The sequence below is a fragment of the Phocoena phocoena genome, chromosome 12 (assembly GCF_963924675.1).
Source record: "Phocoena phocoena chromosome 12, mPhoPho1.1, whole genome shotgun sequence".
Taxonomy (NCBI): domain Eukaryota; kingdom Metazoa; phylum Chordata; class Mammalia; order Artiodactyla; family Phocoenidae; genus Phocoena; species Phocoena phocoena.
The window spans coordinates 84,317,009-85,470,441 of record NC_089230.1 but is presented as its reverse complement, the minus strand read 5'-3'; the positions used below and the strand labels follow the sequence as shown (position 1 = coordinate 85,470,441).

The 1,153,433-nt window shown below is 37.8% G+C and overlaps 1 protein-coding gene and 1 non-coding gene across 2 annotated transcripts; one reads left to right on the top strand and one right to left on the bottom strand.

Moving 5' to 3' along the window:
- Positions 1–188,703: 188,703 nt before the first annotated feature.
- ADGRB3 (adhesion G protein-coupled receptor B3) lies at positions 188,704–991,021 on the top strand. The gene is made up of 30 exons (XM_065889244.1): positions 188,704–189,460; positions 492,047–492,157; positions 498,087–498,248; positions 504,379–504,543; positions 526,181–526,345; positions 526,812–526,976; positions 543,535–543,636; positions 543,992–544,098; positions 570,850–571,044; positions 588,062–588,130; positions 592,494–592,602; positions 619,607–619,756; positions 620,593–620,668; positions 640,166–640,268; positions 656,488–656,531; positions 839,354–839,480; positions 841,084–841,187; positions 845,659–845,761; positions 934,306–934,456; positions 937,109–937,178; positions 939,491–939,557; positions 942,438–942,523; positions 946,794–946,892; positions 947,219–947,390; positions 958,250–958,345; positions 960,012–960,051; positions 964,034–964,677; positions 974,704–974,739; positions 984,402–984,506; positions 990,833–991,021. The coding sequence occupies exons 1-30, from the start codon at positions 188,704–188,706 to the stop codon at positions 991,019–991,021; spliced, it is 4,569 nt and encodes a 1,522-aa protein (XP_065745316.1).
- Positions 732,082–732,188, bottom strand: LOC136132381 (U6 spliceosomal RNA). Its single transcript, XR_010656460.1, has one exon. It is a non-coding gene; the product is annotated as a U6 spliceosomal RNA (small nuclear RNA).
- Positions 991,022–1,153,433: the final 162,412 nt, after the last annotated feature.

Here is a 1,153,433-nt window from a genome sequence, read left to right as displayed (position 1 = left end):
CGAATAGCTAAAGCAATCTTGAGAAAGAAAAATGGAGCTGGACGAATCAGGCTCCTTGAATTCAGACTATACTATAAAGCTACAGTAATCAAGACAGTACAGTACTGACACAAAACCAGAAATACAGATCAATGGAACAGAATAGAAAGCCAAAAGATAAACCCATGCACATATGGTCACCTTATCTTTGATAAAGGAGGCAAGAATATACAATGGAGAAAAGACAGCCTCTTCAATAAGTGGTGCTGGAAAAACTGGACAGCTACATGTAAAAAAATGAAATTAGAACACTTCCTAACACCATACACAAAAATAAACTAAAAATGGATAAAAGACCTAAATGTAAGGCCAGACACTATCAAACTCTTAGAGGAAGACATAGGCAGAGCACTCTATGACAAAAATCACAGCAAGATCCTTTTTGACCCATTTCCTAGAGAAATGGAAATGAAAACAAAATAAATAAATGGGATCTAATGAAACTTTAAAGCTTTTGCACAGCAAAGGAAACCATAAACAATACGAAAAGACAGCCCTCAGAAGGGGAGAAGATATTTGCAGACGAAGCAACAGACAGCGGATTAATCTCCAAAATATACAATCAGCTCATGCAGCTCAATATCAAAAAAACAAACAACCTAATCCAAAAATGGGCAGAAGACCTAAACACACATTTCTCCAAAGAAGATATACAGATTGCCAACAAACACATGAAAGGATGCTCAACATCACTAATCATTAGAGAATTGCAAATCAAAACTAAAACGTAGTATCACCCCACACTGGTCAGAATGGCCATCATCAAAAATTCTAAAAACAATAAATGCTGGAGAGGGTGTGCAGAAAAGGGAACCCTCTTGCACTGTTGGTGGGAATGTAAATTGATACAGACACTATGGAGAACAGTATGGACATTCCTTAAAAAATTATAAATAAAACTACCATATAACCCAGCAATCTCACTACTGGGCATATACCCTAAGAAAACCATAATTCAAAAAGAGTCATGTACCACAAGGTTACTTACAGCTCTATTTACAATAGCCAGGACATGGAAACAACCTAAGTGTCCATAATATGAATGGATAAAGAAGATGTGGCACATATATACAATGGAATATTATTCAGCCATAAAAAGAAAGGAAAATGAGTTATTTGTAGTGAGGTGAATTCACCTATAGTGTGTTATACAGAGTGAAGTCAGAAAGAGAAAAACAAATACCGTATGCTAACACATATATATGGAATCTAAAATTTTAAAAAAATTCTTCTTAAGAACCTAGGGACAGGACAGGAATAAAGATGTAGAAAATGGACTTGAGGACACGGAGAATGGTAAGGGGAAGCTGGTATGAAGTGAGAGAGTGGCATGGACGTATATACACTACCAAATGTAAAACACATAGCTAGTGGGAAGTAGCCGCATAGCACAGGGAGATCAGCTTGGTGCTATGTGACCATCTAAAGAAGTGGAATACGGAGGGTGGGATGGAGGTGCAAGAGGGAGGGGATATATGTATATGTATAGCTGATTCACTTTGTTATAAAGCAGAAACTAACACACCATTATAAAGCAATTATATTCCAATAAAGATGTTAAAAACAAAAAAAGAATTAGTTCTACCTTCTGAAACACTGATTTGGTGATAGATCATCTGAATTATTATTTAAAATCAAGAATTTTAAACAGAAATAATAGCATTAACCCTGGTATTCTAATTCTATATGATCTCAAAATTATATATTTATTTAAATAATATTAAACTTTATTAATGACGTTAATAGTACTTGATAATCTTCCTCTCCTGAGCAGGAACACGAATTTTGTTAAAGAATAGTAATGCTGTGTGTGCACTCTTTAGTTTGATAATCTTAGTCAATAGGTTAGTGGAGTTAGTATTCGTTATGCTCTTTAATCAATGGTTATTTTTGTAAGAGGTAGTATTTTGTTAGAGAAATTACTGAAGATTTTTAAAGTTAAAGAAATAAACAGCCATGAAATAAAGGGCGAAATTATGACTGGGTAGGACATTTGAAATGAGAATTGAAATAAATCAGATTGGACCTATAAGTGGTTTGTTATCGATACTAGTCAATGGAAAGATTTCTGAACTAGAAAGGTAGGAGGAATAACACTGAATTGAAGGACAAAATCCTATGCCCTTCCGACTGAAAAAAAAAAAAATCTGACTCAATTGCTTGTAGTATCTAATCAAAGAAGGATGGAGTAAGTGCAAATACAAACAGACATTGCACCATATCTTTTCAATGACGAGTTCTGTAAAAAGTAAAAGAGTAAAAAGCCATTGTACTATGTGGCTTAAATAAACAAAAAGAACTTTAAGACCATCATTCTAAGAGAAAATCAATGAACGAAATCATGGTGGTTTAGAGTGGTAAATAAGATGTTAGTGCATATAAGTGCGGTCACAAAATTAGAGTGCTTTTTAAGAACAGTACACGGTAAAAATGATGGCAAGTGTCTATATGTTATCCTTACAGTTAAGGTCATCTAGAGTATTTTGGCTAATACTTTTCCTTGATTGGAGCATTGGGAAGAAGAAAGTGTACTTTTTCAGTTAAAATTTTCATCAAGAAACATGTTTTCTGGGCCAAGCCTCAATGCTGCATATATAGCATAAGAAGAATATCATTTGCTATGACTTTTCTAAAGCTCCACATTTAGATTATTATGATGGATTTGATATATGTTTTGTCTTCTAGGATTATTTTAATCTAATGTCTTCAGTAAAAGAATTTAACAATTCTAATACATAATGAAATTAAATGTCAGAAATGTGTATTTCTCATAACTTTTCTCAAAACATAGTACTTTTAAGTGAACACAAGTATTCATATGATTACCCACTTCCATCATATTATTAGTTAAATACTGAGTCTTTCATTTGAAAAGCATATGCATATGAATAAGAGAGTAAATATACAGGCATGTGCATGTGTTAACTCAAAGCAGAAGATTTCTTTTAGCATAAGAAGAGCTATATATATAACTTACAGGTCTCAAGGCAAATCTATCACAAAATTATATTTTGCATAAACTTCATATTTATTGTTTAAATTTTGTTAACATTTTGGAATGGCTCAGGAACATGACTCACAAGGGAACTTCATTAAGAATTAAAAACCTATTTTTGTGCATAAAATACCATATACATGTGAATAACACTGTGCAGTCTGCATGCCTCTAAGGAAAAGTATCGCTGAAACATCCTGTGCCACCTGCAAGATTTAGCAGTTACTCTTTTTCTAATTTGAAGGTCCAAAAATATAAAAATGGGCAGTCACTGCACAGATTCTACATATGGAACTGTAGCCATAGCAATCATATATGACTTATAAATAATTGATCATTAAAACTTGGATAACAGAGTCTATCTAGAGGGGACAAGTTGAGATAATTATGTGGCTGATATTTAGGCACTTCTGTCCCCACCATAATGGTTTCCCCACTGCATGCTTCTCTCCACATTCTCTTCAGTCTCCTGAGGAAGATGGAAAAGTAGTAGCTAGAGAGGGACAGTGACTCTTTAGGAGAATTTGGAAATTGACTCAGAGTTTGAAATTTAGCAGCCTGCAAATTCCAAGAGAGTCAGGTTGTTCATTACATAGTTTGTATAGTATATTGGTTTTACATAACGACTTTAGTAAATTCATTCATTTAACAAGACACTGTTGACTGTTTACTTGCTTTAGGCTTTCTTGTCGATGCTTAGGCACCATGGGGACAAAGACAAGATACCTATTGTTACAGAACCTAATCGTCTAGCAGGAACCGGTATATTTTTAAGAAACGATTCACCATGTAAGTTCAGACAGTGATGAGTAAAGAAGAAAATTAAACAAGATAGGTTAAATGGAGAGAAGGATATTAGAAGCTAATTTCAACTGGTTGGTGGGTAGTCCTTTTTGAAGAGGTGACCTCTAAGATGAGACCTGGAGAAATGAGCCATATGAGGGAGAGTCAAGGGCAAGGCCCAAAGGCATGAACAAAGTCAGTGTGCTCTTGTGACAGAAAGGTCATTGTCCTTGCAGTGTGGTGAGATCATGGCACAGTGCTACAAAACAGAGAAGAGCCAACACTGAAACATATTTTTTTCTGCCTCAAAATCACCTTCAAATGCTTCATTGGTGCACTTGTGGGTCCTGTGTAAGCACTGTTTCATCAGCATATGCTTTATAACCCATATCCCTGTGACTGTCAGAGCAGCTTAAATCTTGGGGCCACTAACTCATTTTCTTTTAATTTTTATTGGAGTAGAGTTGCTTTACAATGTTGTGTTAGTTTCTGCTGTACAGTAAAGAGAATCAGTCATACATATACATATATCTACTCTTTTTTAGATTTCCTTCCCATTTAGGTCACCACAGAGCACTGAGTAGAGTTCCTGTGCTACACCGTAGGTTCTCATTAGTTATTTTATACATAGTAGTGTATATATGTCAGTCCCAGTCTCCCCATTCACCCCACTCCCCTTCCTCCCTCCCGCCACCGTAATCATCAGTTTGTTCTCTACATTTGTGACTCTATTTCTGCTTTGCAAATAAGTTCAACTCTACCATATTTTTAAATTCCAAATATAAGCATATACAATATTTGTTTTTCCCTTTCTGACTCACTTCACTCTGTATGACAATCTCTAGGTCCATCCACATCTCTGGAAATGGCACTATTTCATGTGGCTGAGCAATATTCCATTGTATATATATTTATATATACTGTATCTTCTTTATCCACTCCTCTGTTGATGGACATTTAGGTTGCTGCTGTGTCCTGGCTATTGTAAATAGTGCTGCAATGAACATCGGGGTGCATGCATCCTTTCGAATTATATTTTTTACGGATATACACCTAGGAGTGGGATTCCTAGGTCATATGATAGATCTATTTTTAGTTTTTTGAAGGCACCTCCATACTGTTCTCCATAGTGGTTGCACCAATTTACATTCCCACAACAGTGTAGGAGGGTTCCCTTTTCTCCACACCCTCTCCAGCATTTATTGTTTGTAGAATTTTTTGATGATTTGGGGTCACTCTAACTCATTTTTAAAGAGTCTTTCCTTCCATTCTCCTTTCCAAAAAACAAGAATGTCGTGTTCAGTTTAAGGGACTTTCAACAATCTGGAAGTTGCATGTGGGCTAAAGACCTGATAGCACAATGATAAGGCAGGATGAAGAGGAAGCAGCACTGCTGAAAGAACACAGCACATGGATGTAGAAATTAATAAGGTAAATAATATTTACAATCTCTATCATTTTTTAAAGTCCCCTACATACGAAAGAGTTCCATTCAGAGTGCATTTGTTAAGTCCAATTTGTTCTTAAGTCCAACAAAGTTATCCTAGGTACCCAACTAACACAGGTACCCAACTAACACAGTCAGCTATATAGTACTGCACTGTAATAGGTTCATAATACTTTTCACACAAATAATACATAAAAAACAAACAAAAAACATTTTTAATCTTACAGTCAGTACCTTGAAAGGTACAGTTGTGCAGTACACAGCTGGCACACAAGGGCTGGCGTCGAGTGAACAGGCAAGAAGAGTTACTGACTGGAGGAGGGACAGGAGGTGGGAGATGGTAGAGCTGAAGGACCGTCAGCAACAGGAGACAGAGGGCAAGCTGCAATTTCACTCACGCCTGACATTGATGGCACAGGTTCTGGTTCCTCGCTGGATTCAATCCTACCTACCCTCTCAAAACAATGATCCAGTGATATCTGGGTAGCAGCTCTTTTTTCTCATCATAGACGACACGGTAGCACTGGATTGCATTCCGAACGGCTGCTGCAACCTTCATGTACCATTCTACGTTCGGGTCCTGTGCCTCAAAAACTAACAGTGCCTCCTCAAATAAAGAAAATATCCTGCCATTTCCTGCGTTGTGAATCTCTTCAATTTTTCAGTTACTTATTCTTCCTCTTGTCTCTTCATCCTTTCTCTGGGCCTCCAATTCCTGGTGCTTCTTAGCAGTACCAGCTACATCACCACTGCTTTTATACTTGCTTCCAGACATCCTGGGCTTTAAATAAAGATACTGTACTACAGTACTCTATACAGTACAGTAAAGTACACAAAAGCACAACCACTTGTAGAGGATGCAGGCACGTGAAAATGTACACCAGACACATGAACTAACTTACATGATTGGACATGGGAATGCACATTCGCATCTTTGAAAGTTTGCAACTTGAAAATTCATATGTAGGGGACTTACTGTATAGTGAATATGCACATATATTTTCCACTTGTGTCATAACATGGGTAACATAATCTATCCACTGAAGAGATATATTTATGGATCAGTCTATAAATTATGTATGTTTATATGTGCCTTTAATTTTTAAAAATATTTTAAGGTAGTTTAAATTATTGTAAATCCCATGTTTAATGTTTTTAATTTAATATTTGTTAACGCAAATAAAATACTTTAACAAATAACATAAAGAGTGAATCAATGTACACTAAGTGCTATGTTTTTAAACATATGTGCAGTCCTTGATATTATGGAATTGCTAATAGATTCTTATTAAACCGTTCAGCTGAGAAAAAAAAATTTAAGAAAAAGAGCAAGTGAAACTGCCACGTCCGTATGATAGGGAAATCTCTGGTGGCTCGTAGGGGAAATCTTAGTGTTTTATAATCTTCTAAGAGAGAAGAAGGAGAAGTAGCTTAAAATCATTGGAAATCCTGCAAAGGGGATTCACTGGAATATATTATTGAGGTAGATAAACCCTAAAAAGGAATTCAAAATGGCAGATCCATGTCCAAGAGTTCACCACAAAGCAACAAAATATGTCCTATTCGAACACAGCCTGTAGAACCAAATGTGCTTAGAAAGGCTACCGTCACAAGAGAGCATTTGTAGAGATATGGACATCTTTCATTTTGAGATGACGTTTTTTTTTTACTTTTTAAATGGATAATTGATATAATTTACAAACTTATATATTTAATATGAATAGGCCTATCAATCAGGAACAGGAAGAATCATTAGGAAACAGCAGTATATAAACATATTAGAGTAGATACTGGTCATTATTTCCAGTTTGTAATACACAGACTTCTTTGTTCTATTTCAGAGGGACCATTAAAATGCCAATTGGGGAGCATTAGTGTGAGGTGCAAAGATGGAGCTGGAAAACAAAATATTCCAGAAATATATTTTAGAAAATACATTAATGTTGTGCCTATTTAATTTAGAACCAAATCTAGTGGGAACTTGTGCATGTAGGAAAGTCAGTGATTTGTTGCACAAAAATGTTAGGGCAAAGGCTATGTATGTGAGTATAGATGAGGATTCTTCTATGAGGTGCCATATTTCCATAGAATGTCTACATTTTCATTAATAACTTCCACAGCAATTGTGTCTTGTTTACATTAAGAAATTTTTAAAAATACTACATACTACCATCCTTTCAAAATGAACAGAAAAGCAAATACTATTTTCTTTTACTATATGTAAGTGGATTGATATTGAGCTCAACTTTAGAAAAATTTGCTTGCTTGCATTTTTCTTTATAGATATATATTTTCATAAAGTCATTCCACCTTTGACTCTAAGTTATAAGCTGACCTAGCATGCATATCAAATTGCCAAGGCTATTTTGATCCCAGGATCTTTAATCTATGAAAAATGGATGTTATAATAGAAAAACCAATCTAATTTTTTATTATAGTTCTGGTGGTATAATACTATTATGTTAAGATGAAAATTCTGTGGATCTTAAGCCTTTACGCATAAGGTCCGAGAAGAAGGTAATATAATAAAACATAGTCTTTCAGCAATCTTTTTGCCATTAAGTTCAAAGTCCCAGGTGCTAAAGGCTTCAAAGTTATGTTAAAGTTATTATAATAGAAGTCCTCCCATAGGTAGCATTCTCACACACCTTAGCTAAGAATTAGGAAAACGGGAAGCTCTATTCAGACTTGAAAATAATTTTTTAACTTAATTAATTAATTTCTTTATTTATGGCTGTGCTGGGTCTTCTCTCTCTTTTTTTTTTTTAACATCTTTATTGGAGTATAATTGCTTTACAATGGTGTGTTAGTTTCTGCTTTGTAACAAAGTGAATCCGATATGGGGATATATGTGCTGGGTCTTCATTGCTGTGCACAGGCTTTCTGTAGTTGCAGCAAGCAGAGGATACTCTTTGGTGAGGTGTGCGGGCTTCTCCTTGTGGTGGCTTCTTTTGTTGAGGAGCACAGGCTCTAGAGCGCAGGCTCTATAGTTGTGGCTCATGGGCTCTAGAGCACAGGCTCAGTAGTTGTGGCTCACGGGCTCTAGAGTGCAGGCTCAATAGTTGTGGCACGCGGGCTTTGTTGCTCCATGGCATGTGAGATCTTCCTGCACCAGAGCTCAAACCCGTGTCCCCTGCATTGGCAGATGGATTCTTAATTACTGGACCACCAGGGAAGTCCAAATAATTCTTTTTGAATAAAAATAAATAGTAATTAGTGCTTAACATCTGCACATATAATTTATTTCCCAGCAAACATTGTTTTGTGGGTAACCAGTATAAAAAAAGCAAGTTCTTTTACCTTTAAAAAAAATCAAGAGAATGGCAGGGCATGGCTTTATGTGACATTTTTTATTTCTGGAAGCCCCAGTGGAATATTTTTCCTTCCCATTTATTACTATAATTAATAATACTTGAAGTATTTCTTCAGGGGAATTCAAAACATGTTACTATTTTTCATATCTACTCCTTGAAGCAAGAATATTTTCTTAATAACTTAAAAAATTAATCTTATACAACTCCTCCTTTATTCAAGGTCACTAGGATGAATCAGGGTTAAAAACCAGGAATATAGCTAAGATTTACCATGAAGTGTCTATTCATAGAGCATACAACTGCACCCCATTTTCCTCTCATTGATCACTGTAAAGGCATGTAGAGAATCCCTGGAGTGGAAGAACTGGCATTTTAATTTTGTGACCATGAAATTATTATTTTTATCCTATTGGAAAAGGAAAGTAAAATTGAACTCTTGTTACATATAATAGGGTCATTATGAAATACACAATGTATAATGAATTGAAAGCCCTAAATATATTTATTGAAAGCATTTTAACCCAGTTCATCTATATCTATTCCCATTGACCAGTCAGGCTTTGAATTGGAATCAGAGTCCAGCAGGGGTACTGGAAGCCACACACAGCATCACTTCGCCTCCATGTGCTGTAGTTCCAGTTAAATCTGGCAGTTCTGTAATACCAAAGGGACAAATACAGCCCACTCAGGGACTGTTCTCTGTCACCCTCTTACCTTTATTATTGGAATGAGTGCTGCAACTGAATTCGTGGGAAGGCAAAGGAAATGTTGGTTCTCAAGCTTAATCACCCCCCAGACAGAAACCAGCTAGAGGCCAGATCCCAGGCTGAGAAGCACAAACAATTGTTCATGGATTACCAGTCATGATCATCAACATAATTCACAAATGATACGTTCAAATAATTTTATGTCTGTTTTTGCCTTTAAAAATATGTTAATGGCACCGTGTAAATTTTTTTACTGAAATTTATCAAGTTACTGGATTATACAACCTGTAATGTAAAAGAAAAAAAAAGCTTCCTTCAGACAAGTATGGCTAATTTATTAGAGTGGTAACAGCATTAAAGAATTTAAAGTACTAAAGCAAGAAAGTTGAAGTGGTTTCATTAGGATGACTTTATATCAACTTACATAGAAACAATATATAAGTAATATAATTAAATAAGTTAAAAATACAGAGTTCTATTGAATCAAAGGAGCTGTTCCTATCACAAGTGCTGGTGAAGGTATAGTTCTCAGAAGTAACTTTACAATTAAAATTCAAGGGGATAATTATATTTTTATATTCACCCTAATCTGCAGGAGTTTAGACAAATAATTGTGTTAAGAATATGGCTTGTGAAAAATTAAGCACAGTGGAACAGTGAAATACATCACCCAAAACAATTTAGATAATAAGGAAAACAAAAAAGACATTTGAGAACTCCTCTGTTGATCACAAAGTTTTCATAGCACCATATTTTTACAGTGCTCTTGTCAGCTGAATAATGTGCTTGCTTTTTCATTGTAGATTGAAAACTCCATGCTTCTCCTTTCTCTCCAATTCCGTCGTTATATTTTCAGAGATCAGATTCACGTGGATTTCAGACTGTAACATCAGAACGGAATAGGCTTTGCATTTCTAAACTTGTATTCCCAGAATTCAAGCAGCTGTTCACCATTTAATAAAGCATTCAGCATTTCTAATTATTTTACCATACATTTAATGCCAGACAAACAGATACATAGGCTGCCTTATCACCTAACCAAACATCCTTTTTTAATGACAAAGGTGTGAATACATTACTACAGCAAATGTTCCGAGTACACAATTTAGCTTCTATAGAGGACTTGCCCCTAACAGTGGCATTTACAATTTTTTCAATGTACTTAAATCAACAAAAGAGGTAATATTTTAAAAAGCAAGTCCTACTCATGGCATAGAGCTAGGGAAAGAAGAATTGACTTTACAAAATTGAGGTTTCAAGACAATGTCATTATATTTTTGAGACTAAATTATGAATCTTACCTAATATTTAAAGAGTACTACCTAATAGTATATTTTGAAACAAAAAGCAAAAATATGCTGTATGTGAACTTTTCTTCTTATAGACTGCAAAATAATTAATTGCTGACACAATAATAAATAGAATAAATATATACATAGAAAACAACAGCATTACTGAAATTCTTATGATACTTCAAAGCTCTTTTCAAATTAAATCACCTGTAAATAACACTTTCAGTGCAGTTTTAAAGGGAAGGCACAGGGGCTTCCCTGGTGGCACAGTGGTCAAGAATCTGCCTGCCAATGCAGGAGACAGGGGTTCGAGCCCCGGTCCGGAAAGATCCCACATGCCGTGGAGCAACTAAGCCCTTGTGCCACAACTACTGAGCCCGTGTGTCACAACTACTGAAGCCCGTGCACATAGAGCTCATGCTCTGCAACAAGAGAAGCCACTGCAGTGAGAAGCCCATGCAACGCAACAAAGAGTAGCCCCTGCTCACCGCAGCTAGAGAAAGCCCGCACAGAGCAAAAAGACCTAAAGCAGCCCAAAATAAATAAATAAGTAAAATTTTTAAAATAAATAAATAAGAAGCCCTTATTAGTTATAAATGCATGTAAGTGCAATGATTGATGTCTGGGGTGTGCTTTAAAACACTCTGGGAAAAAGCTGGGGGTATGTGATAGAAGAAATATATATTTAAAAAAATAAAAAGGGAAGGTACATATGCTACCTTCAGTATATACATATCAAAAAGTGACAAAATTATACTTATTTCTATCTTTTTTGTGTTTTAGTATCTGTTTTCAACCTCCATCTCTATTTTCTGGTACAACTCCTCAAGTTGATCATTTACTTACTTCTATTTAATGTAGGTAGCTAACATTTATAAATTAAAACATATTCATATACTCATGGTTATAAAAAAGATGATTAAAGTACAAGGTTAAAAGAAAGAAGCAAATATATATATATGGAAAAAATTACCAACTTATTTTCTAATATTAATAATAATTTACATACTGAAATATTAAATAATACTAAATCTCTATATCTCAGAAGATTAAAGGAAATTAGATTGCATTATGGCACATGATATTATAGGAAAATTAGGCAGCCTTGTCACTGTAATGAGGTTAGACACAAATATCACTTAGCTTTTGTGAATCCCTAATGAAATTTAGAATGACATTTTTTCCAAAATGTTAATCCCACTGTTTTATTATAATGCTATAAAAACTAAGTATAATACATAGTTTAAGTTTAATAATAAAAATTGCAATAAACCAAAGATTAACAGGCTTGTAGAAGTACAGTTGGCACATAAAATAAATAACTCCATGTTAAACCCTTCTCATCATTTTATGATGCTGTGAGAAAGATTGGTTGATACAAAAATCATTTGTATGTCCATTGCAAATTAAATTTTATATATATATATGTGGATTATTGAATATACCTCATAATTCCAACAAAGCAGGATAATTGCATATTATTTGCTCATGACTTATTAGTTTCTGTACTTTTTACTTTGTTCATTTATGGCTGAAAAACTTGGGTGACTGACTTTCAAGCATCTTGTATAACAAGCCAAATTGAGGAGTCATAATAGCTTTCAGCAAATGGTTCTGTATAACACACTTATGAAGTTTCACAGTTTCACAGCTTCACAGTTGCACATCAGGAAAAATTCTGTAGTCTATGTCCTCTAAGAAATCCAACATTAATTAGTTAGGATTTTCCATTGTACAGGATGATTATTTACATCTCTCAAATTTTTAATACTTTAATTTAGAGGTTCAGCCTTTTGTAAAGTCTTTATTCTTGTATAGAGAATATACATATATATATATATATATATATATATATATATATATATATATTCTGCTTCTTTATTTCATTTTTATTTTACCTGATTTCTTTTTTATTTGTCTTTGCTTCACTTAGTTTATTTTTAATAATTTCAGACAAGAATGGAGGAAGAACACAGTATACTAATACTCTGATTGTACATGTGGGGCAATTTTCCTCATGACCTCTCCAAACAGGGCTGAAAGCCCTGTACCTAAATGCTTTCTCAGCTTTCTGTGTAATTTCAACTAAAAATATGTTCTATAAATACAATACCCCTACCTCTAAAGATAACTCAGAAGTGCTAAGGGAAAATAACTATTTTCTCATATTCAGAACTACCATTTTAATATTGAAAAATAAGGAGTTATAGTTTCAATGTACACAATTATTTTATTCCACTTAATCTAACCATCCTGTCACTTACAGTTCTAGGACTTGAGTGGACAATCATATCTAAAGAAATGGAGGTAAAGGTACACATTCCCTATAACTTAAAAGTGTTCTTAAATATGCTTTCTTTTGACTAAACAACTTAATGGGAATGTGGGAGGATGCAAAAGCAAATTCAAACCTATAAATCTTATAAACTCTTTACATGGACTATTTACTATACAAAAGATAAATTGCTGTCTTCATTCTTGTGAAACTATAAGTTTTCAATCGTTTAAGTAGGAAATTTTCTATAAAGTGAAATTTTCTCTTATCTATTGAGAATCTTAATGCATGTGACAAATTGCAAAATAAAAGGAGGAGATGATGAAATGCTCTGCGTACTTTAATGTGGGAAACATTTTATTTTTAGGAGAGAAGAGTAGGGTGTATTTTATTGTTCACTTTGTTTTGTTTGTGGAGGGTCAAGTCATGGATCTCTGCAACACGTTTTAATTTCCACATGATGAATTCTCTATGTCATCTAAAAAATCCAACTTTTCTTTTTTTTTTTTTTTGCGGTATGCGGACCTCTCACTGCTGTGGCCTCTCCCATTGCGGAGCACAGGCTCCGGACGCGCAGGCTCAGCTGCCATGGCTCACGGGCCCAGCCTCTCCGCAGCATGTGGGATCTTCCCGGACCGGGGCACGAACCCATGTCCCCTGCATCGGCAGGCGGACTCTCAACCACTGCGCCACCAGGGAAGCCCTAAGCTCTTTTTAATAGTAAATTAATAGTAAATATTTTCATAGCTCCTCACAAAGTGCATCTTTGCTGAGGAAAAGAAGGGTTCATATATTATTCTTTCAGTCAATATTTGTTGATTGCCAACTCTTAAGACAATGAACAAAACAGACCCCAATATCTACCTCATGGAGTTTATATTCTAATAGGAATATAGAAAATAAATAAGTTATACAATAATGTATGCTAAGAAGAAAAAAGGATAGAAAGACTATAAGAAGTGTTAGAATTGAGAATAATTGCAATTATAAACAGCCATGTTGATGAAGCAATGTCCAATTACTAGTGATTTTATGTCATTTGCCATTCATCCTAAATTGTTATACACGATTCATAAAGTAAGTCATTTTGAGGGTAATAGCACAATCCTTAAATCAAATCTGGGTGGTAATAGTTGCCAGGTCTGCAAATTATTAAGCATATGATTTGTATCATTACTTAATTTCTCTAGGTTCAGTTTCTCCATCTTCCAAAGTAGGAAAAGACTACCATATACAGTTTTTGTTACAGTCAAATCAAATAGAAATGGAAAAATTGTTTGTAGACTTCTAAGGGCACATATAACACTCCTTTTTTTTTTTTTTTTTTTTTTTTTTTTTTTTTTTGCAGTACGCGGGCCTCTCACTGCTGTGGCCTCTCCCGCTGCAGAGCACAGGCTCCGGACGCGCAGGCTCAGCGGCCGTGACTCACGGGCCCAGCCGCTCCACGGCATGCGGGATTCTCCCGGACCGGGGCACGAACCCATGGCCCCTGCATCGGCAGGTGGACTCTCAACCACTGCGCCACCAGGGAAGCCCAACACTCCCTTTTGAAGGACTCCAACAGTATCCTCTTGAGAAAGCCCACTTGTACGTTGTATTTCATTCACTATATTTAAATAAATTGTTTCCAGCTGCTGTCTGCAGAAACCTCAAAAGTAGAGGTCTACAAAGTGTGTTTTAATTATTCAAATAACAATGGGAAAATTACTATTTTGGTATTCATAAACCAGGTGTTAGCCTAAGGATTGCTCTAATTCACAGAGGCCTTGAGAAATTTTCTTAGCATTTGTAGACCTCATATTTTCTCATTTATAAAAAGCACAAGTTGAAAATTTCCACCTTCAAGCTAGCTTAAAAATGTTCACTAAAATTATATGTATTTTCATAAAATTTTTTTCATTTAACAAGCCCTTATATTTTAATAACTGTTCTATGGGGACTATTCTAAGCACTTTAAAAATAATGACTCATTCAATCCTCATAACCATCCAATTAGTATTTATTATTCTTCCCATTTTAGAGATGAGAAACTGAGACAGAAAGGTTAACTATTTTGTCCAAGGTGACAAGTAAGTGGTAGGGAAACTATTCCATAGTAAGTTTTCTTAAACTTTACGTTATTCTGCATAGTTAGGAAAGAGAGACACCTCCCTCTGGTTATGGCAGACCAATTAGGAAAGGCACCATATCTTTCCTGCTGATGTAGTCCTGCACCAGCACAGGATCTGCTGAATGGAGCTTGAGTGGGATTTCACTGCCCTGTCAAATTACTCCTGCTTTATGTATTCTTTTGATTCTTAGTAAGAGTTTACACAGTTCTAAGCCACCCTCCCTCATCAACTGCCATGTAATTTTTTCTTCTTGTGAGGGACATGAAGAGTATTACATTTGATCCTAAACAAAATATGCGAAATGTTAGTGCATCCTATAATTTTTGTCATTCCTTATTTGGATCAAGAACTGCATATATACTTGAGGGAGAATGAATAACAGATGCAAATTCTATGCTTAAAATTCCTAATGTTTAAGCATTTTGCTGGTTTATCCTTTTGAATCTGTGTCCCCTAATTAGGAAGAGGCTTGCTCTTGCATTGAAGGTTAATTATCATCAACAGGATGAGAAATAATATGGCTTTGATTAAACAATATCTACTAGAAATAAGCCCTGGGGAGCCTGAGGTGAGAGTTGAACACCAGCTACTATCTCTGCCTTTTCTGCTGAAGAGAAAGTTATAAAAAAAGAAAGTAAAAAAGAGAAGAGGTCACATTGCCCTTCCTTCTAAGCCAGTAGCTCTGAACTCTGCCTGCACATTATAGTAGTATGGGATACTTCTTTGCCATGGCAAACACCAGACTAATTAAATAGAAATTCCAGAAATAGGGCCTGAGCATAAGTGTCTTTAAAAAGTTATCCAGGGCTTCCCTGGTGGCGCAGTGGTTGAGAGTCTGCCTGCAGGGGACTCGGGGGACACGGGTTCGTGCCTCAGTCTGGGAAGATCCCACATGCTGCGGAGCGGCTGGGCCCATGAGCCATGGCCGCTGAGCCTGCGTGTCCGGAGCCTGTGCTCTGCAACGGGAGAGGCCACAACAGTGAGAGGCCGGCATACCGCAAAAGCAAAACAAAACAAAACAAAAAGTTATCCAGGTGATTCTATAGTTCACTCAGAGCTCAGAACCACAGATAATCCAGAATGTAAGGGCTGGAAACTTTGTCAGCAGTCCTGAACTGGGACCTCTTAAATTGAAGCCTGTCACCTTCAACCACAGGACCATAATAAGTCCAGAGAAGGACTTCCCTGGTGGTCCAGTAGCTAAGACTCCACACTCCCCATGCAGGGGGCCCGGGTTCGATCCCTGATCAAGGAACTAGATCCCACATGCTGAAACTAAGTGTTCGCAGGCCACAACTAAAAGATTCCGCAAGCCACAACTAAAAGATCCCGCATGCTGCAATTAAAAAAAGATCCTGCACGCTGCAGCTAAAAAGATTCTGCATGCCGCAACTAAGACCTGGCACAGCCAAATAAATAAATAAATAAATAAATAAAGTCCAGGGAACATCACCATATTACTTAAGAATTGATTATTAGGATTTAAAATATTTGCTGAAACCCTTTGAGCAGTCTCTCCCCTGGTGTCCTAAAATTCCTTTTAATAGTCATTAAAAGGATCAATGTGCCATTAAGCCCAGGTAGGGGTGTCAGCTGTAATTTCTTATAACAAAGTTCTTCGTGAAATGCTTGGCACATAATATACCTATAATTGACAGTAGTAGTTATGGGCAATTCTACAGAAAATCTCTCTCAAATGTGTATACTTTCTATTATTAAATAATAATGTCTATGTAAAGCATTTACAATTCCTTTATGTTTAATGTGCCAACTAAGTCAAAGGGAAATTTCAGGGAGCCAGTTACATTTATGCTCTTTGTTCACTGTAGGATGTTCTGGTTTTGTATATGTACATATGCATGTTTGTTTGCTTATTTATAACATGGTTGATTTTGAGATCAGATTATATAGCCTGAAATATAGATACATAAATAATACATTAAGGTCACGCTATCAGATATTTATTGAAGTTAAAAATCATGTAAGGCCAATGGTTAGATAAGGATGAAATTTACAAAGTAGCTTCCTATTGGTATATTTTTTTGGATGGGGGGGTTCATTGCTATAGGAAGAGTTTTGGTATTTTCTACTTTTTATAAACAAAGCATTTTTTTTTTTTTTTTTTTTTTTTTTTTTTTTCGGTACGCGGGCCTCTCACTGTTGTGGCCTCTCCCGTTGAGGAGCACAGGCTCCAGATGCACAGGCCCAGCGGCCATGGCTCACGAGCCCAGCCGCTCCACGGCATGTGGGATCTTCCTGGACCGGGGCACGAACCCGTGTCCCCTGCATCGGCAGGCGGACTCTCAACCACTGCGCCACCAGGGAAGCCCTAAGCAAAGCATTTATTAATGGTTTATTAAGAGGGCTAATTTATAAAGTCATAATAGTTAATGATCATACTTGGTAGCTTGGAAGATAGCATTAATATAGTTTACAAAAGCCAAAAAAAATCAAAGCATATCACCCTTGACTTCACATTTCATAATATAGCCTAACATAGAAAAATATAAGTTTTATGAATGTTGCCCTTATCATAACATTTTCTTACTGGAATTAAATTTTAAAATATAGAATATTCTCCCAAATCAGAGTGATAACAAAAATAAAACTCTGCATACTAAAAATAGGAAAAAGTAAACAATCATATGTGTATGAGGGTTCTCCAGAGAAACAGAACCAAGAGGTTCTGTGTACACACACACACACACACACACACACACACACACACACATACACTCACACACACATGTCCCAAGACCTACAGGGTGAGGTATCAAACTGGAAACCCAGGAGAACCAATGGTACAATTCTGGTCTGAGTCTGAAGGCCTGGGAACCAGAAGAGCCAGTGGTGTAGTTCTAGTCCAAAAGCTTTCAGGCTGGAGACCCTGGAGGAGCCAATGCTCTAGTTCAAAGGCAGGAAAAAACAGTTTCAGATCAAAGGCAGTCAAGTAGAAGGAATCTCCTGTCACTCAGGAGGTGATCAGCCTTTTTTTTCCATTTAATCTTTTAGCTGATTGATTGGGGCCTGCACACATTAGTCAGAGCAAATTCAGTCTACCAGTTTAAATGTTCATTTCATCCAGAAACATCCAGAGTAAGATATGACCAAATATCTGGATACCTCATGGCCCAGTCAAGTTCATACATAAAATTAACCATAACAAATATGCTTATATAATAGGCAACTGATGAGAACCTACTGTATAGCACAAGGAACTCTACTCAGTGCTCTGTGGTGATCTAAATGGGAAGGAAATCCAAAAAAGAGGGGATATATGTATACATATAGCTAACTCATTTTCCTGTACATTAGAAACTAACACAACATTGCAAAACAACTATACTCCAATAAAAATTAATCTAAAAAATAAGCTTATATAATATGTTATAAAATATTGAAAATATGAGACTGTGGTTTATATTTGTAGAGAAGAGCATATGGCAGACTGTGGATGTCATTGCTGAACCAGACTGACTTTCTAACCCTGGGCCTCCTCCTGTCCCATTGGTGTCTTCTCTGTATTGACGACACCACTACCTCCAATTTTCCAGGGCTTTTGTTTGGTCAGTATCCAAACCATACACTAATCCTTTAGTCAACTGTTTGTATATGGACATGCTGCCCATAAGTTCTGGCCTGAATAGCTTCATTTGTAGGGAAATAACTGAATTCCACGAACTCCGACATCCTTTGCTCCATAATCTCTAAAAGAAGATGCAGATCTCACCTTTTATTACTATAAGAGATACTATGATATAGAAAACTCACACCAAAATGATAATGAATTTCTACACTACCCTTATTAACAATTGTTCATGAGAATGTTGTTTGGCCAGTTCCTTAATATCTATAATCTTCAACTTTCCCCTGTGTAAAATGTGGAATAAAATAACCTACTTTACAAAGTTAGTGTATAGATTAATTAATGTATATAATTTTCCTAGCACAGTGTCTAGTACATAGTAAAGATATTAATTGTGTAAATATATTTTGAATAGGAAACTCTAGGAGGGCTGTCTCTTTAACTCTGGGTTCCTATCTACATAATTTTCCCATTTTAATACAGATCTGAAAATATTAATAGTGACCTCACAGTAACATTTATAATTTCTGCAACTCCTCTCCTTGGGGTTAAGGACTTTTGTTTTAATGAACCAAATAAGGAAAAAAGAATCTTTTTTGTTTTCCCTCTTTTTTAGGTGCAATGGGAACTCTCACATAATCTTCTCATTCACTACCACCAATTATTGTCAAACTCAGAAGATAATGGGTGAAATTTCAAGTTATAATAATATCTCAGATCTTAGGGAATAAGGACAGGCTTTGGACATGTTTCAAATCTCTTGGCTTCTTGAGAAGACAGATACTAAATCTGTCACTAGACTAAAAATCAAGTAGTCATACTTTGGCCCCATTCCAGTATATAATGGAACAAATTCCAGACCTCTCCCTGAGTAACTCTTATTTGCAGTCCAGAGACATAAGGCTGCTGTAGTTAGATGTTAATAAAAGATCTCGGTGCAACGGAGTAAAGGACAGGAGCAAGTCTTGGGGTGGAAGCCAAATGAGCCAGCTATCTGTCGTCTGGCAGCTGTCAGGAAGAAACAGCAGAGGATAGAAGTATAAAGCATGGCTACTTTTACAGATTAAAAAAATTTTTCATATTTTCAGATAATTTTAAGAAAACCATAGAGTTAGATGCAGTTATAAAGTATAAATTACATAGAAATTAAAAGAAAAAATAGAATTCAAGAATTTGGTGAAAACTCTGTTATCTCAATCCAAAAATGTTCTTCTGTAATGAAATTATAACACCCATCATTTATTATTTCCATTAAAAGGGGAGTCTGGTCTGATTAGCTCAACATATAATTTAGAATCTAAGTCTCTAAATTGAATCCTTATATTATATGGTTACTTGGGCCAGGTGTATGTTAAAGTGAACAATAACATGTAGATGATAATAAGCATCATTGCTTGAACTAATTCCTCCAGGGTAATTTTATTGATGACCACATGGTTGAGGTAATGGTTGGTTGTAGTCAATTAAATTAACTAAACGCATTTCTTTTCTAATTTGAACAGTTTCATTCAGAATTAAAGTTAAAAAACCTTTTTCTATATTAAGCTACTGTATCAGGAAATTATGGAAAAATATCAACTTTCATTAAGGTAAAAAATAAATGTTCATGAGAAATCTCCAATTCTATGCACAGTAATTTAGGGGATGTTTATCCATCCTATTCTCATAATCAGTTATATAGAAAGGCATAGTCCAATTTTTATATCTACCAAAGAAGATTGTGTTAAGATTGTAAAAGTAAATGTTATATGAGGATCTTCTTGGAGTTGTGTTAATGTTCACAAGATTGTATCAATGCCACTTCCACAATGCTTGAATCTTTGTAAGTAATTTAAATTGGTGCTTACCGATTCCAACACTGTAGATCATTGTGGAAGCGACTCATACCTTGGACTCTACACTAAGATATTAAACCTAAATATCAATGAAGAGGAATAAAACAAGCAATCAAGTATGCAAAACATGAAGAGTATGAAGAGATTTAATGTCAAAAAGGCAAATGATACTTCATAAATGAAAATATAAAAATGTGTGTAAAAAAGAAATGGAATCATAATTGAATTTCTATTAAAGTCGAGTTTCATGTATGTTGAGAAACATTAAACATAACATATAAAGAATAAAAACATGTATAGACAAGAATATTTTCTATAGGAGTGACGTCATGGAAAATAAAAGAATAGGGCATTCAAAGGACCAGCCCTTCCACTAAAACATTTATAAACTCACAAAGACTGAAAGAATCATTTTTTTTTTTAATCTGGAAACAAATCCAAAACTTTCATCAACCAGAGGTCTGCTTACTGAAGAAAAGGGCAGCTGACTTTTAGTAAGAGATTGCTGTGGTATTTTCACTCACCTCCCATCTTCCATTCCCCATCATGCTCATGGTAAACATGGGATACTAGCCAGCTTTCCTGGGGCAGGTTGCTGGTTCCAGAGGGCTAACCTTGACCGTGTGCATTTTTATATGTTTGTAATTCCCTCAGGAATCAGCACAGAGGCTAGCCTTTGGGTTTTTTGGCTTGTTTGTTTTAATTTTTATTGGAGTATAGTTGATTTACGATGTTGTCTTAGTTTCTGCTGTACAGCAAGGTGAATCAGTTAAAAATATACATATAAACACTCTTTTTTAGATTATTTGCCCATATAGGTCATTACAGAGTATTGAGTAGAGTTCCATGTGCTATACAGTAGGTTCTTATTAGTTATCTATTTTATATATAGTAGTGTGAATATGTCAATCCCAATCTCCCAATTTATCCCTCTGTCCCTTTCCCCCCGGTAACCATGATTGTTTTCTGTCTGTGACTCTATTCCTGTTTTGTAAATAAGTTCATTTGTTCCAATTTTTTAGATTCCACATACGAAGTGATATCATATGATATTTGTCTTTCTCTGTCTGACTTGCCTCATTCAGTATGACAATCTCTAGGTCCATCCATGTTGCTGCAAATGGCATTATTTCATTCTTTTTAAGGCCAAGTAAAATTCCATTGAGGCTGGCCTTTTTTTTGTCCCTTCCTCTCCAGACTTCTCAGGCAGGCTTTCCAGGCAGCCACAGCTGATGAAATATTTAAGTATATATACTGTCTGTGTCCACCTAATTAGTGAGAGCAAGCAGGGAAAGTGGCACAGTGAATTAAAAGTCCAAGAAGGACAAGGTAGATTGGGAAGTCCCTTGAGGGAATAAGAGCTCACAGGGCCTCCACATACACTGGGGTAAGAGGAAACACAATGCACATGCCCAGGTCCAGATATGCTCAGAAAAGACCTGAGAGGACCCACAGCTTTTGCCTTTGGTGGGTCTGTAGTCTCCATGCAAGGGAGAGGTAAAGACAAAACTGAAAAGTCTCACAAAGAGGAAAAGAGTGTAGGTGGACTGGCTTAGCATTGAATGAATGCCCAGCTCATGGCCAAACAGCCGAGGCCAGGTAAAGTAGCACTTTTCCCTCTCTCTCTCTTTTAGCTCAAGACATTTAAGTGAATCCCTGTCAGGTCACTGGCTGATCCCCGAGATAACTGAGAATTTAGTGACCACACATAACAGGGAATGCAGGCTTTGCAAAAAGCTTAAGAAAACCATGGACAAAGAACTAAAGGAAATTAGGAAAAGAATATATGAAGAAAATGAATGTCAATAAAAATATCAATAAAATGAGAGCAATTATAAAAAGGAAGAACATAGAAATCCTGGGGCTGAGAAGTACAATAACTGAAATAAAAATTCACCAGAAAACTTCAACCGCAGATGTAAGGAGGCAGAAAAGATAAATCAGTGAACTTGAAGTTCAGACCATTGAGCAGAAAGAAGAAAAAAACACAGGACCAGTGGCCTGTGGGAAACCATTAAATGCACCAACATATGTATTATGGGACTCTGAGAAGGAACAAGTGGCAGACAGACATTGCTCCCTTTAAAATGTATAATTTTATGCTATAAATTTATGAATTCACCTATTTTTTTAAAAAGAATATTTTCCACAGCTGCTATTTTTCAGGATACCTGGCCAATGGAATCTAATTCTGAGAGAAATACATACAAACCTAAATAATTGAGGACATCTCTACAAAATAATTGGCATGTATTTCTTTTAAAGTTTTCTTACAGAGACATTTCCAAACTAAAGTGGTAAGAACCCTGAAGGGCAACCTGCAGCTCAGATAGCCCCACCAAACACCCTATTTCTCCTGGAAATATTTTAGGTTGTTTCTCTAAAACAACATTTTTTTAGGTGGGAAGGAAATCTTGTTTATTAACAATTAATTGGTCTACTTGTTAGATTGCATGATTTTTAATAAACATTTTATTTTAGAATTAAAAAACACCAAGATCATGCAAGTCAAGGGAAAATGGAGGAATTCTTCCAAATTGAAGGACACTAAAGAGACATGACAAATAAGCATATTGTATCATCCTGGACTGGAATCTTTCTTATAAAAGACATTATTGGGGTCTTCCCTGGTGGCACAGTGGTTGAGAGTCCGCCTGCCGATGCAGGGGACACGGGTTCGTACCCCAGTCCGGGAAGATCCCACATGCCACGGAGCGGCTGGGCCCGTGAGCCATGGCTGCTGAGCCTGCGTGCCCGGAGCCTGTGCTCTGCAACGGGAGAGGCCACAACAGTGAGAGGCCTGCGTACCGCAAAAAAAAAAATAAAATAAAATAAAAGGAAAAGACATTATTGGAACAATTGGTTATTTCTAAATGGAATCTGCGGACTAGATGATTTTAGTGTATTGATATTAATATCTTGACTTTGATTGTGGTTATGTGTCTGTGTTCTTTTAAACGCATGCCAGTTTCCAAGGATGATGGGACGTAATGTCAGCAGTTGAGTGAATGAGAGAGAAAGGGGTGGAAGGTGTCACAAACTGCTAACAACAGTGAAGTCTAAACTAAGGGAATGAAGGGTATTATATGTGCTATTCTTTCTCCACCCTGTTAGTGCATGTATTCCTGTGTTTCTCCTGTGTTCCATCAGTCTGAATCTGCTGATCTCTGTAAACACATTTGCCTTTGCGATTCTGTTCACTTTCTTGGCTTTCACTACCACTCTGAGTTTACCACTGCCACTTCCAAATCGATACATTCACTCCAGGACTCATCCCTAGCACCCAACTTATCTAATTCCTTGGAGTCACAATTACTTTAAATTTAACACAATATATTCATTCAATGATTGAAAAAATATTAACTGAATTCCTATATGGCAGGTGTAATGCCAGGCACTAGGGAATATATTACAGAACCAGATACTAAACAGCTGGTGAGCTGAACTTTCATGAAGCTAACAGTTTTGTTATATTACTTTCAAGGCTTCCTTTGCTAAAATCTGTACCCTATAATGTCACCCAGGAATCTGTGAGTTATCCTAGCTTTCATGCTTTATCAACCATCTACATGCATTTTATTACAAAGTTGTGCCAATTTTATTTTTTAAAGATTTCTTTATCTGATTTGCCTGCCTTGCCACTGCTCTTTTCCCTATGACTTCTGCTGTAACTTACCACTAACTCTCCATGTGAACTTATTTATTACTTAGCAACCTATGAATGAATTTTGTTACTTAGAATCTTGCCTAACTTAAATCTGTTTTACATGCTTCAGCCAGGCTGATCCATTTTAGCTAAAAGTTTATTCATATTCATCTGCTAAAATGCTCAGGTTATATAAAATAAGGTTTATAATATTAGTTCAAAGAATTCTTTATGCTAACCTCTTTCATAGCCTTCCTTAAATATCACTTTTTCACTTTTTAAAACTAAGCCTTTCCTGGTAACCCTTTCTAAATTTCCAAAACACACACACATTCACTCTCTCCTCTCCATTTTTTAAAATTTATTATTATTATTACTATTATTTGCAGTATGCAGGCCTCTCACTGCTGTGGCCTCTCCCTTTGCAGAGCACAGGCTACGGACACGCAGGCTCAGCAGCCATGGCTCACGGGCCTAGCTGCTCTGCAGCATGTGGGATCTTCCCGTACCAGGGCACAAACCCGTGTCCCTTGCATCGGCAGGCAGACTCTCCACCACTGCGCCACCAGGGAAGCCCTCTCCTCTCCATTTTATTGCCCATCTTAGTTCCAATTATCTTATTAAATATTTTCTATGTTACTTATTTATCTTGATTAGTGATAGTCTTCCTCTCCCTAAAGTATAAGCTCCATGAAGACAGATATTTTTGTCTGTTTTGGTCATTGTTTAATCCCCCGTGCTTAGAACAGTACCAGTTATATGACAGCTACTTAATAAATATTTGTTAATTAAATGAATGAATGCATTTCAAGAAAACTTTGAAGTGTAAAGAGGATTGTTTTGAACAAAGAGTCGGGGAGAAACAAGGCTGTGACTATTCTCTCCCCAACCACTAAATCCTTAATGACTCTGTTTCTGCTAAGGAACTTTAAAGCCATTGTCAGAGCTTGTTAGTATAAGACCCAAATCCCTAGTCTGCATCCCCAAAGTCCTCTTTTTAACTCATAGCTCATACTTCAATGTCTAGGAATATAGGGCTTCTTATAGTTCCCTGAACTTGCCAGGATGCTTCCCGTCCCATGCGTTAGCCCATTCTCAGCCTGTACCCCCTTTCCAAATACAGAATTCTTATTCTTTCATATTTCTGAGTTTCAACCCCGGCATCGTCCCAAACTTCTCTGTGCTCCATACTATACTATACTATACAATCTGCTGCTGCTATGATAATGCCATTCATATCTCTATCTTGATATCATAGCACTTAAAATATAATATTGAAATATTGTTTTTGTTTTAATTACATATATAATATTATATTCAAAATGAAGGTCTAATTCTTTACTTGACATCTGATAAGTGTTAAACATTTTTTTAAACAGATCTGTCTGAAACAATTGGTTTTTACAATACACAAAGTACTACATTGATTAGAAGTGAAGTATCATATTAGGTTGTAGTTTCTCAAAAGCTCAAACGTTTGGACTAGAAAAATTATTATTATTTTCAATAATTTTATTTTATTTATTATTTTTGTCTGCATTGGGTCTTTGTTGCTGTGCGCAGGCTTTCTCTAGTTGCAGTGAGTGGGGGCTGCTCTTCATTGAGGTGTGTGGGCTTCTCATTGAGGTGGCTTGTCTTGGTGTGGAGCATGGGCTCTAGGTGCAGGGGCTTCAGTAGTTGTGGCTCGCGGGCTCTAGAGTGCAGACTCAATAGTTGTGGCACACAGGCTTAGTTTGTCCGTGGCATGTGGGATCTTCCTGGACCAGGGCTTGAACCTGTGTTCCTTGCATTGGCAGGTGGATTCTTAACCACTGCACCACCAGGGAAGACCCAAGGACTAGAATAATTATTAACCATATTTTGATAGAAGGATATATAGTTTTATTTGTTTTTCCTTTGAAATCACAGATATTCACTCTGAACCTCAGAAAGATTAACTTAAATTATTGAGAGTGTACTACATGGCAAGCACCGCTAGGCATTTTACATATGTTATTTTAGTCAGTACTTTTAAAAAGCCAATACTTTTACATATTTCTTAAATACAGATAAAGAAAGTGAAATTCTAAGAGATTAAATATTTTGCCCAAGGTCATGCAACTAGGAAAGATAAGAGCAAGATTCTGATTCCAGATTTATCACAATTCAAAGAAAAATAATGAGTGATAGCTTAAGATAACTAAATATCCACTTAATATGCACTGTTTCTTTTGCTCCTCATAAAATCTATGATGTGGTGACTAGTCTTGTAACAACGTCATCTCCATTTTAAGGGTGAGAAAATTGAAGTAAAGATATTAAATAATTTGCCCTAGAGAACTGGAATTTGACCTGATTTGCTTTGATCCCCATCATGTATTTTTATAAATATAAACATAAACAATGAACTTCAGTCTTTTTGAGAAAGCAATTTGTAGGCCCAGAAATAAATGTCAAAAATTTGTTTCAGATAATGACTAAAACCAAATTTCAATAAAGGGGAGATCAAGGCATTTTAATATTATCAATAAAAAATGCTCACAAAAGAAGTAAGTTTGCAGCATTAGAATAAGAAATTAAAAGGAAATATATTATAATTATTATTTTCTAACATAATTTATAGTTATATAATTTATAAATGTACTATTTTTATTGAAGAGAGACACCAGGAGGGCAGGGGCTGCTATCTGTTTTATTCACTGATATTTCTAATTGTAGAGAGTGCTAATGCCTGGCACATAGTAGACACTCAATACATATTTCCTGATTGTATAATAGTGGGAGTAGTTATTACAGTGTAGCTGGGATTGAGTTAAGATGCTACCTGCAAAAGAGCTAGCCTGGAAGGTAAAATTATAACCAGGGAAGGAGTGTTTCATTGAACAAAAGTTAGCACAAGTAAGGAATTTCAAGAAAGGTAAGAAGTGATCTAATAATCAGAAAAGCAAGGGCACTCTTAGTTTTTACCTGATACTCTAAGCTTGAGAACTTGTGAAAATTATTTTGAGTAAAATAAAAAGTTTAAAGACTGCGCTTGCCCTGGAATATTATGTATTTTATATGCATTTGAACATCGAGTATTATACACATATGCATATAAAACTCATATCAAATATTATTTACCAGATAATACTCTGTTTATTAATATTAATAAAAATAAAGTTATATCAACCTAGAAAAATTCATGAAATAAATGTTTAGTGAATTTCTTTTTTTTTTTTAATTTATTTATTTTTGGCTGTGTTGGGTCTTTGTTGTGGTGCGGGGGCTTCTCATTGCAGTGGCTTCTCTTGTTGTGGAGCACGGGCTCTAGGCGCACAGGCTTCAGTAGTTGTGGCTTGCGGGCCATAGAGCACAGGCTCAGTAGGTGTGGCACACGGGTTTAGTTGATCCACAGCATGTGGAATCTTCCTGGAACAGGGCTCAAACCCATGTCCCCTGCATTGGCAGGCAGATTCTTAACCATTGCGCCACCAGGGGAGCCCTCACTGAATTTCTTAATAAACATCTACAAATATATTTGGTAAAAGAGTAACTATTATAAACAATTATGGGCCAATGAATAGACAAACTTAGAAGAAATGGTAAATTTCTAGAAACATACAAGCCACAAAGTATGAATCACGAAGAAATAGAACATCTGAACAGACTGATTAGTAGAAAAGAGATTGAATCATTAAGCAAAAACCTCCCAACAAACAAAAGTCCAGGACCACGGACATACACCCAGAGAAAAACCATAATTCAAAAAGACAGATGCGCCCCAATGTTAATTGCAGCACTATTTACAATAGCCAGGTCATGGAAGCAACCTAAATGTCCATCGACAGATGAATGGATGAGAAGATGTGTTACATATATACAATGGAATATTACTCAGCCATAAAAAGGAATGAAATTGGGTCATTTGTAGAAACATGGATGGATCTAGAGACTGTCATACAGAGTGAAGTAAGTCAGAAAGAGAAAAACAAATATCGTGTATTAACACATATATGTGGAATCTAGAAAAATGGTACAGATTAACCAGTTTGCAAGGCAGAAATGGAGACACAGATGTAGACAACAAACGTATGGACACACAGGGGGAAAAGCGGGAGGTTGGGCGTGGTGGTATGAATTGGGAGATTGGGATTGACATATATACACTAATATGTAGAAAATAGATAACTAATAAGAACCTGCTGTATTAAAAATAAAAATTAAAAAAAAAAAGTCCAAGACCAGATGGCTGCAATGGTGAATTCTATGAAATGTTCACAGAATACCAATCCTTCTCAAATGCTTCCAAAAGTAAGAAATAGAAGAAAAGGAAACACTTCCAAACTAATTTTTGGAAGCCAGTATTACCCTGATACCAAAATAAGGCAAGGACACTACTAGAAAAGAAAATTACAGGCCAGCATCCCTGAAGAACATAGGTGCAAAAATCCTCAACAAGATATTAGCAAATTGAGTTCAGCAATACATTAAAAGGGTCACACACCATGGTCATGTGGTATTTATTTCAGAGTTTCAAGGATGTAAAAGTATCTGCAAATCAATCAGTGTGATACACCACATTAACAAAATGAAAGATAAAAATCATATTGTCTCAATAGATGCAGAAAAAGCATTTGACAAAATTCAACATCCATTTGTAATAAAATCTCTCAACAAAGTGGGTATAGAGTGAACATATCTTAACATATAAATGCCATATATAATAAGCCCACAGCTAACATCATACTCAGTAGTGAAAAGCTAGACGCTTTTCCTCTAAGAACAGAAAGAAGACAAGGGTGCCCACTCTGGCCACTTTATTCAACATAGTGTTGGAAGTTCTAGCCAGAGCAACTAGGCAAGAAAAAGAAAGAAGGCATCCGAATTTGAAAGGAAGAAGTAAAACTGTCGCTGTTTGAGGATGATATAATATTATATATTTAAAATATCCTAAAATCTGTTAGGACTAAATTCAGTAAAGCTGCAGGATACAAAATCAACAGGCAAAAATTTGTTGCATTTCTATACTCTACAACAAAGTATTAGAAAGAGAAATTAATATAAAACTCCCATTTACAATTGCAGTATAAAGAATAAAATATCTTGAAATAATTTAACCACGGAGGTTAAAGACCTACATACTAAAAATTATAATGATGAAATAAATTAAAGAAGACTCAAACAGATGGAAAGATAATCCACACTCATGAATTAGAAGAATTAATATTGTTGAACTGTCCATACTATGCAATTTAGAGATTTAATGAAATCCCCATCAAAATTCCAATGTCATATTCACAGAAATAGAAAAGACAATTCTAAAGTTTGTATGGAACTCCAAAACATCCAAATAGTCAAAGCAATCTTTAGAAAGAACAAAACTGGAAGCATCACACACCCTAAGTTTAAACTATAGTACAAAACTATAGTTATCAAAACAGTATGGTATTAAAAGAAAACATAGATTGGTGAAACAGAATAGAGAGCCCAAAAGAAACTCATGCATATATGGTCAATTAACAACAAAGGAGCCAAGAATATGTAATGGGGAAAAGACAATAAATGGCATTCAAAAACTGGACAGCCACATGTAAAAGAATAAAACTGGACTCTTACACAATATATAAGAATTAACTTAAAATGGATTAAAGATTTGAACACAAGACCTGAAACCATAAAATTCCTAGAAGAAAACATAGGCAGTAACCCCGACGTTGGTCTTAGTGATGAATTTTTGGATTTGACACCAAAAACAAGGATAAAAGTGGCAAAAATAAACAAGGGGGATTATATCAAACTAAAAAGCTTCTGCACATCAAAGGAAACCATCAACAAAATGAAAAGGCAACTTACTAAATGGGAGATAATATTTGCAAATCATACATCTAATAAGGGGTTAATATCCAAAATAAACAGAGAGCTCATAGAAGCCAACATAAAAAAAAAACCCAATAACCTTATTTTAAAATGAGCAGTTGACTGGAGTAAAAGTTTTTCCAAAGAAGACATACAGATGGCTAACAGCTATATGAAAAGATATTCAACTTCACTAGCCATCAGGGACATACAAATCAAAGCCCAATGAAATATCACCTCACACCTTTCAGGTGCCTATCACTAAAAAGACAACAAATAACAAGTGATGACAAGGATGTGGAATAAACCTCAAAGGACTGAAAATAGAGCTACCATATAATCCAGCAATTCCACTTCTGTGTGTTTATCCAAAGAAAATGAAAACACTGACTCGAAAAGATATATGCACTCCATGTTCATTGTGCCATTGTTTACAGTAACCAAGATATGGAAACAGTCTTAGTGTCTATTGATGGTTGAATGGTTAAAGAATGAATACTGTTCAGCCATGAAAAAATGTAATCCTGCCATTTGTGACAACATAGACAGAACTTGAAGGCATTATGCTAAATGAAGTATCAGAGAAATACAAATAACATAGATTCTCACTTTTATATGGAAGAGTAAAAAAAAAGAAATACTAAGCTCATAGATACTGAGAACAGATCAGTGGTTTCCAAAGCTGTGGGGACGGGGACAAAATATATGAAGGATGTTAAAAGGTACACACTTTTAGTTATAAAATAAGTCATGGGGATGTAATATACAGCATAGTGACTATTATTAATAACACTATATTACATATTTGAAAGTTGTAAAAGTTTCTAGGAGAATAAATCCTAAAATTCTCATCACAAGATAAAACAAATTTGGTATCTATGTATGGCATTGAATGTTAACTAGACTTACTGAGGTGATCATTTCACAATGTATACAAATATTGAATCACTACATTGTGTACCTGAAAAAATATTTTATATATGAATTATACATCAATTTTTACAAAGCCCCATAACCCAAGGCCAGTTATTTAAAAACTGTAAGTATTTGTTTCTGGGTAAATTATTAGGAAAGATGTCTAATGCATTGTCAATAAAGAGTTAAAATTTGAAAAAAGTAATTTAGTAAGGGCAGATAAGAAGAATTATTGGGAAGTCTACTAAGGGATGTAAATTTTTCTTTCTTCAAGCAGAGAGAACAGTGGAATTGTTGCCAACCAAATGTGACAATGCATAGTAAATTCAAGGAAGAAAAAACCCCTCAAAAGATCAACTAGGAAGCAATTCATGAACAAAAACAGCTCTAGGAGACATCAGGAGTCTACTCAAGAAACTTTAGCAATGCAGTGGAACAAAAATCCTGGGAGGAACTGCACGAAAAAGGAAGAAAGAACAGCTTAATTTTGCCTGCATCGTCCCACCCCCAGGCCAGCACAGCTTAATGCCAAGAGGAAATTCTCCAGATAGAAAGGGTTCCTCTTGCAAAGAAAGGGAAAGTGGGGTGAGCGGCCAGCCTCCCTAGCCTTTTGAGGCAATACCAAAGAAGCCACTTTTGTTTGACCCCACCCAGAGACCAGCAAAGCTAAGATGTAGAGAAACACTAAGGAAAAAAGAAGAACAGAGGCTACCAGTACCAGACACATGGGGGGAGCCACTCTAATTCCAATGACCTGTTGTGCAGAGAACCCCAACTGCTTTCACGATGAGGCAGCCAGTGGGCAGCATAGTTGCTGTGCATCCCACACAAGTTTCACTCCCTCACCCTCAGATATCCACGTTCCAGACATCAGCCACCTGAGTCCCTCCCCACTCTCTCCCCTACCTGGGATCCACACAGGTAGCTAGCCCGAGTCTGTGTACTGTGCGAGTGCAAGATACCAGCCTATGCCTCCACAGGTAGCACCCAGCACTGGGAGTGTGCACTTGGGACCAGCCTCCCCCACTCCAGCTGGTCACTTGAATGCCACCAGCTTGATTTTCATCACCAGCCTCTACTGCTATGCATGCCTATGATGAGATCTCAAGCCATGGATGTGTACACTGACAGCCAAGGCCACCACAGCTGCATGTGGGTCTGGATTCAGCCCTGTCTCCAGCCACTGGCCTGCACCACTGGGCTCATCTACAACTAGCCCCTTCCCCTATGCACCTGCCCAACTGATGCACAAACCCCAGCACATGACCTCCATTTCTCTGTGCCCAAGCCAAGACATGCGGCCACAGTAGTAGATGCCCACAGCCAGAGCCCCCAGAGCTACTTGTGGACCAGGACCCACTCCTGTCTCCTGTCACTGGCCTGACTTACCTGCAGCCAGCTCCTCCAGCCGTGCAGTTGAACATTCCTGGCCTGACTCCCTTTTCTCCTCCACTGTTGTTCATGCACTCATGTGGAGAAATTACAACCACAGGAGAACATGACAACAGCCAGGACCTCTGCAGCTGCTTATGGGTCTGGCTCTGACCCTGTCACCTGTCATTGTGAATGTAATGGCAAAGTAAATGGTAAATTTACATTTAAAAAGTAAATTTTTAGCAATGAAGTAATTTTTAATTAAGGTGTGTGCATTGTCTTTTTTAGACATAATGCTATTGCACACTTAATAGACTATACTGTAGAGTAAACATAAATTTTATATGTGCTGGGAAATGAAAAAAATTGTGTGACTCACTCTGCAATATTCATTTTGTTGCAATGATCTGGAACCAAACCCACAGTATCTCCAAGGTGTGCCTGTATTAAAAGTGCTGAAAGAAAAATACTACCAACAAAAAAATACTTTACCAGCAAAGTTTTCCTTCAGATGAAGCCAAGATAAAGACTTTTGAAAGAAACAAAAGTTGAGGGAGTTAAGTGCCACTAGATCGGCCTTACAAGAAATGCTGAGAGGAGTTCTTTAAGCTGAAAAAATATGCTAATTAGTAACATGAAAACACATGAAAATATATAACAAACTGGTAAATCTCAGTATGTAGGCAGATTTAGAATACTCTAATACTGTAATATGGTGTTATGTTAACCACAGGAATCTAGTATAAAGCTTAAAGGACAAAAATATTAAAAATAGTTCTAGCTATAATAATTAGTTAATGAATACACAATATAAAAATGTAATTTGTGGTACCAAAACTTAATTTGGGTGCATAGTAAAAGGGTAGAGTTTTTGTATGCAACCAAAGACATGAGCTTAATACAGACTTATATCACAAAGATGTTTCAAGGAAGCTTCAGGTTAACCACAAATCAAAAACCTATAGTAGATACAAACATGATAAAAAGATGGAAATACAAACACAGAAAATCATCAATTCACAAAGGAAAACAGCAAGTGAGGAAGAAAGGAACAAAGGAACTACAAAATATCCAGAAAATAATTAATAAGATGATATTAGTAAGTCTTACTATCAATAATTACTTTAATGTAAATGAATTAAATTCTCCAATTAAAAGACATAAAGTGACAAATAAAAAAACAAGAACCACTATATACTGCCTAAGTGAGATGCACTTCACCTTTAAGAACACATAGGCTGAAAATGAGGAGATGGAAAAAGTCTATGCAAATTGTTAACAAAAAAGAGAAGGGATAACTATACTTATATCAGAAAAAAAAAAAGACTTGAAGCTAAAATTGGTAAAAAGAGACAAACAAAGTCATTATATAATGTTAAGGGGTCAATTTACCAAAAGGATATAACAATTGTAAATATATATGCACCCAACATCAAAGCACCTAAATATATCATGCAAATACTAACAGATCTGAAGGGAATAGTAGACAACAAAATGTAATAGTAGGGGACTTCAATATGCCGCTTTCAAGAATGGATTGATTGTCCAGAGAGAAAATCAATAAGGAAATATTGCACTTGAACTACATTTTAGACCATATGGACCTAACAGACATATACAGCACATACCATCCAATAGCAGTAGAAAACACATTCTTCTCATGTGCACAAAGAACATTCTTCAGGATAGATCATATGTTAAGTCACAAAACAAGTTTTAGAAAATTTAAAAAGGTTGAAATCTTATCAGTTATCTTTTCTGACCACAATGATATAAAAGTAATTATCAGTACCAGGGGAAAGCTGGAAAATTTACAAATATGTGCAAATTAAACACTCCTGAACAACCAATGGTTCAAAGATGATATCCAAAAAGAAATCAAAAATTATCTTGAAAGAAACAAAAATAGAAAGACAACATACCAAAAGACATGGAATTCAGCAAAAGCAGTGCTAATAGGGAAATTTACAGAGATAAATGCCTCTATTAAGAAAAAAGAAAATAACTAACATGTACACATTAAGGAAATAGGAAGATAAAGCCCAAAGTTAGCAGAAGGAAGGAAATAATAAAGATCAGAGCAGAAATATATGAAGGAGAGAATAGAAAAACATTATACAAGATCAACAAAACTAAGAGCTGGGTTTTTTTAAAAGATAAACAAAAGTGACAATTTTTAACTAGACCCACCAAGGAAAAGAGAGGACTTGGATAAATAAAATTGTAAATGAAAGAGAACACATTATATATGATTCCACATGAACGCATGGTAAGAGATTACTATGTAAAATTATACTACCTAGAAACATTATATACTTTTAGATTATTGGATAACCTAGAAGAAATGGATAAATTCCTAGAAATATACAACCTACCAAGACTAAATCATGAAGAAATAGGAAACCTGAGTAGGCCAATAACAAGGGTATTGAATCAGTAATCAGAAACTTCCCACAATGAAAATCCCAGGACCAGATGGCTTCTCTGGTGAATTCTACCAAACATTTAAAGAATAATTAACACAAATCCCTCTAATATTCTTCGCAAAAGTTGAAGAGGAGGGAACATTCCCAAACACATTTTACAAGACTATCATTACCCTGTTACCAAAGCTAAATAAGGATACTACAATAAAAGGAAATACAGGTCAATATCCCTGTTGAATGTAAATGCAAAAGTTCTCAACAAAACATTAGTAAAACAAATTAAACAGCATATTAAAAGGATCATACACCATGATCAACTGGAGTTTATCCCTGGAATGAAAAGTTGGTTCGACATAAAGAAATCAATAAATGTAATACACTATTTTAATAGATTGAAAGTTTAAAATCATGTGATCATCTCAACAGATGCAGGAAAGCATTTTACAAACTTTACCATCCTGTCATAATAAAAACTCTCACAAATTGGATATAGAAGGAACATATCTCAACCTAATACAGTCACATGTTACAAACCTAGAGGTAACATCATACTCATCAGTGAAAGGCTGAAAGCTTTCTTTTTAAGATCAGGATGAACACAATGATGCCAATTCTCACCACTTGTATTAAAACATAGTACTGGCAGACCTAGCCAGAGGAAGTAGGCAAGAAAAACATATAAAATGCATCAAATCAGAAAGGAAGAAGTAAAATTGTCTGTTTGCTAATGATATGATCTTGTATGTAGACCATCATAAAGACAACAAGAAAAAACTGCTAGAATAAATAAACAAATTCAGTAAAGATTCAGAATACAAAATCAATATACAAAAATCAGTTGTATTTCTATACATCAACAGTGAACTATCTGAAAAAAATTAAAACAATCTCATTTACAATAACATCAATACCAATAAAATATTTAGGAATAAATTTAACCAAGGAAGTGAAACATCCATACACTGAGAAGGACAAGACATTGATGAGGGAAATTGAAGACATGAGTAAATGAAAAGATATCCCATATTCATGAACTGGAAATGTTAATATTGTTAAAATGTCTATATTGCAATGCCATTTATAGAACTAATGCAATCCCTATCAAAATTTTGGTGGCATTTTTCACTGAAAAATAATCCTAAATTACATATAGAACCATAAGGATCCTGAGTAGCCAAAGCAATCTTGAGAAACAACAAAGCACATCACAAAGATATCACAGTTTCTTATTTCCAACTATATTACAAAGCTATCTTAATCATGTTACTGGCATAAATACAGACAAATAGATGAAAGGAACATTACTGAGAGCCCAGAAATAAACCCACATACACATGGTCAACTAATATTTGACAAGGAGCCAAGAATACTCAGTGGAAAAGTATAGGCTCTTCCATAAATGGTGTTGGTAAAAAATTCATATGCAAAAAAGAGAAAATAAAAGAAACTGGACCCCATCTTTTATCACTCACAAAAATTAACTCAAAATGAATTAAGGACATAAATTGAAGACCTGAAACTGTAAACCTCCCAGATGAAAACAGACATTGGGAAAAAGATCTTTGACATCAGTCTTGACAAGGAATTTTGGATATTACACCAAAAGCACAAGCAACAAAAGCAAAAATCAACAGTTGGGACTACATCAAACTAAATTACTCTGCACAGCAAAAAATACAACAATCAGCAACATAAAGAGGAAACCAATGGAATACAAGAAAATATTTGTGAATCTATATCTGGATAAGGGATTGATATCCAAAATACGTTAGGAACACAAGCAAAAAATATATATATCTTATTAAAAAGATGGGCAGAGGACCTGAATTTCTCTAGAGAAGACATACAAATGGCAAACAAGTACACAACAAAATGTTCATCACCACTAATTTCCAGGAAAATGCAAATCAAAACTGCAATGAGCTATCACCTCACACTTGTTAGAGTGGCCATTATCAAAATGACAAAAACTAAAAAATTCTAGTGAGAAATATTCATCAATGGATGAATGGATAAAGAATAAGATATATGTAGATGTATATACACACACACATACAATGGGATATTTTTCAGTGATACAAAAGAAGGAAATACTGCAATTTATGACAATGTAAATGGACCTTGAGGGCAACATTATGCTAAGTGGAATAAGTCAGATGGAGAAAGACAAATACAGGCATATTTGGGAGATACTGTGGGTTTGGTTCCAAACCACCACAACAAAGCAAATATCACAATAAAATGGGTCACATGAATTTTTTGGTTTCCAGTGCATACAAAAGTTATGTTTACACTATACTATAGTCTATTAAGTGTACAATAGCATTATGCCTAAAAAGACAATGTGAATACCTTCATTTCAAGTATTTTATTAGTAAAAAATGATTACCATCATCTAGGCCTTCAGCAAGTCATATTGTTTTTGCAATAGTAACATCACAGATCATCATAACAAATATAATAAGAAAAATGTTTTAAATATTGTGAGAATTACCAAAATGTGACACATAGACACAAAGTGTGCAAATACTGTTGGAAAAAGACTGCCAATAAACTTGTTTGACGTAGGGTTGCCACCAGCCTTCAACTTTTAAAAAATGCAATAAAGCAAAGCACAGTAAAATGAGGTATGTCTGTATTGCATGATCTCATTTATATGTGGAATCTAAATCACTGAACTCATAGAAACAGAGAATAGAATGGTGGTTGCCAGGGATTAGCAGTGGGGAAGATATGGAATGTTGGTCAAAGGGTAGAAACTTTCAGTTATAAAATTCTGGGGATCTAAGGTACAGCATAATGACTATAGTTAACAAGACTGTATTGTATACTTCAAAGTTGCTACAAGAGCAGAACTTTAATGTTCTCACCATAACAAACAACTAAATGGCAATTACGTGAGGTAAAGGATATTTTAACTAACCTTATTTTGGTAAACATTTCACAATATGTATGTGTAGTAAATCATCACATTGTACATGTTAAGCTTATACAATGTTGTATGTCAATTATATATCAATTTAAAAATTAATTTAGTTAAGATAACTGGATATTTGTATTATTTTGTGTTTCTTTTTCTTCAGAAATCTGTTAATCCAACAATCTTATATTGTTTATTTAATCTGTTTGCTTACTTTTTTCTTCTGAAAAAAAGTGTTTTAGGCTAAATGTGGGAGTGTCATCATTCTCTTCATGCATACTCTTCAACAATTCAAGTTTAGAAGGTAGGATCACATGCCCCATGAATAGTTGGAAAAATGTAACTTCCAATAATTCACATATGGCTTAGTCAGTGAAAGATGAAAATGCATGAGCAGTAAAATGGAAATTTTTACTTTTTCTTCTTTAAAAATATGGCAACAATGCTGTTTACTTGCACATTTATGCCCTGTAATCTTATGGGTGTTACATGATGTAATGTTAATGCAGAATGCCTCTAATATGTTAACAAGGGCAGAGTGATCAAATGAACTTGGAGAGCTTTTTTAATAAAGGATGGAAACTTTACAGTCCACTGTTGACATGAATCATCCTTTATTTCCAACAGAAAATATCACTCATAAGAGAGAGGAGCAATAACTCCTTATTTGAAAAATTCTGAATTTTGAATTACACATGGCAAGAATAAATTAAAGTATTTAATTTTTATAATTCCTAATCACTCAGAAATACATTATGATTTCAGTAGGTGTCATATACTTATAAATTGCTTTTCATTCAGTCATCCTATACAAATATCTCTAATTTGAGTTTAAATAATTCTACAAGATAGTTTCTGATGAAAATTAAAATAAACAGCCACACTAAAAGTAAAAATCGAGAACAATCAGCTTAGTTGACCCAGTTCAAAACAACTTTAAAGATTTTTTTAATAATTTAAGCTTGATTCCCCCACCAAAACATATCATGTAATTTTAGAATAAGATATGCAAGATCTGTCAGCACTATTATTTAAAATGTCACTTATAAATCTCATAATATTCTTTCTCTAATATTATGCATGCCTTTATTTTAGGAGATATACTGAAATCTACATTGATGGTGCTCATATACTCCAAACTATTCCTTTTATAATCCCTGCAATGGAGGGTACAAAATCAATGTGACATGAAAACCTAAGCAGTTGTCTCCTTTTGGGAAGTGGAAGAAAAACCCTTGCCATCTATTTGTATTTATTTTCCTCTCATCCTTTTTTAAGTTCTGTTTTTGTTTTATATAATGAAACTTTTCGTAATATAGTACATTGAAATAATGCATAAATATGCATATTCTTAGAGAGTGTACACTGAAAAAAGTTAACTGATAGGAATGCATGACATAAAAATGTAGGAGACCCCCAGACTAGATAGTTATACACTCATTTCTAGAAGTTTCATTTCATGAAAAGGTGGGAGGTTATGTTTTGTTCCCTCTTCATCTCAGTTGTATTGCCACTCTTCTCTAGCTCCCAGCTAATGTTAATACTCAAAACCACAGAGGGCTGAGCAGTCTTTTTAGTAGAGAAACAGAGCATTACTTTACTGAGCTGTGATCTACACTCCAAACTGACTCATCAAACTTTCAACATCCCAACCTATATTTTTAGTGCATTTTTTGTTTAGAGACTTTGTCCATCCTAGGTTAGTAACTCACCTGCAGAGCTGTGCTTTGGCTCAATGACTTACTCTTTACAGGAGGCAAAGATATCAATATTTTGAGCAAGAGGAAATTCTGGAGAATACATGCCTTTATCTTACTTTCTCCAAATTTATGAGGAGACATTCAGCAGGTATGGTTGGAGGATGGGAAGGGCATGGCAAGGAAACACCCCTGCTTCCTACTAACATCTTCAACCAAAGCTGATCCATTTTTATCGGTTTCATTTTGGGAACTTCAAGTAAGATTTTGCTTTGAGTAATGATTCCATAGTTACAAGATTTTTATAAAACAGAACTTTACCCAAGTAAGCAGCTCTAATTTGGCTCTATATTAATTTTTTCTTTCTTTCTATTTCATCTAAGTAAAATATTTTCTAAATTTATATCAAATACCATTTTTTCACTTTAACATTAAAAGTATTATCTTTATTATATATTCTAAAACATATATTTCCTGACTTCAAAAAATGTTACCAATATGTGCAAATCTAGCCCACATTTAGTATGGTTTCTATGGATTAAATATAGGCAAACATTTAATTTGTCTCCATTAAACCTAAACTACTTTCTCATATCTCTGGCTGATAAACTTGTAAATAGAATAATGTATATGATCCATTTCTTCATGCCAAAAGGATTTTAGTATATAATGCTAAATGTTTTTTGAGTGGCATAAATTAGCTACTATTTTCAAAGTTCTCTAGAAAATGTTAGTTCTCCTTTTTTTCTTGTAAGCATGATGTACTTTAAGATTCAAGGCCAAAAATATATAGTGTAAATTCTCAAAACAAAAACGTCTTTTTCAGTTTTTTATTTTATCATGAGAATATTACAATAGAGCTAACTATTCTAATTATCTCAGAAGTTACCCATCCTCAGAACCCATATTTTCAATATTTACATGTATTTTCTCTGCCCCTTCTTGATGATGCTGAACCGTGACCATCCCTTCCAAAAGGGAAAACTACACAGCCCTATGGGATTGGTCTTGTTATCCCCATTTTATAGATTAGCAAAATGAGAAAACAAGAAAGAGGAGTTTGCTAAGAATATAACTACCAGAAACTGTAAAAACTTATATTCAAACCTAGATTGTCCAGTTCAATATTAAATATCATTTTCTATTATAACAAGTGCCTCATAAACATATTACTAGTTTCAATAAAATTTTTGTACTCCTAAATATCTTGTGGGTAGTTTCCTACATAATACCTACAACTAAATGGTGTTTTCAGACAAGAAAAAAATTATTCAATAGAAATATCATCTTTGTATTTCAAAATATTAGTGACAGATATACACAGCTCTGAAGTCTGAGTCACTAGAAAAGGTAACAGTATTTTACACAGTGAAGGTGTCAGCTTTCTGAAAAACTGCATTGGCTATTATGGAGGCTTATAGGTATATTCTTCATTGCTCTATTCATTGTCCTTTAAAAATTAATTCTATGAAGTATATCATAACTGCAAAGAGTATATACAAAATAAATGTATAATTAAAAGAATATATAAAAAAAAATAATATCAAGTAAGGAACACCCCAGTGTCCTCCGTGGAGATTAAGAAATAGAACACTGTCAATACCTTTGAGAATCTTATGCTTCTTCCTATGAATCACCATTTCTATCTGCACAGAGTTGACAGTTATTCTAAAGTTTATTGCTCCCTTGCATTTCTTTGTATATTTACCAACTTATATGTATCCCTAAATAATATTTTGTTTATTTATATATAATTTGGCACTCACAGAAATGGAATAATTCTGTATACTTTCTTTTTGTATTTGTTTTGTTCATTCAACATTACTAAGATTAAGACCTATTACTGTGTATTGTTTTACTTCATATCATATTCTGTTATAACCAATTTATTTAATAATTCTCCTCCTAATAGATACTCACATTTTTTCATTATTTTTGTAATTCAAAAAATACATTACGAATGCTTTTTAATATCTCCTGAGTACATTTGGAAAGGGTTCCCAATTATATACCTTGTAACCTAGGCTGTAGGTATGCACATCTCCAACTTTGTTAGGTGATGTCAAATTGTTTCCAAAGTACTTGTGGCAATTTATCCTCCCATTAGTAGTAAATAAGCATTTCTATTGCTCTAATATTCAATTAAAATTGGTGTTATCAGACTTTAAAATTTTTGCTATCTTGTGGTTTTACATTTTATCTTATTGTAAATTTAATTTGCATTTTCCTGACTATTAAAGATGCTTAACGGATTGTCATGTATTCACTGACCATTACTATTTCATCTATTGTGAAATGTCTACTTACGTCTCAGCATTTTCTGCTAGTTTCCTTATCTAATTCCTAATAACTTTTAGGAAATCTTTTAATTTTTTGGATAATAAACTCATCATATATGTGATTTGAGAATATCTTTTCACAATTTTCATATGGTATCCTTTGATGACAGAAATTCTTATTTTTTATGATCATTTTGTTTTTCTATATTTTTCCTGAACTGAAGACTGTCCAGCTTACATATTGGGCATAGTTGGGGTGATATAGAACCTTATATTCCTCTCAGTGCTCCAGCTTGCTCTAAAGTTCATTTCATTTCCTTCTGAAGTTAGGAGTCAATAAATATATAGAGAAGATACTATAGTAATATATTCCTCATGAGCCATTCCTAATAAATATATTCCCTATCTTTTCTCCACTAACCCCTTTCTCCTAAACTACTGTAACCTTTACTCTTTTCCTTCCTTACTAAGTATCTTTAAAGAATAATTTAGGGCTTCCCTGGTGGCGCAGTGGTTGAGAGTCCGCCTGCCGATGCAGGGGACACGGGTTCGTGCCCCAGTCCTGGAAGATCCCACATGCCGTGGAGCGGCTGGGCCCGTGAGCCATGGCCGCTGAGCCTGCGCATCCGGAGCCTGTGCTCCGCAACGGGAGAGGCCACAACAGTGAGAGGCCTGCGTATCGCAAAAAAAAAAAAAAAAAAAAAAAAAAAAGGCTAATTTATTCTCGGTTCTCTAGCCATCATCTTGCTTTTCTTCCTTAAGTCTCTGAAACTTGCTTCAGCTCCCAGACTCTACGAGGCTTGTAAGTCACTAATTTACTACTGTTTGGTAAATGTAGTAGCTTTTTCTTAGAACCCCAGCTTTTCAGACACTCTTACAACTCTGTATAGCTCCTGATGCTGTGGACAAATCACAGCTTATGGTCTCTGTGGTAGGGAGTCTTTCTTCTTTGTTCCTTCCTGACCTCCCTCTATTTCTCTGGAAATGCCCTTGTACCCTTCTATGTCCCTGCTTCCTCTATTCAAATCTGAGATGTAGATATTTTGCAGAGATTAGTTTTTGATCCTTCTTTTTTCTAATTCAAAATTGCAATCTGGGGGGAAATTTTTCTATACTTATTTGGCTTCATGTGTCAAACTTTATAATTAGAGCATGTAGGGAATTTCTTGGCACATACTAAGTAATGATATTAGTTTAATAAATCAGTGAATAGATGGATGTTGGATGTCTCTACCTCCAGTCCTGAACACCCTCTTTCATTGAAAAAAACACTTCTATCTTCCTATTTGAAATTCCAGAGATATACTACACAGAAATAGTAAACTAATTGATCAGCACAACTCAATATCATCCCCATCTTCCTCTTTCTCATATCTTAGCTGTTAAACTGATAAACTGACACTCAGGAGAGCTGTATAATACCTTTCTAATTTGAACTAAAATCAACTCATTTAATTCCCCAAAAGCCTACCTCTTAATTTCCTTAACTTCAAGAAAGAAAAAAGAAAAACAATGGTAGACAGCTTAAACAGTCCTTATCATTCTTTATCAAGAAATAAATAAAACTGGCTTATATAAATCTGGCATATAAATCATTCCCACAAAATATTTACATGAATTTACGATTTAACCATTACAATATGTTAAAGTTATACACTGTTTTGAACAACTTTTCTAGTAAAAGATCAAAGCAAGATATAATTGTTTTCAAACTAGAGAGGTTATAATTCTTAATTTACTATATGTTTTAATAAAATAACAGAGATAAAACATCTTCAAGATAACTATCTTAAAGGTTTTTTTATGAATTCTCAATTATTGTAGATGTAGTTTTTAATAGTTCAGAATTTAGAAGAGTCTACTACAAAATAAGCACAAAAAGAGCACTTAATAAATATGAAGAATTAGTAAATATAAATGAATATTTGTTGAATTAATTGTTTCCCACAAGAAAACATTCACATTTCCTTTTTACTCAATCATTTACCTACTATCTAAGAGAAAATATATACAAACTATTTTCTTTAAAATATAAAATAACCCTACACATTCAATTAAGGTATCATTTCTCAGGAAAAATATATTCACAGAAATGAATTTTCCAATAAGAGTGTTTTTTGCAGAAGCTGTTATTCATTGGCAACCTCAACAATTTATTTTAGAAGCACACTAATGATAATTTTTTTTTATTTGGCCTTGAAACCTTCTCAAACATTTTCCTTGTGATTAATTCTTATGTATCGATTCAACAGATTATTTACATATCTCTCACACCAAACATGATTCTAAATAGAAAGGAAATGATTATAGGTACTTCATACACCATTTCCACATCATATGATAACATACTAAATTTGTACCTATCTCTAGTCTTATCCTTCTTTGATTTCCCAACTTTGAGCATACTGCATAGCACATAGTATATACTCAATAAAATTGCAATAACCTGAATTGAATTCACTAAAGCTGGCTTCATTTTTTCCTATGTGTCTATTAAAGAAATCTTCTGCTTTAAATTTTATAGGCCACCTCTCTCCTGCAATGTCAGCTGTGCTTGGTAAATTCAAAGCATGTACTGCTTTTTTTTTTTTTTTACTTCTTAAACATGTTTGTATATTGGCTTAATTTCAGACGTAGACTACAACCAAAATTAGTATAAGAAATTGTACACTCAGAATCCCCCACTGTTAACACTTTATCACATATACTTTATTATTCTCTCTCTCACTCTGTTTTATTTTCTGAATCATTGGAGATTAAGCTATAAATATGAAGTCCCACTACCCCTAAATATATCATGTTTTTCCTAAAAAATAAATATTCATCCATGACACCAGAGTACAGTGATCAATATCAGAAAATTTAACTTGACACAATAATAGTATCTAAACTATAAACATCATTCATTTTCTGCAAGTGTGCAAACAACGTACTTTACAGTAAAATGAAATCCTGAATTATGTTTTGCACTCAAATTTCATGTTGCTTTATTTTATTTTGTCTTTCATAACTTTTCTATTTTTGAATGGTATAGCTAAGTTATTTTTACTATGTCCTTTAATTTGCATTTGTCCAATGTTCCTCATGAATAGGTATAGATAATCTCTGGCAGGATATCACAGAAGTTATGTTTTTTTCTTTGCATTCTATCAGGGAACACATGATTACAATTTCTCCCACTGCTGGTGAGGTTAATTTTGATAATTTGATTAATGATCAATTAAATATGTGGCTATGTTTGGTTTTTTAAGGAACCTCCATACTGTTCTCCATAGTGGCTGTATGAATTTACATTCACACCGACAGTGTAGGAGGGTTCCCTTTTCTCCACACCCTGTCCAGTATTTATTGTTTGTGGGTTTTTTGATGATGGCCATTGTGAGTGCTGTGAGGTGATACCTCACTGTAGTTATGATTCACATTTCTCTAATAATTAGTGATGTTGAGCATTTTTCATGTGTCTCTAGGCCATCTGTTTGTCTTCTTTGGAGAATGTCTATTTAGAACTTCCACGCATTTTTTGATAAGGTTATTTGGGGTTTTTTTTGTTTTTGTTTTATTTTATTTTATTTTTTGATGTTGAGCTGCATGAGCTGTTTGTATAGTTTGGAGATGAATCCCTTGTTTGTTGTTTAATTGGCAATTATTTTCTCCCAATCTGTGGGTTGTATTTTCATTTTGGTTATGATTTCCTTTGCTGTGCAAAAACTTTTAATTAGGTTCCATTTTTTATTTTTGTTTTTTATTTTCATTACTCTAAGAGGTAGATCCAAAAAGATCTTGCTGCAATTTATGTCAAAGAGTATTCTGCCTATGTTTTCCTCTAAGAGTTTTACAGTATCTGGTCTTACATTTAGGACTTTAGTCCATTTTGAGTTTAGTTTTGTGTATGGTGTTAGGGAGTGTTCTAATTTCATTCTTTTACATGTAGCCCTCCAGCTTTCCCAGCACCACTTACTGAAGAGACTGTCTTTTCTCCACTGTATATTCTTACCTCCTTTGTCATAGATTAGGTGACCATAGGTACATGGGTTTATCTCAGGATGCTCTATCCTGTTCCATTGATTTATATTTCTGTTTTTGTGCCAGTACCATATTGTCTTGATTACTGTAGCTTTGTAGAATAGTCTGAAATCAGGGAGCCTGATTCTTCCAGCTCCATTTTTCTTTCTCAAGATTGCTTTGGCTATTTGGGGTCTTTCATGTTTCCATAAAAACATTAATTTTTTTTGTTCTAATTCTGTGAAAAGTGCTATTGGTAATTTGATAGGGATTTCCTTGAATCTGTAGATTACTTTGGGTAATATAGTCATTCTGACAATATTGATTCTTATAATCCGAGAACATGGTATATCTCTCCATCTCTTTATGTCACCTTTGATTTCTTTCATCAGTATCTTATAGTTTTCTGAGTACAGGTCTTTTGCCCCCTTAGGTAGGTTTATTCCTAGGTACTTTATTCTTTTTGCTGTAATGGTAAATGGGAGTGTTTCCTTAACTTCGCTTTCTGATCTTTTGTTGTTAGTGTATAGAAATGCAAGAGATTTCTGTGTATTATTTTTGTATACTGCAACTTTACCAAATTCATTGGAGAGTTCTAGTAGTTTCCTGGTGGCACCTTCAGGATTTTCTATGTATAGTATCATGTCATCTGCAAACAGTGACAGTTCTACTTCTGCTTTTCCAATTTGGATTCCTTTTATTACTTTTTGTTCTCTGATTGCCATGGCTAGGACTTCCAAAACTATGTTGAATAAAAGTGGTGAGAGTGGACATCCTTGTCTTTTTCCTGACCTTAGAGGAAATGCTTTCAGTTTTTTAACATTAAGAATGATGTTTGCCATGGGTTTGTCATATATGGCCTTTATTACATTGAGGTATGTTTCCCCTATACCAACTTCTGTAGAGTTTTTATCATAAATGTGTGAATTTTGTTGAAAGCTTTTTCTGCATCTACTGAGATGATCATATAGATTTTATTCTTCAGTTTGTTAATGTGGTGTGTCATATTGATCAATTTATATATGATGAAGAATCCTTACATCTCACTTGATCATGGTGTATGATCTTTTTAATGTGTTGTTGGATTCAGTTTGCTAGTATTTTGTTGAGGATTTTTGTGTCAATATTCATCAGTGATATTGGCTTATAATTTACTTCTTTTGTGATATCTTTGCCTGGTTTTGGTATCAGGGTGTTGGTGACCTTGTAGAATGAGCTTGGGAGTGTTCCTTCCTCTGCAAGTTTTTGGAACAGTTTGAGAAGTATAAGTGTTAACTCTTCTCTAAAAATAGAGCTACCTTATGATCCAGCAATACCACTCCAGGGCATATATCTGGATAAAACCATAATTCAAAAAGATACATGCATCCCAATGTTCACATATGAAGAGGTAATAAGGCTTCAAACTAAACCTACGAGGCCAGCATCACTCTAACACAAAATTCAGAAAAAACACACTGAAAAAAAAAAATGACAGGGCTTCCCTGGTGGCACAGTGGTTGAGAGTCTGCCTGCCGATGCAGGTTCCTGCCCCAGTCCAGGAGGATCCCATGTGCCGCAGAGTGGCTGGGCCCATGCACCATGGCCACTGAGCCTGCGCATCTGGAGCCTGTGCTCCGCAACAGGAGAGGCCACAACAGTGAGAGGCCCACATACCGCAAAAAAAAAAAAAAAAAAAAAAAAAAAAAAAAAAAAAAGTGACAGGCCAATGTCCTTGATGAACATGGATGCAAAAATCCTCAACAGAATGTAGGGAATCAAATTTAACAATGCATTAAAAGGATCGTACATGTGATCAAGTGGGATTTTTCCCAAGGATGCAAGGATTGTTCAATATCCACAAATAATTTAATGTGATACACCACATTAACAAATTGAAGAATAAAAACCATACGATCATCTCAATAGATGCAGAAAAAGCTTTTGATAAAGTCAACATCTATTTATGACTAAAAACTCTTCACAAAGTGGGTATAGAGGGAACAAATCTCAAAATAATAAAGGTCATATATTGCAAACCACAGCCAACATTATACTAAATGGTGAAAGGCTGAAAGCATTTCCTCTAAGATTAGGAAAAAGATGTTTATTCCCATTCCCATCACTTTTATTCAACAGAGTACTGAAAGTCTTAGCAACAGTAGTCAGACAAGAAAAAGCTATTTTAAAACATTCAAATTGGAAAGGAAAAGCTAACATCGTCACTGTTTGTAGATGATACAATAATATATATTGAAAATTCTACAGATACCACCAAAATCTATTAGAACTAATAGATGAAATCAGTAAATTTGCAGAATACAAAACTAATATACAGAAATCTCTTGTGTTTCTATACACTAACAACAAACTATCTTAAGAAAACCATCTTATTTACAGTTGCACCAGAAAGAATAAAATACCTAGGAATAGGGCTTCCCTGGTGGCACAGTGGTTGAGAGTCCGCCTGCCGATACAGGGGACACGGGTTTGTGCCCCAGTCTGGGAAGATCCCACATGCTGCGGAGCGGCTGGGCCCGTGAGCCATGGCCGCTAAGCCTGTGCATCCGGAGCCTGTGCTCCGCAACGGGAGGGGCCACAGCAGTGAGGCCCACGTACCTCAAAAAAAACAACCTAGGAATAAATATAAGCAAAAAGGCTAAACATATATGCCCTGAAAACTGTAGGACATTGATGGAAGAAACTGAAGACAACACAAAAAACTGTAAAGATATAGCATGTTCATGTAATGGAAGAATTAACATTGTTAAAGTGACCATACTAACGAAGGCAATCTACAGATTCAGTGCAATCCCTGTCAAAATACCAAAGGCATTTTTCACATAATAAAACAAATATTTCTAAAATTTGTGTGGAAACACAAAAGGCAGCCAGATAGCCACAGTAAGTTTTAGAAATAATAACAAAGCTGGAGGTATCACACTCCCTGATTTCAAACTATAGTACAAAGCTACAGTAATCAAATGGTAAGATACTGGCAAAAAACAGACACATACATCATTGGAACAAAGCAGAGAGGCTAGAAGTAAGCCCATTCTTATATGGTCAACTATATTATGACAAAGAAGACAAAAGTATACAATGAAAAAACCACCTTTTCACTAAATGGTGTTGGGAAAACTGGACAGCTCTATGCAAAATAATCAAACTGAACTACTTTTTCACACCATATATAAAAATAAACTCAGAAAGGACTAAAGAGTTGAATTCAAGACCTGAAACCACAAAAATTTTAGGAGTAGACATAGGCAATGCACTTTTTTACTTTAGTCTTAGCAATAATTTTTTTGATGTATGTCCTGAGACAAGGGAACCAAAAGCAAATTTAAGAAATGGGAGGTGTCCATCAAACCAAAAAGCTTTTTTACAATGAAGGAAACTATCAACAAAATGAAAAGCCAACCTAATAAATGGGAGAAGACATTTGCAAACATTATATCCAATAAGGAGTTAATATCCAAAATATACAAAGAACTAATACAACTCAACATCAAACAAACAACACAATTTAAAAAATGAGCAGAGGACCTGTGACATACAGATAGCCAAGAGGCACATGAAAAGAGGGTCAACTTCACTAATCATCAGGGAAATGCAAATCAAAACCCAGTGAGATACCACCTCACACCTGTCAGAATGGCTACCATCAAAAAGACAATAAATAACAAGCGATGGCAAGGATGTGGAGAAAACGGGACTCATGTACTGTTGGTGGGATTGAAAACTGGTGCAGCCATTATGAAAAACTGTATGAAGTTTCCTCCAAGAATTAAAAATAAAGCTGCCATATGATCCAGCAATTTCACTTCTGGGTATTTACCCAAAAAAACAAAAGCACCAATTCAAAAAGATATATGCACCCAAATATTTATTGCAGTGTTATTTACAATAGCCAATGTATGGCAGCAATCTGAGTGTCCATTGTTGGATAAATGGACAATGAAGATGTGGTATATATATATATATATATATATATATATATATATATACACATACATATATAGACAATGGGATTATTGGCTGTAGAAAATGAAACCTTGTCATTTTGCATCAGCATGGATGTACTTAAATTGCATTATGCTAAGAGAAATAAGTCAAACAGAGAAGACAAATACCTCATGATCTCACAAATAAGTAAATACAAACAAAGAAAAGAACAACATAAAACAGAGTCATAGATTCAGAACAAAAATGAATGGTTGCCAAAAAGGATGGGGTATAGGGGTGGATGGTTGGGAGAAATAGGTCTAAGGGATTAAGAGCTACAAACCTCCAGTTATATAATAAATCATAGGGATGTAATATACACCATAGGAAATATGGTCAATAATATTGTAATAACTTTATATGGAGATAGGTGGTTACTCAACTTATTGTGGTGATCAGTTCATAATGTATGCACATGTCAAATCACTATGTAGTAAATCTTTAACATAATATTGTACATCAACTGTATTCCAATTTAAATAAAAGTAAAGGGTGTCAATCAAGAGGGTATAAAATTCTAAATGGGATACAGCTAATAAATAGCTTCAAAATATATGAAACAAAAGATGGTAAAAGCACAGAGAGAAATAGAAAAATCTACAATTGTAGTTGGAAATTTCAAGATCCCTTTCTTAATAAATAATAGAAAAAGCGGACAGTAAATAAATAAATATGTAGAAGACATGAAAAACTATGAAACAACTTAACCTAATTGACATTTATGGGACACTTCACCACCAACAACAAATTACTTATTATTGTAAAGTACATACAGAACACTTTACTAAGATAGTCCATATTTTGAACCAGAAAACAACTCTTCATATGGTCAAGAGAATTCAAGTAATAATAAATGGAGTTGAATTAGAACTCAATAACACACATATATCTGTAAAACCCACAAATATTTTTAATTAAATGATATTTTTATATAATCATGGGTCAAAAAACACCAAAAGAGATTTATAGTTAACTTTAAACTTATGTAGAAACACAACACATCGGATTTTGTAGGATGCTGAAAAACAGTTATTAGAGTGATATTTATCATTCTTTACAGGAAACATCAAATATTTTGTCAAAGATCTCAGTTTCTATGTTAAGATGCTAGAAAAAGAGATAATTAAACTAAAATTAAGCAAAAGAAAGGAAATAATAGCAATCAAAGAGGAAAATAACTATAAAAATAATAGAAAAAATTTATTGAATCCAAAATCTGGTTCTTTGCTAAGGACAATAAAATTGATAAATCTCTGTCCATGTCAGAACAACAAAAAAAGGATAAAATACAAATTATCATTTCAGGAATAGGAGAAGTGACATTATTCTACATCTGGTAAATGGATGGTAAGTGAAACTATGCCTATAAATTAAATCACTTAGATGGAATGAATAAATTTCTAACAACACAAATGTTCAAAGCACATCTAGAAAGCCTATACAATGGAACTACAAAATATTGCTGGAAAAAAATTAAAGATGATCTAAATCAATAGATTTGGACTATGGATTAGAAGACTCAATATTGCAAAACTATCAGTTCCCCCCTTACTGATCTGTTGATTCAATACATTCTCAGCCAAAATACTGGTCCACTTACTGGTAGAATGTAACAAGCTCATTCCAATGTCTCTATGAAAAATTGAAAGGACCTACAGAGCTAAAACAACCTTGATAAAGAACAACAAAGAGTGCTGAGTGTTATCAAGACAATGTTGTATTTTCATGAAGGCTGACAAATAAAGCAATAGAATATAAAAGAGAGTTCAGAAAAAGACCCACATATTTATAGACAACTTATGTTTGGCAAAGGTGCAAAGGCAATTCAGCAAAGGATTGTCTTTTCAACAAGTTTTGCTGAACCATTCAGATATTCAAATCCAAAAATGAATAAATAAATCACCATATACCAAAATTAACTAAAATGGTTTATAGACCTAACAGTAAAATCTATAAAACTATAAAACTTTTAGAGGAAAACATAGAAGAAAATCTTTGTGAAGCTGAGTTAGCAAAAAATTTCTTAAATATTACATCAAAAACACATCCCACAAAGGAACAAATTGATAAATTTGACTTGCTCAAAATTAAAACCTTCCATTCTTCAAAATGTACTATTAGGAGAATGAAATGACAAATCACAGACTGGGAAAAATATTTTTAAATTATATATCTAATAAAGGACTTGTGTCTAGAATATAAAAGAACTTTCAAAGTTAATAATAAGAAATGACCCAAATTTTTAAACGGACAAAATATCTGAACAGACATTTCACCAAAGAAGATGTATAAATGACAAATAACCAAACGAAATGAGGCCCAACATCATTAGTAACTGGAGAAATTAAACTTAAAACAACCATGAGATACCACTACACACTAACTAGAATGGCTACAATTTAAAAGACAGGCCATACCAGGTTTTGGCAAGATGGTGGAAGACTGGAACTCTCATACACTGTTGTGGGAATGTAAAATATGACAACCAGTTTGGAAACCAGTTTTTTAAAATGTTAAACATATACCTGTTACATAATCCAACCAGTCTACTCCTAGGTACTTACCTAAGAGAAATAAAAGTATAAGTCCATAGAAAGAACCAAGGACAAATGTTCATAACAGCCTTATGTAATAGCCAAAGCCAAAATATATCTACAAAATAGGCAGATTCTTCTGCTACTCCTTGTCTTCCATGCACAATTACTTTCTACTCTTGAAAGTAACTCTATATTCTAGAGAATTAAGGGTATGTCATTTTATCCTTTTCAATCAATGCTTTCAAATGTTCCCTATGCTACATTAATACAGGTTGAATTTTATGTTCTTTCTTTTAATTTTTATGGCTGGGAGAATTACACTATGTTAGTAAATTGCCTTTGTCTTTTCAAAATACAGTACAAATATACTTTTACATAACTCGTTTTCCATTTTGTCATTCTATTTATTGTCCTTTTCCCTCCTTCTTCCAGTTTTTTCCCATATCCCCCCCAAAATATTCATTTTTGAAAAGTGAGTGGAGGAATTATGTGGTGCTTTTAGGTATTTTTAACAAAAATCTCTTTTAAACTTTTTTTTATAGTTCTTACAAGTTGTTGAGTTTTCCCATTATTTTTAGTGTAGTATAATCACACATCATAATGTTAAAGGGCATCACTTATTTTAAGGGTAAATGGTAAAAGGTAATATGCCTGTGGCTGATAATGTAACTTTGAAATAACAGCATGACCGTTACCAAACATGCAAAGCCTGCACTCAACTTTCAAGTGAATTGAAAGAAAAGAGAAAGGGTAAAGATCTATTCTGAAAGCTGTGGCTTCTCGCAACAATTTTGCATTTTGTTTTACACAATATCCTATTTAGGAAATAAGATGTTCACATTCATAGGTCCAGAGAATAATTTTAAGATTCCTAGGAGAGGAGGAGTCAAGATGGTGGAATAAGAGGATGCAGAATTCACCTCTCCTTACAGTACATCAAGAAGACATCTACAGATGGAACGATTCTCACAGAGCAGCTGCTGAACACTAGCAGAAGACCTTGGACACCTAAGAGCACAAGCAAAATCCCCATGCAACCAATAGAATGAAAGAAAAATAAAAGAGGAAATGTGAAGGGACCAACACCCTTGGTGGGGAGCTGAAGGTGAGGAGAGATTCCTGCACCCAGGGAAGCTCCCTCACAGTGGGGAAATCATCTGGGGCAGAGAGGGAGCTTCAGGGGATCAGAGGGGAATGCAGCATCCAGTCTGGGAAAGGCAGAACAGAGTAAGATGTGTGTGCATGTTCTGTGCACAGCCCTGTGCACCCCAGCCTGAGTCATGTGTCTCCTACTGCGGAAGGAGTCTAGGTGCTGGGAAGTGGGGTTCAGAGCACAGACCCAGGGAGGGGACAGCTGTTGGTTGTGAAGAGACAACCTGAAAGGATGGGAGCAATGAGCTCCACAACTGGAAAAGTTTGTGGAAGAAGCCTGGGTCACCATAGAAGCAAGATGCCATTGTTGAGTGGGGTGCAAGGGGTGGAACCACCATTGTAATCCACTTTACCCACCCACCGGCTCCTACCATTGTGGGCACTGGGATGGGCACACATCTGAGCAGGTTCACTTGCCTCTCAAGCCAAGGTATCCTCCACCTGCACAGGCTGCAGAGTCCCGAGTGCTGCTCCCACCAAAGCCTCCTCAGGAATCAGCCCTGGGCCCGCCAGCCTGAGACGAGAATCCACCAGCGCTGGCGGGGACTGAGTGCTAAAGCCAGGGGTTAGGAGAGCAAACCCAGGGAGAGAGCCACTGTTGGCAGTGCCGACACGACCTGAAGGGACAGGGAGCTGAGCAACATGGAGACAACCATAGGGGACGAGAGTGATGGGTTCCACTGCTGGGAATGCTCCTGGAGGGGGCATGGTCTGCCTTGGAAATGAGGCACTACTGTTGAGTGACACATAAGTGGTAGCAGGGCTGACATCACAGGTTCTCCACCCACAGGCCAGCCCCTGCCTCCAAGGACACTGGGAGGGACTCCCACCAGAGCAAGCATGCCCCAGTCTGTTCCTACTTCTCACTGGTCTCTGCTACCGCAGGCACTACAGGGGGATCCCATCAGAGTAAGTGCACGCACACCAGTTGTGGCCACCTTATTCCTCACCAGCCTGAGCAAGCAAGTGTGCCCCAGTAAACTGCTGTTTCTTCCCCCTTTTGCCTGGGTGGGGAACAGACACCTGAGGGTGGCCCACATGCAGAAGCAGGGCCAAAACCAAAGCTGAGCCCCAGGGGTGGTGCAATTAAGGAAGAGGGGCACAAATCTCTCGGTGCAGCTACACAAACCATGGATTAAATCCCACAGTCAACCTGGTATATCCAACGCCTGCAGAACATCTGAACTGACAATGAGGGTTCCACAACTGAGACCAGTCTAGCTTTAGCAGCTGTGGACTTTGGAGGCAAGTACATGAGGGAGTTGGGTCTGAGACTGAGCTGCCCCCACAATGCCCACAGTGGGTCCAGAGACCTACTTAGAGGTACTGGAGGGCTTCCTGGGGAGGTGGAGGTTGGTTGTGGCTCATTGTGGGAGGACACTGACAAAGCAGAAACCAGGAAAATATTTTTGTTTGTTTGCTTTTTGTTTCATTTTGTACTGTTGTTGTTGTTTATTATTTTATCACTTTTTATTTTTTGTTTATTTTTTTAATTTTTAATATATCTTTTATTTTTCTATTTTTAATTTCTTGTTCTGTTTTTTTGTCTTTGTTTTATGTTTTGTATTGTTTGTTTTTATCTTTTTTGTGTGTTTGTTTTATGTTTTCTTTGCTTTCTGTTTTTGTTAGCTTTGTTTTTATTGTTTGTTTTGGGGTTCTGTTTGTTTGGCTGTTTCCTTTTTATTTGTTTTCCTTGTTTTTTTTTTGTCTGTTTTCTTTGTTGTTGTTTGGTTGGTTTTGTTTTTATCATTTATCTTGGGTTTTGTCTGTTTGTTTTCTTTTTTTGGTGTTGTTTCTTTTTCCTATTTTTTTTTGGCCATGCACCTTGGCTCGCAGAGTCTCGGTTCCCAGCCAGGGGTCAGGCCTAAGCCACCCGGGGTGGGAGTGCTGAATCCAGGATGCTGGACTTCCAGAGAATTCCTGGCCCAGAGAATATTAATCTGTATGAGCTCTCACGGAGGTCTCCATCTCAACTCCAAGACATAGCTCCACCTAATAAACAGACAAACTAACAAAAATAAAATACAAAACAAAAATATTAAATGCAGCAAGGAAAAAGCAACAAATAGTATACAAAGGAATCCCCATAAGGTTATCAGCTGATTTTTCAGCAGAAACTCTGCAGGCCAGAAGTGAATGGAAGGATATATTTAAAGTGATGAAGGGAAAAAACATACAACCAAGATTACTCTAGATAGCAAGTCTCTCATTCAGAGTCGACCAGGAAATCAAAAGCTTTACAGGCAAGCAAAATTCAAGAGAATTCAGCACCAACAAACCAGCTTTACAACAAATGCTAAAGGAACTTCTCTAGGCAGAAAACACAAGAGAAGAAAATGACCTACACAAACAAACCCAAAACAATTAAGAAAATGGCAATAGGAACATACATATCAATAATTACCTTAAATGTAAATGGATTACATGCTCCAATTAAAAAACACAGACTGGCTGAATGGATACAAAAACAAGACCCATATATATGCTATCTATAAGAGACCCACTTCAGACCTAGGGACACATACAGACTGAAAGTGAGGGATGGAAAATGATATTCCATGCAAATGGAAGTCAAAAGAAAGCTGGAGTAGCAATACTCATCAGACAAAATGGACTTTAAAATAAAGACTATTGCAAGAGACAAGATATGACACAACATAATGATCAAGGGATCGATCCAAGAAGAAGATATAACAATTTTAAGTATTTATGCACCCAAATTAGGTGCATCTCAATACATAAGGCAAATGCTAGCAGCCATAGAAGGAAAATCAACAGTAACACCATAATAGTGGGGGACTTAAACACCTCACTTACACCAATGCACAGATAATCCAGACAGAAAATAAATAAGGAAACACAGCCTTAAATGACACATTAGACCAGATAGACTTAATTGATATTTATAGGATATTCCATCTGAAAGCAGCAGAATACACTTTCTTCTCAAGTGCACATGGAACATTCTCCAGGATAGATCACATCTTGAGTCACAAATCAAGCCTCAGTAAATTTAAGAAAATGGAAATCATATCAAACATCTTTTCTGACCACATGCTATGAGATTAGAAATCAATTACAGGAAAAAAATATGTAAAGAACACAAAAACATGGAGGGTAAAGAGTATCCTACTAAATAACCAATGGATCACTGAAGAAATCAAAGAGGAAATACAAGAATACCTAGAAACAAATGACAAAAACACTATGCCCCAAAACCTGTGGGATGAATCAAAAGCAGTTCTAAGAGAGAAGTTTATAGCAATACAATCCTACCTCAAGAAAGAAGAAAAGTCTCAAATAAACAACCTAACCTTACACCTAAAGAAACTAGAGAAAGAGGAACAAACAACCCAAAGTTAGTAAAAGGAAAGAAATCATAAATATCAGAACAGAAATAAATGAAATAGAAATTAAGAGCACAATAGCAAAGATCAATGAAACTAAAAGCTGTTTTTTTGAGAAGATAAACAAAATTGATAAATCTTTAGCCAGATTCAACAAGAAAAGGAGGGAGAGGACTCATATCAATGACATTAGAAATGAAAAAGGAGAGATTATAACTGACACCACAGAAATACAAAGGATCATGAGAGATTACTACAAGCAACTATATGCCAGTAAAATGGACAACCTGGAAGAAATGGACAAATTCTTAGAAAGGTATAACATTCCAAGACTCAACGAGGAAGAAATAGAAAATATGGACAGACCAATCACAAGTAATGAAATTGAAACTGTGATTAAAACTTCCAACAGACAAAAATCCAGAACCAGATGACTTCACAGGCGAATTCTATCAAACATTTAGAGTTAACATCCATCCTTCTCAAATTCTTCCAAAAAAAAATTGCAGAGGGAGGAACACTCCCAGGCTCATTCTACAAGTCCAACATCACCCTGATACCAAAACCAGACAAAGATATCACAAAAAAAGTAAATCACTGGCCAATATCACTGATGACCATAGATGCAAAAATCCTCAACAAAATACTAGCAAACAGAATCCAACAACACTTTAAAGGTTCATACACCATGATCAAGTGGGGTTTATCCTTGGGATGCAAGGATTCTTCAATATACACAAATCAATCAATGCAATACACAATATTAACAAATTGAAGACTAAAAACAATATGATCATCTCAATAGATGTGGAAAAAGCTTTTGACAAAATTCTACACCCATTTATGATAAAAAACTCTTCAGAAAGTGGGAATAGAGGGAACTACCATATGACCCAGCAATCCCACTACTGGGCATATACCCAGAGAAAACCATAATTAAAAAAGATACATGCACTCCAATGTTCATTGCCACACTATTTACAATAGAAAGGACATGGAAGCAACCTAAATGTCCCTCAGCAGAGGAATGGATAAAGAAGATGTGGTACATATATACAATGGAATATTACCCAGCCATAAAAAGGAATGAAATTGTGTCATTTGCAGAGATATGGTTGGGATTAGAGATTGTGATACAGAGTGAAATAAGTTAGAAAGAGAAAAACAAATATTGTATAACATTGCTTACATGTGGAATCTGGAAAAATGGTACAAATGAACTTATTTGCAAAGTAGAGATAGAGACACAGATATAGAGAACAAACGTATGGATGGATACCAAAGGAGGAAAGGAGGAGTGGGATTGACATATACACACTATTACGTATAAAATAGATAACTAATGAGAACCTACTGTATGGCACAGGGAACTCTACTCAGTGCTCTGTGGTGACCTAAATGGGAAGGAAATCCATAAAAGAGGGGATATATGTATATAGCGAGAGCTGATTCACTTTGCTATACAGCAGAAACTAACACAACATTGTAAAGCAATTAAGTTCCAATAAAAATTAAGTTTCAAAAATGCAATTGGAAAACTACAGAAAACATGAAATATATAATGACCAAAATTATATTTCTACAATAAACATTTTTCTTCTTGAAAAAAAAAGATTTCTAGCAAGCCTTATTCTGATTTCTGCTGACCATGGGCCTCTGAAGTGTTATTATGAAAAAGGTAAAGGAAGCTGAGAAATAAGGATTGGGTAAAGAACTAGGTGTAATATTGTATACCTCTATACTGACGTGTGTGTGTGTGTGTGTGTGTGTGTGTATTTTTAAATTATATGCATGTATGCATTTTAAGTCAAAAATAAAACACAAATTAAAGCTAGTATAAAATTATTTAAATGAATTTACAGTTCTTAGACACTGTTGATAAATTCAGAAAAATAATTTTCTAATTTTCCCTTTCTCTTTATTCTCTTTATTTCTGTCACATACAAGAAAAATAAAATTTCTAAACATATGCATTAGACTTGTCTCATAACAAACTGATTACAAGACTAAAAATCTATATCTATTTTCTCCCTGAATTAAAATTAAAACTAAATTTTGGGGCTTCCCTGGTGGCGCAGTGGTTGAGAGTCCGCCTGCCGATTCAGGGGACACGGGTTTGTGCTCCAGTCTGGGAAGATCCCACATGCTGCAGAGCGGCTGGGCCCATGAGCCATGGCCACTGAGCCTGCGCGTCCGGAGCCTGTGCTCCACAGCGGGAGAGACCACAACAGTGAGAGGCCCGCCTACCGCAAAAGAAAAAAAAAAAGCAACTAAATTTTGATTGATCCAAACCAGCTGACTAGGTTCATTAGAGTTTCAGATAAAGGAGTTTAAATGCCACCAAAGTATTCTTTGTTATTCTGAATAATACCATTGAATGTTGCAAAATCACAACTCAGGTATAATCCCAGAGTAATGGAACTGTTATAGAGTGCTTATATAATGTGAATTTCAAACCAAAATGTCAAAGGCTCTTCCCATTCCCAAGTTTAATATATTTAGAGATTCTATCAAACAGAAAACGTAAATTGTTAGTCACCATATTTATATAGCGTTTTTTTGTGTTCTATACACCATATGGAATGAGGTCCATTATCATAAAAATGCACTGATTTAACTTACATATTTTCTTCCAAAATTGTATTGCGTGAAGTAGCCACATGTTTTCATTTTGACATTTCTCTCAGGACATGGAAAAGACAAAACAAATATAGAGAATTTTAAATTTCTCCTTAATTCATTGATAATGCAATATTGTCAGTGCAATATTGTAGATTGTCACTTATTAGTTTTTGGCTACAGCAAGCGTGCACTGAAAATCATTTTTCAGCTAAGTTAAACAAAAATAAAAATTTAAAGATAAAGCAACTTATTTCATACATGTCATATTATTTTAAGTGATTTGAAAAATGTTAGCTAAAGTAATCTAATCTGTTTCTCTCCAGTATGGAATATATATATATATTTTCCCAAATGTCTTCCTCTGGTGTTTAACAGACATATCCTGACCTCTTACTATTTGCAAAATGCCATACTACATATCTGGGAAAACTTCAATATGTATTTCCCAAACTTCTTCTTTCAGTCATACCTTCACTTCAGGAAGCTTCACTTTGCACATGAGTCAAAATTGGTGCAGGTAAATCATCACAGACAGATTGCTAAAGATTTTGATATTGCCTAAAGTTTGCTGGTATATTAGTTAGGAGTCTGGTGGCTAGTATCAGAAATAAAAGAAGAATAATGTAAACACTAAAGGGGAGGAGTTGTGTAACTCATTCAATTTAAAAAAATGGTCAGGTAGTCACAACTGAGGCCAAAGAAAGCTCAGACACAATATATAAATGCTCCTAAGACTATCGTTTTTCTTCTCTGTATTAATCATTTCCCAAGCTTTATACTCTCTAAAAGCAGAGAAGCTTTATTCTTCTAACAGGCAACAGACCTGCCAATAATTGCTTTCTAACATTAGACCTTCATCTATCATAAAAAGATTGAAATAATTTTACTCAAGATGATTCCTACAGAATAATACATCTCCCCAATCCTTCACTTTGGAAGTTGTTTTTGTAGGTAAGCATTTCCAGAATTAGCTAATACGATGCCTGAATCAAAGTGATAGATTTTTTTCCTGTCTTTCTCTTTTCCACATTTACCCTGCTGGCTTGTCTACAGTTTCACATGGGCTCTTTTCAGAAGATGTCTCATACAGCCCTGGGCATCCTTTCTCAGTCAGCACGATCTAAGGGAAAGGTCATTTCTCCCCATGCATCTCCTTCAGTTAGGGAGACAATCATTTCCAGAAATCCCCAGGGTCTAATTGGACAGAATTGTGTTGCATCCCCATATCCCACCTACAAAAGTGAGAAACTGAGGAGTTGTACTAAGATCCTGAGCTCACCTCCTCCTATGGACACACCAAAACTACAAATACAAATAAAACAACTACTCTGATAAGAACCTGAAGATGAAGAGAACGGATTTTTCCACAACTAAGAATATAAAGGAAAGGCCACATCAAGATGGGTAGGAGGGGCAGAGAGGTGGTCTAGTCAGAGCCCACACTCCCCAGTGTGGCAACCTACAAGCAGGAGGGATATCACAACCATAGGGGTCCCCCATGAGGAGTGAGGGGTCCAAGCCCCACATTGAGCTCCCCAGGCAGGGCCTGCTTTGGGAAGACAGTCCGCGTAGTATCTGAAATATTTGAAAACCAGCAGAGATTATGTCTGGAAGAGCCCGAGGGCTGTGGGAAACTGAGACTCTGCTCTGGAAGGGCTCATGCACAAACTCACTCACTCTGAGTCCCAGCACAGAGGCAGCAGCTTGAAAAGAACCTGGGTCACATGAAGAGATGCACTGACCAATTTTAGAGCAAGTGCTGGAAGGGCAGGGATCTGGTGAAAGTTTCTTTATGGATGGAAGCACTTGCAGGTGCCTTTTTTTCATTCTCCTTTCACCCAGTTGGCCCAGTGCTGGTGGGCATTAGTCTATTATTCTCCATCAACCTAACTAACACTGTGTACTCTGCCTTGGCATTCCCCTAAGGACCTGCCCTGCCCAACCCGCCTGCCAGGCTAGATCCTCCAAAGTGGTTCCCACACTGCCACACCTAGCAATAACCCTGATTGGCACTATACCCCTCCAAAACAGCTCCCACTCCTCCCTACGTGGTAGGTGACCTGGAGTGGCACTGACACTCCTCCAAAATTAATTCTGCTCCTGGAGCCCAGGCCCACACACCAGCATGCCTGCAATAGTCTTATCTGGACCTCACAGCCATCTGAGCCAGGGACCAGCCCTTCTCATCACTGTGCCCACAAGAGTCATGGCTGGACCTCTCTGCCAGTCAGACTGGGGGCCAACCACCAACATACCCACAGCAGTCACAGCCAAGACTTATAGACAACCAGGCTATGGGTCAGTCTCTCACACCAATGTCCCCCCAGGAATCACAGCCCAACCACAACAGGAGGTTGCACACAGCCTATACAGGGGTTGCACACAGAACACCTAGCTCCAATGACCAGAGGGATTGTGTCCCTGGGCCCCACAGAACACTTTCTACATAAGACCACTCTTTCAAGACCAGGACATATAGATCATATATTCAATACAAGGAAGCAAACACAGAGAGTGAGGCCAAAGGAGGACACAAAGGGATACCTTCCAAACAAACAAACTAAAAAAGAAGATAAAACCACAGAGAAAAACTAAGTGAAATGGAGATAAGCAATTCAGATAAAGGGTTTAAACATGGTAATCATAAACACGGTTACCAAACTTAGAAGAATACTTGAAGTCAGTGAGAACATCAACAGATAGAAAATTTAAAATGAATCAGAACTGAAGAATACAAAAGTTGAAATAAAAAAGTACACTAGAGGGAATAAACAGTAGAATACAGGATGCAGAAGAACAGATCAGCAATCTGGAAGACCAGGTAGTGAAAATCACCCAGTTGGAACAGGAAAAAAAAAAAAAAAGAATAGTTTAAGGACCTCTAGGACAAAAGCAAGCATACTAATATTTGCATTATAAGGGTCCCAGAAGAAGACACAGAGAGAGAAAAGGATATAAAATCTATTTGAAGATATAATGGCTGGAACTTTCTTAACCTGGCAAAGGAAATAGATACCCAAGTCTGGGAAGAACAGACAGTCCCAAATAAGATGAACCCAAAGAGATCCACACCAAGATAATTTACAATTAAAATGTCAAAACTAAAGATAGAGATTCTTAAAAGCAGCAAGAGAAAAACAACTAGTTTTGTACAAGGAAACTCTCATAAGACTATAAGCTGATTTTTCAAGAACTTTATAGGCAAGAAAGGAATGAAATGATATAGTCAAAGTGCTGACAGGAAAAACTTCTAACCAAAAATACTTTACCTGGCAAGATATTCATTGGTATGGAAGGGGAGTTGAAGAATTTCCCACCACTAAATCAACCCTGTTTAAATGGAAAAGAAATGGACAAAACTAGGAAAAAGAATACTATGAAAGAAAAAATCTCACTGATAAAGGCAAACATATAGTAAAAATTGTGGGTCAATCATCTATAAAGGTAGGAGGAAGTTTAAAGACAAAGGTAGTAAAATCATCTCTACCTAAAATAATAACTTAAGACAAATACACAATTGTAATTGTTGTTGGAATATTTAACACTCTCCTCAGCAATTTGTAGAATAAGTAGAAAATCAGTAAGAATGTAGAATATTTGAGCAGCACTATCAACCAACTTGACCCAACAAACAGTAGAATGTACATGTTTTTCAAGGGCACATGGTACATTTATCAAGAAAAATAATAGGCTGGGCCATAAAAGAAGTCTCCATGAATTTAAAATGAATGAAATCAGCGTTAAATAAAAATCTTTAAGTATTTAGAAACTAATACACATGGATTAAAGAATAAATCACAAGAGAAATTATAAAATATTTTATATGAAGGGTAAGAAACATAAACCAAATCAAATTCTGTGTAGTAAATCCTAAGCAAGTTTTCAAAGCAAATGGAAGCTTCAAATATTTATATTTGAAAATCATAAAGGTCTAAAATCAACTATCTAAGATACCATTTTATAATTCTAGATGAAGAATAGTAAAATGAATCCAAAATAAGTAGAAGGTGGGAAATAATAAAAATAAAGAGCAGAAATCAATGGAGTAGAAAACATAAACAATTCAAAAAGTCAATGAAACCAAAACGTTTTTTCTAAAAAGATGGATAAAACTGATAAATCTCTAGCTAGACTAACCCAGACAAAAAGAGAGAAGAAACAAATTGGCAACATCAGAAGTAAAAAATGATATATCCACAGATAATACAGACAATAAAAACATAATAAATAAATATATTTTAAAACCATTTAAGCCAACATATTTAATTACTAGGATGAAATGGACAATATTTTGAATCTCAAACATTACCAAAGCCAAATGAAGGAAGAATATCAATAGGAATCGCCCTATATCTAAAAGTAATTAAATTCTTTGTTAGGAACCTTCCCATGAAGAAAACTACAGACCAAGAAGTCTTCACTGGTGAATTCTATCACACAATTAAGAAAGCAATCAATCTAAATTAGCAAAAACCCTCTCAGAATAAAAGAGGATCAAATTCCAACTAATTTTGAAAGCCCCCTTCTCAGCAAGACCCTAATAAGCAAAACCTTACAAAAACATTACAAAAATAAAATGAAATTCCAGAATCCCAACAAAGATTCTGATCACAAAAAGACAAAAATGCAGGGCTTCCCTGGTGGTGCAGTGGTTGAGAGTCCGCCTGCCAATGCAGGGGACGCGGGTTCGTGCCCTGGTCCGGGAGGATCCCACGTGCCGCGGAGCGGCTGGGCGCGTGAGCCATGGCCGCTGAGCCTGCACGTCTGGAGCCTGTGCTCTGCAGCGGGAGAGGCCACAGCAGTGAGAGGCCCACGTACCACACACACACAAAAAAGACAAAACTGCAGAGTAATATGCCTTATGAATGTAGATACAAAAATCCCTAATGGAATACTGACAAAGCAAACCCTGCAATTTATAAAAAGAATAATCCAGCATGACCAGGTATGTTATATCCTGGCAATTCAAGTTGGGTTAATATTTGACAATCAATATAATCCAAAATATTCACAGAATAAAAGATAAAAGCCATTTTCAATTTGTGTAAAAAAAAAAAGACAAGATGTACTATTCAATATGGATTAAAAAAAATAAACTCTCAACAAACTAGTAACAGAAGAAAACTTTCCCAATGTGATAAAGGGAATCTATGGAAAATGTATAACTAATATTATCCTTGAGTAAAATATTGAATTCTTTTCTACTAAGGCAAAAATCAAGGCTAGGACAACCACTACCATTACTTGTAATTAATTTAGTACTGAGGGTTCTAGCCAGTGCAATAATGTAGGTAAATGAATGTAAATTATAGAGGGCTAAAAGGAAGAAAACACATGTGACATGTATAAGACAGGCACACAGAAAACTACAACACGATGAAAAAGTCTAAAGAAGATCTCAGTAAATGGAGAGGTGTATCATGTTTGTATATTGACAGGTTCAATATTCTTAAAATATTAATTTTTCTAAATAGTTCTATCCAAAACAATGAGAATTTAAATCTCTGAGGGCTTTTTATTAGAAATGGACAAAAGTGATATGGAAATTCAAAGAGCCCAGAAGAGTTAACCCAAATTTGTAAAAGAAGAGCAAGAATTACTGTAAAGATAGAGTCATCAAGACAGCATGATACTTGCATTAGTATAGTGTACCTATATGTTCAAATAAACTGCAACAAAAGTAACCAAGAAATTCCATGGAAAAAGATAGTCTTATCAACAAATGATTGAACATACTTGTCTATCCATGGGGGGGGGGGGGAAGGAACACAGCCCTTATCTCATAATATGCACAAATATTAATTTCAAATATATCACAAGCCTAAAAAAGAAAAATAAGACAGTAAACATTTTGAAGAAAATATCTTTGTGACCTTCAGTGAAGCAAAATTTCTTGGACATGAAACTAAAATCATAACCCATAAAAGAACACATTGATAAACTTGACTGTACCAGCATAAAGAACTTTGCTTCTTGAATAACACACTGTTGAGAGAATGAAAAAATAAGTCATACACGGAGAGAATTTATTTGCAAACTCATAATTTATTAAAGGATTATATCCAGAATACACAAAGAATTCCCAGAACTCAACAACAAGGAAAACATTCAATAAGAATGATTAATTATGTGAACAATCTGAAAATAAAACTTTCAAACTACATTTTCAATAGTCATCATAAAGAGTAATATAATTACACAAAATTTTATCAAAAAAAGTACAATATTAGCACACTGAAAGCCTCAAATTATTGATGAGAGACTATAAGAAGACCTAATTGAGAGATATACTATGCTTATGAATTGGAAGACAATAATTTGAGGAATTCAATTCTTCCCAAATTAAGCTGTAGGTTCAAAGCAATCTCAGCTATAATTCCAGGATGAATCTCAAACACATTAGTCTGTGCAAAGGAAGCTGGACTCAAAAGGTACCGCATGATTCTATTTAGGGAAAATTCTAGGACAGGCAAAAACTAATTAATAGTGACAAAACAGGTCAGTTTTTCCCTGGGGCTAGGGCTAGTGGAATTTAACTACAAAGGACTGCAGGAAACTTTGGGGAATAATGGAAATATTCTGTTATCTTGATTGTTGTAGTGATATATATATATATATCTGTCAAAATTCATTGAACTATACACTTAACTGGGCAAATTTGTAATATGTAAGTTATACCTCATAAAGCTGATATGAGAGAACTCTAGATATTTGTGCTGATATTCTACATAACTTTTCAGATGGTATTGTAATTGGTTTCGATCTTTTAAGCCTTTATTGAAGGCTACAACAACTCCCCATTTGTTGGTATTTTCTCAGGTCTCCTGAAGCCAACAACTATTTCTTGAAGTTCAAGCCACATGCTCAGTACCTGATTTAACCAAGTACTTTGCTCCTTTATAACAAGGACTGCTGACTTTCCAGTCTAGCTCATGGGGTATTCACTGCCCCTCCCAAACCCTGCCTCACTCAGATACTTCTTCTCAGATGCAAGTGGCGTAGACTTAAACAAAAGAGGAAATGTTTTGACTTATGAGACTAAGAAGTTTAAATAATGAAGCACTGTGAAGGACAGGGATGCACCCTGCACTCAGGAAGGCATAGAACTAAGTTATATTTCTAGAACACTTTTCCCATCTCCTTTTCTTTTTGGCAGCGGGTGATTGATCTGTTGGTTAATTTTTTTCTTTCTGAATTTGGAGTACATCCTCACACTTCAGACTGACTATTTCACTTTTTAAGACACATGGCTACTAAGTTTACCAAATTCTAAATCCCATGACTTCTCTAACTGGTGAGAGTTAGTATTGATGCTCTCTTTAGTCCTAATTGCAAAAGCCCTAGGGACCTCTTCAACCTAGCTTAGTTCACATAACCACCCATTGACCAAGGCCAGGGAACCAGTGGATATGGGGTCATGACATATATGGCATCTCCAGTGACAGCTTTGAGGATGTCAATGTTGAAAAATTAAGAAAGACGTGTTACAAAAGAAGTGTAAAATACTGGGAAAATAATTTCATATAGACTCATGGTAATAGGCACATTACCATGTATTAAACATTACTCCATTTATTTGTCCAAGACACAAAGATGGGCCCTTTATTCTTTTTTTTTGGCCAAAATAATATGTAAAATATTTCTAAATCAATTCTGAGAAACTGATAGGCCTAATAATGAAATAATATTTAAATATATTTTACATGTTTTATAAAAAAATATTTCTAAATAAAATTGTAAAATAAAAATGCATATTTTAGTCATATTAGCAATGAATGAATGAACACTTTACAATAATATAAAACTATCAATCTGGGGAAGGAAAAATTTTATATAGGTAGAAGTAATTAAAGGAAATGTTCCAGTATGAACATTGGGCTGTGAATAATTAAGAGAATCAGGATCTCGTTTTAGTTCAACAATTGATTACTGGTTCTTCCACGCTATTAACCTCTGGCAATCAGCTTCATATCCCACAAAATAAAGAATTTGGAATGGATGCCTTCCAGCATCTGTATCATTGAGATGCTATGGGTTGTCCACCTGCCCCATCTTCCTTTCCTCACATAATTAATGTTAGAAGGTAGAATGCACTCAGGGTCATTTCTAATGGCTCCTTCTAATGTGCTAAAAAAGGATGAAAACTTAGAATATAAAAGGATTAGATATTCTCTGATAAACAGAAAGATGCTGGAGATCACATTTCCATTCTAAAATACTGCTATTATTTTAAACATTGTCCCTATCTTCAAAAAAGGGGAATATTAACAAAAGGGATTAGAAAGATATATTCTTGTCAGTTTTGATTTTTATTTAACTCCTTGAGGCATCTCTATAAAAACGTAAATAATCCAAAGAAATTTAAAATGAGTGTATTTTTTAGCAGCTACATGCTTTTTTGAGGTATATTACATATTCATATTATTTTTGGAATGTAAGATGATATAGTAAATATATGTTAACTATATAAAAATCATATATTTTGGCATTTATGGAGAAGTTACTTCTTTTCTAAATATATAATATACAAAATATTTTCTGATTCTAATGTAAAGAATAGAATTCCCATAGTTTTAAATAACTGCAGTGGGCTTCCCTGGTGGCACAGTGGTTAAGGATCTGCCTGCCAACACAGGGGAGAGGGGTTCGAGCCCTGGTCCGGGAAGATCCCACGTGCCACAGAGCAACTAAGCCCGTGTGCCACAACTACTGAGCCTGCACTCTAGAGCCCACAAGGCACACTCCTGAAGCCCGGCAGCCTAGAGCCCATGCTCTGCAACAAGAGAAGACACCGCAATGAGAAACCCACGCACTGCAATGAAGAGTAGCCCCCGCCCACCACAACTAGAGAAAGCTCGCACGCAGCAATGAAGGAACCAACGCAGCCAAAAATAAATTAATTAAATAAATATATTTTTAAATACCTTTAAATAACTGTTGTGTGACTCATTATTTCCATCATTCTTTCCAGTCTTGACCTTAAACCCACTAAAATAAAGTTTCAATTGTACTTTTAAAACATATTAAAGTATCATATTCTAGGATTTTAAAATCTTGCATCAACTGCATGAATGAAAGTCCAATTTTATATATCTAATTCTACATTAAATTCAGGTCAAGCAGAGAGCAAATTATTAACTTTAATATTCATTAATTTATTCTCCTTCACCCCGAATTGGTTTTTATCCTTCATATATCTTTACCCAATCATTTCAAACAGAATTCTCCCAAGTTAAGCATTTTTACAAAGAAGTAATAAAAATTTTTTAGATAATCAATGTTGAAAATACTAGTAGTTCACACTTAACAGATCACTGTAGTAGATATCAATTTTTCAATATGCTTTCCCCAAATTTCCCCAGCATGACACAGAATTTTGAAAAATATTTCAGTGAAAAATGAATAGGTCAGCAACTTCTGTCCATGAACAACTTCCCAGTAAGAAATTCATAAACAGGAAAACACAATACCCTTTAAATGAATGACTGAAGGCAGTGTTTCTAACCTGTTTCAGTGCTACTTTGGGGCCAGACTCTTCCTAGCGCTCTAAGTCAGCTAACATGAATCATTCCCTCACAGTTGGAAGGAAAACCCTTGAATTGCACAGCAAGTTTCCTTGGCAACATTTTACAGTGTTTATGGATGGTACTTTTAACATTTAATTTTAAATGTTCTGATTACCCAGAAATTACTACGACCTAGAAAAGACAAAGTACATAAAAATTCATGTAAAGAGTTAGACGCTTGGATTAGTGTTCTACAAGGCAGGGGTTTAGTGCACAGCTCCCTAGTGACAAGCGTTAGTGTTGCAATCAGTGAAAATCCAGGACGCTTTGATCTTCCAACAAGCAATAATTTGCATAGAAATTTACATAGCTACATTGTGAAAATCTTCTTTAAGGTTGGTAACTATATACCTGGGCAAAATTGTGTTTCCTTATTTATTATACCCAATTTTACCAGTTAGAAATGACTGCATATAGTTAAAAAAAAAAGTACAGTAGTGAATTAAAGATAGTTTACCTCTCTCTTTTATATAAAGGAAACCTAGAAGGAGGAAGTCCAAGGAAGGTTCTATGGGGCTATCAGTGACTAAGGTAATTATCTTTCTACTCCATTGCCAAGAGCATGCTTCATTCTAAAAATCACCACATAATCCAAGATGGATACTGAGGCTCCAGCCATCACATGAAAAGTCTGCAGGCCAGAAAAAAAGAGCGAAGATTCAAATGGCAATTTTCTCAGTTGAGTTGGCTCCCTTAAGCAACTTTCCTGGAAATTTCTCATAACACTCCTTTAATCTCTGCTTTAAAATTGGCTGCTCTAGACTAAATTCTTCTCTTGTAGAACTTGTTGAAGCCAGCAAAACATTGCCCATATGTGATTAAATGATGACCTACAATATCCCCTAGTACCACAGAATTGATTCTCATATGTCTGGGGATTGTTTTCTTTGCAGTGATATAAAAAGACAACTTTTTAAGGTATCAAACACAACTTGACTCATTATCTTCTTATGTTTATATTACAGACTAAAATCTAAAGTCATTCCTTCCTTCATTGGTAAACTGTATTACTTTTCTGCCTGGTGATTTACCATTATAAAACAAATGTCCACAATATGACTAATTCTTAGCTGGTGTGTCATGAGTCATTTTGAGCTATAATTTCAAGACTTCTTACAGTTCTCATATTTTGTCGTCTTTTGTAAATTATAATATGTAGCTTATGTTGTGTTTGTGTGTCTTACTTGGTCTTGATAAACAAAGATCGTTGATTTTGAACTTTCTTGAATCAGTGAAATTCAGTTCAATTTCTGTAGCACTGAATTCAGCTCAAGTGCAGAGCTTTCCATCTGTTTACCATCATCATTTCTGTCATCTATAATTTCCATCTATTTCTGTCATCTACAGTACATTTATTGCTCCTCATAAGATCCATGATGCAATTCAGACAGAATTGTTTCTATTTACCTAACATGACACCATACTTCTCTTGTAAGAAAGAGAATTTCTAAAATTTCCCTCTTTACTGTGCTTAAATTTTGTTCTATGTACCTCAATTTGTCAGAAATCTGGAAAATTGGGCATTAGATTGGGTTATTTCTTTGTTTATAAGGATATTACAGGGATTCTTTTTTTATGTTTTAAAAATCTTTTCAGATAAGATATCAAAGGGAGAAATGTAAACACTTGTGCTTAAGTTTTTATCATGTTGGAAAGGGTAAACCTGCATTTAGTACACATTTCATATAAAACAAGAGTGGATTTTCCTTAAGATTTTTTGTTTTGTTTTGTTTTTTTGCAGTATGCGGGCCTCTCACTGTTGTGGCCTCTCCCGTTGTGGAGCACAGGCTCCGGACGCGCAGGCTCAGTGGCCATGGCTCACGGGCCCAGCCGCTCCGTGACATGTGGGGTCTTCCCAGACTGTGGCACAAACACATGTCCCCTGCATCGGCAAGTGGACTCTCAACCACTGCGCCACCAGGTAAGCCCCTCAAGTTTTATTACACTGATATGTTTACTAACATAACCTCAAAATATGCAAAAACCTACACTACCTTGTTTTTAATTATTTTATTATGATATATGTGGGTCTATTTCTGGACTCTAACTACTGTTCAATTGATCTATTTTTCTATCCTTGTACAAAAAACCATACTTAAATTGACTATAATAGCTTTTAGTAAATCTTGACAAGTAATATAAATAATTCAAATTTATTTTTATGTTTTTAAAAGTGTTTTTGTTATTCTAGATATTTTGCATTCTTATATAAATTTTAAAATTCTCTTGTCAATTTCTATCAAAAAATCTTGCTAGGATTTTGATTATGATTATTTTATTAAATCTATAGATCCTTTTAGAGATAATTAACAATGCAAAATATTAAACATCCCAATCTATGAACATGGTGTTTCTCTCCACTTAAGTGAGTTTTAAATTTTCTTTGTGATATTTTGTATATTTCAACATAGCCTCTTGCCTATATTGATTAAATTTTTCCTTATGTATTATAGTTTGTATGCTTTTGTAAAGGTATTATAATTTTATTTTTCCATTTGTTAAATTGCTAACATAAGAATAAAAAGTTGACATTTATATTAAATATGTATTTTTCAAAGGTGTTAAATCATTTATTAATCATATTATTTAAAAATTCTTTATATACATATACTATGTTTTGTGTGAATAAAAAACAGTTTTAAGGTTTTCTTTTCAAATGTTATTCATTCTATTTGATTGTATTTCTTTCTCTTGCCTTATTGCACTGGCTAGGATCTGTAGTACAATGTTGAATAGAAAACATGAAAGCAGGCATTTTTGCCTTAGTCATGATCTTGTGGGAAAGCAATCAATATATCAGCTTTAAGTACATGGTTAGAGGTGGGATTTTAGTACCCTTTATCAGATTGCAAAAATTCTCTTTTATATATATTTTTGAGAATATATTTTTTCAATAATGGGTGTTAAGTTTTGTAAAATGTTTACTTCTATGTCTATTAAGATGGCTATGTGGTTTTCCTCTTCATTATTTTAATGTGGTGAATTATGTTGTTTGAGCAGCCTTTCATACATAGGATAAACCACACTTGGTTATGGTGCTTTATTTTTTATGTATATTTCTGGAATCAATTTATTAATTTATTAAGATGTTTATGCATATGCTCATGAGAAATATTTGTCACTTCATTCTTTTGTAATCTCCTTGTTAGTTCTGAGGAGCAAAATTATACAGGCATCATAAAATACTCAAAAAGTGTTCTCTCTTCCTCAATTTTTCAAAGTAAGATTGTTATTATATTGTTATTTTTCTTCTTTAAATGTAAGGCAGAATTTACCAATGAAACAATCTGGTGCTGGAGTTTTCTCTGTGGAAGGAGATATGGTATTAAAATTTTGAAATAATTATAAATTCACAAAAAGTAACAAAAATAATAGAGAGGTCCTATGTACCCTTTACCCAATTTCCCCAATAAATAAATAACTTACAAAGCTATAGTACAATATAAAAACCAGGAAAATGACACTGGCACAATGTGGGTGTTAAGTTCCGTGCCATTTTATCACATCTGTATATTTATATAACGCCCACCACAATCCAGATACAAACCTATTTCATTACCACAAAAATCTTCCTCATGCTAGTCCTTTGTTATTACACCCATTCAATTGCCCCTATAGTATTCCTAACCCGAGAAGCCACTGATCTTTCTTCCATCTCTACAATTTTGTTATTTCAAGAGAGTTATATAAAGAGAATCATATAGCATGTGACCTTTTGAGATTGACTTTCTTTTTGATTCAGCATCATGCCCTTGAGATTCATCCAAATTATTGCATGTATCAATAGTTTGTTCTGTATGTTTTTGAGCAGTATTCCATTGAAGAGAATAAAACAAGGTGAGCCTTTGATTTCCCCAGATACTTCCCAGAGTCAAATTTCAAGCTGCAATGTAGAGAGTAGAAACCCAAACAGAGCCTGGAGTCTAAGTAGAGAATACATATATTGGATTTCAGAGAGTCTGAGGTGGCTAGAATTTTCAGAGAGTGCAAAATCAGCAGAGTCATGTCTACTCTTTGGATGAATGATGTCTACTCTAAATCTGCATGCCTAGCTTAACACTCCCTGTGTTTGATGAAGTAAACAGGCTTAAAAGTTCCAAGTGCTCACATATCTTTAAGAGTACTTTGTCCCTTTAGATGGAATGGAGAGATCTCATGATAGAGGATATTACATTAAGTTCTAAAGGGCCACACCTTAGTAATGAGGCTAAATTAGAGCCTGACCAATAGTTAATCTGGACTCAGAATAACAAGCAAACAAAGCTTAAAATCAAGCTTTAAAAAGAAAAAAAAAATGATTCCCAAATAACTTAAGTGCCTACCAGAATAAAATCCAAACATCTTTAAGGGATACCAAAAAAAAAAAAAAAAATCCAGTTTTAAGCCATAAAAAGTTAACGAAGTTAGAGGACTCAAATAAATAAAGTTAGAAATGAAAGAGGAGACATTACAACTGATACCAGAGAAATATAAAGAATCATGAGACTACTATGAACAAATATATGCCAATAAATTTGAAAACCTAAAAGAAATAGATAAAGTTTTAGAAACATAGAATCTACCAACACTGTATCATGAGAAAATAAAAAAAAAATCTGAAAAGACTGAATTCTAGTAAGGATATTGAATCAGTAATCAAACACTTCCCAACAATCAAAACACCAGGGCCAAAGAGCTTCACTGGTGAAGTCTACCAAACATTCAAAGAAGAATTAGTACCAATCCTTCTCAAACTCTTCCAAAATATAGAAAAGGAGGGAACACTTCTAAACTCATTTTTTAATTTTAACATTATTCTGACCAAAACCTGACCAGAACACCACAAGTAAAGAAAAGCACAAACCAATATCCCTGATGAGCATAGATACAAAATTCCTCAACAAAATATAAGCAATACATTTAAAGTGTCAGTCACCATGATCAAGTGGGATTTAATTTATTCCAGGGGTGGGAAGATTGTTCAATATCAGCAAACTAATCAATGTGATACACCATATTAACACAATGAAGAAAACAAATGATATGGTCATCTCAATAGATACAGAAAAAGATTTTGACATAATTCAACATTCATTTATTATTAAAAAAAAAAAACTCTCAACAAAGTGGGTATAGAGGGTACTTACCTCAACTTAAAAAAGGATATATATGACAAACCCATAACCAACATCATACTCACTGGTGAAAAGCTGAAAACATTCCTGAAAGCAGGAACAAGACAAAGATAACTACTCTTGCTACTTTTATTTGACATAGTACTGAAAGTCTTAGCCATGGCAATCTAACCAGAAAAGGAAATATAAGGAATCCAAATTGGAAAGGAAGGAGTAAAATTGTCATTGTTTGCAGATGACATGATATTATATATAGAGAGAGATAGAAAACCTTAAAGACACTACCAAAAACTACTACCAATAATAAATAAATTCAGTGAAGTTGCAGGATGTAAAATTAACATACAGAAATCTGTTGCATTTCTACACACTAATAATGAACTATCAGAAAGAGACATTAAGAAAACAATCCCACTTACAATTGTAACAAAAGAATAAAATACTTATGAATAAATCTAACCAAAGAGGCAAAATACTTGTACTCTAAGACATTGATGAAAGAAATTGAAGATGACAAAAATAAATATGAAGACATACCATGTTTATGGATTGGGGGAATTAATTTTGTTAAAGTGACCATAGTCCTCAAGGCAATCTACAGAAATCCCTATCAAAATAACAAAGGCATTTTTCACAGAACTGGAAAAATTACTAAAATTTGTATGGAAACACAAAAGACCCCAAATAGCTCAAGCAATATTGAGATAGAACAAAGCTGGAGGTATCATGCTTCCAGATTTCAAACTACACTACAAAACACTATGGGGGACTTCCCTGATGGTCCAGTGGTTAAGATTCTGAGCTTCCACTGCAGGGGGCATGGGTTTGATCCCCGGTCAGGGAACTAAGATCCTGTCTGCTGTGCAGCATGACCAAAAATTGTTTAAATAACAAACAAATAAAAGAAAACAAAACAGAACAACAAACACTATGGTACTGGCACAAAAACAGGTACATATATCAATGATAATGCATAGATATAAGCCCACACTTATATGGTCAGGTAATCTTTGACAAAGGAGGCTAAAATATACAATAGAGAAAAAGACAGCCTCCTTAATAAATGATGTTGGGAAAACTAGACAGCTACATACAAAAGAATCAAACTGGATGATTGTCTTGCACCATATTAAAAAATAAACACAAAATGGATTCAATACTTGAATGTAAGACCTGAAACCATAAAACTCCTAGAAGAAAACAGACAGTATGCAATTTGACATTGGTCTTAGCAATACTTTTTTGGATCTGTCTCAGGTGAGAGGAACGAAAGCAAAAAACAACAAGTGGGACTATATCAAGCTAAAATGTTTTTGCATGGTAAAGGTAACAAAATGAAAAATCAGCCTACCAAATGGGATAAGATGTTTACAAATGAGATACAAGGGTTCATATCCAAAATATACAAAAACGTATACGACTCAACATCAAAAAATACAACCTAATCAGAAAATAGGCAGAGGACCTGAATAGACATTTTTCCAAAGAAGACATACAAATGGCCAACAGACACATAAAAAGATGCTCAACATCACTAATGAGGAGGGAAGTGCAAATCAAAATCCAATGAGATACCACCTCAGAATGGCTATTATCAAACAAACAAACAAACAAACAAAAAACAGTGTTGGTGAAGACGTAGAGAAAGGGAAACACTCGTACACTGTTGGTGGGAATATAAATTGATATAACAACTATGGAAAACAGTATGGAGATTCCTCAAACAATTAAAAATAGAGCTACCATATGACCCAGCATATCCACTTCTGGATATTTACCCAAAGAAAACAAAACAGTAGCTCCAGTGACAGATGAATGGATAAAAAATTGTGGTATATACATACAATGGAATATTACTCATCCATAAAAAATGACATTTGCAACAATGGTTGGATCTAGAGGGTATTATGATAAGTGAAACAAGTCAGACATCAAAAGACAAATGCTGTATGATCTCACTTGTGTATGGAATCTAAAAAATACAAAACCAAATGAAAACAGACTAATAGGTAATGAGAACAAATGGAAGGATGCCTGAAGGTGGGGTGGGGAGGGGGAAAAATAGGTGAAGTGGATTAAGAACTACAAACCTCCAGTTTTAAAATAAATAAGCCAAGTGTATGTCACATACAGTATAAAGAATATGGTCAATAATATTGTAATAATTTTGTATGTGGACAGACTGATCATGGTCACCATTTCATAATATATGCAAATGTCAAACTATGTAGTACACCTGAAACTAACATAATATTGTAAGCCAACTGTATTTCAATTAAAAAAAGATTTTTTGCAAAAAAAGGAAAGTAGACATTTTAATTTTGTGGCTCTAGCAGCCACATGTGTCATCAAGAAATCCATGTTCCCTGTATGTGAACTGATTCAAGTAAGCATATGCTTCCCTGAATAGTCCTGCCAGGGAAATCTGGGTCTGCTACTAAAATAGGATTGCCATTTAGAGCAGGTGGATTCTGCTATTGTTTTAGCCTCCTTCTTTCCTTCCCCAACACCTTTCAGGAATAAAAATTTAGGTGAGACCAATATACTTTCCTTATTCAGATGTCTCAATTCTTCCTTGATGACCTTTGACCATGTAAGACAAAGCATCTTGATATGTGGTCATTTCCTCAACATAAGTTTCCTTAATCTGTGCATTCTTAAGGAACTGAAAACATCTGTTAAAATAACTAGCCACAGCTGAGCTAGAAACTGAAATAGAACCTTCACAGACAGAACACATCTTTAAACTCTATTTTTACTTTTAGAACAAACTTCCTCATTCTTTCTCAAGAAGATGTAGTAATGTAGATAACTAAGTAGAAAAGATTTGGCTTTTTGTATAGTATTTGTCAGTGGCCCCTTTGTTGATCACTGTGGATTCATTCAGCCACATGGCTCCAGACAAACCCATTGATTTCAGGTGTTTTTGTTATATTGAGGAACAACTTCAGACAAAATTGTAAAGTGGGCCATTTATTTTTAGCCCACATGCACATCAGGGCTTCCCTCTTCACTTCAGTCATTCCTGAAGATTTCTATATTCCTTTACTAGATAAGGCTTATGTTCTTATCCCTTTCAGAGTGCATTTGTTACTTTGTAACATGTAAGTAAAATAATTTTTAAGACTAAAGCATATTTCTTTCAAATGTCTAAAAGCAACATTTTCCATATAAAATTCTGAGGTTTGAGGAAACAATTTTGGCACAAGAACATTCTCAGTGTGCAGAAAACCAAGCGCCATATTTCATCTATTCAGAAGTCAAGTCCTAAATATAGACTTCTCTCTAGATCTCCAAACAGGATTTATACAGCTAAAGAACAAAAAACCCCAAATTCAGAGGATATGATATCTCCTAAATGATAAGCGTCTTAGGAAATAGATATCTTTGTGGACAAATTATTTCCGTGGCAAGGACCAGGGATTTATATTCAGGAAGATAGATCTCACATAACTTGGGCTAGAGGAGGAGATTAGGGAAACTCAGAGACTGAGATAAGTAGGTTCATGAGTTAATGCAAGAAGAATTGTTACCAGGAAGATGGCATACGTCAGGAACGTTTAAGAAGGCATATTGTTTTCAGAGCGTTCCAGAAGGGATTAGCAAGACTTACTGAGAGAAATGAAAAAAAACATAGTCTAGCATCATGAGTAAGATCAAAAGCAGTACTCTTAACTCTGAAATATCTGGAATACCAATTAGGAACTCTGGCTTGAGGGAATATAAGTAAAAACTAGTTGAAGGACGAGGCAGGGGCTTGATCAAAGGAAATAAACAAAAAGCCAAATAGTAAGAACTTTGGTCAGAATCAATATGTTCTGAATTTCCACTCCTAGTCATGATACAGTAAGCAATCAGATTTACATTTCAGGCTTAAGCAATAATAAACTGGCCAAAATATATGAAGCAAGAGCTTTCAGATGTTGGACAAGTAGCACAGGAAAATGATCCTTGAGAGAAGGAAAACAAACAAGATGAGACTTATGGTTGCCCTAGCCTACCACTACCTGGAAAGAGTATGTCTTGCTATCTCAGGATTCACTCATCTCTCTTCCTTTCTGTCTGTCTTTTTTATATTTGTGCTTTATTTTTAATAGTTTCTTGGTATGTTTCCAAACATAATTCTATTTATTTAAAATTCTAGAAAATTCAAAGTAATATATAATGACATAACGCAAATCATTGTTTAGTTTGAGCATTGTTTAGATGAGAGACAGATTACACAGGGGTACAACAAACTTTACTAGGTGGTGCAAATATTTATTACCTTGATGGTGGTAATGTTTTCATTAATGTCAAAACTCATCAAACAGTACACAATATATAAACCATTTGTTATCTATCAGTTATACCTCCATAAAGATACAAACAATAAAAGAGGCTATGAATGCTCATTATTTTGCTCATGTCTATCTACATTCCTTCCCTTGGTGATTGTAGTAAACTGAATAACACCCACAAGATACCAGGTCCTGACCCTGGGAACCTGAGAACATTACCTTATTTGGAAAAAAAAGGTCTCTGCAGATATGATTAAGTACCTTGATATGGGAAGTTTAGCCTGAATTACCTTTGTGGGTCCTAAATGCAATCAGGTACATGCATAAATGAGGGAGACAAAGGGAGATTTGATAGAGAGAGAAGTGGATGAGGCAGTGTGGCTGTGGAGGTAGAGATTAGAGAGACGGAGCTCAAGTCAAGAAATGAGAAGCTGAAGGAAGCAAGGAGTAACACACTACTATATCTAAGATAGATAACCAACAAGGACCTGCTGTAGAGCACAGGGAACTCTACTCAATACTCTGTGATGGCCTCAATTGATGACCTCAATACTCTGTGATGGGAAAAAATCTAAAAAAGAATGAATATACATATATGTATAACTGAATCACTGTGCTATACACCTGAAACTAACACCACGTTGTAAATCAACTCTACTCCAATAAAGTTAAAATATTAAAAAAAAAAAAAAAAAGAAACAAGGAGCAGAACATCCAGTAGCCTCCAAAGGGAGAGCAGCCTGACAATACCCTGGCTTCGTCTCAGAGAAACTGATTTTGGACTTCTGCTCTACAGAACAGTGAGAATGGTTTTCTGTAATTTTAAGCCATCAAGGCTGTGACCATTTGTTACAGCAGCCACAGGAAATGCATACAATTATCTTGTCCGTTCCCATATACTTTATATTCAGAAATGATTTATCTGTTTCTGGTACTGTTAGGTCAGTGCTGTTTTTTAATCTCCTTTCTAGTCCCCTCTTCTGAATTTAAATCATGAAATTCAGTTTTCAACTTGATATCGTCCCTTGGAAAATTTCAATATTTCCAAAGTTGAACATCTTTTCCCCAAAACCTGCTCTCTGTCCAGCTTTTCCATCTCAGTTGATACCAAATCTGTTCCTTCCAATTGCCAAGTCTTATCAGCATCATAAACTCTTCTCTTCTCACCGCAACGCTCACTGTGTAGGAGAATCACATGAGCTCTACCTTCAGAATATCCAGAATCTGACCACTTATCGCATCTAACATGACTATTAATTTGGTTCAAGTCACCACTATCTCTCACTAGGATTACAGAACTATCCCGCAGCTTTCCCCTTCTACCCTTGCTCTTCCCTAGTCACCGGTTAACACATGAATAAGATCAAGTCACTCATCTGCTTAGAATCACTCTCCATTGAACTCAGGGTAAATGTAATGTCTCTCAATGGCTTACCTAGCAGGCCCTACTCCATCTGGCTCTCCCATCATTTTTTTTTTTTTTTTTTTTTTTGCGGTACGCGGGCCTCTCACTGTTGTGGCCTCTCCCGTTGTGGAGCACAGGCTCCGGAAGCGCAGGCTCAGCGGCCATGGCTCATGGGCCCAGCCACTCCATGGCATGTGGGATCTTCCCAGACCGGGACACGAACCCGTGTCCCCTGCATCGGCAGGCGGACTCCCAACCACTGTGCCACCATGGAAGCACTCCCATCACTTTTCTAATATCCTCTCCAGCCTTCTATCCCTCACCCACTACATCCCAGTCACACTGGGATGACCTCAGATACCCTGCCTTGGAGTCTTCGCTCTAACTCTTCCTTTCACCTGGATGTTTTTCTCCTAGATGGAGTTCCAAGTCTGTGCTCGGATTTCAAGGTCAATGCAGTCCATCCACGTGATTCTATTTAATAAAATAAAGCAAACACCTCCACAGCTGTCATGCTCAGTTCCTTTTACCCTACTCTATATTTTTCTCTTTTCAAAACACTTAAAACCTTTTAAAAAACTATATAATTTTACTTATTTATTATATTTATTTGTTATTGTCTCACTGATACCGGAAGATAAGCTCCTTGAATATAAAAATGTTTTTCTCTTTTTCCACTGATGTGTCCCAAGTGTACAGAACAATGCCTGCCCTTAACAAACACTTACTGAATGACTAACAATAAATAAATGAATTAACATTAAAGTTAATTCCTGTTCTCTCTAATTTATTCTCACTTGAATTAAGCAATATGACAAATGTAGCATCTGGCAATGTTTTCTTGACTATGAACTTGTAATAAATTTATTTTGCTATTGTTCCGGTTAGTTTACATACAAAATACACTGCTCAACACAATGTCATTCATAAGGATGCCACCTCACATTGTGTAGGTTGAGGAAAATAAATTCACCTCTATGTTGTCCAATCATTTGGAGCCCAATTCTCTTTAAACTTTTCTAAAAAATTGCCACATTTTCAAAACGGTTAATTCTTTCAAGTTAAAGGAAGTAAGAACTTGCTAAACAGCAGTCTGAACACCTGGAAAACCAATAAACTTCCAAAATAGTTTTCATTAAGTGGAAGAAGTAGCCTAAAATATAAGAAAATTTGCTGACATCTTAAACAATTGTATGAGCACTTAGTCCATACAAATACTCTGCTGAAGTCTATATTCCCTTAGCAAGAACTATTGGAATATAAGTGTGTTTTCATGACAGTGAGAAATTGTTCTGTGTTCTGACAAGTGCATTAAGAACCAAGAAAGACAGCAGAACACAGTACAATTCACTTTAAAATTCTCTACTAGTTCAATATGAAATTATTAGACATCTATAAATATTGTTCTGCTTTTGAACACCAGACATAATTAAAAGTTGTAAGATTGAATGACATTGTTTTCCACTGCCTTTTCTTAATTTAGTTTTTTACATGCAACTATTAAAGTTGTTTTGTAAGTCAAAGGACTATGAAGGTATTATCATTCCTTCATAATTTAGGTTGGTATCACTGCAGATCTAGGATACAAAAGTTTCCTCAAGGTTTTGGACTAGAAATAAAAACCACATTTGTACTTCTCTCTGTACTGCATGGTACCTACATGGAGCTATATACATAGCTGATATTTAATAAATATTTATTAAACAGTGATAGTATAATGATAGTTACCTTGAGGTACACCTGAATTTCTTAATAATACCTCACATAAATACTTGAAAAATGAGATTTTTTTCCAAATATCTGCTTGTAAGTACCTATTGCTTCAGATTCTATTCCCATCAGTGTACTGATTAATCCCATCAACACTTCCATTTTTCTGCCCAAATTTTATTTCTGTTTTATCAGATATATAAAGGAAGTTTCAGTAAATGGCTCCATTCATTTATATCAGTAATTTTATATGCTGTTCAGCCCATATTGAATAAGGTACCACCTTAATATTATTTCAATAAATTTTAGGACACATAGACTTACTGTAACTTAAAACTTGAAGTGAAATTTCTTGACATTTAATCACATGGTCTTCAAGTCAAAGTCTTTTTTCCAGTGATGAAAGTTACAAAAAGATGATAAACATTCTTAGTGTACTGGGTTGAATAGTATCCACAAAAAATATTTCATGTCTTTCCTAGAACCTCAGGATTAGACTTTATTTGAAAATAAAGTCATGGCAGCTGTAATTAATTCAGTTAATACAAGTTTATACTGGAGTAGGGTAGTTACCTAATATGTTCTATAAGAAGAGAAGAAGAGAGAGACAGAGAGATACACAGGGAAGATGGGCCCGTGAAATTGGAGACAAGAGTTTGGAGTGATGCAGCTACAAGCCAAGAAAAGAGCAAGAATTGTCTGCAACCACCAGAAGCTAGGACAAGGCAAAGCTCTGCCCCTTAAAGCCTCAGTGCAAGCATGGCCCTGTCAACACCGTCATTTCAGGCTTCCAGCCTTCAGTACCAAGAGAGAATAAACGTCTATAGTTTTAAGCTACCCAATTTGTGGTACTTTGTTATGGCAGCCACAGGGAACTAATACACTTAGTTTTTGCTTAATCAATGCATGTGCAACATGAAAATCTGTAATTTACACTGTCACCTCACCACCTTTCCCAACTCCCCTGAGTGAAAAACTGGGTGTTTTAATAGCCTTCTGTTACGAGAAATATAACAAAAATTTTGGATATGACTATGGCTACATTTCAGTGATTGTGTCTAGTCACATCAAATCTGAGACATCGAGGGCATTTATTTTATTTAAAAAACATGCTTACATATAAATGATTGCATATATACATATTCATATGAAAATAGTTCTAATTCAAATTGAAAAACAGAAATACTTGAAAATTAAACCCTTCCTTTTGAGGATTTGTTACTCACAGAGATTGAGATTCTCTGAAGGTGATCCATTAAAATAAAACAGCTTGAAAATGGGAAACTCCAATTTTGGATATAAGGTTTTAATGCAGTGTTTTTCACAACAAATTGGTTTTCACGTTAAGAAATTAACTTATTGTACACTATTTTCATATTTTTCAATGGTAATTTATTTCACCTTCCCAAACAATGCAGTCTCCCCACATCTGAGTCTCCACCCCCCAACACACACCCAAAGCTCTATTTTCAGCCTAGAAAACTCACTTTAAAAAGATGAGCAAAATATGTTGTAGACATATCTTGGCCATGCAAATGTCTTCTCTATACAATCACTCCACGAGAAATAATACAAGGGAAAGGAATTCTACTCTAATAAGATAAATGGGATATATGTTTTGTTGTTTTTAAGAAACATTGAACAAAAACATTTGTTCTCTGCTCTAAGAAGACCATAAACATTGATTTTTCCATCACTCCATCCACAAAAGCACCCTGCTGGAGAATTTACAGGCCATAGAGAAGTTGGATGATTACATCTATGGTTACTATTTGCATCATTTTATTAGCTAGTAATTACTAATTTCTTTCAAAGTTACCTCTAGTTATGCAGAGTATAGTGTTTGGCTGTCTTTCCTTGTCCAATAACTAGATATTTTGAATTGCTCTGTGATTTATACACTAAACAGCATTTGTGTGTGTGTGTGTGTGTGTCTGTGTGTATTTTCACCTTAGCAGATTGCACATCTCTACGGCTTCTCTGAAGTCTGGAAAAAAAGTGTTGGGATGGGATGTCCTAAAAAGTGTGATGAGAGAATGAATTGGCTGGGACCTACTGGACTAAAGCACCTGGTAGGCTTAAAGAGGAAAGATATTAAGACTGTAATTCTATATCAGGATCATTTTTCTTTGTTATTTTCACCCATGGAGAGCATTCATTGAATATTCCAAAATGATTTTTTAACCTGTCAAAACTATGATCCATTGATTATATGAGCATTTTTTGTCCTTACCCTCATCATTTCTTAAGTGATTTTAAGACAAGTCGAATATCAAGGTGTATTTGGCCATGTCTTTTGTTGCCCATATTTGACAGAATGACATGTAATGACATGTAATGAAGAACTCACAGTCACATAATTCATGCTTTTCTGGTTTCTCTCTGATTATTTATAACTTTCTCTTTTCTTATATTTCTTTAAAAATAATCCCCAAATGAAACTAACACTGTGTACGATTCCTTCCCTTAGGATGTCTTCTAATGCCAGAACAAAAAAAGATCACACTGAATTAAGCTTTTATTTAAGTTACAAGTTTGAATATAGATATAAGTTAAATGAAGGAATATATGTGAAAGTGCATTGTGTACTCTAAGGTACTATTGAAAAAAAGCTGGTTGTAATCACTACAAATAGTTATAAAGCATATTAAAACTGGGCTTTAAGAAAAATAGTCTTTGTGGCATTACTTTATTATCAGTAATTTTCAGTATTTTGATGTTCATAACCATTAATTAATGAGTGAATTGACATACATTATGATTGTCAAATTAATTTTAAAAACTGGTCTATTAAAATATGTGTGGGCTTTATTTTAGTTGATGCAAAGCATTTGATACTACTTGTAAAGCCTGTTAAAGGTCTGAAGCAATTCTTTCTATGGAAATGTTTTTGGTTTAAGTCTTGAACCACTTTCTCTCTTATGCAATAGAATTTTAAGTCTTTAGGTAGTAGACAGGAAATTTGGGAAATTTTGGATATAGCATTCTATATTTTCAAACTCTTTTGCTGTACGTAACTTACATTTGCCTTAAGTATGCTTTTCTTTTGTGCTGGAAGTATAGAATAAGTATCATAGGCTAAAGTTTTTATCTAGAGAAAATTACGTTTATCACAATACAATTGTCTCGCTATATATGTATATTGTGTATGTGTTCGTCAGTCTAGGAGTTTTAAAAATCTGTGACTTAGTGGAAATAAATATATGTATGGCAAATATTTATGTAACTATTTCCAGCTGTCCATAACTTTAAAACACAAAAGGATGTTTTTGAAGAAGCATTCAACTATGTTGTATTTGGAGGCCCTAACCACATTATTTACTTACCCATGTGATGCTATTTTAAATGTAGTAAATATGCTTCAACCTGCTGTGTTCAGCACTTGAGTATCCTTGAGAGGTTTCAATATACCATTGTAAGTAAGGAGATAAGTCTCTGTGTTTAAGGAGATAAAGTCTCTGTGTTTAGCCACTGAAGGAGATTTGACCCCTGTTGGAAAGGAAATCACATATAGTGCTTTGTAAGATGTGCAATAAAAGTTCTCTCAATTAAATAACTCCCTTTTTGCCCCAAGCAGTCCCTGGGTTAACTCTTCTAGAATATTCACCATGTTTATTTATGTACGATCACAATTGATAGTTTATTCTTTGGCAATGATAAACATATAGCAAGGAATTATTATAAAGGGTAAAATTCCAGGACATAGTTTTAGAATTTTGAAAGAAATATACTCATATAAATTTGACTTCTAAAGAACATGCTTTAAATACATATAAATGTTTACATCGGTACCATAGTGTTTAGGACTTCATTAGTACATGATTGGATTTACCTTGAATTGCAGGCTTACTTGATGGAAACCATAGTGTTTTAAACTTTTTATATTTCACAAACTAGGAGAGATTTGGCTATTTTTTAAGAAGTTGGGATTCCTCCAAGGGAAAAGTAGTGTCTAGAGCAAGCCCATTTTTATACATTACGCTCTAGCCATTAATCTCCTACAAAGCTGACTTTAGCAGTTCTTGTTAGATTTCTTCCCTATTCAATGGATATGATGATTTGCAAAGGTTAAGTTAAATCAAAGGCCCTAGCTGACAGAGTCTCATCAGATTCTGCTCCTTTACTGTCATAACAGTGCCTTCACCAACTAATTAGGTCTCTACTGTGCTTCTTATTTTTAAAGTGTGGATAACATCCAGCCTTGCCTTGGTGAGTTATACCTCTTTCCCTTGATCCATGTCTTCCCTCCTCCTTCTAGCTAAAGTTATATTACCTCCATTGGCTGACCCAGATTTGTCACTGCTTCTCTGACCTCCTGGTGTCAACCCTGTTTAGACATGGAGATACTATACACTATAGTATACATGCTCTTACTCTATATTTTAAATGGTAGTACTTACACATCAATCTGAACTTGCATACCATTGAGCTAATGACATCCCCACCTAATGACTACTTACCAGGGTATGTCCAATATAGTTCCGTCATATGACATGCAAAATCCTAAGTCAGAGGCTATACCTAGGACTGACTATACGTTGCTATAACTTTAAATGTAACTGCCATTGGGCTTCCCTGGTGGTGCCGTGGTTGAGAGTCCACCTGCCGATCAGGGGACACGGGTTTGTGCCCCAGTCCGGGAAGATCCCATATGCCACGGAGCAGCTGGCCCCGTGAACCATGGCTGCTGAGCCTGTGTGTCTGGAGCCTGTGCTCCACAACAGGAGAGGCCACAACAGTGAGAGGCCCGTGTACCGCAAAAAAAAAAAACAAAAAAAAACTGCCATTAAAATGTGGGCCATACACCAACTCTACCTACTATATCAGAAACTTTGACTGGGAAACAACAGCTTTTTAATAATATTGTGTTCCCAGAAATGCCTACTACATGGATTATAAACACCCACAGCAACAAAATATACAAAGTGACTACTGTGTATTAGGTGTCTGGAGAATTGTTCTATGGAGTGAGACTACTGGGTAAACAAGTGACTATTAAATTGTGAAGCTTCTTAATCACATATTGACAAGAAGCTATAGGGAATTATATAAGGTTTTTAAACAGATGAATAATGTGGCAGAATTTAGGATTTAGAAAGTTTCCATAGAGAATGGAATGAGAACAGAAGAATGGAGTGGGAGAAGCTCTTGGAAAAGAGCCTGGAAAAATCTAGGAAGATGGACAAAAATAGATACCCACTTCTATGGGTGAGATAACACAGAGGGTTTAGTAAAAAATCTTAGGTAAAGGGATGATATGCCACCAGATCCCAGATTTGAGAGAGTAACTTACTTTGAACTTCCCAAATAGGTTTCTGAGGCAATTGACAGTTTCCTTGCCTTAATCAGAACTAGTTTACAAAGAGGCATGTGGCAAAATCCACATCTGGAAGAAGCAGACAATAGACCCAGGTCTAACAAGAGAGAGAGGCCTGGTTAGGGCAAAGGAATCAGGCAGAGGCTGCCAAATTTCATCATTAAATGCAGGAGGAATTAACGGAGGAGCAGGTGTAAAGTGAGGAGTAAGGATGGGAGCAGGTCATCACACAGTCATTTGAGGATTACGTTGAGTTTTAAGTATTGTGTGACTTTCAGGTAAAGACCTGGTGGAAAATTGATAACTAATATGCAAACCTGGAAAAAAGTGTGGATTAGAAGCAATGTGTCACTAAATGTAAGAGAGTAGAATATCAAGAAGTGAGAGGCAGCATTATCTCATGACTTGGAAAGGTTAAATAAGATGAATGCTGAAAATACACCACTGATTTAGCAATAAATGTTTTGATAATGTGATGGGGTAGTAGATTGAATTGAGTGTTGAGAAGTGAATGTAGTTGACTCATTCAAGTATTCTGGCAATGAATACAAAGAGAATAGTTTTCTAACTGGTTGCCCAAGAAGGAGAATTTACATATTTTTCTAAAACTTTCTTTTAGACTTGGGAAACTCAAGAAAGACGTCAATTAAAAAAATAAGTGGGACTTCCCTGGTGGCACAGTGTTTGAGAGTCAGCCTGCCGATGCAGGGCACATGGGTTCGTGCCCTGGTCCGGGAAGATCCCACATGCCATGGAGCAGCTGGGCCCATGAGCCATGGTTGCTGAGCCTGCGCATCCAGAGCCTGTGCTCCACAACGGGAGAGGCCACAACAGTGAGAGGTCCGCATACCAAAAAAAAAAAAAAGTGAAAAGGCTGTCTGGTTTCGCATGAAAAGAGCTCAAAAGTTGCCACTTCACCCTAACAACAAGTCAAAAGCCAAACAGACTGAAAAACCAACAGCTCCTCGTGCATCCATGAGACAGGGCTGGGGGTAAAGACACCAGGCAAACCATCACCCCCAAGATTAGAGAGACAGACAGACAAATACAGAAAGTCATAGTGTACCAAGGCAGAGACTCATGAGCAGAAACCGCTGTGGAAACCAGTGCTGGGACAGGAAAATCAGAACTGTAATGGATAAATCCCAGTCATGGTGCGGGAGTGGGGCGGTTTGGCCACAAACTCATGAGATTTACCTCCAGGAGCTCGGCCAGGTTTCCACAGTAAATATCAGAGAAATATCCCCCTCCTACTTCCAGCAGGAGGAAGGAAAAAGAAACCATCTTGAAATACCCAGAGCACTGTATTCTTCTTAACAAGGCCACTATCAGGGGAAACTAACCAGAGACTAGCCTGCTGGGGTACTATTGGAGCTTAAAGGGATAGGAAATACAAAACTTTAGCTAGCTCTAGCCTTCTTGTCCCACCTAAGAGGGGAGAAAAAAAAACTGAGAAACAGTTGTGAAGTGTACAGACTATTGATAAAAGGCTGATGCTGTAACACAGGACTAAAGAACACTTTACCTCCCCTCATATCTCACCATCACCTCACTAAAGGCCTATTTACAGCAGATCCTTTCACTTAGCATATCATGTCTGGCCATCAAGGAAAAAAACCACAAGGCAAAACAAAAAAATTAAAAAGACAGTGCAAGCATTAGAACCAGACATGGCAGGAATTTTGGAATTATCAGCCCAGGAATGTAAAACAGCTATGACTTACGGATAAGGTAGACAGTATGTGAGAACAGATGGTCAATGTAAGCAGAGAGATGAGAATCCTAGGAAAGAACCAAAAAAAAAGAAATGCTAGAGATAAAAAAAACACTGTAACAGAAATAAAAATGCCTTTGATGGACTCATTAGACTGGACACAAATGAGAAAAGCACCTCTGAGCTAGAGCATATATCAATAGAATCCTTGAAAACCATAAAGCAAAGAGAACAAAGATTAAGAAAAAAAAATAATACTAGAACAGAATATCCATGGGCTGTGGGATAAAAAAAACTTGTAAAATGCATGTAATGGAAATACCAGAGGAAAAGATAGAGAGAAAGGAACAGAAGAAATATTTGAAGCAATGATAACTGAGAATATCCCTCAAATTAATGTCAGACAGCAAGCCCCAGACTCAGGAAGAAAACCCTGGAACACCAAGCAGGATAAATACAAAAACACTACACTTAGGCACCTCATTTTCAAGCTACAGAAACTCAAAAATAAAGAAAAAAATCCTGAAAGAAGCCAGAGGTTGGGGAAATACATTAACTATAAAGAAACAAAGATAAGAATTACAGCTAACAGATCATTTTTTCAAAATGATAAGAATAAAATAAAAATGAAAAAAATTAAATCCTTCAAAATAATAACAACTTTTTAATTATGTATGCTTATGTGTGTATATTACATATAATTGAAATGAATGACAATGACCCAAGAGATAAAAGGAAGAAATTAGGATAATTTTGTAACTATAAGGTATTCACACTGCCATGAAGTTATTTTAAAAATAGACTTAGATCAGTTGTAAATGAATATTGCAAATTTTAGGGCAAACACTTTAAAAAGTTTAAAAAAAAAAGTAAAATGGATATGCTAATAATGCTAAGAAAGGAGAGAAGATGGAATTATAAAAAATTCTCAATTAAAACCACAAAAGGCAGAAAAATAGTGAAAGGTAAAAATAGCAACAAAAAACAAAGGCAACAAATAGAAAACAGTAACAAATATGGTTTATATTAACCCAACTATATCAATAATCATTTTGAATGTCAATGGTCTGAATGCACGAATTAAAAGAGATTATAAGAATGGATCAAAAATACCAAACCATATGTTGCTTACAAGAAACTCACTTTAAATATAAAACCACATATAAATTAAAAGTAAATGGGTGGGGACTTCCCTGGTGATGCAGTGGTTAAGAATCTGCCTGCCAATGCAGGGGACATGGGTTCGAGCCCTGGTCCAGGAAGATCCCACATGCCACAGAGCAACTAAACCCACGTGCCACAACTACTGAGCCTGTGTTCTAGAGCCTGTGAGCCACAACTACTAAAGCCCACCTGCCACAACTACTGAAGCTCACGTGCCTAGAGACCATGCTCTGCAAAAAGAGAAGCCACAGCAATGAGAAGCTCACACACTGCAATGAAGAGTAGCCCCTGCTCACCACAGCTAGAGAAAGCCTGCACCCAGCAACAAAGACCCAATGCAGCCAATTAATTAATTAATTATTTTTTTAAAAAGTACACGGATGGAGAAAAATATATTATGCTACCACTAATCAAAGGGAAACAGGGAGTAGCTCTATGAATTCCAGCTAAAACAGGGAGTAGCTATATTAATTCCAGCTAAAAAGTAAGAAAAGATGTCAGGGATAAAGCAGGGCATTACAAAATGATAAAGGAGTTAATTCTCCAAGAAGATATAACAATTCTTAACATGTATATGCCTAACATCAGAGTGTCAAATTATGTGAAGCAAAAACTGATATAACTACAAAGAAAAATAGATGAATCCACTATCATAGTTTGAGACTTCAACACACCTCTATCAGAACTGGACAGACTCAGCAGGCAAAATTCAGCAAGGACATAACGGAACTCAACATCATCATCAATTAAATCAATATAATTGACATTTTTATAGACTACTTTATCAAACAACAGCAGAATACACATTCTTCTCAAGTTTACATGAAATATTAATCAAAATAGCCCAAACTCTTGGTTATAAAACACTCCTTACCAAATTTAAAATAATAGAAATTATACAATGTCTGACCTCAGACCACAGTAGAATTAAACTAGGAATTGCTAACAGAAAGATAAATGAAAAATCCCTAATGATTTAAAGTGAACATTAAACAACATACTTCTAAATAACACATGGGTCAAAGAAGAAAACTCAAGAGAAATAGAATATTTCAAAAAAATGAAATCAAAATATACTAAAATGTGTGGGATGTACTAAATACAGTGATTAGAGGTATAGTTATACCATTGAATGCATATATTAGAAAAGAAGATCTAAAATCAATCATGTGGATTGGTTCAAGATGGTAGAATAGAAGGACATGCACTCACTCCTTCTTGTGAGAACACCGGAATCACAACTAACTGCTGAACAATCATCAATAGGAAGACATTGAAACTCACTAAAAAAGATTCATCCAAAGACAAAGGAGAAGCTGCAATTAGATGGTAAGAGGGGCACAATCACAATAAAATCAAATCCCACAACCACGGATGGGCAACTCACAAACTGGAGAACAATTATACCACAGAAGTTTACCCACTGGGGTGAAGGTTCTGAGCCCCATGTCATGCTTCCCAACCTGGGGGTCTGGCAACAGGAGGAGGAATCCCCAGAGAATCAGGCTTTGAAGATCAGTGGGATTTGATTGCAGGACTTTGGCAGGACTGGGGGAAACAGAGACTCCACTCTTGGAGGGCACAGTCTTTGTGCACACCAGGCTGCATGGGGAAGGAGAAGTGACCACATAGGAGACTGACCAGACATACCTACTAGTGTTGGAGGGTGTCCTGCAGAGGTGGGGGGCAGCTATGGCTCACCACAGTGACAAGGACACTGGCAGCAGAAGTTCTGGGAAGTACTCATTGGTGTGAGCCCTCCTGGAGTCCACCATTATTAGCCCCACCAAAGAGACTGTAGGCTCCAATGCTGGGTCATCTCAAGCCAAACAACCAACAGGGAAGGAACACAGCCCCACCCATCAGCAGACAAGTGGATTAAAGTTTTACTGAGCTCTGCCCACCAGAGCAACAGCCAGCTCTACCCACCACCAGTCCCTCCCATCAGGAAGCTTGCAAAAGGCTCTTAGGTAGCCTCATCCACCAGAGGACAGAGAGCAGAGCAAGAAGACCTACAGTCCTGCAGCCTGCAGAATGAAAATGACAATCACAGAAAGATAGACAAAATGAAAAGGCAAAGGATTATGTCTTAGATGAAGGAACCAGATAAAACCCCAGGAAAACAACTAAATGAAGTGGAAATAGGAAACCTTCCACAAAAAGAATTCAGAATAATGATAGTGAAGATGATCCAGGACCTCAGAAAAAGAATGGAGGTGAGGATCGAGAGATACAAGAAATGTTTAACAAAGACCTAGAAGAAGTAAAGAACAAACAGAGATGAACAATACAGTAACTGAAATGAAAAATACACTAGAAGGAATCAATAGAATAAATGAGGCAGAAGGACAAAGAAGGGACCTGGAAGCCAGAATGGTGGAAATCACTGCCATGGAACAGAATAAAGAAAAAAGAATGAAAAGAAATGAAGACAAAAAAAAAAATGAAGACAGCCTAAGAGACCTCTGGGACAACATAAAATGCATGAACATTTGCATTATAGAGGTCCCAGAAGGAGAAGAGAGAGAGAAAGACCCGAGAAAATATTTGAAGAGATTATAGTCGAAAACTTCCCTAACATGGGAAAGGAAATAGCCACCCAAGTCCAGGAAGTGCAGAGAGTCCCAGGCAGGATAAATCCAAGGAGAATCACACCAGGACACATAGTAATCAAATTGACATAAATTAAAGGCAAAGAAAAATTATTAAAAGCAACAAGGGAAAAATGACAAATAACATACAATGGAACTCCCATAAAGTCAAAAGCTGATTTCTCAGCGGAAACTTTGCAAGCCAGAAGGGAGTGTCATGATATATTTAAAGTGATGAAAGGGAAGAACCTACAACCAAGAATACTCTACCCGGAAAGGCTCTCATTCAGATCTGATGGAAAACTCAAAAGCTTTACAGACAAGCGAAAGCTAAGTGAATTCAGCACCACTAGACCAGCTTTGCAACAAACGCTGAAGGGACTCCTCTAGGTGGGAAAGAGACTAGCAACTTAAAACAACCTGTACATATATAGACTGCTATATTGAAACCTCATGGGAACAGCAAACCAAAAAACTACAATAGATACACACAAAAAAAAGAAAAACCAACCCAAACACAACACTAAAGATGGTCATCAAACCACAAGAGAAGAGATGAAAAGAGGAAAGAAAGAAAAAAGATCTACAAAAACAAACCCAAAACAATTAAGAAAATGGCAACAAGAACACACATATCAATAATTACCTTAAATGTAAATGGATTAAATGCTCCAACCAAAAGACATAGACTGGCTGAATGGATATGAAAACAAGACCCATATATATGCTGTCTACAAGAGACCCCCCTCAGACCTAAGGACACATACAAACTGAAAGTGATGGGATGGAAGAAGGTATTCCATGCAAATGAAAATCAAAAGAAAGCTCAAGTAACAATACTCTTATCAGACAAAATAGACTTAAAAATACTGTTATAAGAGACAGAGAAGGACACTACATAACAATCAAGGGAGCAATCCAAGAAGAAGATATAACAATTGCAAACATATATGCACTCATCATAGGAGCGCCTCACTATATAAGGCAAATACTAACAGTCATAAAGGGAGAAATTGACAGCAAAACAATAATAGTGTGGGACTTTAACACCCCACTTTCATAAATGGAAAGATCATCCAGAAAGAAAATCAATAAGGAAACACAGGCCTTAAATGACACATTAGACTAGATGGACTTAATTGATATTTATACAGCACTCCATCTAAAAGCAGAAGAATACAGATTCTTCTCAAGTGCACACAGAATATTCTCCAAGATTGACTACATCTTGGGCCAAAAAGCAAGCCTCGGTAAATTTAAGGAAATGGAAATCATACAAACCATCTTTTCCAACCACAACGCTATGAGATTAGAAATAAACTACAAGAAAAAAAACTACAAAAACACAAACATGAGGAGGCTAAACAATATGCTACTAAACCAATGGATCACTGAAGAAATCAAAGAGGAAATCAAAAAATACCTAGAGACAAATAAAAATGAAAGCACAATGATCCAAAGCCTATGGGATGCAGCAAAAGCAATTCTAACAGGAAAGTTTATAGCAATACAATCTTACCTCACGAAACATGAAAAATCTCAAATAAGCTATGTAAAGCCACACCTAAAGCCACTAGAGAAAGAAGAACAAACAAAACTGAAAGTGTGTAGAAGGAAAGAAATCATAAACATCAGAGCAGAAATAAATGAAACAGAGACAAATAAGACAATAGCAAAGATCAACAAAGCTAAAAGCTTGTTCTTTGAAAAGATAAACAAAATTGATAAACATTTAGCCAGACTCATTAAAAAAAAGGAAGAGGACTCAAATCAATAAAATTAGAAATGAAACAGGAGAAGTTACAAATGACACCACAGAAATACAAAGGATCATAAGAGACTACTATATGCAACTGTAGGCCAATAAAATGGACAACCTGGAAGAAATGGACAAATTCATAGAAAGTCCTAAGACTAAACCAGGGAGAATTAGAAAATATGAACAGACCAATCACAGGCACTGAAATTGAAACTGTAATTTAAAAACTCCCAACAAACAAAAGTCCAGGACCTGATGGCTTCATAGGCGAATTCTATCAAACATTTAGAGAAGAGCTAACACCTACCTTTCTGAAACTGTTCCAAAAAATTGCAGAGGAAGGAAAGCTTCCAAACTCATTCTAAGAAGTCAATATAACCCTGATACAAAACCAGACACAGATACCACTAAAAAAGAAAATTACAGGCCAATATCACTGATTATCATAGATGCAAAAATCCTCAACAAAATATTAGCAATTCGAATCCAGCAATACATTAAAAAGATCATACACCATGATCAAGTGGGATTTATCCCAGGGATGCAAGGATTTTTCAATATCCACAAATTAATCAGTGTGATATACCACATTGACAAATTGAAGAATAAAAACCATGTGATCATCTGAATAGATGCAGAAAAAGCTTTTGACAAAATTCAGCAAATATTTATGATAAAAACTCTCCAGAAAGTAGGCATAGAGGGAACCTACCTCAACATAACAAAGGCCATATACGACAAACCTAGAGCTAGCATCATACTCAATGGTGAAAAGCTGAAAGCATTTCCTCTAAGATCAGGAACCAGACAAGGATGCCTACTCTCACCACTTTTATTCAACATAGTTTTGGAAGTCCTAACCACGGCCATCAGGGAAGAAAAAGAAATAAAAGGAATCCAAACTGGAAAAGAAGAAGTTAAACTGTCACTGTTTGCAGATGACATGATACTATACATAGAAAATCCTAAAGACACTACCAGAAAATTACTATAGCTCATCAGTGAAGTTGCAGGTGACAAAACTAATACACAGAAATCTGTGGCATTTTACACTAAAAATGTAAGATCAGAAAAAGAAACTTAAGAAACAATCCATTTACCATTGCATTAAAAAGAATAACACAACTAGAAATACACCTACCTAAGGAGACAAAAGACCTATACTCCAGAAACTATAAGATGCTGATGAAAGAAATCAGACACAAACAGGAAAGGTATACCATGTTCTTGGATTGGAAGAATAAATATTGTCAAAATGACTATACTACCCAAGGCAATCTACAGATTCAGTGCAAGTCCTATCCAATAACCAATGACATTTTTCACAGAACTAGAGAAAAATATCTTAAAATTTGTATGGAGACACAAAAGACACTGAATAGCCAAAGCAGTCTTGAGAAAGAAAAATTGAGCTTGAGGAATCAGGTTCCCTGACATCAGACTACACTACAAAGCTATATTCATCAAAGATTATACTACTGACATAAAAATAGAACTATAGATCAATGGAACAGAATAGAAAGCCTAGAAATAAACCCAAACACCTATGGTCAATTAATCTATGACAGAGGAGGCAAGACTATACAATGGTGGAAAGACAGTCTCTTCAACAAATGGTGCTGGGAAAACTGGACAGCTACATGTAAAAAAATGATATTAGATCATTCTTTAACACCATACACAAAAATAAACTCAAAATGGATTAAAGACCTAAATGTGAGACCGGACACTGTAAAAACTCTTAGAGGAAAGCATAGGCAGAACACTCTCTGACATAAATTACAACAATATCTTGTCTGATCTGTCTCCCAGAGTAATGGAAATAAAAACAAAAATAAACAAATGAGGCCTAATTAAACTCAAAAGCTTTTGCACGGCAAAGGAAACCATAAACAAAACAAAAAGACAACCCACAGATAGGGAGAAAATATTTGAAAATTATGCGACTGACAACGGATGAGTCTCCAAAATTTACACAAAGCTTAATATCATCAAAACAAACAACCTGATCATAAAATGGGCATAAGACCGAAATAATTTTTCCAAGGAAGACATATGAATGGCCAAGAAGCACATGAAAATATGTTCAACATCGCTAATGATTACAGAAATGCAAATCAAAACTACAACGAGATATCACCTCACACCAGTCAAAATGGCTATCATCAAAATATCCACAAACAATAAATACTGGAGAGGCTGTGGAGAGAAGGAAACCCTCCTACACTGTTGGTGGGAATGTAAATTGGTACAGCCACCATGGAGAACAGCATGGAGATTCCTTCAAAAACTAAAAATAGAACTACCATATGACTCTACAATCCCACTCCTGGGCATATATCTGGAGAAAAACATGGTCAGAAAGGATACATGCACTCCAATGTTCATTGCAGCACTGTTTACAGTAGCCAAGACATGGAATGTCCATCGACAGAGGAATGGATTAAGAAGATATGGTACATATATACAGTGCACTATACTCAGCTGTAAAAAAGAATGAGATTATGCCACTTACAGCAACATGGATGGATCTAGATATTGTCATACTGAGTGAAGTAAGTCAGACAGAGAGAGAAATATTGTATGATATCACTTATATGCTGAATCTAAAAATAAATGATACAAATTAATGTATTTACAAAACAGAAACAGACTCACAGACTTAGAGAATGAGTTTATGGTTACCGGGAGGGAAGGGTGGAGAGAAGGAATAGTTATGGATTTGGGGATTGACATGTACACGCTGTTATGTTTAAAAAGGATAACCAACAAGGACCTACTGTATAGCACAAGGAACTCTGCTCAATGTTATATGGCAGCCTGGATGGGAGATGAGTCTGGGGGAGAATGGATACATGTATATGTACGACTGAGTCACTTTGCTGTGCACCTGAAACTATCACAACATTGTTAATCAGCTATACTCCAATATAAAATTTAAAAGTTAAAAGAAAAATAAAATCAATCATGTAAGTTACCACATTAGGAAACTAGAAAAAAGGGCAAATTAGATCCAAAATGAGGTGAAAAAAATCATAAGAAATAGGACAGAAATCAATGAAAACTGAAAATAGGAAATCAATTGAGAAAAATCAACAGAACCAAAAGCTGGTTCTTTGAAAAAAGTCAATAAAATCAGTAAGACTTTAGCCAGGCTAAATAAAAGGAGAGAGAGAGAAAGCAATGGCATAAATTAGTAGTATCAGAAATGAAAGAGAAGACAACTACAGATTCCATGGAAAATAGGAGAATAATAAAGTAATACTATAAACAACTTTATGCCCACAAATTTGATAACCTAGATTAAATGGACCAATTTCTTGAAAGACAACCCTGCCATTTCACAGAAGAAGAAATAGGTGATCTGAATAGGCCTATATCTACTAAACAAATTGAATCACTAGTTAAGGACCTTCCAAAACAGAAAGTACCATGCCCAGATGGATTCACTGGAGAACTCTACCAAATATTAAAGGAAAAAATTATACCAATTCTTTGTCATCTCTATTGGAGGGTAGAAGCTAAGGGGATGCTTCTTAACTCATTCTATGAGGCCAGCATTACCCTACTATCAAAACCAGAAAAAGACATTACAAGATTAAAAAAAGAAAAGTATCTCTCAGGATCATAGGTGCAAAAATTTCAACAAAACATTAGCATATCAAAACCAAAAATGTATAAAAACAATTATATACCACAACTAGGTGAGATTTACTGCAAGTATGTAAGACTAGTTTAATACTAAAAATAAATTAATGTAACTCATCAACAGACTATAAAAGATAAATCACATGATCATATCAATAAATGCAGAAAAGGAATTGACAAAATCCAGTTCCCATTCATGATATAAAAAGAAAACCTCTCAGGAAACAGGAATTGAAAGGAACTCTTCTCAATTTGGAAAGAATAGCTACAGAAGGTAAAAAAAAATCTACACCTAACATCACACTTAATGGTGAGAAACTTGAAGCTTTTGCAGTAAGATCAGGAAGAATGTCCGCTCTCACCATTCCTTTCCAACATCATACTGGAAGTCCTTGATCATGCAAGGAAGCAAGAAACATAAAGTATAAAATTGGGAAGAATGACATAAAACTGATTTGTTCACAGATAACATGATTATCTATATAGAAATCTGAAAGAATAAAAAAAACCCTCCTGGAACTAATAAGCAATTATAGCAAGATTTTAGGAAACAATGTTAATATACAAAAGTCAGTTGCAAAGGGAGGTTGTTCAAGATGACAGTGTAGGAAGAACCTAAGCTTACCTCTTTCCATGGACACAACAAGTATGCAGCTGTGTATGGACTAATTCCCTCTGAAAAGAACCTGAGAACTAGCTGAACATCTATTTCACAACAAAGAATAAAAAGGACCACACTGAGATGTGTAAGAGATGCAGTGAGACAGTCTGGCCAGAAATCTCAGCCCTGGTGAGGTAAAACACAATAGGGAGGGATCTCACGTCCTAGGTGCTTCTCCAGGAGAGCACCCACATCAGGCACTGTGTCCCTGGAACCTACACCAGAGAGGTGAGGTCCTAAAATGTCTGGCTTAGAAAACCAATGAGGCTGATATTCAAGGGTCCCAAAGTGCTATAGGAAACAGAGACTGTCCTCTTAAAAGGTCCATGTGGGGTTTCCCTCACCACAAGACCTAGCAAAGTAACAGCAGTTTGAAAAGTGCCAAGACTATATGTGAAAGAGAGTCATTTACAAATCTAAAATCATAGCTGGAGGAACAGGGGAGGGTTCAAATGTTCCCTGGAGATGAAGGCACTGGTGGATGCCATTGTTCTAATCCCCACCTAACCTACTAGCATAAGTGGGCAAGCTTAGATGAGGGAGCAAGCAATCATGACACTATCCAACTACATGCTGAAGCTGGAGAAGTCCAGTGACTGCAGTGCTCCCCTGCTCCTTGGTTGTGGCAGGTGAGCATGAAACTCTGCAGCATTCTGCACTCTAGCTAAAGCCTGCAAGTGCAGGTAGCTGTGACACTCCCCTGACCCCTGGCTGGGGCTGGTGGGTGACAGTCACAGTATCTGCCCACTCTTGGCCTATAGTTGATGCATGCACACAGAAAAGGCACTCCATGTTGCACTGCTGAAACCCACAGGTGCATGTGTCATGTCATTTTGCCTTTTTCCAGTTGTTTTTCTATTGTTGTTGTTGTTGCGGTATATGGGCCTCTCACTGCTGTGGCCTCTCCCGTTGCAGAGCACAGGCTTCAGACGTGCAGGCCCAGCAGCCATGGCTCACAGGCCCAGCTGCTCTGAGGCATGTGGGATCCTCCCGGACCAGGGCACGAACCTGTGTGCCCTGCATCGGCAGGTGGACTCTCAACCACTGCACCACCAGGGAAGCCCCATTTTGCCTTTTTGAAGCAAGAGAGCAAGCCCTCTCCAGTTGCCTATCTAAAGCCAGTAGGTATGCACAATCCACACTGGAGATACCCCTTCATCACCAAGAGAGCTAGAGTTTCTGAACTTCATAGGACTCTAACAATCAGAAAAAACATTCTTATCACTGCACAGATGCCAACTGAACCACAGCCTTAGTCTTCCTGTGAAAGAAGCCTCTTTACTTAACTTGGAGCTTTACCCTGAGGGACAGGCTTCAGGCATAACACATCTCTAGAGGCTTAGGAGGAGCTCCCAGGGAACATAAGCAGGGAGATACCATTCCTGCACACCTCTTTGGCTCATTACAGCTTGATGAGGCCTCTAAGAAAGGAGACTTTACACTCATCTGAAGGTGTGAACTCTACAGTTGTGCTCTCCAGATCTTCTAGACTGACAGTAGCTAGGTATTATAATTGTTGCCCTATGAGACTGTATATATTTGCATACTTTAGCTGCAGCCTGAGAGTCTGGCTTCAATCAGGCTGAAACTAGGTGCTAAATGGGATTCCTCCACTTGGAACACTAACAGATCTTGACACACTTGCAACAGCAGGAGCATATTAAGAATAAACCAGAGGTATAGACAACCACAAAAATTCGAGACAACAAAGAGATAGGGCAGGGTTAAATGGGGAGTATCATCACAAGGCTACTCCTTCAAGATTGAGAGAGGCACTAGTTTTGCCTAATACATAGAAGCAAAAAAATAAATAAATAAAATAAAAAACAACAACAACAGAGAGCCAAGAAAATGAGTAAACAGAGAAATATGTTCCAAACAAAAGAACAAGGGAAAACCTCAGAAAGAGACCCTACTGACATGGAGATAAGTAATCACCTGGTAAAAAATTCAAAGGAATAGTAATAAAGTTGATCAAGTAACATGAGAGAAGAAAGAATGAACACAGTGAGAACTTCCACAATGAGTTACAAAATGTAATAAAGAACACAATCAGGGCTGACAAACACAATATCAAAGAAAAATACACTAGAGGGAACCAACACCAGATTGGATGATATAGGAGAATGGACTGGTGATCTGGAAGACAGAGTACTGGAAATCATCCTATCAGAACAGCAAAAAGAAAAATGAATCTTTAAAAATGAGACTAGTTTGGGCTTCCCTGGTGGTGCAGTGGTTGAGAGTCCACCTGCCGATGCAGGGGACACGGGTTCATGCCCCTGTCCAGGAAGATCCCACATGCTGTGGAGTGGCTGGGCCCGTGAACCATGGCTGCTGAGCCTGTGCATCCAGAGCCTGTGCTCCGCAATGGGAGAGGCCACAACAGTGAGAGGCCTGCATACCACAAAAAAAAAAAAAAAATGAGACTAGTTTAAGGAACCTCTGAGACAACATCAAGCATACTAACATTTGCATTCTTAGGGCCCCATAAGGAGAAGAAAGAGAGAAAGAGGCAGAAAATCTATTTGAAGAAATAATAGGTGAAAACTTCCCTAACCTAGGGAAGGAAACAGATTTCCACATGGAGGAAACACAGAGAATCCTAAACAAGATGAACCCAAAGAGATCCACACCAAGACACATTATAATTGAAAAGTCAAAGATAAAGAGATAATTTTTAAGGCAGAAAGAGGAAAAAAATAGTTATATATAAAGAAACCTCCTTAAGACTATAAATGGATTTTTTGGGCAGAAAATTAACAGGCCAGAAGGAAGTGTCATGATATATTCAAAGTTCTGAAAAGAAAAATGTACAACCAAGAATATTCTACCCAGCAAGGTTATCATTCAGATATGAAGGAGAGATAAAGAATTTCCCAGACAAGAAAAAACTAAAGGAGTTCATAACCACTAAACTGGCCTTACAGGAAACGTTTACATGGAAAAGAAAAAGGTTTTACTAGAAATAAGAAATAATATGAAAGAAAAGACTCATTGGTAAGAGCAAATATATAGGAAAGGTAGTGGATCAACCACTTATAAAGCAACATGAAGATTAAAAGACAAAAGTACAAACAGCTAGCACTACAATAAGTAGTTAAGGGATTCACAAAATAAAAAGATGTAAAATATGATGTAAAAATAAAATGTGGGGGAAGTAGTAAAAATGTAGTGTTTTTACAGTGTGTTCACACTTATGTCACTATCAACTTAAAATAGGCTGCTTTATATATCGATTGTTATATATAAACCTCATGGTAACCACAAACCGAAAACCTATTATAGATACACAAAAAATTAAAGAGAAACATATCCAAATATAACACTAAAGAAAATCATCAGACCAGAAGAAAAAAGAACAAGAGAAGAAGGGAACAGAGAAGAATTACAAAAGTAACCAGAAAATAATGAACAAAATGAAATAAGTTTGAACCTATCAATAATTGCTTTAAATGTAAATGGACTAATTGTCCCAATCAAAAGGCATAGGGTATTCTGAATGAATTAAAATACCAAGGGAAATATATATGCTGCTTACAAGAATTTGCTTCAGATTGAAGACACACTTAGACTGAAAAGGAAGAGATGGAAAAAGATATTCCATAAAAATGGAAATGACAAGAAAACTGAGGTGGTAATACTTATATCAGGTAAAATATAGTTTAAAACAAATATTTTAATAAAAGATAAAGAAGAATATTACTTAATATTAAAGGGGACAGACCAATAATAGGATATAACAGTTGTAAATATTTATGTACCCAATATAGGAGCATAAATATTTGAAGTAAATATTAACATACATAAAAGGAGAAATTGACAGTAATACAATAAGAGTCTAAGGTCTCACTTTACATCAATGGACACATCATCCAGAGAAAATCAATAAGGAAACACTGGCCTTACACAACACATTAGACCAGATAGACTTAAGAGACATATATATAGAACATTCCTTCCAAAAGCAGCAGAACACACATTATTTTCCAGTGCACATGGAATGTTCTCCAGGAAATCACATATGAAGCAAAAATACAAGTATCAAATGTAAGAAGACTGAAATCATACCAAGCATCTTTTCCTCAAAAAACTAAAAATAGAGTTGCCATATGATCCAGCAATCCCACTCCTGGGCATATATCTGGAGAAAACTACAATTGGAACATATACGTGTACCCCAATGTTAATAGCAGCACTATTTACAATACCCAAGACATGGAAACAACCTAAATGTCCATGGATGGAAGGACATTTCATGTGAGATATATATATATATATATATATATATATATATATATATATATATACACACATATACACACAATGGAATATTACTCAGCCATAAAAAATAAATAATGAAGTTTGCAGCAACATGGATGGATGTAGAGATTATCATACTAAGTGAAGTAAGTCAGGAATAGAAAGCCAAATACCATATGATATTGCTGACATGTGGAATATAAAATATGACACAAAAAGAACTTATTTAAGAAACAGGAACAGATTCACAGACATAGAAAACGAACTCATGGTTACCAAAAAGGAAAGAGGGTGAGGGAGGGATAATTTAGGAGTTTGGGATTAGCAGATACACACTACTACGTATAAAATAGATAAAAAAGGTTCTGCTGTATAGCACAGGGAACTATATTTAATATCCTATAATAAGCCATAAAGGAAAAGCATATAATATATATATATAGTTATATATATATATTATAATGTATACAATATATATATCACATAATATATACAATATAATATATAATTATAATATATATTAAATATATTAAAATATATGTTATAAGATACAAGAATATATATTATAACAATAATATTATATATTATAACATATGACTATAATAATATATACTAACATGTAATAATATATAATAATATATATCCTATAGCAAATTATTATATAATAATTATTATATTATTATATTATATAACTATTATTATATAATAATATGTTGTAAAAATAATATAATATATTATAATAAAAAATATAAAATATATTATACATAATATATTATATAATATATAAATATATGGTATAATATATAATCTACAATAATATATAATTATATGTAATATATAATAATATATAATATATACTATAATATAATAAAACAAAACATAAAAATATAATACAATATGAAATATATATAATTATATAATATATATTATTATATAATGTATAACATGTATGTTACATGAATATATCATATATAAAACATAAAATATATAATTATATTTTATATTTATATATGATATATAATATATAATGCATATTAAATACGTAGTATATGAATATATACATATATTATATAATAATAAAATAAAATTAAATAATATATAAATATATTGTACATTATATATATGATATATACATATATTAGTATGTTTATCCCATACATAATATATATAATACATAATTCAAAATATTTATATTTTAATATAATATACTTATATTTATACTATTTATATTTATATATTTATATACTTATTTATATTCATATTTATATATTTTATATATTTACATATTTTATATAGTTATAATATATAATAATATATGATTTTCTTATATTATATATAATATATATAACATTGCATATAATATATATAATAAAATTTATTCATATATGTATATATTTCAACATATGATATATCATATAGTAATATATAATACATATATTATAATAATATATAATATATTATCATACATAATATATGTATTATGTATATTATTATAATATATGTATTATATTTTATCTATATTATATTATATATAATATATGTATTATATATTCATAAAATAATATATATTACATATAATATATATAATATATATGTAATATATAATATATATAATAATACATATATATCTATATATATTATATATTATCATAATATATAATATATATTATTTATATATGATATGAATATAATATATATATATCACTTTGCCTTACACCAGAAACTAACACAACATTGTAAATCAACTATACATCAATTTAAAAAATTAAAATAATTCTGTTACATTAGAAAAATATAATACTTAGGACTAAATTTCACTATGTAGGTGAAAGACCTACACTGTGAAAGGTATAAGACACTGATGAAAAAAACTGAAGAATTCACAAATAAATGGAAAGATAAACCATGCTCATGGATTAGAAGCATTAATATTGTTAAAATGTCTATACAACCAAAAGCAACCTACAGATTCAATGCAATCCCTATCAAAATATCAACGGAAGTTTTCACAGAAGTAGAACAAAAATCCTAAAATGTGTTGGGCTTCCCTGGTGGCGCAGTGGTTGAGAGTCTGCCTGCCGATGCAGGGGACACAGGTTCATGCCCCGGTCCACGAGGATCCCACATGCCATGGAGCGGCTGGGCCCATGAGCCATGGCCGCTGAGCCTGCGCGTCCAGAGCCTGTGCTCTGCAATGGGAGAGGCCACAGCAGTGAGAGGTCCACGTACCACAAAAAAAAAAAAAAAAAAAAATCCTAAATTGTGTATAGGACCATAAAAAACCCCAAATAGCCAAAACAATCTTCAGAAAGAAGAAAAAATATGGACATTTATGACTCCTGATTTTACTATATTAATCAAAACAGTGTGATACTGGCATGAAAAGAGATGCATACATTAATGGATCATAGTAGAGGGTCCAGAAATAAACCCACACACTTAAAGTCAATTAATATATGACAAAGGAGGCAAGAATATACAATGGAGAAAAGACTTTCTTCAATAAATGGTATTGGGCGACCTGGAGAAATACTTGCAAATGAATGAAACTGAATCACTATTTTACACCATTTACAAAGATAAATTCAAAAGGGATTAAAGACTTGAATATAAGACCTGAAACCATAAAATTCATAGAAAAAAACAAATGCCATATCCTCTTTGACATTTATTTTTGGCCTTGCCTTCTCAGGAAAGGGCAATAAAAGCACATGGTCAATAAATGGTACTACATCAAAATAAAAAGTTTTTGCACAGCAAAGGAAACCACTAACAAAACAAGAAGGCAACCTACTTAATGTGAGAAGGTGTTTGCAAATCATATTTTCAATAAGAGGTTAATATCCAAAATATACAAAGAACACCTACAACTTAATATCAAGAAATGAATAAACAACCTGATTTTAAAAAATAGGCAGAGAACATGAATAGATATTTTTCCAAAAACGGAGACAGCTGGCCAACAGGCACATGAAAACGTGCTCAACATCACTAATCATCAGGGAAATGCAAATCAAAACCACAATGAGATATCACCTGTCAGAATTGCTGTTATCAAAAAGACAGGAAATATCAAGTGTTGGCAAGAATGTGGAGATAAGGGAAGAGTTGTGTACTATTGGTGGGATCATTAATTTCATAAATTGGTGCAGGCACTAGGGAAAACTTTATGAAGTTTCCTCAAAAAGTAAAAGTAGAAGTACCATATGACTCAGCATTTCCAGATATGGGTATTTATCTGAAGAAAATAGAAACACTAAGGTAAAAAAAATATATGCACTCCAATGTCCATTGTAGCTTTATTCACAATAGCTAAGGTACAGAAGCAACCTACAAGGAAGGATATTAATAGATGAATGGATAAAGAACATATGGGGTGTGTGTGTGTGTGTGTGTGTGTGTGTATGTATATATGTATTTATACATATATACATATATATATATGAAATGGAATATTATTCAGCCATAAAAAAGAATGAAATCCTGCCATTTGCAACAACATGGATGGACCTAGATTATATTATGATAAGTGAAATAAGTCAGAGAGAGAAAGACAATTACAGTAGAATTTCACTTATATGTGGAATCTATAAAACAAAACAAAAGAAAAACAGACTCATAGATATAGAAAACAAACTGGTGGTTGCCAGAGAAAATGGGTATTGGGGAGGCAGGTGAAATATGTGAAGGGGTTAAAGAGGTACAGATTTCCAGTTATAAAAATAAATGTCATGGGGAGGTAATATACAGTCCACAGGGAAAATAGTCAATAATATTGTACTAACTTTGTATGGTAACTGATAGTAACTAGACTTATTATGAGGATCATTTTAATTTTATATAAATATTGAATCACTGTGATGTACACCTGAAACAAATATGATATTGTATGTCAATTACATGTGAATAGAAAGAAAGAAGGAAGGAAGGAAAGAAGGAAAGGTAAGAATAGGAAAGAAAAGAAACATTTATTCAGAGAAAAGAAAATCTGTGGTCCTTTTAGACTATAATTTCTGAAGAACTGTCTGTACTTTCACTCTGAGAGGGTTATGCTATAGAAGTGCTTTCTGTTTAAATCAGGAAAAGGGACTATGAGAGAGAATTTTTGCCTATCCTTAGATATTTGACAGCTTTATGGATACCCTCTTAAACTTGTGTGTTTTCTCCTCTTTTTGCCTCTTGTAATATTTCCCCACACTTGACAGGTTATGAGAGGTGACTCTTTTAAGTCAGGTGAAAGGAGATTCAAAGTTTTATCAATACAGATTTAGCTGGCTTTAGGGGAAACTATGAATAACAACATTTCTTACCACCAAATCACTATGATGACTTCTCTGGGCAGAATTGTAAACATCACCATCTTTCATAAATTATTAAAACATAATCTTAGAAATATTCCCTTTTCTATAATCTCTTTTACAGACTTTGAGTATATATCAGGCAAAATATTTAAAAAACATGTGTGAGTGACATTTGAAATAGTGGCAAATAAACAAATGTACAATTATTTTTTATTACTATGTCAAAAGAAACACGTAACATTTAGAACTATTTTACCTGAATGCTTTTCCATTCTCTCTAAACAGAATTTGATGTTTTCAACTTACTGTACCTGAATTCTGTCTAAAGAAAAATAATTCATTTTGCATCCAAGGAAATAAATATTTTCAAATACCACATAATGAACCTCTATAAAGGAAGTAGATATGAGATTATATTTATTTTATTCTTTGTCTTTTCCCACATTTTCCAAATTTTTTACAATAAATATGTGCAGCTTTTATATGAGAAAAATAATTTAATAGGATAACAGATAAAATTATACTAAGGCCAGGTCTCCTCCAGGACAAGATGAGGGTTGATGCACACCAAGGGAGTTTGGTGTGTATAGAAGTAGGGGTGGGAGGAGCTACAGAATTTTTCCCCATTCTCTTGCAACCCCTTAACCTGAATTAAATTGCTAGTTGCATTTGTGTAAATCTCACTTAAGTATTAAAACATGTAATAAGACCTGAATAATCACTCTTTCTGTGCTCTGACACCACTACAGTAAGCTAAAAAGAAAAGTAACTCAGCATCCAGAAAATAATTTAAGGAACTGATGTTGCTATCATCTTCTTAGGTGGGCAAGAAGTGACAGGAACCTGTGGAGAAAGACTCTGACCGAATTACCCAGAAGTACAAAATCTACTTTTGCCCCAAGTGTAACAGACAGAGTGAGCCAAAATACACAAGAGGAGAAGACCTTTGAGACAGCAGAGGAGTAAGACGTGGAGATCACCTTCCTCCCCACAAATACATCAGAAATACATCTACACGTGGAACAGCTCCCACAGAACACCTACTGAATGCTGGCAGAAGACCTCAGACCTTCCAAAAGGCAAGAAACTCCCCATGCACCTGGGTAGGGCAAAAGAAAAAAGAATAAACAGAGACAAAAGAATAGGGATGGGACCTGCACCAGTGGGAGGGAGCCGTGAAGGAGGAAAGGTTTCCACACACTAGGAAGCCTCTTCGTGGACGGAGATTACGGGTGGCGGAGGGGAGAAGCTTCGGAGCCGCAGAGGAGAGCACAGTAACAGGGCTGCTGAGGGCAAAGTGGGGAGATTCCCTCACAGAGGATCTGAGCCAACCGGCACTCACCAGCATGAGAGGCTTGTCTGCTCACCTGCCGGGGCGGGCAGGACTGGGGTCTGGGAGCTGAGGCTCGGGCGTTAGTCGGACTAGGGTTGGCAGTGTGAACACAGCCTGCAGGGGGTTGGTGCACCACGGCTAGCTGGGAGGGAGCCCGGGGAAAAGTCTGGACCTGCCGAAGAGGCAAGAGACTTTTTCTTACCTCTTTGTTTCCTGGTGCACGAGGAGAGGGGATTCAGAGTGTCGCTTAAAGGAGCTCCAGAGACAGGGGTGAGCCGCGGCCATAAGCGCAGGCCCCAGAGATGGGCATGAGACACTAAAGCTAAGGCTGTTGCTGCTGCCACCAAGAAGCCTGTGTGCGAGCAGAGGTCACTATCCACACTCCACTTCCGGGGAGCCTGTGCAGCCCGCCACTACCAGGGTCCCGGGATCCAGGGACAACTTCCCCAGGAGAACACAAGGCGTGCCTCAGGCTGGTGCAACGTCACAAAGGCCTCTGCCGCTGCAGACTCGCCCCGCCTCCATGCCCCTCCCTCCCCCCCGCCCCACCCCTGGCCTCAGTGAGCCAGAGTCCCTGCAGCAGCTCCTTTAACCCCGTCCTGTCTGAGCGAAGAACAGATGCCCTCCAGCGACCTACATGCAGAGGCGGGGTCAAATCCAAAGCTGAGCCCGCTGTGCGAACAAAGAAGAGAAAGGGAAATCTCTCCCAGCAGTCTCAGGAGCAGCAGATTAAATCTACACAATCAACATGATGTACCTGCATCTGTGGAATACCTCAATAGACAACGAGTCATCCCAAATGGAGGAGGTGCACTTTGGGAGCAGCTATATATATATATATATATTTTTTTTTTTCCCCTTTTTCTCCTTTTGTGAGTGTGTATGTGTATGCTTCTGTGTGTCATTTTGTCTGTATAGCTTTGCTTTCACCATTTGTCCTAGGGTTCTGTCTGTCCTTTTTTTTTTTTATTTTATTACTTAAAAAAATTTTTTTTCAAAATGATTATGTTTTAATAACTTTATTTTATTTTATCTTCTTCTTTTTTTCTTTCTTCTTTTTCTTCCTTTTATTCTGAGCTGTGTGGAGGACAGGCTCTTGGTGCTCCAGCCAGGAGTCAGTGCTGTGTCACTGAAGTGGGAGAACAAAGTTCAGGACACTGGTCCACCAGAGGCCTTTCAGCTCCATGTAATATCAAACGGTGAAAATTTCCCAGAGTTCTCCATCTCAATGCCAATACCCAGCTCCACTCAATGACTAGCAAGGTACAGTGCTGGACACCCTAAGCCAAACAACTAGAAAGACAGGAACACAAGCCCATCCATTAGCACAAAGGCTGCTAAAAATCATAATAAGGTCACAGACACCTCAAAACACACCACCAGATGTGGACCTGCCCATCAGAAAGACAAAACCCAGCCTCATCCACCAGAACACAGGCACTAGTCCCCTCCACCAGGAAGCCTACACAACCCACTGAACCAACCTTAGACACTGGGGACAGACACCAAAAACAATGGGAACTACGAACCTGCAGCCTGTGAAAAGGAGACCCAAAACACAGTAAGATAAGCAAAATGAGAAGACAGAGAAATACACAGCAGATGAAGGAGCAAGGTAAAAACCCACCAGACCTAACAAATGAAGAGGAAATAGGCAGTCTACCTGAAAAACAATTCAGAATAATGATAGTAAAGATGATCAAAATCATGGAAATAAAATGGAGAAAATACAAGAAACGTTTAACAAGGACTTAGAAGAACTAAAGAGCAAACAAACAGTGATGAACAACAAAATAAATGAAATTAAAAATTATCTAGAAAGGATCAATAACAGAATAACTGAGGCAGAAGAACGGATAAGTGACCGGAAAGATAAAATTGTGGAAATAACTACTGCAGAGCAGAATAAACAAAAAAGAATGAAAAGAACTGAGGACAGTCTCAGAGACTTCTGGCACAATATTAAACGCATCAACTTTCAAATAATAGGTGTCCCAGAAGAAGTAGAGAAAGGGACTGAGAAAATATTTGAAGAGGTTATAGTTGAAAAATTCCCTAATATGGGAAAGGAAATAGTTAATCAAGTCCCTGAAGCACAGATGGTCCCATACAGGATAAATCCGAGGAGAAACACACCAATACACATATTAATCAAAGTATCAAAAATTAAATACAAAGAAAAATATTAAAAGCAGCGAGGGAAAAACAACAAATAACACTTAACCCCATAAGGTTAACAGCTGATCTTTCAGCAGAAACTCTGTAAGCCAGAAGGGAGTGGCAGGACATATTTAAAGTGATGAAGGAGAAAAACCTACAACCAAGATTACTCTACCCAGCAATAATCTCATTCAGCTTTGATGGAGAAATTAAAACCTTTACAGACAAGCAAAAGCTAAGAGAATTCAGCACCACAAAACCAGCTTTACAACAAATGGTACAGGGATTTCTCTAGGCAAGAAACACAAGAGAACAAAAAGACCTACAATAATAAACCCAAAACAATTTAGAAAATGGTAATAGAACATACATATCGATAATTACCTTAAATGTAAATGGATTACATGCTCCAACCAAAAGGCATAGATTGGATGAATGGATACAAAAACAAGACCTATATATATGCTGTCTACAAGAGACCCACTTCAGACCTAGGGACACATATAGACTGAAACTGAGGGGATGGAAAAAGATATTCCATGCAAATGGAAATCAAAAGAAGATGGAGTAGCAATTCTCATATCAGACAAAATAGACTTTAAAACAAAGACTATTACAAGAGACAAAGAAGGACACTACATAATAATCAAGGGATCAATCCAAGAAGAAGATATAACAATTGTAAATATTTATGCACCCAACATAAGAGCACCTCAATACATAAGGCAAATACTAAGAGCCATAAAAGGTGAAATCGACAGTAACACAATCATAGTAGGGGACTTTAACACCCCACTTTCTCCAATGGACAGATCATCCAAATGAAACTAAGTAAGGAAACACTAGCTTTAATGATACATTAAACAATAAGGACTTAATTGATATTCATAGGACAGTCCATCCCAAAACAACAGAATACACATTCTTCTCAAGTGCTCATGGAACATTCTCCAGGATAGATCATATCCTCGGTCACAAATCAACCCTCAGTAAATTTAAGAAAATTGAAATCGTATCATGTATCTTTTCTGACCACAGTGCTATGAGACTAGATATCAATTAGAGGAAAAAGTCTGTAAGAAATACAAACACATGGAGGCTAAACCACACACTACTTAATAACCAAGCGATCACGGAAGAAATCAAAGAGGAAATCAAAAAATACCTAGAAACAAATGACAATGAAAACACGACGACCAAAAACCTATCAGATGCAGAAAAAGCAGTTCTAAGAGGGAAGTTTTTAGCAATACATTCCTACCTTAAGAAACAAGAAACATCTCAAATAAAAAACCTAACCTTACACCTAAAGAAATTTGAGACAGAAGAACAAAATAAACCCAAAGTTAGCAGAAAGAAAGAAGATCAGATCAGAAATAAATGAAAAAGAAAGGAAGGAAACTATAGCAAAGATCAATAAAACTGACAGCTGGTTCTTTGAGAATATAAATAAGATTGATAAACCATTAGCCAGACTTATCAAGAAAATAAGGGAGAAGACAAATCAATAGAATTAGAAATGAAAAAGGAGAAGTAACAACTGACACTGTAGAAACACAAAGAATCATGAGAGATTATTACAAGCACCTCTATGCTAATAAAATGGACAACCTGGAAGAAATGGACAAATTCTTAGTAATGCACAACCTTCCGAGACTGAACCAGGAAGAAATAGAAAATATAAACAGACAAATCACAAGCGCTGAAATTGAAACTGTGATTAAAAATCTTCCAACAAACAAAAGCCCAGGACCAGATGGCTTCACAGACGAATTCTATAAAACATGTAGAGAAGAGCTAACACCTACCCTTCTCAAACTCTTCCAAAATATAGGAGAGGGAGGAACACACCCAAACTCATTCTACAAGGCCATCATCACTCTGATACCAAAACCAGACAAAGGTGTCACAAAGAAAGAAATCTACAGGCCAATATCACTGATGAACATAGATGCAAAAATCCTCAACAAAATACTAGCAAAGAGAATCCAACAGCACATTAAAAGGATCATACACTATGATCAAGTGGGGTTTATCCCAGGAATGCAAGAATTCTTCAATATATGGAAATCAATCAACGTGATACATCATATTAACAAATTGAAGGAGAAAAACCATATGATCATCTCAATAGATGCAGAGAAAGCTTTTGACAATATTCAACACCCATTTATGATAAAAACCCTCCAGAAAGTAGGCATAGAGGGAACTTTCTTCAACAAAATAAAGACCATATATGACAAACCCACAGCCAACATCATCCTCACTGGTGAAAAACTGAACCCATTTTCATTAAGATCAGGAAGACGACAAAGTTGCCCACCCTCACCACTATTATTCAACATATTTTGGAAATTTTAGCCATAGGAGTCAGAGAAGAAAAAGAAATAAAGGGAATCCAAACTGGAAAAGAAGAAGTAAAGCTGTCACTGTTTGCAGATGACATGATACTATACGTAGAGAATCCTAAAGAAGCTACCAGAAAACTACTAGAGCTAATCAATGAATTTGGTAGAGTAGCAGGATACAAAATTAATGCACAGAAATCTCTGGCATTCCTATATACTAATGATGAAAAATCTTAAAGTGAAATTAAGAAAACACTCCCATTTTCCATTGCAACGAAAAGAATAAAATATCTAGGAATAAACCTACCTACAGAGACAAACGACCTGTATGCAGAAAATTATAAGACACTGGTGAAAGAAATTAAATATGATATAAATAAATGGAGAGATATACCATGTTCTTGGATTGGAAGAATCAACATTGTGAAAATGACTCTACTACCCAAAGCAATCTACAGATTCAGTGCAATCCCAATCAAACTACCACTGGCATTTTTCACAGAACTAGGACAAAAAATTTCACAATTTTATGGAAACACAAAAGACCTCGAATACCCAAAGCAATATTGAGAAAGAAAAATGGAGCTGGAGGAATCAGGCTCCCTGACTTCAGACTATACTACAAAGCTACAGTAATCAAGACAGTATGGTACTGGCACAGAAACAGAAATATAGATCAATGGAACAGGATAGAAAGCCCAGAGATAAACCCACGCACATAAGGTCAATTAATATGACAAAGGAGGCAAGGATATACAATGGACAAAAGACAGCCTCTTCAATAAGTGGTGCTGGGAAAACTGGAGACCTACATGTAAAGAGTGAAATTAGAACACTCCCTAACACCATACACAAAAATAAACTCAAAATGGATTAAAGACCTAAATGTAAGGCCAGACACCTTCAAACTCTTAGAGGAAAACATAGGCAGAACACTCTATGACATAAATCACAGCAAGATCCTTTTTGACCGACCTCCAAGAGAAATGGAAATAGAAACAAAAATAAACAAGTTGGACCTAATGAAACTTAAAAGCTTTTGCACAGCAAAGGAAACCATAAACAAGATGAAAAGACAACTCTCAGAATGGGAGAAAATATTTGCAAATGAAGCAACTGACAATGATTAATCTCCAAAATTTACATGCAGGTCAATATAAAAAAAACAAACAACCCAGTCCAAAAATGGGCAGAAGAGCTAAATAGACATTTCTCCAAAGAAGATATACAGATTGCCATCAAACACATGAAAGAATGCTCAACATCATTAATCATTAGAGAAATGCAAATCAAAACCACAATGAGGTATCATCTCACACTGATCAGAATGGCCATCATCAAAAAATCTACAAACAATAAATGCTGGATAGAGTGTGGAGAAAAGGGAACCCTCTTGCACTGTTGGTGGGAATGTAAATCGATACAGCCACTATGGAAAACAGTATGGGGGTTCCCTAAAAAACTAAAAATAGAACTACCATACAACCCAGCACTCCAACTACTGGGCATATACCCTGAGAAAACCATAATTCAAAAAGAGTCATGTACCAAAATGTTAATTGCAGCTCTCTTTATAATAGCCAGGACATGGAAGCAACCTAAGTGTCCATCAACAGATGAATGGATAAAGATGATATGGCACATATATACTATGGAATATTACTCAACCATAAAAAGGAATGAAACTGAGTTATTTGTAGTGAGGTGGATGGACCTAGAGACTGTCATTCAGAGTGAAGTTAAGTCAGAAAGAGAAAAACAAATACCGTATGCTAACACATATATATGGAATACAACAAAAAAAGAATAAAGAAAATGGTCAGAGGAAACTAGGGGCAAGGCTTGAATAAAGAAGCAGACCTACTAGAGAATGGACTTGAGGATATTGGGTGGGGGAAGGGTAAGCTGGGACAAAGTGAGAGAGTGGCATGGACATATATACACTACCAAACGTAAAATAGATAGCTAGTTGGAAGCAGCTGCATAGCACAGGGAGGTGAGCTCAGTGCTTTGTCACCACCTAGAGGGGTGAGATAGGGAGGGTGGGAGGGAGGGAGATGCAAGAGGGAAGAGATATGGGGACATATGTATATGTATAACTGATTCACTTTGTTATAAAGCAGAAACTGGCACACAATTGTAAAGCAATTATACTCTAATGAAGAAGTTTCAAAAAAATTAAAAAAGAAAAGAAAATACTTATTCCTGTGCCCCATCAAAATAAATAAAGAAAGAAAGAATTAAACTAAAAGACAATGTGGCCTTAATTATACATCTTGAAAATGGGAAATGTATAATTTGGGAGAAACTGCCAAAAGATTAGAATTTAATAATTAGAGAATACTACTTTCAATTTCTGACATTTGACACCTATTTTGATAATATTAGTGATTTGGGGTTCATTAAAACTATGGAGAAAATCTGAAGTCTCTAAAATAGCATAAATAATTCAATACTTCATCACATACCAGTACCCCTGTTTAATCTAATTTTATAGACAAAGTTAATTTTAAAAACAAAAGAACAACAAAAAACAAAATGCATAAAAAGGTGTAGCAACTGAATAAAAAATTAAAATGTCCTATCATTAATGTATAAGTTTTATAAAAATAAATAATATTGCTTGAGTGGAGATGATGTCCAGAAAAAAAATTCACTGATTAAAAAAATAATAATATATCCCCTCCAATGCTAAAAAAAATATATCCTCCAATGCTAAAAAAAATTGCTTTCCTATATACCAATAATTAAGAAGTGGAATTTGAAATTAAAAACACAATACGACATACATTATCACCCAAAAAACTGAAGTACTTCGGCATGAATTTACCAAAATATGTAAAAGATTTATATGAAGAAAACTACAAAACTTTGATGAATGAAATTAGAGAAGAACTGAATAAATGAAGAGAGATTCCACATTCAAGGATAAGAACATGTCCTTAGGCTTCCCTGGTGGTGCAGTGGTTGAGAATCTGTTTGCCAATGCGGGGGACGCTGGTTCGAGCCCTGGTCTGTGAAGATCCCACATGCCACGGAGCAACTGGGCTCGTGAGCCACAACTACTGAGCCTGTGCGTCTGCAGCCTGTGGTCCGCAACAAGAGAGGCCGCGATAGTGAGAGGCCCATGCACCGCGATGAAGAGTGGCTGCCGCTTGCCACAACTAGAGAAAGCCCTCGCACAGAAACGAAGACCCAACACAGCCAAAAATAAACAATAAATTAATTAATTATTTTTTTAAGAAAAGGATAAGAACATGTCTTTCAACATTGTTTAGATGTCAGTTCTTCTCAACTTATTCTATAGATTCAATGCAATCCCAATCAAAATCCCAGAAAATTATCTTATGGATACAGACAAGCATATCCCTAAAGTTTATATGGAATAGCAAAAGATCCAGAATAGCCAACATAATACTGAAGAAGTACAAAGTTGGGGAACTGAAACTACCTGACCTCAAGGCTTACTATAAGGCTATAATAATCAAGATAGTGTGGCACTGTTGGAAAAAACAGACAAATAGATCAATGGAACAGAAGTGAGAGCCCAGAAATAGACTCCCTATAAGTAGAGTCAACTGATCTTTGACAAGGAGCAAAGGCAATAAAATGAAGCATCTTCAACAAATCGCACTTGAACAACAAAACACCCACATGCAAAGAAATGAATCTAGACACGCACATTACACACTTCACAAAAGTTAGCACAAAATGGAACATAGACCTATACATAAGAGGCAAAACTATCAAACTCCTAGAAGATAGCAGAGGAGAAATTCTAGCTTACCCTGAACATGGTGTTTCTTTTTAGATACAACACCAAAGACACTATCCATGAAAGAAAAATTAAGCCAGACTTCATTAAAATTAAAATATTCTTCTCTGTGAAATACAGTACCAAGAGAATTAAGAAGACAAACCCCATGCTCCAAGAAAATATTTACAAAAAACATATCTAATAAAGGACTATTATTCAAAATATTAAAAGAACACTTAAAACTCAACAATGAGAAGACAAATGACCCAATTAAAAAATGACCCCCAAACCTTAACAGACACTTTACCAAAGACGACAAATATATGGCAAATAAGTACATGAAAGATGTTCTGCAACATTTGCATTGAGGAAAACACAAATTTAAACAACGCAATACCACTACATACTTAGTGGAATGGGCAAAATCCAGAATGGTGCCAACATCAAATACTGGTGAGGATGTGCAGCAACAGGAACTCTCCTACATTGCTGGTGGAGATGCAAAATGGTGCACCCACTTTGGAAGGCATTTTGGCTGTTTCTTACAAAATTAAACATACTCTTACCATATAATCCAGGTCATGTTCCTTGGTATTTACCCAAAGGAGCTGAAAAATTATGTCCACACAGAAACCTGCATGAGGATGTTTATAGCAGCTCTGTTCATAATTGCTAAAACTTGAAAGTAAACAAAATGTCCTTCAGTAGCTGAATGGATAAGTAGAACATCCAGACAATGGAATATTATTCAGAGCTAAAGAGAAATGAGCTATCAAGCCATAAAAATACAGGTGGAAGCTTCAATTCATATTCTCAAGTGAAAGAAGCCAATCTGACAAGGTTACATACTGTATGATTCCAACTATATGACATTCTGGAAAAGGTAAACCATAGAGACAGTAAGAAAATCAGTGGTTGCCCCATTTTTAGGGCAGAGAAAATATTCTTTATGATAATATAACTATGGCTATATATCATTATACATTTGTACAAACCCATAGAATATGCAATACTAAGAGTGAACCCTAAGGAAAACTATGAACTTTGGGTGATTATGATGTGCAAAGGTAGGTTCATGTTTAAAAAAATGTACCATTGTGGTGAGTGATGCTGATAAAGCAGGGAGACTGCATGTGTGGTTGTAGACGGTATAGGGGAAATCCTTGGACTTCCCTTAGAATTTTCCTGGAAGCCTAAAATCACCCTTAAAAATAAAGTCTTAAAATTAAAAAAAAAAAAAAGTGAAAAAGTAAGCCTAAAGAAAAGAGAACTATGATGGGCAAGGTTTTAAAATGTACACAGAGAGAAAATCAATAGTTCAGAGGTACCTACACACCATTGGTGGGAGTATAAATATGTGTAATTTTTCAAGGAAGAACTTGTCAATATTTTTAAGAAATAGAAATATGTTCTTATCCTATGTAGAAACAATTTAATTGATATGGTTCTATACTAAATAATCTTCACATTATATAACTTCTGTGTTTCTCTCAATATATAATCAAATATGGTAAAAGAAATATATACAAGCATGTATCTATAATTAATTTGTAAAGTTTAATAGATTAGGAACAACTTAAGGGTGTTGTAGTGTAATAACTATATAAGTATATATGGAGATTCTGCAATGTTATGGGACCTCTGCTTTGGGAAAATATGTACTAACATGGAAAAAATTATCAGTACATAGTGGTATGTTTAAAAGTAGGATATGAATTTCTTTAGAGGGTTAGTTCTACAATTTTTTAAAATTGAAATACTTAGAATAATCATAATCATGCACATAACTTACAAATACAAAAATGAATGAAAAGCAGCATATCAGAATTATTACACTGGATCAGTCTGGGTGTGGTGAGTAAATAAAATGTGCTTTTTGATTTGAAAGGATTATTTTGGGTGCAGCCTGGACAGAGCTTAAGGAGTATAAAATTGCACACATAGAGAACAGTGAAGAGGCTATTACACAAATATTGGAGGCTGCTGGGACTAGCATGCTGGTCATGACAATGGGGAAGAGTGGAAAGATCTTCAAAATATTTGGAAGTCAAATCAGCAGGATTTGATGAAGTGGGGGTTGAGTGAGACAGGGCTGTCAATTATGACTCATAAGTTTCTTTCTCCCTTGAATAAAAAGAAAGACATTGGAGCCAGTAGTGGTTGCTTATTTCTATACCCAACAATTTTTTTTCATGCTTCTTATACCTGAATTGTGTGCAATGCTGTCTACTATTCTGTATCCTGTGCTACTTTATTTCATTTCATTTTTTAAAAATGAAGTTTTGGTCCTTCTAAATTTATTCATGACCCACAAAGAGATCTTTGCCCATAATTTGAAATCACCGTTTGAGTTGTTCTTATCTACTACAATGACTTCAGTATTATCTCTAAGGTAATAAAACACAAATTTTAAATCTTTGTAAAAATACATTTTCAAAATTCAAAACCATAAATTCTTCTATTTTAAACTTCCTTAGAACAAATTACAGACATTTCAAATTCAAAGTGACTGAACTTGGGCCTATGGTATTTCCCTTCAAAACTGCTTCCATTTCCAGAAATCCACATCTCTGCAAACACAGTGGCATCTACACATTTCACAGGCCAGGAATTGATGTTCATTTTTGAAGCATCCTTCTCATTCTTCTCTAGCTCCAACCAATATCCAGGTCCTGTCTCTTCTATTTAATTTTTTGGTTTTTTTTTTTTGCAGTACGCAGGCCTCTCACTATTGTGGCCTGTCCCGTTGCAGAGCACAGGCTCCGGACGCGCAGGCTCAGCAGCCATGGCTCACGGGCCCAGCCACTCCACTGCATGTGGGATCTTCCCGGACCGGGGCACGAACCCGTGTCCCCTGCATCGGCATGTGGACTCTCAACCACTGCACCACCAGGGAAGTCCTATTTAATATTTCTTGATGGTATGCTCTTCTCTTGATCCCATTAATAACATACTTGAGCCCTGTAAATTTTCTCTGGGTTACTGCTAAAAATGGTATGTCGGCTTCTGCATAAGATCAGAGCAATTTTTTTACCATACTGCATCCAGATGGATTTTTAGAAAAACAAAATATTTATAGCATTTTCCATCTTTAAAAGTCTTGAATAGTTCCATGTTGCTAGTAGTAGAAGTTCATTAATAGGATAATACTCTTCATGATCATATGTAGATTTGTTTCTCTTTCCAAAAATATTGGCACCTAAGTTTTTTGCCCTTAGATTCTTCCTCCATCCATACAGAATTTTACAGATTTCAGTAACTCTCACTTGAGATGCTATTCCTTTCCAATCCTCAAATACTGATTCTTCAGGTTTAGGGTAAAGGCATCTCCTACAAGAATACTTTCCCATTTCCTGTAGACAGGGTGAAATATCATTCCATAAGACCCCATTTTGGGGGTTTCCCTGGTGGCACAGTGATTAAAAATCCACCTGCCAATGCAGGGGACACGGGTTTGAGCCCTGGTCCAGGAAGATCCCACATGCCACGGAGCAACTAAGCCCGTGCACCACAACTACTGAGCCTGCGCTCTAGAGTCTGTGAGCCACAACTACTGAGCCCTCATGCCACAACTACTGAAGCCCACCCGTCTAGAGCTCATGCCTGCAACGAGAAGCCACCACAACTAGAGAAAGCCCACGTGCAGCAACAAAGACCCAATGCAACCAAAAATAATAAATAAAAATAAATTTATTTTTAAAAAGGCCCCATTTTGCATTAATTTCTAACATAAAACTACACTGAGTTTTAATTGCCTGTTTACTTAACCATCTCCCCTTCAGTACATATGCTCCTTGAGGGAAGGGATATTTTCTTGTTTATCACTGAAACTTCAGTATGTGACAATGAATTACTGGCACACAGAGAGGGAAACAATCTTTAAGAGTTAGATGATAGGATGAGTTATCAAAAAGTATCTCAAGTGATGTCACTCAAATTTAAGATGTAGATTCAATCAGTGCCCACTTTTCCTTCAAATTTTTCATTAAAATACTCATGAAGGATCTATTCATTATAAGGCCTAGCTGAAATCTTATTTACATGCCCACTGACACAATTCAAAGATGAGAGAAACAGGGATATAGCTACACATTAGGTATGGGATGGATAGATAGGTAGATAGAAACATAGATATAGACACATACATAATAAAGTTGATCAATTAATGTAAAATATAATGTGATGGTCTCAATTGAAATGTATTTTTAAAAATAATAATAAACCACCTGGGGTCAACTCACAAAACACTGTGTGTACGAGAATAAACCAGACTTTACCATAACCCCAGAACATTTACCAAACTGAAAGGGCACGTGTTGGAGAAAAGATAAAGGGTCCACATTAAAGACACCATGTTCTCTCTTTTCTTAAGTTTGGTTATTGTAGTTCTTGGTTATAGAATTTCTATTTGGTTTTTATTATATTTTCCAAGCATCTGCTGAAAATCCCGATGCTGCTTCTATTTTATTGTGCCTATTAAGCATGATTATTTTAATGTCATTTTCTGGCAACTCCATTATCTGAATCCGCTGTGATTTGTTTCAGCTATCTATTGTTTGTCATGGTTTAGAATCACACTGTTTTATCTCCTGATGTGTCTGGTTAGTTTTGATTGAGTGGTGGATATTGTATATAAAAATCATAGAAATAATTTCAGGCCCAGGATAATGTTATTTTCCTCCACAGAGAATTTGTTTTGCAGTTGCCAGGTGCCTGGGGAGAATCATTCTGAGAGAACTACAATCCGATTCAGGCATTGAGATCATCTGAAGCTAGCTACAGTCTCTGTTAGTTTATTTGTATCAATACTTCTGGCTCATTTGTATCCTAGGGTGCAGCCCCTCCATCTCAATTCATGCTCAGAAAGCATGGTCATTAGCATATACCACTTGGCAAGTCCTTGATGTCACACGTCCTTGATGATCTTTAGCCCCATGGGATTGTCAAAACTGCTTCCCAGCTTCTCAGATCAATCCCCTTCAAGATAGACCAGTGTCTCCAGAGTAAAAAGAGACCCAAAGGCTGACCTCTTGTCTCTGGAGCTCTAGCCTCTCCTAGATCTCGCTCCACCTTTCTTCACAATATTGGTAACTTCCCACACCTTGGTGCAGATTTATCTACAGCATTATCCACCTAGGGCTAGGTCTAGATCTATATTTATCCCACTTTCCCATTTGTTCTGGGCCAGAGGATTAATCTGGTTAACACAATTCACCAACACTGGAGGAAGAAATCCCTGAGCTAATCTTAAACAAAAATTCCTCTGTGGAAATCCTCCAAGAATTGAGTAGACTCTGCTTTCCTTTAGAGCATCTTCACATTTGCCTTTATCAGGTGCTTCTCAGATTGGGGTGTAGTCTCACCTTAACTTCTCAACTTGTTGCTTTCTGGTCCACACGGAGAGCACACATTTGAAATCCAAACATATTGGGGGTTTAGGCTCTTGGTTACAAATTCACAGTTAAGATATTTTTTCTGACCTAGAGTCTAAATAGAAATATAGAAAAGTCTTGCTCTGTTGGCAGTAGTGGATTGAATCCTAGTGTTTCAGGGGTTTGGTTCCCTCCCATTACCTTTTGTAAATACATCCAAGCAAGGTATTGTCTTGTCTTATCTCCCTAGGAAGTTGTTAATAACCAAGTCCCTAAGCTATCAACTGGAAACCCTCCAGGATGGCCTTAGAGTCAGTGCAGGCAGTTAGATTTTGGTTTCATCTTTTATTTTAGATTCTTAGCTTTTTCCTTAGTTTCTTGAAGGCTCAAGTGGTCATTTAAAAATATATTTGATAAAACTTTATCCAGAATTTATCCATATTTTATAATAGCAGCTTTTTCAGATGAACTTGTCTGATACATTGCTAAAACTAGAAGTCTATTAAAAATGTTTATGTATACTATTACTTTCAGAATAAAATAGCAGTTAATAGGAATAGCCATGAAAACTCACAAAAAGTCACAAAATTATAACAGCAGTGAAATACAACAGTATGAATTAAAGTTTCAAAGAGAAATCCTATTGAGAAATTATCAGTGATCAATGAATGCTTTGATTGATATACTCAATTAACAGGTTCAAACATGAAGCCTGTTAGATTTAGACTGAACCCAGCTCTCTAAAGATTTGGTACTACAGAATCTCAGAGTTTATCAATTCAGAAACTTAATATTCATGACTTACTCTGTGGGAATCTATCTCTGAGAGCAGTCTACTCTGCAACCCCTTCATCACACACTGATTCCACCACTTCTCACAACCATCCGATCATCATAGATACCTTTCTCCCTCCATCCATTTAGAGGCCAATGTTGTACTAAATCATCAGCTAAGCCCAGGAGACCAGGGAGGTGTTCTTCTTCTTTCTCAGAATCAAAATCGGGTATTAGAAGTGAAATCTGAGAGGGTCCTGGGTACAGTTTACTTTAATTGTGTTTTTACATATTCCTTGCTGTCAAAAAAGTACAAATTGCCTTTTATTATACAGGAATACATTCTTCTCCACAGAGATAACTAGTCAATAGGATCAAGAAACATTCCTTATTTACACATTAAAGCCATTTTAGGCAAATGCTACAAGGTCATGGGAATTTGCTGAGGGTGTGTGTAGCTCTAGACTATATACTTTGAAACCGAGAAGGACTCTGTCCATGCCCAGTGAACACTAATGTGTATGAAAAAGAATTCACGTCTTCTCTGTTGGCAAATTTCAGCCCAAACACAGGACTATCCTACTTTCACATGAGTAAATCATTAGCAACAACAGAGAAAAAGAGAGAAAATTCTGCAATTAAGACAAAGGGAGAGTTTCCCTAAAGCTTGACAAATAGTACATTTTTAATTATTTTTTCTAGCAGACAAAATAAATATTTGGAAAGCATCTACTTTGCACAGCTGTAGAACCAATACAAGATGTGGCTACTGTGAAAGATGAGATTAAATATTAGATTAAAAGACAATGGACTGAGTGGCTCAAGGTATCGAAATAAAAAGGGATTCAAAAAAGGATAGAACAAGAATGAAAAGTACCTAAAATGAAATATCGGAATTAAGCTCCCCAGGAAGAGTCCATTAAAAGGAAAATCAACACTGCAGACCGAGTGACAAAATGAAAAAGCTTCCTATGAATTCAGGGAAAATGAAATACAGATGAAAGTAAAATAGATGATAAGTAAGGAGGGCAGAAAATGGGGACCCATGAATTATAGGTGCTGCTGAAGAAGAAATGAGAACAAATGAAGTAGAAGGAATGATAAAATTATAATCATTGTAATAAAAACTGTCCATGTGGAAGAAAATCTGTCTGTAGATCTTTCTGCTCATAATGCTATGTGAGAAGAAACAAAATTAACCCATGCCTACGTTTATATAGAAGTAGATATGCTTTATTTTTAACTTAACATAAACCACTAGTACATTTTTAATACATAGATGGATAGATAGATAGATAGATAGGTAGATAGATAGATAGATAGAAGAATTCTCCCTCACAGAAAATATAAAGAAATCCTAGTTCATTAAAAAGGAAAATTAAAAGAAAACAAAAACATTGGTTAAGGTGTATATTCACTGAGGTGGCTCACCATTTTCTAAGTACTTAACATATCCTCTCAATCCTTATTAAAATTACATATAATCTGAATTCTCACAGGAACCCTAGGGTGTAGGTAGCACCATTCCCCTTACTGTGCAGAAGTGGATTAGCTGATTGTCCATCTTCACACTGCCAGGAAGTGGCAAAGACAGAATTTGACACTGGTCAAGATGTTTGCAGAAACTGTGCACTTAAACCACTGTGGCATGTCATCTAAAATCATTGTAAATACACTGAGAGATAGTTAACTAAACTATGATAAGATATCAAAATATATTTGATTAAAAAGTAAATATAAAATGATTTTAATTTCCCAATAATAAACAGACACTCAGATTGAGATAAAAAGTATACAATTGTGTATTTCCATTGTAGTCAGGACTCTTGGCTTACAGTCACAGAAACCTAACTCGACGTATGCAATTTCTTGGCATATGTAATTGCAAAGCACAAGCAGCATGACTGGTTTCAGATGTGAGAGGATACAGTGGTTCAAAAGCAGCTGCGACTCCATGGCTTTCCATCTTTCACCTTCATTTCCTTCATGGGAAAGCTCTCTCCATCTGGTGACCACGATGTAAACAAACCAAATCTATGTATTTAAACATTCCAAATCATGAGTGATTCACAGAGTAAGAAAAGCCTCTGATCAGCTCAACCAGGGCTGCAAATCCTTTTCTGAACCGACCACCATGGCCAGGTGTATGGGACTCACAGAGCAAAGGTGGAGTACGTCATACCCCACAAGCAGAGGAGGAAGAAGGGTTAACAGAAGGGAGAGATGAAGAGCAAACAGTGACAGATGGTCACTACCACCGCTCACAAGAGGACCAACATGATACAAAAATGTTTAAACAAAAATGATGCACAGGGGGACTTCCCTGGTAGCGCAGTGGTTAAGAACCCACCTGCCAATGCAGGGGACACGGGTTCGAGCCCTGGTCTGGGAAGATCCCACATGCAGTGGAGCAACTAAGCCCATGAGCCACAACTACTGAGCTCACACACCACAACTACTGAAACCCGAGTGCCTAGAGCCCGTGCTCCACAACAAGAGAAGCCACCACAATGAGAAGCCCACGCACCACAATGAAGAGTATCCCCTGCTCACCGCAACTAGAGAAAGCCCGCGTGCAGCAATGAAGACCCAATACAGCCCAAAATAAATAATAAATAAATAAATTTAGTAAAGAAAACATGATGCACAAAGTTTACAAAGAATAAAAAGTAAAATTGGATTATTCCATCAAGAAAAGAATTCAAATAAAAAGCAGGTATGTAACAAATATTTATACTGATGAGAGCTCAATGAATAATGAACACATAACATGGACTGACCTCTATTAATTGAATAACATAGCAGGAAAACATATTAGGAAACAGAAAAAATAATAAATTAAAACTTAGAAAAAATAATATAATTAGTGTATGGAAACTAAAAGCACAGTAATCATTCCATGATAGATCTAGTAGAAATATGAAGACAAGGAGGACTGTACAACATAACAAAAAAAGGAAAAATGTTGATATGTATATTTTGAACCTTTCAAATAGAAAATGTCTTTAATTTTCCCACAAAACTTTTTCAGAAATTGGTTATAAACTGGAACACAAATAAAAAGTCTCAAATTTCCAAAACTTAAATTATACTTTTTAGAATTAGACACTAAAACAAATCTTTACAGTTTAAAAATTCAAACACTTGAAATTTTTAAAATCTCCTGAATTATAGGACTAAATAAGAAGATTCTTTCTAATTCCAAGTTTCTAGGGTTTGATGAGTTGAAAAATACTCACATGAGTATATTAAATTAATGAGCCCCATTTTTAAAATAAATTTATTTATTTTTTATCTTATTTATTTTTGGCTATGTTGGGTCTTCATTGCTGTGTACAGGCTTTCTCTAGTTGCGGCAAGCGGGGCTTCTCTTCGTTGCAGTGCACGGGCTTCTCATTGCGGTGGCTTCTCCTGTTGCGGAGCATGGGCTCTAAGTGTGCAGGCTTCAGTAGTTGTGGCGCACGGGCTTAGCTGTTCCGCAGCATGTGGGGTGTTTCCAGACCAGGGCTCTAACTCATGTCCCCTGCATTGGCAGGTGGATTCTTAACCACTGCACCACCAGGGAAGCCTGTCATTATTTTTAAATTAAATGAAAGCATTGTTTATTCATGTTTAAAATTAATGACCAATTCAATAAAGATGTTAAACACATATTCTGAACTTAATAAAATCTATTTTAATCAGCTTAACTGTGTATTTTTAAAGCTCCAACTCGTTTTATTCTATACCATATTTTCCAATACATGAAATAACCTATTTCTTCATATTTAACTCTTTTCAAAAAAGTGATATTGATTAGAGGGTATCACACGTGGTGAAAAGGTGAATAAATCTTGATGAAAAGGATGAAGCCAATACGACTATATTCTAATTGAATTTTATATTAATGCTTGCCTGACTTGAAGACAGTAGAAAAAAATTATCTAGAGTTATCTCCAACTCTAACACATTTAATCTTTACTTAGGTACCGATGCTATTTTTCTCTCAGATAGTTCTAAATTCCTAAATACAATCAATTTCTTAAATGAACTTGGCAAACCCTCTAACTACTAGAGGGCAGTAAAGTCTTGTTATGTGCCCAGGAGTATCGCCAGTACAATCAGTCCCTTGCAAAACCCACATGGGGTGACTGTATGATGCAACTTTCAGCTTTATTTCCTGCCAAGTAGTAAAGTGTGAGAGATCGGTGTGGTTCTAATATTAGCACCTTAAACAAACCCAATCAGGTGATCCATCTCAATCAATAAACCCTAGTTAGCAAGCCAACCTTTGTAATTAGGTTAGAAATCGGTTAAAGTGGTCTGTTCCTTTTAAGCATCAAATATTAACACTCTTCCTATAAGACTCTCTACTCAAATTGTTGTAGGACTTTTTTTTAAAATGATCATTCTAAACTTAAACAATTGCCTCTTTTAAGATATCATGACAAATATTTACTATAAAATCATGGTTCGAGCCAACTTTTCAACATTTAATTATTCATTGGAAAGAAATAGCCAAAATAGAATTTTGGTGCTCTAAGGAATGTATGTAAAAATGATACAGTTGCCTAGCAACACCCCCCAAAAAAGATGAGAAGCATTGTATACTGTTTAGCCATTTTTTAAAAATGCTATTCTTGTCGTGCTGCGTATTAGATCAGGCTGCCTTGTGAACAGGATTTTAACAGTCTAGAGATGTGACTGTATTTAAGATTCCTTTCTCCAGTCACTAGTTCATTGTCAGCGGCAGCTACAGAGCAGCTTTATGTGCATTCAGAGACCGCCAGGAAATTAGTTCTGCATGACTGAGTCAGCACTGTAGCTCAGAAAATCAGGAGCACCCATTTCCTTACGCAATTGTTTATTCCTTGTTGTGATAACAATATGAAATATTTTCATTCTGGTGTACAAAATAGTCATGCCATTCTATTTCATGTAAAAATGTAGCCACCACTAAAAGGGTGAGCCACACTCTAGACTTCACTCAAGTTTAAATGTAACGTGCTGAGCTTTTCTTTGCTTTCTGTTGCATTCCAAAGTACTGGATGGCTGTTGATAGCTGATTTAGTGTCTTCAAACCTTCTTCTAAACTCTATGAGGCCGTGAAGTAAAATCTCAGTGAAATGAATTCAGGGAAAATGAACATGTAAAACTAGCGACGGCTAAAATTAAACTGATCTTTATAATTAAGGCAAATGTTTTTGTTTCTATGGTTTTCAAGGAAAAAAAATATCATGGCATTAAGATTTTCCTATCTGGACTAATTAGTCAGTAGGCTGCATCCCAAAGTAAATGTACACTGTTCCAATGTGCTACACTGCTGCCCATTCCTGTCTATGTGATCCCTCGCAAGCCCATCATACAAATTACTCTTCATCTCTGTTCTTTCTGTAACAAAGCAATATAAAATATTCCTAGACCCAGTCCTATAGATTTGACACTATTTCCTAATTAAGTTCTAAGCTGTTTCTCTAAATAAGGCTTTTGCATATTCTTTAAGATTCAGAAGGATTTTTTTCACGATTGCTATACACTATACATGCATATGCCGGCCTGCAAGTAATCTCTATTTCTTTGGTACATTTCCTAATCATATATCAAAATATGGTATATAGTCTCAAAATATTATACACACCGACAGGCACACACACATTCACACAAAACTTTGAGTTTGGGCAAATTATCCTTGCCTGAAGGCACAGTATAACCCATTCAGAATTTTCTAGGCATGTTAAGGAAGGATTCTTATTTTATGCTCCTCAGTGTTCACTATATATATACCTCTTTTTAGGATTTCAACAAAATTACTAGCAGTCACTTTTTAGACCTGGGAAACTGATATGAAACTATTATCTAGAACATGGAAAAGAAATTCAATTCAACAGAAACTTACTAGGCACTACTCTATAGCTTGAACTTTGCAATGGTGAATACAGAAGTACACAACACAGTTCTTACCCTGATCTTCGTTCCTTTAACAACATGAAAGATACCAATTTACCCATCTGTCATAATTTTTTGGTTGAAAATATAAGAACATGTCAAGTAAATTCAGTTTGTAGAATTTTGTAATAGTAAGAATAGAAGAGAAATTTTGCATAATATTTATGCAAAATATGATATTTATTTACCAGTCTTTCAAATTGATCAAATTCCATTTTATGGTGAAATGACATGCTTCCTAACTCAGGAGAATCAAGAGATGTCATATGTTGATTCTACCTGGTCACAAACACTAGCAAAATATGGGGAATCTGGTTTACTTGAAAATGTTTTCTCTGCTGTTAGAAATGGGGTAGTCTCAGGAATAAATGTTAATACATTATCCCAAGGAGGACAGAAAAGTATTTCATTAAAATCAGTTGTTTAATCTGAGCTTGATAAATTGCAAAGTAGCATGGAGCTATTCTGTAGCAATCATGAGACAAGTTGCATCAAATACCAAACTAAGAACCTGAGAGAGATTAGTATGCAACAATCAAAATCAGACAAGGAGACCAGGGTGCAAGAAAAGAGTAAAATCAAAGCCAATAGGTTTTCACAATTTGTGCTACTCTCTAAAGAGCTGATTCCTAATTTTTGGTTCTTGTTCTGAGAGTATCTTAAAGCCTCTCCCCCAAACCTCCAAGTGAAGTTAAATTTTGAAGAACTAAATGGCATCACAATTCATTTAGGAAAAATATGAAATTTGTTCAAAAATATTAGGGCTATCAGTCTACAAAAGAAAACAATTTAGAAAAATACCTGACAGGTTGAATTACTCAAGCTTGTAAGGATAGCGTTAGGCTGTGTAAAAAAGAAATGATTACCATCGATATCATTCCACATGTTACGTAGAATATCTGCATGTGAATATAAAGCTGGAAAATGCAGGTAGAAGGGGACTAATTCTGATGTTCTTTAACTCCTAAGACATTCATAGGTGATAGACAAATATCATCAGGGAGGTCTTCGACTGGTAAACACTAGCGTCCTGCTACAAGGACTAGTCTGAGAAAACGACTGTGGACTGAAGTCCACCCTCATTCTGCTCTTGAAGGCGTGGGTCCTGGCCTGGGGCTGCGTTTGCCTGGAAGGAAAGGGCACCATTTTATACATATTTTGTTCAACTCTCTGATGAGTCACTGGAGGCACAAAGCTTTGTTCACACATGGAAAACATTCTCTGTTCGTTTGTGTTTTCTTGACCCTTCTTGTCATTATGTAATAAAAAGATATCAGGGCTTTGTCTTAAGAAATATTTTACATGTGTTGCTGGCATTTATTGTAAGAGGAGGAGGCATTGATAGTTCATGGCAATCGTAAGTTTTTGCCTTTTTATAATTTGTTCAGTTATTGTATTCTTTCACACTGAAATTATTTTTAAAATTGTAAAGCAAAATCTTTAGTTATCTCAGCTCTAACACAAATTAAAAAAAAGAATTGTAGCTTTCTAACAATAAAGAGTTGGTTCTATTTCATATCCTTTAATAGATATGAAAATATTTTACTTTGATCTTTGCCTCTTTTAAGATAATATTTTTACTTTGTAAAAAAAAAAGCTGGTCAAGTTGTATAAATGAAGATATCCATATTAGCTAAAAGGTTTTATTTTCTGGGTGAGAGTTACATAATTCTTGGAAAAAGGAAAGAAAAATATCAATTAATGCACGCAGTTAACATATCACCAGCCAGCTGATATACTGAAAACAAGGCATTATGCTAAGAACTGTTCAAATTTTAAACCTTAAAGTAGCTCTAAGCCCATTAGACGCTGACAATCTGTCATCACAAGTAATCTCTATGAGGCAAATGTGTGACAAGACTTGCAAACATATATTGACTTTCTAAAAACATAATCCCAATTATAAGATTTTAGAGCTCTGCAGAGGATGTAAAGTTTCTAGGGGTAAGAAGATGGGTATTTTATTGAGAGAAAGGAAAAATAAATGGTACAGATAGTCTGCACAGCTGGGGGTAAATGATTAAGCATTGGGATTCTTAAAGAGAGAAGAGAAAATAAAAGATGAAAAAATAAAGAAGAGAAAAATAATCTTCACCTACACAAGTAAACCAAAAAGAATAAAAGAACTGTCCTCTTTCTCCCTTGATTGTCATTCTAACTTAATTGTGTGTCATCTCTCATCATTCCTCTCCACCAACATCTGTTACAGGAAGGATCTGCAGGTAGGGCTGATCGCCAGTTTGCCCTGATCCTTTACTCTGCTTTGATTGAGGCTTGCGCACAAACAGGACCAGTGCTCAGGGATTCATTCCTGTAACTCTTGTTTCTCTAGGAGCGAGAACAATCTCTTGCTCGGTGTTATTTCCTGATTCCTACCACAGTCATTCCAGCCTTCAGATGACTTTCTTCAGAGGGTAGGATCAGGAGTCCACAAAAAGTTGTTCATGAAAACTCACAGTGACCAAACTCACATGGGCTGAGATCTCTAGGAAATGTACTCTTTGTCAGAGCCTTGCCTCTTGGCTCAGAACCATTCCTCTGGACATTTGAGCCTGTTACAATATCGCACAATGCAGGATCTGCTATCTAGTAACATGATGTATATTTTACAGCTTCCTTTACAACAAGGAAAACATACACAAAACACAAGTAGAAAATGAACACGATATTGAAGCGCTATGAAAAGAGATGCCTCGATCACTGCTAACTCAAAAAGAAAAAATGTAGAGAGTATATCAATGTCACATGCTTATTTATAAAAGGAGTAATTAACTAAATGGACAACAGTCATTTGAGGTATGTTGAAAGTGTATGCAAGTGTCATTTGAATTTGGTCAAACAGTAATTAGTGGATTCAATTATAGAATTTACACGTCTATAAATTATGCTTTTGATAGATGAATTATATATCTGTGCTTCATGGACAGATATTTACTTTCTTGATATAAATTTGTAAACATCTACTATGACTACAAATTGGAATTTTGGTTTTATAGATCTATAACAACAGTAGAGGACAATAAAATAATATTACAGTATAAAGTGAGACTTGTAACAGATCTTCAAGTGTATAAGATTCTTAAATGTTTTAGTAACATCTCCATCTTGACAGATCATAAATCATATAGTTTATTCATATTTTCTAGAACTAGAGACCCTAACAGTATCATAAGTTACCCAGTTATTTTTTTTCCCTCCTTTAGGTTTTCTAAATACCAAAAACTAAAACTTTTTTCTTTCCCCAGAAGAGTCTTGATATTCCATCTGGAAATTCCTGTGAGTTTTCATCCATTGTCTGAATGAACTGTGGAAATAATTCCTTGTTTTGTCTTTGGTAAGTGCACTAATGGCCATGTGGTAGGCTCACAACCCTTCAAGGTAATGGTGTGAAACTGCTCCAAACGGGCTAGAGAAATAGAGATCCCATTTCAGCCCTAATCTCTTGATGGTGGCAAATGATATACTTTTTCTATTAGAGAGTAAAACAGTCCCTCAAAGAATATTCCTTAGTTTTCACACAAAAGAAACTAAGAATTTAGAAATTTTATATTAAAAAAACTTTTCAACCAAATAAATAAATACTTTATATGCAGAACTATTCAAATCTAAATGTCAGGTGATCATAAATAAATCAGTGTTTACTCCAGTCATAAAACTTTCAGATAATGATTATAATAGCACTAGTTTATCTAATACATAAAAAAGTCTTGCTAGCACTATGCAATATGTTTTATGTCTATATTTCAGTGCCCCCCAAACAAGCCAGCAAGGTTGGAGTCTCTATTGCATCTCTATTTTAGATACTGTATAAAATTAGGATGCTTAAGCATCTTGCTCCAGACTGAGTCAGAGTATGTGCCTCATCTTGATGAAATCTTATTTTGAATTGCATAATGACTTTATTTTTTGCCTTCATTGTGATTTTATTCTACTTGAAGCAAGTCTGATCATTAGAATGGACTGATTCCTTATAGAACAATAAATTGCCACTTTTTAAGATTACAAAATTCTTTGACTTATGAGTGTTGAGTCATTTCTCCTGTATGAGAGGTTAGCTGAAGAGAACTTATATGACAAACTCCACAGTGGATGTTTTCCACGTATCCAGGGAATATATGATTTCTTTCTCACCTTAGCAATTATAATTTAATTCTTTATTCTCAAATTACTGTATCCAATAACTGCTATATTTCTGCTTGTTTTCAAACAGCCACATTTTGTTTTGAATCATTTGTTATCTAAGGGCTATGCAGGGAGTTATAATATCTGTGATCAAACTACTCTTTCACTCTCCCATGAGGTGGATTGAGGGAACATGTTGCATCTATCAAAAAACTGCAGACTGGTAGAAGAACACAACAGATAGCATTTCTTTATGAGCCAGAACGATTCCAAGTGAGTGGGGACATTATAGTACAACTCTGTTTTCATAGAGCCCCTATCACTTAACCTCATAACACTAACTTTTTCAGAGATAAAAGAATAGAAAGGTATTGAAAAGGCTTGGAATAAATGATAAATTACCGGATGAAAAATTAAAGCCCTTGGATGAAACAAAACCTTGTACTGTGACTTAGAAGAAAAAGAAAGAAAAAAGAATGAATTAAAAATGGGAGGAGAGGGAGTGAATAGGTCTACAGAAGAATAGGTGAAAGAAAAAAGATAAAGACTTTGGAAAATGGATAAATTATTAGCAGGAGCATTCATACTCTATTCCCAACCCTACATCAAGATCCCCCCCAACAAAAGAAGTGTAGAAAAAAAGAAAAATGTCATGAGAGGTTGTTGGAGTGTCTACGGAGTCTTTGTATGAAGCCTGTATTTTTCAGCTATTAATTCTTGCTATGTCAAGAGAATAAGCAACTCAAATATTTGGATCAGAAATATTTGGAAAGTCAATTATATAATAATGATAATCATGTTTTTGAGTGGGACAAATCTGGGTTTGAAATGTTGACTACACTATCTCTTAAATGACTGAAGCTTTCTGAACCCAGTTTTCTTATCTTAAAATGGAGATGATAATATTTACCTCCAGAATGATGTTGTGGATTGAATAATTATGTAGAAAATGACAAGAAAAGTATAGAACAAGGGAATAATGAAGCCAACCTAGGCTCCCTCACCATCTTGCTCACTGTGACACAGCCAATCCATCCTCTGTTGAAGATTTTTCACTCTTGCTTATATCTCCTATAATAAGACATCAACTTTGATTCACTCTGCCCTCTCATGGGACTTTAGCCACTATCCACTCACCTGCACGAAATAAATAAGAGGAAGGAGTGGAGAGGTGTCAAGAGTAAGTCTACCTGATACACTTGAGTCATTGGTAGCTATTAGGGAGCCAGGGAGACCTCCGAACGTGACTAAGTAATACATGAGGATTATGCCACAGGTGACCATGTGCAGTGCAGATGGTGATGCCAAGCAGGAGGTTTGAGATGCTGCTCAGTGGACGACTTGGAGAAAAGTTGAAGATTAGGAGTAAAGGCAGAACAAGAAGGTTGGCCACAGGTAACCTGGGGTCTTGGAAACAAAGTCAGGAATGAGAGTTTTATTGTTATTCTTAAATATGTAGCAACACTACAATTATAAAATCAAATGTAACACTACTCCGTCCAAAAATGCATATTGTTTCCTGTGGTGGACTTGCTCCCAGGCCAAAAGCCGAAACGTGTGCAGGAATGAACTATTTCTACACCGAACACAAGGTCATCCATATCTATAGTTACCAGACACTAGAGCACAAAAAAGAAAAAGACAAGAAAAGGCAGAAATGAAAAATGGATACAGGAGAATGCATTTTAAATGATCACTTTAAAGGGGAAAGCGAAAGTCAAAACGTAGAAATTCTGCTTTAAAACTAAAATGATTATTTGCGAGGCTGAGTGACCCATTGTTTCTATAATATTTGAATAAAGATTAAGTTTTATCTCAGCAACACAGCCTAGGAATTCTTTATCCTGCTTTAGCCTATGCAGAATTGTGAAGTAGCCAAAGAGACTTTCCTCTCAAATTTTTACTCTTAACCTTCATCTGAGCAATCAGTTCTCCTTTTTACTTCCTACCAAAGTTAGGTTTTATGACCAATAATAATAAGTTACTGAAAAACAACAAAAATGTCACTCCTTAAGTAGCTTTGAGTTAAATAACAGGGCTCAGGGTCTGTCTTAGGTCGAGTCCCTAGAAGGAGAGCCTCAGATTGAGATTCTTATGCCTACAATGGATGTATCAAGGGCGTCACCTCAGGAGAAGCCTATGAGAGCTAGAATGAGGCTGCATCAGGAAAGAGGAGAAGAGAAGTGAGGGTGTGGTTTCAGGTACCCTGCTCAGCCCGATCCCCCCGTCGAGCTCTGGAGTATGCATTTCACTACAGAGTCCATCTTCCTGAAGGAAGCGCCTTTGCAACACAGCACAGTCAGATATTGTCTGGCCTCCTAGTGAGTGAGGCAGCTCCAAAAGCCAAAGGGAGAAGTCCAGGGAAGTTTTCAGAAAGTTGAGCCCTTAGCAGCCCCTGAAGCTGCAGTTAAAGGGGATCCTCGAGAATCTGGGTGAGGCACCAACCGTGTCAGCGAGACCCATTATCAAAATCATCTAAAAATTACCAAAAGAGATTCTTATATAAATCTCTAAAAAATTAAAGTGAAATAACTTTTGAGTGACTTGGAAAGTGGGGGAGGGCATGGGAGAGGGAGAAGAAGCATTTTTCCTGTATCCCTGTAGGTATTTTTTCCAGGTTTTAAACCTGATTCCTCAGTAATATGACTTAACAGTGTTTGCTGAACACTTAGTGATCCACACAAAAGGTGAGTCAACAGATGCATCTGTGTGGAGTACTTTTCAGTACATATCTGCGTGCAGGCACAGATAGTATATCTTATAAAAATGCGGGTATTATCCTTGAATCTTCTAATGACCCTGCGAAGTAAGTGGAGCAAGTATTTATTATTGCTTCATAAACAGGCAAACCAAGATCTAGAAAAGACACAGACTAATGCTGCTCACTCAACTCTTAAGTGTTGTTTTCAAACCTGACCCCAAAATGCTGCAACTTCCATTTCAAAGCATGTTTCAACTTCCCAACTCATTTTTTTAAAAAACGTCCTGTTCTCTAAACATGTCAAAGTTCATCCTTCCAGATAACACTTTGCAATAACTCTAGTGAAATAAAGAGGCAAAGCACTTAGAATCAAAGGAACAACATTCAAGATCTATATCTGACATTTATTATCTATATGACCATAGACAATTCATGCTGAACTTTAGTTTTTTCCACTGAGAAATTACAGGTAGAAATAGTACCTTTTCCCCAAGTTTGGTTGGGTTATAGCTCCAAGAGATACAATGTTTGAATATTGTAAAATACTGTAAGGTGTTATTATTATCATCAACATCATATGGAAAAGACCAGATAATCTCTTGTCAAGGACAGTTATTTGCAGGTGACCATTACACCAAGCCTTTACAGCTTCTATCATTCAGAAGGTTTTAAGATTCAAAAATAATAGGACTCCATACCTAGGTTTATATCAGACAATATCTTGCCCAACCTAATGACAGCAAAACTCTATTCTTTTTTATCTGCTGGGGCTTAATTTCACTTTAATGTCAGATACCCACTGAGGCCCAAAGCTTGTGCTGAACTTTCTTGATGATTTTTCCTCCCTCTTTTTGAGGTAAGTACATCATTTCCTGCCTAAGTAGCGTCATTTGGTGGTGCCATTTAACTCTATTTTTCTGAAGAAAATCTTCACATTCTACTTTTCAATTTCCTGTGACCTCAATTAAAATTGCAAGTGGAATTCATAGTCACAGTTTTTGTTCATAAAATATGGATACAGATAAGAGTTTTTCTTCAAAGGTAAAAGAATACAGTCTGAGGTTTTAGAATGAATAAAACTAGCATCTTTACATTGCATGCCTAGTATAAATTCCCTCATGACAATGAATTACAGATTTCAAAAACCAGATTAGATAGTGCAACAGTGCCCTGATTAATCTCTCCATCAGAAGATTAAATTCTAGCTATCTTGTAACTGAAAGTTTGTATCTTTTGACTATCTACATCCAATTCCCCATCCTCCCTACCCCGACCTCTGGTAACCACAGATCTGATCTCTTTTTCTAGGAGTTTGTTTCTTGAAGTATAATTGACCTATAACATTGTGTTCGTTTCTGGTGCACGACATAGTGATTCTATATTTCTATACATTACAAAATGGTCACCACAATAAGTCTAGTTACTGTCCATCACAACAGAAAGATATTACATTATTATTGACTATATTCCCCATGATGTTGAAAGTGTCACATTCATAAGATATTTGAATTCAAACACAGGGTTCTATTAAGAAGCAATCTAAAGCAATGTATCTCAAATATTTTGTCAAAGTAAAATGTATGTTTTGACTTAAAGAAGTAACAAAAGTAGTCAAATATCTGAATATAATACAGCTGGTAGTAGAAGAAAATATTTTTCCCACACACACATAGCACCTGACACTTGAAGAACATGTAATTTCCCTATTGTTTCCCTGTTTGTCTGAATTGGACCCAGCAGTGGGTGGCTGTGTGATAATGCAAATGAGGAAATATATCCTAAGTGCCTGACATCTTAAATTTTATGGTTATGAGTCAAATTGCAGTACAACACGTAACTCAGCTTTAATGAGAGAAAGAAAGAAAGAAAGAAAGAAAGAAAGAAAGAAAGAAAGAAAGAAAGAAAGAAAGAAAGAAAGAAGGAAGGAAAGAAGGAAAGAAAGAAAGAAGGAAAGAAAGAAAGAAAGAAAGAAAAAGAAAGAAAGAAAGAAAGTAAAAGAAAGGAAGGAAGGAAGGAAAGAAAATCGATCGAGAGACAGAGAAAGAAAGAAAGATGGAGGGAAGGAGAGAGGGAGGGAGGGGGGAAGGAAAAGAGAGAGAGAGAGAAAGGGAGGAAGGGTGGGAGATTTTCAATAAGATCAAATAATCGTTTTGTCACAACATTTTAATTGGTTGATTTCCCACTGGAGAAATGCCAAATATTGCAACAAAGGGACTAATTCTGTGGAAAATAATAATTCTACAAAGACTTTAAAATATTTAAAGGCTGTTACTACATTTTCAAAGAAAAGACTCTTCTAAATCAAGCATTTCTTAAAAATAAACAAACGTATCTCTCATGGGAAGCACTTGTTTTACTAACTCTCAGAATTTAGCCTTTTCCTGCTCTCCTCATCCATACTTGAAAGGGAAGATTTAAGAGTGCAGTTACATTCGTTTATTAAATCCTAAGGACAGCACAAAGATACTCTGGTGATCTTAAAATCTCTTTTTCTGCTACTAGCTTTCCAGACCTCCATGTTCATCCTAGCTTGAGGGGAGAATAGCACTGCCCATCGGCCTAAACTCAGCCCTTTGGTTTAGTTTGAAATCAGCAAGCACAAAACAACAGGAATTCTATATGCAATTGGGCTTATACTGGTGTAGTAGTATTTTTTAAAGTATCATGTCCAAATATGAGATAGAAAAATAGTACATTAGGTCAAACAGAGAATATTCATCTCTGTCCAATTAGTTTCAGCACAGGTTTTTATCTACCTATGGACACAGACTTGGGTAATTACTCTTTTTGTTTTTCTAACATGTTATGGTCACATTATTGAGTGTATTTTGGCCTTGCTAAATTCCAAACTGACTCTTAATAAGGACAGTGTACTGGAACAACTGTTTAATGATGTAGTTTTTTGCATCACCAGGAGACGTTTTAAACCTACAAAATGTCTAATGGATGTTGCTGATTGGTTGGCAGTCTTGAAATAAATATCATTATATATCTGGATTATTTCCATAAATCAGTAGGAAAAAAGTTTCAAATGAGGTAAAAACTATTAACTCCTTCAGTTGCCTGGATAAAAGGACAAAAGTATCGATTGTCCTAAACTGAGTAAAACAGCGTCTATGGTGGAGTACCTAGACAAGAAGACACAAGCTGCTTGGTACTCTGTGGTGGAAGTTCGATGATTTTTTCTGTATCCAAGAAATTATTAATGACATCCGCCCATGACGTTCTCTTTTAAGCAGTATTCATTGCCGAAGAAAGGCAAATTCGCATATCTATTAGTGGATATTGCCTACCCGTGGAGGTCGTCCCCCCTTTATTTAAGTAATAATACTGTCATTCATTCAAGTGGCACATGAAAATTTTTAAAGTATTTTACCTACAGAATGCTCAACATAGAGGTACCAGTCCACTTTGGTCAGACTTCTTTTGGGGGAAATATAATTTAAAACTAATCACAAATGTGTGCTCTAACTTTCTATTAGAGACCAATTTAAAACCTACACTCAGTAACTATCTCTCAGTTGGCTTCTGTGTAGTACATTCTCCAGCATATAAAGTTCAGAAATGTGTGTTCCATGTATGGGATTTTTTAGTGATTTTAGAGCACAAAAACAGATTACATGTAAATGTTTTCGACAGATTCTGTCTTGTTTAACAATTCTACCAAGCAGAATAATTCTTAATTCCCCATATTTTTAAAAGTCCTCATATTTAAAGACCCATTCTATTTTATAAAAGCTATCACATAGTCACCTATTCACAGACATTTAATTTAGGGATTGTATTCATGCTACATTTTGTTACTGTACAACAAAGGAGCTATTTCTTATTTGGTGGTTGTGGATAAATCATTAAGGTTCAGTGTAGAGTACACAGTTTGTATGCAGGGAGGGGGTGTGATTTTACCATCTTTCTTATTTGATTTGTTGATTCCCTTCTATCCCTTCTTCTCCCTCAACCTCTCTGCCTGGGAAACCATTTAATCTTATGTCTGCCTGTGATTTTTCAAAATGTATATTATCGTTCTGTATGCCAGTATTTTTAACTTTCATAAAGGCTTGTATTATATAGCTAAATCACTCTCTCAGCTTTTTCACTAAGCATTGTCACTTAAGATCTGCCCTTATTGTCCTGTGGACTTCAAATCAGTTGCATCTAATGGGAGTACAACATGGCATTCATCAAGCACATTTTACTTATTTACTCCCTTGAAATGGAGATGCAAAACACTTCCAACTACTCAGTTCCACAACCAACACCCTGCAAGGGATGTAGACAAACACAATCCCCTAAGGACTGTATAAAAATTATACACTCTGGGGTGGGGTTGAGAAAGATGGTGGAAGAGGAAGACGCGGAGATCACCTTCCTCCCCACAAATACATCAGAAATACATCTACACGTGGAACAACTCCTACAGAACATCTACTGAATGCTGGCAGAAGACCTCAGACCTCCCAAAAGGCAAGAAACTCCCCACATACCTGGGTAGGGCAAAAGAAGAAAGAAAAAACAGAGGCCAAAGAATGGGGACGGGACCCGCACCAGTGGGAGGGAGTTGTGAAGGAGGAAAAGTTTCCAGACACTAGAAGCCCCTTCGTGGGCAGAGACTACGGGGGGCAGAGGGGGAAATCTTCAGAGCCGCGAAGGAGAGCACAGCAACAGGGGGGCGGAGGGCAAAGCGGAGAGATTCCCGCCCAGAGGATCGGTGCCGACCGGCACTCACCAGCCCGAGAGGCTTGTCTGCTCACCTGCCGGGGCGGGCGGGGGCTGGGAGCTGAGGTTCTGGCTTCGGTAGGAGGGCACGGAGAGGACTGCGGTTGGCGGCGTGAACACAGCCTGCAGGGGGCTAGTGCACCACAGCTAGCCGGGAGGGAGTCCGGGGAAAAGTCTGGACCTGCTGAAGAGGCAAGAGACTTTCTCTTACCTCTTTGTTTCCTGGTACGCGAGGAGAGGGGATTCATGGCACTGCTTAAAGGAGCTCCAGAGACAGGCGTGAGCTGCGGCCATCAGCGCAGATCCCAGAGGTGGGCATGAGGCGCTAAGGCTGCTGCTGCTGCCGCCAAGAAGCCTGTGTGTGAGCACAGGTCACTATCAACACCTCCTCTCCCGGGAGCCTGTGGAGCCCACCACCGCCAGGGTCCCGGGATCCAGGGACAACTTACCCGGGAGAACACACGGGGCGCCTCAGGCTGGTGCAACTTCCCGCCGGGCTCTGCCACTGCAGGCCCACCCCACATCCACACCACACCCTCCCCCCGGCCTGAGTGAGCCAGAGTCCCCGAGTCAACTGCTACTTTAACACTAACCTGTCTGAGTGAAGAACAGACACCTCGGGCGACCTACATGAAGAGGTGGGGACAAATCCAAAGCTGAGCCCCGGGAGCTGTGCGAACAAAAAAGAGAAAGGGAAATCTCTCCCAGCAGCCTCAGAAGCAGCGGATTAAAGCTCTACAATCAGAGATTTTGTCTTTATAACTTTGCTTTCACCATTTGTCCTATGGTTCTGTCCATCCGTTTTTTTTTTGGTTATTTTTGTTTGTTTGTTTTTTTTTAACTTTTTCATAATGATTATTTTTCATTTTAATAACTTTATTTTATATTATCTTACTTTTTTTTTTTTTGGCAGTACGTGGGCCTCTCACTGCTGTGGCCTCTCCCATTGCACAGCAGAGGCTCCGGATATCTTACTTAATGTTATTTTATCTTCTTTCTTTCTTTCTTTCTTTCTTTCTTTCTTTCTTTCTTTCTTTCTACTTTTTCTCCCTTTTATTCTGAGCTGGGTGGATGAAAGGCTCTTGATGCTGCAGCCAGGAGTCAGTGCTGTGCCTCTGAGGTGGGAGAGCCAACTTCAGGACACTGGTCCACAAGAGACCTCCAAGCTCCATGTACTATCAAATGGTGAAAATCTCCCAGAGATCTCCATCTCAACACTAACACCCAGCTTCACTCAACGACCAGCAAGCTACAGTGCAGGACATCCTATGCCAAACAACTAGCAAGACAGGAACACAACCCCACCCATTAGCAAAGAGGCTGCCTAAAATCATAATAAGTCCACAGACACCCCAAAACACACCACCAGATGTGGACCTGCCCACCAGAAAAACAAGATACAGCCTCATCCACCAGAACACAGGCACTAGTCCCCTCCACCAGGAAGCCTACACAATCCACTGACCCAAGCTTAGCCACTGGGGACAGACACTGAAAACAACGAGAACTACGAACCTGCAGCCTGCGAAAAGAAGACCCCAAACACAGTAAGATAAGCAAAATGAGAATACAGAATAAAACACAGCAGATGAAGGAGCAAGGTAAAAACCCACCAGACCTAACAAATGAGGAGGAAATAGGCAGTCTACCTGAAAAAGAATTCAGAATAATAATAGTAAAGATGATCCAAAATCTTGGAAATAGAATAGAGAAAATGCAAGAAACATTTAACAGGGACCTAGAAAAACTAAAGAGGAAACAAGCAATGATGAACAACACAAAAAATGAAATTAAAAATTTTCTAGAAGGGATCAATAGTGGATAACTGAGGCAGAAGAATGGATAGGTGATCTGGAAGACAAAATAGTGGAAATAACTACTGCAGAGCAGAATAAATAAAAAAGAATTAAAAGAACTGAGGACAGTCTCAGAGACCTCTAGGACAACATTAAATGCACCAGCATTCGAACTATAGGGGTCCCAGAAGAAGAAGAGAAAAAGAAAGGGACTGAGAAAATATTTGAAGAGATTATAGTTGAAAACTTCCGTAATATGGGAAAGGAAACAGTTAATCAATTCCAGGAAGCACAGAGAGTCCCATACAGGATAAATCCAAGGAGAAACATGCCAAGACATATATTAATAAAACTATCAAGAATTATATTCAAAGAAAACATATTAACAGCAGCAAGGGAAAAACAACAAATAACACACAAAGGAATCCCCATAAGGTTAACAGCTGATCTTTCAGCAGAAACTCTGCAAGCCAGAAGGGATTGGCAGGACATATTTAAAGTGATGAAGGAGAAAAACCTACAACCAAGAGTACTCTACCCAGCAAGGATCTCATTCAGATTTGATGGAGAAATTAAAATCTTTACAGACAAGCAAAGGTTGAGAGAGTTCAGCACCACCAAACCAGCTTTACAACAAATACTAAAGGACCTTCTCTAGGCAAGAAACACAAGAGAAGGAAAAGACTTACAATAACAAACCGAAAACAATTAAGAAAATAGGAATAGGAATATACATATCGATAATTACCTTAAATATAAATGGATTAAATGCTCCCACCAAAAGACACAGACTGGCTGAATAGATAGAAAAACAAGACCCATATATATGCTGTCTACAACAGACCCACTTCAGACCTAGGGACACAAAAAGAATGATAGTGACGGGATGAAAAAAGATAACATGCAAATGGAAATCAAAACAAATCTGGAGTAGCAATTCTCATATGAGACAAAATAGACTCTAAAATAAAGACTATTAGAAGAGACAAAGAAGGACACTACATAATGATCAAGGGATCGATCCAAGAAGAAGATATTACAATTGTAAATATTTATATGCACCCAACATAGGAGCACTTCAATACATAAGGCAAATACTAACAGCCATAAAAGGGGAAATCGACAGTAACACATTCATAGTACGAGACTTTAACACCCCACTTTCACCCATGGACAGATCATCCAAAATGAAAATAAATAAGGAAACACAAGCTTTAAATGATACATTAAACAAGATGGACTTAATTGATATTTATAGGACACTCCATCCAAAAACAACAGAATACACATTTTTCTCTAGTGCTCATGGAACATTCTCCAGGATAGATCATATCTTGGGTCACAAATCAAGCCTTCATAAATTTAAGAAAATTGAAATTGTATCAAGTATTTTTTTCTGACCACAATGCCATGGGACTAGATATCAATTACAGGAAAAGATCTGTAAAAAATATAAACACATGGAGGCTAAACAATACACTACTTAAAGATGAAGTGATCACTGAAGAAACCAAAGAGGAAATTAAAAAAATACCTAGAAACAAATGACAATGGAGACACAACGACCCAAAACTTATGGGATGCAGCAAAAGCAGTTCTAAGGGGGAAGTTTATAGCAATACAAGCCCACCTTAAGAAGCAGGAAACATCTCGAATAAACAACCTACCCTTGTACCTCAAGCAATTAGAGAAGGAAGAACAAAAAAACCCCAAAGCTAGCAGAAGGAAAGAAATCATAAAAATCAGATCAGAAATAAGTGAAAAAGAAATGAAGGAAACAATAGCAAAGATCAATAAAACTAAAAGCTGGTTCTTTGAGAAGATAAACAAAATAGATAAACCACTAACCAGTCTCATCAAGAAAAAAAGGGAGAAGACTCAAATCAATAGAATTAGAAATGAAAAAGGAGAAGTAACAACTGACACTTCAGAAGTACAAAGGATGATGAGAGATTACTACAAGCAACTCTATGACAATAAAATGGACAACCTGGAAGAAATGGACAAATTCTTAGTAATGCACAACCTGCCAAGACTGAAACAGGAAAAAATAGAAAATATGAACAGACCAATCACAAGTAATGAAATTGAAACTGTGATTAAAATCTTCCAACAAACAAAAGCCAAGGACCAGATGGCTTCACAGGCGAATTCTATCAAACATTTAGAGAAGAGCTAACACCTATCCTTCTCAAACTCTTCCAAAATATAGCAGAGGGAGGAACACTCCCAAACTCATTCTCCAAGGCCAACATCACCCTGGTGACAAAACCAGACAAAGATGTCACAAAGAAAGAAAACTACAGACTAATATCACTGATGAACATAGATGCAAAAATCCTCAACAAAATACTAGCAAACAGAATCCAACAGCACATTAAGAAGGATCATACACCATGATCAAGTGAGGTTTATTCCAGGAATGCAAGCATTCTTCAATATACAGAAATTAGTCAATGTGATACACCATATTAACAAATTGAATTAGAAAAACCATATGATCATCTCAATAGATGCAGAGAAAGCTTTTGACAAAATTCAGCACGCATTTATGATAAAGACCCTCCAGAAAGTAGGCATAGAGAGAACTTTCCTCAACATAATAAAGGCCAAATATGACAAACCCACAGCCAACATCTTCCTCAATGGTGAAAAATTGAAACCATTTCCGCTAAGATCAGGAACAAGACAAGGTTGCCCACACTCACCACTATTATTCAACATTGTTTTGGAAGTTTTAGCCACAGCAATCAGAGAAGAAAAGGAAATAAAAGGAATCCAAATCGGAAAAGAAGAAGTAAAGCTGTCACTGTTTGCAGATGACATGATACTCTACACAGAGAATCCTAAAGATGCCACCAGAAAACTAGTAGAGCTAATCAATGAATTTGGTAAAATAGCAGGATACAAAATTAATGCACAGAAATGTCTGGCATTCCTATACATTAATGATGAAAAATCTGAAAGTGAAATTAAGAAAACACTCCCATTTACCATTGCAACAAAAAGAATATAATATCTAGGAATAAACCTACCTAAGGAGACAAAAGACCTGTATGCAGAAAATTATAAGACACTGAGGAAAGAAATTAAATATGATACAAATAGATGGAGAGATATACCATGTTCTTGGATTGGAAGAATCAACATTGTGAAAATGACTATACTACCCAAAGCAATCTACAGATTCAATGCAATCCCTATCAAACTACCACTGGCATTTTTCACAGACCTAGAACAAAAAATTTCACAATTTATATGGAATCACAAAAGACCCCGAATAGCCAAAGCAATCTTGAGAACGAAAAACGGAGCTGGAGAAATCAGGTTCCCTGACTTCAGACTATACTACAAGGGTACAGTAATCAAGACAGTATGGTACTGGCACAAAAAGAGATATATAGATCAATGGAACAGGATAGAAAGCCCAGAGATAAACCCACTTCTCTATGGTCACCTTATATTTGATAAAGGAGGCAAGAATATATAGTGGAGAAAAGACAGCCTCTTCAATAAGTGGTGCTGGGAAAACCTGACAGCTACATGTAAAAGAATGAAATTAGAACAATCCCTAACACCACACACAAAAATAAACTCAAAATGGATTAAAGACCTAAATGTAAGGCCAGAAACTATCAAACTCTTAGAGGAAAACATAGGCAGAACACTCTATGACAAAAATCACAGCAAGATCCTTTTTGACTAACCTCCAAGAGAAATGGAAATAAAAACAAAAATAAACAAATGAGACCTAACGAAACTTAACAGCTTTTGCACAGTAAAGGAAACCGTAAGCAAGACCAAAAGACAACCCTCAGAATGGGAGAAAATATTTCCAAATGCAGCAACTGACAAAGGATTAATCTCCAAAATTTACAAGCAGCTCATGCAGCTCAATAACAGAAAAAGAATCAACACCATCCAAAAATGGGCAGAAGGCCTAAATAGAGATTTCTCCAAAGAAGATATACAGATTGTCAACAGACACATGAAAGAATGTTAAACATCATTAATCATTAGAGAAATGCAAATCAAAACTACAATGTGATATCATCTCACACCCGTCAGGATGGCCATCATCAAAACATCTAGAAACAATAAATGCTGGAGAGGGTGTGGAGAAAAGGGAACACTCTTGCATTGTTGGTGGGAATGTAAATTGTTACAGCCACTATGGAGAACAGTATGGAGGTTCGTTAAAAAAACTAAAAATAGGACTACCATATAACCCAGCAATCCCATTACTGAACATATACCCTGAGAAAACCATAATTCAGAAAGAGTCATGTACCACAATGTTCATTGCAGCCTTATTTACAATAGCCAGGACATGGAAGCAACCTAAGGGTGCATCAACAGATGAATGGATAAAGAAGATGTGGCACATATATACAGTTAAATATTACTCAGCTATAAAAAGAAACAAAATTGAGATATTTGTAGTGAGGTGGTTGGAATTACAGTCTGTCATACAGAGTGAAACAAGTCAGAAAGAGAAAAACAAATACCGTACACTAACACATATATATGAATTCTAAGAAAAATAAAAGGTCATGAAGAACGTAGGGGTAAGACGGGAATAAAGACACAGGTCTACTAGAGAATGGACTTGAGGATATGGAGAGGGGGAAGGGTAAGTTGGGACAAAGCGAGAGAGAGGCATGGACATATATACACAATCAAACGTAAGGTAGATAGCTAGTGGGAAGCAGCCGCATAGCACAGGGAGATCAGCTCAGTGCTTGTGACCAGCTGGAGTGGTGGGATAGGGAGGGTGGGAGGGAGGGAGATGAAGAGGGAAGAGATATGGGAACATATGTATATGTATAACTGATTCACTTTGTTATAAAGCAGAAACTAACACACCATTGTAAAGCAATTATACTCCAATAAAGATGTAAAAAAAAAAATCTTCCAACAAACAGAAGTCCAGGACGAGGTGGCTTCAGAGGTGAATCCTATAAAACATTTAGAGAAGAGCTAACACCCATCCTTCTCAAACCCTTCCAAAATATTGCAGAAGAAGGAGCATTCCCAAACTCATTCTATGAGGCCACCATCACTGTGATACCAAAACCAGACAAAGATACTACAAAAAAAGAAAAATTACAGGCCAATATCACTCATGAATATAGATGCAAAAATCCTCAACAAAATACTAGTAAACAGAATTCAACAACACATTAAAAGGATCATACACCATGATCAAGGGGGATTTATCTCTGGGATGCAAGGATTCTCCAATAATGCAAATCAATCAATGTGATATACCATATTAACAAATTGAAGAATAAAAACCATATGATGATCTCAGTAGATGCAGGAAAAGCTTTTGACAAAATTCAACACCATATTATGATGAAAAACTCTCCAGAATGTGGGCATAGAGGGAACCTACCTCAACATAATAAAGGCCATATACAAGAAACCCACAGCAAACATCATTCTCAATGGTGAAAAATTGAAACAATTTCCTCTAACATCAGGAATAAAACAAGGAGGTCCACTCTCACCACTATTATTCAACAAAGTTTTAGAAGTCCTAGCCACTGCAATCAGAGAAGAAAAAGAAATAAAAGGAACACAAATTGGAAAAGAAGAAGTAATAATATGTCTGTTTGCAGATGACATGATACTATACATAGAGTATCCTAAAGATGCCACCAGAAAACTACTAAAGCTATTCAATGAATTTGGTAAAGTTGCAGGATCCAAAATTAATGCACAGAAATCTCTTACATTCCTATACACTAATGATGAAAAATCTGCAAGTTAAATTAAGGAAACACTCCCATTTAGCACTGCAACAAAAAGAATAAAATACCTAGGAATAAGCCTACCTAGGGAGACAAAAGACCTGTATGCAGAAAACTATAAGACACTGATGAAAGAAATTAAAGATGATACCAACAGATGGAGAGATATACCATGTTCTTGGATTGGAAGAATCAACATTGTGAAAATGACTCTACTACCCAAAGCAATCTACAGATTCAATGCAATCCCTATCAAATTACCAATGGCATTTTTCACAGAACTAGAGCAATAAATCTTAAAATTTGTATGGAAACACAAAAGACCCCGAGTATCCAAAGGAGTCTTGAGGGAAAAAAACGGAGCTGGAGGAATCAGACTCCCTGACTTCAGACTATACTACAAAGCTACAGTAATCAAGACAATATTGTAGTGGCACAAAAAGAAAAATATAAATCAATGGAACAGGATAGAAAGTCCAGAGATAAACCCACACACCTATGGTCAACTAATCTATGACAAAGCAGGCAAGGATATACAATGGAGAAAAGACAGTATCTTCAATAAGTGGTGCTGGGAAAACTGGACAGCTACATGTAAAAGTATGATATTAGAATACTGCCCAACACCATACACAAAAATAAACTCAAAATGGATTAGAGACCTAAATGTAAAACCGGACACTATAAAACTCTTAGAGGAAAACATAGGAAGAAAACTGTTTGACATAAATCACAGCAAGATCTTTTTTGATCCACCTCCTAGAATAATGGAAATAAAACCAAAAATAAACAAATGGGACCTAATGAAACTTAAAAGCTTTTGAACAGCAAAGGAAACCATAAACAAGACAAAAAGACAACCCTCAGAAAGTGAGAAAATATTTGCAAACAAATCAACGGACAAAGGACTAATCTCCAAAATATATAAACAGCTCATGCAGCTCAATATTAAAAAAAAAAAATCCAAAATTGGCAGAAGACCTAAATAGACGTTTCTCCAAAGAAGACATACAGATGGGCAAGAAGCACATGAAAAGCTGCTCAACATCATAAATTATTAGAGAAATGCAAATCAAAACTACAATGAGGTGTCACATCACACCAGTTAGAATGGGCATCATCAGAAAATCTACAAACTACAAATACTGGAGAGGGTGTGGAGAAAAGGGACCCCTCTTGCACTGTTGGTGGGAATGTAAATTGATACAGCCACTATGGAGAACGGTATGGAAGTTCCTTTAAAAATTAAAAATAGAACTACCATATGATCCAGCAATCTCACTACTGGGCATATACCCAGAGAAAACCCAATTCAAAAAGACACATGCACCCCAATGTTCATTGCAGCACTATTTGCAATAGCCAGCTCATGGAAGCAACTTAACTGCCCATCAACAGACAAATGGATAAAGAAGATGTGGTACATATATACAATGGAATTTTACTCAGCCATGAAAAGAAATGAAATTGGGTCATTTGTTGAGATGTGGATGGACCTAGAGGCTGTCATACAGAGCGAAGTAAGTCAGAAAGAGAAAAACAAATATCGTATATTAATGCATATATGTGGAACCTAGAAAAATGGTACAGGTGCACCTGTTTGCATGGCAGAAATTGAGACACATATGTAGAGAACAAACGTATGGACACCAAGGGGGGAAAGAAGCGGAGTGGTGGTTGTGGTGGTGTGATGAATTGGGCGGTTGGGATTGACATGTATACACTGATGTGTATAAAATGGATGACTAATAAGAACCTGCTGTATAAAAAAAATAAAATTAAATTTAAAAATTAAAAAAATGATATACAACACAATGTTATGTTGTTTATAACAATAACGTTATGTTTTGTTATGACAATGTCTTCTCCCCATTCTGCGATCTGTGGTCTCTTTCATGTCACAGAAATCCTCAATTTGTACGTAATTCCAATGGTCTAAAATTTTCCCTTATAATGTGTGCTTCTGAAGATTGTTTAATATTTCCCCATATATTGGTCACAAAGATATTTCAAATATAGATCTTTAAACTATCTAGTCTCCCTTTCTTTGAATAGTTTTGACTATAACGTACAGTGCATACAATTGTCTCAAAAGAATGGACAGGTATAAAAGTGGGAATGCAACATTAAGAAAGTGACTGACAAGAAAATATATTCATGATGGGAAAAACAAGTTGGTGAGAGAACTATTTTTAATAAATTCACCTTCTAAAGTAAGTTCATTTTCAGATTTTTGCAGATGTATTCTAAAGCAAACACAAAGATAAAGACACTTTGCAAAGAACTATATATGAATTCAAACAGATTTCAACCAGTATCATGGTTACAATACTCCATAGAAAGCTGACTCTTCATTAAAGTGACATATATATTTCTTGATATGAATAAGGTACTCAAACTCTATGCTTTCCCCCTCCAGTAGGCTTTCCTACCTCACTGACATGCACACTTAGTATGAATGAGAAATTAATAGTACTATATATAATTCTCCTATGGCAATTTGCTTTTTAAGCATTCCTCCTAATAGTGAAATAAAATAAATTTTAAAGAAATGTTAAGTATATTGACCTGAAACAAAGAGACTGCCAGATATTTCTCTAGCAGAGATGGGTTTATTCAGGATCCACAGAGAATTACAATTCGGGGCCTGTAACGATGGTGAGCCACATGCGAGCCCCAGCAAGAATAGAGAAGAGAAGGCTTTTATAGAGGGGAAAGGAAGGGGGGAGGGCTGGAGTAAACAAAGAGTCTGTGGCTTTTCATTGGCTGAGTTCTTGCCAGGAAAGAAGAGGAGTCTTTTTCCTTCCTGCTGGGCTCTGATATCATCACAGGGTGTGAGAGAGCCCCCTGCTGGTCTCCCCACTCTAATTTAGGTTTCTGTTTATTACTTTTTATAAGTACCATACCTAAGTCATTATTTAAAGCTTGAAATAATAGGTGAATATCAGTTTATCTTGAAAGGTAATAGATTACGTATTTCATGATATCAAGCTTTCAACACTGATACCTATAAACAAGTTAAATTGCTTCAAAATAAAAGGATAGGGACTTCCCTGGTGGTGCAGTGGTTAAGAATCCGCCTGCCAATGCAAGGGACATGGGTTCAATCCCTGGTCCAGGAAGATCCCACATTCCGCGGAGTAACTGAGCCTGTGCACCACAACGACTGAGCCGGCACTGTAGAGCCCGTGAGCCACAGCTGCTGAGCCTGTGTGCCACAACTACTGAAGCCCGTGTGCCTGGAGCCTGTGCTCTGCAACAAGAGAAACCACAGCAATGAGAAGCCCCTGCACCACAACGAAGAGTAGACCCCTCTCGCTGCATAGAGAAAGCCCGCATGAAGCAACGAAGACACAACACTGCAGAAAATAAATAAATAAATAAATAAATTAATTAATTAATTAAAATAAAAGGATATATTATCAGGGAGTATTGTTACGTACACAAACACAAAATCTTGATGGCATATGAAAGCAGGCATTTATTTCTCATACACTTGAGGATTTATTTTAAGCTGTGATTCCAAACAGGTTGGTTCCTCACGGCTTATTGATGTCTCTTCCACTTAATTTGTTTTCATTCAGAGGCCTGGGATGAAGGGGGAGCAACTAACCAGGGGTGCTCTTCTCATAGCAGTGGTGGAAAAACAAGATGAAGCCCCACTGTGAAACCACATTCCAAATTTTGCTTGCATCATGACTGTTATTATCCATTGGTCATAGCAAGTCACAGGCCATACCCAGAGTCAAGGGATACATTCAGCCCACCATGAGGCCAAAAAAGCTCATGGCCAAATCCAATACATACTGAGACAGGAAGTACATTCCACCCAAAGGAAGAGCAGAAGAGAGTCAAGTATCTTCTGAACAATAATCCAAACCATTACAGATATCTTTAAATTAAAGTATAGTTGATGTACTTTATGAGTAAACTTCATGAGTTTCACGTGTACAGCATAGTGACTCACGATTTTTAAAGGTTATATTCCATTTATAGTTACAACAAAATACTGACTATATTCCCTGTGTTGTACAGTACACACCTGTAGCTTATTTATTTTATAACTATTACAGATATTTTTGAAACAAGTACTCATAGACATGATTCTTATGTACATTATTAGGGACAGGAAAAAGGAAGCACATATTTATTACTGGGAATATATAACATGCAACATGATTCTTTAACATAAGATAAGGAGCCTGGTAATTATGCAGAAGGTCCTTGTTTTAATTTGTTCAGGCTGCCATGGAAAAATATCATAAACTGGGTGGCTTAAACAACAGAAATTCATTTTCTTGAAGTTCTCAAGGATGGAAGTCTGAGATTATAACCCAGCAGAGTCGGGTTCTGGTGAGAGCCCTCACCGTGGCTTGGGGATGGCTGCTTTCTCACTCTGTCCTCACATGAATGGGAGGAAGCAAGCTCTGGTCTCTTTCTTTTGTTGTAAGGACACTAATCCCATCATGACTTCGAGATCCCCAAGATCATGATCCCCAAGATCATGAGTTCATCTAAACCTAATTACTTCCTAAAGGCCCCATCTCCAAATGCCATCACTTTGGTTTTGGACTCGAAAATATCAACATGAACACATGACTTTCCCAGCTCTGATCCCTGAAAGGGCCTCAAAGCAGTGATATCTCCATAGCAATGCACATATCCAGTGCTCATATTTGCTTACTAAATGCCTTTCAGCAGAAAAGGGGTTGGGGAAGGATTACAGGAGAAATGGCAGATTCCAGGACTGAAGTGTAAACAGTGCAAGGTAAAATAATCCCAGAATATCTTGTTGCTATGCTGAGAGTAAGAGAATATATCATAAGACAAAAGCCAGCTTGAAAGAGTTTCTATCGGGAATACTCTGAGAATCACAAATTATAATGATGGTAGTGAAGTATCACACATTGAATGTGTGTGTATGTCAACTGAGTCATTAGTGGTACTCAAAAATACAATGGAGAGAGCAAGGGAAGCAGTTTTTTGTTTTGTTTTGGTTTGGTTTTTTAACAGAAGAATGAAAAATCATAATTGTAGAATGGAAGACAGATTGAAAATTACCTTTAGAAACCACTAAAATAATAAATGATATAGAAACGAATCATCAGTTGATACTAAAATCATTAGGTGAATGACTGGGAATAGGATATTCACATACTCTCAAAGATTTCATATTAATACATTACTTATTAATTAGAAAGAGAAAAAGGTCACCTTAGTAATGGAAAAACCTGTCAGACACATAAATCGAGACTTCAAAATTAAAGACTTCCAATATGAAACACCCAGATCTTGTGTTCCTCTTGCTGTGATACACTGAGAAGGATACATTACCAGTTTAATGTTATTTCCAAAACAATATTTAATTCAAATGTCATCATAAGGTACTAATCAGACAAATTCAAGTCAAGGGACATTCTATAAAACCACAAGCCTGAAAAGTTTTTTTATTTTTTTAAATGACAACATCATGAAAGACACAAAAAGAAGGGAATAGCTCTTCTAGATAAAAGGAGATTTTACAACTAAAGGAAATGCTTTCAATTTCATTGGATTCTGGGTATTTTTGAGGGGAGAGGGGGTTATATTTGTTTACTATGTAGTGTTAGTTTCTCCTGTACCACGAAGTGGAGTTCCCTGTGCTATACCACAGGTTCTAATTAGTTATCTATTTTATACACATTAGTGTATGTATTTCACTCTAAATATCCCAATTCATCTCACACACCCCTTTCCCACTTTGGTGTCCATGCATTTGTTCTCTACATCTGTATCTCTATTTCTGCCTTGCAAACTGGTGCATCTGTACCATTTTTTTAGATTCCACATATATGCGTTAATATACAATATTTGTTTTGCTCTTTCTGACTTACTCCACTCTGTATGACAGTCTCTACATCCATCCATGTCTCTACGAATGACCCAATTTCATTCCATTTTATGGCTAAGTAATACTCCATTGTATATACGTACCACATCTTCTTTATCCATTCATCTGTTGATGTGCATTTAGGTTGTTCCCATGACCTGGCTATTGTAAATAGTGCTGCAATGAATACTGGGGTGCATGTGTCTTTTTAAATTATGGTATCCTCTCGATATATGCCCAAGAGTGGGATTGCTGGGTCATATGTTAATTCTATTTTTAGATTTTTGAAGACCCTCCATACAGTTCTCCATAGTGGCTGTATCAATTTACATCCCTACCAACAGTGCAAGAGGGTTCCCTTTTCTCCACACCCTCTGCAGCATTTATTTTTTGTAGATTTTCTGATGATACCCACTCTAATGGGTGTGAAGTGATACCTAATTGTAGTTTTGATTTGCATTTCCCTAGTAATTAGTGACGTTGAGCAGATTATCATGGGCCTCTTGGCCAACTGTATGTCTTCTTTGGAGAAATGTCTATTTAGGTCTTCCACCCATTTTTTGATTGGGTTGTTTATTTTTTTGCTATTGAGCTGCAGGAGCTGTTTGAATATTTTGGAGATTAATCCTTTGTCCATCAATTCCTTTGCAAATATTTTCTCTCATTCTGAGGGTTACCTTTTCGTATTGTTTATGGTTTCCTTTGCTGTGCTAAAGCTTTTAAGTTTCATTAGGTCCCATTTGTTTATTGTTGTTTTTATTTCCATTACTCTAGGGGGTGGGTCAGTAAAGATCTTGCTGTGATTTATATCAAACAGTGTTCTTCCTATGCTTTCCTCTAAGAATTTTATAGTGTTGGGCCTTACATTTAGGTCTTTAATCCATTTTGAGTTTATTTTTTTATATGGTGTTAGGGAGTGTTCTAATTTCATTCTTTTACCTGTAGCTGTCCAGTTTTCCCAGTGCCACTTGTTGAAGAGACTGCCTTTTCTCCATTGTATATACTTGCAACCTTGTCACAGATTAGTTGACCATAGGTGCATGGGTTTGCCTCTGGGCTTTCTATCCTGTTCCTTTGATCTATATTTCTGTTTTTGTGCCATTACCATATTGTCTTGATTACTGTAGCTTAGTAGTATAGTCTGAAGTCAGGGAGTCTGATTCCTCCAGCTCTCTTTTTTGTTTGATTGTCTTTTTCTCAAGATTGCTTTGGCTATTCGGGGTAATTTGTATGTCTGGCTATTCGGGGTCATTTGTATGTCTCCATACAAATTTAAAGGTTTTTTGTTCTAGTTCTGTGAAAAATGCCATTGGTTATTTGATAGGGATTGCACTGTATCTGTACACTGCTTTGGGTAGGATAGGCATTTCCACAATATTGATTCTTCCAATCCAAGAACATTGTATATCTCTCCATCTGTTTGTGTCACCCTTGATTTCTTGCATCAATGTCTTATTTTCTGAGTACAGTTCTTTAACCTCCTTAGGTAGGTTTATTCCTAGGTACTTTATTATTTTTGTTGCAATGGTAAATGGGATACTTTCCTTAATTTCTCTATCTGATCTTTCATTGTTAGTGTATAGGAATGCAGGAGATTTCTGTGCATTAATTTTGTATCCTGCAACATTACCAAATTCATTGAATAGCTCTGGTAGGTTTCTGGTGGCATCCTTAGGATTTCCTATGTATAGTATCATGTCATCTGCAAACAGTGACAGTTTTACTTCTTCTTTTCCAATTTGTATTCCTCTTATTTGTTTTTCTTCTCTGATTGCCATGGTACGGACTTCCAAAACTATGTTGAATACTAGTGGCAGCAGTCGACATCCTTGTCTTGTTCCTGATCTTAGAGGAAATGCTTTCAGGTTTTCCACATCTGACATTGATATTTGCTGTGTGTTTGTCATATATAGCTGAAATTTGGTTGATGTAGGTCCCCACTATGCACACATTCTAGAGAGCTTTTATAATAAATGTGTGTTGAATTTTGTCAAAAGCTTTTTCTGCATCCATTGAGATGACCATATGGTTTTTATTCTTCAGTTTGTTAATATGGTGTATCACATTGATTGATTTGCATATACTGAAGAATCCTTGCAATCCTGGGATAAATCCCACTTGATCATGGTGTATGATGACTTTTAACGTGTTGTTGGATTCTGTTTGCTAGTATCTTGTTGAGGATTTTTGCATCTCTATTCATCAGTGATATTGGTCTGTAATTTTCTTTTTTTTTTGTAATATCTTTGTCTGGTCTTGGTATCAGGGTAAAGGTGGCCTCTTAGAATGAGTTTGGAGTGTTCCTTCCTCTGCAATTTTTTGGAAGAATTTGAGAATGAGGGGTGTTAGCTCTTCTCTAAATGTTTGGTAGAATTCACCTGTGAAGCCCTCCGGTCCTGGACTTCTGTTTGTTGGAATTATTTTTTTTTAACATCTTTATTGGAGTATAATTGCTTTACAGTGGTGTGTTATTTCTGCTGTATAACAAAGTGAATCAGCTATACATATACATATATCCCCATATCTCCTCCCTCTTGCTTCTCCCTCCCACCCTCCTTATCTCAACCTTCTAGGTGGACACAAAGCACTGAGCTGATCTCCCTGTGCTAGGTGACTGCTTCCCACGAGCTATCTATTTTACATTTGGTAGTGTATATGTGTCCATGCCACTCTCTCACTTCGTACCAGCTTACCCTTCCCCCTCCCCATGTCCTCAAGTCCATTCTCTACGCCTGCATCTTTATGCCTATCCTGCCCCTAGGTTCTTCAGAACCATTTTTTTTCTTTTGAGATTCCATATATATGTGTTAGCATATGGTATTTGCTTTTCTCTTTCTGACTTACTTCACTCTGTATGACAGTCTCTAGGTCCATCCACCTCACTACAAATAACTCACTTTTGTTTCTTTTTATGGCTGAGTAATATTCCATTGTATATATGTGCCACATCTTCTTTATAGTTTCAATTTCAGTACTTTTGATTGGTCTGTTCATATTTTCTATTTCTTCATGGTTCAGTCTTGGAAGGTTATACCTTTCTAAGAATTTATCCATTTCTTCCAGGTTGTCCATTTTATTGGCGTGGAGTTGCTTGTAGTTGTCTCCTAGGATGCTTTGTATTTTTATGGTGTCTGTTGTAATTTCTCCTTTTTCATTTCTAATTTTATTGATTTGAGTCCTCTCCCTCTTTTTCTTGATGAGTCTGGCCAATGGTTTATCAATTTTATCTTCTTAAAGAACCATCCTTTAGTTTTATTTATCTTTGCTGTTGTATTCTTTGTTTCCGTTTCATTTATTTCTTCTATGTTCTTTATGATTTCTTTCCTTCTACTAACTTTGGGGTCTTTTTTCCTCTTCTTTCTCTAGTTCCTTTAAGTGTAAAGTTAGATTGTATTTCATATTTTTCTTGTCTCTTGAGGTACAATTTTATTGCTATAAACTTCTTTCTTAGAATTGCTTTTGCTGCATCCAATAGGTTTTGGGTGATTGTGTTTGCATTGTCATTTGTCTCTAGTTATTTTTTTAAAATAACTTTATTTATTTTTGGCTACATTGGGTCTTCGTTGCTGTGCACAGGCTTTCTCTAGTTGTGTTGATTGGGGGTTACTCTTCGTTGTGGTGTGCAGCCTTCTTATTGCAATGGCTTCTCTTGTTGTGGAGCACGAGCCTTAGGTATGTGGGCTTCAGTAGTAGTGGCACCTGGGCTCAGTAGTTGTGGCTCTAGAGTGCAGACTCAACAGTTGTGGCACATGGGCTTAGTTGCTCTGTGGCATGTGAGATCTTCCTGGGCCAGGGCTCGAACCTGTGCCCCCTACATTGACGGGCAGATTCTTAACCACTGTGCCACCAGGGCAGTCCCATGTCTCTAGGTATTTTTTTTTATTTTCTCTTTGACTTATTCAGTGATCTCTTGGTTATTTAGTAGCATATTGTTTAGCCTCCATGTGTTTGTGTTTTTTACAGTTTATTTCCCTGTAATTGATTTCTAATCTCATAGCATTGGGGTTGGAAATGATGCTTGATATGAGTTCAGTTTTCTTAAATTTACTGAGGCTTGATTTGGACCTAAGACGTGATCTATCCTGGAGAATGTTCCATGTGCATTTGCGAAGAAAGTGTAATCTGCTGTTTTTGGATGGAATGTCCTATAAATATTAATTACATCTATCTGGTCTATTGTTTTAATTAAAACTTGTGTTTCCTTATTAATTTTCTGTCTGGATGATCTGGTGTAAGTGAGGTTTTAAATTCCCCTACTATTATTGTGTTACTGTTGACTTCCCCTTTTATAGCTGTAGCATTTGCCTTATGTATTGAGGTGCTCCTATGTTGGGTGCATATATATTTATAATTGTTACATCTTCTCTTGGATTCATCCCTTGATCATTATGTACTGTCTTTCTTTGTCTTTTATAACATTCTTTATTTTAAAATCTATTTTATCTGATATGAGTATTGTTATTGCAGCTTTCTTTTGATTTCCATTTGCATGGAATATCTTTTTCCATCCCCTCACTTTCAGTCTGTATGTGTCCCTAGGTCTGAAGTGGGTCTCTTGTAGACAGCATATATACGGGTCTTGTTTTTGTATCCATTCAGCCAGTCTGTGTCTTTTGGTTGGAGGATTTAGTCCATTCACATTTAAGGTAGTTATCAATATGTATGTTCTTATTACCATTTTCTTAATTGTTTTGGGCTTGTTTTTGTAGGTCCTTTTCTTCTCTTTTGTTTCCCACTTAGAGAAGTTCCTTTAGCATTTGTAGAACTGGTTTGGTGGTGCTGAATCTCTTCACTTTTGCTTGTCTGTAAACCTTTTGATTTCTCCATCAAATCTGGATGAGTTCCTTGCTGGGTAGAGTAATCTTGGGTAGAGGTTTTTTCCTTTCATCATTGTAAATATATCCTGCCACTTCCTTCTGGCCTGCAGAGTTTCTGCTGAAAAATCAGCTGGTAACCTTATGGGGATTCCCTTATATGTTATTTGTTGCTTTTCCCATGCTGCTTTTAATATTTTTTCTTTGTATTTAAGTTTTGATAGTTTGAATAACATGTGTCTTGGCTTGCTTCTCCTTGGGTTTACCCTGTATGGGACTCTCTGCACTTCTGGCACTTGATTGAGAATTTCCTTTCCCATGTTAGGGAAATTTTCTACTATAATCTCTTCAAATATTTTCTCAGACCCTTTCTTTTTCTCTTCTTCTTCTGGGACCTCTATAATTTGAATGTTGGTACATTTAATGTTGTCCAGAGGTCTCTGAGACTGTCCTTAATTGTTTTCATTCTTTTCTCTTTATTCTGCTCTGTGGCCGTTATTTCCACCATTCTATTTTCCTGCTCACTTATCCGTCTTCTGCCTCATTTATTCTGCTATTGATTCCTTCTAAAGTATTTTTAATTTCAGTAGTTGTGTTGTTCATCACTGTTTGTTTGCTCTTTAGTTCTTCGAAGTCCTTTTTAAATGTTTCTTGTATTTTCTCCATTCTATTTCTGAGATTTTGGGTTATCTTTAGTATCATTACTCTGAATACTTTTTCAGGTAGACTGCCTATTTCCTCTTCATTTGTTTGGTCTTTTGGGTTTTTACCTTGCTCCTTTATCTGCTGCATATTTCTTTGTCTTCTCATTTTGTTTAACTCACTGTGTTTAGAGTCTCCTATTTGTATGCTGCACGGTCATAGTTCCTCTTACTTCTGGTGTCTTCCCCCACTGGGTGAGGTTGGCCCACTGACTTGTGTAGGATTCCTGGTGGGGGACACTGTTGCCTGTGTTCTGGTGGGTAGAGCTGGATCTTGTCCCTCTGTTGGGCAAGGCCGTTTCCAGTGCTGTGTTTTGGGTTATCTGTGAGCTTAGTATGACTTTAGGCAGCCTGTTTGCTAATGGGTGGGGTGTTGTTCCTGTCTTGCTATTTGTTTGGCATGAGGCGTCCAGCAGTGGAGTTTGCTGGCGGTTGGGTGGAGTTAGGTGTAGTGTTGAGATGGAGATCTCTGGGAGAGCTCTCACTCATTAATATCCTATGGTGCTAGGAATTCTCTGGTGTTCCAACCTCCTGGACTCAGCTCTCCCACCTCAGAGGCTTAGGCCTGAGCCCTGGCCAAAGCAACAGGACCCCAGTTATGTGGAGCTTTTCTTGCATTTTTGGAAGCTTGAGGTCTTCTGCCAGCTTTCAGTAGGTGTTCTGTAGGAGTTGTTCCACATGTAGATGTATTTTTGATGTATTTGTGGGGAGCAAGGTGAGCTCCACCTCTTACTCCTCCGCCATCTTGTTCACTTGGTAATTATTATTAATAATTAATACATTTTGTTTATCAAATGATAGCATTAAGAAAATGAAAATGCAAGCCATGGACAGGGAAAAATTATTCACAATATACATGTGAATAGTATTTACCAACAGAAGTAAGTGTAAAATAAAGAGGTTTTTAAATATTTGCACTAACAAGCTAACACCAGTAATTGCCTAGCTAATTGAACTTTATCAATGATTCAAGAAAGAACCTGATTAAAATGATTAGCATGGTGTGTTATCTTTGATATCAAGTTCCTTTAAAAGCAACTTTAAAAACTTTTGGAAAAAGTTAAGAAAAAAATCAGTTGTGAATATAAGAACTTTGAAATGGGTAAAGGAAAAGCTGACCAGGGTTTCACCTTTACCAGCGACCTAGTGTCCTGGAATTCGAATAACTCAGTCACTCAGTCACCCAACCTCTGATACAGAGAAAAGAGAAAATGGCAAAGGAAATGCTTGATGCCAGGAGAAGATTGATAAATTAGGAGAGATGGCTTTCTGGATTATGCAATAGCTTCCAACTGACCTCCATTTATCCCCCTCCAATCAAGATCATTGCTTGACAAACTGTTCTCAAGCATTATTTTTAGAATGTTATTTCCCAATTTTAAAAAGTTTAACTCTATCAAATGTACACTTCTCTGCTACCCCTTTAAATTGTTCATAATCCTTCTTCATCCTATCCTCACAGGCACAATTATATTTCTCTTGAGTCAGACTATTTATTTTACCAGCCCATAATGACATTATGATAATTTCTCTCTCCAATTCTTTTTTCTGGTTATTTCCTAGCCATAAATTAAATTGAGTTTAATAAATATATTCACTGAGCTCCTCCTCTATATAAGACACTGTGAATGAATTCAAACACTGCCTTCACTGCTGCACACAGAGTCTTTTGCATGCTGGAAATTGAGAAGATGTACAAGATGAGGAATGAATAAATGAATAGAGCTATTATAAACACCTTTCTACCTTTCCCTTTGTCCCTTCATTTTAGAAATAGGGTTAAGGTTTCAAGATTCAATTTTTCCCCAAAGCCTTCTTTACTTACCCTAATTCTTAATAATTTCTTCCTCCTATAGCTCTTACAGTCTATACCCACTATTTAAATCGTGATCCAAGGGCCAGAGTTTACTAGAAATGCAGAATCTCAGGCCCTACAACAGATTTACGAAATCAAAGCCTGCCTAATAGAAAATCCTTGGTAATTCATAGGTACATAAAAAATTTAAGAAGCACTGGATTATATCATGGAATTTGATATTTGGGGGGTATATCATCTATATTATTGTTTATTGTCCCTTAACTAGTTAATCTCTTAACTGTTAAGCACAGAGATTGTCACATGTATTTGAATCCCCTTGTGGCAATTGTTGACTTCATATATAATAGGCTATAATAAATTCTTCTTACTGATGACATTCAGAAATTGTAAAGATGTTTATAATTCATAAACATTTTATTATATTTAATATGCAATACTTGGTAAAGATGGGAATTGTAGTCATATAACCACCACAATAACCAAAAGAAATATTTAATATTGACACAGTAATCTAACATACAATTAATTTTGAAAATCTTTTATTTTTCTAACAGTATTCTTTTAGCTTCAAAAAATATCCAGAAAACAATAGCAGAGATAAATAAAACTAAAAGCTGGTTCTTTGAGAAGATAAACAAAATTGATAAACCATTAGCCAGACTCATCAAGAAAAAGAGGGAGAGGACTCAAATCAATAAAATTAGAAATGAAAAAGAAGAAATTACAACAGACACCATAAAAATACAAAGCATCCTAGGAGACAACTACAAGCAACTCCACGCCAATAAAATGGACAACCTGGAAGAAATGGATAAATTCTTAGAAAGGTATAACCTTCCAAGACTGAACCATGAAGAAATAGAAAATATGAACAGACCAATCAAAAGTACTGAAATTGAAACTATAAAGAAGATGTGGCACATATATACAATGGAATATTACTCAGCCATAAAAAGAAACAAAAGTGAGTTATTTGTAGTGAGGTGGATGGACCTAGAGACTGTCATACAGAGTGAAGTAAGTCAGAAAGAGAAAAGCAAATACCATATGCTAACACATATATATGGAATCTCAAAAGAAAAAAAATGGTTCTGAAGAACCTAGGGGCAGGATAGGCATAAAGATGCAGGCGTAGAGAATGGACTTGAGGACATGGGGAGGGGGAAGGGTAAGCTGGTACGAAGTGAGAGAGTGGCATGGACACATATACACTACCAAATGTAAAATAGATAGCTCGTGGGAAGCAGTCACCTAGCACAGGGAGATCAGCTCAGTGCTTTGTGTCCACCTAGAAGGTTGAGATAAGGAGGGTGGGAGGGAGAAGCAAGAGGGAGGAGATATGGGGATATATGTATATGTATAGCTGATTCACTTTGTTATACAGCAGAAATAACACACCACTGTAAAGCAATTATACTCCAATAAAGATGTTAAAAAAAAATAATTCCAACAAACAGAAGTCCAGGACCGGAGGGCTTCACAGGTGAATTCTACCAAACATTTAGAGAAGAGCTAACACCCCTCATTCTCAAATTCTTCCAAAAAATTGCAGAGGAAGGAACACTCCAAACTCATTCTAAGAGGCCACCTTTACCCTGATACCAAGACCAGACAAAGATATTACAAAAAAAAAAGAAAATTACAGACCAATATCACTGATGAATAGAGATGCAAAAATCCTCAACAAGATACTAGCAAACAGAATCCAACAACACGTTAAAAGTCATCATACACCATGATCAAGTGGGATTTATCCCAGGATTGCAAGGATTCTTCAGTATATGCAAATCAATCAATGTGATACACCATATTAACAAACTGAAGAATAAAAACCATATGGTCATCTCAATGGATGCAGAAAAAGCTTTTGACAAAATTCAACACACATTTATTATAAAAGCTCTCTAGAATGTGTGCATAGTGGGGACCTACATCAACCAAATTTCAGCTATATATGACAAACACACAGCAAATATCAATGTCAGATGTGGAAAACCTGAAAGCATTTCCTCTAAGATCAGGAACAAGACAAGGATGTCGACTGCTGCCACTAGTATTCAACATAGTTTTGGAAGTCCGTACCATGGCAATCAGAGAAGAAAAACAAATAAGAGGAATACAAATTGGAAAAGAAGAAGTAAAACTGTCACTGTTTGCAGATGACATGATACTATACATAGGAAATCCTAAGGATGCCACCAGAAACCTACCAGAGCTATTCAATGAATTTGGTAATGTTGCAGGATACAAAATTAATGCACAGAAATCTCCTGCATTCCTATACACTAACAATGAAAGATCAGATAGAGAAATTAAGGAAAGTATCCCATTTACCATTGCAACAAAAATAATAAAGTACCTAGGAATAAACCTACCTAAGGAGGTTAAAGAACTGTACTCAGAAAATAAGACATTGATGCAAGAAATCAAGGGTGACACAAACAGATGGAGAGATATACAATGTTCTTGGATTGGAAGAATCAATATTGTGGAAATGCCTATCCTACCCAAAGCAATCTACAGATACAGTGCAATCCCTATCAAATAACCAATGGCATTTTTCACAGAACTAGAACAAAAAATCTTAAAATTTGTATGGAGACACAAATAACCCCGAATAGCCAAAGCAATCTTGAGAAAAAGACAAACAATCAAACAAAAAAGAGAGCTGGAGGAATCAAACTCCCTGACATCAGACTATACTACTAAGCTACAGTAATCAAGACAATATGGTAATGGCACAAAAACAGAAATATAGATCAAAGGAACAGGATAGAAAGCCCAGAGGCAAACCCATGCACCTATGGTCAACTAATCTGTGACAGGGTTGCAAGGATATACAATGGAGAAAAGGCAGTCTCTTCAACAAGTGCCACTGGGAAAACTGGACAGCTACAGGTAAAAGAATGAAATTAGAACACTCCTTAACACCATACACAAACATAAACTCAAAATGGATTAAAGACCTAAATATAAGGCCCAATACTATAAAACTCTTAGAGGAACACATAGGAAGAACACTGTTTGACATAAATCACAACAAGATCTTTACTGACCCACCCCCTAGAGTAATGGAAATAAAAACAACAATAAACAAATGGGACCTAATGAAACTTAAAAGCTTTAGCACAGCAAAGGAAACCATAAACAATACGAAAAGGCAACCCTCAGAATGAGAGAAAATATTTGCAAAGGAATCAATGGACAAAGGATTAATCTCCAAAATATTCACACAGCTCCTGCAGCTCAATAGCAAAAAAATAAACAACCCAATCAAAAAATGGGTGGAAGATCTAAATAGATATTTCTACAAAGAAGATGTACAGATGGCCAAGAGGCATGTGAAAAGCTGTTCAACATCACTAATTACTAGAGAAATGCAAATCAAACTATAATGAAGTATCACCTCACACCCGTTAGAGTGGGTATCATCAGAAAATCTACACACAATTAATGCTGCAGAGGGTGTGGAGAAAAGGGAACCCTCTTGCACTGTTGGTAGGGATGTAAATTGATATAGCCACTATGAAGAACAGTATGGAGGGTCCTCAAAAAACTAAAAATATTGTTACCATATGACCCAGCAGTCCCACTACTGGGCATATACACAGAGAAAACCATATGGAATTTATAGAGACCCTAAATACCCAAAACAATCTTGAGAAAAAAGGACAAAGCTGGAGGCATCACATGTACTGATTTCAAACTCTCCTGCAAAGCTATAGTAATCAAAACAGTAAGGTATTAGGATTAAAAACAGAATGATATACAGTTGACCCTTGAACAACGTGGACATCAAATATTATGGCCCTCTGTGCAGTTAAGAATCCAAGTATAATTTTTTGTCAGCACTCCAAATACATAGTTTCTTCATATCCACAGATTCAACCAACTGTGGATCGTGTAGTATAGTATTTACTATTGAAAAATATCCCTGTATAAGTAAACTTACACAGTTCAAATCCTTGTTCAAGGGCCAACTATAGTCAGATTTAACAAATGTTAAATCTTTGCAATATTTCCCACTGATTATTTTATAAAGAAATAAAACTTTAATACAGTTTTAAAATCCTCTTATCACTATCCTATTATTTCCCTCTTATCCAGAGTCAACCCTTACCTGGAAACTGTTATGTTTGTTTCCTGACTGTGTTGTTACCCTTATTATTCTGTGTGCCATATAATAGATGATTTTGAAATTTTACACAAATTGCTTTATATTGTAGTACTAGTTTTTCCACTTTACTTCTTTGAAATTTGAAAAGTATAATATATGTCTTTACATCATTCACTTTATTAAGGTATTTCAAAATTATTGTTAATTAAAAATATGTTACAAAATATTATACACAGGATGACACAATTGTGCATATGTACTTAAATGTACTTATGCATAGGCAACAATGTGGATGATTATAAATAGAAATCTTCCCATGTTTAGTTCTGAGTATTTTCTTCCTCCAACTGGTCACATTCTTAATGACCATATGTTCCTTCTTAAATTATATATATTATTTGTGCATGCAACTTTTAAGAATCACTTCCATAACTCAGTTAACATATGCAGATTGAGGGCTTCCCTGGTGGCGCAGTGGTTGAGAGTCCGCCTGCCGATGCAGGGGACACGGGTTCTTGCCCCAGTCCAGGAAGATCCCACATGCCACGGAGCAGCTGGGCCCATGAGCCATGGCCGCTGAGTCTGCACGTCTGGAGCCTGTGCTCTGCAACGGGAGAGGCCATAGCAGTGAGAGGCCCGCATATCGCAAAAAAAAAAATAAAAATAAAAAAAATTTTTAAATGCAAATTGAGGGACTTATTCATCTGTTAGTATTATGTGGGTGGGAGTGGGACCCAAAACTTGTAGTTTTTGCAAAGGGTTTAATTTACAAGCCAAAATGATTTAAATGAAATCTGTATTGACATATATTAAATCCTAATTCACTTGGAGCAAAAAATTAAAAATACAGCATATTATTCCACTAGAGAAATAGAGTTATAAAGAGAAAGAAAATATTTGAATAAATATAAGAAAGCAATGGGCTAACATAAAATGTAACCTATATTCAAAAAAAATGACTTAAGAAAAACCTAAGCTTTATTAATGTTACTAAAATTGTTTGAAATTGTCAAGCCATGCACAGCGATTGGAATAAGAAAGTAAATGTGTTTAATCATCATGGTATTTGTTGAGATGAGAGTGAGTTCTATAATAAAAACCCAGATAGCTATTATTAGTACAGTAAAATCTATCACAATAACCAGAAGAGAGCCTCCAGGAGCTCAAGGAGTCTAAAAAGCCGCTGTTAGAGCAGATAGCACAGCAGTGCTCTGGAATCCAGGATATTTTTGTTTGTTTGTTTGGAACTTCAGCGTTGGTCCTCAGAATTCCCTCTGACTTCATCTTCCATCAATAACCCCTCTCACTCAAGCTTCCTTCCGGTTGGGTACCACGTTCCTGAGTTTGGGCTTCTGCAAAGTTGCATCCCTCTATGGCAAAGATTGCATAGCCTTGTACTTGCCGGCTCCTATGCACTGGTACACCAGCTATGGAATGTGATTTCTGGTGCCTCAGATTTCCCCCTCTCATCATTTTTATATCTTGTAGAGTCCAGAAAATTAAGTAGTTATACACTGAAATGACACCTATGCAATCATATCATATAAAAATGGATTGTTAGGCTTTTCATTGTTGAGACAGGAGTTTTTGGCTAATATTCATACTATGTTAAGGAGAAAATAAACCTGGACTTGGATTCAGAAGAGTTGGATTTGCATTTGAGTGATGGCACATGTGCATTAGATTAGATATATAAATATGTAACATTAATCAAACTTTGAATTTCATTTTAGTCATTTATAACAAAGTTGGACAAACTTTTTCTGTGATGGATCAGATAGTAAATATTTTAGGTTTTGTGGGTTATACTTCTCTGTCATGACTATTTAACTCTGCCTTTGTAGTTCCAAAGCAGCCATAAAAAATATGTAAATGATTGAACATGGCCGTGATCGGATAAAACTTTTTTACACAAACAAGTGGCTGGCCAGATTTAGTCCACAGACCACAGTATGCCAACTCCTGATGTACGAAATGGGAATAATAATGCCAGTCCCAGCTCTTTGACAGGGTTGACGTAAATGATGAAATACATAGGAATGGACTCCCACATAAAATGTAAGTTTCTATACCCTTGCATGATGTTATCGTTAATGATTTCATAAGCTTAGAATTCATTCTATGAGACACTTTTATGTTGAAACACCATAATATGATTCTTCAGTCTATAGCAATTAACTTTAGTCACTTCCACAAAAAACTTGATTCTAAAATCTGCACTACAATTTTGAGACAAAAAAAAAAACCTAGAATTTTAAATATATCCTTAAGTGTAAAATTTTGATGTTTCACCTATGAAGAGTATATGGCATAAACACATGACTGTATATTATTTGGTTGATGAACATCGACACAAATGGAGGATTAAGTTATAAAGGGGAATCAAATTGATGGCATAAAATTAAGGATCTATAATATAACCCACACTTTTACTGAGCTACCTTAAAGAGAATGTTCTGAAGTGGATCTTGATCAGAGTAGTAAGAGGTAATGCTATCCATTTAAATGGATTTTAATTCATTCTAAATTATAATTGAAATACAAAGCACATGAGGTGACCACATTAAAGAGTCATTGTTGAGCAAGACGGAACTTGATGGTAGTTTTGCTGTCTGCTTGAGAATGAATGCTGAACAGAGACAATGGCACTTCTGCTAGGAAATCTGGGAGAGCACATTTTATGGACATTTCTGGGGAGCAATTAAACTAACCGAATTCAATTAAAAATTGGCTGGAAACCAGAAGGATATGAACTTAGCCAGGAGAATAGAGCTATGTGATAAAAATTTTTTTTTTAAACCCTGGACTTGGAGGAAAGAGGTGGAGCATTGTACTGATTCTTTCGGATGTTATCTAGAATGAGATTGTGTTATTGCTATAATAGCAAATCATTTTAATAAGCAAGGACCTTTATGAATTATTTCTAGGTCACTACTTCAAAAGCTAAACTAAGCAACTGAGTATGAACCTAGCCAAAAGATTTAGTTAGAAATCTCTTTTATATCACTTGAGTTATTCTCCTTTCTGATGACAATTTGTTTAACAGATGTTAGATGTGCCTGAATCTTCCTACGTGCTACATTTAAAACCGCCTATACTTTCCTAAATTAATCATTTTGATCTAGTTTATTATCATGATTTATGTATTTTTCTATTTTACTTCTCCCCTTATTACCCTCAACACATACATATACGTACACACATAAGAAATAGTAACCTATGAAGACTATACCCAGAATATTGTCATTCTATTATAAATATTTAAATGAGTAGCTAATGAGGATCACAGATTATCTTTTATCTTAATGCGAAATCTACTACTAAATAATGGCTAGGACATTAAGGACTGTAAAATGGAGAGTCTGTATTTCTTCCTAGGTATTTTACATTGTCTATTAAATACATGCTAATGTTTGAGTTTGAATTTGTGGATCCAGTAGAATGACTTGCTTATACGGTGGACAGTAATAAACTATCTAATTTAATATTATGTATAAAAGTATTACTAAAATAAGATAAATAGTGAAGAGTTATTGTTATTAATTTCTGGGTATATGAAATTTATAGTGTGAATAGAAAAGTGACATTGAGTTATCACTAATAGCAATAGCAGTAAAGTATACTGCTCACTACTGTGCCCTGTGCTACATAATGTGCTCAGTGTTTTAGTTGAAATTTTTTCATTCATACCTCACAACAACTTTATGAAGCAGGTACTATTATTATCTCCATTTTAGATTTGAGGAAACTGAGTACCGTTGATACACTGAGAATAGCAGTCAGGGTTCATACTCCTTACCATTAAGCCTACAACAACTCTGTAAGATGAGCAATTAGTCTCCCCATTTTACTGATGAAGCAATTGGGATCCAGGAGATGTTAAGAAACTCAAATAAGTGATAGAACTACAAATTAAACCCAGTGTTCTCTTTTTCAGAATTCACCCTCTTAGCCAGTACAATATGCAAAATATAATTAGCAATATCAATACCAATGTTCATATTGACTTAACTATATAGTATAAGATTGAAACTATCTTTATAGCTGGTACCAGAACTTTACTCAGGGAGGAAATATAACTTTATTTGGAAAATTACATTGGTGAGCTGCTTGGAGGTAAGACTTGAATACAGGGGTACAGAGACATGATTGAAAATAGGAATTTTTCTGGTCATTGTTTCTGAAGGGGAAGAAAAGAAAGCTGGAAGAGGAGAGAAAAATGGCTATATAATTAAAGAGAATTTTAGGAGTATGGATGTATAATGTGTAATGTCACATTGTGTGTTGGGTGGTTTGTGATATAATCACTCCACAGATGTGAATTGGGATTGGGTTTTTGAAGCATTCTTTTAAGATCTCAGGAGACATAGAAGACTCCTAATGACATCTGATTGATCTATCTAGCATCTGTCTATTTATCCATCCATCTGTCTATCATCTATCCATGTATCTATGTATAATCTATCTATCACCTATCTCTCATCTATCTATCAGTTTATGTATCCATCTATCTGGTAGAGGCTATGGTAACAAAACTCCAGCTAACTTACTTACCAGATTACCTAAGCCGACTTGCCCATTCTCATTACTAGAGGATTTATTCAAATATTTCCTTCTCATACATAGGTTTCAAATGCTCTTTTAACCTTATCTGGTAACTATATCTCTTATATAAATTTATAACTAAAACAAGTTGAGAAAAGGTGGAAATGAAATACCTGTGTTAAAAAGAAAGAATAAATTAGGGGCTTCCCTGGTGGCACAGTGGTTAAGAATCTGCCTGCCAATGCAGGGGACATGGGTTTGAGCCCTAGTCCAGGGAGATACCACATGCCGCAGAGCAACTAAGCCCATGCACCACTACTACTGAGCCGGCGCTCTAGAACCCATGAGCCACAGCTGCTGAGCCTGTGTGCCACAACTACTGAAGCCCGTGTGCGTAGAGCCCGTGCTCCGCAACAAGAGAAGCCACTGCAATGAGAAGCTCTCACACTGCAAGGAAGAGTAGCCTCCACCCACAAAGATCCAACACAGTAAACAAACAAAACAAAAAAAAAAAAACCAAATCTTTAAAGAAAATAAAAGAAAGAATAAATTAAAATATTGAAAGTATCAGACAGACGCTACAGGAATTTGATCAAAATTGAGGTTTGTTCATCCTAAAATCTGGGTCCATTCCACGTTCCTACCAGACATGAGGAGACTATACAAAGAGGAATGAAATGTCTTCTTGTATAGTATACTAGATCCGAAATGCTGTTCAGATCTCAACATTCATTTTCTTTATGTAACAAGGGAGATAATTTGATTCTAAAATTCCTATTGAATTTCAATGGAATTCTGAAGTTTTATGAACTCCATGGGCAATGATGTACAAATCTGGTGTCTTGGCTACTTAGTGATTATTTACGGAGATTTTAAAGAGAGTAAGAAGAATTTGTCTGACAATTGGTAAAAATTCTTTTCAAAAGTTTCCATGAGTCCTTTTCTCTTTTTGTATTAAAATAATTGATACATTTAGCAATTTTTATAAAATGAAAATATTGGTGGTTGTATCAAATTGACTCTTATACCTAGCAATTGCTTGAAAAGAGTGTCACTATTTAGTAACACATAAAATGATCCCAGAACATTTAACACCATTTAACATCTTCTAAAAGTCATACCTAAAAACAGCTAGAGTTTAATCTGAAATTCTAATTCATATGAACTAAATTTTCAACAATTATTAGAACCTACTTTTTATTGTAAGCACACTACAGAAAATTAATTTTCCAATTACATGGGTTTTATTATGGAAGCACTCAATTATACTTCCAAAGTCATATTCTCTGAGTGTTTTTCAGGAGGTTATGAATAGTTTGACATTAGGTGCCAATGTGCATCTCAGAATAAAATTTTACATTCAAAGCCTCTTTTGGCAAACTTTTTAATATCATGGATTGAAAAAAACACATGAAAATTGTTAGTTAGCATATGTCTTGAATTTATTCTTATACAATCCTTGAAAATTAAGATTATTATTATTAAATAATCAGAAATGAAAAGTAGGTTTAAAGATCCCAGTATCACTTTCTTACATGTAGAAGAATTTTAATAGATATTTTGATATTTTATTTCTTTTATTTTCACAGAAATAAAACTAAATTTAAGTTTAAAACACTAATATTGTTTCTGAATCATAGACTCATTATTCATTACCCAAGTCTGATTATATAAAATTATTCAATATAATTAGGAATGTATCTGAATGCTGGTTTTATATACCACTAATAACAAATGCTGGGACTTCCCTGGTGGTGCAGTGGTTAAGAATCCACCTGCTAATGCAGGGGCAAAGGTTCAAGCCCTAGTCAGGGAAGATTCCACATGCCGTGAAGCAACTAAACCCGTGCGTCACAACTACTGAGCCTGCGCTCTAGAGCCCATGAGCCACAACTACTGAAGCCCACATGCCACAACTATTGAAGCCCGTGGGCCTAGAGCCTGTGCTCCGCAACAAGAGAAGCCACCGCAAGGAGAAGCCCATGCACTGCAACGAAGAGTAGCTCCCACCCGCCGCAACTAGAGAAAGCCCGAGCACAACAATGAAGACCCAATGCAGCCAAAATAAATAAATAAATTTATAAAAATAAATAAATAAAATAACAAATGCTATATCCACATATGAAGACAGATTTATATTTTAGTATGTAAAACTATGAATACATAATTCATATCCTATCATACAAGTAACAGTTTTTTGAAAAGAAATTAAACATGTTTAGGATTTACTGATAATCATTCAGACGCCAAAGTTTATGACCTGAATGTTACCATCTCTAGAAAACTAATTCAAATATTTTTTCTATATCTGGATTTTATTTTGCTTTCCAAGGAAAAAAATATATATAGCCAAATAAGCTTAAACAATTATATTTTAACAGTTAAAACATAACACAAAATGTGTATTATGTTAGCTCATTTTAACCTTTCTCTGTCAAGTGCTTGGAATGTTTGATACAACAAGCAGTCTCTAGTCTAAACTATATATGTAAAATAAGTGGGCAATGTTCCAGGTCTAACCTCTCCTTGACCTTGAGAACAGGAAACTCTTGTTCTCATCCTCATATCACCACTGTTTGACTCAGCATATGTGAGTCAGTATACATGACTCAGAGTCAAACAATATGTTTGTAAATAGTGCTAACAGTTACCATTTATTATAATGGTAATTTATTATAATTATATGTTATAATTATAACAGTTATATATTTTTATAAATGAGGTCCTTCTCATTTCTTCCACCATATTTAGCACTTCCCATGTCGTCCCTAATCCTCATGACAATGATGTGAAATAAGTTGTATTGCCTTAATAACTGATTTTTTAAAATACTGAGGCTCAGATGTAAAGTGACTTGCCTGTGTCTACACAGTCACTAGGAAGCCAAGTCAGAATTCAAGCTGTAGTCTGTCTCAAAACCTATACTACATCACTAACGCATTTTGGTTATCTTTGCACTGTAGGCCATGATGATCTTTTTGAATTTTTTCAAATATAGTATGTGTATTGCAGAAACAAAGGCACAACAAACATTCTTCTTAAATGGATACATTAATAAAAGTTTATTAGTTTTAAGAATAGCCCTCTTTTACTTCCATGAATTTCATCCACAATTTTAATTAATTAATTTCAAAGTACACCCATCAAAGCTCTCAGTGGTTACAAGATATTTAAGCAGCTCTCTCTCCAGGCCTGGTTAAGAGGGGTCACCAGATGGCTTCCCATCATGTGAAGGTTGAGCAGCTATAATGCAGGTATAATGCAGGTATATTGCAGGTCCCAGTGCAGAAAGATAAGCAATGCCTATGTCTTACCATCGAGTAAGAGAAAATAGTTTAGTATATTTTTTGTTCAAATAAGCTCATATAATGATAAAAACATCTACTCAGGAGAACTGGATGAATAATCGTCTTTCAGGAATCAAGATAAAAACATCAAAATAGAAATGATTTTGGAAATGGGAAAGAGCAACAGGCCATGAAAACCTAGCTTCCCATCTCAGCTCTGTCATCACCCAGCTAGGCAATATTGGATACTTCACTGTTGAAGCCTACGTCTCCTTTTCCTTATCTGTAGATGAGGACCTTGAGCTACACCGTTATTTCCCAAACTCATCTGATCATAAGAATCATTTAGGGTCAAGGTTAAAAATATAACTATAGAAAGCCTAGAGAATCAGAATCCTTGAAGAAGGGTCTTGGGCATGCGTATTTTAATAAAGATCCTTGTTGACACTGATGATGGGGCAAGTTTCAGAAACACAGGAGTAAACTGCCTCTAGTATTGCTTATGGTTATGAAAATCCATAATCTATCTTACAACACTTTTCTGTAGAAAAATGGAGAGTGGATAAACCGAATGATTTATCATTGCCAATACTTGCGCTTAATCTAGGTTTTTCTTTCCAGTTTGTAAGTTACTTTCTTGAAGAAAATAAAATTTAACCTCAGTATATATTCTGCTGTTACTGGTGGTCCTGACACGAGGACAGCATGAAGAATGAAATTTTGAGTAAAACGAAATAGAGTTGCATGTGTGAAGCATGAAATTCTTTCTGTGTTTAACGTGTTCAGTAATTCAGAAGGTAACATTTATTCAATGAGGAGACTTCCTTTTTAGCCTACGGGGAAACTGAATACGTTGATATGAATCTGCATTTTTATATGGCAGATTAATTTGAAGTTTTTACTAGTTCTAATCCTGTGTGATTCAAGAGAGGCACAGAGGGAAAAGATTAATAAAATCCATATTGAATCCCCTCATCTTTCCTGAAAAGAAAATATGAGGATGCATCTTGATGAGTGGCATCACATCAGCAGTTTGCCCTTCTTTTTTAAGCCACTGAATAATTCCTTTATGGCTAGTGATCTATGGATTAGCATGTCTCCCAGGTGTTCTGCCTGCAATCTGGGCAGCAAACTACGCAGCAGCCCTGAGCAGGCTCTGGGAGATACAGACATTCTTCCAGATGTTGACACTGAAAGCATCAGTTAGGGAGGTCAGGTGCCCTTTAAAAAGGGAACTTTGTAAGGAGTTGTTTACCAATGTTTCCCTTAGCAGAGCAGCTAAGACCATAGAGAGATGGTGTTGACACAGAAATGGCAGGTTTGCCTGAGATTTCATCTCCAAAAGCAAAATCAAAACTAACCTATTTATAGGTTATGCAACTTAGAGAGAAATGCCTTCTCTACAAGTTGGAACTGTCAAATTCTCCATAGTATTAAAATTCAGGATATTTACAAGAGGTTTCAGTAAACAAATTTCCCTCCAAAAGACTCTGAAATTTTTGAGAGATCACTTTAGCTTCAAGGAAAAATATTTTAAAAGTATTAAGAAAGTTCCAACAAGGACTTACCGTGTAGCACAGGGAACTCTGCTCAATATTTTATAGTAACCTATAAGGGAAAAAAATCTGAAAAGGACTCTATGTATAACTGAACCACTGTGCTGTACACCTGAAACTAACATGATATTGTAAATCAACTATACTTCAATATAAAAAAGTATTAAGAAAATAAATCTCCTCAAATGGATAATCTACATAATGCCTGTTCAGTAAGGCCAAAATTACATGAGTGAGTCAGTTGCATCACTAGGATAAAATAACTTAGAAAAAATTTTGTAAGAATATTAAAAAGAAAGATGAACACATAAAGAGATAAGAAACAGAAACGTTCGAATGTGTAATAATAACAGAAAGTCTGAAGAAGATCCTGCCTTCACGGCCCAGAATGTTTAATTACAATAGAAGACAGGAAAAGCAGCATTATTCAACTCCTACTTTGATTTTATCTTCCACTAAAAAGAGAATGACCTTTCACCTTGAAAGTATGGTCCAGCAATGTCTGAGTGAAATGATACTCAAGAAGTCAAGAAAATATTAAATGAACCCTTGAATCCTTTATATTGATTCAAATGCCCTAGTCTAGAAAAACTGCATCACAGTATAAAGAAAGTATAAATGTTCTTAGGAAGGCGTTTTCAACGATGTTTGAAAAATCCTGGAATGTAAGTAGGCATAGGAAAAACATATCATTAAATGGTAGATATTGACTCTGTTTCAAAAGGGAGAGAGAACTAATTTCTAGAAATCACAGTTTAACAAATTCAATATTGATCCCTGGAAAAAAATTACAGAATAAATTATTGAATAGGTAGTTTGTGAATATATAGAAAGCAAAATGGTGACAAAGAGGAACCACCCTGGACATACTAAGAAACAATATTGTTGATCTAATGGTTATTTCTAGGGATGTTACAAGAGAGGAATGTTATAAGGATAATGCCTGTGCTTCTGATGACAAGGTATTTAACATAATCTGGCATATTCCTGGAGAAAGGAAAGACAAGCGTGTGCTGTTTGATTAAAATGCATTCTCTAACAACTAAAAGAATGTCAGTTAGTGGGCTAGCCAACAAATATTCATCTGGTGAGTGCCATGGCATAAGACAATATCCCTGCTTTCCAGAAGTTTATATTCTAATGGAGAGAAGGTCCTAGTGGCATCTTATTGGACACTCTATTTGAACCTGATTTATTTAACATGGTCCATTGACTTGGATAAGCACATCAGATGTACAGATGCCATTGACTAAGGAATGTTTTGAATAATATTATCCACCAATAAGATGTCAATAAACAGAGTGGGCACCATGTATCACACTTTCATTAACACTCCTTCCATGGAGAGGTGATTACATCAAGATGTCCCCCCCCCCCCACTTCCACAGGTACCTTGAGTCTGGGCAGGCTTAGCGACTGCTCTGACTGGTAGAATAATGCTGGATGTGATGCTGTACCGACTTCCAGACATAGGCCTTCAGATACTGGCAGCCTTCTTTTCCTGACCCATGGGAGACAGCTTCAGTGCTGCATGGAAAGCAGAACAGCCCTGGGGAGGCCAATGGGAAGGGGCACCGACAAATTCTGCCAACAGCCAACACCAAATGCCAGTCATTGAGTGTGCCATCTTGGAAGCCGACTCTTGGATGCAGTCAAACAATCTATCCCAGCTGACATTGCAGGGCACAGAGGCAAACCTTTCTGCCAGCAGAGCATTCCTCAGACTGCATATTTATGAGAAAAATAGATGATTGTTATTAAGCTACCATGTTCTTGGGATGCGGTTTCCCTCTCTCTCCCTCTCTCTCTCTCTCTCTCTCTCATACACACACACACAGGATAAAATACTCAATTGTATAAATAAATAAGTACATAACTACGTTGATCAAAGTATTAAAACTGACTGTTACTTCAATCTGAACCAGCAGAATGCAAATTCACTAACAGATGCCCTTATCTAAATCCAGTCATTCTTGCTATATGTAAACATTGACAAATTCTATTGATTTTACCTCCAAATGTCTCTTGAATACTCCTTCTTCTCTCCATCTCCACTGACACCAGTGTGGTCACTTACACAGTAGCCTCCTAAGTTGTTTCTTCACGTCCATTCTTACCTCCCTCAAATCACTCCTCACACTGAAGTGAGAATGGACTGTTAAAAACATAAATCTCAATGAGTTATTTTTCTGTTTACAATCCTTCAATCAATATTGCTATTAGGATAAAGACCTACTGAGTTTTATCCTAATCTTTATCAACAACGTCAATTGCCATGACCCCTTTGTTGAGTTTTTTTTTTTTTTATTCCCCTCACCTTTATTTTCTTTTTCTAGAATGTGTTCTGCTCCCAGCTGCCTCAATATCCTTGTGCTCTCTGTTCCCCTTGCCTGGGATGATTAGGAATCTCTCACTGTCCTTCAGATCTCTGATCAAGTACCACTGCTTCAGGAAAATGTTCCTTGTCCTCCCATACCTGGTCATACACACTCCTTCCCCCACCACATACACTCCTCACCTTTCAGAATGCCATAGCTTTGTCCTCTGAGACATTTGACACATTTGTGATTTATAACTAAGAAGTGGCTAGTTGTTCATTAGTTACCTCTGCCAACAGAGACAGTCTTCACGATGGCAGGGACTATTCGTAACACCTCCGTTTCCCAAACTTCGTACAACATGCCTTCTATGGAGTATGTGCTTAGTAATTATGTGTTAAATACATCAATGACTGGTTTATTTCAGGGGGTTTAAAGCCTTCTTCTCTGCAAATAGAAGACCATGAGATTTTTGTCCTTGTTAACTACAGAGTTTGGCTAAGTAGATGCTCAGTAAATCTTTATTTATTTAAACTGAATACACTAAATAGGATTATTTTACATACATGGGAAAGTTAAAAGAAGGAGTCATTTTAAAAATTAGGGCATCCAGGGCTTCCCTGGTGGTGCAGTGGTTGAGAGTCTGCCTGCTGATGCAGGGGACACGGGTTCGTGCCCCGGTCCGGGAGGGTCCCACATGCCGCGGAGCAGCTGCGCCCGTGAGCCATGGCCGCTGAGCCTGCGCGTCCGGAGCCTGTGCTCTGCAACGGGAGAGGCCACAACAGTGAGAGGCCTGCATACCAACAACAACAACAACAACAAAAAAAAATTAGGGCATTCAAGAACTGTGACAAACTGAAATAAATTCAATTGAAAGCAGCCATAAGGGTGAAAAGTTTGGAGACAAGGCACATGAGAAATGACTGAAGGAAATAAAGTCCAGGGAAGAGAGAACTCCAGCTGAGCTGTGATACACGTATATGTTATACCGCTATTAAAACAGAAAATACCCCAGTGGGCCCAACTAATGCCAATGTATGGAATTTATCATGTTGCAAATTCCAACCAACTCATTCACTGAATACCTAATAATCCCTTACTGTGTGCCTTGCACAGTGTTAGGGAAGAGGATATAATCATGGAGCTTGTAGGCTAAGGAGGAAAAGAAATAAAGAACAATTAAATAATTAAAAATTAGCAAATACTAAAAAACAGACACATAAGTATCTTGAAAAGAATATAAGGAAAGAGACCATAGATTGGGTGGTTTCAAAAAGCCTCTCTGAAGAGAGGATTTTCAAGATGAAACCTGAGGAATGAGAAAAAGACAGGCCAATGAAATTTATCCCAACAGCAAGAGAAGGGAAGTCCATTCCTTCTACAGGAAGGCTGTAAGGAAAGGAAACATTTTGGTGTCTTTGAGACACAGAAAGTTTAAGTAGTGTGGGCATCGTAAGTAAGCAGAAAAGCGGTGCAGGATGAAAGGGAAACAGGAGTCACATGATGTGAGGCCCTGTTGTCCGCAATTAAGGGTTTGGATTTATTATATGTGCCATGAGAAGTAAGTTGGGTTAAAAAAAGCAAAAGGATTCTCAATCCTTTTTAAAAGAGCACATTTTTGCCTTGAGCATAATTGATTAAAGGTAGATTAATGAAGAATATTGGACACCAGGTAGAAGTTTACTACAGTCAACTCGGCACAAACTACATGCTTTGGAAAATAAAGATGTAAGTGAAAAGGGAAAGAATTAGTTAGATTTGAGATATATGTGTTTGAGATGTGTTATGGGTTGACTAGTGTCCCCTCAAAATTCATATGTTGAATTTCTAACCCTCGGTACCCCAGAACGTGACTGTATTTGGGGACAGGGTCTTTAAATAGGTGATTAATTTAAGATGAGGTCACTAAGGTGGGCCCTCATCTAATCTACCTGATGGCCTTATAAAAAAAGGATATTAGGACTTACAGACACCAGAGGAACCAGGCATAGAGGGACCATCCCGTGAAGAAGCAACAAGAGGGTGTCCATCTGCAAGCCGAGGAGAGAGACCTCAGAGGAAATCAACCCTGTCAGCACCTTGATCTTGGACTCATAGCCTCCAGAGCCATGAGAAAATATATTTCTATTGTTCAAGCCACCCAGTCTGTGATATTTTGTTTTGTAGCCCTAGCAAATGGATACAAAGTGGAACAGACAGCACTTATCAAGAGATTGGATTTGAGAGTGATAGACAGTGAGGCCACAAGCATAATTCTGTTGTTTGCAGGTTGAATCACTGGGCGCATAATGGTGCCATTTCCTGAGATGGAAAGACTGAAGGAGAATATATTTCTTTGGGGAAACCAGGAGTTTTGTTGGGTTACTTAAGTCTGAGATGACAGTGAGGCGTCTTTAGTAGAGGTATCAATTAGACAATTGACTATATAAAAATCTAGGGCTCAGAAGAGAGTTCCTGGCTAAAGAAATATATATGTGTGTGCCTGTGCATTTGTATGTAAGTATGTGTGTATATATGTTTGTATGTACGTGTGCATACATTCTTACAGTGATATTTGATATCAGGGAATGTATTAGATCACCAAGGAAGACAAGGTAGAGAAATGGAGGGAAGTAGACCCAAGATTTACCTCTAAGGAAGTGGCATTTCAAGGTCATGGAGAAGAAGAACCAGCAAAAGAGACACAATGCATTAACTATCTATTGTTACATAGCAAGTTATCCCCAAACTTAGCAATCGGAAACAGCAAACACTTGGTATCTTGTAGTTTCTGCAGGTCAGGAAACTGGGAGCAACTTAGCTGAGTAGTTCTGATTCAAGGTCTCTCACAAGGCTCCTACTGAGATGTTGGTATGGCTAGACTTGACTGGGGAAACTTCCCCTTCTGACTCACTCACATGGCTGAGGACAGGCCTCAGAAGATCTGCTCCTAGGTCAAACTCACACGAGCCTCCCGACAGGGCTGTCTCTCACCTTGGCGACTGTCTGACCTCAGAGCCAGTAAAAAGAGAAAGAGCTCCTAAGAAGAAAGACACAGCCATTCTATACCCCAACACAGGAAGTGACATCCTATTACTACTGCCATATTCCATTCATCAGAAGCAAATTTCTAAATCTAGCCCACAGTCCAGGGGGGATGATTACACAAGAGCATGAATGAGAGGAAGTAGAGATGATTGGGGGCCAGGTTAGGGGCTGCCTACAACAGGGTATAAAGAGGGAGAAGAAATTGGCAGGGTCAATGGATTAAAGATCTAAATTTTATAGAAGACTTGGTTCTATGTGGTTATTGAGCAGGTGAGTATACAAGTGTAGAAGGTTGTACTTAGAGACTGAAACATTAAATTTGAAATACTGAAGATGGTGTGGTCATTGGTTTATGACCCCTTTAGCCGAAGACCAGAGAAACATGTTGTTGAGTGGGTAGGAAAGAAAATACAGAAATGGAACCGAGAAGTTTTTGTGCCATACAAGCCATCGACACGGATGTTGGAAGCATGAGAAAGAAGACTGGAACTTGGATGGAGAAGCTGTGAGCCAGCAGCTAAAGGATTGCACGAACAAAAAGCAAAACATTGCAAGTCAGGAAATGCTATAGCAAGGAGGAAGAGGCGAAGCTGTTGAAGGGGAAAGAGGTGTAAAAGGCAGATGAGGAGTGAAGATCTGAAACCAGCAATGGACAGCAAGGAAAATGACCCTGTCTCCCCACAGACCCTAGTTAATCAGGGTGTAGAAGAGGCACACAAATCGGAGATGTCATTTTGTCATGAAAGAGCAGTTTTCAGTCAACAGAGGGTACAGAGGTTACTGTCTTGCAAAAGATGTGTTGGCATCAAACAGCAAGGAGTTCTTAGAAGGCAATGTGGGAGAATTTGGCAGAAGCAGGAATAGGTGGTTCAGGATTGGTAAGGAACTGGGCTGGAAAGGTACAAGAGCTCAGAAATAATGGGTGATTAATAGACCTCAATCTCTGGTGCTGATGAAGGTCAACAGACATGCTGGTCCTCACAGCTTTGGTTCTTGTCGTCATTACTGGTAGTGTGGGAACTCAATCTTAGGAAAGAAATTATCACAGTGAGGGAAGAATAAGAAGGTAAAGGGCTGTCTTTACATTAGCAGGTGACTAATTAGCAAGGAAGAAAGGCCAAAGCTGGTAAAACTATGGAGGTTTTAAAAATTATGATAGAGGAGTTTCCAGTGCTTGAATGGAACAACTGTGATTCTTCCTAGTCTATAACTTTGTTGCATTTTTCTCTCATTGCTGCCACTTCTTGTGAGATACCTTCTTTTAGTTAGAAGATATCAGGAAAAACCTTAGAAATTATTTCCTCAAATTCTTTCCTGGGAAGAAGCTGAAGCCCAGAGAGTCCACAGCATCTCATCCATGACCAGGTATAAAAACAGTGTCAGGTTCAGGGATAAAAATGAAGAATCTTGATTTTTAGTTCATTTGAAATTCTGGGGATAAAATATAGTGGCATAATAACTTTATACAAAAAAAAAGTAGACAAACAAAATAGCTGACAAGGGAAGGATTTGGGGGTGAATTCATATTTAACTGAAAACATATATTTTGAGCTTTTAAAGTCATTTCCCAAGATGCTTTGACAACACACAAATGTGACATTATGTGTTACCTACCCATGGCATTTCCTGAGATTCAGATGAATTCTTGGGAATTGATGGCTAAAACTTTTTACCAGTTTAAATTCCATACATGTGTCACTGTAGAGGGACACAAAGACAAAAATAGAAACATGATGTAGTTGGGCTCTTCCAACTAGAAGTAACACTGGCTGTGTCTGGCATGGGGCAAGTTGGACTAACCAACCAGGATAATGACCATGTCACATAGTCCTTTACTCTATCCTTCTACTTTTTAGTACTTTTGTCATGTACTTTCTATTCTGGGATGTCTAAGTGAAAACAGCCAACTTGTTTTTAGAGACAGAAGGGGAGAAGAAGAAAGAGGAGGAAAAAGAGAAGTTGTTTAGGTTCATAGTAAATATGCTTAAGTATAAGGGAAGTACTCATAACAATTTAATCATGTAATATTTTGATCATCCTATGAACAGAACATATATAAGCATTAGTTGATTATAGTAAATAATAAGATAGTTAAGGTTCATATCTCTGAAGTTATTACATTAATTCTTTTTTCAATTTATTTTTTATTGGAGTAGAGTTGTTTTACAATGTGTTAGTTTCCGCTGTACAGCAAAGTTCAGTTACACATATACATATATCCCCTTTTTTTTTTTTGCAGTACGTGGGCCTCTCAGTGCCGTGGCCTCTCCCGTTGTGGAGCACAGGCTCCGGACGCGCAGGCTCAGCGGCCATGGCTCACGCGCCCAGCCGCTCCGCGGCACTTGGGATCTTCCCGGACTGGGGCACGAACCCGTGTCCCCTGCATCGGCAGGCGGACTCCAACCACTGCGCCACCAGGGAAGCCCTATCCCCCTTTTTTTTAAATATTTCCTTCCCATTTAGGTCACCACAGAGCACTGAGTAGAGTTCCCTGTGCCATAAAGTAGGTTCTCGTTAGTTATCTACTTTATACCAAAAAAGGTTTTTGGAAACTACTATAACTTCATTACATTAATTGTTTAAAAGGAGTTAGTAGTTTCCAAAAGTCCTTTTTGGTGTATATGGGAGACATTAAGTATTGAAAAATTAGAGCATATTGAACAAGGAATACTCTACAAACTTATTTGTCCCTCTTAAAGCCTTACTGAAGAAAAGTTATAAAATTTAGAACGTGGTAATATAGTAATACCAGAAAGACTAGGAGAGAAAGGGGTGAGGAGAGAGAAAAAACTTTCTAAAATTGAGTAAACATATTCAAAACACATTTTTTGAGCCTGAAAATTGTGCAGGTTATACTGAATTTTAAGCAATGATTATAGAAGACGGGGTGATTTTCAAATGCAGAAGGATCAGCCTTAGCAAGAAAAAAAAAGGCAATAGAAGAAAAGGCAAGCGATAAATTACACAGAAATCTCATTTTTTTCTGTAGTAATCTTAGTAAAACCATCAATAATAGGAGAAAGAAATTTGAAAGATTTTAACTTTACAAACCTGGGCCAATTTAAAATACAATACTATATTTTGCTGTGAACACTGGTTTCCCAGTAGTCCTTTTGAAAGTTGGGAAAGGACACTTAAATGAAAATTAGTTTATACAATTAATCTGGCAGTGTAGGGGTTAGAGTAAATTACCAAAGAGAAATATACAGCAATGCAGGGAAACCATCCTCCCAAACAAATACATGTGTAACAACTGAAACACATATGTGCGTATTATATATTTATGTGTGTATGTACACTTACGTATGTGTGCATATGTGCACACGTGTATGTATCACGTGTATATGTAAAACGTGTGTGCACATGTTTATGTACAGACACATACATGGACTTGTGAAAGAGGCCAAGGAAAGCTGATGATAATAATTTGAAATGGTGAATTTAAAACGCATAAAAGCATGAAATAGACCAATCTCAAAAGGGAGGAAAGGACACGGAGAGCCTACAGCATGTCAACTGTTGTGTTCCTTTAGGGGGGGAGGGTAAATGTGCCAGCAGTGCTTTCACGTGGAACACTGTGCAGACACGGAGCAGGGTGGTTCTCCGTCGTTGTGCCTCAGGAACATGCTGTCGCCAGGGGCCCGAGACCGGATTCTCCATGTAAGGGTCTTTTTGTGATTCTCGATTCTGACTCCCTGAGCAAGACGGACCAGCCTGGGGGTACTGGAGCCCGCGTCTTGCCCTGCATATTTATCACCCACAAATCATCTGCTATAAATATACCTCAGCCGGATCATCATCAGGCCGGCTCCGTAGCCCACAATTTATGAAGGTTATAGGAAACAGTGTGAAGGGTGAAGTGCTTTATTAAGGGTGGCTTTCTCCCTAACCCAATCCTGCATTCCTCTTGAATATAAATGACCCTGAGAGTGTGTGCTCCTTTCCCTGCAGGATTAAGGCTTTTAAAATTGTCCCTTTTGGCTGTTATTATGTCACTGTCATGAGACACACAAGATTTTTAAAGAAACATCTAAATCAGTGTTCAAAGATAATGTGAGAAACCCCTAGATGCAAAGTAGAAGTATTTCTAAACCTCACACTGGTTCTTTTTTATGTACAAAGCATGCAAACCATTCTCCTTTTCTCCATTTTTTTTTGCATGTCATTAGTCTCTTTATTTTTGCTTCTGGCAAAAATAACAGAATTGACCAAAATGTCTTGCAAATATCATAATCACAATCTCTGGAAGTTGAAATAAATGAAATGTGTTTCTTCTTTCTGTCGCTGAATGTTGTTTGTCTTTTTTTTTTTTTTTTTTTTAAGTGTTTGCTGAAGACACAATGTTTTGGATTATGCCCTGGACATAAAGCTTATTTTCCTTTCACATTCTCTTAAATGAATAAAAAATACTGTAATGAACCAAAAACGACACAAAACCAAAACGCCACCCAAGGCGGCTCTCTCAGCAGTGAATTCTCCTGGAACATGGTTAAAGCCTGCTGGATGGGGAATGCTTAACTGTTTCCCTTACAGAGTGTTATTCTGAACACCTGTCCCAGAAGAAAAAGACTTAAAGAGGGTCACCCTATTAATATGTATTGAGCAGTAAAGGACCAATTTTAATATTTCAAACAACTCCTGCGAATAGAAGATCCCTGTAGTGCATCTCCCTGTTTGCACTACAATCCTCTTTTAAAATGATGTTCTTGGCTATCCAATCGCCCCAGGCGTGAGGAACAACAAGAGGAAGAAAAAATGCAGAAAAAGTACGGAGAGAAAATGGTGGGAATTTGTTTTATTCAACTTCACCTGTCGCTCAAGCAACTCGCCCATAGGAAGACTCCACACTTTACATGAATTACCTAGTGTGGTCTCTTCCCACCACTTCGACGCACTATTTTAGCACCTGTTTTGCAAACCACCAACTGCGTTTACAAGTAGAGGCATAATCGGTAGGAGAATGACCTTTTGCAGCACATACTGTAATCTAGTTCATCAAATACCTGTCAGCCAACTGTCCAATAAGCAAGAAAATCGAGGTGGGGAGTGGTGGAAATTTATCCCTCTTTCCCTGCTAAATTGAGAATCTGGTCATTTCTCCTCTTCCTTTCCCTCCTTCCTTCCCATCCGCGTCCCCAAACTGTTACTAGGGAAACTCGAAAAAGGAATCGGAAACACTAGGAAAACAAAAGTTTAGACCCCCATAACCATGATCCCATTGCCATGCAGAAAGCAACGCACACGCCCAACCTCGGTCGCCGCTATCAGCCAGAGCAAGTAAGATGTTAATTGCAGCCTCGCTGAGAAAAACTAGGATTGTTCCACCCGGGAACGCGAGCAGTTCGGAGGCCGAGACCTTCCCCCTCCGCGGCGGGCAATCCATCCCTCCGAATCCCGGTGCGGAAATGAGAGCTGCGACAGGTCGGCGCTGAAAGAGAAAGACGATCAAGTGCGGCATTTACTCCCCAGCCCCGGGAGTCGCCTTCCCGTCCTCCGCAACCCCCCTGGCCTCGCCTCCCCGGGAGTTTCTCTGACGGCCGGTCGCCGCCGGCCGCGGCGCTGGGAACCGGAGACACAGACCTCCCAGGCGCAGAAAGCACCGCTCCCGGGACGTGCTGGGCTCAGAGCAGCCTTGACGTGCAGGCGCACCGCGGCCCGGACTGGAGCCCCTCCCCCCGCCCTCCCGCGCCGCTCCCTCCGCGCCCCGCCAGGGCCCAGGCGGAGCTCAGCGAGGCGCCGCAGCCGCGCTGCGCTCGCGGGCCCCAGGCGGCTGCCGGGCGCACCGCGCTGCATGCGCGCGCCACAAGCACGCGGGGCCCGGCGCGCGCCTCGGGACCGCGCGCCCCCTCCCTCGCGCGCCCGGGTAGAGCGAGCGCCGCGCGCCGCGCACACACCCGAGACAGAGCTTTACTATCTCACTCCCTCCCGCGCCTCCTCCTCGCCCGGCGTTCAAACAGCTTTCCGACATCACCAGTCGCGGATTTTTTTCCCCTCTCCTTAGTCGCCGTCAGTCCATCAGTACCTGCGGTGGGGGGGAGGGGGGAGGAGGAGGCGGGAGGAGAGCGGAAAGAGGAGAAATCATGAGCTCCAGCCTTCCGAGGCGACCACGAACACTCCCGTAATAAACCCACCGCCCCCAACAAATCTGCCTTAGCAGCCGCCGCCGCTTCTCGTCTCAGCGCTTTCTCGGCTTCTTGGCTGACCGGTTTACTGGGGGGTAGATTTGGAAAAGCAAATCCTAGCTCTTAAGCCACTTGCATTTTTTTTTTTTTTTTGTGATTCCTTAGTGTCTGTCTTCGGGGGGCTCACCCCGCCCCCGCCTGGGTTGGAGGTTGGATTCACTTAGCTACGGCTTAGGCTCCGGGGTCCTGGGGGCTTTTTTCTCCCACCCCTCCACTCTTTGATTCTTACCCCCCGCCCCACATCTTTTGCTTCTCTTATGAGTGCGTTAGAAAAAAATCAATCCTGATTTTTGAAGCTCAGCCGGGGAAAATGGGCAACGGTGCTTGGGACCGAAGGGGAGTCTCTCCGTCACTGTTGCTGGGACGCGTGCCTGTGCTGGTGTCTTAGAGCAAGAGCCTCCCTGAGCTTTCGGAGTGGAAGGTAAGGACGGGGGTCCGGGGGTCACCTTCCCTCTGCCGGGGGCGCCACCGAGGAGCTTTCCGCCGGGTGTTTGCGGCGGGAAGACCTGCAAAGGCCAGGCTGTTGCTGGCAGATGGAGAGGCTGCGAGCAAACCCGACTGCCTGCATTTACTTAAACGCCGCAGTTGAAAAGTTGGGGAAGTCTGGTTTTCCAGAGATGTGCTGGGTCGGAAGGAATCGGCAGGGAGACCTACAAAACCTGACAGTTGTGTGTGATTGGGGTAATTTGATGGGGGGAAATTTCAGGTTAAAAGGAAGTTAAGATAAGGGGAGGCCGTGGGTCTTTCATTGGGGAAAAAAAATTCAGTGGAGTGATGGCGCCGTCTATGTTCGACTGAAAAGTGTCATCCAGAGAATCAGTTTTGAGGAGAGCTAAACTAAACGCCGCTTTGCCTCTCAGCAGGAAACAAGCAAATAAATAAATAAATGCCACATCCTTGAAACCTCGGGGGACGGGCCCTTCGACACCCGCACCCTCGTCTTTCTTTCTTAAAGGGAGAAATAGTTGTTTGAAGTGGCCCTGCAGGCGGGGGCTGGCGAGGGCTGGGGGTGGTGGCAGCGACAGTTCAGTGATTCATTTGTGATTAGTTAGAATTAAAGGAGACTCCGTACACCAAGGCTGAATGATTAAAATAAAGAGCATTACGTTGAGGGAGCTTTCTTGAGCCGGCTTGAAAGCGAAATCAGAGCCATTTCCTCACTCTAATCCTTGATGAGCACAGCAATGCAGACTTGCACCGTCAAATAGATGGAAGCAAAAGTACCGGATTTCATTAGGAAAAGAAATAGACCCCTTTTTGAGTTGGCGATTATAAAATGAAGCCCCCTTTCATGGATGGAATTCCTAATTTAGACACTTATTGTCACATTGGCTCTCAACGCCTACACTCTATCCTGAAGAACACTGCGCAGACCTGCATTGCCTGCAAAGTGCTACAGCAAAAAAAAAAAAAAAAAAAAAAAGAGAGAGAGAAAAAAAGAAAAAAAAAAGGAAAATTCCTTCCAGAATTTCCTGTAACTTTCCCTATTTTTTAACCTTTACATGTTCATTGGCTTCATTTTCTCAAGAAGAAAATACATTATTCATTGAACTGTATGTTTGAATTAGGAAAACACTGTTTTGATAGTCCCCGCAATTCTGATGTTATTTTAAACTGCTGCTATATGGAGATTTTAGAGTTGGGATTGTTTTTGCTTATATCAAAACTTAGAATTTGTATTATGAACTGGGGAATGCAGATCTGTCTTCAGGGACTTAAGTCACTGGATTTTGTGTGCATGCGTTGGTGTGTGTTATGCAACGGGAAGGAAGAGGGTTTCTATCCTTTGGTTCAGAGAGGACCCAGGCAAAGACATGAAAACTCTTAATTATCTATATGTCTGTGTGTCTGTCTCTGTTTACAGAACAGTGGAAGAGACTGCAGCCTAAAGACTTTTAAAATTAACTTGGCATCACTTAGCCCAAAGGCTAAGCAAAAAAAAAAAAAAAAAAGCAGTGCCATTTATTCTAAGAAATAACTTCTTAAAGGTTACAGCTGAAAAATATTCAAGTTACTTTTGGATGACAACTTACAGAGGTAAATATAACCAAGGATTACTGTATTATGCAAGGCCAGGTTAAAAAAATAGAGGAAAAAAGGAGCTTTGAAGCTGTTGTCGGAGAGGGAACAATTCAATAATTGAAATTGGCTAGGAAAGACAAAGCTAATATCTTTTATGTACCATGTGTAAATCTTAAATACCAGTAGATAACTCTAGATAAAATAGCCCTATTAAAAAAAAATAAAGCTGAAACCAACTCAGTTACTGTGGTCCTGGGATTTTTCACGGACATCGCCTTTGGATACAGATATAGTGGTCTACTTTATATATCCCAAAAGGGCATGTCACATTGAAATGACTGCCTTCTCAATGATAATGTCCAAAAGCAGGTCTTCCCTATGTATCTGCCCTTTCTTGGATGATGGTTTACAAATTCTGTTAATCCACAAGAATACCTGTATTTTTGCACAGGAATTTCCCATCAGTTCACCCAGTGGCCCCTGCGAAGATGATTTGGGTGATGATGTTTCAGCTGCAACAAATTATCATTTGTGCTTTTAAAATTGAGGCTATCATGGATCATAATTGCTTTTCACATTTAAAAGAAAAAAAAATAATATGCCGATAGCTGTTCTCCGATTATCAGATTAGATTTTGTGTGGTGTTGTTTACTGCAGGCAGAGGGCTGAGGGGGGAGAAAAGGTTTGTATAGGTTGCTTAAAAATATCTCAAAAATTAACATTTAGGCTGTTACATTAAAAAAACAAAAATTTCCTCTTCTTTCAATAGAATCACCACGCACTTGAAGGAAATCTTGGTAGATAAATTAAGAGCATTCCTATTAATAATCTATTGAATATTATTCTTAAATTGAATGTAGGGAATTTGGCCACTGTGAATGACCACGTGAGGGCGCTGTTCACACAGCAACATAATTTTCGTGCGTTATAAAATAAAAATTACCTGCCCTTCTTTTAAAAAGGGTTTTTTACTGAAATCTTGAAAACAGCTGGCTGTGATATTGAAAGGAGTTTCTTTTTTTCGATGCGCGTAGACTCCTACTTGCATTTTTCTTTCATTGCCATCTTTACAGGCCAAATGACATAGGATGAAGGCTGTTCGTAACCTGCTGATTTATATATTTTCCACCTATCTCCTGGTTATGTTTGGATTTAATGCTGCCCAAGACTTCTGGTGTTCAACTTTGGTGAAAGGAGTCATTTATGGATCGTATTCTGTAAGTGAAATGTTTCCCAAAAACTTTACAAACTGCACTTGGACGCTGGAAAATCCAGATCCAACCAAATATAGCATTTACCTGAAATTTTCCAAAAAGGACCTTAGCTGCTCTAACTTTTCCCTCTTGGCTTATCAGTTTGATCATTTTTCCCATGAAAAAATCAAGGATCTTTTAAGAAAGAATCATTCTATAATGCAACTCTGCGAATCCAAGAATGCTTTCGTTTTTCTACAGTATGATAAAAATTTTATTCAAATACGTCGGGTCTTTCCAACCGATTTCCCAGGATTACAGAAAAAAGGGGAAGAAGATCAGAAATCTTTTTTTGAGTTTTTGGTATTGAACAAGGTGAGCCCAAGCCAGTTTGGTTGCCACGTATTATGCACTTGGTTGGAGAGCTGCTTGAAATCAGAAAATGGGAGAACAGAGACCTGCGGGATCATGTATACAAAATGCACCTGCCCTCAGCACTTGGGAGAGTGGGGAATCGACGACCAGTCGCTGGTTTTGTTAAATAACGTGGTGTTACCCCTAAATGAGCAGACCGAGGGCTGCCTGACCCAAGAGCTGCAGACCACCCAGGTCTGCAATCTTACCAGGGAGGCCAAGCGACCGCCCAAAGAAGGTAAGCGCCTGCCGAGAGGGGGAGCTGGGCGGGGAGTGGTGCTGGGGGATGGAGTTAAAACGTGCTGTGTCGCACACTGGCCCAACCCTTGCCCCTTTCCTCTGTCACCTTTGGATTGATTTGACTTGTGATCTTCCTAAAGCTAGTTTTACGTTTCAAGATTTGAGAGATGGGGCGGGGAGGATGGGATAGCGCTCAGCAACCTGACGCCCGGTGTGAGTGGCATGTTCAGGGGAAATGAGATGCTAAAGCGTGGAGCCAGTTTGTGCTGGAGGTCGGTGAGGAGGGATGTGTGGGGGGCGCTTTATTAGGCTGCAGCCCCTCTGGGAGACGGACACACACACACACACACACACACACACACACCTGTGAATGGATCTGTAGACTTCTCCCTTCGCCTCCGGCCCACCCTCCCATCCGTGACCCCTTTCCAGGTTGGAACTTGGGGCTTCCTGACGGAAAGGTGACACAAACTCAGTGGCAAGTCTGTGTGGACCAAATGACTTGGCGACACAGGAGGGCGAGGGTGCCCCTCCTCCCCAGGCCTGGGAAGGAGCCCACGTGCTGGGTCTTTCGTCCAGGGAAGCCCACTGGGGGTGCAGACTCGGGTCTCCGGGCAGTGAAGTCACGTGGCAGGGGGAGGGGGCGGAATTAACACAGGCGGGTCCTGCAAGACCTGGTATCCCATTCGCGGGTACCCACGAGGAACGGGAGCTCCTCAGAGCCAAGCTAGATGCAAAAACAGTGCAACAGGAAGGAGAGACGCAGAGGAAGTAGAGAAAGTACAGGAGTGATTTACAGCTTTCACCCAGACGCTGGAGGAGGGGGAGCTGCCCCGGGATCTGAGACAGTAGATTATGTTTAATAAGGCAAAAAAGCTGACACGTTTTGAGAGAAAATGACTTTCCGGTTTGGAGGGTTAGGGCATGCGTTTCCATTCGTTTGAGGGCACTGCTGGTACATAGTCGCTTCTGCTCCCCAGCCCTGCACCCAGAGAGTGTGTTGAATTTTTATGCAGGAAGTGTTTTCCGATCGCCACAAAGATCCCTGTCTGTGGAAAGGCACAGCCAAGCTCCAGTCCCTCTTTCCTCCCCTCTCCCAACAGAAGTTGTCTTTGTGGCCAATATAAAATTGACACGTTGTTGGAGAATTTTCTTTAAGGGTAGCCAAGGTTTTGTAAGGGGCGGGGGGTGGGGAAAGAGAGAGAAAAGGGCTTAACCAGCGAAAAGCGGTGATTTTTCTTCTGAAAGCATTTTGGGGGATGGGAGTTACGGAAGAGCCATGGCACAAGGGGCAAAGAAGCCTTAGAAAATAAATGCAGACTAATGGCACTGGGAAAGGGGTGAAAAACCTTTAAGATTTCTACAGGTCAGTGTCTCCCTAACAGCTGTGACTGAAGAAAGCAAAGTGGTTTTAAATTACAGGAGTTCCTTTCTCCAGTATAAATCCCAGAGAAGCCCTTGCAACTGCAGGGATGGTATTTAACACCATTTAAAACCAATTAATGTCCCCTAGAATGAGAAGCTACAGTACGCCAGGAAAGCGTGATGTTACAAGCTGGCTAATAAGACAATTAACACCAGAAACTAGTTTTTGCTCGTTTGTTTTATTGCTGTTCAAGTAAACTTGAGAAAATCTGTATCTTCAGTAGTTAACATTTTATCATCAAATTGACTGCAGTTGACAGTGGAAAGAGAATCCAGGTGTACAACCCTTTTTTGTGAATGGTGACAAGTGACAAAAAACAAAGTCGTGTGCACGCTAAGCATGATTTTCAGAGATTTTTCTGGTCGTGATCATGAGATGTGGGTTAGGACAATGCTGGAATTTGTAGAATTTGGACTAGATGGCCATTCGTTTTAGTATACGACGAAGAATAAGAGTGATTTTAGACATTAGATGTTTAAATCATGGGGGAGAACGTACATTTCTTTTGGCTAATTAGCTGGCGAAATGAGAACGAAATACCTCCACAGACCATTCAAAGATTGTATTAAAATTGTTAGCAGGTTAACAGAACTGACAAGGAAAATTTATGTAATGGGGAAGAATATATGCTGTATCAGTAAAATTGCACAGCCTATAGTCTCTGTATTCTAAATTTGTGCTCTTGAATTGTTTAGGTGTTCTGAGTCAGAAAGGTAACGATAAGTAATTCCTGATGACATAATTGTAGCTGATGCATTTATAAGTAAGACTTATAAAATATGTGTATAGCACTCTTTACCTCATTCAAAGAAGACCTTTTAGGCTAAGCTGCATTGTAGGAAAGGACTGTGAAAATCTGCAGATGCATAACTTAGTCAAATTTATGCAAAGTACATTAAATCTTAAATAGTTGATATAAATGATATGTACAATCTTATGAAAGAATTATTTAATACTATTTCAAGTACACTACCACGTAATGATATTCACAGGGCTTGAGGGCTATATGTAATAATTACACATAGTTGTGCTACTCATATCTAATTTTATTCCAAAATGTCTTCACTTTATTTGGTTAACATATAATCCCAACTTCTAAAATGGGGTTTTAAAAATTCCACTTATATTTTATAGTACTTTATGATTTCTGTCTTCTATGAAAAATAAACCATCCTGTAAATCATCAGGGGAATATATACAAAATTATTCTCCATGGTTTTTGACTCCCATTTTATTCACTGTAATAAGTACTGACTCAGAAGCCTAGAGTAGAAATATTTTGATGCTTATTATATCATAGAGGTGGCACAAATTTGACAGATTGGTCTTTACACTCAGTAAATGCAGCTTCAGAATTTTTTTATGTGATGCTGTTAGTGATGGCAAAGGTATACTAAATACTGAATATTTTGGAATATGTGTCCACTGGAATTATCATATTTAGTTAGTATTTGAGGAAACTATGGGCTCCCAGCAATGGGATATTGATAGGATTTCTACTAAGATATTTGTTAATAATACATTCATGTACTTAAGAATTTCATAGCCAGAAAATAATAAGACTGTCACTGTTTGAAGTGACAACACCAACAATGACAAATTTTACCTTGAATACATTATAAAAGTAAATTACTGAATGATGCTTCATTAAAGTGTGAGATTTTAGTGTATTTCAGTATCTTCCTATTTAAGATTGTATTTGACATATTTGAGGGTGCCATGTGATTATAGAAACTTTGTTGTCATTTCCCAATTTTTACGTGAAGTTTTGAAAACCAAGTAAATCAACAAAGTGAAGCCTTTTAAAAATAATGTCTTATTTCAGGCAGTTGTTTTAAAAAAAGCTGTCTACGTACAGTGTATATAACCATTTTTAAAAGAAAACTCCAATAACGTTGCTATTTACCTGGTTTTCAGATATGAGTATGGGGCAAGACTGACATTGATTCATGAGGTCTTTAATATGTTTTATAGGACTCTTACCAAAGATGATTCTGGACTATATAGCTAAAATATAAACGGTGATGTATGATCTTATTTCTTAGTACTTCACTTGAAATAAGTAATTTAAACAGTTTGGAGAGAAAAATTCCACACCAGCATATCTAAATCACATAATAAGCCTTAATGGAACCCTTGTTTCCTGCTTACATCAATGGAGCTACTTATGTGAAGGGAGATTGGGATCCCTGTATAGATTCCAGGAAATCTGAACACACACACTTATTTGTCTTTTCATTCTGCCTCTGCTAATCCTTGATAATCAACCGTCCAAGGGAAGTCTCATCATGTGCCTGTGTAAAATCTAGCCTGTGTTTGCGTGTGCATTTGCATGTCTAGAGCAATTTGTGTGTTTCATTTTAAGTGTTTTCATTTATTTCTGCCTTTGCTGTTTTTGTCCTCAGTACTGCTTCAGCCACCTTTCCCCTTCCTCTTTACCCTCCTTTGATCTTACTTCCTTTGTCAATGCGGTGATCCCACACTCTTTATCAGAATGTAGAAAGATCCACTGAGTATGTTGTATGTGACAGTTTGCCCTGCCCCTTGCCTGGACCCACAGCCCTTTGAACATACTGTACTTCTGTTCTAGCACATATTTCCATTTCTTTTTCCATCTTCCCCTACTAGTCTTACGAGTTCTTCAAGTGTACAGACTCGGTCTTCCAGTGGTCTAGCACAGTCTAAACAGACCTTCAATAAATATTGGTTGAAACGAATGTTAAATGAACAAAACAAAACAAAACAACTCAATAGGAAAGATAGCAATAAATTGAGATGGCTACCATTTATAGCATTTCCAGTTCCATTAATGTATTATTTATATAATACCTTATCTCAAGGTATTGTCTAATAACATTTTTAAAAGAACAAGAAGAATGGAGTCATTGAGAAATAGTCTTAATTACCTATGTGTTTATTTTAATAGATTAGATTAATGATAAATAAAACTTTCTATACACAGCTGTCTGCAAAAACAGGGGTAAGAAAATTTGCCAAATTTCTATCTGTTTAATTGCCTTCATTTCCATCGACATTTCTTTCTTCTGGCTCTAGCATTACTTCTCCAGAAATGACATTTCCCAAATCTTTTCTTCCACAGTTTAAAGAGAAACGTGTGCAAACTCTTTCCGAGAAAGAGGAAGAATACTTGCAGGTCAAGTTCAGTGCTTCTGTTACCTACTCCTTTTACTTATGTTGTAATCTATACATATAGTAATAGTATAATATTACTAAAATTGTAGGCCTGGCCAAGTAAGATGCCCTAATTTTTACTTTTGCCATTGTAGAATTTTGTCAAACAGTTTAGGAAGTGACTCAGATATATAGTATTAATGAAAACTCCATCATATGGCAACATTCTTTTCCTAGACAGTAAATTAAAATGGTAACAAGAAAATGTTTGTGTATGCATGTGTGTCAGGCAGGTTTTGTTACTGAGTCCAGGCTCGCTCTGCTGGCCGCATGACAGGGCAATAAATCGGAGACGAGGTGTTGAGACAAGGAATATGACTTTATTCGGAAAGTCGACAGACCAAGAAGATGGCAGACTAAAGTCTCAAAATAACCACCTTATTGGGGTTTGGATGCCAGTTTCTTTTATAGCACAGAGAGGGGGAGGAGATGAGGAAGTAAAGTAAAAAGGCCATAAGTCTTGCAAATATCCCCTGGAACAGCCAGCCTCCAGGAGGGGAGGTGTTAATTTCTTCTTTCTTGCAGCCATCCACAGGTGGACAGGGTCAGGACGCTTCCCTGAACAAAGGCACTTTGGTTTAACATTCAGGCAGAGGGGCAGGGTTCCCCGAGGCAGGCCATTATGTATAGATGGTGTCCTTTTAGAGAACAAAAGCAGCAAAGGAAAGCAAAAGTTAAAGTAAAAGAAACAGATCCAACATGGAGTCAGATTTGGTTCTTCCCTGTTACAGTTTTAGTGGTGGCTGTAGATAAATGTGCCGTAGATTGGTTTTCTTCAAAATTGAGATGGGAATTTTACTTTAGTTAGAATCTAGCTTCATGCGTTCCTATACTTCATTTCCTAATAGAAGTGATTTTATTGTTAAACGGAATACTTTTATAGAATATAGGTTTCTTTAGAGTCACTTTGATAACATTTCCTGTAAAAGTCATCTGGCCCTTGGATCGAAAATCAATGTTTGTTCAAAAATCAGCCTTTCTTACTTTTTCAAAATACCGTGAGCTGGGTTTAAAGATTCTGAACAGAGAGAGCCATTTTTAAACCTGTATGTCCACCTCAGAACTGTGTTCTGCTGTGTCAACTACTTCCCTTCTTGGGTTGCTAGTAATGCTTATTCCTCAGGGTACAGAAGAACAGGATATGACATTATGTAGTAATAAAAACAAAAAAACGAATAAAATTAATGGCTTGGATTATTTCAGTTCCTGTCAGCCCTGTGGAAATGTCTTACTAATTCAATTAACTAATACAAATCAGAGAGGTGTGTTCAGTTTTTCTAACTGTGATCATCACTTCATTGAAATGAAAGGTGTATTTTGGTGTAAGATGCACTTGGGCCCTGAGAGTGACTCAGCCACCTCGTAGCATCTTTGACAAGGGACTGTGCTTACTGAGCTTGACTCAGCAATCTATACTGTAGTGGCGTGTTGTATTAAATGAGATTGCCCATGAAAGACACTTAGTCAAATGCTCAAGTTATATTAGGCCCTCGATTCAGTTTTTGAAACCTCTTTTTTATTATCTATTAGCTACAAATGATGGAGGATTGATAATATAATGAAGTAGGTTGCCATTTAATTTTTTGAACTCTTTTAGGAATTTAGGGCATTTAACAAAGGGTCATTAAACATCTTGAAGTTATGTCTGTTTTGTATTATATAAAGAAAAGGTCCCGGGCTTCCCTGGTGGCGCAGTGGTTGAGAGTCCGCCTGCCGACGCGGGGGACACGGGTTTGTGCCCCGGTCCGGGAAGATACCACATGCCGTGGAGCGGCTGGGCCCGTGAGCCATGGCTGCTGAGCCTGCGCGTCCGGAGCCTGTGCTCCGCAATGGGAGAGGCCACAACAGTGAGAGGCCCATGTACCGCAAAAAAAAAAAAGAAAAGAAAAGGTACCATTTCAATACCTTTGTGCTGATGGTGGCATGACTAATACATCAAATAGACCAAGCTAGTGCTGCGAGACATCCCAGGGCTAGGAAGCTGTCCTTTGGATATCATTGCTGATCCTTTGTAAAGTCTGTAAAATTTAAATGTAAATTAAACAGTTTCCAAGTATTTTACTCTGCTGCATTATGCAAAGTTAAGTTCATGTTTTGAGATCTGTTTTATAAAGGAATTATCTTGAAACATTAAGTCTATATTAAATCATTTGGAAAAAAGTAGAACTTTTTTTGGCTTTTTTTTTTCACTGAATTATGATCAGTTGTTATAGGCCAATGAGCCCTAAGAGTCCCCCAAAGGCTTGCATATTCAGGTATTGAAAAGAAGATTCAAAAATTTTGTTACTACTCATTTGCAGCTTCTGATATTTTCTTAAAGCAGAATTACAGAATGCCATCTATAAGACTCCATAAAATGCTAACTGTTCTATGTTCAATTAAATGCTAAATGCTCTATGTTCAATTATCTTTCAACTGTCATTCAGGAATTTTGCTCACATGCAGAGAATGACCAGCTACATATCTGATAAAGGTTAATAATTGTTAACCTTTATAACAATAAAGTAATATATTATATTATTATTTATTATATTATTTATCATTATAAATATATTTATAATATATTATAAATAGAAAAGTAATATATTTATTATATTATTATTTTTATTATAGATATAATATATTTAATAAATAATAAGTAATATATTTCTAATTTGCAAAGAAAGTGCAATTAAGTAACAAATGCATAGTAAATACATTAGTATTTACTAATGTATTTGAGAGCTATTTCTCTCAAAACTAATTCCCAGAATAGGTGTCTTTTCTGAAATCCGACATGTTTGTTGATGTGCATTTTCGCATTTTCCTCACAACCAACCCCTTACGACAGCGGTCCCCAACCTTGTTGGCACCAAGGACAGGTTTCGTGGCAGGCAGTCTTTCCACGGTCGGGGCTGGGGAAGGTATGGTTCAGGCAGTAATGCAAGCGATGGGGTTTGCTCGCTGGCCTGCCACTCACCTCCTGCTGTGCGGCCCAGTAACTAATAGGCCTCTGACCGGCACCGGTCCTCGGCCCGGGCGTTGGGGACCCCTGCCTTATGACACATTCCTTGTGATTGGAACATGTTGTAAAATACGAAGGCCAAATGGTTACTCTTTGGTTTTTGCCATGTTAAGTGAACTAATTTAGCTGCTAACCTAATCTTGGCTATTATAGTCTCAAATTATTTATTCTAGATAACAAGTTTCTTTGGAGACAGGGTTGTTTGGGAAAACTGAGCAAATGGGTGCATGGATAAGACATTGGAACACTGATGGAACCAGATTACAATGTTGAGAATGCAATTTACACGCACTTAGACATAATCCAAAGCATTAAAACAGTTGTGGAATCAACCAGAGAAAGTTACCTTGGTGAATTACTTTTTAGCAATAAATATGTTAAGGTGATCAAAATGTCACAGAAGTATTTGCTCGGGTAGTTCATCTTGGGTGAATGGTTTAGAGTACTTATTTCATGACATTTCTACTGGTGTTCCTCCATTTTAAAATAATGTTTAAACATTTGATAAAATTTAAAAATTTATTTAAAAATTAAGTTCTATGCTTGCATATATAAATAAGGATAATTTGTTCTCTAATAAACTATTTTTAAAGAGAAGCTTCATCTACATATCGCTCTTAAGAAAATAAAGACGTAAAGTGGTTTAGTAAACGTTTTATAAATTAAAAGAATATAATGAAACCTGCCGTTGAGAAAGTGCTTTCCAGTTTACAAAGGTCTGTGGCACAAATTGTTTTACTTAGGCAGTAACTGTGTGAGACACCTGTTATCAACATGGGCTGCTTACACCCTGAAGACCGACCATGGCTTTCCTTTCTTTAAAAATTTTAATACAAATTGGTTCAAATGAAAAACTACAGAATTTCAAAGCTGTGAGTTTTCTCACTGTTTCTGGAACACTTGACTCTGAATCACAAATTCTCAGATTCATAAGGGGCTTTAGGCATTAGCTTAGTCCAAATCTTACCTAATTAAAGGAATCCCAATCTACAGATGTATCATGGGAACATTATTTCAGCTGAACATAAGTGTTCTTGGAGTTTATATTTAATGCCATATCTATAATGTAAAAGAGACACAGTCATTTAGGATGGTGAGATAGTTCTAATTATTTTTTAAAAATTACCTGGTATCCAGCCAAGACAATAATCAGAGTATACTTTGCTAGACTACTGAATACAGACTAGTCTGTACAAATCAGAGCTTTCATTCATTAGATTTTTTTTTTGTCCTATATTATTTAAACGAATGTGATGCAGGTCTCAAAAAACGATTGATTTTCAGTCTAAGCTCATTAAATTTAAAGAGAAATGTGTTTCAAGTGCAGAGTCTGTCCAGATTTAGGAAAATGATTTATCAAGGTCTGTCTTGGATTTTCATTTCATTATTTCTCTAGGGCAGTCTGTGTTTTAAAGAAATAACAGGTCACATTTTTAGTTATCCCATGGTGCACTGAGAAATACTGCTGTAGTTTGGGGCAGTGAGGTCAGGGTCCCCTCCCTGTACTGAAGGTCACGGCTCCTGTGGGGTGGCCTTCCCCTGGGCTCTCTGGAGACCCCTCTCTCCTCTCACTCCTGAGGCCTGCCTGCCCCCTGATTCTCACCCCAGGACTGTACTCTTGTCTCCTTGGTTTCTCCAGCCTCTATCCATGCCTTGTGCTCTTTTCAAATTACTGAACTTGAGGACATTGTCTGTTTCTTACTAGGATCCTGACTGGTACAGGGGTGTACGATTTTGGTGGTGAGGTGATTTCTAATTACTTTGGGATTGGTCTGAAGTCAGCATTTTAAGTTTTGATCTTTTGATCCTTCCTTTTATGTACTAAAGGTCTTATGTAATGATTAGCCCTTTTGGAGATTGGCATATGGGCCAGCCCTATTAAATAAATAAATACATAATAATTTAAAGAATTGAGTTAATGAAAGTGAAAACCAGTCAGTCATTTTTTAAAGCTCAGTTGATGTGGTATTTTTTATACTTGGTCCTAACTCAGGATCGATATGTGTTCATCTTCGTAACTCCATTGAGTTTAGGCCCTCCTCCAAGAGTTCTTCTATATTTACCTGTTGGTTCGTTGATTACTTAGCTTGTTTTAAAATCACATAACATGTATAAATTCATATACATCTTCCATACAATTTTTCAGTGTTGATGTAACTGCAGAACATTTAAACTGGCCTGGGTATTCAAAGAAAGTTTTGTAAGTTGGTAATTTCAAGGCTCGCATATAAAACGTAAAAAAATCCTGACAGATTACTATTTAGTTCTAATTTTATATGATTATAATAATGGAAATATAAAATGAAAACAGAATTTCAGTTGCTAATATAAGTATCATTTTGCCTGTTGATTTCACTATACCCCTGAAAGCAAAGACAAAAACAAAAACAGTGAAAAACCCAACAAGACTCACACAAGGCATTTTTTCTTTCGTTTCATTGCAAAAAAAGAAACCAAGGCAGTTAAGTTTGCCCTTATAATTTCATTAAGAAAATTGCAATTTTTAACTCTTAACTGTGTTGGTCTTGAGGTGGCCCTTCACATCAAGGAGGTGTCCTGAGAGGCAAAAAGAAAAGTAACTTCAAAAAAACAAAGGGGCTAACCCTTTTTTTTTTTTTTTCTGACCTTCTGTTTTTTGAATAGGTGGTACATAACAAATATTTATTATACAGTGGATGCTTTTGGAAATATTTCTTCTAATGTTGGCTCATAATAATTGTAATGTGGAAAAGAGGGCACCTTGGGAAGACAGAAATCTGTTTATATAATCTTTCCACATAAATCTGGAAAATTTTCAAAGATCTGTTTCTGTACTGTAGGCTGAGAAATTCCAGTTTATTTTGGATTCCCAGAGAGGTCAGCTTCCTTTACAGAAATGTCAGCCTGTGGTCAGCTCTCTGGCTGGCCTTGGTTTTTGTAACTTAAGAGGGCAAACACTGTATATTTTTTAAGTGGTGCCTGAGAAATTAACCAAGTGCAGCTCTTCCATCTGAAGTAAATGCCAGGAAGAACTATTGTTCCATTTGTACAGCATAGAACTTTAATGCCTTCCTTAGCTTGTAATATATTAACAATCCATTTTCTTAAAAATGTATGGCTTCTTTCTGTTTAGTGGTTTTCCTGGAGTTTTCTGATGACTATATTTTGGTGTTCGGTTGGTGATGAAGGGCATAAATGAGTTCTAGGCAATAATGAATATTACATGTCCTTGCCACTGGTCTCTGCATCCTTAGGCCAGAGAAACCACAGAGGTGGAGCTGACTAGAAGTTAATCCACTAAGTAGCAAGAACTGATTAATGCAAAAGAAATAAGTATGTATAGGATGTGAATTAATACAGCTTTTTTTTTTTTTCCCTTAGCAGTGGAAACTCTTTTTCTAAATAAACGACAGTATATAAAAAAAAAAAGATTTTTAAAAATAGAGCTGCGGGCTTCCCTGGTGGCGCAGTGGTTGGGAGTCTGCCTGCTGATGCAGGAGCCGCAGGTTTGTGTCCCGGTCTGGGAAGATCCCACATGCCGCGGAGCGGCTGGGCCCATGAGCCATGGCTGCTGAGCCTGCCTGTCCAGAGCCTGTGCTCCGCAACGGGAGAGGCCACAACAGTGAGAGGCCTGCGTACCGCAAAAACAAAAAACAAAACAAAAAAATAGAGCTGCTTTCGTTGAGGTGGACAGGAGGCTCAGAGCCTAGCCTAAAGGGTCTCCAGAGGTGAGACTGCCCCCCTTCTCCTTTCTGTCAAACTTGTGGAATGAGAGACCTGTTCATGACCCATCCCTAGTGCCAGTCCTGTGAACACTTCCCTCATGGTCTCTCTGGAGTCAGTTCGTCCTGGGGCTGCATGTAGGATTTCAGGATGAACACCCCAATTCTCCATCGTTCTGTCTCGTCATCTGTATTCCAAACTTCTTCCCCCCGGAGTTCCCAAACCTGCAAATACGCTTATTCCGATCATACCTCTTGCTCACAGACTAGAGTTTACCCAGATAAAAATGAATATTGATTTAGAATCCCTTTGGATCTTTAACTTTAATTGATAAACAGTTAGAAGCCCTAACGTTAAATCTTTATAAATGTACTATATTTTGGTGGTGTTCATTCTCTCTTCCTCAATGTTTTGTTAATCCCCAAACAGTTCAGTTGCAAAAGATCAAACTTCTTGGAATAAGCTAAAGTTATTAGGGCATGAGATTTATTTTGAGTTCCTTTGATTGTTCACACGTAATGGATATGCACAACTGAAGCAGGTTATTAAAACAACAACCGAAAGCATGTTAGCTTTGCCATTCCATAGACATGAGTGGATAGTTGAGGTGTTATTAATGCTCTTCCAATAGTTCCAGCCTTCCACCATTCTGGGCACAGGTAGGGATTGTTTTCTGGACCAGTTGTGGTTGGATGGGGTCATGTGACCAGCTCTGGCCAATGAGTTGTGAACAGCAGTGGCACTCCTTACCTCTGAGCTGGGTCATTTCATTGCTGGAGTCAGACCACCAAGGTCTCTTGACCTCTGGCAGGGAGACCTGTGCCAGAGAGAAGGGCCTCCTCCTGTGTCAGCCTGCATCCTTGAATGTGTGAAAGGAGAGGAACCCCCTCCCCATGCCCTTGCTGATCTGTGATGGTCCTGAAGACTGAGCCAGGAAGGACCTTTTCTGTTTTGAGACACTGGGGATTTGGAGTTTGTCTTTGTTCCTGCAGCCTGACCTAGCATATTCTAGCTGATACAGTGTCCATTTAGGGAGGATTGGGGCACAGTGCTGCTAATGAGGGCGCTAAAAGGTGAAGAGTTACATTGGCGGTGTGTTCTGTAATTGAGCTGTGATGATGTGGTGGCCAGACAGGTCTGTGATGTTTTGCGGAGAGGAACTCACCTACCTGCATTTTCTACAACGTACTCTGGGGTAGCTGAATTTGTACTTATTGTAGCCTAATTAAAATTAATACTAAATTAACTACAGTGTATGTTTAGATTACAAGAGACCGTTCCTCTGACATATTTTTAAAGTTATTGGGTTTTTCTATATTTTCAACTCACCCAGATTAGAGAGGGTATCATGGTCTCTTGCCGAGTCATGACTGTCAAAGAACTAAGTAGGAAGGATTCATTTTGGCATGGCAGTTCTTGCTGAAAGGTAGAAACTTGTTCTGATCCCTGTCCTTTATCTTTCCTTCTTTGCTTTATCTTAATTCTTCCTTCCCTCCGTCCCCCTCCTTCCCCTCTTCCTCCTTCTCCTTTCTTACTTGTTTTTTTTTCAGATACATAGGCTATGATTTATATGTGTTTACCTAGATCTCATACTGCAATAATTTGCAGAGAATCTGCTATCAATACACATGTAGGTGTTTGTGGTAAACAAATATTTCTAGGGTAGTTCAAGGGGAGCTTATAATCACTGCTTCATTAATCTTAACAGTTTTCTATAGCGAGGTTAATTATGTAGTAATAATTAACCTCCCGTTTGAGTAGGTGGGCTTTTGCCACATTGAGAAGCCTTGTTCCTTTCCAGGAGAGGTGGGAGGGAACAGTGAGCTGATGTGAACTTTGAACACACCTCTGAGCGTTCCTTAGCAGGAGTGAATGTTGGTGGTACATGGGCAAGTTTTGTTACACTGGTATGAGCCTTGCATCATTTCCCTGCCTCTCGTGTTCTCAAGTTTGGATTATAATATGCTCATTAATTATAAGAGACACACTTCAGGATTCCAACAGGGCTATACAGAACATTGAGCAACTGAGAAATTAAAACAAAAATGAACACAAACACTTTCTCTTTTTATTTTTCATTTTATATCATGTTCTGAAGAAAATCCAGGTATGCAATGAATTGTCAGTTTCCTTCCCACGTGTTTTAAATCTGATCTGTGGGACACACACATACCCAGTCACTTATGCATGAATCTGTGACATTAAATGCTCACAGGTATTACATGCAATATGATTTGAAAAGATGAACGTTTTTCAATAGTTTGAGAATATATTCGCTGCTAAACTGCATTAATTAACTAAATATTTAATAAATATAAATCTACCTAGAGTGACTTATGAGAAGATCACAGGAATGATGAAGAATAAAGATACCGTTTGCAAGGGAAGCTTTAACATTTATATTGATATGTTTGAAAATGCTCTTGGAGTCCTTGTAACAGATACATTCAGAACAGTATTCTTTGGATCTTCTTGGATATCAGAAATTAAAGTTTTACTTAGGATATAAGAGTAAATCATTTGCCAAGCAAGTTTCTAAAAGTTGAAATAAATGTCAATTCAAAAAAGTGAATAATTTAACTTTTCCATTTCTGAAAAATTCATATATATTATGTCATAACAAATTAACACTCTTTAAAATTTTTTTTTTTTTTTTTTTTTTTTTTTTTTTTGCGGTATGTGGGCCTCTCACCATTGTGGCCTCTCCCGCTGCGGAGCACAGGCTCCGGACGCGCAGGCTCAGCGGCCATGGCTCACGGGCCCAACTGCTACGCGGCACGTGGGATCTTCCCGGACCGGGGCATGAACCCGTGTCCCCTGAATTGGCAGGCGGACTCTCAACCACTGCGCCACCGGGGAAACCGTCACTTTCTCCATTTCTAGCAGAGAACATTATGCATCTCTCTAAACCTCGGTTTCTTGTCAGTGAAGAGGTGATTATTGTAGTGAGGTAATTGAGAGATTGAATGAGGTCATTAGTGTAAAAAGTTAACATGATTCTTGGACTGTGTAGTACAGGCTCAATAAATGTCACCTTTCAGTAATTGGATGATTCAGGAACCTTTTACTGCATGAGATTTCTTTAGGCAACAAATAAAATTTTGATTTGTAATAAAAAAGTAATCAATTTATTTAAATGACCTCAAAGAAAGTAAACTGACTCCTGGGTCATGTAGTCTGGAGAAATGCACTGTATCTTTCATCCTTTCTTCCCTCTGAAGCCTCACATTCCTGAGAAAAACAGTCTGAGTTAAGGTGCCATATCTGTTCTCCTTTCCTCCTCATTTCAGAAGTGAATCATTCTGTTCCCAACATCATCTTTTTTTCTTAAAACAGACTAGCCAGTGATATTCACAGATTGTTTGACAAAGGGTGATTGCCCCAAATGATGTTCTCCGGAAGACCTGGGGCCACTCTAATCAGAAAGCTGTGCTGATTGTATTTTGTCCACCTAAGCAACTTCATCTTCTGTGTATTTTCCTGAAAATATTTATGTCCCTTGGGGCTAGTCGTTTCTCCATAATATTATGTTTTAAATGGAGTCACATTTTATTGGTTAAGACAGGTTAAAATCTATATCCTGATTTCTTAGGGTTGGTATGCATGTTAAAATGAAGCAAACTGTTAACCTACATCTTGGCCTGCAACGAATCCCTTTTTCCTTCTGAGCAGAGTCAGATCTCCTGGAAAAATATCTTGCTTGCTGCTTGCTTGGTAACATTTATTCTAAGGCTTACTGTAAGAAAATATCAATCAAATATAAATCCATATAATATTTTTCAAAAGATCAAACTTTTTTACTTTGGCTTTTCTGAAACTTTTACTTTTGCCATTATAAACAAGAGAATTGGCAACATGGCTTTAGATTTTCTTTAACTCTCTAGAGTCCTTTGTATTTGGAAGAGCACTGAGAAGACTGAATAGCTGCCTTCTGGATGAGATGTGCCATGACTTCAGGCAGGTCACATTATCCCTCAGAAAGAGTTTCAGTTAGCTCAGTTACAAAAATAAAATTGGGCATCTGAAGCTCATAGGATTGTATGGCAAGTAAAGCTGTACTATATATGAGAGCCATTAAGAAAATGAAGAGGGGCATCCAGAAATGTTATTATTGTCATTGACAATATTAACTTGTAAATTCGATTAAGTCTTTTAGTTTAGTTCATTGACAAGTGTGCATGTGAAATAATGGTCCTGTCCTGTGTTAATAAATATCACAGATTGTTGGATGGATTGTTGGACTTGGCGTTTTTAGGTAAGACTGATCTGTCCCTAGGAAAACACTGTTCCTTTGTTGTTTTCTTTTTTCTTTTTCCTATGTCAGCAGAAGCTGTGACAGTTTGAGCTGTACATTCAAACCTTTTAGTCTGATTCCCAGCCCTGCCTTCTGCCAACTTTGTGACCTTAGGCAATTTGCTTCGTATCTGTGAATCACATTTTCTTTGTCTGTAAAAGAGAGATCACCTCTATGCCATTGCTTTTTTTTTTTAATGTAGTCTGTACAAAAACAATATTAAGATTAATGCATGAGAAATGCAGAAGTGGTCGGTTCTCTTAATGCAGTTTTTAAGTAATGGAACACTGTTTTTGGCTGCCCATAGTGAATTAAAGTATGACTTCAATTGTGTTCAGCTCTAGCTTTCCTCATCTGTAGATGAAGACCAGAAGTACAATGAATCACTGAATAACAAGCTTCCACTCCATGTCGGTCAGAGAAGCAGTTTGAAAATAAACACATCCTTTCTTCCCTTTTGTGTCTTGGGAAAGTCAAGACTTGGCATTGGAGGAGAATGAGTAGATGAACTCTTGCCCGAAACCTTATCCCAAGTGCCAAAAAACTGTGTGGGAGAAATTGTAATTTTACAGAACTACTTGTTTTCTCTAGGGGACAAAAGCTACATGTAAATAAGCAAGGGTTTCTCTACCCCGTATCAAGTAATTAAAAATTAAACATATTAATGTTTAAGGAATAAAAATTAGGTAAATTTTGCATCAGGGTAAATTTTGAAACAGACTAAAATATGGATACATGTGGATAGAGCTTCATAATTTCATGGAGTGTTGTTGTATCAGTCCTGAAAAGACTACAGTTTGGAATCTGTTCTTCTCTATAGGTCATAGGTGGGAATACTTCCGAGGTCAAATGTGATGTAGTAGCCAGACATGTAGTCGTTCTGATGGGATTATCCATCAAATTTAGTAGATAAAATGCATACCCGTTACTTTTTACTTAAAATAATTAAAGAGTTTTGGCAAACCTAATACTTGGTAAACAGTTTTTAAAAACACTCAGTTTTGGGCTTCCCTGGTGGCGCAGTGGTTGAGGGTCCACCTGCCGATGCAGGGGACACAGGTTTGTGCCCCGGTCCAGGAAGGTCCCACATGCCGCAGAGCGGCTGTGCCCGTGGGCCATGGCCGCTGAGCCTGCGCTTCCGGAGCCTGTTGCTCCACAGCGGGAGAGGCCACAACGGTGAGAGGCCCGTGTACCGCAAAAAATAAATAAATAAAACATTTAGTTTTGTGCTTTTGAACAAGTGTAGCAAACTTAATCGGTGAAACTATATTCAGATTTTTTAAAACAAACCTTCCATAATTCAGGTTTAAGCCTAAGTATTTTGACTTCCAGCTTCCTACACCTTGGCATTGTACAACTTAACCGCCTAATGTCATAAACTTTTCTGTTAACCTGACATCAGTGGGGACCGGATACTTTAGAGATCCATTTAATAGCAATTTACCATGCATAATGGATATTTTGAAGAGAATCCAAATGGAACAAAACAGACTACCCAGCTTATACTTTTTAAATGTATTTTTTGTAAATGTGTTTATTTGTGTTTATTTTCTAATCACAGTACTAATGAATACCTATCTGTGTGTCAGGTACAATTTTAGATATCAACTCTTTTAATGTTGTAAGACTCCTCTGAGATGTTATTGTTATTATTTCCAGATGAGGTGTCTCAGACAGCAGGGCTGAGTGACCTGCCAGAATGACACTGAGAAGGGACAGAACTGAAATTGAATTCTTCTCTTAATCTGTACAGTATACCTCTACTCTGTACACGTGAATCTAGTCTAATATTTTGAATAATTGCAAAAGTGCTTAATTCTTGCTATCCTGTGGAACTATAAGATGTATTAAAAGAGTATCGCGTTTTATTTTAATCCCTCCAAAGTCCATTTCTTCCTGTGTTTGTTGTAGCCTCTGATCTGTTAATGCTCCTTCAGCCTTAAGACTTCCCCAAGCTGTAGCCTGTGTTACAGCCTCACTAATAAAGGAGCTTTCTTCTTTAACCAAGTCCATTATTCACAGAACTCTTCAATCTCATTTCTCCCAGGAAACCTCAACTGATGAAAATAAGAGTATTGATTTTGACCTGCTCTGAGACATGCAATGCTTATGAAGTCCTTTCTACTCTTACACATACATTTTTGAGTTTTTATATTTGCAATTAATGTAAATGTTCATTGAGATATAAGTACAGTCTGTTTTAATAGTTTTCTATAAAATATGAATTTCTTAGGTTTCAAGAGTATGGTTGGTAAAGGCTATGGTTTAATTGCTTGAACTTTACTTAGTACCGTATTAACACAATGAGGTGCTTAATCTTTTCTGTGATTGTGATGGTAGAAGATCAAAATAAAATTAGAATGACAATTATCTTTTCTTGTATAAGTTAATGATTTTAAGTTGGGAAGATGCCATTTATATTAGACAAAAATAGGTTACAGTTAGATTAAGCGTCTTGAATACTAGAAAATACAGGATACTTATAAAAAGAAACAAAGTTGAAAAGTTCATTCCCTAGCTCAGAGAATATTTTATTTAATCTTTGTCTTTAAATTAATTTTGATATGTTCTTTTTAAATTCTCAACTTTTATATGCTTGGGCATTGAAAATGAATACTGTCTTACTGGGAAAAAGAATAAATCATGATCCATTCCAACTAAAATCATTCTTTGTGGAATTTTCTTAACTGTGATAACATTCAAATACTGAAAATCAAGCTGATGCCAACTTTTACTTCCGAATAATAGTGATTAAGTGTTTTGGGGTTGTAGGAGTTTCTTGAGAGGGAGTAATCAAAATAAAATTATTTTTCTTCATAAAAAGAACAGCTATTCCATTTATTCTAAGAAGGGGAATTCAGAGACTTTATGTAGGTAAATGTCATAAAGCAAAAAGAGGAAAAGAAAACTGAAAAATAATTTTCTGAAAAGTTCAGGTACCACAGAAGATTTAAGGTTTATTTCCATTTTCTCTTCATTTATTTTATGTTTTCTTGAGTTTCTTTCACATTTATATGAGCTAGGAAGACATATTCCCCAATAACTTTTTATTCTGTGTTTCTTATTGAATTTTATAGATCTTACATTTTAATCAACATAAATATATCTTATATCCTGTCAGACCCAATACTAATTACTTTTATACTTCATTATTTCAAAAGGTATTGTATTTGAATTACTCCCAAATTTTTATATCATGCTAATTTTGTAGCAGGACTTTAGGTACATGATTAAAAATATTCTAGCATTTGCATAATTTAGCAGGTTAAGAAAAATAATTTAGAAAAACATTTCGGTAATTTACTTGTTTTGAACATCTGGTTAACAGCTGGAGTAATGAGAGTTAAGGCAGCAGTAACCATCTTTTACACTGATCCCTGATGCACTCCCAAACACTAGGAAGGATTAACTACTATTAGTTCTTGCTTTCTTTTGCTATAGGGATTTACTTAAAAAGGGAAAAGAAGATTTGAGAATTCCAAACTGTAGAATGTCAGCTGAAATTTATATGAAAAATGGGAATAACACTGATTAAAATCAGATTCCAAATTCATTATCATAAACTGTAAAAAGAAAGCTAACTCTTGATAGTCGATACAGATAGTTAAGATAGTTAGAATTTCCTTGCAATGCAAATCAGCATACTTTAGGCAATAAACCACATTGCAGTAACAGCCCTGTCATATTCAGCAGAACATTAATATTGAATTGGTTCGTAGATAAGGATTGAGCACACACCTTTGAAGATGTTTAATATATTTGTTAGGTTATAAATGTTGTATGTACAATATGTGTAATGTATAATAAGTACAGTATGTTTTAATACTGTAAGTTTTTACCTTTTCAAATAAATCTACTTTTGTATTAATCTATTTTCATTTAGTATGTTGATAACTTTGGGGTGCTTTCAGTTAGAAATGTTAAATGATCTTGATCGCATGCTCAGATCCCAGTGAAAAATGGTTAATTTTCTGATTCAATTTAAAAAAAATGATCATTATACTCTTAGTTATTAGAAAACACCAGAAGTTGATAGAATAAATTGTCCTTTCAATTTACTCAAAATCCCACAAACTGATACCCCTCCCTTTAAAAATTTTAATCCTGTATATCTAAATTTCTAGGCATAGTTAATAGAGTGAAAACAATTAGAGATAAAGTTGAAATTCTTATAAAGTAAACCATAATGGATTTCTTTTAAAATGTCTCATCTCTAGCTAAATGCTTCAGTAGCACAGCAATAATTCCAGTTTTTAAGCTCTTGTCAAGGAATAGGATTTAGTTTTGCCAAGTGCTTCCTCTCTTTAGCAAAAGGTTTATTTAGTTCATGCCATGTTACAATGGTTGTAAATGGCATATATATATATATATATATATATATATATTTCATATGCGGTAAGCTGAATAGTTGAAAGAAAATCATGATTCTTGGTGTTTTCCTTCCCTGAGACCATTTTTGAAAAATAAAATTATATGAAGTTTATATATATCATAGTTCAAAATATGTAATTACTGGCATATACATAGTATCTCAGGGTGATGTAGTCAGCTGAATTGAATTATATACAAAATATTTGTTTTGGAACTTTGCTTTCTAAGAAGTGTCTCTAGGTATGGTATCACCAGTGATGAGCCAGTAATGGCAAACAGGTATTAATTGCATATATTATGTTCTTGGCCTTGAAATCAGAGCCATGTAATAGAAATAGGGAATGCATTTAATACATACCCCAAATGAGAAGAGTATTTGAGATTTTTGCCATTATTGAAAAGAAGCAAACACTATAGAAGGTCAAAAAGAAAAGATCAATATGGCTCATGGCCATTGAGAATTAGATTGGATGTTCAAAGATTGGCAATAATGTAATTGAGATGAAGGAAACAGCTTTAACAGAGATCGATACCAGGAGATGCTTATGCACAACTCTTCAGTGGTGTGGTTATTGGATTAAAAGAGGCATGGGCGGGCTTCCCTGGTGGTGCAGTGGTTGAGAGTCCGCCTGCCGATGCAGTGGACATGGGTTCGTGTCCCGGTCCGGGAAGATCCCACATGCCGCAGAGCAGCTGGGCCCGTGAGCCATGGCCGCTGAGCCTGCGCGTCCGGAGCCTGTGCTCCACAACGGGAGAGGCCACAGCAGTGAGAAACCCGCGTACCGCAAAAAAAAAAAAAAAAAAAAAAAAAAAAAAAAAAAGAGGTATGGGCACAGATAGCCTTAGATGGGGCAGGTCAGAGGGTTCTTTATTTAGGCTAAGTACCTAATCTGAAGGGATTTCATGATGAGTGTGTGGGAGGCTGACAAGAAGGTAGAGATTGAATGCAGTCTAAACTAGCAGAATTAGACTATCTGGGAAGGGATGTAGGGCATCAGACGCCTTGCGGAGACTAGTGATGGGACTTCCGCAATAATCCAGACAAAGCGTGACTGAACAGTAATAATTGAAAAGCTATGGTGAAGAGCTGTGTGATCCATTTGAGATGTTTAAAATGGCATGAGGTGATACATTTTTCAAATGAAGTACCAGAGGGAAAGAAAAGGTCTGAGTTTTGATGAGTGTGGCATTGGGACCGGTTAGCAACTTGCAAAGGGGAGCTTGTTCAAGTTCAGTCAAGTATGGTTCATAAATGATGAGTCTGAGGTTTTGGCAGATAATTAAATTGGCCGTGTCCTGTGAAAAAGCAAACGGTCTTTCATATTATAGCTCTGTCACTTAATAGCTATGGGACTCACCACAGAAATCAATTATCTAAGGAGCTTAGAGTAGTTATTTGCATGTAATTGGTGCTTAATAATTTTGGTGAAAATAGTAAATAATTGGAGAAAGTACTCTAAGTTAATTTTCAGAGGAATAATTTATTTCAATGATCAAAATTGACAATAACGTAAGGTAGAGAATTGGGGTCAAGTCTGGAGTCTAGGCCGAGATCATTGGGAGTCCTCAAGAGTAGCCAAGTGGTGAGAGGTAAAAACAGGATCTGAAGGCTTAAGTAAAGAATTTTTGGTGAGGATTTTAAAGCTCTTGTCATAGGACATGTATTTCAGGAGTTGTATTTTTTCCCAAAGCATTGTAAAGTCTAATGTTTAAAATCAAAATGGTGCTAGGCAAGGCAAAAAGAGAGCCGAGATTAGTCAAAATATAAAACTATTTCTTCTTTCAGTATTTCTTAAACATTGTCTTTTAGGGGTCATTGAGTTAAGTTAAAGGTTTTTTTCTTGCGACTCTGTAGATAGAAATGGCAAAAGTACTTTTAAAATAATGTTAGAATATAAAATCCACTCATTATAGAAAGTTTATACCACAATGTGTCATATATAAAAATATCATTTTTAGTCTTGTTAAAAATCTCTTATGAATATACATTAATTTTATTACAAGGGAATCATGAAAATAGTGCTTGTTGCCTTTCTTCATCGGCACTATTTCACAAAATATAAAAATCACTAATCTAGAATTACTAGTCCCTTAAAGGGGAAAAATGAAAAGAGAAAATAACACCTGAGATTTTAAGAATTGATGTTATTTATCTCATGAAAAAAATGTTGCTATAAGTTTCTTCCCAGATATTATATAATCTTGCTTGTCAAATAAACAATAAATGTTTATTATATTCATTTTATCAGCTTTCAACAAGTTATTCAAAATAATAAGAACTAAAATAGATAAGAAAAAAATTTTAATAACATATTTTCTCTGTTATTCAAATTCAGTTTTCTGAAGGTTCATAAATAAATATGAAGTAGACTATCTAGATTCTAAGAAAGAATTTTAATGGTATTTTGTATATAATAAATTATAGTTTGTGTTCATTATATAATTTCTACATAGAACTGTACCATTTCCCCATCAGTTCTATTTTGAAAGCTGTTGAAAGGAGTTCTTGATTTTGGAATAACATTTTTTTTTCTTCTTAGAATTTAAAAAAATGTATGATTACCAAAAATTTGCACAATAAATTATGCATAAACATATCACATTTTAGTATTTGAAAAAATCTTTATATAATAATTTAGGGATTTTCAATTTGAGATTAATAGGATTAAATTATTCATCCAAACCCATGCAGCCAATTTTATGCTTATTAAATTGCCTGTATTTGCTGAAATCTGCCATTAATATCTGTATGTGTTCTGCCTACAGTGCACTGTAGGAATTCAGAGTTACTTTGAAAGACACATTTTGCCTTTAAAGAAGATGGGATTCAGAGTTGCCCGCTTGAAATATTTCTTGTCTTTCTTTGGAAGTTGTTAATAGCTTTGAATAAAAATAATTTTAAAATAGAAATTCCCAGCTATCAATGAGCACATTGCCTTGATTTCAACAGGAATTAAATACAAAGAGTTTAGCAGAGTACTTGGCCTTCCACTGTCTTCTTCATCTAGAAGCTTCAGTATTAAAGAAGGGAAAGCCAAATGATTCAAGTATTTTCGTATACCACAGATTGCGATCTTTAGAGTTACATTATCTATAAATTACAAGTAGCCCAACTGAAACATCTGCAGTGTGGCACTTTCTGTGCAATTTAATTTTCACTAAAAGCATGAGAGTCAATAGGAAAATCACCCTGTCAGCAAAATTTGAATATAGAAGTTCCATTCATGGGATAAAAGGATTACTTGTAAATGGAGCAAAATATGCTGAGTGATATTTGTCATTTTGTTAATGGTCAATGTTCTCATTCGCCCTAATTTATTTTATCTCCCCTAGTGTGTTCTACATTTATAAAATAGAATACATAATCTTAATCACATTTTCTTCTATTTTACAATACTATCACTCCATAAACCTGCTGGGCCATCATCCTCAAAACCGTATTTTTTTTTTTTTTGAGCAGTGTGAAAATGTTCGAGACGTGTTTGATGTTTAGCATAAAATATCTTGTCATCCTAGTGTGTTCATGTGCTCTGGCCCAAATGAGGAAGTTGCGGACCGGCGGTTACGTGTAATTATTGCTGGAGGACTCACAGGGCAGGACGCTGGTCTGCACCGAGGCAGTCAGTCCTTAGAGCCCATGCCCTTCACCACCGCTCCGCGCTTCACTGCGCCCACATATTTGCTGAAAAATTACGTAGCAGTGGGGCAAGTGAGCGAGTTTGGGGGAGCGGAGAGAGTATGGTTGCAAGTGAGTATGTTGGAGCGACTTCCGTTAAGAGTTTATAGTCTTAAACATTCTTAGTACATCTTTTTTTTTTTTTTTTTTTAATTCCTTTTTGGTGGTTGGTTGAGGGCCTGTCTCTCAGTTTTCTGTGTTCAGACGCCCAGTGTGTGGATCAGATTAGGTCATTTAAGTCACAGGATCTCACCCCCTCCACTTTCACCAGGCATCAGCTTCAGCCCCCTGTACCCAGCCGGATGCTCTAGGGAACTCGGTATCGTGCTGGAGGGGTGAGGAGGGAGGTACCACTCTTCATCAACACTCCCCACTTGCTGATATTTGTAGGTTCTCTGTGACTGGTGTTTGAGAGGTTAGGGTGGTTTCATTTCTTTGATGAAAATGAAGTCAGTCTTGCCCTCTATATATGTTTCATTGGGCCCATTGGGTTGGAGAGTTCGTCTTTCTCTTTATGTTTGTTTTATTGTGCCTGTTGGGTTTCAGGGATTGAGAAAAGGTTTAGCAAGATACAGATCCTTTGCAGGCTTTAACTGTAGACCAAAATATTTTTCTCAGAAGAATTTTATCCAAATTAAAATTATAATAGTACAACATGTATGCCTCTGGACGAAAAAAAACTACAATGGTAGCTCTTGCCCAGAAGTCTGATGAGGTTTAATGAAGCTGACAAACGTGCAAAGTGTTTAGCCAAGTACCATATACTGTAATAATTACACAGTAATGTTTAGCTGTCATCGACATCATCATCATCATTATCATCATGGTTGGGGCTTTTGGGGGCTAATATTATATGTCTGTTTTGTTTGGATTTCACTTTAAATTCTGAATTAATTCAAATCAGTGACTCTATAAATACTTTATTTTGAATGTAATAATTGATGAAATAAAATAATTTTGATAATTCTTTTTTGAAGTGGAATTTAATGTCAGTAGATACATGAAATGAGCTTTGACATTATTATAAGCTGCAGCCATACTGTTGTAAATCTATATCACATAAGCATGAATGTATTAGTGTCTAATTTCTGTATTCCCAAGTTTAGTGATTCAGTATGATCTCTTCAAATTTGTTTATCTAACATCAACTGATACATAGATGTATTCTGAGGTTTAATATAGTATCTTTTAATTATTTATATATGTGTCCCAGCTAGAATATATTCATAGGCTTTATTTACCCTGACCTTAGATGAGACACTTCTGTGAGTCTCATGGTCTTCATTATTGAAATATCTCATACATGAGTTCTAGAATCATAGACTAGCAGACCTAAATCTGCCTGGAGAAATATTTTGATGTATCAACACAGAGTTCAAAGCATTCTTTAATTAAAATGCCTCAGTCAGGGTCACCAGTTCTTTTCAGACTCTACAGCTTATGTACCACTGCTCTATACACTCAGGTTAGGTGTGTGATCACGGACGGAATTGAGGTTTTGACTCCTGGACCTGTATCTAGGAGGTTGCTTCCCACTTTAAAGGCTTTGCATATCCATATGACTGTTCCTCTCTGCTAGAGAGGTGAACAAATTGGCCTTTATTTGCACCCACCTGCCCCATCCATTATGCTCTTTGGTGAATACGTGTAACTGTCATATTCCACTTGGGAAGAATGGCTGTTTCTGTTTTAGTCGTGGGTCCCAGAAAATAATATATTACTATTTTTGTAAGTGCTCATTATTTTGCAGTCTATAAAGGTATTTCAAGGAAAAAATATATTATTAATTCACTATAAAAATAGCAAATTTAGATTCTGTCTTAACATTAATCAGTTTTGTCATTGGCTATTTTCATTTTTCTCTTAAAATAATGTTTGAAGGCTTGTGAATGTCAAAACTGTAACTTATTTTGAATTCCATAAGTATAATTAGATGACTACCCCAAAAAAAGTAATGGCAAATGACCTTGATATAATAGTCATGGGATTTCAGTAGGCTAAAGGTCAAGATAATGAGGTAATTTAAAGGGAAGTGGTTTGTACCCTTTGAAAAAAAAGCTATCATATCCAAATTAATGATTATTTCTAGTATTTTATAAATATGAAGTTGACCCACTGCTGTCAGGAGTACATTATTTCCTGACTGCTGGAAAATTAAGAGTTTTCGTTCAGTGGTTCTAGCAGATTATTTTTATAGGCAAACTGCTTTATAACCAATGATGGTCTCCCATATAGAACTGATGTATTTTGTGTGCTTTTTTTTTTTTTTTTTTTTACTTTGGGGGAAATATAACTAAAATATGAATATCAAACTTGGTTTCGTTAGCTGAGATCAAGTTATAATTTGAGTTATAATTCTAAAGTGACTAAGAAGACATTACTTAAACGGGGGCTTTGATAAGGTTTTAAAATGATTATTTGCTCATAGTATGATGAAAGTAAACATTTAATATTACAAATTTAAGCAGAACACATCAAATTGCTTGGTGGTTTCACACTTCTACTGAAACGATTTGAATGTAAAAATGCTAATTCATAGGTCTTTCTCCGCTCAAAGTCAGCAGTGGTACTCCTCTGTTTAACTTAAGGCAATAGACACATAAAATAAACTTTAGGAACTCTGACAGTATGAATTTTGTATCTACAGAACCTTAGAGAGCCAAACAATTCTTAGAATTAATATGTATTCCAAATAAATGTTTAAAAGAAATCAATATGATAAAGAGTCCATTCACAAGAGCAGCATAGCAAAATTTCATAATTGTAACTACAGACAACCTTAATAAAAGTTTATGGGAATATTTGAAGAAAACGTACAATGCTTTGGTAAAGAACATAATTTTAAAATGGAGAAATAGGGTATTTTCTTAGATGATAGATCTAAGAATTATGAAAATGTTAATTTTTCCAAAGTCAGATTATCACTCGAGTGGATTTTTCAAATGGAAAGTTGTGCAAACGTTATTCTAATAACATGTTTTTTTAATTGAAAGAAATGTGAGGGGAACTCAATTATCAAGTAATTATAAAGTTGTAAGTAAAGAGTGTCAGTATTTAGCCAACATTAACATGTATCAGTGAGGTTATATAAAGCCCTAACAACCCTACTATAAATGGGAGCTTAATATTCAGTAAGAGAAGCATCAGTAACAAATACAAGTGGAATCAAGGATTCAACCCATAGCATTGGAGGGCTACTTGGAAAACTACAATTCAAGTTTAAAATCTCCCCTCAAATCTTATGCTGAAAGGTTAAAAATCTGTGTGGGTTAAAAATCTTCACATCTGTGTTAAATGTAAGAATGTAGTTTCAAAATTCGAAAGAAAATATTGATACTTAACTAATCTCAGGGTATTTAACAGAAAAAAATACAAAAGAAAATTTTTATTAAATTGACCATCAAAAAGTAAAAAAGGGCTTCTCTGGTGGTGCAGTGGTTGAGAGTCCGCCGGCTGACGCAGGTGACACGGGTTCGTGCCCCGGTCCGGGAGGATCCCACGTGCCGCGGAGTGGCTGGGCCCATGAGCCATGGCTGCTGAGCCTGCGTGTCCGGAGCCTGTGCTCCACAACGGGAGAGGCCACAACAGTGAGAGGCCCGCGTACCACAAAAAAAATAAAAAGTAAAAAATAAGATAAAGAAAGGAAAACTAATACATAGCAGAAAATGTTATATAATCAAACTTAAAAGCCAAATTTCCAAATAGGCAAGATATTTAAAAAAATATTTCATTTAATAGGTTGATGTCCTTACTGCATAAATAGCTGTTATAAATCCAATTTCTGCTTTCCACTGGGCTTGGAAAGCATTATTATTTTAAATTAACAAAGAAGCAGAAAATACTGTAATGAAAGAATAGAGGATTGAATAGAATAGACAAAAAAGTAAATCCGAATGTACAGTAAATATATTAGGATACCAAACATCACTAGTAATGAAATATGACTGAAACAGCAATTAGGATGCCATTTAGGATATCAATTTTTTAATCTATCAAATCAGAAAATGTTAAAGAAGATAATAGTGATAATAAGAGTGAAATCATAGGTGCCTTTTCTTAGACTACTATTGATAAATACTATATAAAAAGAAATTGGCAATATATACTAAGAGCTTTAAACCAGTAATTCTTCATTCTAAGACTATAACTGAATTTTCAGAGAAATCTTTATGTAATGTTCTTGTGTAATTTTTATATTTGTCAGTAACTGGAAAACTTCTTGTGCCCAATAATAAGTAAGTGATTAATTCAGTTATGATATATTTTTATGATGAAATAATATGAGTATTCAAATTTATGGTTTTGAAAATTTAATGACATAGAAAAATGACCATGATATAATGTTAAGTGAAAAAACATAGAAAAATTGTGATTATGAAGCCAAAGTTTGGTTTTAGATTACATCTATATGTATAGACTATATAGAAACACACCTAAATGTTAGTTGTCTTACTTCTAGTAGGATTATGGGTTGGTTTCATTTGCTTCTTCATGTTTCTAATTTCTTTTTGTCCAGTGAGTACAAAGAGCATAGAAGGAAGTACTGTATAGTAAGGTTAAAACTTGCCAATCCCAGAAGATATACTTTATTGCTTCAATACATATATATTATGATAAAAATGGCAGTAAGTTCAGTTAAATAACTAGCTATTTAAGCACAAAGGGCTTGAGAAGGTTAGATGTTTACACAGATAAAGGGCACAACAGCTCTTCTCTGATGTCCTGATGGGGCCCGGAGTAGGTAAGGTGGCTTTATGCGCATCAGCTGTTATCTTGGCTCTCCCCCATGTCTTCAGTCTCTAGTAGATTAGATTGCATTTCTTCACAGCATGCTTCTCAGAGTCCCAAACTAGCAACAGCAGAAACTGAAGCCAAGTCCAGCCTCTACCTGGACACCAAATTAAATCTCAGAGACAGAGTTTTGGGTGAAGGATTAGAAAAAAATAGTTTCATTGCTTTGCCAGCCAAGGGGAGCCACAGCGGGCTAATGTCCTCAAAACTGTCCCAACCTGGAGGGGGTAGTGAGGAGTGTTATAGTAAAGGTCCAAAGAGGGCGTGGTCAGCTCGTGGATGTTCTTCTGATTGGTTGGCAAGGAGGTAAGTGGGAGTCAACACTGTCAACCTGATTCCAACCCGTGTGGTCTACCCGTGCTTGTGGGCAGCATACAATTAACTTCTCCCACCTGATGGGGGTTTCGGAATAGCAGAAGAGCTCAAAGTCATTGTTATGTGTATCCCTTAAGGGGGGACAAGGACCCTGCCCCAAGGCTGCACTGTTTCCTGACTGCTCCTCCCTTGTCTCTGCATCCCCTCCCTTCCCTGATTAGCATCTGTTTGAACCTGATTGTTGGAACTCAGGGAACCTCCAGGAGGGCAAATGAAGCCTATTTCCTGTAATCGAGAAATGGGGGACACAGAAAGGCTTGTGTGCCCAGGGCATCTTTGTGCCTAGGATTCCAAGCAGCACATTGTTATTTCTACCATATTTTATTTCTCAAAGTAAGTATCAGGGGCAGCCCAGATTCATGTGGTGAGGAAATAGATGCTGGATGGGAGAAGCTGCAAAATATGGTTGCCATTTTCAATCACCTGTACTGTGTGATTTGCTTTGGCCAATGGGACACTGAAAAATGCTTGCAATGAGAGCTAGCCTTCTGGAAAGTGATAGACCACAGGAGAGAGGATCCAGCCATGCTAGGGATCCCAGGTGTACCCAGCCATCCCCGCCATCCCCACCATGGGCACAGGTGTGTGACCGTCCAGCTGGAGCTGGGACTGCCTGAAGCTCAGAAGAACCACACATATGATCCGAATAATCTTGAGAAATTATAGTTTGTGGTTTTAAGCTGCTAAATACTGTGCAGCATGGGCTAACTCATGATAATCCCCTTTGGTACAAGTCAGAGAACAGGAAGTTACCAGGTCAGATATTGGCTCAAAACTGTGCAGCCATTGCCAGAGCCATAGACTAAAGCCCAGGGCTGTCTTTCAGCAGCCGTCACTAAGGGACCACTGCCCTGAAGACAGAGGCTTTCATGGGCAACCTTACAGCAGAGAGCACCTCTCTTTCAAATATTGTACGGTGCTGTCTAATAAGCTGTAGCTAAATTAGATCAAAAACCCTGCATACAGGAAAGTCTGAGAAATGTAGATTCTAGTACTCCAAAATCAATAGTGCAGGAAGTCATATCAGGAAGGTGTGATATTGTGATTTATAATAAGAAATATTTATTTGTTCTTAGACTCAGTTTCTGGCACAGAGCTCCTAAAACCCTTAGAATTTCCTGTGATTAGAGCAATAAAGGTGTTTTTTGTTATGTTAATGAGGCGACTCTGAAGTAACCTAAGGCCCGGGAAGCTGGTTGGCAGGAGAAGGTGTGACCACAGGATTGGAGGTTTCAGTAGCCAGCCTCCCCCAACTCCCAGCCTCCTCCAGCAGGGGAGATGAATCTATCGCCAAAGGCAAGTGATTAATTAATCATGACTCTGAAGCCTCCATAAAAACCGAACAGGATCAGGGGTTTGGAGAAAATCTGGTTTGGTGAACATGTGGAAGTGCTGGGAGAGTGGGGCTCCTAGAGAGCCTGGAAGCCTGGAGCCCTTCCCCATACCTTGCCCTACACATCTCTTCATCTGACTGTTCCCGAGTTACTTTTTTTTTTTTTAATTAATTTTTTAAAAATTTATTTTGGTGCATAGTTGATTAACAATGTTGTGTTAGTTTCAGGTGTACAGCAAAGTGATTCAGTTATACATGTAGCTATTCTTTTTCAAATTCTTTTCCCATTTAGGTTGTTACATTTTTTTGAGCAGAGTTCCCTGTGCTATACAGTAGGTTCTTATTATATCTTTTTTTTTTTTTGCGGTACGCAGGCCTCTCACTGCCGTGGCCTCTCCCGCCACAGAGCACAGGCTCTGGACGTGCAGGCCTAGCAGCCACGGCTCACAGTCCCAGCCGCTCCGCGGCACGTGGGATCCTCCCAGACTGGGTCACGAACCCGTGCCCCCTACATCGGCAGGTGGACTCCCAACCACTGCACCACCAGGGAAGCCCAGTCTTTTTTATACTAAATCGATAACCCAGTTAGTAAAATGTTTCTCTGAGTTCTGTGAGCCACTCTAGCAAATCAATGGGATGCATGAAGGGGGCTGTTAGGAACCCTGATGTGTACCCTGTGCAAGGGGACAGAGATCAAATAACAGGAGGGGGAAGGGAACTGCTTTCACTGGAGTCCAAGTGGAAGGAGTGGCTCAGGTGAGTCATTTCCCAGAGCGCCGGACCAGTTGAGAAAAGAAGCAACATTAAAAGTCAAGTGTTTCTAGGTCCAAATCTCCTATTTATCTAAAACTGTCCTGGGAGAGCCGAGGAGCATTCTCGGGGTTCATAGATTAGTTAGGTTTTGCCTGGACAGAGGTTGTGGACTAAAGTAAGAGAGATGATAGGAAAGTTAGTTTTAAGTTAAGATTTTGGACTCTGTTTCAGAAAATGCCCTCATTCTGGCTAATTTTGCAAATATTGGAATTTATTATATACCAGTCCTAACTTTAATGCAGTTTAGTTGTGTCGACTGGAAAAAAAAAAAATGCACGTGAGAGTTGTGAGTTAAGTTTTATTGGGGTCAAGATGAGGTCTATAGCCTGGGAGACAGCCTCTCAGGTAGCTCTGAGGAACTGCTCCAGAGAGGTAGGGAAGGTCGGTGTATATGTGATTTGAGTGCAGTCAAGCACACATTTTGGTAGAAGTTGGCTTCTAGTCACGAGGAGCAGATGCCACTGTTAATGGTTTTAGCGATATTCTTGATGTGAGAAGATGCAAGAAGTTGGGCTCATAATATCTTCTCCGGAAGAAGATTCCTAACTATCTGAAGGCCTGTTCTGCCAGTTTTTCCCAGAGCACAGAGGGCCTCACTCCCGATCTCCACCCTGAACTCCTTTCAGGGCGTGTTGAAGGTCAGTGGTTGCAGTGGCCCGTGACTTTATTCCTCTAGAACCAGATGGGAAGCAACAATTTTTAGTTGGCAGTCGTAAACAGTTGGTATTGTCAGGGAAAATTTAACACTTTCTTCTGAACCCATGGTTAAAAGTGCAGGGTAGTTGGGAGTTAGATAACCTCCATTCTCCTTAGTCTGATGTGTTGACATTCTTCTAAGCTTGGCATCTTGCTGGTCGTCAGTTCAAAGAAGAGAAAACGAAGGAGGTAAATAATAAGTTATTGCTGTGACATTTAAATTCAGGCTGAAAACTAGTAACCAGAATAAAATGTAGTGAAAGAAACAGGTACACAGAAGATTTACGATAGGAGATATAAAGGATCAAAAGCAAGGAGAAAAAGAAAAATGATTTACAACTGGGCTTAAAATCTAAAAATAGTATTTAGACTGAGAAATAGAGTTGAGTGAAAAAAATGTTAGAATAGAAAGAAAAATTGAAACCAAAGTGAAGTAAGAGGCTAAAACCTGCATATAAGGTGGAGAGAGTAACAGCCCTGGGTGAGGGAGCCCCTCATCACCCAGGTGGGTTTCCCCATGTCTCCCTCGAAGGGGAGCTTTAGGTAAGGTCCTCAATCACTTTTTTATTTGGGATCTTCTCTAATCACCCAAACCCCACATAAGTAGTAATTGACAAACCCGTTGTTTATAAATGTCAATTCTGCTCTTTGATGATTTTCTTTATTTTTATTTTTCTCTGATTAGATTTATCACAATTAAAATTTTTTATACAATTATAGAAAGGTCTGTTCTCTTTGCCAGCTCACCATTTTGTTTTCCACTCACCCCAAAAATGCTTTATTTTCTTTGTCCCGTTTTATCATTCATATAAAAAAAATAGCTTGTACATATTTATTCAAAATGTTTTGACCTACATAGTATTCTCCTTTAAAATTGTCTGCCAACATTTTGTTGTTTGTTTCCTAAATGAAATTGTGCCATTTTTATGGATGGTGTTTTCTTTCTAGAATGCTAATGTAATAATGAAACTGTAATAAAGCTAACTCACAGCCAAAGAACGACTGTTTAAGCACCTACCTATGATGTGAATCTTTTTCAAGCTGCATTATTAGGCACTTGCTTTTGTTTTCTAATATTTCTGTGGTCTTCTGTTTCCAGCCAGACTGTAAAATCCCCCAGGACAAGGACAGCATCTTATTGCTTTTATGTTCTCCTTAGCTCTTGGTATCGTGCTGAGTACCATGTGCTTTTTAATGCATGTTAGTTGAATTAATGATACATTTCTTCTGTGCATATAAGGAGTCAGGTAACATATCTATGTAACCAAGGATTTCCAGTCTAATAAACCTACATTTAAATGGAAATAGCTTCCTTAAAAGGACATGCTTTAAAAAATTCTGAGACTCCCTAATTCAATTTGCAAAAAATTATGATGCAGTTACTCAGGACCCAGCCATTGCAGAATATTGTTTGTTCTAATTACATTTTGCTGTTTGATTCTAGAATTCTTAAATCCTATTTAGTGCTCATCTTGTCTTTTTGGCAAAGAGTATACATAAAGAGTAAGTACTCCATATGTTAATTTTTGGCAAGAATATTTGCTTTATATGGCAAGTTTCTGTCCTTTCTTTTATTCAGACATTTGTATTTTTTAAAAGGCTCACAACGGAGCAAAACAATATGTACATTGTGTAAAACTGAAAGTCTGTTTCTTTGTGCTGCATATAGATTTCTTATATAGTAAAAGATTTGCTGTCCTCAGTGCATTTCTACTGGCTTTGGTTCAATACAAATATTTGATAACTCTCAGTTTTCTGAAGAATTATTTTCTTAAGTTATTTTCTTCTTGTCACTACAAATGCTATCTCAGAATTTTTTATAGGATGTCACTACTTTTCCCTTTTGTGTTTTTTTTTTCCCCACCTGAATGTTTCAAGGGAACACTCAGAATTTATTGATATAAATGGAATCGTAGGAATTTAAAATGTAATTTCAAGTAAAAATAGAGGGGGCTACGCAAAAAGAAGCATCCAAATTTATTTTTCTTTATTCACTTAGATGAAAAAAAATGTGATAGCATCAGGTATAATCCTGAAAAAAATAACAGTATTGATAATCTATCATTAATAAAAGCGTCATAGAAAATGCCATCTTGTCTCTTTAGGTCACGCTAAATCAAAAGAGAGGCCAAAGTATCATTGCTCCTGAATGCGTGTTGCTTTTCATTTTCTTCATCAATTTAAAATACACCCTCAGTTGTTCACAGACAGGTAGAATCTTTAGAATACAGGTCAGGGCTGTGTCCACCATGTATTTTGGTTGCTTCCTAGTGTCTCAGAAGTTAAGTTAATTTCACATGCAGTTCTGGATTGTTAATTTTTCTGAAAAAAATCAGAGGATTCAGAATCACTAGACTGACATGTCCACAAGGCATTGTTTGGAGCCTGGCATCTGCTCCCTGTAGAGGGGGCATTGCCTCCCCCATTTCCTCACAAGCTCACCACTGCTGAGGAAGTATAACCTGCAGGCCTAGGCCACGGCCCCATCCCCTTTAAGCTTTTGGATTTGTGATCTCTACTGTAGAACAGATAATAAGTGACAGGTATATGGAATGAAAAACAGTGGTTTAAAAAAAAAAAAAAGGTTGAATTCTTTTAGAGTTGGAATGCTGGTGAGATCAGAGGAAAATTAAGTGGACTGAAAGATAAAATTGGAGAGTACACCCCGGTTCGGACCTTTATTTTCAGGATTCCTCCCCGTTGGGTCTAATAGCCAGTTTTGCATCTGTCACTTTTAGAATTTCTCATACTCATTAACTTTATTATAATTTTTAATATTCAAGGTTGTCAGTAGTATAAAAATCTTAATACTCCATTAATTCCAGGATTCATAAAGTCTAGGATATGTAAATTAAAATCTAATAAAATCAAAGGAACATTATAATAATAATTTAAAAAATTCAAAAGGATATTATTTCAAGCTCTCCAGTGACTTACCTGACAGATGTTTTGGTGTTATGCACACAAATACAAGTGAATGGCTTTTCTTAACTCCTTTTCTTTTAAATTTTATCCCAGTTTATTCATTGTTTAGGTTTTTACATTTTTTACATTTTTTCTATGGATCTTCTTTTGAATATTTATGATGGGACTTCAACATTCAAACTGTATAGGAGGCACTTGCATAAAATTAAATAGTTGTTGATTACTATGAAAATATTCAAGACCAGACCAAAAAAAAAATCACTCTAATTTATAGTGTGATAGTGTGTTAATTTGTAACAAACTCCAAAGTTTTAGTGGCTGAGTACAGTAGAATTTTATTTCTTGCTCATGTAACAGTTCAATGAAGGTGTTCCTGGTTTGTGGGCGGATTTCCTTTATGGGGTGATAATAGGACTCAGATTCATTTTTTTTTTATATTATTTGGTTGCATTGGGTCTTAGTTGTAGCAGGTTGGCTCCTTAGTTGTAGCTCTCAGGCCCCTTAGTTGCAGCTTGCTGGCTCCTTAGTTGTAGCATGCTAAATCTTAGTTGCAGCATGCATGTGGGATCTAGTTCCTGGACCAGGGATCAAACCGGGGTCTTCTGGATTGGGAGTGCGGTGTCTTAACCACTGCACCACCAGGAAAGTCCCAGGATTCAGATTCTTTGCTTGTGGCTCTTCACTCCTTAGGGACATGGAGATTCTTGTACCCAAGTAGAGAAAAAGGAAAGCTTGTAAAGAAGACACACCTGCTTCTTATGGACTAGAAGAGCCATTTCTGCTCACATCTTTATTAGCAAAAATTAGCCAATCCTACGTTCTACCATTAATGAATCCTTCCATTTGAAACCTCATTCTATACTGATCACAGTGGCTTTGATGAGTAAAGAGGTCAACATCATTTTCCAAGGAGAAACGAGTAAACAAAAAACAACTTGAGGACACATTCAAAAGAAAGATATCATCGAGAGAAAAAAAAGCTGAGTTCAGTTATTTTTTCCTATAGAGAAAAAATTGAGAACAGTAAATGTAAATTTTTATTTTTCATAGTATACTGCTGTCAGATGAGTATAGGAGGAGGAAAAAAGGATGCAACAAAAGGAAAAATCTAAAAAAAAATAGGAAAAATCTTTTCATATACCGATAGGCATTTGTCTGTTTTCTTTTTAGAAAAGTCTATTCTGGTCCTAAGCCCATCTTTTAATCAGGTTATTATTATTTTCTTTTTTTCTATTGAGTTATTTGAGTTATGTATTTTGCTTATTGACTCCTTATCAGGTGTATAGTTTGCAACTATTTTCTCCCATTCTGTAGGTTGCTTTCTCATTCTGTTGGTTGTTTCCTTTGCTGTGCAGAAGATTTTTAGTCTGATGCAATCCCACTTGTCTATTTTTGCTTTTGCTGCCTGTCATAAATTAAAATATCATTGCCCGCTCCAATGTCAAGGAGCTTTTTCCCTATATTTTTTCTATTCGTTTTACAGTTACAGGTCTTATATATGTCTTATTCCATTATGAGTCGATTTTTGTATTTTGTATATGGTGTGAGATAAGGGTACAGTTTCACTCTTTTGCAGGTGGCTATGTAGTTTTCCCAACACTAGTTATTGAAGAGACTGTTCTTTCCCCATTGTTTATTCTTGGCACCTAAGAACAGTTGACTGTAGATGTGTGTTATTATTTCTGGGCTCTGTGTTCTGTTCCCTTTGTCTCTGGGTCTGTCTTTATGCCAGTACCATGTTGGTTTGATTACTGTAGCTTTGTAATATATTTTGTATCATGCCTCCAGCTCTGTTGTTCCTCAAGGTTGCTTTGGCTTTCCTGGGTTTTTTGTGGTTCCATATGAATTTGAAGACCGTTTTTTCTGTTTCTGTAAAGATTGTCATTGGGATTTTGATAAGGGTTGTACTGAATCTTTAGACCACTATATGTAGTATGGACATTTTAACAGTATTAATTTTTCAATCCATGAACATGGAATGTCTTTACATTTATCTGTGTCTCCTTTAATTCTTTCATCCATGTTTTATAATTTTCAGTGTACTAGTCTTTCAACTCTTTGGCTAAATTTATTCCTAAGTACTTTATATATTTTGTTTGCTACTATCGGGGCTGTTTTTTAATCTCCTTTTTAGATAGTTTGTTGGCAAGGGTGCAGAGGAAAGGGAACCCTTTTACACTGTTGGTGGGAGTGTACATTGGTATAACCATTATGGAAAACAGTATGGAGGTTCCTCAAAAAATTAAAAATGGAACTACCATATAATCCATCAATCCCAATTCTGGGTATCTATCCAAAAGAAATGAAATTAGTATCTTGAAGAGATATCTGCAACGTCATGTTAATTGCAGCAATATTCACAATATCCAAGATATGGAAACCACCTAAATGTTTGTTGACAGATGAATAGATAAGAAAATGTGAGAGATATATATGTATATATTTAGCCTTAAAAAAGAAGGAAATCTGTAACAACATGGATGAACCTGGAGGACATTATGCTAAATGAAATAAGCTAGATAGAGAGAAGCAGATATTATACTTCATGATCTCATGTGTGAAATCCAAAAACATGGAACTTCTAAAAGCAGAGAGTAGAATGATGGTTGCCAGGTTCTGACAGGTGGGGGAGATGGGGAGATGTTGGGCAGGGGGTACAATGTTTTAGTTACATAGTATGAATAAGTTCTGAAGCTCTAGTGTACAGCATTGTAACTGCAGTTAATAATACTGTGTTATATACTTGAAATTTTCTAAGAGACTTAATCTTATGTGTTCTCACCACACACAAAGAAACTGTAACTACTAGAGGCGAAGCATATGTTAGTTATTGTGACTGTGGCAATCATTTTGCAACTTATACATATATGAAACATGATGTTTCCCTTAAATATATACAATATTTATCAATTGTACCACAATAAAGCTGGAAAAAAAGCAAGAAACAATAAGCTAGGAAAAAGAAAAAAGAAAAGAACAAAAGGGGAAAGGTAGAGGCAGTAAAAATCGACATATACAAACCAAGCAGAGAGGGGGACTGGCAGTGGACAGGGACTAAGAAGGGAAGTTTTGAAGTGTGTGCCTGAGGACAGGCTCAGCTGTGCACTTTCGTAACAGGCTGTGGGGCATTCTGGACTCTTAGTGTGTCGGAAATGTGGCAGAGCGCTTCATCTTCTTTAATCCTGAAGTCTTTAGGCTACTCTGAATGGAATAACTGGAGCAACCCAACAGCATAGAAATTAATTTCTAAGCCTAGGGATCAGGAACCAAAAGAACTAAATGGAATCAGTTGAAAGTGGTCTCATAGTTAGTTTACCCTTCTTTTGAGGTGTACATTCAGATACCTATTAACATGTTACTAACAACAATAAAATACGAGTATTTTTATATACATATAAATTATATATATTTTGTGTGAATTTATAAAATTCATATTTATAAAAATACAAATACATATAAATAAATAAAACTTGGAGGGACTTTCCTGGTGTTCCAGTGGTAAAGAATCCGCCTTCCTGGGCTTCCCTGGTGGCGCAGTGGTTGGGAGTCCACCTGCCGATGCAGGGGACACGGGTTCGTGCCGCGGTCCGGGAAGATCCCACATGCCGCGGAGCAGCTGGGACCGTGAGCCATGGCTGCTGAGCCTGCGCGTCCGGAGCCTGTGCTCCACAACGGGAGAGGCTACAACAGTCAGAGGCCCGCGTACCGCAAAAAAAAAAAAAAAAAAAATCCGCCTTCCAACGCAGGAGATGCAGGTTCCATCCCTGGTCAGTGAACTAATTAATATCCCACATGCCGCGGGGCAACTAAGCCCGCATGCCATAACTGGAGAGAAGCCCGCACGCCACAAAGAAGAGCCGGCACGCCTCAAGGAAGACCCTGCATGCTGCAACTAAGACCCGATGCAGCCAAAAAAAAATAACTTGGAAATTAAACTATGTATTGCCAAATTTATTTTCTATTTCAGAATTGTGGGACTGTAGGGTTACTATCAGAAGACTCAGAGCTCTTATCCCATAAATTACCTAGTATGTTGGAGATCAGTTTGTCAGTAATATGGGGACATAGCATAGAGGGTAAGGATGATTTCAACAGGATGCTTTAAAATCATCCAAAAAGGAAAGAGATTCTAGTTATAATGGGATAAATGCACCTATCTTCTTATTCATTACCTTTGCATCTTGCTTACTTGTAATAGTTAAAATGAGTTACATAGCCTTTGAAATCTCTAAACTATCCCATGGAATAATGCTATTTCAATCTCTACTACTTTCTTACTCTATTATCTAATTAAAGTTAACTTCTGCTCAAATTATGTGACATTATTATTTTATCAGAAATTAAATATACGTTACCAGGGTCATGAAGTTGGAAACATATTAGGACGTTTTTAAAGCTACACTTTTTTGTTTTGTTTTTTTCCTCTAAAACGAAATCTCTTTAGTGAATTGTGTCATTATTCTGAAACATCAAACTTTTCCAAAATCTGTTGAGATACAATAGAGTTAATATCTTTAATTAATTAGTTAAAATGAAATTAGTTAATAAAGTTAATATTTTTAATGAGGTTGAATTTATAGCCATTCAGCCCTTTTAATACCTGGATATTTAGGTGAAGGGAACAAAGTTTCTGATCAGGCTGATATGACAGTCATATGGTTGCTACTAAAGATGCCTCAGTTTATCAGAGGATATTTTCAAGCTGTTTTGAAGATTGATTAACTTAATTTATAAAAATTCTAGTAATATTGGTGATCTGATTTTTCAGATTAGAGATAATAAAAAACCGTGAGGATAATAATGCCATGTAATGTGGCAGACATTGTCTATATAGTATCTAAAATGTTCGAGTCACCCTACAGTTAAGGGCTAATTCTATTTTCATAATTCTGAAGGGAAAGTGAGTCATTCCTGAAGTGAGTGACTTCCTAAATCCCACAGGTGGATCTGGACTTAGAACCAAGAATTGTCTATACCCAGAACCTAAACTCTTCTGATGACACCTTTCTATTCCCTAGTCTGAGAACAATGCTCACATTACAATTCAGTTCTTTACTAGGTGGGCAAAATGCTGACATGAAGTAAGTTAGAGATATCTATAATATACTTGGTATGCACAGTTTTAAAAATGAAGAAATGTATCTCCAAAGGACTTTTTGGAGAAGATATTTCAAGTTAAATGCAATCTGTTGGCACTTAAATGAGAAAATTCCAATTTATTGGGACATTTATATCAATGAAAAAGCACATTTCATGACTGCTACATTTACATCAGCACAATCAAGGACTCTTTCAGAAAAACAATTACACATTTTCTTTCAGTATTTTTTTTTTTAATTTTCATGTTGAGTTATTTTTTACTCTGTATCAATGTGGGTTCTCCAGAGAAACAGAACCATTAATGTTTGCTTGCTCCTTCATTCTATTATATCAGTGTATATTCATATATTCATTCATTCTAGTATATATATTAATTCATATATATATGGAATTGGCTCATGTGGTTTAGGAGGTTATGTCCCAGGATGAGTGGTCCACCAGCAGGATCAGCTGATGGTCTAAATTCTGGTACCAGTCTGAGTCCTAGGGCAGGAGAAGACTGTTCCAGTTTGGAGACAGGCAGAGAGAGAAAATTTTCTCTTATTCTGCCTTTTTTTTCTATTCAGGCTTTCAATGGATTGGGTGCAGGCCACCAACACTGGGCAGGGCCTTGGCTTTACTGGGTCTGTCCATTCAGATGTTACTGTCATCCAGCAACACCCTCACAGACACACCCAGAACGATGTTTAGCCAAATATCTGGGCACCCTGTGGCCTAGTCAAGGTGACACATAAAATTAACCATCCGAAACTTCTAGGTAAATTTCCATCAATTTTTGAGTCCTTATTAATCTAACTATAGGACATTATGAAGCACTCAATGTATAAATATACTTTACCTAGTTTTCAAAGAAAAGATGGATTAATGTATATCTGTCATGGCTTTTAATTAAAAATGACTTTCTTTCTCAAGATGCATTGTTTCTCTTTCTTTTTTACTTTTTAAATCTGAGGTCAGAGTATTCACTATAGAACTATGCTAGGTACAGACTAGCCTCTAGGCAAGTAAATAATAATCATTATAACAAGGGCAATCAGGCTGGTCCTCGAACTAGGCACTAGGTTAGAGTGCTCAGAACTTATTTCCATTTAATCCAGGAGAGATTCTATGGCTATCTAGGTCAAATTTCGATATTGGCAGGGACCATATTCTTGAACTTGTCCTAGGAACCTCTGCATTTACTCTAGTGTGATGTTGGATTGAAGTGCTGGCTCAAGGTGAGGAGTAGACAAGGTCCAATAGTGTGAAGAAGAGGTGTTGGAGACAAGCAGGTCACGTGCAAGCAGGCACCTGGGAGATTCTGACAGTCCAGCAAGGGCAGTTCCCTGGTCAAGGCTGACCATGAAACCAAGGGTCCAAGGAAGGAACCACTGGGCACTGTGCTTGGGGAACCAGTGCAGATGGGTGTCCTTCTACTCAGCCCTTAGCAGCTGAAGCTCTCCTTCCTGAACCCAATTGTGGTTCAAATATACCCTATTGGCTTTTGACCATCTTTTACAAGAATCTCTTAAGAGTGGTATTTCAGGGGCTTCCCTGGTGGCTCAGTGGTTAAGAATCCACCTGCCAGTGCAGGGGACACGGGTTCGAGCTCTGGTCCGGGAAGATCCCACATGCCACGAAGCAGCTAAGCTCATGTGCCACAACTGCTGAGCCTGTGCTCGAGAACCCGTGAGCCACAACTGTTTTGCCCGCACGCCACAACTACTGAAGACCACGTGCGTAGAGCCTGTGCTCCGCAACAAGAGAAGCCACCACGAGGAGAAGCCCGCACACCGCAACGAAGAGTATCCCCCGCTCACCGCAACTAGAGAAAGCCCACATGCAGCAATGAAGACCCAACGCAGCCAAAAAAAAAATTAATGCTGTTTCACTCAAAGTCATCTTATTTTGTTTTACCCCAAAATCGGGAATACCCTTGAAGACAAAACCTATTACGTAAGTGAAGATAACAATCAGGGTAGCCTGAAGCTGGAAATTAAACCTAAGAAAATAAATTCAGAACAATAAATTACTTTAATATTTTTATTTACATTGATAACTTTCAATTGTGCCATGCACTCTAAATTTAATTGGCAGAAAAAAATGTTAGTTTAGAAACTCCCCATCATATGGCCAACAGGCACATGAAAAGCTGCTCAACATCACTAATTATTAGAGAAATGCAAATCAAATCTGCAAATAACAAATGCTGGAGAGGGTGTGGAGAAAAGGGAACCCTCTTGCACTGTTGCTGGGAATGTAAATTGATACAGCCACTATGGAGAACAGTGTGGAGGGTCCTCAAAAAACGAAAAATAGAACTACCATATGACCCAGCAATCCTACTACTGGGCATATACCCAGAAAAAAAACATGATTCAAAAAGACACATGCACCCCAATGTTCACTGCAGCACTATTTACAATACCCAGGTCATGGAAGCAACCTAAATACCCATCAACAGACGAATGGATAAAGAAGATGTGGTACATATATACAATGGAGTATTACTCAGCCATAAAAAGGAATGAAATTGGGTCATTTGTCAAGACGTGGATGGATCTAGAGACTGTCATACAGAGTGAAGTAAGTCAGAAAGAGAAAAACAAATATCCTTTATTAATGCATACATGTGGAATCTAGATAAGTGGTACAGATGAACTGGTTTGCAAGGCAGAAACAGAAAAACAGATGTAAAGAACAAATGTATGGACACCAAAGGGGGAAAGCGGGGGGCAGGTGGTGGGGGTGTGATGAATTTGACGACTGGGATTGACATGTATACACTAATATATATAGAATAGATAACTAATAAGAACCTGCTGTATAAAAAAATAAATAAAACTTTAAAAAAATTAAAAAGAAACTTCCCATAATACACCAAATAAAGTTTCAGAAGTATTAATAAATTTTTTCAAAAAGACCAAATAAACAGTTGTAATTCTTAAAGAAATTTATTGACTATCTGGTCTTTGCGGCAGTGGGACATTTTACCATAAGAAGGAAAGGAAGAAACCATTAACAAAACAGTTAAGTATATTTGACTCCTCAAGATAAAAAAATTTTGGCATATACCAAGCACCATAAACAAAGTAAATGACAAATGACACATGAGTAGTTTATTCAATGATTTCTAAAAACCAAATAACTAAATATTTTAAAATAAAAATAACCAACACTGGTTAGATTAAGGCTTAAGATATACACTTCTAGAATCATGTAAGTTGGTTTACCTGTATAGTTTTAAATAAATTGGTTCATAAGTCTTCTTCCCATTATATATCTGCAAAAATGATCTGAGGTGTTAATAAATATTTTTATGATGGTAGTATTTATAATACACTGTATTAGAAACAAGGTACCCAAACATAACATGAGGTAATATGACACAGTCATAAAACAAAGATTATTTCAAAAATTTTTATTGACATGGTAAATTTGTTTGCACAATTACTATTATTAAATTTTAACAAGCAAGTTAACAAAAAGATATGTGTATTAAAAACAAACATTGAAGCGACCTAAAAGTCCATCGACAGAGGAATGCATAAGAAGATGTGGTACATATATGCAAAAGAATATTACTCAGCCATAAAAAGGAACAAAATAGTGCCATTTGCAGAGATGTGGGTGAACCTAGAGATTGTGATACAGAGTGAAGTAAGTCAGAAAGAGAAAGACAAATATTGGATAATATCCCTTATATGTGGAATCTAGAAAAACGGTACAGATGAACTTACTTGCAAAGCAGAAATAGAGTCACACATGTAGAGAACAAACTTATGGTTACCAAGGGGGGATGTTGTGGGGGGGGGTGGGATGAATTGGGAGATTGGGACTGACAGATACACACTATTGTTCATAAAATAGATAACTAATGAGAACCTGCTGTGTAGCACAGGGAACTCTACTCAGTGCTCTGTCGTGACCTAAATGGAAAGGAAATCTAAAAAAGAGTGAATAAATGTGTACGTATAACTGATCCACTTTGCTGTACAGCAGAAACTAACACAACATTGTAAAGCAACTACACTCCAATAAAAATTAAAATAAAACCCAGTAACATGATTTGTATATAGCAGCTGGAAAAACACCCCAAACAAACAGCATAGTGATTATTTTAGACTATGGAATTATGAGTATTTTTTTCTTTACATATTTCATCTTTTTTAAGTTTTCTATAGTGAGTATGCATTTCTTTATATTAGGTAAATATTCACATTAAAAATAATGAGTTGGTCACTGGAATCATGATTAATTTTGTGGCCTGGCAGTTGGGGGTTGTGTTGATATTATAGGGCCTTTGGCTTCCATTTGGAGTGAGACATGGGACCCGTGGAGGGTTGTGAGCAGAGGAGTGATGTTAGCTGACTTAGGTTTATAAATACCTGCTAACACTTTCCTGCACTTAACCTTTAAGGTGATGTTCTTCTGTCTGTACTAGTGCCTCATACAAGGCACAGCAAATGCAAGGGCATTTTTGTGCCAGGCAGGTACAGAACTGGTTGAAGCATGTCAGGGGTAAGTACATGGGCATGCCTGAACTGTGTGAGTGGTGAGGACACCAGTAAACAGTCTGGAGGGGAACCTGCTTTGTAGCACCAAGTGACGGCTCTCACTGGAAATGGGGGCAAGTGTAACTTGATCTAACATTATCAAGAAGAATTGAAACTGTAGATTTTCATATGAATTTAAACTTTTACAATGTGAGGCAACACAGATGTGGGATAAATCTAGCTCTGGAATGTTTGCTCACAGGCTTTGTCTTGTTCTCATTCCTAGCGTCTTAGGATAATTTGTACTGTTCCAGTAGTTTCTTGAGAGCTCTCATGACTGCCCTCCAGTTTTCTCGGTCACTCTGGATTTAATGTAGTTGGTTTATCTACCCATCTGTCTTATTGACCTGGTTTGTTCTTGAGCCTATGCAATGCCTTTCCTGGCCATTTTATTCTTCGTATTAATTCCACTGCATTGTACAGTTCATACTAAGTCAGTTAGGAAAAAAAAAAAAGCTCAGTTTGCTCTTTTTATAACAATCTTTTTAGCTCAGGGACAAAAAAGGTACAAAAGATGTATTTTTTAAACCCTCAACACTTAAGAAATGCAGAATATGGCCATTTCTTAAGATTTAATTCTACATTTTATAATGGGGTCATTGAAATCTGAATTGAGATGTCTGACCTACTTTTAATGAGGCCTCGCTCTTTTAATATAGCCTTTATTAAGAGGGATTTCCATTGGGAGGAGGAAAATGAGAGCAATATGATATAAATTGCAATTATGAAAGATTCTAATATGAATATAGGGACAATTTTCCAGAAAAAAATTGAGGATGTGTTTATAAGAGACAGTAGACTAGCTACACATAAATAGATTATCTTTTGGAGTGGAACTAATGCCATATACCATAGCCACATATGGCTATAATTTAATTTTACATTAATTCTTGTCATTAAAATCATCATAAAATGCTCTTTTTGAAAATAATCCCTCTTAAAATAGGAGCCTATACTTTTGTGTATGTTAAAAATACACAAATATGGAACCAGAGAGTGTTTGGACTTGGTTCTCACAGTCATAGGGGGTTGGGGTGATGTGCTGGACAAAACGGGGGTAAAAATATGTCAAGGAAGAGACCGTGCTTTACTCCTGTACTCCATGAGAGCCCAGATACTCAAACCCTTACACCCTCCAGAGAAAGAGTCAACAGAAACTGAACCAACTCAGACAAAAGACCTTCACACACTTGAACATTGACCCTCATCTCTGGTGGAAAAGCTCTATTTGCATCTGTGAACCCCATTAATTGGACACAAGCTGCAGTGACAGGCCACTTATTCAGTGCTTTACTCTTAAGTAAATTAAAGAAAACCTCTAATACTACGAATCCAAATAAAAAGGGTGAACAAGGAACACAGGAAATGAAGACTTCCAGAGAGCAAAATAAAGCTTCAAAAAAGCTATAAATTATTATCTTGAGAGAAATAGAATACATTGTATCTCTAAAACAAAATAAAAAAAATCAACAAACAAAAAATCTCAGAAATTAAAAATATGAGAAGCAAAGTAAAAGTTCAATATATGAGGTTGAAATATAAAATTAAAGATAATAGAAAATAAAAGTACAAAGATGGATAGTGAGAACTGAAAGAATTAAAAAGATATAGAATCAGTCTATAAGACACAATGGCTGATAGGAATTCCAAAAATAGAAAAATATCATGGGCAGAAATTAAATAAGAATTTGTAATTGATTATTAAGTTTTTCAGAAATAAAGAATAAAGGACATGGTATCCAGATTTGGGCCCAATTTCCCAGGACAGTGATTTGGAGGGTATAGGTGCAGGCATAGCTTTCGTTATTAATTTCTCAACATTGGGAATAAAGGCAAGATCTTTAAAGTTTCCAGAAAAGCAAAACAACAAAAACAAAACAGAGAAACAGGTGGCACATAAACAGTAGAGATAATAGGGAGTTAAAATGTCATTTCATTTTTAGTTTTTTAAGATATGATCCAGCAATCCCACTCCTGAGCATATATCCAGAGAAAACCATAATTTGAAAAGATACATGCACCCCAGCGTACATAGTAGCACTATTTACAGTAGCCAAGACATGGGAGCAACCTAAATGTCCATCAACAGATGAATGGGTAAAGAAGATGTGGTATTTATATACAATGGGATATTGCTTAGCCATAAAAAAAAGAATGAAATAATGCCATTTACAGCAACGTGGATGGACCTAGAGATTATCATACTAAGTGAAGGAAGTCAGAGAAAGACAAATATCATATGAGATCACTTTATATGTGGAATCTAAAAAAAAAAAAAAATGATACAAATGAACTTAACAGAAACAGATCCACAGACATAGAAAACAAACTTATGGTTACCAAAGGGGATGGGGCAGGGAGAGATAAATCAAAAGTTTGGGATTAATGTATACACACTACTATATATAAAGCAGAAAACCAACAAGGACTTACTAAATAACACAGGGAACTATACTCAATATTTTGTAATAACCTGTAAGGCAAAAGAATCTGAAAAAAATAGATATATATGTATGTATAACCAAATCACTTTGCTGTACATCTGAAATTAACAAAACATTGTAAATCAACTATTCTTCAATAAAAAATAAGTAAATTTTGGGCTTCCCTGGTGGCACAGCGGTTGAGAGTCCACCTACGGATTTAGGGTACGCAGGTTCGTGCCCCGGTCCAGGAGGATCCCACATGCCGCGGAGCGCCTGGGCCCGTGAGCCATGGCCATTGAGCCTGCGCGTCCGGAGCCTGTGCTCCGCAATGGGAGAGGCCACAGCAGTGAGAGGCCCGCGTACCGCAAAAAAAAAAAAAAAAAAGTAAATTTTTAAAAAGATTTAAAGAAAAAATAAATTCAAACAAACAAAAGGTCTGTGTTAACCAGTGAATAAAAAAAGAATGTCATTTCATTGAGACATTCTAAACTAGATAATAAGATAAATTCCTTAAAATTTTTCAAGTAAAATGATTTTCCACCAAGAATTCTATACCTAACTAAATAATCAATCCAGCATAAAGGTTGACTATAGACACTCTAAGACCAAAAATTTGCTTCCCAGTATTCTTTCTCAGGAAGCTTCTACGTGGTATACAGCAAAATGATATGTAAACCAAGAAAGAGGAAGATATGGGATCCGTAAAACAGGAAATTCAGGGAGGGGTGAAGGGATTTTGCAGAGTAATGACAAAGGGTAATCTGTACACAAGCCCAGCAAGCAGCCCGTACAGAAGGTGGCTCACAGAGAAGAGGATATCCTCAGATATGTGGACATACCTAAAACTGTGCAGAATTCCAACTTAAAATTTTAAGATGCAGCTCTGATTTCTCAGAAATCGGAGAGAAATCTGTGACGGAAGTCATCATGTAGGGCTGTGCCTACAGCACTGTTGGGCCACACCCAGCACAAACGCCCTGCTCCAGCCCCAGGGGCGCATGCTGGTAAACGGATGCCCTAAACTGGAGACAACTATCAGACCCAACTGGTCCCTGTCCAGGAAGCCTTGGACCTGCCGTTTCCTTCTCACTACCAGCGCTTCAGCATTTCCACCTGCAGTCTCGTGGACTCAGTGGCAAAGCAGGCACTCAAGGGACCGGTGTATCTGCACTGCAGTGCATCTGTCTGCCTGCTGGGGCACCATCCTGTATGACAGCCTGTCCTTCCAGACGAGAAGTTCTGACATCCATTTTCAGAACAGCACTGCTAGATTTTCTAGACAGTGTCACATGATTCTACTCCAAACCACTCAGGACTCTTCAGAAAAGCTCCGTTAAGTGCTCAGGGTCTCCTGTAGACTCCCAAGCTCTGTGGAACCTTAATTAAGGCCTTTCTGGAACCTTAATCATCGGAGCCTTGTTAGTGCCCTACCTGTCCATCAGGAAACGGAGATGAGTTCCTCAGACCAAATGTGTTAATAAAACCAGATTGCACTCCAAAAAAAAAAAAAAAAAATTATTTTTCTCTCTGATTTTCTCCAATCCAGAAACAGATTAATGATCCCTCATGGTTTCCAAGTATTTACCAATTCATTCTGGTTGCCCTTAGGACACTCAGTGGCTTTAAGGTGCTTCTTGGCAGTGTATATCTACCCTACTAGCTTGCGAGTCCCTAGAGGCTTTATCTTATGACGCATACACCTACAGTGCCTCTTGGAGAGATCATGGCATGGTAGGGCTTTAAAATATGGCTACATGTGTTTGGAAAGTCTTTGGCTGTTACTTCAACTTCAGAAAATATTTTGCTCTGGAACATTATTTTATGTTCATGAAACGAATTAGAATAGCAAACTCTATGTAATTATGGTATTGACTCAAAATTGAGAATGTTAATAGTTTTCATGTACCAATATAATATGTTCATTATATAGGGGTGTATAAAAGTTTCAAAAGAAAAATCATATCTAATGTGAAATCTAAATGTCTTTCTCCATATAACACTAATAAAGGGATCTTGTTTTTCCCTGACTCAAAGCTGTTATTTAGGAATTTTTTCCCATATATTCAGACCATTAGAAATTTCACCACACACAAAATGGATATTTTCCTGATAGAATGCAACTGTTACCATGTATAAATATATAAAACCCCAAACTACTAAAAATCACTAAATGCATCTAATGTTTCAGAAAACATGTTTTTAAAAAATCACTTATTAATTTATAGAGATCACTTTTTAGATGATCAAGTTATATCTTCCTGAGAATTAGACTTTTTTTAATGAGAGGATATAGTACCTGTAGTTCTTCTGCAAGCTACAACGAATTCATGAAAATTGAGACAGAATAAAGAAACTTAGAGTGTGCTAAGTGCAAGTTTATGGGCCACTTAGAGAGTAGAAGAATCCAGATGTAATTAAAGATAACAGTAGGGATAGAGGAGGATAAGAGTAAAGCAGTTATTTGGATAGGTGAGAATCCTTGTGTACAAGGTGGAAATCTAACATTTCTGTGCCCAAAATCACAAAGATAAAGAATTTTTAAAAAATATTTTTGATGGAAAGGATTACTGTGGAAGATTGCACAATTGCTGTTTTTGCAGGTCTTTGAATATAACATACATTTTCAACCATGTATGTCTGTAAAAACACATATTGTATATTTCTTATATACCACTGACCATGAATCTTACCTTTCAGAGATGTTGAATATGTAACTTACATGAACTTACATGAATAGTATACAACTAACTAGGTTCTGTGAGAGAGTGCTATGAGAATGCAAATGTTCTTTAATATGCTTAGTTTTCATATGTAAAATACCTGAAAGTCTCCATGCATATTTTCCCCTAAAAACTAGCATTTATAAAGTGAACTTTCTGAGGTGCATTATTCACTAAGGCACACTAAGTTTTAGTGTAAGAACAATGTACTTTTTCACCATTCCTGTCAAACACATTTAGAAAGAGAGAATGATACTGTTATCTATATTTGGCCCTTGGGGAAGTTGATTCACAGGGAGATTGAGTAACTTGTCAAAGAAATTTAAGTCAGGAAAGCTGGGGCTCTTTAGATCCAGGCACCAGTCATAGGACCGAGTTGTCAGGCTTGGTTTGTCGACACAGAAAGGACCTAAGAAATTCAACTCCAGCCCCATCATTTTACACATGATAAAATTTAGGTCAAGGAACTTTCCCAGTGTCAGAAAAGTGTGGGAGCTGAATAGGTATGCAGGTGACTTGATCGTAAGGCTTCTGTTCTCTTTCCTCCCTGACCTTATGCCATGATCAATGAGGTTAATTTTAGATTCCATTTAACTTTTAAAGATTCTAATTTCTCTTTAAATATTCCATTCTGTAAGAGATTATAATTTTCCCTTCACCTACTTATACTTAATTGGGTATGATACTTGGTATTCACCCGAGCCTGAAAGATTCAGTAAAGGTGCAATCCCTGAGATACCTAGTCTGAGTCATGATTTTATCTTTTTCCTCCTGCTGGAATTTCTGTTAGAAGGAGGGCACCAACCTCACCTATTCCGGTTTGTTCTTTCCCAAATCCCAGGCTATTTCATACTAACTTAGGTTCACAGCTTATATTGTCCTTTCCACTGATTTTTGTGCAATCACAGGCTTCACTGTAAGATTATAGAAATACGTCTTCTGCTTCTGTTTTGGTTTTCTTTGAAAGGCCGGTCCTAAATTTATGTCCCTAATAACTCCTAACAAACATAAACTATATGGTGAGTGTTAAATAGAAGGGGTACACCGAATATAAGCAATCCATGTTTAATTCTGTAGACTTTTTTAACTTCATTTTTCGCTCCTGGGTATTATATATTCATTCTTAAATTTTTTTAAATGTAAACATTACTACTGATCTGAATTCTGCATTCCTTTATTAACAGACACTAGTGCAAGGAAATATGTACTTCCCCTTAATAAAAGTACATATAGTTTTTAATATTAGGGGTAATGTTTATCTAGTTGGTGATCTTTGCTTGACCATGTCAAGGAAAAACAAGAAACAAAGCAAAAGAGGTTTTGTGGTCTCTGCATCCTTAATCAATTTTGAAGTCTCTTTAAAGAAAGAATACAAAACCATAAGACAAGGAAATATATTCATAAGAAAATGCAAATTTAAAAAACTGATAAATGCCACAAATGTCATGAAATTCAGAACAATACCTTAAGAATTTCAGTAGTTAAGTGACTGAGATACCTTTTTAAAACATTTTTCCTAAATTTTTGACTGCCTTTTTTTAATCTCCTCTTCATAAGACATTGATTTTACATTTTTTCCCCCTGAGAAAAATAGGAAGCTAATTCAGTCTTCCCCTAGCATGTATTTTATTATTGATAGCTGAAATGAATAACACATGCAACTTTGCACAACGGCCGACGTGCTATTTGTAGTACTGCTCCAGGTTTGTGTTCTGAAAACCCAAGGGTCATGATAAATTCTATTTCATACGATTCCCATCCATAGGAGAGAAAGTATGGTTGTTTATCAAGTGTGTTGCTGATAGCAGAGAACTTCTGTTTTGACTAGGCATTGATGAGAACCAAATTCTCCACTTAGAGTTTTATAGGCCTGATGATTGGAATAATTTTCTACAGAACTCACATCATGTTCTGTATATTTGCAAATCTTTTTTTCTCCTCCGCCACCCACATACTTCCACTACTGGGCACAGTAGGAGATGCTTTTATTGTGATAAAACCTTCATGTCACAATGCCTGGAAAGTAACCAGCCAGGAGGATTCCAGGAATCCATTCCTCCCTTGGGAAGGACAGCAATGATACATTGATTACTCTGACTACATACCTAGATCTCACAAGACCCAAACTAAATGGATCCTTTAGTTACCTTTACCCGTAGCTGGGTCTCAGATTGCCCGTGGCCATTGTGTTGTCACCCCGTCTGATAGAGCCAAAACTGTCTTAGAAAGAGACAATGGACTTCACTGATTGCAACTGAAATATCTTATTTATGCAAATTTGACAAAATAAATTACCATACAAGCATATTGCTAGGTTCCCTCCCGGGATCTTAAGAAGATCCCTGCAGGTCCCCATTGTTTACCCATTCTATATATAGTAGTGTGTATATGTTAATCCTGAACTCCTAATTTACAATGGGGACCTGCTGTATATCACAGGGAACTATACTCAATATCTTGTAATAACCTATAATGGAAAAGAATTTGAAAAATAATAGATGTATCTCCTGTGTGTGTGTGTATATATATATATATATATGTAACTGAACCACTTCGCTGTACACTTGAAGCTAACACAGCATTGTAGATTAACTAGACTTCAATTGAAAAATAATGAAAAAAAAAAAAGGATCCCTGCAAGCAAGGGGCCCTGAAGCTGAAGCTTCATTGAGTTCACAGGACATGAGCCTCTGGTCTCTGAAAGCTTGGAATCAGATTTGCAACCTACCTTGATCAATGGACTGTAGAACCTGATTGGAATACATTTCTGAAGTCTAGGCTTTTCTCTGGGATTGTTTAATCCTTCCATGGACGATTTCCCATTGTTTTAATTGTTGCTATGTCTTTGTCATATTGTGCGCAGACACAAAACACACCCTCAGAGATTTTCCCTGATGCAGTTTAAGGAAGGCCTGTTTACAGAGGTGTGGCTAGGGTTCCAGTGAAGTGCCCAGAGACTGGCTCAGTGGAAAGTTGTCAGCAGCTACCCTAGGCCTGGCAGGGCCAATGGCGGAAGCGCTAGCACTGGAGCCTGGGAGGCCTGAGGCCCCTAGGGGGAGGGATGGAGGACTCAGCTGGAATTAGAACTGGGGTTTTAGACAAAGCACTCAGCAGCGGCCCCAGCCCGACCTCCTCAGGTCTTCTGTTGGTGCCTCCCAACTGGCTGCTGCTAGGGGTCCGCCAGAGGCTCAGGGACCCTGGTTGCTGCATTTCATAGGGTACAAAGCAGAGCCGAGAAAGGCAGACAATGAATATGGTGGGGGGACACACCAGAATTAACCAGCACAGCTCCCAAGTACCCTTGAAATAAAGTCTTGAATAATGCAGATTACTATTTGATTACCTGGGTACATGTCTATACGAATTTCTAACATTACCACTAATTAAACTTTTACCACTAATTGAAACTCCATGAACAAGAAAGCAACACTGCTGTAGTTTTTATTTGTTTTTTTTTTTTTTGTTGCCTGTTCTGCTTTTTTGATGATAGAGGCTAAAAGAAACATAACAATTCAAAAAAGTCCATAAAGCGTTGTTGTTACCCAACCAAAACTGGGTCCACTTGCCCACGTGCTCAGTAAAGCTAATCTACTGACACCGGGTTGTGGTGAAGAGAAGTGCAGCATTTATTGTATTTCTGGTACCAGACAAGGAGAGTGGGGCAGCTAATGCTCAAAAGACTCCAAACTCTTGGATGGATTTCAGGGAAGCATTTTTAAAGCCCAGGTGAGGGAGGGTGGTTGCAGGTTATATGATCAGCTCATGTACAGTTCTCTGATTGGTTGATGGTGAGGTAACAGGGTGGTGTCACAGGGGTTAACGTTATCAATCCTTAAGCTCCAGTAGGTCTGGGGGCTACATGCTCAAGGTCATCAAGTAGTTAACTTCTTCCATTGGGTGGGGGTCTTAGCATCTGTAAAACAACCCAGGAAATGTGCATCACATACTGTTATCTAGGTACTTCAAGGAGGAACTAAAGATTCTGTGACTGCCATGTGGCTGATTTCCTGTTTAAGTTGTTACCGGTTCTCCTGGTCCAGCTGCTACTTTTGTCACTACGTGTTCACACCCTTTCAATCATTAATTCTTGAGTCAGGCCTTTGTGACTCAGGGAAGGCGTGGGAGACTTCAGTTTTTCCACAAACAAGAGGCAGGCAGAGGACATGGGGGGAGGGTTCTGTCCCGGGAAAGCCCCATAGCATCCTTCTTGGTTACAGGGTGAAATAATAAAATCATGTAATACTGAGGGATTTATTGCTAAATATGTTTGTGAAGAGTACATACTATCAAAGGAGGGTGAATTGTAGTTTAAGCACACAATAAATTCCCCTGTGAACACAGAACAGCTTCCTGGCCCGGGGCATCCGCCAGCCTGCCGACAGCATTTTGACTGTCTCATCTCCTGTCTTTTGCCCTTCCTGATGCTTATACTTACAGCTCCTGCACCAGCAACTTCCTAGAAAGCACTCTGTCCTGAGCCTTCTGGGCACAGTCTTTGTCCAGTGTGTTGGTGGTGACAGGCTTACGTGGGTGTGACAGTAAAGCCCTTCTCAGCCAGGGATAGGCGGCCTTGCCTTTCCTCCCTGCCTGAGTTCCTGGATCCTGCAATCGGAGAAGTGAATAATTGATGTGGGTGCAAATCTTAGCCTTTATGTGCTACTGAGGTGCCAGGAAAAACGTGTGGGGTTAACTGCAACTCTGGTGTGTGTGGGAGGTTTGTCCCCAAAAGATTTGGAAATATTATAATGCCCCTTTGTTTCTTTGTGTGTTCTGAGGCATGGAAACACAGCTTAACATATATTTAGGGGCTACAAGTTTCCTCCTTTCAGAATTTAGGAATAACTCCTTTCTGGGTGATATAATAATAGGTTTGCTGCCATCAGAATGAATGTTTCTGCCCACTGGTATGTTCTCCATAAACAGGATCAAATTCCTTTATATTTTAAATATATAGAAAAACTAAGAAGAAAAGTTTGCATTTCTAACCCCTGAATAATGTTAAATCATCACTTCTCTTGGGGTAATGGATGAATGTAGATTTTTGATTTAGAAAAGCTTCAGTTTGATTCACTTTACTTGTTTTCTGAGATTGAGCTTGACTTCCAAGCCTAACTTTCATAATATGAGCTTGAATAACAGCTACCTTGTGTAAGGACTAAATATATTTAAACAGGTAAAACTAATTCTATTTGGTATCTAGCATATGGTCGGCACCCCGAATATAACAGTTCCCTTTTTTTCATCTTTTCTCCATGCTTTGTTATTTTATGTCTGTTTTCCTATTCATTTCATAGAGAAGCCACTCTGGGTTATCCTTCCCTTCCCTCTCCTCCCCTCCCCTCCCCTCCCCTCCCCTCCCCTCCCCTCCCCTTCCCTCTCCTCTCCTCTCCTCTCCTCTCCTCTCCTCTCCTCTCCTCTCCTTTCTTCCTTCCTCCCCCTCCCCTCCCCCTCCCTCCCTTCCCCCTCCCCTCCCCTCCCTCCCCTCCCCCTCCCCACCCCTCCCCCTTCCCTCTCCTCCCCTCCTCGGTTTATGTGGTGATCTTTCTTGCAGCTTTGGTTATATGAGATCCCCTGCCAGCATTCAGTGGGTATTCTGTGAGAATTTTCCACGTGTATGGGTATTTCTGATGTATTTGTGGGAGGAGGTGAGCTGCATGTCCTTCTGTTCCGCCATCTTGCTCTCTGCCTCTGGGTTATACTTTTCTCAAGGAAAGGAATAAATTATTCAAAGAATTAAAAAAGAATACCAGTAATCATTTCATAAAATGACTATAATATTTTTCTCTAGACAACTGGGTGCTTTATCCAACAATGCCACCTTATTCTACATATTTTAAGGACCTGATAAATATTTGTCCAAAATTCTTTTCACTGATTTTAATTCACTTGTTATTGCTGTAGACTTTAGGATGAAGTAGATTAAAATACCCATAGGTTTAGATGTAATCATGTGCCCATTTTAGTTGTAGGGGCACCAGTTGAGTTTTTGAATGGATCTTAAACAAAATGGAATGTGTTGTATAGAGGACATGACATTTTTCTTAATTAAATGCCAGAATTGTAGTAGGCATTGGGATGGGTTTCTCATCATGTTTGTTCTCTTCTCTCTGTAAGTAGCTGCAAGAACCTTCCAGAGCCTTGGAACAGGGAACTTGCATTTGGTCAATCGATAGATGAATGTGCAGTGTCTGAGTTTTATCCCTCTTGGGGAAATTTTAAAATTTATGTGTCTGTGACTTGCAGCAGCTTATATACACTGGTGGAAATTTCTTTATTACCCAGTATCTCAGTTAGTGAACTCCCCAGACTGAAGACCATGTATTTAAGTTTAATATATTTTATATATACACCCACCCAAGTGTAATGGATTTTAAATGCATTGGTTCTTTAATCGCCACTTTTTTTTTTTTTTGGCTGTATCACAGGGCGTTTGGGACCTTAGTTCCCTGACCAGGGATCAAACCCACGCCCCCTGCATTGCAAGCACAGGGTCTTAACCACTGGACTGCCAGGGAATTTCCCAATTGCCACTTTCTTATCCAACAATCTTAGGTATGATGGCAGTCATTAGAAAGACATTAATATAGTCGTCTTAAATTCATATTTCATGTCATTAAAATAAATTCATAACTATCAATTTCAGATCACAGATTATTTCAGTACATAGATAGCCACAATAGGGGCTAATGTTGACCATGAAATAATAATAGTAAGCACTTGTTAAAGTGCCAATTTCTATTTCTACTCTGCCTGAGACTGAGTACTATTCTGAGCCTTAATTCAAAGGACCACAATTTATAAATATCTAAGTAAATTTAGCCCCCATTTAAATATGTATATATCTGGATTGCTTATAAATTTCAAATGCATTATATTTTCCTAACAGATACTAATAAATTCAACAGAAGAAGCTAGATCTTAATTCACAAATAAATGCTGCATATAGAGGACTGACAAAAGAATTGCCATATGTACACAATTACACAGCTGTGTACATACACATTCATATATACAAAATCTATGATGGATTAATTCCAATATTTAGACTACTGTATAATTATAAAAGGAGGATTTTAATATTTATTCCTAAAATAATTTTAAATATATTCCCTAGGAAACTTAAAATAGGGTCAACATTTTCTAATGTTTGAAGTAACTATACAAAATCTCTTGAAATCAGTTTTTAGAGTCCATTAACTTTGATGTCATTTAAAATGCTGTTTACATATGGAATAACTACTTTGATTATTCCCTAGGAAGTTAATTTGGTGTTTAAAGTAATGAAATCTGCTTTCTTCCACATTTAAAATTACAGAGAAAAAAAAAAAAACGTAAAGAATAGCAGGACTGTAAGCTAGGATACTGAAAAAAATGTAATTCGCGATGCTCAAATTTTGTTTATGCTTCTAAGCTCCAAGGATTTTTTTTCTTTCTAATTTTAAGAAGTGAGGCATTACATTGAAATATTCCATATGTTACACCATTTCTGCACCTTGGTTAGAAAAAACCTGAAGTATACTAGAGGTTACTTAAACCTATACTGTAGCTACCCAAAAGCCCATGAAATACACATTCACCATCAATGGTCCTTAACTAATGCTGAAATCAAACCAGCAAGGGAAGCCTTAGGGATATTCTGAAGTGGTTGTTTGAGACCAGTATTGTCTGTTGGAGGTTATCATACATTTCGTGGCTGTGTGTGTTACTAGAAGTTTGAAGCAGATAGAATTTCGAAACTCAATATTGTTTTAAAGAGTTTGCCTTTTGACTCTCACTTCTATTTTGAGATGTTGGAAAATGATTTTTCCTACTGCAAAGGGGGCTGTAAAGAGAAATGAGAGTGGTAGCTACTCGTGCAGACAGAGTTGCCTCCTTAAAAATGTCAACAATGAAATAATGTTTTCAAAAGGGCTCTTAAGATCACACACTTAAAACCACATACTGAAAAAAAAAAAAGAAACAAGTTGTTGCTTGGTGCTTATATGACTACTCAGCTCCATGTAATCAATTTAAGGAAATTTAGAAGCTTCAAACAGGCAGCATGTTCAATTTTAAAGGTAACTGTATTTGAGGAAGGAAATAATAGTGGGAAATTGCTTGAGGTCAGATTTTTCTTGATAAAAATCTCCACTCTTCTGTGAGTTCAATGGGTGATATAGTTCATTGACCACATTTTTCCTCATATGTCCCTATAATTCCAACTCTGGGATTTAGGCTTATGAAAATGAATTGTACAACAAAGAGAGCAAATGAAATGAATTGCTAGTCTTGGGGTTTGGCCATCTATTGAAACATACCCAGGGTGAGAAGAACATTGCAGTATTTTAAAGATGGTCTTCAACATTTAAGAAATTTAAAATTATTAAAAAGATATTGCTAGAACATTCCATATTTTATAATATAAATCAGTTAACTAGAATATGGCATATCATTTTCCCCTGATTCCTTAGGAACGGTTTTGGATTTGCTTAAAATTAAGTACTGCATGATACCGTATACTCTTGTGGTTTTTTTCCTATGATGTATATTGGTCTTTGATTTTCATGTATGTTTATGCCTATGAGTTAGCAAAATAATTTTTTTCAGCCTGAACTTAGGACATCAGCAGGATGTCGTATACTAATCGACAAATTAGGTGCACATTAATCACCAGGAACACATAGCATCTACCTTCAAATTTGGAAAGCACTCAAAAGTATTGTTTGTGAATTTGGCACTGTTGACAAAATGGGCATTGTTTTTTTTTTTTTTGCACAAGGCATGATGCCAGGGGCCTGGTGAATTGACATATTGAACCCTATTTGTAAGAAAGCATGAAGAATATGAATATCATTTCTCAACTTGGGTGGTAAGGCATATAGACCCATTTGGAATCACCATCCATTAAGATGGCAGAAAGTCAATTTCAGTGAGTTTCTGAGCCGACCCTTCCCCCACAGTTCCCTGAGATTTATCCAAGTTTGGGGTAACTGGTATCAAGATATTGTCATGGAAGTGGGGTGGAGGGAAGACGTGGCGGTGGCTAATCCATCTGGTTTCCAGGTCCTCTGCCTACACACGCAGAGGTCTGCTGAAATGGCTGTCATCCCATATGGCCCTCGATTATTGTTCCCATAGGTTACCTCAGAGACATGCTGTGTTCCTGTCAGATCAACCTCTTAAGGTCTGGTGCCCTCTTACTTTCCAAAGTTGGCAACATTTGATTGTTTCCAGGCTACATTAGGGAAAGGAAGTAAGTACTCTGTGCTTTTCAAAATCCCAGCAACTGCCTACTTCGGCTGCATCTCTGGATTCTATCCTATAATCACCAATTCCTTGCTCCCCAGACCAGGGTTCTCATCTTCAGAGAAAGCTTCAGTCTCCTTAAACCCCTTTCTCCTAAACATTGTGGGTACACCTTGGACTTCTCTGTGTGTCCCTATGGGTTTAGGCTTTCAGAAACTAAAGTCAGGAGTACTCCTTTCTACTCTGTGTTGGACTATTTTATATTTCCTGTTAGAAGGCAGCAGGCACAGTAAAGTCTGCTGTCAGTGCTGTCCATAAAACTTGTGGTGATGATGGAAATATTCTTTATCAGAGCCGTCCAGTGTGGTAGCCAGTAGCTACATGTGGCTCTGAAACACTTGCAATGCGGCCAGTGTGACTGAGAAACTGAAGTTTTAATTTAATTCAGTTTTATTTGATTTACATCTTAATTGCCACATGTGGCTAGTGGCTGCTATGTTGGCTGGCACAGGTAACTGCTTGAATGTGGGGAAAGGACAAAGGGGAGACTTATGAGGCTTTTAAAGAAATGGCTATAATGACTAAATATCTGGCAGTCCTAAAATCACATCTGGGAAGTGCTATATAGCATGTTAAATATGAATTTTACTCATTGCAACTCAGATTGCCTGCAAGAAAAACTTGTCCCTCTTTCTGAATAGATTCTACTTGTGCTTCTCTGTCACCAGTGGGTGCAGGTGAGTAGCAGGGAGAGCAGATGGGAAATCTAAACTTTCAGTGAAAGATCTTTTCTGACTACATCCTCCATCTTTCATGAGAATTCTTTCCTTCACTTTCCAAGATGGCATCAGGATGTGAAAGAAAGCCTACGGCTACGTCTTCTGGGGATGGGAAGGGGCCCCCTGGATTGCATGCCATTATCTAGGTCTCTTTCGGTCTCCTAAAGACTGGGGCTGGAGAGGTCTGGTGTATGGGCATGGCTTGGGCAGAACTTGTCTTACATCCAGTTATCAATGGTTAATAGTAAATTTTCACAATCTGAATTAGCCAAGCTTGAGTCTTAATATTTAAAGGGAACTTTGAGAATTTCTCATTGTCTCTTTAGGCGAAGCCTGGCTTTTTCATAATTATTGTGTCACTGTAGAATCAATTGCCTATTTTTGAAATTAAAAGTAAATATTGTTTTTTTTTCCTGCATTAAAAATACAAAGGACCTATACAATGATATTAATAATGCAGTCTATGAATTGGGGGTTTTTAATGTTTTATACTTTGCAGTGTTTTTGAAAATTGACATTTGTTACTTTTGTATCCTAAAAAATAAAGAGAAAATTTAAAAGGGAAAATTATGAAATTTTGCACAGCCTCATTTAAAAGTAAAATACAAACCACAACTGAATTAATGAGACTGTTTCGATAAAGAAAGCCCCGGAATTTCATATCTTATTGTTTGGACGAAAAGCAAATCTCCTCCTGAGCTTCATTTTAAAATGTTTAACGAGAATCAGATGTTTCACATTGTATGAAAAATTCTGAATCCTAAACACTTATGTAATTTTTGTCCTAATGATTATAAGTAATTAAGGGGCAGTTTCCAATCTGGCTCCAAAGAGTTGAACATTAAACGGTTTTAGAGATCATAAAGTATATACGTCCCTTAGTCAAGAAAATTAGCCATTTTTTTGTATATTATAGAAGATCAATGTGAAGCAGATTTAGCAAAGTTGTAGTTAACTTTGCTCGAGCATTTGCTTTAAAGAACGTCCAGAAAGCCCCAGACTGTTTTGATTAATTAAAGGACGGTTCATTCTCCTGTAAATTGATGCCATCATAGTGTGGTGCTTCTTATTCTCGGAGAATTATCACCTGTCAGCTCAGTCAGTGGGAAAATAATAAAAAGACCTCAGGTGATGTAAAGGATCCTGTGAAGGTATTCTCTGAGGGACGGATTGTGGGATGGATCAACCCTGAGATCAAAATGTTCAGCTGTGATTTTATGTTAAATACAGCTTTTAATACTTCTGCCTAAAAATTAACACCATCCTTTTTGGTGGAACATCATTTTTACATTTATATTGACACAGGTAAATTTCATAAAATTGCTGTTTCATTTTAATTAACCAGTTGTTTCATGGTTCATTTCAGAATGAACCTCTGAAAATAAGGATTCTGTTATATTTAAAGTTAGAAAATTTTTTATACAGTCTGCTTTTGGTCATCTTTATTGATATCCTTGCTATATTAGTCCAAGTGGCAAATGACTGACTTTTCCTCTCTGAGCTTGTAAACTAGTGTTTATTTACATTATTTGCTCTTATAAAAACAAATGAAATACTTTTCTGTGCATGTATTCTTTTTTCACTCATTTATCTTTATTTTAGGAGGCTAAGTCCCTCATAATAACCTTCTTTGTTACTGACCCATCTGCTGTTTTTTTTTTTTTTTTTTAAGACTTTTATTTTTAGAGCAGTTTTATGTTTACAACAAAATAGAGAGAGATGTATGGAAATTTCCTATATCCCCACTGCCCTAATATACACATAACCCCTTATCAGCGTCCCACACCAGAGGGGCCTATTGGTTACAATTGATGAGCCCTACTTTGACGCATCACGTTCGCCTGAAGTCCATAGTTCACATTACAGTTCACTCATGGTGGTGTGCATTTTTTGGGTTTAAACAAATGTGTAATGACATGTATCTATCATTACGGTATCATAGAGATTATTTTTACTGCCCTAAAAATCCTCTGTGCTCTGCCTATTCAAGCCTGCCCTGGCCAACCCTGGAAATTGCTTTTTTTTTTTTGCGATTTTTTTTTTTTTTACCGTCTCTGTAGATTTTCCTTTTCCAGAGTGTCATATAGTTGGAATTATATAGTCTGTTGCCTTTTCTGATTGGCTTCCTTCACTTAGTGTGCATTTACATTTCCTCCATGTCTTTTTCGTGACTTGGTAGCTCATTTCTTTTTAGCACTGAATAATATTCCAGTGTCTGATGCACCACACTTTATCTGTTCATCTGCTGGAGGACATCTTGGGTGCTTCCAGGTTTTGGCAATTAAGAATAAAGCTCGGGCTTCCCTGGTGGCGCAGTGGTTGAGAGTCCCCCTGCCGATGCAGGGGACACGGGTTCGTGCCCTGGTCTGGGAAGATCCCACATGCCATAGAGCGACTGGGCCCTGTGAGCCGTGGCCGCTGAGCCTGCGCGTCCGGAGCCTGTGCTCTGCCACGGGAGTGGCCACAGCAGTGAGAGGCCCGTGCACCGCAAAAAAAAAAAAAAAAAAAAAAAGAATAAAGCTGCCATAAACATCTGCTTGCAAGTCTTTGCATGGGCATATGTTTTTAGCTCCTTTGGGTAGATACCAAGAAGCATGCTTGTTGGATAGCATGGTAAGAGTATATTTAGTTTTGTAGGAACTGCACCCTTCTGCATCACCACCAGCAGTGAATAAGCGTTCCTGTTGCTCCACATCCTTGTCAGCATTTGGTGGTGTCAGTGCTCTGGATTTTGGCCATTCTAATAGGTGATGCTGATTATTTTATTAATAATTTCAATCACCCTAGTGGAATGACATAGCTGTTTCGGAATAATGGTGATCACTGTTTAGAAAGCAAGGATTCAGCCATCCTCTGCCTTCCTTGTCTTCTGTTCAGTGCAAAATACTGGACAAGCACTGATACAGCTGAATTCTGGCTCCACCAATTAATATTCAAATAATGTTGTGCGTGTTATTTGTAAGGTAAACTAGAGTTTCTTCATCTGTAAAATTGGAATAATACCTACTGTTTAGGGTTACTGTAAGCATCAAATGGATGTATAGATTTACAGATGCATATAGAAATTGATGTAGATTACTAAGCATAAAATATTATAACTATTACAGTTAAATTATAGTATAATATAATGATTACATGATTATCATTTGTGTTGGATTTGTAACTAACCAATGGAATACTAATTATATTTTAATTTTCCTGAATTGCCTTCCGATTTAGAACAGTTTTGAATTGAACGCTCTTTATCTGGTTGGTGGTGAGCAAACCTAGGAAAGGTCATCAAAACAGAAAAAAGCAAGTCTTATACAAAGTATAAATGAGACAGTAATCATTTAAGAATGCGGATGAGTATAACATAAAGGATAGGTATTAATGAGGAAAGACTAAATTGTAAAGAACTTAAATTATACCATGGTGAATTGAAATGAATTTTCCACGATAAATAGAAAACTTTGATTCATAGATAATATTACCTACTAATTGCTCTATTTTGTTGGTTTATCTAATCATCTTAGATCATTTGTTTTGTTTATTTTATTTATTCTTGTCAGTCTTTGTTTATTTTAACTGATATCATTCAATATCTTACCATGTGATAGACAAAAAGCATCATTGTACCTTTCTGAGTGTTAGTGATGGGCATAGGGGCACTAAAACTGGTAATATAGAGATAATATGGTTATTAATGATGGCATAAAATATGCTGGAGAGAGAGGGTGGTAGGAAAGCTAATAGCAGTGGTATTTATTCCAATCTGTGGGTTCGGGGAAGGTTCATGGAGGAGATGGTTATGTGATCAGCCTTGTGACTTACAGGTAAAACAAAGCAAGAAGGACACAGATAACTGGCACAGGACAATAGCAGGACCTATTGAGTCAGAATCTAGCATAGGTATATCTGGGCACATGTATTATTAGTGCAAAGCTTCCCAGGTGATTCCCAGGTGATTCTGGTGCCTATCCACTGCTCTTTTTATTTCAACATAGAATTCTCTAACTTTTCTGTAGTTTTTTCTCCAGAAAAACGAATTAACAAAATGCATATTAAAAATACCAGTTTAAAAGGAAGGATTTATTTATGATGAAATCATTTCCTTGCACACTACATATTTTGGACCACAAATCCTGAAAAGTCGAGTTCCGTAATATGAATGGACATAAATTCTTCCCCATTTAACAGCAGCTGAGGAAACTTGTTCTTTGAATAAACACTGTACAATTTGCAGATACTTCAGGCTAATCTTAGATTGGTGTATCTATTTGTGTAAATTACTGCTATTGAGAAAAAAACAGCCACATAAATGAGGTAATTCTAAAGAGCAAATCCAACTAACATCCCTAGAAATGTTCAGAGTTCAATATTTCAAAAACTTTTTTAAAACCAAAGAGATATTCTTGGGATGTAGTGATTCATTTTGAATACTGGTAAAAGGGGATGAATCTTCATAGTTTGATGGATAAACATTTTAATATTTTAAGATAAATTTGGGTGAAATTGAAAATGTAGCATGTGTAGCAGCTGGTGGCATTAGATCGATCACATTTTCTTCTGTTCATACAGGCTCTTCCTTTAACGTTCCATAGTTTCCTTTGATTTAAGTGAGCATCTCTCATTTGGAGAACCAAATCAGACCTGCTGTCCTGGGCACACAGTCACACAAAATACAGACCCCCAGAACTGTGTATTAGCTTGAAAAACAAGAGGCAGAAGGTGACTGTGTATCACCACCCAGAGCAGGTGAGCATATGCGAGATGTGCTCCTGGGACCCCCTGCCCTGTGCCCAGCTCTAAGTTGTCATCCCAGGGCTGGCAGACAAACGAGACACCTGAGTCCCAGGCGCAGTTAGTGATTCCAGCAGAGGACAGTCTTCAACACTTAACACTTGCCTAGGTGTGGTCCCTCCTGTTCTCAAAGGCATCTCCACCCTTACCCCTGTGACTCAGATCCTTCTTTCACCACTTAATGGTGAAGATGTCCACTAGCCATCATTAGGAAGTCTGTACAACACACAAAGGCACACATACACTAAGAAACCAGATACTAGAGGAGACAAAGGCATCAAAGAAGAAGTAAATGGGCGAGGTTTGATCTTTAATGCACAGTCAGATATTTATATAAATAATGCAGAAGCACGTACAGGTGTGTGGGTCAGGGAGCAGGGAGAAAGCCTGGTCCTGGGACTGTAATGTGGAGACAGGGCAAAAGGTCCAAATTCAGAAAGGTTGTACCCACAGCAGATTTTCGAGTAGGCATCTCATAAATACACCACCAAATATTTACACTCTTTAAAGTCATATAAAACACATTTTTGTTCAAAATAGATCTATTTTATTTTCAAAACATTTTTTTTCACTTACTGCATTCAATACAAGAAGAGATTAAAAAGAAAATCTATGCTGAGTGAGTTGGATTCAATTTAGTATTTCCCAGTCATAGGAGAGTATAAAAGGTATCTGGTGTTATTTTTCTCCTCTAACTCCTGCTATTAAAACAAATACAAACTATATGCAATGTTACTTTATTTTTTTTAATGTGTGTGTTGTTTTGTTTTTACCCATCCACCAACATCTAAACAGTTTTGAGTGTGAGAAAACAAATAGAAAACCCTTTGATATATCAGTTGTTCGTTATCATGGGATTAAGGAACATTTGGGCCTTTTCCTTATTTGTAACTAAGATGAATAATTTATAACTTTTTTAGATTTAATCCAGGAATTCTATAGAATACATGAAAGCCTTAAGATATCCTAACTGATATCTTTGAAACTATACTGAAGCACCATGAAAAGCATTCTGAAATGATCTGAATAATCAATGAAACTTGACATTATGAAACTGTCATTTATTTTTGTCAGCAAGCAAATGGCCTCTGAAAAAAAATCATATAGTGTTGAAAAGGGTACAGTATTAAAACCAAGAAATCAATTATATTACCTGGATATTTCATAGCCAACGACTATACAGTAATTTCAAATTAATGCTTGGGCCAAGGTTGACAAATAAACGTGAATCTCCGCTAGCTCCCTTTGTCCTTTCCAGCAGTAGCCATCAACAACCACTCAGGCATCCTTCCCACCTGGCGCAAATGAGAACGCACAGTCACACTGGAGAGAGGGGAGAGGGCCCCAGGCTGTCACTACCGGTTGATCAGAATTGGCACAAAAGATAAACCCTATTCACCCTCCCCCATTAGTGTGAATGTTTATTATATATGTGTATATATATATATATTTATATTTTTAGACTGGGATAATGTTTTCATTAATGATAACATTCATACTGCGTTTCTAAGATTTACATCCAAAAGAGCATATTGTATGTACATGCAATGGCCAGTCCAGGATAACAAATTCAGAACACAGCTCCATTAAGACAATGGCTTGTCCCAATTAAATACATAATACTCATACCTCCTCCTTTCAACATGTACAATAAAAATCCACTCTTCTTCCTTTTAAGGGATATAAAATTGCATTGGTAACTGCACAGATTAGAGGGGGAATAATTCCCTCCTGGTGGTCCAGTGGTTAGGACTCCGCACGGGGACACAGGTTTGATCCCTGCTCAGAGAACTAAGATCCTGCCAAAAAAAAAAAAAAAACAACAACAACATTCAAAGCTTGTTTTGCAAGGTGTTTGTGGCTATGATTATAGCTCTGCCTCATCTCAAATTAACAGAACGTCTTCTTGAAAACTTGCTTCTTTTATTTAATGATCTCTCTTTCTCTCTTTTTTTTAACCACCTCTTGGTTCAGGGTTCTTGATTGGCAGCTTGCAAAACAAAAAAGTCATTCTTCTCCTGTGCTTTGAAAGCCATTTAAATTGGCTGTTCATTATTTTTCTGCCTCACAAAAGGAAATCAGAAGTTTCCCAGATCAAACGCCACAAACACATGAGGCCAGGAAAATCCTCCTTTTCCACATTCACCCGTTGTCCTAATCACTTTTTAAAGATGGAAATGGTGTTCATAAACACCTGAGGTTTTCAGTTTGTGTTAGTTTTTTCCCCAGACTGGGGGAAGCAAAAGAGACTGGGGATGGTTGATTCTGGTTTCGAAGGACTGATAAATTGTCTTAGAATCTGCAAAATTTACTTTATATATAAATCTTTGAGCGCATTTATGCAATTCATCAAATTACTTTTTAACTCCTTAATGACTTGAGTGTCAGTGTACAGAGGCAGCCTGTTGGTAGGAGGGTCAATCCTTCCTGCCCCCCAGAGTAGAGCAGGAGTGGGCTAGGGAAGAATCTGAGGCCAAAAGGGCACAACAGTCAACTCCTTTAGGGTTCAATATTAGAGCCTCTTAATATTTCAGGCCCATTAATAAGAATGTGTATGAAGCTGAGAGATTCTATAATCAGCCAAGATAAAAGTATTGTAAATTTCTCATGGTAATATTTTGGTCTTTTGGAACTACTCAGAGTGGTTTCTGTTTTCCTAATTGGAAACTGGCTGATGCACTTGGATGAAATATAAAATATGTAGGATTTACTCTTATTTTCTGGATACATTTATGCGTGGTTAGAAGTGGCATACCTTTTGTGTCCTTTTTGACGATTATTTCACAGAGTATTTAAGATAGATCTATGATTTTTAAAAATATTTATTTTAAAGTACATCAAAATGATATGGTTTGATGGTTGCCAGGAAAGGTTTAATAGTGGCTTGACATTAATAAAATAAGTATACTAATAGTGAAGTCAAGGTAGTGGGTCCACAGCTGTTTATTGTAAAAATCTTTCAAATTTGCTGTATGTTTGAGAATGTTCATAATAAAATTTTGGAAAAAAATCAAATTTTGTAGATTCCAAAATGATTTCTTCTTTTTGACACACAGAATCAATGATTTACAGGAAATCCAAAAAAGAGGGGATATATGTACACTTACAGCTGATTCACTTTGCTGTACAGCAGAAACTAATACAACATTGTAAAACGACAATACTCCAATAAAAATTTATTTAAAAATTAAAAAAAGAATCAGTGATTTACTTCATAATCAATATTTTTTGTTCTCCTAATTAGCTAAAAATTAATAAGAAAAGCATGCTTAAATACAATTTAAACAGTCTTTTTTTATTATATACTACCACTATTTTGTAGATCACCAAAGGACTTTGAAATTTTGGGAGCATTTTCATATACTCATAAAGGCCAGGCCATAATTGAAATGTAAGAAATTAACATTGTTATTCATTTCACACAATTTCTAAGAGAAATTATGGCTAAAACTGAGGACCTTTCCTGTTTCAAGGATTTACTTGACACTTTTGCATAATGCCTAAAATATTAAATACAAGAAGCCTCAGTGAAATTAGTATGTCACCCTATTGCATTTAAAGGAGGCCTTTGCATGAAGCTTATAAGAACAGTGTTGTTGATATGTAAATCCCAAATACATGTTGATAACCTATTTGGTTATCTATATTTTACCATGAAGCACTGTCTGCATTTAATTTTTTAACTGAGATAATTCACATATAATATTGTATAAATCTAAGGTGTACAACATATTGATTTGATACATTGTAGCATTAGCTAACACCTCTATTGGGTCACATAATTATCATTTTTTCTAGTGATGGGAAAGGTCTAGTCACTTAGCAAGTGTAATGTTTAAAATACAGTTTTGTTGTCTATAATCACTGTATTGTGTATTAGATCTCCAGGACTTATTTATCTACTGCTTGCACGTTTTGTACCCTTAAACCACATCTCTACCATTCCCCTACCCCTGAGACAGTGGTGCCCACTACTCCATTTTCTATTTTTTTGAGTTCTTTTTTTTTTCATTCACATATAAGGGATATCCTACAGAATTTCTCTCTCTCTGTCTGACTTATTTCACTTAGCATAATGTCCTCAAGGCCCATCATAAATGACAGGATTTCCCTTTCTCTCATGGCTGAATAGTATTCTATCATATATATATATGTATATATATACTATTAATCATATATAATATATATGATGTATAATCATATATAATATATAATCATATGTAATATATATGATATATATATCATATAGAATATATATATATATATATATATATATATATATATACACACACACACCTTATGTTTTTATCCATTCATCTGTTGGTGGACACTTGGGTTGTTTCCATATCTTGGCTATTGTGAATGATGCTGTAATTAACATGGGGGGTGCAGATATCTCTTCAATACCCTGTTTCCATTTCCTTTGAATATACCCAGAAGTGGGATTGCTGGATGATATGGTAGTTCTATTTTTTGTGTGTGTGGATTTTAAAGTTATTAAAAAAAAATAAATCTTCATTTTTCTACATGAAATGTTTTAAAATTGCTTGAGTTCCTGAAATATTTTACAATATGCATGTGATACATTTTACAATATATTAGTTTTGTAATCAGAAAACATTAAGATAGTAAAAGTAAAAGTGATAAGCACATACTAGAGACAATTTAAAAATTAGAGAGGAAAAGTGGTAGTTCTATTTTTAATATTGTGAGGAATCACCATACTGTTTTCCACATGTCTGCATTTAATTTACAGGTAGTAAGTTAAAGTTTTTTTTTTTTTTTTAATAAAGTATAAGAAAGAGAGCCTCTGGAATATTGAGGTAAGCGTGGTATTATTGAAGCATCAAGGCTTATTAACCTCATGTACTATACATCTTTGTTGTTGTAAAAGTTTTGCTCTGTTTTTAGATTTGGGGCATTTAGGGAATAATGCCAACCTGATTATCATTCTCAAGTGAGCTTTCAAGAGTTCATTAAAAGTTAAGGAGAGAACAGCATGCTCTAGGAAGCAGCTATTTTTAACAGAACCAAATTTGAATTCACCTACTTTAAAGCTTTTCACTCTTTTTAGAAAATATTTCCGTCAATAAATTTTAGATTATAAGTCTATTGAGGTTGCAGTTTATGGACCCATCTTGCAATGATCTGACATTTTTGCATCTGAGAATGAAATTCTTTCACTTCAAGAGCAGTCCAAATAAAGAAGCAGAGTATACAGGTTTGCTTTAAAAAACAAAGAAGCAAACAGCCAAAGTCTCAAAATGTTCAGTTTAGTTGGGAGTCCTCAAATATATATACTTGTGCTTTGATTTGATAAATGGCTGCAAAATATTTTGCCATATGGAAACCTCACTTTATGGCAAAGGGCTCCTTTTAAAAGTGAAAATTTTAAATTCCATTAAAAATAAAATCCTATAATGTGAGGTATACTTTTGTCTTGGATTTGAATGAAAAAATAAAAACCAGTCCTTGAAAGCTGTAACATCTTCTTAGTAATTTAGCTACATCATAAACAATATATTTCAAATGTACTTACAAGTATGTTAGTATAGATTTATTTGAAGAAATACTAGAAAAATAGTTTTAAGATTACAAGTGCATTTAAGAATAGTTACTGGACAAAGAATGCTATATTTTTGAAATATCATGCCTGGAACAGGTCACAGATCTCTAGGCTATGGTTCCCTTTATCTGGAATGTGCGCGCTTCTCTTTCACTTGTTCAGCTACCCTTTGCTCTTTGGTACAAGCTTAGAGTTACTTTCTCTTGGTCTGTTTCCCTGTACCTGAAAATGGGCTCATCTATGTTATTCTCTTCTCCCAAATATAGCACTCTGTAGTGCTTACTACTGTGTTGACTTGTATATTTCCTCCCTTAGGCTCTAAGCCCAAATTGGGCAGGGATTGTTTTCTCCAGTGCCCATTCATTGATGCTTGTAGCCCCTCTGGAACAAAGTAAGTGCTCAGTGAATTGGAACAGTTGACTTATCCTCTGAAGCCTGCCTTCTCTCAGGGCCATTCTAATGCCAATCAGCATTTCAGCGGTCTTGAAAGAGAGCAAAGTAATTTCAGGGTCCTCCCTTTTCTTTTCCATAGTATGTGTGTTCCTTTGAAGAGTCCTGGTAGAGTCAGTCTAGGTTGACGATTCTAGGTCTCTCTGGATCAGTCAGTGGCCTCTAGGAAGCAGATGCATGGTTTCATTGAAGAAAGTTTAATGAAAGGCCATTTAGAGGTGTGGGCAGGCTTAAGTTGACCAACCCGAGATAGGAAGTGCTCAAGGACTTGTGTTAAAGAAAAAAATTGGACAGGGCTTAAAGCAGCAAAACCAGATTTTATTCAGGAACTGCTGAAATAGAGGAAGAGAGTCCTCGGTACAAAACTGGACTTGATTCTGAATATAGCATGGACAGTGGGGATTTATAGCCCAGGAGCAGGGTTGGGTCAGTGGATGGAACAGTACTAAGTGGCGGAAGGGGGGTGTTTGGCTAAACCAATGCAACAAGATTCTTAAGAAGGTAGGCTAGTGTGATCAGGTGTCACCTGGGGGATCCAAAGTATCATCACCTTGGTCATATATCAACGTGATCAGATATTGAGGGTGCGGGATTCTCTGTAAACTGACTTAGCAGAATTTTTGCTAAAATTGGGCAATGCCAAGATGGACACAGAAGTTCAAAAGTCGAAGCATGGTTGACAAGAGGGTTCAAAGGAGCCTGGCTAGAGGGAAGCTGTTACCCCCTCCAGCCCTGAGGGGCAGAGGGAAGGACACTGCAGGAGCTGGGGCTTGCAGGAGGCCGCTGCTAAAATTCTGACCCCGTAAAAAACGGAGCTGGACGTGGGGAGGATTGGGGAGTGAAGAATAAGTACCCCAGTTGGCCAACCCAACAGGAGGCCAGGCAGCAAGGGAGCTCACGTATAGAGGTCGTTCTCCTGAGCAAAGAGCCAGGCAGAAGAGAGCACAAGAGACAGGAGGGGTCACTGGAGACTAATCACGCATATGCTCACTGGCGGGTGCCTTTAGACAAATTGTTCATTCCCTTGAAAGCTATTTTCTCATCTATAAAATGTGATTAGTAAGACCTAATTTAGAGTCACAAGATTGAAAGAAAGAAAAAATATGTAAGTCACTTAGCATATATCAGTCCCTATAATTTCCTTGTTCTTGGTGTTCTGAGCATAGACACAATTTAAATCTCTCAGGTTCCTAACCTTTGAACTTTCTTCTGATTTGAGAGTTACCTTCTAAGTCAAATATATCAAGAATGGGCTGAAGAAATTAAAGATACGGCAACGTAATTAGAGCAGAAAAACAATTTCATTGGGTGAACGTAAACTTTTGCTTTACCTAGCCTGTGAGAAAGTGAAGCCGGTTGTGAATAAGGAGGGAACTGTGTGTGTACAGCACGGATGTACATCTGTGTGTTTGTGTGGCCACGGTGTTTGAGCACACGCTCTGAGCCAAGATGGCGGTGTTTATATCCTGTCTCTGCCACTTACTACCTCTGTGACCGTCAGCAAGTTACTGAATATCTCTGTGTGTTCATTTCCACATCTGTGTAAATGGGGATAACAGTATTTTTTGCTGTGGAATAAGATGAGATATACAAGTTGTGAGAACAAGTCCTGGGATGTAATGAAGATTTATTCGATATTAGTATTACTCCTTGGATATGTAATAATTTTTAATGCATACATATCATTATATATCCACCCATAAGTAATTCAGTTATAATTAAGTTTGTTTTGACTAAAGGATTTTGTTGACAATGACTCTACCAGTGACAAAAAGGTCTTTTTGTTTTTGTATAGCCTATTTGAACTGATCATCTGATGGATTATATTGACATTGGCCTTGAAACAAAGCTGAAATAGAGTTTAAATCACATCTTCCTGGATTAATTGTGCTCTGTAGATATTTTCCTTCCTAACACCACATCTGCATTGTGTATCCAAATACCTTAAGAAACTCGTTTGGTTAAATATTTTCTGTTAAAAGTGAGGTAAGATCATTTGTGTATTTATGCATGTGTATGTGTGTGTGTGTGTGTGTGTGTGTGTGTGTGTGTATGTGTGTGTGAAGAGACAGTTTTCAAGTATAAACAATTTATTATTATAAACAATCATACTCTGAAAAAAGATAAAATGGGTTTATTTTTACCCGTGTCAGTTGTTCCTAGTTTACATGTTTACATGTTCAGTTGCTATAATCCAATCAGATGGGCTAAAGATTAAAATATAATTTCATGTAAGTATGAGATGAAGTAATTACACTTATAAATTATTGAGAAATAATCTTTGTTCTTATTCAAAATAAATTCATCAAATCATTATAATCGCATTAACTGGTAAATGGAAGAATGAAGTTGGGCGAGTTATTTTTAGGAGGAAGTCTAGCAGTGTAGGGGCAGTGAGAGATTAATTATTCTGACCTGAACCCCTCCCCCGCCATCAGAGTGATACCAATGAGGATTCTCAACCTTCCCCAATCAAGAGAAATTGATCAGAGGCCAGACAAGAAATTCAGGCAAGGTTTTACTGGGACCCCTGCTGCAGCAGGGAGGAGCGAAAACAAGTAACAGGTTCCCCTGCTGGCTCGCCAAGGTGGGGCGAGCTGGTTCCATTATATGGCGTGAGGGTAGGGGTGTGTCCAGGGGTCAGGTCAAGGCGTGGCTTAGGTGGTGTGCCCACCCCTTTGGTGGTGATGAGTGCAGGGGGCATGCGCACGTCCCTGCTTTTGCTCCCGACACTCTGTTTTTGTCCCTGCTCTTCGTAAGTGATGATTGGTTTTTTTTTGTACTTTCTGTATCTTCTTGGCCATAATTTGCTCCAACTGCGCATGCACACAGTTATTTTTAGTCCCTTGTGGTTTCTTTGTATCTGTGCCTTGAGGACAGGTTTGTCCAGGTACAGCAAAGGGTCCCAGATCCCAGCCTGTCTCAAGAGCACTGGCCTGTTGCCCTTCCTAAGAAAAGGGTATTTCTCCACCAAGATTTCTGGAGGGCTCAGTTCACAGACACATACGTTCCATAAAAATAGCAGAAGTTTGGATCATCACACATTGTTAGATTTTTAAGACACAAAAACTAAAGATACTTCTAATGAAAGAGGTCTACCTTTAAAAAGATCTTAACCACTGACATCTATCCTGAATATTTAAACAAATATTTTGAATTATTTCAGGAATACCTAATTAAGAACAAGATAATGGCTGACTCTTGATACATATCAGGTTTGAAGCTTCACTTGATTTCATTTTTAAAATAGTTTTATCTGACCAAAAAATTAAGCAAATGTTTCATACTTGCAAATGGTGTCTTATGAACTTCTGAAAGTGAGCTTCTTTTTAAAGAGCTTGATTCACATCAATGCCTATTATCAACCTGTACCTAATATGATTTTCTTATTTAACAGCATTGAAATCAGAAAAAAAACTTTCTGCCTCACTCAGGGCCACAGACACTGGGGCTAGGATGGGAGGAAATGCGTTTCCCAGGCACTCCTTCAGTGAGGATTCTTTTAAAATGTAGGTGGTTCTTCTTTAAAACTCAATGCTCTGGACATTTTGAACCTTTGCTTCATTGACCACATTCTTTCTAAAATACCTTTCAATTTAAAACAGGAGATAATTGTAATACCTTAAAGCAAATGAGATGTTATTGCAATAATTAAATCCAAAATGAGAGGCAGATACATTAGCCTCACTGCTGTGTCCGCCTGTTAATAGTGACTCACGTTCCCATTGGTCACATTGATTTCTTTCTTTTCCAGTTGAGGTGAAGTACTGCATAGTAATTGTATTCTAATGCCTTTTACAAGAGGTAAAATGTGCATTAAGCTCTATCACACTCTTTTAAATTAATCTAACTTTGCAAAAATTATAATAATTATATGACGTTGCTTTCCTCCCATGCAAATCTGTATCAGATTTAAGAAAATAATTTTACATAAGAATAACATTACTTGAATACTAAGTGCATGCTTTTCCACTAATGAATCTGTTAGTAGAATCAGGGGGCTTTTTCTTAGCTCTCTCAAGCTTCAGAAACTTTTCAGTGTTTAAAATGTGCCTCAGCGTTATAGCTGGGGGAGCAGAGCCTGTGGAATGGGAGGCTATGCCAAGAGGAGAAAGCATCTATTTTCTCCAAATAGTGTGATTTTTTTAGAGGGTGGGGAATATCATTTTCATCAAGGACACAGCTCCTATATTAAAATGTTAAACTGGGATACGTTATTTGTGTCACAGTACATAGGCAAAAGGAAGTTTCTGTTTATAGACTTGACCTAAATGTACGAATTCTCTTGAAGGACTACTTCAGGTCGGTGGGTTTTTCTTTTGGTGTAGATTATTATGCTCTCTGGTTCCTAAGAAGCTGAAACACACTATGTTTTTCCTACTCCTCATTTTAATCCTTGCTTATGTCTTCCTTTTATCTTAAGTCTTATTGCTGTTTTCTTCCTTTTATCTTAATCTTACATTAATAAAAATACAAATAATAATAAAAAAGAATAACTGACACATTAACACTTATTGTACACTTACTGGGTGATGGACTGTGGTTACTGCTTTGAAAGATTATCACCCTTAATCCTCACAATAAACATATAAAATGGAGGTTCTTATTATCTATATTTTATAAGCAAAAACTCCACTGGTGGTGGAGTCATTTACCTGATGTCCTACAGAAGATGTCCCCGTAGGTGGTCTGGCTCCAGGTTTCATCCTGTCAACTTCTCCATCATCCTGAGGTTACAGGGGCTGGTGGGTGGATGCCGGGAGGAGAGTAAAATCAAAGATGTGGGCTGTGTTTTTTTTCAAAAGTGTTTCAGATACAACCTTGAACCTGTGCTCGTCTCAGCAGAATCAGTGAAACCTCATTCCCTGAAATCCCCTTTCGTCCCCTGATTCTTTTTGTATGTTATTAAATCACTTCAGAGCTGGTGCTATGAGTTTCTGTTTCCTTGCCCCCTGGCTCACCGTGTCCAGCCTGTTCTGCAGCAACTTTTACTCTGGGTGGTTCTCAGTCTTCTGCTCCTGTTTTTGTTTTGTATTGAGTGTGGCATTTCTAGTGATTAGTGCCATCTGTTATTTGGGTTTATCTGACTTCCGGTGACAGAGGCACTTTTGCTTTTGTTTAAAGAAGAACCAGCTTCCACTTCCTACATGTACACCATTGTTAGGATGTTTCTAGTTTAAGGCAGAACCTTCTCTCCTGCTGCTGCAAGGAAGTTGAGGGGATGGTCCGGGAACAGTGCTGGTGTACCACCCCAGCCCCTGAGGGTGCATCTCTACTGAGCTTGCTGCGGGCCATTTTTTTTGCAGAAGCCACTAATGATCAGAGGGCAGCCGCGACTTCTACCCTAGTTTCAGAGCCTTAAACTAGGGGATGGCTTTGCCCAGGGTTCCCATCATTCCCTTACTGTAGGTTCAGCTGGTTGGTCTTCATGGAAATTGGACTCCCAGATGTGTGCATTGATAGTTTTAAATCTCCCTGAGGGCTTCCCCCTACCCCCAACCCCCACCCCCACCCCCGCACAGTAGTTTTCTTTCTGGGACCCCTTGTCTTTTCTCCTTCTCTTACATTTCTTGAAATAAATGAAAGACTTTGGTGGGAAAGTTAACTACCCTAATTACCAATCTCCCTTCTCACCCCTCAGACTGCTGTGAATTTAACCCCAGTGAGTCTCCATCTGTGTCTATACATCCTTTGTTTTCCACCCAGGCCAGGTCTCTTCATCCTTATGGAATGAGGACAACTGATGCTATCTTTATCTTTCTAGATCCCAGAGCCATAACTTAAGACCTTATTTCTTTCCTCCTGCCAAGGCTGTGAACTGCTTGCATTTCTCTCTCTCTCTCTCACTTTTACACCTCTTCTAACATTTTCTTTGTCTTGGACTCCTTTCCCCTCCAGAAGACTGGTGAACTGTTTATAATTTCGAATCCCTCTTTCACCATACAGTTTTTATAAACAGCACATAAAATGATTTCTATTTTGTATGAGTTCTTATAGTTAGTTCATAGGAAAGCAAACGGAATTTACAAAATAAGCAAATAATGAGAATCATGGAAATGCAAACCCTCTGAAGGCTTAATTCAAATTGAAATAGGAACTAAGTGTGCTTTCTAATATTCCCCACAGCTGCCCCTTGACTTTCTGCAGCCTCTGGTTTTTATTTGGGGCTCAGCCTGCTCAGCAAAGCCAATGAGATTTTAGCTCCAGGAGAATGAGGCTGACCTGGCTGCTGGGTCAGCTGTTAGCCTGTCCTGTCCAGACTGCTTGCTGGCCCACTGCTGCTTTCATTCTCTGCAGCCACTCTGATTAATTCACACCCATGACCACTGATCAACTTATGTCTGCACAGGGACTCATCACATCACCCAGAGAAACATGGTTCTTGCCCCTTAGTACATTAAACCTAATTAGCATGAAAATTTTTTGTAAACTAAACACTGTGGAAATATCTTACTTAATGAGATAGGGTTGGAAGGAGTAGCTTTTAGGGGAGCATGATTTGTTGGGAAGGCATGTTTTGTTTGTTTTGGTTTTATTTTATTTTTTTAAGGAAGTAGAGTTGACTTACAATGTTATATTAATTTGGAAAGGCATAGTTTTTTATTTATTGGAGTATAGTTGATTTACAATGTGGTATTAGTTTCTGCTGTACAGCAAAGTGAATCAGTCATACATATACATATATCCACTCCTTTTAAAATTCTTTTCCCATATAGTCCATTAGAGTATTGAGTAGAGATCCCTGTGCTATACAGTAGGTTCTTATTAGTTATCTGTTTTATATATGGCAGTGTATGTATGTCAATCCTAATCTTCCAATTTATCCATACTTTTAGTGTGACTATATCTTAAAGATTCTGTCTGTTGTCTTGAAATATTATGCTATGGAAACAAAAGATAACTCTGGGTTGAATGTCTTTGAAAAGTATGAATTAAAGTTCCAAAAATAATGACTGAGGCCAAAATATTATTAATACATTTATTGACTTCCAAAGTGCACTAAAATTTTTTATGGAATGGAAGTCGAGCAGAGGTTTAATTTATGTGTGTAACATCATTATTTTGCAACTTGTCTGAGTTCAGCAGAAATAAAAGACCTTTTATAAAGAGGCAGGGCTTCCCTGGTGGCACAGTGGTTGGGAATCCACCTGCCAATGCAGGGGACACGGGTACGAGCCCTGGTCCGGGAAGACCCCACATGCCATGGAGCAACTAAGCCCATGCGCCACAACTACTGAGCCTGTGCTCTAGAGCCTGTGAGCCACAACTACTGAGCCCACATGCCACAACTACTGAAGCGTGCATGCCTGGAGCCTGTGCTCAGCAAAAAGAGAAGCCACTGCAATGAGAAGCCTGTGTACTGCAATGAAGAGCAGCCCCCGCTAGCCTCAACTAGAGAAAGCCCGCACGCAGCAACAAAAATCTAATGCAGCCAAAAATGAATAAATAAAATAAATAAAGAGGCAGCAATTTCTGGTGACTATAACCGAGAGGGCAAAGAGTGTTACTGAACTGGACTTGGGTATGCTCGCCCGCAGTGCAGTAAATAAAGCCCATCTACTGGCACTGCATTGTGGTGAAGGTAAGTCCAGCATTTATTGCAGGTGCCAAGCAAGGAGAAGGGGCAGCCAGTGCTCAAAAGACCTGAACTCTCCAATGGCTTTCAGGGAAGGGTTTTTAAAGGCAAGATTTGGGATGAGAGTTGCAGCTCATGGACTTTATTTAAAAAAAATTTTTTTAACTAAATTATACTTAACTTACAATGTGTTAGATTTAAGTGTACAAGTGATTCAGTTATGTATACATATATATATAATATATATTCTTTTCTAGATTCTTTTTCATTATAGGTTATTACAAGATATTGAGTATAGTTCCCTGTGCTATACAGTAGGTCCTTGTTGTTTACCTATTTTATATATAGTAGTGTGTATCTGTTAATTTATCCCAGACTCTTAATTTATCCCCCTCACCCCTGGCCACTATCCCTATCCCCTTTGGTAACAATAAGTTGGTTGGTTGGTGGTGAGGTAACAGGGTGATGTTGTTTCTGGAATCTTAGTCATCAACCTTCTGGTTACAGTCAGTCTGGGGTCTATGTGCCTGTGGTCAGCATGTAATCACCATCCTCAACCTGGGTGAGGGTCTTGGTTTCTGCATAGCGGTGACTCAAAGATTTGTCACTGTCAAGGCCTCCCAGGGTCCTGCTGGGTTTCAAGGGCACAGCTACGTTAATGATTTTGGTCTTGACCTTCACTACAGGTATTTCAATAGCTACTATTTAAAATTCATTTTAAACTCCTATTTTTTGCATTTTAATAGTTTTGCTTCTAACACTAGAATGCCAAATGTGAATTTTTGCCTCTAGCATATTTTATTCTTTACCTGGTCAAAATCACTAGGTATCTATATTCTTATACTAGTACCCTGCGTGTCTCAGAAATCAGGAGGATAAAGAATGTAGGGGTAAAAATGAGAGGGTATGGAAAGGAATGTTGCGAAAAGGAGGATGGAAGGAGACAAAGAGGTAGAAATATAGGAGGAAGTATTAGGGGAAAAGGACACCCTGGACAGACAAGGAAAAACAGAGAAAAACATGAAAGAGAAGTTCAGTAAATTATGACTTTGGATGTTTAGACCAGTTGAATGGATTTTTCTCTTTCCTATCTACTTGGATAATAGCCATTCTCAACTTTTATCACTGTTATTTTGAATCCCTCTATTAACAGTTAAGAGCACCCCTTTCTTCCTTGGAAGCAGCTTGCCAGCTTTAATTTTCAGGGTTCAAAGTTTTGATGTTTTTAAAATAAATCTTATTGAATACTGATGGTTTTGCTGAAGGATGAAAGAATTCTTTTATAAATTTGTTTTGGGACTTACAGATTTTGGTTAGTTTATTATATGGGCATAAACACCTCAAACACTGGCAGAAAATCTTTTTTGTTTGTTTGTTTTTGTTTTTGGATTATTAAGGCTACCTTGTACCCCAAATAGCTGAAGGTTATATTTTGACTCAGCAGATATTTTGTACTTCTCAGCCCTTTCTTTCAAATCAAATTCAGCTTTATGGTCTAATTAGGGAAAACATATGGTGTGAACAACAATAACAAAATGACACCTTGATGGAAACGAAAAGGCTCAGAGGTAAATGGATTAGGCACTTTAACACAATTTTCAATTTTTGTGAGCACTCATTCAGAGAATGTTGTTCTGAGTCATAAAACCAGAGCCCCCGCCATTTGACTACCTGCTCCCACTGCAAACACTCCGTGCACTCATACCTGGAAGATTCCAGTTCCCTTTCCACTGTACCCTGGAGTTATGTTTTAACTCTGAGGCGTAATTTATATGATAACAAAATCATTCCCAGATTGACTACTGGAGGCATTTCACCCAGTGTCACTGCTCTGTCTCTGCATCTCTGAGTGTGCTGGGTCTCTGTCTCTGACCATCCATTGTTTTCTGAATTGAATGGAAATTTCTTAATTCTACCCTAACATCTGCTTTGCCAACTTAACTTCTACTTTTTTTAAAAATAAATAAATAAATTTATTTTTGGCTGGTTTGGGTATTCATTGCTGCACACGGGCTTTCTCTAGTTGCGGCGAGCGGGGGCTACTCTTCGTTGCGGTGCGCGGGCTTCTCATTGTTGTGGAGCACGGGCCCTAGAGCACGTGGGCTTCAGTAGTTGTGGTTCGTGGGCTCTAGAGCTCAGGCTCAGTAGTTGTGGTGCATGGACTTAGTGACTCCACAGCATGTGGGATCTTCCCAGACCAGGGCTTGAACCTGTGTCCCCTGCATTGGCAGGCAGATTCTTAACCACTGCGCCACCAGGGAAGTCCCCTAACTTCTACTTTTGTGACCCGTTGTGGGTCTTCCATTGCCCCCCTTCTTGTTAACAGATTGTCTTCTTTTGACCCCTGTGCTATAACCTCCCATCAGGTATCGTCTCTTTAGTTGGAACACTCCAAGGCTAACAAAGGGCAACTGCTTTCCTTTCAGGTATTCACATGTGTATCTTAAATCCAAGTGAAAATTTTACTTTTACACCTAGAAAGTTGAATTTAATATCTCTTATCCCAAGATAATTCATCTATATCTATTTAATAAGTTAAAACACATGTTATTTTTTATATATGCATTTAAAATATAAATAACATTTTACATGGAAGGAGCATTATGGAGTAATTTCTGTTCATTAGAAGGGCAGTAAATACTTGCTAACAGATGTTTTAAAAAAGTATTCTTTGGTTACATACAGTCTAAACACTTTGTATCTATGTTCTTACCTATATACTGTAGACGATTGTTTAGCAACTTCTTTAAAATATTTGGTGCCTTGGTGGTTTTAATCTGGACTTAAGGCTCTGATTTCTGAAATAGTCTTTTGAATTTGAAAAAGTATCGTTAATCGTACATTATTTTCAAAACATTTTGAGCATTCATCAGTGTAGTCTAGGCAACTCTTTTTTTAATTTCCAAAGATAAGAAGATGTGAGAGGACATATCCAAAACAATAAGTCGATTTTCAGTTATGGAAAGAGCTTTTCGTCTAAAGGTTATTGCACACGTGGTATTTTTCATTCTGTTCAAGTCATGTGACACTATTGTCAGCGTTTACACAAGTTTTATCACCATATGGTGGTAGTGGGATGGTGATACACAGGTGTGCACAAACCACGCTTAGTTTCATGGATTTATTTTACCTGGTAGGCAGTCTGGAAAATAATGATGAAAAACGCTGATCAGGTAGCAAAACACAGCAGGATGGAATGTTCTGTGTACCATAAGATAATTGGCATGTTGAAAAATTGTTTTGAGGGTGTTTCAATTTAAAATGTACATGCAGTCAGGGTAAAGGTGAAAATACTGTGTTTTTTCCAGGGACTGCACCACCATTCTTCCATAAAAATGTCTTGGGAGCACCTGGAGTTGATGTATTCATCTGCCTCCATTTAACTGCAGGGTAAATTTTCATTGCTCATTTTGTATGAATATATTTATGTATACTCATGTACATAAATATATTCATATGGACTATATGTGTAAGTACAATGTAGTTTAGCTGATTTGAAATATTATTATCCTACTTGATTAACTGCTTGAGCAACTTAGATGTCCATACTCATGAAAGAACCCTGGAGATACTAAACACCTCCTAAAGTTGTGGACCCACGTTTTACTGGTCTTGTAATATAGACTCTGTTTTCTATATTTATTTGGACAGGCTAAAATTTGTATCACGGCTTCATTTTGGTTTCTTTTCTAGAGGTGTCGTAGAGACAACTCAGACAGGCTCACAGAGCTGGCATTCCTTCCTCACTCCACATTCAGTGACCTCACATTGGCGGCTTGAAATTGCCCACTAGGAGTACTTCTACCACAGAAATTGGCAGACGCTGCAACTCAGAGCTTCCTCCTTCCTCACATCCCAGGAGAACCAGTTGTTAAACGTTTTCAAGCTCATTACTGCTTTTAACTCTTCTGCTGGGAAGTCTGCTGAAGTATTTGGGAGGTTTGTGAAGAGTCTGCATCTAAGCAAAATAATTTACCCTCCTGTTTCCTAGAGATAAGCTCTGACTTTTGGAAGTGATTTACTTTCTCTGAGCCTTTAAACTTAAGATTCAAAGATTTTTCTTTATTGTAGGATTAATTTTCTCATGTTCTTTATTTCCATGAACAGACCTGGTGACAGGTTTTCTTCACTTCTCACTTAGGTGCTTATCTCTCTACGTGGGATATTCAGCAGTTTTCAAGTTCTACTCAAGAATGTTTTGTTTGAAAAAGGACCTTCTTTTTCAAAAAGTGCCACTATATTTTATAACATATTTGTCAGTAAATTGCTTCAATTTGCCTGAACCACCTTTCAATAAAGGACCATCATTAAGGGAAATTTTTATTTCTGCTATATCAACAGTTTTAAATGTTACGTATGCATAGCTCTTAAGAAGGTCCATATAACAATAGATCTAAACATAATTCTCTGTATTTTATAATAATTCCAAATTTAGAGCTCCAGTTACAGATGTTAATTTCTCCAATTCAAATGAAAGCCTGGGCATTAAAAATGATAGATTTTAGAATGTCCAATCATAACAAATTCTGGTCTACAAATGTCTTAGGTGTTCAAAATGATGAAAATAAAAAGTGTTCTATAGAAAGTCTTCCTGAATGGGTAAGATAAAAATGAGTTTTAGTGTAGACGAGTTCAAGGTAATGCTTCTAGGGAAACGTGATTCTGCTTGGAAGTCACTCGGGTCCAAGACAGCTCTTGCACCAAGAAAGGGCTGGAAGAAGCCTTTCTTTTTATAAGAATTTGATGGATTTTTATTGATTAGAGAGGTCTTCACATCACTAGCCATATTTAATGAGGATATAAAATTTACTTATATTTTTCTTATGATTTTGTGAATTAATAAAACATAGTGTGTTTCTGCCATGTTACATAAACTTCATTAGTACGTCTCAAGAACGTGTTATGGGGCTTCCCTGGTGGCGCAGTGGTTGGGAGTCCGCCTGCCGATTCAGGGGACACGGGTTCGTGCCCTGGTCCGGGAAGATCCCACATGCCGCGGAGCGGCTGGGCCCTTGAGCCATGGCCGCTGAGCCAGCACGTCCAGAGCCTGTGCTCCACAACGGGAGAGGCCACAGCAGTGAGAGGCCCGCGTACTGCAAAAAAGAAAAAAAAAGAATGTGTTATGGAGAAATTCCATTGGACAAATGATTTGATCAGGAAAATGTGAGGCAAGGGGTGTGAGTGAGAATCATTTTAAGGAGTCATATACTTCAGTCCAGAAAACAGGCCTGGAAGAGGGAATAACTAGAGTATAAAAATTCATCACTGGAATGATATGGTGAACACAGGCTCGTGCAGTGAATTGAAATGAGTTAGAATGAGGAGGAACTTCTTGAAACCACTTAAACAGTGAGGAGTAAATTAACTTTTACTTAGAGGGAGGATGAAGGATGGAAACGGGCTCAATAATAATTCTAAGACTGTTCAAACTTTAGTCAATGTTTAGCTCGTTTTACATGTTCAAACTATTCCGTCTGTGTTAAATGATTAAGGAATTGTATTTAGAGGTGTTTTAACTAACCATGTATGTCAGTGGTTCTCACATGTTAAAAATGTGCCTCAGAATCACAGCAGTGTTTGCTCAGAATGGGCGTTTCTAAGCAGTACCACAAATCCACTGAATTGGAATTTCTGGGGGCTGGGGCCCATGACTCTAAACTTTAACAAACACCAGAGATGCTGCAGCTGAGCCATGGACCACTTAGAGCTCCTGCTTCCTGTTGATGTTAGGAAAGAACATCCTGGCGTATTCTTAGAAAGCATGGTGGCCTCCTGCTAATATATGTCCAGGTGCCTCTGTCAGCTCCAGTTACAGGGATCTGCCCCCAACTCACTGAGCAGGTCCTACGCTGTTAAGCCTTTTGTCTTTCTTCAGGTTGTTTCCTGTCACTGAAATTCCCTTCTTTTCATATTTACTCACTGAGGTCACGTTTATCTTTCAAGACCCATTTCGTATCTCCCCTCCCCTGGGAAATCACCAGTTCACTCAGTCAAAACCTATCTCTCAACTCTGTGTTTCCCTAAGACATTGAACATGCGATAGCATTTATCACAGTGTATCTTGCATATATATACAATTCTTTACCTATTAATTAAGTGCTTACCCATCAACTAGAGAAGGGGTTGGCAAATTGTGGTCTGTGGGCAATCTAGCCCATGCCTGTTTCATAAATAATGTCTTACGGCAACACAGCCATGCCCATTTGACGGAACATCATTTAAGACAGCAGAGTTGGATAGTGTCAACAGGGACCAATGGTCCTCAAAGTCAGATACTTACCACCTGGGTCCTTAGAGTTTGCCAACCCAGAACTAGAATATGTGCTGTATTATATACTAATTATGTATTAGTGTTTAATAGAATGTGTTGTAGAGTTTTGGTACCCTGTAAGTTATATAAAATAATTGGTGAAAAAATGAAGAAATAGTTGGGAAATATGTTTATTATGTCAAAAAGGGAAATATAAACTTAAACTCTTTTCCCATTCCTGCCTCAGTTTTGTTTTTTGCGGTACGCGGGCCTCTCACTGTTGTGGCCTCTCCCGTTGCGGAGCACAGGCTCCGGACTCGCAGGCTCAGCAGCCATGGCTCACGGTCCCAGCCGCTCTGCGGCATGTGGGATCCTCCCGGACAGGGGCACGAACCCATGTCCCCTGCATCGGCAGGCGGACTCTCAACCACTGCGCCACCGGGGAAGCCTCTCAGTTTGTTTTTGAGCCCTTGTCCTTGGTGTCATTCAGTGCTGCCATAGAACTTTCTGTGATGATGGATAGTGTTCTGTATCTGTGCTTCAAATTCACAGGCTCATGTGGTTATTGAGTACTTGTTATGTGATTAGTATAACCTAATAACTGAATGTTAACTTAATTTAAATTAATATAAAATTAATATATGGTAACTAGTCGAACCATATTGGACCATGCAGATAGAAGAAAAAACAGACAGGTTTATAAATAGTTCTACCTAAAGATGAACTGCATGCAATGAGAGAGAGAGAGAGAGAAGAATTAAGTCTACAAGATAGCTCTGATCCCTCTGTTGTGATCCCTAGTTGTATTTTGGCTAATACTCTAAGGTTTGGATGTAAAACAAGAAACGGATTTCAAAAGTTAGGCCAAAACTCTTAGAGATATAAAGTCTTATTCCTAAATTTCCATTTTTTTCTGGGGTCCTTCAGCATTTGCACTTCTCAAAGATAAAATATGCCAAGGTAAACATGAAAGAAGGAAATTAGAAACACCTGAAGATTCACACACAGATTCTATGTGTGAGTGTGTGTGCTTGTGCTGAGGTTGGATGCCAAGCAACCATAGGGAAAGAGAAAAGCAGGGAGGGTGAGGCTGGCACAGGGCTTGGATGCATTGTCATTGGTGGTAGAGAAAGGGGGCTCTTACGTTTCCCCAGCTTACTTGTGTACTTATCATCTCTGCACTTGTGTTTACTGAAAGTGAGTTAAACTTCCTTGTGCATGAACATAGTTGATGAGAATCCTATGGGTGTGGAAAAGTGCAAATTCAAGGAGTTGATTTTTTTATGCACATACAACTCTTTAGGGACAGAGGCTAGAGCCCTATCTAGCACGTGATGAAAAGGAGCAGGGTGGAAGGGAGGCCATTTCTGATGTCACCTTGCAGAGTAAGGAGAGCAGTCAAACATCCTTTGGATATTTTGTTTCACAGAATATTTTGTTTCTTAGAATTGTCCTGTCAATCAGTGTAGACAGAGCTCGGATTAGCAAGATAATAATGCTGTTTTCCTTTGTAGCAGTCATTTTCATGTCTTTAAATAGTCATTATATTGATGCTACGGTGTTCAAGCTTTCTGAGAATTTTCCATTCTTCAGAAAAGTGAGGCATCCACCTAAATTATCACCTCAGTCTCAGTAGGTATCTATAGATGTAGATACATCCATATATAGATATTTTATTTATGTATATATATTTATCTGTAGGTATCTATCACGATCAGTTGATATGTATATTTAAATATATTTATGTATATATGTAAAATAAATTGCTCTGGTCTCCTCTAAATCATCCAAGCAAAGCAGAAGAAGAGAAGGCCATAGTTTAAATTGATCTATGAGCCCAAAGAGGTGGCAACCCGTAATATTAGGTAAATTCTCCTTTTCCATTGTGAGGATCTTTCAGAGAGGAGGACAAACTTAAATGAACTTTTACATGTAGATTAAGCATCTCTTTAGCTGATCATATTTAATTTATTAATGTAACTATGCAATAAGATTTTATTAAACATTTTTCACTCACATTTTATGAGATAATTTTCTTCCTTCTTTTCATATGCATTTTGTACAGAGCTGTGTCTACATCATCACCAGGATTATTTTTTGAGTTATGTAGTACAGATTGACAATATCATTGCTTCCTACCAAATTATTTGAAATGCAGCACTTTTTAAATCTGTGTATAATTTTATTGCAAGCCATACATAGTTATTTGCGTAATGTGAGGATTTAAAAAATTGATCCTGAGGTGTATGTTCATAGGTGCCACAGAATGTTTTTGCTATTAAAAGATGACGTTATACTGCCTTGAATAATGACTTGCGTTAAATTTTTTCCCCTCTTGTTTTAGTTGCTGTTATCAGGTTCCTTCGGTATCTCAAACCATCATTGCTTGAGGTCATTTCAGGCTGATGTGCATTCCCACCAATAGCACTTTATTTTGAAAAACAAAGTGATTAGAAATTGTTCCATAATATGAGACATGGTGTGAAGTGTCAAATATAAATCAACCCTTTCTTTCCTAAAAGATAACTTTAGGGAGTGACCCCATGTTATCTCCATTTAATTACTGCATTTGGTGATGTTCATTTAGAAATGAGACCAAGAAAACAAGCAAACAAATGAAAAAGGCAAGGAAAAAATATCTTAGAAGTTCCGAGGAGGAAATTACAGGCCGCAAAAGGCCTCCGAGGGCACAGTGCTCTCGGAGGGCAACCCTGGGGTGTCCTGAGGGCTTTGTATGGTGACGTTCATTTGGTGAATTTTTGCTATGCAAATAACAGTGTTTGCAGATATTAAATGTTCTGTTATATAACCAACTTCTTTTGTTCTGATTTTATGCCCAACTAGCAAACTTCTGATGATTTGGCTTCCCGTGTAGTTCGCTTGTAAAAAGATGTGATTTGCAAAAGATAACACGCTACATGGCGTCAGTCCCTGGATTGCCCAGACACCATGTTTGCCTTCATGACTTTTTTCCCAGCTTGAGCAGCTCTCTCTTAACTGACATCTTCCATCTTCAGACGTTAATACATTCAGTGAAGTTACAGCCAAGGTCTGCCAATCTTGGAGACATTTGACCCCTTTAAGATGACTTTTTATGACTTCTGTCTTATCTGCTAAGTGATGGCTTGACAGTTTAACTCTCAGAAGGCAGTGTTATTTCCCACTTGCACTATGAGTCTGTAATCTCTGAAGAGGAGTGATGGTCAATTGTGTTCACCCTCACATAGAATATTGTGCAACTTACTTACACATAAGGAAGTCACATGCTGTTGGTTTTGTACGTTTTCCCAGGAGTGGTGGGAGTTGCTGATCTTTCATCAGTACTTATGGACTGGATATACCTTGGGGCTAATACATATTGTAATTGTAGGATTGCTGAGTTAGAGTATGGCATACAGTCTTAAATATAATTAGCACTTACTAATTTATTCTGGGAAATATTTATCGAATACCTATTATGTGCTGGATGAGGTGCTATGTGGTGACTATATAAAAAAGTATTAGCCGTTTTGCTCGCCATCTAAAGCAATGATTCTCAACTGGAGAGTATTTTGCTGCCTAGGGGACATTTGGCAACATTTGGAGACATGTTTGGGCGTCACACCTGGGGGGCCGTACTGACATCTAGTGTCATCTAGTGCCACTGAGGGATGTGCTAACTACTGTACAATGCACAGGACAGTCCTCCAAAGCAAAGACATATCAAGCCCAGCAGTGCCAGGTTTGAGAAACTTTGACCTGATGTTAAAACAAATGGAGGTAAATTTCTCCATGACCTGGTAGTATATGTAAAGTATTAAGGAAATAGCCTCCGTGGAAATGTTGTTTTTATCTGGCCGTTTATTTTATAATTTGCTTATTATGTACTGGTCCAGGAAATGTTGAAGTCTTGACAGATAGTTTCAAGAATCATATAGATGTCATGGTATCACATTCAGAAGTTCAGATTTCAGACATTGATTCTCTTTAGCTTGTATTGCACAGATTCCAAATTCCTGACTAGAAACAGATTTTAACTGCAAAATGGGGAATATGATATTAAATTAGAGATTCAATGGACTTTTATTGACTTCTGGGCATGGCCAAAATATCGGTCAACTGTAGGTCAGGTCTCTAAATCTCAATGGTTTATTGTCCTGGGAAGAAGTATTTAATTTAATAATTCTGGCTCGTGGTGAAAACAAGCTTTTCTACTTCCTGGATACCAACATCTTTAAACACACACACACACACACACACACACACAAACTCTCACAAAATTTTGTATTAGAGGTAAGCAAACTAAATACATAAATAACCATAAAATTTTAATTTGAACTCTTAGATGCCAAAAGAAGAGAACTGATTACTCACTTTGTGTGTCCCTTTGTTTTCTAGATTTATGATCCTGGCAGATCCAAGCTAGAGCATACAACAAACAAGCACAGATTTTAAAAAAATGAATTGTCTGTAAAAACTCGCATTTCTTTACGAGTTCTTACAAAGAGTCTTTCCCATTCATCTCTTTTATTTTTTGAATAAATTTATTTATTTATTTATTTTTGGCTGCCTTGGGTCTTCGTTGCTGAGCACGGGCTTTCATTTTTTTGTTGTTGTTGCACCGAGCGGGGGCTACTCTTCGTTGTGGTGCGCCAGCCTCTCATTGTGGTGGCTTCTCTTGTTGCGGAGCAGGGCTCTAGGTGCACGGGCTTCAGCAGTTTTGGCACGCGGGCTCAGTAGTTGTGGAGCATGGGCTCTAGAGCGCAGGCTCAGTAGTTGTGGCGCACGGGCTTAGTTGCTCTGCGGCATGTGGGATCTTCCCGTACCAGGGCTCGAACCTGTGACCCCTGCATTGGCAGGTGGATTCTTAACCACTGCGTCACAAAGGAAGCCCATCATCTCTACTTTTTAACTTTTGTCATTGGGAAAAACTATCCAAGAACCATTTACTTTAATTCATGGAGGAGATGCATAAGCAGTTTGTTAGTCACTAGGAATATAAACCAGAGCAAGACATGGTCTGTGCTCTTGATAGAAATATAGTCACAACTGCTGTAACAAAGGCATGCATACGGCCACCATACATCCCAGTATTTCTAATCCTGTCTTAATGTTTAGTAATCTAACCTATAGTTTCCATGAATATATTTGTATTTGTCAGATCTCCTGGCTCTGCTACTGGTAGTCAGAGAATTGTGCTGTCAGTTGCCTTGAGGAGCTTAAGAAAGCTTCATAGATTAGGAAGGGGTTGGGATTTCTGGGCAGAAGGGATGTGACGTTCAAGGGCACTGTAATAGAAGCATGCATCACAAATTTCAAAAAGAGGAAACCGATGCCCCTCCACCCATTGGGGTAGGAGGAGTAGGCAAAGCAGTGGCTCAGTCTAGAATTTGAAGGATAATACAGGATGCACTGAGAATTTTAGGATTTATTTCATGGAATTTAGATTCCTAAATTTTTAAGGCAGTGGGAATGGCATGATTAGATTTTTGTTTTAGAAAGATAATTCAGGAGTTCCGCTGATAGATTAGACAGAAGGAAAACTAGAATGACAGAAGTTATTGAGGAGGTTGTGGTAGCCGTCCACATGCCAAAGATAGGAACAAAGCCAGAAGACAGTGCCCAGAATGGGGTGTTTTTCAACAACATTTTCATCACAAATTGAAAGGAACTGATGATCAATTAGATTCCAGAAGTAATAAAAAACAACTTAAGAATGATGAACTTAAGAATGATGCCATAGTTTTAGCTTGGGTGACATGGAGGCTGCGGACCAAAGACCTGTTTAGAGATGAAAGGTTTTTAGTTGTCTGTGCAACATTTAGGGAGCAGTTGGGAAGATCCCTTGGGAGAGAGGATGGAGTCAGAGATTTGGATTTGAGAATCATTAGTAACTACAGTTGGTAGTTCTGATGCCAAGGGGGGGATGCGTCTGTAACCAGCACAGAGTGAGAATGGGCATAGTTGACAGAAGTTTGAGGAAAGGGTTGACAAAAAGAAGCCAAGACGATGAAAGTAAATTAAATTAAGGAAATACAGGTTCAAGGAGTGTTGTCACAGTAATCAAGATGGAAATAGAGGAAGGCTGGAGGATGAACAACAGTGTCAAATTTTGCAGAAAGTCTAAGAAAGGTAAAGGCTATGACACAGGCCTATGGATTTGGCAGCTAGGAAGCTATTACTATTATTGACTATAAACTTTTCCATCATGTTTGTGGGTAAAAGCAAGAACTGTTCGAGGGGTGCTATCTAGATTAGATTAGATTAGTTCTGGTGAGGATTATTTGTCAAACATTATTAGCTGGAAATTTTTCTTCCATGAGTTTTTTTGTTATCATCTGAGTGAATGTTTTTCACCCAAAAGTATGTACACCCATGCAAAAATAACAGAGGGATGCAGAAAAGGGCTTTATAGATTACCTTTTCCACCTACTCAATTTAGAGAAAAGTAAATTAGAATCAAAAAGGTTAAGTGTTTTGCCCAGTATGTGCACACAGTCAGTTGTAAAACCAAATCTGGGATTGGCCTCTTGATTCGTGGTCTGGTATATTATCCATTACTCCGTGAACAGAAAGATAGAGGTCATTTCTATGCAGAGAAAAACAAATGAGCTGTGTCATTGCAGAGATGTTCTGCATGGTTTGCTACCATCTGTCTTGAAGCTCAGTCTGGACTCCTAGGAATTGAGACTGCTGAGCTGCATTTAGATGGACCATGTGGGCAGGGCATGGAAAATCTTTTACTTGGGGGGGTTTGGTTATTTCCATATTTGGAATATGGAAGATGCAAAATATTTATGAGAAAATTCCTAGAGCTGTGGGGTTTTTCAGTACTGACTTTGATTTCCTGTTTTGTATGATTCCAGACCTCTGTGTCTTCTCATTAGACCTGCTGTATTTTGTACATGTTAAAATGTTAAAATGGAGCAGAATACATTGCTTTTAGAGAGAGAAAAGGATGAAGTAGACAGAGCATTGGGGTGGAAATCAGGGAAATTAGATTCTGACCCCAAGTGTGCTACTTTGTGCTTTGGACACTTCGCACTCTATGGCCCTCAGTTTCCTTATTGGACTAGGTCAGGGTTCGAAACTGGAGGTCTTTTGAAGTCCATTGAAGGCTTGTTTGGTCGAGCTCACACAACTGTTGGAATTTTAATGTCTTCAACCAGAAATGCTTTCCCTAGGATACCTTAGGTCTTCTTGCCAGGTATTCAGGTCATGGCCTCTGAAGGCATTCGGCTTGTGAATCCTGATGTCCAGTTCCCTTTCAGCTTGGGTATTCCATGATTCTACAATAGAAGGATTCAGAGTCAGTAGCTCCGTGTAGACAAGTCTTCTAAGTATTAATTTACTATGTTGAAACTGTCAAAGCAAATGCACTTAAACTATACCTATACAACAGAAAAACAAATATAAACCCAGAACTATAAATAATAAGTCCAGGCTTATTATTTGTTGCCCATAATGACATAGTTGCAAACTCCTGGAAAACTTATTTAAAACTAGAAATTAAAAATCCTGAAAAAGGATAGATACATGTATACATGTATAATTGAATCAATTTGCTGTACACCTGAAAGTAACACATTATAAATCAACTATACTCCAATATAAAATAAAAATTTTTAAAAATCCTTTAGGTTAAAAACTATATATATCATTTAATATAATCATTACATATTATCAGAACATTAAAGGTTATCAGAAAAATTACACCAAGACATAATTAGTAGGATGCTCTTTCTTGGTTGATTGTTTTCAAACAGGCTTTCCAAATTGCTTTCAGTACTATTCCATAAAATTTGAGAAAAACCAAAAGAGGTATACACAGAAATCTGTGGTGGTACATTGTAATTTAACCCCCTTTTTTCCAGAAGTCACTTTTTAGACTAAGGCATGGTTGTCATTGTAAGGAGTCAGTACAATTCTATATTTTCTTTCATTGGGACTTTTTCACTTTACTTTTAAAGGTTCATGAGATTTGTCTTACATTGGGACTTTACGTTCTACAGCCATTGCGTGGAAATCCAAATGTCACGTGAAAAACTAGAAAATTGGTGCTAGGAATTGTTTGTGTGAATTCCCTTAAGCGTACTGCATCCAACTTGTTGACAGCACGTCCTTCTCGGTGATAAAATGGTTGTCATTTCAATCAGATGACAGAAAACAATTCTCAGAGGCCAGCTGAAGTCCTTCACCAAGAGGACTGTTGAACTTTGAATAGTTTCTGAGAATGAAATAATCAGGCATTTATTTGTCAGAAGCTTAATATAAATTTCTTTTGTTTGATTTGATCTGGGCATTTTTATTGAATTTTACTTGATTTGATTTTTCCGACCCTTCTGTGAGAATGGCCTTTTGCTTGTAAGTTTCACTCAAATTGACATTTTGATGGTTTAACACATTAATGAAATTTCTAGGAGATAGGCTGTGTTCTTTGAAAAATAAAATATTGACAGAGCACACCCAAGGGACATTTTAAGGTACATTTTGATTTCCTTTGCAGCTTGATGACATATTTGCTGCTGCTGTTTGGTAGCTCCCCAAGCCATACTTTCCCCTCCAAATCCAGATGATATTTGACAATGTTGCAGTACAGCTTTCTGTATCTAGATTTATGTAAGCAAATTGAGTGCTTGGCAGTCTATGAATACCACAAAACCCTTATCTCCCAGTCTAGGGATATGGAACCAGAAAACAAACAAACAAAACAAAAAAACTTGCTGAAACCATGAAGAAATCTTTTTTTCCACAGTCACTGAATTTCCAGACCAGATAAAGAGTCTAATTTTCTTTACAAAATATTTTATTTTGCAAAAACACACAAAGGTATACATGTAAATGCTTTCATAGCAATGAGTACCAGGCATTCTTCTAAATTATATATGTAATTCATGTCATTTGTTCTTGAAAGCATCCCTATGATAGAAGAACTGTTGTTAGCCTGTTTCACAGGTGAGGTAACTGAGGCACAAGGTGAGCCAACCAGCAAGAGGCAGCAGAGCTGTGTTCACCAAGACAGCTTGATCCCTGGATCCCTGAACCTACCCAATAAACAGTGCTATGCAGCTCTGGCTGAAAATGCGACATGGAGTGCAGCTCCCAGTGAGACGAAAGAACTATCAAAAGTTCTTCTTATGGCTGAGTAATATTCCACTGTATATACATGCCACATCTTCTTTATCCACTCCTCTGTCGATGGACATTTAGGTTGCTTTCATGTCTTGGCTATTGTGAATAGTGCCACTGTGAACATTGGGGTGCATGTATCTTTTCAAATTATGGTTTTCTCCGGATATATGCCCAGGAGTGGGATTGCAAGATCATATGGTAGCTCTATTTTTTTTTTTTTTTTTTCGGTACGCGGGCCTCTCACTGTTGTGGCCTCTCCCGTTGCGGAGCACAGGCTCCGGACGCGCAGGCTCAGCGGCCATGGCTCACAGGCCCAGCCGCTCCGCAGCATGTGGGATCTTCCTGGACTGGGGCAAGAAACTGTGTCCCCTGCATCGGCAGGCGGACTCTCAACCACTGCGCCACCAGGGAAGCCCCTATTTTTAATTTTTTAACATGGATGGACCTAGAAATTATGATACTAAGTGAAAGACAAAGAAAGACAGAGAAAGACAAATATCATATGATCCCTCTTTTATGTGGAATCTAAGAAAATGATGCAAATGAACTTATTTACGAAACAGAAACAGACACAGACTCACAGAGGTAGAAAACAAACTTACTGTTACCGAAGGGGAAAGGGGGGGTAGGGGAGAGAGGGGGTGGGAGAGTGATAGAGGAGGAGTATAGGATTAACATGTACGTACTACTATATATAAAATAGATAACCAACAAGGACTTACTGTAGAGCACAGGGAGCTCTACTCAATATTCTGTAATAGCCTACAAGGAAAAAGTATATGAAAAGGTATATATCTATATATTCATCTATCTATCTATCTATATATATCTGAATTACTGTGCTGTATACCTGAAACTATACTACAGGACATTGTAAATCAACTATACTTCAAATAAAAGATTTAAAAAAAAAGAAGTTCTTACTCAAGCCAGAATTCTACACTGTACTATTTTTTTTTTTTTTCCATTAAGAGACATACACGAACCTTTTCGCTTTCCTCTAGTGAGTAACAAACTCAGCTAAGCCACTCTGGCGTAGGCAAGAAGTTTTGAGGATGTAGGGGTAGAATAATCCAAACACTCAAAGAGTAAGTAAATTTAGAAGAGTTTTGTTTTGTAATCAAGTTTTTCCAAACAGCATTAACAGGCGGTATTGGTCCACCCACAAGAATCTTGTTCCTCTGCCCGGTTGCCCTGCTCTGGTCGCACCCTTGGATGGCAGAGCTGTCCTGAAAGCTCCCCTTGTTAGCTTTGTGGGTGTTGTTGCTGCTTCATCTAGAGGTCAGTACCTGGGGCTTTCTCGGATAAGTCATCAGGAAAATATGAAGTCCCTTTGGAAGGTGTAATCCTGGGATTAAAATCCTTTCTAAATGCTCAGTTCGCCATAAAAATCAGTATCGAGGTATCAACAAGCTTCTCGTGTATTTTGTTAAGTCTCTGTTTATCTTAGTAAGCTTGATTATTTTAAGGAAATGCATGCCATCTGATTACTCAACCAAGTAACCCCAAATTCAGAGCGCCTCATCTAGTGCTAGAGAGTGTGATGGACACTGCAGATCAAAGGCCGAAGCAGGAGAATCTGAATGACCGTCAGGGAGCAGAGCCCGGAGGGATGTCTCTGGTTCCTGGAGATCCAGAGCCTGAAGTTTTGTGGGGCTCTTGTGCTCCAGGGCAGGCAGTGAAGGGTCCTGGGCCAGGATGGATCATAGAAGAATACCTGAGAATCTCTTTCCCACACTAACGGCTATATTTACAGAATCAGGGCCAAAGTTTCAATTATTGCTCAATTGTAGTTCTTGCCACTAATGTTGCTATTACAGTAGCACTTTTCAGAGCAGTTAATATCAGTGCTGTGCTGAGGGGAACATAGTCAGATAATGGCTTTGCTCCTTGCTTTATTGATTCTCCATTTATAAATACACACTTTTTCCTCTATATTCTTATAGTATGGCTCCCACTTCTAGAAGCCAAAAATCTACTGTGCCAAGCTATAAACTAGTAAAAGCAGTCTCCTCAGTCTTCCTCAGCTCTGGGAATACAAAGATGAATAAGAAACCGACTTTATCTTAGAGAAGTTTACTATCTAGTAGCAAAAGGATGCTTGAAAAATAAGGCAGCTGGTGTTTGGAAATAAGACTATATCCTATTCCATTTGTTTACTTGTCTGCTTCTATGAGTAAATAGTGAAATTTTGGGAAAGAGGGTCAGTTTCTTATTTATCTTTATAAATGTCTGGCATTTAGAAATATTTTCAAAGCTGAATCAGGTAAATATCTAAATTCTTATATTCAATTAAATGTAAAGTTATACTTAAGCTTTTAGTAGCTTTTAGCCATAGAAAATGAATCATGTGATCTTGTACAAGTCATTCCTACTCTAAACTTCTAGAACGATCCATCATAAGAGTTTTTTTTTTTTTTTTTTGCGGTACGCGGGCCTCTCACTGTTGTGGCCTCCCCCGTTGCGGAGCACAGGCTTCGGATGTGCAGGCTCAGCGGCCATGGCTCACGGGCCCAGCCGCTCCGCAGCATGTGGGATCTTCCCGGACCGGGGCACGAACCTGTGTCCGCTGCATCGGCAGGCAGACTCTCAACCACTGCGCCACCAGGGAAGCCCATCATCATAAGAGTTTTGATGAAGCTTCGCAAGAGAAAATGAAATTAATCCCATAAGAGGAGTAATGTTTCATTTCTGTGTATACGTCTGCACTGCTGTGTAGAATGTAAACGCCATGACATCTCTTTCCTTTAGCAGTTTGCATTTTAAGGTGGAATTATGACACACATCTAGCAAACGTCCAACACAGATGATGACTCAGACGCTGTGGAGACAGAGGATGAATTAGAAACGTGGGCACGTCCGTGTTAAACTGGTCCCCGTGGAGGAAAGCCGCACGCTGTTACCTCTTGGCTATTGAAGGGGTGTGGCTGTAGAGTCCTCCCTCGTTCTCCCCAGTTTGCTCCCTGCTTTTGGTCATTATTGGGCTCTCACCCTTCTAGCAGGTGAGCTGGAAAGAAGGAGGTAACGCTCAAAGGTAGATTCCATCATTTTCAACAACTCGGTTACAAAGGGAAGTAGTAGTGGAAGATGTGAAAACTAATGGTTTAAATGGGGCTTTTTATTTTATATATTTTTTTAAGTTTATTTATTTAGTTTTGGCTGCAGTGGGTCTTTGTTGCTGCACGCAGGCTTTCTCTAGTTGCGGCGAGCGGGGGCTACTCTTCATTGCGGTGCACGGACTTCTCATTGCGGTGGCTTCTCTTGTTGCGGAGCATGGGCTCTAGGTGCACGGTCTTCAGTAGTTGTGGCACGCAGGCTCAGTAGTTGTGGCTCGCGGGCTAAGTTGCTCCACGGCATGTGGGATCTTCCTAGACCAGGGATCTAACCTGTGTCCCCTGCATTGGCAGGAGGATTCTTAACCACTGTGCCACCAGGGAAGTCCCGGGCTTTTTAATTATATGTAGCTTTCCTTGATGCATGAGTGGCCTTGTTTTCATTAGTCATGAGGCCGAGTTAGCTTTTGTTCCAGGTGTTCATCTGCAGATTGAGACAGTGAACTGCTTTGATGTGAATCACAGACCTGCAGAGTAATGTTCAGAAAGGAAGAAGAAAAATCTTAATTATTCACAGAGGCAGGGAAAAAAACAAAACAAAACAAAACAACTGCTTTAGGGAGAAAACAAGAAGGAATTAATGAGATGTCTGGATTACAGCCAAGCAACAAGGAAATCAAATGTGTAGTTTGAGCGAGTTGAAGAAAGTATTATAAGAAAGAGTCACAAAAGATGTATAAGCCCTTCCTTCCAAGTCTGCTGAAGATGAAAGAGACTTGAAAATAAAAGTGACAATGAGACAGATACGTAAATGAATATTTGATCAATAATCTCATGGATAATCTTTTTCTCTCAGAAGAGTGTTTGCCCATAGATATCTTAATCCTCATGATACTGATTTACTATAGGTCAATTATATATTTTTTTTCCTAAAAGAAACATAACTCCACTAGGGTTTGACTTAAGTTATTTCTATTTGAGTCTTTTACAAGGAATATGCATATCTTTGATGCAATAACATAAACTATATTATACTTATACTTTAATGCATAGCTTAAGCTGCATTTCAAGATGTCAAGATGAGTACAAACCAGTCACACAAAAAGAGCTACTGAAAGAAACAAAAGCCTAAAATTTCAACTATGACATGAAAATATGATCTACAATGCTGATTCTTTTATTAAAAAGCTTCAAGTTTAGAACATAAATGTTTTAAAAAATATTCTGAGGGCTTCCCTGGTGGCGCAGTGATTGAGAGTATGCCTGCCGATGCAGGGGACACGGGTTCGTGCCCTGGTCCGGGAAGATCCCACATGTTGCGGAGCGGCTGAGCCCGTGAGCCATGGCCGCTGAGCCTGCACGTCCGGAGCCTGTGCTCCGCAACGGGGGAGGCCACAACAGTGAGAGGCCCGCGTACTGCAAAAAAAAAATGATATTCTTCAAAACTTTTGCACTTTCTAATAATAATGATGTGTCACTGGTGATCAGACTCATAATTTTTATACACTTTTTTGGATTACTCACGCTTTAGTCACAGGCATAGTTTATAGCATACACTGACATATGCCTAAAGCAAATTGTTTTCATTTATAGTAAAACAATTAATAATATAAGTTTAGTCACTTTTACAATGTAAAATTATATTTAATTTCAAGGATGAAAAAGAAATGAGATATTTTTTAGATATTACTAATATATAGACTTGTGGATCACATTATCACTATATACAAAAATTGATCACAGTTTATAAAAGTAATAGACTTGAATAAATTATAGTTATTAACAAGTTAAATATATATATCTTCATTTATGGGCATATATACAGATGTATCTGTTCAGTGCTTTTGGGTTGTTTTCTAAGATTTTATTGTTCTTTAATAGAGTGAAAAAGCATGCAGTAATACCTTTGTGGGTATATTTAGCTTATCTACTCATAAATGTATTTTTATAAATCAATTAACTTTAGTATTACTCCTTATAATAGTGAAATAATTCTTTATTATGTAATTAGTGATTTAAAAATGTAATTTACTAGTTTTAAAATTTCATTCAATTTAATTGTTTTAAACTATTTAAATATTGAACTATTTTTAAAGGAGAGTTATTTCTAGTTATAAAAACTATAACAATTTGAAATTCAGACCTGAATGAAGAAGATATGAGCCCATGCTGTCCTACCACAGGACCATTGCTCAGACTGTGCTGTGGAGCTGGAGAGATGGTGGGTGACAGGGAGACTGGGAAGAGGTCTGAGGAACTGGGGGACAGCAAGTTCAGGATGATTTGCAGAGTGTTCCTCTGAGGGTGGACAGGAGTCGGATTGAAGTGCAGAATATCTGTGCAGGGGGTGAAGGAAATGTAGACTCCACCCTCACTGTGTATCAGAGTCTTGGTAAAACCTGGGGCTGCTGCCATATTGGAATTCGCATGGTCTGTGGTGAGTCCTAGGCAAGGGTGTTATTTAAAAGATCCCACGTAGTTTTAAGGTGCTGTCATGGTTAAGGAAAATTATTCATGGTTTTCAAACTTTGGAGAGCATCAAAATCACCTGGAGGATTGTTAAAGCACAAGTTACTGGACCCCACTCCAGTGTTTCTGATTCAGGTAGGCTGGGTCAGGACAGAATTTATATTTCTGATACCATCTCAGAAATACATGAATTGCTGTCGGCCTGGGAACATACTCTGAGAACCACCGCTTACCATCCTTATGAGAATTTTAGTTTGAAGATGCAAGAGTGCTAATCAATAATTAGAGAGGGGACTTTCTCAAATTCTTCATGGAAGAAGTGATATCACAGATACATAAACAGAAACTTGAAAATAAAGCGAGGTTCATAGAAATATTTGGTACTAGAAAATAGTTAAGTAAAATTATAGGGTGTGTGGAAGTTTCTCATATGACTTGAGAAGGAAAGAACTATTTTATTTATTTATTTATTTATTTTTTGCGGTACGCAGGCCTCCCACTGTTGTGTCCTCTCCCGTTGCGGAGCACAGGCTCCGGACGCGCAGGCTCAGCGGCCATGGCTCACGGGCCCAGCCGCTCCGCAGCACGTGGGATCTTCCCGGACCGGGGCACGAACCCGTGTCCCCTGCATCGGCAAGCTGACTCTCAACCACTGCGCCATCAGGGAAGCCCGGAAAGAACTATTAATGATGACATATATCAGAGGAATATAGAATATATAGAATATAGAATACTCCCTCAGAGTGGCTTTAAATGTTTGATTTTTGAACATTTCTTTTCCATTTTTCCTTTCTGAGCTCTGTGAACCTACAGATTATCTTCTGTCAGGCTCTTACTACCTATTCATAGGTAGGCATTCTCATTGAAAAATTAGCATCTTTCCCCTTTATCTTGCCTGGAGATTATCCATGCTGGGGATACCTTTGGCAAAAGTAATACTTAGTGGTACTTTTATCAAGAAGTTTAAAGAAGCTAGTGATATGGAGTTCTGAGGTTTTTGAAAATTCAGAGAGTGAAAGATCAAAATGTTCTGGTGAGTGACATGAAGTTCTGCCTGTTATCCCGAGGATGTGGTTTAAGTCTTGGGCATGTGCAGAAGGAATAAATACAAGAAGACACTGAAGTTGACATCATGAAACTTTGAAAGAGCCATTCCATATGATTATTTAAAGGTATATCCAGGGTGATGGTAATGTAGAAGAAAAACATGGATTCTGTAAGAACATTCTGTAAGAAAGTTGAGAAGTATCCCAGATGCTGGAGGATGGTAATAAAAATGGGAACAGGTGGATATGAACAGGATATGGAGGACATTCAAGGGCAAGGAGGCTACCTGGCAGTCTAGCCAGGGAGCGTATTTGTCACCGACAAAAAACAAGGAGGAATGAGGAGGATGTTGGATTGGCTTTTAATGAAACATTTGGAAGAATAGTCAACTATTTTATAGGAACATGGTATGGGAGGAGGGAGAGTCCAGGTTTTGGTTCAGATTAGGTCTGTTGGTCAGGCCACCTGAAAGGCCTCCTACTTCTTACCCTTTTGATAGAGTCTAACCTGGGCTTCTGAAATCCAGTACTTGAATGAGTAAAATGAAGTAGAAAATAGAGATCACACAAGGTCAGCAGTACCATGAAAATGACTAATACTGATGCAAAGGTTCAAGAAAAACTTCAAATATTGTGATCATTTTATCACTGCCCATGTCACTCCTAATTTACTATTCTTAGTTTCCCATTGCAAGTAAAAAATAAAAATAAAAAAAAGAATACTAAATCTGTACATCTCCACCCTCATCTTGTTCAGCTCTCTCCCCCGTTCAGTGTAATGTCCTCAAGTCATCTGGGACTCAATTCAGGTACTAAAAATTCACCTTGATCTTTTCTGCCTCATGGTCTTTGCTGTTCTCTCTGCTTTGAATACTGTTGACTTCACCTCCTCCTGAACTTGGTGTATCTACTAGGGTCTCTGGTTATGAGCTGCATAACCATCTTTATAACGCTCACCATACCTGGGAATATTTCCTCCATTTTTTTCCCTTCTAGCCTGCCATCTCCTGGAAACAATCTATTCTATCTGATTCACTGCTATTACGTGCCATGTTTAGTACATATATAGCATGTGATAAAAAATATTATTTGAAAGAATGAATAATCAAGTTCTAGAATGAAATTCTAGAATTAAGGTTATTAATTAAACTATAAAATATAGATAGCTGAATCTAAGACATGTCTGACATGAAAAAAAAAAAAATAGGCTTACCCCAGTTTCTAAAAGCCTGTTTAGTGCTCAGAATATTTAACACATTTTTACTTTTCTATGATAGAGGACACAATGGTGACTTGTTAGCATCTAAGAATAATTAGACTGCATTACAATTGTAGGCTGTGTAAATGTATATGATAGAGAAGAAAACAGGTGAACATAGTGTTACAAACTAAAGATAGAAATACGTCTATTAATTTACTGGGCAGTTATTTGGAAAGTACTAAGGAGGTTATGATGATTGAACAATATGATTGGATTAAAATACATTGGAAACTAAAGTTTTGCCTAATTAAATTGATTACACATTTTGGAGCTTTTTAACATGCTTAGCTTTGGAATTATAACAAAATTAGGGGGGAAAAATTCCATCTTCAAACTTATTCTCTGGAAAGGCTTCTAACCTGGATACTGTGGGTTATCCTATCACCATGCCTTGCTTGAAACAGTTATTCAGTGGAGGCTTAAGGTATTAGACTGGATTTAATTTACAGAGGAAAAAACCTAGATATTGCATAACCCCATATTAGGGGCAAACTCTGGAAACCTATTTTTTCCCATCTGTCTTAAAACAGATGAATACTTCAGTTTTGGTGAAAGGTTTTGAGTCAAAAGATTTTACAATTTTTATAACACAACAGCCACTGAATTCTCCTTTTCTCCTAAAAATATTTTATTATAATTATTGGCTTTGAATTTTACATTATGGGTGGAGAACAGTATGGCTTTATCAATGTTTTATGACAAAATGGAACTAATTAAATTTGAAATAATAATAATGATTACAAGAGTGATTATTGTCTTTATCAGAGTAACAGGAAGTTGAAAATAATTCTTTAAAAAATTTACAATATAAATAATAATAATATTCATGGAATATCTCCATGAAAATAAAAAATATATTAAACTGTATTCATTTGAACTCCACTTATCTGCAAACAAACAAGTTTTGTTTTCCCACAGTTTGAGTGTCTCTACCAATTGGTCTTAAATGAAGGTATGCTGTTGTTCTGTGTAAATGCTGATAGGGTTTAATTGAAGGCTCTAAGATAAAGACCTCTGGATGGATAAGTAACAGAGAGGGGTGGAGGAGAAGACTTTACAAGTTCCCAAAACAGGACTGGGGACTTAGAGTCCTTTAGAGGACTCGTGAACTTTTGACTGAAGGAGAATGAAGATTTAGTTGTATGAAAATAAAAGGCTGGATATCAAATAATTTCTGTTGTTAAATTAATTCAACATCTTTGAATTTATTCTTCATTGTCCTACAGTCCTAAAGGAAGTAGGCAAACTTTTAAAAAAATATATTTACTTTTTTTTTGAATTAAGAAAAGTAGTCCCAACACCCAGAGTCACTCACTGCTAATAGTTGCTATACTTTCTGTCATTCCATCTTTTTTTAACATACTTGATTGAGTCATGTTTAGCATTTTAATGTCCCATACCTTTCAATAAGAATATTTCCCTTAATAAGACATAATGAGCATTCTCCTGTGTAGCAGGAAATACTGTATATGGTTTTGATATACTCTAGTCTGTGAACACATCATAATTTTTTTAACTTATAAAAATTTGGTGATTTTTTCCAACATTTCTTTATAATGTGACAATGAGTATTTTTATGCTTAAATCTTTATGTGAGCCTCAGGTTATTAATGTTCATAACTGGAATTACTGTATTAGGAGTTATGAATGAAGTAGAAGGGTTGTATCAAATAATCTTCCTTCAGCCAGGAGCCAGCTTCCCACATGTTTCATAGCACTGAGTATTTTGTAACTTGTTATTTACTAGGAAAAATGATATCAATACTATTTTCATCTATTTCATTACTAGTGATGTTGCACATTTTCCCCATGTTTAAAAGTCACTTGTATATTTTTTCATCAGAAAGAGAAAGTAAAAAAAAAAAAAAAAATCCTATTTAAAATAGCATTAAAAAAATGCCTAGGAATAAACTTAACCAAGGAGGTGAAAGACATATACACTGAAAACTATAAAATATTTATGAAGGAAATTGAAGATGATTCAAAGAAATGGAAAGATAACCCATACTCTTGTATTGGAAGAATTAATATTGTTAAAATGGCCATACTACCCAAAGCAATTTACAAATTTAATGTGATCTCTATCAAAATACCTATGACATTTTTCACAGATCTAGAACAAATAATACTAAAATTTGTAACCACAAAAGACCCAGAATTGCCAAAGCAATCCTGAAAAAACAACAAAGCTGGAGGCATAACCCTCCCAGACTTCAGACAATACTACAAAGCTACAGGAATCAAAACAGTGTGGCACAAAAACAGACATATGGAGCAATGGAACAGAATAGAGAGCCCAGAAATAAACCCACACACCTATGGTCAATTAATCTTCGACAAAGGAGGCAAGAATATACAACGGAGAAAAGACAGTCTCTTCATCAAGTGGTGCTGGGAAAGCTGGTCAGCTACTTGTAAATAAATGAAGTTAGAACACTCCCTCACACCATACACAGAAGCAAACTCGAAATGGCCTAGAGACCTAAATAGAAGACATGATACCATGAAACGTTTAGCAGAGAACATAGGCAAAACATTTTAAGACATACATTGTAGCAGTACTTTCTTAGCCCAGTCTCCCAAGGCAATAGAAATAAAACAAAAATAAACAAATGGGACCTAATCAAACTTAAAAGCTTTTGCACAGTAAACGAAATCATAAACAAAATGAAAAGACAACCTGTGGACTGGGAGAAAATATTTTGCAAGTAATGGGATTCACAAGGGGTTCATATCCAAAATATGCAAACAGTTCATGCAACTCAATATCAAAAAACAAACAACCCATGGCTTCCCTGGTGGCGCAGTGGTTGAGAGTCCTCCTGCCGATGCAGGGGACATGTGTCCATGCCCCAGTCCGGGAAGATCAAACATGCCGTGGAGTGGCTGGGCCCGTGAGCCATGGCCGCTGAGCCTGCGTGTCTGGAGCCTGTGCTCTGCAACGGGAGAGGCCACAACAGTGAGAGGCCCATGTACCGCAAAAAAAAAAAAAAAAAAAAGGCATACAGATGGCCAACAGGCAAGTGAAAAGATGCTCAACATCACTATTTGTTAGAGAAAAATCAAAACTATGAGATATTACCTCATACTTGTCAGAATGGCCATCATCAAAAAGTCTACAAATAATAAATGCTGGAGAGGGTGCAGAGAAAAGGGAACCCTTCTACACTTTCGGTGGGAATGTAAATTGGTGCAGCCACTATGGAAAGCAGTATGAAGGTTCCTTAGAAAAGTAAAAACAGAGCTACCATATGATCCAGCAATTCCACTCCTGGGTATATATCTGGAAAAAATGAAAACACTAATTCAAAGAGATACATGTACCCCAATGTTCATAGCAGCACTATTTTATTTACAATAGCCAAAACATGGAAACAACCTAGATGCCCATCAACAGATGATTGGTTCAAGAAGATGTGATATATATATATATATATATATATATATATATATATATATATATATATATATATAGAGAGAGAGAGAGAGAGAGAGAGAGAGAGAGATAAATATTATATGACATCACTTATATGTGGAATCTAAAAAATAATACAAATGAATCTATATACAAAACAGAAACAGACTCACAGACATAGTAAACAAACTTACAGTTTCCAAAGGGGAAAGAAGAGAGGGAGGGTTAAATTAGGAGTATGGGATTAACAGATACACACCACTATATATAAAAAAGATAAGTAACAGGGATTTACTGTATAGTACAAGGGATTATATTTAATATCTTGTAATAACCTATAATTGAAAATAGTCTGAAAAAAATTTGTGTATAACTGAATCACTTTGCTGTTCAGCTGAAAATAGCACAGTATTGTAAATCAACTATACCCCAATTATAAAAAAAAGTTTAAAGGAAAGGCACTTGTATATTTTTCAATTTTTTGTTATTATATGTTATTACTTTACTACCCTATAAATCTCTATTTAAAATATAAGGACATTGTTTTTAATAATAAGTCTTTTATCTCCTTAAGGCTGGCATCAGGATTTGAATTAGGGCATTCAGGCTCCAAAAATGCCAGTTTTGGCCACTTGCTCCATCTGGAATCAGGATGTTATTATCAGGCACTGAATGGAAGGCAGGAGGTGGCAGGACTGTATAGATATAAGCTAGGAAACTGAGGCCAGGGAACCTGAGGGCCCTGAAATAAAAGGGGGTTTTCCTGGGGGTTTCCTGGGGGTTCCCTGGGGGTTCTAGCAATCACCTCATTCTCAGTGGCCAGAAATCAGCTCAGCTTCCTATACAAGACTGTTTCAAAGTAAAGCCAAAAAACGTGAAACTGCAAGTCGCCAACAATAAATATTTATTGAAAGCTACCTATGAGCTAGGGGAGACTTTAGGGGCCAAGGATAGAGTAGTACAAATGTAGACAAGGAATATCTGCCTATGGGAGTTCATATTTTAGTGGGGAGGGCTTACAGTACATACATTCAATTATAAATATATAATCTGCCAGGTGGTGATAGTGCTATGGAGAAAAATAAAAGAGAAAAGGAACAGCTTTGCTGGGGAGAGTGGAATACAAGTTTTAATAAGAAAATGATCTGTGAGCAAAGATCTGAAAGGAGGAAGGGGGTGAGCCATGCTGATATTTTGAGGTAAACAGTTATGAAATGGCAAATGCAGAGACATAAAACAAGAACATTGCTAGCGATTTGGAGGATAGTCTGGATGTCCTGTGTGGCTTGTATGACCAGAGTAGGGGAGGGAGTGGTCGCAGATGGAGTCTGAGTGATGGGGAGAGGCCCGGACTTGTATCATCTTGCAGGTCCTCACAACGGGCCGGTGGGATGGGGAATCCTCAGAGGATTTTGTGTAGAGGAGTGACGTGATCTGAGAAAAGTTTTAAATGCATCATGTTGGCCTCTGAGCTGAGAACAGTTGGAGGACCACAGTGGAAGCAGGGAGACCCATTAGAAGGCTATTCCCATGAGCCAGGACAGAACATGACAATGGACTGAATGAGGGCAATAACTGTGGTGGTAGGGAGAAGGTGGTGGAGATGGTGGGAAATTATTCAAGTCTGACTATACTTAGAGGGAAGAGCCACCAGGGTTTCCTGGATGATGAGTATAGAACATGAAGAGAAGAGGGTCATCAGCTCAGCGAGGATGGCCCTGAGGATTTTGGTCTGAGCAGCTGTAAGAATGGAGCTGCTGTTTACTGAGATAAGGAAGCCCATGGAAGAAGCAAGTTTTGCAGGAAGATAACCAGTTTGGTTTAGGTCATGATAAATCTGAGAAACATTTCACATTCAGTAGAGACCATTATATATACTAACCTGGAGTTTCACAGAGGTCCAAGTAGAGATAAAAATATGGAAGTCGTCAGTGGATGTTAAAAAAATAAAATTTAAAATGAATTTTTTTAATCTTAGCAAGAAAGTGACTCTAAATAGAGAAGAGGTGTGAGAATTATGACCTGGCTCAATCCAACATTAATATTTGGAGACATGAAGAGGGTACAGCCAAGGAGACTGAGAGGTACCTGTCCTAAGATAGAAAACTAAGAGTGTAGTGTCCTGTACTCAAGTTGAGAAGGGGGAAGGGGTGTAATGTACATTGTAATTAATATCATTAACGCTGTTGTATGTTGTGTATGAACATTTTTAAGAGAAATCCTAAGAGATGTAATCACAAGGAGAAATATTATTTTTCTTTTTCTTTAGTTTTGTATCCTTATGAGATGGTGGGTGTTCACTAAACTTATTGGGATAATCATTTCATGATATATTTAAGTCAAATCATTATGCACTATACCTTAAATTTATAGTGTTGCATTTCAATTATATCTCAATAAAACTAGAAGAAAAAAATACTAAAAAAATTACTTGAGCAGCATTAAACCCTCCATGGGTGCTATAGGTTCTGAGGAAATGGTGATGGACAAGACAGATAAATTATTGACAATAAACACACTGTGTGCCTCTGCGTGGGCGGGGGGAAGAGAAGAAAGAAAGGGGAATGGGCGTGAGGTAACATTGCACCTTCTGCTGTTGGGCAGTAAACTGAGGACAGATCTCTAACTACTGACTTAGGAATATGGTGGTCAGTGATGACCACGCTAAGAATTCTTCACTTTGGTGCAGTTTTACCAGACAGAAATCTGCATAACCAAAGTGGATTAGGTTCAAGTGTGAATAGGAAGAGAGCGGTCGGAAGCAACAAATAAAGCAACTCCTTCTGGGAACTTTGGTGGGAAGGGCACAGAGCTGGATATTGGCAAGTTATGTGTAGTCAAGCAGGAGTTTTGTTGTGATTTGTTTTTTAAGGTGGGAAAATGTTCAGGATGCTTTAATATGCTGAGGAGAATTATTCTGAGGAGAACAATTTGATGACATAAGGAACTAAGAGGATGAAAACTTGCCCTTAAATAGGTGAGAGGGGAATGGATCCTGGTGCACGATTCGGGGGCCGTTCTTCAGATGGGAGCCTGGAGGAGATGAAAGAACCAGAGTCTGTAGGTACAGATGCAGGTGGATGGTAGATACGCAGGTGAGAGTCCTTGGAAACTCTTTTCTGCTTGTTTATAATTTGTGATTATAAGCTCAGCGGCAAGTGAGGATGGGAGGTGGTGAAGGTCTAGAAAGAAAAAAATATGTGGAATAGTTGGCTGGGAAAGTGAATTGTCCTTTCTTAACTCCAACTTATTTTTCAAAAATCATAGTACTAAATACATTCCACGTGTTCACATATTCAAATTATAGGTTAATTATTAATAGATCTCATGCCATCTCTTGTCATTTGTGGAGAGTTTAAACTATCAGTGGTCATTTTGTTTCATTATCTCATCTGCTTGGTTTTAAGTACAGTAAGTCCCCTACCTACGAACCTTCAAGTTGCGAACTTTCAAAGATGTGAATGTGCATTCTCATGTTCAGTCACATAAGTTAGTTCACGTGTCTGGCGTACATTGTCTCGTGTGTGCATCCTCTACAAGTGGTTGTGCGTTTGTGTACTTAACTGTACAGTACTGTATAGAGTACAGTAGTACAGTATTTTTATTTCAAGCCCAGGATGTCTGGAAGGAAGCATAAAAGCACCAGTGATGGAGCTGGTACTGCTAAGAACTGCCAAGTGATAACGATGGAAGCAAAAGTGAAAACAATTAAGAGAGTGGAGCGAGGCAGAAACATGGTTGACGTCTCTCATTCTTATAACGTGAATCATTCAACCATTGGCATGATTCTAAAGAACAAGGACAAAATTATGGAACATGTGAAGTCTCCTGTGCCAACGATGTTGACAGAATATCGAAGAAGCATGGAAAAGTGATGGAGGAGATGGAGAAACTTCTCAGCGTGCGGATGCAGGATCAACATCAGCGCTGAGTCCTGCTCAGCTTAATGCTGATTCAAGAGAAAGCTAAGAGCCTTTATGAAGACTTGAAGAAGAAACATGGCGAAGAATCAGAGGGCACATCTTTTAATGCCAGCCATGGCTAGTTTCATCCGTTGAAGGCTAGAGCCAAACTTCACAACGTAAAAGTACGTGGTGAGGCAGCAACTGCAGATATGGTAGCTGCCTGGGAATTTCCTGAAACGCTTCGAGAAATTATTGATAAAGGCGTGTATTTACCTGAGCAGGTTTTTTTTTTTTTTTTTTTCTGAGCAGTTTTTTAATGTGGATGAGACAGGACTGTACTGGAAGAGGATGCCAGACCAAAGTTACATCAGCAAGGAGGAAAATTTGATGCCAGGCTATAAAGCAGCAAAGAATAGGATAACTCTGTTTGCTGGCAATGCTTTTGGAGAAATGAAGCTGAAGCCTCTCTTAGTTTATTATTCAGAGAAGCCAAGAACCCTTAAAAACATAGCCAAAGGCTCTCTTCCTGTTGTGTGGAAGAGTAACCCCAAAGCCTGGGTTACACAGGCCATTTTCCAGGACTGGCTTTTCCACCACTTCATCCTGGAGGTACAATGTCAAAGTAGTGCATCTGCCACCGAATACTACATCACACATCCAACCTATGGACCAGGGAATTATAGCGACTTCTAAGAACTGTTATTTATGTCACACTTTTCATCAGACAGTAGAGGCGAGTGAGGAATCAGAAACAACCTTGTGACAATTTTGGAAGGACTGTAACATCTACAATGCTGTAGAAAACATTGGCTTTGCTTGGCATGAGGTTACAGCCATAACCATGAATGGGGGTTGGAAGAACCTTTGCCTACAGTTTGTTCATGATTTTCATGGATTTGAGAAGTCCAAAGAGGTCTTCAGCAACGTAGTGACCCTCAGCAAGAAGCTGGAGCTAGATCTGCAAGAGGACAACTTCATGGAACTCCTTGCTGTGCAACACAAGTAGCTGACTAATGAAGACCTGATGGAATTGGAGGCCCAGAGAAAGGACAAAGAAAGAAAAGAGGAAGAAGAAGTAACTGAAGAACCGAAGAGATTCACACTGCAGGAAATGGCAAAGGGGTTTTCTTTATTTGAGGAGGCACTGTTAGTGTTTGAAGCAGAGAACCTGAATGTAGAATGGTACATGAAGGTTGCAGCAGCCGTTCAGAATGCAATCCAGTGCTACCATGTCATCTATGATGAGAAAAAAAGAGCTACTACCCAGACATCACTGGATCATATTTCAAGAGGGTAGATAGAATTGAATCCAGCATGGAACCAGAACCTGTGCCACCAACGTCAGGCATGAGTGAAATTGCAGCTTGCCCTCCATCTCCTGTTGCTGACAATCCTTCAGCTCTACCATCTCCCACCTCCTCTCCATCCTCCAGTCAGTAACTCTTCTTGCCTGTTCACTCGATGCCAGCCCCTGGATGCCAGCTGGTGTACTGGACTACTGTACTTTTCAAGGGACTGTACTGTAAGATTAAAAATGTTTATTTTTTGTTTGTTTTTTATGTATTATTTGTGTGAAAAGTATTATGAACCTATTACAGTACAGTACTGTGTAGCCGATTGTGTTAGTTGGGTACCTAGGCTAACTTTGTTGGACTTACGAACAAACGGGACTTAGGAACACGCTCTCGAAATGGAGCTCGTTTGTACATAGGGGACTTACCGTAATTTTCTTTGCTTTTGTTCAACTTCCTGGACTACTGGTAGCAAAATTTTGTAACTTGTTAAGGGAGAAGCTGATTTAGCGTTTTCGAATGAACAACATTCTTCATCAACACAGGTACAACCACGGGAGACTAATTCCAATTATTCAGAAGTAGGAGATCCTCACAAAGCTTGCTGGCATCTCCATTTTATCAGAAATTGTACACTTGATTGGGCACCTATAATGGTTTCTGCTTCTACTGCTTTCTGCTGATCAATAAAAATTCCTTTCAAAACAAATCTCAGCGTATATTTTAGTGAGTGGGAGTCTGTACTACTTATAATCATTACAGTGTTGTATATTTGGCAAGCTTTTCAAAGAGTTCTTGTTACAAAAATCCATAAAGTGATAAGGTCAACAACAAACAAGAAAACATTCTTATGATAGTTAGATAATTAAAACACCTTAAAAAATCAACTTGTATATGTTAATCCCAAACTCCTAATATATACACACTACTATATATATAAACTAGGTAACCATGGAGGACCTACTGTAGAGCATGGGGAACTCTACTCAATGTTTTGTACAATAATAACCTATAAGGGAAATGAATCTGAAAAAAATTGATATATATGTATGTATAACAGAATCACTTTGCTGTACACCTGAAACTAATACATTATAAATCAAGTATACTTCAATAAAAAAAAATGAACAAAGACAAAAAAAGAAAATATCTTTTGAAGAAAGAAGATCCAAGATAAACTAAAGGTGACCTAAAATATAATAATAAAATCTATAAAAAAATCAACTTGTATCATTAACCTCAGGTGGGAATATGGCAGAAGTGTATGTTTAGAATTCGCTACACTGTTTCAGAAACATTCAAGTTGGCTAGTGAGAATGAACCATGGACTTTGTAGGAACCTTGGCCTTGTATGGACCACAATGTCAGTGTTCATTTTTACATGAGCTTTTGTTTTAAAAACATGTATGCAGTAGTTGCAGCATTATCTGTTCTTCCTGTGTCAGTAAGACATAATATTTACTTGTATCCATACATTTGGAAAACTAGCTTCAGTGTATTTGTAGAAGGACAGAAGTAATATTTTTTTAATAAAATTTAAATTGGGACACACCTTGTGTTCCATTTGTCTTACACTCTTAACAAAGATTGAGTTTGTAGAAACTGAAGCATAGTTAGGGGGATGTTGGTAGGCGTCCTTCGTATGACCCAGCCCTGCCCCTATACTCTGTCATACTTACAGTGATCTGAAGGTAAGCTGAGGGAATTGGGGAGCTGAACTGAATTATCACCAAAAATGAACTATTTTGGCTATTTTTATCTATGTGATGCAGATTATGAAGCCGAGGTAGAGGAGATAATGACCTTCCCAAGGTCACACAGCTAGCACGGGGTGGTGCTGGCGTTTGACCACAAGCAGTCTGGCCTTCTTACCCACCAGGTCATATCACCTTTTCCATCCTACACAGAGAAGCGTGATCACAGCAAGCTGGCTTCTTGAGGGAGCATGGTGGATTCATGTTGTTAATTCCTTAGAGACTGAATATATTTGCTTCTGATGAAATTTTCTTTAAAATATCTTTCCCGTCTTTCTTACATTCTTTTTCTTACAGTATTTTAGCTAAGTGTGTAAATTCTCTCATTACCATTCACGAGTGACTATATTGCTTTGGAAAGAAGGGCAACCTGAAAAAGCTCATAAAGATTTTGAACAAATTCCTTTGTTGAAAGTTCAGTGAAAGGGCTGAATATGCATGTATCTTGTATGAAGAATTTCACCTATAAATGAAGAAAATAACACAGGAACACTTTCTCTGAAATAAGAGCTACGAGTCAGTGACGTCTTTCACTACTATTGCCTTGCAACTGACTTTTGGAGAAATCTTAGAAAATAAGTTGCTTGTTTTTTTTTTTTTTTCCCCCCAGTCTTATCACAAATCATTGCTAATGAGTAGCTTCTTCATGATGTAGAACAGTTCAAATTCAGTGTACATTGTGGATTCTCCAGTGCTAATTAAGCACACTGTTTATATAGTATATGTCAACATAAATGTCTGAATGAAGGTTCAAGCCTTTCCAGTGACAGGTAATGTACATTTAACAACAAACCTGACAGATTTCCTACTTCCTCTGGGACTTGACTCTGAGAGAGGGAGAAGAGAAAATAAAAACACTGTCTATAACCTTCATTCTCAGAAATAAGGTTCATTGTTTGAAAATTGAGTTGGTATAATTGAAAGAGGATGGGAAAAGGGGAGCTGTTGTTTAATGGGTATAGAATTTCAGGTCTGCAAGATGAAAAAGTTCTAGAGATATTTCACAACAATGTGAATAACTTAACACTACTGAACTGTACACTTAAAAACAGTTAAGATGGTAAATTTTATGTTACGTGTTTCTTAACTACAGTAAAGAAACTCTGCTCAATACTCTGTAATAACCTAAATGGGAAAAGAATTTGAGAAAGAATAGTTACATGTATATGGATAACTGAATCACTTTGCTGTACACCTGAAACTAACACAATATTGTTAACCAACTCTACTCCAATATAAAATAAAATTTTTAAAAAAGACATCTTGGTTGCTTCCAACTTTTGGTGATTATGAATAAAGCTGTTATAAATATCAAAACATAAATAAATAAACTATTTTTATAAACTTGAAAAAAAAAGAAAATTTAAAAATCAGTATGTATCCTTCCATCCTTCCACAGGATTTTTGTGAATCACATATATATATGTCATTTATGTGTACGTGTATAAATGTATGTATACATTTATATATACACATACACACATATATATCTATATATACACCTATATATTATGTCTTATACCTATATCTATATATATATTTAGAAATTAGTTTAGAACATACCTAGAAATATAAATGTATATACATATATAAATATATATATACACACACATACATATAACTAGTTACGTTTTCTCCCAAGCGAGTGCTTATTATTTCTTTTGTGCTGCAGCTGGCCTTTGGCACCTGTCAATATAACACAGCTCTCCTTCTGTGTCTGTTCAGTACAGTTTGTAAGGAAGATGATGTTGATTGTAATGAGGTCACAGTTTTTGACAGCATAACACTTGTCAGTCATTCTTCTATTGATGGGCATATTTGTTGTAGAAAGTGCTGCAGTCAACAACTCTGTACAAATTTTGTTACAGATGCATTCCTATAAGGGGAATTCTCAATCACAGATATTTATATTTACGCTTTTGTTCTTTTTTAAATTGGTACTGCAAATTATAACCTCCACAAACGTGAGAATGTCTGATATAACCTTGCCAATATTGGGTAATATCAATTTAAATAGTTTATCTAGAGACATAACAGTGTTTGCTAGTGGAATTTTTAATGTACCATATGATTTGTATGTTTTCCGGATACCTCTTGTTCATATCCTTAGCCAGCTTCTGCCTTTTTATTATGATTGTTGCTGTCTCCTTATTAATTTACAGGAACCCATTCTGCAACTTTGTTTAGAAAGAATCTCACTATAGAAATGCTTATAGTCTTTATATAATCAACTAAATTGGAGTTTATTTAATGGGGCGTGATACTAAACTGTGCTTAGAATCCTACTTCTTGTGTCTAAATAAAGCTCATCCCACAGGGCCTTGTGACATGGATGTTGTCTCAGTGGCCTTTTAGCCCTCTCTTTCTTTGGTTGTGAAAATGTTCTCCTTCTTCACTCTTTCTAGTAGAGCATTTTATTATTTATCCTTGGGCTTTCTTCTATTTTTTTCTTCTGTAGGTTTTTCCAGACTCTCCAAAAACATTCATTTGATTTCTTAAGTAATTTTTTGACTCTCTCTAATTCTTTTAAACTAACATTTTAATTTTATTTAATACTCTTTGAAGATAATTTGGTTTTCACATCCTCTAATATTTCACTCTATGCTGTTAGCCCCATAGTCCATTTGTTTTCCCCTGTGGATTGCTGAACTTGCTCTGTCATTGGGCTCTTGTGTCTTTTGGACAGAATCTATTGGTCATAAAAGCAGCACGGGGGACTTGCCTGGTGGCGCAGTGGTTAAGAGTCCACCTGCCAATGCAGGGGAAACGGGTATGATCCCTGGTCTGGGAAGATCCCACATGGTGCAGAGCAAGTAAGCCTGTGCTCCACAACTACTGAGCCTGCGTGCCACAACTACTGAGCCTGCGTGCCACAACTACTGAAGCCTGCGTGCCTAGAGCCCGTGCTCCACAGCAAGAGGATCCACCACATGAGAAGCCCTTGCACTGCAACAAAGAGTAGCCCCTGCTCGCTGCAACTAGAGGAAGCCTGCGTGCAGCAACGAAGACCCAGCGCAACCCAAAATAAATAAATTTAAAAAACAAAACAAAACAAAACAGAAAAACGGGCTCAGAGTCAACTCATAGTTCCCATAAGTCACTACCTTGTTATGGCAGCGTGTACTAGGGTGGCTTACACAGGGCTCGAGTGGGCAGGCCAAGAGACAGGGAGGCCCTCAGAAATAAGAACTTAAGTTATCCAATCACACATAATGCATGAATTTATTTATGTATTAATATATATTTATATATCTGAAAAAATGCTTTTGGTGTAACATAGCCTATCTGAATGAAGAGTCTGGATATGTGGCCAGAAAAATAGGCTCCTGTGAACGTGAGCCTGTGTGTCGCTTCTTCAGGGCAATGAATCATCCACACGTGTGGTGAGCAGCGAAAGTAGTGAAGTCACTCAAAGACAAGCATTTCTGTAACATTCGTATTCAGAGCAGAGTTTGCGGTAATGGAGCAATTGATTAAGAACACTTTTTTACAGTCTGATGACATGCTTTTTAATTAATTATACTTTTTATCCATTTGAACCTAAGCATTTTCAAGCAACAGAACGAATCTCCTAGAATCGACTCAGAAACGGATACACCATTTCCATACACTTTAGCATAATTCATCTAAGTACCGTACATGGAACTATTTCAGCCAACTGCATTTGTACATTTGGCACTAGTCATAGAGTAGGGAAGAAGGTTGATGAGAAAGTGCGAAATGGAAGAATCTTTGAATAGTTCATGGGAGATTGTGAAACCTAGAAATCATCAGAATTATCTAGTTGAGAGTTTTTCTGGCAACAAAATGCCCACAGTATTCATACTGTCACTTGGTAAAAATTGTCACTAGCAGTATTAGCATTTCACTGGCAATATTGCATGTAAATTAGTCTAGTCTTGTAATGTTGAATGAAAGTGGTTTCAGATTAACTACATCATGATTAAGTTTCACGTCCCTGTGAATCTGTCCAGTAACACTGTCTGTCAGGAAAAAAAAGTGTCACTAAATTTCATAAGTCACCATGGCTTAATCACAGAAATTACCTAGTCTAACATTTTGCAGCAGTAATTGCTGCATAGTTGCAGGATATGTAAAAAAGAATTCTGGCATTCTAAGTCAAGGATTGTGCCTAAGGAAAAATGTCACAATAGTCAAACTTAGGGTAAAGCCTTCGGTACCTGGTGTGTAGCAGCATTTCTAAATATCTGTAAGGATATTGATAGACATATATGACTCCACAGTAATACAAGCTCCTGAAGCACAGTCATTCTTTATAAAAAATTAAACTTTATAAAAATTGAGGAATTGACTCTTTTAGTGTGCTGTAATTCTTGGACAATTGGTAACCCACGTAAAGCATCTCTATGGTAACCAGAATATTTAACTGAGTTTCCATTTTATGCCATAGTGGATAATTGAAAAAAATTTACATTAAAATTTCAGCATCTGAATTATGAAACTGGGTTTATTGAAATTCACCTGTTAACATTGCTGGCATAAACATCAGTATCCACATACTTTGTGATAAGAATAAAAAGTATTGCTCTAAAAGGAAGTAGGGAGTTTTAGAATACTTTATACTTAAGCTAATATTAAATCAAGGGTCTTTCATTAAGCACTGAGTCTTGTGATCACTGAATTACTATAAAAGCTTTTATATGTTTCTGAACTATACAGTATTGAGTACACAGTTTCTGCCTATGCGACTGAGGGTAGGAGGAATGTGTGGAAGGGGGTCATTCAAAATAGGGCATATGTGTTATCTACTGCCACAAGAAGAGTGTTTTTGTATTTCCATTGTTTAGAGCCTATAAATAAATGAATGCATAGAGTATGTTAGCCTTTATTTTTCCATGTTATCAAATGTAGCTCCTCTGTGTATTTGCACTGAAGCAAATATGTATGAACAAATAACTTTTCAATTTTTTTTTTTTTTTTTTTGATGTGGACCAGTTTTTAAAGTCTTCATTGAATTTGTTACAACATTACTTCTGTTTTATGTTTTGGTTTTTTGGCTGCAAGGCATGTGGGATCTTAGCTCCCTGACCAGGGATTGAACCCACAGTTCCTGCATTGGAAGGTGAAGTCTTAACTACTGGACTGCCAGGGAAGTCCTGTCAATTAATTAATCTTTAATTTTATCTTTGCTTAAACTTTGTCCGTGACATTTTTTTTCTTTCTGGCATTTAACAAGTTTCTTTATTCTGCGACCCTTCCATTCACCTCTGCCTTACCTTTTAACAACCTGCTTTGCTGTTTTGTTTGGACCCATATTTAGAGAACTCTTGGAGTGTACTTGCCTTGAAATATTTATAATGGATAATATGCAGATCTTGCAATCAGAGCGCTGTATGATATCTGTAACTAAATGAAGATAATGGTTCATTCAATGTTTCTTTCAACATATTTTCTTACCTATCATTGACCAGGGGAGAGACTGGGGGTGTAGGAGCCGTCTGAGGGGAGGTACGGGTTGGTGGAAGATGTTTGTAATATAAGCCAGAAAAGTACAGTTTTAAAGCAATTAATAGCACGTTGCAGCCTTTAGCCTTTAATGCCCAAACTGCCATTGTCTAAACTGCAGCAGGCCTGGCTGCAGGAAGCCTGTCCTTTACCAGGCTCCTGTTCTCTTGTGTTTCTGAGAGTCAGAACTCTTCTTTTTCTCACCCGTCTGCCCTGGGTTGACTGAGATCTTACCCACTCTTGCTGTCTTCTGCACCTCATGTGCAGCATCCCTCTCCCGGGATGGCTGTTCCTCTCCTGGACAGCTGTTCCACCAAGCCTGTCACTCAGAGCATAGCTGGGTCCAAGCTCTGCTCACAATATTTACAGAAAATTCCAGATGGGCAAGAATGACTCTGACTCCGTGCTAGATATAACTGCTCTCAGCCTGCACAGGACAAGACTTGGTCTCTTGCTGGGCACTCACTGCTTTGTCTTCTTCTGTGTTTCGGAGGCCAGTTCACCCCCCATCCTTTACCAGCTCACCCCCAAACAGTTTGTGCCCACCTACTCCCCTCCCCGTCGCGCTGCCCTTCATCTGCTAAGGCTCAGCAGAGTTTCGAAAACAAGTCTCCACCCCCCTCCCTTTGCCCAGTCACAGCTCAGCCTTCAAGTTAAATAAAATAAAATGATAAAACGGCAGACACGTAAATTCACGGAGAAAGGAAGAGCCTGTTTAAAATATATTATTATGCAAAATGCTTGTCTCCTAGGTATTATAACACATTTACATAACCAAAAGGCTTATTAAAATTTCCCCCGTATCAAGGAAGCATTTTGCACTCAAATAATTTAAAATGCAACTTGCAGAGAACTAAGAAAAGCTGATGGTTTAAAAAGAAAAATACAGATATATCCTGTCCTCACTCCTCCATCTGTCTGTAGCCATTGTCAAAACTGGAGTCCATTCACTGCTAGAAAATTCTGTTTCATATGCAGAGAGAAGATAAATGGAAGAAAACATATTTCAATTATTTTACTATTAAGTATATATTTTATTATTAAGTATTATTATTAAGTATATACTAAGTATATTAAGTATATATTATTAAGTATATATATAAATATATATTTATTGAGTACAAACTTTGTGTGTGACACCACTGTAAATCCTCTGTCTATATAACATACAGGCCCTTAAGGATGTGATGCAGTGATACGAATAATTGGGTACTAATTATGTATTTCCTGTAATTCTGTGTTAATTCAATTACCATTAGCTGACTATTCATCTCACATCAACCCCTGCCAAATACTGTAGAAAATACAAGGACATTTACAACAGGGGTTCTAGCTTTTAGGAACCTATGATGTAATTGGGTAAAAATGTGCGCGTGAAAAGTTGACGTGATTTGTAAGTAATATATAAGCAAATTGCAACATAACACACTATAAATATTAAAAGAAATTAAAGTTGGGATAGGGAATTAGTTAGCTTACTAAAGAAGAATAAGAATTGGCTTAGCTCAAAAAAGGTAATGGCTTTTCAGTTATAGTAGAATATTCCTGAAATATGAAGGTACCTTTGAACAAGTCTCAGAATATAGAGATTAAATAAAGAGAAGTGGGCTTCCCTAGTGGCACAGTGGTTGAGAGTCAGCCTGCCGTTGCAGGGGACATGCGTTCGTGTCCTGCCGCGGAGTGGCTAGGCCCGTGAGCCATGGCCGCTGAGCCTGTGCGTCCAGAGCCTGTGTTCCGCAACGGGAGAGGCCATAACAGTGAGAGGCACACGTACCGCAAAATATAAAAAATAAAGAGAAATATGTGAAACGAAAAGATGGGTCCAGTTGATGGGTGCTCATGGGAATCACACTGAGCTTCTGGGGTAACATTCAAGAGGCAACATTGATGTTCTTGCCCCAGAGAATCAGGCACATACAGTACGTGTGTGATTAATTGGTTTCGATTGATAAAGTCATATTTTAATGAGTAAATCTGATACAGGCCTGCAAAATATTTTAGTGATGGGAGAAACAGGAAGTAAGTTAACATCAAAGATTCAGGCAGGCCTTGGGCCATAAGAAAATGCAGTTAACTTTGAAAATCATCGAGAAGCTGCTGATGAGAAGTGAAGGACTGTGTTGTTTTCACAGAGATGGTGTTGGAACAGGTACATGTGGAAGGTGTTAACGGCCTGAGGCTGAAGAGATGACAACACATCGTCAGCATTTTCATCAAGAATAAGGAGAGGGCTTCCCTGTTGGCGCAGTGGTTGAGAGTCCGCCTGCCGATGCAGGGGACACGGGTTCACGCCCCGGTCTGGAAAGATCCCACATGCCGCGGAGCGGCTGTGCCCGTGAGCCATGGCCGCTGAGCCTGCGCGTCCGGAGCCTGTGCTCTGCAGCAGGAGAGGCCATAGCAGTGACAGGCCCGCGTACCGCAAAAAAAAAAAAAAAAAAAAAAAAAAAAAAGAATAAAGAGAGTTACTATGGAAAAGGCACCACCCTAGGAGATAAGGATAGAGTGTGGTATTAATACTCCATCCATGATTTACGAGAAGAACAGAATTCATACAAATAAAATATCAGTGACAACGTCACCTGCCAGGAAAATGTGAAAATTGGGCATGTGTTCAACAAAAGAGATTGGTTAGAAAGTTCGTTGGACAGAATGGGACTCCAGCTGAGCCTTTCAGGAAGAGTAGGAGAGAAAATGGACAAAAGGCATGAGAGGAAATCAGCTGAGTCTTCCCAGTGTCTGCAGGTTCAGTGATGGGCATCAGATTGGCAAGGTAGGCAAAGAATAATTTGGAACTCTTCTTTCCTTTCTGGCAAAGGATGCCCATGGAAGATTTTTAAATATAAGGCTGCTGCGAAAACATTTGTTAAGTGGAGTTATGAATAAGGATGCATTATTTGATCTGAGGGTAAATTATAATAGTCCAGGTAAAGTCCTCCACAGTGAGGGGAGAATACAGTAGGGCCCTCTGTATGCCTGGGTTGTACATCCACAGATATGGAGGGCTCATTGTACTACTTCCTTTTGTATAAGGAACTTGGACATCCACGGATTTTGATATCCGTGACACGCCTTGGAACCAATTCTTCAGAGATACTGAGGGCCAACTGTAATGGAAAAACAAAGAACAGGACCGATTAAGAAACATTGTAAAAAATAGTCTCAGTAACTGACTGAGAGTAGGAAAGTGAATGTAAAGAAAAGTCATTTTTCCTAACTTGGTGTGTTTTTAAGATGATATGTCATTTACGAAAGTAAAGCAGCCTGGCGCTGATTAGAGGGGCTGGTGTATCCCTAAGACAACGTGAAAATTTTGGTTTGAGATTTGAAAGAGTACCAAGTTGGAAATTTTGGCTAGACTGTCAGAGATGTAATTTTTAAAAGCACAAGGTCATTTTAAAATGAGATTTAGAAATTAAATCACTTTAAATAGAAGGACTTTGGTATCCAGAGAAGGTATAGTATTTGAGGTAACAGCTGAAAATATAAAATGAATATAAATCCAGAGGAGGTGTGAGTTCTGTAAAAGAGCAAGTCCCTGGGGGGAAAGCTTAGTGTCACACTGTGGTTTGGGTGACTTAGGAAGCAAGCTTTACTTTTCTCTGGAAGTCAGAGATTAAAACTAAGGATAAAACATTTACAAACTGCTTTCAAGTGCACTGCATATTTGATCTTCATGTCAATCATGAGTGAGGCAGAACAGACAGTGTTATCCCCGTGTTGGATTAGGAAAGGCAGGCGTTTGTTCATCTTTCCTACCAGCCCTCTGGTTAGAGGAAGAGAGTCTTAAAGACCAAGAAGTCGGGGTGGGGGCAGGGAGTCTGGATAGGAGTGATGATGGAGGGCAGCTCAGAACTGAGAAGGTAGGAGTGAGGGCTTCCCCTCTATGCACAGGTCTGCTCTACCATCCTCGGTGCTGCCTCCGTCCTGGGAGACTCACCAAGCATGCACTGTGTTTCATTTGTCTTCTCTTCTTGGCACTTAACATAGTACCAGATAGGTGGCCCCCAAACTTTTATTGAATGCACTCTATTGTTACTGAGTCCAAGCCTGTACTGCTCGCTGTACGACAGGCCAATAAATCGAGAGACAAGTTGTTGGGGCAAAGAATAGTGACTTTATTTGGAAACCAGCAGACGGAGAAGACGGTGGACTAGTGTCCCAAAGAACCATCTTGGGGTTTGGATGCTAGTTTCTTTTATAGAACAAAGAGGGGGGAAGTGAAGAGGCAAAGTAAAATAAGGCAATAAGTTGTTGCAAATATCTCCTGGTTTCCACCAGACTGGGGAGGGGATGTGTTAATTTCTTCTTTCCTGTAGCCATTCACAGGTGGGCCTGGTCAGGATGTTTCCTGTGAGCTAAACAAAGGTATTTTAGCTTAATACTCATTGCATGGGAGTCAGGGTTCCTAGAGATGGGCAATTATGTATACTTTACACTATAGGCAGCCCCCCTCTAGTGATTAACTTGTAACAAAAGCAATAGAACACAAATGTTAAAATAAAAGGAACAGACCCAATATGGAGTCAGATTTGTTCTTCCCTATTACAATTTCTGCAAAGGGAATCGAGGAATAAGAAGTGTATAGAATAGAAAATATGGGTCCTGAGCTCCAGTAACTCATAAAGAAATCTAGGTGAGACTCTCGTTTAAGAGAGAGCTTACCTGTGCAATGTTACGTGTTGTGTGTGCAGCATGAGGGGGGCAGTTTGACAAACCACCACTTGGGAAGTTGCAGATGTGATCACGGACACACTCACTGTGGGCGCAGAGGGCTGAGGGGCTGAGTAATGTCCCTGAGAGAAGGGCTGGGGGCAGGGGAGAGGGACGTGTGCTGACATCACAAACAAGGACCGCCAGTCAAACAGATGAGGCACTGAAGGTGCCGGAGGACACAGGACAAGTTGATGTGACAGCATCAAAGGGAGAGTCCCCAGAACAAGGGCTGTGCATGTCAGCAGGATTCTGTGTGCGGTGTGACTGCACGTGCCTGTGGTGGAACCAGCCCTGTGAGCTCCTTTGCATCTGGCACAAAGGAGTGGGTGCAGAGCCAGTTCGCATGCACTAATGAGAGTGGAACTGAGTGTCCTGAAGTGGAAGTGGGGGTCCTGAGTGGAACTGAGGGCCATGTGAGTGAACAGCAGGGTCAAGCACATTGTGAGGGTGGAGGGTGAGCTTTCCTCAGGTTATTTGTTAATACAGTTATGTTTAAAGATGTACAAACATGCTTACCAAAGGGAAATAAGGGGGCCAGAAGGGATGAATTAGGAGTTTGGCATTAACATATACACAGTGTTATATATAAAATAGATAACCAACAAGGACCAAATGTATAGCAGAGGTATAACTATATAACTATACTCAATGTTTTGTAATAACCCATAAGGGAAAAAGAATATATCTATGTATATATATGTATATACATATACACACACACACTTGTGTATATATATATATATATATATATATATATAACTGACTCACTTTGCTGTACACCTGAAACTAACACCAATTGTAAATCAACTATACTTCAATAAAATAAAATAAATTAAAAAGTAAATAGCTGCATATTATGAAAAAAAGACATAAAGGAAAGATAGCAAGACAATTAAGACAGCAAATATGCTGTCTTTGATGAGGTTGCCTGAAAAACCACCTGGGGAGGGAGAGGTGGGCAGCTTGGGCCCCACTAGGCAGGATGGGGTATCTTTAATTTTTGACCTTGGAGAGAAGGATGAGAGACATTAGTGTCACTGATTGAAGTGGCAGGAACTCTAGGCACGAGCTCGTGATAGATGCAATGGTCTGTCTGGTCTTTTTTGGAGAATTAGATGGTAAGGTCACCTACCCACGATGGGGCTGACTTAGACCTGAAAGAGGAAAGAAAGGTCAGTAGGGACCCCTGTGGGAGGGGATCAGTGGAAGATGAATAAAGATGGCGGGAGTTTGAAGGGAACAGAGATCAGCCCAGGGAAAACTGAGCACTCAGGATTTGAAGGAAGGAGGAAAGAAACCACAAGGGGGGAGAAAGATTCAAAATATTAATGACAGAAGAGAGAACAGCAGGAGCTGAGTTCTTTGGTTCCGGAAGAAGGAAGGTCTCAAACACAGAGGAAATAGTTTTCTGAAATGTTAACTGAGGACATTTCCTTTGGAACATTGCACCTAAGACATCCTATTTTCTGTTAAAGGGTGTTTTGTAGCTTTGTGTCAACCTTCTGCTGTAGACATGGTCCCTTTGTTTAAATTTCCACTAAAATAAAACTCTTGTCAAACAGGAGCACATTAAAGGAGGGTAATTCTCAGGTACAGTAAAAACCCCTCTGCCTGTTTCCAGGCCCTGTTAGAAAGAGCCTTTAGAAAACATTGATATATGTGTCCTCTGAGTCTAGAATTCTGGTTGATGGGCATGCTGGCTAACTTAGCTATGGAAAATCTCTGCAGGTCAAATTAAGGGTAGAGGACAGAGTACTCCCGCCCCAGGAGATGGCTGTATATAACTTCCATTTAAATGCCACCAATAAAAAAATTGCCCTGGTATAATTTAAAGCATTTGGTTAAGGAGAAAGTTACTTTATAATTAGATAATACTGCTTCCTTCCTATCTACCCCATGGCTTTGAGAATTAAGAACTAAAACAATTTAATAAGATCATATTTCAAGAGCGTACAGAGCACCTTCAATCCAAGGGGAATAGTGGGCACAAAGACAGCAGAGAAAGCTGCGGAAGCAGGCAATTGCTCAGATACAAAGAGGTGAATCAAAGCACAGGCTCCTTGTTTAGGAAATCCGTTTGCTAGGGTGGCGGTGGGTCACATATTTACAAAACAGAAATAGACTCACAGACATAGAAAACAAACTTAGGGTTGCCAAAGGGGGAAGGGGGAGGGATAAATCAGGAGTTTGGGATTAACATATACACACTAGTATATATAAAATAGATAAACAACAAGGACCTACCGTAGAGCACAGGGAACTCTACTCAATATCTTGTAATATCAATCATGGAAAAGAATCTAAAAAAGAATATTATATATATTCATATATATATATATATAAAAAACTGAAGCACTTTGCTGTACACCTGAAACTAACACAACATTGTAAATCAACTATATTTCAATAAAATTTTTTAAAAACACCTTAAAAAAATGGAAACCTGTTTGCTAGGATGGCGGTGGGCTGTTGTCCTGTCGTGCGGGTGTTTGCTTTCCTGCAGGCCATATTCAATACCAAAAAAATCTCTCCAGGTCCATGCAGGGGACCAGATGGGAGCTGAGGGCTGGTTTGTTTCTCACATGTTTGTTTTTAATGTTGGAAGAAGGTGCCTCAAGGATCAGAGACTGAAAATAAAATGCCTGTAGGCTCTAAATCCTTGGCTTTGGCCAACTTATCTACCAGTCCTTTTAATCACATGCAGTTTCATTTCTCCAGTGCTGTGCCCCTCCATTTCCCCATATGCTCCTGAAATTTCCTCCTTGCCTTTTACAGCTCTTTTTCTGCAAGCCCTAAAGACGCTTGAGAACTTCCTATTGCCATAAGCCAAACAACAACAACAAAATAAATAACCTTTTAGTCTTGCTTTCCTCCCTCAAAATAACCTATATCCTTATCTCCCTGAAAAACTACTGGAAACTTACCACCATTTTAGTCACTTACAGTCGGTTTCCATGGTTACTACTTATGGAAATGTTCTCTAGCCATACCATGGACCTCTAAAATGACTGATTTGGGTATTTGTTTGCAATATTTATGCTACTTGTTGCTTGATTCCACTTGCAGCTTTGATTAGAAACTCCCCATTCCATCTTCTTGGTTTTTAGAATGTGTGTCCTTTTCCTTTCACTGATGGGAAGCATCCTGGTGAAAGTCTACATATGTGGGCTGTGTAGCCTTACAGACCCATCTTTTGGTTCTGGTCTCTGATAATACATGTGTGACCCTAGGAGAGCTGTTTACTTCTTCTTAGGCTCATGTATTCATCTTTGGGAGATAAATTGACCTTGCAGAATTTCTATTAAGTTTAGAGGTAATAGATATTAACTTTTAGCAAGTTCTTGATACATATGAAGACCTCAGTAAATGGTCCCTGTTATGTGGATTCCTAACATCACTAATTACAACCATCACCATCACCAGCATCATCCCAGCATCCCTGCTATCACCATCACCATCACCATCATTATCCCAGTATCCCAGCATCACCATCACCACTATCATCACCATCAGCATTGTCATCACCTTAGTTATTGGAGCACCAGGTTTCTATCTCGTGATATTTTCACCCATTATCCCTTACTTGCTGATTTGCTTCCACTCACAGTAACACAACTGTAACACAGTATTGAAAAAAAGAGTTTCATTGTGTCACTTTTGTTGTAAAAAACTTCCAGTTGTAACCCATTTCCTCATAATATCATTTATGTCATCTATGACTTTGTCTTAGAACGTGTTCTTCCATACATCTCGAGTTTGAACAACAGGGTTTCAAACACTTTCCCTTTCCTGTACCTTAGTGTTTGTTGTCTTATCAGCCCAAAATGTTATTTACTTGTGCCTTTTTACATATACAGTCCAGCTGAATTAGCATCTCTTTCTTAAAGCAAATTTTACAGCCCCTAGTTGGAAATGAATGATTAAATATTCCTCCCATTATGTGTATTCAGATCTTTTTAGAGCTTTGTGCCATATATGTTATTTTGCTTGTAGTATAATAAGTTAGTTATTTGTCTGTTTGACCACCCCTCTCCTAATCCTAAAAGCGGCCTAGGGTAACTACATGGATTCATCCCTTTTTGAATTACAACAGCTTTGTACCTCAACTGGGTGATTTCTGAGACTGACAGTTTTACATATATAGGCCTGCAAACACACATAATTTCAAAGGTATTTAAATAGAGTAGGTACCCAGAATATGAAATTCTAGGCCATGAACTCTTGCGGCTTGAAAACCCAGGAAGATCATTCCATTGGAAGAGGCTACTCATGATAAAGTATAAAACAAGCAAACTACCTTGTTTGCTTGCTTACCTGCTGAGAAAAGAATAGATACCGAGTTACAGAAGATCTGGGTAATTAAATGTGTGTTTTTTTGATGGCTTGTGGCCTATTTATTATTATTTATTATTATATAAAGTACATAGCTATTCAATAAAAAGCATTTATTTTTCCTTATATTGAGGCAAAATGAAAAGAAAATATAAATATATTCCAAAATATTTAAATGAATTTAGTATTCATTTATGAGTAAAAAATATTTATATAGTACTCTGAACTGCTTATAGTTTTTTTTTTTTGCGGTACGCGGACCTCTCACTGTTGTGGCCTCCCCCGTTGCGGAGCACAGGCTCCGGACGCACAGGCTCAACGGCCATGGCTCACAGGCCCAGGCGCTCTGCGGCATGTGGGATCTTCCCTGACCGGGGCACGAACTCGCATCCCCTGCGTCGGCAGGTGGACTCTCAACCACTGCACCACCAGGGAAGCCCCACTTACAGTTCTTTTATTCAGTTCTTAAAAGATAATTCACCTATTCTCGCCTAACAAAATGTGTGCTCCTCATTAACTAACATTCTTGACAAGTCCTTTTTTTCCATTGTCTGTATTAATTCCAATCCCAGCTTCTTTTTATTTTTAATATAGTTACTGTGTGTGTAATATTTGGCCACTGCTTTCCTTATTCCAGAACTACTTTTACATTTACATTCTGACATGGCCTAATTTTATATAAAATGGTGCTCATGAAGTCTTTAGATCAAATTGATTCTTTTGTATATGAGATATTCCCCAAATGTATATCCAATATTTCTTAAACTCAAATACAATTTAAATGTAGATTAGTTCTTGTGTTAATGAAAATTTTCTCAATATGTGAAAAGTAACTTTTCTTTCCAGAAAAGCCAAAGAAACTAGGTCAATTGAATGGTAAAAATTAAGGGCTATAGTTGAAGAAAATGGATGTTAATAGCACAAATCATTTCATTACATTATCATATATTACAAAATTTAACCTAAGAAAATCCCATGAATTTTTGCTTATTAACTAAAGTAATATCTTAGTTGTTTGAAATTATTCCTTTTGCTGTATTATATATGCCATTGGTTTCCTTTTAGTCAGTGTGTTCTTAACTTGGAAAATTCTATTTAATTATGTAATAATTAGCTAGTTAGGTCCATTATTTTCTATTAAATCTCGATTAAAAGCATAAGATATAAACAGAAGCAAGCTATTCAGCTTATCTGAGCATCATGTAATTTATGTTATACTCAGTATTTCATAATAAAAGTCATTCATTAGTTGCAAATGATGCTGGCTCCATATGCCATCAAAGTTGAAGGGAAAAATTAGGTATTTTAGTTGTTTCTGAGAATGACTGTCTCTCTGTCTCTCTCACTCTGTCTCTCTCTCACACAACACTTTCTCTCTCTCTCTCTCTCTCTCTCACACACACAAACACACACACACACACACACACACACACACACACACACACCCTCAAGGCTATTTCTCCCCTAGGGATGGTTGTCATATGCTTCAGTAATGGAGATTAAATTCCTAGTAGTTAGTTGGATAGATCTTTTCCTAACAGAGAAGCTAAAATTCATTAAAAACTAATTAGGAATGTATAGGAGGTTAATTTTCCATGTTAAGCCTTATTAAAATGAGATAAGTAATTAATAAAATATCAAAGGATTGCTTTGGAGAGAACTAAATAAAATGACATTACCAAGTATTGTTTCCTAAAAAATAATAGAAACTATGAAAGCAAGTCAAGGCAAAAGTTCCAGTCCAACTCATCTTGCTTTGTGTCAGAAGGAAAACCACAAACATAATATGACCACAACTCTATTAAATAGTGGCTGCTGGTGAAGAATCTGTGAAGTAGCAGCTGCCATGCAGGTGGGCAGTGACCCTTTTAGTGTTCCAGCTAGAGAAAACCCTGTAATTTGCCAGGATAGATTTCCCCTCAGCAAAACATAACTGGGGATGAAATCTAGCTGGATTCGGTGTCCAATTGCTGAGCCTACCCTCAGACGCTATAAGTGCAGCACGTTCAGTTCTCTGAATAAATTTGCCAGCTGCAGTTTAGATATATGACATAGAGCGGAAGCAAGGGAAAATATTCAAATCCTATCATTTTTCTTTTTGCCAAACTTATAATTTTTAAAATATATTAGCATCCTTTTTGCACCTTGTCTTCTAGCTAAATAGCTTGGGTTGTTTCCATGTTGGGGAAAAGAAAAAAGTCGATTCCCTGGGTCTCCGTTCCAGCAACCTCCTCCAGTGGGTGTTCTGACTCTTCCTCAGTGGTCCTAAGGGACAGGCTGCTCAGAGCAGCAAATACTGGTTTGATTCCTGCAGCCCAGCTCAGCCCCATGCCCTGTCAGGGCAAGGAGTTCCCCACTTCCCAGTCCCCAGAGGCAGCAGGGAGACAAGCAGAAGGTAGGGAGTGCCCTAAATAGCCTCACACTAGAATGCTTGGATTTATGGCTTTATACGGACACCCTAAACCTCCTTATTTGGTTCGCTGTTTTGAATCAACCAGGTTTTAGTTGGTACCGGATGTGGTCAGGTTTGGTCTTGCCCTGTTAGTCTCTGGGGTGGGCTCCCTTGGTCCTGAATCAGGCTCTACCTCTACTGGTGTATCTTACTATACACCCAGGGCAGCCTGGGCCGTCCTTCAGTATCCTTGGCAGCCTCTTGGAGTACCTGTGTGGGCCTTGCTTGGTTATCTTTTTTTGTTTCTTTTTCTAAATTTTTATTGGGGTATAGTTGATTTGCAATGTTGTGTTAGTTTCTGCTGTACAGCAAAGTGATTCAGTTATCCATATACATATATGCATTCTTTTTCGGATTCTTTTCCCGTATAGGTTATTACTGAATGTTGGGTAGGTTTTCTTCAAGGAGTCCACAATGTTACTCTGCTCCTATGATCCACATTGTGTACGATCCAACCATGTATTTTCTATTTCCCGTTTTATCATATAGACTGTACTTGATGTTAAGTGGCCTGTTTATTTTTTTTCCTTATCTTTGTTTAGGTTCTGCTTTCTGGGGGGTGGTCCAACTTGTTTTTCCTCAGATTAAGTCTAAGTTTTTTAAACATGAAACTGCTAATCCATTTTACTGTCAGATTTCCTCATCATTATACTTGCGTGTCTTCCGAAATAGTAATTGAAAGATGGAAAATGTTCTTATGAGGTCAATTATATTATACGTAGGTCAAGTTTGGGGTTACCTGAGAGGTATTGTATATGAACGTTTTATTGCCTAACATTTTTGTATAAGAATGACAGATTTTATTTTTTTTAATTTATTTTATTGAAACATAGTTGATTTGCAATATTGCATAATTTCTACTGTACAGCAAAGTGAGTCTTATGCACATATATACATTCCTTTTCATATTCTTTTCCATTACGGTTTATCACAGGATACTGAATATAGTTCCCTGTGCTAATCTGTAGGACCTTGTTGTTTATCCATCCTACATATAACAGCTTGCATCTGCTAATCCCAAACTCCCAATCCATCCCTCCCCCTCCTCATTTTGGCAACCACAAGTCTGTTCTCTATGTCTCTCAGTCTGTTTCTTGTTTTTTTTTTTTGGCCACGCCATGCTGTTTGTGGGATCTTAGTTCCCTGACCAGGGGTTGAACCTGGGCTCCCAGCAGTGAAAGCCTGGAATCCTAACCACTGGACTGCCAGGGAATTCCCTGTGAGTCTGTTTCTGTTTCATAGATAAGTTCATTTGTGTCATATTTTAGATTCCACATATAAGTGATATCGTATGGTATTTGAAGAATGACAGATTTTCATTTTCATCATTCACATAATGATTTAAACTGTGATACCACATTTAAAGTCTACTTTGATCTAAAATGTCCACCTAGTAAGTATATAAATATATTTAAATATTGTAGAGAGATTTACCATGCCCCTTGCTGGTCAAACTGAGTAATGTGCAAATATCACTGTTTTCCAAACTAGGCTACGTATTAACTGCAGCTTTTTTAGCCTTGCCTTCTTCCCCATTCTCCCCCTTCTTTTTCTGCTCGACCTTCTCTTTTCTTTTTCCTCCTTCTACTTTTCCTCTTTTTTTCTGATCCATTTTTTTAAGGGCTTGTGAAAGTAATCCTGGAGTTTATATGGGAGAGAAAATAGGTGAGAAATATGTATATTTTTTGTTAAAAAAAAATGAGTAATAAACAGCAGCTTGATTTCCATGCTAAACCTTACTGTAAACTCACAATAATTAAATTACTATTGTATAGATAAAGATTCAGCCAAAATAAATCCACCCCCTCGTAAGCCCAAATATGGATAAATATACAATGAGTAATAGATGTGACCCCCAAATTAATGAATCAAAGAATTGTTCAATAAGTAGGACTGGTAAATTAATTACCTGAAAAGTAAAAGAAAGTAAAAAAGGAAAGGTTGCATTCTAACCTTTCACCTAAACAAGAAAGCAGTGAAATAAATCATAAACATATTTGCATAAATTTTAAATGCTATATTGTAATTAAAGTTAAATAATATTATCATATGATCACTGATAATTGGAACCCAAATACAATTATCAAAGAATATGACTTACAGATATAAATAATAAAATAAGAATTATACTAATAATAGTAATACCACCTATCCTTCTTTGAAACCTTACATAATGTCAGAAACTCTGATAAGTGGTTTATTTACAATACCATGTTTAATCCTCTGTGAATCTCACATTATAATCTCTGTGATCTTCTGGAGAGGAACACAGGTCTTAGATTTCAAGTAACCCAATAAACTCTGTCATAACTTCAACTTCAGTCTGACTTTTTATAATCACTTAAAACACTCCTGTGTGTAGTTATTTAGGTTGCTTTACTTTATTAATATTATAACACTCAGATGAACTTTTTGATATACACACACATGTTTAAGAGAGAACTCTGCTTTTAAGTGTTAGGTTTTAATGATTCGAAAGAATGGACTACTCATTTTATTCTTTTATGTCATATTGGTGGACATTTATATTGCTTGTTGATGCTCCCTATTACAAATGAACATTTTCATGTACCCACATTTTTGTACCTGTTGAAAGATTTCTTCCTTCTACTAAAATGACTGGATGATGGGGCTGCACAGTTTAAATGTTAGGGAGAATTTGTTAGAAGTGTCAGCAGAGATTCATGTCTTGTTTCTGATTTTAATGGAAATGCATCTGAGGATTGATCATTAAGGATGATTTCATGTTATTTGCTTGTTTTTGAAAAAAAGTTATTTTTCCTTAATTGTTTCTATTCCTTTTTCTAAAAATTTTGCGGTATGCAGGCCTCTCACTGTTGTGGCCTCTCCCGTCGCGGAGCACAGGCTCCGGACACGCAGGCTCAGTAGTTGTGGCTCACGGGCCCAGCCGCTCCACGGCATGTGGGATCCTCCCGGACCGGGGCACAAACCCGTGTCCCCTGCATCGGCAGGCAGAGTCCCAACCACTGCACCACCAGGGAAGCCCCTATTCCTTTTTTTAAAACAATATTTTTAGACACAAACAGGCATTGGGCTTTATAAAATTTTTGTGCACAGTTGTTCTTTCAATAAGTAGTAATGTTCTTGCAAAAGTAGTTACAATCAGTAGTTAAAGTTCTTGCAAAAGTTTACTTGCAAAAAACCTTCTAGTTTTATTGAATAAAGTTCTAGAGCAAGTAAAATTTAGAACATGTCAGAGTTTTACAGAAAATCACGATGCGGTTAGAAAAAAGAGGTAAAGAATATGGTGACTGAGCTGTAACATCATAGGATACCAAACAGATTATGACCATGATTCAAAAGGAGAATGAAAAGAATAAAGAAGTATATATGACTCCTGTCAGAACCAGAATCAGAAATGAAGGTGCAGTTACCAAACCAAGGGGAGCCAGAAGAGCAGCATTGGATAAGGTGAACATAATCTTGCACACTTCCTCAAGGAAGATTTAAAAGGAAAGATGCTGGAGACGGAGTCCCTTTAAAAACGTCCTTTGAAATTATTATATTCTTTGCTTTAATAACATTATCCTTGTATCAGAAAAAAATGTTCTCCAAATAATTCCTGGTGGGATTTTGATTAGAATTGAGTTCACTGATTAATTCATCTTTAAATATTTCAACATGTTACATTTATTTGTGTCTTCTTTTATGTTCTTTAATAATAATATATAATTTCATTTGCAAAATGTTTCACATTTGGGTAAACTTTATCCCATTGTATTTTAGAAAATTTTACTCCTCAACATTTTTCTACTAAAATTTCTGTTTGGTGACTGCTGGTTTAATGGAATGTTACTAAACTTAGCATGTTGACCTGATATCCAGCAATTTTTTGACCTTTTTTATAATTCTAAGAGTTTGTAGATTCTCTGGGCTCATATGAAGATCATAAATGTCCATTATCTGCAGAATGTGTCAGTTTTGACTCTTGCTTTATGATTCTCATACCTTTTCTTTACTTTCACTATCATTTTGTCCTGGGGGGGCCTCTAGAACAATGTTGAACAGCAGAAGTAATACCAGATACTCATGCATTGATTTTTATGGACTGCTTGTAAAGTTACACCAATCAGACATGATATTTAGTTTACATTTGTCTGAGGAAGAGGGATAACTATTTTTAATAGACTAAGGAAGTAACTTTCCCTGAGTTTTTCATGATGCTTTTAGTCATGAATAGACATTAAGGTTTATCAAATACATTTTCTTCATCTATTAAATTTGGTCATATCCTTTATGTGATGAAATAACATTGGTAGATTTTCTAAATGTGGAGCATCATTGAAAAAAACCTTTCTTGTCTATGATATATGAATATTTTAAATAGCCAACCTTCTGCAGCAGAAGGTTGGGTTAATTATACTGCATAGTTCACAGTGTGTTATTATCGATTCCTGCAAGGTTCTCGTCATTTTAAATTCATCTTTATTTATAAGTTCAACAAGTTTATAACTTTCTTTACATATGATGCCTTAAGATCAAGGTTATACTAGTTTCATAAAATTGGATGATTGTGGATTTTTTTCTGTACTGTGGAACAATGTGTATAAGGATTATCTATTAGTTGAAATTTTCAAAAACAATCTCTGCAAATACTCCTGGATGAGACACCTATCTTTACTCTTTGATCAATTTTGGTAACTTGTATATTTCTAAATATTAACAAATTTCTAGGGACATATTGTTTCACTTATGTTTTCAAATTTAGTGACATACTTTAATGATAAATTATGTATTTTAAAGTCACAAATTTATGTGAAGATATATCTATTTTACATTTTTATATTATGTGAGCTATTATTTTATTTTTGTTTAATCTTGTCAGATATTTTTTGGGTTCTGTTTCAAAACACAGGAAATTATTTTTACTGACCATATCAATTGTGTTTTTTTGTTCTTAGTTTCTATTTTATTTAATTACTTTTTCCCTCAATTGTTTCTTTTCCTTACATTTCTTGTATTAATTCTGTCTTCCTTTTTAAACTTATTCCACTGAATGCTCAGAATATTTATTTTCAGTTTTTCATGTTTTCTATTAAATGAGTTTTTGGCTAAACATTTTCCTGGAGGTACTGTACTAGCTGCTTCCTATGTAGTAGGAACTTTTTAAAGGATTATACAGGTATTGACTGTTGTTTTACAGAGTCTGTGCCAATTTATACACACAATAGCTCTATGTGTGAAAGTGCATTGTTTTTCAGGACCACATTATTCCTAGATATAGAATTATAGATCTTAAAGGCAATTTGCAATTTAATGAACAAAAATAACATATAATTTTTGCTTTAATGCAATTGCTGATGCTTCTTAGAAAAGGCTGTTTTGAACATAATTTTATATTTACTTGATTTATGTTTTCTTGATTGTTTTAATAAACCATTTACCTTACAGATTATTGTTAACAAGTCCATGAAAGGATCCCAGGCAGTAGTCATTTTAAAAATGTTTTTATTATTTCTTGTCCAACTCCTCTTTAGACACTTCACAACCACTACTCCCACTGGAACAATCTCCAAAAGAGATATATCCATAGAAGATTCTCTATAGAAAAAAGTTATAGTTTATCCATGATGCAAATATACAGTCTCTGTTAATGATAAATACATAAATCAACTCCTGATGCAGAGATCAACTTGGTGAAATCTGATTAAGGAACAATAGTTCATTTGTGACACACTGGTTTGTAATCCATGGTTCCCAAGATAAATTGTATCAGCACACCCATCTTAGGGTTTCTCATATACATTCCGACCCTACATGGTCATATTTGCTAATGCCAGGTGAACTACATTCTCTCTATATTGTCTGTATTCTCTGTAACTCTAGACTTTCTTTAAAATAAAAGTGCTTTTTTAGCTCCTTAATTGTATGTTTCTAGAGGCATAAGTTGTTTGTCTTAGCATCTCCACATCACTGATGTAGAAATGATCAGAGTATATTGGCCCATCTCTTAAGTTTTATGAATTAGAATAAATAACATTACAATACTGATTTAAGTACAATTTGTGAAGTTGTAGTTTAAAAGATTCCAGGGGCAAAGTTGTACATAATCTCTCCCTTTAAAATCATAGTGTAATATAACTCTTGGCTGAAAAAATCTGCGGTTCTTTAAACTTAAAAAATTTAAAGTTAAAAATTGGTAGTAGCTGCATATATGATAAAAATCATGGCTGTTATATTTTATATGTCAAAATATTCTAGGTGTTGACAATAAAGAAAAGAAAATTGTAAAAGATTAGTAGATACAGCAGTTCCACCATGAAACTTGTGTGTGTGTGTGTGTGTGTGTGTGTGTGTGTGTGTGTGTGTGTGTAGCAGATTTCCTCTACACTTCTGAGGTCCTTTTGCTGGTATAATAATCAGATTGACATAAGATGGATTAACAGGAGAAAAACAAATTTAATTTTGTTAAGTATGGAAGCCCTATAGGTAAGGGAACTAAGAAGTGACTGAAGCGGGTTGTTGATATACCTTTATAGACAAAGAATCAAATATGTGTGAAGATTTGATGAAACAAAGGGGTTTTGCTTGGGGTAGCAGATTAATGAAGAAGTAACACGGTTTGTTTAGACAGCTTTCTTGGCCTCGAATTCCCTGTCTCTGGCAATAGGATGCCCTCCATCCCCCTGCCATAGGAAGGATACCTCCCCATTGGAGCTTTGTTTCCTGCTTTCACAGGGACAGAGGAGGGCCAGAGTTTTCTTTTTGTTCCAGCTGTCTCTCCATTAACTTTATTTTTAAATTTTTCTTTTTTTTTTTTTTTTTTGCGGTACTCGGGCCTCTCACTGTTGTGGCCTCTCCCGTTGCGGAGCACAGGCTCCGGATGTGCAGGCTCAGCCGCCATGGCTCACGGGCCCAGCCGCTCCGCGGCGTGTGGGATCTTCCCGGACCGGGGCACAAACCCATGTGTCCTGAATCGGCAGGCAGACTCTCAACCACTGTGCCACCAGGGAAGCCCCTCCATTAGCTTTAATTTTAAATTATCAATATGCCACCTTGACACATTTGGGGGCAGCCTGCCCTGAGCCACAGGACATGTAACATTGGACAGGAGAATTTGTATTAAAATATCATGCTTGTTATATTTTAGAATCTCTGCCTCACAGTAAAATTCCTTTTTCTAGAGATAAGACAATTTTCTTCTACAAGACAGGCAAACCCTGTTTTATTGCACTTTTCAGAGAATACGTTTTTTACAAATTGAAGGTTTGTGGCAACCCCACTTGAAGCAAGTCTGTGGGTGCCATTTTTCCAATAGCATTAGCTCATTTTGCATCTTGGTTACATACTGGTAATTCTCATAGTATTTCGAATGTTTTCATTATTGTGTTTGTTACAGTGATCTGTGATCAGTGATCTTTGATGTTACTATGGTAATTGTTTGGGGGCACCACGAACCATGCCCATTTAAGATGGCAAACTTAATTGATAAATGTGTGTGTTCTGACTGATCCACTGACTGGCTGTTCCCCGTCTCTCTCCCTCTGCTTGGGACATAGCAATATTTTATTAGGACAATTAATCACCCTACAAGTGTTCAATTGAAAGTAAGAGTCACATGTCTCTCATTTTAAATCAAAAGCTAGAAATGATTAAGCTTAATGAGGAAAGCCTGTTGAAAGCCAAGACTGGGCGAAAAACTAGGCCTCTGTGCCAAACAGGTAGACAAGTTGTGAATCTTGAAGGAAATTAATAAAAGTGCTACCCTAGTGAACACATGAATGATAAGAAAGCAGAACAACCTTATTGCTGATATGGAGAAAGTCTTAGTGGTCTGAGTAGAATATCAAACCAACATACACTTAAGCCAAAGCCTAATCCAGAGGAAGGCCTCCACTCTCTTCAATTTTTTGAAGGCTGAGAGATGTGAAGAATCTGCAGAAGGAAAAGTTTGAAGTAGCAGAGGTTGGTTCATGAGGTTTAAGGAAAGAAGCCATCCACATAACATAAAAGTGCAAGGGGAAGCAGCATGTGCTGATGTAGAAGCTGCAGCAAGTTACCCAGAAGATCTGGCTAAGATAATGAAGGCAGCTATACTAAACAATCGACTTTCAGTGTAGTTGAAACAGCCTCAAATGGAAGGAGATGCCATCTAGGACTTTCATAGCTAAAGAGAAGTCAATGCCTGGCTTCAAAGCTTCAAAGCTTCAAAGGACAGGCTGATTCTCTTGTTAGGAGCTAATGCAGCTGGTGACTTCAAGTTGAAGCCAATGCTCGTTTACCATCTGAAAATCCTAGGGCCTTTAAGAATTATGCTAAATCTACTCTGTCTGTGCTCTATTAATGTAACAACAGAGCCTGCATGACAGCATGTCTGTTTACAACACTGTTTACTGAATATTTTAAGCTCATTGCTGAGACCAACTGCTCAGAAGAAAAGATTCCTTTCAAAATGTGACTGTTCGTTGACAACTCACCTGGTCACCCAAGAGCTCTGATGGAGATGGACAGTGGGATTCATGTCGTTTTCATGCCTGGTAACACAACATCCATTCTGCTGCTCATGGATCAAGGAGTCATTTTGACTTTCAAATTTTATTAAATAAGAAATACATTTTGTAAGGCTATAGCTGCCTCAGTTAGTGATTCCTCTGATGGATCTGGGCAAAGTCAACTGAAAACCTTCTGGAAAGGATTCATCAGTCTAGATGCCATTAAGAACATTTGTGATTCATGGGAAGAGGTCCAAACATCAACATTAACAGGGAATTTAGATGGATTCTCCTGGATGACTTGGAGAGACTCACTCGTCAGTGGAGGAAGTCACTGCAGATGTGGTGGAAACAGCAGGAGGGCTAGAACTAGAAGTGGAGCCTGAGGTGTGACTGGATTTCTGTAATCTCATGGTAAAACTTGAATGGATGAGGAGGTGCTTCTTATGGACGAGCAGAGAATGTGGTCTCTTGACATGGAATCTACTGTTGGTGAAGATGCTGTGAAGACCGTTGAAATGGCAACAAAGGATTTAGAATATTGACATCATTTTAGTTGACAAAGCAGGGACAGGGTTTGAGAGGATTGACTTCGATGTCGAAAAGAAGTTCTACTGTGGGTAAAATGCTGTCGAACAGCATTGCAGGCTACAGAGAAATCGCTCGTGACAGGAAGAGATGCAGCAAACGTCACTGCTGTTTCATTTCAAGAAACTGCCGCAGTCACCCCAGCCTCAGCAGCCAGCACCCTGATCAGTCAGCAGCCACCAGCATCAGGGCAGGACCCTCCACCAGTAAAACTATTGCAACTTGCTCAAGGCTCAGATAATGGTTAGCAGTTATTAGCAATAAAATATTTTAAAATTAAGGTATTGATACATTGTTTCTTAGGCGTAATGCTATTGCACACTTAATAGACTACACAGTATAGTGTAAGCATAACGTTTATATGTCCCGGGAAACCAAAAATTGCCTGTGACTTGCATTATTGCAAGAGTCACTTTACTGCAGTGGTCTGGAACTAAACTCACAATATCTCTGAGGTGTGCCTGTACAGAAGAATGAGTGAAACTTTACCAGGTAGACGAGAAAAGACAGACATTCCAAAAGAACTTGCTTTATTTTGATATTCACTTCATTGTTGTCAGGAACTGAACCTGCAATATCTCTGAGGTGTGCCTGTATTTCAGTTTCTTTCTTAGTGACAGTATGCAATCTCCTTTAGGTTAAAGAAGATGAAAAACAAAGATGTGTATTCATTGTCAAAACTTAAAAAATATTTATCTAATTCAACTAAAAAAATACACAAAACACAAATGCCAATTTTTTTCCCATTCTTATTGCAAGTCTTTCTTTGTGAAACAAGTCCATTTGATATATGGCATAGTTAAACTTATAGAAGACATTTCAATCTATATTAAGTACTCTAGCATAGCGGTTCATAATGCATTTGTAATATATTGATATGAATTTTGGATCTAGCATAATCTCAGGATTATTGTTCTTGAAAATATTCAATATTCAAAATTAAGTTCTAAATTGTATGAAAACAAATGGGACATGTAGCAGTATTTTCCCTTGTGTTTAGGAAATAAAGTTCTGATAAAAATGTTTGAAATAATTTTTATTAAAGAAGTTTAAAAGTATAGCTATCAATCAGGTAAGAACTAATTTCTAAACACTTTGTCCTCTTAGTCTAGACGGGGGAAACTGAGAATTGACCCCTGAGAGAATGCCTTAATTTTTTAATGACTTCCTATTGAAATTAACTGAAGCTCAATCATTAAAAACATGGCATGGCATATCTTTATTCATTCAGTATTTCAACTTACTCTGGCTGTCTTCATTTTGAACTGACAAACACTGTCTTTATCATCCTAATAGAATGAGAAAAAGAGATCTGCATACTTTGTTTTCTGCTGTTTTATACACAAACCTCAGTAAATGGATTCTGAGACTTCATTCTCATTTTTATGCCAGGGCTCTTATTGATTCTTTAGCCGGTAAGACAGGAACTCTGGAAGGAATACATGAGGAGAACAGCAACACTGTCTGATAAGTGGTTGCCAGAATCACTAATGTTGTAATTTTGGTAACGCAGGTCTCTGTCTCAAGTTATAAGGTTGGAGATACGTAGACCCTCTTTTCATCACTTTATGCGTTATCTGTGGCCTTTTTTGCCTCTCATTAGCATCTGCTTGGTTCATGAATGCTGAGTGAAAGTTCTGTTACACTGATCAAGTGAAGAGTGCGGCCATGAGTGGATCATAGTGAATTATCTTAATATTTAATTTCTAGTTTTACTATGTAAACTTTTATTATAATTATGGAAATGTTTCGATTTCCACATGTTAGTTTTTGGTGACTTCAAAAACAGAATAATTGGAACGTGTAAAATGTCTTTTCCTTAAGAGGTTGAAAAGTGAGCAGTAATAAAAATCAAATACCCAAAGTATGCATATGATACGATTTGATTCACCACTTACTGAACACCTATAATGTGTCAAGACCATGCTGGGTGCTGAAAGGGATATAAACAAGAGCTGTGCCCATGTTCATATGTAGATTACATTCTAATAGAAGAGGTTTTAATGTAGGCAGCTATTGTATTTTAACGCCTAATGTGATAACAGCCATGTTCATCCATTCATCCAATAAGGGTTTTTTTGTTTTTGTTTTTGTTTTTATGTGGTACGCGGGCCTCTCACTGCTGTGGCCTCTCCCGTTGCGGAGCGCAGGCTCCGGACGCGCAGGCTCAGCAGGCACTGCTCACGGGCCCAGCCGCTCCGCGGCATGTGGGATCCTCCCAGACCGGGGCACGAGCCCACGTCCCCCTGCATCGGCAGGTGGACTCTCAACCACTGCGCCACCAGGGAAGCCCAATAAGTATTGTTTGAGTGCTCACTCTTGAGTCCAGGTTCTGAGGATACAACAGTGAATGAAACAAAGTCCCTGTGCTCAGGGAACTTACATTCTCACAAGGAGAGACAGATAACGTACAAGCAAACAAGCAAGTTATTAATATCATATGGTTTCAGGTACCATGAAGAAAAATACAGCAGCGTAAGGAGATGGACAGTGGTGTGCTCTTGATGTGCTTAGCTGGATAAGATGTAAGATAAGAACTCAGAAGAGTTCTCTGATCCCCTTGGCACCTGACTGGCAGGGGAGGGAGAGGTTGCAGCACAGAAAAGATAAGTTGAACTTGAGGGAGAAGAGGTTGTTTTCCAGGCACTGTGGATCAGACTGCATCGGGTCCTGCGTGAGTGCTTGGGGATGGAGTGTGGCCTCCTGAGGGCGTGGGAAACCTTTAACAGCTCTGCTTATGCTCGCTTCTATTTATAAGCAGAGGACGCCTGTGAGGAGAGCTGTACTTAGAAGTGGAAAAGCATTCCACTTCGCTTTGTGGGAGGAATTAGAGCAGGAAGATCCCACTGAGGTAGATCAGTTAGGAAGGCGTAGCAACTCCCCAGGCAAGCGAGTAGTGGATGGTCACAGAGCGGACTGGCCTGTAGTATTGCAGATGCAGAGCTGAAAAGGCTTGCAGCTGGGTGTGTGCACGGGGGAGGGAGGAAGGATCAGGGTATTGGAGGGGCTTCTGAAGGTTTCCTGAGCCTGAGTCCAGGAAGGGATGGTGACACCATGAAGGGAGTTATGGAAAATGGATATGGGAGCAGGTTTCTGGAGCTGTGACAGGTAATTTCCGATGGGGACTTTTGAGGTAATGATAGGGCCCTTAATCTGAGGTATCCAGGAATCTCATGCAGCTATGGGCCAGATTTCGGAAGAAAGTGTGAAATTCAAGATGCATATTTGGAAGTAAAGATGTTCAGCATAAAAATGGAATAGCTGGGACATGTGAGTTAAGAAAAAGAACAAAAGTGTCAGTAATGAATGACCATACCGGTAACCAGTTCTGAGAGATGTTACTCTATCAGTCACTCTAATGTGAAAAGTCAAGACATTTGAAATGGAATAAAACTAAGGCAGCTCGGGCTAGTGTAGGCAAAGATAGCCCAATATTATTTAGGAATAGTAATTACAGACATGACACAAGTAGCTATTTATAGCTTGTTAAAAAATTTGCATACATTGTCTCATTCTTTCCATGACAACAACTTGTGGGTTCACTATGACATTCTCATTTAACAGAGAAGGAAGTTAAGGTTTAAAGAAACTGACCAGTTTCCCAAAGTTGCCCAAGTCATATGTAGCAGAGTTAGGACTCAAGGCCAGCTCCTTATGCTACTGTTTAATGGAAAGAATACAGATTCCTTCTTCTGTCTTGTGCTGTACTCACAGCACTGATGTCATCCTAAACACTGCCAACTCCTTAAATTAGGACACATCAGTGAAACCAATACCAACCTGTTGTTCAGTTCACAAACCTTGATAGAACCCAATTAGGTTAGTTCATATTAGTGCACAGTGAGGTCGTTTGTGTTCATTAATGTGTTCATTCATTCAACACACATCTATTGATTTCTGTGCGTTGAGAGGATCAAAAATGCATGAGGTAGAAATTAATCCAAAGGCACAGAGGAACAAACAGGCAGTTATAAGGACCATGTGGTTAGCTCTGTCCCGGGAAGTGTGTGATGCCGTGACAACCCAGGAGTAACGTGGAGCCCAGATTCAGAGGGTCAGGGAAGACTTCGCATGGGAGGTGACACTGTTACAGAACCAAACTTGGGTCCTCTCGCCCGAGTGCTCAGTAAAGTCCATCTGCTGACACCCGGTCGTGGTGAAGGAAAGTACAGCAGTTACTGCAGGTGCCAAGCAAGGAGAACGGGCAGCTAGTGCTCAAAACACCCAAACTCCCCGATGGGTTTCGGGGAAGCATTTTGACAGGCCAGGTGAAGGAGGAGCGTCCCAGGGTTGTGTGATCAGCTCAGTCACAGTTCTCTGGTTGGTTGATGGTGAGGTAGCCAGGCGGTGTCACAGGGCTTAATGTCATCAGTCCTCAGGCTCCAGTAGGTCTGGGGGCTACATGCTCATGGTCAACAGGTAGTTAACTTCTTCCATTGGTAGGGGTTGAGCGTGTGTAATGCAGCTCAGGAATGTGTACCAGACACCATCATCTGGGTACTACAGGGAGGGGCTAAAGCCAAGGATATGAGAGAGGGGTCCATCCCAGGAAGGCCCCATAGGGTCCTGCTGGTTATGGTATCTAAGCTGAAATCAGAAGTGTGATGTGATGAGTTGGGTTTATTAAAGAGGCAGCAAGATCTGAAGATGGGAAGGCCTAAGAGGGAACAGTGTTGTTGGAGCATAAAGGGTCAGGTGGTGGGGTGTCCACATGCGAACTTGAAGAGGTAAGAGGCAGAAGGCAAAGTGGGGCCTTGACACCTAAATTACAAGTAAATTTGTAAAACTATATGTGATGGATTCTCTCTATAAAGAGGACAGAGTAATGTCTAATACATTTCAGGTTTCTATCAAGATTTTATTTTAAGTTTGTAATGCCTACTGTTAAATTTTAATTTTTCTGGAAAATGGTTTTGTGTGAACTAAGGTATTCCTGAATAAGTGAAGTATCCTTGTGATTCTTTATATTATTGTCTGTTAAGTCATTGGTCCTAAGAAAGCAGAGGACGTGTAGGGAGCAGGACGGACTGGATTCAGAATTCTAATAATCTATTTTGTGCATTTTTTTTTCGGTACGCGGGCCTCTCACTGTTGTGGCCTCTCCCGTGGCGGAGCACAGGCTACAGACGTGCAGGCTCAGCGACCATGGCTCACGGGCCCAGCCACTCCAGGGCATGTGGGATCTTCCCGGACCGGGGCACAAACCCGTGTCCCCTGCATCGGCAGGCGGACTCTCAACCACTATGCCACCAGGAAAGCCCCTATTTTGTGCATTTTAATGCCATTTTTAGACAGAATAATGCTGAATTTTCCACTTTGCCTCCTTTCCTTTTTTGGGGGGTATGGAATCACTGAAGTTTTGATTGAACTTTCTTAGTATTGGTATACTCAAGATCGCTTTCAGAAATATGTGAATTTAGTTCTAACAGCCTCAGAATGAAACTAGATTAATTTCCCCCAATTTTGCTTTTGTTGTTACACAGGCTTTTAAATACTTTTAATTACAGGAAAAGGATTATGGACACTGGGCATGCAGTGGCATGTGGCCTTCTTATGTTTATTGCTATTTTCTTTTCCAGTGATACTTCTGTTCAGGAAAAGATCATGCTTCACAGACACATTTGTTTCTCAGAAACATTTCTGAAGATGCGAAATACAATAGGAGGCCTGGGACTCTATCCCAGTTGGCTCCCCAAATAGGTTATTTTGAAACATTTTTCACCCACATGAAAATTACAACAGTAACATTTTATCAACAAGTGTATTTATCATAGCAGTAAACACATTTCCAGCAAAAAACCTGTTCAGGGTTGAACAAATATATTCCAGCCCCTAAGCAAAATCCTGCTCTATAAATATGCCCTTATCTTGTAAGGTTTTGGGAAGAGGAGTTCTGGAAGAGAGCTTTTTTTTTTTTGCATAGGCAAGAGACATATCAGTTTGTTAAGAGAGTAATTGGGCAGGAGACAGGGAGGTCTGGGGAATGGGGAGAGAAAGGCTCATGACTAATACAGCCTCACCTGTAAAGCAGGGATAAGAACCTTTCTCGTGAGGATTAAATGAGATAAGTTCCACAAACTCTTACTTCTGTGCCTCTCACAAGCTAATTGCTCAGGAAAAAAAAAAAAAAGTGTTCATTTTCCTTCTTTCATCCATTTGAACTCCAGTCTGCATTTCACTGTGGCTCCTGACATGGAGCAAGGGTGGGAATGGGGAGTTAGTGCCTTTTTGCCTTTCTTTGACCTGAGGGGACACTACCACTGCTCCAGGGGCACAGAACGTGGCTGCCTCTGTACATCATGTAACGTTTATGGGCCCTTGGCTGCTGCAGTTCCCTGGAGATGGCCATGGGGAGTGCAGGCCAGACAGTGCCTTCTTTAGGGAGAAGACAGTAGGATTAAGTCAGGAACTTCAATCCTCCGTGCAGACAGCAGCTGGAGGCCCCCAAGCCTCATTCTTAGCCTCGATGCCCAAGATTAAAATGAGTTAATGTTTCTAAAGCACTCAGAGCAGTGGCAGCCAAAGCATGTAACTCTTCCAGATAAAATAAAAGTCAGAAACCAAGACTTCTCTCAGATTTCACCCATGACAGATAAAGATAGCAAGATTGCTTTTGGGGCCTCTCATCTCCTTTTATCCGCTCTGGTCCCAGATTTCTCTATTTTAGCCACCGCTAATTATGACCTAACCTTGGGAAGCATCCTCTTCTAGAGTTCCTCGGTTCATTTTGAATCCAGCCAGCCTGGCTGCCCAAAGAATTTCTTTTTCTCTTTTTCTTTTCTTTCTTTCCCTTAAAATAAACACCTAGCTGATTTATTATAAAAACATTTTATTCGTATAGCATTTATTCAGTATTAGACTTTACTTCTGTTGTTTTCAGCGGTGTGATAGATAAGGATTTGGAGGTCAAGGTTCCCACCTTGTGCTGTGTCCCTCCAGCATAGGTTAACGTGGCTGAGTATTTTCCTTACACGCTGTAGTGCATAGAGAATGCGTGTTCAGTTATGATCCAGAGGTTGGGACAAACACAGACTCCGTTACCTCGATAGCTTCTGCTTATCACACTGCCCCCCACTTAATGGCCATTTCACTGCTAATAGTACCTCAATTTTAATTGGATACAAAAAGTAAGGAGGTAAGGGACTAGGAATTGACACTTTATTCCTGGTCAGAACATCTAATAAAAGCCTTAGTGCAAAGAGTTATGATATTAAAAAAAAATTGCTTTGGAAAATTAAGTCAGCACTGCTCTTCTTAACCCTCTACCATAGATAACTGAAAAGGGGTTACATATAATGATCTTTAAAAGTAAGCTATAGTTTCACCTGCCTGGAGTGGCTGACAAATAGATGAAGGACTGGAAAGCGGGCAACGGATGGAGTGGTCGACCTCTCTGGCATCCTTCAAGTCCCCTGATTCCATGATTTGAATGCATAATTTCACATGCATTTATTCAGAGTTATGTGCGCCCAGACTACTTTCTGCTAAATGCAGACTCCCACTCTTAAACATTGGAGACAGAAAGAAGCCTGTTAACTGACATTTGCAATTTCAGGATGGCACCGTGTAGGAGAGGGAACTGCCAATCATTTCTGCCAACGTCACTCTCCAGGGGAGTCTGAAGGAAGCTGGCTTGGTCCAATTAAAAGAAGCAATTATGAGTAATGGAAAGTAAGCAAACCTAGGAAAAATGATACTGCCGGTTATAGTGCGTGCTCACAGTGAAAGGCTGGAGTCTGATGAGTACTACCTTTGTTTCTAAAGCTATTAATCTACTTTGATTCTATTGAAGATTTTCATAGGAAGTAATCAAAAAGAAATCATTAACCTTCATTTCATAAGTAAATAAAATTCACAGTAGTGGAAAAATTAAAATCTCTCTTTTTTTTAACATCTTTATTGTAGTATAATCGCCCTACGATGGTGTGTTAGTTTCTGCTGTATCACAAAGTGAATCAACTATATGTATATACATATATCCCCATACCTCCTCCCTCTTGCGTCTCCCTCCCACTCTCCCTTTCCCACCCCTCTAGGTGGTCACAAAGCACCAAGCTGATCTCCCTGGGCTGTGTGGCTGCTTCCCACTAGCCATCTATTTTACATTTGGTAGAGATTCACACAATTATTTTTCTAGACTTTTTATTAATAGTCTCCTGAATACCTTGAGAATCACCATTGATGAGATATTTTTTTTGTCTCATAATAGGTTTTAAAATGTTTAAAGCCATTTTTACAGCCATTCTAATGTGTGTGATATAATTTATATTTAAAGACTTACAGTTCATTCCTTTCTTTCATTGGCAAATATGATACTGGTGTTTCTTGTAATAATTATAAGAGCTATAATATAAAACATTTAAAAACAATGGTGAAACTCTAACTTTTTCTTTTAACGTCTTTATTGGAGTATAATTGCTTTACAATGGTGTGTTAGTTTCTGCTGTATAACAGAATGAATCAGCTATACATATATCCCCATATCTCCTCCCTCTTGCATCTCCCTCCCATCTTCCCTATCCCACCCCCTAGGTGGTCACAAAGCACCGAGCTGATCTCCCTGTGCTATGCAGCTGCTTCCCACTAGCTATCTATTTTACATTTGGTAGTGTATATAAGTCCATGCCAATCTCTCACTTCGTCCCAGCGTCCCCTTCCCCCTCCCCGTGTCCTCAAGTCCATTCTCTACTTCTGCATGTTTATTCCTGTCCTGTGCCTAGGTTCTTCAGAACCTTTTTTTTTTTTTTTTTAGATTCCATATATATGTGTTAGCATATGGTATATGTTTTTCTCTTTCTGACTTACTTCACTCTGTATGACAGCCTCTAGGTCCATCCACCTCACTAAAAATAACTCAATTTCATTTCTTTTTATGACTGAGTAATATTCCATTGTATATATGTGCCACATCTTCTTTATCCATTCATCTGTCGATGGACACTTAGGTTGCTTCCATGTCCTGGCTATTGTACATAGAGCTGCAATGAACGTTGTGGTACGTGACTCTTTTTGAATTATGGTTTTCTCAGGGTATAGAAAAAACTACCTAGCAAGCACATTACTACTGGACACTCTTCTAGCCATGTAATTTTTCTTTGCAGGAAAATACCATTTGAACAGTGATGTCAGCTGAGAAGTACTTGAATTAGGTCGATTTTCTACAGGGCCTTTGGGTTAGGAAAAATATATAAAGTATTACATTGTGACCCATTTAGCTACTTGATTATAGAAAATATTACAAAACAGCCTAGCAGACCTACATTTTTTTTCCTGTTGAATCTATAATATGTGATAATTACTTTTGTGATGTAATGCAATTCAACGGTCGTAAAATGTAGACTTTGCCAAGCTCCATTTTTATGCCTTCCCTTATGTGCAGGGGAAATTGAACCATGCACTGTAATGGTGCATAGGTGTATGTTATCTCCAAAAGCGTAGTGGTGTTTTTACCACTGCTGACAAACTTCGTGGTAAATTAATTTGTTTTAGTTCACTTGCACAATGATGCAATTAGCACATATCTGTAGACATCAACATTTTGGTTGTAATACCTGAACAAAAAAATATGCCTGACCCAAAATTCTGGAAGAAATGTAGACATTTTTTTTCCAAATAATTTTCCTTCTCTAAATCTCTCTATACTTGGATCATACAAGATAAATATATATTAGGGAAGCAAAGTACAAACTCATATTACCTACCAGTGATAATCAGGATAAGTAAATAATCTGTGATAAAAGGCACAGTATCAAGGGGGAAAATGTCTTTGGACACATGAAAAAAGTGGCGGCAAATGGCTAAAAAAAGAAACACAAGCTTCTTTAATACTGGAAAACTGCTAATGGGACCAAAGGGCATAGGGAACAATTAATTGATCTCTCCAGGAAGTAAGAAAACTACTAAAGATAAGCATGATATGCTAACATCTACCTACAGAAAAGATTTTGAACCATCCGTCAAAGGGGTTTACAGATGACTTCCAACTAAGAGGAGTTGAAGGTCCAGAAGACTCATGCACAGAAATGTACAACAGTTTGTTTCAAAAATTCAAAATTGAAAGCTGAAGCTAAAGGTTGATTTAGGTGATATCCAGAGCATGCTGAAAAATGCTACCTTGACAAGCAAGGTAAAGCCAGATCATCCTGATCTAGTTAGTTTAGCACATCCTAAAAGCAACGCACCCACAAAGCGATAGAAGCCAACGCCCCATTCGATTTCTGTAGGTGAAAGGCTACAAGCATGAGTCTGCCCATTCTTATCTATGGAGCTTGCCCTTTAGCCCTTCACGGACATCACATCAGGCATCCTGAAGTAGATGCTATTTCATTAGCATCACTTACTGCCAGAGAATGACAAGGTCTTGAAGTAGGGCCAAGCCACTGGCATGAGAGATGTGTTAGGTTCCGGACTGGATTTCCCAGGAATGGACGAGAGCTATCTAGCCTGGTCCTTGCTAAAGGCTGCTATGAGAGAGAGACAGATGGAAAGGTTCCATACACCCCATGTTGCTGGGCAAAACTAGATTTTAAAAGAGCCCTTTATCACCCACCGAAAGACAATTCCTTGAAGCTTGCTCACTACACGTGCCTGTGTTCTAACTTAGTTCTACCGCAGTACGTCGTCAGGACATATTAACTTTCCAAATGAAAAATTTGAGGCAATTTTTAGCTATGAAGCAGAGGTATATTTAGAATACTAACCAAATCCAGATAGTGACTGTAACCACATACTTGAACACATTCTATGTTTTGTAAGTTTGTTTTCAACTCTCAGTGTCAGGTAGCAGAAGCTTAGGTCAGTATTCAAAATATTTTTAATTTGTGCAGTTCCAATTGTTTGCTTTTGTATTTTTGCAGAACACTTGTGATGAGTTTGTACAAAACACCTACACTTCGTTTCTTATGGAATCAGCCTGTATATTTGTCAGTATTCCCCATCACAGAAAATACCAGAACTACATACTTCTATATCCAAAATATTACCACCAACTCCCTCCCACGCCCCTTTATTTTTCTGGTCCTGATGCGGGACTGCCATCTGGTGGAACAGGGAAGGCACTTCTGGTTTGGACCTCATCAAAACCTGATCATGGTTTCTCAGGTTTCTGAAGGGTGAGTATAACAAATAGAGATGAATCTACAGTGAAGAAACAAGACAATGATAAGGATCACCGCAGCTAAGACCATCACTGAGGGCTGAGGGCTGCACTGGTTATGATGGGGGTGAACTGGTGAGAAGAGATCGCTCTCCCAGCTTTATTGTCAAGATATTTTTTTAAATTATATATATTTATTCACAAACAGCACATGCACACACGTTATACGTACGTGTGTGTGTGTGTGTGTGTGTGTGTGTTAGACAAGGTAAAGAACATCTCAGTGGAAACGAAGTGCATTTAAAGCTAGAGCAGACACAGCAAAGTTACCTCCCCACAAACATACACCCCCCTGCAAGGCCCCCTCCCTAGAGTCCTTAATAGGGCCCCACAGTGGCCGTACGATGCTGCCGGGGCAACATGGGGTCTGTGAAGCCCTGGAGGGTTCAGTTCTTGCTGTGCATCCTTGTGACCCTCAGGGATAACCTGGACATTGCAGAAGAATTGCACATCGTGGAGGACTGGGGAGGGAATCTTTGTCAAGACTTGGCGCACCTGATCTTGAACTAAAATCAGTATCAGTCATCCATGGGAAGAGAGCAGAGTCAGTGCCCAGGTATTTCAGAATAATAGGTCTACCTCTGACTTCCTAGCTTTCAGGAAGCAAAGGGCTTCTTGTGAGGCAAGCACTGTGCCAATTCATCCAAGCTAATCACAGACGTCAAACATGTGGTGGTACTTTATATGAGGCACAGAAAGGCTAAGAACGTTCCCAGCCAGACAGCAGCATTGATGCTGTATGTGGTGCACCCCCAGCAGCTCTTTACATCTGAGGGAGGGGATGAGAGGGAGCCTGCTGACTTCTTACTTTCCCTGCTTCTCGCCCAAGCTATGCCTGTGTGTCGCAGTAACATTTTGGAAGGAGGTAAAGCCCCAGGACAGATACTTTCATATCCTATAGAGCAGTTTCCCTAAGAGTATGTTTGTTTCTTTGAAAGTAATGTCTTTGAGCTTGAAGAATTCCGTTGAGTCCAAGAAAAGGATGCCTGTATGTTTTTTCATCTGGAGGAAAGTCAGGATGGCTGTCAGAACTTACATAATCATGTTCCCTGTCAGGGCCGGGCTCGAGGCATCCTTCTGAGTAACTGCGGGCATCACCAGACTCTGGGAGGAACCCATCCCTAAGGGTCCATCCCCAAACATCTACATGGTTAAGAATGGAACTGTGCTATTTGTCCAGATGTTTTCCCAGTCCTCAAACAAGCTTTACATATCAACCAAGAGGTAAATATCAATGGGAAGTGGTCAGAGCCTCACGTTTGATAGGAATGTGGTCTGTTTGAAATTTTGAAAAGCGAGTTGTGGGTATTTGGTGACCAGTTGTCCTTGAATGTTCCTGAGGAGTGAGTAAACTTCAATCAGAGGAGTTTAAATTGCTTGAAACCCATGGCCAAGTGAAGGATGGTTCAGAAAAGACTGTAGAACATCTTCCAAATGTTAAAAGGCCTGAGGAGGAAAATGTGGTAATATATGAGTGCATAATGTCTTGATGGTGAATGTTTGTGGAGTGATACGAAAATGCATAAGTAACTTGGTCACGTAGCAGAGCAAGAATTGTGTTTCTAATTTCATCGAGACCTTTTTTTAAAAAAAAAAAATTTATTTTTGGCTGCGTTGGGTCTTCATTGCTGCATGCAGACTTTCTCTAGTTGGCAGCGAGTGGGGGCTACTCTTCATTGCGGTGCGAGGACTTCTCGTCGCGGTCGCTTCTCTTGTTGCGGAGCACGGGTTCTAAGTGCATGGGCTTCAGTAGTGGTGGCACACGGGTTCAATAGTTGTGGCGCACGGGCTTAGTTGTCCCACAGCATGTGGGATCTTCCCAGACCAGGGATCAAACCCGTGTCCCCTGCATTGGTAGGCAGATTCTTAACCACTGTGCCACCAGGGAAGTCCCAGACAGTCCTTTTAAGAGTACAAAGTCTGCACTTCAAATTTTAATGGATTTTTTCCTGTATACATCCCCTTGGCATATGAAATACTGTCTTTTTTTCTTTAGCTTTTTATTTTGAATTAAATAGTTTTGGTTTTATAAGAAGATGCAAAATTAGTACAGAGTTCCTAGCTTCTCCAGTGATGACATCTTAAATAACCAGAATATATTATCAAAACAAGGACATTGACATTGGTACACTACCATTAACTATAGACTTGATTTGAATTTCACAATTATGCAGTTTAAAAAAAAATTATTTATCATGTCTTAATGATTGTTTTTTAAATTATTGTGTTTCAGATAGCTGCTTTGTAATATGTCTTAATTCAGAACTCAAAAATTTACTTGAAAATTGGATTTCCTAAACAAAGCTTTCCTATCTGCATTTATGTTTTGCTTTTGCTTTTGTGTTGTTCTCAAATAGGCAGATACTATAACCTGCCATTGCCTGAATTCTTGTGGAGTTTGATGTGATTGCTCTTCTTCAAAATTAAGACTTGGAGAACGTCTAAGGTGGCTGTCTTCCAAGTGGTTCCTCGTCTTCCGTAAAATCATAATTTTCACTGTTTCTATCTGTGTCTTCTGACTTACGAGCTCATAGGAGCTCTGCAATGCCAAGCTCAGTTATCTCTTGGACTTTGTCCTCCCCTTTATTCAACTGTGCAAATTACAGGCATGATGTCATTGGAAGACATCGGTATCGTTTGGAACATTGCTGCTATAGATAAGTGAAACTAAGCTGTACCTTTGCAACTGAAAATGCTAAGAGAAAAATGTTACATTTGTGCAACCATTTATAGTTTCAGAATACTTTCATGAGCAGAATTTTCCTGGATCCCACACAACTACCCTGTGAAGTAGGCAGAGCAAATGTTTTATTATCTCCACTTAAGCTTTGTGGGCCCCTGCGACTATAATCAGACCCATTCAGAAAAAAACTGGGTGCAGCCGGGAAGGCATATTTGTACCAGATAAATCAATAGAGGATATTTATTTATTTATAACATCTTTATTGGAGTGTATTTGCTTTAAAATGGTGTGTTAGTGCTTTATAACAAAGTGAATCAGTTATACATATACATATATCCCCATATCTCCTCCCTCTTGCATCTCCCTGCCACCCTCCCTATCTCACCCCTCTAGGTAGTCACAAAGCACTGAGCTGATCTCCCTGTGCTATGCGGCTGCTTCCCACTAGCTATCTATTTTACATTTGGTAGTGTATATATGTCCATGCCACTCTCTCACTTTAATATGGAGCATTTAAAATAGGTTGGTTAGAATTAGATGGAAGAGCTACAAGAATAACCATGGGAAAATGAAGCAAGCAGGTTGACAAGCACCAGAAGCTGTCTGCCTTCTCTGGAGAAGCAAAAAGCAGAGATGGGGTGACTGGGTCCCAGGAAGCAGAGGTACCATGTTAAACCAGTGCCACCCACCAGCCAAACTTAGCCAAAGCCTACTGTCTGGGCAGGGGGAGAAACATAGTTTCACACCCACATGTATTCCAAGCAGAAGAAAGGAAGAGTGGGGAGCGAATCTGAGAGCAAAAGTGCCAAATAATGTTGGACCAGGTGTACTTCTCATTTTTAACAGAGGTACCACCTGATGGCTTGTTGCTGAGCACAAAGGTCAGGGATGAAGTGCACATTATCTCTGCTGGGAAGAAATGATCAGTTTTGTAGGAAGCGGCCATCATATAAACAACAACGACTATCCTTATTGCTGCTGCCAACTCGTATTTACTACCCAATTACATTCATTGAGTACTACGTAGGTGCCAGGAATGATAATAAATTATTTAAGTGTAGTTCCTCATTTAACCCTTTGAGTTGTGTTTATTATTCCCATTTTACAGATGATGAAATTGAGGCTTTCAGGGGTTAGGTGTATTGCCAAGGGTCACAAGGCTGCATAGCAAAGATTCTGACCTAGACCATCTGAATCTAAAATACTATATGGCCTCCCTACGTATGATAAAGTGTTCAAAGTTTTAGGATTTTTTCTGTGTCCAGGGTATAGGGTAGGTACAAAAGAATAAGTGACCAGTTTGTCCCGGGGGCAGGGGAGACTTCAGAGGAGACAGTTACAGTCAAGTTGCACTTGGAATAGGAGTGAGGGTTTCTCCAGGGGAACCAAAAGGCAGGGGCGGTCAGAGCAGAGAACAGCGGTGACAGCCCTGAATAACATTTCTGAGAGCCTGGAAAACTTGGCTACTAGCAGGTAACACGGGGCTGTTGGAGCCCAGCGTGGGAAGAGGACTGTGGTAAGAGAAAAGGTGATGAAGCCAGAAGCCACATGAGAACCGTGTCATATTCAAGAGACACTTCATCCAGGAGAAAGTGGGAAACTGTTGATGATTGTATGCTGTGGAGAGTCCTGGACAGTTTTGCTTTAGAAGATCTCCCCTGCTTGCAGTTAGGCAGCTATTGTGACATGTTCATATCATACTTAATCATTGTTCTGGGACTGGGTAGATGTCAGAACATGTCCTGAAAAAACAGACTGGAACTTAAGTGTTATGCTAGTCAAGTAGAAATGCCACTGACCGTTCTTTGTTAACTTCATCATTGTAAATCGATTTTACTGAAAAGAGGTTGGTGATATTTGAGTAGGCTTCTGCTATAAGTGCTTGATTGAGCTCTTTATTAACTTGGTTCAAAATTATCTCTCATTATTCTGTTATGATTATGTCATGTATTTATTTAAAGAAATTAAATTTCCATATAATTCCCCCAATTTTTCTGTGAATTGTGTTTTCCTTTTGTATCTGCATGCACATTTATAACTTCTCAGTAATGGACTTTGTGATGGATTTAATTTTTTTTTTCCTTTGGCAATCGTGTACATCTCAGAAATGTCACTTGTCAAGGATATCAATTTCTTCAGTAAATAGAAAGCTATTGAATGCTTTTATATGAGCTTTAAACTTAGCTTTACCTCGTTTCCATTATGTTGCAAGATGCTTTAGAGGTAGAAATGCATTTTTGGTCTTCTCGCTAGCAGGTGAGAAATGATTTTCCTGCCTTTGATTTATTTACTTTCTTTTAGGAACTCATTTGAGTTATACATCATCTGTGTTAAAATGGAGGTAGCTTCGCATCAGCAAAGCAGATTCAATCAGCAAAGAATTCTTAATATTGAAAGAGTCCATGTTCTTTTCTTATTTTCTTTTTCATCACAGAGTTTAATAGTGTTCATTTTATTTATTTGAATGTCAGAATTCTCTAGGGAGCTGCCACATGTTGTGTTTAAAGCAATTTAAGTGAGTGGAGAAGAGAAGTGGCTGGATTTACTTATGGCCAATAACCAGAATAAGAAGGGATGCAAGACATTCTGATTCTCACAGACCTTCATCACCGCTACTTATTTAGCAAAATAATTCAGTGTTAATGAGCCTATATTGGAATTGATTTATCTATACCTGATAAAAGAAAAAAATCTTAGATTTTTAAATGACAGCTTATACCTCTACTTTCTGAGTTTCCTTGGTAATATCTTCTTCTGACTTGTCAACAGGCATTACTCAGAGGAAAGATTTAAAGTTGTCAGTGTCATGATTCTAAAATGAACATTCATTTATGTTTTTTCCACACTGTGCTCATGTGTACATTTATTCGCAGAGTGATTCATGACTGTGCAGGTGACAATTAGAAAGCATTGCTTTTAAAAACAAATTTGTGTGTATAAAAATTATAAATATATGCAGTATAATGAATATATACAATATAAAATACGGAGAAAATTAGACTATGATTTTTATTCCTTTTTTTACTCCTTTGTTTGGTGTTGTTTCTATGGAAGTTGACTATCTAGGGGAATTCAGCTTCCTACTGGGAAAAACCGAATGCTGTGTAGCGTGTAGACACTGCAGATTCTCTGAGTTAGAGAACGAGCTGGCTGACTCTGAATGAGGAAACTCGTTTTCCACATAAGCAACCTGAAATGGTTTTTTTGAAAGTAAATATAATTTTTTTTTATATTTAAAAAATATGAGACTTTGATGAACAAAGTATTCAAATTACATTTTGGAAATGATTTTTAATGTTTCCGTCAGGTCAATTAGAAGTCAGTTAAATGTGACAATACAAGCCAAGGGTATTATCATAATGTTTGTGGGTAAATCCGAGTTATGGTTTAGAAGGCCCAGAAAGACAAGTTCTAGGAATGAAATCAGAGTCCAAAGTCTCTGGTCAATGCAGTTGGACAGGTGTTGCACTAGAGCAGGGATCGCATAACCTGTAGCTCGGCCAGAGAAAGAATCTTTGTTAAGAAAGAAGTTGGTAGAAAGATGAGCATTGTTTTCCTCCTTTACCTCTTCTAGGCCCTAGAATCTTGATTAGAAGTGTTAAAGGGGGTGTTCCGGAGTCAGGTATCCCTAAAGATTATTTTACTCAAAACTTTTTTTTTTGTGGTAAGCGTGTTTGTGAGAATGACGGACACCTGAGTGCAGGTGATTGGTTGTGAATCTGCCTTTCCTCCTCTCCTCCTTATGGGGGTGCCAGCATAGACGCTACCTGACAGCAGGGAGTGGAATTTGGCTTCCTTCATGGTCCTTACAGTGGCCGGTGCGGCTCCTGTGCTGGGAGCTACGCTGCCCAGTCTTGTTTCAGGGCCCTTGTTGCTTAGTTACGGTAGGTGCTTAGTCTCTTGTCTGGTGGTCTTTGAATTCTGAGTAACACCTTGCTTTTCCTCCTGTGTAAACGACCAAGTGACGCTGTCCGTGGTGCTGAAGCCCTCCATCTCTCCAACCTGAATTCTTCCGTGTCTGTAACTGTGATGTCCTGGCAGCTTCATGTGTTCTGCACAATCAACCTTTGCACTCACTGTCAAGAGCCCTGGCATTTTAGCCCTCTTGGCAGAAACAGTTTGCTGTAGGTATGCCTCATGTTGAGCAGAAACAATGCTAATCTGATGACACTTAGGCTATATTCTGTCAACAATAAAGTACCCCTCCCCCAAGCTCCCGCCCTTCACCCTGGCATAGCTGAGCTGCATTACAGGTGAAGCGTCTTTGCTCCCTGCTCTGCTATATGCCTCTTGTCATTTGGGACGACAGGTCGGATGGCCAAATGGGCTACACAAAGCTACAAGACCGCTAGTGCCAGGAGGAGGGAAGCTGAGGGAAGAAATCTCACCATATAGTCCATTACGGCCCCCCACCCCCACGCCGTATGCTTGGGCGACGCCTACCATCATGCTTCTGGTACAGTTTTCATTCATCGACCTTAAAAGATAGAGTACTTAGCACCCCAACCGATGTGTCTGGATGAGTTCATTACCCACAAGCCAAGGAGACCCAGGAAAGGAGCCCTTGGCCAATGCAGCTGTTTATCTCCAGGGAACGCATTTCTGGTCATTTTAGGTAGTGGCTGCTTTTCTTTTCTTTTTACTTTAACATCTTTATTGGGGTATAATTGCTTTACAATGGTGTGTTAGTTTCTGCTGTATAACAAAGTGAATCAGCTATGCATATACATATATCCCCATATCTCCTCCCTCTTGTGTCTCCCTCCCACCCTCCCTATCCCACCCCTCTAGGTGGTCACAAAGCACAGAGCTGATCTCCCTGTGCTATGCAGCTGCTTCCCACTAGCTATCTGTTTTACGTTTGGTAGTGTATATATGTCCATTGCAGCCCTCTCACTTTGTCACAGTTTACCCTTCCCCCTCCCCATATCCTCAAGTCCATTCTCTAGTAGGTCTGTGTCTTTATTCCTGTCTTACCCCAGGTTCTTCATGACATTTTTTGTCTTAAATTCCATATATATGTGTTAGCATACAGTATTTGGTTTTCTCTTTCTGACTTACTTCACTCTGTATGACAGTTTTTCCCCTCATTTCTCTTATCAAGCATTTGGAATTATTTGGAATTATTTCTGGTAACTTTTTCCATGAAAAGCATTTGGATTTATGATTCAATTCAATTTAGAATCCTGGATAAGCCTAAAAGAAGACTTCATGGGCACACAGTTCTGACAGAGCAGAGGAAGGTGTCTGGGAAGGCTCCCAGATCTTCCAGGATCTTAACCCCCTGCTGGCCTCCTACCCCTGTGGGAAGATAGCTGGGTTTTGATCTTTAAAATTTGCTGCTTGTTATTATAATTCCAACAGCCCACAGTGTCTTACCAAGTGAAACTAGTCTTTTTGTATTCTTTGTGTGTGTGTATGGGTATTTATATACACTACGGGTGACCCCTGAACAGTGTGGGTTTGGACTACTTGGGTCCACTTATAAGTGGATTTGTTCAATAACAGATACTGCAGTGCTACATGGGACTGGTTGAGAGTGGGGGTGTGTAGCTGGGGCTATGAAGGAGCCGTGTATATGGCGGGCTGACTATATTTATACTCAGATTCTCCACATAATAGAGGATGGGCATCACTAACCCCTGTGTTGCTCAAGGGTCAACAGTATTTACATCCAGAGGTTGTCCCTTTGTCTACATAGTCCAGTGTGAATTGCTTTCCTAGCTCTATGCATGAATTTGTTCTTAGGGCAGTTGTAATTTTCTTCAAATTTATACTCTGTCCTTTAAAATTTTAACTGGCTACAATTATCACCCTTTTTACCGACTAGTTTATATTAGTTACAGACTCACTCATCATTGAAAACAATCCTTCATATCTAAATCTGGAAACTATATGCAGTTAGTGTGTTATTTACTACCCTTGCATTCAGGGCAGAGTGAATTCTTCCGCTGCCGCTCTCTCAAGATGCATGTAAACCTGTCTCATTAGAACTCTAAGTGTTAAAAATCGCCTGCGCAGTTTGGAAATTGTATGTGAGAAGCAGTATTTCAGCTCAAATATCCTGTTTCTTACTTTCTACAATGTAACCAAACCGAGGCTGGAGCTCCCAGATGGTAAAATTGTTTATGTATATTAGCAAATTTTATGTATCATTTAAATATGGAAATGATTCAAAGCTCTAGCCAGAGCAAATAGGTGAATCAAAATATAATCCCTTAAGGGAGAGCCATGTGATATTAACCCATCTTATGTTTCGATACTGTATGTGTGTATTTATACTAATATATAAACATAGATCAATGAAACATAAGAACTATTAAAGCTGTGCAATCAGTTTGAAATGCAAGTATTTATGTTCTACTCTTCTGCAAAATGAGATACTACCTGGGGAAGAAATTGATGCTATGGTAATAGCTCCAGCGTATTGAGCACAGACCATGCACCACTTTATATGCTTATCTATTTAATATTCACGACAACCCTATAAAACAAGTACCATGATTATTCCCACTTTACATATAAGGTGAGCCCTAAAGAAATTAAGTAGTTTACCCAGGATGTGCCAATTAGCATATCTACAATCCGGTGGTCTATTTTAGTGGCTTTATTTACTTTGTAGTTTTGAAGGAAATGAGAGCTACAGTGATGAACCATATGCCTGTTAGGAATACAAGTCAGTAAGAGGATGAGTCAGGGATTGTAAGTCCTTCCCTGATAGATAATCCTTCCTGAGAGGTCTGTGTGTAGAAAGGATCACAGGGGTGTTGGAGTCTCATCACTTAAATCCAGCTTGATCTTGTCCTGTACTTGACTGTTAACTGTGCTCAGATAATTTGAAAGTTTAATACCAGGTACTGTTGGAGTCCTAAGATGGCAGAATGTTATATATCTTCCTTCAGTTCACATAGATCAACCAGAACGTTCTCAGTTGATTTCCTGGGGAAGGTCTATGAAAAATGTCATAAACTTTATTATTCTTAACCATCATTATTTTTTGCCAATTTTGAGATTATGTAAAATATTGACTAAAGCCAGAAGTACCCAGGTGGAACCAAGTGATGGGGCTTTTTAGTAACATTTCCGTGAAGGTGAAAGTGAACACGTGTGTAGCATTTAGATCTTCAGCCCCTGGACCATCAGATGAGTTCAGGGATGTTAGCTGTTACCTGGGCTTTCATGCATATGCCATTGGAAACTCATAATTTCAACAATCTTACATCTTAAGACTTGCAATCAGCCCGTGGAATTTTTGAAAGAAGGGAGATAAAAACAGGAAGTTATTAAAGTGATCTTTGATAAACTACAGGTAAATGAAATAATCCTGAAGGAAAAACATATATCTTGAAATAAAACAAAGTATATAGTATAGAAAGGCACAGAACTCTAAGACAAATGGGATATATTCTTTAAAAATAAAGATTCAAGAAGCTGGAGGCTGCTCTGATAATACAGGAGCAGTTTTATATTTCTTCTTAAAATAATCAGATGCAAGTATACAGTGATAGAAATGCAAATCTTAAGGTGTTCTTAGCTAGCTAGAGGTTAAATCAATGTTTTATTCTCAAATCAAAACGTCAGAATTTTTCCTCAGTCAAGTTTTAATTTTTAAAGGTTGAATATTTATGAGGAATCTAAAAGCTGAAATTGTTGGAAGTCCTTGGAAAAAGGTTAAGCTGAGTAATAAGTAAACATCAAATGTCATGAGTGAGCTTGAAGGTCTCCAAGAACACCTTGAATTAAAATGCAAAGCATCCGAGGAGAAAGTCTGTATCTTTCATCAGATTTCCAAGAGTCCCAAAACTCTTAATATTTATTTCCTTATTATTTTATTATTATTTCCTTAGAACAATATTTTTTTTCTTTTTCTTTTTAACCTGTCCGTGAACTGGACTGGCTTGGAGACTTCATACCTAATGTGTGTTAATGGCTTTGTATAATGTTGTAGAATCATAGGCTCCTAGAATTCCAGGTTCCACCTTTGTGAATCTCTTCTGTTTTTGCTGCCAAGTGAAGATAAGCCTGTGCTAAAGAATCACTCCTGTGAAAGGAGAAAAAAGAACCTTTTGAGGCAGGTAGAGTTTGTGTTCAGAGCTTTTCCTGATACTTGGTCACATTTCATAAGTTTTAGAATCTCATCGTTCCTTACTTGTAATAATGGTAATCATGTAGCATAAGGTTGTGATGGATTAAATGAAAAAAAAATATATATATATATGCATACCAGATAGAACTCCATTTTAGTCCAAGATTCTCCATTCTGTGATTCACCATCTTATTAGAATATTCTTTTATATACTCTACTGACTGTAATCTGCCAAGATGTAATTCTCCTCTAATCTTTTTTTTTTTTGAAGCATTACAAGTCTAAACCCTCTTCTGCCTGACGACTCCTCCAGTCTTTCCTACTACTCTGGGGTTACAAGTGTTCCCATTATCTCTACCCTTCTTTTTAAGTGTCATATGTTTATGTCAGAGTATCTGTAGTCATTCTGCCACCAGTCTTTCCAAGTGATTTCTTAGAATTTCCTGTTTTCTCCAAAAGCCTCAGTTGAGCACTTTCTGACTGCAGATCTTCTGGGAATGTGCTTGGCCCATCTTGGGGGTTCACTGCATCAGTCTCTGCTGTCTTGGTGACAGTCCTACTATTATTGACCCAAATTCAGAGAACTGTGAAATGAAATGTTTGCTTCTATAACTTCTGACACAATCAGTCCAGGGAAGACCTTTGTCCACTTATAACAGCTTAGGCACAATTCTTTCTGGAAGTGAAATAAAATAGAACGGTTTTGCCAGACCACTGGGTGCAGTTTCTTAGGTGCTTATGTATAGGTAGCCTCTGTGGGGAAAAATCATGTAGGAGAACAAAACATATACGTTTTATGTATACTTGTATCTGTGCTTTGCATCCTCCTTTGTAAAATAAGAGAAAAGACTCTCACGGGTGAGGATAAAAGATATTTGAAAATATTTTCAGAGACATGAGGAGAATTTGTTTTCCTAATTTCTGAGGGATTTTAGGGAAAATATGTCCACTTGTCCTCATCTGAAGGCCTGTCTGGAAGCTGAAGGGAGCCACTCCCAGAAACGAATGAGCCATGATGATGGTCCCTTGTACCTGTCATTCCCAAATCCATTCATTCCACACATGTGGGTTGAGTGTCTAGCATCTTCGAACGCTGAGATAGAAGCTTCTGGTTACAGGGAAGAGGAGGACAGTAAGAGGAGACAGACATGTAAACAAGCACATGGTGGAAAACAACGTAGGGAAACGTTCCATCCTTCCCGAAGATGTAAGGGGAAGCTTTCTGAAGATATTTTCCATTTGAGTCTCAGCAGGTGGAGAGTGGGACCATTTTCAGCAGAAGGATGGAAGGGATACCTGCACCCCTTGAAACATGGAAGCCATCCACCCACTGGAGGGAGGGCTCTGGGTCCCCGTGCAACACTCCTAGGAGTCAGTTTCCTATTTAACAGAAGTTCGGGTAGAGGTTCCGAGTGGTTAAGGGCTTGGCCTGGAGGCTTCTGTTTACTGAGTTAAGTTATTGACCTTGAGGTGAAGGCTTCCAGCTCCTGCCCTAGTGACATGGTCATCTCGCGGAGTGCTCCATGGCTGTGGCTTCTAGAGACAAGGAGCCTTCCTCTGGTCAAGGATGCTCCTCCCATTTGTATCTGGATTTCTCTTCAGTCATGTTATTTTCACCTCTGTTGGACTGTAGACCTCAAACAGAAAGCTGAAACCATGTAATAACATTTGCTTTATTAGTAAACCACTGAAAAGCATCTTGGTTGGATGGGTTGTAACCTGTCACCGATGGATGTACCTCTGTGCCTTTCTGCCCTCATCAGGCTTCCTTCCACCCCCTTGTCCTTTCTCGGTGTGACATTTCCTTTATTCCCTTTCTAGTTGGAAGCAATTCTCTCTAAGATACACTTTTAAAATTAAAGAACTTCTTCCTGCTACCCCTCCCTCAGCAACAGACTTATTTTGCAAGTCAAGGGCTGAAAGTTTTAAATGACATTGAAAATACACTCATTAACATGGATGGTTTATTGAAAAACAATGAACCTACACATGACGTCAATTTATGGAAGCATATTTTAATTGAGTTTGGCAAATATGCATGCGTTCACAAGGCTTCTATTCTGGATTCCGTTCTCCATCTTCACGTGGAAGATTAGAAGATGAATAAAGCACTGGCCCCAGCCTCGAAGGGTTCTAAGACTGGTAGGGAAGCCAAATATTTAAGCTAATGAATTGGAACACTGAATTCAGAGTGCAGCAGTGGGAGCACTTTTAAAATACAGAGAGGATGCTGATGAGAGGGTGACTCAGCCTGGAGAGGAAGGAGAAGCTTCCTGGAGAAAGGAACCTCAAGTTGTGCTTTCCAAACAGCAAAGGAGTTTTCTAGGAGGAGCAAGTTATTGGCAGCAGAATCTTCCCAGTAGGAAGAATGTTCTGTGTAAAGATGTTGATGGGTGATGACAGAAGAATGGATAAAGAAGGTGTGGTACATATATACAATGGAATACTACTCAGCCATAAAAAGAATGAAATTTTGCTGTTTGCAGCAACATGGATGGGCCTACAGAATATCATACTAAGTGAAGTAAGTCAGAAAGAGAAAGACAGATATCATGTGATATCACTTATATGTAGAATCTTATATGTGGACAGATCAAAAATTAAAGAAATATATATTGGATATTTAAATTTTATAGACCATATTATTATGTATTGATCTGATACATAATGTAAGTTTTTTTAAAGGAGATAAATACAATAGGACTAATTAAACAGGTATCACCATGGATGGATCTAGAAAATGTCATACTGTGTCAGACAGAGAAAGACAAGTATTATAGGATCTCGCTTATAATATGTGGAATCTAAAAAATAATACAAATGAATCTAGATACAAAACAGAAACAGACTCACAGACACAGAAACCAAACTTATAGTTACGAAAGGGGAAAGGGAGGGGGAAGGGATAAATTAGGATATCTAAGGGGGATATGGGATTAACAGATACAAATTACTATACATAAAATAGATAAACAACAAGAATTCCCTGTGTACAACACAGGGAATAATATTTAGTATCTTGTAATAACCTATATTGGGAAATAATCTGAAATATATATATATATATATATATATATATATATATATATATATATATATATATATATAAACTGAATCACTTTGCCGTACACCTGAAACTAACAAAACATCGGCCTTAAACTTCAAGTGTGGAAGGACAGCAGGAAGAGGTAGGGTCCCGGCAGGGCTGGGTGAAAGGTCTTATATACCCACCTGACTGATTTGACTTTACCCTCTGGGCTGTGGGAAGACAAGAGGGTTTAAGGCAAGAAGGATAATTGAACAGTCTTACATAATAGAAAAAATAAATACTTTTTCAGCTTAAAGAATATGTTGGTGGGTAAAAGAAGGTAAAAAGAGTGCAAGTTTAGATAAGGGAGACTAGTTAGAAAAGGGTTACAAAATCCCAAAACAGATAATAAAATATTGAAACCCAAATACACATAAAGTCACAGCATAGCCACCATTCCACTAAGGCAGTGCCCTGGAGAAGGGAAGAGAGAGGTATTTAGGAGGGAGAATCCCCAGAAACTAGTGGCTCATTGGATTTAAATAGTGAGGAAGACAGAGCCCAAGATTACTTCCAGGTTTCAGGCCTTGGAGGAAGAACAGGAAGTGGTACCACCTACCTAGACAGGGGATGGGAATGAAGATGTTTTGGAGGGAGCAGTCATCTATTAATTTAACAAATATCATCAAGTGTTTGCTAGATGCCAGCATTGCTCTAAGTGTTGTACATATAAAAAACAAACCAGACAAAGCTCCTGTTCTTAGTTCACAGTCTGTAGAGAGAACGGATAATGTGCAAAAAAGAGTATATAATAGAATTCCACGTGGTGGTTAGGGCTCTAGCGAAAACTAAAGCAGATAAGCCAGTAGGGGCTGTAGGCTGGGGAGCCTGCTGGAGGCAAGACTGTTAGAAATATCTAAATATCTTCTCTCTGAGAAGGTGACATTTAACTGGAGACATGAATGAGGCAGACAACCACGTGAAGATCTGGAAGAGAGAATAGGAAACAGGAGTAATTTTGGCATCGAGTGGGAGTGGAGACAGCCAAGGTGGGAAATGGGGTAGGAAGTGAGTTTCAGAGAAAGAGGAAGTGGCCTTGCCATAGAGGAGAGTTGGGATTTTATGGCAGAAGAGTTTGGCCATCAGAGTGGCAATATCCGATTTCTGTCTTTAGAAGATTGTGATGGCTGTGGAGCATAGAAAATTGATTGTCGGAAGGTAGCATAGATGCAGAGCGACAAGTTAGAAAGCGGTTTCAGCAGTTCAGGAGGATATCACAGTGTCTTGGACTAGGGAGATGTTGAGCATTTGAGCAGTGTTTAGGATCAATATGTATTGCGATATATGGCTGTATGGATGGATGAGTCCCAAGGTGAGGAAAAGGAACAGTCAAGGAGGAATGCCAGGTGCTTGGCCTGAGCCATTACGGTGTAGGAAGAGCACAGTTTGGAGGGAATATGGAAGATGGGGAGATAAAGAGTGCAGTTTTGGACATATTAAGCTTCGGATGCCTTTGGACATTCACGAAGAGATGTCGGGTCCATGGTTGGACCGTGTTGTCAGGAGTTATGAGAGAGTTCCAGCTGGAGTGCTAAACTTGGGAGTCATCAGTGTGGATGTGAATGGGATCTGGACTGGAGGACAGTGGATGAAAGAGGGCAGAGGGGCAGTGAGCCTGGAGGCATGCAGAAATCAGGCTGAGAAGGGCGCTGGCAAATAGGGTGAGAAGAAACACTGAGAGATTTGGGACATCTTATCTATGAATTTTACTGATAAAAATATCACTAGAAGGAGGGTATGGATCATTTATGTCAATTGCTATTGACAGGTCAGATAATTAAACCTTGAGTTACTGCAGAGTTTTAAAAATTAACAGGATTCTGCCTTTGAATGATCTAGCTGAAAAATTAGGAATTAAGATAACATATACACATTACTATATATAAAATAGGTAAACAACAAGGACCTTCTATATAACACAGGGAACCATACCCAATGTCTTGTAATAGCCTATAATGAAAAAGAATCTAAAACAGAATATATATATATATATATATATATATATATATATATAATATATTCTGACTGCTGTACACTGGAAACTAACACAACATTGTAAATTAATTATACTTGATAAGTTAATTAAAAAAAGAAGGAATTTGGCTCTTACCCAAGAGTATTTGGGAGAGAAGTTCCCTTGCTTCCTGTGTGCTTACTATAGCCATTTTGGTTTTTGTTTTCCTTTTTCAGTTTAGAAGTTCCCTTATAAAAAATTATTACAGAAAATGTTAAAAATGAAAAAAAATTGTAATTAAGACCAGTACATATAAAACTATTGTACAAAAAGGAGAGTATCATTGCTTAAGACAGGTACAAACCACTGTGGTGGGAGCAGGAAACAGGGAATAGTGTCTAAAAGGCAGACGGCGGATGAGACAGAGCAAGCAGCCGACTGCAGAGCCCAGAGCACCTGAGACCAAGGAGGCCTGCTTCCTCCTGACAAACTGTTTCGTGCAGAAACTTGATTCTGAGACAGAAGGGAAAGGGACTCTGCTGCTGCTGAGATAATAACGAAATTTCCTTTCAATTTTCTCCAGCTCCATTGGCCTGTGTGTTTAGGCTTAATTAATACGTATTCAATTAATTATTTTACTTGCTTGTTGCCCATGTGCATGGTGGGAAATATCAGTCTCCTTTGCCCTGTGTTATTTCTAGGAGTTTGCAGAACGTGGGTACATCAGATGCTCTCTTCTTAACAGAAAAGTTTCTCTCCCCTGCACAGCGTCATGATTTATTCCTCGAGGCTGTTAGCATCACTCTCCTCCAGTTTGGGGCTTCAGACAGGCTTCAAACTCAACAGAAAGAGTGTCTCTATCCTGTCCTTATCGTGTTTGATCTCCCCAATACCTCTCAACCAAGAGCACAAGGATTGCCCCTTCCTTCTTAAGCCAAAGAAAGATATTCACGTGGAGTGGATAAATGCACTCTTCTCCAGTCTGTCCCACTAGCCTGAGAAACATGCCCAGACGTGTCTGAACTACAGCAGAGGACATAGCCTAAGATTAAGCTGAACTCGGCTACGTAGATTCTAGGATTTATAAGAGATTGAAAGCACACAATAATGAAGCAGACATAAAAAATGAATCTTAGATCCTTAGGCAAGAAAAGGAAATAATCCAACTTTATTTTTCACTTGAAGAAACTGAAATCCAATAAATTTAACGGATGCATCTAAAGACACAAAACTGAATTTTGTAGAACTCAGACATGTACCCGAGTTTCCAAACCTTAGACTATTTCTTTTTCCAATAAAGTAAAAACGCACACATACACACAGAAATGCCACGGTAACTGAATTTTCAATACAGTCTAATTCTTTCCATTGAGTAGGTGGATTAATTTTACTGTACTCCCGGAAACAAGAGCACTGTTTGGGAAACAAACGTGGTAATATGTGGATGCATCATACTACAGATGCAGGAGAAGTACAGTCATGCTTGGCTAATTTCTCTTTGTGTTTCAAGCTTCAAATTGTATTCACTTGTAATGGAGAAGCAATAGTTTTGACTAGATCTGCTTAGAGGATGGGTAACTTAATAAATATTGACAAAGAGTATAAAATCTTAATACTTAATTTCTGAAGTTCATGAATCTTGTGTAAAATAGCAGACTATAACAAAATAATCGTAGTGATGTGTGTTTCCAGAAACCACTGGTCAGTTGAAATACAAGTCTAACTGAACTAATGCTTGATTAATGAATCAACGTAAGCAGTTAAACCAATGGCCTTGTGTAGATAATGTTAGAGTTTTAAAAATTTATTTGTGTAAATAGCTGGGGATTAGATTTCCCGGGTAGGTGGTTAGATAAATACAATCTCCAGCAATCCAATCCTGGTTCCACATTCCTACCAGTGTTACCTTTTTAAAACCCTCCATTTAATTCAATCCCCTTATTTAAAATCTTTTCCCCTGTTTCCAACAGAATGAATGTCAAACTCCTTTATATGGCAGTCAGGGTCCTCTCCATCTACCTTGACTTACCTTTCCAATGGTGTCACTGGTCCCTCTTCCTCAATCACTTTTCTAGCCAAACTCTTTTTTTTTTTTTTTTTTGCGGTACGCGGGCCTCTCACCGTTGTGGTCTCTCCCGTTGCGTAGCACAGGCTCCGGACACGCAGGCTCAGCGGCCATGGCTCATGGGCCCAGCCGCTCCGCGGCATGTGGGATCTTCCCGGACTGGGGCACGAACCCGTGTCCCCTGCATGGGCAGGCGGACTCTCAACCACTGCGCCACCAGGGAAGCCCTGATCCTTCTTTACTGGTTGAAAGCCTATGACTTCTTCAAAGACCTCCATCAAATATCAACTTATTTGAGACTCCAATAACTGCTTCTGGACTCTGTTATAATTCAGAATCTCATATTCACAGGACCCTCCAGGCTACTCAGCTGTCCCTTTCCCTACCGAGAGTTGCATTCTTTTTCCATTCTCCAGAGTGGCCAGTTCAAATCTACCACTCTTTTCAACTCTCCACTATTTTCAAGCTGCCCTTACTGCTCATTCAGCTGACTCACTGAGAAACCAGCTGGTCGGTGTGAACTCGACCAAACTGTACCCTCAGCTTCCAGTAGACCCATCCATGCCTTCACTCTGGCTTCCCTGCCCCACGTTGCAGCGTGTCCCCTTCCAGATCGCCCACCTGTGCTCTCCATGGCATCCCTTCCCTTGTCTCGGATGATGACCTATTTCTCGTACCTTTGATATCTTCTTTTCCACTACCTCCTTTCTGTCAGCCTACACTCTACTTGTTTTTAATTTTGTTCATTTTGGTTCATTTTAAACAACAGTGTTTTCCAGTATCTCTGCTGCTTTCTCCAGCATCTGCCACGTTGCTCATTGCTTGCTTTTTATTTGGTGAAAACTATGTGGAAATGCTAGTGGATACCTATGACTCCACTTCAATTCTATTTATTCCTCAATTCCGTGCTCCCAGGTGTTAAGTCTCCCTGCACCGCTGACGTGGTTCTGAAGTCCAAATCCATGCTCTTTCCATCTTTGATCTCATTCTCTTCACTTTTCTCCAACATTCTTTCATGAAATACTGCCCACTTCTGGTTTGAAGAATATGGATTTTCCAGTATTTGCTCCTGCTTTTCTGACTCTTTTCATGTTTGTCAGGAGCTGAAAGCCTAGTTGGACATGCCTTTCCTCAACTATCATCAGTGGCTCCCCATTACCTACATAATAAACGTACTGGCCTGTCACATTTTAATACAATCTAACTTTTGCACAACCTTTTAGAGCCACACCAGAAGGCCTCCAAAATATCATGCACACTCATACCTCCAGGCCTTGGGTAACACTTGCTGTCTGTCTAGAACGCTGGTTCACACTTTCCAACTTGAGAAAGTCATGATAATCTTGCAAATTATCTCCCAAATGTCACTCCCACTGGACCACCTGCTTTCTCTAATTATTACGTGGAGAATTAGCAACTGCCTCTGTTGCTTTCCCATGTTTTATGTGTATTACAAACTTTCAGTAATAGTTCATGTCATATATTGAAAGTATTTTTAAAACTTTCTCTTTCCCATTAGACTATTTCCTCAGTTAGGTTAGGGTCTGTATTCATCTTTACATTCACAGTGCTTATCACAGTGTAAGTGGTCACTACATATTGATTTATTTGATAATAGTTTGTCCGCAATCAGAGCTCTTTGGTGAGGGCAATTCTATAATATTCCTCCATATCACATATCTCTATAAAATCAGTTGATGAAAGAGATTGAACAAAAAATAGCTTTTCTACTATTTAAATGGTGAATTTGCAGTCAGGGATAAAGTGTTTGCTGTAATGACTACAACAGATTTCAATATTTTATTTTTTTATAAATTTATTTATTTATTTTTGTCTATGTTGGGTCTCCGTTGCTGCGCATGGGATTTCTCTAGTTGCAGCGAGCGGGGACTACAGTGCGCGGGCTTCTCATTGCGGTGGCTTCTCTTGTTGCTGAGCACGCGCTCTAGGCACATGGACTTCAGTAGTTGTGGCACGCAGGCTCAGTAGTTGTGGCTCACGGGCTTAGTTGCTCCACGGCATGTGGGATCTTCCCGGACCAGGGCTTGAACCCATGTCCCTTGCATTGGCAGGCGGATTCTTAACCACTGCACCACCAGGGAAGTCCCCAGAGTTCAATATTTTAAATTAATATTTTAAAATATAATTTCTCAATTTTTTGTTTACATATCTGATCATTCAAATTCAATTAATACTAACTGTAGCTCTTATTTTTCATCTTTCATGATTTATTATCTCTGACTTTTGTCTGATTTCTCATGTTCTATTAAAATGTGTAGACCACGGTTCTGAAAAAATGCCTGCTTAAAATGAGTTTATACTCTGTGTACACTCTACAGAACAGAATGTGAACATTTTACAAACTCTTAATCTCCCCCCAATATTGATCACTCACTTGATAGCTGTTTCTTTTCTCAGTCTAATTTTATTGGATTTACTTAATTGAACTCCGTCTTGCTAATGAGTATAATTGACTGGTTAAGAAAGCCTAATACGGGGCAAGTTCTGTCTTATTAAACACATGAAAGAAAGAAACTCCCATCCCGCAGGGGACATTCTGGAATTGTTTTCATTCTCTGAAGGCCTTGAGACCAGAAATAAAAGTTCAGAATATCTATAGCTCTTGAACTGTGGGAGGAGGCGTTTGGTGCCTGCCTTCACCAACTGGTTCACATCTCAATTGCAGGAGCCAAGTCTTAGGTGACTGCATAAGGCACTTATGTGCCAGAGCTCAGCGAGGGGCTGTGATTATAGATGTGCATGAATGAATGACCATGGTAATTATTTTACACACTTAAATTCATTACGTTATCTTTCCTGTGTAGTTTTACGATTATAAGTGTTTGCAAAATCGATGTTCATGATTTGACGAAATGAAAGTACTAAAGTTAAGATGGATTATTTTTTAACTCCTGAGGATTGGCTTTTGTCCTTTAAAAAAAAATATACAGACATCATGACATTGCCTGTAAGCATAATATAAATAAACTGTCCTTATGATTACACTTGTCAACTTTTAATATGAACACTTTGGTTTATATAATCACAGCCCACATTCTTCTTTTGTAGTCAGTAAGGACCTTACCCAGTTACCAGAGGTTCAGAAATAAATAGGTACTCAGAGTCTGAACTTCAGGATGAGTGCTTCATATTTGTAGATTACAACTTTGGATCTAAGCACCTGAGTTCAGATTTTTAAAAAAACTATAACACTATTAACATTTAAAATGTTAAAAAAAAGAAAAAGCCCTCATAATTTTAGAACCTAGCAAGTCATTGGCATTACCTTTCTGTGTTCCATTCCAGATAAATTTTCTGACACTAAGTTGGAATCTTAGCATATATACAGTTTTGTGTTCTGTGTATTCACATATTGCCAAACAGAATTGTCTGTGTTGTTAAAATCTTTTATATTATTATTCTAATGGTTGCATAGTAGTCTAGAGATCTGATATTCTAAAATTTACATAACACTCTCATTACTATTTACTTACAAAATATTCAAGTTTATTGTATAGACTTATAAGCCAGCAAGCAGCCTGAATTAAAAAGAAAAAGTACTTATAATTTCACTTCCCAGAAACAATGGCAATTAATATATTAGAATATATCTTGAATCTTATAAATATCTAGCTATCTTCTTAAGTTTTTATACAAGCAGGCATATAAATATATATATGTATATTTTAAAATGTGACCATATAATATATAATAAAAATATACAAATTATAATCAGAAATCTTATTAATATATATTATGACCAATATTTACATTTATAAATCAGAGTTATCTGCATAGTATTTCCTTTCTGAAATATAGCATAATTCTAAAGTGGTCCGTATTACTGCACATTTAGAATATACTTAATTTGTTGCAATGCTATAGAAAACATCCATATCATTATGCAGTTGTCTTATTAGTTACTTAAAATAAATTCCTAATGTAGTGTTAAAGGTATGCACATTTTTAAGGCTTTGATACCTGTGCACTAGACAGCATCAAGAAAAGGTTATGTGAAGTTACATTCCTAACAGCAACGATGTAACACAACTTAGCCTTTTTGAACATTTAAAAATAACTCTTTTAACATGAATTGCTGAATTTGCATGTTACAAAATATCTCAAATAAAACCCAATTTTATTATAGATAAGGTGAGATAATGGTGACATTGGACTTGTTCTTTTCTTATCCCATTGAAATAGCTATGAATTTCTTTTAACATGACAGTGATTAGTGATGTGTTCTCTGCTTGCCATTTGACCATAAATTCCAAAATAAAAATAGAGACAGTATGGTAATGATGCACAGGCAGTAGCATTTCAATTATCAGTAGACTGTAGACAGAGTTCTTTCAAATTAATTTTAAAAACGTTTATGTGTATTTCACTTAAGTGAGGGCTCAGAAATCTGTGAAACCTTAAAAAAGAAAAAAAAACTAGAGTTTTTTGTCTAGGATACTGTGTGGAACCACTTACAACAGCTCAGTTAGTTAAATGTGTCATTAGTTAATAGTTGAAAGAATTTCAGGGACTGAGAGTGAGGAAAACATTTAAGTATGCAAATTTTTATTTGCATTTCCTTTAATACCTAGTCACGATAACTTTGTTGTTCCTTAAGAAAGCTCTAAAATATTTCTAAAGTTAGTTCAATAAGCATATTTCAAGGTCAGATTGATCTTATTTCTTTTTTATCTCTGAAAAAATAAAGCCAAAATAAAATTAAATCAGACTTCCAGGGATTCCAGTGTGGTAGTTTCTGACCTGGCATTTAGGGGTGTCAAAAGTCCAGTCAAAGGGAGGGGTGCTTGTTTTGATGACATCATCTGTCACCTTGTCAGCTGGACACCAAGTCCAGATTTGGCTTCTGTTTCAGATAATGTCTCTGGAACTGTTCTCAGTCCCACAGGCTTGTTATCTATATAAGTCTGGCAAAAATACCTTACTTCTCAAAACCTTTCTTTTGCTATCTCTAAGTATGCATTTGCTACACTTAAGATTTTTTTTTCAAACCTAATCCCTTGTCAATACTATGTATATAGTATCTTTTTTTTTTTTTTTCCCTCCTGAACAGTTCTTTTTGTCCCCAAGGTACTATATGCTAGGAATGGGTAAAGTGAATGTATAAAGTTAGACTCCAGATATAATACTTGTATATTTCATAATACCCCTCAGAATGTACTAACATCCATGAGAGACTATACAAGATAACTCACAAAAAGTACATTTTGTATCCATTCGAGGGTGCATATCCTCAGGAAGAAAGAGACAGGAAAGGTTGAAAAGGGTCAGAGGGAGAGGAGAGAAGGGGGAGAAAGGAATAAAATGAATGCCGAATGAATAAAAGAAGGTCCTTGCATAGGCAGCTGTCATCAGAGAATCAGCTACAACAGTATTTTTCCAAGTGTGGTCAGAGGACCACCTGTAAAAGCATTAACACTGGGCTTGTTAGAAGCAGAGCTTCCTGCATGCAGCTCCGTATCTGCTAAGTCAGTTTCTCTTGGGACAGGACTCAGGGATCTGTACTTTTCAGGAGCCCCGAAGATGATCTTGTGCCCACTGAAGTCTGAAATCTACTGATTTCTAAGTGTAAAGTTAACTGAAAATTCTGACCGGTAGCCTGATTTAAAAAGATTGTGTTGGCTTAGAAACTCATACGTTTTGACTTGTTCTGAAGCATTAAGAACAGTATAAATGCACAGAACCCTCTAAGAAAATAGACTTTCCATGGAGAACGCATTGGAAAGCAGAAACTGTTGAGGACTTACTCACTTACTGTTCACTCCTGTTGGAAGGCTCATCCTTGAAATGCAAGCAGGGACATATTAGGATAGAATGACTATTTACCTACAGGGTGTTTTTCTTTCATGAGAACTTAAATGATGAGTGTAATTAATGTTTAAGTAACACAATAATTAAGCTGTGCAAGTATAGCCTCTCTCTGAATTGCTGAAGCATACAAATTATTTTAAGAATTTGAATACCAAATGCTGTTTGTATGCCAACATATTTACTCTAAATCTATTGATGTTGGAACATATTTTGCCCAGGCAAATAATATAAATACCACCTAAATAGCAGATAATGGTAGTTGATCCTTGCTAATAAAAGGGGTTCATTTTAACCAAAACAATACATTTGGGAGCATATTTATTATGACTTCTGAGAGTATAAGACTATTTCTCTATTTATATAATTTAAATAAATTTTCTCATCTGAGAAAAAAAATAGCATAGAAAACCAAGAAGTGAATTCACAGCCCCAAAGGTCAAATGCTAATTTTGGATTTCCTTCATTTAAAAAAAATATTACCAATATCAGTGTCAAAACTATTGATTATTAATGAAAAATACATTTCCTGTGGCGCTCTTTTTGACTTGTACATTTTAATCTCTGTTAAAAACATATTAATCTCTGTGTCTTTTCCCTCCAATGTTTGAAGTTGAATCACAACACAAGGATATGCAAATCAAGACAATTCTTTCCACAGCTCTGAAAATTTAATGTCAAAAAATACATATTTTAGCATACATTATTTAGTGAAAAGTTCATTTTTATTTTTCATGCAAAAATGCTCTGAGCTTTGTAGTAAGAGAATTTTGTGAGTTCCTGGTTTTACCAAATGATTTAGGAGTTTTAACTTCCTTGTGGGTGTCCAAAGATGTTAATATTTGACTTTTTTCTGGCATTGGACTAATTTCCTTTTCATTCTGTTGTTGTTGTTATTGTTATTATTACCTTATGTAGGAGCATAAATGGAAAATCACTCAAAGGATCAGTGACCGATGACAAGCACAAAACTCCTGGCCAATAACGTAGGCTGTGTTGGGCAGCTGTGATTCCGGGGAGGATTGAGGCATGTCAGGTCCTTAGGATAGAATGGAGTAATGTTGTCTGTAACTCAAAATGTCCCATAAATGCTTCTGAAAACAGTCACACCATCAAAAACACCAGCCCATTGAGAATCACTGCCCTGGACAGGACCTGCCATGACAACAACTTTAGTTGTTTATTTATATAATAATAATTAAGGATAAGAACATTTTGATTCCTAGGCACCTGCATTTTCTGTGTATTGGAAACTTGCTGAGTTTTCTACATCTATATATAAACAAACCAGTGTACCGAAGTTTATATATGGCATAAACCATATGGATCTGACTAGGATTTGTATTTCATGAGTTTTCTCTTTTTTCTTTTTTTTTTGATGACTCAGTGTTAGATCTCACCATCATGCCAAATCAATTAATTTTTTTTACCAGTTACTCATAGAACATCAGAATGGACCAGGCACTTTTCAAAATGCCATGGGAAAAATGTGATATGCTAGAGCTATACAGAGAGACAGATGATGATGGCAGATAGATATAAGCATACACAAAACTGATCTGCTATTAAACATATGAATAGTTTTGAGTGATTGAGTCAGTGAATACTCTAAGAATTGAGTGAGGAAGAATTCATTTTCAGTTGTAATAAAGAAACGATTGTAACGATTGTAGAATTATTTGGCCACTGTCAAACCTGGGGTTTGAACAGGTGTCAAGAGGTGCAGAGGCAACGGCATAAATAAAAATATGAGTCTGCAACCGTAAAGTGGTTTTGGGAGACACAAATAGGTTAGTAGACGGACCCCTACTATTGCAGGGACCTCATGTGAGAACTGGTATATGTGTTTGGGACCCACTTGTAAAGAGTCTTAAATGCCAGGCTAGTAGACTTTGAAATTTATCCTGTGGGCAGCAGAAAGCCTAGGGATAATAGAAATCTTTACATGATTAAATATGCTGAGGGTAGATTAATCTACCTTAATTCTTATTTCTGAATGACTGTACCCGTTAGTGGCCTGTGTAGCACATTAAGGTTTATTCTCCTTACAAAGTGTCATTTATCAGATGATTAACTGTGAATGTTGCTCCCACCGGGCCATGTACAAAGATCGCTACTTAGAGGTTCTTCAAGAATTGAGTCCAGGGAACCTAAATGCTCTTAGCATCCTCAATACAGCACACTACTTTTGTACCCACTGGGCTAAATTGTGCTTGGTAGTGTCAGCTAAATATGTTAAATAGTGACCCTTACATAAGCTGGCTTCCAAAAATACCAGATAGTGGTACCTACATAGCAGGTATGTAGGCCCACCTTAACTTAGCACATGCAGTAACCAGATGGTGAAAAGAATTTGACTTTGCATGAATAATGTAATGCTTTGTTTCACACCCATTAGCCAATCCTTCAGAGAGCCCTTGCTCAGACGCTTTAAGTGTTCAATAGGGAGTTTAAGTTAGAACTTACATTTCAGTTCTTACTCTCTTCCTTTACAGTCTTCACACACTGAATACTGAATCTCAAAAGATGGGCCTTATGTAGTTTCAATCTTTGTATAAGTTAATTATAGCCTTGGCATTATTAGCCAACTGGCTAAATTTATCAGTCAACTGAAGTAGTCTAATTTTTATGAAAAAGTAAAGCAACAGCATTCTGTCTAATGTTATTGAGTTAGGAGACCCTTCTTATTAACTTCCCAGAGGAAATATTTATTTTCTTAGTGTACTTTTTCTTGTTCCACAAATACTTTCAGTACTGAATATTCAACTTTCATGATACCCACATGACTGATTTGATTATCATGAACACTTATCTCTGTGTGAGATTATGTGTATGTGTCGTCCATGCCTGAGATAATAGTTCCCTGAAAACTCTGGCTGAATTATGAAACTCAGCCAAAGAAAAAAAATCACTGGCCTTAAGCATATTTTGCATATATAATTGCAAAAAATAGACATATGTTAAAGATACACAGCCAAACATCCTTCTTCCACAGAACTTTAATATTTGCATTGCTTTACATATTTCCAAAAAGAATGTAATAATTTGGTTGGTGTATGTTAAGCTATATTTGATACTTTTTTAAAAAGTCATAATATTACACATATTTTTCATACTCACATTGATAGATTTATTTACCAGACTCAATCATTTTATTTAGTCTCTTCTCATGCAATATTAAGCTTTCAGCTGCAAATGATTATCCTCCTCAGACTAAAGAACTTCTAAAATCTTTTGCAGTTTCTCTGAAATTTTAATGGCACAGTATGTTGTAATTTTAGACTATAAAAATACTTTGGAACAAAAATATGTCAAAAAAAGAATATGGTAACAGGAGGCAATTGCCTTTGGACATTACAATTTATCTAAAAACGTTAGAAAGCCTTTAAAATAGTATCTATTCATGGCGTTTCATCTTTCTTTCCTATTTGTTGGAGCGTATATGCTTTTGGTTTAAAACTGGTTGTGATAACGTAAAATAGATAGCTAGTGGGAAGCAGCCGCATAGCACAGGGAGATCAGCTCGGTGCTTTGTGACCGCCTGGAGGGGTGGGATAGGGAGGGTGGGAGGGAGGGAGACGCAAGAGGGAAGAGATATGGGAACATATGTATATGTATAACTGATTCACTTTGTTATAAAAACAGAAACTAACACACCATTGTAAAGCAATTATACTCCAATAAAGATGTTAAAAAACAACAAAAACAACAACAAAAAAACCTGTATATCTTGAAAGAAAACCGTCAATCGTATAGGCAGACAGGGGGAAGGTGTCTTCCAACATCCTTTCTTCTATTTTTAGCTTTGAAAGTTCCTGAAGGACAAGGATCCATCCCTGGAGGAAGAACAGAATAAATTCAAAGATTGAATAAAATTAAATGCAGTGGGCAAAAGCTTCTATATGAAAGTATAAAAATTAGTTGATATAGGAAAACAAATGCTATTTAATTGATTTTAAATTAGCAAACTAAGTTAAATTGACTTTGAATAAGTAATTTAGGCACTCTTGAATATACCGAGATGTATTTAAATCTGAAATAAACCTAGAAGTATTTAGTTTGGAACAAGCAGCCAATGCTTATTGGAATAAAAGTTATGATTATTTATTACTGTGAAAATGATTAAGAATCTGTACTGAGTTATGAGACTGTTAAATGGAGAGTTATTAGAAAACATAACAGAGTATTAATATCTAATTATATAAAATTGATTTGTAATTAGCTCTACAGGAGTGCAAAAATAATTCCTGCAGTATTAATGACAACCAGATTAAAGAGGAAAGCTTTCTTCCCTCTTGCTGGTTTGCAAATTCTTATTGATGAAACAAATATATTATTTATTTTTCTCTAAATGCTTATGGATCCCAACCTCCCTTTCCTACTGCATGAAAGTTTCAGTTGTTTCTCCCTACTTGGCCTTAAAGTTATTCATGGAATCACACAAAGGCTACAACAAATGAGAAAAAGGAAAGAAAAAAAAAAAAAGACCCAACCCTAAACAAATTAATATTTGTAAATTATTTGTAGATGGTGTTGGCGTGCCCTTTATTCCCTTCAACTATGTGTTTCAATCCCCTTCCATGTAAGCAGCCTTCAGGGGCTACATCAACACCAGGTCCCCACACACGCAGCCAGCCCTCCTCAGCCCAGGCCTGGGCTTTGTTTTGTTTTTTTGAATGAATAAACAAATTATAGTTTATTTATACAATATAATACACCACACAACAAAGATAAATAATGAACTATTGCTACATACATGATGGATTCATATCAAAAACACAAGATTGATCAAAGAAACCACCTACACAGGAAACATATACTGTGTGATTTCATTTAAATAGCATTTGAAAATAAGCAAAACTAATCTATGGTGACAGAAGTAAGGATAGAAGTTACATTTGGGGAGAAGGGAGGGATACAGATTGTCAGGTGACATGACGGGGCTTTTAGGTTAGGGTAATATTCTATGTCTGGACCTGTGTAGTGATTAACCGAGTGTGTACTTTGTGATATGATCTATTGAACTATACCCTGGAATCTGTGTGTTTTTTTGCATGTAAATTGGACTTTGATAAAAGGTGTCTATTAAAACAAAAAGATGATTAGGCCCAGGAGAGGGAATCCTGATAAAAGAAAAAGTCATTTTAAGTGTAGTGTAATTATGGATGAAGTGGTTTTTTTTAAAATTTTGATTGGAGTAGAGTTGCTTTACAATTTGTGTTAGTTTCTGCTGTACAGCAAAGTGAATCAGCTATATCTATAAATATATCTCCTCTTTTTTGGATTTCCTTCCTGTTTAGGTCACCACAGAGCACTGAGTTCCCTGTGCTATACAGTAAGTTCTCATTAGTTATCTAGTTTATACATAGTAGTGTATATATGTTAATCCCAATCTCCCAATTCATCCCACTGCCCCTTTTGCCCCACCCCCACAGTATCCATACAACCATTCTCTATGTCTGTGGCACTATTTCATTCCTTTTTATAGCTGAGTAATATTCCACTGTATATATGTACCACATCTTCTTTATCCATTCCTCTGTTTAGGGATATTTAGGTTGGCTTCTCATGACTCCCATTGCCCCATCAAAACTCAAAACTCTCTTGAATACCATCCCATAGTGGCCTTCTAAATTTCTTGTTGGCGGTTCACTAGTCCAGTATGAATCCACCAATTGTTATTCTCTCAAATATTATTTGGGAAACACGTGGAGACTATCTCCTAACCCAAAGAGACTGGCTGACATCTTCACAATGTATTTTTTATGATATCTTTTATAAAATATACTTGTCTTCCACACATTGCTCCCCTGCTAGACTAAAATTTCTGAACAGTAAACACCTGTTTTACTCACCTCTCTGTTTCTCAAAGGCTAACACCACAGCAGCACCAGGCACTTGGCCACTATGGATATTTTGTAAATATTTGTTGAACAAATGAGTAGAAGAAAGACTCAGTACCAAGCTTGATATAAATGCCAAAGATCGAGGGTTTATTTAATCAGTTATGAGGTAATAAATGGTGAAAGTTTATTTATTCTTTCTACTTGTCCTTATATGTATAAAATCTGTGACTCTGTATTTCACATTTGTTCCCTTTAAGGCATTAGCTTTGTTCTTCTAGCTAGGTTTTTCTCCCTATGTCTGAATACTCTTTTCCAGCTGGTATCACTGTATAGTATAAAAAGGCTGTTGAATGTGGTCTGCTGCTAGAATGCTAAGAGGATTGTTAAGTTAAAGCACACAAGTCCTGTGTATAGAAAATAGTTAGCAAAACATTCAGCAACACACAAATGCCTCTGTAAAATGGATCTTCTGGGGCTTCCCTGGTGGCGCAGTGGTTGAGAGTCCGCCTGCCAATGCAGAGGACACGGGTTCGTGCCCCGGTCCGGGAAGATCCCACATGCCACGGAGTGGCTGGGCCCATGAGCCATGGCCTTTGAGCCTGCGCGTCCGGAGCCTGTGCTCCGCAACGGGAGAGGCCACAACAGTGAGAGGCCCGTGTACCGCAAAAAACAGAAAAAACAAAGGGTCTTCTAATAATCCTTAAGACGGTTGCAAGTTTTAGTAAAGATGTTTTTAAAAAGTATCTAGGATAGTGCCTGACATCTGTGGTAAGCCTTCAATAAATTGTCACTATGGTCGTATTTCATGCTGATTTTCAAGCCAAATGCACTTGTGAGTAGCAGAGAGTCAATTAAAAAGAGCGGTTATGCTACTACACCCGGGAAAGTTGTATGGTAGAACTTTGAGAACAAAAGAACTAATGATCTAGTTTCACTATTTGCGTTGCCATCTACCTGCTCATTACTGTAAAATGACTGTTGTGCTTCAAGTGTTTAGTGTCATGTTTTGTATCTTTGGCTGGAGGTGAAAGGAGGAAAGTAGGAAAGAAAGTAACTGAGTTACTCTCTCTCTCTCTCTCTCTCTCTTTTTTTAAAGGAGCCAAAGCTCAGGGAAGAGAGTAGCTTTTTGTTCTAGGAACTGGGACCCATTCCTTCTGCTTTGCTAAGTTAGGTGAGAAGCTCACAGACCAAAGGCTTCAGAGGAGGAAGAATGCACATCACAGGCATGGTTCTCTGGGCCCTCAGCCTCTCCATCTGCACTGCCCCTGCAGTGTGAATGGAAATCAGCACACACAGTTCACTGGCTTCACGCCATTTATTTATTTATTTATTTATTTATTTATTTATTTATTTATTTATTTTGCGGTATGCGGGCCTCTCACTGCTGTGGCCTCTCCCGTTGCGGAGTACAGGCTCCGGACGCACAGTCTCAGAGACCATGGCTAACGGGCCCAGCTGCTCCGCGGCATGTGGGATCTTCCCAGACAGGGGCATGGACCCGCATTCCCTGCATTGGCAGGCGGACTCCCAACCACTGCGCCACTAGGGAAGCCCAGCTTCACGCCTTTTATGTCACCACTCTGTCACGTATAATCGAAAGCCGGGTGCCCACCTCCACTGGTGAGGAGTGAAGGAGCATCCAGCACGGCACAGGGCAGGTCCTCAAGTTTTTCTCCCTCCTCTTTCCTCTTCTTGACCCTCCGCCCAAACAGTTGTGATGTGTAAAAACACTATTGGAGAAATGAAACAGCTTTGTTTGGTGGGGAAAACTAAGAGAAGGAAATTTTGATTTAGAGTCAGTTGTGTAACTAGCGTGAAACCTTTCTTGGAAAGGAGAAAAGGCTTTCTCCCACTAGCCATATAATCTTGGTCCCTGGGAACTTTTTGGACCTCATTTTTCTCCCATACAATGTAGGGTTAGTTATCTATTACTTGCAGCACAAATTATATACGGTTCCATAAAGAACTAGCAAGTCTTCTTATCCACAGACAGATGGACCTGAAGAAATGGTATGATATTTTGCCAATACAAAAATTTGAAAGACGGAAAATTCAAGGATGAGAAAGCCTCTCCATTCTTTATTTAATCTTCCAGACTTTCTCTCTTTCAAATTCTTAAAGAAAACCAACTCTCTGAGGAAGATAAATTTCCAAGAAATCAACAGTGCTTCTATAAAAGATTGATAAGTACACGTTTCAGTGTATAAAACATTTGACTTAAAAGGAACAAAGCACATGGCAGATGCTTCTTTATCCTGAACTTTCACAGCTGTCATCTGTTATAGCAGTGATGGTTGAATGAGTGGAGTATTGTTTATTCCACTAAAGAAATTATCCAGCTTTCAGTACATCCAGCCTTCTTTCATTTTTCTCACCTTTCTATCTGAAAGCAATGGCATACACCTATCTTCATCTGTAACTAGCTGCTTATTGCCAAGTACATGTGCATGTCCGTGACACTCACCCCACCCCTTTAAAATCTGGCTTTCACAAGCTTCACTCCATTAAAACTTCTCATTCCCATTTCAACAGCCCTCTAGCGGCCTGGAGGCTTTTACTCTCTCTCCTCCGCAGTGTCTCTGCACTGTGTGGCTCCTTCTACCATACACGCTTTCTCCTCTGCCCCACTGTGCATTTCCCCTCCATTCCTTGTCTCCTTTGTTAGCCTGCCTTTCTCCTGTCTGCAACCAGATTGCATCCTCAGGTGACTGCTCTCTGTATGACTCTCCTTCTTGGTGTATTCGTTCATGACCACAAGTTGAGTTTAGTTAGTACCTCTAGCGCTGTGACTCCCAAATCTCTATATGTGGTCCTGACATATCGCGTATATATCCAGCTGGTCCTGGGTATCTCTGCCAAAACGAGGCACCACTGGGCACCTCAACGTCCAAAGTCCCAAGATAAACTCGCTGCATCCCTCATGGGGATTTATTTCTCCTTCCTTTCTTACCCTGGTAGTACATATCAGCTTTGAAATTACAAAGAAAACTTCACTTTCTCATTCCTTTTAGCTTCTTGTTTGCTTTGTGCTATGGAATTTTCCTCCATAGTGGAAAGTGAGTAGCGACTTGGATTCAAAGTCACTACTTCTTTTTCCCCCCACTATCACCGTACATCTTTTGTTACCTTCAGCCTGAGCTACTCTAATAAATACCCTTATCATTGGTTCTGCATCATCTCTTTTCCTTTCCTGATCCATCCTACATCTCTGCTAGGCTAGACTTATTGATTGTACAAGTTTCCTTCAAAGTAGCTTCCATGACCTTCTGCTTTGACTGGCATTCAAGGCCCTACACAGAAAGCTGATCGGCCTTGTACCTGGTACTTGCCTTCATGTTAATTTAATTTAACCCAATTAGTTTTACTGTAGCTATACATATCTCTCTACTTCGCTCATGGTTTCTCTTTTTAAAATGCTCTCTCCAAGCACCTTAAAAAGAGGTTATAGTGAATGCTCTATAAATACTAATTGAACACATAAGTAATTGAAGCTCCTAATTATTTTTTACCTTGTCTTATAGCATTTGTATTACAGTGCTTTATGCTATGCTGATTTGTATATTTATTTTATCCTCCCTTCAGTCTGTAAGCACCAAAAATGCAGGAGTTTCATTTTACTTATATTTCTAACCCTGCCATGGTTAGCCCAGTGTACCATACAGGTGTACTCTCAAATATTTATTAAATTGAATAAATTATATTCATTCAAATCTATGTTAACTACTTAGATACTTAGATACAAATATTATTACTCATTACTTAGATACAAATATTAGTCAATACTGTGGTATTGGTCTCATTTTCCTTCTTGATAATATATTTTCAATGGCATGACTTAATGACCTCATCTGTTTATTTGTTTCTATAAAAATTTTAAGTGTTGATTGAAATGGACCATATATATAATCTGCCTCTTGTTTTTAAAATCTTGACAAAATCTAGTATAGTGTTGTATAAACTGAGAAAGCTTAGGAAAAGATTGATAATTTTAGTAAACTCAATTGATAGCAAAGCTGCCTTGTTTCATTTAAACTTTTTTGCATTAGAGACATTATTTATAACTTTCCAACATGTATCTTATTAAGAAACAAAGTAATTTAGTTCCATGGTTCAATTGGAGAATGGGAAAACTATCGATAATACTAGTTAAAATGAGGCTTGTACTTAGTGTGTCTCACACTCTTCCTAAGACAGACATTAACCCATTTAATATTTTACAACCACCACGGAAGTCCAGCACTGTTATTATTCAGGTTTACAGATGGAGAACATGAAGCACCCAGAGTTCATGTAAACTGTCCAACAGTAGAAGGCTCGGGGATCCACAAAGCTTGACTTCAGATTCTGTGCCCTGAGGAATGTTGCTTTCCTGGCTCTCCCTAGGGATGTATGTGCCTGTGAGATGAGAAAAAGGAACACTGATGCCATAAAGGAAATAAAGAGCTGAGAGGCTGATCTCAAGTGTGTTCCTAATATATCAGGCACAATTTAACAGACAGCTTTTTATGTAACCAATTCCATCATCTCCAAATTCATGAATAATAAATTTAAGGAGAAGGCACAAAAAAGAGAAGTTAGGGGGAAAAGAAATAATTATTTGTAATTTGAGGCATACAATTCCAAAATTTATCAGAACACAGGGATCAGAAGCAGCCAGGTGAGATCTTTTTGATATTAGAGAATCTGGCTCCTTTTTGACTACTTCCTTTTTTCTCACATTTTGGTCCATTTGAAATACCTATTATTTGATATATTTGAGATGCATTGTCAAATAAGAATACTTTAAAAGCTTTCTTCAGATAGACTTATTGTGTCCTCTGAAAGCTAATGTTCCTATTGTTTAGCAGTTTTTCTTATTAAAATTCAAAAGCTGCTATTCAAGGTCCATCTGATCTTGATTTGAACTACCAGATCTCCAAAGGATGAACCAAAGGAATAGCTCATCATGAAGATTAAAAAAAAAAAGTTTCTGTGTAAAGCTTCAGTTTTAGAGCCTTGGACTATGCCTTAAGAAATTCTATAAAAGATCTTGAGAAATAGAAATTGTCATCCAAGCATTTTACGAGGCATTTCATTTTAGACTCTGAATTAAATGACTTTCTGGTCATTAGAGATAGTGACAATTTCTTAAAGAGGTTGTGTTTCCACTAAGTTAAGAATCTTTGGAAGCATCATTTCCTTTTACAACCGACAAGAAAGCTGTATTGGTTCCCGAGCTAAAGAATAAGTCATTCCACTTCTAGGAATCTAACTGGAAGAAAAATACATAAAGCACAAAATGTTTTAGGCACCAAGATGATTGCTACTCTCAGATAATTCACAGCAGCTGAAGAAGCTCTCACAGGGCAGAGGCAGGCAGGTTTCAAACCTTCGTCTGTTTGGTGGAATAGTATGGAGCCACTAAAAGGCGCTATTAATGTTCATTGAAATGTTTAGAGCACAAAATTCAATATGATAATGATTCTAAAAAATGGGGCATAGAGAAAAATGGAGGAAGTCAAGTATAGGTACTTTTCGTACTTCAGGCGTTTTTACACTTTGAATGAGAAATTATTACTTTTATGATGGAAAAAAATGAGTTTACCTCAAAAATGTTATAGCAAGTTCTCTTTATTCTTTATTCTATGATTTATTTAAACAGTGGGGATGCTCACTAAGGTAATGAAGAAGAAAATATGATTACCTTTCTATGTTCTTGGTTTTTTAAGATCTTCTTGATAAATAATGAGGAACACTTTTTTTTTCCAGTCATGGATATTATTTCCAATTGTTTATGGTATGATTTTTATAAGAACTACTCATATTTTGGTTAATAATCATGTCAGTGATGAGCAGTCTTCATGAGAAGCCATTCATGCTTGATGTGCCCTGTTAGATGATGTGAGAAGTTTGAAAAGATGTTTTGACTCTGAGGTCATGTCATAAAACAGGAAATGAAATTCAGTTGCTTTCCTGCACTAAGTAATCATTGCTTTTTTCTATCATGTTAGAAGTTCCAAGTGAGTTTCTGCTACTAGTAAACTTTCTTGGGTTTTATATTTAAAAAGTCATAATAATTCCTGCATTCTTGTATAATAATTTAGTTGGCTATTTAATTTTGTTATTTTCTCTGAAAAATGAAGATTTTACTATACTATCCTCTGATTTCTGTTGTTTCTTTCTTGTCTAATAGTTATTCCTTCATAGAAGTTTTTCTTTGACAGCTTGTAGTATTTTTCTCATTGTCCTACAGTGCTGAAGTTTTAGAGCTGTGTGCCTAGCTGTGGAATTCTTTATAATTGACTTGCTGTGGACTCTTCTCCCTACATTTGAGGTTTCATGTCTTTCATCATTTATGAGACTATTTTATCCATTTTCACTTTGAATATGTCCCATCTTTCACTGTACCAATTTTCTCATTGTGAAAGTCATATTAGAGCCAGGAGAGACTTACCCTGTGCTCCATGTCTCCTAACCTCTCTTTATAGTTCCATTTCTTTAGATTTCTATGAAGAATTCTGAGTCACATCTTTACCTTCATCTTCTAAGTCACTACTTTTCATACCATGAGTAACCTACTGCTTACACCATTCTCTGCATCTTTATTTCAATGACTATTTTCTCTTTCTGTAACTTTCTTCAAAATTACCTTTACTGAGGTATAATTTACATAAAATAAACTTTACTGATTTCAAGTATATAATTGTATATTTATATGTGTGTGTATATAAATAGAATGATAGTGGAAAACATTTTTTTTACATCTTTATTAGAGTATAATTGCATTACAATGGTGTGTTAGTTTCTGCTTTATAACAAAGTGAATCAGCTATACATATATATATATCCCCATATGTCCTCCCTCTTGCATCTCCCTCCCACCCTCCCTATCCCACCCCTCTAGGTGGTCACAAAGCACTGAACTGATCTCCCTGTGCTATGCGACTGCTTCCCACTAGCTATCTATTTTACATTTGGTAGTATATATGTCTATACCACTCTCTCACGTCGTGCCAGCTTACCCTTCCCCCTCCCCATGTCCTCAAGTCCATTCTCTATGTCTGCATCTTTATTCCTGTCCTCCCCCTAGGTTCTTCATAACCATTTTTTTTTTAAGATTCCATATGTATGTGTTAGCATACAGTATTTATTTTTCTCTTTCTAACTTACTTCACTCTGTATGACAGACTCTAGGACCATCCACCTCACTAAAAATAACTCAATTTTGTTTCTTTTTATGGCTGAGTAATATTCCCTTGTATATATGTGCCACATCTTCTTTATCCATTCATCTGTTGATGGACACTTACATTGTTTCCATGTCCTAGCTATTGTAAATAGAGCTGCAATGAACATTGTGCTACATGACTCTTTTTGAATTATGGTTTTCTCAGGGTATATGCCCAGCAGTGGGATTGCTGTGTCATATGGTAGTTCTGTTTTTAGTTTTTTAATGAACCTCCATACTGTTCTCCATAGTGGCTGTATAAATTTACATTCCCACAAACAGTGCAAGAGGGTTCCCTTTTCGCCACACCCTCTCCAGCATTTATTGTTTGTAGATTTTTTGATGATGACCATTCTGACAATTGTGAGGTGATACCTCACTGTAGTTATTTTTTTTATTTTAATTTTTTTTTTACTTATTTATTTTTGGCTGTGTTTGGTCTTCGTGTCTGTGCGAGGGCTTTCTCTAGTTGCGACAAGTAGGGGCAACTCTTCATCACGGTGCACGGGCCTCTCACTATCGTGGCCTCTCTTGTTGTGGAGCACAGGCTCCAGACATGCAGGATCAGTAGTTGTGGATCACGGGCCTAGTTGCTCCGTGGCATGTGGGATCTTCCCAGACCAGGGCTCGAACCCATGTCTCCTGCTTTGGCAGGCAGATTCTCAACCACTGCGCCACCAGGGAAGCTCCTCACTGTAGTTTTGATTTGCATTTCTCTAATGATCAGTGATGTTGAGCATTCTTTCATGTGTTTGTTGCCAATCTGTTTATCTTCTTTGGAGAAATGTCTATTTAGGTCTTCTGCCCATTTTTGGATTGGGTTTTTTGCTTTTTTGATATTAAGCTGCATGAGCTGCTTGTAAATTTTGGAGATTAATCCTTTGTCAGTTGCTTCATTTGCAAATATTTTCTCCTATTCTGAGGGTTGTCTTTTGGTCTTGTTTATGGCTTCCTTTAGTTGCAAAAGCTTTTAAGTTTCATTAGGTCCCATTTGTTTATTTTTGCTTTTATTTCCATTTCTCTAGGAGGTGGGTCAAAAAGGATCTTGTTGTGATGTATGTCATAGAGTGTTCTGCCAGTGTTTTCCTCTAAGAGTTTTATAGTGTCTGGCCTTACATTTAGGCCTTTAATTCATTTTGAGTTTATTTTTGTGTATGGTGTTAAGGAATGTTATAATTTCATTCTGTTACATGTAGCTGTCCAGTTTTCCCAGCACCACTTATTGAAGAGGCTGTCTTTTGTCCATTGTATATCCTTGCCTCCTTTATCAAAGATAAGGTGACCATATGTGTGTGGGTTTATCTCTGGGCTTTCTATACTGTTCCATTGATCTATATTTTTGTTTTTGTGCCAGTACCATACTGTCTTGATTACTGTAGCTTTGTAGTATAGTCTGAAGTCAGGGAGCCTGATTCCTCCAGCTCCATTTTTCTTTCTCACGATTGCTTTGGCTATTCGGGGTCTTTTGTGTTACCATACAAATTGTGAATTTTTTGTTCTAGTTCTGTAAAAACTGTCATTGGTAGTGTGATAGGGATTGCATTGAATCTGTAGATTGATTTTTGGTAGTAGAGTCATTTTCACAGTGTTGATTTTTCCAGTCCAAGAACATGGTATACCTCTCCATCTGTTTGTATCATCTTTAATTTCTTTCATCAGTGTCTTATAGTTTTCCACATACAGAAAACCTTTTGTTTTGTCTTTTGTCTCCTTAGGTAGGTTTATTCCTAGGTATTTTACTCTTTTTGTTACAATGGTAAATGGCAGTGTTTCCTTAATTTCTCTTTCAGTTTTTTCATCAGTAGTATATAGGAAGGCAAGAGATTTCTGTGCATTAATTTTGTATTCTGCTACTTCACCAAATTCATTGATTAGCTCTAGTACTTTTCTGGTAGCATCTTTAGGATTCTCTATGTATAGTACCATGTCATCTGCAATCAGTGATAGCTTTACTTCTATTCTGATTTGGATTACTTTTATTTGTCTTCTTCTCTGATTGCTGTGGCTAAAACTTCCAAAACTAAGTTGAATAATAGTGGTGAGAGGGGGCAACCTTGTCTTGTTCCTGATCTTAGTAGAAATGGTTTCATTTTTTCACCATTGAGAATGAAGTTGGCTGTGGGTTTTTCATATATGACCTTTATGATGTTGAGTAAAATTCCCTCTTATGCCTACTTTCTGGAGGGTTTTTATCATAAATGGGTGTTGAATTTTGTCTAAAGCTTCTTCTGCATCTATTGAGATGATCATATGGTTTTTAACCTTCAATTTGTTAATATGGTGTATCAAATTGATTTGTGTATATTGAACAATCCTTGCATTCCAGGGATAAACCCCACTTGACTGGGGTTGAGAATGAGTTTGGGAGTGTTCCTCCCTCTGCTATATTTGGAAGAGTTTGAGAAGGTTAGGTGTTAGCTCTTCTCTAAATGTTTGATAGAATTCGCCTGTGAAGCCATCTGGTCCTGGGCTTTTGTTTGTTGAAGAATTTTAATCACAGTTTCAATTTCAGTGCTTGTGATTGGTCTGTTTATATTTTCTATTTCTTCCTGGTTCAGGCCTGGAAGGTTGTGCTTTCCTAAGAATTTGTCCATTTCTTCCACGTTGTCCATTTTATTGGCATATAGTTCCTGGTAGTAATCTCTCATGATCCTTTGTATTTCTGCAGCGTCAGCTGTTACTTCTCCTTTTTCATTTCTATTTGTGTTGATTTGAGTCCTCTCCCTTTTTTCTTGATGAGTCTGGCTAATGGTTTATCAATTTTGTTTATCTTCTCAAAGAACCAGCTTTTAGTTTTATTGATCTTTGCTATCGTTTCCTTCATTTCTTAATCATTTATTTCTGATCTAATCTTTATGATTTCTTTCCTTCTGCTAACTTTGGGTTTTGTTTTTTTTTTTGTTCTTCTTTCTCTAATTGCTTGAGGTGCAAGGTTAGGTTGTTTATTGGAGATGTTTCCTGTTTCTTAAGGTAGGATTGTATTGCTATAAACTTCCCTCTTATAACTGCTTTTGCTGCATCTCATAGGTTTTGGGTTAGCGTGTTTTCATTGTCATTTGTTTCTAGGTATTTTTTGATTTCCTCTTTGATTTCTCCAGTGATCTCTTGCTTATTAAGTAGTGTATTGCTTAGCCTCTAACTGTATTTTTTCAGATATTTTCCTTAATTGACATCTAGTCTCATAGCGTTGTGGTCGGAAAAGATACTTGATACAATTTCAATTTTCTTAAGTTTACCAAGGCTTGATTTGTGACCCAAGATATGATCTATCCTTGAGAATGTTCCATGAGCACTGGAGAAGAAAGTGTATTCTGTTGTTTTTGGATGGAATGTCCTATAAATATCAATTAAGTCCATCATGTTTAATGTATCATTTAAAGCTTGTGTTTCCTTATTTATTTTCATTTTGGATGATCTGTCCATGGGTGAAAGTGGGGTGTTAAAATCCCCTACTATGAATGTGTTACTGTGAATTTCCCCTTGTATGGCTGTTAGCATTTGCCTTATGTATTGAGGTGCTCCTATGTTGGGTGCATAGATATTTACAATTGTTATATCTTCTTCTTTGATTGATCCCTTGATCATTATGTAGTGTCTTTCTTTGTCTCTTGTAATAGTCTTTATCTTAAAGTCCATTTTGTCTGATATGAGAATTGCTACTCCAGCTTTCTTTTGATTTCCATTTGCATGGAATATCTTTTTCCATCCCCTCACTTTCAGTTTGTATGTGTTCCTAGGTCTCAAGTGGGTCTCTTGTAGACAGCATATATACAGGTATTGTGTTTGTATCCATTCAGCCAATCTGTGTCTTTCAGTTGGAACATTTAATCCATTTACATTTAAGGTAATTCTTAATATGTATGTTCCTATTAACATTTTCTTGTTTTGGGTTTGTTATTGCAGGTTTTTTGCTTCACGTGTGTTTCCTGCCTAGAGAAGTTCTTTTAGCATTTGTTGTAAAGCTGGTTTGGTGGTGCTGAATTCTCTTAGCTTTTGCTTGTCTGTAAAGGTTTGAATTTCTCGCCTGAGTCTGAATGAGATCCTTGCTGGGTAGAGTAATCTTGGTTGTAGGTTTTTCTCTTTCATCACTTTAAATATGCCCTGCCACTCCCTTCTGGTGTGCAGAGTTTCTGCTGAAAGGTTAGCTGTTAAACTTATGGGGATTCCCTTGTGTGTTATTTGTTGTTTTCCCTTGCTGCTTTTAATATGTTTTCTTTGTATTTAATTTTTGATAGTTTGATTAATATGTGTCTGTGTGTTTCTCCTTGAATTATTCTGTATGGGACTCTCTGTGCTTCCTGGACTTGATTAACCATTTCCTTTCCCATATTAGGGAAGTTTTCAACTATAATCTCTTCAAATATTTTCTCAGTCCCTTTCTTTTCCTTTTCTTCTTCTGGGACTCATATAATTCAAATGTTGGTGCATTTAATGTTGTCCCAGAAGTCTCTGAGACTGTCCTCAACTCTTTTCATTCTTTTTTCTTTATTCTGCTCTGCAGTAGTTATTTCCACTATTTTATCTTCCAGGTCACTTTTCTGTTCTTCTGCCTCAGTTATTCTGCTATTGATTCCTTCTAGAGAATTTTTTATTTCATTCCTTTTGTTGTTCATCATTGTTTGTTTGCTCTTTAGGTCTTCTAGATCTTTGTTAAACATTTCTTTTCTTTTCTCCATTCTATTTCCAAGATTTTGGATCATCTTTACTATCATTACTCTGAATTCTTTTTCAGATAGGCTGCCTATTTCCTCTTCATTTATTAGGTCTGGTGGGTTTTTACCTTGCTCCTTCATCTGCTGTGTGTTTCTCTGTCTTCTCATTTTGCTTCACTTACTGTGTTTGGAGTCTCCTTTTCACAGGCTGCAAGTTTGTAGTTCCTGTTGTGCTTGGTGTCTGTCCCCAGTGGCTAAGGTTGGTTCAGTGGGTTGTGTAGGCTTCCTGGTGGTGGGGACTGGTGCCTCTGTTCTGGTGGATGAGGATGGATCTTGTCTTTCTGATGGGCAGGACCATGTCTGGTGGTGTGTTTTGGGGTGTCTGTGAACTTTGTATGATTTTAGGCGGCCTCTCTGCTAATGGGTTGGGTTGTGTTCATGTCTTGCTAGATTTTTGGCATTGGGTCTCCAACACTGTAGCTTGCTGTTCGTTGAGTGAAGCTTGGTCTTAGCATTGAGATGGAGATCTCTGGGAGAGCTCTCGCCCATTCATATTACATGGGGCCGGGAGGTCTCTAGTGGTCCTATGTCCTGAACTCAGCTCTCCCACCTCCGAGGCTCAGGCCTGACACCCGGCTGTAGCACCACGACCCTGTCAGCCACATGGCTCAGAAGAGAAAGGGAGAAAGAAAGAATCAGAGAAGGAAAGAAATAAAGAAAGAGAGAGGGGAGGGAGGGAGGAAGGAAGAAAGAAAGAAGGAAAGAAAGAGAAAATAAAATAGTTATTAAAATAGAAAATAATTATTTAAAAAAATTAAAAAGTAATAAAAAAAGAAAGAAAGAAGACAACAACGAAATCAAAAAACAAATCCACCAATAACAAGTGCTAAAAACTATACTAAAAAAAAAAAAAATGGATAGACAGAACCCTAGGACATATGCAAAAGCAAAGCTATACAGACAAAATCACACAATGAAGCGTACACATACACACTCACAAAAAGAGAAAAAGGAAAAATATGTGTATATCTTTTCTCCCAAAGTCCACTGCCTGAGTTTTGGGCTGATTCTTTGTCTATTTTGGTATTCCACAAATGCAGCGTACATTAAGTTGACTGTGGAGATTTAATCCACTGCTCCTGAGGCTGCTGGGAGGGACTTTCCTTTCTCTTCTTTGTTCGCACAACTCCCGGGGTTCAGCTTTGCATCTGGCCCTGCCTCTGCGTGTAGGTCACCTGAGGGTGTCTGTTCTTCGCTCAGAAAGGACGTGGTTAAAGGAGCAGCTGATTTGGGGGCTCTGGCTCACTCAGACCAGGGGAGGGAGGGGCACAGAGAGTGGGGCGGGCCTGCGGCGGCAGAGACCTGCATGATGTTGTACCAGCCTGAGGCCCGCCATGCGTTCTCCCGTGGAAGCTGTCCCTGGATCCCGGGTCCCTGGCAGTGGCGGGCTACACAGGCTCCCTGGAAGGGGGGTGTGGGTAGTGACCTGTGCTCGCACACAGGCTTCTTGGTGGCAGCAGCAGCAGCCTTAGCATCTCATGCTCGTCTCTGGGGTCCGCGCTGTTAGCCACGGCTTGCTCCCGTCTCTGGAGGTCGTTTAGGTGGCGCTCTGAATCCCCTTTCCTCGCGCACCCGAAACAATGGTCTCTTGCCTCTTTGGCAGCTCCAGACTTTTCCTCGGACTCCCTCCCGGGTAGCCGTGGTGCACTAACCCCCTGCAGGCTGTGTTCACGCCGCCAACCCCAGTCCTCTCCCTGCGCTCTGACCGAAGCCTGAGCCTCAGCTCCCAGCCCCGCCTGGCCCGGCAGGTGAGCAGACAAGCCTCTCGGGCTGGTGAGTGCCGGTCGGCACAGATCCTCTGTGTGGGAATCTCTCCACTTTGCCCCTCACACCCCTGTTGCTGCGCTCTCCTCCGTGGCTCTGAATCTCCCCCGCTCCACCACCTGCAGTCTCCGCCCGCGAAGGGGCTTCTAGTGTGTGGAAACGTTTCCTCCTTCACGGCTCCCTCCCACTGGTGCAGGTCCCATCCCTATTCTTTTGTCTCTGTTTATTCTTTTTTCTCTTGCCCTACCCAGGTACGTGGGGGGTTTCTTGCCTTTGGGGAGGTCTGAGGTCTTCTGCAAGCGTTCAGTAGGTATTCTGTAGTTGTTCCATGTGTAGGTGTATTTCTGATGTATCTGTGGGGAGGAAGGTGATCTCCACGTCTTACTCTCCTAACGTCTTGAAGATCTCCCCAGAAAGCATTTATATTAGTTATTTTTTCCTAACATTTCTCATCTTTTTTGACAGTATCTTATTGCCTTCACATATTTTCACTCATTATTTGTGTCTTTAGCTTTTAAATGTGTTTGTTTTGTGGTGGGCATCCAGTTAGTTCTATAATTTGAACGTCTTATGGTCTAATTATGGTTGGATTTCTGTTTCAGTTTGTTTTTGATGCATTATGCTCATGGTTGCTTTGCTCTTTGTGTGTTTTGTAAATGTGCACTGTGAGCATATATTTTTGCACATTTTCATCTGGAAGTTCTGCCTGACCTTTAATTTAGTGTGGAAATGCTCTTCAGGGGAGAATTTGCATTTGTTTCTTTCTAGGTGCTCCACAGGTATCCAAGATCACTTTATAGTTTTCATTGTGTAATATGTCACATATAAATAGGCTTTTCATATATATAAGGGAATACATACATAAGTAATATATATATATCATATGTAAATAAAACAGAATAATGAAATTAATACATTTTTCACTCCCCCTGGACTAAGAAACTGCACTCTAAATGACCACCATTTACAGTGACTTTTCAGGACTAACCATCCACACTGGTGTTCAGCTTCCTCCCTATGTTTGTGCCAGTTTTTCTCTTATATGGAATTCATTCACCTATTTATGTATTCAGCAGATAGTTACTGAATGCCCACTGTGTTTCAGATACGATTCTACTTGCTGCAGACACAGAAACATGAGCAAAACAGACAAAATCCTCTCTTTAGAGAGTTTACATTGTAGTAGGGATGAGGCAATACTTCGAATGAGTAAGTAACATATGGAGTATGTCCAATGGGATAAATGCTATGGAGGAGAGTCCAGGAGAATAGTACAGAGAGAGTGTTCATGGGGGCAGAAATTAGACTTTGAAAGTTATACTCAGGGAGGGAGAGCCTCGCTGAGAAGAGAGGTTTGAAGAGAGTGAGGGAGTGATTAAGGAAGTTATGTGGGAGGGTAGTTGAGGCAAAGGGAACAGTAAAATAGCACAACAGTCCAAAGGTGGTTTAGGAAAAGGGAGCTTGGCTGGAGCAGAGCGATTACAGAGAGGTCAGTAGCTGATGAAGTTGGAGCCAGAACAGGGCCAGACTGTGCAGACATTGGAAAAAGTTTGGCTTCAACTCCAGGTGGAGCTGGGAGCTTTTGGAGGGTTTTGAGGACAGAAATGGTGTCATCTGATTTGTTTAAAGGGATCCACCTGGTTGCTGTGTTGAGATACACTGGGATTGGTCAAAGATAAAGCAGGAAGATCTGCCAGGGGGCCATCTTAGGGGCCCAGATGGCAGGTAGTGGTGGTTTTACCGGAGTGACAGCAGTGGAGGTGGTGAGAAGGGGTCAGATTCTGGAGGTATTTATAAGGCACAGACCTACAGGATTTGTCCATGGATTGGTTGTAGTGTGTGAAAGAGTAGAGTCCAGAGTGACCACATTGTTTTTGGTCTGAACAGCTATAAGGATGGATTCCCCACCAGCAGAGATGGGAAAGGGAATAGGATACCTACCATCTGGAGGGGAAGGTCAGCTTGGGAGACGTTAGGTTGGCGATGCCAACTAAGCATTCCAGTGGAGACTTCAAAGAGAACAGGAGTTCAGGGGACAGGGCAGGAGTGGAGACATAAATTTGGAGGGCATCAATATAGAGATTTGAAGCCCTGACACTGGATGAGCTCCCCAAAGTAGTAAGGATGGAAAAGAGGTGAACTCTAGGGCCTTAGTCTTGGGAGCTCTACGTTGTGAGGTCTGGAGATGAAGAGAAACCAGAAAAGTGGATTGAAATTGAGCAGGCCCCATATTAGAAGGGAGACCAGGAGTGTGGCATCCTGGAAGTGAGGTCAGCACTACAGTGACAAGTGGGCGAGCAACGCTGACAGTGTGGAGAGGAGGGCTGTGATTGGACCTTAGCTTTGTAGTCTGGAGGGGTGGTTTCAGGCTGATTGCAGTGAGTTCAAGAGAGCATGAGAAGAAAGGAAATGATTCTTTCTTTTAACAAAGCAAGAAAATGGGGCCATAGCAGGAGAGGGAAGTGGGGCTGAAAGATGGTATTATGCGGGTGGTGAAAAGAGCATGTTTGTAGAGGGAAAAAATTGAAGAGAGAGAAAAATTGATGATTCAGGAGAGAGAAGGGAGACTCCTGGAACTTTGCTCTGGAATAGATGGGAAGGCATTGATGCAACACAGCATGAGTGGAGGCAAGGCCTGGGGTTTAAAAGGATGTTTGCTCTAAAGTGTTTCATGGATGGGTTTTTTGCTCATATAACCTACAGGATTGTCAGAAATGGCCAGATAGTTTGACAACCGTAAGGCAGCCTCTTCGGTAGTGCAGCATGAAACACCCTGCGTACTCCAGTCTCTCTCTGTGGTCCAGCCACAATGACCTTCGGTCCCCAGAAGCTCCCTGCTCACCACAGAACCTTTGCATAGCAGTTACATCTGCCTCCATGGGTACCTACCCATGGCTTCATTCAGACCTTTGTAACGCTTTCCAAGGATGTAACTCCATTCAATCATGGGATCATCTGCTGAAAGCCAGTCTTTACCACTAGGTTTTAATCACATGAGGCTGGATCACATCTCTTAAAATGTATAAAAAGCACAGAGTATACAGAGTAAGCAAACAGTGACATTCACTATTGACTGATTGGCAAGCATAGTATGAATGAGATACATTTTTGTTTTAAAAAATATACTTAATTTATAGTTTATATTTTTAATTTATAGCATACAAAGTACATAAGGCAGGTGCTTCCTGCTATTCAGTTTGGCTGCCTAGGTGGTATATGGATTAAGTAGATTACATTCATAATTGCACTTAGTTCTCTGCTGCCTGGATAACATATTTTAACAAGTAAAATGTAATCTCAATAAGCCAGCAAGTTACTTTACATCAGAAGAAGGTGTTTTTCCACTTTGTTCAAAAGAAGAAAATGCATGTACACAGCAAATGTTACTTAGACATCCAAATTAAGCTTCAATTTAAGAACTTTTAATTTTGCTTCTATAATTTAGAGATAGCACTGCCTCAAATATGTATAATATTTTCCTACTGAAATAAAGCATGCAGTGGTCTGGGAAAAGCATGTCTTTAGTGGAGCATGTTGAGGCTGAAGTGTGAGCAGGCCTATGGAAGCGGGGGTTGGAAATCAAAATTTAAACAAAATAAAATTAAATCAGTGGCTCCACATTGATTCAACTGATATATAAACAACAAAATGAGGAATAAAACAGTGTGTCTAACCTATCTTGCTGATATCCAAAAATCAGGAGAATTTCAACAATAGCTAAAACCTAGCAGGAGTCAAATACAAGTAAGTCCTGTAAATTTGAACAAGGTCCATTGTGAGAGTGCGTTCGTAAGTCCAACGAAGTTAGCCTAGGTACCCAAATAATACAGTCGGCTATGGAGTACTGTACTGTAATAGGTTTATAATACTTTTCACATAAATAATGCGTAAAAAAACAAACACAAAAAATAAACATGTTTAATCTTACAGTACAGTCCCTTGAAAAGTACAGTGGTACAGTACAGCAGCTGGCGTCCAGGGGCTGGCATCAAGTGAGCAGGAAAGAAAAGTTACTGACTGGAGGAGGGAGAGGAGGTAGGAGATTGTAGAGCTGAAGGATCGCCAGCCATAGGAGATGGAGGGCAAGCTGCACTTTCACTCACGCCTGACATGGGTGGAAGGCACGTGTGCATCTTTGAAAGTTTGCAGCGTGAAGGTTCGTAGGTAGGGGACTTATTGTAAAAAAGTGCTTGGTCCTGATGCTTGCTGCTTGTGTGGTTATCAGGAGAGTGCTAGAGTGTACAGACCTAATTCCACACCTGAGGGGCGGGGGCCGCGCTGTCCCTCTGCATGTGCCTGCTGTGTGAACGGAGTCTACAAGGTAGAAATGGCAATTAACAGTATGCGTGACACAGAAAGCGACTGCTGCATAATTAAAAGAAAAATAAAGGAAACCGTGGACAAAATGAAAAGACAACCTACTGAATGGGGGAAGATATTTGCAAATGATATGACTGGTAAGGGATTAATATCCAACACATATAAACAGCTCAGACAACTCAATATCAAAAAAACCTCCATAAACCATCCAATTAAAAAATGGGCAGAAGAACTGAATAGATACTTTTCCAAAGAGGAAATGCAGATGGCCAGCGGGCACATGAAAAGATGCTCAACGTGGCTAATCATCTGGGAAATGGAAATCTAAACCACAATGAGACATTTCCTCACACCTTTCAAAATGACTATTATCAAAAAGAACACAAATAAAATGTTGGCTTTTGGATGTGGAGAAAAAGGGCCCCTATACACTGTTGGTGGGCATGTAAATTGGTGCAGGCACTGTGGAAGACAGTACATAGGTTTCTCAAAAAACTAAAACTAAAAACATAGAACTACCATATGACCTAGCAATCCCACTCCTGGGCATATATCTGAATAAAAGAAATACACTAAGTTGAAAGATACATGCACCTCAACGTTCATAGTAACACTATTTACAATTGTCAAGGTATGGAAACAGTCTACGTTTCCATCAGCAGATGAATGCATAAAGAAGATGTGGTATATATAGAATGGTATGCTACTCAGCCATAAAAATGAATGGAACAACAACATTGATGGACTTGGAGGGCATTATGCTTAGTGAAATAAGTCAGACAGTGAAAGACAAATACTGTATGATATCATTTATATGTAGAATCTAAAAAATACAACAAACTAGGGAATAAAACAAAAAAAGAAGCAGACACAGATATAGAGAACAAACTAGTGGTTACCAGTGGGGAGAGGGAAGAGAAGAGGGGGAATAGAGAGGTAAGGAATACAAAAAACGAAAATGGTTATTATGGAATTATATGAAATAATGTGTGTGAAACTTCTGAAAATTGTAAAGCACTGCAGAATTTAAAGAATCTTTCATTCACTTTAAAAGAAGTTCCATCCCTAAAAGTGCAGCCTCAAAGTCCGTATTATCCCTTTAATTGATGTCTCATGGAGTCCATATCTCAGGTAGAACAGACAAGGTTTAATCCATGTACCTTTCAAATAACTGCTATAATATCATTGCTGCAGTGCCAAAGCAAAAGTCAGTCCTAACAGTTCATGGCATAAAAATGAGTAGAGAAATTTATGACACAAAGCCAAGGGAATGAAGGAATTATGGTGGGGTGAGATGTTATATAAAATTACTTGGATCTTTAGTGCAATACTCTGTATTATTTTAGCATCAGTAGAGGCAGGGGATGAAAAATTCATATTCTCCTTAATATAGAATTAATTTAGTCTTTTAGAAAGAATTCATCTTTTTTCAGAGATGTATTAACTTCGGTAACTTGAGTGCTGTGGTGCGCATGTGCCGGTTTGATTCTTTGACTTGTGTTGATTCAAAGTGAAATCACCATGCTCAGCAGTGCCTTCTTGTTAGAAGGAGTTAATAAGCTGTGATAAAGAGAAAATATTAATTATTCAGCGTGCTTTTAATAGAACTGTTTTAATACCTAATATCCTGTTTTTGATGAATATAAAACAGGAAACATTTTTATTGACAAATACATTAGGTACCTTCAGGTACTTCTTTCTTGGGATCTGCTTTTGAATTGAAGTATAATCAAAAGAGCTCACTTAGAAGTCATACTATTCAGGTTAATTGTTATTAATTTTCCCACATTCATATTTAAATGACTATCACAAAACAAGAGTATTGTTTTGCACATTGATTAAAATAGAATATGTTCTGAATGGAATTTACTATTATTAGAAGACAAAGTAAAATAATCTCGTATGAGATAGAACATAATGAAAAGAATTAGTATTCGAAATAGATAGCTACATCTGCTCTTCAGACATACTGAATTTACAAAATGATCATCAGTGAGTAGAATTGTACCTTGTTTAAGAAGAGCAGTAAGCAACTAAGATCTTACTGTTACAGCAGATATAGTCCGAGCGGTCTAAACTTTCACCTTAGAGCAGAATAGTGATAGATGAGGCTGGCTTTAAGAAATGTTTGGATTTCTCGTGAATCATAATCAGAGCCAGTTAACAGTCTCCATTAGCAAGTGTTATTTTTGACATTTTAAGATCTATAATGGTATCAGAACTGGAAATACCTTTCCCTTTACTGTCATATGGACAATAAAATGCTAGATAAAGGAGGGAAGAGGAGAGAATTCAAAGGAAGCAAAGGTTCATATTCAGATTTAGAATTTATAATGTCAAGCAACTTTTTCTGTCACCTACATCTCTCAATTCCAACCACAGATGCAGTGTTTAAAAGCAATATATAGAACTTGGAATTTCTGTCCTAGTTCTCACGTCTACATGTTATTTGCTTTAAGAGACAATAATAATGTCTTTCAGTTTAAATTAAACCAACTGGTATATAAAAATTTAGAAAAGCAAAGTGAATTCCTTTCCTGAACTTAATTCACTGACATATTTTGTGCCTAGGTGGCCAGAAATTATATGCTTAAAAATACCATAGACCTGAAAATGTCAGTAATTGACTGCCAAACAGAAAAGGAGTATAGAGAAGGGACACACTTGGAAAAGTTGTAGAGTCACAATAGGAACCATGGTGATGAACCAGCTGTGAGTGTAAAAGAACAAAGATGGCACAGTGTCCCCAAGGCTTCTTTCTCATTGAGGCAAATGATGAACGATAAAGTGGAGAAGACAGAAGGAAAGCCTCATTTTAACGATTTTGGACATGTTGATTTTTGTGGACTATTTAGGAGGAAGGTCATTCAGCAGTTGAGAAAATGAGGATAGAACCCAAGAAAGAAGACTGAGTTGTATTTATCAGATTACTCAAAACTGATTTTCTGTCTATGAGACACACTGGTCTACCTTGTTAAGGTTTCAGAGTCATTGAATGGGGTAATGAATGAGACCTCCTGGAGAAAGCCTGTGGGCTGTGGGGAGAAGATGGTCAAGTGTGGATCTCTGGGAAAGCCATTAGCTGAGGAGGTCAACGGGAGGTGGGAACGGGACCAGGAGAGAAAAAGGGCTGGGAAGTCAAGAGGAGATAGTGTTAAGAAGAGGGAGATGGTCAAAAGGATCAGATTCTGGAGAAAGTCAAATGAAATGACAAAATAAATAGTGCTTCAAAGATTGGGGAAAACAGTTATCCTAATTATATCGTAAATTATGTCCCCTGCCCCAAAGGGTATTTCCATCCATCCATCATTAGAATGGCAAACCCTCTTGCAGATCACTTTTGACTGTTCTTACCATGATCTGAGCCCAGATGGACTTACAGAGTCAATGATGACATTGCTACCAGGATCATGGTCAGTGATTGAATTATGAACCTCGTGGCTACCTTTTCTTGTTGGTGTCCCAATATTAAGGAGTTTAAATCACAGCCTTTCATTTTAATTACCTATGTGTATTTTAAAGCATATGTTCTAAATTGGACTTTATATCCAAAGTATCCAGAACCTAGTAGGATTGAATAGAATTAACATTAATATCCTTAAGGTTATATGACATAACCATATTTGTAAAAACAGACTGAAGACATTCAGAAAGTATTTAACTCAACCATTAAAATAACTATTTATGCTTCTATGAATAAAGTATAAATAAAGTATAATGCTGATTAAGTTACCATTTATTAAAACATCTATATCATTATAGTCTTAAAGTTACATCATTTTTTAAACTTTGTTTTGTAATTATTTAGGTATTTCACGTCTTCAACTAAACTTTTAATTTCCCTGGTGAGAGGACTCTTCTGACTCATCTCTGAGTTTCCCACATTGCTTTGCCTCCAGACCCAAAGTCCAAAATTAGAGATAAAGTAAAATGTTTCTCAATATATCATGTCAACAAAATATCAACAAAAATCACTTATCCGGTTTGATGAGATTAAATTTTGCTCCTGCCTCAATGAAAACAAATCACATTGTGTGTTTCACAGTTTTTCAAATTAGCTTCTTTAATTTTCTTCTTACAGCTTTGACTAGTGATCAGATTGGTTACAGTGTGGTACTAATATGATCAACCTAGGATTTGAGTTCTGTGTGTGGCTTTTAGCTCTTTTTCTCAGAGTCACAGATTCAGTCTTAACTTTGGCCACATTTGCAGCTGTGGAATATTGGTTAAAAATAAAGGGGCAGTGGGTAGACAGAAGTGGAAAAACTATTTACGAATCCATTTACATACCTGGAAAATGAGTTCAAAGAACATATCTATTCAGTCTGGATCAGTAGCATGTTTGCTCTTAAGGAACAGCACATTTTTTTTGTGCTACCTGAGACCTGAATTCCCTGTATTCATGATCCTCCAATATTGACCTGTTAGCATCTGCTCGCTGTGTACCTTCCTGCGTGCTGTCACCAGCAGTGTGCTCAGAAATACAGTCAGCCCACACTTAAGGAATATAAGGCTGTCTCATGTTTTAAAACATTACTTTTAAAAAGACACGTTTATTTCAAAGGCCTATGATTTTAAACCAAAATAGCCATCTCTATTCTGTATGGGAAAGAGCATATATAGGCAATCTAAAAATCCAAGATACTGTAATATTTCTTGATTCGATTACAAATAACTTTTCATGCTCAATTATTTTAAGAAAATTATTTTATAAATGAAACAAATAGGTAGAATGCAAAATTTTTTCGTTAAAAAGAATGTTAAGGGCTTCCCTGGTGGCGCAGTGGTTGAGAGTCCACCTGCCGATGCAGGGGACACGAGTTCGTGACCCAGTCCGGGAAGATCCCACATGCTGCGGAGTGGCTGGGCCCGTGAGCCATGGCCACTGAGCCTGTGCGTCCGGAGCCTGTGCTCTGCAACGGGAGAGGCCACAACAGTGAGAGGCCTGCGTACCGAAAAAAAAAAAAAAATGTTAAGGTAGTGTATAAAAACTAAACTAACTAAAAAATTGAAAAAGTATGGGAATACAAAGATTGAAAATATTATAGTTACTCATTTTATTATATTATTGGTACTATGAAGGCCTTTTACTGTCAAAGGAACACAATATATCAAGTCATTCAGGTTGTGGCTTTAGTCAAATCTAAAAGTTGAAATCTAATCATTGAACTAAAGTATTATTGTATTTATATTTGCAAGTAGTTAAAAGAAAAAAAATCATTATTATTTTAACTAGTTAAGCATTCTTACTTTAAAGGATGAAAAATTATTTGAAGTCAGAATCTTTATCTTCCTATTTTCCTGAAATCAGTATATCAACTTGCTAAATATTATTAAACTTACTAAAACAATAGAAGTTCATTAATATTACTGCAAATTTATTTAAAATGGAAAAAATAACTATTTTCTTGACAATTACTCTGCTAAAAATGTTCATAACTTACACATGATTTACTCCTAGTATTGCTGGAAAAAAAATTGGTAGTTATTACCTCAAAAAAATTAAAGCAAACATATTTTCTGGAATTAGAAAAGATAAAAAAAAAAGGGAAAAGAAAATGTTAATTTGTTTGATATTATAACCAGTCAAGAGGAAATCGTTTTCCTTTGCACTAGAGTATAAGCTTCATGTCTGCTTTGATCTCTGCAGTACCGTCTGCACCAAGAACAGTGCTTATGTATAAGTAATTAATAAGGATTGATAAATGAATGAAAATGAATCTGATAATCTGGGAACCATATCGTATTTATAAATCAACATAATTGTGCCACACAAAGAAAAGGAACATGTAAACCGAGACCAATAAACTCTTTGACATCGTTCTGATCAGCTCTGGTCCCTTTTCCAGTCTGTACAATACCCAAAGCCACGTGCCCTCACAGCAGGGTCTTGAGGTCCCCATGCTCTCCTCCCTTTCATTGTTAATGTACAGGGGTCTAATTTCAACCAAGGGAAGGTGTGTGTAGATCAACACAAAGATAATAACCAACTGTGTATGAATAATTACTTGTAAGAATAATTACTTGAACTTCAAGTTCTCCTGAGTGTGGGCCAGTATTATTTTAATTTAGGAAAAATAAGATATTGTTAAAATAATAATGGGACTGTGCCTAAGATTTTGTGTATATCTACGTATAAAGTTTACTTTTAAAAATCAAAAATATAAAAGGTTTAAGGTAGCCTGATGGTTCCATTCTGTAACTAGTTGATCTGAATTCAAAAGTTATAAAACGAAGCAACTTAAAAAATAGCCACCTTGTGTGGAGGACCAGAAATCAAGAAGACTGCAGCCAAGATGAACTTCTTCAGGAGAATACTTCAGCTGATGTTTCTGCAGTTTTTTTTTTTATATTCTGAGTTAGATTTGCTGTATTTATTCATGGATACTCCATCTGTTCAGTGTGGAGGGAGCCTGGAAGAATATATTTATGGGTGGCCTTTTGCTCTGATTCAATGAGTCACTGAAGCAGGAAAATACTAAGATCCTGCCCAAATTCAGAAGGGCTTGTGAAATACTGTTTACAAAATCAAGTTCAAGATTCTGTTTTCAAGAATCTGGGTCAAGCCTTTAAGTTTTGGACAAATCAGGCATAAATATTTTTTTTTCTCAAACTAAACATTATGACTTTGTTAGATAGAAAATATTTCAGTTGAGAAAACCAATATCTAGGCCATTTTAAAACTTTTAAAATGTATTTATTTATGTCATGTCAACCCTTAAAATATTTGGCACACTGTATTAGGGGAAAATTTTAAAAGAAAGTTCAGGAGTTTTTGTCAACACTAGTTACAGAATGGAATCATCAGACCACCTTAATAAGTAGATATACATAAAATACTGTGAGCTTATACAGCGGGACTTCAAGATAAGACGCTTAGTGTTAGGTCTGCTAAAGTAAGGATACATATTCGATGCTTTCCATGTACTCACCTGCTGCTTTCTGGGTGCTGGAGGGGTCTTGACAGGCGGCACAGAGGAGTTAGGCGGTCTGACTTGCCATCATTGCCGACACTAATTTTCTGATTCAGCTTGAATTGATATCACTGCAATCAATTTAAGTAGTTGTTCAGTGATTTGAAGTGATTGATTTTCCCGTGGAGTTTATATTTAGACAAAATGTTTGCAAATGATATGTGGTGCTTCCTTGTTCTCTTATTTTCATAAGAAAGAAGTGTGTGTTATGTTTCTTTTTCAATTATCTTAGGAAAAAATAACTATCCTAAATGTAAATGAAAATCGTCTAGATGAGTCATTAAAGAAACAAATTACATCCCACATAAACATGAGGCATAATCCTATTACCGTTGTTTTTCTTTTTCATTTTTATTCTGGCTCTTCCAGCTCAAATTTCATCTCCTGTTTTTGTTTTGTTTTTTACTTTTTGAGTCCTTACATTCATTTAGAGAGTTCATGTATTAGAGAGGTCATAACTTCTGCAATTTCTTGGGTTTCAGGGAGTCTTTTATAGTTTTTTTGTCTATTTTACAGCATAATTTTTCTGCTATAGATTCTTGATCTGCCTCTAGCTTTTCATGTCATTTTCTTTTCCTTGTGGCACTTTTTCGACTTGAGTTTGCTTAAAATTGGTTTTCTTCCGGAATCGTACTCACTGTTTAGTGGAGGTGATCTCTTTTCCCTGGACCAGCAGTTTTGTAATTTTGGCGTGGGGAGGTGAGCTAGTGGGGTATTAGCTGGTTTATGCTGGGGCTGCGCGCCTCCAGCACCCCCCACTCCACATTGCAGGGAGATCGCTTCTGCTCTTGGCTAGCGGGGCTGCGGGTAGGCTCCCAGCGATTCATTACATGTCACCAGTCCTGGGCATCGCACCTTGCTTTACTCTAATACACCAAAGCACAGGCACAGAGGTGATTTTTCTCCTCCATGGGACAAATCAAAAGCCTGCCTTGTGTTGGATATGCCACAGATGTGTGTTTTCCCATCTGCTGCCCTGGAATGAGGAGCTCAGGGATTTCCTGCGTATCTGCCCTCACAGGTCCATCTCGCCTTTCTAGATGAGAGACACTGGCCTGGCACTGTGGGCCGTGTGCTGCCTGAGAGCTGCAGAGCAGGGAGGCTCTCTATACTTCTTCCCTGCACGAGGACCAGTTTTTACTGCTCTTCGCTGCCCATCTTCCTAGATCCTTCGTCAGGATTGTGGCCATTTTCTAGTTTCGCCAAGACAAGTTCTTCTTTCCCATATTTGTATTCTTGTTGGTTAGTTTCAGAAAGAAGAACCAGGAAAGGCAACCTTATTTCCGGATCTTTAACTGTTATTTTAAAGAATAGCAATGCATAATTTCTTCTCTCATCTCCATGCACCTTATTTTAAGAGTAAACTCTGAAAGAGGATGTGTGGATGGAGGGTGAAAACAACATGAAGGTACGGTGCTTATGACTTCAACATTCATTTTCATTTGATTGGGAACTCAGGGTGTTAAAAGTCCATGTGCCTCAAAAAAAGGAATCTCCCTTGTGAGGATCCTAATTTCGAGAAATTGAGGGCTTCCCTGGTGGCACAGTGGTTAAGAATCCTCCTGCCAATACAGGGGACGTGGGTTTGATCCCTGGTCCGGGAAGATCCCACATGCTGCGGAGTAACTAGCCCGTGTTCCACAACTACTGAGCCTGCGCTGTAGAGCCCACAAGCGACAGCTACTGAGCCCACAGGCCTACAGCCTGTGCTCCACAACAAGAGAAGCCACCGCAATGAGAAGCCCGCTCACCGCAACGAAGAGTAACCCCCGCTCGCTGCAACTAGAGAAAGCCCACATGCAGCAACGAAGACCCAATGCAGCCAAAAAAAATTTAGAGAAATTGAAAAACTGTTTGGCTTTCCCCCCTGCAGCCCCACACTCACCAATCCAACCACTGACCCTGCTGCTCCACCATCTCTTTCCTAGTCAAACCCTTGGACAGGAAGAAATGCATTACTTCCTAGAATGATACACACCAGAAACCAGGAACTGGATGAAAACACAGCACAACTAATAAGCTTTGTTCTATAACTAACTTGCTGGTTATGAAGCTTTCCTGGGGTACAGGAATTAATTAACAATCTTGATTCGTAAGGCCAGTCCTTTTGTTACTTGCTACACCATAAGATGCGTGAGAATATAAGAATGAATACAGATGCTAATAATTCAAACTAGAAAAATAAACACAAAACGTGTGAAAGTCTTATAGTTGACATATTTTTGCCTTAAATTAATTCTTATATAATATATTCACTTTATATAGAACATAACTGTGTTATTTGTGTAACTATTCAAATATTTTTATAAATAATGTGGTAAAATTAATCTGTAATTTGTATAGTGTAAGGTAGATAAATGCAAGAATTTCTATTAAGTGCATGTTCTTTACAGAAAAAGGGGTATCAATAAAAAGTTTCATTTGCTCTTTCTGAAGACTTGAAATAGGCTAAAAACTGAGTTGTGTCATTCAGGGATAATTTATGGTCCTAGCCCAAGAAATAGATATGGGCTTAAAGATAACCTTCCAAGATGGGAGTATAGTCTTTCTCATTTGAAAAATTGGTTTGTTGACCTGGGGTCTCTTGCATGGCTTCTGAAGGCCAAGCTTCATCTGAGTGAATTTATCATTTAGAGCCACCCTTGTACTTGGACTCACACTCACACTCTTTAAGGAGGATGCTGCTGTCTAAGGGTTTAATCAGGTTCAAAATCTATTTGTAGTAGCAATCACCAAACAGTATCTCAAGCTGAGCTGTAGTATCTCCCATCAAGGTTAACTTCCAAGCCTATTCTGATGGCCATTGCCTTCATTCCAGATCTTGAATTTTCAACTCCTACATTTTCACTTTCATGTGAAAAAAATAATCAGAGGGAAAAATCAGAATTCAGAAAAAGAAAAAAAAAAACTATATAGGGAAATACCAACCTGGAATATGATAGGTAAAAGGATGCTAGGAACTCTGCAGACTGTTACCAGGATGCTGGCTTCAGAAACCAGTCAGTAGATGTTGCGGTAAATATGGCTTTCCAGAAGCTTTATGTGTTACTAGGCCCATTTCCCAAAGTCTCTTCAAAACTAAGGAATTAACATTAGCTCTGTCATGATAATGTCTTGTCGGAACAATCAGCCTGCTCTAACACTGGTCCCCTTGCCCCCTGCAGCTCAGCTGTTTACTACAACACATGCAGAAATGTAGCTCCTGGAGCATAGGCAGCAATTTGCCTCACTTTGTTTTTTTGCTCTTATCAAAGTATCAACAGAAACAAATGATAACAACAACACACTTTTATTCCTGAACAGAACTGGGTTTACTTCTTTGTCCCCTTTTCTTATTCCACAGTTACCTTATTTGCAAATACTACCAATCCAGATTGGATATAACAGCAAGCAACTGTATATTCCTTTTATTTGGTAAACTCTTCTGTTAGTAAAATTAAAATTTGTAGCATAGCCAAATGAGATATTGAAAAGAACATTGGTTTAAGTAGGACTCAGATCCTAAGTTTAGAGTTCTAGATCTGTTACTTATATACTGACTTGGTTTATATAAATGGCTTCACCTCTCCATGCCTTATATGCTGATAAGCAAAGTGGACGAGATGCTTCAACTAATTTAAAGGGTTGTTTGGTGACTATTTCATGTGTCTGTGTGTGTTTGATTTTTTAACTCTTTATTCCAAAATCTGTTTGAAGTGGCTTAGAGAGACATGTAGAATATGAGCAGATAATTGGAACAAAATTAAGTCAAGGCAAAGACTAGACCAGAAGTGAGACTAAATCAGCTCTCAGTTCCTGGAAGTCAACACAAAAGGGAAGGTTAATGGGCACATGATCTCAGAGTCGCTCTCTCTCACTTCCTTGCTATGTCTAGTTGTGAACACAGTGGTCCAAATTAAAAATATGATCTTCATTTACGTCCTGTGATAGAAATACAAGAACCTCTTCTGTCATTTTCTCATAGGAGTTTGTCACCATCTAGCTTCTCAGGAAGGTCAGGTGAAGTTGTATATATTATTCTGCCATCATTCTACTCCAATGTTGTAGCACATTTAGTCAAAGTTTATCTGAAACCATGAACTTCAGAATGTAGAACTTCCTTTTTTAAAAAATTGGTTAAGTTATTTTTGGCCCTGGTGAGTGGGAGCTACTCTTTGTTGCAGTGCTCAGTCTTCTCATTGCAGTGGCTTCACTTGTTGCAGAGCACAGACTGTAGGTGAATGGGCTTAAGTAGTTGTGGTACGTGAGCTCAGTAGTTGCAGCTTGCAGGCTGTAGGGTGCAGGCTCTGTAGTTGTGGCTCATGGGCTTAGTTTCTCCGTGGCATGTGGGGTCTTCCCAGACTAGGGCTTAAACCCATGTCCCCTGCAATGGCAGGTGGATTCTTAACCACTGCACCACCAGGAAAGTCCATGTACAGCTTCTTATATGATGACTTGATTATGTAGAACGTCAAAGAGAGCATCATTCTAAAAGGTCAAGTTTACCATTTCTATGTGAACAGTACTTACTGTCCTGGGGATGTTTACTCTTCCATTCTTCCAAGTACCTAGGGATATGACTTTTTGATGAGCTAATTTTACACAGATGCTAACTGCTAGGAAGAAGTTCAAATCTCCTGTTGGTGGTGTAGACTTTGTCTAGTCGTAGCCTTCCAATCCTGTTCCCCTTTGGCCACTGTTAAGCATATGAAATCAGAAGGCATAACTAAAGTATAAAAGCCATATTCAAAAGGAACCAGGAGAGGATGACATTTGCAAAAGAAAAGAATAATGAAAAAAAAAAAAGGAAAGAGGTATTAACAAAGTAAAAATTTAAGAACTTCTATCATACAACTGAGAAATTTAGTCCAAAAAAGATATCAATGTAAAATACTTTTTAAAAACCTCAGAGACTTAAATATGAGGAAGCACTAAAATTTATTAAGCACACTGTAAAATTAAATAACAAGTTATTAAATAAAAATGAAAAAACTTTATGAATTAAAAAGGACTAGAACATTTAAAACAGAAAACAACACAGTGGTAAGTAATTAAAAAAAAAAACATTTAAAAAACGCAATTAAGAGCTCTACAACAAATGCTAAAGTAACTTCTCTTCTCAGGAGGAGAAAAGGACCTACAAAAACAAACCCAAACAATTAAGAAAATGGTAATAGGAACATACATATTGATAATTACCTTAAACGGGAAAGGATTAAATGCTCCAACCTAAAGACACAGGCTCGCTGAATGGATACAAAAACAAGACCCATATATATGCTGTCTACAAGAGACCCACTTCAGACCTAGGGACACATACAGACTGAAAGTGAAGGGAAGGAAAAAGATATTCCGTGCAAAATGAAATCAAAAGAAAGCTGGAGTAGCAATACTCATATCAGATAAAACAGACTTTAAAATAAAGAATGTTATAAGAGACAAGGAAGGACACTACATAATGATCAAATGATCAATCCAAGAAGAAGATATAACAATTATAAATATATCACCCAACATAGGAGCACCTCAACACATAAGGCAACTGCTAACAGCTATAAAAGAGGAAATCGACAGTAACACAATAATAGTGGGGTACTTTAGCACGTCAGTTACACCAATGGACAGATCATCAAAACAGAAAATTACTAAGGAAACACAAGCTTTAAATGACACAATAGACCAGATAGATTTAATTGATATTTATACGACATTCCATCCAAAAACAGCAGATTACACTTTCTTCTCAAGTGCGCATAGAACATTCTCCAGGATAGATCATATCTTCGGTCACAAATCAAGCCTCAGTGAATTTAAGAAAATTGAAATCATATCAAGCATCTTTTCTGACCACAACGCTATGAGATTAGAAATCAATTACAGGGAACAAACGTAAAAAACACAAACACATGGAGGCTACACAATACGTTACTAAATAACCAAGAGATCACTGAAGAATCAAAGAAGAAATCAAAAAATACCTAGAGACAAATGACAATGAAAACATGGCGGTACAAAACCTATGGGTTGCAGCAAAAGCAGTTCTAAGAGGGAAGTTTATAGCAATACATTTCTACCTCAAGAAACAACAAACATCTCAAATAAACAACCTAACCTTACACCTAAAGGAACTAGAGAAAGAAGAACAAAACAAACCCAAAGTTAGTAGAAGGAAAGAAATCATAAAGATGAGAGCAGAAATAAATGAAATAGAAACAAAGAAGACAATAGCAAAGATCAATAAAACTAAAAGCTGGTTCTTTGAGACGCTAACCAAGATTGAGAAACCATTAGCCAGACTCATCAAGAAAAAGAGGGAGAGGACTCAAATCAATAAAATTAGAAATGAAAAAGGAGAAGTTGCAACAGACACCGCAGAAATACAAAGCATCCTAAGAGACTACTACAAGCAACTCTGTGGCAATAAAATGGACAACCTGGAAGAAATGGACAAATTCTTAGAAAGGTATAACCTTCCAAGACTGAACCAGGAAGAAGTAGAAAATATGAACAGAACAATCAAGTAATGAAATTGAAACTGTAATTAAAAATCTTCCAACAAACAAAAGTCCAGGACCAGATGGCTTTACAGGTGAATTCTATCAAACATTTACAGAAGAGCTAACACCCATCCTTTTCAAACTTCCAAAAAATTGCAGAGGAAGGAACACTCCCAAACTCATTCTATGAGACCACCATCACCCTGATACCAAAACCAGACAAAGATACTACAAGAAAAGAAAATTACAGACCAATATCTCTGATGAATATAGATGCAAATATCCTCAAAAAAGTACTAGCAAACTGAATCCAACAAAATATTAAAAGGATCATACACCATGATCAAGTGGGATTTATCCCAGGGATGCAAGGATTCTTCAATATATGCAAATCAATCAATGTGATACACCATATTAACAAATTGAAGAAGAAAAACCGTATGATCATCTCAATAGATGCAGAAAAATGCTTGGACAAAATTCAACACCCATTTATGATAAAAACTCTCCAAAAAGGGGGCACAGAGGGAACCTACCTCAATATAAAAAAGGCCATATATGACAAACCCACAGCAAACATCATTCTCAATGGTGAAAACTTGAAACCATTTCCTCTAAGATCAGGAACAAGACAAGGGTGTGCACTCTCACCACTATTATTGAACATAGTTTTGGAATACCTAGCCATGGCAGTCAGAGAAGAAAAAGAAATAAAATGAATCCAAATCGGAAAAGAAAAAGTAAAACTGTCACTGTTTGCAGATGACATGATACTATACACTGAGAATCCTAAAGATGCCACCAGAAAACTACTAGAGCCAATCAATGAATTTGGTGAAGTTGTAGGATACAAAATTAATGCACAGAAATCTCTTGCATTCCTATGCACTATTGATGAAAATTCTGAAAGAGAAATTAAGGAAACAGTCCCATTTACCATTGCAATGAAAAGAATAAAGTACCTAGGGATAAACCTACCTAGGGAGATAAAAGACCTGTATGCCAAAAACTATAAGACACTGATGAAAGAAATTAAATATGATAGAAATAGATGGAGAGCTATACCATGTTCTTGGATTGGAAGAATCAATATTGTGAAAATGACTATACTGCCCAAAGGAATCTACAGATTGAATGCAATCCCTATCAAATTACCAATGGCATTTTTTACAGAACTAGAACAAAAAAAATCTTAAAATTTGTATGGAGACACAAAAGACCCTGAATAGTCAAAGTGATCTTGAGGGAAAAAAAACAGAGCTGGAGGAATCAGACTCTCTGACTCCAGACTATACTACAAAGCTACAGTAATCAAGACAATATGGTACTGGCACAAAAACAGAAATATGGAACAGGATAGAAAGCCCAGAGGTAAACAAACGCACCTATGGTCAACTAATGTATGACAAAGGAGGCAAGGATATATGATGGAGAAAAGACAGTCTCTTCACTAAGTGGTGCTGGGAAAACTGGACAGCTTCATGTAAAAGAATGAAATTAGAACACTCCCTAACATCATACAGAAAAATAAACTCAAAATGGATTAGAGGGCTTCCCTGGTGGTGCAGTGGTTGAGAGTCCTCCTGCCGATGCATGGGACACGGGTTCGTGCCCCGGTCTGGGAAGTTCCCACATGCCATGGAGTGGCTAGGCCCGTGAGCCATGGCCACTGAGCCTGCACATCCAGAGCCTGTGCTCCGCAACAGGAGAGGCCACAACAGTGAGAGGCCCGTGTACCACACACACAAAAAAAATGGATTAGAGACCTAAATGTAAGACCAGACACTATAAAATTCTAAGAGGAAAACATAGGAAGAACACTCTTTGACTTAAATCACAGCAACATCTTTTTTGATCCACCTCCTAACGTAATGGAAATGAAAACAAAAATAAACAAACGGGACCTAATGAAACTTAAAAGCTTTTGTACAGCAAAGGAAACTGCAAAAAAGATGTAAAGACAACCCTCAGAATGGGAGAAAATATTTGCAAATGAATCAACGGACAAAGGATTAATCTGCAAAATATATAAACAGATCATGCAGCTCAATATTAAAAACACAAACGACCCAATCCAAAAACGGGCAGAAGACCTAAATAGAGATTTCTTGAAAGAAGAGATACAGATGGCCAAGAGGCACATGAAAATCTGCTCAAGATCACTAATTATTAGAGAAATGCAAATCTAAACTACAATGAAGTATCACCTCACACTAGTTAGAATGGGCATCATCAGAAAATCTACAAACAACAAATGCTGGAAAGGGTGTGGAGAAAACGAAACCCTCTTGCACTCTTGGTGGGAATGTAAGTTGATACAGCCCCTATGGAGAACAGTATGGAGGTTCCTTAAAAAACTAAAAGTAGAATTACCATATGACCCAGCAATGCCACTACTGGTCATATACCCAGAGAAAACCATAATTCAAAAATACACATGCACCCATGTTCATTGCTGCACTATTTACCATAGCCAGGACGTGGAAGCAACCTAAATGCCATCAGTAGACGAATGGATAAAGATGATGTGGTACATATATACAAAGGAATATTTCTCAGCCATAAAAAGGAATGAAATTGAGTTATTTGTAGAGACGTGGCTGGATCTAGAGACTGTCATACAGAGTGAAGTAAGTCAGAAAGAGAAAAACCAATATCGTATATTAACGCATATATGTGGAACCCAGAAAAATGGTACAGATGAACCTGTTTGCAGGGCAGAAATTGAGGCACAGTTGTAGAGAACAAACATATGGACACCAAGGGGGGAAGGTGGCGGGGGTGGTGGTGTGATGAATTGGGAGATTGGGATTAACATGTATACAGTAATATGTAAAAAATAGATAACTAATAAGAACCTGCTGTATAAAAAAATAAAATTAAAAAAAAAACGCAATTGGGGCTTCCCTGGTGGCGCAGTGGTTGAGAGTCCGCCTGCCAATGCAGGGGACACGGGTTCGTGCCCGGGTCCAGGAAGGTCCCACGTGCCGTGGAGCGGCTGGGCCCGTGAGCCATGGCCGCTGAGCCTGCGCGTCCGGAGCCTGTGCTCTGCAATGGGAGAGGCCACGACAGTGAGAGGCCCGCGTACAGCAAAGAAAAAAAAAAAAAAAAGCAATTAAGAGAGGTGAAAGAAAAAGCATAAATCTTCCACATTGGATATTAAGCCCCAGGGTCTCTTTACTTCATCTTGCACTTTGGTAAATATTGTATAAATAAATGACACTTTATTATTCCCATTGACAACAACAATAAAAACTTTCATCTAAAGAGCTGAAGGAAAAATGCTAATCTTCACTGTTAACAAATACTAACTAGGAAGACAGGTTGAAATTCAAGTTTTCAGTGTTTTCATTTAAAATTAGCTTTTCTGGGCTTCCCTGGTGGCACAGTGGTTGAGAATCTGCCTGCCAATGCAGGGGACACAGGTTCAAGCCCTGGTCTGGGAAGATCCCACATGCCGCAGAGCAACTAGGCCCATGAGCCACAAGTACTGAGCCTGCGCGTCTGGAGCCTGAGCTCCGCTACAAGAGAGGCTGCAATAGTGAGAGGCCCACGCACCGTGATGAAGAGTGGCCCCCGCTTGCCACAACTGGAGAAAGCCCTCGCACAGAAACGAAGACCCAACACAGCCATAAATAAATAAATAAATAAATAATTTAAAAAATAAAAATAAAATCAGCTTTTCCTATAAATATATTGACTCTTAAGAGCATAGAAACAACATAATAGCTATTGTTTTGCATTGATCTAAGGAACTAGCTGCCAAATATCCCATATATATATATATATATATATATATATATATATATATATATATATATATTTTTTTTTTTTTTTTAAATTGGGGTATAGTTGTTTTACAATGTTATGTTAGTTCCTACTGTACAGTAAAATGGAGTTCCCTGTGCTATACAGCGGGTTCTCATTAGTTATCTATTTTATACATATTAGTGTGTATATTTGTCAATCCCAATCACCCAGTTCATCCTACTCCCCTTTTCCCCCGCTTGTTGTCCATGTGTTTGTTCTCTACATCTGTGTGTCTATTTCTGCCTTGCTAACCAGGTCATCTGTACCATTTTTCTAGATTCCATTTATATTTCTAAAGGGTCTTCTCTTTCTTAGACTCATAACATTTATTTCTACCATGTTTTACATAATTCTACTAAAATATGCTTATTGTATTTTTCTGTATGGTTTACAGACTCAGTTTCAAGATCAACAGAGAAAAGGAAAATGCTAACTGAGGAACAAAATAATGTAAAAGTGCTTTTGTTTATTTGTTTTGCTGAAATTTATTTCACCCTAGAAGTTATTATTCTTTCCTTGATCAGTGCTACCAAAATTTAATAAAACTTAATAATTATTATATGTCTACTAATATTAAAAATCTTTTTCTGAGGTGACATTAGCATTATATGCATTGTCTGTTGAATTTTGAACGTTGACAGTTCAAAGACTAATGCAAGTTTTGATGTTTCTTCCCAGTAAATAAGAAGGCCATAACCTCACTTAAATTTTTTAGAGGAAAGACAGAAGATTGCTCTCTAAGGCTGATTTATTTTTTTTAAAGTGTTAACGCTCCCTCAGACTTGTGGTGAATTAAATGTTTGAGTTGTTTATCAGGAAGGCTTTGAAAAGGAATGATATTTGCTTTGATGTTTTTTTAGGTGAAAAATGGTTCTTGAATCATGAAAAATGGCTTTTGGAAAACGTGAATGTTCTTAAATTGAATCTTTCCCAGTGGAGGTACTTTATGACATATTTTTACTAATATCATTTTAGAATCTGTGTCTGGAGATTTTGCAGGAAAGTCTAAGGAAAGACCAGAATGCAGGCACCCTCATCTAAACTGTACAGTTAAGATAAATTCAGATTTACAATCTTTAAAATGGTTTGATAAAATTTAAAAGGATATCTTAAGAGAGGAAATATCAAGGGATGAGTAGCTAAATTGTATACACATTGTTAAATACCTAGAGTATCCACATCAAACCTGTCATCGATCTTCCATTAGGAGTCAGCTACTGAAAATTTGCATAGTACGCCATTTTTACACATTTGCTTCCAGTTTTTAAAGAAAAATATATTTCATTTTGGGAGGTATAATTATACATGCTTAAAGAATACAAGTAATACTGAAAATTAAAGATGAAAGTTTAAATTCTACCACTCTAAGATCATAACTTTGAACGTTAGCTGGACACCAGCCCATCTTTCAATGCACCGGTTTCCTTCTCTCTTTGCAGAAATACAGCTAAATATCTGGGTGCATGGGTTGCTGGATGGATGAAAACACAGAAATAATTTATAATATGGGAACTGTAGTATAGATGTGTTTTTAAGTAAAAACCTTAACTTTAGTTTCATCTGAATTTCATAGAAGAAAAATAAACTGATATGAAAATGAAAAATTTTAGTGTCAAACAAATGATTCTTCACTACAACTTAGTACTTCTTAAAATATGCCTCTAAGGTTAAAGAGACTGGAATAGAGAGTGAAGAGGTCAGGAAAGGAGGGAAAAGGCAAAGGAAGACAGAAGAGAATGGAGAAGGAAGTATACATTTTTTAAAAGTAGAGTCATTTTCCCCAAACTATCTACTTCAATTTTAACTCTATCAACTCTCTGTTTAAAACATGAATATATTACAACTCATTTTAACAAGGCATATTATTGTTTTTACATTTCCCATGTCCAATATGGCATTCATATTTTGTTCCATAACCTGAGATCCTGTGGGGTGTTATTAATATTTCTGTGTGTAAATGGATTCATGTGCCTCACCAGTACTTTTACCATAGCTTGTTAATTCCTCAGTGTTTATTTTCATTTATCTCTTAATTGGACATATTAATGCTCTACCTGTATTTGTTTGTTTCATTTCTGTTTTCTCAACAAGGGCTTCTGGGCATTGCCTTATCTCAGGTTTTTCCTGTTTAAGAATAGTATCTGCCTATTGCCTTTTCACATAAATAACATCTTGACTGGTTATAGAATTCTTGGGTTACACTTTTGTTACCCTAGAACGTTGTAGACATTGCTTTATTACCTCTTTCATTGAAAGTTGGAAATATCTGCTGCTAGCCTGATGTTTATTAAGGAATTTTTTAAGGGAGACTAGGGGACTCTGTAGAGTCAGTAGGTTGACCAGGCCATGCCTTGGCATTGACTATTCTGTATTAAATTTGTTTGAAACACAGTGTATTCTTTTTTTTTGAATTTTTATTATTTATTTATTGGTTGAGTTGGGCCTCTGTTGCTGCGTGCGGGCTTTCTCTAGTTGTGGCAAGCGGAGGCTACTCTTCATTGTGGTGCACAGGCTTCTCATTGCAGTGGCTTCTCTTGCCATGGAGCACGGGCTCTAGGTGCACAGGCTTCAGTAGTTGTGGCATATGGGCTTCAGTAGTTGTGGCACATGGGCTTAGTTGCTCCGCGGCATGTGGGATCTTCCTGGAAAAGGGCTTGAACCCATGTTCTCTGCATTGGCAGGCGGATTCTTAACCACTGCGCCACCAGGGAAGCCCAACACAGTGTATTCTTTAATGTGTAGATTCAGTTCTTCATTGAGGGAGTTATATTAGAGATTTAATATGCATCTTCTTTTGCATTTGTGGGCATCTCTACTTCATGAACATAAATGATTTTTATGCTGGATTCCCTTTGTCTTGCTTCTATATTTGTTTTACTTTAATCATTTTAATCCCTTACATTAAAAAAATTAGCATTCACTATATAAACCTCAGTTGTTTCCTCAAATCACTTATTTGATCTTTTTTTAAATTTTTTAAATTAGTTTTTATTGAAGTATGGTTGCTTTACACTCTTGTGTTAGCCTCCACTGCACAAAAAAAATGAATCAGACATACACATACAGATATCCCCTCCTTTTTGGACTTCCCTCCCATTTAGGTTACCAAAGTGCATTAGGTAGAGTTCCATGTGCTATACAGTATGTTCCCATTAGTTGTCTATTTTATACATATTATCAATAATGTATGTGTGTCAATCCCAGTCTCCCAATTCCTCCCACCTGACCCCTTTCCCCCTTGGTAACTATACATTTGTTCTCTATGTCTGTCTCTATTTCTGCTATGCAAATAAGATAACCTATACCATTTTTATAGATTCCACGTATATGCATTATTATATGATATTTGCTTTTCTTTTTCTGACTTACTTCTTTCTGTATGACACTGTCTAAGTCTATCCATGTCTCTACAAATGACCCAATTTCATTCCTTTTTATGGCTGAGTAATATTCCATTGTATATATGTGCCACATCTTCTTTATCCATTTATCTGTTGATGGACACTTAGGTTGATTCCACGTCCTGGCTATTGTAAATAGTGCTGCAATGAATATTGGGGTGCATGTGTCTTTCTGAATTAGGTTTTCTCTGGGTATATGCCCAGTAGTGGGATTGTTGGGTCATATGATAGTTGTTTTTTAGCTTTTTAAGGAACCTCCATACTATTTTCCATAGTGGCTGTATCAATCTACATTCCCACCACAGTGTATGAGGGTTCCCTTCTTTCTACACCCTCTTCAGCATTTATTGTTTGTAGATCTTTTGATGAAGGCCATTCTGACTCATGTGAGGTGATACCTCATTATAGTTTTGATTTACATTTCTCTAATAATTAGTGATGTTGAGCATCTTTTCATGAGTTTGTTGGCCATCTGTATGTCTGCTTTGGAGAAATGTACATTTAGGTCTTCCTCCCATTTTTTGTTTGGATTGTTTGTTTTTTGTGATACTGAGCAGTATGAGTTGCTTATATATATTTGAGATTAATCCTTTGTCAGTTGCTTCGTTTGCAAATATTTTGTCCCATTCTGAGGGTTGTCTTTTTGTCTTCTTTATGGTTTCCTTTGCTGTGCAAAAGGTTTTAAGTTTCATTAAGTCCCATTTGTTTATTTTTGTTTTAATTTTTCTTACTCCAGTAGGTGGGTCAAAAAAGATGTTGCTGTGATTTATGTCAAAGTGTGTCTGCCTGTTTTCCTCTAAGAGTTATAGTGTCTGGCCTTACATTTAGGTCTTTAATCCATTTTGAGTTTATTTTTGTGTATGATGTTAGAGAGTGTTCTAGTTTCATTCTTTTACATGTAACTGTCCAATTTTCCCAGCACCACTTATTGAAGAGGCTGTCTTTTCTCCATTGTATATTTTTTCCTCCTTTGTCATAGACTAGGTGTGTGGGTTAATCTCTGGGCATTCTATCCTGTTCCATTGATCTATATTTCTGTTTTTGTGCCAGTACCATACTGTCTTGATTACTGTAGCTTTGTAGTATAATCTGAAGTCAGGGAACCTGATTCCTCCAGCTCCGTTTTTCTTTCTCAAGATTGCTTTGGCTATTGGGGGTCTTTTGTGTTTCCATACAAGTTGTAAAATTTTTATTCTAGTTCTGTGAAGAATGCCATTGGTAATTTGATAGGGATTGCATTGAATCTGTAGATTGTTTTAGGTGGCATAGTCATTTTCACAACATTGATTCTTCCAATCCAAGAACATGGTATACCTCTCCATCTGTTTGTGTCATCTTTGATTTCTTTCAAGAGCGTCTTATAGTTTTCTGCATACAGATCTTTTGCCTCCTTAGGTAGGTTTATTCCTAGGTATTTTATTCTTTCTTTTGCAGTGGTGTATGGGATTGTTTCCTTAATTTCTCTTTCTTCCCTTTCATTGTTAGTGTATAGGAATACAAGAGATTTCTGTGTATTAATTTTGTATCCTGTGACTTTACCAAATTCATTGATTAGCTCTAAGACTTTTCTGGTGGCATCTTTAGGATTTTCTATGTATAGTATCATGTCATCTGCAAACAGTGACAGCTTTACTTCTTCTTTTCCAATTTGTATTCCTTTTATTTCTTTTTCTTCTCTGATTCCCATGGCTAGGACTTCCAAAACTATGTTGAATGATAGTGGCGAGAGTGAACACCCTTGTCTTGTTCCTGATCTTAGAGGAAATGCTTTCAGTTTTTCACCACTGAGAATGATGTTTGCTGTGTGGTTGTCGTATGTGGCCTTTGTTATGTTGAGGTAGGTTCCCTTTATGCTCACTTTCTGGAAAGTTTTTATCATAAATGTGTGTTGAACTTTGTCTAAAGCTTCTTCTTCATCTATTGAGATGATCATATTGATTTTATTCTTTAATTTATTAATATTGTGTACATTGATTGATTTGCATATATTGAAGAATCCTTAAATCCCTGAAATAAATCCCATTTGATCACAGTGTATCATCCTTTTAATGTGCTGTTGGATTCTGTTTGCTAGTATTTTGTCAAGGATTTTTGCGTCTATGTTTATCAGTGATATTGACCTGTAATTTTCTTTTTTTGTGATATCTTTGCCTGGGTTTGGTGTCAGGGTGATGGTAGCCTTGTAGAATGAGTTTAGGAGTGTTCTACCCTGTGCAGTTTTTTGGAAGAGTTTGAGAAGTATGGGTGTTAGTTCTTCTCTAAACGTTTGATAGGATTAACCTGTGAAGTGATCTGGTCCTGGACTTTTGTTTGTTTGGAAGATTTTTAATCACAGTTTCAATTTCATTACTTTATTATCATTTATTTGATCTTTAATCAAATTTGTTTCTACTGTTTCTATATTATGTATTGTTATGTAATGTTGGAATTGTGATCCTTGATTTGTGTTCTCAATTTTCTGATAAGCATTTTAATCTCATGTAGTCATTTCATCTCATCTTTGACCTCATTTTTGCAGAATTCACATTCTCAGTGTTATTTTATATCATGAAATAATTGTGAGGAATTCCATTTTGTTCCATGAGTTATTTTTCTTCGATGTTAGAAACTTGGTCTTTCTGCCTTTAGTTGCTCATATTGGGAATTCTACAAGGGCCTTATCTGCTCTAATAAAATATGGTTGACATGTTTGCTCTCTTCCCACTATATCTGACACCAGTTAAGTATTCTTTTGGAGCTGCAGATTGAGGGCCATACATTTGGTTTTCTTATCCTGTTGTTGTTTTGTTGTTTTTTTTTTTTTTTGGTTGCATGTATCTAAATTTATTTTTAAAATTTTATATACTTTTAAAGGTTACTTTCCATGTACAGTTATTAAAAAATATTAGCTATATTCCCTGCGTTGTACAGTTCATCCTTGAGCTCACCTTACACACAATAGCTTGTGCTTCCCACTCCCCCACTACTATACTGTGGTAACCACTGGTAATCCATTGGTAACCACTACTAGTTTATTCTCTATATCTGTTAGTCTGCTTTTTTTTGTGTTATTTATTAGCTTGTTATATTTTTTAGATTCCACATGTAAGTGATATCATACAGTGTTTGTCTTTCTCTGTCTGACTTATTTCTATTAGCAAAATATCCTCCAAGTCCATCTATTTTGCTGCAAACGGCAATATTTCATTCTTTCTTATGGCTGAGTATTCCCTTGTATATATATATATCACTTCTTCATTATCCATTCATCTTTTGATGGACACTTAGATTGTTTCCATACCTTCACAATTTTAAGTAATATTGCTATGAACATTGGGGTGCATGTATTTTTTCAAATTAATTTTTTTGGGTTTTTTTTTGAGGGGGTGTATATATACCCAGGAATGGAACTGCTGGGTCATATTTTTATTTCCATTTTTAGCTTTTTGAGAAAACTCCATACTGTTTTCCACAGTGGCTGCACCAATTTACATTCCCACCAATAATGTAGGAAAGTTCCCTCTTCTCCACATCCTTGCCAACATTTGTTATTTTTTTTATGATAGCCATTCCAACAGGTGTGAGGTGATATTTCATTTTGGTTTTGATTTGTATTTCCCTGATGATTATCAATGTTGAGTGTCTTTTCATGTGCCTGTTGTTCATCTTCACTTCCTCTTTGGAAAAATGTCTATTCACTTCTTCTGCCCATTTTCTATTGGATTGTTTGTTTTTTTTGATGTTGAGTTGTGTGATCTGTTTACAAATTTTGGATATCAACCCCTTATCAACCATATCATTTGCAAATATTTTCTCCCATCCACTAGGTTGTCTTTTTGTTTCGTTGATGGTTTCCTTTGCTGTGCAAAAGCTTTTAAGTTTAATTAGGTTTCGTTTTTTTTACTTTTGCTTTTATTTCCTTTACTGTAGGAGACAGATCCAAAAAATTTTTGCTGGATTTATATCAAAGTGTGTTCTGCCTATGTTTTCCTTTAGGAGTTTTATAGTGTCTGGTCTTACATTTAGGCCTTTAATTCATTTTGAGTTTATTGTTGTATACGGTGTTAGAGAATGTTCTCATTTCACTTTTACATGTAGCTGTCCAGTTTTTCCAGCATCACTTATTGAATCGACTGTATTTTCTTCATTGTATATTTTTGCCTCCTTTGTCATACGTTAATTTTTTTAATTAAAAAAAATTTAATTGCAATATTCTTGCTTTACAATGTTGTGTTAGTTTCTACTGTACAGTGAAGTGAATCAGCTATATGTATACCTATATCCCCTCCCTCTTGGGCCTCGCTCCCACCCCACCATCCCACCCACCTAGGTTGTCACAGAGCACCGAGCTGAGCTTGCTGTGCTTTATAGCATGACAGAGTGAGTGCAAGTAGGAGGTTGAGCTGAGGTGGTACACAGTGTTTGTTAGAGTTTTCTCTCCATCTGAAATTTTGTCAAATATTCAATTCTGGATTAACTTCATCTGACTTTAGGGGTGAAGGTATATATGATTTTCAAAGGGTTAACCCTTGGACTTTGGATCAGCCCTCCAATTCATTTCATATCTTCCAGACTCTTCACTTCTACTGCACATTACTAATAAGGATGCCCATTCAGATTTACTTCCCTACAGGTTAAGCACCCTTACTGAGGGTTATCAAGTGTGTGACTCAGTAGTATAGAGGCAGAGAAAGGTGCCAGCAAGGGCTGACCTCAGCAACCCCACCCCAGAGAGCATGTCCCTGGCTTGTCTTACCCCTCTCTCTCTCTCTTCTCTTTTTTTCTCTCTTTCTTCCTCTTTTTCTTCATCTAAGTCTTCTCTCTCTCCCTGTCTTGCTTGCTAGTTTTTTTTTGTTTGTTTGTTTGTTTTTTTTTTTTTTTTGTGGTACATGGGCTTCTCACTGTGTGGTCTCTCCCGCTGTGGAGCACAGACTCCGGATGCGCAGGCTCAGCAGCCATGGATCACGGGCCCAGCCACTCCGTGGCATGTGGGATCTTCCCAGACCGGGGCACGAACCCGTGTCCCCTTCATCAGCAGGTGGACTCTCAACCACTGTGCCACCAGGGAAGCCCGCTTGCTAGTTTTTGAAGATCATTGAATTATGTTAGCCTAGTTACTTGTCTGGATACTATTGGTTATTTTGTGTGTGTGTGTGTGACACTTTTTTGTTCATGGTTAGGTATCGGTGGAGAAAATGCTAATACTCTGAAGATATTTTAGTTATCTTAACCCATAAGTCCCTTTTTAATCTTAAAATTCTGCATATACATTGTCAAATTATTTTCCCAACACCACATATAATTTTTATGATCATTATATTTCTGAGACAATTATGCTACATGAACTGTGGCATTTAAAAATATCTTGCATTTGTAAAATAGCCCTTAGTTAGCAACAGAACGTTTATCATAATGTATGTGGATGGTCCTTAAATGTATCTCTGAATTTTTTTCCTCTGATTGGTAGGTAAAATGACTTTGAAGAGCTTCAGCCTAGTAAATAGAAGTTGCATTAAACATATGATTTTCACAGAGCCAGTTTATCCTCTGATATTGTTGACTGATTTGTAAAAATGTAAGGTATTTATTTACATTATACAATGAGCACGTTTTCTTTTCTTACATGCGCAAGGCACAAGCACATATTTAAAATCTCTATTGACTATTCATTTCAACATTGATTATTATAATCTATCATAGTAGATATTTAAGTCCTTATGCTTTAATCCAGTTGTTACTATTCTATTTTTTTAAATAAACTGGTAATTTATATTTCTTCCTTTTTTTAAAACATGATATTAAAAATCATATATCAAAGACCAGGTACTTACAAATATGTTCTAATCATGAGTGTCTAGATTTATCAGCTATTTTGTAACAGCCTTGAATTTGAATTCAATTTGAATTACAGCCTCTGTATTTAAAAAATCATATTTGTACTTAATGTCTTTTGTATTTAATTAGTAAGGTCTCCACAGATAAAAGCATTTTTGTAAAGGGTTAAGGAGTCTTTAAAGCTAAGTATATTTTGGGTACACTAAGTTAGCCTAATATAGCAAAATAAAAGAATTATGGTAATGGATCTCTGATTAAAATGCTCAAATTATTTTATACAGTTAGTAGAAAACTGTGTCAGTATATACCCAATAACGTGTATCTTTAAATACTGTGGGTAAACCCTGGAGTTATTGATAAAAAACTCATAACGGCCATATGAAATTGTTTTGTTTCAGAGGTAAATAAATGTATTTTGGCATCATTAAACATTTTCACTTAAAACAAACAAACAAAACATATACCTTTTAGGATTTATGTCAGCATAATTAGTGACATCTTTTTAATGGTGTCCCTCTGCAAAAAATGCTACGTGGGCATAATCTGTGTCTTTTAAGTTCTAAACCTATTTTTTTCTTTAAATAAAACCCTATGGCTTTCAATCCTGCACACGGGGGCAACGCAGGCTGTCAAAGACGGGAGAACTAATTTAACTGGAAATGAATTAATACTATCCTCCTCTCACATTAATTTTGTTAGAATTGTGTCTCAAGTAGAAAATGTTGGCTCTGAGTATGGAATAATGAGTTACTTCTTTAGGCTCAATTGAGCAAAATGCCACAAATGGAAACCGTGTCACCTTTGTGACTGGAATATTAAATGATGAGCTGTGTGTATCGCTCAGCAACAGAAATGTCCTCAGTGCAGATGGGATCAATTTGACCAGGATCAGTGTTTAAATTCATCCCTGAAATTATGTATCATTTGCTTTGTGTACATTCTAGAGACCAGACTTTTTTTTTCTCCTGCAATTCTTATTCATTAGTGTATATAATTTATTTTTACCCATGGGTAAACTTTTAATCTTTTCTGCAATCATGACAAGCCAGAGCAGAACAGCATATGATATATCTTTGTACAATAATATCTGACAGAAATCACCCAGAGTAAATAAAAAGGAAAATGCATTTGGGAAAAAAGCAATTAACTTACGTTATAATTGAGTGGAGATTTCATAACCTGTATTGTTTTCAAAAGATTTTGAAGCCCCATATTTAATAACCATAAGTTTGAAAAAAATGAGTGGTTTCATTCAACTGCTGGCAAAATATTTAATAATGTTTTTCATTCTATAGTGATTCTTATCTTTCTAAGTAAAAATACAACCCAGATTTTGTTATTGGAAGAAATATGAAATCAAAAATGTTATTACACAGAGAAACAACAACATGTGGGCAGTGGGGAAAACAACTAAAATCTGAAATGTTTCTGTTAATATTTTGAGTAAAATACGTAATTAAACATAGCTCTGTGAGGGGTGTAGCACTGCTATCTGCTGCGTCTGGGAATATTCTCAGTATCTGTGAACTGGGATCTGTTTTATGTCTTCATTTAACACTAACTGAAGAGGTTGTTCGTACTTGGACTTGCAAAATACAAGGTAAATGATGTGAGAATGACTGAGATCACACATGGAACATAATGTATACAGTTTATTAGAAAGTTCACTGAAACATGAATAAGAATAGCATAGATTACAAATACTGGAGCTGTGATGTTTACTTTAAGTCTTGCAGAACAGGGAAGTGCTGGAATCTTTAACCACGTGTGTGCAAAGGGAATTTCCTTCAACCCTGTCCTCTACAGACCTTTTATTATTCATCCTGGTTCTTAATTCTGCACCATCTGCTTGTTTCTTGCTGTGTTTGTTTTGTAGTGATCTGTACAAGGACTGCTGCTTCTTCCTATCAAGACTCATTCTAAAGGTTTTCTGTCTTGGCTTGATCAAAGATTCTGTGGGCCCAGACTCTATCAACTGTCCCTCTATAGCACTTATTGTTTCCTTCTCTTGGGCAGTCTCTGCAGATCTCTGCCCATGGCTGCTAGTTTTCTGGAAATAGTTTTTCTCTATTTAGTATGCATCTTTGCAAGTTCAAGAGCTCAGCTTTTAGAGCTGGGCTGGGTGGTGCAGAGAGGTGACCAGCCCATCAGGAATTTTCTGATCCTGGCAAAGGGTTTGGCTACAAATAAAAGTAATGTCCTGTCTGTGCCAAGGTTTTGCAGGTTTAGAGTCTCAACTGCCAGATGTTATCCACTGCGTATTCAACTTCATTCTCTCCAACTCTGAAGCTAGGGCACATTCCTTTCTGATCTGAACTTGACCCAGTTTCTGCCCTCCACACTGTGTCCCCACGTCTGCAGACCCCAGGCTCTCCCCCATCTGTCTTCATTTCTCCTTCAGGGCAGGGTATCCATGGAGGGCATCCTGGCTCTTGCTGGACCTGCTCCGAGAACCCTTCCCTGTACCCTCCTCCTGCGTGTAGCTTTTCACCTCTTCTGTCTGCCTAAGGAGCTAGACCCAAGCAGGACAGCTTTGGTCAGGAAGGAACCTGCCTCCAAACTTATTTTGACATAAAAGAGCTCCCCTTGAGCCCCATGTCTTTTGTTGTGTGCTGCATTACTATTTCCTTTATGAAAGTTCAATTTTCTGTTTAACTCTTTGATGCCTGCCTCTTAGTAGATATAAACTCTAAACATCTTCAAATATCTACAACCAAGGTGCTTGTGGGCTAGGCTCTTTAAAGACAACAAGAACTCTAATTTTAAATGTTTGTAAATAACAGATATAGCTTTACTTTATAGTGTCTTCAAATAGTTTCATGTCTACTGTCTGAATGAGAGTGTACTGGAACATAAGCTTTGTGATTCATAAAATTAAAATTTCAATACTTAAGTAAAACAAAACAACAAAAACCCCTCAAAGCTAAAAGCAACTGTAGTTTCTAGTTCAAAACCTTTATGTTATTAGTGATTTCTTAAAATAGATATATTGTGCTAAAAGTGTATCCTTTTCCCCTCAGGTATTATAGATTGCTTTTCTATTTGAGATGATCAGTCATTTGTGTTCTCCAATATACACCATTATTAAACAAAATCATTTTGAAACAGGGCGTTGGATGACGATAAACTTTACTCTGCAAAGAGCAATGGAAAAATGATAACATTATAGGCTTCATTGTTTTGCTAAATATTAAGAATGTACTGGATTAGTAACAATTCCACAATGCTTATGCAACTGAATAACATAGGCATTCAGAACTAGTACATTATTACATAGTAGAATGACTTTTTTTTAAGTTGCAATGAGAAATAAAAATTTAAAAGATTTTTTAAAAAACTATACCTATTACTGACCAAACTAAGGGAGAAGGTATTGGTATTTATTGGGCCAATTTTTCTCAAGCATTTTACACTCAGAACTACTTTATATGCTTAAAAATTATTGAGGAGCTCCCCAAATTTTTGTTTATATGGGTTATGTCTATTAATTGAAATTAAACTGGGAAAAGTTTAAAGTATGTGTTAGTTCATTTAAAATAAAATAATAAATCTATGGCATATTAGTAGCAATATAATCTTTTATGAAAAATAACTGTATTTTTCAAAATAAAACAAAAAATAATGGGAAGAGTGGCATCGTTTTATGTTTCTGCAAATATCTTTAACATCTGGGTATATGGAAGATAGTTGGATTTCAGTATCTGCTTCTGCATTGAGTGTGTATCTTAGTGCTCTTAGACTATGTATATGCTGATATGCTATTTTGACTCTGTGTAAGAAGAAAATCAAGCCTCACACAGATAGGTGGTTCAAAAAGGGAGGATTCTTTAATATCCTTTTCAAATAACTATGGGTATTATTTGGCACTACCCTAAAACTCAATAAGTGGTATTTTCTTTAAAGTTAGTTAAACGTAAACTTGGAAGCTATATCAATACACATTGCACACCCATTACATCAAAGTCTGTTGGTTTGTTTTGAACTTCAAGTGGATCTTTTACCTGTGCATGATTTTGACCTTGTGGACCCCAAAAGTGTCTTGGGTGCCCCAAGCGGTTCCTGGACCACACTTTGAGAACCACTGTGCTAGTCATTGCTTTTGAAAAACAAAAGACCATATGAAATAAATCCTATTGCCCTCTGTTTGCAGGTTATGAATCTGACTCTATTTGAGTGGACGATGCCTGGACTTTATATTCCAGCTCGACTGGTTTGCATTCCAGCTCTACCACTCACCAGCTGTCTAACTGGAACATTTTATGCACTCTTCAGTATACCACAGTTGCACAAATGTGCAAATGTGGCATATTTCATTGTCGAAGAGACCATGTCAAAATTAAGTCCCCTCAGTTTCTTTTTGGCAAGGTACTCAATTGTAGTTGAATCTCATCTTAAGTGATAATTAGCCTAGCATAATTTTTAGACACAAGGATTCTAGGAGCCAGATTTTCTCCGTTCAAACCCAGATTCCACCATTTTCTATCTATGGCACCTCATGCCCTTTAGGAAGCTGTGAGAATAAAATAAGGTGAAACTGTTCCTGTTAAGTGCTTAGTGTCTGGCATATTGTAAGGGCTAGATGAATACATGCTGTTATTTACTGCTACTACTGTTGTTATCTTATGCTGCTGCCCTTGGCCACTCTTGCTTTCCCAGAAGTGAGTCAGGCACTGTCCTGCCCTGGCTCCCAACCACAGGGAAGTTATTTCCTGCTCTCCAACTTACCTTACGGAAATGCCCTCACTCTAGGATTAAGAAGAAGAGCAGACCTTGACTCCAGCAACAATTTCTTATGGGGGGAGGGGATCTACTATGACTCTTTCCAAATAAATGTCTTCACAAACCCCTCGTCTTCACGTTCTGACCACCTTCGATATTCTTGATCCACATGGGAAAAAATAAACAACCCAATTGAAAAATGGGCAGAAGATCTAAATGGACATTTCTCTAAAGAAGACCTACAGATGGCCACCAGGCACATGAAAAGGTGCTCCACATCACTAATTATTAGAGAAATGCAAATCAAACCTACCGTGAGGTATCACTTCACACCAGTCAGAATGGCCATCATCAAAAAATCTATAAATAATAAAGGCTGGAGAGGGTGTGGAGAAAAATAGAGTTACCGTATGATCCAGCAATCCCAGGCCTGGGTGTATATCCAGAGAAAACTAATTTGAAAAGACACATGCACCCCAATGTTCATTGCAGCACTCTTTACGATAGCCAAGACATGGAAGCAACCTAAATGTCCATCAAGAGATGAGTGGATAAAGAAGATGTGGTATATATACACAATGGAATGTTACTCAACTATAAAAAAGAAGGAAATAATGCCATTTTCAGGAACATGGATGGACCTAGAGATTATCATACTAAGTGAAGTAAGTCAGACAAATATCATATGATATCACTTATATGTGGAATCTAAAAAAGGATGATACAAATGAACTTATTTACAAAACAGAAATAGACTCACAGACATAGAAAACAAACTTATGGTTACCAAAAGGGAAAAGTGGTAGGGGGAGATAAATTAGGGGTTTGGGATTAACCTATATACACTACTATATATAAAATAGATAACAAACAGTGAGCTACTGTATAGTACAGGGAACTAATACTCATTATTATTAATGTCTTGTAGTAACCAATAATGGAAAAGAATGCCCACTACTGGGCATATACCCTGAGAAAAATCATAATTCAAAAAGACACATGCACCCCAATGTTCATTGCAGCACTATTTACAGTAGCCAGGACATGGAAGCAACCTAAATGTCCATCAACAGAGGAATGGATAAAAAAGATGTGGTACATATATACAATGGAATATTACTCAGCCATTTAAAGGAATGAAATGGGGTCATTTGTAGAGATGTGGATGGACCTAGAGACTGTCATACAGAGCAGTTAAGTCAGAAAGAGAAAAACAAATATCGTATATTAACGCATATATATGGAATCTAGGAAAACGGTACAGATGAACCTATCTGCAAAGCAGAAATAGAGACACAGATGTAGAGAACAAATGTATGGACACCAAGTGGGGACATGGGATGAATTGGGAGATTGGGATTGACATGTATATATGGCTATGTATGGAATAGATAACTAGTGAGAACCTGTTGTATAGTACAGGGAAGTCTACTCAGTACTCTGTGGTGACCTAAATGGGAAGGCAATCCAAAAAAGAGGGGATATATGTATACATATAGCTGTTTCACTTTGCTGTACAGCAGAAAGTTAGCACAACTTTGTGAAGCAACTATACCCCAATAAAAAAGAAAATAATATATAGGAATCACTTTGCCATACACCTGAAATCAACTATATTTCAATAAAAATTAAATTGTAAATCAACTATATTTCAATAAAAATTTTAAAAACTACAAAAGTTATGACATTGGTTTTCAACTATTCCTTCATTTAATTCTGTCTATGGGGTATGTCTCTCTCATTTTTGTGTCTGCTATTTAGCCTATAGACACCATGGATGAAATGGGAACATTCAGTGTTCCATCCTAGTGTTTTATTACACAATAATAACAACTCAGGAGAGAGCAGAAGGGGACTAAGCAGGACCCTGTGTACTTAACCATATGCGGTGTTAACTCTTTACCAACATAATCTTTCATCTTTACGGGGATTCCGTGAAGAAGGTATTATCCTATTTTACAGCAATGGGGTTAGGAGCACCGATGCTTAGAGAGATCGAGTAACTTGCTGCAAATCACAGAAAGCATCAGTATGTGAGAGTGCCTGAGCTGCCTTAGCCAAGCTTGCCTGGCTTCTATGTGTTAAATTTCCCTCCCCCCACTTTGTCTACTTTTATTACTTTTAAAGATCAAAAATATAAATAAAAGATTGTTCATAAAATAAGAATCCTGTACTCTTCTTCTTACTGTTAAAGCCACCACTTCTTGGATGAAGAATTCAGCGTTCACCTTCAAGTCTCAGCAGGATATGTTTGTACTGCTTCCTCTCGATTTGCAGTTTTAGAAATGATTTCGTAACTTTTCACTACAGAAGACCAGAATTGGTGCCTCTCTTTCTTTCCCTGCTCTGTCACACATGTGCACCCTTGAAAGATCCTTCATAGGATTGGGTCATAATTTTGGTGTAGATTCGTGTCAAATATTTACATTATTATGATTATATAGATGCTATTCACAGCTATGATTACTTTTCCTTTTATTCACTACTTTTAGTCTTCCCCGAAGTTAATAATTATGTTTTATTTTCATTTTATTACAGTTTTCATATTGTAAGTTTTGTGCATACTTACCACCATTTTAATCCCCAAATGTTTGCCAGTTATCTGCATTTTCCCACAAGACATTCTATAAGGGACGTGCAACTAAAAGAGTCATTTTCTTTTCATTAATTGACATGTTCTATTTGCCACCTATTTGGATTTTCAGAGATATTTTAAATACTCATAAATCCAATTTTATCAGTACAGATGAGAAGAAATAGTCAGATGTATTCATCTAAGAGAAGTATATTAATAGAAATTCTCATTTAATTTAATATTAAAAATTAGTTATTAAAATTACCTTATATTTATAAAACAAGACAGTCTATAGTGTTTCTCATTGTACATTGACTGGGGCAAGTTTAAGGTAATTTGGAATACTTTAACAATTAGGACAAGTTATAATGTCGTTTCAGGGTAAAATGAATATATCTATTAGAATGATTATGAACCCTAGTTATTGATATTCAATAAAATTTATAATCCTCCTTATGTGTAATGCAATCAATTTATAATCTCACACATTTTAAAAATCTGTATGTCCAAAAACATAAAAGCTGTTTATTGATGAACACACTTAAGAATGCACACAGGGACACATTAAAGTGAAACTCTCAGATATCTGGCTTATATGGAGAATGGATTTTTCTGAATAACTGAGTCTTTGAAATGCCTGGTGATTATTGTCTGTCAGCACGGAAAGCAGCTTAACTGAGCCACTCCAAAACTGCATTACATTCAACCCTGCCTTCCTTAAAAGAGCCCAGCCTTTTTTGAAAGCTCATAATGAGCCTCGGTCATTATTCCAGGGATACTTGTAGGGTAAAATAATGAGTGAATGGTATATGCTTTATACTAAATGTTCTAGATCCCTGTGCTGTTTGAGTTGTGTCTTTTTCTTAGTTACATTTGCTTTTGGGCTACCAGAGCTCACTATAATCTGGTATGTCTTCCTTTTTCATCTCCTCTCCTTTCTCATAACTGGTTGCTTCTCTTGAACTGTGGGCTTTGTACCATATAATCAAAATTATTTGATCAGGGTAAAAACTAATAGTGTGGATATAAGGGCTCTTGTGTGAATAAAGCTTAGTGCATGGGTTTGTAATACTTATTTGGACTGTCCAGAATATACGATTAGTTAATTCCTAGATATGTCTTTATCTATGTCTAGTTAAGCTTGTCGTAAAAGTGATGTATGTGTTAGTAACTGCTGGTTGCTAGTTGGCCCCTATACAATCCTTCTACTGTAGTAGAACTTTCACCTTCACTTGGGCCCCAGCAGCCAGGAAGGAGCAGCCTTGTGATTTAGTTCTGGACAAAGAGATGGGGGTAAAGTGTACCATTTTCAGGACACAGCCTTAAAGGAAGCGGTGTGCTTGTCTGCCTCTCTCTATCCAACTGCTTAGAACGCACAGCCCTCCCTTGGTGAGGAGAGGATGAGAGTCACACCCTAACGATGAGGAAGTGGAAAGCTGACAAAGAGACCCCCGAATTAAGGGCAAAGTAAATGACTTCTCTTTTGTTTGAGTCACCATTATTTGGAGTCTTTTTATGCTTCTGCTCATTAATCCTAATTAGTATAAGTGAAGAGTTAAGTGTGTGAAGACAGCATCTTCTCTGCTCAAGGTACTGGCTGGTTCATTTGCTCTTGGCTTCAGTTAAAACCTCAGTAGATTTTATTTCAGTCTTGTCTACTCAGGCCCTGAGGTTTGAAACACTAGATTTCTGAAGATAGTTGGCTGTTGTTAGGTTATTAGTTCGCTAGATGATAAATAGCGCCAGTGCTGTATGAATGAGGTGTTGATTAGAGTGGGACTGTGTTTCTTAGTCTTCTTAGTCTCTGACTCCAATTGAAAAACTAAACAATATACCCTAAGTTTTTATTATCTTTGGCCTCTTGAAGGATTTGAAGGAATGATGAACTTGCCTGCCATCTATAAATCTTGGTCTGCAGAGTTATTTGCACCTCTCGTTTCAGCTACCTCTTCTCCAAATGTAGATTCAAAGGATAGAATAGAATAAAGACCAAAAGTAACGTGAGTCTTGCTGAAACCCAAGTTTATTGAGGTGTTTAACTCAGGGGGAAGTTTAATCTAAAATAGGTGTTTGTGTTTTTTTTTCCTTTAATCTTACAATTGTTCTCAGACCCTTTCCTATCCCTTAACAACGTTTTGGATATTTTGCTAATTTTTCTTGGGAATGAATTTGGTTATTAAAAGCCCAATTCAGTTCTCAAACTTGCTTAATATTTCATTTTCTCTTCTTTTCCAAGCACAAACTTGGCCCTGGCTGAGGTGCCTGGAGTGGTAAGGGAAGAGAAATGTCTGCCTTTTCTCACCCCATCTCACTCTTAGGGTTCACCTTCTCTGTGATGATAGGACAAAATGCTGGTGTCTCGTGGGGGGGGGTCCTGCAGGGCCCTTCCTGCGGCTCAGTTGTGGGAGTGGGAGATCCTTCTGGAACTGACCCTGAAGCCCTCTTATCCCTCAACCCTCGTGGAGTATGGACACCCTCCAGCCGCAGGGGTCCCTTCATCGAGGGGATGAAGGCTCATCCTGCGTGGGCTGCCAGCGGAAGGATTCAAGGCCTTGTCTGCCTTCCATGTCCCTGTGGTCCATGGACACCTTCCTCTCCCAAATGTGTATATGTGGCATGTAGGGGCCACTCCTACCCCCTCCATCCACCCTCCCTGCTGTCTCTCTCCAGTTCTCTTTTGACCAAAGGGCCTGAGTCACAGGAGTAAATCTATTACCCCAGCAGATGTCCGGCCACGCAACAGCATGGGAGTCCCCCTCCTTTTCACCATAGCCTCCAAGTGGTAGCATCAAATTTTCACAAGATGTAGCCACTTTCACTCCACCTGTGCTCTTCCCCCATCCATTTACTAGATAGAGATAAGGAGGGGTTCTGTAATTTCTTGATTCTTAGCAACCCACGGGGAAGAGATCTGGCTCCAATTTCCAGGCACCTCTCTTCAGAAAGAAGAGTTGCTTAAAAATTCTTTGTGTCCAGTTTTGGCACTAGTCCCACTTTACATGCTGTTATGTCTAGGATGGTGTTCCTAGTGGGGATCACGTATCATTTTATACAGAATGATCTAATTTGTAAATGAAAGCCACAAAATTTGGCTTAAGCAATTATACAGTAGTTTCACAATGCACATTTAAAATAAACATTTATTTTCCCTTGCTCTCCAAATGCCTGTTTTTAAGTGAATATAAAATGCTGCTATTTTTAGCTTTATTTTGGAAAATCTAGTTAAGGAATTGTCATAACCTTGATAACTATTATTATCATTCTCTGAGATGTTTTGAGTAAATATTATAATACACATTTGTGCAATATTTCTGTGTAGGCATATGCCAAATGTGTGATGACATGCAGCTTTGCAATCCAATAATACAAACTCCTGGAAGGCTAGTAACGAGAAGTATTTTATACACTGAATATAACTCTGGAGACAAGACTGGCAGATAGTGGTGTGTGTGTGTGCGTGTGTGTGTGTGTGTGTGTGTGTGTGTGTGTGTGAACTTCATCTCAGCATCCCATCCAGCTCTAAAACTTTATGCTTTTGTTTTGCTGATGCCTCTCAAAGCAAAATGAATCCTTTGCAGAAGATACCAATGAAACTAATGTGTTTAACCTCAAAGATTTTATCCTTCTCAGCAGTCAACTGGAAGCTAAAGTTCATCAGAGAGAAACTAATTACAAGATGCTTGCATTTCAATTATTATGCATTTATCATTGCAATTACTAATTCCATCTATCGTTCACTTGCTAAATATAGGAATAGGAAAAACAACCCCAAATTCATAGTCCTTTCAGAAATGTGAATAGCTTATAGTTGACATACATAGTTCTTTATATATTTATAATTTTAACTATGACTAAAAGCACAGAGAGATTTCAGAGAGATTTTTCTGCAATAGAAAATTTAAGGAATATCTTTAGTTTTTTGAGTATGCCATATGCATGCTTCAAATTTAGGTTGATAATTATATCTATAGAAGCTTAAATTTTCTAGACTGGAAACAAGGAGAGAAATCACGCAGGAAAATCAAAGATCAAATTGAGCGTTTATGATGCAAAGAATAATAGCTGACAGTAAAACTTAGTAAACAATATTTGTATAGTCAAGTCAGCTAGATCATTCCATTTATGAATACAATGTAAAAGTAATATTCCCAATATAAAGAAAATAAGAAAAAGTATCTAAGTTTTCAATTGATTTAGAGTTCTGAAATCACTCTTACATAAGGAAAATCATGAAGAGCTATTTTAAAATCCAACTTTATGTAAGGGACACACACACACACAGACACACACACACACACAGAGCTTTAAAAAGCAACAATATTCTTGTGCAGTGTAAGACAAACTCGTCTTTCTTGACGTAGTAGCCACAGGATTTTCACAGCGTGTCCAAAACCAGTGACATCATTGCCTTGAGTTTCCCATGAGAAATGACTACTAAACACACTGCCATATGGGTATTGTAGGGGAGTTTTAGGGCACTGGCTCTGGAAAAAAACAACTGGTGACTCATAGGCAGCTTTCAACCACAGTTGTGCTTGGCCTCCTTAATATTTTAAATATTTGGAAATTTCACATAGACATCTTGATTCTCAGCTTATTTTGAAAAATCAAAATCAGCTTGAAAATACACTGGGCTTGTCTGGCCATCAGGTGAAGCTGAGTCTACAACTGAGCCCTATAGAGGGGTGTGTCTCCTCCAGGTTTCCACAGACCCTCTCATCCCCGTGACCTTGCAAATAATAAATTTCACAACTTAGTACCTGCATAACCTCCAAAGATACTTGAGGTTTTGACCCCTGATCTGGCCCATCTTTCACAGGTGAAAATATTGAGGTGTCATCCATGAAGGAAAAATTTTGTCTTCAACAGATATCTATTAGACATATGTCATACTCATCAAAATGTGAGACCCCCATTACGCTCTTGTCAAATTAAATTTGTTTTTATCACCCTAAAATCTACCTAAAAAGCAAGAGAGAACATTTTTATGGAGTAAATAGTATTTCACTAGAGTTAATCTATTTCTTCTTTAGACAGGATCTGTGTCTTTCTAAGATCATCTCTGATGCTTAAACTTGCACCAAGATTTTATATAACAAATTTAATTATTTTCAATGATTATAACTAATTTTATGATTTTAATTACATTTTATAAATTAACTTTATCTTGCTGTACTTTTCATATAAATAAAAGGTATATAAATAAAGGGAGATAAATTAGGAATTGGATATTAACATATACACACTACTATGTGTAAAATAGATTAACAATAAGGACCTACAGTATAGCACAGGAAACTATATTCAATGTCTGGTAATAACCTATAATGGAAAAGAATCTGAAAAAGAATATATATATATATATATATATATATATATATATGTATATACATGTATATACATATACATATATAACTGAATCACTGTGCTGTACACCTGAAACTAACACAACGTTGTAAATTAACTAGACTTCAATAAAACAGTGATTTAAAAAAAGGTATAAATATCCATATATGTGAGGCTCTGACACTTGGATAACAGTTAGAAAGCTTACTATAATTCAGTTAAGGCAATATTTACAGAATTTGTAGCAGCCAATGACTCCTGTCAGGTTGCAGGAAATGAGAGGCTTTTTGAAGATAAGTGTATACCAGCCTTAAATAGCATTTGTTTGCCTGTAGAGCTACTGTGTACTGACTATTTATTTTAAATAATGCAATAGCTAAGTTGTTACCGATAGGAAAAAAGAAAGAAAATATGGAGAAGGTGAAAACAGTTGTCGGGAAGGTATGATTTGAACAGAAGAAACAACTAGGAAAGGGATTTTTAAAAAAGAAATATATGAGAAGAGAAAGCAAGAAATAGAAGAACAATCAACTTGTTGGACTGAAAGTCTGTCATATTTTTTAAGCTTCATTTTTCTTTAATTCTCCTATATAGAAATTTAAAAGTCTCTAGATTAGGCTTTGTCAGTGTTTACTGTTTGGTATGTAATATACATCAAAAATATTGGTCAAATGCTTTTGAGAATGAGTTCTTTATTAATCCTGGGATTTATTTTACCTTATCATTGAATTAAGGATCTACTTCTTGCAATAACGAACCCATAAAAACTGTAATCAAGTTACGGTTTATGTGGCTATATTTGCCCTTAAGTGTAACCTGGAATATAAGTTCAAAAGGGCTTCCTCATGCTTAGCTGCTCTGAACAGAAAAGACACAGTGGTTCTGTATTGGTGACCCATTTAGAGGTACTTTGACAAGTTCTAGGACCATAATTAGAATTTTAATGTATTTTATTCTTGGTTGAGGAAGTTCAAACATTCTAGGATCATTTCACACACACAAACACAAAATATATGTAAATATAAATAAATACTTATAAATAAATATTAAATATATATATATATATATATATATATATAGAGAGAGAGAGAGAGAGAGAGAGAGAGAGAGAGAACAGGAGTTAGGAGAGAAATGTATTGAATATTTGGTTGTTTGGACTCATAAACGCACTTACCTAATGGCTACAGACTGATCCTTCTCCAGTTTCCACAAACCCACAACTACATGTGTTTCTCTATGTCCTTAGCTCCTGGAAGACATGCTGATTTTTGGAAAACGGCATTGCTAGAAATCAAAAGAAATGAGCTAGCCACTTATAAATGAAGAGTTTGCAATGACTAAAATTGTGACAAATCCTTCAAGATGTGTTAAAATATGTAGCATAAATATATAGTATGATTGGGACCTCCCTGGCTGTCCAGTGGTTAAGACTTCACCTTCCAATGCACGGGGTGTGGGTTCGATCCCTGGTCGGGGAGCTAAGATCCCACATGCCTCGTGGCCAAAATACCAAAAACACATAAAACAGAAACAGTATTGTAACAAATTCAATAAAGGCTTTAAAAATGGTCTACATCATAAAGTCTTTAAAAGAAAATGTAGTATGGTAAATGCATTAGCTTTGTGTAATTCTGAATCAGTCTCAGCAAAGAAAATGGATGAAAATCATTTCTAAACAGCAGGTGAATCATTTCTAATCATTTCTGGTTTTAGGTTTGGCTACTCTTTGTAAGATTGTAGTTTGGATTACAGCTATATTTCATGTATTTTTCTCTCTGAAGGCTAATGAAAATCCTCTGGATGTAATGCCATCAATCCCTGGAGAAGAAATAACTGGGGCAACATTTAGGATAACAGATGTGGGTGCTGTAAGTGCCAGTGGTAAAACAGGAGTCATTGCATCAGCAGTAAGGATTAAATTAGGAAAGTTGAGAAAGGGGGGCAGGGGGACAAGGTTCTGTGTGCCCTGAGGGAAGTGTTGTGATATACCAATAACTTCAGTTGCTGTTTTCAATAACATTGAATTAATAATGTGTAAGATTCCACCTTAGATTATTGACTGAATTCCAACAGTGAAAAATGCAAGATCTTACAAGATCCAAGTTTCTTCACCAAAGAAGCAACATTAATAAAGTACTCATTCTTAGTGAGAGGAGTATGAAGGAATGATAACTTCATTATACTCGGGAAGTGTATTAAATATTCAAAACGCTTACATTTCTCTAAAGGTAATTCGGTATGTTTTGAAGGACCTTTTTTATTTTATAAAAATTTAGCATATATTCTCTCTTCATTCCAAATTAGTTAACATAACTCAGAAAATCCTAAATATTAAATGAAAGCTCTAGAGTTATATTGGTTGTTAAACAGTATAGATCCAATGATTCCAGACTGAAGATCTCTAGATGCTAATATTCCACACATCACAGTAGGTACCGGCTCTGAGATCTGACTTTCGGAAGTGCTGCCTGTGCATATTTTTTATGCCATGTGATATTGTTTATAATGTTGGGGTTTTCTGATAGATGGGTTAATATTCCCGATAATAAATGCTTCTGTTCTTAAAGGTGCTTCCGGCAAATATAAAAATGTATGAATTCACATAAATATTGTTACTGTAACTGTTTTCTTAAAACATGACCTTCCGGGAAATGACATGTTGTACCTTCATAATTTATTATTACACTTTCAGGTAACACTCAAGTTTCCAAGCTTGACTCTTATGACTATAAATTTTTCAAAACTATGAATTATGAATTATGGATTATGAATTATTAACTGTAAACTCTTAAATATACATTTTAAAATTCCTACCTCAAGGAGCATTTGGTCTGGATTACACCCCGGCCTCTTAGAAAGTTAATAATAAATAAAAATATCCCTATGCCCTGAATTAGCTTTCTATGCATCAGTATGTTAAGCTTCATATTTAGGCAAACTTGAAAATGCTCATGTACCTTAAACAAAAACCATATGATTTTAGGAAAATTGAGGAGGCCAGTATTAATATTTTAGTAACTCATACGTATAGAGCCAGATCCTAGTGGAATTCCATACTTAAAATTCAAATAAAGCCACTGTCCATTAATTATTAACATTGATGACCATGTATTAAATAACTATTAGTGACTTTCATGGAATTTGCAATTAAATTGTTCAGTTAATCTGTCCATCCATGAATGTGTCTCATGACTTTGTGATCATGATTCACATAGTACATTTGCTGTTCATAAATCTGAATTAAGGAGTCACGAGTAAAGTAGGTTGATGACTGAATATTATATTAAGTGGAGCAAAGGTATATGCTGGGAGCAAGCTTGGTCCCACGATGCCTCATGTTGTGAGTGAAAGCTTGGGTGTTAACGATAACTGGTCCTGATGCAGACAGCAGTGCCCTGATGACAACCCACTGCAAGCATCAGTGTGGGTACAAATGTTTTCTTTCCTTCTTTTTTTTTCTCCAAAGCAAAACTGTAAAACAAAACAAAACAAAACAAAAAAATCATTGGGTCTTAGATCTTTTTCTTATCAATACTTGCCTAAATCAGCTGACACTTTTGTTAGGGTTAAATGGGAAGCTTGAAAGCAAGCCATTGCACATAAAACAAATGGTTTCCCCCAGCTGATGACATGGTCCTAGGACCACATCTAGCAACAAGGGCACATGTCCACTTAGAACTATGAGAAAGAGCTCAAGTCAATTACCAGATGTTCTTCCTCTTCCTGATGCATGCCTATCATTTATTCAGATTTTATTTTGTTTCATTATGCTGACACAACATTCCTATGTGTTTACAAGTATTATTATTGCCATTTTAAGGATTAAGGAAATTGAGTATTTTGTTGAAGTAGCAGAAAGGTGGTGGGATTTGAGTCTCTGCCTTCTGAGTTCCAAAGTGTTAACATATTTTAAGTATAACTCTGTTGATACTATTTTAATCACATTAAAAAATACAACCAAATTACCTTATTTCAAGTAAATGATTTTGGTGTTAATAAGTGAAAATTTTTCTGAGAATATTTTATTAGGCAAGCAGTTTTAATTTTTTTTTTAATTTCAAATGGGAAGTTTACTAATGTGTACCATGTTTGCCCAAGAAAATTACAAGCACTGTTATTGTCCATACACTGTGTGTTGAAATTAATTTATCAATGTTTTCTATTCAGTGCTAAAGCATAAGCTAGAATGAAGCTTCATGGAAGTTATTTTGGATATGAATTTGTAAAATTTTATATTTGAAACTTATTTACATTCACATCTGATTTAATAAACAACTGTATACAATTTAATTTTAAATATAAACAATGCATTTATTCATTCAATCAGTAAATATGTATTGACTATACCAGAGCTTAGATGTCGAATGAACCAAATGGAGAGTCTCTGCCTTCAAGGACCTTCCTGTCTTGAGATGATTATACACAGACACAAAGATGAATCACAGCTAAAAAGACATCTGACAGAAAGGTGACCTGCTGTTTGTGTAGGACTCCCTCCATGAACTGTGTCTTTCTTGGTGGAGCCTGCAGAGTCTTCTTTGTGGCTTCTGAAGCCAAACTGTATATCATTCTACCAGGAGATGATCAATCCTTGATAAACAGACCCGTCTTAACTAAATTCATAAGAGAGAGGTATAAAAGCCAAAGCAATATTTTATTGATTTCTAAAGGTGACACTATGTAATGCCTTCATAGCAAGTACCTGGGACCTGGAAGTATTGAAGAAGATTTTGATAAATATATAATCATACCAAAGGGTTTTTGATGGTGTCAACAGGTGGTTGATTTATTTTTCTTCCAGGGAATTATCTCCCATCTATTCCTAGAATAACTTTTTGCTGGCCAGAATTTTCCAGATAATGTTAATCTTTATGGGAAGTAATGAATAAACACTGCAACATGTTTATTTTGCTTTGTTCTTTATTTTCTTTTGTGTTTAATATAATTTAATTGTAAGTTTGCATAATTTAATTTTTTCCAGCTTTTATCTAGATGTAATCGACATATAATATTGCATAAGTTTAAGAATACTGTGTATTGTGTATTCTTCTTGTGGGTTACTAAAAGCACCATTATAAAATCATTCGGTAGGTTAGCAGTTACATTGAAGTATTGTCTTTCCTGGATATACGGTAGTCATCTGGATTTGACCTGGACATTTGCCTTCTGCAAAATATTTTCAGACCAAGCGTGTTCAGTATTTTAACATATGGCCAAGGTTGCTTTTTATTGGTGGTTTTAACTAGTTTGCATGATGGATTTTACTGACCTTTTCTCAAAATTAGAAATATCAATTTATAACCAGCCAATAATGCATTGACAAAAATGGGTCTCATTTAGCTATATCGTAATCTTAAATGTTTAATCAGAAAAAATACTTCAAACATGTTAATTTGTAAAATGACCCATAAAACATCTTTTTAATTTTCAGTAGTGGTAATAGTAGTAGTAGTAGTGTTTTGGTACATATTTAAGTTATTCTTGATTATTTTACCTTTTTTATTTGGTAAGGTCATTGATAAAATATTCATGGAATATTTAATAGTTTACTTCTATATTTCTCTTCAAAACATTCAGGTAGATAAGTGTATATGTAAATGAACACGTGGATATAATGAGATGATTGGATTTCTGTGAATCTTCAGGTTCTGTACTTTTTTGGTTTCTAGACATTATTAGTCTGTGCCCAACTTTAACCTTTAGGTGGCAGCGTTTGAGAACAGTTATACACACACGTAGAAAGTTGCCACCATTTAGAAAAATATGGTGAAGAATAACACATAAGTTTAAAAGAAAGGATTAGGGATTTATTATACTTTGTATTTAGATTCAAGACAATCCCTAAGCAAACCATAGAACATTCTGATAACTTGGAATGATAAAAAATATTTCCTGCCCACATAAGACTACTTTATCCCCATAAAAAGCCCATCATCTTTTTTTACTGATATTTCTTCACTTATCATGCTTTCATTGAAGTGGGGGGGGGTAGTCTTCCGAATGGATATTCCTAAGGGGGCTTTGTTCCCAGCACATCCCCAATTTTAATGAGTCTTAGCTAATTAGACATATCCGAATATTCTTTCTGAAGTATTGAAGATAAGAAGATATTTCCTTCCTTGCAATTCATTTGTGAAAAAGTACTTTACATTGATGTATAGTAAGAGATGAAACAGGAAAATACAGTTTAAAAATAATGTATAGCAACACTTCTGGTTAGTAGACCATCTTAGTTGCTAACTAGAATAAACATCATAAAAGGTCAATTTTGTTGCAAAGTTGACAGCTCAATCTTGTTCCCTTTTTTAAAACTTGGGGTCAAGTAATTTTATTTCACTATTCAAGAACCTAATCAAGATCAGGCCATATATGACCAACTTCATTAGGAAATACAGAAATGACTAGAATCTGTGATATTTAGTGGAATTTGAGTGTTTAATTTTCACATAGGATCATGTCAGCTTTTCCACAATGACTATAATTCTTGTTGCTATAACTTTTCATTATGTTAAAGCTCAAAACTTCTTTTTATTTTACTCCATTTAGATTTTAATATATTCAAGAAAATCTTTTAGAGTAACTTTTAAAATAGTGGTTTATATTCTTTGATCCTTGTACTTATTGGAAAACATTTCATTATTTTTATCCTGATTTAAGTTCACAGGGTTTTAAGTGCTTATTCTGTTATTATTAGAGAGAGATAAAATTTCGAGGAACTTAATTAAAGTCATGTTTATATATAGCTACCTGGTCCAGAAGATTGGTTTATTTTGCCTGTTTAAAAAATTTAATCACTTTGCTGAGGGTGAAGCGTTTGCAATAACTTCGATGGATTGTTGGCAAAACTGTAAAAAATAATTCTCATTACCCAGTAATCATCTAAAAATTACAGACATAATCCAAACCATAGAAAACCCTTCACGATTTAGATGTTCATTGCTATGCTGTTTATGTTAATGAAAGTTTGGAAAGTATCTAAAGATCCAAATATGGGATAATGGGTAATCCTTTAATTTCTCCAGGATACAAAAGTATGTGTGACCACTTCAGTTTTTGTCAGGATTCTTTCATTTGCATGAGTTACTTAAAATAGCTTAAGGAAGAGAAAGGATTTGTTTATTTATTGACTGGACCCAGGTGCTCAGAAATCTGACTCTCCATCTTTCTTCTCTGCTTTCCTTTTGGTTGGCATCATTCTCAGTGACTCTCTTCCAGTTGGTGGCAAAACAGGTTTCCACCACTCCTGGCTGGCACCCCTGGCAGAAAAAGCCTAAGGGTGCATCTTTCCAGTGACGTCAGTGGACGTTCCAGGGGGGCTTTCATTGTCTCAGCCTGAGTTCCATCCCCACCCCTGAGCTTGTCATCACTAGGAAGTAGGCTCTGATGGATGGGCCCGGGTCCCAGGCCTCCATCCTCCTCACTCCAGCACCTTCCGGGAGGGCAGAGCTAGGATCAGCCTTGTCCAAACCACATGACGAAAGCAGAAGTAAATGTGGTTCCCCAGAGCAAATAGAATTTTCACTTGGAGAATAAGTATATAGGAGTAAATATATGCCAGAGAACCAAAATTATAGATGTGTACCATCGTACCTGTAAAGTGAAATCATAGACTGTTTTATACTGAGAGAGAGAGAGAGAAAGATATGGGGAGAAAGAGAACACCAGAGAGAGAATGACAGAAATAAAAATGAATGGATTAACTGTTCTAAAACTCATTATGATCACATAGCCATTACATAAATCAAATATTGCTGACTAAAGCCAGTTGCAAAAGCAAGCCAATTAACTTAAATCAAGCATAATTAGACTACAATGCATATTTTTTGTATAGAATGCTATATTACTAAAAATTCTAAAGTTCTCCTATCCTTGTAGTAGTGTTATGATGAGAACTATGTAACAATTTTTAACTCTATATATTGGCGTAATAAAAGTTCATATTATTATTTTAAAAGCTGTATCATCTAAGAATTCTACGCAAGTATGATCGTTGTAAAAGGGACATGATTGCAGAGGCAAATATCCTCTAAATTGGGGCGATTTAAGGTACAGTATTCAAATTTGCTCTCATCTACTTTAACTGTAATAGCTATAGAGCTACAACGTTTGGATTAAAACTCAGTTTCCTATTCAGCAAGATGGGATGCAATAATACAATAATGCATTAATAAGGACTAAATGAGATATGAGTTCACAAAAACTTACACACTGAGCATTGTCCTTAATGGAAGTGACAGAGTTAACAGTTTTGTGATAAAGATTTTTAAAAATTATTATTAAAGATTATTAAAATTATTAGCTTCACCTTCTAATAGCTTAAATCACTTAAAAAACTAGATTATATATATGTATACACATATACTTAAGGAAAGTAAAATTAAGATCCAGTATATTCTTTAAAAGTAAACATATCAGGACTTTTTTGGACTCATCTAAATTAAACCACTTAGTTTCCTTCTTGTAATTGACTTGCTTAAAGTCAAGATTAAAGGGCAGCAGGCAAGGTGGAGAAGAGAGGGGAGGGAGAGAACCCACAAGGGAACACCACTGGTGGGTGTTCCTCTTACTCAATGACCTCAGAATTCAGTTATTTGCTTCCCTGTGATCATAATATTTCTATCTCTCTGAATCTGCTATTTTCAAATTTTAAGAGTCTTGTGTCAAAGGCCTTTGGTTTTCTGAGGTACTTTATGTATTTAGGTACTGAGAAATATTAGCAGACTAAATCAGAGAATCAATCTTTCAATGTGCATCTTTTCTGAGTTCAAACTGTGATCAGGCCTTGACAAATTTTAGCTCATGCAACATCCAAGTCATTTTGGGGTATTAGTTAATTCCTATATTCAATAAAAATTAGGCTAAATGAGCCAAAGCAGATATTGAGGCTTTTCACTCTTTCCACTGGCACATTGACCCAGGTCAATTGCATTCAAAGCTTGTCTACATGACCGCATAACAAATTGTGAGATGCAAACCAATTTCTATAAAGTGGCAATGTGCAAGTTGTAGCCCCTTTATAATAATAGTTAGGTATGATCAGACTGCTTGAAACTACATAAAGGTGAGAGATTTCTAAATCAGGGGACACTGTTATATTATCAGAAGGTTTGGTATGTCAGACATCCTGACTTTTGACCTCCAGATTTGCACAGCCATTGCCTGGGGTTAAGGGGAGGATATTATTGGGTTCTGGCTGTGACATTGACTCAGAAGGACAGGCTGCCCCCTCTGATCACAACTCCTGCAGCTAAAACGAGTCATGGCCATAAGTTGCAGGGTTAAAGATGGCCTGCGTCATCCCTTCCTGTTTCCTGTGCAATTACATAATATTATTATCACTTTAAAAAAGGACATTTAAGTCAATTTTTTCTTTAAGTGTAAAAATGTTTATACAGTCAAAGCTTCTGTTACATTGAATTATCTTTTTTACTACCCCACCCTCCAAAGCATCTCTTCCCACTGCATCTAACAACACTCTCATTTCAAGCTGGCTAGATATCCTGTGTATCATAAGGGAACCACAAAACTCTTCTAATTCATACCACAGTGTAAATAACTACCAAACCAATGGTTTTTGAAGAGTTTGTACTATATAAAGAAGACAGTTAAAGAAGGCACCAGAGAAGGCTTTACAATTCAAATCGAAGGTGGGGCATTTTTCACAGCACACAGGAAAAAGAAAATCAAAAGAGCCATCATCCCCAGAACAAATTAATATAGTGTATTCATATATTTATTCAACAGATATTGGCTGCCTATAATATTCTAGGCACTGTTGTCAAAGGTCTATTTTTTTTTTTTTTTTTTTTTTTTTTTTTTTTTTTGAGGTATGCGGCCTCTCACTGTTGTGGTCTCTCCCATTGCGGAGCACAGGCTCCGGAAGCGCAGGCTCAGCGGCCATGGCTCACGGGCCCAGCCGCTCCGTGGCATGTGGAATCTTCCCAGGCCGGGGCACGAACCCGTGTCCCCTGCATCGGCAGGCGGACTCTCAACCACTGCGCCACCAGGGAAGCCCAATCAAAGGTCTATTTTTAATCATAAAAGTATAGATCTTACCTTAAAAAAAATAAAATGCCAGGGAATATAAAGCTAATCAAAACTTTAACACTATCTGTATCAAGTTTGTGAGACATTAAAAAGGAAATGCATCAAAATACTAGTGGTGGTTATCTCTGGGAGGGGAGCATGGGGAGATGAGTCGTCGGGACAAGGAACAGCGACGTTATTTGGAAAGCCAGGAGACTAAGATGGCAGACTAATGTCCCAAAGAACCATCTTACCACAATCAGAATTCAGGCTTCTTTTATACTAAAAGGGGCAGGGGTGGTGGTGGTGTGGTGGCTGGTAATTGCAAACTTCTTGGTGCTGGAATCCTTTGTTCTTGCAGCTGTCCACAGAGGTCAGGTCACGATGTTCCTGTAAACCACCACCAACACAAATGTTATTCTCTGTTCTGCAACTTTTTATCTCTATATGAATTGAAATGTATTATACCTTTAAAGGTCAGAGCCTTGAGAATGGGCTGTCATGTATATTTCAGGCTATAGGCAACATTCTTTTACAAAAGGTGCAGAGCTAGCATGACTAAGCATAGGTAACAGAACACAAAGGTTAAAGTAAAAGAAACAGATCTAATATGGAGCCCTCCTTGAGGGCAAGGACGATGTTTGCTTTGTTCTTGTGCTTAGCACAATTTTGGCACAGAGTAGGTGTGTGGCTAGTATATGTTGAATGGGTGAACTACCTTCTCTTCAGGAAATATTTCCTAAGTGATCTTGAGTGCACAGGGCTCTATTCTCTGCAATCTAAAGTTGACTAAGACACATTTCTTCTCTTCATGTAGTTTTCCACTTAGTGTGCATAGGTGTTTGGGGATAAGTCATGACACAAATCCTATTATAAGGCAACATTACAGTCTGAACAAAGGGTTATGGGGTTTTAGTCTCAGAGATCAGAGATCATGTAATCTCTTGGAGATTAGAGTTCATTGTGGAACATTCTGATTCATGTTTTGGAAGGTAGCTCTCTCTTTTAATAGATAGTTTTTAATTAACTTATTTGATAAATGAATAAAACAAGGATTTTCTTCCTTTATGCTTGTGTTTCAGTTTAAAATAGTAAAAATGATTATCATATTCATCTTTTCCATACTGGAGTAAACAAAATATTTGATGTATATTTAAGTATTACTATAATTATGTTTTTTATTTTGCTAGGCAAGTTGCATCCAGATTTTGTGTACGCAGGTCTGTGATTATGATAATACATTCATAATTGCTTATGTGAAATCTATGAATCCTTTTTCGTATACTATTGTATCCTCCTAAGTGTTGATAAACTAGATCTATTAACAGTCTTTAATGTTCTCTTAAAGGTTATTTGACTTTGACTTAGAAATGTTGCATTCTCATTAATTTCATAAATATTCCTCTAATGCTGTTTCTAAACCTGAGACATAATATGGATCTTATTCTGCAGAAAATTATGGATACTATCAGTAATTGCTCTATTACCACAAGGAAAAAAATATATTTAGATTGTAGAGTCCTGAGGTATTTCAAAAGAATCTTTTGAAGTAGTGATTCAATATTGCTAATGTGTATAGTTTGCATGCAAATAATAGTTATTATTCTCTCACGTGTAACATTTAAGCCACAGGATATGAAGTTCTCATTTCCTGTTGGGAATTTTCCATGTAAATGTAGTACTGGTCTTCCATTTGAAGAGCTATAGATTTCCATTTTATTGTATTAAACGTACAATAAAATGATGATGCTTTGTTGTGATTTTTTTAAAAATAGATTATAGTCTTAAAGAATGCTATGCTTCCTTCACGTTGTATCACCTTATTCTATTTTATGATAATATCTTTTATATTCTCTCTCTGAATTGAATTTACTCTGTGGATGGGATCACCCCCTTTCTTTTTAATGGTCTGTAAGTGCTTCCCTTATCCTGTGACATAAGAAACCTCAACTATGCTAGTTTACACAAATTATGTGAGGTGTTTTCTGTGGCAATACAGATTTCCTCCTCTTCCCTGCTTTTACTATAGGCACTTTTATACACCATCTAAAAAGACTTTTTGAGATAATGTAATATGAAAGAGGCCCCTAATGTTTATTGCCCTGGAAGATCCGTTCGGTAAGAATACAGTTCCATTGGCTGCCGCTTCCATTACTGGTTTTGTAAGTCAGGTGTGAGGAACCAGCCTTCAGAGCAAGAAAATGTTCAGGATGGCAAAATTGTCTTTCTGAGATGCACTGTGGAACTCTTCCTATAGAAAGACATTTGAGAGTAATTAATTTTCTTAAGTATTCCATTACCCTTAATTCTTAACTGACCATGTTATAATGTTTATGTTTCTTTTAGGTAAATGATTAAAAGAAAGATCAAAGCTCTTCTTCTCCAAGTACCAAAGTGATAAAGAAATTAGATTTTTATAGGCTGTTCTTCTGATAGGCTCCCCAAGCTGCTTTTGTGAAGAATCACCATACTATACAGATGGGAGTACTGAAGCGAGATACCTTTAAAACTGTAGACATTTCATGTATTTGATTACAGTTAGAATTAATGAGGCTTGAAGTCAAACAAGAAGTTAAGCATACTGCTTAGATTGGTGTTCTGTCAATGGATATTTGTTCAGTGATATATTATGAATAAGAATGGCAGAATTCAAAGAGAATTTGACTAGAAATCCATGTGCTGGGTTTGAGTTCCTGCCTTGTCCCTCACTAAATGTGGTTTTCAAGATCTCCAAAGTTCATCTAAGTCTAAAATAGATTTAATTTTGAGAATCAAAATCGTCTTTGCTATACTCTGAGTACTTCCCTCATGTTGGGCACCTTGCTGGGCAGAGCATGAAGCAGTGACAGGCACAGTTTCTGTGCTGTGGGACCTGGGTCCAGGAGGAGACACACAGCACATCATCACAGAAATCAGTAGCCACATAGAAATTGTGACCAGTGCAGCAAGTATGTCATGGAGACAATAGCGGGATGATCCTGACCTAGAGTGAGACTTGGGACTTCCGCTGACACAGTGAGAGTGTTGAGCTGAAATCTGAGAAGTGAGACATAGCAGCAGGTGGAGTGAGCAGAACTGGGCTCTGGGCAGAGGGATGAAATCACCCAGAGGACCAGGACAGGGTCTGCGTCTGAGATGAGGCTGCAGAGACAGGACAGAAAGTACATCATGGGATGCCTGAGGCCATCTTAGGGCTTTCATTAAATATGGGAACAATCTGAAAGAGACAGAGATGGAGAGAGAGGGGGTCCACGTTATGAAGATGTGCCTTTTTTATTTTTTACATCTTTATTGGAGTATAATTGCTTTACAATGGTGTGTTAGTTTCTGCTTTATAACAAAGTGAATCAGCTACACATATACATATGTCCCCATATCTCTTCCCTCTTGTGTCTCCCTCCCACCCTCCCTATCCCACCCCTCTAGGTGGTCACAAAGCACAGAGCTGATCTCCCTGTGCTATGCGGCTGCTTCCCACTAGCTATCTATTTTACGTTTGGTAGTGAATATATGTCCATGCCACTCTCACGCTTTGTCACAGCTTACCCTTCCACCTCCCCAAATTCTCAAGTCCATTCTCTAGTAGGTCTGTGTCTTTATTCCTGTCTTACCCTTAGGTTCTTCATGACATTTTTTTTCTTAGATTCCATATATATATGTGTTAGCATACAGTATTTGTCTTTTCCTTTCTGACTTACTTCACTCTGTATGACAGACTCTAGATCCATCCACCTCACTACAGATAATTCAGTTTCGTTTCCTTTTATGGCTAATATTCCATTGTATATATGTGCCACATCTTCTTTATCCATTCATCCGATGATGGACTCTTAGGTTGTTTCCATCTTTTGCCTATTGTAAATAGAGCTGCAATGAACATTTTGGTACATGACACTTTTTGAATTATGGTTTTATCAGGGTATATGCCCAGTAGTGGGATTGCTGGGTCATATGGTAGTTCTATTTGTAGTTTTTTAAGGAACCTCCATACTGTTCTCCATAGTGGCTGTACCAATTCACACTCCCACCAGCAGTGCAAGAGTGTTCCCTTTTCTCCACATGCTCTCCAGCATTTATTGTTTCTAGATATTTTGATGATGGCCATTCTGACCAGTGTGAGGTGATACCTCATTGTACTTTTGATTTGCATTTCTCTAATGATTAGTGATGTTGAGCATTCTTTCATGTGTTTGTTGGCATTCTGTATATCTTCTTTGGAGAAATGTCTATTTAGGTCTTCTGCCCATTTTTGGATTGGGTTGTTTGTTTTTTTGTTATTGAGCTGCATGAGTTGCTTGTAAATTTTGGAGATTAATCCTTTGTCAGTTGCTTCATTTGCAAATATTTTCTCCCATTCTGAGGTAGTCTTTTGGTCTTGTTTATGGTTTCCTTTGCTGTGCAAAAGCTTTGAAGTTTCATTAGGTCCCATTTGTTTATTTTTGTTTGTATTTCCATTTCTCTAGGAGGTGAGTCAAAAAGGATCTCGCTGTGATTTATGTCATAGAGTGTTCTGCCTATGTTTTCCTCTAAGAGTTTTATAGTTTCTGGCCTTACATTTAGATCTTTAATCCATTTTGAGCTTATTTTTGTGTATCGTGTTAGGGAGTGTTCTAATCTCAAACTTTTACATGTTCCTGTCCAGTTTTCCCAGCACCACTTATTGAAGAGGCTGTCCTTTCTCCACTGTACATCCCTGCCTCCTTTATGAATGATAAGGTGACCATATGTGCGTGGGTTTATCTCTGAGCTTTCTATCCTGTTCCATTGATCTATCTTTCTGTTTCTGTGCCAGTACCATACTGTCTTAATTACTGTTGCTTTGTAGTATAGTATGAAGTCAGGGAGCCTGATTCCTCCAGCTCCGTTTTTCGTTCTCAGGATTGCTTGGGCTATTCGCGGTCTTTTGGGTCTCCATACAAATTGTGATATTTTTTGTTCTAGCTCTGTGAAAAATGCCAGTGGTAGTTTCATAGGGATTGCATTGAATCTGTAGATTGATTTTTGGTAGTATTGTCATTTTCACAGTGTTGATTCTTCCAATCCAAGAGCATGGTATATCTCTCCATCTATTTGTATCATCTTTAATTTCTTTCATCAGTGTCTTATAATTTTCTGCATACAGGTCTTTTGTCTCCTTAGGTAGGTTTATTCCTAGATATTTTATTCTTTTTGTTGCAGTGGTAAATGGGAGTGTTTTCTTGATTTCACTTTCAGATATTTCATCATTAGTGTATAGGAATGCACGAGATTTCTGTGCATTAATTTTGTATCCTGCTACTTTACCAAATTCATTGATTAGCTCTAGTAGTTTTCTGGTAGCATCTTTAGGATTCTCTATGTACAGTATCATGTCATCTGCAAACAGTGATAGCTTTACTTCTTTTCTAATTTTGATTACTTTTATTTTTTTTCTTCTCTGATTGCTGTGGCTAAAACTTCCAAAACTGTGGTGAATAATAGTGGTGAGGGGGGCAACCTTGTCTTGTTCCTGATCTTAGTGGAAATGGTTTCATTTTTTCACCATTGAGAATTACGTTAGCTGTGGGTTTTTCATATATATGACCTATCTGATGTTGAGGAACGTTCCCTCTATGCCTACTTTCTGCAGGGTTTTTATCATAAATGGGTGTTGAATTTTGTCTAAAGCTTTCTCTGCATCTATTGAGATGACCATATGGTTTTTCTCCTCAGTTTGTTAATATGGTGTATCACATTGATTGATTTGCGTATATTGAAGAATTCTTGCATTCCTGGAATAAACCTTGCTTGATCATGGTGTATGATCTTTTTAATGTGCGTTGGATTCTGTTTGCTAGTATTTTGTTGAGGATTTTTGCATCTATGCTCATCAGTGAGATTGGCCTGTAGTTTTCTTTCTTTGTAACATCTTTGCCTGGTTTTGGTATCAGGGTGATGGTGGCCTGTGTGGAATGTGTTTGGGAGTGTTCCTCCCTTTGCTATATTTTGGAAGAATTTGAGAAGGATAGGTGTTTGCTCTTCTCTAAATGTTTGATAGAATTCGCCTGTGAAGCCGTCTGGCTTTTGTTTGTTGGAAGATTTTTTTTTTTTTTTTTTTTTTTTTTGCGTTACGTGGGCCTCTCACCGCTGCGGACTCTCCCGCTGTGGAACACAGGCTCTGGATGCGCAAGCCCAGCGATGATTGACCACAGGCCCAGCCACTCCGTGGCACGTGGGATCCTCCTGGACCGGGGCATGAAAACCCGTCCCCTGCACTGGCAGGCAGACTCCCGACCACTGCGCCACCAGGGAAGCCCTGTTGGAAGATTTTTAATCACAGTTTCAGTTTCAGTGCTTGTGATTGGTCTGTTCATATTTCCTATTTCTTCCTGATTCAGTCTTGGCAGGTTGTGCATTTCTAAGAATTTGTCCATATCTTCCAGGTTGTCCATTTTATTGGCATAGAGTTGCTTGTAGTAATCTCTCATGATCTTTTGGATTTCTGCAGTGTCAGTTGTTACTTCTCCTTTTTTCATTTCTAATTCTATTGAGTCTTCTCCCTTTTTTCTTGATGAGTCTGGCTAATGGTTTATCAGTTTTGTTTATCTTCTCAAAGAACCAGCTTTTAGTTTTGATCTTTGCTATCGTTTCCTTCATTTCTTTTTCATTTATTTCTGATCTGATCTTTATGATATCTTTCCTTCTGCTAACTTTGAGGGGTTTTTTGTTCTTCTTTCTCTAATTGCTTTAGGTACAAGGTTAGGTTGTTTATTCAAGGTGTTTACTGTTTCTTAAGGTAGGATTGTATTGCCATAAACTTCCCTCTTATAACTGCTTTTGCTGCATCCCATAGGTTTTGGGTCATCGTGTCTCCATTGTCATTTGTTTCTAGGTATTTTTTGATTTCCTCTTTGATTTCTTCAGTGATCACTTCGTTATTAAGTAGTGTATTGTTTAGCCTCCATGTGTTTGTATTTTTTACAGATCTTTTCCTGTAACTGATATCTAGTTTCATAGCATTGTGGTCGGAAAAGATACTTGATGCGATTTCAATTTTCTTAAATTTACCAAGGCTTGATTTGTGACCCAAGATATGATCTATCCTGGAGAATGTTCTATGAGCACTTGAGAAAAATGTGTATTCTGCTCTTTTTGGATGGAATGTCCTATAAATATCAATTAAGTCCATCTTGTTTAATGTATCATTTAAAGCTTGTGTTTCCTTATTTATTTTCATTTTGGTTGATCTGTCCATTGGTGAAAGTGTGGTGTTAAAATCCTCTACTATGAATGTGTTACTGTCGATTTCCCCTTTTATGGCTGTTAGTATTTGCCTTATGTATTGAGGTGCTCCTATGTTGGGTGCATAAATATTTACAATTGTTATATCTTCTTCTTGGATCGATCCCTTGATCATTAGGTAGTGTCCTTCTTTGTCTCTTCTAATAGTCTTTATTTTAAAGTCTATTTTGTCTGATATGAGAATTGCTACTCCAGCTTTCCTTTGGTTTCCATTTGCATGGAATATCTTTTTCCATCCCCTTACTTTCAGTCTGTATGTGTCTCTAGGTCTGAAGTGGGTCTCTTGTAGACAGCAAATATATGGGTCTTGTTTTTGTATCCATTCAGCCAATCTGTGTCTTTTGGTGGGAGCATTTAATCCATTTACATTTAAGGTAATTTTCAATATGTATGTTCCTATTCCCATTTTCTTAATTGTTTTGGGTTTGTTATTGTAGGTCTTTTCCTTTTCTTGTGTTTCTTGCCAAGAGAAGGTCCTTTAGCATTTGTTGTAAAGCTGGTTTGGTGGTGCTGAACTCTCTCAGCCTTTGCTTGTCTGTAAACGTTTTAATTTCTCCATCAAATCTGAATGATATGCTTGCTGGGTAGAGTACTCTTGGTTGTAGGTTTTTCTCCTTCATCACTTTAAATATGTCCAGCCAGTCTCTTCTGGCTTGCAGAGTTTCTCCTGAAAGATCAGGTGTTAACCTTATGGGGATTCCCTTGTGTGTTATTTGTTGTTTTTCCCTTACTGCTTTTAATATATTTTCTTTGTATTTAATTTCTGACAATTTGATTAACATGTGTCTTGACACGTTTCTCCTTGGATTTACCCTGTATGGGACTCTCTGTGCTTCCTGGACTTGATTAACTATTTCCTTTCCCATATTAGGGAAGTTTTCAACTATAATCTCTTCAAATATTTTCTCAGTCCCTTTCTTTTTCTCTTCTTCTTCTGGAACCCCTATGATTCGAATGTTGGTGTGTTTAATGCTGTCCCAGAGGTCTCTGAGACTGTCCTCAGTTCTTTTCATTATTTTTTCTTTATTCTGCTCTGCAGTAGTTATTTCCACTATTTTATCTTCCAGGTCACTTATCCATTCTTCTGCCTCAGTTATTCTGCTATTGATCCCATCCGGACTATTCTTAATTTCATTTATTGTGTTGTTCATCGTTGCTTGTTTCATCTTTAGTTCTGTTGGTCCTTGTTAAATGTTTCTTGCATTTTCTCTATTCTATTTCCAAGATTTTGGATCACCTTTACTACCATTATTATGAATTCCTTTTCAGGTAGACTGCCTATTTCCTCTTCATTTGTTAGGTCTGGTGGGTTTTTATCTTGCTCCTTCATCTGCTGTGTGTTTTTCTGTCTTCTCATTTTACTTATCTTACTGTGTTTGGGGTCTCCGTTTTGCAGGCTGCAGGTTTGTAGTTCCCGTTGTTTTTGGTGTCTGTCCCCAGTGGCTAAGGTTGGTTCAGTGGGTTGTGTAGGCTTCCTGGTGGAGGGGACTAGTGCCTGTGTTCTGGTGGATGAGGCTGTATCTTGTCTTTCTGGTGGGTAGGTCCACAACTGGTGGTGCGTTTTGGGGTGTCTGTGGCCTTATTATGATTTTAGGCAGCCTCTCTGCTAATGGGTGGGGTTGTGTTCCTGTTTTGCTAGTTGTTTGGCATAGCGTGTCCAGCAGTGTAGCTAGCTGGTCGTTGAGTGAAGCTGGGTGTTGGTGTTGAGATGGAGATCCCTGGGAGATTTTTGCTGTTTGATATTATGTGGAGCTGGGAGGTCTCTTGTGGACCAGTGTCCTGAAGTTGGCTCTCCCACCTCAGAGGCACAGCACTGGCTCCTGGCTACAGCACCAAGAGCCTTTCATCCACACGGCTGGCACAAGGTGGCCATCCCTGGTTTCACATCAACATGATCTCAGGCAAAAACCTCCTTGTTTTTCCATTTTGTCTTTAAGTTACTTGTTGAAACAACCGGCCTGCCGTCCCCACGACTGTCGCAGCTTCAGCCACTGGGGCTCCTCCAGAGCCAGCTTTAGGTACAAGGTTAGGTTGTTTATTCAAGGTGTTTACTGTTTCTTAAGGTAGGATTGTATTGCCATAAACTTCCCTCTTATAACTGCTTTTGCTGCATCCCATAGGTTTTGGGTCATCGTGTCTCCATTGTCCCTCGGGCTCCAGGGCAGTTCTGTGATGGTGGAGGGAAGAGACCCCGAGCCGGGAGTTCCAGCTCTGTGGAAGTGCGGGCTCCGTTCAGATATGCCTTTTTTGAAAAGTTTGGGTTCTCAAGGAAATCATTTCACGTCAGAGTCCTTGTGGAATTTAAGCATCTGCAGATGTTCCTTCAAAGGCTTCATTTCCCACGTGGGAGTACTATTACCCAACTTGAGTACCTCTGTTCCTCATCTCAGAGAGTTTGTAATCTCGTTGGATAGAAAAGTCGTGAACTTAGGAAGTGATAAATAATCATAACAAATTTATAGTTCAGGATGAAATCAAAAAACTATAATAAGCAAGCCATGTATAATAGCTTAATCAGTTGAGCAGACAATGACATCTCAGAAGTCCACAGGGACTTCGTTTGGGATATTGAAAAACTGAGAGTATTTGAATGACCTGAGAGGAGGGTTTATGACATCTCAGGACCAATAGTAGTGGAGATTATAGAAGGGGAAATCGGAAGATGTTTTGGGGTCACTATAATTTGGTGACATAATCAGAATTCAGGCAGTTTGATTGCAAATCATACTGAACGCCAGCCTTCAGAATGTGTATTTCATGATATGGGTCACAGGGACCCCCTGTAGGCTTTGGAGCAGGGAAATGCTGGAATTAAATAGGTCAAAAGTATCCAGTGAAAGCCTTAACAAAGGGATTGGAAGGAAGAAATGGTCGTCACATTTAGAAGTCTGGAGTCAGAATCCTGGCCTGAGTCAGTAAAGACTGGAGTGATGGATATGCAAATGGAAAGTAAGGAGTATTTTTGAGACATCAAACAAAAGTAAGGAAACAAGATGAGACAGGACTGGGTAATTGTTTGGATATGGAACTCAAGGAAAAGTGAGGAGTCCTAGAAAGCAGAAATTTGTACCTCATACATTTGGGGAATAGTTTTTGTCACTATTTAATCAATTGGAATGTTGGATGCATTCTAATTCAGTAAATTAGTAACAGCAATATTTTCCAGTAAGATATACAGCTTACACATCAACTAGAAATGTGGTCTAGTCTCAGTCTACACTGTCACCTGCTTGTTAGGATAGTAGGTGAAAGCACTTGTATTACTACTGCTGTCAAATCCTGGTGTTTATACTTGCTAGTATTAGTGTGCTGGTGTTTACTTATTTGACATTATTTACTTACCTCTCTTTAACTAATATTTTTCATAAACCAAAAGGACAATACTCATTACTTAGTGGCTGTACTTTGTTTATATAACCCTCCATGTGGCTTTCTTCTACCAGGTGTGGCTTGGGCAATGATGACCCTTAAGTGCTATAACTTGTCTCTTCCTGGAGAGTAAAAGTGGACCACTAGTCAGAAATATGGACTGTTTCACGTATACTCCCTTTTTCTCCTTCTTCAAGAATAGCTTTCCAAAATCATTCTTGGACCTATCCACAGTTCCTTTCCAGACAATGAGTCATAACTCATTGTTTAATAAACTTTCTCCAACCAAAATATCTTGTATATTTTTTAGGCAATTTTTCAAAATACTTTCAAAGTTATATTTTAAAATTCATCCAAATTAAGAAAACTGAACTAGAAAAAAGAAACAGAATTGAAATCAGCCATCATCATACCACCCAGAGATAACCACTGATTTATGTCAGCTTATTTCCTCTACATATACATAAAATATCTTTTATTACAGAAATGTGATCATATTTTATGTACTGAAAATGTGAACATTCTGTACCTACTGTTATGTGACCTACTTTTCTCAAACCATAATTAGTTGTGAATGTCTTTTCAGTGAATAATTTTAAACAGCATCATCCCTATAACCTTTATTAAATTTTATTTCAGTAACTTTCTAGTATGTTTAGATGGTTCCTAATATATTCTACTATAAATACTGTTTTCATAAAATATTTGCCTACTCACACATATAGAGATATACACATATATACATGCATGTATATGCATGTGTATGTGTATTCATACATTTGTCTCATTATTCTTTGGAGTAAATTTCTAAACACGATGTTAGTTCAAAGTTGTACAATTTTATGTCTTATCGTACATATTTTCAAATTGTCATATAGAAGTGGCTAACCCCTTAGGTAGAATATGTAAATAGTCATTTCCTCACTCTTTCAACAATAAAACAATGAGCAGTCTACTACCTAGAAAATATATCTCAGGGTTTTAATTTGCATTTGTGAGTTACTTGTAGGTGAACATTATATTGTTCCGTTTATAGGTCATTTGTATTTTTCTTTTCTGAACTGTTCTTATTCTTTGCCCATTTCCCACAAGTGTTCAAACCAATTTCTTAAATATTTTTATGACCATCAACCAACACAACTAGCTTTTTTTTTTTTTTTTTTTTTTTTGTCGTATGTGGGCCTCTCACTGTTGTAGCCTCTCCCATTGTGGAGCACAGGCTCCGGACGCGGAGGCTCAGCGGCCATGGCTCACAGGCCCAGCTGCTCTGCGGCATGTGGGACCTTCCTGGACCGGGGCATGAACGCTTGTCCCCTGCATCGGCAGGCGGACTCTGAACCATTGCACCACCAGGGAAGCCCCACAACTAGCTTTAAAAGATTATTGAAAGAATTAGATTTGTTATGTCTATTCTTTTATTGCAAAACAATTTTTTGTGCTGTGGCAAAAAATCCACATACTAAACACCTGGTATTCTTTAACATCAGCAGTGTTCATTTTACTAAACTCTTTATTCAATGTTTGTTTTAATGAAAATGAATAAAAGTGGTGACATTTACCAAATTATGTTATGTAATTTATTTGACCATTCTCTTATGGGGATTATCTTCATAAAAATACCTAAAATATGTCAAAAGAGATATTTCTTGTAAAAGTCAAAATTTAAGTGGTAGCCCTGTACTGCCACTGAAGGCAAAATTTATATTCACCAGTATCTGAGCAGGCAGTGTAACATGGAAGACTTCAAACTTAGTTAGCATGAATTATCATAAAAATTGAAATCTCTGCTCGTATACCTGGCGGGTGACAGGAGCTGTTTTCACTCTTCTCACTGGCAGCCCTTTCCAAATGCTGTGCTTACTGCATGCCAAAACAATGCCTTTCAGTTTCTTACACAAAATCGTAGTTACTTAAAGAAAATATGTCCTTATAAAAACTAGAAAAGTAGGTGGAAATTTGGGGGTAGAGTAACAATTTGAGATTGACAGTGGGAAATCAGAGTTTGATGGGGTTCAGGGACCAATCCGGTGAGAACAGAGGAGACAAGAGAGGGTAAGAAGAAAATGCTTCTGCAGAGTATGTGTAACCACGCTTCTCAGGTATTTACAGGAGATCAATAGTGGGCTTATTAATGCAGTTTAATAATTGTTTCCATGTATTGATGAGAGATACGGTAATAGTACAAAATGATTTACTCCCTGAGTAAATCAAGCCTGAGGGAACAGCACATGAGGAGGCCCCGAAACAGGAGTGTGCTTGATTCTTAGCACGTTCAGCGATTATTTTGGAAACTTTATACTACTTCCTCAATTTCTTATTGAATTACTGTTTCACATTTAACTTCAAATCTATTAATTGCCCCAAATGAATAGAAAGTAGGGCATATAAAATTTATGTTCAGGGACTTCCCTGGTGGCACAGTGGTTGAGAGTCCGCCTGCCGATGCAGGAGACACAGGTTCGTGCCCCAGTCCGGGAAGATCCCACATGCCACGGAGCAGCTGGGACCGTGAGCCATGGCCGCTGAGCCTGTGCATCCGGAGCCTGTGCTCCGCAACGGGAGAGGCCACAACAGTGAGAGGCCCGCGTACCGCAAAATAAATAAATTAAAGTTTATGTTCATTAATGTATTTTCTTTTAGGCACACTTTTTTTTAGCGTTAGAAAAGTCTAAAGACAGAGGCTGATAGAGGTAGATGTCAGGGGAAAGATAAGCTGAATTAGGGTAGGTAGCATAGTGGGGAAAAAAGTAGAATTTGTTAGTGTATAAATTTTAAACAAAAATGTTTTAATGGGGCTTCCCTGGTGGGGCAGTGGTTGAGAATCCACCTACCAATGCAGGGGACACGGGTTCAAGCCCTGGTCCAGGAAGATCCCACATACTGTGGAACAGCTAAGCCCGTACACCGCAACTACTGAGCCTGCGCTCTAGAGCCCGTGAGCCACAACTACTGAAGCCGGCGTGCCTAGAGCCCATGCTCTGCAACAAGAGAAGCCATTGCAATGAGAAGCCCGTGCACCACAGCAAAGAGTAGACCCCACTCGCCGCAACTAGAGAAAAGCCTGTGCACAGCAACGAAAACCCACTGGCAGGTGGAGTCTTAACCACTGCACCACTAGGGAAGCCCCATTAGTACCATTTAGAAATGCAGCCAAAAATACATAAATAAATTTATTAAAAAAAATGTTTTAGTGGTGTGACTAATGACCTCTAATGACTAAAGAATTCAACATTGTTCTTATCCAAATATTGAATTTGAGACTTCCTTTTAGCTCAGCATCTTGATTTCCATACATGATTTAAGTTATGATAACAACAACAACAAAAAGTAGCATCTTAGGACAATGAGTCTTACAAAAGTTACATCAACATTTGGGTCCTGGATTTTGATTGATGGCTAATTGACCTGAGACAATGAGTTTATCCAGCTGCACTAATGGAACCAGGTATATGATATCTATCTTTTAGGCTATCCTGTTTGGTGCTCCAGCTGACATCAAGTAAATATCCCTGACATCTAAATGAGCAGCAGTTATGGCAGTAATAGAGTTTGCAAGATTAATCCAACCTTATGGAGTAAAATTTCCATATTCTTTTGTATCTATCGATCTATCTATCTATACCATTATATATAGGGCTATATGTAGGTATAAATAATAAGTACTGTTGTAAAACTCTATACATGATCATCAAATAATTATGAATTTCAAAAAATTCCAAGTGATTTCTCCAAAAGAATATGCAAATAATAAAAATTCAATGATATTTTCTGTACATATTATGATTTTTTAAATGATAAAGGTATTTTTTCTTGAAATCTTTCTTTCAATAACGTCCTAAGGGAACACTAAAGGACTTAGTTCATCAAGATGTCAGCATATCTGTCCTTCACAGTATGTGCCACCCATCAAGAAAACTGTACTCAGTATCCAAGAGCAGATCATGACTTTTACATTCTCAGGAATTCAACTTAGTCTAAAGAATCTGAGAATTGAAATCTTTGCAGAGGTTGACTTACAGGTAAGTACTATCACTTAAGAATTTCACATAGGATGTTCTATTTATCCTTAGCAAATACATTTGCCCTAACAAAACAGAATATTTTATGCTTCTTTTCACAGGTAAGAGCAGTCCACATAAAGTGATTCCAAAGTGATGGAAGACTTCAGTTCTCACTCCCAAACTTTTTAAAGGACCTCTGTTACACTATACTTGAGCAATCTTTACAAGGACATTAGACTTTTTTGATACCTAGATAAATCTAGGCAGGGTATTCCTTGAGAGCTACAATGAAATCTGTAATGAATGTGGAGATGTTTGTGTATTCTACTTAATTCAATTAAATAAATGTGTTAGATGCTGCCTTAGATATAAGTACGTGCACACTATTTTTGATCTTAGCTTATTAGGTATAAGAAATTAATAAACTCTGTAATGCAGGGTGAAAAATTTTAAACTCAAGAAAAAAAAAGACATAAAAAACTTAAAAGTGGTCATGAAGAACCTAGGGGCAAGATGGGAATAAAGACACAGACCTACTAGAGAATGGACTTGAGGATACGGGGAGGGGAAAGGGTAAGCTGGGACAAAGTGAAAGAGTGGCATAGACACATATACACTACCAAATGTAAAATAGATAGCTAGTGGGAAGCAACCGCATAGCCCAGGGAGATCAGTGTGGTGCTTTGTGACCACCTAGAGGGGTGCAATAGGGAAGGTGGGAGGGAGGGAGATGCAAGAGGGAAGAGATATGGGGACATATGTATATGTATAACTGATTCACTTTGTCATAAAGCAGAAAATAATACACCATTGTAAAGCCATTATACTCCAATAAAGATGTTTAAAAAAAATAAACAACTTTTACTAGGAATTAACCAGAGAAAATAGCAAGTTTTGAATCTAAAGAACAGATTCAGAGAGCAAGTAGTATTTATGACTGATCGTAAAGGAGAGTTTGGATAGTCATAAGTGGACACGAGATGTTTTGTGGATGGAAAGGGAATTGCATAAACAAAGTTTTAAGGTGAAATGCACAGGATAGGTTCCTGCAACAGCAAACAAGCTATGTAAAATCGGAAATCTAACATTATTTTCACAGTAGTACTGTACCGGGAAAAGAATATGTATCTTTGAGCAGCAGTATCTTTGGAGACATGGGTTTAAAGTTTAATTCAAGAAGATGTATCTACCAATGCTGATTTGGAATGAATTTTATTGGGGAACTTATAAAATTAGCCCAGGCAAGAATTAATTGGTAACATTGGAAATAAGAAGTATGTAATACATTAAGAAAGTAAGACATTAAGTATGTAAGACATTAAGAAAGTAGATTATGTATGATTGAATGGCTGCCTGAGAAAGGAGTGCAGGGCGCTTCCATCTGGTGACTAAGACATTGGTAGTGCCATTAATAAAAAATAGAGGGGTCAGCAGGAGTTCATGGTCACAGGGAAAAATAATACAGTTATGGACATCTTGAATTTACCCTGCCATCGTAGTTTTTCTAGGAAGATGTGCAACAGGCTGCTGGGAGGCTGTGTCTGGAACAGAGAAAGAGGAAAGAAAAGTTTTGATGGAGTAGGAGGCATAGAAATGGGCATAAAAGTGGAAGAGTCAGGAAAAATGAGGAGTGAGGGTGAGGAAGCCGAGAGGGATCTTATAAGCTGGCAGGTTCCGTGGAAATGTGAGGAGGTAAGGATGGAGCCCAAGAAGATATGGATGGTGTCCCAGAGCATCACTGCCTGGAGAAGGTCCTGCACTGATGGGAATGTTCTCCATCTTTGCGGTCCAGCTTGGTGGCCAGCAGCCGCATGGGAATAGTGAGGACCTGAGTTGTAAATATTGTTTAATTTTAACTAGTTTCAACTTTAAATAGCCACATAGCTACTTCATTGATAAGTGCGTTACAGAGAGGACTAACACACTCTGTCTCACCGCGATCGCGTTTCCACTCAGCCACCAAGTGACACCCCTACAATAGCAACTGGAACATGTCCTTTCCCTGCTTAAAATGCCCCAGTGGCTCTTCAGTGTCTGCAGTAAGGTCCAAGCTACTGCATCACAGCTCTGAGGAGGCATCTCCAATCTCACCCTCCCAGCCGAAGCCCCGGCCACATCGGCCTTCCCGAGCAGGCCGATCCTTTCCAGGCCAGGCCTTCATCCTCCTTTCTCTAATGCCCCTCCCTCATTTCCCCCTGCTCTTTCTAGTGTCCCTTCTTCTCAGTCTTTCAGGTGTCCATATAAGTGTCCTTCCTCAGAGGGGTCTCCCTTGAGACCTTTATCTAAAATAGCCAGATGGCCCCCATATTCTCCAACTCAACAATTTATTTCTTTTATGCCATGGATCATAATTTGCACTCAATCATCTATATATTACCCTCAGCCTCCGTTACTGGACTATAAACTCCCTGAGGGCAGGAATCATGTGTGTCTTCTATTTCTCAAACCTCTCAGAGTGCCTGGTATATGGTGTGTTCACAATAACTATTGGTTGAGTGTTGATCAAGTACCAACAAAGACTGCCTGACAAAGACTATGTAACTACAAACAAGTTTCCATAAATAATCTCTTGTTGCTGTGAAATGAGTCTGTTTTCAGCAAATAAATGCTCAGAGGAACTTATACAAACAGATTGGTAAAATATATACCTGGAAAAGTCTTTTAAAACAGAAGAAACTAAAATAATATGTGTTGAAAGACACACTTTGGGTAGTACTTCATGTAGAATAAAGTTGTATAACTTTTGTACTTTGTAGAGCCTCAAGCCTGGAATTCCCAGCCTCTCTAGCTCCACTCAGCTTCTTCCTGCACAAGAAGATTTTATTTCTTAGCTACCCCTCCAGTGCCTACCTCTGATATATTCTTTAGGTTTCTACAACACTTGAAAGCACTGCAAAAATTTTGCTCAGGGTATTTTCTGGAATTGTCAATAATAATGGAAGGTAGACACTACTATTATTACCATTCATTTTAATTTGTAAAAATTTATTTATTTATGTATGTATTTATTTATTTTTCACTGTGTTGGTCTTTGTTGCTGTGCAAGGGCTTTTTCTGGTTGCGTCGAGTGGGAGCTACTCTTTGTTGCGGTGCGCAGGCTTCTCGTTGGGATGGCCTCTCTTTGTTGTGGAGCATGGACTCTAGGCATGTGGGCTTCAGTAGTTGTGGCATGCGGGCTCAGTAGTTGTGGCTTGCAGGCTCTAGAGCACAGGCTCAGTAGTTGTGGTTCACGGGCTTAGTTGCTTCGCGGTATGTGGGATCTTCTCGGATCAGGGCTCCAATCCGTGTCCCCTGCACTGGCAGGTGGAGTCTTAACCACTGCACCACTAGGGAAGCCCCATTAGTACCATTTAGAAAACAAAATAAAATAAAACATTTGGTTCTCATATTGACAGCGTTTTAGAGAAAGTGAAAGGATCTGTTTTCGCTTGGAAATGCATGAGAAATTAGGACCAATTTATCACTCAGAAAAATAGTTGTTTACTTTCATTATATGAGTGAAATAAAGCAGCTGGCCTGTTGAACTGCTTCCATTACTTAAGTAACCAGAGAATGTTACTTTTAATAAAATTTTATTTCACTAGGAATGAAATTGCATCCTTTTTAAGTTTTTAAAAGACCTTTGTCTTTTAAAAGTTTTGTATAAAGAAATTACATATATGAAAGCCAGTATTTTTCCTTAGTATTTAAAATGAGGGTTCATATCTACTGCTTAAAAAGGTATCTCCCGGACAAGCAGCTCTTCTCCCCTGCCCCCAGTGTTATGTTTCCTGTTCCACTACTATGAATGTTCTAAAAATACAAAAGGAAAAGGACAGTGATGGAAGAAGGAAATAAAGGGACAAAAATAAATAAAGTATAACTGAATATGCTAGTATGAAGCAGGCACATTTTACCTCAAAAATATGAGTTTACTAAATTCTAATTTTATTTCCATATCTAAATTAAAAATAAATTCCATGTATTTAATTTTTTATGCTGATGTATAGTTTTTGTAAATACCAAGGGTCTGGGAAATAAAGTTGGATTTACAAAACAGCTTCAAATTCTAACTTTAACTCTATTCAAATACTTACATATCTTCCTTCATCTGAAATTTAGACCCATATCCAAATGGGTGACTCCAAAGAGCTGTTTGAAAAGCATAAACTTTCTTAGATGGGTATAGATTATATAAGTATAGGTAACATATGTGGGTTTTTTTTTGGGGGGGGGGCAATGAACATATGTGATTTTTTAGAATTATTTTATTTTAAATAAGGGGTTACTGAGACAATAGATTTCACTACTTTTTTTTTTCCCTGCATCTGACATTAATTAATTTGTATATTTTTGCTGTGTTGGGTCTCGTTTCTGTGTGAGGGCTTTCTCTAGTTGTGGCAAGTGGGGGCCACTCTTCATCGTGGTGCACGGGCCCCTCACTATCGTGGCCTCTCTTGTTGCAGAGCACAGGCTCCAGACGCACAGGCTCAGTAGTTGTGGCTCATGGGCCTAGTTGCTCCGCGGCATGTGGGATCCTCCCAGACCATGGCTCGAACCCGAGTCCCCTGCATTAGCAGGCAGATTCTCAACCACTGTGCCACCAGGGAAGCCCGACATATGTGATTTTTAATTATATATTTTAGTAATATAAAATTAAACCTTAAGTATAAAAAATAGTCCAATAAAGTTGTCCCCAAATTGAAGATAATCTTATGAATAATACTGTAAAATAACCTCTCTTTTGAAACCTTTATCTAATTCCTTCATTTTCCTGTTGAATTTAACGTAGTTACTCCATGACCCATTACTTAGCACGTGGTGCCTGTTAATTAAATAATCATGAAAATTCCCTACATGGGAATACAGTACAGTCGGCTAATGTCCTACATTAAAGAATGAAAGCAAAATGGGTCTCTGTTTTAGTATTCTGAATGATAACTTGGGACGTAAAAATGGGACATATTTTATGAGCTCTGTAAGGTTCTTCTGATATAACTGTTGAACTTCTAGAATGTCTCTTCTGGAGAAGGAGTCTCTGTACTATGTGAATTACAAATTTTGTATCATTAATTTGTTGCTGGACTATGCCTCCTTAGGTAGAGAATTTGAGAAAATAAAAGGCAGATGAGTCTCAAGTGGTGAAAATTACAACATGAGTCCTTGAAAGACTATGTCTTTCCTTTATCTTACTCCCTTGCCCAAAGGGGCATGTTAGAAAATAGATAATTACCTTGTAAGCTCATGTTGTATACACAGATGGATTGGTTAGTATGAAAAGAAAATTGCAGATGAGGTAATTACTTAGATAGCTCTGTCAAAACACTAACTCATTCTGATCTTAAAAATTTAAATGAGTCTGAGGAACATGTGGTGTGCCCCAGTCATTTTGGCATAAACATTTCACTTCAAATCATAAGAGTTAAGATACAAGCTTAATTTGTTACTTTAAATAACTATTAATCCAATTGCTATGTGAATTAACATATTTTTGTTGTTGTTTTTGTGGTACGCGGGCCTCTCACTGTTGTGGCCTCTCCCATTGCGGAGCACAGGCTCCGGACGCGCAGGCTCAGCGGCCATGGCTCACGGGCCCAGCCGCTCCACGGCATGTGGGGTCTTCCCAGACTGGGGAATGAACCCGTGTCCCCTGCATCGGCAGGCAGACTCACAACCACTGTGCCACCAGGGAAGCCCTAACATATTTTTTTAAATTTCAGTGTTCTAGTGTGTATATAATTAGGTGGGATTCCATTATCATCTGGTGATTCCTAGTGGATTGCATTTTTATGTTATCAAAAAGCATATTTTGAAAAAAAAGAAAACACTGTTGTCAAAATCTAGATTTCATAGGTAAAGGGAGTGAGTGGGAAAAATAATTGAAGTGGTATTAAGTGCATTTTTTAAACACAAGAAACAAAAAGTCTAGAAGGCATTCCCAGATGTAACTCTACTTTGGCATACTCTTTTTCCTTAATTCAGAAATATTCCATTGACTTCACAAGCTGATGATTCTGCTGAGACTGATTTTTTTCCCCCTAAGTTCAATGTGTGCAGACTATACTTCCTGACTAAATGTTTGAAATGAGTCACACTGACTTGAAATATAATGTCTTTTGCACTCTCATTTTTCTTTGTTTTATTTTTGCAAGTTTTGTGGAATGTGTATTTAGGGTCCAGGATTTGCAAATTTTTGTGATGCTTAAGAGGGCATCTTTCTGGGTCTGGGGTTCTAGAATGTACCAAGAGGGTGGAATTGAACAAATCTCTCTGTATTCTACGCCATAGATCTGCCATGTGTTCTATAGGAGGGAAGGAGTATTTGTTGTATGCAAGCATTTAAGAGAATTAAACTAAATTTCTCACACATGAAAATATTCCATGTCTCAAAACATTAGTGTATAAATGTTATGTCTTGCTGTCTCAAAATTTGACTTTGGTAGAGGATGAATGTATTACACAGTATGTCAATTATTCATATCAGTGTTTCCTGATGAGTAAAGTCACCAAGAAACTTGTTACAAACACAGAATATCCAAGGCCCACAGCAGGTAAATGAAATGTGAACATGTAGGGGGTGGGGAGGTGGCCAGGAATGTTAAGAGATGTCACTTCTTTGATGAATGGTCATCAGTGTATATATTCTTGAAGAAACAGTTTATAACAAAACTGACAAAAAAAAAGTTATAAAGAATCAAAGTAATAGTTTTTAAAAACAAAATATTTCATTTGTTATTAAAGGAAGTTATGGAATTGAGGGCAAAAGTGAATTGAAAACAGTGGTAAATCTTTGTGTGGGCAACAATTTCGTGTGGGGAACTTAAAGTTCTGGAAAAGGACAAGAGTCAGAAACAAGGTTAGCACAGTCTTTCTTTGAATTGAAAAGATTAATGGAACTGGAAGCTTCTTTTAAGGGGAACATAAACACTTAATGATGGATAAGGGAAGGAGAAGGATAGGGATTCAGGTACAAGTAATCCCTGAAAACTATAATTCCCTTGGAACTGATTGACCTGGCAGATAATAATCACATAGGGTTTTGAAAAATATATAAAAGAACTGGAGAATTTATAATAGTTTCTTAAAGTACTTTATGTCCTGATACACACTTACATAGAGAGGAGACCAGATGAAAAATCCACATTACATTGGAACCATGGTCAGAGATTGCCATGATATGATGCAGAAGATTCTCTATTCAAAAGATAGTCCTGGGCACTGTGCCAGGTGATACATCTGAAGGGTCAGGTGAATGTGTTGTAAAGAATCTTGGAGGAGAGATTGGCTCAAGATGGCAGAGTAGGAGGATGTGCTCTCACTCCCTCTTGCAAGAGCACTGGAAGCACAACTAACTGCTGAACAATCATCAACAAGAAGACACTGGAACTCACCAAAAAATATACCCCACATCCAAAGACAAAGGAGAAGCCACAATGAGGCAGTAGGAGGGGCGCAATCACAATAAAATCAAATCCCATAACTGCTGGGGTGGTGACTCACAAACTGGAGAACACTTATACCACAGAAGTCCATCCACTGGAGTGAAGGTTCTGAGCCCCATGTCAGGCTTCCCAACCTGGGGGTCTGGCAATGGAAGGAGGAATTCCTAGAGAATCAGACTTTGAAGCCTAGCAGGATTTGATTGCAGGACTTTCACAGGAATGGGGGAAACAGAGACTCCATTCCTGGAGGGCACACACAAAGTAGTGTGCACATCAGAACCCAGGGGAAGTAGCAGTGATCCCATAGAAGACTGAACCAGAACCAGAGGATCTCCTGCAGAGGCAGGGGGTGGCTGTGTCTCACCATGAGGACAAGGACACTGGCAGCAGAAATTCTGGGAAGTATTCCTTGGCGTGAGCCCTCCCAGAGTCTGCCATTAGCCCCACCAAAGAGCCCAGGGAGTTTCCAGTGTTGGGTCTCCTCAGTCCAAACACCAACAGGGAGGGAACCCAGCCCCACCCATCAGCAGACAAGCAAATTAAAGTTTTACTGAGTTCTGCCCACCAGAGCAACACCCAGCTCTGCCCACCACCAGTCTCTCCCATCAGGAAATCTGCTTAAGCCTCTTAGATAGCCTCATCCACCGGAGGGCAGGCAACAGAAGGAAGAAGAACTAAAATCCTGCAGCCTGTGGAACAACAACCACATTCACGGAAAGAGAGACAAGATGAAAAGACAGAGGGCTATGTACCAAATGAAAGAACAAGATAAACCCCCAGAAAAACAAGTAAACGAAGTGGAGCTAGGCAACCTTCCAGAAAAAGGATTCAGAATAATGATAGTGAAGATGATCCAGGACCTTGGAAAATAAAAGGAGGCAAAAACTGAGAAGATGCAATAAATGTTTAACGAAGACCTAGAAGAATTAATGAACAAACAAACAGAGATGAACAATCCAATAACTGAAATGAAAACTACACTAGAAGGAATCAATAGCAGAATAACTTAGGCAGAGGAATGGATAAGTGACCTGGAAGACAGAATGGTGGAATTCACTACTACAGAACAGAATAAAGAATAAAGAATAAAAAGAAATGAAGACAGCCTAAGAGACCTCTGGGAAAACATTAAACATAACAACATTCGCATTATAGGGCTCCCAGAAGAAGAGAGACAGAAAGGACTTGAGTAAATATTTGAAGAGATTGTAGTTGAAAACCTTCCTAACATGGGAAAGGAAATAGCCACCCAAGTCCAGGAAGCACAGAGAGTCCCACACAGATAAACCCAAGGAGAAACATGCCAAGACACAGGGTAATCAAACTGGCAAAAATTAAAGACAAAGAAAAATTATTGAAAACAGCAAGAGAAAAATGACAAATAATATACAAGGGAACTCCCATAAGGGTAACAGCTGATTTCTCAGCAGAAACTCTACAAGCCAGAAGGGAGTGGCATGATATACTTAAAGTGATGAAAGAGAAGAACCTACAACCAAGATTACTCTACCTGGCAAGGATCTCATTCATATTCAATGGAGAAATCAAAAGCTTTACAGACAAGCAAATGCTAACAGAATTCAGCACCAAAAAACCAGCTCTACAACAAATGCTAAAGGAATTTCTCTAAGTGGGAAACACAAGAGAAGAAAAGGACTGACAAAAACAAACCCAAAACAATTAAGAAAATGGTAATAGGAACATACATATCAATAATTACCTTAAACGTGAATGGATTAAATGCTCCAACCAAAAGACACAGGCTCACTGAATGGATACAGAAACAAGACCCATATATATATATGCTGTCTACAAGAGACCCACTTCAGACCTAGGGACACATACAGACTGAAAGTAAGAGGATGGAAAAAGATATTCCATGCAAATGGAAATCAAAAGAAAGCTGGAGTAGCAATACTCATATCAGCAAAAATAGACTTTAAAATAAAGAATGTTACAAGAGACAAAGAAGGACACTACATAATGATTAAGGGATCAATCCAAGAAGAAGATATAACAATTATAAATATATATGCTCCCAACATAGGAGAACCTCAATACATAAGGCAACTGCTAACAGCTATAAAAGAGGAAATTGACAGTAACACAATAATATTGGGGACTTTAACACCTCACATACACCATGGACAGATCATCCAAAATGAAAATTAATAAGGAAACACAAGCTTTAATTGATACATTAAACATGATGGACTTAATTGATATTTATAGGACATTCCATCCAAAAACAGCAGATTACACTTTCTTCTCAAGTGCACACAGAACATTCTCCAGGATAGATCACATCTTGGGTCACAAATCAAGCCTCAGTAAATTTAAGAAAATTGAAATCATATCAAGCATCTTTTCTGACCACAACGTTATGAGATTAGAAATCAGTTACAGGGAAAAAAAAACGTACACAACATAAACACATGGAGGCTACACAATACATTACTAAATAACCAAGAGATCACTGAAGAAATCAAAGAGGAAATCAAAAAATACCTAGAGACAAATAACAATGAAAACAGGACAATCCAAAACCTATAGGATGCAACAAAAGCAGTTTGAAGAGGGAAGTTTATAGCAATACAAGCCTACCTCAAGAAACAAGAAAAATCTCAAAAAACAATCTAACCTTACACCTAAAGGAACTAGAGAAAGAAGAAAAAACAAAACCGTAAGTTAGTAGAAGGAAAGAAATCATAAAGATCAGAGCAGAAATCAATGAAATAGAAACGAAGAAAACAATAGTAAAGATCAATAAAATTAAAAGCTGGTTCTTTGAGAAGATAAACAACATTGATAAACCATTAACCAGACTCATGAAGAAAAGAGGGAGAGGACTCAAATCGATAAAATTAGAAATGAAAAAGGAGAAGTTACAACAGACACTGCAGAAATACAGAGCATCCTAATAGACTACTACAAGCAAATCTATGCCAATAAAATGGACAACCTGGAAGAAATGGACAAATTCTTAGAAAGGTATAACCCTCCAAGACTGAACCAGGAAGAAGTAGAAAATATGAACAGACCAATCACAAGTAATGAAATTAAAAGTGTGATTAAAAATTTTCCAACTAACAAAAGTCCAGGACCAGATGGCTTCAGAGGTGAATTCTATCAAACATTTAGAGAAAAGCTAACACCCATCCTTCTCAAACTCTTCCAAAAAATTGCAGAAGACGGAACACTCCCAAACTCATTCTACAAGGCCACCATCACCCTGATACCAAAACCAGACAAAGATACTACAAAAAAAGAAAATTACAGACCAATATCACTGACAAATAGATGCAAAAGTCCTCAACAAAATACTAGGAAACAGAATCCAATAACACATTAAAAGGGTAATACACCATGATCAAGTGGGATTTATCCCAGGGATGCAAGGATTCTTCAGTATATGAAAATCAATCAATGTGATATACCATATTAAGAAATTGAAGAATAAAAACAATATGATCATCGCAATAGATGCAGAAAAATCTTTTGAAAAAATTCAACACCCATTTATGATAAAAACTCTCTAGAAAGTGGGCATGGAGGGAACCTACCTCAACATAATAAAGGCCATATATGACAAGCCCACTGCAAACATCATTCTCAATGGTGTAAAAATGAAACCATTTCCTCTAAGATCAGGAAAAAGACAAGGATGTCCACTCTCACCACTATTATTCAACATAGTTTTGGAAGTCCTAGCCATGGGAATCAGAGAAGAAAAAGAAATAAAAGAATACAAATTGGAAAAGAAGAAGTAAAACTGTCACTGTTTGCAGATGACATGCTACTATACACAGAGAATCCTAAAGTTGCCAGCAGAAAACTCTTAGAGCTAATCAATGAATTTGGTAAAGTAGCAGGATAAAAAATTAATGCACAGAAATCTCTTGCATTCCTATACATTAATAATGAAAAATCTGAAAGAGAAATTAAGGAAACACTCCCATTTACCATTGCAACAAAAAGAATAAAATACCTAGGAATAAACCTACCTAGGGAGACAAAATACCTGTATGCAGAAAACTATAAGACACTGCTGAAAGAAATTAAAGATGACACAAATAGATGGAGAGATATACCATGTTCTTGGATTGGAAGAATCAACATTGTGAAAATGACTGTACTACCCAAAGGAATCTACAGATTCAATTCAATCCATGTCAAATTATCAGTGGCATGTTTTACAGAACTAGAACAAAAAATCTTAAAATTTGTATGGAGACACAAAAGGCCCCGAATAGCCAAAGCAGTCTTGCGGGAAAAAAATGGAGCTGGAGGAATCAGACTCCCTGACTTCAGACTATACTACAAAGCTACAGTAATCAAGACAATATGGTACAGGCATAAAAACAGAGATATAGATCAATGGATCAGGATAGAAAGCCCAGAGCTAAACCCACACACCTATGGGCAACTAATCTATGACAAAGGAAGCAAGGATATACAATGGAGATAAAACAGTCTCTTCAATAACTGGTGCTGGGAAAACTGGACAGCTTCATGTAAAAGAATGCATTTAGAACACTCCCTAACACCATACACAAAAATAAACTCAAAGTGGATTAAAGACCTAAATGTAAGACTGGACACTATAAAACTCTTAGAGGAAACATAAGAAGAACCCTCTCTGACATAAATCACAGCAAGATCTTTTTTGATCTACCTCCTAGAGTAATGGAAATAAAAACAAAAAGTAATGAATGGGACATAATGAAACTTAAAACCTTCTGCAAGGCAAAGGAAACTACAAACAAGATGAAAAGACAACCCTCAGAATGGGAGAAAATATTTGCAAACAAATCAATGGACAAAGGATTAATCTCCAAAATATATAAACAGCTCATCCAGCTCAATATTCAAAAAAACAAACAACCCAATCCAATAATGGGCGGAAGACCTAAATAGAGATTTCTCGAAAGAAGACATACAGGTGGCCAAGAAGCACATGAAAAGCTGCTCAACATTACTAATTATTAGAGAAATGCAAATGAAAACTACAATGAGTTATCACCTCACACCAGTTAGAATGGGCATCATCAGAAAATCTACAAACAACAAATGCTGGAGAGGGTGTGTAGAAAAGTGAACCCTCTTGCAGTGTTGGTGGGAATGTAAATTGATACAGCCACTATGGAGAACAATATGGAGGTTCCTTAAAAAATAAAATTACTGTTTGACCCAGCAATACCACTACTGGTCATATACCCGGAGAAAACCATAATTCAAAAAGACACATGCACCCCAATGTTCATTGCAGAACTATTTACAATAGACACATCAGGGAAGCAACCTAAATGTCCATTGACAGACAAATGGATAAAGAAGATTTGGTACATATATACAATGGAATATTACTCAGCCATAAAAAGGAACAAAATTAGGTCATTTGTAGAGACGTGGATGAATCTAGGGACTCATACAGAGTGAAGTAAGTCAGAAAGAGAAAAACAAATATCGTATATTAAAGCATATATGTGGAACCTAGAAAAATGGTACAGATGAACCGGTTTGCAGGGCAGAAATTGAGACACAGATGTAGAGAACAAATGTATGGACACCAAAGGGGGAAAGAGGGGGGAGTGTTGGTGGTGGGATGAATTGGGAGATTGGGATTGACATATATACACTAATATTTATAAAATGGATAACTAATAAGAACCTGCTGTATAAAACAATAAAATAAAATTCAAAAAAAATTGATAGTCCTTAGCTGTTAGAGAGAAAGAGAGAGAAAGAGAGAGAGAGAGTGAAATTAATTTATTTTTTTAAAGTTACACGTCTAAAGTTATGGAGCAAGCAGAAAATTATGAGAAGAATTTTGCTTTAGTCAAGAACCAGTTTTTCTCTTTTTAATTGACTGTGACCTCTCCCAACTGTCACCTTCCTGCCTTAATTAATCCTACTAGAAAAAGGCCGTCTCGTAGGTGTGTACGTTTCACAGAACACAAAACTATTTCTTGCTTGGGAAGTACAAGTTATGTGGGGAAAGGAGAGAAACAGTAAAGGGAATGAGAATGGAGATGGAGATTGAACATCAGATGTTTCATTAAGAATTTTAAAGAAAACTAATATTCTAAATTGTCACCTGATCCCACCTGATCATCAGAGATAAAAATGCCTGTCTGCTGGGCTAGGCAACTTGATTCTCTTGCTTCCCCCAATAGTAAGAAAGATGGTTTCTAACACAATTCGTAGAATCAGAGCCTATAGTTTTAAATAAACAAACAAAGCAAAAAACTAATTCTCTTATCTGTAAGTCAATAAATCTCTTGGTCCCCTGCCACATCCAGCTGCCAGTCTAGGTACCTCACCTGGGTTACAAGATCAACCATAGACTTAATTTTTTCTCCCGGCTTCACTGAGGTATTAGAGTTTAATCTCAGCTGTGTTTTTTCCAGGCTAGAACACAGTTAGCAATAAACCCACCAACTGATCTAAACTGGTGTATGTGTAGCTGATGGGAGGGTGGTTAGATACTGAAGAAATAAATGGATTGCAGAAGGAAGAGGAAATGAAGATAATTTTATTGTAAAACATCAACACTTCAGATTTAATATATCTACTACAAGAAATGCAGAGAAACACATTATATATAGCAAAGCTCCAGAGTATTTGTTTTGAGAGAAAATTTACTTTTGGCACTTATTTTTAAAAGAGTGGAGATAGAGCATGACTCCCCAGCCCTTAGATTTGGACAGCACACATGATTTTCTTCCAAAGAGTACAGTATGGCAAGAGGGGGGTGAATAACTTCACAGTGGAGATGAGAAACCAGTCAACACTACCCCATTATATCCAGGTGACCAAGGTCAGTATCAGTAGTGATCAGTCATCTTCATGGCATGTACCCTGGATATAATGTGATGAGAATGGTACCTTACCTCTGCGACCTTCCTCCCCAAGCCCCATAACTTCAGTCTAATCATAAGAAAAATATCAGGCAAATGCCAGTTGAGAAACGTTCTATAAAATACCTGACCAGAACTCTTCAGAACTGTTAATGTTGTCAAAAACCAGGAAAGTCTGGGAAGCTGTCATAACCCAGAGGACCCTTAGGAGACTTGACAACTAACTCTAATGTGGTGTCCTGGCTGGGATCTTGGAACAGAAAAAAAGACTTTAAAATCTAAGGAGATCTGAAAAATATGGACTTTAGTTACTAAAAATGTAACATGAGTAGTATTGGTTCATGAGTAGTGACAAATGTACCATAGTAATGGGAGATTTTAACAATAGAGCAAACTGGGTGTATGGTGGCAGGAACTCTGCGTACTATCTTCCAAATTTTCTGTACATCTAAGACTAATCTAAAAGAGTTAATTAAAAAAATTAGTTTACAGCTACCTACAACTTAATATTAAAAGGCTTTTGGAAAAAAATTGTGTGCGATAGAACTATTCCTTAGATAAATGCTTTTGCCATTCTTACATCATTATGATAATATCTATGTAACAAACTGTAAGCCAAATGGACTAAAATGTTAAATATAAAAAACTAAATATAGCAATAATAGGACCACATATGTCTCAGAAAAGTATTTTTCTAAGATTTGATGTGTTAGAAAGAAAAAGTTAGAAAAGATTAGTATATACATATTTTTAAACCTCTGCCTAAACAATGTGAAGCATATATAACACTATTAAAAGTTTAAAATATACTATTTAAAGACTCCAGTAAACCAATATTTTTAAATTAAGTGTTCAACAGATGACTAAGAACAAAACATGAACACTATGGTGAGGGTAAATGCAAAATATGGAACTTGACATTTTTCCTTGTAGGTGATAAAATCAGACATTAAACACAGTGCCTGGCACACAGTAGTTAAATCACCAATTTAAAAATATATATATAATAATTAACAATAAGGTAGCAGTCAAATGAACATACTCTCATATTGTTTGATGGCAGTGAAAAAATTTAATGGTAGTGGGAAAATAATAACTCAAAATCATTAAAATTACTATTACCTTTGATCCTGTAATTCCCTTTCTAAGAATGTTCTTAAGTGTATTTGTTACCTACTGCTGCATAACCAGAAGTACAGGTCTACGGAGATTCACAGATCATGGCTAAATGCTTGGATAGATTGTCAGGGACTCAGGAGGAGCGTGCTTGGAAAATTGGTCACAAAGAAGTCTGGGGAGGAGGTACATGGATAGACCTCTCCAAGTAGCCAAACTAATTTGAAGATATGTATATCTGATTCAACCAGTGGAACCACTTCCATCATGCAAAGGGCAACATCTACTAAAACAGACACTCTTCTTTCCCCACAGCGCTTCTGCCAACACTGTCATCTGTGGGTTTATAGAAGATCTTATCCACTGTTGTGACATTCCAAAGAGCCGCTCTTCTAACATAGGAATTCATTTCCCAGTAAATGAAACATGATGGTTTTCCCATGCTTGTGGCATTATTGTTCTTACAATGTCCCCTACATCTGTTCCCCAAGTCTGTATTAGTAATATATTTCTGGATAACGTACTGTCATAAAGTGGACATGACTAAGAGTAGGGATGACTCCTTGCAAACCTTCTATTACTCATGGCATCAGGTTTTTAGTAACATCATCCTGGTGTATACAGAATCCACAATTTTGTACCACGTAGTTTCTTATCTGTATTCTGAAACCAGGCTACAAGTAATTAGGATACTGTTAGTTGAGATTTCAACACCAAATTGTGATTAATATACTTGGTTGTATGTTATGTTATATATATCATATATATATATATATATATATATATATGGTTTACATATATATGATAACCTTGAAAAAAAGCCGTGAAAGAGTCTACAATCTTGTTTAGATAAGGTGTTGGAGGGACTAACTATATTCTTTGCTATAAATGTGAAAAAAAATTCATTTTCCAAATATAATCATATGCTCCTTTTCCCATTTGGCTGATAAACTGAAAAAAAGTCCTACCTAATGAACTTGGCACTAGAACTCTCAACTTAACCTCCGTGTGTTGGAGTAGAATGAAGGGCTTAGACAATGTGATTTCAAAGTCTCTCTGACCTCATGTAATAATATGCTTTCGATGCATTTTTAAATTGTTTTATGCCAGGGAGTACCCCTTTGCAAGGTCTCTGCTGCCTGTGAAGTCTCTCTGAGTATGAAATATAGAAACAAATATCAATCCACATGTTCTGATATGTAAGAATGTATTTATGGGTATAGAATTGTTTAATTGGACTCCTCTAGAAATCTAGGACATATAATTTAATCTGGGATAAAGATTAAAAAACTAATTGGCCCATAATTTCCATTTCTGAATTGAGCTCACTATCAATAGGCCCAGTGATCTAACCATGAAAGAAGTCTTTTGTGAAAAGGAGATAAACAGTCTGGGGAGACAAGAGCAACTTTCTAAGTAACAGTCAGTGATAAATGATGACAGTATATAATGGATATGACAGTCTGCAGTTAAACAGCTTCAGGATAATGTTGATGATGATGTTAAGCAATATTGTGTCTCTAGATCTCTTACTACTTAAAATCGAGAAGTACCCAAAATGATCTATCTTGTAATGAAAAGCCACCATGAAAGTACGGAGTCCCTATTTCTTAATGAATGGAACGAGATTACAAATTTGATGATGATATTGCAAAAACATTATAAGCTATCCAACACATATTTATTTGCTTCAGTATGTATTTATTATTCTAGGGATCAGACTTTTAATCATGAAAGAGCTAACCAGCCAATATCCTATTAGTATTCTTTAATAGAAAGTCCTACCTAATTAGGATGCCTACAATTGAATTACTGCTATTTGAAACTTGATAAAATGACAATACTGCCTGTAACACTGATAACACTTGTAATACCTATAACACCCTAAGAGCAATAACTGAATCTCACTCACTTACTCAATCTGAAGAAATTCTAGTCATCTCTCAAGGCCCTTTTGAGGAATCAAACTAAATAATTTAGTTAGACCTTTCAGCACACAGTGGCATATATAAGGGGTCCTCTACCAAGTTCAGTCTGAAAGTCAGACATTATGTTTGAGCTATGAGATGGAATAGCCAGATTCTATGTAGGTGTGAGAAATTCCGAAGTCTAGAGCTGCTAACAGGTAGAATTTTTAAAATTTATTTTATTGAAGTATAGTTATTTTTCAATGTTGTGTTAATTTCTGCTTACAACAAAGTGAGATATATATATATATATATATATATATATATATATATATATATATGTTCTTTTTTATATTCTTTTCCATTATGGTTTATCACAGGCTATTGAATATAGTTTCCTGTGCTAAACAGTAGGGCTTCATTTTTTATCCATCTTATATATAATAGTTTGCATCTGCTAATCCCCAATTCCCAATCCATCCCTCCCCCACTCCCTCCCCCTTGGCAACCACAAGTCCTAACAGGTAAAATCAATTACTGAAACTGGTAAGAAAGGTATTTAGGAACTCGTGGAGCTACTAAGGACTGGAGAGGGCCTATCTAGTCCAAAGAATTTTTTTCCATAGAAGAAGACTGACCTTAATTGCTAGATCTTCAGACATTTAAATAGAAGTCAGAAATATAGATCTCCTGTGAAATTCTTAAGGCATGTTTTAGGCACTGATATGTATTTAAAAAGCTATAACAGGTATTTCCTAGGCAATCTAAACTTTTTTAAACATGGTCTAAGTTTATTTCTTCTAAAAGTTTGAAAATGAAAGGAGATAGAGCAAAATTTAAGTGGCAGGACATTGTAGGCAGGCTTGATGGGAGTATAACATTCTTCTGGGTGACCTCAGGTTTCTAGTTTAGTAATTTCAGCATCACATGATTTCTGAGAAAGCACGCCTCGGCCTCGTCTAATGATTAACATTAGGAAAAGTGCCAACAGGGAACTCTACTCAATACTCTGTAATGGCCTATATGGGAAAGAATCTAAAAAAGAGTGGCTATATGTATATGTATAACTGATTCACTTTGCTGTACACCTGAAACTAACACAATATTGCAAATCAACTATACTTCAATACATTTTTTTTAAAAAGAGAAAAGTGCCTAAATAGGCATGAAAGTATTCATTTTGAGAATCGTATTTCGAAAAGACTTGTGTGAGAATGTCCCTGCAAGTACAACTATATTAGAAACAAAATAATGCAAACAACCATGCCTGTGGAAGTAACCCAGGGCTCAGTGGGATCAGTATTTCATTGCATTTTGACTGCAGAACTGAGTTAGCTGTGACTTGGAAGAGATACCCACATCATTGCCCAAACCAGGGGAGTGCCATAGTGATAAAGAGTGAATTTGCACTGTGGTCTCCTACTGTGTGAACCTCTCTCTTCAGTTACATTCCCTAAAGCTCAGCTTTTAGATAATGTTTCCTGTATGTGCCTGAAGTCCAGAGCCACCTCCAGCTTACAATTGCCTGTGAGGTATACAATCTCCTATTCATTTATGTAGATTTACAAGGATTAGGACCTTTCTGAGTTTTCATGTATTTTACTTACTCGACTTTTTTTTGTAATCTGTAGGCTTTTAAAAAAACTGTTCAGTGCCAATTTTAAAATTATTATCCTAGTTAACATGAATGTTAATATTTATTATAAAATTTGTATTGTAATATTTATTGTAAAAACCCCAAACAGTACAAGAGTATACGGATCACATACTTTCATACTTCCCCATCTGACCTTGATACAAAGAGGTCACCAATGTTGGCGTGATTCTTCGGAGACATTTGTACATGCATGCAAGCACACACAGGAGCACACTCGTGTTTTAGTGAAGGTCTGAATAAATGGAATCAGGTGCAAGTTATGTGACACTTTATTCACTTCACAACATGCCTTTGGAGGTTCTTCCAAGTCTATACACACGCATCTGCTTCATCTTTCATTGCTTGCAAAATAGTCTGTATTTTTGGCTGTATCCTAATTCCATTCTTGCTTATTGATAGATATTTAGGTTGTTTCCATGGACATACTTCCAACCATGGGCATCAAAGAACCCTCTGTTGTGACTTTCTGTTTTGCATGTTTCTGTCATGATCCTGTTTCAAATACTGAAACTAATCCCCAGAGCCATTTCTTCCCCAAACACCCAATCTAATGAAGCTCTATTGTGATTTCAGTGATGTTAGGACCATTAAGAATGTAAGTCTTCCTTTTCTTGTAATTTAAAGGAAGGCATGTTCATACAATTGATGGTGTTACCTGAGAATTGAATTTTACTCTGCTTATAAAGATGGACATGACCGCTGTGTGTAGCTGCCAACTTTGGCTCATACTGGATGACATCATAATGAAGAAAATGTATGTTTAGGTTGATGGAGCTGTCTCCTTTGTATTACATTATCTGACTAGTGTATAGCATCATTATACTTTATAATCATATCTTTAGTAATAGTCCCAAATAATAGGTCCAAAACCATGTCGAGCTTTTAGAGCTCTATTCCTAAAGATGAACAACATATGATTTAGTATACATATATAAGAGCCCTCTAATTCATCCTCAGGTTTATGCTGTCAGTGCTACTTTTATCCTTTCTGCAGCCAACATAAACTCCACAAAGCCTCTTCCCGAGCCTCTGACATTAAGAATAATGAATAATAAGTTCATCCTGTTTCGTACTCTGTGAGATCTCATAATTTATTGTCCATAAGGATTGAGGAAAAACACTTCCTTTATTATGGACTAAAGCTGTAGGGCTACTTGTGAATAGATATATTTTGTAGCAAAATATGTGGTGATCTCTTTTAATCACTAAGCAATGAGGCCTCTAACAGGCTTCCCTTTCTGCTTGGTGGGCCAAGCAGATAATTACAGGTGTCCCACTTCAGAGATACCTGCTGCAGGCTGGTCCATGACCTCCATCCTCCACTTCATCTCTGCCCAGCACGGAGCACGGCGCCTTGCTTCACAGCAGTTTTGTTTTGTTTTGTTTTTTTGCAGCGCGCAGGACTCTCACTGCTGTGGCCTCTCCCGTTGCGGAGCACAGGCTCCGGACACGCAGGCTCAGCGGCCATGTCTCATGGGCCCAGCCGCTCTGCGGCATGTGGGATCTTCCCGGACCAGGGCACGAACCTGTGTCCTCTGCATCGGCAGGTGGACTCTCAACCACTGCGCCAACAGGGAAGCCCTCACAGCAGTTCTTTGATTGTCTCCAAACTGTAAATGAGTTTTACAAATTAGATTAAAAAGTTTCCCAAGTTTTCAAACTCTATTCTTCCCTCTAGCTATTGTCCCAGTTTCCTCCTCTCTCTTCACAGTTACAGAACGGACGAACTTGATCACGGTCTCCATTTTCTCACCACCTACTCTCCTTAAATACATGAATTTAGTTTCCCTCCCTATATTCTAGAGGAATTATGCTGAAAAAAATTTTTTTCAAATGCTCCCTTCCTGACTTTTAGAAATAACGTATAATCATTGTGGATAACTTGGAAAAGACAACGAATTATAAAGACACACAAAAATTGTTTATTTCACAGAGGTAAATACTGTGGGCCTATTTTTGTCTTTTGGGTTTCTTTTTGAGTTGTTTGGTTGGTTGTTTTTTTTTACTGTGCTTATAAATATAGCAAGAACATTTTCCTTTGCCATTAAAATTTCTTGGGAATGGTTTTTAACTGCTGCATTCATTTCATTAATTCCTAGTTGCTTAGTTTCTGATTGTTTGCTATTAGAAACTAACAAACATTTGATCATACATGTTTGACCACATCTCCAGTATTTTTAATCAGATATTAGAATATTCAGGAAAGTAGAGTTGCCCAGTCAATACACAATATTGACAGTTTTAAAGTTCCTGGTAAAAATCGCCTTGTTGCTAAAGACAAAGGTTGAGATAGTTCGGATTCCAGGAGCATTCTCTGAGCGTTCACTTCGTGAAATGAGCTCTTCAAAGGATTGTCTCACTTTGAACTTTTGCTAATCTAATATATTAAAATAATTTTTTGTTCTTGCAATTTATCTTATCTGCTTTGCTAGTGGAGTCAGTGTGTGTATTAGTTATTATCATTTTTGTCTATTTTTTTTTTTTTTTTTTTTTTTGCGGTACGCGGGCCTCTCACTGTTGTGGCCTCTCCCGTTGCGGAGCACGGGCTCCGGATGTGCGGGCTCAGCGGCCGTGGCTCACGGGCCCAGCCGCTCAGTGGCATGTGGGATCTTCCCGGACCGGGGCACAAACCCGCGTCCCCTGCATCAGCAGGCGGACTCTCAACCACTGCACCACCAGGGAAACCCTGTCTGTTAATTGTGTATTCATGTAACAGTACCACAGATATCTTTGCCGGTTTGCTGTTAAACCTTAACTTATATTTATGATGTTTCTGATAAAACAAATCTTTACGGTGTACAGAAAGCCTTCGACAGTAAAATCTCTTATGTCTGTGACTATTAGCCTGTGTAACCACTACTTTCTCTTTTTCCTCCCTTTTTCTTGCCCTCCTGTTCTCTTCCTCCTGCCACTTATCTGTGAGACCATTAGGCAAGGCTATTCATCTTCATAAACCTCAAAACAACGTTATACATATATGAAGGGTAATTGTACGTCCTACTGTGAAGCACAGTGTCTGGCACACTCTGTAATTCTGACTGAGGTTTGTAGTTTTGCTTCAGAAAGCTTTTGCGTATTTATTGCTAAATTAATTGCTTGTGTTATAATTTTAGTATACTTTAAGAAAATATTCATACTTTATTATTTTTGATTGTAGTCAGGCTATTAATTTGGGTATTTTATCACATATGCAGACATAATGACATCTTATTAATTCTACCAGTTTTTCAGTTGGTCTGTCTAGGTAAATAATTTTGTCTGCAAATAAAGACAATTGGTTTCTTTTCCCACTATGTGTGTTGTATAAATGCTTTGAGTCTAATTGTGTTGGTTCCACTTCCAAACCAATGCGAAGCAATCATTGTTATTATGAGCATCCTTTTTTGTGCTTTTTACTTATGAGCATGTCTCTAGAGTTTTGTTTCTAAGTATGATAAGGCTGTTGATTTGATACTTCTGTGGTTGTTTTCCCTAATCAGATTGAGGATTCTGAGTGTTGGCTGAAATAGCAAAACAAAACAAAACCGCACAGTGGGAGAGCTGTGAGTTTTCATTCTATTCAGGGACCTTACTGAGGACTCTAGCCCAGGAGACAGCCTGTCAGTAATTCTGAGGAACTGCTCCTCTGAAGAGGTAAAGGGAGAGGCCGGTGTGTGTATGATTTTGGCGAAGAGGGTGCATGCAGCCAAGCATACTTCTGGGTGAAAGAATACTGCTAGTCCTGAGGAGTGGGCAACTCAGTTAATGGTTTCAGTGCTTTTCTGTGTATGGGAAGATGCAAGAATCTGGGCTCACTAACATTTTTTCCTGAGACATGCATCCTAACTATCTAAGGGGCCTGTTTTTCCAAAGCACAGAGCCCTTTATCCTGTTTTTCATCCTGAACTCCTTTTAGATGCACTGTGTCAGTGACTGCAGTGGCTAATGACTTGCCCCTTGTAGAACTGGAGGGTGGGCAACAGTCTTTGTTTTACACTAACTTTAAAAGAATTTTAATTAAGAAAAGTTGATGAATTTCAGGCTTTTCCAGATCTTTCTAAAGGTATACATTTTATCAAAGATGTTCTAATATTGATACATAATTTCGTGAACAGACCTTACCCAGTTGTGAGAGACATTTTCCTCTCATGCACTATTAATTTCATCCTAGCATTTTATTTAGGATTTTCACATAAATTATTTTGCTTTATGCTTTTTATTTTTAACCATTTTGTTTATTATATTTTGCTATCTTTGATATCCTAATTTTATAAAACAAATTAGGTAGTTTTTCATCTTTTGCAAGTTCTATAACATTTTGTATATATCAGGAAATAACTTTGTTATAAAAGTTTAAAAGTCAGCCTCTCCCAAGGTATATGAAACTGGTCCTTATTTGCATATAGTTCTTTAACAACATTTTCTGTCCTCTTTGTTTATTGGGCAATTAAGTATTTTTCCTTCTTCTTGAATTACTATTGCTAATTTTTTTCTGAAAATTATTAATTTCAATAAAATCTTAATATTTACGAATATAATCTCCTTAATATTAAAATCAATAAGTTATATGGTTATCCCTTCCCCTTTTAATTTTATGCATATTTTATTTCTTCATTGCATTTGTTAGAATCTCAAAAAGGCACATCTGTTGGCTTTATCAATGTTCAATTCTAATTTTTCTGTTTCTAATCAAGTTATTTCTCTTTCATCTTTTTGAAAATTATTTGATTCTTGAGGGTCACCATTTATTACCTAATCTCCAAATCCAGTAACCTTCTAAACTCCCTTTTATTCATTGAATGCTGGGCTTCCCTGGTGAAATACTCTCCTAGGTTTTCTGTCTGCTTTCACTATTTCTCTCAATCTTACTTCAAAGTTCCATTTTCCTCTTCCAATCCCAAATGTGGGCCTTCTCCCAAAGCAGTTTCTGATCCTTCTTTGTTTTGTAGACCTCACCCAACCTTTATCACAGGAAAAAGTCAATAAGCTTTAAAATGAGGAAGCTTTAGAAACCAAGATGACTATTTTATTTTCTGTTTTTAAAGAATGAAATTAATAATAGTTTGCTCTTGGAGAGAGATCTTTTGGAAATTTTCAAATGCACTTTCTCGCCTGGGCAAGCTATTAACCAGAGAGGAAAGTCCTTTTTCACGCACATTCACCAATCTCTAATTTCTTTCCTCCTATTTCACCCTGTACTTTCCACGCCTCAGGCAAGTCTGGGTTATCTTCAACCAACTGATCAAGCCATAAGTATTTGTTAAATACTTAGTCTGTACCTAGCACTGTAAATAGAAAAAGAGTAACATTTCTATGTGAAAATATGTAGGGGTGAAAATTACTTCCTGGAAATATATTGATCTGACTTTTTACAAAAACAAAACCCTTTTCCTTGGCCAGTTAAAAGTGCTTCTTGCAAAAAAAAAAAATATATATATATATATATATGTGTGTGTGTGTGTGTGTGTGTGTGTGTGTGTGTGTGTATCCGCATATTGACTTTCTTAGTTCATCTGCCTACATTTTCACAAAGAAGTTTCATTCTCATCTTAAACTGAAAGTGAAGTCATAAAATTCTCAAAAGTGATTCCATGTTGTGACTTTCTGATTGCCCATAGAAGGTATCACTTCCATTCCTTCTAAATCTTGTTATCTTTAAACCCTGAAGATATCCATATCCTCATCCCCCTCCCTCAGCTGCAAAAACTAACCCACTCTTGTATTTTTAGTTGACGTGGTCTCATTGAATCATCTCCCACTGGTGCTTTCTCCTCTTTATGTGACAACACATGGCTGACAAGCAAGTCTGATGATTTCAGTGAATGTCCAACCAGAAAATGTTTTAGTCTTCCCTAAATATATCAGTGATTCTCCAGAGACCTTTTTTTCTTCTTTTGGGAAAAACACCATCAATACCCTTACCTTGGGATGACTTTCAATGGTAAAAGCTGTTCTTGTGTCCATGGCAGATGCTGGAGATTTAATTCAGTAAATTTGTTCTCAACAGTGAAATCTTTGCACTATAACGTCACCCCTATACAAGTTCTAAAGGAAACCTCATAACATCTTATGACATATGCCTCCCCCCAAAAGAAAGTTTAAAACTTGGAAGATAATGGTAGTAAGAAATTTTTGGCAGTACTAAGAAATTTTTGGAATAGGGATAAACATAATTTTTTTTTCTGGCGTCTTTTTTTCCATAATGAACTTGAATTACTTTTACTCAGGGGATAGATGCTGTCCCTTTGTGTATCTACTTTAATATTGTAGAGCAATGAACATAGGCCTTGAAAACAGACATACCTAATTTTGAATGTCTGCACTTTAATGTATAGTATAAGTGACACTATTATTAGTAGGTTCTCATTAGTTATCTATTTTATACATAGTAGCGTATATATGTCAATCCCAATCTCCCAGTTCATCCCACCACCCTTACCCCCTTGGTATCCATAAGTTTGTTCTCTACATCTGTGTCTTTATTTCTCTTTGCAAATAAGTTCATCTGTACCATTTTTCTAGAGTCCAAATATAAGCAATATTATACAATATTTGTTTTTCTCTTTCCGACTTACTTCACTCTGTATGATAATCTCTAGGTCCATCCACGGATCTGCAAATGGCACTATTTCATTCCCTTTTATGGCTGAGTAATATCCCATTGTATATATGTACCACATTTTCTTTATCCATTCCTCTGTTGATGGACATTTATGTTGCTTCCATGTCTTGGCTATTGTAAATAGTGCTGCAGTGAACACTGGGGTGCATGTAATTTTTGAATTATTGTTTTCTCTAGGTATATGCATATAAGAATTTTATGGTAACTTTGTTAATGTATTTGCTGATATCACTTACTGGCTGGTCTCAGGGTAGAACCAAAATGCTTCTAACCACTATTTTCCAGACAACCTGCTCCAGGAATCCTGGAGATTGCTTTTTATAGAATCAGTGTGAGATTTCAAGGGCAAAACCTGAGGTCAAGACAGCAAACCATGAACCTCCTTTAAATCTGTAAGTCACTAAATTCAGTGAGACTGTCTGGATACTGGCATAAGATGCTCTCCATCTTTAGAGGAGGCTGCAAGAGAAGGCAGTTTAGCAAAAAGAAAATGTTCATTCAGTAAAGTTAGCAAAACCGATTCAGCAGTGCTACAAAAGTGACATGAGAATCGAAGGAGCATTTCTTCTTAATCTGGGCATTTAACTTCACTAATTTTAGTGGTGTTTGCAAAAAAAAAAAAAAAGAAAAAAAAAGGTTTATGGCTAGCAATTACTGTTTTAGCTGGTGATGTCTTTTCATTTGCAAGTGTGTTTCTGGGAAAGTTTGAATGTTGGCTTTTTGGAAAATGACTTTATTTGCTGCACAAAGGTCATTCTTAAATGTCAAACATCATTTGGTATTCGTTCATGTCGCATTTTTTTAATGTCTGGAAGAATATTTTTTCCAGACTTGTTTTTGAGGTCAAGCTAGTGTTTTGAGGTAGTGGGAAATTCTGATCCTCTAAAACCATAGGGTATGAGAAAAACAGAGCACTGTCACGCAGAAAAATTAAGTTCTTGTGTGGCTCAGTCGTGACCTTTATGAATGATTAACGGATTGCTTGTCTGGTAAAGGAGTTCAGTTCTTTTTCGGCCATTTACTAAGAAGAATTGAGTACTGTTGTAAAGTTTTATTCTTTTATTAAAATTGGAGTCAGAAAACCTTTAAGTCTCAGTAACTGAAAGATTGAATATATAAATTTATCTGATTTTTTATATGCCTCTTCCCGAATGAATGTAACGTGGCCTAGTACTCACACTTTTAAATTCTTTATTGAAAATATAAATGCATCTTCTTATTTATGCTCAGTAAAGGAAATTTTGGTAAAGGCAAGTTAAAAAGGCATCTACTGCCAATGGTGAAAACATTAGGGAAGGAGCAGTATGATACATTACTCACCATTAAAATATTTCCATTATATTCAACCTCATGTTAATGACACTATAAGATTATACTTTTTTAGGGCATCTTAATATTAATTCACTTTGTGAAACTCTTAATTTAGCATATTTTACTTCCCATGGAGTATCATGGAAAACCTACAAAGCAATTGGAAGTGAACTGCAGCTGAGATTATTAAAATCTCTGAGCAAACACTAGCCTGATTATATATTCCATCATTATTAACACCATGAAACCACATATTCCAATGTAGGGAAATAAACCATGCAAAGTGCAAGGATATAAAATTAATTTTAAAGTTGAAAGGGATTCTATTAATTATATAGCCTTATACTTGAAAGCCTGGCTTGGGCATCAATTATATGTGACCTTTTTGAATCCCAAGCCCAAAACATCCTCACTGTACAGTGATGGACAAGTAATGTAACCTCTTGAAACGTCATCATCTCCATGTCTAAAATGGGAATAATAATAGGACCTAACTCGTGATGAAGATAGCACTTAAACACAATACCTAACTTTTGGAAAGGATTCGAACAATATGGCAGAATGAGTGATGTGGGTGGACCCCAGCCCTGATAAAAACTCATAGAAATGCTGGATAAAATGTTAGGACAACAAAAGTGAGGCATACTGAAAATAAAAGGAGATTTATAGGTGTCCATAAAATACAACAACAATAAAAAGACAAAAGACAAAGTATTAGGGGTAAGCTGGGGGCTTTTAAATGTTTTGGATAGTTATAAGCTCTAAATGGTTAAGAATTAGGATTTCATTGTTGCTATGTGGAGAGAAGAATGTCCTCAACCTGTGTAGGTTTGGAGAACTAAAATCAATTCAACTACATAAAGCCTGGGGCCTCACAGAATTACCCTTTCTGTCAAAGGAGGTTTAGAGAAATTTTATTTGATGGCCCCAGGAAACAGTGAGAAAGAAGCTCACCTTCTTTCAAGAGCCTTGGTGGGGAGAAAAAAGGCACACCCTCCAACAAAAGAAACAAATAGTAGCACATGCCATGCAGGTATATGATAGAAATTGATGCTTTTGTGATATAGCAACCTAGAACCAAGAAATTTACTGCTGTGAAAGGATGTTTTTACAGTGAGGATTATAGGAGTTTCATAGGGGAGAAAATGCTGTGCAAGATGAACACTCAATAAAATAATACAAAATGAAATAAAATATAGGAGAAAACAAAAGTCATGCCGGGGAATCAGCAGATGTAATGCAAGGAGCACGCTCTGAAATAGAAAACAAACAAGCAAAATCCTTAAATAAACCATAAAAGAGATATGTTTAAAGTGTTTTTTTTTTTAAAGTATAGAAATAATAAAGAAATAATAAATACAGAACAACATAACAGAAAATAGATTTGGAAAAAATAGAACTACCAAAAATAAAACATATAGTCAATGAAGTTAAAAATTCAGTAGATGGGTTAAACACTAATTTGACACTGTCAAGGGGAATGTTTGTGAATTGGAAGGTAGATCTGAGGAAGTCACCCAGAGTACAGTGAGTAAGATTAAGATCATGATATTATTCAATAATAATAAAGTTCTTCCCCTTTTTCCTCTGTTTTTCCTCTCTCTCTCCATTCCAAAGTACTTTTTAGTCACTTACAAGGCACAAGATATGGTGATGGACAAGACAGACAAGACTCCTAGTCTTATGAAGCTCATTTTAGTGTGTTGATGGATACAGTTATTAAACAAATACATAAAAACAAAAACAACACAGATATTGATAAGTTCTGTAGAGAATTAAATTCAGGTCTTAGAGAATGACTGTATTTGTATTTGGTGGTCAGGGACCACCTCTGGAAGGAGGTGAGATTTTAGCTTTGATAAAAGTGACAAGAATGAATCAACCATGCAAAGATCAGAAGAGCTTTCCAGTGAAAGAAATCATGTATGTTTAAGGAGCTAAAAGAAGGCCAGTGTGGCTGGAACACGGTTAGTCATGGGGAGAAGGATGTGAGATGGTTTTTGAAATGTAGGCTGGGCAGATTACACAGGGCTCTTAATAAGACACAGAGTAAGGAGTTTAGATTTTATTCTAAGAGTTGGGAAGACATGAAAGGAATTTAAGAAGAGGATTTACAGTATCTGTTTTATCTTTTAAAAGGTCTGTCTTTCTGCTCTGTGGAGACTGGATTGTAAGCAGAAGTGGTGACAGGGGTGGGGGGCAGTTAGGAGGTCATTGCAATGATCCCAGTGCTGGAGGCTAGTGGGGTGTGGACCTGAGTGGTGGTGGTGGAGCTGAAGAGACCTTGACAGATTTGGGACATGCTTTGGATGGAGACATGACAGTGGAAAATTGATAGACTATGGGGTTGGGGGAACAGGAAGAATCACAGATTCTAGGAATCCGAGATACATCCATGTAGGAATTATTGCTACAATACTCATTAGTCGCACAGCCGCTGCTTAAGTACTTCCCTTCCACTGATTAACAGCTTCGTATTTCATATGGCCACCCACTCTGTTTTATGGACCCCAATTTGTTAGAAATTTCTTCCTATGGATTTGACCCTTCCCCTTAATTCTTTCTTAATAAACAACATAGTTAATTTATTTGTAATCCTTCTGCTACTTAAGGTTTCCAGATATCCAAAGAAAATTATCATTTCTTCCTGAGTTTTTTTTCCAAGCTAAACATACCCAATGTTTGATTCTAATAAGAATCTATTTTTGTGGTACTTATAGAGATTATAATTCTAAAATGAGGTTTGATTCTTTAAGTTTTCCCTAGTTTTTCTACTAGATTCTTTTCCCTGAAGCGCTTATCCATTGGGCACTCAAAATTTACTTCCAAAATAAGCCTGACACTAAACTATAATTTTTGAGACAGTCTTCACTCCATTTCTCACTCTTTTACCATTCTGAGCACTATTCTTTCTACATATTTATCAATATTCCTCTGTAAAACACTAATGACCACAACTAAATGCTAAGTAGACCAAAAGTCCTGAATTCCACACTTTAGAAAATGCAACCAAAGTTTTTCTTAATGATCTTTTTTTTAAAAAAAAATTATTTTATATTGGAGTAGAGTTGATTAACAATGTTGTGTTATTTTCAGCAAAGTGATTCAGTTCTACATATACATGTACCTATTCTTTTTCAAATTATTTTCCCATTTAAGTTGTTACATAATATTAAGCAGAGTTCCCTGTGCTATACAGTAGGTCCTTGTTGGTTATCTGTTTTAAATATAGCAGTGAGTACATGTCAATCCCAAACTCAAAAGTTTCTATTGAGTTTTGGTACAGCTATTTTACAGTGTTGACTCATCAAACTTTAGTCATCAAAAATCCAATATATTCACTTTAAAATAACTTGTTATGCCAGGTATATCCCAGCCTAGAAGACATACCCTGACATATACTTCTGGCAAAGGGATAATAATATACAGAATACATTGATTTGAAGAGATATTATAATTAAGGAAAACATTAAAAAATTAAAACTACAACACAAAGAAGACATTGTTTTTCCTTCAGAAAAGCAAAACTTTAATTATGTCTCCCACTTAAGTCTTGGTGAAACAGTTCACAATAGTCAAAGCTAGTGTCTCCTGTGAAGGTTGGGGTGAGGGAAGAAGAAAAAGCCCTAAACCGAAATAGGGAAGGATTTAGCATATAAGAGATGCCGTCTTTAACCCTCTCTGCCAATCCTTGGCCACTTGGCCACCAGTCCTGTAGAACCCAGTTAGGTGATGACTAGTAAACAACTTAGGACTCCTTGCTAGATTAGGTTAGAGTGTGCATATGGTTCAGAAAGTACAAAATCAGCTGAGGGACCATGTTTAATATATATTACAGTATGAGCCACCCAGAGCCCAGTATAAGAATGTCAAGTTGTAACCCTACAGTTATCATTGATGTACTCCCAAATTCTCCAGCCTTTGGAAGACTATCTTTACCTTAGTATAAATTTTAAACAAACACTTGGCTTGATCTGACACATAATTTAGAACTATAAATTCAATATACTCCCAATATCTCTAAGGATTTTTTGAGGGAGGAATTATGTGTTCCTGCCCATCCACTCTTACATGTATTTTAGCTATATCATCAATCGTTGCTTTGTATTTTGTGTCTGGGCTATTCTCTTTATTCTGTCCCTTGCCAACCTCAATGTGAAATCAATCTTTCTTTTCTTTAATCACCTCTTTGTAAATATTTCTAATACAGGGTATAGGCTTTTAATAAAAGTTGGTTGTAGTGTAGAGGGATTTTATTTCACCCCAGCACAGTATTTATACTTAAGTATCAGTGTTCTTAAAATTGATCCTGATGTTCCTTCCACATGGAATCTCACAGTTTTCTCCTCTGGTCTCAACTTTCCACCATTTTTCTGGACGGTTCTCTCCTTACTCCTTAAGCCTCTCCTTTTAACCTCACCTCCTTCCTCTATTTTCCCCAGGAAGCCTCACCTTGTCTCCCTGGCAGCCTCAGTAAATTTCAAATTATTCGTCTGTTATTATCCAAAATAATATCTCTCTATCACCTTCAGTTTTCCAGATTTAGTGCCAAGGCCCATCTTTACATAACCAAACTGGTCCATCAGGATATTTTTGATAAATCTAAGAAAAATTTCTGCATTATTTCTGGTCAACTTTTATTTTGCTCTTTATTCACAAATGATTTATCTTGAGCACTGTATGTTTATTAAAACTAAATTTGAAATGCACATCTAGGACCGGCTCTCGTAAAGGCAGGGATTAGCTTGTTTTCATAGATACTAAGTTTGTGTCACAGTATCTAGGGGGCACTGTAGTGTAGGTGGTCTGGAGATAGTTCAGCCTAGAGGAGTGGAAGACTGATGGTTGCTTGCTTAAGAGCGGTACCTGAGTCTGTAGGAATGGGTGGAATTTCTCAGGGAGAGAGTATTGAGATAAATCCTGAGGGGAAAACTTAGCTTTTAGAGGATGAAGAGCCACTAAAGCAATGGAAGAGATGGAAGGTAGTAGGGAAGAGGAAGAAAATCAAATCGTCAGCTTTGAAAACCAAGGGAGGTGAACGTTTTAGGAAAAGTTGTGGGATGGGGGAGCGTGGGAGGGTGTCAAATGCTGAAGGAATCAGGATGAATGTGACAGTTTCTAAGAGGCAACTGACTTCCCAGAGAGCAGTTTCATTCCGGGAAGGAGGCTTGAAGTCAGATAGCCTGACATTATTGGGCGAGGGGAAAGTGAGCAATTAGAGGATATGCTTTTGAAAGACTTATATAAGTAGGAAAGAGAACTGTTCAGAGAACGACATGGAAAGTAATATGGTTTGCACTTATCCTTTAATAGTCAGAAATCTGGGGTTGACTTTTCTCAGAGGAAGTTCTTAGTGGAAACAGAGGGGCTGGGATGGAAGCAGAGGACAGCTTGCAGTAACTCCGAACCTCCACACCCCGATATGGAAGGAAACCAAGAAAAGAGGAAGTTGGAGAAAAGCCCTCAGTGTGCTCAGCTAAAGGGTTGGTCCTTGTATGGAAAGGGAACAGAGTACCAAGTAAGCTGAGTGAGAAAGACTGATATCTAGACATACATTGGTAAAATTTCCAAGGATAAAAGGAAAAATCCCAAAAAAGCCTTCCAGAAAGAAAAGCAGATTCTCTTACCAGAAGACATCTCACAGGCAACACTGGATACCAGTATTCAGGGTCCAAGTTATCATCAAAGTTCAGTATGAAAAACAAACTTCTCGACCTTGGGAGTTCCCTGGTGGTCCAGCGGTTAGGACTCAGTGCTTTAACTGCTGGGGGTCCAGGTTCAATCCCTGGTCCAAGAACTGAGATAAAACTTCTTGACCTTAAATTTCTAGGTCTAGCCAAACTAGCATTCAAGTGTGAAGGCAAGATGAGTCAATTTTAGACTCTTCTCTGTTAAACGATGTACTTGAGCAAAATTAAACAAATCTAAGAAAGATCAACAAAGAAATTAATACTGATAGTTAGACTAATAGTTAAATCTAATTATTGCAGCACAATATACAATCATTTGGAAATGAATGATATGTGAGTATCAAGACAGTGAGACATGGGTAGCACACTCAAATTCTTGTCTTGGTTTGGGAAAGAGTACAGATTGATTCACTATAGATAGTGATAGATTTAAAAGTTTACTTAAGTATATGTGATAAAATTAGTGTACAGCACTTGGAATAATTGAAGAAGGATAACTAGAGGAAAAAATGTGACTGAAAATTCCTACTGATCCAAAAAAAATTTAAATAGGGGAAAAATGAAGAAACAGCAAGAAAATATGCTAAAGAGAAATCCTAATATAAGATGAAAGAAATAAGTCCAACCTTATAATAAATATAATGGATGTCAGTGGATTTAATTTCCTACTAAAAGGAAGAGGATCAGATGGGATTTTTAAAATACAACTCTACATGTTTTATATAAGATATATGCTTAAAGCAAAATGACACTGAAGAGTAGAAGGCATATGGAAAAAAATGTAGCAAAGACATTAACAAAGCAGCAATAATAGTATTAATATCAAGCAAAATTGGACAAGAAAAAGCACTAATTAGGATGAAGAGGGGTGTTGTATTTTGATAGAAAATAGACCAAAAATATCTAACATTTTTCCTCCCTTCACTATTTGTTGTGAAGTATATTTGGGATGGGAGATGACATCACACTGCAAAACAACTTCTAAGAGTCTTTCCTCTGGAGGCAAACCTCTGAAGGCAACATAGATGTAAATATCTGGCCACAGGAAAATAGAGAGGCATGGTATAATGAAAGCATATTTATGTCTTCTTGGGTAGTTTACAAAAATAAAAAGATATAAAGGATATAATATGACAACAGTGAATGGAATGAGAAATAACAAACATTTTCTTAAGGGGTATAAAGAGACTAGATCAGTGTATAGCAAAATCAATTAAAATTGAAAGGAAAGAAAACTCTGAAGATAATAGAATAGAAACCAATGAGACCACAGCATTGTTTTGGATATGGTGACCTGGCTTTTGAGTCAACCATTTTCATCTAAGTGGTCCTCTTAACTGATTTCTGTTGAATGATATGGATGAGACATGCAGTTAAATCAGTTTTATCTGAAGCAGTTTGTGAATGAAAGAGTGAAATTAAAAGTTATTAGTCTGACACATATGTATTTGACTGCTTATAATGAAACTTTCCAAAGGCTGGCTAGTAAATTTAATATTTGTGAAAGATTTTATAAGCCTTGCCTATCAGACTAGGAATAACGATAAAATTTTCTCTCACAAAAACAAATTTTTGTCTACTGTGTTCATGGCTATATCACCAGTGCCTAGAATCCTGTCTGGAATATAGTAATTGCTCATTTAATGTTTGTTGAACGAATGGACCCTATTCATGCTCAATGCCTTTGAAAGCATATTGTCTTCTAAAAAATTCCCTCTCCAGCGTGGATGCTGGCTAAGGTGTTTAAATAAGTACTGTGCAATCTTGAGACCTCCCATGCAAAGTAAACCTTGCTTTGGTGCTTAGACATGCATCCAGGGAACTGTTCCACACTGAGTGACTTAAGAAAAGCTTTAGAAGCAACTACAACTCTGTGTTTTACTTAGACTCGGGTGCCTGTGTGTCTCTGCACACCCCAGTCAACCTTGGTCAGAGCCTCTAGGCCTCCAGGTCTGCTGAGAGACAGCCTGTATGTTATGTTCACGTGTCAACTTCTGACCTGAGAAAATAATGCAATTTTAGAGCTTCAGAAGACCTCAGAGACCCTGTTCCCAGAATCCCCTTTTGCAACAGGAGGAAAAATGTTCAGAGAACTTCAGGTGTGATGCTCAAAACAGGAGCTGCATCTGCTGGTCTTCACTTTATTTGTCCACCCTGACAATCCAGCTGCACCTCACATCTTAGTTTAATGGTCTTCCTTGTCTCTAGGTATTTGAAACACTGCTTTGAAATGGCTAATCATTTTTAGTTCTCTCTATAGAATGCCCCTTGGGCTTCAATATAGATAATGATAAATGATGGAAACAAGTTTGAATATATGTTAATTGATTATAAGGATAATTTATAGACTTGAAAAGTACTGAAACTATTATCCACATGTATTCATGTGTCCCTGAAAAATAAGCTAGAGTATTGAGAGGATAGTTAAGATGGCATTATAGTTATTTTTAGAAATTGCTGTAAGCACTATATGTATGTCTTAGTGGAATCATTTTCATTAAAAGCTCAGTTTTGATATTTCTTTCAGTAAACATGTATACAATGATACTGCTGTAAACTAAAACATTATGTGATAAGACACAAAAACATACCAGTAAATGGTTACACATGAGTAGAACTATTTATTTTGATATTTATAGATTCTCTAAAAAAGAAATTCTGTGGGAACAAAATGGATGAGTTAAAAAGCATAAATGACAAAGGAACTTCTTTCTTACCTCCAGGTACAAGCTTGAGATCATGTGAGTCACACGAAGGTGGTTTAAGTGCAGTAAATATGTTTCAGAACTATCCAGATACCAGTGCCTTATGAAAAAGCATGAAAAATCCATTTCATGGCTTACCCACTGTGTATTTATGTTGAGATGTTTGGGTCAAGCAACAATTTACCTAATCTTTTAACTTTCAGTTGGAGTGTAGAATGTACTAATTATTCTCACGGGGTATCTTGTTAAATTATTCCTTTCAGTAAATATGCGTTCAGTGATATTGCTTTAAGTTAAATTATTCTGTGCTGTACTGTTATAGGAAATGAGATTGAACTTCAGCAAGTGGAAAAGTCCCATATGGATATAAGCCTTAATTAAAAAATCATAGAGGAATCATTTTTCTTAAACATTCTAAATGAATGCATAATATAATACATATAATACAATATGCATAATGTAATATATATACAAAGGTAACATCTCTCAAAAATACCATACTAAAAGTGTCCCATTTTTCAAGTGTAAACTTTCTTATAAAACACTTCCCTGTAAACTTTTGGGGCACTGACAATTGCTCTAGTTGCCAACAATTTGGACCCAGTCGTCCAAAGATGTACTCAACCTGCAGTAAGCTGGGACTTCTGATTCTTATCTAATGGGGGTACCCCATCCATTTGCTCCCCGAGGCTTAGGAGCTGCTGGTGACCCATCGATCAAACCCGACCCCCTACCCAATCACAAATAGTTGTATATGGACAATTGCAGTAGCTCTTCATAGTTTATGTTGCCTCTAATTTTGTTCCCCTAGACTCTGCTCTCTATTCTTCAATTACAGTAATCTATCTAAAATTCAAATCAAACCATGATTTCTCACTCATTGCCTCTTAAACCCCTACAAAAGTTTCACATTTAATCGGGTAGAGATACTTTCCAGGGTTCTTAATAAGGCCTCAAAGAAGCTTTCTGTGGGCCTGATTCCCTCTGCATGTCAAAGAGCTTGGCAGGAAAGCAAGCCAGCCCTGTTCTTGTTAGGAAAATGTAGAAATGCTTCATCCAGGGACAACCCAGTTTACTTTCTTGTAATTCACATTCTCTAAGATCTTATTGGGCCACTTTAGCAATAAGATTATTCACGTCTTATAGTGTGAGGGTTTTAGTCCCCTACAAAAGGTGCTGGAACTCACAACATAGCATCTTATTTTGCTGCTGATGTACTAAAATGCTAAATTAAATTCTGATACAGGTCAACAAGAAAAGATGAATCCTACTAGTTTACTATTGGAAGTAGAATTGCTTTATTATTTATATGCTTCTACATTTATTTTACTCATAACCAACAAATAAAGTATCTTTCAAGCAAACCATTACTGATAGTTTATAAAAATCCAAAAGTTGTCTCAAAAAGAGATGAGATCATAAAATGCAATTGGATAACATATAAGAAATATTAACAAATAATTCCTACATGATTTCACACATTGAATGTTTCTTACATGGAACGGTGCATCCAGTTCACTAACACTTCCCAGAAGTAAGACTAAGTGTAAAAATGATGATTTAAGGGTTTATACCCCAAATGTCCTGGAATCATTCTAGATAAGATGTTTTATAATATAATTTTTGAATACATGTTTGAAAAGTTCTAAAGGGAATCTATCATTATATGTAATTATTTCAAAGCTTCTATTTGGAAATAAAATGAATTAGAATATATCATCATTGACTAAGAGTATATACACTAAATATATTTGACAATCTCTTCTATAAAATAGTTTGGGTTTCATAATTTAACAACTTAATTGAAAACATCTGATCATTTAAACTTTTTCTATAAACATACTATCAGTATATCATTTCATTATACTATGTTTTGTCCATTTTAGAAGTGCCATTAAATCACCCATTTACTTAACAGAGTCATAGCCAACTACCTAATAAAATCATTTCTGTGGGAGTCTTTTGAAAAGCAAGATTCTGTTTTATTATTGTAATAAATAGCATCTTCATGCCTATAACCATGTATCTAATTATGGCAATAGAACCAAGAAATAATTTGAAGGAAAGAATATCAATTAACCTTTCAAATTTTAATGATGGATTTCTCAGATTTCTAATATTTCTTAACATGCATTAATTTATTTTAAATATTTCTTAATATTAATTTTTGATTTTCTCAAAATTTATTTAAATATTTCCTGATATTTATTGTATAATTTTCATTAATTTGAATTAATTCTTTGGAAATTGTCTTTCATCCACTTATTCTATTCCTGTTTGGTTCTTTGGGAAAATGAAATTAATGTATAATTAACAGTAAAATGTATTTCTTAAACAGCGTTCTTCAGAATTCCAGTTAATGTTGTCTAATTTTAAAATTCCTTGTTTCCAATAGTTCATGCCAGTTCTAGAAATATCTTTGATGATGTAGATAATAGTCTTTTTCCCAGTCAGCTCTATGTTTTCATAAAGTACCTGACTATATAGGCACTCAACAAAGAGTTGTTGAGGGAGAGAAAACAATTTTTACGTCTAATCATATTGCAAAAAAATTGTTTAAAATAATCTCAGAAAACAGGAGAATATCATAATGACTGATGATCTGGTCTCTTCTTCACTACCTAAATATCTCCAGGCCATCTTATGCACACAAAAAATCTGCATGCAACATAATTGTGCCAACTCTGTTTCCAATAAGTGTAAAAATAAATGAACGAATTTAATAACATACAAGTGCAGCCTAATGTTTTGATTAAGGTAAATAATTTTATGTATTTGAAAGGATCAGGCCATGTTTAGTGGGTTTTCTTGGGTGTGAGAATATCAGAGACCATTTTTTTACTTATGTTTGTAATTTTAATACCTAAAACAGTAAGTAATTGATAAATGTTTATTGACAAAAATTAAGCATTGTTTTAGGGCATTAAGCTTTGTTTTGGGACAGTGAGATTTAAGTTCTAAATAAAGTAATATTTCAATTATTTAAATAATAATCTGAATATATTTATCGACAATAGCAACAATAGTTAACTCTGTTGACAAAAGAAATGTTTACCATCATAGTCATACATAATTAACTTTTAAGTACTTCTCTAAGAATTTTATCTTTTCCCCATTGAACTGTTCACCAAACAAGTTAAAGAAATGGTTCTAGGTATCTAGAAATTTGCCTTTTGGAGAAGCAATTCTTAACATGAAAGTTATTTATAGAATAAATATTGAGCCCCAGTTATATGCAAAGAGGAGGTGCTTTTAAAACTTGTAAGACATACTTCCTTTCCATATAAGTTCATAATCCAGTTCGGGGAATAAGACACAGTCTAATAAGTAAAAGTCCATTATTGATACAAAGCAGAACAGAAGTTAGGGCAGACAGAGGCTGATTCTGATTGGTTGGTTAGTTCATGGAGGTGGTGCCATTTGAGGAGGATTTGGAGAGGACTTTATTGCAGGCATGGCTGGAGGAGCAGATGTTTCAGGTGGAGGAAAATAAGAGAAAGGCTGCGTTGGCTTGACCATTTCCATGACAAAAAGTAGTGCAATTTGGCTGTAGATTAAACGTAGGGTATATCTCTGGGAGTTTCTTGAGAAGCAACGGTGGGCTAGAATAGTTTCTGTAGAAATGCGAAGGAAAGCTAGCTAACAATGTGAAGTTAATATTTATATTGCAAGATAGTTTGCAGTAATAACTGTTATCGACTAATTTGCTGCTCTACTTGTCCATACATTGAAGAATAAACATGGTAAAATAACAAGTGGATATGTGTGTGTTTTAACTTTTTGATGACTTCACATTATTATAACCCTTGATTTCCAGACAAAAACTTCATGACTGACAATTGACTACCAAGAGTCAGTTTTCAAGTGTATTTGTTTCTTAACGATCTACTTATAATATTCCTGGATGGGAGAAGAAAAGACATAAAACTATACCTAAAGCAACAGATTTTCAAAACCTTTTTTTCATGTGACTTTGATTGTATCGTACTTCCAGAGACTACTGCTTTTTATCAAGAAGCACAGTGAAAAAGTGTATATGAGAAAATGTGCCTAAACATGGAAAGCCATATGAGTTTTATATATGAACGCAGTTATTTATCTACCACTTCATCGATACCATCAACATAAAGATATAGGAAATAACCCTGTATTTTCATAAGCCATGTACCATATGTACATATACAATATTATGCTGTACATGACTTCATTTGATTTCATAACTTGCTTTTCATTGCTTTTACCAAAGCAAATCATCTTTTTATTTGGCTATGCTGTTTTTCTCGTGTAACTAATGTAGTATATGATCTTTGCCACCTCAGAATCATTTGAATATAAATCAACAACCATGAAGAACTGATATTATTCAGAAAGCATAACACACTAAAGGTTTACCTCAACCCATATTCACTAAATAAGAGAATAATAGCAAAAATGATAGCTTTTTCTCCCTAAGTTTAGATGATCCAATTGGCCTTTATATTCATGAGAAATGAAGAAAATTGAATATGATATCATCTTGAAAGAGAGCACGAATATTTTGAAAGTATTCCATTGTAAGAAATGGATGGAGCCATAGCATTTGTTGTTAAATTTTACCATTGATAACAACCCTTAAACAAAGAAGTTTTTTTTCAAACACTTGGCACATAAACATTAGCAGAAGAAACTCACTTAATTAGATAAGAGCTTATGTGTTTCACTTACAAATTAGGATTGTTTAAGTTCTGAAACAATCCGTCTAGCACATTAAAAAAATACCACCGTAGTGAGGCTTTTCCATCTGAGAAAAAGAAGTAAATTGTTAGCATGTCTTCTATCTTATAGGGAATTTAGTTATATCAAGACCTCATATTATTGAATAGTTTTAATTTTTTAAGTAATTTTTAATATAAATTATATTGGTAACAATAATCAGAAAATTTATTTTAAACTTTCGATTATGTAAAACTTATGTAATCAAGTCCACATATGATTGAAGAATTTCTTAAATGCTGGGACCCATGATAAGGCATTAGCACTAATGCTCATATAACATTGATTATTAATAAGTAGAAGTGACTAGAGTGAAGAATATAGAAATTTAATTTGTAATATAAAATTTGAAATTTGTGTTTGAGAAGCTTCAATTACATTCCAGCTAATAATGTGAAATAGTTCACTGAAATACTGCCTATTTTAAAAAAGAATAGTACTTTACTTGTGTTTAAATTTCAGAAATCATTAAAAATTGAATATGACACTTTTAAAATGATCTCAGAGCCAACCTATATCCTCAGACCCCTAAATTTCAGGATCATAATCCCTGTAAACTATTTTTCCTTAGAAAACAAATTGCAGGCTATTATCATGCTGCCACCAAGTTGAAGAATTGCCTTCTACTAGAACAGGTAATAAAGTTACCTTGTAGTTAGGAAGTTGTAGGCATGGGATACTTTCTTTGGTGTCCTTTGCCCTCCGGGTGCCCAAACTACCTTAGTGTAAGCATCAGAGCCCCCAGATTACTTATGTGAACATGTGCTCTGACTCAGATGCCCTAAATGATAGACACACACGTACACAATTTAAATGATAAATTCAAGAGGACAGAAGGTAAAGCATACTGTTAATAAAAATTACTATTGGGCTTCCCTGGTGGCGCAGTGGTTGGGAGTCCGCCTGCCGATGCAGGGGACACGGGTTCGTGCCCCGGTCCGGGAGGATCCCACGTGCCGCGGAGCGGCTGGGCCCGTGAGCCATGGCCGCTGAGCCTGCGCGTCCGGAGCCTGTGCTCCGCAACGGGAGAGGCCACGGCGGTGAGAGGCCCGCGTACCAAAAAAAAAAAAAAAAAAAAAATTACTATTAAATTTCTTTTGCTATTTTCAGATCCAGAGAAATTTCAATTATATATAATATTTCAAAATATTGGATAGTGCAGGAGTCTAGATATAAATTTTCTACGTGGTCACTCTCCAAAATCATTAGATGATAGGTGATTAGATACTTCTCATTAGCAGAATGAAGCATGGTTTAGGCAGCACATAACGTACACATAAATGAATGGAAAGAAAGGATGTTGGCAGTAATGGAAAACAGTGATGGATTTTATGAGATTAAAGCAACTGACATTTTATGAAAATTTCCATTTCCTGCCTTGGATTTTATCTAAACTGATAAAAACAAACACACATTTAGATTTCTCAGATTTCTCATGAGATGTTCTCTTGGGTAGAATATCTTGAAAGAATTTCTGACAAATCAATCTGTCAGGAGCCATACTTTAATATTTATGAGGAAATCTGCCAGGCTGGACAAAAACATGCGCTAGTCTTTTCTCCTTGCATAAAAGATCAGAGTTGTGTATAAAAAATACACTGCTTAATCATACAAGGTACATTGTAATATTTTAGCAGAAGATGATTTAAAGATGGATGGGAAAAGCCAAAACAATAAGCTGGTGAAATTATCCATTCCCAAATGTTGACATTATTAGTTCTAGCAATCTATTTGCACTATCATTAGAACATATTTTACCCAGTCATGTGTGTCATGTATGAAAGACCTGGTGTTAAAGACCCAAAACTTTTCTTGGAACAGTGAGCACCACTGACCCCTGCCCCTCAGCAATGCTCTTCCCCCACCTACAGTCCTGTGAGCCAGAACTAACCACTCCATTCATCAGGCTTTGGTTTTATTCAAATTATTTTACAGTAACAGTGAAATAAGCATGGAATGCTTACAGAGTTCTAAGCATATAGATTAAATAAATGTACACTATGTGGAATCTATTCTTTTGTTCAGCTTATTTTTTCTCTCCCCCATCTGTCTCTGAGTTAGGCCCAGATTATTTTCCTTTCCTAGGAGGTATATGTTGAAAGGATTAAATAACAGAAACCTGGAGTCATTCTCTCTCTTAAACATAACTTTTAAAGGAGAAAACACTCTCTTCCAAGTGGTTAGAAAAGGGATGAAGAATTATGTGGGCACGAGGCAGGAGAGAATGAGAGTTATCTAAGCCACCATTTTCTATAAGCTTTGGAGGACACTAAGGGAAACCTCGTCTTTGGGAAAACAGTCCATCAAGTGAATGTTTGCCTTAGGTAAGCTAGGTTACAGGGTCACTCACTCCTCAAGGATGTGCTGAAAAAACTTGTCGGGGGTGATGATTCTTCAGCAAAGCAACTGGTTTGCATCAGGATTCTATCTCTGAAAAACAAAAGATAGCCCTGTGGTTGTATTTTTTCTCACGTATTGCTGCAAAACACGATCAGAAAAGAGTACACTATGTCTGTTACTTCAGCTGACTTAAAACCTGATGTGTCATTTCACTGACTGTTAGCATTGTTTCTTGAACCCTTGTTCTTGTTTATAGATTTTTTTGATTTGAGTTTAGAAATGTTCCAAGCCGATCAGCCTAAAAAATTTAGAATCGTGGATTTAATCAGTAACTTCTAGGTCTGTGTAGGAACATATTGCATGAGACAGTGATGTAATTTGTGAGAAATGTCGGCACACAAGCTTTCATATACCTTTATTCTGTCTTTAGAATTTGGAATGATGGGAGATCATACAATTAAAAGTCAGCGACCTCGATCTGTTCATGAAAAAAGGGTCCCTCAGGAACAAGCTGATGCTGCTAAATTTATGGCACAAACTGGTAATACGTTAGTTACATTTTTCTATTTATTGCTGTTAATTTAATGAAACCACTGCATGTTTTCATAATCGTTTGCTGCACATTTGTCAGTTTTTGGAGCTGATATTTTTTGAGCCATTTTTTTTGTCACCAGTTAAAGTCCATAAATGAAGTAGCTGTGAACTGAAAAGTGCACAAAAAATGTGTAAGATTTATTTTGATTTCATTGTGGGACATTTAGGATTTACATATTATTATTTACTTATGTTAATTAACTACTTCAAATGTATCGTTAAACTTTTAAAGAAACTCAGCAAAGTTATTTCATCAATAATTGATTATTTTAGGACTTTTTTAGAATTAATATATTAAGCAGGACTTTAGATGATGAAATTTAATATTTAATATGTTGAATAGTTTTTCAGTTGTCATGTATCATATAAATATTAATTGATTGTTAAAGTGTATAGCAATTAGTCAGAAACTTTTTTTAGAATTTAATATCTTTAATTTGAAAAGAGTTTTGTTATATAAGCTAAATAATAAACAGTTGACAGTCTTTATTAGTAAGTTATAATACACTCCAAATAATTAGCTATCAACAAAAATGATTTTTTGGTTTATAATATTTTTAATCCTAAATAAATTAGATTACTTTAAAATACATCCCTCCAAATATATATATATATATAAACAAATAAATGCATTGCTCTTTTGGCTCATCATAATATATGGGCTATAATTCCCCCTCTTTGAATGTAGAACATTCTTAGATGAAAACATGATTAATCTGTGTTATAAACATTTTCATCTGTCAGTTTTATTGCAGGAAATTGCAAACTAACAGTTTCATCTATGTCTTCATAAAGCCTTATACATTTCAATCTAGATGATGTGTTTTACTATTAATACAGAAGTTTCAAGTACATGACCAGCTTTTTGACATGACATTCAGACTGATTTTGATGAAATTCCCTTGAAGAATGAATATTTCCTTTAGTTCATGTGATCTTAGGATAATACTTATTCAGAACACTAGATTTGAATCTATAACTCAAAAATGCAAATATTCTTAATGAATTGTGCTCTTGGTAATGGGTGAATAGTAGACTTGAATACATTAGTGGCAAGTAGGTCAAAGAACTCTCAGAAAAGGAAGAACATTTAGAATAAATTCTACATTAAGGACACTTTTTTATCTTTTTAAAAATATATGTTGCAGCCAAATCCAGAAATGGAGAAAACTTGCTTATCTGGATTGCTTTTCATGCACCTTCTTATTTAAGAAAAGGTGATTTATATTTTTACTATTTGATTGAACAAGTCCAAAAGTGCATGACCAGGTTCAGGCAAATTTTCAAATTTCTAAATGTATTTTTCTCCCTTACAAGGATCAAAAAGTCTCAACTACTGACCAGAGGTTAGGAGATGACTGACTCTAAGTAAAGGCACAGGGCATGGGCTGACTACTCAGCCTCCTTCTTGTGCTGTTTCATGGGGCATTTCTGTACAATTAGAGGTGTCCTGACATTTTGCAAAAGAAGTGGCAGACATTGGTTTACTGAAATTCCTTAAAATTGGGGTCACTTAATAATGAAATGGTGAACCATAGTTTAAATTTCCAATAATGTAGCAAAATTAGTTTATGCATAAATATTATGCAATTTGGCCAGGAGTTTTTATATAAATTTTGTTTTTGGATTTGCCTGTGACACATACCAAGAAAATTCAGAGTTTTCAGCCAGAAACCTTTTTGCAAATTCAAATCACAAGGAACATTATATTTTCTTAGTGAGGAATTACTAGTTTCCATTTTAATTTACTCACTATTTTCCAGGCATTGCTTTGTATCTAATATATAGGGACACATGATTTGGTAAAATAAATGAAATGCTTATTAAACAGATCCATGAGGAGCTTTAAAACTATTTCCCCATGTTGTTAACAATAAGTCAGAAAAGTCAATGAACTTCAGAATTAAAGTTCTGAAAATATTGATTGGATGCTTTAGCTAATGAATAACATATAGTTATTATTTCATTTTAAACCAAATATAGTATAGGTAAATATAAATACAGGTATAAGACATTTTAAATTTACATTTCTATGATACTGATTAAAGACTGGAAAACTGCATTATTTAACATAGTTTTTAAAATACATAATTTGACACGAGGCAATTATAAAGCTAAAAAGAGCAGGGTTTTAATTTTTTGCCCTTAAATATTTTCTGAGATTATATTTTCTCCAAATGTTAAGGTAGTCTGAATAAATACAGCTCAGTATAGCACACTAAAATTCTACAAAAGTTGTTTTATTTAGACTTTTCTATTTGTCTTTCAAACCAAGAAATTGGTGTTGCATGTAAATAATGATGAGTAATTGCTAGCATTAATTTGAGAACAAAGAATAATTCAATAGGGGTAAAACTGAATAATAAAACACAATATATTTTTATGTTAGTCATGAGGAAAAACAAAGCAAAAGCTATCAAACCATATAACTTAAGAATTACTTCTCAAAATGAGTAAACTGGCCTCTTCAATCATTATGATCAGTCAACCCAGTATTTAAAAACAAACTTTCTATAAAGTAATAATGTGACTGGCAATGTTTTTAGAAGAGTAATATTTAATAAAGTCACATTACTTTATCAAAATAACTTGACCATTTTGGTCAGTTTAGTAACTGAGATAGGCTAGTTTGGACATAATTGTACAAAGCTCAAATAGCCTAGGACACAGCTGTATTTATAGTCGATGGAAGTGAAATGCCATGATAGGACATAGATATTTAATATAGACATCTAAATTAAATACCAACGAGATGGCTTAAGACATCTTAATTATACATACTGATGCTTTTTAACACCATAGTTATCAAATGATCTTATAAACATGTTTAGGAAAGTAGTCTTTTATTCCATTGGGGAAAATAGTATGTCACATGTTATCAAAAACAGAAAAATAAAATTGTGTGTTTCTAATTTCATGATTTTAACATACTAGCAACATTTTTTATTAGTATTTTGTTTATAGTTTAAAATGCACTCCCATACCTTACCTCATTTAATCCTCACAAATAGGTTTTGAGGTAGATGTATAACTCATTTTATTGAGAGGTTCAGAGAAATAAAGTGACTTTCTCAAGGTCACAGAGCTAATATGCAGTAGCTTTCCATCAACGACAGATCTTTCTGACTTTAATAGCAGTGCCTTTTCAGTTACCTTTCATGTTTCGCGTCAGAATAAAGAGCCTTAATAGTACCTTAGATACTGAATCCTTCTACATAATGTAGAATACATAATGTGTAATATGCCTTAAGTTACAAGTTAAGGAACCAAATTAGTTTGTGCTATCTCCAAAGACATATATATTAAAAATAGTATACTTTACTGTCTTAATGTCAGTGAATTTTTTACAGAATATCTTTGCTATAAAGTATTTCTCACAAAGCCCCAATGTGCTTGACTAGAACAGCCTTCATGCCTTTTGGGATGACGCTGTGGCAGCATGGAAATCATAACCATTTCATGGAAATGTCACTTGAAATTATAGATTGAGATATAACGGGGTCATTTTGGTAGGTGGGCCAGTATTTCAATGGCAAGATTTGATTCAGAATTTGAAAGCCCATATATATCTTATTCATTTATTTGTTTTAGTTTTGATCAACAGAATGAACCACCAGTTTGAAGGGGAGTGAATAATGCCAATTCTGAGCACTAATTATCAATCCCTCATGACCCAGGCATCGTTATCTAGCTTGTTCAACATCATTGTAGCTTCATACATTCAGAAGCAAACCAAAATTTTAAAAATTTTACAGAAATACACATAAAAATAGTTCTTGATCCTGATTCATTGCTCAGTTTAGTTAAACCTTTTCCTGCCATCATAACAATGCAATGCTCTTGTGGAAAAATAGAACTAATTGTATTCATAGCCTTTATCATTTTACTTATTATAGAATTCACAATGTTCAAGGTTTTCTGGCTTTTAATTAATCACATTCAACCAAAATATTTCTACTTCACTTAATCTCATCACAAAGACAGGTTGAAATATTACAAGAAAAAAATTTGCATTAGATTTTCCCCAACTTTAAGATTTTTTCACTGCTAAATATATATGTGCACGTATACATGTATGGGTAGATATTTTTTAACCATTGTCATATTATAGGGTTTCTAAAATAATTATTTTTAACCTTGATAGAGTATTCTTTCATGTAAAAGAACAAACTATGAGGCATAGCTTTAAATATTATTCAAATGGTCATTGAATAACATTTTTATAGAGTAGTTATATATAAATTGGTAAAGGCAAAAAATACTGAAATAATCAAGGGTGACGTATAGAGCATGACCAGGACAAACACTGATCACAACACTGAAAAGATGTCCTATTTAATATAATATGTCATCCCAGTTACCACTGTGCCCTTATGATATATACCCAGTTATAAATGCATTATATTATTTACACCTCTGGGTGCATACTGTAGACAAGTATAATAAGAGCAAATGCTTCCAAACAGTGCTACTCAAAGTGTGCTTGTCTGTGACCTAGTTGTCATGGGTCCTCGAGGAGATAAGAAGCTTACACCAGAATGTAACTTGAACTACTTTATCAAACGCATGTTTTATTTCATCTGACTCTGTTTTTTGGAAAAAGAACTTCTCAGTGATCAGCAAGTTGAGTTACACTCTGGTCCAAACTTCATCTGTCCTAGAGTCCCAGCCCGTGGACCAGATGCCTTGAGTTGCACTGCTAGTCATTTCTAAGTCATGTATTAACCTTTCCAAAAAAGGTGGAAAATGGATCATCATACTCTATCAGTTGAATTCTCTGCAGAATCTGTAAAATATAAATTGCTCCTTGATTTATATAATCAGTGATGCAGAATTTTCAGAAACACTTCACCAAGTGAAGAAAAAGTGGTCTTTTTCAACAAAGTCTAAATTTAATTTAACTAGTTCCTGCCAGCAGGTAAATGGCCCAATTTTGTATTTGTAGGAAAGCAACTGCAAGTTTTCAAATTAGAGTTAAAAATCTATCCTGAACACCATTCCATAATAGAATTAGAAGCCTGTTGAGATGGTCTTAGAAATTCTTGACTTTAAGTCTCCTTGGGACATGACTTTGGATCATAATAGAACTTAGACATAGTCTCAGGGTGATGCCTACTCCAAGAAAGTTAATGAATTCAGACATTTAGTGACTTTTAAAGCCCTTTTTTTTTTTTTTAGTAAATTTTAGTTCCAGATTAAATTAAGAGAAATCATAGAGGAATTTTCCTTCATTTCAAGTAAAACTTACTTCTCTACTCTAGATCATCATGGGGAAAATTGTGAGTAGAATGTTTTTGAACAAATTATCACAAAATAAATAGCTGTCATAGGATGAAAAAGTAGGAATTGCACAAGGAATAAATTATAAACAAGTGTGAGTATTCAACACAATAAAAATTAGATATGCCCAAACTCCCAGAGCCCTACCTCATCTAGCATTAGAAAGGAGATTATGGAACAAACGACTGGGGAAGGATACATCAATATATTCCTACTCACCAAATCCAGAGTAAGTTTAGCAATACATTTTGTTTCCTCTTCCATCGAAGGACAAAGCTTTAGATTGGCTTGAAGAGAATCGCTCCAACAATCATTCTTGAAAAATGCTGACTTGTCCCTTCATAGCATCCATGGCCCAGTGGATTTGTGAAGTGGAGTCTTGCTAACAAGGTTATAGCTAACTTGGATCTTGCATCAGCGTAATAGTATCTCTCTTTAAGTTTCTTTTTCTCTGAAATGCTTTTGTGTATCTTTGATGTACTGTCATGTTTTTACATTGAAATTATTCTTGTATGTCATGATGTCAGTTTGGTATAATGCTTACTAGATGAATATTCAATACAGTATTTCATGTTTATTTGTTGTCTTGCACACAGGTGAATCTGGCGTGGAAGAGTGGTCCCAGTGGAGCACATGCTCAGTTACTTGTGGTCAGGGGTCGCAGGTGCGAACCAGAACTTGTGTATCACCTTACGGGACACACTGCAGCGGCCCATTAAGAGAATCAAGGGTTTGCAATAACACTGCCCTCTGTCCAGGTAGTGTTAGCAGCAACTACAACTGTGGATGTTATTGAATTGTGTCATGCTACGCATTTGGAACAATGTGTTATTTTCATATGAACCTGGTATAGGCATTTTAATTAGAGTGGATAAGTGTAATTTGTATTCAACTGTGAAATTTTATCATGTATATGATTCTTTCCGCTTTCAGAGCAGCCAAGAAATTACAAAAGTGTCTCCCTACTGACTGCAGCTATAAGCTTGAAATTATGTACCTGTTTCTAATGGTATTTAAGGTTCCAAGTCTTTCCTTATTTTAGATGGTGAAAATGTCCAGGTAAATGTTGTAGGAATAGTGAAATTTGCCAGCATCCTGGAAATGTGATCAGTACCCAGTGTTTAATACAGTGGTTGATACAGCCTTTAAGGCAGTCAGCTATTTTCCTACCACTTATTTGACCCCATCGGGGAAAATAGTGCCCCGGGCCAAAGGACTTTCTGTTAGTTTATTTCATTCAAGTGCCTACCCTCATCCGAGTCATCCTCTGCTCTGTAAACTTAAAGTCACTAATGGAAAAAAAAAAAAAAAAAGATCTTTCATGTTAAATGGAGCATAACGTAATAGCTTACCAATTTAGGATCAGATTTTCCATGTTACATCAACATTTTTTTTGTCCGTCGGTGCATACATGCATATTATAAGCATTTCTTCTCAGACCACTGACTTTCATGTAAAAATAAGTACTAAAAGGATTCTGGGCTTTCTTTCAAGAAGTCCGAAGCACGTAATCCTGTGAATCTCCAGGTCTGTGTTTCTGCTCAGCCATTTGGTGGATGGGTGATGCCGACTCAGACCACGGCAGTTGACAATGGACTTGCATTCACAGCCCTTCCAGAGGCTTCGGGAGTGAGGTGGGCACAGGGAAAGGGCCTGGCACTACAGCCGCCTTTCATCTGGTGAAATGTGCCTAAGTCTTCTGGCAATTTCCATTTCCAGTGAAGCCTAATTCCGCAGTTGCTAAAAGCAAGAGTACAGAGTGGGTGGCATGGGGGAGGGGCAGGGACCATCCCAATTCCCCAGAAGAAGGAGCGAGGGCAACCCATTCCAAAACAATTTGGAGGAGGAGCTGTTTAATAGGTACAGAGTTTGGATTTGCAGAATGAAAAATTTCTGGAGACCTGTTTCCCAACACTATGAATATACTTAACACTGCTGAGTTGTACACTTAAAAAGGATTAGATGATAAATTTTCCAATAAAAGAAAAGGCAAGCTGGAAAAAATAAAAGGGAAAGGAAATGGTGGGCAGTTGTGGAGGAAGCATGCTGCAGTGAGGTGGGAGATCCCTTTGCTACGGGCTTGGGAGGCACAAAGGTAGACAAAGGTAGAATTAAAAGATAAAATGGGCAGAATAAAAAAAAAAAAATATATATATATATATATATATATATATACATAACTGAATCACTTTGACGTATACCTGAAACATTGTAAATCAACTATTCTTCAATTAAAAAAAAAGATAAACAGGGCAGAAAGATATGAGGGAGGGAAGGCAGAATCAGTAGGAAAAGAGCAATGGTTCCACTGAAAATAAGAAAAGTCAGTGAGAATCAGAGGGAATCAGTCTAGATGAGAAAGAACATCAAATGAAACATAAAAAGATAACAGAGGGGAGAAGATGCTTGAGGAGATCATGGGTGGGGAAGACAACAAAAAAAGATGACAATAACAGGGGTCACAGAGCAAACATACGTACATTAGGCAAGAGAAGGGAAACAAGAGCAGTAAGGAGACGGGCATTTTAGAAATTGTAATGTGTCTAAATTTTATAGATAAAAGGACCTCATGAGGAAATGCTAGTGGATTTTCAGGTGGGTGTGGGTTAAGTGCATTGCCTGGACTAGAACTTAAAGCTGGGCCCTATTTTCAGTATTTATGTTAAGGGTTCCACGATCAAGTGCCCTGTACTTGGCAACAAGAAAAGTGTCAACAGAGAGTTAAGCTGTACTTGACATATATGTTTATGTTATCAGCATCCTTTTGAAGAGTCAAGATCCTTTCAACATACAGGGATAGACTCTAATGGCAAACAGATCCCCAAATGGAAGTCTGAGTGGGTGCTAAAGTGTTCTCCACAGTTCTCTATTCAGAGCTTACTTTCCAAACCTAGTTATGAACATTCACCTGGCTGACATATGGAAATCTCCATCCTTCTGCCCGAGGCTGCTGATTCATCCCCTCCCTGGGCGTGGAGACCATGTATAGTGGGACCAGTGTGTACTCCCTTTCACTCTGCATCTCATGTCCAGAAAACTGAATAATATTCTATGATTATAAAGCTTTTCCTCAGTTTCTTAAACCTTCTACTATCATGCCTACTGAAGAAGTACATTCTAATTATTGGTTTCTCTTCACCTTCGTATACGTGTAGGTTTATCTTTTAAATTTGCTTAAATAGTACTGGTGATAAGAAATACGTATCTTTTAATCATTGTTATAGTTCAGATGTTGAATTAAAGACAATAAAAAGCATTTTGTTGATTTCTTTTTAATTTTCCAAACATGAAGAATAATTTAGCAACTTTATTATTTGAAAAATGTAGAATAAGTATCCCACTACAGGATATTGTGATATCTTTCAGATGGTGATTGTTATGAAATATTTTGTGTTCGATATTTTGTTCAATTATTTGTCATGCTGGTAAATATGTATGTTTTTACACAATATATAATGAAAACAGTGACAAAAAGTGAATTTAAAACCTAACATAGCATGCTGAACAGTGTAAATATCTTTCTGAAATACTTTATTCCCAAGAAGAAAATTATCTCAGAAATAACCTACTTGTCACACTGTGAATAAGCAAGGGTATTTGCTATTTAATTAATGAAAATGACACAAGGACAAACTGAATATTAATGTCACTTTTCACAGAATATGTGGGATGATAGAACTAGAGCTTATATTTATTTGTACTCTTAAAGGCTAATCAATAGTGTTATAAATTAGTAAACTTTCACCCACATTATTCACATTTAAAGAGTTTTTAAATTGCATAATAATGTGTTATTTCTAATACGAATCCTAAGATATCCAGCCTTTTACAAAAGTGTTGCTCTGACATCATAGTGTCTTCAGAAACTCTTATTGCTTAGGGCAGAAAATGATCCGGATAAACAGAAAGTAAATTGAGAAAAATAGAGAGGTACATGAAATTATGTATTTACTGCCCTGGTTTCTGACTTACAGTTTTATGACCTCTTCCAGGATTTCTCAACCTTGGTACCACTGACATTTCGATATGGATAAATCTTTGTTGTGGGGCTGGCCTGAGGATTTGGGGATGTCTGGCAGCATCCCTGGCCTCTTCTCATTAGATACCAGTAGCCCCCTTTCTTCCCCTGAGCTATGACAACCAAAAATGTCTCCAATGTTGCCAAATGTCTCCTGGGAGGGGGAGGTCATTATTGCCCCTCATTGAGAACCACTAGTCTACTCTATATTCCAGTCTTTTAGAAAAAAGCTGATTTAGGCTAAGGAATGGTTTTGATTTTTTTAATGTCACCGTTTTCACATCCATTTATTTCCCTAAGGAAAAAAGCTTTCACTTAAAGGAGTTATTTTATACATCCCAATCTGAATCACAAGATACTTTGTATACTTATTTCAGAAACCTGGTAGTAATATAATTTGGGTATTGTGTATTCCTCATTTCGTCTCTAGATAAGTCAGAGACATGATATTATAGCTAGGGTCTAAAGAAGAAAACTATAAAAATGGATCAATTTGATTTTAGTTTCTAGGTACATTTTTCAAATGGACTAGATCATTTACAGATTTTCATACTTTACTGAAAATAAAGTAGTTCATCCAACGCATTTCCATTAAGATAAAAATATTTAATATTTATCATAAATCTCTATGAAAAGGATTCATAAAATTACAAGATTTGTGCTACAATTTCCTACTAATTCAATAGTATCAAGTATCAAAAATAAATTATTAATAATTGTATTCTTTTTCAAATGAAAAAACATATTTTTGCTTTTTAAAATTGATGTGGAGAAGCCATGAAATTTCACCATGGAGCAATAAATGGTAGTGAGTAAGAACCTGCTGTATAAAAAAAAAGTAAATAAAATTCAAAAAAAATTCAAAAAACAAGATTAGTTTTCAGAGGATTCCAGCTCCATAATTTAACTAAATAATCAAGATTAATGAACATTTCTTTGAGATTTTAGAGAAAAATCTGCCAATTTAGCAGTTTTTTCTTCTGAGATTATTCACTGCATGTGCAATAATGTGATTTGATAGAAGACAACAGAACCAGAACAGAACAGAACCAGAAATAAAAATTCTATATAGTCTATTAACATCTTATATAGAAAATCGGGGAGAAAAGGTGGTTTTTAAGTGGAGAACATTTGGTAACTAGAAATAAATGCGAAAATTGCTTACAGGTGTACAGTTTACATAACAAAGTATATTCATATATGTTACTTTTAAATGATTTTGCTGTAATTGATCATATATACCTATATGTAAATATAGTTATATGTGTATTTTTTTCCTTAGACTTAAAAACAGACTTACTATTTATTCTTATACCAATGGATACAAATTGTCTTTGGTGTTCCCAGACGTAAATGGGAAAAATGCAAACATCTTAATTTCTCTCACTTTTTCTGTACAGTATTTTTGAAATATACTTTCCAGCAAGTTTCACAGAATCTTAAAGAATTTTTCATTGGATATTACCTAAATTTGTCTAATTTTTCCAATATTTGAACATATTTTCACAAGTTGGGCAACTAAATAGTATAAATAGAAGAGAACGGGCTGCCTCATAATTAAGGATGTCATATCTGTGTTTTTAAAGTAACAACTTGGTCAGCAGATAACGTGCAAAATATTCTAGATGTACTATATTTACTGGCATGTGTCCTCTGACACTTCTGCTTACCCCAACCAATGTTGAGGAGAAAATGAACATCTTTGTCATGTTTTGTGATAAATTTCTACTCCCCCTACTCATGTCAGTGGGTGTTATATCAAACATCTGCTGAGGAACTTTTAAGAGTAAGGCAGAGGTTCAGCATCAAGACAGGAATTTTGAATTGAAAAGGACATTTCGCCTGGCTTCTTTTGATTTGTACTATCCATGGAGTGCTACTGCTTACCGTCCCAAATGTTACGAATTGAGATGGGATTGGTGATTGGGCAGTGCAAGAAAGTGACCTAAACTTTGAACCCTAATGGACTTTCTGCAAAAGATGTCAACATTTATTTGCAGCGGTTGTTATGGAGGAACACAAATTATGTTAGTATTTCCGATCAAGGGTGACTTCATCGTAATGGCGTATTTGAAGTACTGGTGTACTGATAGTTATATGAGACATAACTTAATTAGATCATATGTTTTTTTCTAGAATTTTTATTAATTAGGAGGATTTCCAGTGTTATCCAGTTACTGGAAGAGGAGAGATATCTTCTGTTTTACTGGCTATTAGAAAGAGGTCTTCATATTTGCCCCTCGTTTTAAGACTGGGGAGAGAGGAGGCTCTTATGCAAGTAGATAGAGTTCTTGAAATTTCCCTCTTATTCAAAAGACAGTGACTTTAAACACCCACATTTTTTAAATGGCAAAAATATGTTTTCTAAAATGTGAGGTCAAAAACCTGTTTAAAATATGTACCATCAATTTTCAGATTATTTTCATTCTCTGACACCATAAAATTTATTAATCCTGAAACTTTGTAAATGTTGGAAGAATTAAATTGACACTTATCTATTTAAATGTAATTTTAACTTCAGAAGATCACTCTAAGAAATTTAGTTGATGTTACTTTTACATAGAAGTAACTCATGACTATTTTACTATGAGGGAGAGAGGTGCATTTCCATTAAAAAAAATAATAAAAACATTTAAAGTTTATAGCATAAATAATTGTTCAAATACAAAAAGAGGTACATGCAATTTTCCATTAGTTAAATGATTGGTGACTTAACTTACATTTTGTGACAAATAAGAGTAATTCAATTGAATTTTTAAAATATCTTCATACTTGTCTATTTGATGAGTTTTTTTCTTAATTATAAAGAAAAATAATCTTTGACTTCGCCTCTCTGCTTCTGTTGTTGAAGCTTCTTTGCTTTATTACAGTCCATGGAGTCTGGGAGGAGTGGTCTCCGTGGAGTTTGTGTTCATTCACATGTGGTCGAGGCCAAAGAACAAGAACACGGGCATGCACTCCGCCCCAGTATGGGGGAAGGCCGTGTGAAGGACCCGAGACTCATCATAAGCCTTGTAATATCGCTCTCTGCCCAGGTGAGCCTGTTCTGGATTTGGGGAACTTGGCATTTATGTCCCAGTGTATGGTCCCTAGGATACCTAGGAGATATTAAGAGTACAACCTTCATTCAGTCACACTGGAAAATGTGTCCTTTGCTTATTGATTCTTGCTTAAATAAAATTGGATACCTTCCTTGATTCTATCATATGTAATTGTGTATAATATTTCCTTGACTAAGTACCAATGAATGCTCACCTTTATTGGATTTCTATAAATAGGTATATTAATGATTCCCACTAAGATTTTATCTCTACTTGGATTTCCCTCCTGGAAAAATTATAAGCCATCCCAAAGACCTGAATTGACTGTTGCATCCACATTGTAACTAGAGAGACCAGTGTGGAGGCAATCCTTCTGATGTTATTCTCTCACACTCACTCAGCTAAGGAGTGGGATGCACCCTTGACCACGTGCGAGCATGATAGACATTTGCTAGGAAATCAGACTTTCTAGATTCACTGCTAGATGCATAAAATGGTTAGATCCTAAATGACATACAGTCTTTATGTGATTATGAAGACTGTATAGTCTGTTCTTAGAGTGTATTTATGTTATTTAATTTTTTTTTCCTTCAAAGTATTTCAATTCTGTTTTACCTGACTTTGCTAATTCCACCCATTACTCCAGAGAGAAGTCTTTGTAATGCTATTATTTAGGTTGCTGAAACATTCACACATAAAACAGATACCTACAAAATGAAAAAGACTGATCTCCACCTTGAAGGGGCTTGCAATTTATGAGAGAAAATAAAAACAAACAAATGATAGAATCTCCCCAGGAAAAGCAAAGGCACTTCTAGAGGAAGACACAGACAGGAGTGGCAAATGGCAGAGGCTAACAAAAATGACAATGGGACCATTATAAATAAGCATCATCTTCTCTTTGGGAGAGTTTCTCACCTGTCCATGCAGTCACATGTTCTACATGCAAGCAACAGAGCTGGGATGCCAGTAGTGAGCTCCAGGCACATTATTCAACTCACACTGAGTCCCATTTGCCCTCTAAATTCCCCAAGTTAATATCCTATATTATAAGGCAGTAATTCAAAGTTCTTCTGGAAATTTTAAGAATCTAAAATATCTGAAGACTGAAAAACATCCAAAAATGTAGAGAAGCAACAGTCATCTAACAAGCTTAATTGTTCTCTTTTACTGGTTTGCTACACTTAGGAATATACATGTAGATATGTAGTAGTTGTATTGAGTAATATCATCACTTTTAGAATGTTATGAATTCTACAAATAGTGAATAAACTCATATGATTCAGTATTCAGGTATTATGAATATTGGGGAGTCAATAATCATGATTCCTTATTTGCAAATCACTCCCAGCAAATCTATTTATGATCTGTCTTATTTCTATCTCTCTGTAAACATACAAATAGGCACACAGACACACACATATATATTTATGTTCTGCCTTTTTTCCAAAGATTTGAGTAAATTTATACAAATTTTAGAATTTTTTTTAACTGCTGAGCTGTGATATTTATGGGGAGTCAGAGCTCACTCTTATTTTTCTGTGGAGTGTGAAAAAATAGATAACACTGGGAAATAAAAAATTATAGCTAACTATAGACTCTCTTTTAATATATTAGTTTCTAATTAATTCTTTTACCTCAGTTGATCTCCATAAGTACAAAGATAAAATGGCACTGATCAGTAAAATGTTATCAACCAGGTTTTTCATAGTCCACTTTCCATGAATTTTCTCTAGCAGGAAAAATCTTGGATGAGTACATAGAGATGCTGAGTTGTTACAATTTAGATAAGAAAACTCATTTTTCTAAGTTGATGTAGTTTTTGCTTTATCACTCAAGTAGTAACCATGTGTGTTTTACCTGTATTATACCATCACTGGAGTCACTCTAAGACCCTTAAATTTGGTTGGCTTTCTTTTGTTAGGTCTTTAATTTTGGGGAGTTATGATTATACTAATTGTAAATCTGGCCTAGCTCATATTTTCTCATAAAGTGAGCATTATGGATCTATCTTGAATACTTAAAAATGTGTTGTTTCTGACTTCTGTTATTTCCATTCTTGGATTTAGTTACATCATAAAGGATAAAATTCTTACCATATTTTATCCCAATTTCCTTACTACCTGAAAGGGAATTATTATAGCTATGATTCAAAAGATATATATTTTTATACTCTGCTCAACATTTTGGCATTATGTTTTTAAATTATATAAGATATGTTTGGTACAAATATTTCAAATTCTTCCTAGATATTAGAAGAATTAGAACTAATTTCTTATAGCTAATCTCAGGCACCTTCACTGAATATAAAACATTATTAAGTATCAACTAGATGTAAGACACTACTGAGAAGAATATATAGTCCTTGATCTCAAGAAATTTGTAATATCTTCTGAGGATTTAGAAATAAGCATGTGAAAAATTGAATGCAATTCTGAAAAACATATACAAACACTCTAGTCTCAATGAGAGATGGTAATTTGAATATTAAGTGGTTTCAACCTCCTTTTCTTGTAGCCATCCTACCTGAGATCCCTAAGGCAACCTCTTAAGGGAAAACCTTTAATGGGAAAAGTGTCAGTGATGAAGAAGTGGGCCAAGACCCACACTTGGTTTTCTTTGGTTAGGCTGATTGAGAAGTGAAGAACAGAAGAGAGCAGAGGAAACATTCAAAACAACAAACTGGGTCTCTGCTCACCACCTTTGCAAGATTTGACCATGGAGGTTGTGGTCATGGGCACTGACGTTTTAGTGTGGAATCATGTTAGAGCAGCGTCCCAGCTTCCTGCTTTTAGGAAGCACATATCACCCCCATAATGAAGTGGATACTGTGTAGGGATGATGAATATTGCTCACATCAAATAATGAAATGGTTCTATTTATGCAAATTCTGATGTCTACTGCTAAGTAGATGGCATCCAATTATTTTTTCTTACATCTTTATTGGAGTATAATTGCTTTACAATGGTGTGTTAGTTTCTGCTTTATAACAAAGTGAATCAGTTATACATATACATATGGTCCCATATCTCTTCCCTCTTGTGTCTCCCTCCCTCCCACCCTCCCTATCCCACCCCTCCAGGCGGTCACAAAGCACTGAGCTGATCTCCCTGGGCTATGCGGCTGCTTCCCCCTAGCTATCTACCTTACATTTGGTAGTGTATATATGTCCATGCCTCTCTCTCGCTTTGTCACAGCTTACCCTTCCCCCTCCCCATATCCTCAAGTCCATTCTCTAGTAGGTCTGTGTCTTTATTCCTGTCTTACCCCCAGGTTGTTCATGCCATTTTAGTTTTCTTAAATTCCATATATATGTGTTAGCATATGGTATTTGTCTTTCTCCTTCTGACTTACTTCACTCTGTATGACAGACTCTAGGTCTATCCACCTCATTACAAATAGCTCAATTTCATTTCTTTTTATGGCTGAGTAATATTCCATTGTATATATGTGCCATATCTTCTTTATCCATTCATCTGATGATGGAGACTTAGGTTGTTTGCATCTCCGGGCTATTGTAAATAGAGCTGCAATGAACATTTTGGTACATGACTCTTTTTGAGTTATGGTTTTCTCAGGATATATGCTCAGTAGTGGGATTGCTGGGTCATATGGTAGTTCTATTTGTAGTTTTTTAAGGAGCCTCCATACTGTTCTCCACAGTGGCTGTATCAATTTACATTCCCACCAGCAGTGCAAGAGGTTCCTTTTTCTCCGCACCCGCTCCAGCATTTATTGTTTCTAGATTTTTTGATGATGGCCATTCTGACTGGTGTGAGATGATATCTCATTGTAGTTTTGATTTGCATTTCTCTAATGATTAATGATGTTGAGCATCCTTTCACACGTTTGTTGGCAATCTGTATATCTTCTTTGGAGAAATGTCTATTTAGGTCTTCTGCCCATTTTTGGATTGGGTTGTTTGTTTTTTGGTTATTGAGCTGCATATAAATTTTGGAGATTAATCCTTTGTCAGTTGCTTCATTTGCAAATATTTTTTTTCTATTCTGAGGGTTGTCTTTTGGTCTTGTTTATGGTTTCCTTTGCTGTGCAAAAGCTTTGAAGTTTCACTAGATCCCATTTGTGTATTTTTGTTTTTATTTCCATTTCTCCAGGAGGTGGGTCAAAAAGGATCTTGCTGTGATTTATTTCATAGAGTGTTCTGCCTATGTTTTCCTCTAAGAGTTTTATAGTTTCTGGCCTTACATTTAGGTCTTTAATCCATTTTGAGCTTATTTTTGTGTATGGTGTTAGGGAGTGTTCTAATCTCATACTTTTACATGTACCTGTCCAGTTTTCCCAGCACCACTTATTGAAGAGGCTGTCCTTTCTCCACTGTACATCCCGGCCTCCTTTATCAAAGATAAGGTGACCATATGTGCGTGGGTTTATCTCTGAGCTTTCTATCCTGTTCCATTGATCTATCTTGCTGTTTTTGTGCCAGTACCATAATGTCTTGATTACTGTAGCTTTGTAGTATAGTCTGAAGTCAGGGAGCCTGATTCCTCCAGGTCCGTTTTTCGGTCTCAAGATTGCTTTGCCTATTAGGGTTCTTTTGTGTTTCCATACAAATTCTGAAATTTTTTTGTTCTAGTTCTGTGAAAAATGCCAGTGGTAGTTTGATAGGGATTGCATTGAATCTGTAGATTGCTTTGGGTAGTAGACTCATTTTCACAATGCTGATTCTTCCAATCCAAGAACATGGTATATCTCTCCATCTATTTGTATCATCTTTAATTTCTTTCATCAGTGTCTTATAATTTTCTGCATACAGGTCTTTTGTCTCCTTAGGTAGGTTTATTTCTAGATATTTTATTCTTTTTGTTGCAGTGGTAAATGGGAGTGTTTTCTTGATTTCACTTTCAGGTTTTTCATCATTAGTGTACAGGAGTGCAAGAGATTTCTGTGTGTTAATTTTGTGTCCTGATACTTTACAAAATTCATTGATTATCTATAGTAGTTTTCTGGTAGCATCTTTAGGATTCTCTATGTAGAGTATCATGTCATCTGCAAACAGTGACAGATTTACTTCTTCTTTTCTGATTTGGCTTCCTGTGATTGCTTTTTCTTCTCTGATTGCTGTGGATAAAACTTCCAAAACTATGTTGAATAAGAGTGGTGAGAGTGGGCAACCTTGTCTTGTTCCTGATCTTAGTGGAAATGCTTTCAGTTTTTCACCATTGAGGACGATGTTGGCTGTGGGTTTGTCATATACGGCCTTTATAATGTTGAGGAAAGTTCCCTCTATGCCTACTTTCTGCAGGGTTTATATCCTAAATGGGTGTTGAATTTTGTCGAAAGCTTTCTCTGCATCTATTGAGATGATCATATGGTTTTTCTCCTTCAATTTTTTAATATGGTGTATCATGTTGATTGATTTGCATATATTGAAGAATCCTTGCATTCCTGGAGTAAACCCCACTTGGTCATGGTGTATGATCCGTTTAATTTGCTGTTGGATTCTGTTTGCTAATATTTTGTTGAGGATTTTTGCATCTATGTTCATCAGTGATATTGGCCTGTAGTTTTCTTTCTTTGTGACATCCTTGTCTGGTTTTGGTATTAAGGTGATGGTGGCCTCGTAGAATGTGTTTGGGAGTGTTCCTCCTTCTGCTATATTTTGGAAGAGTTTGAGAAGGGTAGGTGTTAGCTCTTCTCTAAATGTTTGATAGAATTCGCCTGTGAAGCGGTCTGGTCCTGGGCTTTTGTTTGTTGGAAGATTTTTAATCACAGTTTCAATTTCACTGCTTGTGATTGGTCTGCTCATATTTTCTATTTCTTCCTGATTCAGTCTTGGCAGGTTCTGCATTTCTAAGAATTTGTCCATTTCTTCCAGGTTGTCCATTTCATTGGCATAGAGTTGCTTGTAGTAATCTCTCATGATCTTTTGTATTTCTGCAGTGTCGGTTGTTACTTCTTTTTCAATTCTAATTCTATTGACTTGAGCCTTCTTCCTTTTTTTCTTGATGAGTCAGGCTAATGGTTTATCAATTTTGTATATCTTCTCAAAGAACCATCCTTTAGTTTTATTGATCTTTGCTATTGTTTCCTTCATTTCTTTTTCATTTATTTCTGATCTGATTTTTATGATTTCTTTACTTCTGCTATCTTTGGTTTTTTTTGGTTCTTCTTTCTCTAATTGCTTGAGGTGCAAGGTTAGGTTGTTTATTCGAGATGTTTCCTGTTTCTTAAAGTAGGATTGTATTGCTATAAACTTCCCCCTTAGAACTTCTTTTGCTGCATCCCATAGATTTTGGGTCGTCGTGTCTCCATTGTCATTTGTTTCTAGATATTTTTTGTTTTCCTCTTTGATTTCTTCAGTGATCACTTCGTTATTACATAGTGTATTGTTTAGCCTCCATGTGTTTGTATTTTTTACAGATCTTTTCCTGTAATTGATATCTAGTCTCATAGCATTGTGGTCGGAAAAGATACTTGATACAATTTCAGTTTTCTTAAATTTACCAAGGCTTGATTTGTGACCTAAGATATGATCTATCCTGGAGAATGTTCCATGAGCACTTGAGAAAAATGTGTATTCTGTTGTTTTTGGATGGAGTGTCCTATAAATATCAATTAAGTCCATCTTGTTTAATGTATCATTTAAAGCTTGTGTTTCCTTATTTATTTTCATTTTGGATGGTCTGTCCATTGGTGAAAGTGGGGTGTTAAAATCCCCTACTATGAATGTGTTACTGTCGATTTCCCCTTTTATGGCTGTTAATATTTGCCTTATGTATTGAAGTGCTCCTATGTTGGGTGCATAAATATTTACAATTGTTATATCTTCTTCTTGGATCGATCCCTTGATCATTATGTAGTGTCCTTCTTTGTCTCTTCTAATAGTCTTTATTTTAAAGTCTATTTTGTCTGATATGAGAATTGCTACTCCAGCTTTCTTTTAGTTTCCATTTGCATGAAATATCTTTTTCCATCCCCTTACTTTCAGTCTGTATGTGTCTCTAGGTCTGAAATGGGTCCCTTGTAGACAGCAAATATATGGGTCTTGTTTTTGTATCCATTCAGCCAATCCGTGTTTTTTGGTGGGAGCATTTAGTCCATTTATATTTAAGGTAATTATCGATATGTATGTTCCTATTCCCATTTTCTTAATTTTTTGGGTTCGTTATTGTAGGTCTTTTCCTTTTCTTGTGTTTCTTGCCTAGAGACGTTCCTTTAGCAGTTGTTGTAAAGCTGGTTTGGTGGTGCTGAACTCTCTCAGCTTTTGTTTGTCTGTAAAGATTTTAATTTCTCCATCAAATCTGAATGAGATCCTTGCTGGGTAGAGTAATCTTGGTTACAGGTTTTTCTCCCTCATCACATTAAATATGTTCTGCCAGTCCCCTCTGGGTTGCAGAGATTCTGCTGAAAGATCAGCTGTTAACCTTATGGTGACTCCCTTGTGTGTTATTTGTTGTTTTTCCCTTGCTGCTTTTAATATGTTTTCTTTGTATTTAATTTTTGACAGTTTGATTAATATGTGTCTTGGTGTATTTTTCCTTGGATTTATCCTGTATAGAACTCTCTGTGCTTCCTGGACTTGATTAAGTATTTCCTTTCCCATATTAGGGAAGTTTTCAACTATAATCTCTTCAAATATTTTCTCAATCCCTTTCTTTTTCTCTTCTTCTTCTGGAACCCCTATAATTCGAATGTTGGTGTGTTTAATGCTGTCCCAGAGGTCTCTGAGACTGTCCTCACTTCTTTTCATTTTTTTTCATTATACTGCTCTGCAGTTGTTATTTCCACTATTTTATCTTCCAGGTCACTTATCCATTCTTCTGCCTCAGTTATTCTTCTACTGATCCCATCTAGAGTATTTTAAATTTTATTTATTGTGTTGTTCATCGTTGTTTGTTTCCTCTTTATTTCTTCTAGGTCCTTGTTAAATGTTTCTTGCATTTTGTCTATTCTAATTCCAAGATTTTGGATCATCTTTACTATCATTATTCTGAATTCTTTTTCAGGCAGACTGCCTATTTCCTCTTCATTTGTTAAGTCTGGTGGGTTTTTAATCTTGCTTCTTCATCTGCTGTGTGTTTTTCTGTCTTCTCATTTTGCTTATCTTACTGTGTTTGGGGTCCCGTTTTTGCAGGCTGCAGGTTCGTAGTTCCCATTGTTTTTGGTGTCTGTCCCCAGTGACTAAGGTTGGTTCAGTGGGTTTTGTAGGGTTCCTGGTGCAGGGGACTAGTGCCTATGTTTTGGTGGATGAGGCTGGATCTTGTCTTTCTGGTGGGCAGGTCAATGTCTGGTGTTGTGCTTTGGGTGTCTGTGGACTTATTATGATTTTAGGCAGCGTCTCTGCTAATGGGTGGGGTTGTGTTCCTGTCTTGCCATTTGTTTGGCATAGGATGTTCAGCACTGTAGCTTGCTGGTCTTTGAGTGAAGCTGGGTGCTGGTGTTGAGATGGAGATCTCTGGGAGATTTTCGCCATTTGGTATTATGTGGAGCTGGAAGGTCTCTTGTGGACCAGTGTCCTGAAGTTGGCTCTCCCATCTCAAAGGCACAGCACTGACTCCTGGCTGCAGCACCAATAGCCTTTCATCCACAGGGCTCAGAATAAAAGGGAGAAAAAGTAGAAAGAAATAATTAGTAGAAGTAGAAAGAAAGAAAGAAAGGAAGAAGGAAAGAAAGAAAGGAGAGAGGGAGGGAGGGAGGAAGGAAGGGAGGAGGGAAGAAAAGAAAAAAGAAAGAAAGAAGATAAAGTAAAATAAAGATAAAATATAATAAAGTTATTAAAATAAAAAATAATTATTAAGAAAAAAAATTAAAAACAAACAAAAAAAATAATGGACAGATAGAACCCTGGGAAAAATGGTGGAAACAAAGCTATACAGACAAAATCTCACACGGAAGCATACACATACACACTCACAAAAAGAGGAAAAGGGGGAAAAAATCATAAATCTTGCTCTCAAAGTCCCCCTCCTTAATTTGGGATGATTTCTTGTCTATTCATGTATTCCACAGATGCAGGGTACATCAAATTGATTGTGGAGCTTTAATCCGCTGCTTCTGAGGCTGCTGGGAGAGATTTCCCTTTCTCTTCTTTGTTCGCACAGCTCCTGGGGTTCAGCTTTGGATTTGGCCCCACCTCTGTGTGTAGGTCGCCGGAGCGCATCTGTTCTTTTCTCAGACAGGACGGGGTTAAAGGAGCCACTGATATCGGGGCTCCGGCTCACTCAGGCCGGGGGGAAGGGAGGGGCACAGAGTTCGGGGCGGGCCTGAGGCAGCAGAGGGAAGCGTAACGTTGCACCAGCCTGAGGAGCCCAGTGCGTTCTCCCGGGGAAGTTGTCCCTGGATCCCAGGAACCTGGCAGTGGCGGGCTGCACAGGCTCCCGGGAGGGAAGGTGTGGATAGTGACTTGTGCTCGCACACAGGCTTCTTGGTGGCGGCAGCAGCAGCCTTAACATCTCATGCACGTCTCTGGGGTCCGCGCTTTTAGCCGCGGCTCGTGCCCATCTCTGGAGCTCCTTTAAGCAGTGCTCTTAATCCCTTCTCCTCGCGCACCAGGAAACAAAGAGGGAAGAAAAAGTCACTTGCCTCTTCGGCAGGTCCAGACTTTTTCCCGGACTCCCTCCCGGCCAGCCATGGTGCACTAACCCCCTGCAGGCTGTGTTCATGCTGCCAACCCCAGTCGTCTGCCTGTGCTCCAACTGAAGCCCGAGCCTCAGCTCCCAGCCCCACTTGCCCCAGCGGGTGAGCAGACAAACCTCTCGGGTTGGTGAGTGCTGGTAGGCACCGATCCTCTGTGCGGGAATCTCCCCGCTTTGCCCTCTGCACCCCTGTGGCTCCGCTCTCCTCCGTAGCTCTGAAGCTCCCCCACCTCCGCCACCCACCGTCTCCTCCTGCGAAGGAGTTTCCTAGTGTGTGGAAACCTTTCCTCCTTCATGGCTCCCTCTCACTGGTGCAGGTCCCGTCCCTATTCTTTTGTCTCTGTTCTTTCTTTTTTCTTTTCACTACCCAGGTACGTGGGGAGTTTCTTGCCTTTGGGGAGGTCTGAGGTCTTCTGCCAGCGTTCAGTAAGTGTTCTGCAGGAGTTGTTCCACGTGTAGATGTATTTCTGGTGTATCTGTGGGGAGGAAGGTGATCTGCGCATCTTACTCTTCCACCATCTTCCCGGAAGCCTGCGATGGCATCCTATTTTTATCTGATACTTTCCTTAGTCAATGTCCAACTTCTTTAGCGATGAAAGTAAACCACTTACCTGAGATCCATATAAGGAGAGATGAAAGGAAGGAAAGGGTAGATCTGATCTGATATTTCCTAGTTTGGGTTACTAGTTACCAACTTGTATACTGTGTCTGAGAACAGTGATTGGTGTTGGTTGGGGGGAGGTGGGCCAGAGGTATACAGAGCAAGGAAAGGATTTCACTGCGATTCATTCACTCACTCATAAACGTGATGTGACTTCGTTTTTCTCGTCTTCTCATCTGTAGTAATAATTACGTGTGGTACTATGGAAGGATGTGTGTATGTATGTGTGTATTCAGGGGTCTTTGGGGTATGTTTCTCTTATCACCAAACTCAGAACTTCTGGCAGTCCAACCTATGTTTTCTGTTTTCTCTGAATTTTCATGGCAGTCAGTAATTGAGCATCAAGTTGAGGACAAGGAAATGCTCTTTTATTTCCTGTTTATCTCTCCATGCATCTTTGTACCTGGTGGTATGCAATAGATGACTATTGATTGGATTTTCTTGACATGTACGAATTTTTAATACTCATCCAAATTTTTCTAGGACATTTTCTGTGCCTACTTAATAATATATTAATGTGTTATAGGGGAAAGATCTTGGACTTTTGCAAGAGAACACATATTTAAATTTAGATATCATCTTTTCATATCTATGTTGACCCTCTGATCCTTAGTTTCTTCAGCTGTACAATGAGGACAATATAGTAATAACCTCTTCATGAGAAGACCATGGTAGGTAGCAAACTAGGAAACACTCTCTAATACTAGTATTATTATCATGTCAGTGTCTCCAGTGAGAGTCCATCAGGATGACACTTGTAGTTGAACAAGTTGGGTTTGTTACTCTTGGCAGTGAGGGGAAATCAACATAGGGAATTGCAGGGCATCTTAGTAAGGGGGTGTTAGGAAAGACTTATCAAGGGTTTGGGCTTGTGTTGGGTGATTTCACAGAAGGTTTAAAAAAGTGGGGCTTTGCTCCATATTTGATGGTGTCAGGGAAGGGGGACAATGCTATGATTGGGTATCTTAGTAAATTATCTAGAACGAGGGAAGACCAGATGCAGTTGGTGAAGAAGTGAGTCCCTCATCTTAGCTGAGAGAGGAGAATGTTTGGAATATTGTGGGTTCCACGGGGACCTTGTCTTTGTCTATGAAGTGACCTTGTTTTACCTCATTTTTATCACAGTCTCAGAGTGACCTTGTCTGGTTATTAATGTGTTTTCTGATGATTTTAGGTCCAACAGGGGATAACACAGCCTCGCTGTGACACCAAGGAAGCAGCCAACAGTACTGAGGTCTGGCTAAGTGTCAGACCTGAACCTGGGTGTCACCTTGGTGGTGATTCCTCCTCTAGGGTGATTTGATCACTTTAGATGCTTCTGTTTTAAATGATTTTGATTAATATTCAGCTGGAGAAAACTGACAGACATATGGAATGTTTGCATTTTCTAGGTAGGCCCTCCATTAAAATTATATAATGTATATCTGCAAAATAAAATTGATATTGTCTTTTCCAAAATTAAATTATTTTGGGAAAATGAAAGCTTAAGTTCTTAGTTCAAAGCCTCAAGCTCTATGGTAATTTTCTTCGTAGTATTTTACTTCATAGTAATAATTATTTTTCCCTCTGTCAGTAGCTGAAGACTGGAAGAACCAATGAATTAAGTTTGGCCCTCTTTGTTTCAGTTTTGACAATTCTCTTTCTGATATATATTTATGAAGTAGAGTACAAGTAATATAGAGGATAGGTAGGGATAAATAAGTGAGTAACAGATTGAAGACTGAAATAAAGAACTATTGACAAGTTTTCATTTATATATGGGGCTATGTATAAATGAATATAATTATATGATTCAGTGGTCTGGAGTTCACAAGACATGGATTAAGGTTTAGTCCCAATCCTTAATTTTATTTATTTATTTATTTACTTAGTATTTACTTTCCAATCCTTAATTTTAAATATTTACTTGGGCAACTTCTTCCTCTTTTCTATTCCTCACTTCTTTCATTTTTAAAATAGAGCTGGTATTCATTACCTTTCTATATCATAGGAATGTTATGTGATTAAAATTAGGTGGAAGAATCTTGAAAACTACAAAACAATATAAAGTCAAGGATCATGATTTATATGGGAATATTACTTTAAAAGCAAGGGATTTGGTGAAGTAAACTCAGGATATTATGATAGTTTTTGAGCTTTATTTCTTATGGATAGCCTTTATCAGACACTCAAAGGGATTCTTTGGCTAGGATTGTTCTAGGGAGAAGTAGCTGCATAAGGGCCCATTTCAGTCTGTGGGGCCGAGCAGTCCTGCATTTGAGAAATTCATTCCTGAGAATCCAGAACCGTTCCAGACAGATCCCATTAGGTTGTAATTTCCAGATATATTTTCAGACTCATAAACTCTAAGGAGAAGGAAAGAACCACCCAACAATAGGTCCTGAGGAACACAGCTGGAACCTAACATCTGTTACCTAGAGCAAGAGGCTTTGGTCTCCTGTGGTTCTAGTATTTTGGTCCTTCAGCATTTGTGAGAGGGTGACCTCCCCACAGTCCCTCTTCAGGGAGCGTTCCTGTGAGGACAGAGAGGAAACATCCTGAGCCTTTGCCCTACCCTGGTTCAGAGGTCCCTGATTGTCTCAACATGAGGAGGTTATAATTTAAAACACAAATGCTGGCTCGTTAACCTGGTCTTTAATTAAAATTTGCATTTCATCATCTTAACCTTCTAGTCTATTATGTGGCAATTGTATTCATTTTGTGTCATTTCAGATTTTCAGCATTATTCTGGTGATCTTTCAGTACTTAGCTTATGAGAGTTTTAAAAAATTGTCTCTTTCTTAATCCTGGCTTTCTCTCTTTTACTATGTGATATTTTTCTCATTTAAACTTTGTCTTAATTTATTTACCAACCTTTTTTTTTAATCCTTCTTAGCCCTTATCACGATAAATTGCCTCTATTCTTAATTCTAATTTTTAAACATGATATTTCATTTTGATTTTCCTCTTTTGTCATTTATTTTAAAATGGCAAATAGGAAACATAGGTTTTTGCTCTTCAGCATATGGCTCTTCTGCATTTCAGTCTTGTATTCCAAAGGAGTCTTTCCCTTTCCCTGGGTAACTCCCAATTCAGTAAAAACCAGAGCCAAATCAGATAGCCTAAATCAGATAGCCTCAAAGGGGCTAGAACTCTTCTCCCCCGATTCCTCCCTACAGGTAACTTCATCAGTCATCAGCAATCAACCCAGAACAGTTGTTGAAATGATGGTTTTAGTGTTCAAAGTATTCATGACTTTACCTTGTGGTTATTGTTATCCAACCTATACTATAGTGTCGCCAGTTATTGGTCAAGATGAGAAAATAGACTGAAACATAGTATTTTCATTAAAATGTATGAAAGTCACAGGGAACTATATTCAATATCCTTGGATAAAGAAGAATGGAAAAGAATGTAGAAACAAATATATATATATATATATATATATATATATATGTGTGTGTGTGTGTGTGTGTGTGTGTGTGTGTGTATAACTGAATCACTTTGTTATACAGCAGAAATTAACACAACATTGTAAATCAACTATAAATTTTTTAAAAAAATAATAAAATATGATAAAATGTATCATAGGATTTGTTCCCTGCACATCGGAGACAGGATTTTCTTCCTGGTGAACACAATTGCAGAAGGAAGTTTCTTTAACACAGAAAACCCCAGGAATCTAATGTTTTACCCATTGCAATTTTAATTCTTCTGGGTCCAGAAAGTCTGGTCATGTACCACATTGCTGTAAAAAAAAATTGTGTCCCCAGAGTGACACTGTTGTATAAGGAAGCACATTACGTGAAGGTAGGACTGGCTGATCTCAGCATCCTCCCAGCTTCAAAATACAGCCTCGCATTCTCTATTCTTAGTCACCCTTTGTGGGATGGTTCGTTAAGAAATAGGCATTTGGAGTTTTTAAATTGAAAAATAGCACTGGAAAAATCCAAATGCAAATGCTTATGATGGAAATGAAAAGAAAGTAAAAAGCCTAGGACAGGTCTGATTCTTAACCTGTCTGCCTATCATGGAAGAAATTATGTCCTCTAATGCAATGTTTACCGAATGGTGTCCCATGAAAAGGAAAAAAAAAGGGAAAGAGGGGAGGGAGGATTTATTTTTAAATACATTTGGGAGATACAGCTTTAAACAAAGTCTATTCAGAGTAAGACTCCCTGCATTAGGTCTATAACAGCATCACAAATTCAACACGTTCCAAATAGACATTCTTATTTCAGGACTATGTACCCGCGGACCTGTTTGAAAACTACTCTAACCCAGTTCAGTAAAAGGTGCTACCGTTTACCCATGTCTGGCCTACACTCTAGTCCCCAACGTCTCTCATACCCATTCTTGTCTCTGTGCAATCCAATCTACACACAACCGCAAAATGAAGGGTTAAAATGTCACATCTCTTCCCTACTTTAAAGTCCTCTTGTGGTGCCTCACCTTGTTGGCCCCATGCCTGCCAGGCCCTCCAGGATCGGACTTCTGCTCACCCTCCAAACCCACCTCCTGCCGCGTCCCCCTCTTCATGAGCCCCACGAGCCCCAGGCTTGTCTCTGTCCCTGAATACACAAAGCTTTCTAGACCTCAAGACCTCATTTGGGTAGAGCCTTCCACAGAGCCTTATGTTTCTGGCTTCTTTCAGTGTTGGGGACTAAGCTCTCCTGTGGTCACACTGCTTTCAGGACACTTCCAGCTGTGACTCTCTTGTTCACTCATTTGTTTACTTGTTTATCATCATCTATCTCCACCAAAGCCCCTCAGACTACACGTTCCCAGAGAGCAGAGCTTGGTGGGTCCTTACCAGCACAGTTTCCCCTGAGTCTAACAGAACAAGACCGGTCACAGTGCGGATGCTCTGTGCATCTTTACAGAGATGTAAGGAGTACAGAGGAGCCAGTTTGGGAATGTTTACATTTCCCCAAATCATCGGGAACACTTTTCTGACAAGATGACAAGGTGCTAATTAGCCTTCAGTAGGAACACAGTTCTAGAAAGAAAGCTTTGAGGTGTTTTCAAGCTTGTGGTTTTACAGTGAGTCTGGGGGTTCTCCCTGTAAGTGTGGAAGGCAGACGTATCTGGGTGGGTGGTAGGGTGGGGAGGGCCTTGGTGGTCTCTTGCCTCCATACTCACCCAGGTGGAGAGCAAACCTGAACGCAGCTGAAGGAGAAGCATCTTTGGCACCACTCTGGATCCCAGTTAAGCATCAGAGATAAAGAAAAAAGTCTCTTCATGTCTTGTGTGGTACCTAGACAAGAGGTTATGAAATAGAAATCTTAGGTGTATCATATGATAATTGGTTTTTATTTTAAAATATCTCAACATTTAATCCCTGAAGTATAATGCATACATCAGACTAGAAAATGCTTAAATGCCCATAACAGAACTCTTAATTTCCACCTCTCAAACACCTCTACTTTTTCCCATTCAGTAAAATGACACTACCATTTCCTGAAAGATCTTTTTTTATTTTTTTTGGTTTAGGTGATTTCAGCGATATTGTTTTTTATTTTAATTTTTTTATTGACATATAGTTGGTTTACAGTGTTGTGTTAGTTTCAGGTGTACAGCAAAGTGATTCAATTATATATGCATATATATCTTTTTTTTTCAGATTATTTTCCCTTGTAGGTTATTACAAGATATTGAGTATAGTTCCCGGTGCTATACAGTAGGTCCTTGTTGTTTACCTGTTATATATATATATTAGTGTATATATATTAATCTCAAACTCCTAATTTATCCCTCTCTGCCAGAACATAATTAATGATTTTATTTTTAAATTCTAGGATGAGAAACAAACAAAAAACCTAAAATAAAGCAACGTTCCACATTTGGCACTAAAAAATCTCTTTCATGTACATATAAGTCAGTTGTCTAATCTTTTAAATTAAATTCACATACCCCTCTCTTTCTAACCTCTCAATTTTCCATTTTCACAGTGGAAATGCAACTTTGCCTTACCACACTCTATAACACACTAAAGGAATATTGGGTTTTTGCTCTTTTTTAAAAGTATCCAATCAGTTACTTTGTCAAGTCCATTCTTTCATACTGGTGCAGTGAATGTTCAGGAAAAGAAACTTCTAGTTCTCAGTGTAAAATAAAACGTCAAACACATCCACTTGATACATCTTCAATTTCATTGTTATTTATTTCTGTAACTGATTTATAAACAAAACTGTTCATATCTAAAATATATATTTTGTTGATGTTTATGGTGGTGTTGAACCTCAAAAGTTCCCTCAAATGTCTAATTTAACTCATTCTTGCACTTTAGCCAAAACAGAAAATATGTACTTTGGCAGAAAGGACTGAACTAATATTACAAATGTATGGATTTAAAATGTTAGAAAAATTTTAACAATGGTGATGCAAAGTCTTCTTTCAAAAAAGCCTTCTGAGCAAAACACTTCACAAATATTTTTCCTAATCTCTCTTAGGCAAGGTCTTTCCTCATTCCTCGTCCATAATACAGCCCCCTGACCAATTATCTTCTCTGATTCCACCTCTGACTCAGTCATTACCACATGCACATCTTCCTAGCCAGAGACACTAATCCTCTGTTCTTTGCAGTGAGTTTGTAGCTATTACATTCATTAAAAAAAAAAAAAAAAAAAAGCTAAAAATTTACCTCAAACCAGAATTCTTAAGGAAAAGAGATATTCTTTTATTCTACTCACTGAGCACTAAACAGATTGGCATCCCTTAATTCATTTTTGTTTATGTGTTGCTTTCTGAATGTTCTCAAAAATTTGAATACCTGTATATTCTTTTGCCAAATAGATGGTACATATGCTGCAGGCATGAATGTTTATTTTTTTACCATTCTTCTTGAAAGCAAACTTAATAAGTATTAACTTTGAAAAGCAAAATTCTGAAATGAAAAACACATTCATCTTCAAGGCCAACATAGAGAGGAAATGGATAGTTTATATCACCCTCTTGATTCACTAGACTTTTTAGTCTGGCAAATGGATTACATAGCCAATAAGATTGTGTCAGATATTTTTAATAAAGTGAGATGCTAAAATTACATGAATGGGATGATTAAATTGGCATTTTGTGATTTTTCATCTCACAAAATGTTTATTAAGTATCGCTAGACACATATTAAGCAGACTTCTTTTTAACAGCTACCAGCAAGACCTGAAATTAGGTTGAAAGTACTCACTCCTATTCTGCCAGGCTTTCTTGTTTAGGTGGGTTTTCACAGCAGCATTAGTTTATGTTGGAACTTTGGATTTATGGTGAACTCTCCTTCACTGTAATGAAATCGACCAAGAGCCATGGAATGATATTGGAAAAAGTAGAGAGTTATATCCTAGTGCATTTATAACACTTATATGCTAGTTTATGCCTTCTAAATTAGGTAAATATTTTTGCCTGATTCCTTTGCTCCCTTGTAGTTTGTGGCCTGTGGGATTATACCTTCATGAATGCTGTCTCCTTTGTCTAAATTATCCAAATCATAACTACCCCCCAAGTAGGTGTGATCTGTTCTCTGAAAGTCTTCAGTGCTCTCTTAAGATGTATTGCTCTTAATTTTTCATTTACTTATTTGTATGTGTAGAGTACTTCTTTTACTGTTATCCTATTTTTAAGGTTTGAATTCAAATTCTTGTATTTCTTGTTAACACCTACCACAGAGTCTGATGACTAAGAGGTTCTTAACAGTCATTCGAATGAGTGAATAAATAAATGCATCTCAATTTGAACTTCCAAAGACAAATTCAACCATCTATATTCCATTCTGGTCACCAGACACCTGGATGTCGTTTTGGTCCTCTCTCCATTCATGGTCCTTCCCGTGTGGCCCTGATCTCCCCAGGATGCACCATTGGTCCATTGGTACCTTCTTCTCATCCCAGCTCAATCCCTTCTCACAGTCTCCTGGGATTCCTTCTCTACCCTGCACTAGATATGATCAGAGGATCCTACTGAAATTCTTCAAAGGCTTCGTTTTTCTTTTCTTCTTTTTCTTGGTTTTCTTCTTTTTTCCAACGGCTTCTTAATGATCTGTGAAAACTAGGCAAAATCCATAACACAGTTGACCAAAAGTTTGCAAAATCTGACCTCTATCTTCTTCCCAAACTCCTCTGTGTAGTTATTCACCTGACTCTCTGGATGCTGTTCACAATGCCCTCCATTCAGTCCTGCCCAGGATCTTTGTGTATCTTCAGGGAACATGTCCTTTCCCTAGGGATTTCCTATTATCGTTCAAGCATACTTGAAACCTCACTTTGTCCAGGAAGACTCCCCAGGCTCTGTAAACTCTTATCTCACAGTGTCTTGAAATCATCCTTTGCAGCAACGCTATAGAATTAATTTATTTAGCATGGAATTAATTAGTTAACTCATTCTAGGGGTTCCTTTTCTAAAATGTGAGCTCTGTGAGTTACTGGTCCTTATTTATTGTATTAATTGCTCGCTGTACCCATCTCCAAGATCAAGGTCTTGGCTTGTTGAGTGGTCAATAAAAAGAGATACCAGACACATAAAGTAAATAGAAGTGCAGAATCAGGTAATAGTTGTTTGGGGGTTAATCAAATCTAACTGCATTCATTTAGAGTCTCTTGGTCGGGACTCATCTTCAAGGTTAGTTTTACCTTGTACAGGCACCTCAGAGATATCACAGGTTCAGTTCCAGATCACCTCAATAAAGTGAATATCACAGTAAAGTGAGTCACACCAATTTTCGGTTCCTCAGTACATAGAAAAATTCTGTTTGCATTAGACTGTAGTCTCTTAAGAGTGCAATAGCTTTGTGTCTTTCATACAACGTACAAACCTTAACTTTAAAATATGTTATTGCTAAAGCATGCTAACCATCATCTGAGTCTTCAGCAAGTTGTAATCTTTTTGCTGGTGGAGCGTTTTCTTCCATGCTGGTGGCTGCTTGCTGATCAGAGTGATGGCTGCTGAAGGTTGGGGCAGCTGGGGCAGTTTCTAAAATAAGACCACAGTGACGTTTCCCACACGGACTGACTCTTTCTTTCATGAACGATTTCTCTGTAGCATGCAGTGCTGTTTGATAGCATTTTACCCATAGCAGAACTACTTTCAAAATTGGAGTCAGTCCTCTCAAATGTGTGTGCTGCTTTATCAACTAAGTTTTTGTCATATTCTAAATCCTTTGCTGTCATTTCAACAGTCTTCACAGCATCTTCCCCAACAGTAGATTCCATCTCAAGAATCCACTTTCTCTGCTCGTCCATAAGAAGCAACTCCTCATCCATTCAAGTTTTGTCATGAGATTGCAGCAATCCAGTCACATTTTCAGGCTCCACTTGTTTTTTTTTTTTTTTTCATGTTCCTTTATTTTTTCTTTTATGCTATTTTTTTTAATTATTTATTTATTTAGGCTGTAACGGGTCTTAGTTTTGGCATGCGGGATCTTTAGTTGTGGCATGTGAACTCTTAGTTGTGGCATGCATGCAGGATCTAGTTCCCCAATCAGGGATTGAACCCCAGCCTCCTGCACTGGGAGCACGGAGTCTTACCCACTGGATCGCCAGGGAAGTCCCGATGTTCCCTTACTTTTATTTTTACTTATTTTTTAACTTTGTATTTTGTATTGGAGTATAGTTGATTAACAATGTTGTGTTAGTTTCAGGTGTACAACAAAGTGATTCAGTTATGCATATATGTGTATCTATTCTTTTTCAAATTCTCTTCCCATGTAGATTGTTACATGATATTAAAAAGGGTTCCCCAAGCTTCACTTCTAATTCTAGTTTTCTTGCTATATCCACCACATCTGCAGTCACTTCCTTCACTGAAGTATTAATCCCATCAAAGTCATCCATGAGGGCTGGAATCAGTTTCTTCTAAATTTCTGTTAATGTTGCTATTTGGACCTCTTCCCACGAATCATGAATGTTCTTAATGACACCTAGAATGCTGAATCCTTTCCAGAAGGTTTACTATTGACTTTTTCCAGGTCCATCAGAGGAATCACTATCTATGGTGGCTATAGTCTTACAAAATGTATTCGGTACGCGGGCCTCTCATTGTTGTGGCCTCTCCCGCTGCGGAGCACAGGCTCCGGACGCGCAGGCTCAGCGGCCATGGCTCACGGGCACAGCCGCTCCGCGGCATGTGGGATCTTCCCAGACCAGGGCACGAACCCTCGTCCCCTGCATCGGCAGGCGGACTCTCAACCACTGCGCCACCAGGGAAGCCCCAAAATGTATTTCTTAATAAGACTTGAAAGTCAAAATGACTAGCAGGCATGAAAAACAACATTAATCTCATTGCCCATCTCCATCAGCGCTCTTGGGGGACCAGGTACATTGTTGATGAACAGTTGTATTTTGAAAGGCATCTTTTTTTTCTGAGCAGTAGGTCTCAGCAGAGAGATTAAAATATTGAGTAAACCATGTTGTACACAGATGTGCGTCATGCCTGCTTCTTTGTTGTTCCATTTATAAAGCAGAGGCAAAGGAGATTCAGCATAATTTTAAAGGCCCTTGGATTTTCAGATGATAAATGAACATTGGCTTCAACTTAAAGTCACCAGTTGCATTAACCCCTAAAAGGAGAGTCAGCCTGTCCTTTGAAGCCAGGCATTGACTTCTCTCTAGCTATGAAAGTCCTATAGGTGGTGTCTTTTTCCAATAGAAGGCTGTTTTGTCTGCACTGAAAATCTGTTGTTTAGAGTAGTCACCTTCATGAATTATCTTATCACTACATTTTCTTCATATTAGCAATAACGCTGTTTCACTTTCTTCATTCGTGTGTTCACTGGAGCAGCGCTTTTAATTTCCTTCAGGAACTTGTCCTTTGCTTTCACAACTTGGCTACCTGTTTGGCACAGAAACCCAGCTTTTGGGCTATCTCAGCTTTCAACATGCCTTCCTCACTAAAGCTTAACCATTTCTGGCTTTTGATTTAAAGTGAGAGACGCGTGACTCTTCATTTCCCATGAACGCTTAGAAGCCATTGTACGGTTATTAATTGGCCTCATTTCATTATTGTTGTGTCAGGGAGGCCTGAGGAGAGGGAAAGAGATGGGAGAACAGCCAATGGGTGGGGCAGTCAGAACACACACAGCATTTCTCTCTTAAGTTCCCTGTCTGGTTCCCCAAGGCAATGACAATATTAACATCAAAGGTCACTGATCACAGATCACCGTAACAAATATAATAAGCAAGAAAAAGTTCGAGTTGTTGCCAGAATTACCAAAATGTGATGCAAAAACTCAAAGTGAACAAATGCTGTTGGAAAATGACACCTGGAGGCTTGCTCCAGGCCGGCCACCACAGAACTTCAATTTGTAAAAAATGCATTATCTGTACAGTGCAGTAAAGGCATGAGTGTACTCCGTGTACAGCCTCCTCTCCTAGAAGACCTCCTCACACTGTCTCTGCTTCTGCTTTGGCAGTTGATGGACAGTGGCAGGAGTGGAGCTTCTGGAGCCGATGCTCCGTGACCTGCTCGAATGGGACCCAGCAGAGGAGCCGGCAGTGTACTGCAGCCGCCCACGGGGGCTCTGAATGCAGAGGGCCCTGGGCAGAAAGCAGAGAGTGCTACAACCCCGAGTGCACAGGTGAGGCCTGATGACTGCTTTCGAAGGATGACTGCCCTTTAGATAATGTGACAGAATCGTGCCAGACGGTCGTGGCATCGTCAGGTAATTAAACATTTCTAGTCAATGAAGCCAGTTGTACCAGAGCTCATCCTACTGTATACTGCATGAATAAAGCAACAAAATTCAACAGATTCTTAAATTAGATGAAATTAATGAGATGAGATGAAATTTTGATTAAATTGATGGAGTCCAGCACGGAGCTCGTGTTCTTTACAAGTAAAGGTCAATGTCCATTTGCAGCTTCTGACAAACTTACAGACATCACAATGCTCTAAATTTGACCAGCAAGTTAAATATGTGTGTCCATTTTATTCATGGTGGTAGATTAATAAAAATTGAACAGACAGCCTTGGGCCTCAGATTTTCGAACCCCAAAGCAGTGTGCACTGGATGACCGCCACTGACCTTGACGTATTTCTTTCAGCCAATGGTCAGTGGAATCAGTGGGGCCATTGGAGCGGATGCTCCAAGTCCTGTGACGGCGGCTGGGAGAGGCGAATGAGGACCTGCCAGGGGGTGGCGGTGACCGGGCAGCCGTGTGAAGGGACAGGCGAGGAAGTGAGAAGGTGCAGCGAGCAGCGATGTCCTGGTGAGTGAGCTCAGGTCGTCCCCAGGGAAACACTTTGGTACCTGGGGAAAAAAAAGGATTGAAAACATTGTCATTGGTTAAAGCCCGTATTTCCTCAATGGAAGTATTGCTAATAATAAGTGGCAATTTACTCCCTTCCATAATGTATGACGTTTTGTCTGTTTATGGGTCATAGACTGTGTCTTCTATACATTTTTAAATCACTTGCTGAAAAATGACATTGAAAAGTGTAATAACACCAAAGTAGGCATACTGAACAATAACAAGGCTAGACATTTTTGAAATTAGGTTGGGGTACTGTTTTTTTTTCACTCTCTTTGTGAAATGTTTGTTTACTGAGAACACAAAACAAGTTGCCTTAGATTATTATTTTATTTATTTATTTATTTTGCGGTACGCGGGCCTCTCACTGTTGTGACCTCTCCCGTTGTGGGTCACAGGCTCCGGACGCGCAGGCTCAGCGGCCATGGCTCACGGGCCCAGCCGCTCCGCGGCATGTGGGATCTTCCCAGACCGGGGCACGAACCCATGTCCCCTGCATCGGCAGGCGGACTCTCAACCACTGCGCGACCAGGGAAGCCCCTGCCTTAGATTATTTTACTAGAAATATAGAGACATCAGTGTGAGGTAGATTGGTAAGGAAGTAAAGAGACGACGTTGAAACTCAGAAACTTGTAAATTCTGCTGTTAATCCATCCTGATGTGTGGCCTTGGACACCCCAGTTACTAGCCCTTGCCCCATTCCCACTGTTAAAGGAAATTCCTGTGAGGAACTCACTTTAAAATAACAGCATCACGCCTTAATTCATAGTGAAAAAATGCAAGTATTGCAACATTGGAGGATTTTACATATGAGCATAGAAGAAAGAGAAGGTCAGAAATTGCCCAGAGTATAAATCATATTATATTATAGGTCATATATTTTAAAAGCTCATTTAGAGCAAAGACTCCTTCCTAAGTGTGTGTACATTTCATAAAATACTATTGACACACTCAAGACTCAATAAATAAGTGAAAATTCAGATTTTAGAATGACACCATAGGCAAAATTTTATAAACATGCTGGAAAAGCTAATAGCATGGAATTTAAAAACTTCATAGCTGGGTATAAAGTTCTGAACTTAGAGAATTTGAAGACCCAGTTAGAGCCCTTGTTGCCACTAGTAACTCTTGTGGGCAAGCTCACAGATCCTTGGGCTATCTGGTCCTAGTGGGTGTGGTGACTTCAGCTGTTTGAGATTCCTTTTCAGTTCAGGAAACTATGGATTTCTGTTTCTATGTAACATGACCGCTGGGATTTAGAAAAACCAAGGAATTCTAAGAGCTATCCAGGGATCAAAACTTTTTATTTCTCCATATTTAGAATTCTAAAGACTTTTCATGGTTCAACACTAATAGCAACAGAAACTGGACTCTAAGGGTAACAGTATATCAGTAGTATTTTCTTAGTTCTTAAAAAAGATCTAAAATTAGTTTTGTTAATTCTTAAGGCCATATGAATCCAGAATGATAAGAAGTAACCAGCATGCAGGACTCTGTTTAGAAGGATACCTATACAGATTAGCATCATGAAATTTCTGCTGTGCTGCATTAGAATTAAGAAGCATTAAAAAAAAACCATTTCTTTTGCCCAGGGAGAAATTTCACTGGAACAGTCGGCATGACTAAATAAGACCCTTTTAATATCTGAAGTTATCTGAACTAGTCTGAGCGTGCCAAGGTTCTTAACTGGCCCTTTAAAACTGACCTCTATCTGCATATATAGAGGTAAGATGGTGGTGCTTGCAATCAGCTTTATAAAGATTGCCACCTGCTGTTTGGAAAACATTTTACATATCTATTTACAAAAAAGATATTATACCTTATTTGCTAGGTTTATTCGCTGGCTTTTGTGCTTTCAGGGAGATTGAAAAATTATCATATAAAGCTGTAAACACTTTTTAGACTATATAATATATATATAATTTTGTTATTAACTGTAACATTTTCATTTTTCTCTTTTCAAAAATATGATTTGAAATCCCCTCAAGTATGTAAATAACATTTTTGAATTAAAATGAATTATTGAATCAGCTAAACAACTCACAAATTAGTGCTTATACAGGGGTAAAAAAATAAATATATGTACCAAGCTTTTGAAAATATATCCTAATCTTGCACCTTCATACAAATCACATTATCCATTAAAAATTATATGTGACTATTAATTTCAACAATGCTTTCTGCCTCTGTAGAGTATAGAAATTTTATCAAAATAAAGGAGGTTTTTTACTTTTAATATTTATTCTTTAACTTTTCAATTCACAGCCATGTCATCCCCAGAATATTTTATCAAGAAAGCGGGATTTATAAATAACTCGGTTTTCCACAGTGGACTTGATTTATATATTGGCTTTTCAACTCCGCACAACTGTTTCTCTGTAGTTAATATATATTAACTATAATATATATTAATATAGGAATAATATATATTATATATATATATATTATATATATATATATTATATAAATATAAATATATATAATATATATATTTATATATATATATTATATATATATTATATATATATATAAATATATATAATATATATATATATTAATATATAATATATATTAATAAAGGAATAATATATATTCCTTTATGATTAGAGCATAGGTTTCCTGTCATTCTGTCATTAGATTGCTCCAAACTTACACATTGACAATATAAATTGAGAAAACTTTCAAATTATCTTAACAGTTGCTAAGGCATTTTTTCTCGTTTTGTCAGTGATAAAGCCAGAACAAATGTCTCTTTGGAAACAATGTTTTTTTCTAGTATTGTTTTTAGTACAGTTCTCTCTTAATTTTTCTTCCTCTTGCTGGAAGCAAACAAACTAGTATTTATTTGTATGCTTCACTTAATTTGAATACAAAACAAATTAATCAAGTTTTCCAAAAGACCCTCAGTTGTCAGGAAGGAGAAATGTAATATATGCACATCTTTGTCTGGATAATTAATAAAAATAATGATTAGTCATCTGGGTTTAATCAAAAGCTGTTATGGCATCTACTAAAAATGGAAAATAAAAAATGTTTTCCCATCAAGATTAGGATATTTCATTCCTGGTAAATAGATAAAATGAAAGTATTAACAAGGGCATCAATGATGCCCTTGCCTTCATCAGAAAAGATAATTAGAGGGGTTAAAAAATTATATTATTACTTTTTAAAAATACTGCTAGTTAAAGAATAAAATAGCTACAAGGGAGATAATTAAGTTGCCCAATTTTTAAATTGGTCAACCTCACCAAATAATGATTTCATTGATCTCAATCTTATTGTACACCAAGGCTTTGAGGGTTAAAATAGTAGAAAATTAATAGCTTCCCTAATTATGTTATGTTGCTACAATGTGAAAAAATACTATTTTTAATCTTTCGTTTGGTTGGTTTTTTCCCCCAATATTCCCCTGGTTAATATCATTCAGAAAGCAGAGTTACTGGTGATTGGCCTACATTAGCCCAGGGTTCCCAGGGCCTCCCTGCTCTGCTCCCAGGGAAGGGCTTGCTCTTTCCAGAGCCCAATTATAGGATGTATGACTCTTTAGTCATTAGTTGCTAAATTGGAACCTGCCATTCACAGGGAGACATTACACTTAATTTATACATAAAATGTCCTTTTTGGAATCACCATTGCTTTGTCTGCAAGTGGTAAGTGAAGCCTGCAGGTTAAATTTTCTGAGAAAAACTTTGAAGTAAGGGTTCCATACCATAAATGTGCATGGTAACAGCAACTTAGACCGGAGATGGAGCAATTATTGGGATACTGAACTGTAGCTATTCATCCCAAGGGAAGTCAGCAGTGATGCTGTGAGCTCAGACTTGTCTTGCACATTGCGATGCATTTGTGTTGGAATTTGGCCCCCTGTAATGTGCCGACTATAAGCTCTCAACAGCCCCCCACCCCTCTGGAGTGACTGTCTCTGCAAGATTGCTCCCCAACAGAAGTATGTCTTCTTTGAAGACCAAGAGAGCCGTTCATTTCGTTTCTGAGTAATTTTCCTTCAGTAGGAAGAAAACATCACCATGCTTGCTTCCTTTGGGCTCCTGCCTTCTCTGAGTGCCTCTTGACATTGCCCAAGCTGTGCTTCTCAGACTTTAGTGGACGAATCCCTTTTAAAATCGCATCAAAAAAAAAAAATACTTAGGAATAAAACTGACCAAGGAGGTGACTTATATGCTGAAAACCATAAAACATTAATAAAGGAAATTGAAGATGATTCAAAGAAATGGAAAGATATCCAATGCTCCTGGATTGGAAGAATTAATATTGGTAAAATGGCCATACTACCCAAAGCAATCTACAGATTTAATGCAATCCCTGTCAAATTACCCATGACATTTTTCACAGAACTAGAACAAATAATCCTAAAATTCATATGGGACCGTAAAAGACCCACACTTGCCAAAGAAATCCTGAGGAAAAAGAACAAAGCAGGAGGCATAACCCGTCCAGGTGTCAGACAATACTACAAAGCTACTATAATCAAAATAGTATGGTATTGGCACAAAAACAGACATATGGATCAATGGAACAGAATAGAGAGTCCAGAAATAAACCTGCACACATACAGTCAATTAATCTACAACGAAGGAGGCAAGAATACACAATGGAGAAAAGACAATCTCTTCAGCAAGTGGTCTTAGGAAAGCTGGACAGCTGAATGTAAATCAGTGAAGTTAGAACACACCCTCACACCATACACAAAAATAAACGCAAAATGGCTTAAAGACTTAAATTTAAGACGTAACACCATAAAACTCCTAGAAGACAGCATAGGCAAAACATTCTCTGATATAAGTCATACCAGTGTATTCTTAGGTCTGTCTCCCAATGCAATAGAAATAAAAGCAAAAATAAACAAATGGGACCTAATCAAACTTACAAGCTTTTTCACAGCAAACCATAAACAAAACAAAAAGACACCCTGCAGACTGGGAGAAAATATTTGTAAATGATGAGACCAACAAGGGCTTAATTTCCAAAATATTCAAACAGCTCATACAACTCAATAACAACAACAAAAAAATACAACCCAATTGAAAAATGGGCAGAAGACCTAAATAAACATTTCTCCAAAGAAGACATACAGATGGCCAATAGGCACATGAAAATATGCTCAACATCGCTAATTATTAGAGAAATGCAAACCCAAACTACCATGAGGTATCACCTCACACTGGTCAGAATGGCCATCATTAAAAAGTCTACAAACAACAAATGCTGGAGAGGGTGTAGAGAAAAGGGAACCCTCTTACACTGTTGGTGGGAATGTAAGTTGATGCAGCCACTATGGAGAACACTATGGAGGTTCCTCAAAAAACTAAAAATAGAACTACCATATGATTCAGCAACCGCACTCCTGGGCATATTTCCAGACAAATCTATAATTAAAAAAGATACATGCACCTCAAACTTTAGAGTATAAAAGAATTACCCAGAGTGCTGTTTCATTTTTTATTATTTTTTAATATTTATTTTATTTATTTATTTGGCTGCACTGGCTCTTAGTTGCAGCATGCGGGATCTAGTTCCCCGACTAGGGATCAAACCCAGGACCCCTGCATTGGGAGCATGGAGCCTTAACCACTGAACCACCAGGGATGCCCCCAAAGGGCTTGTTAAGACAGAGATTCAGGATCCAATGTCCTCTGCCACAAGGTTCTGATTCAGTAGGTCTGGTCCAGGCCTGGGAATCTGCATTCCTAACAAGCACCCAGATGATGGTGATGATGCTGCAGATTACCTCCTGGGTTGCACCAGCCTCGAGTATAAGTAAGTAAGTAAGTAACTAAATAAATAAATATTAGTGATAAAACTCACAAAGAGTGGAAAACAGTTCTCCACCTCAGCTCCACTGTTGAAAGTTGAGGTATCATCTGAATAAGCCTGCAGAATTTTGTCTTATTCACACTTCTTCCCACATAAATAAGGAGGGATTGTTTCTGGAATCAGTTCGTAATGAAAATACAGACAATGCATTTCAAGTCTCCCTACCCAACTCTTGTTTCAACCAAAATAAAACAGAAAAATAGGGCAATTAACTAGCCACTGTAGACAAAGTAGGATGGTTTAGGCAGAGCTGCTCAGTTGTACAGCACTAATATTCCTGTTTTGTGGGGAGCTGGAGGGGTGTCACTGGGACCTGTCTGATGTGAGGCTCTGCCCCACCAGGACACAGATCTTCTGTAGATCTGTGTGCTTTCACTGCTCCGTCCCCCAAGGCTCTGAGTTACTATACACACACACACAGGTGGATAATATCCGGGCTGGGTGTCAGGGCGGAGGATGGGGTCTGAGCTCACATCGACTTAAAGTTCTCAGGTCCCAGTTGGAGGAGTGGGGAATTAATTAATCAATATCAATATAAATATTTTGTCTCTGTTAGAGACAAGTTAAAAAGTTAGACTTCTGGCTTCCCTGGTGGCGCAGTGGTTGAGAGTCCGCCTGCCGATGCAGGGGACACGGGTTCGTGCCCCAGTCCGGGAGGATCCCACATGCCGCGGAGCAGCTGGGCCCGTGAGCCATGGCCGCTGAGCCTGCGCGTCCGGAGCCTGTGCTCCGCAACGGGAGAGGCCACAACAGTGAGAGGCCCGCATACCGCAAAAAAAAAAAAAAAAAAAAAAGTTAGACTTCTAAATTGTGTGGACCACCGTATTTTAGGGTTAAATGTAATCATTCTTGGAAACCCAAAGGTGTAAGTGTAAAATTTACATATTTTAAAGAGAAAAAAAAGCATACTGGGCATCCCTGGTGGCGCAGTGGTTAAGAATCCGCCTGCCATGCAGGGGACATGGGTTCGAGCCCTGGTCTGGGAAGATCCCACATGCTGTGGAGCAACTAAGCCCGTGAGCCATGGCTGCTGAGCCTGCGCTCTAGAGTCCGTGAGCCACAACTGCTGAGCCTGCGTGCCACAACTACTGAAGCCTGAGCTCCTAGAGCCCGTGGTCTGCAACAAAGAGAAGCCACTGCAATGAGATGCCCGTGTACCACCACAAAGAGTAGCCCCCGCTCAACACAACTAGAGAAAGCCCGCATGCAGCAACAAAGACGCAGCGCAGCCATAAATAAATAAATAAATTTATTTTTCAAAAAACCCAGCATACTAGTCTCTATTGAAATAGTCACATACAAGTTGGCACCTGCTTTACCTCTTTGATTCCAGACCACAAGACTAATCACTACTATTACTTTAAAGAAGATCCTATTTCATTAGAATTGCTATTATTTTTGCTCTCGGATGTTATGTGTATAGCCCGTAAGGAGCTATATCATTACCTGTTCAGTTTCAAAAGGTTAAGTTTCACTGCACATTTTTGGACATGGCAAGTAATGTCACACACACACAGTTCATACCAGCCGTTCACCTGAAACCAGCCACTGAGTCCAGTGGTGGCAGTACTGGACTGGCACTAGGGACTGACTTTTCTCCTCTGCAATGCCCTATTTTTTTCTTGCTAAGTCACCTCAGCTACATTCTAAAAAGTAGGGAAATAAAGTAGAACTTGAAGGTACCCCATAGGGAGAGAGGCCACCTGGTGTTTAACCAATCTCCAGGGAAGCTTCCCATCCTCCCGAAAAGTTGGGGTTTCCTGACCTGTGCCTGTCCGAGATTCTACAGCAAATCAATTCAGCGTTAGAGGCAGAATTAAGGGAGAACCGCTGGGCTCTGACATAATCAGTATATATGCCAGAGAGTACTCTAGGCCTGCTATTCAAACCTGTTGCTATGGAAATAATTATTATCATAATTTGCCTTAGCAGATTGCTCATCAGATGAAGCTGGGAGAAAACTGTCACAGCTCCTGCACAGCAAAAACTTAGCAAGCGGTTTGTTGTAATCCTCTATTACTCTACCTTGACCCGTTTAGAAATATTTGGCAATATGCTGATCATTCGCAAATGGAAACAAAATTTAATCAGCACGTTTTACCTTTTTTATTTCTTCCTTTCAGTCCACATTGTTTTGACAGTAAAAACGAGCATATTTTAAGAACCACTTAATGATTTTTAATGAATAAAATGAACATTAATGCAGTTAGTAAACTCCTTTTTGGGTTGAAGGTCTCCCAAGACACTAAACCTGAACGTTAGCCCTTGACACTTCTCATCCCCACTTATTTTCCTCCCCTCACACATCCTGACACGTGAATGGCCCTGAGATCCTGCCCCTGGCGCTTTGGTTGCTTTCTCTCTCTCTCCAGCTGTCACCTGTGTGAGAACTGTCACCTAACAGACCTTTCCAACTGGGGTATCAAATGAGACCCTTATGCCCCCAGGGGAGCTCTTCTGTCTGAAGTTCTCCCTCCTTCTTTCCAACCTCTTTCCTAGTGGGGGAGTTCACCTGGGTCAAGTCTTTCCTCCTGGGGCCCTGCTTTCTCCTCCCCTGGACACTGCCTTCCAGCGGAAAGAATCTGGGGAGTGTGGTCAAACCGAGGTTGCCTTGGGCCTCTGTCCTCATACGTTAAATGGGATAATGATACATGCCCAGGGGATTGTTTCAAGGATGCAGTCATAGAATACTTTAGAGTGAGTAAAGTGCAGTGCAGGTCTCCTATGTCCATTACCCATATTATGACATCAACCCCATTACCTAACCTCTTCCACATAGGTTCTTATCTGATGATTCTCCCCTATCCATGGCCTTAGTCATGTGACTCGCTCATGAAAAAACTTGCGTGGCTTCTGGTTCCCTGCCCGATTCCGTGCATACTGAGATCCTGGGTACAGGAGTGTCCTCATCAGTGGCTCATTTGTACATACGGCAAATCTTTGTATGTAAAGCAACCAAGCAGACGCAGTCTCTGGTTCCTGGATCGAGAGGCACGTAGTCTGTCCTTTCTCTGTTGCTTGCCCTCCTGTTCACCTGGACTCCCCTAGTGTCCTAGGCCCTCGTCTTCACCTCCTGAAATAGGGGCATCTTGCTCCAGTGTAAAACTTTGTCTCATGCAAGGATAGTTACTTAAGAGTTATCCCCCACAGTTAAAGTTAGCTCTCTTTTAAATTATTATTTAACTTTGCTAACAAGTTGGAAGTAGGGTGACCTTGTCTAAGTTGAAATATAGAATTTAAAAAATACTAATTCAGAATTTTGGGGGTGTGTTATGTATAACACATTGTCAGACCAGGTGCTCAAACAGGCAACCTGAAATGCACACTGTTCGCTGGGGAATTCAAAGTTCATGGTTTGCTGACTTCCAGACTTAGAAACACATTTTTGCAAAATACTTATGTACTTATTTTAGTGCAACAGATGCTTAGAGATGGTGTAACATTCTCTGAAAATGGGCTGAGAGAACTCTTTGATGGACTGAGGTCCACCACGTCCTCACTGAGGGATCTCTCTCTGCTTTGTTTTGCCCATGTTTACAGGGATGACAATAACTGCATCCACTTTAAAGGTTATGACAATTATTTGAATGAAAATATTTAATGCGCTTAGGAGATTGCCTAATTCATAATATGTGTAAATATTGCTGTTGTAACGGTGTAGCAGCTTGATACTGATAACGATCCTTCTCTATAGAAGGAAGGCTATTATGAAACACATCTGATGAACACCCCTCTTTTTCCCTTCAGCCTTATTAGTAGCTGTATGAAGTCTTCACATGTGTAAGCTCCACTGCTGAATTAGAGCTGTACACTGTGTGAGCACAGAGGCTGAATCTGTCTTATTTACCTCTGTACCCCCCAGCACAGGGGGTTCCTAAAACATAAGAATTAATGAATTGGCAGCAAGTGAAATTTGAAATACGGGGTCAGGCATCGTGCATATTTTTTTTCTTTTCTTTTTCTGCCTGCACCTCTACAGTTTGGAATCAATTTCTCTTTAATGCTGAAATTCTAGCATAAGTGGTGAAAACTAATTTTCCACATCAAATTAATTTAAGCCCTGTATAATTTTTGCTATTTTTAAGAGACAGAAAATCAGTTTGAATAGACAGATTAACAGCTAATCACTAGGTAATTGCCACCTTGTTTTAAGGGTGCACGCTAACTGCATACTTGTGCCTTCAACTACAGTTGTATCTTACAGACGGGTTTTTATATCTTTGCACTAGTGAGAGCAAACAGTGGGATCTTTCAGCTGATGAACAGAGTCGTGGTTCCATTTTGCTGAGGCATAAAAAAACAAGTGCTTCATATTGCTACACAATAATACGTTTTTATTTTGAGCACAGCAGCATGGCCTGAGCTAACTATACATTTTCTAATTTACAAAGTGCACGCAGGTAGCATTAAACAGAAAAAAAACCAAAAACAACATTAACACAAATCTCTGTCTCTAGCTTTTGCTTCTCTCCTGCACTTTCGTGCCATACACCAGCCAGCGTTTTGATACCAGGATGCGCTCAGATAGCTCACGCTCAGAACTGTTTTCAGCATCTTCTCTCCCAAGCCATATCCTCCCCGTGTGCTGTCACTCAGGGTAGAGCACACCAGACTCTCTCCCTGGATACCTGAGTTTCATCTTTACTCCCTCTCTCTCGTCCTCACCTCCTACACCTGCCCTGGAGCTGAGCCCATCCCTCCTCCTAAACACATTTGGAATCCACCCACTTCCTGCAGCAACTTCCTGTGACTCCACAGCCCTTCTTCCCCAGTTACACCCTTTTGATCGTCACAGACCTCCTTGACGTCCATCTCACTCGCCTGCAACCCACTCTCCAAACTGCCGGGACAGCATTCAAAACATGGCATCTATTTCCCTCGCCCTTAAGTTCACACCCCTAGTTTACATCGTCACCCTCACCCCCTCCTCCTCCTGCAGTGACCCACCTCTGTCCAGCCTCAGCTCTCCCAGGGGAGATGTTCCCAATGCCTTGGATGAACCAGGCTCTCCTTGCCCCGGGTCTTGCCACGTGTGGCACAGTTGCCCATCCTTGTTGGTTGACTCCCCCCTTGTCCTTCATATCTCAACTTGGACATCCTTCTGGAAATCCTCTGCTGGCCTGCTTGCCCCTAAAGTACCCCTAGAGCAACTGGGACTCGTCTGATCATAGTGGAAGGCTGACGGCACTGTAATGTCTCTACTTCTGTGGCCCTCGACATCTTGGAGTTGAGAGGCTCTGTCTAGTCCTTTTTTGTGCACTACTTCCCAAGGAGACTGGCACATGACAGGAGCCCAAGTATTTGTAGAATGAATGAGTTCCATTCCTGCCACTGAGAAGACCCCAGGAAGTTTCTCACCCCTGGGTACTTCATAAACCTGAGATGGAAGAAAATAAATTGTCATTTTAATATCTAGGCTCTTTTGCTTTGGATATGAGCAGAAATAGACCTATTTTCTGAACTAATTTTTTTTTTAAGATTTAATCTTCCAAGATGCCAAATCACCTTTGATGAAATATTTAAAGCAGCTGCAGGATTTGACATTCCTTCTAAAAAGCTGAAAATCCTGAACCGATTTGCAACTTTGAACCTCTGATTCCTCTGTCATCTTCCCTTCCTATCATTTGTGTACTGAGTTTCTATCTACAAGAAGCATGACGAATCCAAAGTTTCGTGCATTTAGAGGAGAACACAAAGTTTGCTGACTTCTCTAGGTTTCAAACAATTACTGTGATTTTTTTTTTTTTTTTTTTTTTTGGTCTGGTTAAAGTACCTCACATTGATTGTCACCAGGTAAATGGGAACTAATACTTACTTGAGTGGTGTGGTTAGAAAAGTAACTGTTGAATCAGCTTCTTCCTTGACCAGTTAGGGTGTACACAGTTCATATCAGGGGCTTCTGAACAGGGTCTCCTGGACCCTTACCAAGTCAGGCACAGCCCTACAAGGTCAACTTTTGTAAATATCCAGTACCATGGAAACCCATTTTGGCTAATTTTTAGGAAACCTATTGTAGCTAACTTCTCTGTCTTACTGCTCTTAAATGAAAATGACTACCTACTGCTGGCCTATTTCACACACACACACACACACACACACACACACACACACACACGAGTCCTCAGTACTTTGCAAACTCATCCTCATTCTCTGTCATCTTAAGCACTGGCATACTGGAAAAACAGATCTTCTGAACGTATGTGGTAGTTTTTGGTTAAAAGTACATGTGTGTCGATAGTTCCCACTATCATTTACCAGGACCTATAAGTGCTATGTGCCGTTAAGAACGAAACAAAACAGAAAAAGCCCCGTCTTCATGGCGCTCACATTCTAGCAGGAGGCTAATAATACTACTAATAATAAATAAGGGAGGACACCGTGTAGCAGTGGACGGTGAGGGGTGTCTTGGAGAACAGCCTGGCAGAGGAAGGGATGGGGTGAGAAGGCGGAATTCCAGAAGAGCTTGAGGGCAGCAGACAGGAGGCACGAGGAGGTTTAGGGAGGGAAGGGGGAGGCGTGTCCTGGGCAGAAAGAACAGGTGCACAGGCTGTGGGGTGAGGGTCCTCCTGGAGTTGGAGAAGCCCCCGGGAGGCAGTGAGAGTGGACGGGGGGAGCTGAGGAAGGGGCCAGACTGAGGCGCCTTGTAGCTGACGTTCCTTTCATGGCTCAGCGTTGTACTTACATGGAAAGAAGAACCCTCCCCCACGTGGTATACCTTTAAATAACAGTGGAGCGGTCACCCATATCCTGCCGTGATTTTGAAGCTCATCAGTTCCAGGTGTGGGCCCGGTAAACAGCTCACCCTGTTGGCTCACCCGTGCCATCTAGTGGTGAATGCTTGCAATTACCAGGTTTTCTGGCCCTAAGGTCGGCGGGGGCAGGGTGCTCTTGTGGGAATAATAATACGTGTCCAAGGTGCGGGGCGGGGGGGATGAATTTGGAGACTGGGATCGCCATGTATACACTAATATGTATAAAATGGATAACTAATAAGAACCTGCTGTATAAAAAAATAAATAAAATAAAATTCAAAACAAAAGAATTCCATAACCCCCCACAAAAACAGATGAATGGATAACGAAAAAACCCCAAAACAATACGTGTGGAAAGCTTTCTGAAAACATACATGAAAATGAAGACCTCCGGGTGCAAATTGCTCCTTCATTGGCTTATGTCAAGCCTGAATCAGAAAAAAAAAAAAAAAAAACCCTGATAGCTATAGCAACAAGTTTTACAAAATGTACTTCAACATCAATGGAACTGAAGAAATTGTTTAAAAACAGAAAAAAAGTACAAGTGAAGTGAAAGATTACAAAGGAAGAGTTAATGAGGGAAACCATGAGCAGAAGTTGGATATAGATAAACAAAAAGAATACTCAAGTGTCATAGTAACATCAGGTTAATTAATTAATTAATTCTATAGAATTATATCGGATTAATTAATTTTATAGAATTCAACTATGGAATAAACTATGCATGATGCATTTTGTGAGTTTTAACACGTATTATAAGTTTCCTTTTCATATTCTGTGATAGTTTTGGTTGACATTTACAGAAACACAATTATCATCTGTTCTATTGTTGTCCAGTGGGGTAGCTTTTAAAATTTCAACTTACATTAATTCAAACAGATATCTTTAAAACTCAGTTCTCAGTCTTGCTTGCCACATTTCAAGTGCTCGATTGCCACATTGACTAGACGCCACCATATTGGACAGTGAAATTCCCACTTCCGTCACGGCAGAAAGTTCTACTGGATGGGCTAGTCTATTATATTGTTTCCTCAGTAGAACTGATGTACTCGACAAACATGTTCTGAACACCTACTATGTGCTAGACAGCTTAGCAGTTCCTTACAGCAGATTAAAGAGAAATAAAGTAAAACATAATTAGTCTCCTAAAGGGCAAAATTTAGGAATTGAGGAGGTTCACACTGTAACCAGATGTTTTCCATCCATTGTGAGAAGAGATATAATACTTGTATATTCAATAACTGAGGTACTGAGGGAGGCCCCCCAGAGAATATACCATTTAAGATGTGTTTTAATGATATACAGGAATATTACTAACAACAAGCAAACAAACAGAAAAACAAGGAGGGGAGAGAGTATTTTAAGTAGAGGATATAGCTTTTGCAAAGTTAGGGAAGTGTAAATTGGTATGGGGTATCTGGAGGATGACAGTTCTGTGTGGCTGGTCCATGGGACAATAAATGTGAATCATAATTGGAGAGTGAGGTTAGCGCTTGCTGGAAGGACCCTTTCATCACAGCGAGCACAGTCCTCTTTATCCTGTCAGATAACTGGAGAACCATGGAAAATTTTATGCAGCAAGTTATGGGATTACTCTTCATTTTGGAGATTACTTTTTTGATGTGGCATAAAAGAAGGAAGTTGCTGGAGAATTGTAGCACTTTACACCCTGCCTTTTAATATAAATTAAAAATATATATATTTGGAATCCGAAAAAATATATCAATTCACCTCTCTGTGCCTGCCTGTTTTCCCTTTTGATAAATGGGGCTAATAGTGTCTGACTTATAAAGTTGTTGGGGAAAATTAAATGAGCCCATTCATGTAAGACTGTTAATAAGGGCTCAATGCTATTACTGTTATTAAAGGTTTGAAATTATCTAAGGAAAGCATTTAACATAAGGAAAATGTAAGGGGTGGATGATTCTGCAAAGGATGCAGGGAATGAGATAGGGAGAAAGAATGGTCCAAGTGCTTGGTGGAGGCCTGAGAGAGAAGAGCTTTCTAAGACCCTAAAGAAAGGATTTCCAAGGAGGAGGGGGAAGTCAATATAAAAAGTACTGCAGGGGGCTTCCCTGGTGGCGCAGTGGTTGGGAGTCCGCCTGCCGATGCAGGGGACGCGGGTTCGTGCCCCGGTCCGGGAGGATCCCACATGCCGCGGAGCGGCTGGGCCCGTGAGCCATGGTCACTGAGCCTGCGCGTCCGGAGCCTGTGCTCTGCAACGGGAGAGGCCACAACAAGTGAGAGGCCCGTGTACCGCAAAAAAAAAAAAAAAAGTACTGCAGGGAAGGTTTAGTGAGTGATGACCGAGGTGAGCGTGTTGGGTTTGGCCAGTAGGAGATCACTGGTGGGTAAGGAGGGGATATTTATGAAGACGGGCCTGGTGAACGTAGCGAAGAGGGTGTGCAGGAGTCAGGGTTCTAGAATCCAGTTCTGCTGATACCTCCACCAGCTCCATTGCCTTAGACAAGCCTCTTCTTTGGGGGCCCTGGTGCCCCCATCGATAAAGAAGAAGGAAGTGGATTAGGTGATCTTCAGTGCCACTCTCAGTTCTGAATGCCCATGAGTTTCAACCACTCATCTTATTTTAGGTAATCATAACGTGAATATTATTTCAAGATGGCAATGTCTCAAGCTGCATTCTTCACCTACTAACAACTGTAATGGGTCCTAATGAGGTCATACATTCTGAAGTAGAATTAGTTTCAGTAGAATTAGACTAGCATGGGTTAAATAGTATGTTGTCCTCAAAGGAAGAAATTGCTCCCTGGACATCACACTCCTGTGTATATTAGATACTTGTTATTTTGTAGGTCCTTGTTTACTTACTAAAGGTATTTCTATAGCCATATAGTCATTCATGTATTCACTCAACTTTGAACAACTTCTGTGTGCCAGACACACCTTTAAGTGCAAGATACAGAGATGAGAGGACCCAACTTATGCTGGGCAAGTTGTGAGGACAAATATCAGAACATATAAATGACAGTTCTGTGTGAAAGCACAACAGGAGTTCTGTCTGGAGAAAGGACTAATGTGTTCCTTCAGGTTTGATGCAACATAGACAGACCTTTTCTTTCTTTTTTTTTTTTTTTTTTTTTGCGGTACGCGGGCCTCTCACTGCTGTGGCCTCTCCCGTTGCGGAGCACAGGCTCCGGACACGCAGGCTCAGCGGCCATGGCTCACGGGCCCAGCCGCTCCGTAGCATGTGGGATCTTCCCGGATCGGGGCATGAACCCGTGTCCCCTGCATCATCAGGTGGACTCTCCACCACTGCGCCACCAGGGAAGCCCAGACAGACCTTCTTCTTTCATGAATTCTTTGGCTTTTCATGAACATATTTCTGGCGTGCATCTGTCATTCTTGCAATTCCCTTTAACTTTCTCACCTCAGTAATCAAATGGAGCTTTTGAAAAGCATAAGGCTAAAAGGTAAAATCTGTTAATTTTTATATAATGTAGTATGATTGGCATCATACTTATATGAAGAAATGAAAAGTTAACGTATTTTTGCCCTTTATTGACTCGTATCACCTACAGTTAATAATTCTGATATGGCTTTCAGTTTATTAGAAATCACTTTATTATATGACATCCCCAAACTTTATGAATATAGGTGAATACTGGAAAGATTTGTATGTATATGCTTGAATATAATGTTCAGTTTCTAGGCAAATCCAAATGACCTTTTTAAAAAGCCTGCACGGTAAGCACTTTCCAAAGAAAGTACATTTCTGTGAGGATTTTGTAGATAATGAAATGAACGCTAGTGGTGTTTTGTTTCTGAAGACATCTCTGACATTTCAGTAAACAGTATACTTTTATGAAATGAAAACTCTCTGCAGCCACAGAGGTGCGTTTCAGGATTGCTTATTGCCAACATTTAAAAAATAAACACCACCGGCATTCAAGTCTCTCTGTTCTGAATTGCAGCACCTTATGAAATATGCCCAGAGGATTACCTGATGTCGACAGTGTGGAAAAGGACTCCAGCAGGAGACTTGGCCTTCAATCAGTGCCCACTGAATGCCACAGGTAATGTAGGATGACCCTCCAAAGTTGACCACCCACCAAGAGCAGCATGCTGTGTTCCTCACCATGCTTTGTGCTATATCCAAAAATCAATCTGTCCAATAAGCAGTTAATAAAACAATTTTAGTAAAGGGCTTCCTAAGTGGAGACAATGAAGAGACCTGGAAAATCTTGATGTTGCAGTGGTTCCTCAGTGTGACTAATATGCATTGTAAAAAATGATCAAAGTAACAATTGCACACATGTATGTGTGTTAAAAGGGAGAAAATGTACAAACCCAGGTTTTCAGCCCGCCCCCCAGTTCTGTGTCTCCTCCCAGCCTCCCTGTCGTAAAGCTCTCTGTTTTTGTGACTTGCAGGCACCGCTAGCAGACGCTGCTCGCTCAGTCTTCACGGAGTGGCCTTCTGGGAACAGCCGAGCTTTGCAAGATGCATATCAAATGAGTACAGACACTTGCAGCATTCAGTAGGTGCAAAAGCCAGCTTTAGTACTTGCTCTGTTTATTTTTTGCTAATGATCGCTGTGTGAGAATTTAATCTTCTGCTATACAGTCAAATCAGTAAAATCTCTGAAAAAAAAAATGCCTGGAGGAAAACAGGCTGTGCTAGAAAGCTAATTTTTATAAGTCGGTGCTAAAGAGTTTTGTTCCTAGGGTTTGGGGTTTATGGATCCTGCTTGGATCCTGCTATTTAAATGAATGGATTCCTTGTCCAATGAGGGAAAGGCGTGAATAAAATCTGCTACTCAGGCTTATCTATAAGAGTTAAACTATGTATTATGATTGGCACAAATCTGTGTTACATAGTACATAAGACAATTCAAAATACCGTACATTTTAAAATTAAATTCTTTAGAACTTTGGTAGGTGGGAAATGATAAAGCTGTGTCATGTAGGTATCAAATTTCTCACTGCATTTTGACATTAAGACACCAAAAAAAAAAAAAAAAAAGACAGGGGTTATTGTATCAGAGAAAATTAGCTGCTTGCAAAACATTATATGGGACAAATTTCCCAAAATTGTCCCTCTTCTCCCACATATCATTGAATTATTCACAGAGTATGCTGTATAAATATTTCGAGCACAGTTAAGTGTCACTTGGTGTTTTACGAGTGCAAGTCATTGTCATTTTCGGAGACTGTTGTCATTCATGCTGGCAGTCGAGAGAGCTTCCTGCGTGAACAAACATCGCGGGGCTCAGAACAAAATACAAGCCGGAGCCGCTGGAGAGCCCGACGTTGGCAGGGATGCTGCTCAGTTAAGAGCCTTGAAGTTTTGTTGTGCTTATGTTTTCTTTCCATCTTCTTACAGTTGCTCACAAATAAGCCTGATTCTTAAAAAAAATCCTAAAGAACATCTTTGCTTGTGGATGGAGAAGTAGCTTGTACAATAAGAACGCTTTAGTGAAGTAAACGTATTTGATTATCAGAAAAACAAAACACGTTTTAAAAACATCTGAAAACCAAATGCTGTCTAATATGCTTACTTACCAAATCAGTAATTAAACTGATGATTATTTGGCTACACAGACCCTTATTTCTATTATTGTGTGTATGTACATTCATATATATACATACATGTTATTCTATATATATACATAAATACTGATTACACACAAATACATATGTTTCATAATATATATTTATGTGCATATCAGTATTTGGTGATATTTGGCTTCACTGAGCCTTATTTCTTTCAAAACTGAAATATTTCAGAATTAAGTAAAAAAAAAAAAAATATATATATATATATATATAAAACCAAGACTTTCTTATGAGTTTAATTTTTAATGAATTTTATTTTCCTCTAATTTTAGACATTCGACTCTGTTTACTTAATCTTAATAATATCCATATTTAGTTCTTGTTTATTCATGGTAATTTATATGAGAATAATTGCATGGATTAAGTAAACCATAGGTCAATTCTTACAAATTTGTTAAGAATGAATAATATCAGCTGTTGGCAGAAAATTTTTCCTTCTTAAATTCAGTGTTTTGCACAGTAGTATTTAAACGAGTCTGCATTCTGTGAGTGCAGGTCATCTGATAATGGAGAGAAACAGAAACACTCAGTGAAACAGGAGAGATGGTCTTGGACTGTGAGTCGCATAGAAATCACGCAGTCAGTGATTGGACAGCCGATGTGTCCGTGCCCGTGCTGACTTGCAGACAGAAATCAAGTGCGTGATTTTGTAGAATAAGGAGCAGCCTCAGGGCATTCAGCTTCCACAGAGGACCAAGCACTCAGCTGGGCACTTTCACAAATTAACTTCAGTCCCCACCACAACCTGCAAGTGGGCATCCCTGCCCCAGGTTGAAGCTCTGCTGGGGAGCAGTCCAGTTACCTGAGGCGAGGGTGAAATTTGCATCCCAGGTACAACTGTTCAAAAACTTAACCTCCTTTCTGGAGGCCTTACTCCCTCCTGAGCCTTTGATTTGAAATCCTCTGCCCTAGATTCTGGTGCTGGGGGCACCTTCTTCTGGTTGTGTGTCCTTCGGAAAAGTCATGTGATCTCACTCAAGTCTTGGCTTGCTATTTGCAACTGAAATCGGTAGCCTCACCTTAACACCTCTGGAGGTTTTGAGAAAAAGTAGATGAGATACTGTATGTGGGATGTTTGCAAAGCGAAGTGCTTTGTAACTCTGAGGTATTAATATCTACAGGTAAAGAAAATGGGTTGTATTAAAAATTATCTCCATAAGAGTAAAATTTTAGAACTCAACAATTTATTAACTTGAACGCTTCATGTGGAAAAATACAGATAGATATAGATGAATGGATAGATAGGCAGGTAGGCAGGTGGATAATTGAGTGGATGGATGGACGGATGGATGGATGGATAGGATTGATGTCACATGTATTTTTTTTTTAATCACGTGAGGTTTTTAAAAATAAATTTATTTAGTTATTTATTTTGGCTGTGTTGGATCTTCGTTGTTGAGTCTTCATTGCTGCCTGCGAGCTTTTCTCTAGTGGCGGTGAGTGGGGGCTACTCTTCATTGAGGTGTGTGGGCTTCTTGCGGTGGCTTCTCTTGTTGTGGAGCACAGGCTTTAGGGCCTGCGGGCTTCATTAGTTGTGACACGTGGGCTCAGCAGTTGTGGCTCATGGGCTTTAGAGCACAGGCACAGTAGTTGTGGAGCACGGGCTTAGTTGCTCTGTGGCATGTGGGATCTTCCCGACCAGGGCTCGAACCCATGTCCCCTGCATTGGCAGGAGATTCTTAACCACTGCGCCACCAGGGAAGTCCCAGATGTCACATGTATTTTTGCTGATGAATTCTGTTTATATACACATATAGAAATATATACATACTTATACATCCATACATACATGCCTCTAATACTTGCCTAGGGACCATGGTCTTCTCTTTTACAAGTTCAGGGAAGTATAGGACCAATGTATGCCTTAAAGAATGGTCACCTAGTATATCGAGCTCATCATGTGTACTCTGAAAAGTCACTTGGAGGTGGAAATAAAATCCCCTTCCTTGCATGCTTGTAGTCTTGTGGCTTCACATACTTTGTCTGAGTAGCAAAACTAGGTAGTGCTTACGATGTAGAATAGTTCTGTCTCCCACAAATTCTTAAATTACCTTGGAGACTCTGCGTCTTCTCTAGTAGAGTTTGTCATTTCACAATTTAATATTCTATTTTCCTTGGGGGATTCCATTTCTTGCCACTCTATATTCATAAAACTCATTAAATGTTAATTGTCACCTACTGCAGATAATTATTTAAAATAAGTAGATCTGTGTTTTCCACATAGATTACAATATATGTACATACCCACATAGATTACAATATTTTATATGCCCATTTTATAAAATATATGAAGACTAAGTTTGAAATGACATTTTATCATCAACACACATTAGTTGAGTGTGTCCTATGCACTCATACTTATAAACAAATTGAGATAGAAAGGTGTCATTAATGAGTTTAATATATAAAATCACTAATCTGTCATATTGAGCACTTATTGAATTCCTCGAGGACAGAAACCATTTCTTTTAATCTTCATTTCTCTAGTGCCCAACACAATGCTAAGCATATTCTAGATATTCCATAGATGCTTGTGTAAAGAATGACTCTGCCACTTTTCTTATCAGGAGAGGGATGCTGGCAGCTGGAGAGTTCTAAGAAGGTGATGTACCAGATTTAATGTTCGTGAATTTTAACCACATGAAATTAATAAGTATTATCCCTCATGTGCAATTTTCCTAACCCAAAAATATCTAGAAATGTGGAGTGATTTATGACATTACTTCATGAACTTACTTGGTTACTGCAGAAGAATTTCAGTAAGCTGAAATTCATGAAGTCTCTCAGAAACTTTATAAGATACAAAATTAAACACTATGATCCAACTGCTGTTTATTAAAAAAAAAGTCACAAACAAATGCACACAGTTTAAAAAAAGTGAGGCTAGAGGAATAAAGTGCTTAAGTCCTCTGGGATTCTTGGAGATTTCATGTGTTTTTTCCATATGTTAATATTTCATTTCATATTCTGGGATATTTTTTGAATTTTGTACCAAGCAAGGTAGAAATAATTTCTGAACCTATTGAGAAATAGGCACAGAGTTCAGGCACATTAAGAATAGTGTCTCTTTTACTTATAAAAATATTTGGAGAAAATGGGTGTATATTGTGGACCAAGGGGGCCAGTCCCACCCCTCCCCAAATTAAACAAACAGACCGCCTTGTCTCTGGTACACCTGGAAAATCAGGGTACCTCTCTCTCTCTCTTTTCCCCCCGCACCCTGTCCTCTCTCTCAATCATTCTCTCCCTCTCTCTCTCCCTCTCTTTTATTCACATACAAATACATGCCTACACACACACACCCGAAGTGACAGATGACATAGAACTAGAAGAATGGTTGCCCTCTGCAGGTAGACAGTTCTAGAACAAGGTCACAGATATTCCCCTAGCAGAAGTCCCTCCACATGGAAATGTGAAGAATTGATATAAATGTGTCCTTTGAGGTCACTGTCCTTTATAACCTCTGTTTCTATTTTTCAAGATGTCATTTAACAGATGAATAGATACAGAAGTTGGAGCAATGATCTGTCTAGTCATGGAAGGGTTGATTTTGTGGGATGGGATGTCAAGGAGCTTGAACTGTGGTTTAAGAACTTGTTTCTCCAGTTTTCCTCTACTTTTATGAGTGTTAGTTAGAGAGAGAGAGAGAGAGAGAGAGAGAATGATAGAGAGAGTTAAGGTGGAAGGTTAGGGTGAATGAGACAGAGACAGAGACAGAGACAGAGAGAGGCTGGGGTGGAGAATGTACTTGCTGCTTCTTGCAGGGCCCAGCAGGAGGGCAGGTGACACAGGATTGGAGGTACACCAAAGAGTGAGTGAATCACTCAGTTTATTACACACAATAAGCACTCAACACAGAGCTGTGAAAATAGAAGAGGGAGTAACAAACCCCTCCTGGAAAAGTCCAGGAAGGAGGCAGTGATCTCTGGTCAGGCAACAGGTCTTTGGACAAGCGTGAGTGGGGAGTTTCCATCCCCCGCAATGGGAAAGGCTCTCAGCTGCGTGGTGTCGGGTCCTCCAGGGAAGAGTCTTCACGTCACTCAGCTTAGTGGTCTCTTTTTAAGGAGTAAGAGTTACCCCAGGAAAAGGGGTCTTGACTTTATTCATTCTCCCTCTGTTCCAGTGAAGTACATCGCCCGTCAACGTTCTTGTCTAAAGTAACACTCTTAGTTTATAACTCCAAAACACTCATAGTCCTACAGGGGATGTTTCAAAACAACTAGCATGGAAGTTCATACTGGCCACTGTGACTCATTTTGAGCTATTCATCATGTCTTACGGTAGCTTGAATCCTGTAAGTTTCACACCAGTTGAGTAGGAATCATAATACCAAAGAAATCACATCATAGCACATGCTTTATATTAACCCATATTCCCTACCTTCCAGGTGAATTTTGCTTCATTGCAACAAAACTTCTCACACATCACACTTTGTTGGCCACCACCTAGTTGCACAAATGCCAAACACATTGCCTAAAAGAGGCTAATACATTTGATGACTGCAGCTTATTTAGAGGAAAGGAAGAAAGCAATGGCCACCATAGTTTTGTTTACACCAAATATATTTTGAGCCAGAAAAGTGGACAAGTCTTACTGTGTTTTTAATGAGCAATTGAAACACAAAGAACCGAGTGCTATGGTCCAGCCAACCAGTGGAACTAGCAGATGATTTTAATTTTTGAATATTCATCACTTAAGTAAAGGTAAGTGAGCCTGAGAGAACAAGAGTTTTTTTGTTCTGCCAGTTTTTTGCAGTATGATGTCAGTGTTTATTAGGAGAGAGAGAGAACAGTAGAACATTAGAACACAGCAAGTGATAGGGAAATCAGGAAGAAGAAGCTAGATCAGTAGATTTTTAATCCTGGCTGAACATAATAACCATGTGGGAGTTCTTTAAAAAATACCAATTTGGGAAGTTCACCCAAGGCCAGTTAAGTGGAGTTGTTACTAGCCTACAGTGCACATTCAATAAATGTGAACTATTACTCTTATTAATTACAACATTAATTTGGCATTCATATACATGTATTTCTACTTACTTGGCCCTCTCATGAAAGAATGTGGGCATCCTCCTTTTAAGTACTCAAGGCACAGCGCGTGGCTGCCTTCTTATTTCTGTTGCCAAGTTTCAGGTTTGTCAGAGTCCTCACTCCCAGAGCTCAAATAATTATTGCAGAATCCAACAATGCCAAGGAAACGTTGAAAAACATTATTTCCTTTAAAATGGACAGAAGGCTCTTAATTTATTCAAGGCCACATGTTAAGGTTTTGGCGTCTGAGTTCAACTTCACAATCCCAACGTTTTCAACGTGAGGTCCTAAATAAAATGATGAGCTTACTGAGTGTTCATATAACTCACATTTATTGAATGCTATCTACCCTGAAGGAGCTGACTGAAAAAAAAAATTTGGAAGGAAGATGTTAATTAAATCTTGATATTTTAAGCAATTCATATGTCAAAGTTTACAATGTATTTCAAGGACAAGATAGAGAATATTTTAGACTTTATATTCCATATGGTGTCTGTTCTAAATACTCAACTCTGGTGTTGTAACACAAGAGGAACTATAGACAATTAGTGAACATGGCTGGGTTCCCATAAAACTTTTACAAAAACAGGCAATGGGCTGAATTTGGCCCACGGGCTATAGTTCACTAACTCCTGGTCTATAATATACATTTTATTTTAAGTTGGTTTCTTTTTTTTAACATTTCAACTCTATTAGAATTCTCCATCAGAGAATGGACAAATTTTATTTTGTTCTTCTCTTCTCTGTTTTCTTTCATATTTTAACCAGTCATTTAAAATTTCTTTTCAGCAAAATCTAAGATGGATAATCTGTGAAGGGCTTGTTTTGTTTTCTTTCATCAGTCACATCATCTGACATATGTAGTAAATTTTTAAAAATAAATGTATTTATTTATTTTTGGCTGCATTGGGTCTTCGTTGCTGCATGCGGGCTTTCTCTAGTTGTGGTGAGCGGGGGCTACTCTTCGCTGAGGTGCGCAGGCTTCTCATTGAAATGACTTCTCTTGTGCAGCACAGGCTCTAGGCGTGTGGGCTCAGTAGTTGTGGTTCACAGGCTCAGTAGTTGTGACTCACAGGCTCAGTAGTTGTGGCTCGCGGGCTCAGTAGTTGTGACTCACAGGCTCAGTAGTTGTGGCTCGCGGGCTCTAGAGCACAGGCTCATTAGCTGTGGTGCATGGGCTTAGCTGCTCCGCGGCATGTGGGATTTTCCCGGACCAGGGCTCAAACCCATGACTGCTGCATTGGCAGGCGGATTCTTAACCACTGTGCCACCAGGGAAGCCCTAGTAATTTTTTAATTAAATCTCAGTCATTGTGTAAAACAAATGTAGGATTTGGGGACAGTGTTGATGCCACCAAAAAGCATTCCCACTTTTTCAGACATAATGAGGAGCAGGAACTTTAAAGCAGCCAAGGATTCATCTGGGTCAAGATGTTTTGCAGTTTTCATCAGACTACCACATCCCCTTAGTCTCCCTTTTTCCACTGTGTCTTATACGCTTTGGATAGAGAGCTCATGTGTGCCCATCCTATCAGCCCTGAGAAACTGTAGAAAATTCAGCTCTGTCCTTCAGAGTGTCCAGGATTTCTGCCCAGGCAACTTCAAATACATCAAATGTCTTGAGTGGGAGGCATCTGGTTACTTAAAGCTGGACTCCTCCCTCACTAGGCATTTGTTTCCAAATGCCTACTTACAAGGCTGGAGAAAACTGCACTCTGCTTTTTACAAGTGTTTATCCTAACTCTTCAGCTTCCTACACATTCCAAAAATCCAGCCAATGTCTCATGGCGAAAAATCCCAGTAAGATATTTAGGGACCCTACAATTTCCATTATAGTTCTTCAGCCCTGAGCAACCAAAGAACATTAGTTTCTATTTCTACCCTAGAAGTCCTCTGCCTTGGCCACACCTTCCCCTCACTTTTTGCCAAAATTTAGCAAACATTCCTAAGGGGAAAAATAACAGCTGGCTGAAATTGTTTGCCTACCTCAGAAAGGATCTCTTCTTTCTGGAAACTTAGTTCCTCTCATCCATAGCTCGCTGAAGCTCTGCGAGCTTGAAGAATATGATTTTCGTAATTTACATGTTTTTTTCTAGTTGTAGTGGCAAACACATTGGCCTTAGAGGAATTACTACACTTTACTAAACTGATAAATTTTCACTGTATTATAAAATATAAAAAAAAATCTTTAGGCACATATGATAGTGTTTCCCAGGGAATTTTAAGGGAGTCTATTACAAAGCTGTATAATGAAATACTTCTAAAATTATACTTTATTTCCTCTTTTTTAAAAATGCACAACATATTACTGATTATATCTATAAATCCCAGAAGATTTGTAAGCTTCTCCCTTATTATGGATTATTGTGACTTGGTGAGGAAATGTTAGAATTAGTTTTAGGCATTGAAATCCACTGACTTGAAACTTATTCATGGGATGATTTAATGGAATATACTTGTACAGATAATTATGTTTAGGCTAATGCCGAAGGAAAATATTATAAGGCAAAGTGTACTCTATTATTTAATCATTCATCCATCCATTCAGCTACTCATTAGTTATTCTACAAATATCTGCTGGGCTTTAACTAGGTGCAACACAGTGTAAGGACCCAAGGATGCAACTTGAATATGACACACACAACAAATACAAAATAAAGTAGACAGGAAAAGAGACAAAATAATTCTAAACTGTGATATGTTGGAGGAGCTTAACAAAGTGCCAACATAGGGAATAAAATTTGGGGACTATTTTACATAAGAAAGTCAGTGAGATATCGAAGAGGAAATGACATTATAAGAGTCACCTGAAAGATGAGATAGATGTAGACATGCAAAGAGTGGAGAGAATGAGTTTTTCAGGGCATGAGTGTACATTCTACTGGGGAGAATAGCGTGTGGGAAAACCATGAGGTGTTTAAGGAAGTGAAACTCGATCCAGTGGTCAGAGGTATTGAGCAAGAAGAGAGTGTCATGAGATGAAGTTGGAGAACTAGGTAGGGAAAAAATTCTGTGCCTTAAAGACCTTTGCTAAGAGTTTGGATTTTATTCTAAGGGGAATGGGAAGCCATTGAAAGTAAGGAGTGATATGATTCAATATAATGAAAGAGGGTCAGAGGGCCGTTCTATAGGGAATAGACTGTAGAGGGCAGGATGGGAAGCTGTGGAGCTCACTGCAGAATCCAGAGGAGAGATGATGGAACCCTTTATTAAGGTTGAGCGAGAACATGCATCTGATATGATATCATTTTCTGAAATGAGAAGGCAAGGCGATGAAGATTAACTTGAGGCAGGTGGCTTAGGGGTTGCCAAAGGTTGCACGGTATAAAAGTGTGACATAAAGAACTTAGAGTAGAACTAGCCAGTGTAGATGTGACTTGTCTCCAGGAAAGTTGAGCTACTTGGATGCAGGTGCAGAGAATACATTTGGTAGATCCAAGATATTTTCTGAAGACCAAAAGTAGAAGCAACACCTGGAAGCTTGTTAGAAATATAGAACCTATCCCAGACCTGCACTTTGAAAAGTTACATTTGTGATTCATATACACATTACAATTTAAGAAGTACTGTGGTAGAGTTTATCTAGGGTTGAAGTTTTGCTGAATGGATGGATGCAAAGAATTTAAATGAGTGCTGGCCAGCTCCGTACCATTGAAAGGCATAGTATGTTAAATGATACCTAGTTTCTCTCTCCTCGCAAATGGGAGGATCGTGCTTCTTCACCCCTTGAAGTTCCAGCCAATTGGTATGTATGGAAGTGACCTTTCTTATTTCAGGCTTGGGAATGTCCTTGCCAGTGCAAAATCCTTCATCCTTTGTCATCCCAAGCCCCTGAGTGACTAGCATGAACAGAGCTTCCCTGATGACCTGGGTTGCATATGTAAAGTGAGTGGGAAATACATCTTTTGTTTTTAGGTACTGAGACTTGGGAGTTGTTTGTTATCACAGCATAATCTATCCCATTCTGACTGATGCAGTATCTCTAGAACTAGGAAACCAAGTAACAGAAACAGAATTGAAAAAGCCTCAGAGAAGGAGGGTTACCTACTGCTCTGCCTCCCATTGGGCAGGTGCCTGAAAGTTTGGGTTCCGATCTGGAACCACCATACTACTTTGAGCTCATGCATATGCTCTAGTGCTGTCCCCTGGGCCAGAATATTAATAATCATTCTAGATTTGTTTGGTGTTAAGAAAAGAAATTCCACCTACCTATGGCCTATGCTCGGGAATTGTACTTTTAAATTTTGACTAGAAATTAAAGCTATTCCTAGGTTTTTTGTGGGGAGGTACGTTTACTGTGCTCTCATTCTTACTTTGGAACTTTCCAGGTTTTACAAGGAAATATGCACAGTGTATACCTGGCTCAGTTTTCTTCATGACTCAGTTTATTCTCATAACAATACCTTGCAATCCTCAAATTCATGGCATCCTCTCTCTCACTTCAGGAATTCCTGGGGCAAGAAATTATGATACTCAATGCACCTATGGCCAAATGCTTTTCATCCTTGGTTCTGGGCAATAATATATAATTTATGCAGGGGAATATTTAACTAAATCTCCCTATCACATTGTCTCTAGAGAAGAATTGTCTTTTCATATTTGAAGTCCTAGCCCTAAGATGAATGTATGTTTTTTTAAATATCAAATATAGGGAAAATTGAGAAGTATTCATGTACTAGAACAAAAGATATACTTTCTTTTTCATACAGAATGATCTCTGTCTTTCCTGGAGACACCAGATAAACCTGTAAATAATTTAAAACCATCATTTAGTGAGCGACTTTTGCCTGAGAAAATGATAGTTATTAACTGAAGCAAAAGATGTATATTTAGATCATTGCTTTATGAAAAGAAGTTTCTTGTATAATTATCTTTTAATTGAAGCCACTTAGAGCTGTGAGAGCCTTTAATATACCTTACAGATGGATTGTAGGAGTTGAAGCTGAAAATAATATATGAATATATGATGTTTAAAGTGTGTCATTTGCAGAGTGACTACGATGAACCATTTTTTAGGATTCACAATAGAGACAACTGTGGCTGGCAGTGGGAGGCATAAAGTGAAAAAAATAAGGTTATTTCAGAAACACACCTACTCTTTAAACCATGACCCTAACCACATCTCTCTATATAAAGAGCAAGGAGGCTTAATCCAGAAGTATAAAAAGCAACTATTTTTAGACTTTTTTTTTTTTTTTTGCCTTTCACTGTTGATCTTGTCAACAGTATTAAATGTGAATGACACAGAAACTTTTAAAGCTTGTCCTTTGGAGAAAAAATGCTCACAGAGTACAGCAATGTGAGCAGATATAATCACTGACAATTATAATTTTACAGGAAATATTAAAATTATAAATCTTTCTGAACTACTTCAGTAACTAAAATAAGAGAATTAAAAAAATAAAGCCCAAGGGAAACAGAAACCTTCATGTATCCCTGGAGACTTTTCTCTCCACTTGAGTAAAACTACCTACACAATCTTTTATAGATATTGGTAAATGGCTTTAGGAACATTTCTGCATTGCATTCAAAAATACTGACCACTACTCAAATAATTGACAGCACCTCAACAGCCTGGAAAGTTGCTCTTCAAGTCTCTTGATTTTTATATTTTTTCTACATATGAAAAAGATTTAGTGTCTCTTTAAAACAAACATGGTTGAGGATGACTTCTAAATATTTAAACATTTTGATAGTTTCTAACAACAGTGCTGTATAAAACCTAGTTAAGTGTGTGGTGTTAAGAGCATGGACCCTGGAATCCAACTGCCTGAGCTCAAATCTTGGTACAATTTAGGAGCTAGGCAATCCTGGGGAACTCATGTCACCACACTGTGTCTCTACATCTTCATCTGTTAAATGTGGATAATTATGGCACCTCCAAGGGTCATTTTAAAATCAGATGAGATAATTCATGTAAAACATAGTCCCATGCTTGCCATAAAATAGGCATTTAATAAATGCTATATTTTGTTGTAATTGTCATTACTTTTTAAAAGGTAGAAATTCTGTAACTATAACTGTAGAAGTTTAAAATTTCTGAAATAATTTACCGATGTATATTAATTGGATATCATTTAAAAGGCAATTCTGTCAGAAAATGTAAATGTTCTCTAATTATTACATACTTCTTTGTTTTGCATAATTGTGGACAGCTATGTTTTTACCTTGTTGACTTTCGAGGATTATAGTTACAGAAGGAAAAAGAAAATTCTTCTGTGGTTTCAGTTTAATTTAACAAGCACTTTGAGAAGATACCTCTGTGTGTCAGACAATGTGCTGGAAATTACAGGGTAAACAAATTGAAAAAAGAAACTACAGGCCCTTTAGGAGTTTATGGTCTAATAGAATGGATAAGATAAGCACACAAACACTATAATAACATAAGATAGAGCAAGATTTCTTATATGAGGTTTGAAAGTAGAGATCGTATAATGATTGCAGTTATCTGAAAAGAATTCAGGAAGGAGAAAAGAAAACAATTTAACAAAAGGTTCTGGAGCAAGCATTTAAAGCTATAGAAGTGCATAAGTCAGGGAGTAAGAGCAGGATCCATGGGCTTTCTTTGGGAAATGGTGAGTAGTTCATTCTGGTTGGTATTAGGGAACTACAGCAGGAGAGGAACAGTGGGATGGACCAAGCTAGTACTTCACAGATCATACTGAGGTTCTGCATAAACTGCAGCAAGAATATATTTTCAATTAGTATGTTATAGCTGAGCTCAAAAGAAAGACAGAGAAATACTTACATATCAGAAATGAGGGGGGAAAAGTGAAAGCCTGAGTGATAGGGGAAAGCTGATGCTTCAGCAGCCTGGGAGAGTTTCAGATTATATGTGAGTCCTAGGTACTGGAGGCTGAGATTCTAAATCTGTCTTGGGTTTGCTGACAAGCGCCCTTTCCACACAAGTCATGATACTATACCTAGCTCGCTGCAACAAGCTGGCACTATCTTGATTGCTCTGGCTTCATGGGCAAGTAAAACTCTGTAGGTCTAGGATATGTTTAAGAAATTTAAATTCATACAAGGTTTTGGGAGGAAGAGGAAAGAAATGACCTTTCAGAAACCGAAACTCTTAGCTGAACCATAAACAGAAGGAATTAACATGGAAATTAATGTAAAATTATCCAGTATTATTGAACTGCCTGAGGCCCTCACCCTCAGAGAAACACACTCAAAGCTAGTCTTTAAGAACTCTTTCACAAAACAACAACATGCGGGTCCCAAAGAATAAAAACACGTTAATGAATATGAGTTGGCAATAATAACAAATATCATGAGGGAGAATTATCAAATGCAAGAATCAAGAAATTAGCAATGCAAGAATTAGAAATATTAGAACATATGAAAGAAATTATAACATATTTGTTTAAAATAATTTGAGCAATAAAAGAAAGAACAGAAAGCACAGTTCAGAAATGAAAGACTGTGAAAAAGATGAACTAGAACGTCTATAAGTGGAAAATATTGTCATTGAAATTAATGAACAGAATAAAGAAACAATTAGGCACAATTGAAGAAAGAATTAGTGATCAGAAGTTAGGTTTGGAAAAAGATCACTCAGAAACCAGAATAGGTAAAGAAGTGAAAATCATAAAGGAGAACTTAGAAAATGAAGAATAAAAAGAGAAAATTTAGTATACAGTTAATAAAAATGTATATAATATAATGGAAATGTATTCCAGAAAGAGACTACATAGAGATTGCAGGAGAAGCAACATTCTATGAGTTAGTACTTAAGAATTTTCCACAGTGAAGACAGATAATATATTCAGATTGAAAAGAATCATGAATAAATACATGAAAATCCACATAAACATAATCCTCATTGTACTAAAAACACAAAGAAAAACACTAAAGCTACCACAAAGAAAAGACTGGTAATTTACAGAATATCAGCTGTCTACTTTGCAACAATAGAGGCACTAAGTCATATTATGAAAATGCAAAGGGAAAAATAAACAGTCCCATGAAAAAGATCAACTGAAAGTGAGCATAACTTTAGAAAAAGTAAGTCAAAGATTGAAGGAGTTACCACTCACAGAACCTTTCTAAAACAACTCCTAAAAGGTTAGAAGAAAGGAAATTATGCTTAGAAAGAAGAAGAGAATGTAAGAAGCAATGGTTGAAAAGCAATAGTGAATAAATATATTGGATTAAAATTATTACCACTGGCTGAGCTGAGGTGTTGGCACAGCCATTTCTCACTAGGCACTCTGATCTGAAGTGCAGGGTCCGAGGCCTCTGCATGAAGCACCCTGTGAACAAGTGAAACTAAATGAAGCACAAAGGAAAAGAAAAGAAAAAAAAAAAAAACAAACTGAAAACCCTCTGAAAAAAATGCCTCTGCACCTCTAGCTCTTGCAGAGGTTGGCATCATCAGTGGCGTCTACTATTGCAGGGGGACCTTCAAGATGGCAGAGGAGTAAGATGTGGAGATCACCTTCTTCCCCATAAATACATCAAAAATACATCTACATGTGGAACAACTCCTACAGAACACCTACTGAAGGCTGGCAGAAGACCTCAGACTTCTCAAAAGGTGAGAAAATCCCCACGTACCTGGCCATGTCACTGACAGGGTCTTGTTGCTCTGGACTGGTGTCAGGCCTGAGCTTCTGAGGTGGAAGAGCTGAGTTCAGGACATTGGACCATGAGAGACCTCCCGCCCTCACATAATATCAATCGGTGAAAGCTCTCCCAGAGATCTCCGTCTCAACGCTAAGATCCAGCTCCACCCTATGGCTAGCAAGCTCCAGTGTTGGACGCCCTATGCCAAACAACTAGAAAGACAGGAACACAAACCCACCCATTAGCAGAGAGGCTGCCTAAAATCATATTAAGCTCACAGACACCACAAAACACACCACCAGACACGACACGGCCCACAATAAAGACAAGATCCAGCCTCATCCACCAAAACACAGGCACGAGTCCCCTCCACCAGGAAGCCTACACAAGCCACTGAACCAACTTTACCCACTGGGGGCAGACAACAAAAACAATGGAAACTATGAACCAGCAGCCTGCAAAAAGGAGACCCCAATCACAGTAAGTTAAACAAAATGAGAAGACAGAAAAATATACAGCAGATGAAGGAGCAAGGTAAAAACCCACTAGACCAAACAAATGAAGAGGAAATAGGCACTCTACCTGAAAAACAATTCACAGTAATGATAGTAAACATGATCCAAAATCTTGGAAATAGAATGGAGAAAATACAAGGAACATTTAACAAGGACCTAGAAGAACTAAAGGGCAATAACACAATAATAGTAGGGGACTTTAACAGCCCAATTACACCAATGGACAGATCATCAAAACAGAAAATAAATAAGGAAACACAAGCTTTAAATGACACAATAGACCAGATACATTAATTGATATTTATAGAACATTCGACCCGAAAGTGGGAGAATACACTTTCTTCTCAAGTGCTCATGGAACATTCTCCAGTAGAGATCATATCTTGGGTCACAAATCAAGCCTTGGTAAGTTTAAAAAAATTGAAATTCTATCAAGTAGCTTTTCCAACCACAACATTATGAGACTAGATATCAATTACAGGAAAAATACTGTAAAAAGTACAAACACATGGAGGCTAAACAATACACTACTAAATAACCAAGAGTTCACTGAATAAATCAAAGAGGAAATTAAAAAAATACCTAGAAATAAATGAAAATGAAAACACGATGACCCAAAACCTATGAGATGCAGCAAAAACAGTTTTAAGAGGGAAGTTTATAGCCATACAATCCAATCTCAAGAAACAAGAAAAATCTCAAATGAACAACCTAACCTTACACCTAAAGCAATTAGAGAAAGAAGAACAAAAAAACGCCACATTAGCAGCAGGAAACAAATCATAAAGATCAGATCAGAAATAAATGAAAAGGAAATGAAGGAAATGATTGCAAAGATCAATGCAACTAAAAGCTGGTTCTTTGAGAAGATAAACAAAATTGATAAGCCATTAGCCAGACTCATCAAGAAAAAAAGGGAAAAACTCAAATCAATAGAATTAGAAATGAAAAAGGTAACAACTGACACTGCAGATATACAAAGGATCATGAGAGATTACTATAAGCAACTATATACCAATAAAATGGACACCTGGGAAGAAATGGACAAATTCTTAGAAAAGTACAACGATCCAAGACTGAACCAGGAAGAAATAGAAAATATAAACAGACAAATCACAAGCACTGAAATTGAAACTGTGATTAAAAATCTTCCAACAAACAGAAGCCCAGGACCAGATGGCTTCACAGGTGAATTCTATCAAACATTTAGAGAAGAGCTAACACCTATCCTTCTCAAACTCTTCCAAAATATAGCAGAAGGAGGAACACTCCCAAACTCATTCTACGAGGCCACCATCACCCTGATACCAAAACCTGACAAAAATGTCACAAAAAAAGAAAACTACAGGCCAATATCCCTGATGAACACAGATGCAAAAATCCTCAACAAAATACTGCCAAACAGAATCCAACAGCACATGAAAAGGATCATACAACATGATCAAGTGGGGTTTATCCCAGGAATGCAAGGATTCTTCAATTTACCCAAATCAATCAATGTGATAAACCATATTAACATATTGAAGGATAAAAACCATATGATCGGCTTCCCTAGTGGCGCAGTGGTTGAGAGTCTGCCTGCCGATACAGAGGACATGGGTTCATGCCCTGGTCTGGGAAGATCCCACATGCCATGGAGTGGCTGGGTCCATGAGCCATGGCCACTGAGCCTGCATAGCCGGAGCCTGTGCTCCACAATAGGAGAGGCCACAACAGTGAGAGGCCTGTGTACCACAAACAAAACAAAACAAAACAAAAAAACCATATGATCATCTCAATAGATGCAGATAAAGCTTTTGACAGAATTCAGCACTCAATTATGATAAAAACTCTCCAGAAAGTGAACGCAGAGAGAACATACCTCAACATAATAAAGGCCATATCTAACAACCCCGCAGCCAACGTCATTCTCAATGGTGAAAAACTGAAACAATTTCCTCTAACATCAGGAACAAGAAAAGGTTGCCCACTCTCTTCACTATTATTCAACATAGTTTTGGAAGTTTTAGCCAAAGCAATCAGAGAAGGAAAAGAAATAACAGGAAGCCAAATCAGAAAAGAAGAAGTAAAGCTGTCACTGTTTGCAGATGACACGATACTATACATACAGAATCCTAAAGATGCTACCAGAAAACTACTATAGATAATCAATGAATTTTGTAAAGTAGCAGGATACAGAATTAACACACTGAAGTCTCTTGCATTCCTGTACACTAAAGATGAAAAATCTGAACGAGAAATTAAGGAAACACTCCCATTTACCACTGCACAAAAAATGTAAAATACCTAGGAATAAACCTATATAAGGAGACAAAAGACCTGTATGCAGAAAACTATCAGACACTGATGAAAGAAATTAAAAATGGTACAAACAGATGGAGAGATATACCATGTTCTTTGATTGGAAGAATCGACATTGTGAAAATGACTAAACTACCCAAAGCAATCTACAGATTCAATGCAATCCCTTTCAAATACCAATAGCATTTTTCATGGAAGCAGAACAAAAAATTTCACAATTTGTATGGAAACACAAAAGATCCCGAATACCCAAAGCAATCTTGAGAAAGAAAAGTGGAGCTGGAGGAATCAGGCTCCCTGAATTCAGACTATACTAAAATGCTACAGTAACCAAGACAGTATGGTACTGGCACAAAAACAGAAATATAGATAAATGGAACAGGTTAGAAAGCCCAGAGATAAACCCACATATATATGGTCACCTTATCTTTGATAAAGGAGGCAAGAATATACATTAGAGAAAAGACAGCCTCTTCAATAAATGGTGCTGGGAAAACTGGACAGGTACATGTAAAAGAATGAAATTAGAACACTTCCTAACACCATACACAAAAATAAGCTCAAAATGGATTGAAGACCTAAATGTAAGCCTAGACACTATAAAACTCTTAGAGGAAAACATAGGCAGAACACTCTATGACATAAATCACAAGGTCCATTTTGACCCATCTCCTAGAGAAATGGAAATAAAAACAAACAAATGAGACCTAATGAAACTTAAAAGCTTTTGCACAGCAGAGGAAACCATAAACAGAACAAAAAGACAACCCTCAGAATGGGAGAAAATATTTGCAAGAGAAGCAACTGACAAAGGCTTAATCTCCCAAATACACAAGCAGCTCATGCAGCTCAATATCAACAAAAAAGCAATAACCCAATCTAAAAATGGGCAGAAGACCTAAACAGACATTTTGCCAAAGAAGATATGCAGATTTCCAACAGACACATGAAAGGATGCTCAGCATCAATAATCATTAGCGAAATACAAATTAAAACTACAATGAGGTATCACCTCACACCTGTCAGAATGGCCATCATCAAAAAATCTACAAACAATAAATGCTGGAGAGGGAGTGGCGAAAAGGGAACCCTCTTGCACTGTTGGTGCGAATGTAAATTGATACAGCCACTGTGGAGAACAGTATGGAGGTTTCTTAAAAAACTAAAAGTAGATCTACCATATGACCCAGCAATCCCACTACTGGGCATAGACCCTGAGAAAACCATAATTCAAATAGAGACATATACTACAATATTCATTACAGCAATATTTACAATAGCCAGGACAAGACATGGAAGCAACCTAAGTGTCCATTGACAGATGAATGGATAAAGAAGATGTGGCACATATATACAATGGAATATTACTCAGCCATGAAAAGAAATGAAATTGAACTATTTGTAGTGAGGTGGATGGACGTAGAATCTGTCATATAGAGTGAAGTAAGTCAGAAAGAGAAAAACAAATACCATATGCTAACACATATATATGGAATTAAAAAAAAAGTTCTGATGAACCTTGGGGCAGGAGAGGAATAAAGATACAGACATAGAGAATGGACTTGAGGACAATGGTAGGGGGAAGGGTAAGCTGGGATAAAGAGGGAAAGTAGCTTTGCCATATATACACTACCACATATAAAATAGAAAGCTAGTGGGAAGTAGTTGCATAGCACAGGGAGATCAGCTTGGTGCTTTATGACCACATAGAGGGGCTGGATAAGGAGGGTGGGAGGGAGCCACAAGAGGGAGGAGATATGGAGATATATGTATACGTATAGCTGATTCACTTTGTTATACAGCAGAAACTAACACAATTGTAAAGCAATTATACTCCAAAAAAAGATGTTAAAAAATTATTACCATTTATTGTAGTTTATTTCTAATCTCATAGTGCTGTGGTCAGAAAAGATGGTTGATATGATTTCAATTTTCTTAAATTTATCAAGGCTAGCTTTGTGGCGCAGGATGTGGTCAATCCTGGAGAATGTTCCATGTGCACTTGAGAAGAATATGTATTCTTCTGCTTTTGGATTGAGTGCTCTATAAATTTCAGTTAAGTCCATCTGGTCTAATGTGTCATTTGAAGCTTGCATTTCCTTACTGATTTTCTGTCTGGATGGTCTGTCCACTCGTGAAAGTGGGGTGTTAAAGTTCCCCACTCCTATTGTTTTACTTTCAATTTCTCCCCTTATGGCTTTTAGTATTTGCCTTATATATTGTGGTCCTCCTATGTTGGGTGCATATATGTTTACAATTGTTATATCTTCTTTTTGGTTTGATCCCTTGGTTGTTATGTATTGTCCTTCTTTGACTCTTATAGCAGTCTTTATTTTTAAGTCCATTTTGCCTGATATGAGTATTGCTACTCCAGCTTTCTTTTGATTTCCATTTGCAAGGAATACCTTCTTCCATCCAATCACTTTCAGTCTGTATGTATTCCTAGGTCTGAGGTGAGTCTCTTGTAGACAGCATATATACAGGTCTTGTTTTCATATCCATCCAGCCAGTCTTTGTCTTTTGGTTGGCACATTTAATCCATTTACATTTAAGGTAATTATTGATATGTGTGTTCCTATTGCTATTTTCTTAATTGTTTTGGGTTTGTTTTTGTAGGTCTTTTTTCTTTCCTTCTTCTCTTTTGTTCTCTCCTCTTGTGGTTTGATGACCATCTTTAGTGTTGTCTTTGGGTTGCTTTTTCTTTTTTTGTGTGTGTATCTACTGTAGTTTTGGTGTTTGCTGTTACCTTGAGGTTTTGATATAGCAGTCTATATATGTACAGGGTTGTTTTAGGTTGCTAGTCTCTTTCCCACCTAGAGGAGTTCCTTTAGCATTTGTTGCAAAGCTGTTCTAGTGGTGCTGAATTCTCTTAGCTTTTGCTTGTCCGTAATGCTTTTGATTTCTCTGTCAAAACTGATTTCTCTGTCAAAAAGCCTTGCTGGGTAGAGTGTTCTTGGTTGTAGGTTATTCCCTTTCATCACTTTAAATATATCATGTCACTCCCTTCTGGGTTGCAGAGTTTCTGCTGAGAAATCAGCTGTTAACCTTTTGGGATTTCTGTTGTATGTTATTTGTCGTTTTTCCCTTGTTGATTTTAATAATTTTTTTCTTTGTCTTTAATTTTTGTCAGTTTGATTACAATGTGTCTCAGCATGTTTCTCCTTGGGTTTATCCTAACTGGGACTCTCTGTGCTTCCTGGACTTGGGTGGCTATTTCCTTTCCCATGTTAGGGAAGTTTTGGACTATAATCTCTTGAAATATTTTCTTGGGTCCTTTCTCTCTCTCTTCTCCTTCTGGGACACCTATAATGTGATTGTTGGTGCATTTAATGTTGTCCCAAAGGTCTCTTAGGCTGTCTTCATTTCTTTTCATTCTTTTTTCATTATTCTGTTTTGTGGCAGTGTTTTCCACCATTCTGTCTTCCAGGCACTTATCCATTCTTTTGCCTCAGTTATCCTGCTATTGACTCCTTCTAGTGTATTTTTCATTTCAGTTATTGTATTTTTCATCTCTGTTTGTTTTTTAATTCTTCTAGGTCTTTGTTAAACATTTCTTGCATCTTCTCGATCTTTGCCTCCATTCTTTTTCCAAAATCCTTGATAATCTTCACTATCATTATTCTGAATTCTTTTTCTGGAAGATTGCCTATCTCCACTTCATTTAGTTGTTTTTCTGTGGTTTTACCTGATTCCTTCATCTGGGACATAATCTTCTGCCTTTTCATTTTTTCTCTGACTGTGGTTTTCATTCCACAGGCTGCAGGATTGTAGTTCTTCTTGCTTCTGTTCTCTTCCCTCTGGTGGATGAGGCTATCTAAGAGGCTTGTGCAAGCTTCCTGGTGGAAGGGACTGCTGGTGGGTAGAGCTGGGTATTGCTGTGGTGGGCAGAGCTCAGTAAAACTTTAATCCACTTGTCTGTTGATGGGTGGGGCTGTGTTCCCTCCCTGTTTGTTGTTTGGCCTGAGGTGACCAAGCACTGGAACCTACAGGCTCTTTGGTGGGGCTCAGGTCTCACGTCATTGAGTCCTTCCCAGAACTGTTGCTGCCAGTGTCCTTATCCCCACAGTGAGCCACAGCCACACCCTGCCTCTGCAAGAGACCCCCCAACAGTAGCAGGTAGGTCTGGTTCAGTCTCCTGTGGGTTCCCTACTCCCTCCCCCGGGTCCTGGTGCACACAAGACTTTGTGTGTGCTCTCCAAAATGGAGTCTGTTTCCCCAGTCCTATCGAAGTCCTGCAATCAAATCCTACTGGCCTTCAAAGTCCAGTTCTCTGGGGATTCCTCCTCCCATTGCTAGACCCACAGGTTAGGAAGCCTGATGTGGGGCTCAGAACCTTCACTCCATTGGGTGGACTTCTGTAGTATAATTGTTCTCCAGTTTGTGAGTTGCCCAACCAATGGTTATAGGGTTTGATTTTATTGTGATTGTGCCCCTGCTACTGTCTTATTGCAGCTTCTCCTTTGTCTTTGGATGTGGGGTATCTTTATTTTTAGATTTCCAGTGTCTTCCTGTCGATGATGGTTCAGCAGTTAGTTGTGATTCTGGTGCTCTTGTAAGAAGGAGTGAGCGCACATCCTTCTACTCTGCCATCTTGAACCAATCTCCTATTACCAGTTTGAAAAATCAAAAATAATAATAGTAAAGACTACCGTGAGGAATTCAGAAGCAAAGTGATTGAATTATTAAGTAGCCATAAAGATGGAAATGTAGGACTGAAATAATCACTAACGGAATAGAAATAATGGGAGAGTAGGGTTGGGAGGATAAAATGAAATAGAGAAAAGATTGGAATTGTTGGTTAAGATTATATTTGTTTGGCCTCATAAGTCAAACAATGGAGGGTATATTTGATTTAATATGAAAATGGATGGATTTTATGATGGACTTTTTTTTTTTTTTTTTTTAGCAGAGAAGTGATATGTCCAGACATGTGAAAGGTAGGATAGTTTGGCTTGGGGAAAGACTCAGTAAAACCAGTTAGGAGACTATGTAAAAGAGTGTAATGATAGGTATTGAAGACCTGTTCCAGGCTCCATCTTGCCCAGAGGTAAAATGGATAGATATGAGAAACATTACATAGCTAGTATTTAGAAGAACTAGAAATTGAAGATGAAAAATAAGGAGGGGAAACAGTCACTGTGTCTACTTTTAATCTTTATCTTTGCAGTAACCCATCATAGCAACATTCTAATGATATTTGCTGTTTTTTACAGACAAATCAAATGATTCTAGGAAAGATCTATCCAGTGTTCCTAAGTAGTAAATATTAGAACTACATTTAAATCCAGGTTTTATGGCTCCAACAGTTCTTTAAACATAATATACTAGTAAGATTTCCAGAGAGAATGCTTAGTAGGTAATTATTGAGTTTAATTTGCAACATAAAGAGTTGTGGGTTTCAAATCAGATTTCATACCTTTGATTTTGATTTTGAAGAGAAACAATGAAGACTAGTTGAAAGGAAATAGCAACATGAGGTGTTGGTATTTAAATAGGATACCCAACTTCAGGCCATATTTTTGAGAGAGGGAAAGATTGAAGAAGAATGAAGATTGAAGAACAGGTGGGATTCAAAATCATAGAGGTTAATCATAGGGTTAAATCATGGAGATGAAAATTAAGGATGCAAATAAAGGAACAATGTGAAAATAGAGAAAGGTGAGGTGAGCAAACCCAATCTGAACTCTATTTCTTCATGATCCAGAACAGTCCAGCAGATAAACATTGATTTGTTATTCTAGAAAAAGGTAGTGAAAGGGTAGGCGCAAGGTAAGGACTCTACTGATATGGAAGGAAGACCAAGAGACTGGAATTGTTTTCCACCTAAATATGTTCTGGATCTGTCTTTTCTGAACACCCTTTATATCCTTCATAAATGCTACCAGTAGCCTATGCTAGTGTGTACAAACATTACAAGGTATTGTTATGCTTTGGCTGGGTGCCTTCCACTGACAATGCCAGGAAGGATGCTAATTAGTGCCAATTGTGAGAGCTGGTGTTGTGGTCTGGGCACATCTGTCTCCAAAGATCAGGACTGAGAACAGTTCATTCCAGCTGTCAGATGGCAGTGATGTTGTTAATTTACCACTAACTGGGCCACATTTGGTGCTGACCCAGACGTGAAAGACTGCCTTTCCTAGCTCTGATTAGCTGAGCCATCCAAAGCCTTCTGTGTTATTTTTACTGCAAACAGAAAACATGTCTGACTGTTGTATTCCTCAAGGTTCAAGTCAATGCTGTGATGCTTTTGTTTGTGGGGAAGGATGAATTTTGTTTACCTGAGTTAGACCCTCACAGACATAGGTAGGTGTTGCCAAAATAACAGATAGGGAGCTGAGTTGAGTAGTCAGATGAGGTTTACCTTGGTGACCGTTGCTGCACCACATCCCTAGTGGAGAACCGTCTAAGTGCTCCTTGGTTTTGAGCATCTCAGCTGTGGTTTGCATTGCCAGCACCAAACTGAACACTGAATTCTATGACATTTTTTAATGTAGACCTTATTAATTTCATTTCTCTTCAACATTTCAAACTCCACCTGCTGAAGCAGACACTTTTGAGCCCAGGAGCTGCACTGTCTCTGTAGGTCAGGTAGTTGATTTATCTCATGCTGTTTGATACCAGTGTTTTCTGTGGACTATGTTGATGAACAGTTTAGGACGACTTCCAAATGTGCCTAACTTGATCCCATGACCTCACATGAGCTTAGAAGGACTCATTCAGTCATTTGTTCATTAATTCTTTTGTCCAAAATATTGAGTAAGTCTTCTAGGTACTGGAATGTGACAGGAAATAAAATACACAAAATCTCTTCTTTCACAAGTTCTAATGGGGGAAGCAGAAAAACAAATAAGCCAAAAGATAGATGCACAGTGGTAGGTAAGGTTGAGCACTAAGAAGAAAGGTGAGATATTTTTTTAAAAAGGTGAGATACATAAATTAATACCTAAATAAATAGAAGGGTAAGATCATTGAGAATGACAAAAATACCATTTTAGATAGGAAGTAAGATAAGACCTCTCTGAGGAAATAACAAAAAGCATGTGGATCTCTGTGGGAAGACTGTTCCAGGCAAAAGGAAAAGCACATGCAAAGGCCGTGAGGCAGGCCTGTACGAAATGTTGTTGAGGAAGATCAAAGAGACCAGAGTGACCAGAGCACAGTGAATTGAGGGAAAGTGTTAGCAGTCTCCAGGGACCAGATCATGTAGGACACACAGACCATGATGAAGCAGGGAGCTTTCCCATGCACAGCAGCTGTGCTGACTATGGTAGGCTTGTGTGAGTTCATTTGAATTTTTTTCAATGATTTTTAAAACTTTTAACCATATAGGCATATTTTTCAAGGCTGAGAAGATACATGAAAAACTGAGTCTCTGATGGCTTCAATTACACAAATAATAAGTTGGATAGTTTAAATAAATACCTAGGCAGCTCTGGCTTCAAAGCCCATTCCATCGTATTTTGTCATAAAGCTCTAGTTAGAATATCGTAACTGAATTCACTCTAGCAAACTTTTACAGTGCTGTGTTCTAAGGCTGTGAAGAAGGCAGGGAACCTACCCTCAAGGTTCAGAAAGCCCACCCACAAAAGACATATAAGCAAATGATTATATTTAATTCAGTGTGATAGAGTGGTTGATGTATACAAGAATTAAGAGACAGCACAGACAAGGAGTTGATTGACTCTGTTTAGATATTTAGAAAAAGCGGAACTCTTTGAGTGGTGTATAAACATGAGACAATATAAGGGAGGAGGTTAGCATATCCAGTGCAAAAATAGGATGTTATGGCACACATGACCTGAACAGAAAATTGCAAAGAGTTATCACTAATTTAAAGCAGGACTGAAGGTCAACCTGGTAGCACACATCATCGTGGTGCACTAGCTGGCTTCTACTGGAGGTCAGCATCCTTTCTGATTGGCCAACACAGTGTCTGCATCTTGATTAAGATGGGCATTGAGACCACAGAGATAAGCAAGGACTAGATCACTGATGTCTCACTCATCCTCTGGCTTTGGTCAGGGGGTGATGGCTGCCACTGAGGGGAGACAGGAGAGAAATGAAATAAGAAAATGGCAAGAAACAAACTCCCTACATATGTTATGTTCTTTTAACATAACATGATGGGAACAGAGAATGTCTCTGAAGATTTTTATTTTCCCAAAATATTTTTAGACAGAGCTTTAGAGACCAGAGAAAAGTTAAATATCTGAAGTGTCAAGATAGCACTTTTTAAAATCCATTTTAAAGAAAATTCCTAACTTTAGGATTCGCTCAGATTGATTGCTATACTTCAGAGGATTAGTTGGCACTTTCCTTAATGGGAAATTGATGATTATAGTTATTACACTTGAACCTTTCTAGTCCAGTCTTTCTCTGGTGTTAGTTCTTAGTTATTTCATGATCCTTTGATAAGTCATCGTTATCATCAATTTAACAATGCGATGACAAAGACTAACCTTCTAGTAAACAAGTAAACGTATAACAGATCTGTGCTGTCACTTTACCATCTCTTTCCTTAACATTCTTCCACATGATAAGTTGCTTTTCTTCCCTTGGGCTGGAGGATAAGCAAATATGAAACAAGACAGCATGTTTCCCTGACCATCAAAGTAATTTAAGCTTGCATCTCAATAGTTCATTCTGCTGCTGAAGACCTAGCTGAGAGGTTTTTGTTGTTGTTTATTTTGTTTTAAATAAAGCCAAAATAATCTAGCTTTCAGTCATTTCTGTCATAGTAGTCCTTTAAAGTTTAACTAAATGTCTTTCTTAAGCTAAATGTCCTCGTGAAAACTCTTTTTTATTTTTGCTGCTGTATAAAGATGTCTTTATTTTAAGAGGTAAGGCAAAAATTATTAACCTCAGCTTGTTAATATAAAAGGATATTTTGAAGTGTTTATAATCTCCCATCTCTGCTCACACCTCACTGAACAATCTCCCCTGTTTACCACGTGCAAAATTATTTTTTAATTCAATTAAAAACGTAAATTAACACATGCTTTCTGCGAAGTATTAAATTATGTTTTCTGAAAACTAGAAAAGGCAAGTCCATCAAGTCAGCCAAAGTGCGGACAGTGATGCGGAGGTCTATCCATGTGAGTTTGGGGTACACACAGCTTAGTTTTGAAATCCTCCCAGGTCTTTCAGTGCTATTGGAACATTGTCCCTGCAGTTTTAAATACATTCGTTTGATGAAGATATGTGAAGAAACAGTAATGAAGATTCTGATGTTTTTTCCACTCTTTTGACCATCACAGATCAAAGAACACCTTGCGAAAGGGCAGAGAATGCTGGCAGGTGATGGGATGTCCGAGGTCACCAAGACACTGCTGGATTTAACTCAGAGGAAAAACTTCTATGCTGGTGATCTTCTGATGTCCGTGGAAATCCTCAGGAATGTGACAGACACGTTTAAAAGGGCAAGTTACATCCCTGCATCTGATGGCGTCCAGGTAAGGGAGGTGATTCCATGTAGGAAAAGCAAGTGAGCTTGGGATCAGTTGTGGTCCTGGGAAGCCAGTGCAGCCACCATGGGGGCTTCCTGGCCTGGAGGGGAGGGTGCTCACTCCTGCTGGGGAAAGCATCCAGGCCGTGCTCAGCTGAGCTCTGGAAATGACCTCAGATCCTTAGTCATTCTATATACCTCGGTGTCCTCAACCGTAAAACACACATAATGTACCTCCAGGAGATAGTGAGTGAGAATGTGTGTGAAGTGACTCGAGTCCTCAGCATAAAGGCACTATAGCAAGTTCCAGGTTGTAGCGTGAGTATTTTATTCCCACATTTAATATCACCATCTTGCCACAGGAAACTATTAAAAGTACATTAAGCATAATGAAGGCACATTAACTCTAGCATGCAGAGAAGACACAGTTAAAGTTTTGTTTGGGGTTTTGCTATTAGAAGGGGGAAGGCCATGTTTAATTCTGTGGAACCATTGTCTGAAAATATCAGGCGAGTAGAGAATTGTTCTGGGTAGGAAAATAAGGAATTCAGGAACTCCTCACAGCATATTTTTCTTGTCATGGAAGACTTCTAGAACAGCATCATTTATTTCCATAGTAAAGTTTAAGTACTCAGCCAGTTTTAGAATTGCCTTTGCCATTAAGACAAAGCTTGTTGAATGGCAAAAAAAAAGCATATTTAATGCAACTCTAGTTTGCATTTCAGATTAACTCTTCTTGTGCCGAGGCTAAAATGTACGCCTGCCAAGAACGTTGAGTTGGTTTCTGCGTTTCCAACATAATGTTCTTCCTGTATCTTGGCATGAAGTTCATTAAATAAAGGTTTGGCAAAATTCCCACATCAGGTAGTTTTCTTTCAGCCCACTCTTCCTTTGGGAGTTTTATTTGCATTTCACTTGGAGAATTCAGAGGGTGGGTTTTTGTTTTGTTTTGCTTTATTTTGATCAGCTATTGAGGGAAAGAGGAATAGAGGCTTTTTGGAATCATGGAATTATTCATAAATAATATTAAATGCCCTAATTTGTATAGAAGTACATATAGTATTTAAATTATATGCATATACTGCTGAAAGTAGCTGCAATGAGAGTTAGTGGGACTGCATTCTATATTATATCACTAATGTCCAGGAATACTTTTTTTTTTTTTTGCGGTATGCGGGCCTCTCACTGCTGTGGCCCCTCCCACCGCGGAGCACAGGCTCCGGACGCGCAGGCCCAGTGGCCATGGCTCACGGGCCCAGCCGCTCCGCGGCATGTGGGATCCTCCCGGACCGGGGCACGAACCCGCGTCCCCTGCATCGTCAGGCGGACTCCCAACCACCGCGCCACCAGGGAAGCCCCAGGAATACATTTTTAATTGTAAAAATACATAGTAGGGAGGTGGAAGCTTACTGTCATTTGAGCATTTCAGAGATGCATTTGTGAGGTTTTTTTGTTTTTAGTTTTTTATTTTTTGGCCATACTGCATGGCTTGCCGGATCTTAGTTCCCCGACCAGGGATGGAACCGGGCCCCTGACAGTGAAAGTGCCAAGTTTTAACCACTGGACCACCAGGGACTCCCCAAGATGCTTTTGTTTCTTTACAAAGAATGAGAGAGTTTTCCAGTTTTAAAAATGTACTAAGTAAGCCAAGTATAACCTTTCTCTGTAGTTCTGAGATACTTCTATCCATTGGCATTTACATTGAAAAATAACATCTGAAGCCCTTGACATAAAATACAAACTGTAATTTTGAAAAACCTCAGATCCTTGTGTTCACGTTGAAACATCAGGCAGAAGGCTGCACACAGTGAGCTCTCGGGCCTCTTTGAACCCTCGTGAGTGTAGGGCTTTAAGATTTTTAGGTGCTGAAATTCAGGAAACTAAGATTCCCAGGTTGTATTGGGGACATATTATGATTGAGCTTCTCATTGGAGTGTGCGGACTCCACAAACAATTAGTGTAACCACAGGCTTCGGCATGGACATCAGCTGGCTTGACTTAAATAGAGCAATGTGGCTGATGGTGGTGGTGTCCTTGTGGCATGGTCAGAAATACCTTCCTCCGTTTCTGTCCTACTCTCTCCTTAGTCCTCCACATGCGCACAGAATTCTCAGCAGGCTGGTGTCCTAGTCATTCACAAATGGGAGCTGTGTTTTTCTCTTTCACTGTCTTTATTAGTGTCTTTTCGGGCACCTGGAAACCTTCATCTTCTGGAAGTCCTTCTTCCATCTCTGCCCGTCAAACTCCTGGCATAGCTCCAGCAAGTCTTTCTGACTGCCAGACCTGCAAGCCCCAAACTCCATCTGAAAATGACCTTTCTTGTCTCTGAAATTCTAGAGAACTTTGTACCACTTTTATTCTACTTTCCACAAGCAATTTTATACAAATCTTTTGGACGTATTTGTCGTCTTTGCTTGATTACAGTCTTACTGCGACTTCAGTCCTCCACTTTCAAGGGCTCTAGGCCCTTGTGATCGGCTAGCACCTCAGGCTTCATATGGAGTAAGCTAAACTCGTCTTGAGTGCCACGTTTTCTTGTATTTTCTACTTTGCCTTGTAGGATTAGTGGTCCGTAGGCTGGAACTGTAATGTCATCTTGACTTTTCCCTTCTCTTCCTTTCCTGTTGGGTCAGCCTACATGGCACCTCTTCCATCCGTCTTTCCTCTCCCCACTGCTGTTTCCCTGTCTTGGCCTCCAGTTACCCCAGCCTCCATTATTTCCATGGCCTCTTTCCTTTCATCCTCCCTCAGACCCTTACCAACATCCCTCCTCATCTTGTGCACCATGGTCCCATTGGCTGTCCTAGGACAGCCCTGATTCTGTCACTCCTCAGTCAGAAATCTCCAGCGGGGCGCCAAGGCCTCCTCAAAGACAACCCAAAGCCTGTGTCTTGGCTTCTAGTATGCCCGCCATACGTAGGTCACCTGCCTTTCCAGCCGTGCACATGGACACCTCTTTCCCTTCACAGACTTGGAGCCAAGTGAACTACTTCCTGCTTCCTGGATGCACTGTGCATTCTTGGCTCTGGGCCTTCGCTTCCTCTATGCCTTCAGACTGGCTTGTCTGTCTCCGTCTCCTAAATCAGTCTCTTGGTATAGACTCTGGGACTCTGAGTTCCAGCAGCACTTCTCCTGCATCTCTTTATGTCTTGAGTTATTAGTACTCATCTGCAAATCTTTGAAAAAGAAGAAATATCCCTGATCCATCTTTGGATACTAGCCAAGCTCCAAGTCATCCTCTCCCCAAAGAGGAGTCTTGACTATAGAATCTGCTCAACAAATGTTTGTTGAGTTAATTAACAACAAAATTAATAACTACATAGATACCACTGACCTTTTTTTTATCCCCTTTTTTTTTTAAACTGGGAAAAGAGCAAAGAGAGATTAAGGAAAACTATTTAAAGAGAATACATTCTTTTAAATGTAGTTATGTGCAAGACATTTTATGTAAAATGCCTGGTGATGCTGGATTCAGTAAACAATTGACTTGATACATTGATGAAAGTGAGATAGTATAGCTACAACCTGTTAAAATTTGGGGAAAAAATAAAGTGTACTTTTATGTCTTAGAAGGATAAAACATAGTAATAGTTTTATTTTGGGAAACTGGTAGAAAATTACTCCAAAAGTCCCTTCCCTTCAGGCATATTCTTTCCAAACCTTGGGGCTTGGTCATATGTCCAAACCTCTGCCCATATTTGTCCTCTATGTAATTTATTCTTCCCATTTCCAATCTGATGCCAAAGTCCTTCAGGATCCAGCTCAAAAATCATTCCTACTCAAAAGTCTTCTCTTCATATATCTCAGGCAGAATTCAGTGTTTTCCTAATTGTCTAGTCTTTTTGAAACCTTGTAAATATCCCTACTAGAGCAGGTCTCTCACATGACATTGTAGTTATTTGTTTTCAGGCCTCCCTTCAGCAGCAAATGTTAAGCTTGTGGAGAGACAATTAGGTCCCTGGGGCTTAGCTTGACACTTGGAGCATAGTAGACATGCAAATATTTGTTCAAGTAATTAGTGACTATGAGCAATGTAGTAATATTTGAGGAACTTACTTCACAAAAAAACTAAGAAAAGTACTCTGAACATCCAATTAAGAAAAAGGAAGAAAAGGAGAGGAAAGCTTGTCTTTTTTTCCACCCCTGGGAAAATTCATACTGAGTCTCATTCTATCAGCGGAGGATGAACTCACAACACCCACACCAGGAATTTGACGAAGTTGAATCAGACATACAAATTGAAATTCCGGTTTGTCCAATAAATATCTTGATGTCTTCAGACACATTACTTAATCTTTCTCTACCTTATTTCTTCATATCTAAAGAAGAAATAGTAGTACAGTCTATTCTCTTTAGTCATGGTAGTTATATTTTATAAAATGAAAGAATACTGAATCATTTACTAATAGGGAAACTACAAGATGTGTTCCTTCAAGAATCTGTCATATAATTTTCATCGACCAATTAATACATGACCTGTTTTATGTGTGTTTCTGTTATTGTTATACATATAACAATATATATGTTATTATTATATATACATTGTGTATATATATATAACTCATGCCTGAACAAACCTTATCTAACACACATATTTTCTCTATAAGTCATAACACAGCCTTCTTGGGTTTAGGAATACTAGATGGACCTCCACACTATGCTGATGGCCATTCTCAACAGTGAAATTACCAATAAAAAATATGGAAAGAAACCTGGGCATTAAATAGGCCACGAAAAGGACATGTTTACAGGATATGAGCTGAAACCAAAACTCAGAGCATGGCCATGTGACCTGAGCTGGGCGCTTGTGCATGGGTGACTCAAATTCACCACCGTGCGTGCCCTTGAAGTTATGAGCTTTGATTTGGGGGTTACAAATAAATTTTAGTGAAGAGCTGAATTTGCAGATACAGAATTCATCAGAAATGAAGTTCGATGGTAACTATTTTCCAGTCTTGTTGCGAGGCTTAGAAGTAATTCAGGTTAAATACGTAACAACCCGTACATGATGGTATTTGTGAGTCGTCCAGCAGAGAGTAGGTGCTCTGTAATGCCCTTAGTTCTGGCGTTGTAACTCTTAACATAAAAGGAAAAGATGGGCCTTGCTCTCAAGCTGCTTACAATGTCATTGAAGGAAAAGCTAACTCATGAATGAGGCTAGACCGGTAATGAGGAAGAGAGATATGAGTATAGTGTCTCACTTCCAGGAGCTCTCAGAACATAGAATCTGAACTGCAGCAACAAGAAAAGAATTCATGGGAGCCTTAGGCCTTGAGATAGAATTTGGAGAAACAAGCTGGGTGCGGAAACAATAATCAAACTCCAGTCAAAGCCACAGAAATGGTATGAGTGTGGCACATTCAAAAGACCATGGTTGGTAAAAAAAATGGGATTCACATTGGAAAATGTCGATCGTGAAGGCACGCGAATCAAGGCTAGAGGAGAGTTTGAATGTTATTCTCTATGAGCAAATTTATTAAATGTGAGTGCTGTTTTTGGAAAGATGGTCTGGCCAAGGTGGATAAGGGCGATTAGTGAGTAAAGGAAGACTGGGGGAAAGAAACCCGTGAAAAGGCTACAGCAATGACCTAGAGGTTGGCAGAAAGAAAGCACGTTTCAGTGACAGTGGATCAGAAAAGCAGGCATGATCCACTTAATGGAATGAAAGGCAGGCCCCTGAGACAGCTTATATTTGAGGGTAAAGAAAGAAAAGTTGGAAAGAATACATACATGGAGTATCCACAGAGACTCCTTGTTTAAAGTTGCCCTCAAACTTCCTGGAAGCAAGGATTTGTCTCTTTTCAGGCATGCTTTTGTTCCCTGACAAAACTTCTGTTGGTCTAACTCAGTATTTTCCTAAAGTTTTTGACTATGACCCACAGTAAGGCACACAGTTTACATCAATATATAATTGAAAACTAGACTTTTACAAAATAATATTTCCCTTTTCTGTAGGTAATGCACTCTTGTATTTTCTATGCATTCCTATTTGGTTATGAAAAGTCGATCATGACCCTCAAACAGGTCGCCACTCAATGTTTGAAAATCACTTGTTTGTCTAACACGTTCTCTAGGCTTGAAAATTCATTTCCCAATGATTAGGATTAAATAGGAAGCTCAAAACTCAGCTTCCAATTTCTTTCTTAAAGGCAAACTACATTCTAAATAAAATTCTCAGAGTTAGCTGATCAAGAAATTAAACTGAAAGCAGAGTTAGTGATTTCGGATAAGCCAAGCATCTTCTTTCCTAAAACACTTGACGGGCAAGCATATATGTTGGATCTTTCTCGTGCTACCCATCCAGCACTAGGTGAGGATTCTTGAGTATTATTTCTCTGATGCTTTCAGTGAGAGATGCTTTTACTTTTTGTGTACAAAAGAGTGGTCTGATAAATGGGGAAGCAATTATGGCTATGACAATCCAAAGCCATGATGTAATGTTGAAACTAATTCTCTTGACTAAGTAAGATCTAGTACGGGCCCCTTAGGTTTGGAATTGTAGTATAACTCTAGCCTACAAGACAGTACCTTATGACTTGAGATCCTCTGCTTAAAGAACATTGTGTAGCAGAAGATTAATAATTTCCTGGAACGTAAGTCGGAGACGTAAGGGAGGCAATAGAGCGTGATGACTCAGAGCGCCTGTTTGCGGTCAGAATCCCGAGCTTCTGGTCAGGGCTCTGCTACTTGTTAACTATCTGATGCTGGGCAGGTGACTGGACCTCCCTGAGCTGCCATTTCTCTTCCACTGTATTGGATGCTGGTACCCATGCACAGTGCTGATGTGAGGGTTGAGTTACTGTGTAAAACTTACACAGCACGTGGCACACAGTAAAAGCTCAAGGAACATGGCGACGACCCTTATGATCCGGGAAGGTGAGATTCTGATGGAGCAAACACCTGAAGCATCTCTGGACCACAGGTGTCTGCTGCCAGTGCAGACGTGTATTTTGCTATCGCTCCTGGGAACAAAGGAAGGTCAAATATTCTCCATGGCACTACCTATGCAAGAATGGGCCACTGCTTTTTTCCCACTCTTTTTTTTCCCCCCACTCTTAGTAGAGGAGAAGGGCAGGGAATGTATCAAGGAGAATGGAAGTCAGAAAAGAAGTGTTAGTCCTTAAGGCCTTTACCACAAAGCCATTTCAAAGTTAGCCGGCAAGTGGATGAGAGGATGGCTTGAATCAATAGCCAGGATGCCTGGATCTGTGGGAACCAAGAGGAGCCCAGGATGGCAACTCCCAGCTGACAATCACTCCAAGTCACAAACGCAGCCATTTCAATGCTTCCAGCCTGAGATGGTTCCCTATTCTTTCTCTGTGGTAGAGAGAATGTGTACAGCTAAAAGCTCTTTCTAGATAGTGTGGAGAATGTGCCCTTATTGTAAGATGGAAAGAAGAAATTCAATGCCAAATACCTGCCTTAAATGGGTGAGATACTAATAAACACATCTCGCTTCACCCACCAACGTGAATAAATCCTACCATGAACAAAATTTGGAAGATGGCTGCAGGCTGAGAGGAACTGAGGACCTCCATAGGTGAATAGAGTATTCACAAAGATGGGGGAAAAAAGAAGGGCGACTAAGAAGGTTAGGTATTTGTGGAATGGAGCCTATCAACTGGTACATGCCATGTGATGTACATGAATGACTTTGGTGGAGCTTAAGAAAAATATGATAAAGCATCTGATAGGTAGTTTTGTCGTTTCAGAATCCCTCATTATTTCCATCAGAGTCAAGAAAATGCTGAGATTTGCATGTGCATGGTGTATAGGTAGTCTTCTCTTGTGATTCCATTTATTATTAAAATTTTCTTTTAAAAAGTTATGGGGGAATGTATCAGTTTGCAGGGCTGCCATAATAAATACCACAGACTGGGTGGTTTAAACAACAGAAGTGTATTGTCTCCCAGTTCTGGAGGCTGGAGGTCCAAGATCAAGGCGTGGGCAGGTTTGCAGGCAGTCGCCTTCTCCCTGTGGCCTCACATGGCCCTTTTCTCTGTGTGTGTCACCCCTGATGATTTTGTGTGTCCTAAATGCCTCTTCTTACGGGAACACCTGTCAAATTGGATTAGGACCCAGCCTCATTTTAACTTAATTACCTCTTCAAAGGCCCTGTCTTCAAATACAATCACATTCTGAGGTACTGAGGGCTAAGGGCTTCAGCATATGGATCAGGGCCAGACACAATTCAGTGCACAACAGGGGATCTTGAAGGAACTGTGAGAATTTCCCTTTAGCCAAGAAAGGTATGTGCCAGGCATCTTCCCAGGGACAGGACCTCTATGGCTCTGCTTGCAGCATCCCAGGGGTGAACTTGTGATGTGTGTGTGTTTCCTGCCCAGGTGGCCCTTTGGTATATCCTCCAGGCCTGCCCAAATGCAGTGATCACTTCTCACCTTGTGCCTTGTCTGGATTTGAGGAAGATTTTGCCCCACTTGTTATGATGTTTTTTATGACTGACTGCTCGGCAGGGCTCCCTCTTGGGAATAATTGATGAACATACCTAATCATATTAGCATCACTAATGTTTTTACCCTTCATTTGTAAAGCAGCACCACGCTTGGCCCCCCTAAGCGCTGATAATAGACGCTGCTTCTCTCCACTCCCCCATTCTGGTTGTCACTGTCACCTCAAAGCAGACCCACTCTCTGCTCTTTCTCTGGAGCCCTCCATCCTACACTTGCCCTGGAAAGACTCGTAGCATCGTGTAGGAAGTTGCCCATCCAAGCACCTCCAAAACTCCACAGGTGGTACCGTCTTCCATCTCGGCAGAGCAGTGAGATTAGTGGGAAAGGCAGCCCGAGATTCCTGGACCCCTGTTCCATGTTGTTTCCAAAATGAGTCAGAGCTTCGGTGATACCTGTGACTAAAACGAGAAGAAAAAACAAAGGTGTCCTTAAGGGCTCTGGATTTTTTTCTCCTAAACTAGTGCACATTAGGGAATATTTGCTTCAATAATCTGCTCTCACACCCTCTGGATCTGGCATATGACACTGGGCTGTCTGGGACAGCCCGGCCCTGTTGGCAGGAGTCCTCTGACCACAGCCTTCCAGGCTGGTGACCCCACGGCTGACCTTCTGACCTTGATACCCCAATCCCTTTGTTCCCCCCATTGATCCTCTGGTTTTCCAGTGCTTCAGTCTCTTGTCTCTGAATCATATTCTCCGTATATCTTGGTCCCTGATGCCTTCCAGGGGGCATCCTTAATTATCATCTGCTGCTGCCTGAATCCTTGAGGGTTTCTCATTGCCAACAGCCAGTTGATGTGCTTCTAGGATAGGTATTCTAGATAAAAAATTAAACCAGAGTGATGTGACTTTTTGTCCTGATCCGTTGAGAGACCACCTATTAAAAAAAAATAGGCAAAGCACTCTTTAGGGATTAGTTAGCTTTAAAAAATACAGTAGAACAAGCCTAAGATTATTTGTGTAATAATATTCCTCTTACTCAATTTTATTTCTCTACACTTTCTTGACTGGGAGGCTAAGAAGTAGTCATAGCCCAGTCACAGGGATTGGACATCAGTTATCCAGGCCCTAATCTGTAACCTGGGTGTGTTCCTGGTTTTGCACATCTCACATGCAAGTGTCATCATCCAAGTGCATGGAGGCTAAAAAAATACAGGCGACCAAGGCATTGTATCTTGAACTCTTTGGGTTTTTACCTTGCTGCAGACTTGGTCCATCTCATCTGACTTAACCTCCCCACTGCAGAGTCCTTCTGCCCCACTTCCTGCTTCCTTATCCCTAAGCCCTCATCTAACCTCACGTGGTTTTCTTCCTGTCTATTTTATCACCAGTGTTTTAACTTCGAGTTCATCCCATTCAGCTCTATTTCTGGTCATTTTAGTTTTCCTCCCAAAGGCTCCAGGTTTCAACTAGGATTAAGGATTCACAAGTTTTGACCTTTTGAGTTTCAGGCTTGTAGGGACAGTGGCAGCTGGGCGTCTGCTCTTAGCTCTATCCCAGGCTCCTCACGCTTGGCCAGGACAGAGCTGAGCCCACCGTCCCCGGGCACACGCAGCTCTGCTGTGTCTTCTGCGTGTTCAGTGGAGCTGTGTGTCCTCTAGGAACCAGGGCCTGGTCCCGGTTCTGCCCTCTCCCTCCGTCACCACGACACTTTGTTCCCTAATCAAGCCAGCAGACAACACGGCCTCCTTTCTGACCTCCCCATTTCCACTCTCACTCTCCTGTACTCTGTTTTCCACTCAGCAGCCAACGTTAGATTTTTATTTTTCCTGAAACTCATGTCACATAACTATGGTGGGATCCAGGCCCCTCTCTGTCTGAGCCCCTGCCTCTCTTTTTCATCCTGTATTAATATTCTCCCCCTCCCCTCCTCTAGCTCCCTGCTCAAGGCCATGCCAGCTACGTTGCTTCCTCTCTGTTTGTGTTCCTTCGTCCCACTGTTGTTCTGGGGCTCTCTTCCTCGGGCCTGCCCATGACTGCCACCTTCATCACTCTGTCCTCAGCTTAGATGTCACCTCCTCAGAAAAGTCTTTCCTGCGGACTCTTCCACCTGAAGCAGGCTTGTGCGTGCACACACACACACACACACACACACGTGTGCACACATACAAACTACATACACATATATACACATAAACTCATACACACAAACACATCCACACGTCCACACAGATACCCAGATATACACACACCCACACCCACATGCACACATCCACACAGTCACACACACACATACACACACACATACACACATACATATACACACGTGCACAATTACACGTACAAACGCACGTATATACACATAAGCACATAGACACACAAAGACACAGATACACACCCACATACACATGTCCACACAGGCACACACGCACACACAGCCCTCCCCTGCCCAGTCCCTCCTGGCCCCGTACACTATTTTATTTTTGGTTCATCACCTTAAGCCCTGTTTTAAATGATTACTTTTTACTAAATGTCCTTTCTTTACACAGCACAGTGCAAGCCCCGCGAGGGCAGGAACCCTCGTGTGTCTCGCTCACTGTTGCGTTCACTGAACTCAGAAAAGGGCCAAGTACACAGCAGGTGTTCAGGCAATGTTCCTGAAGGAGTGAGTGCCTTTCTGCCTCTCAAGCATCCCCTGGGTCTTTCCTCACCTCCACCCTCACGCCCACTTCTGTCCTCGCTGTGTCTCACTCGGGCTCTTGGTGAAGTCTCCCCAGGATGTTCCCTTCCCCAGGCTTCTTCCTCCCCAAGCCCCCAGCTTTGCTGCCTGGAGTGTAATTTTCTCTCTCTCCCGATGCCCTCTACTGCTGAACAGGGTAGCCCTCGCTCCATCAGGGATGGGGCAGCAGTGGTGGTGCGTAGGGGGCTCCACTGTGTTTGGCAAAGAACCAGCTGTGTGTGGAAGAGGAGACCCCTTCCTTGGGAGGGGACCAGGGCCGAACATCCTCCACTGTGTCCTCTACTTGTGAGGCCCTGCAGTTTCTCAAGAGTGGGTGTCTGTGACCAGGACGGCCTTGAGACTTCAAAATGCCACTCAGATAGGAAGAGTTCGATCCCGTATTTAATCAGGAGAACCAGCTTTCTGATCTGTACAAATAAGCACCCTATCTCCTGCCCTGGACCTACAAGAACCCTGGGTATAGAGCAGAGGAGGGTGTTGAAAAGAGGCCACACGTTAGGTGGGGACCGTGTATTTGTGATTTTTAATTCCCCCAGTGTTTATCCCATGGTCTTCCACACAGTAGGCATGCAGTCAGCCAACGTGCAATATTTGAGTATTTACATTTTCCTATGCCTCGTGCTGTACCCTGGGGGCATGGGAGTGAACAAAATGGGAACAGTCCCAACTAAATTATAAGCTGGTAGAGAAGAAGCCCTAAACTGATCATCATACAAATACATTGTAATTACGAAGTGTGATATACTTTAAAAGAAATCTACACAGTGTAACTGCAACTCGGCATGTTTGCTGCCCTGTGAGTGGCTCCCTTACAGCTGGCTGCTGCCTGCATTACATTAGGGTGAAGGTGCACTTATTCATCCTTTTGGGTGAGTGCACAGTGGTTTTGCTGGGTTGCTCATGCATGGATGTAGAGGCCGGGAGAGTCAGAGACCATCGTACTAGTAATTCCCCAGGTACTGGGGAAAGCTGACTCTCAGAACAGAGAACAAGGGTCTCTTCTGGTCAATAGAACCTCTTCCGTCACGTCTTATTCTTTTAGGTGATTACTTCCAGGAATGGGCTGTTTCTTTTTTCCATGGATTTTTGGCAAAGCATGAATGATGACAGTATTGGTAAATGAAAAATAAAAATTTTCACTACTCAAAATCAGAAACATAAAGAGACTGTGCAAACTTTGTATACTTACAGGGTGGTGATGGGAGAAAGCCTTTTTGGGGAAATGGCATGTAAATCTAGACGTGGAGGACAAAGAAAAGGGTTATTCAAGTAAAGAACAGGAAGTAAAGTGGTTGAAGAAAGGGAGCAGCATTATATAGTTCTGGAGACTGGGCAGAAACAGGTTTGGGATGCGTGGAGAAGTCTGCTGAGCCTGGAGTAAAGAGAGTGGGGGACAGGATTGCTCAAGACAGAGTGGAGAGACAGGAAGGGGCCGGATCACGCTTGACCTGCAGCCGTCAACTGCTCTCTGGATTGGGGATGCATGACTGTCCTGGGCTGTGCCATTTTAATCCTAATGGTGTGTCCCTGCTTCCTTGCTTAGCCTTTAAGCCTCTCTTATGATCCCTCTATATTTCATGTCGGGACCACCACCATTCCTGAAAGCTTTCAGTTCTCCTTCTTAACTCTGTTCCTTGGGGCCTGTCTCTGCCTCTCGGTGCGCAGGCATTTGCTGCTGGGTTAGGAGGAGGAGAACACGTTTCTTGTGGCTTAGATATCTCTGATAGTGAGCCTAATCTATAACTCTCTTTCAATAAGGAATTCAGCAAAAGTGCATGCTAAGATGTGATTCAATATACTTATAGAAAATTGTATATAGTCCTTGAGAAATTTGTCAAGTGGAAGCCAACCAGATATAGAACAAAGAATTACGTACTTACTGCTTTGCATAAAATTGAGTGTCCTGACCGGTGTGAGGTGATACCTCATTGTAGTTTTGATTTGCATTTCTCTAATAATTAGTGATGTTGAGCATTTTTTCATGTGCCTCTTGGCAATCTATATGTCTTCTTTGGAGAAATGTCTATTTCAATATTCCGCCCATTTTTTGGTTGGGTTGTTTGTTTGTCTGTTTTGATATTGAGCTCCATGAGCTGTTTGTATATTTTGGAGATTAATCCTTTGTCCATTGCTTCATTTGCAAATATTTTCTCCCATTCTGAGGGTTGTCTTTTGTCTTGTTTATGTTTCCTTTGCTGTGCAAAAACTTTTAAGTTTAATTAGATCCCATTTGTTTATTTTTGTTTTTATTTTCATTACTCTAGAAGATCTGTCATACAGAGTGAAGTAAGTCAGAAAGAGAAAAACAAATATCATATATTAACACACGTATGTGGAATCTAGAAAAATGATACAGATGAACCTATTTCCAGGGCAGGAATAGAGACACAGACATAGAGAACGGACTTGTATAGACATATATACACTACCAGGTGTAAAATAGCTAGCTAGTGGGAACCTGCTGTATAGCACAGGGAGCTCAGCTCAGTGCTCTGTGATGACCTAGAGGGGTGGGAGGGTGGGAGGGGGGTCCAAGAGGGAGAGGATATATGTATACATATAGCTGATTCACTTCGTTGTACAGCAGAAACTAACACGACATCGTAAAGCGATTATAATCCAATAAGAAAGAAAATCAAGTGTCCTTTTAGTCTCACATGGCCAAATCTAGGACTTGCACTTTGAATGGGGCAGAGACATCGATGCTTCTCTTTACGACATGCATTCGCTCTGCTGATTTTTATAATACTTCCTGCCGAGGAAAACCAGAGTCCTGCTTCCTGCCCATGGTGTCCCACAGCCGTTTGCTCAGGGTCTCCCACGTGCTGAGTGTCTCATCATCACAACTCTGAAACCCCTCCCAGCAGAGGACATTCTTAGGAAGCAGAGCTTTCTGCTGAACAAATCATGGGCCATAATGTGGCTATAAATACAAATCATGCAGCCAGTCGTAAAAAGATAACACAAAGGGAATAAAATCATAAAGCTGCCATATATTGAGCACTTAGCATGTGTCGGATACTGTGCTGAGAATTAGCTCTGAGCTTCACAGCTGCTCTGCCCCGCAGGTGTTAGCATCTCTGCCTTACAGGCTAGAGAACGTAGGCGGAGGTGGGCAACGTTAGCCCCAGTACCCCACAGGTAATAAATGTTGGGAGAATTTTTAAAGCAGGTCTGCCTAGTTCAAGCTCCAAACTCAGACTCTGCCAAGGACGCTGAATTTTTCAAATCAGTCTAGGCCGTAGAGATCGGGATGTGATCAAAACAAAACAGAAACCTGTCAGTTGCAATTCAGGGGCTAAGGGACTTGATCCACATATCATCAAAGGAGAGGTCTGACCATAGGTAGCAGAGCTCTTGAAAAACTCTAGAAGTTGTGCCAGTGCTGCCATGGAAGTTGCTTTAGACTTTTCTCAAAACTTCAGTCAAGTGGCCTGAAATGTTATGAGTCCCCTTTTCAAAATGCTGTTCTGCTTAGTTCTGCTTTGTTCCATCTGTCAGTATGATATTTGAGCAAATGTATAAGTGAATTGATATATCGAAGTACATTTTTTTCAACGTGTGTGAGACATATTAGAGCAGGGTCAACTCAGAGGAATGATACTTGAGTCTTGTTGGAGAAACCGAGGTGTAATGACTTTGTGATTTCATTGTTTCCTTTAAGTTAGGACTTTATTAACCACCTGCTGTGGGCAAGGCATTGCATGCGACGAGGATACACTGAGGAACAAGCAAAGCTCAGTATCCCCGGAAATGCCCCTCCCCCTCCCCCATCTGGGATATTGAGGCTTAGCCCCTGTCCCCCTACACGAACCCACAACTGACCATTTTCAGATTCAATCCACTGGGAGATAGAAGGAGAGCTTTACTCTGTGCGGCATTCCCATGTTCATTTAGTCAAGTATGATTTATTGGCCTTGGAAGGTAGTACAACCGCCTTTCTTAGACTCTCTGCTTACTAGAATGTATATTTTAATAACCTGTGGTTTTTTATGTATGCCCTCTGGTGATTTTGAAACACCGAACTCTGAATTTATCGTTTTGATCAAGGAATCGCGTGTGCTCACTGGCCTTGACGTACAGCGCAGAGCTGCTGACTCCGTGTCACTAAAACACGCTTTGTGCAATGTTTTCCCAGAAACGGAGATGCGTTGGCACAAATTGCCTCCCATTCTTGCAGTACCCTTGTTAGGAGCAGCATGCATTTTGTATGAGAGCAGGCAGGGGCTAAGGACGTAGGCGCGGTCATGGACCTCAGCCAGGCTGACGGCGTGAAAGGGGATGAAACCTGCAACTTTTGTCTCACTAGCACCACGTCCCATATTGAGTTCACTAGCCACAGGCGATCGGAGAACTCTGAAGGTTAATTCTTTCTGCCCATACGTAGAATTACAGCTCAGTGGACAAAGCCCTTGAAATGTTATCACCCCAGCCAGGACATTTTCAGTGGAAGAAACGGCTGGTAGTACAAAAAGGTTAAACGAATTAGAAAACGGGTCTCAAACAGACTTGCCGGTTTTCTTTTCCAAGAGCTGCCTAAAATATTCTGTAAGTTTTATAGAGGTTGTGACTGGAAACATGTTTCAGCCATATGATTGCCGGGAACTATTAAAATGAGTAGCACAAATAGGGCAATTAAATATAGATGCTAGTAGATTCAAACCCCAAGTGGAAATGAAGCTGCTTGGTTTTTCTTCTAAAAACACGCAAGTGAATTTCTTTGGAATTAGAGTAAAGGCCTATCTTGAAAAGCTGGCTGGATAGGGAAGAAGGCTGAAGAGGCTAAAAAATTGTGACTACCTGGTCCCCAACCCCTGAAGGGAGACCTGTCCTAAGTGAAGGTATCAACGTAAGGCCGTGCTCCTGTTCATAACATACGGAGCAGCCAGAAGAGATGAGCTCTGAGGATAAAAGAAGGGACCACCGTCCGTGTAGCTTCAGACAGATGCCAAAGCTTCACTTTACACTTCTTAGGTCTACTGTGACCCCATGTCCCTGGCACCCTGGTTTTCCTCTCCTGGCTCACAGCGAGTGTGAGAGGATAGGAAGGTCTCTCTTTAGTACAGATCCCTCGTGTGTGAAGTGAGTACTAACACAGACGATGCGATGTGTGGGAAACAAAAAACGAACACTGAGAGGTGCCTGTCTGCCTGGAAAGGGAAAACCGAAACTCATCGCAGGCACTGCTGGAACACGTTAAAGCCAATGTGTTTCCAACAGTTAGTTAGGGACCAGGGGGATGACAAGGATTTGGACATCCCTCCATTTTGGCTTGCTGCAAAAGGCAGGGGAATTTGAAAATAGCCAAGACTTCTTGAGCACTTACCATGCAGGGACTTGAAAAATTTCATGTCATCGTTACAATAAGTAGTTGTAAACGTTAAAGTAAAATAGCCAGGAAGGGCAGAGCCAGGATCCAACAGAGGAAGGCTTCACTGGCCTCAGCTTTGCCCATGGCCTGTGACTTCACTGTGATGCCCTTCGACCCAGCAGTGTGAGTAACAATCATTCCTCACAGGGAACTGGACGACTTTAATAAGACAAACACAGGGGACTTTCTTACAGGAGCTTACAAAGAGAGCTTCTTTGTAAGGAATAATTATACGGTGGCCTGACAGAGTAGAATGCAGAGCATATAACTGTGATAGAAAGTAAGTGTTGTGCCTATTGTGATGTCTTCTGAATATGTGACGTTCTCTAGAAATCCCAGAATCATGTTGCTGAGAGAGGGTCCTCAGAGAGCTTCTAGAATAGCATGTTAGGGTCATCAAGCAGTATTGCAAAATGTTTATACCTTCAGCGTTCAAACAGATGTTGTTGGAAAGGATATTCCCTCGTGTAACATTAAACCTTTTATCTAATTTAATTTACAGAACTTCTTTCAAATAGTTAGCAACCTTCTAGATGAAGACAACAAGGAAAAATGGGAAGATGCACAACAGGTAAAGCTGAAGTTATTTCAGAACTTAAAATGAAGTTGGTTAAATAAGGCTTCGTAATATGTGAAAAAAGTAATGGCTCGCTATTCCAAGAACATAATAGGAAACATTTTAAAGTCATTCTAGATTATCTCGTTCTAATTTTATAGAAAACAAGTGACCTCCTTTATCATAACAATCTATGGAATCAATGATATTTAAAATGTGAAAAAACAGAGCAGGTTTAAGTAATGTTTAACTTTAAGGTATTAATACATAATGACTCTATGCCTTACCCATCATTTTCTTTCCTGTCTACAGACTATAGGAAAAATAGGTAATCTAAAAGGACACATTGCCATATCAATATTGATATGGTAAGATGCTTATAATGGAATGTTAAATGGAAAAGAATTACCAAGCAGCATGTAAACCTGATTGCATATTTGTGAAAACAGAAATGTAAAAATGTTCAGTTATAATACAAATATAACTTATGGATGGGATAAACAACAAAATAATAAACTAGCACTTTAATATTGCTTAAAAAAATAGAAAAGAATAAAAGGACACATTGCAAACTAAACTGTGGGAGTACTAACTAGTAAAATCATTTGTATTTACTCTGTTATGTGTTATCTGAATTATGTATACAGATGTGCGTTTTGACTCAAAGCCAAGAATTGTAAAAATGAGTTCTCATTACAAGAAATGTATTCTGCTTTTTTTCTCTTTCTGCTAAGTATGGTAACTGTAGCAAGGAGCCTTATTGGTTTAGTTATTGTTTTAAAAATGGCTGGCCCTGCCATTTGTGCTATACTCACTGACACATGGTTAATACTACTTTTTCTAAATCACAGAAAAAGTGAGTTAGAAGTTAAGAAAGGGAGAATAAGCATGTTTTTAAAAATCCTGTAGAAATTTAATGTAAACATTTTCTACTTGACCCTTGTTAAAAATTCCGCGAGAACAATGCAATATTGAAAATGAATATTTCCTGAGTTTCAAGTGGACCCTCTCTCTCCCTTTCCCTTTATAATCATATTCTGGGCCTTCAGGAGTAAAGCATGCCCTTTATCTCTATTATCATAGGAACTCTATGGATAGACTCTAAAAATAGTCCGGTGTGGGTCCACCTCATTATCAGGTACAAGTGCTGTGCTTCTGGCCATAGGAAGAAAAAAAAAAATCACTCCTTAGTTTAAGACCCGGAATCTATCTTTTCCTACTAGTTTGAGTTATGTATTTGTCCTTGGCTTCATTCTAGAGGAGAACCTCCTTCACTCACTGTGAGAAAATGGTGTCTTTCCTTAGAATACACTGCAGTGGCTAAGCACATCTTTGTAGAGTGCTGGAGACTATTAATTATGGATATATTTAGGACAAATGTATAATACCCTATTTAAAACAAGACTGCAATCCATCAGATGGTGTTATTTACTGCAAGGTCCCAACTTGAGCAAATAATGAACAGTGGCAGAACTTTTTGTCAATGGAAAATCCTGAATCCATAATCCACCTATTTACTTGTGATTTTGAGTTAAGTATATTCTTATCTTTTAAATATTTTTTTCAGTAGTGATGATCCTTAATGCTTCTCTGAAGTAACTATTTGAAATAAAAGCAACTATTCTGTAGCGGTGTTTACATAAATGCAGCCAAGTGGTAAATGAGTCTCCAAGTTTTTGGCACAAAGGGTGAACTCTTCAGAAATAAGAGCTGCTTAAAATCTACCAAAGATAATCCTTTGTCTATTTTAGAGGAATAGTCTCAACAAAATATAACATAAAGCATAGCTCTGTGTGCATTTGGAAGACTAGCTGAGTAAAATGGTGACTATTTAAGTCAGAAGCGTTTTGCCATTAGAACTCACACTTTTAGACAATAAACAGCGTCATTTCATAGTTTGTTCACTACACATAAACCCCAGTTATGAAGGATGAAACTATGTTTAGCTAAAGCATCCTACTAAAAACACAGTATACTAAAGTGAGAAAAAAAAAGGCTGCATTCTATATAGCACTGTTTTATACACCATCATTGTAGTTGGAATGGACCGTCCATTTCATTCATGATAATTGTGATGATCAGTATTTCCTTTTTATACTGAACGCTCCTGTGTCTCTCCAGGAGTACGTAAATTGTGGCCGCTGAGCCAGATCCAGGCTGGCACCTGTTTTGTAAATAAAGTTTGGCATCATAGTCATAGTACCTATGGCTGCTATGGTACAGCAAGGACAGAGCTGAGTTGTTCCAACAGAGACTCCGTGATCCACAAAGCCACTCTCTGACCCTTTACAGAAAAAAAAAAAAAAATCAGCCCCGGCTCTACGACATTTGAAAATTGTTGGGAACATATAACTACAAACAAAATCTGCTGCCACCCTAGAAAACCTCTCCCCAAAGTAGGCAGGAAAGAAAACAGTTTTATTATTGAAGAGGCATTAAGCCAGAATGTGATGTGCATCACAGGCAGTTCACTAAGAGTTGCAAAGACAGAGAAACCTCATCCTTTAATACAGACGAGCGGATGTTCAACTCATTACACACGTGTTCTTGAGGTAAACAGTAGCTAGTTCTCAAGTAAGAGGACTTTAGGTAGTTCATCCTAAATGCACTGGGTAATTGGGATGACCATCTTGTTAGTTAATTGGCTTTATCCAAAGGAAAAATGAGCTCTGATATCTTCATGACTGCGGGCAGTTTTGCAACTCAGAGTGAGGCACCTGCTTAAGTCAGGGTCTAACCCTCCCACCGCCCCTCCCACCGCACAGCAATCTAGATGATGACTTTCCACTGAGAGACATCCCTGGGTCTTTAAGCTGGGAATATTTAACTTTCAAAAATGTTTACACGCATTTCAAAGAGACAGAGAAAGAATTTAACCATTACAAGTTTTCTAAAGTAAATGCTCTTAAGGGAGGGGGGCAAGGGGTTAGGGAGGGAGTCTCTTCTCTATTTTCATCTGGGAGGATTAAGCCTCTTCTTTTTAATTTGTATTTACCCACACACTACACATACTCATAGACACACACACCTACGCAAAAATAGAAGAAAAAATACAGTAGCAGCAGGAAGTTTGGAGCTGATGGAAATTTCACACACATTTTAGGAATGGGGAGGAAATTTTGCACACATTTCGGGAATGGAATAGGTAAGCAATAGCATTTGTCCCCAAATCTTCCTGAAACTAAAAAAAAAGTACAGCTATCTATGCCATACGTTTCTAACTGTAATAACCATTGTTCATGTCTTCAACCATATGTGAGTAAGTATACGATGCATTCGAGGTGTCTGATTTTTGGATGGGTGTGGCCACAAGCTCCTGTAAAATATACACACTGTGCCTGCTGGCCACCCTGCCCGACATGTCTTTCTGCTAATCAGAGTGTCTCTCCCCCTTCTGCACAAGCCTTTGCAAATACAAAGCCATTTAAAATTCTCTAATCCACTTAAATTTTTCATGGCTTGAAGCTGCAGTGGTGCTGAATGGCAAAAAGCAATGAATGTAACTTCAAAAGACTTTCTGCTTTAATCTGGTTATATAATGCAGGCTGACTTTGTCAGCATGATGGGTTACACATGCTAAAATTCATTTGTCTTTTCAAATGGACCTCACATTCCATTCACTGTGAGCTATTGCCAGAATCAGGTCATCTTTAAGCAAACACTCATCTGTTTGCAGTGTATAAGGCGGATGGTGTTGGGCGTGTCTTACATATGTACATGTGAAACACCTATACTAGAGCTGTTTTATGGTCCTGCAAGTATTGCTAACACTATTATTCATACAGCAGCTATTACAATGATTAGAAATAAATGTCTCTCCCAAGGTAGTTATTTTACAGTGAACTTAATAGTCTGTAAATATTCATGATGGCAATAATAATGATTTTTCCCCAGTGTTCATTGTACAGATGCTAAGTAAAACAAAATGTAAAAAGCCCCCAAATTTCAGTGTTTGTTCTATGTTATATTTAAGTGAGGAAAGGAACCCATCAAAAGTAAAGACATGCTGCTTCTAAGTGTACAATCTGTTAGATATTTTGAGTTTTCTTGGATTTATGAAGGATTAATCACGGCATCATATCACCTCCAGAGTTCTTGCTGGCTGACATTTGATGTCATTCTCAACTGTTAGTTCAAAAAATATACAACTGTTAGATGGGTTAAAAAATAAATTAATAAATAAAAATTTAAAAATAAAATAAAATGATTAAAAATAATTTTAAAAAGTAAAATAAAATATAGCTGCTGCTAGTTGGAGAAATGACTTCAAATAAATCAGAGCTCATTTATGATCTCATTGTGTCTTTTTAAAATTCCAGTTATATATTCTATTATATAGATTTTTAAAATTCCATCTAACCTTTGCTTATTTTTGTAGATTTATCCGGGCTCAATAGAGTTAATGCAGGTGATTGAAGATTTTATACACATTGTTGGAATGGGGATGATGGACTTTCAGAATTCATACTTAATGACTGGAAATGTAGGTAAGAAATAGGATGTTTTCCCAAAATCTGACTGAATTTTTAAAAAAATTTGCAAGTATCTGAGTCATACATTCCTAGGTGTGATACCCATTGTTCATATCTTTGAGTCTACATGAGTAATGTATTGTGGGTATTTGGTGTCTGAGTTTTCAATGGGCCAACCACATATGCACTATAGACACATACCTACACACACACATTCGCATGCATCTGAGTGTATTTGTATACATTTATTTAAGCCTACTTGTATTTATCTGTACACGTATATAGCAAATGTTTATTGCTCATATTGAAAATATATAGTATATACTATGTGATTATATAAAAAATAAGTCTTTGTGGTCTCACAAACACTGTTCATGAAGATGCCGAGTCACTTTCTTGCTAGGGGTCCCAAAGAAGTACTGAATCTCCATAAGGGTGGGACGCTTCAGAGACCTTTAGGGGTCATTGTCACAATGCTACTGCTGCTGAAGTTTTCTTGGTAACTTCGAGGACATGGTGCGTCTCTCGGGTCTCTGTAGTGGATTCTGTAATGTTAGCACACGTAAAGTGAAAACATCTTTCTTCCTTTAGCTGTCTATAACATTGTCTCTTATAGGGAGGAATCACACAGAGAAGCAACATCCACATGGCCTCTTACGGTGTTACAATTATTGTACATTCAGCCAACAGCAATTATGTTAACTAAATGGCACATTTCTTTTTGTAGTTAAAAAAACTGCAAGAACAAAGAAATATTCTTCCTAAATAGTATATGCATTGAGTTGATACAGGTTTACAGTTTTATTTCTTTACAGCTTCCTCTTGTGATGTTACTGTGGCTCAGATTTTCTTTCATTGTCATGTTTTAGCAATCTTCACATAAAGACTACTCACTGGAGATAAAGATGTGTTTAAATCAATATCTTACCTCACATTCTTATTCAAAGGATGTTTAAGTTTTAGTTTCTAGATCAAGAAGAGACCTAACTTCGGGAAGGGATTAACTAGGGGAGTTCACACGGTATACAACGTAACGTTTTTATGATTACAGCTTTGGTGGTTCGTTTTATACTTGATTTCTTCGGAAGGTCCTTTAGTCCTATAGTGACTCATTTGACTCTGAGATATAGTCTGCCAGGGTGACCTCAACTTGTAACTGGTAATAGCTAACTACTGGTAATATTCTTCAGTTGAAGAGAACCTGTGTAAAGGAGACCTCAAAGGTCTGCAGACAGTTCCATGCCCACATGCCATCTTCATGCAGCTTGAGGCCTTACAAGTTAGAGTTATGCCTTAATCCACTTTCCAGAGATGGTGGAGGGCCCAGACTTTTGCCGAGAGTAGATGTCCAGCAGCTTGTGCTGGTTCACGAATGAAGGGAGCTGTCCTTGCTATGGGCAAGGAGAAGAAAAAGTGACCGAAAATAGTATTTTTATTGAAGGATGAATTCAAAAATCAGAGAAAATTCAAATTAAATGTCCATTCCAAAAGTGGCTGGGCAAAGAGAGGAAGGGTAAAATCCGTGGAAAAAGGGGTAGCATGTTGGGCTATGAGTTTAGGGAACATGGAAGGAAAACCCTAGAGAGATTCTGGGGACGCTGGTCATTCAAGATGGAACCACTCTTCTAAGGGCCTATGATTTTTTGGGGGAGGAAAGAACCAGGAAGGCTGCTATGCCAGTTTGGACAATAGTAATTTACAAGAAAAACAGAGGGGGGAAAAAGCAAAGAGCTATTGTTTTCTTGATTTTTGTTAATCTTAGCACCTAATTCTAAAATGCATGGCTAATTAAAAGTTTTATCAGATCAAAACATGGCACTTCTTCAGAATATGTTTGGAAAAAACTTTAAAAACCAAAACCAATCTTAGAGTCTAGTAACTTAAATTTGAACTTAAAGTAGGCTGTTTGAATAACAGCATACCAAATGCCCTATAGTACTAGTATTACTTATGACAAAAATTCCATAAATATCAATAAATTGCAAATCTTTATTCCTCTTTACCTTTCTTTTGACTTACCAAAATTGTATTTTTGAAAAATTTGTGTTAAAATCATGCTTTGCCTAGGTTTGCCTACTTCCTTTATCATCACTAATCTTTAAGAAGTATATTAAGCATAGTGACAAAGCAATTTAATGCTGCAAATAGAACCAATATTGTCCTATATTGTGTTCAGTCTTGTGCAAGGACAGCGTGATTGTTTGGCCTGCTGATCACTTCACTGATTAACCATATAAGAAAAGGTTATATTCTGTGAATAAGTATCCCAAACATTATTACACCACCCAAAAGAGATTTTATTTATTTTGGTTTCTCCAAATACTAGTCGAGGGACTGACTTACTGTTGTTTGATGACCAGAAGAAGGTTATTCTCAATAATATTTAAGAATTTTCCAAAGTATATCCATATATTAGAGTTCTCCAGAGAAGCGGAACCAATAGGATATCTGTAGGTACATAGAAATAGGTTTATTTGGGGAGTTTGGTTCATGCAATTTCAGCAGCTGAGAAGTTCCAAGATCCGTTCTGTACAAGCTGGAGGCCCAGAAAGCTGATGGTGTCATTCTAGTCCAAACCCGAAGGCTTGAGAGCCAGGAAAGCCAATGGTGTTAAGCCCCACTTTGAATTCAAAGACCTAAGAATCAGGAGCGCTGATGTCCAAGGGCAGGAGAAGATGGATGTCCAGGATAAGCGGAGGGCATATTCACCCTTCCTCTGACATCTTGTTCTATTCAGGCCCTCAATGGATGGGACAGTGCCCATCTGCATTGGTGAGGGAGAGCTTTACTCAGTCTACTGATTCAAATGCTTGTCTCTTCCAGAAATACCCCCACAGACACACCCAGAAATGTGGTTTAACCAGCCATCTGGGCATCCCCCCCCAGTCAAGTTGACACATAAAATTAACCATCACAATCCACTCATATCAAATTAGGTAATATAAATAATACTCACTTACTATTCACATTCTTCATGGTATCCAATTTGATACTAGTATATGTAAAGCATGACTATAGTGTTGTGTCAGATATGTCCAATGTTTTTGGACAAGGACACACAGACAGAATAATTTGCGGTGACAACTTGTAAACTGTGTGAGTTGGCATTTGTTTTATGTCCTAAGTCCAAATATTAATTATCCAACATCAAGCTTACACACACACACACACACACACATGCTTGCAGGCTCACAGACACACATACACACAGCATGTTAGTGATAAATAGAGACTAGGTAACTAAGAAAGTTTGTTTATTGCTTATGTCCATTTTTTTTTCAGTGGGTTGGAATAAGACTCCTTAACGAAGGGGGTGGGTGGTGATGTGATGAATTGGGAGATTGGGATTGACATGTATACACTAATATGTATAAAATAGGTAACTAATAAGAACCTGCTGTATAAAAAAATAAATAAAATTAAATTTAAAAAGACTCCTTAAAGAACTTCAAAAGATTATCATGTCTTATAGAGACTACAAATTTTTTTTTATAAAGCCTGTATGCACAGCACCTCACTTTTCTGGAATAGAGATAAGCTCTTGAAGAAAGAGACAGAGTTGAATAACCACAAATAAAAGAAAGACCATACAATTTAATAAGAGAGTCTCAGAACCTTGCAGATAGCTTATTTTATTTCAACTTTAAATAGTTTTGGGCTTTCTGTTTTCTGGTTCCTGGTTTTGACAGAAAGGGTTGGGAGCAGAGATGGTGCTGTTAGAATCACATACATAGCAGATAGAATACCTGAAACAATAAAGAAAAAGAAGTTCTGAAAGAATCTGGCAGAGTGGAGCCCATATGGTGGGAACAGCACTCTTCATCAAGATAAAAGTTTCTATAATCTGATTAAGATAGAAAATGAGTGACATGTCTTGGAAAGATTTTCTTCCAAAATAATTCAAATGAAAAGTTTTGAAGTTTCTTTTATCTGAAAAGTGTCCGTATCTGTATCAGCTTTTGATAACTGAAATGCTCTTATATGCTAACTATGAGTATGTTGGTATAAAGGTGAGCATGTTCATTGTGGGAGGGAACAGGTCCATAGCTTTGTTCAATTTCTCAAACGACTTATGACCTCAAAAATTTATTAACACAAGCCTTGGAAAAAAGTATTCTATGAACAAAGATGTTAAACAAGCCAATGCATTTATAAAGTAATTGAATATTTTTCATATCACATATGAATATGACATTCAAAATAGACACATGATAAATTATAATGAATAAAATTTAGTGAGCACTTAGGAAACAGTACTAAATAGCTTATATAATTACTCAGTAAATGAATGAATATGAAAAATTGATGTGCTACAGAGAGATTTAAATTTTCAATATGCCTCAGTTTATCCTAGAGTTGTATTCTACATGTTCTAAATATGCTGTACAGGCAAGTGATCTTCTTCAGTGAAAAATGTGAATTTTTCAATATATTTTAAAAATATTTATTATTGATTAGGTCGGGGGACTATATCTTAATATTATTTAACGTGCATTCAAGTTATTTTTCTTCAACAAGAATATTTCTTGAAGAGTGTTTAAACTGACTTTCTACGCTTTCTCTCCAAACATTTCCTCTTCAGTTCTTTTCAGCCCCATTCTTCTCTCATCACTTTCCTGAAATTCCCCTCAGAAAAGCCTCTGGAAACTCCCAATTGCCAAATTAAACCCCCACTGTCTCTTGAAACTGTCCATTCTCTCTATTATAAAATAGAATTAAGGGATAAACATTACTCATGATTCAGAGATATTTAGAATTTTTGGAGGCAGTAAAGTAAAACAAAGCAGAGTATGCACTGAAGTGGAGACAAGCACATTGTTTGAGGCCCAGCTGTTTGCAGTTCCCAAGACAGAACAGGATGTATGCGACCTTACCTGATCAGAGTTACAGGACAAGTGCATGGATGACAGCTGCTCTAGAGCATTTGTCTAAAGTTGTGGCAGCGTGTTTTATAGTTTTTTATTATGATTTTAGTCATCTATTTTCCATAATCACTTCAAGTAGCATATTGTGTTTTCCTTGTTGGTAAGAATAGCCTATTCTTTAGAAATTAAATGTTTTAGTTTTGGACTTAAAACCTGAATTGTGTTCACCAAACTGAATTCAAGGAGGATCTGTCATGTGATGTATGTTGCAGCCCACTGACTGTGTTCAATTAAAAACAAAAAGAATTTGTCTCTTACTATAAGCAAAGCCTTTCCTTAGTGATTCAGGTCATTAAATGAATAAGCTGCTCGTCTACAAAGAGCTTGCAGTCCAGTTGTGGGCATAAAAGAATTACATAGATGAATAACATACCAAGTGCACTCTGGTGTGTGTCATGGAAACCAAATGTTACAGAGATTCATTCCGAGAGATGTTGTTCCATGTAAGGAACTAGAAAATATTCTTCAAGAAGGAATCATTTAGTGTAGATGTTGAAGGATGGCTGGATTTTTGACAGTCCAACCTGAGACACAGTGAGTGACAAGGAGATGGTGACATCCCAGAACATTCTTTTAGCAAAAACAGTATAGAGTTGTCCAAGCTGAGATAGTGCTTAGGGGATACGTGGTCTATTTTGATAAAGACACCTATGTATGGAGATAAAGGAAATGAAATAAACTTGGAGAGGCATGCTGAGACATGGTGTCACATGCTTCCCGATTCCGAAGACAGTAGGGAACTCCTGAGGCTTCATCGATGGGTGAGAGCTGTGCCTTGGAAAGACACAGGTCACAGCAGAAATAAAATTTGTTGAGATTGAAACATGTTTTAAACACAGAGACCAGAAGGCTTTTTATAATAATCCTTGCAGGAGATAATGAAGACTTGAGTTAGCAGTAGTAAGAATAGAAACCAAAATGTAGTTATATCAGTTTGAGACTCTGAGGGTCGAAATGATGGCATTCCGTAACTGAATGTGGTGTCAGAGAGAAGGGAGGAATTGGGATTATATTGATTCAATGAACATTTGAGAGTGTCTTTCACATATTAATGTTTAAATGCAAATGTACCCCTCAAGTGGAAAAATAAAATGTGGTCTTGGGTTTTGGTAGAGAAGTCAAATTTATGATATACCCTTGGTAGTCAACTGCATAAAAGTGATGGTTGAAGCCAGAAAAGCATTTTCGATGATCAGGACAGTAATAAGAGGGGTAAGATGGAAGATGATGCCTATATTTAAAAAGAAACAACTCCTGACTATGTGTGGTGATGGATGTTAACTAGACTTCTTGTAGTCATCGTTACACTATATATCAAAATATTGAATCATTATGTTGTGCATCTGAAACTAATGTTATATGTCAATTATATCTCAATAAAAATATCTCTGTATATGACTATGGAGAGATCTCTAGGATATATTATTACCTGAAAAAGTACATATAGTCATAGACCAAGTTAAGAAATATATTTTGTTTGCAAATAAAATTTACACATGATACTAGGAAGAGGTCATGTAAGTTATAGAATAGAAATCAATGTTGAGGCGAAAAACAAGAACAACAACAAAGAATCATTACAGATATCAGAATAAGAATAGTCAGAGGAAGTAGGTATAAGGGGTTCCGGAACAGGGCAGTAGGAAATCAGTGGCATGTAATTAATAGGAGAGAGAGAACATATCAGAACAATACTGTAGTTAATATCAATTGCTAATAAAGTTCAGAGTAGTGGAGTTAAGAAAAATCTTATGTGATTGCTGGTGGTAAAACGTAAGAGTTCTCCAGGAAAAGTGCAGACACAATGAACAAGATCTAAATTTCCAAGCTCTTTAGGTGGTTTCAATGGATTTACCCATAACATTTTAACACAATTATCTCTAAGGATTTAGTTTGCACAGATCAATGTTGCTACATCCACTTAACACTATCTCACAACAGTTCCTTAGGAACTCTTCAAAGTTGACAGTATCAGATAAAAAAGGAATATTGTTAGGCTAAGAAAGTCTCAAGATACAGAATATTAAAGTTACTGGCTGTAAGGAATTTCAGAAGTCACCCCTATGTACACCCTTAGAGATAGAATATTCTGGAAAGTATAGTTCCAGTTTTTCTCTAGTAATCTAATAAGGCCAGTGCCTTGAAAACATTAATGTTAAGACATTTTTCTCTTCCAAGCTAAATATCACTGTCTCTTCTTTGTTTAGAAATATGAAATGCTGGGCTTTTCAGAATGAACATTCATACTTGGTGTTTTCTGAAATCGAGTCCAAATTCAACCTTAAGAATGACATGATGCAATTTTGACATCTTTCTCTCCACAATGCTGGCTCATCAACATCAAACCTGTGTTATTTCTTACACTCAGTGGTAAATTTAATCATTCCTTTAGAGAATATCTTGTTCTTCAATTGAGAAACCCTTCTTCAATCTGATGATGTAATTACAAAAGTAAAGTGGCTCCTCTTTCTAGGCCTATTTTCCTTTCTGTCACTGCTTCATTTTGTGGATCATACACCTCCATCACTTGTTTAACTTCCTTTCTTTGGAAGAAAGATGCCTGTAGTGAGTTGGCACCGAGCCTGAAAAATGCACAATTTAACATCTTTTTGCTGTTGTTGTTTATCTGTAGCACCTGACGTTGGTTCAGTCAGCTAGACTTGAGTCTGGAAGTGTCAGATTCTACCTCCTCTGCCTGGCTCACTACACTTTTTCTTGCTAGACTTGTGAAGCAAATGGTGTGTATTTCTGTAGGTCAGGAAGAACAAACTAAAAATACCTGTTTTTTTCTTTAAATGATACTAACATACTGGTTCCATTGAGAAAATAAATAGTTCAAGCAGCATTTTAAAACTATGGCTTGGAATAATATGCAGCATTGAGTTCTTTGATGATTTCTCATTTACTAGGAATTATCTCATTGCATTTTCTGTGATACAGTTATTCCAAATGGTTGAGGTGAAGTGCTCTGAGGAGGCTGCTGAGAAAGGGCCATACCAGACTCTTTTAGTGGTAGGAAAGACATACTCCTTACGGGGATATGATGGGCTCCCTTCTACTCAACTGAGAACCCCATTTAGATGCTCCCTAATGTCGGTGTAACAGTTTGGGAATAACACATGGATCTAACTGGCTTTAAGAGGGTGCCAGGTTCTGTTTTAGGTTCTGGGCATTTCTCAGTGAACAAATCGAATGAAGCTCTTGCTCTCATGGAACTTGTGTTTTGCGGCAGGGACAGAGGTCAGTCAAGCACCCTCTGACATGCCCAATGGTTCTAAGTGATGTGAAGACAAGTCATCAAGAAGGGGGACAGAGAGGGGAGAGAGGAAGGGGGGGGTGGTCGGGAATAAGTGCTAGTTGAGTATATACCTGGGTGCCTTGAGAGCATGGGGTATGGTGACATGTGGGGACAGACCATCTCCATCAGAAGGAACCAGCACAAAGGCCAGGATGTGTCCACATGCTTGGCATCGTAGAGGCCTGGAGGAGGCTACTGATGGTGGAGTGGCTGACAGAGGGGCTGAGAGAGGTGGAAAGGGAGTGAGGAACAGACTTTGGAGGGCGTTTGACTGTAGGTCTCTAAACGAGATGCAAAACCACTCAAGGATTTGAGCAGAAAAGCAACCAGATCTGTTATATGTCCTGAAAGGACCATTCTGACTATGGACTGTCAGGGGTATGAGTGCATACAGGGCGATGGGAGGGAAATTATGGCAATAGGCCAGGCGAGAGATGTCTGTGGTTTGGACCAGATGCCAGGGGAAATAGTGGGAAGAGGCCAGATGCTGGAGGTATTTTAATGGTACGTCTGACCGAGTTTACTGATGGCTAGAAATAGGGTGTGCAAGAAAGAGATTGTCAAGGAAATGTTTCCACTACCTCTCCACGAACCCAACTACAAAAACAAGACAGGTTAATTTCCAAATCTCTATACTATAAGCAAATGTCATAAACCTCCTTTGGTGGCCATTTAAATGTCTCTAAAATTTAGGATCCAAAGCAATCTCTTTGGTTTATTTTTTCCTTAAAGTATTTTCATCGAGATATAATTGACATATAACATTGTATCCGTTTTAGGTATACAACATAATGATTCAATATATGTATATATTGTGAAATGACTAACATAATCACTTTCGTTAACGTTCATCACCACACATGGGTACAATTTTTTTTCTTGGGTGAGAATTTTTAAGATCTGCTCTCTTAGCAACTTTCAAATATATAATAGACGATTGTTGATTATAGTCACCATGCTGTTTCTTTTTTATGTAATCTTGTTCCTGAGTCCAACACAAATACTTGCTCTTGCAGTTTAAGCAACTCTATCCTCTGAAGCCATGAGCATTCTGTCATCATTACACCCTCTGAATCCTTGGTCAAAAGCTAGAATGAAATTGTTCATTAAAATGACTTTTTTAGGGCTTCCTTGGTGGCGCACTGGTTGAGAATCTGCCTGCTAATGCAGGGGACATGGGTTCGAGCCCTGGTCTGGGAGGATCCCACATGCCATGGAGCAACTAGGCCCGTGAGCCACAACTACTGAGCCTGCGCGTCTGGAGCCTGTGCTCCGCAACAAGAGAGGCCGTGATAGTGAGAGGCCCGCACACCACAATGAAGAGTGGCCCCCGCTTGTCACACCTAGAGAAAGCCCTTGCACAGAAATGCAAAAAAACCCAACACAGCAAAAATAAATAAATTAATTAATAAACTCCTACCCCCAACATCTTCTTTAAAAAAACAAAAACAGAAACACACAAAAAAACCAAAAAAACAAATGACTTTTTTAAAGCTGACAGATTGAGCTGCCAGTTAACACATGAAATAAATTCTACCTTTCCTACCATTTTTGTATTTTTTCTTCTATTTATAAAGTCCTGGGACCTCAAGAATGGAAGAACACTTATGGATCAACTAAGTCCAGCCATAAACTTGTCAACTTCATCTTACTTAATCTATATTGTATTTTTTTAAGTTTTTTTGGAAAATAAATAACAAATAAAGGTTTATTATCCGAGTTGCAAAGATCTTTGCAAAGGTCTTTGCAAACATTTATCTCTTCAATTTAAAAAATGTTATTTCTACTAGTAATACTTACATAATTACAACCCTGGACCTCAACATAGAAAACTCTCATCATGGGATAGCGCTTCAAATTAACAGTAAGTCTGTGTTCTTTTAGAAGGTAACTGGGGTGAAAATAGTTATGTAATATTTACATAGTTACATATAATAATGGTTACATAGTTACATAATTGTTACATGGTTACATAGTTCCAGGTTTATCTATCTAATCTGCTTTATACAGCCATGCTCAAGGACACAATTATTCATGGAGTCATTATTAAATAGTACTTCTTGTCCCTGAAAAAAAATTGAACTAGAAAACATTGTTAATAGGTGTTCTTTCTCATTTTGAGTAACCTAGATGCCCTAAACTTTCCCTCTAGTGTCCCTGTACTCTGCCAATGGCTAGCTCTAATCCTAACTACTGCTCTGCTGTGAATCTCTCACATGGTATCTGGATCTTGAATAGTTTTTACTTCTTTACCCTGGTTTAATTTACTGTTAAGAAAGAATAGAGTCTTTTCCATTATGGTTTATTACAGGATGTTGAATATAGTTCCCTGTGCTCTACAGTAGGACCTTGTTGTTTATCCATTCTCTATACACTAGTTTACATCTGCTAATCCCAAACTCCCAATCCATCCCTCCCCTCTCCAAAAAGAATATGAAAAAGAATATATATTAGAAAAGAAAGAATAGAGAGTCTACATGTTGCTACTTTGGCATGCCTCCTTTCTTATAGTACCTTATGTGTGCATCATCTGAGTATCCATTTAATGAAAATTCCTTAGTATCAGACAGTGACTGTTATTCTAAGAAACGCTTTTCAGAAGTGCCATTTGAGTACAATGCATAGGAAAATGTTTTTATTTGTTTGTTTCTACTTTTATTCCTCAGGCTTTCCAAGAAAAGCTTTAGTAAAGCATCTCTTGTATTATACAGTGTTTCCCAAATTAACGCTTTCACAAATACGCATGATACAACCTTGCTGCCAGAGTGTTAAGGGCACCCATGCGATGTGTTCTCATCAGTGCTTTCCATTCAGAGTGGATGCATTTTTTTTTTTTTTTCAGTATGCGGGCCTCTCACTGTTGTGGCCTCTCCTGTTGCGGAGCACAGGCTCTGGATGCGCTGGCTCAGTAGCCATGGCTCACGGGCCCAGCCACTCTGCGGCATGTGGGATCTTCCCGGACCGGGGCACGAACCCATATCCCCTGCATTCGCAGGCGGACTCTCAACCACTGCGCCACCAGGGAAGCCCCAGAGTGGATGCATTTTTATCCCTTTGCATCTTAGTAATTGAAAGTTAAAGATTTGTTTCATTATCTTGCTCAGCCAACCACACGCTAACCTACTTCTGTCACATAAAGAACTTCACTGTAGCTTTTGATATGACTCTAGGGAAATCTTACTCATGTATTCTGTATTTCTACATCAAAGTAAAATGAGGCTTAACCTTTCGATACCTGAATGATGCTTTTTTCTGAATCTTTTATAACATATCTTGGCCAGTGAAAATTTTGTGAACACATTTGTCATTCATTCATTCTCCATCCCTTCAGTAACTGTCTGGGGGAGAATGCCTAGGTAAAGACCAAATCTTTGGCCTAGGCCCATCATTTCTGTTGGATTTTATATTTACAGGGAAAATGCTCATGGTCTGAAGAATCCTAATGAGGTCACACCAACCTCAGTAGGAAACGTACAACATACAGTGTCACAGTGGTGCTCAGCAGTGTAGAAGCAGGAACAGGAAAAGCAGAGGACAAGCTGGCTTCTAGCATAGCTGTGCGTATCTAAGGAAGAAGAGTTTAAAGCCTAAAGGATGAAATGTGTGTTACAGAGACGGTGAAGAGGTATGTCTTAGGGCTACATCTTGGTGTATGGGACAAGAATTGTGGAAGCTGTCCTGAGATAGAAAACCACGATTTCAAAAATTAAGATTTCTGGTGAGAATGCAGACAGAATTCTTGGGTTTCACATGTGTTGACACCTAGACCTAACCACAAAGGTTTTGGATTTGAGTTTTAACTATTCTCTGTAGAGAACATGAGCTTCTGCAGAGAAGTTACTGTGACTTGTGCCCTCAGGAAGCTGTGAAGAGCTTTGCCTAAAGGAATCCATGCTTTGCCTCCATCCATCAGCTGGGTATCAGGAGGAGGGTTCCAATCAGGGAAAGGCTTTCAGGGGTGGGATTAGCACAGGGCCATGGTGGAAAGTGGATGGCTTCCTAGTTCGCTGCAGATGCTGCCTCTGAAACATGCTGGAAGGATAGGTCTTCCCAGTCTGGCTTCATTCTTCCCTTTGAATCAGTTCCTTCGGGATCTAATAGACTCACACTTATAGGCTAGAATAGAAACATAAAACCTAAAGCCAACTAAACACAACATTTGAATGTTACAATTGTCACACAGGAGGCCATCTTTCTGATTTTGCTGTTCGACTGTATTAGAAGGATGTTGCCATAAGTTTGTGTGAATGTGAAATACGGTCCCATTTTAACTGTCTCTATGGCAATAATTGCTTATCTCTATGGCAATAGCAGTTTGCCTCTACAACAATAACCAGCGAAGAGAAAAGAAGTACTAATTCCCTTTTAACATTTTTTTTTCATTTTTTTCTTTTTATGGTTTCACCTTTTCAAATGTCTTATTTTATTTGGTTAGATCAAGAATTCTGTGCTAAATTGTTCTTCTTCTTCATTGTTTCCTTCACTGAATTCCAAAAAAAAAAAAGAGGTTCTCATCTGAATTTGACAGAAAACTCTGACTCCCAGATTAAAGTTAAAGACTGATGCTCTTTAACACAGTGGAAGCAGGGATGCTGTTCTGTATCCAAGAAAACACACTGGCTTTTGAGCCCGACTGGCTGCAAACCTTGGCTATATCACAACTAACTGGCCTTCTGCAGGTTATTTCGTCTCTAAATCCCTCAGTGTGCTCCTTTCTAAAGTAGAGGTAGTGATATCTTTCCTGAAGAGTTATTATAAAGATTAAAGATATACACATCATCTGGCATGTAATAGGCCCTCAGTAATTGATAGTGGACAAATGTAGGGCCAGATATGGACTCTGCTACTGATAGGGTATGTGACTTTGGTCAGGTCACTCCATCCCCATATGTACAGTCTGCTCCTCCAGAGAGCTTGCAAAGTTGCTACCTAAACTTAAGACCCTAAGCGTTTGGTGGTTGTTATTTTTAATCTCAATTGTACACTTATTGTTTATTTAACAAAGCAGCCAGGATCCCAGACTTCTAGGTAGTTACTGTAACTAAATGGGAAACCACTGGTGCCATGCCTGTTTGTTTGGAAATAGTTTGTTATGCAGTTGTCTTCTGTAGTGTAGTGACACAAATGGCCCAAAAACATTTCATTGGTACTTGCACTTTGCTATCTTAAGAAGCTCCTCTCTTCCATGTATTTATTTGTCATTAGTCAAATCCTAGCTCTCCTGAATGATTTATACAGAAGAATTTTTTCGGCTTTAATTTTATAATTTCTGCCCCTTAACACGTAATCCATCACCTGCAAAATTGTATCAACTGTCTCTATAGGTGCATTAAATAATTCTCTAGTGCTAAATCTTCCTGAATTCATAAATGAATTAGTTCTCTTTTGTCCTTAAATAATGTCTTTTGCATAGTCCAGAATATTTTTCTATTGCTCATGGTCTGAAGAAACCTAATGAGGTCTGTTTGTTGCCCACATAAATTTTTCATGTGAAGAACTTTAAATTTAGATATGTAACTAATGACTTATGTGGTTAGTTTAATGTGTTTTCTTTAATTTTATCTTCTGTTTTGGTTGGTGGCATATGAATACGAGAGAGCAGGTGTGAATGAGTGTGCCCTTGTGTATATGTCCTAAAATATTTAGCAACCGAAATGCAGTTCTTTTAGATACCATTAAAATTCATACTATGGGCTTAGGAGACAAGTCGTGTTTTTTCCTTTAAAGTTACATCAAAGAATGAAGATACTTTTTAATAAAAGTTAAACTGAATTGAAAACCCAATAATAACAGGCTGTAAAGGTCACATAACCTTATATACTGGACAGTAATTTTATTCAAGTTGCAGCTGATAACTACAAAATAGGATGTTATAGTCGTAGGGAATGAACAATTCATACAGGACTGATTTACATTGGATAAAAGTTCATATATCCAAATATATATTCTGATATCAAATAAAGCTTGATATGCTGAAATTATTAAAAGGGCTCTAAAGTGCAGCAGGAATACAGGGGGATATAGTTGGGACGAAGATACTGAAACATTTCCTTTGCCACTACAGAACGTTTTAATGGTCAACTTCAATATCCATTTGGGCTACTTTATTACTTTTGAAGTATGAACCTTCCTCCTTTGAAAGAATCTTGTCTTCATTATTTGAGAGCCTTAATTGCCCTCTCCTTTTTTCTAGGCAGTCTCCTTTTGCTTTCCCCAAACTCATTGCCTGATTAATTCTCTTTTAACTTTCCCTAACTCTTTCAATTTTTTCTTTGCCTTCCCTAAAACATAATAATATTTTTACTAAAGAGGATAACCTCTATCATCTTTAAAATGTATATCCATAATATTTCAAAAAGTATCTTAGTAGATTAGAAATATATAATGTTTACTTCTAAAATATCAATTTCTTAACAGCAAAGTAAGTATATTATTGAGCAGTACAATTTAGACTACATAGGCAAAGCAAAATTGTAATTGGTTTATGTGCCCTTTTTAATGACATATAACTTATTGTAGTGAAATAAAGCACTCAGTCTTAGAGTGTGTGCTTTTACGTGTTTGTGCATGCATGTGTGTAGTGAGGAAGAGTAATTGTTATTTGGGGATTATTTTGGGTTGCTTGGTTTTATGATCCAAAAACCAAAACTGTTTTCTGAGCTTGAGGGGAAAGAAACAATGTTCACAAATATAGAGCTCCTGTATTCATTTTCCTCCCAACAGTCATTCTTTTTGTTGTTGTTGGTTAGCTATCTTATATAGAGTAGTGTGTGTGTGTTCATCCCAAGCTCATGATTTATCCCTCCCCCCCACCCCATGTTTCCCCTTTGGTAACCATAAGTTTGTTTTCAATATCTGCAAGTCTGTTTCTGTTTTGTTTATAAGTTTGTTTGTATCATTGTTTAGATTCCATATATGAGTGACATCCTACAATATTTGTCTGTCCAACTTACTTCACCTAGTATGATCATCTCTAGGTCCATCCATGTTGCTGCAAATGGCATTGTTTCATTCTTTTTTATGGCTGAGTAGTATTCCATTGTATATGTGTACCACATCTTCTTTATCCATTCCTCTGTCGATGGATATTTAGATTGCTTCCACGTCTTGGTGGACTCTTGGGGGACCATCAAGGAGGGGACAAGGAGCCAAGTTTGAGTTACGTTTTGGAAGAGAAACAGTGACCACAGTGATAAATGAGCTTCTGGCAGGTGAATGTGGAGGATAACTTACTGTTTAGTGTCCTAAGAAAAGGGTAGGTGGAGGTACCCTGTTAGAGATGGAAAAGGCTGCTAAGGGAAAGAATATTTTGATGAAGAGTGGGTGGAAATCAAGAGTTAAGCTCCAGAGATGCTACACTGGAGATGCCTGGAGACATACCATTGAAGAGTTGAAGTAGGCAGGTTTGGAGTTCAGAAGAAGAGTTCTTATACCCATTTGGCCCATACTGAAGATATTTGTGTGAAACAGGTGTCTCACCAGGTTGTAGTTTCTTTCTATGTAAGGATTGTTTTCTTTTTAAATTTTGGATCTTCCACGGTGTTTTATACAAGGTGGAGAATGATTGAGGGGAAGGATAAAAGGAAATTGGCATATATCATGTCCTATTGTGTATAAGAAATGAGCTGTCTTTGGCTTAATCCTCATGAAAGGCTATTGACTTTTTACAGATGGTCAAAGTAAAACGCAAATAAATGACTTGCCAAAGATCACAAAGTAATTGGAAAACCAAGTGTCTTTGTCTTCAGGGACCAAAGATATCACCTTAAACCCCAGTGCTTGCTAGTGAGCCTTTGGAAAACCTCATTCATTACAAAAAGTTACAAGGAGCTGTGTCAAACCTACTAGATGTTAGGACCCTAGTACATATCAGTAAATAGGTAAAATTCCTTTCCTTTTGGAGCTTATAGTCCAGTGTGTGAGGCTGATAATAAATCAACATAAAGCTGGATAATATTTACTTATGATAGAGCCATAAAGAAAACAAACAGGCGATATAATAGGGAGGAATGAGGGAGCTAAACTTCTTTAGGTTGTGTGGTTCAGACAGACCAAGTTAAGGAAAACACAGTTTAGCAGACACTCGAGGATACGAGTAGAAAAGAATATTCTAGTTGGAGAGGAAGAGCCCTGTGGTGGAGAGGAAAGAGCAGGGGCAGCGAGCAGGACAGCGGTTTGGCTGTGATCCACAGACAGGCAGGTGCCAGCCATGCGGAGCCTGGGAGGCCCTCATGTGGATCTGGATTTTACTCTAAAAGCACTGATGGGCCACTGAATTCTTTCAAGTGAGAGAACAACATGGTGTGATTTACATTTTTAAAAGTTAACTCTGGTTTCTGAGAGGAGGACGTGAAGGAACAAGGGTGGACTCAAGGAAGCCAGTCAGGCAGCCCTCGAATTAGCTCAGGTGAGAGATACTGGAGGCTTCCAGAGGAATCTGGAAAGGAGACAGAGGGAAAAAGCATGGTGTTGATGGGTGGTTGTAGGAGATGCAGGAAAACCAGGACAACCCTTGCGTTTTTGGTTCAAACATCTTGAGTAACTGGTGGCACCTTCTAGGAATATGGAGGAGAAGTGCTTTGGTGGTGGGAAATCAAGAGTTTTGCCCCCCAAAACGTTTGTTGAACTAGAGAACCACAATACTGGTCACATCAGATAATTGTTCTTCTATGATTAAATACACGTGTTCTTGCATGACCATTCAGTTATGAATTGTCTGGGGCGGCTTCCAGGTCCTCCTAGCAGACTCGGTGGCCCTTGAAGCTGAAAATATTTATTTTTTGGCACTTTATAGGAAGTTTACCAACTTTGCAGTAGAGCATGGCCAGAACCTAAGTTTAGAGTATGGTTTTCCTTTTTCTAAACCAGTGACCCTTTTCCATAATCTTTATAAAGCCTTTGACTTCTTGTAAAGCCACGTTGGCATTATTAAGATACATCTTTCTGTTTCACAGTTAGTTTACTATTGTTTATCTTTTTCTCTCTCCATTTATTTTTGGTGTCTTTCCCTGATTATTTCTCTTTACCCTCTAAAAGTGAATCTCTCCTAAACTACACTTCTCAGCCTCTTTTCTTTCATCTTCTTGATGTCGGCACAGCTCACCATGTCTCTTTTGCAGGTGTCTGCACGGAGGCCAGCCGACCAAAGAAGCTTCCACTATTTAATAAAGGTCCCAGACCCAACTCATCATTCTCTAGCAGATCATTTACTGTTACTGACATTAGATCTAGTTCTGTTTGTTCGTTCCCTGTCTCTCCCCAGGTACCATGCTGGTCCCACGAGGACAGGGACTTTAACTGTTTTGTTCACTGGTGTATTTCCAGTGCCCAGAGCTGTGCTTGGCATGTGATAGGTACTCAGTTGATATTTGTTGAATGAATGAATCTGTCCATTGTATTCTCTCTTTGGGGGGGAACTTATCATGTCCACATTATCAACTATTACTTCTTTATTTAAAAAATTATTTTATTCACATATAATTGATTTACAATGTTGTGTTAATTTCTGCTGTACCAACACATGACTCAGTATATGTATACAACTTTTTCCATATTCTTTTCCATTGTGGTTTATCCCAGGATACCGAATATAGTTCTCTGTGCTCTACAGTAGGACCTCGTTGTTTACATTACTTCTAATTAGAAGACAACCAGTTTACATCTCTAAGTTCTAAATTTGATCATGCTCCAGATCTCAGATCACTTAGCCTAAAGAGTCATTTCCAGCCCTTTGTTTGACTGCTTCTCTACCTAAACCTTCATGCTCTATTAAAAACATTACTCTTTATCTAGGGCACAGTAAGTTCCCTCACCTCATACCCCAGACACTGCTATTCTGATACTTCTGGAACATCACAGCCCTTTTGCAGGCTCTGGGTCTGCACAGGCTCTTTCTTCTTCCCCTAACTTTTACTCAGCTGTCAAACCACAGCCCACATTCTCCCTCTTCAGAGAGGCCTTTCTTGGCCGACTGACCACGTGCCATCTCATCAGTTATTTCTTTCATGCCACCTGTCACAACCTTGAATCATCTGAATTGTTTCTTCACTAACGTACTGTGTGCATTCCCCCACTAGACTGTGAGCTCGTTAAGGGCAAAGACTTTGTGTCTCTTGCTCAGTGGTAAGACCCTGCTTGCAACACTCTCAGGCCTCGCTCAGTAGAAGTTTGCTGGATGAATGAATTTCCAGACAGAACTCTTGAGTCTACGATGATCGTTCTTTTGTCAAGTCGTAGCACTTGGCATTGCTAGCACTCTTCTGGGGATGGATGATTACTGTCTCGGGAAGCCCTGGGATTGTTGACCTTGGTTGTTGTTTCCTGACTGTATGGGTGCTTGTCTTCTCACAGGTTCCTGCCTCACTCCCCTGGTAAGGTTTGAATACCCATAGATATCAAAACAATACACCACACACACACACAATGCTGCATACACAAACTCTCTCATTTGTTTATACTTGGTTTATTATCATCTAAAGGTCCTTCCTCTAGGAAGGAAGGACAGGAATACTGTTCTTCATTTCACTGGTTGGGAGAAGAGGGAGAATTTACTTCCTAAAGCATTTTCTTTATTGATTTGGTTTTACCATTCAGGTATACATGCAAAATTTATTTGCATATCACATTTTGTTTTGTATTTATGTGAGGAATGAAATCATGAACTACTTGTGTAGAGAAGATGAAAATTTATAAGTGACATACCCTTTTTAAAACCTGAAAGAAGGGGCTCCCCTGGTGGCGCAGTGGTTGAGAGCCCACCTGCCGAGGCAGGGGACACGGGTTCGTGTCCCGGTCCGGGAGGATCCCACGTGCCGTGGAGCGGCTGGGCCAGTGAGCCATGGCCGCTGAGCCTGCGCGTCCGGAGCCTGTGCTCCGCAACGGGAGAGGCCACAGCAGTGAGAGGCCCACGTACCGCAAAAAAAAAAAAAAAAAAAAAAAAAACCTGAAAGAAAATTGGTATAATCAGGTTAAATTTCCCTCATTAAATTTTACATAGCACAGAAAGAAAAAGGCCTTCAGAAAGAACATGCAATAGTTAACAGAAAAAGTGCAGAAAATAAGATATTTTAGAAAATATTTCTCTTCAAAGAAAGATTGTAATATTTAAAAATAGCTTCTCCAATATATGTCTGCAACAGGGGTAGGCAAACCTTTTCTGTAAAGGTCCAGATAGTAAACATTTCAGGCTTTGTGGACCGTACAGTCTCTGCTGTAACTGTTAAACTCTGCTCTTGTTGCCTAAAAGCAGCCCTAGGCTTCATGTGAATGAATGGTGTGTCTGTGTTCCAATAAAGCTTTATTTGTAGACACTGAGATTTGAATTTTATTTAATTTTCACATGCCAAGAAATACAATTCTTCTTTTGATGTTTTTCAACCACTTAAAAATGTGAAAACCACTTTTAGCTTGCAGACCATCCACAAACAGCTGGTAGGGCAGATCTGGACCGTAGGTTGTAGCTTGCCAGTCCCTGGTTGAGAGAGTTCAGCTTGAACAAGCATGGTGTGTCTGCCTGGGGATGTACCATGTAATCATGTAAACATGTGTGTCAGCAGGATTACATGTTGGAGAATAGGAGTGACCTGAGAAGAAGTTGAGGAAATCCTCCATAGAGAGCACTGAAGTCTGGCCAAAAGGCCAGGAGCAGAAATAAGAAACAGGCCTTGTGCTGCAGAGGCTCCCAGGCTTTGAAACCAGCTAATGGATAATAAACAGAATCTGAAACTGATAATTCCCAAATAATTCACAGGTTTTTCGATTTTGATGCCAGAAAGGAATACACAAAATGATTAATTAAAGTTTCACTATGTATAATATGTCATTGGAAACTAGCAAGTTGAAAAAAGTCTTTGACTTGCCACATGGTTACTTTCTTGACTGTCCATCAAGTTTGTCTACTTTTATATATCAGGGGAGCCTGCTTTTTCTCTTAAAGCAAATCTGTGAACTCCTAATGGGAAGAACGTTTCTCAACTAAATCTCTGTGTGCTGCTCTGGGATGTGGGGATGCTACACCCTGTAGGTGGGATGGTGGCGGCTGAACTGATGGATGCTCTCAGCTCTCAGCACCCTGGTCCTTGCAGACGCACTTCCCACCTCCTCTGTTTCCTAGGAAATGGTGGCTACAGGCTGCTCTCAGGGAGCCTATTCTTTCCCCACAACCCTCAACACTCCAATCCCAGCCTTTGGGAAGGAGACAGAGTAAATGGGGGAAATGGAGTGGGGAGGAGAGAAACTAAAAATCTCTCTGTTTGAATGTCTGAGTGTTTCCTGGAAACGATGTTGGAGATCATGATGGACCAATTAACGTGTGTGTATATATAATATCTTCATTCCCTTTTGATAACCATTGTCCTTCAGTGGTGCCTAGTTTTGATTCTCTGTTGGGCAAGTAAGATAGTTTTATTTCCTCTAACTGAGTCACTATGTCGGTCTTTTATATTTAGTGCAAAAATATTACAGTAAGGCAAAGTAAATTTGCTGTTTATGTGTTAGGTATAATCAAACTGCATCACACAGTACAAAATCCTATACTTCTGAGTAGGCAACTGAGATTTGAATCACAATGCCACCACTTAAGTGTCCTCTTCCTCATTTAAGAAAGGAAGGATACTGACAACACCAATACCTCCTGGGCTTGTTTTAAATATTAAATAAGGTACCATGTTTAAGGCATCTGGCCAAGTGCTGTGCTAGAAACAGGGCCTAGCGCAGAGGAACCACATGGTAAATATGTGCTGAATCAGTTAAGGAATCAGGTAATGACAGTGCCAAGGCCATGGCAAGCATGCAATAAAATCAGCTGTGCTTCCCTTCCCTCCCAAACGCCCTCAGTAGTTTACAAGCCACTCAGCATTGCCATCGGAAAATAATGGCTTCTTAAGCTGCTAAGTGCCAGGGGGGTCACACTACATAGCAGCTCTGCTCAGCCCCCATGTGCTTGATATGGGTTCAAGAGCAGGACTGAGTTCCTTATTTTTTTTTTCTTAATTATTTTATTGAGGTAGAGTTGATTTACAATGTTGTGTTAATTTCTGCTGTACAGCAAGGTGATTCCGTTATACATAGACATACATTCTTTTTCATATTCTTTTCTATTATGGTTGAGTGGCTTTCTAACACACGGATGCAATGCATCATTTCCTCCCTCCCGAGTTTTACTTACAGGATTTTGAAACTGTGCAGGTGACCACCTAGAAATATCGAGTGATGTTTTCCACAAGCAATTCCATTTTGATAACTGGCCGATTTTCTAATATTGATGAGTCAGGACCCCGTTTGTAAGTTGTGCCCTCTGAATCGACATGAAAAATGACGTGCACCTTAAATATATGGGAGACATCAATGGAAGGGAGCAATGAGAAGGACTGCTTTTAGGCGTAAAGAGCTTCTTCTTTATCCGCCCCCGACAATGAAGGGTCTATGATTATTAGGTGTCCTCCCTTGGGAGTTCCCTCCACTCATTATAGAATGTGAGTCACTGCATTAAGCACTTAGGTCAGTGCTTAAAAGTAGTGCTTTTGAAGTTCTCTGTGCGGTCTGTGGCCATGGCTGCAACGGAAGTATTGAATGTGTCATTGACAATGCAGCCAATAGATTTTTAACCTGACTGACCTTGTGTAGCCAAATAACCAGAGAAGGCCCCCCTTGCCTCTGGCAGAAGCTATCAGAAAGCAAGGAAGGAAGGGAAGGAGGGGGGAGAGAGGGAGGGAAGGGATAAGTAAAAAGGAAGGCTTATTCACTCCCTAGTGGTGCATTAAAGTACTAAAGGATGATCTCTATTTATTTTAAATGCAATTCCTGCCTTTGATCATCTGAATATAGTCAAAATTAAGTTTTGACTATGTAATCCCATGCCTAAGGTCACTGAAGGACAAACAAAACAGAATGTTTGTTGTAAAATTCAAATACTTTATCATACTATGGACATACAATGAGGTAGTTCCCAAGTTCCCTTGGAAGTGATTATGAGAAAACCTAATGGAATAACCAACATTTCCATAGGACCACCCATGCTCCAGGTCCTAGTTGGGCACCCATCTCCCACATCTTGGCATATAGTTACTTATTTCATCCTCCAGCATCCTAGTGAGGTAGATAATATTATTATTCCCATGGTACAGAAGAGGAAATTGAGGCACAGAGAGGTTAGGCAATTTGCCCAGTGTCACACAACGTATAAAATGAACTTGGAATTTATCTTCTAAAATGAGACTTTTGAGAGTGATAGGGGATGTTAATCATAATTGTACAAAATATCAGAGGTGAACTGGCACCGGACCTAAAAAACTAGGATATCATAGTTAGCCTAAACTACCAAGGATTTGAATCCAGGGCCCAGATCCAGAGTCCACACTTACCCCACTCTGGTAAACTGCCACCTACCTCTGCTGGCACTCATTTGCCCATTCTGCTGTTTCCTACACCATTTACCATACACTTTCACTCTCTAGCATTTTCCTTCCAGATGCCTTATTTTTTCTCATTATGTCTTTTTTTTTTTTTTTTTTTTCGGTATGCGGGCCTCTCACTGCTGTGGCCTCTCCCGCTGCGGAGCACAGTCTCCGGACGCACAGGCTCAGCGGCCATGGCCCACGGGCCCAGCCACTCCGCGGCATGTGGGATCTTCCCGTACCGGGACACGAACCCGTGTCCCCTGCATCGGCAGGCAGACTCCCAACCACTGCACCACCAGAAAAGCCCATCATTATGTCCTTTTTTAATTGAAGTATAGTTCATTTCAATGTTGTGTTAGTTTCAGGTGTACAGCAAAGTGATTCGGTGATATTTATACTTATATATTCTTTTTCAGATTCTTTTCCCTTATAGGTTATTACAAAATATTGAGTAGAGTTCCCTGTGGTCCTTGTTGATTATCTATTTTTTTATATATATAGCAGTGTGTATATGTTAATCCCAAAGTCTTAATTTATTTCTTATTTTCTTGTTCATGATGCAACTGATCAACTGTAGTGGGCCATTCATATTACAAGGATGAAAAGGACAAGAGTCCCCATCGTTCAGGACCTCAATTAATAGGGACAAAGGGCTAAAACCTCATGATTTTCCTCAGGAACAGGTTAGAAGCACCATCTGCTTTGATGAACCAAAGGAGAGTTCAGTGGTTACAAAAAACAAAAACAGAAGAACAGCTCATGTGCTTTTAGACCCATTTGCAAAAATTTGCTTATGCTTTCTGATGAGCAAAAATCTATACCGAACCTCAATCCTTTGAAAGCTTGGCCAATAACAAATATGACGCTGTCAGAGGATTTTATGCTGCATATCCAAATGCAAAATGACAGCATTAAAAATGCAAACTGAAAGTCAGCTGGGTTTGTTCCAAGGTTTATCCATGATGAGTCACCTATTTTATTGCATAAGAAATCAAATCTAGAGTTGTAATTAAAACACGATGCAGTGAATTTCGGGTAGTTCTTGAAGCATTCAAGATGTGCCTATTTGTTCAGGGACATTGTGTCCTTTGAGATTTTTTTTTTTAACTACTTTAATCTTCTGTAAGAAAGACATTTTCTCAATTTTTGAGGAAAGATGCTCTATCATCTAAATACCCACGATTGGTTTAATGCAGCAATTGTTACAGAAGCAAAGTACGTAGATTGTACCCTCATGCTTTGCATTGATGTCCTTTTGCAGCACTAGACACATATGTACTCTATACATACTTTAAGGCATTCTTTTATTTTTTTATTGAAGTATAGTTGATTTATAATGTTGTATCTTTTTCAGATTCTTTTCCTTATAGGTTATTACAATATATTGAGTTTAGTTCCCTGTGTTATATAGTAGGTCCTTGTTAGTTACTATTTTATAGGTAGTATTGTGTATATGTTAATCCCAACTTCCTAGTTTATCCCTCCCCCACCCCTTCCTCTATGGTAACCATCAGTTTGTTTTCTATGTCTGTGAATCTATGTGAATCTATTTCTGTCTTGTAAATAAGTTCATTTGTATCACTTTTTAGATTCTGCATATAAAATGATATCATAAACTATTTTTCTTTCTCTGTCTGACTTACTTCACTTAGTATGATAACCTCTAGGTCCATCCATGTTGCTGCAAATGACATTATTTCATTCCTTTTTATGGCTGAGTAATATTCCATTGTATATATGTACCACATCTTCTTTATCCATTCATATGTTGATGGACATTTAGGTTGCTTCCATGTCTTGGCTATTGTGAATAGTGCTGCTATGAGCATTGGGGTGCAGGTATATCTTTTTGAATTATGGTTTTCTCTGGATATATGTAAGGTATTCATTTTTAATCTTACCTCTTTTGAGCTCCCTAGTTCCCTAAAGACTAACTACATCTAAATTTTTACCTGAGGGTTTTGGAGAACTTCAGTGAAGAAGGGAAGGAATTGAGGATTGGATTGGTCTAAGTGTCTGGTACAGGGACTGAAAGAAGGAGAAAATAAAAGTCATCTTTAAATCATTTTTGCTGTGTGGAAATAGTTTTTCATGTTAATTAATCACTGCAGGGTCATGAAGAACCACAGTGTCACCTTAGGCATCTTCCTAAGTAGGTTTAAGGTAAAGATGTACAATTTTAAATACTAAATATTTTAAAGAGCGTGTATACTGATAATTTGAAGGCTAGATTTGAAGCTTATCAGTCTGTGAAGTCATATCCCTTTTCATAATGTATTTATTGAAAATACCATCTTACTTTATGGGCTACATATCTACTAAAATTAATGAATACATGTTTGTTTTTATATCCTTCTGATGCTCAATACTATGCAACTTAAAGGACTTCTTGCAGAAGTTAGTGATCCTAATTGATTTTTATATTCTTTTAGTCTAGACTCAAAAGTCGATCTAATCTCTATAGTCATCACTTAATACCCAATGTACCTCCAACTGAAGAATGAATGCATTTCATAATGTGAGATACATGCATGTATAATTATCTCATTTTTATATTTTTAAGAATAAGGTATTAGACCAGCATTTATTTGGGATAAAGTGATATATAATTGGTATAGAATAAGCTTCCTCCATATGTTATTTATTTCTTTTGTTTGTTTATTTATTTTTGTTTTCTATCCAATGTATATGGAAACAGCAGAATTATTAGACCTCAGGATCCAACAGTTTATCTCTTGTTTGTTTTCCTTTATAGTAGAAACCAGAAATCAGAAAAACTTTCATTTCTTTTTATCAGTTTTTAGAGCAGAGAGGTGAAATAAATTTCCTCTAAACACCAAGACAACCAAAGTTAGAGTCAAGGAATTTGGAAGTAGATGAACTTAGTTTTGCATATTGGATAAAGCTTGTAGGGCCCTTAAGGAAAAGCATGCTACTCATGTGCTGATCTGTCCATCTGTACACACTGGAGGCTTTGGACCCTTTAGGACACATGAACTGGGTTATTTCTGGACAACCAAGACTACATTGTTTGAATTATTAAAGAAACTAAAATAATTAGAGATGTCGTCCAAAAACAGCCTTTCACATCCATAATAATTTATGAGTTACCCAGCACCCTCTTTCCTTCAACATTTAATTACAAAATCCTTTTTTAATTTATTATGTCAAATTACAGGCCAAATGAAATTCTATCCTATGCTGAAAATGGATGTGTATAATTGCCTGAAAGAGCTTTAATAAAATATAGTAATACATAACCAGTTTAATTTGCAACTAAGCCAGTGGTACAGTAATAGATTTATACAACTAATATTGTTAGATTCTTAATTTTCATTCTCTCTTGTTTTAATTACAAGTTTCTTTTGAATGAAATCCACTTATGAGGAGTCTAATGGTTTCTTACTTCACCTTTCTTATTGGGATAGCTTTTAGTTTCCTCATCATATTTCCATTTAAATCTTCCAGGGAACACCTGAAACTTTAATGTGGAACAAGTATGGACCTATGTAAAAGCTCTACAGATTACATTCCTTAATTGAAACTGTGTGCACTCAATAAGTGCTTGAGTGTTTACTATCATAGTTTTGTTATATGTAGTTATATATAGATGTATATGTGTGTATATATATAATATATATAAAATAAAAATATATTCAGGCATTACCAAACATATTATTCATTAATTTTCTCAATATATGTTAAAAGACTTACTGTGAGGAAAGACAGAATTCTCCATTCACATATATACATTTATTATTTTCAATTGTGGATGTGCATTTTAAGACTCGTTTGTCACTACTGTCCTATTCGTTAAACGCTTCTGCATATTATATTGGCTCTGTGGTTTTGGTGTTTTTAGTGCTTCATTATTTGAATCCTGACAGTTCTGTCTCCCAGAGCAATGTGTTTGTTTTTCATGTCTTCACGGTACCCCATCTCATCCAGGAAATATTTGTTCCAAAGACAGTGTTCAGAGGTAGGTGCAGAAAACTTGCTCTGAGGACAAAGTTCAGATTTAAATGAAAATGTCAGTCTGTGATTCAGGTGTGTTAATCAAAATATTTAACAAAAATACCATAGGGGATTCTAACAATGGGAATGGAGGCCAACCATGAACAACCAGGATGGCCGCAGCTGTCAGTGCTCATGAGATTGTCCACCCAGCCGCTGACCGTCACTGTATGATCCCTGCTGAAAGCGACAGAAACCAAATTAATAAGGAAAAGTCAGCAGCCCTAATGAATATCCTCTAATTTTAAGGAACCAGCATGTTTTATAGCTCTGATAAATATAATTAGGACTAGAAATGTTATTTTTAATATACTGCAAGGTTTAATTTGATCAACTTTGATAACACTGAAAGATTTTAGTTGACATCATTGCTTCTTTTTTCACAGTGGCTAGCATTCAGAAGCTTCCTGCGGCCTCTGTTCTAACAGACATCAACTTCCCAATGAAAGGACGGAAGGGCATGGTTGACTGGGCAAGAAACTCAGAAGACAGGGTGGTCATTCCAAAGAGCATCTTTACCCCCGTATCATCAAAAGGTAAATATGTGAAATAATTTAAGCCTCGAACAAAAAATTTATAAGTTCAATTTAATAATACACTTGGCATAAATTCCCATGTTTTAAGCAATTTAGGAAACAGTCTGCAATCACGACTCTAAACTCATTTTGTAACTATAGAAAACCTAATTTGGGCCTTAAATCTGAATTTACTTGAGGAAAGGCTCTATTAAAATGAAAAAAAAAAAAATACAAGTGCAAATTATAGACCTGAGCTTGTCAGGGTCAAATTTCAGTGTTGACAGTCTCATCCCAGGGTAAAGCACTTGGCCTAAGATTTTAAGTTTAGGTATGGAAATGTGTTGCATTTTCCATTCCATGCAAAATAATTGTTTCTGCCTCACTTTAAAAAAAAAAGAGTTGTTATCTAAAAACAAATCTAACAAAAAATTAAGTTTTAAGAACATCTTCAGTAGCCTCTAAAATTTAATGGCCCTTTTCAAGAGTGACATTGTGATCTTAATTCTTACGCTGGAAATTTTGACATTTTAACTGAGCGCTCCAAAAGAGAATTGGCTCTTCCCCATATCATTGGGAATTTTAACTCCTTAGCTGTAACTACAGCCGCTTCTTGTCTCAGCCTGCAGGAAAGTTACTTCATGACACAAAACCACTGAAAATACATCTTCTGGAGCTACAATTAATGCATGCAGTGTGTGGGCTCACTTGCCCGGCACAGTTAAGAAGGCATTTCTTATACCTGGCTTTGCATTGACAGATACTGGAATCCCCTTGTAATTAGGAGATTAAAGTTTTATAAGACACAATATTTTTCTTGCTGTTTTGCTAATATTTTAAAATTTTATTCTTTCTAGAATTAGATGAATCATCGGTCTTTGTTCTTGGAGCAGTCCTGTACAAAAACTTAGATCTAATTTTGCCCACTCTGAGGTAAGCTACAAAATAATAAGCTGTTGTAATCTCTGTAAATTATTCCAAATATGTGATTATAGCTCATTCTATGAAAATAGTCAAACAAAGTTTGGTAATACAAAGGGCTTTTTTCTTAAATGAAATAGAAAATACCAATTTAATGAACAGCTTATTAGCATATTGTGCATTGAAAAACAACTAGGAAAGACAATTTTGGTTCCTGATTATAGCCATGTAATTCTTTTGTAACTAATCATGACTTGCTTTAAGACCAAGGGAAAAAAAAGTAAGAAAAAGAAAACCGCAAGGCTCTATAATAGAATGGATCATTTTAAAATGAATCTGTCTTCTCCCTTTATTTGTACTTACTTGTACTATTCATCAGCATTACATGAAATTAAAGGAGTGTCATGATGGCTGGGAATACTTGGTTTTGTTCATCTGCACAAGATCTCATCTTGCCTCTAGATAAATATTCAATTACAGTTACATTAAGAAAAATGTTCAATTAGAGGACTAATTTTGGAAGAAATCCATTGATTTCTTTCCTCCCAGACATTAAAAAGAAACAATTACAGATAGTAATTCTACCAACATTAATTTATTTCCTCTGCCGTCTTAACTATTTTACCAGATTGTACAGAAAACATGATATGCATCTCTCTGGATGGTGCTGTTCTCACTCTTGGTGACCTGTTTCCTCCACCCCACCTCACTGTGGAGGACTGAGGCAAAGTTGTATTTTAGTTAAATACAGCCACACGGCCGTGAGCACGTACCCACAGCCTCGTGAATAAAGCTTTAAGTTTTTCAAGAGGAGAGACTGAGAATGATGTATACAGTTATACCAGGGGCCTAACAAATGGTCTAATAAATAAAAACAATAAGAGTTCAGTCCAGCAGGAAAAGGTCTCCCAAGGAAGCAATAACAGCTGCAGTTAGTCACGATTATTTGGAGAAAATCTATGTGCAGCTAATTATTATTATAGTCTGTGGATCATCCAGTGAGATGTTTTGACCACAGAGACAACTCTGGGAAATCTAGCTTTCTTTAACGCCCTTCCTCTCTGGATGGAATTTGGGTTTCCTGAATTTGAATAGGTTTGTGTTTGGTTTTGTTCTACTAACAGATTTTCAAAGCTAATATATTTACTCTCAACTTTGCCATGGGTTTTACTAAAACACATTGGTCTGTACGATTACTCACAGCTAAAATTGATTTATAGTTACACCACCTCTATTGCTGTGTATGATGTTTATTTGAGGAGAAATGTGCTAAAGTTAAAAGTACCCAGATAGGGACTTCCCTGGTGGCACAGTGGTTAAGAATCCGCCTACCAATGCAGGGGACACGGGTTCTTCCATCCCTGGTCCGGGAAGATCCCACATGCCACAGGGCAACTAAGCCTGTGTGCCACAACTACTGAGCCTGCGCTCTACAGCCTGTGGACCACAACTACTGAGCCCGTGAGCCACAGCTACTGAAGTCGGCGTGCCTAGAGCCCATGCTCCGCAACAAGAGAAGCCACCGCGATGAGAAGCCCCCCGCACCGCAATGAAGAGTAGTCCTCTCTCGCCACAACTAGAGAAAGCCTGCACGCAGCAACAAAGGCCCAACACAGCTGACAATAAATAAATAAATAAATAAAGTATTAAAAAAAAAAAAAAGTACCCAGATACTCAAAGTCAGGCCCTTATTTCCACTGGGAGTTCGTTTGCATAAAGCTAATCTTGCAGGATTTCTAGACTAGGCACTAACTCACAATCAGATGACTTGGGTTTTAATTTCAATTTTACCATAACAAGAAATTTATAAACTTGTTCAGTCACTCAGTCACCATCTGCCTTCAGTTCAACTTCAAAATAGAAGCACCTTTATATGCAGCATTCATTCTGTTCGCTACAGAGGGACATAGTGAATACAAATAAAATATTCAACATGAAATATTGTAGAGTGTGAATTAGTTTCCCTGCTACCTGTTTAACAGAGTTTCATTATGACTAATCTTATTTTGAATAACACCGTAGAACTCGCTCACCTACACAAAGTCAGATTATTCCAAGTTTCATAAAGCTATACAGTCAAGGGAATTGGAAGTGTATCTAGGGATATCAGCCTTTTTGTAAAAAAAGTGTTTCAACATTTTTGAAATTATTGCAGAGGTAGTGGTCACTTGTGGGTGGACTAATGACAACATTGTGGGCGGTTGAATGGGTAAAACTGGGAAAAGTCCAGAACTGCATGCCCTGGTACTACCTGGGACACAAACAGATGCAGATTAGCCTTTGGACAAGTCACTTACTTTATAAATCATGGGGTTGGACTCAAAGGTTCTTTTTAACTTCAAAAATTCCCTGTCTTTATTTCAGTAAAATTGTAGGGTTGTGGCGTTCTGACATTTTTTAGCTTGAAGTTCTTAATAACCTATTATAAGAATTATGAATATGTATACCCACTCACACTTTCTAATTATAATTAGGTAAATGAATATAGAAAAACAATATTCACCTTTGGATTCATTAAAAATAATGACAATAGAATGCTCAGGATGAAAAGTTTGTTTAAGCACTATTTGAAAAGTGAAATATTAGCATTTACTTATTTTCTTTTACTTCATACTGTAAAATAAGGTAACCACTAAGCAATCTCGGCTTTTTTTTTTTTTTTCCTTTTCAAAACGCTGTTCCAGAAGGTTTAGTGAGTAGAATAAGCCTTTCAAAGGACAAGGGTCCTTAGTAACAAACATTTACTAAGCAACAACCCTCTTCACCGAACTGTCTTAATGATTTTAAATCTCCTCTACTGTCAAAACTCCCAGAACAGTGCTTAATAAATAATACAGGTGCAAGAAATGTTTACTGGAATAACTGTCTTATCTGATAAAATATCCTATATAAGCCATTTTTAAAAAATGAGGTACATAGAAGTTTAGTGTTTACACTATTCAAATATTTTAGGAACAAAGGAATAAAATACATATATTCTGTTGTTTTACTGTAAAATTCGACTGAATTGAACCCAACAGAAAAGGAAATATCTTCTTATTCAACATGAAAAAATACACAAATGTGCTCTATATGTTTACTTATTATTTACTAAATTTTCGTGACACATTTTCTTCTGTGATCATTTTACTAATAATTATCTGTTGAATATTTTGGAGCCAAGTTTCCCAGACACAGAATAATGTTAGGCTTGCTGTTAAGTCTCCAGAAATTTTATATTTTGGTACAATATTTTAAAACAATACTTTGCATAATTCCCCTCGTGGGGACCCAGAAGGAGAACTTGACATAATGTTTTGAACAGATATAATTTAGAAATGTTCCTTCCTACAAAGACAGAAGTAACTTTTCATGTTGACTCTTTCATTTCGATATTTCTTTTTCTTCTCTTGCCCTCATATGCATTCAACTATTCTTCAAGCTGCAATTTCTATTTTACTACTGGATTGTCTTTCCTTTTACAATTAAGTAGATTCAATTTATGCCTTCGTCTGAAGGAAATGTGCTCTACTCAAGTCCAAACTAAATAAGGGCTATTCTCAGCCTCCCAACTGTATTCTTTGGAATAATATCTTACAGTAAGAAGCATAGAGCCAGTGGACATTAGTGCTGCAAGCCTTTTAAAGGTTATTCCATCCAGAACTCTCATTCTATAGACTAGAGAACCTTATTGCCTCACTGGCCAAAGCTGATATGTCCAGTAGGTGGGTGGGTTCTAGTCCATCTCAAGCCTTTGGTCCTCCGAAAACAGGACACTTCCACTGTCCTGCTTCCTCTGTGATACTCATATCTACTCCTTTAAGCAGTACAAATTTCTACATTCCTTTGAATACACATATATCTTCCACAGAAAATCTTGAAAGGCCCAGGAGGGGGTAGCTGTGCATGGGCAGCTCAAGGTGCTTGGCGTCAACTTGGTGGCCCCAACACAGGCTATGGGCAACAAGGCCTGGACTCTTCCCATCCTTCATGATCACTTTTGGGGCTGATAGCTGAAAGCTGGCCAGCCAAGGGCAAAGGGTCATTTGCGGGGAGCTGAGACCACAGGCCCCATTCACATGAGGGAACTAATGGCTACCCACAGCATGGTGAGTTTTCACACTGCTGGTGTAGTACCTTTTAGTAGGACAATTTGGTAACTCCAGAAGGCTTTAAAAATACATTTTCATTGATCCAGCAATGCCACTTGTAAGAATGTATCTGACAGAAATTATCTCTAAGGAAAAAAGCAGTATATCCAACCATACATTCAAGTCAATGACTTCAAGTAACAGTTGTAATCAACCCACTTTCTGATTCATTTAATAAAGCCAAGTTCCAGTTCTATAGGAAGATCACAATACTTTTGAGTATGGGATCGATGTGTACTTTTCCTGGTAGGACATATGGAAAATATAGTCCTGTTTAAAAAAAAAAAGAAAAGAAATAAAGAAAAAGAAACGTAAAAAAGGCACATTAATGTAGCTATTAACACTCAAGATATTGTAAAGGATCTAATTAAAATTATATGCAAATGACAGTATAGTATTATAGTGCCAGGAAAAATACAGATGAACCCCCCAAAAAAGAAACCAAAAGATAAACAACAAAAAAAACCCCAATGTTCTCATAAGCCACTAACATGAAAACTATCTTTTTAAAAGGAAAAATCAAAATGCAAAATCACATAAATTTGCTGTCAAGTGCAACAACCTAATAAAAGATAAATGATGCTAATTTTTTTCACATTTAGGAAATGGAACCCATTTGAGTTCCTAATATTATAGGAATTAAAGGCAAACAGGAAAAACAGTTGAACTAGAAAATATTGGAAATAATACAAAAACAAAAACATAATCACTTTTTAAAGAAATTTTTACTGGAGTATAGTCGCTGTACAATTTTGTGTTAAGTTTCTGCTGTACAGCAAAGTGAATCAGCTATATGTATACACATATCCCCTCTTTTTTGGATTTCCTTCCTGTTTAGTTTACCACAGAGCACTGAGTAGAGTTCCCTGTGCTGTACAGTAGGTTCTCAGTAGTTATCTATTTTATACACAGTAGTGTATATATGTCAATCCCAATCTCCCAATTGATCCCATGCCACCCTTTCCCCGCTTGGTGTCCATACGTTTGTTCTCTAAATCTATGTTTCTAGTTCTGCTTTGTAAATAGGTTAATCTGTATCATTTTTCTAGATTCTACATATATGTGATGTTATTAATATAAGATTAATTAACTAATATGATTGATTAATGTGATTAAGTAATAAAACTATTAATTATGATATTTGTTTTTCTCTTTCTGACTTACTTCCCTCTGTATGACAGTCTCTAGTTCAATCACTTTTATACCAATACATCCTGAAGGCACTGGACCTGAAGTACTGATTTCCCTCAAGAGCACCTTTTCTTCAGTTTGAGGACCAGACGCTAAACCTTCCCACTTCATTCTGAATTTACAATGAAATACTGTAGTTTTGTGATACTCTGTATCTTTTTATAATGCCCTACATTGAGAACATTAGAAATTAAAATTATCCATCGGGATGACAAATTGGCATGACTAATACTATAAAATATTGTGATATTGCCTAGTCAGTACATTCTTTACAAAAATCTGAGTTTAATTGGGCCATACTGTTTGAAAGTGAATTTAAATCCCTGATCACTTGGCTTCATTGTGGGTCTTGATGTTGCCTCCCTCAGCAAACTTAACTTGAAATTCTCATTAGTTTTTTTTTTATCTTTTTTTTAAACACCTTTATTGGAGTATAATTGTTTTACAATGGTGTGTTAGTTTCTGATGTATAACAAAGTGAATCAGCTATACATATGCATATATCCCCATATCCCTTCCCTCTTGCATCTCCCTCTCACCCTCCCATCCCACCCCTCTAGGTAGACAGAAAGCACTGAGATGATCTCCCTGTGCTATGAGGCTGCATCCCACTAGGTATCTATTTTACATTTAGTAGTGTATATATGTCCATGCCACTCTCTCACTTTGTCACAGCTTACCCATCCCCCTCCCCATGTCTTCAAGTGCATTCTCTACGTCTGTATCTTTATTCCTGTCCTGCCCCTAGGTTCTTCAGAAACTTTTTTTTTTTTTTAGATTCCATATATATGTGTCAGCATACTGTATTTTGTTTTCTCTTTCTGACTTATTTCACTCTGTATAACAGATTCTAGGTCCATCCACCTCACTACAAATAACTCAATTTTGTTTCTTTTTTATGGCCGAGTAATATTCCATTGTATACATGTGCCACATCTTCTTTATCCATTCTTCTGTTGATGGACACTTAGGTTGCTTCCATGTCCTGGCTACTGTAAATAGTGCTGCAATGAACATTGTGGTACATGACTCTTTTTTTGAATTATGGTTTTCTCTGGGTATACGCTCAGTAGTGGGATTGCTGGGTCATATGATAGTTCTATCTTTAGTTTTTTAAGGAACCTCCATACTGTTATCCATAGTGGCTCTATCAACTTACATTCCCACCAACAGTGCAAGAGGATTCCCTCTTCTTCCCACCCTCTCCGGCATTTCTTGTTTGTAGATTTTTTTATGATGGCCATTCTGCCCTGTGTGAGGTGATACCTCATTGTAGTTTTGATTTGTATTTCTCTAATGATTAGTGATGTTGAGCATCCTTTCATGTGTATATCTTCTTTGGGGAAATGTCTGTTTAGGTCTTTTGCGCATTTTGGGGTTCGGTTGTTTGTTTTTTTGATATTGAGCTGCATGAGCTGCTTGTATATTTTGGAGATTAATCCTTCATCAGTTGCTGCATTTGAAAATGTTTTCTCCCATTCTGAGGGTTGTCTTTTCATCTTGTTAATGGTTTCCTTTACTCTGCAAAAGCTTTTAAGTTTCATTAGGTCCCATTTGTTTATTTTTGCTCCTTTTTCCATTATTCTAGGAGGTGGGTCAAAAAGGATCTTGTGGTGATTTATGTTTTCCTCTAAGAGTTTTATAGTGTCTGGCCTTATATTTAAGTCTTCAATCCATTTAGAGTTTATTTTTATGTATGGCATTAGGAAGTTTTCTAATTTCATTCTTTTACACACAGCTGTCCAGTTTTCCCAGCACAAATAATTGAAGAGGCTTTCTTTTCTCCATTGTATATTCTTGCCTCCTTTGTCAAAGATGAGGTGACAATATATGCATGGGTTTATCTGTGGGCTTTTTATTCTGTTCCATTGATCTATATTTCTGTTTTTATGCCAGTGACATACTGTCTTGATTACTGTAGCTTTGTAATACAGTCTGCAGTCTGGGAGCCTGATTCCTCCAGCTCAGTCTTTCTTTCTCAAGATTGCTTTGGCTATTCAAGATCTTTTCTTTTTCCATACAAATTGTGAAATATTTTGTTCTAGTTCTGTGAAAAATGCCAGTTGTAGTTTGATAGGGATTGCATTGAATATGTAGATTGCTTTGGGTAGTATAGTCATTTTCACAATGTTGATTTTTCCAATCCAAGAACATGGTATATCTCTCCATGTTTTTGTATCATTTTTAATTTCTTTCATCAGTGTCTTATAGTTTTCTGCATACAGGTCTTTTGTCTCCTTAGGTAGGTTTATTCCTAGGTATTGTATTCTTTTTGTTGCAATGGTAAATGGGAGTGTTTCCTTAATTTCTTTTACAGATTTTCCATCATTAGTGTATAGGGGTGCAAGAGATTTCTGTGCATTAATTTTGTATCCTGCTACTTTACCAAATTCATTGATTAGCTCTAGCAGTTTTCTGGCAGCATCTTTAGGATTCTCTATGTATAGTATCATGTCATCTGCAAACAGTGACAGTTTTACTTCTTCTTTTCCAATTTGGATTCCTTTTATTTCTTTTTTCTTCTCTAATTGCTGTGGCTAAAACTTTCAAAACTATGTTGAATACTAGTGGTGAGAGTGGGCAGCCTTGTCTTCTTCCTGATCTCAGTGGAAATGGTTTCAGTTTTTCACCACTGAGAATGATGTGGCTGTGGATTTGTCATGTATGACCTTTGTTATGTTGAGGTAAGTTCCCTCTATGCCTACTTTCTGGTGGGTTTTTTTTTTTTTTAAATCAAAAATGGGTGTTGAAATTTGTTGAAAGCTTTTCCTGCATCTGTTGAGATTATCATATGGTTTTTCTCCTTCAGTTTGTTATTATGGGGTATCACATTGATTGATTTGAGTATATTGAAGAATCCTTTCATTCCTGGGATAAACCTCACTTGATCACGGTGTATGATCCTTTTCATGTGCTGTTGAATTCTCTTTGCTAGTGTTTTGTTGAGGATTTTTGCATCTATGTTTATCAGTGATATTGGCCCATAGTTTTCTTTTTTTGTGACATCTTTGTCTGATTTTGGTATCACGGTGATGGGGGCCTCGTAGAATGAGTTTGGGAATGTTACTCCCTCTGCTATATTTTGGAAGTGTTTGAGAAGGATATGTGTTAGCTCTTCTCTAAGTGTCTGATAGAATTCATGTGTGAAACCATCTGGTCTTGGGCTTTTGTTTGTTGGAAGATTTTTAATCACAGTTTCAATTTCAGTGTTTGTGATTGATCTGTTTATATTTCTATTTCTTCCTGGTGCGGTCTCGAAAGGTTGTGCTTTTCTAACAATTTGTCCATTTCTTCCAGGTTGTCCAGTTTATTGGTATATAGTTACCTATAGTAATCTCTCATGATCCTTTGTATATTGGTATGTGTCTGTTGTTACTTCTCCTTTTTCATTTCTAATTCTGTTGATTTAAGTTTTTCCCTTTTTTTCTTGATGAGTCTGGCTAATGGTTTAAATTTTGTGTATCTTCTCAAAGAACCAGCTTTAGTTTTACTGACCTTTACTATTGTTTCCTTCATTTCTTTTTCATTTATTTCTGACCTGATCTTTATGCTTTCTTTCCTTCTGCTAACTTTGGGGTTTTTTGGTTCTTCTTTCTCTAATTGCTTTAGGTGTAAGGTTAGGTTGTTTATTTGAGATGTTTCTTGTTTCTTGAGGTAGGATTGTTTTGCTATAAACTTTCCTCTTAGAACTGCTTTTGGTGCATCCCATAGGTTTTGGGTTGTTATGTTTTCATTGTCATTTGTTTGTAGGTATTTTTTTATTTCCTCTTTGATTTTCTTCAGTGATCTCTTGGTTATTTAGTAGTGTATTGTTTAGCCTTCATGTGTTTGTATTTTTTACAGATTTTTTTCTGTAATCAATATCTAGTCTCTTAGCATTGTGGTCGGAAAAGATACTTGATATGATTTCAATTTTCTTAAATTTACCAAGGCTTGATTTGTGACCCAAGATATGATCTGTCCTGGAGAATATTTCATAAGCACTTGCAAAGAAAGTGTATTCTGTTGTTTTTGGATGGAATGTCCTATAAATATCAATTAAGTCCATCTTGTTTAATTTAAAGCTTGTGTTTCCTTCTTTATTTTCATTTTGGATGTTCTGTCCATTGATGAAAGTGGGGTGTTAAAGTCCCCTACTATGATTGTGTTCCTGTCAATTTCCCATTTTATGGCTATTAGCATTTGCCTTATGTATTGAAGTGCTCCTATGTTTTGTGCATAAATATTTACAATTGTTATATTTTCTTCTTGGATTGATCCCTTCATCCTTATGTAGTGTCCTTCTTTGTCTCTTTAGTAGTCTTTATTTTAAAGCCTATTTTGTCTGATATGAGAATTGCTACAACAGCTTTCTTTTGATTTCCATTTGCATGGAATATTTTTTTCCATCCCCTTTCTTTCAGTCTGTATGTGGCCCTAGGTCTGAAGTGGGTCTCTTGTAGACAGCGTATATATGGGTCTTATTTTTGTATCCATTTAACCAGTCTATGTCTTTTGGTTGGAGCATTTAATCCATTTGCATTTAAGGTAATTATCAATATGTATGTTCCTATTACCATTTTCTTAATTGTTGGGTTTTTTTTATTGTAGGTCTTTTCCTTCTCTTGTCTTTCCTGCCTAGAGAAGTTCCTTGAGCATTTGTTGTAAAACTTGTTTGGTGGTGCTGAATTCCAAAGAAGTTTAAACTTCTCCACTGAATCTGATTGTGATCTTTGCTGGGTAGAGTATTCTTGGTTGTAGGTTTTTCCCTTTCATCACTTTAAATATGTCCTGCCACTCCCTTTTGGTTTTCAGAGTTTCTGCTGAAAGTTCAGCTGTTAACCTTATGGGGCTTCCTTTGTATGTTATTTGTTGCTTTCCCTTGCTTCTTTTAATATATTTTCCTTTTATTTAACTTTTGATAGTTTTATTAGTATGTGTCTTGGCGTGTTTCTCCTTGGATTTATCCTGTATGGGACTCTCTGCACTTCCTGGAGGTGTTTGACTATTTTCTTCCCCATGTTAGGGAAGTTTTCAACTATACTCTCTTCAAATATTTTCTCAGATCCTTTCTCTTTCTTTTCTTCTTCTGGGACCCCAATAATTTGAATGTTGGTGCATTTAATGTTGTCCCAAGGGTCTCTGAGACTGTCCTGAATTCTTTTCATTCTTTTTTCTTTATTCTGCTCTGCAGTAGTTAGTTCCACTATTTTATCTTCCAGGTCACTTATCCGGTCTTCTGCCTCAGCTATTTTGCTATTGATTCCTTCTAGAGAATTTTTTATTTCATTTATTGTGTTGTTCATCATTGTTTGCTTTTTATTTCTTCTAGGTCCTTGTTACACATTTCTTGTCTTTTCTCCATTCTATTTCCAAAATTTTAGATCATCTTTACTGTCGTTACTCTGAAGTCTTTTTCAGGTAGACTGCCTATTTCCTCTTCATTTTTTAGGTCTGGTGGGTTTTTGCCTTGCTCCTTCATCTGCTGTGTGTTTCTCTGTCTTCTCATTTTGCCTAACTTACTGTGTTTGGGATCTCCTTTTCACAGGCTGCAGGTTCATAGTTCCCGTGGATTTTGGTGTCCACCCCCAGTGGGTAACGTTGGTTCAGTGGGTTGTGTAGGCTTCCTGTTGCAGGAGACTGGTGCCTCTGTTCTGGTGGATCAGGCTGGATCTTGTCTTTCTGGTGGGCAGGACCATGTCTGGTTGTTTTTTTGGGGGTGTCTGTGAACTTAGTATGATTTTAAGCAGCCTCTCTGCTAATGGGTGGGGTTGTGTTCCTGTCCTGCTTGTTGTTTGGCATGGGGTGTCCAGCACTGTTGCTTACTGGTCGTTGAATGGAGCTAGGTCTTAGGATTGAGACAGAGATCTCTGGGAGAGCTCTCTCTGCATGATATTATGTGGGGTCAGGAGGTCTGGTTGTTCAGTGTCCTGAACTCAGCTCTCCCACCTCAGAGACTCAGACCTGACACCCAGCCAGAGCACCAAGTCCCTGTCAGCCACAAGGCTGTATTAGCCCAGGCATAAGCTTTCTTATAGGTAATTCCATTTTGCTGGCCATTGGAAAAAAGAGGGCAAGGACTTTGATGATTTTGGGCCATGTCTGGGGAGCACCTCTGCTCCGTGTCTTTGTCACTGAAGGTCCATAGTTTCGGCTGTGCTGTTGTCACTGAGTTGTTCTGCAGTCAAATCTTCCTTGCCATCTGCTGCTGGGCCACTGTCACGCAGGCGTTCAAGACCCCCTCCTCCAAGCTCTCTGCACTTGTCCTGGTCACGCAGGGGGGGGGCTACAGAACTCTGGGCTGCAGTAGTTGAAATTCTTGTTAGTTTTCAAAGTTCTAAGTTAGCCCAACCTTAGTTGTAGCAGCCATAGGGTAATTTCAGTTTTAAAAGTAAATGTATTTAGCTCAGTGACATTGATGAAGTCCTCAGTTCAGTTTTTTTAAATAAATAAATAAGTTTATTTATTGGATGCATTGGGTCTTCATTGTTGTGTGTGGGCTTTCTCTAGTTGTAGTGAGCAGGGGCTGCTCTTAGTTGCAGTGTGCAGGCTTCTCATTTCAGTGGCTTCTCTTTGTTGTGAAGCATGGATTCTAGGCACGTGGGCTTCAATAGTTTGGGCACATGGGCTCAGTAGTTGTGGCACATGGGCTCTAGAGTGCAGACTCAGTAGTTGTGGAGCTCGGGTTTAGCTGTTCTGAGGCATGTGGCATCTTCCTGGACCAGGGCCGAACCTGGGTGCCCTGCATTAGGCAGGCAGATTCTTAACCACTGTGCCACCAGGAAAGTCCCCTGAGTTCAATTTTTTAGCATATATACCTAGGAGTGGGATTTCTAGATCATATGGTAACTATATTTTTGATTTTTTGAAGACTCTGCCTACTGTTTTCCATAGCAGCTTCATCATTTTATATTCCCACCACAGTGCAGAAGCCTTCTGGTTTCTCCACAACCTTGTCAACATGTTATTTTTTAGTTTTCTTGATCCTGGCCATCCTAAGGGATGTGAAGGAATATTTCCTTGTGATGTTGACCTGCATTTCCATGATGATTAGTGATGTCGGGTATTTTCTCATGTATTATTGGCCTTTTGTATATAATCTTCAGAGAGATATCTAAATCTGTCTCTTTTTTAATCTTTTAAAAATTTATCTTTAATCTTTTTAATTTGTTTGGTTTTATTGTGGAATTTTAGTATTTCTTTATATATTCCCAGTATTAACCCTTTATTCTATATATGGCTTATAAATATTCTGTCTTATTACATAGATTGCCTTTTCACTCTGTCATTTGTTTACTGTTTTTAAATTTGATGTTGTACCATATGTCTATTTTACCTTTTGTTGCCTGTACTTTTGGTGTCATATCAAAGAAATCATTGCTAAATTCAATGTCATGAAGATCTTCCCTTATGTTTGATTCTAAGAGTTTTATTGTTTCAAATCTTATGTTTAGATCTTTAACCCACATTAAGTTAATTTTGGTATATGGTGCAATGTAAGTGTCCAACTTCATTCTTTTGCATGTGGATACTGAAAACATGGGATGTTTTCCCAGCAGCATTTTTTCAAAAGATTATCCTTTCCTCACTGAGTAGCCTTGGCAACCTTGTGAAAGATAATTTGACCCTATATCTGAGGGTTTATTTCTGGGCTCTCTATTTTATTCCATCAGTCTCTGTCTTTATGCCAGTACCATATGGTTTTGACCTACTGTAGTTTTGTAACATGTTTTGAAATCAGGAAGTATGAGACCTCCAGCTTTCGTATTCTTTTTAAAGATCATTTTGGCTCTTCAGGGTCCTTTCAGATTCCATATGAATTTTAGGATTTTTTTTGTCTATTCCTGCAAAAAAGTCATTAGTATTTTGATATGGATTGCATTGTTCTGAGATTGCTTTGGGTATTATGGAAATTTGAACAATATTAAGTCTTCCAGCTTGTGAAGATATGATGTCTTTCCATTTGTTTGTGTCTTCTTTGATTTCTTTCAACAATATTTTCAGGTTTTCAGTGTGAAGTTCTTCACTTCCTTAGTTAAGTTTATTCCTACGTATTTTATTCTCTTTAATGTTGTTGTAAATAGGATTGTTTCCTTAATTTCCTTTTTGGATTATTCATTGTTAGTATATAGAAATGCAACTGATTTTTGTGTGTCAATGTTGTATCTTGTAACTTTTCCACATTGTTTATTAGTTCTAAAAGAGTTTTTGTGGAATATTTAGGGTTTTCTACATGTAAGATCATTCCATCTACTAAAAGAGCTGATTTTGGTTTTTGCTTTCCAATTTGGTTGCCTTTTATTTCTCTTTCTTGCCTGATTGTTAGGCTACTAGGCATCCCCTAATTGTTAAGAATTCCAGGTCTATGTTGAATAGAAGTGGAAATAGATGACATCCTTGCTTTGTTCCTCATCTTACAGTAAACATTTTCAGTTTTTCACCATTGAGAATGATGTTAGCTGTGGGTTTTTCATAGATAACCTTTATTACATTGAGGTACATTCCTTCTATACCTAACTGGTTGAAAATTTTTATCATGAGAGAATGTTGACAATTTTCAGTTGCTTTTTCTGCATCAGTTGAGATGATCATGTGGTTTTTGTTCTTCATTCTGTTAATAATGGTGTTTTACACTGACTGATTTTCTTATGTTGCACCAACCATGCATCCCAGAGATAAATTCTTCTTGATCATGTATTTGATCTTTTTAATGTGTTGTTGAATTTGGTTTTGTATTTTGTTTAGAATTTTTGCATCAATATTCAATATCAATACTACCCTGTGTTTTCATTTCTTGAAGCATCTTTGTCTGATTTTGGTATCAGGGTAATGCTGGACTTATAAAATACGTTTGAAAATATACTCTCCTCTTTAATGTTTTGGAAGAGTTTGAGAAGAATTGGTGTTAATTCTTCTTTAAATATTCAGTGGAATTATTCAGTGAAGCCATCTGGTCCTGGGCTTTTTTTTTTTTTTTTTTTTGTCAAGAGGCTTTTGATTACTGATTTAATATCCTTCCTAGTTATAGGTCTGCTTAGATTGTTAAACTTCTTCATGAATCAATCTTGATAGGTTGTATGTTTATAGGAATTTATCTGCTTCTTCTAAGTTATTCAGTTTGTTGTCATATAATTGTTCATAGTAGTCTCTAATGATCCTTTTATTTCTGTGGCATCAGTTGCAATGTCCCATCTTGAATTCTGATTTTTGTTGAGTTTTCCTGCTTATTTTAGTAGTTACTCTAGCTAAGAGTTTGTCATCTTCTTTTTTTTTCTCAAACAACTCTTAGTTGGGTGATGTTTTCTATGTTTTCCTGTTCTCTATTTCATTTATCTCTGCTCTAACCTTTATTATTTTCTTCCTTCAGCTAACTTTGGGTTCAGTTTGTTTTTATTCTAGTTCTGTGAGGTGTAGTTCTGTGAGGTGTAAAGTTAAGTCATTGATTTAAGACCTTTCTTCTCTTTAAAAAGAGGCATTTACCCCTATATATTTTTGTTTCAGTACTGCTTTTGCTGCATCCCATAAGTTTTGGTATGTTGTGTTTTCATTTGTCTCAAGATATTTTCTAATTTCCCTTGTGATCTATTTTTTAACCCACTAATTGTTCAAGAGTGTGTTGTTTAATTTTCACATATTTGTGAGTTTTCCAATTTTCCTTTTGCCTTTGATTTCTAGTTTTATTCCACTGTGTTCAGAAAAGTTACTTGGTACGATTCCAGTTGTCTTAAATTTGTTAGGACTTTTTTTTGTGCCTCACCTGTGATCTATTCTGGAAAATTCTCTGTATCCACTTGAGAAGAATGTATATTCAGCTACTGTTGAATGGAGTGTTCTGTATATATCTGTTAGGTACAATTGATCTATAGTGTTGTTCAAGTCCTCTGTTTCCTTATGGATCTACTATCTGATTGATCTATCCATTATTAAAGCAGGGTATTGTATTGAAATAGTTTACTATTATTGTGTTACTATCTATTTCTCCCTTCAGTTCTGCCAATGTTGGCTTCATATTTTTGCGTGCTCTGCTGTTAGCTACATATATTTATAATTGTTATATCTTCCTGGTGAATTGACCCTTTTATCATTATATAATGTTCTTCTTTGTCTTTTATTACAGTTTTTGCTTAAAGTCTATTCTGTCTGATACAAATATGTCTATCCCTGCTCTCGTTTGGTTACCATTTGTATGGAGTATCATTTTAGATCTTTCACTTTCAGCCTATGTATGGCCCTATACCTAAAGTGAGTCTCTTTCAAACAGTTGCATTGCATTTTATAGTCACTTTTTTACTCTAAGATATGATTCATGTACCTTAAGCACCTTAAGCCTTTGTAAAAATTGTGAAGAATAACTTGAGCCTTCTTTGAATAAAGAACTCCACACATTTTAAAATGTTTTAGATACTGACTACTGCTAATCTCAAGGACAAGAAAGATCTTTATTACTTTAGTCATGAAATCCATTTGGCTGTAAGGTCTGCTTTTCTAGCAGTGAATACAAATGTGAGCCCAGCCAGGAAGCATTAATAGATCACAAAGCCTGACATGGCACACGAGGAGCCAGGTATTCACTTATACAAATTAGAATAAATTGATGGAATAAATTAAGGAAATTTTGTACACTGTACACTTTTTTAAAAGGGAGCCACTGCATAATGTAAATTTGCTTATTTTTCCTTCATTAAATATTTGGATACTGTGATATTGATATATTTTAAATCACATTGGCCAAAAGTTTAATATTTTTGTTTATTATGTGGTATTTAATAAGTCATTCAAATATGTGTTAGCCCTAAAATATGCCATGCATAATGTAAATGAGGATACATAAATGCTAGATACAAATCTTGCCCTCCTTGAACTATAATCTTGTGGAAGGAGACATATATAGCATTAATGGGTGTGGGGTAGATCTAGTACATGGTAGTAACTCAAGGTGGGAAGGGACTCACATAATGTTATAAGCACATCCATATGCATAAATATATTGACACACATCCCTTCTCAGATGTAGTCTAAATGAGTTAACATATGTATACACACATGCCCTCTCTCCCCACTCCCCACACACATATTTAGCAAAAGCCATAAGGCAGATTTCATCTTCTAGGGACCTTCTCCACCAGACTGATTAGGTAGCTGGTGAACCTGCCACAGAGTAAATACTCTACAGAAGTCTGCTTATCTAAGCTGCTTGGATCTCCACCATCCAGTTTCCTAGGGCTAAAATACCCACAAGCCCAAACACACAAGAAGAACTTCATAAATATCTTGACATGTTATAAATTCCTGTTTGGAATACCCACATCTGTATTTTCCAGTAAATCAGTACACAACTTCTAAAATAATATAAAATATCTGGATACTATCAAATTTAACTAAACTTTGTTAAAATTAGCAGTTTATAAATTAGCATTTGGTTTTATTTATTGAAGGGAAATGGGATTATAAACAGGACGAGAATAAGGGGGCAGATTGGGTTTGTGTGACGTGTAAATATTTTTGTTTCAGATAACCAAACCTAAACTCAAATGTATTCATTCCTGAAAAAGGAACTTGCATCTGTGTCCCAGGACTCTTCTTTGGGAGAAATAGCCATAAATTTTTTTGGTGGTGACAGAATAATTTTGTCCCCAACTCCAAGTTATATATATATATATATATATATATATATATATATATATATATATATATATATATATATGGCAAGATATATATATATATATCTTGTCATTTTCTGGGAATCCTGTCAGATCTGTTAACATAATTAATCAACTGTTATCACCTCACAGTTAATCCCATCTATTCTTACATGATCCCGAATTACTTTTGCTCACAGAGAAACAGGAAAGAGTGAGTTTGCAGAGGAAGCTTGACATTTAGAGCTTACTTCCATATCCTTCTCAATGCCCCTTACCTTTAGTTGACTCATTTAGTATTTTTCTTTAATAAATTTATTTATTTTATTTATTTATTTTGGCTGCATTGGGTCTTCATTGCTGGGCACGGGCTTTCTCTAGTTGCAGCGAGCAGGGGCTACTCTTTGTTATGGTGCACACGCTTCTCACTGTGGTGTCTTCTCTTGTTGTGGAGCATGGGCTCTAGGCGCACGCAATCTTGTAGTTGTGGCTTGTGGGATCTAGAGAGCAGGCTCAGTAGTTGTGGCACACGGGTTTGTTGCTCTGCAGCAATGTGGGATATTCCCTGACCAGGGCTCAAACCTGTGTCTCCTGCACTGGCAGGCAGATTCTTAACCACTGTGCCACCAGGGAAGCCCAACTCATTTAGTATTAAATGAAATAAATAACAGTCAACCAACTTTCTCTGTTTACAACCACCTTCCTCCTAAGGAATACTGAAAACAAATTTATACTTTGTTGTTTTTTACTATTTTTCTGTTAGGTTGGGTACCATGAAACTTCCTGAGTGTTCTAGAATTTGTTATTTGACATTACTAAATATATGGGTTAAAAAATGTTATCTCACTCAGAATATGTTTATAGTTCCTCTGTTACTAAATATTCCTCCAAGTGTGGCATAGTTGGCATTTTTTTCTGGTGAAATTTTGTGGCAAAGATCGGCCCATTAGAGAAAACATTTTCACAAAGAATGTGAGGTTCTATGATATTAGAATTATATGACTTTGATAGTACAGCCATTTTAGAAAACTGTATGGCAGTAACTTATAAAATTAAACATGGTTTTACCACATGAGCAAGCAATTCCACTCATAGTTATTCACTCAAGACATGAAAATATATGTCCATCCAGAATGTATGTATACCAATTATTCATGATAGGCAAATATGAATAGCTGCTAAAAATCATAGAAGCTAAAAATCAGAAGCAACCTAAAGGTTGCTTCCTTAACTGATGAATAGATCACAAATTCAATGTCATGAAATACTACTCAGCTATAAAGAGAAACAGGACTGATAAATCTCAAAAACATTATGCTGAGTGAATTAAGTCAAACACAAAAGTCTATGTAGTATATGATTCTATATAATGAAATTCTACAGAGACATAATTATAGTGACAACATGACCATGGTTTCCTGGAACCATGGGGAGGGATGTGGGGATCAAGTGCAAAGGGGCTCAAGGAAACTGTGGAGTGTTGTCTGTCTGGATTTGGTGGTGCTTGCATTGTAGCATACAGTTACCAAAAGCTTTAAACTGTCCACTTAAAGTTGATGAATTTTATTACCTATAAATAACACCTTAAACAACAAAAAAGAGGAAAAAAATTAAGTTACTTTGTCTTGTTACCTGTTATAAATTCCCCAGAATAGTAAAAAGGAAGAATGAATATATATATATACATATATATACATATATATATGTATATATATATATTTCTTCAAATAACTAAAATACAATAAAATCTTTAAATCTCTATATTACAGGAGGCATATAGCATTTTATATATGTTGGATGTAAACCTGTATATGCAAGAAAGAGCTGGTTCCATTTTACATGTTTATATTTAGGGATAATTTTTTTGTAGCTTGTAAATATGATTATATTTAAAACTTCTTTGTGAATGAACTGTACTGGTGAGATATTTCCAAATGCAAATGTGTTCTTTACATCTAGCATGTTGAGATAAAGAAGTGGCCTGTATATCTCTATTGTTGAAATGAATGATGGTCAGTAATTAACAACAAAGTTTATTGATATTTAAATTCTACTTGTTTTCATTCTACACCACTTTCTAATCATTCATCTTAATGAATTTTGAGATAGTCTAAAAACAAACACAAAGACAGCACTTTGCAAGAAGAATATTTGGTCTCTTGGAAAACCAAACTGTTAGGTCCACCTTGAGATGAATGGATTATATTCATTTAAAGATTGCCTGAAGGTTTGAATTCATGATCCACCTGTCCCACAGGAGAATCAGATTAAGTAATTGTTAGCGCTATTGCTTTTCCATCTTTCCTGCCTTTAAAATGGTAACAGTCAGCAATAGCTTTCTCCCCCTAAAGTTTTCTAGTTCCAGATTGGGTATATTTATAACAAAAAATCAACTGTATCTTTCCATGAATAGTAGTTCAGTATCATGTTTTAAATCTATTTGAGCGAGGTTTCTATGTCTTTGCTTAGGATACATTTATTAAAAATGTCATCACAGCATGTATTGAACAGTGGGAATTAATATTCATCATCAATCCTGTCTCATTTTAATCATAATTATTCTGTTTCAGAAATTATACTGTCGTTAATTCCAAAATCATCGTGGTCACCATAAGGCCTGAACCCAAGACAACTGATTCATTCCTGGAGATAGAACTAGCTCACTTGGCTAATGTAAGTATCATCCACTTGGCATTGAGTTGCTTGTAGAATTTACCTTTTAAAGAAGGTTAACAGTCCTTCTTTTGACTTATAAGACCAAAACACATTTTCTAAACTCTTTAGAGTTGCAAACAAATTAATTTGTTATGAAGATATGTATTATATAAAAGCAAAATGACACATTATCCTATGCTTTGGTTCATGATAAAACTCTTCAATTTCTCCAGGATAATAGTTAATAGTTTGTCAGTGCCCACATCTTTATTGGGCTCTAAGCTAAGAAGTGGGGGAGATCAAGATGAAAGAAGCAGTCTTGCCACATGGTGAGGAAGACTGCCATGTAAACACACAGATTTAAGATGCATGCAGCAACAGAAGATACAGACATAAAGCAAAGGACAGTGATGTCCTTCAGGGTACCCCAGGGTAGGAGAGTCAGTGAAGCAGCTTTTTAAAGTGCTACACCCTGGTGCTACACCCAGGATCAGAAACTGTTTGGGTGCTCCAGTGATTCAAATCCAGCTCTTCCATCCAGAATGACAAGAACCCTCTGTTAAATCCATCCACCTGCAACTGAAATTCTTTAGACCTTGTTCAGGCCTTATGTAGAAATTTAAAATATCTACTTATTCTTTATACATCCACCTTAAATACCTAAATCATTGATTTAAGGGGCAAGGAAAGTGATTCCTATTAAGACTTTCTTAATTATGCTTTTACAATTACTGTGTTAAACTGTCTCATATGTTGCATATACATAGCTTTTTTTTAATCCCTTGCAAAGTTTCTATGAACTTGACTTTTGCATACAATTATGGAAAGCACAAAATGATTGTGATTTTCCCAAGTTCATATAGTTAGTGAATGACATGATGAAATTGATTCTCACATCCTTTAGTTTACAAAACCTGTACATCTCCAGTATTTTATAATTGCTGATTTTAAAAAAACTCCATTTCATTTTATTAAAAAATGACAATTATCTTCCATATAAACCACTTTTTACAAAGGTGTTCCAGCTTCCTAGATTGTTTAATGAAAATCTCAAATCTCTCAGCAGTAACTTTTAAACATCATGATTGATACTTAAACTATTTGGCCTTTTCCCAGTTTTGCCAAAATGTGACCATACAGGTTCTATCTAACTTTGACAATGTATTTTATTTCTGTTATATCTACCTCTTCATACCTTTAATGACCCTAATCTCATCACTGCACTGAAAGCTAGGAGATACTTTTAACGTAATTTTTGAATAGGGAACTGTGTACCTTCAACATGTATTATAAAATATTTATTTACATATTTGTTTGTATATATTGTTTATCATGGTAATGTCTATCCAGTTATAAGCATTGGTGAAACACAGTAAGAGATAATGATTCCCTGAATTGCTTACTGGAAAAACAATGCAATGTCACAATGTCACAATACTGTAAATGAACATTCACAAAACTTTCCTAAATAAAGATAAAATCACTATTGAGAATTTAAAGAACATGTTAACTAAATGGCATGTTTTTCATAAGCTGAAGAAAGAATAACCTTAAAAATAGTGTTGATAAAACAATCTCATTATTTCAATTCAAGAGAACTATTTGAAATGAACAGATTTAAGCTTTGAGTCAAACTTTTCTGGGGGCATATGTTGTCAGCCCAATTTCAAAAGAGGTAAATAATGTACAAAAAATTTATTTTCTACATACGGAAACCAGAGTGTATGGTCAATAAATTTTATGAAGCACCAGCTACACTCTGGAGTGGCAATGAAATTCAGAATATAAGAATGGTGAGATGATTACCGCAAGTCACTTAGAATTAATTCTTTCAGTACTTTGAGTGAGTGAGTTGACCAGATTCCTAAAACAATACTCTACTCTGGAAGGCCTAGATTTAAGAGAATATAGACAAATCCGTTACACAAAGGGTCTGAGGGAGAAGAAGAAAAGTTTAGTCTGGAGAAGAAAATGCCTCGAGGTGTTCCCACCCATTTCCATCCTGTGTCAGGAACAGCGCCCACCTGTGCCTGTCCTCAGAGGCCGCCCTGATTCCCAGGCACATGGTGGAGATTCTCTGGGCTCCTCCATCCCTCATTTCTTTCCTCCACTTTGCTTTTTAAGTTTTTATTGGATTTGTTACAATATTGCTTCTGTTTTATGCTTTGGTGTTTTGGCTGCAAGCCATGTGGGATCTTAGCTCCCCGACCAGGGATAGAACCCTCAGCCCCTGCATTGGAAGGTGGAGTCTTAACCACTGGACAACAGGGAAGTCCCCTACACTTTATAGATACCTCCCACACCATTGTCTTACCACACCTACAGTCCTTCACGTTCTACTGTTTAAACTTTCCAGTGCTTGTTGTATTGATATTTATACTTACCATGCAGATTAGATTTTGTTAAGGACTTTCATATACACTGAGGGAAGGAATATATGACTGGTTTATTGAGTGTCTTGTAAAGTATGCTCTGAGTTTAGTTTATTTTCATTGAAGAGATAGTCGAGCTTATGCTGACATATAATAGTCTTCACTAAAATGTGAAGAAAAGATGTATCTTAAACATGAAAATTAAAATTGATTAGAACAAGCTGAAATGTCATTATAACTATGTAGATACAGATGTATTATCATTGGTATTGCCTTCAAAGTTGAGCTATTTTAGATGACATCTTGCTTATATCAAGACTGTCTACTTTCACCTATTTTCTTATAGCAAATGTATCTGCTGCACTTTTCTAAGCTCAGAAGAGAATAATGACTTGCAAATTATATCTGTTGTATACACCATGTGCAAAAAACATGAAGAAAGGAAATTAATAGTTATAATGAGTCTAGGGAAAAGCCTGTTAACATTATTTAAACAAAACATGTTCTTTTTAAAAAAGCTTTTAAATAAATAACATTTAAAGTATGTTAAGTGTAATAAAGCCCTTGGGAACTGGTAAGAATAGGTAATGGAACATGAAAACTTGAAATTTCAAATTGTATTCAGCAAAGCCATTTGCAGTTTTAACCAGCTCATAAGTCATTAAAGAGTCAGATAGTATTCTTAGTTCAGTTTTCTAGGCTCATGGCTTTATTGTTATAATCTGTAGAGTCTGAGTTTGTGGTCCTTAGTGCTTGGGCATAGCAATTGCTTGATTATAGGAAACGCCAAATTTGCTTTTCTGAGAAAAAGAATTTTGTTTTTCATATTACTTAAGGTTTCTTCAGTGTGACATTTATACTTATCAATATTGTTAGGTTCCATAATGTGCAAGGAAATTTAATACATTTATTGAAAGTCGTTATTGGGACCTAAATAAGTGCAGTAGAATGGATCTATATGTGCACACATAAGCAAACACGCATGTACACATGCTCACACCCACCACTAGGATGCCTTGGTCCTGACAGATCTGAGCCTGCTGTGAATTTCCAAGATATATAACATCCTTATCATTAAAAGATGTTAGAAGAATAAGAAAATAAATGCATTTTAGTTATCTCATGCTCTATCAACTTTGCAAGCCTGAAAGTTCACTTTTTTCAAATAAAAAGTCTTAAATGTAGTTCCATTTCTGGTGGAAGGACACCTTGGACTACCCTGGCCTGCAGCCTCTGCAGTCTATTTTCGCCTTTCTTTTTATTTCTTCCTCTAAGCAACAACTCTCATGGTCTAGGTAGGGCCAACCTGCTATCTTTCAGGATTGAGGAAAATACACTGGGTTTTTTTGTAGTTCTCAAATTGGTCATAGTCACAAACGATCTCACGGGAATTGGGGCTTGCGGTTTTATTTTCTTTGCTGCATTTGTTGGCATACTAACAGGATCTAGCTAACAAATTCAGGAGTTTGTTTTATGTGTATAAACTAAAATTAATCATGAGCCATGGCCTTTGTAAATCATAGTGGAAAACACAATGGAAAACTGTGATGAATATTCTTTTTACCATTAACATGAAAAACAATGAAAAGAAATTCCAACATTTATCAGTGGGTATTTTCATGAATAGCAAAGGCTGATAACAACCCAGCGAATTAAAACTCACTTGGCAAAGCTTAAAGAGGTTCATTCTATACATCTATAATTTCTACAAAGGGGCGTTTTTATCCCTTTACTTTTTTTTTTTTTTTTTTTTGCGGTACACGGGCTTCTCACTATTGTGGCCTCTCCTGTTGCGGAGCACAGGCTCCGGGCGCGCAGGCTCTGCGGCCATGGCTCACGGGCCCAGCCGCTCCGCAGCATGTGGGATCCTCCCAGACCAGGGCACGAACCCGTGTCCCCTGCATCGGCAGGCAGACTCTCACCCACTGCGCCACCAGGGAAGCCCATATCCCTTTACTTTTAAAATTACTTTTCTACCCTAGCTTGCGTCCATTTGGAAAAGATTTCTGATGTTTTGCCTGCTTAAAAACCCCTCGGTAGTTTTTATGGGAGAGTCTTGAAATGCTAACTAGACAAGTAGATTGATGGTACTGCCAACGGCTGAAATTGAGATAGAAATGATTCTCTAGCTACAGTTTTTTTTTTTTTTTTTTTGGTTTTATCCTAAATTCCTAAACTTGAGTAAGCATTCTTCCCACTTACATTTCACATTCAGTTTATTCTTATTCATAATACAGCATTGATATTCTTCAAAAAAATTTTAGACTAATTATGCTATTGTTGGAGCAGGGGTCAGCAAACATTTTCAGTTGAGTCAGGTTAGACATATGAGCTCTAATGGTCTTTGTCTCATCTACTCTGCTATGCTTTTGTAGTGTGACAGCAACCAGAGACAATATATGAAAATGGATGTGGCTCTGTTACAACAAACTATCATTTACAAAGTAGGTAGCAAGCCAGATTTGGCCCCTGGACTGCATAAGTTGTCACCCCCTGTATGGTGAAGAGAACGTGGCCCCCCAAAGATGCCCATATCCTAACCCCCATAACTTGTGAGTATATTATATTACATGTCAGAAAAGACTTTGCAGATGGGATTAAGGGTAAGAACCTTGAGATGGGGCATTTATCCTGGATTATGTGAGTAGATCCAGTTTAATCACATGATCCATTAAAATTGGAAAGCCTTTCCCAGCTATGGTCAGAGAGATGCAAGGTAAGAAGGACTCCCCCTGCCATTGCTGACTTTGAGGAGGAAGGATGAAGGCCACAAGCCAAGGAATATGGGCAGCCTCTAAAAGCTGAAAATAACCCCTGGTTATCAACCAGGAAGGAAATGTGGACCTCAGTCCTACAACTACAAGGAACTGAATCCTCCTGAGACCCGAACGAGCCTAGATGTGGACTCATCCCCATATCCAGAAAGGACTGCATTCCTGCTAACATTCTGATACCAGCCTTGTGAATTTCTTGAGCAGAAACCCAGATAAGCTCACCAGACTCATGACACACAGAAAACGTGATATAATAAATCTGTGCTGTTCTATGCTGCTAAGTATGTGGTAATTTGTTACAGCAGCAATAGAAAACTAATAACCCTGCATTGGAGCATTGCAAAATTATTTTTTTGATTATGAAAATAATATATATGCATACAGTAACAGTGACATTTTGAATCAGATAAACTACAATAATGATAATATATTACTCAATGAAAGTCAGTTAGCAACTAGAGATTACATTTTTCCATGCTGATTATCATGCTAACACTTAAGGAATTTGATTAAAGGAATCACCAGACAATGAGAATGGCCATTGTAAAGTGGTGGTGGGATATTAGGGAAAACTGGAGGGTGCCAGGAGCAACTCTGGCATTTGTAGATGTGTTGTGCTCTTGAAGCAATTTAGCAAAACTTCTCTGCCGGCAGCTGATAGATTGGAACTGTGCAAAACAGCCTGGCCAGCCCTTGTCTCTGCTACAACCCCATAAAAGCACTACTAGGACACATTGTTACAACCTCTTGGATATAAAAGGAAAAGACAAGCTGTATGCTATATCTATATGGAATCTAGTTATTTGAGTGTTTACTTATTAAAGTTATTTGCCACTTCAACCTTGGAGAGTTTTACCCACAGATAAACCATTTGTTTTTTGAGAGGTGCACCCAGACCTGTATAGCCATTGTTGGAAATGATGCAGTCACATATGGGGAAGACGCTGTAAGACATATATGTGGAGGCAATGATTTTCTTTGAAGGATGCACATATAAATAATTTCTGATAGTTGTTCTACTTTTACTACTTTCCACATGTCAAATAGAAAGTATTTGTCAGGAAATAATGTACATTCAGTGGCTAGTGATATATCTAAGAAATTAGAGACACAAAAATAGTGTCATCTGGTTAAGTTGCGGTCCTGAGTAACCAGATAGCAGAAGCTGGATTACACACGTGCCCTTCCCTTGTGTTCTAACTGAATGGCTGCCAAGTCCTGGAAGACGTGACTTGTCTTGATAGAACCATACTCTGCCTTCCTCACTTCAGTGGCCTCTATGCTCTTCTGCTTTAGCTAAAGACAACTATTCCTTTTCCATCTTCTTGATTTAACTGGTTCTCAATGAGGTGCTTTCTGTAGAACTCATGTAAATAAATTGAAAAATTCCATATCTCCATTTCCTTTTAAGTAAGAAAAGTATTGCATTCTCAATGAGGCTCTTTGGACTTCAGGTATATGTCAGCTACCCCATCAAAAAATGAGAGTTAGACCCAGATTTAACTCTTTTTAAGTATCACGTAGAAATGCTAAAATACTCTCAAAACCTTGAGAAGAGGTATGGAGAACATTCAACAGACTGTCTTCCTGTTGTAGAGTTGAATGTGATATGATACCTTTTCAACTGCATCATCCCCTTGGATGGTGTATTACGTTTTCAGGGATTATGAAGATGTTTATATGTTAGAAGACATAATCCAGAAAGGGCTCCCTTTCACACTGATCAGCTTTCATGACCTGTCAGAGATTTGACTGTGGAAAAATTTACATCTACAAGAATCTTACTTCCTTTAGAATGCATTCCTGAGCATTTTAAAACGTGACTTTTCTCAAGTAGTAGAATTATAGGCAAGATATAAATTAGTCTTTTGTGGGTCAGGTCAGGTATTTTGGAAATGTTCTTAGGAATTCCCAAAATCTGTTTGTGCAGTTATATAAGAAATACAATTAACAGTGGGGATAGAAAAAGGACAAGCTTAGCAAAATCCAGATATTATTAATGTAATGCCTTTATATCTAAAGTTTTGGAAATGAAGAGAGGCTTTGGAGTCTCAGTTGAACAGTCTTTCTCCTGTCCACGTACAAGAACTCAATGTGTAATTCACTGGAAGATGTGACACAAGGACTCGCCCTGGAACATCTTGCTCAGAGCACTGGAAATGTTGAAAGAGTGACAAGGAGGTCACTGGCCTTCTCCAAGTCCTTAGAAGCTTTGCCTATGAGCTTGCTTTACCTCTACAGACAAGAGGATATTTTTTGTTTCAAGAGGACTATGAAAGGTACAAGAAAGTTAAGAGGTTTCCAGATTAGGAATTTACTGTGGCACGTGAGGACTAAGCATTCGAAAATGTAAAGAAAAGCAGAGTGAAGTAACCATGTTATTTCTGTTGTGTGTCCATGCTTCTACAAATGTGATATAGATTAAAAATTATAAGGAGTGGAGGGAGTCGTTAGAATGTATGTTCCTAAGTTAAGCCCCAATCTCAAAATTCCCGGAGCCAAGGAACCTACATTTTTCACCAGCATCCCAGGTGATTCAAGAGTAGGTCCAGAGAAAACGCCTTGAAAACATGAAGATAGCAAGAGTGTAATTAAGATAGCATGTGAATTGAATTTATTCAGAACTTAAAAGCACCAAGGAAAAGTTAAAGTAACTTGGTTCAGCATTCATGTTTATTGTGACTTTTATCTTTTCTGTAAATGACTTCCTTCAGGCATTTGTTCAGGTATCATCTTATTGGTGAAGCCTTTTCAATATACAAAATTGCAATCCATTCAACTTCCCAGTCTTTCCTACTCATGTATTTTACTTTTCATCATAACACATATTACCACCTAGCATATTATATATTTACTTCTTTATGTTTTTTGTCTCTCTCCCTGCCCCCTTCACTATAGCTAAGTGTATGAGGCAAGGATTTTGTTTTGTTCAATGCTGTAGCCTCAGTGCCTCCAAGGTGTCTGGAATGTTACAGGTGTTGGCTAAGTGACTTTTGCATGAATGGATGAGCTTGTTTTGATCATCTTCCTGGCTCACTCTTCTGACTTCTTCTCTTTATACCATAGTGAGATGTTTTGAAAATATTCCATAGGGGAAAAAACAGACCTGGAAGAGAGTTTTGTAAAAGAAAAGGAGTTCATTTATAAATGTCATTCTAGAATCATTAAGGGCTAGGGCTAGAAAAGATGTCTAAATTCCCTATTCTGCAAACAAGAAAATAGAAAAGTTATGAAGATCAGAGGAAAAGAGAGAACCACCTATAAAAATACATGGACAAAGCCAGTGATGTATTGTATTGTTAAATAGATACACAGACAGTCACCAATTTACGATTTTTTGACTTTATGATGGTGGGAATGTGATATGCATTCAGTGGAAACCATACTTAGAATTTTGAATTTTGATCTTTTTCTGGGCTAGAGATATGCAGTAGGGTACTCTCATATGATGCTGGGCAGTGGCCCACAGCTCCAAGTCAGCCACACAACCACAAGGGTGCACAATTGATATACTTATGACCATTCTGTAACCATACAACCATTCTGCTTTTCACTTCCAGTACAGTATTCAATAAATTACATGATATATTCAATGCTTTTTATTAAAAAAGGCCTTGTGTTAGATGACTTTGCCCAGATGTAAGCTGATGTAAGTGTTCTGAGCACACTTAAGGTAGGCTAGGCTAAGCGATTATGTTCTGTAGGTTAGGTGTATGAAGTGCATCGTCAATGTATGATATTTTCAACTTGCAATGGGTTTATCAGAATGTAACCCCATCACCAGTCAAGGGTGATCACTAATGGTTTGCTTGATGTTGAGACAGAGAAGAGAAGTAAAGGAAAATATCAAAGACTGTTAAAGCACTAAAAGTGCTGTGTAGAACATCTATGGTAATTAGAAAACTTGGGTCACAGTACATTTTTAAACGCTTAAAAATGGGTGAGTACAAATGTTTAACTCAAGTTCAACTATACTCTTTTCAGTGGAGTCAAGAGACAGTTTTTTGGCCAAAAATATGTTTTTCAAGAACAGCGTATTCTTTCCAAAAGTTTTCAAATACATTCAGTTTTAATATTTTAAGTGTCAATTATATTGACAGCTCTATAAATTAATCTTCTCTAGCCGGTTTGGCTCATTTACCTGACAGCTTCTGGTTTCTTAGTTTCATGCTTTTCTTAAATCCACTTTTGTGAGTTGGTTCACAGCCTACCTATTTGCCTCTTGCTTCTGTCATTACGCTTTGTTCCTGCTCTCTGTCGGGCTTGCCATTGCCTGCTATTGATTTTCTGTAAATTCTTCATAACAGATCTTGCAGCAGAGTACCTTTGAGAAAAGTATCTGAAAATTATAACAAATATTTTACAAGTGGTTTCTTTTAGCCAGGTTTTCTGGGGTTTTTTTCATGTATAGAATTCATTCGTCATTGGGTTTTGCTTTCTTTACCATCTCTCATTCTTATTCTCTAAGTGACTGGTCTATCCAGGTACTAAGATTCCACTAGTTTGTTTGTTCTGCTTATTTTTGTAAGCTTCAGATGTTTCCATAACTGACCTCACCTCATAGGCCCACGTATGGGTGACTCTTCTGGAATGAATGTTCACAGAGGGGTGTCTGTCTTTTGTGTAGGTCCGGAATGTACAGTGAAATGCAAGATTGCGTGGTGTGTTTTGGAACCTATAATTCTCATGTGGATTGTTTCTAAATTTTCACAAGGACAGAAAGAGAGAGAATCATGGGATCTAAGGGGTGAGGGGTGAGGAAGGTAGTGGGTGAAACTGAGGGTTGACAGAGGCATGGATAAGAGTAGAATAGGCATTTCTCACCTTTATACTTTCGTTTTAAGGTGGAAATTAGTGTCTTTCGAGGGGTAAAATGGAAGGTGATATCTAAACCATTAAGTTCATATTCTATTTCTTTTCTAATATTATTATCTTTTGTCATAACCTGTTATGAGCTCTAATTATGAAACAGTAATCCTATAATCAGTATCCTGCTTTGATTTATATAGAGATTGAACTTAATCTCACTCGTACATTACTGAAGAAGTGAACTCGATGTAGAGGACCTGTAATCTCAAGGTCCTCACCTACGTATACAGTCTATATCCATGACATGTATACTTCCATGACCTTCACTGTCATACTCCAGGGCTAATTTGTTTTCTAGAAAGTGCTCTGAGCTCTTTTGAACAGAACCCTAAATATAGCATAACTTTATTATACAACATTGTAGCTCTGCTGAGGATTTCTTAGAAAGTCACATGCTGTATGAGGATTTCAGGTAAAACCAGACCAGGTCTCATAGGACAGAGAAAGAAACCAAGTTGAAACACTATTGCCCTCCCCATGTCTTGAACATCCATATCTATGCCTCCTGTGAGAACTAGAAAAGGGCCCATTTATTCCATGGAACTCTCTTTGACACAGGCCATGATGCTCTGTCCATAATTTGTCCTTTAAAAAGTAAATTATCAACTAGTGACATTTATATGAGCATGTCTCTTTTTGTGTTATTCCATGAACATTCCATGCGTGTTCCTCTTCAATCTCTGTAAGGCTATAACCCATTTCAGGGAAGGGAATATTTTTTATGTTCTAAGAGCATAGTTTATAAGTATGAGCATCTGATAAGAAGGATGCATTAGAGATGTGGTCTTTGAGGGATTTTGGAGAATGGTAATGGTGCTAAAATATGGGAGTTAGTCAATGTCTCAATTAAAATGAATAATGAAAGTTGGGGTAAATTTCACCAGTTTTAGAATAATGAGCTAAGTTTCTTTTTCTTAGTGGAATTCTAGAATGGACTCGGTGACCAGCACTTAGAAAGTCAGTGTTTCACAAAGAACTTGCCTAGAATTTTAAAGATGTTGCTTTGCCAGATACATGCCAGTGATTATCTACTTGGAAACAAGACCGAGGGCAGGTTCTCTGAGGGAGCATGACCCCCTGCGGGAAGGAGCCAGTAGGCTGTTTCAGGACTATAAATTTTACCTGCCTTGGCCTATTCATCACTTTTATCACTGACTTGTTGGATGAGCCCATAGATACCATGTTTGTTTCTTAATCATGCAGTGACACAAAGTTAAAGAGTGAATATATGTGATGTCAAAATCAGAATTCAAAAAGCTCCTGAGAGACTTCAGTGGGTAATAATACCTGTCAAGCTCAGGGGAAGATTACCAAAATATCCCATACACCGTTGGAATGCATTATTAGGCATATGGCACCTACATTGCAGAAGCAACAGTACCGCTTTATCCTGTGCAGGTAGGACACAGGTGGATGAGTTCCCTAAACACACTTTAAAGTGTGTGCTCCAACCTCAATACGTAAGGCAAATACTAACAGCCATAAAAGGGGAAATAGACAGTAACACATTCATAGTAGGGGACTTTAACACCCCACTTTCACCCATGGACAGATCATCCAAAATGAAAATAAATAAGGAAACACAAGCTTTAAATGATACATTAAACAAGATGGACTTAATTGATATTTATAGGACACTCCATCCAAAAACAACAGATTACACATTTTTCTCAAGTGCTCATGGAACATTCTCCAGGATAGATCATATCTTGGGTCACAAATCAAGCCTTGGTAAATTTAAGAAAATTGAAATTGTATCAAGTATCTTTTCTGACCACAACGCCATGAGACTAGATATCAATTACAGGAAAAGATCTGTAAAATATACAAGCACATGGAGGCTAAACAATACACTACTTAATAATGAAGTGATCACTGAAGAAATTAAAGAGGAAATAAAAAAATACCTAGAAACAAATGACAATGGAGACACAACGACCCAAAACCTATGGGATGCAGCAAAAGCAGTTCTAAGGGGGAAGTTTATAGCAATACAAGCCCACCTTAAGAAGCAGGAAACATCTCGAATAAACAACCTAACCTTGCACCTCAAGCAATTAGAGAAAGAAGAACAAAAAAGTCCCAAAGCTAGCAGAAGGAAAGAAATCATAAAAATCAGATCAGAAATAAATGAAAAAGAAATGAAGGAAACGATAGCAAAGATCAATAAAACTAAAAGCTGGTTCTTTGAGAAGATAAACAAAATAGATAAACCACTAGCTAGACTCATCAAGAAAAAAAGGGAGAAGACTCAAATCAATAGAATTAGAAATGAGAAAGGAGAAATAACAACTGACACTGCAGAAATAAAAAAAATCATGAGAGATTACTACAAGCAACTCTATGCCAATAAAATGGAGAATCTGGAAGAAATGGACAAATTCTTAGAAATGCACAACCTGCCAAGACTGAATCAGGAAGAAATAGAAAATATGAACAGACCAATCACAAGCACTGAAATTGAAAGTGTGATTAAAAATCTTCCAACAAACAAAAGCCCAGGACCAGATGGCTTCACAGGTGAATTCTATCAAACGTTTAGAGAAGAGCTAACACCTATCCTTCTCGAACTCTTCCAAAATATAGCAGAGGGAGGAACACTCCCAAATTCCTTCTACGAGGCCACCATCACCTTGATACCAAAACCAGACAAGGATGTCACAAAGAAAGAAAACTACAGGCCAATATCACTGATGAACATAGATGCAAAAATCCTCAACAAAATACTAGCAAACAGAATCCAACAGCACATTAAAAGGATCATACACCATGATCAAGTGGGGTTTATTCCAGGAATGCAAGGATTCTTCAATATACGCAAATCTATCAATGTGATAAACCATATTAACAAATTGAAGGAGAAAAACCATATGATCATCTCAATAGATGCAGAGAAAGCTTTCGACAAAATTCAACACCCATTTATGATAAAAACCCTCCAGAAAGTGGGCATAGAGGGAACTTTCCTCAACATAATAAAGGCCATATATGACAAGCCCACAGCAAACATCATCCTCAATGGTGAAAAACTGAAAGCATTTCCACTAAGATCAGGAACAAGACAAGGTTGCCCACTCTCACCACTCTTATTCAACATAGTTTTGGAAGTTTTAGCCACAGCAATCAGAGAAGAAAAGGAAATAAAAGGAATCCACATCAGAAAAGAAGAAGTAAAGCTGTCACTGTTTGCAGATGACATGATACTATACATAGAGAATCCTAAAGATGCTACCAGAAAACTACTAGAGCTAATCAATGAATTTGGTAAAGTAGCAGGATACAAAATTAATGCACAGAAATCTCTGGCATTCCTATATACTAATGATGAAAAATCTGAAAGTGAAATCAAGAAAACACTCCCATTTACCATTGCAACAAAAAGAATAAAATATCTAGGAATAAACCTACCTAAGGATACGAAAGACCTGTATGCAGAAAATTATAAGACACTGATGAAAGAAATTAAAGATGATACAAATAGATGGAGAGATATACCATGTTCTTGGATGGGAAGAATCAACATTGTGAAAATGACTCTACTACCCAAAGCAATCTACAGATTCAATGCAATCCCTATTAAACTACCACTGGCATTTTTCACAGAACTAGAACAAAAAATTTCGCAATTTGTATGGAAACACAAAAGACCCCGAATAGCCAAAGCAATTTTGAGAACGAAAAAAGGAGCTGGAGGAATCAGGCTCCCTGACTTCAGACTATACTACAAAGCAACAGTAATCAAGACAGTATGGTACTGGCACAAAAACAGAAAGATAGATCAGTGGAACAGGATAGAAAGCCCAGAGATAAACCCATGCACATATGGACACCTTATCTTTGATAAAGGAGGCAGGAATGTACAGTGGAGAAAGGACAGCCTCTTCAATAAATGGTGCTGGGAAAACTGGACAGGTACATGTAAAAGTATGAGATTAGATCACTCCCTAACACCTTACACAAAAATAAGCTCAAAATGGATTAAAGACCTAAATGTAAGGCCAGAAACTATCAAACTCTTAGAGGAAAACATAGGAAGAACACTCTATGACATAAATCACAGCAAGATCCTTTCTGACCCACCTCCTAGAGTAATGGAAATAAAAACAAAAATAAACAAATGGGACCTAATAAAACTTCAAAGCTTTTGCACAGCAAAGGAAACCATAATCAAGACCAAAAGACAACCCTCAGAATGGGAGAAAACATTTGCAAATGAAGCAACTGACAAAGGATTAATCTCCAAAATTTACAAGCAGCTCATGCAGCTCAATAACAAAAAAACAAACAACCCCATCCAAAAATGGGCAGAAGACCTAAACAGACATTTCTCCAAAGAAGATATACAGAATGCCAACAAACACATGAAAGAATGCTCAACCTCATTAATCATTAGAGAAATGCAAATCAAAACTACAATGAGATATCATCTCACACCAGTCAGAATGGCCATCATCAAAAAATCTAGAAACAATAAATGCTGGAGAGGGTGTGGAGAAAAGGGGACACTCTTGCACTGCTGGTGGGAATGTGAATTGGTTCAGCCACTATGGAGAACAGTATGGAGGTTCCTTAAAAAACTACAAATAGAATTACCATATGACCCAGCAATCCCACTACTGGGCATATACCCTGAGAAAACCAAAATTCAAAAGGAGTCATGTACCAAAATGTTCATTGCAGCTCTATTTACAATAGCCCGGAGATGGAAAGAACCTAAGCGCCCATCATCGGACGAATGGATAAAGAAGATGTGGCACATATACACAATGGAATATTACTCAGCCTTAAAAAGAAATGAAATTGAGATATTTGTAATGAGATGGATAGACCTAGAGTCTGTCATACAGAGTGAAGTAAGTCAGAAAGACAAAGACAGATACCGTATGCTAACACATATATATGGAATTTGAGGGGAAAAAATGTCATGAAGAACCTAGGGATAAGACAGGAATGGAGGCGCAGACCTACTGGAGAGCGGACTTGGGGATATGGGGAGGGGGAAGGGTGAGTTTTGACAGGGCGAGAGAGAGTCATGGACATATACACACTAACAAACGTGGTGGGGTGGATAGCTGGGGGGAAGCAGCCGCAAGGCACAGGGATATTAGCTCGGGGCTTTGGGACAGCCTGGAGGGGTGGGAGGGGGAGAGTGGGAGGGAGGGAGATGCAGGAGGGAAGACACATGGGAGCACATGTATATGTATAGCTGATTCACTTTGTTATAAATCAGAAACTAACACACCATTGTAAAGCAATTATACCCCAATAAAGATGTTAAAAAAAAAAAAAAAAAAAAAAAAAAAAAAAAAAAAAAAAAAAATAAAGTGTGTGCTCCAGGAGATGAATGTGGAGGATGAGAGAACTTGAAAGCTACAGAGTGTGTTTAGTAGAAAAGAGAAGAGGATCTGTGGATAGCTCACAACATCAGAGAAGAAGAATTACTAGGTTAGTTTCAACGGGAAAAATAGGGCCCAATGAATGTGACAGAAAGACAGAAAGAAAAACATTCCAACAATTAGTCTCTTCAAAACAGAAGGTTTTCCAATGTGGAAAACTCATTGTGTCATGCTGAAGGTCATTGTGGCTACTCATTACATAATGATTAAACTGAATAAACATTTAGCATGTTTTCCCATAGTTTTATTAGATGTGATTTTATAGGAATATGATCTGTTGATTAAGAAAATATTGCAAGTCTACAGACTCTCTGGAAATGGACAATTAATGCAGCCATGTCTTGCCTTTTGGAAGCTGCACCACTGGAGGCTGAAGAGGAAGTGGCAGGTGTGCCTAATGCAGAAAGTTTCACTGTGATTGAATTATTATAAATATTGTAAATATTAGATATTGAAAATACTTTGGCTTCTAAAAAGAAATAATCCAGCTATTACTGTTTTAGGGGAAAAAAATGAAATAGAAATCATCAAAGTATGTACCTTGTCATTTATGAGGCCTTCACTTATAATTAAATAAAAAAAACAACTATGGGTTATGATATTTGGAATAAACGTAAAGTTTTCATGAATAAAATTTCATAAAATGGGCCATTAAACCTATGAGAAAGGACATGCAAATTTTTAATGCAAAAAAAATAGAGGTGGAATCCTTAAAGAATCTTACTGCAGGATAAGAAATGTGCCATTCTTTTTGCATTTCACATAATCCTTCAGTTTTTTATGTATGTACTCAAGATACATTTATTCTTTCTCTGCTTATTTTTAGGGTACTTTGAATCCTTATTGTGTGTTATGGGATGACTCAAAAACGTAAGTGACAGATGTTTTCTTACATGACTTTGGACTAAACATTCAAAGCACATTAAGTTATTTCAGCTGCTTTCTAGTCAACAGGAATATGATAAGTTAGTGGGATGTGAGTTACACTAGGAGAGAAAGCAGTCTTCTTTTTGAATCTGTAGGACAGCATGATGAATGTGTTTGTGTGTGATGATGCCATCAGGTTACATCCCAAGGTAGGATTGCATTACCTGATGTGTAAGGCATATTGCGATGTGAATTCCATGAGGATTTTTAAAAGCTCTAATATTTTAAAATTATAGGAGCTCAGATGCTATTTCAACATTTTGCCCTAGTAATTCAGCTTAGAATCGCAGAATAAAATAGCAATCTATATGGTCATTTAGCCAATACATTACCTTGAATCTATTCAAGGTATGACCTTGAATCTATTATCAGAGTAATGCGATATTTATATGGTCCTTCCAAATTGTTTTGTTATAAAAACATTGAGTGACATTTAATTTTCTTATTCATATAGTAAGAATGAATAATTCTTCCATGTATTACTTTGTTTGTAACAAGTAATTGCAATATATCTGGTCAAAATCATCTTAATCTCATTGGTAATGCTATGAGATTCTAAGGTCTCAAAGAGCAGAAAAATCCATGATTAAGGATTAATTAGACTCCCATACTTAAGTACTTCTGTGGGTTTATTTCAGTGTAGTAGCCAGGTTATACAATCTTGGTTTGTTTTGTTTTGCATGGAGGGGGGATAAATGTCAATCAATCTCAAAAGCTAATACCACCACGTATATGCTGTCAGTTAACACACCACATTGTTGGGTTCTATGTATTCTATGATTTCCCCCCATGTTCTTCACCCTAAATCGGATCTACATCTAATTTTATGATGTTACTTGTCTCTCATCAGTAGTTATGGAGAGTCTAGAAGAGGGCCATTCTTAGACTTTCTAGGTAAAGAGCAAACCTACTGGAAATGTGCTAATTCTTAGGATACTGATGTAATTTAAACTAGTATTTATGTGGGTGAAAAATCAATGATATTAGCATGATTTTTTGCTATAGATTCTGATATTCTAGGGATCCTCTTCTCCTAGGAACCGTAGTGCAACCCAACTTGTCCTGGTGATAACATGAGCTGGATGTTTCTCACTGATGTCATTTTTTTTTCTTTTTAAAACCACATAGAGAAATCCGTGGTCATAGAATTTTTGCAAGATTTCCTCTTTACCAATAGCCAGAGAAGATGCTGGTAGTATATTCTAAGGCACTGTTTAGTATGTTGTACAGACAAGGGAAAAATAAAAGGCTACAAAAATCTAATTGAACGTTTTCTACTCAAGAAAAGCATGCCATCTTAAGCACCTGGTTACAGATACTTGCATATCTCCATGAATAATAATCAACTTTTATTTAGTTTTATTACCTTTTTAGTGGGTAGAATGTATTTCTATGTTGATCCAAAAAGGGGAACGTGCTGGTTATTCCAAAAGACCTTTGGGACTTACAGGGATATTACAGAAGAAACAATATTCCCTTATTCTGTGCCTCTCTGGGTTTGCTTTCACAGTTTTTCTAAGGTTTTAAGTTTAATTTATAAAACTGTTGGGTCTTGAGGTCAGTATTAAGTTTAGGAATCAATCATGCTCTGTTTTCTCTAACATCTGCTGACTCTTATCCATCACAAAGAACATGTCTTAGCTTTACAAACTTCAGCTTTTTAGTTGTCCTTGAAGAAAACAATTCAGCGATAGGAGGTGTGCTTAGCTGCCTTTCAGATCAGATTATCTCCAGAGATCAGTGCAGTTCATGTTTCCTTGATGTATCTGAAAAGTGATCAAAAAGCTTTCCACTATGAAAGAACTTCCATCCCATCACACGTTTTACCAGACTCTTTCATCATTAAATTATTTTTCTGGGTGAGGTTTAAACAATGAAGTTTAAGACAACTTTATTTTCTTTCTTCACATCTGTTCTTCTGTTGTTGTTTTTTTAACATCTTTATTGGAGTATAATTACATTACAATGGTGTGTTAGTTTCTGCTTTATAACAAAGTGATTCAGTTATACATATACATATGTTCCCATATCTTTTTTCTCTTGCGTCTCCCTCCCTCCCACCCTCCCTATCCCACGCCTCTAGATGGTCACAAAGCACCGAGCTGATCTCCTTGTGCTATGCGGCTGCTTCCCAGTAGCTATCTATTTTACGTTTGGTAGTGTATATATGTCCATGCCACTCTCTCATGTTCACATACACAATAGTTTTATCGATGCAATGATGTTAACTTTGAGTATAAGACCTCTAAAAATAGTTAATGAAGAGATATGGCTATTCCTTTTTACACAGAAAAGCGTTGATCTAAATGGTGTTTTCAAGATTGCAGTAACAAAATTGAAATTAGAAGTTGTCTTTTAATTTTGGTTTACATAATCAAATTACCTTAGTTTTTTATTGAGGTATATTTGACATATAATATTCTATTAGTTTCAGGTGTGAAATATGATTCACTATTTGTATACACTGCTAAATGATCACCACAGTAAGTCTAGTTACCATCTGTCACCATACATAATTACAAATTCTTTTTCTTTAAGAACTTTTAAGATTTACTCGCAGCAATTTTCAACTTTGCAATCTGATATTATTAACTATAGTCATCCCTGTGTACTGTACATTACATTACCAGGTTCGATTCATTTTATAACTGGAGGGTTTGACCCTCCCCCTTTACCCATTTCACCCACACCCATCTCCCCTCCCCTCTGGCAATATCAAGTTGCCTTACTTTTAAATATTTAAAGTTAAATTTTAATTATAAAAATAATGCATGAGTATCTTTTACTTGTAAAACTATAAAACATAACAGCTAAGGCACAAGACCCCATTAATCATTAATAACTTGGGTCTCCACATCCACCACCTCTCCAAGGTCACTCCTACTTATATTTTTTTATGTATAATTTCAGGCATCTACTTATGCATTGACACACATGTATAGCCATAGAAATTAACACTATTTTAACATAAATATTGTCATACTGTATATAACACTTGTCATCTTAAAATTTTTAATGTTTTATCCCTTGTACCTGCTGCATTGTATAGATATATCATAATTTATCTAGTATTCCCAATATTGGTGGCATTGAAGTGGTTTTCAATTTATTTTATTCTACAAACTGTTCTGCGTACCTCCTTGTACATCCCTCTTTGAGGTGGTCTTTCACAGTCCAACTTGTTACCCTGTTGTTCTCTTTATATAACATTATTTTACATTCTTCACAGCATACATTGTTACTTTTTATTTATTTTTCTTGCTTACTCTCTGTCATCCCCACTAGAGAGTAAATACCACAAGATTTAAATACCAATAAATTACCTTTCTTATTCACTAACTGCACTAATGCCTGATACACCTGCACATAGTATGAATTCAACAAATACTTATTGGTTAGTTTTGTATAAGAATAAATGTTTGAATATTTCTCAGGTATCTTTTTTACTTAAGAATTATTTTCATTTATGTTTCATTTTATTAGTGACATATACTTCTAGCAATCATTAGATTGGAAGACTGAAGGGAGAATGCTTTGGCATGTTACAGTACTAAGGTCCGTCATGAACAATTAACTTTAACTCTAGTGATAATCTACAACGTTGATAATCTCAAACAAAGCCTTTTAATTTTACTCTGCTTAGGCTCAACAGTTTTAGACAATTATAAAATATATTTTTATTCTGCTTTGAGTAACTGATTAACAGGATGTAGAAAATGCTTCATCATGGGTGACCCATGAAGTAAACTGAAAGTACTTTCCTCACTTCAGAAAAAGGCTTATTTTAGTTACAAAAAGTGGGTTTTTTCGTTGTTTTTTTATTACACTTGTGTGATTGATAATTTGCACATTCTTTGGGCTACTCCAAATTTGGATTTTGGTTATTGGATCATGTGTGTTGACTACACACATGGGTTTTCACTGGAAAACCCATAATCCTTCCTTTATGTGAACCTGTGGTGTTTCTCCATGGGTTTCAGTAGCACCATCTGATTCTAACAGGTCTGTGAAATATCATGTTTATTCTCAGAAAATGTTTCGGAGGTTTTTTTATTCCTTTTTTTAATGCAGTATAGTTGATTATAATATTATATTAGTTTCTGGAGTACAACATAGTGATTCAACATTTTAAATGATTGTACTCCATTAAAAGTTATTACAAAATAATGGCTATATTCCCGTGTGCTGTACAATATATCCTTGTTGCTTATTCATTTTATACACAATAGTTTGTATCTCTTAATCCCATACCCCAAACTTGTGATCCATCCCCGTCCCTCTCCTCACTGGTAACCACTAGTTTGTTCTCTATATCCGTGAATCTGTTTCTGTTTTGTTATATGCATTCATTTTATTTATTTTTTATATTCCACATATAAAAGAAAACACAGAGATTTTGTCTTTCTCTAATTTCACTAAGCATAATATCTTCTGGGTCCGTCCACATTTTTGCAAATGGCAGAATTTCATGCTTTTTTATGGCTGAGTAGTATATATATTATATATATATCACTGAGTAGTGTGTGTATATATATATATATATATATATATATATATATATATATATATAATCACTTCTTCTTTATCCATTCATCTGTTAATGGACACTTAGGTTGCTTTCATATCTTGGCTATTATAAATAGGGCTGCTATGAACATTGGAGTGCATGTATCTTTTTAAATTAGTGTTTTTGGTTTTCTTCAGATATATACCCAGGAGTGGAATTGTTGGATCATGTGGTAGTTCTATTTTTAGATTTTGGAGGAACTTCCATATTATTTTTCATAGTGTCTGCACCAACTTACATTCTGATCAACAGTGTACTAGGGTTCCATTTTCTCTTTGTCCTCACCAATATTTGATATTTGTAGACTTTTTGATGATAGCCATTTTGAGAGGTGTGAGGTGTTATCTTATTGTGGTTTTGATTTTCATTTCTCTGATGATTACTGATGCTGAGCATTTTTTCATATGCTGGTTGGCCATCTGTATGTCTTCTTTGGAAAACTGTCTATTCAGGTCTTCTGCCCATTTTTTAATTGGGTTGTTTGGATTTTTAATATAGAGTTGTATGAGCTATTTATATATTTTAGAAAGTAACACCTTCTCAGTCATATTATTAGCAAATATTTTCTCTCATTCCATAGGTTATCTTTTTGTTTTGTTAGTGGTTTCCATTGATGTGCAAAAACGTTTACATTTAATTAGATCACATTTGTTTATATTTTATTTTGTTTCTTTTGCCTTAAAAGACAGATCCAAAAACATATTGCTACAATTTATCTCAGAGTGTTATGCCTGTGTTCTTTTCTAGGAGTTCTATTGCTTCAGGCCTTACATTTAGATCCTTAACCCATTTTGAGTTTATTTTTGTACGTGGTGTGATAAAGTGTTCTGGTTTCATATTTTTACACTTAGCTGTCCAAATTTTCAAAGAAGCACTTATTAAAGAGACTGTCTTTTCTCCCAGAGGTTCATGGGTTTATTTCTGGGCTCTCTATTCTGTTCCATTGATCTATGTGTCTGTTTTTGTGTCAGTATCATGCTGTTTTGAATACTGTAGCTTTGTAGTATAGTCTGAAGTCAGGAACCAAGATATCTCCAGCTTGGTTCTTTTTTCTCCAGATTGCTTTGTCAATTCAGGGCCTTTTGTGGTTCAATATGACTTTTAGGATTACTTGTTCTAGTTCCGTGAAAAATGTCATTTTCATAGGGATTGCATTAGATCTGTAGATTTCTTTGGGTAGTATGGCCATTTTAACAATATTAATACTTCCAATCCAAGAGCATGAGGTATATTTCCATTTCTTTGTATCATCTTCAGTTTCCTTTTTCAATGTATTATAGTTTTCAGAGTATAGGTGTTTCACCTCCTTGGTTAAGTTATTTCTAGGTATTTTATTCTTTTTGATGCAAATTGAAGTGGGATTGTTTTATTGCTTTCTCTTTTTAATAGTTCACTATTAGTGTATAGAAAAGCAACAGATTTCTGTATATTAATCTTGTATCCTGCAACTTTACTGAATTCATTTATTAGTTCTAATTGATTTTTGGTGGAGACTTTAGGGTTTTCTATGTATATTACCATATCTTCAGCAAACAGTGACAGTTTTACTTCTCTTCCAATTTAGATGTCTTTATTTCTTTTTCTTGTCTCATACTGTGATCAGGACTTCCAGTACTATGTTAAATAGAAGTGGTGAAAGTAGACATCCTTGTCTTTTGCCTAATTTTAGGGGAAAGGCTTTCAGTTTTTCACCAATGAGCATGATGTTAGCTGTGGGATTGCCATAAATTGCCTTTATTATGTTGAGATATGTTCCCTCTATATCCCCTTTGGTGAGTTTTTATCATGAATGGATGTTGAATTTTGTCAAATGCTTTTTCTGCATCTATTGAGATGGTCATGTGATTTTTATCCTTCCTTTTGTTGTTGTGGTGAATCACACTGATTGATTTGTGAATGCTGAAGCAGTCTTGTATCCCTGGAATAAATCCAACTTGATCATGGTGTATGATCCTTTTTATATATTGTTGAATTTGGTTTGCTAATATTTTGTTGAGAATTTTTGCATCTATATTCATCAAATATATTGGCCCGTAAATGTCTGTTTTTGTAGTATCTTAGTCTGGTTTTGGTATCAGGGTAATCGTGGCCTCATAGAAAGAATTTGGGAGTGTTGTGTTCTCTAATTTTTGGAATAGTTTGAGAAGGATAGTTATTAGTTCTTCTTTATATGTTTAGTAGAATTCACCTATGAAGCTGTCCAGTTCTGGACTTGTGTTTGCTTGAAGTTTTTAATTGCAAATTCAATTTCACTACTGGTAATTGTTCTGTTCAAATTGTCTGTTTATCCTTGTTTCATTCTTGGCAGGTGTTGGTCACGAGAAATTTGCCCATTTTTTCTATGTTGTCCAATTTGTTGGCATATAACTGTTCATACTGTTCTCATGATTTTTTGAATCTCTCTGGTGTTAGTTGTCATTTCTCCTCTTTCACGTCATATTTTGTCTATTTGAGTCCTCATTATTTCTTACTGAGACAGCTAAAGGTTTATCATTTTTTTTTTTGTCCTTTCAAAAAACCAGCTGTTTGTTTCATTGAGTTTATATTTTTCTTTTTGTGGTCTGTGTTTTATTTATTTCTTCTGTGATCTTTATTATTTTCTTCCTTCTGCTGACTTTGGGCTTTGTTTATTCTTCTTTCTCTAATTCATTTAGGTAGCAGGTTAGGTTGTTTATTTGAGGTTTTTTTTTTAATATCTTTAGGAAGACCTGTATCACTGTAAACCTCCCTCTTAGTACTGCTTTTGATACATGCCATAAATTTTGAAAAGTTGTGTTTCCATTTTCATTTGTCTTGGCATATTTTCTGATTGTTTTTTTTAGTACCATGTTGTTTGGTCTCCATGTGTTATTTTCTGATTCTTCTTTCTGTAGTTGATTTCTAGTTTCATACCATTTTGTTTGGGAAAAAAAAAACACTTTATATATCATAATTTTTATCCACCCAAGTTTGTTGAGACTTGTTTTGTGGCCTAGCATGTGATCTATCTTGGAGAATGTTCCATATGCACTTGAGAAGAATGTGTATTCTGCTGGTTTGGATGTAAAGTCTTGTACATATGTATTAAGTCTGACTGGTCTATTGTGTCATTTAAGACCACTGTTGCCTTCTTGATTTTCTGTTTGGATGACAATCCAGTGATGTCAGTGAGGTGTTAAAGTCCTCAACTGTAATTGTACTATTATAAATTTCTCCCTGTATGTCTGTTAACATTTGCTTTTTATATTTAGGTGTTCCTATATTGCATACATATATGTTAATGAATGTAATATCCTCTTCTTTTGTTGATCCCTTTATCCTCATATAATGTCCTTCTTTGTCTGTTGTGAAAGTTTCTTATAAAGTCTATTTTGTCTGATATGAGTACTGCTACCCTTCTTTCGACATTTCTGTTTGCATCCTCTCACTTTCATTGTGTATATTTCTTTACCTCTGATGTGAGTCTCTTGTAAGCAGCATATAGATGGTCTTTTTTTTTCTCAAATCAGCCACCCAATGCCTTTTGATTAGAACAATTAGTCTGTTGAAATTTAAATAATTATTGATAAATATGTACTTATTACAATTTTACAACTTGTTTTCTGGTTGTTTTTGTAGGTCTTCTCTTCTTTTTAGATTCCTCCTTTGTGGGTTAATGATTTTCTTTAATGGTTTGCCTGTGTTCTTTCTTCTATGGTTTTTGTGTATCTATTGTCATTTTTTGATTTGTGGTTACCATGAGGTTCATATATAATGTCTTATGACTATATTTACTTGTTTCAAACAGGAAGTCTTTTTTTCTAGAATTTTTTAACCTCTTCATTGCAGTATAATTGCTTTACAATGTTGTGATAGTTTCTGCTTTATAACAAAGTGAATCAGCTATATGTATACATATATCCCCACATCTCCTCCCTCTTGTGTCTCCCTCCTAATCTCCCTATCCCACCCCTCTAGGTGGTCACAAAGCACTGAACTGATCTCCCTGTGCTATGAAGCTGCTTCCCACTAGCTATCTATTTTACATTTGGTAGTGTATATATGTCAATGCTACTCTCTCACTTCTTCCCAGCTTGTGCTTCCTGCTCCCCATGTATCAAGCCCATTCTCTACATATGTGTCTTTTTTCCTGTCCTGGCCCTAAGTTCTACAGAACCTTTTTTTTTTTTCTTTTAGATTCCATATATATGTGTGAGCGTATGGTATTTGTTTTTCTCTTTCTGACTTACTTCACTCTGTATAACAGACTCTAGGGCCATCCACCTCCCTACAACTAGTTCAATTTCATTTCTTTTTGGAAATGGCTGAGTAATAGTCCATTGTATATATGTGCCACATCTTCTTTATCCATTCATCTGTTGATGGACACTTAGGCTGCTTCCATGCCATGTCCTGGCTATTGAAAATACTGCTGCAATGAGCATTGTGGTACATGTCTCTTTTTGAATTATGGTTTTCTCATGGTATATACCCCGTAGTGGGATTGCTGGGTCATATGGTAGTTCTATTTTTAGTTTTTTAAGGAACCTCCATACTGTTCTCCATAGTGGCTGTATCAATATGCATTCCCACCAACAGTGCAAGAAGGTTCCGTTTTCTCCACACCCTCTCTAGCATTTATGGTTTGTAAATGTTTTTATGATGGCCATTCTGACTGGTGTGAAGTGATACCTCATTGTAGTTTTGTTTTGCATTTCTCTAATGATTAGTGATGTTGAGCATCCTTTCACGTGTTTGTTGGCAATCTGTACATCTTCTTTACAGAAATGTCTGTTTAGGTCTTCTGCCCATTTTTGGATTGGGTTGTTTGGGGTTTTTTTGATATTGAGCTGCATGAGTTACTTGTATATTTGGGAGATTAATCCTTTGTCAGTTGCTTAATTTACAAATATCTTCTCCCATTTTGAGGGTTGTCTTTTCTTCTTGTTTATGGTTTCCTGTGTGGTGCAAAAGCTTTTAAGTTTCATTAGGTCCCATTTGTTTATTTTTCTTTTTATTTCCAGTTCTCTAGGAGATGGGTAAAAAAGGATCTTGCTGTGATTTATGTCATAGTGTGTTCTGCCTATGTTTTGCTCTGAGAGTTTTACAGTGTCTGGCCTTACATTTAGGTCTTTAATCCATTTTGAGTATATTTTTGTGTATCGTGGTAGAAAGTGTTCTAATTTCATTCTTTTACATGTAGCTGTCCAGTTTGCCCAGCACCACTTATTAAAGAGTCTGTCTTTTCTCCATTGTATGTTCTTGCCTGATTTGTTGTAAATTAGGTGCCCATATGTGCGTGGGTATATCTCTGGGCATTCTATCCTGTACTATTGATCTATATTTCTGTTTTTGTGCCAGTACCATACTGTCTTGATTACTGTAGTTTTGTAGTATAGTCTGAAATCAAGGAGCCTGATTCCTCCAGCTCAGTTTTTCTTTCTCAAGATTGCATTGGCTATTCAGAGTCCTTTGTGTTTCCATACAAATTGTGAAATATTTTGTTCTAATTCTGTGAAAAAAGCCATTGGTAGCTTGATAGGGATTGCATTGAATATGTGTATTGCTTTGGGTAGTGTAGTCATTTTCACAATGTTGATTTTTCCAATCCAAGGACATGGTATATCTCTCCATCTGTTTGTATCACCTTTAATTTCTTTCATCAGTGTCTTTTAGTTTTCTGCATACATGTCTTTTGTCTCCTTAGGTAGGTTTATTCCTAGGTATTTTATTCTTTTTGTTGCAATGGTCAATGGGAGTGTTTCCTTAATTTCTTTTACAGATTTTTCATCATTAGTGTATAGGTGTGCAAGAGATTTCTGTGCATTAATTTTGTATCCTGCTACTTTACCAAATTCATTGATTAGCTCTAGTTTTTTTCTGGTAGTGTCTTTAGGATTCTCTATGTATAGTATCATGTCATCTGCAAACAGTGACAGTTTTACTTCTTTTCTGGTTTGAATTCCTTTTGTTTCTTTTTCTTCTTTGATTGTTGTGGCTAAAACTTTGAAAACTATTTTGAGTACTAGTGGTTAGAGTGGGCAACCTTATCTTGTTCGTGATCTTAGTGGAAATGGTTTCAGTTTTTCACCATTGAGAGTGATGTTTTCTGTGGGTTTGTCATACATGGCCTTTATTATGTTGAGGTAGCTTCCTTCTATGCCTACATTCTGGGCAGTTTTTAACATAAATGGGTGTTGAATTTTGTTGAAAGCTCTTTCTGCATCTATTGAGATTATCATATGGTTTTTATCCTTCAGTTTGTTAATATGGTGTATCACATTGATTGAATTGTGTATATTGAAGAATCCTTATATTCCTGGGATAAACCCCACTTGATCACGGTGTATGATCCTTTTAATGTGCTGTTGGATTCTGTTTGCTAGTGTTTTGTTGAGGATTTTTGCATCTATGTTTATCAGTGATAATGGCCTGTAGTTTTCTTTTTCTGTGACATCTTTGTCTGGTTTTGGTATCAGGGTGATGGTAGCCTCATTCAATGAATTTGGGAGTGTTCCTCCCTCTTCTATATTTTGGAAGAGTTTGAGAAGGATATGTGTTAGCTCTTCTCTAAATTTTTGATAGAATTCACCTGTGAAGCCTTCTGGTCCTGGGCTTTTGTTTGTTGGAAGATTTTTAATCATAGTTTCAATTTCAGTGCTTGTGCTTGGTCACTTTATATTTTCCATTTCTTCCTGGTTTAGTCTTGGAAGGTTGGGCTTTTCATAGAATTTGTCCATTTCTTTGTGGTTGTCCATTTTATTGGCATAGAGTTGCTTGTAGTAATCTCTCATGATTCTTTGTATTTCAGCAGTGTCAGTTCTTACTTCTCTTTTCTCATTTCTAATTCTGTTGATTTGAGTCTTTTCCCATTTTTTCTTGATGAGTCTGGCTAATGACTTATGAATTTTGTTTATCTTCTCAAGGAACCAGCTTTTAGTTTTATTGATCTTTGCTATTATTTCCTTCATTTCTTTTTCATTCATTTCTGATCTTATCTTTATGATTTCTTTCCTTCTGCTAACTTTGGGATTTTTTGTTCTTCTTTCTCTGATTGCTTTAGGTGTAAGTTTAGGTTGTTTATTTCAGATTTTTCTTCTTTCTTGAGGGAGGGTTGTACTGCTATATACTTCCCTCTAAGAACTGAGTTTGCTGCATCTGATAGCTTTTGGATCATCATGTTTTCATTGTCATTTGCCTCTAGGTATTTTTTGATTTCTTTTTTTATTTCAGCAGTGATCTCTTTGTTATTTAGTAACATAATATTTAGCCTCCATGTGTTTGTATTTTTTACAGTGTTTTTTTTTCCCTGTAATTGATATATAGTCCCATAGCATTGTGGTTTGAAAAGATACTTGATACAATTTCAATGTTCTTAAATTTACCAAGTCTTGATTTGTGACCCAAAATATGATCTATCCTGGAGACTGTTCCATGGGCACTGGAGAAGAAAGTGTGTTCTGTTGTTTTTGGATAGAATGTCCTATAAATATCAATTAAGTCCATCTTGTCTAATGTGTCATTTAAAGCTTGTGTTTTCTTTATTTTTATTTTGGATGATCTGTCCACTGGTGAAAATGGGGTGTTAAAGTCCCCTACTATTATTGTGTTACTGTCAATTTCCCATTTTATGGCTGTTAGAATTTGCCTTATCTATTGAGGTGCTCCTACGTTGGGTCCATAAGTATTTATAATTATTGTATCTTCTTCTTGGTTTGATCCCTTGATCATTATGTAGTGCCTTTCTTTGTCTCTTATAACAGTCTTTATTTTAAAGTCTATTTTGTCTCATATGAGAATTGCTACTCCAGCTTTCTTTTGATTTCTATTTGCATGGAATATCTTTTTTCATCCCCTCACTTTCAGTCTGTATGTGTCCCCAGGTTTGAAGTGGGTCTCTTGTAGACAGCGTATATATGGGTCTTGTTTTTGTATCTATTCAGCCAGTCTGTGTCTTTTAGTTGGAGCATTTAATTCATTTACATTTAAGGTAATTATTGATATGTATGTTTCTTTTACCATTTTCTTAATTGTTTTGTGTTTGTTTTTGTAGGTCTTCTCCTTCTCTTGTATTCCCTGCCTAGAGAAGTTCCTGGAGCATTTGTTGTAAAGCTGGTTTGGTGGTGCTGAATTTCTTAATTTTTGCTTTTCTGTAAAGTTTTAAATTTCTCCATCAAATCTGAATGAGATCCTTGCTGGGTAGAGTAATCCTGGTTGTAGTTTTCTCCCTTTCATCAGTTTAAATGTGTCCTGACACTCCCTTTTGGCCTGCAGAGTTTCTGCTGAAAGTTCAGTTCTTAACCTTATGGGGCTTCCCTTGTATCTTTCTTTTTTCTTTTTTTTTTTTTTTTTTTTGCGGTATGCAGACCTCTCACTGCTGTGGTCTCTCCCGTTGTGGAGCACAGGCTCTGGACGCGCAGGCTCTGGATGCACAGGCTCAGCGGCCATGGCTCATGGGCCTGGCTCACGGGCCCAGCCACTCTGCGGCGTGTGGGATCTTCCCAGACCAGGGCACGAACCCGTGTCCCCTGCATCAACAGGAAGACTCTCAACCACTGCGCCACCAGGGAATCCCCATTGTATCTTATTTGTTGCTTTTTCCCTTGTTGCTTTTAATATTTTTTCTTTGTATTTAATTTTGATAGTTTGATTAATATGTGTCTTGACGTGTTTCTCCTTGGATTTCTCCTATATGGGACTCTCTGAACTTGATTGACTATTTCTTTTCCCATGTTAGGGAAGTTTTCAACTATAATCTCTTCAAATATTTTCTCAGACCCTTTCTTTTTCTCTTCTTCTTCTGGCACCCCTATAATTTGAATGTTGGTGTGTTTAATGTTGTCCCAAAGGTCTCTAAGACTGTCCTCAATTTTCATTCTTTTTTCTTTATTCTGCTCTGCAGTTGTTATTTCCAGTATTTTATCTTCCAGGTCACTTATCTGTTCTTCTGCCCCAATTATTCTGCTATTGATTCCTTCTAGAGAATTTTTAATTTCATTTGTTTTGTTTCTCATCATTGTTTGTTTGCTCTTTATTTCTTGTAGCTCCTTGTAAAACATTTCTTATATTTTCTCCATTCTATTTCCAAGATTTTGGATCATTGTTACTCTCATTTCTCTGAATTCTTTTTCAGGTAGACTGCCTATTTCCTCTTCATTTCTTTGGTCTGGTGAGTTTTTACTTTGCTCCTTCATCTCCTGCATATTTCTCTGTCTTCTCATTTTGTTTAACTTACTGTATTTTGGGTCTTCTTTGCACAGGCTGCAGGTTCATAGTTCCCGTTGTTTTTGGTGTCTGTCCCCAGTGGGTGACATTGGTTCAGTGGCTTGTGTAGGCTTCCCAGTGGAGGGGACTGGTGCCTGTGTTCTTGTCAGTGGGACTGAATCTTGTCTTTCTGGTTGGCAGGACTGTGTCTTGTGGTGTGTTTTGGGGTGTCTGTGAACTTATCATTTTAGGCAGGCTCTCTGTTAATGGGTGGGGTTATGTCTTGCTAGCTGTTCGGCATGGGGCATCCAGCATTGTAGCTTGCTGGCCATTAGGTGGGGCTGGGCCTTAGCATTGAGATGGAGGTCTCTGGGAGAGCTCTTGATTATTGATATTACATGGGACCAGTAGATCTCTGATGGTCCAATATCCTGAACTTAGCTCTCGCACCTCAGAGGCTCAGACCTGACACCAGGCTGGAGCACCAAGACCCTGTCAGCCACATGTCTCAGAAGAAAAGGGAGGGGAAATAAAGGAAGAAAAAACAATAAATAATAAAATATTAAAAGTTATTAAAATAAAATTTTAATTATTAAAATTAAATAAATAATAATTTAAAGAGAAGAGAGCAAGCATACCAATAAACACATCCACCAATGATAACAAGTGGTAAAAACTATACTAATATAAACAGAAAAATCAGAAACAATTCAGTCGCACACAGCTAACCCCACATCTACAGTTGCTCCCAAAGTCCACTGCCCCAAAACAAATTTGGGGATGATTTGTTTTCTATTCAGGTATTCCACAGATGCAGGGTACATCAAGTTGATTGTGAGGATTTAATCTGTTGCTCCTGAGTCTGTACAGAGAAATTTCCCTTTCTCTTCTTTGTCTGCACAGCTCCTGGGGTTCAGCTTTGATTTTGGCCCAGCCTCTGCATGTAGGTCACCCTCTGGCATCTGTTCTTTGCCCCAACAGGAGGGGGTTAAGGGAGCAGCTGATTAGTAGGCTCTGGCTCACTCTGGCTGGCGAGAGGAAGGAGTATGGTAATCAAACTGGAATGGGGGGCGAGCCTGAGGCAGCAGAGGCTGGTGTGACATTGCAACAACCTGAGGTGTGCTGTGTGTTCTCCCGGGAAATTGTCCCTGGATCACGGGACCCTGACAGTGGTGGGCTGCACAGGCTCCCGGGAGGGGAGGTGTGGATAGTGACCTGTGCTTGCTTCTTGGTGGCTGTAGCATTAGCATTTCATGCCTGTCTCTGGGGTCCGTGCTGATAGCTGTGGCTCGCGCCCATCTGTGAAGCTTATTTAGGCAGTGTTCTGAATCTCCTATCCTCGCGCACCCCAGAACAATGGTCTCTTGCCTCTTAGGCATGTCCAGACATTTTCCTGGACTCCCTCCCAGCTGGCTGTGTTGCACTAGCTCCCTTCAGGCTCTGTTCACGCCGCCAACCCCAGTCCTCTCCCTGGGATCTGACCTCCAAAGCCCAAGCCTCAGCTTCCAGCCCCGCCCACCCCAGCGGGTGAGCAGACAAGCCTCTCAGGCTGGTAAGTGCTGGTCAGCACCGATCCTCTGTGTGGAAACCTCTCTACTTTGCCCTCTCACCCCTGTTGCTGTGCTTCCCTCTGTGGCTCCAAAGTTTTTCCCCCATCCCCCTCCAGCCCCATCTCTGCCAGTGAAGGGACTTTCTAGTGTGTGGAAACTTTTCCTCCTTCATAGCTCCCTCCCAGATGTGCAAGTCCCATCCCTATTCTTTTGTCTCTGTTTTTATTTTCTTTTTTCTTTTGCTCTACCGAGGTACGTGGGGAGTTTCTTGCCTTTTGGGAAGTCTGAGGTCTTCTGCCAGCGTCCAGTAGGTGTTCTGTAGGAGTTTTTCCACATGTGGTTGTATTTTGGATGTATTTGTGGTGAGGAAGGTGATTTTCACTTCTTACTCCTTGCCATCTTGAAGGTCCCCCTGATCCCCTTCTCTTTCTTCTCCTTCTGGGACCCCTGTAATGCAAATGTTGGTATGCTTAACGTTGTCTCAGAGGTCCCTTAAACTGTTCTCATTTAAAAAAAATTTTCTTTTTGCTGTTCTGATTAGGTGATTTCCATTATTCTATCTTCCAGTTCACTGAAGTGTGCTTCTATATAACTTAGTTTGGTAAGTCCTTCTAGTGTGTTTTTAATTTTAGTTATTGTATTCTTCAATTCTGATAAGTTATTTTTCATATTTTCTAGTTCCTTGTTAAAATTCTCACTGTGTTTATCTATTCTTTTCCCTAATTCAGTTAGCATTCCTAATGATTTATACTCTTTATCTGGTCAATTTTAAATTTCTGTTTTAGTATTTTTTCACAGGTTTTCTCCTTATCTTCCAGTTGAAAGTAGTTCCTCTGCCTTTTCATTTTGCTTAACTTTCTCTGTCCCTATGAATTTAGGTGAAAGTGTTACCTAATGCAGTGGTAAATGGGTGTTCTTATATAGGAGCTTTCCTATATAGTCTGCACATGCCCAGTGGTTTTGGTGGGAGAGTTGAATTTGATGTGAACAAAAGTCACATTTTTCCTTGGTGTGTGCTGGCAGCTATTACCTTGGTAGGAGATGGGCCTGGATATGGAGGGAAGAGAGCCAGAGCAAAGTGTGAAGCAGGGCTTCTCCTGTGCTCAGTGCCAATCACCAACCTATCAGGGGCAGGGTTGAGTCCCAAGTTACTGGAGCAAAGGCCTGGAGGGTCAGGTCTGAGCTGGCTTTGTTCCCTCTAGATGTATCCTCTCCCCTCTCCCAGCACTGGAACTCTCACCCCAGAGGTCCAGCAGCAAGAGGGGCTGGTATGGTTGCTTGGTGTGGATCTGGACATAGGCTGTGGTGGCCCTGGCCATAGTCAGTGCCCCAGACTGCTTCTGATATGTGGCCTGTGTGAGCGCCGGTAATGGCTACCCCGACCCTGCTCAGATGCTTCTTCAGGTCTCAGTCAACTCTGTGACTTATGCCGAGTTCTTTCCTTAGCCAGAGCAGTCCTTCCCCACTGTGGAGCTACATCAGGAAGCAAGGGGGTCCAGGGTGGTTGCTCAGCTCCGTCTGGGTCACATGTCAGGGTGGTCATGGGAAACCGGCCAGATATCCACACCATTTCAATCCACCCTCTCTTCCTTGTTTTGGGAGTAAGCAAACATTTCCACATCCCTCACGAGCAGAGTCCAGGCTCCCCACAGCTCTCCTGTTAGTCCCAACAGCCCTCCAACCAGTCTACGGCACTCATCTTCTCAGAGTTGGACCCCATGCCTGGGGCACTCAATATGTGGCTCAAATTGCTCACTCCCAAGGGAGGATCTCCATCTGTGTAACCTCCATTTTCTTCCGAGTTCCCTCCCAGGAGCACAGGTCCCCAACTATCTATTGATCTATTTGCTTCCCATCCTACCTGATTACATGGGAATATTTCTTGCAGCCTTGGTTATGCAGGAGTCTTTCTGCTAGATTCAGTGAGAATTGTTCCAGATGTAGATGTATTTTTGGTGTGTTTGTGGGGGGAGGTGGGTTCCATGTTTTCCTACTCTGCCATCTCATTCACTCTGTTGAGAGATTTTTCTTTTTAATAGATCTTTATTGGAGTATAATTGCTTCACAGTACCGTGTTAATTTCTCTTGCACAACAAAGTGAATCAGCCATATGCATACACATGTCCCCATATCCCCTCCCTCTTGAGCCTCCCTCCCATCCTCCCTATCCCACCCCTCTTGGTCATTGCAAGGCACGAGCCAATCTCCCGGTGCTATGCTGCTGCTTCCTGCCAGCCAACTATTTTACATTCAGTAGTGTATGTATGTTGATGCTACTCTCACTTCTCCCCAGCTTTGCCCTCCCACCCCATGTCATCAAGTCCATTCTCTATGTCTACCTCTTTTTTTTTTTTTTAACATCTTTATTGGAGTATAATTGCTTTACAATGGTGTGTTAGTTTCTGCTTTATAACAAAGTGAATCAGCTATACATATACATATACATATGTTCCCATATGTCTTCCCTCTTGCGTCTCCCTCCCTCTCACTCTCCCTATCCCACCCCTCCAGGCTATCACAAAGCACCGAGCTAATATCCCTGTGCCATGTGGCTGCTTCCCACTAGCTATCTACCTTACTACGTTTGTTAGTGTGTATATGTCCATGACTCTCTCTCGCCCTGTCAAAGCTCACCCTTCCCCCTCCCCATATCCTCAAGTCCGTTCTCCAGTAGGTCTGCGTCTTTATTCCTGTCTTACCCCTAGGTTCTTCATGACATTTTTTTTTTCTTAAATTCCATATATATGTGTTAGCATACGGTATTTGTCTTTTTCTTTCTGACTTACTTCACTCTGTATGACAGACTCTAGGTCTATCCATCTCATTACAAATAGCTCAATTTCGTTTCTTTTTTTTTTTTTTTTTTTTTTTGCGTTACGCGGGCCTCTCACTGTTGTGGCCTCTCCCATTGCGGAGCACAGGCTCCAGACACGCAGGCTCAGCGGCCATGGCTCACGGGCCCAGCCGCTCCACGGCATGTGGGATCTTCCTGGACCGGGGCATGAACCCGTGTCCCCTGCATCAGCAGGCGGACTCTCAACCACTGCGCCACCAGGGAAGCCCCTCAATTTCGTTTCTTTTGAAGGCTGAGTAATATTCCATTGTATATATGTGCCACATCTTCTTTATCCATTCATCCGATGATGGGCACTTAGGTTGTTTCCATCTCCGGGCTATTGCAAATAGAGCTGCAATGAACATTTTGGTACATGACTCTTTTTGAACTTTGGTTTTCTCAGGGTATATGCCCAGTAGTGGGATTGCTGGGTCATATGGTAGTTCTATTTGTAGTTTTTTAAGGAACCTCCATACTGTTCTCCATAGTGGCTGAACCAATTCACATTCCCACCAGCAGTGCAGGAGTGTTCCCTTTTCTCCACACCCACTCCAGCATTTATTGTTTCTAGATTTTTTGATGATGGCCATTCTGACTGGTGTGAGATGATATCTCATTCTAGTTTTGATTTGCATTTCTCTAATGATGTTGAGCATTCTTTCATGTGTTTGTTGGCATTCTGTATATCTTCTTTGGAGAAATGTCTATTTAGGTCTTCTGCCCATTTTTGGATTGGGTTGTTTGTTTTTTTGTTATTGAGATGCATGAGCTGCTTGTAAATTTTGGAGATTAATCCTTTGTCAGTTGCTTCATTTGCAACTATTGTCTCCCATTCTGAGGGTTGTCTTTTGGTCTTGTTTATGGTTTCCTTTGCTGTGCAAAAGCTTTGAAGTTTCATTAGGTCCCATTTGTTTATTTTTGTTTTTATTTCCATTACTCTAAGAGGTGGGTCAGAAAGGATCTTGCTGTGATTTATGTCATAGAGTGTTCTGCCTATGTTTTCCTCTAAGAGTTTGATAGTTTCTGGCCTTACATTTAGGTCTTTAATCCATTTTGAGCTTATTTATGTGTATGGTGTTAGGGAGGGATCTAATCTCATACTTTTACATGTACCTGTCCAGTTTTCCCAGCACCATTTATTGAAGAGGCTGTCCTTTCTCCACTGTACTTTCCTGCCACCTTTATCAAAGATAAGGTGTCCATATGTGCGTGGGTTTATCTCCGGGCTTTCTATCCTGTTCCATTGATCTATCTTTCTGTTTTTGTGCCAGTACCATACTGTCTTGATTACTGTACCTTTGTAGTATAGTCTGAAGTCAGGGAGCCTGATTACTCCAGCTCCTTTTTTCGCTCTCAAGATTGCTTTGGCTATTCGGGGTCTTTTGTGTTTCCATACAAATTGCGAAATTTTTTGTTCTAGTTCTGTGAAAAATGTCAGTGGTAGTTTGATAGGGATTGTACTGAATCTGTAGATTGCTTTGGGTAGTAGAGTCATTTTCACAATGTTGATTCTTCCCATCCAAGAACATGGAATATCTCTCCATCTATTTGTATCATCTTTAATTTCTTTCATCAGTGTCTTATAATTTTCTGCATACAGGTCTTTTGTCTCCTTAGGTAGGTTTATTCCTAGATATTTTATTCTTTTTGTTGCAATGGTAAATGGGAGTTTTCTTGATTTCACTTTCAGATTTTTCATCATTAGTATATAGGAATGCCAGAGATTTCTGTGCATTAATTTTGTATCCTGCTACTTTACCAAATTCATTGATTAGCTCTAGTAGTTTTCTGGTAGCATCTTTAGGATTCTCTATGTATAGTATCATGTCATCTGCAAACAGTGACAGCTTTACTTCTTCTTTTCCAATTTGGATTCCTTTTATTTCCTTTTCTTCTCTGATGGCTGTGGCTAAAACTTCCAAAACTATGTTGAATAAGAGTGGTGAGAGTGGGCAGCCTTGTCTTGTTCCTGATCTTAGTGGAAATGCTTTCAGTTTTTCACCATTGAGGATGATGTTTGCTGTGGGCTTGTCATATATGGCCTTTATTATGTTGAGGAAAGTTCCCTCTATGCCTACTTTCTGGAGGGTTTTTATCATAAATGGGTGTTGAATTTTGTCGAAAGCTTTCTCTGCATCTATTGAGATGATCATATGGTTTTTCTCCTTCAATTTGTTAATATGGTTTATCACATTGATAGATTTGCGTATATTGAAAAATCCTTGCGTTCCTGGAATAAACCCCACTTGATCATGGTGTATGATCCTTCTAATGTGCTGTTGCATTCTGTTTGCTAGTATTTTGTTGAGGATTTTTGCATCTATGTTCATCAGTGATATTGGCCTGTAGTTTTCTTTCTTTGTGACATCCTTGTCTGGTTTTGGTATCAAGGGGATGGTGGCCTCGTAGAAGGAATTTGGGAGTGTTCCTCCCTCTGCTATATTTTGGAGGAGTTGGAGAAGGATAGGTGTTAGCTCTTCTCTAAACGTTTGAAAGAATTCACCTGTGAAGCCATCTTGTCCTGGGCTTTTGTTTGTTGGAAGATTTTTAATCACAGTTTCAATTTCAGTGTTTGTGATTGGTCTGTTCATATTTTCTATTTCTTCCTGATTCAGTCTTGGCAGGTTATGCATTTCTAAGAATTTGTCCATTTCTTCCAGATTGTCCATTTTATTGGCATAGAGTTGCTTGTAGTAATCTCTCATGATTTTTTTTATTTCTGCAGTGTCAGTTGTTACTTCTCCTTTTTCATTTCTAATTCTATTGATTTGAGTCTTCTGCCTTTTTTTCTTGATGAGTCTGGCTAGTGGTTTATCTATTTTATTTATCTTCTCAAAGAACCAGCTTTTAGTTTTATTGATCTTTGCTATCGTTTCCTTCATTTCTTTTTCATTTATTTCTGACCTGATTTTTATGATTTCTTTCCTTCTGCTAACTTTGGGGTTTTTTTGTTCTTCTTTCTCTAATTGCTTGAGGTGCAAGGTTAGGTTGTTTATTCGAGATGTTTCCTGCTTCTTAAGGTGGGCTTGTATTGCTATAAACTTCCCCTTAGAACTGCTTTTGCTGCATCCCATAGGTTTTGGGTCGTTGTGTCTCCATTGTCATTTGTTTCTAGGTATTTTTTTTATTTCCTCTTTGATTACTGCAGTGATGACTTCATTATTAAGTAGTGTATCGTTTAGCCTCCATGTGTTTGTATTTTTTACAGATCTTTTCCTGTAATTGATATCTAGTCTCCTGGCGTTGTGGTCAGAAAAGATACTTGATACAATTTCAATTTTCTTAAATTTACCAAGGCTTGATTTGTGACCCAAGATATGATCTATCCTGGAGAATGTTCCATGAGCACTTGAGAAAAATGTATATTCTGTTGTTTTTGGATGGAGTGTCCTATAAATATCAATGAAGTCCATCTTGTTTAATGTATCATTTAAAGCTTGTGTTTCCTTATTTATTTTCATTTTGGATGATCTGTCCATGGGTGAAAGTGGGGTGTTAAAGTCCCCTACTATGAATGTGTTACTGTCGATCTCCCCTTTTATGGCTGTTAGTATTTGCCTTATGTATTGAGGTGCTCCTATGTTGGGTGCATAAATATTTACAATTGTTATATCTTCTTCTTGGATCAATCGCTTGATCATTATGTAGTGTCCTTCTTTGTCTCTTTTAATAGTCCTTATTTTAAAGTCTATTTTGTCTGATATGAGAATTGCTACTCCAGCTTTCTTTTGGTTTCCATTTGAATGGAATATCTTTTTCCATCCCCTTACTTTCAGTCTGTATGTGTCTCTAGGTCTGAAGTGGACAGCATATATAAGGGTCTTGTTTTTGTATCCATTCAGCCAATCTGGGTCTTTTGGTGGGAGCATTTAGTCCATTTACATTTAAGGAAATTATCGATATGTATGTTCCTATTCCCATTTTCTAAATTGTTTTGGGTTCGTTATTATAGGTCTTTTCCTTCTCTTGTGTTTCTTGTCTAGAGAAGTTCCTTTAGCATTTGTTGTAAAGCTGGTTTGGTGGTGCTGAACTCTCTCAGCTTTTGCTTGTCTGTAAAGGTTTTAATTTCTCCATCAAATCTGAATGAGATCCTTGCTGGGTAGAGTAGTCTTGGTTGCAGGTTTTTCTCCTTCATCACTTTCAGTATGTCCTGCCACTCCCTTCTGTCTTGTAGGGTTTCTGCTGAGAGATCAGCTGTTAACCTTATGGGGATTCCCTTGTGTGTTATTTGTTGTTTTTCCCTTGCTGCTTTTAATATGCTTTCTTTGTATTTAATTTTTGACAGTTTGATTAATATGTGTCTTGGCGTATTTCTCCTTGTATTTATGCTGTATGGGACTCTCTGTGCTTCCTGGACTTGATTAACTATTTCCTTTCCCATATTAGGGAAGTTTTCAACTATAATCTCTTCAAATATTTTCTCAGTCCCTTTCTTTTTCTCTTCCTCTTCTGGAACCCCTATAATTCGAATGTTGGTGCGTTTAATGTTGTCCCAGAGGTCTCTGAGACTGTCCTCAGTTCTTTTCATTCGTTTTTCTTTATTCTGCTCTGCAATAGTTATTTCCACTATTTTATCTTCCAGGTCACTTATCTGTTCTTCTGCCTCAGTTATTCTGCTATTAATCCCATCTAGAGTACTTTTAGTTTCATTTATTGCATTGTTCATTGTTGCTTGTTTCATCTTTATTTCTTCTAAGTCCTTGTTAACTGATTTTTGCATTTTGTCCATTCTATTTCCAAGATTTCGGATCATCCTTACTATCATTATTCTGAATTCTTTTTCAGGTAGACTGCCTATTTCCTCTTCATTTGTTAGGTCTGGTGCATTTTTATCTTGCTCCTTCATCTGCTATGTGTTTTTCTGTCTTCTCATTTTGTTTATCTTACTGTGTTTGGGGTCTCCTTTTTGCAGGCTGCAGGTTCGTAGTTCCCTCCTTTTTTTATGTCTGTCTCCAGTGGCTAAGGTTGTTTCAATGGGTTGTGTAGGCTTCCTGGTGGAGGGGACTAGTGCCTGTGTTGTGGTGGATGAGGCTGGATCTTGTCTCTCTAGTGGGCAGGTTCACGTCTGGTGGTGTGTTTTGGGGTGTCTGTGGCCTTAGTATGATTTTAGGCAGCCTCTCTGCTAATGGGTGGGGTTGTGTTGCTGTTTTGCTAGTAGTTTGGCATAGGTTGTCCAGCACTGTGGCTTGCTGGTCGTTGAGTGAAGCTGGGTGCTGGTGTTAAGATGGAGGTCTCTGGGAGATTTCCGCCGTTTAATATTATGTGAAGCTGGGAGGTCTCTTGTTGAGCAGTGTCCTGAAGTTGGGTCTCCTACCTCGGAGGCAGAGCCCTGACTCCTAGCTGGAGCACCAAGAGCCTTTCATCCACACGGCTCAGAATAAAAGGGAGAAAATGTAGAGAGAATTAGTAGAAGTATGAGGAAAGAAAGAAGGAAAGGAGGAAAGGAAGGAAGGAAGGAAGAAGCAAAGAAGGAAAGAAAGGAGGGAGGGAGGGAGGGAGGAAGGAAGGAAGGAAGGAAGGAGGGAGGGAAAGAAGGAAAAAAGACAGAAAGAAAGAAGATATAGTAAAAATAAAATATAATATAGTTATTGAATTAAAAAATATTTAGAAAAAAAAAAGTGACGGAGAGAACCTTAGGACAAATGTTGGAAGCAAAGCTATACAGAGAAAATCTTACACAGAAGCATACACATACACCCTCACAAAAAGAGGTAAAGGGGGAAAAATCATAAATCTTGCTCTCAGAGACCACCTCCTCAATTTGGGGTGATTCGTTGTCTAAAGGAGGGAAGGAAGGAAGGAAAGAAAGAAAGAAAGAAAAAACAAAGAAAAGTATAATAAAGTTATTACAATTAAAATTAATTATTAAGAAAAAAAATTTTTTTTTAAAAACCATGGACGGATAGAGCCCTAGGACAAATGTTGGAAGCAAGACTATACAGACAAGATCTCACACAGAAGCATACACGTACACATTCACAAAAAGAGGAAAAGGGAAAAAAATCATAGATCTCGCTCCTAAAGTCCACCTCTTCAATTTGGGATCATTCCTTGTCTATTCAGGTATTCCACAGATGCAGGGTATATCAAGTTGATTGTGGAGCTTTAATCCGCTGCTTCTGAGGCTGCTGGGAGAGATTTCCCTTTCTCTTTGTTCTCACAGCTCACAGGAGCTCAGCTTTGGATTTGGCCCTGCCTCTGCGTGTAGGTCGCTGGAGGGCGTCTGTTTTTTGCTCAGACAGGACGGGGTTAAAGGAGCTGCTGATTCGGGGGCTCCGGCTCACTCAGGCCGGGGGTGGAGGGAGGGGCACTGCGTGCGGGGCGGGCCTGCGGCGGCAGAGGCCAGTGTGACGTTGCACCAGCCTGAGGCCCGCCGTGCGTTCTCCCGGGGAAGTTGTCCCTGGATCCCGGGAACCTGGCAGTGGCGGGCTGCACAGGCTCCGTGGAAGAAGGGTGTGGAGAGTGACCTGTGCTCGCACACAGGCCCCTTGGTGGCGGCAGCAGCAGCCTTAGCGTCTCCCGCCCGTCTCTGGGGTCCGCGCTTTTAGCCGCGGCTCGCGCCCGTCTCTGGGGTTTGCGCTTTTAGCCTCGGCTCGCGCCCATCTCTGGGGTTTGCGCTTTTAGCCACGGCTCGCGCCCGTCTCTGGAGTTCCTTTAAGCAGCGCTCTTAAACCCCTCTCCTCGCGCACCAGGAAACAAAGGGAAGAAAAAGTCTCTTGCCTCTTCGGCAGGTGCAGACTTTTCCTGGACTCCTTCCCGGCCCGTGGTGCACTAACCCCTTCAGGCTATGTTCAAGCCGCCAACCCCAGTCCTCTCCCTGAGCTTGGTCCGAAACCGAAACCCGAGCCTCAGCTCGCAGCCCCGCCCGCCCCGGCGGGTGAGCAGAGAAGCCTCTCAGGCTGGTGAGTGCCGGTCGGCACTGATCCTCTGTGCGGGAATCTCCCCGCTTTGCCCTCCGCACCAGTCGCTGTGCACTCCTCCGCGGTCCCGAAGCTCCCCCCTCCGCCTCCCGCAGTCTCCGCCCACGGAGGGGCTTCCTAGTGTGTGGAAACTTTTCCTCCTTCACAGCTCCCTCCCACTGGTGCAGGTGCCATCCTTATTCTTTTGTTTCTGCTTTTTCTTTTTTTTCTTTTGCCCTACCCAGGTATGTGGGGGGTTTCTTGCCTTTTGGGAGGTCTGAGGTCTTCTGCCAGCCTTCAGTAGGTGTTCTGTAGGAGTTGTTCCACGTGTAGATATATTGCTGGTGTATCCGTGGGGAGGAAGGCGATCTCCGCGTCTTACTCTTCCGCCATCTTCAAGGTGTATGTCTACCTCTTTATTCCTGCCCTGCAACTAGGTCCATCAGTACCCTTTTTTTCTTTTTTAGATTCCATATATATGCATTAGCATACGGTATTTGTTTTTCTCTTTCTGACTTACTTCACTCTGTATGACAGACTCTAAATCCATCCACCTCACTACAAATAACTCAATTTCGTTTCTTTTTATGGCTGAATAATATTCCATTGTATATATGTGCCACATCTTCTTTATCCATTCATCTGTCGATGGACATTTAGATTGGTTCCACGTCCTGGCTATTGTAAATAGTGTTGCAATGAACATTGTGGTGCATGTCTCTCTCTTTTTTTTTTTTCTTTTTTTTGTGATATGCAGGCCTCTCACTGCTGTGGCCTCTCCTGTTGCGGAGCACAGGCTGCCGAACGTGCAGTCTCAGTGGCCATGGCTCACAGGCGAGACGCTCTGTGGCATATGGGATCTTCCCGGACCGGGGCACGAACCTGTGTCCCCTGCAACGGCAGGCGGACTCTCAACCACTGTGCCACCAGGGAAGCCCTGCATGTCTCTTTTTAAATTATGGTTTTCTCAGGGTATAGGCCCAGTAGTGAGATTTCTGGGTCATATGGTAGTTCTATTTTTAGTTTTTTAAGGAACCTCCATGCTGTTTTCCATAGTGGTTGTATCAGTTTACACTCCCACCAAGAGTGTAGGAGGGTTTCCTTTTCACCACACCCTTTCCAGCATTGATTGTTTCTAGCTTTTTTGATAATGGCAATTCTGACCAGCGTGAGGTGATAACTCATTGTAGTTTTGATTTGCATTTCTCTAATAATTAGTGATGTTGAACATCTTTTCATGTAACTCTTGGCCATCTGTATGTCTTCATTGGTGAAATGTTTATTTAGGTCTTCTGCCCATTTTTTAACTGGATTGTTTTGATTTTGAGCTCCATGAGCTGTTTGTATATTTTGGAGATTAATCCTTTGTCTGCTGTTTCTTTTGCAAATATTTTCTCCCATTCTGAGGGTTGTCTTTTTGTCTTGTTTTTGGTTTCCTTTGCTGTGCAAAAGCTTTTAAGTTTAATTAAGTCCCATTTGTTTATTTTCATTTTCATTTCTGTTACTCTAGGAGGTGGGTCAAAAAAGATCTTGCTGTGGTTATGTCAAAGAGTGTTTCTCCTGTTTTCCTCTAAAAGTTTTATAATGTCTGGTCTTATATTTAAGTCTCCAATCCATTTGGAGTTTATTTTTGTGTTTTGTGTTAGGTAGTGTTCTAATTTCATTCTTTTACATGTAGCTGTCCAGTTTTCCCAGCACCACTGATTGAAGAGGCTGGCTTTTCTCCATTGTATGTTCTTGACTCCTTTGTTGTAAATTAGGTGCCCATATGTGCATGGGTTTATCTCTGGGCATTCTATCCTGTACTATTGATGTGTATTTCGGTTTTTGTGCCAGTACCATACTGTCTTGATTACTGTAGCTTTGTGGCATAGTTTGAAATCAGGGAGCCTTATTTCTCCAACTCTTTTTTTCTTTTTGAAGATTGCTTTGCCTATTCAGGGTCTTTTGTATTTCCATACGAATTGTAAGATTTTTTTTCTTCTAATTCTGTGAAGAATGCCATTGGTAGTTTGATAGGGATTGCATTGAATCTGTAGATTGCTTTGGGTAGTATAGGCATTTCCACAACATTGATTCTTCCAATCCAAGAATGTGGTATATTTCTCCACCTGCTTATGTGTTCTTTGATGTCTTTCATCAGTGTTTTATAGTTTGCTGAGTACAAATCTTTTGCCTCCTTAGACAGGTTTAGTCCTACATATTTTATTCTTTTTGTTGCAATGGTAAATGGGAGGGTTGCCTTAATTTCTCTTTCTGATTTTTCATTGATGTATAGGAATGCCACACATTTCTGTCCATTAATTTTGTATCCTGCAACATTACCAAATTCATTGATTAGTTCTAGTAGTTATCTGGTGGCATCTTTAGGATTTTCTATGTATAATATCATGTCATTGGCAAACAGTGACAGTTTTAATTCTTCTTTTCCAATTTGTATTCCTTTTATTCTTTTTCTTCTCTGATTGCCATGGCTAGGGCTTCCAAAACTATGTTGAATAAGAGTGGTGAGAGTGGACATCCTTGTCTTGTTCCTGATTGTAGTGAATGCTTTCAGTTTTTCACCATTGAGTATGATGCTTGCTGTGGGTTTGTCATATATGGCCTTTATTATGTTGAGGTAAGTTCCCTCTATGCCCATTTTCTGGAGAGTTTTTATCATAAATCGATGTGGAATTTTGTCAAAAGCTTTTTCTGCATCTATTGAGATTATCATCTGGTTTTTATTCTTTAATTTCTTAATGTGGTGTATCACATTGATTGATTTGTGTATATTGAAGAATCCTTGCATCCCTGGGATAAATTCCACTTGATCATGATGTATGATCCTTTTACTGTGCTGTTGGATTCTGTCTGCTAGTATTTTGTTCAGGATTTTTGCATCCATGTTCACCAGTGATTATGATCTAAAATTTTCTTTTTTGTGTGATATCTTTTTCTAGTTTGAGTATCAGGGTGAGTGTGGCTTCATAGAAAGAATTTCAGAGTGTTTCTACCTCTGCAATTTTTTGGAAGAGTTTGATATGGATTAGTTAGCTCTTCTCTAAATGTTTGATAGAATTCACCTGTGAAGTCATCTGGTCCTCTATTTTGTTTGTTGGAAGATTTTTAATTATGGTTTCAATTTCATTACTTGTGATAGGTCTGTTTATATTTCCTAATTCTTCCTGGTTCAGTCTTGGAAAATTGTACTTTTCTAAGAATTTGTCCATTTCTTTGTGGTTGTCCATTTTATTGGCATATAGTTGTTTGTAGTAGTCTCATATAATCCTTTGTATTTCTGCAGTGTCAGTTGTGATTTCTCCTTTTTCATTTCTAATTTTATTGATTTGCGTCCTTTCCCTTTTTTTTCTTGTTGAGTCTGGCTAAGGGTTTATCAAATTTTTTTTATCTTCTCAAAGAATCAGTTTTAATTTTATTGAACTTTTTTCCTGTTTTCTTCATTTCTATTTCACTTATTTCTGCTCTGATCTTTATGATTTCTTTCATTCTACTGACTTTGGGTTTTCTTTGTTCTTCTTTCTCTAGCTGTTTTAAGTGTAAGGTTAGATTGTTTGTTTGAGATCTTTCTTGTTTCCTGAGGTGAGATTTAATTGCTATAAACTTCCCTCTTAGAACTGTTTTGGCTATGTCCCATAGGTTTTGGGTCATCGTGTTTTTCTTGTCATTTGTTTCTACATATTTTTAAATTTCTTCTTTGATTTCTTCAGTGATCTCTTGGTTATTTAGTAGCACACTGTTTAACCTCCATATATTTGTGTTTTTTACAGTTTCTTTCCTGTAATTGATATACAATCTCATAGCATTGTGGTCAGAAAAGAGGCTTGATACAATTTCAATTTTCTTAAATTTTCCGTGGCTTGATTTGTGACCCAAGAGAATGTTCCATGTACACTTGAGAAGAAAGTGTGTTCTGCCACTTTTGGGTAGAATGTTCTGTAAATATCAATTAGACCTGTCTGGTCTATTGTGTCATTTAAAGCTTGTGTTTCCTTATTTATTTTCTGTTTAGATGAACTGTCCATTGCTGTAGGTGGGGTGTTAAAGTCCCCTACTATTATTGTGTTACTGTCAATTTCTCCTTTCACAGTTGTTAGCATTTGCCTTATGTATTGAGGTGTTCCTATGTTGGGTGCATAAACATTTATAATTTTTATATCTTCTTGGATTGATCCTTTGATCATTATGTAGTGTTCCTCCTTATCTCTTGTAACAGTTTATTTAAAGTCTATTTTATCTGATACTCCAGATTTCTTTTGATTTCCATTTCCATGGAATATCCTTTTACATCCCTTCACTTTCAGTCTGTATGTGTCCCTAGGTCTGAAATGCATCTCTCTAAGACAGCATATATATGGGCCTTGTTTTTGTATCCATTCAGCCAGTCTGTGTCTTTTGGTTGGGGCAAATCCATTTACATTCAAGGTTATTCTCAATATGTATGTTTGTATTACCATTTTCTTAATTGTTTGGGGTTTGTTTTTGTGGGTCTTTTTCTTTTCTTGTGTTTCCCACTTAGAGAAATTTCTTTAGTATTTATTGTAAAGCTGGTTGGGTGGTGCTGAATTCTCTTAGCTTTTGTTTGTCCAAAAAGCTTTTGACTTCTCCATCGAATCTGAATGAGATCCTTGCTAGATAGAGTAATCTTGGTTGTAGGTTTTTCTCTTTCATCACTTTAAGTATATCCTGCCACTTCCTTCTGGCCTGCAGAGTTTCCACTGAAAAATCAGCCGATAACCTTATCGGGATTCCTTTGTATGTTATTTTTTGTTTTTCCCTTGCTACTTTTAATATTTTTTCTTTGATTTTAATTTTTATTAGTTTGATTAATATGTGTCTTTGTGTGTTTTTCCTAGGGTTTATCCTGTGTGGGACTCTCTGTGCGTCCTGGACTTGGGTGACTATTTCTTTTCCCATGTTAGGGAAGTTTTCCATTATAATCTTTTCAAATATTATCTCAGACCCTTTCTTTTTCTCTTCTTCTTCTGGGACCCCTATCATTCGAATGTTGTTGCATTTAGTGTTGTCCCAGATATCTCTGAGTTTGTCTTCAATTCTTTTTATTGTTTATCCTTTATTCTGCTCCCCGGCAGTTATTTCCACCATTTTGTCTTCCACCTCACTTATTCGTTCTTCTGCCTCTGTTATTCTGTTATTGATTCCTTCTAGTGTATTTTTGCATTTCAATTATTATGTTGTTCATCTCTGTTTGTTTGTTCTTTAGTTCTTCTAGATCTCTGTTAAACAATTCTTGTATTTTCTCAATCTGTGCTTCCATTCTATTTCTGAGATTCTGGATCATCTTTACTATCATTACTCTGAATTCTTTTTCAGATAGCTTGCCTATTTCCTCTTAATTTATTTGGTCTTATAGGTGTTACCTTGCTCCTTCATCTGTGACATATTTTTTGCTGTCTATTTTTTTTCCTTATGCATGGAATTGTGTTCCTGTTTTACTGGTTGTTTGGCCTGAGGCTTCCAATACTGGAGTTTGTAAGCTATTGGGTAGAGCTGGGTCTTGGTTCTGGGATGCGGACCTCTGTGAGATCTCACTCAATGAATATTTCCTGGGGTCTGAGGTTCTCTGTTAGTCCAGTGGCTTGGATTTGGAGCTCCCACTGCAGGAGCTTTTGTCCGATCCTGTGCTTGCAATTTGAGATCCCACAAGCTACGTGGGGTGGCAAAAAAAAGAGAACAATAACAAAGTAAAAAATAAAATTAAACTAACAGTTTTGTTAGAAAGAATGTAAAAGTAAAAATATAGATGAATCAACAGCCATAAGGTACGTCAGTACAACAGCAGTAAAAAAGTGGAAGAAGACAAAAAAAAAAAAAAGGAGGTGGGGAAAAGCCTTGGCTGTGAGAGCGGGGCCTAAGCAAGGGCAAGGTTTGGGTGGTGGGCAGGGCCAATGCTCAGGACCCACAGGGCTGGAAAAGGCCCTGGGGACTGTGGGGGCTGGGGCTTAGGCTCAAGGAGCAGAAGAGACCCAGGCGTGACCCCCACCCCTGGTCTCAGAGGGCAGGGACCTCACCTGGGAGCCCAGCAGGCTTCCTGGGCTCGAGTGGGTGGGGAAAACGCCCTCCTCTCCTCTCCTGCTCCTCCAGTCTGGAGTCTGGGAGGGCCCCTCCCACCTGCCTTGAGAGTTTTAATTGAAAGAATTTTCATTGTAACTTCTTAACTATTGATAAACAGTTTTATCAATCCATTTATAACTTATTTGCCTACCTTATAGTTGAAACCAAAAACTTTTACAGACTAGACTTTCCATTTCTCTACATTTCAGATTGATTTATTGGAGTTGGAAATAGGAATAATTACATCTTGACTGAGACTGACACTGGCTTGTTTTATCTCAAAGTTATGTAATTGAATTTAAGTGATTCCTCTTCTTTGCTTTTGCTATCTTTATTCCTTCATACCCAGAACATCATCTTCTTTTTATTACTCATATTGGAAGTCATCATTTCATTGACCTCATGGTATGATTCCTAGAAAATATAAAACGAACTCTCTAGCCTCATCCCGTCACTCCAGAGAGCTTGTTATCACCGTCCTTGCTCTTTAGATGACCAACATACCTGTGTCATTAGGGAAACATATGTTATACTGTTAGGAACATACACTTTAAGAAAGACCTGTTAGCTCTTAGAAGTTCAGAGCAATTAAACAAAACATTGCTACTATTAGATAACCAACCTTTACCCTCCAAATAATAACCAAATAATAAAGCTCCTTTATAGACTCTATTCAAACTGCTCTCCTTAAACTGCTAGACTTGAGGCAAACTGATAAGGACAGAAGTTAATAGTCTCAATAACTTACAGCTATTATAAGAGAACAAAAACAACAAGGAAGAGCTCTTGTTGGAGACAATTTATAAAATAGTTAAGAAAGAAAAGAGACCAATTATGCTTCAAAAACCAACCAATAGACAAACAAATTATAGAAAAAAGCATAAGATTTGTGGTTACCAGAGGTAGAAGTGAGGAGAAGGTGAATTGGATGAAGGTGGTCAAAAGGTACACACTTCCAGTTTATAAGATAAATGAGTTCTAGGGATGTAAAGTACAATGGGACAAATATAATTAACACAGTTGGATGTTATATGTGAAAGTTGTTAAGAGTGCAAATCTCATCACAAGGGAAAACTCTTTTCTATTTATTTAATTTTGTGTCTATATGAGATGGTGGATGTTCACTAAACTTATTGTGGTAATCATTTCATGGTATAGGAAAGCAGCATCATTATGCTGTACACCTTAAGCTTATACAGTGCCATATGTCAATTATATCTCAAGAAAACTGGAAGAAAAAGAAAAGAAAATAGGCTAAGAACAGCTATGTAAAACAGTAACAGTTGGTCATATTGTTATGGAGGGAAAATGCAAACATCCTTTACAGACCTGAAGTTACCTGACTGAAAACTTTTCTTGAGAAGCAATGAAAAAAGAAAGTCTATATTCAAAATATTCAGCATACTTACAGTCATGATTCCAGTAGATCCCTGGGATTTTTGTTGGTACAATTAATCAGAGACAGGATTTTTAAACTATTTAGCTTCAAGAATCGTTATTATTCTTATTGCATAGATTGGTCTTTTAAAATATTAAAATTTAACTGAGTGTCTCATAGAAGTCAATACTTTGGAAAGAAATTACACAACTATATGACAATCTTACGTCATTCAAGCTTCCAAATTGACACTGTTATGTGCATTTTCTAGTATGTTCAATATATGTCCTAGGGGTCAGTATGTTAAATTTTACTGGATAGTCTCTGAGGTCATGCCTGCTTTTCTGTAGTTAGAGTGGTAAGAAATAACTAGTTCTGAATGGCACTTGATGTAATTCTGCCTCAGTGGGTATATTCAGAGCCCATATGGATCAAACTGCAGAATCAGTTAAGTTAAATTTATGGTGTTTTTGTCTAAGGTGTCAGGATTCCATGGAATTTGCCATTATCCATTCAGGCTCAATGATCAGTTCTCTAATAATATAAAAGTGTTGTACTTTTTGTCCCTTTGATTATACACATGTTAACAGAAATAAGAATATTAGATGCTTGCATTATCAAAACATGAGTCCTTGTAAATTAAAATTTACCCAGTTTCCAACAAATTAATTTTTTTTTTTTTCTGTATGTGGGTCTCTCACTGTTGCAGCCTCTCCAGTTGAGGAGCACAGGCTCCGGACACGTAGGCTCAGTGGCCATGGCTCACTGGCCCAGCCGCTCCGCGGCATGTGGGATCCTCCCAGACTGGGGCACGAACCCGTGTCCCCTGCATCGGCAGGCAGACTCTCAACCACTGTGCCACCAGGGAAGCCCAAATTAAATATTTTATCATGGTCAAAATTAATCATGCCCAAATTCGTAATAGTTACTGGTGTTCAGATTTGTAATTGATAAAATTTTTGCTTCTGTTCATAAAACAACTGTAGTCTTCTAAAAGTACTGCAAAAAGCATTAGAAAAACCTTAATTTTCTGAGAAACTACCAATATAATTAAAGATTCATTGGTAAGAAACTAAATGAAGCTTTCTTTACTTTTGCTTTTCTGTTTTAGACTGTACATTACTTTTTAAAGTTTTCATATATCCACAATTGTGTGTTTTCTCATAAATCCATTATAATTTAAAATGACCTTGTTTCAGCTTTCTTCAGGAGTTCTTTTTATCATCCTTTAAAATGTTTGAAAAATTTTTTAGAATGTTTTAAATTACATCATAGATTCTATGCAATTTAATCTAGTTTCTAAAGGATAGTTTTGGATTTGTTAATGTATAAAGTATCTCTTTTAACTGATAAAGTTTATACAAGTGCCTCTAATATTATTAACAACCCATTATGTCCATTATTGTGAGCTATAAAGTTCAAGAAATATTGCATTATGCCTTTAACGTGCATTCTGAGGACTAATATTTGGAGTAAAATGGCACCACATGTTTTTTATTGTAACCCTTCATACTCTAAAATGGGAGTTGGCAAAGTATAGCCTAGAGCCTGTAGGACAAATCCAGACTGATACCTGTTTCAGTAAATAAAGTTTTATTGGAACACAGCCATGCCTATTTGTTTACATATTGTTTATGGCTGCTTTTGTCCTGCAACTGTTGCATTGAGTCATTTTAACGGAAACCATATGGCCCACAAGTCTTAAAATATTTACTATCTGGTCCTTTACAGAAAAGAATTGGCAACTCCTGCCCCAAAAAAATGTTTTCCAGCATTTTTCATGTCTTGGCACACATCACATAGAAAATAATTATACAGCACATTGGGATAAATGAACAAAATGTTTTCAAGCTGAGTCAGGTTAGGGTGCCCAAGGGTGGAGAGAACCATTAACCTATTAGTTACGGAGAATTTGCAATCATTATTTTTTCAAATACATATTCACCTATAGTGTTTCATCATTCTCTAGAACTCTAAAGAATATTGTTTTCCTATTTTCCTTGTATCATAACCTCTCTTCCTGATTTTCTGCTCTGTTTTTCTTTTTTTTATCTTAGTAATATATTTTGGAAAAAATTTAACCTAACAATTCAGTTCACTATTTTTCTCTTCACTTCTGTCTAATCTGTTGTTTAATTATCCATAGAGTTTTGATTTTAAGTTATTATCATTTTTTCACTCCTACAGTTTCCATTTGGTAATTTTTTAATCCATTAGATTACTTTTTAGACTTTCCTAGTTTATGCAGGTATTTTTTTTTTTTTTTGCGGTACACGGGCCTCTCACTGCCGTGGCCTCTCCTGTTGCGGAGCACAGCCTCCGGACGTGCAGGCTCAGCAGCCATGGCTCACGGGCCTAGCTGCTCCATGGCATGTGGGATCTTCCCGGACCGGGGCATGAACCCGTGTCCCCTGCATCGGCAGACGGACTCTCAACCACTGTGCCACCAGGGAAGCCCTATGCAGGTATTTTTAAACTTATGTTTTATTTATTTTACCTTAGTAAGTGAAGTTTTATAATCAATGGTTAATAATTTCTGTATTTGAATTTTTGTGGGTCTGTTCTGCTGTCTTTTGTTTCTCTTAATTCTCACTCATAGGACCTTATTTCCAAGTGTGCCAGATTACGTCATCCTAACTGTCCTTAAAATATTATTTGTGAGGATTCTTTGAGACCTATTCTTAAGGTATAATCTTCCAAAGATGATTTCTTTTGTCTCTTCTGAGCACTTGGTGATACTACTACCCATGGTTCCAATTCAGTCTTGAGGTTACCTGGGCCATCCAGGTGATGTCAACCCAAGCTGCAAATCTACAGGAGGACTGCATCATTGTCCCAATTTTTCCTCATGTATTCCAGCATTTCTATCAGTATTCACATAGGAGGACTGATCTGAAAAATAAGTCATTGCTGGAAATCGGAAATCTAAATCAATATCTTATCACACCTCTAATTCTTGAACTGCTCACCTTATTTGTTGGAAGCACTGCCCTAAAATACATTCACCTTTGTAAATTCTATGCTTAGCAAAGAGATTTGCAAATAGTTAACGTGCTGAGTAAATTCATTAATTCATATGACAAATATCTCTTGAGAACCTATTATTTGTTCTGATATTCAAGGTGCCTGACACATATATTAGTGGACAGACAAAAATACCTGACTTATAGAGCTTATATGGGAGGATGGGGGAAGTAAGAGTGATAAGAACATAAATATAATAGATAAATAAATTATATAGTGTGTTAAAAGGTAAAAAATGTCATGGTGGGTTTGATCAAGATAGGAGAGAGTGCTATTTAAGTCAGTTGATTTATTTTTATTCATTTGATTGACTTATTCTGAGATTTTTTTATACAATATTTATTTAACAATAAATATTCCCAATGGGCAAGGTATCACTTCAGGATCCATCTCTGGTTCCTCAGGTTTGGGCAGGAGCTTTCCTAGGCTACCTAACTAGCTGTTACATTTGGTGGTGAAGTTTCTGATCCTTTCCAGTTACCTTTCATTAAATGTCTGGCTTTCCATCTTTATGTATACTCTAAAGTCTAAGTGTCTGTCCCTCTGGTCCCACAGTTATCCCAACTATGAAACTAAATTGTGTAATGCCTGAGAAGTGCTAGACATAAACTATGAAAGTTAAATATTTTCTGAAATTGAAACAGCTGAAAATTAATAAAAAGAAAACACTATTCATTTTCTACTTGCCATTAAAATTCAGAAAGGAAAACTCTCTGACCTTATCCATAGGCATTTCTAAAACCAAAATATTACAAATGATATCTAGATGTATAGTTTTCTACAGTCAATTATTTACTATATGAAGAATGATCTGGAAAGGGCAGTTTTTGAAGGCATAATATTGCACAGTATTCCTCTTCAAAGTTCAGTGAAAATACTATAGGAAGTAGGGGCTCTCAATCTGTCAGTAAGACTGCCTACGTGTTTGAGGATATGAAACTGAAAATTAGCTTCAACTTTTAAATCAGTAATATAGAAAAAATATGATAATAAAAATAACTCTAACATAGCTAAATACTTTAAAATTCAGATTCCTAAAAAGTAAAAATGGGAATAGTATTGCATATTGCATAGGGAGGTCTTGAAGATCAGCAGAGAATCTGCTCTGACATCCTTGGTCCAGTGACTTTAACATGGCAGAAGTTCAATAAAGTCTGGGCTGTTGGTTACTTGCTGGGATATTCTAACAGGGAAGGATAGATACCCATATTCCCTTGTCTGAACAATGAGCCTAATATATCTGGAAAAGTAATTTTTCTAAGATGTCAGATACCTTGAGTAGTATTATAGCATGCAAAGGGAAAAAATAAGCTGGACAAAGTAAAGCCAAGCAATGCTGCCGAAGAGATGCGTCCATGCCGTGGAAACTCTCATCAGTGTTTGCACCTGCTCTGCCCATCACCCACGGGCCTTCCTTCTCCCAGTCATCTTCACAGTGACTGAAGTAAAAGTATTTACTTAAACTGAATGTTTTTTAAAAATTGGGAATTCATCCAACATTTCTCTCCAGTTTATACTGTTCTCAGGAGCCCTGGGCTGATTCCAGAAAACACTTTTGACAGGATTTTTAAAATTAGGTTGTTAAAATATTACTGGATATGGTATTAATGGGAAGAAACAGGAACTGGCTGGTAAGGAAAGGTCCCTGGTGAACCTCTCTAAATTTGCCAGTGTCTGTTGTTCTGTTTCTGAAAAGATCCAGGTTTAAATTGCAGAGAATTTATATTAGATAATTTTAGAGCTCCATTTTTTCAGCTGTTTGAATGACTTAGGCTAAAAATTTCCCCTACTTATATAGCCTATAAACAACAGACTGGATATTTTTCTTAATATTTAATTTGCTATTGACTTTTTTAAATTTTAACCCTCAGAACTGTTCACTTGTACCATGGTTAATAATCATTTGACAGCTTCTGTGTTAAATACATTCAATAATTAAAGATAGGTAATGTCATCTCTCCTTAGACCCCATTAACCAAGAAATTCACTATATATTCGTAAATATCTCTTAAAATTTTAATAATGTTCTCTTCCAAATTATCTAAAATGTGAGTGAACATTAGGAAATGTGAAACCAATGTTTTTTAAAGTTTGGTAATAAATCCACAGGTTATAGATTTAACTTTGGGGACCATTGAGGAAAAGCAATAGGATAAGAATGTATGTAGTAGTCATGATTTTCATTAAAAAAGTTAAACTTACTATTTAATCATTTTCATTTGTACTTGAGAGCTATGAATCAAGTAACAACTATAATCACAATATCTTAAAAATGTTATTTGGAGTCAAATTGAGTTCCTATTGCAGATGCAATATTTTGAAAAGATTGAAAACAAAAGAAGTCATTTAGGGCTTCTTGGTGATGCCGTGGTTGAGAGTCTGCCTGCTGATGCAGGGGACACGGGTTCGTGCCCGGGTCCGGGAGGATCCCACATGCCGCAGAGCACCTGGGCCCATGAGCCATGGCCGCTGAGCCTGCGCGTCTGGAGCCTGTGCTCCGCAATGGGAGAGGCCACTACAGTGAGAGGCCCATGTACCACCAAAAAAAAAAAAAAAAAAAAAAAAAAGTGTGGTTCAGTTTACTAGGTTTTATGAAGCTGTATTTGAAAATATGGTTAAATACCTGAAACCTGGTGCCAGGTTTTTGTTTGTTTTTTTATGGAGAAGGGGAAGAGGGGAAATAGGAGTAGCATTGAAAGAAGTCTTCCAATAGAGTATTTTAAACCATTTCCAGCCTCACAGTGGCAGCCACCTGGGAATTGCTATGTGTGGATGCCTGTGTGTTTGAAATACACATTTAACTAAGCAGATTCTGAAGTTATTAACTCAGCAAGGAATGCCCCCTCCCCTCTCCACACACCTAAAAGTGTTCTAGTAACAAGAAAAACTTTGCACACTGCCTAAACTCTTTTATTAGAAACATAATTGTAATAATGTACCATGAAGTCTCAATAAAGTACTACTTACCAAAGTCCACAACCAGTCAGCTCCTTTTTTGGGAATCATACACATATATGGATGCTTTAAAGTTTGAAACTTGAGCCTACACTGAAACTGAAGTCAGAAAAGAGGCCTAGTTTGCCTCTATATCTGCTGCCTACAGAGGGAATCTCGTTTATTTTCTTTAATCTTTGTCAACTTCAAGTCTCAGGACAAGAGAGCTGAGACTTAGAAGGTAGCATTTAACATCACTGTCCTAACTAAATCCATTACCATCCACCTTCTTAAGTTAGAAATGTGGAAAGTAGAATATCTGGTTTCCATACAGCTGTTACATACTGAACTGAGGCTGGGAACATAAAAGAAACTATGTAAAAGGTATAGGTAGGGAGAATTGGAAAACAGCTTATAGACAACTAGCTTGTGTTTCAGCTAAAAGAAATATAACACCTTTGGAATGACCTCAGACCGTCCATGAGTCTAGGTCACAAGTGAGCAGCTGTCCTTTGAATAATCACTGTGATTAAAAGGCATTTATGCCTCAGCTCAACGTGGGTCCTATGCTGACAGATCTTTTCGGCTGGCTCTGTGTACAGATCACACGTTGCTGAAGTGTAAGATACCTTTCAAAACTAACGACACGAAAGTACATTTTCTACAGTTTCAGGCACCCAAAACTTATTAGATGGTGTTGCATGCAAATGGCTTTCTTAAGAGGCCTCCCCTCATCCCCAGGTTTCTGTGAATCCCCTCGCTGTATCACTCCATTTCTGCATTTTCAGCACCTAGAACAGTTCCTAGGCAGAGTAGGCATTGAATATTTACCAAGTTGAACCTGAAGTGTTCAATTTTATAGTAAATTTGTGTAGGTTATTGCCTTGTCCATATAGATACGTTACACAAAAATGGTAAGTTTTATGACATATATAAAGAATAAAATACTTTTTCAGAGTTGATAGATCATCTAGCTCAATATAGCAATCTATGTGTTTCGGAAAGTTAAAATTTTCTTGTTCTTCTTTTCCCTTCAAGAGAAAAATAAGTTTTTTGCCACAGAAAACACAAAGTGATTCAGTGTTCATGGGAGGAATTCATAATTCAGCCTCTTATTTTCACACTGCCTTTCAACAACACCTACGCCACCCAGAATAATAATGTGCTAAGCTGCCGTGGATGCAAAGTATTTCAATGAAAGAAGGAAATTATTTTCATAATTACTGATAAGTTCTTAATTTGTTCTGCTAAATAGTAAATCAACCACAGCTGGTGAAAGTAACGATTCTTATGTTTTGATATTACAGGTTTAGAAAAGGAGGCTTACAGTTGTCTTGAAATGCCCGGGAGTGATAATTTCATTTTAAGGAGATAAAGGGTTAATTAGTGGAAATTCTTTGAAGCCCTAAAGGTCAAGCATTGTATTGCTCTCTGATATTTAGAATGCTCAGTAAAGTCATTTTCAGATTTCTACTATTATTGAAAGTACAAAATAGTATTTTTTTCATGAATAGTATTATGTCAGCAGGGTAGAAATCAGTTCAAACTGTAATTAAATGTGTCAAAAAATATTAGCACAGAATATTTATTGAGACGTACCTTGAACGTAGGCATAATCATTAACTTTATAAAGAAAGTAGACTATTTCAGTTCTGTCAGATATATGTCAATTAGGTACTCAATAATTGTACATCAAAAGGAATTTTTGTTGAATGAATCAATGAATGAACAGTTACATCATTTTTTTTTCTGAACTAGTATCTCCCTTGCAGTATACCTAGGAATATCAGGAACTTTTCCAAGCCTCTATTGTGCGTGTTACGTAAATTAGTGATTTACTGACACCCTCCGTCTCCACCAACCAGCAGCTTCTCTCCACCTTGGACTATGGGATGTTTAGCAGCGTCCCGGCCTCTACCCACTAGAGACAGGTAGCACTCCACTCCCCCTTACTTGTGACAAACAGAAATATCTCCAGATGTTGCCAAGTGTCTCCGACAACGATGGGGAGGGGCAGAATCATTTCCGGTTGAGAACCACTGATATCGGAGAACTTTGTTAGAAACACAGATTTTGCCCCAGCTCAGAACTACTGAATCATGAAGGCTTCCCTCAAGAAGCTACAATTAGTGTAGTGGTAAAAACAGAAAAGTGAACATATGGAGATGGTTGACAAAAAAAAAAGTGCATATAGAACCGGTCAGATTAGGAGACCCAGGGGCAGTCTCTCAGCGGGAGTGATGCCTGAATTATTAAATAGTCAGGGGAGTGCTGGATGGGTGGGTTGGGAGCAGAGGAAGGAAGTTTTCTAAACAGAGTCAGCAGCATGTGTAAGGGTGTGGAGGGTAGTGTTGGAGCACCTAGCTTGCTGGCGATGCTTGGAGCCTAAGTACAGGGGGTGGGCAGCCCCAAGAACTACGGGTAGTCAGAGCCAGAGGGGCGAGAGCTGTTTTTGCCTTGCTAGAGAGTTCGGACCTTTTCTTCAAAGTTACAGAGAGCCACAAAAATTATTGAAACCAGAGAAATTTACAAGGAAACATATATTTATTTAAATTTAGATAGTGATGGAGAAAGAAACTGAACCAGAGGGATCAAGGCAACAGGCAGGAAACTTCTTCAGAGGCCCCATAGGAATCCAGGCCAGACAGAAAGGAGTTTGGCCCCATAGGAATCCAGGCCAGACAGAAAGGAGTTTGGACAGTGGAAGGGGATGAAGAGGTGTGGATAGGTCAGAGGAGTGTCTGTGACTGAAAACCAACAGAACTTGGTGACCAGCTGGACACAGGGCAGAGGGAGGGAGAGCAGTGGAGGACGACTCTAAGGGCAGAAGCAGAGGGTCTATGCCTCACCTTCTCTCTGTGGACCCTTATTCTATCGCGGAGGGAAACGTAATTGATATATTTCCCTAGACATCAAAATCGATGATTCCCTCATGCTCTGACCTAATAATTATTGAAATGATTAAAGATGAAAATTCTTCTTTTTAAAACGATTCCCTTATTAGTTGCCACTGTGTTTACTAACAGACATGCTGGTACTGATGTTTATTAGTTCAGACTACTTTCTGATAGAGCACAAACGATAGACTAACCCACAAACGCTAATTAATGTTGGCCGTTTGAATGCATACATCCAAGTTCAATTGGCACCCAGAACAAGAGAGATTGAATTATTCAGCAGATGTTGAAAGCCATGTGGCATTCTGTGTTTATAATGTGGTCACCAGATGTTGGCTTTCATTATTCCATCAAATATACTTTTTTTCTGATATATCATTCAGATATTCATGGTTGACTATCTGTATAGAACATAATATTAAAGTTTCTTTTTAATTGAATAGCTTATGTACATTGAAAAAAATCTAAATTTCTAGTCAGATAATGTGGTTTGGATACCTGCCCACTTGCAGAGAGACCACCAATGCCTAGATCACTCCTATGTGAGGCAGAAAACTTATTTACAGAACTTCAAGATATACACGTCAGCACACTTTTAGGAGCGCTTACAATAATGCAGATCACAAGCTACCTCTGACTTGAGCTACACGAAGCTAACCAAAGCTGCAGTTCTCTTAGAAGGCATCATCGCAGCCTTTATGCTTCAGGCCTTTGTTAAGCATGAGGATGTTTCATAACTCCCTCCCTCTTGACTGTGTATGCCTTTGTTCTAATTAGCCCAAGTCAGAATAAATAAACCCCGTGTTTTTGAATGGCCTGTGATTTTCTGCAGGATACTTTTCACATATGGCACTCACCGTGTTCTAGCAGTCAAGAAAATCTGGATTAAATGCCAAGAAGAGGCAGAAGAACAGTAGATTTACTGAATTGGTTTTGCAATTTCTAATTTGAAAAAATAGCCATAAGAATGGGAAATTTTGATCATAGAAGGCTTTCAGCAAAGAGTTCTGAAGTGGATTTTGTGAAGGTTGAGTGCAGCCTTGCAGAAGCACAGGGGACAGGTCCTTGGGAGGCATGGTTGACAGCAGCTTAGACATAGAGGGGGTGGTTAGTAAATTTGTTCAAAGGCACAACCAACATATTTAGTTAGTGAAAATAATGGTAATTAGGATGATAAGGTAGGGGAGACTGGTGAGTAAATTTAAAGTCCAGGCTAAGAAAATTGAGTTTAGCAGTAAGATTTTTATTTTACCTAAATGTTTTAATAGATTTGACTGGCAGAAAGTGCCATGCTTTAGTATTGTTTTTACTTTTTAGTTCATGTATTCTGGCCATAGGAAAGACATTTATTTACCTTGCAAAGTAATCACAAAGTGATTCCTAGAACCTGGCAAACAGAGATGCCTACTGCAATTTATTACTTCAGTATTTCAATAACGTGGGGTGGTACACACACACACACACACACACACAACTTGTTTGTACTGTTACATTGCATATTGTTTTTTTTTCTTTTCTATATGTCCCATATGACCCTAGTTCAGAAGATTTCTTTTTTAATATTGAGTAGACATAGAGCAGATATAAATAATGAACAATAATCCAAAATAAAGATCGGGGCACCTAGAACACCTCTAATGACAATTAAAAATCAACACTTGTATTCATTGTTTTGTCTCAGATTTTTCTGTGATTGACTTTGCACTTTTTAGTGGAGTTTTCCATTTCTTTCTGGAACTTTCTAAAGACTCCATTTGAAATGTTTCTAATATGACAAAGTCTGGAAAGTCCCATTAGGTCATAAATGAATATTTTAGCCTTCCTAATATTTCACTGCAAACTGCTATCATCAGAAGTTTAAAATTTAAGTAATCATTTTTATGTGCTGATGCCTTGCATCAGGATGTAAAACCAAGTCAAGTTCCAAAGCTCAGTGAGCTTGCTTTGATTGACGATGATTGTCTCCTGCTCAAGAAAGAGGAGGATTTCTTCTTTTCCTTGGTCATCACCCATTATATCATCATCTATTCTGTGCATCTATACGCACATGCGGATTTCCCCCGAGCGTAAGAGGAGCATTCACAATTATGTCAACTATTTGATGCTGCTAAAATATTTATGTTTTTATTTAAAAAACTCTGAATGTTAGCTCTCCCACTGCCTTAAGTACTTAAACTCTCAGCTTTTTAACTTAAAATCTGATATTTTCCTAAGCCCAAGCCATATAATTTTGCTTATTGTTTGTGCTTTTTTCTTTGTAAAAACCTTGCTCTGGTCATTTCTACGCATATGACTGTGCTCTGATAGCTGCTACCCAGTTTTAAAAGTCACTGATACACTCTGTTCAAACACGTTAAGTCTCATCTTTGCCACAGAAAAGAACAATACCTTTCTGATCTCCGTAAGAGCCTCATTTCATCTTAGGGAGCTGGTCAGGGACCCAGAGGTTCTGTTCTGTGTTTTAACCACACTATACACTGCATTTCAAGTGACATGTTTAGTGAAATGCAAGGTCTCTCAGGAGTCCAAATGGAATTTGTGTTGCGTCTGAAAGAAAGAGAAATCTCATTCTCTCTGTGAGTTAGCCGTTTGAATTTTTGCCGTATATAAATACTAGAAGGGGACCCTGATGTCCTCTTATATTAGACTAAAAGAGGACACTAAGAAAGCAATTTCACTTTAAAAGCTATAGCTAGTAAAGAGAGGTAAATATTACATTCTGTTTCCTTTTATCTTTGAGAATGTTCAATAATTTTTAAAGGTAGGTCATGTGTATGCCACTTACCACATCATGAGATTAGAATATCTATGATTCAGATTAAGTTCTACAGGGTGGCCAGATTAATAAGAATAATACAGATGATTCTATGGATTTAAACATTTCAAATGAATGACAATATTACTCAATGAACAGCTTTAGATTAAATGATTTTACTTAAAGAATGTATTATTTTAAATAACTGCTAGATCATGGATGAAATAACTAATCTTTTGCTGAAAACACATTGCCTTTTTTGTAATCCCTGGAATTGTTCAATGAGAAGCATTTCTTGCAGAGCCCAATGTAATATTCCTAACTGGTCATGTCTATGTGCTTGAAACAATTTGTCTCTGAGGTATAAGTATATATCTTATGGGCTGCTGCAGATACTGGAAAAATCTAGATATACCAAGCACTTTGGAAGTGTTTCCCAGAATAATACACAAATATATTCACCATAGCTAAAAATTATAGTCTTCCCTCCAAAGATCCTAGGAAACAGATAAAAACCTTTAAACATTAATGAGTTATTTCATTCAATAAATGAAATAGTTGTAGTAATCAATATGAAAAGAAAAAGTAAAAGTATAATTATGTTAGCATTAAAACCAGATATTCTGTGGCCTCATTTACACAGTTGGATTTAGATCATTTAGGTAAAATAGGTTATTTTCTTGAATTATCCATTGAATGATTTCTGACTTGAATAAACTGCCTCCACTTTATCAGTTCTTTTTCCCCACTCCTTCATTGTATTCTCTGTTCTTCACAGACATGCACACACAAGTATAACTTTAATTGAAGAAGGAGGGCATCTTATCTGAGTTTTACTACTTTGAGTACTGGAATCATGACTAAAATGAACTACCAAGTTCAAGTGTTACTAACTTGGGACTCTAGGAAAACAACACAAGAATTTTTTGAGAATGAGGGAAGCACACCATGAGATACATACTCATACTTACTAGGTATTAACTTGAGATGTTATTGGTTCCCAAGAAATGACTGTAAACTTATTTTACTAGAATAATCCAAATAAAACTGTACGTTATTATGATAAGAACATTAAGAAAGGACATTTTTTCACATAAAACGATAACTTTAAAATGTTAATGGAAAAAAAGAAGTACATTTACTTAGGACAAAAAGTCACTATGTTGTCCTATATGTTTCTCATTTTATCTCATTTCAATGAAAACTTTATTAGTACCAGTGCACTCTCCGAGTACCAGTTTGGGGGGAATCTTTAATTAACTTAATTTTAAATTCCTACATCTATAAAAATATGGTGTGCAGTGTTGATATCAGCATCATATTCCTTCTGGGGGTTCACAGCTCAGGGTGACCATCCCCAGCAGACGTCCAGTGATGTCACACAGGGATGGGGGCTCCACTGGCAACTAGTGGGTAGAGGACAGGAATGCTGTTAAATACCCTGCAATTCACAGGACAGTCCCCTGCAACGAAGAATTATCTAGTCCAAAATGCAATAATGATGGGGCTCTGAACCCTTGTTACAGTTTAACCCAAGGTACTGATGATACGATATAGTCGAATTGCCTAAGAGAGTGACAGCTTCTGTTCTGGCTGAGCCTAAATTTCTTTGCTTTCAGATTCTACTAAAACCTACATCTTGTACTGTTTTCCTTACATATGGCAACTCTGTGTTTCAGGAACGCCTGCCATATTACTGTTAGCAGAAAGTCTCTCTTTTTTGTTTATGCATTAGTGCAAAGTTTGTAAGTAAATCTTTCATCCTTAGTATCCAAGAGAAGGCCCTGCTTCCAATCTGTTTCCCAAAAGGGTGGCCTTCCTCACTTTTCACTTTGCTATACTTTCTACCACCTAGGTGCCCATTCATTAATTCTCCCCCAGATATATACACTCTGAACATGTTTGTGTTTACCAGATGGGGATCTGAGATGAAAATAGATTTATTTCCTTCATTCCCACAAGGCAGAAATGTGGTCTTCGGCACCATTCAATGCAAGGCCGTACATTAGGTGAGACCATCCAAGGACCAATTCTGCTTAAGCATTCCTCGCCCAGTATCATGCAAGCTGAACTAAGTAAATCATTACCCACAGAGATCTATCTACACATGGAATATGGAATAGTTTTCAGTCCTTTGTTTCTTTGTGTGAATATTTGTGGCTCTTGCATTAATATACATAAAGAACAAGATAGGAAAATGTGGAGTCATTCCAAATGTAGAAAATACTTTTAAAGTCAATTTTATAAACCTTATTATTAGATTTAGACACATAAGTCATGTATACATGAGCAAATTAAGAAAGAGTATTTCCTATAAAAAAATAAACAACTACTGGCCTCCCTCTAGATATTATTTTAACTTTTATTAGAAATACTCATTTGCAGAGGAATATGTGTGAAAAAATTTCCCTCCACTGAGATGCAGAATTCTCTGTAAATCATTCTGTTTACATCTATAATTCTTAAATGTATCTCATATGTTAACTTTTTCCTTCAATCTTCCTTACTGTTTGGTTTTTATTGCTCTTGTCCTTTGTATTCTGTGAAAAACACATACTATTCATTATTCACCTGGAGGGCTGTAACTAGATGTAGAGTAACTGAAATATAAAAACCAAAAAAAAATTCGTTCCAATCCATAAAATGTTCACCGGGAAAATAGTGTCTTCAGAATCAATCCTAAAAAGTTATTTTTATACTGAGGCACGGATAACCTCCAACAAATACCGTGTATTTTATGCTTCTGCTTATTCTGTTGTACAATTGAGAGGTATATCCAATTCACTGCAGTGTATATCATGTTCTTTATCCTCAGTGATAACCAGAGAAACAATGTTATTCACAGCTACGAATTTCAGCATCTAGCATAACAGATGAAAAATGCCTGCTTCTCTAAACTAATACTTTTTGTGTGTGACTTAGATCCCTAAGAAAAGTTGCTTTTGTTTTAAGAAAGAGAAAGGAAAGCAAAAACTAAATTCTCCCGTTTTTTAATAACTGGGGAGCTTTTACTTAAGTAAAACAGTTGCCTTTCCCCTTTATTAAATGCGTTGGGACGTATGGGCCAGTGGGAACATAAACAGACCTCTCCTTGATCACACACTGGCTTCTAGTTTCAAATAAGATAAGACCCTGATACTATTCCAGCTGCTAGAACTTTTTCAAAAGATAACTTAAAAAATGGGTATCATAATTTCAGAAAGACAATCACTGTTAAATTTTGGCCTTTTAAAACAAGACTTTAAGGTCAATTTCCTTATCAGAAAAAGTGTAGATTTAATGAAAGAAAGGAAAAAAAAGAAGGGAGGGAGAGAGGAAAGGAGAAGGAGGCTGGTGAAGTCCCAGCTGCAGATCTGGACAAGCATCCCCAGACACATGGCAAGATCAGGACAGGAGATAGAGCATTTTCTAACTTTAAAAATGAGATTTCATGTTCTACGTTGTGCCCCAGATTAAGGGCAACTTGGATCTGATCACTATTAACAACTCCCCTCAAGGGATCTAAAATGCTTACACGGTAAAGAATAGTTTAAATGAATAGTTTGGTTCCCTGTGGGTTAATACCAGGAGTATAGATTGTTGTCCTTTAAAGCTCTACAATACAGCAAAATTAAATTTTGTGTAGAATATTTCTTAAAACGATTTTATTTCCTTGTTTTGACTTAGAAGTTTTGAGAGAGCTGAAGATCATTAGGGCTATAAGTGCAAATATCAGATAGTATCATGTATGTGTGCTACAGAGCAAAGGGCTGAAGAGTAAACTACAGGAATCAGGTGAATTGGCACTGAACTGTTGGGGTTTGCACACTGGTTATATCTTTCTTACACAAGTAGACTATGAAAGAATAGACTCGAACCTCCATTTACCATTCTTATGAGAAACATTTATATAGTACTTCCTAGGTGCAGGGTACTGTTCCAAATTTTTTTAAGACACAAATATGTTTAATCTCATGAAGCCATATAAGATCGTATCATCCCCATTTTATACAAGAGAAAATGAAGCACAGAGAATTTAAAAATGTGTCCAATATCACTAAGCTAGTGAGGGTAGAATTGGATTCGAACCTAGACAGTCTACTCCAGTGTGAATACTATATTTTCTCCTGATATAATATGTTAAGACTCTCCATCTTAAAAACACTTAAGTACAAAATTTGCATAGTCAGTCAGCTTGAAGCCTTCACATTAGAATCATTTAATATGCTGTAGTGAACTATATAAAGTGATCCCAACAGCAGAGATGCATCTGTCCTGAAATTCTTATAAATAGGGTTAAGTCAGTATGGTGAGTAACTTAGAATAAGCCTGCAAAGATATTTCAAATATGTGTGTTTTTGTACATGTAATGTTTTTCACGTACATCTGAAATTCCTTGCAAGAAACACAAACTTGTGTCTATAATGTGTTTTAGCCTTTATTTTTCTTAAATTAATTAATTAATTAATTTTTGGCTGCATTGGGTCTTTGTTACTGCGTGCAGACTTTCTCTGGTTGCGGCAAGCGTTGTGGTGCGTAGGCCTCTCACTGCAGTGGCTTCTCTTGTTGTGGAGCATGGGCGCTAGGCACGTGGGCTCAGTAGTTGTGGCACACGGGCTTAGTTGTTCCGCGGCATGCGGGATCTTCCCAGACCAGGGATCTAACCTATGTCCCCTGCATTGGCAGGCGGATTCTTAACCACTACGCCACCTGGGAAGTCCCTGTTTTAGACTTTAAGAAGCAGCTGTCTAAATACATGGCATTAGGGATCAGAGGTCTCTGCCTCTGTGACTGAGGCCGCGTTTCCTGGGCTAACAGGAGCAGAGGTGCACATGTCACCATGAGTATAAGGTGGTGTTAAGGTACGGATCAGTGAACAGTGGGGCAACAATGGTCTCCTGGTGGAGCCCAAATGGAAAAGAGAGCTTCAGTAATTTTGCACTGATTATTTGGTAGAAAAGAGGCTACCTGGTGCCACATCTGATTTATGGAATAGATTGGACTTGTAATGAGAGTCCAGATACAGCTGACCTCTTTCAAAGAAACTTGTAACCTTTTTTTGATATACTTCATGTGAGGGCTCTTGAATAAATTATCGCTCTGCAGTTTTTCATTTTATGCTGTAGCTCACTCTTATGTTTAGATTTATTCAGATTTCTCCATAAGAATAGACAACCATAGAATCCAAAGTGTATTCATTTCATTCTTTTATTGTTCTTTACCTCTGGTATTTTTTTGTTTTTTAAAAGAAAGACATTGTGTTATATTGTGTATTCGTTCCCATGACAACAATTCCAACAAGAAAAATATGCTTGGAATGAATTCATTTCCATGGTATTCTCAAAATGAGTATTATAAAGTGCTCAGATGTTGTCCTCAAAACAACTAACAAATAAGAAAAGCTGCTGACCTCTGTAAGGAAGGTGGCATAATCCATATTTGGGCACGTACAGATGAAATTCAGCTATATTGATCTTTAGAAGAGTCCAAATGTTTCTGGTATACTGAAATTATGTTTCATTCAGTTGAAAGAAATAAGTCATAACTATGAAATTGTTACATTATTTACTGGAATGAAATTTACACCATGCCGATGTTTCAAGAGAAGCTAATTTTCGTTAAGCAAAGTAGGCATCAAAAAAACTATTTTCTATAGCTCTGCTTAGATGGCTACATTAAGCAGATTATGTTTATAGATTTAATTATACATGTCATAACTAGAGTGTGCCAGTTGTCAATCAAGTAAAATGTCCTTACCTTCTGTCTCCATAATCATTTTTTCTTAATACATTGGTTAAGGAAAAAAAGGTCTCATTTAGCAATGAACCTTTAGATATTTATTAATTATGAGAGATCTATGACATTTATCCAACTTTTAAAAATCTTTTATGAGCTCCTAAACTTGATTAAAGATGTTTAATTCTTTCCTATAGCTGCTATCCATAGTTCCGTCCTGTAATGAATTGTGAAAATAATGAAGGGTAATTGCATGGATTCTCTTACACTTGCACTCAGAAAAGTTCTCTTTGTCATCTATATATCCAAGTGAACTTCTGCAAAATACATTTATAATTATAAAGCCGTATCTATTAAGGCAGAAGCATTTGTGTTTAACAGTTACCAGGTGGTAACAGTGGGAGAACTTGTATGCAAACTAAATAACAATTGGAACCTATCTCAAGGCTTTCCTGGGTCCTGTCATTAATATTTAAATTACACGGGAATATGCCAGGCTCTGGACAATAATATGTTATGAGGTTGAAATTTTTGTTTGTATTCTAGATTCCCTGAAATTTTATATTTTAATTTGTTAAAGGTCTAGGACAGAACACAAATTTCTCTTGTTGTTAATCTTTAGTTTGTGATTTTTTGTTTTTATAAGATTTCTTGCAGTCTTTGATATAATTATCTATAAACATAATAAAATTATTGTGCAAAGAATATTCTGCCCTTTTCTATAATATCATAAAGAAAACATGTGGAAACTCCTGACCAACTACATTTGTGGTAAGGAACCAAGGGATAATATTGAAAACATATTTGTTCCAATAAAAATTTCCCCAGTAGCTCAATATATTGGTTTTTTTAATCCACACGTTTTCTGGTAATTTACTTTTCTGGAAATTTCTAGGAAAAATTCATAATTAAACAAGTTATTTGTTGCCTGCCTCAAAGAAGTTTAAGCAAATATGTATATTGTTTCATTATTCTTCCATTTTTATCTAAAAGATATCTTTCTTTTAAAATACCTTCTTATTGGGAGAAGCCAAATATCACAACATATGAATTTGCTATGGTTCTGATAACATTTGGAAAATGAACTTGCTTTAGTGCTGTGGTTTATATCAAATGACTTAAGAATTGATCCTTAAGTAAGTGAAGTAGGAAGCTAGTCAATACTAATAGTAGTGGTAAATGGAATGGATGTATAGTGGGTATAACTTGTGCACCACCAACTCTAGACTGCAAGAAATGTCTCATCTAAAGCTCGGATCTATGTGTATGTTCCACACCACAGCTGCTAAAATAATCTGAGGTTGACTTCGCCAGCCTCTTGCCATGAACTAGTTCTCCTTGCCACATGGCAGATTGGTTTGCAGAAAACCATGTACTTTATATACATTTCTCCTTGACTAAAAGTTGATTTTTTTTCCTAGTTGCTAAAAATACTATGAAATCAATTAATAAATACAGAATGAAGTAAACTTCAGCTAGAGAACCTGGAAATAGTCATATTTAAAAAAAAAAAGATCACTGTGATCCCATTAAGAAATAGACTTCCAAGAAGGCTTCTTATTAACCAGGCTATCTGAACCAAACACAGCTGTAAAAGTTAAATTTTGTGTCAAAAATAGTAATAACCTAAGGACATTATTTTATAACAATGATCAATCCTTATAATAATTTTGTTACTTTTTTTATGTTCACTAACATCGTTTATGTTTTACGTTTTGACATTATTTTGCCAATGTCACCACCATCACCTAGCTGAGGTGCGCCTGCCTCTCCACGCACTTACAGGCATATGGTAGTAAAGAGGTTTAAATTGCATTTAACTGGATGGTGGTGTGCAGAGCCCCACAGGCCAAGGTTGAAGCCGTACTTCTGCCACCTATTACTTTTATCAGGCCTTATTTTTCCTGTCCCAACAGCACTAAAAATGTGAGAAAATGCATTTGTGTTCCTCCGTCCCTCCCAAGAGAAAGTAAATCACCTTTTGAAGAGTATCTAAGTCAGTAAAAGCTTTTGTTCTTCAGTTAACTTATTTCAGTTATATCATCACGGTCAGATCCCCTTGTTCACCTGGAGAATTCAATGGATTCAGCAGTTTTCCAGAGGCTTTAATAGTCTTCTATATTGTAAAGCCAGAAAAGGCACAATGCTCAAGGGACTTCTGTTGTAAAGGGCAGTGTTTCTGGGAAAGCACTCATTGTAAATTATCCATTCATACCTGCAGTACGTGGGAGTGTAAACATGACTGGTGTGCTGGTGGCTGTGGAAGAGAGGAACAGAGTATCTACACAGCTGAAGGAAGTCATGTCAGGATTTAAATGTGCTTAGAGTCCCCCACTAGGGGAGCCGTACGGTGTAGCTGTGGACCCTGCACATGGCCGGGATAAAAACCTTCCTATCAGAAAAAAACAAAATGGAAGCAGTTTTGATCCAAGCACACTAACTCATGCAAACATACATCTGGCCCAACTCTCCAGTCTCTCAAAACTCGTATTACTTCATCCAGGATCTTCGTGCTACTATTATACTTAAATCTGTTCAATAACTATCTTCATCAGAGGATGTCTAAATAAATCCTTGATGTTCTTCGTAAATAGCAAAGCAATAGACTGTGACCAATCTTTGTTAACCTTCTACAAGAAAATTACACAGTGTGTTTGTGTGCTCTTTTAAGTAGCAAGAACCTTAGATACATTTCTGCTTAGGTCGATGAGCAAAAGAGTTTTAAAAATCCAGCTTTCCTAAAACTGATGTTTCTTCTTTTAAGTACACTGAATGTATATAAAAAGATCACTTTCAAACCTGTATTATTTTAATCTACGGCATTAAATGTGCATTAGAACTCTTGAAAATTATTCATTTAACAAATATGTATTGTGTCTAATAAGTGTCAAGCATTTTTCAGGGTTCTAGGAATAAAAGAGTTTTGCTTCTTATTTAAAACCCTTCTTTCACTGTAGCTTTCTCATTGTGAGAAGTGACTAAGAGTGTGTGGGTTACCAGCAGTCACAAAATACACTATTTTAAAAAATATATGTATATATCACAGAGCAAAAAAGCGGGAGCCAAAGAAGAAGGCACCGTCTTGATTGTGTAGACCAAGAAGTAAGTCAGTGGAAAGGACTAAGAATCTTAGCTCCAGGTCACAGAGGCTGTTGTGGGCCTCCTCCTTTGAGGAGGGCCTGTCACTGCCAAACTTGGCCAAGAGATTCCCTGCATTGCCATTCCGATGCCCTGGAGATTGAGTACAGCGAGTGTTGGAAAACTGAGTGTGTACCTAGGCTGTGAGACCAGCCTGGTAATGTATGTGTGGGAAATGAAGTCAAATGGACTGGAGTTCTAAGGTCAGCTCCATCTGTAACTGGCGAGAGAGATGTGAGATTGGGATAAGGGCAGGGATAGCAAAGACAAGATCCTAGGAAAGAGGAGAATGGAGTGGAGATCAGAATTCAGTTTAGGCAAAGCCAAGGCCTTTTTGAGGACAGAAAATCAAACTGAGGTCTGATGACAGATAAGAGTCAACTAGGGGAGATATCTGGAGGAGTGCTGAGAGGACTTCAGGCGGGGAAAGGGTTTGGTGCCCTTGGGGATCTGAAATGCTAGTGATCTTGTGGGGCAGGTGGGCGGGGAAGAAACTGGGCCTCATTTGGAGGTAATCACGTAACTTACATATTCTGAGCTGGGAAGCTCAGTAAAGGGCAAATGTGATGGGAGCGGGCAGTGTTGGTCATTACGAAGCAACAGAGAGTGTCTCAGGCGCCTCCTGTTTGGCCATGTTCAAGGGCAATAGAAAGCCACTGGAGGGCATTCAATTAGAGGGTGACCTTATCCCATCTATGCTTTTGTAAAAACTACCCACCACAGTGGCCTGTAAGATTCTGGGATTCCGTTTCTCTTAGCATACACAAAGTGAGAGCCAGTTTGATGACATGTTTTAGCCAAGGTTGGATTTCTTCTGAAACTGTATCTCATTAGTGAAATAAATGGGGAAGAAGTGTCATTTTGTACTTTAAAGAGGGATGTAGAAGTTCTTTTACTGCTGCCTACTGTTTGGATATGCTTCCAAGATCAGTGACCAAGGGCCAGTGAGAGGTTCAGAATCGATATGGTCTCCCAGCCCCACCCACCCCAGACCCTCGCATTCCTTTGTGCTTCATTATCTGGTTCTGCTAGACATCATGTAACTCAATAAAAGTGATGAATAAAAATAGTAATAATAGGGCTTCCCTGGTGGTGCAGTGGTGGAGAGTCCGCCTGCTGATGCAGGGGACACGGGTTCATGCCCGGGTCCGGGAGGATCCCACATGCCGTGGAGCAGCTGGGCCCGTGAGCCTGCACGTCCGGAGCCTGTGCTCTGCAACGGGAGAGGTCGCAACAGTGACAGGCCCGCATACCGCAAAAAAAAAAAAAAAAAAAAAAGAATAATAATAATAGTAATAGGTAATGTTGATTACCAGAAAGCATGTTACGGGGCTTCACATTCATTATCTAACTCAAATTGTGAGGTAGGTGTTATTAGCCTTAACAGAAGAGAAAATGGAGCTTTCCAGGGGTTCAGTGACTTGTCCAACTAGCAAGGGAAGAGTTGGGCTCCATTGCAGATTGTCTGACAGCAGGGCCCCTGCCCCAACTCCCTGTATTGGAGGTGGTGGTCAGTAGCTTGTCAGAGCTCTGTTTTGGTGACTCAGTGGGGTGAGAAGGTGATAAGATTAACTACTGTTTGCTGGCTTTACTGTAGCAAGTCTAGTTTCTAAGGCCAATTCCCTGCCTGTGAAAATGGTGTTGAGTGATTTCTGCTGTTTTAAGGTGTCATTGTCACTGTTGTTTATAACTAATAGCCATGATGCTTTCAAAATAGAAATGGCACAGTGATACTATGATTGCCTTCTTTTTTTTTTAAATTATATGAACTGTTGCTCCTGTTTTTAGGCTGTGGTATTAACTCTGGAATAACTCCCATGTTTAACAATGAGATTAAAACATTCCATGTATTGAGTTAAAAATGGAATAAGACCATATTTTGGACATGATATCCCTAACAGTAGTGAACGATTTATGATTGCCAAGTCACTCTGTGTTGAAAATGGGAAAAAAATGTCATCATAATTTTCTTTAAATTTATTGACATACAGCTGATTTACAATGTTGTGTTAACTTCTGCTGTACAGCAAAGTGACTCAGTTTTATATATATATATATATATATATATATATATATATATATATGTATGTATACACACACACACACACACACACACACACACACACACTTTCCTCTTCTATATTCTTTTCTATTATGGTTTGTTACAGAATATTGAATATAGTTCCCTGTGCTAAGTAGGACCTTGTTGTTAAGTCATCATACTTTAGAGAGGAAATTGCTATAGAAAGACAGAACTTACTATAAAGAAGTTTAAAAGCATCTTGTATTGATGAAATCTCATTGATTGTTGTAGAATTTATTTTAATAATGCATATGTAATCAAGTCCCAAACTTTTCTCTTGGAACCAGTTTCATCCTTATCTTTTTTTCCTTTTTCTTATTAAAGTGGTAGAAGATAAGTTGCTTTAAAATTAACAATAATTTTTAAATCCCATTTATTTTGTAGAATAATACAAACCTTATCTAAAGTGGTAACTGATAAACATTTAGTACCTAACTTTCAGGCTGTTGATAGTACCAGGGGTGTAGAGAGAAAGCAGGAAAATTAACAACCTTCCTAATGTGGATATTTGTTATCATCAGTTTACATACAGTGAACATTTTGAAATCTTGCTCTTCAGCTTCTCAGTGGAATATGCATGATTAAACTTTGCATTTGTGGGAACATTCAACCTCACAAAAGTAGAATACATCTAGGAAATTTTTCTTGAAAATGTGTTACGTTTTTTATCATTATTCAAAATATCAAATGGATTTGGTTTCTTCTTGATGCTTTAGTTTTTCATGAAATAGTATTATAGTATAAAGAGAATTTTATCGACAAATACAATGCTCCCCACACAAACATTATTAGAATCGTATCTCACTTAAGCACATTACAGTCACTTAGGGACCTGCCAGATACACTGGGGTTGAAATATATTAAGTGCTGTTTTGCTGCCCAGCATGTAATCCCATTCCTTCTGGGAAGAATATCACAGTTGTCCTTAAGGAGGACCACTCATTCCTCCATATAAAACCATAGGTTTTTGTGTAAGTTTGACCTTATTCCTATCCAAAGCAATGGCATCTAACCTAAATCAAGGCCACCTGATGGATGTGGGGTGGGCACCTGACCTAGGGCCGTCCATAAAAACCACAGCTCATGGCTTCTTCTGCAACAACTGTCTCCCTTTTCTGTGGCCTGAATGAGACAGTATGAAGCCCTGGTTGCTGCCTACCACCATCTTGTGACCTTGGAGAATCAGCATTAGAATAAAACTATGGGGGAACAGCATGGAAAAAAGGAAGGAATATGAGTATATCCTTGGTGACATCGTGGGACTTCTGACTCAAGCCATACCTGAACTTCACACTAACATTGGATTCTTCAGCTAAACAACTCAACATGTTTGTCTAATTGTTTACTCAGTTTGGGTTGGGTTTTCTATGACATGAACCAAGATAATTGTGACTGCCCCAATGAAATATTTTTAATGAAAATGTCATTTCACTTCAGACTTGTGAAAAGCAGAAGAAACAGAACCATTGAGCACATATAAGCCATCAGCTTCAAAAACCTGTCTGTGATACCATTGATAGAAAGAATGAAAGAGTTCTTTTCCAGCGGGGTAGCCTATTGGGTATGTGTTGGCGTCTGGGTCACTTTCAGTGGCCATGAAGTAATCCGTTATAGAGACCAGTGGTTTGAGATCCTCTCACAGGCAGAAGTGATCTCATCATTTGGGCACTGGCATCACCTGATTACAAATGGGCCCTGTGATATTTAAGACATAGAGTAACTTACTATAACAAACAGACCTAAAAATGCAGGGGTTCAAACAAGGAAGAAGTTACCCTGTCTGTTCATAAGAGTCCATAGGTGGGCAGGCAGGCCAGCCAGAGAAGGGAAGTGCCTCAGTCCACAAGTTCACCTGAGGACCACCCCCTTCCCAGGTGGTACTACTTTGTCGTCTTCTGCTTGGCTTCTATCTCTGGATCAAAGGCAGAGGCTCCATTGAACCCAGCAGAATAGCAGAAAGGGAAAAGAAAAGGGGTAAAGGGTGATCACTTTCCTTTATAGAATGTGATGTGGTAGCTTATCGCATTGCTTCCACTCACGTCCCATTGACCAACACTTACTCAAAACCATGTGTCCCACCAGGTAGCAATAAAGGCTGAGAAGTGTAGTCTCTGGCTAAAACTTTCTAGGACTCTAATACTATAGAGATGAGAGTACTAGAAACAATTTAAGTATGCACTTCATGCACAATTTTCCATATATCTAAAACATTAATACCATAAAATATTCATCTTATACATATACACATCTATGTGTGTTTTATGTGTATTATGCACATAAATTTCACACACACACACACACACACACACCCCTCCAGTTACTCCCCAGAGAAATACTTTTTCTAATTCTTACGTGATTTTACAAATTAACAGAAATTTAAGTTCTAAAAAAACTAAAGTAAAAGAAAGTTATAATTAGTAACCACAATAGAATGCATAATTCCAGCTTCTTTTAAATTCTTGGTAAATTAAATGAGAAAGCAAATTTTTACTTCAATAGATTGTAAATATTTATACAAAATGACTAAATATGTTTACATATTACCTGTTCTGAAGTTTATATTATTTGTTGGAACGTTTCCTGGCATGAAAATGAGAGGATAAACTTACATGATTGAGGCCATCAGTCAATTATTTTGCTTCAGCTAAGTGATTTATTCAAAGACTTCTTGTGAGGTGCAGTGGGTATAATTTTTATCTTTATGACTTTTCCTAATAATGCTTTGCAGTACCAAATAATTGAATGACTATTACTTTAGGTCTGATTTAGACAGACATTAATCATGTCCCCTGAGTCAGCCTGGGTATTAGAATTTACAGAGCAAGGAAGCTATCTTTCAAGTGCATCTTAAAACAGAGATTCGCATTACTTGCTCTCTTCTGCCCCCAGTGTAATACTAGCATTTCTGCAGAATTTCTGGTGCCTAGGACAATGAAGGACCCAAACAATGACATTTTGGGAGAAAAAAAATGGAGCATACCCATAGCATCTCAACATGGCTTTCATCTTTTTTTTTTTTCTTTAAGCCACTACCCCTGAGTACTCACCCTGTCCCAGGCACTGTCCTAAGTGCTTCACTTTTCATCCTTACAAGAACCCTTAGGTGAGTACTATTATCATCATTTTACTGATAAAGAATCTGAGGCCTGGAAAAGTGATGGACTCGTGCAAGACAAGACCAAGCTTTCCCCCTCCTTTCTCTTGCTCCAAAATCCTTGAATATTACCCAACTCTTATTACATCAAAGTCAAAGTGGGTGTGGGCATGTCAGTCAGGATTTTCCAGAAAAACAGAATATATATATATATATATATATATATATATATATATATATATATATATATATATAATCCTACTGAGAGAGAGAGAGAGAGAGAGACTTCAGGTGTTGGGGAGAATAAGGGCAGGCCCTGATGGAGGGGCAGGCAGAGGACTGACTGGCCAGGGCTAAGTGTTTTCTTTGATGAGACCCATGTAAGCTGTAGGAGGGAACAGGAAAAATCGGGGATTGTGGATGCTTATTTTCACTGATTACAATGAAAACTGAAGGCAATTTTTTGTCCCAGGTGGTATGAAGAAGGTGGAGGTCCTAAAAGCTATAGTATCCAACAACAGCTGTGTCTTCTTTAAGGGTAACACAGCTAGAGTGAGATAAGTGTATAATGCCATTTGCAGCGACATGGGTGGACCTAGAGATTGTCACACTGAGTGAAGTAAGTCAGACAGGGACAGACAAATACCATATGATATCACTTACATGTGGAATCTAAAAAAATGATAGAAATGAATTATTTACAAAACAGAAATAGAGTCACAGATGTAGAAAAGAAACTTCTGGTTACCAGGGGTTAACAGGGTGGGGAGGGATAAATTGGGAGATTGGGAATGACGTATACACACTACTATATATAAAATAGATAACTAATAAGGACCTACTGTATAGCCCAGGGAATCCCACTCAGTACTCTGTAATGACCTATATGGGAAAAAAATCTAAAAAAACGGGATATATGTATATGCATAACTGATTCACTTTGCTAAACAGCAGAAACTAACAAAACATTGTAAATCAACTATAGTCCAGTAAAATAAACAAACAAACTTCATTGCCAGAACAAAAAATATACATATATATGGTTTTCAGAAGACAACTTTCAATAACAAATGGACCATCCTCAGGCAGGTGGCTCAGGGCCTGGGACCGAGCTCTGAGAGCACATTACGACAGCAGGCATGCCAGGCGTGCTAATGTGCCTGGCTGGTGCGCAGGCTTCATTAGTGCTGCAAGGGGCACAGAACTGCAGTCTTGGACCTTGGCCGGTGGTCTGCTTGCTGGATGCCCCTTCCCTCCAGTTGGGCTGTGCTGACTTCATAAGTCAAAGCCTTCGGGATACTTCCTCTACCATTATTTTATTACAAAAGCCAAAATATAGTGTCTGAAAGAAACTGGAAAAAAGTATAGACAAAAAAAGTACCTGTAATCCCATCATCTCTGTTGGTAAACATTCTTAAACCTTTTTAAATTTAGCCAGGATGTTAATATAGATCTGGCTCTGGATATAACGAGAATATAGTTGCAAAAATGGGTTTATGCTTTATATACAGTTTTATGCCCTGCTTCTTCATTTATTGTATCATTAATATAGTTCCATGTCAATAAATATATTTCTACAGCTGTTGGTAGGGCTGCATAGAGCTCCATTATATTTATATTCTCTACTACTCTTGAAATGTATAATCCCCGGATAAAGTACAAAGTATATTATTCCAACAGAATACACATTCCTGAGGTTTTGGTGATTCTCAAGCCACCAGGCATAAATTCATTTTTTTTCTGTCTTTAAAAGGCAGGAAGAGAAAACGATATGCTTGTGTCATCTAAATCATCACCCCTTTATAAGTAATATCACAGCCATATTACAGTAAGCCAAACTCTCACAGGCAATAGGTAATATTTCAGGAGTAAACATTAAAATGTAATTATCTCAAGTTCAGAAATAAGGGTGATGAATCAAGGACAGTTTGTTTTTAAATTTTATATTATCTTGAGCCTTAAGGCAGAAGGTTTCAAACCCAAGACAAATTTTCAATGCCCTGTAACTATCATCTTGTCTTCTTGTGTCTGAGTATGATGTGTTTTATTGAATTAGGTTTAAATTAAGTTCGGGAGCTTATTATGCAATGGCCTCCAAAGAGCATCCTTTCCCTTCACTGCTGTCTGTTTTAGGAATTGCTGATGTCCTCAGTTCAAAGCTGTATCATCCATTTCTAGAATGACTTTCTTGAAACGTGAAGATAACAGCATTGTCTGATTGCAGCATCCAGATTTCCCTTTCCTATTTTCTGACTCTTTTACCAATACATGCGTTTTACAAAGTCACAGAAGTAACAGTGTAATGAACACTTAGGCACAAGTCTACGTGATTATAGCAAGAATTACTTTGAACAGGTAGTCAGGGGCACCTGACGTCTAGCTGTGGCTCTATCATCAATCAAATTGAGAAAGCAGTTGGCTCCCAGTTTCATTACCTGTAAAATGAAATGGCTAAACTACATGAGCATTGAGATCCCTCCAGATACGGTGTAATTCTGGTATCATTCACCCTTTTGGAGACCAGAAGCTTGTTTGAACTCATGCATTGATGACTAGGTACCAGACCTGGGATTCTGTTCTGGTCAAACTACCAGGAAACAATTCACTTTTCCAAGGTTAGCATGTGGTATTAAATGGCTTACTGAATCCCCTGGGCTCAGTTTCTAGAAGAGACCCTGAAAGCCTCAACACAGAACTTAGCCAGCCACCTGGATAAGTGACACTCCTACTATCATCAAGAAGCTGCCTACAGGAAAGAAAGTCAGACACCAATCTGCACCGCGGGATGCATGCCTGGCACCCGCTGCTCTTCTTGTTCAGCTCAGTTCTAACTTCAGCCCTCATGTGAGTGCATGTGGTTGATGAAAACTAAGTGACATTCAGCCCTGGCTGCAGGGCCTCTAGGACATGTTCCATTTCAGAATCCCAGCCTCTGCAGCAGAAGTTGTCACACCACACTAGAGGTTGGAAGTTTTTTCAGGAGTCAAACCACAGTCCCAGATGTTCTCAATATCTGATTGGTACCAGAAACCCATAAATAGGCCACTGTTTTATCAAAAAAAAATATGCCTTAGTATGTACATATACTTATTTTAAATGGGAATATATTACCATATAAAGTTTTGAAAGTGATTAATTAGTAATTAATAACCAAATTTATATTTGGTCTATCTATAAGAAAACTGTATTTTTGGTGACAATATTCTAAATATTGTTTTTCCCTTGACATGAAGAGTATATGTTAAATATGCGCTAAAAGAATATAATATGAATTAAGCTCTAATTTGTCCATATTTTATTCTACTCAAAAAGAATTAGAGCTGCCGTTGTAATGGACATATCCTGATACTCTAGATTACAGATTTCTCAAAGCTGACGTTTGTTATTAACAGTATTTTGAGTTCACATGCCACCATATAAACGGCTTTTTGCCAGTTAATCACTGTCATAGAAAACTACTGACTTACACAGAAGTCAGAAATTATTGATAATTTTAATTTCTTTGTCTTGCTGAGCTAAAAAGTTATTTCAGAGAGAATTATTGATGAGTGGCTGATTCTAGAGCAGATTGTTAGCATGGAATTTATCAGTCTGATGAAATGTTAAGTGAATAGGAATAATTATTCACTCATTCATTCAACAGTATTTATTTGTTCCTGCTGTGTGTGAGACCATAGTAGGGATTTGGAACACAGAAGTGAGCAAAACACAAGAAGATTTCTGTCCTCTTGGAGCAACTATTCTAACATGGGTAGACAGGCTATAAACAAGAAACATAATACATAAGCAAATCATGTTATAGAAGGTAATACGTGCTATGGGAAAAATAAAATGTAGAGCAAAAGGATGTGGGTGGGGATTGGGGGAAGGGTGTGGCCAGCATATCCCTCATTGGAGATGGGAGATTGGAGCAAAGGCAAAGAAAGTGCGAAAATGTATTCCAGTGACCCTCTGGAGACAGAGCATGCCAGCCAGAGGGGTCAGCTGGGGTAGGTAAAAGGCATAAAATAGAAGAGTGCCAGGCTTGCCGAAGGAACAGCAAGGAGTCTGGAGCGGTTGGAGTGCTGTGAGGGGGGAGACTGACAAGAGGTTACTTTGGAGAGCTCTGAAGGCCACATAGTGCAGGGCCTTCCGGGCCATTACAAGGACTTGGGATTTGGCTCTGAGGACACGAGTCATGTCAGGGTTTGAGCAGAAGAATGACATAAAGTTACATTTTAAATGTACCTTTCTGTAGCTACTGTGTTTACCACAAGCTGTAGGTGAGGGAGCGTATTAGCAGGAAGGTCAAATGTGAGTCTGTTTCAGTGATCTGGGTGAGAGATGCTGGTGTCTCTATCAGGATGGCTGCAGTAGAGGCCGTAAGATGTTTGCAAGATTGGATTCACAGTATGAAAGCTGTAGGGGATTCAAGAAAGACTTCAGAGACATTGGTCTGAGCTGTGGAGGAATGGAGTTGCCATTAAGTGAGATGGAGGAAACGACTCATGGACGAGGTTTGTGGGAAGGGAACAGGAGTTCTGAACCCAAAAGGTTGGAGGGTATGTATTTGTTTACTGCAGTGCTTCTCAAAGTGTGGTCCCTGGACCAGCAGGATCACCACCACCTGGGAACATGTTAGAGATGTATACCCTTGGGCCCCATGCTAGACCTTCTCCATAAGAAACTCTAGCCATGGGGCCCAGCAGTCTGTGCTTTAGCCAGACCTCCAGGTGGTTCTAATGCTCACTCAAGTTTGAGAAACGTTGTGTGTCATCGACAGGGACCATGGGAACACTATGGGTTCTGAGGTTAGAAGACCTGGATTCAAATCCTGCCTGACTGGGGCAAGATGATCCCTCTACCTGAGCCTTAATTTCTATACCTTTAAACGGTGGACAGTAATACCTGTGCCGCCAGATTGATGTGAGGAACCAGATAAAACAGATAAAACCTGTGCACTTTGTAAGAATTAGGAAGAGGGGACAGGAGGCTGGGAGTGGGGAGGTATAACACTTTTTTCTAATATCCTTTTGCTTTCAAGAAGAAGTAATAAACATTACATGGAAGATCAGAGTTTTTCTTGAAGTTTGGCTAGACCTTCAACATGCAGGTAAAGATGACTGATGAACAAATGTGAGATTGATGATGCTACTTTTGTGACTTGGTAGAAGGAATAATTGTTTGAATTAAATAATTTCTTTACCTCCCTTAGATATAGAAAGAAAAGAGATGTCTGTATTTTTACTACAAAATAGAAAAACCTGTTTCAATATGAATTTGCTTCTCTACGTGTATGCGGTTATCTGTTAGCATCTGTTTAAATTTGGTTTGCAATCTTTAGGTTCATTTTTCCACTTTTCTAGAAAATGTAGAGTATGATGTCTCTGGGTTTACAGAATTCTGCAAGTAAGCTAAAAATAAGGGGAGATGTAGTCTTGGAACCATGTTTCCAGGAAAACTCAATTATTCTTTCATTTTTTTATAAGAAAAAAACTCAAGCTATTCGTTAAAACCAAGTCTATGTGGTGGCAAAGAATGTTTTAAGGTTTAAAGAACTTGTTACACAGCATGAGTTTTTATATTCGAAGTCACTAACATATCTTTGCCATGGCAGTGGTTTAGCAAAACTATATACATATGTTTGAAACCAGCTTGGTTCTGCCATTTTGATTTCCAAGTGTCACCTAATAGTTAGTCATGGTAGTCTTCCTTATTCTAGGTTTCTGATTGAGGAGCTATTATGGTCTACATAGAAATGAATACATTTTCAGAGCATAGACGAACATCACTAGGCTGGGAAATTAAAAATTAACTACCATTTTTTATTTTTTTTACATTCAGTAGAGAGTGAAGGTAATATAGCAGGATTAAATAATAAGGTAGATTTTAAAAGTCTTGTCTCATATAAGTACAATTTCAATCAATACTCATCTGTCTGTTTTGGAAACTTTTATTTCCTACCTCTGAAATTCTCTAATCATATTCTTGCAGAGTGTTCAACATTCATTCACCAAAAGTATGTTGAAGATCTTCTGTGTGTCTGTTACTGTTCTGGATGCCTGCCTGAGATACAACGGTGCACTAAATAGACACACATCTGGAAGTTATATTCCAGTGGAAGGAGGCAAACAATAAATACGATCAGCAAATTACAGAATATGCTACACAGGCTATGTCATAAACACTATGAAGAAAGATAAAACAGGGAGAAGGCTATAGATAATGGGGAGGTGAGAGGAAGGGAATTCTACATAGAGTTCCTAAGGAAGGAGTCCCTCAGGTGACAGCTGAGTCTAAACCTCATGGGTGTGAAGGAGTGAGCTGGGTGGATATTTGAGGAAGAGATTCGTCAGAAGAGGGGCTGCAAAGGCCTGGAGTTGGAGCCATCTAGGATCAGCAAGATGGCCAGTATGACCAGAGAGGAGTGACAGCAATTTCAGAGATGGAGACAACAAGATGCAAAATATAGAAAGCCTTGTGGGCCTTTGTCAGGACTGAATTACTTGGCGTGAAATAGAAACTGGAGAGTTGGGGCAGAGGACTTACGTGATCTGGCTTCCATCCAAAGATCTCTTCCTTTTGCATTTTCATTTGATTGAGAGCTTGCCTAGAAATAAGCTTCTGGGATTAAGTCATCCTCCCTACAAACTTTGGAGTCACCACTGACCCCCACCACGTAGCATTGCATGGGACTCTGGTTTGTGTTTTTTCATAGATGATAGTTTAAACTCTCCATAATGTTTAGTATTTCTAATCATCTTTGTATTTTACATAGAGTTTGTGTCCAAGTGGGGTTTTTTTCTTTTTTTCCAAAAGTTGTTTTCATGTAGCTCTAGATTCTAATCTTTCTTCAACACCATGAAAATTTCTTCTATTATTTCTTAGATTATTTCCTCATCCTTTCTAACATTCCTATAAGAAGGATGATGGATTTTCTAGATCTTCCCACATCTCTTAATTTTTCTCCCTTTAATTTTCATATATTTATCTTTTTCTACACTACAGACTGCCACAGTTAGAATTTTGTCCTTGCCACTTACTTGCTGTATGACCTTTGGCTAATTACTTAATCTCTGTGTTGTCTGTGAGTCTCCATCCATAAAATGAGGGTAATAACAATGGTACCTACCTTGTAGGAATGTTACGTGGGGTAAATGAGTTCATAGCAAATGAAAAACTAATGTTAGCTCTTTATCTTCCAGGTCACTAATTCAGCATTCAGTATCTTCACTCTATCATTGAGTAGTTCTTTTGATATATTTTTTTTAATTTAAGGCAATTATAATTTCAATTTCCAAGGATGTTTTCTCACTTTTTGACTCATTCTTTCGACAGAACAGCCTATTCTTTGTCCATGTATGCAATATGCTATCAAATCTCCCTGAGGATAACAATTAGAAAAGTGTGAAACTATTTTCTTCTCCTAATTGTTTCTATTTCCTCTAGAGTCTGCCATTCTCTATCTACTTCCTGGTATTTTTCTTTTTGCCATTGGTTTTCTTCAGAAGCCTTGAGATGCTCAGTTGTCAGTCCATATTAGTGGACGAAATACATGGTTTGTTTGTGTTTTGTTTGTATCTATACATCTGACATGGAAGAATCCCATGGGTAGTCTCCCCTTGGCTGCAAGGGATCCTTGCAGGGTCTGCATTACCAGGCAGAGGTTTGTAGGAGGCAGGCTTCCTCTGAGGGCACATGGGCAGGGAACAAGCAGGTAGACCAAGCAATTCCCAGCTTAACTTCCCTCTTGGACAGCGCTGCCTTCCCTTGTGTGAGCCCTTCTTCTGTATCATTTGTGGGAGTCTAGATTCCCCCTATCCTCCACTCTGATTCTTTCTTCAGCTCCCAAATCGATATTTGGAGCCCTCCCCAGACAGATCAGGCACTTTCTTTGAAGACTTCTCAAGCTTTAACTCAATTAGTCTATGTACATCTAAACAGGAGGAGGGCACCTGACTAACTCCTCTTCATTTAATTCCTTTAGTGACTCTGAAAGTTCTCCAGCGCTTCTTTGAAAACAACAATGCTCACCTCTCACCTTGAAGAAAGTTGGCTCTACTCTGGTTTCTCTTCCAGTCTCGTTTCATCTGCATCTAGGGTCTCAAAATTTCTACTTGGACCTTGGGACTTATCTTAAAAATATATTTGATGTCATTTCAGTGAATTGGGGAAGCAGCAAAGCGATGAAAAGCTTGTGCTCTGTCCCACATCTGGGAACACAAGTCAAGTCCACATCTTTTACTTTGCACTCCCCAGCTCATATTTCTGACTATGGATTTTGAGTGGCTTAGGTCTAAGGGCTAACATAGTAGTTTTTAACACAGGGAGGCCATATCATCAAGAACTTCCCTTCCTTCTCTTCCTTTAGAGATTGACCCTTTCAACCCTAAGATGAGTTTGCCAGATTACGTAGTGGGATCTCCAAGCTGACAACCATAGTGGTTAACTCTTCAGCTCCTAAATTAAAGAACCTTAATGCCCTCGGACCAGACTCTCTTCTTCCCCAGGTGAACATGAGGCCAAGTGGATTCACTAGAGTTTGCCTTCAGGAAGATACTAAGGATGAGTGTAGCGAGGTGAGATTGGGTCAGAGGCTGGAGGGAGGAGAGGAACTTTTGAGGACAGTGTGTGGGGAGAAGAATCGAGGTCATTAGTCTTCCCTGTTCCCACCTGTGGATGTGTCTCCCTCCCACATTTCAGGATTTCAACTCACAAGGGGGATTAGCACCGAGTTCCCTGGCTAGGATGTACCTCATCTCTTATTACTCCACTCTCCAACACTATCAAAGGGCTGTAGAGAGATTAGAGAGTTGTAAAATAAATTAGGTGATACAACCACTATGGAGAAAAGTATGGAGATTCCTTAAAACACTAAAAATAGAATTACCATATGACCCAGCAATCTCACTACTGGACATATACCCTGAGAAAACCATAATTCAAAAAGAAACATGCACCCCAATGTTCATTGCAGCACTATTTAGAATAGCCAGGACATGGCAGCAACCTAAATGTCCATCGATAGATGAATGGATAAAGAAGATGTGGCACATATATACAATGGAATATTACTCAGCCATAAAAAGAAACGAAATTGATTTTTTTGTAATGAGGTGGATGGACCTAGAGTCTGTCATACAGAGTAAAGTAAGTCAGAAAGAGAAAACAAATACCATATGCTAACGCATATATATGGTATCTAAAAAAAAAATGGGACTGATAAACCTAGTTGCAGGGCAGGAATAAAGAGGTAGACATAGAGAATGGACTTGAGGACATAGGCTTGGAGGGTGAAGCTGGGGTGAAGTGAGAGTAGCATCGACATACATACACTACCAAATGTAAAATAGTTGGCTGGTGGGAAGCAGCAGCATAGCACAGGGAGATCTGCTCCGTGTTTTGCGATGACCTAGAGGGGTGGGATAGGGAGGATGGGAGGGAGACACAAGAGGGAGGGGATACGGGGACATGTGTGTTCATATGGCTGATTGGCTTTGTTGTGCAGCAGAAACTAACATGGCCCTGTGAAGCAATTATCCTCCAACAAATATCTATTAAACAATAATTAATTAAAGGAAAGGTGAAAAATCACTCTTCCCTCAGGTTCCTGCAAAGTCAAAATGGACAGGATGGGAATTCTGTAATTTTTAATGGGCTTGAAGATGACCAAGGAAGGGACTCCCACATCCCACCCAGTGAGGCAGAGGACCCTGTGAAGGCAGGGGGATAGACTGTGCATTAGTGGTGGCCATTTTTCAGGGAGATGCATGAGGTCAGGAGACCGTAGATGGTCACTTAGCTGGATGCCCCCAAACCATCAAACAGGCCACCCATGGAGTCCGAAGCTGTATGTGTTCATTGGACAGACAAGGTGAGGACTGACCAACAGAGAAGTGACCCAAACCGGACTCACAGCCTGTCACCAATTTGTTCACAGGCTCCTTTTGTGCAAATATTCTTTGGTCTTTTCTGACACAGATTTAAGTCAGGTTTGAGAGTAGGTGGAAAGGGAGTTTGGGAAGAGTGTTGAAATGGAAAAGAGGTCATGGAAATGTTTGAATATGACTGTATTCACCCAAAGGACACTAAGTTTTAATCTGGAAGTTACTGAGAAAACTGTAGGGCTGGAGAACATTTATCAAATCACTACTGACTGAGACTGGGACCATGTTGAAGAAAACCAAGAACAATTCTGAAATAAATACAGAAAGGAGTTTCATGTCCACCCATAGCTGAATGTTGACTGTATCATTTTGAGCTCTTCATACCCAGTAATGTACATTATAGTAAGGTGCTTTACAAACATTGTCTAATAAAAATACCTAATTTATCACTAATTAGATAGTAATTGTGTTTCCATGCTAAGAGATAAAATATTCAAATGTGTCTCCCTCTGAAATTGGGTTTAGACACCATAATGGCCGTTCATTAATGTTCCAGCAATCTCTGAGGTCCAAATGTAGTTATCACACGGAATCATCTCAAGTCACTCATGGTATGCCCCAAACCATCTGCCTCATACCTTTACAAACTGAAAAGGAGGTTAGAAACTGAGATGCCTCTTCCCAATCTCAATCCTGAAGACTGAAGCTTAGAAATGGCATTAAAACATTTACTACAAGCCCACTAAGACACATTTTGTTTATTATTATTTCTACTTAGACTTTGCACCAGGTTCTGCCTTAACATATTTTACACAGTCAGTAAATATGACTTGATTCAGCACTGAAGGGAAAAGGGTAACACAATGTTTCTGGGATCATTTCCTTCTTGACATCCTCATATTAATGACTGTTTGCTTATGTCTTGGCTGACATGAATTTGAAACAAACCAAACTTTATAATTCTTGCCTTCAAATTTGAGTTGTCAGTGAAGATGGTATTCCTAAATTGCAATTTTCAAACTGGATTTTTCGCCATGTTTTATGAAAAGTGCATAGCAGTCTGTAAATCTCTGGTTCAAAATTACGTGTTTCTCTCTATCATGACAGTGCCTAAGCTATGTTCTGTCCCTTTATAAGTCTATTTCCGATTTCTGACTCCTGTCAAAATTGATCCTGTACAGGTCAGTCTGACCCATAAACTACACGAAATTGTTTTTGAGGTTTGAGGCCTTAATATCAGTTAACGTCTAAATCTGCCATTAAATTTTGCTATGTGCTTTTTGTTCCATGGTAATTACCACCTTCGTCATCATATTCAAGTCTTGATAGGCAATGTTGCTTTGAAAATACTAAGAGAAAACATATTTTTTAAACACATAGTGTATTTCTTTTGGAAATTAAGTACTGATACTTACACCTAACTGGAGACTTGCATAATTTTTGTTTTCTTCTTTATCCTAAAAGAAATGACTGCTGTTGCAATTCATGCTGCTTACGTGTGGTTTCCTGGCTTCTCATTCTTGAACATGAGTAGACTCTGCCATGTTAGAAAATTTCCCTGATATCTTCAGACACAGGAAGTCAGTCATTGCGATTCTTTCTGTAACCATCAAGTGAGTGTGCGATGGTCTGGTTCTTTCTAGGTTTGAAACTACAAATGTAGCTTCTAATCCAGTTTCTACTTAATCACGGGGTGACTTGACCCATATCACTTAGCCCTTTCCATCTTACTTTCCCTCTGTTATAAAAATGAGGATGTAATAAAAACTACTCAAAGAGTATTAAATTAAATGTGTAAAAAACAGCTGAATCATGGTTATTATTCAAAAAACTTAACCTTTCTTCCTTTCTTTGCTCGCACTACAGAACATATTTTATTCCAGAATATATCAACCTCATATATTAGGTGTGATTTCTTTTTCCAAAAATTCTTGATACTGTGAACACCTTGGTATCAGCTTCTACCAACTTCCAAATGTTAAAATTTTGCTCCAGGAGTGCTCCAGTGCCCAGGAATTTGTGTGAGGCAAGGGCCCACACAGCAAGATTACAACTAAGGTAACAGTGTTTCTTCTGGCATGGCATTTGGACACAAGTGCCTTTGAAAGTCTCCTTCATACCCGCCCCCTAAAGAGATACTAGAGCTGTCTCCCTACAGAGAAAGGAAATCAAATGTTAGGAGTCAGCACAATGCGTTCATATATGGACACATTCTCCATTAAAAAAAATCCAGTTACTCTATTTCCAGTGAGACATTGTAGCAGGGCTGCCCCCAATCTATGAAAAGTGTAAGCCCCTGTGAACACTCTGTGTGCCTATCATCAGTATTTAAGACACGTCTGCTTATCCTCACTGTCACCTGTCTGTTCACAAGAAAAAGTATCTAAGAGCTTTCCCTTTATTTGAAAGTCAAACGTATTTCGGTATCTTTGCCACATCACAGTTTTACTTAAAGACTTCATTCCCCAAAGCCAAAATGACAAACTCCACAGCTTAGAGTAATTTATTAAAATGTAAAGCCTCCGTTTAAATGAAGAAAGCTGTTAGGGGATCCTGTAGTCCATGAGTTGAAGACAATGATTTATTCTACAGGGATAATACTGATCATTTAAAATGTTCCTTCTTTGCCTTTAATGGATAGTAACTGAAATTACTATTTGGAATTTCTTCCAAAGTCTATTTCTGCTCTTTGGTGAATCACATAGCAGATATAAACCCCTCTTCCCCAAAGGAAAAAAGAAAAAAAAAAGCTCCAAGAATCATTGATCCAGGCTTGAAGCCAAGCAATCTATATTTAGTGCTTTCTCAACAAGCCACACAATAAAAATGTAAATGGAATGGTGCTACTTTCTCCTCTCACCTTTTTTCAGTGTGTAACTTTGATGCTGTTTAAATTATTTATTTTCAGACTATCTTCAAAGAACTTAGTTCATCCCGTGTAGGGGCCTTACTATCCCAATTTCACATTAATCATAATTCCATGATTCTTATTGCTTTACAATACTTGACTTTCATAAAAATGTAAGGATAAACCTGAGGTACCCTCCTACTCTGGGTTGCTGAATTTGCACAGAGTCAATGGGTCTCATCTAAGTCCTTTCTACCCCAATTTATTGGGATATACCTGATATATAAGGTCATGTAAGTTGAAGGTGTACAGTGTGTTGATTTGATACACATACATTGCAATATGATTACCACTGTAGTGTTAGCTAACAACTCCATCACATCATATAATTACCTTTTTGTTGTTGTAAGAACATTTCAGATCTAACCTCTCAGAGACTTTCAAGTATGTAGTACAGTATTGTTATCTTTAATCATAATGCTATCCATAGATCCCCGGAAGGAATTCATCTTCTAGTTGGAAGTTTGTACCCTTTGACCAGCATCTCTTCATTTCTCCTGCCTCCCACCCTTAGTAACCACCACTGTACTCTCTGTTTCCATGAGCTCGGCTTTTCTAGATTCCGTATGTAAGTCATATCATATAGTATTTGTCTTTCTCTGCCTGACTTATTTCACTTAGTATTGTTCACTCAAGAGCCATTCACGTTGTCACAAATGACAGGATTTTGTTATTTCTTGTGATTGAGTAATACTCGATATCTTCTTTTTTAAATTTACTTTTTATTTTAACATCTTTATTGGAGTATAATTGCTTTACAATGCTGTGTTAGTTTCTGCTTTATAACAAAGTGAATCAGTTATACATGTACATATATCCCCATATGTCCCCCCTCTTGCGTCTCCCTCCCACCCTCCCTATCCCACCCCTCTAGGTGGTCACAAAGCACTGAGCTGATTGCCCTGTGCTATGTGGCTGCTTCCCACTAGCTATCTATTCTACATTTGGTAGTGTATATATGTCCATGCCACTCTCTCACTTTGTCCAAGCTTCCCCTTCCCCCTCCCTGTGTCCTCAAGTCTATTCTCTGCATCTGCATCTTTATTCCTGCCCTGCCCCTAGGTTCTTCAGAACCCTTTTTTTTAGATTCCATATATATGTGTTAGCATACGGTATTTGTTTTTCTCTTTCTGACTTAATTCACTCTGTATGACAGTCTCTAGGTCCATCCACCTCACTACAAATAACTCAGCTTTGTTTCTTTCTATGACTAAGTAATGTTCCATTGTATGTATGTGCCACATCTTCTTTGTCCATTCATCTGTCGATGGACACTTACTTAGGTTGCTTCCATTAACTGGCTATTGTAAATAGTGCTGCAGTGAAAATTGTGGTATATGTCTCTTTTTGAATTATGGTTTTTTCAGGGTATCTGCCCAGTAGTGGGATTTCTGGGTCATATGGTAGTTCTATTTTTAGTTTTTTAAGAAACCTCCATACTGTTCTCCATAGTGGCTGTATCAATTTACATTCCCACTAACAGTGCAAGAGGCTTCCCTTTTCTCCACACCTATTCCAGGATTTACTGTTTGTAGATTTTTTGATGATGCCCATTCTGACTAGTGGTACCTCACTGTAGTTTTGATTTGCATTTCTCTAATGATTAGTGATATTGAGCATCCTTGCATGTGTTTGTTGGCAATCTGTATATCTTCTTTGGAGAAAGTCGATTTAGGTCTTCTGCCCATTTTTGGATTGGATTGTTTGTTTTTTTCATATTGAACTGCATGAGCTTCTTGTAAATTTTGGAGATTAATCCTCTGTCAGTTGCTTCATTTGCAAATACTTTCTCCCATTTTTTTTTTTTTTTTTTTTTTTTTTGGCGGTACGTGGGCCTCTCACTGCCGTGGCCTCTCTCGCTGCGGAGCACAGGCTCCGGACGCGCAGGCCCAGCGGCCATGGCTCACGGGCCCAGCCGCTCCGCGGCACGTGGGATCCTCCCGGACCAGGGCACGAACCCGTGTCCCCCGCATCGGCAGGCGGACCCCCAACCACTGCGCCACCAGGGAAGCCCCATACTTTCTCCCATTTTGAGTGTTGTCTTTTCATCTTGTTTATATTTTCCTTTGCTGTGCAAAAGCTTTGAAGTTTCATTAGATCCCATTTGTTTGTTTTTGTTTGTATTTCCATTTCTCTAGGAGGTGGGTCAAAAAGGATCTTGCTGTGATTTATGTCAAAGAGTGTTCTTCCTATGTTTTCCTCTAAAAGTTTCATAGTGTCCAGTCTTACCTTTAGGTCTTTAATCCATCTTGAGTTTATTTTTGTGTATGATGTTAGAGAATGTTCTAGTTTCATTCTTTTACATGTAGCTGTCCAGTTTTCCCAGCACCACTTATTGAAGAGGCTGTCTTTTCTCCATTGTATATTCTTGCCTCCTTTATCAAAAATAAGGTGACCACGTGTGTGTGGGTTTATCTCTGGGCTTTCTATCCTGTTCCATTGATCTACATTACTGTTTTTGTGCCAGTACCGTACTGTCTTGATTACTGTAGCTTTGTAGTATAGTGTGAAGTCAGGGAGCCTGATTCCTCCAGTTCCGTTTTCTTTCTCAAGATTGCTTTGGCTATTGGGGGTCTTTTGTGTTTCCATACAAGTTGTGAGATTTTTTGTTCTAGTTCTGTGAAAAATGTCATTGACAGTTAGGTAGGGATTACATTGAATCTGTAGATTGCTTTGGGTAGTATAGTCATTTTCACAATGTTGATTCTTGCAACCCAAGAACATGGTATCTCCATCTGTTTGTATCGTCTTTAATTTCTTTCATCAGTGTCTTATAGTTTTCTGCATACAGGTCTTTTGTCTTCTTAGGTAGGTTTATTCCTAGGTATTTTATTCTTTTTGTTGCAACAGTAAATGGGAGTGTTTCCTTAATTTCTCTTTCAGATTTTGCATCATTAGTGTATAGGAATGCAAGAGATTTCTGTGTATTAATTTTGTATCCTGCTACTTTATCAAATTCATTGATTAGCTCTAATAGTTTTCTGCTAGCATCTTTAGATTCTCTATGTATAATATCATGTCACCTGCAAACAGTGACAGTTTTACTTCTTTTCTGATTTGGATTCCTTTTATTTATTTTTCTTCCCTGTTTGCTGTGACTAAAATTTCCAAAACTGTGTTAAATAAAAGTGGTGAGAGTGAGCATCCTATTTTGTTCCTGATTTTAGAGGAAATGGTTTTAGTTTTTCACCATTGAGAACGATGTTGGCTGTGGGTTTGTCATATATGGCCTTTAATATATTTGGGTAAGCTCCCTCTGTGCCTACTTTCTGGAGGGTTTTTATCATAAATGGGTGTTGAATTTTGTCAAAAACTTTTCCTGCATGTATTGAGATTACCATATGATTTTTATCCTTCATTTTGTTAATATGGTGTATCACATTGATTGATTTGCATATATTGAAGAATCCTTGCATTCCTGCGATAAACCTCACTTGATCATGTGGTATGATCCTTTTAATGTACTGTTGGATTCTGTTTGCTTGTATTTTATTAAGGATTTTTGCAGCTATGTTCATCAGTGAAAATGGCCTGTATTTTTCTTTTTTTGTGACATCTTTGTCTGGTTTTGGTATCAGGGTGATGGTGGCCTCATAGAATGAGTTTGGGAGTGTTCCTCCCTCTGCTATATTTTGGAAGAGTTTGAGAAGGATAGGTGTTAGCTCTTCTCTAAATCTTTGATAGAATTCACCTGTGAAGCCATCTGGTCTTGGGCTTTTGTTTGTTGGAAGATTTTTAATCACAGTTTCAATTTTAGTGCTTGTCATCGGTCTCTTTATATTTTCTATTTCTTCCTGGTTCAGTCTGGGAAGGTTGTGCTTTTCTAAGAATTCTCAATTTCTTTCATTTTGTCCATTTTATTGGCATAGAGTTGCTTGTAGTAATCTCTCATGATTCTTTGTATTTCTGCAGTGTCGGTTGTTACTTCTTTTTTCATTTCTAATTCTGTTGATTTGAGTCTTCTCCCTTTTCTTCTTGATGAGTCTGACTTGTGGTTTATCAATTTTTTTTATCTTCTCAAAGAACCAGTCTTTAGTTTTATTGATCTTTGCTATCATTCCCTTCATTTCTTTTTCATTTATTTCTGATCTGATCTTTATGATTTCTTTCCTTCTGCTAACTTTGGGGGATTTTTGTTCTTCTTTCTCTGATTGCTTTAGGTGTAAGGTTAGGTTGTTTATTTGAGATGTTTCTTGTTTCTTGAGGTAGGATTGTATTGCTGTAAACTTCCCTCTTAGAACTGCTTTTGCTGCTCCCATAGGTTTTGGGTCGACGTGTTTTCATTGTCATTTGTTTCTAGGTTTGTTTTGATTTCCTCTTTGAATTCTTCAGTGATCTCTTGGTTATTTAGTAGTGTATTGTTTAGCCTCCATGTGTTTGTATTTTACAGATTTTTTCCTGTAATTGATATCTAGTCTTATAGCGTTGTGTTTGGAAAAGATACTTGATATGATTTCAATTTTCTTAAATTTACCAAGGGTTGATTTGTGACCCAAGATATGATCTATTCTTGAGAATGTTCCAAGAGCACTTGAGAAGAAAGTGTATTCTGTTGTTTTTGGATGGAATATCCTATAAGTATCAATTAAGTCCATTTTGTTTAATGTGTTATAAAAGTATGGAACGCTTCACAAGTTTGTGTGTCATCCTCACATAGGGGCCATGCTAATCTCTTCTGTATTGGTCCAGTTTTAGTACATGTGCTGCCGAAGCAAGCACTCCATATCTTCTTTATCCATTCTTCCACTGGTGGACATTTAGGCTGCTTCCCTATGTTGGCTGTTGTGAATAATGATGCAGTGAACATGCAAGACCAGTTCTTTATAGTTTATGAATTCTTTTTCCATGTCGAGCTTGTTTCCACCAGCCTCCTCCTAGGGTAGATAATTTAACTTGCTGGAACACCACTAGATCATAAATTCCTTATGAACACGGATCTATGAACCGTCCATCTGCCTAGAGACTAACACAGTGCATAAACCATAATGATAGATAGCATTTATAAAATGCTGACTGTATGTCAGGCACTCATTTACACTCTTTACATGCATTAATTTATTTAATCTTCAGAATTTAATGAAATAAGTATTACTATTATCTTTACTTTACAGTTGAGTTAACCTGAAGTTAATCTGAAATACAAATATGATTTGGCCAAACCCATACAACAAGTATATAAGGTAACAAAAATCTGAACCTAGGCAGCTCTTGAGTTCTACCTTATAGTATCAACTAGTGGAGTTAAGAATTCAGTGCATGTGTGTAGAATTAAATAAACTCCTCTGGAACCTAATAGAATTTCTTTTAAAAATGTAGATAATGCAGATGGGATGAAAACAAAAGTGAAAGAGAAAAGTGTAGAATAAGGAAGTTGGAGAGTAACATCAAAGAAAGAATAGGGGATAAAAAAACAGTGAAGAAGGAAATTAGCCCAAGTGCAGGATTTCATGGTGCAAATAGGAGAAAATAATTAAAAGAGCCTGCTTGAGGTGAGGGGGGAAGGAATATTGGAAGAAGAGAATATTGAACAGAAAAAGCCTGTGAAAACATTATTGGTGGGCTGGGAAAAGTATCACACATTGAAAATTTTAAATAAAAAAGCTTTACTTTTAAATAGATACGCACTTGTGGTTAGATTATTTCTTCCTGTGTTACATTTGCCCTAATCTCTCAGCCTCCCAATCATGGTCCCATGTGAATCAAACAAGACATGTGTTCAGGTGAGATGCTAGGAGAATTATTTCACTGGACTATAGCTGTTGATGCTTTTTACTATCCACTGAGTCTTTATATTGTACAAAATCAGAAAAGGAAATGTCCGCTAAGGATCCTTTTTGGTGCAGAAATACACTGTCAATCCTCTCCTTGAATACCTTTCCCAGACTCTGTCTCATTACCAGTTTTCCCTTCCCAGTAAATAATCTACCCTAATTATTTCTAACCAGTTTTTGTAGAGATTAGTTGGCCTGACAGATGGTGGGAAAGCCCTGGTTATCCTTATTGTTGTGTGTTGTCTTAGCTTCCTGAACATACCCAGTTCACAACTCATATTCATTCAACACATTTTTGCCCTCTTACATGCTTGTATCACCCACTGACACTAACACCCTTCCAAGGGAGGGGAGAGTGCTATTCTAAATTGACTAAAGTAGATTTGGAAGTGTCCCACCCCACCCCCAACTTCTTTTTCTCCTCTGTTTCTTTCTTTTAGATAATTTGAGACTTTGTGACGCCTTTTTCCCCTTCTCTGGTTTTAGAAGTTATATATTCTGTTTCATTTCACCTAATGGTTGTCCATTATTTTTAACTTATAAACTTGATTTAACAGAGTTCAGTGTGGATCAGTATCTCAGCCCTTTTCCAGAACAGTACAAAGATTTGGAACTTTTTAACTCCTATCGTGCCCTCCTGACATTCATTATTTTTTTCCAGGCTTTGATATCCACCTTATGTTTATACTTTCCAAATTTATGCATTGTTATTTTTGTTTTAAAAGTCATACCTGTTAAGTTTTACCTGCATATGATTAGCAAATGCTTTTCCCATTATTTCCTTCTAAATTCAGTCCTTCCTATTGTATCAATTTTCATCTGCTTGAGATACATCCTTTAGTAGTTCTTCCACCAAGCAAATCCCATTAGAGACCTCTCTCAGTCTGTTTCTGAACATGTTTTTAATCTTTGTTTAATACCAAATGATATAAGACATAGTTATTTGCTAGTTTTCCCCCAATTTATAATTATATTTTTTGTGAAAATCTCCAGATGAGAATTAAGAACCATTAAAACAGAGTGATATTCTGAAAAGAAGCCCTGAATTTCAAATGTTGGAAGAAAGCCATTATTTCAAGTTTAAAACCTAATATAAATGATCTTAAAATTAGAAAAAAGAATAGTGTTTAACTCAATAGCCTTTCAGAATAAGGCATTTAATTAGAAATCATGGCATTATCATGGAGGTCAAACAGTAGAGTACTGAAAGTTAATATTGAAAATTATATTTAAAGCAGGGTAGAGAGATGACACTGAATATTCTCATTATGACTAGTACCAAATGGTGTTGAAAAAAGTAGATTGAAGTTTGAATACAAGTCCATAGTTTGTAATAGCAACAAGTACAGTGTCCATATGGTGGTTTGCAGCTGAAGCACACAAATTTAAATGGGACTATTTGAAAAATCATTCACACATATGCTTTACTTTTTAAATTTTTATTTTATGTTGGGATAGAGTTGATTTGCAATGTTGTGGTAATTTCAGGTGTACAGCAAAATGATTCAGTTTTACATATACATATATGTGTTCTTACATATAGATACATTTATCTATTCTTTTTCATATTCTTTTCCCAGCTAGCTTATTACAGAATATTGAGTAGAATTCCCTGCACTATACAGTCGGTCCTTGTTGTTTACCTATTTTATTTTGAGTGGCATGTGGATGTTAATCCCAAACTCCTAATTTAGCCCTCTCCCCACACCTTTCCCCTTTGGTAACCATAAGTTTGTTTTCTGTATCTGTGAGTCTGTTTCTGTTTTGTAAATATGTTCATTTGTATCTTTTTAAGATTTCACATATAAGTGATATCATATAATATTTGTCTTTCTCTGTTTGACTTCACTTAGTATGATAATCTCTAGGTCCATCCATGTTGCTGCAAATAGCATTATTTCATTATTTTTTATGGTTGAGTAATATTCCATTGCATATAAACACCACATCTTTTCTATGCATTCATCTCTCAATGGACATTGAGGTTGTTTCAATGTCTTCACTATTGTAATTAGTGCTGCAATGAACATTGGGGTACATGTATCTTTTTGAATTATGGTTTTCTCTGGATATGTGCCTAGGAGTGGGATTGCTGTGTCATATGGTAGTTCTATTATTAGTTTTTTAAGCAACTTCCATACTGTTCTCCATAGTGGTTGCACCAATTTACATTCCCACCAACAGTGCAGGAGGGTTCCCTTTTCTCCACACTCTCTCCAGCATTTACTGTTTGTAGACATTTTGATGATGGCCGTTCTGACCAGTGTGAGGTGATACTTCATTGTAATTTTGATTTGCATTTTTCTAGTAATTAGTGATGTTGAGCATATTTTTATGTGCCTTTTGGTCATCTGTATATCTTCTTTGGAAAAGTGTCTACTTATATCTTCTGCCCATTTTTGATTGGGTTGTTTGTTTTTGTGATATTGAGTTGCATGACTTGCTTGTGTATTTTGGAGATTAATCCCTTGTCAATCACATCATTTGCAAATACTTTCTCCCATCCTGTAGGTTGTCTTTTTGTTTTGTTTATGGTTTCCTTTGCTGTGCAAAAGCTTTTAAGTTTAATTAGGTCCCATTTGTTTATTTTTGTTTTTATTTTCATTACTCCAGGAGGTGGATCCAAAAAGATGTTGCTATGATTTATGTCAAACAGTGTTCTCCCTATGTTTTCCTCTAAGAGTTTTATAGTATCTGGTCTTAACATTTAGGCCTTTAATCCATTTTGAGTTTATTTCTGAGTATGGTGTTAGAGAATGTTCTATGCCATTCTTTTACATGTAGCTGTCCAGTTTTCCCAGCACCATTATTGAAGTGACTGTCTTTTCTCCATTGTATATTCTTGCCCCCTTTGTCATAGATGAATTGACCATAGGTGCATGTGTTTATTTCTGGACTTTCCTGTTCCATTGGTCTATAAGTCTGTCTTTGTGCCAGTACCATACTCTTGTGATTACTGTAGCTTTATAGTGTAGTCTGAAGTCAGGGAGCCTGATTCCTCCAGCTCCGTTTTGCTTTCTCCAGATTGCTTTGCTATTTGGGGTCTTTTGTGTTTCCATACAAATTCTGATTTTTGTTCTAGATCTGGAAAAAGTACCATTGGTAATTTGATAGGATTTGCATTGAATCTGTAGATTGCTTCGCGTAGTATAGCAATCTACAGATTGCTTCATGTAGTATAGTCATATTGACAATATTGATTCTTCCAATCCAAGAACATAGTATATTTTTCCACCTCTTTGTGTCATCTTTGATTTTTTTCATCAGCGTCTTACAGTTTTTGGACTACAGGTCTTTTGCTTCCTTAGGTATGTTTATTCCTAGGTATTTAATGCTTTTTGATATGATGGTAAATGGGATTGTTTCCTTAATTTCTCCTTATGATCTTTTGTTGATAGTGTATAGAAATGCAACAGATTACTGTGTATAAATTTTGTATCCTGCAACTTTACAAATTCATTGATGTTCCAACATCAATTCATTCATAGTAGTTTTCTGGTAGCATCTTTAGAATTTTATGTATAGTATCATGTCATCTGCAAACAGTGAAATTTTACTTGTACTTTTCCAATTGGATTTCTTTTACTTCTCTGATTGCCATCTTTAGAACTTTCAAAACTATGTTGAATAAAAGTGGTGAGAGTGGACATCCTTGACTTTTTCCTGATCTTAGAGGAAATGCTTTCAGCTTTTCACTGTACAGTATGATGTTGGCTGTGGGTTTGTCATATATGGCCTTTATTATGTTGAGGTAGGTTCCCTCTATGCCCACTTTCTGAAGATTTTTTATCATAAATTGGTGTTGACTTTTGTCAAAAGTTTTTCTGCATCTACTGAGATGATCATATAGTTTATATTCTTCAATTTGTTAATGTGTTGTATCACACTGATTGATTTGCAGATATTGAAAAGTCCTTGCATCCATGGGATAAATCCCTCTTGATCATGGTGTATGATCCTTTTAATGTATTGTTAGATTTGGTTTGCTAGTATTTTGTTGAGAATTTTTGTGTCTATGTTCATCAGTGATGCTGACCTGTAATTTTCTTTTTTTGTGGTATCTTTGTGTGGTTTTGGTATCAGGGTGATGGTGGCCTCATCAAATGAGTATGAGAGTGTTCCTTCCTCTGCAGTTTTCTGGAATAGCTTCAGAAGGATATATGTTAACTCTTCTCTAAATCTTTGAATGAATTCACCTGTGAAGCCAACTGCTCCTGGCCTTTTGTTTCTTGGAAGTTTTAAATCACAGTTTCAATTTAACTATTTGTCATTGGTCTGTTTATATTTTCTATTTCTTTCTGGTTCAGTCTTGGGACATTGTACTTTTCTAAGAATTTGTCCACTTCTTCCAGGTTGTCCATTTTATTGGCATATGGTTCCTTGTAGTAGTCTCTTATGATCCTTTGTATTTCTGTGGTGTCAATTGTAACTTCTTTTTCATTTCCTATTTTATTGATTTGAGCCCACTCCCTTTCTTTCTTGATGAGTCTGGCTAAAGTTTTATCAATTTTGTTTCTTCTCAAAGAACCAGCTTTTAGTTTCATTGATCTTTTCTATTGTTTTCTTTGTTTGTTTCTGTTTCATTTATTTCTGCTCTGATCTTTATGATTTCTTTCCTTCTACTAACTTTGTGTTTTGTTAGTTCTTCTTTCTCTAATTGCTTTAGGTGTAAGTTTAAGTTGTTTATTTGAGATTTTTCTTGTTTCCTGAGGTAAGATAGTATTGCTATAAACTTCCCTCTTAGAACTGCTTTTGCTGCATCCCATAGGTTTTGGATTGTCATGCTTTTGTTTTCATTTGTCTCTAGGTATTTTTTAATTTCACCTTTGATTTCTTCAGTGATCCATTGGTTGTTTAGTAGCATATTGTTTAGCCTCCACGTGTTTGTGTGTTTTACAGTTTTTTTCTTGTAGTTGACTTCTAATATCATAGTATTGTGGTCGGAAAAGATGGTTGATATGATTTCAATTTTCTTAATTTTCTGAGGCTTGCTTTGTGTCTCAGCATGTGATCCCACCTGGAGAATTTTCCATGTGCACTTGAAAAGTATGTGTATTCTGCTGCTTTTGGATGGAATGCTCTATAAATATCAGTTAAGTCTATTTGGTCTCATATGTCATTTAAGGCCTGTGTTTCCTTATTAATTTTCTGTCTCAATGACCTGTCCATGGATTACAGGGGTATTACAGGGACATTACCGTCCCCCACTATAATGTGTTACTGTTGATTTTTCCTTTTATGGCTGTTAGCATTTTTCTTACATATTGAGGTGCTCCTATATTGGGTAATATATATTTATAATTTTGTATCTTCTTTTTTGGAATGATCATTATGTCATGTCCTTCTTTGTCTCTTGTAACAGTCTTTATTTTAGAGTCTCTTTTTTCTGATATGAGTACTGCTACTTGAGCTTTCCTTTTATTTCCATTTGCATGGAATACCTTTTTCCATCCCCTCACTTTCAGTCTGTATTTGTCTCTAAATATGGAGTGGATCTCTTGTAGGCAATATATATATGGGTCTTGTTTTTGTATCCATTCAGCCAGTCTGTGTCTTTTGGATGGAGCATTTAATCCATTTACATTTAAGGTAATTATCAGTATGTATGTTCTTATTGCCATTTTGTTAATTGTTTTGAATTTGTGTTTATAGGTATTTTTTCTCCCCTTCCTTTGTTGTTCTTTTGTATTGCAATTTGATGAATATCTTTAGTGTTGTGTTTGGATTCCTTTTGTGTGTGTGTGTGTGTGTGTGTGTGTGTGTGTGTGTGTGTGTATCAATTGTAGATTTTTGGTTTGCTGTTACTATGAGGTTTTGATATAGCAGTCTCTCTCTCTCTCTCTCTCTCTCTCTCTATATATATATATATATATATATATATATATATATGATTGTTTTAAGTTGCTGGTCTCTTAATTTCAAGTGCCTTTCCAATATCCTGCATTTGTACACTCCTCTTCTCACAATTTCTGGTTTTGATATCATATTTGTGTGTGGATGATTTGCTACCTTTACTGTATGTTTGCCTTTACTGGTGAGCTTTCCCATTTGTAACTTTCTTGTTTCTATCCATGGGCTTTTCTTTTCCACCTAGAGACATTCCTTTAGCATTTGTTGTAAAGCTAGTTTGGTGGTGCTGAATTCTCTTGGCATATTCTCCATCGAATCTGAATGAGAGCCTTTCTGGGTAGAGTATTCTTGGTTGTAGGTATTTCCCTTTCATCACATTAAAAATACTGTGCCACTCCCTTCTGGCCTACAGAGTTTCTGCTGAAAATTCAGCTGATAACCTTATGGGGATTCCCTTGTATGTTATTTGTTGCTTTTCCTTTGTTGTCTTTAATAATTTTTCTCTGTCCTTAATTTTTCTCAATTTGATTACTATGTGTCTCCATGTGTTCCTCTTTGTGTTTATCCTGCCTGGGACTCTCTACACTTTCTGGACTTGGGTGACTGTTTCCTTTCCCATGTTAGGGAAGTTTTCAACTATTATCTCTTCAAATATTTTCTCAGAAGCTTTCTCTCTCTCTTCTCCTTCTGGGACTCCTATAATGTGACTGTGGGTGCATTTAATGTTGTTTCAGAGGTCTTTTAAAATGTCTTCATTTCTTTTCATTCTTTTTTTCTATTCTTTTCTGCAGCAGTGATTTCCACCCTTCTTTCTTCTGCCTCATTTGTTCTGTTATTCCTTCTAGTGTATTTTTCATTTCACTTACGGTATTGTTCAATTCTGTTTGTTCTTTACAGCTTCTGTTTGTTAAACATTTCTTGTATCTTCTCAGTCTGTGCCTCCATTCTTTTTCTGAGATCTTGGATCATCTTTACTATCATTACTCTGAACTATTTTTCAAGTAGATTTCCTCTCTCCACTTCACTTTGTTGTTCTTCTGGGATTTTATCTTGTTCCTTTGTTGGGAACATATTCCTCTGTCATCTCATTTTGTCTAACTTTCTTTTTGTGGTCTGTGTTCTGCAGGCTGCAAGATTGTAGTTTCTCTTGCTTCTGGTGTCTGACGCCCCCCCCTCCGGTGGGTGAGGCTCATCTAGAGGCTTGTGCAGGCTTCCTGGTGGGAGAGACTGGTGCCTGCCCTCTTGTGGGTGGAGCTGGGTCTTGTTCCTCTGCTGGGCATGGCCATGTTAAGGAGTATGTTTAGAGGCAGCTGTGGACTCAGGAAGACTTTAGGCAGCCTGTCTACTGATAGGAGGGGATGTTCCCATTCTGTTGGTTATTTGGCCTGAGGCATCCCAGCACTGGAGCTTATAAGCTGTTGGGTGGGGCCAGGTCTTGGGGTCAAAATGGCAGCCTCCAGGAGGGCTCATACCAACAAGTGCTCCCCAGTACCTCCACCACCAGTGTCCTTGTCCCCACAGTGAGCCACAGCCCCCCCACTGCACCTCCCCAGGAGACCCTCCAAGACCAGCAGGTAGGTCTGGCCCAGGTTCCTATGAAGTCACTGCTTTTTCCCTGGGTCTTGATGCACAAGACTTTTTGTCCTCCCTCCAAGAGTGGAGTTTCTGTTTCCTCCAGTCCTGTGGAATTCCTACAATCAAGTCCTGCTGGCCTTCTAAGCCAAATGCTCTGGGGCTCCTTCTGATGCCAGCCCCCAAGGCTGGGATGCCTGATGTGGGACTTAGAACTCTCACTCCTGTTGGAGATCCTCATAATCATTTTCCAGTTTGTGGGTCGCCCAACTAGTGGGTATGGGATTTGATTATATCACATATGCACTCCTCCTACCATCTTGTATGGCTTCTTCTTTGTCTTTGGCTGTAGGGTATCTTTTTATGGTAGGTTCCAGTCTTTTTTGTCAATAGTTCTTTGGCAGTTAGTTATGATTTTTGTGTTTTCATAAGAGGAGGTGAGCTCAAGTCCTTCTACTCTGTAATCTTGTCTTCAACCCACACATCTGCTTTAAATAAACATTCAAACTACAGAACATTCACTCCCTTCTCCCTTTGTTGTCACCATTTATGTTCTCTACTCTTTTCTACATATTCAACTCCTACTTTCCATTGAGGGTTCAAGTCCCACTTTCTCTTGAAAGCTTTTCCTCATCAACATAAAGTTCTGTATCTTTTAGAGCACTGATTATTTATTCTGGTCACCAAACACTACATTGTGGACAGATAGCTTTCTGAGTCTTACTTTGCCAATTGAATTTTGAGAACACACTTGAGATTAGAGGCCATTCCCTTTGCTTCTCTGTAATTATCATGGGTCTTCCTGTGTCACGTCACAAGTGTGATTCTTATTGCATTTTTTAAAGTACAGTAGTAAACACTGGCCACTTTGGAAAAAGGAGGACAGAAGGATACAAGTTGATCAGAAGGACATTTTCTGCCCTCATGAACCTAGCAAAGTGGGTCCTCCACTTGAGGGGCCATATATACATACATACCTAATATAAGTGGAGAATAATTAATTTTAAGACCATACATGAGCAATTGGACAGTAAGGAAATACAAGCTACTTATAAAAAGAATTTGAAGAGTAACATTCCCATAGAATGCATTCAGTCAGAGGTTGATCACATAGGTTGTTTTTTTTTTAAAGATTTTTTAAAATTAATTTATTTTATTTATTTATTTTTGGCTGTGTTGGGTCTTCATTGCTGCATGTGGGCCTTTCTCTAGTTGTGGCGAGCAGGGGCTACTCTTTGTTGAGATGCACAAGCTTCTTACTGTGGTGGCTTCTCTCATTGCAGAACATGGGCTCTAAGCGTGCGGGTTTCAGTAGTTGCAGCATGCAGACTCAGTAGTTGGGGCACACAGGCTTAGTTGCTCCGTGGTATGTGGAACCTTCCAGGACCAGGTCTCAAACCCATGACCCCTGCATTGGCAGGCAGATTCTTAGCCACTGCACCACCAGGGAAACTCGATTACATAGGTTTTAGCATGTATGTTTTCTAAAGGTAAACTGGACCTTTCGCATACAAGCAATCCCTGTTGATAGTGTTATTTTTGGTTTTCTGGAAAGATCATCTATTTCCACAGTGTATTCTGAGGGGTATAAATTTAAATACATTGAGAATTGTATTTAAGATGAGCCTCAAAGTACTCCCTTGAGAAAGGAAGGACCATCAAACAGATGTTAAAATAGGAAGGAGCTTTGTAAATTCCAAATAAGTAGCAGAACTGTTTATGCTAAGTAAGTGACCTTTTTTGTCCATTATAGACTTATCTTCTGGTTTCTTCCAGAAATAGCCTAACAGATATAAGTACTATTCAGCAAAAATAACAACTACATTTTATGTGGAAAGGATTTGATGCATTACATCAGGCCTCTTTAAGTAAAGTATTTTCAGATTTTTACCTGGTGCCACTGATTTCAATAAGGTCCATAAAAAAGTCCTCTATAGGCTAGTTTAATGCCAACAAAAGTGTATTTATCTGTTTAAAAAAATGTTCTCTTCACTCAACAGAATAAGTGTTCTGTCATAGCAAGGAGAAAGGCTATACATGAGTTAATTTCTATATATAAATTTTGTAAGTACAGATAACATAGCATTTATACTTTCTATGTCATTATTTTAAAAAATTCTTGTCCTGGCCCAAAAAATTCCAGGAAATTAAAGCATGTTTATTACTAGGAATTTGCAGTGTCCTGTGTCTAAACAATACCAAAGGACCCATTTCAAATCTGACTTGGAAAATTCAGCAACTCCTGATTTTTGACTTAAGATTTTCAAAAATCTGCCTGGGGATAAAAAAGGTCCATAATAACCAGGAAAAGAGACTACAGGGACAATTAAGAGAAGAAAAAGTGCCAAGTGTTGAATTTGGTAAAGTCATAACAGGTTAGTCTGTGGCAATAAACAATGTAAAACAGAAATTGTTCCCTCTCCAAGAGATTCCCTGTGTAATTGAAATGAAATACAAGGAAATGTAACAAGGCATAACTTTGATTTAGTCTTCACTGAAGAAGGAAGAAAATTGCAGGGACCAAAATTAAATAACTGTGATATCTCTTTCCTAGCATATTCTCTAATGAAAAGAAATAATTTCAGAAATATGCCCTTAGTTAGCATGGCTATACATATGTGTGTATATATACAGATTTAAATGTTTATGTATGTATCCGTGTGTGTGCGTGTGTGTCTGTGTACAAGTGTGTATGTGTGCATATACAAATATATGAATATAGTTGTAAATGAGATGCAAACTACTGTGGCTATAAAAAATTAAACATAAGAAATGTCATCATGAGTAAAAAATTGTATTTTTCCCCTTCCCATATTCTATAAGTACCACTAGTATCATAAAATAATTTCTGGGGAAAAACAATTATAATTCATGATTAGGTTTATATACCTAAAATCCCGCCCCCCAATTAGGAATATATATCTGACATCTATTTTTCTCTATGAATGTATCAATTACAAATGTGAATATGTAGTGGCCTGCCCACACAAAATACTACCAATGCTTTTTGCTACAGAATATACATCCTACTATATTGAAAAGTAATTGCCTATTTTATTTAATATTAAATTTTCTGTCTACTTCTCTAGGTCAATAAATTTAGAATTCCACAAACAAATCTATTTTCTTTTAAAAATTCCCTTCATGATTGTATTACTTTTGGTTATTCTCTACCTACTACCCTTTTCCATATTCAAAATGAAGAATTCTTCAGTCTTTGATTATTTTTGATTATTTGGTTCCTCTTTGAAGTGTCTTTACTTCCTTTAATAGCCAGACTATATTTAGAACACAGAACTTCGGGTAACAGCCTATTTTATTTATATGTACACCTAAAGGAGAATATTTATCTTTCTACTTTGAATAATGTCCAGCTCTTCGTGGCATTTTATGGTTGTATATTAAACATATTACCTACTATGAATAGATAATATCTTCTTTAGGGCCAGTGATTTTATTGAGTAAAGAACAGATTTCAATTCGTCACTGTTAATTTCCTTCTTTAAAAAAAATATTTTTTCTAGTAAAAACTATTTTTTTTCTCTTTACCCCACAAATGCAGTAGTGTTTCTTTTTTGTAAGGTCTTTTTGGGGCCTGAAATGTGAAATTAAAATAGATGACCAATGTTGTCCCTCATAACTCCTGCATTCTGTGTGTGTCATGTGTGGACTCATGTAAAAGTTCATAAACGTCTAAAGTCCTTTCCCCTTGTCTCTATACAGACTTGTTTTTCGGTCAACTATGTTACTCTTTGCCCAATAGGTTATATTCAGTAGTTTTATCCTTTACTACAGACCTTGCCAATTCGTAAAATGATAAAGTGAACCTATATTTCCTGTGCTTACTTGGCTAGTTTAGATGAAATAGTTTATACTATGGTAAATTAAAACAAACAAGCAAATAAATAAATATCAGTGGCTTGAAACATCAGCTTCTCAAATTGTAATATTCTCCATATTAAGTACAGTATGCTAGCTGCTGTAGGAAAGGGCTCCTTAATTTACTGTGGCTCAAACACAATAGATACCTTCCTCTTCCTGTAGAGAGGTCATGAGGTGAAGGAGATAAAGAGGTTGGCAGGGTGACCTTCTTCCAACCTGTCATGCAGGAACCCAGTGGGAGGATAGGTTTCCATTGGCAACATATCTGCAGAAGCCGCTTTGGGATCAGGTCCACTCCATACAAGAGAAAGTAGAAAATAACAGGGAAGAACAAGGATGGGAGGTTTTAATGATCCAGTCCTAGAAATGGTGCCTACCACTTCTAGGTACATTTTATTGGTGAAAACTGTATCATACCTCAATAAAAACAAACACACAGATACAATCATAAATATAACAACATAACATAAAATATAATGTAATATAATACAATACAGTACAATATAATACAATGTAATATATAATAACAACATAGTGACCATACCTAATGACAGGGGAGAAGCCAGGAATGTATGGTGTAATGTGTTTCTGTTACTGAACCAAACTCGGGTCCACTTGTCCGAGTGCATTAAAGCCAATCTGCTGACACTGGGTCGTGGTGAAGGAACGTGCAGTGTTTATTACAGGTGCCAAGCAAGGAGTCTAGGCATCTAGTGCTCAAAAAGGCCTGAACTCCCTGATGGCTTTCAGGAAGGGGTTTGAAAGCCCCCAGTGGCTTTCAGGAAGTGGAGTTGTGGGATGTGTGATCAGATCGTGGACATTCTTCTGATTGGCTGATGGGGAGGTAATTGGGAGTCAACATCATCAACCTTCTGGTTCCAACCTGTCTGGAGTCTACGTGTTTGTGGGCAGCATTGCAGTTAACTTCTCCCATCTGGTGGGGTTTCAGCATCCACAAAACAGCTCAAGGACATGGCTCAGAATATTATCTATAGCCCTTGAGTAGAAACTAAAGGTCCTTGACATTGTTTAATGGCTAAACAATTATTATTTTGTCTTGCTTGACTGTTTTCCTTTCTTAATCTTCTCACTTCTCTGGTTAAACTTATTCTTTGACTAAAGTTTTTCTATACACTGAAGGCTGGCAGAGGACATGGTGGGGGGGGGGCAGGTCTGTCCTGGGGTGGCCCCATAGGGTCCTGCTCAGTTACATTCCCAGGAAGGTGGAAAAAAAAAAGCTTTTTGTAGAATAGCTGGCAGTCTCTGTACCATCTATTTTACTCAGCAACATTGTCCCAGCATCAGGAAAGGTGTAGTTGGAAGACACTAGCTACAGGCAGTTTATGGGTAACTATTTCAGGGTCCTCCATGTGCCTGAATATATGCAGCTGCTAACTTCCAGAGCTGTTTGGGGCTCAGGCATAGCTGTGAAATGGTCCTGACCTGGTGCCATCATGGTGTCATCACAGTTTACTGATAAAACTTATTCGATGGTAGTCAAGTGTTCACAGCATAAATGTGCCAAAGTGAGAGTGAGAGTTAAAACTATCCTTAATGACCCCCTACCTCTACATTCCCATCAACAATTTACTTGATTTTTCCATAAGTTCTTTTCTTGGAGAAAGAAGGCTGGCCCAGTGTCAGGCTCTTTGGTGGTTAAAGTGAATTATCAGATATGATGAATTCTTTATTTACTGGGAGTTGCTATTTTTTTTCTTCCTTGAACTCCAAATTAATGAGATTTATAACATTAAGTTTATAAAATGCTAAGTTAATGAATTATAATGAGGAATAAGAATATTCCATTGTAAAGCTGCCATTAAGACTGAAAGGGAGAACCCTATGATGAAATTCATGTCATAATTCAAGTGACTAAGGAAAGCAGAGGTTATAAGAGGAAAAATGTTCATGGGAGAAAACTTGCTTTATGCCCATCAGAAGACTCTAGAGGAAAATATTATTTTACTTTGAAATTAGCTCATGGCTCTATTCATAACAAGCAGATCTTGATTTGTGAGTTTACTCTAAGCCCAAGAATTTCTATTTGAAAACTGATCAGTACTGAAAAATTGTCTCGACATGAGATAACTGTCACTCGTGTCTATGTGTGGTTATGAAAGCAGGTGCCTTACCAAGTTCTGCCTCTCAGAACATGGTGACCCTCCTATTTTTGGAGCTTTTCAACCCTATTTTCATGTTTCTTCACCTCAGCCTGTCCCAACACCAGATACCTGGTTTCACGGGGCAGCCGGGCTTCCTCAAGGGAGTGTTTTACCAGCCCCCTCTACTCACCCACGCACCTCCTGCTGTCACTACTTCTCTGCCTGGTAGCAGTGCGCCCCCTGCTGTCACCACCTCTCTGCCTGGTAGCAGTGCCCCAATGACTTGTTGCTGCAGGCAGTCAAATGCCAAAAATGGCAGAGTGATCTACTGATATTAGGACTGCTTCTTCTGTGCCCTGTTAGTGTGAAAAGTAACTTCTGACACAGGAATTTCCGGCATTCTGCTTTCAGTGTGAGATTTTATTGTGGGTGTATCTTCCCTGTCCCTTGATTATGACATATATCTATTGGATAAGGTTGCCTTTATGTGAAGAATTGTGTTGATTTGTACATTACTAATATAATGAAATTACTTATATCCGTGAACTGTATGTAGAAATGTGTGGGAATAAGAGTTAATAGCTACCATTGTTTACTTTTACGTGCCATTCAATTATTGAAGTATGTTACCTAAGTTAATCCTCCCAAAAATGGTTTCTGGATTTTTATACTTGTTTTACAAATGAGAAGATAATTTTTCAAATTTGTGCAAGTTGCACAAGCTCACCCGGTAACTCCTAAGTAGGAGACAAGCTTAGATCACAGGTCTGTCCAGGGCCAATGCCCATTATGTTAACAACAACTAGTCTATCTTTTTTATTTTATTGAAGTACAGTTGATTTATAATGTTTTAATTTCTGCTGTACAGCAAAGTGATTCAGATATATATGTGTATATATGTATTTTATATATATATATATATATATATTTCCCTTTTCATATTCTCTTCCATTATGGTTTATCACAGGGTATGGAAAATAGTTCCCTGTGCTATACAATAGGACCTTGTTGTTTATCCATTCTATATACACTAGTCTGCATCTACGAATCCCAAACTCTCAACCCTTCCCTCCCCTTCCACCTCCCCCTTGGCAACCACAGTCTGTTCTCTAGTCTGTGAGTCTGTTTTTGTTTTGTAGATATGTTCATTTATGTAGTATTTTAGATTCCACATATAAGCGATGTCATTTGATACTTGTCTTTCTCTGTCTGACTTACTTAGTTTGATAATCTCTAGGTCCATCCACATTGCTGCAAATGACATTATTTCATTCTTTTTATGGCTGAGTAATATTCCATTGTATATATGTACCACATCTTCTTTATCCATTCATCTGTTGATGGACATTTAGGTTGCTTCCATGTCTTGGCTATTGTAAATAGTGTCACAATGAACACTGGAGTACATGTATCTTTTTGAATTAGAGTTTTCTCCAGATACATGCCCAGGAGTGAGATTGCTGGGTCATATGGTAGTTCTATTTTTAGTTTTCTAAGGATCCTCTGTACTGTTCTCCATAGTGGCTGCACCAATTTACAGTCCTACCAGCAGTGCAAGAGGGTTCCCTTTTCTCCACACCCTCTCCAGCGTTTATTGTTTGTAGACGTTTTACTGTTGGCTATTCTGACTTGTGTGAGGTGGTACCTCCTTGTAGTTTTGATTTGCATTTCTCTAATAATTAGTGAAGTTGAGCATATTTTCATGTGCCTCTCGACCACCTGTATGCCTTCTTTGGAGAAATGTTTCTTTAGGCCTTTGCCCATATTTTGATTGGGTTGTTTGTTTGTTATTGAGTTGTATGAGCTGTTTCTATATTTTGGAAAGTAAGCCCTTGTTGGTCTCATAATTTGCAAATATTTTCTCTCAGTCAGTAGGTTGTCTTTTTGTGTCATTTTCAACTAGTCTATCTTGACTTCAGATACATATTTTCACATTGACTCTCCATATGAAGTGAGCAAACTAGAAACATTTTATATTTTGAAGGAAATTTAGAGATCCCTTTATCTAAAGCAGTTATTTTATGGAGACCCAGAGAAATGAAATGTCCCTATTTCAGAGTACATTAACTGGTCAGCAGCACAGCACAGGCAAGAACTGGAGTGAATATTCTTGCCACTATGACATGTAGCCTCGATGACTCACTGAACTCTTTCAAACCTGGTCCTTTCAGCATCTTAGTGGAAAGACTCCAAGCTTAATAACAACATACTAATTGGTAATATTATATCATTAAGTTTACGCTCTGAATGCAAGAGCCTCATAAATAAGGTTAAATAAGACAATTCATGAAAATAGTAACCAGACTCAGACTTTCAAGAACAGCATAGAGGAAAAACAAACAAATATGCACTCTTCCTTGATCACATCCCAGATTAGAGCATGTTCGTACCCCCACACAGGGAGACCCACTGAGAAAGACACTCTCAACAGAGGCCCCTGCACTCGAGAAGAGACATCCACACTGAGAAACAGCATTGCTGCTCATCTAGTCTTTGTTGTCATGAGCTGGGGAACTAACCACCTTATTCCAACTGAAGAGTGATCACCGTGGACTTTAAGAGGATGATGCATGCCACTATTAGCATGGCACATGCTCTGAGCATTATTTTTTTCCATCCACAGTGATTGACTTGTGTGGTTCTGTCCTTCTGACCAAGGGCATGCATTTTCAAGACAGCTGGCCAGGGTTTGGGATGCATTCTGCAGCTGTGACAGGGCCAAGGTACATGCCCACATGGGGGAGACCTCATGCTCTCAACTTAATTAGCTTCAAGCCTCACACACTAAGCCAAATGGACATAGAGCACTCCCAGGAAGCCCTGCGCATCTATGCACGTCACTCATACTCAACTATAGACAAGACAGATGCCCTTTGCATAAGCAAACCACTGTTATATGTCCTATAAAGAGTTTTTGAGACCACTCCGGGTTAACGCCTGAAGAGAAAATGTAGGGACAGATCAATCCAACCAAATCTTCTTCATGGAAAATGATCGGATTAAAAACTTTCAATAAATGAAATATTTGCCAAAAGAAAGATCAAAGCGCAATGTTAGAGAATTCCTTTTCCCACCAATATTTTGTTAAAGTGATTGTTCAGCTGAGGGTCACTGATTCTAAACTCGTCAATACTAATCTCCGAGTCTCCAGCCTCCTTGAAGCTAAGACACATTCCTTCCTGAACCTGTCTGTGAGACTTTGAGACAGCATATGTGATTGAGTTAGAATTCAGCCTTTGACTAGCTACATGTAGGCAAATCCCAACTGCTCTGTGCTTTGATTTCATCAGCTTAAAATGGAAGACTCAGGCTTGCTCATAACTCAGATACCCCAATTTCTCAATGTCCCAAACTTTACAACCTACGTTTTCCTTTACTGTGCTATCAGTAGACAAAGCTCCTCCCAGACTATTCACCCAAAGAATAAACCTGTGTCTGTACTTCGACCTTCAAGGCTCTACATGAACTACCCGCTCCCTGATTACCTCTCTGTCTTGGTTTCCTACTTCTCTCCTCCTTGTTCTCTGCATCTCTATGGCCTCCTTGCTTTCCCTCCTGCACACCAGGCACCCTCCAGAACCGCCTTCGCACTGATTGGAACACTCTCCCTCTAGATGCCCGTGAGACTTGCCCTCTCGTTTCTGCTAGAAGTTTCTCCTTCATCACCTTCTCGGGGGGCATTCTCTGCCACCCTTTGGAGGAAATATTAATCCTTTCCCCCACACTGACTCCCCATCTCCCTTCTCCCACTTTCTTTATTCTCCTTAACATTTATTGCCCAAACACTGTATTCTTTTTCCTAACTATCATGATTATTACATGTTCCTGCCCCCCATGCAAGCTCTGTTGGGGAGGGATTTGTATCTGTTTCATTTACTGCTACATCTAATTCAATGCCTGGCATAGAGCAAGTAGTCATTAAATGTTTGTTGAATGAATGAATGAAGCTAATGTCTTGTTAACAGTCCTGTCTAGGGGCACTTGTCCATATATTTCTGTTACCTTAAGTGGTTTGGCTAGCTGGTTATATTTCATATTTGAAAGGGCCCAACCCAACCAAAGCAAACGCATTTTATTTTTGTTTATTAAAGTTGGTCTTTGGGAGTAAGGAAAGAGTAATTGTATTTCTTTTCAAGCTCATCTTATTCTTATTTGTCAAAAAGACATGCATTATTCCACACTTGATACTCCAAAATGGATTTATCTGGTGGAGGTATTGCTTCTTGTAGCTTCCACAGCTACCACCAGAGAGAAACCTTGGAAAGATAGTGTTTAAATTCAGGTCCCAATTGTGACTCTCCTGAATGCAAATTGAGTGTGAATTTATTATAAACCATCAGTGGGATAAATGTTCTCCTATTATGTAAATCTGTATCTTTAATCTGAAGTGTGGAAAGTGAATCGCTTTCCAGAATACCTAGTCTGTGATTCTGTAATTAGGTGAGCAGGTGATTAATTACAGGTGCAGTTAGTGACTTACCCCTCATCACAAACAGCTAATTCTGTGTATCCCAAGTCACTCAGAGGGGCAGTTGTGTTGGCTACACAGTTTTTAAACCTACAAGTGTGTTAAGTGCCTGAATTCATAAGCAGAACTGGGTATGTGTTTTTGTCTTACAAATATCGAAGTTGACCCTTCACAACTGAGACACATTTAAGGTATTTTCAGTGACACATTTATATTGATTTTATATAGTATTCTCTACAATAGTATCTGCTTGAATATCTAGACAGCTGGTGGAGCAGGTAGATAAATTGGTTTTATGTCTATATTTTAATACTATACTGTGATACTATATGAAAAGTCTAAGTAGATTATAAAGGGGGTCATTTATATCTCTCTGGCTAAACTGAGGGTCCTGGAGCTGCACTGAGGCACTTAATTTATGATCTCACTTATTTTCTAATATATATTTAAGCCATAATTTTAAGGAAAAGATGATAAAACAAATTCAGGTGCTGAGCTTGGCATCATAACCAACAATATATAGCCCTAGAAGTGAATTCTGGGTGAAGTATACTCCCAGATACTGAAAAAAACCATTGCTGAAATGTAGGAAAAACCCAAGAAAACAGCACAAAGTTGGATTTTCAATTATAAACTCTGTGAAAAAGTAGAAGATGTTTACAGAAGCCAGAAAGTGTAGCATGGAGACAGAGAGAAGAACATTATAAAGTTGTCCTTCAAGACTCACCCTTCTCCCTGCTTCTAAACATATAGCCTTGTGGTCCAGGGAACTGTACGGGGTATTTTGTCAAGGTTGATAACCCTAAAGACTTAAAGACACACAAACAGATGGAGTAATATGGGGAAAGGGAGGTTGGGAGAATTTTTTTTTAAAGGCCAAGAAGGATTATAGAAAAATAGGATGAAAAGTAAATGGAGGGAACAATGAAAGAGAGAGAAGTTTGAGCTTTGCATCCAAATGTGACTGTGTTTCACAGAAAGGGAAAGTTCTTTTCAGTGATGTAAAACACCATAGCCTTATCCTAAAGAAGAATTAGTAAAGTTTAAGAAAATAGGGACATTTCAAGTGGAATCCATCAGACAAAGATCATTTGAATTATCTCGGACTGCCACCCCCAGAAAAGTGCAACCTTAGAATTCAGTAGGAATAACTTAAACCACCTTAGAGACGTCGTGAAAGCCAACCTATTTGTGTATTCATTGCCTCCCTAAGAGGTCAATGCTGGGGTTTAACAGCAGCTCCTACTTTTCATGTGATGGTGAGAGACCTGCACTTATAATCAACAGTTGCAGTAGGAGATGTGATTCGACCCCTGGTCTTTGGTTTTTGAATACATCTTCCATTTTTCTACCAGAATATTTTCTCTTTCTTTTGGTTCCCCACTTGCTCCTTAGATAAAGTGCACGTTCCTCAACATGGTTTAGGAGGCTCCAGGGTCCAGCCTGTCTCCATCACGCTCTGTCCTCATCCTGCACCTGCCCTATTGTCCCAGCAGTCAGCTGGCTATTGTTTCCCAACACACCACACTGACACACCTTGTTTCCTGCTGCTCTGTTTGCCGAGTCTCTCCATGCGTTTCGTCTGGGCTTGGCAAATTCAGGTCACAACTTCAGCCCCTCCCTCTGTTTGCTCAGAGCACCTTGTAGCAACCACTGATTTAGCACACAGCGTGTGATAACGAGCTTCTGTGTTATGGGCAGTCTCCACCCTAGAGGGCAAGGCTAAAGGTCAAAGACCTGAGCTTTAAGTCGATTTCCCCAGTGGCCAGCACAGCGCCTGGCTCACATTAGATGACCACTGTCTGTTGAGCTGGGCTGAACAGTGTATGTGAGTCGGCCACAGTCTTCATCCGTCCATCCATCCACTCCTTGAGACAACAGGTATTGGATTTCATTGCACTTATAAGGCCCTTGCTCCTTGCTGAGATAGCGTATTCTCATAAGTAAAGAATGACCAGCTTAAAGGTTTGAAAATTGTAGTAGCTTTGACAGTTGCAAAGTGATCAACTGAACAGAGAACACTGAAAATGCATTTTGCCTGCATCTGGTTGTTTAAGTAGCACTGAAACTCTTGATAGTCTTTACAAGTGTTCTGAAATCTAAGAGCTGATTTTTTTAGTTGCACTTGAGAGCTAATTCTCATGTAACTAATAACTTAATGTGACAAATTGCCCTCCTGTGGAAGGATGTGTCCAGTATATATAAGAAGGGAGAAAGGAATCAACTGAATATTTCACACCTTGGCAATGTTGCCCTTCTAGACACATCTCCCAAAATCCTGCCTCTGTTAACTTTCGGACAAGATAAACATCTGCATTTCGGTGTCGGCCACCAAGCAGGTGGTGTGGGCTCCTTCCATCTGCCAAAATAGAAATAACAGTTCACTATGTTTTGTTTGACTTAAAGAAATCAAGTTTTCAACTTCCAAGAAAATATGAAATTTGACATTAGGCCATCATGGAGCTCAATGTATAATACCTTTTGCCCTTTGTCAAGGTACATTATAAATTCTCTATTATTACAAAATTTAAGCTGATAGTATTTTTAAAGGATTATTAGATGTGGGAATAAATTGAATCATCACAACATAGGGAGTTAAGAGCAGCCAGCTCCCACCATCCATCCCGATCAGTCTACTGCTGTCACCTCACATGGGAGCTGTTTCTAAAGCAGAGGCTAAGTACGAATAATCTCTATCAGTTAAAAAATTTTTCATAGGACCATCTGTTTCTAAAAACTGCAACAATTTCAACTGCTTCTGAGAGGAGGAAGCCATAGTTAAGTAAAATGGAGAAAGCTTTGTTTCTGCATTTGGAAGCTGCAAATGAGAGAAATCACATGACAGTAATTATTTGAATGCTGATATTTGGCCAAAACCTGAAAGAAAATAAGTCCTTTTCACTGATTTGGCAATATGATACTGTCTATATAGGTCCTCATGTTTCTTATATATATATTTAATGAAAGTCAAAACATATAACTGTAATTGGGAGACATTAGTATTGTTTTATACATGCTGATTGATTTAATTTTAAAATATTTAATTGAGACTTACTGTCAATTAAACCCCAAAATATTGTACTTGTCTTTCACAGAAATGGTAAGCTCCTTTTCAACAAGTTATTATTATTCGAGGTGTTGGTTAAAAAAATGGGTATTGTCTGTACCCTCAAATTAATGAACAAGACGATTTCAGAAAATGGAAAGCTTCTGTGAAGGAAAGAAAGCAGGATAGTGTGATAAAGAACAGTTGGGTTAGCAGAGAGGCTGGGGGAAGGGGGCGGGGTGTGAGACAGCAGCTCAGGACAAGCCACTGTGGGGAGGGATGTATTAGGTGAGAAAACAGAGTTTTCTCTGGCATCAGATCATACAGAGTCTTTAGGACATTGTAAGGAGTTTGGTTATTTTCTAAAAGCAATGAGGAGCCTCCCTCGTGGCGCAGTGGTTAAGAATCCTCCTGCCAATGCAAGGGACACGGGTTCGAGCCCTGGTCCCGGAAGATCCCACATGCAGCAGAGCAACTAAGCCCATGCGCCACAACTACGGAGCCTGCGTTCTAGAGCCTGCGAGCCACAACTGCTGAGGCCCTCGTGCCTGGACCCCGTGCTCTGCAATGAGAGAAGCCACCAGAATGAGAAGCCCATGCACTGCAACAAAGAGTGGCCCCCGCTCTCCACAACTAGAGAAAGCCTGTGCACAGCAACGAAGACCCAACGCAGCCAAAAATAAATATATAAAATAAATAAATAAATTTATATTAAAAAATAAAAGCAATGAGAAGTCATATGGGGCCTTTTAGCTAAAGGTACAACATAATTGGTTTAAATTTTTTTCTGTTAAGGATCTTCTGTGTGTGTATGTGTGTGCATTCTTTTTATTATTATTGAGGTATAGTTGATTTACAAGTTTCAGATGTACAACATAGTGATTCACAATTTTAAAGGTTATACTCCATTTATAGTTATTATAAAATATTGGCTATATATCCCCGTGCTGTACAATATATCCTTGTAGCTTATTTACATTAGACATAATAATTTGTATCTCTTAATCCCATGCCCCTATCTTGCCCCTCTTCCTTTCCCTCTCCCCACTGGTAACCACTAGTTTTTTCTCCATATCTATGAATCTATTATTTTTTGTTATATTCATTAGTTTGTTTTATTTTTTAGTTTCTCTATATAAGTGATATACAGTATTTGTCTTTCTCTGGCTGACTTATTTCACTTAGCATAACACCTTCCAAGTGCATCCATGTTGTTGCAAATAGCAACATTTCATTCTTTTTTATGGCTGAGTAATATTCCATTATATATATATATATATATATATATATATATATATATATATCTCACATCTTCTTTGCCCATTCGTCTGTTGATAGACACTTAGGTTGCTTCCATATCTTGACTATTACAAATAGTGCTGCTATGAATACTGGGGTGCATGTATTTTTTCAAATTAATGTTTTCATTTTCTTCAGATACATACCCAGGGGTGGGATTGCTTAGTTTTCTGAGCAACCTCCATACTGTTCTCCATAGTGGCTGCACCAATTTACATTCCCACCAAGAGTGCAAGAGGGTTCCCTTTTCTCCACATCCTAGCCAACAGGGGTTCTTTAGCTAAAGAAACAACATGATTGGTTTAATTTTTGAAAGATCCCTCAGGTTGCTGTGTGGACAATGGACTGTAAACGGACAAAAGTGGAAATAGGAAGACCAGTGTTGCTAAGAAAATATGAGGCTAATTTTCAACTTTTGTCAAAGCTACTCCAGAGAGAAATCCTCCCGAGAAGTTCCCCTTTTCCCATCCATGATTTTGGATATTTCTATGTGAGGAATTGATGGTTGGAGTGGTGACAGCCACCCTGTGACCGTGAGGAAACCCCAACTGTATCACAGAATAACTGGATTCTGGCAATCATCGAGATGTTGAATTCTCCAATCAGAGAACTCCCTATATCTGGAGTTCTTTTTAAATACTTTATTAACAAATTTCTCTTGTCTGGGCCTCTTTGTCCTGGTGCTTTGTTACTTGGAGTAGAATCATCCTGTCTGAAATACTCTCCCAGATCATTCAATTTTTTCAACAAATAGTAATTGGATCTCTTTAATGCCATCTTCTGCTTAATCTTATCATACAAGTAAAATAAGTATGAACCCTAATAGCATTTATGATGCTTTTCTTATTCACTGTTTATTTCTATGATTCCTCCTTACTATTGGGTTGACAAAAAAAGTTTGTCCAGGTTTTTCCACAAGATAACAGAAAAAACCTGAACAAACTTTTTGGCCAACCCAATATATTGTAAATAATTTGAAGACACGGATTGTTTTTTATTTCTTTCTCCCTTACCCCTCCATAAAACCTAATAAAGTTCCTTGGGTACCAAATGAAATTGATGAATGTTTATTGAATTGTTAAAATAGCTTTGGATAATTGAATCTTCCTTCTCCCATCTCTCATATCTCTAATTCCATGTAACCTAAGATAAGTAAACATAGACTGAAAAACACACATTACATTAAGTATTAATTTTCTCAACCTCAGCTAAAGTTCAGTCAAAGAAAGCAATGCAAACAAGGCTTGAGCAGTTGCAGGGTAAATGTAATAGATGGGTGTTGCTCTAATTCAAAGACATTCCAGCTAAGAATTATACTTCACTTGAATTAAATAGAGCTTCATAAAAATAGGAAAAGAAAAAGAAAATTTATTTTGAATTTACATTGCTAATAAACTTTTCTTATTGATACGACTCATTGGAGGATCTTATGGGGGAAGAAGTATCCCTGTCTATAAGTCTTCCAGCATTGCTAAAGTATTGTGACAGCTTTCTCTGAAAACTGCTTGAAGACATCATTTTTTTTTTTTTCATTTGCTTCCACTCAGCTTTTTCTCATCTGCTTCAAAGTGAACATAAGAGCACTTTCCAGAGTGAGCTGCTTTTCTCCCAACTCCAAAGTAAAGAATACCATAATGCAGACTATAATATCATTTGATTATCACAATTTTTCAATCTTTTTGAAGATTCAAATAAGGCAGAACTGAACTCCTAACTCCAGTTTTCTTGCAGCATTTTTCATCTTCTCTCATTTCTCTCAGGTTCCAAGCCCCTTCCTCTCTGCTCTGTCTTGTGAAATTATTCTCTGGTTTCAAGTGAGGGAAACTGAGAAAGTATGGCTTTAGTCTAATGTCTGAAGTTGCAAAATGTCCTTTGGATTTCTATAGCACATCTGAAAGTAGACACTCATAAGTGACTAGACCTCAGCTCCCTCTAATGCATCTCCTTTCACTGTTTCTGAATTTTTTCCCATAAGTTTCTAACCCACTTTTAAGTTCCATGTCCTAATAAAAGTCTCTCATCATTTAGTAGAATGTAGAGGTTCTAAAGTAAAATGAACAGCCTTCCCTTACATGCCACCAGCATTTTAACCACGGTCATAATTATTATGGACAGACTATAATTGTTTTTTAAAAATTTTTTTGTGTTTTATTTTCTTACCTCAAGTCCTAGTAGAGTTGATTATAGTTAACAACTTGTTCAAAAAACATGGATTAAAAACTTGTTATATGCCAGGTACCTGGAATGGAAAGGTAAGTATAAATGAGTCCTGGCTCGATGGGTTCTTGCTCTAGTTGGGGAGAGAAATAAACAAGCAGACCAACCAGGTCCAGCTGGTTGCCAAGCAGATAGTAGATATTTATTATGTAAATATTTAGGAAGGCCAGGAAGGAGTGAGAAAGGGCTATGTTTGAGTAGACAGATTTGTTCAGAGAGTCCCAGGGATTCTATCTCTGTTCATTCTCTTTATAATTCAGCCAGTCTTGTGGTTTTAAATATTGTGTATTAACTGTTGACTTCCAGATTTGTACCTCCAGCATCAAGTCTCCTCTGAATGTCTCTGTATACCTGATTTCCACTTGGACATCTCCACTTTGATAGCTTTTCTGCTTTACAGACTTAACAATACAAACCCACAATTTTGAACTTTTCCCTCAAACCTACAATTTACACATTCTCCTCATCTCAGTAAAAGACAACTCTATCGTTCAAGATGCTCAGACCAGAAAAGCTGACTCCTTTTCTTTCCCACTCTATATCAAATCCTTTAGAAATACTGTCAGCCCTGTCTTTAAACAGAGACTTATGAATCCCACTGCTGTCATCATGGCCCAAGCTTCCATGATCAGTGGTCTAGACCCCAGATTATTGAGATGGGTTTCTAACTACTCCGAATGGGCTTCTTGCTTCCAACCTGGCCTGTGTCGTCTATTCTCAGCACATCAGCCTAAGTGATCTACTGAAATGTAAGTTAAACCATGCCGTTCCCTCTGCTCAACCCCCTTCCACTGCCCCCCATCCCAAGCAGAGAAAACCCCAAATTCCTTGCAATATGTTATGTGGCCCTTCTTGATATTTGCCCTCCTCTCCTGCTACCTGTTCCTTAAGTCAGCCTACTCTAGCTGTTCAGGTCTCCTTAACATTGCACCAACATGGCAGACATCTCCTACCTCAGGACCTTTGCACTTGACTTGCTTATTTCCAATCATGGCATTCTCCTACCCAAACCAGAAACCACCTCCCTTTCCTGCATCAGGAATCTGCTCCAATGTCATCTTTCAGTTCCAGCCTCCCTAATTATTGTATTTAATATCATAACACCTCCCTCTACCACCACCAGGTTCTTTATACACTTCCTGATTTATTACATGCTATTTTGAATAATCATCTAGAATAACTCTTTGTTTTCAAGTATTTCCTTTTAGGCTGTCTCCTCCAATCCCCAGCTAGAATGTAAGCTCCAAAGCAGTACTTTTTGTCTGTTGGTTTGTTTGCTTTTTCTTCCACTGCTATATTTATAATGCCTGGAATATTTCCAGGCATATAATAAGCTTTCAGTAAACATGAATGAGTGAGCAAGTATCTATGCCAGAGAGAGGGAAGAGGCCTCGGGACTTGAGAGAACATAGGAACTGCCCAAGGAACCGTAAATGCATGTTCTGGCTGTGTGACCGCTGGCTCCATGTGCAAAGGCTATAGTCAGACTCATGCCAAATCATGACTCTAAAAGGTATCCATGTGATTTTAGGCAACTTACTTTACCTCTATGAAACTTATTTTCCTCAGTTTTAAAATAGGGATCATAACACTATAGATTTCACAGGGTTGGGTTAGGAGATTCTCATGTGATATGACCTAGAGAGTGACCAGATATGTAGTCTGCATTCAAGTGGTATCTATCATGACTCTAATAATTATTAATTAATGAAATAATGTATACAATTTACTTAGCATAGTTTGCGTCTGCTAAGAAGACAGTCAGTGGCTTGTAAAACTTCTTCGGCTACAGGTGCTACTGCCGAAATTCAATGGGGGGGAGAATTCTTAGGGATGAATGACATAGGATGAGAGCACAAAGGTTAAAAAAAAAAAAAGCCATAGAAAGGGTTTTGTGGGCTTAGCTAAGGATTTTAGACTTTCTCCTATAAAGCAGTGATTCTAAATTTGAAAGTGCATCGGGGGGGACTTCCCTGGCGGTCCAGTGGTTAAGACTTCGCCTTCCAATGCAGGGGTTGAGGGTTCAATTCCTGGTCGGGGAGCTAAGATCCCACATGCCTCTGGGCCAAAAAAACAAAACATAAAACAGAAACAATATGGTAACAAATTCAATAAAGACTTTTCAAATGGTTCACATCAAAAAAAAAAATCTTAAAAAAAAAAAAAAGAAAGTGCATCAGGATCACTTGGAGGACTTGCTATAAACACTGATTGCTGGCCTCCACCCCCAAAGTTTCTGCTTCAATAGGTCTGGAATAGATCCTCGAATCTGCTAAGCAACAAACATTTATTCCATTTTTGTAGGTCAAGAATCTAGGTGAGGATTGCACTCAAGTGTCAGCTAGGGCTGTGGTCTTATTGGAAAGCTTGACTGAAGGAGAAACTGCTTTTTATCCAAGGCTTCCTTCCCATTTTTCTCAGGTGAAGTATAGTTGATTTACAGTGTTATATTAGCTTCAGGTGTACAATGTAGTGGTGCAGTATTTTTGCAGATTATATTCCATTATAGGTTATTACAAGATAATGGGTATAATTCCCTGTGTTATACAATATATCCTTGTTGCTTGTATCTGTTAATCCCATACCCCTAATTTGCCCCTCCTTCTCTCACTCTTGCCTTTGGTAACCACAAGTTTGTTTTCTCTATCTATGAATCTCTTTCTGTTTTGCGTATATATACATTCATTTATATTATTTTTATGTTCTACATATAAGTGATATCATACAGTATTTGTCTTTCTCTGACTTATTTCACTAAGCATAAGACACTGTAGGTCTATCCCCATTGTTGCAGATGGAAGAATTCCATTCTTTTTATGGCTGAGTAATATTCCATTGTTCATTTCTTAATCCATTCGGGTTTCCCTGGTGGCGCTGTGGTTGAGAATCTGCCTGCTAATGCAGGGGACACAGGTTCAAGCCCTGGTCTGGGAGGATCTCACGTGCCGCGGAGCAACTAGGCCCATGAGCCACAACTACTGAGCCTGTGCATCTGGAGCCTGTGTTCTGCAACAAGAGAGACCACAATAGTGAGAGGGCCATGCACCGCAATGAAGAGTGGCCCCCGTTTGCCACAACTAGAGAAAGCCCTTGCACAGAAACGAAGACCCAACACAGCAAAAATAAATTAATTAATTAATTAACTCCTACCCCAACATCTTAAAAAAAAAATCCATTCATCTGTTGATGGGCAATTAGGTAGTTTCCATGTCTTGACTGTTGTAAATAATGCTGCTATGAACATTGGGGTGCATGTATCTTTTCAAATTAGTGTTGTCATTTTGGGGAGGATATATATACCCAGGAGTGGGATTGCTTGATCATATGGTAGATCTGTTTTTTTGTTTTTGTTTTTTTTTGTGTGGTACGTGGGCCTCTCACTGTTGTGGCCTCCCCCGTTGCAGAGTACAGGCTCCGGACACGCAGGCTCAGCGGCCATGGCTCATGGGCCCAGCCGCTCCGCGTCATGTGGGATCTTCCCGGACCGGGGCACGAACCTGTGTCCCCTGCATCGGCAGACGGACTCTCAACCACTGCTCCACCAAGGAAACCCTGTTTTTTGTTTTTTTGAGGAACTTTAATAATGTTTTCCACAGTGGCTGCACCAATTTACATTCTCACCAAGAGTATACAAGTGTTCCCTTTTCTCCACATCTTCTCCAACATTTGTTATTTGTAGACCCTTTGATGATGGTCATTTCAACATGTGTGAGGTGATATCTTATTGTTCTGATTTGCATTTCTTTAATAATTAGCAATGCTGAGCGTCTTTTAATGTGCCTGTTAGCCATCTGTATATTTTCTTTGGAAAAATATCTGTTAAGGTCTTTAGCCCATTGTTTGACTGGGTTATTTTTTAGCTGATGACCTTCCTCCATTCTTTGCCATGTAGACTCTTCACAGGGCAACTCACAACATGGCAACTGGCTTTCCTCAGAGACAGCAAGCAGGAGAGCAAGAGAGAAGCCCCAAGATAAAAGCCACAATCTTTCTGTAACCTAATCTTGGAGGTGGCATCCCATCATATCTGCCATATTCTGTTTGGTAGAAATAAGTCACTAAATCCAGCCATACTCAATGGACTGTGAATACCAGGAGGTGGGAGACTTTGGTGGCCAAGGTGATTATGATGGTGATGGTCTGGAGACCATAGTCTGAGAACCATTGCTGTAGATAATTTTAAGCAAGTGAGTGACAGGGAGGGATACAGCATGGAGAGGAGGTGAAGATGGAGGTGAGACTTTTGAAAGCTATTGCAGTAATCTACATGATAAGTTTTATGTTTATATAATTAATATTCTTCTATGTTTTGAAAATTAACTCTTTTTTAATCAACATATTTAACAATTATGCCTCCAATTTTTGGTCTAAACTTCCTCTATAAATCAGATATTTGAAAATAACTTTCAAGGTTATATAAAAAGATCTCTGTGGAGTTAAATTTCATTAAGGGTTTCAGTACAATTTTGTCCCCTTATTTATACCACTAAACGTGTGTTTAAATCGAGAGAGGGTTCAGGCTGGACTATTGGAAAAGGTACTTTAGGCTTGGCCACTAAGAACATTCTAAAATAAAGGCAATTGACAGTTCTAATTACATAAGTACAGACATTCAACATACCTTTCTCTCTCTGAAAACTTAGACTAGGCTGCAAATTAATCATATATTCAAGGACACAATAGCTGTTAAAGTTGCTAAGAAAATGAACATGAAAAATAGAGCAACATTTCATAAAATGAAAGGAAAATGATTTTAATTTGAAGGTAGAAACAAATGGCTTTAAAAGTGTGGGAGATTCATAAGTAGACAGCCTGCCTCACCCCATCAGCTGTTCCCATCCCATCTCCCGGAGTCATGGACATCCAGTCTCAACAGCAGTTTCCATATTCTTTTGCTGTGGCAGCAGGGGGCAGCTTAGCCCCTCTGGCTGAGAGTTCTGTTTCCTTGGCTTGCTTATTGTAAGTCAATTCACTTGCCTCAGTCTGCTTTCACTTCCTGGTCACTGATTTTGGCTGCCATTTAGTTCAACATATTATCCATTTTCTTAATCATCTCCAAAAGAGAGAAGGGGACAGAGATGCTCTAACCATTACCCATCACGTCAGCCCACGACAGCTTAAAGTCACAGGTTCCACGGACAGCGGCCCAAGTGTAGGTGTTTTCCTTAGCACTACTTCAGCCATAGTGACAATAATGGAAAAGTTAGCGCGTGCATCGAGAAGTATATCAAAGCCCTGATTCTTTATCTTAATCAAGCAATGGCTTTCTGCCTGCACTGCAACCAGCTGCCCCCCATATTGCCACAAGATAAATAAATAATGCTCAACAAAGTACAAATGTACACAATTTTGAAAAGGTTCCCTATGACCCAGAATATCAGCAAGTGAAACCAAGCAAATCATTTGAAAAAAAAATTAAAAGAGGCAGAGACAAGATGCATTTTTAGTATGGCCTTACAAATGCTGAACAATTCACTTCAGGAATGGTAGGTGGAACCAATGCTTTGAAGCGACCCAGAGCCCAGGTGAAATAGATGTCCATCACCTAGATTGCCTGAGGGGCCGGTTGAATGGGTAAATATTGCATAACACTTTCAGTAAGAGTGAGAAAGTATGGCATTATTTGAGTGAGTAAGTAAGTTTAAGAGCAAATATTGCATTATGTGAACTGTTTCTAGTTTCAACCCTGACTTCTTCTAATTCCTCCTAAATTCTAGGGCAGTCTTCCTAATTGCCTAAGGAGACAACTTACAGGTATGACTCGGTTCCTTCTTCAGTATTACCTGCCTCTCTTAAAGGCAGAATCATCCATGCGGTTGTGAGAACTTTGAAGGTGCAAGTTATGTCTGATTTAGCTCTGTATCTCTAGTATTTTCTCCCAGAGTAGAAAGAAGGCAATCAGATGTAATCACATATCCAGACATTGAAATGAGTCCATGAACTACCTGAAGAAATGAATTCATTATTTTGTAACTTGCAAACTTTAGGTTAGGGTAAGATTTGTCTCTCAAAGCAAAACCTTGTCATTAAAGGATGAGAAAGCACCAGCTCGGAAGCCTGTATAGATGTGTTTATTGTCAGGTCAGGTAACCACCCAGAACAGGTCACCACATGACAGGTCACCACTCAAGGGATAAATCAAGATAGTTATTCCATGAAATAGGCATTAATCAAGAACTTCTTGTGGGCAAGTCACTGTTAGAAGATAGACGAATAAGGCACAGTCCCTGAACTCTGGAAATATCTATTTAACAGGGAGGCATAGCACCTATCACAATTATAATTAGATAATTTTCCATTTTCTGTTTCTTCTTTTAGTTTCAAAGCTCTGTGAGCACTAGGACTTTCTATCGGTATTATCTAGCAGTTAGCACAGTACCTGGAATATATAAGGCATTCACAGATCCTTATAGAATGAATGAGTGCTTCTAATACCAAGTGGAGAGTGGCCATCCTCTCCAGTCCATGTCCATCGTCCTCCTTCCTCGGGCCCTTATCTCTGCCTGGACCCTTGAGAGTCTCCTCACTCATCATTCAAATCTCCTGCAAGCCTTCTTTCTCACTGCCACTAGAGGGACCTTTCTAACACCGCACCTGATCCTGCTTAAAATCCTGAATGTCACCTCCAGCAGATAACAGTGGTCCTTCATTTTGGTCCTGGAGATCCTTTTGAGACTCTGATGAAAACCATGGGTCATTTTCCCACTTAAAATGCACCTACAGCACAAGATTCTGTACCCAGTTTCTAGGTGTCTGTGATCTTCCTGAAGCCCATTTCTTAAGCCTGATAGAGGTCTAGGAACTCTACCTTAAGAATCCCAAGATAAAATGCAAACAGCTTAGTAGGACACAAGCTATCTGTCACTTCTGTGTCATCTTCTGGCACAACCCTCTCCCCCAGCAGTCATACCCCTAACCTCACTTTGCACACCAACCATACCATGCTCTCCTGGGTTCCATGTATCTTCCTGGAGTTGGTGCTGTCATCTCATAACCCTGTCCCTTGTCTGCTTGGTAAACTTTAATCACCCTTCAAAAACAAGCTTACCTTTCACCTGTTCTGGGGAGTCTCCTTCAATAGGCCCTAATAAAAATCATCCCTTATTTCCTTTGGTTACCTGTGGTTCTTTCACATACCTCTGAGGTTGTTTGTCCTACTATATTATAATCATCATTACTTACATGTCACTCCTCTAAACTCTAGAAGTATTACTAATACTACTAATAATAATGGCTAGTATTTAATCCAAGCTTATAATTGCATAAGACCCTGTTCTAACCATTTTATATATATAATTTTTTAAATTTATTAAAAAAATTTTTTAACACCTTGATGCTTTATTTTAAACAGAGTTGAAATGAAATATATATTACATACCATACTTCCCTAAGGAGCAGCCATTAGGTATTTTATTTTAATTAGTTTTTTTATTGGCGTAAAATTGATTTACAATGTTGTGTTAGTTTCTGCTCTATGGCAAAGTGAATCAGCCATACATATACATATATCCACTCTCTTCTAAACTCCATTTCCATATAGGTCATTATAGAACTCTGAATAGAGTTCCCTGTGCTATACAGCAGGTTCTTATTAGTTATCTTTTATATATATAGTACATTATATAACATAATTTAAATCTTACAAAAGTCTATGAAGTAGGTATTACTTTTATCTATATTTTATAGTTGAAAAAGCCAAGTCATAGAGAAGTTAAATTTTAATTCTTTGAGTCAAGAAGTTCATCTGAAAACATGCTTATTAAAATGAACTGATTCAAAACACAGTATTAGAAACATCAGCAAATTGCTGAAACGATACTTATAAAAGCTGCCATTTGCTGAGCACTGACTACTCTCACTGCACTTGGAAATTTACGTTATCAGTAATAGTAATCATCCTTCAGCAAGGCACATTTTCGTTTCCCCCTTTAAAAGTGGGGGGAGAGTTAACCCCTTGATAGAGTGTTTCCTATGAAATTTGAATACAGAATACAGAAGAGGTGAGCCTTGGGAAGACTTCTAGGAGGGCTGGTCTGTGGGTGAAGGTGATGAAAACAGAAGTTTTGGCAGGTTCTGGAGCTTGGAGAAAGGACGTTAAACAGAGACGTTCTCTTGGCCTCTCAGATGCTCACAGTGAGGAGGACCCTGGTGCGGCCACATAGTCTCACCCTCTAAGATCACATAGTCTCACTCTGAGCTTTGTAGATTCACAACCTTGAGTATTAGTGCTTCTAAGGATCATCAGTTTTTAGATTTATTTGACTTAAAATCGTCAGAAACCAATATATAAAAATTAGAGGGATACTTTATTAATTCAGCATCCATTCTCTGATAAGTACGTTCATGCCTTTTTGTCATATCTGCATGAGAAGTTACATCATAACTAAAAGATTGCCAGAAGCACAGAGATCAGAGCTCCGGCAGCTGGTGAGACAATTTTCCAACAAATATTTAGTACTTCTATATGTCACTCACTGCACTGAGGAATACAACAGTGATCAGAAAGGGACAAAGATACTATGCTCACAGATATTAAATACCAGGTTTGCATCATTAGGTCCTATATGCCTGTTGTTCCATCTGTGTTATAGAGACAACTGAATCATGTGCTGATAGTGATGGCAAGGAACCCTCTTGTGAGCAGTACAGTCAGCTCTCAGTCAGTGTTTGCTCCCTGACTCCCTTCTCTACCAAGGCTCTATCACTGACAACAAGTTCACTTTATATTTAAGAAATTCTTTCCTGTCAGTTAACCTATGACAAAGGAGGCAAGAATACACAATGGAGAAAAAGACAGTCTCTTCAATAAGTGGTGCTGGGAAAAGTGGACAGCTACATGTAAAAGAATGGAATTTAACACTCCCTAACACCATACACAAAAATAAACTCAAAATAGATTAAAGCCCTAAATGTAAGACTGGATATCATAAAACTCCTAGAAGAAAACCTAGGCAGAACACTCTTTGACATAAATTGCAGCAATAATTTTTTTTGGATCTTTCTCCTAAAGCAAAGGAAATAAAAGGAAGAATAAAGAAATGGGACCTAATTAAACTTAAAACCTTTTGCACAGCAAAGGAAACCATCTGTAAAACGAAAAGATAATCTACTGAATGGGAGAAAATATTTGCAAATGATATGACCGATAAGGGATTAATATGCAAAATATATGAACAGCTCATACAACTCAAAATCAAAAAAACAACCTGATGAGAAAATGGGCAGAAGACCTGAATAGACATTTTTCCAAAGAGGACATGCAGATGGCCAATAGGCACATGAAAAGATGATCAACATCACTAATCATCAGGGAAATTCAAATCAAAATCACAGTGAGATATCACCTCACACCTGTCAGAATAGCTGTCATCAAAAAGAAGAAAAATAACAAATGCTGGAGAGGATGTGGAGAAAAGGGAACCTCGTGCACTGTTGGTGGGAATGTAAATTGATGCAGCCACAGTAGAAAACAGTATGGAGGTTCCTCAAAAAACAAAAAAATTGGACTACGATAGGATCCAGCAGTCCTACTCCAGGGTGTGTATCCGAAAAAACCCCAAAACACTAATTTGAAAAGATACATGCACCCCAATGTTCATAGCAGTATTATTTACAATAGACAAGATATGGAAGCAACCTACATGTCCATCAACAGATGAATGGATAAAGAGGATGTTGTTTATATAAGCAATGGAAAACTACTCAGCTGTACAAAGAATGAAAATTTTGCCATTTACAACAACATGGATGGACTTGGAGGGTGTTATGCTAAGTGAAGTAAGTCAGACAGAGAAAGACAAATACTGCATGACATCACTTATATGTGGAATCTAAAAAATACAACAAACTAGTGAATAAAACAAAAAAGAAGCAGGCTCACATATTTAGAGAACAAACTAGTGGTTACCCATGGAGAGAGGGAAGGAGGGAGGGGCAACATAGGAGCAGGGGATTAAGAGTTACAAACAATTATGTATAAAATAAGCTACAGGGCTTCCCTGGTGGCGCAGTGGTTGAGGGTCCGCCTGCCGATGCAGGGGACACGAATTCATGCCCCGGTCTGGGAAGATCCCGCATGCTGCGGAGCGGCTGGGCCCGTGAGCCGTGGCCGCTGGGCCTGCACGTCCCGAGCCTGTGCTCCGCAATGGGAGAGGCCACAGCAGTGAGAGGCCCACGTACCAAAAAAGGGAAAAAAAAAAACAAAACTACAAGGATATATTGTACAACATGGGGAATATAGCTAATATTTTTAATAACTATAAAAGGAGTATAACCTTGAAAAATTGTACATCACTATATTGTATACCTGTAAGTTACATAATATTGTATATCAGCTATACTTCAATAAAAATATATATGTTAAAAAAAGAAATTCTTGAGTGTTGTTTAGTCCAACAATTAGAGTATACTGAAGTCTTAGTCCGTTGACATTCTGCTTTTTTTTTGGCATATCTTCTCTGTTCTGTTGCAGGTTTATTTAGAGTTTCACTCTCAGAGAGGAGGTTTATGGACCTGTGCATCACTTACAGAGAGCAGCTTGAGCAAAACTATGCTTCTGTTCATGTCTGCACGTTGGCAAATAGATAATTGTGTCTATATCTTATAATACAAAGAGGAAGGGTTGAAAATGTAGCTTGGGGCCAAATCAGGAGGATTTGGAAGGCCAGCGTGTGGAGTAGGAACTTTATTCTGTATTTGGTAGAAAGTCATTGCAGGTTTTAGAACAAGAAGTGACATACTCAGATATGAATTTTTAGAAGGCACAATTTTTTTAACATCTTTATTGGGGTATAATTACTTTACAATGGTGTCTTAGTTTCTGCTTTATAACAAAGTGAATCAGTTATACATATACATATGTTCCCTTTTCTCTTCCGTCTTGCGTCTCCCTCCCTCGCACCCTCCCTATCCCACCCCTCCAGGCGGTCACAAAGCACAGAGCTGATCTCCCTGTGTTATGCAACTGCTTCCCACTAGCTATCTACCTTACATTTGGTAGTGTATATATGTCCATGCCTCTCTCTCATTTTGCAACAGCTCACCCTTCCCCCTCCCCATATCCTCAAGTCCATTCTTTAGCAGGTCTGTGTCTTTATTCCTGTCTTACCCCTAGGTTCTTCATGACATTTTTTTTTCTTAGATTCCATATATATGTGTCAGCGTATGGTATTTGTCTTTCTCTTTCTGACTTACTTCACTCTGTATGACAGACTCTAGGTCTACCACCTCTTTATAAATAGCTCAATTTTGTTTCTTTTTATGGCTGAGTAATATTCCATTGTTTATATGTGCCACATCTTCTTTATCCATTCATCTGATGATGGGCACTTAGGTTGTTTCCATCTCTGGGTTATTGTAAATAGAGCTGCAATGAACATTTTGGTACATGACTCTTTTTGAATTATGGTTTTCTCAGGGTATATGCCCAGTAGTGGGATTGCTGGGTCATATGGTAGTTCTATTTGTAGTCTTTTAAGGAACCTCCATACTGTTCTCCATAGTGGCTGTACCAATTCACATTCCCACAAACAGTGCAAGAGTGTTCCCTTTTCTCCACACCCTCTCCAGCATTTATTGTTTCTAGATTTTTTGATGATGACTATTCTGACTGGTGTGAGGTGATACCTCACTGTAGTTTTGATTTGCATTTCTCTAATGATTAATGACGTTGAGCATTCTTTCATGTGTTTGTTGGCAGTCTGTATATCTTCTTTGGAGAAATGTCTATTTAGGTCTTCTGCCCATTTTTGGATTGGGTTGTTTGTTTTTTGTTATTGAGCTGCATGAGCTGCTTGTAAATTTTGGAGATTAATCCTTTGTCAGTTGCTTCATTTGCAAATATTTTCTCCCATTCTGAGGGTTGTCTTTTGGTCTTGTTTATGGTTTCCTTTGCTGTGCAAAAGCTTTGAAGTTTCATTAGGTCCCATTTGTCTGTTTTTGTTTTTATTTCCATTTCTCTAGGAGGTGGGTCAAAAAGGATCTTGCTGTGCTTTATGTCATAGAGTGTTCTGCCTATGTTTTCCTCCAAGAGTTCGATAGTTTATGGCCTTACGTTTAGGTCTTTAATCCATTTTGAGCTTATATTTGTGTATGGTGTTAGGGAGGGATCTAATCTCATACTTTTACATGTACCTGCCCAGTTTTCCCAGCACCACTTATTGAAGAGGCTGTCTTTTCTCCACTGTACATTCCTGCCTCCTTTATCAAAGATAAGGTGACCATACATACATGGGTTTATCTCTGGGCCTTCTATCCTGTTCCATTGATCTATCTTTCTGTTTTTGTGCCAGTACCATACTTTCTTGATTACTGTAGCTTTGTAGTATAGTCTGAAGTCAGGGAGCCTGATTCCTCCAGCTCCGTTTTCCTTTCTCAAGATTGCTTTGGCTATTCGGGGTCTTTTGTGTTTCCATACAAATTGTGAAATTTTTTGTTCTAGTTCTGTGAAAAATGCCAGTGGTAGTTTGATAGGGCTTGCACTGAACCTATAGATTGCTTTGGGTAGTACAGTCATTTTCACAATGTTGATTCTTCCAATCCAAGAACATGGTATATCTCTCCATCTATTTGTATCATCTTTAATTTCTTTCATCAGTGTCTTATAATTTTCTGCATACAAGCCTTTTTTCTCCTTACATAGGTTTATTCATAGATATTTTATTCTTTTTGTTTCAATGGTTAATGGGAGTGTGTTCTTGATTTCACTTTCAGATTTTTCATCATTAGTGTATAGGAATGCCAGATTTCTGTGTATTAATTTTTTATCCTGCAACTTTACCAAATTCATTGATTAGCTCTAGTAGTTTTCTGGTAGCATTTTTAGGATTCTCTGTGTATAGTATCATGTCATCTACAAACAGTGACAGCTTTGCTTCTTCTTTTCCAATTTGGATTCCTTTTATTTCCTTTTCTTCTCTGATGGCTGTGGCTAAAACTTCCAAAACTATGTTGAATAAGAGTGGTGAGAGTGGGCAGCCTTGTCTTGTTTCTGATCTTGGTGGAAATGCTTTCAGTTTTTCACCATTGAGGATGATGTTGGCTGTGGGTTTCTCATATATGGCCTTTATTATGTTGAGGAAGGTTCCCTCTATGCCTACTTTCTGCAGGGTTTTTATCATAAATGGGTGTTGAATTTTGTCAAAAACTTTCTCTGCATCTATTGAGATGATCAAATGTTTTTTCTCCTTCAATTCGTTAATATGGTTTTTCTCCTTCAATTTGTTAATATGGTTTTTCACATTGATTGATTTGCGTATATTGAAGAATCCTTGCATTCCTGGAATAAAGCCCACTTGATCATGTTGTATGACCCTTTTAATGTGCTGTTGGATTCTGTTTGCTAGTATTTTGTTGAGGATTTTTGCATCTATGTTCCTCAGTGATATTGGCCTGTAGTTTTCTTTCTTTGTGATATCCTTGTCTGGTTTTGGTATCAAGGTGATGGTGGCCTCGTAGAATGAATTTGGGAGCGTTCCTCCCTGTGTTATATTTTGGAAGAGTTTGAGAAGCATAAGTATTAGCTCTTCTCAAAATGTTTGATAGAATTCGCCTATGAAGCCATCTGGTCCTGAGCTTTTGTTTGTTGGAAGATTTTTAATTACCGTTTCAATTTCAGTGCTTGTGATTGGTCTGTTCATATTTTCTATTTCTTCCTGATTCAGTCTTGGCAGGTTGTGCATTTCTAAGAGTTTGTCCATTTCTTCCAGGTTGTCCATTTTATTGGCATAGAGTTGCTTGTAGTAATCTCTCATGATCTTTTGTATTTCTGCAGTGTCAGTTGTTACTTCTCCTTTTTCATTTCTAATTCTATTGATTTGAGGCTTCTCCCTTTTTTTCTTGATGAGTCTGGCTAATGGTTTATCAATTTTGTTTATCTTCTCAAAGAACCAGCTTTTAGTTTTATTGATCTTTGCTATCATTTCCTTTCTTTCTTTTTCATTTATTTCTGATCTGATTTTTATGTTTTCTTTCCTTCTGCTAACTTTGGGGTTTTTTTGTTCTTCTTTCTCTAATTGCTTTAGGTGCAAGGTTAGGCTGTTTATTCGAGATGTTTCCTGTTTCTTAAGGTGGGCTTGTATTGCTATAAACTTCCTTCTTAGAACTGCTTTTGCTGCATTCCATAGGTTTTGAGTCATCATGTCTCCATTGTCATTTGCTTCTAGGTATTTTTTTATTTCCTCTTTGATTTCTGCAGTGATCACTTCGTTATTAAGTAGTGTATTGTTTAGCCTCCACGTGTTTGTATTTTTTACGGATCTTTTCCTGTAATTGATATCTAGTCTCATAGCATTGTGGTCGGAAAAGATACTTGATAGAATTTCAATTTTCTTAAATTTACCAAGGCTTGATTTGTGACCCAAGATGTGATCTATCCTGGAGAATGTTCCATGAGAACTCCAGAAAAATGTGTATTCTCTTGTTTTTCAATGGAGTGTCCTATAAATATCAATGAAGTCCATCTTGTTTAATGTATCATTTAAAGCTTGTGTTTCCGTATTTATTTTCATTTTTGATGATCTGTCCATTGGTGAAAGTGGGGTGTTAAAGTCCCCTACTATGAATGTGTTACTGTCAATTTCCCCTTTTATGGCTGTTAGTATTTGCCTTATGTATTGAGGTGCTCCTATGTTGGGTGCATAAATATTTACAATTGTTATATCTTCTTCTTGGATCGATCCCTTGATCATTATGTAGTGTCCTTTGTCTCTTCTAATAGTCTTTATTTTAAAGTCTATTTTGTCTGATATGAGAATTGTTACTCCAGCTTTCTTTTGGTTTCCATTTGCATGGAATATCTTTTTCCATCCTCTTTCTTTCAGTCTGTATGTGTCTCTAGGTCTGAAGTGGGTCTCTTGTAGACAGCATATATATGTGTCTTATTTTTGTATCCATTCAGCCAACCTCTGTCTTTTGGTGGGAGCAGTTAGTCCATTTACATTTAAGGTAATTATCAATATATATGTTCCTATTCCCATTTTCTAGAAGGTACAAATTTTAAGGGCAAAAATTCAGAAAAAGTAATAAACTTTGCTTTTCTAAAGCTGATCCTCATTTTCATTCCATGCCTCTATCCTTCCAGTGCATACAAGTTAATCCCAATTGGTTTAGGTTCGTCCACTGTTTCTTCCTGGATTTCCTTGCCAAACAGCTAAATTTAGTAATTTTGGTTTTTCTGGTTGTTTTCTCCAATTTTAAGTAATGTCTTCCCTGGATAGGAGGATAATACATTTCCCAGATATGTTTGTGAGTATTAGAACAGAAGGGACATGTGCGTATTCCTGAAGAGAGCCCAATACAATAACCAGATCCCAGAGTTTGTTTGGTCTCCAGCAAGTACAGAAGCTGCACCATGGAAACGGCTGGGCAGCCTGTACTGGAACTGGGCAGAGGGTCTAAGTCAATCTCCAGAGTTCTTAGTTGCCAGTGCAAGGGGCAGGGGAGCCTAGCTCTGAGATGGTTAAAGTTCTTAGGCAACCTCAATGAGGTTCCCACAGTAATGGAACTTTTTCTTTGTGTTCAAGAAGGGTCTGATAAATAACTGGGTGGGAGTTGGATTTAGAGTGACATTGCAGTCCAGAGTGAGAGACGATGCACAATTTGCTCATATTAAAGATTATTTACATCCCTGGGGCATGGATGCAGAATCAAGGCTCATATTACAAATTAATTTTTAGAAAATTAAAGAAATTTGACACCCTCTATACCTATGTGGCCTGAAATTCTGCCTTGCTACATAGTTTAGAATCGAATAAACTACAACCCAGTGACTATGAAGGAAAATTGTTTAATCAATGGAAATTTAAGAGTATGCCACCAAGTAGATGAGAACAGGGCAATGGCCAAGTTCGTTTTCACCAGTTAAAAAGCAATTTCAGGAAATATGGCTGTAGTTTTCTGAATTATTAAATGTGGAACTAAAAGCAGAATTCTAGCACGGGTGAACAAAATCTATGGAGAAGCAACAAAGAAACTTAAATGACTAGTTAATGTTGGAGTATACAAATCACCCAAATATTCACTGAGTATCCAAGTTTTGATGATGATGATGGAGAACCAAAGGTCACTCAAAGGAAAACACTCTCCAATGAAGTAATATTCTATAAAACTAGTCCCCATTAAAACAACCTACCCAATTCTCAGTAACATTTATGCATGCCAGTTCAATCAAAGTCTTTTATTAGTCAGTCTCTCACTGACTATGACTCACATTAAATGTCCAACTTAAAATTTCATTTTGATGCAAATCAATTGCAGACTGAAATTCCAAATTTTGCAAGATCTGATTTCATAAAGTTTCTGTAAGTAAATTTGTAGAATTACTCATATCATAGCAGAATTATTGGCAGAATGCCACTTTGCTCTATCTTAGTTTTCTGTTGGAAAAATTCAGCATTTGATTCAGTCTACAGTGGTTATAAGAACTGATGTCTAGTTGAATTATAAACTAAATTTATTAAAATAAGCATATCATAAATTAACTTTTTACTCTAAGATAAGATCTCAATTTAACTTGTTGCTATTGTTTCTATTTTGTAATATTTACCATAAAAATTTGATATGTTTTAAAGGGATTCACTTTCAGTGGCTTTTTCTAATAATGTAATTTGTACCTACTATACTAAATAAAGCAGATGGAACTTTATTTATGCAGTCAAAAAGACAGTTCCTCTGTAGCCATTCTGTCTATGGGACAAATATACATTAAAAGGAAGCAAATGGTGTTGGGGCGAAATGAGATCAGATGGGTAGATTGGGAAAAAAGTACCCACTTACCATAAATCCTCATTATACAATTTTACAATTGACTACTAGAAATGCAGCTTCCTTTCAGATACATCGACCACATTTAGCAAGTATCTAGGTTTTCTTAACATGTACAATGTGCTCAATATAACGTCTACTAGAGTTTACTAAGCCTTATTTTCTTTGCCTATTTCTCTTATTTTAAATTTATGTTGTACAATGCTGTAACCTATTGTAAAACACAAGTGTGCTATAAATAAAATAAATCAAATACAATAGGTATTAAGGACCTTGCAAGTTGAATCTGCTGCCGATGATTGTTTTGACCTTAAATATAAAGATTCAGGGGAATATATAAAGAAGGATAATATTCTATAACTACTGGTTTCCAGTTTAAAACTCTGGAAGATTTTACCTTGTCTAATGCAGTGGCTCATGAACTTTTTCCTGGCAGCTATGGCCTGGTTAGATAATAGTTTACAGGCTGACCTTGGGCTAGATTATCCTGCACAGCCTCTGTTCTGTCTTAGCAGCCCTGGGGTCCTCAGCTGGCTAAGTGCAGAAAAACTTAGAACTGACTAGAAGGCTCTCTGGTGCACTCCTGACACCTAATAATTCCACCAAGACGTCAGCTCAGGGAGACCATACAGGCTTCAGGGAGTGCAGCAATTTCTAAGTGCCAATGATGAGGGGAAGTTGACCCAAAGGAGAAGCTTTGGATGGATTTTCCTTACGCTGCTCTTAAGGGACCCCAGAACATTTTACTAGGATTTTAGACTGAATTGCTTTGAGACACTCAAAAGTCATTTTCCAAATTTTTATAATAAGGCCAAGTCTATAATTTTTTTCCTTTGAACCATTTTCAGTTCAAGTGTATGTAGAAAATGCAGCATTTTGCTGAAGAGCCCCTAGATCTAAATTCTTTGAATGATGTGGTTTCTTAACTGCATACTTTTAGCTTTCATAGGAAGTGTTTTTTTCTTTATGACCCCTAACTGGTATTTCATCACTTTCAAAGTCCCTTGGTGCCCTTGCTTCTCCTTTAGCACTCACTCTTGAACTTCTCAGCCTTTCTTCAAGAGTAGGCCTATCAGTCCCCCCCCCCCTTTTTCCCCCCTACAGCAGCACTTATTTATTCTCTCATCCTCAGATATTTTGTTAAAGTCCTACAGCAGCCAAGGAATTAAGGGGAGATAGAAAGATTTAGAAGCAAAACTTCTGCCCAGAAAAGAAAGCATGAAGTCTGTAAAGGGGCTAAACCGTGTAAACAATCCATTGTAATACATAGCAAATGGTGTTTCCTGCCATAAACCTGCACAGGTAAAGTCGTATTCAGAGAAGGGGGAAGAAAGTTGGAAAGGTATCATGGTACCGCTTTACGGAAGACATGGCCTTTTGGCACAAGAGCTTGAAAAGTGAGTAGGGAGTGGGATTTGGGTATGGACTTAGAGCATGTCAGCTGCAAGTCGTTCAGGTTTGCTTGAAGGTAGAGGAAGTCCAGGTGGAGAGCTTGAGTAAGGCGGTGTCTTAGAAGACAATCTAAAACCTTTTTGATGAGTGTCGTCTAACTGAAATATAATATAAGCCTCCTATGTAATTTGTAATTTTCTAGTAGCCACATTCAAAAGTAAAAAAAAAAAAAAAAGTAAAATTAATTTTAATCATATCTTTCATTTAACGCAGTAGATCTAAAATATTAACATTTAATATGCAATCAATATAAAATTTATTGAGGAGATATTTACATTCTCTTTTACATACTAAGTCTTTGAAATCCAGTGTGTGTTTTATACTCACAGCCCATCTCAATCCCTACGAGCTAACTCTCAAAAGCTGCATAATCCCATGTAGTTTGTGGCTCTCTTATTGGACAGTGCAGTTCTTAACTTGAGCTGATTTTAATTAATGAGGACAAGAACTAAAGAAAAAAGAAACTGAAGAAAATGAGGAGATACCATACATTTTGCTCAACATATATTTGCATGATTTGGGCTGAGAAACACATGCAGCCCCCAAAATGAGCTGCCCACCTTCTCCTTCTCCTGTTCTGGGTAGCTATTCTCCTTGTTCATCCGGGATCCATAGCTCCTAGCCACAGTCCCTTTGCTTAGGGCCACAGCAGCTCAACTTCTGGTCTAGAAAGGTGCATATGACTTAGCCCCAGGCTAACACATTCAATTCCTTCCCCTGGATGTAGTTGTTGGTTGTGACCAATGAAGTTGGAGGAGACACTTTCTGGGCTGTATAGGAAAGGTGCTTCCTCTATTGAGAAAGCAGCCTGAGGTGCATCTCCCTCTCTCTCTGTCTCTCTCTCTGGATGTGAACAAAAGAATGCTAAGCAGTATCTTGTAACTACTCGGGAGCAACGCTGAAGAAAAAGTAGAGAGAACCCTACGTTACATCAAGAAGCCTGTTGTAACCCTGTATCCCATGGGAGAGATTGCTACCCTGTATCCATTTTCTTCTTTTACCTCTGTAATGGACCTCGGGTTTTGATTCTGGCACATTGCCATGCAGAATTAACACTCCATTTCCTGGCCCTTTTTAAAGAGAGGTGTGGCCATGTGACCCAATCTGGCCAGTGAGATGCAAGCAGAGGTGTTCTATATGACTTGCTGGAGGTCTTATACTTCATGGCTTGAGTTATTAGCTGCATTCTCGACCATGCTGTGACCTTGAGGTTAGAGATTGTGTGCTGAGGATTAGCAGGGGACAGATTGGAGCTTGAGTTCCTAGTAAGATCGTGGGGCCTCCGTATCATTTTTGACCACATTCCTTTTACATGAGAGAGGCGTAAATGTCTCTTTTCCTTCAACCACTGGTATTTTGAGTCATTTATATTATAGAACAGCTACATCTCAATTTAATCATGCTCTTCCCCTGGTGAGCAGCAGTGACCTACACAGACAAGATCCACTAAAGGGGGAAGGAAAGGTAATAAACAAGTAAACAAGCAGAAGAGAGACTTTCCATGAGAGAAGGGCTGCTCTGTGCAGTCAGGGAGGTCTCCTTGGGGAGCTGTGGCCTGCAGGACAGCACAAGAGGCCCGAGATGGAAACAAGAAGAATGGCAGTGCACCTGGAGTGCACAGAGGACATACAGAAACAGGAGTTCACAGGCAGGGCCAGACCAGATCGGGCCCCCTAAGCCAGGAGAGCAATTCACATTCTTTCTTAAGGGAACTGGGAAGCCCCTGAGTAAGTTTTTAAACAGGAGACTAAATGGCCTAGTTTGGTAATTAGCTGTTTGTTTATTTATAATTTACATTTTGATGGATCACTCAGTGTATAAGACAAAAGTAAGAAAACTATTTGCAGTTGAAAGTGAAGACTGGTGATGGCTTAGACTAAGATGGAGATGAAGATGGACACGTGTATTTTCTTTTTTTAGGGAGGCATATTTATTTATATATATATATAGTTGTATTTTTTATTGAAGTATAGTTGATTTACAATGTTGTGTTAGTTTCAGATGTACAGCAAAATGATTCAGTTATACATATATATGTATATATATATTCTTTCTCAGATTATTTTCTTTATTACAAAATATTGAGTAGAGTTCTCTGTGCTATACTGTAAGTAGGACCTTGTTGTTTATCTATTTTATACATAGTAGTGTGTATATGTTAATCCCAAACTCCTAATTTATCCCTCCCCTGCCTACCTTTCCCCTTTGGTAACCGTAAATTTGTGGACACGTGTATTTTCATACAATGAAAGCATTAGGTAAACAGAAGAGATATTCCAATAGTTCATTAATCTTGTAGCATTGATTTTTTTTTTCTATGTGATTTAAGTCATTACTACACTTTGTTGTTACCCAGCAGAGAGTAGGACCTGGAAGGAGTGGGAGAAATACTGAATAGATAATGGCCAGTGGATAAAGAAGGTCAGGGAATGGATCAGTGTGTGAATCCACACTGCTAGGAGAAAGCCTGAGAATACAGGGAAAATGAAACCATGCTGGGAGTACCCAAAGTGTTTTGTGACCAGGAGGGAAAAAGAGGATAATGCAGAAGGTAAGGGTGGACATGGGAAAATGGGAATCTGTTCACTTCCAAGTTTTATCTAAGCCCTTCTTGCAGAAAATACTTTAGCTGATAGGCTGAAGATTCCAGAGAACTGGAGAAAGGGATTTTCTGTCACTTATGGATAAATATTAAAACTCTCATTATTTTAAATGAAATGATGTTTTATTTATGATATATGTCCTTCATGTTTACTCTTCCTTTATAATATACCTCTTTTTAAAAGATAAGACTACATTTTGACAGTCACATAGGTTGAATTCATAAACCCAACTTTTAGTTTAAATAAATTTTATTTTTTAAAACATAAAGGTACTAGGTATGCATTATAAAACTATCTAAGAGGTAAAGATGTGTAGAGTTGAAAATACTCATAATTTCATTACCTAGTGGCTAAATTCCTTTTGAATTTTTTTGAAGAGTTTTATACGATTGAGATCATACCATGTTTTCTTTAATTTCATATATATTGTCAAATAAATATAGCCCTGTGTTTTAAAAATATTTCCTTAAGGTATTTTTAAGGAAATCTATTTTACTAAATACTTTTAGTTTGAATATTTAATAAATATTTTAGTTGTATGGCTATGGCATAGTTTTCTTATCACTTCCTAAAACTTGAATATTTAAATTATTTTCAATCTTTCACTATAATAAATGATATTGAGATACTATCTTTCTGCATAAACCTCTATCTTAAAGCTTATTTCCTTAGGTTTGATTCCCAAGAGAATTACTGAGTCAAACATGGCGGCTCTGTTAAGCTTCTTTTGGGATTATCCGTCACTCTGTGTTCTTCCTCCCTTTTGATGTTTGGCTAATAGTGGATTCTTGTTAATTCTCTTTCTGTCCTGGGCCTCAAGTCAAGCCCACCTCTTTATTGATTGGCACTACCACTAGTCCAGTCCAGACCTGAATGACAAGTGTGTCTTCACTCCTCAGCAGTTTCCTCTCTGGCCTTTTCCTCTTCTCACTCAAATCAGAACTATATATACACTGCTGTCAGACTAACCTTTCTCAGATATGTCTCTGAAACCATTTATCTGCTTGAAAACCTCTCAGTGGCTCAGCACCAACTACTTGACTGAATACAAACACCTCATCCTGACAGTCAAAGACAGAGGGGCTCCTGGTGGACATTCCAGTATTTCTTTCCAGTCTCCTATAAACATATGCAGGTTCCAGCCTGTATGTGGAATGTGGCCTGTTCATCGTGCTTCTGTCAAGAACTCTGATGAATCCAAGATGTCCTCCTACTTGCAGTCAATTAAGTTGGCTGGCTGCATCTTCATAGATGCTGGTAGACTCCATGAGACTCTGGAACAGAGACAAAGGAAAGCTGATTGTTCAATGCAAAACTATGAGCAGAGTATCGTCATTTTGGGGTCCAGCTCCTCAGGCCCCACTTCACGTAGGTTGACATAGAGAGCGAGACAATACTAGTGCTAACGATGGGTTGTGTTATAAGAGAGGCACCAACCCCGAGCTTAGGAAGCTTCAATATTTTGTGATGAAGAGGGAGAACTCCCATCCCTTGCTCCAAAGAGAGATACTATCTCTATCTTGGAACAGATTCCAGGAAAAATGATCATCAGTGATTTGCTCTCAAGGTGTGCAGAAATGTGACCAACCTGTAGAGAATCACATGGCCCCAAATTTCCAGATTCTTTCTTCTGCCTAGAATGGCATCTTCTAAAGCTTTGTTTTACTAATAATTATTCATCTACAAAGGCCCTTTAAATGATTTCCCTTAAAAATGCCCTCATGTAGCCAGAAGTATATTCTCTTTTTTTTTTTGAATGTCCATAGCACTATCTTTGTACTTCTTCTATTTTATTACATTTTACTATAGTCCTTTAGACAACTAGATTTTTTATAGTCAAAAAGATTGATAATTTCTTGTATTTAGGTGTAATCTTACTTAGCATTGTGTTTCCATTAATACCTAGAGAAGACATACAATACACAATTCAATTCTATAAAATTCCATGATTCCAATAAGAGGATTTCCATGGCAGAAATTGGCTCACCAGATTTCCCAACCTCAGTAATTTTGACATGGAAATATAGAAATAATCAGTGTTTAGCAGGAAGCAAGGACTTACAATTAAAACATGCACACACACAGATGCACACATAAGGCAGGAGGGATCTTAAAGAGACGTGCAAAACAGAGATGTGAGTGATTCAAAATCATGAGTAAGCATAAACTATGACGTAGAGAGAAGTTGCAAAGTAGCGTATGAAGAAACCAGCTAGTAGAGGGGAAATGAGTGTGGAGTTGCACACTGAAGCAGAAATCTAGCCGAGGAATCCTAAGCTAAGATCCTACTGCTGAGGAACCTAGGCTGCCTTGGATTCTTTTTTAAAAATTTTTATTGGCACATCGTTGTTTTGCAATGTTGTGTTAGCTTCTCTTTTTTTTTTTATTATTTTTTAAATCTGTATTTATTTTTGGCTGTGTTGGGTCTTCATTGCTACGTGCGGGCTTTCTCTAGTTGTGGCTAGCGGGGGCTACTCTTGGTTGCAGTGTTCAGGTTTCTCATTGCAGTGGCTTTTCTTGTTGCAGAGCACAGGCCCTAGGCACACGGGCTTCAGTGGTTGCAGCACACAGGCTCAGTAGTTGTGGCTCGCGGGCTCTAGAGTGCAGGCTCAGTAGTTGTGGCGCACAGGCTTAGTTGCTCCGCAGCATGTGGGATCTTCCCAGACCAGGCTCAAACCTGTGTCCCCTGCATTGGCAGGCAGGTTCTTAACCACTGCACCACCAGGGAAGCCCCTACAATGTTGTGTTAGTTTCTGCTCTGCAGCAAAGTGAATCAGTTATACGTATACAAATATCCACTCTTTTTTAGATTTCCTTCCCATTTAGGTCACCATAGAGCCCTGAGTAGAGTTCCCTGTGCTATACAGTAGGTTCTCATTAGCTATCTATTTTATACATAGTAGTGTATATATGTTAATCCCTATCTCCCAGTTCATCCCACCCCTCCTTTCCCCCTTGGTAACCATAAGTTTGTTCTCTACATCTGTGACCCTATTTGTGCTTTGCAAACAAGTTCATCTTTACCATTTTTCTAGATTCTGCACATAAGCAATATTATATGGTATTTGTTTTTCTCTTTATGACATACTTCACTCTGTATGCCAATCTCTAGGTCCATCCATGTTGCTGCAAATGGTATTATTCATTTCTTTATGGCTGAGTAATATTCCATTGCATATATGTACCACATCTTCTTTATCCATTCCTTTGTCGATGGACATTTAGGTTGCTTCCATGTCCTGGCTATTGGAAACAGTGCTACAATGAACATCAGGGTGCATGCATACTTTCGAATTCTGGTTTTCTCCGGATATATGCCTAAGAGTGGGATTGCTGACTCATATGGTAGCTCTATTTTTAGTGTTTTAAGGAACCTCCATACTGTTCTCCATAGTGGCTGTACCAATTTACATTCCCACCAGCAGTGTAGGAGGGTTCCCTTTTCCCCCCACCCTCTCCAGCATTTATAGTTTGTAGATTTTCTGATGATGTCCATTCTAACTAGTGTGAGGTGATACCTCATTGTAGTTTTGATTTGCATTCCTCTAATAATTAGTGATGTTAAGTACCTTTTCATGTGCCTCTTGGCCAACTGTATGTCTTCTTTGGAGAAATGTCTATTTAGGTCTTCCACCCATTTTTGATTGGGTTGTTTGTTTTTTTGATATTGAGCTGAATGAGCTGCCTTGGAGTCTGAACCACAGACCTTTGAGTTATTTCCACGATGCTCTTGATTCTTCACTATTTGGTTCTGTTTGTGCCAGTTGGCCTGGGACTCTTCTCTTGGGTAAGATTCATTTTCCCCTTATTCTTCCCATAACCACCATTATCCTTTCCATTATTTGAGGCAATCTGAGTGATCACTGCCACTTTCAATTGAAAGAGCCTAGCATAGAAATGAATTAGATGTAATGCACCAATGGTGTGTTGGTAAATGTCTAACAACTAACTCTCCAGAGGAAAAAAGAACTAATTTTTAGCCTTTGTCAGTTTCCATGATGTAAATACTGCTACCATGACTTATTTCAAGCTACCAACATAATGTTACATAACAGCAGAGAATGAGGACGAGGTGTGCGCTCAACTCTCGTGAGCCTGATGGAACTGACCCCAGCATAGCACTGGATCAAACATTCAACAATATAGATCTAGTTCTTTTTCGAATCCTTCCTTATAAAATTCAGTAACTACTTTCTCTGTTATCCCTTAAAGATCTGATATTACTGTTATATGGATGTTACCCCCCCCATTCCCACTATTTTATGCCAATTAATTTATAGGGCAATTTAACTTCCTTTTGTATTTCAGAGGATATACTTTATGTTTATATTTTTCTATAACCATGTGCACTCTACTTTTGTCATAGTTTTGGTTCCGTTTGAAACCACTTAGTGCATTTTGAATTGTTCCATTGTAAAAGCTGCTTGACTTACTTTCAAATTGAAAGTCTTCAAATGAAATGGGAAAGCCTACAAGTACTTCAGTCTTAAAATTGTCCTACACTATACATCATGATTTGAAATGATTGTGGTACTTTGTTTTAAGTGTCTCTTTATAAGCAGTAGGGACTCTGAACTTACGAAGAGGAAAATAATTTAAAATTATTGGAATGCTGTGGGTCTTTAGGGGACCTTCATTCTTTCAAATTGGAATTGTAATTTGTGAAGTGCTCCAGCAAGTTTAAATTGCTGAATGTGCTAGACTCAAGATCCTTGTACAGAGCTCCTTACCAAAGTATGTATTATACATTAAAAATCCTTGAGCTACTTCTAAGATGACATGGCCAGATTATTAGGTTCTTTTTTTTCCTCAACCTGCAATTAAGAACTTACATGATATGTGTGAAGAATGAAAGCAGTTCCATATTTCAATCTCAAATGTTAACTCACACCCTTAAATTCTGATCCTCTGAGATATAGAGGTTTATATTAGACAATCTGAAATACTATAGATTGAAGAGATATGAATGAAAATAAAAATTTCATAGGTCTGAAAAAACTCATTTTTATGAAAAAAAAACACCCTAATATTATTTCTTGTGACCTATGAATATGGACAATGTAAAAAACAAATTATATGTCCTTAATCTTCCATGTCATTATGGTAAGAGTTATTATTAAGAAAAATTAATTAATGCAGTCATTTGGTTCCAATTGGAATAAAAATAAATTCACAAAAGCTAGTGTAGTAACTCTAGAAAATGTAGGGGTGTGTAGGCAAAAGAAAGTAATGCTTTTTTAATCTTCATAAATCAAATAACAGCTGAGGCTGGTGGCCATGACAGTTTATGTTTGTCCATAAAGAAATGGATTCAACAGTTTCAAAGCACTTCTGTGTCCTAATAAACTAAACAAATCATATTTGAAACCAGTGACTCTGTGTGGGTTCATCCATTATAAAGAAATGGGTTCCCATCCACCGACTTCCAGTGCTATGTCCATCGCTTGGTACATATATGTCCTAAGTGCTATCAGAAAGAGGAAAATGAATGTGACAGTTTGACTTTTCTCATGTGACTTGGGGAAAAATGCAAATGTAATCTTTCTTTCCTTCAACCCAAATAAAAGTGACTGTTGCCATCATAGCTTCTACCACCATCAACAAAAATAGTAACAAATTAAAAATGATGTAAAAGAAAAAAAACCTATACAGAATACATCATTAATCTGTGGGTGTACGTTAGTTGTCTGTGGAGTTTTGTAATGTTCTGTCACATATAGAATTTGCCATCCTAAAACATCTGTAAAGTCTAAAATCAGCATTATTTTTATTTTAAAATTAAAAACTGGCCTGACATTATTGCCTTACTGGAAGAATTTGACCTTTCAAAATATATTTCTATCTTATTGGTTTCTTTTTTAAAAAAGCGCACATGGATCTGTGGAAAGGACCAAAGATACTTTCATATGAACCCAGAAGAACAACTGCTAAGGGAAGAGAAAACAATGTAAATGAAAATGTTTTGAAAAATATCCTTGTTATTCTAAATTTATAATTTGCATGGGACATACTTGCTGGGGCAGAAGATAATGTGCCCTAAACCTTACTTGAAGATTACTTGCTTTAAATTATTTTCTTCATATGCAGTGGAGAGAGAAGGTTGTTCTCTGAATGACAGTGATTCTTTTAAATTAAGCACAGAGAGCCATCCATGCATTACACACACGTAGATTTGTCAAACATCCTCAATTCATTTTTTTTATTTTTTAATATAAATTATTTTATTATTTTCTAAACTGGGATTAGCCTTCCAATGCTACTTTGAGGAAAATAACATATATGGAAAAACAGGGCAGTAAATATACCTTCTTTTGTATAGCCATTTTGGATATTGGGTTTAATGAAAATTCAAGAACCTATCATTGTACTGTACACATAACCTGCTTCATCCAACTCTAATATTGACAAAATGCAGAACAGAGAATAATATAGCATGAAACCTCTTCTTATAGTTTTACAGACTTTTATTCACTGATGTATTCTCTAAAAGTTTTAACTGTAACTCTTCTTGGCCATAGGAATGGTAAGAGAGTGTATAAACCCTCACACATCATTCATGAAAGAAAAACTACCATGTAACTGAGGCACCAGATTAGACCAGATCCAGGAACATTTTCAGCACAGCACAGAACAGAACACGGCCTAATGGTACAAGGACCAGAGTCGTCTTTCTTGGAATTTCTCCTTTCGTTTTCTCTCTCACTATTCACACTGTATTCCCTCTGAATAGTGAAGTGCTTTCTAAACTCTTAAAGGACCTCACTCATTCTTATCACTCCTTTTACAAGAAGCATATGTTGATCTTATTTCATGAGGTTCTATTTAGGTCTCTATTCATGTAACTGAAAGAAATAAATTATGTGTACGTGCCTTATCTTTCGAAGGCAGAATCTACTTAGCATTGACTTTTAGGATGCAAAGAATACAGATGACTTCTGTATGCTCTGAGAAGCAATTAGCATACTGTGAACTCCCAAATGATAAATGACAGCCTTATACAAGAATCTGGCACCTGATACATTTATATTTCCAATAAAATAACTTTGTGTAAGAAGTCTCTTTTTTAGTAGCAAACACATCAAGACAGAATTGGCCAAAAGGACCAAAGTGATCAAGCAGAGTAAAAGAAGGGAAATCAGAATTCTAGATTTGTTGGAGATTTCTTCTACAGAGGGAGTTGGGTAAAGCCTTCTCAGAGGGGTAAAAGAGGCAGGGTACGATGCTCCATTGGGCATTCAAGTCATTCTTCAAATGAGCCACCGAATAAAACAGCAACAAAACAATTGTCGACCGGCCCTCAACCCTTTACTGAGCAAATGAAACTCTGTAGGTTATCTTTGTCCTTGGCTACAGCTAGACAACTAGGCCCCATGCTTCCTATGTTAAGAGTAATAGATCTAAACACATTTTATTCATCTTTTTCATAGAAGCAAATGGCAGCATTGATTTACTTGCACTTAGAAATTTAGAATCAGTGGTGAAGTTGGACAAAAACTTAGCTGAATAGAATCTCTGTTGCTCCCATCATCACCAATTCCATTTATTTTATACCCAGTGTAGAATGAGAATACAAGAAAAAGTAGCTTGGCATGTAGTAAAAGCTCAGTCACTATTTTTAATACAGATTTTAATAAGTAAATAGTTAAGCAGAATAAACTAAAATCTCCAACTTATTGTATTAATCTTGAACTAAAACTCTTATTTCCTCAAATCTGCCGTTTGGGCCAATACCAGAACCAAACTGAATTTCAGTCTGTAAGAGTAGTAAAAGCCAGAGCCGGTGCTCATATATGTCTGAGTTTGTGTGTGTGTACACACATTTCTTTAAAAACAAACTTGTGCTATTACCAGTTGCTTGGGTCTCTAATCCCATGTACACTCACAGCAAGGTTATTTTTAACTAGGTAGACAGCTGAATTGAGTTTTCAATGTGCAGATTCAACTATGAGAGAACAATAATTAGAATGGTAATTAGGATGGTAAAGGTAACATTTGAAATGTGATTTTTTTTTTTCTGATTTTCCCTCATTCCTTCCTGAAATTATAAAGGTGGAATCAAAAGCAATGTGTACTTCTTCGCGGTTTTTATATTGCTTTGTGTTTGTATATATGAGGGCTGCAGTAGGGGTTAGGGAGTAAGACTGAGAGAGAACGATATCATTTTTGCTTTAAAATTTTTTCTAGGTAATTCATTTAAGTAACAACTTTAAAACTAAAAAAAAATTAGGATATTTACCTATAATGTTAAATCTGAAGCCTTAAGGGCCAGAGATAAGAGTTTTACCTGATATAAGGCTTAGAGCAATGACAGCTGCTAGCACTTACTATGAGGCTACCTGGTGATGTAGTAAAATTACAGGGGAGCATCTGTATAATGATGTTTTCTGACAGGACTAGTAGACAATAGCCTGTATGAGATCAGGTCTTTACTGAATGATATTTTTATCTTGAAAGTGAAATTATATGACTCGTGTAATATTGAAATTTAGGCAGTAATGTACCAGCAGTATTAGTTTCACGTTGGATTATTCATACTGTGGCTTCACATGCCCTTTGAAGTTGTTACCTGGTGAGTTTTGTTTCCTGGAGCTTAGCCAATTTAAAAGCAGAATGCAAATCAGTTTTAACACAAATCAAAGAAGGACGTTGTCTAGGTAGATGTTCTACGTATAGGAACTTTCAAAAGCCCACTTTTCTATGAAGCTTCCACAGTTTTGACAGAGCAGGCTCTTGAGAGGAGAGCACAGAGGATGTGAAAGGGAAAAGCTGCTCGAGATACAGAATGAGCCAGCACTGGCTGGCCACCAAGCTCTGCATGCCCAGAGAGTCCTGACATCAGCAAAAAGCAAGGAGGACCTGAAGGTTGTCAAGTCCCTTTAATTTGGGGTCATTCAGAAAATGAATTATTCTAGAGCTTGTCCAAGTGATAACTAAAGTGCTGGTGAACCAAAAGAACTCAAACTGGTTCCTTTCAGCAATCACACTGAGGTGTGATTTCTTTTGTAAGAGTCCTCTTTCTCAAGCTTCTGTTCTCAGGAAGGTATTATGTGATCAGTATTCCCTTGTTCTGGATGTGGTCGGAGAAGGGAGTGAGGTCCAGAGTCAGCGAACTAACATTTTAATAAAACTGTAAGGTTGTTTTCTTGTTTTTTGCTTCTTACCCTGATAGAAAACAGAATATTCTCCATGAAATGCCTTCTGCTCTGTGAATTACTACCCAAGAAATATTTTAAGGTCATTTTCACTTATGTCTCCCTCCTGGAGTCTCTTTTTACTAGGTTTATGATTCATGACTTTTCACAACAGACACAATTTTGGGGTGCCATTGTGTGTTCAAGTCATAATATTGAAAACAAAAAAAATAAAGCTCATTTAAAAATACCTGTGTGTCTGGGATTAAACTTTTTTAAATTTTTAAAAATTATAACAGGGCTTCCCTGGCGACGCAGTGGTTGAGAGTCCGCCTGCCAGTGCAGGGGACGCAGGTTCGTGCCCCAGGCCGGGAAGATCCCATATGCCGCGGAGCGGCTGGGCCCGTGAGCCATGGCCGCTGAGCCTGCGCGTCCGGAGCCTGTGCTCCGCAACGGGAGAGGCCACAACAGTGAGAGGCCCGCGTACCGCAAAAAAAATTAAATAAATAAATAAATAAATAAAAATTATAACAGACAAATTTGCTTGGATGTGCATATCTGGATAAACCATTTGCCTCCATTTAGTGTTATATGACTGCACAAATAACTGAAATTTAATTATAAATGCTCTTTATATGTAATAAAATTAAGTATATACAGTAAGACAAAATAAGTATAATATCACAAATGCTCTCTGGCATTTTATGGTAAAAGGTAAAATTTTGAACTTAATGGAACAGGAAGTAGTTCTCTGTTCCTCTTCCACAGTCACTCGTGAAATGAAGCCCATTGACATTAACGTCATTTCTTCTGGAGCACTGTGGGTACTTTAGGAACACTTAGAAATGGAAGAAAAACTACAGTCCCACAACTGGAGATAATGCATGGATGTCAGAATTTATTATAACATCTTTTCTCTCATGGAGTCAGAAATAAGACTTGAATGGTTCATTATTGACCCCCAAAGAGTCAGTTTCTTTGGGAAATAGTCACCTAAAAATTATTATTGGTTAAACTATGTTTTGATATTTGCATTTACACCAGCACTTTTCATGCTTAGAATTCTTTCTACTATTTGTCCACAGTGGTGCTCTTTCATATTAAAGATTTTACATCAGCAATGAAAGATTTCAGGATTCACTATTGACTCAGCACAAAAAAAGGCATAAACATCTTTTATTATTGCTTTGTTAGGAATGTTATGAAGTTATTAATGTGACTGTAACCAGAGTAGCACATATTAATATTCACATTCATTTCTGTGGAAAAGAAGTCTGTCTGGTAAAAATACCATTTAGCTCAATATGATTCCCCTTAGGGAATCTCTCAGAATTATAAATAGGCACATCTATTATAACTTAAGCCAATTTCTGCTAAAATGAGTCAGCAGTTGACCTTAGACTGCTCATCAATAAAATTCTATTCTCTTTACTTTGTAAGATACATACAGCATATTGAATCTTATTTACTAATGGCATCTAATCTTATTTTAAGATAGAGAGGTGCTTTTCAGAATATAACCATAATAATGTTTTATATTTGTATGTGGTTTTTGAGTTTACAGAATGCTTTCATATACTTGATTGCATGTGATTCTCTCGGCAAGTGTTGCTACCCCCTTGAAGTGAAATATCATTAGCCTCCAAATATTAAGAATCTTACTTGAGATTACACAGTCAGTAGTGGTGAAAGTAAGACTGGAACCCATGTCTTCCTACTCCTAGCTAAATGTTTTCTCCACTGCAGCTTGCTGCCTGGAAAGTAAGCTACATGCGCCTCTGGGACCACTGTGAGTGAATGTTTCCTGATCTAAGTCTAGAGCAGGGAATTTAAAACTAGGTTACAGGGAGCAAGGGAAGGGCAACTTGGCAAACAAGGTTCTAGTGATCTAATAACACTTAGCTTTAATCTTAGCCTCAGGAATTCCAGCCCATAAGTTCTCTCTCGTCGAGAGTACAAAATGGTAAAATGGTTCTAAAACTTGGAGTCTTTCAATGATTTGTTTTTCTTATTTCAAAGAAGACCAAGCTGTGTTATCCATTTCTTCGTGTGTAGACAATGCTGATCCCTTCTTATGAGATCTTGCTTATATTTTGAAAAATGTATCTGTTGGCTTCCCTGGCGGCGCAGTGGTTGAGAGTCCGCCTGCCGGTGCAGGGGACGCGGGTTCGTGCCCCAGGCTGGGAAGATCCCACATGCCGTGGAGTGGCTGGGCCCGTGAGCCATGGCTGCTGAGCCTGTGCATCCGGAGCCTGTGCTCCACAACGAGAGAGGCCACAGCAGTGAGAGGCCTGTGTACCACAAAAAAAAAAAAAAAAAAAAATGTATCTGCTTCATTCATGGGTGTTTATTCATTTTTATTCATGAAAGAGACATTTTCCAGGACCCGTTATATTCTACGGTAAAGTCGCTGGGAGTGAAACAACGATGAACAAGGCAGACACATCCCCAACTTAGAGCTTTTACCTACAGATATTTATCATAGTTTTTCACTGCTGACTGCAACATTTTGCTGCAAATTCAGTTAGTTTGGGGAGGAAACATATACTTGGCTAAGCACTTATTTCCTGAGAACTTATATGGGGGAATTGATGTTCTTTTTGTTATGTTTCAATATCATGAGTCCAAACAAACCATCAAGTTAAGTTACCTTAAACTAGATTTCTTTTTGCTCTTAAATGAAGACTTGAATGGACTCTTCAAGATTCTTTTTCTTTCAATTAATTTTTATTGGAGTATAGTCACTTTACAACGTTGTGTTAGTTTCTACTGTACAGCAAAATGAATCAGCTATACGTACACATATATCCCCTTTTTTTTTTTTTTATTTCCTTCCCATTTAGGTCACCACAGAGCATTGAGTGGAATTCCCTATGCTAGACACCAGGTTCTCCTTTGTTATCTATTTTATGCATAGTATCAGCTGTGTGTATATATGTCAATCCCAATCTCCCTATTCTTGTGTGAATTACTCTCTGCTAGTTTTTCCGGACTGCCTGCCCCTACCAGCCATGTTCATCCCACCTTCCATTTCACTCTCCACACCTGTCCCATCTCCCCCTGACTCAGCAGCCCCACTTCTGCGGCTCCCTCTTCTCCCAGAGGAGGCCGGAGCAGTGTGAGGTGGCCTGATGGTGAGATGGTAGGTACTTGCCAGCAAGAAAGCATACCTAAAACACAGTGTTCTCTGACTTTATGAGCCTTTGCATTCATTGTCTTGATGAGGAGAATTGTATGAAGGAAATAGCCTCTATTGGTGGACGCAGGTGTGCTTCAGTGTCTGTACTTTTTCTCAGTCTTCTCTTCTTAGCTGAATCTCATACAAAATCAGGAGAGGGAGGGAGACAAAGAGAGACAGAGGCAGTTGGAGACACCGAGATGCTAGTTCCCCTTTCCTGACACTGTGACAGCACATTGAAGAGCACCCTGCAGAGGGAGCATCCTGCAGGAGAAAAAACACTGAGCTTGTAGGTGGGATACCTGGGCTCTGCCACAGACCAGCTGTGTGACCTTTGCAGAACTACTTAACCCTTCAGATCTTAGTCTTCTCACCTAGAAAGTAAGATAATAACCTGCTTTGAGTATGTCATTGGATTGTTCTGTGAATTAAGGGACAAGAAGGGCTATGTGAACTATCAAATAGAGCATAAATTAAGATGACATTATTTTAGAACTTGACCCATGGGAAACTTGTGTCAGGTCTGGTAGAGCCAGGAAAAGAGAGAAGGCTTTGTCTGTTCTGTTCCTTGACCTGTGGTGCTCATTTTCCTTCCTCCAGCTAATGGTCTATCCCTTACCTGTCTTCTCCATCCACTGTGTTCATTTCATTTTCATGATGGTTTCTTTCTCCCATCCTTCTCATCCCTCTCACTTCTCTCTATAAATCTCCAAATCAATGAGTTCCATTTTGGAATTTCTCTCCTTCTTATTTCTCCATTTACCTCTGGAGCTGCTATAAAGGTCTACAACAAAAGAAATGTGTATTCATTTTTAATTCTTTGAAATGTAAGTCATGTGACAGATGGTGGAGGAAATAGTAAGGAAGCTTCCTCAAAATCAAAGAGCAGTGGGAAAGAGTATCACCACACAGACCTGCACTGAGAGAGTGTGGGGTTGCACGCAACTGGACTTACACGGCACTTGGTGCCATGTTCTGTCCCCCAGAGGGAGGCATACACAGTGGGTGATGGTGATGCTGCCTGGGCTGTACCATTACTGGGGAGGCCTTTATCTTTGGGCCTGGATGCTATAACTACATCCTCTCCAGGTGTTCCAGAAAGAAGATGGGGAGAATTTCTTAATACCTCTCTGGTTCCATCTTGATAAGGGCATGGTTAGGCAGCTTAAGACAAAGAGGTGGATTAGCATTGAGTTCCATTCTCTGCTGCCCAAAACAGCTTTTGATTGTATGAGAAGGAGCCTGGATGTGAGATGGATTGGCTTCCAGATCTGGTTCCACTATTGATAAGTCACATGATGGTGATCAACTCTCTTAACCCCTAGTTAGGGGAACCTCTTAACCATACTAGAGGGACCTTGGTGCCCAAGATCCCATAGGATCTTGTTAGTCTTTGAGCCCACAGGGCTCGATATTTAAGAGTGGAGCCTCTGGGGCTACACTACCTGAGTTTGAGACCAATTCTGTGCTGATTGGCTGTATGGCCTTGGGCACTTAATTTCTCTCACCTCAGTACAGTGAATTGTAATAATTATACAAAATCATAATGTAATAATGATGTCCTAAAGGATTATGAAACTTCAGTATGCTGCTACATGTAAAGTGCTGAGAGCACTGCCTGGCACATAGCTGTTAATGTCAAATGTTAGCTGTTAGTGTTTTTCACAAGTGGACAAATGCCTGGATTCCATTGCCAGAGGTGGGTGTTTGCTTATAGAGGAGAAGTCCGAGCTGGCAGGCACATTGGCCCCACTATGCTTGAGCAGTAGTGGAACTGGAGAGAGACACCCAGATGCCCTAGGAATTGAGGGGCAAGCCTCCCCACTTATACCTACTTTTCACTGGCTCCTTGGAAACATCGGACTTGAACTTTTTCAGTTTTCAGAGTTTCGTTCAAAGCTATACAAATGGCAGACACCAGTTTCCAAAGTTTAAAAGACTGGATGATCTTTGTAGAGCAAGAAGCAGTTCAAAAGCCCAGATTTCATCCATTATTCTCCCATTCTTCTTCCCACACCTTCTCCTTGCTTCCTGTCAGAGAGGTCATGTTCTCATCGATTGGTTCTACATTTGGAGAAACCAATATACGAAGAGGTTTTCTATATACAAGGCTAGACAAGGCCACACTGTACCAGTTTTCTATATACAAGGCCAGACAAGCCCACACCATACCAGGATTGTGTAATCACAATCCCTGTCTCTCTCCCTGGCCTCTACTGTCTTTCTAAACACAATTTTAAGCAAACTCCCTTTTCTATGCTTCACCAAAGTATAAATATGTCACAAAGCCTTAGTTATCTTTAGAAATTTGGAGTTTAAGAAACAACTTTTGATTTCAAAGGAGAAATGAATATTCTTCTGATAAAAGTTGTATACCACTCAGAGAAACTTAAATCACTTCTAAACAGAAGTTTCCCTTCCTCTTATGATGTGTATAATGTAATGCACCAGTGCATAAACTCATAAACTTCTGCATAGCAAAGATCTTCTCCCTAGCTAATGTCATGGGAATTAAAGCCCTAACTCAAGTACCAGGTAATAATAGATCTGTCATGTCAACCTTCATAAAATGTCAAACAGGTCAACTTTATTGCATGTGTTTGTTAGGGCTGCCGTAACGAAATACCACAGGGTGGGTGGCTCAAGCAGCAGACACTTGTTTTCTCAAACTTCTGAAGGCTAGAAACCCAAGATCAAAGTGTAAGCAGATCTGGTTTCTCCTGAGGCCTCTCTCCTTGGCTAGTAAACATCCCGCTCTCACTGTGTCTTCACGTGGCCTTTTCTTTTTGCATGTCCCACCACCCCTGCCCTGTGTCCCTTTCTCCTCCTATAAGGGCGCCAGTCCTATTGGCCTCATTTTAACTTAGCCACCTCTTTAAAGGCTTTGTCTCCAAATAGGGTTACACTCTGAGGTACTGGGCTTTGGGACTTCAACATATGAATTTGGGGAGGGCAATCCTCAGTCCATAACATTTACATAATGAAAGAGCAGAGCAAATAGGTTCCCTGTGGTATACTTGTTTTTGTTTAAAAAGAGACTTCGGATTTATTGTGGTGACCATTTTGCAATATATACAAATATCGAGTCATTATGTTGTATCTCTGAAACCAGTATAAATGTCATACATCAATAATACATCAATAAAACAAATTAATACATAGTTAAATTAATTAGTTAAAATGAGAGTGTTTACAGAAGGTAGGCATACTATTTTATGTTTAGATGGATAGATTCCCTAGAGGGAAAAAAAGTAGCATGCATAAGAGAAAGAGAGTTCTTCTAGTGAATAGTTAAAATACAATATGAAAGATTTGTTTATTTATTTGTTTAATTCTTACACAGCTTTATGTGCTGAGTTCTGTTCTAAGTACCTCACAAACACTAACTCCTGCAATCCTTCCCTGGTACAGATGTATGAGGTGATGCTACTGATCAATAACAACTCTCTAGATACGATAAAATCCAAACTTTTTATTTTGGCATGTAAGAAAGATTCTTCACTGTCTGCACACCAGTCATGGCAAATTCTTAGCCACAAGCGAAATTCTTCATATATATTTGCCTTTACGCAAGCTATCCCTTCTGCCCTTTACTCTTAAAAAAAAAAAGAGAGAGAAATCCTTGGTTTTTCATGAAGGGTTACTTTTCATCTAATGAAAGGCAATGAGGCAGAGTGGAAGAGGCACAGACTCTAGGTTCCCATAGACCTGAATTTGAATGCATTACTTCAGGCAAGTAATTTACCTTTCAGAACTTCAATATTACAGCTGCAACAAAGATACTACTACTACTGCCCTGCCAGGTTGTTGTGAGAATTAGAAATAATAGCACTGGGAAATACCTGGCAGTCCAGTGGTTAGGACTCCGAGCTTTCACTGCCAAAGGCATGGGTTCCATCCCTGGTTGGGAAACTAAGATCCCGCAAGCTGCTCAGTGTGGCCAAAAATAAGTAAATAAATAAACAGATTGTAAAGAAATAATAGCACTTTGCACTCTGCCAACCATACCTGTACATGTTTATGTGTGTGTCTAATAGCTCTTATTGTTATATTGTTCATATTAATACTGTGTACACTGGGATCCCTTGAATGCAAGACAGAAGGTGAGATAAAAATTCTGCTAGTAGCTTTTGGTCTAAATTGAACGTTTACTGGTCAACTTAATATTCTTTGTTTTCATATTCAGTAGTGCTAATATTCAACCAGTATATTTGCCATTTTCTCAAATCAAAAATATTTTAGCATTTTTATTTTTTAAATATATGTATGTAATTACATATGGTAATTGTTTTTAATGTTGCATATATATTATATTGAGTAACTAGATTTAGCTTCTGCCTAAATTTTGAAAACAATGTGCTTTATTTTTTAAAACCACTTTATTGAGGTACGATTGACATACAAAAAGACTGCACATATTTAATGTAGACAACTTGGTGATTTTGGAGATATGTATAAACCTATAAAACCATCACCATAATTTATGCCATAAAAATATCCATCACCTCCAAAAGTTCCTACCAACATCTTATTTTTGTGTGTATGCTAAGAGCATTTAACAGAAGATCTTCCTTCTTATCATTATTCTAAGGATTTTTTTTTACACTCGTGGATTTTTCAGTTACACACAAATGAAAACCTCGAATTCGGGACTTCAAAATAAGATGTGCAGAAACACATGTATCCTTGAACATGCTATTTCATGGAAAAGGAATAACTATGGTATATCAGATGTTCAGCTTAAGTCTCCACTGATTTTTACAAATTTACTTTTCCACTCACCTGTTCTAAATGTAGGATTCCTGATCCCCTTCTCTCATCTAATTCAGGCAGGTGAGGCACGGAAAAAGTTTGGAGTCGGGTGTAAATTAAACCTTCATATTACAATGATATCAAGTGTAGGTGTTCTATCGATGTGGGTATAATGTCAACCAAAGGTGAGAGGCTAGACAATTGAAAGGCTGGGAGGAAATAGGAGAACCTGAAATAAAGAAGGATTCAGAAAGCACTTTGGAAAAAATTAATCTCATGTGCACGGAGCCTTTCCTCCCTTTGTTCACATCTACCCACCCCATCTTCTGTTACCTAATTCAAAACTTACCTCCTCTGATTTCCTAACATCTTTACTCTTCCCTAATCATTGATTTGTCTTTTCATTCTCTTTTATTCTTTTATATTTATATGAATAATTGTAAATTTGTCAGATAGGATGATGTTTTCTAGTTCTGTGTTTCTGAACCTCTTAACAACGGTATGTACTGTAGGTATACAAGTTATTAATTCATTACCATCTGACATGATATATCATTATTTTTAAGTCAGTCTTCCCCATCAGAGTATAAGCTCTGTGAGAACAGGACTTTGTCAGTCGTGTTCATTGCTGTATCCAGAATCTAGAAGTGCCTGGAAAAAAACTAGGCACTCAAGCACCTTCAGGGAACCAAGTACTGTTCAGGGTGCTGGTAACATAGATGGATGACAAAGCCCTTTCTCCCCTGAGTTTATATTCTAGTGTAGAAAAATGGGAATGAACACATACACACACACACACACACACACATGCTGTCATTGCTTAGGATAAGTGGTAGAAAGGAAAGGCACTGTGAAGGGATAGGACTGGGAGGGTGGGTGGTGTTTAGATAAGGTGATTGAGGGAGAACTCTGGACTCTGGGAAAAAGTGACTTTTGGGCAGATTCCCGAATCAAGTGAGAATCTGAGGATCGGGGGGAGCAAGTCATTCTGACAAAGGCAGCAGCAGCTACAAAGGCTCTGGAACAGGAATAAGTTTGGCTTATTTAAGAGAAAAAAAATGCAAATAAGGGAGCACCGGGGAAAGTTGTAAGAGACAAGTCTGGCGTGATTAACAGGGTCAGATCACATAGTGCCGCAGAGTCAACCAGGAGTTTAGATTTTATTTCGCAAGTACTGTGAATCCACTGAATGAATGAATAAATGAAAAAGTGGGTCAGTGGTGCCTAAATACAGTGTGGTCCAGGTACATTTGCTTCGGAGCAATTCATGGATTAATTGCCAAAATATCATTTTATGCCTGCTAATCACACCCTCCATCAAAACACAAAAGAAGTCCGACCATTTTATGTGAATCTAGCTCAAGGGCTGGGCTCATTGGAGCAAATAATGAGAACCCTAGAGCAACTGGGTATGTAACTAAAGGCAGATCCATTATTGGTGCTGCCAGAGCTGCAAGGGTACCCATGGAGATGAAGCAGAAATGCTCCAACAGCGAAGGTGTGCCAGTAAATATCTGCAGTGGAGAGACTTACACCAAAAACTTTATTCCTCTCACTTCTCTTCCATTGCTGAGCACATCTCTGCCAACGCTTCCTTGGGTGTTACATTACTATTCTGGAGAACTAGCTTTCTTGGTAAACCAACTGCATTCGAAGTATTTTAGCTGAAAGGGACTATAGACAGACATTAACCACACAGGTTCGGGAATCAGTGTATTTATTAAGCCAGCTGGGTGCTCCTGGGCAAGTTAAATTGTCAGTGCCACAGTTTCTGCCTCAGTAGATGGGGATAACCGTAATCCCCATCTTGGTGTGTGATCATTTAGTGTATTGTTGAATTCAGTTTGCTAATATATTGTCGAGGATTTTTGCATCCATGTTCATCAGTGATATTGGCCTGTAATTTTCCTTTTTTGTAGTGTCTTTGTCTGGTTTTGGTATCAGGGTGACACTGGTCTCGTATAATGTGTTTGGAAGCATTCCTTCCTCTGTAAGGTTTTGGAATATTTTGAGAAGGATAGGTGTTCACTCTTCTATAAATGTTTGGTAGAATTCACATGTCAGGCTGTCTGGTCCTGGGCTTTTGTTTGTTGAGAGTTTTTAAATTACTGATTCAATTTTATTACTGGTCATTGGTTTGCTCATGTTTCTTAATTTTTCCTGATTCAGTCTTGGGAGATTGTAAATTTCTAGGATTTATTTATTTGTTCTGGGCTGTTCATTTTATTGGTATATAATTGTTCATAGTAATCTCTTAAGATCCTTTGTATTTCTGTGATGTCAGTTGTAACTTCTCTTTCATTTCTGATTTTGTTTATTTGGGTTCTCTTTTTTTCTTGATGAATCTGGCTAAAGGCTTATCAATTTTGTTTATTTTTTCAAAGAATCAGCTCTTGGTTTTATTGATATTTTTTCTATTGTTATTTTATCTCTATTTCATTTATTTCCACTCTGATCTTTATTATTTCTTTCCTTCTGCTAACATTGGGTTTTGTTTGTTCTTCTTTCTCTGGTTCCATTAGGTGTAAGGTTAGATGATTTTTTTCAGAGGTTTTTCTTGTTTCCTGAGGTAAACTTGTATCACTATAACCTTCCCTCTTAACAACTGCTTTGGCTGTGTCCTATAGTTTTTTGATCATTGTGTTTTCATTTTCATTTGTCTCCAGTTATTTTTTGATTTCCACTTTGATTTCTTCAGTGACCCCTTAGTTGTTCAGCAGCATATGTTTTTAGATGATTTCTAGTCTCATGACATTGTGGTTGGAAAAGATACTTGATATGATTTCAATCTTCTTAAATGTATTGAGCCTTGTTCTGTGGTCTAGGATGTGATCTGTTCTGGAGAATGTTCTGTGTGCACTTAAAAAGAATATGTGTTCTGCTGCTTTTAGATTAAGTGTTCTGTATATATAACCACTAAATTCATCTAGTCTAATGTATCCTTTAAGACCAGGGTTTTCTTATTGATATTCTGTCTGGATTATCTGTTTATGAATATCAGTAGTGTGTTAAAATCCCCTGCTATTATTGTGTTACTATACATTTCTCCCTTTATGTCTGTTAATATTTGCTTTATGCATTTAGGTGTTCCTATGTTGGGTGCATATATACTTATAATTGTTATATCTTCTTGTTTGATTGAACCCTTTATCATTATGCAATGTCCTTCTTTGTTTTTGTTACAGTCTCTGTTTTAAAGTCTATTTTGTCTGATATAAATATTGCTACCCCACCTTTCTTTTTGTTTCCACTTGCATGGAATAAATGTTTTCATCCCCTCATGTTCAAGTCTGTGTGAGTCTTTAGATCTAAAGTGAGTGACTTGTAAGCAGCATATAGACGAGTCTTGTTTCTTTATTCATTCATCCACTCTATGTCTTTTGACTGAAGCATTTAGTCCAGTTACATTTAAAGTAATTATTGGTAGGTATGTATTTATTGCCCTTTTGTCCATTTTTTCTGGTTGTTATTATAATTTTCTTTATTGTTGTTGTTCCTTTCTTCTTCTTTTGCTCTTCTTGTGATTTGATGACTTTCTTTAGTGTTTTATATCTTTTTGGTTTGTGAATCCCTTTACTACCTATTGTAGGTACAGATGATTTTACTAGTTTTGTCTTTTTACCTTCCTACTAGCTTTATAATTGATCTATTACCTTTACTGTACGTTTGCCTTTAGCAATGAGAGTTTTCTATTTATAATTTTTATATTTCTAGTTGTTATTTTTTTTTTTTTTCTGCTTAGAGAAATCCCTTTAACATTTTTGGTAATGATGGTTTAGTGATGTTGAATTCTTTTAGCTTCCACTTGTCTGTACAACTCTTTATGTCTCCTTCAAATCTGACTGATAGCCTCACCAAGTAGAGTATTCTTGATTGTAGGTTTTTCCCTTTCATCACTTTAAATATATCCTGTCACTCCCTTCTGTCCTGCAAAGTTTCTGCTGAAAAGTCAGCTGATAGCATTATGGGAGTCCCCTTGTATGTAACTAGTCCCTTTTCTCCTGTTACTCTTAAGATTCTCCTTTTATCTTTAATATTTTTCATTTGTAATTGACTATAATTTTAAATTCATAATTAATTATAATGTTTCTTGATGTGGACCTGTTTGGATTTATCTTGTTTGGAACTTTCTGTACTTCATGTACCTGGTGTGTTTCTTTTCCAGGTTAGGAAATTTTTCAGTGATTATTTTATTAAATAAATTACCTGCCCCTTTCTCTCTCTCATCTCCTTCTGGGACCCCTATAATGCAAATGTTAGTGTGCTTGATATTGTCCCAGTGGTCTCTTAAACTGTCTTCAAGTTTTCATTCTTTTTTCTTTTCTCAATTTGTCTTGGGTGATTTCCATTACTCTGTCTTCCAGTTAACTCATCCATTCCTCTGTAACATCTAATTTACTGTTGATTCCTTCTAGTGTATTTTTTTATTTCAGTTATTGTATTCTTCAGTCTCTGTTTGGTTCTTCTTTATATTTTCTAACTCTTTGTTAAAAATTCTTGCTGTAGTTTTCATTTGCATTTCTCTAGTGATTAGTGATGTTGAACATCCTTTCACATGTTTGTTGGCAATCTGTATATCTTCTTTGGAGAAATGTCTATTTAGGTCTTTTGCCCATTTTTGGATTGGGTTGAATGAGGTATCACCTCACACACCGGTCAGAATGGCCATCATCAAAAAATCTACAAGCAATAAATGCTGGAGAGGGTGTGGAGAAAAGGGAACCCTCTTGCGCTGTTGGTGGGAATGTGAATTGAGGCAGCCACCATGGAGAACAGTAGGGAAGTTTGTTAAAAAACTAAAACTAGAACTACCATATGAACCAGCAATCCTACTACTGGGCATACACCCTGAGAAAACCATAATTCTAAAACAGTCATGTACCACAATGTTCATTGCAGCACTATTTACAATAGCCAGGACATGGAAGCAACCTAAGTGTCCATCGACAGATGAATGGATAAAGAAGATGTGGCGCATGTTTACAACGCAGTATTACTCAGCCATAAAAAGAAAGGAAATTGAGTTATTTGTAGTGAGGTGGATGGACCTAGAGTCTGTCATACAGAGTGAAGTAAGTCAGAAAGAGAATAACAAATACCGTATGTTTACACATATATATGGAATTGAAAAAAAAAAAGGTTCTGAAGAACCTAGGGGCAGGACAGGAATAAAGACACAGATGTAGAGAATGGACTTGAGGACACGGGGAGGGAGAAGGGTAAGCTGGGAAGAAGTGAGAGAGTGGCATTGACATATATACACTACCAAATGTAAAAGATAGCTAGTGGGAAGCAGCCGCATAGCACAGGGAGATCAGCTCAGTGCTTTGTGACCACCTAGAGGGGTGGGATACGAGGGTGGGAGGGAGACGCAAGAGGGAGGAGATATGGGGATATATGTTTATGTATAGCTGATTCACTTTGTTATACAGCAGCAACTAACACAACAATGTAAAGCAATTATACTTCAATAAAGATGTTAAAAAGGAAAATTCTCACTCCATTCATTCTTCTCCTGAATTTGTTGAGCATCTTTATGATCATTACCTGAATCTTTATCATGTAGATTGCTTATCTCCACTTCACTTAGGTCTTCTTCTGGAGTTTTGTCTTGTTCTTTCCTTCAGAACATATTCCCCTTTCTCCTCATTTTGCCTAATTTTCTGTGCTTATTTCTATGTATTAGGTAGATCAGGTATATTTCTCAATCTAAGAGAAGTGGCTTTATGTAGGAGACATCTTATGGGGCCTGGTAACACCCTTCCCTCTGCTTACCAGATCTACATGCTCTAAGGATGTCCCTTATGTGGGCTGCAGGGACCCTTCTGTTGTTGTGCTGACTACTGTGGGTATGCTGGTTGCCTGGATTGACCCCTGGCCCAGTTGGTGGCCCGGCCATCTTGTGCAGTAGCTGCCAGCCCACTGGTAGATGGGGTTGGTTCCCAGGGAAGTGGACTACAGAGCCGGGGATCCTGGAGCTGGAGCTGGCCTGCTGGTGGGACATCTAATAGGTTAGCGGGAGGACTGCAAAATGGCACTTTCCAGCATCGGTGTCTTCATAGTGAATGAGCTCCCAGAAATGACTACCACCAGCATCTTTGTTCTGAAGAGGAGTTCCAGTTGCCTCCTGCCCCTCCAGAAGGCTCTCCAGGATCAGCAAATGGGTCTGACCCAGGTGGCTTTCAAATTACTGCCTCTGCACTGGGACTTGGAGTGTGTGAGATTTTGCATGTGCCCTTCAAGCGTAGCGTCTTTGTTTCCTACAACTCTCTGGCTCTCTCATACACAAACCCCACTGGCCTTCAAAGCCTGCCTGACATTCTGGGGGCTTATCTTCCTGGTGTAAGACCTCTGGGCTGGAGAGCCCAGTGTAAGCCTTGGGTCCCCTCACTCCTTGGGGTTCTGCATTGTGATTATCTTCCCATTTGTGGGTTACCAACCAGAGGCATGAGTCTTGCCAACACCGTGTCTCTGCCCCTTATACCAGTCTTGTGTTGTTTGTGCTTATATCTTTAGTTATGAAGAATCTTTTCTCCTAGTCTTCAGGTCCTTCTCATAGGTAGTTGCCCTTTCAATAGTTGGGTATTTTGGTGTGCCCATGGGAGGAGGTGAGCTCAGGGTTTTTCTACTCTACCATCTTGGCTTCACCCCCTGGCATTTGTTTTCTGAAGTAGAAGTAAAGTGTTGTTTTTAATACTTAAATTGCTAGAAGTTTATGTTAAAAGTTTTCTGCTCTATGTATACCTTTTTTTCTTTTTTAAACCAGAAATAAAATTTTAATCAGAAAAATTAAAAACGAGTACTCTATTGGGTCTGATATTCTCATATTCAAGGTGTTGATTTCCAATATGAAGTTTAAAGAAACTGGGAAGGAGAAACCAAGGAGTAAGAGTGTGCCTGCATTTCATGAAAACAACTATTTTGGTAGTGATAAGTTGAAGGCAATTTCTAGATACCCTATCCTTGACATTAGTTTGGCAAGCATATAGCACAGATGTGGCAGAGAGAACATTATGGCTAATTTTATAGCATCAATCTGTTGTCATCAGTAAACAAATGAAATTAAACCCATGTTGACTGATCAAATTACTAAAGAGAGACGTGTGGATTAGAAAGGAGCAGAGGCCTGAGAACAGAAACCCTGATGACACCTGAAAAAAAATGCTGAGTGTCAGAGTCCAAGCCCCCAACAAGGTGTTATCTACATGCAATTTTTATTCAACTGAGGACTCTAACCAAAGATAGAATGTTTCTGTTCAAAACGGAAATCTAAGCAGCTGTAGAAAAGCTAGTGGCCACTATGATCTGAGAAAAGCAGCTGGGAGATCAGTGGTTGCCTCTGCAAGGCTCCTTTGCTACATCTCCTTGGAGACCCACAGGCTTTGCTACAGACTAAAACAGAAACCTGCAAGCAGGTGGCTTTGGAGAAACTAGAGGAAGCCAATTCCTAGATCCCCAAGGTGGAATTTTAAAAGCAGTTGGAAATAGAAGTGGAAAAGAAGTTTTTCTAAGCTGAAGCTAGAACCCATTCCCTATGTGGTTCCCAAAGGACTGAGAGCATGCTTTCCTATGGCTATTGATTTGTTAAAGAAATGTAAAAAATACACTCGTTTAAGTAACATAAGATGAAAAAATGCTTCACAGAGCATATGACTTCGTAGTTTTAACACAGAAATCACTGCTGTTGTTCCATTGTCACAAGACCTTGCCCCATAAATCATTCTATTTCTTCACACAGTTCCATCCACATTCTTTCCCAATGAAGAAATAAACTAACAACAACAAATAACACGCTTATTATTTCTCCCTTATCTTAAAATATTTCCCTGGTTCCTCTTGAACTAACACCCATTTCTTAAAGTGCTTTACTGAACAGTCTTCATGGGAGGGTCTACACCTGCTACCTCTGCACTCTCCCCACATTGGCTGGATCTCACGTCCTCTGACTCCTTAGTATTTCCAGCTCCCAGGGCCTTGCCTCAGCTGTTTCTTTCTGAACCTGTCTCTGGGACACTTAGCGCTATTGACTACCTACTTGATTTTGAAATTCTCTGCTGTTTTTTCCCAACCTCTTTTGTGTCTGTATCTGTGTGTGTGTATCTTGCCTTATTCGTAGTATTTTCTCTCTGACCCCCTCCATCCTTCTCATTTTCTCTGATTCCTCCAACTTTTTGTTTCCTAACTCCTAAAAGAGACCATTTCCTAGAGTTCTGATTTTGGCTCCATTCTCTTCTATACATCTATACTTTATTGAGTTAAAATAGCATAAGTAGACCATTTTGCCTTCTTTATATGCCTGTGTTCTTAACTTCATCATTATCGGCATTACCACTCTCTTGTCCATTCTAGAATTATAACTACACAGATTTTATCATCAGGTCCATCCTACACTGTATCTCTCTTTCCATGAGACTTCTTGTTTACAGAGTTCTCACTTGGACCCTACTCTTTCTTTGAACAGACTGCTTCAACCACCTTCAGAATATTCCCACCACTCTCCAATTCAGCCTGTCATTTCACCAAATACCAATATATCTTCTGTTGTCTCCTTGTGATTTAAAATTACACAAATAAAGTGTCCAAAAATATGGCATCACCATCATGATTAAAATATCTTAGCCAGGTAAAAAGCCAGGTTCTACTATATGGCTCTCAGTATTTTGAACTCTGTTTAAAGTGTGCCAGCAGGACATGGTGACATTCCTACATGTCAGCTTGGTCCACCAGGGAGATTTGCAATCCTTCATGTGGGTTCTACATTCAGAAGTTGAACTTGGGCTTGTCTTGAGGATATATTGCTTCTGTTAACTCACAGATGTTAATCTACTGAGGTCATGTTTTAGTTATAAATATTCTAATGTTGATAGGCGAGTTGTCTCAAGAAATTGATGTTTTAAGTTCCCCTTCTGTTTTTCAATATTAAGAATTCTGAGATTGAACTAATGTCTAATTGCAAAGTTTTCTATGGTATCTATGACAGATCCCAAGAACCTCTATACTTTTTCTATATCATGAAGTGGATTCTGACTCTATTTTTCTTTGCACCTAGGACATGGACACTTAACCAGTTGCATTATTCCACTTATACTAAATCCTAAAACATTCCAATCCATACTTTCCATTCCATTTATTTACATAGATAGATAGATAGATAAATTCTTTCTCTGCTTGTCTCAAAATCCTATAAGCCAAAACTTACACTTGCAATATCAATAGACCTTTTATTACCTAGAGTGGAAAGTATTCTTCTACATACTGAAATAATACAGTGAAGATTATTCCTAGTTGAGATTTCAAATAACATTTAGAACCAAGCTAGTCTCCAACCGATAGTTACAGGTTGAGGACACAGATAGCTGAATTTTTATAAACACCATTTCTTACAACTAACTGAATCAAGAAAAAGCTGCATTATGAGAACAGAGGCATTTGAGAAATCAAATACTTTATTGGCAGCCACCAGAAATAAGTACCTACTTGCTGCAATTTTCCTGGTTGAAGAAATGATAAATTCCACAGAAACCTGAGGAGTTCCAGAAGAAAACCTTTCTCTGGCAGAGGCTGCAGAATGTGGTAAAATGCTTTAACGGAACATTGGAGTTACATGACCTTCAATGATAATAGCCAAGTAATAAATTAGTCTTCCCAGCTGCTAGTGTCTAATCATAACAGCAAACAGTACGTGAAAACTAACACCATGACAGATAGTAATCATGTAACGTAACATGTTTATCCCAAGCACTGAAGGATAAGAGTGCAGAGGCCCGAGAGGAGCTCAGTTAAGAATACATGTATTTCATCAAAAACTCCATGGGAAATTAACACTGCATTATGCAAAGACATTGTGAAAACAGTTTTAAATCACACTCTAATCTGGGAAAGTACAAGGGCATTGTCTTATATGCAGATCATCATTGCCATAGTTTTACTGTTATTATCACTGAGTAGGTTTTGAACAACTATACTTTGTGAAACATCATTCATCAGCAAAAAGAGGCATTGTCAGGATTGAGTGGAGACCTTGGATTTAGGGTCAAAAACTTGCAGAGCCCTTTCTCTTGTGCTTACTTCTTTTACTTCTTCTAATTTTCTTTTTTCATCCTTCCCTTTATTTCACCCATGATTAACTATACTAGGATTGCACACACGCTGGGAATTATAGGAGAAATTAGAGCTGGTGGAAAATGTGTCCTTCTCATTTGAAATCTCAGTGTTGACCTATCATCTACAAGGTGAAGGCCAGTCTTGGAAATGTGGCCCTTAAGTTCCTTCAGTCACTAGCCCCTGGTCACTCCTCCAGCCACAGTGCTTTCTACTTCCTGCTCTTGCATTGTTCTCTGCAACCCCTACCTACCCTTATCTCTCATACATCTTTCTTCTAACCTAGCAATCATATCGGTATTGTCACACATAACTCCACACAACTGAACATCATACGTCATTCCAAAGAACTGGAAATCTCTTTTGATGGGATGCGTCATTTGCAATCTCATGGTTTAATTTTCTTCAGTTCACTACCAAAATTTGTGTATGAGTAATTCCAGTGATCCCTCTGGTCTTATGTACAGAGGCCAAGAGGGTTGCCACTAGCTTTGTATATATGTCACCGCCAGTTTTTCATCTGAGAAGTTTCTCAGTTATCTTTATGGTAATTAACTGTTTTGGTATGAGAAACAGAACTACCACATATATTTTAATGTTCCCAAAGCTTGTGCCCTGAACACATTCAGTTTTTAGTAAATGGTGTTGGCTGACTGGCTGGCTGACCAGTGGTACACTAAGAATAAGCTTAACCTTTTTCCTGGGCACATTAACTTGAACTTTCAGAGCCTCTCTGCAAATTAGCTTGGCTCTCAAGCTGTTATTTCACACATATTCTGTGTGAAATATACAAGCTCAGAGTCCTCAAAATAATTTTCCCTTTTCCATGAGGTAAAAGTGTTTTCATTGAACATTATATTTTTTAGTTGACACAAATCATATTTCTTTTTTCTGTAATACTAATGAAAATGGTTAACTTTTTACTTATGAAAAGTCCAAAGTATTTAAAGATCTGGACAAACTATTCATACAAAATTGATATATATATATATATATATATATATATATATATATATATATGATAACTGGATGTCTTGTGTGCGCTCTGCTCTTGAATTAAGTTGTCTAAAGATGGTAATAAGACCTGGGTGCATAAAATTCATCTGCTTGGCTGCTTTTATTCTCTAGTTTATATTTTTTTTACAAAACAACTCATCTAATAATTAGAAGACTCACCTTCCATTTGCCATCATTAGTTGTTCTTCCTTGAGCAAGTCCTTTAACCTCCCTGACCTAGTTTCCAAGACTGTAAAATTATGGAATTGTTGTAAATTATCACCAATTTCTTTTATAGCTCCAGTACTAATGGAGAAAGTTAAGGACACCTAAAAGTAGAAAGTAGGTTTTGTATACTTTATAGAATTTTCAATTTCTAGAAATTACGGTGTGCTTGTTAACATGTTCCTAATGTAATATTCAGCAAAATCTAGTATAATAAAGCTGGATTTATTTTATATTATGTTAGAAATATCATTTTATATTTATGCTCATATATTTCCTTCATTTAAAACATCACCCAAGTTAACACTAAATAATTTGTATAATTTTTAACAAAAAGCAAACCCAGCTAGAAATAAGCCTTATTAAAACAGTATTGTGTAATGGATTATTGCCTAGTGCTCTTATTATCAAAATATTGACTTAAATAGTTAGCTAAAGTCCACTCCATACAAGAAAGCTTTCTTTAACCCACACCATCTGTGGTCCTCATTATTACAGCATTTCTCTACCCTCGAAGATGTTAGGTTTTCAAAGCTGGCCCAGAGGAAGAGGTTCTTCATGCCTGGGTTCTTAGTAAAGAAATATTTTCAATAATACTGTCCCCATGTGTCTGAGATTGTGACTGTCACCATTGTTCTCCCCTTTTTCTACAATAAAAACTCCTTTCCTTTTGAGCTGGAACATAGGGGCTTCCCTGGTGGCGCAGTGGTTAAGAATCCACCTGCCAATGCAGGGGACATGGGTTTGAGCCCTGGTCCCGGAAGATCCCACATGCCACAGAGCAACTAAGCCTGTGTGCCACAGCTACTGAGCCCACGAGCCACAACCACTGAAGCCCGTGTGCCACAACTACTGAACCCCAAACGCCTAGAGCCCGTGCTCCACAAACAAAGAGAAGCCACAGCAATGAGAAGCCTGTGCACCGCAGCAAAGAGTAGCCCCCGCTCACTGCAACTAGAGAAAGCCCACATGCAGCAATGAAGACCCAATGCAGAAAAATAAATTTAAAAAACAAAACAAACAACAATTCCACATGTTCCAGCCTCCCTTTCACATAAATCTGGCCAAGTTCTGGTCAATGAGACACAAGCAGAAGTGGTATATGTGACTCTAAGGAAGTATCCTTAGGGAAAGGGAGAAAGTTCTCTTTCCATTTATTTTTTCATGCTGGCTGCAATGGAGATGGTCCTCCTGGAGCGGGATCAGTCATCTTTGTGCTTGAACTGGAGGTCACGCATAATGAAGTAATAAAAGAGATGGAATCGGGGTCCCTGACACAGCCCGGGGCGAACTTCCTTCAGTTTTTATGTGTAAGAGAATATCATCTGAGGTTTTCTGGCAAACCTAATCCTGTGAGTCTACAATATACGTATATATTTTTAGTGCATCTAAGTGCCAGGTACTGCCGAAGCATTTTCCCTGCATTATATTATTTAAGGTGTTACAACAACTCTGTGAGGTAAGCATTATCATAAAAGATGTAAAAACTGAGCTTAAAGAGGGCAACTCGCCCACGTAGAAGCCCTGGACTCTCTCTGTCATTGACTATGCCCCTACCGTGCTCTGGTTTACATTCTATTAAATATTTATTGGTTTATATTATCATCTTCTTCCCACTCAAATGTATGGGCAGGAATGTTGCTTTGCTTGTTGCCATATCCCCAGAAGCTACAGCTGAGCCTGGAACAAGATTAGTTGAATATATATGAGTAGATGACTCAAAATCCCATTCACTTAGCCACCAAATTATATTGTTCTCCCTCGTGTAATCTTGTAAGGCCAATTCTGTGTGAGTTACAACTAGGCTACATCTGTTTTACATACCTCAGCATTTTTTGAATTTGGGATACATATTCAGAAATTACATAATCTGGAGAAATGTATCAAGAGGAGAAGAGAGAAACCCAAGACTACACTTTTTAATTCTATTTAGTGGAATTATTTTTATTCTTAAATATAAAAGAAGTTTAATATGTTCTGGCCTCTATAAATTCTGATGTAGCAGTACAATTAAGTTCCAATATTGACATAGTAAATTTGCAGAAAATCAAATAAGGTTGCAGTAACACATATTGCAACAACCTATTGCAACAAATAAGGTTGCAATAAAACATCAGAAAAAAAAAATCAAAACTCATTCTACTTGTCGCTTATTTGCTGTGATATGTGTTTGATGGTGGCCTTTTCCAATATTGCCCTCCAATTATTTTGCTGAATTGCTGAAAACGTAAATCATATGCAGCTACATTTAAAAAATTAAAGTGGGTGCATGAGTTCCTTCAGCCTGAAATGGAAGAAATGCAAGACTTTGTATGTAAGAGTAATTCAGACCACACTATTTTGAGTTCCCACTTTATGTGGGGCATTGAATTTTTCAAAAGATGACCTAACAAGAGACAGCTAATATACAACTCTTTCCAAATGAATTTAAAGTTAAAGGTGATTAGCTGTTTTACTTTTTCCATAAAAATTTTATTTGAAAAGGGGGGAATAAAGAAGACTCCCCAGTAGATACTGAAATAAGCCCTTTTCTTTTATTCCTCCAGATTAATGAACATTCGTAAAATTGCACTCCTTGACTGCACTTCTCTTTTCTTGATTTGGTAGGCGGAATATTTGAAATATTTAATTGGCTGGTTATCCATATTTCAAATCCCATTACAGACCATGAAAGCACTGGTTTGATAAGAAAACTTAATGTATTAGAAAAGCAGAATGGGTAGTGTTTGATTGAGGGTCTTTGCAAGTAACCTTTATTAGCAAGTCTGAACCAGTTTTTCAACTTGCTGATTTTAGAAATTTCTCATTGATCTGTGGGCCTGAGATGCCTCTTTGCAGCTGTAGATAGCTAATGGGAGGTAGCAGACATTATTTTAGCTTTAAATTTATAAAGGAGAGGAAAAAATGATATTATCTTGTGTAACAAAGTTGATGCGTAGCTTGACCAAAGTGTTCCAGTAGTGTGATCAAATAATGTCCCACTTTAACCCACTGATCTAATGAGATACCTGAGTAAGTACAAGTTATAGATAAAGCATTCATTTCACAGAGAAGTCGCTTTATGTTGTGATGAATGTGAACTGTTAGCACAAGATTAAAGTGAACACACATAAACAAATTCAGCTATTTGTTCGTATCTCACTCCCCCATTTCCCCTTTAGAAAGCTTTCAAATGCATACAGTTTTCTTCCCTATATACTAATTCTAGGAATGAGATAAGTCCAACAAACAGGAGAGTCACTTTGCCCTTAACCCTCATATTGAATTTACTTATGGGTAGCATAGCTATGCCTGGTTTTCAAGGAGGCTTTGTTCAAATTCATCAACGTGAATGGGAAGCAGGTGTGTGGATTGTTTCAACAACCCTTGACTGGCAATCACTAAAGACTTTTGCATGAATTAAGGATTATTTTTGTGTTTTGCTTTTAGAAGTTAATACTTACTGTATATTGGCTTTAGGATAAAGAAATTGTTTACCTAAAATAAATAGACTGCCAGATACTTCTCCAGAAAAGATGAGTTTATTTGGAATCAGCAGAGAATTGCATTTCAGGGTCTTCAACCATGGTGAGCCACTTGCAAGTTCTCTCATGGCAAAAGAAGGAGAATCTTTTTACAGAGGGGAAAAGAAGGTGGGAGGGCTGCAAACAAAGAGTCCATGGCTTTTCATTGACTCAGTCCTTCCAGGAAAGTAGAGGAGTCTTTATTCTTCCTGCTGGGCTCTGCCATCATCACAGGAAGTGAGAGGTCCCCTTCTGTTTCCCCCCGCCCCCCATTTAAGTGAGGTTTCAGTTTATTAATTTTTTATAGAATCATCAAACACAACATTCTGTGGATACACAGCATGGTTCCTTAGGCTTCATGACATTTTTGGAACTATTTTTTTCATGTTTTTCATAAGACTTAGTTTTAAACAGACCCCATTCCTAGCAACAGTATAGGATATTATAAAATATATTTCACTGGATACACTCCTGGCCCCTTCTTCTCACACCTACTTTTTCATATCTATTTTTTTTTAGTATTATTATATTTATCTTTCATTGTATATATTTACATGTCACCTTAAATCTTTCTGTAACCAGAAGGGTAAAGCTAGAGGAGATAGATAGATGGGTCGATAAGTAGATACTTAGAAAGACAATGATATTACTGTTTCAATGTTTCTGAAGTTTGTAGTTAATTTCTCAGTATTTACCACCTGATATATTCAAAGCTATATATTGTGGTTCCAAGTAGACTGACGTAGTCTCTGATACTGAGGACCTGAAAACTGAGTATGGGTGAATGAGACCAAGGTAAACAACCAGTGTACAATATTGGATTTGCTACAAATGCTATCTGGACATGGAGAATCCTGGCAGCCCTGAGGTGGAGGCCAAGGATGCTTTCATAGAAGATATGGCATTTGACCTGGACGAAGGAAGGAAGGGCGTTGATACAAACGGGAGAAGAGGGAAGAACAGTCTTAGCAAAGGCACAGAGACGTGGATGTGCACGATGGATTTGCAAATCTTTCATTCCCTTTTTGTTCCAGTTGTCAGTTGGGGCTAGTATCGCATTGGAGTGTCAGCTTGATAATAAATGACCACGTCCGGTACCTGATCTGGGTTCTCAGCAGCCCCTGAATACCGCTGTCAGTCTGCTTGAGTAGGTACTGAGTTAAAGCATCCTCCATTCCTGCTGATTCAGATCCATTTTATTTTTCTGCTAGGCCAGAGAGACGGCCTTTATATTGTTGGGCCATGCATTCTATTCAGAAACTACACTGTATTTGTGGAAGGAAATTCTGGCAAAGATCAACCGAAAAAGTGACTAACACCACCGCCAAGCTGGTGACATTAGCTGTACAGACTTGCCTCCCCAGTTCTGCTGAGGTTTAAAATTAAGAGGAGCACTGCCCAGTGAGCCATGGGGATGACTGTAGAGCATGTTAGGTGTTAAGAAGGAAGTAAGCTTCCTGTCCCTATAAAAGGTGCCCCAGAATCACCCCTGTGATAATTTCAAAAAGAGGGCATAGATAGGGCTTCCCTGGTGGTGCAGTAGTTGAGAGTCTGCCTGCCGATGCAGGGGACACGGGTTCGTGCCCTGGTCCAGGAAGATCCCACATGCCGCAGAGCGGCTGGGCCCGTGAGCCGTGGCCGCTGAGCCTGCACGTCCGGAGCCTGTGCTCCGCAACAGGAAAGGCCACAACAGTGAGAGGCCCAGTACTGCAAAAAAAAAAAAAGAGGGCATAGATATTTCTTAATTACAAATGGAAAAAGTGGGGAAATCTGGTAGATACAGCCAAAATCAAGTGATTGGAGTTAACTTCACCAGGAATAAGACCTATGTGTGTCATGTGCTTTCTGATATGATGTACGAAGTAAGACAAAAACATCACTTCTGTGATATTCCTGCCAAAAATTCACAACCTCAATCTACTTTTAAGAAAGGGCACACACATCTAAATTGAGGGAGGTTCTACAAAATAAGTGGTCAATAGCCTTCACAGTGGTCAAGATCATGAAACACAAAGAATGAGAACTACCCCAGATTAGAGATTAGGGAGGCAGGATAACTAAATGCAGTGCAGGATCCTGGATGGGATGGTCCATCACAGAAGGGACAGTAGAGGTACAAGGGCTGAATTTTGAATAAGGTTTGCAGACCAGTTAAGAGCGTGTTCTTTTTTTTTTTTTTTTTTTTTTTTTTTTTACTTTTTGGCCGCCGCACTGTGCGGCATGCGGGATCTTAGTTCCCTGACCAGGAATTGAACCCAAGCCCCCAGCTGTGGAAACTCGGAGTCTTAAACACTGGACTGCCAGGGAAGTCCTAATAGTATGTTCTAAGGTTAATATCGTGACTTAGATTAATTGCACTGCTGTTGTATCAGATTAATATATTAGGGAAAGCTGGGTGAAGGATATACAGGAATTCTATGTACTATTTTGCAACATTTTTATGTCTAAAACTATTTCAAAATAAAATGTTAAAAAAGAGAGAACCTATAAATTATGATTCTTCCCATTTCCTTTTGTTCTTACTCCTACCTCAAAAAAAGGGTGACAGAATAAACATAAACATAATTATATATGTGTGTGTGCACATGTGTGTATATATATGTGTATATGTATAAATGCTGGAGAGGGTGTGGAGAAAAGGGAACCCTCTTGCACTGTTGGTGGCAATGTAAATGGATACAGCCACTATGGAGAACAGTATAGAGGTTCCTTAAAAAACTAAAAATAGAACTACCATATGACCCAGCAATCCCACTCTTAGGCATATATCCGGAGAAAACCATAATTCAAAAAGAGTCATGTACCACAATGTTCACTGCAGCACTATTTACAATAGCCAGGACATGGAAGCAACCTAAGTGTCCATCGACAGATGAATGGATAAAGAAGATGTGGCGCATGTTTACAATGCAGTATTACTCAGCCATAAAAAGAAAGGAAACTGAGTTATTTGTAGTGAGGTGGATGGACCTAGAGTCCGTCATACAGAGTGAAGTAAGTCAGAAAGAGAAAAACAAATACTGTATTCAAACACATATATATGGAATCTAAAAAAAAATGTGGTTCTGAAGCACCTAGGGCAACACAGGAATAAAGATGCAGACGTAGAGAACAGACTTGAGGACACAGAGAGGGGGAAGGGTAAGCTGTGACAAAGTGAGAGAGGCATGGACATATATACACTACCAAATGTAAAAGATAGCTAGTGGGAAGCAGCCGCATAGCACGGGGAGATCAGCTCGGTGCTTTGTGACCGCCTAGAGAGGTGGGATAGGGAGGGTGGGAGGGAGGCGCAAGAGGGAGGGGATATGGGGCTATATGTATAGCTGATTTACTTTGTTATACAGCAGAAACTAACACAGCATTGTAAAGCAATTATACTCCAATAAAGATGTTAAAAAAAATCTTTGAACAAAATTCACCAATTACAATAACAACAAAAAAATGTCTATTGCTTTCAAAAGTTAGGGCATTTTCTTTTCAGGAAAATATTGACTAAACTCAAGCTTTTTTGCTGTAACAAAGAATTATAAGACCTACAGGAGACCTAATGTAATCTCTCCCCACAATTCTCATTAGAGACATTTTAAAGACTTAGGGAGAAAAACAAAAAACAAACAAACTAATAATCGTAACGAGTTTATTAGTGGTAGTCTTGTCCATTCTCTCATAATAATATTCTTGATGATTTAAAGACCTCCTCCCACAGTTCGAACAAAATTCCTGTCATTTCTTGTTAGAGGGGGAGAAGTGTGGGTGGCTGTCTTTTACACAATGAAATACATTTCTTAGGTCCTGATAAACCTCAAGCCGAATGTCGCTAACCCATTCATTCTTCTTCACAGTTGACCTAGATTGTTAAAATAAGTTTAAATCTCCTGAACCGATTTATCTATCTTGACTTTCTAGAATGCAAGATCATTTTCAAAATATTCTACAGGCAAAGGAGATTACAAAAGAAATAAATGTGTATTCTGCCCATCATGTTTTTAAGTTGCTACTAAATATTGACCTTATTTTAAGGATGATAATGGTTTTGGTGACAGAGTATCTTTTTAATCTTCCCCAAAGTCTAGTAAATGCCTGACAATAGTAGACACTTTGTTTAAGTGGATGGATGAATGGGAGGCCTTGGGCCAAAGAATTTGCTTGATTGAGAGGTGTTAATGGGTCTAAACAGAACTGTTTTACATCCCCACAGACTACTGCCTGGGAGCATTTGCATTTGAATAACCAGAATTAGTGAGAAAATTTGCTTAAGTCTATTTCAAGATCAAGGTTCCTATCAAAAAGCTTAGTGATTTGAAGGGCTTTTAACACTTTGTGAGGAGAAGAGTCACTGCAGGGCTTTGTTGGGGTCATGGTGGGCACTGACGCCCCCGCCCAGACAAAGGAGAGCTCAGAGGTAAGTGAGACTGTGTCAACCGTCTGTGCAATGCCTGTGGGTAAGACCAGGGCTGCGTAAATGTCCTCAACCACAGGTCCCACTGTGAGAGACCAGAGGAGAGAGAAAACCCTGGGATATAGAGTCCTCTGAGCAGAGCAATTCCAAGAACATATAAAAGGAAGCCCCATGTGTGTCCGTTCTGCAGAAACAGAAAAACAGCCTAGAAAACCCTAAAAGGGTCCATGGAGTCCCAAAGTATACAAAATCTATCTGGCCCAAATAACTGGAAAGAGACCGCCCACTGGTCCTGAAAGCGACTGTGTTTAGATTTCAGGGGCAGGGGATCCCAGTGGCTTTGAATTTAATGGTCTTCAGGGAGATGATGAAATCAGCCGTCAATCAACAGAGGGACTGCAGGCCTTCAGGTTTAGCGTTGGGACAGCACAGTACGACCAGCCTCACGTGCACCTGTGGCCTACCTTGTCCTGAAGCCAGGAAGGGGCTTATTGAGGAAAAGGAAAAAGACACTCACAGGCATGATCCTTCTTCCTGGAACAAAAGGGGTGCATAAATCATCACACCTCCTTTCAGCCACTCTGGATCCAGTCCAACCAATGACTGACACGAGGGAACCCTCAGCTTCTCTGAGTCCTGAGTGGGTGGTGCAGCTGCCTGGTCCAGAAGGAGTCCCACCAGAGACGTAGTCCTCATAAGCACCCTCTGAGGCTCTGCCTGAGTCCTGGCAGCAGCCACTGAGAAGGGAGGGGATTTATCAATACCGCACTGGAGGCGTGTCTGAGGCAATGGCTGGCCTCCTTACCTCAAGCCTCTAAGAGCCATCTGCACAGTGATTGCAATTAAAACTTATGGGGAAAAAGTTTTTACGAAGCAATAGGAAGCACACAGAATAAAATTGGTAAAACCCAGCCTTGAGCATCTGTTTTTCCTGTCCCTTATTCCTGAGTGTAGCAGTCCTAAATTATCTACAGTTGGTAACTTGGCTGGTAAGGAGGGCTGTGTGACACAGCAGGAATGCAGCGGTTTGTTCAAGGTGGCTTAGCTGCAAGGCAAAGGAAGCAGTGTGTCAGCCAACATTCCATCTGGGCTGCAGCAGATCTCAACGCTGGTCCCGCATGGCCTTCGATTTGGCTGAAAGAGACCGCGGGAGATGGATAATTTGGTGTTAGCGTGTTTTCTCCTTTGTACTGCTAGGATGATTCAAAACCCTGATTCGCTTCTCTTTGCGGACCCCTTCGCTGTCAGGTGGGAGAGTTCTCTGTCCTTGAGTCCTTCCTGAGGTATATCTGAAAGTAAGATTTAAACCTAGCTGAATTAAGAGTAATGTAACTATATCCCTTTCCCCTGCCACCCCACCCTTTTGGGGCTAGATAGCTATTTAGTTTTAAAAATTCAAAGGTATGAAAGAGGTGATGGAGAATATTGGGCTCAGAGTATCTAACTCTTGCATAGGGATTCAAGGCCTCTGATATCTAGGAGATTGTCTTGAGATACTTCTTTTCGCACTTAACGTTAATACCTTTGGGTGTGCCCGTAAAAACCTTATTTCCGTCTGAAAAAAAGATCAAGGTCTTTCAAGCATTATAGTGCAAATGAAGCAGCCATTGTTATATCAGTATAAACACTTTTGTCCAGAGTGGTCCGTAAGTCCTTGTTGTTGAATATTTGAACCCATTAATGTCAAGACTGAGTCTTGTACAAATGGGATCTACTCGTATTTTAAATAGCAGTCCAATCTTAGAATCCATTAGTAATATTCTTCCACCTATAAAGCTCTATTTGTGTCAGTTTTCTGTATAAACTGCAGCCCTGGGTCGTTGGTGTCCTGGTGTAGATATACAAACCAAGAATCTCTTTGGTTCTGGGAAGAGAAGCTGCGTAACAGTGAACAGTTCACGTAAGATATAAAAGACAGCAAACTCACAAGGATATGAATAAATGTTACCATAAGGACGTCTGTACTCAGAACCTAAAAGAAATCCTACTGAACTCCAGGGCTAGAGACAGGGGACTCCAGAAGCAAGTTCTCCCCCTTCTTCCTCTTCTTTTGTGCTTGACTTTCCGTAGAGAATCTGTCGCCTTTAGAAGGTGGAGCCAGTGGAAATTTACGGTGCCGCCCACAGCAGATTTTCTGTACATCTACAGGGTTCTTAAATATCTTCCCAAACCAGTTCATGAAATACCATCACTCTTACTTGGAGGTGAAGTGGATTTCTATCCACATTTGTCTCATGTGTTAAAAGTCCAGAAGCCACCTCAATAATATAAAACCACTGCTGCAGAACTCATTATTACACTTCCTAGGGCTATGTTTGATTCTGTGTCTGTCGCTCCAAATGGCTACAGTTAAACTCTAGGACATTGAAGATACATCTAATGGCCTGAGTTAGAGAAGTTTTAACATAGGTAATTTGTTTCTTTGCCTTAAAATTGCAATGTTGGAAATTGTGCAAAGTGAATTCTCTGTGCCATTCTGAAGATAAACAGTCTTCATACCAGCCTTCCCAAATGCATCCTCAATAGGAATCTTTCTGATTTCCTGGGATCTTCTATGTATCCTAGATGGTTGGCTACAAAGATAGGTGGTTTATATTGTGGGGCATTATGTTGATGTCTGATTCTCTTTGGAGAACTTGGAGTCTTCTTCTCCAGATGACATTCACTTCAGTGGCAGACACCATGTGACAACTGTTCTTCATAAAATCAATCAACTAAATATGGCAGACATTTCTATACTTTAAGTTTTTAAAAAAATATCCTTGATTATGGTTAAGAGGAAAACAGGAATGCTGAAGGACACAACGAACACCACTGGAGTCTTCAACTTTGCTAAAAGATTACATAACTCATAGGTAAATGTGCATGCTGTCCTTGACTGAATCAGTAAGCAAAATTTAAAGTAGTGGTTGAACTACTTCAATATCTATGTGTATTATGAATGTTCACTTCTTTAGAGATAACTAGAGCTATGCTTTCTTGTCACTAAGAAATAAAAGTCAAAATTCCCTGAGATTCTGCAGTCTTTACCTTATAAGAATAATAATATAACAAATATTGTGCTATATGTGTAACATACATTAGAGTAATGGGTCTGCAGTAGTCAGAAATGAGATATGAAGAAGGGAGAAGCAACTCGAATTTTATATTAGTGATGTTATATTAAGACGGAGAAGGCTTTCCTATTATAAGCCTCGTTTTTAAGATGCTTGAAACTTTCCCATAGGAATTTTTCTCATGACAGTTTTTTTATTTTGCCTCGTAATGAAAATAGGATATTGGTTTTTAGTGTTTGTTTGTATTTTTTTTTGCGGTACGCGGCCCTCTGACTGCTGTGGCCTCTCGCGTTGCAGAGCACAGGCTCCGGACGCACAGGCTCAGCAGCCATGACTCACGGGCCCAGCCGCTCCGCGGCATGTGGGATCTTCCCGGACCGGGGCACGAACCCGTGTGCCCTGCATCGGCAGGCGGACTCTCAACCACTGCGCCACCAGGGAAGCCCGGTTTTTAGTGTTTTTTGAAAGATGTTGTCTAGGAGTAAAAGTGTTTTTCTAAACATTAGAACATTTTTAAGGTAGTTTTTGTTTTGAAACCTCAAAACAAATAGCTTTTTAATGACCATCAAACTTGTCTCCAATGAAGAAGTTTAGTGCCTCTGGTGTATGAGGCAAAGTTTGATTTGTAAATAATTAAATAACAAGCATTACCCAATGCTTTCCTTTCAAGTTATCGTGTCCCCAAATAGCAGTTAGCCCGCTGCACATTGCAAATGAGGGGGACCTGCAATTAACCACTCCCGGAATGTGAGTGTTGTGGGTACAATTTTTGTACCTGTTAAAAAAGAAGCCAGAGCTGGAAACTAGTTGTTGGACTCTGACATGGCACCTTCGAATATAAGGGAGCTCTGCTAATGAAGGAGAGAGCAGTATCAAGCGGAAACAGTGGCCTGTGTGATCTACTTTTGTTTAAAATCTCACTAAGACAGAATCATCCCATTCTCTGAGTTCAACAGATTGAGGTCCACTCAGACGACAAACAGTTGAGATCCAAAACATGAAAGGTCCTGACTTTTTATTAAAATGTTAATTGTGCCATGGAGGGTTCAGGGCTCTCCTTCAACCATGAATTTTCACAGCTCACCTTTTTAATGTACAGAGAAGCCATAGTACCAGTGGAACCACAGCATTGTAAGAAGGTAGAACACATAGGAAGATAGAACACAACACATCATAATTATAATCTCGAATGGAATAGGGGAAAAAAAGGTTCTATAATACAAATAGCTGCCTTAGATGCTTACTCAGTGATTCTGTGTTGAAATTTTTTGTGCCAGGATTTCTGCCTATAGAAGATAGAACACTTTTATTTAAGTACATGCAACACATATTTCTTTAAATGCCAAACTTTTGAGAAATGGATTCACACACTTCTTTCCCCTTGTCACCAGATCACTAGCCACACTCTTACAGTCTCTAATTGGGTTATAGGGTTTGAAATTTTCTTAATTGGGAGTGGAGATGGACAAGCTGCGTATGTCTTCACGTTATACTGTGTATCTTTCAGTCTTTGAAACCTCTATAACCTATACTGTGCAGAGAATAAAAAAGTCATTAAAACATTTTATATAAATTTACAAATAAATGAGGTTAAAGCAAAATTTCATGTTCTCTAAATGATGAAAGTCAGTATTTTATGGTGTCTAAATCAGTACCTAAAAAGCCTTAATTTCACCTACCCAAGAATACAGAGAATACCATTCTTTCAACTTTTATGTCAGAATTTAAAAATCAACTTAAACATTAAGCACTGTTAAGCACTGAACTTAATAAAAACACATTACATAATTCACATAAAGTCACTCCCGCTTCTTTATCATCCTTTCTGCTTCTGCTGTCATTGAGGAATTAAGCACAGGCTTCCATTGCTTCTCTCTTGTCAAGTTGACATGTAGTCAAGAGTGGTTAGCTTAGCAAATGCCTGGCCAGGTGGGTGATCCAGGATGTTCTAGAGTCTGGGAACAATGCTTTCTCTGTGAACTCTCATCAGCAGTAGAGGTCCTCTATCCTCACTTACCTAACATCTTTTTGATCTATCTTCAAGTTTCCTCAAAGCCAGAATTTTGTAGAAATTACTACATTTTTGTAATTTCACACATTGTTCTTCTTGACCATACTTCTAAGGGCATTTGTTTTAAATATTCATAATTTCCAGAGAGAGTACTTTGAATGGGAGGTTTCCACTGATAATTTCTTGGCAGTGTTTAGGAGATAGAAAGATCACATCCTTTGTATTTCATTTCAGGATATGACATGGATCCCTCCTCTGGTAGTGTATACATTTTCTCCTGATAGTTTGCTAGCCACCCATGACTTAAAAACAATATGTGATGTAGCTGTTGGCTGTGTGATTCTGTGATCACAAAGAGAGTTGCTAATTCAGGGTTCTGTTTTCAATTCTTTAGGTCTTTATAGTAATAAAAAAAATTCATGGTGAAAAATCAATTCATACCTTCTCTTTTCTTCTCCATGGAGGATATTAATTACTTTATTTCTTTTAATTTTGGGTCTTCCAAACCCGGACTCTTAAACCTGGAAATGTTATGATGCAATGGTAAAAGAGAGTATCTTTGATGGATAGTCTTGATCATGTCACTTGACTCCTCTGACATGGTTTTCTTGTCGATAATATGGTAGATGTGATCATCGTGATAATATATTGCATTTATATAGAACTTTTAACTTTCTTTAGAGAAAGTATTTTCATTCCCATTAATAATGTCTGGGCCATATAGCAACTAAATAAATAATTGGTAAGGATGTCTATTATCTTGAGTTTTTTCAACACAAATCCCAAAAAGGTAGATAGAACATGCAATTGTCGAATGTTATTGATGAGTATACTGAGTCCCAGGTTAGGCTAAGGATTTCCTCCAGATAAAAGTACTGTGGTGGTGCTGAAACCAGAAACTGTGTTTCCTGTTGCCACATCTGTGACTTTAAAAAACAAAGATGACACAACTATGCAGGACAAGGATATTTGTTTTCTCATAAATTCTATAGATGATATAAAAGGGAGGAAACTTAGCAAGGTCTTTTGAAACTAGTTGCAAGTAAATTCAAAGAGTAATTTTAATTAGAAGGAAAAAAAACAGATGAAAAGAATATTTACTGACGCCATTATTACAAAGTTTGATTTGGTGTAAGAACTTACCTCTGTCATCAAGTAGGTACAAAACGTTTGTAGCGTGGCTTTTATTGAATGAGATTATTCACTTTCAACACTGCAATGCTGGGATATTGATTCGTTTATAAAGAATTCAATAGTTGCAGATGAGTGATATTGGGGGCTGGTACAAAATTAGTGTGTTAGTTGAATAAGTATATGACCAGGAACCACTTGGTTGAGGTGAACAGATTATTTTCTTAGCTTATATTTTAATTGAATTCAGTTTTTCATAGACTATCTTATTTCACGTCAATGTGTTTGCATGCAGTAATACTTTGTTCTGCCACTACAATAATTTCCATTTCCTCTCTGTGAATATCCACGTTCCCAAATTTGCACATAATACACTGAGGAAGTGAACAGAGAAACAGTCCCCAAATACTTAGGGCTCCCTTTTGCAGAGTTCTAAGAATATCGTGCCACCCAGATAGTCATTTAGACTATATGAATCCTTGTTTCTTTCAGTTTCTGTGTAGGCAATGATGAATCATAATTTTTGAAGTATGATTAACCCAAGATTTAAAATTTCTGTTTCTTGAAAATAATAACTCTGATATTAAAAACAGACTTTTAGCTTTATCCCGGAAATAATGCATCAGAATTTTGAGTGAATTAAGCTTCCACCCCTAAGTGATACCTCAGTTTCATGTCTCAACAGTAAATTGTTGAGAACTATTCTTCCAGTTTAGGTTAACATTGCAGGCATGTGCTCCAGTTTTTAACTTGGAAAACAGCTGGCCCGTGACCCAGTGCCAAAAGTATGACTAGACCAGTTTACAGCCAAACCACATCATAATTATAATCTCAAATGGAATAGGGGAAAAGCAGGTTCTATAATACAAATAGCTGCCTTAGACACTTACTCAGTGATTCTGTGTTGAAATTTTTTGTGCCAGGATTTCTGCCTATAGAAAACTGGTGTGAATCATAGTTGTACCTTTTACAATGGTTTATGAAGTATTTTTGGTTGATAATTTTCAACAGTTTGGTGATTTGACTTCAAGGTGCTAGGAACCCTGTAAGAATTCACAACATTTATCATCTTGTCCCAAAATATGTAGCATAAATTTCCAGGATAAACAGCTGACCTTCCCTTGTGGGTCCAGGACTATATATTCTCTTATAAGTTGTCTTTTTTACTGGGTCTTCTGCAAAATAGTGGCTAAAGCTTAAAGATGACCATTGTAAGTCAGTGGTTAAATGTCAGTTTGCAAAGTCTGCTTTATCACTATAAATCTGGGTAGATTATTTATATAACTTTAGCAAAAGATTATATAAGATTATACCTCCCTTGGTAAAGAGTGGAAAGTAATAAAATTAAACATCAGTGTATGACGCCAACCATTATTAATTCAATTCAGTGTGCCATAATGCTACTGTAGTTTAAGAGAAAATATTTATATGCTACAAAATGACTTTTGATATCCAATAATAAAAGACTTGGAGGATCCATTTAAAATTGGATTCCTGAATCACATATAAATATATGTACAGTTTTAAAGCTATATATAGATTTTCCTTAAGTTTATCCCTTTAGTTTTCTGGTAAGGGGACTATTGTGGTGCAAATTATAAAAGTACTTTTGAAGAAATATTCATTTTCTACAAATAAAGACTATGAAATAATTAATCTTCTGATAATGATATATTAGCTTGATATTTCATATAATTTTATTTTTGAATCACAAAACAATTTTTTTATTATAGATGTAATATAGTCATATGGGAAAAATATAAAGAAGCAAAAAATACTTATAATTCAATACCCTGAAGGAACTACTGTAATTAATTCATCAAATATATTTTCAATCTCTTTTATATGTGTATTTTACACATTCGGAATTAACCCTGTACAAAAAGAAACAGAAGTCATTGGAATCAGGAAATGAGCAAGTTAATTTTTAATTGGATACACATTGTTGTTTTATAAATTGACAATGGTCTAGCCATATCCCAGGACTGCTTTGTGTCCATATTATCTGAGAACTAGCATGGAAAGTAACATATGTTTACATGTGCTCTATTTTATTTCAATAATCCTACTTTTCTAGGGCTGTGCATCTCAGCTGTTGCAGATTATATCAGACTAGAAACTGGCTACTAGCCCAGATAAACAGTTTTTTTGGAGGGAGGAAAATATCCAAATAGAATGAATTATTTTGTGATTTTGAGATTAACTAACACTCAGTGTTCAAGAAATTTGAAAGTGTTTTAAAAAGAAATGAGAGGAAAAATAATTTTTTGGAGCTTCCCTTACCTACTCCCAAGAATGACTTTGGAAATCTTTCTTAATCTAGTTATAGATAGAACTAAAGTGTATTTTTGCTACTTTAGTAGACATACCATACATAATTCATCAATAAATTAAAATGTATTATAACAGTCCCCTCCAGTTCCATTCAGAATTTTATCTCTGTATCCTGCAAACCATCTCTTTTGTTTTTTTTCTGCCCATTGATTCTGCTCTTTTTTTCTTTTAAATTTGTCTAAACAAATTTGGGGGACATTTCTGAGGACAAAAAAGGCTTAAAATGATATAAATGAATTTTTAAAAAATTTTTATTGGAGTATGGTTGCTTTCCAATGTTGTGTTAACCTCCACTGCACAACAAGATGAATCAGCCATACACAGAGTGAAACTTTATTCTTGAATTTTCTTTCATTTTATTGACACGAATAACACTTTCTCATACCAACACTGAATCAAACTGTGGGACTTCTGTCTCACCATTGCTGCATCCTATCAGAATCTCTTCTCGGTGGACAGTTAAGGTCTGCATGGGAAGGCATTAGGAGATTTATTCTTACTTCAAATAAAAACATAATTGATAAAATGTTATGTTTCTGTGTTGACTTGCATGCAGTCTTTTTTCTTCTATTGCTAACCTCTTCGATATCACAGGGTTCCTTTTTTTATCTTCCAGAAGTCTAGTCTCCATCTGAGACCTCTACGAAAATCATTCTCTCAAATGTTCTTAATGTCCTCTGTGCCCACAGTGACAATTCTCAAGCCACATCTTTTTATTCTCTTAAGTATTTGCCCTTTCCAATCACCTTTTTATGAGATCCACCCCACCTATTTTCTGTGAGATATTTTTAAATTAAATTTTATTGGAATATAGTTGATTTGCACTGTTGTGTTAGTTTCAGGTGTACAGCAGAGTGAATCAGTTACACATATACATATATCCACTCTTTTTGAGATTCTTTTCCCATATAGGTTATTACAGAATATTGAGTAGAGTTCCCTGTGCCACTGAGCAGGTTCTTATTAGTTATCTATTTTGTATGTAGTAGTGTGTATATGTCAATCCCAATCTCCCAATCTATCCCTCCCCCCACTTATCCCCTTGGTAACCATAAGTCTGTTCTCTACTTCTGTGACTCTATTTCCGTTTTGCAAATAAGTTCATCTGAACCATTTTTATAGATTCCACATATAAGTGATATTATATGATATTTGTCTTTCTCTTTCTAACTTACTTCACTCTGTATGACAATCTGTCAGGTTTTAATTCCCCAAACCGTGACATTTCTGGGTGCTCTCCCTATGCATTCCTAGCTCAGACCGTGCCGTCTATCTCCTCATCGCTGAGAGAGCAGAGGGACGGGAATCTGCTCTGAAGTCACACAGACTCGGGCTCAGTTCCTGGCATAGCCCTGTACCAGTTGAATGGCCTTAGGAAAGTCACCATTTCTGTATTTTAAACATATAATAATAAAGCCAAAGATAGGTGTCCAGGGGTTACATGGATCTTATACAGATGGAGATATCTAGGTACCTTCCAACTCCAGGCTCTTTTGTCTCCAGGGTCCTCACGATCACAGATAGAGGCATTAGGTCTATTTGTCAGTACTATCCAACCTTGATATTTCATTTCAGGATTTTTTCATAAATGTATTTAAAGTATCTACCACAGCACCTAACTTTGAGTAGACACTCAGTAAATGTTAGCTGTTATTTTCATTAGCATGATTATTTTTATTTGCCTATTGACTAATTAATGATGGCAGCTAGCATATTTTAACCTTTAATTATTAATAAATCATGATGAAGATATTTATACATATTTATAAGCCAGTAGATTGGTTCCCTTAATGTTATTACTTCCCATAATTCTTTCTACTCTCACATTTCCAGTTTAAAAAAAGACAAAAAAGATCATACTTTGCCCATTTTTAATTTTTTTTTTTTCATGATTGAGTTGTAAGAGTTCCTTATATATTTTAGATTAACCCCTTATCATTTATATGGTTTGAGGGTATTTCCTCCCATTCTGTGGGTTGCCATTTCACTCACGTTTGCTTCCTTCGCTGTGCAGAAGCTTTTTAGCTTATAGAGGCCACTTATCTTTTTTTGCTTTTGTTGCCTATACTTCTGAAATCATGGTTGCCAGCGGCTGGGGGAGGATGAAATGGAGAGTCTCTGTTCTACAGGGGCAAAGTTTCAATTATCCAAGATGAATAATTTCCAGAGATCTGCTGTACAACACTGTGCCTACAGTCAACTGTATATACTGTAGATCTCATGTTAAGTGTTCTTACCACAGTTTTAAATGTAAGTAAGTAAATAAATAAATAATATTACTGGAAATAAAACTGGTGCTACCATTCTTGTAAATATTATTCAGTGACCCTCAAGAGTAACATATTCTTGGTTTTAATGTGTATTTTATGACAAAGTGGCAATGACACTACACCTGCAAGATAATTTCCACTGAAGCTCTCAAGCTCCAAAAGGCAAAGTGGAAATTTATATGTCCACAAAATAACCTAGCACAGTGTCTGAATCTATTTGATGATGAATAAATATTTGTTAAAAAAAATAAACAAATGAAGTAATGTGGTCAGAAAGTCCAATTACACTAGGATAAAATCTGTACCAGGTAGTCATTCAACAAATATTTATTGAGCACCTACTAAGTGTCCAGCACTGTTTTAGGGTCTGGGAAGACTGAAATGAATGTAACAATATCACTGCTCTCAGGAAGTTTACGTTCTAGTAAGCAAAGACAGGCAAAAAATGAATTTAAAAATACACACATAAATATATCAGATATAATAAGTGCTGTGGGCAACAATAGATCAGAGTAAGGTCAAGGGCATGTGGGAAAGTCTTGGATAGTGTATTACTTCCTATGGAACAAATCACCTCAGATCTTAGTGGCTTAGAGAAAGAATCATGTTAATGCTCATGATTCCATAATTCAAAGCTCTTTGACTGAGTTCAGCTGGTTGGTTCTTCTGCTGGTCTCCTCTGGTGTCATTCACGAGGCTACAGTCACTTGACTGCTCAGCCTAGGGATGGATGATCTAATACTGCCTCACTCACATGGCTGGTAGCTGGTGCTGGTTTCTTGTCCTCACATGAAAGCAAAATTTCAGGATGATGAGAGTAGAAACTGTAAGACATTTTGAGGCCTCCAGGAAAAGTCACACATCCCTTTTACTGAATTTTTCTGACCAGATCAAGCCACAGGCTTATCAAGATTCAAAGGAAGAGGAAGGAAACTCCACCTCTTGATGAGAAGAATTATATAGAATTTGAGCCCATTTTAACCTACTACAGATGCAGAGTTACTACTTTAAGCTGGATAGTCAGTGACATCTCTGGGAGAATGACATAAGGGCAGAGACATATGTGATGTGAGGGAATAGCAACGTTACTATCTTTGAGGAATACATTCTTGGCCATGAGATTTGCCAGCGCAAAATGCCAAGGTGAGAAAACGAAGAGCTCAGTGTGGTTGGAAATGAAGAGAAAAGGTATTGTGTTAGGAGAGGAAGGTAAAGAGGTGAAAACAGGAGCTTTCCTTGGGTGCACTGGTTAGGAATCTGTCTGCCAATGCAGGGGACATGGGTTCGAGCCCTGGGCCGGGAAGTTCCCACATGCCATGGAGCAAGTAAGCCCATGCACCACAACTACTGAGCCTGCGCTCTGGAGCCCGCAAGCCACAACTACTGAAGCCTTCATGCCTAGAGCCCGTGCTCTGCAGCAAGAGAAGCCATTGCAATGAGAAGCCTGCGCACCATAACAAAGAGTAGTCCCTGCTAACTGCAACTAGAGAAAGCCCGCGCACAGCAGTGAAGAGCCAATGTAGCCAAAAATAAATTAATTAATTAATTAATTGATTTTTAAAGAAAGAGATAATGACCAGCTGGTAGAGGTCCTTGTAGGTTATTTTAACTGCTTTGTCATTTACTTCAAGTGAGATGGGAAGAACCATTGATAGAGTTTTGAACAGAGTGATGTGAGTTCACATATGTGTCAACAGGATCTCTGGCTGCTGTGTTGAAATTGAACTTAAGGATAGATAGCAAGGAAGGAACAAGGAGCCCAGTGATGATATTTATCTAGAGGAGAGATGATAGTGGCTTAAAATAGAAGGACCATATTAACAGCATTTTCGGGAATAATTTGTAAAACTAATAAGATAGAAAACATTCTTGGATTATATAGTCTTCCAACCAGATTGCCAACTTTTCTAAGAAAGAAACTGTTAGTTTTCTTTTTGTATGTGTCTTCTACTTTGGCATTTGAAAAGCACTCACTATATACTTATTGACTGCTTAGTGAAGACTCAGGCCTCACTGCTGGAGTGAACATAATCACTGAAGGATGCTGAGTCTTTCAGAGTTCATCATCAAATGATGTTTGAAGACCAAAAGCAAATAGATAAGCCTATTAAGATCCATTGATACTCTTCAGATTGCATTTCTGCTATATGCTGAAGGACAGCAAATGAATTGGAGCTAAGACAATCTGTCTGGGTCCAACAGCATTAGAAGCCATCCCTTGAAGTGTAACTAATTATTAAATTAACTGAACAAACATTTAAGTCCCTACTGAGTGAAAAGCGGTATGTCAGAGATTCAAATCTGAACAAGATACAATTGTCAAAAGCACTAATATTCTAGTGTGGCATGGAGAGTGTTAATTTTATAAATAAAGAAAGTGAGGTGAATTTATCAACTAATATTCTAGTGTTGGACAGAAAACATGAATATGCACAGAGGAGTGCTGGAAAGATCTAAGTGTAGCATGTTCCTAGAACTAGTTCATTTCTAGGCAAAGAATTGGAAATCTGGTGTTAAGTATGGTCTGGAGAGGTCACTATTAATTCCAGGTTCAGCCTAGTGGATGATAAGTGCTCTTCCTGCTGGTAGCAAAGTACTCACTCCTAAATTTCACCACAGTGAATGAACTATAAATGCTTTATGTTGGTATTATACTTTTTAAATTAAAAAAAATTATATATGTGTCTGTGTATACTAGTGTATATTACTATATGCAGTCATTATGATAATTGATATGAAAATCCTCTATTGTATCTAAATAGAGGATATTTTTAGAAGGAAAAAAGAGCTTATAACTTTTACTCAATATCATGTTTTCAGAATTTGTAATTTCAACTTATATATCACCTCAAACTATAAATGATCTCACTACAGATGAGAGATACTTTATGTCATGAAAAATTGGTATAAACTCAATGTTTGTTTTTTTACATGTCATACAATATATCAATTAAAAAACAGGATGAACACCAAAGCATGACAACCTGTCCTTAGCTAACTTCATCCACTGATAACTCGTACTTTGCTAAAACCATTACACGAGGGCCACATTGTTTGCAAGTGTAAATAGGCATGATATTCAGATCTTTTTATAGGACTGTTCATTACATTCTGCTTTAAAACGGACTACAACTAAAAGTTAGTATTAAAAAAACTCTAATCTGAAAAGGAGAAGCCCAACTTTGTGTCTCACTTTGTGCCTTAAAATAAGCTTCCTGAATTCCCTGCACTTCACTTTCCTCCTCTGTAAAACTAGATGGTTGGGATAGATCAGTGGTTCTCAGCCTTGGCTGCACACTAGAATCATCTGGGGAGCATTAGAAAAGTAATAATGCGCAGACTCCACCTCAGGGTTTAAGTTTTAAAGGTCTCCAGGTGACGTTAATATACAGCAAGTGTTGAAAACCAATGGGCTAGGTAATCACTAAGGTTACTTCTAGCAAAACTTTCTGATTTCATGTTTCACTGTGTTTTAACATACTAATGGTTGCTAGAGATAACAAAGTTCTCAGTATTTCCAATGTCCTAAAAAGTAGAAATTACCCTTAAAGACTGTTTTTTACTCAAAATTGGGAACATTTTTTATCTGCACTCCAAAATTTTCTGTATTATGAGAATAACTTATACAAAGAAACTATATGCATTATTCATTTTGGTATGACATATACATTAAAAGTGATATAGATTCACCTAATTCTTAGAAGTTAATGACTGTTATGATTGGAAAATAATTACTTTCTTTCAGTGCACATACATTGCAAGGACAGTGTACTCAGAAGCTGTGTGTAATTTTTTAAAGAATTGTTGCTGTAGCTATTTTGGTTTTGAATAAATTTACCATTAAAACCCTGAGATAGGAGAGACCTTCAAGATGGTAGAGGAGTAAGACATGGAGATCACCTTCTTCCCCACAAATACATAAGAAATACAACTACATCTGGAACAACTCCTACAGAATACCTACTGAATGCTGGCAGAAGGCCTCAGACTTCTCAAAAGGCAAGAAACACCCCACGTACCTGGCCGTGTGGCTGACAGGGTCCACGTGCTCAGGCCGGGTGTCAGGACTGTGCCTCTGAGGTGGGAGAGCCGAGTCCAGGACACTGGTCTACGAGAGACCTCCTGGCTACACATAATATCAAAGGGCAAAAGCTTTCCCAGAGATCTCCATCTCAAACTAAGACCCAGCTCCACTCAACGACCAGCAAGCTACAGTGCTGGACACCCTATGCCAAACAACTAGCAAGACAGGAGCACAACCCCACCCATTAGCAGAGAGGCTGCCTAAAATCATAATAAGTTTACAGACACCCCAAAACACACCATTGGATGCAGTCCTGCCCACCAGAAACACAAGATCTAGCCTCATCCACCAGAACACAGGCACAAGTCTCATCCACCAGGAAGCTTACACAACCCACTGAACCAACTTTAGCCACTGGGGTAGACACCAAAAACAATGCGAACTACAAACCTGCAGCCTGTGAAAAGGAGACTGCAAACACAGTAAGTTAAGCAAAATGAGAAGACAGAGAAACACACAGCAGATGAAGGAGCAAGGTAAAAACCCACCAGACCTAAAAGATGAAGAGAAAATAGGCAGTCTACGTGAAAAAAATTCAGGGTAATGATAGTAAACATGATCCAAAATCTTGGAAATAGAATGGAGAAAATACAAGAAACATTTAACAAGGACCTAGAAAAAACTAAAGAGAAAACAAACAATAAAGAACAACACAATAAATGAAATTAAAAATTCTCTAGAAGGAGTCAATAGCAGAATGACTGAGACAGAAGAACAGATGAGTGATCTGGAAGATAAAAAAGTGGAAATAACTACCACAGGGCAGAATAAAGAAAAAAGAATGAAAAGAATCGAACACAGACTCAGAGACCTCTGGGACAACATTAAACACACCAACATTTAAATTATAGGGGTCCAGAAGAAGAAGAGAAAAAGAAAGGGACTGAGAAAATATTTGAAGAAATTATAGTTGAAAACTTCCCTAATATGGGAAAGAAAATAGTCAATCAAGTCCAGGAAGCACAGAGAGTCCCATACAGGATAAATCCAAGGAGAAACATGCCAAGAGAACTATTAATCAAACTATAAAAAATTAAATACAAAGAAAAAATATTAAAAGCAGCAAGGGAAAAGCAACAAATAACATACAAGGGAATCCCCATAAGGTTAACTGTTGATCTTTCAGCAGAAACTCTGCAAGCCAGAGAGGAGTGGCAGGACATATTTATACTGATGAAAGGGAAGAACCTACAACCAAGATTACTCTACCTAGCAAGGATCTCATTCAGATTCAATGGAGAAATTAAAACCTTTACAGACAAGCAAAAGCTAAGAGAATTCAGCACCACCAGACCAGCTTTACAACAAATGCTAAAGGAACTTCTCTAGGCAGGAAACACAAAAGAAGGTAAAGATCTACAATAACAAGCCAAAACAATTAAGAAACTAGTAATAGGACAAAAATATCGATAACTACCCTAAATGTAAATGGATTAAAAACTCCAACCAAAAGACAAAGACTGGCTGAATGGATACAAAAACAAGACCCATATATATGCTGTCTACAGGAGACCACTTCAGACCTAGGGACACATACAGACAGAAAGTGAGGTGATAGAAAAATATATTCCATGCAAATGGAAATCAAAAGAAAGCTGGAGTAGCCATTCTCATATCAGACAAAACATACTTTAAAATAAAGACTATTACAAAAGACAAAGAAGGACACTAAATAATGATCAAGGGATCAATCCAAGAAGAAGATATAACAATTGTAAGTATTTATGCACTCAACATAGGACCACCTCAATACATAAGGCAAATGCTAACAACCATAAAAGGGGAAATTGACAGTAACAAAATCATAGTAGGGGACTTTAACCACACTTTCACCCATGGACAGATCATCCAAAATGAAAATACATATGGAAACACAAGCTTTAAATGATACATTAAACAAAATGGACTTAATTGATATTTATAGAACATTCCATCCAAAAACAACAGAGTACACTTTCTTCTCAAGCACTCTTGGAACATTCTCCAGGATAGATCATATCTTGGGTCACAAATCAAGCCTTTGTAAGTTTAAGAAAATTTAAATCATATCAAGTATCATTTCCGACCACAATGCTATAAGACTAGATATCAATTACAGGGAAAAATGTGTAAAACATACAAACACATGGAGGCTAAACAATACACTACTAAATAACCAAGATATCACTGAAGAAATCAAAGAGGAAATCAAAAAATACCTAAAAACAAATGACAATGAAAACACGATGACCCAAAACCTATGGGGTGCAGCAAAAGCAGTGCTAAGAGGGAAGTTTATAGCAATACATTCCCACCTCAAGAAACAAGAAACATCTCAAATACACAACCTAACCTTACATGTAAAGCAATTAGAGAAAGAAGAACAAAAAACTCCCAAAGTTAGCAGAAGGAAAGAAATCATAAAGATCAGATCAGAAATAAATGAAAAAGAAATGAAGGAAACAATAGCAAAGATCAATACAATTAAAAGCTGGTTCTTTGAGAAGATAAACAAAATTGATAAACCATTAGCCAGACTCATGAAGAAAAAAAAGGGAGAAGACTCAAATCAATAGAATTAGAAATGAAAAAGGTGAAGTAACAATTGACACTGCAGAAGTACAAAGGACCATGAGAGATGACTAGAAGCAATGATATGCCAATAAAATGGACAACCTGGAAGAAATGGACAAATTCTTAGAAAAGCACAACCTTCCGTGTCTGAACCAGGAAGAAATGGAAAATATAAACAGACCAGTCACAAGAACTGAAATTGGGACTGTCATTAAAAATCTTCCAACAGGGCTTCCCTGGTGGCGCAGTGGTTGAGAGTCTGCCTGCTGATGCAGGGGACATGGGTTCGTGCCCCAGTCCAGGAAGATCCCACATGCCATGGAGTGGCTGGGCCTGTGAGCCATGGCCGCTGAGCCTGTGCGTCCAGAGCCTGTGCTCCACAACGGGAGAAGCCACAGCAGTGAGGGACCTGTGTACCACAAAAAAAAAAAAAAAAAAAAAAAAAATCTTCCAACAAACAGAAACCCAGGACCCGATAGCTTCACAGGCGAATTCTATCAAACATTTAGAGAAGAACTAACCTCTATCCTTCTCAAACTCTTCCAAAATATAGCAGAGGGAAGAACACTCCCAAACTCATTCTACAAGGCCACCATCACCCTGATACCAAAACCATACAAAGATGTCACAAAGAATGAAATCTACAGGCCAATATCACTGATGAACATAGATGCAAAAATCCTCAACAAAATACTGCCAAACAGAATCCAACAGCCCATTAAAAGGATCATACACCATGATCAAGTGTGGTTTATCCCAGAAATGCCAGGATTCTTCAATATATGCAAATCAATCAGTGTGATAATCCATATTAACAAATAGAAGGAGAAAAACCATATGATCATCTCAATACATGCAGAAAAAGCTTTTGACAAAATTCAACACCCATTTATGATAAAAGCCCTCCAGAAAGTAGGCATAGATGGAACCTACCTCAACATAATAAACTCCATATATGCAAACCCACAGCCAACATTGTCCTCAGTGTTGCAAAACTGAAACCATTTCCTCTAAGATCAGGAAGAAGACAAGGTTTTCCACTATTACCACTATTTTCCAACATAGTTTTGTAAGTTTTAGCCACAGCAATCAGAGAAGAAAAAGAAATAAAAGGAATCCAAGTCATAAAAGAAGAAGTAAAGCTATTGCTGTTTGCAGATGACATGATACTATACACAGAGAATCCTAAAGATGCTACCAGAAAACAACTAGAGCTAATCAATGAATTTGATGAAATAGCAAGATACAAAATTAATGCACAGAACTCTCTTGCATTCCTCTACACTAATGATGAAAAATCTGAAAGAGAAATTAAGGAAACACTCTCATTTACCATTACAACAAAAAGAGTACAATACCTAGGAATAACCTACATAAGGAGACAAAAGAACTGTATGCAGAAAACTATAAGGCATGGATGAAAGAAACTAAAGATGATGCAAACAGATGGAAAGATATACCATGTTCTTGGATTGGAAGAATCAACACTGCGAAAATTACTACCCAAAGCAATCTACAGATTCAGCTCAATCCCTATCAAACTACCACTGGCATTTTTCACAGAACTAGAACAAAAATTTCACAATTTGTATTTGACCCCAAAAATCCCAAATAGTGAAAGCAATCTTGAGAAAGAAAAACAGAGCTGGAGGAATCAGGCTCCCAGACATCAGACTGTACTACAAAGGTACAGTAATAAAGACAGTATGGTACTGGCACAAAAACAGAAATATAGATCAATGGAACAGATAGACAGCCCAGAAATAAAGCCATGCACATATGGTTACCTTATTTTTGATAAAGGAGGCAAGAGTATACAATGGAGAAAAGACAGCCTCTTCAATAAGTGGTGCTGGGAAAACTGGACAGCTATATGTAAAGGAATGAAATTAAGACACTCCCTAATACCATACACAAAAATAAACTCAAAATGGATTAAGACCTAAATGTAAGGCCAGACACTATAAAACTCTTAGAGAGAAACATAGGCAGAACATTCTACGACATAAATCACAGTAAGATCCTTTTTGACCCACCTCCTAGAGCAATGGAAATAAAAAGAAAAATAAACAAATGGGACCTAATGAAACTTAAAAGCTTTGCACAGCAAAGGAAACCATAAACAAGATGAAAAGACAACCCTCAGAATGGGAGAAAATATTTGCAAATGAAGCAACTGACAAGGGATTAATCTCCAAAATATACAAGCAGCTCAATATCAAAAAAACAAACAACCCAATCCAAAAATGTGCAGAAGATCTAAATAGACATTTCTCCAAAGGATACATACAGATTGCCAACAAACACATGAAAGAATGCTCAACATCACTAATCATTAGAGAAATGCAAATCAAAACTACAATGAGGTATCACCTCACACCAGTCAGAATGGCCATTATCAAAAATTCTACAAACAATAAATGCTGGAGAGGGTGTGGAGAAAAGGGAACCCTCTTGCACTGTTAGTGGGAATGTAAATTGATACAGCCACGATGGAGAACAGTATGGAGGTTCCTTAGAAAACTAAAAATAGAGCTATCGTATGACCCAGCAATTCCACTGCCTGGCATATACCCTGAGAAAACCATAATTCAGAAAGAATCATGTTCACTGCAGCTGTATTTACGATCGCCAGAATATAGAAGCAACCTAAGTGTCCATTGACAGATGAATGGATAAAGAAGATCTGGCACATATATATAATGGAATATTACTCAGCCATAAAAAGAAACGAAATTTAGTTATTTGTAGTGAGGTGGATGGACCTAGAGTCTGCCGTATAGAGTGTAGTAAGTCAGAAAGAGAAAATCGAATACCGTATGCTAACACATATATATGGAATCTAAAAAAAATGATTCTGAAGAACCTAGGGACAGGACAAGAATAAAGAGGCAGACGTAGCGAATGGACTTGAGGACACGGGAAGGGGGAAGCGTAAGCTGGGATGAAGTGAGAGACTGGCATAGACATATATACACTACCAAATGTAAAATAGATAGCTAGTGGGAAGCAGCTGCATAGCGCAGGGTGATTAGCTCAGTGCTTTGTGAACACCTAGAGGGGTGGGATAGGGAGGGTGGGAGGGAGACACAAGAGGGAGGACATAAGGGGATATATGTATATGTATAGCTGGTTCACTTTGTTATACAACAGAATCTAACACACCATTGTAAAGCAATTATACTCCAATAAAGATGTTTAAAAAATTTTTAAGTTAAATTTTGTTAAATAAAACGAAAATCAACTATACTTTAAAATGAAATAAAAATTAAATAAAACATCGACCCTGAGATATAAACCTGCTAAAGTTTATAACTTATTCATGATAAATACTTTACACACTGATGTATTATGAAGTAGAATAGATGGTTTTATAAAAGAGTGGTTTAAGTGGAATATTTAGTTGTATGGGTATTTCAAAAGGTAAAAGTTTGATTTCTTGAAACAGTTTTGAAATGTGTCACTATAAGTTTTTGCTATCAGTTTTTTCCTAAACAACTTTTCATTGGAGTGAATGGATAATCTTTTTCTTTAACCTTAAATGCTAGAGTATATAGTCACATGCTATATCATTTAACTCTCCCATGAAATCCAGACCCCAACAATGAACTCCGATCCAAAGAGGAATCATGTAGAATCTTAGGAAATTGGGGAAAGGCCTCAAATAAATATTAAGGTGGGAAATAATAGATTTTGTGTCATATATTTTCACAGCATTCTGTCCTTGTGGGTATGTACTTTCAAATACTTGGGACAGGCAGACTCTTTTCTTCTTTTAGCCAGCCTAATAATAGGAAGAAGGAGAAGAGGTACAGATGACAGCTAAGAGCTAACATGGGTGAATGTAGGTGTAGCCAACGAAGAATGTGCTGCTTATATGAAATTTCTGCAGGCCTAGTTATTTTGAAAACTATTTGCAAAAAAAAATTAATGCCCAGAAAAGACACTGTGAGAAAGAAATATGTGATTTTTCAGTAAAACGTGTGTATCATCATTTTGTGTTTGCTTCTGACATCCTCAGTCTGTTATTCTTATTATATCTTTAATGTTCATACATATTTCATTGTATTTGCTTGCCCCATTGATGACAAGCTAGACTTAATAACTAAGAATAATTCAAAGATATACCATTAATCATGGCATGCAAATCTATGACATTAGAAGAATAATGTGACTGCTGGAATAGTCCACGTGCTTTAAAACCTTGTTCTGTGCAGACTGTGGAAGCTGTTTTGCTTCACATTAGCTCTACCACACATCAGTTTGCTTTACAAGGTCTCCCTGAAATCAGTCAGACACATGTACCGTGCTTTCGAAGAATTTTGTACAGTAAGAATAGCTATGAAATGTGTGAAAATACAGGTGACATATACTATAGTTTTTGTAATAGTAGTGACATGTATGCTAGTGATTTTAAAAACTAATTTATAAGAGTTTTATCTGGTTTTAAAATATCAAGAGGTTTTATGAAAAATTTAAAATTTGGCATCAGATGGCATCACACTTATTACTCAGCTCTTGCAAGCAACCAAATATAGAAGTTGGAAGTTACCTCCTCACCTTTCAAAATGTTCACTCCTACTCATCTGATCATATTCTGGTGTTCTGCTATCAGATGCATTATTTTGTGTTTTATAACTTGCATTAAACTGGGGAGAGCACATCAAGCTGTACTCAGTCACTCATAATATTTTCCATTAGTTTCATCAGGTAAAGTCAACAAAGGGATAATAATTCCTAAGAAAGGTAAGGAGAAAAGTTATGTAAGCCTCAGGAAGGTACCCATCAAAAGGGGCCCAGTGAGATTAGAAACATTTCATGCTTGGGGGGGAAATGAAAGATTGAAACATGGAGACCAGTGTTACTTACTTCCCAGTTTTGCCTGGGACTGGGCCAGGTCAGCACTGCAATCACTGTACAGAGCAGAGTAAACTGACCTAGTTTTCTGAAGATGTCATATAAAATTTACATGATCTTCAGAGTCTAGCAACATTATATTGAACATAGACTTTATATCTGACAGCCAAAGCTTAGTAATACTAACATTTTCTTGAGTAACAAACTTTCATTACCTAGATATAAATATATCACTTTGTCTCATGAGGTCTTATTTGCAGTAAACTTTTTTCCCGGTAAGACTTTGAATTGGTTTATTGGTCATAGCCACATAATATGAAAAGTGTAGGTACTGGACTCCATCTTGAAAGCACAAACAAATAGTGCATTAAAGTAAAGCTGTCATACAGGATTAATAATGCAATGTTGTGTTTTAAAACATGTCAGATTCTCTTAAATGTATCTTTCTTCTTTAAACTTTAATCAGCTGAGATAAATGTTTTTTATTTGGCCTTAACTGTTTGTCACAAGACGATAAGAGACAGGCAGCCAATGAAATAAATTGAAGTACTGCTCTGGTTAGGTAGAATTGGAATTTAATACTGTTGCAGTTGGTTGAGATATAACTGAAATATATATATATATATAATTTTGCATGGTTGTATGACATCATGAGAAAGAAAAGAGACCTACCAAATTTTTAATTGGCTAATACTTAGAAGTATTTGGGTGAACTTAGGTATAACGTTTTGGTACCTCTCCCCAAATATAGTCTATTCCTTTTTAAAAGAAGTTGTAATTAAGAGTATTTTGAGTCGTGCATATTAGTGATATCAAATCAATATTTAAATCAAATTAATGAATATTAAAAAGATATTGCATCTAAATCCCAAAAAGGGATAGTGTAAATTATACTCTACAGCTCAACTTGGAAGTCCAGCTGTCACAGTGAAACCTCTGTCATTGAAATAGCTCAGAAATAGACTGCATTCATATTTAACCCAATAGCTTTAGGCATTCAGAGATATGGAGTAGATGAAATAAAAAGTACCATATCAAAATTAACACCAAGCCATGTGTTATACTTCTGGAGTTTTAGAGTGATTTTTAACATAGATAGTAATTGGGTTTGAAATTTAAGCACACACATACACACAGGTTTGCTACTTGGAGAGTTCCGTGCCTGGGGGAGGGGAGGTGACAATTGGTGCATTCAGTATATAACACGTGTAATGATAATAAAGTTGATTGGTTGAACTCTATAGCTTTTTTTTTTTTTTTTCTTTTCTTCCTCTTCCTGTAGAGTAGTTCAGCCGGGGGGTGGAAGGATTCTCCCCCATCTTCACCCCCCACCGAGAAGGCGTAGGTTGATACCATTTTTATTGTTCTGCTGGGGTGGGAAAGAAACCATATGCTTTAGAATTTTGAATGGCTACACCAAAGGGAAGACTGAAGCAGGCCCTCTTTCCCCATCCCTACGGGACTTTGAGGTGGGGTTATTCTTCTAAATGTTCTGGCAGTCTTGGGGTTAGCTTAATGCTTCCAACCCCGGGGCAGAGAGGTGGGTGAGGGGAAGAAATGTCAAGGGATTCAGAGGAGCTTGGGCTGAGTGAAGTGTGGAGTGGGAAGCTGATGTCTGAAACCCACCACTCCCCTGGATATCAGGCAAAGGCAATGAGAGTCGGAACCAGCTGATGCCGCTGCTGCTGCTTCCCATTTCCAGGGTGAAATTTTCACAGCAGCTAATTCTAAAGGGAGGAAAAATCCCTAACCAACAGAGAAGATTCTATATCACCCAACACATGCTATCTAACCTTTTAGGCAGGCTTTTCAGAGAAATCCTCGGCTTAAAAGTCAGCGTTCACGATCCAAAAATACGGGACGGGAATCAGAGCTGGTATGCAATGTGAAAAGCCTCTTTACACTCTATGAGTGTTTGAAACGATCCGATGAGCATAGGAAGTGGCTGCCAACGCTCTGGCGGCTGCTCGTGCCGCCGCCGCCGCCGTTCCTCGCAGAGGGCTGGACAGAGCCAGTCCCGGTTTCAGCACCTCCGGCGCTGGACAGCTCTCTGCACGCCGTACCGCCGCCCGCCTGCTTTCTCCAAACACTCTCGCTTTGCATTACTGGAGATGCATCTAAATTACGTCCTGTTCAACAACAAGTAGATTTTTTTTTTTTCCCCTGTACGGGAATTACAGTAGACGATTCTCTCAATTAAATTGCATTTTCTTCATTACGGATTTGGCAGTCAGGCGTATTTATCCCGATCTCCCCCCCACCCCCCACCCTCTACAGGAACGAGTCTTTGGGAACCTGGTCCACCCAGGGATGTAAAACTGTGCTTACCGATGCATCCCATACGAAATGCTTATGTGATCGTCTCTCTACCTTCGCCATTTTGGCTCAGCAACCTAGAGAAATAGTAAGTAACAAAGGGAAAACACGGCTTTAATGCAAAGGCAGGGACATTGTGGAGAGTGTTTCTCCAGGGAACTGCATTTTAAATGGGGAAATGGAAAATGTTGCAGGGTGGCAAAATTGGGTTCGTCTCCTCCTTAGCTACAGTAGCTTGGTGAAATGAATTCTAGTTGGTGTGCTATAACTAAATTCTACTCAATTTTATGTCTTCTAACTTGAAATTTCTGCAGTATAGTTTTGAGGATGTACTCCAATCATATTGCTAATATGCTGCAAACTTTCAAATAAAAATACTTGTCAGCTTAACCTTTATTTTAGAACTCTAAAGCTGTTCTGGGGAATTTGTGAGGTTACTGTTGGTAGTAGAATGAAGACCCCAGACACTATAGCCAAACACATTTCATATCTGCATTGGATATTTTCAGTACAGGTTTTCTGGGGTGTCCTTGGATATTTATTTTTTTTAATTAAATGAAATTTTTATGAAAGCAGAGACTGTCAGAAACTGTAAAATCATTCCTTAGAAGTATATAGGTTTGTAAAACTAGTTTCTGAAACAGACAGTTGTATAAACTGTCTGAAAGAAAAAATAACATCCTCATCAAATGTACTTTGAGAAATTATTTCAGAAATTGAAGTGGTGAAAAATAATTATTAAGAAAAATGTGACTTTCTGTCTAAATCTGGCCTAAATATGCATCACTCTTTTTCTTTATTTTGATAGCCAAAAATGCCTATAAGATTGATTGTGCATATCTAAGATTTGGAACACACTTGATCTTAAAGTGTATTTCGTTAAACTTCCAATACTAAAAATATGAAAAACAGCAGATTTTATTAGTTAGTACCATGTTAGTGTCTAAAGAAAGAAATCTCTTTGATCTTTATATATGTTTTAAAAGATATAAGACTTATTTTTCAAGGTCAAGTATTTAGAGACTAATATTGACATTGTGAAGATTATCTCTATATATTTTGTTCACAGAAAAAAAATCACAAATATATTCTAAGGTCTTACACTTGAAATTTGATTTTCTTCTATATTCTTAGAGGCCAAGCTAGTGAAATTCAATGAGAGAATACTTGACTTAGAACAAAGTTGTCAAAAGTCAGAAAGTTTGAAAATTTTTCAATATCTAGGTACCAGATTTGGATAACATAATGGGAGGATCAAAGTAAATTTCAACAAAATATATTTTGTGAAATAACTGAACTGTAGTTAGTTGAAGAAAAATAAATACTGCTTCAAATTTCAACTAGATGAAATTTAACATGTTAATGTTGACCAAGTTGTAGCTTCAGTTATTTATTTTAGAAAGCTGTAAGTGGTTATATGCCACAATCAAGCATTGAAAACTCTTAAGGCCTTCATTACTTCACAGTGGGAGAGAGGGAGTAGCTAGAATTAGTCATTTGAGAGGTTGAGAATATGTGAACAGAGTGGTTACTGGGTAATTATCTGGTTACTATAACAACTATATTGGCTATTTTTGAGTGTTAGGACAGTTTTGTTGAGTTTAGAAGTTATTTTAATTTATTTTAAAAATTCTCTCTCTCTCTTTTTTTTTTTTTTTTTTTTTTTTTTGCTTCTTTTGTTTAATTTACAGATCATGGAATCCTCTAGTACACCTTCAGTTACCCTAATTGTAGGCAGTGGCCTTTCTTGCTTGGCCTTGATCACCCTAGCCGTTGTCTATGCAGCATTATGGAGGTAAGTAGTCAATTAATACACTAGAAATGGAATGTTCTGTTATTCAGAGTTAAATCAAGGAATATAATAACTATTATATGTCTCATGTTTTCTTAATTTACGGAAAGAAGTACTTTGAAAACAGAATTATAATTGCCGTGATTAAGCTATAATAAATGAGCTCAATAACACTAAATAAGTGTTTACTTAATTTTCTTGTCTGTATTTTCCTACAATGGGAAAGTAAATAAAACACACACATACACACACACACACACACACACACACACACACACACACACTTTTCTTCCCAATTCAAATGATGGTAGCCTTCAACAAGTTGCTTACCCCAAGCATGGTACTCTTAATACCCCAAGTTGTCTATGTGTTGTTTATATTCATCCCAACTGCTATTGAGCTTGAGAATTTAATGATACAGTCAAATTAATTTCTCTGTTATAGAAATATGGTCTCCAAATGCTTAAGTTTTAAACATATGCTTTCAGTGTGTCCAATGTGTAAAGTCTTCTATAATATTAATGCTTTAATATAATACCATAAAGCTTTAGAAAAGACTTCTCAGCTGAATGTTTCCACTAAGTCAGATTTTGACAAACTGATTTTAAAAAGTCATAAAAATACATAAACTAGGGGAAGTGATTGAAAAATACTGTTCTATAATATGTGAAATTATATCTGTTTGACATTGTATGAAAATGTAGTAGTTCTCTAAGATTTGTTCTTGTTCTGTTAATGAGAATTAGATTTGTGAAGTTTATTATGTCTACTGACATATTGATAACTAGTATATAACTAAACTTCCCAATAAATTTTCAAATGTTAAACATTTTTATATCCATTTTGATTACTTTAAAATGTTCTAAAAATAGTTACCATATTAGCAAATAAATAATTATGTATTATTTCCTGAATATTTGAAATATTAAAATTGCAAAGGTAGCCAGGCCTAGTATTTTACTTATCTTTTACTTAGGATAAAAAACAATTTCGTTGAGGGCTTCCCTGGTGGCGCAGTGGTTGACAGTATGCCTGCCAATACAGGGGATATGGGTTCGTGCCCCGGTCCGGGAAGATCCCACATGCCGCGGAGCAGCTAGGCCCGTGAGCCATGGCCACTGAGCCTGCGCGTCCGGAGCCTGTGCTCCACAACGGGAGAGGCCACAACAGTGAGAGAGAGGTCTGCGTACCATAAAAAAAAAAAAATTTCGTTGAAAAATGAATTACAATTTAATAAGGAAAGATCATTTGATTTAACATCCTTTTTTAAAAAAAATCATTGTTCTCCATTATATTTTTTACTCTTTTGAGGACAAAAATTAATTGTCCAGAATATTATATTGTCAAAGATATTAAGATTTTCATGCTTCATACAAAAACAAAATATGTACACATTCTTGGTCCATTGATACAGATACGTAATAGAGGTCCTGCCTTCCCATGCAGGGTAGTGAAATACCAAATGAGGGAATCTGATAATATATGGCCAGTCTCATGAAATGAAAGAAATGTTTGTCCTAGGCATGGCATTGTAGACAGTAGAATCCAGGGTTCAGAGCTCAGTCAAGCAGGCATTGTCCTGGTAATACAAGAGCAAGACAAACAAAGGCTGGGAAGAAGACTTTCTCTCCCACAATTGCCTGAATGGTATTTCTCAGGAAATGAGGCAGTGTTTATGGGCCAGGATACTAGGTAATAGTATCACAATTCATCAATGGCATCATAAGTCATACTCACTGAAGTATTCAGAACCAAGTTCCATTTCTCAGTACTTATGGTTCAGCCACCAATTACACCTCTTCACGCCTCAATACATATGGCTAACGCTAGCACAAACACTGCTAGTATAAATGATATATAAAAGTTATCAAAGAAGTACAGGATTATTTAGTCTGTAGGGAAGTTTGCTGTAATCCAGAAAATCCAGGAAAATCACCTATTGCAATAGCTTTCTAGGAATTACCACCTGAAAGTATCTATCCAAACTTGACATGAAACTGAGAAGTTTAGAAGACAGTACTAAGAAACTATATAAATTTGAATTCCTAACCGTTAGTGGCCATCAACTTATTGTCTACAGGTAGAAGGATTGAAGTAATATTAATAATTTGATAGAAGTTTCAAGATTCATAAACTATGAAGTGAATCTTGTAGCATGATGAATTCAATGCATTTTGTAAACATTAAATTTACCTAGTAACATTCCTGTATGATAATACTCATGTCAGGATCTTACTGCTTTTTTTTTTTCTAATTAAAAGGTTTAGTGTTTTTGTTTTTTTTTTTTTTTTGCTTTTCTAATGATGTGTAAAATGTGTGAACATCAGAATTATTTTATATATAATATACCGCTTTGAAATTTGCTGATGTCTCATGTAGCTCACTAGAAATATTCATCAAAAAATGAATTGATTGTTACGTTCTCTCCATCTACAGCTATGTTCTGTAGAATTACGTTATTACATCACAGAGCAACTAAGCATGTCCTTTTAATCCATGTATTGAAATGATGCATTCACAAATTTTGTTTAAAGCATAAAGCATATTTATAAAATGTTTTGAAAGTTGAGACATTTTATAGCAATTTTTAAGGCAATAATGTCACAATGTTAATGAAAATGAAAACATCTAAAGACTCTTCAGGGTGGTCAGTCTAGGTCTTCATTACCATGATTTTTCTATTTACCGAGCAAATGATATCAATGAAAGACTTTCAGTAATGTCATCTCTGTACTTGTGCTGTCATGGAAGCCTTTAATATCACATAAAGGGTCAACTGTGTGCAGCCCTTAAACGTTTTAATGATACATCCCCAACCAAAAAAAAAAGAAACAGCTTAATATTTGATGTTTTCATCATCCCAGTGTGTGGTTTATTATATTTTTAGATACTGATGATGCAGGGACAAGATTAAGCTACTCTTGAGGCCATTTTTTATTGAGGGTCCACCTAGGTTCATTCTGTGTTTGTTCTGTGAAGAAAGGAAGATTCTTTTATATTAAAATTTTTCTTTGTATATTTTATTATTACTCTTGTTTTTGTTTTACTTTCTTTTCTGAAACATGTGATGGAATGTAGGACCTCTGCCTAAATATTCCTCACAAACAGAGAGTAAGAACTTTGATAGATTTTTACCTTCCAAAGAGTGCCTCCAGATCTCTGGCACCCCCATGGAGCACTGCACAGGGAAGCCCACACTGTGGGCTGTGGACAGTGAGTTCATGTTCTAACACAAATTGAACAGTCTCAAATACACAGCACGAACAAATATGTCTTTTTGTTACTGTCACTCAGTGATTTACCACAGGGTACAGTAAAGCAAGATAGCTGCTACCCTTTTAGGGTAAACACCTGGTAGAACATTTGATTCTGAGCAGTTTTTTCCATGGCTTACATTTTTTTTTTTTTTTTGCTTTACAATGGTGTGTCAGTTTCTGCTTTATAACAAAGTGAATCAGTTATACATATACATATGTTCCCATATCTCTTCCCTCTTGCTTCTCCCTCCCTCCCACCCTCCCTATCCCCCCCAGGTGGTCACAAACCACTGAGCTGACCTCCCTGTGCTATGCAACTGCTTCCCACTAGCTATCTATTTTACATTTGGTAGTGTATATATGTCCATGCCACTCTCTCACATCGTCCCAGCTCACCCTTCCCCCTCCCCATATCCTCAAGTCCATTCTCTAGTAGGTCTGTGTCTTTATTCCCATCTTACCCCTAGGCTTACATTCTTGATGTGCTTAAAAATTATATGACAGACTGTATACAGATACTTCTTCATATGGGTAAAATATGGCAGGCTCCAACTAATTTTCCAGCCTAATGATGAATTATCATTTGTGGATTGGATTAGATTTCATCAGTAAAGATTCATTTTCTTTTTTCTTGTTTTGGAACAATTATTCAGGAAAAGAAAACCCTAAAGAGTAACAGCCTAACTATATAAAAATACTTGAGCGAGTGAAGTGGTGGGTGAACATGGTTCATGGTTTCATGAGAGTAAAGGCATCTTCCTAGTAAATAAGGGGGATATTTCAGAATCTGTGTGGGGTTTTTCTTTTTGGTTTTCAGTTTCTACTGGTTGATGTAAATGATAATAATTAGCATATTACAGATACACAAATAGGAAGGTAATGATACTAACTGATATCATTCTAAGAAATTTTATACTTCTAGTAAAAAAAGTTATGGTGATAACAGATGTGCAAGTTAGCTTCTGTCAGAAGTGCCATGTTGTCCACACTAATGTCTAAAGAAAAATAAATTTAAGGTCTCTTGGATATTATATGTCACTATAAAATTGGGTCTCTAAGAATAATCTTCCTTAAAAACAACTTTTTAAATATGTTTTTCTCATGTAAAGGCTTCATGTTAGTGTCTTTTTCTGGATGAATTCCACCAATTTGCATAATAGAGAATTTCTCATCTTTCCGCTGAATTTTAAAGTTGGACACTTTCTCTCTCTGGCTAGGTACATACGCTCTGAGAGGTCCATAATTCTGATTAACTTCTGCCTGTCTATCATCTCATCCAACATCCTCATCCTGGTTGGACAGACTCAGACACATAATAAGGTATGACTGGTGATTATTCTGCTTCTCTTTCTGCGTTTATGTTGTGACATAAAGTTGGCTATTGATAATCTATATGTTTATTCTTGATAAAATAGGGAACGTCTGATGAAATTATTTTTAAAAATAAAAATATTTTATTTGTTTCTGAATAAAAGTATTGGTGATTCCAGTTGAGAAATACATTCCCTTGGCTTAATTTCTTGGGGATTGAGAGGCTGTTTATAATAGTAAACATATGTGTTTATTAAACATTATGTCAAAACTCTATGAGTTCAAAGCCTTGGAACATCAAAAGCACAAATTTTAATTCATTATCCTAATTGTAATAGAATTTCCTGTGTTTTGATCTAATTTATTAACATACTGATTCCTAAAATTCAACTATAAATTGCTAACTAGTGTAACATAGCTGTTGAAAAATCTGCCAAAAAACTTATTTTAGACAATAACCAAAGACAGTATTAGGAGGAAGTGACTCTAGATTTTATGCCTTTCAAAAAGTTTTATTAGGCAAAAAGTATTTTGATACTTAAACAGTTTTGTAGTTCTTTAACTGTGTAATCACTTTCAGCAAATGTAAAATATATGACTTGAGTTGAATGACCATTTATTAGGCAAAAAGTATTTTGATACTTAAACAGTTTTGTAGTTCTTTAACTGTGTAATCACTTTCAGCAAATGTAAAATATATGACTTGAGTTGAATGACCATGTTTTTTGAGAAATGACTGTCAGTCTTTTTTGCTAAATGACTCTGAAATACATACCAAGAAACCCATAATAGAAATCTTAAATTAACTTACCCCAACCTCAAAGGAATTCTGTTAAAAAATGCTTTGATAATATTTGCTGGTTAGTTTGGGCCTGTTCTTTTCTTAATTTTTTTCCAAATACTAAAGTCAACAATTGAACTTCTTCCCTATGAGCTATCATTTTTAGAACATCCAATGCACTTTTCAGTAGGTACTTTCGATATATTAGATATTTGCAGGACATGCATCAACATCAAAGATTAAGGATAGTTTGTTTATTTTGCTAACTTACACTCCTAAGAATCTGATTCCTACCCAAAGAATACAATTTGGGGTCTAGAGAGGTCTGGGAAACTGCTTAGGTGATTCTGATGAAGATTTTATCTTGACCCATATTACCCTAGGACTGTGGGGAGAGGGTGGAGGGGGGATAAGTGGAAGGTCACAAACCGTGAAGGACAAAAGCAAAAAAGGGAACACCAATAAGAGCCCAATAAGGAGCCTTGTGGAAGTAAAAAACACTTTCATCTTTCACGTATCTGAATGTTTAGTTCTTTTCCCATTTCTTTCCTGTGTCTTCTTAAAAAAAGGTGAGACAAAGTAAAGTCTATTAAAATATATTTCAGGGCCACCTTCTGACTATTTAACCCAAATTTAACAAGAAATTCATGGGAAAAAGAAAGTCAGAGGAAGAAAGGAGAAAGACCACAGTGAGGGAGATGCAGTTGGAATTGGGAGGGGAAAAAGAAGTGTGCATAGTAACCAGCAGAGGGGAAATGGATGGGGGTAGGCGCAAGCAAGCTGGAAAGGGAAGAAAAGGGCTGGGGATGAAGGAGGGGAGACACCCCGTGAGCCCTGAGCAGTGAAGAATCCCTCATCTCACCCCTGTCCTCACTGTTCACCAGGCAGGACCTCAGATCCCTTAGGAATGCTCCTTCACTTGTTCATACCTGGTCACAATTCTTTAACTGTTTGTCCTTGAACCTCCGTGCAAAGAAGGAGAGCTTTCCTCTGAAGTAGAAATCACTTACTGGGTCTAGGAACCAGAAAAATTCAAGCTAGAGTTAGCTTGAGCTGGTAGCTTGTTTTGTTTTGTTTTTTTCCACCAAAGTCTCCGTATCATTTTTTACCCTCCAAACACTCTTGAGTTATGTCCCTCATTAGAATATGGAAAACATCATTGTCTTCAGTAGGAAATATGCTTTTAAAACTGCTTTATGCTGTCTGGCAAAGTTTTTACAAGTTCTGAGCCAAATGGTCAAATAGTAGAATTTTCCACAAGGTTTACCACATATTTAAGTGGTTGTTGTGTATTTCTGTTGGATCATTGCTGTTCGATAGAAATACACTGTAGGCCACAAATGCAAGCTATGTATGTAATAGTGACAGTTTGGTAGCCACGTTAAAATAAGTAAAAATAAGCAAGCAAAATCAATTTTAATAATATATTTAACTCAGTCTATCCAAAAGATGACCATTTTAACATATAAGTAATATTTTTAAATGTTAATACAATGTTTTAAAGTTTTTTAAAATAAAGCCTTCAGAATCTGGTGTGTGTTTTATACTTATAATACATCACAGTTTGGGCCAAGCGCATTTCAAGTGCTCAGTGGCTACATGTACCAAGTGACTACCATGTTGTGTAGGTCTAAATGGTAATGATACTTAGAGACTAAAGAAGTTTTGAGAAATTACATTCTGCTTGCCCATTTTGGCTTTTCCAGGTTCTCAATATCCTGTTGTTGTTTTTTGTTTAATTAAAATGTCTGCTAGATATCTATGAATATTATGAACATCAAAGGCAAGATAAGACAAGTCTAGTTTTACATTTCATTTCTGATTATGAAGCATGGCCGGCATGGGCTTGGTTTAAAAAAATAAAAGGTCAGTTTAGTTCTGTTTCTGCAGAATAGATTCTATATGGTTTTGGGATCCTGGTGGTTCTGTTCCAGATAGACTGTGCTGATTTCTGCTGCTACACTGTTGATGCTTGTGGGGAGGAGTAGGGGATAGGTGGTAGTGATGATAAAGAAAATGAAAAATTATTGTTTTTCTCTCATGCTACGTTAATTTTTCTTTACTAGCTCTGAGTAGGTGATCTTGCAAGCCTAGGACAATCCACTATGGAGTGACTAGGAGAGAAAAATACAACACAGTAGGATTTTATTCTTAGTCTCTCTCAACAATATCAGGTTTCCAGAGGAAATAATCGTATATTTTATTATGATACATGTGCTGAATTCAATTAAATTGACCTCAATTCATTTTAAATATATGTGAAAAATCAGTGTGTGAAAAGCCATACCTGCTTCACTGTTTGGAGGATTAATGATGTCTCAAAACAAAAAAATGAGAGAAAAAAATACGAAAATGTATTATCCGTATAAACTCATGATCTGTATAAACTCCAGGACAGTATTTTAAAAAGGTAAAATATTATCAGTGGGCACAGTATATTTTTTAGGGTGTGTGTAGGATCCCTTCGCTGCTGTGGGCATTTTGTAATTGATCAAATTCCTATCTTTGATTTCCCTGGTAAATTTTGATTGATGCTTTACCATTCCCCACTTGGAAAAATGGAAACATCTGAGAAGGCTTCTTTTTTTTTATATATAAATTTACTTATTTATTTTTGGCTGTGTTGGGACTTCGTTTCTGTGCGAGGGCTTTCTCTAGTTGCGGCGAGCAGGGGCCACTCTTCACGGCGGTGCGCGGGCCTCTCACTCTCGCAGCCTTCTCTTGCGGAGAACAGGCTCCAGATGGCGCAGGCTCAGTAGTTGTGGCGCACGGGCTTAGTTGCTCCGTGGCATGTGGGATCTTCCCAGACCAGGGCTCGAACCCGTGTCCCCTCCATTGGCAGGCAGATTGAGAGGGCTTCTTGAGGAATAGGTTCTTTGGTTTGGTACTGCCTCTGAGAGTTGTCATGGCTAGTTTGTGTGAAATCTGGTATTTGATACTGAAATCCAGCATGGTTTTGAAGTGTCAGACTGGGATCTTTCTCCAAATTGCTTGTTGAAATATAATTGATTCAATTATCTCACTACTGAGTATCTCTGCTTTCTTTTGAGTTGGGAGAGAAACAAGCTGAAATGACCCATTGTTTAAAATATGATGTATTCAGATCTTTGAACTATAGATTCAATTGCTGGTAGCAGAGAAAGGAATCAAATGCATTTCTTCTATCTCTTCTTAAAATGCAGTTATAAAATGTAATTATAACTGACTTCATTATATTTCAAGCTATCTTATAAAATGTCATTGCCCTTTGACTTCTCTGTGTATTTTAAATTTCAACCACGATGTTCCTTTATCACTTGAATGTTGTTTATTTTTAGAATTTCCTTTGTACCTTAAAGTATGCAAATGGTTTTTGTTGAGCCATATATTCAGAAAATAGTTTTCTTAATCACAAAAATATATATTTACCTTCTTCTAAAGCACTTTGAGATGATTTATCATATTAACCATTTTATAACATTCTTTTTAACAGATGGAAGTCAAATTTGGTAAAACAGTTGGATATATATATATTTTTTGGTTAGATAATGGTGGACACCCAAGAAGATTCTGAGAGAGAACTTCTCCCTATAACCTTACTACCAGGTTATAATGAAAGGAAGCCAAGTCTAGATTCAATCAGACAGTGTGATATTTATTAGATAAACATTTATTAGCAAATCAAGAGCAAAACCTGTTCTGTAAACTCAATGAAGCTATAGATCTCTGTCATTTTAGATATTTTGACCATGACCACACCTTGTATGCAACATTCACTTCAGGTGGACATAGCAATACTCTAGAGACAGGCTTCTGTGCCTTCAATCAGCATCTTTCAATCAAAAATCCTCCTAGTCGAGTGTCTGAGTACAGAATGATTGGGGGTAAAACTATAGGCCTCATTTCTATGAAGTACAGGATATAAGCTTCAATGGAATCATCCACGCAGTCTATTTAGACTAAGAAGTGTTTAACTATATTAGCTCATCTACATATCTTTCAACGCCTTTGTTTTCACCAAGGGAACCCATAATAATTGACTAAGCACTAGTTCATCAATAAAGATCAATCTCCTCTAGTCAGTTTGATAATAATTGAAGTGTTGATTGTGGATACATCTACCTAAATCCAAAGACTTGCAGTTGACCCTGCAAGACTCTGGGGTATGACCCTTTCTAATACAATGCCAGCTGACTGCCTTGTTCTGTGCATTCCTGGACAGCTCCTAGGATTAAAGGTTAAACTAACTGGCACATATATATCAATAGTATCATACTGAGAATACCAAAGTGTTATAAAATAAGTTATAGACATCCTGAATAGACATCCTTATTTTGAAAAAGAATAACCAAATGTGAGAGGGCAAAGTTAGATCCTAACTTTAGTCCCAGGAGACCTACAAGACCTAGCAAAAGTCCTCATTGACAGATCAAGGAAGCTTCCCAAATTATTTCAGGTGTGCAGACATTTCCTTATCACTCTTCAGAAAGAATTTCTCTCATAACTCTTTATGTATGGACCACTGAATTACATGATAGGGCTGTGTCTTTTCTTTCAGTCTTGCAAAAAATATAAAAACTCTGTGTTGGAGCACTTTTTAAAAGTCACATGATCTACAAAGTTTGCTTACTACATCCGGTGCTTATTTATCCTTTATCAAGTGTTGTTATGTTTTTTGTTTTATTATTATTTATTTATTTATATTTGGCTGTGTTCGGTCTTCAGTTCTGTGCGAGGGCTTTCTCTAGTTGTAGCAAGTGGGAGCCACTCTTCATCGTGGTGCGCGGGCCTCTCACTATCACGGCCTCTCTTGTTGCGGGCACAGGCTCCAGACACGCAGGCTCAGCGGCCATGGCTCACGGGCCTAGTTGCTCCACGGCATGTGGGATCCTCCCGGACCGGGGCACAAACCCGTGTCCCCTGCATCGGCAGGCAGATTCTCCACCACTGCGCCACCAGGGAAGCCCCATGTTGTTATGTTTTTGTTATGTAGTTTGCCTAGAGATAATTAGTAAAGACAGGCCAAACTAGAAGGCTGTGGTTATTCTAATGGAAGATGGTTTTGTGTTGTCAGAATTGTGGGTTTTTTTTTAAATAAAATCTTGAATTTTAATACTTTAATTAGGTGAAGAACTCTCTAATTCACTTATTTCTCCCAGGACTTCCTTTTGCGAGAGACTGAGATTCTCCACACATTTATCAATGCTTCCATGCCTGGCCTCTGAATCTATACGTGTTCAGTCTCTGAGGAGGAATACTGAGTATGTGTTTTCAGCCACCCAGTCTGTCCATTCTGATACCACCTGAAACCGTCTGCTCTTCTCTTGAGGGTCAGGCTCTCCAGGCTTCCCGGGAGACATCCATCTCTCGGTGGTGAAGGTGAAGAGCAGGCATTTTAAGCCAGAGAGACCCAAGCATCCTACATCTCCTGCTTCCTAGTTGTGTGATCCTGAGCGTGACACCCAGCCTCCCTCGACCTCAGCTTCCTCTCAGTATCTCCCTTACAGTGTTGCTGTCAAGGTTACATGAGAGTACATATGAAGCACCTTGTAAGCACTCCTTAAACTGTTCTTGTGATCATGGTGATGGTGATGATGGTGATGACTCACGGATATACATCTGATTCTGAATTTCTCTTCTGAGCTTCAGATTTCCTCGTGTCCAATTTGCTGCTCACCACTAAATTTCCCATTTATGTCCCTGCCCCACACTCAAACACATTATATATAAATTGCATGTACTTTCTGTAGTCTCCAACCCAGTTACATAAGCTGGAACTCTGAGCATTATCCTTGATACCTCCTTCCCCCTCATGTAGTAAATCTAATAAATCAGCCCCCTGTGCCATGTGTACCCTCACATGTTTCTCACCTCCAGCTTTTTGCCTCAATCAGGTATGAATTACCTTCACTAATCTTCCAGCATCATTAACCCCACTCTCTACCTTGTAGCTCAAGTGATGGAGCTAAAATTCAAATCTGACCACTCCACTCCCCTTAGCAAACATGTATTGTTGTCTGACCTCCTACAGAAGTGATTTTCAAACTGTGCTCAGACACAAGAGGTGAGAATGTTTTATTTATCTGCGAAGGTTCCTATTCTCTGATTTTCTTGCATTAATGTATTGGGGCTCAGGAATAAATTGTATTGAGAAAGAGTTCTATAGCTTATCAAACTTGAGAAACTTTAAACATGACCTGCGCTGACCTCTTCATTTTCGGTCTCTTTTACTGACTTTTTTTTTTTAGTCACACCAGCAATACCGTACTGCTTACAGTTCATCAAAATCATGGTGACTGCTTATTCCTCACCCCCCTCCAGCCTGGAGTGCTGTTACTCTCCCGCACCCCACCTGATTTCCCAAACATCTTCATCTGGCTTGTCCTCATCCTTGACACTCTTCCTCATTTGTGAGGCCCTCTCCCATCCTCAACATTTAGGTACCCCAGCTCTGAAGCTCCATGATTCCTAGTGCAAAACTACTGTCCTGTATTTTGTTACCTGCTTCCAACAAGGCTATACACTCCTTAGGGCAGGGCTAGGTTACATTCATTCTTAAATTCATTGGCAACATAGAATCTGAGTGCGGTAAATATATAATAAATCTTTATTGAATTAATAAGTAAATAAATTTATTTGAATTCATCATTTAGGCTTATACCTGTGGAGCTAACAGCTGTGGCTGGTTTTACAAGGATTAGGGTCTCCCATTCTAGACAGAATTTAAGCCAACGTAGTGATAAAGATTATTTTCCTGGGGCCTGGTTTAACCTCTAAGTGATCGATGGCATGCTTTAAAGGAAATCTGGTTCCTGGGTTTTAGTTAGAGACTCTGAAATCCAACAAATATGAATATTCCCACTTGATAAGTCATGTAAAATAATGTTCTTAACCTTCAAAAGGAATGTGTTTATTCATAACTTCTCTCATAGAAGTCACTTCCTGCCAATAATGTCCCAAATCCATGTCTATTTTGTCTCAAATGCATTTGTGATTCCAAAGGCTGAAGCTAAAGCTTCCTATTTAGATTTATTAAAATCTCATTTATTGACTTGCTGTGATGTTTGTAAAAGGATTTGGATATAATAAGCTTAGGTGTGATTCATTTGAGTCCATTTTGAGGCATCTTACTAACTCTCCCAGGGTTCTTCTAGGTTCCTGAGAACCTTCATCAAACCATGGAACAGAATGGTATGTTAGTTTCCTGATTTCACCAGGCTCCTGGCAGCGAGGATTATTGTGCCTTGTTGGTATGGGGCTCACAGACTGAGAGGCATGGGATTGGAGGGACTCTCTTGGCCCACTTTAGCCTTCTTGTCCCCTGACCATACGTTTCCAGTTATGTGTGGTAGGAGCCAAGGATCACGTTATTGAAGTCAACTTCAAATTAGGGCAAAAGATCAATATGAAGAATGGGTTTGAAACAAGCAAAGGAGATGGAAGGGGCATCAACTTGACAACAAAGAGTGACTGGAATGGTTATAGTAACAGGAGGCAAATAAGCTTGAGGGACAAGGAAGCCCATTTGGACATTCACGGTGTGTTCTTATGTCAGTCTCCAGAGCTGGACAAAACTCCTGGAGAGAGAGCATTCCTTCAGCAGGGGAGACTTGTGTGCCGGTAGTTGCTTTGGAGGGTGTCAGACCTACCCTGACTACCTCTGTTCATTTATCCTCAAGCAATCGTGCAGAAACGTTCTACAGGCAACGTAGAGACTCCTCCATTTGGCCAATCCCTAGTGTCTATCCCAGCCACCCCACTTTAGACCTGGCCTTCATGATTTCTCACTGGAGGAGCATAACATTCTTCCAACTTTTGTCTTGCTCCCTTAGCCTTTGTTTACATTAGCGTATTACTGTGCAAAAGATCCTAAATTTAAAGGAAAACAAGCACCCACCTGATTAAGTCATTCTCCTGCTTCCAGCTCTACAGTAGGTCTGTAGGGCTCATGAGATTAACCCCACGTTCTGAACTGCCTCTAGTACATTCAGGGCTGCCTCTAGTACATAAACTGACTTTGTGGGACACAGAAAGGGCACTCCTTCTGGACAGATGAGTTATAAAAATACTCCTGTCTCTCCAGGCTGAGGTGGCCTCCAGCAGAGCTTCTGGTCTCCCACCATTGCTCCCTGCCGGGGGCCCCGTCTCTGTGCTTCCCAGTGCATTCTAGCCCGTGTGTGCTTGGCCCACCCTTGCCTCTGTCCCTCTGTACTTCGCCTGATAAACACCTACCACCCTTTGGAAGTTGGCTTATGTAAATCATCCTCATGAAGCCCTTCAACACCTCCATAGCATGTGGTATATACCTCTAATTTTAGCACCAACATTACCCAACAACTTTCATTCACTGATCAACCTTGCCCACTTACTGTGATTCTCAAGGGTGTTTTTTTTTTTCTGCTTTTAGGTTTTAAAACCACTACTGTTAATACTTGTTTAAACATGGTATGAAATCAATAAATGCTGAATGAATGAAGCTGTGGCTCTATCGATTAAATGAGGGATAATGTAACAGCAATAAAGGCAATTGTACGTTGGGGGCCTTATTTGGGGTAATTGCAACCAAGGTCAATTATTGTTGTTGTTTTATGATGAGAAAAAGTAGTTGAGAAAAACACCTAAGACTTGTTCTGAGATCTTTCTTTGATGAGAGATGATAAGTTAAAACAGATTTTATCTTTTTTTTCAATTTTGAATTTGTTTTTAATGAGTTTGTGGGGTTTGGGGATGGGGGAGGTATATCATGGCTGGTAGTACTGGGTTGTATAATTTTTTTGGTATACCAGCCTTGCATAGATGAAAATTCTTCCTATTGGTCATAAATAATCTGGGGGCTCCCTGACATTCTGAGTCTAGTCTGGTTTAAACACCATATGATTTACAATAAGCAATGACAAATTTTCCAGTGATTAGAGCATGGCAGGACAGTAGGAAGAGATTGTGATTAGGTCTCAGTAAATCTTAGAAATGACTTGGTTTCACACTCTTACAGTGTCCTCTCTTCAAAGAGAGCTAAAATATTTTGCAAAATATTGGGACAGCTTAGGGTGCTGTGCCTAATGGTGTCACTCTTTTTTTTTTGGGGGGGGTGTTTACTTGGAAATTTTTTAAATTAAGGTATAGTTGATATAGAATATTATAAAAGTCTCAGGTGTACAACATAGTGATTCACAATTTTTGAAGATTATACTCCATTTATAGTTATTATAAAATATTGGCTATATTCCCTGTGTTGTATAATATATCCTTGTAGCTTATTTTATACATTGTAGTTTGTACCTTTAAATCCCCAACCTCTATTCTTCCCCTCCCCCCTTCCCTCTCTCCATGGTAACCCCTAGTTTGTTTTCTACATCTGTGACTCTGTTTCTATTTTGTTATAGTGATTTGTTTGTTTTATATTTTAGATTCCACATATAAGTGATATCACATAGTATTTGTGTTTCTCTGTCTGACATTTCACTAAGCATAATGTCCTCCAAGTCCATCCATGTTGCTGCAAATGACATTTTTTCATTCTTTTTTTATGGCTGGGTAGTATTCCATTCCATGTGTATTTGTGTGTGTGTGTGTGTGTTCACGTGTGCATGCATGCACACACACCTGTGAATGTGTATTTGTGTGTGTGTGTGTGTGTATTTATATATACACATACCACCTCTTAAGCCAGTCATCTGCTGATGAGCACTTGGGTTGCTTCCATTTTCTTGGCTATTGTAAATAGTGCTACTATGAACATCGGGGTGCATGTATCTTTACAAATTAGCGTTTTTGTTTTCTTTGGATATATGTCCATAAGTGAGATTGCTGGATCATGTGGTAACTCTATTTTTAGTTTTCTGAGGAAACTCCATGCGGTTTTGCATAGTGGCTGCACCAATTTACATTCCCACCAACTGTGTACAAGGGTTCCCTTTTCTCCCATCCTTGCCAACATTTGTTATTTGTGGTCTTTTTGAAGGTCACCATAAGTCAGATTTTATTTTGATGCAGGGATATCTGAGAGAGAATTTGAGAAGTCGAATGATTCTCCAGGAGTATCACAGAAAAGTTGAAGATTATTTTTCTCTCCTAGAATCAAACCAGTAGAGAAATTACAAATTTCTCCCTATGTATGATTTTTTAACTCTCTCTATTCTCAGTACCTAATATGAAATGGTCAGAAATTTGTCTAATGTCAACAAGGGAACCATGTAGTATAATTATAACTTATAATGTTTATGAGAATTCTGAATACACTCTAAAGTACTGAAGTGCTAAAAAAAACACCACATAAAGTGAACTGTTTTAAATCATATTCTCACAAAAGTGAAAGTCCCTTGAGATAAGATGATAATAGTTTTCAGTAGTCCATCATGTTAACTTTGTGGCCAAAGAGAACTCTTTTCTTTTTTTTTTTTTACATCTTTATTGGAGTATAATTGCTTTACAATGGTGTGTTAGTTTCCGCTTTATAACAAAGTGAATCAGTTATACATATACATATGTTCCCATATCTCTTCCCTCTTGCATCTCCCTCCCTCCTACCCTCCCTATCCCACCCCTCTGTGTGGTCACAAAGCACCGAGCTGATCTCCCTGTGCTATGTGGCTGCTTCCCACTAGCTATCTATTTTATGTTTAGTAGTGTATATATGTCCATGCCACTCTCTCACTTCATCCCAGCTTACCCTTCCCCTTCCCCATGTCCTCAAGTCCATTCTCTAGTAGGTCTGTGTCTTTATTCCCGTCTTACCCCTAGGTTCTTCATGACTTTTTTTTTTCTTAGATTCCATATATATGTGTTAGCATACGGTATTTGTTTTTCTCTTTCTGACTTACTTCACTCTGTATGACAGACTCTAGGTCCATCCACCTCATTACAAATAGCTCAATTTTGTTTCATTTTATGGCTGAGTAATATTCCATTGTATATATGTGACACATCTTCTTTATCCATTCTTCCGATGATGGACACTTAGGTTGTTTCCATCTCCTGGCTATTGTAAATAGAGCCGCAGTGAACATTTTGGTACGTGACTCTTTTTGAATTATGGTTTTCTCAGGGTATATGCCCAGTAGTGGGATTGCTGGGTCATATGGTAGTTCTATTTGTAGTTTTTTAAGGAACCTCCATACTGTTCTCCATAGTGGCTGTACCAACTCACATTCCCACCAGCAGTGCAAGAGTGTTCCCTTTTCTCCACACCTTCTCCAGCATTTATTGTTTCTAGATTTTTTGATGATGGCCAATCTGACTGGTGTGAGATGATATCTCATTGTAGTTTTGATTTGCATTTCTCTAATGATTAATGATGTTGAGCATTCTTTCATGTGTTTGCTGACAGTCTGTATATCTTCTTTGGTGAAATGTCTATTTAGTTCTTCTGCCCATTTTTGGATTGTGTTGTTTGTTTGTTTTGTTATTAAGCTGCATGAGCTGCTTTTAAATTTTGGAGATTAATCCTTTGTCAGTTGCTTCATTTGCAAATATTTTCTCCCATTCTGAGGGTTGTCTTTTGGTCTTGTTTATGGTTTCCTTTGCTGTGCAAAAGCTTTGAAGTTTCATTAGGTCCCATTTGTTTATTTTTGTTTTTATTTCCATTTCTCTAGGGGGTGGGTCAAAAAGGATCTTGCTGTGATTTATGTCATAGAGTGTTCTGCCTATGTTTTCCTCTAAGAGTTTGGTAGTTTTTAGCCTTACATTTAGGTCTTTAATCCATTTTGAGCTTATTTTTGTGTATGGTGTTAGGGAGTGATCTAATATTTTCATAAGTAATTCAGAATCTAATTTAAGGGCTGGTAAGGTTGGAAGGTAAAGGGCCATATAATAAATATTTGGGACTTTGTGGGCTATAGCATAGCTGTTGTAGCTCAAAAGCTGCATCAGCATGGATATTAAGACATGGATGTGGTTGATTTTGACATGAAGTCACTGTTTGCAAACTGTGAACAATTTTGAGTTTTCTAGAAACATGTACTGTACCTGTAAATGGAAGAACTACAATGTCAGCTGAGGCCAGCCCATTTTTAGGCTGATGCTTTTATGTAAAAATAACCTTCAGTTCTGAAATCTCCACCCAAGGTTTTGTCTGTATAGCCTGCAGAACTAGAACAGGAGACCTTAGGCAGTTTCTGAAAAGGCCTCTGCAGAGATAAGAAGGAGGGAAATGCACTTTGAATTCCTTCTTTGGAGCAAGAACTAAACACAGAGTTTCTTCATATGGTGACTATTGGTTACCAGTATATACAAAATGAGAATAAAACATGAATCCAATCACTCTCGACCAAGTAAGACCTTTTATGAATTGAAGAAGCTAAAAGCAGCTAACAAATGCCCAGTGCATGAGACAACAAAGCTGGCTCTTTGTAGAAGAGAACTTCTTAAAGTACAGCAATAAATGGTGAAGCCCCTATTAGAGGATGTCTCTCTCACCTGACAGTCTTGGGCAGAAAAGTAACATCTGACACAGAAAAGAGGGATGGCAGAGTCCAGCTAATTCCCCACTGAATTCAACCATAGACAGAGTCTTTTTTTCATGTCTCAGCCTCCGGTACTCACTGTAGCCTAAAAACTGTATAATTATTATGTATCTTAGATCATAAGCATTGCTACAGCAAGCCTCAGAACTAAAGCACAAACACTAATGCCTATTACCAGAAAAAATGAGTGTGTTTGAAGATTAAACTTCACTCTTTAGTTCTTTTGTGATGTTAGTCAGTTCATTTTAAATCTTAAGCCTCATAAAAATGAAGTAGGCATATGATTGAGTTTAAGTCTTAGCTATGAAATTTAAGATTTATGAAATTCAGAGTGTGTAAATTAAAATATTTATAGTTATCTAGGCTGCTAGAGAACTGAATCAAAGATTAAAGTTTCAATTGTAAAGAAGAAATCATTAGCTTAAACAGTAGAAATGTATGATAGAATGATTATTTTTAATTATATATATATTTTTTTTTTTTTTTTTTTTTTTTTGCGGTACGGCGGCCTCTCACCGCTGTGGCCTCTCCCGTTGCGGAGCACAGGCTCCAGACGCACAGGCTCAGCGGCCATGGCTCACGGGCCCAGCCGCTCCGTGGCATGTGGGATCTTCCCGGACCGGGGCACGAACCCATGTCCCCTGCATCGGCAGGCGGACTCTCAACCACTGCGCCACCAGGGAAGCCCAATTATATATAATTTAAATTATATATTAAATTAAATTTTAATTCACAAATATTCATGATGAGGACCTGGATACATGTTCTATGTCAAACTACAATACACATAGTTTTTACATATCTCTACAGATGTGTCTGTGGTAGATGATACATCAGTATATACACACAACTAGGACTACAAAGGATTTTGAATGAATCTTATCTGTGTCTATTTTACATTCTTATTGTTAATTAAATTCTATTTGTATTTTAAAATGATTTCTCCTAATGGACAAGAATAGTGTATATTACTTTTAATATAAATTATTATATTTATATATAAATATATATATTATATTTATATTAACTAATATAAATTAGTTCTGGTTTTCTGGGTTTTTGTTCTCATACAGATAACTTACTTTTGTTTCTTTTTGTTAAAAATAAGAGAATCTGTTTCTCTGTTTAGAAACTTTTGTTATATATTTTCCTAATTTCCAAAAGAAAGTTACAAAGTGAATCCTGTATACCTAAGGAAAAGCACCTTTTATAGAAACGAAACAGGTAATCATTTGCTGCAAAAAAAATTCCCTCCGATTTAATGGCCCTAAACATAAATAAATATTTGCAGTCCTCCCAGTTTCTGAGTCAGGAATGTGGGTGTGATCTAGGTGGGTAGCTCTGCTCAGCATCTCCCCTGGGGCTGCTATTAGATGTGGGAGAGCCACGGTCCTGTGGAGGCTGGTCGGGGGTGGAGGATGTGCTGTTAGGTGTCTCATCACTCAGGTGGAGTGGAGGCTTCCCTTACCCTCACCTGAAGGCTCTTTAAGCTCTACCACCCACTGGCTATGTGCCATTTGTCAAAAGTTACTTTTCCATTCTCCACACGCCAGCCTAGTGATCTTTTTTTTTTTTTTTTACATCTTTATTGGAGTATAATTGCTTTACAATGGTGTGTTAGTTTCTGCTTTATAACAAAGTGAACCAGTTATACATATGTTCCCATATCTCTTCCCTCTTGCATCTCCCTCCCTCCCACCATCCCTATCCCACCCCTCCAGGCGGTCACAAAGCACCGAGCTGATCTCCCTGTGCTATGCAACTGCTTCCCACTAGCTAACTACCTTACGTTTGGTAGTGTATATATGTCCATGCCTCTCTCTCGCTTTGTCACAGCTTACCCTTCCCCCTCCCCATATCCTCAAGTCCATTCTCTAGTAGGTCTGTGTCTTTATTCCTGTCTTATCCCTAGGTTCTTCATGACATTTTTTTTTTCTTAAATTCCATATATATGTGTTAGCATACGGTATTTGTCTTTCTCTTTCTGGCTTACTTCACTCTGTATGACAGACTCTAGGTCTATCCACCTCATTACAAATAGCTCAATTTCATTTCTTTTTATGGCTGAGTAATATTCCATTGTATATATGTGCCACATCTTCTTTATCCATTCATCTGATGATGGACACTTAGGTTGTTTCCATCTCCGGGCTATTGTAAATACAGCTGCAATGAACATTTTGGTACATGACTCTTTTTGAATTATGGTTTTCTCAGGGTATATGCCCAGTAGTGGGATTGCTGGGTCATATGGTAGTTCTATTTGTAGTTTTTTAAGAAACCTCCATACTGTTCTCCATAGTGGCTGTATCCATTTACATTCCCACCAACAGTGTAAGAGGGTTCCCTTTTCTCCACACCCTTTCCAGCATTTATTTTTTGTAGATTTTTAGATCATGGCCATTCTGACTTGTGTGAGTTGGTACCTCCTTGTAGTTTTGATTTGCATTTCTCTAATGATTAACCTAGTGATCTTTTTATATTGTAAATCAGATTGTCTGCTTTAAACCCTTCAGTCAGAAGAAGTGAAGCTTCTGTTACAGCTGGAATGAAATCCAGACCCCATAACACAGCCCACAAACTCCTACATGACCTGACCCAGAGTCCTTCTCTCCCTCACCGCTCATATTCATTCCATCCCCTCCTTCCCTGCATTTCTGCCTCACTGGCCTTCCTTCCAAAACACCGTGGAGGGTACCCAGCAAGCCAGTGGCCAGATGACCTCACACCTGGTCTGTGCCCGTCGTCCTGGTCCAAAGACCAGCAGGCCACTCACGCATGTCCACCTTTGTATGCTGGGCCTGGCCACGTTCTGTCCCCACCTCAGGACTTTGTCCCCCATCCCCTCTCTCTGCCTTCATTCTGAGACTAGCCTCTTCACTGACACGTGGCTGCAGCTGAAGTCTAATCTACTCAGAGGGTTCTTCCCTAAAACGCCACTCCTCCAAACCAAAACACTCATAGTTTTCTCATTGCTCTTTTCAAAGAAGCCATTCTTTTTCTTCATAACCATCACTGTAACTCATCATCTTATTTTTAGATAAGAGTGGAGGGAACCTTGTCTGCTTTATTCACACTGTGTACCTCCAGCCCAGCACAGCACCTGGCACATAACAGCAGGCAATCCTCAAATATCCCTATACAGATGCAGGGGATGTCTAACTCTCAGTTGTTGAAGTTGCCGTTGTTTTCAAATCTAGAAGTGGAGAAGGGATGTTATGGGGATCAAATAAAATGACGCCTAAGAGAGTGTCCAGCACACGATAAGCTTTTAACAGAGATAAAATGTACACACAGGGAGATGTACAGTGAATAATGCAATGAGTGTTGGCCAACCTGCACCAGGTAACCAACACCACAATCTGGACAGGGAACATTCCCACCACATAAAAAGTTCTCTGTCCTCTTCCAGCCACCTCTCCCTAGAGACCGCCATCCTTCCGATTTCTGTCATCATACCTTAGTTCTGTCTGTTTTGGAATTTCATACAAGTGGAATCTATTAAGGAGTACCTTTCGTTCAGGGCTTTTTTCCTCATCATAGTGTCTCTGAGCTGCATGTTGTATGTATTAGTAGTTAGTTATTTTATGTTGCTGAGTGTTATTCCATTGTGTGGATACACCACAATTTTTTAATCCATTCTCCAACTGAGAGACTGTTGGATTATTTACAGGGTTTTTTGTTATTATGAATAAAGCTGCTTTAAATGTCCTATAGAAGTTTTGGGACAGACATGTATTTTCATTTCTCTAGGTTAAATACCCAGGAGTAGAATTGCTGGGTTAAAAAGAAGTTAGAGTAGTTTTTAAATTTTATTGGAGTAAAGTTGATTTACAATGCTGTGTTAGTTTCAGGTGTACAGCAAAGTGATTCCGTTATGCATATGCATATATTCATTCTTTTTCAGATTCTTTTCTCATGTAGGTTATCACAGAATATTGAGAGGTTAGAGTATTTCTAACAGAACAAAACTGTTGAGCACTTTTCCAAAATTGTTGTACCATTTCATATTTGTACCAGCAGTCTATGATAGTTCCAGTGTTCTACACCCTCGCAAACATTTAAATTTACATTTTCCTAATAAGTAATAGGGTTTAGCTCTTTTTCCTGTGCTTATAGGCCATTTTATAGCCACCTCTGTGAAGTCTCTGTTTAAGTCCTTTCCTCCCTTTATAAATTGGATTGTTTCTCTTTTTATTATTGCTTTGTAAGAGGTTTTTAAACTAATGTATTCTAAATGCAGCTCTTTTGTTTTATATATATATAATGTTTATATACCTTTCATGTATATGATACATATACGTACATATTATTTTCTCCCAGTCTGTGGCTTACCTTTGTATTTTATTAATGGCATTGTTTGCTAAGTAGAAGTTTTTTTAATTTTTTTAAAATCTAGCTTATCATATTTTTCTTTCATAGTTTGTGTTTTGTGAGTATTCTATAAGAGATCTTTGCTCACTCCTCCAGGTCATGAAGATATTCTTCTAAATTATCTTCCAGGAGTCTTATAGTCTTAGCTTTTATGTAGATCTATGGTACATCAAAAGAATTTTTGTATATGATCTGATGTAGGGATTGGAGTTCAGTTTTATTCGGTATGGATACCCTATTGTCCAGCACTGTCTGTTGAAATGACTTTCCTTTCCCCTTTGAATTACTTTGGTAACTTCATAAAAAAATAAATTATAGTAAGTCTGGAAATCAGAGTTTGAGTTCTCTAATTTCATTCTTCTTTTTCAAGATTATTTTATCTAATCTAGATCCTTTGTCTAGATTTGCCTGATCTAGATTCTTTGGGTATCCAAATGAATTTTAGAATCAACCTGTCAATTTCTGCAAAAAAATCTGTTGTGATTTTGTTGGCATTGTGCTTCTGGTTAATGTAGGGAAGAACTGATATCTACTTTCAATAACTATTATTATTAAATTAGTAGCAGTGGGTATGGATTGGCCTCATGAAGTAGAATCGTGACCAATTGAATAAGGATACTGAGAAAGAAAGGAGTGTCATAAACTGCAATGTCGTTTTGGCTCTGGTATAATGTTCATGTTTAAACTCAAGAAATAGTTGAGGGGAATCAGTGTCCAGTGTCACTGATGGGGGGATCTGTGTCCTGCTCTAGGGAAAGTATTCTGCTCCAAGCAATTTTTCCCTCGTTCTTTAATCCTTTGCTCTTTTGGGACTTTTCACTTGATTACTTCCTACATACGTTTTCTCTAAAATGTGGAGCGCTTTCCTTCCAAAATGGTGTCTATTTTCATCAAAACATATGCAATTACAGACTGAATTCGTCTCTTTAAATTTCTTGATCTTGTTAATTACCAGCTGAGGCAAAATTGTGTCTAAGATCAAAAGTTCACGGACCACTTTCTCTTTAGGCACGTAGGTCTGTCTCTTACGACTAGGCACAAAAAAAAGTGTTTTTAGAGTGAGCAGTTATGCTCCCCTCCAGTAGGTCAGAGGCACACTTTTTACATGGGAGCAAAGCAGTTCTCAAATTAAGGCAGAGAAAGGAGCATAAGGGACAGAATCTATGCCAAGCAGACCACTTCTGACTTCATCTCCAATGAGAGAACAAATTAAAAAACCCATTAGTGAATATTCGGTCTGGAAACCATTTATGTTTTAAATTTCACTGACTAGGTTTTTCTTTTTTTAAAGTATAGGTAGTATTCTGTTATCTGGCTTCCTTTAAATTGCTCAGCATCCAAATATCTGAAAATAGCCACTCTTTTGCCTATTAATGCAAACACAATGAACATTGTTATTCAAAAGGTAAAATAAGCCAAATACTGGAAAGGATGTTGTTGAGTATAAACTGTGTTTTACTATTAGAAAGCCTTTTCTATTTGTCCCTGTGAGGCTGTTTCAGGAATATGGAAACAGGAGTGTATAACATAATAATTTCTATATTTTTTTCCTTTTACTTTCTATACTGTCAAGAAAAAATGACGCATTTTCTTTGATTAGTAAACCCTAAAGCTATATATCTTATAGTTATTTCCCAGATTTGCCTTGTTGATGTTTTTCATATTCAATAAGGACCGATTTTTTTTTTTTCCCTGAAATGTGTTTATATTCCATCCTGCACCCATTTGCATCTCTGGCAACCTTGCATCCAGCAGTCCTCTCATTTGGATTTATTAACTGTGGGTTGTAAATAAAAAAAGAAATGCCATCTGAAGTAAACAAAATACTGTTTACCTAGTTCCATGGCTCACAAGCAGTGATAATCTCAGTTGAAAACAAATGACAAAAATGCATTCCACAGATGGGGGAAAAGTTAATTATTTTCCATTTTGTCTGCTGATCAGGTTCAAGATTGAGTTGACTGGTCTGCGTTAGTGTCTCCAAGGGGGATAGTGTGAGTTTTATGAGCAAAGTACATTTTCAGAGTACATTCTCCACTGGATGCCCACTTGTAATTTCTTTTGGTGATAACAGAGCTCAGCTATGCACATCAAGGGGAAACACAGTACTTCGGGGAATCACGCAGGGTGGCTCACACAATGTCCTTAACGCTTGTTGGCAGATCTATCTATTTGTAGAGATGAGGTTGTTAGTCTATGGTGGAGATGGCTGGAGTGTGTTTATGCATCTTCCCCAGCCTCATGTCCAGGCATGAAGAGGATCCTTGTTAAGCCTCCAGAGCCCATTTGCTGGAAAAGGGGAATTTGAATGAAATTGCCACAGCTAGCAACATAAAGAAAGTGCTTAAGCTCCATTTTCAGAAATGGAATTGTATTCACAGAGAAGGATAAAAAAAGAGACAACTATTTCTGCTTGGAGAATTCTAAGATCAATAAAGGAATTCTTGAGGATTAGAGAAAAACTACCAAGTTTCAGAATTGGAAATATTGTCGATGGAGAAGAGCTGCTTTTTTATATTTTTAAATATAAAAAATAATCCCACGCAGCCATGATTATTTCCTTTTTTTATTATTTTGTATTGGAGTATAGTTGCTTTACAATGTTTGTGTTTGTAGTTTCTGCTGTATAGCAAAGTGAATCAGCTATACGTATACATATATTCCCTCCTTTTTGGATTTCCTTCCCATTTATGTCACCACAGAGCACTGAGTAGAGTTCTCTGTGCTATACAGTAGGTTCTCATTAGTTATCTATTTTATACATAGTAGTGTATGTATGTCAATCCCAATCTCCCAGTTCATCCCACCTGATTATTTCTTATTCTTGTAACTTTACGGGAACGTGAGTAAGGTATAATATTGGGGTCCTTTTCATAGAATACTGGTAAAAGGGACAACTTGTTGACATAAGAAATGTCTGCATATTGAATCCATGTGTATATGGGAGTGAAGAAAGTTGGGAATTGTGCTGAGTATGAAAATATTAAATACTAAAGTTAATGCATTCAATAAAGTGAATATTACAAAGTCAATAAAGAAATAAATTACCTTTATGTGTCAAAAATGTTAGATCTCACAACGATTTTTCTAAAGACTAAGCAGTGTATAGTCCAGGGTCCCAAAGTAGGCATTGTTAAATTATTATAATGGGATGATAGTCATTTAAAAGATGATTTATAAAGGGAAATACATTTAAGAACCAAAGTGCTCATATTGGGAAACTACTGAGACAATAGTGTTCATCAATTAGGGTAAAGGAGCCAGGGCATTTAGAACCACATGGAGAGTTTTCAACCCTCCTTCCCCCTGTCCTCCCCAAACTTTGCCCTCGGGAATGGTGGGAACAGATTGAAAATACCCTGCAGGTGGTTATGACCGGCATTCTGGTTCAGAATCACTGGTCTCGGAGCTTGTACCAGAAAATGAAAAAGTGGGTAAGGAATACAAGGCTGAAGTTTGCCCATCAATACTTCTCCTGTTTTGGTCTATTCCGTGTAATCGTCTACTTACCTCAGCTTTACTGTGTGTCAAATAAGGATAAGAATATGCCACAGCAATGTTATGAAGATTAATATTAACTCTTTAACCTTCTTGGAGAAAAGCACAAGATATTAAGAGAAAGGAATCCGGCAAAGCCAAAAATATCATACCATTTCAAATTTGCTTAATAAGAAAGTGAATCAGTACCTTTGCAGAAAATTAATACAAGCCCTCAGCTCCAAGCAGATGAGACTCAACAATAGCTGGGCCTACACGGGGAATAATTTTAAGTCTTTTTAAAGTCTTCAATGACTAACCTTGTTGCAGCCAACTTTGTCAGCCCTCTGACTGCATTTATTTAATGTAGCCCCTGTGCCTGTGTTCAGGAACATATGTTTAGTTTCACCTTGAAAAGTTTAACAAGAATATGTTTATAGATTTTCTCCCTACTTATCTATTTACAATAATGTCCTAGAGTATAATCCAGCAAATATTATATATACATATAAATATTACATATACTAATGGAATCAGATATAAGAAGGCATTGAATATATCAGAGAATAAAAATAAGTACTGGAGTTCTATAAGCTGGGTAAGTTTTCCCTTTTTGGGTATAGCAATCCATATTTTCCTGGCTATAAAATTGCAGTTGGCAACTGGAGAAAGTTAACTAGAAGTTTAAAAAAGTTAATCTTACTTAACTCAAATTCTCAAGATCAGAAACCATCTCTTCCATAGGGATGCCTTGTATAAAATCTATTTTCTTAATAAACAAAATCATATTCATGTATGTATGTATGTGTGTGTGATGTGCTTTGTGCTGAGTTACAGGGGTTTTTTGGCACTTCTCTGTTATGGAGGGAGAGAGGATGTATGGGAGGGGAGTATTGAAAGTCAAACTTAAAATAAATTTTAAATTATCTTGTCCTTTTAATACATAGTAGACCAGACTGGATGAGTACAGATTTGGGGGGAAATAATTTGTGTCTATGTTTTTATATAGTGAGGCTATAGACTTCCGTACGTCTCACCAGGCTTTAGCGTTCTTCCTTACAGAAGTCTCTAATTTAGGCACACATAAATAATAGGCCCTCTGCTACAGTGTATTTACCTTTCTTTAAGGAGTGACATTCCTCACTGGGAGCAGAAATAAGTCTATTTGCTTTGTCTTAGTCTTAGGACCTCCTTCTAGACACCATTTCAGAGTCAACTTGGTATTAGTACAAAGGGGTCCTTGTCTCAGACCCTAACCCTGTCACTTATCCAGAGGTGATCTTAGGCAAGTCTAGCCTGTCTCAATGGCAGTTTTCTTAACAGCAGAATGGAAATATGTGTGTATATGTTTGGTGGAGGTTGGATGGCCAGGGTGAAGTAAGGGCAGCGTTGGAGTCTGCTTGGAGGTGTTCAATGGAAACTGCCTTTAAATTCCTTACACCTCTAAGAGCCTAGGGTTCTTAACCTAGAAGAAAAAGGATTTTTTGTCCAGTATTTTTGTCCAGTTGTGATTTCCATAAACTCCTTCTTAGACCAGCATGTTCCATTCATATATTCTCATTTCCCTGTGTCCTGGTATCAAAATGTGGACATTAGCAGTTGCTATTGTAGTTTTTTCCCAACAATTTAGTGATGACGCATCAGTATACCAAAGATGCAAATTATTTTGTTTATTATACATCTGAACCAGTCTAAACTTTATGTAGGAACATTATCTACCTGCAAATGGACGAAATCTGCCCTCAGTCTCTTAAAAATCTTTCCTAATGGTAATTGTTGGTAAATACAGTGAAGGACAAAGTTGTGTCTAAAGTCACACCAGTTCACTAGCTTTTGGTGCTTTTGAATCACCCCCACATTCTTTTACAACAGGCTTTTGTATTTGAATAATTATATGCAGATGCACTACTGAATAGGAAACTGTCTCCAAAAAAATACTTTAAAAGGAAAATGGTAGCAGCAAAGCTAATCTATAGCTGTGGCCTTTCTTAATGAGTGCTGCTGGGAAGCTTTTCAGAAACCTGCAGGGAATTGCATGTTTTTGTAAGAGAAAGGTCTCAAGCTGTTAGAACTGATAGAATTTCAGAAATGCCATAAGTTCAGCTTGCAATATTTTTAGGTTTTATTAGGAGCCTGAAAAAACTTAGATATTCCTTTTTTTTTTTTTTTTTTTACATCTTTATTGGAGTATAATTGCTTTACAATGGTGTGCTAGTTTCTGCTTTATAACAAAGTGAATCAGTTATACATATACATATATCCCCATATCTCCTCCCTCTTGCGTCTCCCTCCCACCCGCCCTATCCCACCCCTCTAGGTGGTCACAAAGCACCAAGCTGATCTCCCTGTGCTATGTGGCTGCATCTCACTAGCTATCGGTTTTACATTTGGTAGTGTATATATGTCCATGCCACTCTCTCACTTCGTTCAAGCTTACCCTTCCCCCTCCCTGTGTCCTCAAGTCCATTCTTTATGTCTGCATTTTTATTACTGTCCTGCCCCTAGGTTCTTCAGAACCTTTTTTTTTTTTAGATTCCATATACATATGTTAGCATATGGTATTTGTTTTTCTCTTTCTGACTTACTTCACTCTGTATGACAGTCTCTAGGTCCATCCATCTCACTACAAATAACTCAGTTTCATTTCTTTTTATGGCTAATATTCCATTGTATATACATGCCACATCTTCTTTTTCTTCAATGGACACTTAGGTTGCTTCCATGTCCTGGCTATTGTAAACAGAGCTGCAATGAACATTGTGGTACATGACTAAGATATTCCTTTGAAATCAAAGTTCATCTAGACTGAAGAACTGTCAGTTGTATAGAGCTGAAAATAAGTTTGACCTCAAAATACAGATTCAGTGACTGCTGAATGTTGTAGAATTGTTATATAAATAGGCCAGATTCTATATGTTTACTTCATCTATCAGAAAATTGTAGAGTCTCCGTAAAATCATTCAAGTGTTTTATTCAAGAACCTTTTTATACTTTTATTCAGGTGCCATGTAAAATGACAAAGCCCTAAAAGAATAAACCCATGAGTATATATGAATTCATGTTTCATGTGATGGAATGATTTTCCAAGTCATTATATATAATAATGTCTAATATTTGGTCATTAGTGGTAAGTCTTTGGTTTAGGTTATGTAGCATTCATTTGAACCAATCAAGTTGAAAATAACCAGTGAAGGCCAAAGCATTTTCACACTTTTGAATAAAGGAAAATTTTATAGTATATAGTCAAGTATGACCAGAATTACAAGAACCTAAGATTAGTTAAGAATTCCGTATTCACATTGGTATTTCTTTCTTAGTGCTGGAAAAAATATGAATGCTTATGAAACAACTGAGATTAAATTAGAGGGTCAATATTAACAGATTATAAACATTTATAGTCAATGTTAGTATGCCTTGCCTGCGAAGGCATTCTGTATCTCCTATGAATACATAGGGAGAAAAGTAACTTTTTTAGGGGAAAAGATAACATAATGTGCCACAAAGAGCCAGGAATAACCAACCCTTTCTTGTCTTTAAGTCAGCACACTTTGAATGGGGTCCAAGATACACTGGTCTTGTATCAAATTATGGTGTGTGCTATAGAAAACAGTGCTGTTGTTTAGAGTTTCACTGTGGGTCATACAGATCCTACCTTGAAGAAAAAAGGATAATTTTATTTGCCTGCTAATTCTTGACTATTTTATTTCATTTTTTTCCTAGACATATATAAATTTTTGGTACCTTAGAAACTAGAAGTCTTCAGTAGAAAAGATAAGCAGACTTGAAAGCATGTGAAAGATGAGTATTTTTGAGGAGGAATTTTATTTCTTTTTCCATCCTCATCCTCCTTGGTCTTATTAATACCAGTTCTTTACTTACACAAATGATTTTCTCTGTGTGTGGTGAGGAACTTAGTGTGACATGTTATTTTTAATTGCTTCCACCTGTCTCTCCAAAAAGATCCATCATTTATTGGCAGGTCCTCAATTTTTCTCATCAATCTCACATGAAAATTCCAACAAATGTTTTAAATATACTAGTGCATCTGAGGCTTTACACAAAACATTTTCTAAATACAGATGTCAAATTTCCCCCAAAGGGAGCCATTTTGGACTTGGGTGACTGAAAAGGTTTCAGGAATCTATTTATTAAAAAGTAAAGGTTAAAGTTAGAGTTAATTGTAAGTATCATTTATCTTCAGTAAAAAAAAAATAGCTCTCAGGAGGTGTTAAAGGAAGCAACAAACATCACTTTGCTATGGCTTTCTTCAGTTAGCTGTTTGTAAGGCAAGGGAGGGAAACAGCTCTGTCTTTATACACTAATGGGAGAAGAACTGTCACTAATTCAGTGAATGCTCTTCATCTGCTATATTTAACATAGGTAATTGATTATGCTTCAGAAAAATTTCATTTTTCTTTCAAGGATCATGATGATGAGAAGGGAGATTTTTACATGGTGGCCCCTAAAGGACCTCTGCATTTTGACGCAAGGAATTTGGATGACCCATGAGTAGAACCACGGTTTCTCCTAAGCAGCATTCATAGGTCCTCACAACTTGGAGGCCACAACAATGTAGTGGAGACACGTGTGTTCTATTTGCCTTATGTGTTAGTCTCGTGTATGTTACATTTATGTTTAGCAATCGAGTCTAAATTCAAGAACTGCAGCCCTCAAAGTTCCAAACTCATGTTAAAATATGGGCAGTTCACTTGTCTGCTTTTTGATTAATTTGAGGAGGCTTCATGGGCAAGTGAGTTTTCAGGCAGATTGAATGGTAAGGGAGGTAGATGTGATGTCTCATAGGAATTTGTATACAGCTGATCCTGCATGACACGGCTTTGAACTGCACCAGTCCACTTGTACACCTATTTTTTTCAGTAGTAAATTCTGTAGTACTACTCCATCCACAGTCGGATGAACCTATGGACAAATAACACTGATATGGCGGGACCGTGCTTTCGGAGGGCTGACTGTAAGTTATACGCAGGTTTTGGACAGTAAGGAAGGTTAGTACCCCTCATCCCACGTTGTCAAGGGTCAACTGTAATGTCTTAATGATTAGCTTCATTCAAAACCTCTCACTTTACAAATGAGGAAACAGCAAAGTAGATTGTTGATCAAAGCAAATAACCAGCAACAGAATCAGATTCCTCCATGTATGTGCTGCCCAGGTGAACCTCACTTAGATATCCTTTGTGTAAATAAAACGTTCCCCCCCACTCCGTTTATTTCCTTATGTTTCATAGCAGCCAGTTTAACTCTGGAGTCAAAACTGTAGAGGCTACAAGGACAATGTCCTTGGACACAGAAATGCACTCATCCAGAGATGACATAAATTGCTATCTTTATTCACTGCTTCTCCCCATTTTTCAAATCAAATCTAAGGCAAACATTATGCAAAAACTATATCCAATTAAAATTTCTTGGAAAAGCCAACTTACAAAGTGAGGAGGAATCTCTCTAGGGAAATTTATTTTACTTGCAGTACAGAAGTTAAATACAAGTAGGGTATCTGTGATCTATAGACTGAGATTTATACCTAGAAACCACCATGGCTATTTCAAGCCCAGCAGGGCTTTGCTTTCGTGTGCTAAAAACTCCAGTGTGAGATGATCTCATTGTAGTTTTGATTTGCATTTCTCTAATAATTAGTGATGTTGAGTATTCTTTCATGTCTTTGTTGGCAATCTGTATATCTTCTTTGGAGAAGTGTCTATTTAGGTCTTCTGCCCATTTTTGGATTGGATTGTTTGTTTTTTTTATATTGAGCTGCATAAGCTGCTTGTAAATTTTGGAGATTAATCCTTTGTCAGTTGCTTCATTTGCAAATATTTTCTCCCATTCTGAGGGTTGTCCTTTCATCTTGTTTGTGGTTTTCTTTGCTGTGCAAAAGCTTTTAAGTTTCATTAGGTCCCATTTGTTTATATGGCCATCATCAAAAATCTACAAACAATAAATTCTGGAGAGGGTGTGGAGAAAAGGGAACCCTCTTGCACTGTTAGTGGGAATGTAAATTGATACAGCCACTATGGAGAACAGTATGGAGGTTCCTTAAAAAACTAAAAATAAAACTACCATACAACCCAGCAATCCCACTACTGGGTATATACCCTGAGAAAACCATAATTCAAAAAGAGTCATGTACCACAATGTTCATTGCAGCTCTATTTACAATAGCCAGGACATGGAAGCAACCTAAGAGTCCATCAACAGATGAATGGATAAAGAAGATGTGGCACACATATACAATGGAATATTACTCAGCCATAAAAAGAAACGAAATTGAGTTATTTGTAGTGAGGTGGATGGACATAGAGTCTGTCATACAGAGTGAAATGTCAGAAAGAGAAAAAAAAATACCGTATGGTAACACATATATATGGAATCTTAAAAAAAAAAAAAAAAAGTGGTCATGAAGAACCTAGGGGCAAGACAGGATTAAAGACACAAACCTACTAGAGAATGGACTTGAGGGCATGGGGAGGGGGAAGGGTAAACTGGGACAAAGTGAGAGAGTGGCATGGACATATATACACTACCAAATGTAAAATAGATAGCTAGTGGGAAGCAGCTGCATAGCACAGGGAGATCAGCTCGCTGCCTTGTGACCACCTAGAGGGATGGGATAGGGAGAGTGGGAGGGAGGGAAATGCAAGAGGGAAGAGATATAGGGATGTATGTATATGTATAACTGATTCACTTTGTTATAAAGCAGATACTAACACACCACTGTAAAGCAATTTTACTCCAATAAAGATATGTATACTCATCTTTATACTCAAGTATAACTTGAGTATTTTACTACAAAAACCCATGTAGTGCTACATCTGCTGTCTCAGATTCCTGCGTGAACTCTTACTTGCGTTCTTTCCATAAGTCTTGTCTCAGATATGCCTGTTAACGGTATGCATCCCAGCTCACTTCAAACACTCACCAAGCTATCCCATAGGATACAAGATAACAGCAATGGATTGTGCTGAGAGTTCTTTTCAACATTAAAAAGAAACATCTTTTTATAGTTGCTAGAAAAATATCTACTTGTTTTTATATTAGAGGTCGAAAGGTATTCTCAACTGTCTTGTTCATTGTATTCTACTGATGCATTAAATTTCTGGAAAGTCAATTGTGAATTCCAAGAAATATGGTTCCTTTCGTTTCTCTCTTAGTAAGATCGCTATCCAAAATATAATTAGCCTCCTTACTTTCTCTCCCTCTTTCTGTCTCTTGCTGAAGTCCACATAATAGCCTTTCAGCAGAAACAAATAAATTGGAACATTGCCTTAAACAGTGGTTCTCAACCCTCGTTTCTCATCAGAGTTACCCAGTGAGCTTTCTAAAGTTGCGAGTCCTGGGACTGGACCATGAAATTGAATTTGAACCTCTGAGAGCTGAGGTCAGGGAACGAGGGTTATACAGAACATCACAAGTGATGCTGTTCTGCAGGCAGGGCACACAGTTTATAATAGACCCTGTAAGGTGACAAGCATGGTTGACACAGGTGGGATAGTCCGTTATCCATAGAGCAGAAGGTAAACAGCCGTACACTTCATCCCTCACCACCTACCCTCACCTCCGTAAGGACATTCTTCATGAGCATGACTGAAGTTTCTCTCCATGTGATTCTTCCAACAGCACCCATCTTCCAGGTGGAGAAACTGCCTAGCGTTATGTATTTCTTAAAAAGAAAATCTGTAAATTTGATTAAAATTTAACTTCATTATGAAAGCGTCTCTAAATTTAACCTGATTTAGATGAATGTTACCAAATTACATGTTCCAAAAATAAGAAATAATTTTAACCCAACATTTAAAAAAATCCAAAATATGACCTTCTGTATTCCAAGATTTCAAAAACCAGAGCTTATTGGCTAATTTTAAAAATAGAAAGTTCTCCTGGTCACTGCCTTTCTGTCTATTTTCCCTGAACGCTGTCTCCACATGTGTCCTGAAGGACATTTTCAATTAGCTTAAGCCAAATCTATGATGGACTGAGGTAAGAGAATCACCTTCCCTTGTGGGAATAACCTGCTCCTATACAGAAGACAAATGACTCCTTCAGGCAAATGCAGTTTATTCAGCTCAGTCCCTGCTTCATTCCATGACCCATTATTTACATGCTTAATAAGTGAAAAAAATTACAGAAATACTTCAAGTTACTTGAGTCCTTTCAGAAAATACATGAATATAAAGGAGAGTTTGCAGAAGCTTTCTTAGTTTTTTGAAAAAGCAGGGCTTTTATGTCAGTAAGTTTTCTGCTTATATTTTTCTGCCTGATAATTTCAAAAAGAGAGGAAATTGAAAAGGAAAATATGGTTCAGAGTACTGACTGACATGAAATATTTACTGGATAGATAAAGGTAATAATTAGATATTTGTGTGTGTTATCAAAGGATGGTGCAGGGTGTTCATGGTTTCTTGTTGACAGTAATGGATAAAAAAGCAAAATCTGAATGTGTTTGTATGTTTCTTTGTTTTTAGTTCAAGGGTATTTATTTTAGTTTTTCAGTGCTTATGTGCACTTTGCAACAGCGGGGGACTTTGCAAAGTCTCTGGAAGCATTACTTAAATATAGATAGACATTCCTCCTTGAGGGCCAATGCACATTTCTTTCTGTGGAGATCTTGGCACAAAAGGCTAATCTCAGTCTACAAAAGATGTAGTATGACAGAAAGAACAAAAAAGTCATTTGTACGTGTCCAGGTATAAATCTGTTCACCAGTTTCAGTGTTACATTTTAGTAAAATACCTAATAATATTTTATATTAAATTATTTTTAAAAGCCACATTTATTTATTTATATAAATTATATATAAATATAATTAATATAATTTGAAATATCAAATAAAATGCTTCTTTTATGTAGAAGCCACTGGAGACTTAAAAACTATTGCTTTAATAAAGTAAATGTTATTTAAAACAATTGAAAAATTGATTTTAGTTCCATTTAATTTTCATGAGATTTAAATTAAGCAATTTTAACTAAATTTGAGACTCATGTCATCCTGCAATAAACATCTGATATTCACTGGCCACTGGGCAGCATATCCCTTGTCAGGGTTGCCATCACTCTGACAATGGTAAAATTTTGAGTGCAGCCCTGAAAATCATGGCATGAAGGTAATGATATTACTTTTGTATAATGGTTGGTTCATCAGTAAATAATTTCTGATTCAATACAGTTGTCAGTTTCTGATTTACATTAAACTACTCAAGAAGGTATAATATTTGTTTACAAACCAGGAAGCATACACAACTCAAAAATATTTCTATTCACAATTTGTAAAATATGAAGATCTGAAGATTCCTTTGTTTTTGACTAACCAACCTTGGAAAACATTTAGAATGATTTTTTTTAGATTTATGTATCATTGTATTATTTTTCAACTTTTTGAATCTGATTAAAAATCAGACAGTAAGGATTTTGACAGTACAGTGACAGTATTTGGATAAGTAACTATGAAGACTTATGATATAGTTTTTACAATATGTTCTTATAATGTGAAATTCCATTTTATGTGTTTATAATATCGAATTATAATTTTTAAATCCAAGTTCATAACAGAATTATTTGAAAGCAAATGTAATGGCTATATCTTATTTTCTTGAGCATTGAACTGAGCACTGACAGTCCCCAACTTAGAATGTTTCAAATTTCAATTTTTCCATTTTAAGATGGTGTGAAAGCCATATGCATTCAGTAGGAACCATACTTTCATTTTTGAATTTTGATCTTTTTCTGGGCTCGTGTTAGGCAGTCCGATCTTCTCCTGTGATGCTGGGCAGAGATCCACAGCTCCCAGTCAGCCCCGCGATCACGAGGGCGAACCACCAATACACTGACAACCATTCTGTACCCAAACAGCCATTCTGTTTTTCACTTTCAGCACAGTATTCCATAAATTACCTGAGATATTCACCACTTTACTATAAAATAGGCTTCGTGTTAGATGATTTTGCCCAACTGTAGGCTGATGTAAGTATCTGAGCACCTTTAAGTTAGGCTGGGCTAAGCTATGATGGTCAGTAGCTTAGGTGTATTAAATGCATTTCCACTTACAATATTTTCAAATTATGATGGGTTTATCAGGAGGTAACCCCATCATAAATCAAGGAAGATCTGTACACTCAAAGAGCCTGTTTCTTTTTGGTTAGGTAGGAAGTCAACGTCAGACCCAGTATTACATTAAATGGTTATGACATTATATCCAGTTGAATTTATTGCTGTTCCTGTTAGATTTTTCTCTAAGCCATCACCATTTTGACAAGATGACCCCGCTAACATTTTAAGGTGGCCCGGAGGGCTGGTTTGCTCTCAGACTCCCAGGGCATGGTGGACATCCACAGCAACTATTGGCACGTCCTGTCCTGGGGGGAAGCCGTGTCCTTTACTTCTCAGGCTTTGTGACCCCTTATTGTCAGCTCAGAAGCAGCTCTTTAGATAGAAACTTCCTATTGACTTTTCTGTGCAATCGATACAGTGTTTAACTTTGCTCTTCTGTCATGCATGATTTCTCTCTGTTCATTAGAAGAACATCTCTAGTCACCTTAACTTTAGGCTACTTTCCTTGCGTTACCCACTCCTAAAATGGGCTGGCAGGGAGTCGGGCTGGTTAGCTAGCAGAGTGCTTTACAGAGCACGAAAGGGCTGACACAGAGGGGAGGCCACTGAAGTGGTCTGGGCCTTGACGTTTTCTTTTCTAAAATGAGATGAACAGATGGTCATGGGGTTCTCTTGGTTCACATATTTCGCATGTGCCGTTGGTCTACTATACCTGCTACCTATAATCATCATCACCATAAGTATTGTTATTACACCCAACATGTATTCAGTATTTACCTTCTGTGACATATTATGCTAAGCATTTTATATAAATCATCACATTTTCTCCTCCAACAGTCCATTCAAATAGGTTCTTTTATCAACCCCCTTTAAAATGAGTATGCTCAAACCTACAAATGTTAACTATCTTTCCCAAGGTCACACAGCTGTTCAGACAGAACCAAGTGTTGAACTTAGGGCTTGTCTAACTCCAGAAAGTGTTCTATGCTACAACAGAATACAGAGGTGTTTATTAGAATATAAAGAAAAATGAAGTATTAAAAATTGTCTTCATTGACTACAGGTGTTCCTTGAGATTTCCTTTGAAGAGGATAAAAAATATTAAAAGGAACCATCATGTAAAAATGTTTTAAATGTAAAGAATTCATCTTAAAGTGATAGTTGTTCCTGTAATTTGAGATAAAAGCTGATGTGTGCATTTTGACAAAGGAGTTTATGCTTACAATTGTTCATTCAAAATGTTATATTTCAAGTGGTTCTCCTTTATTAGAATTTGAATTGCATAAATGCATAGCTATCAAATAATTTTTATATTTCGTTAGCATTAGCTTTGAGATTTCTAAAATAGTCAATGCAAGCATTAAATCATTTATACCTCCAATCAAATCGAGAAGTATCATGATTGCTGTGCCTACAGGAATAATCATTTTGTAGTATCGTATGATTCTACAGGAAAGGACTAAGAAATGGTCCGAGAAGTAAAATTTATATCACTATGTTTCATTTAGTTAGTATATCATATTCTTAGTGCTTTAAGCTTATTACATAGGATTGCATATATACTAACTTCCTTTCGAAATTTAAAAACAACTGAAGTGCTTTAGAAACTACATTATATTTCACTGTCTTATAGAATCCTTCTTTCGCTAAATATGAGCAAAAGCATGTTCAGTATTAACACACTAAAGACTGTAAAATTAAAATTTGAGAGCAATTTTCTTAATTAAGGGACAGTAATCTAGAACACAAACGCATAAAGTGCAATGTTTCTCATTTGTACACCTTGACTCGCCAGAGTTGTACGTGTGATTATGGCAGTTTGGGAAGTTTGCAATGGGTCTTTTACTCTTAATGAGCATGGTTCCTCCACTGTGGCTGACATTTTGATGTTAGACTTCCGGCAGTGAATTCTTGTCAAAGTCGAGTTTTAGATCACTAGGCTTTTCATGATTAGAGCTTTGGGTACATAATGTCAAGTACATTCATCAGTTAAATGAGTTAATTATAAACGAGCATACTGTTGGTCACACAGGAACAAGAAGGAAGGCTGTCACAGAGATAAGTCTTGGGATGTGGAATATGCCCTTTCCTCTTCGTAAACATCAGCCTGACCTGGCCAGTGTCTCTCACGTGAACTCCAGACACTTAGTGTCAAGAGTAGGCTTATGGGCATGATTAAAATGAAATATATTTTTAACAATAAGATATACCAGTCTACAAGACTTCAATATTGAGAAGAAAAACAAGGTGTCTACTATTTTGAAAGAAACTTTAAAAGTAATCAAATTGTCCTTTTAAGGGAAGTAGAGCTGATTATGTACATTTTACTGAGGAGGAACTTAAAGCATGAAGACCCTGAGGAAAACTCCAAATCTGTTTGTCGATTTAATTGACAGTCAAATTTTAATAACAGTTTGAACTGTAAGCCTTAATCATATTGCAAATCATTGGGTTTCAAATTCAACTATCTGCCCCACTGTTTGGTTAAAAATGGCACTTTCCCACATTCGTTCAATACAGCACATAGATTATTGCAGTGATGTCTACAAATGTAAGTTGATTTTCTAAATATTTTCATTTTTGTTTCATACTGTTTTATTACAGTAGATGAGACTAATAATATTTTAAATGGAAAAATGTACATGAGGTAGGTGTTTTTCAGGCAATGCAGTAAATTGGTAGTATGACAGTGTTCTCTTCATTGGCTTTGGATCAGTTGACAACATTTGCCTTCAAATGATCAGTTACCATAAAGACATGTATAATTTGCATTGAATCGGGAAAGCTAAAAATTGTGTCATTAATGGAAGAATTCTCCAGTATTGTTGTAGTAAACACTAGTAAGAACTAGACTAAAGACTTCCTTTCCCCAGAGGAAGGATTCAATGTGAGAATGTGTAAATATGAAATAAAACCGAATAATAAGGAAAGGGCAATCTCAATTAACAGGTGTTTAGAGTTGGTCACCATAGGTTAAGAATCGAGGGGGTCACTTGGCAAAGGACCAGATGGCTGTGTAAAAACTATTTTCAGGGCTTCCCTGGTGGCGCAGTGGTTGAGAGTCCGCCTGCCGATGCAGGGAACATGGGTTCGTGCCCCGGTCCGGGAAGATCCCACATGCCGCGGAGCGGCTGGGTCCGTGAGCCATGGCCGCTGGGCCTGCGCGTCCGGAGCCTGTGCTCCGCAACGGGAGAGTCCACAGCAGTGAGAGGCCGCGTACCGCAAAAAAAAAAAAAAAAAAAAAAAACTATTTTCAAGGGTCTATCTTTTGTGTTGCGTGGCTGGGCCATGAGTACATGTTACATTATTAATACATCCACGAATGAATGGATCAGTGAATGAAAAAAGAAAGCCATGCTGAGAACAGTGATGAGACTGTTTCATAGACCAGAGATTAAGGTTAATCCGATATTGCACACCCAAAGTCCAAAAAGTTAAATAAAATTTTTTAAAACGCATTCATCCAGATTCCTTTTCTGTTCATCAATACTATTTTGGGTAATATGTAAATCAACAAGACAGCATCAAACTTCCCTTAATTATGTAGCATTATGACATTTTATTCTGAATTTTAGTTTCCTATTCAAAGCCAAAATGTCATGGGAAACATATTATTGAATTCATTTCAGTTCAGAAATGATGTAAATCAATCTCTCCCTCCCTCCATCTCTCTCTCTCTCTCCCTCTGTCTCCCCCACCCCACCCCTGCCCCACTGCCACCCCTGCTTTTTACTATGGCTCTGTATCTCACTGCATTTTCTTGACTTAGCAGAGCCTATTAAGAAGATCTGAATCTTTCCTTGCTTATTAGCAAAATTGCAGTGCACAAAGGCACCATTTCCTATTGTTGCAGATACCACACCTCTCTTCTTATCTGAAAGGCGAAAAGTGACTCATAAAAAATATTTCCAAACAAATTAAGAAAAATAATTAAGAACAAAAAAGTAAAGAAAAAAATGATATGAACGAAAAGCAAATGCGTGTGCCCACATACATACACACACCCACTCACACACACACACACACACACACACACACACATACAAAGTCCTGCCCAATAGATAGTATAGGAAAATGTGGTCCCAATAGTTGTAGAAATTCCCATCTGAACTTGGAATACGTGCTGAGATTTGTTGTTTTAGCTCTCCTTTCTCTCAGGTGCTAGGGGTCCAGAGAAAAATGGTTTTCATTCCTGCCCTGGAGGAGATGGGCAGGTCAGCAGATAATTAATTAGGACACAGTGTGGCTGTTCTCTAGCTCAGAAGAGAAGACAGGAAATCAATCCCCACATCACAAGTGGGAGTGGGGAGGAGACGTTAGGGAAAGCTCCACAGGGGACGTGGAACTGGCAAAGCAGTTGATGTATAAATGGGAATTTGCCCAACAAGAAAGACAGAGTGGGGTAAGCAGTACCCAGCATCGCAGCGCCGTCAGGGCCTGGAGTGTGTACTGAACAGAAGTGGGGAAGCTGGGTTGGGATGGGCCCCGAGTGCCATGGTACAGATGTGGGGAGAGAAGTGAACTTGAGAGAAACGAAGCCGGCCGCGGTGTACGGGAGGGCCTGGAGCCAGGAGAGACCAGAGATGGGGAAGCAAAGGGCAGCCGATTCCACAGACAGGTGAGAGCTGAGCCCCAGGCAGAGCAGCCACAGAGGGTGCGGGACTTGGGGGCAGAGGAGGGGATGGGAAGGATTTGCCATCAACCCAGGACTCACACCCGTTCCCCGACCTGGTATCATCTGGGCACACGATAAATACTTTTCAGTCATTCCATGAGTCTGAGGTTTCCCCTCTATGTTATATCCCTGGTAACTCTTTGCTTTATTACCATTTTAAAAATAATTATTTTCCATCCAAATCCACTTCTGTGCCTCTGAGGTCTGGTCAAGTTCCGCTAATCCAAGTTCAGGTTTGCCTGTGGGAACGTGTGTAAATCACGTTCACCACGTTCCATTTTCTCAAAAAGAAAAGGAGGCCACTTAGAATCGCAATTTGATTGATTACATCTAGCATGGTAAAAAAAAAAAGGGTAAATCCATGCAGTCTAGAAAAACAGAAAATTTAGTTTTATGTGGGTTGTATTATGCACCCAGAAATCCTTAGTGTTGGCTGTTTGTGTTACCCAAGATTTTGAAGACTCAGGCCAGCAGCTGGGGTCGGTGTGTTGAAAACGGAATCGGGCAGGGCGTCAGGAGTGGTCAGCATCAGAAGCGCTTTCTTCCCTTGGTTTTGGTCATTTTCTTTGGAGGCCTATTATGGGAATGTTTGCATGTTAAACACAGAACAATGCGACGGCTTTCAAGTTTTTTGTGCGTGATTCTAAGAGACCACTAGTGCTGAGGAAAAGCAAGAAGTCAGCCTTGGGTAGCCGTGGAAGGGTTACAGAGACTTCAGGTGTGACGTGGCTCTGCTTCCGCTGCAGAAGGCTATGCTCCAGGGGCCTTTATGTCCATACGGGCTGAGCGGAGAGCAGTGTGTTCCTGGGGCAAACTTGCATCACTCAGCAGCTACCCGGCGAAACAGATGATGCATTGAATTAGGATACAAAGGGTGTTCTCTACGTCTGTGTCTTTATTCCTGCCCTGCCCCTAGGTTCTTCAGAGCCATTTGTTTGTTTGTTTTTTTCAGATTCCATATATATGTGTTAGCCTACGGTATTTGTTTTTCTCTTTCTGACTTACTTCACTCTGTATGATAGACTCTAGGTCCATCCACCTCACTACAAATAACTGTTTCATTTCTTTGTATGACTGAGTAATATTCCATTGCATATATGTGCCACATCTTCATCCATTCATCTGTCGATGGACACGTAGGTTGGTTCCATGTCCTGGCTATTGTAAATAGAGCTGCTATGAACATTGTGGTACATGACTCTGTTTGAATTATGGTTTTCTCAGGCACGGGTAGGGGGAAGGGGAAGCTGGGATGAAGTGAGAGAGTGACATGGACATATATACAGTACCAAATGTAAAATAGATAGCTAGTGGGAAGCAACCACATAGCACAGGGAGATCAGCTCAGTGCTTTGTGACCACCAAGAGGGGTGGGATAGGGAGGGTGGGAGGGAGACGCAAGAGGGAGGAGATATGGAGATATATGTATACATATAGCTGATTCACTTTGTTATACAGCAGAAACTAGCATACCATTGTAAAGCAATTATACTCCAATAAAGATGTTAAAAAAATAAAAAAGGAAAGAAGCTGGGACCCAGTGGTCATGGAAATGTCTTGTCCACCTTGGATTATCTGTATTTACGTACATTTACATGGGGGAGAAGTAATTTCTACCCATTTCTTAAAATTTATTACTACCTTGATGTTTCTGCCATTTTCTGTGAGACCTAATTTTAACTGATAGGGTTTCTAAACTTACAGGGAGACCAACTGGTTCAAAATCTCTTGGTTTTAAGGCTCAGGCAGCTTGCCAGTCTTTTAAACTTCCTAAAATGCTTTCTTTGCCTGAAAACTGTGAAAATAGAGGGACATTAAAAAATTAGAATTGCAATAAATAAATTAATTAATTAATTTTAAAAAAGAATAGAAAGGGCAGCTCTGGATGGTAGCTGTGTGGGAGTCCTGTGGAGGCGTGCTGCTGGTGGATCTCTTCAGAAGTTGGGGTAAATATGTGAATAGAGACATCCCAAGTCAACAGATCTCTACTGAAACCTACAAGGAGCTGAAATGGGCATATTTTGCAAAACAAGGTCCGGGAGATGAAAAGAATATCCATACATTGTGAAGTGTTCACAATGCCAAGTTGCACTTCAAAATGTCTGAGAAGAAAGAAACAAAAACATCAATGTTTGCGATGCTGGTACACAAACCTTTCGCCTCTGGGAAAACTCTAAACCAATTTTGTGAGTTTTACCCTTCCATCCCCAGGTCACACACAGCTAAACATTTTTACCTGACTTGCAGTGTTCATGCCAAGAAGCAAAGAACCGTGGAGTTCATTACAGAGCAGCGTGTGCAGTGTGGGAAACATGTGCTGAGGAGGAAGTTGTCTTTCATGATGGTAGTTGCATTTCCTTTTTTTATTCTAGCCAAATAGAAAGTTAAATCCAACTGGACAGATGAGGCTGCGCTCTGAAAGAAGCCAATCAGGCAACAGAAAGGGCTTAAAATCCTTCGTACATCCCCTTACCGAGGAGGGTCTGGACCGAGCAGCAATAAAACACCAATGGGACCCTTGGCCGAGGAGTGAAACCAAGTCTTAGAAATGTACCAATGCACTGCTTCTCTCCCCATCCCATTCCCTCCCCACTTAGATTCTGCATTCGGTGAGCTGCATAAGTAGCTCCTACCCAGTCAGTCCTTGTAGGTTTGGAGGAGAATTGTTCTTGACAAGAGAAAGCGAACGCTTTGGGGGCTGTCATGGATTTACAGAGACTGACCATTCTATGCTTGTAGTAGGCACCCCAGTGCTGTCATGTAGGCCTGGGATGCCAAGAACATTGAGATCTCACCGTTACTGCCTCTCTCCAGAACCCCACTGACCATGACGTGGAGTAGATTGAATTCCTTGTGCAGAAGCTCAGAAGTGCTCCAGAGCTTGAGTTGTCATTAACGCTATAGCTTCCTCATTCATCTTTACTTCAACTGCAATTCTTTAGGAAAAAATGCTCACGAGACTAAAACTTGAGTGAAAAATAGAAAGGGAGGGAGAGAGGGAGGAAGACATATTACTGTATGATTAATGACAATTCCGCATTGGACTAGAAATCCCAACAGTAGCCTCTATGTAAGGCAGTTTTTAAACTTCACTTTCTTGGGGGAAGGGGGAATGGGAGGGCAGGACCTGAGATTATGTTCTGTATGATCCAGATACCACTGAGAAACACAGTCAGGAAAGCTTTCCCTGTAAAATTCATGAAATGACCCACCCCTGCATTAATTGTTGATATATTTTGAATAAAGAAGACCCTTAAGATCAAAAATGATAATTGTAAGTCAAATAGTGCCCAGGGCTAGGTGTAAGTGCAAAATTCAGCAGACATGCAGATATTTTCTCAGCACATGTGATTGTATGAAAATAATTATTTATAGTGACCTCTGAGTATTTTGAGGTTAATGGAATGATTTCTCCTGAGTTTCAATGGTCAATACTTTCTGGAGGAAAGAAGAATACAAAATAATAAGAAAAACGTTGTATTCAAATATGTATGCTATAAGGTTTCTCTCAATATCATTCCACCAAATGCAAGTTAAGTCCCAGCCATTCTTCCTTTTTACTTGCATTGCAACATTTCCATGGTAACCAAGCATTAATTGTGGTTCTTTGCATGGTGTTAAATTGTATTAAATAAGAAAATATCCCTTCATTCAAATTTGGCATTAACACTGGTTGTTCCCATAAGGTAAAAAATGCAGACAGAACTGTGGAAAAAAATAATGAGGAATTAAAAGAGGATTCTCCTAGATTTCTAGAGCATCTGGTATTTACCAGATTTCTGTAAAATATCTTCATTTATACTTAGGAAGAGGGAGAGGACACCATAAGGAAGAGAAAAATTGCAACCATTTTAATTACATTCAAAAATGACACTAAATATCTAGATATTAGCAAAGGACCAAATGGAGGAGAAGAAATTGAAATAAGCAATCTTATGAAATCAGAGCTGTGGTCAGGTGGCATTCAAATGAGTTTTTAAAAAGAAGCAAATAACCTATCAAGCATAAGTCAGTCCACATCTGAATTAATCTAAAATAAAAATACCCCAGGGCAGGTGGGGAGGAAAGGAGTCCCTGTAAAAGAGGAAAATGGATGAATTCTTGTCAAAGTTTTTGGTTATTTGTTCTTGTTTTATTTTTTTATTATTATTTTTTTTTTGCGGTTCGCGGGCCTCTCACTGTTGTGGCCCGCTGGGGAGCACAGGCTCCGGACACGCAGGCTCAGTGGCCATGGCTCACGGGCTGAGCTGCTCCGCGGCATGTGGGATCCTCCTGGACCGGGGCACGAACCCATGTCCCCTGCATCGGCAGGCGGACTCCCAACCACTGCGCCACCAGGAAAGCCTGTTTTGGGTTATTTTTTTCAATTTTATTGAAGTATAGTTGATTTCCAATGTTGTGTTAATTTCTTCTGTACAGCAAAGTGACTCAGTTATATATACACATTCTTTTTCATATTCTTTTCCATTATGGTTTATCACAGGATATTGAATATAGTTCCCTGTGCTGTACAGTAGGACCTTGTTGTTTATCCATCCCATATATACTGGTTTGCATCTGCTAATCCCAAACTCTCAGACCTTCCCTCCCTTAGCCCCTTCCCCTTGGCAACCACAAGTCTGTTCTCTATGTCTGTGAGTCTGTTTCTGTTTTGTAAATAAGTTCATTTGTATCATTTCTTTTTAGATTCCACATGTAAGTGATATCATATGATATTTCTCTGTCTCACTTCGTTTAGTATGATAAACTCTAGGTCCAACCATATTGCTGCAAATGGCATTATTTCTTTCTTTTTGATGGCTGAGTAAACTTCCATATATATATATTTAGACTGGAAGTCTTCTTTATCCATTCCTCTGTCAATGGACATTTAGGTTGCTTCCACGTCTTGGCTATGGTAAATAGTGCTGCAGTGAACACTGGGGTGCATGTACGTTTTCGAATTATGGTTTTGTCTGGGTATATGCCCAGTAGTGGGATTTCTGGGTCATATGGTAGTTCTACTTTTAGTTTTTTAAGGAACTTGCATACTGTTCTCCATAGTGACTGCACCAATTTACACTCCCACTAGCAGTGTAGGAGGGTTCCCTTTTCTCCACACCCTCTCCAGCATTTGTTTTTTGTAGACTTTTTAATGATGGCCAAGGTTTTGGTTTTTTAACGTACATGATATTATGAGAAGGGTTTAACCCTTCCAGGGCCCAGAGAAGACTTTCCAAGGTCTTCTCATCAGCCACTAGTGGGGAACAAGCAGGTCATCTGGGGGTGGATTCATTGACAAGATGTAGATGGTATGAATTAGCTCACCTCGCTGCTTTCCCCTCATAGCCTGTCAGCCTAAGGACCTTCCAGCCTTGTGGCACCTTCTCATTTATAGGGTGCTTTAAGAACACAAAATCATCACTACAGTCTTAAACCCCTTCTCCATCCATTCACCCAAAACTGGATTTTGGAACACTGTTCTCTACCGGTCACCACCGTTCCTCTTGTGAGCAGAGTGACCCATTGTCCTGCATGTCAAGTATCAGCATAAGCACATTGGATGCACTGGTGGAGACAGGATACCAGATCTCGTGGAGTGATCATGGAGCTAGCACAGTTCAAGGGGGAGCTGTGGATTTGTAGAATAAGCATTTCCAAGGGAATTCAAAGGGGTTTGCAGCTGTCATCTCAGAAACTGCCACAATGTGAGCTTTCAGTTAGGACAGTAGCCACATTTTAGACTTGTGGTCTGCTACTGATGACTTCTAGAGGGCTGTGTTCCCCTCACCTCCAATCACCACCATCATCGCCCCATCGTTGTCATTAGCAAACAGAAGAAATGACAGTTGAGAACACAAGCCAGGGATCTGGTTCCCTGGATGCACCTCCAGCTCTGAGACCTTGGGAAAGTTATTTAGTGACTCTTGCTTTAGTTTCAGAATCTGTAAAAGGGAAATGGTCTTAGCACTCACCTCATAGTATTGTTGTAAGTATTAAATGAGATAATACAAGTGAAGTGCTTAGAACAGTACCTGGCATATAACAGGAGTTTGATGGATGGTGACTATTGGGCTGGCCAAAAAGTTCGTTCGGGTTTTTCCATTAAGATGTTACAGAAAAAGCTGAACGAACTTTTTGACCAACCCAATGTTACTGTTACTGCTGTTTAATTATTGTATCATGTACCAAGAATAAAGTTCTATCCTTGGAGACATTTGTGCTACTTTTTACTAATATCCTCCTCTGCACACACCATGTCTTTTTTCTTATTGATGCTTGATAAACCTGTTTTTGACAGAAAACAAGATGTTTCTTAAAGGAATAGGGTTTTGAGGACTTCCCCGGTGGCGCAGTGGTTAAGAATCTGCCCACCAAGGCAGGGGACCACAGGTTCAATCTCTGGTCCGGGAAGATCCCACATGCCACGGAGCAACTAAGCCAGTGTGCCACAACTACTGAGCCTGCGCTCTAGAGCCTGTGAGCCACAACTACCGAGCCCAGGCACCGCAACTACTGAAGCCTGCACACCTAGAGCCCGTGCTCCGCAACAAGAGAAGCTACTGCCATGAGAAGCCCTTGCACCGCAACGAAGAGTAGCCCCTGCTCGCCACAACTAGAGAAAGCCCGCGTGCAGTAACGAAGACCCAACGCAGCCAAAAATAAATAAAATTAAAAAACAACAACAAAAAAGAATAGGGTTTTGAGACTTATAACCATTTTCACAGAATTCCAATGTCAATGTACCATACACACACTGTGAAAAAAAATGGTTGGTGTTTAGCATTTTCCTATCACGTGGCATCCTGGAAAGACAATTTTTATATATTCATACATGAAAATTATTCAGACATTGTGATCTGTTGCTTTTATGAGAAAGCAAGAAACCCTTTGCTATAACTTCTTCCTCATTTCAAGGCATTAGAAAAGGGTTAATCATTGTAGATTTGAATTTAGTGAACTTTGATAAAAACTTCATGGTGCATAGTGGTAGTATATTAGTGATGAATTACTTTGGTATAACGGTTGGTGTATTAGAATTCCCCTATTATCTCATGAATTATTTTCTACCTATTGTTTGATGCCTTGTACTGCTCTTCACTTCACCCAATCTGTTTTTTTGCAGAATAACACTGACAGCTAATCAAAAGCATAAATTGAACACATTCTGTATTAACCCTCCTGCATCTATAACTCTTTCGGACTACAGACATGACAACTGGGTTTTCAAAAAATTAGTAAACATTTGTTCATAGTCAACTACAAGAAGTAAATCAACATCCTGGTAAACAGTGTGAGTTCCTGGTTCAAATTCCTATGTCTTTGCTTTCCTGCTCTGATTTGGCCTCGATTTCCTCATCTGTAAAATGGGAGTAATAATACTGTCTGTCTTAGACAGTTATTTGATGATTAAAGATAGTAAAGAGATATATAAAATACTTAGCAGTCCCTGGCATAGAGAAAAGTACTCACTATACTTAAACTGTAATTAATAGCACATTTAGATATGATCCAGAAATAAGGAACTTCATGGAATTCTTGGGAAAGAAAATGAAAGCTTTTTTTTTTCAATGTCCTGATTTTCACAGTCCTATAACAAGAATTCTCTTCCAAGAATTCACCTCTCACTTCCCTTCCTTGATTCCTCGATACCTCAGATAGCACTTTAAATATACGTGTATATTTATCTAGCTGTTTCTTAAATGATGCCTCCTTTCCTACATTTAAAATTTGACTCTGATTCTGGTCTATCAGATATCAGTTATATATTTTTGTATGTCCCAGAGGAACTGATTTTGAAATTTTTGATAAATAGGCTTCATCCTGACATGACCAATGTCAAGGTTAATACTTGCTAGCTTAACCAATTCAGTTAAAATGTGGACCGCTTTTGGCCACATAGTAAAATTGCGATGTCTAGAGAATCCAGCCCTCTTAAGGAAAGATGCTAAGTTTTTCTTTTGCCTAGAAATTAAAGGGCAACATGGGAGCTTGGGAAGGATCTGTTCACTTGCATTAAACTGAAACTATCTTTGAGTTTCATCTTCTTACACTTGGCAGCTGGTACCCCTTCTTTGTATCTTGCCTCTCCAACAAAACCTCCAAGAAGGCAAAAAATACATTAGAGAAAAGCCTCTTGCTGCTTTAGTCAGCAGCCTCCCACAGTTGTGGGGTGTCTGTGTCCCTGGTTCCTGGCCAGGCTCCCCAGTGACGGGCAGGAGATGCTTTCCTCAGAGGAGATCTGACAGCCAGAGAAGGAGGGATGGCAAGACATGGGACTTTTAAAAATAAACGTTCCTGGTTTTCACTTTGGCTCTCTATTCTGCTGTATGCAGAACAATATTCTTCCTTATAACAGAAGGCTGAGGCCAGATCGCCTGTATAGCTCAATGGGCAAAGCTACAAAACACTTCACATTTGTGGCTCACAAATCTTAAAGCTTTTCCAGACCTCACCAGGTAGAACCGACCTGTCAGCTCCTGTTTGGGGCACCACCCCACGTGGAACCAATGTCAGTGTCATACAGATATTTGTTTCTCTGTGTCTTCCTGAGAAGCAGTATTGTATTATGATTAAAATCGAGGACTCTGGCCTCCGACTACCTGGTTTTGGATCCTGGCTCTGTCACCTCTGGCTATGTGACCTTGGGCATGTGTTTTCACCTCTCTGTGTCCAATTACCTTATCTATCTATCTATCTATCTATCTACCTATCTATGTCTAATGGGAATAATATCTACCTCATGTTAATACTGTGAAGGTTAAATGAGTTAATATGTGAAAAGCACTTAGCAGAGTACCTGGCACACAGTAAGTGCCAGCCAAGTGTCTGTGTTACTTTCTTGGAAAGTAACAGATTTTAATCAATCTCTCTCATCCCAAGAACCTAGCATGATGACCAGCACACCATGCGTATCTAACATGATTCTCAAAGACAAAGCTATCTGTGGGCTCCAAAGGGCAAATGCCCCAGCAGGCTTTAATGGCAAAAGAAAATTGTATGTTTCTGTGACTACCAAAAAAGAAAAAAAAAAAGAAAGAAAGAAAAGAAAAGAAAAAACCAAAATGTATAAGAAACATATTGGAAAAGAGACAGAAAAAAAAAACAAAAAACCAACAAGTTCTTTGTAAAGAGAAACAGAATCTCAGTGGGATCTCCTTTCTTTCAAACTAAAATGTCCTAGTAACCAGCCTTTCCGAATCACCTCCTGAAATACAGGAGCAGGCCAATTAATTAATATGAAGCTCAGTGGAAAGGACAATGCTACCTGGAGAACTAAGCAGTTCAGTCAGCCTGGCAGCGTTTAACTGAGCCACAGACCAGGCAGCAGCCTTGTTGGTAATTTAGAGCATCCCTGGCCACCGGAGCCTGTGTGCCCAGGCAGGTCTTCTTCAGCTGCTTTTCCGCTCACTGGTCCAGCACTCTCCGAGGTAGACAGGAACCAGTGAGCTCCGCCCATAGGGCGGGCCCAACAGCATGTAGCACCAGGCTCTGGCACATATGTATTAGGGGATGGGAACCCATTTTCAGACACATATACAGATTCCCAGAAATGAGCGCTTTGACTCACTTTCCAGGAAACATGTAATAGAACAAGGCGGGGACTGGAGGAGGAAACTGTGGTGTGAGAGTGCCGTCGACAGTGTGGTATCCACAGCTAGTGTGTTGCTCCCGTGGGCGCCTCACGCAGAAAAGCTGCACCCAGTGTGGAGCTGTCACCCCTCTACAGACCCCGGAGGCGCGGCTCAGGTGAGGGAGGGATGGTTCAAGCCCCTGTAGAGCACTCTCAGCGCACCTGTGCCGCCCAGCTCTAGGCTCCCCAGCATGTGAACACCCCCAGGGAAGGCAGAATGCTCTGAAAGAGAGACCAGGGTCCAGGCTGAGCCAGATGAGGGAGGCCATTGAGAAGGGCTCATTTTGGGAGAATCAACTCTTTTTTTATTGAAGTATAAATAATTTACAATGTTCTGTTCATTTCAAGTGTACAGCAAAGTAATTCAGTTATATATATATATATATATATATATATATATATATATATATATATATCTCCGTTTTCAGATTATTTTCTGTTGTAGGTTATTACAAGATACTCTGTATTGTTCCCTGTGCTTTACAGTAGGTCCTTGTTGGTTATCTATTTTATATACAGTAGTATGTATCTGTTAATCCTAAATGCCTGATTTATCCTGCCCCCCTTCCCTCTTGTAACCACAAGTTTGTGTTCTATGTCTATGAGTCTATTTCTGTTTCACAAATAAGTTCATTTGTATCATTTTTTTTAGATTCCACATATAAGTGATATCATATGGCATTTGTCTTTATCTGACTTACTTCACTTAGTGTGATAATCTCTAGGTTCACCAATGTTGCTGCAAATGGCATTATTTCATTTTTTATGGCTGAGTAGTATTCCACCATATATATATGTACCACATCTTCTTTTCCATTCACCTGTCAGTGAACATGTAGGTTATTTCCATGTCTTGGCTACTGTAAGTAGTACTGCAATGAATATTGGGGTGCATGTATCTTTTCAAATTAGAGTTTCCTCCAGATATATGCCCAGGATTGGGATTTCTGGGTCATATGGTAGCTCTATTTTTAGTTTTTTAAGGAACCTCCGTACTGTTTCCACAGTGGCTGCACCAATTTACATTCTCACCAACAGTGGACTAGGGGTCCCTTTTGGGGGAATCCACTCTTTTAGGCAAAGACAAAAGCCTTGCCCTGTGTTGGGTGCCAAGTGAAGCTACACGATGGAGAGCTATGACAGTGAATGAAATCTATTACATTCTGCATGACAAATCATATTCCTGGAGCAAAAAGTAAATTCCCCGGTGGCGAGGCTAAGCTAGCTTCCTTAAGAATTTATTGGTGTCCTGATCCAGGCATGTTCTTGGGAAAGGGGATGAGTAAAGCTCAGTAGGGGGGATCCCTCCAGCTTACGAGGCTCACAAGGAGTAAAGGGTGGTTCACAGTGAGCATCCATCAAGGCCCTCCCTGGGTACCCAGAGCTTAGAGGCTTAAGATGGCAGTCTGTCTCTCCCAATCCTCCAAGGAGTCTTGCTTCCACTTCCCATCGAGTTTTCTCAAGAAAAAGGGCACTAAATGAGAATCTAACAGAGCAGTTAAAAAGTCCCAACAAACATATAGTCACACATTCACAAAACTAAATTTTAAAAAACCATAAATGTAAAGAAGGCAGTGAAGAGTCTGAATTACTTTCATAAAAAGTGAATTGAAGGGCTTCCCTGGTGGCGCAGTGGTTGAGAGTCCGCCTGCCGATGCAGGGGACACGGGTTCGTGCCCCGGTCCAGGAAGATCCCACATGCCGCGGAGCGGCTGGGCCCGTGAGCCATGGCCACTGAGCCTGCGCGTCCGGAGCCTGTGCTCTGCAAAAGTGAATTGAAATGCACTTAGGTCACTCCATATAAGTAAAATGACTCTTAAGAATTTATTTTTTTTAAATCTCAATTTCATAAAGTACTTAAAGGGCTTAAGTCAGAGTTATGATAAAGAGTTTGCATTTGGGTTTTTCTCATAAAGGACAGGTGGGAGGGTGGAAAATATGTAAAAGGATTAATAATGGGATTATTGGTGTTTAAACTGCCCAATATTTATCAGGTGACCATAAACTGCATAAACTAAATCTGAATTTATGGGGTGGGAGCTTAGCAAGTAATTATATTAATACTTCTTGATCACTAGGTTAGGATCATGTAAGAGGAATAGAAATGTACATAGCACAATTCCTGTCTTTAAGTAGCTTAAAATATAGAAGCAAAGTCATCTTACCATTCAAAGCATTTTAAGATACATGGAAGCTGGGAGGTTCAGGTAAAATTCTACAGGCCAGCAAAGAAAGGATGGACAGAAAATAAATAGCTAGAGGTGGACTAATGAGGAAAAGGTGCAAAGGAGAAAATCAAGACAAGAATAGAACAATGGTTAGTAGTCCAGGGGCTGCTGCAAACACAGGGTTTTGGATGTGGGATAAAGGGGGATGCACCTGGGAAAATGACCAAAACTTTATTCTCTTTGAGATTGCCAGGGGGACTGGAAGATATATTAAAAGATATATCTTTTTGCTTTTGTTGTGGTAACAAGGTAGTGACACAATTAGAAAACGCTTTGAGCAAGAGATTAGATTGTAATGAAAATCAAGTAAGACTGATCTACCAATGATACTGCACAGAGCTGGCAAGCCCAGGGGCTGCAGACAATGCAGGCTTCACCCTTCTCTTCAGCGTTTGGAGAATAAGCATCCTGCCACCCAGCTGATTGTGTAACAGCCACCATGTTTGTGCAGGGTCCTCCCATTCAGTGCAGTGGGAGGCTGGGCTTCTCCAGCCCACGAGGGAAGACCTGCCAAAGAAGCTAAACATTGTTTTGGTTTCTTGTAGTGGAACCTATATTCAGACTGTGGCTGTGTGAACTTGGGCAAGTTACTGAGCTCTTCACCCATCAGTTTTCTTCTCCTGTGAAGACAGTTTAGCACATTGGTCGGGATATGGGGAAAAGGCAGTAGCTAGCAGCTATGACTACAAATAGGAACTATAGACCATATATTTACTTTTTGAGTCTATGAATACTCTTTTCAGTAAACTGATGTGTACTCTCCTTTGCTAACTATACATTCAAAGAGATTCACAGATATCCCAAAGAAGTCTCAGCACAAGTGGGTAAGGCATTCACATTTTCAACTGTGACATTACTAGACCACGCAAGTGTGTTCAGACAGGGTGGTGTCAACTGACAGCTGAGCTTCACACATATTCCCCTACTGAAATCCAGAGCATGAGACACTTCCTAGAGTCTGTAAGCCCTTCCCTGAAAAGAAAAATAACGACAGTGACTCATGGGCTCCTGGCTTTTTCCACAAAAGAGGCTCTGGAGTGATGATGCTTCCTTTGCCCCAAACTACTTTTGCTACTGTTATTTGTAGATGACAAAGAAGCTCTTAAGTCCTATTGTTCTTAAGATTTCTATTTGGAGGCTTGTCCAGCAGAGTAGACCTGAAGGTCTATCACCCCTCATCTTGCCTGGCAGTGCTGGCCTGACGAGGGTCCTGAGGTTTCCTCGGCTACCCCCCATCTTCCTCCCACTTTCCATCTCTTCTCTCCGGCTGCAGCCTTTATGCATTTACTTTGTGCAGAGTCATCATGTTTTCCCACTACATGTGTAGCCCAGCTTTCCTCTGGACGTTATTGGGCAATGAAAATAATTGATCCCTGCTGTGTTCTTGGTAAAGGTCAGAGAATAGAATCATATCAGCTGACTTGATCTGCTTGACTAGCAGTGTCGTGGTTCCTACACTGGCAACTGGAGAGGGCTGCAAACTGTCAGAATGAAGACTAAGCCTGGCCAGGCATCACATGAAATTGGGCCAGGAACCCTGTTTATTGCTTTTCAACAACTGGTCCTTTCTCTGAATCTTTCTACAAGGAACAGAAATGCAAATTGGAGTGGGACTTTCTTTCTCTTGGCATTGTGTGTCTTGCTTTCAAAAATAACTTGGTTTTACTTAGATTTACTCGAACATTACCACTTAACCTGACAATTGACTAAAGAGGCTTCCTGAAATGTCTAGTCATGGGTATGTACCAATTTTTTGTGTGCATTGATTTACCCTTCTTCATTAAAAACATTGAGAGAAGAAAAAAAATGATTGCTATCAGCTATCATGGCTTTGTTGGTGCAGAAAACAATCAAGGAGAATTGAGAATTGTAAGGAAAACACTAAGGAAATAAAAAGTTAGATTTACCAAATGAAATTGTCAAGAAATTGCAGAGAAAAAGCATTAAGAATACAGTTGCTCATTGAAAATAAAGAAATGATTAAAGTTGACAATAAAAAATGTAACACCTTTGGGGAGCAATAAGGTACTCACAGAAAGCTATAGAATTTATGGGTTCTTCCTTTAGAAGAATTTATGGGTTTGTCCAAGAGGCGTAAATGTTTCAATAATCTATGGGGATTGAGATAGTGGTACCTTTTCCCAATATTAAGAAGTCTAAATACTTCTGTTTCCTGCCAGAGGAAATAGAAATGACTTTGCTTCTAGAGAGTGAATGGTTAGGGAAGAGATTATGAACTTCCTCTGATAAATTTATTAGTAGTCTGGCTCCTTTACCTCTGTCTCCATAAACCCACCTTCCTCCAGTAGCCTCACAGTAACCCCTGCTTCCAAACCATCCTCCACCCCATTCACGTCCTAATCTCTTTTTAATTGAAGGAGAGTTGATTTACAGTGTTGTGTTAGTTTCAGGTGTACAGAAAAGTGATTCAGTTATACCTATACATATTTATAAAAGTTTTATACATAATATATATATTGAGTTTTTATATTTAATGTATTTTATATATATTATATATAATATACTATATATAATATACATATTCTTTTTCATATTCTTTTCCCTTATAGATTATTAAAAACTATTGACTATAGTTCTCTGTGCTATACAGTAGGTCCTTGTTGGTTATCTATTAATATTTTATATATAGTAGTGTGTATGTGCTAATCCAAAACTCCTAATTTATCCTTCCCCCTGCTTTCTCCTTTGGTAACCATAAGTTTGTTTTTTATGTCTATGAGTCTATTTCTGTTTTGTGAATAAGTTCATTTGTATCATTTTTCTAGATTTCACATATAAGTGATATCAAAAGGTATTTATCTTTCTCTTTCTGACTTACTTCACTTAGTATGACCATCTCTAGGTCCATCCATGTTGCTGTAAATGGCATTATTTCATTCTTTTTTATGGCTGAGTAATATTCCATTGTATATAAGTACCACATCTTCTTTATCCATTCCTGTGTCGATGGACACTTAGGTTGTTAAAGTGGTGCTTTCATGTGACAGTCTCCTACCCCAGAACTGCTTGCAGCAGCATATTCAAGCCTCTCTCTGTACTTTGAGGTTCTGCATCACCTGTCCACACCCTCCCCATCCAGCCTCTTCCCTACATGGACCCCCTGGAGTCAGGCCTCTCTGCTTACCTCTTCTCTCTAGGCAGATGCCAGCCTAGTTCTACCACCAGCAGACAAATCAAGAGCTTTCCTTTAGTTAAATACCTCCCTAATGAAAGAAGGCAAAGGAATCATGGACTGCTTCCCTGCTTGGCTTCTCCTCAGACTTGGTTTCTCGCTTCTGAAACGTGGGCCTTCCTGTTACCCTGGCCCACCCTTGTCCCACTTGTGCATCTACAAAGCAGGTTTCTGAAAAAAAAAAAAAAAAAAAAAAAGGATGAACAAAAAAAATGATTTCCTAGGGAAAGGCTGGCATTGGCTAAATTTTCCTGACAATCTTCATTCTTAATCATGCCATTTTTTTCTTCTGGCTCAAGACACCTTTCAGAAATATATCCTTCATTTCTAAACCGTATATTTTCCCATCTCTCTTTAACATTTGCTTGATCTCACTGTCCCTCATCTGATTTGCCCCTATCTTCCTTTCTCTTAATCCTTTGCTTTCATAGTCTCCTCACCTAATTATCAGTCCTGATTCCTCCCCCATTAATGGTGGGCCTCTTCCGTCCTCCTTTCAAGGGCTCATTTCTGACAGCAGTGTGGGAGCCCCAAGTTGCAAAGGAGATGCTGTTGACTTTCCCTTTTTAACTGTTGTCACCAAGGCTGTGTGTGCCAGAAACCCCAGGTGCAGGGGGCTGGGCTGTCAGGTAGGTAGAGTGATCCAGAGAAGGGCCTGCCGGAAAGTGCCCCTTGATCCAAGTGGAGGAGGCCATTGCCAACACAAATATTAAACCAGGAGAAATAGTGTTGGAGTCTTTTCAAAACTGAAATGTGCATAAATGCTGTGTTTAAAAAGCCCCCATCTTTAAATCCACCATGGAATCCATCTAACTCTTAGTTTGGGAGCAACTCATTATAAGGAAAGGGAATCAGAATTCTAACTCAAAAAAAAAAAAAAGGAGGTAGAATCAAATTCCGTAAAATCTTCACATTCTTCTCAGGTATTAAATAACTATGTAATGCCTGTGCTGTTAAATACATAGTGTGCTGGTGACCAAGTATGTCAGCCTCTCTGATGAGAGTAAAGTCAGCATGACTGACAGACATGCTGCTGATTTACTTTAACCTAACATTTATCAAGCCCACATTGTGCGGAAGTTCTATGGGGTTTATTCAGCCATCGCATGTGAGCAGCCATTTCCAAGTTTGTGGCTCTGGATCCCATACTCACATCATATAATGTTTTGTTCATAATATATGAACATAAGGTGCTCTCAAAGGAAACTGAAAACAGTTTGAAGGCTGTAGTTTTTGAGCATGTGTGTGTGTGGGGTGTGTATGCTGTGTGTGTGTGCGTGCTTCACCTCTTCCTTCAAGGTCGTGCGGTGTCCGTCACTGAGGACACTGTGTCTGCTCTTTGACACTCTCTGCAGAGTGGACAGGATGCTAAGTGAGAAGGGACCTCAAACGCCTCTGCTCCCCAAATGGATTAAGCTTTCCTCGGGGAGGAGGGGATGATGGGAAAACTTTTGTGGATTCTGTTTAAAAGATGAAATAACTTGCGTCAGCGTTCACCACCATTTCTCATGGAAGAAACTATTGCAGTAGGAAAGAAAAACGAGCCGATTATGTGGCGGGCATCAAGCCAGGTACCTTCACAAATGTTGATTTATAGAAACTTCACAAAAACCCAGTGGCCGTGTAATTGTCCCCATTTTTTCACTGTGGAGGAGACTGGGGCTCATGAAGGCCAAGGTCACACAGATAAGATATGACAGAGTCCAAGCTGCCCTGGACTGCAATCCCACCCTCTCTTCCATTGTACACTCCTCTCTGAATATGAACTTGCCTCAGTTTCTCCTCTAATAAACCAAATTGGTCTTGTGGATGAAAGTGATTCGTATGATTGCCTGAATTTCTATTTGAAACTTTTCTGTAATTGAGAAACCCCAAAGTATTGATATAACTCCAGAAGTCTCAGTGCAATCATTTTGTTTTCTAAGGTCCAGGGAAAGTTACTTTAAAACACATGGCAATTTTCAAGAAACCTGCCTTTAAAAAAAAAAAAAGATGGAGATTTGAATTCTCAGCGTGTTCTGTTATTGGGGCAGCTGAAACTTGCAGTAGCAGCAAAACGTGATTCCTGACAGTACCTTTTTTTTTGTTTTGTTTTGTTTTGTTTTTTGTTTTTTTCTTTTGCGGTACGTGGGCCTCTCACCGTTGTGGCCTCTCCCGTTGCAGAGCACAGGCTCCGGACGCACAGGCTCAGCAGCCATGGCTCACGGGCCCAGCCGCTCCGCGGCATGTGGGATCTTCCCGGACTGGGGCACGAACCCGTGTCCCCTGCATCGGCAGGCGGACTCTCAACCACTACGCCACCAGGGAAGCCCCTGACAGTACCTTTTACATTGTGATTGAAACCGGTTGCTCTCCTTCAAGTTCATTGCTTACCGTTCTCTAGCATCTGAAATGAAGTTTCACTCCGAACTTCTTCCATTGTTACATCTTGATGGATTGGCTTAAGGTTCAACAGTCTAATGGCAATTCTTGTAGATCTCTACTCCCCGAGGGAGTCGTTGGCTTAAACGCTGGTGTACTTTCTGAGCAAGTTTGTAGTTTCGCTTTCCACCCCCACCCCCACCCCCACCCCCACTGTGGTTGTTTATCTATTTGTTTTTTTAGCATCTTTATTGGAGTATAATTGCTTTACAATGGTGTGCTAGTTTCTGCTTTATAACAAAGTGAATCAGTTATACCTATACATGTATCCCCATATCTCTTCCCTCTTGCGTCTCCCTCCTTCTCACCCTCCCTATCCCACCCCTCTAGGTGGTCACAAAGTACCGAGCTGATCTCCCTGTTCTATGTGGCTGCTTCCCACTAGCTATTTTACATTTGGTAGTGTGTATATGTCCATGCCTCTCTCTCACTTCGTCCCAGCTTACCCTTCCCCCTCCCCGTGTCCCCAAGTCTCTTCTCTACGTCTGTGTCTTTATTCCTGTCCTGCCCCTAGGTTCTTCAGAACCATTTTTAAAATTTATTTGTTTTAAGTTAAAGACCTGCTGCACAATTTCTGTTGACAATGATGACACCTCTATACGTGGGATGATAGAAAGAAATGTTTTCCATCAAGTTAGATTTCTTAGCTTGTCAAGGCGCCATGATTTGTGCGAGCAGAGCCATCTCTCCTTCAAAGGAGCCCAGTTCCTGTTTGTCCTCCTCTACCTCTATGGCCTTCCACCCCTATTTGCACCCCTACCCCCAAAGCAAACCGTCTCTATCATGCGTTCATTTCTTTTTGGCCTATTTGTACCTCCCTCCCAAACAACAACCACCAAAGAAAAAGGCAGGTAGCTGATGAAACAGTAAAATAAGTGTTGAGAAGGGTGTCTGTCCCATGGCTCCCTGAGTAACACGAGGACATCTCAGAGGGGACCTCCTGAGACAGAGCCCGGTTTTCTGCCCAAGAGTGCAGCATGAATTGTGTGAATTTTAAACCAATCGCCAAGGAGGTAGGCGGCCTCACAGGGAATAAGGAGATGATGCTGAGTGGAAGAGCCTCAGCTCCCTCACCCATCACAGCCTGAGAAAATCACCTGAATGTACCTCCACACACCAGAGGTCCCAACCCAGCTGCCATGCCTGGGACACGTGTGGACCTCAGTCAAGTCCCAGGTTGTCACAACCACCCGAATCCCTTCTTAGCACTTTTATAGATCTCTGACCAAAAGAAAACAAAACAAAACAAAAAAAGAGGAGGAGTTATTTTTCACTGCCGGTCCCCCTTCCTAATTCAGTAAGAACAGATTTATTTCAGGCTTTGTAGCTCTGCCTCAGCCTTTTCTTTGCAGTTGCATCCCCCAGCCACCCGGTTATACGGACTTTTGTGACTCACAGACACTTGCGTGTACGTGGCACCAAAAAGAGCTTCCGCCAGGTGTGCATGGACTTGACCCCCCAGGCCCAGGCACCTGATCTGCGGTAGATGCACGTGTGCCTTTCCGTCCCATAACCCCCGCCCTGGCCGTGCAGGTTTGGCTCCGCTGCAAATAGGGCCAGGCAGCCCGAGCCGGGAGCAGTGTCTGGCCTTCAGGTGTGCTTCTGTCTGTAACTAATTGCCCCGCATCCTGTGCACCCCGTTTACAGACAGTCAGCGGCTGAGTGATCCATGACTGTATGAGGTACAGCCATTGGAGAATCACCTCATCTTCTTGGTTAACTGGAAGGAAGCCTGTTAAAACCCCACGTAAACACTGAATTTTCTTAGTGGGCGCTTTAATTGTCACCGATTCCTGAGGCTCACACACCTCAGGACCAGAATTGTGGCCGATCCGGCGGCAAGTAAACGATTCGGTTTCAGTTGCTAAACTCCCAGGATGAATTGTGCAGAAGATTATCAGAGTGAAAAGGGTGTGATGGGGCCGGATCATTAATATAACTGAGTGATTACAGACCCTTTCGCAGGAGAAAATCAGACAGGAACCGGCCATTGAAATAGAAAATAGAATCGTGGAGGAGACTGGCATGAGATCTGTGCTTTGTAGCTAAGAATAGCAAGGTTAATTACAGAAGGGAGGGACAGAAATGGGAAAGCAGCAATCGTACCCAGCAGAAGTTGCTGCAGCGTTAGTTCTAAAATAATTAGTGGCAAGGTTGATGGTGGAGTTGTCAAAACATTAACCCTTGAGGGCGGGAGGTGGCAGAGGAAAAAGGAGAGATGAGAGACACAGGTAGGTCACTGGTGGCTTCAATTCACGTTTTCCTTGTCTGCCATGACGGACGATAACTATTTAATGACCTGAGCCACGTTCTAAGTCTTTAATTCTATTTGTCAGTATACGACTAACGCCCCTTAAATTCAAAATGTGTGATGTTCAAACTCACTCATGCAACTCTATCTCCTTTTTACTCTTGACAAGCATTAAATGCTATAATAAAAAGCAGAGTCTTTATTTCAAACAAATAAGTAAATACATCTCATAGCAAAAGTCTAAACAAACTCTAGTTAAGGAATTTTCTAGCCTTTATGAGTTTACCGTATATCATAGTGCCCCAGGCAAAATTCTGTGAAACTCCTTAGGGAAATAATATAATAATTTTTTTAAAGATACGTTAAAGTTAATATGAGACTATCTAAAACAAGCTCATAACAAGGCTGACCTTTACTCAAAATACATTTTCTAAACATCTAGTGTTTTTTCCCTAGGATAAGTCTAAGCCAAAGTTTATCATCTTTACCAGAATGATACCCTTTCTGTTCCGCTTTCACTTTAGTTGTAGCTGATTGCATAGACAGAAAAAGTTTAGCTCAAGCATTAAGATTAGCAATGAGGAATAAAATGTTAAACACTGGAAATGAATTTCTAAAGGAAGCTTTGTCATCCTCTTCTTAATGTTTCTCACATCAATTTTTGTGAGAATGTCTTCATTTGCTTTTCTGGAAAATAGAAATGAGGGCTATTTTAGCCTGTGGGCGTGTGTCTTCCTTGTGATAAGCCTCAGAATTCCATCAACACTCTCTTTATTGTTACTGTGATTAGTATCATCAGAGCTATTAATAAGCATCACTTGAGTGTCTGCTACATAACAGGCATGTGCTAGAGTATTTACACGCTTGGATTATAACTTGTCACTAAATAGGTGGATATTATCCCTGTTTGAAGGAGGAGAGAACAATGGCTCAAGGAGCATCAGTATTTCACTGAAAGGTATACAATATCCATTGATAAGCATCAAACTAGGATTCAAATGTAGAAATCCATAGTTTTCCCAAAATACCTTGTTACTTCTTATTTAAAATTTTCTTAATTATTATTATGAATTCCAACTTCCTTACTACCATTAGCATTAAACAACTGCATTTATTTTTAGTATTCACAATGGAGTTACTCATCACAATATTTTCCATATTTTTTACCCTGAAGCCCAGTTTACAGAAGCTGCCCAATTTATATGCATTCTTCAGTGAGGTAAGCCTGTAGCAACCCCTAACCTCAGGGCCAACATTTTCTAGAGATAGTGGGAGTGGAATGGAAAATTCTTATTAAGAAATACAGTGAAGGTTTGCAAATTGTCCCCCAGGTCACCCCAATTCTCCTTCCCTTATTTAGAAAGCAATTGATATATAAAACCAAGAAAGGCATAGTATGTATATATATATTATTTTTTGGATGCACAGTTCTTTTTGGTTGTTGAAGCATAGTTGATTTACAATATTAAATTAGTTTCAGGTCTACAGTGTAGTGGTTCAGTATTTTTACAGGGTATACTCCATTAAATTATTACAAGATAATGGCTATAATTTCCTGTGCTATACAATATATCCTTCTTGCTTATCTATTTTATGCATAGTACTTGCTAGTTTGTATCTCCTAATCCATAACCCTATCTTGCCCCTCCTCACTCTCTCCCCCACTGGTAACCACTAGTTTGTTTTCTATTTCTATGAGTCTGTTTCTGTTTTGCTCTATACATTTGTTTTATTTTTTAGATACCACATATAAGTGATTTCCTCTTTGATTTCTTCATTAATCCATTGTCTTTTAGTAGCATATTTAGTCTGCAAATGTTTGTTCTTTCCCTCTTTTTTTCTGTAATTGATTTCAGGTTTCATACCATTGTGGTAAAAAAAAATGGTTGATATAATTTCCATCCTCTCAAATTTATTGAGACCTGTTTCGTGGCCTAGCATATGATTTATCCTGGAGAATGTTCCATGTGCACTTGAAAAGAGTGTGTACATAGTTTACATGTTTGCTCTCGCAGAGTATCTGGACCAGGTCAAGGAGTCTGCAACAGACTGCATTAGTTTACTTGTTTTGTGGGATATCTTTTGTCTGTCTGCTGTCACTTCCATTTCCTGCCCTTTGCACTGCTCTGCTCTGTTCCAGATCCTAGGGAACCAAACCTGTCACACTCCATTGCCTCCTGGCTCCTGGGCAGGATGACCCATGGGGAGATCTGGAGGATGATTAGAGAGAGGAGGTGGTGAGAAGACAGGGTCTTTCTCTACTTACAGTGGCTGCTCCTCCTCTGTGATTCTGGTTCCCGTTGGGCTGTCCTATTTCCCACCCATCAGTTCCCCACATGAGTCCAGCCCCCACTGAAAGGCTCCAGCAGGGGGCTTTGGCCAGCCTTGTCTCAGCATGTGCAGAACCTGGGGTGAGGATACAAAAGGAGGCCCACAAATATGTCCAATATTTAAAAGTTACAAATCAAATACGACTCAAAGTATTTTCCTATTTTTTTGTGGCAAATACAACTTCATAATGAAAAACTTAAAAATAAAGTCACTTGCTTGGGAATCCACAAGATAAACATTCCTTTTATCTTACTCATTAGGGCGGGGGCTTTACTTCCCACACAGAAAGCTTGACTATGTGTCCTTCCTCTTCCCCACATCTAGTAGCCATGAGAATCCTGTGAGTGGGGATGCCAGGCATTTTGCTTTACTCCAGCCAGTCCAAGCCAAGAATTCTCTGCCTGCAGGTGTCCCCTAATGCCCTAGTCTAGTTGGTGTTGAGCCTTTAAATTCCTCAGAGGAACCTGGAGCTGGAAGGCCAGGTTCAAGTTCAGAACTCTCAGGCCTCGGGTTTGCTACCTACCCACTTCCCTTCATCGCTTGGCTCCTGTCTACACTGTAAGGAGCTTTAAGTGCACCTACATGGACACTGCAGACCCCAGACAAACTCTGTCCACCACTACCACCCACTCCTCTCTTGATAATAACTGCCTCCTCTTGGCCACCTCTTGGCTCCAGTCATCTGTGCTGTCTGAGAGAGAACAGACCCAGGTAAAAGGCTTCTTCAGGCCCTGGAGACAAGCTTTGTCCTTTTGGGTGGGAAGACCAGGACTTGTTTACCTGGGACATGGTCTAGAAGGGGGCAGGGCATGAGATCTAGGAATGTATGTCCTCCTGACTCAGAGGTTTTTTTCTCTCTGGAAGGGAAGTTCTTCCCAGCCAGGAAGGAACATGGCTGGGGAGGAACATAGAGAGGCTTTCCAAAGTGAAGAGCCCAGAGCACCTTCCACCTTGCCCAGCTCTAAGACTTTGAGGAATCCCCCGAGGATGGTGGTGATAGCATCTTTCCACTAATGTCACATCTGGGTTACATCACTGTCCTTTGTTTTTCTCCTCAGCTCTTCTCTCCCCTGTTTAACCAATCTCCTGCACTAAATTCCCTCTACTTGAAACACCTAGAAAGTTTTCTGTTTTCCTGACTGCGCTCTGATAGATACAGTTCACTGAAAACCTTTCTAAAAAGCATTAGATTGCAGTGATCTTTTCTCTGTACAGTTGGTCATTCTGTGCCTTTATCAGAACTAAAGAAAACAGGCCCCATTACAGAGATAGATTCAGAGGTATAAAATGTTTTCTGAAAATTGAAACCTTTTCCTAACATATGCACATTTCATAAGTCGTATTTCAAAAGGCTTTATATATTTAGCTGTACCTAAATTTGCATGTGGAGTTACAAGGTAAATAGGACAGATGGAGAAAAATAGAAGGGGAATATTTCAACATGCCAGGCAGAGGGGCAGGAAAGTGATAGTGATTCAACTAAATGCTGCCTCTTACCTAATATAGAGTCTTTGTTGGTGAGCTGCAGCCTTTGGGTTCTCTGCAATCCGCTCTGACACTTCCCACGTTGGATCTCTTTCACGTGTCATTCTACTAGGGCAGTGCACACTGCTAGCTCTTAAAATAAGAGTTACACATATGGTACTTATATAATGGAGAGAAAACCTGTGCAGTGGGCCTGGATATGTTCACATTTGTTCTCTTGATAACGCTTCAGGAGAGATGCTGCCTGGGTTATATAATGATTCAGTTCCTAGGTTTGTGGTTCTTTGTTTTTTCCTGGAAGGCACAAGAATTTGACATATATCTGACTTCTGAACTTTGCTCCTTTTTGCTAGAGAATAAGATTTTTTATTTTTAAAAATCCTAATTTGGGTGCTAGAACTTCTATTCTGTATTCTATACCACCTTGTCCAAGTCATCACTGGAAACATAATTACTGAGAAAAATCAAGGCTCTGTTTGTCATGTTCTGTTGCTCTTGCTTCTGTGCCTTTGCTTATAAACCTCTCTCACTGCAGCAAGCCTGCTCTGTCTGACCTGGCAGACACTGCCAAGCTTTTACAATAGAAGGAAAATCAAAGAAATCAACTTGACTGCTTGATGTTACTAAAATTTACAGCCAGTTTTCAATTATCCATGTCAGAAGATGCAAGGACCTTTGGAATCAAGATCTACTCTATAAATAACAAACAACAGAAACAAAACAACAGAGCTGCGTGTGATCAAGTGTTGCAGACCTTTCCCATATTTTTTAGCCAGGATTTCTGAAGTAGTCATCATAGCCTCACGGTTGAGAAACAGATCAAGCCTTGGGTCAGGATTGTGGTGGGTAGAGCTGGATTGAAGAACTTGGCCTTCGTTTTTTGACAACTGGTCATCCTGTTCCTCCACCATCTCCAAACTGACCTTCCTCTCCTGGACACACAGGAAGATCAGAGGGAGAGCCTGAGGCTTCTCACCAGAGGGCTGGGTGATTTAGAATATGGAGGGGAGATTGGAGAGGCTGCTCCCAAGGCTGAGAGAGGCCGTACTACCTGGGAAGAATAACGTTCAACCCCTTAAACCACCCAACAAAGAGAGGAGAGAGAGGTGACTGCAGGCATCACTGGTTACTCTCCCATCCTGGGAGAAAGATGCTCCCTCATGCAAACACCAGGGCGGGGAACAGAGTTCTCTAACACTTACACCTGAACTATTAATAATATGCAGTATTCTACCTTCACAGTTGACAGTACTAGACCATTCTTAATGGAGTCAAAGAACGAAAGTCAATAACCTGTAAACCATATAATCAACTGCCAAGCCATGAAGTACTGATTGTTCATATGTATTGCCTCCGGTTGTCTGTTCTGTTCCAAACGTTAGCACAGCCCTCACTCACGTGGAAAGGCTAGACTAGGATGTGTCTGTGAATCAGGAGATCACGTGGCCATCTTGGAGGAAATCTGAGAAGGTGTTTCCCATTTGTTGGACTAGTAGCATCATGTTTGCATATGTAGAGTGTTAGTGATGTCTTCCAGCTAGTCTGAGTAGTTGTGTGACCCTCATCGCTTCTGTTGGCATTTAAGCTAAACAATAAATTGTGATTTGTTGGTGACTCCCACCAAACGAGGAACTTTCTGTCAAAATATTCATGTTACCTAAGTTGATGAATGTCCAAAGTGAGATGGGTTTATTGTTGTTAATAGCTGTAATGAGTACAATCGACAGAATTGCACTACAAATTTCAAGGAATTAAATGGACTCATGAAAATTAATCAAGTTAAATAACCAACATAGATGGTTATTGCTTATAATAATAAGTTACAAACAAGAGACTCAGCAGTGTTTCCAATCTCATCATTATTTACTTATTTTATATTCGCTTGTTTACCTCACTTCTCCCATCTCCCAAATGCAAGTTTTGGAACATGGCAATATTTTTCAAGCATTAATAGGACTTGATGCCTTCCTTAAAAATAATCCAAACCCTCAACGTGTCAGAGAATTATGAGACAGAGAATCTTTCAGCTCAAGTAACATTCCAACACAGGAGGTGATGAAAATGTTGTTATCTGAAAATTACGCCCTATGAAGTGAATGGTCATGTTCTCACTTGAATTCCTCAGAAACAGATGGCCACTCTTGTAGTAATAAAAATAATTCTCCTTACTTACCAGGCTTTAATTTCAAAATGTATTCACTGGAATCACATGGCATTATCCTCGTACCCATCTTATGAGGGAGATGAGACCAAGACATGATACTTGATGGCACACTCAGCAGAAAAGTCTAAACCCACCTTGGGACTTGTCATCACTTTCAGGGGACCTCATGGCTCATTAGACTCTACGCTAGGATTATGATTGACCCATTCATAGACATTCTTTGTGAAAATTTGCAGCTGCCTTTTAAAAAGATGTTCAGAGGATATCAAGTTCATGTCCACAGGGTAAAATCAGGAGTTTGTTATATCATAGGCTTAGATTATGGTCTTGCCACGTTGAAACAGCATTTGTCCCAACTCCCATCTTTCTTAGACCTTCACTCAGGGGTAAACACAGCCTGATTGACACACAGCCAAATCAAACCATGGTTGGCAACGCTTGGTACTTTGAGTTTTGTGGTGATGACAGTGGAGGTCATGGTGGTTTCCAGTGGAGGTTGTTCATCAACATATGAACTTGACAGAACCGATATATTGCAGCCCAACAAATACGAAGGAAGTTTTACTCTGTAAATTCCTTTCTGCTTTTTATTAGTAAAATACTATAGACCACGTAGGAAAGCTTAAGGAAACCACTACATCTAGAAAACCTGGCTTGAGGATGCTTTTTGAGGTTAAGCTACTTAGAGTACTTTCATTTCTTATCACTAGGGCGTGAGGAAGGCAAAGGAGAAGCTCTGAAGTTTTCCCCCTCAGCAGTCAGGTGGTTAAAGCTGGTGTGGAGTAGGGGAGGATGTTGGTTTGGGCCTTAAATGAGAGGAGAACAAAACAGTTCAAAAAGATGGTTCATGAAGTGTTCAAGATGAACTCAGAAAGAAAGGCACCAGCTGGTCCTTAGGAGAAGGAGCCGAGCAAACGAACATGAAAGGTACTTCCTGAGTTGTCTTGAAATAGATAATTTAGTTCTGTTTGTTTATGATGTTGTTTTTATTTTTTATAAATTTATTTATTTTTGGCTGCGTTGGGTCTTCGTTGCTGCACGTAGGCTTTCTCTGGTTGCGGCGAGTGGGGGCTACTCTTTGTTGTGGTGCGCAGGCTTATCGCGGTAGCTTCTCTTGTTGCGGAGCACGGGCTCTAGGCGCGCCGGCTTCAGTAGTTGCAGTGTGCGGGCTCAGTAGTTGTGGCGCACGGGCTTAGTTGCTCCATGGCATGTGGAATCTTCACAGACCAGGGATCGAACCCACGTCCCCTGCATTGGCAGGCGGATTCCTAACCACTGCGCCACCAGAGAAGTCCCTATGATGCTGTTTCTAATAAGAAAGATACATTCAATAAATTTCTGTCAAATTATTCTTTTAACATCTATCCTTTCTGCCGTTAGTTTTAGCCTTCCACAGAGAGAGCTCATGGTTTGAATCCCTGTTCTTCCACTTACTAAGTATGTTCACTTTTGTTACTTGGCTTCTGGGGGTTTATGTGAGTCCAGGTCACTCGGGAGTTACTGTGAGTCACATGAAACCATACACTAGGCAGTCCATGGCACTGAGTCTCTTCCCCTTGTAAAAGAAAAAAAAAAAAATGCACTGGACACTCGTTAAAAATGGCAGGGAAGACTTTTTATTGAACTAAAGGAGAAAGACAGTTGCAACAGGGCAACGAGATTGATTAAACTCTGCTGAAACAAAAGACAAGAGGATTATTAAACACTGGAATCAGTGACTGGAAAAGCACTGGGGGTTGATGGGGAAGGTTAGTGACCCTTCCTGAAGAGACTGGGAGGGGCACCACCTTCCAGACAGTTCCATTTCAAAGAGGTGTCTCCCAGGTCCTTGAGAAACACATTCCTGGGTGGCAGAAGATTTGCATCTCCAAGGGGCAGAGAAAGAGTTACAATTCCAAGTTTCCTAAAGTGAATGCTCTAAGAAAAGGGAGGTGAGGCCTGCAGTCAGAGGAAGCCTGTCTGACATTTAGTCCAGGAGGGGATGGGAAGGCCCTTGGTCACCCTTCTCACCAGGTGTGTCCTCACACTCAGCATTTTTCCATCTCACAAAGTTTTGGCCTTTATTCACTTCCTCTCACATCATCTGATATCTGATCCTTTTGGAGTCCGTTTCTTCTTAAGCTTTTCTTGTTGTTGTTGTTTATGTTTTTTGTTTTGTTTTGTTTTACTGATATTCATTCTAGGTCTTCTCTCTTACACAATAAAAGACATTAATTTTAAAAATGACCCATAAAACTGACCTATCTCTAGAGGACCTTTTGTTTCATGGGAGGCCTGGGAAAAGCAGCTTTTAGTTTTTGAGTTTGGGGTTTGGTTAAGTTGTATACTAGGACCCCATCAGTAGCTTGATTATAATCTCCTATGAATCCTGATTCTTCTTTGGAGGACATTTTCCTTGAATTCAGCATGCTTTCCTCAGTCTGTAATTGCTCTCAAGGCTCAGGCTCTGTTATTGTTGTTAACAATAGACTTTTTCCTTTTATCTGCTTTGACATTCATTTCTGTTTTTTTTTCTTCTTTCGATAATATTCTTCTAAGCAAAAATTTTAAACAAATCATAAGTTTAAAGAAAAGGAGTTCATACGCTTATTTTCTAATTTCCAAGTTGAACTGCATTTTAACCACTCTTTATAACTGAATGGCAAAGCAAGTCGAACTTTTTAATCCTTGAGTTATTAATGTTATAGATTTTCTCCTCAAAATTATATTGAGTGCATAATTAGATCAGGTTGGAAAACCCCATTTGTTTTCTCCAGGCTTTGAATCAAAACAAAAATATAACATCCACATGGCTTGAACATATTCTATAAGTTCAATCCCCTGATTTTAGGATTTCAAAGACTTGTTTAAAGAAAATTTAAATGTTCTCCCCTCTCCTCTCTGGGACAATGTGTTTCTTAGACTCTTTTCCACTAGCAGTGGGAGTATAGTGAAAATACAGCTGCTGGATCTTTAAATGAAATTAGATATCTTAGATGCTGCAACTGTCTTCCTTATGTTTTAACTACAGATCTTCCTTGACTTACAGTGGGGTTATGTCCTGATAAACCCATCATACTTTGAAAATATTGTAAGTTGAACATGCACTTAATACACCTAACGTACTGACTATTATAGCTTAGCCTAGCCTACCTTAAAGGTGCTCAGACACTTACATCAGCCTACGGTTGGGCAAAATCGTCTAACACAAAGCCTGTTTTATACTAAGCTGTTGAATATCTCATGTAATTTATGGAATACTGCACTGAAAGTGAAAAACAGAATGGCTGTCTGGGTACAGAATCGTTGTCAGTCTATCGGTTGTTCACGATCGTGATCTTGGGGCTGACTGGGAGCTGTGGATTACTGCCCCTGCCCAGCATCATGAGAGACCATGTATCACTAGCCTGGGAAAAGACGAAAATTCAAAATTTCAAGTAGGGTTTCTACTGACCACTGTCACTTTCACACCATCATAAAGTTTAAAAATTGTAAATTGAACCATCGTAAGTCAGGGACCAGCTGTCTATTGATTTGAGCTCATTAAACTCAAGTGAATGTTATCTTTTGCTTCTTGGGTAGTTATATTTTGTCAGTCTTTGTATGTCAAAGCTTTGGAGGTGTAATATTTCTTTATTTTTCTCAGTTTATCTGCCTCTAGAATAAGGGTAGCACTTTCTATTAACATTGTTAGTTTTGGAGGCATGTACTAGTCTATTCTCTAAAATGGTGTAGTTAATAGAATATTTTGGTGTCCAAATCTGTTGTGTACCATACATGAATCTGTAATTTTCCAATATTTAAGAGGAAGTACAGAGTCATATAAGCACGGGCTGAGGAGTTCTGTGAGTCTGGATTTGAATCTTAACATGACTCATTACATTTTATTGGACTTTGAGTATGTTGCTTAATCTGTCTGATCCTCACTTTCCTCATCTGTATATGGTAATAATAATAAGTGATAATATTTCCTGGAAGGGCTATGGTAAAGTCTAGAAATAACTCAGCTAAAACACTTAGCACAGTGCCTATCACATAGAAGCCACTCAAAACAAAGCAAAATCAAACAAACAACCAAAAAAAAAAAAAACCGGGACCTTTAATGGCCATCGAATATACAATTTTCCTAAATTATACTTATCCTAAATATATTTGCTCCTAAGACAAAGGAAAATCTTTCAATCTTTCTCTGATTATTAATTTCAAGATATTCACATTGTGACAGCTACGCAATCTACTTTTCTGGTTAATAGAGATGGCTGATTGATAGATGATGAATTACTTCTCTGTTTGAATTAGCAGGTCATCTTTTGCTTTTCTTAAGTTGTTGCCCTTCTGCTCTAAAGGAGAGGCTCCTGGGTCACGTAGATTCATACTTTTCTACACATAAGTTCCTTCACAGTTCCTCTGGGGTTCCTTAAGGTTAGTGTGTCAGGGTGTGGGAGAAAGAATAGGGTGAAACGAACCAGCCCACAGAGGAACCAGACCTAGGGCCATGGTCACTTTGTGCAGCCGCAGGTAAACACTCCTCTCACCACAGGCTCACGTAAGTAATCTATACCAGCTGTTTCCTTGACCTCAGAGCTTTCTCGACTTTTCAAGCTCTCGTATGGTCTGTTATCATTGATTCTAAATACATGTTGGTTTTGGACTGGGGATTAGTAAATCACTGTGAATTTTCTTTTATGCCGTAGAAATCAGGAGGGTGTCATTGAGTCATCCAGCACCATCATGATATTATCTACATAAGTTCAATGACGTCTTGATGTATGGTCATCCGACATATAGTTTCTTTGTAAAAACAAGACCAGTAACACTTATCTTTTATTTTGCTTTTATCCAAAGTCTCCAGTTTCAGTCATACATAGAATATAAGGTGCTACCTCTTCTCATTTATGGGAAAAATAAAAACATCTTCTCATTCGCGACTCAGTAACAAATAGAGGAGTGGACTGGAGCTAGAGCTGCTTCTGGAGGCTTGCATTCAGGGAGATAAGCCAGACAAATAAGTAACTAGAAACAGAGCAATGCAAAGACAGAAAGTATTCATTCATCCAGTGATTCACTCAGTCAATCACTCATTCATTCAGCAATTGAGAGTTTTTATTTCTTAACACAGGTCAGGTTTGATTCTACATTTATAACGATGAACAGCAGCAAAGTTATAGCCAACCGAAGCTTCCTCTTTGGTCCTTTCATCTGAACGTGTGCGTGGCAGTGTGGAGTGGGAGTAGATAGACAATCACAGTGGTGCTTATCAAAGAGGATGGGGCCCAAGAACATAGGAAGGCACATGGCAGACTTTGGAGATCCAGCAAGATTTCCCAGAGAGTTCCATCTTATTCATTCCTACTCACCACAAGATCATAGCTTCTTACTGTAGCCTCTGTCGCATTGCAGGGCAATGCTACCCCCTCATTCTCCTTACTCTGTGCTTTGTTCTTAAGATATTGTATCTGTTATACTTGTAAAAATAACTCTTTTTTTTTTTTTGCCACCACCAACTTTCTTGCTTTCGCAACTGTGCTCATACTCTAGTTTCAAACTACAGTTCTAAGTCCAGCTGCATTGCATTCTCAGTAATTACTCCTTTTCATTGGTGTGGATTTGATTCTAAAAATCTCTTAATGTTATTATCTTCTATAAAGTTATGATATTAAAGAGCCAACTGTATTGCAACTGATTAAAAATATAGTTAATTTTTTAATGGATTTCAGAGTCACACTTGTGTTAAGTGCTGCATTTTAAGCAAATCTAAGACATATCGCCATGCTTGAATAATCCACATTAAAAATAAGTCAGGTTAACAATGTTCACTGCAGCACTATTTACAATACCCAGGACATGGAAGCAACCTAAGTGTCCATCAACAGATGAATGGATAAAGAAGATGTGGCACATATATATACAATGGAATATTACTCAGCCATGAAAAGAAACAAAATTGAGTTATTTGTAATGAGGTGATGGACCTAGAGTCTGTCATACAGAGTGAAGTAAGTCAGAAAGAGAAGAACAAATACCGTATGTTAACACATATATATGGAATCTAAAAAAAAAAAGAAAAAGGAAAAACAGGCTCTGAAGAACCTAGGGATAGGACAGGAATAAAGACGCAATGTAGAGAATGGACTTGAGGACATAGGGAGGGGGAAGAGTAAGCTGGGATGAAGTGAGAGAGTGGCATGGACATATATACACTACCAAACGTAAAATAGATAGCTAGTGGGAAGCAGCCACATAGCACAGGGAGATCAGCTCGGTGCTTTGTGACCACCTAGAGGGGTGGGATAGGGAGGGTGGGAGGGAGATGCTAGATGGAGGAGATACAGGGATGTATGTATATGTATAGCTGATTCACTTTGTTATAAAGCAGAAGCTAACACACCACTGTAAAGCAATTATACTCCAATAAAGATGTTAAAAAATAAATAAATAAAAATAAAATGGATTGTCCAAAAAAAATAAGTCAGGTTACAAAAAGTGAAGTATCATCATCTCTGGTTTTTGAATAATTTGAACACTGATACATTTTGAGTTCCTGCAACATCCTACTTAAACTAATAGTCAAAGGGAGCTTACATTGTAACTACACCTCCTGGATGGCTCTTGTTCACCTTTCCCTGACACTTTTGGAAATTCTCTGCTTGACCTGGTTCTGCCTTTTTTGCTGAAGCAAGTAGGAACTTTTTTCCTCAAAAGAAAGAACACTCCCAAGTTCTAGGTTCAATATCTGTACTTAAAGATCCCAGAAGGATCTCATTCCTAGCTGTTCTAATTCACTACAATAGCCCAAGCCAACTGGTCATCCTAGTAGAAGAATTCGGGGAACTGGTCCTGCTGATGAGGAAATAGTCAGGGGTTGTGGCTGGCACAAATGTTACTCTCTCTTTGCTACAGAGCCCCCAGCCTCAAATACATTGGTGAGGTGTTCATCCCAACTTATGAATTAAATTTGAAACTGAAGTGTATATTCTGGTGTCAGTATCACACTAGGAAAAATACGAAGCCACGAATCTTGACTTCCATCTGCTAGAAAGGCAGGGAGGAACAAGGTGAGAATTTTGTTTAGTGAGAAGTTTTAGATGTCTAGGATCTGCTCCAGTTTAATAATTTTAGATGATATTGGTCGTTTCCAATTCAAACAGATCTACTAATAATATTCAGTGTGAAGGAAAGCAAATGAGACCTGGAATAAATCAAAAGCCATGACATGGGGTCCTTGCTCTGCCCCTACTGTATGACTTTGGGAAAGCCACCTACCTCACTTCACAAATATTTATTGCTAAGTGAGGGGGCATTTAGTGGAGACGAGGAAGATATGCTTCAGAGTATATTAGAGTGTAAATATTTGGATTTACTTCAGAGCTTGGCAGAGTAGTAAAATTTATTCCAATTGGTTCACAGACTGCATTTACTCTCGCACAATATATAATATTTTATCAATTAAGAGATGATAATACATGTCTGTCTTTTATACATTGATACCAAATATAATATTTAGGTTTAACTTTGGCTCTGAGTTATGGGAAAATCCAAAACAAGAGTGATGTAAAAGATATAAAACTTTATTCCATACTTAATATAAATATAGGCAGCTCCCTGTCATTAGGGACTCAGTTCCTTTGGACTTTTTTCTGCCATACTAAATTTGCAACTTCCACTCAGTGTCCAAGATGGCTGCTCAAGCTCCAGCCATCATGTAAACTTTCCATCTTACAACAAAAAGGAAAAGGGAAAGCAAAGTATACTTTCCAAAGTTCCCATACTAGTTTTGTTTATCTTCCACTGGGAAGAATCTAATCATATGACCTTAAAAGAAAGGATGGAGGCCTTCCCTGGTGGTGCAGTGGTTGAGAGTCCACCTGCCGATGCAGGGGATACGGGTTCGTGTCCCAGTCCAGGAAGATCCCACATGCTGCGGAGTGGCTGGGCCCGTGAGCCATGGCCACTGAGCCTGCGCGTCTAGAGCCTGTGCTCTGCAACGGGAGAGGCCACAACAGTGAGAGGCCCGCGTACCATAAAAAAAAAAAAAGAAAGGATGGAAAAATTCAGTTTTTATCCTGGAGACTTATGTGCCCAGGTATCATCTTTTAACATTCTGTTACGAGTTCAAGGAGTGAACAAATATTGAAGGAAGTTAGTCATCTCTACAACAATAATAATGGATAACTCCTCACACTTAATCACCACCAAGCAACAGCATGTATATTCAGGCCAAAATCTCCTTTGAATTTATTAATAACAGAGCTACTTTCTTAATTTTTTCATAGGACAACTATTTACGGGATAAAATCTATGGACCAGGTACTCCACTGAACATAAAAAAGAAAACAAATTCCTGATCCTTAAAAGCTATAATCTTTGAAATAAGCATAAAAATAGGAGTTTCCAACAGATACTGTGATAATATAAGAGAAAATGATTTTGAATTCATGGAAGAGAAAAGAAGGTGTGGTGTTATTCTGAGGTACAATCATTGTTTGCTATAGTCATGCATTAAATGGGATCCTAGAAACCTGAAAGGATGTGTATTCCTCTCAAAGTGCTTCAAGTACTACAAGAGAGTGTCTCATGCATTGAGAGCCTGTAATTGAGAACTGAATAAGATAAATAAGTAGATAGAAAAAGATAGATATGATTTATATAATATTAGCTTGATCTGAACTGATTCAGTGATTTGTGTAGTATTTGGTTCATTGGAATCAAGTTGATTCTGCAGCAAAGCTCTCTTCCTTGTGGAATCCTGGCATTAGGACATTGTGGTCAAAGTAGGACAGGTGGCTGGATGTAACTGAATTCTCTTTCTTCTCTCTTTTCTGTTCCAACACTAACTTTGACTATGCCACACCTCTCCTGAGAAGGCAAAAATGTATGGAGAAGAATAGAAGGAGGCAAGGCTGGAGGTGGGGCGAGAGGAGTGGGTTTCACCCTCCTAAAACGAGGCGAATGAAATGATAGCTCTCTAGAGACGACTGGGGACACATTTCCACTCTTCCTGCACTCCCCACACTTTCCCCCTCAGCCTTGAGCCCAGATCTCTCTCACTTGTATTCTTGCTTGTGAGTAAAAAAGGAGAGAGCTTCTCAGCTCATCCACATTACTTTAAACTGTATAATTAAAAGTCATGGGCTTCCCTGGTGGCGTAGTGGTTGTGAGTCCGCCTGCCAATGCAGGGGACATGGGTTCGTGCCCGGTCCGGGAAGATCCCACATGCCGTGGAGCGGCTGGGCCCGTGAGCCATGGCCGCTGAGCCTGTGCGTCCGGAGCCTGTGCTCTGCAACGGGAGAAGCCACAGCGGTGAGAGGCCTGCGTACCGCAAAAAGTCATGATATAAGAATAAAAGACTACACTTAAAATATTTAGTGAGATCTATTTTTGACTTAATGGCTTTTTGGATTTCGCCTCTCTTTTCCTGTTGACGCATTTTTGCTGTTTTGGTTTTAAATAAAAATTTAAAATATGATAAAAGGAAATGGTATAAGGCATGACATGTCACGTTGAAACCAAAGAAGCTTAATAATAAAGTTTTGGCCAACCCAGAAACATTGTGATCCAGCCGTCACCATTTCTAAACAAAGTATGAGGTTATTATGTAGTATACTGCTAATGTTTTAATGTTCTGAAAATAACGTAAAATAATGTTTTTACTTCCTTCCTCTTTACAATCAATATTTTGCTAGTGTCATTTAAGCTCCAGATTTAAAAGTGAATTGTCCTCATAAAATTTAGCTAATATTCTGTACTGATAAAAGAAATTAAGTAATATTAAGAATGTGTTTTTGGACTTCCCTGGTGGTGCAGTGGTTAAGAGTCCGCCTGCCAATGCAGGGGACGCGGGTTCGAGCCCTGGTCCGGGAAGATTCCCACATGCCGCGGAGCGACTGAGCCCGTGTGCCACAGCTACTGAGCCTGTATGCCTAGAGTTCACGCTCTGCAACGGGAGAAGCCACCTCAATGAGAAGCCTGCACACCACAAGGAAGAGTGGCCCCCGCTCACCACAACTAGAGAAAGCCCGCATGCAACGAGGACCAAACACAGCCAAAAATAAATAAATAAAAAAAAAAAAAAAAAAAAGAATGTGTTTTTGTTTTGTTTTGTTTTTTTTAAAGAAGATGTTGGGGGTAGGAGTTTATTAATTAATTAATTTTTGCTGTGTTGGGTCTTCGTTTCTGTGCGAGGGCTTTCTCTAGTTGCGGCAAGCGGGGGTCACTCTTCAACGCGTTGCACAGGCCTCTCACTATCGCGGCCTCTCTTGTTGCGGAGCACAGGCTCCAGACACGCAGGCTCAGTAGTTGTGGCTCACGGGCCTAGTTGCTCTGACGCATGTGGGATCCTACCAGACCAGGGCTCGAACCCGTGTACCCTGCATTGGCAGGCAGATTCTCAACCACTGAGCCACCAGGGAAGCCCAAGAATGTGTTTTATACACACACCAAAAATCCAGCAACTTAAATTCAGAATGTGAAGTGTCCTTATCCTCTTGACCTTATTCCTTTCAGTAATCTGTACTAAACACATGCATATGTCATAACTGCTTGCAGATGTGTTTTTTTTGTTTTTGTTGTTGTTTTTTTGTGGTATGTGGGCCTCTCACTGTTGTGGCCTCTCCCGTTGCGGAGCACAGGCTCTGGACGCACAGGCTCAGCAGCCATGGCTCACGGGCCCAGCTGCTCTGTGGCATGTGGGATCTTCCCGGACCGGGGCACAAACCCGTGTCCCCTGCATCGGCAGACGGACCCTCAACCACCAGGGAAGCCCGTTGCAGATGTGTTTTATACTTAAGTAATTTATAGCTTTATGTTCTTGTGTAAAGTGTTTATATTGTAACTTTCCTAATACAGGATTTTCCATACACTGGATACTCAAGAAATATTTTGACCCTGAATTCCTTGATGGCAAAACCTATTACGACATGATAAAGAAAAAGATTATCTAGGGTTTCTCTGGGCTGAACTATTCTTTCCCAATAAATGAATGTCTTCCAAAAAGGTATTTATAGTCATTACTTATAAAAGTAATGATACTGGAAATAGTTTGTTTTGCGATCTATTATTTTTGTCCAATCTGGATCACAGCACTGTGACCATAGTTGTCTGTCCCACATGCTGAGAAGCTGAGAACCTAGCCTGGCAGGGTTCCAGACTTTCAAAAGTCATTGTTTATTAAAAGATAGGAAGTAGCTTGAGACACATCTTCAATTTTGCTTCAGAACAAGGGGTTTGAGACAATGTGATTTCAGTATATCCCAACCAATGTGCTGAAATTTTGATTTGTTCCTGGCAATAGTTTGAATTATTTCCAGGGAGCTGGTTTCTCTCTTCTGAGAGCACAACAGCAAGGGGAGTGTAATAAGAAGTCAAAGCGGGGAGAAATGGAATTATGTGTGTACTGGGTGGTCCATTGCAAATGGAACCCAGGAAAACACGCAAACAGAAAAGCAGCAGAACCAGTATTTCTCGACTTTTGCAGGGGACTGGAATCCTTGGCTTCAGAGTTGGATGAGGGCCTATGCTCTAGGTCTTTGGTTTTCCAGTGGTGATGAGCTGATACATGCATAGTCAGTCAGCTGGATAGAGGCTTCAAAGCTGCCTAGCAATTCCCCGGCATCTGGCCCTACAATTCTCAACAAAGAGAATTCCCAGTCCCTCCGTATGTACTCAAACCTCTGATCTCCCACCTACTTCTATAACTTTAGCAACTGTCTCAGTCCTGCTCCAGAAAGAATCTGCCAGCTTTAACAGAGAAGAACGACCTTACTTTCCCACCACAAATATGCCACGTCATCTACATTTCACCCCGTCATTCTTCTTCCCTGTTTTAAATTAGGACCTTCTCAAAAGTTTGTTCTTCTCATGTGCTTTAGATTTCATTTCTGTCAGAATTTCCCTGAACTTGATGCAGTCAGTTTTTTCTCATTCCTGATTCACAGTTTCTCTCTCTATTTGATTCTTCACTTAACATTTAAACATGCTTTAGTATTTCTCATTGTGAAAGTAAATCTCGTACACATATCCCCTTCTAATAATTATAAAAATACTGATAACGACACCACATATTTATTTAGCACTTAGTATATACCAGACATATTCAAAGACCTTTCCTTTTTTTTTTTTTAACATCTTTGTTAGAGTATAATTGCTTTACAATGGTGTGTTAGTTTCTGCTTTATAACAAAGTGAATCAGTTATACATATACATATGTCCCCATATCTCTTCCCTCTTGCATCTCCGTTCCTCCCACCCGCCCTATCCCACCCCTCTACGTGGTCACAAAGCACCGAGCTGATCTCCCTGTGCTATGCGGCTGCTTCCCACTAGCTATCTATTTGACATTTGGTAGTGTGTATATGTCCATGCCACTCTCTCACTTCATCCCAGCTTACCCTTCCCCCTCCCTGTATCCCCAAGTCCATTCTCTAGTAGGTCTGCATCTTTATTCCTGTCTTACCCCTAGGTTCTTCTGACCTTTTTTTTTTTTAGATTCCATATATATGTGTTAGCATATGGTATTTGTTTTTCTCTTTCTGACTTACTTCACTCTGTATGACAGTCTCTAGGTCCATCCACCTCACTACAAATAACTCAGTTTCGTTCCTTTTTATAGCTGAGTAATATTCCATTGTATATATGTGCCACATCTTCTTTATCCATTCATCTGTTGATGGACACTTAGGTTACTTCAATGTCCTGGCTATTGTAAATAGAGCTGCAATGAACATTTTTGTACATGACTCTTTTTGAATTATCAAAGACCTTTCCTTGATTAACTTGTTGATGGGAAGGGCAGGGACATCTTGCCATGCTTACTCTGGAGCCTGCTAAAGGAGCTGGAGATGGGGCCGGCAGAAGGGAGGTCTCTGCACTGAAATCTCACTCTGTCACTAAGAGTTCAGGAGAGAGCGTGTGATGGCCCCATCTAAGGTTGTGGAAATGGAAAGGTCAGTGGAATCGATATATCGTTATTAAATATACTCAAATAGGAATGGGTGATTGGTTGTGGGGGAATTACAAGGCTGACATCTAGATTTCATTCATTCATGAGAATGAGGGTGTTCTTTCAATAATAGCAAACAGAAAAAGAAGAGCTAGCTAAAGAGGAAGGGTGAAGAGTTTATTTTTAGACATATTGGACCGGAAATATCTGGGGTTGAATGGCTCAGAGATAAGGAAACAGTGATTTGAAAGGTGAGCACAAATGGAACCACCCAATCTCAGATTTGAAAGTGGTTCTTTGGAGAAGTTCTTTGAGATTTCTACAAGTCGTCATGCCCAGAGTCCCATAACTGACCAAGTGAATTGCATAATTTAACTGAGGGGGTCTTTCAGCGTCAGGCATTTTCCCTCAAGTATCTGGAGGAGTCTGCCTTCCTCCTTGCACCACCAAGGACAGCATTACTCTGTTTTGTTTTGTTTTGGGGAGGGGTGTTTTTTGTGTTGTTTTTGTTGTGTTTTTGCGGTACGTGGGCCTCTCGCTGTTGTGGCCTCTCCCATTGTGGAGCACAGGCTCCGGACGCACAGGCTCAGCGGCCATGGCTCACGGGCACAGCCACTCCGTGGCATGTGGGATCTTCCCGGACCGGGACACGAACCCGTGTCCCCTGCATCGGCAGGCATTCTCTCAACCACTGCGCCACCAGGGAAGCCCCATTACTCTGTTTTGGCTTGTTATTTTCCACACCTTTCATAGTTAGCTATTTGATTCTCTTTTCATAGGGGGTTCTATAAAGAAGTATATCAGTTCTATTGGCATTATAAATTAAAATATGAATGCATAGCAGAGGGGCCCATTTTTGTTATTCTTTCTAGGAACTGACTACGACTAAATAAGTTACTATAATGGGTTGAGAACTTGTGTGGATAGTCATTATTGCTAATCCTTTTTAGAACCCACCAAGAGTTAAGCGCTTTACATCAATTACATGTAATTTTAAGGTGACCCTATGTAGTGGATACTTTCACTTCCATCTGACAAATGAAAGATTGACGCTGTGAGAAATTGAATAATGTATGCAAGGTCACACGTCTGGAGTTATTGACTGTCTATGTTGGATGCACATTGGAATCATAAGTGGAGCCTTGACAATTCTAAAATGGCCAGGCTACACCCCAGACTGATTGCATCAAAGTCTTAGGGGATCTCACTAATAGGTGCATATGGTTTAGAGCTCCCTAGGTGATAATCCTGTCCAGCCAACGTTGAGAAATACTAGCCTGCCTCTAAAACCTAGGACCTTTTCACACCATGTGGTCTCTAAATCAAAAGTTGTTTTCACTCCACATTTAAATAGTCTTGTGATACCAAGTGGACAGTTGATTAAACTTGATAAACAGTAAATAAATAAATGTCTTCTTGATATAAAAATGTCTTCTTCTTGTTATCTTCCTCTGCCTTCCAAGTCATCAAAGACATATTTTCAAAGCCTAGAAACCCCAGCAAAAAGGCTACAGAGTTTTATTTTATTTGCTCTGCTGTTACAAGTTGAAGGCAACTTTATACACGAGTTACTATTATCCCTTTTGAGCGACTGTATATGGTGCTTGCTTAAACCAGAGGATATACACTCACTGATGAATGATTTCCTCTACAAATACAGATCACAATGTAAGTCAGTTTTTAGAAGTATATAGAGAGCTTATAACACATTTCGAAGACTCCAAGTTATTAGTGAAGCTTTAGATGAACTCTTGGCCTTATTTAGCAAATGGCTTAATTTCATTTCATTTTGAATAAAATTGTTATTTCCTAAGTCTGGAGATAACAGTATATAATGAAGCATCTGCTGTGTGTGATGTACAAATGTTTGGATTCCCAAAGGACATATTTCAAAGAACCAGATTTCCCCATTATATGTGACAAACTTTCCAAGGTCTGCAAATTAGGAACATGTTTTTGCAAGATACATATTTTAACATCTGTGGAACAGATTTTTATCTCTATTGACATCTATCTAGCATTTATTTTCTTTTTAATAGTGCTGCTTTATTTTAATATGAAATTATAAAAATCTAGCAAATAAGAGTTATTATTGTTTGAGGTATTCATATTTACCAACCATTGATATTGTCCCTTTACTCATTAACTATTTCATATCATACATGACTATTTAGCAATGTCTTCTATTGTTCAATTTTTTTTCAAAAAAGATGAATCAGAGAGATAATAATATAATAACATTTCCTCATCATAGTTTTGTGCCACTGCTTTTAAGTGAGTATTAGAACTTTTAATGGTGAGCCAAGAGTTTTCAAGAGAGAACTAAAGTCCATTATATCTCTTCTCTTGATATTTTCCTTTACATCCAAGGGGAACAATGCACAAGCTAAGTATCTGGGTCTGTGAGAGATGTTTGTCAGTTTTCTGCAAATGACATGGCTGTTTATGTAGCATGTCACAGCAGCTATGGAATGAGGGAGGCTGAAGAAGTGGCATTAACAGAAAGATTCTGACTGAATGCTTAATACCATAAAGTTTTCATTTAATTTTGTGAAATGATGATGCTTAAAGCCACAACACTTACTGGTTTTAATGATTCATTCCATTTGGCATTTGCATATGTGTTGGTGGAATCTATATAACCAGAACTGTACTTTTTTAAACACAGCTTTATTAAGGTATAATTGATATACAAAGAACTGCACATACTTAATGTGTGCAATTTGTACCATCACCACAATCAAGGTAGTAGATACATCCAACACTTTCCAAAGTTGCCTGGTGTGCCTTTCTTGTTGTTATTGTCTTTAATAGAATACTTAACATGAAACCTACTGTCTCAACAATATTTTTTTCTTTTTTTAATTAAAGATAGTTGATTTACAATATTATATTAGTTTCATGTATACAACATAGTGATTCAATATTTTTGTAGATTATACTCCATTTTAAAAAATATTGACTGTATTCCCAGTGCTGTATAAATATATCCTTGTAGCTTACCTATTTTATGCATAATAGTTTGTACCTCTTAACCTCCTACCCCTATCTTGCCCCTCCCCCATCTCTCTCCCCAATGGCAATCACTAGATGGTTCTCTATATCTGTGAGTCTGTTTCTGTTTTGTTTTATTCATTCATTTATTTTATTTTTTAGATTCCACATATAAGTGACAACATACAGCATTTGTCTTTGTCTGATTTATTTCACTAAGCATAATACCCTTCAGGATCATCCATGTTGTAGCAAATGGCAAGTTTCATTCTTTTTTATGGCTGAGTCGATTTATCTGTTCATCTGCTGATTGGCACTTAGGTTGCTTCCATATCTTGGCTATTGTAGATAATGCTTCTATGAACATTGGGGTGCATGTAGAACTAGTGTTTTAGAACTAGTGTTTTCATTTTCTTTGGATATATACCCAGGAGTGGAATTGCTGGATCATATGGCAACTCTATTTTTAGGTTTTTTGGGAGCGTTTTTTGTTTGTTTTCTGTTTTTTTGTTTTTTTGTTTTTTGTGGTACGCGGGCCTCTCACTGTTGTGGCCTCTCCATTTGTGGAGTACAGGCTCCAGACGCACAGGCTCAGCAGCCACGGCTCACAGGCCCAGCCGCTCCGCGGCATGTGGGATCTTCCCAGACTGGGGCACGAACCCGTGTCCCCTGCATCAGCAGGTGGACTCAACCACTGTGCCACCAGGGAAGCGCTATTTTTAGTTTTTTAAGAAAACTTCATACTGTTTTCCATAGTGGCTGCACCAATTTACATTCCCACCAACAGTGCACAGTGGTTGCCTTTTCTCCACACCCTCACCAACATTTGTTATTTGTTGTAAAGCTATACTTTTACATGGTGCATTTTTCTGTTTTATTTGGTGATGATTTGGACAATAAGGACAAATCACTTAATATCCTTTTTGTTTGTTTATAATAATATCTATTTATTTAAAAGCTATACACTTTTATTTCAAAAAGAATTGTTGGTGGCTTGAAAAGATATAGTATAACCACATAAATATGAGTATTAGCAAAATCGGGTTCTTCATGGCACAGACAGCATATTGTAGTGAAAGAAGCACATGCTTCTTCATTTGCTACCTGTGCAACTTCAGACATGACTTCACTGAGTGTCATTTCCTCAGTTATAAATATTGACCTTGTAACATTGCTGTGAAATTAATGTTTAAGACAGAGGATGTGCTTAACAACTTAGTTTTCTCATCATCTTTTAAAATGTAGTAAAACATCTTTAAATAAGTTTGTTTTGCCAAGTGAAAATATTTCATGTATTTGATTAAGGTTTTAATTATGATCCTATTATTAACATCTATCATTTATTGTGCACTTACTGTATGTGAAGTTATGTACTACCTTTGTGTAAAGCCCTTTTTATCCATTATCTTATTTCACCCTCACAACAATTCATTTTTAGTCTGTAAGAACTACCATTTTCTGAATATTACAAATAGGAAATTATTAGTGTAGCCTTTAAAGGACTGTCTTTGAAAATCACAACGGTGGTGAGTCATAATTTCTTCCCATAGCAACATTCATATGTAAAGAGTTATGGATGCATCCCAAAATTATGCTGTGTGTGTCTTGTATTGAATACATGTTTTATTCCATGAGAATAGCAAGGTATACACATTTATAATTCATTTATTATGGACAAATCAGTATGTGAATACAGGAAAGTGTTAAAATAATTCAAATACGAATTCGTTCATATTAAGGAATTATTTCAGTTTGTCTAAGATTGTTAAAATGTTGTGACAACTGCAATAATTCTTGATTTCTCCATAAATGCTGAAATTAAAGTATATGGATATTGATACTGTTTGATAGTTTATAAATATTTTCCTAGAGTGCTTCATCTCAATATTCTGTTTTTCATATTTTTAACAAAATCAGGTTTCTCTGCATTCTATATGTTCCATGGAGGTTTTATTATATCATGTATCTCTCATCAAAAGCATTTTCTCTTTTTCTTTTTTGAAATATTTACAAAATAGTTATCTAAGATTGTTATTTTTAAATGTTAACACCCTTCTCTCTGACTTATTTGAATGTTGGAAATAAGGTAAACACTGTGTTTTGTTCTTAGAATTCTTGAAAATCTGCCAAATGAAAAGAGTAAATAATTATATTTCACACTTTGAAAAATTCTTCACTGTAATAATGTAAAATATTTTTCAAGTTGCAATTAAAGAATCATTAAGATTTGAAATAAACTAGTAAAATAGGCATCTTTAATAAACCTAATAAGAAGTAAGAAACATAGATAATCAAACTTAGAAATGAACAAATGGTATTTCTTAAAACTTATGAGAGGGCTTCCCTGATGGCACAGTGGTTGAGAGTCCACCTGCCGATGCAGGAGACACGGGTTCGTGCCCCAGTCCGGGAAGATCCCACATGCCACGGAGCGGCTGCGCCCGTGAGCCATGGCCGCTGAGCCTGCGCTCCGCAACAGGAATGGCCACAACAGTGAGAGGCCCACGTACAAGAAAAAAAAAAAAAAAACTTATGAGAACATTAATATAACCGGATACTAAGACATTGGAAAATATAAATGAAAAGGATAATTTCCTGGGAAAACAGAAATTTCCAAAATTAATTAATTAAAAATTAAATTAATTCAAGAAGAAGTGAATATCCTGATGAGGTCTTTAATTAGAGAGTATTCATGGTATTGTAGAATTTTAGAGCTAGGGAAGCCTTTAAAGATCATATAGTAAAGATCTCATTATGCATGAGAATGTTGAGGTTCAAAGTTTGTGTGGCAAACTAAAAGAATTCCATTCATGAGCTCTGGAAATTAGGAAGTCAGGGGTTATTCGTGTGGGAGGGCAATTCAGGGGAGATGCTGTATGGCAAGAAGAGAATATGTGAGCTGGTAGTAAAGAAGTTGATGAACAGCTTAACCTTTCAAGAATTTTGACAACTGGAAAGAGAGAAAGCAACCCGATGAGAATCAGTCCAAAAAAAGGCAATAAAAAGGAGGTTGATTGGCTGGTTTGTTAGTTGAAGATAGATATTTTAACAGACTTGTAGGCTAGGAGATTATGTGTATAAGCATATAGAAGCTAACTAAATGGGGAGAGTATAGAGCTGACCAAATGTAGGGTCCAGAGTAGTTACTATGTATCAAGCTCTTTACATAGATCATGCCATTTAACCTTTACAACAGTCCTACAGCGTAGGTGCTGTCAGCATCCTCATTTTTACAGCAGATGAAGCAGTGTGTGAACCTGCCTCTTAGCTCTATTACACCAGCTCCTGGAAGGGTGAGGGTCTGCTCTGGAAAGGAGGCAGAGGTAGATGAAGCTAAGGGTCCCAGGGAATATGAGATTAACAATGCTATTGATGGTCCGTACCTCATCAGTAATGTTGAAGGCAAGCCCATCTGGTATAAGAGTAAGCGGGGAAGTTGGGGCCTGAAAAAAATGAAAAGGATTGTGAGGCTTAGGCTATTAATGAGCAGAAAAACATTGTCAAAATGCAGTGTAGTTAGGTAGTTAAAGAAGTGCACAAGCTCTGGGGTCAGAGACAATGTCTTAACTGCTCCTCCCCATTCAGTAACCATGAAACATGGGCCAAGTTACTTAGTGTCTCCAAACCCTCATGTGCCAAATGGGGATGGTGATCATCTTGCTACATGTTACTCTCTTTTATGCCATTAAGAAAACCTCTATCCTGCTTTATTCTTCTTTTGAGACTTCCTGGAGGATTCTTTGTATTGGGTTTGCTCCATGACTTAAAACTGGCCTGTCAAGCTTAAAAAAAAAAATTTGATGGGAATTGCATTGAATATATTTATCAGTTTGGAGAAGATTGACATTTATATGACACTGAGCCTCCCAATTCATGTACATAATATATTTCCCATCTATTCATGTCTTGTTTTGTGTACTTTAATTAAATGTTAGCATTTTCTACATGAAGCTCCTGCACATTTTTGTTAAATGTATTTGAGGTGTTTTATAATTTTGGTTGTTATTGTGAATAGGACCTTCTCTTTCATCTGATAATCTTTCCCTAGTGATTTTGTTTTATAGGTGCAATGTCTTTTCTCAGTTTCTGAAGGACTTAATCTGTTTTAGAAATTTTAATTTTTCTGTTACCTCTATTATCTTTCCTCCCGCCTCACTTTTTTTTTTTCTTTGCTTGGCTTTTTTTCGTTCTTCTACGTTGGAAAATTTTTTCAATTATCTAATTATCTTTGGCTGTGTAATCATATATAAAAGCAAGGCCCTAAAAAGTGACTTGAAGTTCTCTAGTAGGTTAGATGGACTTATTGAAAGGTAATCTACATGTTAATCAAGGATGAGCCAGTGTATGAAGATTTTTCCCCTTTGGGGGAGAATTTTAATCTGTGACCTGCTGGCATTTGGGGAGTAGAAGTGAGGGGGACAGAGAGGGAGGGCTCTATGGTTTAATACATACATTTGTATCTGCCTTGTACACTTACCCACTGAGACTGGTGTCTGAGTTCAGAACCCAACCCACTGAATTTTTCAAAGACTAAGCCTCCCTGTGACAGTGCTAGGCTGCATTGAGCTGGGAGGAAATAGTTTCAGCTGCTCTGTATGTAGAGTTTTCAACCAACCTGGCTCTTTTTCAGTCCCATGCAAACTTGGGTCTTCCTTCCATGTCTGGCCCCTACTGTTTCCATGTGTTAAACCCTCTGAAGGTCTGCAGAGTGAATTGGCTCCATTACAGTCAGTATTTCTTCCACCACCCCCTCACCCTACAAGAGCTTAGGCTGTAACTTTCTCTGCCACTCTAAGTCAGTTACACCTCCTTCCCTCAGCATCTTCTGAATTTGTCAATGCCTTGAGTTCATTCACTTTTGTCTACTGCCTATTCTCTTTTTTCCTGTTGCTTAAAAATTTGGCCATTTTAACATGGTTTGGGAGGGAGAAGAGAGACAAATCTGTCATGATTAATTAGAAATTTTGTACTACATCTTCCAATGGATATTGTTGGTATACAAGGAAGTCAGTTTTGTATATTGATATCAGTGTACAGGAAATATAATATTTGTATGTTGATCTTATTTCCAGCCACCTTGTTGATTCTTCTTATTATTTCCAATTGTTTAAAAAATTGATCCTTTTTGGTTTTCTAGTAAGGAGATATATTTCTGCAATGATGAAAATATTGTCTCTTCCTTTCCTATTACTTTTTCTTGTATTGTTTTGGTGAGGACCTCCTATTCAATTTAGAATAGAAGTGATGGTGGGCATGCTTTAATTCATGATGGGAATGCTTCTAATATTTCACTATTAGATATGATTTTCAATCATAAGTTTTGGAGAGATAACCTTTATTAAGTAAGAATGTTCTCCTCTATTTGTAATATGTAATGAAGATATCTTAAATGATCATTGGATTTTGAATTTTATCAAATTCTTTCACATTTATTGATATGATCACATGGTTTCTTTAATCTGTTAATATAATAAATTATATACAGGTCACTTTCAATGTTGAAATCATCCTGCATTAGTGGGCACATTTTTTTGACAGTGATTTATTATCTTTTTTCTGTATTTCTGGATTTGATCTTTAATTTAATATTTTCACATTTATGTAGATAAGTGAAAGTGGCTCATAGTTTTCTTGTTCATTTTGATGTCAATGTTATTCTAGCCTTGTAAAATGAATCAGATACTTCTAATCTTTTTCTTTGGCCTGAAAGTATTTTATAAAATGAGACTTATAGTACATTAAGTTTGTTAGAATTTGCCGGTAAATTTTTCTGAACCTTCTGTCATTTTTGAAGATTTCTTTTATTACCTTTTACTACCTTTCCATTTTAGCTAAGATTAAATTTTATCTCTCAGGCCAATTTTGATCATTTATGTTTTTCTTGAAGAATGTCCATCTTATGTAGATTTTTAATTATATATATATATATTACCTGCTATTCTTTTATGATACTTTTAATAACATTTTTTATTCCTAATGTTATTTATTTTTCTTTCTCCTCCACCCTTTAAAAAATCACAATAGCCAAAGGTGTAGCTGCTTTATTAGCCTCTTGAATCAGCTTGGGTTTTGTAGATCAATTTGACTCTTTTTAAATTTTTTCATTTGTAATTTCTGCTTTTGTCTTTATAAAACTCCTTCTGATTTCTTTAAGTGGCCCATTTATTTTCATTTTCTCTTGTTTTCTATCTGTGGGTTTAACTCTCCTGAGTATTGTCATAGCAAAATTGCACAAGTTTTGATACTGATTTTCAGTTCTAAATAGTTTATAATTTAGATTTTAATTTCCCTTTAATTTATTAATTATTTAAAAGTTTTCTCCCCAAGAGGTACAGAATTTTAATTTTGATTTCTAAATTCATTACATTGTAGTTTGTTAAAATATCCTGTATGTTATCAAACTACTTAAGTTTATTTTATTCTACTTTCTGTCCTAGCACTAGTTAACTGCTATAAATATTCTATTTGTATTTTAAAGAACTGCACATGTTGTTTCTTATGTATAATATTGCAAAGAAAGAAGATTAGTCACTTTTATTGATTGTTATAGTATTCCATATTACTATTTTTCTCTTTTCTGTGACTTTCTGAGAGCTATAGGTTTTCTTTCATTGTAAACTTAGTTTGACAGCTTGTCCTTGTAGTTTTCTCGGGTTTTGTTTCATATACTTTGGAAACTTGTGATGAGTTTCATAGAAATGTGTTACTTTGGAAACTTCTTTATGGCCTGCTCCTTTTATCAGTATGAAAAGTCCTTCATCTCTTTTAATGCTCTTTTCAATATTAACATTGTGACATCTGATTTTTTTCTTATTAGCATTTGCTTAATATAGCTCTTTCATCTCTTTATTCTCAGTCTCCCTATGTCATTGTGTTTGAGGTCTCTTATAAACTCATTACTGGATTTATTTTTTTTTTATGCAGGATAAAAGTTCTTAACGTTTAACTAGTGAATCTAAAGCATTCCCATTTATTGTGATTCCTGTAGTTTGGAATTATTCTTATCCTCATTTAATTTTTCTGTGTATTATATTTTCTAGTTGCCCTTTTGCCTACCTTTAATTGGACTGATAGATTTTTCTTAGTTCAATTTTTCTACTATTTTACAAATATATTGTTTCCACCCTTTTTGGTTACCTTAACATTGTTAACATAAATGTTCAAACATGTTTTTCTAACATCTAGAGTTAATCAGTATCTGAAATATTCCTGCAGACAAAAAACGAGGCTTCAACATACTTTTAAATTACCCTCCTCCTTTGCAACTTTTATCTCTCAACTTTCACCCTTCATTGATAGTATTTTGAATTATATATCCAAGTGGCTATATAATAAATATTTTTTTAATTTTTAATAAGCATTTATTAAGACAACATATTTTAATATTGATATTCATGAGACATCTTTTGTCTCATTCCCTTCTTCTGGATTTATTATTATTATTGGTTTTTATTGTCTAGCAGTTCTTTCAGAGAGAATCTTAAGGTAATAAACTTCAAAGTTCCTTTCCATTCTAAAAAATGTCTTTATTTCTGCTTCTACTTGAATAATAGTTTTGCTAGATGTAGAATTTTGCAAAGTTATTTTCCCTTAAAATGTTGAAGATAGCCTATTGTCTTCTTATATCCTGGGTTGCTCACAAGGAATCTGACGTCAATGTGATTCTTATTCCTTTGGAAGTAATCTTTCTTTTGACTCTGACAGCTTCTAAGATTTTGTCTTTATTCTTGATGTTCACAGATTTCATCACAATAGATCTTTGTGTGTGTGTGTGTGTGTGTGTATCTGTCTTCCAGCTAGAGGATCTTTAATGTTCTGAGAAATTTCCCCATAATATTTATTTAAAGGCTTCCTCCTCCCCAAATTTTCTCTCTTTTTTTCTTCCAAAAATACTTTTAAACAGATGTAGGAACCTCTGTATCATCCATATATCTTACATCTCCTACTTTCCATGTCTTAATCTCTGCTCCTAATGGGTAGCTTTGGGCTTGGTATTCTTCATTCCTCCCTCGTCAGCTCTCTGTTTTTCAGGCATTTCTCACAGTACCTAGTCTACCATAGTTTACATATCTTTTCTTTCCAGTTATTTTATGCAACCTTTTCTGTTGTCCCTATGGATTTGCAATGAAAAGTGTACGTGAAGGTTATAGGTATAAACTGTCCTCAGTTTGCCAAGCTAAATACCTTTCCAAGTTTTGTAATATTTATCAACAACAGGGAAGGAGGAGCTGAAGAAGTGGATGATGAGCTTGAAGAGCTAGTGAGTGGCAAGCTGTGAAGACCCAGCTCTGATGGAGTTGAGAGCAGACACACACAGGCTGAGTAAAGACAGGGTGTGAGAGGGTGGAGGTCACCACAGAGGGTCCGGTGGCAGGAAGAATTGACCAAGTGACAAGACATGAACGTTGACAGAAAAGGAAAATCAGAGTTTGAGTTTATAAGTGGAAAAGTCCCCAGTACTGTGGGGATCCAAGGATAGGTGATCTCTGTGGGTTCCTGATGTGGGATTTACATTCTGTGGAAGAAGAAATCAGAGAATCCTGAGCCCCAGACTTAGAGTGGCCACCTTCTGGAAAGTGATGGGACAAATGTGAAAATAAGATTTTATTTGAAAACCGCTATTTATAAAAGTTGTACTTTAAAAGACAGCTTAGCAAATATAACACATCAGTAGAAAAATCAGTGTGTGTTTCATGAAGTGCATATCTGAGTATACTGATCCTTCACGTGATAATGAAGCAAAATGTAGCTCCCTCTCAGCATCATAGGGTTTTGCTGTACCCTTCATACAAGATTAGTTTTGTAACTTTAGACCTCTTTAGTCCACAGATACAACTTTATTACGTTGAGACAGCTTAATTCCATACTTGGAGCACTTTCTAGATGTATATGAATTTCATCTGATCATAGTAGAATGCCACCACCCATAGAAATGGGTCTTACTTCTCTCGTTACTGTATATTTCCCCACACATGTTGTAACCATATTATTGTCCTGAGAGACATGAATTCTCGAAATATAAATGTCAGTAACCCCAAATTATTTGTATTATGTGTATTTCAATTTACATTAGAATTAAAGGGAGTCTTATAAATCCCAAAGTAACAAGCATAATATAGCGAGAGCAAATTAAGTCACTGTAGTGAGACCTTGAGCATTTTACTACTTCTTACAAAATGTCAGTGCCTCTAGCACTTATCATTTAAACATTTCAACATTTTGCATTGTTTCATATAAGCCTGTACTGATAGTTTATAAATCAATAAACACATACAACTGAGAGGAGATGACCAGTTGGAAGGAAATGACAGGTGAATTAGAAAGTGTAACTAGTGCAGGAATTGAATGGAAGGGTTATCTTTGAAATTCAAATCGGGATCAGGGACCACAGATCAAGAAGGAGCAAAGTAATCAGCCTGCAGATGTTTAAACTTCAACGTGGAAAAAAGTCTGTGTCTCAAGTACAGGAAGAATCACAGTTGGTTAAAGCTCCTGCATTATGGCTGAAACAGGAGTAAAGGGATGAGGAAGAAGGTGCTGGAAATCCATGACTTTCTCAGACTGAAAGTTATCAATTTCTTTGTGGATTGCTTTTTTTTTTTTTACTTTTTATTTTATATTAGAGTTGATTAACAATGTGATTATTTCAAGTGTACAGCAAAGTGATTCAGTTATACATATACATGTGTCTATTCTTTTTAAAATTATTTTCCCACTTGGGTTGTTACATAATATTGACCAGAGTTCCCTGTGCTCTACAGTAGGTCCTTATTGGTTATCCATTTTTAATACAGCAGTGTGTACATGTCAGTCCCGAACTCCCATCAGTTTTGTAAGAATAAACTTAAGTACCAAGTAGATTTAAGTACCACATGAAATAAGGAATCCCATGCCGAAAAATGGTAACAGCATTTTTAGTACTACTTAAAAAAATGATGATTATACTCATAATCGATTAAGCAGTTGCCATCTGCCTAGCACAGTCCTACTCAGCATCTGTACATTATCCCTCCTCATTAAATCAACCTGGTGAGATAAACATGATAAAGTTTCTTTATATATGATTAAAAGAATTGAAAAGTGAAATTAACATCTGGTGAATTTCCAAAGAATAAACAAATAATTTGGGTTAAATTTTTTTAAAGATATTCTGCTATAGTGGATCGGAATGGAGATGGAAGGATGAGGATTGTATTTTTATTTCTTTGTTATGAGTTTTTAGTGATTTCTTTTGTAGCTCTCTATGTTTTGCTTTTTTTCAATTTTTGGAAACAGCAAGACTGAAACTGACAAAGGAAGAAATTAGTTTGCTTACTGGGACTGGTTTATAAAGACTGGCATTTTAACAAGATTTACACAAAAAAATTATACCAGTAGTGAAGTAAGTAGCAGCCTTTACCAAAATGAAGCTGCTCATCTTTGCAGATGAGTCACAAATAACTAATGGTGGCACATTTAAGTGATTAAGTCGCACAAAGAAAAAGATCTCTGAAATCATGGCTGTGTACTGCCAGTGACTTGGTTAGCTTTTCAAAATGATTTGATTAGGATACACATTATAGTGTAATAACACAGAGCAATGTATTAAGTGCTTTGAAATATGTATGCTATTTTTTTCTAGGCTATTAGCCAGACCTCATTTTGTACTTTGCCCTTACACCTTGAATATCACACTTGTATAAAAAAGCATAGTAATTTTTTTCTTTTGAAAGGCTGTGGCGATATAATCTTAACATCAACAGATAATACAACAGAGCATTACTGGTTAAAAAGGAAGGATAAAGAATGTACCAAAAAGAATTATGCAAGATGTCTGTAACTTAAATTAACCCAAAGAAAGGATCATTCCCATAATTATGTTCAAGAAAAAAATTCAAGTAAAGTATTAATTTAAATCTCCCTAGAGTTTAAATTTACATTCAGGCTTCACCTCATAAAAAACTGAACACACAAGTGGAATTAGGACATTATTTTCTATCATAGATAATGTACAGCATAAAGACTCCAGGGTCTCTAATTTCTGTAAATAATTACTCTGTCACAAAGCAGAGGTAGATATTTGAAGTAAAAGCAATGGGTTGGAGATTAACAACCTTCTGAAGCACATGTGATGCCCGCATATTAAGTGTGAGTCTTTTCTGTTTCCACAGAGCATCTGTACAACCACCACTGCATTTTTGCACTTTTTCTTCCTGGCTTCATTCTGTTGGGTTTTGACTGAGGCGTGGCAATCATATATGGCTGTAACTGGAAAAATTAGGACGCGGCTTATAAGGAAACGCTTTTTGTGCCTTGGATGGGGTAAGCATATTAATATTCCCTTTCGTGCTCTCGTTAAAATGACCTTGAACACTTCTGTAATGAATGAAGCTGGAGAGTGTGATTATCCCCAGGCTACTCTGTCTAATTTGATATGAGGAAGTGGAAATATAGGAGGCTGGTCATATTTGAACATTCTTTGAGCGTTTGGAACTTTAAAAAGGAGTGAATATTAGATGACCACGTAGCTGGTCAGTTGATAATCAATAGTGCTCACGTGGTAGGAAATGAGACCTGAGGTATCTACAGACAAGGAATCAAAGTGTTCTCTACTAATAGGTTCTGGAAACACAAAATGTCTTGAGATGTTCAGGGCTCAAAGCATGATGTTCTAGTCATGTACACTAGCCATGTACTGTACTCCCCACAAGAAAACTCTGAGCACTCCTTTTCAATAGAGCTATTCGCGTCACAGGAGAAAGCTGTTCAGACTGTGAGTGAAATCTCATGGCTAGTCCGTGGGGTCCTCAAAGGAAACACAGAATTGCTGATGGGCTGAGGATGAATTAATTCTTCATTAGGAAAAGTTTCTGTCACATTGACTTATGAAATGGACATCTGGAAGACCTATACATTTCAAAGGACCAATTCTAATGTTTAATTGGAATTAATAAATTGGTTTAATTGTAATTAATTAATTAGTTTAATTCACTTAAGAAACTAGTTTTAGGGAAAAAAACAGGATTTTGTCTTATTTGCCTTTGAGTTTCAAAAGACCTGCACTAAAAAACCTGGAGAATTTTGGACCAAATATATAAGAAATGCCTAATGTACCAGAAGACTGGAGAATAGGATGCTAGAGGGACCCTGAAAAATTACAAATAAGTGGACTTATTACCATACCAGAATAATTCATGCTGGAAAATATAGGACCAAGAACACGAGGATTATTCATCAGTATTCAGGTAGGGGATGTCATGTCTGCACAGGGAAATGGGAAAACCATTAAGAGATTGGAGAATGTAATGTACTTACAGTTTCTTAAAAGTTTTGTCTGGATTTCATGTTAAAGACCTTCTAAATTTGAATCAGGAATCGATTAGGTCTAAGAACTACATTATGCAGGGAAATGAAGACTTTCCTTGAAGTATAAAGAGTAGCAATTTTCAGGAACCTTAACTACCTTATTTAACATCATTACCAAAGATGATATTGAGGAGAAGGGTGCACAGCTGGTCTCCAGGATGACAGCTAATATTAACCTCCTCTGGGTAGCAAAAAAGCTAAACCAATTGTTCTAGACTGTCAGGAGGTCTGGGAGTGGGCAGAATAGTGGCATATGAGTTTCATGATGGCAAAGGGCAACATAATAATTTAGAAAATTTTTAAATCTAAATTGTATGGAATGAAGATTATTAGCTCTTCAGCTAGGACCCAGCAGAGAATTTTTTTCTAACAAACTCAGTCTGGTCAATCAAAAAGGTCAACTATATGAAAAAGGAAGAGAAGAAGGAGGACAAGAAAGGGGGAGGAAGAGACATTATACATATAATTATATACATACATATATTTACAAATATATGTATGTACATATATATGTGTGTATACACATATATATATATACAGAGAGATATATACATATACACATACATATAATATCATATATATGCAGAGAGAGGGGGAGACCAGCATTTGTTTAAAAGAACATGGTGTGTTCCTCAGAGGCGCTCTTTACAGTTTCCATCATTTAAACCTCGTGAAGGAATGTGATGTCATTTGAAGATTCCCAGAAGAGAATAAGAAAAAATGATAGGAAGAAAGAAGATGGATGGAGGGGACACAGGAAGATGATGGATTTTTCAACCTGAAAACACAAACATGGTCTTCCTGATAAAAAGGCATGACCGGATAAACCATTAGGTTAGACTGAACCCCATTCGCCAAAAACAGGGAGTTTCCATTGAACTTGAGCAAGGTAAGCATGATTCATAGAAACCTAAACTGAAAGATGTCAGGTCGGAATTGGTGCAGGAATGCAGGCACTTGAATGCCAAGAGGGACTAGGTATTGCCCGGAGTGATACCTACCTAGAGGTTCATGAAGAAAAACTGGCATAAATTCCCTGAACTCTGTTCAGGATTGTTAAAGGAGTATGGGCAGGAAGCCTAAAAATCAATTCCTCGAGCCCTTAACCCTGTTCCTACATTCTTGTTATTATAAGTAAATCATAAAGAAGTAAGTCATTTATTTTTTCTATCTTATTATAAGTACAACTTGATGTGGATCGATATGAGGCCAACTGAATGTTCCATTTCTGTGATACTCCATCACACCAGAACATCCTTTTTTTGCCTTTCTGATTTTATAAATATAAATTTCCTTTATAAGAGTGTAAACCCCTAGGGAAAAAAAACAAAAGATATACTAAATCTCTGTTATGAGTTTCCTTTAAGCCCATGTCAAATGCTGTGGTAACCTAGCAACATCAGAGAAACGCGCGGACTCAAAAACCCAGCTGGTGTACTCATGTTTTTGTACTTGGAAGAAATTTTGTAATGGAAACATACTTTATGAAGTGATTCATCTGAAGGTAGTTCCCCGATTTCAGCACTCCGAGTTTGTTCTGGCTTTGCTTGAGCCAGTGTACACAGTGGTTGTAGCTGAATGTGAAGTGTGACAATGCTTTTCTTGCAGGTTTACCAGCATTAGTGGTGGCCACATCAGTAGGCTTCACCAGGACAAAAGGATATGGCACTGATCACTAGTAAGTCCGTCCACAGTGATAAATCTTGTTTATTATTAAGTAAATCATCAAATATGCTTCATTAGTCTTGGCTGGAACTGCTGATGGCTTACACTTTATCACTGAGTCATTAACAATGACATAAGTCATATTACTGAGGAATGATGGAAGTGGCTTAAATGCACAAAAGTTAAACATTAAATGCTGCAGGACTATTCAGAATTCTTGTTTCAGTCTCCCATTTCTTTGTAAGACCAGCGTCCCTAATTTCTAAAATATTTCAGTATTTACTTTGCATGTTCAATCTCAGATACCTTTTTTAAAGAACTGGATAAACCTTGACATGTTTACATTTTAGAATATGATTCCGATCTGAGCTTCTGATTTCACAGATGATAGTATATACTGGTAGCCCCCAAATTATGTCACGTTAGTTCAAGTTTTGTTGCTATGTTAGGGTAATGCATATTGAAACCTGTAGGTCAGGGAATCAATAGACTCCAAACTAGAAAATTCCTGGGCTGTGGAAGAAATTAGAAGGGAGAAAAAGGGATGTGGCATCAGCCCACCCTAATCAGAGCTGGAATACTTATAACATTCTATGAGAGAATTTATAAGTCAAGACTACATTTAATATTTCAAATGTAAAGCAATGCACTTTCATATTTTACTTCATCTGCTCTTTCAAGTTGAGGAGACAGTAGAGAAATGAGGAAAGAGATGTGCATCTTATTAGAGGCATACGTCTTAAAGGGAGATGTCCTGTTTAACTGTGCTCAGGTTTGAGATAGGGAGTTTTGCTAATGAGGCCCTCCGGTGGGTACATCCAACTGGAGAGTGTGCCAAAAGACACCACTTCACCTGCCACCCGAAAGAAACCTCCAAAGAATTGCAAGAACTCATGTCATCAGAGCACTTGCTTTCCTTATGCAATCTACAGTACGGAAAAACTCCCTGGTAGCATATGCTGTAGAGCAGTCCTAGTACAGCACCATTACCTTTAAGCTATTGCTTTTCACAGTGGCGTGCCTCTTTTTGAAAGGCACCATGTTGGGGACATGGAAAGAAGTAGGATTATAGATGGCACAGTTCCAACTTTCAAGGAGTGTATGATTAACAATGAATGCAATACGATGAGGAATGTATCAGTTTGAAGGTGAATTTACACAAAAATGCAGTAGAAATTGAGTAGCAGTCTCAGAGACACCAAACTGAAGCGTTCTATCAGACTAAGGGCTTTTTCTCCAGGTATTTTATTTTTAAAATAGATATTAAATCATCGACCTCAAAGTGGAAAAGTAGACTTTTATCTATCCACTGTTATGGCCAAGGAGCAATAACTAGATGCAGACTTTGGATCCACACACACACGCACGCACACACGCATGCACTGATTTACATAGTAACATTCACCTGATTAAGTGTATATAATTCTGTGAGTTTTAGCAAATGCGTAAGTCACGTAACCACCACCACAACCAATATAGAAAAGTTCTTAGAAGAGAGAGAGAGAACAGTTATTGTTAATTGTTGATTGTTGGTCACTTTGGAGGCAGTCTGCTGATTCTGAGGACTGAGAAATAATACAGAAAGGGTCAGAGGTCAAAGACAAGTGCATGAAATGGTGGGCATGACTCTGCATCAAGAGGACCTCTTGACAGCCCTCTGCTATGAGAGAATGAGTGTTTTTACCTAAGTGGTTACCATGTCTCTATCAATGCAAACCTGCATCTCTTGGTGAAGCTAGTAATGGAAACAAACACAGCTGTATTTATTTTTATTCAAAAGCTTATCTTCAGTGATTTTTTTAGTAGTCTAGGAAAAAGTAAAATTAGAAGAAAAAAAAGCATGCAAAATGTAGATTATCCATTCTTTGCAATGATGGCTTTTAAACCAATGTCTCCCACTATCTCAATGGCCTCAAAGAAGAACAGGTAAATGGCACATATAAGACTCTAAAAACATGTTGTTCTTGCTTCAAAGTATATTTGAAAAATTCCATAATGGATGTAAAGCAGCATTTTACAAAACTTAATCATCATCTTTGTACTGAAAGTCAGTATAAAAATCTCACTGCAAGAGTAATTTGTCTAAAATGTTTTAACTGCCCAACAGTAAGACCTTATAATCAAAGCGTCTTTTCTGTGAGAGGTATATAGTATTTCTTACTCACTAAATGCACTAATCTTAGTTTTTTTCCACATCTTCTGTGCTATTTTTTTTAAACTACAAACCTTTGAAATATGCCAAAATTCCAAGTTATTTGTATCACACTTTAGTGGTTTAACCCTTATCACTAATTTTTGTTAGTTTTTATCTGATGTTATTTTCAGCTGCTGGCTCTCCCTTGAAGGAGGACTGCTCTACGCTTTTGTGGGACCCGCAGCTGCTGTTGTCCTGGTAAACACCGAAATCAACTTAGTTTGTTTTCTTAGCAAAGGAAGGCTACCTCGTTTCCTTTAGAGAGACACTTCCGTATTGTGTAGAAATGTTAAAGTTCAATGAATCTTTTCTTAAATTTGAATGTTAACTTCTATTCAGTCCTTTATTACGCTAAAATATTCTTATTTTGAAGGCTGAAGAATTAAACGTGGGAGTGTGGGATTTCTCTTACAGGAATTTCACATTTGTGACGAAGTTTAAGTTTTGGTAAATTCTTCCTCATTAATGTACAGAATGTCATCATTATTATTTCAGCTTCACACTACTCTGTATGAGCTACATAGTTATTAAGATCTCTTAATAATAACTGTGGCTGATACCAAATAGCAACAAGAAAATATATGTTCGTGGGTCAACGTTTCTTAACCTCCGTGCTGCAGACATTTTGAGCTGGACATTTCTTTGTTGTGAGGCTGTCCTGTGTATTTATCAGCACCCCTGGCATCTACCTACTAAATACCAATAATACCCTTCAGTTGTTAACAATCAGAAAATGTCTCCAGACATTTCTCAATGTTCTCTGGGGGCAAAAATCTCCCCCCCACCCCGGCCCCTGCCCCAGTTGAGAACCCCTGCCATATGTTATGCATAAGTTTTACAAATTTTTCTTTTCTGAATCAGAAAATAATTCCTTTACATGTTTGTTTATAGGAGCATGAAAATTTCCCACTAATCTGCCTTTCTTTCTCTCTCTCTGAATTTATTGATTACAAATCTTTCTTGCCTAATAAATCTTTGAAAAATGTTAGAGAGTAAAGAAACAATCTGAATTAAATACAAAGATCCATTTCACTGTACAATTAGATTTCTAATTGAAAAGTTACTCTTTGGTTTCTTGAACAATTCATTCAATAAATTGGAAGCTAGCGATATCTTTCTTAATAACTCTGCGTGACTTTTCTTCCTATAAAGCCTGTTCTTCCGCCTCTAAATTATAACAGAGAGCAGGAACTGTTTGTGATTCACAAGAAAAAGAAAATCTAGGCATGAGGGTTAGAAGAGCATAGGGAAAATGAAACTATTGCACACGTTTTTGTCTGCTGCATTAAATTTTTATTTAATCAATTGAATTATTTCCCTAGGCTACTAGGTTAACGTACCTATAACCCTAAAATGAAGAAACAAAATGTATGTGTATAATTGAAAGATAAAAGGTCTTTGGGGTGGTGATGAATTCCCTCATGATTAAATTGTAGATAAATAGAATCCATGGAATACACTTTCTTTTTTTTAGTTCAAATAATAGACGTACAAAGATGAGTAACTCTTTCTCTTGATCAAATGGTATCTTGTAAGGAAGCTTTGAAGAGTGACACCTAAGTCCTTACCTAACGGGTGCTTTGGATCTTCCTTACACCAGTAATTCAGCAGATTTCAGCTTTATGTTCCGTCTGCCCAAAGCATGTTGGAGAAGTGGAAGTTCCTTCTTTTATTAACTGGTCATCCTGCTTCATTTAAAACAGAAGTTTTGTGAACTGCTAGTTTCAGTGTAAAGGCTTCACCATCTGCATTGCGGGTCGCACCAAGATTCTTTTGACCATGGAGGGTGAGGGGCAGGAAGGCAAAAAGGAGAAAATATTTCTCCTTGATTATCTATCTTGGTTCCAGCATTGTACTGGATTCCTTTATCAGGAAGCTCTGGTAGGTTAGAGAACCGGGAGCTCTTAGAATAAAGCTGCTACATATAGACCACAGTGGGGCTTCCCTGTTGGTCCAGTGCTAAGGAATCCACCTTACAATGCAGGGGACGTGGGTTCGATCCCTGGTCAGGGAGCTAAGATTCCACATGCCGCGGGGCAACTAAGCCCGTGTGCCACAACTACTGAGCTCTCGCGCCTCAACAAGAGAGCCCGTGTGCCACAACTACAGAGCCCACGCAACCTGGAGCCTGCGTGCCACAACTAGAGAGAGAAAGCCTGCATGCGGCAACGAAAGATTCTGCATGCCTCGTGGAAGTTCCCGTAAGATCCCGCATGCCGCAACTAAGACCCGACGCAGCCAAAAATAAATTAAATAAATAAATCTTTAAAGAAAAATAGACCACAGCAATCTCTACAGCTTTTTACAATTTGACTTGAGAAAGACAAATATGTGTGATTTCATTTCAGCTGTATTATGCCAAAGACCTTTTGAGTGGATGAGAGAGTCTTAGGAAAGGCTGAGAAGTGTTCAATAGAGCACATTGTAAAAATTAGTGTTAGTGTACATCTTAAAGGATGCTGCTGAGTTGAATAAGCTTTCTCCTTTGTCTAGAAAAGCATGGTGCATTAAAATGCTCCCTACCTCATGGGAGAAATAGCTGTACACCGTGCAGAATTGAGGCGTTCTGTGCTCCCAGCTGGGAGCAACAACAAATCCTTAGCACCTTTGGATGCCAGGGCTCACCCTAGCCACACACTGGAGACAAAGTCTTTTGATTCCCAGGCATAGGGTAAAGCTCATTAACCAATTTATTTTATTCAAGGATGACTCAGAGAGAAGAATGCCAGCTTGGCATAGTATGGCAATTTAAAAGTTCGGCAGTTGAATGTTAATTTCCTCAGTGTAAGCTGCAAAGCATAGAAATTAAATGTGCTTAATGCACTTTAAAACATTAAGGTCACACACCTTTCCAACTCATGAGAATCCTTTAAGAGACAGACACTAACACCACTGTTAAAGTGTCCCATTTTCCTTTACACACCTGTAAAATATTTGAGAAGTGCTTCCTATCACTACCATTGTGAGTATATAATTCTGCCGAGGTTGTGAATGGATAAAAGTGGGTTTTCAGGAAAAATCAGGGACCCGATCCCCTTCAATATCATTGAAAGGCCAACCTTTGTTTCTATTTGACAGGTCAACATGGTGATTGGCATTTTGGTATTTAATAAACTTGTTTCAAGAGATGGGATCCTAGATAGAAAGCTGAAACACAGAGCCGGGTAAGCTGCAACTGGTGGATTTCGAAGGGTCTTTACCAGTGCGTCCCATACTCCAATCCCAGGTCACCGACTGCATTTGACCACGCCTTGAATTTTGTTCTTGACAAACTGGTGTGTATGGTAGATTCTGTCATTCAAGTTTCCAGTGGGCTATTCCTAAAGAGTTGTGACCAAAATCTGAAAATAATTAAAAAGACCATTAAGAAAATCTGGATTTGTTTGTGCATATTGCCTCTTTGTAAGATAAGATTAAATATTAAGGCTAGCCTTGAAATTCTTGTCCTTGGGTGTCGGCTTCCAAAGACCTCCTAGTTTTAGTCACAAAGGACAGTAGGGTAGATTGAACATAATTTCAGTATGGGACACAAGAGAATCAGGACAAGCAAACCTTAGGAGGGCAAAATATTACATTTTCTTTGATTCATTGTATATATCAGAAAAAGTCTTCACTTGAAATAATCACTTCTGAATCACTATTCTTATCATATGTATTCATTTTTATGACATGTTCACTATAACTTGCTACAAAGAGTTACTCATAATTGTCACTTGCACATTTTAACCACTTATAAAATTTTGAAAAGCATGTCCTTTAATTTTACTGTCATTGTAATATCACCATATCTAATGACTTAATAACATTTCATGAGCAGGTTGATAGCAGCTTTTTAAGGTTATATTGTTAACTCATATAAATTTGTAAAAACTTGAATGAAATATTAATGCCTTTGAGTTTCCCTTTGTATCATTTTTTTTATAAAAAGTTTATAGCTTTCTCCTTTCTGTTTGACTGTACTTTCATTCAAAACTTAACCCTTAATTGTTCTCATTTCTTTAATAATTTATATATTCTTTAATAGACATAGTATTTTATCACTGACTGGTGGGAATTTCAAGTCCTTTGTGTATTTATAATCTATGTAATGATTTATAAGACAAGATAGTCCAGGCAGTTTTTTTTTCCTAGTAAAAGACTAGGTTTAATGGCTTTCAGTATAAAATTGGATATCATTCATATCAAGCATTAGAACTTGCAGTGATGAATAAAAACATCATCGGAGACTCCTTTCTGAGGGGGAATCACTTCCTATCTAGAGACTGTCTTCACTTCAGATGAATCTCTAAAGCAACTTGAAATAGGCAGACTTGGACTTGTACAGACACTGAGCTTTCTATACCATGTGAACTTGAAACTGTCACACTATTACTCATTAGTCTGACGTATGGTTAGAATTGGAGCAATAGCTACTTCCGTTATTTCTTGCCTAGATTAATCATGTTAGAATAAATTGTTCATTTTGGGTACTGGATATAGAACCTCAGTTCTGCCACTAGTGGTGTAGACTTGTATAATTATTGTTTTTAATTGGGGGGTGGAGTGGGTTAGTGGTTAGGATAAAGCTTTAAAATAAAATAGAAATCCACGCTCAGTATTTAGCTCTGCAGTTTCCTAGCTGTGTGTGTGGGGATAATAACTCTTGCCTCATAATATAGTCTATGAAATACAATGTGTATAAAACTTTCATTAGAATTTCTAGCAAATAGCAAGCACTCACTCAGCAGTTGGTGACTATTGTTATGATGGGTGAAATGAAGAAACCAAGCTGCACAGCTTGCTTGCAAAGGACCCTGAACTTCTGTCAATCAAGCATCGATCATTCCACCGTTCATGACACTGAAGTCAGAAAAAGAGACGAGATTATCAGAATGAGCTTAATGCTAAGGATTTAAGAAACTCAGTCAGAACTTTTTTCTCATTTGATTATTTTATACATAACATCCAGTTCGATTCACATAGCTCTTTGGAAGAGATAATATAGGTTTAGGAGAAATGACAACATTGTCATATTATGAATTTAGAAATTATCCATTTCAATCTACATAATAATTTTTAAACCTTTATTTCTAAAAATGTCATTAGAAGTTACACCTGTTTTACTGGAAAAACTGAGTCAAACAGTTTTTTGTTTTTTTTTTTTTTCCTGGTACAAAGGCCACTGCTGGAGAAATAGAGATGATGTTAATACAAGTTGTAGAAGCAGAATGCTGCTTACTGTCCAAAGCAGAAAAGGACTATTAACAAATTAATGACTCTAGGCTTAAATATTTTTTCTTTAGTAGAAAATCTTATTTTAGCTTAAACATTGAAATTTGCTCTCTATTCCAAAATGTGATTGAATGACTTTTTTTAGAAGATATGAGTATTTGCAGCTAATTTTTAGTTCACAGAGAAGCAGTGGGACCAGTGATAAAGACTTCAGTGAAGAACAAATAATCAGAATTATCTAAAGAAACATTGGGCAGGAAGCTAATTGATTAACTTAACAATTGATCTCCCTAATTGTAAATATTGACCATTTCAGGTTGTTTGTGTATATATATATATATATATATATATATATATATATATATATATATATATAAAGTGTTTCTTTTGAAACATTATTATTTATTTAGAATCAAATATGGTACTAAGATGTTCCTCCTCCCATTTTATCTACTTCTTCTATCTATTCCCTTTCTTCTTTTTATCATCAATTATTAGAAACTGCCAGGCATATAGTTTATGCTCAGTAAAGAAGGAATGAGTGATGAATATTTAAATAATAGTACAATAGTTTGACGAGTTTTGTAATACCCAAACTAGATTAACTTTTTCTGATACATAAGTGTATTTACCAAGGCGGAATTTATTGCAAATACCAACACATCTTATATAAAATGATAGTTGGAAAGAATGAAAACGAGATACAATGACATGTGTCTTTTTAGAACATCTCAAGTAAAATATTTTATTTTCTCTTTTTTTTTTCTGCAACAGAACTTTCTCATCTACTATTTTAAAGTATATATTGTGGAGACCACTTGTCTAGGCATTCTCCTGGGAGCAGTTTCACACACACACCGGCCATTGGGGCATTCATGAACCAAACTGGGTAGACTCTTATTACTTCTTATTTGGAAAAGTCTGGACACCTGTGTCTAGTACATATGCCCTGGGTTGAAACAGTAAAGTGAACGGTTTAGAATCATATTCTCCACCCCCATATCTAACTCTGAGAGCTTTGATTTTTCTCACGGGATCTACAGGTCAATTTACTTAATAGCTTTCAGATTTATCATCTCATCCAAGTGCAATTCAACAGTGAAGGCACCTCTTTGAAAGAAACCGGACTTTCTGAATTAGGAGCCCCTTATGACTTTCTCTGTTCTGCCATTTTTATTTTACACATAGTAATACAGGCCCACCACAATATTCTTTTTTTGAAAAACCTACTGGGCAAACCTATATTTTAGACATAAACATTACATGGAAATGGACAAGAGACCACAGAAAATTATTTTAAAGTGTTTTGAAATTTGATTCAAGTAATTCTTTTTGGTTTTTCCTAAAACTATAGGGTTCTAAAATCGAGTCATTTTCAAAGGACTTTTTTCTAAAGAAAAATGTGTCAAGTTTTTCTACGTAGTGTGACTTTGCTTCTATGAGATAATAGATTGAATCTGAATTTGCCTGCAATATCCTCTAGACTTGAATAGACCATTTAAAAGCTATTGGAGTCTATGACAAAATGTGCAGAAAGAATATTTTGAACTTAGTAACTATGTTAAATGTGTTTTATTAAAGCAGAAAACTATCACTCTTTTTATTATCAACTAATATTTCATCAAATTTCATCAGCCCCTATATTCAGATCATCCTAAAATATAGACAGTACATTGATGTTATAAGAAATTTCCAAATATGAATATGTTGAGGTAAAACTACATCTTCCACAAACGACTAAAAGCCTAAAATATATATCTCCCTATACTGGACTTCTGAGATACATGTGTACATTTCAGAAGGTTTTAATTGATATCATGTGTCTTCTGTAAGTGACATTGAAAATCTTTGAAGCTAGGAATCCTTACCTGTTTGATTATCAAGGGTCTGAATAAAGGGTTTTCACTGTATGTCTACACAAACACATGCTTTTGTTTAACTCAGTGTATTGGGCAACTTTGATCTGTAGACACAAGGGCCATTTATGGTGTAAATTATGGAAATATGCTTCGCATGTAACAAAGGCCCATATTATTAAGCGGTGAATGTTACAAAAATAATGTGTAGTGTAAATGCATCTTTAACACGACAGAGAGCATTCTTCTTTGATAAATATACTTTTCTGCATGAAATCGTATTTAAAAGCTAACTTGCAGTGGCAACTTTTTTTTTGGTGACAATTCAATATTTTGTTCTTTTTGTGGGTGTTCTGTTTGTTTGCAGTCAGATGAGTGAGCCTCATAGCGGTTTGACGCTCAAATGTGCCAAGTGTGGAGTAGTTTCAACAACAGCTTTGTCAGCCACCACCGCCAGTAACGCCATGTTAGTCCCAATCATTTACATCTTCTTGTGACAAATCTTTTACCGTGCATGTGAGAAAATGCTACGATGGAAAAAAAAAAATCATGTTTGCTAATATTAGAGCTAAGAGCATACTTAAATATTTATAGTTTGCAACGGCTTTTGTAACGATTGTGGGATTGTTTATCAAAAAATAAATAAAACTATCAAATGTTATCTGCTTTGTGGTTTCCAAGTTAATGTCTTGGTGCCACCTACAAGAATGCTTTGTTGAACTGGGGTTTGGTAATCGCCTGGGGCATACGTATGTGCAGCTACGTAATGTCGCTTCCTCTGTGTTCCAACAGGGCATCTCTTTGGAGCTCCTGTGTGGTGTTGCCCCTTCTGGCTCTGACGTGGATGTCTGCAGTTCTGGCCATGACAGACAAACGCTCCATCTTGTTTCAAATACTTTTTGCTGTGTTTGATTCATTGCAAGGCTTTGTGATTGTCATGGTCCACTGCATTCTCCGGAGAGAGGTGAGAAAGATCATTCTGCAAGAGAGAAGAATGATACCTAGAAGAGTATTTTCCATGTTAACAAATAGGATCTTTTCTTTTAATAACTTGATCTTCAGGTTAAAGCTGGTCTCCTCTAAAGACAATCGTTTGGGAGTCAACGCTAAAGAGAAATGAAAAGGCAAAGGCAAAGTTCAAGGGGGCTCCTTGGACTCTGAAAGTGACAGATTAAAACAGATGGGGTGATGCAAGGAAAAACACAACCAGAGGTGCCAAGAGCCAGGGACAGTGGGTTCAAGAGAGGCTATGATGCAATCATAGGTGTAGATAAGAGCATGGGCGGCGTACCTAAAATGTAATTGCGATGGTATTTCTTAAACCTGTTCCTTAACACATGCTTCTACACACAGCATAACCTCATTCCTCATACTTGACAGACTTTGTTTTAGAAAGAAAATCTTGAAGATGAACAAGGGGTTCTTTTGTCTCTGTACTAAGGTGCGGTTAAGGTTACTCAAAGGGGATGATTTTGATATGGATGTCAATGCTCAGAAAATACAAAATATGGACACAGTGGAGCGTGATTGGGCAGTAATTTTCCCCAAGGACTGTAGGTCCGTAATCACAGTGCTTCTCCAGGTCCTGGAGAGGTTTGTTGGCAGCATTGAAGGAAAGAAGTCATCCTTCATGAGACACTAACCTGCACCAAATCCATCAAGATCAGTGATGGAGTTCAGACTTGAGTTGTTTAGGGATAAAATATTGTTTTCCAACTGGTGCAACAATTATTCTGAGTACTTGCAAGCACCAATATGGTGTTTACAAGGTTTAGGAATCATTTGAGCATTTACTCTGGGGACGGTGGTGACTAAAACACACAGTGACACAGTGCCATGCTAGTAATTTTGAGAAGATGGTCTCCACTGTCATTTCACATTATCTAGCTTGTTTGAGAACTTTATTGTGATGTGCACATTGCAAAAAGACACATGCGCATCTGAGTACACATCCTATAGCTTTCACGTTGATGAGTGATGGTAAGCAAATGTTTTTACCTCATTTACCAGATGAGGAGAACAGTATTTCTGAGCTACTTTAGCATAATACAGATGTCAGCAACAAACCCACATGTGTATTCCAAGAACATCATATGATGAGAAACAATGAAAACAGAAGAATGATTTCACATTGCAAGGGGAAGGGGGGATTTCATCACTTAAAAAATCTGATCTAGGTCTTCATTACCAAGACATCACAAATTTCTACCTAGAATATCAGCACTAAAAATCTTCCAAGTGTTGATTTTTTTATAGACCAAAGTTGCTTAAAAGTTAAAAAAGAAATTGAGCTATGTTCTTCTCCGACCGTAACTATCCTGAGAGTCTTCTGTGTTAATGTTATGTCTAATATGTTAATGTTATCCCTAATATGTTTATGTAACAAAATTGTTCAAAGTGTGTAGACACATGGTACATTTTTGATTGACGATTAAGGATGAATAGTGTAGGCTGTTAGCAAGATCCATGATTTATCTGCATGAGATTTTCAGAAGATATTAATACTTTAGGTGTTAAAGAGGAAAAAAATATCCCAACTCTAAATAAGCCTCTCTTTTTCTTCAGAAATAAGCTCTCTAAAAAGCCTTGGGCTATGATCAAAATATTCAGGTTTTAAAGTGACAGATATTTTGTTGGCTGACTAGCAAAGTTGTGCTGCTTACATGAAGAAAAATATTTGGCACAAAAATTCAATTCCATCAGAACTTTCCCATACTTGCTAATTGAACTAATAATTATCAAAAACATGATTTAAGGGTAATTAAATCATATAGTAAATGCTTCTGTTAAATAGGTGTCTGTAAATCTATATTTTCTGTATTAATTGGGAATAAGACTATGGATATTGGCCCTGTTATTATTGCATTTTCAATGATTAGTTCAAATTGAATAATTTTATAGTTGATAAATTAATAGCAGAGTGTCATGTCTCTCATTCCAACACTGAAATGGAAACTTGCATATCTAGTATTTTTTCATTGACCCTTAAAAATATCCTGTAACAGTGTTATAAATACACAGAGCAGATTTCAGTTATAGGCAAGTCTCTCAGAATTCCTCAGTGGAAATTGTTACCGAAAAACCAAAAGAACCCTGTTTAAATTTTGCAAATCCCAAAGACCACATCACAAGGATGGCTCACTGAATTCATAGAAATTCTTTCTGACCTTCTAAATGTGTGTTGCCTGACACTAGCAATGGGTCTATCTCATAGTACCTGTGATCACACTGCCCTAGCATTAACCACAGTCCAGGAGAATAAGGCATCTTTCTATATCCTTGCTATATCCTGTGAACAAACATCTCATAAAAATAGACCAAAGCAAATAGTCTCAATAGCTACCTGTAACATATTGTATAATGACTCAAATCTAGTAATCTACTTGATAATCCCATAGGAGATGCTAGAAATACAGTTTTATCTCCACTGCTTTCTTCACTTTAAAATATTTTCGTCACAATAATTCAAGATAATTTGTATGGACTTTTTCTTTCTTTCTTTCTTTTTATTTGTTTAATATTTATGGTGTTCTTGCTGTATGCCAGCACCTAAGCTAAATGTTTATTTTTTAAATATTTATTTATTTGTCTGTGACATGCAGTTTGTGGGATCTTACTTCCCCAACCAGGGATTGAACCCGGGCCCTCGGCAGTGAACGCGCAGAGTCCTAACCACTAGACTGCCGAGGAATTCCCTGGTCTTTTTCTTTCTTAAAAGTACATAAGCAATGTAAGGAATATTTCCTTCAATTTAGAAAGGGACTGGGTACAGATAAACATATTTCTGTTTCTGTGTATTTTTGATACATACTAACATAAAATGGTTGTTTGTAGTCTTTAATGATTCATCCAATATGAATTCAAAAGGCTTTGGAAGCAACCTATGTGTCCATCGACAGAGAAATGGATAAAGAAGCTATGGCACATATATGCAATGGAATATTAGCCACAAAAAGAAACAAAATTGAGTTATTTATAGTGAGGTGGATGGACTTAAGAGCCTATCGTACAGAGTGAAGGAAGTCAGAAAGAGAAAAACAAATACCGTATGCTAACACATATACATGGAATCTAATAAAAAAATGGTTCTGAGGAACCTAGGGACAGGACAGGAATAAAGATGCAGATGTAGAGAATGGACCTGAGGACACGGGGAGTGGGCAGGGTAAGCTGGGATGAAGTGAGAGAGTGGCATGGACATATATATACTACCCAACGTAAAATAGATACCTAGTGGGAAGCAGCCGCATAGCACAGGGAGATCAGCTCAGTGCTTTGTGACCATGTAGAGGGGTGGGATAGGGCGGGTGGGAGGGAGATGCAAGAGGTTGGGGATATGGGGATATATGTATACATATAGCTGATTCACTTTGTTATACAGAAGAAACTAACACACCACTGTAAAGCAATTATACTCCAATAAAGATGTTAAAAAAAAAAGTCAAAGATAAAACAACAAAAAAAGGCTTTACCCATATTGACTTTTACAGTCTTCTAAGAAGCAGGTGGCTCTGCACAGAGGGGAAGAGAGCCTTGCAGTTTAAGGAGAAAAGAAATGAAATACTGTAACTGTGGCATTTTGAATGTGATGTGTGTGGGGCTTCATCCATTTTAAAAGTGGCTTTGCTTTCAGTGGGTTGAATTAGAAAACCTAAATTTTTTCAAGTCAGGAGGGGAAGGAGAAAGGATCACCCTACTACCATCTCAACTCAATTATATTCCACTTTTCTAAAAAAGCAAATTGATTCTTTGACTAGCAGTTTGTTGTGACCTCCAGAGCTGATATCTTAATATTTCAGTTTCATAAAATGTTTATTCTTGAAGTACAGGGTCTTCTTCTGAAGCCTCTTTCTCTTTTGAATTGCTTTAGCAGATGTCACTGACAGAAGTGCAAACACCAAGAGGGAGTAAGAATATTTTTAAAAATTAAACTATCTGATTTATCACAACACATTACTTTCAGCAACAAACCTAGATCTTGGAAACTAATATGTGTCATACGTAATGAGACAGGATCTAACAGAACAAATATAGGTGCTTCCTTCATTTAGCCATCATTTCTTGAGAAGAATTCATTTGCAGCAGGCACATAGCGACATAGCCACTATTTACTATTCTCCACATTGCTATGGAAATTCTAACTGCACAAGAGTTATGAAAGCTTTGAAATAGTTCCTGTTGCTAGGAAACCACTTTCCTGGTGCCTGTACATTCTTCTCATCTCTCCTGTCTCTGGCTGTGCCTGGCTCTAAGACAGTCGGACAGCTTGATGTCAGAGGGGTAAAATAACAAGATTGTAGTACAAAATAAGCTACAATAAAACCCCTTCACTGAAAGGAAGGGAAAAAAGAAAGTACTTAAATGGATAATTTTGTTGTATCGGTATGTGAGGGTCCTAGGGTTGCTCTGTACATCAGTAACAGGGCCAAGCTCAATCTTTCTCTTTCCCCAGCGCTGGCAGGAGAGCCAGGCTCCGCCAGAGGAGGTCCCAGAAGTTTCATCCAAACCTGAGAAGTGATTTTGTAACAAATGCTTAAAATAAACATGAACAGTTCTTTTCTTTCTTTCTGTTTCTCCCACTCCCTTCCACCATTTTTTTTTCTGTCAATGTCCCATTTCATCTTATTGTTTTCATAAAAATACAGATAAATAAACTTATTTACAAACACATGACATTGATCGTATGAAGCAGACAAGCCTCCTTAGCTATCTCATGTAAAACCAATATTCTCCCCAAATCATCTTAAAACGTAAATGAGGCCAGTAGTGGTGAAATAACTAGAGAGCAATTTGAAAAGAGGTCGTATTGCATATAAAAGAGTTCAGATGGAGAGTTGCATGAATCTCCCAGCTTGATCTACAGGGAATTTAGGTAGGACTCATGACCACGGAAGAAGGTACATTGTACAGCCCCCTGAAGAGCAGGGGCTTCCGTGGGTTTTGAAGATGGGGGAGTGGGTGATAGGAGACTTCAGAACTTAACGGGGTCCTGATTAAGAAAGCGAAAGTTTCAAGTGGAGGAAAATGGAGAGAGGGTCCCGGGCATACGACTTGCAAGAAATGAAGCCTGTGGTGAGTGGTAGAGAGTTGACTCTCCTCTGAGACCACCTGGGGCACATGGGGGCATAAAACAACTGGAGAGATATTTTTTTAGTGGCTCTGACTGCAGCACCAAGAGAAAGACAGAACTGACGACATTTAAGGGCACAGCACCAAGTGATGTTTTAGAGCTTTCTCCTTGGGGTGTGCAGCGACCTTGGTGAGAGGCCACAGTGTGTCGTGAAGAATAGATTTTAGAAGGTGAGTGAGTTGCCCAGGGTGGGGAGTGTTAGGGTCCTCGTCCTTGCTCAGAGGGAAGTTGGGTTAAAGGGAGAGCGAGGTGGGTTGCTAAGAGCTTTATCTTGGTCGGGCTGAATTGAAGCTTTCAAAAGAAATACATTTAAAGATTTTGTTTGTTTTGTTTTTAATAAGATAGAATGTGTATCTGGAAGTGGGAGGATGGCTAAAGCTACCGCAATAAAGCTGGATTTTAATCGGAACAGAGGGTAGGAAGCACAGAGAGTGCCTTTAAATAGGAGAATAGACAGGACCCAAGGAAGGACCATATAAAACCCTCTATACTTTTCCCCAGAAATCACCAGCCTCCCTTCACTCAATAGTCATCTCACCTCTTAGGCAGGAAAATGTAAGTCTTATATCTCACTCCAGATTAGGTTTTCCTGATTGGAGCATAGTTGCAATTATGTCATGGATATTTCTACCCATCTTAATCTGCATGCGTGGTTCTCCAACTCCATACAGGAGGTTAACCAAAGCATGAAGTCAGATTAGTACAATGGCATCAGTGAACAAATTAAGACACAGAGAGCTCATGGCAGAGATTGGCAAACTCTGGCATGTCCACCAGGTAGCATCCAGCCATGGCTTACTGTTACCCAAAATTCTTCAAGTGCCTGCCTGCATGAAAGGGCAAATCTCACCTCTCTCTCTCTTCAGACCCCAGGGTCCCAGCTTGCAACAGTGTTAAGCTGGTGACAGGAAGTTGAGTATGTTTGGAGTAAAGTTTTTAAATTAATAAAAGAAATAAGAGGTCATGAGTTAGGTTTTTATTTTCTGCCTTGACGTGGATGGCGTGAGGCTATGATGAAGTATCTTCGGTGAAGGCATGGGTGGAGGTGGCTGGTGTATGACTTCCCTTTCCTTCTTTTCTCTCCTGCATGCCGAAGAAATACTGTTACATTTTTTCAGATCCTGTATGTGAAATGCTGTCTGGGGCAGCTTATGTGACCCCCAAATCTGATACAAAAAATAGTAAAAGCTGTGAGAATTTTGGGACTAAGTGAAAGATCCTTTAGGTGTTAGAGAATTCCGATAGAACATCATTAGGACTGAAAGTTGGGACCGAAGTCCATATTTTCCCTTCCACATATAGCAAATGACAAACCATTTTTGTTCATTTCCCTTGCTCTCAGAGAGGTCAAATAATATTTTAATAGTGTGTAGTCATTCATGGTGCTTCTGTGAATTGGTATTAGACACATGAAATTGACAACACTCTTGTTCATTTAATGGTGAAATTATATGAAATTTCATGTAATTAAAAAGCCATTTGTACAGATGTGAATCAATAGAAACAATAGTCGATATTAGATTCAGAAAATAACCAGAACGTTTAAGAAACTTCTCTCCTCCCAAGCTAACAATCTCAAAAAATTACAAGAATGTAACTTTATTTCTTTTCTTTGCTTAAAATGATCTTCTGGAATTGGGAAGTCAGGAAGCAAAACTGGAGGTAGAGCTGTCTTCTTAAAAGGTGAAGCTTTGGGGTCTGTAGCTAAATACAGAGCCTGTTTCAAACAGTGCAGCTCTCTCCCGAAGCTTCCTCTAAATTGCAGCACTGCCAAGCAATGCTCCATGCTCTTCCCCAGCAATCTCTAAATCTGGCACCGACTTTCACAGTGACATTGCCAGCTGTCTTCGGAGCGGGGACCAGCAGAGAAGCTCTCGCTGGCTGCTGCTGAGATGAACCGAATCACTGTCCCTAGGGGGAGAGACAGGAGAGAGACATGCCCTGTGGACCTCTTTGAACTCTGGTCTAATCCAGGAATCTGTCCACAGGAAAAGGGTTGATAGCTTTTTCAAGAGATTTTAGAGCAGCCCCAGCAGGATCTGGTCGGGATAACTTTGGTGGTGCCTGGCAGGATCCTTTCAGAAGACAACCTGTTAGCTTATTGTGTTCAGCTCACCTTATTTTTGGAGATGTTTCTTGCCACTCTTTTTTATTTCACAACGTGATACCAGGTTTCCTTAAAGTCTCCTAAATATTCCGGGGCTATTCACATATCAATTCTTTGCTACACCCCCGATACTTTTTAACCCTCTGTCTGACGTCAAAAGGTGAAAGATCTATGGCAGAGTATAATAAAAAGAGGACATTTTGAAATCTAGATTTTAACTGTGCCAAAACTGGTATTAAATGTTTAATTATTCTAGACGGGTTTGTTTAAAAATTGTATTTACGGGTCCTACATAAGTTTAAAGCACGATTGATATTGGAAGAATTCAGGTATAATGATTTTAATATCTAAAAAGACATTTTAAATTAAATTGGTACCTCAAATAAGTGACTCGTTCTCCACAGTCAGTCAGCTTAAGGAGCTTAAATAGTAAATATCTTCATCTTCTAACAGTTATTTTTCTTCAGTCTTAATCACAAGGCAAGAAAGACACCAAGACTATCATTGGCCAGTGTTGTAAATGCTACTTTTGGCACAGAAAGCTTTAATTTCAGCATGCAATAGCCAGGTCGAGATTCTGTCTTTTGTTTGTTTTTATGCTTTCTCCTTGTTTGGAATTAAGGTCCTTGTAGACTTGCTTCTTTAAAACTTCTAGTTGTTCTCCATAAGTACAATACACATTAGTTCACCAAAGATAAAAGTCTCTGTTTACCTGATAGAGCATTCATTTAGTTATCAAAATGTTTTCAAATAGCTGCAGATGCATTTTCCAGGTACTGTCCTGCTTGAAACACCCTTTTCTGTGATAATAGTACACAATACAAAATCTAGTCTAATCATGCTTCCCTGTCAGTGCTGGATAAATATTTAAGGCTAGTTCAGCTAGATTGCCTGAATGTATTTATAAGATTTTTTTTAATCAAACAGAGGAATTTCTCCTGCAAATCTTTCTGAATTAGAAGGAACAGAGGCACCAAAAGTGTCAGAGAATCCAATACTTAAATCATGGCATTTATATGACCAGTAAAATGACCTTGAATTTACTGTAGATTTTTTATGCTTTTCTGTTTTATATTTCTTGTGACTAGCATTGACTGATTCATGGAGCTGACATCATTCTCCAGGATGGAAATGCCCTTAATCCATTGTCATATTTGGGAGTTTGGTAGTTTAAGGTATCGATTTTGTATGTGTGTGTTATGAAAAAGAGATTTCTTTTATATCTCCTTCAAGCAATCAGATAGTGGATTTTGAAGAGAAACTGACAGGAGTTGCTTTTCCGTATTTCATTGTCAGACAAAAATATCCTTGACAACTGCACTCTGAAGGCCTGAAAATAGAGTGGCTGGTGAACAAGAGTTAATGTTTCGTTTTACCAAGGGCCACCTTTCATATTTTATGGGGGCTGGTGTTCAGAAGCAGATTTGAAACAAATTCATGTGACAAGCTCCTGGAAGGCAACATTTCTAACACATTATTTATCTTCTTTTATAAAGTTTTATAAAGTGTGTGCTTCTTTAACAGTTGCCTCGGGGCACAAACAGAAAATTGGCAAGTACCTATTTTTCTGACATTAGTTCTTAGAATTTTTCTTCTGAAAGAGATATACTTTCTTAGAGTTTTCCCCCAAATGCGAATTTCTGTGTAACAGAAACAGAGATCATCTGGCAAACAGGAGATGCATTATCCTAGTGTATAATGATCTTCTGATTATTAATTGTATTGCTTTATGATTCACAGCTATGACTTCTTAATCTAAGAAGCATTCGCCTCTAAAGGGTCTAGTTTATCCATGCCATGTCTCCTCCAAGGGAGAAGCTGGATGAATTAGTTCCAAATATGCATCCAGGAAAAGATGATCAGACTAAATTTCACTGAGCCTGAACTTTTACTGATGTGTCTGAAAGAGGAAATAAGAAATTACGTCACCCGGTTGTATCAGACAACTCCTTGTTCCTTTTTTCCAGAAAGTTCCAGATTTAGAAATATTAGAATATATACACTACTATATATAAAATAGATGAAAAACAAGGACCTACTGTATAGCACAGGGAACTCAATATCTTGTAATAACCTATAACAGAAAAGAATCTGAAAAAGGATATATATATATATATATATATATATATATATAACTGAATCACCCTGCTGTACACCTGAGACTAACACAGCATTGTAAGTTAACTATACTTCGATTAAAAAATGGTTTAAAAAAATATTAGAATCAGAAAATGGAAGGGTCAGAGAATATGGAGCCCACCCCCCGCTTAATTCACAGCCATAGTGGTTGCATCACCAGGATCAGAATCTGAGGGGAGAAATCCACCACGTGGGCAGAGGTCTCATGATGGAACTGCAGCCAGGGCTCAGTGGTGGTAACTAAACTTCACGTCACTCTCCACATCTTGCCGTTTGGGAAACAGGCTGCTAACGAATTTTTGAAACAGGTGAGAGGAGCTGAAAGCAGCTGAATAGGCTCAGGGTTTTTTATGGCCAATACATAAACTACACACATCTCACAACCAGTGACAGGATATTTTATATACACGCTTTGCAAAACTGGACATCATTATGTTTCCCTTGGTGGCCCCTACAATGATGTTTCAGGAAAATAGAAGGAATGCCACATCATCTGTGCTTTGTTTGGTAACCCAATCAGACAGATTATAATAAACAAGGAGGGGAGTAACAATAATGTGAAGTCAGAAAAGCCAAATACTAGTAAAGTGACGTTGCCATTGACTTGACTTACGGTGATGCCCACCGGCAAGCTTGTTAGGGGCCTAGTGAGCCGCAGGACCAGGATGGACCAGCTGACACAGAGGTACCATGACGTCAGAGTAGCTGTCGGTTGATTTGTGTGTTTGTTATTCATCTATTCAGGTTTATCCACATGCTGTTTAACAAAGGATTTAACGTTCTTCGAATTTCCTTGTGGTGTGTTTGTTCTTTGCTCAGAAGCCAGTTGTGAATGTATATTAAGGAAGTTCGGCTTTGCTAAGTGGCCTTTTTTTTTTTTCCACGAGAATCAACCAGAAACAGAGTAGTTTTTGTTACCTTTTTATTTCATTGTGTGTGGGGTTTTTTGTTTTGTTTTGTTTTGTTTGCAAGTAAGGGCACATAGTACTTGAAGCAAGACAAGAAATGGTATCCCCAGTATGCATTACATAAGACATAAAAGAAAAATCCCAGATCAATTTTGGTCAACAGATCATTGAGTCATCTCATTTTTCCCAATGTTTAAAGCTTTTATGAAGATTATGCCATACCGAATAGTAAATCCCCCTTGAAAGACAGGCATATTGTTTGTAGCAGTGGAAATAATCCTGCCATCTGGCAAGAATGATTAGTATTGAGCCGGACACAGGCATCGGGACAGCTGAGGAGTTCCCAGCACCTCCCTCTACAGATGTTGGCAAATGATGAATTCCCTGGGCATGGACCAAAGTCCAGGTGCACCAAGTAAACAAAACGGGTATTGGATCATAAAAACAGTGATAATGGTTTTCTCAGTCAATTGCCAATATAGACAGTATCTGGTCATTACCAAGAGAGAAGAAAATGAATATTTGTCGTTTTTTCACAGGTTCAAGATGCATTTAGATGCCGATTGAGAAACTGTCAAGACCCAATCAATGCTGATTCTTCCAGTTCTTTTCCTAACGGGCATGCTCAAATCATGGTGAGCTTTTAATTCCCCTCTGAGTCTTCATTCAGTCATGATTTCTGAAGGGAATAAGCAAATATTCTTAGTCGTAAAATAGTATCAAAATTCCGTTTTGAATGACTTTGACTGTAGTTCGGTCACAGGCTTGGAACTCTGATACCAGAGGACGGTTCTGTCTGGACTGGTTAGGAGTCCTGGATCTGTTATTGGACCCTTGATGTGTTGAGCGTGGGGTTTCTGGGTGACACCAGGGGGTATGTTCATCCTCACACAGAGTTAGGGTTAACAGTGTGTCCATAGGATCATGTTTGTTTACAGATCAGAACAGGATGGTACCTGCACATCTGGTCTTAAAGCGAGACCTGAAGTGGTTCTCGCCTTGCTTCCCATTCAGATTCCTCAGAGGACCCACACTCCAGACCAAGGAAACCAGCATCATGGGATAGAACCCAGGCATTGGTGGCTCCAGGGGGCAGCCCAAGATGAGAGCCACTTCCCTAAAGTATGAGGGGCAGACACACTCCCAGAAGAAGGCCAACCATTGTACATGAGCTCTGACTGTTGTTGGGATAAGGGGTACTTTACACATAACCACTTCCGTATATTTTAGAAATGAAGTAAGGTTTAAACTGTGTCATTAACATCAAGGCTTAAATAGAGTTTTCTTAGTAATATGCTTGATTTGTTATCGATGTGTTTGGATTAGGCCACACAAAAACAGTCTAAACGATATACTAGTAACTAAGACAGGAGAAGGAATAATTAATTCCTTACTAAAAACAAAGAGATAAATACTGATATCTTGAATCTAAGTATTGATTAAGATGGGCTAATTTGGGCTTCCCTGCTGGCGCAGTGGTTGAGAGTCCGCCTGCCGATGCAGGGGACACGGGTTCGTGCTCCGGTCCAGGAGGATCCCACATGCCACGGAGCGGCTGGGTCCGTGAGCCATGGCCACTGAGCCTGCGCATCCGGAGCCTGTGCTCCGATACGGGAGAGGCCACAACAGTGAGAGGCCCACATACGGCAAAAAAAAAAAAAAAAAAGACGGGCTAATTTAATTTCAACATTAAAAAATAAACTAATTTGTTTACAGTAAAAGTTTGGGGAAAATATGAGGGTGGAACTAAACTCTAAGCAGGTTCTAGGCCAGATTAGTATTGTTTAATCTTCAATTTTAATTCCTAAGCCTGAAAGTCTTTTGTCACATTTGCATGAAAATGGATCATCAGAAGAGCCTAGTTTGACTATTAAGGATTTGACAAAGCTGTATTATAAGATATTACATTACAAACAATATATTCAAAATGAATGCATAAAAATATAAATAACAAAGACATTTATTTAAGTATCTTCATAATATTTCACATTCCAATCTTTTTATTGTGGTTTAAGGAATTGCCTTGAAATTCTGTTTTTTTACATCTGGTGTTAGATGACCATGGGTATAGTTTTGCCTTATTAAAGTCATATACCATGTTCCCATTGATTTTATCCAACATGTGGTCTCTAGAAAATACTCTTGAAAACAATTTGATTATTCCTTGATAAACTTCCTTTGCACAAAACAATATCCTGGTATCTCGTAGTAGATATTTGTTAACTTCAGATAATTTGGTCAGTAAAAGTCACTTGAGGTCTTCATTAAATGACGATTCTATGTCATTATTTCTTGTTACAGACAGACTTTGAAAAGGATGTAGACATTGCTTGTAGATCAGGTAAGAATATTTGAATTTTGAAAATATAATCATTAGATGTTGAATCATTTTTATGATTTTTGATTTTAAAGAAAATGCTGTGGTTTACCCATCACACATTCCTGTAAATGTGTCAACTGAGTCTTTCAACTGGAAACATTGTAATAGCAGATGTAGGAGAAGGGGGAGGGAATGAGAGAGAGGGAGAATATGAATGGGGAATGCGAGGAAGTGAAAATGGTTGATTGGGAGTACTGTGACCTCAGGAAAGCATTGACTTGGAGACAGAAGCCTTCCATCCACCTATTACTGGTTGTCAGGTGTAAGGCCAGTCAAGTTGATGTCTCCCTGTGCCTCAGTTTCATCATCCATGCTGGAAGGATGAAATACCGTTGTGTGTGAGTGTGTTGTGTGTGTGTGTGTGTGTGTGTATCACAGCTTTGTAGCTGTATTTTCAGAGCATGTGCACACCGTCTTAGAGAGCTGGATCCCAGGGACAGTGTTCCCAACGTCTGTTCTCCAGCCTGTGGACACCCACCAAGAGTAGATGAATAATGTTCCTTTATATTGGGACAAAATATACTTTATTTAACCTTTTATTCATTGGTTTTTGTGGTGCCTTTGAGAATAAGAGTGAATATCCACTTCACCTAACTATCCAAATATTTGAAAGCAAATACTACTTAGCCCAATCTAGGTCTTTTTTTTTTCCAGACTAAACAAGCCATGTTTCTTCACTCATTCCTCAGAACGTCCTCCCAGGCAGACATGGTACCCCAGGTGTCAATCATTTGAAATTATGGTGCCCAAGTTTTAACTATGCTGCCCACACTTAGCCAGCATTTATCACAGTTGGCTCTTTCCTTGTATTAATGCGATCTACCTTTGCATCTGATTTCACAGCAGCTGGTACAGTACTAGTGTCAACTGATTATCATTTTAAATCCCCAAGACTTTCTTGTAGTAGCTGTCAGGGATTTCCCAGTCTATGATTTGTAAAAGTTCTGGGGATTTTTTGTTTGTTTGATTTTTTTAGTCCTTGATGAAAAATCTAGCCTTTGCATTTATCTCTATTTGCTACTATCTTACTGGTTTAAGTTACCATTCTATCCATTTGAAATTGTTTGGCCTTTGAAATTTTGATAAGAATGCCTTCTAAATCTTCATCCAAACTTTACAAATAAAGGAGTTATATTCATCTTGTTCTCTTTTGTTAAAATACCCATTTTCCCCAGATTCATTGTATTCTGAGATTTAGTATTCTTTTTTTTTTTTTTTTTTTTTTTGTGGTACGCGGGCCTCTCACCGCTGCGGCCCCTCGCGCTGCGGAGCACAGGCTCCGGACGCGCAGGCCCAGCGGCCATGGTTCACGGGCCCAGCCGCTCCGCGGCATGTGGGATCCTCCCGGACCGGGGCACGAACCCGTGTCCCCTGCACCGGCAGGCGGACTCTCAACCACTGCGCCACCAGGGAAGCCCCTAGTATTCTTAATATTAGGCCAGTATCATTATTTTATTAGAAAAAAATTCTTTTAATTTTTCAATTTCTGACTGTGCCTTTTTTTGGCTGAGCTTATCAGGAACTTGCCCCTGTGTTTTTCTAAAGATTTCCTTCCATGTTGAGGTATATTCAGTGTTAAAGTCTCAATTCCTGGTCTCTGAATAATCTTCCCCTACGTTTTGTTGAAATTCACTTTCCCAAAGGGTGGAGTGTATATCTGATTGTGCTAAATATTCAGGTGCTTTTTGCTTTGTCTTGGTTTTATTTGCATTTTGCCCTTCACAACTTGACTAATTTCTCTCAAAATTCCCATCACTTCAACATCACATTTGTATGTGTAGGTGGTGTCGATTTGTTTATGTTTTATATTCAAAATTTGGATATCCATTTTAAGTAAGTCAAAGAAACAGTTAAATTTCTCATATAGAGTCGACACTACTTAATAAGAAGAGTTATATTTCCCCAAATATTTAAGATATACAAATTTTCAGCAAAGATAGCTGTATCATTGATAAAAATGTGCTACTATAACTACAAATCATATTACATTCATACAAACTAAATGTATTTTATACAAATGCAGATTATGAAATCAATATTCAGTACCAAGGTTTACTTTACAGTTTACAAAATACTGATAAAAGTATAAAATTATATGTCCTTAATAAAATGTAATAGGTTCCCATAACTAGCCTTTATATTGTATTGCTATAAATTTTGGATTAATTTTTGCCTACAGTTAAGGATTAAAAATATTCTTCCCTGAATTTGGAGATATTTTAAGGTATTTTATTTGGAATATTACTAAATCTATTAATTTAACATACTTTATCTCTGGATATTTTCAAGTAAATTGTTCCTGCCAACCACAATACATTACCTATCTATTAATTTAAGAGGTTTGGAAATAACTTTTTTAAACTGAATTATTCTACTTTTTAAACATTATAAATATAAAAAGTCACACCAAATTGTGGATTAATAAAAAATACGCAATGTAGATTTAACATCTTTTGTTTGTTTGTTTTGTTTTTTGGGTTTTTTTTTTCTGCTCTTTTTAAAAAATTTTGATTGGAGTATAGGTGAATGACATCTTGAATATCTAAGAAGAAAGAGACCTAATACAATGATTAAATACAGTATCTCTAAAGATAAAAGATATTACATGACTGATGCATGTCTTGAATTAATTTGAAAGCTTCTCTTCTTTGTAATAGGGAAAGACATTCAGAATCTTCTATTTTGCAAACTCTGCTTTAATGCATAATAATTAGGATGCTATTTGAAAACTGGATAATAATGGGTAAAATTGAATATGTCTGAGGCTTTTCATAAGGAGGTAATAAACCAAATAGTTATAGCGACCTATGCCTAACAAAACATTCAACGGCAATGGCTCTGCTTCTTGATAGGGCAGCACTTGGAGGCCGTGTTGAACCAGCTTGCACACAATGATGTTCTGTGTGCTTTCAGCACCACCATGACCAAGAAAACCATGACCAAGAAATCAGAATTTCATTCTCTCAGACCTCAAAACCGATAGCTGTCCACAACTAAGCAGGCTTCAAGTCATTCTGCCTCCATTACACATAAAATATGATTTTCTTCCTTCTAGAGAGGCAAAAAAGAGAAAAAACTGAACTATATTTTCATAAAGAATTCTGAACTCTTCTGTTGATTGGTTTTTCCTTGGTGTAGTTTATGTTTTCATTCTGTTCTCTTTCTTACTACAAGTTATCATGCATTTTTAAGTTTTCTAAGTCATTATTTTGCAGGCTTAAAATGGAATGGAGGTTTTAGAGGCTCATACAGCTTTTTTCTGCTTAAAGTCAGTTGACACTTTTAATACCCCCTCAAGGGCGTTGGAGCTTATGGATTGATCTTGTTTAAAAAATGCCTTACTTTTCCTGCATGGAACTGAAGATGATAAATACTTTTGAACCCTGCATCTACTTGACCATATGGACTTCACAGATAAATGCTCATTAGTTTTCAATGGGCATAATTTTTGAAGGAATTTCTGATGTAGTAGGATGAAATTCTCATTGATTACCTCTCTCAAGAAGTATTTTAATGAGTAGAACTTGTAGAATACTTTAGGGGAAAACCCTTTAAGAAAAAGTCAAACTCTTGTTAATATATCCATAATTTTATAAAGCCCTTTGCAGTAGACAGATGGAGAAAATTTCTCTGGTAATCTACCTTTCCCCTGAAAAGTTAGGCTGAGTTATCTATGGTTAGGGCACTGAGATTTTTGAAAGTCTGTTCATCAGTTATCCCATATGTTTTATCTGTGGGCTACCTGAGAACTATAAGACCATATCAGAATCAACACAGAGTGACTGAGTAATTTGGACCATGTGCAAAAAATAGATATGTAATTTTTAATAATTTTCATTTTATTAAGGAAAATGTTTAGTAAAATGAGGGACAACAGAATACAGTAGTAATCGATAAGTGTGCATTAACTTTCTTTTATTTACTTTTATGTTCTAATTCACAGTTCTTCACAAGGATATTGGTCCTTGCCGAGCAGCAACAATAACAGGCACCCTCTCCAGGATTTCTCTAAATGATGATGAAGAAGAAAAGGGAACAAACCCTGAAGGGCTAAGCTATTCAACATTGCCTGGAAACGTCATTTCCAAAGTCATTATTCAGCAACCCACAGGTCTGCACATGCCCATGAGTATGAATGAGCTGGGCAATCAATGTTTGAAAAAAGAGAACAGTGAGTTGCGGAGAACTGTGTACTTATGTACGGATGATAATTTGAGAGGGGCGGATATGGACATCGTTCATCCTCAAGAAAGAATGATGGAGAGTGACTATATTGTGATGCCCAGAAGTTCTGTTAATACCCAGCCATCAATGAAAGAAGAAAGCAAAATGAATATTGGCATGGAAACCCTGCCCCACGAAAGGCTATTGCATTACAAAGTGAATCCTGAATTCAACATGAATCCTCCTGTCATGGACCAGTTCAATATGAACTTAGAGCAACATCTCGCACCCCAGGAACATATGCAGAATTTGCCCTTTGAGCCTCGCACAGCTGTGAAGAACTTCATGGCCTCTGAGTTGGATGAAAATGCGGGATTATCGAGAAGTGAAACTGGATCAACGATATCAATGAGTTCTTTAGAAGTAAGCAATGGAACAAGCCTTCCCTTGATATTTGAAAGATAGATAGATGATAGACTGATAGATAGACTGATTGATTAATAGATAAGAGATAGATAGATGATAGATAGATAGATAGATAGATAGATAGATAGATAGATAGATAGATTCATGGGGCACTGCACTGGGGGAGAAGAGTCACATTAGCTTTTGCAGTTATGTATAGTCTAAGAATTTGGAGTATGTTGTGTTTAAGATTCTGGACATATGCTTTTTCCAGTAGAGCATCAGAATCCCCTTTCTCGAGGTCATATTTTTAAAAATGAACCCTCTATAATTAAAACGATACCTATCTGTCATAATGGGAACCAAGTAGATCACTCCTAAACAAACAGAAGATCCTCCTGATGTTTCTTGGGTACCAGAAGTCTTCTGGTGGTTAAAGTAGTTTCTGGATGGCACGACAAACTTTAAGCAAGGTCTGGGTTTTCTGTGTGAGGGCAGCTGTTAAAATAACAAAATTGGAATGTCTCAATGAGATCTACCATTACACTGATTATAGACTTTATTATTACCTTAGACTGATATCTTTCAGGGGAATGTTTTGTTCTTAGCTCTTACAGAATTATGACCACTAAATGTTTTGGTCTTAAATTGTGAACTCTTGGGAGGGATGTAAATCAAGCAGATCAAGAGTGAGGACTCTGAGGTCAAACCACATGGCTTTTGGGGAAAAGCAAACTCCCCTCAGCTTCCTTTCTACCCACAAAATGATGTAAAGAGTAGACAACAGGTATCAATATCACGCATATTGTATTACAATTAATCAAGTAAGATCTAAGTCAAGTAAGACAAGAAATGTCTAGTTTTCTTTTGACATACCTCCTGTAACTGTTTTGTATGTGACTTTCATATCCTCTGTCTTGAAGTTTTGCCGTAAACCCACTGCAGATATATTGCATATGTTCAATATACAATGCAATATATGCATTTTTTAATATGTATTGCCAATTTTCTTAATATAACAGATTATTTCATAAGACAATATAATCGGTTGCCTACTCTTTCCATCAGAATTTTGCTGATAATATTCTAATGTTCAAAAGTGCCCAGAGGCAATTGCCCCTTCCTTCTTCCCACAAGACTGTGCCTTCTACGAGGCCAAGATGAAGAGACACCCTGAAAGGCTGGAGTGACTTGATGTGCGGTGTAATTTTGAGGGTTTTCCCAGCTGCATTGAGGAAATTCTACCCTAGATGGGAATCTAGGATAAATCCCTAAATTCTATCAGTAGATCAGACCTAAACAGAATAGGGTTTCTGAGGAGAATCATTCTTTGGAACCAAAGGCATAGGGGCAGTGAGTCCAAGTTCACTCCTGAGTGGTTGGAGCTCCCTGTAGACAAGAGTGTCCAATCATTCTGAATTAGCAGAGTAGCCACTGTTTCCATCTCTAACTTGCATATCCCAGAGACTAGCAGGTGTACTAAAATAATGACCACGTAAGCACAAACTACATAACATTTATGCAAAATCACAGAAGTTTTTACAAGAATTTTCAGTGAGTGTGCATATAATAACATAACACTGTAAATAATCTTAAAGACCATATGGAGTCTTCTACATAGAATGGCTCTTTAAAGTGTGCTAGAGGGGTTAGAATGGAATTGCATTAAAATATTTTGCTTGTTATAAAAATGCTTTATGTCTAAAAGGCTTAAAACCTTGCTGGGTTTGATATTGTACAGGTTGTATGGGTTTGAACAATAGACTGAATTTCTGAGTGCTGCTTTGTTCAGTGGTAATTTTTCCAAATCTCCATATCCTTATTATTAAGAATAAGCATCATATATAAGTGTGATTCAGCCAAAAGATCTGCATTTAAATGACTTAGAAATCACAAGGCTTACATCTTGAAAAGGAAGAAAATTCAGGATTCAGAATGAAATTTCAGTTCCTCATTTTCATTCTTTCAAAGAGTTTAATAGTTAGTAATTGCTTAGGGTGACCATTTTAGGAGACAGCTGAATATATAGATGTGGGAATGAATAATAAAAATTAGCATTTATATAGCATCTTTCATTAGCAGATCCTCAAATCACCTTAAAAACGTGAATTAATTAATCTTCGCCACACCTCTGGACAATGGATAAGTTGTTCTAATCCTTGAAGTAAAGTCATTTGTCCAAGGTCACAGAGTAAGTGCACAGCAAATCTCGGACCAGAATCTTTCTGTCCTGATGAATTTTACGCTGTCTCAAAGAGACAGTCATGTGCCTGAACATTAGCATGAGAGTAACTTTATAAAGTTAATTTAACCCTGGACAGACCCTGGGTCTTATGGAATAAAGACATGAAATAGATGAAGTGTAGATGTATACAGCTAGCAGATTTTGGAGACAAGACTGTGGCCATGAAGTGTGGTGACCAGATTTTGGAGATAAGACTGTGGCCAGATAAAGTCTGGTGTGGCTTCCTTTGTGGGCGGAGTGAGCCACACTCTGTCTGCAGTGAACCAGCAGGTAAGCTGATATTCTGACAACAGAGGAAAAGCAGAAAGATGACTAGAGTATCTACATGAATTGTTGTGCGCAACAGTAGCCAGGAGGTGTCTTGAGACCTAGAAGACAATACAGAGATGAAAGTGAGTGACTATGTGGCAGCCATGGGGCCATAGAACAATCTGAGTCTTCTCTGAGTGAGAAGGGAGGTTCCAGCCACAGGGACATCCCTGCCTGGGAAACCGGGACGGCAGAGGACGGCCAGATGCCTCAGGGACTTTTCAGGGATGTAATAAAAAGATGTTCCTAGTAATTCAGGAAGTTTCCTCCAGAGGAGTGGGTGTTCACAATTTGACAAAGTGGGGAAGTGGTGGGAGAAGAAAAAGAAGAGGGTAAAACCTGACAGTTGCAGCCCAGAAGTCAGTATTGTGAGGAAGAGTGCAGGCGAGGAAAAACAAGAGTCAAAGGAGAAAGAAACAAAGCCAAAGAGTGGGTGGAAGTATTTATTCAAATAAGCAGGAGGCAACAAAGCAAGAGGGAGGCTCTCCAACCCTGAAGGCAGTGCCAGCAGAAAAGGCTCCAACCTCCAGGACAGCTTGTTCAGCTAACCCCCAATTATTCAGTGTAGAAAGTTTAATAAATGCAGCAAGTTTTTTCGGCATAAAAGTATTTCCAGCTTCTCTCCCGTCTTAATATTATCTTGTGTCTTTCTTTCATGTAATATGTTATCTGCCAATTTCCGAACTGTGTCCATTCCCAGAATGAACTTGTTAAGCGATTCTGAAAACTTTAGATTTCCACAATTAGGGATTCATTGCAATATGCACATGGAAGAATGTCTCACAATGGCTTCAGTCCTAGATGTCCTCTAATTGCTTAACATTGTCATCAGCATTTAAGTCATTCACCTTCAATTAATGAGCAAAATGTGTTGAGTGCATGGTATGTATATAAAGCAAAAAACTACGAGGTACTGTGAAGCAAGTGGGGAAAAAAGAAGTATCAGCGTTCTCAAGCCATTGAGCACTATGAGATATATCAATAGTTTAAACCTTGCGCTGTGGTTCTATTTACTTTTTGAAAAATTATAGATATATCAGTGTAAGAAGATAGGTCAATATTTGTCCTGACTTATTGGAACATTCGATGGCTTGTAGCTGGTAGATCTAAACAGGACACATTTCCTTACTCAAAGCCTTCCCACGTTGTGTGCAGGTCCAGGACCCACCTTCACCCTTTTTCCCCTGTGTCTCTTGGGGTTGATACAGGTTCCTAGCTGGGTGAGAAGACTGGCCACTAGGAAACACTGTAAGAGATTGGAGGCTGGGGAAAAGAAGGAATCCAGGGTGTTTTCCTCCCTCTTTCTGCTTTGGGCAGTACCTCATGTCTCCTTAGCTGTTCTGTAGGGCCTCCAGCTTCTGCCAGGTGCCTCAGCCCCCGGGCTTAGGTCGAAGTGTCATCTCCCCATGTCCGTCCAGCCTGGTGGGCGGGGGAGGGCAGTAGCCCCTTCTCCTGCAAATCTCTGGGTTCCCTCATGGTCCCTTTTGTGGCTTCTCAGTTCCTCCATCACTGGGATTCCTGTGAAACACTTTGCTCCAATGTAAGCACATTAAGTGCTTAGCTTAGCTTTGCCTTAGCTTTTCTTATAACTAAACAGAGTTAGATAGTAAATTACACAATTTCTTTTTTAAACAAAGTTCTGCTACTCCAGGTTTTCTGAACATTCAGATATAACTTAACAATGTATCTCAAAACATGCTCAGATAAATCTCTCTCAATGTATAAATGGGTACCATTCTAGGGTAACTTTTTATACACCAGTTTTCCTCTGGACATGAATTATAGAGCTCTCGGCATAATGGTTTTGAAAGGTAAAACATTTTAGCTATAGTGGCACATCGCAGGTGCTTCCCTTATGGCTGTTGTGAACATCAAATTGGATAATGTATGTGAAAACCCCTTTGAACATTGTAAGGGGCACTTCAGATGTAAGGTCGTGTGATTATTATTTCATTACCATTATATCTTGAATATCGGTAAAGAAACTTGTTTGCTGTACTAGGTCAGTATTCAGGAAATTAGACAAAATGTTATGGCCATACTTCTGTCACCAACAGAAACCATTGTACGACTGACCATTGCGCAGAGCATCTTCTTCTTTTTTGAAAATATTTTTCCTCATGTAGCTGTGGTGAAAGAAATGCTTGCCCTTCTTCAGTGTTTTGTTTTTGCTCCTGGATTAGGAAATTTTGTCTTTTATGCAGGCGTACAAGCAAAATTAGCTCAAATAACTCATTTTTCAAAATTAATGATTCTCAAGTTTCATTTACACAGATATTTTGAATGGATTTGACATCAAAGCTTTCTCCTTGAGTAGGTTCATTGCTCAGTCTGTAATGGAAACTTTTAATGGCAGTCACATTGACATTTATTAGTCCATGGAATTTATTCCTCACTGTGAATCTTCTAGTATCTTGTCCAACTTAATTTGCAAAGGCACAAACAATGAAGTATTCCCTTTGAGAAATTATTCATCATTCTACAAGGCTTCGCTATGGACAGATGCCATTATACACATCCTTGCTAAGTATTCCTCTGAGTAGCCTCATACTGGTGTGCACTTTCTTACTCGGACATCATCCTAAAGAATTTTCCCCTCTCTTAGTGGTAGGCCTGCGTTCTTCTAAATGGTCTCAGTCCTCTTGGCTGTCAATAGATCTATTCAAAATGGTTTTCTTTGTGTATGTAGCCCACATGCTTATCCAAATTCTCCTGGAGTATTCCTGAGAAAAAGAACAAAACACAACCAAAATACAAGTCATTCTTTTGGATTTGTTTGGCTTTCATAGTGTAGCTCCTTCAATCTTTCATCAATAATTTTGTGAATGTCTACTATTATGCCAGGCCCTCTGATAGATGCCAGGGATATAAAAGTGGCCAAGACAGATGTGGATCCTGCCCCGGTGGTGAATAAACACTATGGAAGAGACAGATGGTGAACTGTTAACAAATGATTAATCTAAAAGAGTGTGCTGTGCTGGGAAATAACCATGGAGTGTGAGAGACAGGCTTCTTTAGATGAGGTGATCTGGGGGGCCTTCTGAAGCTCCACAGGATGAACAATTAACTTAAGGAGGAACATGGCTTGTGAGATGCTGAAGGATCGGGGGTGTTTCAGACAAAAGAAATTGCAGGTGAAGAGGTCCTGGGGCAGAAAAGAGCTTGGAATATCCTCATAGGATTAGAAGACACATGTAGCATGGGGCAAGCTTCTTAAGTCCGAGTTGGAATAGGAAGAAGAGACCAGATTTTGCAGAACCTTGTAAAATGAAAGAAAAAATTGAGGACAGTTAAGCAACTGTCATGATCATTTCTCCATCCATCCATCCATCCATCACTTTGATGGTTTGGAATGGAAAGGATTAGGATCCAGTGGTAGTGGGAGAGGTAGTAGAAGTGGAGCAGAAAGCTGGAGGACCGTTAGGAGACCACTGAGGTCAACCACACAAAAGATAAGAATGCCTTTGACTGTGGAGGACAAATTAAGATGTGTTTTGGATATAGAACAGATGGCACTGCTGGTGGATTTGATGTGCAGGATGAGAGGCAGGGAGGGCTGAAGGGTGACTCCTAAATGCCTGGCTTCACCAACTAGATACGCAGCATTTCCTGTGATGGGAAAGAAAAGGGTGTTTGCAAGTTAAAAGATGGTATTGAAAACCCTGGGAATGAATGATTTCATCCAAGAGAGAATATAAGAAAAAAGAAAACTATGGAACTCAACATTTAGAAGTCAGGGAGAAGAGAAAGAGCCAGCAAAGGAGACTTGGCAGAACTAGAGCAAATTAGAAGGAGGAAAAGAAAACAAAAGGAGAAGCTGAGAGAGATGAGGAAGGGATTAACCTTCAAAAGCTTCTGAGAGTCCATTAAGATGAGGAGAGAAAATTGACCTTGGAAACTGTCCAGATGGAGCTCATCTGAGACCTTGACAACAAGAATTTTGATGGAATGTTGAGGACAGAACAGAAGTTGGGGTGAGTTCTAAGTGGGAAATTAAGAAAAGGAAAGAGTATAAAAGAAATGTCACCTACTATGACAAAAAGGATGATTTGTATCAAGTTATTTGGGAACTAGGGGATGTACAGAGAAAGGGACTTATATCTTCCTAAAATATGTCAACACCATCCTGGCTTATTTTAAATTTGTATGTAGCATTTCTTCAATTATCAACTTATCATAAAAGTTGTTATGACTTGATCACTTTTCTTCATTGATTCTCATCTTTTAAACATATAACCATTCTTTCTAACCACTTTCCTACCTTACAATAACATTCCAGAGAACTCAGAGGGACATTTGAATGAGCACGTAAGTCAGTCACAGTTTCCACAGACTTCAGTGCTTTGAAAGACTCTCCAGCACATTGCAAAACAGACTGAGAGATAATGAGTGTTATAATGAGGAACTGATAAACAGAAGTTAACATTCTGATCCTTCCATTCCATCACAGATTTCCCAATGCAGATACTTCTTTAAGGTAAAATAGATTTTGCGATGGGAGACCCATCATGAAAGTGAAGTCTGCCACTGTGTTGCATCATGGCTCATAAACTATCTCATGTTAGAATGATTTTAAGTTATTTTATTTGACACAAATTATTGTAAATTGCCATCAGATTTTTCTCTCAAATAAGTGCCATATCGATGCTTTTTTTCTCCTTTAAAATATAATTGACAAGTAAAAGTTCATCTGCCTGACGTTGCTTTATGCTTGCAGAGCATCTCGGTCCCACTGCCGTCAGCCTGGGATTGACTGTATCCCGTAATGTTATTCTTGCTGAGTTCTAGGGGCAATCAGCAAACTACCTTGGCTATGAACCATCACCCCTTACACCATTGAGCAGTTACTGAGCAACAGCGGAGAAAACACAGGGTTTGCAGGCAGATCACCTGAGTGGGAATCCCAGCCCATGTGATAACTACCCAGGTGAAGTAGGCAAGTTATTTGAACTCCTCTGGTCCTCAGTTTTCCTCATTCATAAACAGGGATAATGCATAGTACTTTCCTAACCATCCCACAGGGCAGTTAGCATGTTCAAACGTGAAAGCACTTTATAATAGGTCTGAACACTTGGTCAGGATTGTGGGGATATGAATAATGTGCACATTTTTTCTCCCTTGGACTCTCAAAGTCCGCCACATTTTTTTCCACTGTCTAATTTTTAAGTCTTCATGGCTGTATTTTCCAGCCCACCTCTTCACCTTACCCCCAACTATCTTTTGGCTGTTTCGACTGAAATCTGCTTCACGTGTTCATTTCCTAGCCTAATCCCTCAAGGTTGCTAGTTCTGCTATATACTCTTAGGTTAGGATGTGATTTTAATAAAGTGAATAGATGAGAGAGAAACTTATTTATGGGGGTACATCTGTTTTCTTTTCTATGTTTCACATCTGCATAGGTGGCATCTGCTCTCATAAGGAGAATCTATCTCTGCCGTTCCTCTGGGTTCCTATCTTTTGTTCTTGTGCCTGAAATCGGGAGCCTTCAGCAATATGCATCCATCCACATTTCCAGTTCTTAGGCAACACAACTTTGCATTCAACGAAGAAGGTAGCACATGGCTGTTAGGACCTTTGCAATGGAGAAGCCCTCAACACGTGCAGTGGATGGGCCTCTTTGCTGACTAACTGAACCTTTTTCATTAGGTTTCACTATTTAATTTTCAAATGGAATGCAAAGCATGAGACTCATGTTCTGTTGATGATTGCTTAACACAGTTTCCATGCTTGAATTTTGCTGTATTAGGAAAGAATTTTGCTTAACGTATACTTACAGAAGTGTCCTGCTGAGTCACAGTGCCAAGAAGGCAAAGCGTCCGAGAGCAGAAGGGAAACCCTGGTTGCAGCGCGCTGGAGCCTGGCTGTTACACAGCACAGTCAGACAACAGCAGTGGCAGGGAGATGGCAAAGGAGGGCTGGGTTAAACAGCTTCCCACGCACGTCTCTTCTTGCAGGATGTCACCAGGGCTGGCGTAGGGAATGCTGGCCACAGGGAGCAAAGGGAGCTCAGGCTGACTTTCCCTTGAATAAAGCAGCCCCCTTCTCAGCGCTCTCCACAACAGCATTGAAAGACGCGGTTCTCAGTCTTTAAGCAGCCCCACCAAAATCAAATGATTTCAGAACTTCTAAACTTTTTATTAAACAAAATCTCTCTTTGGGTATGTTGCTTTCTGTTTACTGCAACATGCTTTTTTGGGGGGGGGGGTTGGTTACCTAGGAAGGTTACGGGTCTATAGTGATGATTTTAACTCTCACTGGAGAAATTTATTCATATTTTCCAGTAAACTGCATTAGTTCCTTTCTTTCTCTCCTGATGCTCAACAGTTACAAGAATCTCTCACTTATCTTGGATATGATTCCCTCGTAGGTTATTGAAATTTATGCTATAGCTATTGGGATGGAAGAAGAGGAACAAATAAAACAAATAAAACAAGAAACAAATAAAAGAAGGAACAAATAAAAGAAGAAATTTGTCCAAAGGTTTATATATTTTCCCAACTTCCTGGATATTACATATTTATTAATATTGATTAATTAATATTTATTAATTCCCCCTGTATTTCATTCCCACTTCTTCAAAAAAGAAAAAAAAAAAAAGAGAAAAAAAGCCTGTATGGAAACTTTTGATATCCAACAATTTGGTGAACTCTTTCTGTATTTATCAGCTATCTCCTTCTACAGTTAATCATTCTAAGAATCCAGTGACTGCTTAGAGCAGATGTTTAGAACACCTTCCCTGCACTAGTATTATATAATCACATTAATTTCATTTTAATCATGTTTCCTGATTTTATCAAGGCATAGTTATCTGTAACTAGATTCGGGAACTGTTTAACAGAGTCAGAGGCATAGTGAGGTATTTACATCAATATCCATGTCCTGCTGAGGTGTAGACTGTTTGTTATTCATTTTACTAAATTAGAACAAATACTTCAGCTCCTAATGCCTAGCACTGAGAGGGACTTTCCTGTCATGGAGGACTACCAAATACCAAGAAATTTATGGGTGAGACCTATATAGAACTTTGGAATATAGACAGAGGGTTGGATAGAATTTGGTAGAAATGAAGATTGCAGGGGGATGGTGCAAGGTCTTGAGACAGATAGATGATTTTCCCACACAGCTTTGAACCCTTTGTGTCTATAAAGTAGTTTTGCTGTAGTAGACCGAAAGTCTCCTTCAAGATTGAATGTTTTGTGTGAATTTTCACCTAAGTTTTTTTTTCCTTATTGAAAAAATTAGAGTTAAGAGGTCAAGAGAAATATATTGTATATTTATATTCTTCAATTTTAAAGGAAGTCCAAAGTGAAAATGGAATAATGTGAGTGGAATAGTTTGAAATCATAAAAATGTTCACAGATTCTTATGTGCAGGAAATACTTATAACACAAAGAAGCAGGATTATCTTATTGAAAGCAGTAAATTTTGTTTTATTTGAATGACTGAACATAACTTTATTGGTTTTTTTCTTTCTAAAAAATATCTAACAGAGAAGAAAATCACGATATTCAGACCTTGACTTTGAGGTAAGTGTCTAAGGATTATTTTTTTAATTTTAATTACTTGAATTCAAAGTTGGTGTATAATTACTTAAACATATTACCCTGTGCATCTGTGTAGGAGTTCTACTTTTTTTTTAATTAAATGAGAAGTCAAACATTTTTAATTAAAATCGCTACTGTATAACTAGCTGTAGAAAAAAAAATTTAAGTTCTAACTGCTTTAAATGTATGCTAAGATTGAGATTTTCCAGACAAGAATCCATTTCATAAACACTAAGATAAGCAGACAATTTATGTTGAGAGTTGAACTTGGTCAATTTTTTTACCTCCCTCAGTTTGTTGGGAGGTAGGAATTTCGGTTTCTTGATTTTTCATATTTAAAACAATTGTGTTTGTTTTACTTCAGTGAGGACGTGAAGAGAGCCATGTGAGGGGCTTTGGCTGGGTAGCTAGGCTTCCTCAGGACTGATTTGCCTTGAGTCAGCGGTACCATAGGCTCCCTGTGGTACCTTCCAGACTCTTTTTTCCAATAGCAAGTGTTGGTTCAATGTGCTCCTGTGTTTGGTAAATGCTTTTTCACAGATATAAACAAGACGAAGATGTTCATTTTCGAATTTACATTGAATTTATATTGCTGCTGTAATACTGATGCTAGAAATTACTGAAATCATACCGTTTGAGCAGCTTGTGCTATGCACAAAATTAATGATGTTGGAGCATCACATAAAATGCACTTATGCATCTTGATAATTGGATATGATTCATAGCCTGCTGACATAATTGGATATAATACATTATCAATTTCTCCAGCATATTTGTACTGTTGTGATACTTACATAGAACTCAACACTCTTAGCTGATATTCTTAAAATTACAGAAGCCTCCCAGAACATGGAAACTCGTAATTCCATCATTTCATTTATGTAGATGAGTGCTGTAGCTCAGTAATGCACATCAGGTATCAAAAGGGAGACAATTGTTTTTATTTACTGCAATGGTGAGCAAGTCCTGATTTTACCTTGAATAGAGTCTAAGGAAAATTGGTCTTTTTAAGGCATATTTCAGGAGTATTTGTACAAGATACAAAGTAATGATAATGAATCTGACCTCAGTGATTACGTGGCACATTTTAGTATGATGTGGCTCAATTGTAGTAAACTGGCACAGAACCAATATTTCATTATATTCTAAATTGTTAAGGTAAAAGTATCAAGACTATAAATTCAAACAGAAATAAGCAAAAGTCTTCACTTTTAGATTCTTTAGTACCTTTTAAGGGACAGATATTTTAGGGTTTTATCTAGTAATTCTTCAGGTAGCCAAAAGAGAGGATCATGGTGTGTGTGTGTGTGTGTGTGTGTGTGTGTGTGTGTGTGTGTGTGTGTATTGCTGAAAACAATCAGTTGTTGTGTCAGTACAAAGGGAAGGAGGTGGGAATTAACCCACTAGGCATCAGTGATAAAATATAGTAAAAATCTAGATCTAAAATTAAGCCTCAGTGCAACCAAATAAATTTATGTAGTTGCCAGCACTGAAAAGGAATCTAATCATACCGTGTCCTTTGGAGCGTTAGAAAAATTGTTATTTTTCTTTTGTATTTGTACCTTCCTCTATGGCAACTGGTAGCAGACTCCCTAAGCAGATCCTTCTTCCTGTGCTTAGGATCCCAACATACAGCCAGGATATTATCGAAACATCTGCTGCTAAAGAAAGGAAGTGGCAACACTGCAACCCTGGATATTTTCTTGTGCTCTTTAATTGCCTTAGTTATTGCCTGATTTCTATAAGTGTCAAATCTTGCCAGAAAAAGCCTTTGAGGTATTACTTCTTCTCTAAGCAACCGTTTAGTAGTGTTCCCCTTCGTCTATGTGCAACTACGGTTATGTAGCAGATGTCTCATAGATTGTGTTCAGAAAAGTTATGGCCTCATTGAGACGTTTCACACAATCTATCTGTTCTTTATGGATGGTCCTTGAAGAAGAGTTCGAGTTGTCCCCTCCCCATTTTAATTCAGGCTGGATAAATTCAGTATGTTTATGTGAATCTTTCTGATAACCCTCACCCAACCCCGGGAAGCTTTACCACACAATGGCCAACTCAGGCATTTTGTCAGTGACAGACACTTTGCCTCCTGGACTCCTGAAAGCATCTTCCCTTCACACACTCCCCAGAAACTACACATGATAATAATATTCTCTTAACTCACATATCCATAAAACCCTGTGGGTAAGTGTCATACATGGGAAGAGCCCTTTCATGGAGCTGATCTCCAAGACAATATTGAGCAAAGAAAGCAAAAGTTTGACTGGTCATAAAATGGTGGAACGTGGATTCTTACTTTCTGGAAAATACACAGAAAATACTGTAGTGATGACCCTATGTTCTGTGACCAAACCTGTTACTGGATTTGTATTCCCAACTCCAAGCAGAGACTCGGTATATCGTAAGCATCCAATAAGGCTTTGTTGAGTGAGTGATGAAAAATTGAATTTTTAATCTGGCTTGCTTTAGTAAAAAATGTCAAGCACTATATCTGAGTTGGGGCAGAGAGCAGTGTAAAACTGGACCACTATGGAGGTAACACCTCAAAGATAGCCACATGGGACTTCAAAGCTACCCACATCAAATATAACTCAAGGAGTTAGAAATGGCAGGTAGAAATTTCCAGAGGAGGAAAAGGCATAGAGATTGGCTGAGTGTGGCATGTGCAAGAAACAAGAAGCAAGTCAAAATTCACCGTAACATGGGGTCTGTGGAAGAAAAGCACAGACAGAGGGGGTAATTTAGAAACCATATAGTGAAGGGCTTTTGCAACCGTGGAAACAATTACCTGATTTGTTACTAAAAGCTGCTAAGTCTTTTCTGTTGTGCTTTGTTTTGTTCATTTTTAGTGAGGTATATTTTTAGGACTAATCTGGACTACGGAAAGAAGAATATGGCAGTAATAGGAAGGAGAGATTATAGTATGGTGAACGAGGATGTTGAAATATAAATTAGGATGTGACTAGTCGAAGATAGAAGAAATGAAGGTCCACTTCCTAGAGGTGGTAGGAAAGGAGATGGATAAAGGGACACTGCAGAGTCAAGATCAGATCCTTAACTGAGCATAGGGTCAAAAGGCAGGAGAGCAGAAGAAAGATAGCTCTATGGGTCTGAGCCTGGGTTCCTACTAGTACCGCAAACAGATCCAGGGAAGCCAAGGTGACATCTAGCTAGGATGAGTTGCATTTTAATACTTTAGGGATTAAGGTGATTAATATGATGTTAAATCAAAAATATTTGGCAGGTGGTTTAAATTGTCTGTCTTGGATTGAGGACAAAGCTCAAGGAATTCTTAGGAACGCTATTACAAACCTCCATTCTGAAACTGTAATAGACATTGTTATTCTTTCCATGTTAAAAATACATGGAGAGAGGTATCTATTTTGTATCTTCTCTTGCAAAACCATGGGGATAAACCTTGTCACATTCTTCCATGGGAACCATGCAGCCTTTTAAACACGCCTTAGAATGTTCCTTTGACGTTTCTAGTGAGTCCTCCGCTCCCAGTAAACCCATGCTTCTTGCTCTGGGCAATGGTGGTGGGCAGCAGGCCCAAGACAGCACCGATCCAGGGTGATCATGAAGTATCTTTGTGGGGACTTAATTTTACTGGAAGATTTGGGAGAACATAGTCAAGTAAGATAAAATATTATTTTATACTGATTTCATATCACTGTGAACACAGCTAAGCTATGACATAGAGGATAAAATTTAAATTAATTTCTAAATATCAATAGAAATCATACAATTTCTTAGAAGTGTCCTTTTCATAAAAGTCCCCTTCCTGCTTTGTCCCCGACCCTCAGCAGTGGGTACATTTTGTTAGGCAATCTGCACATTTTGGGAGGAAAAATTTGAGCACTGCAAACTTGGCTATATCCATCTCTTGTAGCCTCCTAAATTTAAATTGTTGCAAAATTATTTATTTGTAGCCAAGTATACTCTTGAGTGACAGTGACTATATATATATATATATATATATATATATATATATATATATGCACACACACCTTATTCGGTCTTTCCAGAACTTTTGTCTGGTTTCTTTTAAGCCCTGAGTACATATTTATTCAACTAGAAACATGTTTGAAACGTAAATAGACACTGTAATGTCAGACATTTCAAATGGCTACAGGTTCTGTCTTATGGATGCATTGGGACTCTGGCCAAAGAAAAGTACATAAATCATCCCCTTCCCACAATGTGGCTTTGATTTGATAGTCAACCTTAATTCCTGCAGTGTCTCTTGCTTCCTTGACATGGGTTTTCCCATCACTGCAGACTAGTATTCAACAGCCCACTCTGGATTGAAGCCTGTAAAGCAGTGAGATGAGTAGATAAACCTAGTTTTATATGAGTAAATATAGACATTGGCAGTATAGCTATATAAACGCCTAACACTGAAAAGGTAATTCGGGCCAAGTGGTTTCTAATTCCTAACAGCACATGATTTCCCAGCCCCATAATCTAAAGTTTATAGTCGGGAGATTCTCCAATTTTTTCTAGCAATTTCTTTCCATTTCTAAAAGTTTATATATAGTAAAGCCTATCTTATCTGTAATTCAGGCTTAAAGAGATTCCAACTCTATGATTCAAGACTCTGAATTTGGAAGAGAAAACCTTCAGTTTGTTTCAAACCACCTGCAGGCCCTTTATAAGACACTTATACGGGAAATAAGGGAGCACAAGAGGACCAGAACAGAGAGGGAGGTTTTTTGTCTGGGGCCAATAAAATGAGTCTTCCCTCCAGTGGGGAGACCTCTTGAATAGAACGAGTGGGGGCAAGATTGATGATGGCCTTCCAAGGCCTATGTATCTATGACATCTCATTCATTTAATTTATTCCACACTCATCTGTGGAGCACCTTCAGAATGTCAAACACCGTGCTAGGTGTCAGGGATGCAAAGTCACGGCCCACGAGGTGTTCAGAGACAAAATAAGGAGACCAGCTTTCAAACCAGAATTGCAGTACTTTGGGGACCATTGCAGGGTGATCAATATCCACAGAGCTTTTGGGCTTTCTACAGAAGGCCCCTCACCCACCCTGGACTGTTTCGTCTCCTCTTCCATCAGAAAAAATGAGATGGCATAATCACAGACTTGAATGGTCTGATAAAGGATGCTCCCTGGATCTGCGGGATCCATCTAAGACAGCAAGCAGCATGCAGAGAGAATTCACTTGGATTCAGAATGGATTCCAACCTCCCACCACCTGTGTGAGCTGGGAGCTTGGGCCTCTCAAGCTAAGTCTCCTAATCAGTCAAGTGAGATAGGGACCACCACCTCCCAGGGTTATTGTGAGGATTGGGAAAGATAATAATGGCTACTCTGGCTCTTACCTGTGTGCTCCAGTGATGTGATCTATAGCCCTTTTTAAGTCTTCAAAACAATCTTACGAGGTTATTCTGACTACTGAAACTGTGGCTAAAGGGAGGTTGGGTTTTGGGCCTCTTACCACACAGCATGAAAGCCATGGAAGTAAGATCGTAATCCAAATTTGTCCAGACCTAGAGCTGTTCGATTTGATATGTCCCAAGTATTTAATCAAGGAGATTGTCTGGGATGTAATAGGAGCTCAAGACATGAAGTTTATTCACATCCTAATTTTTCTCAAATATCTGAAATTTCATGAAAGTGTTTTACAGTGTATCACTTTTTCTCTAATTTCAACAATTAAAAGGCTGCCAAGACTGCCTCCCTTGAACTACAAAGATATAAAATAAAAGATAAGAGTCCTATGGGAAAAACTATTCGGGAGACACTACTTTTGTGCAGTTAGGTGGCCGGTCTTCTTGGGATAGCGCTTCAATACAGCTTTGAAAAAGGCTGAATGATAATAATCTGAGTGCAAGGGAGCATTGCCAAGCATTTATCTTTACTGCAAAAGATGCCTGTAATACTTGAAAGGCGTTATAACTGAAGGAACCTGAATTTTATAGGTATTGCCAATTAGAATATATTTGATTGCTTAAATAGAAAATCCACATGAGTTACAGTTTTGTCACAGAAGTCAATTTCTTTGAGACACAGGATGTTTAGGTCACAAAAGAAAGAAAAAGGTAAACAGATAAACACTAAGGTCTGTAAAAATCCAAAAACAGCCATCAAAATGAAGCAGTAAGATTTATAAGCATGAAAACTTCTAATTAGGTAAGCAAGATCGTCAAAGGCATGACTGCTTCAAATAAATAATTATTTAGGCAAGTAAATAAAGAAAGGGAAACCCTTATTACTTGTGACAACTAAAACTGCAGCTTAAGTTTTAATCCCAGAACATTACTGGGATAGAAACCATCCAATATTCACTGTGATGCTGGCTTTCTTGTCAATGGAACCTTCCCCACTAAGAAAAGCAGAAAGATGGACTTGAGTTTATGAACAAGAAGGAATCATGCATGGAAGGTCAAACTGGGCCCATGACAGATACGTGAGCTCTCCCTTGGCAACCCTAATGTGACACTCCTCTCAGAAGCAGCAGGCCATCATTGCTGTGGTGATTTCTGGCTGTGCTAAGATGGCAGTTTCAAATTAGAATGATTATTTGGCATGAGGATGTTTCTAGATAGGAAGGGCCCTGAATTTTAGCATCTAAATTTTTCATTTGTCTTTATATTCATTTCAGGGTCCTTGAGCTTTATGGTTCAGAGTAGCTTTCATGAACTTACGGAGAACATTGCAAACTGCTCTTTGGTTATATCATAGTGGTATCCACCATATATATTTCTGAGAATGTCTTAACAATCCATCTCCTCAAAATAAAATCCACTCGGTTCAGAATCAGGCACTGCCCATTCAGTCAGGATATGATTTAAAAACTCCTATCAGTTAATGTATCCTCATTTCCATGGGATATATTTGACACTTTATTTGCTTCATTAAACATGCTTTTACCCATCAGAGATATTTGGTTACAAGAGACAGAGAGTGACTTTGACTGACAGACAAAAGAGAACTTTGTTGGAAGGATATGGAAAAATTCACCTCTTGGCAGGGGACGGTAAAGACCTTGATGGACAGTTCCCCAGTGCAAAGTCGGGACCCTCTGATGAAATAAAAGATAAGTGGAAGATGACACAGCAAACCCACCACAGGGCCACCTTAGAGCAGGTGTGCTGTGCCAGTAGTATCAACCATCTTAGAAGAAAATAAGTCCATCTCTTTGGAAAGGAATGATCTCCTTGAGGAAAGGGGATTTGGGCATAAGATTAAAAGCTGTACTAGGAATTCTCTGCATTTTATAAAATGGAAGAAAGAGAACAAACACATGCAGGAATAACTGATTTGAGAATCTGAAACTTAAAAATGAATGTGTGAATATTGGGGAACTGACCTCACTTGCATTTCTCTTAGCAAATTTCCCTGTCACTTACTGCTATAACTGCACTGCTTGTTTTCCTTACCACAGTCTAATTTAACTTTCATCTGAGTTATTATGTGATTAACACCTAGGTCCTCCATTACACCTCAAACTATAAAAGGGCAGGGACTCTGCCAGATTTTGCACACCATTGTTACTCCCCCGTTTAGCTCAATATGAGATGTCATGAATATGTATTAACTGACAGAATGAAATATCGTTAGAGAAATGTCAGTACTATGACATCACTCCGACTGCACCCTAGCACAAAGTAACTGTGTGGCTAGACTCGTTATCATGAAAATCACTATTTGTAAGTTAGAGCCAGAGTCAATATTCTGATGACTATAGTTTTGTTTTGGGTTTTTTTAAAAGCATTCCTCCCCCCTCCCCGCCCCAAGTTCCCTGAAAGTCATCAGACCCGCCCATCCCCACCCCACCATCAGAGTCTGGCTCCTGCAAAGAAAAAAAAAAGAAAAAAAAAAAGCATTCCTTGTAACACACATCCGTATTTTAGTCAGTGTCTTAGGACCTGGTGCTGCTGGAAATATTTGCCTCCCTAAGGATAGAATGTACTACATTGTTTGCCAGCTACTTGGTCCTTAATATCCCTCCATCGCGTTGCTTATGCAAATTCCCCTCTCATCAGTCCCCATCAGCTATCACTAGTCAAGTTACGTTTGTCTGGTGTTTCTCTGTAAACCCTGAAAATCTGTTTCTTGTACTCTCCCGAAAATTGCAGGGAAGTTCATCACTCTGTAGCCGGGTGCTGTGTTTCATGCTCCTGTCACCAGTGATGGTGCCATGTTCCCATCTTCCCCACCTGATTCATCAACAGCGAACTCCTAGAGCTCAGAAGAGCCAAGGTGGAAATAATCCAGTAGAACAAGACTTAAAATGGCAGAATGCTCTCTTATGAAAGTAGGCTAGTGAAAATGGAAGAGTTAGCTAAACAAAGTATTGCCTAAACACAGATTCATTAAATATAGGAAATTAAAGTTGGCCTAAGAGAGAAGAAGCCTTTTAAGATATGTTAAAAATTCCATTTGCATTTTTCTTTTGCCATTTTTGTTCTCAAGGAGATAAAGTGTTCTACGCAAATGTCTTTTGAGAAGAAAATTGGGCATTATAGATCTTCCTCCAAAGATATATTTCTTTTTTCAAAACAAATCCTTACTTTTGAAAATATTTGATAATTAAAACAATAGACCAAATGTTCAAATCCTAGCTTAGGCATGAATATAGTATACCCATGCAATCCACAAGAGCAAATGGTGAATTATGAATCGCATGCTTAAAAAAACTATAAAATCTTACACAAACGTGAAGGCATAATCTTGGAGAACCACCAAAACTTTGAAATTTTTAACTTTTAAAAATCACAGTAGAGGAAGGTATTTTCTCCTTTACACTTGTAAATACAGGGGATTTATTATCTAACTCTTCTTTGTTAGTGCTCTTTTAAATGCTCTGTAACAGAAAAAGATTCAGCTCATATTATACCTACCCCAAGGTCATTTTTTATTTCTGACTCTATCTGTTGAGTTATGATGAAGTTGGAAGAAGTATATCACCAGGGATGAAGAATATCAATATATTTGTATCTGTGGTTGTAGAAGCTCATCAACCACACAATTCATGCTCTGAATTCTAAGTGTTAAGATTCTGTACCATTTTGTAAACAAATATGTGAAACCTATGGGTCAGATTTTCCTTCTGCGAAGCTCAATCACTATTCACAGGGAAAGTGTAAGATTTCAGATCTCACATTATATTTCAGACACTTTAGTGCTTTGAGTCAGCCTTAAATGGCAGGGCCTGGGAGTTTGCTTCCCCTTTAGTACAGCCAGCTAAGATTTTAGTGTTTATAGAAATAAAACATAAAAATGTAATATCTCCCATGACAAACACTGAGAGACTGTGGTGCTTTATAAGTCAACATTTTTAAACTTTTTTTTTATATTGTAACAATTTTTGTAAAACAGCTTTAACTTTGAATGATGAAAATCTTACAGAGGAATGACTGCTATATTTTTAATGCACCCACAGGAGAAAACTATTTTTTGGTAATCTTGTAAGTGGAAGAAACAGCCAATTCTTCATGTTCCAGAAGTGTTGACCATAAGACAAGGATTTGGTGCAAACCATTTGCATTTTTGGCATCTTCTGGGACCTTCTAGCTTCTGGAAAACTTGATTTCCCTTATTAGCATAGCAAAATACTAAATCTCTTCTTCTAACGCATAAATCAGATTAGAAACGAGAGCCATCTTACTCTCTTTTGCAGAAGGTCATGCATACAAGGAAGAGGCATATGGAACTGTTTCAGGAACTCAATCAGAAATTTCAAACTTTGGACAGATTTCGGGATATACCAAATACAAGCAGTCTGGTGAGTATGCTTTACTTCATCGGTGCCTGATGCCACGATAAAGATGCATCATGTCAGCTGTCCCCCCTGCTTTCGGGAAGCTCCCAGATGTCTTGGGAACACAAGAGTGGCAAACTGAAAAATAAGTAATAATCCCCCAAAGGTGCTTTGAAATGTACTAAGAGGCCAATTAGGAATGACAGAGTCTTTAAGTGTTTTATTCATATTTCAAATGTCCTCAATTATAAGGTCTAATTGCAATTAGTTATATATCAAAAATGTGCTGGATTCACTTGGACATTTTATCATCAGAGTTAAAAGTCAGCTAATTCAAATTTCCAAGTACTTGACTAAATATTTTCATTAGAATGCCTGGCATTTTAAGGTCATTAAATGTAATATATATAACCTATATAATATAGATAGATAATATATATTATAAATGTATAATATATAAATAACACATATATCTGTCTCTCTCTATATATATATATGGCGAGAGAGAGATAGAGTTGCTACCTAAAACTAGAGTGGTGGGTTTTGTCTACCAGAGTGGGGAAAAGAGTTTCAGGATACACATCAGCGCTGGGGGCTTTGATTGTTGATTGCAGCAATTCTCTTCACTCATTCCCACTACTATAATGCTAGCATAGGATGTAATCAAATAAAATGATGTTTTGCAGCTACTATGTGCATGGCACAATCAAAGCTCCAGAGAAGGCTGTATCATTATTCCTGAGAGCACTGGAGCAGGCATCCAGAAATCAGTATGATGCTTCGACAAGATATTTCAGTTTTATGATGGTGCAAAAGAAATACGCATGCAGTAGAAGTCGTACTTTGAATTTTGATCTTTTCCCAGGCTAGTGAGATGTGGTCCAGTACTCTCTTGTGATGCTGGGCAGGGGCAGAGATCCACAGCTCCCACTCAGCCCCGAGATCACGAGGGTGAACAACTGATACACTGACAACCGTTCTGTACCCAGACAACCATTCTGTTTTTCACTTTTAGTGCAGTATTCCATAAATTACGTGAGATATTCAACACTTTATTATAAAGCAGGCTTTGTGTTAGATGATTTTGTCCAACCATAGGCGGATGTAAGTGCCTGAGCACCTTTAAGGTGGGCTGGGCTAAGCTATGATGGTCAGTAGGTTAGGTGTATTGAATGCATTTCGACTTATGATATTTTCAACGTATGATGGGTTTAGTGAGACATAACCCCGTCGTAAGTTGAGGAAGATCTGTAGAAGAAAGCTCAAGCAAGAGCTATCTGCTTGAGTTTTCTAGCAAATAGTTAGCTTCTGCTAAGAACTCGAGAGCTCAAGAACGATCTTGAGCAAATTACAAAGCTCAATTTCTGAACCTCAATTTTCTCCTTCTAATTTGGGCATAGAAAATCTGTCATTAATAATACGCTTCCTTCGATCCTTGCACTTTCCAAAGCGGGTGGGACCCTGAGATGCTACAAGCTGAGACTCAGCTCTGAGGGCTGGAGCTGGGACAGCCGTCTGACTCCACGCTTCTCCTCTCCAAGCGTGGCACTCCTTCTTTGCCTCACACTTTTGCAGGCCCTGGCTGGACCTACTCCTCCCAACCTCTGGCGTTCTGAAATACATGTCACTCTAAGGTATTTGGGGTCACTTTCTAACGCTAGTGATTCTTTCATATGTGTGTGAGTCTTAATCCTGGCTTCCTGGTTAATATCATTAGCTTATCAACAGCAAGAATTTATGTGTCTTTGTGTTTTTCTTGTATTCTTCTCAGTACTGAGTATGATGCTGGCCATGCATGGTAAGTGACCAGTAAACGGCCGCTCTTGATTTCTTGCATGTCTAATAGTTTAACCTGCATTTGTTAAATGAAGGTTATCAGAAGTATATACACTTTAACTCTTCATTGGTCTCTAAAGAGCTTGTGTATATCAGTCTATTTTCCTCCATACAGCAGGAATCCTGTGTTATGTGGAATCATCAACACAGCACTAGGCGTAGAGAAAACACTTACACATAGTGAGTGGTTCTTTCTCCATCTACCGCCCCTGCCCCAAATATTAACCTGTCAATTTTTAGTTAGCAGGAAAATGAAAATTGCACCCTTGAGATTAGACCTAAACTTATTAGCTGCTCATTTTGAAATGCTGAAAGCTAACATCGAAATAAACTGAAGAAACTTCGTTTTGTTTTTTTTTAAGAGAAGGTTATGTTTACCAATCCAAAAGCCTTATGCAACAGATACAGCTGGCTGACTGCTATAATATGACTATAATTTCCCCTTGTATGGTCTGGGTATTAAATCATTAATGGCACAAATATCTGTATCTCAGTTTCCTGACAACCAAAATAGTCTACTAATTACAGCACAGCTCTGCAGCAGCCTGCCTTTTCTAGAAAGGATTTATAAATATTTATCATTTGGGAGGTTAGGAGTGGGGAGGATAGTTGTCATTGCTGCTTCACTATTGTCCTAAATACATGAGAACAGAGAAAAAAATCCTTATTCAGTTCTGATTAATAAGGAACGTGCGAGTGAGTTCACTATCCTTAATTCAGTCATATAATTCATAGTGGCACATTGCTAATGGAACAGTGCATAATTGGGTGGAGAAAGACATGTTCGAAACACAAACCTCAATAAAGTCTGTTTCATCTTTTTTTCCGGCTCCTAACTCACAGCACCTGCCTGGCACCTGCAAATGATGGTAATTATGTAGAATGTGGGGAATCAAAGGGAAACCAAAAGACCATTAAGTCCGTCTCCCTGCTCCAGCCCGGACAGCACCTGAACCCCTACAAGGGGTAGGCATTGTTAACAGCCCTTCCCTGTGAGCGTCTCCATTAGGATCCCACCCGCACAAGCAGCAGCTCCAAATTCTCCCTCTTTTAGAATGTAAAATAAACACATTCTCTTTCCCTTTGTCTCCGCGATCCGTAGACTGGAGGGAAAGAAGGAAGAGAGGGAGGGAAGAAAAGGTGAAGGGAAGGAGGGAAAGAGGAAAGGATGGAGGCAGGAGGGACTTACAAGTCTGCCCGACCCTCAACCCCGGCTGGGAACTGAGGGAAACACGCAGGCAGCCCAGGCCATGTTTCCGGTGGCTCTGAATTCTCATATTCCATTAATCTTCTCTATTTATACAGCCTAAGACCATATTCGCATTTTTGGAAGCCTCACGCATGTTGGCTTATACTGAGTTTATAATTTATTAGGCCTTTATCACACATGCTTCAGTTTACGTACATCGCCTCCGCTCTATACTTGAGCTCAAAAAGCAAACCAACCAACGTAAAACAGTTACATCAAATCAGGAACTTGTACCAACTCTGATTGAATTTTATATCAGGATTTAGGCCTCCACTGAAAGCTCTCCTGGCCTGGGTGGCTCTCCCTGTGGAATTCAGTGATCCCCACGGGCTGTTCCAAGGTTGATCATTCTTTGGACCGTTGAACAGTTTACACTTTCCACGCGAGAATCCATCCACCCCAAGCACAGAGGAAGATGGGTGGCCCATGGGCACCACCCCCTGACTTCCAGCCCCCTCACTCCCTGGGGGTCCTGTTCCCACCCTGATTGCTGGGGGTGGCAGTTCTCCACTCAAGGGTGTCCACACACTTGGCAACAGTGGTGAGAACCACAGCTCAGCAGGGAGTACTATGGGATGCCAGAGGAGATGAACCACATTAACTAATTTATTACCCACTAATAGAAGCTCTCGGAAATCCGATCAGTCCCGTACTGGCAATAATACTCTTTGAAATTAGAATCTAGACATCCTGACAGTGTTTAAAATGGGCCTTTTTAGTTCCTGTATCCATGGTGCTTGATCTTTAAAATATAAAAGGAAAATCACACTTGTTCCAAACATAATAAAACCTTTATTTTTAAAGCCAGTGAATTAACACTTTACATATCTTGAATCCCTTTAGGATTGAACTAATTCAACTTTCTGTCAAACCTAGGATTCCCAGAAAGCTCCTTGAGACAGCCCTCCTCCAAGATGGATAAATCCACCCCATGGCTTTCCATTGATGACTGATGGCTCAGGTTCCTGCAGTGCCCTCTAAGTTCCAACCATTCTTCATTGCCTACAAAATAAATTCCAAATTGGGAAGTAGCCTGGCAGGCGAAGCCCCTTATGATCTGGCTTTCAGTTCACACTTGCCTGTTTTTTTCTGATATTCTTTTTCACTCCAGCTAAAATGAATTGGCACTGTTCTGAGATGTCCTATCTCCACGCTCTCTGGATTTGTACTTCTTGGTACACATGCCTTTGCAGCCACTCGACCTCCAACCACACATACGCCTTCATGACAAAGCCCATTCTTCTATGCCAGCCTTAATGTCACTTTTCTCAGAAAGTTCTCTGAGCTCCACAAAGGGAAGCTGTACTTCCACCCTCCGAACTCCCTCAGCACTTTTTCCGGATCGTAGATGTGGATATAACTGTATATGTTATACCTTCATTTAACTATAGACACCTTTATGATATGTATGATTACTATCTAGTGAGCATTTATTAAAATCAGGCCTCATACTAAGCCCCTCTGTGTTTTTTATCTTTGCAGCCCCACAAAGTAGGTAATGAGCTGCATCTTTGGCCAACTCCTTTGGCCCAAAAGACAAAGCATATCTCTCTTTTGCAAATAGTAAAGTTGAGATTCAGACAAATTGTTCAAGGTCACATTCATATGGAATGGAGTAACTGGAATTTGGTCCTGTGTGCATTGGGCTTTAAATCTATGCTCCCTGGTGGACCATGTGCTTTTCACCAAGTGATTTATCACCTTACTCTCCCTAGCACCTAATACAATGCCAGCACAGAGCAGCTGGTAAATAAACATGGGTTGAAGGGAAGCAAGGAAGGAGACAGGGAAAGAAAAAAGGGAGAGAGAGAGAGAAGGGGAGAGTTATAAGACTATATAGTTCATGAGAATTATATTAGACGAAATCAGAATTTAGTATTAGACTAAATCAGAATTAATCCACTGTACATATCTCCAAAGTTAACTTTTTATTAAATCTTTACCTATTAGCTATTTTTTTTCTTGTGTGTCCTCATGATTAAGGCTAATAAGTGCTGAAAACATCTAATGTATTGGGAATTTTAATAACGTAATTTCTAGTTATAAGTATTTCTGTAAGTTGCCTCTTTGGCCTATCCCAACCAGAGAATGATTTTTAATATACTGAATGGAATCCAAATAATTATTCAAGTACCTGTTTTATGTTCCCCCTGCTAATTGATTATAGTCAGTTGAAGGCCAGAATTTGTGGGGGGATGAGTGGAGGGATGAGTGGGGGGGAAGGGAGAGGGAGTAAAGGATGCATTTAAAACAACCATAGTTGTTTTAGCTTACGTTTTTTCTAAGGAGATTTCAGTCATGATTTCCTTCTTGTTCTTTGATGTTATTCAGATTAGTGTATCCTATTCAAAGCCCTTCATTTTACAGAAATCTTTAAATCATACTTCTTTAAAATAGAGAAATTTTACTGCTAACTTTCAGCAAATACCAGACAATAAAAACCACAAATGATGTCTGCTCATGCAGTCATCGAGCACCTATAACATGGAAGGTCTCGGTGGTGTCATAATTAGGCAGATTTTAAATCTTAGGTAATTAGAGGGTGTGGACTGTGAAACTTAAGAAGAAATGACTTGTAGACATTTTTTTTTAAATGCTTATATTGCTGGATATGTTTCCCCAAAACGGTGTGCTCTTTGAAAGGATTTGTGCTAGTGTGCTACCCAAGTATATAGAAAATTGTGGGGAATATACATCAGATAAAAAAATAGATTACACATAGCAGCATTTTCGTATTCTAAAAAGGATAATTTCTTGCAGAGAAACTAAACAAAGACAGTGATCTAAAATTTCATTTTATGAAATATGGCTAGTTTTGGTTTACAGTTTTTAATGTTGCATAACATGCCCTATGACATATCTTCAATTTTTTTTTATCCCTCCAAAGATTCTGACAACATACTTAAATTTTCTACATTTAATCTTAGCAGGAACTTAACGCTCCTTCCTACCTGAACATATAGCCATCCTGACACTTCACAAGATGTGCCAAAACAAAACATCATCTACCTTGCCTTCTATAATACTATTCACTTCCTTTGATTGCTGGAAAATTTTAGGGTAACTCAAAAAAGGGGTTCATCAATTTGTTCAATGAAAGAAAACTGAAATCAAAACCATTCCCTGCAGCTGGCCACAATTTCAAATCGTCTCTGAATCACATAAACTGGATTAAGCTTAGGAATAGGCTCTCTTCCTGGAAATTTCAACAAGCAGCAATCCTAACCATCAAGTAAATGACTCTCTCCCCCTCTCTTCTCGACAGGAAAACCCAGCACCAAACAAGAATCCATGGGACACTTTCAAAAACCCCAGTGAATACCAACATTACACCACAATCAATGTCTTAGATACAGAGGCAAAGGATACCTTGGAACTGAGGCCAGCAGAGTGGGAGAAATGTCTGAATTTGCCTCTGGATGTGCAAGAGGGGGACTTTCAAACAGAAGTTTAACAAAATCAAAATGGACTGAGGTGGAGACAAAACGTATTGCACTGACACTTAAGACTTGGGAAGCCTGACATTTCTATCCGGACAGTGTGACTCTCTCATGTCAGCACCTCCACATGCCAAATGTCAGTGGTGTTTGCTTTGGTAACTTCTCCCTAGTCAGGCGAGTGGAGAGAAGCCCAGGTGTACAGTCCTGACCACCCTGTGTTGTAAGTACCCGTGGAATGGATTTGTAGGGTAAACTTTATAGATAAACCTCAAGCAACGATTCATGTTGTAACCGCTTCATATGGTTTAGTTTTCAAAAAACTTCACCATGAAGCACAATGTATATATTTATGCAGTTTTTAAAGTTTATAACAGTCTGTTTGGCCATTACTACACTTTTTACTTTATAATATAAAAGCAAAGTTTTTGTCATTAAATGAATGTTTGTTGAGCTACATTCTTCATTGCTTTAAATGCAATAAAGTAATAATCTCACTTTTATATGAATAATATATTTCACATCTTTATTATTGCAGTTTTCTCTAGAAAGCTCTGAGTAGCTTTCTCTGCTGCAGCTGTGTATAAAATATTTAAAATGTTGTATGGTGTAAATAAACTTTTGTCTACATATCAGTTTTTTAGTGTATTTTATTTTGGATTTGTTGAACGGAAATTTACATATTTATAAAGTTTTGTTTCACTACAGATACTGAAAATGTATTCATGGTTTTAATAGCATACCGTTATTACTCCTTTGAGGTTCACGATTTCTCCAATGTAATAGTAGGTCTGTATAGTGCTTCTGTATTTTCTACTCACACACCCTTTGGAGCAATGTACCATGTAAATGGGGCTTGTCAGAAATCTGCTGCCATCATACTCTTACATAAATATTACGTTTTTTCTCTCTCATGGCAAAAAAAGATAACTGCTAGTAGGAAACAGTAAGTTACCATACAAAAAATAATACAGGGACAATGTTTATTATAAGTAATGGAGTTCACTGCATGTTTCACAGAAGAAACTACTTGTACTACCGTTCTTCATGGCATATGGGGAAAATGAACTTATTTGGGATTTTTAAAAAAATTGTATCTGTACGTTCTCTAGCAGAAGGAAAGGGGAGTGAATGTATTGGCAGATGATTTATCTGTGATTTGAAGAGTCTGACATGAGCCTACTGCAGAAGGCTCCCTGGTGTCCTGTCTGGTGTTAAAGCCACACAGTGATGTCCCCCCACCCCCAGGGTGGCACCAGAGGAACCCGGGGGCCAGGGGGGCAGGTTGGGGAGAGGATTTCGGCAATTTCCTCATCCTTTCGGGGATGATGAGATTGTGCTTTTCAGTCTGAGGGAAGTAAAGGGAGTGGGGAGGAGATTGGGGGCTTCGAAATTTCTAAGATGTTTATTTAGTTTGCTGGTTAAGCCTGGGCTGCATGGCCTCCTGTGGTCTGGCCGAGACTCAGATGGGCTGCTTCTGCCAGTGACCGAGGGGACCCCGGCCCACAGGCCACGAGGCAGACACCAAGGTGCTTCAACCTCAAGGGCGCCTTAAAACCCAACTCCTGTCAGATACCCTACCTGTGCTCCATGTAAAGACGTGAGAAGTATATTTTTAATCAGATTTTAAAAATAAAAGTGACATCATTATGCAAAAAAGAGTACAACATAACGAAGGACTGGTTTTTCAATAAAAATAAACTTGATGCTAATTATAATGTAATTGTAATATTTAATGGCTATTTTTATCAGATGACTTTCCGGTGGCAGGAATAATATTTAGTAAATTTCTCTCACTTTCTCTCTCTCTCTATTATATATAAACACACACATATATGAATGTGTGTATATGTATACATATACATATACACACATATACATATGCACATATATGTATATAAAATCCATAACGCTCACCTCCATCTCAGTACCCTGTAGAGGGAATGAAAATCATATATACAGTTCCCCATTTCAAACTGTAAAATCTTGATGAAAAAGAAAATTAAAAAACACAATAGGGCTTCCGTGGTGGGGCAGTGGTTGAGAGTCGGCCTGCCGATGCAGGGGACATGGATTCGTGCCCCGATCCGCGAGGATCCCGTGTGCCGCGGAGCGGCTGGACCCGTGGGCCATGGCCGCTGAGCCTGCGTGTCCGGAGCCTGTGCTCCGCGGCGGGAGAGGCCACGGCAGTGAGAGGCCCGCGCAAAAAAAAACAAAAAAACAAAAACAAAAAAAAACCCACAATAAGCATATGTTTGAAAACAAATTCTATATGTTTAAAGAGATAAGTTCAATATATTACAGTAATATTTCTTCTAAAACCATAATGTTCATGGCTATAAAACAAAAACATACTTTTTGTCATTTTTCTCTAGTTCCAATAACTCTAAATATTAGATTAATATATGAAAGCTAACCAAAACTTGCATACTTAAAAATGTTAGCATAAATTTACTCTAAGAAGGATGTCGAGTTGTAGTGGTGCTGTTTGTTTTTTAATCTGTAAGAAAAAAAATGCAGGTCAGTAAGTATCAAGGAATCATCATTTTAAGACAGCCCTCTTCTAGTACACACCTTTGAAGTTTCCACTGCACTTACACACGTACTCTGCCAAAGTGGGTGCAGCTGTCAGCCAGATAGTGCTGGGCACATCCCTCTGAGCCAACTCAGGACCTGCCAAGGTCCTTGTGCCCTTGGACTGGAAGGTCTCCCATTCCGCATGACTGGATTTTCCTTATGCTTCAGGATAACATCATATTTCTTCTTCACGAAGTTATCCATGATTTTCCAAGCTAGAAAATAATTTCTCCTGTGAACTCTTACAGCCCTGCTTCTGTACCTCTCCAAGGATTTAAAAAATCTTCTATCTTGTTACTTATACACATTTCTGATATCCTCTGATGGACTGTAAGTGCCTGGAGGACGGGATTCACATCTGATCCATTTTTGTATCTGTAAGGGACCTACTACAATAATGTGCACACAATAAGTATTTGTTGAATTATTCGTGGAATTTATTTTAGAATTGCCTACAGTCATATATATCATCACACATCCAAAAGAGTTTTCTGAACAATTATTATGTGTTTACTTCTATAAGGCCTCTGTTTTAGGTAGTTCACAATATACTGAAGATATGGGATACATATGTGAAACAAGTATTAATATTATTTAAATATTAAGAAGCTCTTATTACCCTATATTGTCTTTTTGTCCTTAAGATTACCACATGGGGCAGGAATTAATTACCCTAAAGATGGGGCTCAGAAGAGGCTGAGCTACCTAAGATCACCATAAGTAAATGACAGACCCACTATTAGAGCCCAGGTCTTCTGACTTCTACTTTGGGGCCATTCTCCTGATGCCACGGTATTTCCACTTGTTCCTTCTACATTATTAAATCCCCAAATCAAATAAAAACAAGTTCCATGGAAATGTTTCTCAGGTGAATCATAGAGGCAGAAAAATGAAAACATGCATTAGCTGTCATAGGGGTGCTGGGGCTGGAGCTGATTGTAGAAGAAAAGCATGGCTTATCCAAAATAACAGGTGATTTTAAACAGATTTGGATCTAGAGTCCATTGTGTGGTTCTATTTGGACCTGCTTTACTTCTCAAACCCACTTGAAATGTACTTAATTTTTCCCCAGTTTTGTTATTACCTGCACACATGCAACCGGAGACAGAAGAGAGAAGCAAACCTGAATTTTCAGGTTGGATTCAGACACTTGGTAAAAATATATAGCCACAAGAACTTTAAAAAAAAAAGGCGTAATCAAAAACCCACTGATTCAAATAATTCAGCTTGTAAATTTTGAATCACTCTTAGCTTCTTAGGAAAACTTTATTAGTTTTAGTTTTCCAGAGTTATTGATGTCAAAATCAATTCAAGAAATTCTACAATGTTGTAGCACTTCATTAAAGAATATGAGACAAACATGTCTCCAGCATGTCAATCTACACAGAGTTTCACATGATGAAAAAAGTCATCTTGCCCCTGAGATGTTTCTGTAGTTATCTGTAACTGGGATATTACAACAGAAAAGAGGTTTAATAAGAACAGAGAAACAGAAGAACATAGAGACTGAAGAAATTTTGGTGACCAATGAAAATGGCTATTGTCTTTTAGGTGTCAAAAAACAAATCCAGACTTAGGTAAGGAGAACCTTTATTTGAAAAGACTACTGCAGTAGGGCAGAAGGACTGTTGCAGTAGGGAGAACACTCCAACTGTGAGATCCAGAACATCCCAGATGGCAGGCAGCAAGGGGTGAGTCAGCAAGACAAGGAGGAACTGGGTGGGAGAGTAGGATGAGTGTGGACAGTGGGACCAAGTAACACTGGGAATGTCTTTCTCGGTGGCCAGACAGTTCTGGGACAGATAGACAGGCAGGGGTGGTGGTTCCATTTTCCCTGCTTGGTTAATCTCCTGATTGTTGTTTAAACTCAAGGATGGTCCAAAGTTCAGGAGCCTGGGAAAAGGAAGATGCCCAACTGAAGTTTGGTCAAGTTAGCAAGTATTTTGTTCAAATTGGTCCATGGGCACAAACAGTTCTGCTAGTAATCTCAAGACAAAGCATAGGAATTTGGACAGTCTGTGTCTGATTTTTGTCATAAGTAGATAAGAGGTTCATCTGAGAGTCTTGTCTAAGTAATATCAGCAGGGTGGTTCTTTGCATTTTGTAAGACTTTTTTTTTTTGGAACACAAAAGAGTGGGGGATTTCTTAACCACTGCCATTTTCCAAAGTCATAGAGCTCAGGTAAAGTTCAACACTGTCACAGTGAAAGAAACTAAGCCCACTGGAATGAGAAGAATTATTCAAGAATAGTCCATGTGCAGCCAGCAGTGATTAAAGAAACATTTTTTCTCATGATAGACAATAGTCATGGCTCTTTCTGTTTTGCAGATGACATGATACTATACATAGAAAATCCTAAAGATGTCACCAGAAAACTGCTAGAACTAATCAATGAATTTGGTAAGGTTGCAGGATACAAAATAAATGCACAGAAATCTCTGGCATTCCTATGCACTAACAACAAAAAATCAGAAAGAGAAATCAAGGAAAAATCCCATTTACCATCACAACAAAAAGAATAAAATACCTAAGAATAAACCTACCTAAGGAGGCAAAAGATTTGTACTTAAAAAACTATAAAACACTGCTGAAAGAAATCAAAGATGAATGACATAAACAGATGGAGAAATATACCATGTTCTTGGACTGGAAGACTCAATATTGTGAGAATGACTATACTACACAAAACAATCTACAGTTTCAATGTAATCCCTATCAAATTATCAATGACATTCTTCACAGAATTAGAACAAAAAATTTTACAATTTGTATGGAAACACAAAAGACCCCGAACAGCCAGAGCAATCTTGAGAAAGAAAAATGTAGCTGGAGGAATCAGGCTACCTGACTTCAAACTATACTACAAAGCTACAGAAATCAAGACAGTATGGTACTGGCACAAAAACAGAAATACAGATAAATGGAACAGGATAGAAAGCCCAGAGATAAACCCATGCACATATGGTCACCTAATCTATGACAAATGAGGCATACAATGGAGAAAAGACAGCCTCTTCAATAAGTGGAAAACTGGACAGCTACATGTAAAAGAATGAAATTAGAACACTACGTAACACCATACACAAAAAATAAACTCCAAATTGATTAAAGACCTAAATGTAAGACAGGACACTATAAAACTTTTAGAGGAAAACATAGAAAAAACACTCTTTGACATAAACCAGAGCAACATCTTTTTTGACCCACCTCCTAGAGAAATGGAAATAAAAATAAACAAATGGGACCTAATGAAACTTAAAAGCTTCTGCACAGCAAAGAAAACCATAAACAAGATGAAAAGACAACCCTCAGAATGGGAGAAAATATTTGCAAATGAAGCAACAGATAAAGGATTAATCTCTAAAATATACAAACAGCTTATGGAGCTTAATATCAAAAAAAACAAAAAACCCAATTGAAAAATGGGTGGAAGACCTAAAGAGACATTTCACCAAAGAAAACATACAGATGGCCAAGAGGCACATGAAAAGATGCTCAACATCACTATTAGAGAAATGCAAATCAAAACTACAATGAGGTATCACTTCATACCAGTCAAAATGGTCATCAGCAAAAAATCTACAAACAATAAATGCTGGAAAGGGTGTGGAGAAAAGGGAACCCTCTTGCACTGTTGGTGTGAATGTAAATTGATACAGCCACTGTTGAGAACAGTATGGAGGTTCCTTTAAAAACTACAAATAGAACTACCATACGACCCAGCAATCCCACTACTGGGCATATACCCTGAGAAAACCATAATTCAAAAAGAGTCATGTACCACAATGTTCATTGCAGCTCTATTTACAATAGCCAGGACATGGAAGCAACCTAAGTGTCCATCAACAGGATGGATAAAGATGTGGCACATATATACAATGGAATATTACTCAGCCATAAAAAGAAACGAAATTGAGTTATTTGTACTGAGGTGGATGGACCTAGAGTCTATCATACAGAGTGAAGTAAGTCAGAAAGAGAAAAACAAATACCGTATGCTAACAAATATATATGTAATCTAAAAAAAAAAAAAAAAAAAAAAAGGTTCTGATGAACCTAGGGGCAGGACAGGAATAAAGACGCAGATGTAGTAGAGAATGGACTTGAGGACACGGGGAGGGGGAAGGGTAAGATGGGACAAAGTGAAAGTGGCATGGACATATATACACTACCAAATGTAGAATAGATAGCTAGTGGGAAGCAGCCGCATAGCACAGGGAGATCAGCTTGGTACTTTGTGATCGCCTAGAGGGGTGGGATAAGGAGGGTGGGAGGGAGACGCAAGAGGGAGGAGATATGGGGATATATGTATATGTATAGCTGATTCACTTTTTTATACAGCAGAAACTAACACACCATTGTAAAGCAATTATACTCCAATAAAGATGTTTAAAAAAAAAATCTACAAACATTAAATGCTGGAGAAGATGTGGAGAAAAGGGAACCCTTTTGCATTGTTGATGGAAATGTAAATTGATACAGCCACTATGGAGAACAGTATGGAGGTTCCTTAAAAAACTAAAAATAGAACTACTGTATGACCCAGCAATCCCACTACTGGGCATATACCCTGAGAAAACCATAATTCAAAAGGACACATATACCCCCACGTTCATTGCGGCACTATTTACAGTAGCCAGGACATGGAAACAACATAAATGTCCAATGACTGATGAATGGATGAAGAAGATGTTGTACATATATACAATGGAATATTACTCAGCCATAAAAAGGAATGAATTTGGGTCATTTGTAGAGATGTGGATGGACCTAGAGTCTGTCATAAAGAATGAAGTAAGCCAGAAAGAGAAAAACAAATATTGTATATTAATGCATATATGTAGAATCTAGAAAAACGGTACAGATGAACCTATTTGTAGGGCAGGAATAGAGACATAGATGTAGAGAATGGACATGTGGACACGACAGGGAAGGGGAGGGTGGGACGAATTGGGAGATTAGGCTTGACATAAATACACTACCATGTGTAAAATAGAGAGCTAGTGGGAACCTGTTGTATAGCACAGGGAGCTCAGCTTGGTGCTCTGTGTTGACCTAGTTGCAGGGGAGAGGAGAGAGGGAGGTCCAATAAGGAGGGGATACAGGTATACATGTAGCTGATTCACTTTATGGTATGGCAGAAACTAACACAACATTGGAAAGCAATTTTCCTCCAATTAAAAAATAAATAAATAGCTGTCCATGTTCAGCCAGCAGTGATTAAAGAAAAGATTTTTCTCATATTAGACAATAGTCATGACTCTTTAAACAAAAAATATTCCAAAGTGAAAGTGGTAAATATTCCAAGCTAGGTGAGAACAGCTAATTTTCTTTAATTCTGAGCTCACCAATCATCTCTTCATTTGGACTCCTTGTATCTTTACACCACACAATGTGCTGGTTCGGAAATACTGATCTTTCTAAAATGTAAAAAATGGCACTTTGGTTTGTAATTCAGATAGAGCTGGGATGTGGGTGCAGATTGGTTTGACCCAAAAGAAATGCAAACTTGCCCCTCTCTTTATGAGGATGTAACTTTCCACTTGAAGCAAGGCTTCTGCTGAAGTTAGGCTCCTGCCCTTCCTTCTTTGAAGATCATATTTCAAAGACTTGGTCCAGGTGCTTGAGCAAGACATTCCTGTACTGTAAAACCTGCAAGAAGCTTTTACAAAGACCTGCATCTCACAGAGGCAGATAGAGAACTTAACAATTCCAAGTTCTCTAAAGTAAAAGCTCCAAGAAGAGGCAGGTGAGGGGCCTAGAGTCGAGGAGAATCCTGTCTGAAGTTTGGTCAGGCGAGGGGGGTGTTAAAATCTTCCTGGTCACAGGTAAAATTCATCCACTGACACCTAAAAACCAGCTAAACTGTTAAGACATCTGCGAGCTTAATCCACTAGAGTTCAGTCCTCTCAAAGCATCAACCACTTCTCACCCCTACAAAAGACAGCAATTCATCATGAAAACGATTCTTCTCGAAGCAACCACCGATGCCAGAGACCTCGGAGCCTCTTGACCTCGGAGCATCTTGAGAAGTGTTCAATTATAGCTTCTTCCTCATCAAAACCACTAAATTCCAGGAAGAGGAGCCAGCTTGCTTTTAACAAGCAATTTTCAACTAAAGAGGAGAGTCATAAAGATTAGAAGTGAAGGTCAGCATTTCAATTCCTATTCTTTTTTTGTTTTGTTTTGTTTGTTTTTTGCGGTACGCGGGCCTCTCACTGTTGTGGCCTCTCCTGTTGCAGAGCACAGGCTCCGGACACGCAGGCTCAGCGGCCATGGCTCACGGGCCCAGCCGCTCTGTGGCACGTGGGATCCTCCCGGACCGGGGCACGAACCCATGTCCCTTGCATCCGCAGGAGGACTCTCAACCACTGAGCCACCAGAGAAGCCCAATTCCTGTTCTTTTGTTTAATCTGCTCTGAGGTTGTGTCAACTTTTCAGATGAATGCCTAGCATCATCTAGTATCTCTCTTTTTCTCTCTCTCAAATCTAGAATTGCATTTCTAAAATGCATAGAGAATTTGTATGTAGACTGGAAGTAAGTAATTAAGTTGTGCTTTATTCTGAAGTGAACTTGAGGTGATTTATAAAAAATATATACATTAATATATACATTAATATGTTTATTCAATAAATATTAGATACTGTGGTAGGAGGTGGTGATTCAACCACCATGAAGAAAGCATGGTCCTTGTTTTCAAGTGACTTAGTATCCTTGGGAACAGACAGACCAACAAAGAGAATTACAACAAAGAGAGACCAACAAAGAGAATTACAATAATTTAATGGACTTATGCTCTAGGAAAAGACGCTGGTATATAGGTAAAATACATGGGGAAGGACAATCAAGGTGACATAGAGGCTAACTTAACACCTAAAATGTATGCCTCAAGGTTCTAGACTCTTCTCTGGAGCTACACCAAGTGATGGCTCTGAGCTTCTTAGCAACCAGTGCAAATATAGAACCTGCAGGAAATTCCCTGGTGGTCCAGTGGTTAGGACCCTGTGCTTTCACTGCTGAGGGTGTGGGTTCAATCCCTGGTCAAGGAACTAAGATCCCACAAGCCAGCCGCACGGTGCAGCATGGAATCTTATATGTATATATATATAAACTGCAATTAGTTATGTAGTTCACAGTGTCCCTAAGACCCTAAGATAAAGCCAACATCTCCTGTGTAGACACAAAAGGCCAAGAGGTGCTTCTCATGAACCCTCATGCTGCATTACATGGTGAATTCCATACCCGTAGTCTCCTCAATTCCCTGAGCTTCACAGACATAATTCTCATGTCTCTCTCTCTTTTTACACAAAGCCTGTTCTACTTTTAATACACCACATATAGGAGATCATAAAAATATTTCTGATTATTTTTTGTACGATTTTTAAAGGTTACACCTCATTTACGGTTATTAAAAAATATTGGCTATATTCCCCGTGTTGTATACAACATAACCTTGTAGCCTGTCTTACACCCAGTAGTTTGTACCTCCCACTTCCCCATCCCAATGTTGTCTCTCCCCTTCCCTCTCCCCACTGGTAACCACTAGCTTGTTCTCTATATCTGTGAGTCGGCTTCTTTTTTTGTTATACTCACTAGTTTGTTGTATTTTTTAGATTCCACATATAAGTGACATCATACAGTTTTTGTCTTTCTCTGTCTGACGTATGTCTCTCCTTGAAGGGTAATATGATGGTTAATTTATGTCTCAACTTGACTAGACTACAGTATTTGGTCAAACACCAGTCTATATATCATGGTGAATGTATTTTTTGGAAGAGATTAACATTCAAATCAGTAAGACTTTGAGTAAAGTAGATTACCCTCCATAATATGGATAGGCCTTATGAAATCAGTGGAAGGCCTTAAGAGACTCCCCAAGGGAGAGGAAGTTCTTTCCCCAGACAGCCTTGGGACTAGGGCTGTAGCATCAACTCTTCCACGGGTGTCCAGCTGCTGGTCTGCCCTGCAGATTCAGACTCACTAGCCCCCGTGATCACATGAATCAATTCCTTAAAATAAATCTCTCTCTGTAAAATATTTACACACACACACACACACACACACACCCTATTGGTTCTCTTTCTTTAGAGAATCCTAATACAAATAAATACTTAACACCCAAGTACAATCACCAAAACCAGTTTTTCACAGTCAAAACATTGTGCTAGGGCTTCCCTGGTGGCGCAGTGGTTGAGAGTCCGCCTGCAGGGGACACGGGTTCGTGTCCCGGTCCGGGAGGATCCCACATGCCACGGAGCGGCTGGGCCCGTGAGCCATGGTCGCTGAGCCTGCGCGTCCGGAGCCTGTGCTCCACAACGGGAGAGGCCACAACAGTGAGAGGCCCACGTACCCCAAAAAAAAAAAAAAAAAAAAAAACATTGTGCTACAAATACAAAGCTCCCCCAAGAGCTGGCTGAATCCAAAAAGAGGAGAACATCATTCTACTTCAAGAAATCACCCATGAAGATGACTTTCCAAAACAGAGGTTTTGGCAACAATCTTAAGCTCTTTCTGCAGGCTAGCGAATACTTTATGTATAAATATTAATTTAATCCACAAAATAAGTCTAGGAAGCAAGTTCTATCATTATTTCCATCTTACAAATAAAGACACTGGGATGCATACTCCATAACTCCTCCAACATGACACAAGGCAGAGGCAGGACGCATCCTCACAGTTTGGCCCCAGAATCTAAGCTCCCAATTATTCTGCTGAAAACTGAATAGTGCTCAGCGGGTAGAAAGTTGAAGGGTAAACTCACTGGTACGTATTTGGGATGAATGAAGGACAGATCTGCAGAATCAAGCAGAGAGACGTGGGTATCCAGAAGGCACGCCCCTTCCATACAGAAGGAAGCTGAGGGAGAATTGCCAACAGCTTCTCCGGAGCACAAGACTGGGTTTGGTTCAACACAAGGGCACGTGAGAGAATGAGATCCCAGGGTTTACATCAAAGTACGTTTTGCTTAGAGAATATTATCAGGTTACTAAAGCATGCCATGTTCATATATATACAGAGAGAGAGAGAGAGAGAGTGAGCGAGCGCTGATCACCCGATGCCTTTAATGGGAACATGCCCAGGGACTCTCACGTCTGAGCCTGAGGAGATGGGAGATGGGGATGGTCCACGGATTCCACGTAGTTGCTCCCTGCTGACCCTCCCCTTCACAGGACGAGAGGGAGACTGGTTGGCCCTTCTTTTGCCAACTAACCTCCCCAGTGACCCAAGGATCAGGAAAGCAGAATAAAGAACCAAGTGAACTCCTGACAAGGCATCTTCATCCTGGGGTCCAGCCATCTCATCACGTCAGCAGACAGACTTCCCTGAAAAAGAGAGATGTTCCCACAGATCACTCTGAGCAAATGGCCTCCAACATGATGCCATTGTGAGGACTTTTCTTTATTCTTGTTTCAGGATCTTGGAATACAGCCAGCTTTTGGGTACCTTTCCTTTTCCTTTTTCCTTTCCAGAATTCCTTAGGCCCAACTTGCAAACAGATCAGCCATATCCAACAGCCCAATCGGTAGGAGATCTTGGACAAAGCCCTTTCTTTGCACAATTTCATTCTCGGGCATTTATCCTAGAGGTGAGAACTGGACCTACTTTTCTCCATGGAGCCTGGTGAAAATACAACACACACACTTTTTGTGCTTTGAATTGAGGCTCTCCCATCCCTATCACAGTCCCCCAGTTTCACCAATCTGTGTCCTTATTTGCTGGGAAGCCCATCTGCTAGGTGCCTGTGAAACTGTCCGGGGCTGGCTGACATAGTCCGACCATGCCTGGGGTGAAGCAGCAGCCTCAGTGAGGGCCAGGTTCTCTCTTCTTGCCATGGAAAGGCCCGGAGGAAGAGTCCACACACACCTCTGTCCCTGCCAAGCTTGGCAGCAGATGACAGACAAGTTCACAGAAATCTATCCTGTGACCTATTGAACAGGCCCCAGGCATTTGTCTTCAGCACAGCTCCTTTGACTGAGCAGATCACTTATCTGATGAAAATATTGTATTCAAATCTTAAAGGTACTTGAATTGTAAGCAGGGCTGTGGGGTTTTTTAAAATATTTTTATGATGGTATCAAAAGACCAGCATATCCTAGAGATTGTTTGGTATACTTATTTATTTATTATTTTTATTTTATTTATTTTTTTGCGGTACGTGGGCCTCACTGTTGTGGCCTCTCCCGTTGAGGAGTACAGGCTCCGGACACGCAGGATCAGCGGCCATGGCTCACGGGCCCAGCCGCTCCGCGGCATGTGGGATCTTCCCGGACTGGGGCACGAACCCGTGTCCCCTGCATCGGCAGGCGGACTCTCAACCACTGCGCCACCAAGGAAGCCCTAGTATATTTCTTTTTAAAGGCAATTGTGTAAGCGCTATTTTGGAGCAGCCAAGAAAATGTTAGTAAGCACATGGCATCCAGGTTTCTCAGGAGCCCAAGCAGAGACCCTCTGCCCCAGTGTTTCCCCTACACGTTTTCTGGGATGTGGCAGAGCACATCTTCCTGTTGACACCAGCATCGTGACAACCATGTGTTTACATAGCAAGATGCTAGACCTTGTCCATAATTTCCAATGCTTCACTTCACTGCAGCTGTGCAGAGACCTTCCTAACCCCATTTGAATTAGTGTAATTAACTTCCAATCTTATAATTCTAGCATGGTAGGTGTTTTTTCAGAAGTTATCATTTGACACTCAAAGAGAAAATTCTCTAAAAATTATTTCATCATTCAAAGAAATCATCTTGCTTCCTTTAACCATGCATCCAAGAAAAGCCTGTAGGCATTCACAGACATCTGCCTAGTTGCACATCATCATCCTGCAAAATCGTATAGTCAGATGAGGGCCGCCCTGAAAATACTTGCTATGTTCAGGGTGAAAGAGGTTAAACAAACGATTCTACTTCCTGTTCACAGCCACAAATGCAGGAATATAGGTCACTTAGAAATGACTCCTTTTCTCCTAAGTTGCAAGTTATACAAGCCTAGGTGTTTCAAATTTTTGTACATCAAAGTCTTTCCGCTGTTCAAAAATTTATAAAAAACCTCTTCCAGAAGGCTTCAAAAATGTAAATTAGAGAATGAATATCGATTTGCCACTTTGCATCGTGACCTGTGTTTTCCAGCAACACACAAGTAAAACCATGAGCATTATTTTTAGGGGCTGGTGGATGAGGAGAGGGGAAAAGAAAGCGAAGCAGAGGGAGGTAAGAAGACAGGGAGAGAGAGGCCATCAGGATAAGAAATGAGAGCTAAGTTGAGAGAAAGAGAAAAGGCCCATGTAGAAAGCACTTCGGGCAAAGAAAACAAACGTATGCTTCTCCGCTGGTCAAAAGCATGAAGACCTGTGGCGATCACAAAGCATCTAGTCCTTGGCAAAATCACCGCTCAAAAAAAAAAGGCCAAGAAGCACGTGAGTGTCGTAAATGAGAAGACTGGGCAGAGGGTGGGAGGGGAGGAAGGTAGGCAGGTGATAAGGATGCATAGGACACACCGAGATACTGACCAGGATTTTAAGCTGTGGGGTCCTTTATCAAGACTGGTGTCCAGGGAACTTCCAGCTGTTGCTATGAACAAGGGATAAAGCTTCCTAAGTGCTTTTCCAATACAGATATTCTACCTATGTATCTAGAGAAAATAGGTTCTCTAGTAAATGGTATAAACTCACTGGGGAAACATATTTATGGCACCACCGAAATACTGTATCTAGAGAAACTAATGCTGTTTTTCATCTGCTTGAAGTCCATTCTTATATTTTCCTAAAGTACTGATCAAAATTAAGACTAAGATTTTTTACCTTCAAGAGTTCATTCAGCCTCAACTATTGACTGGTTACAAAAGCAAACACTACTTACTATTGCCTGTGGCCCAAAGGAACAAATGTTCTGGTTACTTATGTGTAGGAGATGAAAAGAATCTGCTGGACAGGAAAAAATGTGGCAGAGGAGAAAAAGAAGAATAGGAAAACAGGAGGGGTCCTGGGTACATGGACATAATTGCTTTCTAGTTATGTAGAAAGTGGGACAGCAAAGTACATCTAATAATAGCTTTACTACTTGAGGCAGGTATGTTGAATCTGCTCTCACTTGAAGAGTCTATAATTCCGATGAAGGATTTTGACCCATAAAATTCATATATCAAAATACATAAAGATCATATTGAGGAAATGAATGTCATGAAAGAGGCCATGTGATTTTTTATTCCATGGCAGAAGTTTCTGAAATATAAATCTTCTCTATGGAATGCCATCTCATTACCAACCCATGGTTTATAAGTAATATAAAAGTGTCCCTTGCTTCTGTCTCAGGGGAAAAGTTCATAGTACATGCCTCATTTACAATCTGACAAAGCCCTTGAAAATTTATAGCTTTTTTTCTTTTACTAAATTTTTGTTTTTAATGAAAGTGAAACTATGAATGCTCCTAAACTCTAATGAAAGAAAAGAGAAGAAAGTTAGCACTTCATGATCACCATCACACACTATCACATTACAGGAGACAACACTGAGTCCATTGCTGTTTTTGTAACATAATCTGGTTACATAATCTTACAGGAGATGTGATATGAAAATGCCTTCTTTCTTTGAAGAGAGTAAGAGGCTATTGAAATATATGATAAGACTGACCTGGCCCAATGTAAATACCCAGTAGCAGCAAGGATTTACTCCTTTTTCTGAGAATAAAGAAACCTTTTTCTTTTCTGACTAAGAAAACAAATGCAGTTAAGAACTAAGTTATTAAAAAGTAGATTATCAGGTAGCCAACTCATTTCCTGAAGTGATCAGCAAAGCTGAAAGGGTACTTAGGGACATTGGTGAGGAGGGATTGGAAGTGACAGAAAGCCACAACTCACCAATACTGCATGGTGACAGGGAGCACAGACCCTTGTGAGGTGTGCTCATTTATTTCCTCTGCCTTATCTCCAAAAGGTCTGTTCTCCACTTGATTACAAGCTGAATCTGGCTTCTCAAATCAATTCTTCTAACGTAAAGTGATGGTGTTCACTTAAGTGACTGTTTTTACGGAGTCGGTTCCTGGTGAGCTGAGCCCCACGTGACTGCTTCTCCTCTGGAGAGCTCTAAGGCTTAAAGGGTCACATCAGCCATCGTAAAATCTTCCCTGACCCCGAATCTCACCTTGTCCACCATACCAAGTCTGGGAACATTCTAGAAAAGCTTCTTCAGCGCAGTGACTGACTCCAGGTTCCCCACACACAATGGAACATTTGCAAACTATGCAGCAATCATCCCTGTTTTGTTGACCTCAGAGTTTGATTTATTATTTCCAAAAGCAACACAAGGATCTCTTATTTTTTATAAAAAGAGCATTGTACAAAAAGAAAAAATCTGCCGATGTTTATTTGAAATTACATCCATAGGTAGGCTTATTGGACCTTGAACTGCTCAAGTAATGCAGAGAATTCCCTTCAGCTACTTACTGTCCCACAATGAGAGCTAGTGATGACCTTTAAAAATGTTATCTAACCACATAATAATAAAAGTTATTGAAATAGCATCAATATTTCTCCTACCTCTGGAACACTTCCAAAGATTTTCAGAGAATAGAATTTATTTACCAGAAACTATGTTCTAAGTTTTTCTTTTATGTAAAGACAGGTATTTGAATTATTTAAATTGTTAAGATTACTTAGAGCAAGACTTGCGTTCAGATATAACGTCAGCCTATAACGTCTCTGCCGACAGCACTAAGTACATAAGTAGATAATCACTGTCACAAAGCAATTTAAGTCTCCAGCAAAACACTGAGGAAGATGTGCCCATCACAGACTTGTCTTATTTTGGCAAATTGCTTCCAATCAAATGGTTGAAGTTTGAGTTTCTTTTTTGTGTGTGTGGTTTCTATGGTGTGTTAATTTCTACTGTACACCAAAGTGAATCAGTTCTATGTATACATATATCCCCTCCTCCTTGGATTTCCTTCCCATTTAGGTCACCACAGAACACTGAGTAGAGTCCCCTGTGCTGTACAGTAGGTTCTCATTAGTTATCCATTTATACATAGTATCAATAGTATCATAATAGTATATGTCAGTCCCCATCTCCCAATTCAACCCACACACCCCTTTCCCCCTTGGTGTCCATACATTTTTTCTCTATGTCTGTGACTCTATGTCTGCTTTGTAAATAAGATCGTCTATACCAATTTTTTTCAGATTCTACATATATGCGTTAATATACAACGCTTGTTTTTCTCTTTCTGACTTACTTCACTCTGTATGACAGTCTCTGGTTCCATCCACATCGTAGAGATGGTTTCACCACCATTTTAGGATCAGTGTAGCCCCCAACTGAATTCTCCAATTTCCAAAAGAGAATAAAATATGTTCATTAAAAACTCAAAATACTGGCTGCACAACAAAAACTTCCCATAGCAGCACACCCCACTACCCCCTCATCATCACCCAAGTATTGCAAAACGTAAAACAAGAAGGAAACATGCTGACAAGATAACTGCCTCTCAAGTATCACCTACTACAGAGGGAAAGGTATTTAAGAAAACAATTAAGGTTACAAAACGTTTCTGACAAACTGGTTCCAATTCCTGCTTTTCTTTAGCTGTGGAGCTGATGCTCGCATGTCCTCTGGGAGTTTGACCCACCTGCAGCTATACAGACCCCGGAGCTGTGGCTTCCAGAGCGATGGGGCTTGTGTCATGATTCTGCCATATACAGAAATCATTTTCAGGTGTTTTTTTTTTTTTTTTTTAAATCACCAAGTTCCTCTTACGCTTAAAAGACCTCAAAGTACCCGTTTCTTTGTGCACCGTCAGAGGACAGCTGACATGCCTTGCAGAGTTATCGGGGGCAGGAGGACAAGGCTGCAGGGCCGTGAAGAGTGAACAGCCAGCCCCAGGGGTCCTGCACACATACTGGCTCCCCAGTTCTTCTTGTGCTCAAAACCTCTTAAAAATTCTTGACTATCTCCCAAATAGTTTCTTTATTAAAATATCTGAAATATACATATTAGAAATCTAAATTGCTTATTTTAAGTTTTATTTATTTAAAAATAACAATAATAAATCCATAACCTGTTAGCATAAATCACGTATTTTAGGAATAATTTATTTTCCAAAACCGAAAAAAAATTAATAAGAAGAATAGCAGTATTTTACACTTTTTGCAGATTTTTGTATGCCTGGCTGAATAGAAGAGAACTGGATTCTCAGATCCATTCTGCATTCCTTCAATGCACCCATTCAGCGTGTTCTGACATGCTGTTTTTGTTGAAGTAGATGAAGAAAATCAGGTTCCACACAGATGTGTGATGGGAAAGGGAAGAAGTCATTAAATAATCTTTTTAGATACTTCTGGATAGTCTTCTTTGACACTATACCAAAACTCAGCAGCAAGAATATCTTTAAAATTAGTTGCAAGACTATACTACAAAGCTACAGTAATCAAGACAATATGGTACTGGCACAAAAACAGAAATATAGATCAATGGAACAGGATAGAAAGCCCAGAGATAAACCCATGCACCTATGGTCAACTAATCTGTGACAAAGGAGGCAAGAATATACAATGGAGAAAAGATAGTCTCTTCAACAAGTTGTGTTAGGAAAGCTGGACAGCTACATGTAAAAGAATGAAATTAGAACACTCCCTAACACCATACACAAAAGTAAACTCAAAATGGATTAAAGACCTAAATATAAGGCCAGACATTATAAAACTCTTAGAGGAAAACATAGGCAGAAAACTCTATGACATAAATCACAGCAAGATCCTTTTTGACCCACTTCCCAGAGAAATGGAAATAAAAAAAAAAAATAAACAAATGGGACCTAACGAAACTTCAAAGCTTTTGCACAGCAAAGGAAACCATAAATAAGACGAAAAGACAACCCTCAGAATGGGAGAAATATTTGCAAATGAAGCAACTGACAAAGGATTAGTCTCCAAAATTTACAAGCAGCTCATGCACCTCAATATCAAAAAAACAAACAACCCAATCCAAAAATGGGCAGAAGATCTAAATAGACATTTCTCCAAAGAAGATATACAGATTGACAACAAACACATGTAAGAATGCTCAACATCACTAATCATTTGATTTGCAAATCAAAACTACAATGAGGTATCAGCTCACATCAGTTAGAATGGGCATCATCAGAAAATCTACAAACAACAAATGCTGGAGAGGGTGTGGAGAAAAGGGAACCCTCTTGCACTGTTAGTGGGAATGTAAACTGATACAGCCACTATGGTGAACAGTATGGAGGTTCCTTAAAAAACTAAAAATAGAATTACCATATGACCCAGCAATCCCACTACTGGGCATATACCCAGAGAAAACCATAATTCAAAAAGACACCTGCACCCCAATGTTCATTGCAGCACTATTTAAAACAGCCAGGTCATGGAAGCAACCTAAATGCCCATCAACAGACGAATGGATAAAGATGTGGTACATATATACAATGGAATATTACTCAGCCATAAAAAGGAATGAAATCAGGTCATTTGTAGAGATGTGGATAGATCTAGAGACTGCCATACAGAGTGAAGTAAGTCAGAAAGAGAAAAACAAATATCGTACATTAACGCATATATGTGGAACCTAGAACTGGTTTGCAGGGCAGAAATAGAGACACAGATGTAGAGAACAAACGTATGGACACCAAGGGGGGAAAGTGGCGTGGGAGGGGTGATGTAATGAATTGGGAGATTGGGATTGACATCTATACACTAATATGTATAAAATAGACAGGTAATAAGAACCTGCTGTGTAAAAAAATAAATAAAATAAAATTCAAAAAAAAGGTTGCAATGTCAAACCTGAAATCATTGTTGTAAAATTTTCATATTCTCTTACATTAAAATGTATTGGTCTGTCTTGTACTTTGAATGTGTCCTGTACTCTGAACAATTTTGTAATATCATACATTGATCATTTAGAAAATATTGGGCAAGTTATGCAGCTCTTCCTAGTGTTAAAAACACTTCATTTATGTACTATCAAAAGATCACATTTATTCATATCACCACCAGTCTCATCAGGTAAGTCTCTAAGTGTAAGGAAGCTATAAAGTTTGTGGTGGCAGACCTGAGTTTTCCAAAATTCTAGTTTTCACTTGAACGCTAAAATTTTATCATTGGCAACAAATACTGTCAGTCAGCTTCCTTGAAGTGGCAGGTTCACTTTGTTCAGTTTCAAGAAAATGTCTCCCAAATACTTAAGGGGGTACTTTTTTATAATTCATTTTTTCAAGTAAACATGTCACTTCCTGAATCAAGTAGCTCATTCAGTTTGTAACTCAGCTGCAAAGTGAGTTACAGGTTGGTAGTATTCTATCCTACACAATACTAAAAGGATACGTACTCAGGATCAAGAGGTAACACAATTTTTACAGATTCATTAATGCCATTCTTATGTGAAATTGGCTTTGTGCTCTGTTTTGCTTTTATTCATTTTTGTTTTGTTTTTCTACTAAAAATGCCTTGCAGTGAAGAACAACAGAGTGACTTTTAGTAGCGTTTGGTGCCACTGATTTTATCTGTGCTAAAAATCACCAGAAGTTTTACCACTATTGCGTTTACACCATTAATGTGCAAATATCACCACAGTGGGAAAGGCAACTAATGTCTTGGTGTCACTGTGAGAGCATCAGTCCTAAAAGTTGTGTTCTTGTCATTATGAAGGATGTACTAGAGCCATCCATTCATTCAGCAAGTAGGTATTGAATGTCCCCTATGAGCTGGGAGCTCTTCTGAGAACTGAGGACCCAACAGCAAAAACAAATATGGTCCCAGACCTTGTGGAGCTTGTAGTCTTGAGGTGGAGACTGCTGTTAATCAGGAATTCCTAAAACAAATAAATTTCATGAAGAAGAGAAGTGCTAGGACACAGTGACCTGAGAACACAGAAGAGGATTTGACCTGGTTGCAAACTTTGGGAGCATGTCCATAAATAGTGGTGATGGAGCAGCAATGTGATGATGAAGAGCTGTCCCATGTGACCTGAGTGGATGCAGGGGGTAGACAGAATGGCATGTGCAAAGGCCCTGTGGTCGAGGGTAAGATGGAGAATGAAGTGTCCAAAGAAGGGCATGTGCACATTTGAGGCTCCACCAAATGGAGCATGGTAGGTAATTGTATGCAACTCTTTTATCCCAAGAGAAAATGGGAGAAACTTTGAAGTATTTTAAACATGAGAGTGATAGTGTTCTGATCTGTCTTTTGAAAACATTACTCTGGACATGACGTAGAGATAGGCTGGGTGGGGATGGATGGGAAAGACACGTTAAGAGGTGACAGAATAAGTGAAAGGTGAGAGTCACCTGGCTGAAAAGATGGAGAGAAGTGACTGGATTTAAGGGAGTAAATTCGACAGAATTTAGGATGGGTGGGATTCTGTAGGGAGGAAGAGGAAGGTGCAAAGACGCCACCTGATGTCTAGATTCTGCAACAAGATGGATAACAGTGGCAATCACTGAAGAGACGATACCGGAAGGAGGTCATCAGGTAGAGGGGTAAGTGAGGGGCTAGAGAGCATGAGTTTAATTGGGGGCTTAATTAATTTTAGATGTCTTTGGAGACCATCAGCAGAAGAGGGGGACTCAGTCTACAACCCAGAGGAAAGGCTTGCACTGGAGAAACACATGTGTGAACAGTCGGCCATGGAGGTCCTTGAACCTGTGGAGTAGATGTTGCCCCTAGAGAGGAATCAGGGCACATGAGAGCCCAGGAAACCGTGACCTCTAACACAACAATGAGGAGGGAGAGGGAAGGGAGGCCTGAGAAGGTCACAGATGGAACAGCTGAAGGGCGGGGAGGAAACAGTCAGATGCTGGGCAGTGCATTCCACAAAGCAACTTTATGTCAAGGGGAGAAACGCCCAGCATACGGTTCCACGTTTCCACGTAGGGATGCTCTAGAGTTCCCGGGAGACACAGGTGAACCTATAAGTGAGACTGAAAGTTGCTCTTCTCTAATGGCTTGTTCTCCAGTGTTTATCAAATCCAAGCAGCAGCTTACCCATCGCAGACAGCCCATCATGAAAACCTTAACATAAAGATCAAGTGACTCTCACTCACCCCCAATGCCCCTAACTCCTGTGAGGAACTGTGAGAAGAGTTGAGAGTGACACATCCAAAGACATTCTATGATGTGCTAAGATGCAATTGTAAAGCTGGATGTCTTATGGAAAGAAGAATAAGACTGTAAAAAAAAAAATTACACTCAAGTTCAAGAGGGCAAGGATGTTTCAAGTTAATCCTCAGTAAATGATATTTTTGATAAGTATAATGTGAATTCAGGAATAACAATATGGCAAAGATAGCTGCTTGCCTGACAGAAATTCCTTTTCCTTTTCTTTCTTTAACAAAGCCTAGATTTTTAATTGGTCACAGTGTTACCCCAGCCTCTTTGCAGATGTGTGTGGCCATGGGATGTGAGAAGATACTGTATTACATGGGACTTCTAGAAAGTCTCATTGAAAGGAAAGGTTGCCCTTCCTGGCTCCTTCCATCTGGCTGAAATGCAAATGTGAAGGCTGTCACTAGCCGGTGACACATCATGGGCTATGAAAACAAATACTAAGCATAGGGCTTCCCTGGTGGCACAGTGGTTGGGAGTCCGCCTGTCGATGCAGGGGATGCAAGTTCGTGCCCCACTCCGGGAAGATCCCACATGCCGCGGAGAGGCTGGGCCCGTGAACCATGGCCGCTGAGCCTGCACGTCCGGAGCCTGTGCTCCACAACGGGAGAGGCCACAACAGTGAGAGGCCTGCGTACTGCAAAAAAAAAAAAAAAAAGAAAAGAAAAAACTAAGCATAAAGGAGAAGCAAGAGAGGAGGCACCAGGGTCCCTGACAACCTGAGCCCCCATAAGAGCTCTTGCTGCCACTGGACTTCTGGAAGAGAGATGTGCAGACAGTTTAAGCATTGTTTTGATGGGCTTCGAGTATATGCATTTAGACCTGGTCTTAACGAGCTTAAGGTTGTGACCTAAGAAGAAATTATAGCAGATGTAAAATTCAGGTGAGACTCTAAGGGTGAGGAGGGGTGATCGGAAACTGATAGCTTAACTGAATAATGTTCCAAAAGAACATTAAGTACAATAGATGCAAAGAAGGACTCCATTCTCTAAAATTAATCAACTCCGGAGTATTAAGTTTAATATAGGTAAATCGAATAACTTTTGCATTCCATGTTTTTTATTTGTTTTCCATAAGATTTAAGATCTTCTCATTCTCCCCCAACATCTTCTGTTTCATAGCATAGAGTTAAAAGATAGCTTCTAAGATTAATAGGAAAATTCAGAATTTAGTTTTCGTAAGAGAGGCAAGAAGATGGTGATAGAGCACCAAGCCCTCTATAGGGACACAAGTCTCGGGGAACAGTGAATGGTGCAAAGAAACGTTGAACTCGAAGCCTCTGAGCGTGTTCACTGCGGGATAACAGAGCCTGGGAGATGTGCCCGGCAAGATGGGCAAGCGTCCCAGGAATTCCAGAAACTATACATCCGTGAGCTTAGCATCGGTCTCCAGCGGAATTCTGGAATGGTGATTAAATGAATGGCTTATGAGCATGTTAGAGAAAAAGAAGGAGTGGAACTGATGATCCCTATGTACCAGGGTAGAACGCCGCGCACTCCTTCTTCGGTGTGTGTTCTTGTTTACCAGGACCCCCTCACGCCTCCCTCTGCCGCCTATACAGTCTCCTCACCAGGAGATCTTACGTGGATTCTTGCTTTTAAGTACAACAATTCAAGGGTAGCCAAAAAGATAGTGAAACCCCACACGTACAAGAGACCGTAAAACGTTTTAATACAATCACGCAGGCAGCATTACAATGTGTAAATGTCAGGCCAGTTCTGTCCGTGGAAAAAGGGAGGAATACTTTCTTGATTCTCTATTCAGTATTCGTTAGCTCTTTCTTCCTCCCCTTGGAAATGAATAGCAAGCTCACAAGGGCAAAATAAAGAGCAAATAGTCAAGATGGAAGGGTGGGGAGAGCAGACCAGTCGTGTGGGAAAGGAAGCAGTACCAGGAATAACAACTGAAAGCATATATTTAGTGTAAGGCACTTGACATAAAGAACCTCTGAATGCAATTATGGCTTTGTTCTGATGAAAATCCGAGCAATTACTGATGAATTCATGGGTGGCGAACACTTTCCGGTGTAGCACAAAAGCAGCACGGAATAAAGAACAGGACCAGTAGCACCTGGAGGAAAAGAAGGAATTATCTGCACCCCATCTGACTGGAGACTTTCACCAGTTTCATCATGAAAAACGTCTAGACTTGGATGTGGTTATTTAAAAATTCCCCATCACTGGGTTGAACTTAAGCATATTTAGTTCTAATTTCCTAGTGTGAGGTCTGCTATTTTCAGCTCCTTTGTCTATTCTCTTCTTAAAATCCTGAAGAAAGATGCCACCCCTTCCCCGAAGGTGTTGTTACAGGTGAAGACATCTGGGTAAGTAAAGACTTTGCTGCCAAGAGTTAGCAAGGCAGGGAAGCTGTACAGCTTCCAGACGCTGCCCTCAAGGCTCGTGAGGCCCTTGCTGGTCACTAGGAATCCACGGATAGATGACACGACGGATACATAAAAATCCCCTGTCTGCCTTTGCTGACGCAGACTCACAAGGCAGTGGGATTGCACACCTTGTCTTTCCCAGCACCGTCCGCTGCCTCAGTGGTCTCTTCATCCATCCCATGTAATCAAGCTGGATGCCCTGGAGCGAGCCAGCATCCCTCTCTGCCCATGCCTCTCCCCCATCCCATTTCCATCAGCCACCACATGCTATCGATACCACCTTTAAAACTCTTATCAGTCAATTCCATTATCTCCTCTCCCTCTGCTGCCACCCTGGTTCAGTCTTCTATCCACTTCTGTCTGCAGTTATCTTTCTAAAACAAAAATCTAATTATTTCGTAGCCTTACTTTAGCGAACCTTCCGCTGTGCCATTCTGCCCACAGGACGAAGGCCAGCTCTTTAGCAAGGCTCTTAAAGCTACGAGGAATTGAGTTCTGCTTTTCCAGCCTCATCTCCGACCCGCTCTCTCCCTCCCTCTTTTCACACACACACACACACACACACATGCATACACACACACACACACACACATGCACGCACTCCCTTCTTATCCACTAATGACCTAAGGCTAAATTTTCTGAATATAAGCAACAAACATTTACCCTCAGAGCCCCAGCACAAGGCTTTCCCTGTGGGTCTGAAGTTACTGTGCTGTTGTCTATATAAACACCACCAACACAGGAATAACACTCCTGATTCCCAGGCCCAGCTCTAACACCACCACCACCAAGAAGTCCTCCCTGATTGCTGAAGGTCATATCAATAGATGCCTCCTTTGTCTTCCCATAGCACTTTGCAATGCTGGCTTGGTTGTTTTCTGAGTGCCTGCAATGGACAAGGACCGTTCAGAGCCTCAGGGATTCCGAACTGGAAGGAATAATGCAGGTCTGAGGCCAGGCCATGGGGTGAGAGTATTAGTAGTTGTACAGGACACTCTAAGAGGGTCACTCAGAGGGTGAGGAGAAGCATGGGGCTGACGGGGAGGGAGAAAGAAAGAAAGGGTTTCCAGCGGCTTGGTTCTTTGGCCTGTGTTCCATTATCAGTGGCTTTGACAAAGACAGAGAAGGCACAGCAAAGAGCTCAGCAGATGATACAAAACAGGGGAAATGCCTAAGACAGCAAAACACAGAATAAGAATAAAACACATACCAGTAGGTTTGATCTCCAAGCTAACACAATGGAATACGCACGGGTAATTTGAAGGTACGCACTTTATATTCAAAACATTGCACAAGTACAGGTATTCTGGGAGGAGCAAGGGCTGATTTAAGAGTAATTTACATAAATTGGATTTAGATGACTAGCTGATATCTACTGACTATAGATTTTGTTCCAAGTGCAGCACTAAGTACTTCATATGCAGTGTCACAGCCGTGCTATCACCATCCTTATTTTACAGCTGAGGAAACTGAGGGGCAGACTGTTTAGTCTAAGGTCATATAAGTAGAAACAATGGCTCTAAGATGTGAAACCAAGCCTTCTGACTCTGGGTCCTCACAAGCAATCACTAGGCAAGGCTCTCTGGCATTAGTAGTGCTAAGCCAGTTGCAGGATGTGCTTAAATTAAATAGCAAATGCAATATTGGGTTGTATTAATAGAAATATATTGTCCAGATCAAAGCAGGTAATTTTCAGCTGTAGCTGATTTCTTCCTAATCAACTCAAGTGTGGATGTTGAGCTTAGTTTTGGAGCTGCATTTTTTTAAATTAAATTTATTTATTTTAATTTATTTTTGGCTACGTTGGGTCTTCGTTGATGCAAGCAGGCTTTCTCTAGTTGAGGCGAGCGGTGGCCTCTCTTGTTGCGGAGCACGGGCTCTAGGCAGGGGTGCTTCAGCAGTTGTGGCATGCAGGCTCAGTAGTTGTGGCTCGTGGGCTCTAGAGTGCAAGCTCGATAGTTGCTGCGCGCAGGCTTAGTTGCTCCACGGCAATGTGAGATCTTCCCGGACCAGGGCTCAAACCAGTGTCCCCTGCAATGGCAGGTGGATTCTTAACCGCTGTGCCACCAGGGAAGCCCCTGGAACTGCATTTTAAAAAGAACATGGACAAAGCAGAAAGCACTCAGTGGAAGACGATTAGGAACATATATGTCCTGAAATTCAGATATTTAACTGAAAGTTTGAAGCTCTGAAGATAGTTAGCCTGGAGAAAAGAAAACTCACAGGAAATATATTAGCTTTCTCCAGCTGTTTAAAAAGAACAAGTCACATAGGCTAGGACTATATTTGCATTGCTATAATAGACAAAATTAGGACCAAAGATTAAAATGAAAACACATCTTTTTACTCATTGTAGTGAAAACAATTATAGTATTTTCAGTTGTGTAGAACAGTTCTCCTCATAAATGAGTAAGCTTTCTGTGACAAAAGGATTCAATGGAAATCTAGTTGAGAACAGGGAGGGTGGTGTACACAGGGTTTCTGTATTACATGGAAGGTTAAACCAAATGGCCCCTAAATTCCGATCTCTTCTACCCACTCTAAGGTTTGTTTTTCATACTCTAGTTTGAAAATACTATAGTTAAGTAGAGTTGCTGCATAGGAGGTTTTTATACAGGGCTGGCAAAGAGCAGAGGCTCCATAATTATGCCTTCAGTGATCTGGTTGTGGATGATACTTGTTTATGTTAAGAGACTTTCCATGGCCAACAAAATGTGTTGATGTGTTTCTGTAAATGAGAATATGGCAATTTTAAAAGTGTCCATCGACAGAAGAATGGATAAAGAAGATGTGGTATATATATATAACAGAATATTACTCAGCCATGAAAAGAAATGAAACCGAGTCATTTGTAGAAATGTGGATGGACCTAGAGTCTATCATACAGAGTGAAGTAAGTCAGAAAGAGAAAAACATATATCATATATTAACGCATACATGTAGAATCTGAAAAGATGGTACAGATGAACCAATGTGCAGGGCAGGAATAGAAACGCAGACACAGAGAACAGGCATGTGGACACGGGAGGGGAAGGGGAGGGTGGGACGAACTGGAAGATTAGGTTTGACATAAAAACACTACCAAGTGTAAAATAGCTAGCTAGTGGGAACCTGTGGTATAGCATAGAGAGCTCAGCTCAGTGCTCTGTGATGACAAAGAGGGGTGGGATGGGCTGGGGGGAGAGAGGTCCAAGAGGGAGGGGATATCTGTACACATATAGCTGATTCACTTCATTGCATAGCAGAACCTAACACAACATTGTAAAGCAACTATACTCCAATAAAACAAAACAAAACATTGTCTCCCAAAATGCTGTACTATTCCTCTGACCCAGAGGTGGGGTCTGCATCCCTAGCCCCAGAATCTGTGCAGGCTAGTGGCTGCCTCAACCAATAGTGTTCAGTGGAGGTGACACCGTGTGACATCTGAGGCAGGGCTGTAAAGGGGCTATGAGTGTCCGCCTGTTTGCTTGGATGCTTGTGCCAAGAGCCCACATGAGATGGACTACCCTGTGGCCGCCATGCTGTGAGGAAGCCATGCCACGTGGAGAGGCTGTATTGTCAACACACTGTGGCTGGTGTGGGTCTTTGTCCCCCAGCCCAGAAGTGTGAGTGAAAGAGCCTCCAGGCAAGTCAATGCACAGCCCCCAACCCTTGAGTCCCCCCAGCTGAAGTTCCAGGCTCGGAGCAGAGATAAGCCATTCCTGCTGTGCCCTGTCCAAGTTCCTGACCCCCAGACTCTCTGATCATCATCAAATGTTGATGGTTTCAGACCACTAAGTTTTGAGTTTTTTGTTACACAGCAATAATGACTGAGACAGAATAACATTTCACATTTATAAGCAACATTTCTGGATCTATGTGGAAGGAAAATCAATTACTACAGTAAACATGCCACGAATAAAGGTAGTCAGGAGGTGCTGATGGTGTATGGGAGGGGGCATTCTACAGTGGCCTTTGGCTTAATACAGACCTTTTTATGCTCAAGAAAACCCACTTTGAAGTAATCCTCAGTTGGAGGATAGTAAGGGATATTTAAACTATATTACTCATTCATTCGTCCATTTTACATTGATTGACAGTGTGATTTTACACGGGGTAACCTGGATATTACAAAGGAATGCGAGTTAGTTTGTGCAAATTCTTAAATAGCTCAGGCTTCTCTGCTAGAGCCCTTCCACGGATTGGCTACGACATCCACTTGAGGGGCCTCTGTATTTTAACTTTCCTTTCAGAAAACCTTTGGTAACCAGAAGTCAGATGCTCTTGCTGTAATAAAAAACTCAAACTGATTGTATTTGAACCATCTCATCTTAGACCAGAGTTAGGAAACCATCAAAACATCAGACCATTCTCATAAACTGTCAAATTCCCAGCACCTAAGTCATTCATGGCTTTTCTCTAATAAACACATGAGCTGTGTTTCTGTAGGACCGTTCAGAAGGGTGACGCCATCCGAGATGGACACACGGTTTCCTCCCAGTTAGAATACTGACTCTACAGATCCTTGAATAATCGCTCTTTGCATAAGAGATGATCAAGGCTCCAGAGCCACTTCACTGCTACTTGCTTCATTATTTTACCGGGGGATGAAATAGACTTAAGAGAAGATAATTATATTTGGCTTTGGGGCTCCAAAGAAAGAAAGAGATCAGTATTACATTTGTTCCTTCCTAATCCCCTAACTCTTCTCAAGACTTCAAAAGATAATTGCCTGTAATTCAGAAAGTTCATGAGTTAATTTACTTAAGAACCTAGAAACACACATCAGACCCAAGGAAGACCTCGAGATACCCTCTATGATCTTTTCCCTAACAGGATTATTGAAGACAAGATGATTTTAAAGATGCTGTGCTAAAATGATATGAAAAAAGTTTTTTTCGGTTTGCATATGTCTACACAAAGCAGAAACGAAACAATGTATTTTATAGTGTCGGTACTAAGTAATATGTGTTTTAGCATTTTTTACTATAAAAGTAATACATGTGTGTGATTCTTTTTTAAAAGGCAAAAGTGTTTATGGTAAACAGCAAAAACCCCTCCTTACTCACCTGCCAGTGTACCCTAAACATTTCTCCAGAAACAACTGCTGTAAAGGCTTGTATCACATATAAACATTTATGTATTCTGTGGTTTTCTTTATATTGTCTTCTTCAAATTGTGTCTGAACAATGTATTTTGAATATATTTCCTGCAAAAAATGTACATCCCTAGTATGTATGTATGTGTATATGTATACACACACATATATATACACACATATATAATATATACATATAATATACATACATATACATATATATAATATAATAGGTTCTTAGGACTCCATTTTATGGCTATACAATAATAATTTATGTCACTAATACCCTATTAATGGACAATTAAGTTATCAGATTTTTGCTCTTGTTGTCAATACTTTATTGAGGGTCCTTTAACCTATATGTTTTCATACACCAGGAGCACATTCTAAGATAAATTCCGGCTAGGTCGGAAGGTATATGTATTTTTACAATATTCTACCTGGGCCATGTCCTTTATATCCATGAGGTTAAAAATGTTAATTCCTAGATGAAATTTACAGCAAAACGTGAATTTAATTTTATTTGAAATGGGACAGAACTTATAATCAATGATCTACCTCCAAAATACGGAGGATCTTAAAATGAATTCTTTCTTTTCCCTTAAAACAAAAGAGGTTTCAATCCCTTGCTTGAACATTTTACAAAAGGACTGTCATGCACAATAAATAGACCCCGGATCTATTTCAAAGAGATACATTTTGAATGGTGCTTCGTGTTTACATATTTCACAAACTGCAGAAAATAAAGGCTGTCTGTGAAACAGTGTAGAAGAGGAATCCTTCATAGGAGTTAATTATTTGGACCACAACAAAACATAAAATCTCATTCGCAGTGGATGAAAATGTGCACTGCTAAGTCAGACCGCTGGTACAGCTGGACAGTTGGAGCAGACACATCGTAAGTATGATTGCATGTAAAACAGTGCCGTGAACATGGAGCTACCCCTGCTCCGATATTCAAAAGCCATTTCATGGTTGCTATAGTCCAAGGTAAATTTTCTTGGGCGTGCCCAGTCATGCATGCATCAGGTAAGGCTCTCGGCCAAAATAAACTGGACTTCAATAGAAGACGGAAAACCAAAGCCCGCAGCAGGTCCCTTTTCCAACTTGCTCTTTTTCAAATCCTAATTTTCTTATTTCCTCCATTCTCTTGATTTCCTCTCTCACTCTCTCTCTCTCTCAATCAATATAGGAATTTTTCTAAGAAAAGTTTCTAACTATATTATAGCCAGTATATTGTGTATATACAAGATATATCTTTATTTCCCTCTTTAAATGTGAATATTTAATCACCTCCTTTCCTCCTTTGGGAGCTTTGGTCTCACTGTCAGGATTGCTAAATAGGAAGGTACAGGCAGCCTGTGATGGCTCCCTTGTCAATCTCAGTGGGCACCAGCAGTCACTGGAGCTTGCAGAACCAGTTGCTAGGCAACCTGTTCATCTTCTGAACCTGATATTTCAATTCGGCAGCAGTAAACGTCTGTTATGTTAAGGCCTTTCAGAACTACCTTCATTACATAATATCTACCATTCTAATAAAGGAGTTCCAAGGGTTGAAGGGTGTGAAGGTAGCAAGGAAATTCAGTGCAGCTATGGCACTGAGATAATGTCAAATGAGACTTTCTGCACATAAAAAGTATAAAATGATGACATATTTAACACTCAGTCCTTCCTGGCAGAGCATTAAGGATGCATCATGCAAGAGTCATTTCCTTGATGATATCAAATCAACTCTTGTTATCAATCTAGAAAGGTTTCTAACTGCCCCTCTAATGAAGGTGAAACAGCAATGGCCTAGAGAAATAGGAAGAATGTTAACGCTCGTATATAATAAATGATGCTGGTGTGTCTAACCAAGTATTTGTCCAGAGGACAATTCTTGGGAACAGACTTTATGGAACTACATTGAAGTCTGCCCAGCAGCAGCTATGCAAGCATTTCAAGTTGCCAATCTTGCTGGAACATTTTCCTAAATAAATATCCGATATTTTATGCCCCTCACTGGAAATGATTTCGAATAGTACACTTTATCCTTGAGTTTATTTTAGAAGAAACAAATAATTATTTTAATAAGATGGCTCAAAGCAGATTTGTTTACTTAGCTACTCTGTGTCCAAGTTTTCCTTATTTATAAAATAGAAGGGTACTAATTAGAATATAGGTTTGGATACAGTAACAACAACAAAATCCCCAAGTAACAGTATCTTAAAGAAGACAGAAAGTTATTTTCCTCCCACATAACAGTTTGCTAGGAAAGTCTCAGGCTGAGATAGTGTCTTCTGTTTTTTGTCTTCCCATCTCCAACTTGCAGCTTCTGTCTCCTGGTCTAAGATGCTAAAGGAGAGTGCCTTACACGCCTTCCCTCAAGGCACTCCTAGGAGCTAGTTCTGTCTACACTCCATTGGACAGAACCTGCGCACACCCAACCACAAGGGAAACTGGGAAACCTGGCTGTCAATTAAGAGGATGTGTGTCTGTCCAGCTACAATGCAGGGTGGCTCTTATTAAGGAAAAGGGGAAGTGTGGAGAGTGGGGGACAACCAGCTCTTCTCTGCCATATGAAGAAACAAAAGCAATCCTCAGCAGTGTCACAGAGAAGAAGTAATAAAATTATCTTAAACTGTAAAAATAACGTTTCTCTTACAAGTTTTAATTATACCCCAGGAATGGAATAGGCAGCGAGAATAACTAAAACAAAATGAATTCACCCCTTTACCTCACTTCTTTCAGAAAGGGTCCAGTACACTGAAGAAAACGGGCCAAAAGCAATTTGGGATGACAGGTGTGTTAATTCCCTTGAGAATGACGGTCTCACCTGTGAATACAGATATCGAAACTTAACCAATTGTACACCTGAAATATGTGCAGTTTGTTGTATGCCAATTATCCCACAATAAAGTGTTTTTTTAAAAAAATCATGAAATATGAACAAAAATGCATTTAGATAAATGCCGTGGCTTTTCTTAGGGAAATAACTGCAAAGAGGGTTAAACTCAACGTGCCGCTCTCATCAATTAAGTTCTCCAGTGATGCAGAAAAACCAAAACTGTGACCTATTGCTAACACAACAGTACAAAGTATGTGGAAAAAACCGGGAAGAAATGGATCACTGAGAACCCTTGAGCAAAACTAGATTTATTCAGTAATTCAATGTGTGTGTGTGTGTGTGTGTGTTCATGATCTCTCCTGAGTCACCAACGTGAGAATCTACTGCATTCAGATCATGGTCAAGGTAATCGTGATGAAGTGTAGAAAAAACACTCCTTATAGGGAAAAAACAAAAACAGGAGAATGTGCTTTCTTTTGGAACTGGAGTCAGAAACTTCAGGCAGCAGACAATTGGCAATTTTTTTTTTTTTTTTTTTTTTTTGCTGTACGCAGGCCTCTCACTGTTGTGGCCTCTCCCGTTGCGGAGCACAGGCTCCGGACACGCAGGCTCAGCAGCCATGGCTCATGGGCCCAGCCGCTCCGAGGCATGTGGGATCTTCCCGGACCGGGGCACGAACCTGTGTCCCCTGCATCGGTAGGCGGACTCTCAACCACTGCGCCACCAGGGAAGCCTGCTTTATTTTTCTATAAAGATAAATAGTAGAAGAAGGAAGATCAGGGGACCAAAACCTTCCTGTTTACAGTGAAAAGGTATATCTGTAAAGGATGGTGAACTGACTGGTCCCTTTGTCTGTCACTTTTCCTAGTCTCAATTTTTCTTATTAATTCTCATCTTTATGTATTTTGTATTCACTCGTTCATTCAAACATTTTTGAGCACCAACTTTTCATGTGCTAAACACTTTGCTAAGTGCTGGGGATAAAATTAAATAAATAAATGCAACCCTAAGGAAAAGCTCACAATGTGGAAAAAGAGAGAGGTAAGCATAAAATCTCTCCAGCTCAGCTTATCCATTTTTTTCCGAATCTTTGTGATGCCATTGTAAAAAATATATATTTACTATATATTTTAAGCAAACCCAGAGAAATAAGTGGTAGAAAAGTAGGAGAAGACTGTTTTCTGCCCCAGAACCAAAATTCCTCTTGTCTGCATATCATCGGAAGTTATTTTTTCTCTGTATTTTAGAATATCAAATTGGGTGGACTTGGCCTCTGCATATCTTTGGCATCTTTTCATTCCATGATATGGTAATATAAATAGAAGAAGACAGATTGAAGAGCAGTGAGGCATGCATACATTTCAAAAGTAAAATAAAATAAAAGCTAAAACCTTTATATTACAGCCAGGAGAATAGTGAGGTTTTATGTTAAGGGATGATCCTTAGCAAAACAAGTGTTTTATTTTACACCTCACATTATTGTTTTCTGTGTTGCTTTATCCTTCATCTTATATTAATAAACAGATCTGAAATAGGATTTACTATATTAGATGACCTGTCCATAATGGTACCACATCATTTCAAATATAAACCTATCTTTTTTTCAGAGGGGCTAAGAAATATGTCCTCAGAGGGGACGAGCTCAGGGTTGACATTCTTTGCTTCTTAGTTGGGCGGCACGTTTTGGATCCGTTACATTTGGATGAGACATGAACGTGTGGGCTTGTGAAGTGTGGTAGAGACAAGCTGATCACAGGCAGGATGTCTAAATGGCAACGGTGACAACACCTTAGGTGAAAAGAGTCTTACATCAGTGCAGCAAATCTACAACAAGCCCAAGATTTCATAATGTTAATTAGCTAAAGTAATTTATGTAGAAAGGGTGATTCATTATTCATTCATTTATTTATTTATTTTTTGGCTGCGTTGGGTCTTCGTTGCTGCGCACAGGCTTTCTCTAGTTGCGGCGAGCGGGGGCTACTCTTCATCGCGGTGCATGGGCTTCTCATTGTGGTGGCTTCTCTTGTTGTGGAGCACGGGCTCTGGGTACGCAGGCTCAGTAGTTGTGGCTCACAGGCTCTAGCGTGCAGGCTCAGTAGTTGTGACGCACGGACTTGGGGCATGTGGGCATGCCCCATGGCATGTGGGATCTTCCCAGACCAGAGCTCAAACCTATGTCCCCTACATTGGCAAGTGGATTCTTAACCACTGCACCACCAGGGAAGTCATTGATTCATAATTTTAATTTTGAATAATTAAAGGTAATTTTGAATAATTAAAGGTATGGTAATTTTAATACCTCCTTACCCTTTCTTTTCCATGTCATCAAACTTTCCATGTAATTAACATTTTTCTAAACTCTTTGTAAGCCATCATCCACTTGGTGCTCTGCAACCTCTTTATAACTTTGTTGGTTATAACATTTTCATTTTAAAACTTCCATTGACTCATCAGTACGTATTTAAAATAGTTTGACCTTGAAGAACATTCACTGTAGGCTGGAGGAGATTCTTCCACTCACTGTACTTTTCTGATTAAGGAAGACAATTGATTATAGATTAAAGTAGCGACTGTGCTTCCACAAGCAGATGGGAAGATCTGATGTTCACAGGTGCTGCCTTCTGTCCTCTGAAACCAAAACATAACTTGCATGCTCCCAACTTTCTCCAAATTATCAACACTGCCATGAGAAATTTGAGTGCCCGAGGAGTAAACACATTTTTCAAAGGCAAAAACAAGTTTTCACCCCATCCATCAAAACCTATCTTCACTACTGAAATAAAGTTTTCAAGGAAGTTAAACAGAAAGAAAAGCTAATAACACTGGCACTGCTGCTCTTAAGTTTTCGAAAAACTGATGATTACCTTAATTTGAAATAAGAGCTAAACCCTGCTCCCCTGGATCCAGGGTTGTTATCCCCCAAAACAGCTGTGGATTCATAAAAGAGAAAATAATGCCTACGGTTGCTATTTTGCAAGTTGTGTAATCTTAAGTTACATATTGATTAATGTGGAGTCTTTCCCCACAAAGCTGCAGGTTTTCAGGTATTTTGGAACCTATGTGGAAATGCTACCATGGACCTTTGTGGGGCAAACTGGAGGCAGACAGTGCAGGGGACACACCTGCAGCCCTCTCTCAGGTTCCCTGGGGAGCTCATCTCAGCCATGGGGCTTATTAACAGTCCAGAGTTTATTTGCATTTTAATAGGGGACCTTTGAAGAAAGTCCTCCAGTTCAGAAGAAATAAACTAAAATGATAGATTAGGCTTTACGTTTTAGGAATGTTTGCCAGATATACATCAATTAAATCACAGAGATGCTTGCTTCATCTCTAAAATACAGAAGAAACTATGTTAACTGAAATTATATATGCTGACAGTGTGGTCAAATAATTCCCCAGAGTATAGGTCATATTTTGGCAGCTTCTATGTTTCAATGTTGCTGACATCCTGCACATTACCAAACCACATAAATTTCTAAAAATGTTACTTGCTGTATTCAACAAATAACCACTGTGTCATGAGCAGGGAAAGGTGTCGGGACTTCAACAGAGAACAAGGCAGGTACGGTCTTCCAGCAATCCTAGCAATGATCTGAAGGCTAGTGGGAAGGGAGATAGATGTCTTTGGGGAAAGTGGTCCAAAAGAGGCCTGAACAAGTGGGGCCGGAAGGGAATGTGGGTTAATTCATCAAATAAAATTAAGTTGGTAATTACTGGTTACCCCAAGATAAGGCAAGCTTCTCCCTAAATCTCTCCCATCCTGTCCCTACCCCCAAACTTTCACATACGTGTGTATGAGTTTTAAATAACATAATAGACGTTTCTTAAAGCACGAAGACTGTGTCTTATGAAATAGCAATACTAGTGGAGTTCAATCAAGGTTAAATAATAATAAATAGTAACAACAAATCCAGAGCTGTTAATCTCCTGCACCAACATTTGTCAAGCAAAACGATTACATGTTTTATGACCTGGACTAGTAAAAGTGTCACTTTTATGAAGCATTACAAATTATATCATAAAAATTAGAAACTGAATGGCCTTTATAAGTCACATCGTCTTGCCCCTCTCCCCGGGGTGGCAGCCTAGAGAATTGTGCAATGGGCCCAATTACCCAGTAGGGGCGCTGTAGGGAGCTCTTACACAGTTCACTCTTAACTTACAGGCCCCCAAGGTCTCAAAATTTAAACCTGTACTTTAGCCTTTTTTGAAACTGATAAAGCAAAAAAGATTGGTCTTTTTTTGGAGAGCACATCTCCTTCCTTGTAGAACTGGGGATGAGGCTTTCAAACTATCAAGGATTCCCTGCTGACAGTTTTGTCTAGCTCTACAAACTACAGAAGTCAAAACTGGAGTCTCATATGTATCCCCGGAGTCAACCAGCTTTTTCTGAAGCTCGAGGGTCTTGCTAGGTGGCACCGGATGGCTGTTTAAAGCCTCAGACCTCCCCAGCAGGAATAAGGGATTTGGAGAATGCTGCTCTGATGGGCACAGGGCTTAACTTGATGCCTGTTGCCCTGGCATAATTATTATTAGTGCCTCCTTTTACTTTCCAAGGTCTCCTAGTTTGGAAAATGAATTATATATAGTTCCCATATAAATAGAAGGAAGAAGGCTGTTGACCTCACCCGCTGTGACCAGGCCTCAGTATGTTGGCAAAACAGGTATTCAGGGGCAAATGCATTCCCAAAGGGTCTTGCTTCCACTGTAAAATTTGCTGAGTGATGCCTGCTTTTGCAATTCCATTTGGACGATGCAACTTTCTCATGCATGTGAAAAGATGGTCGTCGTCTTCACAAGCACCGTCTACAAAGATGAAGACCAGCCATACCGTGGATTCTCAATATCTTGCTGTCCACTAGAGAATGTAAGCTCCTTGAGGGCAGGGACTTTGTTTGTTTTGCTTGGCACTGTATGGCTAGTACCTAGAATAACCCGTGGCGTAGGGCAGGTGCTCAACAAAAACTTCCGGAATAGATGGTTCAAGAAATCAATGCTGTCCTTCACGACTTTCCAGTGGACCATGTTACATGTGAATATAATATCAAAAGAAACCACGTTTCTTTTGCATAGTTATTACTCTTTCATTGTAACACTCCACTGGCCACATTAAACATCCATTGCCATTTTAACGTCAAGAAATCAAGCATCTTTTCTTCTGGTCCCCTTTTCCTTTCTCTCTGATAAGTCTTTGTCTAGAAACCCTGAGACTTCGCAAATAGAGGTTGCCTAGAACTAAATATGAAGACCGTGGCTTGTCCCTTCCCCTTCGTTGAGTCACTTGTTAGAGCTAACACCAAGGATCTTTTTCCAGATGGGGGAGAAATCTGCTCATAAAATAAGACCTGTTAGTGATGCTCATTCATTTTTATTTACTAAGACTAGAGTTTATTACCTCTGCAAATTGCAGAGCTGTGACCTAAATGTATGTGTGTTTCTTTAGAAAAAAAAAAAGGAAATTCCAATCAGAACATAATTTATTTAGCTAGATGTTGGTATCTTCTTCTTCTTTTCAAAAGTTTATATACCATTTACTTTCCCACCATGTTCATCCCATGCAAATCCTCTAAGGGTGGTGCATATCAACAAAAGTCATTTTTCATTTAGAATATTTTTCCAGAATTAAAAAATGTCTGGAGGATCACAGAAAGATCTAGTATAGGTCTTATCTATGCACAGCAAACCCAAACTACACATCTTGGTCGAAGTCAGAGGGGTCTGTCTTTGAAGTACATCCTCCTCTACAGTTCTCCAGTCAGAAACATGGGTCATCTTCTTTCTAAAGGTCTGGTCCCAAAGACAGAGATGCAGACTGGCAGAAGAAAGTTAAGTATATTAGTTTGGAATATTTCACTTCCATGTGACAGAAACTCAGTTGGAGCTTAGCAAATAAGATAAACTAATGAATTCTCAGAATCTAAGGAACAGCTGAACAAACTCCTGCACCGGCAGAGAGACCTCAGGACACCAACTCCTTTTCTAACCCCACTTTTCTGCTTATTGGCTTCATGCTTCTTTCTCACTAGCGGGCTTTCTCGATATGGAGAGTAAACATGACATCTTTTTCAGGGAAATGGGTCCCTGTGACTGGATCCGGGTAATTCACACACACACATACACACTGTGATTATCTCAATAAATCTTATATACAAGGCTGGCAAACGAGAATAAAACTCTATACATAGATAACTTTATATAGATAAACTAAAGCTGTATTTGGTAAAGGAAGTCACGGTCACAGGATGTTTGTTATTTTGTATGTTGTAACAGACTTGTTTCTGTCCCACTTATGATGGTCTTAGAGTGACTTTTTCTGATGTTGATATTCTCTGACATTATGTCCAACAAGAGAGCAATATGGCCTTGCTATGAGACTCAGACCAGCTTTATAAGAAAGGCCCCACCGTGAGTGTTTTTGGATCTCAGGGGCTACCCTTTTATTTCTTTCTCAAAGCTTTGATAACTAGGCAATCAGTAGAGATGTCACTAATGGTTGGGAAATAGCCAGACTGCCAAGGACAGAGTTTTGCATAACCAGTGAGGAAATGGACATATACAGACTTAGAGAAAAAGGGCCTTGAGGTCTTCCCTGGTGGCGCAGTGGTTTAGAGTCCGCCTGCCAATGCAGCGGACATGGGTTCGTGCCCTGGTCCGGGAAGATCCCACATGCTGCAGAGCGGCTGGGCCTGTGAGCCGTGGCCGCTGAGGCTGTGCATCCAGAGCTTGTGCTCCGCAACGGGAGAGGCCACAACAGTGAGAGACCCACGTACCGCAAAAACAAAACAAAACAAAACAAAACAAACAAAAAAAGGGCCTTGAAGGAAAATATTGACCTTGAAGGAAAAAGTGGGAAAACTAATGGCTTGAAAATATCCGTAAGCAGATGGATAGGAGCCAATGAAATAGGATTTAATAAATGCACAAGGTGCCTGAAGGAGTGAGAGGGAATGGAATAAAGAATTCACTTCTTGTTCTGAGGTGGAAGCGAAGAATATGAAGAATAAAAGCAGAAAGTTTGATATGGAAAAGAAAATTTGTAAATAACTTATGTAGTGGACCTGTCTTGATATGCAATCATCTACAAAGAGTAAAGAGGTTAAGAATGGAATTGGAATTGGAGGACAATAGAAATGCACCATGCTCACGGTACCATGAGCAGTGCATCCAGTGATCATTTAAAGGTGAAGAAAGGGTTACTGAACGCAAGTGTGGGTCCCGCTAAAATCAAGTCCTATGAATTGGTGGTGGGGCTGGCTGTGTCCTGACTCTAATTGGTGATGATGTTGACATTATCATAGCACCGTGCTGGGTAACAGTAATTTATCCGTAGGCTTAAGACTAAGAGATAGTATTCAGATATTTGAAACATCTAGACAAGGTTGATCCCTTTTATTGTTTCTTCTGAAATTGTACCTGAACTAATTACATTTGAAGAGCAAATTCTATCCCTTTTTTGTCCTAGTGTGCCAAATATCCTAGTATGCTACTATTTCCATGTTTTAATCTATAAGGTGTTCATGTGATATTGCAAAGTTAATGAGATCCAGAGAATGGTGGAAATGTTCAAATATATAAGTACCCCAATTCCGAAGAACTTCATATTAATCCATCATATCAGCTTATATGATTAAGTGTTATTCAGTGTTCTCAAACATAGGCTAGGAAAGAAGAAATAAATGAAGATTATAATAACAGGACTTGACATGGACCCACTTAATTGCCATTAAGTCAGGCTTTCTATATCCTTTATCAAATTACCACTATGCTAACACTAACATGTAAAAGGAGACGTTAAATAAAGCAGATTTTCTGTTTTGCTAGTGGCTAGAGAAATATATCAGGTCTTAAATCACACATACATTAAGTTGATTTGTTTTTCTTTCTTTTCCACCTCTAAACTACGTAGTATGGTAGATGTTGTATGATAAATGACATTATTCAAATATAAAAGTCTAGTGTTTATTACTGAGAATTCAGCCCAGTAGATATTTTAAAACTTGCTTGACTCCATAAATTCTAAGCTCTGAGTCCCATTTTGCTTTTTAAATCTCTACATCTGGTAAGGGGACTGTCCTCAGTAGAAATGGAGCTTTTAAAATTTGAACCAAATGTTTACACTTTGAAAGATAAGGTCTAAATTTCCTCAGTCATCCAAAGAGTTTTCTTAATTCAAGTTTTGAAAACCTGGACCTACTTGACATCAAAGAATAAGTTGGTTCTTGTAGTTTTAACTGTGGCATCTTCTATTTGTATCTCATAGTAAAGTTGATCATTAAGTAAAGTAATAATGGCCAATTACTATGGTTTATGAAAAAATATTAAAAATCAGTTATAACTGCAAATTGTCCTCATCAGAAATCTAAAACTTCCAAATGAAGATGTAGTGTGACTAATAGTTTCTAGACTGGACTATAAGGCCTTGTTTGAAGATCATGGGCTGGGTGAGTTATACTTTATTCCATATGGATCCCAGGACACAACCAAGTCAAGGGATTAGGATTTACTTTTATCCTGACTTAGCCTCTAAATAAAAATAGTTTTCCCACACTGCCAAAATCTATGGCAACCTCATGCATTTAAAACTGTTGTGACCTTTCCTTGAAGTTTTCTTCCTTGAAATTCTTACTTACTTTAATGTTAGTTGTGTTAATTTCAGCTAGCTGGATTAAACTGGAGTCTGAGAGGGGTGATTTTTAATTAACTGCTCCAAGGAAAGGAACTATGACTCCATGGAGATTTCTGCAGGACTCACTTGGGCCATTGTCTCAGCACACAGCAGCTAAGATGGAGGATTAATTGCCCTGCTTTCAGAGCAATGGTTTAAAAATTTACATTAGTTGAATAGAATATTGCTTTGAAAGGCACAGCTGTATGTTTAAAAAAACCACAAACGGGGACTTAGGTTAAAGAGAGACTTTATTCGGAAGGATTATTGCAAGAGGGGAGACTAAGAATTACTGCCACGGGAAGGATGCTCTGACTGTCAGATCTGGAAACCAGAGGGCGCCTGCTGTAGGGCAGTGGACGGATGTGAATGTGGGGTGGACATGGCAGTGACAAGACAGTAGGTCAGAGAATGCACTCCTCAGGGCCAGCCTACTCTTAGGAGGGGTTGACGCAGGCTGAGGGTGGACCAAAGTTCAGGGGTCCGGGGGAAGGAGAGAAGCTTAACTAAAGTTCAATCATATCAGATTCACGCGTATTTTGCTGCAATTGATTAGAAGAGACAAAGCAGTTTCGCTAATCATTTACAAGGCAGAGTGGGAATTTGGAGGGTCCCTGTCTGGCCTCATCAGAGGTAAACAATGGGGGTAGCCCTGAGCTATAGCTCAGTCATACAGGGAAGAGTGGCTCTTTCCATTTAGCAGCTTTTCCAAACACAAAAGGGTGGGTGGACTTCTTAACCATAGCTGTTTTCCAGGGTCCCAGTGTTTGGGGAAAATTCGACTTTATCAGTGCACAGATGTAATACTCAGGGGTTTTCTTTCCCTCTATTGTATGTGAGGCAACACAAATTTCACAGAAGCTTCTCTTACTCTGTGGTAGGCAGAATTCTAAGCTGGTACCCAAGATCCCTGCCTCTGTGTGCAAACACTCTGTATCATCCCCTCCCCTTGAGAATGGGCAGGACCGTTAATGTAGCAGAATCTCATTCCCAGGACTATGTTACTTTATTTGGTAAAAGAGACTTTACAGGTGTCATTAAGGTCCATAATCAGCTTGCCTCTTCCCTCCATCAGAAAGAATGCAGGAAACCTTCCCGTCAATCATATTTTAGCATAAATATCTCCACTAAGCTTCCCTATCATTTGCCTGCTCTGCAGGGCCTGGGCAGGTCAGTATAAACACTTCTGGTGCTGTAGGAGATTAAATTGGAACTAGAAGGTTGAAAACAAAATGAACACTTTGCTTCACCCAGCAGTGAAGAGTCCCACTCTGAATTGTCACTGGGCCTTTTGCATCACTGAACTTCTTTCTTAATATGAATGAGATATGTTTCTTTTTTAGGTTTTTAAACATGGAGTTACCAAAAATGAGAAATAAATGGAGCTAGCTAACTGGGAACAGCTGATTGAGTGTGGGTCCTTCAACACCTTTTTTTCAGACTGTGTGTCTCTGGGCAAGTTCTGAACTTCTCTGTGTCTCCCATTCCTTGTCTGCAAAGTAGGAACAATGATACTGTATTCTCATGAGGTTATAAGAATAAATGAGATAATCTGTTTCTTTGCATAATATCTATATGGCTTAAATAGGAGAATAACTGCTAGTTGAAATTATATAAAAAGGCATTCATAATAAATAAGCAGTAAAGGATTTTAGTTTTGTTTTTGTGGTTTGTGTTAAATTTTCTCCCTTGATTTGAATGTGCCCTTAGTTTAAAATTCCTGATGTTTTGTCATTGTTTTTGCTGTTGTTGTTGTTGATTATTGGTATTGGGTACCTTGGGATTTAGTTTTGTTTTTTTTGCTTTCATTTTTGTTTTTTAATTCCAATAGAGGTGTAAAGGTAAAGATTTGAGAGAGAGCGTTCATACGATTTTGCTCATAAAATGCTATGTTTATTCAAGAAAAAAGAAGGGCACGGTGTGTTTAGAGGCAACAATGAGACAACAAAAGAATCTGTCAGGCTGCCAAGGGGACTTATAGTCTGAGGTTAAAAGATAGAACAAGTCTTACATTGGAACAGAATGGATTTGAGTGGATTTGAAGGCCTTGGCTGTTAGGGCAAAGTTGATGGAATTGCTCTTATAACTGTGATTTTAATTGACTTAAGAGCAGAAAGGTAAAAAAATAAAAGTTGAAGAAAATTTTTTCCATAGAGACCAGAAAAATATTCAGCCTGAATTCAGTTTGCTGCTCTTTTCTCCTTGGAGGGCAGTAACCTAGGAAGCCTTCACAAGTGAATTTATGGGTTCCAGTTTGGTTTTCATGGGCTACATTAGATTTGCTGCATAATTAAGAATGTTATCCACCCATTCAACTTTCCAAATGAACACAGGAGTAACTGTATAGATGTTAAATGCTAGAAAAATTTTTGGAATTTGTATATGATATTAAATAACAGCTCCTACCAGCTGGTTCTTGCTGGGCCAACCAAAAGCTTCAGAAAAACGCTCTTTTTGAAAGATAGACCTATAGTCTTAAAGTAGACACTGAAATCCATTTATCACTGAAGGTTCTCCCTTAATCAGAGAACTGAAAAATGTAATGAAAAGGAATTTAGAGATTACAAACGGCCAGCATCATATGCATTCTTTGGATATCTAGATGTATGAGGGGGGGAAAAAAGGCAGAGGGACACAGGAGGAAGAAGCAAGACACAAGGAGCAATTCCTCGGGAGCTTGCCAGCTGTAGCTCCTCCTGTAAAGGACACCCGCTTCAGGGTTCAACCTGACGGGGTGCTCATTGCCTCAGACCCGCCATTTGCCTTAGGATGAAGTGACGGTTCTGTCCTACATCTGTGATTATAAAAGGCAGTCCAGGGTTATTTCATAATCAATGGAAATATTTATGGGCTTTGTTGCCAAAGACAATTTGTATGTGTGTGTGACAGTATGTATGATGTTCTGGCGACAGCAACTCCAATCCAGGCATTTCATCCTGACCTTTTCTTGCTACAGATGAGATACAGGTGTAGGCGGACAGAATAATTCATTGCAGATGACAAAACCCTGATCACAACATATAATGCCCAAGTCTATTGTCTATGCAGGCAACTTTAGTTATTATTATGCCATTTCAGAGCACTTTATAATTAAGTTTCAGATGAAAATCCTTGTGGAAATGATTCACTAGCTTTTGATTTTGTTTTTCTTTTCTTCCCTTTTTCTCACTGCAGTTCTTCAGTTTCCCCTACCTGTATTTTATGACATTCCCCACTGCTATAAACTAAGGCTCCTAGTTCATTTTTCAGCCGTTCCATTAACTTGGTATTTACTCCTTATTCAGATTCCCTCATAAAAGTGCTAATTATGATCATATCTAATAGTGACTAGGGAGGCACCCCACCAGTTCCTTCCTACCTCCAGCTGGACCCACTCACATCCATCATCAGGGTTTGGATTGTCAGCCAGATTGCAATATTCCCAGCTGCCCTTCTCCAAGCCTGCTAAACCCAGTTTGGGAAATAAATCCAATTCACAAGACACTCTATCAATTATTCCAGCAAACCTCAGATGCAGAGCCACATTCTGTGTATTTACTAATGTAATACCATTGGGAAAGAATCAAAGCTGAAGACGAAATCGAATTTATTCTTACCTCTTCTCATAATTATTGCTCCTATATGTACAGATTTTTCTACAATCATCTGACCTAATGTTAAATTCATGTGTTTACCTATCTTTCAGGAAGCTGCAAATAACAGTTCTAGGCTGCATGGAATTCTTGCCTTTTACGAGCTCCAAAATTGATTCACAAAATGCATCAAAACAAAGATTGATCTCTGGACCCTATTTTAATGTTCTTGAGCATTCTGATTATTTTCCTGAAATCTATTTTGACAAATTCTTTCCTACTGTAAAATAATTTTAAATATTTTTGCTAATTGATTTACTCAGCACAACCCACATACTTTAAAAAAATCTTCTTGTTCACTGCACAATGTTTGTCTTATTTATTAGAAACTTTTCTTCTTTCAAATTTTACTTTAGTTATCCAGACACTATTTTAGCCATTTAATTTTTTTAAAATATGTTCTGTTTTGGTGTGATATTAAGACCCTGGAAAAACAATTCACTGTACCACAGAGGAAAGACAAGAAGAAAATATTAATGTAATTAGCTTCCTTCAATACCAGGGGCCCCCGTGGGAAATTCTTGCCTTGTTGAAATCAGAGTATCTCAACTTTACTTATGATGTTTAGAACCACTCCACGTTTTTTCCAACTTTCCTCATTTCCTCCTGATTACACCGAGATGAACAGCTCTTTTCTATCCCTACAATTCTGCCAACAGGCTCACTCTGAATGTCAGTTTTGGTCCACATCAGCTGTACTCCACGTATGTGTCAGCTCTATTCATGCAACTGAGTCTTTCGGGTTGTGCTGCCATCTAAGTGATTTGTTGTTCAAGCCACAGCTTCAAACACAACAGTTCGGAAGAGTTGTGCCCCTGGAAGTTCAGAAGCGCCTCCAGTTTTCCCCACAGAGCTGTGTCTCCCCTCAACTAAGTTTTGAGGATGTAATTCTGATCCAGTACTGGCTGTCCTCACTTTTCAAGAACTCTAGTCACCAGAGCTTAGTTTAAAAAGCAGCAGACCCCAACCACACAGTTCAAATTTCAGTTACCATGTTGTCATCACTGTGAGCAGTTGCATAAAGTACACACCTTGCTGACAGCCGCTGTCCACAAATCACCAGGTAAATAAGAGACGCGCTTCAGGATCATGACCAAACACCTGGCTTCTTTCAAAGTCTGTCACTGCAGATCCCGTTTGGTTCACAGGTAGGAAAGCACATGCTTGTGTTGCCTCCTTGTCTCTCATTCTAGGTTATTAGTAGCAGGTTCCACTACTGAGACTTCTCGTTTGGATATAAATGGTTCTCAAATTATGAAGATTATTAGCGTTACTGCTGTTAAGGAGATTACTGAGCCTATAGATGAAATGATATTTCATGCTGTTTATGCATCAGGGTAGTAACATCATGGCACCCCTTTTATTCTCCCGGTGGTGCCTCCAGGTGGTTCCTGAAGACATCTGGTTCCTTCCAAGTGACTCGTTCCAAAAATGGATAATCAAAGAGGGAAGTGGCCAACAAAGATGAAAGTGCCGACTTGAGGACACAGGGGAGAAGGGGAAGCTGGGATGAAGTAAGAGAGTAGAACTGACATGTATACAGTGCCAAATGTAAAATGGATGGCTAGTGGGAAGCAGCTGCATAGCACAGGGAGATCAACTCGATGCTTTGTGACCCCCTAGAGGGGTGGGATAGGGAGGGCGGGAGGGAGATGCAAGAGGGAGGAGGTATGGGGATATATGTATACCTATAGCTGATTCACTTTGTTATACAGCAGAAACTAACACACCATTGTAAAGCAATTATACTCCAATAAAGAAGTGAAGGAAAAAAATGCAAGTGCAACAAAGAAATGAGGGGTGATTACACTGGGAGAGATATTTCACTGGAACTTGCACGGAGTCCCAGCTGACTGTGGGGACACTGACACAGCCACCATTGGGGAGGCTCTAGACCTACAGCTGGAGAGCCTAGTGGAGGTGAGGCTGTGGACAGACAGGTGTGGACAGACAGGAAGAAGACGGTGGTGAGGAAAAGGAGGACGATGTCTTAGAGGAAGTGATGCTGGCAAAAATGTCTCATTAAAGAAATTCTTGGAGATATTTCACAACATTGAAAGGGAAAAGGATACAACATGGGAAGCTGATCCAGATTTACGAAGGAATGTGATAATTGGCCAAGGCGGTTAGTTATACAACAACAATAAGGGCATCACTGTTCAAGCTACCCTTGGTAAGTTTTTTACAAATAAATGAAACTTTCATTATTAATGTTTCTAATTTTTTTTTTGATGTGGACCATTTTTAAACCCTTTATTGAATTTGTTACAATATTGCTTCTGTTTTATGTTTTTGTTTTTTTGGCCACGAGGCATGTGGGATCTTAATTCCCCGACCAGGGATCGAATCCATACCCCATGCATTGGAAGGCAGGGTCTTAACCACTGGACCACCAGGGAAGTTCCCTCTGATATTTTAAATAGCAGTATGTTAAATAAATATTAGTTTTAGTATTTAAAAACATCTCCCTATATACTTAAAACCAATGGTAAGAGAGTTTAAAGTGTTTTGATGACAGTTCCTAATAGCACAGAACAATCATAAATTTTCCCAATTATGATTAAGATCTCCATGCTTGGTGTCAGCTGGCACAGCCATTTACTATTCCTCCACAGCTGTGCAAAGTAAGGACAACCTGTAATAATTTTTAAAAATTTCAACACCAATAGCTAAAAGGGACCTATGGTTTTCCAAACTAGGGAGACAGGAAACATGTTTAGTTATTCATTGGGCTTTGACTACACTGTCCTTATGGACATTCAGTTTTACTATTTCAGCATGAAATAGCATATTGCCAATGTAATTCCCCACATTCTTTCCCCAACGCTTAATCTAAATGTGGCACAGTTTCTGATTTTCTTCCTTCCTGTTACAGAATTCAAGCAGCTTCCACTCCTGGTAACAAATTTGTGTATTGCTCTCACATGAGTGCAGTTGTCTACATAACCCAAGAAACAGAAGATGAGATTCTAAAAGGAGATCTCATGGCTTACGATGGACTGAGCTCCACAGGATGCTGGTACTGAACCGTACCAAGAGAGCTCCATGTACACAAGTTTGAGCCCAACCACAGTGGGAAGAGCTTTAGCCAACTTGAGGGGGAAAAAAGCTCAGAGAGAGTGGATGGAATCTTTTCTCAAATTTTCGGATTGTCTATATTAAACTTGCCACTCAAAGTATGAACACAGATTGTCTCTTGTTTATTCAGAGGCTCACAATGGCCCAAAGAGCAAGTGGTTGCCAAAGGGACAGAGTGACTAGAAAGGAATGAGAAGTTCTTATCCTGCAACATTTTTTATTCCTAAGAATGTTATTTGGAAGCCCAGATTCATTTTCTCCTACTGTCAGCATTATACACAGTGAACATGCCAGCCCACAGAAACCTGTTTAACCCAAAGTGCCCCTCAAAAGAGACGCTAATTGTTACACGGCAGTAACCCTTCATTTTTCTAAAGATTATTTTACTCAATAAGCTGATGACAAGGAATATAGCCAGAACACAGGAGGGGTATAAAAAGTCTACAGAAACTGTATTTATTTATTTATTTTTAATTAATTAATTTTTGGCTGCACTGGGTCTTCATTGCTGTGTGTGGGCTTTCTCTAGTTGCGGTGAGCTGGGGCTACTCTTTGTTGCAGTGTGTGGGCTTCTCATTGAGGTGGCTTGTCTTGTTGCAGACCATGGGCTCTAGGCACGCGGGCTTCAGTAGTTGTGACACGTGGGCTCAGTAGTTGTGGCTCATGGGCTCTAGAGTGCAGGCTCAGTAGTTGTGGCGCACAGGCTTAGTTGCTCCGCGGCATGTGGGATACTCCCAGACCAGGGCTTGAACCCATGTCCCCTGCATCGGCAGGTGGATTCTTAACCACTGCACCACCAGGGAAGTCCCCAGAAACTGTCTTTAACTTGTATTATTTTGCTTAGGAAACCCAGATGAACAATAAAAATATCACTTGTAATTTTACCACCCACAGATAACCATGCTTAATATTTTGATGTTTATTATCTGAGACTTATTTCTATACACATGTGTATGAATGTGTGTAATGTTAAATTCTAACAAAGGTATGATCATACTATGAATTTTACTTTGAAACCTGCTTTTCCTCACTTAACATATTACAGATATCATAGTGAGAAACATGTATCTACATGATAATTATTAAAGGCTTTACATATTCTATCAGTGAAGCACAACTTGGCAAAGGACCTTCTCATTAGCAGCAGACTAGGTGTTACAGAAGAACGCATACATGATCTGGAAGATAAAATAATGGAAATCACCCAATCGGAACAGCAAAATGAAAAACAAATTTTTTAAAATGAGAACAGTTTAAAGCACCTCCGAGACAACAACAAGCATACCAACATTTGCATTATAGGGGTCCCAGAAGGAGAAGACAGGAAGGGATCAAAAATGCATTTGAGGAAATTATGGCTGAAATGCTCCAAACCTGAAGAAGGAAACATATATCCAGGTACAGGGAGCACAAAGGGTCCAAAACAAGATAAACCTAAACAGACGCACACCAAGACATATCATAGTTAAAATGGCAAAACTTAAAGCTAAAGAGAGAATTCTAAAAGCAGCAAGAGAAAAACAAAGAGAACAAGGGAACACTCATAAGGCTATTAGCTGATTTTTCTACAGAAATGTTGCAGGCCTGAAGGGAGTGGTGTAGTCAAAGTGCTGAAAGGGAAACACCTGCAACCTAGGACACTCTATCCAGCAAGATTATCATTCAGAATTGAAGGAGAGATGAAGAACTTCTCAGACAAGCAAAAGCTAATAATGTTCAACTCTACCAAACCTACCCTAAAAGAAATGTTAAAGGGTCTTCTCTAAGTGGAAAAGAAAATATTACAACAAGAAGTAAGAAGTTATAGGAAAGGGAAAATCCCCTACTAAAGGAAAATATATAGTGAAGGCTATGGATAAACCACTTAAATAAGATAGTACAGAGATTAAAAGACAAAAATTGTAAAATCAAGTACAGTTGTATAACTACAATAAACAGATAAGGGATAAACATGACGGTATAAAACATAAAATAAAAAACACAAAAATTGGGGGAAATTGGTTCAAGATAGCAGAGTAGAAGGATGTATGCTCACTCCCTCTTGCAAGAGCACCAGAATCACAACTAACTGCTGAACAATCATTGAGAGAAAGACACTGGAACTAACCAAAAAAGACACCCCACATCCAAAGACAAAAGAGAAACTGCAATGAGATGGTAAGAGGGCCATAATCACAATAAAATCAAATCCCATAACCACTGGGTGGGTGACTCACAAACTGGAGAACAAATATACCACAGAAGTCCACCCACTGAAGTGAAGGTTCTGAGCCCCACGTCACTCTTCCCAAGCCGGGGGTCCAACAGTGGGAGGAGGAATTCCAAGAGAATCAGACTTTGAAGGCTAGCAGACTTGACTACAGGACTTTGACAGGACTAGGGGAAACAGAGACTCCACTCATGGAGGGCACACACAAAGTAGTGTGTGCAACAGGACCCAGGGGAAAGAGCAGTGACCACAGGGGAGACTGAACCAGACCTACCTGCTGGTGTTGGAGGGCCTACTGCAGAGGCGGGGTGTGGCTGTGGCTCACCGTGAGGACAAGGACACTGGCAGCAGAAGGTCTAGGAAGTACTCCTGGGCATGAGCCCTCCTGGAGTCCACCATTAACCCCACCAAAGAGCCTGTAGCCTCCAGGGCTGAGTCACCTCAGGCCAAAAACCAACATGGAGAGAACTCAGCCACACCCATCAGCAGACAAGTGGATTAAAGTTTTTCTGAGCTTTGCCCACCAGAGTAACACCAAGCTCTACCCACAACTAGTCCCTCCCAACAGGAAACTTGCACAAGCCTCTTAGATAACCTCACCCACCAGAGGGCAGAGAGCAGAAGCAAGAACCACAATCCTGCAGCCTGTGAAACAAAAACCACATTCACAGAAAGACAGACAAAATGAAAAGGTAGAGGACTTTGTACCAGATGAAGGAACAAGGTAAAACCCCAGAAAAATAACTAAATGAAGTGGAGATAGGCAACCTTCCAGAAAAAGAAACCAGAATAATGATAGTGAAGATGATCCAGGACCTCGGAAAAAGAATGGAGGCAAAGATCAAGAAGATGCAAGAAATGTTTAACAAAGACCTAGAAGAATTAAAGAACAAGCAGAGATGAACAATACAATAACTGAAATGAAAAATACACCAGAAGGAAGCAGTAGCAGAATAACTGAGGCAAAAGAACAGATAAGTGACCTGGAAGACAAAATGGTGGAATTCACTGTCATGGAACAGAAAAAAGAAAAAGAAGGAAACGAAATGAAGACAGCCTAAGAGACCTCTGGGACAACATTAAACACACCAACACTCGCATTATAGGGGTCCCAGAAGGAGAAGAGAGAGAGAAAGGACCCCAGAAAATATTTGAAGAAATTATAGTTAAAAACAAGAAACATCTCAAATAAACAAGCTAAGCTTACAGCTAAAGCAATTAGAGAAAGAAGAACAAAAAAAACACCAAAGTTAGCAGAAGGAGAGAAATCGTAAAGATAAGATCAGAAATTAAATGAAAAAGAAATGAAGGAAACAACAGCAAAGATCAATAAAATTAAAAGCTGGTTCTTTGAGAAGATAAACAAAATTGATAAACCATTAGCCAGACTCATCAAGAAAAAATGGGAAAAGACTCAAATCAATAGAATTAGAAATGAAAAAGGAGAAGTAGCAATTGACACTGCAGAAATACAAAGGATCATGAGAGATGACTAGAAGCAATGATATGCCAATAAAATGGACAACCTGGAAGAAATGGACAAATTCTTAGAAAAGCACAACCTTCCATGACTGAACCAGGAAGAAATGGAAAATATAAACAGACCAGTCACAAGCACTAAAATTGAGACTGTCATTAAAAATCTTCCAACAAACAGAAACCCAGGACCAGATGGCTTCACAGGCAAATTCTATCAAACATTTAGAGAAGAGCTAAGACCCATCCTTCTCAAACTCTTCCAAAATATAGCAGAGGGAGGAGCAGTCCCCAAATCATTCTACGAGGCCACCATCACCCTGATACCAAAACCAGACAAAGATACTACAGAAAAAGAATATTACAGACCAATATCACTTATGAATATAAATGCAAAAAACCTCAACAAAATACTAGCAAACAGAATCCAACAACACATTAAAAGGATCGTACACCATGATCAAGTGAGGTTTATCCCAGGGATGCAAGGATTCTTCAATATACAAAAATCAATCAATGTGATATACCATATTAACAAATTGAAGATTAAAAACCACATGATCATCTCAATAGATGCAGAAAAAGCTTTTGACAAAATTCAACACGTATTTATGATAAAAACTCTCCAGAAAGTGGGCATAGAGGGAACCTACCTCAACATAATAAAGGCCATATATGACAAATCCACAGCAAACATCATTCTCAATGGTGAAAAACCAAAAGCATCTGGAAGTCCTAGCCACGGCAATCAGAGAAGGAAAAGAAATAAAAGGAATCCAAATTGGAAAAGAAGAAGTAAAACTGTCACTGTTTGCAGATGACATGATACCATACATAGATAATCCTAAAGATGTCACCTAAAACTACTAGAGCTAATCAATGAATTTGGTAAAGTTGCAGGATACAAAATTAATGCACAGAAATTTCTTGCATTCCTATACACTAACAACAAAATATCAGAAAGAGAATTAAGGAAACAATCCCATTCACCATTGCAACGAAAAGAATAAATACCTAGTAATAAACCTAACTAAGGAGGTAAAAGACCTATACTCAGAAAACTATAAGACACTGATGAAAGAAATCAAAGATGATACAAACAGATGGAGAGATATAACATGTTCTTGGATTGGAAGAATCAATATTGTGAAAATGACTATACTACCCAAAGCAATCTATAGATTCAATGCAATCCCTATCAAATTACCAATGGCATTTTTTACAGAACTAGAAGAAAAAAATTCTTAAAATTTATATAGAGACAAAAAAGATCCCAAATAGCCAAAGCAATCTTGAGGGAAGTAAATGGATCTGGAGGAATCAGACTCCCTGACTTCAGACTACACTACAAAGCCACAATAATGAAGACAATATGGTACTGGCACAAAAACAGAAATGTAGATCAATGGAAAAGGACAGAAAGCCCAGAGGTAAACCCACACACCTATGGTCAACTAATCTATGACAAAGGAGGCAAGAAAATACAATGGAGAAAATACAGCCTCTTCTGTAAGTGGTGCTGGGAAAACTGGACAGCTACACATAAAAGAATAAACTTAGATCACTCTGTGACACCATACACAAAAATAAACTTAAAATGGGTTAAAGACCTAAATGTAAGACTGAACACTATAAAATTCTTAGAGAAAAACATAGGAAGAACACTCCTTGACATGAATCACAGCAAGACCATTTTTGACCCACCTCCTAGAGTAATGAAAATAAAGACAAAATAAACAAATGGGACTTAATGAAACTTAAAAGCTTTTGCACAGCAAAGGAAACTATAAACAATACAAAAAGACAACCCCCAGAATGGGAGAAAATATTTGCAAGTGAATCAAGAGACAAAGGATTAATCTCCAAAATATATAAACAGCTCATGCAGCTCATCATTAAAAAACAAATAACCCAATCCAAAAATGGGCAGAAGACCTAAATAGACATTTCTCCAAAGAAGACATACAGATGGCCAAGAGGCACATGAAAAGATGCTCAACATCACTATTAGGGAAATGCAAATCAAAACTACAATGAGGTATCAGCTCATACTGGTTAGAATGGGCATCATCAGAAAATCTACAAACAACAACTGCTGGAGAGGGTGTGGAGAAAAGGGAACCCTCTTGCACAGCTGGTGGGAATGTAAATTGATACAGCCACTATGGTGAACAGTATGGAGGTTCCTTAAAAAACTAAAAATAGAATTACCATATGACCCAGCAATCCCACTACTGGACATATACCCAGAGAAAACCATAATTCAAAAAGACACATGCACCCCAATGTTCATTGTAGCACTATTTACAATAGCCAGGCCATGGAAGCAAACTAGATGCCCATTGACAGATGAATGGATAAAGAAGATGTGGTACATATATACAATGGAATATTACTCAGCCATAAAAAGAAACGAAATTGGGTCATTTGTAGAGATGTGGATGGACCTAGAGACTGTCATACAGAGCGAAGTAAGTCAGAAGGAGAAAAATAAATATCGTACATTAATGCATATATGTGGAACCTAGAAAAATGGTACAGATGAACTGGTTTGCAGGGCAGAAGTAGACAGAGATGTAGAGAACAAATGTATGGACACCCAGAAGGGAAAATGGGGGGGGGGGCGCTGGTGGTGGGATAAATTTGGAGATTGGGATTGACATATATACACTAATATGTATAAAATAGATAACTAATAAGAACATGCTGTATTAAGAAAATAATAAAATTAAATTAAAAAAAGAAAAAGTAAAACACAAAACATGGGAAATGAGAATAAAAAACGTAGATCTGCAGAATGTGTTTGAACTTAAATGACTATTAGTTTAAAACAAGTTGATGTAGTTATAAGATAACATGTAGGGACCCAATGGTAACCACAAATCAAAAACCTACAAATAGACACACAAAAACTAGAGAGAAAGGAACACAAACATATCACTAAAGAAAATCATCAAACCACAAGGAATGAAACAAAAAGAAGAAAAGAACAGAAAATAACTAGGAAAACAAGTAACAAAATGGCAATAAGTATACACCTGTCAACAACCACTTTAAATGTCAACAGACCAGAATGTTTATTTTTTATTATAAACATACATATATGTATATCATTGAATATCTATGTTCACATATTTCTTTCCTCTGGATAGATTTTTTAGAATTAAAATGTTAAGTCCAAGTATGCTGTAGTTATACAATCTATTAATATCATACAATTAAGTTTTTATTTCAGATATTGTAATTTTTTAGTTCTAGGATTTCCATTTGATTTTTTTTTCCAAAATTTCTTAATTTCTTCCTACTGCTTCCATATTTTTCTGTAGATTTGTTAACTTATTAAACATGCTAATTTTATTATCTGGGTGATCTGCTATTCTGTTTCTGTTAACCATATTTTCCTCTTGACTATGAATTACATTTTCTGTTTTACCATATACCTAGAAATTTTTTTAATTTTATACTAAGCCTTGTAGATGGTACATTGTGGAGGTTTTTTTTTTTGAATTTTTATTTTTTTTGTGGTACGCAGGCCTCTCACTGCTTTGGTCTCTCCCGTCGAGGAGCACAGGTCTGGACGCGCAGGCTCAGCGGCCATGGCTCACGGGCCCAGCCGCTCCGCGGCATGTGGGATCTTCCCGGACCGGGGCACGAACCCATGTCCCCTGCATCGGCAGGCGGACTCTCAACCACTGCGCCACCAGGGAAGCTCCATTGTGGAGGTTTTTAAGCAAGAGTTATCTGAGGGTTCCATTTTTTGTTTTTGTTCTCAATTAAATGCAATTGAACTGAGTACTACCTGATACATTATGTTTATCTGGGTTTGTTTCTGAGCTATTCCATCCTACTGATCTATTTGTGCACTTGGCTTCCAGTAAAAAACTGTGTTAACTTCCTCTGAAAAGTATTGAGTTTTGTTCCTGCAAATAATTAAATTGTTGGCAGATCACGTTGAGAGTGTGGAGGTGTGGTTTCAGGCTTTGTTAAATAAAGCTGGTGCACTTCAGTTCTGCCCTTTCTCCTGAGACATGGGTCTCATTCCTAAACCATGGCCTTCTGGATTCCATGGAAAGCTTGGGGTGTTTCCCAAACATTGGTGGGAATCAAACTCCAAACTATCTCTCCAGCATCAGGGTAGCTGCTAAAATCTCTGTACCGCTTCTTTTTTTCAGCCTTCCAGCTGTTGTTTTCCCCTGGGGCATCCTGGCAACTTCCACACATGTGGAAGGATTTGAGAAGTTAGTACACAGTTTTGGGGGCTCCCCCTCATGTCTCTTTCTTTTCTGGTATTTCTTCCCCTCACTTCCTGGTGCCATGGCCACACCTACTTGCCAGGAAGCATGGGAATTGTAGTCTTTGTTTCAGGTGCCATGCATTCACGTTTTAATTACATTTTAACATATATTAGTCTATCAAGGTAAAAAATAAACTACGTTTATTGATAGCCACACATAAGGTGAAAAGTTAGTATATTTCTACCTCCTCTTCTTCCCATCCCCAAGGTTTTGTTGAAATAATGTCTCTAAAAAAAAAAGAAAAATCCAACAATGAGAAGAATACAGCATCAGTATTATTTCAGCAAATAAAATCATAACCTGGTTATACACAAGAGGAAATATCAAACAGAAATTTAGAAAGTTTCTACAGAATAATTGACCTTCAAAAATGTCAAGGTCGGGCTTCCTTGGTGGCGCAGTGGTTGAGAGTCCGCCTGCCGATGCAGGGGACGCGGGTTCGGGCCCCGGTCCGGGAGGATCCCACATGCCGCGGAGCGGCGGGGCCAGTGAGCCATGGCCGCTGAGCCTGTGCGTCCGGAGCCTGTGCTCTGCAACGGGAGAGGCCACAACAGTGAGAGGCCCGCGTACCGCAAAAAAAAAAAAAAAAAAGTCAGTCATTAAAGCCTGAGGAATTAGACTGAGGAATCAGACTGAGGAATTCTTCTAGACTGAAGGAAGCCAGGGAGACATGACAATTGGGTACATTGTGTGGTCCTGAATTAGACCTTTTGTTATGAGGGCATTGACAATGGGCAAAACTTGAACTTGGGACAAGGATATTCAGGAATTTGTCATGCTATTCATGCAACACGAGAGTTGGAAATTATTTGAAAATAAAATGTTTTTTAAAAAATAAATAAAACAAAACATCCAGATTATCATGTTTATTAATTTTCTTTTCAGATAGTACATATATTCTAATTCAATACATTATGTTTTTGGCATTTTAAGCTATGTTACAATTTTAGACTTACACTTTTTCCATTTCTAATTTATGATTAACATTCCTCTATGTGCAATAACTTCAGGAGAGGTAAGCAAATAAAGCACTTTTTGAGCTGTTGTTTATCTGCAAATGTCTTTCCTGCTACTGCAGTGAACAATGGCTTTTCAGGCAGTATAGCTTTTATGCCACAACTGCTGACATTTCTTCCTCCTCTTTTAGTGTTTAGTCTCATAGAAGTATAACAAAAAGGATTTTTTGCCTTCTATAAGATTTTCTGACTAGATATTTGAACGATTTCCCCTTTGTTTCTGAAATTCAATTTAGTAGACTATGTCTCATCATTAATTTTATTTGGATTTGATGACCCCTTTATTATGAAGACCAAGTCTTTTTAAAACTCCTGGAAATAATATTATATCTATGAATATTTTAAAATTTTTTTGGCTTGTTTGTTTGGGTGCTTTTTCTTCATCTGCGACAGTGTTTTCCCAGATTTTCATATCATTAAAATCACTCCATGTTCATATTTTGAAAAATAGGTAAACCTCAGTCGAATCCCCAACATACTCAACTAGCACCTCTGAAGATGGGGCTTAGGACACAGCATTTTAAATGTGTCCAGGTGGCTATCACACTCATAAATATTAGGGAAACCTTTCTGTATTTTTCTTTATGCCTATATTTGACTTTTCTGCATCCTTTGTACCCTAGTCCTTTATTTTTTTCCTTTATCTTCTCTGAGACTTTCTTGAGATGCTTTGCTAGTTCACTGATCCAGTTTTCTGTGGTATCTACTCTGCTGTTCAATGACTGATTTTTCAAATTCAGTACTCACAAGTCACCTGAAATAAAACTGTCCCAGTTTCTGATTCTTCTGTTTATATAAATGCAAGAGCACTTGAGTCCTGTCAAGTAGACACATTAGATCTTTTTTAAACTTGGTCATTTTTCTTGAAGAAGTCAGTTCCTCAGGGGCCATTTTGTCTGCATTGACTTCTTTTGAGCTAGTGAATCATTTCCTATGTACCGTGTATATATTGTGATTTTGTTGTACTTACAACCCATGGAGGGATGGACTTATCCACTTTTAGAGATGATGTGCCCATGTGTTTATGCAGACCAAAAAGGGAAAGAGAAACTGATGTTTCTATAGTTTTTTTTGTCTGCATAGTATTTAATCAGTGAAACAACAATCAAGAGTACACTTCACTTGGCTTTGCTTGGAATGGATCTTGCTTTGAGAAGGACAGCTGTATCCCCAGAGAGCTTAGAGATTCTCAACAAATGGTATCAAGAAAATAAATAAATGTTTCTTCACAGCTATTCCTTACTGGAGATGGAGGAAAATAGGGGTGGTAGCAAAACTTCTCTGTGTATATATTTTTATATTATTTTTATTTTTGAAACATATGAAAGTATTATTCATTCAAAACCTAAATAAGTGGTGCTGGGAAAACTGGACAGGTACATGTAAAAGTATGAGATTAGATCACTCCATAACACCATACACAAAAATAAGCTCAAAATGGATTAAAGACCTAAATGTAAGGCCAGAAACTACCGAACTCTTAGAGGAAAACATAGACAGAAAACTCTATGACATAAATCACAGCAAGATCCTTTTTAACCCACCTCCTAGAGGAATGGAAATAAAAACAAAAATAAACAAATGGGACCTAATGAAACTTCAAAGCTTTTGCACAGCAAAGGAAACCATAAACAAGACCAAAAGACAACCCTCAGAATGGGAGAAATTATTTGCAAATGAAGCAACTGACAAAGGATAAATCTCCAAAATTTACAAGCAGCTCATGCAGCTCAATAACCAAAAAACAAACAACCCAATCCAAAAATGGGCAGAAGACCTAAATAGACATTTCTCCAAAGAAGATATACAGACCACCAACAAACACATGAAAGAATGCTCAACATCATTAATCATTAGAGAAATGCAAATCAAAACTACAATGAGATATCATCTCACACCAGTCAGAATGGCCATCATCAAAAAATCTAGAAACAATAAATGCTGGAGAGCGTGTGGAGAAAAGGGAGCACTCTTGCACTGCTGGTGGGAATGTGAATTGGTACAGCCACTATGGAGAACAGTATGGAGGTTCCTTAAAAAACTACAAATAGAACTACCTTATGACCCAGCAATCCCACTACTTGGCATATACCCTGAGAAAACCATAATTCAAAAAGAGTCATGTACCAAAATGTTCATTGCAGCTCTATTTACAATAGCCCAGAGATGGAAACAACCTAAGTGTCCATGATCGGATGAATGGATAAAGAAGGTGTGGCACATATATACAATGGAATATTACTCAGGCATAAAAAGAAACGAAATTGAGCTATTTGTAATGAGGTGGATAGACCTAGAGTCTGTCATACAGAGTGAAGTAAGTCAAAAAGAGAAAGACAAATACCGTACGCTAACACATATATATGGAATTTAAGTAAAAAAAAAAAAAAGTCATGAAGAACCTAGGGGTAAGACGGGAATAAAGACACAGACCTACTAGAGAATGGACTTGAGGATATGGGGAGGGGGAAGGGTAAGCTGTGACAAAGCGAGAGAGAGGCATGGACATATATACACAACCAAACTTAAGGTAGATAGCTAGTGGGAAGCAGCCGCATAGCACAGGGAGATCAGCTCAGTGCTTTGTGACCGCCTGGAGGGGTGGGATAGGGAGGGTGGGAGGGAGGGAGACGCAAGAGGGAAGAGATATGGGAACATGTGTATATGTATAACTGATTCACTTTGTTATAAGGCAGAAACTAACACACCATTGTGAAGCAATTACACTCCAATAAAGATGTAAAAAAAAGAAAAAACCTAAATAAAGTTAAGGTAAAAAATAGTATAAAAAATTTAAAGGAAGATGGTAGAAATGGTGTGAACAGCCCTAGGGAAAGTACTAGATTTTTTTAAACAATAAAAATTATTTTATTTAACAAGAGAACCAAGTGGTCACTCAATTCTAATTTGTTCAGATTTTTGAAAGATCAGCTTTTAAATACAGGTTTCTGAAAATTCTTTTGGGATTTTCTCTAATGTGTTAGCGCTTTATTAAAGTACTATGCCCCATTTCTATTAGTACTGCTCTATTAAGAAGCCCATTCCTGTTTCAGATAAGCAAGAAGATTAGGCAGAGGAAAGTCAGAGAACTTAATCAATACACTTAGAACAAAACAAGTGTACCAATTTCTGGCCCCGTGTTTCCTAAAGAAAGACCTTTAAAATATATATTTTATTATCGGGAATGCCAAGTCTCACACATCATGTTGGAATTTTCAAATAGTTGTGTATGTTCTTAAAAAACAACATCCCCTGGATGGTAGAGTGAAATTCTGAGACATAAAGCCCTATCCTGGCTCCAAACTGTATAAATTAAAGGAATATTGATCTTAAAATACCAGTACTGTAAACAATTGAAGCGTTAGCCTGAACTGCCACTGGCACTGTTAGTTTTGTCTACATACCGCTCTCCCAAGCAAGCACTTAAACAGCCAAGTCCATTAGCTCTTTATAGAGATCAACTTTGTCAGCCTAGACAGATTTCTTTAAGCATATAGATCTCTTTCTTGAGTCTGATTACCTGCTCTGGCATAGTGATGACAAAATTCACCGTATTATCTGAACACCCATTTAAAGTAGCTATAAACACCTGCCTCTAAGATGAATACAGGTGCAAGAGAGGCACAGTTTTCTTACTGCCTCTTATTTTTCTGTTATGCACACTAGTCTGAGTATTTGTTGGAGAAATGGCAGGAAATGAATCCAGTACCATTAATTGCCTTACCACCAAAAACACCAACACTTTTCTCCTTTGACTAACAAATTGAAAATAGTCTTCATTTTATAAGATTCTTTCAGAAGATGATATTTTAAACAACAACAAAAAAAAATTGGAACATGGGCAGTTACAATTCTGCAGGAGAAATGGCTATAGCTCCTCCTTGTGAAAATAATTGCAGATTTAAGTTGAAATCACTTATTAGTGATGATAATGGGAGGATATTGATCAATACAAGATGTGACCATTATTTCACATTATTTAGTCTAAAAAAGTAGTCCTTTTGGTGATGCAGCTTTCTTGAGATGATGTCATTTTGGGCAGGGGGAGCAAAGAGCAGAGGGCTGGAAATAAAGAGGCTGAAACAAACCACCCAGCAGGGTGTCTGGCACATAGCAACTTAGTGAGTGTTCATTGAATCAAAATCAGAATTGGGGGTCCCGACCTGTCAATCACCACTTGTGATCTTGGAAGTTTTGCTCTCTAACACACAGCTTTCTCATTCACAGTGGTGTATGCCTCTCAGAATAACATGTTACAGTGTATACGAACATTTGAATCGTTTAAAGAGAACATACATTTTACAATCTGCTTCACTTAGAAATTACTCTTATTCTGAGATATCAGAGACGGTGTTGGAACAAGCCCAGTGATCAGCTATTTGCTTAAATTTACGTGCTTGTGTGGACAAAACATTAATGTAATGGATAGAAGGATTCCACCATTACGTAGGTAGACCAAATATAAACTGAATTCTGCCATTTTCTGTTTGTTTCAACAGGATTCTCAAGCTCCAGGCAACAAAGGGCTTCCATGTGTCAGTTCAGCCCTCCTAGCCCCTGAACAGACTGTTAGAAGTAGGATAGGAGCCAGGGTTTCTGCTAGGATCTAGCTGTCCCTGGGATGGGGTCTGTGCATCCCGTACACACAAGGGGTTCTCCCCATTCCGTGTGCATCCTCACCGTTTGCCTTGATTTTCAAAGTGTTTCCCAGATCCTACCCTGTGCTGCAATCAGTACCTCTTCTGAGCCCCAAGTTTTCTTGAATTGGGCCCAGATGCCCTGCCCCACTTCCTGCCTAGTTTCCTCCTAACAAAGTTCAGACTCCATTCTCTTACTCACCTCCCCCTACTCTCCATCCAGCCATGCCAAGGCACTGGACAAAGATGTGATTAACCCTGAATTAACCTGAGAGTGATACATCACCACTCACTGATTACTCATTAATTGACCCAATAATTATCTCGAACTCACGGGCAGCTCTTACCCTTGAGTCCTCTTTCCCTGATAAAATCAAAGCAACTAGAAGAGAACTTCCAGACCCCTACCTGCATCTCCACCTACATGCTCTGCCTTCCTATCTGTAACTAAGAGTGAACTACCCCTGCATCTATCTGAAACCAGGCCATCCACATAAACATAGGACCCCATCTCTTCTTTCCTCCGTAAAAGGCATCGTTCTAGCAATTCTCTTCTATCTCTCCCACATCAACACATTTATTTTCTCTGCTAGTCTTTTACCATGAAAATTCAGTTATTTCTCCGGTACTATAAAAAAAAAAAAACAAAAACAAAAAAACCCCAAACTTTCCTTTGTCTCTCTGCTGCCAGGTAGCACTATATTGCTTTGCTTTCCTAGAGCAAAATTCCTCGAAAGCACTATCTACACTGTCTCCAACTGCCCTCCCATTCTCTCTTAATACATTCCAATGTGTCTTTTATGCCCAGCTTCACCAAAACCACTCTTGTCTCGGTCACCTATAACAACCACATTACCAGTTTTCACTTCTCAATCCTCTCTCTCCTGTCTATGGGCTGCATTTGATGTGGGTGAGTGCGCCCCCTCCTGGATACACTTGGCAACTCCACTCTCCAGTGGAAGAGTCATCTGTCATCCGGGATGAGAAAACCCAGGAAACCCCTAGGCATTCTTTCAGAATACACCCAGGATCTGACTGTTCTTCCCACCTCCACTGCTGACACCCAGCTGGAGCCACCGTCACCTCCCTCTTGGTTGTTTGTGATGACCTCCTAACTGGTCGTTCTGTTTCCACCCCTGCAGCGTTACAATCTCTTTTCAACATCAGCCAGAGCACTCCCTTTAAACCGAAGTCAGACGATGTCTCTCTGTTCAAACTCTTCCAGTTGTTTCCAATCTCGCTCAATGTAAAACCAAAGGCTTTAAAATCTCTTACAAGGACCTGCAGGGTGTGATCGCCAATTCTGTTCCCTGAGACACTCCCCTCAGCTGTTCTGTTCCAGCATATGAGCCTTACAGTTTTACTCAAACGTATTCCCGGAAGAACCCCTCTCTCTTTGTGGTGCCATCCCCTTCTGATCGCTCATTTCTGCCTCCAGTTTTCTGTGGATGTACCTGCTTGGAGGAACCCAAAGACGTGCAGAACCCCAGCTGCAAGGGAGTCCCCAGGTGTGATTTGTAGCCAGCTAGTTTCTGTAGTATAGCAGGGGATGAAATGGTACTGAGTGTGCCAATCTGGTTACTATGTCACAGTAACGGAATAATAACTAGGGGTTAGTGGAGAGAAAAGGTAGTGGAAATTAGTCATAATTTAGGCTACATCAGTGCAAGAAAATAGAGAGGTTGCCTTTGGACACAAAATCAATAAAGTAGCATACTTACATTAAAAACAATAACATTAATTACACATGATAATTTGAATAGTATCATAGATAAATCTTACATGAACTATGCAAGACTAGAATGATAGAATGCTAGAAGAATGCTAGACTTAACAGGTCCTTTATAAAATATATGTGCTGTCTCACCATTTACAAAAGTGATATATAAAATTTCCATTTCAAAATCTCACAGAATTTTAAGAACCTTCGCTGGTGAGATTTTTTAATGGGCTTACTTCCAGGTGTGAAACAAAGATTCATAATGACTGGCTCAATGTCACGTACCCAGCCAGAGATAAATTCCAAGAACTTGGTGTCTCTATTCATAAGACTATATTTGACCGTGCTTTAAGTGAAGAGATTGTGATTGTTCAAAATAAAGCACAAGGAGAACTTATTAAATGAAAGTGGGCAATATATATTAGTCATTTCTTCATGGCAAGCTTAATAGTTCAGTAATTCTAGGATCTAACAGTAACATCAAAGTACTGACTTGCTAATACTTTCTTCTATGGTTGCATTTCTTCCACACCACCACACAGGTCCTTTCAGATTCCACTCAGTCACTGATGGAACTGCCAACCCAGCTCAAAAATGTCTTACTACTGGATTATTTCCAGGATTCTCGTGGCACTTTCCTTGGAAGTAGGTTTGTAGCTCTGTTCAATATTTTCTACATATTCCAAACCATCATCAATCACAATGCTCTATCTCAAATTTATTTCATACATTCTATTTCCTGGGACCAGCAAAAATAATTTAACTAAAATTTCTCCATTGATTTCTATGGGATAGGATGGCAGCCACTTCTGCTGTACTTTCTTCCTAAAAAGCTATTTTATTTTTATAAGACTTATAATTTCTTCTGCATAGTTGAATGAATACATATTGGTGTTAATAATGGGGAAATTGAAGAAATTTGCTTTGATGGCTTCACTGAAGAAGATAGATGAAAGTGATAAGTTCTCAGCCTAACAAGTAATGCTTCAAGGAGCTTTTGCTACATTGCCACCTGTTGACAACAGCTGCTGCTGATTGTTTTTAAAAAGCAATTGATAAACATTTATTATGAATTTACTAAATAAGAAGAACATTTTGGATAAGGAAATGAAAATAACAGTAATATTTTAAATTTTAAATATAAAGAAGATAACATTGTACTTTAATATCTTAGGGCTAACTAACCACTAGGGGATGGGGATCAATCCTGGCTGGGGCAGTGATTTGGGATATAGGAAGCATTCCTGCCTTTGGAAGATCTGAAAAGTATAGATCTGGAAGAAGAGGATTCTAAGTCAGTGGAATGTGGTGACCAGAGACTTGTCTGGAAGTTAGGGTAAAAGTTGTTCTGGAGTTAATAAGCAGAGAGGCCATTTTTTAAATATAAATTTATTTAATTATTTATTTTATTTATTTATTTGGTTGCGTTGGGTCTTCGTTGCTGTGTGTGGGTTTTCTCTAGTTGCGGAGAGCAAGGACTTCTCTTCCTGGGAAACACAGGCTCTAGGCTCACGGGCTTCAGTAGTTGTGGCACAAGGGCTCAGTAGTTGTGGCTCGTGGGCTCTAGAGTGCAGGCTCAGTAGTTGTGGAGCATGGGCTTAGTTGCTCCACGGCATGTGGGATCTTCCCGGACCAGGGCTCGAACCTGTGTCCCATGCATTGGCAGGTGGATTCTTTTTTTTTTTTAACATCTTTATTGGAGTATAATTGCTTCACAATGGTGTGTTAGTTTCTGCTTTAAAACAAAGTGAATCACTTATACATATACATATGTCCCCATATCTCTTCCCTCTTGCGTATCTGTCCCTCCCGCCCTCCCTATCCAACCCCTCTAGGTGGTCACAAAGCACCGAGCTGATCTCCCTGTGCTATGCGGCTGCTTACCACTAGCTATCTATTTTACATTTGGTAGTGTATATATGTCTATGCCACTCTCTCACTTCGTCCCAGATTACCCTTCCCCCTCCCTGTGTCCTCAAGTCCATTCTCTACGTCTGCGTCTTTATTCCTATCTTGCCACCAGGTTCTTCATGACATTTTGTTTTTCTGGATTACATATATATGTGTTAGCATACAGTATTTGTTTTTCTCTTTCTGACTTCCTTCACTCTGTATGACAGACTCTAGGTCCATCCACCTCATTACAAATAACTCAATTTCGTTTCTCTATGTGGCTGAGTAATATTCCATTGTATATATGTGCCACATCTTCTTTATCCATTCATCTGTTGATGGACACTTAGGTTGCTTCCATGTCCTGCCTATTGTAAATAGAGCTGCAATGAACATTTTGGTACATGACTCTTTTTGAATTATGGTTTTCTCAGGGTATATGCCCAGTAGTGAGATTGCTGGGTCATAAGGTAGTTCTATTTTTAGTTTTTTAAGGAACCTCCATACTGTTCTCCATAGTGGCTGTATCAATTTACATTCTCACCAACAGTGCAGGAGGGTTCCCTTTTCTCCACACCCTCTCCAGCATTTATGTCTGTAGATTTTTTGATGATGAACATTCTGACCAGTGTGAGATGATATCTCATTGTAGTTTTTTTGTTTGTTTGTTTTGGTTTTTTTTGCGGTATGTGGGCCTCTCACTGCTGTGGCCTCTCCCACTGAGGAGCACAGGCTCGGGACGCACAGGCTCAGCGGCCACAGCTTACGGGCCCAGCCGCTCCGCGACATGTGAGATCTTCCCAGACCCGGGCACGAACCCGTGTCCCCTGCATCGGCAGGCAGACTCTCAACCACAGCGCCACCAGGGAAGCCCTCATTGTAGTTTTGGTTTGCTTTTCTTTAATGATTAGTGATGTTGAGCATCCTTTCATGTGTTTATTGGCAATCTATATACCTTCTTTGGTGAAATGTCTTAGGTCTTCCACCCATTTTTTAATTCGGTTGTTTGTTGTTTTGATATTAAGCTGCATGAGCTGCTTGTAAATTTTAGAGATTAACCCTTTGTCAGTTGCTTCATTTGCAAATATTTTCTCCCATTCTAAGGGTTGTCTTTTCATCTTGTTTATGGTTTCCTTTGCTGTGCAAAAGCTTTGAAGTTTCATTAGGTCCCATTTGTTTATTTTTGTTTTTATTTCCATTGCTCTAGGAGGTGGGTCAAAAAGGATCTTGCTGTGATTTATGTCATAGAGTTTTCTGCCTATGTTTTCCTCTAAGAGTTTGATAGTTTCTGGCCTTACATTTAGGTCTTTAATCCATTTTGAGCTTATTTTTGTGTATGCTGGTGGGGAGTGTTCTAATGTCATTCTTTTGCATGTAGCTGTCCAGTTTTCCCAGCACCACTATTGAAGAGGCTGTCTTTTCTCCACTGTATATTCATACCTCCTTTATCAAAGATAAGGTGACCATATGTGTGTGGGTTTATCTCTGGGCTTTCTATCCTGTTCCATTTATCTATATTTCTGTTTTTGTGCCAGTACCATACTGTCTTGCTTACTGGAGCTTTGTAGTATAGTCTGAGGTCAGGGAGCCTGATTCCTCTATCTCCTTTTTTCGTTCTCAAGATTGCTTTGACTGTTCGGGGTCTTTTGTGTTTCCATACAAATTGTGAAATTCTTTATTCTAGTTCTGTGAAAAATGCCAGTGGTAGTTTGTTAGGGAGTGCATTGAAACTGTAGATTGCTTTGGGTAGTATAGTCATTTTCACAATGTTGATTCTTCCAATCCAAGAACATGGTATATCTCTCCATCTATTTGTATAATCTTTCATTTCTTTCGTCAGTGTCTTATAATTTTCTGCATACAGGTCTTTTGTCTCCTTAGGTAGGTTTATTCCAAGATATTTTATTCTTTTTGTTCCAATGGTAAGTGGGAGTGTTTTCTTAATTTCACTTTCATATTTTTCATCATTAGTGTATACAAATGCAAGAGATTTCTGTGCATTAATTTTGTATGCTGCTACTTTACCAAATTCATTGATTAGCTCTAGTAGTTTTCTGGTAGCATCTTTAGGATGCTCTATGTATACTATCATGTCATCTGCAAACAGTGACAGCTTTACTTCTTCTTTTCCAATTTGGATTCCTATTATTTCTTTTTCTTCTCTGACTGCAGTGGCTAAAACTTCCAAAACTATGTTGAATAATAGTGGTGAGAGTGAGCCACATTGTCTTGTTCCTGATCTTAGTGGAAATGGTTTCAGTTTTTCACCATTGAGAACAATGTTGGCTGTGGGTTTGTCATATATGGCCTTTATTACGTTGATTAAAGTTCCCTCTATGCCTACTTTCTGGAGGGTTTTTATCATAAATAAGTGATGAATTTTGTCAAAAGTTTTCTCTGCATCTGTTGAGATGATCATATGGTTTTTCTCCTTCAATTTGTTAATATGGTTTATCACATTGATTGATTTGCATATATTGAAGAATCCTTGCATTCCTGGAATAAACCCCACTTGATCATGGTGTATGATCCTTTTTTTTTTTTTTTTTTTTTTTTTTTTTTTGCTGTATGCGGGCCTCTCAGTGCTGTGGCCTCTCCCGTTGCGGAGCACAGGCTCCGGACACGCAGGCTCAGAGGCCATGGCTCACGGGCCCAGCCACTCCGCGACATGTGGGATCTTCCCGGACCGGGGCACGAACCCGCGTCCCCTGCATCGGCAGGCGGAATCTCAACTACTGCGCCACCAGGGAAGCCCTGTATGATCCTTTTAATGTGCTGTTGGATTCTGTTTGCTAGTATTTTGTTGAGGATTTTTGCATCTATGTTCATCAGTGATATTGGCCTGTAATTTTCTTTCTTTGTGACATCTTTTTCTGGTTTTGGAATCAGGGTGCTCGTGGCCTCATAGAATGTGTTTGGGAGTCTTCCTCCCTCTGCTATATTTTGGAAGAGTTTGAGAAGTATAGGTGTTGGCTCTTCTCTAAATGTTTGATATAATTTGCCTGTGAAACCATCTGGTCCCGGGCTTTTGTTTTTTGGAAGATTTTTAATCACAATTTCAATTTCAGTGCTTGTGATTGGTCTGTTCATATTTTCTATTTCTTCCTGGTTCCGTTTCGGAAGGTTGTGCATGTCTATGAATTTGTGCATTTCTTTCAGATTGTCCATTTTATTGGCATATAGTTCCCTGCAGTAATCTCTCACGATTCTTTGTATTTCTGCAATCTGTTGTTACTTCTCCTTTTTCATTTCTAATTCTATTGATTTGAGTCTTTTCCCTTTTTTTCTTGATGAGTCTGACTAGTGGTTTATCAATTTTGTTTATCTTCTCAAAGAACCAGCTTTTAGTTTTATTGATATTTGCTATTGTTTCCTTCATTTCTTTTTCATTGAATTTCTGATCCTATCTTTACGATTTCTTTCCTTCTGCTAACTTTGGTGGGTTTTTTTGTTCTTCTTTCTCTAATTGCTTTAGGTGTAAGGTTAGCTTGTTTATTTGAGATGTTTCTTGTTTCTTTAGGTGGGATTGTATTGCTATAAACTTCCCTCTTAGAACTGCTTTTGCTGCATCCCATAGGTTTTGGGTCATTGTGTTTTCATTGCCATTTGTTTCTAGGTATTTTTTGATTTCCTCTTTGATTTCTTCAGTGATCTCTTGGTTATTAAGTACCATATTGTTTAGTCTCCATGTGTTTGTGTTTTTTACATTTCTTTCCCTGTAATTTATTTCTAATCTATAGCACTGTGGTTGGAAAAGATGCTTGATATGATTTCATTTTCCTTAAATTTACCAAGGCTTGATTTGTGACCCAAGATGTGACCTATCCTGGAGAATGTTCCATGAGCATGGGAGAAGAAAGTGTAATCTGCTGTTTTCAGATGGAATGTCCTGTAAATATCAATTAAATCTATATGGTCTATTTTGTCATTTAAAACTTGTGTTTCCTTATTAATTTTCTCTCTGGATATCTGTCCATTGGTGTAAAGTCCCCCACTATTTTTGTGTTACTGCCGATTTCCTCTTTTATAGCTGTTAGCATTTGTTTTATGTATTGTGGTGCTCTGATGTTGGGTGCATATACATTTATAATGTTACATATTCTTCTGGATTGATTCCTTGATCATTATGTAGTGTCCTTCCTTGTCTCTTCTAACATTCTTTATTTTAATGTCTATTTTATCTGATATGAGTATTGCTACTCCAGTGTTCTTTTGATTTCCATTTGCATGGAATATCTCTGTCCATCCCCTCACTTTCAGTCTGTATGTGTCCCTAGGTCTGAAGTGGGTCTCTTGTAGACAGCATATATATGGGTCTTGTTTTTGTTTCCATTCAGCCAGTCTATGTCTTTTGGTTGGAGCATTTAATCTATTTACATTTAAGGTAGTTATCGATATGTATGTTCCTATTACCATTTTCTTAATTGTTTTGGGTTGTTATTGTAGGTCTTCTCCTTTTCTTGTGTATCCTGCCTACAGAAGTTCCTTTAGCATTTGGGGTAAAGCTGGTTTGGTGGTGCTGAATTCTCTTAGCTTTTGCTTGTCTGTAAAGGTTTTAATTTCTCCATCAAATCTGAATGAGATCCTTGCTGGGTAGAGTCATCTTGGTTGTAGGTTTTTCTCCTTCATCACTTTAAATATGTCCTGCCACTCCCTTCTGGCTTACAGAGTTTCTGCTGAAAGATTAGCTGTTAACTTTATGGGGCTTCCCTTTTGTGTTATTTGTTGCTTTTCCTTTGCTGATTTTAATATTTGTTCTTTGTATTTAATTTTTCATAGTTTGATTAATATTTGTCTTGGCATGTTTCTACTTGGATTTATCCTGTATGGGACTCTCTGTGCTTCCTGGACTTGATTAACTATTTCCTTTCCCATATTAGGGAATTTTTCAACTATAATCTCTTCAAATATTTTCTCAGTCCTTTTCTTTTTCTCTTCTTAATCTGGGACCCCTATAATTTGAATCTTGTGGGTTTAATGTTGTCCCAGAGGTCTCTGAGACTGTCCTCAATTCTTTTCATTCTTTTTTCTTTATTCTTCTCTGCAGTAGTTATTTCCACTATTTTATCTTCCAGGTCACTTATCCGTTCTTCTGCCTCAGTTGTTTTGCTATTGACCCCTTCTAGAGAATTTTTAATTTCATTTATTTTGTTATTCATCTCTGTTTGTTTGTTCTTTAGTTCTCCTAGGACCTTGTTAAACATTACTTGTATTTTCTCCACTCTATTTCCAAGATTTTTGGTCATGTTTACTATCACTATTCTGAATTCATTCTCAGGTAGACTGCTTATTTCCTCTTCATTTGTTAGGTCTGGTGGGTTTTTGCCTTGCTCCTTCATCTGCTGTGTGTTTCTCTGTCTTCACATTTTGCCTAACTTACTGTGTTTGAGGTCTCCTTTTTGGAGGCTGCAGGTTTGTGGTTCCCATTGTCTGTCCCCAGTGGCTAAGGTTGGTTCAGTGGGTTGTGTAGGCTTCCTCGTGGAGGGGATGAGTTCCTGTGTTCTGGTGAATGAGGCTGGATCTTGTCTTTCTGGTGGGCAGGTCCACATCTGGTGGTGTGTTTTGGGGTATCTGTGGCCTTTTTATGATTTTAGGCAACCTCTCTGCTAATGGGTGGGGTTGTGTTCCTGTCTTTCTAGTTGTTTGGCATAGGGTGTCCAGCACTGTAGCTTGCTGGTAGTTGAGTGAAGGTGGGACTTGGCTTTGAGCTGGAGATCTCTGGGAGATTTTCACCATTTGTTATTACATGGATCTGGGAGGTCTCTTGTGGACCAGTGTCCTGAACTTGGTTCACCCACCTCAGAGGCACAGCCCTGACGCCTGGGTGGAGCACCAAGAGCCTGTCATCCACACGGCTGGCACAAGGTGGCAATCCCTGGTTTCATATCACCATGATCTCATGCACAATTCTCCTTGTTTTTCCATTTTGTCTTTAAGTTACTTGTTGAAACAACTGGCCCGTGGTCCCCAGGACTGTTGCAGCTTCAGCTGCTGGGGCCCCTCCAGAGCCAGCAGCCTCAGCGTGGCCACCCTCCCCTCGGGCTCCAGGGCAGTTCAGTGACGGTGGAAGGAAGAGACCGGAAGGTGGATTCTTAACCACTGCGCCACCAGGGAAGCCCAGAGAGGCCATTTTTGACTGAAACTGTGATTGATGTGACAGTAGAACAGATTAGAACTGGAAACTCAGGTTCAATCCAAATCTGAGTCCTGAGTACACAGCGAAGGAATTTAGACATCATGTTTAGATACTTATAAATCAGGGTCATATACTGGTGGTCCATGGGCTTTAACAGCAGCACATACTTTCCACTTGACCTCACCTGATGGCTTTTGGGTTTGACAATCCTGCTCTGAAGAGCGGAGCGTCATTTAAAGCATTTTCATAAAAGAGCAACATATGGGAATTAGTAGTTTCAAAAGAGGAGTCTGGCTGCGGTGTTCAATAAGAACTAGAACATAGATAGACTGGAATGAAGGAAATCTACTAGCAGGTGACAGTAGCAATTTAAGGATGGAATTATAAAGGCCTGAACCAGCATGGTAATGGTGATAAAGGACAGGGGAATTCCTGAGGGCAGTCAATTTAGTTACTTACAAATATTTTTGGAATATCTAATATGGTGGTCAAAAGTCTTTGCCCTAAGAGAGCTTATAATTTATTGTGGGAGACAGACTGTAATCAAATAATAACACAAATGATTACAAAATTGTAAATACCAGAAGTACTTCAAAGGGTAGAACATGCTGGGAGTCTTGACAGAGTAAGACTAGTGAGAGAAATTTCAACTAAACCTTGAGCGTAGATCTGGAGGATCAGCTGGAATTAATCAGATAGACAGGGCTGGTAAGAGGGTTCTAGGTAGAAGATACAGGCAATGAAAAGTCCTGTGATGGGAAAAGCATAGCAAGCAGTAAACACTGAGGTTATGTCAGTATGACTCAGTGCAGAGAGGGGGTGTGCGCTTGGAGGAGCCAGACCACGCAAGCTCTTGTGAAGGAGATTGGGCTTAATCGTAAGAAAAACTGGAATATTATTTGACTTTTTGGATGCAGCTGGGTGATAGTTGCATTTTAAAAGAACATACTGGCTGTAGCAAGGGGAAATGAATTGCAGGAAGGCAGGGGGAAGGGTTTAAGCCCAAATACTGCTGGCAACGCTAAGCTTCAAACAGAAGGAACACGTGGGTGAAATAAAATATTTAAGCACTTCCTAAAATATATTTCATAAAACACCATGCACAATGTCCTAAGGGGAAACTGTTCCATGATCCAGGAACTTTGGGAAGTGTTGCATATTATATCCCCCCCCTTAGAAATCTGCAGTGAATGTAGCATATTAAAGACTAGTGCTGTGAAAGAATCCAGCTAGAAATAAAAACAAGGCATGTTTAACTTTGCAAAACCCAGAATATCACAATTGTATCTAACCTTGAAACTTATTGCACACAGAATACCTCTTGGGAAATAAAGATATGGGCTGATTTCCTGTAGACACAGAACTGGATTATAGTTGATGGCTCTGACTAGTAGTTTAGTTGATGGCTCTGACATATTGCTATTATAGAGAAATATGTTTCTACTTCAGTTTTTAAGAATAATATTGAAGAGAGAAAAAGAAGAAGAATATTTAGTCCATTAGGCTATTGCAATGACATAAAAATGAAATAATTGCAGAAGTATAAGAAAATTGAATAATAATGATGGGTTTGCTTCTAAGGAACAGTTGTTGGGTGGAAATAATAAAATCAATCGGGGGGACCTTGAAGATGGCGGAAGAGTAAGACGCGGAGATCGCCTTCCTCCCCACGGATACACCAGAAATACATCCACACGTGGAACAACTCCTACAGAACTCCTACTGAAGGCTGGCAGAAGACCTCAGACCTCCAAAAGGCAAGAAACTCCCCACGTAACTGGGTAGGGCAAAAGAAAAAACAGAGACAAAAGAATAAGGACGGCACCTGCACCAGTGGGAGGGAGCTGTGAAGGAGGAAAAGTTTCCACACACTAGGAAGCCCCTCCGCGGGCGGAGACTGCGGGAGGCAGAGGGGGGAGTTTCGGGACCGCGGAGTAGTGCACAGCGACGGGTGCGGAGGGCAAAGCGGGGAGATTCCTGCACAGACGATCGGTGCCGACCAGCACTCACCAACCCGAGAGGCTTGCTGCTCACCCACCGGGGCGGGCGGGGCTGCGAGCTGAGGCTCGGGTTTTGGTTTTGGACGGAGCTCAGGGAGAGGACTGGGGTTGGCGGCTTGAACATAGCCTGAAGGGGTTAGTGCACCACGACTAGCCGGGAGGGAGTTCGGGGAAAAGCCTGCACCGGCCGAAGAGGCAAGAGACTTTTTCTTCCCTCTTTGTCTCCTGGTGCGCGAGGAGAGGGGTTTAAGAGCGCTGCTTAAAGGAACTCCAGAGACGGGCGCGAGCCGCGGCTAAAAGCGCGAACCCCAGAGACGGGCGCGAGCCGCGGCTGAGGGCGCGAGCCCCCGAGACGGGCGCGAGCCGCGGCTGAAAGCGCAAACCCCAGAGACGGGCACGAGCCGCGGCTAAAACCGCGGACCCCAGAGACGGGCGGGAGACGCTAAGGCTGCTGCTGCCGCCACCAAGGGGCCTGTGTGCGAGCACAGGTCACTCTCCACACCCCTCTTCCGCGGAGCCTGTGCAGCCCGCCACTGCCAGGTTCCCGGGATCCAGGGAGAACTTCCCCGGGACAGCGCACGGCGGGCCTCAGGCTGGTGCAACGTCACGCCGGCCTCTGCCGCAACGTCACGCTGCCTCTGCCGCCGCAGGCCGGCCCCGCACGCAGTGCCCCTCCTTCCCCCATCCCCCAACCCCCGGCCTGAGTGAGCCGGAGGCCCCGAATCAGCGGCTCCTTTAACCCCGTCCTGTCTGAGCGAAAAAACAGACGCCCTCCAGCGACCTACACGCAGAGGCAGGGCCAAATCCAAAGCTGAGCTCCTGTGAGCTGTGAGAACAAAGAAGAGAAAGGGAAATCTCTCCCAGCAGCCACAGAAGCAGCGGATTAAAGCTCCACAATCAACTTGATATACCCTGCATCTGTGGAATACCTGAATAGACAAGGAATGATCCCAAATTGAAGAGGTGGAATTTAGGAGCGAAATCTATGATTTTTTTCCCTTTTCCTCTTTTTGTGAAGGTGTACGTGTATGCTCCTGTGTGACATCTAGTCTGTATACTCTAGCTTCCACCATTTGTCCTAGGGCTCTATCCGTCCATGACTTTTTTTTAAAAATTCTTTTTCTTAATAATTAAGTTTAATTGTAATAACTTTATTATACTTTACCTTCGTTCTTTCTTTCTTTCCTTCCTTCCCTCCCTCCTTTAGACAACGAATCACCCCAAATTGAGGAGGTGGTCTCAGGGAGCAGGATTTATGATTTTTCCCCCTTTACCTCTTTTTGTGAAGGTGTATGTGTATGCTTCTGTGTAAGATTTTCTCTGTATAGCTTTGCTTCCAACATTTGTCCTAAGGTTCTATCCGTCCCTTTTTTTTTTTCTAAATATTTTTTAATTCAATAACTATATTATACTTTATTTTATTTTTACTGTATCATCTTTCTTTCTGTCTTTTTTTCCTTCTTTCACTCCTTCCTTCCTTCCTCCCTCCCTCCCTCCCTCCCTCCTTTCTTTCCTTCTTTGCTTCTTTCTTCCTTCCTTCCTTTCCTCCTTTCCTTCTTTCTTTCCTCATACTTCTACTAATTCTCTCTACTTTTTCTCCCTTTTATTCTGAGCCGTGTGGATGAAAGGCTCTTGGTGCTCCAGCCAGGAGTCAGGGCTCTGCCTCTGAGGTAGGAGAGCCAACTTCAGGTCACTGGTCAACAAGAGACCTCCCAGCTCCACATAATATTAAACAGCGGAAATCTCCCAGAGACCTCCATCTTAACACCAGCACCCAGCTTCACTCAACGACCAGCAAGCCACAGTGTTGGACAACCTATGCCAAACAACTAGCAAAACAGGAACACAACCCCACCCATTAGCAGAGAGGCTGCCTAAAATCATAATAAGGCCACAGACACCCCAAAACACACCACCAGACGTGAACCTGCCCACTAGAGAGACAAGATCCAGCCTCATCCAGCACAACACAGGCACTAGTCCCCTCCACCAGGAAGCCTACACAACCCACTGAAACAACCTTAGCCACTGGAGACAGACATCAAAAACAACGGGAACTACGAACGTGCAGCCTGCAAAAAGGAGACCCCAAACACAGTAAGATAAGCAAAATGAGAAGACAGAAAAACACACAGCAGATGAAGGAGCAAGATAAAAACCCACCAGACCTAACAAATGAAGAGGAAATAGGCAATCTACCTGAAAAAGAATTCAGAATAATGATAGTAAGGATGATCCGAAATCTTGGAAGTAGAATGGACAAAATGCAAGAAACAGTTAACAAGGACCTACAAGAACTAAAGATGAAACAAGCAACGATGAACAATGCAATAAATGAAATTAAAATCACTCTAGATAGGATCAATAGCAGAATAACTGAGGCAGAAGAACGGATAAGTGACCTGGAAGATAAAGTAGTGGAAATAACTACTGCAGAACAGAATAAAGAAAAAAGAATGAAAAGAACTGAGGACAGTCTCAGAGACCTCTGGGACAACATGAAACGCACCAACATTCGAATTATAGGGGTTCCAGAAGAAGAAGAAAGAAAGAAAGGGACTGAGAAAATATTTGAAGAGATTATAGTTGAAAACTTCCCTAATATGGGAAAGGAAATAGTTAATCAAGTCCAGGAAGCACAGAGGGTCCCATACAGGATAAATACAAGGAGAAACACGCCAAGACACATATTAATCAAACTGTCAAAAATTAAATACAAAGAAAGCATATTAAAAGCAGCAAGGGAAAAACAACAAATAACACACAAGGGAATCCCCATAAGGTTAACAGCTGATCTCTCAGCAGAAACCCTACAAGCCAGAAGGGAGTGGCAGGACATACTGAAAGTGATGAAGGAGAATAGCCTGAAACCAAGACTACTCTACCCAGCAAGGATCTCATTCACATTTGATGGAGAAATTAAAACCTTTACAGACAAGCAAAAGCTGAGAGAGTTCAGCACCACCAAACCAGCCTTACAACAAATGCTAAAGGAACTTCTCTAGACACGAAACACAAGAGAAGGAAATGACCTATAGTAGCGAACCCAAAACAATATATAAAATGGAAATAGGAACATACATATCGATAATTACCTTAAATGTAAATGGACTAAATGCTACCACCAAAAGACACAGATTGGCTGAATGGATACAAAAACAAGACCCTTATATATGCTGTCTACAAGAGACCCACTTTAGAACTAGAGACACATACAGACTGAAAATAAGGGGATGGAAAAAGATATTCCATGCAAATGGAAACCAAAAGAAAGCTGGAGTAGCAATTCTCATATCAGACAAAATAGACTTTAAAATAAGGACTATTAAAAGGGACAAAGAAGGACACTACATAATGATCAAGGGATTGATCCAAGAAGAAGATATAACAATTGTAAATATTTATGCACCCAACATAGGAGCACCTCAATACATAAGGCAAATACTAACAACCATAAAAGGGGAGATCAACAGTAACACATTCATAGTAGGGGACTTTAACACCCCACTTTCACCCATGGACAGATCATCCAAAATGAAAATAAATAAGGAAACACAAGCTTTAAATGATACATTAAACAAGATGGACTTAATTGATATTTATAGGACACTCCATCCAAAAACAACAGAATACACATTTTTCTCAAGTGCTCATGGAACATTCTCCAGGATAGATCATATGTTGGGTCACAAATCAAGCCTTGGTAAATTTAAGAAAACTGAAATTGTATCAAGTATCTTTTCCGACCACAACGCCATGAGACTAGATATCAATTACAGGAAAAGATCTGTAAAAAATACAAACACATGGAGGCTAAACAATACACTACTTAATAATGAAGTGATCACTGAAGAAATCAAAGAGGAAATAAAAAAATACCTAGAAACAAATGACAATGGAGACACAACGACCCAAAACCTATGGGATGCAGCAAAAGCAGTTCTAAGGGGGAAGTTTATAGCAATACAAGCCCACCTTAAGAAGCAGGAAACATCTCGAATAAACAACCTAACCTTGCACCTCAAGCAATTAGAGAAAGAAGAACAAAAAAACCCCAAAGCTAGCAGAAGGAAAGAAATCATAAAAATCAGATCAGAAATAAATGAAAAAGAAATGAAGGAAACAATAGCAAAGATCAGTAAAACTAAAAGCTGGTTCTTTGAGAAGATAAACAAAATAGATAAACCACTAGCCAGACTCATCAAGAAAAAAAGGGAGAAGACTCAAATCAATAGAATTAGAAATGAAAAAGGAGAAGTAACAACTGACACTGCAGAAATAAAAAAAATCATGAGAGATTACTACAAGCAACTCTATGCCAATAAAATGGACAATCTGGAAGAAATGGACAAATTCTTAGAAATGCACAACCTGCCAAGACTGAATCAGGAAGAAATAGAAAATATGAACAGACCAATCACAAGCACTGAAATTGAAACTGTGATTAAAAACCTTCCAACAAACAAAAGCCCAGGACCAGATGGCTTCACAGGTGAATTCTATCAAACGTTTAGAGAAGAGCTAACACCTATCCTTCTCAAACTCTTCCAAAATATAGCAGAGGGAGGAACACTCCCAAATTCCTTCTACGAAGCCACCATCACCTTGATACCAAAACCAGACAAGGATGTCACAAAGAAAGAAAACTACAGGCCAATATCACTGATGAACATAGATGCAAAAATCCTCAACAAAATACTAGCAAACAGAATCCAACAGCACATTAAAAGGATCATACACCATGATCAAGTGGGGTTTATTCCAGGAATGCAAGGATTCTTCAATATACGCAAATCTATCAATGTGATAAACCATATTAACAAATTGAAGGAGAAAAACCATATGATCATCTCAATAGATGCAGAGAAAGCTTTCGACAAAATTCAACACCCATTTATGATAAAAACCCTCCAGAAAGTAGGCATAGAGGGAACTTTCCTAAACATAATAAAAGCCATATATGACAAGCCCACAGCAAACATCATCCTCAATGGTGAAAAACTGAAAGCATTTCCACTAAGATCAGGAACAAGACAAGGTTGCCCACTCTCACCACTCTTATTCAACATAGTTTTGGAAGTTTTAGCCACAGCAATCAGAGAAGAAAAGGAAATAAAAGGAATCCAAATCGGAAAAGAAGAAGTAAAGCTGTCACTGTTTGCAGATGACATGATACTATACATAGAGAATCCTAAAGATGCTACCCGAAAACTACTAGAGCTAATCAATGAATTTGGTAAAGTAGCAGGATACAAAATTAATGCACAGAAATCTCTGGCATTCCTATATACTAATGATGAAAAATCTGAAAGTGAAATCAAGAAAACACTCCCATTTACCATTGCAACAAAAAGAATAAAATATCTAGGAATAAACCTACCTAAGGATACGAAAGACCTGTATGCAGAAAATTATAAGACACTGATGAAAGAAATTAAAGATGATACAAATAGATGGAGAGATATACCATGTTCTTGGATGGGAAGAATCAACATTGTGAAAATGACTCTACTACCCAAAGCAATCTACAGATTCAATGCAATCCCTATCAAACTACCACTGGCATTTTTCACAGAACTAGAACAAAAAATTTCGCAATTTGTATGGAAACACAAAAGACCCCGAATAGCCAAAGCAATCTTTAGGACGAAAAAAGGAGCTGGAGGAATAAGGCTCCCTGACTTCAGACTATATTACAAAGCAACAGTAATCAAGACAGTATGGTACTGGCACAAAAACAGAAAGATAGATCAGTGGAACAGGATAGAAAGCCCAGAGATAAACCCACGCACATATGGACACCTTATCTTTGATAAAGGAGGCAGGAATGTACAGTGGAGAAAGGACAGCCTCTTCAATAAATGGTGCTGGGAAAACTGGACAGGTACATGTAAAAGTATGAGATTAGATCACTCCCTAACACCATACACAAAAATAAGCTCAAAATGGATTAAAGACCTAAATGTAAGGCCAGAAACTATCAAACTCTTAGAAGAAAACATAGGAAGAACACTCTATGACATAAATCACAGCAAGATCCTTTCTGACCCACCTCCTAGAGTAATGGAAATAAAAACAAAAATAAACAAATGGGACCTAATGAAACTTCAAAGCTTTTGCACAGCAAAGGAAACCATAACCAAGACCAAAAGACAACCCTCAGAATGGGAGAAAACATTTGCAAATGAAGCAACTGACAAAGGATTAATCTCCAAAATTTACAAGCAGCTCATGCAGCTCAATAACAAAAAAACAAACAACCCCATCCAAAAATGGGCAGAAGACCTAAATAGACATTTCTCCAAAGAAGATATACAGAATGCCAACAAACACATGAAAGAATGCTCAACATCATTAATCATTAGAGAAATGCAAATCAAAACTACAATGAGATATCGTCTCACACCAGTCAGAATGGCCATCATCAAAAAATCAAGAAACAATAAATGCTGGAGAGGGTGTGGAGAAAAGGGGACACTCTTGCACTGCTGGTGGGAATGTGAATTGGTTCAGCCACTGTGGAGAACAGTATGGAGGTTCCTTAAAAAACTACAAATAGAATTACCATATGACCCAGCAATCCCACTACTTGGCATATACCCTGAGAAAACCAAAATTCAAAGAGAGTCATGTACCAAAATGTTCATTGCAGCTCTATTTACAATAGCCAGGACATGGAAACAACCTAAGCGCCCATCATCGGATGAATGGATAAAGAAGATGTGGCACATATACACAATGGAATATTACTCAGCCTTAAAAAGAAATGAAATTGAGCTATTTGTAATGAGATGGATAGACCTAGAATCTGTCATACAGAGTGAAGTAAGTCAGAAAGAAAAAGACAAATACCGTATGCTAACACATATGTATGGAATTTAAGGGGAAAAAATGTCATGAAAAACCTAGGGGTAAGATAGGAATAAAGACGCAGACCTACTGGAGAACGGACTTAAGGATATGGGGAGGGGGAAGGGTGAGTTTTGACAGGGCGAGAGAGAGTCATGGACATATACACACTAACAAACGTAGTAAGGTAGATAGCTGGGGGGAAGCAGCCGCAAGGCACAGGGATATTAGCTCGGTGCTTTGTGACAGCCTGGAAGGGTGGGATGGGGAGAGTGGGAGGGAGGGAGACGCAAGAGGGAAGACATATGGGAACATATGTATATGTATAGCTGATTCACTTTGTTGTAAAGCAGAAACTAACACACCATTGTAAAGCAATTATACCCCAATAAAGATGTTTAAAAAAAAATAAATAAAAAAAATAAAATCAATCATTACATATTTCTAAAAATAAGAAATGGAAGTTTGAGCAGCAACAAGCCTCCAAGACCTCCTAAGGAGCCATGCCTTTTGCTATTTATGCTCCACTCAGCACCCTCCCACGATGAATCACACTACTGGTGACCAATAACACACAGTGGGAGTGGCTGTAAATTTCAAAGTGAGGTTATAACAAACACTGCAACTTCCACCTTGGGCGTTTGGGTTCTCAGATGGTTGCTTACTCTGGGGGAAGCCAGCAGCTGTGCGGTGAGGACACTCAAGCTACCCACTGGAGAGACCTGGGTGCCAGGAGCCAGCATTCAACTGCCAGCTAAGTGAGCCACCTTACAGCAGGCGCCCCAGCCCCAGGCATACTTTGATGATACTGCAGCTTCTGCTGACATCTGACTGCAACTGCTTGAGACCCTCAAGAGAGGACCTGCCCCAGCAAGCCCTTCCCAAACCCCTGACCTACAAAAACAATGAAAGATAAACAATTACATAATAGGGAAGAATCTTTGTGTTCTATCACAAGTTAATCACTGAAGGAAAGTTGCCTATAACCTTAAAGTGTACACAATGGCCCATCTCTGAGAACCCTGCCTCACAGGTGATGAACATTCAGCTAAAATACCTTTGTTTAGCCCACAGGAAACATCCTGACCAGGCCCACCTGTGAATGGCTGCAGGAAGGAAGATATTAACACGTCCCCTCTGGAGTATGATGGGAACCAAGAAATGTTTGACTTTACTCCCTCCCCTTTCAGTATAAAAGAAACCCAAATTCTAACTCAGGCAAGATGTTTCTTTGGGGCACGGGTCCACCATCTTCTCCATTTGCTGGCTTTCTGAATAAAGTCTCTATTCCTTGTCCCAACAACTCGTCTCTTGATTTATTGGCCTGTCGTGAGGCGAGCAGTATGAACTTGGGCTTGGTAACAATTATCGTCATCTTATGTCACTACATTTTGGGGTGTTTTTGAAAGCAGCAATAAGAAACTAACATCTAAATACAAGTCATAGGGCTATACTTTGCCAATTAAGCGTTAATGCTTGTAGAAGCATTTTATTTGCCTTCCAACATAGTTTATACTATGCTCTTCAGAAATAAAGCTCCAAGGATGTCACCTGATCATCTGCAGGAAAAAATTTAAAGACCTCATGATATAACTCATAGGAACTGACAGATCACATTGCAAATGCTAATGTATAACCCTTCTTCTTTGGCGGAGGCATATTGTCACAGAAGTGGGTCTTTAGAATACTGTCAAATCTTGAATAGGATAACCTTCTCTGATGATGAAAATGATTTAAAAGCTTTGAAAACTCTGCTAGCCACTGTGAACGGAGTGAAAAATTTTACAAGGTGAAGAGGATGAATCTCATACTTTGCAAGGTCTTCCCTTAATAACGTTCACCAAACTCTTTCCAATCCTATATTCTATATTATCTACTCAATTAAGTATAATAATGCAGGCCTGGGGTAGAGTCTAACTCATTTCCACGATCCTGACACTTCACTTTATCTATTAGTCTCAACCTCGTCCCTCACTTCTTACCCTGATGTTTCTAACAGAGAAAAAATGGTCTTGGATTTTGTCCTTCCTCTTTTTTCCCCACTCCCAACCACTTTAGGAAGTCTTATTTGAGTAAGAGCATTGCTCCAAATCAGAGACGCTTGGGTGAAATGTGAGAAGGCATAGCTACCGACAATCTATAAGTACAACCAGCCTTTGGATAACTGAGGTTTGACTACTTTAAGTATATTCAATTTTATTTATTTTAAAATTATCTTAACTGAGCTTCCCTGGTGGCGCAGTGGTTGAGAGTCTGCCTGCCAACGCAGGGGACACGGTTTCGTGCTCCAGTCCGGGAAGATCTCACATGCTGCGGAGTGGCTGGACCCGTAAGCCATGGCTGCTGAGCCTGCGCATCTGGAGCCTGTGCTCCGCAACGGGAGAGGCCACAGCAGTGAGAGGCCCGCATACCACAAAAAAAAAAACAAAAAAACAAAATTATCTTAACTAAGAAACTGTGAAAATTTTATATTGGTCCTAAGGTTGAAAAAAATACAAAGTTTCATATATTTTTATTTATAAAAAAGATATTCAATTTCCAGTTTCAGCTCTGACATGTAAAGAGCTTGGAAGTTGTTGCTCTGATTCTTACAAGAAAAATGTCAAACAAACTGAAAATCTGACTTTTCTTGGACCCATTAGAGACTTGAGGTCACAGGGCAAACCACCACCTCAAGATCTGGAGAGATAAGGTGAATCCAGAGAATCACAGATGAGACCAGTTTACTTGGAGCAGAAGCAGCTGGAGCCATAAACTGGTAGAAGCAGTTAAACGGTAATTTTGATGAATTGCTGGAGGCTGAGTGTGGACTAACTTGAGAAGGAGAATACCTGACACATTTTCATGAATTTACTTCCAGGAACCCCACCAGGTTCTCACAGGGAAGATTCAAGGAAAAACCCCTTACATTTCTGGGAGGGGGAGGAGGGAAGTAACCATTCTGAAATACATTCTGAGTTTTTCCCTATAATGAAGGGCTACTCTCCAAGAAAAAGACTCTATAAGCTCCTTATCCTACTTGGGAGAAGGGCAACTACCCAATTCCAGCCTCCTCTACCCTTTGTCTAACTTAAGGGGAGAAAAAAAGGCTTAAGAACACATGTGAAAGTCACAGTTCAAGGACGCGAGCCCAGTGAGAGACTGAGGTTTAATCACATTATAGACGCTCTCCCCTGCCCCACACCTACCACCACTGCAGAGCTCCAGCAAACAGTGGACCACAGCTGAAGGAGCTGCTAGCAACAGACTCTATTTAAGAGAATTTCTTAGGGAAACAGACAAAAGAGGGAGGGGGAGGGGAAAAACCAAGGACACCAGAGGAAACCGAATAATATTAAACAAAGCCCCAGGTAACATAAAACCTCATAGTAAATTACCTGATACATCATGTTTGACTGTCAGCAAAAAATTACAAGGCATGCTAAAAGGCAAAAAACAAACAAACAAAAAAAATCCACAGTCTGAAGAGACAAGATCAGAACCAAACTCAAACATGACAGATTTGGGGATATCAGATAAGGTATTTAAAGTCAGGATAATTACTATGTTAAGGGCTCTACTAGAAAAAAAATAGAAAATATGCAAGAACACTTAGGCAATATAAGCAGAGAGATGGAAACCCTAAGAATTTATCAAAAGGAAATACCAAAAATCAGAAGCTCTGTAATAGAAATGAAGAATGCTTTTGATGGACTCATCAGTAGATTGAATATGGCAGAGGAAAGAATCTGTGAGCTTGAAAGTATGTCAATAGAAACTTCCAAAACTGAAATGCAGAGATAAAAGAGAATGAAGAAAAACAGAACAGAATATTCAAGAACTGTGGGACAATTTCAAAAGGTGTAACATACACTAACTTGGGATACTAGAAGGAAAAGAAAGAAGCAGAGGAAATATTTAAGGTACTAATAGCTGAGAATTTTCCAAAATTAATAACAAACACCAAAGCACACATCCAGGAAGCTCAGAGAACATGAAACAAAGTAAAATAAAGAAACGTAGATTTATCATATTCAAACTGCCCGAAACCAAAGACAAAGAGAAAATCTTGAAACAAGTCAAAAGTCAGGATGTTGGGTGAAATACTTAAACATAGTGAAGCAAGGATATGAATTATATTGAACTTCTTATCAGAAAATATGCAAGCAAGAGGAAAGTAGAATGAAATATTTACCGGGTTGAAGGAAAAAACCACTAACCTAAATTGTGTACCAGTGAATTTATCCATAAAAAGTGAGAGAGAAATAAAGCCTTTCTGAAACAAATAAAAACCGCCTGTGAGAAATGTTAAAAGAAATTCTTCCTGGATGAAGAAAATGATATAGGTCAGAAATAAGGATCTACATAAAGAAAGGAAGAGCATCAAAGATGGTAAAAATCTTTTAGATTTTTTATTTTTCTTATTCTTAATTGATCTAATAGGTAACTGTTCAAAATAATAGTATTGGGTGATGATAGCATATGGGTAAGTGAAATGGACAACAATGCAATACGGGGTGGGAGGGAGAAGTTGGGAATATTCTGTTATAAGGTACCTGTGCTAATTGAGGTGATACAGTTTTATTTGAGAGTTGACTTAGATTAGTTGTATATGTATATTGCAAACTGTAAGGCAACCAATAATTTTTTTTAAAAAAGAAACGTAATTGATGTAGTGAGAGAGGAGAAAAATGGAATCATATAAAATGCTCAATCCAAACCAGATAAGGCAGAAAAGAAGGAAAGAAAGAAAGAAAGAAAACTAGTATAACAAATAGAAAACAGTTACAAATATGATAAATATTGATTTAATTATACCAATAATCAAGTTGTGATCTGTCTAAATATAAAATGTGAATAGTCTAAATATACCAATTAAAAGACAGAGACTGGCAGAGCAGACTTTTTAAAAATGACCCAACTATATGTTGTCTACAAGAAATCCACTTATATAAAGCAATAGGTTGAAAGTAAAGTAATAAAGATAAACCATGCTAACACTAGTCAAAAGAAAGCTTGAGTAGCTATATTAATTTCAGACTAAGCAAACCTCAGACAAGGAAAATTATCAGGAATATAGAGGGGCATAACATAATAATAAGGGGGTTAAGTTTTAAGAAAACCTAATGATCCTAAATGTGGATGAACTGAACAACAGAGCATCAAAATACATGAGAAAATACCTAATAGAATTTCAAGGTAAAATAGACAAATCCACTATTACAATTGGAGATTTCAACATCCTTCTTTCAGTAATCAATAGATCGAGCAGGCAAAAAATCAGTAAGGATATAGTTGAACTGAATAGTACTTTCTAGCTATAGATATAATTGACATTTATAGAATACTCCATCCAACAAGAGAAGAATATACATTCTTCTCAAGCTGACATGAAATATGGCCCAAGACAGACAATGTTCTGGGCCATAAAAACACCTTAAGAAATTTAAAAGAATAGAAATCATACAGATATGGTCTCAGACCCCAAAGTAATTAAATTAGAAATCAATAATAGAAAGGCAGCTTAAAAATCCAAAAATGTTTGTAGATTAAATAATACACTTATAAATAACATATAGGTCAAAGAAAAGTCTCAAAAGAAATTTTAAAATATTTTGAAATTAAATGACAGAATACAACCTCAAAATTTGTGAAATGCAGCAAAAACAGTGTTTAGAGGAAAATTTATTGTATTAAATGTAAATATCAGAAAAGAAGAATGATCTAAATATTTATAATCTTAGGAAACTTGGGTGAGAGATAGAGAAGAAGAATTTAAACCAAAAACATGCAGAAGAAAAGAAATAATTACAGTAGAAATTGGTAAAACTGAAAGCAGAAACATTAGTTTTAAAAATCAAAATCAAAAGCTGGTTCTTTGGAAAGCTCAATAAAATTAATAAACCTCTAGCCAGGGTAGCCAAGAAGAGAAAGAGAAGAGACATAAATTACTAATAATATAAATAAAAAAGCTTCATCACTACTGATCTCATGGACATTAAAGTGATAATAAAATATTATGAACAACATCATGCCCCTAAATTTGATAATTCAGATGAAATAGACCAATTCCTTGAAAGATACAAATTAGCAGAACACATAAGGAGAAAGAGAAAAACCTCAATAGTTCCATATCTGTTAAAGAAGTTGAATCAAATACCAGGCCCAGATGGTTTCACCAATAAATTTTATAAACATTTAAGGAAGAAATAATTGTAATTCACCACAGTCTCTTCCAGAAAATAGAAGCAGAAGAAATGCTTCCTAACTCATTCTATAAGGCCAGCATTACTCTAAAACCAAAACCAGATAGTCATTAAAAGAAAGGAAAACTGCAAACCAGTATCTTGCATGAACATAGATGCAAAAATCCTCAACAAAACGTTAATAAATAACATCCAACAATGTATAAAAAGAAGTATACACTGTGGACCAAGTGAGATTTATTCCAGGCAGGCATGACTGGTTCAACATTCAAACATCAATCTATGTAATCTACCACATGAACAGGTTAAAAGGAGAAAAAGCATAAGATCATATCAACTGAAGCAAAAATGCATATGACAAAATACAACCCTCAGTCACAATAAAAACTCTCAGCAAACTAAGAATGGAGGGGAATTTCTTCAACTCAAATTAAAAACACCTACCAAAAAACCCTACAGGTAACATCATTACTTACAGTGAGAAACTGGATGCCGTCTCCCTAAACTGGGGAGAAGGAAAGGATGTCCTCTCTCACCATTCCTATTCAACACTGTGCTGAAAGTCCTAGCCAATGCCATAAGACAAGACAAGAAATACAATGTATACAGACCAGGAAGGGAGAAAAACACTGCCTTTTTTTCAAATGACATGGTTGTCTATGTAGAAAATACCAAAGAATTGAAAACAGAACCCTTGGAACTAATATATGTAATTATAGAAAGGTTGCTGGATACAAGGTTTAACAATGAAAGTCGATTGCTTTCCTATATATCAGAAATGAACAATTGTAATTTGAAATTAAAAGTATAATACTAGGGCTAAGTATTGATTAAGATGGGCTAATTTGGGCTTCCCTGCTGGCGCAGTGGTTGAGAGTCCGCCTGCTGATGCAGGGGACATGGGTTCGTGCCCCGGTCCGGGTAGATCCCACATGCCACGGAGCAGCTGGGCCTGTGAGCCATGGCCGCTGAGCCTGCGCGTCTGGAGCCTGTGCTCCGCAACGGGAGAGGCCACAACAGTGAGAGGCCCGCGTACCGCAAAAAAAATGAAATAATGCCATTTGCAGCAGTACGGTTGGACTCAGAGGTTATCATACTAAGTGAAGTACGTCAAAGACAAATATCATATGATATTACTTATATTTGAAATCTAAAAAATGATACAAATAAACTTATGTACAAAACAGAAACAGACTCACAGACATAGAAAACTTATGATTACCAAAGAGGAAGGAAGGGGACAGGGGAGAAATTTGGAATTTCAGATTAACAGATACATACTACTATATACAAAATAGATAGGGACTTCCCTGGTGGTCCAGTGGGTAAGGTTCCATGCTCCCAATGCAGGGGCCCGGGGTTTGATCCCTGGCTGGGAAACTTGATCCCACATGCATACCACAACTAAGAGTCCACATGCCACATCTAAGAAGTCCGCATGCTGCAGCTAAAAATATCCCGCATTCGGCAACGAAGATATTGTGCGCTGACACTAAGACCCAGCAAAACCAAAATAAATTTAAAAATTTAAAATAAAATAGACAAACCTACTGTACAGCAGAGGGAACTATATTCAACATCTTGTAATAACCTATAATGGAAAAGAATCTGAAAAAGAATATACATAACTTTTATATATAGATAGATAGATAACTAAATTACTTTGCTATACACCTGAAACTAACACAACATTGTAAACCAACTATACTTCAATAAAAAAATAAAAATAAATAAATAAGAAAAATAAAAGGAATATCTAAATAAATGAAGAAGTATTTCATAGTCATTGATTGGACAGCTCAATATTGTTAAGTTGTTAGTTCTTCCCAACTTGACCTATAGATTCAAAGTAATCCTCATCAATATCCCAGCTAGCTATTTTATGTATAACTGATTTGATTCTAATGTTTATATGGAAATGCAAAAGACCTGGAGTAACCAATGCAGGGGACACGGGTTCATGCACTGGTCCGGGAAGATCCCACATGCCGCGGAGCGGCTGGGCCCGTGAGCCATGGCCGCTGAGCCTGCGCATCCGGAGCCTGTGCTCCACAACGGGAGAGGCCACGACAGTGAGAGGTCCACGTACCGCAAAAAAAAAAAAAAAAAAAAAAAAAAACAGTGATATATCACTACTATTAGAATGGATAAAATCCAAAAACCTGACAATAGCAAATGCACAAAGTTACATATTTAGATTTAAGAAACTATAGACAAATTTCTTACAATTGCCCTGTTCAAACGAGTGAATCATTAAGAAGGGGCTGAAGAAAGTGCTTGGTGATAAAGTCCATTTTCCTCTGAAGGCTTTCGAAAATCCTTTGTATCTCGGGAACAAGAGCAGATATGGAATGTGCTTAGTTATAGTGTTGGGTAGAGAACACACATACACAGAACTTCTGCATGTCTGAATGTCTGATGTGGAAAGTAGGGATTAGGTGATAATTTTTTGAGCCAAAAGTAGCAAATAGATACTGCTGAGCCACAAAAAAAGTCAAAATTCTCAGGCTTGCTGACACCAAAACTGTCAGACAGCAACAGCGCCAGCCATTCAGAGCATAAGATGTGACAACATGAATTACATGGTTGTGTGAAATGTACAAAATAGCAAAAATCATCTTCCCTGTTCCCTTCCCTCCTAAGGCATCATCTTTGTTCAGAATTCCCTGGTTCCTTTATTTCCCAAATTAGTACTAAGAGGCAGAGAAAATGGGAAGGTCATTAGCAGGTAGCTTTACATTTTAAAAAGACATGGAAAACTGGATAATAAAATTAAGACTTTCTTTTCATCAAAAAACACTAATAAGAGAGTACAAAGGCAGCACATGGAGTGGAAAAAGATATTCATAACACGTATATCTGGATAAATCTATCCTGAATATACAAAGAACTCTTACAGGTCAATAGAGAAAGAACACACAAACCCAGTCGAAAATGGACAAAAATTCCCAAACAAATATTTTACAAAAGGGGATATCCAAAAAGCCAACGAGTGTATGAAAATGTGTTCAACTTCTTCAGTCATCACAGAAACGCAAGTTAAAACCACAAATAGATTTCACCACACACCTACAATGATGGTGAAAAGGAAAATAAACAAGCAAACGATAATGGGAAATAAGCGTTGGTGGGGAACTAGAGAAACCGGAATGTTCAGACAATACTGTTGAGAGTGTAAATTTATATAACCACTTTGTCAATCTCGTTGGCATTCTCTATTAAAACTGCCCATGCTGAGAGGAGGGAGTTAAAGCAACTGGGTTTTGATCCATTCACTGCCCTTACCAAGGGGAGCTCTTGGGAGAAAGGCTTTTGGGGTCATCCGGTGTAATCTGCTCTATAACTAGACCTCCAGATAAATAGACGAATTATATTTGGGAGAAGGGACCTTCAATCTGAAATGCCCTTGGCAGGATGTCCTGGTTAAGGATTACCCATAGAAAAAGAACCCAGGATACGTGAGAAATGGTCCTCTGGAGAACCTCACCTAAACTACACAGCTCCATGGCTTCACACTTTAAATGCTCCTGACTTGTGAGGTGACCCCGCAAATGTAACATCTATTATTCTGGGGCAGCAGGACATGTTGGGCAAGGAAAGACAAGACTGGGGAAGCGCCACCCTTGATGCCCTGAACTCTCTCTTCTCTTTCTGAAATTGTCAATCGCCTTCAAATTGAAATTATTTAGTAAAGCTTGCTGAGGGATAAGATCTCTGTGGTTCATGTGAGTCTGATTTGATAATTCCTTCCTGTGTGTTAATTTATACAATCAGACATGATAATTACACTCATAGATGAATGCCAAACAGATAATTACACTCATAGATGAATGCCAAACAGAAGTCATTCAGATGTTCAGCTAAGGCCCAGGAGTGTTATATTCATATTAGGACTATTCTTAATCCAAAATGCCTATAAAATATCCAAATGGGGGCTTCCCTGGTGACGCAGTGGTTGACGGTCTGCCTGCCGATGCAGGGGACGCGGGTTCATACCCCGGTCCGGGAAGATCCCACATGCCGCGGAGCGGCTGGGCCCGTGAGCCATGGCCGCTGAGCCTGCGCGTCTGGAGCCTGTGCTCCGCAACGGGAGAGGCCACAGCAGTGAGAGGCCCACGTACCGCAAAAAATAAAGTATCCAAATGCCTATACAGAAAAATGGACAAACTGTGGTATGTTCACGCAATGAAATGCTATTCAGCAGCTAATAAATTCAACTACATGAGTTAGTATGGATGGATCTCAGAAAAGTGATGTTGACTGAATTAAACCAGACTCAAAGAGTTCTGTGTGTTTCTAAAAGCACAACAGGCAAGATTAATCTAAGATGTTAAGGGTCAGGTCATGCTACCCTGCTGGAGGCTTGTAGTACCTAAGCAGAGCATGAGGGGATTTCCTGGTACGGTTTTATGTCTTGATCCAGGTGCTGGTTAGTTCAGCTTGTAAGAATTTATTGAGCCGTATGCTTATGACATGTGAACCACAGGAAGAAAGGGTCGCTGGTAGGGAGCAACACCCGTAAATGGGTCTTGGAGGGTTAAGATGGTTAAGAAAAAATTTTAGGAAGTTTTACCGGATATCGGTCATAGAATTCTCCCACTGCTGCCCCTTCGAGAAGCTTCTGTCCTCTTGGGACCAGTGAGTGAGTCCTGGTCTCAGGGCAACTTCCGGTTTTCCTAGATGGATTACTGTGTCTCAAAGGAACATGGAGCATCTAGTCTCCTCTTAGAAATACACAGTGCGAATTTCTAAGATAAATACACACTGTGCATTTATCTTAGACATAAATAATGGCTCATGGTATTCAGATTAACTACTTTATCTGTAGCTATCTTATAAAAGAATGTGGCAAAAAATGTATTGTGGAGTTTGAGTGATGAATTATATACTCAAAGTTTAGTGAACAAAGAGAAGGCTTCCTGTGGAGTAAAAATGGTTCTGGGAAAACAGTACATTCTCAGGCTGTGAGCTTTCAAGATAGGGATAAGTGCCTAGAGGAGTATGGCAAACTGTAAACCTCAGAGGGGAGAGTGCACCTACTGATGAGGTGAGGTAGGAGTCTGTACCTCAGTGTTCTGATGATTTAATGCACATAAACCACGAAAAAATTGTAGTGTTGAATAAATACATGCTTCAAATACATCCCCCCCAAAAAAAAGAAACTTCTGAAGAGATTTATATGAATTTCAATGGTTTTTAAAGCCAAATCATTTATCTATTCAATGTGACAACATGTGGAAATGAGTGATGAGATGGGAAAAACATAGCATTATAATGGAACAGAAAAAAAATTTTTCCAACAGATATAAATGAAAAAAACTTTAGAGATAGCAAGGCACCTAATTATTGACATTTCTAAGCCTCTGAGTTTTGGTTTTAAGAAAATATCCAAATTGATGCTGTCATATTTCATTCCATATTGTTAGTGAATATTCAACTTTTAGTCTATTTTTAGTAACTCCTAAGAAGTTTCAAACATTATTGCTAAATTAATAATTCCAAATACATATTCCTGCCTTCTGAAATGATGACAATGGTGACAGTGATGATGGTGGTACTAATTGTAACAACAGCAAATATACCTTAAACCCCCAATCTATAAGATACTGTGCTAAAACCTTCTAATACAAGGGTTCTTGAGTAAAAATCCAGTAAAATCCAGGAATCTATAAATTTGAACGGGAAAAAATACATCTTAATTTTCCCTAGCTTTTAACATAAATTAGCACTTCTTTCAACAGAAATTTAGCATTTCTTTCAATAGAAATCACAAAGATTTTCATCATACATTACACTTACGAGAGATACCTTGAAATACTTGTTTATGCTTATTACTACATTGAAATTATGAGTTACTTGACTTGTCCTCAGATCTTATTATTTCATGTGTAAAGAACCATGTATACTAGTGTGGCACACAATTTTTAATATTTTGATAACTGTATTTCAAAATGATTTGTTTTCATTTAATTCTATGTATTTTACTTTATGAATTGAAAAATGTTATCTTCAATTACACCAAAGGGTTCCATGGCACCTAAAGGGTTAAGAACCCCTAAAATGTCTCATTTAATTCTTATAACCTTATGACATTGATAATATTATCATCTTCATTTGAGAACTAAGGAAAATGAAGCATGGAAAGTCAAATGACTTTCCCAAGTTCACAAGGCTAATAAATTTCAGGGCTAAAATTAGAGCCGAAATTCATCTGTCTGCAGAACCTGCCCTCTTGACCACTGGTCTACGTCGGCTGTTAGAAATTTAAATCCTAGTACAGTGGCTTTCAAACCATGTCTACAGATCCCTAGGGTGAAGCGGTAGAGACCAAACTTCAGGTAGAACAGTGCTTTGCTGATAGCTTGAAGTTCCATTTAAATTTTTGCTTTTAAAACTTATGTCCTCTAATATTAAAAAAAAAGTTCTCAGCCATGGCCCTAAAAGTAACATAAAAATATACAAATATTAGTCACAAGTGAAGGTTTTTTAAAAAATCCGTTTTTAGACAGATATTTTTATTATCAACCAATTCGCTCAGCCAAGGCCCCAATTAAATCATTTTGCTGAATAAGTTGATCCCTCAAAATCTTAATCAGAGAACCAACTGTGTTTTTACAGTTCTGATGGAACATCTCCAGCCTTGACCCCTCAAAGCCAACGATAGGACAAGGGAAGAATCCTGTACTTCCCAGGATTGCACCCACTCCATCCAACCCCAAGCCCAAGACCCTAAGTTTATTGTATTTGTTTTGTTTTACAAAACTTTCAGAGCTGGTAGACTTGGCCATGCTGAAAATATCTGATAATTGACAGCAGGCTAGACTTGGCTGTAGTATATGTTTAATATACAGTCACTCAACTGCATTTTTATTTTATTTTTGTTGTTAAATTAAGCTGTTTGGCTTGATTACTTCCTGTGAGATTTCTGAGAGTTCCATGGAACAATTTCAAGATTATAGATAAGGCAGAGTTAACTTTATGAAGACATGTTGTATATTTGGAAATGGTACCATGTTCAATTAGGAGGGCTTACATTGAGGCAAGAAAGATACACATACATAAAAACATTGGATTTTTCCTTTTAGGATATTATTCAGGTTCAGAAGGAGTGGAGATTGATTAGGAAAAAAAAGAGAAGCCTTTTTGAGATTTATCCCTTTTTTGATGGGTCAGAAGGAAGTACAGGGGCTGACTAGGTCAGAATTGAGAAAAAAATACTGACCCAGTATTATTGTCTCTGCCATTAAACATATCTGAGTGACCAACAGAGATGTCATTCAGCACTATTAACTACCCCATTAAGTATTAAGTGTATCTTTCAACATTGTATCCCAGTGCTCTAGGGTATAAAGAAATGAATGAAAAATAATTTGGGAAACAGACGCTGCTGGATGAGGCAACGAACATGATGAGATCGGAGGATAGACCATAGTTTACCCAAAAATCTTGTGAGTAAAACAGAGCATCTCTGCACAGGCTTTTCGCTGATCCTGGGTTTCTTATAACTGCAACAAGAAGAAAAGTCCTCTTTAATCCTTGACTTGCCAGAAGCTTAAGTACATATCTGCTCTCAGATGAAGCTCTCATTACCTTGTAGTTTCTCCTCTCCACCCCCATTCCCTACAAAACAAGAGAATACAAATGATCTACATGTAGTCCTGGGTGCTTTACTGGGCACTTTATACACAGATTAATCCTTATAAACTAGTCAGATGGCTATTATATAAACAAAAACAGCATAGAAAGTGGATTTGATTATCTTAGCCTCTCCTTTCTTTTATAGATTAATCAGTAATTACCAGCCTTAAGAATGGTGTCCTCTCTCTCTGTCCCACATGAAAATATCAGACAAATATCAGAGGAGAGACACAATTTAGCAAACATCTGAGTCAGTGAGAAGTCCAGCAAGTGCCATGTCATGAGAGATGGACAGGGACCCAGGCAGGGGTTGGGGTGGAGCTGTAGCAATAAGACAGGGAAGCAGAAACTGCGCTGCAAAGGGAGCCCGGGGAGCAGTTATGACTCAGGAGGACGACCCTCAGGCATCCCTGCAACATCATCAACATCTCCACTTCCCATACGATCCGTCTCAGCATCTTGTCACCAAACATTTTCCAGCCGCCTCTTTCCACGTTCATATTTCATTAGCATGCTCTCAACCCCAAACTGCCACAGAGTGAGATACACAAAACCCCCTTCTTTGAAAGGGATCCCCTTCACGTGCTGTGGTAGCCCCAGAACCTGCAACAGTGCTAGCGCTCGGTGGATTCTCAATATGTGTGTTAAAATAATGAATGATTTGCAAATCACTCAGAATAACTTGCTCTCCCTGAGCATTCATAGGGTATATGCACCCTGCAGTCAATCAGGTGCAAATATGGATTCAAAGGAGGTATGTGTGGGTCAGTTTGTGTGCATGGCAATGTTAACATGAACCTTTTGGGTAGGGACTTACATCCTTGATGGGGGAAGGATAATCCAAAACAAGATAAGCCATGCAACTCAGCATATGCTATTTGATGAAATGAATGAGATATATATTTATGTATGTGCGTGTATATGTGTATATATATGTATATATATATTTAATATATTTTCTATATATTTTTTAAAGATATTTTTGATGTGGACCATTTTTAAAGTCTTTATTGAATTTGTTACAATATTGCTTCTGTTTTATGTTTTGGTTTTGTGGCCGCGAGGCATGTGGGATCTTAGCTCTCCGACCAGGGATCGAAGCCACACCCCCTGCATTGGTAGGCAAAGTCTTAACCAGTGGGCCGCCAGGGAAGTCCCTATTTTCTATATTTACCTGAGGAAACCATCACAGGTAGGTAAATCTAAGAAGGAAAGCTTCATGACGAGAATGACAATAGCAATTCAGTTTTTAAGCAAGCACTTTATGTATATTATTGATTCAAATAATTTCTCAATCCCTTATCAAGTATGTGCTCTTATTATCTCAATTATACAGGTGAGGAAGCTGAGGGTCAGGTGGTGGAGGAGCTTTCCTCTGAACACACAACTAGCAAATGTGGACCCAGCTCTAGAGCCCAGACTCTTAACTACTGGGTTGCATATAAAGGAGTGTAGACATAGACTTATTATTATTAATACTATTGTTGCTCACTAATGTAATAATTATTAATAATACTGTTGATGATAGATTCTAATATAGACTGAGTGTTTCCTGTGTGCCAGGTACTGCACTAAATACTTTACATGTTTTATTTAGTCCATACGACAATTTTACCAGGTCGGTCAGTCATGAATCCCACTTGACAGAGGATGACACTGAGACCCAGCTTCAGCAATCTGCTCATGTTTCATGGGCAGTGATGATGTACATACAGGGTGAGCCAGACTAACTCAAGAGCCTACCCACCTAAGCACTACGACAGAGACCAGTCCTTCCCAGCAGGCAGCTTCAGTGACTAAATCAAGCAGTGACAGAGAGAAGGGCACCATGTGAGCATTTCCATCCAACTGTATTTTCCACCCCTTCTAATGCAATGTGAACTCTCTGAAGCTTCTATTTGAATGGAGACTGTCCCCTGCATTTGAAAGAAAGTGATTTGGGGCTGTTAAACAGAGCAGCTCTCTTCGATATGTAATTCATTGTTGTACAGAAATTTTTGCCTTCAAGGTCTGAAATCCGGGCCGGGTCAGTAACCAGAAATCCCTTCATAGAGCAGTATGGGTGGCCTTGAAGCAGGTACATGTCAGCTGAAGACACGGGTGTTCCTCTCATGACATGTACCTGTGCAGTCATGTCAAAAATAAGCTATTACAGTGAGGAGACTAAATGATGCTGTCCAGTCATCATGAAAAGATTTTTTTTCTTATGTTGTGTGTTGTGTCTTTTATTGTTGTTAAAATCACTAAATTTTTACAAAGCTTCTTGGTGCCTTGGTTGCTTCATCTGTCAAGGGAGATAATAGTACCCACTCCTCAGGGCTGATGTAAGGATTTAAATGAGATAATGAGATAACATGTCATAGGTGATTTGTACAGTGCCTCGCACAGAGTAAACACCTAGTAAATTGTATGTACATCTATGTACACTTACTATAATCCAGTCCAATAATTAGTAGTAATAATTACATCATCGATTATCATGTGTACCACAGAACCATGAGGACGTGCCAGTTGAGAGAAGGAAACCAGGAAGAAAATGATTTTGTGGGAGTGGAGGGAATCACAGGCAGTGTAAAGAAGTTAGAGAGTAAAAAGAATGGGATTCTGAAGAAAAGCAATCACAAGTTAAAAACAAGTATGAGTTTTGACCCATGGAGGGTAAATATCCCCCTTCTGAAAAATTATTAGCAAACAATGTTTAATGAAACACCTAGACACTAGCTGAAGTGTCTCATTGCCACTCCTGGAAGGAAGAGCAAAATCGAGGTAGTTAGAAGCTCTCTTGAGGGGTAACTATGAAGTGTGCCATCTTCCTGGGACATCATCTTGGAGGAAGCAAAGTGATTCCTGTTTACCTCAAATGGCTGTGTATGGACCAATATCTTGACACCTCCTAGACTGTTATGGATGTGAATACTGACAATATAAGAGGCTACTTGCAGTGAAAACTGTCCCCCTGATGCTCAACAACACCCATGGATGACAGTCTCCTTCACAGAATTGGGAAGATTCATTGGCTAATTGGAGACTCAAAGTTCAGTGGAAAACTTACCTGGCAGCAAGGGAGCACCCAGGGACCTTCCAAGAGGAACCTCGCTGCTTAAGAGGGTGGCTGTCTTACTGTCCTTGGAGTGTGGCACATGTTTATATTTAAAAAAATATGAAATCAGGGAACTTCTGATGGGGGAGGCTGTGCATGTGTGGGGACAGGGGGCAAAGGTACTTTATGCTCAATTTTGCTGTGAACTGAAAACTACTCAAAAATAAATCTATTTTTTTTAAAAAAGGGCATGTGGAAATTATAATGAAGGTATTCAGATGTTATGCAAGCTTTATTGGAGGATACACATAGATTTTTAAAAATCAAATGGTCAGGAGGTTCCATAAAACTCAAGGTGGAGAACAAAACATGAGTTAAAATCTTTCTATTGTTCCTTTTCCTACCCACTATGTAGTCTAAAAATAATTTGTGTCTTATTCTCTGTATTTTATGGAATTTTATGCCTTTCAGACTTTGCAAGTGTTCTTTTGAAGTCTATTCTTGTAGGTCTTCCCACCCACCTTGGTAACCTCACACACTGATGCTTCAACCTCTCAAAACAATAGGGACAAAGGATTGCTATGTTATACCACAGTAGCCTCAGCTCTCAGGGTCTCTCTCATTCCTTACATGGTTTCCTATGTAGGGTGGTCTGAGGTCCTAGAAAAGATTCTCCCTGATGCCTCTTCCCCCTATTAAAAGAATGAACCCAAACTGTCCTGGAGTTTGACAAAACTCATAAAGCTCATCTCTTGATTCATCAGCCTCATCTCTTTTCAGATTTCTGTACCAACAAAGAATTTTTGGTTCCTTCAGGCAATAAAATTGTACCTTCATGAATCAATAGAAATGGTTCATGATATGGGCTTCATGAGCCTTGTCAAACTCTCTGGGACAGCTTGGGTTCATTTCCATAATGAGGAAATGGGAAAATCTTGGAAGGGACATGGAACATAGTTCTCAAGACTTCAAAGACATGAGTGGCAAACAACAATTGGGGGCACAAATAAGATTTTTCAAGTCTTCTTCCAGTTGATGGTGATGATAGTAAATGAGATGGTTAATTTTATGTGTCAACTTGTCTGGGCCATTGTGCCCAAATATTTGGCCAAATATTATACTGGATATTTCTGTGAGGATGTATTTTAGGTAAGATTAACATTTAAATTGGTGGATGGACTTTGACTAAAAGAGATTGCCTTCCATAATGTAGGTGGAGTTTATCCAATCAGTTGAAGGCCTGAATACAACAAAAACTGACCTCCTCTGAGCAAAGAATTCTGCAAGTGTACAGCCTTTGGACTTGGACTGCAGCAATGGCTCTTCCTTGGGTCTCTAACCTGCCAGCTACTTTGCAGATTTTGGACTTGCCAGGCTCCATAATCCTGTGAGTCAATTCCTTTAAAAAAAAACCCTCTATATATTCAAATCCTATTCACTCTATTCCTCTGGGGAGAGCCCTGACTAATACAGTAAAAAAAAAAATTATATTATAATGAAGTAAAAATAGAATACAGTTGACCCTCAAACAATGCAGGGGTTAGGGGTGCCAACCCTTCGCATACAACTTTAGAGTCAGCCCTCTGTTTCCGTGGTTTCACATCCTTGGATTCAACCAACTGCAGATTATGTAGTACTGTGGCATGTCATTATTGAAAAAAATTCCATGGTTATGTGGACCTTGCACATTTCAAACCCCTGTTGTTCAAGGGTCAACTGTATGTGTGTCTTTGATAAAAATATATGACATCAGAATGATGGACTTTTGTCAAGGGATGGATTGTATCACATAAAGTACAGTTAATACATGATCTGCAGGAAATTTATTGGCCTCAATTAGAGAACTCTAAATGGATAAAATAGAAGAGGGAATATATATATATTATATATATATATAATATATATATATATACACACTTTCACACAAATATATTTTTATTGGTTTTCTTAATTAGCACTTTATTGAATTTTCTAATGGCCCTGTCTGGTTTATGATTTTTATTAATAATCTGTAAGATACAGAAGGAAGGAAAGACAGGGTATTAATCCAGCTTTAACTGCTCATTTCATTCAAACTCCTGATTTCAGCTTATAGATAGCTATTTTTCAATCCTCTCTACCCATATTCTTTTTCTTCTTTCTGTATTATCATTCTAGAGCTATCAATACCTTTTTTAATAAGCATATTGACATTGTGTGACACTTCAACTGTTCAATTTTTCATACATCATATCCCAAGTTCAGTGGCAGAATTACTGTGAAATTAATGATGCTTAACTTTCAGAGGTGCTCACTCCCATAGGTCACTTTCAAAGCCTTTGGAGGAGCCCTAGCAGTGATTTTGTGAAATTTGGAAAACTAATGTATTTTAGCACTCTTTTTCTTTAAAAAGAATTCCTAGAATTATATTAAGGTTCAGGATCCCCAAACCAGGATGTGCTTCAGCCCCACATGCATGCTATCTTAATAAATCCATAGATAAATTGAAACTGGATAGGCTATTTAATTTACAGTATGATGGAATCAGGAATTTTTAAATCTTCAGTTTCTAAAAGAATGAGTCAACGTCCCAAGATTAATTTATCAGAATTAAGGTAATGTCCTGATATTAACTACAAATAATCAATTGCTTGGATGCAGAATGGAAAAGGAAAGAGATATGAAAACCTCTAAGATCATGGCATAAACACAGTAGGAGTCCACAAGAATGACACAACCACTATAAACCTAATGCAAACTCATATTATAGAAATACTATGTCCTGATAAAAAAGGATTAAATAGCCTCACTCTTCTATGTGCTGGGCAGATAATAAAGGATCAGATTCAATTCTAGTTTCCTGACCTGAATAGCTTGGCTACCAAACAGGGATCCCAGGATAGTGGGCTGGACAACCCAAGGAAAATGCTGAGGCTCGGAGGTCTGTTTCTACTGGATGATACTCAGGAGAGGGAAAGACACAGACAGTGCATTTAACTCATTGAATTAAAGTTATACAGAATAGGGAGTAGGTGCATTCTTCATTGCAGAGGACAAGAGTAGAATCAACGGATGAAAACCAGATGAGTAGACACATGCAGCTGTTGAAATGGGCTGCCTCAAGAAATAGTAAGTCTCACTGGTTTTACATGGCTGCTTTAAGGACTGTAGACTGTCTTCTTTTTTCAAGTTTTTGCTTCCTGAAAGATTATTTATCCCTGTCCACTGCCATGTGACCTGCAGTATCTTCCTGTGGGTGTGCACTTCCCTGATCCACGTTGAGGTTTTGTCAATGATTGTGAGGGGGTGTGATGTACCGCAGTATTTCTCACACTTTAATGTGTCTAAAAATAGGTGAAGATCCTGTCAAAATGAAGGTTCATATTCAGTAAGTCTAGAGGGGGTCCGAGATACTGTATTTCTAACAAAATTCCCAAGTGATGTCACAGCTGCTGGTCGTCAGACCAAACTTTGAGTATCAAGGCTTTATGTAGGACCTAAGCTTGAAGAGGCATTATGAGTTTCTTGTGTCTCTCTTGCTTTTTCCCCTTGGCCACAAAGCCAGCATGTCCTGAATTTTGGAACTTTTTCAGCCTCAATCCTACAATGATAAGACATGTGCAGAGCTAGAGCCACCAGCATCAAAATGAATATGAAACAAATGTTTTGGGATTATCACTACAGAAACACTGACTAATGCAAGATTCATCTATGAAGGATCACACAGAGGGCATTCCTGAAAAGAGAGTGAGTCTGGACTTAATTCCATGTGTCTTTACAAATCTGTATTCTAATCATCCATAGACTACAGTTTGAACATGTTCATGTGCACCAGTAATCAGCAAATTAGTAAAATGCTAGGGTTGACTGACACTTCTTCTTCTCTCCTTGCTCCCATATCCAGGTGATGAATCTGACATTTGAAGGCCTCTAGGCCTTCAGGTCATAAAAGAGAAGTTCCCCTCCTGCACTGTTGGTGGAAATGTAAATTTGTGCAGCTACTATGGAGAACAGTATGAAGGTTCCTTATAAAACTAAAAATAGAGCTACCATATGATCCAGCAATCCCACTCCTGGGCATATATCCAGAAAAGATGAAAACTCTAATTCAAAAAGATATATGAACCCCAATGTTCAGAGCAGCACTATTTAAAATAGCCAAGACATGGAAGCAACCTAGGTGTCTATCAATGGATGAATGGATAAATAAGATGTGGTACATATATATATATACATATATATGTAGTATATCTATATTATATATATATACACACACACAACACAATGGAATACTAGTCAGCCATAAAAAAGAATGAAGTAATGTCATTTGCAGCAACATGAATGGACTTAGAGATTATCATACTAAGTGAAGTAAGTCAGACAGAGAATGACAAATATTATATGATATCACTTATATGAGGAATCTAAAAAATAATACAAATGAATCTATTTATAAAACAGAAACAGACTCACAGTTATAGAAAACAAACATGGTTATGAAGGAGAAAGGGAAAGGAGGGGATAAATTAGGAGTTTGGGACTAACATATACATATTAATATATATAAAATAGATAAACAACCAGGACCTGCTGTATAGCACAGGGAACTATATTCAATACCCTGTAATAACCTATAATGGAAAAGAATCTGAAAAAAAATTATATATATATACATAAAAATATAACTGAATCACAATTCTGTATACCTGAAACTAACACAATATTATAAATCAACTACATTTCCATTGTAAAAAATGAGAAGTTCCCCAACCTGTGGCAAAATCATGAAACGTTCATTGTCACGAGTCTAGATTTTAGATAAGCTTCGTAGGTATGAGGTTGAGAGGGTGACTATGGGATTTTACTGGTCCCAAGAAGTTTAGAATTGCCTTGAGTAACCATGAAAATGTCCTGAACAAGAGGAAAGTGCACTTTCCTCAAAGAGGTCTGAAAGGAAAACTCCCCATTTTCAGCTCTTCTAAACAAACAGGCACACTCATGAGATTACGACATTGGCAGCACAGAGGAAAAGGTGTTGCCAACCTCATAGTCAAACCATTGAATTAATGTTGGTTTATCTTAATTAAACTTATTATTATAACCCTGCACTAAGTGTTGCTGTCCTGTCTTTCCAGTATTCCCAGGAGTGCTGGGGGAACATGCCAGCCCAGCAATATTCCATGAAATCAATTACATAGGGAAATTTGCTAAAGTATGCTCTAATGTGAATGCTTTTCCTATACTTACTCTTTGGATTTTATGGTTAGTTTTTAAATTGGTTAGAGCAATAATAATGCCTTTTTAAGAAAGCAAATTCCTGAATGAAGCCTCTAAACAGAATCTACTGATTTAATATTTAATACATTAATAAACAATTCATCTGGTTCATGACCATTAATGCGAGATCACCATTTGTCAGAGCCTTGTGGAATATCCCATCACCAACCAAAAATGTGTTGTTAATATTTCCCTTGTTCTGTATTACCAACTCTGGAATTTTGCAATGTATCAATTACATATCTGGCTAAGTAGCAACACTGCTGAGTGATTATTGACCATATATCATAGAACGTGAAAACAATTATCCTTTCATTCTGAAATATAATGATATGAATTTTTAAATGCTCTAGAAGATCATATCTTTCAAGTGTTTATGTAAATTGTTAAATTCCCTCATGAGGAATGGTTCTCACTTTACTGTGAACATAACTGTACACGTGCTCTTAATGAACAATTTGTTTATATTGGTAGACGTAATTACCTGTTTCATCACCTAAAATGAATGTCAAATTTCTAGAGCAAGTTTCCCCCCCAAAGCTAAAGATGTTTCTCGTGTATCATGTCATAAACTGAGAATGCCTGTGAGGTACTTTACAGTAACCATCAACATCAAACTACACTCAGGGAAGTCAAAGCTAGAGGGATAGGACAATGGTGGTTAAACTACATCCTGGGTAATGACTCACCATTTGACTTTGAACTAAGGTTCATGCTAAGCAATCTTAGCTACTCTGTCAAGATTACTGCTCCATAGGAAAACTTATATTTATTTACTTCTCCAGAGAACTACAAATTTTAATTAATTCTTCTAAAGAGCATTTGACCTCCTTGAACATGTGCTAGCGTTTGTATAATGATCTCTATTTTTGGTTTGGTCATATTTTTAAAATTACTTTTAAAATTACTTCCCTGGCAGATAATACAATAAGATGTTAGGTAAGTTAAAATTAAAACAAGACTACTCCTTTCTAATGTTAGACTACATCACACTGCACATAAGTTAAGGGTGCTCCATGACCTTCAACAAAGATGTAATAGAAACCTAAAAGCTCCAACCACTTGAAAAGGGGCTATGACTGTCTCCTTGGCATTTCTGTAAAGCACTGCTCTCTATGACATGAATTTTATCATTACCAAACCAAGAGCAGAAACAACTGCATTCCAAAATATTTTTAAATGCAAACAGCCACCACTGTTAAATAAAATCTGTCATGATTTTCACTCTGTAATTCAAATATTACTGATTCCCCATAAGGATTTAAGAACAGGAACAAATTTCTTATCCCCCAATGCATGATATGGGTATTGTTTACGAAGATAATGCCTCAAATTTAAACCCATAATTTTAAAAGGTTGGTTTCTCTGATATTATGCCTTATTCATCTTTTTTCATCACAAGGGCAATATCTGCCTCAAATAATTTTCTCTTTTATCTCTAGACCTCATTTTATCTTCTTCATGTTTGTTTTTAACAAGACTACTTAAGTAGTTTTTCCCTTATCTCTTCCTAAATATTATAGAAAACAACTACAAACTGGTATTAACAATGAGGCATACTTTCAGCTTTAATTCTGAATATTTATATAAATAATACAAAAATTACTAGAAAAATAATTCTCAGTTGCCTATTTCAACTAGATTATACCTGCAATATACCAGTCCCAATCTGCTGGTTATGTATGCCAATGGTTTTCATTATACTTTCTACAAGTTATGTTTAATTGTAAAATATATATTAAATATGCAGAAAATACAGGGTACAATAAGGGAGCTATATCATGTACTCATTTCCCAAGGCTAGAAAATATTAACACTCTACCATAATCTACAAATCTGATTTTATTACTCCCTTCTGAGAAGTAGCCACCATTGTGAAGTTGTTATGTAGCCTTCCTATCCATGCTTTCACATGCATACATTTCTGTAGACAATATAGAGCAGAGGTATGCAAACTATAGTCTGTGTATCAAATCCAGTCATGGCCTGTTCTGTATGGCCATGAGTTAGAATAGTTTTTATATCTTTAAAATGTTGAAAAGAAAATATGTGTATATGCAGCAGAGACTATATGTGGCTCACGAAGCCTAAAATATTTACTATTTGGCCCTTTACAGAAAATTTTACTAGTCCCTGATATCAAGCATTAGTTTGCATTTTTAAAATGGATATACATGATGTCATGTTAAAGAGGTCTTCTGAAACTTCCTTTTTTAAACTCACATTGTTTTTGAAAATTATTAATGTGGATATCTATAGATATATTTCATATTTTCAAATTGCTGCAGAGTTAAAATACCACTGAAAATGCCACAATTTATTGTGTAATACTCCTATGGACAGACATTTGTATTCTGCTCAATTTTTGGTCATTAAACATATATCTGAAATATATACTGTCATACACATCTCCTTGTACACATATGGGAGGTCTCCTGTGTTGTGTGTTCCTGGAAGTAGCATTGCAGGTGATGAGGTCTGTACATCTTCAACTTTGCTCAAGATTGACAATTACTATTTAAACTGGCTTCATTGAAGAAAACAATCCCATTTACCATCACATCAAAGAGAATAAAATACTTAGCAATAAACCTACCTAAGGAGGTAAAAGACCTATACTCAGAAAACTATGAGATGCTGATGAAAGAAATTGAAGAGAATTCCCTGGTGATCCAGTGGTTAGGACTCCGTGTTTCCACTGCCAGGGGCCCGGGTTTGATCCCTGGTTGGGGAACTAAGATCTTACAAGCCTCGTGGCACAGCCAAAAAAAAAAGGAAATTGAAAATGACACAAATAGATGGAAAGATATACTGTGGTTTTGGATTGTAAGAACCAATATTGTTAAAATGACCATACTACCCAAAGCAATCTACAGTTTCAATGAAATCCCTATCAAATTACCAATGTCATTTTTCATAGAACTAGAACAAAAACATTTTAAATGTGTATGGAGACACACAAGACCTTGAATTACCAAAACAATCTTGAGAAAGAAGAACAGAGCTGGAGGAATCATGCTCTCTGACTTCAGACTATATGACAAAGCTACAGTAATCAAAACAGTATGTACTGGCACAAAAACAGACACATAGATCAATAGAACAAGATAGAAAACCCAAAGATAAACCCAGACACTTATGGTCAATTAATCTATGAAAAAGGAGGCAAGAATATACAATGGAGAAAAGATAATCTTTTTAAGAAGTGCTGCTGGGAAAACTGGACAGTTGTATATAAAAGAGTGAAATTAGAGCATTCTCTAACACCATATATAAAGATAAACTCAATATGGTTTAAAGACTTAAATATAAGACCAGAAATCATAAAACTCCTAGAGGAAAACATAAGCAGAACACTCTTTGACATAAACTTCAGTAATATTTTCTTTTGCAGCCATCTTCTAAAACAAAGGAAACAGGGCTTCCCTGGTGGCAGTGGTTGAGAGTCCACCTGCCGATGCAGGGGACATGGGTTCGTGCCCCAGTCTGGGAAGATCCCACATGCTGCAGAGTGGCTAGGCCCGTGAGCCATGGCCGCTGAGCCTGCGCATCCAGAGCCTGTGCTCCACAACGGGGGAGGCCCACATACCGCAAAAATAAATAAATAAATAAATAAAATAAAGCAAAGGAAACAAAAGCAAAAATAAACAAATGAGACTTAATGAAACCTAAAAACGTTTGCACAACAAAGGAAACCATTGACAATATGAAAAGACAACCTACTGAATGGGAGAACATATTTGCAAATGATATGACTGATAAGGGGCTAATATTCAACATATATAAACAGTTCATACAACTCAACAACAAAATATCAAACAAACAACCTGATTTAAAATTAGGCAGGAGAACTGAGTAGACATTTTTCCAAAGAGGAAATGCAGATGGCCAACAGGCACATCAAAAAATGCTCAGCAGGGCTTCCCTGGTGACGCAGTGGTTGAGAGTCCGCCTGCCGATGCAGGGGACATGGGTTCGTGTCCCGGTTTGGGAAGATCCCACATGCCGTGGAGTGGCTAGGCCCGTGAGCCATGGCTGCTGAGCCTGTGCGTCCAGAGTCTGTGCTCCACAACGGGAGAGGCCACAATGGTGAGAGGCCCGCGTACCACAAAAAAAAAAAAAAAATCTCAACATCACTAATCATCAGGGGAATGCATATCAAAACCACAATGAGGTAGCATCTCACCTCTGTCAGAACGGTTATCATCAAAAAGAACACAAATAAAAAATATTGATGAGAATGTGGAGAAAAGGGAACCCTCCTACACTGTTGGTGGGAAGTAAATTGGTTCAGCCACTGTAGAAAACAATATGGAGGTTTCTCAAAAAACTAAAAGAAGAACTGCCATATGACCCAGTAATCCCACTCCTGGATATTTACCTGAAAAAGAACAAGAACACTAATTCAAAAAGATACATGCACCCCAGTGTTTGTAGCAGCATTATTTACAATTGACAAGGTATGGAAGCAACCTAGGTGTTCATCAACAGTTGAATGGATAAAGAAGATATGGTATAGTATATATATATATATATATATATATATATATATATACACACACACATACACACACACACACACACAAAATGTAATATTACTCAGCCATAAAAAAGAATGATATTTTGCCATTTGCAGCAACATGGATGGACTTGGAGGGTATTATGCAGACAGAGAAAGACAAATACTATATAATATTTATATGTGGAATCTAAAAAATACAACAAACTAGTGAATAAAACAAAAAAGAAGCAGGCTCACGGATATAAAGAACAAACTAGTGGTTACCAGTGGAGAGAGGAAAGAGGGGAGGGGCAATATAAGGGTATGAGATTATTTTTAAAGGGTTACTATGTGATTATATGAAATCATCTGTGAAACTTGAAAATTGTAAAAGTACTACAGAATTTAAGGAATCTTTCCTTCAATAAAAAATAAATTGAAAACATCTTTGTTGATTACATCCTCAGCAGCAAGGTATGATTGCTGTCATTTCAATACTTGGTATTATCCCACCTGTTTAAGTTTTGTCAGTGGTAACCTCTTGTTTTACATGCACTTTATTGACTACCAGTGCACCAGTTTTCAACTTACTGACTCTCAGCTTTAAACCCATCCTTTTTGTCCTGCTCTGTGATACTGGAGCTGTACCCTCTAAACTTTCATCCTTTTATTGCTCCATCAGTAGAGGTCACTGAAGGGAGTTTAAAGCCACAGCAAGAGGAAGGGGTGTCCCTCCCTCAATCCAGTGTGCTTTTCTAGTCTAGCACAACAGCCAGCAAATTGGTACACAAGAGGCCTGGTGGTGTGTACCCACTTCAGTGGCCTGCATGGTCTGACTCCAGCCTACCCATGCCCTTAGGCAAGCTTCTCAGCCACCTGGCTAGCCCATGTCCTCCAGCAAGTTTCTTCCCATTGGCAGCTTTAAAGAGAAGAGAGACAGAGTCATCTAAGCTCGTAATTCCTTTCTTGTTCATTCTCCCTCAGCTTAGAGGTGGTATCTGCTTTCCTCATTTGTAACTTCTGTACTTTTAGAGTCATTTTTAGCTTCTATTATCAGTTAACCACTTTTTGAGAGCTAGTTGTTTGTATTAAAATCTCCCTGTTCAAATGATTGGTATGATTAATGTCTCCTGAGTGTATCCTGACTGTACAATGAGTGAGGATGAACATATTTTCAACCCTCAGTTATTGGCCCTTCAATATTCTTCTCTGGATCATGGGTATGTAGGTAGACAGACAGATAAATAGGTAGGAAGAAAAAGAAAGAAAGAAAGAAAGAAAGAAAGAAAGAAAGAAAGAAAGAAAGAAAGAAAGAAAGAAAGAAAGAAAGAAAGAAAGAAAGAAAGGAAGGAAGGAAGGAAGGAAGGAAGGAAGGAAGGAAAGAAGGAAAGAAGAAAGAGAGAGAGAGGGAAGGAGAGAGGAAGGAAGGAAGGAAGGAGAGAGATGTGCTTCTTTTCTTGCGGGAAGGTAGATGTCCTTTATGTATTTGGGATACTAATCTTTTATCAGATCTATGGTTTACAAATATTTTCACCAAAGCTGTAACTTATCTTCACATTCAGTGATGTCTTTTGACATAGAGAAATTGATCAATATTTTCATTTATGATTTGTGCATATTGTGTTTTATTTAAAAAACTTCATTATCCTTATGTCATAAAGATTGTCTCCTATTTTTCTCATGGAAGTTTTAGAATTTACTTTTTTTATATTTAAGTCTTTAATATACCTGCAATTTGGGGGTAAGCAAAGTATAAGTTGAGAGTAGTATTTTACCTTTTTTCATAGAGATAGTGATTTTTGTCTCAGCTCCATATGGAGAAAGAACATATTGAATAGTTATTCTTTCTCTACTAATGTTTAGTGCAACCTCAGCATTTAACAAGTTATTACAAACATGAGCTTCTTCCTAAATTTCAAAATTCTGTTCATTTTGACCTATTTATCTAATCTAGTATCAATATCCACAGTTTTAATTATGATGACTTTATAAGTTTTTAATCTGATAGAATAAATAAGCACTCCTCCATTTCCTCTTCTTTCCTCTCCTTTAAAATTGTCTTGGCTAAAGATATGGAAGCAACCTAAATGTATATTGATAGATGAATATATAAAGAAGATGTGGTATGTTTACAATGGACTATTACTCAGCCACAAAGAGAGTAAAAGCTTGCCATTTGCTACAACATGGATGGACCTAGAGGTATTACACTGAGTGAAATAAGTCACATAGATAAAGAATTATCGTAGGACTTCACCTATATGTGGAACCTAAAAAACAAAACAAACAAACAGAACAGAACAGAAACAGATTCATAGATACAGAGGACACTCTGATGGTCGCCAGAGGGGAAAGCAACATGAGGAATGAGTGAAATAGGTCATGGAGATTCAGAGGTACAAACTTCCAGTTATACAAGAAATAAGTCACAGGGATGTCATGTATAGCATAAGGAATACAGTTATTATTATAATTACTGTATGGTGACAGATGGTAACTAGACTTATCACGATGATCATTTTGTATTGTACAAAAATATTGAATCACTTTGTTGCACACCTGAAACTAATATGATATTGTAAGTCAATTGTATTTCAATTTAAAAACACATTAATTAATCAGTTAAATTATCTTGGCTATTCTTTGCCCTTCAATCTTCCATCCAAATTTAGGATAATCTTATCAAGTTCCAAGAAAAGAATTTTTGGGATTTATATGAATAGTATTGAATTTATTAATTAATTCAGGCAAAATAGAAACAGTTACAATGTTGAGTCTTTCCACACACAACATGGTATTTCTCTCCACTTGTTAAGGTCTACCTTCAGTAAAGGTTTAAGAATTTTTCCATAATAAACCTGAATGATTTGTGTTATATTTATTCCTAGATACAGTGAAAGTAATTAAACAAGGAGGCTGTTAGAATGCGGTAGCCCCAATGCCTTGGTAGTTACATAAGCAATCAAAACCTAAGAGTCAACACATTGGAATTTGAGAAAATGAAACTTAAGAACCATCAGTCACAAACAGCCAACCAGCCTTTCCCAAATAAGGTAACTGCTTACGCTATAGCCAATCAAACAATTTGCTGGCTTGGCTTCCATTATCTTCTCTATAAAAATCTCTCCCCTCGCTCCTGGTGGTGGAACACTCCTAACCACTTCTGGTTTGGTGCCGCCTAGTTCAAATTGATGTATGCTCAAATAAACTCTTGAAAATTTTAATGTGCTTCATTCAGTTCATCTTTCGATGATACCATACAGAGTTTGGGGTTTTTTTTTTGTTTGTTTTTTTGGTTTCATTTGCTATATCAAAATAGTTTTTAAAATCACACATTCTAATTGGTTTTGATGGTATATAGAAATAAGATTATTTTTTGGTGGTGATTTCTGTATTCAGCAAACTTGTTGGTCTCATTTCTCAGTTGTAATAGTTTGTCTGTCGATTCTCTTGGATTTTCAATGCAGTTAATCACACCATCTGTAACATTTTGCTTTACATTTTATTTCACATGAAATAGTGGAACATTCCTAAAGACCAAAGTATTTAATCATCAAATGGGATTCACTAACTATTAAGCATCTTCTCTAAAAAGAAAAGTTTCCTCCAGAAATGAAGTTTAGCAACATTGAGAGCCCTCGTGTGGACACAAGTCAAGTAAATCTCACTTATATTTTGTTTTTTAAACCAGATCAGTTCAGGTATTAACTGATTTAATCACCCTTGTCAGTTGTTAGTTAAGCTGAAAACTTCTGAAACTTAATTTACCTGTGCTTTAACAGAGTAGCAGGTTGCTGTGGCACTCTCTGTGTGCCCTTAATCAAAGATATAGAAGAAGAATTACTTCCTTTGTCTTTTCTTCGTTATCAGTCTCTCTAAATTTATGTCTAAAGGAAACTAAATAAAGCTTTCAAGGGTGACCATCCAGACCAAAATAATAATAACTAGAAATAATCAATAAAAATCAGCTTTGCTAGTAATAAAAATGGAAATTAAAATATTGTTTTTACCCATATAAAATTGTTACAGTTTTGGTTTTGGTTTTGGTGTTGGTTTGGATTTTTAAGGAGTAAGAAGGGTAAGAGGGTTTTTTCATACTGTTTGGTTTCAGGGAAAAGGAAGTCTCATGGATTTCCCATGGGGGTATATGCTGGTGAGCAACTGGGCAGAATTTAGAAAAAGAGTTTAAAATCGTAAATGCCATTGGATTCAAGAATTTCCCCTCTTTATCTTTATTTTAAAGAGAGTCAGATCTGTGGTAAAGATGGAGATAAAATGAGGCGGATTGTGGTGTTATTTATAACGACAAAAATGACATATCTAACAAGAAAGAATTTGTTAAATTGTGGTACATTCGTATGACAAAATACTATATAGCCATTTTAAATCTTATCAGAAAAGGCTATTTCATGAACTAGAAGTAATTTTCCTAATGTACTGCTAACGTTTTAAAAATCATATGTGTAATATAATATCAGTTTGAATCAAATTCTGTGTATGTAGGAATAATAGCTTTTACTTATAATGGGCCAGGCATATGTGTGTATAAATCTATTTAATCATCACAACAGTCTTATGAAAATGATATTATTATCATCATTTTACAGATGCAGAAGCCAAAATACAGGGAGATTCAGTTATTTGCTTAAGATTAGACAGTAAGAGGCAAAGCTGGGCAAACACACGTGCGCACACACACGCACACGCACACACACACACACATGCACACACACACACACACACGCCAGAACATAACACATAGTTCCCTCTAAGCAGTGGGAGTGTGCATCTTTTTTGTTTTCATATTTGTGCATGTTTTATATACTCCAAATTTCCCAAAATGAGCAGTTATTAGTAAATCCCATAAATTATATAACTATAAAGATGAATATTAATGTTTCTTGTGAGAGTTGAAGGAAAAAAAGCCTCCTTAGTCATAGGTAATGCTAAAGCATATCCCTCTTCACATATATTTTTGGTACCAAATTCTGGAAACTTAGTGCAGCCTCTGTATTGATTTATATTTTCCTGTGCATATTGTTTCTATGAAAACAAAAACAAAAAATTGTAAGCCATTCCCATGTAGCAGCTTTATGCCCCTGTCAGTTACAGTTGATGTTGGGAGGGAATTTCCCACCCCTCACACCCTGAAAATAACTGAAGTCAGGCTACAACTCTACCTGTGTTCACTCATTACCCTTAGCCAGAAAGCAATAAGTTCTGTAAGGAAAAATATTGCCCCATTAAACAAAGTGTCACCATTGAAGAGCAATCGTTGTTTTTTATTTTTCCCATGAGGTTATCTTAATAACTCACTCATAACAGTTATCTCCCAGGAAACATCTAGTTCATAGAGTAGTACTGTTAAGCAATATGAGTCTGGTACAAATAGCACAGGATGAATGTTTCCAACCATAAAGGCTCCATACTTATTAAAATATACACAAGGCAAAGACCACTGCAAGCTACTGCCAACTGTTGGTGGAAAAAATTTATTCTTGCCTTTTCAGGGCTTTTCACTCCTCCATATGTAACTTGTTATGTTACAAGCTATCTTTCATCACACCAGAGGAAACAAAGTAAACCTAATTGACAAACCCACATTTGATTTGTGAGACCAAAGATTTGTGAGAAATAATGACTAATTGGCATTTTATTCAATCATCATTTTAATATCACTGGACCATTATTCCCGAATGAAGGGAGTGAATTCATTTGACTGCTTTTCCTCCAACATGGGGTTGGTGGGAAAATTTCCAAAGAAAGTTACAATGAAATCTTTGCAAAATATAAATTCTTGTTGCTATGGGGACTCTACACTCATATACTTGCATTGGTGCCCACAGGATAGATCATTTGCTCAAATGACCTAAGCCCCATACCACCTACATTCTTGTTCTTACATTTATTGCTTTCCCCTCAACTGGCATTTGTTTATGATACAGACTTACTGACAGAATTATCATTGAGGTCAAAATAAATTTGTATCATTCATTGTAAAGCAAAAAGAAAAGAAAGTACTACTGAAAACTTTTACCAAAACTTGGCACCTGACAAAGTTTGCAATAACTCACACTGAAAACCAGTGCTTTTAAACTCAGTATATTTTGTTTCTTCAATCCATTACTAGTTTGTCACTGATGAACTTTTTTTAAGAAAGGAACGAAGGTCATGAAAAGGAAAATAAATATCTAGTTGCATACCAATTACCTGATTTGGGGTGATTATTATATTTTCCAAAGCAGGGTTGTATTTCATTTTCTTGTAGATGTTAGAATTAAGATTTGCTGTAGTCATCACAGTGTATTAATTATCTATTGTGGTGTAACTACTTACTCCAACATTTTGTGGCTTTGAACAACAAAATGTATTATTTCAGTTTCTGTAGATCAGGGAACTAGATGAACCTTAGCTACATCTCCTGCTTCAGGGTCTCTCACAGGCTGTAATAAAGCTGGTGGCCAGGCTGCCCAACTAGGGAAGAATCCACCTGCGAGCTCATTCATGTGGTTGATGGCAGGAATTAATTCCTTGTGGGTTTTGGACTGAGGGCCCTTCCAATAGCCAGAGGCCACCCTTGGCTTCTTGCCACATGAGCCTCCTCAACACAATAGCTTGTTTCCTCAAAGCAAGAAACCTGAGAATGCAACAGAGAACCTTCTAGCAGGAAAGAGCATCTCACCAACATGGAAGGCAGAGTCTTTGGTCTCATAATCATGGAAGTGACATCCTATCACTTTAATGTGCTCTGCTTTTTAGAAACAAGTCATTAGGTCCAGTCCATACTCAAAAGAGGGAATTACACAAAGGCATGAACACTATCTTGGAAGTCTGCTCACCAGACACAATGATAAGTTGTGAATTAAAACATGCTCAGATTGAGAAGTATTACAAACAGGAGCGGAATATATGAGCCCAAAATATGCCACGTTGGCACGTGGGTTATTTTAAGCTGATGGCAATCAAGGCCTAACAAACTCGTGAAGAGTTGGGTTTTTTGTTTTTAACCTCTTCCTTAACTGCCTAGAAGAGTTTATACAGGGGGCCTGGACCAGGAAGAGAGCTATAACCAGAGATAACTTTTTACATGAGAAAGACATCTGAGGGCAAACATTTGTTTAGCTGTTGTTTGCTCTTCCCCTTCCTGTGAGTTCTCTTCCTCCTTTTTGAAGCCGCAGACCCGTATCCCCTTCTCCTTAGCTCAGGATGTTGTATAAACCTCAATTAACTGTCTGAGCACCTCATATCCTTGGAGCTCCCATATTTACAAAATTAAATTTGCTTTCTTCTCCTATTAATTTGTCTTATGTCAATTTAATTTTTAGACCAACCAAAGAACCTAGAAGAGTAGAAGGGAAAAGTTTTCCTCACCTACAATTACAGACGCATCTCATTTTACTGCATCTCACTTTGTGGTGCTTTACAGATATTGCATTTTTCACAAGTTGAAGGTTTGTGGCAAGTCTGCATGGAGCAAGTCTATTGGCACCATTCTTCCAACAGCATTTGCTCACTAGTGTCTCGGTCATATTTTTGTAATTTTGGAATATTTCAAAGATTTTCATTATTATTATATTTGCTATGGTGATGTGTGATCAGTGATCTTTGATGTTACTAATTGTTTTGGGACACCATGAACCGTGCCATATGAGATGGCAAATGTAATCAATAAATGTTTTTTGTGTTCTGACTGCTCTACCCACCAGCTATTCTCTTATCTCTTTCCTCCTTGGGCCTCTCTATTCCCTGAGACACAACAATATTGAAATGAGGCCAATTTTAAAAACCCACAATGGCCTCCAAGTGTTCAAGTGAAAAGAAGAGTCACACATCTCTCACTTTAAGTCAAAAGCTAGAAATGATGAAGCTTAGTGAGGAAGGCACGTCCAAAGCCAAGACAGACTGAAAACTAGGCCTCTTGTGCCAAACAGGCAGCTGAGTTGTGGATGCAAAAGAAAAGTTCTTGAAGGAAATTAAAAATGCTACCCCAGTGAACACACAAATGATAAGAAAGTGAAACAGCCTTATTGCTGATATGGAGATAGCAAACTCCTAGTGTCTGGATAGAAGATCAAACAAGCCACAACATTTCCTTAAGCCAAAGCCGATCCAGAGCCAGATCCTAACTCCCTTCAATTCTCTGAAGGCTGAGAGAGGTTAGGAAACTATAGAAGAAAACTTTGAAGTTGCAGAGGTTGGTTAATGAGGTTTAAAGAAAGTACAAGGTGAAGCAGCAAGTGCTGATATAGAAGCTTCAGCAAGTTACCCAAAAGATCTAGCTAAGATAATTAATAAAGGTGGCTACACAAACAACAGATTTTCAATGTAGATGAAACAATCTTCTATTGGAAGAAGATGCCATCTAGGACTTTCATAGCTAGAGAGGAGACGTCAATGCTTGGCTTCGAAGGACAGGCTGACTCTCTTGTTAGAGGTTATTGCAGCTGGTGACTTAACTTGAGACCGGTACTCATTCTCCATTCTGAAAATCCCAGGACCCTTAAGAATTATTCTAATTCTACTCTGCCTGTGCTCTATAAACGGAACAACAAAGCCTGGATGACAGCACATCTGCTTACAACATGGTTTACTGAATGTTTTAAGCCCACTGTACTGCTCAGAAAAGAAGATTTCTTTCAAAATATTACTGTTCATTAACAATGCGCCTGGTCACCCAAGAGCTCTGGTGGAAATGTACAATGAGATTCATGTTGTTTTTATGCCTGGTAATATAACATCCATTTGTCAGCCCATGGATCAAGGAACGATTTTGACTTTCAAGTCTCATGATTTAAGAAATGTATTTTGTGAGGCTATAACTGCCACAGAGAGTGATTCCTCTGATGGATGTGGGAAAAGTAAATTGAAAACCCTCTGGAAAGGATTCACCGTTCTAGATGACATTAAGAACACTCATGATTAATGGGAAGAGGTCAAAATATCAACATTAACAGGAGTTTGGAAGAAGTTGATTCCAACCCTCAGGGATGACTTGAAGGGGTTCAGACTTCAGTGGGGGAAGGAACTGCAGATGTGGTGGAAACAGCAAGAGAACTAGAATTAGAAGTGGAGCCTGAAGGTGTGACTGAATTGCTGCAATCTCACGATAAAACTTGAATGGATGAGGCGTTACTTTCTATGGATGAGCACAGAAAACGTTTTCTTGAGATGGAATCTACTCCTGGTGAAGATGCTGTGAAGATTGTTGAAATGACAACACAGGATTTAGAATATGACATAAACTTAGTTGATAAAGCAGTGGCAGGGTTTCAAAGGATAGACTCCAATTTTGAAAGAAGTTCTCCTGCGGGTAAAATATTATCAAACAGCATTGCGTGCTACAGAGAAATCATTAATGAAAGAGTCAATCGATGTGTCAAACATCACTGTTGTCCTGTTTTAAGAAATTACCCCGGCTGCCCCAACCTTCAGAAGTGGCCACCCTGATAAGTTAGCAGCCACCAACATCGGGGTAAGTCCCTCCACCAGCAAAAAATGTCAGACTCTCTGAAGACTCAGATGATGGTTAGAGTTTTTTTGCAATAAAGTATTTTTTAATTAAGGTACGTTCATTGTTTTTTTGGACATAATGCTATTGCACACTTAATAGACTGTAGTATAGTGTAAACATAACTTTTATATGCCCTGGGAAACCAAAAAAATGCGTGTGAGTAACTTTATTGCAATATTCCCTGTATTGTGGTGGTCTGGAAATGAACCTGCAATATCTCAGAGGTATGTTTGTACAAACCAAATCCTTATTTCTTTTTATTTCCATTTTAAAGGTAAGTTTCATCAAAAGTATACAATCATTCCAAGGTATCAAACACACACATGCTTATGCACACACACACGCAGAAGACAGAGAGAGATCAACGCGGAATTTAGAGTTCCAAGATAGGAGAAAACAAAGCATGGCGTTTCTTAAAAATAGTTTTTAAGTGATGCTTAGGACAGAGCAAGAAGCCACCTGACTTTCATAACTGCTTCCCTATGCCCAGCTATGTGGATTTATCGCCTGGTTCAGGGCGTGTAATCACATTGGGCTTGATCCCCACCATTCCTCCATCATAATTGTTCCCGAATTCTGCAACACTTTACACCCCCAAGTACAGGAGGCAACTGCATCATGAGGCTGAGGTGAGAGAGAGTTTGTGGGCCAGTCTCTTTACCACTTCTTTAGGTTTTGCCTAAAGCATAATCCTCATTTCTTTATTTAGACAGAATTTATGGCACAAACCCTTCTCTACTCACCTTCCAATGTGTACTTCCTGAATCACCTAGGTCTCCAGCATTCCACCAAGACTTGTGAGTGGTTAAAAACCATAGATATGGCCCTTGCCCTTTAAACTAGTTTGGGGAATAAGCCATGTACATCTGCAACCAGGGGAAAATAATTTAAGACCAATTTAAAATTAAATCCAGAACACTGGGTTATAAATCAGCGGATCCTCAAAAAAATGTGGTTAAAATACTAGAGCATTGCAGTCCATTCATTCACAGTAAACGCCATTGTGACGGGTTGTATATTCCAAAGAAGACTGCAACAATACCTCCTACACCACATCCTCTTCTAGACCCTTTCTACTCTCTGTCAAGAGGCTGCATTTATGCTCCCTTCCTTTGGACCTAAGTAGGCTTCTGAGACTGCCTCAACCAACAGAGAAGGGAAGATAGACATCAGTGACTTCTGAGGCAAGGTCATAGCAGTGCCCTGTGCTCGTTTCCTTGGGATATTTGCTCTTGGAAATCAGTTATCGCTTGTGAGAAAGCCCAAGCAGCCCACGGGGAGGCCTACATGGAAAGGAAGCCAGGCCTTGGTCTCCCTGCTCTGGCTGAGCTTCCCTCCAGTTGCCAGCACCAATTTCACATCCATGTTCCACCCATGAGCCATCTTGGACGTGACCCTCTGGCCCCTCACGGAGTCACCCCTAGTGACACAAAGTGGACCCATCCCACCATCCATGCCCAATTGTAGATTTGTGAGCAAAATTAATATTGTTGTTTTAAGCCACCAAATTTTGGCTGGTTTTTTTTCTCAGCAGTAGGCACATGGAATACCACATAGTACCAAACTTCACTTTCACTTGTATTTAGCTAGGCTTCCTTCAATAGAAAAAGGGATGGAGTTACATTAAAGCCCTGGAGAGTGAACATAAGTCACAATCTGTCTTGATTAGGCCCAATCACACAAATAACAACTGTTACCAGTGTGCCATTTATAGTTAGTCAATATATATTAAACCACTCTATAAATACTATGCAACAAAATTCATGTGCAGATCTAGGAAATACTCTTCTATAGTTTCGTCAAGACCAGTGTATGCCCAACGTGGGTAGGTCTTGAATGTTAACAACATCCATCTTCCTGAAAAAAGGGAATACATTTTTTGAGCTGTAAGAGTTTAGGGAAGGGGAAAATGAATCAGGGTTGGAATAGTCAGGGAATATATCCTAAAGGAAGTGGAACTTGGGCTTTGTGTTGAAGAGTGGGTTGCATTTGGACAGGCCACATGGAATGTGTACTGAGTAAGGGAAATACCATGCACAGATGCCACAGAATGGGATACAGGCCCAGGGTCTTTTCTAGACCAACTTGTCTAGAAGAGCAGAAAAACCTTAAGAAGGGGTGAATGAAAAAAAGGAGAGACCAGATTGCTTACAAAGCTGAAATGTAAACTCCTTTAGCACTGGTTTTAAATCTGGGTAACAGTTCCAGTAATTGCTGTCAATTTGCCTGTTGTATTTAGATGCATTAATTAGGAGTCCAAATAAATCTCTTTTTAATGGATTTTCTCCCTCTCTGCTTCTGAGACGTGCAACAGCATGCTTTTTACCAAAAGGGAGTTAACTCTTTTTTTTCCTCAAGCAGCTTCTTAAAATTTAAAAAACGTATATTGGTTATGTTTCTGTCTCTAAAGTCAAGCCCACGCTTCGGTAACAGGAAGGGCTTAATGGTTCTCTGTTGTCCCAGGCTTTCATATCAGTCCTAATAGCTTGAGTCAAAACCATTGACAACTGCATGTATCAGCTGATGGGCAGTTTCAGAGCTGAAGGAAGATAACCCCAGTTTTGTTACAGTCAACTTACCTCTGGCCCCTACCCCCATTTCAGAATCCTATTCCTAGGATCAAGGTGGACCTTCCCACGCTTTCGTGTTTACACATCCAGTCACTTACCCATTAACTCCTATGTCCTAGGCACTAGCCCAGTCACCACTGACTGTGGCCAAATCTATGAAGCAATGGTTTTTTTGGCCTCTGGGAACGCGTGCCAACTCCCAAGGTCTTTGAGGTCGCCTGATAAATAGCTCTCTCTTACTGTTCAAATTCTGAACCCAATAAGATCAATTTGTGGCAGGTCAGAATGTCACTCAGGTAAACTTGGATGGGAGGATGCAGTTTATATCTGAGGATGAAAGAATTTCTCGGAAATAAACAGAGGTACCTTGCCTTGACCAGAGAAGTTTCGCTCATTATGTCTTGTATTACATCCCCAACTGATGGGAGCAGAATGGAGGGTAGCTCTAGCTTCCAAGACCAAAGGGAACAGAAGGGCTAGAGCTACACATGCCCAGTTTCTCTCCAAAAAGACTTCCAAAAAGAGACGGTTGGGAAAGAAGAGAAATCTAGAGAATTGCTTGCACACAGGCTAGGAGTCAGCAAATGATGGCCCATGGGCCCATCACATGTTTTTGTACAGCCTGCAAGCTGAAAATCGGTTGTACATTTTTTTAATGATTGAAGAAAATCAAAAGAAGGATAGTATTTTGTGACCCTTGAACACTACAGGAAGCTTACATTTCAGTGTCCATAAATAAAATTTTATCGGAACACAACCATGCCCCTTTGCTTACATGTTGTCTGTGGCTGCTGTCACCATACAGTGGCAAAGTTGAGTGTTTGTGACAGACCATGCGGCACATAAAGCCTAAGATGCTTGCTCTTTGGCCCGTCACAGAAAAAGTTTGCTGACCCTTGACAAAGAAGGAAAAATCTGAGCGGAGAAGAATCATTCTCCCTGGAATTTTTACTGAAGTTGTATCCCCTTCTATGTTTCTGTCTGTGATGTGGGATCAACATTCTCTCAGCCCCACTGCTCAAAACCTTCCAGGCATTTTACGACTTTCCTTAACTACCTTATCTATCTAATCGCCACTTGTTTTCTGTTTGTTTTCCTTTTAAATTGTCTTTGAAATTTTCTTTCCATTTTTCCTGCTAGTTCCCTAGCTTCACCATTTCACACCAGGATCCCTGCAACAGTTTTCCAATTAGACATCTTAAGTCCACCATCTCCACAGTCTTTTTGAATTGAAAATAACATTAGAGACTTTCTATTCAATCCCCTCATTAGGAAAATGAGGACACTGTTACTCTGTGAGGCAAAATGACTTCCTCAAATTTGCAAATCTAACTTGTGATAGACCAGGACGGGGCCTCAGGTCTCCAAACAACAGTTCAGTGTTCCTTCTACCACGGCATGCTCAGTCCTCACATTGCCCTGCACATGAAATTTCCAAGTCAAGTTTATAATCTAGACCAGGAATCAAAAATTATAGTCTGTGGGCCAAATTGTGCTCTCCACCTGCTTTTTGGAAATTAGGTTTTATTGGAGCACAGCCATGATCATTTGTTTGCTTACTGTCAATGGCTGCTTTTTCACTGCTGTCTGTGGTGGAGTTGAGTAAGTTATACCAAAGACTGTATAGCTCACAAAGCCTAAAATATTTACTATCTAGTCCTTCAGAGAAAACATTTGCAGAGTCCTGATCTAGACTCTCTAAGTGTTCCACCTTATTTCTCATCACTCTCTGTGGCACTGATGTCTTTCTGTTCCCTATATTTATTCTTATTTTCTCTCGTTTTGTTAAGCTAAGCACATGACAGCCTGAAATGAAGACTACACTTCTCAGCTTCCTTTGTGTCTTGTGGCCAATGAAATTCGTGAGAATTCAGTGGACTTGTGCATGCAATTTCCAGGAATTGTCCTCCAAGGAAGGACGTGACTTTAAAGGATGAAAGTGTGCCCTTTTCTTCCAGCTGGAATGATGCCCAGATGACTGGAAAAGCCAGCATGCACAGTCAAATGATTTTGACAGGGAGCTAATATATGGCAGAGCCACATGATGGAAAGATCCTGGGTTCTTGACATCAGAGTCCTCAGATCACATAGCTCTGGGGTTTTTTTTTCTTTTTTTTTTTTTTTGCAGTACACGGGCCTCTCACTACTGTGGCCTCTCCCGTTGCAGAGCACAGGCTCCGGACGCGCAGCCTCAGCAGCCATGGCTCACGCGCCCAGCCGCTCCGCGGCATGTGGGATCCTCCCGGACCGGGGCATGAACCCGTGTCCCCTGTATCGGCAGGCGGACTCTCAACCACTGCGCCACCAGGGAAGCCCAGCTCTGGGTTTTTACATGAGTGGGAAATGCAATTCTATGTTAAACAAAATCCTCCACTAATTAAGATTTCTCTGCACTTGTAACTCATCCCAAGTGACACATTTTCCTATAGGAAATTTCTCTTGCAGACAAGCTGATATTTTTAGAACTTGTTGAATCAGTTATGCTTATTCCCACACCTCTATGCTTTTGCTCATGCTGGACTGGCCCCTTGTCCTCTCCATCTGACCACATTTTATGAACTAGTCAAAGCAGTTGATGCTGTATCTACATCCTGAAGTATTTTTCTTCTCTTTTCCTATTTAAAAGTAAGTGCAATGGATTTGGACAACTGAGATTACACACTGCATTACATTCTTTGAGTCATGTGTTTGATCTTTTATGCTCAGTGAGAATGTAGACTTTTAAAGGACTGGGATATAATTTCTTTTGTTTTATCTTTATTTCCAGGGTCTCCATACTATAGGTAACCTCAAATATTTGATGGATTTATTTGAATAAATTTTGGCAAAAGTGAGCCATACGTACTCATGAGCTCACAAGCTCATTCTTTAAACACAGAATGTCTTCCAACACCTGAGTCATAATGTACAAACCAGCCAAAGGAAGATCTGTCCCATCATAGGTAATTCGAAAATGCATATGATGGACATGTAGTCAAAGAGTTACATGCTGCCTAGTAAAGGCATCTTGAGACAATGCACATCACCTTTAGGTATGATAGATTGGACAGATGTGCCACGCTCTTACAGAAGTGAGCGGGTCAATTCTTTGTTCAAATCCTTCCTTTATGATTTATGAGATGCTCTGAGGCCCTGGAAGCTAAACAGCCATACCTTCTGCCTAAGTGACAGCACGTTAGACAAATACATTTAAACACTGGAACAAAAAGCTACTCAGATACTGTTTATACTGGTCCCAGTTCAGGAAGCAAACAGGAATGCACTGGCTTGTCAAGGACTCAAACGTCACAGCTCAAACATTTCCTGAGCCAACATGCAGGTAGTTTTCCCCCTGTGGAGCTGCAGAGGGTAGATTTACCCTTGTTTATCTACAAGGTATAGGGCCATTTATGCAAACCCAGCCTGCAGTTCATACATGGTGATGTACAGTCTGTATATGCACTCTAGTTGGCAGCAGAGCTCCTAGAACATTCTTACAAATGAATCGATCCCAGTACCCGTCAAAAGCCTATCTACAGGGCTTCCCTGGTGGCGCAGTGGTTGAGAGTCCGCCTGCCGATGCAGGGGACACAAGTTCGTGCCCCGGTCCGGGAGGATCCCACATGCCGCGGAGCGGCTGGGCCCGTGAGCCGTGGCCGCTGAGCCTTTGCGTCCGGAGCCTGTGCTCCGCAACGGAAGAGGCCACAACAGTGAGAGGCCCGTGTGCCGCAAAAAAAAAAAAAAAATTCTATCTACAGATAATTGCCAGGAGCCACTGAAGGGAGAAGTGAGTGAAAACCATCTCTGCACTCACCATTTACGGCCAGGCTCCCCTGGGGAGGCAGACAGTTGCCTATCTGCAGAGGGAGTTAGACTATGGAAGAAGCAAAAGCTTGGCAGGAGGCATGGCAACAGAGGAGCTCGCAAGTCTTTTGTTAGTTGTAGTAAACGTGTTCCTGTCCAGATCCCCGAAGGCTTATTCCCCCAGTTTCACAGAACATTTTGTTCAAATCTTCTTGATTTCTTCATTAGTCATTGTTACTTATTTGAAGTTCTTGTCAGAAAATTTCTTTTTCTTAATGAGAAGATGTCATTAAGTTATGACTGTTTGTATCATTTCCACCAACCTTGGTTTAAGAAAGAAACCTTATTCCTTCACCTGGCTTCTCACCTTCAGCCCAGACCTGCCTGCCTTAGAAAATTAGAAAATCCAAAGCCCACAGATCATTCTGAGACCTCAGCCCCAATGGTAAGAGGAACAAAAGGGACTCATTGCCTTTTATTTTAAGGTAGCCGTTCTTCTTAGATGTCTTAGGTCACCTGTACATTTCTGCCCCATCTACTCCTAGATACCCTATTACAGTCCAGTCCGCATATTTATCCTCATCTTCATCAGGGACTTCTCCAGCAGTTAAATTTATCTTATTCACTGTAAACACTCTCCTTTCCTTCATAAGCCTTCCCTTCACTAATTATGTTAGAAAAATATAATTAAAAACAAAATATTCCCTGGTGGCGCAGTGGTTAAGAATCCGCCTGCCAATGTGGGGGACACGGGTCTGATCCCTGGTCTGGGAAGATCCCATGTGCCGTGGAGCAACTAAGCCCGTGCACCATAGCTACTGAGTCTGTGCTCTAGAGCCCACATGCCACAACTACTGAAGCCTGCGTGCTCTAGAGTCCACGTACCACAATTACTGAGTCCATGTGCTGCAACTACTGAAGCCAATGCACCTAGAACCCATGCTCTGCAACAAGAGAGCCCACCGCAATAAGAAGCCCATGCACTGCAATGAAGAGTAGCCCCCTCTTGCCTCAACTAGAGAAAGCCCACACACAACAACGAAGACCCAACACAGCAAAAAAAATCTTCTCCCAACCCAGAAAACCTTCCCACAAAGGGAGAGGAGAAAGAAAACAGTTTCATTATGGAATAAGCATTAAACCAGAATGTGATGTGCATCACAGGCAGTCCACTAATAGATACAAAGACAGAGAAATCTCACCCTTTATACAGCCGAGCAGATACAGCCCATTCCATATGTTTGCAAGATAATAACTAGTGCTTACATAAGAGGACTCGACAGCACCATTTGTTACACAGAGTTCATCCTGACTGTACCTGGTTATTGGGGTGATCGTCTGTGTTAGATAATTGGCTTTTTCCAGGGGAAAACAATCTCATCTTTTTGTGACAGGAGGCTGTTTTGCAACTTGTAGCCAGGCACCCCCAAAGTTAGGCTCTAGCCCTCCCACAGAGATGGAGAGACTGGGCAGTATTGCTCTTGATATTTACATTCCAAAGAATGGTTCCCAGGTCCTTGAGAAAGTCATTCCTGGGTCATAAAGATAACAAAAGGCCTATCTAGTACTCAAATGTATTTATAAAATTTTAAAGAAAGAAGAAAGAGCTCACTAAAGTAAATGCTCTAAAAACTAGAAGGGGGAAAGTTTCTTCCCTTATTTTCTACAGAGGGAACTGGGTCTCTTATTTTAAATTTGTATTTGTCCTCACAATTATACCTTAACTTTAATCTCCTTGTTCTAACTAATGCAATCATGTGTGATGAGGGAGGAGAAATTTGAAGGCCAGTGATGGAAAAGCTCCAAAAAGGAGATTGTAGAGAGAACCAGGGAGAAAACAGGCATAGACCTTACTCTGAGGCAGGAAGAAAATATGGTACTTGAACGCGGTTCAGAAACACTCACTGGCTGTCCCTCACAGGTGAAGTGTTCGGTGGGATTCTTGGGTCCTACCCTAGACATTTGAATTTAGCAAGTTTGGGGAACTTAAGTTCAGGCTCCAAAACATAGAATTAAAGAAAGAAAAAACTTTCCCAGAGAGATCACAAAGGCAGAGTAGGAGGACATGGAACTCACCTCCCTCCACAAACACATCAAAATTACATCTACATCTACATTTCTCACTGAAAATAATCTGGGGACTGGCAGAAAAAGTCCTGTACTACCAAGGCTGTAAGAAAGATTCACACAGAATCAGGTAGGAAGGGAGGAGAAGCCATCAGGTCAGGACCTAGGCCCCTGGGAGGGGACTCAGAGGAAAAGGGAGATTCACAGCTGGAGAACCACCCTGTGGTGTGAGTGGCTTGAGCCACATATTGGGCACCGAGCCCTGGGGTCCATCATCAGAAAAGAGGAATCCACATAGCTGGCTAGAAAACCAGTGGGACTGACATGGGGCTGTAAGAAACCTACATTCCTCTCATGAAGAAAACACTCAAGTAGCAAAATGGCAAGAAGTATACATACCTATCAATATCATTTTAAATGTCAGTGGAGTAAATGCTCCAAACGAAAGACATAAGGTGGTTGATTAGTTTTAAAAAGAGAAATCTATATGCTGTTTACAAGAGACTCACCTCAGAGCTAAAGACACACACAGACTGAATTTGAGGGGAAGGAAAAAGATATTTCATGCAAATGGAAATGACAATAAAGCAGGGATAGCAATACTCATATCTGACCAAGTAGACTTTAAAAGAAAGTCTATAACAAAAGACAAAGAAGGGTATTATACAATGATAAAGGGATCAATACAAGAAGAGTCTATTACACTCAACATATATGCACCCAGTACTGGAGCACCTAAATATATAAAGCAAATAGTAACAGACACAAAGAGAAAAATGTACAATATATACCATAATAGTCTGGGACTTTAACACCCACTGACATCAATGGACAGATCATCCAGACAGAAAATCACAGAAAAGAACATAGGCAGATGTTCTTTGATATAAATCATAGCAATATTTTTTTCGATCTCCTAAGGCAGATGAAACAAAAGCAAAAATAAATAAATGGGACCTAATTAAACTTAAAAGCTTTTGCACAGCAAAGGAAACCTTTGAAGAAACAAAAAGACAACCTCTGAATGGGAGAAAACATTTACAAATAATAAGGGGTTAATATCCAAAATATAAAAAACAGCTCATATAACTCAACATCAAAAAAATAAACAACCTGATTAAAAAATGGGCAGAAGATCTTTAATAGACATTTTTCCAAAGAAGATATACAGATGACCAACAGGCATACGAAAAGATGTTCAACATCACTAATCATAAGGGAAATACAAATCAAAACCACAATGAAATATCACCTCACACTTGTCAGAATGGCCATAATCAAAAAGAACACAAATAACCAATGTTGGTGAGGGTGTGGAGAAAAGGGAACCCTCCTACACTCTTGGTGGGAATGTAAATTGCTGCAGCCACTGTGGAAAACTGTATGGAGGTTTCTCAAAAAACTAAAAATAGAAGTACCGTATAACCCAGCAAGCTCACTGCTGGGTATTTATCTGAAAAAAAACAAAACAAAACAAAAAACCACTAATTTGAAAAGATACATGCACCCCAACATTCATAGCAGCATAATTTACAACAGCCAAGATACAGAAGCAACCTAAGCGTCCATCAACAGAGGAATGAATAAAAAAGGTGTGTTATATATTTGCACAATGTAATATTACTCAGGATAAAAAGAAATAAAATTTTGCCATTTGCAACAGCATGTATGGACCTAGAGGATATCATGCTTAGTGAAATAAGTCAGACAGAGAAAAAAAACCACTGCATGTTATCACTTATATGTAGAAGCTAAAAAATAAAATAAATGAATGAATATAATAAAAGAGGAACAGAGTCAGATATAGAGAACAAACTAGTGGTTACCAGTTGGGAGAGGGAAAGGGACTGGGGCAAGACAGCTGTAGGAGATTAAGAGATACTAACTACTATGGACAAAGTAAATAAGTAACAATTATATATTGTACAGCACAGGGAAATATACATTAATTTGTAATAACTTTTTTTTTGCGGTATGCAGGCCTCTCACTGCTGTGGCCACTCCCATCGTGGAGCACAGGCTCCGGATGCACAGGCCCAGCGGCCATGGCTCACGGGCCCAGCCACTCTGCAGCATGTGGGACCCTCCCGGACCAGGGCACGAACCCGTGTCCCCTGCATCGGCAGGCGGACTCTCAACCACTGCGCCACCAGGGAAGCCCTGTAATAACTTTATATGGAGTGTAATCATTAAAATGTTGAATCATTACATCTCACACCTGAAACTAATATTATAAATCAACTATACGTCTATAAAAAATAATTAATTAATTAAAGAGAAAAAGGTTTTCCAAATGATTTTGATGTACAGCCAGATATAAAAACAACTGACTAGGGGTATGATAACGTGAGCATTGCTCTCATTTTTCCCTTGGGTCAGTCTTACAGAGTTTGCCCTAAGATCTTGGAGAAATGGAGCTAGAAATAAATAAAATACATAATACTAGTAGTGTGTTAAAAAATAAATAAATAAGCAAAGGCCATTCCATTTGAAAATTTTGAAAATGGAATTAAAAAAATCATTTTTCCCACCATAGAAAATACAGCCTTATTTTTAGATTCCACATACAAGTGACATCATACTGTATTTGTAGAAACAGAGAGCAGAATGGTGGTTACCAGGGACTGGGGATGGAGGAATTGGGGAAATATTGGTCAAAGGGCATAAACTTGAGGTCAGAAGATGAATACGTTCTGGAGACCTAGTGCCCAGCACTGTGATTGTAGCTAACAATACTGTATTATATACTTCAAAGTTGCTAAGAAACTAAATCTTAAGTGTTCTTATCACAAAAAAGAAATGACAATGGTGAGACATGTTGGAGGTGTTAGCTAATGCTACAGTGGTAATTATATTGTGATAAACAAATGTATCAATTCCACACATTGTACCCCATAAACTTATACAATGTTATATATCAATTATATCTCAATAAAAAATTATAAAAAGAGAGCTGCTCTTGCAGATGGTTTCTACTTCCCTCCCATCTATGTCACGGGGTTTGAGGGGTGGACATCTGCAAGGCCCCAGGGCTTCAGAGGAGGCTGGCAGAGATAACAACCGCAGAGGTCTGTAAGAGTCACATGGAAAGGACACTTCCAGGAGATGGGAAAGACTTGAGTGGGAAGGGGACGTCCCGGGATCTCTAGGTGGAGGCTCAGATCAGCTACCATTAACTTTACCCTCATCCTCTTGATTGTTTTCATCCAGACTTTTTTTTTTTTAATGTAGATCTTTTTTTAAATTTTATTTTTATTTATTTTTAATTATTTTTTGGCCTCGCAGCATGCGGTATCTTAGTTCTCCAACCAGGGATTGAACCCACACCCCCTGCTGTGGAAACCCAGAGTCCCAACCACTGGACCACCAGGGCAGTCTCCAGACTTTTGATTTATGGTGAAAAGCACCATTTCTGCTAACAAATGACTGACAGCAACAATTAATCACAAATCTCAGTTGAAGGCTGCACTTTCTGAGTACCATTTGGACCCTAGGAGGTTGATAAAATATGAATTTCCTAGCGTCTGTAGATAGACTATAAAGCCTACAAAAGATGTTTGCAAGATTTCCTGGTAGGGCGGCCAGCAACACTGTTCATTACTATGTTCTGTCTAAAAAATAGATGGTCTAAAAGTAGTGTCTTGATCACAGTGGGATGGGTGGAGAGGTGCAAGGGCAAGACAAGAGTGCACAGGGATACTATCATAAAGCAATATGATTTATCAGACATAAAACACCAATGGTTTTCGGAGCCTACTATAGGTAATATGAATCTTTTATAACCCTATCCACCAACCAGAAATATATCCATCCAAAATCACAAAATTGCAGTAAATACTAGTTCACATCAGTGTAGTAATGAAAATAAAACAAAAGAAATGGTAGTGACTCCTATTCTCAAATGAAATTCAGCCTCTTCTGGTAATTAGTAGGATATCCAGTTTCTCCAGCAATAACATCACACTGAGCAAACGGCTTCTGAACATGTACCTGTAAAGATGCTGTGAGAAAAACTGCCGTAGGTTGAGCACCTGTAGTGTGCCAGGCGGGAGGCTAAGTATCCTACACAGGTTATCTCAGAAATGCTCAGAGTAATTGGAAGAATTAGGTGTTATTTACAGTTTACACATATCGAGTCTAAATTTCTGAGAAATAAATTGCCCAGAATGGTACGACTAGGGATAGTGGAAGCGGAATTGAAGGTGAGGACTTCTGGACACAAAGCCCTTTGCATTTTCACCCTGCTTTCTAGTATCGATTCTGTGGATTATGCATCCTCTAGGCTTCTACTCTATGATTTGATTCTAAATGGTCATGAGATAGAGGAACTGTCTGATTAGTCCTTTTCTCGTTGGACATGCAATCCCTAATGACTTCAATTACCCAATATCTTAAAAAGGGCAATCTTACATTTTTATTTCCAGTGGTCTCTGACTTAATGTTCCCCTATCTGTATAAGTTTTTGAAGGACTAATATATTAATATATTGCATATATTATAACACTTGTGCAAAGATAAAATCATTTTACAATGAGATTAAATATTTTCAATATAACACCTTCAGTATTTTTAAGTTTTATTTATCCACTCTGCCCAAATATACTGAGTACAATGAGATGAAAGATGTTGCCTTATTTTGGAAAACCTTGGTTTAGTATTTTGTTATACATTAATTAGATTCCAGGTCAGTTTTGAAATTCAGTTTATTTTGATATTTACGTGAGACATTTTTTATTTGGCCATGGCAGTCATTAAAAGCAAATATTCAACTGGTAAGTATGCTTTTTCTCTGATGTCATCCTACTGTCCTTGAAAACTCATTAGACAGTGTTACTTTATATTTTTCACAAGTGGTTTCAAATACCCAATAACATGAAATATTTTTAAATTATCTAGAAAATTCTGTTTCCAATTTTCTTAAATGTGTGTAGAGGGTGTGTGTGTGTGTGTATAAGTGTGTATATATATTTATATCAATGGCACGTATTGCTAAATGGTGAAAAGATATCCAGATGTTTATTCTCAATATATTTTCTCTATAGTACAAAAGGCAGTTATTTTCTCACTTGCTGTTATTATAAAACTTACATGTGGATAATGCAAAAGTATCTGGTGGACCCTGTTAGATCTAAGCAGATGGTCGCTGTTTCTAACCATGGAGTGAGGCTGACAAAGAGCTCCTACTGCGAGTGTCACTCTGACAGTTTCTTGTGTGCACAGGTGCTTATATTATTGATATCATTTTCAAGTTTAACATCCATATTAATATTTAAACCTCTTTTCCATTTTTGAGATATATTTATTAAAACTCAATAATAAGCTCTGTAAATCCATTTATCCAGTAATGTTACTGTGTGGCAGGGCCCTGATTAGACATGTGAGGGACCTCTGTCAGCCCAATTCTCAGTGCAAAACTAAACTCTCTGTGCAGGAAATCTTACCTACTGTGTATAACCCATCCTGGTGAAAAATATAGGGACCACTCAGGGCAGCCAGTGCCCATCCATAGGTGACACTTCGTAAAGCTCAATTCCTTATAAAAAATTAAAAATAAACACAAGTAAATGTTCCAATATTTTCTCCATACAGCATAAGTGGTGCCCATACACCTTCCCAGAGACTGCTGTGTGGTCAACTCCCACTTAGATGCCCAATCAACACCCCAAAACAACTTATCCAAAACAGAATATCTCCTTTTTATATTCTACCACAAACCAAAATGTACCACTTTCCTGTGTTCCTACCTTTAAATATTAAAGGAAAAATGCCCCAAATCAAGAAACATTGGTCAGCACTTACTAGGTGCCAGCATTGCACCAGACAACACAATGCAAATTCAACCCAAATTGTCAATATCCTTAATCTGCAATGTACTTTTATAAACTGATAAGAAAAACTGATAATTTCCAAGAAATGTATGAAAAAGATTTGATTTCATTAGTAATCAAAAAAATACATCTTCTTAAAAATGAGAGGCCACTTTTATCAGTCAAGTTACACAAGATATTTTAAATGGCAGTACTCTATATTAGTGATGAAGAGAATGTTCTTTGTATAATACCATTTGACAAAATTTGTCAAGGATTTAAGAAATGTTTGTGCCATTTTAAACTATGATTAACAATGTCATTTTCATAAATTTATTTTAAAGACATACTCATAAAAGTATGGAAAGATTGATTTAAAAATTAGTCTAGCAAAACATTGGAGACAATTTAAATATCCAACAATTGGAGATTAGGTAAATCAACTGCAGTGGATCCAAAAGATGGACAAGTATGTGATTATTAAAATCAGATTCTGAAAGAATATTTAATGATATGATATAATTGTAAGTGAAAAAAGACAGGATATAAAGTAAATAAAGGAAGATCTCAATTTTGTAAAAAAAAAAAAAGTCTCAAAAAATAAGAATAGAAGGAAACACATTTTTTTTTTTTTTGCGGTACACGGGCCTCTCACTGTTGTGGCCTCTCCCGCCGTGGAGCACAGGCTCCAGACGCACAGGCTCAGCTGCCATGGCTCACGGGCCCAGCTGCTCCACGGCATGTGGGATCTTCCCAGACCGGGGCACGAACCCGTGTCCCCTGCATTGGCAGGCAGACTCCCAACCACTGCGCTACCAGGGAAGCCCAGGAAACACATTTTTAACCATGTATGTCTCTGTGTAATAGAGTTACAAGTGGTTTCCACTTAAATTTTTTATGCTCTTTCATATTCTAACAAATTTCTACATTGAATATATATGTATGTACACATATGTATATATACACACATATATGTATATATATTATATATATATTATATTATATATATATATACACACACACATTCTATTCACTATAGACATTTAAAATTTTTGAAATATTTTTGGATATTCTCTGATATGCACCCAAATCAAATCCTGTGTTATGTGTACATGTGCATATACAGGATTTAATTTTGCAGCATACCATAAAAAATCCCAGTACATGGCCTAAGCAAGACAAAGATTTATTTCTCTCACTTGACTGAGGTCTGGAGGAAGGGAATCTGGAGGCTGGCAGGTCCAGGGTTACCAGTGGCTGAGGCTTCTCATACCTTTCGGTTCCACCACTAGAACATGGCTTCCTTGCTCAGGGTCACCTTACCATCCATTCCATCTGCATTCCTAGAAGGAAGAGGGATGAAAGGGGGTAACAAAGGTCACACCTCCTACCAAGTCAGGCCCTGTGAGGAGTCTTTTGGGAATCCCTACCCAGTAACATCTCATGGCCACCATATCTGCAAGCTGTGACCTGGAGACTTTACGTAGACATACGTCACTGCTTGGAGTAAATTCTGTGCTTTCTTCTAAGGAAGTAGGAAAGAATGACATTTGCATAGGCAATCTGTGGGCTGTACTACACTGATGATAATAAAACTGCCTTTTAAATTTTTCTGTAAAGCATGATGGTGGCAGAACAACAAAAAGAATCTATGTGAGGAAAAAAAGAATGGAGGAGAAAAGAGGAGATGCAGATAAAAATAAAGAGTCGCAGAAATGAAGGATTATTCTGATGCTCATTAGTGGGGAAAGAGAGGGCTCAACAATGGCTTAATTCCCAACTATGCTAAATTTCTAATACACCCTATAACACTTTCCAAAAATAAATTCAAAGGAAATGAATTGAAAAGGAGAGAAAAGTCTGAAAGGCAACGGCATTCAGTCTTCCTTGTCTCTTTCCAGGATTCCCAGGAATTAAAGTAAATCTTGGGAACACAGTACATATGGCTAAATTAGAGTCTGATTCTTCTGTTTCTCCCTGTGTAAAATAGAGAAGGCTAGAATTCCTGTAACGTGTAATTTGTATCTTAAAAAATATCAGTGCAATCCAGTCTCCTACACCATGGGATTAATATCTCTATACAATACTTGCTATTAAACATATTTCTTGCTTTTCATATGAGTTTGTTATATAAATATGAATAATATTTAAATGCATATGCAATTTTAGATGGATATATATTTATATAGAAATATATAGAAAATTACATATAAAGATATATATTATAAATATATATATATGTATTTTTCTAGCCATTTTTAAAAATAATCTCAAGGGCATATTATGAGTTATCAAAGAAAAGTATTTTGAATTCATTTTGAAGTTAAAAGTTAAACTTTAAATCAGGCACATGATTCTAGAAAAGTTGAAGCACAGAGAGTAACAGAAAGCCTTAAAACTAAATAAAAACAAAGGATTACCCCAGTTTATCCAGTTATATAGCTGAAGAAGTGACAAGAAAATTAAAGAAATTCCTATATAAATTTTAGATTAGCTAATTGAAAGACATTAGCATTTCTGAGTAAACAAGATGGTCAAAATATCCAAAGAGAATTTGATGCCTGGGTCTAAAATGGAACCACAATGATTATTCTAGAGAGAACAATTAGAAGATGCTCAAAATTAAAGCATGGAGGTCTTCTATTTCTTCAGAAATGAAGTTGAGTATATGATGGTGACATTCCCTTCCATGCCATCCCACTATTCTGTGTTGTTATTTTCCTTTTTTTTTTTAATTTGATAAGTGTGAGATTGTGTATATATTGGCAGAGAGCCTAGTTTGCAGAGGAAACATAGGAATAAAAATATCTATGAACACCTGCTAACATTTCCACGATCAACAGAACATTTCCATGATGCTTCCCTAAAAGTGACTGTCCTCCCTGTTCTAAGGTTTAAGGTCTATGATCAGAAACCCACTCCTACCAAACAGAGAGCTCTCCTTTTGATACTAAGCAATAGGATGTTGATAATCACAGGAATTTAATTTCCCCACTTAATGTCAGTAGTAAATTTGGTTAAGGCAGGACAACACCATTATCAAAGAACAGCTAGCAGATCATTGAAAAGCTACTAAATTATGCCATGGAATCTTTGAATTTATTATCACTTTACATTCTACTGACTCATTTATCTAAAGCACCAGAAAGCTCCTAAATTCTGAATCATTCTTACCTGATCATTCAGAATCAAGCAATCAAACAGCATTTATCAGAAGCCTTCTGGCACGTTGTGCAATATTGGGAATTTTACCAAGAGACTTCTCTAGAAATACGATCCCTGATCTCTGAAAACTTGCCTCGTGAAAATGTTAAAAAGAATTTTAACAGCTGTCTGGTGCTGTATATCGTTCCTTGTCACACATTGTCATAAATGTGTCCCAATAACCCAACAAAGTCGGCACAATTGTCATCTTCATTAGGTAAAGTGACGGGCCCAAGATTACAAAACTGATAATAAGTGATACCAGTTTCAAATACAACTCAAATAACAACACTGCCCTGGACCCACATAGAGCATAAAGGACCAAAGTATCTACATTGTGTACCAATGTAGCACAACCACTGTACATTTGTTCTAAAACATGATGTTTATGTGTATTTGCAACATAAATATGAATATATCTTTTATAAATACAATATATGCAAAAACCAAACAAAAGCACAAAAAACCTTAAACTGAAACAAGAAGTCCACATTGATTAACTTCATTTAATCAACTAGGTTAAGGCAAAATTTTCCTAGTCAGTGCTCAATAAATCGCTTCCATTATTATTATTAATAATAATATTATTATTATTATTATTATTAAAGTAGTGTGCTTTCAGGGGTTGAATAATATGGGGAGTGGGGGATTTCCTGATTGGATATCACCCAAGTCTCAGATCCAAAAGAAATGCCCTTTCCTTCCCAGCAGATACAACTAGACATCTAGAAGTAATCCAACTCAGAATACCACCCCAAAATGTGTAAAACTTAAAATTAATTTTCTTTCTTTACTGTGAGACAGACAGATACTACAATGCCAGCTGATAATGCAAGAAGGCCTTTGCTTCCTTCAGTCTATCTAATAATGGACTAATTTTCCCAAACCTAGGAATATGTCCCCAGCCCAGCTAACTCTGGACCCCTGGGTCTCCCGGGCTGTCTCATCTGTAATGTACCAAGTCTGCATGGCTGAGGACTTAAGAGTAATCATAGATGAAGTGTCAAGGAGGAAACAAAAGAGTATAGATGTCAGGTCAAATGAGATTAATTCTATTCTTCTGGATCTTAGAGCAGCTTTATCTAACATAACAATCTTCAGGATACAAAATAAAGCCACTAAACTATACTCTGTATTTTCAAGTCGTAAAGTTCATCACTAATGTAAAAAGATTACTTTAAATATTGTCCATAAATCACCCTCAGTAACAATTTCCAAAACAGAAACAAAAGGTAAAATATACTCTCTAGTCTGAATTTATGGTTTGTCTGCATCATAAGACGAAAATGTATCCTGACGAGTTCTCTGAATTGTCAGTTTATTGTACTACTGAGTTTTCAAGTGATTTATCTTCTGGGTATAAGGCCAATATTTGCATCTCGACTCATTTTTATAGCTACGTTACATGATTGTTATGACCAAGAATTTAGCATTCTGGTATACGAACAATAAACTCCTGGAATCTTGTAAACATTTTATTTCTGTTCCTTCACAACAACTAAAAGGTGCTAATTCTACAACCTTTCTTTGTACAGTTGGGGTCACACATACGGAATTAGAAGTCAAAGTAGATAAAACATTTTGGAGTATAGGTATCAGAAATGGTAAAATACTATATTGAACAGGTTTACAAAATTTGTTCATTATATTATTAGTTTTTAATGGGAAAAAATAATATTTATGTTTAGACAAACACAAAAAGTCAACTTGCAGTTGTCAGCCTGCACCAAAAGATGATTTAAGCTAAAGAAAAAAAGCTAATTTTATAATTTTTGGATTCAACAATTTCTATTTTAAAATATTTAATGGGGGGGACGACAGGAAGATGGCGTAAGAGTAAGATGCGGAGATCACCTTCCTCCCCACAGATACACCAGAAATACATCTACACGTGGAACAACTCCAACAGAACACCTACTGAACGCTGGCTGAAGACCTCAGGCCTCCCAAAAGGCAAGAAACTCCCCCACGTACCTGGGTAGGGGAAAAGAAAAAAGAAAAAACAGAGACAAAAGAATAGGGACAGGACCTGCACCAGTGCGAGGGAGCTGTGAAGGAGGAAAGGTTTCCACACACTAGGAGCCCCTTTGCAGGCAGAAACTGTGGGTGGCGGAGGTGGGGAGCTTCGGAGCTGCGGAAGAGAGCACAGCAACAGGGGTGCGGAGGGCAAAGTGGGGAGATTTCTGCACAGAGGATCAGTGCCGACCGGCACTCACCAGCCCGAGAGGCTTGTCTGCTTCCCCGCCGGGGCGGGCGGGGCTGGGAGCTGAGGCTCGGGCTTCAGTCGGAGCGCAGGGAGAGGACGGGGGTTGGCGGCATGAACACAACGTGCAGTGGGTTAGTGCACCACGGCTGGCCGGGAGGGAGGGAGTCCGGGGAAAATGTCTGGACCAACCGAAGAGGCAAGACACTTTTTCTTCCCTCTTTGTTTCCTGGTGCGTGAGGAGCGGGGATTAAGAGCGCCGCTTAAAGGAGCTCCAGAGACGGGCAAAAGCCTGTGTGTGAGCACAGGTCACTATCCACACCCCGCTCCCGGGAGCCAGTGCAGCCTGCCACTGCCAGGGTCCCAGGATCCAGGGACAACTTCCCCAGGAGAACGCATGGTGTGCCTCAGGCTGGTGCAACGTCACGCCGGCCTCTGCAGGCCCGCCCCACACTCCGTGCCACTCCCTCCCCCCAGCCTGAGTGAGCCAGAGCCCCCGAAACAGCGACTCCTTTAACCCCGTCCTGTCTGAGCTAAGAACAGACGCCCTCCGGTGACCTACACACAAAGGCGGGGCCAAGTCCAAAGCTGAGCCCCTGGGAGCTGTGAGAACAAAGAAGAAAAAGGGAAATCTCTCCCAGCAGCCTCAGAAGCAGTGGATTAAAGCTCCACAATCAACTTGATGTACCTGCATCTGTGGGATACATGAATAGACAACGAATCATCCCAAATTGAGGAGGTAGACTTTGGGAGCGAGATTTATGATTTTTTCCCCTTTTCCTCTTTTTGTGGGTGTGTATGTGTATGCTTCTGTGTGAGATTTGGTCTGTATAGCTTTGCTCCCACCATTTGTCCTAGGGTTCTATCCGTTCGTTTTTTTTTTTTTGTTTGTTTTTAATTTTTTTTCTTAATTATTTTTTACTTTAATAACTTTATTATATTTTATTTTATTTTACTTTATCTTCTTTCTTTCTTTCTTTTTTTCTTCCTTCTCTCCTCCCTTCCTTCCTTCCTTCCTCCCTCCCTCCCTCCTTTCTTTCTTTCTTTCTTTCTACTTCTACTAATTCTTTCTTTCTACTTTTTCTCCCTTTTATTCTGAGCCGTGTGGATGAAACGCTCTTGGTGCTGCAGCCAGGAGTCAGTGCTGTGCCTCTGAGGTGGGAGAGCCAACTTCAGGACACTGGTCCACAAGAGACCTCCCAGCTCCACATAATATCAAATGGCAAAAATCTCCCAGAGATCTCCATCTCAACACCAGCATACAGCTTCACTTAAAGACCAGCAAGCTACAGTGCTGGACACCCTATGCCAAACAACTAGCAAGACAGGAACACAACCCCACCCACTAGCAGAGAGGCTGCCTAAAAGCATCAGTCCACAGACACCCTAAAACACAAGACCAGACGTAGACCTGCCCACCAGAAAGACAAGATCCAACCTCATCCACCAGAACACAGGCACTAGTCCCTTCCACCAGGAAGCCTACACAACCCACTGAACCAACTTTAGCCACTTGGGACAGACACCAAAAACAACGAGAACTATGAACCTGCAGCCTGCAAAAAGGAGAGCCCCAAACACAGTAAGATAAGTAAAATGAGAAGACAGAAAAGCACACAGCAGATGAAGGAGCAAGATAAAAACCCACCAGACCTAACAAATGAAGAGGAAATAGGCAGTCTACCTGAAAAAGAATTCAGAATAATGATAGAAAAGATGATCCAAAATCTTGGAAATAGAATAGACAAAATGCAAGAAACATTTAACAAGGACCTAGAAGAACTAAAGATAAAACAAACAACAATGAACAACACAATAAATGAAATTAAAAATACTCTAGATGGGATCAATAGCAGAATAATTGAGGCAGAAGAATGGATAAGTGACCTGGAAGATAAAATAGTGGAAATAACTACTGCAGAGCAGGATAAAGAAAAAAGAATTAAAAGAACTGAGGACAGTCTCAGAGACCACTGGGACAACATTAAACACAACAACATTCAAATTATAGGAGTTCCAGAAGAAGAAGAGAAGAAGAAAGGGACTGAGAAAATATTTGAAGAGATTATAGTTTAAAACTTCCCTAATATAGGAAATGAAATAGTTAATCAAGTCGAGGAAGCACAGAGAGTCCCATACAGGATAAATACAAGGAGAAATACACCAAGACACATATTAATCAAACGGTCAAAAATTAAATACAAAGAAAACATATTAAAAGCAGCAAGGGAAAAACAACAAATAACACACAAGGGAATCCCCATAAGGTTAACAGCTGATCTTTCAGCAGAAACTCTGCAAGCCAGAAGGGACTGGCAGGACATATTTAAAGTGATGAAGGAGAAACACCTGCAACCAAGATTACTCTACCAAGCAAGGATCTCATTCAGATTTGTTGGAGAAATTGAAACCTCTACAGACAAGCAAAAGCTGAGAGAGTTCAGCACCACCCAACTAGCTTTACAACAAATGCTAAAGGAACTTCTCTAGGAAAGAAACACAAGAGAAGGAAATGACCTACAATAACGAACCCAAAACAATTAAGAAAATGGGAATAGGAACATACATATGGATAATTACCTTAAATGTAAATGGACTAAATGCTCCCACCAAAAGACACAGATTGGCTGAATGGATACAAAAATAAGACACATATATATGCTGTCTACAAGAGACCCACTTCAGACCTAGAGACACATACAGACTGAAAGTAAGAGGATGGAAAAAGATATTACATGCAAATGGAAACCAAAAGAAAGCTGGAGTAGCAATTCTCATATCAGACAAAATAGACTTTAAAATGAAGACTATTAGAAGAGACAAAGAAGGACACTACATAATGATCAAGGGATCGATCCAAGAAGAAGATATAACAATTGTAAATATTTATGCACCCAACATAGGAGCACCTCAATACATAAGGCAAATACTAACAGCCATAAAAGGGGAAATTGACAGTAACACATTCATAGTAGGGGACTTTAACACCCCACTTTCACCCATGGACAGATCATCCAAAATGAAAATCAATAAGGAAACACAAGCTTCAAATGATACATTAAACAAATGGACTTAATTGATATTTATAGGACATTCCGTCCAAAAACAGCAGAATACACATTTTTCTCAACTGCTCATGGAACATTCTCCAGGATAGATCATATCTTGGGTCACAAATCAAGCCTTGGTAAATTTAAGAATATTTAAATTGTATCAAGTATCTTTTCTGACCACAATGCTATGAGACTAGATATCAATTATAAGAAAAGATCTGTAAAAAACACAAACACACGGAGGCTAAACAATACACTACTTAATAACGAAGTGATCACTGCAGAAATCAAAGAGGAAATAAAAAAATACCTAGAGACAAATGACAATGGAGACACGACAACCCAAAACCTGTAGGATGCAGCAAAAGCAGTTTTAAGAGCGAAGTTTATAGCAATACAATCCTACCTTAAGAAACAGGAAACATCTCAAATAAACAACCTAACCTTGCACCTAAAGCAATTAGAGAAAGAAGAACAAAAAAACCCCAAAGTTAGCAGAAGGAAAGAAATCATAAAAATCAGATCAGAAAAAAATGAAAAAGAAATAAAGGACACGATAGCAAAGTTCAATAAAACTATAAGCTGGTTCTTTCAGAAAATAAACAAAATTGATAAACCATTAGCCAGACTCATCAAGAAAAAAAGGGAGAAGACTCAAATCAATGAATTAGAAATGAAAAAGGAGAAGTAACAACTGACACTGCAGAAATACAAAAGATCATGAGAGATTACTACAAGCAACTCTATGCCAATAAAATGGACAACTTGGAAGAAATGGACAAATTCTTAGAAATGCACAACTTGCCAAGACTGAATCAGGAAGAAATAGGAAATATGAACAGACCAATCACAAGCACTGATATTGAAACTGTGATTAAAAATCTTCCAACAAACAAAAGCCCAGGACCAGATGGCCTCACAGGTGAATTCTATCAAACATTTAGAGGAGAGCTAACACCTACACTTCTCAAACTCTTCCAAAATATAGCAGAGGGAGGAACACTCCCAAACTCATTCTACGAGGCCACCATCACCTTGATACCAAAACCAGACAAGGATGTCACAAAGAAAGAAAACTACAGGCCAATATCACTGATGGACATAGATGCAAAAATCCTCAACAAAATACTAGCAAACAGAATCCAACAGCACATTAAAAGGATCATACACCATGATCAAGTGGGGTTTATTCCAGGAATGCAAGGATTCTTCAATATGTGCAAATCAATCAATGTGATAAACCATATTAACAAATTGAAGGAGAAAGACCATATGATCATCTCAATAGATACAGAGAAAGGTTTCGACAAAATTCAACACCCATTTATGATAAAAACCCTGCAGAAAGTAGGCATAGAGGGAACTTTCCTCAACATAATAAAGGCCATATATGACAAACCCACAGCCAACATCGTCCTCAATGGTGAAAAACTGAAAGAATTTCCGCTAAGATCAGGAACAAGACAAGGTTGCCCACTCTCACCACATTTATTCAACATAGTTTTGGAAGTTTTAGCCACAGCAATCAGAGAAAAAATGAAATAAAAGGAATCCAAATCGGGAAAGAAGAAGTAAAACTGTCACTGTTTGCAGATGACATGATACTATACATAGAGAATCCTAAAGATGCTGCCAGAAAACTGCTAGAGCTAATCAATGAATTTGGTAAAGTAGCAGCATACAAAATTAATGCATAGAAATCTCTGGCATTCCTATCCACTAATGATGAAAAATCTGAAAGTGAAATCAAAAAAACACTCCCATTTACCATTGCAACAAAAAGAATAAAATATCTTGGAATAAACCTACGTAAGGAGACAAAAGACCTGTATGCAGAAAATTATAAGACATTGATGAAAGAAATTAAAGATGATACAAATAGATGGAGAGATATACCATGTTCTTTGATTGGAAGAATCAACATTATGAAAATGACTCTACTACCCAAAGCAACCTACAGATTCAATGCAATCCATATCACACTACCACTGGCATTTTTTACAGAACTAGAACAAAAAATTTCACAATTTGTATGGAAACACAAAAGACCCCAAATAGCCGAAGCGATCTTGAGAACGAAAAACGGAGCTGGAGGAATCAGGCTCCCTGACTTCAGACTATACTACAAGGCTACAGTAATCAAGACAGTATGGTACTGGCACAAAAACAGAAAGATAGATCAGTGGAACAGGATAGAAAGCCCAGAGTTAAACCCACGTACATATGGTCACCTTATTTTGATAAAGGAGGCAGGAATGTACAGTGGAGAAAGGACAGCCTCTTCAATAAGTGGTGCTGAGAAAACTGGACAGGTACATGTAAAATATGAGATTAGATCACTCCCTAACACCATACACAAAAATAAGCTCAAAATGGATTAAAGACCTAAAGGTAAGGCCAGAAACTATCAAACCCTTAGAGGAAAACATAGGCAGAACACTCTATGACATAAATCACAGCAAGATCCTTTTTGACCCACCTCCTAGAGCAATGGAAATAAAAACAAAAATAAACAAATGGGACCTAATGAAACTTCAAAGATTTTGCACAGCAAAGGAAACCATAAACAAGATGAAAAGACAACCCTCAGAATGGGAGAAAATATTTGCAAATGAAACAACTGACAAAGGATTAATCTCCAAAATTTATAAGCAGCTCATGTAGCTCAATAACAAAAAAACAAACAACCGAATCCAAAAATGGGCAGAAGACCTAAATAGACATTTCTCCAAAGAGGATATACAGACTGCCAACAAACACATGAAAGAATGGTCAACATCATTAATCATTAGAGAAATGCAAATCAAAACTACAATGAGGTGTGGAGAAAAGGGAACACTGGTGCACTGCTGGTGGGAATGTGAATTGGTACAGCCATTATGGAGAACAGTATGGAGGTTCCTTAAAAAACTACAAATAGAACTACCATATGACCCAGCAATCCCACTACTGGGCATATATGCTGAGAAAACCATAATTCAAAAAAGTCATGTACCAAAATATTCATTGCAGCTCTATTTACAATAGCCCGGAGATGGAAACAACCTAAGTGTCCATGATCGGATGAATGGATAAAGAAGATGTGGCACATATATACAATGGAATATTACTCAGCTATAAAAAGAAACGAAATTGAGCTACTTGTAATGAGGTGGATAGACCTAGAGTCTGTCATACAGAGTGAAGTAAGTCAGAAAGCGAAAGACAAATACCTTATGCTAACATATATATATATATATATGGAATTTAAGGGGAAAAAATGTCATGAAGAACCTAGAGGTAAGACAGGAATAAAGATACAGACCTACTAGAGAATGGATTTGAGGATATGCGGAGGGAGAAGGGTAAGCTGTGACAAAGCGAGAGAGAGGCGTGGACATATATACACTACCAAATGTAAGGTAGATAGCTAGTGGGAAGCAGCCGCATAACACAGGGAGATCAGCTCAGTGCTTTGTGACCGCCTGGAGGGGTGGGATAGGGAGGGTGGGAGGGAGGGAGATGCAAGAGGGAAGAGATATGGGAATATATGTATATGTATAACTGATTCACTTTGTTATAAAGCAGAAACTAACACACCATTGTAAAGCAATTATACTCTAATAAAGATGTAAAAAATATATATATATTTAATGACTATTGTCTCATTAATATACAGAAAGAACATTAAGTATGAATATAAAATAAATTTACTTTTCTTAGACTTAATAATAAATATTGAACTTCCTAATGTATATTTACTAATTCTTTCATTAAAACTTAACTCTAAATTCTTCAGTGCCAACAGTATGGGAATTGAAATAGTTTAAATTTTTAATGGTTTATGGAGGCAATTTATTGGAACAAAGAAACAAGACTTGGATTTTAGTTTTAAACAGACCTTGAGGAAGCGAGGGAGAAAGATACATACATACATACATAGTACATACATACATATATCATACATACATAAAATATTTTGTCTTGGTTTTATGGATTCTAATTCATTTATCTCTTTGATAAAACTTCTATTTATCCTTCTGGTTTTAAACACAGTTATTTTAACAGTTTTTCATATTGCTCTATTGTTCCCTGTTCTTGGGAGTACATTCTTTCTCTCCTGGTGATGGACGTTGTTGTGTACTTTGTAATGTTTTTCTGTGAGCTCCTCTTTGACAGAGAGCACTTTCCAGATTATAAGGCTTCCCAAAGACCAATTTTATTTTTAAGTTGAGGTACAATTTATATATATTAAAATACACAAATCTTGAGTGTTCAGCTTAGTTAGTTTTTGCACATGTAATATATACCTAAACTATTACACAAGTAAAGACATAGAATGTTTCCTGCATCCTTGTGTTTCCTATCCATCAATATCACCTGAAAGGTAACTACTATAAGTCTTGATATGATAGTTAGCTATACATGATATAGGTAACTAATATGCTAGTATAAGTATTTCTTCTTAGGAAAGAAGTATGTTATAGGTGTACAGTTTTATTCTTCTTTTTATAGCTTCTTTCCTTATTCTAGGTCCTTTGAATTTCTACCTATTTATTTATTTTACTTTATTTTTTTACATCTTTATTGAAGTATAATTGCTTTACAATGGTGTGTTAGTTTCTGCTTTATAACAAAGTGAATCAGTTATACATATACATATGTTCCCATATCTCCTCCTTCCTGCATCTCCCTCCCTCCCACCCTCCCTATCCCACCCCTCCAGGTGGTCACAAAGCACCGAGCTGATCTCCCTGTGCTATGCGGCTGCCTCCCACTAGCTATCTATCTTACTCTTGGTAGTGTATGTATGTCCATGCCACTCCCTGGAATTTCTACCTATTTAGAATCAGCTTGTCAATTTCCATCAAAAAACCTTGTTAGAATTGTGACTGTGATTGGATTGAATATACAGATCAGTTTATGGAGAATTGACATATAATCAATATTAAATTTTCTAATCCATGAACATGGTAAATCATTCTGTTTATTTGATTTTCCTTAATTTCTTTCAGCAATATCATATAGTTTTTCGTGCCCTTTTACTAGATTTATTTCTATCTATACAATTTTTGGTGCTATTGTAAATGATATTGCTTTTAATTTGATTTTAATTGTTTGTTGGTTGTTAACACAATAGACTGATCTATACCTTGCAACCTAGCTTCCTTGTTTCTAATATTGATATTTTGTTTACAGAGTTTTTAAAATTTCTGTGAATGTAATCATGTCATTGTGAGTAATAGCAGTTTTCCTTCTTCCTTTCTAGCCGTTCTACCTTTTTCTTTTCTTGCTTTACTGCACTTCTAATACAAATGTTAAATAGAAGTGGTGAGAATGGACATCTTTTTCTTATTCCCAATCTCAGGAGGAAGCTTCCAATATTTCACTATTAAGTATGTTGTTTTCTGTAGGTTTTTTAATAGATAGGCCTTGTAAGGTTCAGAAATTCCTAGTTTTCTGGACATATGTTGAATTTTAGCAAATATTTATCTACATTTATTGAGATAATAAAATTATTTTTATCCTTTAATCTACTGATGTGGTGAATTCTAATAATTTTTTAAATTATTAAATCATATTTCTGGAATAAATCCATATTGCAAATTTCTAAATTAGCCACGTTCATGGCTCTATGGAGTTCACTATTTCCAGGCAACTTTTTATATTACTGTCTAAGTTTGGGTTTGTGGTACCATGAGGGTAATCCAAATGACAATCTATACTGTAATCATTTTGTATGTGGATACATGAGTATGTGTAATATGATACGTACTCATGTATGTATGCATGATAAATATGATGGATTTCTATTATTCTGATTATAACTCACTTCTCTAAACAGAGCTTAAAGGAGCTTAATAAAAAACAAACTTTAAAAAGTAGAAAAAAATTTACATTTTTAAAAAATTTGTTGATTTTTACCCAATAGGGTCAGGAAGCAAAGTACTGAAAGCAGATAAGGGCAAGAGTACCACCATCTTTTGCCATCTCATGGAGAAACCAGAAGAAAACCTTCCACAGCTCCTGGGAAGTGGGCCTCATATTACTGTAGGACAGTGCAATAGTGTATGTTTATAGAGATAATCCTATAAGTAATCTAGAAAATATTAAATTACGTTTAGCTTGTTCTGATTAAGAAGATGTAGGGGCTTCCCTGGTGGTGCAGTGGTTGAGAGTCCGCCTGCCGATGCAGGGGACATGGGTTCGTGCCCCGGTCCGGGAAGATCCCACATGCCGCGGAGTGGCTGGGCCCGTGAGCCATGGCCGCTGAGCCTGCGTGTCTGGAGTCTGTGCTCCGCAATGGAAGAGGCCACAGCAGTGAGAGGCCCACGTACCGCAAAAAAAAAAAAAAAAAAAAAGAAGATGTAAAGTTTTCTTCCAAATATTTTATTCGAAATGGTTGACATTCCAAGTTTGAAAAAGAGGCAAACTTTTCATATATATATATATATATATATATATATATATATATATATATATAGTTATATATAAAGTTATATCTTTATATATCATATATAAAGGTATATATAGTTATGTATAATATAAATAATGTTATAAAGGTTTAAGTTAATATATAGTTATATAAAATTTTATATATGTAGATGTTTATATGTATAGTTATTTACTTACATAATTATATAGACTATAGTTCAGCTATTTAGGATTCAGTCTCAGTTTTTTGAATAACTGAAATTTACCTTTCTTATGGACATGAACTCATTCTTTGTCACTCTGTTCTTTTAAAAGTAAATGCCTTGTACTCACTAGCTACGAAATTTCACCTAGCAATTTCAGTGATGGTTTAAATAAACAGCAAAATGTTGTTTATGTCAAAATGGTATCAATTTACCTGTTCTCCCATCCTTACATCCATAAAAGTATTTCCTTTTACACAAGAGTGTACTGAGGAATAATTAGTAAGTGTTTTTAAAAACAACTTGAAGGTATGAAAGATTACTCCAAAATGCTAATTTTGATTATTATCATAACAGCTAAAAGGCAAGAAGAAGAATATAATGCAGTGATCCTCATTGTTGGCTTAATACAGATGTCCTCAACCATCTGTGAAAGGGATAAAGGAAAAGATCTATTGGGCCCAATAGCAAAAGCAAGGTAACAGTTGCAAAACTGAGGGGGACTAGAGTTTTGCATTAGAGAATCCTAATTCGATCCTTCACCAATTGCCTGGCAGAGCATAGTCTTTAAAACAAATTAAGCCTTCCATCTTCAAATGTATCCTGAAGTTTCCACAAAATTCTATTAGGCTCTAAAGCCCATCCTAAAGTCCAAAGTTTATAGGACCTGAGATATCAAAGAAGGCAAATGTAACTTTGTGGTAGAATATACCTGTTTATGTACCCTGGATATTTCCCATCCACAGAATAGGTGTATGTCCATATGAATGTTTCCCCTACCATCTACAAGGTGATAACTTCCAAATGTGTATCTGCAACTCAGACATCACCTCTGAGCTCCAGACTCACCTGTTTATTGTGATATCAAACAGAGAGCTGTTGATATCTCCAACTGAATGTCTTACAGACATCTCAAATTTCATGTATCACAAACACAGTGCCTACAATACTCAACCTCCCAGTTTTTCTCCTGTGTGTCCTTGATATTCCCAAAGATGGTACCACCATTCACCGGCTGCTCAAACCCAAGGGCTGTTTTTGATCCCTCTTTCCTTCTCATCACTAGTGTCTAATCTACCTCCAAGTCCTATCAACTCAACGACAAAAATATCTTGAGCCTCTTCCTCTCAGCTGCCACTGCTTTAATGACCCTTGTTCAAGTTATTACAATATCTGCGTATAATTCTGCCAACTTTGCTACAGCTATTTTCAATACAATAGCCAGAGCAATCTTTCAAAAAAATAAATCTGACCATGTCACACTCCTGTTAAAAGCATTCCCATTATTCCCATTTCACTTTGAACAAAATCAGATCATTTACCATGGCCTACAAGACTGTGATCGGGCCCAGCCCCACCTCTCCTGCTTCTATTCTTGAACTCCTGTTCCAGCCACACTGGCCTTCTTTAGAGTCTCAAACACATTAAGCTCTTTCCTTCCTCAAGGTCTTCACAAAGGCTGTTCCTTCTACCTGAAACACTCTTTCCTCTGAGCGCGGACTTCTGTGATCTTATGACTAATCTCAAATATCACCTCCTCAGGGAAGCTTCTATTAACCCTATGCTGTCTAAAATAGTTTTCTCACCCCCCATGACATTTCCCAGTAGTCCCTCTTATTGCACGTTCTTATTTCCTCTTCACAGCATCTAGTACAATTTGTAAGGTATTTACTTGTTTGCTTACTTATTTTCTTATCCCTCCCCAAAAAAACAAGTTCCATGAGGATTGGGAGAAACGCGCTTTTTTTTTTTTTTTTTTTTTTTTTTTTTGCAGTACGCGGGCCTGTCACTGCTGTGGCCTCTCCCGTTGCGGAGCACAGGTTCCAGACGCGCAGGCTCAGCGGCCATGGTTCACGGGCCCAGCCGCTCCGTGGCATGTGGTATCTTCCCGGACCAGGGCACGAACCCGTGTCCCCTGCATCGGCAAGCTGACTCTCAACCACTGCACCACCAGGGAAGCCCTAGGAGCACTCTTTTGCCCACCTTTGTGATCACAGTGCTGTGGACTGGAGACATGCCTGTGTGGGTGTGCTGAAGGATGTGTGTTTATGGAAGATAGAGACTCTTCAGTTAAACCTGCTTCTCACTGCACTCAGTTCAGAGGCCGACCCTCAGGAAGGGAAGTTGATGGTGGGAAGTTAGAGAGGGCAGCTGGAACTCTCTCTAGGGGTTGGATGTTCACCATATGCTAAGTCTCCTCTTTTTACTTTCCGTATCCTATCTCTTCTCACTTAGCAAGTAGCTGGTTCTTCTGCCTTTGCTGCTGCAAAAATGATTTTCATCCTCAGAGGAAGATTATGGTGCTTTATCCTGCATTGCCAATCAGTCAGGATGTCCGTGTCACTCTCCCCAGTCCGCCTACCTGTAAACACCTCCATCATTTTCCCCACCTGTTTCCAACACAGTAATCAAGAAATACCACTCACTTCCCCTTCTGTCTGTCTCTTTCTATAGATGCTTTATAGGACAGTTTATGCTATTTCGAAAACCTAGAACAACCTCCCATCTGCCATCTGTTAAACCATCATTTCTCCTTCATTAAAAATCTTTCTTAAATTCAAGCACATTTCAGACAAAGTATGAGTCTAAGAAGGAGTGAGTCTCACATTTAGATTCATATGTCTGACACTGTTCTGTATTATCTACCTGGGTCTACTTAATAGGAAAAAAATAAAAAATAAATTCCCAAATAGAAAAGCAGAATTATAGCATGTATATATTTTAAATACATGTGACCATATTTATATAGATGCATATTCTGCTTGTGACCTGCTGCAGTTTTGCAAAGTTATTTTTTCCAAAATTTTGCAAAGACTAGAACTATGTTTCCCTTCTGCACACTGCCCTAGCACACTGAGGATACACAATAAACATACGTGTGTGTTATAAATATGCTAATGTACAAATTGCAGATAAATGCATATGAAGTTTGAGACGAGTTTCAGATTGGCGATTTTTCTCAAACATAACCACTGGCTTATTTCTACTGATTGAGAAGGTATCTCTACACAACAATGTCAAGTTGGCTGACAAGTAGCTCTCCTCCTGAAGTACTTAAAATATTTCATGTTCTTAATGAGACTATATTCACCAAAGTAGGATAAAGAATTTTGACAGTTCCACAATGGGGGTACCATACATCATTAATGTCAGACTAGAAAAAGGGGAAGATTTCACCATTTATCTCCCAGTCCTTTAAGTCCCAAACCAAACACTATCCTAATTGTGGAAATCACTGGCTAGACATCAGGACCACATTCTTTAAATATGGGAACTGATAACAGACCATGAGTTTATTATGAGTCAGCACTGAGTTCTTTAAAAATTCATACTTGGAGGAGTTGGCCAGATGAGAGTAGGCACTGATTCCCGTTTGGCAGACCAAAATTATGGGTGGGATGATTAAAGCCTATTAAGACAGAATAAAGCATTTGGGTTGTTTAATCTTCAAAAAAGAAGGTAATGGGGATGATGGCTACTTTAAAAAGTAGAAAACTTTTATATAAAGGGCACTTCCTGGTATTTCCATACTATGAGGGCTATATAAGCTGGGAAGTGGATTTAAATTGTGATTGAGAAGAGATTTACACTAGAGATAAGAGAGTTTTTAACATAATAGAGATTTTAACATTCAAAAAGAAGCTTCTGCAGACATTAGTACAATCTCCATCCTCAGAAAGCCTTGGAGCAGGATGTATGGTAATCTATCTCAGGTTGCTTTAATATCAGAGAAAACTGTCCTAGCAGTTTGCATTTAAGAATTGGTATTCTTTGATTCTACTTTCATTGACTCTGGGAAACTTTTTCCTTAAAAATAACAACTTTTTATTTAAATAGCATGTGGACTACTGACTATTTTAAAACACTAATACTTATTATTAGAAATCTCTATGATGTGAAGAAAGAACAAGATGTGAAAATGAGGCAATGAAGAAGAGGCAGGAACTTTTCTATGATTACAGGTTAATTGTAAACAAAGCACATCTCTTTCTCATTCTTCTTTCCCCTGTAATTCTGAATGTCAATTCTGATGTAGTATGAATCCTGAGAGGGAGAAGGTAGGAACAGTTATCACTAAATTTAATCTCCGGAAAAGTTTACAAATGGAAAACTTCATAATTGAACTTGTCACAAATATGGTACTTTGAAGAACTGGCATTAACTAGACACAGAGGTGTCCTCATTCCCAATCTGTAGGACCATTCAAGAAAGATGGAGTCACCCCTATATCATGGATAGAAATTCCACTGTCCTCCATCTGGTTCTGACATTTCCTTCCACATAAAGTGTGTGCTGGCTCAGTTCCAGTCTGACCTTTAGCTTTCCCTGTAATAAAAACTCCCCGGTCATATCTGCAACAGCAACAGGAAGTTCCTGAGCTTGACCTTTACCTGGCACAGGAAGGACATGGTGTTTCAACAGTACTCTGTACAGATGTTACACTTGTACAGAGATGAACTACTCATTCACAAAGACAATATATCAGGCAAAAAGTCATTAAGAATTATAAAGAGCTCTTAAAATCTAAATGAAGACTGTCAGCAGTAAACATGTACACTTACACCAAGTTACCAAAAATTTCACCCTATTTATGGCAGGTATTTTACAATTATAATCAGAGTGGGTAAAATAAACACACATGCATTTATCTAGTTAAGTTTTTCAATTTTGCTGATCTTCAGTTTCTCCATTTGGGAATTTATATTACAACTGATTTCTGAGAACTTTCCAATTAAAAAATTTAAAAAGGGTCAATTCAGTGACTTCCTTTCGATTAATATGGTGAATCCAGAAACCACAAAATGCCTTCTATGTTAGCTCCTTTAAGTACAGTTTCTGTTTGCTCTTAGCCAGAAAGTTCATTCAGGAAACTGATGTGTACAAACATTGTGACAATCCAAGGAAAACATCCCACACAGGCCTCATCACCATGGCCAGCTCTCAGAATCAAGGTACTCACCCTGGAGAAAGAGGAGGGGGAGATAAAAACGTGAAGCAACAAAAGGATTTCTCTAGTGGGCTTAAAATTTCTAGCAATGATAGGAGAAATGAAAGAATAATTGAGAAGGGAAATGTTGGAAAAATACAGTCACACACGTTATGTGACATATATCTAACTTTTGAAAAAGAAAAAAATCAATTATTTGACTATTTATACATTCTAGAAATATGATTTTATTTCTAAAGAGATACAAATAATTGACTGAATTAAGTTGTCCTTTAAATGCATCCACGAGGTCAATGACTTAAAGGTAACCTCAGCTTTTGCTAACATTTCAAGTTGTTTGCAAGAATTAAAACATACTTCTTTTCTCTTTTATGAAGCTTGACTAATTATCACCTAGATTTCCAGACAGTTAAAATATCCTAAGGATAGAGAAAAGATAAGTGTTGATGATGGGGTGGAGAAAAGGGAACCCTTGTATACAGTTGGTGGGAATGTAAATTGGTGCAGCCACTATGGAGAACAGTATGGGGGTTCCTTAAAAAATTAAAAATAAAGCTATACTGTGATCCAGCAATGCATCTTCTGGCAATATAGCCAAAGAAAATGAAATCAGTACCTTGAAAATATATCTGCACTCCCAGGTTCTTTGTAGCATTATTCATTATAGCCAAGATATGAATAAGACCTAAGTGTCCATCAATGGATGGATGAAGAAGAAATTGTGGTTATATACATACATTTTATATATATGTATATATACATATATACATGTATATATATAAAATGTATGTATATAGCCACAGCCTTAAAGAAGGAGATTCTGCCATTTGCAACAATATGGATGAACATTGAGGCTGTCATGTTGTACAGCTGTTAGCATAACTAACACCATCTTGGGCCCCTTCAGCTCCTCCTGTTCTTCCTCTGACCCTACCTGGGACTTTACTGTGTAGTAAATTTCTTCTCTGTTGTCAAAGGCTTTGTAGTTAATAAATACTGTTTAATGTTCATTAGGTAGCCCATATGCTCTGTTAGTCTTTGAACAATAAGATTTTTCACTGACATGTTCCCGGCACTCATGAGTCTAGCTACCCATCATAGATCAGATACAGTCTTGACTTAGGAATGCACGCCCTGTCTCTGAGCACGTACCCTCACGCCTGAGTTTGACTATAAAGTTGTCCCAGTGGCCCCTTGGTGGTGCAGAGAATTGCTGAATAGCAGAGGGATCACTGCCTGATTCCACACTGTATGTAAGTTACTCAATAATAAACTGACCCATCGATTATAGGGGGATGGCTCCTTCATTTTTCAGTTTCAAGACACCTTCTCCGTTTGGTGGGCACGCTCCATTCTCTCCATCCTTGGATCTATGCTAAGAGAAATAAGCCAGACATAGAAAGAAGAAAACTGCATGATCCCGTTATACGTGGAATCTGAAAACATCAAGTACATAGAAGCAGAGAATAGAACAGTGATTACCAGGTGCACAGAGGTGGGAAAAATGGGGCAAGGTTGGTCAAAGGGCACAGTTGCATTGATGCAGGACGAATGAGTCTAGAGATCTAGTGTACAGCGTGATGACTGTAGGTAGGAAGACTGTACTGAATATGGAAATTTGCTAAGAGGATAGATTTCAGGTGCTCTCACTACACACATGAAAATAGTCACTGTGGGGGAAGATATGCTAATTAACTTGACTGTGGCAATCATTTCACTATGTGTATGTATATCAAATTGTCACCTTAAACATATACAATTTTAAAATATACATATATAAATAAATAACAGAGCAGGGGAGGGATGAATTAGGAGTTTGGGATCAATGTTTACACACTACCGTATATAAAAATAGATAACCAACAAGGACCTACTGTATAGCACAGGGAACTATACTTCATACTTTGTAATAACCTATAAGGGAAAAGTATGAAAAACAACATATGTATATATATATATATATATAGAGAGAGAGAGAGAGAGAGAGAGAGGAGAGAGCTGAATCACTTTGCTCTACACCTGAAACTAACACAACATTGTAAATCAACTATACTTCAATCAGTCAACATAAATAACATAAATAATAAATTAATATCCTAAAAAAAACAAAATTCAAAAGAACATCCTAATATTCACCTCTATTTCATGCCATATCAACACTCAAATACTCCCAAATAAGATAACATATTAATTTGTTTCCAAAACTGTTTATACAGATTTTTTGAATGTGGATTTTTGTAAAAGAGAGCTATGGATTCCTGAAGTTGGTGGTATAAACAAGTCAGGGACAAAGAAGAAAGTGGATGGAGAATGGAGATAAGGCTCAGTGACTCAGACTCTTGGTGGCAGATGGCAGAAGCCAGATCAAACTAGCCGAAGCACAAGAGAGATATATTGGCATGGATAACTAAGAAATCCTTGACCTATTTCGAGCATGATATCATCCCATATCTGAGGCTGTGTCTTTTTACCCTCTGATTTCCTCTGTGTTTGCTTTATTCCAGAAAGATTCAATCATGTGGTAGCAAAGATGATCCCCAGCAGCTCCAGGGTTAGAGCTAAGAAATCCAGGAAAAAGAAAGACGTACTGTATCCCCCAGTATCCATGTCAATCTGTACCAGTGATGTGTCCATCCCTGAGCCAATCACTTTGTCCGGAATTATGAGAGAACACTGATCAGTCTGGGGTTGTATGATTCCATGTCAATGAAAGTGAGGCTGGGTGTTGAATTCTCACTATAATGACAAGAATTTGGGGATTTTCGCTCCAAAGAGGAAAAAGGTAGAGGATAGGTCATCCCTCCCTCTCCACCCCCAGTGCCCTCATAACACACAAAAATAGCTGATGTATTCTGCAGGGCTAAAGTACTTATTATTCTATTATTTGCCTGTAGTCTCTCTGCCTCCTCTTAACTCTTCTTTCTTCCTTTCTCTCTCTCTCTCCTTTCCTCCCTCCTGCCCTCCTCCTTTCATCCCTCCCTCTTTTCCTCCATCCCTCCTTCCTTTCCTGCTTTGTTCCCTTTCTTCCTTCCTTTCTCAAAATAACGTGCGTATATATTTTAGAAGTCAAATACTATTGTTGTAAGGCTTACAGCAAAAAACACCAGCGTCCTGCCCTATCCTTCCTCACCATTTACTTCCACCACCAAAAGATCATCATTTTAAACTATATTACCTTTTTATTCTATTGTTTTACTTCCCATTTCTAAACAGCAGGCTTATAAATAGTATATCTTTATTTTTTAGATATGGTCAATTGGCACCCTACCCAGAAGTACATTTTTTTAAATCTCTAATATGACCAAATACATATACATCTTACCCCATTCTCACAATGTGGTTATATCATAATTTTTATTAAGTCACTATTCATTTTTAACAGAATTGTGATTACATATACGTTGTCACAGCTCATTCACGTAGTACATATAGGATTGTGTTTTCTTTCTTTCTAACATTTGCTCCTCATTTACTTCATTCTAGTGTTTCTATTTGACTGGGGTGTTTTAGTCTGTTTGTTACTGTTGCTTATTCATTTGCTTGATTTTCTTTGCTTGCTTAGTCTTCTGTGCATTCGTCACAAATTTATATATTTTAAAAATCTCCTAACAAACTCTCAGATGCATCTCAGTACAAACCCATCAGGTACGTCACCAGTTCATGGGGGTCTTTGGGCGGGACTTCCGTGTGGTGGCCCCTTGTCCTCCTGCTGTAGCCCACGCTTGTCCAGCGGAAGCCCTGGCACTTCCCTCCACCCACGTGCTTGGAATTCCCTTCGCCCACTCCCTTTGTTAGAACCCTCTGTCCTTCGACCTCACGTCTCTCCCATATTGTTTACCCTCTGGTTTTGGTGGAGCGCTTCCTCTACCGACTTCCAGAAAATATATAGAAGATAACTTTGTGAGACCCCACATGTATAAAGAGCCTTTGTTCTGCCCTCACATTTGACTGGTGGGTTTGAGTGAGTGTGAATTAGGCGGACCTTTCAATTGGAAAGCTGTATGGTGGGTCCATTGATGATCTCTTCTGTCTCATTACTTTGGTTTCCCTGACTAGAGCCCTTACCTGTCAAATATTAGACGTCCTGAATGGATCCTCTGCTTTTTAAATATATATTCTCCTATTTTCCATCACTTGTGTTCCTACTTATCCTCTGTTCCTACTTTCTGAAAAATGTCTTCAATTTTTTTTTTTTTTTTTTTGGCTGCGTTGGGTCTTTGTTGCTGCACGCAGGCTTTCTCTAGTTGCAGCAAGCAGGGGCTTCTCTTCATTGTGGTGCACAGGCTTCTCATTGCAGTGGCTTCTCTTGTTGCAGAGCATGTGCTCTAGGCGCATGGGCTTCAGTAGTTGTGGCATGCGGTCTCAGTAGTTGTGGCTCGTGGGCTCTAGAACACAGGCTCAGTAGCTGTGGTGCATGGGCTTAGAAACCACCCTTTCACTTGCTTTCACCTCCAAATGATCTCCAGCCATCATTGATCTCTACTACTAGTGTTATTTTTCTTTCTTCTCCATCTTCTCTCTTCCTCCTCCTTCTTCCTTCTTTTCCTTCTTTACATTTTTTGTATGATTCCTCCCATGAGAATATAAGCTCCATGAGGACATGGATTTTGCTCTGTTTTGTTCTCAACATACTACCTAATTCCTAGAACAATACCTGACAAAAAGCCAATACGTACTTGCTGGGAAAAAATGACAACATACTAGAAAAAATAGAAAATTTAAGTAAACAGAAACAAAAATAATTTATTTGCAAAGATCACAAATAATCTCTCTATCCAAAGCTAATAATTGTTAACACTTGAGTGAGATCCTTTTCTTTGCAGATATATATCATATATTCTTCCAGAAGAATTCTTCTGTCTTCCACAGTCCTTCTGAGGAGAGAGGAATATAAATTACAATACAACACACCAAGTACTATGACTGAACAAAATTCTATGAAGCAGAAAAGGTAAATAATTAATTCTGCCTGACAGAGTTAGGAAGTATAATAAATGCTGAACTTAAAATATAAGTATAACTTGTCAGATTTCTATGGGATATTTTAAAGAAAATCCCAAACCTCCTATCACCCTGCTATATAATTATTTTCTTCTTATTACAATAAATAATATTAATAAGTATATGGCCACTGTTCTGAAGCAGGGCATGTCAAAGATTACTGTACCCATTTCTTTTCTGTGAGATGTTTGCATGTTTTCGCTAAGGAAGGAAGATGAGTACATCCAAATTTCCGTTGTACATAGAATGTTGAGAAAATATAGATAAAATATCATTTAGTATTATATAACTGGTTGCTTAGCATTATTGGATGAGTCAAAAGGGTCCTTTCACAAAAATTGAGGGGAAATGTTTCAACTACAAAATAAAAAATTGTCAATCATGATCTCTTTTTAAAAATTATAATGTAAAAAAAAAATAATAAAAAAAATAAAAATTATAATGTAGCATCAGTTACATCTTTAAAGGAATTTGTAAATATATTTTTTTTAAATCCTGGCATTCGTTTAGATTTTATTCCCTGTCATCATTTAGCCCTTATCACAGAGCCCTCAAACAGCAGACTACAAATGGGGTCACCCAAATATATTCTCTATTTTAGTGCAGCAGGAAAAGACAGAGATGTCCCAGTTTAGTCAATCCTGTTTTGGGTCTTGCAGGTCACACACCAGCCCTTCAGTTCATGAAGTTTCTCTCTGTGTCTGGAATCAAGACCTCCTTTTCCTGTAGAGCACTTCAATGATGTCAACCCAGAGAAGAGAAAACTGATGGGACTGATTTCTCTGCTGGATGTTGTCAGCAAGACAGTGTAAAACTGTCAGGCTTAAGGATTCAAATGAAATATCCCAATGAAAGTGCAACTGAAATGTGAAGACTAGTGCCACTAGCAATATATATGCAAAAAAAAGAAAGGAAGCAAAGAGCACAAGTGTGACCAACGTAACACAAGAAAGAGCATGGGGAAGAAACTTCAACTGAGGAGTTTTCAAACTCTAAAAGGAGGTTATAGACAATAGAATGGAGATGAGAGCTAACATAATCCTACAATAGACTTAATGCACTCCACTAATGAATCAGAGCACTGCAGTGTTTCAGCCCAAAGAACCTCTTAAAGAGGATAAGAGGCAAGGAACAGCTTCTTTATAAGATTGCCTGATTCATCTCAGAATATAACATTTTCATTTTCCTGAAGTCATCTTCAAAAGCCTATTTCAGTATAGAGTTGACCCCTGAACAACATTTGTTTGAACTGCATGGGTGTACTTATACGTGGATTTTTTTTCAATAAATATATGTCCTTCCATTACCCACAGTCCACCTCCTTCAATTGTGCCTATTTGTCCTCTTAAATTACTTGCAAGAAAGTGAGAAGAAGAGGGTGAACAAGCCCAACTTAATAATGTGGAAATCAGGGTGTGGTAAATGGCCCATAGAAAGATTCAGAAGAGGCAGCAGTGGTGAGCAAAGCCAGGAGTACCTGGTAGATGTAAACAAGGAAGGAATCCTAAAAGCCTGAAGTCAAAAACTGAATGTGCACTGCTGTGTTCAGTGTGCAGATAATTTGTCTTTTGCCTGCGTTTTGTTGACTCACACGATATTTTAAATTTATTTGAGTTAGGTACCACCATTCACAGATCTAGAGATTTTACATAAAAATACAACCTCCTGATGCACCTGGGGCTCTGTAGATCTAATCCTGGCTGCCCTGACTGAATGATCTGTGCAAAGTTACCCTCTCCGTGCCTGAATTTCTTCATCTACAAATTGGGGGTAAAAATATACCTCACTTTATAGAATTTTTGTGAAGATTAAATGACAATGAACTGAAAGTACTTGGAACAGTATTTAGCACAGTGTAGTGATAGTACTTGCTTTATATTTGACAAAGTGAGGCTTGGAATCCTGAGATGGGCATTAAAAAGGACACAGGAAATTGACAAAGTGATCAGCAAGGCATATTTTGTGAACTAGATAAACAACTGAGTTATACAGGCTTCCAACCCAATGATTTGCTTTAAGAACGAATTGCATGTGCTCAAAGAAATGAAGAATCCCTTTTGAAGCATCTTCAGTTTCAAAATTCTATGCACATTGAAATAACAGCATAAGGAAGCAGAAATTTCATCTTGAAAGTAACTAAAGAAGCATACTTCAAAATATGTCAGTCTTACTCAAGTGAACATTTTTTTTTTTTTTTGGAATTGAGGTAACACTGGCTTATAACAGTATATAAGTTTCACATGTACAACATTACATTTCTGCTTCTATACACACGACAGGGTGCTCATCACCTAAAGTTTGGTTTCCAACCATTACCATACAGTTAACCCCCTTTACCCATTACACCCTCTTCCCACCCCTATCCCCTTTGGCAATCACTATTCTTCTCTCTGTGTGTCTATATGTTTGTTTTTGTTTGGTTTGTTCATTTTATTTATTTTTTTAATTCTACATAGGAGTGAGATCATATGGTCTTTGTCTTTCCCTGTCTGACTTATTTCACTTAACATAAAGCCCTCAAGGTCCATCTGTGTTGTCACAAATGGCAAGATTTCATCATTTTTATGGCTGAATAGTATTCAGGTGGCATATATATATATATATATATATATATATATATATATATATATATACACACACACACACACCACATCTTCTTTATCCTTTCATCCATAGATGGACACTTAGGCTTTTTCCATATCTAAGTTACTGTAAACAATGTTGCAATAAACATAGGGGTGCATATATTTTTTCTAATTAGTGTTTTCATATTCTTCAAATAAATTCTCAGACGTGAAATAGCTGGATAATATGGTAGTTCTACTCATAATTTTTTGAGGAACCTCCATACTGTTCTCCACAATGGCTGTATCAAATTACATTCCCACCAACAGTTTATAAGGGTTCTCTTTCCTCCCCACCCTCTCCAGCACTTGTTATTTCTGGCCTTTTTGATAATAGCCATTCTGATGGATGTGAGGTGATATTTCATAGTGGTTTTGACTTGCATTTCCCTTATAATTAGTAATGTTGAGCATCTTGTCATGTGCCTATGAGCCATTTTTCTTCTTGGAAAAATGCCTGTTCAGATCCTCTGCCCATTTCTTAATCAGCTTGGGTTTTTCTATTGTTGGTGTTCTTGAGTTGCATAAGTTCTTTGCATATTTTGGATATTAATCCCTCATTGGATGTATGATTTGCAAATAATCTTCTCCCATTTGGTAGGCTGTCTTTTCATGTTGTTGATGATGTCTTTTTCTGTGCAGAAGCTTTTTAGGTTGATGCAGTCCCTTTTGTTTATTTTTGTATGTTTCCCTTGCCTGAAAAGACAAATCCAGAAAGATATTGCTAAGAACAATTACAAAGAGTGTATTGCCTATGTTTTCTTCTAAGAGTTTTATGGTTTCACATCTTACATTCAAGTCTTTAATGTATTTTGAGTTAATTTTTGTGTGTGGTGTAAGGTAGTAATTTAGTTTCTTTCTTTTGGTGTGTGGCAGTCCTGTTTTCCCAACATCGTTTACTGAAGAGACTATCTTTCTCCATTGTATATTCTTTGCTCCTTTGTTGTAAATTAGTTGTCAGTATCTATATGGGTTTATTTCTGAGCTCTCTATTCTGTTCCATTGATCTGTGTGTCTGTTTTCTGCCAATACCATGCTGTTTTGGTTAATACAGCTTTGTAGTATAATTTAAAATCAGAGCGTGTGATACCTCTAGCTTTGTTCTTTTTCCTCAGGTTTGCTTTGGCTATTTGCCATCTTTTGTGATTCTATGCAAATTTTAAGTTTTCTGTTCTATTTCTGTGAAAAATATCCTTGGGATTTTAATAGGGATTGCATTGATCTGTAGATTGCTGTAAGTAATATGGACATTTTGACAATTTAATCCTTCCAATCCATGAGCACAGAATATTTTTCCATTTCTTTCTGTCTTCTTCAATTTATTTCAACAATATCTTATCATTCTTAGTGTACTATTTTCAGTGTTTAAATTTATTCCTGGTATTTTATTATTTTTTTGAGTTTGTAAATGAGATTTTTTTTATTGATGTATAGCTGATTTACAATGTTGTGCTAGTTTCAGCTGTATGACACAGTGATTCAGATACACATATATATACATGTTTGTATATTATCTGTATTCAGATTTATATATATATGTATAAAGAATATATATATTCTTCTTCAGATTCTTTTTCACTATAGGTTATTACAAGATATTGAATATAGTTCCCTGTGCTACACAGTAGGTCCTTGTTGTTTATTTATTTTATATATAGTAATGTGTATCTGTTAATCCCCAAACTCCTAATTTATTCTCCCCACCCCTTTCTTCTTTGGTAACCATATGTTTGTTTCTATGCCTGTGAATCTGTTTCTGTTTTGTAAATAAGTTCACTTGTATCATTTTTTTTAGAATCCACATATAAGTGATATCATGTGATATTTGTATTTCTCTGTCTGACTTACTTCACTTAGTATCATTATCTCTAGGTTGCTTCAAATAGCATTATTTCATTCTTTTTTATGTCTGAGTGGTATTCTATTGTATATATAGACCACATCTTCTTTAACCATTCCTCTGTTGATGAACACTTAGGTTGTTTCCATGTCTTGGCTATTGTAAATAGTGCTGCAATGAACATCGGGGTGCATGTATCTTTTAGAATTATAGTTTTGTCTGAGTATATGCCCAGAAGTGGGATTGCTGGATCATATGGTAGTTCTATTTTTAGTCTTTTAAGGAACCTCCATACTGTTCTCCATAGTGGCTGCACCAATTTACATTCCCACCAACTGTGTAGGAGAGTTCCTTTTCTCCACACCCTCTCCAGCATTTATTATTTGTAGACTTCTTGATGATGGCCATTCTGAGTGGTATGAGGTGGTACCTCATTGTAGTTTTGATTTGCATTTCTTTAATAATTAATGATGTTGAGAATCTTTTCATGTGTCTGTTGGCCATCTGTATGCCAAAGAAATCCTGAAGAAAAAGAACAAAGCTGAAGGCACAACCTTCCCAGACTTTAGACACTACTACAAAGTTACAGTAATCAAAACAGCATGGTATTGGCACAAAACAGACATACAGATCAATGGAACAGAATAAAGAGTCCAGAAGTAAACCCACACACCTACGGTCAATTAATCTTCAACAAAGGAGGTAACAAACATGGACCTACTGCATAGCACAAGGAACTCTCTCAATGCTATGTGGCAGCCTGGAAGGGAGAGAAGTTTGTGGAGAATGGATACATGTATATGTATGGCTGAGTCACTTTGCTGTGCACCTGAAACTATCACAACATTGTTAACCAGCTCTACTCCAATATAAACTAAAAGTTTTTAAAAAAAGAATATACAATGGGGAAAAGATAATCTCTTCCACAAGAGGTGTTGGGAAAGCCGGATGGCCTCATGTAAATCAATGAAGTTAGAACATACCCTCACACCATACACAAAAATAAACTCAAAATAGCTTAAAGACTTAAATATAAACATGACACATAAAACTCCTAAAAGATAACATAGACAAAACATTCTCTGACATAAATCCTAGCAATACTTTCTTAGATTAGTCTCCCAAGGCAAAGGAAATAAAAGCAAAAATAAACAAGTGTAACCTAGTCAAACTTACAGGCTTTTGCACAGAAAAGGAAACCATAAAGAAAATGAAAAGACAATCTACAGAATGGGAGAATATATTTGCAATGTTGCAACCAACAAGGGCTTAATTTCCAAAATATACAACAGCTCATACAGCTCAATATCAAAAAACAAACAAACAACCCAATCAAAAACTGGGCAGAAGACCAAAATAGACATTTCTCCAAAGAAGACATAGAGATTCTTTTCTTAATTTTTCATTCTGCTAGTTTGTTATTAGTGCCTAGAAATTCAACAGACTTTCATATTGATTTTCTACCCTGCAACTTTACAGTATTCATTTAACATTTCTAATAGTTCTTTTGGTGGAGTCTTTAGGGTTTTATACATATGTAATCCGCAAATGATGACAGTTTTTCTTCCTTCCCAGTTTGGATGCCTTTCTTTTCCCTTGCCTAATTGCTGTGGCTAGGACTATGTTGAACAAGAGTGGCAAGAGTGAGCGTCCTTGCCTTGTTCCAGACCTTAGAGAGATACCTTTCAGTTTTTCACCATTGATTATGACGTTAAATGTGGGTTTCTTGTATATGGCCTTTTTTATGTTGGGGTACTTTCCTTATATGCTCACCTTGTTGAGAGTTTTTGTCATAAATGGGTATTGAATCTCGTCAAATACTTTTTCTGCATCTGTTGAGATGATCATTTGATTTTTATACTTCATTTTGTTAATGTCACGTGTCATGTTAATTCATTTGCAGATTTGAACCATCCTACATCCCTGGAATAAATCCCTCTTGATCATGGTGTATGATTCTATAATGTATTGTATTTGGTTTGCTAATATTATGTTGAGATATCTGCATCTATGCTCATCAGAGATATTGATCTGTAATTTTTTGTGTGTGTGGTGTCCTTGTCGGGTATTGGTATCAGGGTGTTGTTAACCATGCAAAGTGAGTTAGGAAACATTACCTCCTCTTCAATTTTTTTGGAAGAATTTGAAAAGAATAGGTATTAAATCTTCTTTGAATATTTGGTAGAATTCACCTGGAAGGTATCCAGTCCTGGATATTTGTTTTTTGAGAGGTTTTTAAAATTACCATCTCAATCTCCTTACTAGTGATTGGTCTACTTAGATTTTCTATTTCTTCACGATTCAGTCTTGAAAGGTTGTACGAGTCTAAGGATTTATTGATTTCTTCTATGATGACCAATTTGTTGGTGGATAGCTATTCATAGTATTCTCTTATAATCCTTTGTATTTCTGTGGTATCTGCTGTAATTTCTCCTCTTTCATTTCTGATTTTATTTATCTGAGTTTCCTCTCTTTTTATCTTTGTGAGTCTAGCTAAAGGTTTGTCAATTTTGTTTATCTTTCCAAAGAACCAGCTCATAGTTTCATTGATCTTTCATGTGTGTGTTTTTGTTTTGTTTTGTCTTTTTTGTCTCCATTTTATTTATTTCTGCTGTGATCTTTATTATTTCCTTCCTTATACTGACTTTGGGTTCTGTTTTTAAATTCTTTACCTACTTCCTTTAGGTGTAATGGTAGATGGTTTATTTGAGTTTCATAGGCCTGAACTGCTATAAAATTCCCTCTCAGTACCACTTTTGCTGCATTCTATAGAATTTGATATGTTGTATTTTCATTTTTCTTCAGTCATTTTTTTACTTCTCTTTTCATTCCTCATTAACCCAATAGCTTTTCTGCAACATGTTGCTCAGTCTCCACATATTTGTGATTTTTCCAGCTTTATTCTTGTAGTTGATTTCTAGTTTTATACCACTGAAGACAGAAGGGATGTTGGATATGCTTTCAATCTTCTTAAATTTATTGAGACTTGTTTT

Bases quoted from the DNA above. Each gene is read 5' to 3' on its own strand.
- ADGRB3 (XM_065889244.1), top strand. From the start codon at position 188,704: ATGAAGGCTGTTCGTAACCTGCTGATTTATATATTTTCCACCTATCTC. The intron at 934,457-937,108 runs GTAAGCATATTA...CTTTTCTTGCAG, and splicing joins CTTTTTGTGCCTTGGATGGG to GTTTACCAGCATTAGTGGTG. The intron at 974,740-984,401 runs GTAAGTGTCTAA...TCTCTTTTGCAG, and splicing joins ATTCAGACCTTGACTTTGAG to AAGGTCATGCATACAAGGAA.